Consider the following 1,098,114-nt stretch of genomic DNA (forward strand, 5'->3'; position numbering starts at 1 on the left):
GCCCTCCCCGGGGTCCCCAGGGGCCCGGCCAGAACTCCTGAACCCAGACGAGCGAGGGGAGGCTCCCCGGACACAACGGAACCCCGTCCCGGGCCTTTGGCAGTGCCGCAGGCCGGGGGAGGGTGCCCGGGGCCGGAGACCCCAACCCGGGGGCCCGGCCGGGCCCCTGGACCCAGCCGGGGACCCCAGGTCCGCAGGGGAAGCCTCCCCGGGCCCTCCGGACCCCGTCCCAGGAACCCTGCCACGCGGCAGGACCCAGGACGGAGCCCGGGGCGGTGAGGCCGCCCACCCCGGGGCCCTCAGGGGCCCGGCTGGAGCTCCTGAACCCAGCCGAGCGAGGGGAGGCTCCCCGGCCACAACGGAACACTGTCCCGGACCTTTGGGAGTGCCGCAGGCCGGGGGACGGGGCCCGGGCCGGAGCCCCTGACCCGGGGCCCGGCCGGGCCCCTGGACCCAGCCAGAGGAGAGAAGCCGGAGGAGGGAAGCCCCGGACGCCTGGGAGGATGTTGCCCGGGCTTAGCCCATCTGGTCCCCGGCAAAGAACCGCCAGCCCCGGAGGGGTCTTCCTGCATACCCTGCCACTACTAATCCGGAGGAAGGCTACCCACCTTTCTTGTAACCCTCGCGCGCCGAGTGACGGAGGGGATCCTAAGCACGGATGCGCCCGACCTCCTGGAGCCCTGAGTGGGATTCGGGAGTCAAATGAGCCCTCATCGGGACTTCCAGGCTGGCCCGGCCATCTGGTCGCCCCATTTTAAAGCATTGCGTGCGACCAGATGGCCGAGGGGAGAGGTGCAACCAGATGGCCGGGACTGAAAGGACTCCCATCTGTCCAACCCCAAGCCTTCGCGCTAGGCTTCCTGCATGCCCACGCAGGGCTCTGTGGCTGCAGGGCTCCAGGGCTGCAGGGCTCTGTGGCTGCAGGGCTCCAGGGCTGCAGGGCTCCGGGGCTGCAGGGCTCCGGGCCTGCAGGGCTCCGGGCTGAAGGGCTCCAGGGCTTCAGGGCTTTGGGGCTGCAGGACTCGTGGGGGGGGGGGTGGGGGGGGGGCTCGTAGACCCTACGCTGGGCCTCAGGCATGGGAGGCCTAGTGGAGCTCCCGGGGCCCGGACGCCCGGGGGACCCATGGAGCCCGTCCCGGGCACTTTGCCTCGCCGCGGGCTGGAGGAGGGAGCACCGGACGCCCCGGGGAAGTGTCGTCCGGGCTTGGCCCATCCGGTCCCCGCCTGAGAACCGCCATCCCCAGGAGGGGTGTCCCGGCATACCCTGCCCCTACTAATCCGGTGGAAGGCTACCCACCTTTTTTGTAACCCTCGCGCTCCGAGTGACGGAGGGGATCCTAGGCGCGGATGCGCCCGACCTCCTGGAGCCCTGACTGGGATCCGGGAGTCAAATGAGCCCTCATCGGGACTTCCAGGCTGGCCCGGCCATCTGGTCGCCCCATTGGAAAGCATTGCGTGCGACCAGATGGCCGAGGGAAAGGTGCGACCAGATGGCCGGGACCGAAAGGACTCCCAGCTGCCCACACCGAGCCATAGCAGTAGGGCTCCCGCCTGCCCTTGCAGGGCTCCGGGGCTCTGCACCAGGGTCTCTTGTCCCGGGCAGATGGACACTTGGCAGGCCGCAGGACGTGGGATCCCAGGCCCTGACCAAAAATCAGGAGGCCCGGGCCGGTCCCTGCTTCTCAACACAGCCAGGCCGGGGAGATCGGGGAGCCTGCCCAAGCACGAGGGACCCCAGTCCCGGGCACACGGTCCCTCAGGTTGTGCGCTCGTTTTCCACAATTTTTTTCAAAATTCCGCGAAGAGGCATTCCGCAAATTCCGCCCAGCCCTATAAGGTATCGATGTCACATTTGCGTCCTTTTCTTCCAACATCATGGGAATTTTAAAGGTACCCAGGGTTTGTTAATTCCCTGGAGGGGACCCAGAAATTAGCCAAAGTACAGCTACATTTTTTAAATTTGGGAAAAAAGGGCTACAGATGAAAGCGTCTGTTTTTTCCCCTGCAAATGGTATCAACAAAGGGGTTGTGGTGCTGAAATCACCATCTTCCCAGCTTTCAGGGACAAGCAGACTTTTGTCAGAAAACCAACAATCACCATACTTAAGTCCCTTAGAAAAAACGAAACTAGAGATGACACAACCGCCTCTATTGAGAGCTGTAATAAGGTAGCAGAATTCTTCGTGAATAAAGTGACTAAGATATACGACTCCTTCCTGATAGAAGCGCAACAAGGAATAGGCCTGACCTGCGGAAGCCCGACAAACTTTGTAGAGGTGACGCTGGATGAATTAAAGATCCTGGAAATTGAAGAACTCACAGCCATAACTAAAGGGATCAAATCCGGCTCCCCGCTGGATCCAGCTCGACCGAAAATAATAATGGATGGAGCTATCACGATTATGCCATATATCTCGAAGCTAATTTTACGCTCCTTCCACAATGGCGCTGTCCCGTCAAAATGGGAACAGGCCATTGTCAAGCCACTTAAAAAGAAACCATCGTTAGATCAAACCATATTAGAAAATCTATGCCCTATCTCACTGCTACCGTTTGTTAGTTACTTTCCCTGCAATTTTAGCCACAAACAGCTGGTAGACCATATAAACAGGAATGACTTACTGCATCCCTCCCAATCAGGCTTTAGAAGGGCTCACTCCACAGATTCAGCGCTACTCATGGCCTCAGAAACTCCGAGAAAATTTGCAGACGAAGGACAAAAAACTGCACTGATCCTGCTGGATCTCAGCGCGGCGTTTGATACCGTCTCCCACAAACTGCTCCTCAATAGGTTAGAGACGTGTGGCGTCATGCATAGCGCTCTGAGCTGGATGACATCATTCCTTTCAGCACGGTGTTTCCAAGTCGCACAACAAACTTATTTATCTGAAAGTATTCCCTTGCCCCTGGGGGTCCCACAGGGCAGAGAGAGTGGAGAAACATAAGGTGTCGATTGTCTCCTATGCAGACGACACACAGCTTATTGTGTTGCTGTCACAGAGCAAGGAGCAGGCAGCTATACGGTTTTCCAAATTTTTAAAAGAGGTAGCACACTGGATGTCGAATCACTGCCTCAAGTTAAACGGGAATAAAATGGAGGTACTGATTGTAGGCAGGATACCATCTATATGGTCAATCGCGTGATGGCCTGATTTACTAGATCAACTACCCACCCCAAAAGCAGAAGTAAAAAACCTCGGAATCTGGTTTGACTCGGAGTTGACATTTGAGAGCCAAATCTGGAAGGTAGCGGGGAAATGCTATGGGGCCATGAAAATTCTGCGGAAAGTCCTGGATCTCCTACCTTCTAATGCAAGGAAAACCATTGTACATTCAGTAATAACATCCCAATTGGACTATGGGAATGTACTATATCTTGGACCTACAAAAAAGGGTCGGTCCAAATTGCAGAGGGTACAGAATGCGGCTGCTCGTCTGGTACTTGGCCTTACGAGAAGATCCAACACGATGAAAGCCTTGCCAGCTCTCCATTGGCTGCCAGTAGAAAAAAAGAGTAGTGTATAAGGCAATGTGCCACTGCCACCGCATCCTTAAAAAAAAAAAGGCCCAATATATCTGCAACCTCTAATTACCAAATACACACCAGGGCGTAGCTTAAGATCGGTTGAAAAGGCTCTAGTGACTGTTCCAAGAGTATTCAGAGCAAGAATGGGGGAACGCTCATTCAGGTACCGTGCAGCAAAAATGTGGAACAGCCTACCGATGGACCTCAGATTAGAGCCATGCAAAAGTAGATTTCGTAGGCAGCTAAAGACCTGACTGTACAACCGGAACAAGGATAAGATTCCGTCAACGGCCATACGACGCGGCGGGTCCTGCATTTATAAGCCGCATCTCTCAGAGGCTTCTCTCAGCGCGGACACACACCGGTGGTGTAACCATGCGCTCTACAAATGAATAAATAAACATTTTTTACACAGTATTGGCATTTTTCTGGGACATAGCCTATTTTTGCTATTTTTTGTGCTTTCAACCTCCTTCCAGTTAATGGTAAAAATGGGTATGAAAGCAATGATGGATCCTGGAAAGCTATACATTTCTGAAAAGTAGACATTTTGAAATCAGCAAGGGGTCATTTGTGTAGATCCTTCAAGGTTTACATATAGAAACTAACAGTAGAAAATAGAAAAAATTGAAAATGAGTTAAAAAAACAGACATGTGTGCCAACGTTTTCACCTGTAACTTCTACTAAGTATGACAGATGTTTGAAAGCAATATACTGTTACATCTGCTGGACCCTTCTGGTTCTGGGGTTATATAGGACTTGTAGGTTCACCAAGAATCCAAGGAACCCAGAGCCAATAACTGAGCAGCGTCTTGCAATGGTTTTTTATTGTGTACCGGGTATATAGCAAATCAATTAGAAAAATATAAACAGGGAAAAATCGGTATGAAAGTCACCTATGTATTTCTGAAATGGGAACAAAATATAGAGTTTAGAAACAGTAGCTATTTGCACATCTCAGAAATTGTGGATACCCATACCAGCATGTGAATTATAGGTCACTTTTAGGCCTCGGGCCTAGCGCTGCAGCACATGCGTTGCACGCTTTGCGAGGCATATGGTATATACTTTAGTGGGGAAGCTTCGCGTAAGCTCCGCCCACTCTCCGCCCATCTTTTTGTTTGGCTTCTATCCTAAATGGTGCCTTTTGATTGGTTATTTCCTTGTTAGTCCCGCCTCCTAACGTCAATAGCGTAATTTGTACACATCTGAGGCTATTGGCCCCTTTACTGAACATTATTTTTTTAGCTGTGTCCCCCCTCCCTCCCCCTCACGCAGTCCGTGATTTTTCACCAACCCTTCCCCCCCTCACTCCCGTTTCTGCCTTCTTTCATGCCCGCACTCGCATTTACGCAAGAGGTATTGCATTAAAATTGCAAGTGGTATTGCGTTGCAAATGCTTGTTTTAAAAGAGTGCACAGGCTTCCCAGAAGTGACGTCCCTGGGGTGCACCGGAAAAAAAACCTTGGTTGCTCCTGAAGTCTTGTTATGGCCAAGCCGTTCTGCTGTGTACTTTTATTTGAATAGTTTCACTTTCTCTCTCTGTTCTATTTTTAAGTCCGACACACACGTGGATCCTCATTCAAGCAATACATAAGTTTGCAGGGTTAAGAGGCTGAGCTTGCATCACCGCACGGTAAACAAACTTTTACAATCAGTGTTGAGTCCCGTGACTGCCGGACGGACGTGGACCCAATCCAAAGGACCACGGCTGCTGTGGAGCTCAGAACACCACTGTGTAGGTAGCCATAGGACGTTTGTCGCGGGAGCCCGTAACTGAAATGCCACTCTGCTCACCTCAAAAAGTAAGTGTGCCGGTGCCCTGAATTGTGTATATTTTCCGTCTAGCGTGAGTTAGCCTTACAATGTATTACCGGCTAATATTGTAGGAACACTTGTTGTCAGCATTTGTCACTTAAGCAATTCCCCATTAACGTATTGTTAATCTGATAGTCGGTATCCAGATACTGGGGAGTAGTTCTCCCCGTATGCACATGCGCACTCCATCTGTGTACTTGCGCATGCGCCCCCCTGAGTTTGGTAGCCCTGAGCACACCCCGGAAGGAGTATCCACCCATACACCTGATCCCGCTACTTTATTAGTATCGCGTTTGGCCATGATCAGTTCATTGGCGGCATACGCATGGACGGGGCAGGTTCAGAGAAGAAACACCCGTATGAAATTGTAAGTGGAGAATTTTCTTAAAAAGCGCTTTTTATGTGTTGTAATATTCTGAGCAAGTTGCTCAGTGCACTAAGTACCTTGGGTTTCATGACAAAATGTTATTGTCTGTCTTTACAGCCCGGTTATATGCGGGCACCCATTGCTCTTGCCAAGAGGAGTTATATATTTACATTGCTAGGTAAGCATCTCCCTTTACAATAGAGAGCTTTGTATGTTATTAGTTCAGTAACATTACTTTGGCGGTACCGCCACCCGAGCATGGTACATTTTGGCTAAATTAGCTTATGCACGGAGTAAGGTCTCGTCATATCGCTTATGATACCATATATGATTGGGGCTCAATGCAGCACCTATTTTTAACTTGCTTCGTGTGCCTGTTCTGTTTCTTTTGTCTACGATGTATACACAGTGTTTATACATTATGAAACATCTAGTTTCATTGAAGCCCACAACTGTGGTTGATATCGTTTTCTTTCTCCTAGGCACGGTCATGAGCAGTCTCGACAACACAACTGTAGCCACAATGAGGGTATACAGAACTTTGCACTGCCCTGAACGAAGAAAAAAGAGGGTATTTTAACGTAATGTATATTGGTTCACGTGCACTACACTTTATTGATGATTTTGGTCCTGAAGAAGCGCCACTGACCTTTATGGCGATTTAGGCGCGAAACATGTTGACCTATGACCTCTGACATCCAGGCATAGTGTGCCTTTGGGGCGATGTTTTTATTGTAAAGGGTAAAATATTTACAACTACGCTGCAAGTTTACCCTGGAATTGGAATGTATATTTTTGTACCACTTTGTACGCACCTCTTTACCCTCAGTTCACCCTTCACACACCCTCATGCACCATCCGGCAGTCCTAAAAGATCTCCGACAAAGTGACCCTTCGGGGGACCCGTAGGGAATTGTAGCGCCGGCCCTACGAGGAGCAATTGCCCGATGATGAAGCATGACATCCCTTGGGGTGTGTGAGGGCACTAAAGGACAAAGATTGATCCTTCTTTCTCTCTCCCTCTCTATGGGTCCTCCATTCCTAGGACTCTCTTTCTTCCCCCCCCTTTTTTCCTCTAATTTTATATGGGTGACTTTTGCACCCCGAAGCATGGGTGACTTTTTGCACCCTGCTATAGGAACAGTGTCCTCTTGTTGTTTATCTATTTTTAAGTCCGACACACACGTGGATCCTCATTCAAGCAATACATAAGTTTGCAGGGTTAAGAGGCTGAGCTTGCATCACCGCACGGTAAACAAACTTTTACAATCAGTGTTGAGTCCCGTGACTGCCGGACGGACGTGGACCCAATCCAAAGGACCACGGCTGCTGTGGAGCTCAGAACACCACTGTGTAGCCATAGGACGTTTGTCGCGGGAGCCCGTAACTGAAATGCCACTCTGCTCACCTCAAAAAGTAAGTGTGCCGGTGCCCTGAATTGTGTATATTTTATCAATCTACTCTCTGCTAATAAAAATGTTTGGCTTATAATAATTTATGAAAGATAGGTTGAAGCATGGTCATCAGCTTCTCTGTTGTATTCGATAAATTGAATAACTAAGCAGAACAACAGACCTCTCTAGGGAAGCCCCATGCCACTGTACAAGCACTTATTTGTTCTGTTGTACAGTTTGTTCCGCAAGTCCAGGCCTCATCTGTTTCTTTCAGTTAAGCAGAGCTATAACGGCTGTGCCAAAATAGAAACTAAAAATAATTCTGACCATAAAACACAAGCATACACGCCTTACTGCAAATGTTTTACATTCGAACTAAGCATGTTTTTTTAATGAATCGAAGGGACTGCCTCGTCGCTGTTTTATAGTGTTGTTTGTATGTGTTTCTTCGCATATTTCAGGAAGTTCATGTAGTGAGTGGTGTCTGTTTCTATTGTATTTCTGTTTTTGTTTGTGTGTGAAGAGCCTCTATGTGTTTCCTTGTGGAATTCTCTTTATTTTGTGTGTCTGTGACTTAAAAAAACATGGACTGCAACGCGGACATACTGAAATTTACTATTATGTGTTTGTGTGAAATTCTGGACTTTTTGAGTTGTGTGCGTTAATCTGATGTTTGTGTGTTTTCTTGAATGTGTATCATTCTACGTTTGCATGTTTGTGCTTTTCTGTTTTGTGTGTGAATGTGTGTGCCCCTTTACGCACAGCTGTCACTTTATAAAATAATACATGCTGGTGCCCAAAACTTTGTTCAAAGCATGCAGACTGCACCCACGAATGTCATCATTGCCGGATATCAAGAATGTGTCTGGATTCCACCTCAATCGTCATTCTTCCACCGCCAGGCATTCTGCCCCTTTATTTTACACCTGTGGGTTTTTTTTTTTTTAGGTCGAGACTAGCAGCACGCATGCGCTCCTCTGCAAGGAATGGTGCTTCTCTGGTCCCAGTGGTAATTAGTCATTCTTAGTCCTCTAGCCAGTGCTGTTACCACTGTGACCAGAGAAGCAACTAATTCCTCATTCTTAGTCCGCACTGCTCTGGCGAAGATCTGTTGTAGTTCGGCACAAAGATGTCCCTGCATACCCCCCAGGTCCGGACTGGGAGCCAAAATCAGCCCTGGCAAAGTGCTCGGCCGCCCCCCCACCCCTCGGGGCTTGGGGTTGCCGCCGAACTCTTTGCCAGGGCCGGTTTTCGGCCGATTTTGTTACAGGGCTGATTTTGCAGCAATGCTGCAAAAACGGCCCTGTAACAAAAACAGACCCCAGGGGCCCAAAACCGCCCCCACCCGTGCGGAGCACCGGGGGATTGCCCGGTGCCCACTACGGCCAGTCCGGCCCTGATACCCCCCACAGTCAGCTATTCTGCCTATGCTAACTGTAGAAGAGCAAGAAACAGGACGGGTTCCTATAAAAAGTGCTGCACCATCTTGAGGTGAAACATGCCTAGCATCGGCCATAAAGAACTGCGTTACGGAACAAATTGTTTTTTATGGATTCTGGGTAACTTCATCAATGAAATTACACCATCTAAAATATTGTATTAATAAGGATAGCAAAGGTGCTATATTTGATCAATGTATTTCCTGAAACTGCTTTTAACATACCAGATATTACATGATTTGTTCACTATGTGGTTTCCTCACATATCCCCTTATAGTTTGGTTAAAACATCTTGCATCTGTGAATGCCTGTTTAGCAGAGAGATGCCAGCTTCTTCAGCGATATTATAGTTAATTTGTAGCCAGTCACTTCCGCTCTTCTAGATCTCAATACCCAAATTGTTTTGCTAACATTTGTGTGCACGTTTTGTTCATTGGACAATACCACAATTTCCAAACACTGATCGTTGCAGATTGCCCAGCTCTCTGTGTTGCTGCATTGCTCCTTCCTGCTTTTGCCTCGTTTTTAGTTGCACTATCAATTTCACCTTTCTCGTGCCCTCTCTCTCTCACACACTCTTTCACACACACATTCTCTTTCTCAGACACCACACTTTCCCAAACAGACCTATATATGAACTACTTCTTAAGTTGTTTATCAAAACACATTCTCATGCACACGTTTTCTCTCAAACGCACACACCCAATTTATACTCACACACACACATTTCTCTTGCACATGATTTCAGACACCCCTCTCTTCTCTCACACAGTTTCACCCTCTCACACACACTCTCTCGCTAAAGCGCTCTTACGCACACTCTCAGCTTGCTCTATCTGATACATTCCATCACCGTGACCCTCGAATGAAAAAGGTATTATTTTATTTTACCTGTTCAAAATGTCTTCATTCTCCCCTTAAATATGTTGCTTTAAGCAACCCCCAACTTTGGGAAGAATTCCATGTTAAAGAACAGTAGATGTTGCAGTTCCCACTATAATGTACTGCATGGCTAAATACTTATAAGGTCCCAAAGGCAAGACTGTTTGCTTTGCAAATGCTTGTTTTCAAAGTGACTTCTTTTTACACATTGTCTTACATTTGGAAGGCAGAAATGCATTGAAAATCAATAGGTAATAACAGTTGCTCTACAATTTTGTATTCCCCTCAGTCTCCCCATAAAAATTATACCTCACTTGTGTGGGTAGGTGTAGTTGCCGCGACAGGAAACGGCTCAATACGCAACGTGGACACACCACATTTTCACTGTGAAAACTGACCCATTTTTTGCAAAGTGCCTAGCTATTGATTTTGAACGCTAGCTCTGCCGGCACCTAGGGAAACCTACCAAACCTATACATTTTTTTAAACTAGACACCCAGGGGAATCCAGGATTGGGTGACTTGTCTGGCTTTCACCAGATTCTGTTACCCAGAATACCTTGCACACCTCTAAATTTGTCCGAAAAAACAAATTTTCCTCACATTGCTGTGGTGGAAATTTCTGGAATCTGCATGGATCCACAAAATTCCACCCACCCCGCATTCCCCAATGTCTCCTGAGAAAAGTGGTACCTCACTTGTGTGGTTAGGCCTAGTGCCTGCGACAGGAAATGGCCCAAAACACAACAAGGACACACCACATTTTCACAGTGAAAACTGACCCTTTTTTTACAAAGCGACTAGCTGTAGATTTTGAACCCTAGCTCTGCCGGCACCTAGGGAAACCTAGCAAACCTATATATTTTTTTAACTAGACACCCAGGAGAATCCAGGATGGGGTGACTAGTCTGACTCTCACCAGGTTCTGTCACCCAGAATCCCTTGCAAACCTCAAACTTTGTCAAAAGAATTTTTTTTTTAACGTTTTCCTCACATTTCTGTGTTGGAAGTTCAAGAATCTGCGTGGATCCACAAACTTCCACCTACCCCGCATTTCCCAAAAGACTTCCGAGACAAATGGTACCTCACTTCTGTGGGTAGGCCTAGTGCCCGCTACAGGAAACGGCCCAAAACGCAACATGGACACACCACATTTTCACAGTGAAAACTGACCCTTTTTTTTGCAAAGTGCCTATCTGTAGATTTTGAACCCTAGCTCTGCCGGCACATAGGGAAACCTAGCAAACCTATACATTTTTTTAAACTAGGCACCCAGGGAAATCCAGGATGGGGTGACTTGTCTGGCTCTCACCAGGTCCTGTTACCCAGAATCCCTTGCAAATCTCAAAATTCGTCAAACAAAAAACATATTTTCCTCACATTTCTTTGGTGGAAAGTTCCGGAATCTGCATGGATCCACAAAATTCCACCCACCCCACATTCCCTAAAATCTTCAGAGAAAAATGGTACCTCACTTGTGTAGATGGGTCAAGTACCCGCAACAGGCAAGAGCCCAAAACTGATTGAGGAGACATCAAAATTACAACCTGGTTTTGCAAGGGCGGTCACCTGGGTTTTTGGCCCTGTGCTCGGCGGCCATCTTGGGAAACTACCAAACCCACACATTTCTGAAAACCAGACACCCGGGGAAGTCCAGCGAGATATGGCTTGCGTGGACCTCCCAACTTTTTCCTACCTAGAATCCCCTGCAAACCTAAAATTGTGCTGGAAAAATCAAATTTTTCTCAAATTTCTGTGTGGGAAAGTTCTGGAATCTCCATGGATCCACAAATTTCCGACCACTCAGCGTTCTCCCATGTTTCCCGATAAAAATGGTACCTCACTCTTGTGGATGGGCCAAGTACCCGCGACAGGCAATGGCCCAAAACGTATTGTGGAGACCTCAAATTTACCTATCACAAATGATCTGCTTTTGCAAGGGGGGTCACATGAGTTTTTGGTCCCGGGCTTGGCAGCCATCTAGGGAAACCTACCAAACCCACAATTTTCTGAAAACTAGAGACCCGGGGGAGTCCAGGGAGGTATGGCTTGCGTGGATTCCCCCAACGTTTACCTACCCAGCATCCCCTACAAACCTCAAATTTAGCTGGAAAAAATCACATTTTTCTCAAATTTCTGTGTGGGACAGTGCTGTCATCTGCATGGATCCACAAATTTCCTAACACCCAGTATTCCCCCAGGTCTCCCGATAAAAATGGTACATCACTCGCGTGTGTGGGTCAAGTACCCGCGACAGGCAAGGGCCCGAAACGTATTGAGGAGACATCAAAATTCCCTATCACAAAACGACCTGGTTTTGCAAGGGGGGTTACCTGGGTTTTTGGCTCCAGGCTCGGCGGCCATCTTGGGAAACTACCAAACCAACACATTTCTGAAAACTAGACACCCGGGGGAGTCCAGCGAGGTATGGCTTGCGTGGATCCCCAAACATTTTCCTACCTATAATCCCCTGCAAACCTCAAATGTAGCTGAAAAAAACACATTTTCCACATATTTATGTGTGGAATCACCGTGCTGGCACAAATGTCCTACCCCACAGTGTTCCCCTCAGTCTCCTGAGTAAAATGATACCTCACCTGAATTCATCGGGTAAAAAACCCCTGGTGTCTACTGGGCTTTCTGCCCCCCCTGGGGGGGCAGATTGGGGGCTACTGCCGGGGGGCCAGAAAGACTCTAATTTTGCAGGGGTGGGGGCATTGACATGCCCATATTGGGCAGCCCCCACCCCTAACTTGCTTTTTTTTAAAAATTCCCTGGTTTCTAGTGGGCTTTCTGCCCCCCCCCGGGGTGCATTAAGACTGTACTTTGGGGGGGGGGGGGGGTATTGGCATGCCCATATTGGGCAGCCCCCACCATTAATTATAATTTTTTTAAAAATCCCTGGTATCTAGTGGGCTTTCTGCTACTGCCCCCAGGGGGGCAAAAAAACTGAATTTGGCTAAAAAAATATGGGGGGAGCAAAGGCCCTTGCCCAAGGGGCCGCTCTCCCCTGCCTGGGGCCTAGTGGGTGGATGCCTGCTTGGGAATGGCCCTCCTGGGCAGATCCCCAAGCAGGGATCCACTTGGGGTACAATTGGAGAGGGGAGATTCTCCCCTCTCCAACGATAGCCCTCTGAGCACGTAGAAAGTCAGGAGAGGTGAGATAGCCCCCGGAGCAGGTAGAAAGCGAAACTAAAATGAGCTTCTTGGCTCGTTTAGGTTTCACTGAAATGACGTCAGCGCAACGTGCGCGCTAATCGTCATTTCAGGGAAACAAAGCAGGCAGCCTCGGGAGCTTGGGAAGCTCATCCCCAGCTCCCGAGGCTGTTGGGGGGGTAAAGGGAATCCCTCTGGTGCCCGCACCAGAGAGATTCCCTGCCCCATGTGCGAGTACGGCCGGGGGCCTTCCGACGCACATGGCCCCCGGCCGTCCGATGCACCCTTGGGATGTCTAAACTGGGGTGGCGTAGTGGGCAAAAGAACGATGGATTTAACCCAGATCTCTTAACTGGGGGAGAATGTCTGCATTGTCAGCATTCCGTCCATCATTTGTTTGTTGTAACGCTTTTCGCCCTAAGTGGGATGGGTATTCCCAGACGTGGGACCCGTGCTCACTACGCCACTGGAGTCAAGCTATCCTGGCTGATGACGGCTGATAGCCAGAAACCGGTCCTAGGATGCTTGATTCTGGTCCAGGGAAGACATGGCTTGGCAGTTCGGGCTGGACTGTTCCCATGAGGCACAGGGTCAAGACTGATTTGCATATGGCCATGTCTAAACTGGGGTGGCGTAGTGGGCAAAAGAACGATGGATTTAACCCAGATCTCTTGACTGGGGGAGAATGTCTGCATTGTCAGCATTCCGTCCATCATTTGTTTGTTGTAACGCTTTTCGCCCTAAGTGGGATGGGTATTCCCAGACGTGGGACCCGTGCTCACTACGCCACTGGAGTCAAGCTATCCTGGCTGATGACGGCTGATAGCCAGAAACCGGTCCTAGGATGCTTGATTCTGTTCCAGGGAAGACATGGCTTGGCAGTTCGGGCTGGACTGTTCCCATGAGGCACAGGGTCAAGACTGATTTGCATAGGGCCATGTCTAAACTGGGGTGGCGTAGTGGGCAAAAGAACGATGGATTTAACCCAGATCTCTTGACTGGGGGAGAATGTCTGCATTGTCAGCATTCCGTCCATCATTTGTTTGTTGTAACGCTTTTCGCCCTAAGTGGGATGGGTATTCCCAGACGTGGGACCCGTGCTCACTACGCCACTGGAGTCAAGCTATCCTGGCTGATGACGGCTGATAGCCAGAAACCAGTCCTAGGATGCTTGATTCTGGTCCAGGGAAGACATGGCTTGGCAGTTCGGGCTGGACTGTTCCCATAAGGCACAGGGTCAAGACTGATTTGCATATGGCCATGTCTAAACTGGGGTGGCGTAGTGGGCAAAAGAACGATGGATTTAACCCAGATCTCTTGACTGGGGGAGAATGTCTGCATTGTCAGCATTCCGTCCATCATTTGTTTGTTGTAACGCCCATGGGATTAATGGCACTCATCTATTCGTAGATAAGGCATGCTCGGCCCTACAGCTCTTCAAGGAAAGCAGTGCCACAGTGCACTCCCTTGGCCTTTCTGAGCCAGTACAGCAATATCCCCTGCAGTTTTGATCTTTTCAAGGCTTCGGAACAGGCTTAGCGCTAAGACAATTCAAAGGTCCACCTCCACTACAGGTCCATCCCACAATCTGTATGAGGGCGGGGTCGGGAATCCAGCAAAAATAAAAGGCCAGGCCCTCTGGGGCAGCGCACTGCTCAGTTACCCCCTAGTAGTTACCCCCTAGTACCAACAAAATACTTGAGCTTGCCCTGTGCAGTACATAGCCACCTTGTTGGAGGCAGAATAAGGTATTACTTCCACGGGTGGCAGAGCATTACATCTGACAGATAGGTGCTTCAGATAGCCCAGCAGGAAGATGGCCTACCATTACTTTCAGTCCCAACACAAATTCCGCCTTCTTCCGAGCAGCTGTCAGAGGACCATTTGTCCATCTTGCACCAGGAGATTGAGACAGTTTAGGACACAGGTTCTCGGCATCAGGAACAGGGAATATATTTTACTCCTGTTGTTTCCTGGTGTTGACGAAAGAGAGAGGCCTTCATCCTATTTTAGACCTTTGATCTCTCAATTTTTTTCTGAAAAAGGACAAATTCAGGAAGAGCACATTGACCCAGATTCTTTCTGCCCTGGATCCAGAAGACTGGATGGTAGCACTGGGCCTGCAAAATGCCTATTTTCACATGTCTGTCAAGCAGCCCCATAGGCATTTCCTGCAGTTAAAGGTGGGCCAAGAGCATTTCCAGTTCTCTGTGTTCCCAGTCAGCATTGGTTGCAGCGCCCCTTGGAATGGTGGGGTGGCCAGTCTTTCCCCACCTCAATGTGGACTGAATGACTTTTTTTAAAACCTAGCTGACAAGTGGCTCTGTGTCATGTGTTGCACCTTCAGCTATTTCAACCATTTTAGCCAACAGCCCATGGCATGCAGAAGTTTGGATCTGATAAAGAGTCTAAAAACACACACACAGTCCAAAATGCAATTGGTTGCAAAGCCAAGAGTGCCTAAATGGTATCATTTCATAGTGGCATCTGGCAAACTTGTGAACGCAAAATGAAATTTAGTTCCTGACTTGGGAGCACATGCATCAACATAAAAAATGTCGATTCCTTTGTAGCGATGGCCTAGACCCATAGGAATGAATGGGAAACCAATTAGCAATTTACGATTACCAAAAAGGTAATCGCAAATTGCGCATGCATATACAAGGGTGCTTGGGGGCCAAAAGGCCACGCCCCCAAAATTGACATGTGTGCACATGTGGCGCACACACATGCCCCAAGGGCACGTGTATGCGCCACATGGAACTTAGACAAATACACAAAATTGCATTTTTTTAAGGAACTGATGATAATTTGCGATTCCTTAATGCAAAGTCTCATTCTGAGAATGCTTCTTGCATTGCATTTAGGGAATCGCAAATTGCGATTCCCTAACTGCATTCACAAAATAGGTAATCGCTAATTTTGCGATTACCTATGTTGCGAATGGCTTTGGACTTGATGCATCCCAAAAGGCTAAATACTGATCGCAAAGGGGCTAATTCTGCGAATCGGCCCATTTGCAACATGTAATTAGCTTGATGCAAGTGCCCCTTGGTCTTTTTTTCTCGTTGAAATTAAGGGTTGAATAGCCTAGTATGTGTAGTGGCAGAGATGGTTTTTCAGATACAAGCATTTCGCTGCTAAAGGGCTAACATTAACTTTTGAAAAACAAACTGGTGTCTAAAAAGACAATATGTGCCAGAACATTTAGAGCAAGTTTGGTGTGATTTAGGTGAAGCGCCTGCAACACGACTGTGATGCTCATGCACTGAACCGATGCAGTGTGTGCTGCAGGTACTGCCTCATGAGGGGCGCCAACACTTGGAGGAGAAAGTGTTTATTTTATTTTTTTCCTCCAAATTCTTGTGGGGCTTTTTCCATCGGGTCCTGGTGTTGTTTAACATTGATGTACCAGGTTCACCAATAAGAATGTTTTTTTTCGATTGGATAATCAAGTTATTCCTGATGGATATTTCTAACCATTGTTTCCTCTCTTTTTAATATTCGCAGGCGACAGACTGGATCCTGAGATTGTTTTCAGAAATGACTCCCTTCCAATGGCAGGTGCTGGTGTGTGGCTCCGCGGAGACCTTGCACTGCCACAGAAGTGATTGAACAGAGCTGCATATTTATTTATTTTTTATTTATTTGCAAAGTTTTATATAGCGCTGGCTAGACCCGGAGGTATCAGAGCGCTTTACATGAGGATCAGAGCGGTGCAGGTTACATAATTACATCAATTACAGGCTTCAAGTAAAGACATAGGAGAAAACAAAAACATGAGATGCGCGGGAGGGAAAGAAACACAACAGGGCGACGAGGAAAACAATGTCAGATATCTGGCTGGGTAGGTGTCAGCCGAGAGGGTGAACTAAATCCAAGACTCCTCTATAGCTGCATAGGACAGCTCCACCGGGTATCGTCCAAGGTTGCTCGGGCTCCGAGGTAAGTACAAACAGTTATGGTATCTGCAATGGGGGCATCTCCCCTCTATGCTGACGTCTGTTCCTTTCTTTTCGCCCGCTTCAACACAGACCTGGAGCTCCACTTCCAAGTTTGTTGGCTGTCTGACAAATACAAAATAATTACTCTGAACAGTGTGCTAAGGAAGAAGTATTCCCCCCCTCCTCCAGCCCCAAAAGCAAAATAATTCATGCCGTGCTGCAGCTGCAGGAAATTGTTGGTCTGGACCCCCTTGATGTGTTTCTTTGGTGCCAGGGCTCTAGTCAGGACTCCGAGTTGTGTGAGACATGCTGTTCTGCACCCAATTGTGATCAGTGAGTGGGAAACAAAGCTTCATGTCGCCAAACATAAGAAGAGATCATTTTTTAGAACCCCGGTCTGAGGGTCATGTGGCAAGAAGGAGCTACTGGGCCCGTCCCTGGGGATAATGGCCTTTAGCTCCTGATTTCATGGGACCCGACCTACTATGAGCTCTAAGTAACTGGGCTAAGTACCATTCCTTCAGCTCTTGACTCTCAGTGGTAGCACGGGCCAAGCAGTCCAAGGCTTTTCAGAAGGGGGTAGTTGCAAGGTATGTGATGGCTCATAGCACAACATATCTACAGTGTTCTCAACAATGACATTGTCCAGTCAAATTCTGATTTTGGTATAAAAACAGTATTATGCATGCAAGAAAAGACAGCATAGATAAACACACAGTTGTCTTTTAATGCTAGCATCACCCCACAACCACCAGGTGCCTTCTCCCCTCCCCTACACTCTGACTCTGCATCCCCAGGTGCAGTTCAACTCGAGAAAAGACCCAATTGTTGCCCAAAGTAGCGTGGGCATCCAAGTGTAACTCTGGCCTTAAAAATCGTCTCTCTGGAGGTGCACCACCAAGCTAGCACAAGCAGTGCTTGGAATTGAATAATAGAAGTGCAAGTACCCTGTACCAGAGTTCCTGTTTGTTTCAGAGAAATGCCGGTACTCTCCTAATCAAGCGAGTACGTCTCTTGTAAGAAGTGCAGGTACTCTCCCTCTCAAAATGAAAAAGTTCCAGTACTCAGTACGGGGCAGTCCCGGCCCATTTAAAGCACAGAGCGCAAGCCTCTACAAGGGAACTGGTGTCCTGCTTTAGTCTTACCTGACCACAATGCACCCCACGCTCCCACAACAAGCAGTTTTCACTGGTGGTAGAGCCTACGAGGGAATCACAGACGCCCGCGGACTCAAGGCGCAGCAGTTGCTTCGTTTTGATTGGATGAAGCAGCTGGCTTCCTCAGGGCAGCCCCTGGTCTTGTTCCTGAGCCCCTCCGCTGATTGCGGGGGCTCCTCCGACACGGCAGACGCCAATAGTCGCAGTGCCTTAGTTTCCTCTTCCCATCCTTAACCACAGAGACAAACAGCCCTCGCAGCAGCAGGAGAGTTAGTTACCCATATTAATACCCAGTTTTCTTTCCAGCACAGTGGCACTTATCAACAAAGAAATAACTATTACAGAAGAGCGACTCGAGGCCACAACACTGAAATTCCAGAAGATTCTCCTCAGGAGGGTGAGTGCCCAGAGATGTTTTAAGGCATGGGCAAAGTGGGCCATGATAGGGCCACCTCTGTTCTGCAGGGGAGGCATGTCCTAATGACCTTGAATAATTCTTAAACAGATTGTCTTAAATACAGTTTTCGTTTAATATATTTTTAAGGTGGGTGTTGTGTGTGGCAGTGAATTACAGACATTTTGCAGAGAAATGTGTTTGTTTCATGCAAAATCCCTAAAAAACGTTTCTTTTATATCAGAACCAGACCTGACATATAAGAAATGGAAGGGTGTCTCAGGGTGCAGCAATACCAGTGAGCTGCTGCTGTGTTATAATATTGAAAACACACATCACTATCCCTGAATATTAGATGTAAGCACATGTAGAATTTGGATTAGTGGGACTCTGCACTGTTAGTGACCTAGCCGATGAGGGCATGAAAGAGCAGAAATCTCCGTACAGCGGCCTCCAAATACATTTGGCCCCGGGCCCCCAAAATCCTTACGGTGTCCCTGTGAGTGCCTGGCCTAATTTCAGCAGAGGGACGAAGGTATTAAAAGAACGGGCTAGAGAAACCTATGCATTTTCTGAGAGCCCTTATCTATCACTGTCCTACCTCTCACTGAGTGGCAATACTCCCCACCTAAGTGTAAACTGAATGCTGTATCTAAGGATCGCTCCATTGACACTCACACAGGGCAACATGGACACAGAGAAGGACCAGCTAAAGTTCAAAGCCGAGCCCTCCTTTTTTCACTCAGTGGCACTCATATGACTGTGGTATGATGTCAGAAACCTTGTCTGGATGTGCCCCCATCTGCCACTCCCTATGATATGATATGGACGCAATTTATAAAAGCACAACAAATGCCCTTAGCCGTCAAAGAGCTATAGTCCTGCTATGCTGCTCGGCAAGATGCTGATTCCAGATGTTCCCAATATCCCTATTGAGTAAAAAGGCAGGTCTTTAAGGCCTTCCTCAAAGGTTGATATTGACCAATGCCGCCCCCCCCCCCAAATACAATTGGAAGGAGAGTTGACTTGAAGTTAAGAACAACACTGGTCCAGTAGCGGCTCCTCCGCAATGGCCGAGGAGCATCGCCCCACGGCTTTCAAGCAGTGCAAGACGAGAAAACATAACATGATAATAACTTTCAGTTATTATCATGTTATGTTTCCTTTGTGGGCGGGGCTGGTCTGCTCACAGAGTAGGGCAGGGCGGAGTGGTATGCCCACTCAAGTGCGCAATGACTGTTTGGTCAGCCCTCTCGGGCCGCCCAAAGCAGTCATGCGCACTTTCCTGTTCTCCATGCAGGTTGCATTACACCCTGCATGGAGAACATGTCCACCCCTACAGCTCCTGGCTGAGCGCCGTGTCACAGAGCTCAGACCAATCACAACGCTGCACTACAGCGTTGTGATTAGCTTAGGGGAGGGAGCCTGGCTGCCTGCCTCCTGTTCCTGGAAGCGGACTCAGGAGAGCAGGAGCACAGAAGATGCAGGACCCAGCCTCAAGGTAAGTTTTTAGTTTTTTTTAAATTTCTAAACTCCTCTCCCTCCTGTGACACCCCCACGCGGCCCCACCCATGAGCCATGCCGGCCACCCCTACACTGTTCAGTTGTTGGGAGATAAAGTAAGACTCACCAATGAACGTTTTTGTGAAGTTCTAATGGTCATAGAGTAAATTGGGTGTTATGTTATATAGATTTGTATAGCACCCTAATCAGCCAAGAGGTTATCCAGGCGCTTGTGTAGGCATGTCATCCCCAAGGGGCTTATAGGAAGAGCCAAGTCTTCAGCTTCTTGCGGGACTCAGTGAGTGAGGAGAAGGCTCTGATGTGTTGAGGGAGGTTGTTCCATGTCTTGGGTGCGATGTAGGAAAATAAGCAACCTCCAGTTTTGCTTTTGCAGATGCGGGGAATGTGTGCGAGTGAGAGTAAGGCAAAGCACAGGTGTCTAGTGGGTTGGTGAAAGCGTATGCAGCTGTTCTTTTCCTGTGTTGTGTAGGGCTTTGTATGTGTGCATGAGAAGTCTGAATTGGCTGGAATTGTGCATGGGAAGCCAGTGAAGCCTCTTGAGGTGCGGCATGGGAGGTTGAATAAGAGTCTTGCAGCAGTGTTCTGGATGGTCTGGAGTCTGTGTAGGAGTTGTTTGGAGATTCTGGCGTAGAGAGTGTTGACGTAGTCCAGCCTGCTGGTGACGAGTGCTTGTGTGATGATCCGTCACACAAGGGGAAAAAAACAAAAACATGTATGGGATATTGTGTTTTGGATTTTAGATCTCCCAAATTGGTTGAAACTATGTTAGTGAAGCCTAGAAATCTTCTCCCTTCTCTGTCGCAGGTGACTACCGTACCACTTTTAAAAAATAAAAAAATCTCCAGCCAATCAGTCTACATTTTCAATTCTTTTAATCAGCCTGCTTATTGGCAGGACACTTCCACTATCCCGATGTCAAAAAAATTTTCTCCACTGGTTTTGATCGCCCAGAATGACTTTCTCTCACTCACTCTGGGGACACTGCCTCTGAGTGATTGAGAGTGGCACCTGTGGTAGGGGCGTGGGCAAGAACATGGCCGAGTGAGACTCTGTTTCCCAGAGCTCCTGACCGGAGCCCCAATCCTCCATCGTCCTGCCAGTTATCAACCCCAAATTTCGATCCTGCTTATCCTGTGGCACCCCGGTGTCACTGTCGGGAAAATTTGAGCCCCAGCGACCGGCCAGATTGAGGTGCTCTGGAGGAGCCGCAGGCCCTTCGGCCGGATGTCCTGGGGCGGATGGGAGACACCAGCGAAAGACCCTGCTCACCTCCCAGTGAGCTGCTGCGTTGGGGCCGGGGGCCCTTGGACCTGTGGCTCGTCATCAGGCCGATCCTCGGTGCTGGGGCCTTATCGGAGTGACAGACCTCGTGGGGTCCTAGAGGACGGAGAAAGACCTCCGAAGAGGCGAGATCCTGCCGCGCTGTGCTGGCGCTGGGGCACGGGCCTGTGTGTCACCTCTGCCCGCCGACCCTGCTGGGTGTGTAATTAACCAGGCGAAGACCCCGCAGGAAGCAGGACCATTGGGGCACCGTTCGATGCTGGGGCCGAGACGTGAATGCTGATCCTGCCCCTCCCGCCTCGGCTGGGCACTCGAATCCCAGAGTAGCTGGCTCGGAGTGAGGAGACTAAGTGTGGCCCTGTGTGCCTCGGCGCCCCTGCCTCTTAAACTCCTTCACTGGCCTGGAGTGTGCGGGCAGACCTGGGGCGGGGCTCTTCGGACGCTGCGGTGGGTTCCAGCGGGGTGCAGAGCAGTAAGGGGTGAGCTGCCTCTTCTCGGTCCTCGAGGGGCCTGGCTGAGGCACCCACCGCCAGGGAGGTGGAGGCAACACTGGTCTGTTGCCTGCCCTCTCTCCCCCTGGGCTTCTGGACCACTGCCCTGGATGGCACCGAATAGGTCAATGAGGAGCCCTGGCCTTGAATGGCCTGCTTTGGATACACTGGTGGATTTTTGCGATGGCACCCAAGGTGAGGCTGGTGAGGGGTGTGCTAGGTCTGCACTATGACCTGAGGTGTTGCCCCCCCAACAGTGAGGACCCGAGTTTAAATGTGGCCCAGTGGGTCATGGTGTGACTGCTGCTTCTCCTCCCCTTTCTCCCTCCTCTTGCGTGGATGCGTGGCTTGATAGACGGGGACAGATTACACTTTTGAAATTGGCGAGATCCCAATACATCAGCAAAAAGCACTCAGGGTGGGGAATGGTGTGGCTGTGCCTTCCTCCCCCATGAAGACCAAAGACCCGAAGCACCCCCAGACAGGGGAAAATGGACAAATATACTAAAGTTGTCACCCAGCACGAGGCTATGCAGCCCATATCGGAGGCAGCCACCATACTCCAAGCCAGCCAGTCTTCCAGGGAGGCCTTAGAAAATAAAATCGAGGAGGTGCGCTCTGAAGTTACGCTGCTGAGGCAGGATCTCCGGAACGTATCGGAGAGAGTCACGGAGACAAAATTCCAGGTCTCAGAGGTCGAAGATGCGGTTAAGGATCTACAAAAAGCTGTGGCGGAGCTCCGAAGCGCCAGTGGTGACCTGCAGTGGCGCGTGGATGACGCAGAAAATAGGGGTCATAGAAATCATCTCTGCTTCGTGGGATTCCCGGAAGGCGTGAAGGGAACGGATCTACCTGCGTTCTTGACCAAATGGCTGAAAAACATCATCCTGCATGAACACTTCTCTACATGTTTTCTTCTTGAGCAGGTACACAGGGCCCTGAACGCCAGGCCTCCACCTGGCGCTCCCCCAAGGCCCATCATTGCAAAAATCCTTAGTATCATGGATCGAAACATGATCCTACGAGAGGCACGCAGGATGGGGGAGATTAGACACGAAAATTCCAAGATTATGATTTTCCCCGACTATAGCCGAGATGTGCAGAAGCAGAGAAAGACTTTTGATTCTGCTAAAGCCAAACTAAGATCACTACAAATTCAATACATGCTGCTATTCCCTGCAAAGCTGAAGGTCATATACAACGACAGGGCACAGTTTTTTCAGACTCCTGAGGAAGTATGGGCTTGGATTGAGGAGAGGCCGATCCTTCGCACCCCGGAGCGCCAGACCAGGGGTGAGGGCAGAACATGGAATGCTAGATCAACGAACCGACAACAGAGAACGAGGAGAAGCTAGACCGGAGCAAAGAAGAGGGGCCTGGCAACGCCCTAGGCACTCAGGAATCCCAGCAAAAATCCTGGGGCACCGGTTGACAAGCCGACATGTATTGAGGTCGTGACAACATGTACAAATCTAGCCAACGAGACACGCAGGTGGAGCTGGAGGACTCAAGAGAATCCTCTGGAGACGAGCGCACCCACCCCTTGGTGGCGGAGATCACGGCTATAGACGGAGGAGCGGAGGGTGGTCGACTCCCGCCATCGTGAGATAAATTACCCCTCCAGACTTTATTCACATAAAATGTGCAAACCTGTCATTGTTTCCCGGTCGGTGGCCAGCAAGCCCCAAGAATTCAGTTTAGTCTAGTTTTGAGACCTTGCTATACATCCTGCCCGGTGGTACAGTTCAGAATAGTGCTGTGGCAGTACCCGCCAAAGACCATTTCCCTTTACCCTTAATGAAGGGTTCGTATAGTGGAAGGGTGTAGAGTAGTTCTCCTTTTTTCATTTGGGGAGGGAGGCGGGCGACAGACCTCTCTATCTTTTCCGACATGAGTTTGCTGTTTTATTATGGGCTTGGGTGTTGTGGAAAGGGGAAGGGGGGTGGGGCTGGGGGACAGAAAGAGACTGTTTTTCTATTTGTTTATGTTGTTTGCACTGGACCTAACATCAACACCTATATACATGGGGGTATCCACATTAGGAGAAACAGGTACATGGTAGGGGCCGCATCTCCGTTGTCACGACACTCACGTTCCCACACATAGAAGACCAAGCTGTCTCGGTCCTAACCTGGAATGTTAATGGACTGAGAGATAGAATCAAACGAGATCTGGTCACCTAGTATGTAAATCGCCTGTGACCAGATGTAGTATTGCTACAAGAAACACATTTACTGGGCACAGAATGCAAGTTCGTTGGGAGGGCACCATACACGGTCCTGGCACATGCGGGCTTTACATCTGGTTCGAGGGGAGTCGCCATTTTGATAAATAAAATCTCCCCCATTTGAAATGACACGTAAAAGGATCGACCCTGACTGTAGATTTGTTGGGGTGATGGGAACCTGGGGCAGGCGCAACATAACTATCATCTGTGCATATTCACCACCTCGATTGCAAGCCCCTGTACTCCTTAAAATCGCTGACATCCTTCTTGAGACCCCCAAGTCCTTCCACGTCATAGGGGGGGATTTCAATGATGCCACCAACACGGGGATGGATCGTTCCACTGGGTCAGAGGGAAATACAGATACAACCCCCCTCTACTGTTTTACAGACTCTATGGGGCTTACTGACATATGGAGACTCCAGCACTCAAATGCTCGACAATACTCCTACTTCTCCGGGGCACACGGAGTATATTCCAGGCTGGACTACGTGTTTGTCCCCAGAGGAGGTGATGGGGGTGGTTGGCAAGGCTGAATACCAGGCTAGGGGTCTGTCAGACCATTGGCCTCTGCTGTTATCAGTGGGGCAGCAGATCCGAACTTCTGGGCTTACATGGAGGCTTAATACATGGGACCCCAAAAAAGGAAGTGATTCTAAAGGGGCTTCGGACTGATACCGAAATTTTCTTCCAAGAAAACCTGGGCACAGTGGACTCAGGGGTCACACTTTGGAAGGCATGCAAAACAGTGCTGCAGGATAGAGCACAAAACGGATAGCTTGGGACATAAAGGAAGACTGGGAGCACATAGAACGAATAGAGGGGCAACTATTTTCCCTAGAAAAGAAAGTCTTAGATAGGCCCGACCCTCTGATTGTCCTACAGTTAGAAGCCCTAAGGATCGAGTATCATAAACTGGCCCAGGGAGAGGCTATGAAACTAAGGCTAGCGACATTGCATCGTCTGTATGAGTTTGGAGACAAGGCCGGGAAGCTACTAGCCTGGCTTAGCAAAAAAGAAAATGAGGCCAGATGGGTCGACTCTATTGTAGATGATAGGGGCAAGATATACAACATGGACGAACAGATACTGTCCGCTATTGCCCAATACTACACAGATTTCTACTACCAGAAAACATTCAGTACTACCGAGGAGATCAATAAGTACCTCACAGCTACCACCACCCCAGAGCTAGAGGATGAGAATATCCAGCTACTAGAGGAAGATATAACACTGACTGAGGTCAGGGACGCTGTAAATAGGCTACGATCTGGTAAAGCCCCGGACCGAATGGGCTCCCCGCTGAATTAAAAAAAAAATTAAAGACCTTATTGGCCCCCATCTTTTGGCTCTATATCAGGATGCATACGCAGAGGGGATTCTCCCAATTGATCTTCGCACTGCCACTATTGTGGTCATCCATAAACAGGGAAAACCCAGGGACAAATGTGACTCATACCGCCCAATCTCCCTCCTGAAAATAGAGGCCAATATAATTGCAACAATATTAGCCATGCGACTACTGAAAGTCATTAGGTCCTTTATCCAGTGCGACCAATCCAGCTTTTTGCCGGTTAGGGCGACCAGGCTGAACTTACGCAGAGCCCATAATTGGATGATGGCGGTCAGGAATTGGAATACCCCCATGCCTTTCTGGCGCTAGACTGCGAGAAGGCCATCAATGCTGTACACTGGCCTTTCCTTGATGCCGTCTTCGCCAAATTAGGCCTCCGCCCGAAGTTTAGGAAATGGGTGGCACTACTATACACGAACCAATGGCAAAGGTAAGGGTTAACGGTAGGCTTTCATCTGATTTCCCCATCTACCGCGGAACCAGATAGGGATGTCCTTTGTCCCCACTATTATTCGCACCGGTAAAAGAACCCCTAGCTTGCTTGATAAGACAACACCCGCAGGCCACAGGTTTCCGGATCACACCAGATGACCAGGAGGAAGAAAGAATATCACTGTATGCAGACGAGGTTCTTTTGTTCATCTCGAACATAACTATCACAATCCTCACCGTGTTCTCAATCCTTGAGGAATATAGCCGGTTTCCGGGTTATAAAATCAACTATCACAAGTCTGTAATATATAGTCCAATGCAAGATATGAATTGGCCTCCAATACGCGAGACCTATGTATAGCTACAGAAGGCTTTAAGTATCTTGGGATTTTCCTCACCCCCAACCCCTTAATATGTTGTATGCGCAATCTATACTGGGTATTTTCTAGCTTCAAGCAGGATGCGGAAAGATGGAGAGAACTGCCACTCACAATAATGGGCCGTGCAGCAATGTACAGAATGATCTCACTACCCCAATTCTTATATGTGCTGCATAACACATTGCACCCCCTCCCTCGATCAACTTTCAGGAAAGTCGACTCCGAACTCTGCACACGCCTTTGGTTAAAGTGCCATCCCAGAATTACTTTAAAGACTCTGCAGTGCAACCTGTACAATGGGGGAGTTGCGATCCCAGACATAGAGGCTTATTACTGGGCAGCCCACCTTATTCCTATAAACGATTGGATACACACCCCCGGGGATCATCCCACCTATAGGTTGGAAAGGGAAACATTTACACAGAAAACATTCACATACTATTTATATGGCAGAAAAGGGATCCACAGGCTACTACCCGCAACTAGAGTCACTATAGAGGTGTGGAACAGAACTAATACTATGATAGGCTGGGCACACAAAATATCCAGGTCCACCACCCTGTGGAAAGGAAACTGCTTCAAAGAACTGAATAAGCTCCGGGGATTCGAGGCCTGGGATCTAATCGGGATCTCAACAGTGGGAGATAGCATGGCCAAGGTCAACCTTAAACCCTTGCCAGACCTCCAGGCAGAATTTCAACTTCATGCCTCCCAAATTTTTAAATGCGCCATGCTTAGAATCCAGAGGAAATAGAGACTTCTGAGCTCCCCAGATTCTCACCTCTGGAGGGTAGACTACTCCAGGAAGAATTAAAAATGAAGCAGTCTCTGTCATCTACAAAACTATAAACAACAATATGCCCGACACCCTGATTAAACTAAGGGGGTTGTGGGAGGGAAACCTAGGGGAAATGGAGGACATCGATTGGGAGGCGGCCCTGATGCACCCTAGGGAGGTCGCAATCAAAGCCAGTTTTCACCACGTTCAATTCAAAATCCTTCAACGGGCCTACTACGACACAGACAAACTACAAAAAAATGTAACACGTGGAATCCCCTCTGTGTCTGCGCAGTCGGACTGACACCGGCTATTTCCTCAATACGCATGGGGAGTGTCCAGAAATAGGGATTTATTAGCAGATGATAATCACCGAATTAAATGCAATACAGGGAATCTCCCTACCAATGGACCCTAGATTTATCCTGTTATGGATCTCAGGTGAGGTAGATATCCCCAGACTCGAACTTCTTATCAGCACATTGGGCTTGGTGGTGGCCAAGCGGGATATTGCTCATCCTTGGGGCGCGCAAGAGACCACTACATTACAAGAATGGAAAGGGGCCATGGATTTATACATGGCTGCTGAAAGGGTCATATTCAAGGTTGCCCCAAAAAGTTAAAGAAAATTTGGGGGTGCTGGATGAGATACTATGGTTTGAGCCCGAGCAAATAGGATACCCAATCTACTGCAACTGTGGTGTCGGACTCATGATACCTTGCTGGACCCGGGAGGGAGTGTGGGGACAGGTTGTGGGAGACGGCCTTGCCGTGAAGTGTACCAAGGTCCTATATGCAACTTTGTCTAAATTATGATTTGTATCCCTCAGATGCCCACCGGATGTGGGAAGCACCGGGTGGTTGAATGTGGTCTAAGTGCAATGTTGTTGTTACAGTTATGTCAATGTTTACAGTTGCCGCAAAATAAAATGAAAATATATGTAAAAATAAAAAGAGAGTGGCACCTGTGGGGGCTCTTTGTGAGACTTTCAGTCAAGTGGACAATTACATAATCGAAAGTTTTTGTTCATAATAAGGAATCATAATAAGGGATGCCGTGTGGACAGGTATGTAGTTATCATCGACGTTTCGACCCTAGTATCCTAGTATCCAGTGGAGTCTCATCTCGTCGGTAATGAGTCTTATGAAAGAGCCATAGCCCAATTATTCTCGGTAACTCGCTCAGTAATTCACAATGAGTCAGAGTTCAATATGCGGCCAGTCTTTGCTACAGAATGACTTCGCGACGTGGCATTTGCTACGGCTCTTTCATAAGACTCATAACTGACAAGATGAGACTCCAACCGGATGGTGGAAGTCCTGACCTTTCTTGATTTATTGACTCCAGCTTCTACTTAATTATGGATTTTTGGGCTGTCCTTTCCGCGCCCCCAGTCCTGAGGAAGACCCGCTCCTGACGCATCACAGTTGCGCTGTATATTAGGGTCGAAACGTCGACGATAACTACATACCTGCCCACACGGCATCCTTGACCTCATTACAGACTCGCCAGTGTGTCTAGGATCCATGTGTAAATCAATGACAGTATATGTATAGAAGAAATTGTGTATCTAATCACCTATGTCACTCATGTACGTCGTGTTTATAGTGCACCACTATTTCACCAAGCACCACATTTTCACTATTTTTCACTATTGTCACAATCATTTTACCTACAATTTAATTGTATCTTTGACAGCCCTGCTTCGGAAAAACAAAAAGTATATAAATACTTTATTCTTTAAAAAAGTGGTTTCCCTGGTGTGTTCTAATTATAAAACTTTTATTTCTCTTTGTTTCAAATTGAAAATGTACATTTGTTGAAGTAAACATTTAAATATTGCTTTTTTCTCAAAATTAACATACTCATAACAAAGCAATTGTAATACCCGACAGGACCAATTGTTGTTGTATTGATCAATATAACATGGCTAAGAATGGGCACAATTTATCTAGGGTTCATGGACCTGTCTAGTGCCTTTGACTGTGTCTCTCATGACAAACTCTGGCACCTGATGGTGGACAGGGGGGGTAGACCTGCCAATTGTCATCCTCCTAAGAGATATATAGTCAGGGACCATAGCTAAAGTCAGAAATGACTGAAAAGGAGAGTGTTATGAAGACGTTAGCATAGCTATTGAGGTCAGACAAGGGTGTGTCCATGTGCCTTCTCCTCTTCAACCTCTAAATTAATGATTTAGAGAGGGTGTTGGTGGAAACAGATAAGGACATGCCCCTAATAGGTCATCGTCTTGTCCCCGCTTTTTCATACATGGATGGCGCAGTTTTAATGGTTCACACACCGAACACACTCCAACTTTTCTTAAGTACTTTTGTCGAATTCATAGAAGACTTGGATCCCAGAGTGAACTGAATAAGACACTTGTAATGATCTGTGGGCCCCAAGCATCAACTCCTTATCACTTTGTCTAGACAGCTGCCCAGCTTAAACAGATTGACGTTTTTTCGTATTTAGGGGTGCAGTTCGACTTAGGTGATAATTGGAAGCATTAAATAAACATCAGGAATAATCAGTTTGTGAAAGCAATCTATTCTTCGTTTTCATTTTCCTACTGGTTGGAGATTAAGCCTTCGAGGGATATGGGCATGATTTATCGGGCCAAGTGCATTTCTGTGGCCACTTATGCAGCAGATATCTGGGGATATGCTAATGTGAAAAAACGTCAGGTTTCTGAAAATGTCTGTTTACAGAGATTGTTGTCAGCCCCCTCCAGGTCTTCGTCCCTAGTGTGCCACAGTGAATTGGGTGTGACTTTTATTGAAGATCTGAAAAGGCTCTGCCTTCTCCTTTTCTGGCACTGGATTTGGGCGAGGGAAAAGGTCAGGTGTAACAGATAATCCAGGATTGTCTTGCTCTCAATCTAGATTTTCTTGGGATGTGCAGGCGTCCCTGATGGACAAGCGCTTAAATTGTTCTACACTTTTTGGTGAAAAGACTGATTCAGCGATGTAATGATTTTAGGATATTCACACCACAGCATGCTCCCTGGTGTTAGTTGCCAACCTGCCAATTCCATTAATGGTATAAGAAGCTCAGGGGTTACTCTAGAGGGTTTAGTATACTGGCGATGCCAGCCTTCTGTCGGCGCAGCAACTGACCCCGACTTTTCATGATAGAGGATCCAGTGACGGCCGAAGCCTTCGTATCAGCACAGACAACAGTCTACCACCTTCTCTTCCACCCCTGTTGCAGTGGTCCGCAGTCCAACCAGCAGGGGCTGGATCAGATTTTTCCTCCACACTTGGAAATACATCATACGTGTGTTAAAAATTGTTTAGCGGGGCTATGCTCTACCATTACGTTTTTTCACTACTCCTATCCCTCCCGTACTAGGGCGAATTTCAGCTGACCACGGCTCAATTCTCATGCAGGAAGTCAAACTCCATTGGCCAAGGATGCCACTGAGCATGTACTTGACTCAGAGGGAGGCGAGCGATGTTACTCTTCTTACTTCCACATGCCAAAGTAGTAGAGGAGCCTCAGGCCTATACTGGACCTCTGGCCATTAAACATCTTGAGGAAGCACAGATCTAAAATGCTCAGTCTAGAACAGATTCTCTCTGTTCTAGAGAGTGGATGCATATTTTCATATTCCTGTCCTGCAGCCCCAAAGACACTACATGTCGTTCGCAGTAGGGTCAGAAACACTTCTGATTTACTGTGTCTCTTTTTGGCCTCTCCTCTGCTGCTCATATGTTCACAACAGTGATGGTCGTCTTCGAAGGTTAAGAGTGCATGTATTCCCATACCTCGACAGGCTGCTGAAGGTGGTCACAAGCCTTTTGTATGACGCTGCTCTTTTGACTTCCCTGAGGTTTTCTATTAGCGAGCAGAAGACACACCTGAGCCCCATGAAGAACATTTTCTTTATAGAGGTTACCCTGGACGTGGTGATGTTTAAGGCCTTTCCACTGCTGCAGTGAGTCCTGGACATTCAGAATATGATCCTAATGTGTTGAGCTCGGTGCTGTGTCTTAGTGATGGCTCTGAGGCTTCTCGGGCTCCTAACCTCGCGCACCATCGTCGTCCTCCGTGCCAGATGGTTCATACCAGCCCTTGAACGAGACCTTAGATTTAACGAGGCTGTCTGACACAATTCTCACCTCACAGGAGATGCCCTAAGATCCACATGTAGCAGAGAGATGCTAACTTGACATATGGCAAACCATTCTCCCTTCACCACCAAGACCTCATGGTAGCGACTGATGTGCCATCTTGTGATTATCTGGGAGAGGTGGAGATCAGAGGCCTCTGGTCCTCAGCAGGGCATTAGCTCCATATCAATCTGTTGCACCATCCTGTTGACCCTGAAAGTCTTCCTACCAAGCATCAGAAGGAGTCTGATGCAAGTCTTCATGGACAAACTGATCGCACATGGTACTGCAACAAGCAAGTTCTGGATTTTGTGCCAGGAGGCCTTGCCCATTTAGAGTGGAGGGATCAGCAATTGATTTTTCCGGTGACCAACCACCTGATTGGGTCTCTAAATGACAGAACAGACAATCTGACACCTGTTCAGCCTGTGGACTACGAATGGCATCTTCACTCCAGTGTTGCACAAAGCATTTTTGAACAGTAGTGCATGCCCTGGTTAGATCTGTTCTTCACTACCAAAAGCACGCATTGCCAAACTTACTGCTCTCTGGATTTGCATCCAGGAAGTTGCCTTCCTTCAGTAATGTGCCATGTTACTGCTGTACGTGGTTCTGCCATTTCTCTCCAGCTTCCAGTTCTGAGAAAAATCAGGTCATTCTGGGCCCAAATAATTTTGAAAGCCCCTGACTAGATGAGGAGAGTTTGGTACTGAGAGAGCATGAGTCAGTGTATTTACCCTCTAATCCAGCTACCTCTTCAGGAGGACCTGCACTCAAACCTCCACAATGTACACCTACATGCTTGCAGTTTGCGCAGTGACAACTGAATTCCTTTTATTTGTCATCCAAGGTTGTGGATGCATCCTTGCAGCTAGGTGTCTTTCAACAAAATATATTTCTCTCAGATGATCAGAGAAGTTTTCGGCCTGTGGGGGGGGACCGTTATCCTGATACTCTGCAGGCCAAACTTTCTATTGGGTTGTTTGTCATTTAGCTCATCAAGGCCTTGCACTAGTTAAGGGTCACAAGTCGGCTATTTTGTTCTTTTAATGTTTGCCTGATCAGACTTCTCTTTTCAAATCACCTATTTTCATGCTTATCCTGAAAGCCTCACTCACGTTTCCGCCAAAGCCCTTTGTAATGCCGCAATGGGACCTCAATATGATCTTGACATTTCTTTAATGCATGCTATTTGTACCCAGGCATAGTTGCTCTTCATGCCTTCTACAGTCAAAACAGTTTTCCTCACATGGCAATTACTTGAGTGTGCTGTGTGGGTGAACTGCAGGTGCTGTCTGTTCCCGCCCAGACAAAGTGGTGCTAAGAACCCGTGATACCTTTCTATCAAAGGTGGTATCCCCCTCTCATCTAGGACAATTATTCACTTTACCCACCTTTTTCTCTCCACAACATCCTTCCAAAAAGAAGGAGATGTTTCATCATCTTGACCCCTTTAGCTTTTATGTTGAGAACACGAGCGAACAATGTGTGGATGACCAGCTTTTAATGGGTGTCACTGGTACCAAGAAAGGTAAAGTTGTGCAAAAGAGAACACTATTGTAGTGGATCGCCCTCTGCATAAAAATATGCTATGCACTGGCCAAGAAGGAACCCCCTGAAAGCCAGCAGGCCTGTTCCTCCACGGCCTTGGCAGGCATGATGGTGCTGGCAAAGGGTGGTGAGGGAGGATCTCTTCTTGACATCGGCCAGGCTGCAAATGACGTTGGAGCATATGTTCACAGTACCTTGCCAGCTGGGTATGCAGAGAGTGCTATTTCATCTGCTCAGTCCTGCAGGACATTTTGGTTTGAGTCCACTCATCAGACCTTTCACCTTTTGGGAGGTACTGCTTGTGTACCTATTCTAAAGGTGAGGAATCTGCGGTTAGAAGTGTCCAACAAACAAATTTGTTACGTACCTTTGATAACACTCTTTGTGGCGGGTACTTTGTCTAACTACTGATTCTGCAGTGCCCTCTCACTTCACCATTCTGAGAAGTGGATATCTACATGTCATAACAAGGTCCCAAATTAGATATTGGCACACTGTTATCAACAATTTCTTATGGCTGGTCTGTGTCTGAAGGCGCGGAAAGAGTAGCTAAAAATCAGACATCCACTCACAGGGCTGGTGCTTAAGGGCACTTCTGTTCTGCCACTTCCGGAGCGGTGCAACAGCGCCACCTTCTAATGTATGGCAGTCATTGCTGAAAGACATCTCCAAATCCAGTCTGGTACCAGGGAATATTCTAAAAGTGAGGAATCTGCGGTTAAGGTATCCACCTGAAATAGCATTAACGAAGGTAAGTAACTTCTTGTCTTGGACCGTCAGGGTTACGATGAACATGCATCAAGGCTTACTTCAGGTAGTTTGGGGCGGGGGCTAGAATTATAGCATGGCACAGTAAAAGAAACCCCATTGTCCTCAAAGTTTAGTTATTTTTCACGAAGTTGAGTACAAAGTCTTTATTAACAATGTTGAAATAGACAACCTAAAATAAAGATATACACAAAAAACATAGAAGACAACAACACCTCCTGGGATCCAGATACAATGCTACGCACTTAGCTCTAGATCTCTGCATCTTGTGGGACTGGTTTGGGTCATCATGGCAATGGATGGAAGTGCGTGGATCTCCAGTGTTTTGCAATGCTAAACTTCTACTAAAGGAGATTTAATGTGGGCAAGAGATCTAGTTGCAACTCTTTTAACCCAACTCTGGTCCATGAGAGACACTCGTGTACCCAAGAATGAAATAAAAGACATTGCTCCTAAAATGTGTCCTTGCCAGAGTAAAAGGTGTTGCCCTAAAACAAATGTAGAGCAAAGAAACAGGCTGCAAAATATAGGTACTTAGCCAACACGGTAATAGGCGTAAATGGGAATTAGGGTGGTTATCAATTCTGGGTCAGCACTCAATCACCAGTGCCCGCTTGCTAAAACTGTCCAGTCAGCCGGTCTCTGCTTTTATTGGGGCTGAAAGAAATAGTTGGTCTGTTCCTGCTGTTCAGTTCTACAGTTGACTTTTCCTTTTAGTTCTTGAACCCCCCCCCTCTATATCACATTTTTCCAGTCTTTGGGGTATCAGTCAAAGTGGGAATTGGACATGATTGGGGTTAGGTTTGACTGTAGCATCTACTGGCAACATCTTTGAAAGATGGTTCAAACGTTCTTAAATCGGAACCAATGCCTAATGTGTGTAGACCAGCTCACTCCAAGTCCATCTATGGCAGAAAACAGGAGTGTAGGCACCACGAAGGTACAGTACGTGTCTTGAGCTTAAAGAGGATGGAGCAGTTGCTGAGCCTACAAGCTCTTCTTGCTTCCCCTTTGGCAGCTCGGCTATGACAATCCCTAGCAGGCTCAGTCTGTCAATCTATTGTCATGAGTGACCTTCATCCACTGGGCCTTGAGAAGGTCTTCCTGGTGGTCAAGTCACTCCTTCTGGAAGGCTCAGTAAAGCTCTTTAGTAGACTGGTAGGCCTTCCTTTTCTACACGGGGAAAAATCATGACTCAGGCTGGAATCAAGATAGCAGTCTAGCAGAGAATGAATCTATCCATGGCCTGGTGTCTTTTCTCCAACTCTGGCCTGCAAGCCAAGATGACCGTTGACGCAGTTATTAGCCGAGGAGGCCCAGTAGTAACAGCCTTTGGTGGGCCACCAAAAGTGTCTGCAATTGGTAAATTTGTGTGCTCTTCTGATTATGTTGCCAATGCTTTTCTTGTTGCTGGGAAGACTTTGCAGGCTTCTCAGCCAGAGTCCACAGTCAGACCAGTTGTGACTGGTCTTGTGTACTGGTCTCAGAATGAGGCCTTCACATGCTCCTGTTGCTTTAAGAGATGGCCCCAACAAACAAAATGGGCAATGGATGTTCACTAGGGCTGGAAGGGGTGTGGGGCACTAGCACCAGAAAAGGGTATGAGATGGAAACCTCCCCTTTCACCAGGTGCATAGTTTCCGGTGGTGAGAGGGGAATAGTGTGTAGGTGCAAGCTGAGGTAGACATTACCAGTGTGACACAAATCCCTACCCTCTATTGATGTAGGGGACAAATACTAGGTTCTTATGGACCCCATGATTCACCAGTCCAGTACTGAGCCACTTCACCCCCCGACCACAGAAATACATCTTTTATACATGTCCCATTCATAACGAATGTTTAAACAAGAGCAACCCGTATGTCCATGTGTACATGGGTTTCAAGTATTCCTTGGAGTAAGTGTTCACATGGAACTCATTTCAAAGAACAATTCATAGAAGCACAGAAAATTCTGTGTAGACTTAATCTTTATGGGCCATATGTATGAACACATTCTCCCATAGGCACAGAATGGGTAAAACCCTTTGATACATCTGGCCCTATGTCAACATTCTTAGTTAGACCAACACTGATATTTAGTTGAAAAATATATAAGCGCAAGCCAGTATTTTTAAGTTACTTTGATTCAGCCGAACTAAATTTTATTTGAAAACAGATATATAGTCTCAAGGTATTTATCAAAGAACACTTTGTGAGTGATAAGAAGTTTCTTTTCAAAAGGAGAAGAGAGAAATAAAAAGACCCAAGTGTAAGGGAATCCAAAACTGAACCAGGGAAAACACAGTGAAGAGATAATGTGAGCATAAAGGGTACATTGGTTATTTTCTTTAAGAGACAACCAATTATATCAATACAGTAACGTACACAGGAGATAATTCATTGTGCCACAGTTATAGAGAAACAGTCTGTCTTTGTATATATGTTGAAGGCGTTTTGACCCTTTAAGAAATACAAGGGTCTCCTAAGGACTATAATAGCCCAGGGTTGATAGTACACGGGGTCCTATCCACTTTGTTGGGATCCACTCTGGTGTTGCAACAAGGTATTGGGCCAGGATGGTTAAGATGGCTCCTGTTGCCAACTTGCGTGGGGCAGCTGTCCCCTACTTCTTCCATAATTATCGAAGAGCAGCTTGGGTGAGTTTTGATCAACAATATGATGACCGGCATTATGGGGCCAGGATGTGTTCCTCTTCAAACCGCTCTCCCAGTCAGAGGACGCTGTGCTGGAAGATGCGTTTGTCTTATCTTTCACAGCTTGGATGAGCCGGCCACATAGAATTCACTGCATCTCTGACTGGGAGAACAGTTTGAAGAGGAACACATCCTGGCCCCATTATGCAGGGCATCGTATTGTCAAAGTGGACATACTCAAGATAATATCACAAACTCTCCAACCATTTCTATGATCCTCTGCCCTCCACACTCATCAAGGAGCTTAAATCTTCCATTCTCCCACTCTGGACTATGATTGTTAATGTCCCTCTCACATGGCCTGATTGCAGATTGTCTAAAGATAGGACAGGTACACCTACCCTAAAAAAGCCTAAAGCTGACCAGTCCAATCTCAATTTCTGTCCCATTACCAACATGCCGACACTAGCAAAGGTCCTAGAAAAATGTGTACACCTGCAACTGTGACCACATTGAAAAATTTAATCTCTTGGACCACTGCCAATCTGGCTTGAGAATGAGACATAGCATTGAAACAGCTCTAGCCCCCATTGTAGATGATGCCCTGAGTTTGCTTGATCAGAATTAATCTTGCCTGCTTATACTTCTTGATCTCTCCTCTGCGTTCGACACGGTAAAGCATGACAGCATGAGTGACCTTCTAGAGTCAAGGATGAGGCTATCTGGGTCCGTCTCAAACTGCTTTGTGTCATTCCTACATAACAGAACTCATAGAATAAAAGTCAATCGAATCCTCTCCGACACTACTCAGGTCTCGAATGTAGTGTCTCAAGGATCCACGCTCTCACCTATGCTATTCAATCTGTTCATGGAACCCCCCACCGAAATTCTAAAGCACTCAAATATTCATTACCACATGTATGCTGGTGATACACAATTATACTTGAAAATGTCATCACCCGAGGACGTTAATACTCTCAACCACACCCTGCGGAAAACACAACAACGATTAAACCACCACCATATACTGCATGCACTCAAAACCGAATTCCTCTTGATCACCCCTACAATCACTCTACCACATAGATGAATGGCTCAAACAATTTACAGCTCTCAATTGTGCCCCCAACGTCATTGACTCTACTAGATCACTTGGGGTAACGTTGAACAAATACTTGAATATGCAAGATCATAGCATAATTACCAGGGGAGCCAACTACCAACTGACAACTCTAAGGGAGATAAAACCTTTCTTGCCCCCTCGATGACTCTCATTTGGCAGTCTAATCCCTAGTCATCTCCTGATTAGATTATGGGAGAGCTATTCTTGCAAGTCTTCCTAAAGCAAAGCTAGTGCCACTAAGGGCCGTGCTGAACTCAGCAGCTAGGCTCGCCACAGGATCCAGAATATTTGATCTCATAACACCAAAACTAAAACTTCGAAATTGGCTCCCGTTTAAAGCAAGGATCCAGCTGAAAATAGCCTATATGACACATAAGGCCTTTCACCACAACACTCCTGTATACTTGGCCAATAAACAAGAACTGTCGGGGGTAGTCCTTCCTTGAGAAGCGCCAACTCCTTATAGCATAACTGCAGAAGCTCAACAAAAAAAACAACTTACAACCGCTCCTTCTCCGGCTTAGCCCCAATAATATGGAACGCACTGCCTACTATAATCAGGTATAACCCGTCGGCAACCTCCTTCAAAAAAGACATGAAAAGGCCTCTGATAACAAATTATTCCAATAACAACCCTTAGGAACTCAGCGGGACTATTCTCATGTAGACACCTCCAGATCATGTATCTACCTACCTGATGTTACTTTGCAGCTATTCTGTTGCTTACTTGTAACCGTTTGCTTTCTTATTCTATATGTAATGACTTGTCTGCTATTTGTACAGCAGTCTGATACCCTGACGGGTCATGTTCTCACTTTATAAAACTCTTAAAATAAATATATAAATAAAACATAGCGGGAAAGGGTTGATAATGATTTTGGTTGGGAGAGAAGTTCTGCTTTTGAGGTTGGCTATCTCCTGGGGGGTATCCAAGTTAATTTTTGAGGATGGTTAGCTGGGATTGTTTGTCTAGAAGTCTCAATTAAATATAACTTTTTTTTATAGACTCAGATTCCTTACTTTAGAATTAGCGCCAGGCATCAGCCTGTATCCGGAAATGGTTTGTGAGCAGTACCCCTCTGAGCCGGTAGTTGACGTGACATGCGCTGTGCTTATGTAGGTGCTGTAAGAGAATATCTTTTTTTTTGTATGGTCACCTCCTAGTTTTTCGACTGATGCTGCTGGTTTTTCAACTCAGAGTGCACGAGGCCTGCTAACAAGAACTCAGTGCTAGTGCCCTGACCCTAAACCGTTCGTCGAATTGGCTATACCCAATTAGGAATAGCTCACTTACCTGTAAGTCCCTAGTAAATGGTACCCTGGTACCCAGGGCATGTAAGTTAGAAGGGTACCCGAGGTCTTGCAGCACTGATTGTGCCACTCTGGAGATCTCCCAAGTAAAACAAGTCCTCCAGTCCGCCACTGCAGACTGGTAGAGCAGGTTTGCACAGTCAGCCTGACTTTGCCATTGAAAGCAATAGCAAATCCACCACTTCCCCATGACTTGTGTAAGTCACCTCTCTGGCAGATCAACTGAGCCCTAAGGGCAGGGTGCCACACATAACGTAGGCATGACATGAACGTTGCATGTCCTGGCAGTAAAGCTACAAAATGCTGTTTTTAGTGTGGAAAGACTTGGTCGCCCAATTGGTGATTACAGGGTTACATGCGGACACTCAGCTGTGCTTAACTCTCGAACAGTGCAACCAAAGTAGGTCCTCCAAGGTATCAAACAACTTGTTACATTAAGTCCAACTTGTATCTCAAATCGAAATTAATGTAACTTGTTGCAGTGTGCAGCTTTAACAAAGATGTCACTTTGTTGCCCTTAAAATTCCTGTGCCTTCCCAGGCACACATGGAGCCTGCTCCACAAGGCAGCTTTCTGCTCCCCTGGAGAGACGGGCTAACGACTCTATGGATGGAGAACAATGAAGTGTTGCAGGCCAGGGAGGTTTCACCTCCCTACTGCAATAAACCACTTGGGTATCAGCTCCAAAAGGTCTTCAAAGGTGAAGGCGCCTGCGAAGGGCTGAAGTGTAACACCAAAGAGTGAAAGGCTGCCCCATTGTTGAGAAGGACAGGCTGGCATGGCAGGCAGGCAGAGAGGGGAAACCAGTTGCCAAACTGTTTTCCCCAGGGCCATGTAGTCCTGAGGTAGCCACATCCCGGGTTGGGCTAGAGATATCTGAACACCAAGAGTGGGGTCTCGCCATCTTGGGAATGGGCAGAATGGTGCAACCTGGGACAGCCAGTGCCACACTGCACAAGAACTGCTAACCAGGTGTGACAGAACCTGGTAGCCCATTGGCTTGCAACTGCAGCCTGCTTTGAAGGCACTTTCTGAGCATAAAGAGGGCACCTCTGGCACCCAGACTTCAGATCTCGACCAACTTGGGAGAAGGACTGCTCTGCTGCAACTTGGGACCTACAAATAGGCTTCACCGACAAGGACTGCACCTGCTGCTTAGCGAAGATAGGGACTGTGCTTGCTGTGTCTTGCTCAAGGAGAAGCTGTCTCCAGAGCCCAGCCATGCCAATACTACTCCAAGGGCCAGCTGACTGGGCTGTTCTTAGCACAGAGACACAACAGCAGAAGTAGGCTTCTAGGGCAAGTTAGTAGCCCACAGTCTTCAAGCCACTACCACTACGATCATCTAGCACTGAGGACCAAGACCCGACGAACAGAGCTGCACTCGAGTTCTCTGAAACCAGAAGTGCTGTCGGAGAGTTGCTGTTACCCTTAAATGACGAGTTATCAACTCAGGAAGGATTGGCCTGTGACCGCAACAGGGGATTGGATTTTGGCCTAACAGGAGAAGACTTCGTGGGATGTCGACTCTGCAACCTGGACCCCCTCACGATCTTCGTAGACCGGGGAATCTCTGCAGGAAGACCCCCATCTACCACATCGCATCCACAGCATTCTTAGAGTATCCTTCATCCCTTGCATCAGGACCACTCCACAGGAATCCATTGCAACACAGATAAAGTGCCTGGAACACCAATGGTACTGCTTCTTCTGTGAAGGTTTCTGTTCTGGAGGACCTTGCTGGTCCCCTTTACTAGCTCCCTGCTGGAGTTGGCTGCTCCAAGTACTTCTAACCAACCGCATTGACATTTACTTGAGTTTTCCTTGAAAAGGTTTGAATGTCGAATTCGTTGACTTTGCCAAGGTTTGTTTGGGGTTGATTGAAATTGCTTTATTACTGCTTGTAAACTCTATATCTCCGGAACCCTCCAGTGAATCTGTCTCATTTTAGTGTCTAAATTCTTATAAAAAATTGTCTATTGGTGTCTGATTTCTGAAGCGTCATGTCGATTTCTTCTTCACTTGTTTTTGTGCTGCTTAAATGCTTTACAATTTTTCCTCTGTGTAAGCCTTGCTACTCAGTACCCCGGATTGAGCTGACGGTTTAACAAACCAAGCCCGAGGGTCCTAAAGGGGTTGGTAAGTGTATTACATTGTAAGGTTGCACAACCACACTGGACAATACATTCCATTTACTCACAGGCGCCACCCCAGCACACATACGTCAGTTCTTTTCTTTCTAAGCCAGCTAGCGCAGCTCCAGAGAAGAGCTATCCCCAGTCACTTCTTGAGTGACCTTTTTTCGACTTTTTTGTCAAAGATTTTTGAGGCATTGAGTCTTCCTCGTGGACAACCCTGTCACACCAGGAGACAGTTTCAAGCCCTGTGATGCATGTCACCAGCAAATGTCCGTGACGGATTCACACCTCGTCTGCCTTTGGTGTCTCGAGCACGACCATAACGCTAAGACCTGCATCGATTATTGCTCCATGCACTCCAAGGCCTTGAGGTAGTGCTCCCGCAAGCTCCTTGCTGCTTGACGTGCGACACTGCAACGGTCTCGATCCCAGTTGTGCGGAAGGTCCCCGGATCAGTTGCAAAGGCATTACATGCTCTCGTCGTTGCAGTTGAAATCATCCGGGCATTTGGGTAAGTCCCACAAGCATAAGAAGAACAAGAAGTTTAAAAGGTCTTCAAATTCACCCCATCTGTTGAAGTCATCTGACAAGACGAGGGAGCGTCTGCATTTGAGGCCAGGATCCACGGCTGAGCCCCCACCTGAGCAATCTTTGCACCTCCCCGAGTTTCTGGTAGCCAGAGCGACCCCCACTCAATTCTGTTAATTTTATGAGACCATGCACCTCAAATTTGGATGGCGCTTTCCCACTGGAGTGTCTTTGGGCCCCGCGGCTTCTGGAGGGGCCCGTACTGGTCTTCCAACAGCAGGTTCACACCTGGCACCAGTTGGGCTTTTGAATCCATGGATGGATCCGGACCAGCGCTGGTCATGCCACATTGACCTTCCCTAGCAGCAGCTTCACTGCCAACATCCCGGGGAGCACCAGCCCCCACCAGCAGCGCAACCCCCATTCTCATCCTGACTTCTTCGCAGAGCTCTGTGGGCATTGTCCACCCAGGTCAAAGCCTGTGCCCTATTCCTTTTGGCTAGGACTTGAGGATGATTGGGAGAGGACACTGGACCCTGATGAATACCAGCTCCTAGATGTCACCGAGGACACCTGGTGTTAGGATTTAGTGGATGCCAGTGGACTGGACCATTCTGCAGATACTGGCTTGGGCTCTCCTCCTACCGTGGCTATGGAGGAGGGCGGATGAGGTCCCGGACCTTCAGCTGCCCACTTTGGCTGTCAAGACTAATGTCTTGATTGGGTTTGCTTCAGCCGGGAGTCACCTCATACAAACCTCTTTTCCCATTTAACAAAGCCCTCATGGACATCCTATTCTGGGCCTGGTTCGAGCCCTGGCCAGAGGTTCCTGTATATATTACAATTGTATGCCATCATCAGCCTACCCCAGGGGACCCCAATTTCCTCACGCAGCACCCCACCCCAGAGAGCTTAGTGGTCCAAGCCTCCAATTCCAAAGTAAATCCTAGCTCATTCCTACCACTCCACCGGACTGGGAATACAAGAGGTTTAATGCCTTGGGAAAGAAGATGTTTTCTTATGCCAGCCTGGCACTGCCGTCAGTGAACACTGTGTGCCTTTTGGGCCAATAATCCTACTCACTCTGGAACTTCGCTGTGAGGTGTTGCCTATGGTCTCGGAGGAGGTCCGAGCCAGACTATCCCAAGCTGTAGCTGTTGGGAGAGACACAGCTAAGTTCACCATACGGTGTGGGCTGGATACGACCAACTTACTAGGCAGGACAGTTTAACCATCAGTGGCCCTTAGGCGCAACGCCTGGTTGAGAACCACTGGCTTTTCGGGAGATGTCCAGGCTTTGCTTATGGACATGCCCTTTGACAGTGCCCGCCTCTTCGGAGACGAGACAGACTCAGTGCTGGAATGCTTTAATGATAGCAGGGCAACTGCCAGGTCCTTGGGCCTTTCCATGGCCCCTCCCCAACCCCAGTCTGCCTTTCGCGGCCACAGAAGAGGCTTTCAGCTGTGTCTGTACCCATCCAGCTATCATGGCCCGCAGGCTTCCCAGCTCTTGCATGGTCAAGGACATGGTACCCACAGACCCCCGTGGGTCAGGCAGCCAGAGGTCGTGCAAGTCCACCTCCCTCCTCCAACAGCCTCAGCTGCCAAGCCTCTTTAGTTTGTTGTCCGACCACCATTGGTTCCCAGTAGGAGGCAGGATACACCACCACCTGCACCACTGGAGGTCGATAACATCCAAACGCTGGATTCTACAGATGGTCCAAAGGGGCTACTCTCTCCCTTTTATGACTACCCCTCCAGCTATGCTATCCTCTTGCTGATGCAGGACCACGTCTCATTACTACACCAGGAAGTGGCAGCTCTTTCGACCAAGGGAGAGGGTGCCCGCATCAGCAGTTGGTCATAGTTGCTATTACCACTACTTTCTGGTGCCCAAGAAGGACAGAGACCTTTGTCCTATCCTGGACCTGCACCCTCTCATTTCTTCCTGAAAAAGGAGAAATTAAAAATCCTCACGCTCACTCAAGTCCTGTCTGCACTGGACCCGGGAGACTGGATGGTAGTGCTGGACTTGCTGGATGCAATCTTCCACATTCCCATCCTGCCTGCCCACAGATGTTACCTGGGGTTTATGGTAGGGCACAAGCACTTTTAGTTTCCTGTGCTCCCCTTTGGCCTTACCAGCTTCACTCACGTGTTCATCAAGGTGATGGTAGTAGTGTCAGCTCATCTGCGGAGATCAGGGGTACCAGTTTTCCATATGTTGACGACTGGCTATTGGAGGCAAGCTCGCCCCAGGCGATCGTCTCCCACCTCCAGACTATGGTGGACCTCCTGCACTCGCTGGGATTCACTAGCAATGTGACGGAAGTCACACCCGATCCTTTCGTAGATGCTCCCTTTCATTGGAGCCGTTCCGGACACTGTGCAGTTTCAGGCTTATCCTCTCAAACAACAAGTCCAGGATATTCAGAATATCATACTGATATCTCAGCCCTTTCTCCAGGGTTTTGGTGAGACTGACTCTGAGGCTGCTGGGCATTGTTGCCTCCTGCATCCTGCTAGTGACACATGCCAGATGGCATATGCAGGCTGTGCAGTGGGACCTAAAGTTCCAGTGGGCACAGCATCAGGGGAATCTCTCCGACATTGTCCAGATCTTCGAGGGGACTGCAAAATATCTGCATTGGTGACAGAGACCACAGGTGAGTCAATGGCAGACTCCTCGCCATTCCCAAACCAGACCACACGGTAGTGACAGACATGCAACTTCTGGCATAGGACAGCAATCTCAGAGAGTTGGAGATTAGAGGACATTGGTGTCTAGCAGAATCCGGATTCTACGTCAACTTTCGGAGCTCTGTGCATTCCTATTGGCATTGAAAACCTTTCTACCCTTCATTAAGAGAAGGCTAGTGCAGGTGTTCACAGACAACAGTATGCCATGTAGTACTGCAACTAACAGGGCTGGGTGGGGTTGTGGAACTTCTATCAGGAGGCCATGTGCCTCTGGGCATAGCTGAAACATAACGGCATTTCCCTGGTGATTCAACACCTGGCGAGCTCCCTGAATGCCATAGCAGACAAGCACAGCCGAATATACCTAGCGGATCACGAATGGTGTCTCAAACCAGAGGTTGGTGCAAGGTCTCTTTCAGCATTGATGAGAGCCTTGCTTAGATCCATTTTCCACTGCCAAGAGCAAGCAATGTCAGCAGTTCTCCATGTTGACGTTTCCAAGGCGGCTTTCGCTCGGAGGTGATTTTCGTCTCATTTTAAACCAGTTGAGGGGGATTAAGCTTTAGTGCCAAAAGAAGAGACCCATCAAAGGGCAGGTGTAAGGAAGTGGGTTTCTGTTGCAGTAACCCCCCACTTTTTTGCCTGATACCTGATGCACTTTTCCTTGGTGTGCCCTGGGTCCCTGCCAATCAGGTACCCAGGGCCTGTGTTCCTTCACTAAAAACTGTACTACAGCCTAAACCCAATTGGCATCTCTGGCCACATGTCAGCCCCTGGTAAATGGTATCCTAGGTACCCAGGGCATTGTGGCCTGAGAAGGGCTGCAGCACTTATTGTGCCACCCTTAGGGGCCCTGTACCCTGACACACACACACACACACACTGCCCTTGCAGGCTGAGTGTCCTGGTACAGAACTAAACACAGAGTCGACATGGCACACATCCCTGGGTGCCATGCCCACAAACCCACTGCCCTGGCATACATCAGCCACCCCTCTAGCTGGGTGTCCTATGCCAGTGGTGTGGGCACAGGAGCATGAGCCCTGTGCCCCTACAGTACCCAGGTCCAATCCTGGGCACTGTAAGTGCAGTGCTGCCATTTAAGAGTACATGGTGCTGAGAGCTCGCCAAACACAAACTCCACAGCACCATAATGGCAACACTGAAGACTGAGAAGTTTGGTATCAAACTTCTGAGCACATTAAACCCGCACTGATGCAAGTGTGGGATTTAATGTACAAAGCACTACAGAGGGCATCTTAGAGATGCCCCCTGAAACCTAACCTACAATCCACGTCTTGTCTGAGAGGCTGCCTAGGCTGCCACACAGCAGACATGTTGCTGGACCCCTGGGTGGAGAGCCCCCGCTCTACTGGGTCGGCAACAATGCACATCCTGGGTGAGGTGCTAGGTCTCCTCCCCCAGGATGGGCAGGGGGAAGCTTCAAAGGCATGCCGCCTTTGTGAGCTTCTCCAGGCCACTTGCTGTACCCAGCAACTGGCCCCCACTGGTTCTGACCCCCACTCTGGCGGGAAGACTGGCTGGAACCCCAAGTAAGGACAGGGGATGTGCCAGCCTCTACCAACCCCACCCCTCAGGTGGGGGAGGCGGGGTGAAGCACATCTCCGGGCTCTCGCCATCTTGAAGATGGGAAGCCCTGCCCAATCAGGACTAGGCTGCTGCCCCCCTCCCACAGGAGAGTGGCAGGATAGGAAGTGTACCCACTCCAAGGTTAGGGACCCATTGGTCCCTGCCCTTTACCTACCTGTAACGCCCCTAAATCTAGTATTTAGGGCATAGGTCTTCAAACTGTGGGGCGCGCCCCGCTGGGGGGGCGCGCACTTCACCTTCTATTGTTGCTTTCAGGCGCCAGTCCTGTATCTCAGCCCGGCCGCTGCAGGTCTTTAACGATTTCGGAGGTGGTGGGGAGTGGAAGGGGGGCTAATTCTTCCAGCAATAGGAAGAGTGGAGATGCAGGGGCTCTAAGAAGGGGTGAAAAACACAAAGCCTCATTAACGCGTAAATGGTCTTTCAAAGACCTGTGAAGTACTCGGGTGCGGCTGGCAGCTCCAAAACTGTCTGTGTGTGTGTGTGCCCCGGAAGCTGTCTCAGCCGGGGCTGACACACACTACGGGTGGGTTTGGGGGCCAGGGGGGTGAGGGCGCTGAAGCCCTTTGAGTCCTATGGGCGTTGTTGTGAAGTGATGTGAAGGCAATTGTATCCCCAGGTCTTAGTCAGAAGCCCAGTGGTCGAAGTGGGCGGGATCGGAAGGGCACAGCGTGCCCCTACTTCTTCAATTCCTAGGATTCTGTTCCCCTACTTTTTTATTCTAAAAATGCGTCCCAGGACAAGAAATCACCATCGCCTTTAAATAAAGCTCAGCCTTTCCTGGCGTTCGAGGACGGGTGGCAGAGAAGTAACAGGACTCTGTCTTTTCCTTCTTGCTCAGAGAAGAAAAATATAGTGTCCACTTCTGCTCTGCCGCTTCAGCTGCCCCCCCACTCTTTCATTCTTCCCTCTCTTTCTGTCTAGCAGTTCTTCTCTTACTGAAAACGTGACTTCAAGATTGGGTTCTCACTCTCTTTCCTCTCCTTTCTTTTATTTGCTCCCCTGTGAAATGGATCCAAAAAAGAAAATCATTTTTGCTGGAAATGTTGTATTTTAATTCCAAAGTGCAGCATCTGGAATAAAAGGTTAAAAATATGAAAAATAACTACATAAAGTAGGACAGAGTGTAAAAGTGGCGCTAATGTGCTTGGGTGTGAATAAAATAAATCTGGCCAGTTTGCTACCAGAGTTTGCCAGTGAAGCGCTATTTTTGTGTTCTTGTCTTTGTTTTCCCTGGGCTTGCAACTAGTGCACCAATCCTGGAGGTACTACAAAGTGTGGATTGGAAAACAAAATGTGTACTGCGGCTCTGCGTCCAGGCATGTGGTCTTTTTACCATACTGCTTACGTTTTGTAAGGATATAAGCAATGGACATTGAAATGGGTCCATTCAGGGCCCTGTAGTCTTGTCTTTAACTTTTGAGGCAAAAGAACTCACTGATTTCTGAATAGTGAGTGTAAAAGCGTTAAGGTAACCATGTTGTTCCTGCTTAAATTTCACATGGCTTGCTAAATTTTGCATTCCCTATGAGTGTTTGCTTTTTCCAGGATGTTGTTACTTTTTTTGTAGGTCACATATTGCTCTTGTCTATTGCGTCATTTAAATTGAGCCTCATCCAGGTGTTTCTAGTTGGCAGCAATTGGGTTGTAGTTGAAGGCAGTGTGAGTTTTTCTCAGTGGGGCAGTGTGGTGTTCAGTGGGGGAGAGGATGTGGCACTATGGCCAGAGCTGCTGAATTTGGAACTGGGGAACCAGGTTCAGCCTTAATAACCAGCCCACCAGACGACTCTCCAGAGGGAGCACAATCCCATGCTAGACCTTAGAAGGCTTCGCAAGACCTTAGAAGCCCTGGTGTCTTAGCACCAGCAGGTGAACCCTAGCACTGGCAAGTCTGGGTTAACCGTCAAGGTTTGTCCACCACAATCCATACTGAAGTTCACCTCCAGTCTTGCTAGGCCTATGAAGCAGCACAGCCAAGAACAATAGTGACTCTGTCACTGAGGTCACAGGACCCTTGAGAAGGACCAGCTCTAGGGCAGTGCCACCGATGTGACCGGGCGCTGACTTTGGGTGGAGGCATTATGTTTGCAAGTATATTAAGGTTTTAAAAGTGCTTGCTGCCTCCTTCCTGGCCTCCAGCAATTTTCGGCAACAATAAAAATGTCATGATGACTCTGGTGTTTAATGTTCTTCCTAGAGAGAGATCAGAGTTTTGTCTAGTGGAAGTTTTGACTCATGGAAAGATAGCACAGAGGGTTAATGTGCCTGCTGCAAAGAACATGTACCATGCAGATCACAAAGTGCACATAATGTAAATAGATGTCAGTGGACTACTGCTTTTGTCAGAGAAATCCTTTTGTTACTTGCAGTTTATAAGTTAAAATCCTAACATAGAACAGTGCGCTATAAACTGTCATCTAAGAGCTGCATACAAACTGCAAGGTATAAATTAGAGCGTTATGTTTTTTCCCCCAGTCTTTGATTATCCTAATGTTACAAAAAGTGTTCTTTTGGACAGAAATCAATTCTGATTATTAAAGAGAACCCCCAACCACGGTATTACGTTTTAAATTCTGAGTTAGTGTTTCTCCAGACCAATCACTATTAACCTATATGGCCTACTAGTATGGTTGTCATGTGACTCCTACAACTTGTAGTCCTTAGTCTTATGTAACATTTTCTATACAGTGATTTACACACATATTGATTGTCTCTGAGTAATGTGTATGATGTAAAGTGCTCTGACACCTTACACTGGTATGAGCAGCGCTGTAAATCAAATTAGAACATTGGAATGTTGGGAGCTCCATTGAAAACAATGGAGTGCTCCGGGCTTATAACATTCCAATGTGTCTTTGTTCACAGCTCTGGCTGTGAACAAAGACTTCAGGGAGCCTGAGGGGATTTCAATCCCCTCGCGCTCCCTGAAGGCTTTGTTTTGTTAGAACATTCTGCCCTCTAGTGGCAGAATGTTCTAATAGCCTTATAGCCCTTCGTAGCAGGGCTATACCGGCATTTAAAGTCCCTCTGCTTTGTTAAAGGCCCTCGCCTTCGGCTCGGGCCTTTAACGCTGCAGTGGGCCTTTAACAGCCGGTATAGCCCGCTACGGCGGGCTATAAGGCTATATTAAATGCATCTGAGAGAGAGTGTGGTTGTGGAGACTTGAGGGGCACTGTTAAAGGGTGGTATTGAGGGAATCCATGGCAGAGGTGGTCATCGGGGGCAATAAACATTAATGCACAAGGCACCACCAGTGCTAAGGCTGGCCCTGCCCTTGAGGCCAGTCTGCCTCACCCATAGGTACCTCCATTGGCCTTGTTTCAGAAGTAGAAGCTGCAACTCACCAGGGATCGGCAATGCAGGATTTGCACGCACACCAAACTAAGTTCACAAACTTCAGTCTCTCTGCTTCATTCACAAGCACTTTTAACATGTACTGCTTGCTGTGGGGCCACTGGAATTAATTATGCAGCAAAGGAGGACAAAATGATGCCGCAGTGTTGACTAAATTATGCATTTAAAAAAAGGCTGCCGCGTAATGCAGTATATTTTCTGACACTTTATTATTTTGACATGTGTACACATGCTAACAGTCTTTGGAAAGATGTTGCCTTATTAGTACCAGTGTAACATACAAATGCAACAGTGAGAAATGTGATCAGTCAACCTTTGCAACAAGCCATCTACTCCGCAGCAAAACAAGTCACATTTTTTATTAACTTTTGCTCCTTTTGAGCTATAAACAATTTATTAGTTTAAATGGTCAGATCATGCAGCAGATCTTGCATTATGAGGCAAATATGGTAGAGCCATAATTATATAGAAAACATTTGCAAACAAGGCTATTATGCCATTTATGTTTGAACTGCTGTTGTGGAAAAAGGGAGACGTACTGATGACAAACTCCATGGCTCGGCGACAAATAGCTTGTGCTTCCACATTTTCTCGTATTTGGAACATTCTGTGATTAGAAGCATATCCCACTTTGTGAATGTGTTTTAATGTCAATAACTCATTAATCAACCAATGGATACACATGATTATTTAAGGTTATAAACTGGGCAGTGAAATGCCAAACAAATATTAAACATTGGGATGTTTGCGCATTCTGGCCACACCTCCGGCTCCGCCCACTGATCCAATCCTTGGGTTATTCTCGCCCTCTGATTCTCCGCCCACAGTTCCCCTACTTTTTTCCCCCCACTTCGACCACTGCAGAAACCCCTTTATGGGCGGCACCCCTTCTCTGGTCAAAATACACCACTGGGCCCAGCAGCCACCTCATCCCTCTGGTCTTCACAACTGCAACTTGTCAACAGAGTATGCCTGTGTTCCGTATTTCTCTTAACTCTGATCTACACTTTGGGGACCCGTCTGCACCCACAGGGTGTGTCCGAACTGCGACCCTTTGCAAGTCAAAACTGGTCAGACAGGAGGTCCTGTATGTTTTTTTAAGGCCTTTGACATGGCTGCCGCCAGCGATTCAGGTACTGTTATTTCACACATGATAAAATCCGTGTCCATAACATATCTTACTGGTGTGTCCTGCCTCACGTACCCATGCTCTTCAGCTATGTCTGTGTGGAGGTGAGTGTTGAAACATTGCAGGGAGGGCAGAGATTGAAATGGGACAGCTCACAGGGGAGACTGCCCACTGGAGCTCTCCTCGATCCATGTGACATCTAAATCCGGAAGCGTGTCTTTCTGCTGCAACATGTGCTGAAGCGATCAGTGTTAGGGTCAGCCCTGGCTGGGAGTCTTTGCCCCCCCACCCCCGACCCGAAGTTCAGGTCTAGTTGCGCCCCATGTTGCTTCCCATGTCGGAAGTACATTTCACTGCAAGGAGTTTACAACGGCTGTAACCTTCCTGAAGATTCCATTCTCTGGCAGGTAAGAGTGAAGAGCTTTTTGTATTATTTTTTTAAAGCCTCGCTGCTTTCCCCTTCGTCCCAATACTAGTGGGAACGTTGGATGTTTCAAGGAGGAGCGGATTTGGCATTAATGCCATAGGTGCTGCCTTTGGTTCTGGGGACCTGGGTTCGAGTCCTGGTATCGGCTCAACATCATGTGATCCTAGGTAAAATCACTTAATTTACCAGTGACTTACAAAAAATGAATTTGACCTTGATTAAAGTCACTGGTGCTTATTTAACATGTTCCAATCCCTAGAGCGGAGTCCACAAGCCTAATATAACAAATATTGTCAAGTATGCCTACCATCTGTCCTCGCTTCTTTCATAGACCAAATTTAAATGTTTTCTTGTGCAGTTATTTCTGAAGCTTTGGAAGGCAATCTTCTTTATAAGCTAACTATGCTAACAAATTGACTCTTGATGCTGCTAGAGAATAAAGATGTATATATCCTTTTGAATCACTTATATCACATGTGTATGATGTAAATGTCCCCTAGGCCTTCTTGGAAAACTGTGGCTGGCCTCCTACTGACATGGCAACACCTGGCCATACTCCACATAATCATGGATTTTGTAATTGTGTCAGAAAGCATGTTTTGTGGAACTTCCTTTTCTGATATCTTGTATAGGGGCAAGGATGTGGCGCAACAGCTAGAGCTGAAGACTGTGGAGCTGGGGAGCCAGGTTTAATTCTTGATGTCTGCTCAACATCCTGTGATTCTGGGCAAATCACTAAATCTCCCTGTGCTTACAAAAAATGAATGTGTGCTTGTGTAATGTAAAAGATCTCCTGCAAAGCGCTCCAATACATTTAGGTCATGTTCATGCAATATAAAACTGATAAAAATATATTACAACATTTTGTGAGCACTCCCGTTTCCAGGCACTGCTCAAGACTGGAAGTGGAGCACAACCTAAGGATGGCAGAAGCAAGAATCCATCCACACATTGTCTCTGTGGAGAAAAACATGCACTCCCACACCTGAGTTTTGGGAGTGTTTTTGCTAATCTATCCTAAATTTTGTGTTTTATGTGAAAAATAAAGCACCAATGAAATTTGTTGTGCTAATTGTTTTCTTTTTATTTGAACTATAGAATAAGCACATGTACTACAAAAACTTCAGTTCACTAAACACTCTTACTTTATTTAATATTATTTCCCCTATACAACCTGGGCTCTGCAGGAGGGAATGGCCATCAATGATGCAGAGTACCAGCTTCCAGAACTTTTTTATCAGGTGGTGGTGGGGCGGCTCGACGTGTAAAAAGGTTTAGATGGGGGGGCTCGGCCACTAAAAGTTTGAAGACCTCTGATTTAGGGGCACCCTGAACCTTCCTTCCTTAGATCCCGAATCAAAAACAAGCAAGAAGATCAAGAAACCAGAAGACCCGCCGTGCAGCTGCTAACAAGAGGACGACACCAACTGACTTGGCCCAAGCCCTACTGGCCTGTTGATCCTTGAACTTGCTCCTGTGGAACTCCGGCGCCTTCAGTGGTCAGCAACCTCAAAAACCCCGGAGGACCTGACCACCTGTAGAGACTCTACCAAGACTGGGACTCCCACGAGCAGTGGTTCTGCTCAAACAGCAATACCCCTGGTGCCAGCCAGGAACTGCGAAACCAGCACACTCTGCACCCGCCGAGCCTGGCCCGTGCCGTAGTGGACAAAGAGCCTGAGGATGTCCCCCCGGCGATTCTGACCTGGAATCCAGTGCCCAAGGACCCTCCTCGACGACCCAGATGACGCCTGCAGCCTCAGAACTAGGGACTCCTCCAACCGCGACCAGCAGGGGGTAAGATTTTCCGATGTCAAAAGACACACCTGCACCCGGTGCCCCACAGCCCCCTGTGCCCAACTTCTGGGTGCCTACGTATCCTCCAAGATCCCAACTTACCCCTCGAAGTGTTGGTCGCTCCTGAAGATCCTCCGTCCCGGAGCCTGCAGCCTTTGTTCACTTCCCCAAGATCTCCATTGAATAACATTGAGCGCCCGACGGCTTAAAAGCACCCTGCACCCAGCCGCCCGAGTGCCCCTGGTAGTGCAACCTATGTCCTAATCTACTTCCCCATTTGCCCTGAGCAAGTGACCAGGAGCCCAGCTCCCACAGCCGCGTGGCCTGCTCACCAGCAGCCACCAACCGAAGGCCCCCTGCCTCTCATTGGATAACACTGGGCCTAACTACCTCTGCACCCGGCTGCCCCTGTGCCGCTGAGGGTGTACCAACTGTATCTACCTGACCCTGGGAGACACCTGAGTCTATGCCCAGAACCTTAACTCTGCCAGTCGAGTACTTACCTAAAAGCTGATAACTCACTTTCCTTCCATAGGCTAACATTGACTGGTTCACTTGGAAAATCTTCTAAGTGTGGCGTTTTGGAACATTAAAATATTCATCTAAAATCAGCCGAACAACGAATTCCGATTTACTCACCTGTTATCAGGAGAGACCTCAGTGCTCACGCGGTTGATCTCCACACATTGGAGGATCTATACCATGAGGGGGGCCTTCGGTCATTCGCGACTCTTGCGGAAGAGACGGGACTGGCGCAGGGCCAGTTTCTCCGGCACCGGGCCCTGATAGAGACGCTGGCGGGTCACTGGGGAGACTTGCGGGTAGAGCCGGAGCAGCACTTAGTGCTGCAATACCTCCATGTTTTGGGCCGAGGGGGGCATCTAATCAAATGGTTTACTGCGGCCTTGCGGATGCACGCGGCAGCGGACTTAGGGACACTACGCGAGAGATGGGAGGGGGATCTTGGCCGACCTATGGTAGATAAAGAGTGGGAGAGGGTGCTGCAGGGGCCGAGGAGGATACCTCGAAACATGAGATTTCGTCAAATACAGTTTTTTGTCCTGCATAGGGCCTACCTTACGCCGGCTGCCATTAACAAGTATTTTCATCGCGTAGATGCCTGCTGCCCCCGCTGCGCAGTGGTTGACGCCGACCTGCTCCACATGCTGTGGGGATGCCCTGCGTTACGGTTGTACTGGCAGGCGGTCCATGAGGAGCTCCGTCGGTGTACAAGCCGGGAAATTCCACCCGAGTGGCCCACTTATTTATTACATCTCTTTCACCGGCCAGCCCCGGCTAAGGTGGCCTCTCGTTTTCTTGATTTGGGGATTATAGTGGCAATGCGACTTATCACCAAACGCTGCAAGGCAGACGCTGCGCCACATGTGCGAGCATGGCGTAGCTCTTTGCTGGTGTGGGCGAAAGCGGAGGAGGTGGCGCTTCGGCGGGAAGAGACGCTGGGGCTTAGAATAACGCCCATCGCACCCCAATGGGGGGAGATGCTGCGGGCGCTACTGCACTCTGAGGAGGTGGCCCCGGGAGGTAGCGGGTCTGCGCTGTAGAGGCTGCGTTGGATAGCGAGGCGCTGTTCGTCTGGTTGAGATGCCGCGCTGGTGTGACTGACAGGCATTAACGTGTAGACAGTGCATGCCTAGGATTGACTTTTAGTGCTAGAGCCGATCCTGGTGGGGGGAACTGGAGAAGTCGGAACATGGCGGGGCGGGGGATCGACAGGGAGGGGCCGTCTAGACTAGAACTTGCGAGCTGCTGTTGGTAGTTATCTTAGTTGCTAGGCTGTCGAGAAAACGGCCACCCAGTTACTAAACGGGGAGTTTAGCAATGTTTGTATATCTGTTTGGGGATGCACCGGGATTAGCACATACCTGATCCAGGAGAGGGCGGGCGGATGCACTCCACTAGAACTGCGGCCCTGGCATTATGCGTGGTGATATCGTGCTTCAAAGACTAGCTGGTTGTACAAGAGGGCTCTGTCACTCCCTTTCCTGATAATGTCATGAGGCTAGAATGTATATGCTATGCACAGAAACCCAGCTCATGGTTATATATTACGAAGCTCACTGATTGATTATGATGTAATGTGTGCTTTTACCTGCAAACTTAATAAACAGATTTATAAATAAAATCAGGAGAGACCTCAGTGCTGCATCTCGTAGCTCAGTACTGACCCTGAAAAGTAATTTTAACTGTACTTACCAGTAACTTGAATTTTCTTCCATAGGAAACCATTGACTGTTTTTCAGTGAAATTTCTTCTAAGTGTCGATTTTTGCAAACTACAAATATTCTTTAAAAATCGTACCAACTATGAAAACGTAATTACTTACCTGTTTTAGATAGATGTCCCAGTACTGAGCCTAGGAGCCCAGCACTGGATTACAAAAGTAACGAGAACATACTTTACCCGTAACTTGAATTTTCTTCCATAGGAAACCATTGACTGTTTTTCTGTGAAATTTCTTCTGTCGATTTTGCAAACTTATAAATATTCCTTAAAAATCGCCTGGATAACTTAAACGCAGTTTCTCAACTGCTTACAGGTGGTACACTAGTGCTGGATCCAGGATCCAACACTGACCTAGAAAAAGTAACCGTAACCCCACTTACCTGCTAAGTGAATTTCCTTCCATAGGATAACATTGGTAATTTGATCAGAAAAAGTTTCTGTCAACTTTTAAAATTGCAAAATATTGCTTAAAAATCACAACAGTAACTAAAACGTATTTACTCACCTGTTTCCAAGAACTGTCCCAGGAGTGAATCTAGGATCCAGTCCTGGAGTTAGAAAAGTAATCCTGAACGTAATCTATTGCAAATAACTTAAAACTCACATTGAGCTCAATGTATTATTGTGTTTGAAATTGTGTTGCCTATTGCAACAACCTGTAACTATTACCTACAAAAGTCAATTGCATATTACAAAAGTATTTAACTAAAGCATCTCATTCTGAGAAAGTATATTTTAATACCTATTGTTGGTTCTAAAAATAAAACAATCATATATTTTTTATATAAACCATTGGCCTAGAGTTCAGTTCTTGAGTGTGTGAGACCATTTGCTGACAGAGGACAGTGTAAAGCATTTGTTGTACACACTCAAATACTGCCTTACTGGCTCGACCAAGCTACCACTTTAGAGAGTAAGGTTATATCTAACTTTAACCTCTGCCAAACCTCTGGGGACTGTGGACTCTGTACACACTGTACCTATTTGGGAACAGTATATACAGAGCCACTTTCTCACAGCTGGTTCAATAAACTTGTCTGGACATCCCCTGAAAAGCCAAGAATGTTCCTGGTTATTACAGAAGATCTTATGGAACTGGCCACATAATCCCTGATATCCAGACCTGCTCTGAGGCTCTCTTCAACAGCTTCTTGTACATCTCTGATCACCTCTGCAAAGTAGTACTTTAAGTGTTCCGAAAGACTGAGCACCATGTCCCACAGTTCATCTTTGTATCTGACTAGCAAACAGGTGACATTCAAAGACCTAAGACCCATACTTCCTGCAGAGAAAGCTTTCTTTCCCAATAGCTTCCATTTTCCTATATTCCGGGTTGGGAGATGCTGAGGGAAAATAGCCTGCTCCTGCTATGCCTCCAAGCTTTCTGACAAAGTAAGGGCAGATACGAAATCTGGATCCCTGGATGCTGGACAATAACTGTGGGCAATCTGTCCGTTCACTACAGGAGCTTGGATAGGCTTGGCCCAGACCACCACAATGGGCTACATTAGCACCTTGTTAAATGGGAGCAGGGAAAGGCTGGCTGGAGGATCTGTCGGAAGATTAGATTTGATTTTCTCTATTGAAGAGGCAATTTCAGCACCTCTGCAGCCTTCTTAATGACGGCAGTAAAATATACCACCCCAGCAGAAGGTGGTCATGAGAGGCATTACAGCTAAACATTCAGAGAGGCATTGAAGCTAAGTAAACATCTGTGTCTGTACTGGTAGGAGGGACATATCGGCTACCTCGCTGCTGTGATCTTTGCCGTATTCTATCATTTGAGGTATCTGAATGTGGTCAGTCCAACCGGGTAAAGTCATCCATCATTTGCCATTATTCATCTCTGGGCAAAGGTCTGGACAGAGTCACCTTTGTACTGGTTCTCCTCCATTAACATCTGTGCTTATCATTTCAAGTGCATTAAAATGAGCTTGGTTTGAGGCATACGGCCTAGAACTGGATCTGGTACCGCTGCCAATGGAGGAGCTACTGGTTAGGCCTTGGGCACTGGTGTGACCCCAGCTGGGGCCACTGGCATGCCCTGAGCAAGGCATCCAGAGTCCGCTGCTGCCAGGAATGAACCCGCATGTGGTAACCCAGTTGGAGGCCCATGGGCCTATGGGGCTCAAAGATGCACCCAGACGGACTGCTTCACACTCGAACACCACTAGCATGGCCTGCAGCGGCTTAGTGCTGAGAACTCCAGTTATGCTGAAAGAGGGTTTGGCATTGAGTCAGAGACTGGCTTCGGTGCTGAAATCAGTTCCTCAGCCAGAGTGATGGTGACTAACTCCAGGTCCTGAAGGTGGAACTGTTCTGTTGCCTGGTCCATCGGGAAGTTGGTTTCTTGAAGTTGTATCTTCCTGATGTGTTGCACTTTTCTCTTTCTTTTGCCCAACAAGGTTGGGTAGTGGAGTCAGATCTAATCTACTGTCAAGGACAACTGACAACTTATGCCGAAATGCTCCCATTGTCCTCCAGGCCTAAGGATACTTGGGGTCCTCTCCAGAGATACCTCTTAACACAAAACGCAGAGAGACCGGATCCCTCCTCTCCAGGGCAGACAAATTGAACCTATAATAACCGAAATGTTGACTTATGTGACTGTTTAATTATTTTACTGCCCTTAGCGTGTCATTCTGCACTCGAGCCTCCAGGACAGGTGCAATATCTGTTATTCGAAACAAACCGTTATGCAATGTCTGTCAGATGCGCACTTTTGCTGCCCTATGTATGACTGTGTCACATTATTCCTACTTATTTTTCTTCGGCAGTGACGGCACATAATCAGGACCTTTTTATCCCATGGTACTCGCTGTGATATGTTCCTTTGTTACCCATATTGGAATCAGTCAGCTCGCTGTTATAACCTTATGGATACCTGTACTTTGACCTTTCTTTCTTTGTACGAAGCTGCAGTGAAAGGCATATATGATGGAAAATGTTAAATAAACGTTTAAAAAAAAAAAAAGGTTGGGTAGTGTAGACAGTTAAGGGCTATGTTGCAACTTTATCAGCATTCATTTGTTTGCCTGACCAACTTTCTCTGATCAAATCCCCCATCATTATGATGGTTTTGAAGAGGTTGACATATTTGTTCCCTCCATCTCCTTTTATTAAGCCTCAGTGAGGGACCTAACTTGCCTCTCACCTTTTTGATGGGGGGGGGGGGGGGGGGGGTCTGTTTAAGCCCTTGAATAGAAGCCAATTGCAGCTTTTGATGATTAAAATGGTGTGTTTAGTAACCATCATGTCAGCTCGGTGCTGCACAGGCGGGACTCTCTTAGAGTGGACAGCTACTATATCGACAGGATGGAGGAACTGAGATGTGATCATTCGCTGTTTGTTCGATGTGTAGACAAGTGCAAGGCGTTCCATGAGAGGACTTTGTCCCAGTGGATTGCGCTTTCTATCAAGGTCTGTTATATCCTTGCCATTAAGCAACGCCCAAAAAGTATTAGGGCTCAATCTACCGGAGTGAAGGGGACAACTTCTGCAATGTCCAGATGCATCCCCAGTCCAGATATATTCTATGTGATGAAGTAGGCATCGATTCACACGTTCGCAAAGCATTATTGCTTGGATTAAGTGAGAAAAGATGCCAATTTTGTTTGATTCATATACCTATCTTCAGTAACAATATTTCTGGTGGATACTCTACCTGCAGACTCTTCAACGATCACACACCCTTTCCTGTCCTGAGGAATGGTCATAATAATAACAATAATATACTCCTGCATTTCTGGCCTCATCTCTGCCTGCAACGGATTGATAAAATGGGCAAGGAACTATGTCAGGGAGCCCGAACGGTGCTATATAGGTCTGGTGACATGTCTAACTTGGTATCAGGCACCAAGATGGAGATGAACACCACCTACCAGTGGAGGAAAGCCACTGCATAGTTTGCCAATCCAGTATGGCTCCTAGGGATAGTCAACAGATGAAGAATCTGCAGGTAGATAGAATATACACTGAAAAGATTGTTAACAAGGTATGATACTTTTACCTCACATTTCCTGGGAAGTATATACATTTTTTTTTTCTGATGGAGACTTCTAACAGCAGGGTTCCACACTTTTTAAATATTCCCCAGTCGTCAGACTCAATTCAGAAATTTTTCAGTGGTACCTCTGCATGCCGCCAGGTGGCAACGTGGGGCATTGCATCAATGCTATTCTGCTCTGTAAATGATGTGCGGGGTCCATATAAGCGCCACCACTTCATGCTGAAATCAGTTCCTTTCTTTCTGTGTGTCCAGACACAAATCCTGGAGCTCCCTCCGTGTCTCTGAGGCATTTCCTCAAAGAGTTTTTGCAGTGTACAAGGGATTCTCACCTAATGAAACAATAAGTTTCAAGCCCTGTAGGGACTGTCGCAAACAAATGTCTCTGATGGATCCCAATAATAATTCAGGAGGTGGCATGCACATCGCTGTCATTCTCAATGTAATCCTTATCTTCAATGTACTCATTTGCGTGCGAAACTGGGCCGTGCCTTGCCCAAAATGCATCAAGAATTATAAAGTAATGTGGAGAGCGTGTTTCTACGCTCCACTCCCAGTCGCACAGCTTGTTTGGATACTGTGATCCTTTTAGCCTTTTAAACATTTAACCTCATTGTAAGTGTAATCCATTTAGGCCAAAATCTTATCCAAGATTTCTTCATGTAATTTAAACCATTTTACTGATCCACATTGTTCCATAATGCATTTTTTTTTCAAGCTTCTCATAATCACGAGTGCCCATCCAGGCCTGGATGGGCACTCGTGATTGAAAAACAATGCATTATGGAACAATGTGGATCAGTAAAATGGTTTAAATTACATGAAGAAATATTGGATAAGATTGTGGCTTAAATGGATTACACTTACAATGAGGTTAAATGTTTAAAAGGCTAAAAGGATCACAGTATCCAAACAAGCTGTGCGACTGGGAGTGGAGCGTAGAAACACGCTCCCCACATTACTTTGTGATGGATCCCAACCAGGTATACCTTTGGTGTCTGGGATCCGCAGCCTGCAGTTACTGCACGTCGATGAACCCGAAGGCCATTCGGGGCCACGAGGCAAGGATCTACGCCACCAAGCACAAAGAAACTCCTTGGCAGGACTGCTTGAAGTCGCAGTCCGCATCCAGAGTTCAGATCCTGTCCCTTTCTCGCTCCCAGAGCTGTTGAAGCCACTTGAGAGGTCGATCTTTGTTGCTGTCAAAATTATCAGTTAAGTCTAAAAAGAAACACAAGAAATTAAAGCGTGATTCCGCTCCCTCACATTCACCTGAGCAGGTGGGTGGCAGCACCATACTTCACGATCTCACTCCCGAAGTGGGACAACTTCAGAGCCAATCCTGCAATTGGTCTCGACACAACCTGAGTTTCTGGGGCAGTTAGCCACACCTAAGAAGACTGAAGAGTTCTGAGTGACCATGCTCTGGTTTTTCAGATCCTAACCAACATCCTCTGGTGTAGCGTCGGGTCTCAAGGTGTTGAAAGGCCTCTCATCTGTGTCCTCGGCGACAGTTGGACGCTCCAAGCCCATTTGCTTCCGACTCCACTTCTGGCTCAGCTTCCAGTACCATGAGGTACGCTAGCCCCGGGCCTGCCAATAGCGACTCCACCAACACTGCAATGGTCTAAATACCGCTCCTGAAACGGGGATTCTCTCACCCCTAGACATGCCACAGAGGAAAATGCTTCCTACATCATGGTGATACGTAGAGCAGCTGAAGCCTTTGACCTCCAACTACCCACTATGAAGGTTGAGACTAATGTTCTAATGGAAGTCCTACACCTGGGGCAAACATATCCTGAGCCCCTCCACCACTTTAACTAGGCCCTAATTAAGGGCATGGACCAAAACTTGCTCTGGCCTCCCTAGTCAATATACAAATTGCAAGGCACCAACGCCCTGCTCCAGGCGACCCTGCTATCTTTCACAGCACTCTTCGCCCGACAGCCTGGTGGTGTAATCTTCAGCGGGTGGCTCAAATCCTAAGACCTTTCCTTCCACTGTCTCTGACAGGGAATCCAAGCGGGTAGAAACGTTTGGTAAACCTGTGTTTTTGTCTGCCAGTCTTCCCCTGAGATCCGTTAACGCCAGCTGCTTGTTGGGCCTTTACTCCTATGCCCTTTGTATATGGTGGTGCAAGTCCTACCTGGTCTCCCCGAAGACCTTCGGTCTGTTCTCATTCAGACCATTTAAGATGACCGAGATGTGGCCACGTTCATGATTTGTTGTGGCTTGGACAGCACTGACTCCATCGGGCGAGCCATTGGCACCACTGTTGCCATGTGTTGCCATGCTGGTCTGCGATCGTCTGGGTTCTTAGACAATCTTCAGTCCTCCCTGACATGACCTTTAGTGTAACTCGTCTATTCAGAGACAAGGCTCATTCCGTTATGGAGCATTTTAAGATCAGGGCACTGCACTCTCTTGTTGCCATTCCGCCCCATCTTGCCAACTGCAACAGTTGCACCACTCCTTTCATGGCTTTGGCCACCGGGCCGCCACCGTCATCCTGTCCAGCTTTGAAAGGGAACCCAGTAGTTTCCCCCATGGCCAAGGTCAATGGGCTGCTCAGTCTGCTGTCCCCCTCACCTGGCAGAATTGTTAGTGTCCTATTACAAGAGCACAGCCACCCAGTGCAAGGCAGAATCCACAGATTCTACACAGGCTGGCAGGCAGTAAACTCGGACAGGTGGGTTCTCCAAATTCTTTGTAGGGGATATACCTAACCCTTCCTTTCTTCCCGGCTGCACCTTTCACTGCCGCCCCAGCGAATGATGGAGCACCATCCCTCCATTTTGCGGCTGGAAGAGCAAGCTCCTTTGGCAAAAGGAGCATTGTGAGAGAGTATCTGTGCCAGACGTAGGTTGTGGTTGTTTTGCCTACAACTTTCTGGTGCACAAAAAAGATGAAGGCCTGCCGCCTATTTTCGATCTGCACCATCTAAATGTCTTCCTCCAGAAGAAGAAATTCAAAATGCTCATGTTGGACCAGGTGGATGTCCTTGACGCTCGATAAGAGACTGTAGCCTTGGACCTGCAGGGCACCTATTTCCATATATTCATTCTGTTGGCCCACTGTTGTTACCTGTGGTTTGTGGTGGGACAGGAGCATTTTCAGGTTGCTGTGCTCTCTTTTAGTCTCACAAGTGCCTTTAAGGTGTTCACGAAAGTGATGGTGGTGGTGATGGCAGCCTATCTTTGAAAAGTCGAGGTGCCAGTCTTACGATGACAACTGCCTGTTGAAGACTGGCTCACCCCTGCCAGTCGTCACCCACCTCCAGAATACGGCGAACCTGCTGTCTTCTTTGGGGTTCATTATCACCATGTTGATGTCACATTCGACTCCTTCGTAGACGCGCCCCTTCATCAGATCCATTCTGGGCACAGTTCAATTGTGTCCCTTTCCCATATGAAAGAGAGAACAGGATATTCAGGCTATGATCCCGATCTTTCAGCCTCAGTCCTGGATTTAAGCGTGGTCGACTCAGGCTCCTTGGACAGATGGTCTCCTGCATCCTGCTGGTTGAGCACGCCAGGTATCACATATGGGCTCTGCAGTGGGATCTGAAGTCTTAGTAGACCCAACGTCAAGGAGACCTCTTCGACCACATCTAGAGCTCGAAGGAGACTGTGAAAGACCTGCAGTGGTGGTTACTGTAGCGTGATTTGGTTCAGCAGCAGAAGCCTCTCCCTACCTCATCCAGAGCAGACTGTGGTGACCGATGCATCACTTCTGGGTTGGGGTGGGCACCTGGGAGAGGTGGAGATCAGCGGCATCTGCTGTCAGTCGGACTCCCACTCCATATCAACTATCTGGAGCTACAGAGCATCCAATTGGCACTGAAAACCTACCTTCCGTCTATCAAGGGGAGACTGGTTCAGGTGCTCACATATAACACCACCACCATGTGGTACTGCAACAGGCAGGGTGGGTTCACGGACTGTGTGCCTGGAGGTCTTGTGCCTCTAAGTGGCTGGACCGCCAAGGAATTTTCCTGGTGGTGAACCAGCTAAAAGAAACTTTGACTGCCAGGGCGGATGAGCATATGCCTGTTGTGACAAATTTATGGTTGGGTGTGGCACAACCAGATTGACCCCTTTCAGGTCAAAGTATCTGATATTTCTTGTTTGTTTTGTCTTTTGCACAACACTGTTTTACTCCAGACATGGTTAAAGGTTATCTTTCGGCTGCCTTATAGTTGTCAGATCAGCCCTCATTAAGTCACCAGCTATGATGCAGTTTTTGAAACGGCTTCAACACGTTTCCCCCTTCTCCGTTTGGGATGCTCAAATGGGACCTTAACCTGGTCCTTGATGAGCGCTCCATTAGAGCAGCTTCACAGCTGTCCCTTACGGCACCTTTCAAGACTTTTCTTCATCACCATCACTTTGTCTCGGTGAGCTTCCACCACTTTTTGTTAATCCACCAAATACCACCTTCTTCAAAGATAAACTGGTTCCGAGGACTCGGGCACCCTGCCTATCTAAAGTAGTGGCTTCAATCTACACCGGTTAAACCATGACCTTTCTGGCATTCTATGCTCCGCCACACCCCTCTAAGGAAGAGGCGATGCTACAACACTTGGACCCCAAGAGAGCGCTCAGATTTTACATAGATCTTACCAAGGAACACCAGGTGGACGATCAGCTCCTTGGGAGGTTTGCTCAAATGAAGAAAGGCAAAGTTGTGCGGAAGGCGACCATATCTCACTGGATTGTGCTCTGCATTATGACCACCTACACATTTGCCAAAAAGCCCCTCGGGAAGGACTTTGTGCCCGTTCTACCAGGGCAAAAGGTGCCATCAGTGCGCTAGCCCATGGAGTCCCTGACCCCAACATTTGCCAGGCAGCTGCAAGGGCAACCTTTTGTATGTTTAGGAACCACTATTGCTTGAACAATTAGGTTCGCCAAGAGGGGCATTTTGCAAGCTTGGTTCCGCAGAACTTTCTGGTTTGAGTCCATTCACAGATGCACATCAAAATAGATACTGCTTTGGTATTGATTCAGAAGGTGAGGAAGAGGTTTCTTTCACAAGAACAAGTTAGTTACTTTCGGTAATGCTCTTTCTGGTAGAAGATTTTTCTAGGCACAGATCCCTCACCGCTCCGCCCATCCTCCTTGTTTTGTGATTGTACTCTACCCATTAGTAAGATCCCAAGTCTAGGATTCTACACACTGATCATGACCAAATCGCTATTGGGTCTCTTTGTCTGGGGCACGGACAGTCTCAAAAGCAACTGACGTTAGCACACATGGATGGTGCCTATATGGGCCCTGCACATTATTTCCAGAGTGGAATGGCATTGGTGCGGATCCACACAGTGCCATTTGAAAGCAAGCTAAGGTGCTACTAAAACGTTTCCAGATCTAGTCTGATGCCTGGGGAAATTTAAAAAAGTGAGAAATCTGCAGCAAGATAGAGGGCCATATTCACAAGGAGCTATCGCCGAATTAACGGCACTTTATCGCAGCCAAAGTCGTGATAAATGTATCTCCCCATTCACAAGCTGGTGCTAACAGCCCACAACACCAGTTGTCCCACAATAGCAGCCACAAAAAACATCGCCACAGAGGATCCCCGCAACTATCGCTAATGAGATACAGAGTGGGCGTTCCCGTGCCAAAAGCCGCGACCACACCACTCCTCACCATTCTCAACAACCAGACAGATCGGCGATAAGGCGCGTTAGCACCAGGAAATCCACACCTGCTCTGACCTGGTGTTAACTTGGACGGCAGCCAGCACCACAAAAGGGAGACCAGCCCAGGGCCACATCGGTAGGGCAATAGATGCCATGGAGCCACACATCATGCGGCCCGGACACCCAAGAGGGTCACAACACCCACCGACACCACCCCCCGGACCATCACTCCCTGGCACCCCCCCACCCCCAGATATGCCACATCAGCTACACAAAAACATGTTCAAAATATTCTGCATGATGTCGCACAATCACAACAGTTGAAATGCATGTGTCGTCACAGAAATGAGCATCACACATTCACTTTCGAAGCAACAAATAAAACTTTATTAAAATGAACACCGAAATCAAATGAAGACACATGGCACCTCCCCGCGGACACAGCCTGCAAGACAAAATACATGATGAGAAGGTGTGTCCTGCGCACGTCAAAGGACAGAGAGAGCGAGCGAAGGAGAGAGAGGAAGAAAGGGAGAGAGAGGAAGAAAGGGAGAGAGAGAGAGAAGAAGAGAGGGGAGAGAGAGAGAGAGAAGAAGAGAGGGGGAGGGAGAGAGAGAGAGAGAAAAAGATAAGGGAGAAAGAAGAAGAGAGAGACGCCCCTGCGCACCCAGGCCACACTGCTCACCTGCTGCCACCGGTGTGTTTCCAACCACTTGCCGGCATGTAGTGCAGTCCATTAGGTCACACATCTGAGTCAGAGCCGTCATCTGAAACAGAGTCCAGATACATGACTGGCACAGTACACACACTAGCACAAGACAACAGCGCCTGCCCGCTCATGCACACCCAGGCAGAGGCATCACATAGGCACCTGCGGACCACGGAGCATGCCAGCCCATGCACACCCAGGCCTCACTGCTCACCTTCGGCCACCGGCGTGTAGACTGGATGTCCCACCACGTGCCGCTGCAAGCCACAAGCCTGGGGCCTGCGGACATGGCACCCCCCACACCATGCAGCCACGCTCCGCCAGCCACCAGGTCTCACGTGTGTTGCTGGGTCTTGAATACTCCATGGCTGAGGACATACCAGTGCACCCGTCAACACCGCAGGCTGCACACCCGCTCAGTTTTGATTTGTTCAGCATTACGTACATCAATTGTGTGTCTTTTGCACACCCGATCAGCTCAATGGGTGCCACTAAGCCTGTGACCCGGAAGCGAGGCCACATGGTGGTAGGCCCGTGCTGCCATCTGGCTCTGGCCTACACTGCGGTCAAGCAGGGCAGAAGAAACCAGAGTTGCCCGGACCGCCGGGACGGGGCATCATCGCAGGGTGCCCACCCGCTCAGCAGCTTAAGGTGCCACTGACTCAGTGCACCTAAAGTCACCGTCCCGTGGTGGGGTGTCTGCGCCTGCCGCAATGCGCCGGGTGCGATTCACCCTGTACAACCCCAGTCAGCGCCACGTGGTGGTCGGTCCGTACCGTATGCAGGCCATGGGTTGCCACTTGCCCTGTGCAACCCCAGTCTGTGCCACGTGGTGGTCGGCCCATGCCGTACGCAGGCCTGGGTTGCCACTAACCCTGTGCACAACAAAACTCTTGTGCCCTTCATGATTGGGAACCGTGGCGTCCATCATCCAGTCACCACGGGCAGAGGAGAATGTGACATCGTCGGCCCCTTATGTTGGCGGAGTCACATGGCCTGTGACGCCTGTGTCGGATGGGTGTGGTGTGCGTGAAAAGTTGCCCTTAGGGAGTGCCTGTGACATGCTGACAACTAGACCAGTGACCTGCACACCACAAGTGAGTTCGCCTGCGATGGGTAGCAATGAGGGCCCCCCCTCGGAGCATAAGCGGAGTGGTCTGGCCTGCCGTACGCCGGACCAGCGCAGGGCTTGCCAAAATGATACATGGGCTCTGGGCGTGGTTCAGTCCATGTCTAGACAGTCAATCAATCAGTGACTTATAAAGCGCGCTACTCACCCATGAGGGTCACAAGGCGCTGGGGAGGGGAGACAGCTCCGGGTCAGTCAAAGAGCCAGGTCTTGAGGTCCTTCCTGAACATGTGGAGAGTTGGGGAGCATCTGATTTTGACCGGGAGCTCGTTCCAGGCTTTTGCTGCGATGTAGGAGAAAGCTCTCTGGCTCTGCTTCTGCGGGGGACCTCTGCCAGGGTGAGGTCGGCGGAGCGGAGGTCTCTCTTGGGTACGTGGAGACATACTCGGTCATTGAGGTATTTAGGTATGATGTTGTTGAGGGATTTGTAGGCGTGGGAGAGGAGTTTGAAGGTGACCCTCTTCTCGACGGGGAGCCATTGGAGGCTTCGTAGGTGTTGGGTCATATGTTTGTGGCGCGGTGTCCCAAGGACGAGCCTGGCTGCGGCATTCTGGATGGTTTGGAGCTTGCGTAGGAGAGTCTTGTTGATTCCGGCATAGAGGGCGTTGCCGTAGTCCAGTCTGCTGGTAATGAGTGCATGGGTGATGATCTTTCTGCAGTCGGGGGGGATCCATTTGAAGGTCTACGGAGGATGCGGAGGCAGTTGAAAATGGTGGAGGCGACTTCGTTGATCTGGTGGGACATGGAGAGGGAGGAGTCGAGGATGATGCCGAGCTCCACACATGGTCAATCGGGGTGGGCGGGCTCCAGAGGGTGGAGGGCCACCAGGTGTTGTCCCAGGCGGAGGCGCAGGGCCCGAGGATGAGGACCTCTGTCTTTTCTGAGTTGAGCTTCAGACAGCTGTCCTTCATACAGGCTGCTACGTTTCTCATTCCTTCTTGGAAGCTGAGTCTTGTTCTTTCTGGGCTCTTGGTGAGGGAGAGGATGAGTTGGGTGCCGTTGGCGTAGGATACGATGCTAAGCCCGCGCTGTCTGACGATGGCGGCGATGGGGGCCATGTAGATGTTGAAGAGCGTCGGGCTTAGTGAAGATCCTTGGGGTATTCCGCAGATGATGTCAGTTGGGTCGGAGAGAAACGGGGGGAGTTTGACCGTCTGGGTTCTGCCGGAGAGGAAGGATTGGATCCATTCGAGGGCAGATCCCTGTATTCCTGCGTTGTGGAGTCTGGCGGCTAGCGTGCGATGTGAGACGTGTCGAAGGCCGCAGAGAGGTCTAGGAAGATGAGGGCCGCGGTGTGTCCCTGGTCTAGCAGTATGCGGATGTCTTCGGTGGCTGCGAGGAGGTTGGTCTTGGTGCTGTGGTTGCTGCGGAAGCCAGACTTGGAGGTGTCTAGGATGCAGTTTTCTACGATGAAGGCGGTCAGCTGGGAGTTCACGAGTCTTTCGGTGACTTTGGCTATGAACGGGAGGAGAGAGATGTGCCAGTAATTCTTCAAGTCGGTTGGGTCGGCCATTGGTTTCTTGAGGAGGGGTTTCACCTCTGCGCGCTTCCAGTCGTCTGGGCAGATGCCGGATATGAAGGAGGAGTTGATTATTCGTCCTAGTTTGGGTGCGATGACAGTGCCGGCCCTGTGGAAGATGTGAGGGGGGGCAGGGGTTGGTTGGGGCTCCTAAGTGCGTCTTCTTCATGGTTGAGGAGATGAGCTCGGCGGAGGCGGGGGCCCAGGAGGTGATGGTCGGCTTTTCGGCGGGGGTGGGAGGCGTGGTACTGATTTCTGCTGGCTCGCTGAAGTTGTCGTAGAGGGCCTTGATCTTCAGGTGGAAGTAGGAGCTGAGTTTGTCGCAGAGTTCTTGGGAGGGTGTGATGTTGGATGATTCGCAGGCGGGCTTTGCGAACTGCTGAATGACGTTGAACAGTTCCTTGACGTTGGATGCGTTGGTCTTGACTGTGTCTCTGATGAAAGTCCTTTTAGTGTCCCTTATACGCTGGTGGTAGCACTTGAGGGCGCTCTTGTGGTTGTGCCACGCTTCTGTGGTCTTCTGGTTTCTCCACGTTTTCTCCAAGCGTCTGCAGGAGCGTCTGGCTTCTTGGAGTTCGGTGGTGAACCAGGCGGCCCTCAGAGGGTGTTGATTGGCGGTGCGGCGGAGAGGTGCCAGCTTGTCGGCACAGCAGGAGACCCAGCGGTTGAATTCTCTGGCTGTGGCGTTGGTGTCGGTCGTGGCCTTGGGGGGGGTCTTGGAGGAGGGCGGAGCTCTGGTGCTCCTCGGTGACCTTACTTCAGTTCCGACGCGGCGGGCGTGAGGCGGTCTTGGGTGCGGTGGTGGTGGTGTTGAAAGTGAAATGGACGCAGTGGTGGTCCGTCCAGGGGGGTTGGGTGGTGTGGCTGAAGTGGATGTTGGATCCTCCCGCGAAGAGTGGGTTGAGGGTGTGGCCTGCTCTGTGGGTGGGGGTACTGACGAGCTGTTTCAGTCCTAGGATGGCGAGGTTCTCGAGGAGGGTGGTGGAGTCGGGGTCCTGGCTGTTTTCAAGGTGGAAGTTCAGGTCCCCGAGCAGGATGTAGTCCGTGGAGGCGATGGCGTGGGGGGCGGCAAGCTCGGCGATGGTGGTTGCGGGCTGGGCGCGGGGACCAGGCGGTCTGTAGATGAGGGTGCCACGTAGTGTGGTCCTGGGGTTGGTCTGGATCTGGAAGTGGAGGTGTGCCGTGTTGGAGTGGGGGTCGTCGTGCTGGATGTGGAGAGTCAGAAGGGAGCCTTGTGTGCGATGGCGAGTCCTCCTCCCGGGCGGTCCTTTCACTTTATTTTGTAGCTGTCGGGGATTGGTGTGGCGATGTCGGGGCGGAGGTGGCATTGATCCATGTTTCCGTGAAGAATGCGACGTCTGGCAAGATGGTGTCAATCAGGTCCCAGATCTCCACGGCGTGTCGGTGTAGGGAACACACGTTGAAGAGGATGCAAGTCAGGGTTTCAGTGGCTTGTTCAGTTGGCAGCCATCCGGGGGCATTGAGAGTCTTATCGGTGGTGAAAGTTCTTCGGCAGTATCCGCAAAACAAAGAAGTGAGTGATGCGTGTCCCAGTTGTAGTGTCCACGGGACCCGGTACACAAAATGCAATGTAGCACCCTCTGACTGGCATCCCACAGGATGACCATCATTGACGCAAGAGAAATCACTGTCCCTACATTCATCCACACATGCATACATGACTGATGATGGACATGACACAGCAGTGTGTCAATGGATGTTTATTGCACATCCAGTGTAGTTATGCAGCAGGAGTGGTTCAGGGCAATGCCCAGCACACTACACAATATGGGCCAGTGTAGGGCCAGCCAGAGTCCATCCGGGGAGGACAAGTCCTGCTGAAGGGAAGGGTACAGTCCGTAGCCTGGTTGCCGTGTCATTGGTCACCAATCCGGAAGTGGCAGTCCATGTCGCTGTCCAAGGTGAGTGCAGCGGAGTGTATCGTGGGTCAATGGAAGGTCATGAGGCCATGTGTGGGACCAAGCAGACACAGGCCAGGTGGTAGTAATGAATGCTAGTGCCTGGTCCTTCTTACCACAGTCCCATCCATGTCCTCATCCCCGGGTGTGTGCCCTGCCCCACCTGTGGGTGTTGCAGAACCGGCTGCCGCACTGTGTGCCACTGACACATCAGGGGCCTGAGTGGATACGCCTGCCGCACTCTATGCCACTGACACATCAGCAGCCTGAGTGGATCCGGCTGCCCCACTGGGAGGCACTGACACACCAGGGGGCGGGGATGTGGATGGTGTGGGGGCAGCAGCATTCATCTGCGCCACGCCTTGTGGCGGCAATGCCATGGTGGAGGTCAGTAGGGCATGATAGATCCCAGCTACATTTCGATGATGTGCAGCGGTGGCTGCCATCCTTTTCGCCTCTATCCGCACCATGTCCTCCATGAGCCTCTGTATGTGTGCCAGCTGGTATCGCTGGAGCCACTCTGAGCGGACAGCTGTTCTACTCTCCACGTAATGACTCCAGCGATGTCAGTCAGGGCTCGTAGGAGACCATGGGGCGGACATAGACACCCAAGGATGGCGCCCAGTTTGGCAGCCATGATGCCGAAGCCCACCTGCACCTACTCAGTCGTCTCCATCTGGCACTCCAGTAGACGGCGTTGGAAGGCCATGTGTTGTTCCTGGAGGTCTTGAGAGGGTGCTGGGTGGGGTATCCTCGATGTAGCTGGGCTGCCCTGAGCCTGGAGGTGAGTGGCGGATGAGGTCAATGATGTCAATGCTGGCGTTGTCCTCCTCATCATCCATGAAGAGTGGCTGGGACTGCTCTGCAGGAGGTGTTGACGGTGCCCCTGCGATGTGAAGGGGAGATGGTGTATTACTATGTGTCCACATGTGTGTAGACGCATGGTACAGGTTGACATTCAGACAGCATGGCATTGTATATTGTGACAGTCTGTAGATCTGGGCTATGACCCAGAGTCATTGTGGGTGTGCACTGTGCTGTGCTTGATTGTGCATGTGTGCCATTGTGCCCATCTCCACCTGTCCCCCCAGTACCTGGTGGTCACTCACCCTATTGTGGTTGTGTTGTGTCCTGTCGAGCAGTGTCCTGTCCCCCGACTCCGGCAACAGTCTCCATGCTGATGACTGTCGACATCAGCTCCTCCATGTCATCCAGCTCCAGCTGTGGCACTAGGGCCCCACCTCCAGTCTGCATTGCTGTCTTCTGGTTGGCGGAGAGTTTCTCCTTGGTCCTCCGCTTGATGTCATTCCATCGCCTTTTAACCTCGTCCACTGTCCACCTGTGCTCTCTGACAGCATTCACCTTGTCGACGATGTCCCGCCATATTGCAGTTTTGGTGCCCAGTGACACGTTAGAGGGGACGAAGAGTTGTTGATGGTGTTCCATCACCTCTGTGACTATGATCCTGTTCGCCTGCGGACTGAACTTCGTCTTCCTCGTCTTCTTGTCCTTGCCCTTCCCTGTCCTCTTGGTCCCAGGCTGGTCGTCCGGGGTGCTTGTGGGGTTGCGCTCGTCCTCTGCGCCTGCTCCGGCTGCCTCCATGGTGCTTGGGTGTAGGTCAGTTTTTATGTGGTTGTTTTTTCTGCTTTTATGGGGATTTTTCCCACCTGCCAGGTGTGTGTTGCAGGCCTGGCGCTGCTTATCGCTGATTTCCTCATCGTGCTTTGGCCCATCGCAGGTTTTTTGGTATTGTGGTTTGTGTTTTTATCTCCATCGAGGTGGTATTATCGCAGACATTGTCCGCGGTTTCGGCAGACTATCGCATGCTACCCCCTTGTTGTGAATCACACGTTGTCACAGGGAAATTTTCCCGCGATGGGCTGCGATATTGAAAGTTGCGTTACGCTACTCTTGCGGTAGTTATCACAGGTTCTTGTGAATATACTCCAAAGTCTCTACCAGAAAAAGTGTTACCGAATGGTAGGTAACCTGTTCCTCTTTGCCACACATCCTTTACCCCGCAGTACGTTACTACACAAGTAAAAACATACATTTTTCGATAACATTTTTGAGTTATTTAAAGAAAATGGAGGTGTTTGTGTTGTTAGAGGTAAAGGGGGTTCAGTTTGATTTTAAGATATTAAGGGGTGGGTAGAAGTAAAGGGAGGTATGGGTGAAAATAGGGATTTGGGGGATGGATAGCGGTAAAGGGAGGTAAGAGTGATTTTAGGGTTAAGGGAGGGTTAGAGGTAAAAGGGAAAGGTCATTTGAGCTTTTAGGGGTAGGTAGGTGCAAACAGAGGTATGGGAGTATAAAAAAGGCAGATAAGGTGGCTACTTCAGAAAACAGAAAAAGAAAAAAAGAGAAATTCAGGGGATCACGCCCACAAAAAGATATATACACATACATCTAAAGGAATATCAGACTTTACAACATGCAATGTGAAGTAAAGGCATGCACTGTAACGCCCTGTGTGGTATTACAGTGAATTGTAAAGGTCATCATATTGTAATGCCCACGGGTCAAAAGCATTCAGAGGAAGGACCCGCACTGTAACATCTGATATTTGTCACCGAAGGTAAGTGACTCATTCATTAGGTATATTTCAAAATGACACATACAGTTCTCATAAAGCACGCCACGAAAAGCAATATCAGCAAAAGACTCTCCATTAGGCAATAAAAGGGTAAAACAGTAGCCACAGCAGCCAAAAACAGAGTCACCTGTAAATAAATGAATTAACACCAATAGAATGATGGGGCATGGACTATGCTACAACAAACCCTTGCAAATCATCTTGGGCAAAAATAAGTAGAGTGCGTTGTAGATCAAAGACAGCTACAAAATTGGTGCTAAACAGCTGGTAAATCTTGGAAAAGGCTCTGCAACAAACGCTAAAACTCCTTAGAAAGAACCCACGTCTGGGCACATTGCTTGAATCCTTGCTCCATCGATCTGCCTTCCTTTTCTTTCTGCCTCAAAGTTTTCAGAAGTGTTCTCTAGAACTTCTTCAGGAGATTTACAAAGCTTATTCTGGGACTATTGTTACTGGTTCTAGTATTTGAAAAATGAGAGGACTGGGATTTTTATTCCAGGAGCCTGGAAATCAGAGATTTTTCACAATTTCTACCTTCTAATAGTAAATGGTATTCATATGGTGCTTACTACCCCAATGAGGCAATGAAGCCCTCTGCGGTGAGCAACATGCTACTCCGGAATCCAACATTAGAGGTTATTAAGAGTATATTTGTAATATTGTTTTGCATTAGTAGTGTTAGATTTGTGCGCTTGTTTTCTTGCTTTAATAGCGTTTATAGTAGGGATAGGATGATGGGAATGGATTTGAAAGGGGAATTATTAAGATGTATTTGTGAGTAGTGGTTGTATGTGCCTGTTAGCTGTGTGACATGGCTAAAAGGGAGGGGAAAGTTTTAGAAGTAAGTTTGGGGTTTATAGTTGTCAGAAAAGTTTGGGATGAGCCAGAGAGGAGAGAGATGGGACAAAGGTTGAAAGTTTTTTTTTCTTAATAGCAAAAAAACGAAAATGATCGTATACATGTATGCACATAACAATTGGTAGATTTTATTAGCTGGAGAAACCCCTCTATATAAATACCCATATGTGCATAGAAGCAGCACTGTTTACATGGTCGGATGTGCACATTTATCTTGCAGTGAACTATGCAAATTCTTTCATGACATTTCTTAAAGTGTAGCTAGCAGGCATAAACTCCTCTATATATGCACCTAAATGACCATAGAAGTAGCAAGTGCGACATTTCCTTATATACACACATTTCTTGTGGTGTAATATACATTTATCCCTTTATATGATGGCATTGGGTCAAATCTTGGAGGTGATTCAGGCGAGGAGTGTTTGGCATCTGCAGATCTCCAAGAGGACTATCTTGTACCAATTGAGCAAACATCATTGCTTGTACTTGTGGGTTGAGACCGAAGATCATCACCATCAAGGCTATTCACTGCAGTCACCTCTGCTGGTGAATTTCTTGCAGAACATGTACAGCATATCAGTTCCACCCACGAGGACAATTGCAGGTAGCAGTGTTGGAATGTGGAAAATGGGTAGGAGGAGAACTAGTCACTGTAGTGTAACAAGACATGCACTCCAGGCAATCAATATGCCTGCTAGTACAACATGGTTGTCCTGTGATTAGGGTACAAGGAGAGTCTGATCATGGGTGGAGTCCGGGACGCAAAGGTGGAAACCAAGGCAGGCTGTTAGCCAGAAAATAAGACAAAGAGGTGTATCCAGAGCCCCTTCACAAACAAACCGTAAGAGTTGTCAATATACATCACAGGGCCAGTAGCATGAGGTGAGACAGAAGTATTTCTCTAGGGGGAGCCAAGGCCCATCCATGTATATTTTTAAGATTTAGTAACAATAGGTCAAACAAAACGCTGCACTGGCAAGCCAGACCTAAAAGGCTGTATGGCGATGGGAGTAGTGAGAATGAAATTGCTCTTCAGGTCTGTACGATCTATAAGGTCATCGGGATGTAGTAGCAGTCACTCCTACACTTCCCCCACCACCTGTATATGTATACATGTCAAAAAAAGAATAAGACAACAGGTTGAGAATTCAGCGAGGGGAATTCATTGGCAGTGAAAGTGACATAGTAATCGCCATAAACTGAACAAATTCACCTAGAACCCTTAGGAAGCTTCTCGCAATTGTGATAGATTATCTCTCTTTTGAGGAAGTACCTTTTCCTGTACCTGGCTAATTCTCTGATGAGCACAGAAAGATCCCAGCTGTGCTGTAGGAGACCTGAGCCCGGCATGGATCTCATGTTCCTGTTCTTATCTCAGTCATGAGAAAGTAGGCTATTCTCTTACAGAGTCCAGCTGGATCGGTGGAGTTCACCTTAGCTCCTATTTTTAGGTCTCGCTTAGGCAGCGCTTGGGTTGTTTCTTCGAGACATGTTGTGTTCAGAATATGAGCTTCAAGCTCTGCCCAGCACCTCTGGTTGGTTGCTTGGCATGCCTTTTTGGAAAGTCCTTTACTGTGGTTGGTCAATAGTGTCCATCTGTCCCCCCTTTGGATGCTTGGTTCCCTCCCATGGCATATCACAGATTGTATCTTTAGGTTGGCCATCTCTGGCCATCTGTTGCCTCCCCGCTGGCAGACTCACCACCTCCCTCCCGTTATTGCTGCTGTCCTTCCTGGTTTTCTTTGTCACTGCATTCCGGTGTTCCCACTTCACTGCACGCAGGCGCGGGTCACATGACAATAGTTGTGGTTTCATACTTCGGGTGGGTGGGCGTCAGCATGTATTTTACAGACTTCTGTAAATGCTGCCATAAAGGATTGCTACCTCTTTACCGACCTATATTTCTTTTATTCTATGGTGAACACTCTCAAAAAATCATAATGAACAAGCTAACATCAGTGATAACCCAACATTAAAGATTACATGATACATGCAGTACAATTACAGGAACGTCTCCTTCTTCGCGGCTACCCTAAAAGACTTGTAAAACAATCACTAAAGAGGGCAAAATATTATAACAGAGACACCCTCTTTAGCAATGAACCCAGACCCAACAAAGATCAGTTAGTCTGCGTCATAGACCATTCCAATTTAAATTATAAAATCAAACAAATTTTAGATAAAAATTGGAAGATTCTCAATGTGAATGACGAAGAAACAGCCATTCAGAAACCACTGGTAGCTTTTAGAAGAAACCGCAATCTTAGAGACAAGCTAGTACACAGCAGAGACAAACCTCAGGTACCTTTGATACAAACTACTATAGATGGACTGCCCCCTCCTATAGGCAATTATAGCTGTGGCAATTGCCATGCATGTGCATCAGCTATGATTACAAAGATCTGGACATACAGAGGACGAACAGGAAAACTAAAAACGATGACAAACTGCAGAAGTGCCAATGTTGTGTACATGATACTATGTCCATGCGATCTTGGCTATATAGGTGAAACATCCAGAGAATTCCGTACCCGGCTCTCTGAACACAAATCTGCCATCAGAACAGGCAAAACACAAGCACCTCTAGTAAAACACTATGAAGAAAGTCAACATACAGAAACAGATCTCCGGACCAGCTTCTCCGCAACTGGACAACAAACTGTATCTGGACTTACTTAGACCAAATAATAAGAAGAAACTAAGTCTGTTGCTTTAACCCCTACAGTGAAACTCTGAGAGAAGTTTAGAACAATCCATATTAACTGACTCTTCCAGTTGTGTACTTTTATTGTTTTTTTTCTCTATATTGATTTGTTTGTGGTATGACTGTTAGTATGCAAGATTAGTATGCAAGATGTGAATGTAGAGATTTAATTTGCCTACCGAGGGGCAAAACTATGTGTCTTAGTATTGTGATTTGTATTAATGTGTATTAATGTTGATTGATATGTTTTATATTTTTGTCTAATTGCACATATTTGTCTTTATCATACTGTTGAATCATAACAAAAAATAACAGACAAATGAAATATTTATAATCACTTTTGATACAAAAAAATCTTTGTCTATTAAATAAATAAAAACGAAGATGAAAAAAAGAAATAACTGTGTGTAGACATTGTATTTATGGGTTATCACTGATGTTAGCTTGTTCATTATGATTTTTTGAGAGTGTTCACCATAGAATAAAAGAAATATAGGTCGGTAAAGAGGTAGCAATCCTTTATATTTGTTTGTCTTCCCCCCTCTTGGGCCTAAAAATACATTGGGGAATACCTTCTTCTTATTTGTAAATGCTGCCATATACACGGGACCTACCCGAGTTTTTTTCCCCTTCTTCAGCTAATACGCTTCGGTTTCCTGTTTGGGAAGGCCCTGTACCTCGGCTTTCTGAAGGCCTGGGCTGTGCTTGAGCAACAGTCTGGCTGCTTTCCAAGCTGTCAGCAAGAGATAATGAATAAGCTGTGTGAGGAGGGATTCGGTGAAGTCTCTCGCCTCAGCCTCCTTAGTTGAAAGTCGTGTCATAGACTGGGAAATTAGCTGACTCACGGTGTTAGTTTGATTTATAAAAAAAAAAATGATTACAGCTCAAGTTTCCTTTAATGCAGTTGTACTGTTTATGAATTGGCAATCCTTCATTGGTTACAGTAAAATAGTGTCATATCCCTGAATTCCCTACAGCAACCAGTCGTGTTTCAAAATTGCCCACCTCGTCCATATTGGGTGAGCGCGTTCATTATCAAGTGCATTTTGTGTTGGACTCATAACTAATTTAGGAAACACCATTCTCTTTTTAGTGTTCATCAACCTAACAATATTTTCCCATTCTTAGCCTTTATCTAAACATGGGGACCTAGTATATGTAGCTGGTTATTGTCTATCTTTTATTTTGATGACATTCAACTGAAAGGTTATGGCACTCTGCGATAACCTGGCTAAACACAGTACGGCTCGATTCGAGTCAACGGGGTAAAACAGGTCTGACTATACTTGTAATGATATATTCTTGTGAGGTTGGGCGCCCATAATATGTGGGGTCACCTGTACGCACCTAGGTGAAAATCCCACTGTTAAACTTTTAAATGTCCAGGTTCTCAACCTTTATTGACCTAAATTAGTCTAGCTGTTTGCTCTTCATGTGAAGGGAGCAGTCTGGCAATTGACTTTCAATTCCTGACATTCCATCTCCAGGATGGAGGAAAATGAGGGCGACCGCTCCTGCCACCACCTCATTTGCTCCAACATTTTGTCTTCTCACAAAGTTTCAGTCCTCAAAAAGAGACAAATACACATCATGCGAGCTATGTATATTTCATTATATTAGTATTTCCAAAAATATTTTGCGTTTTGAATTCAAAGTCCTTTACACAGTGCTGCAGCCGCGTCTCTGGTCCCGTAGTTAATTTCCACATTGTAACACCTCTAGGCAATGCTTCAGCTGCTTCTTTGGTCCCGTCAGTAATTCCTCATTTTAAGTCCTCTACACTGTGCTGCTAGCTGCTTCTCTGGTATATTCCGTAATTCATCATTCTAAAACCTCAATACAGAGCTGAAGCTGCTTCTTTGGTCCTGTCGCTAATTCCTCATTCTAAGTCCACTGCTGCTGTGTCTCTCTTCCCAGCGGCTTTAACTCATTCTTAGTCCTCTAAACTCATAGTAAAAAATATTATCATTTACACCACCAATAGCTCTAACTTTCACAAATGCGAGACCGATTGCATTGCAAATGCTTGGTTTTTTCCTGTTGTAAAGTGGGAAGCACCTCAAAAGTAATGACTGGGACAAGAATGAGTAAGGACTAAGGACAAAGAAGATTACCAGTAAGTAATCCAGCCACACTCGAGATGTACTATATGGCGTCTCAACTTCAGCACTGGTTGAACCCGGACAATACTTGGGAGGATGTTTTCTTAGCAGGCACAAATACTGGATATATGTTACCGGAATTGTTAATGCTCGGAGGGGGGACCCCTGCCCAGGTTCCATACATAATACGGCACGTGGCCGACATATGGGAACAGGCGGTTCATAGAGGGGTTCAGCATGTCCCCTATGCTGCGGATCTGCCCCTCTGGTCGATGCGGCCATTTGTCCATATAACGGAGTCGATGTCAATACACTAATGGAAGTAAGGAGGGTGCCAAACAATAGGAGACTTGTACACGAAAGGAAGATTTATCACACGAGAAGAAGCTACAGAGCTTTTCGACCTGGGTGCGGGACAATTCTTGCAATATGGAAACATTTCTTAAGTGACCTGAGAAATCTGTCCAGACTTCCCGAAAGAACCCCACAGCACTACATACTAAAAGTAATGCTGTATATGGCAGGGGGGAGATAATTAATCTCTCACTTGTATCGAGCCCTGAGGGAGGACCTACTACATGAAATCTTACCAGTAAAACAGAAATAGGATGAAATGTTAGGGACCGCTCTCAGATAGAGAATGGGAGAAGGTGCACGAGGGAGTGAGAATGGTCAATTCCAACACAAGATTCAAGCTCCTACAATATAATATTATTATTATTATTAATTAAATTTGTAAGGCGCAACAGCTACCCAAAAAGTGTTTCCTGGCGCCGGCCAGACCAAGGAATAGGTAGCAGCTTAATGATTATTGATTAAAAAGCCAGGTTTTTAAGGATTTGCGGAATTGGACAAACACTGTTTCATTTCGAATTGAGGTGGGATGGGAGTTCCATAGGGAAGGACCGAGGCAAGCAAACAATCGTCCACCCATCCGAGATAGTTTGACTCTAGGCACAGTAAATTTCCCTTGAGTAGACGAGCGAAGACAGCGAGAAGGCATATAGGGGCAGACCAGAGACTTCAGATACTGAGGGGCCACACCTGTTTTGATTTTAAACATGTAGCTTAGGGCTTTGAACTCGATACGGTTCTCCACCCTGAGCCAATGCAGGTCACGCAGGTGACCGTAAACAGAGATAGCTCTAGGAACCCGGCAAAGTAGTCTTGCAGCCAAGTTCTGAGCCATCTGAAGCCTACGAGTCACCGCCTTATTGGCCCCCAGGTAAAGAATGTTACCGTAGTCCAGTCTAGAGGTGACAAGCGTCTGGACTACAGTTCTCTGGGAAGGCTCCGGCAACATCCAAATTATCTTTTTTAGCCATTTCAAGATGGTGAAGCATGTTGCAGCTACCTTAACAGCTTGATGTTGCATAGATACATCAATGATGACAACCAGGTTACGGACTTGGCGAGAGGGCTGAGGAAGTGTGCCCATCTCACTAGGCCAATGTTGGGGCCCCCAGAGATCCTTGTTTCTTCCTACGATCAGAACCTCGGTCTTCTCTCCGTTGAGCTTAAGGTAATTGGCCTGCATCCATGAGGCAATTTTACCCAAGCCCAACTGGAGGAGGGAAGTCTCAGCTGCGCTCTCCATTGACAGAGAGAAGATAATCTGGCAGTTGTCTGCGTAAGAGAACAGGGACAAACCAACATCTTCAGCAACATCAGCCAAAGGTCTGACATACAGATTGAATAGGAGAGGGCTAAGGATGGAGCCCTGTGGTACCCCATAGGGTGAGAGAAGGGTACCAGAGCTAACAATGGGAGAAAAAACTTGGAAGGTCCGATTGGCAAGAAAAGAGATGAGCCAATCGAGGGCTGAGCCACAGATGCCCAAAGATCTTAGGCTTTCCACTAACATGATGTGAGACACCGTGTCAAATGCTGTGCTTAAATCAAGCAGTATGAGGGCCACTGTGTCTCCCACATCCAGATGATGACGCAGTCTTTCCGTGACCCCAAGAAGCGTAGTTTCTGTTGAAAAACCAGCTCTGAAGCCCGATTGGGATGAATGAAGGATTTTATGTGATTCCGCAAACTTAGACAACTGTGCATAGATGTGCTCTTCTAAAATCTTGGAAAAAGCCGGTAGCAGAGAAATAGGCCGGTAATTAGATGGCAAGTCAGTATCCGCATTGGCCTTCTTCAAATATAATTCACCAAGTGTACCTTACCCCGAGTAGATTACATCGGATTTACCCGACACGGGGGGATGAGTGCCCCAGGTGGCGGGTTTCCTCCATATGATACGGACATGCCCCACGCTGGATCTCTATTGGGATGCGGTGCTGACACACCTCCAGAGAGCTACGGGATGGGTAATCCCTAAGGAGATACGGCAGTGTCTCCTGGGCTTGATGCCTACCATTAAGCAGGCGTTTCCTTTCCCTGGGATTGGTGTTAGCCAAGAGACGAATTGTAATAGTATGGCTACGTCCTAGGCCCCCAAGAGTAGAGAAATGGATGAGGGATATGTGTGAATGGACGACTGCGGAACGAGTACGAATGCTGATGGTTCAGGAAGATGAAAAACTTGAGGATGACCTCCAGACAAGGTACAGAATGATACAGGATCTTAAAGGGGAACAGGACGCGGGGACGCAGGAACTCACAAATAGACCAGAAGACACACCACGCTGGGGACGTCAGGAGGAGGTTACAGTATGAAATACACCTGAAATAAAGGAATAGCGAGTGTCACCATGTCAAAAATCAGTACAACCGGGAACACAGTTAGGAACAGGGAGGTGGGGGGGGGGGGACAACCTAACTTTATATGCTTATAATGTGTATTGAGGAACTAGCGCAATGTGGACTTGTTTGGATTGTTTTGACATCATGAGATGTTCTGGGGTACAATGGACGGCGCTGATATTGCTACATATGATTGTGACACTGTTGCTATGCAGCTTAAAGGCGAATAAAAACGAAATTAAAAAAAAGTAACCCAGCCACACTCCAGAAACCCATCAGGAAGAACCTGCATCAAGGTTTGAAGTTTCACGATATAGTGTGGTGTTTTCGATTAATCAAAGGCCATCCCACCCAGCATATTACAAAGGCTGCAGTTTAAAGGAATAGCAATAGACCTTTCTCTGGAACTGCATTAGTGTTTCCTATTTAATTCTATTGGTCTCTGTATAGTGCTTTCTTATTCCTTGTGGGTCATGAAGCGCTGGCCGCGGGGACAACTCTTTTACACTTTTCCATTCGCCCTGCTACATCATTGTGGGCATTTCAGTGACTGATGGCCTTGTGCGTCATTACACATTTGTGAATGAAGACTCTCAAATAATACTTGGAGGCTCACTGATATAGTCCACCAGAGCTGCAGTCAGAGTAATGTGCGCCCTATGCACGTACAGGAGTCCCTTCGTTGGCGTGTCAGCAGGTGAACCTTGCTTTCAAAACGCTATTTTAGCCTGCAGTGCCTCAAATCAAAATGGCAACTTTTTACTGGAGCACGATTGATGGTGCCAAGACCCTCGGTCATGAAAGATAACGACAGGAATCTTCATTTCATCTTCCTGGAGCTCAAACCATTACTTCCTTCTACTGCTCCGAAATTGTTCATGTCCAAATCGAAAATTGTTTCGCCATGTTTAACTCACTCTCTCTTTTTACCTTCTGGTGACTGAACTATGGAACTGATCCTTACTTGGGATTTAAAAAATAGAACTCGGAGGCACGCACGCACAATGGCTATACATTGGGGAGATCAGTTGTGAAAGATTACTTCCTAAACTGAGGGTTCGCCTCCATCGCCTGAGGCTGCCGTGAGCCATACTGAGTTACTATCTTGCTTGTAAGGAGGCCTCTATTTGTCCCCTCTCTCCCATGTTTGTGGTAGCATCTGCAACCTGTGTGCATGGCTGTGGCACTGGACTCTTCACTGTCCGTCTCAGAGATGTTTTAAGGCTTGGGCAAAGTGGGCTCTGGCCCTGAGCCCCAGCCTTTCAAGGAGCCCCAGCCTTTCAGGGGGCCCCGGATACATCCAGCTCTGTTCTCTACACAGTCCTGCTCTGATGGCCTTGAATGATTCTTAAACATAGATTGTTTTAGGTAACGTTTGCCCTTGATTTATTTCTAATATGATTGATGTGTGGGAGTCTACTGAACATGTTGATGAGAAATGTGGTCAGTTTTTCAGTAAAAAAAATAACTTTTTTGATCAAAGCAGGACCTTTCATATGAACAAGGTCGCATAATTGATATGCAGTAATATTAGTGAGCTGCTGCTGGAAAACACACATCACAATCCCTGACTAATAAAAAAAAAAAACACATAGGATTTGTGGGCGGGCGCTGCTGCTCTGCTCACGGAGCAGGGGAGGAGTGGTTTGCTCACCCCTAAGTGCGAAATGACTGTTTGGTCTACCCTCTTGTGATATCTCAGGCCCCGGACAGGGGTGTGCAGGGTCCGGCCTAACAGCAGAGCACACACAAGGAACATCCACACAGATACTCGGTCCGTGCCGTCAGCCACGTGCGCTGACATCACCTTTTATTAAATACTCCCTGGTCCGCGCCCGGCCCAGGGAGGTGCATGCAAACATTGTATGTGGAGCGGCCGGGTGGCTCACCACATCTCTCGGGCTGCCCAAACCAGTCATGCACACCTCCCTGTTCTTCCTGCAGGCTGCATTAAAGCCTGCATGGAGAACATGGCCACCCCTCCAGCCCTTGGCTGAGCGCCACGTCACAGCGCTCAGACCAATCAAAACGCTGCATCACAGTGTGTGATTGGCTTAGGGGAGGGAGCCTGGCTGCATGTTTCCTTTTCTTGTAGTCGGAGACAGGAGAGCAGGAGCAGCGTTGCGGAACCGGCCTCAAGGTAAATTTATGTTTTTTTTATTTTGACCCCGCGCCACACCCTCTCCTCGCAGCCCCACCTCGTAACCGCCCCGGTGCCTGCCCCCCCACCCGCGAGCATGCCAGCTATTGACACCGCACACCATCATTCATAGCTCAATACTAAATATCAGACTTTGACAGCACCCCACTAGACAGAATCCGTTCTCCATCATGCGCACAACACAGCTCGAAAGCCAAATAAGACATAAAACCCAATCAAATCAACTGCGTTGTCACACATCACACCACCAAACACACTAGAAAAAATACACAGATAATATTAGCAGAAACATTTACTACTTCATGCCCCAAAAATTTCATCATAAGACGATGACCTTTGTTTTGCAGCGTATACAAAAAACACAACCTACATTTAGAAGAGAAAAGGAAAAGCCATTCGGCACACCTGATCTATGATCGTACACATAAAAAAAACCTGAGATCTTTTTAGGTTGAAATTGTTTTACTTTCGTTCTAACACACAAATCCTTTTCATACCTAACAAAGTCTACTGCCCACACACAATAAGACACTAACAAAACAATGTATACCAACAAACAATGGTTCCTTACAGTCGACTCAATTTTTCGCTGTTATGGTTTAGTGATATTAAGGTATGTAATGGGAGATTGTGAGATTGTATTGGACCCTTCTTGAGCCAGATTGCTTAAATGTTATCTAGATCAGTGCTGTCATCACAATTCCTGGTGCACCTATTACGTAGCTGAAGTTCAAATATAGTCAGGTGCACCTCGTTGCTGGATGGGCTGGTGGACGATACTTTTGTCCTGCATTAAAAAAGCTTAAGAAGCCATTTCAGACTCGGGTGTCCTCCTTAATCAAGATCTTAACACTGGCGACGAGGATGGCGATGAGCGCCTGCTGGGGACAGGCATCTGAATGACAGTTTTCCCAGGAACCCATAGGATATATCCAAGCTACTGCAGGTAGTCTAACCAGAAGCCCTGAAGATCTTTATTCTGCATCGTTGCTGTAAGGTTACTTACCTGTGATTGAGCAGGGTTTTTACAAAATAAAACCTGCTTGGATGGAACCTCTCCTTCTTAGGAAAGATGACAATTTTCGCTGTTGCCCATGATACAGGTGGTGAAGCGCCCTGAAAAATAGACTCTATTAGAGTCATAAAAAAGTCTTTTAATTGTGGAAAGAAAATCTTATAAAATTCCACGGGAATATAGTCGGACCCGGCCGCTTTACCATCAGGCAAATTAAATAAAGCCATAGTGACTTCTTCCGGAAAGGGGGGATGTTCTAGCGTGTCGTAATCCTCAGGAATAAGTTGTGTTAGGAGATTCGTATCTAGGCAATTATCCATCTCTACATAGCGCAGCACCTGGGGGCCGGTATCCTCTTCGGAATATAATTTTTGATAGAAATCATGGAAGGTTAATCGAATTTTGTTAGGATCGCCCGTGATTTCCACAGAGGAAGTCTGTATTGACTGTATTTCATTAAGGGTTGCTTGTTGCCTTGTTCTAACGGCTAACTGAGGACCAATAGATTCACTAAATTCGTAGGTTATATCCCTTGAGGCGGCCCATTTAGCTGCAGTTTTCTCGGCCAATATTATCCCAATTTTAGCACTTATGACTGAAGTTGCTAGTTGTGCGGGTCCTATTTCAGAACCTTTTTGAACTTCTCCAGTTAATTTCTCTTCTGCTTTTGCTAGTTCATTCTGGAGCTCCAAAATATGTGTTCTTCCTGTTTATTTTTCCTTATAGAAAATTGTAAGGTTTCCCCTCTGACACCTGCTTTTAATGTGTCCCAGACAACCATTACGGAGGCAGACCCAATATCATCTGCCAGAAATTCCTGGATCCATTTCCTCATGTGGATCTGATATCCATTTTCATAGAGGAGCGCTCTGTCAAAGCTCCAGAAAGAGACTTCTTTGAGAGGCGCTAAGCCAGTTATGTTTAAAACGAGTGGATTATGATCTGATAAAAAGCGGGGAGCAATATCAATTTCACAATTGCAGATCAAAGAGGATGAAATAAAGAAATAATCCAACCTTGCTAAAGAACACCATCAATGAGCCCGTGTGTATCCTTTAAATTTCTTATTGCTTGAAATACCTTAGGTTTTCGGCCTGTGTATCGCCACTGGTTAGCCCCACCCAATCGCTAGGTAAATTGATGTTAAGATCGCCACTTAGGATTACGGGAAGGGGCAAATGTGCTAATTCCCCATTAACCCACTTGATTACCCCAGGATCATCAACTGTGCACCCATATATAGAGCATAGGGTAAATGAAGAGCTTGATGTTAACTGACATTGTACCAAAACCCACCTTCCAAGGGGGCCAGCCTTGGAGCGGATGAGTTGAAGCGGAAGTCTTTTCAGCACTAAAATCCCCACTCCTTTCACCCGTGCTCCTTGTGATGTCCCCACAATTGATTAATATCCCAGTGTATCTAAAAGGTAAAGCTATGAACCCTCGATGTGCGTCTCCTGGAGGCAGACTACGCAACAGAGAAAATTGTCATCTTCCCTAAGAAAGATGAAACGCTTTTACAAATGGGCTCATATCGCCCTATTACTCTTATTAATGGGCACTCAAAAATGTTTGCCAAAATATTCTCGACCAGATTATCTTCCATCATCGAACACTTGGTCTCCAAATGGCAACACGGGTTTATCCCCGGGAAGGGTACTATTGATCACATACGCCGAACGATTACCTTGTTCGATGCGGCTCAAACTACAGGGGACCCGATCGTGTTGATACTTCTGGATGCAAAAAAAGCATTTGATCGGGTTTCCTGGCAGTTTTTGTGGAGGGTCATGGTGAAGATGCTTTTTGGGCCTAAGGCGATTCAAGCCATTAAAGCCCTATACTGTAGTCCTACAGCTAGGATGTCGATAAACGGGCAAATCACTGAGCAGATTGTAATCTCACGTGGGACGCGATAGGGTTGCCCCTGCTCCTTGCTGCTCCTTGCCCTATATATAGATCCCCTTATCAAAAGGCTCCAAAACGACTTAGAAATCAGGGCTATCAATATATTTGGTTTTGTAACAAAAGTTATGGCTTACGCCAATGATCTAGCCCTAGCGACGTCTGACCTGGAAAAAGCTATAACTGCCATCGAATTAGAAGCTCAAGAATTCGGAAAGATTTCTGGGTAAGCTCTAAATAAAGATAAAATTCAGATTATAGTTAACGAGAAAATCAAGTGGACAGATACTAGAGTCGTCGCTAGGGCAAAATGTCTGGGGGTAAGCATTGTTGCTGACACCGATTGAATTGTCTCCAAAAATTTGATCCCCCTAGCTGTTGAGACGAAAAGATCACTGGGTAGAATTAACAACTTACATTTGGCGATAGTGGGACGATGCAACGTACTGAAAATTATATTTTTTCCTAAGTTACTCTACTTTTTTATAGCTATTCCCCTGGAGTTTCCAAATGTATTACTGCAGAAATTCAAATGTCTTAACTCTCAGTTTGTTTGGGCATATTCCCAACCAAGAAGAGTGTTCAAATCTCTTTCTCTTCCTCGGGATAGAGGGGGCTGGGCGCTCCCCAATATAAGATTATATTACTAGGCTATGGTCCAGCAAAACTGCTTCATACTGCTACAAGAACAATCCTCAACAATAACAATAACAAATGCACCCCGTCCCCTTTTGAACTATTACTGGGACCGGAGACCTGGGGCAGTCTGTGGCGCCAGGTGGAATACGGGTACTATAAAAAGGTTAGATTTAAGTCCCTGATGGGTACTTTTAAGGTCTTTACTTCGGTCCAGAAACTTTTGGGTCTGGGCAGACTGAATCATTATAATCCCATTAACCGTAATACCAATCTGCCAGCTATCTTTCAATCAATCAATCAATCAATCAATCAAGGTACTTGTAAAGCGCGCTACTTACCCGTGAGGGTCCCAAGGCGCTGAGGGGTGGGGGGTGGCTGCCGCTACTGCTCGAAGAGCCAGGTCTTGAGGAGTCTTCTGAAGGCGAGTAGGTCTTTGGTCTGTCGTAGGTGGGTCGGGAGGGTGTTCCAGGCTTTGGCGGCGAGGTAAGAGAAGGATCTGCCACCGGCGGTCGTACGTTGGATGCGGGGGACATCTGCGAGGTTGGCGGAGCGGAGCTGGCGGGTGGGGGTGTAGAAGCTGAGTCTGCTGTTCAGGTAGGCTGGTCCGGCATTGTGGAGTGCTTTGTGTGCGTGGGTGAGGAGCTTGAAGGTGATCCTCTTGTCGATGGGGAGCCAGTGCAGGTCTCTCAGGACGGGGGTGACGTGGCTGCGGCGGGGGCGTTGACGATCAGTCGGACGGAGGCGTTTTGGATGCGTTGTAGCCGCCGTTGGTGTTTGGCTGGGATTTCTGCGTAGAGTGCGTTGCCGTAGTCCAGTCTGCTGCTGACGAGGGCCTGTGTCACTGTTCTTCTTGTTTCGGTCGGGATCCATTTGTAGATCCGGCGGAGCATGCGTAGAGTGTTGTAGCAGGAGGAGGAGACTGTATTGACTTGCTTGGACATGGAGAGGGAGGAGTCGAGGATGAATCCTAGGTTGCGTGCGTGGTCGGTTGGTATCGGTGCTGTCCCCAGGGCAGTCGGCCACCAGGAGTCGTCCCAGGCTGAGGGGGTGGGTCCGAGGATGAGGACCTCCATCTTGTCCGAGTTCAGTTTCAGACGGCTGCTCCTCATCCAATCGGCGATGGCCTTCATGCCCTCGTGAATGTTGGTTTTGGCAGTTTGAGGGTCCTTGGTGAGGGAGAGGATGAGCTGGGTGTCTTCGGCGTAGGAGATGATGTTGAGGTTGTGGTGGCGGGCCACTTGTGCGAGGGGGCCATGTAGATGTTGAACAGCGTCGGGCCGCAGATGATGTTGGTGGCTTCTGACCGGAAAGGTGGGAGGCGGACGCTCTGTGTTCTGCCGGAGAGGAAGGACATGGTCCAGTCAAGGGCCTTCTCTTGGATTCCGGCTTCTTGGAGGCGTGTCTGTAGGGTGCGGTGGAAGACCGTGTCGAATGCAGCTGACAGGTCCAGGAGGATGAGGGCTGATGTTTCGCCGCTGTCCAGTTGGCGTCTGATGTCGTCTGTGGCGGCGATGAGGGCTATCTCGGTGCTGTGGTTACGTCTGAATCAGGATTGGGACGGGTCCAGGATGTTGTTGTATTCGAGGTGGCAGGTCAGTTGAATGTTGACGATTTTCTCGATGACCTTTGCCGGGAACGGGAGCAGGGAGATGGGTCGGAAGTTCTTGAGGTCCGTGGGGCCGCCTTGGGCTTTTTGAAGAGGGCGTTGATTTCAGCGTGCTCCCAGCTTTCTGGAAATGTCGCTTTTTCAAAGGAGATGTTGATGACCTTCAGTAGTTGGGGTGCGATGGCCGCGTCTGCTTTGTTGAATACGTGGTGTGGGCATGGGTCTGACGGAGATCCTGAGTGGATGGAGTTCATGATCTTGCGTGTCTCGTCGTCGTTGGTGTTGGCCCAGGAGGTCAGGCGGTTGGCGCTGTTGGTGATCGCGGGGTGGGAGGAGTCGTGCATCGTTGGTGCGGTCGTGGAGTTGAAGCTGTCGTGGATGTCAGCGATCTTGCGGTGGAAGAAGATGGCCAGTGCGTCGCACAGTTCTTGTGAGGGCGGGATGTCGTGGCGTCAGGATTGGAAAGTTCTATCACGATGCGGAAGTGCTCTTTGCTGTCGTGTGCGTTGTTATCCAGGCGGTCTTTGAAGGAGGATCTCTTGGCAAGTCTGATGAGGTGGTGATTTCTGTGGGTGGCGTCCTTGTGGGCTGCGTGGTTTTCTGGCGTTCGTTTGTGGAGCCATTTCTTCTCCAGCTTACGGCAGGCGCGTTTGGAGGTCAGGAGCTCGTCGGTGAACCAGGTGGCTCTCCTGCTGGAGTGGCTGTTGGATGGTCTCTTGAGTGGGGCGTGGGTGTTGGCGCAGTCGTCAATCCACTGTCTGAGGTTGCGGGCTGCGGCGTCGGGGCAGGTGGGGTTGATAGGTGGGTTCTGGGCGAGGGTGGTGGTCAGTTGGTCTTCGGTGACTGTGTTCCAGCAGCGGCGTGGCAGCTGTTGGGTGCGATGGTGCGTGGTTGGTTTTTTGAAGGTGAAGTGGATGCAGCGGTGGTCGGTCCAGTGGGGTTCGGAGGTGTGGTCGAAGGCGACGTGGGTGCTTGTGGAGAAGACGGCCTCCAGCGTCTGGCCTGCGGCGTGGGTGGGTGCGGTGACGAGTTGTCTGATGCCGAGGTTGGCGAGGTTTTCGTTCAGAGTGGCGGAGTTGGCGTCGTCGTTGTTCTCGAGGTAGAAATTCAGGTCCCCGAGGAGGATGTAGTCCGTGGAGGCGAGTGCGTGGGTGCTGGCGAGGTCGGCGATGGAGTCGCTGAACTGTGCTCGTGGTCCGGGGGGGTCTGTAGATGAGGGTTCCTCTGAGGGTGGTGTTGGGGTCGGTGTGGATCCGGAAGTGCAGGTGTTCGGCGGTGTTGAGGGTGTCGTTTGCGTGGGTGGTGACCTTGAGGGTGGACTTGTAGACAATGGCTATTCCTCCTCCGATTCCATTGGCGCGGTGACTGCGGGTGATCTTGTAGCCGTCCGGTATGGCTATGGCGATGTCGGGTGCCGAGGAGTCGTTCCACCAGGTCTTTGGGAGATATTACCTACATAATTGGCTCAACTCTGGTATTCTTAGGCTAGGGGCCTTTTTCTCAACTGAAGGTATTTTGACTTTTGATGCTCTTAAGTCCCAGTATAACCTGAGTCATAAGGACGCTTTTAAATACCTAGCGATTAGCGATTTTCTGGCTCGAAAGGCTGGTGGGCCCTCGGGGTTTTCCCCAAATGATCTAATCAATAAACTATGTGGGTCTGCCACGCCTCGTATCGGGTACATATATACAACCCTGAACGATCTTATGCCAGATGATTTAGCTAGAGTTTCTTGTAAATGGCAGCAAAAATTAGACACTACTGATAATGTCTTTGTCTGTGCATTACGTGCTGCTCAGAGTGACCTGCTGTCAGCTAAGCTTCAAGCACAGTTTTATAACACTGGCTTCTTTCTCTACTTTACTCCTAGTAGAATCGCTAAGTGGGGGACAGGTAGGGGAACGCGATGCCCTAGATGTGCGGAATTTGGTGCTGATTCCATCCACATGTTCGCTTCTTGCGTACAACTGGGGCCATTGCTTAATCAAATTCAGGATTTCTTTTTAGAAAAATCTTGAAACTAGATATTTCGCTATCACCCGCCACCATCTTGCTGGGTATCGAGGATACTGTAGATAGGAAGAACGGCGTGGCTCTGATTTTTGTGTCCTTGACAATCTACAGGTTATGTATAGCATCAGCATGGATTGACCCAAACCCCACTTTATTCTCTCAATGGCTAGCTAGACTTGTTGCCACTTGTAATCTCGAAAAGGCAATCTACGCCAAAAAAGGCATTCAGTCCAAAAGAAAAGGTGTAATCATACGGGAGCCCCTGTCCAGATGGCTTAGTCGGACGAATGACTAATAGACTGCTGGGTTGAAAATGAATTATCATTGTATGTCAAGCCGAGATCAGTTTTACCTTTCTTTTTTCCTAATGAATTTTGGTCCTATTGTATTGAAGATTGACAAATGTTACTTTATGAATTGTAATTTTTGGTATTTTGCATTTGGCTGGAACTTGACAATATCTCTTTCTTCTCATGCTGATATCTGACTGGAAATTTTAACATCAGCTGTCTGGCTATGACCGGTTAACCTTTTATTAATTCCAATGCTAACTTTAGCAGGTTGTACTATTTTGCTTATTTTGCACTCTGTCCCACATTGAGCACAGGTCATTTTATTGATGTATTCTTTGCCTTCAGAGATAGATGTGTGATATATCTATGGCTTTACATTTTATGCACCTGCACTTTATGTATCTTTTTGCTCTAGGATTGAGTCTCATTCAATCATTTATAAATGTGGATTAGACGGTGTCCTAAAAATCATGAACGCGCTTATGGTGCACATAGAATATCTTCTATAAGTGGCAAATTTATGTATCGTCCGATTGAAAAATTGGGGGGTGGGGTGGCTGTGAACTGTCTTGAATTGTTATGGTCTTTGTTGTTTTACTGCAGAATTTTTTTTTTAATAAAAAAAAAGAGAAAAAAAAGGATTGAACCTCATATTTAGTGAATAATTATCTAAAATCGTTAACTGTATGATAATAATAGTGTTTGAATAAAATACGCATGCGTATGTGAGATGGGGAGGACATGTTAGGAGTAGGCCGCAAGCCTGTGCATATATAATGCTGAAAATAATGACTAAAAGGCTGAGTATTAATATTTACATAATGCTTTGGTTTTATGCATAACCATAATAATGCTTTGCAAAAAAACATTTAGAAACGAAGACTTGTGTGGAAACGATATTCACATTACATTTTGTCTTTCTTAGAAAGATGGAAAAGGGTTTTAATTCTGAAAATATTAAAGGCCTCGGAAAGCGGTTCGAGCATTTAGAACTATGGTGTGGGGAGAGGAATCTGACAGAGAAACAATCTCTGGTGATGGCCAAGGTTGTGCAGAGGAAGACCAAGAAATACTTTTACAGCCAAGTTCCTCTAGAAGAGGAGATGAACACAATTTGTTACATGGAAAAATGAGCATGCTGCAGAAGGAGATACTGATGCCTGTGAATGACCTAGCTTTATGAATAATGGTGTGCTTCAAAAGTTTTGTTTTTGCTTGAGTGGTGTGACCGAGGCACCCCTTGTTTTAGCCAATTAAAATCGTAAGCTAGGTGGGACGGATAGAGTAGTGGGTTGGACTTGTGAAAAAATAGAGTATAACTGAACCTAGAAAGTAGGAGGAGTTGTCAGCATTTTCCTAACTTTGCGAGAGGAGAGAGTTGTGACGCTGTTTCCAACTCTTGAGGGCTGGCTGATGAACCGCTGATCCTGACCTTTATATCTTTGCCCTTTGAATCTTCTTAATGTATTTTTTAATCTCATGGCCAGAGGGTAGCATTTCCATTTCCTAGAATCTTGGGTGATAGGTAATATTCATGATTTCCGATTTACATAATAAATTGCAAATGTTTTCTCTTCTTTTGTCTCTCTGCTTATCCACTCCGTCAATGTGCTGAACTTGAGATCTATTTGTATTATGTATGTTAACTTCTGTGAATGACATGCATTTGGTCTGTATTGTATTTCTGTGAGGATTTTCGTTATTAGATAAAATTCAATAATTTTACCAAAGGTGTTGGTTGTTATTATGGTATTGTATTAATTCATGGAATAAATTAATAACCAATCCCTGCCCTCTATACAAAGATCCACAGACAGTAGAGATGATCAAAACTATTGGGAAGTAGAATTAACTCATGAAGTGTGGAGGGAACTTATTATGAATTGGGTCCAGTTTATAAAAGGATAAATTTAGGTTCCGAAACACTGTATCACCTGTGACTCTGGAGTGGAGGAAAAAATTTGCAGCAATGAACAAGAAAAAACGGCAGTGGCCCCAGCAACGTTGACGGTGGCTGTAACGTTCATGGCAGGAGTCTGCGCGCGAATTGTGATGTCACGCAAAGGATGCACGGTTTGTTTCAGTGTGGAATGCTGTGAGGTATGCATTGTGAGGTGCAGTGACGTACTTTCAAGTGACTTATATTCCGTAACTAACTTGTACTTATGTTTATTCGTTATTACGCTGCGTGTGGTGGCCATTTCGGAAGTGGTACTTTTGTCGTGAAAGGGTCTTTTGAGCACCATCTTTAGCGGCCATTTTGGTTTGGGCCAGGTCTCCCACATTTGAGGAGGATGATGAAGGTGATATGGCTTTGGATCGATTCGAAGTAGCCATAACTAATGCCCTAGACTCCATTGCTCCTTTTAAGAGGGTAAAGATCCAGGCAATGGCTGCTCCCGCCCCCTGGTACTCAGACAGCCTCAGAAGAGAGAAAGCCACCTGTAGGACCAAGGAGAGAAGATGGAGACGGTCTAAGTTGGAGCAGGATGAACTGCTCTATCGAACCGCACATAGAGCATACCTGAATAGTTGTAATTCCGCTAGGAGATTGTATCTGGGTGCCCGTATTATGAAAGCTAAAAACTCATCTCAGGAACTCTTTGTCATCGTAAAGGAGTTTACTAATCCCAGAGCAAACAACCCACTCCCACCTCCTACACAGGAATTATGTGACAACTTAGGCAGCCACTTCATCAACAAAATTGACATGATCTATAGTACCTTTGATTCTGATGAGGACGCTTATGGTAAATCCTCTATCTCGGAGAAGCAGAGTCAGTCAACTTTAGAACTTATCCCTAATGTTACGAGGGAAGAAGTGAGCTCTCTATTAGCTCGAGCAAAATCCGGCATCCCATCAGATCTAATGCCTCCCGCTGTTATGTCAGCGTTATCTCCAGTCCTTGCCGAGGCCTTTACAATTGTCTGCAACATCTCGCTTGCAACCTCCACTGTTCCTCGCAAGTGGAAGGATGTGCGCATAAAACCCCTTCTGAAGAAGGTGCTAGCGGATCCTAGCGACCTTCGGAATTTCAGACCAATCTCTCTCTTGCCGTGCTGTGCAAAAATCATGGAGGCCTTAGTTAACCAACATCTCTACCATTCGGAGCAGAATAACATACTGGATGCCTCCCAGTCGGGCTTCCGTGCCTCACACTGCACCGAGGCGGCACTGTTGGAGGTAACAGACACCATAAGGATGTCCTTGGACAGGGATGACCCTGTGATATTGGTGCTGTTGGATCTGTCGGCTGCCTTCGACACCATCTCCCATCGGATCCTTTTAGACCGGTTGCGAGAGATTGGTGTCGGAGGCAGGGCCCTTAAATGGCTCCAGAATTTCTTGGTGGACAGAACCCAATGTGTTCAACTTGGGTCATTTAGCTCCCAAACTACTAGCATTGATAAAGGGGTCCCCCAGGGCTCAGTCTTGAGCCCTACTCTGTTTAACAAATACGTGGCCCCCCTGGCCTCAATCATCCGAGAGTGTGGGTTCAAAGCCATATCTTATGCTGATGATACCCAGGTGACAGTCCCTATCGAGGAAAGTCCTGTTGTTACCAGACTTAAATTCCGCCATTGTATGATCAGCATAGCGAAGTGGATGAGGAAGAACTTTCTTCAGCTTAACTCTTCAAAGACCGAGATCGTCCTATATGGCAAGGCGAAGGAGATGTGGACCCCTGAGTGGTGGCCATATGAACTAGGAGATGCACCTTCCCCCAGAGGCTGGGCGAAGAATCTGGGCATAAAAATTGACAATAATTTAGCAATGGATGAGCAGGTAAAATCAGTGGCTGGTGCCTGCTTTGGAACCATGCGAATGCTCAGTAGGATTTTTCCATGGATCCCGCTTCCGGCCAGACAGACCCTTATCCAGTCACTTCTGATTAGTCGACTGGACTATAGTAACTCACTGTTGGTTGGGATGAGGGAGGATCTGGCCGCCAAGCTACAGGTGGTCCAAAATACAGCGGCCCGTCTTGTTCTTATCAAGCCGGCTCGGATCCCCTCGCTACCCCTCCTGCGCCAACTACACTGGCTTCTTATTAAAAAGAGGTCCATCTTCAAACTGCTATGTCTAGTTTAGAAGTCCCTCCATGGGATGGGCCCAGCCTATCTGACAAAGAAGCTCGAACGGTACCATCCTACACGACTGCTGAGATCCAGCAGTCGAAATTTGCTCGGTGTCCGCAGAGTCAGGAAGGCTAGGATGGGCGGCCAGGCTTTCTCGTAGCTGGCTCCCAACCAGTGGAACTCCTTGCCAGACAAGATCTGTGCCTGTACTGATTTCTGTTGTTTGAAAAAGCGGCTCAAGACCTGGCTATTCTAGGCATTTCCTCCATCTCTTGGTGCTCCTCTCTCATGTGCCGAGAGATCCCCCTAGGGATGATTCGTTGTGCAATACAAATGAGTAAATAGTAATAGTACATTTGTCGTGAAAGGGTCTTTTGAGCACCATCTTTAGCGCCCATTTTGGTCTGGTGTGCAGCAGTATTGACGTTGTGAGAGCGCTGAAGCTGTCTCAGCCACCGCATGGTGCGTTCTGTCCTGTGACTGGCATAGCAGCAAAGTAATCACCACAACGACACAACGTGACAAATATTACGGAAGCACAGGGGATCCGGTCAACCGAATGAAGAAATGAATCGGTTTGGAATTAACTTGTAATTTAAAAAGAATAAAAAGTAGGAGGAAATTAATCAACACAGACATTTGTGTAAGTTTTACCTCACGACGAGTATTTTTATGTGTTTTTCCTAACATGCCTTCATTTACAGGTTGAAGAGGCACATACTGTGAAGTGTGTGCAACAATTTATACATTCATCTGGACTTTAAGTACTTCTGTGCAACTTAACCTACTTTTCACTCGTTTCTTTACTTTTAATTCATTTCTTTCTCCCTCTTTTACTAAGCATATCTCTGGTATTAATTAAGGTATTTAGAGAATGTTCGTGTACTGGTGTTGTTGATAGCATTCACATGTGATCTGATTTGATGTGACATTGCATTTATTTATTTTTTCCTTTATATACATATAGGAATTACTTTTTTATTCCTTGCCTAAGCAACTGGTTTATAGTACTCATGGTGGTGGTAAGTATGACTCAACTGACACAATTTCTGTCAGATAAGGGGGGATCCAATTCTACTTTGGTAAAGGTGGAAGCAGATTTTCAATTCATATTTAGTTGCGGTTGGGTGTGGAAAGTTTTCCGCACTTAGGAAACAGGCAATTTTACTGAATAGTTTAGCCATTGAGGGCAGTAATGTGTACTAAAGTTTGGATGAGATCACCGTGGGAGATGGTGAAGGATAACCGGGTAATGTTTATGACATGTCGGTGTTTACTTGAGAACCAAACTGATTCTCCAAAATTAACATAGTATTGGAAAGACACAAGTTCTTAACACGTGCACAAGGGAAGCAGGAGAACATTGAAAGCTATGTGGCATCTTTAAAAACATTAGCACGTACTTGCAAATTTGGTGAACTTATGTATTTCTTAGTCAGAAATCAAATTGTCAGATCCACCAATGACATCAAGGTGCAGGAAAGACTTTTGAAAAATAATCCAGATTTGAAGGTAGTCATAGCCATGGTGGAACGTATGGAGAATACCAGCGTGTGGGTACTTGAAATAAGAGTGGATAAGGATAAAGACAATAGTAGGGAGGAGAGTGCGGTTCACGAGGTGAAGGAAGGGGTGGATGAAGGTGAAGAGCCTAATTAATGTGTCAATTGTGATTATCAAAAGAAATATCATGCCTTGGAAAATACCAATACCTACAAGAATAGTGGCATTATGAAGTGTTTTAAGTGTGGTAGTGAAGGACATCTTTCTAACAGTCCACAATGTTTCACAAGATTTACAACATGCAAAACGTGTGGCAGAGGAGACAAGGCACAACGTGTACACTGTGTAGAATAAGAAAAGAAGTTTGTGATGAGTGCGAGAGATGACTGTGTGACGGATCGAGATCCGTTAGACGTGCTGGAATGTGAGCTCATGGTAGGGGGTAGAAAATCATCTGTGTTGGCTGACTCAAGGTCGCCATATACCATGGTTGGAGACAAAAATAGGGGGTCAGTGAGGGGTGGGGAGGAAATTAAGTTGTCTCCACTTTACATCAACCTTGTAGGATATGGCGAAGTGAGGATGGATGTCCTTGGGTATGCTGTTATGAAAATTCAGTTTTCAGACAGAGAATTAGTTAGGAAAGTGTATGTTGCCAGGAGAGGCGAGAATCTTTAACAGGCATCAGAGGGATATGGGAATAATATTAAATCCTAATACACAAGAAAAGGCGTTGTAACTTGATGGTGGGATTGCCAGATGATGGGTGTACCAAGCTTCCCAGGGTTTTTGGTAACAATTTGGGACAGCAAAAAAGTGTTAAACACAAAATAATCTTGAAAAATTGAGCTGTACCATTCGCAAGCAAGGTCAGGAAAGTGCCATATTTAATGGTGGATTCTCTTGAACGCGAGTCGAAGAAATTGCTGGATCTGGGGGTGATTGCAGAGATATAATGCTCTGAATGGTTGGCCCCAGTGGTTTTGGCTCCAAAAGATGGGGGGAAGAGATTAGAATATGTGTGGACTAACGTGGGTTGAACAAGCCCATAGGGGTGGACAGCCAGCCTCTACCTAACATTTGGGAGATGCTGGCTCTTATAAAAGATGCTAAGTTTTTCAGTATTATGGGTTTGTCCTCTGCCTAAATAAATACTGTAGCACTGTTAGAGTAGCAACAGTGTCCCCAAGTAGCACTCCACTGGGATTCATTCTCCGTTATGTATTCACTTCTAAATCAAAACGTTCATAGGCAATAACTTTAATTTTTCCCAAAATTTAATTTTTAAACCATGTTCCGTCACAATGGTTTCTCTCATAACTTTATCATCAATGCAGGCATGAAATAATACGTTCCCATTTCATCTTCAATGTATGAGTACAATCAATTCACAATCCACAGATATTTGTACTGAATGTTCCCAATACATTTCGGGACCAAGCCCTTCATCAGGGGAAGTATTACATTGGGTGTTTCAACAAGTCATTCCTGCACTTGTCAATCGCTTCTGTCGGCGTACTTTAGACACGTCGAAATGTCCTCTGCCTACCACCAGGTCCTGCTTCATTCTGATTCCAGGCATTTAACATCTTTTGTAACTCCTGTGGGTGCCTACAGATTAATTCACAGACCTTTCAGGCTAGCATTTGCAGCTGCTTGTTTTCAGAGGGTAATGAAGAAGGTGTTAGAGGGACGTCATAAGGTGGTGTTTTTCCGGGATGATATTTCGGTGTATGGCAAGGATCAACAAGAGCATGATGAGCGGCTGGGGCAGGTGTTGGCAGGGTTGCAAGAAGCTGGTTTGGTCATAAGGAAGGAAAAATGCAAGTTCAGGGTGACCTCTGTAACTTATCGAGTCCCAAGCTTGATTTTGCTAATAGCATTTTAAAAGAACCATCACCGGAGGATCAAGTGTGCTTGTTCATGGGACTGGTTGAGTTCTGCTCAAAGTTCGTTCTGAACTTTGCCAGTTTATCACAGCCTTTAAGATTGTAATTAGAAAATAAACTCCAAATTTAAGTGGACATAGGAGTGTGGAGCAGCAGTTGATAAAATTTAAAGTAGTATTGGGAAACTTCCAAAACTAGGACATTTTGATGTCTGTAAAATAACCATTGAATCCACAGATGCTAGCATCAAAGGGTTGGGGCAGTGTTGTCCCAAATGGTGGATGGCGAATTGAAAGTGGTGGCTTTTGCTTCACACTCTTTAAAAGGTGCTGAGGAAAGATACTCAGTAGTAGAGCAAGAGGCGTTGGCTGTATTTTGGGCAGTTACTCATTTTCGATTTTATCTGTGGAGAAGACCATTTGTGATTAAGTATGACCATCGACCACTTTCTCAGATTTTGACGTGCAGGGGTGTGGAGAATTTGTCTCCCAGATTAAGAAGATGGATGGATGGATTGTCAGAGTTTAATTTTTCAGGTCCCAAGAACAGTGTAGCTGACTGTTTGTCAAGATTGCCAATCAATGATGAGAATTTATGCTGTGACAACTCATGGGTTGGTTGGGTGTGTGAATTGGCTATTGACTACAAAGAATGGGCCATTGCTGAATCCAAAGATGATGATAAATAATAATAATAATCTAGATTTGTAAAGTGTGAATATATCACTCCTAAAGGTTTCAAATCGTTGGAATACGTCGTCGATTTGCCAAGATACAAATCTCTTGGCTTTAAGGGAGTGCATTGTTAATGAATGGCCAGATAATAAAGACATACCAGATGCCTTAAGAGGTTTTGCGAATGTGAGAGATGAACAGTACATAATTGAAGAAATAGGTTTTGAGGGGTAGCAGAGTAGTTCCACCTTGTGAATTAAAGAACAAATTAATACGTTTGGCACATGAAGGACACTTGGGGAGAAATTTGACCAAGGCGAGATTTAGAGGGTGGTATCAGTCAGTGGCCGGGGATAGATCGCTAGGTGGAGGAGTTGGTAAAAGACTGTTGGCTGTATGGCAACAGTGACAAGAATTGGAAAACCAGAACCGTTCAATTAGCTCCAGTTGAAATTCCAATAGAGCCTTGGACTAAACGTAGACTAGATATTGCTGAGCCTTTTGAACTTTTGGCATTAAATTGAATATATGTCTTGCTGTTGGTGGATTATACTTCTAAGTGGGTGGGCACAAAATGTGTTGCTTCAGTAAACACAGGAACAGTGACTGAGTTTCTTACTGAGGAATTCTCTTGTAAAGGAATACCAAAGTGTTTGATAACAGACAATAGTGTTCAATTTGTTTCACAGGAGGTGTCTATTCCTTAGAGCATTGTCTCTTGTACATTTCAGGGCAGTTTTGTACTCACCGCAGGTCAATGGTTCGGCAGAGAGTATCAACAAGGTGGTGAAGAGTAGTGCACGAAGAGCCTTACTAACCAAAAGATCATTGAAAGAGGTGTTAAGAGAAACGTGGTGGGATCATCGCAACACACTAAATGATGTGACTTTCATGTCACCTTTTGTTGCATTGAAGGGCAGGAAGCCACAGAACAAACGTAACCCTGCTTGGATGAACTTAGGTGCTAGAAAGGGTGATGTGCCTCACTCAGAAAAATAACTGAGTTTTCATAGAATAAAACACCAGGAAAAGTATAAGGCTCAATTTGACAAGAAACATTCTGTGTATCAGCAAGTATAGAGGGCTGGTGACAAAGTGTTGGTCAGGAGGCCAAGGTTAGCGAAGAAGGGCAGCTCAAAGTTCATGGGGCCTTTCTTCATCTCTTAAGTGAAGAAGAGCACGGTTGTGTTGTATCCAGGTGATGTGTGGAGCATGTCACAGTTGGCTAAGACAATGATGCTCTTAGGACTAGGGTTAGACCAGCCTGGCTCAAAGACAATGTGACTGATTAGGTATTGACCATACCTGTTTTATATATACATGTATACTGTATTCCAACTGTATGATTTGTATTGTTCATATCCACCATAATGTGCATTTATGCTCTACTTTAATAGCATGTAGAAACTATTTTTAGTTTATAATTCATTCTTAGTTCCGTGTTTTATTTTTTGCCTTCTGTATATATGGTATGGGTGGGAGATGTGTTCTGGTTTAGTGATGTTAAGGCATGTAATGGGGGATTATATTGGAACCTTCTTGAGCCACATTACTAGAATGTTATCTAGTTCAGTGCTGTCATCACAATGCCTGGTCCACCAGCTTCGTAGCTGAGGTTCAAACATTGTCAGTGGAGCCTCGCTGTTGGATGGGCTGGTGGTTGTTACTTTTATCCTGCATTAAAGAAGCTTAAGAAGATATTTCATACTCAGGTGTCATCCTCAATCAAGATCTTAACAATCGTTTTACTAATTCTGCACAAAATGACAGAAGCTGCACTGCAATCCTGCAGCAATAGCGTTTTCGCTTTATAAATGCAAATAACGTCACCAACAGCAATAGAACAAGAGCTGGTCAACAGTGCCAAGTTATTACAGCTGGAGAAGATGGGAAAGCCTACAAATAACATCACAACTTGGGTCGACAGGAGACTCAGAGCTGGATACCACAGGACTCCCTCTACTCAGGGTAATCCCAAGTATTGTGGAAAAACATGGCAATATAACCTGCCGTTACACACAGGCAGATGCCATATCCTCTCCTCCAGCTAAGAAAATCGGGGTTGGAGGAGCTACTCACTCCTGCACAAGGAAAATCACATTTGTTCCTGATATGCCATAGTTGGTATTCCCGGTGCGTGCATCGTTTTCTAGGAGTGCTGCACTGCTGACCAAAGTAAAGAGCAGGCAGGGACCCAACATCTCTCTGAGTCTGCTTCCTTTTTAGCATGTGCTGCTCGCTCCTGGTGAGATCGATTGTCGCCGCTTTAGTTTGCGAAGCGAGGGAGGAAGCTCCACTCACGCTTCTTACTGGCGCGCCTGCCCAATCTGTGCTTTCTATTGGGAGGGAAGCATGTTTGGTTTCCTCCCTGTCTTCCTTCGGCGTGCCTGCCCGGACAGGGCATGTGCATGCGCCTGGACAAGACATATGTACACGCTGCTTTTTTTTTTTTTTATTTTTTTTTATTTTTGAAAGACCTTTATTGAGAGAAAAAACAAATACAAATCAACAAAGAGCCCTGGGGGCTCACACATACGGTACATTACAACTTACTGAAAGCACAGAGGATACATTACAGAAGGACTGAGGTCTAGTTTTAAAAGTTTCCCTTGTAGGATAGACATAAGCAGGATATCGTAGCACAACAAGTCAATACTGGTGTTGGACAATCAGGATAGATAATCTTATAGCAGAAGAAAACACCAGAGTCGCTGCGTGGCACCCAGAAAGGAACGTCTAAACCCCAGGGAAGGAAAAAGGACAAAGAATAGAAGGCCCATAGAACAAAAAAGAAAAACAAAAAAGAAAGCAACCCCACCCCCCAAGTACCCCCCACCCTGCACCCCTGCAGCTGGCTACGGCCTGTCCCCCCCTAGCAGTGTGCCTGTCGCCCAAGAAAAGGAGTCCCGAAATATAGAAAGTAAGAAAAGGATAGAAGCGTAAGACTCTCATAAAATTGAGAAAGGTGGGGAGGAGCCCACTATTCGTCCCCCAGCTCCGCCATCTCGCACCAATAATAGCAACAGTAGTCTGACACCCAATAATAATAACATGCCCAATATGACGAGAAAACTGGGGTCACAGCAGCAGCGCGCAGGGTAAGTAAGGCAGCAACACCCAACCGAAACATCCAAAATATCAACAAGGAATCTTCAAGCCATGATTGATAAGCGTAAGCCCCCGCAATAGTCTTCTAGCACCACCGATACATGTCCCGGTCACTCAGAGAAAACTAGGTCCCCGGCTGCCCCACTCGCCAGAACGGTGCAAAACATTTATCAACGGAGGAGGGCCAACCCATGATAACAAAAATAATCGACAGGAGTGTATCCGGCCATCGCTTCCCGGACCCCTATGCAAACCATACCCAAAGTCCAGCTTCCTCGTCAGTCCAGCACAGTCCCAGGAATGTAGTGACCGGTATCAAGGCAAGAAAAAGACAAACTCAACCCTGACCCCTACGTTCCAGTGCGCCAGCAAAGTGCAGTTGCGGCGTAGCCCCGTAGAGTAGGAAGAGCATCCGATGTGACCACCTAGAGAGATGGCAACAGCCAGTAATCGCCATCCAAGCAGGACAGTGTTATCCTCAAGAGTGCAGTACGGGCAGGCGTACAGTGATAGCCCACCGAAATTAGGCAACTCACTCCCGGGCAACATGTTCAAAGTAAGCAGAGCAATCTTGTCAGCAGCACCCGCTGGCGGTGGTAGTCCTGGCATCCGACGGCGAACTTCTAGTTTCCGTCCAAATATAGAATGCACTGTGTCCTCCATAGTTGCGACAGTCCGAGCGGCGGTGATGTTAAGTGCACTCACAGTCAGTTCCTCTACGTCTCCCCGGAGAGGCTGCACACGACTGCCGAGTCCTGGGCTCGGCGATCCGCTCCGCGCACAGCCGCCCGTCCGGTCAGCCAAGGAGAGAACGGGCACAGCGTCGTCCAACCGGCGCTCCAGGTCACGGGCGTTGGAACAAAAAGCAGCTCGCATAGCAGCCAAAGCTTCCAGGACGTCGCCGATGCTCACGGGCATAACGTGAGAGGAAGAGATGCCAGCTCCCTGTCCCCGGAATCCGCAAGCGTATGGCGACCCTCGAGCCCAGTCTTTAGCATACATGTCCAGGCGTTGTTTAGTAGGTCAGCTCCCAGAAAGACAGGGCCAAACCACGGGGACAGGGCAGCAACCTCTAGTCCAGCGCCACGCACAGGGACAGCACAGTGACGGTCCAACCAGGCGCCGTGTATAAGCGCCGATCACTCAATACAAATGGCCCCTTCCATTACACTACGTAGCGAGAAATCAAAGAGAAACTTCCAAAAAGGGGGATACATTTGTTGCATCGGTGGTAGTAAAGCAGCGTAGCGGCGAGACTCCAAAAGAAACTGTTGCGCCACTTCTGAGGATCTCGGTGGTTTGTCGCGTCTCGCCGGCGGTTTCAGATTCTCATGTAATGGCCGCTGTTGTTGCCTTCCAGCCGGACGCTGCCGAGAACAAAGGACCGGACCCACTCAGCAGCCGTCTGCAGGAGTTCAGGGCATTTCTTCATTCCCGGTGCAGGAGGAACGACGGGGAGCCTACCATCGGATGCAGCGTCGCCTCCCAGACCCGTTACCGCACAACAGGCACGATTCCGCAATCAGGAGAAGAAGCGGTACGGGAGGGAAGCGGACGAGTCGGCGGAGCCGAGGGCTCAGGCGGCCATCTCTGTTGCAGGCTAGGCTCCTCCCTTATGTACACGCTGCTTTGTTTTCATTCTGCGAAGTTCCCTGGGCGTTTCCTGTAATTACAGCGTGTTAGCAGAACGCGCGCATGGCACGCTTTCACTTTCTATACTCCTTGCGTTCACTTTCTTTACTTTCTGCTTTCCTTCGTTGGTGTTCAATGCCGCTATTGCTTTTTTTCAAAATGTTATCTCTCTACCTGTTTTAACGCACTATCTTCGTGCTAAACTTGTTTTAAATAGGTGTCACTGAACGGAAGAAGCCTGGACTATCAACAACCCGGGTGAAATGATAAAGGTCGCAAGCGAAAACCTGCGATTGTTTGTAAAGAGGTTATCGGGAGGCGACAATCTCCATTGTATTCGCATTGGGCGGGTTAACAACTAACGTAGGCTGTGCATGTGTCACGTGACTACCTTGTAACACTGGAGGCCGGGTAGAAGGAGGGATGGTTGGATCCATAGGGATAACTTTCCCATAGCAGTGGGGTGTTAGGGCAGCTATCGGTATGCCTCATTCATTGACAACGTAGAGGAGTGGGAAGGTGTGGGAGTGCTGCCGCCCCCTCCCTGTCCAATATGTTTCAATCAGCCACAGCAGTATGTCCGAAGAGCAAGCGGATTTCAACAGAGGCAACCCCAAACTCAATGATTTGCCCAGCCACACCACAGTAGTGAAGAAGGCAATCCTTTTCCTACGGCAGAAAGCTGAGAACGAGGGCTCGCTCAGGCCCCTGGGTTTGTCAGATGAGTTCTTGCTTCGATTTCTTCGAGCCAGAGATTCCCACATTGCTCTGGCATTCAAGGTAAACAAACACACGTTTTCGTGCTACTGAATCATATTGCAGTTGATGGAGCAGGTAGAACAAAATTTTGTATACCTCCTCTATTTGCATGTAAAGATCAACTATATAACTTACTGATTATAATTTTACTAACGGTTTGCTGTGTGAAAATAACTCAACCCTTGCATACACAAATTACACGTGGGAAATTGCTATTTGCATGGCAAAATAACAGAAATAACTCAAATACGTACGCATATTAATAGCAGTATATGTGGTAATTAGATATTGCATGATTTATGTTGCTTACGTGATGTTTGCATTCTAGGTTGGATCCAAAAAGGTAAATATTATCGCTTTAAATGTCGCTATAAGCTAGGGAAATACTAATACATAAAGGGATTAGTGAGGGTATAACATTAGAATCAACATTTCTTTATATTAATTATTCTTTTATGTTTGTTTTGCTTAAGTTAGCATTTGGGCCTACCACAAAATGGCGGCGGACATGGAGTTCAGAAGTGGCCACCGTTTTGTGAGCGCGATCTCTACTGTGCAGACTCGGATGGCTCCGTGAACCCCCACATAACCTATTCCACACTGTCCCCGGTCAAGGATAGGATCTTGGTGGACTGCCCGGACAGTAAAAACTGGTTTAAATGAACAATTGGTTCATACAAGTAAAAACCAACATTTTGTAACATAAGGACTATGTCATCTCCGGGAGTGAAACAGCAAAATCCATGTGAACTATTCTAATGTAAAATCAGACGTCTCCAATTAGCCAATAGCGTACTTTCTTGGTCTAAAATTGTTTCATGTCATCCTGAAATTTATTATAAAAGAGTAGTAGAATAGGGAGGGGTCTGCTCGCTGCCACTGGACCTCTGAACTGCTGCACGGATCTGATTTGAGATGCTGATGCTGCTTTTTGCTCTATGACCGCAAACCTATTAATGACAGATGCTTGCACGATATTCTAGTCCTTTTGAGATCTTTGGGACTGAATCGTGCTGAGCAAAGAACTTTTGAACCTATAGCTTTGGCCTGCTTTATTGGGACAATTGGCGGTTAAAGTTCGGTTATGCAGAGCCAAATGAACTAGAGAAAATCCAGATAGCCAGAATAGGTAAATATAAATGTCCAGCAAATTGTATTAATTGACTAAAATGTCTAAACTTTGATTAATTATAAATGTTGGGACTAAATGCAATTTTAGATAAACAAATAATTGATTAACAGAAATTATGAGTTTGTGGTTTTTCGATTAAGAGAAAATAGGATTCTGAGTCTTAAAATGCATTTTAAATGGTTCTAAATCACCATCAACCAATCCAACTAATTGGTCCGTGGACCAAGTGGGTGGAGTGCCTTGATGTTTGGGATTAGGAATCTATAGGTGGCAGATGCTAATGTATATTTTGTAACATATCTTTTACTCCCTATAGGTAATAAGGTACCCCCCCACATGTCCAGCGCTTGAATCATTCATTCCTCCTGTGTGCAGACTCGTGAATGGTGATGTGTGAGTGTTGGTGTTATGGGCCCCACCAATGATTGCATGTATGAGCGAGTTAGTGTGACATCAGGTCTGCGACGCAGGAGAACATTTGTATATTTTATTCCTTTTCCCCCGATCTCACGCTGGATCAGTTTTTCTGGTAGCAGAATGATGGTTTTATTGCATTGGTTTGGTGATTATTGCTTATAGATTTAAGTATTGGTTTATGTATTAACACTCGTTAAGTCGCGTTGCGTTCCATGTTGTATTGACGACTTCTGGGATGTAGGGAGTCGGAAGTTTGTAATGATTCCGTAGTAGGACAGACTGTTCGCTGCTCTAGGGAAAGACGGAATTATTGTGCCCTGTAGGTACACGGGGAAAACGTGTAACAACTGGAGTTGCACGACGCATTGTCTGGGTTCGATTTGGTACCATCGTCGTGTGTTGCCGTTAGGGATATTTTCTGTGTAAAAGAAGTGTATGGATAGCGAATGCCACCTGTGAAATTTTGGTCTTAAGTAACAGGAGTCCAAAAGGCACTCTGATTACGCTTATCACTGGAAAGGTAATAGGTGTTCCCTAAGCTTGTTAGAAGGGTAAAGTAGAGGGAAGTGCTACTTTATTAGCAAATGTGATAATTCTGTAGTAGGGCAGATTGTTCGCGGCTCATGGGAAAGACAGGATTCTGTGTGAATGAACTACATTTCCGTATGAATGTGTTTAAATGAAATAGCATTTACGTTAATTGTGAAACTCTGGTTTTAATTCTCAGGAGCATTGGGTCTCCAACAGGTGTTTTATTTCTAGAGTAACGGTTAGCTAATGCTCTCTAGAAGGGTAAAGTAGAGGCAAGTGCTACTTTATCGACGGATTTAATGATTCCGTAGTAGGGCAGACTGTTCGCTGCTCTCGGGAAAGACGGAATTCTTGTGAAAAAGGTCAAGACTATCCTTTGTTAGCGAAACAGATAATGGTGACGTTTTTATGTCGTTACTAACAGAATTATAGTAAAAAGTGAATGTAAAAAAGTTTGCCGATAAATTTTGTAAAGGAGGGGTCAGCAGAAGCAGGAGTAGCGAGAAAAGTTCATGTCAGAAAGGCCGCGCTAGGAGTGGAGAATTAGTAAGAAACGTAGACGCTCCTGATTGGTGCGTTAGTGTGTGCCGTGCTAGGAGTGGAAAATTACAGGGTGACGTAGACGCTCCTGATTGGTCCGTTAGTGTGCGCCGCGCTAGGAGTGGAAAATTACAGGGTGATGTAGGCGCTCCTGACTGGTGCGTTAGTGTGCGCCGCGCTAGGAGTGGAGAATTACAGGGTGACGTAGACGCTCCGGATTGGTGCATTAGTGAGAGTCGTGCTACAATTGGATAAGAAAACAGAATAGTCAGAGGAAAGCTAGCGACACAAAATAAAGAAAATTATGTATTACGATAAGCCAGAAAAGGAGAAAAAGTCCTGGTTCAGTAAAATCAATAACTTATTTAAAAAGGACAAACTGATTGTGACTAGAGAGGGACAGTTGCTTCCTCCAGCAAAATCACCTGCATCCTTTATGGTTGCGAAATATGGTTATCATACATGTATTTGGTTAGACAATTGGGCAAAGTATACAAAAGATGATGGAGTTTTAGCATTTCCAGAACATGGTTCATTTAATTTAGCAGATTTGAGAAATTTGAGAGAAAGAATGATGAAACTAAGACCTAGACCTACACAGTTTGAAGCATTGACAGAGAACGGGTACGGAGTGGCGGAAGGTACAAATATATGTTTGGTAGATCGGATGGACAGGAAAATCATGACGATAGAATGAAGAGATGGCGAAGTGCAAATATGACTGATGGGTTGTTCCCTATGAGAAATGCCGAAGAGATTAGTAGTAGAAAATGTACGGAAAAAAGAAATAATATAGAATCAGGAAGGTACAGTGTGCATGAGTCAGAGGATGATGTTCTTGATGACTTGTTTTATAAAAATCCACCCCCGTATAAATGAGACTCCACAATGTTGACACCAAGTGCCCCAGTAAAATAAACACCACGAAATATAAAGTTTGAATCAATACCACATGAGGTAGGAAGAAATAATCCCTTTAGAGAAACAGAAAAAACACAATCTGCTAAAATGGCTAATGAAAATTCAGCTGAATTAGCAAGGACAACTTTAGAATTGACAGAGAAGATTGGAGAATTAACTAAAAACTTGGAAGCTGTAACTGTTCCTGTAACCATAGGACCTGTAATGCCTATCTTTTATAAACAAAAGGATAGTGAGCATTGTCTGACGATTCCTTATAATAGTAATAAACAAACCGAAATGCAAAGAAAGGGTTCAAACGAGAATTCATGGAGACAAACGGTAGGTATTTTGGATCAAAGTACGCCTAAAAATTTGTGAGTTCCCCGTCTCTTCGGAGGTTGGTCACTAGGCTGTACAGACAGATGCAGAACACGGCGCCAGTGGTCCGACCACAATCCCTTCAACATTGGAATGAGGAGCTCCACCCTCCGCTATCAGAGGAACAGTGGTCCTTTTGTTGTGGGCAGTTAGCGGAGCTCTCTCCAAATTATAGACTACGGCTAATACATTTTAAATATCTGCATAGACTGTATAGGACGCCGATTAATCTACATAGGATGGGGCTCAGGGAGGATGCTGGATGTTGGAGACGCGGAGGTGCGCCTGCCTCTTTCTTACATATGGCATGGTCCTGCCCCAACCTTGAAGGATTTTGGTCTCAGGTTTTTACGTTGGTTAATCAGATCTCCTGAGCTGGGGATACTGGGCTACGTAAAGAACACTTCACCTAAATCACGCAAATTGCATGCTTTGCTTCTTCTCTTCGCTAAAAGGCAGGTGGCGCTTTATTGGGATAGAAGCCGGGTGCCCTCGGTGAAGGGATGGTTGGCGGATGTGGCCTATGGGCATTCGCAACTGAACACATTTTGAGAATTGATGCCGCCGACCTCCCGCCCGCGGGACATTTGGGAACCATTTGTGCAGTGGGCTCAAGCGCGGAGGGGAGTAGATGAGGAGGGGAATGTTTCAAACGTGTGAGACCAAAGATGAGGGGCTCCATTATGTGTCGGTATGTGGGAGGGGCTGGTTATTGTGTCCGACTCCTGGCATGGAGGAGAGGGGCGTGTGTAGACACTTTTGATAGCATCACTCCCTGCTGCAACTAAATGAACCTGCTATACATCAACATGCCAATGTGTAGGCATGCTAGTCAAAGATGGCCCGAGCATAAAGTGGATGATGTAATGTGTGTATATATCTAGGTGTACCAGAGGGTCCCACTGCTAATGATGTATGTATACGAAAGACATTTCAAGCACCAAAACTGTCGATTGGCTGTAACATTAACTGGCCTGTTTTGTTGGTTATGTTATGTAACTTTATGAAAACTTAAATACATTTTTTTTTAAAGTACGCCTAAAAATTTGACAGTAAATCAGAGTCTAGTGGATAGAATAATAATGACGACAGAATCAGTACCAGGGTCACCAAAAGGTTTAGAACAAACAAGAAATGAACCAAATCCCTTAGGTCCTACTTCAGTAGAACTAAGTGAATGGTTGAGGAGCTTACAGCGGAAGGATGCAGAACCCCAACCTTTAGATGTGGCCAAGTTGAAAATTGTCTTGGAAGAATTAATAGTAGGGACTATCCCCACGGAAAAATTAAAAGCATATCAGGATAAAAAATTATTGTTTCTATGCAAAAGTATAACATGGAGAGCAAAAAGTTTACATGAAAGACTAGAAGAAGTAGCAAATGAAATGGGTATCGACTTTGAAAAGGTAAAGTCTTTACAAAAACCATACCGAGTAGACTTTTCCGAAAAGGATATTGAGAATCTGAATACTACAGGATGAACAACTCAGATTAAAGATTTAATCAATTCGCTGAGGAAATGGGGAGATGTAGATAAATGGAAAAGTAGGTGGTTTCAGAAACGAGATGATGCAACAGACGAGACGTTTGCAGTCTTCCCAGTAAGAGAAAAAGACAAGGTGGTAACTGAGTGTCCCATGAGGGAGATTCCAGGCGGAGGCTATGTGCATGTCCCCTGGACCAGTCAAGATATTTTATCATTTACCAATGATTTCCCTTGACCACGCGAGATTGATTTGAATAGTCTATTCGATATAATTGTACCAGCAGAATTATGGGCAGAATGTAAAATAACAATAAGTTGGCCTACGCAAGAATACCCTAGAGATCCAAAAACAGGTGCCCCTGATCCAGAAGTAATGAGAAAATATGAACAAGTAATTACCTTTCTGAAAAATAAAGTACCTCCTAAAGAAACTGATGGGGTAAAAATTGATATAACTCATCAAGAAGCGAAGGAATCTGTATATGCATATTAGGATAGGTTGATTCTTGCCTTTAAGCAGTTTAGTGGTGATGAAAATTTGAGTGATATTGTATATCGATTTGTGTATGGGTTGCGACCTGAAGTAAGTGAAATGATTAAACAGCATACAGTGGACTGGCAGAATAAAAAGATAGACGAAGTACTGAGACATGCAAACTATTTTAGTGATGAAATTGAAGCAGAGCAGCGTAAATTAAAAGAAAAAGCCATGTGGGCTCAAGTAAAAGTGGCATAGAGACAGGAAGCTCAATTAATGGAACAAGCAAATGGAACGAGCATGAGACAAAAACCCAATTTTGGGAAAGGAAAAGGACAGATTAATATAGATGAAGCTAAAAAGAAATGGCCATGTCATAATTGCGGAAGAATAGGGCATTGGAAAACTGAGTGTAAATTTCCCCCAAGTGCTAATGGTGATAATGCATCATTGAATCCACAGGTGTAGAATGAGGTGAGTTGTCAACCGCAACAACAGCAGCAGGTTGTTGCCCAACAGAGTCAGGTGCCAAAACCACCTTTTCCACAGAGCGTAAATCATCAGAAATACAGTAATGAGACCGGATTCTACAACGAAGAACAGGTAACTAAGCTGCCGCGCGCTAGTGCTGTTTCGCAGTATTGGCTACAACGCGATGAGAGTGAGCAGGAAGAAAACTATTGACGGTGCCGAGGGGAGGAAGAGGAGTGCGTACTTGGCGCAACTGTAGAAGTATACCAGAGAGGCACTTTTGTGGATGGAAAGGTAAATGACGAAAACATTACTTTCCTAGTAGATACTGGTACTACTCGTTCAACTGTTAGGTCAGCTGATGTTAAAAATCTTCCTCTCTCAGATGAAACGATCCAAGTAGTTGGAGTATCCAACAGACAGATAAAAACATATCTTACTGAACCAGTTAAAGTTAACATAGGAACATTTTCTGAAATGCACCACTTTGTCGTGTGCAATTCAAGTCCTGTAAATTTGATAGGGAGAGATTTGCTGTGCAAAATGAATTGCACAATATTCTGTACTCCAGATGGAATAGCTTTTGAGACTCCTGATGAGGATGTTCTGTACAAAATGATAATAGCTAATATGGAATCTGAAGTTACTGAGGCATTTGCTGTATTTGACCCTGAGGAATTGCCTCAAGAATTGAAAAAGACAGTAAAAACGGAGGTATGGGATTTCACAGGAGAAGATGTGGGATTGATGAAAAATGTAGATCCCGTAAAAATTGCTGTAAAAGAAGGAGTAAGTTACCCGAATATTCCACAGTATAAATTGACACCTGAGATAATTGCAGGAGTCACACCTATAATAGAGAAAATGAATAAGCAAGGTATTTTGAGAGAATTAATGAGTAGTCCATGTAATTCACCAATAATGGGTCTGAAAAAAGCCTAACGGAACTTTTAGGATCGTACAAGACTTGAGAAAGATAAATAAAATCGTTGTATCATGTTGTCCCATTGTACCAAATCCCTCTGTAATTTTGTATCAGACTCCTCATGATGCAGAATCGTACACAGTGATTGATTTGTGTCATGCTTTCTTTTCCATTCCATTGCACCCTGACAGCCAACAGATTTTTGCTCTCCGGTTTGGCGAACGTATCTTGGCATGGTGCCGAATCCCACAGGGGTATACATAGAGCCCCTCGATATTTAACCAGATATTGAAAAAGACCTTAGAAGATTTAAAAATGCCTGAAAGTTCAGTACTGGTTCAATATATTGACGACCTACTTGTGGCATCAAGAACTCGAGAAGCTTGTGTAGTGGATACCATAGCATTGCTGAATCATTTGGCAGATGGAGGACTTAAAGTATCCCCATTAAAATTGCAATTCTGTCAGAAGGAAGTACAATATTTAGGCCACAAAATTGAAAAAGGACTGAGAAAAGTAACTGCAGATAGAATCAAGATAATAAAAGGAATGAGAGCCCCAATGACGCAAAGAGAAGTGAGAATGTTTCTTGGAATGGATGGATATTGTCGTCAGTGGATAAGTAACTTTCCCTGATTGCAAAACCTTTCGTACGCTTGACAAGAAGTGATGTAAAAGATCCCATTGAATTAAATAAAGAAGAGTTGATGGCTTTTAAACAATTGAGAGACAGTTTGTGTGAAGCACCAGCACTTGGCATGCCTGACTATGAGAAAGAATTTTAACTCTATTGCAGCAAAAGAAATGGATGTGCACTTTCTGTGTTAATGCAAAAACATGGAAAACTGACCAATAGCATATTTTTCAGCTATATTAGACCCTGTAGCATTGCCTGGTTGTTTGAAAGCTGTAGCAGCCACTTGTAAGAGTCTAGAACAAAGTGAGGGGATTGTGATGGGATATCCTGTGCGAGTGTTTGTACCTCATGATGTGGCAATCCTTTTAACAAGGAGCCGCACCCAGTTCATGACGCATAGTCGTCTGACTAAATATGAGAAAGTCATCCTAGGTGCAACGAATGTGAGCCTTGTGAGATGTCTGAATGTAAATCCTTCAACGTTATTGCCGGATGCTAAGAATGTGGAAGTCAGAGACGATGTGGATCATGACTGTTTGGAAGTGCTTGATATTTGTACCAAATCACGTACTGATGTTAAAGATGTACCCTTGACAGAAAGTGACTACGTGATGTTCGTGGATGGATCATGCTTGAGAACAGAAGAGGGAATTCTGAGTGCAGCGTATGCAGTATGCACGGTAGCAGCTGTATTGGAAGCATCTTGCCTAAAAGGAGTGAAATCAGCCCAGGTTGCTGAACTCTTTGCATTAACAAGAGCATGTAAATTGGGAAAGAATGTGAGAGTGACTGTGATAACCGATAGTCAATATGGCTTCGGTGTAGTGCATGACTTTGGGCAAATTTGGTCCCAAAGAGGGTTTTTGAAATCGAGTGGAACTCCTATAAGGAATGCTGAAGCAGTTGGGAAATTGCTTGAGGCGATACAGCTGCCAAAGCAGTTAGCTGTTGTAAAATGTGCAGCTCACTCGAAGTTAAATGATTACATTTCGGCTGGCAACCAGTTTGCCAATGATATGGCTCAATAGTGCACACGTAATCAGAACTCTGTGAATCTGGGAAGAGAAAGATAAATGAATTCATGTCCCTTGTTGTTTCCTAACACTGTGAATACATGGGAGGAAGTGAGGCAGTTGCAGGAAGAGGCAGGAGATGAGGAAATGAGACAGTGGGTAAAAGCAGGATGTGCACCACGGGAAACAGATCATGTGTGGGTTTATCGGGATGGAAGACCAGTCATGCCTGATAGCATGGTCTCTGCCATGGTGCGGATGTATCATGGACAAGCACATTTAGGGAGAGATGCCATGATCAGACTTTTTAAACAAACATGGTATAATGCAACATTCAGACTTGTAGCTGAAAGCCTTTGTCAGAGATGCCTTATATGTCAGCAATTCAATCCTGGAAGGAAAACAGTGGTAAGTCTGGGACCGATAGTACGAGAAGGAGGGCCTTTCACCAGAATGCAGATTGACTTCATTGAAATGCCCCCCTGTAACAGGTTGAGGTATGTTCTAGTGATGGTTTGTTTGTTTTCTTGATGGGTAGAAGCATACCCAACTAGAAGAAGCGATGGAATCACAGTAGCCAAGCTACTGTTGAGAGAGTTCATTCCTAGATTCGGTTTTCCAGTCACAATTGAGTCAGATAGAGGAAAACATTTTCACAATGAAATTAATTTGTGAAGCATTGAATGTACAACAAAAACTACATTGTGCCTATCGTCCAGAAGCTTCTGGTGTGGTGGAGCAAGTGAATGGCACCATTAAAAACAGACTGGGAAAAATGTGTTTAGCCACAGGTTTGAAATGGCTTGATGTCTTTCCTCTGGTACTCATGACTATTAGATCTATTCCAGATAGGAATACAGGTCTGAGTCCCCATGAAATTGTCACGAGGAGAGCAATGCGACATATTTTCATACCAGTCAACAAGCTATTGCCTATATCTGATCACTTGGTGTTGGATTGTTGCAAGGGGTTGGCTGATTCCATTCATTCTGTGTTCCATCAGGTTGGATCGGATGCCACTACTCTTGTAAAGAAGCCAGCTCATGATTTAAGCCCAGGAGACTGGGTGAGAATAAAAGTGCACAGAAGAAGAAACTGTTTGGTCCCACGTTGGGGAAAACCACGTCAGGTGATTCTGACCATGACGACAGCTGTAAAATGCTCAGGAGTTAAGAACTGGATTCATGCTAGTCACACCTTGCGAATTCCAAATCCCGTGGATAACACGGAAGGAGAATACTTTGAAGAATCAGATACAAGTTCTGAATCAGACAATTAAGAAATAAGAACAGGACAAACTCCTGAAAGGGGGGAGCCAGAACCAAGTCCAGTTATTGCACCAGAGAATCTTCCTTTAAGAAGAAAGTTGCAGATTTCTGACACCAGCTCAGAATCAGGCACCGAACCACTACAAACACATAAGAGCAAAAATAAAAACTGTGAAGAGACTGTCAAAGAAATTCTTGGAAAAGAAGTTCCAAAAGAAAGGTCAAGAGAAATTCCACCTGAAATCACTGAGATAGATGGTAAGGTACCAGATACAGAGAGTGAGGGAAAGATTGTCGCGGAAGACCCCCGAGGAGTTATAGGGAAACCACACATCCAGGTAGAAGAAGGGACAGTTAGTCAGCAGGAAGATTGTGTGGAAGAACCACGAGGAGGGACAGAAGTAGATAAGAAAAAGAAGGTGGTGGAAAGAAAGACTACAGAAAGTAAAAGTCAAGTTGGAACTGAATCGGAGGGCAGTGATGAAGAAGTACCAGAAGGTTGAGTCCTGAGAGAGAGAGAGCATGGAGAACTGAGAGAAATGAAAAGGGAAGTAATTTAAAAAGGCCAGCAAGAGATGAAATTTGGCCAAACAAGATAAAAAGATTAAGATACAGATTGACACGAGTGAATTCATCCAGAGCTGAACAAGTGAATGAGGTGTCTAGCCAAGAGAAACCAAAAGACGTTGAGCAGACACCCTCAGAGGAAAGCAAACGGACTAGAAAGCCCAACCAGAAGTATAAGTCGCCGGAATGGTCATATGTGGCACTACCTGAAATACAAGAAGAGGCAGATAGCCAAGGAGATCTAAAGGTGACTGTACCAGAAGTGGTAGAGGAAGACGAAGAATCGGAAATCCTGCGAATTATCTTGTCCGACATCGGGGAAGAGACGGATGTTCAGGAAATTCTGAATCAAGATTGTGAAAGACGATCAAATGCCAAATTGAAGAGACAAAAGTGCACCAGACGGAGAAATTTGAAAACTACAGAAAAAAAAGAAAGAAAAAGACATAGATAGAAAATAACGAAGTAGGTGCTTAGAGCCTTGGGATAGTCAAAACTAGTTGTGAAGTAGAAGAGGCTAAGTCAAAAAGACACTGATCATTTTTCCAAATGGCAAACACAAAGTAGAAAATCTAAACGTGTGTTCCTTAGAAAATGGTTCAAAATGTGTTGTTGGTGTACAGGATTACTAATGCTTCTGTGGAGTGCGTTAGCTTTAATGGTTTCATTTAAGGTTACATTAGAAACAATAGAAGGTCATAGCGAAAATAAGACTAATGTAGAAAAGATTCAAAATATTTACCTGACTAAAATAGATAGAAATTATTTACATAAAGATAGGTCCATAACATATTTTTCTAACAACGTTTTTTCAAAATTATTATATTAGTAACATATGGAATAACATGTAGTGTATTAGCAAGTCTGTTTTACAAAATAGGGAAACTATAATATTATTTTTCAGATGTAAATAACATATTTTCACAAGTACCTGTAGTCAATAAACTGAATAAAGTTAAACCTGCTAAAGTGTTAGGTGAATTTTTCTTAGAAACGAATTAATTAACATTAGAATCAATATTTAGAAACAATCTACCTTGTAGTTTAAAGAAGGAGGAGACAATTTTCTTAGATATGGTAGAAGAAAGGAGATTAAAAATGCAAAGGAAGGTACCCGAGGGAAAAGAAGAAAAAACAGTCTGGGATGTTGAAAGAGAAAAGCATTTGAAAGGAGAAGCAAGTCCAACAATGGCTTTAGATTGGCCTCAGAAAGGGAAGTTGTGTATTAGAAGGAATCAAACTGCTTATGATAATTACTTTGTAGGCACAAGTGATTGCCATGATACTTATAGAATTATCGATGGATGAGGATTTAAAGGAGGAAATGATCCAGTTTTTCTGGGATTATATTTTATCTGCGGGAACAAAGTATATTATCGATTGCCAGATCTGGTTTTCCCAAAGATATTTCATGTGGGAAGAGGAAAGGATGGTGCACATGAGATAGGTAGACAACTAACACGTAGGAGAAGAGAATCTTGGTCAGAAATTGTAGGAGACATTTTCGGAGCATTAATACCAGCAGTGGGAATATCTCTGAATGCACACAAAATTAGAAAATTATCAACAGTAGTGGATCGCTTGTCAACAAGCACTGCTGGAGGATTTTTATTGGTAAATACTTAAATGGTTGCTATGCGAGCCATGGTAATGCAAAATCGACGTGCCCTTGATATAATATTGGCAAAAGAGGGTGGAGTCTGTGGAATGCTGAAAGTTCAACATTGTTATACTTATATTCCTGACGAAAATCAAGATCTAAAAACGTATATAAAGAATATAACTGATTAGCATGAAGAGATTGCTCCACTGGAGGTTGAAGGTATTTGGGAAAAGATTGGGGAAAAGTTTGCTACTATTAGAGACTTTTTATTAAATTTAGGTAGTACATTTATAGGTAAGATATTATTTCCTGTAACGTGTGTGATTATCTTAATATTAATTTTGAGATTAGGATGTCTATGTAGCAAAAGAAGAAAATTACAAAGTAACATAAAAAGAGAAATTGTAAAGAAAAGAGAGAAAGAAAGAAAAGAAAGGGAATTTGAAGAAGTAGAATTAGAAGAGTGAGAGAAGAAGAGACAGGTGAAACAGTAATGTGATCTAACAAAATGTTAAGAGAACTGAATTCATTTCCATTCACTAAATGTTTCCAAATTTAAAGGTAGTGTGGTGATGTTAAAAATCACCAAAGGGGGGATTGATGGAGCAGATAGAACAAAATTTTGTATACCTCCTCTATTTGCATGTAAAGATTAACTATATAACCTACTGATTATAATTTTACTAACGGTTTGCTGTGTGAAAATAACTCAACCCTTGCATACACAAATTACACGTGGGAAATTGCTATTTGCATGGCAAAATAACTAAAATAACTAAAATACGTACGCATATTAATAGTAGTATATGTGGTAATTAGATATTGCATGATTTATGTTGCTTACGTGATGTTTGCATTCTAGGTTGGATCAAAAAAGGTCAATATTATCGCTTTAAATGTCGCTATAAGCTAGGGAAATAGTAATGCATAAAGGGATTAGTGAGGGTATAACATTAGAATCAACATTTCTTTGTATTAATTATTCTTTTATGTTTGTTTTGCTTAAGTTAGCATTTGGGCCTACCACAAAATGGCGGCGGACATGGAGTTCAGAAGTGGTCACCGTCTTGTGAGCGCGATCTCTACTGCGCAGACTCGGATGGCTCCGTGAACCTCCACATAACCTATTCCACACTGTCCCCAGTCAAGGATAGGATCTTGGTGGACTGCCAAAGCCCGGACAGTAAAAACTGGTTTAAATGAACAAGTGAATCATACTAGAAAAAACCAAAATTTTGTAACATAAGGACTATGTCATCTCCGGGAGTGAAACAGCAAAATCCATGTGAACTATTCTGATGTAAAATCAGACGTCTCCAATCAGCCAATAGCATACTTTCTTGGTCTAAAATTGTTTCATGTCATCCTGAAATTTATTATAAAAGAGTAGTAGAATAGGGAGGGGTCTGCTCGCTGCCACTGGACCTCTGAACTGCTGCTCGGATCTGATTTGAGATGCTGATGCTGCTTTTTGCTCTATGACCGCAAACCTATTGATGACAGATGCTTTCACAATATTCTGGTCCTTTTGAGATCTTTGGGACTGAAGCGTGCTGAGCAAAGAAATTTTGGACCTATAGCTTTGGCCTGCTTCATTGGGACAATTGGCGGTTAAAGTTCGGTTATGCAGAGCCAAATGAATTAGAGAAAATTCAGATAGCCAGAATAGGTAAATATAAATGTCCAGCAAATTTTATTAATTGACTAAAATTTCTAAACTTTGATTAATTATAAATGTTGTGACTAAATGAAATTTTAGATAAACAAATAATTGATTAACAGTAATTATGAGTTTGTGGTTTTTCGATTAAGAGAAAATAGGATTCTGAGTCTTAAAATGTGTTTTAGCTGGTTCTAAATTACCATCAACCAATCCAACTAATTGGTCTGTCGACCAAGTGGGTGGAGTGCCTTGATGTTTGGGATTAGGAATCTATAGGTGGCAGATGCTAATGTATATTTTGTAAAGAACAAAGGGAGAGCTAGGGAAAACTAGGGGGGTTGTGTCCGAATCCCCTGGATTTAGATAAGCTTTGTCAAAGGTGGACACACCCAATGTAGTGTGGTACGGTCAAATGAAGCAATGTTTGGGAACCCACCAAGTGGGTTAAAAGACCCCTCACACACCAACCTGGTTGGTGTCATGCTTCATCATTGGGGCCCCAACCGGGTGGCCGAATGCCTCCCGGTTGTGCTGCGACGCCTGACTACAGCGGAGCTGGTGTAGTGCAAAAATGTGATGTGGTGATAATTAAAAAATACCGCTGAGAATCCTTGCCATTGGAAGATTTATTATTGGCGGCTCAGGGTATTGATTAAAAAGATATGTGATGCAACTAAATGGAGAAATAATTATCTGTTAGTTGGCTATGTGGTGGGTCTACATGTTTCAGCTCACGAATAAAAGTAGTAAGGAGCTTTCGTCAGGACCAGTGTGAAGTGAGTGGCAAAAGGTGAAGTGCCACGTGGTGAAAAAAATTAAAAAATATAAGTTACCTACACACTCGCTAAGGTGTGTGGAACGCGGTGTCAACACAATAGCGGACACTGCGGCGCAAACCTGTGGGAGAAAACAAGACAGCACACAATACACATAAGAAATCAACATTGGTGCACTGGATGGCAGGCAACATACAAATAGATTTAAGGTGCTGTGAATAATCAAACCTGTCTTCAATGAACGTACCGTGGGTGACACACATACATATGAGGTGTATCATGCTGCTATGCAAAAGAGCGGAGGCAAGACCATTAGGAATGCTAGGTAGTACGCAAAGCGCTCTGTGAACTAGGGGTGCCAAGTGGTTGGTACCGCGGCACTACAAAGGACTACAGGTGAAAGTCACACGAATAGCGCCAAGTGATTATACTGGCAATGGTTGCGGAACCTCAGCATGAGGTGTGTATAACGTGAGAGGCCCAATATGCGCTGAAGGAGAGGGGCTGAATATAGCCTCCAAGCGCTAAAGGTAAGTGATGGGCACAGGCTCAATAAAAGAAACACAATGCGCGAAATAGCAGGGGGAGGGAAAGGGAAAAGGATAATTACACTATGGCTGAGTGAAGGCGCTATGCAGGAAGCGGGAGGGGGGCGCTTCTTACAACAGATCTGTTGGCAAAAGAAATAACAAGATTAGAGAGCGAGGTAGGCAGGAAGGTGACGGTATCCTGCTAGAGCGAGTGTGAGACACCTTACTTGGTTGTGAAGCTACCATCGCCTTGCACCTACTGTGGCCTCCCGAAGTCCCGGATGCTGACGGACCCCGGGGGGGGAGGAGAATAAATAGGGAGGAGCGCCATTGTATACGTGCGTTCATGCTGGCAAGCTAGGGCGTTACCGAGTGGACCGCGCATGCGTGTGGGAGTAGCGTGAGGCTAGCGCGCATGCGCGTAAGGTCGCCAGCGGTTAGGGGCGCCTGCTCGGAAGAGTAGACGGCGTCTAGCGAGCATGCGTGAAGGAATAAGTCGTGGATGGTGTGAATGGAGCCCAGGATTACTGGGAACTGCAGGAAGGGCGACCATGTAACACAAAAACCATGTGCCCACACAGGAGTGCGAGCCTGGTTGGGAATGAGACAAGACAATACTATAAAGTGCCCGGGAATGATGGCACGGGAGGTGGCATAGGCATCAGCGGACAGCTGTGTAGTAGGAGCCAGGGCCTATGCGAAAGTAGAAGTGTCAGATGGCCAGATAAGCCAGAATGGGAACGAACCGTGGGGAAGCCTATGATGAGAGTGCGAGCTACAGATTAAGGCATAATGGAGTGGTATCAGGTTGTCAGGACTTTCTTAGGCAGTTCCAAGGGATATTATCGTTCAAACCAGTGATGTGGCTCGAAAGACGATATATCCATCGTTGTTCCTGTTCTAGGAGGCGAGTCTGGATGTTGGGAATGTTGTTGTCCAAGGCTTCAAGTATCACCTATCTCATGTCGTTGGTCGTGTGGCCTTTTTCCAAGAAGTGGTTTGTCATTTTTGTGGTGTTTTTCTTGCAGCGTATGGTGCTGCGGTGCTCACAGATACGGGTTTTAACTTTGCGGGTGGTCATCCCAATGTAGGTCAGATTGCACGGACATATAATCCGGTATACAACATTCTCTGTGTTGCAGTTGGTGTGTTTTCGTAACTCCCATATCTTCCCAGGTTCCAAATTCAGGTATTTGGTTGTCTCTGTGATGTGGCATACGCTGCAGTTACCGCAGGGGTAGTGCCCCTTGATGTTGGGGAGGCCCCAGGCGTTAAGTACCGTGTTGGGAGGTCTGACTGGGACCCCTGGTCTAGTAGACACTATAGTGTCCTTGATGGATCTTGCTCTTTTAGTTGAAAGGAGGGGAGGTTCCCATTTCAGGTGGCCTGTGTTGAGGATCTTCCAGTTCTTTTTAATGATCTGCGCAACCTTGTTGGACACTGTGTTGTAAGTGGTGACACATGTGAGTGGAGGGGGGGTGGGTTCTTTAGGGTACGTTGTCAGTAGACCGTCTCGGTTTTGATTTCTGGCCCTTTTACTTGCGGTCTTGGTTATGTGCCTCGGGTAGCCGCGTTGGTGCAGTTTCTGGCAGAGGTCTTGGGCTTGTATTTTGTAGTCTTTGGGGTCGCTGCAGTTTCTGCGAAGTCGCAAAAATTGGCCATACGGGAGGTTTTCCCGGAGGGTCCGTGGGTGGAAGCTGGAAAAGTGGAGGAGGGAGTTACGTGCAGTGGGTTTGAAATGTGTTTTGCTCATGAGTCCTCCTGCCACTGCATGGATGTCGAGATCCAGAAAGGTGGTATGGTATCTGTCAAAACTGTGTGTGAAACGTAAGTTAGGGTCACATGTGTTTAGCCAGTCACAGAAGGCGATGAGTGATTCGCTCGATCCTTCCCAGATGAGGAGGATGTCATCAATGTAGCGCTTGTAGAACTTAATATGTGGGATACGTGGCTGATTGTTGCTGAGCAGATGTTTGGTCTCGAAGCTGAAAACATACAGGCCCGCTATGCTGGGAGCGAAAACGCTCCCCATTGATGTACCATACTTCTGTAGGTAGAGCTTACCCTCATATTCAAAGTAATTCTCTTTGAGTGCGAGGGTGGCGCACTTCAGTACAAATGAGGGAGGCGTGTGGTATTGCCAATCAGTCTCATTGAGGGCCTCTTCAAGAACACGTAGGGTGTCATCTTGGGGGAGGCTGGTGTACAGACTTTCCACATCCAGCGACACCAAAAAAGAGCTGTCGGGGTCGTAGTGAATGTTAGCTAAGAGTCCTAGCAGATCTTTGGTATCTTTGAGATACGTGCTTGTGGACTGGACCAGGGGTTGTAAGAAGTGGTCACAGAAGCGTGAGAGGGGTTCCAAAAGGGACCCAATGCCTGAAACGATCGGGCGACCAGGGGGGGGAAACCTGTTCTTATGGATTTTGGGAACAGTATAAAAGTATGGTATTTTCCCTTGGGTGGTGGTGAGGAATTTGGCCTCACTTTTTGAAATGTGCCCACTTTGTTCAGCTTCTCCTACTCGGGTTTGGATGTTCGCTTTGAGTGAGATGCTGGGATCATGAGTGAGCAGTTCGTAGTTCTTAGTGTCATTGAGTAGGCGCTGGCACTCGTGGTGGTAGTCCTCTCTGTTGAGGATTACTGTGCCACCCCCTTTGTCGGCGGGTTTGATGACTATATCAGGGTTGTTCTTCAGTGATTGTAGGGCCAGCCGTTCTTGTTTACTAGTGTTTTGAAATATGTGGGGTTCTTCGAGGGCTTCGATTTCCTTAAACACTGCTTGTTCATACACCAAGATTTCCAGTGGGATAGAGCTCGGGGGGGGCATGAATGTAGATTTTACCCGGAGGGTGGTGTCCCCCTGGTCACTAGGGTCAGGGAGAATCTGAGTGTTCTCGAAGAATGCCTTAAGTTTTAGTTTGCGAAAGAATTCAGCTAGTTCGCAATGTAGTTTGAATTTATCCAACTTGGACGTGGGTGCATAGCCTAAACCTTTTTCAAGGATGGCTTCTTCTGTAGGTGTTAAAATATGTTGGGAGAGGTTGGTGATAAGGCTTAGCGTGTGCTCGGGCCTGGTTGTTGGTCTCTGGTTTGGCTCCTCGTCTGTGCTCCCTGTGGAGGGTCGTCTTGCCAGTGTACTGTGTTCCCTCTGCGTCTCCTTCCGCGACCTCTTCGGCCTCTTCCTAAAAAAGGCTGTGGTTGGTTTTGGTTCATGTAAGGAGGTGGTGGACCAAATGGTGGGTTCCAGCCATATCCGAATTGTGGGTGTATTGGGGGATACATGGGTGGATATAGTACGTTGGGTCCCCGGGGCCCCGGGGTCCACGGTTGTTGCCATCCTATGGAGCCCCCTCTGCCTTGCTGGCGTCGGCGGTAGCTGCTATTGCTGGAGCTGCTGCTTCCGGATGAGTCTTCATCTGATGTTGTCCCTGACAGGTCCGCCCGATTGGGTGGTTGGAAATCTGCAGCGGCGTAGGGATAGGTCTTAGTATAGGAGAATCTTTTGAGATCCTTTTGAAATTTGGTAATCTTGTTTTGGGTGAGGCCTTCTTTGTATTCGTTTATTTCTTTATTGGTTTCCTCTAGTTTTTTCTTGAAAGAGGAGAGAGTGGCTTTGAAGTGTGATTCCGTGGTTTGTATTTCTATGAGGAATGCATCGGAGAGGCGTTTAGATGTTTGGATGATGAGAATCATCCAGTCACGGGTGCATCTCCACGCTATTTGGGCCCAGTCCTTCCGAAAGATGGGATCCTCTAGAAAGATACGAGGGGCATTCGTGACTATCAGGCCTCTTGGCGCGGTGTTGTTCCTCAGATATTCAGTGAGAATTACCCCGTGGAGTATGGTTCTTATCCGGTTGCGCTTTTTCTCATTTAGGTTATCCCAATCAGCTGTTTGTGCGATCGAGGTTGCTAAGTTGAAGTCAGCCAGTAATGGGGGGTTGTCAAGAATATTGTTGACGTCATCCAGGGTGAACCCTAAGCCAGGGTTCTCAGCCATAGTGAAAAAAGGGGGTAGGTATTTGCGCAAGGTAAGGAAAAAACTGCTCTCACAGCTGTGCGCTGCGAATAACTGTAAAGAACAAAGGGAGAGCTAGGGAAAACTAGGGGGGTTGTGTCCGAATCCCCTGGATTTAGATAAGCTTTGTCAAAGGTGGACACACCCAATGTAGTGTGGTACGGTCAAATGAAGCAATGTTTGGGAACCCACCAAGTGGGTTAAAAGACCCCTCACACACCAACCTGGTTGGTGTCATGCTTCATCATTGGGGCCCCAACCGGGTGGCCAAATGCCTCCCGGTTGTGCTGCGACGCCTGACTACAGCAGAGCTGGTGTAGTGCAAAAATGTGATGTGGTGATAATTAAAAAATACCACTGAGAATCCTTGCCATTGGAAGATTTATTATTGGCGGCTCAGGGTATTGATTAAAAAGATATGTGATGCAACTAAATGGAGAAATAATTATCTGTTAGTTGGCTATGTGGTGGGTCTACATGTTTCAGCTCACGAATAAAAGTAGTAAGGAGCTTTCGTCAGGACCAGTGTGAAGTGAGTGGCAAAAGGTGAAGTGCCACGTGGTGAAAAAAATTAAAAAATATAAGTTACCTGGGGGGGCGTGGCCAACCGGGCAGCGAAATGGCCGCTCTGTGAGCGAGCTCCGCCGGCTGCATTATTAATCCTTCAAGTAATCCTGCACCGCCCGCACTGGGAGTCCCGATCCACACTCCGGGAGGCGCCGCGAAGCCCAGTGAAGCATCTACTGCAATTTGATGCCTGGCCGAGACCGGGGGACTGAGATATGCCCCTTGGCGTCCCGCGCGTGAAGATCCTGTGACGCGCGGCCGCCGCTGCGGCTGCCGGGGACGGCTGGGAGCGGCTACTGGAGACCGAGGCTGCGTGGGCCTGAGGCGAGCGGGTAAGCTGTGGCCCCCACACTGCAGGTCGCGGTCGGAGCGAAAAACGCGCCGAGTGGAGCGGATCCGCCCGGAGACCTGGCCGCTGTTCTACGGGTGCTGCTCTGGGCGCACCGTTGCTGATCCCGGCTGCCGCTGGCGTGGAGAGAGAGGACGCGAGAGGTGGAGCCGCCATTTTGTGGCCACTGCAAGAGGCGGACACACGGCACTCCCTGGCTGCGGGCTGCTGGATCCGATCCTTGGCGACCCCGAGCCGCCACACACACGCTGCTGTGGAGCCCAGCGACTGCATGAGGTGAGCTTGAGGGGGCGGCTGGCGCCGGGATCCCGAAGCGAAGCTGTGAGGGCACATACGGGGTGCGCACCTGGCCTCATTGTGACGGAACGGCCACACTAGCGGACTTGGGGCTCTGATCTACTCATCGACGGATGCATGTAGAACTGTGCGTGCGGCGCCCCGCGGTGGGTGGTCTAGAGCGGCCCGACTGGCGGCCGTGACGGATGAGCTGCGGCAAGGCCTAGGAATCCTGTCCTCTTGTCCCGCTTCGACAGCGCTTGTGGCTTTGCCCGTGCCCCTGTGGACCCGAGATCGGTGGAGCGACAGCCTTGGGAGAGGGTGACTGGTCTGCCTGGATAGCGGCCGGGGCCGTTAGAGCCGTCCTCTGGCCGCGAGGCCGCCTTGCTGTACTCGACTGGCACTGCCCCATAGTCATGGGAGGAAAGAACGAGGCGAAGCAGTCCAGGCTCACGTTTGAGCACAAGCGACAGGCCAAGCAGCAGGCGGCGGACCTGGAGGCGGCGGAGTCCTCCGCGCACGGGGCAGAGCCGGAGGTAGACTACCTAGCGCTGATGCTGGAGGTCCGCTCGAGTCTCAAGAGCATCGATACCAAGCTAGATGCCATGGCTACCCAGTTGGACTCCGTCAAACAACGGGTTGACTCGCACGAAACTAGATTGGACAGCCTGGAAAGTGGGCACGCTGACTGCTGCGAGTTCAGACATGACACCAAGAAACAACTCACGGCCGTGGAAAAAGAACTGGAATTCCTCCGGGCCAAAACGGATGATTTAGAGGCGAGGTCCCGAAGATCCAACATCCGAATCACGGGCATACCAGAGACGACGAACATTGGAAAGATGGAACTGTATGTCTCAGAACTACTCCATGAGCTCTTTGATCCGGCGCTCTCCCCGGTGTTCACAGTGGAAAGGGCGCACAGATCGCTCGGTAAGAAGCCACCGGTGGGGGCGGCGCCGCGTCCTATCCTGGCAAAGATCCTGAATTTCCAGGACAGGGACCTCATCTTACGCCTTGCTCGCGAAAAGGGGAAAATTATACACAAAGGGAATAACATCTCCTTCTATCCGGACTTCACTCCCTTGGTACAGGCGGCCCGGAAGGAATTTTTACCTGCTAAGAAGCTGCTGCTGCAGGCTGCCATCCCTTATGCACTGTTGTACCCAGCGAAACTGAGGGTGACGCACGAGGGTACCACACACTACTTCACAGAGGCGAAGGCAGCGCTGAAGTACGCCAAGCAACTTGGGGGGGCTGCGTCAAGGCGCAGGCCGCCACAGGCGGAGGTGGACGAAGGGCGCTTAAGTGACAATGATTGACCCTGGAGGGAGGGGGAGTTGTGTAAGATCCGTGTGAGGTGTTCTACCTGGCAGGTGGGATGCCAGCCCCGTTCCGCCTATGGTTGCTCCTGGTTTACAGTTTTTGGTTGCTAAGGGGATGTGAGAGGCCTGCAAATGTTAAATGTGCTGCACTTGCTGAATTGCTCCTTATTGGCAAGGTCTCCCGATTAGGTATAAGCTTGGATCCGAGTGGGGCGGGCTCAGCTGGTGTGAAGCGGTGGGTTACATAGTGCAGCCACCCTGTGCAGACGGGGGAGTACGCTTGGTGCACCACGCCCCATGGGGTGCATCCCAATGTTGGAGAGTTTGAGTTGTAATCACGCGTTGCGTGATCCACGGGGGGATTTGTCACAACCTGATTGGGGGGTTGGTGAGGGTGGGGGGTGGGGGGGGAAGGCGGGTTGGTTTGAGTTATGTTGGTTCTGGTACGATGGAAGTGTATGTTCGCAGATCACCATGATACTCCCTTATGCATGGCCCTGTTTAAACACTAGGAGAGAGATGCAGTTTGTAGATGGGGGTGGAGGAAACTTCAAAGCAAAATGGCTGGAGTTATAGCAGGAATTAGGATATTAACGTGGAACATTAGGGGTCTCGGGGACTATAAAAAAGCTCGGCTCATGCAAGGGTACCTCTCCCGACACAAAATAGATATCTGCTTCCTGCAGGAGACGCATGTGCGGTCCACCCCCTCCCCTAGACTGAAGCGCTCACGCTGGGCGTGGGTACATTCCACCGTTTATTCTAATTATGCTAGAGGGGTGGCAATCCTCATAAGAGCAGGGCTGGATTGGAAGGAACACCGCACTCATTTGGACGCAGAGGGGCGCTACGTTATCACTCACGGAGTGTTGCAGGGGAAGGGGATGGTGCTGGCGGCGGTGTACGGACCCAATGTAGATGACCCTGACTTCTTCCGGGATCTATGGGCACGGATACTGTTAATGGACTGCTCCACGATTATCCTCGGAGGGGATTTTAATGTACCACTGGTGGATGCGGTGGACCGTAGGGGGGCGGGAGGTCCCACACACACCGGAGCGAGACAGGCAGTCCTTGACATCATGGAAGAGGGGTTGCTGTCGGACATATGGAGAGTCAGGCATCCGGATGATATTGTAGGGACGTGTATTACGAGCCAACACGCGGCCTGGTCCCGGCTGGACTACTGGCTGGTCTCGCCGGATGTGGCAACCTGGGCGGAGGGGGTGGATATTCAGGCCCGGTCACTTTCTGATCACGCTCCATGCCTGTTGGTGGTGAGGATGCCTGATGCCCCTGCTCGCGCGTTCTCCTGGCGGCTGCCCCCGTACGTGTTTACCGACTCTGTATTTACGGAGGAAATTAGAGAGGATATTGTGCGCTATTTCGATATCAACGCGGGAATGGTGGAAACAGAGGCGGCCCTTTGGGACGCATTTAAGGCAGTGATCCGGGGCCAGTGCATCTCTAGGAAAGCGGGGGTCCTCGGGGCAATCCGCGGCACACTGCGCAGGTTGGAGGGAGAGTTGCGGGACTTGGATGCAAGTTTCTGTACTGACCCGTCGCCCGCGCTGGCGGTTCAGATGAAAGCTAAGCTGTTGGAGTTCGGCGAGGAGGCGCAGCGCGAAGTGAAGTTCCTGGGACGGCAGGCGGAGGCCCGTCGATATGGGGAAGGTGATAGGCCTAGCAGAACCCTGGCGAGGCTCATCTCCCCGCGCGCGCGATCGGATTTCATAGCGTCCATAAGAGATGGGTCAGGTGAACTCCGGTTAGGACATGATGCAGTTCTGACTGCTTTCGCTCAGTTTTACTCGGCCCTCTATACGTCCAGGCAAACTACAGCCCCGGAATCACTGGACGCCTTCCTAGACTCCATTGCCATTGTCTGGTTCAATGACCATCACCGTCGCTATATGGATGTCCCGTTCACTGTTCAGGATGTCGCGCAGGTGATTAAGAGCATGCCGGCGCACAAAGCCCCCGGCCCCGATGGGTTGACCACTAGTTTTTATAAGACCTATGTTGATGAACTGGCCCCTAGGCTCCTCTCGGTCTTCGCTGAGGCCCAGGAGACGGGCTCCCTGCCAGACTCGATGCGGGAGGCGCTGATAATCACATTGCTGAAGCCGGACAAAGATAGCCAGCTGCTCGACTCGTACCGGCCACTGTCCCTCATCAACGTAGACGTTAAAATCTACGCTAAACTGATTGCGGACAGGCTTCAGCCCCTGTTGCCCATGGTGGCATTGCCTGATCAATCGGGGTTTGTCCCCGGCCGCGCCATGTCGCACAATCTAAGAACGATATTCTCAGTACTGCACTACCTACACCCCTCCATCCGGGCGGCGGTTATTTTTCTCGACGCCACGAAGGCGTTTGACTCGCTTGAATGGCCCTACCTGTTTCGGATCCTAGGCAGAATGGGTTTTAGCCCTCTCTTCATAAACTTAATACGGCCCTTATACGCAGCTCCACGGGCGAGAGTGCGAGTGAACGGGCTAATATCCAAGCCATTTGGCATATCTCGCGGGACTAGGCAGGGGTGCCCCCTGTCCCCGCTGCTATTTGCCATTGCCATGGAGCCTCTGGCGGCTCGGGTCCGTCAGCACCACACTGCCCGGGGTATTGGCTTCAGCTCTCGCAGCCTGTTGATATCCTTGTATGCGGATGATGTAACGTTATATGTTGCTGACCCCGCTGAAAACCTAGATCCACTGCTGAGGGAGTTTGTCAGATTCGAGGGCCTGGCAGGAATAGCTATCAATTGGTCCAAGTCTGTTGCGTTCCCTCTGACGGATGCCACCCCGGAGGTGACTTCGGATTATCCCTTGCGCTGGGAAACGGACTCGGTCAAATACCTGGGGGTCTGGATTAGTCGCAACCTGAGTGATTTGTGGACAATGAACTATTGGAGAGCGGTGGACTGGCTGGAGGGGAAAATCGAGATCTGGAATAAGCTCCCCCTATCTTTAGTTGCGAGGATAGCCCTGGCAAAGATGGTAGTCCTCCCAAAATTCCTATATCTCTTTGTAAATCTGCCGTTGCCCTTGACTGCGCATTTCCATGCTCGGGTGCGATCACTGCTGTTGATGCTGGTCTGGGCCGGAGGCCAGGCGAGATCGTCCTGGGCGCTGCTCACCCTCCCGTTGAGGCAGGGTGGACTGGGGGCTCCAGACATGGCGCTGTACGCGCTATGTGCGCAGGCACAATTCCTACACTTCTGGGTTTTCCCCACCCCCTACCAGCCGCATGTGGCGGTGGAGAGGGCGGTGGCAGCTCCATTGCCCCTTAGCGTGGCATTATACGTGAAGGCGCCCCGCCCGTCTGGAGACGTTGACACGGTGGCCTTGCTCCGCTGGTCGTGGCGGGAATTGCAGAGGAGGGCACGTCTCCCTCTCCTGTATGCGCCTGCTGTGCCCCTGAGGGGCAACCCATTGATTCCCTGCCTGCAGGACAGGGGGGGGGAGGTCGTGATTAGAGGAAAAGTTCTGCGCACTTTCGCGGACATCTACCCCGACGGCACCTTTGGGGTTCCTGTAGAGGAGGACTCTGAGATACCGGAGACTTTTGCGGATACGTTCGCGCTCCATATGCTTAAAGAATCCTGCAAGGCGCTCTGGCCTCAGTTCCCAGAGGAGCCCCCGCATTTTCAGGCGCTGCAAAATTTACTGTCAAGGGCTTCCCCCAAAAAACTTGTATCCCGGTTATACAACTGTATGCAGGAGCAAGCTCCCATTATGGTGCCGTCCTCGCTGCACGCGTGGAACGCGGAATTGGAGTCCCCTCTTTCGGACGAACAGTGGACCTTCTGTTGTGGGCAACTGAAGGAATTGTCGCCTAACTATAGGTTGCGCCTAATACATTTTAAGTTCCTACACAGATACTACCGTACACCTCGGCTGCTGCACCGTATGGGCCTCAGGGAAGACAACACTTGTTGGAAGTGTGGGGCTGAAAATGCCACTTTTCTACATGTGGCGTGGAGCTGTCCCCGCCTGGAGGAATACTGGTCGAGCATTTTTGTAGCTATTAACCAAATCCTCCATAGAGCCGACACGCCGTCTCCACATCTGGGGCTACTAGGTTATGTCAAAAATACTCTACCAAAAGCTAGGAAACTGCATGCGCTGTTGCTCCTTTATGCTAAGCGACAGGTGGCGGTACGTTGGGGACGCAGGTGCTTGCCTAAATTTGAGGACTGGGTGGCAGACGTTACATATGGCAACACACAACTTGAATGCTACTAGGAATCTATGCCGGTCACTTCCCGACCTAGGGACATCTGGGAGCCCTTTTTGCACTGGTCCCGTGAGAGGGCGGAATCCCCACGAGCCACGGGTTCACTGTCTGGTGAAATATCTGATGATATGGGTTAAGGTTGATCGGAGGTGTGTGAGGGGTCGCATGTGCCGCTGAGCTCTGGATGACACTATAAGCGGTGGGGGATGGTCAGATGTCGGGGTGGTGCAGCTGGGCCTCGCGGTCTGCGGGGTGGAGCGACAGGGTGGATAGCTCCCCGGGTCGGCGGGAGGCGGGACGGAAGCCCACTTAGGTCCCGTTTCGCTGGGGTGTGTGTCCAAATGTGATTACTCTAATTGTGTGCTTCTCCAAACGTGCTGTCCCATCTGCAGGAGTCGTGCATCAATCGATAGTGCGAACTGTTAGGGTGTTGATACCTTCCATCTGTACCATTGTTTGTTTTTGTTATGGTTTATTTGTTGGCGACTTTAGGTGTAAAAAAAACACTGATTGGTATCTATATGCTACGTTACAGTGATAAATTGTATCAATAATTGCCTGCTTTTGCCTTGGCTCTGCATATATTTAACTGTAATGTTTGGTATTTGGTGACCTGAATAAACAAAATAAAAAAATTAAAAAAAAATATATAAGTTACCTACACACTCGCTAAGGTGTGTGGAACGCGGTGTCAACACAATAGCGGACACTGCGGCGCAAACCTGTGGGAGAAAACAAGACAGCACACAATACACATAAGAAATCAACATTGGTGCACTGGATGGCAGGCAACATACAAATAGATTTAAGGTGCTGTGAATAATCAAACCTGTCTTCAATGAACGTACCGTGGGTGACACACATACATATGAGGTGTATCATGCTGCTATGCAAAAGAGCGGAGGCAAGACCATTAGGAATGCTAGGTAGTACGCAAAGCGCTCTGTGAACTAGGGGTGCCAAGTGGTTGGTACCGCTGCACTACAAAGGACTACAGGTGAAAGTCACACGAATAGCGCCAAGTGATTATACTGGCAATGGTTGCGGAACCTCAGCATGAGGTGTGTATAAAGTGAGAGGCCCAATATGCGCTGACTCTTAGCTAACATTCACTACGACCCCGACAGCTCTTTTTTGGTGTCGCTGGATGTGGAAAGTCTGTACACCAGCCTCCCCCAAGATGACACCCTACGTGTTCTTGAAGAGGCCCTCAATGAGACTGATTGGCAATACCACACGCCTCCCTCATTTGTACTGAAGTGCGCCACCCTCGCACTCAAAGAGAATTACTTCGAATATGAGGGTAAGCTCTACCTACAGAAGCATGGTACATCAATGGGGAGCGTTTTCGCTCCCAGCATAGCGGGCCTGTATGTTTTCAGCTTCGAGACCAAACATCTGCTCAGCAACAATCAGCCACGTATCCCACATATTAAGTTCTACAAGCGCTACATTGATGACATCCTCCTCATCTGGGAAGGATCGAGCGAATCACTCATCGCCTTCTGTGACTGGCTAAACACATGTGACCCTAACTTACGTTTCACACACAGTTTTGACAGATACCATACCACCTTTCTGGATCTCGACATCCATGCAGTGGCAGGAGGACTCATGAGCAAAACACATTTCAAACCCACTGCACGTAACTCCCTCCTCCACTTTTCCAGCTTCCACCCACGGACCCTCCGGGAAAACCTCCCGTATGGCCAATTTTTGCGACTTCGCAGAAACTGCAGCGACCCCAAAGACTACAAAATACAAGCCCAAGACCTCTGCCAGAAACTGCACCAACGCGGCTACCCGAGGCACATAACCAAGACCGCAAGTAAAAGGGCCAGAAATCAAAACCGAGACGGTCTACTGACAACGTACCCTAAAGAACCCACCCCCCCTCCACTCACATGTGTCACCACTTACAACACAGTGTCCAACAAGGTTGCGCAGATCATTAAAAAGAACTGGAAGATCCTCAACACAGGCCACCTGAAATGGGAACCTCCCCTCCTTTCAACTAAAAGAGCAAGATCCATCAAGGACACTATAGTGTCTACTAGACCAGGGGTCCCAGTCAGACCTCCCAACACAGTACTTAACGCCTGGGGCCTCCCCAACATCAAGGGGCACTACCCCTGCGGTAACTGCAGCGTATGCCACATCACAGAGACAACCAAATACCTGAATTTGGAACCTGGGAAGATATGGGAGTTACGAAAACACACCAACTGCAACACAGAGAATGTTGTATACCGGATTATATGTCCGTGCAATCTGACCTACATTGGGATGACCACCCGCAAAGTTAAAACCCGTATCTGTGAGCACCGCAGCACCATACGCTGCAAGAAAAACACCACAAAAATGACAAACCACTTCTTGGAAAAAGGCCACACGACCAACGACATGAGATGGGTGATACTTGAAGCCTTGGACAACAACATTCCCAACATCCAGACTCGCCTCCTAGAACAGGAACAAAGATGGATATATCGTCTTTCGAGCCACATCACTGGTTTGAACGATAATATCCCTTGGAACTGCCTAAGAAAGTCCTGACAACCTGATACCACTCCATTATGCCTTAATCTGTAGCTCGCACTCTCATCATAGGCTTCCCCACGGTTCGTTCCCATTCTGGCTTATCTGGCCATCTGACACTTCTACTTTCGCATAGGCCCTACTACACAGCTGTCCGCTGATGCCTATGCCACCTCCCGTGCCATCATTCCCGGGCACTTTATAGTATTGTCTTGTCTCATTCCCAACCAGGCTCGCACTCCTGTGTGGGCACATGGTTTTTGTGTTACATGGTCGCCCTTCCTGCAGTTCCCAGTAATCCTGGGCTCCATTCACACCATCCGCGACTTATTCCTTCACGCATGCTCGCTAGACGCCGTCTACTCTTCCGAGCAGGCGCCCCTAACCGCTGGCGACCTTACGCGCATGCGCGCTAGCCTCACGCTACTCCCACACGCATGCGCGGTCCACTCGGTAACGCCCTAGCTTGCCAGCATGAACGCACGTATACAATGGCGCTCCTCCCTATTTATTCTCCTCCCCCCCGGGGTCCGTCAGCATCCGGGACTTCGGGAGGCCACAGTAGGTGCAAGGCGATGGTAGCTTCACAACCAAGTAAGGTGTCTCACACTCGCTCTAGCAGGATACCGTCACCTTCCTGCCTACCTCGCTCTCTAATCTTGTTATTTCTTTTGCCAACAGATCTGTTGTAAGAAGCGCCCCCCTCCCGCTTCCTGCATAGCGCCTTCACTCAGCCATAGTGTAATTATCCTTTTCCCTTTCCCTCCCCCTGCTATTTCGCGCATTGTGTTTCTTTTATTGAGCCTGTGCCCATCACTTACCTTTAGCGCTTGGAGGCTATATTCAGCCCCTCTCCTTCAGCGCATATTGGGCCTCTCACTTTATACACACCTCATGCTGAGGTTCCGCAACCATTGCCAGTATAATCACTTGGCGCTATTCGTGTGACTTTCACCTGTAGTCCTTTGTAGTGCCGCGGTACCAACCACTTGGCACCCCTAGTTCACAGAGCGCTTTGCGTACTACCCAGCATTCCTAATGGTCTTGCCTCCGCTCTTTTGCATAGCAGCATGATACACCTCATATGTATGTGTGTCACCCACGGTACGTTCATTGAAGACAGGTTTGATTATTCACAGCACCTTAAATCTATTTGTATGTTGCCTGCCATCCAGTGCACCAATGTTGATTTCTTATGTGTATTGTGTGCTGTCTTGTTTTCTCCCACAGGTTTGCGCCGCAGTGTCCGCTATTGTGTTGACACCGCGTTCCACACACCTTAGCGAGTGTGTAGGTAACTTATATTTTTTAATTTTTTTCACCACGTGGCACTTCACCTTTTGCCACTCACTTCACACTGGTCCTGACGAAAGCTCCTTACTACTTTTATTCGTGAGCTGAAACATGTAGACCCACCACATAGCCAACTAACAGATAATTATTTCTCCATTTAGTTGCATCACATATCTTTTTAATCAATACCCTGAGCCGCCAATAATAAATCTTCCAATGGCAAGGATTCTCAGCGGTATTTTTTAATTATCACCACATCACATTTTTGCACTACACCAGCTCCGCTGTAGTCAGGCGTCGCAGCACAACCGGGAGGCATTCGGCCACCCGGTTGGGGCCCCAATGATGAAGCATGACACCAACCAGGTTGGTGTGTGAGGGGTCTTTTAACCCACTTGGTGGGTTCCCAAACATTGCTTCATTTGACCGTACCACACTACATTGGGTGTGTCCACCTTTGACAAAGCTAATGTATATTTTGTAACATAATTTTCCTCCCTATAGGTAATAAGGTACCCCCCCCCCACATGTCCAGCGCTTGAATCATTCATCCCTCCTGTGTGCAGACTCGTGAATGGTGACGTGTGAGTGTTGGAGTTATGGGCCCCAACAATGATTGCATGTATGAGTGAGTTAGTGTGACGTCGGGTCTGCGACGCAGGAGAACATTTGTATATTTTATTCCTTTTCCCCCGGTCTCGCGCTGGATCACAGTCTACAATGAGATTTCGTTGCAAACCTCTGCGCGGTTCTTTTGCATACACAAAGTTACTCATTATTTGCACAGCACAGCGTTGGCCAGTTACCAAGCCTCGGCTTATCTGTGGGTGTGACTCCTCAAGGAGAGATTTTGTTCCTCTACCACATTGGTGTCGGTGGGTAGTTTGTATGATGTGGGTTATCTTTACAGAGGTGTTTTGTAGGGTGGGGTTATTGTGACCTTCCTAGCCTAACTCTACCAATTCTGTGTGTTTAGTGGAGTGTCCCTACATAGCGGCCTGCATTGGGGTTTTGGTCTGGAGGCTTTTTGTCTAATCTATGTCAGCACGTGCAGTGTGTGTCTTGTTCCCTTCATAGTGATCTAGGTGGTTTCATGTCAGAGAATTTCTAGTGCAAAGATTGTGACTTAGTTTGGGGTGTATTGTTCCAGATCTAGGTTTTAAAAGAAACAAAACACTCTTGGTTGTTGTTTACTGCTCTCTTATATACAAGTGTGCCCCTACCACCCACTCTCTTTTGCTCTTGGGTGCAGTGAACCTGTTTTGTTGTCTGTTTCCTGACCCAATGTGTCTCAATTGCGAGATCCAGGTGCGCCTGTACCCATGTTTCCTTGCCTCACAAGAGCTGTTCCTGAGGTCATCTTACCCCAAGGCCACCTGTTTACCTCTAATAAAAATAACATTGACTCTCCAAGAGTGGTTTTACTTGAAAATTATTTTCCTCTCAGAAAAAATGCCAACAGGTTACATGTCATGTGTGCAACTTTGTGCCAGTCCTGGCTTTTTAGTCAACAACATTTTCTTTGTATGTTGGTAGTTTTAAACCAATACTTCTAATGGAGAAGAGTGAAGGTAGATGCTAAAGCGTTAAACATAATTTAAGTAAGAAAGTCAGGCTAACAAATGGTGTCATTCAGAATATGCAGCCAGTAGTAAGTGATATAACATATGCATTCTGACCATCTTTATATGCTGGATAGTGTATGCAGTAGAAATTGCCGCTCAGTGTTTAATTCTCCCAGGGTACACTGTGACATATCTCTTGGTTGCAGTGTGTCGTATGGCCTTTCTTTGAAGCCTGTGGTTACTTTAAATCGTTTTGGTGGTTGGACTACCCTGTTGCTGCAATTTTTTAATCAATTTTGCAATGCAAAAGGTCTTGCATTTATGTGAGTTTCAGCTATTGGCATTGTAAATGACAATGCCTTTTATTTATCTTTTGGTTTTTGAAACAAATAAAAGGCATTGTCATTTACAATGCCAATAGCTTAAACTCACGTAAATGCGAGACCTATTGCATTGCAAATTCTTGTTCTGCTACTCATTGTTTAGCCATTGATTGTGTTTAATGTATTTAATATCAGCACGTGACTTAATAGCTCATTTTTCATGATCTGTAACTTTTCATATTGTGTTATGTCAACACATGTATGTTTTTCTGTGTGATACACATGGTTGTTCAACTTTACATTAAAGGTACAGTGATGCATTTTCTGGGTTTTTATCCTTTTGATGTGTGTTCTGAGCCCTGAGGTTTCTTAAGGGATCGGTAAGGAATTATAAGTCATATTCTGCTTTGCTTACTGCACTTGGGGCATATCTATAGACCTCAAGGAATCAATGCTGTTGTACTGTATTGTAATAATATGGTTTTTCATATCCCTTTTGAGATGATGAAGATTATCAGCAGACGGTAAACATGCTCCACTGTAGGGGAATGATTATTTCAATAGTGTTTACTTGAAATGTGGCCTGTGTGACAAGATTTTTGGCGTCTTGTGTGGGTTACCAGGATGGTGCTCTAATCTTATCTGAGGTCGCTGCACTTAGGCTGTAATGTTGGGAAATGGACCAGTAGAGAAGCAGTTATCTGCTTTGCCTGGATGTGAACAGTCATTGCAGATGTTCTATATAACCCCTTGGAGCTAAGGCGATCTGCGCAAGATGGCGGCAGCACCTTGAGAAAGCTCATCACCGGCCTGGGGAAAATCACCCTGCTAGACTCTGGGGGCCTGGTCAGCCCATAACACCCTGGGGGGGAAGTCTGCTTCAGGCCACCCTAGCGCCTGCTGCCCCAGCTCTCTCAGAGCGATGCTGCACATGTAGCCCGACCTAGGCCTGAGAGGAGTCCCCTGACTGGAGGATGGCGACTGCCAGGACTGCCACCTGCATGGGCCCCTCGGAGCTCCGGCCACCACTAGCGAGGTGGCACTGGCAAGGGATCTCTTCTTCCCCGCACTGCGAGGGGGTAACTTCTGCGGGGAACACCGGACACCGGCCAGCCTGAGAGACTTTACTGGGGAGTTAGCCACGTGGAGGCGATTGGCCTTGCACCGGGCCAAGGCACTACAGATGTGACAGTGGCCCCATCTCCCCCTCTGACTAGCACCTTGGGGCAGGATACACTGGAGGGCCCCAAGAACTTTTGCTGTAGCCCCCAAAATAAATGCAAGAAGAACAATTGATGGACGTAATGCTGAACAATGTCAAAAACTCACCCCCCATTCAGAGGTCCGGGCTTAAATCCATTGTTTGTTTGCTCACCCCCATTCCAGTTTGGACCAGCCATATACAGATCAGTCTTGACACTGCTCCCCATGGGAACAGTTCATTCTAAATTGCCTGGCCAGGTCCTCCCTGGACCGGAAGCAAGCATCCTAGGACCGGTTTCAGGGTATCAACCCTTATCAGCCAAGATAGCCTGAATCCAGTCGCATGGCAAGTACGGGACCCACTTCTGAATATACCCGCGGTGTCAAATGCAAAAAGAACAATTAATAGACAGAATGCTGAGCAATGTCAAACACTCACCCCCAGTCAGAGATCTGGTCCTATAAATACATCGGTTTTTTTTACTCACCACGCCATTCCAGTGTGGACCCAGCCATATGCAAGTCAGTCTTGACTCTGCTCCATATGGAAACAGTCCAGCCTGAACTACCTGGCCGAACTGCCCTGGACTGGAAACAAGCCTCCTGGAACAAGTTTCACTGTATCACCCCTCCTCCACTAGGGCTAAACCGGTCCTAGGTTGCTTGTGTGCCAGTTTAGGGAAGACCTGGCTTGGCAATTCAGGTTGGAATGTTGCTAAAGGTGCAGGGTCAAGATGCATTTGCATGGCTGGGTCCAAACTGAGATGGCATGGTGTGCAAAATAACAATGGTTTGGGATGCAGCCCAAGTGATTACCAATGGCTAAGATTAATTCAAGCATTCCATCCATCACTGTTTTGTATACGTATGTAGTAGCCCCCGAGACAGCGAGGAGAGCCATGGCTGCACTGCATCCCAGGGGTGGGTGGGGCTTACTCCAGAAACCTGAGGATGGTGATCTGTGCTTCCCTGGGCCCACAATGACTGGATCAGGTGTTCACTTCTGTGCTGCAGGATATTGCCCCAAGGGTGGATGACAATGCGACCTGCCTCGCCCACTTGACTGAACGTGTACAGCATCTGGAGCACTGGGCTGAGAACAATGAGGATCAGACCTGCTGCAACAACATCTGGCTGGTGGGACTCCCAGAGGGCGTAGAGGGGCCAGATGACATGCCTTTGTCAAATCCTGGCTCCGGGGTCTGGTGGACCCAGCTTGCTTATGGCCTATGTACACAATGGAACGAGCACACAGAGTACTGGCCAGGTTCCCCCTCCCCCAGAAGCAACACCCAGCCCGATGGTGGCCTGGATTCTCAGCTACTGGGACCAAGACTACATACTCGGCCAGGCCAGAAACGCAAAGCCCATTTTGGTGGACCCCTCTAGTGCATGTGCGCTCACAAATATTTTCTCAGGGGCTAAAATGTGGGGTGTGCCTGAGGGCTGCATCTATGCCATAGAATTTCCAAGGAGATGGGGTAGGTTGGGAGATTATCGGGACAAGAAAAAACAAGTATTTGCAATGCAACAGGTCTCGCAAGCTATTGGCATTCTAAATGAAAATTGCCTTTAATTTATGTTTTAAAAATGAAAAACAAAAATGAAAGGCATTGCCATTTACAATGTCAATAGCTCAAACTCGTGTCAATGCGAGACCTATTGCATTGCATTTATATAAAAACATCCATATGCATTTTTAACATGAACATGGCTTTTCTGTCTTTTTTTTGTCTAACTATAAGTCACGGTTGTGTAAAGCAGCTTTAGAACATATTTTAAAGTGCTTTCAACTTATGTTGACTGTTTTCATACTGATCAGAGGGAAAAAATTGAGACTGTTGCATTTTTCTGCATTATTGCACTGCCCAGGATATTAAAATACAGGTCATGTCGGTAAAAAAACAGGTAGCAACTCTAGCCAGATCTGGTATTGTGCCACTCAGGCCATTTTATTTTACCTCGCCCACCTGGCCAAATGCAGTGCTTCTAGTTATCACCAGTCTTACTGATTCCATAGGTTTTTAAATGCTTAGGTTATTAAACATTTCTCTAAAACTGAATGCAATGAGACTAAGAAAATGATGTTTTCTGAAATGGGATGACCCGCGAATGTGGCCCACTTTTTGCGACTGCCCGGGCCTAATTGCAATCCCAATCCGACAATGTTAAAACCCTGGGGTGTCAAACAAGCTGGTTGGCACCGGGGCACTGCCAAGCAGCCAATCTGGCATCAAACTGCAAGCACACACCACACACTGAACAGACGCTTGAATGAAATGTTAGTACAGAAAAAGTATGTGGCACTCCTTTTATCCATTAGGAAGGCTTAAATGCTGAGCTCAATCTCCCGGGACGGAAGGTGTGACCTGCTGCCTCTGGACAGACCCGCATCGCGTTTCCTTTTCTGGCTTTAACCATGACCACATTTAAATATCCCCGGTGCACTGCGAGGAGCGGTTTAACTTAAGAGTCATGACAGAGAGAAGGGGAAACGCTGGTGTGACAGCACGTGGTAAAGTTTCCATCCTCAGGACGGAGGGGAGACGCACTACTACGATCTGGTGTCCTAAAAGGAGCGCCATCCCTTGGAGATGATTGGTTTGTGAAACGCGAGCTGTGTTCACACTTCATTTCATGAGCGGTGCCAGTGCTTGTTTATGTGTTTCAGTAAAGCCCGCAGCAGTGATGTGTAAACCCCGCTAGTAAAGCGGTTATATATACTCCATTTCATGAGCGGTGCCAGTGCTTGTTTACGTGTTTCTGTAAAGCCCGCAGCAGTGATGTGTAAACCTCGCTAGTAAAGGGGTTATATACACCCCATTTCATGAGCGGTGCCAGTGCTTGTTTACGTGTTTCAGTAAAGCCCGCAGCAGTGATGTGCAAACCCCACTTGTAAAGGGCTTATATACACCTCATTTCATGAGCGGTGCCAGTGCTTGTTTACATGTTTCAGTAAGTCCCGCAGCAGTGATGTGTAAACCCCGCTAGTAAAGGGGTTATATACACCCCAGTTCATGAGCGGTGCTAGTGCTTGTTTACGTATTTCATTAAGTCCCACAGCAGTGATGTGTAACCCTCCCTAGTAAAGGCGGGATGGCCACGCTTCAGGTTTCTAGTTCTTTCATAAAGCGGAGCTTCGCCGACCGCTTCTCGCCCCGTTTTTCGTTTCTTAGTTGTATTTGTGTGTAGGGTTTTCTGCTCTTGTTCTGTACCTGGCTGTGTGTGTTCAGTGCACACTGCGAGCTCCGTCTCTTCCCGTTCTGTGTCCAGCCCGCGGCACTTCTTGTGTCAAACAGCTCTCCACCCTGGGTCTCTGCGGCTGCCGTCCCCAAACCTGGTCTGTGTGCCCTTTCATATCTGTCCGAGTGCATCCCCACTCTCTGAGCTCGTGTCTGTTGCTTCTGTGTCTACAGCGCTAAGAAGCTGCTGCTCTCTGTAATTACATGTTAACATACAATAACGTGTGTTTGCGTTTTTCTGCACTGTATCATCCTCTGAGTTTTGCATATCACTCAGCCGAAGGGCACGGGTACAAATCTCGCCAAAACACATGCACACCCTTTTATGTGTGTGTGTGTGTGTGTGTTGTGTGCGCGCGCTGTATAGCTTTATAGAAGTAGTTGTGCAGCATGCCCATGTGTTCTGTACTACAGGGATAGCAGAAGAGTAACACAACACGCACTCAGCTGTATAACAATAAAAAATGAACAAACGACGCTCACTCGCCGCGTCTGTGTGCTGCTATGTAGATTTCTCACAGCTGCCAAAAATATAGATCAAAGAAAGCAGGAAAGGGCGGTGTTGTAGCGCTAGAGGGACAGAGGGGTGCATAACCGAAGCGCTGCACTCATACACTGCGAAGACTGTAGCTCCTAGAATCCTTCAGAGGTCAGGGGTGCGGACGCTCCTCTGTCACTTATGTCTTTTCGTTTTAACTGTCCGTTTGCGTTCACAACTGGTGAGGATCCAAGTGTCCGACCCTCCCCTCCCGATCCGAACGGACCCGGATTCTGCCGCATAATTCCCGTTTGCTTTTTATGTTTATACAGTGGTTTTATATTCCGTTTCACTTTCCCCACAAAGCGCTTTAAAGTTAGATGTGTTGTTTTGTAGCTGTTCTGTTTACTCAAAGCTTATCACTTGAAACGCACAAGGATCTTGGGAGCCGCAGCCAAGGATGTTGAAGGGAGGCATGGCGGATGGGCTTACTTCCATGGAGGAAGCACGGATGAGGCATGTGCATTACAGGGTTATTCCTGTATAGGAAGCTGGGCAGGATGCGAGCAGGGGGCGCACACAGCTTTACTCTTTCACTGCAGGCAGAGGCGGTCTGTGAAAGATAGCTGGGTGGGGGTGCACGATACAGTTTCACTGTTGCTGAGTACGCAGGGAAGGGTGTGTTCAGCACGGTTTACTTGTGTGCGGTAAGCAGGGGTGTGACACGTACATTACAGTTTTACTTTCAGAGAGGAGGCAAGGCCATGAGGAGTGCATTGCAGGTTTGAAGCAAGGGGTGCGTATATTGCATTTTACTTGGGTAAATTATGCATTTCAGTCTGGAGTTGTACTTTTTAAAGTAAGCAGGGCTCCGATGCGCGCAATACAGCTTTACTTCATGAAGGAAGCAGGGCTCCGATGCGCGCAGTACAGCTTTACTTCATAAAGTAAGCAGGGCGGTGTGTACTTTACACCTTTACGTGTTTGAGGTTGGTAGAGATGTGATGTTCCCTGTACAGTTTCATTTTTGTAAAGTAAGCAGGCCTCCAATGCGCGCAGTACAGCTTTACTTTATAAAGCGCATAGATAAGGAAGGAGCCCACAGCTAAAAGTGTAACAGCAGCTGGTTTCAGGAGAGAGAGCCGTGCACGAGGGAATGACTAATGCAGCTGTTTTCACGCACACTTGCGGAAGCTAGCAACAGCCGATTAGTATGCGCGTCGCTGCTCACTCCCGCAAGGTGGATGCCGCGAGTGTGTGCTTGAAAATGAGCAGAGCAAAGGCTGAAGGCCCTCCTTTGCAGCGCATGCGCGCTGTGTAGGCGAGACCTAAAAATGTACCTTTTCAAAATATAACTGGGAAACATTTTATTCCCAAAAGATTTTAACATTTTGCAGCAGCTTATTTTATACCTTCTGTAGCCTACACATTTTTTAAATTGTGTAGGCTAGGTTATACTGTATGTAATGAATTTTCAATGAATTACCTGCATAGTGCTGTCACAGGAAGGGACTTTGTAGCATTATATAAGCATATTACTTTACCTCAGTTTACCTCAGTGTCCCACCCTCTATTTGTACACATAGACTTGAATTCTGTCGTGATCACATTAGCTAACTGTGCTTTCCTAGCAAAACCATGTATTTCAATAGATCAGTTTTACTTGCACTCATGTTTAGGTCTCGCCTACGCAGGGCACATGCACTACTTAGGAAAAAGACTTTTAGCCATTGGCACAGCTTTGCGGGCAAAAACGTGCACGCATTGCATTGCTTCCAATGGCAACGCGGGCACGTCTGGCGATTCCCTTGCGGGAGCGAGCGGCGCCATATGGTAGCAATCATCATATCATCATGCCTTGCTGGTCGCTCCCGCAAGGGAATCGCGCAGGCCCCCTCCTCTCTTCCCCTGCTGCCGCGCGCGCTTGTGCTGCTTCTACATTCTATTCAATTATCTCCACATCGCTGAATAATTGTTTAGCTGCAGTTTACCTTTCTTTAAGCCACTCCATATTTCCGTATTGTGGCTCTTCACCAAATCCTTGTTAATTAAGCGTCCCGCTACGCAAACAAATGTTGCTTTCCTCTCTTCCCGGTGTCAGTTTCACTATCCCGGCCACCGTGTTACCGCTTGTTCTGGACCAGTGAAAGAAACATTGGCGAGGTGGCGGGCTAGGTGAGCATCTGCCGCTCTGCTTCCATGTGGAACGGCCGAGGCGATCACAATGCAGGATTGGGCCAAAAATGTCATTTAATGAAGTGAGGCTGTGTTGCCGGCTCCTCAATGCTTTGCATGGCTGAGGCAGGCCGGAGTGGCGGTATTTGTGGTTTAGGGGACTGAAGCAAAGGACGCTTTGGACTGTTGCTTCTTTACACACATTTTTCACCTGCTGAAAAATGTTTGCAGTGGCAGCTCTTTGCGTCCCTGAAAAGTCACACGTTAAATTACCCCACGGCACGCCCCTACTGTAAGCCCCAGGCCGGCTTGTGTGCTGTTTGGCATGGAACCATAAATGCCAGTCAGATTCGCTGTGGAAATAGTGAATGAATGAAGACAGCTGCGTTTTGACACTGTATGAAACGTCGTGATGCACTTAATTCCCCCAGCCCAGAAAATTCGGCCGACAGATGTTTCTTGAATTCTCTATTTGAGGTGAACGTGCTTGAAAGGAAGTGAACGTGCCTCACCTAACTTTAATACAGCCTTGCTTTTACAATGGTTTAAAGAATCTTGTATCCACCAGAGCAGTGATGGCTTGTCCGTTGATTATGGAATGGGCGTGAAACTGGCAGATGTGACGCACTATACATTTTCTCCACTTGCGTTTTTATTATGTGCTACTTGTTCTTGTTAACATCTCCAGTTTTTGGATATAATTTAATTTCTAGAACTTTTCACTAGTTCGTATTTGTCTTCGGATACGGAGCTCTAAATGTTTGCATAGTGTATACATTTACATAATTTTCACTTGGTTTGCATTTCATTCTAAAGTCTCAATGCTGGCCAATAGCAGGTTCACCAAGTTAAAGGCACTCAGTCTATTATTGATCAGAGAAATGAGCTGCTTTATGTCAAAAGAACAATCGTTACAACAAAAAGAATAGGCCGCTCCACCATTCACCCCAGTTGAGTGACAAACATGAGAGACCTTCGTCTCGGCAACAGGCACATTAACCACCAGTGCAGTCTCAATTTGCTATGCATACGTCATGAGTAGTTGAATCCACTATATCACTCACGATACCTTTGTTTGCAGAAAACGGTACGGAAGAAAAATAGAGTAGGTACTGTCTAATGCATTGCTCAAACTGCTCCATTCTCCAGTCCAGATTAAACAGCCACTCGCTCAGCTGTTTGGATACATATTTCTCACGTATTTCTCCCCCCCCCATGGTAGGTTAACCGCTGACCAAAAAAAAACATGGCCTCCAGATTACAATATATTAAAGATGCTGCAATGTCCCTTTCAAGTTTTTTCTTCCAATCAGTGTTGTCTATCAAAGCTCGTGCAGGGCAAAGGGTGCAGACACTGTAGGCCCACTTCAGTGGAATAAAGCTTATTGAGCTAGGGCCCAAGGTCACCATGTGCTTTAGTTAAGGGCAGCTTCTGAAGGTTTTAATTTGTTTTCTGGTTGGAACTGATACCACAGTACAGTCCCTAACATTCTTCCAGAGTGCTGCTTACCACGCTAAACCAATGCTTTACTCATGCTCTTTTCCATAGATTTGTAGGTTTGTGAAGCTCTGGTACATGAGTTGGGCTGAAGTTACGAAACTTTTCTTTAAAGAGTTTGATAATGGGTCATTTGCACGGCTGCATAATGAGGGCAAGGTGAATGGGGGATATAAATATATATTTTTTTCACTTTCATCTCGCATGGTTTTAGCTACACACAGCAATTGTAGGGTAATCTAAGCTCCTGGATACCCGTAGGGTGACAGAGCGCTATATAAGTCCAGTATACAATACAATTATGTGCTCCACTGCATGCTCTGTCCAGGAATCCGTGGCTCTTTAACCTCCAGCATTTTTTTCTGTCCATGTGCATTTTTAGGTCTCGCCTGGCGTGGGCTGCAGACATGCGCAGTCTCGCTGGCGAGATTTAATGATTTTGGGTATTCTCTGTAAAGGGCATTAAGCCCCGCCCCTCTTTTCCATTGGCCGGCGTCACCGTTTATGCTAAACGGTGGCCAGCCATTAGAAAAGAGCTGGTAGTGACGTTTTCGTTTGCCTTTTTGAGCCGTCCCACTTAGACGGGCTCGTCCGCTTTCCGGCTGAAGTAATAGGTTTCTTATCTTTATGGGACCAAACACATGGCCCCATAAAGATAGCAAACCTTTTACTTCTGAAGGAAAGCAGACCTAAAAGAGAATAGTCTACGTCATGGCGAGCGCTTGTGTTATGTAGCGTTGCAGTTCCTTCCTTCCTGGAGGTCGCATCTCTCCAACTACTGCCACTGTTATTGCCTCCAAAGTTTCCTGGGGGCTTCTCTGGCGCTCCTCCACCCCAACTCCAGTCTCAGCACCCTCGCTCATCCTCTCTGTATGGCTTATGTAGGGTGCCCCTAGTCACACGCCCGCGGCCGCCACCTCAGTACTGGAGCCGATCCAGCACGGTGCTGCTGCGTTCCCAAAAATAAGGCAGCGAACTCCCTTTGCACTGCTGCTGTTGGGGGTGCATTGAGCCAGCAGGAAGAGAGCGGTATTGTGGCTCCTTCTGTCAGTAGGCGTGAGGCAGACTGGAATAGCAGCGCCGAAAGCTCCCACGCCGAACTGCAGGGTAGCGCGAGGCCGGTCTTGCCACTTCACCTCCATCCTGGGGGTCGCCACTACAATTTTGCAGGAAGTGCTGATTGAAACCTCCACTCGGCTCTTCTTCCTAGCACTGCAGGCGGCCCGCAGCCTCTTCGCCGGTTCTTGCCGGGCTGTTCTGCGCGGCTGCAGCACTGTGCATACTGCACAGCGCAGTAATAGAGTCCCACGTCCGCCTTTTCGGCTCGGAGAATCTCCAGGGTGCAACGGTTGCTGACTGCGTCTGTCTTGCCCCGGAACCTGCCCTACGATTTAGACGGCTAAATACCAGAAACTACGAGTCGATTTTTGGGTAGACTACTGGCAGACCGATTAATAGACAAATCATTAAATAAAAGAGCCTAAAAATGAAAAATCATTGTACTTTTCCAAAGCAGCGTACGGCTATGGAGTCGGTTAGTGCGACCTAGGCTGCATATGGCATGAACTGCCTCGAACTTCCTTGACCACATTGTTTGCCTGACATGGAAATGACAGCTGTTCAGGACCCAGAACCTTCTAAGACACTTTAAGAAATTCATGTTTGCCTGACCTTTCAATGGCCGCAACACAGGACATACATGAGCTGTGGGAGCAGAAGACACCATGCCCAAGTACTACGAGGATAAGGAAGAAGATTCTCAACCCTGTTCCAATGTCCAGGAAGACCTCAAGACATGTCTTTTGGAAACAGATTGTGTGTTGAAGGTAGATGGACTCTGCGGATTCACATGAAGGAGAATGTGCCTCAAGGGGGCGGAGGGGTTGCGTGAAGTTAGACCCGCACTTATCCCAAGCCGGAGCAAGCAAGTTAGTGTGTCATATATGGATTACCTTTATTGTATACACCGTTGCAATGTAAGTTAATGGCCTAATACCATTTTTGAGTTTCAAAAGAGTGACAGGTATGCGTTGTGTGTGCATTTAAATATGGGTAGATAAATTGTTTCTTGTACAGAAGAACAAGTTACTTACCTTCGGTAACGATGTATCTGTAAGAAACATTAGTTAGTTAGATTCCTCACCTTAGAATATCCCCAGGCGTCAGACTGGATCCGGAAGATTTTTCGTCAGCAATACCCCTTGCGCGACGCTAGGCGTCGTCTGCGGCTCCGCGTCCGTCGTCGGCGCGTGCGCCGGAATGACGTCGTCAGAGTACTTAGACGCCGCCCTCGCGCGCTGACGTCAGTTCTTGTACATAGCTTTCCGCGCCAGGAACGCAGAGCCATGCAAAGACCGACACTGGTGCCAAAAATAAAATCTAGGGGCCTGAAAAGGATAACCTTAACCCTAGATGTCAGTTCGCAGAACGGGGAGGATGGGTGGGTCGGTGAGGAATCTAACTAACTAATGTTTCTTACAGATACATCGTTACCGAAGGTAAGTAACTTGTTCATCTGAAAGAAACACGTTAGTTAGATTCCTCACCTTAGAATAGATACCCAAGCAATACCATCCCCGGTGGTGGGTCTGCGAACCAAGATCACACCAGAAAGTCCTGGAGGACAGAACGGCCAAAGAAGCCATCCCTCCGGACTTGGCTGTCAAGGCAATAATGCCTGGCAAACGTGTGTAGCGAAGCCCACGTCGCCGCCTGACAGATGTCCTGCAAAGGGACACCCCGTCCCAAAGCAGTAGTAGCCGCTGTGGCCCGAGTAGAATGGGCACGCAGCCCAACAGGAGGGTCCTTTTTTGCCAAGGAGTAACAAATTTTGATGCACAAAACGACCCACCGAGAGATGGTCCGTTTGTGCACAGCTTTCCCCTTCTTAGCACCCACGTATCCAACGAAAAGTTGGTCGTCCACCCGGAACTGCTTTGTGCGGTCCAAATAAAAGGAGAGCGCACGTTTTGGGTCCAGACGGTGGAGCCTCTCTTCCTCTTTGGAAGGATGCGGAGGCGGAAAGAAGGTGGGCAAGGTGACAGACTGCCCAAGATGAAATGGAGTCACCACTTTCGGAAGAAAGGAGGGACGAGGCCGAAGGACAACCTTGTCCGGATGAACAGAGAGAAAAGGAGGCTTTGAAGATAAAGCCTGGAGATCACTCACCCGTCTAGCCGAGGTGATAGCTACCAGAAAAGCAGTCTTAAGCGTCAGCAGACGAAGAGGACAATTATGAAGAGGCTCAAAGGGAGCACACATTAGAAATGTGAGAACAAGATTCAAGTCCCACTGAGGCATTACAAAAGGGACAGGAGGGAACGTGTGAGTAATGCCTTTTAGAAATCGTGTAACGACAGGGGACTTGAAAAGAGAAGGCTGATCAGGAAGCCGCAAGAAGGCAGAGATGGCAGCAAGATAACCTTTCAGGGTGCCCAGGGCAGAGCCCTGCCGGGCCAAAGAAAGAAGAAACAGTAGAACCTCAGAAAGAGGGGCGGAAAGGGGATCCACAGCCTTTGCTGTGCACCATGCCACAAATTTGTTCCACCGGCAGGCGTATACCGTCTTTGTGGAGGGACGCCTGGCTGCCAGAATGATATCACAGACTTCAGGAGGCAAGTCAAATGGCATCAACTGCCGCCGCTCAATCTCCACGCATGGAGGTGGAGGCTGGACAGGTTCGGGTGGAGGACCGTCCCCTGCTGCTGCGACAGAAGATCCTCCCGAAGGGGCAGACGTATCGGAGGATCGGTCAACATACTGAGTAGCTCGGGATACCAGTACCTTCGTGCCCAATCCGGAGCCACCAAGATGACTTGGGCCCGGTCGTGCCTGATCTTCTTCAGCACTCTGGGCAGAAGTGGTATAGGCGGAAAGGCGTACAACAGACCGCAACTCCACTCGTGACGAAAAGCGTCGCCGAGCGAGTGCCGCCTTGGAAATTCCAATGCGCAGAACTGCTGACATTGCGCGTTCTCTTCGGTGGCGAATAGATCTAACCAAGGCTCTCCCCACTGCTGAAAGAGACCATGCGCCACTTCGGAGTTCAGACGCCATTCGTGATCCATTATGCACCGGCGGCTGAGTTCGTCTGCTCTGGCGTTCAGAGAGCCCGCCAGATGTTGAACCACTAGGGTGACGCCCTGGTGTTCCAGCCACGTCCAGAGGCGCAGAGCCTCCTGACAAAAGGTCCACGACCCCACCCCGCCCTGTTTGTTGCAATACCACATGGCGGTGGTGTTGTCCGTGAACACCTGCACGACACTTCCCCTGACAGAGGGAAGGAAGGCTTTCAGTGCAAGTCGGATCGCTCTCAACTCCAACAGGTTGATGTAGAGACGAGACTCCGCCGGAGACCAGAGGCCTCTGATCTCCGCCTCTCCCATATGGACACCTCATCCCAGGAGGGACGCATCCGTCACTACGACATGCTACGGTTGGGGAAGGGAGAGGCTCTTGCCCTTGACCCAATCGCGGTCCGTGAGCCACCACTGCAACTGCTGTGCAGTGCCCTCCGAGATCAAGACATGGTCGGACAGGTTGCCGTGATGCTGGGCCCACTGAAACTTCAGGTCCCACTGCAGAGCCCGCATGCGCCGCCTGGCGTGATGCACTAGTAGGATGCAGGAGGCCATCAGCCCCAGAAGCCGCAACACTAGCCTGACCGAAACCCAGGATAGAGGCCGAAAGATGGGAATCAGGGCCTGTATATCCCGGACCCGCTGTTCCGGCGGATAGACCCGGAACTGCGCCGAATCGAGAACCGCTCCGATGAAGAGGAGCTTCTGAGAGGGACTCAAGTGTGACTTCGGCACGTTGATGGAAAATCCCAGCAAATGCAGGAGATCCGCCGTAGTCTGGAGGTGGGAGACGACTGTCTGGGGCGAGCCCGCCTTCAACAACCAGTCATCGAGATAGGGGAAGACTGGAACCCCTGATCTGCGCAGATGAGCTGCGACCACCGCCATCACTTTCGTGAACACCCGAGGGGCACTGGTGAGGCCGAAGGGGAGCACGGTAAACTGAAAGTGCTCTTGGCCCACCGTGAACCGCAGGTAACGCCGGTAACGCCGGTGGGCCGGCAGGACGGGGATGTGGAAATATGCGTCCTGCAAGTCCAACGCTACCATCCAGTCTCCAGGGTCTAGGGCAGCTAGAACCTGAGCCAAAGTTAACATCTTGAACCTTTCCTTCCGGAGGAAGGCATTGACGTTCCGGAGGTCCAAGATAGGGCGTAGGCCTCCTTTGCCCTTCTTGGGAACCAGAAAGTAGTGGGAATAACAACCACGACCTACTTCTGGGCTCGGAACGCGCTCGACGGCCCCTTTGGCCAAGAGGGCCGAAAATTCCTCGTGGAGAAGATTCAAATGATCCCCCGAGATACGGTGGTGCTGCGGTGGCATGGCTGGAGGGGTCGTCTCGAAGGGGAGGGAGTAGCCCCTTCGGACGATTTGCAGCACCCACCTGTCCGATGTGATGGACCGCCAGTGGAGCAGGTGATGGCGAACTCTGCCGCCCACTGGCGTGGAATGGGCCTGAAAGCTCGGACTAGGAAGGCTTTGAGGCGGATGCTGCCGGGGTGGATGTGGGCTGACCTCGTCGTCCTGCAGAACCGCCTCGGCGGAAACCACGTCCACGACCGTGCGCAGGTTGGTTCTGCGGCTGGTGGCTAGGCGTACGTGAGGAGGCACCCCTTCCTTGGCCACGAAAGAGGCGAAAAGCGGAAGTTTGCGACCGCGGGGCCGAGAGGCCCAAGGACTTGGCCGTAGCCCGGGAGTCCTTAAAGCGATTCAGCGCACTGTCCGCTTTCTCACCAAAAAGGCGAGTGCCATCAAAGGGCATGTCCATGAGAGTGTTCTGGACATCACCCGAAAAGGACGTGGACCGCAGCCAGGCGTGACGTCTAAGCGCCACCGTGGTAGAAATCGACCTACCCAGCGAGTCCGTAGTGTCAAGCCCACAGCGGATATCATGCCGTGCTGCATCCCTCCCATCGGCCAGAGCCTGGGTAAGTCGTGTCTGGACCTCCTCCGGACACAGGGGCAGCACGTCCTCCACCGTATCCCACAGAGAGTGGGAATAATGGTCCAAGAGACAGGCGGTGTTCAAAGACCGCAGGCCCAAACTAAGGGAGGAGAACAGCTTTTTGCCAAACTGTTCCAGTCTCTTGGAATCCCGGTCCGGCGGAGCGGTCGGGAAGGAGGATTGGGAGGTAGAGGCCTGGATAACCAGGCTCACGGGGGTAGGGTGTTGGGACAGAAAACTGGGGTCGCCCAGAGCAGGGCGGTGGCGCCTGGCGACGTTCCTGTCCACAGGAGGGACTGTGGAGGGCTTGGACCAGGTGCCCTGCAGTACGTCAATGAGGGCCTCATTGAATTGCAGCAGAGGCTCAGTGGAGCTTGCTGCAGACTGAAGCACCTCAGTGAGGACGTTATTCCTTACAGCCACGGCAGGTAGCTCGAGCCCAAGGGATGCGGCCGCCTTGCGCAGCACCACAGAGAAAGCAGCACCCTCCTCCGAAGCCACAGTCGGAGGAGAGATGAATCCAGTGTCTGGAGAGGTATCCAGGCCACTGGCCTCCCCCAGTTCATCTGCCCAGTCCTGTGACAGTTGAGCCTAAGCGGCCATAGGATCCTCGGATCCCTCCCAGTTGTCCCCATCATCCGATTCCCGGTATGCAGGAGGAAGGATCGGATTCGGGCGATAGACAAAATGTGTCTCCAGCGGCGCCGAACGCAGCGTCCATCGACGCCGTATCGGCGCCGGGCCCGGAGTGGGGCTGAACCAGGGCTCGACGCCGAGCGGAGTCGGCGTCGGAGGTGGTACCGGTGTCGACGACGGCGGAGGAGGCGTGACGAGGTCGACCGGCGTTGGCGGGGACTCGGGAACGGGTCCCTCGGGCGCTTGCGGCGTCGAGGCCGGAGCCGTCAACGGCGCCGGGGCCGGAGCCGCAAGGTTGCCCAGTCGGGTCCGCCAGCGGGCGTTGACGGCGGAGCCAGGTCCCTCATGGCCGAGAGGAAGTCGCGTCAGTCCCAGGGACCGGTGGGTATGGGGACTTGCGCGGCGCCTGCGGCTCCGCTGGAGCCGCGGGGGTGGAACCACCCTGACCCTCGGCAGAGTCGCGCGACCGACGAGGGGAGTCCGAAGAGCGGTGTCGCCTCTTGGACTTCTTGGAGTGCTTCGACTTACCCGAAGACTTGGATCCCGACGACCGATGATGACGTCGGCTGCGGCTCCGCGACCGATCCTTGGACCTCCTCCTGGACCAGGATCGAGAGGGGCGCGGAGCCGAGTGGCGAATCTCGAGAAGCTTACGGGACCGCTCCCGTCTAGCCTTCGAGGTCAGGGCCTTGCAGTCCGAACACGACTCCGCGTCGTGGTCGAGGCCCAAGCAGTAAAGACACCGGCGGTGATGGTCCGTAACCAACATCAAGCGGCTACAGTCAGCACAGGCTTTAAAACCACGCATCCTACCGGCACCGGAGTCGAGACAAGATCAAAAAGGACCGAAAAAGTTAGTCAAAAAGTGACAAAAGGGGTAGCTCTCCCGGATCTGCGCTTACTGGCGCGGAAAAAAGAAGAACCGACGTCAACGCGCGAGGGCGGCGTCTAAGTACTCCGACGACGTCATTCCAGCGCACGACGCCGACGACGGACGCGGAGCCGCAGACGACGCCTAGCGACGCGCAAGGGGTATTGCTGACGAAAAATCTTCCGGATCCAGTCTGACTCCTGGGGATATTCTAAGGTGAGGAATCTAACTAACGTGTTTCTTTCAGATCTGTATTTCTTTGAATTTGTTGGCTTTTGAATAAGAGGGGAAGGCCATTAAAGTGAATGAAGATAAAACAATTTTTGGGGAGGGTGATGGATCCCTGTTTACAAAGAGGGCAGACGACCTTATAGAAATCGATAGAAGAAGTCTGCTTTTTTGGAGGAGAATGAATATGATTGAAGAGGGTGACATCTAGGGTGACCAAATAAGAATATACTTTATTATATTTTTTCTAACTATATACGATGTGAGCAGTGTGTAAGGTAGAGGTATGGGGGTGAGTATTTCCCTGTCATTATTTAACTCCCATTGTCAATCCTGGACACTACTAGATTAAATGACAAGGTTCAGATTAATCACGGGAAAGATTTCAAGGTTTTCTGTAACTTGAGTTGATAATGCTGCTCTTGGTACAAAAAAGAATGTAGTGAACCTCTAGTCACTGATTTTAAAATCGTGGTTTAAATTTTCTAGTTCTTATTGGAAATTGTTTGTGTGAACTGTATTGGTTTTGGTTAATGTACTAGTTCATGTATCATTTAATACTGAAGGTTAATTTATTTATATTAATTCACAACTTTTACCCAAGAAGTACGACTTCCACAGGTGAGGACGCTTATCTGTTGCCTAATGGTTCCAAAGGCAGCAGCAAAATCACTAGACTCCAACTGCAAGTTTAAAGACCGCCCTAGAGGTGCATTTAAGCTAGCAGTTTTTGATGGGATCCTCTCTGGTCTTGTCCGCGAAGAACAGAATAGCTACATCTCCCACTGTAATTACTCGATGAATGTCTGGCGCCTCTATGCCATAATGGAAAGCAGCCCATCAAGATGGCACAAGCAGCGTGTCTGTCCCTAGACCTGAAACATGCCTGACAGGCTGCGGTGGAAGTACATGTTCTGGACTATCTACCATCCTATCCACCTCCGGGGAGCTATCAGGCTTTAAGATGAACTATACCAAGCCCCTTGTGTTCCCGCTCACAGAACATCTCCCGGTTTAGATTGGTATGGTGCACCTTGCATGAACCCCGTGAACCTTGCATTATTTGGGAATCCAAATTTATCACACAGCGGACAACCTCCTGAAGGGAAACCTCGGCAGGGCACTGAGATCCCTGTGCTCCCAGATATCCTTTTGGATTTCCCTCCCTCTTTCGGTGGTGGGACAATAAGCCTTTCCAGAATGTTGTTGCTCCCCAGATTGTTATATTACTTTGCCAACCTCTCTTCGGAGATCTCGAAATCCACCCTATGGCATCTTGATTTAATGCTCCTGGTCCTGGTCTGGGGCTCCGGGCAAAGGAGAGTAGCACTGCACATGCTACTGTTGCCCCCCTCTGGTGGAGGTATGGGTGCCTCAAACTTTACACACTACTACTTGGCTGCTCAGCTTCAATGGGCAGCCCACTGGCTGGTGGGCCACCACACAGATGAGATGGGTATCCCATTAGCAGGTACCCGGAGTGGGCCTCCTCTCACCGCTCCTCCTCCCGTCGTGCAGGGGGGCCTCTTTCCCTTGCTCCTTCATACGGCCCATTAGTGTTGGCAGCCCGGCTTCCTGGGGTTTGACCTGACACAACCATACACCCCATTACTTCCACCCTGGGGATTGCCCCTGCGAGAGATGGATTGACCGGGTGGCACCAGGGGGTCTGGGAGGAGTCGTGCATCGTAACTAGTGGAATGTGGAACTCACGGAGTCAGCAAAATCAGCACATCACGCTGGTTTTAGCACCAGGAGCTTGATCCGCGCTGCAAAATCAGCGCAAACAGTACCACACAGCACGCAGAAGGCCCTTCTTCTTTGCTTGGTGCTTGAGAAGATTTTCTGCTCGAGCAGCAGTTTTTTCACTGCGAACTGCAGCTTTCTCACCTCAAACTGTTGCGAATGCTCACAAATGCGCGCATTGAGAAAAACTCGCCGGGTACCATCCTAGCGCCTGAAAATCACACTAAGGATCACTAGTTATCACTTCCGCTCACCAACTTAACGCTGGCGAGCTGAACGTGAGAAAAAACTCTCCCACACAGAGGTTTGTGGAGTTTTGCTGGAGCGCCACACTTGAAGCGTAATGCAGAGTGGGCAAAACACCACAAACTCCGCCAGTGGAGCCGAATTTATCACCCACCCTAATAGTAACTCTGGGTGACCTGTTTGCAAAGGGGGGACTACTGTCTTTCTGAGATAACCCATGATTGTACGACTTATTGGAGGGAGACTTCTTGATGTACGGGGCACTCTGGGCAACCTTGCAATGACACTGGGGGTTTTGTGCCCCGGCACCCCCTCAACATCCATTACTCCACAAATTATATCTGATGGGCCATGGGAGGCGTTTATTAACGTGGATTTATAGAGCCTTTAAGTGGGACTCGTTGCCAGCACTTGCAAGTTTATGATCAGGGTGTGAAGACTCCCTGTGCCAGCTATTTCACAACTCAGACTGACTTAATGCGCTACAATACCATAGTAAACTTCCCTGCAACCCTTGCTTCAAATATATACAATTCTGCCTCCTGCACCAGGCCTACATAAGCCCTCACCGACTCCACCGCATTTATACCATGGCCGCGGATGAGTGTCCCAAATGCAAAACAGAACCAGTGGATGTGGTGCACATGTTTTGGTCCTGTGAGCCCTTAAGAAACTTCTGGAAATGTGTACTTGAGCATATAGCGAGAACCACGGATCAGGAAACACAGACCACCACCCAACACTGCTTTCCTGTCGCCCAGAAAACAGGGAGGGCCACGACTCACTTCTTAGACCTGGTGCTCTTCTTGGCTTAAAGTGCAATATCGATGGGGTTGAAATATGCCTTTCCTCCCTCGACCCTATATTGGCTTGGGCACAGACGACGAGCACTACCTTCCCCAGAGAGGAGTACCGAGACTTAGAACAATTCCCTATAGCAGACCACTCAGACTCGATCCTATGCGACTTCATACTCCAAACTGGAGAAGATTCGCAGTCCCCTTAGTATACAGGAGACACGTTTCCACCCACGCCTGCAACCCTCCCCTTCTGCATGGGCTGCTGGAGCCTGGCACCTCCAAACCCCTTCCTCCGCCCTCCCCCGCATAGGCTCAGACTCATTCCTCCTTCTTGGCTGCAATACCTGGAATAATACTTGTGGTGAGTTTCCAGTGGAGTTGGGGGGAGGGTTTTCTACATTTGTGTTGCTGAAAACAACTCTACAATGCAGACACCGGGTCATCTAGCCAGGCAAAGAGCGTGTGTGTGACTTATCCCTGCTCCAATGGCTTAATGACTTGGCCCTCTATGCACTGTCTGCGGGTATATTCCTGATTAACACAATATTGTGCCGGCAGTTTTCTGAGTCAATAAAAAATGGTTGAAAAAAAACAAGCATTAGCAATGCAATAGGTCTAGCATTATTGATAGTTTGAGGAATTGGCGTTGTAAATAATAATGCAACGCCAATAGCTCATACTTTCAGTAATGCAAGACCTAGTGCATTTCACATGCTTGCATACTGAGCCAGGAACCAGCATTGTATGTCTCAGTGCAGTCCCGCAAGCTGCTCCTAGAGGTCCCTAGTGACCAAGGCATCAGCATTGTATATCCTGGTACAGTATCGCAAGTTTCTCCAAGAGGTCCTTAGTGAGTGAGGGACCAGCACTGCATGTGTCAGTGCAGTGCCACAAGCTGCTCCTAGAGGTCCCTAGTGAGCAAGGCACCAGCACTGTATGTCTCAGTACAGTACCGCATACTGCTCCTAGAGGTCGCTAGTGAGCAACATACCAGCACTGCATGTCTAGGTGCAGTACCACAAGCTGCTCCTAGAGGTCCTTAGTGAGCAAGGCATCAGTACTGCATGTCTAGGTGTAGTACCGCAAGCTGCTCCTAGAGGTCCCTAGTGAGCAAGGCACCAGCACTGCATGTCTCAGTGCAATACCGCAAGATGCTCCTAGAGGTCCCTAGTGAGCAAGGCACCAGCACTGCATGTCTAGGTGCAGTACCACAAGCTGCTCCTAGAGGTCCTTAGTGAGCAAGGCACCAGTACTGCATGTCTAGGTGTAGTACCGCAAGCTACTCCTAGCGGTCCCTGGTGAGCAAGGCACAAGCACTGCGGCCTCTTTTGGTCACATATGGTACTGCACCCTGCAGAAGATATGGTAAATTCACCCTACCCATAATGCATTACATGCAAGACAGTACTACCAGTGTGTTCAAATTGCTATGTCTATATATACAATTAGTAGCTTTGAAATGAGACAAAAGGTTGTATTTTTATCTTTAAATAGACACCTCCATGACTAAAAAATCCACCAGAGGGATCCACAGTGAATTTTTAGGTTTTACTTTGTTTTTATTGACAATCTGCAGCAGATAAACAACATACACTTAAGATAGCTGTTTCAGATCCCACTTCTACCCAACGCCCCCCAAAAAACATGCGTTAAGCCAACATTGTCTGTTGTGCGGGTACAGTCCAGCATGCCCCCTCTGAGACCCTTGAGGCACCTTTTAGGGTAGGCAAATGCTATAGTGTAGTTAGATAACTGAAATACACATTGACGTCAAAAAGATATGTAAACCCTTCCCACACCCCTCCCTTCCCTTCCCTTACCCGAACTGGTGTGCTTAGGGCCCATCTCAGCCTTGAACCGGTGTGAAGGGCGACGTCCAGAGTTCAAATCAGGATTCAGTGGTCGCCTCATCTCGAGCTGTGAGGCGAAGGTACTTTGGGCATGTGATTTTGTTGAACTCAGTAACCAAAAGAGACACTATCGGTCGCCAAACGTCTCTGAAGCTCTCTGCGGAGTTAGTGAGAGAGGCCTGTATTCGCTCAATCCCCAATATGCGCCATAGCCTATGCAGCCACCCCGTGTACGTCGGTGTTGTCCGCGTCCCCCAATGCGAAAAGATATTTTGGAGTGCTGCCCCCAGGGCTACTCTCATCTATTTCCCCTTTTGGGACTTTAGGTGATAAGTGAGTGAATTGGACAATCCCAGCACGACATAGGCAGGGAATCTCGGGATTTGTGTCTCAAATTGCCGGTCCACATCATCTAGTATCTTAGACCAGTATACTGTCAGTTCCCTACATTTCCATAGCAAATGCACTAACGTGCCGTCTTCCCCACAGCCCCCCCAACAAATCGGACTATGATCCTGGTTCCCCTTTTTAAGTCGCACCGGCGTCAAGTACCAGTACGTGGCGATATTAACAGCGGTTTCCCTACTGGCGGTGTTACGCGCTGTATGATGCGCTCGGTAATATATATCCCCCCCACTCCTTCTCTGTGAGACCCCGTCCCAGCTCCCTCACCCTGCGTTTCTGGCTGGCAGTGGGTTGCGTAGGAATTGGCGGACGCAGCATATCATATAATTCAGAGATCATTTTTTTATCGGTGTTGTCCGGCACAAACCATTTCTCGAATTTTGTCAATTTCCTATGGACTTTCGTCCGTATCTCGGAGTGAAGGAGCCAGCGGCGAATCTGAAAGTAGTGAAACCTTTCCGTTTCAGGAAGGGCGTATTCTTGTCGGAGCTGGGAGAACGAAAGGATCCCCTCTACGTCAAATAAGTGCCCCGCCGCTTTGCATTCTGACCCCCGCCACTCTAAGAACGCCCTCTTGTCAAACCCTGGTGTAAACTCCCGATTGTCAAATAAAGGCGTCATGGGGGAAGGAAAGGTTGTCAAGCCCTTTCTTGTGGCCACTCCATCCCAGACCCGTAGTGTTGTGCCTGTTATGGGGGAGCCCGGAAGATTTGATGGTCTATCCGTTCTCTTCAGGAAAGGGACCTTCCACAAGGAGAGTTTCGCTAGCACCCTGTCTTAGAATAACCATCTCTTTTCAGATTCTGGCCTATTCCACTCCACCAAGTACCTCAGCTGCACCGCCCTAAAGTAATCCATCACGCTCAGAATTCCCAGACCTCCCTCATCTGGCCGCCGGTAGCTCAATTCCCTCCGCATGCAGGGGCGTGCTCCTGCCCAAACGAACTACTGTATTGCCTGCTGCAGCTTGTGAATTGTCCCCGGTGGGGGCCATATCGGAATCGTCTGGAAGAGATATAGCGCTTTGGGGAGAATAGACATTTTAATCACTGCTATCTGCCTCAGCAGTGACAGCTGATTGTGCTTCCAATTCTGTAGCTCCCTGTTGACTTGGTTGACCAATTTAGAGTAGTTCAGTGTGAGCGTCCATGATATGGACGGGGCCAGTTCAATCCCCAGATATGAGTTGGACTTCCTGATCTGTATACCTGCATAGTAGTCTTTGCCCGTTCCCGTGCCCTCCAATCGCTGGCCCAGTCGGAGAATAATGGACTTCCCGACATTTACACAGAACCCAGACACCTGGCCAAAAGATTCTAGCTCTTGCAGGAACGCCGGAACCGAGTGGTCCAGAGCCTCCAGGGCCGCAAAGATGTCGTCCACGAAGAGGGTTATTGTATGACTCTGCCCTCCAAAGGGTATACCCGTGATGTTGTGGTTGTCCCGTATCCTCTGTGCCAGTGGTTCAACGTATAGGGCAAAGAGAAGAGGCGACAATGGGCACTCGTCCCTCGTTGACTCTTGAAAGGGTTAGAGGATAACCCATTTACCCTAATGGTCGCTGTGGGCATGCTGTAGCAACTTGTCACCCAAGCCCTGAATCGGTCCCCCAAACAAAAATTAACCAATGTCTTATCTAAAAAGTCTTAGTCCACCCAGTGAAAAGCCTTCTGGGCATCCACCGCCAGTAAAAGGCTGTCCATATTCGTGCGGTCTATCAGGTGGAGAATTTGTTTGGTGTTATCACTACCCTGCCGGTTTTGAATAAATCCTGATTGGTCTGGCTCAATATTGCCTGGCATCATGGGGCCCGGTCTTGTCGCTAACACACTGGTAAACAGCTTCAAATCAACATTGAGGAGGGACATCGGGCGATAGGAACCATACAGGGTTTTGTCTTTTCCTGGCTTGGGGAGTACCACTATAGAGGCCCCAAGCATGTCGGGAGAGATCGTCCCTGGTCCTGTTAAAAAGCCTCGTCAGTACCGTGTTGCATGTGAATAGAAAGAAAATTGAGAGGTGTGTGGATGAGCCACCCGCCAGATATCTACCAGTCCCCGAGACTGAAGCTATCCCTTGCCTGGACAATGCACCAGCTTGACTATAGCGATGATCCGATCTGTCCAGGGTGTCATTCATGACTAAGTTGAGGTCCCCTCCCACCAGCAACCAACGCTCCTGCGTGCACAGGACCTCGCATAAGGCCGCCTTCAAAAATGGCTCCTGTCCCGAGTTGGGTGCATACAGTGACCCAACCACCAGGGAGAATCCCCCCCATCCATAGCCTGTATGCTTAGAGGCAGCCTTTAATTTCCGCTATTTTGTCCCCCACACTCCCCCTGAATCGCCTGGCGATCAATATGGCTACTCCAGCTTTTTTATTGGAGGTGGAAGAGAAAAATTGTGGAGGAAATGCCCTAGACCGTATCCGGTGCCAATCTTTGGAGAGGAGATGGGTCTCCTGGAGGAGATCCAAGAGCGCAAGAAGGGAGATCCCACCAAGCTGACTGGCGCACGTAATCAGAAACTCCAAGGTTTCTCAATTCACATGAAAATAATACTTCATACTATGGTTATCTCCGATGTTGGAAATTTATTCATTCCAGTAACATATGTATCACTTCATATTCATAATTCATATGGAGTAACGTATGTTCATTGCTGGTTAGCATCCAATCTGTATACAACCCAGTGCATTTCGGGTCGTGACTGACCCTTCATCAGGGGTTATTCTTGTAGATCTACAAAATTAAGGATAAAGTAGGCTCAACTCAACTATCCACACATGATTAAACTAAAAACAAAAAATGGATTGTTGCAAACGTTCCAAATGGTGCATGTTAATACCAAACATACACACAGGCGATCAGTGATCAATAAACAGGACGTGTGTGAAGACAAGCATAGTTCTGTGAAAAATAAATCATGGGTTTATTCAGTGAGAATTACTTAGCAGCGTGATCTTGATGTAATCAGTTTCAAAGTCGTCTCGACCGACGGAAAAAAGTATCTGTTGTTATGAAAAAAGTATGGTATGGGGTAAGAACTTCATACGAACTGTCAAAAAGTGCCACACTTAATCAAATGTGTTCTTGTAAGTGATCAAGTATCTGTGCCCATTAGTAAACCAAGTCTGAAATCAAACAGTGACAATTATGTCTGAGTGAAAACAGAGATCTTTCAAAGTGCGCACATTGCGGCTGCCCTCGGCCCCCGCAGGGGGCCACCTCAGAGGGCGGCCACCCTTAGTTGCATTTGGGCTCTTCCCCCACCCCCCCTACTCTCCTGCGGGACTCCAGGAGGAGTCCCCTTACAGGGCGCGCCAGACACGTCATGTCCGGCGCACCGGGGGTTGGGGAGGGGTATTTAGGCCTCCCCCCTCCATTTTGGACCCTCTTTGCTGCCCTTCACGTCGTTCTCCACCCTACCGCGTACCCGGCATGGGACAGGCAGGGGAATTGTGGAGGATGTTGTAATATTTTCTTTGTCGTTGCAGGAGGAGTTACAGGGCGATCTGGAAGCAGGCTGGGTACAGAAAAATACCTCTGCAAGAGCACAATAGGGGTGCCAGAGCCAAACCACAGGAGCCTCAGGAGAGGGTCCTGTAACAATGACGTCGGCGCCCCGTTAGTCCGTAGGGCGGTTGTGGGCCTGAACAACCGGGGGCTTGCCTTGCTACGCTCCGCCCTGAAAGGGGCGTGAGTAATAAGGGACCAATGTGTCACGTGATCCAGTAAGGGGATCACCCCGATAAGGGTAGTGCTGGTTGGGGTTTTTTCCACAGTGCTTGGCTCATCAGGCGGGCAGGGCAGCATAGGTTAGTACGGCTGCCTGCCCTTGGATCGCCCGTAAAATAACCCACCGTATGTTGCTTACTTTTGTATGGAATAAACCTGCAGCAATAACTTTTTCCCAAACAAAATATTGTGTGGTGTATTTATTCATGCATGCTTATTCTGCCATGGTGTGGGTGGGGGTCTTGTGCCCATAATGGAACTATGCGCCTAAACAAAACCCGATTGGTTCAGCATACTGGGATTAGCATTAAAGTTGCTGTAACCAGGTCAATGCCCATGCGGTGATAGTTGAGGTTAAACAAAGACGAGGATCTTACCGGAGTGTTCGCGTTGCACCTCAACAAAGGTACAGCTAACGACTCGCTGCGTGTGACGTGATACGGGAGTTCGTCATAACGTTCCCATTTAAAGGGAAATCCCTGTTGAAGTGAAATAAGTATGCGTGTATCAATAAAGGCCTGTAAGACCTGTAAGCAGTGTTTCCAGTCCTGCAAGCCTGTGTGGAGTTGGTGCCCTGTCTCCTTACATTATGGGTGTGCGGTCAGGTTCTAAGGAGGAGGGTTTACCATTGTCAAATAGATTTCTCCCATTAAGCCAGCTGGAGTCAAATGATTGACTTCCAGTGATAGCGGTTAGTTCTTCTGTTCCCAGTCTTAATGTCTCGGAGGGTATTGATACCGGGAGTGAAAAATATCTATCTGTTATGCCTCGTATCATTTATGGCCATGAAGTTACTGGCGACGCAAATTCAACCAAATGCAGTATTATTAGCAGGAACATTGCAGGCTTAAGAAGTAAAAGAGAAAACCCTCAGTGGCTAGAATTTATAAAAGCTTTTGACATAATTGCCCTTCAGGAAACTTGGGATAGGGGGGGATCATTTTTGGCTGGATGGTTTTAGCTCTTATTTCTTACCAGCCCGAGCAGCTCCAGCAGGAAGAGCTAAGGGTGGTCTTATGTTACTTCTGTCTCCGAATTTACGGGGATCTATGAAAAGGGTTGACATGAACTCCTTTAACTGTCTGGCAGTAGAAATCTGTTCCCCAAACTACCCCAAGATACTTCTTGTGAATTTTTATAACTCTGGGGAAACTACTGGAACCAACACTTGAATACTTTGAAACTTTTTTTAGGAAATTACAGGGTAATGCAAACCACTCTATATAATGTTGTGCTTATGGGCAATTTTAACATTCATCCTTGCCGCTCTCATTGTTGTATTGAAGATGATCTTGGTTATAATTTTGCAATGACCCTCCCATTTTGAACATTCAGAGCGGGGGGAGGGCTTAGAGTCCCTCTTGTCTGAAGTTGACCTCTTTGAACCTGGTTTTGTTAACATTCTTGACCGGTGTCCTACATTTAAATCTATAGCCAGAGATACTATTATTGATTACATTTTCTCGTCTCCTGTGCTCTTAGACAAAGTAATTTTTTTTTTTTAACTCTTTATTTTTGATTTTTCATGAAACAAGAAAGGGACCATCAAGCATTACACTTATTCGCAGTAGGAGATACATCAATATCACATTATCACAGATTGCATCACATTGGAGACAGTCATTGAATAGTGGCAGTATCGTCCTCCAAAGAGATATATAAGAACCCTGAAGACCCCACAGGCCGGAATCCCACACGAGGAGGGCATCCATCCATCCTACACGCCTCAAGCCAACATCCGACACCATCCCTCAGCTACACTAGGATGAGTCCCCTGGTCCCCATGGGCATCGAGGTAGCTCGTCAGAGGGGCCCAAATGTCAGGGGGCCATGACGCAGGTGGCAGCAAATCAGCATACAGCAGATCATTCTCCTGACAGGTAAGCATATCCCGCAGCCACTCCTTAAACTTAGGGCTTCTCCCCCGGCCCCACCGACATGCCACACGCCTCTTGGCTAGCAAAAGCGCACAGGTAACAAAGCGACGATCCACCTTGGGTATATCCTGAGTGTATCCCAGCAAGGCCTGAAGTGGGGAGGGATGCAGCGGGCCCCCGAGCATCTCACCTATGGCAGCGTAGACTCGGTTCCAATAGTCGTCTATGCTCGGGCAGGTCCAGGCCAGGTGTAAAAAATCAGACCCCGGGGAGTGACACCTATCGCACCGATCGTTGTCACGAAGCTGAAACCTATGCATCTGGACTGGGGTACAATAGAGACGGTGTAGGAATTTGTAGTGAATAATGCGGAACCTACTGCTCGAAGAGATCATTTCGGTTTGCAGACAACAGTACTCCCACTGTGCATCCGTGAGCACTGTGCCGATCTCAGTCTCCCAGCCGGCCCGAGACCTCAGAATATCCCCCCGTTCATGGATGTAAAGGCGCCGATAAAGCGAGGAGACCATGTGCGACGGGGAGGTGGAGTCGAGGAGGTAATGAAACGGTTCCAAAACTGCAGGTTCTGCAGGATATACCGGTAGTATTTTTTGTAGGCCACTGCGAAGACGAATAAACGCAAAAACCTCCAGGGGGGTTGGGACCGCCTCTCCGAATAGGAGCGGGAGGTCGCGAAACCTACCCTCGTGGAACAAGTCCCCCCAGCGTGCTACCCCAGTTTTAAGTTTGATTCGCTGGAACAGACCCTCCTCCAGAAGGGGAAGAGCCGGGTGGTAGACCAAGGGCATCAGCGGGGAATAAAGGAGCGGCGCGCCCATGAGTCTCGCCAAAATACTCCAAGCATGCGCTGTAGCCTGAACAGGATTGCGATCGGCCCGAGACGAGGGGACCTCCGCGAGGGCCATGCCTTCCAGCGGGATCGGATCCGCTAGCCAGTGCTCCACAGCTATCTGTGGCATGTAAGGGGCGGGCGATACCAATAATACGCGTAGTGTGCTTGGGCGCAGTTGTAGTAGAGCTCAAAATCCGGAATATCGAGGCCCCCCTGTACGTACGGGCGCGTAAGCACAGACCATTTGAGCCGCGGTCTCTTTCCCCCCCATACCAACCGGGTGAGTTCAGTCCTCAGAGCCCTCAAGAAATAGCCCCCCGGATGGAACGGTATATTGAGGAATAAATAGAGTAGTTTGGGGAGTAAAACCATTTTGATAAGTGAGACACGGCCAGCCATGGTCAGCGGCAAGGTCAGCCATCTAACTATACTTGTGCGTATATACTCCAGAGTCTTGCCATAGTTCATACGCATCACTTCCTGTCGATCCCTAGAGATCCACACCCCCAGATACTTCACATCAGTGTCGCGCCACTCCAACGGGAAGTCGAGTGGGAATCTGTCGACACCCTCCGTTAGGGGAAAGACCGCAGATTTGCCCCAATTGATGTGTATTCCCGAGTACAACGAGAACCGAACAAGCTCTCTGAGTATGGGGTTCAAGTGTTCTCGGGGGTGTTTGATGTACAACGTGAGGTCATCCGCGTAAAGCGACACCAAGATTTGCCTCTGTTGACAGCGCAAGGAAGCCGCCAGGTAGTTTTGCCGAAGCCGGGACGCCAGGGGTTCTATTGCCAAGGCGAAGAGGAGCGGTGATAGCGGGCATCCCTGCCGAGTGCCCCTAGTGACCAGGAACGGTTCAGAGACACGCCCGTTAATAAGAACCCTCGCCATGGGGCGGCGATAAAGGATTTGGATCCATCTGGAGAAAGCTATGGGCATACCCATGTTACGCAGGATCAAATGGAGATAGTCCCATTCGACCGAGTCGAACGCTTTGGTGGCGTCCAAAAACACCGCCACCAGCGCTAGAGAGGGATCAGCATTATTGAGGATCGAGAACAGGGTCCGAAGATTGTGAGAGGTGGACCTGCCGGGGAGGAACCCCGACTGATCCGGCAGAATTAAGTCTCCAATCAGGAGGTTAACCCGGTTCGCTAGAACCTTGGCCAGAATCTTCACGTCACTGTTGAGGAGAGAAAGGGGCCGGTAGGAGTCGCAGGAATCCGGAGGTTTCCCCGGTTTAAGGAGAGAGACTATAAGGGTCTCCGACATACTGGGTGGCAAAGAGCCAGTCTCATTTGCCTCCTCGAACACCTCACGTAGGACCGCAGCCAGCGGGTCGATAAAGGTTTTATAGTAGTCGATAGGGAAGCCGTCTAGGCCCGGCGCCTTCCCCGATGACGTCTGCATTATGGCTTCCTTGATTTCAGCCAGGCCGATATGGGCCGCTAAGAGTTCCCGCTGGGCATTGGATAACCACCCGAGAGTGAGCTCCGAGAGGTAGCCGGACATCTCCAACGGCATTTCCCGTCTGGAGGTGTACAGGTCCGAATAATGTGAGACAAAGGAAGAGAGTATAGAGGGCGTATCACGGCACATGGAACCATCCGGGGCCCTGACCTCCAGTATGTGATTAGAGCCCTGTGGGGGACGAATTACCCCCGCGAGGAACCTGCCGGGTCGCTCCCCTTCCCCATATGCCCGCGCCAAGAAGTGCTTCCCCCGAAAGTGGACTTCTCTCTCCGCAGTGCACTTGTACTCCGAGAGCTTCATGCGGTATTCTAGCTGCGCTCCGGGGTCCTCCAGGAAATCTGTGGCAGTCTCCAGCGCCCTCAGATCCCGCTCCAAAGAAGTCAGAGTAGCGCGAAGAGAGCGCCGTACCCTCGATCCCTTCGAGATGCACACCCCTCGCATAGTGACCTTGAAGGCCTCCCAAACCGTCGCAACGCTATCCACCGACCCTCTGTTGCGGTCTATGAAGTCCAGAATCTCCTGGGACATTTCATGCTGGAAAAGTTCATCCCGGAGGATGTTAGGCTGCATGCGCCACGGGAGCGGTGCGCCCACCAGCCCGGTCCTGGCCAGAGTGATCAGTACCGGTGCGTGGTCCGAAAAGGTACGAGGCAAGTGTCGCGCTGTAAGCAGTGAGGACCCCAAGCCCCTAGAAAGCAGTATGTAGTCCAGCCGAGCCCATGTGCAGTGTGGTGTCGACCAGTGCGTGCCCTCACGCGCAACCGGGTACATCCAGCGCCAAGCGTCTATCAGTAAGTGGTGGGTCAGCAGGTCAGAGAGATATGCCTGAGAGCGGGGATGGTGTGGGGTATCCGCACTGTAGCGGTCAAGAGAAGGATTCAAAGGAACATTGAAATCTCCACCCCAGAGCAAGTGAGTAGATCCTACCCCCAATATAACTTCCCATAGGGAGATAAAGTGTGCGGGCTCATCCAGGTTAGGACCATAGGAGGACACGATAGTAATCGTGGCGTTGCCCATGCGACCCCACGCAACACAAAAGCGGCCCTCAGCATCATTTTTTTCCCCCAGGGGCACAAAGGGTTTGTGCTTTTTGACCAGGATGGCAGTTCCCCTGGAATAGGTGGAGTACGAGGAGAATAGGCTATAAGACGCCCAACGGGACGCAAATGAGGGTGTGCTACGGGGGTCCGTATGCATTTCCTGTAGTAGCGCTATATGTATTTGATGGCGATCGAGATACCCCAGGACTTGGCGGCGCTTACGTGGGTCACCCAGCCCACGTATATTCCAGGCCAGGACATTCACTCTGCTATGCGGGTCGCGCAGCGCAATATCCTCATCCTGTACCATCACTCAGACTGGCGCCTATTGCCCACTTGCGGATCAACTCTCAGCCATGTCCAGCCTCTCAGGTGTCCTCCCGCCTCTAGCCCGACTAGGCGGCATACTGCCGACTCCAGGCATCACCACACGCAGCGCCAAACCATCAACTCCAATGTGTATATGTGATTGGACCAATAGATCAGTGTAATGTTGTATTCACGGTCCCTCCCCACACCCGTTCCATCCGACTCAACCAACTCGTCAGAGGAAAACTTACCAACCAACATTCCCCACCACAACCCACCCCCCCCCACACCCCTCTCCCTCCCACCACGACAGCCCAATCCTGCCGGGAACCATACCCCCCACGACCCTCCCATCAAACAAAACCATCCTCATGGGGTACTCCCTCTTTGGGTAACGCCAGTGAGCTGGACCTACCCTCCCCTATCCCGATATTTCACCCACCATATCGCCGCCGCTAAGAGCAGGGAGCGAGAGTGGGGTGGGAGGGGGAGTGCCAAGGCAAATAGCAGCCACAGCGACCACGCCAGCACCACCAGAAGAACAGTTGGCGACATGAGTGAGACCCTCATTCTCCATGCTCTACCCCAACCTCCCCAGATTTAAGACGGAAGTCAATGGGCTGGTAAAGCGCTCTCGTATAGTCCGGCAGTCCAGCACGTGAAGTCCACCAGACCACTCCCACAACCAGAAAGAAGCGTTAGCAAAGTGAAAAAAAGGGGGAGAGGCAAGGGGGAGCAGCAGAGAGTGAGTAAGGGAGGAGTAAGAGGGACGCAGAGGAGAAAAGACAAGAGTGAACATTATGGCATCACGACGTAATACTCATCAGTCCGGAACCGACGTCGGGGACCGGGATCCAGACCTCGCCCTGGGACTTCGTCGTGGAGACGCGGAAGGCCCTCAGTCCTTGAGGAAGTCCTCCACTTGTTGCGGGTTGCCGAAGAAGTGGACTTTGCCGCGGTGGTTGACCTTGAGCTTAGCGGGGTAAAGCATTGAATATGGGATGTCCCGTTGTTGCAGCTTTTTCTTTACTCCCACAAACTTGCGACGGGCCTCCTGCACCAGCTGGGTGAAGTCCGGGTAAAACGAGAGCGTAGTGTTTTCATGCTGGATAGGTTGCTGCTCACGAGCCAGGCGCAGCAGTGTCCCGGTCTCTATAGTTAAGGAACTTGATGATCACCGGGCGCGGGGGAGATCCCGGGACCGGCCGGGGACCCAAGGATCTGTGGGCCCGCTCCACCACCAGCTGAGGCGAAAAAGCGTCGCGGCCAAATTTGTCCGTCAGTAGGCGCTCTATGAATTCTTCCATACGTCCACCGCCACTGGATTCCGCCAGGCCTACCAGGCGGACGTTATTCCTCCGAGATCCGACCCTCCGCCTCCTTGAGTCGTTCGCCATGCTGGTCCAAACGCTGCACCACCGCGTCCAGCCTGGTATTCATGGTGTCGATCTTCGCGTCAATGGAGGACAAACTCCGCTGCATACCCACCAGCAAGGATTTCCAGTCCAGATCCTCCTCGTCGCCGGGGCCCGTCTCCACCCCCTCAGCATTTTGGGCACGTGTTTTTTTTCCCCCCTTCGCGGGGTTGAAGTGAAGCGTAGTTTGTTTCGTGTCCGTTTTGCCCATAGCGGCAGCAGTCAATGGGGCCAGTACCCACAGGGAGTGAGGTGGGCGATACACGTTATTAGCGCCGAAGCCCAGGCAAGTCTTCAAATCGCACACTCTCCACTCCGCGTCACACTCCCACAAAAGCCCTCCGGGACCAGTCGCTGTAGCCCATCAGGGGGTCGCCGTCGAGTGATCTGTTCTGGCCCACTGTTGATAGGGGGTCGCAGCTGCTCCCGCGCCCTCCCAGTCACTCACAGTCAGCCACACACCTGCCAGTTCAGCCGCAGGGGCAGGAAAGCGTCTTCTCCGGGCAGGGTCGAGGCGCCTCACCCCAACGGGAAGTCGAGTGGGAATCTGTCGACACCCTCCGTTAGGGGAAAGACCGCAGATTTGCCCCAATTGATGTGTATTCCCGAGTACAACGAGAACCGAACAAGCTCTCTGAGTATGGGGTTCAAGTGTTCTCGGGGGTGTTTCATGTACAACGTGAGGTCATCCGCGTAAAGCGACACCAAGATTTGCCTCTGTTGACAGCGCAAGGAAGCCGCCAGGTAGTTTTGCCGAAGCCGGGACGCCAGGGGTTCTATTGCCAAGGCGAAGAGGAGCGGTGATAGCGGGCATCCCTGCCGAGTGCCCCTAGTGACCAGGAACGGTTCAGAGACACGCCCGTTAATAAGAACCCTCGCCATGGGGCGGCGATAAAGGATTTGGATCCATCTGGAGAAAGCTATGGGCATACCCATGTTACACAGGATCAAATGGAGATAGTCCCATTCGACCGAGTCGAACGCTTTGGTGGCGTCCAAAAACACCGCCACCAGCGCTAGAGAGGGATCAGCATTATTGAGGATCGAGAACAGGGTCCGAAGATTGTGAGAGGTGGACCTGCCGGGGACGAACCCCGACTGATCCGGCAGAATTAAGTCTCCAATCAGGAGGTTAACCCGGTTCGCTAGAACCTTGGCCAGAATCTTCACGTCACTGTTGAGGAGAGAAAGGGGCCGGTAGGAGTCGCAGGAATCCGGAGGTTTCCCCGGTTTAAGGAGAGAGACTATAAGGGTCTCCGACATACTGGGTGGCAAAGAGCCAGTCTCATTTGCCTCCTCGAACACCTCACGTAGGACCGCAGCCAGCGGGTCGATAAAGGTTTTATAGTAGTCGATAGGGAAGCCGTCTAGGCCCGGCGCCTTCCCCGATGACGTCTGCATTATGGCTTCCTTGATTTCAGCCAGGCCGATAGGGGCCGCTAAGAGTTCCCGCTGGGCATTGGATAACCACCCGAGAGTGAGCTCCGAGAGGTAGCCGGACTTCTCCAACGGCATTTCCCGTCTGGAGGTGTACAGGTCCGAATAATGTGAGACAAAGGAAGAGAGTATAGAGGGCGTATCACGGCACATGGAACCATCCGGGGCCCTGACCTCCAGTATGTGATTAGAGCCCTGTGGGGGACGAATTACCCCCGCGAGGAACCTGCCGGGTCGCTCCCCTTCCCCATATGCCCGCGCCAAGAAGTGCTTCCCCCGAAAGTGGACTTCTCTCTCCGCAGTGCACTTGTACTCCGAGAGCTTCATGCGGTATTCTAGCTGCGCTCCGGGGTCCTCCAGGAAATCTGTGGCAGTCTCCAGCGCCCTCAGATCCCGCTCCAAAGAAGTCAGAGTAGCGCGAAGAGAGCGCCGTACCCTCGATCCCTTCGAGATGCACACCCCTCGCATAGTGACCTTGAAGGCCTCCCAAACCGTCGCAACGCTATCCACCGACCCTCTGTTGCGGTCTATGAAGTCCAGAATCTCCTGGGACATTTCATGCTGGAAAAGTTCATCCCGGAGGATGTTAGGCTGCATGCGCCACGGGAGCGGTGCGCCCACCAGCCCGGTCCTGGCCAGAGTGATCAGTACCGGTGCGTGGTCCGAAAAGGTACGAGGCAAGTGTCGCGCTGTAAGCAGTGAGGACCCCAAGCCCCTAGAAAGCAGTATGTAGTCCAGCCGAGCCCATGTGGAGTGTGGTGTCGACCAGTGCGTGCCCTCACGCGCAACCGGGTGCATCCAGCGCCAAGCGTCTATCAGTAAGTGGTGGGTCAGCAGGTCAGAGAGATATGCCTGAGAGCGGGGATGGTGTGGGGTATCCGCACTGTAGCGGTCAAGAGAAGGATTCAAAGGAACATTGAAATCTCCACCCCAGAGCAAGTGAGTAGATCCTACCCCCAATATAACTTCCCATAGGGAGATAAAGTGTGCGGGCTCATCCAGGTTAGGACCATAGGAGGACACAATAGTAATCGTGGCGTTGCCCATGCGACCCCACGCAACACAAAAGCGGCCCTCAGCATCATTTTTTTCCCCCAGGGGCACAAAGGGGGTGTGCTTTTTGACCAGGATGGCAGTTCCCCTGGAATAGGTGGAGTACGAGGAGAATAGGCTATAAGACGCCCAACGGGACGCAAATGAGGGTGTGCTACGGGGGTCCGTATGCGTTTCCTGTAGTAGCGCTATATGTATTTGATGGCGATCGAGATACCCCAGGACTTGGCGGCGCTTACGTGGGTCACCCAGCCCACGTATATTCCAGGCCAGGACATTCACTCTGCTATGCGGGTCGCGCAGCGCAATATCCTCATCCTGTACCATCACTCAGACTGGCGCCTATTGCCCACTTGCGGATCAACTCTCAGCCATGTCCAGCCTCTCAGGTGTCCTCCCGCCTCTAGCCCGACTAGGCGGCATACTGCCGACTCCAGGCACCACCACACGCAGCGCCAAACCATCAACTCCAATGTGTATATGTGATTGGTCCAATAGATCAGTGTAATGTTGTATTCACGGTCCCTCCCCACACCCGTTCCATCCGACTCAACCAACTCGTCAGAGGAAAACTTACCAACCAACATTCCCCACCACAACCCACCCCCCCCCCACACCCCTCTCCCTCCCACCACGACAGCCCAATCCTGCCGGGAACCATACCCCCCACGACCCTCCCATCAAACAAAACCATCCTCATGGGGTACTCCCTCTTTGGGTAACGCCAGTGAGCTGGACCTACCCTCCCCTATCCCGATATTTCACCCACCATATCGCCGCCGCTAAGAGCAGGGAGCGAGAGTGGGGTGGGAGGGGGAGTGCCAAGGCAAATAGCAGCCACAGCGACCACGCCAGCACCACCAGAAGAACAGTTGGCGACATGAGTGAGACCCTCATTCTCCATGCTCTACCCCAACCTCCCCAGATTTAAGACGGAAGTCAATGGGCTGGTAAAGCGCTCTCGTATAGTCCGGCAGTCCAGCACGTGAAGTCCACCAGACCACTCCCACAACCAGAAAGAAGCGTAAGCAAAGTGAAAAAAAGGGGGAGAGGCAAGGGGGAGCAGCAGAGAGTGAGTAAGGGAGGAGTAAGAGGGACGCAGAGGAGAAAAGACAAGAGTGAACATTATGGCATCACGACGTAATACTCATCAGTCCGGAGCCGACGTTGGGGACCGGGATCCAGACCTCGCCCTGGGACTACGTCGTGGAGACGCGGAAGGCCCTCGGTCCTTGAGGAAGTCCTCCACTTGTTGCGGGTTGCCGAAGAAGTGGACTTTGCCGCGGTGGTTGACCTTGAGCTTAGCGGGGTAAAGCATTGAATATGGGATGTCCCGTTGTTGCAGCTTTTTCTTTACTCCCACAAACTTGCGACGGGCCTCCTGCACCAGCTGGGTGAAGTCCGGGTAAAACGAGAGCGTAGTGTTTTCATGCTGGATAGGTTGCTGCTCACGAGCCAGGCGCAGCAGTGTCCCGGTCTCTATAGTTAAGGAACTTGATGATCACCGGGCGCGGGGGAGAACCCGGGACCGGCCGGGGACCCAAGGATCTGTGGGCCCGCTCCACCACCAGCTGAGGCGAAAAAGCGTCGCGGCCAAATTTGTCCGTCAGTAGGCGCTCTATGAATTCTTCCATACGTCCACCGCCACTGGATTCCGCCAGGCCTACCAGGCGGACGTTATTCCTCCGGGAACGCGCCTCCAAATCCTCGTTTTTCTCCGCTATGACTTTGAGTAGGCGATCCATCTGCGAGAGTTTAGTTGCGTTAGACCCGGCCCCATCTTCCAGCTCCGAGATCCGACCCTCCGCCTCCTTGAGTCGTTCGCCATGCTGGTCCAAACGCTGCACCACCGCGTCCAGCCTGGTATTCATGGTGTCGATCTTCGCGTCAATGGAGGACAAACTCCGCTGCATACCCACCAGCAAGGATTTCCAGTCCAGATCCTCCTCGTCGCCGGGGCCCGTCTCCACCCCCTCAGCATTTTGGGCACGTGTTTTTTTTCCCCCCTTCGCGGGGTTAAAGTGAAGCGTAGTTTGTTTCGTGTCCGTTTTGCCCATAGCGGCAGCAGTCAATGGGGCCAGTACCCACAGGAAGTGAGGTGGGCGATACACGTTATTAGCGCCGAAGCCCAGGCAAGTCTTCAAATCGCACACTCTCCACTCCGCGTCACACTCCCACAAAAGCCCTCCGGGACCAGTCGCTGTAGCCCATCAGGGGGTCGCCGTCGAGTGATCTGTTCTGGCCCACTGTTGATAGGGGGTCGCAGCTGCTCCCGCGCCCTCCCAGTCACTCACAGTCAGCCACACACCTGCCAGTTCAGCCGCAGGGGCAGGAAAGCGTCTTCTCCGGGCAGGGTCGAGGCGCCTCACCCCGGCAAGGAGGCCGACCACGAGAGCGTCCAGCTCGGGGCCCCCCTCCAGGTTCCGGCGCAGACACGGCTCCGCACCAGCAGAGGCAGGGGGGGTGGGAGGTCGCCGTCCGCCGCCGCAGACCAATCCGGATAGATAGGGGGCCACCCGAGGGGCCACACAGCGCAGGCCACAGTCCTTCAGCCGCAACCGAGCCACGCGGTTCCAGCGCGGCCGCGACACTCAATGGCCGCACAGACTCGGACTACGGACACGCTCCCAGCAGCCCATGAAAAGTGATCTCGCTGTCCACGAGGCACCGCTCCGTCCAGCACAGCTCCGGACTATCCGGCAATGTCTTCCCGCTCACCAGTGCGACTTAGCCTACTGTACCCGGTCAACGGCCCAGCAGGCCTCGCGGATCCCCGGCCCGCAGTGACGCCAGCATCCGCCACGACACTCCGCCTCTATCACGGGTCAATCGCCGCGGGTCTGCAGGAGCCGATTTCTCTGCCTCCCGGCCGCCGCCTCTCCCGAAATTAGCACAGGGTGGTCTCAGGAGGTTCCCACACACGCCGAAGTGGTCAGCACTGCATTTGCTGGCCTGCAGGATGGACTTGCTGGATCGTCATTTGCCTGGCCGGCTGGAGCCTCACAGAAGTGTGGCCATGTCGGTCCAGCGCCACCTAGTGCCCCGACAAAGTAATTTTTTATAATGCCAGGGAATCGCCCTTTAGTGAACATAACCCCGTCATCTTGGAACTAGATGAAAGCTGCGGCCTATTAGCACCTGGTAGTAGGCACTTCGCACCCTGTCCCATAATTACTTGTGACCAGGGGAGAAGGCTCTGATGGTCCAAAGTTGTGCCGGACATCATCTTTACAGATTTGTGCGAGAAATGCAAAGGGAATATTTCAATATGTGTCGATCTTTTAAGCACAAAAGATGCTATTTTTAGAGCCTTTGAGGGTATTTGCAGTCAAATAGCTAGCGAATTAACAGTCAATTCTAAGCAGAGAGCGACACATGGCTTAAAATGGTTTGATAATAAATGCTCACGTGCTCATCGACTTTTAAATCTAACATTGAAAAGCTCACCACGTGATAAGGTCCTAATTGCTGATTTACGGAAACAGTACAAGACGGTAATTAATAGCCGGAAAGCAGAGATTAAGGCTGAGGCATGGCACGCGTTGCTATCAGTAGATGTACTCAGGGATAGCTCAAAATTTTGGGGAATTATCAATACCCCTTTTTTCTCAGGCATGGATAATGAGATCCAGGAATGTAACATCACAGAGGCTCAATGGCTGTCCCATTTTAAGGCAATATATGCCTCCATAGAGACTCAAGACTTGTTTCTTAGTTCATCACCTTCTCAAGTCCGAGTCCCATTTGTGTTCCTTGAAGAGGAAGTGGAGAAAGCAATAAGGGAGACTATCAGTGATAAGGCCCCTGGCCCTGACTCTGTTCCTGCAGATCTCTACAAAAGTGAACCTAAATTTTGGGCAAAGATCTTGGTTAATGTTTGTAATGCTTCTGGCACCTCAGGGTTCCCTGCATCATGGTCCCGATCGATTATCATTCCGATCTTTAAGAAGGGCCAGAGAGGGGACCCGCAGTGTTATAGACCAATATCCCTGATTGATTCTTCTGTGAAGATTCTAGGAAAAATAATTTTAACTAAAATTTCGGATTGGGCCACCGAGAAGAACATTATTTCTGTTTTACAATATGGGTTCAGAAAAGGTAGAAGCACCATCGACCAGTGTCTTAATTTGTCTTTCCTAATTAGCAAATACACTGTGGCAAAAGAAGGCTGTTTAAGGATGGCATTTATGGACCTATCCTCAGCGTTTGACCTGGTTAACAGGTCAAAGCTGTGGAATATTCTGTTGGACAAAGGTCTTGATCCATCTTTAGTGTATTTCCTGGCTGATCTCCACCAAGACCTTACTGCCTCGGTCAGGATCTCACAGGATGGTAAATGCTCAAGCTCATTCAGATCAGCCCGTGGAGTTCGTCAAGGGTGTATCTTGGCGCCGGTTCTTTTTACTCTGTATATTAATGACCTAGACAGATCCCTTTTGAAGGCGTCTTTGGATATCCCGCGTGTAGGAGACCGATCTATCCCGGTTCTCCTATACGCGGATGACGCTGTTCTTTTAGCACGTACGGCGGTGGGTCTCCAGCAGCTCTTGGATGCCTTTGGGGCACACATGCAGTCGCTGGACCTGGTAGTAAATAATAGCAAGTCCCACATTTTGTCTTCTGGTCGTAAAGCAAGAAAACCCTATTCTTTCTATTGTAATGGGTTGGAAGTGACTTCGGTAACTATAAAAGGCGTGGAAGAGCTAGTCCCTTCATTAAGTGAAACATACATCAGGCAAGAATCTGTAGACGTATCTATTCGTGTACATAACGATAATTAAATCCAGGGAACTGATAATACACATAGCATTGTAGTACTCTTTTGGAATATTGCAGGACTTCGGTCTAAACTATCGAACCAGGTTTGGATAAATTTTGTGAAGAAATTTGATATTTTATGTCTACAAGAAACATGGTCTATGGAGGAACTACACATTGAAGGGTATAAAACTTTTCATACACCAGCCCTTCCGTCAACCAGAGGGAGATCAAAGGGCGGACTATGTATCTGTGTCTCAATTCTGTTAAGGCTCAATAAAATATCGTAGATTATTTCTAAACCCAACTATCAAGTATTGAACTTGAAAATAGAAAAGTGTGATATTATAAGCTTGGTCAACCTTTATAATAACATAAAGAGGGAAAATGTGATGGTGATAATGAAACAGTTAAGAGATGATATGCTGAAAATACTGAATGATTATAGGGAAGAGCTCTTATTAGTTTGGGGGGGTGATTTTAACACAGCTTTATGTCCACATAGCAATGAGGCACTGTGTCGATTATTACGTAAGAGAAACTCACAGGGGGATGCTCTGAACGAAATTTTATTTCTCCTAGATATGTGGTTTGCAAACGATATGACTTCTCCACCTAACCCGTTTTTGCAAACATTTCATGGGAGAGGGGCAAATTCAATTATAGATTTTATAATTACTCCGAATAGGTCAGCTTCAAGGATACTAAGTTTTAAAACTCACAAAAACATTGTTAGCGATCACTTTCCTCAAAGTGTAGTGATATTGATGCCAGAAAAAGCAAGAAATGTAAAATCCAAAGAGATATTAAAACTACAAGGTTTAGAAATAAATAAAATAAACGGTTACTCATTAAAATGGGACCAGGTAGACCCTTCTGAAATAACGAAAGTGGTACTTAAAAATAGCATGGATGACATTATTATGTGTTTAGAAGAGGATACAATGCCTGAAGACATAATAACGGCATATAGCCACATAGCAGACACTATTAGGGATTCACTGAGGAGGGAATCGAAAATAGGGAAGGGCAAGAAAGAAGGCTGGTTCGATAATAATTGTACGAGAGCCTATGCAAATCTTAAGAAGGCCCTACACAGAAAGGAACGAGACAGAATGGAAATAATTCAATTAAGGAAGAAATATAATCAGGTATTAAAAACAAGAAGGAGAGAATTAAAAAGTAAAGCATGGGCTGAGTTACATAGGGCGAGTATAGAAGGGGACAGCATAGCTTTTTGGCGGGTGGTAAATTCACCCTTCATGAGACCTCATACAATGCCAAGACTGGAGATGGCTATAACCGAAAGGAAATGGGTAGAACATTTTACCACAATGTACACACAGAAAAATGAACAAATCCACCAGTCAGACTCCCCTGCAGCTCTTAGTCCTCCAAACATGCCCTTTCCGATAAAAATGGACTTTGCATTGGATGAAATCGAACTTGCTCTGAAAGCTAGCAAGGGCGGGAAAGCACCAGGACCAGACAGGGTGCCCATAGACATATTTAAACAAAACTTGGAGCTCTGGGCACCCCTAATAAAACAGGTACTTGCAGCAGCGTGTAAAATTGGACTAATGGATTCATGGTCTGAATCACTGATGGTCCCTATCTTTAAGAAAGGTGACAGAGGGGGGGCGTGGCTTGCAGCCGAAGACGATGGCCGCAGCCTAGTGCGGCTCCGGTGTCTAACGCCCGATCCCGCAATTATCCTGGCACAGATCCTGGTTGAAACCGGCGAAATATCCTCGGCGGCATCCCCTGGGTGACGACGGCACCGGCCGGGATAGACACGCGCCTGGCAGCGGACGTGGTGGCAAAGAACCGCATGACAACGTGTGTGCGGCCAGCAGAAGGAAGCGGAGCTGGGGCCTCGGGTGGCGGCCAGCCGGCCCTGGAGAGCCTGGGTGGGCGTGGCCTCGGCCTGGTAGCCTTGGACTACGGACGCTGGAGGCGAAAATATTGTGGCCGCCGTGGATGCGAGGTAGAGCGAACTGAAGCTGGGCACACTGCGACGCTCTGGGGGACCCGCACGGCGCTTAGGGGGAGGGCCGCATTGTCCGGTGCCACATCCAGCGTGGAGGCGGGGCTCTGGCCGGGCGGCTGCGGGCTTGGCAGTGGCGTCCCGTACGGGAGTAGTAGGCGCTGTGCCTCGGCGCTCCGGGGTGTCCTTGGTCCCCCCCCCCCCCCGCTCTTGGAACCGGAGACCTGCTTGGGGCGGACTGGAGGAACAGAGTGCGCCGCGGGAGCGGAGAACCAGCGCACTTGTATGGCGGCACCCTCACCATTTGCGGGAACCCCGGAGGGGTGCTGCGATTTCCCCGGAGCTTTGGCGAGCCTCTGACGCGCTGACCTACGCATGCAATACAGCAGGCTGGTGTGCGAGGCGCACGAAGGAGCCTGCGCTGGCCTCAACGGTGGTGACTGGGCAGCGAGGGTCCCGGCTGCAGAGCGGAACGCAGCTGGTGACCTGAGGTGAGCCTCGGATACTCTGAGACAGCGGCGGGACACCGGTGAAACCGACAGGCCGCACATGGATGATCCCGTGGCAGGCGGCGGCGACCGCTGGATCCCTGCTGCGCCTCCCCCTCTCCTGAAGGCCCGGACCGGTAGGGGGACATACCACGCGCATTGGCCACTATGGGGGGTAAAGGGCACCGTGGGGGGCCTCACGCCAAACTCGAGAAATTTGCATACCAGAAGGACCAAGTGGGCTCGCCCCCCCTCCCCCCGACAAGCCTAAGGAAATCACCCTCCAGGACGTCATGGCCACGCTGACCCAGATGCAGGTCTCGATAGGGACGATCTCGACAGACATAACGTTGTTGAGAGCAGATGTCGCCAAAATGAGTACGAGACTGTCGGAGGTGGAAACGGCTGCGGCGACCCTTACCAGCGATGCAGCGGAGTGTAAAAAGAAGATACAGACGCTGGAACTGGTCCAAAAGCAGCTGCTGGAAAAGCTTGATGATCAGGAAGGAAGGTCCAGACGGAACAATGTACGCGTCGTGGGTGTGCCGGAGAGCGAACAGGGGCCGGCGTTGGACCTCTTCATAGAAAAACTTATCACGGACCAGCTGCAGCCACGTAGCTTATCAAAATTCTTCTCCGTGGAAAGAGCGCATCGGGTGCCCAGAGGCAGGCCTAAACCGGGGGCTCCCCCGCGACCGATCCTGGCACGTATATTTAACTTCCCAGACAGGGACACAATCCTGCAGGCGGCGCGTACCGCCCCCCCGCTGACGGTGGACAATTGTACGGTAACCTTGTATCCGGGATTATACCACAGCAGTGATGAAGCAGCGTCGCGACTTCCTAGCGGTCAAAAGGGAGTTGCGCACTCGTGAACTCAAGTACGCAATGCTCTATCCAGCAAAGCTGCGGGTGGAAGCGGAGGGACGAGCATGGTTCTTCAACACACCAACGGAGGCCACGGAGTGGTTGGAAGGGTGGCGCCCGGCGAGGGATGCTGGCCGCGCAGGGCGTGATCGTAGACACCATTCTGGGTCCCCCAGGGCTCTGGAAAACGCTTGCTCAGAAGACATGGAGCGCACACCACCGAAATGAAGCAGACTGGGGAACGACTGGACTGTTGATGGTAATGTGGAGTGGAGTGCTGAAGGGGCCCCCGCGATCACAGGTTGCATGGCCGCTATAGGGGCGCTGCAAGACTGAACTTTGCTGTCCTCAATAACTGGTTTCTCGCATTGACCCACCAGTGGTGAAGGGAAAGGGCGACGGGCAGGGAGCAGCTCCTCCCCCATACGCAAGTACCAAGTTATGGGACCTAAGCACTCTGCTAAGTTGGGGTGGCGGGTAGTTCAAAATCCGCTGGGCAGGGAGGCAGGGAGGGGGGTGGAGGGACGGGGGCAACACGGGGAAGTTGTTTCATGTTTTGTTTTGAGTGTTGAGACTACACATTGGCGATTGATGCAAGCTAGGTCTGTTATAGACCGGAGGATAAGTGTACATTTCAAGCCACTTTCTACTACCCTACATGACGGAAAGAACGCAAATGCCCACCTTAGAGGCAAATACTAGCTCAAACGTGGGGAGTACGCAACCGCCCAGCCCCTTGTTCAGAATACTGTCCTGGAATGTGAATGGCTTGGGAGATAAAATCAAACGGGAGCTGGTTCTACAATACCTCAAGCGCAGGGGGCCTGCAGTGGCACTCCTGCAGGAAACGCATTTAGTGGGCACGACTACAAAGGCACTGGATAGGTGGGGGTTTAAAATGGTGGTACATTCCGCATTTACGTCAGGTTCCCGTGGGGTGGGCATACTAGTTAATAAGCGATTCCCCCTGATCATTGCTGACTCCCGTAGAGAGGATCATGGTCGTTTTGCGGCGCTGACCTGTCAATGGGAAGGGAAAATGTATAACTTAGTGACGGTGTACGTCCCCCCGACACTCCATCAGGACACTTTCCGGGCATTGGGAGAGTTTCTGCTGTCGCTACCGCATGGGGAACTAATCATAGGTGGGGACTTTAATGCGACGATGGATCCGTTAATGGATAGGTCGTCCACCAGATATCGCGGTAGTGCTACTCCCAAACTGCGTGAATTTACGGAGGCACTTGGCCTCATAGACACCTGGAGAACCCGCAGTCCGGAGGAAAGGCAATACACATTTCACTCAGGGGTCCATAACAGTCTCTCTCGCATAGACTACATCTTTGCACCGGCAACGGGGTTGAGGGGAATGACGGAAGTCACACATTTGCCTAGGGGCATCTCGGACCACTCTCCGGTTCTCATTACATTTGCAACCTTCGCCCCACAGAGACGTAGGGTATTCCCAATTCACCCTGGATACCTCAAAGTACCCAAAATTAATAAAGCCCTTCTAGTAACAACCAAACAGTATTTCGCAGAAAATAAGGATTCGGTGACAAGCCCAACGACATTGTGGGAGGCGTACAAAACGGTCCTTCGCGGGCAGGCCATCTCGATGGTGGCTGACCACAAGAAAACCCAACAAATAGCGGTACTCGACCTTGAACAAGGGGTGACTAGGGCAGAGGCTGACCATGCAACACATACAGATGAAGACACTACACATAGAGTGCTCATGGCACAACAAGAATATAAGTCCTATCTTTGGGAGGCGGCACGGGCTAGGCACGTTACATACGATCTACGAGCTAGGGGATAAGGCGGGTAGATTGCTAGCCTGGCTGGAGAAAAAGGAACGTGCAGCAAGATGGGTGGCATGGATCCAGTTGGAAACGGGTGGCTTCACGTCGGAGCCTCGGCAAATCGCGGAGGCCCTGTCGGCGCACTACAAAGAGATCTACACTCCGGAGGCCTCGTCCACCGTCGTGGACAATCTGGCATTCCTTAGAGACATTGCTATGCCCGCGCTGGCCCCGTCCGGGGTGGCGGCCCTAGAGGCAGATCTGACCGCGGAGGAAATTGCACTTGCAATAGCCGCCCTCCGCACTGGGAAGGCACTGGGGCCCAATGGAATTCCGGTGGAATTCTATAAGAAAGCCACTACTCACATCGTTCCACATCTATTGGATATGTACACGGATAGTTTGAAGAAAGGGATTCTACCCCGAGATCAGAGACTGGCTACCATAGTGGCCATCCCCAAGCCTAACAAACCGCCGCACACTTTTATATAAACTTAAACGGACTGACTCACCGCTCTGTCTCAGGCAGTGTGGTGTGGACGGCAGTCTTTTCCATACCCTCTGGGATTGCCCCATAATTGCCCAGTACTGGAAGGCGATCATGCGCACACTCTCCCAGGTGACAAAAGTTCAGACGCTTCCAGAACCAAGGAGGTGTCTCCTCAATGTGTGGGAGCCTACAGATCTTAGCCGCGTGGCGCAACTCTGGGTGACACTGGGACTCCTGTTGGCAAAGCGCAACATAGCCCAAAGATGGGGGTCTAGGCAGGCCCCTACCCTCGCCCAATGGTGTAGAGACATGGACACCACAATGGTTGTTGAAAAAACAGTGTACATCCATAGAGGCTGCCCCAAAAAGTGGACCCAGGTATGGGGAGGGTGGAATGCATACAGAGGGAATATATGTGACCCCCCGCGTGAGACCTCAGAATCGGAACTGAGTGACTGAGCTCATATGGTCTACCCATTAATAGCTTATGACCTGCTATGCCACTACCTGATATAGCGGAAGTCCAATGTGATACCTTGCACCACTAATATGCCAATTTCTTGTAAAGGTGTTCTTTGAATCTATGTACACAATCAAATGGTCGTAATGCTGATATATTCAATGCTAATGTACGATGTTTTGTGTTTGAATTTATCAATAAAAATATTTTTTTTGAAAAAGAAAGGTGACAGACAAAATCCTCAGCATGCCGGCCGATATCTTTATTAGATTCGGTGGGAAAGGTCTTGGGCCGTATTATCTTAAATCGCCTCCAGGAATGGGCTGAAGATACAAACGCACTGACTGACTTGCAATTTGGATTTAGGGAAGGTTTGGGGACTATAGAACAGGCCCTAAACCTAACAATTCTGACAGAAAAATATACAAAGATAAAAAAAGGGAATTTGTATCTGGCCTTCGTCGATCTCTCCACCGCTTTCGATTGAGTATCCCACAAGAGTTTGTGGCAGATCCTCGAAGCGATGGGAGTCGACCTAGTGCTAATCCAACTTATAAGGGAGTTATATTCAAATGGTAGAGCAAGGGTTAGGTATGGACCAAATGGAGAACACAGAGTTCCTTTTGCTGTAGAGAGGGGGGTGAGACAGGGCTGTGTCCTGGCACCCTTACTATTCACCTTGTATACAAATGGTTTAGAACAGGAGATGTTAGTGGGATGCCAGGACCTGCCCAGGGTACAAAAATCGCCCTATACCTATCCTACTCTACGCTGATGATGCAGTGATAATGGCACAAACACCTTTAGAACTGCAACGGGCACTGCACAGGTATAATGAGTTTATGGAAAGATTAGACCTAAAGATAAATGCCACAAAAACCTATATAATGACATGTGGGAAGGTCACAAAAAAGGAGAAAACTATTTTCATCGGTAAAAACAAACTAGAAAATACTAAAACATATCCATATTTGGGCATCCTTATGGACAATAAAGGTTCATGGAAGCAGGCCATTGGGGCTAAAAAACTTTAATTTACGAGGTCCACAACCGCCCTTGTAAATTTTGCACAGAAATTAGGCAAAAGGCCGCCATTAGAACTACTTAAGATCTACCAGGCCAAGTGCGTTAGTGCGGTCATCTATGGGGCAGGGATTTGGGGATACTGTAACGTATCAGAGTTACAGAAAGTTGAAAATGCCTTTATCCGCTATGTACTGGCGGTCCCACGATCTACATCAATTTACGTTTGCCATACAGAGTTGGAGCTGCAATACTTAACGGATAAAATAAGGGCTGAGCCACTTTTATTATGGCACCGTATTTGGACTTCTTTAAAAACAACTTTTAATCAGAGTGTCATAAGAGATTCCTTAAAATTGGAGCAAGCTTTAGCTATCAGATGGTTGAAGTACATTAAGGATTTTATGACAGACTTAGGACACCCTGAATTTTTTAACGAACCTCTAAATATGAAAAAATTTCTAGGAAGGATTTTAAAAAACAATGTATGGCGCACTTGGAAGAACTTAGATTTCAAAGTGAAGCTCTTAAACCCTCGGTTCGCCAAAATCAGCTGATTTTGGTGTCCGCTAAAATTCAACCCTATCTGACTTACCGTGGATCTGGTTACGATAGATTTGTATTGGTTCGTTTCAGATTAGATTCTTTTCACCGCCTAGTCTCATTCCTCACAATAAATGATTGGTCGAAAAACTTAAAACCTTGCCCCTGTGATGGAGTAGCTTCTCAATCAACTATTCACATTATGTTATTTTGCAAATACTATAGGGAAAACGGAAAAAGGTGGATTCTTCCAATCTTAAAAATTTGGGGTTTGAGGCAATGTCGTCCGGCCTATCTGACACTCCAATTTTTGGAGAATTAATGTTATACAAGAAATATTTCACTATTTTTAAAAGCTGTAATTAAATCTGGGAAATATATATGAATTTACGAATGTATATAAATTGTTTTTAGAGTATAATTTTATATGGAGTAATATTTTTATGGAAATACGTGAAGTATGTGAAAATGAAGTGAGAATACAATACAACGGGTATAGTTTTATAATGAATTGATCTAAAAACTATATTAAGTATTTCTGTATTCTGCTTTTATGCTTTTATTTGTAACAGAAAACCGAATAAAGTGAAATTTTGATTTGACTTCGGTCTCTTCCTTCACCTACTTAGGGGTTGTATTTGATGAGAAGTTTTCTTGGCTACCTCAACAGAAAATTAAAAAGAATTCTATTATTCGATCTGCCCTAGGATTAATGGGGTTCGCAAAGCGTCTGGGGGCTAGACCGATTGAGAGTATATTGAAAATATATAGTGCAAAGTGTGTAGCAATTGCGGCCTATGGTTCCTCTATATGGGGTTTTAAAGAACAGCCTGGTATTCAAATAGCCGAAAACAAATTTCTACGCAGTCTCTTATCAGTTCCACAATCAACGCCAGTTTTTTCGATACATCAGGAACTGGGGATCGGTTATATTTCGGACACTTTGAGCATAGCTCCGTTGCTTTGCTGGCTCAAAACGTGGATTAATCCTGAATTGACTTTGAATCATGAGATCCTACGAGACTGTGTTTATTTAGACAAGTCTAACAAGATGAAGTGGTTGTCTTATGTTAAAAGTATGCTAACCAAACTGGGGCGGCCAGAGCTATTTGAAGCGCCTGAAAAGATTCGGAGGGAGGATGTGCAGTGGGTGAAAACAAGCTTTAAGAATTTATTGTCTGCAGAAAGGGAAGAATCAGAGTTGCATAAACCCTCAGTCAGGGCCAATTTTTTAATAAAAACGAACATCTGTATTGAACCATATTTGGTAATAGTAAATAAGCCCTTCCATCGTTGGCTTTTAACTAGGTTTCGTTTTAATTTGGTTCCTTTCTTATTAGGTGATTTCCAGGAGTGGTGTAACCCCGAATATGCGGTTCCTTGTCATTGTGATAATTTTTCTTCCCAGAATACCCTGCATTTTATGATGTTTTGTCCTTTTTATACTGATATCCGTAAGAAGTACATAATTCCCATTCTGAGAGGAAGGGGTTTCCTGCAGGTTAGACCAGCATTACTCTATCTCCAGACATTGAACACTCCATGGGAAATTTTTAATATTGCGTGTTTTTTGGTTGCTGCTATGAAGATTAAGAAAAACAGATATTTGCCACTTGATTATTGCTTAGATTCCTAAATGATGTCATGTAATTTTATAGGTTTGTGATTTTAGTAACAATGATTTTCATATGAAGGACTGTTTTTTAGGAGGCCCATAATGTGTCAACATTCTAGAGATCATCATAAATCTTTGAGTTTTTCTTATATGCACGTAGCACCTTAAATAACGTCTTTATATGGTTGTCTGGAATGAAATTTCTGTAGTTTGCCCCGTATGGATTATATCTTTTTAGCATTTTGCACTTTATAAAACACGTTGCACTTTAAGATATATTATAGGGAGTGAAAATTGAAGTTTCGTATTTTAATGTTTGCCTTTTTGCACTTAGAAATTTTATTTTGAGGACTAACGCGCTATTTTAATCTATGTACTTTTTAACTACATTTTGCACTTTATACAAAATTTGTACTGTATGCTTAGCAAATCTCTAGCTCTATAAGACGGATCATAGGAAAAGACTCTTGTAGTTTTGCACTTCCTGTTTTTTTTAATTCTGCCCATTAAGTTTCTTTTTAGGTCTCGCCTAGCTATTGCGTAGCAATCGCTATGCGAGACTCTAGTGAGGGGCTCCCAAAAGTGGATTGCATGGCGAGCACGCGCACAATCACGTGCATCATGCCGCCATGCAATCCACTTTTGGGAAGCGCTTCAGCCCACTGGCGCGTGCACCTACTTCAAAGGGTCCGCTCCCCCGCCTGGAATGCGCTCCCCCGCCCCTTGCCGCTTCAAAGCCCGCGTTTAGCGAGATTAAAGTGACACTTCAATAATACAATGGGATCAACCACCATAGAGAGAGCGCGGCCGCACTAGAACATCTATGCACTAACACCTATATTACCTGTAATTTTGCCACGCCGCTTTCGCCTTTATTTAGAAATCACCACTTTCTGGATAAAACTTGATGTATCACCTTCGTATTCTATAGTGTTACCTTAGTATCGATTCAATACGTCACACAGGCATTTCCTCGTTGTAAATAAATTTCGCTTCCTTCCCGCCCCCCCCCCCTCCTTTTTGATGCGATACCCTGTTTCCTGTCGGACCCGACAACTGGAAAACTACCACTGTAAATATACCACTACCCATTTGATATTGTTTTCTTACTTTACTGTTCCTTGTTATTTCAATGCGTTATCCCATTTACACCGTACAAATAATGTACTCATTACCAAACATGTGGCACAAACCTAACGTTATCATATGATGTGTGTCATACTCATGTTTTGACTCCAATATGCCTCTCAAATACTACTGTGACACTCGATGCATATAATCTGCTTTTTTGCCTTCTCTCAATGCGCTGTCTACGCTCGTTGATATTATCTGTTTCTTGCGCCCTCACAATGCGCATTCCATGCTCAATATGCTCTCGTCTATTCCTTATACCTCCATTCGGTCTCGTTCCAATCCAATGATATTTCTCTACCCTACTGTACTGGTTTAAATCTGTCTTCCAAATATTCGTAAACGGAAAACGTGCCCTTTTTCTTACTTTTCTATTTCTATTGTTTCTGCTTATATGTTATCTTCCTTTCAACTAACAAATATGCTTCCTTGGTTTAAATAACACATTACATGTGATGACCGCTGGCTTTTCATACATTGCTATTGGACCTTGTTTAAACATTTTTTAATCCTATACTGACCGGTATATTTAATTTAAAATGGCCCGCTACGAATATGCTACCATGTCTATGATCATATTACATGTGATGACCGTTGGTCCGTCACACATTACTATTGTACCTTGATGAAAAAATGCAATCCTGACTGACATGTATATTTCAATAACGCTTGTGTACATTTATGATACATATATAACTTGTATACCATTCTGCTCACTGCACCTCCTGTCTTCCTTCTCTCCGACCCTATTCGGCGGCCTTTTACTATTACCTCCCCAATCTCCCATATTTCCGTTTCTTCTTGTGTGATTACCAAAAATGTGTTTTCTTGCCTCTTCCTTATGTGTTGTCTTTTATTCCTGACGATCAATTACTCGATCCTACTGATCTAAACAACCGTACGTCTCTGTCGTTGTGTGCCTTTCCTCTCTTTCCCTCTTCGTTCCCCACCTATCTATTTCTTGGCTACTGCACAAACTAACAGAATTCACTTTCCTCTTCTTTCCCTTTCTTTCACCAACCCTATTAACACTCCTCCTTTCCTTCTAGGGGATACACACCACTCTCCTCTTTTGCTAATTATAAATGTATGTACAGCCCTGAGGAAGCCCCAGGCCGGATGACCATGTATAGGGGTGAAACACGTGGTGGCTGTTTCTTCACTTACTCTTATGGATAGTGTGCCAGTACTACCATAAACACCTTACAAACAAGCATTGGCATAGCCAATAGGTCTCGCCTTTGGGACCTTATAAGTGTTTAGCCATGCAACAGTTGCATAACTAAATACTTATAAGGTCCCAAAAGCGAGACCTATTGGCTATGCCAATGCTTGTTTATAGGGATTGTTATGAGCTGCCTACCGAGCTGATATTAGGATGGCTTCTTTTTAAAATGAATTGTAGTATTGAATGAAATGTTTACTTTTATGACATTAAGTTGTCGAATAAAGCATTCATGACTGACTGACCTCTGCAAGAGCACAATAGGGGTGCCAGAGCCAAACCACAGGAGCCTCAGGAGAGGGTCCTGTAACAATGACGTCGGCGCCCCGTTAGTCCGTAGGGCGGTTGTGGGCCTGAACAACTGGGGGCTTGCATTGCTATGCTCCGCCCTGAAAGGGGCGTGAGTAATAAGGGACCAATGTGTCACGTGATCCAGTAAGGGGATCAGCCCGATAAGGGTAGTGCTGGTTGGGGTTTTTTCCACAGTGCTTGGCTCATCAGGTGGGCAGGGCATCATAGGTTAGTACGGCTGCCTGCCCTTGGATCGCCCCTAAGATAACCCACCGTATGTTGCTTACTTTTGTATGGATTAACCTGCAGCTATAACTTTCTCCCAAACAAAAAATTGTGTGGTGTATTTATTCATGCATGCTTATTCTGCCGTGGTGTGGGTGGGGGTCTTGTGCCCATAATGGAACTATGCGCCTAAACAAAACCCGATTGGTTCAGCATACTGGGATTAGCATTAAAAATTGCTGTAACCATTTAATCAAACAGGTCAATGCCCATGCGGTGATAGTTAAGGTTAAACAAAGACGAGAATCTTACCGGAGAGTCCGCGTTGCACCTCAACAAAGGTACAGCTAACGGCTCGCTGCGTGTGACGTGATACGGGAGTTCGTCATAACGTTCCAATTTAAAGAGAAATCCCTGTTGAAATGAAATAAGTATGCGTGTATCAATAAAGTTCATTTAGAGTCCTCCTGGAGGAGACACACATCAACCCTCAGGTTCTCCAAATAGGATAGATGGATTTACTCTTGATAGGGTTGTTGAGGCCCCTCACATTGAGGGTTACTACGTTCAGTGTGGCGTGTGACATGAAGTAGGATCGGAACGTGACCGCTGTGTCCCTGGGTTTGCCCTCCCGCTGCTCTGCCATGGACCCTCAGCCCCCCTGCCTCTAAGATTCCCTGCCTCGACCCCTTCCAAAGTAGCCCCGTTTTGCAGCACACCAGTTCTTGCCCTCCCCTTCCCTAACCCCAACCTAGAATACCCGATCCCCCAAAATTGTCCAGTGTCCGCAGGGCGTATGCGTGTGCCCCTGGAAAAGAAAAGTATAAGGAGCATGTTGTGACCCATAGGTCCCCGTCTCCCCACTCCCAGCCGCCCCCCCACCCCCCCAGGCCTTGCTCCGCTCTGTTGCTTGTAATGATCCCATCAGAAATCATAAGCTATCTTGGGAGGCTGTGACTTTCAAAACCGTCTCCAAAGTCGCCTGTTGCTCCTGCGCCATGGTTGTGGGATCTGGCCCCAACATGTGCTCAGAGAGGCGCCGTCTATCAACTTGCTGCCACGCTCCCAAGGGGGCCGACGTCCTTGGCTGGGCGATCCCTCTTGGCTGTGCTGTTCTAGGCCCAGAAGCTTGCATGTGTCCTGTAGGGATTTGAATTGGTGAAGTTTACCATTCAGTTTGAAGATTAACCTGAATGGGTGGCCCCAGGAATAGGCCACCCCCTGCTTCTGCAAGGGTGTAGTCACTACTCTAAACTCTCGCCTCGCCTCTTCTGCAGAGTGATAGCAGCCAAATCTTGATATAAGGCTATTGGCTGGCCCTGGTGCGTGATCGGGTGTTTCGCCCTGGCTTCCCGCAAGATGCGTTCTTTGAGCGGATAATCCTGTAGGAATGCCAAGATGTCTGGTGGGGGTGCAGGAGCCCTTCTACTCAGCCCCACTCTATGCGCCCTGTCTATGCGAATCTCAAACTCCAAAGGGACTCCCAATATGTCCCTGAACAGCCCTTGCAAATATTGGACCATGTCCGGGCCCTCTGCGTTCGATGGGGCTTCTTTTATGCGGATGTTATTCCTCCTAGAGCGGTTTTCTAAGTCCTCTGTATGTGCGTGTAGGTCTATCTGCTGGGCCCGCAGACGGATCACCTCCTGCTGTAGCTGTTCCACCTCTTCCCCTTTAGCTTGCTCTTGGTCCTCCAAGCTCGCCACTCTGTCTCCAATCGCATCCATGTCGCGGTGAATCTCCTTTACCTCCCCTGCAACTTCACTTTTTAGCGCCTGGAAATACACTCTCAATGTGTCTAGAAAGGTCCGTGTGACCAGAGCTTCTGCTCCCTCTGGCTCGAGGGTCGACTGCACGGGCGGGGACGATCTGCCCTCTTTGCCGCCGGTCTGTGGACCTTTAGTCAACATATCTTTTATGGTCCGGTCCTCCTTCCCTCGCAGAGACGCCATGCCTGCGTCTCTGGTTGCCACTCTGTCGTTGCTGTGCTCGGGTCCCCGAACTATCAGTGGGCGGAAGTGGGAAGCTCCGGAATGGGCCTTTCACCTTGGCTATGCTGTTCCCACTCTGTCTCAGCCATCCAGCACTCTCTAGCGCTTCCCACAGGGCCCCCGTGGTCTCTCTTGCACTCTCAGCTGGGGTATGCTGCAGTGGGCCCAAAGGCCTGAACGATCGCTGCCAATCTGTTGAAGATGCGTGGCTCAGCTCCCCCTCCACAGGCCTAGCTTCACTCCAATGGACCCTTACCAGGGGTGGGGGTGGCCAGACCTCTGCCGCCGCACCGGACACCAACTGCCTGTGCTCTCCCGTGGCCCCCGTCCCCCGTCTGGGTTGTGCAGCCTCTCTACCCGGACAACGGGGCCCAGGCACAGGGGGTGGTCGTCATGCTCCCGACGAGGGGACTTGCTGTGCACTGGGGCCCCTCACTCCCTTCACAGGGCTGCTGCCTCTCACCTTCCCTTCCGTCGACTGCATGGCTGCTCCTCGTGGCCTGCCTGCTCCTCCCATGTCGCTGATGCGCCTCTCCTTCAGCTCCGGGCGACACTTGAGGGCTCCAATCCTTGCGCTGCCTCCTATGAATGCGTGCGCTGCCGTACCTTGATACCCTCCAGCGCCCCCGTCTCCTAGCCACTTGAAAGCGGCTCTTCTGCTTCGTGGGCTCAGGCTCCGCCACGTGTTTGGCCGATAGGCTGCGAGGGAAGGCAGCAGCTGCTCACTTACCGGCCCCTCCGGACCGCTTGCCGGCATGTTGCCTGTCTCCTATCCAGGCACTGGGGGGACAGCCTCTCTGGGGCCCCCTCCTCTGGGGCCCCGGGCAACTGGATACAGGGGCCTGCTCTGATCCCGCAGGCTTGGCCCTCCTCACCTCCTTCACTTGCTGCCATGCAGCTTTTCACTGATCCCCACTACCGTGATGCGAAGATTGTAGCCCTCCGGAGGCTTCCGGCGTCCACTCCCGGCTCCGCTTCACATCTGCCGCAGTCGAAGGCGTCTTCCCTCGGGTCCCGCCCGCAGGCCTTACTCCGTGAGGCTCACCGGTCGCCCCCACCTGTTCTGGGCCCGGGCGCTTCACCAGCCACTACACTGCCTTTCGTAGGCCACCCAGCCTCTCTGGCCGAAACTCTCCAAGGTGGGGTGGCGGCTCCGTATATGATCACCGGTCCGCCGCCCCTGCTCCCGCTCCAGTGGTGATCTCGGCCTCACTAGGCCTAAATGGATCCCGCTTCACTTGGCGTCCACCTCTGCCGCTTCCTCTCTGGGCTCGTATCTGGGCACCGTGTCGAGACCCTCTCTCCACTCTGCCGACGGCGCAGGGGCTCCGGCCAACTCCCCGGGGCTATCGCCAGCCAACGGGGCCAGTGCGCACTCCTACCAGCCTCTGTGCTCCCGGCCGGAGCTGACCGCCATTTTCCCCCTCTTGCTTCGCAGCTGCTCGTGACTCGGATTCCCCGCAATCCGCCCTCCAACTCTGAATTGCTGGATGTCAGCGTCGCTGGTGGGCAAGATGCGTGCTCCCCCCCAATGCCGACCCGATAGAGGGAACTACGTGCTATTTTGGCCAGATTGGGTGCCTGGAAGCGGGGAGATGATGTGGAACACGTCTTACCCGCTCGCCATCCTGGCCACGCTGCCACAGCGAATTTTAAATGAACAATACATCACTGCTTTTTCGTTCACTGCAATAAATCATTGTTATGGACCATGATCGCAGTCAAACTTTGGAAACTTTTTTAAAGTTGTAAACTACTACTAGAGCCCACTTTGGGTGACCAAGTCTGGCAGTGAGCGAGTCAGGGGGCCAAAGAAGCTCAGTTGAACAGTTACCTCGCAGTCAAAGCAGTCTCCAGTCAGGTTCCATGTGTTATGGATGAACCGCCATAGACTATAAAGGAGTGGTCCTGATGCCAGGTATACAGGATGCTGAAGATTCAGATCCAGCGATGGGGGTCTCTCTAGGGCTACTCCTTGATCCACGTTCATGGTGGGGCAACTTTGGCCACAAGAATCAATGTCTCTCAAAGTCCGGCCAAAAAGCAGTTGCCACTGGTCAACCGGTTTCTGGTTACACCAAAATCAGCTGTTCCCTTTTAACTGGGGATGACTATCATCTTGGATGTCCAAACTGCACTTTAATTACTTACTTGTGTCCAGTGGACTGTGCATTTTTTTGAGGGTTGAAACTTTTTTTTATCAGGCTGCACTCGGGGTCAGGAGCGGTCTGGTGTTCTTAACTACTAACTCGCCAAAGCAGGCTTCTTCAACTTTTGTAGCCCTGTAGATGTAACAGGAACTCAGCCAACTGACTGTTGGAATCAGTCTCTCTATCTGAGGCTTAGGCACAGTCCCCTCTTTCCTAGTCCAAGGAGCAGCAGGTGAAGTCCAGTCTTGGTGCAGCCTCTCTTTTCTGTGTCCAGGGAACAGCTGGGCTGCCTTTCGGTTCGCTCTTCAGTACAGAAGTGATCTTAAGTCTGGGTGCCAGGAGTGACACTTTTAAGCCCCGTTTGTGCTCTCGGGAATATGGCAATTACTATCAATGGACTATGAGTTCCACTCCCACATAGGGATGACTTCTTGTGAAGTGTGGCATCCAGCTAGTCCAGATTGCACCATTCGGCCCACTTTCAAGATGGCAGAACCATTTGCTTGGTGTGTGGAGCTTCCTAGCCCATATTAGATGTGTGGCTACCAGGGGGCTACACGCCCATGGAAAAAAAGGGTTGGCAACTGCTTTTCCCTCTCTCTCCCTGATACTAGCCTGTCTGCAAGAAACAAATGAGCAGCCACTCTCATTTGTTCACCATGTTCTTGTCAAAGGCGACTTCCCCTTTGATGCTCACCTTTTGGGCTGACATCGTTGTTGGCTCTCCTGCCAGGGAGAGGGCACATTTCTTCCAACCACAGGCCCTTTGTGTTCCTTCCTGGGAGTCATTCAAACCTACCGGCAGGACTGCAGAAGGCTATATCTTGTAGGCAACAACCGCAAACAGTCCCTGGAACTTTGGGCAGCAAGTTGGCAACCTGCTGGGCCATGGCTTCGAAGGCTTTGAGGCAGCAGTCCTTGAAGCTACTAGTGACCCTGTATGTGACTCCGCAGCGGTCGAGGGGTAGGTCCTGGGAGCGTTCGCTGAGCCCGAAGTATTCTTCGTCCCGTTAGAAGTCATCAGACATTCAGACAGGAGGCATAAGAAGAAGAGTAAAAAGTCAAAGCGTTCTTTGACCTATCCTCGTCGGCGGACGAGACGAGGAAGCCTCAGCATTCTAGGCCACATCATCTGGAACCTGCACCTGGGCTGACACTGCGCCTTACCGAATTTCCAAAGGCCGGACCGATTCCCGTCCAGTTAAGAGAGTTGTATGAGGCCATGCGTCTCATATTTGGACGCTCCGAACCCAATGACGCACCCACGGGCCCTGGTTCTCCACTGGTGACTCTGGCCCTAGCTCCACTGGGGCCCCACGGATCCATTCCTGGATTTGGATCGGTGGTGGTCGAGCCATCTCAACCTTTCCATGCACCAATACCCCCAGCGGAGACAGGGATGGCAATGGGGAGGGGAGCGCCGCTGGACTAAATATCGGCAGATTACTGTAGACCACAAGAACTTTCTGTTCACTGTGCTCCCCTTTGGCCTTACCAGTGCTCCTCGGGTGTTCACCAAGGTGGTTGCAGCTCATCTGCAAAGATCTGGGGTGCCAGTCTTTCCCTATCTCAACGACTGGCTGTTGAAGGTGGCCTTGTCCCAGGCTGTCACCTCCCACCTCCAGACTACGGCAAACCTCCTGCACTTACTGGGGTTCACTATCGACGCCTCATGGCCTCCTACATCCTGCTATTGACACATGCCGGAAGGCATAAGCGGACTCTGCAGTGGGATCTAAAGTTCCAGTGGGCACAGTATCAGGAGAATCTGTCCGACCTAGTCTATATCTCGGAGGGAGCTGCAACTGATCTGCAGTGGTAGCTACCAGGCCACGATTGGGTCATAGGCAGACCCCTTTTCCTTTCCCAACCAGACCTCACAGTAGTGACAGATGCATCACTCCTGGGGTGGGGTGGCTATCTGGGAGAGGTGGAGATCAGAAGACTGGTCCCTGGCGGAGTCTGAACTCCACATCAACCTGTTGGAGCTCCGATCAATCCGACTGGCATTGAAAGCATTTCCACCTTCATCAAGTGCTGGGTAGTGCACGTGTACATGGACAACACTACCGCCATGTGCTACTGCAACTAACAGGGTGGGGTGGGGTCATGGACCCTTTGTCGAGAGGCCCTGCACCTCTGGGCATGGTTGGAACGGCTAGGCATTTCTTTGGTGATTTAATATCTGGCCGGTTCTCTTAACACCAGAACGAACGAACTCAGCCAAAGATGCCTAGCGGATCACAAATGGTGTCTCCATCCGGAGGTGGTGCAAGGTCTATTTCAGCAGTGAGGAGAGCCTTGGTTATATCTGTTCACCACCACTGAGAACATGCAATATCCACAATATTGCACACTGTGGTTTCCAAGGCAGCAATCGCTCAAAGAATCTTTTCGTCTCAAGTGGAGCTCAGGCCTCCTGTACACCATACCGCCTATACCACTCCTTCCCAGAGTTCTCAAGAAGATCAAGAATGACGGGGCCCAAGTCATCCTTGTGGCTCCGGACTGGGCACGAAGAGTCTGGTATCCCAAGCTACTGAGCATGACCTTCAATCCTCTGATCAGGCCTCTCCTTCTGGAAGATCTTCAGTTGCAGCAGCAAGGGATGGTTCTCCACCCGAACCTGTCCACTTTCCACATTCTTGCATGGAGACTGAGTGGCGACAGTTGACAGCTTTTGACCTTCCTCCCAAAAGTCTGTAATGTTATCTTGGCAGCCAGACATCCCTCTACCAAGATGGTGTATGCCTGTCGGAAGAAATTATGGCATGGTGTGCAGGAAAATCTGTTGATCCCCTTTGTGCCCTCTTTGTGAGGTTCTTCTTTTTGTCTTGTCTCTTGCCCAGCAAGGCTCTGCTCTGGGCACTGTCAATGGTTATCTATCTGCCATTTCTGCCTTCTTGAGGATGCCTGATCAACCTCTTTGTTCAACTCTCCTATTGTACATAGGTTCCTTAAAGGTCTTACTCATCTTTTCCTTTGCCATTCATTATGCCTAAGTGGGACCTTAATTTGGTTTAGATTTTTTTTTATGTTCACTTCTGTTGAGCCTCTACACAATTGTCCCCCTAGGCTTCTCACCTTGAAAACAGCCTTCCTTGTGGCGATTACATCTGCCCGCAGAGTGAGTGAGCTGCAGGTCTCATCATCTAAACCACCTTACCTCTCAGTCTATCCTGACAAAGTAGTGGTTCGCACTCAGGCCTCCTTTCTGCCAAAAGTGGTCACTCCTTTTCATGTAGGAGTGACCTCTGACCCTGTTTACCAGGCAGGTCGCTCCCCTCACCGCCACGCAGCCCCCTGTGTGACCACTGACCGCTGCTGCATTGTGTCTGCCTGCGTTAGAGTGACTGTGCCCTCCTTCTCTTCTGTACCCACGAGTGAGTGATTCTCCCCCACAGTACCTGTGTATTTTGCTGCCTTGATTGTCCCCCTCTCCTTTGGTGCCCAGATTGTGTCCCTTTTTTTTCTGTCATTCCCCGCGTCTCCCCCTCGCCGCCCGTTTCCCGCTGCCGCGTCCCGTAGCTCCGCCCCCCTCGCACCCTATTGGCCGCCGTGTCCCGTAGCTCCGCCCCCCTCGCACCCCATTGGCCGCCCCGCTCCCACCTCCCAGCTGCTCCTCCCTCCCTCTCCCACTCATATGGAGGCCGCGCAGCGGTAGAGAGAGCGACCTCTGACCCTGTTTACCAGGCAGGTCGCTCCCCTCACCGCCACGCAGCCCCCTGTGTGACCACTGACCGCTGCTGCATTGTGTCTGCCTGCGTTAGAGTGACTGTGCCCTCCTTCTCTTCTGTACCCACGTGTGAGTGATTCTCCCCCACTGTACCTGTGTATTTTGCTGCCTTGATTGTCCCCCTCTCATTTGGTGCCCAGATTGTGTCCCTTTTTCTTCTGTCATTCCCCGCGTCTCCCCCTCGCCTCCCGTTTCCTGCCGCCGCGTCCCGTAGCTCCGCCCCCCTCGCACCCAATTGGCCGCCGCGTCCCATAGCTCCGCCCCCCTCGCACCCTATTGGTCGCCCCGCTCCCACCTCCCAGCTGCTCCTCCCTTCCTCTCCCTCTCATATGGAGGCCGCGCAGCGGCCGCGCCGCTGGCGCGCCTAAGGCAAGCCCGTCTATGTCCGTCCGCGCCTGGCCCGTGCCCAGCGCCAGACCCCCTGGCCCCCGCAGATGCCAGCTCACCCGCAAGACCTACAACGCCGCCACTCTCATCACACTCAACACCGGCCGGAGCCCCGGCTGCTGCAGAGCCACCCCAAGACGCACCCACGGACCCTTCACCTGCCAATCCTGCAAGTTCTCCTGCATCCGGACCCGTACCGCACCCGCCAAGCCACGCACCAACAGCAACCACCTGAAGCACCTGAAGTGCATCCTGCTCAACACCCGCTCCGTCCACAAGCACGCAGTGGAACTCTGGAACCTGCTCGACGCCACATGCCCAGACGTCGCCTTCCTCACAGAAACCTGGATGAACGCCTCCTCAGCACCCGACATCGCGATCGCCATCCCGGACGGATACAAGATCACCCGGAGGGACCGCGCCAACCAGAATGAAGGAGGCATCGCCATCGTCCACAAGAACACCATCCGCATCACGACCAACTCCGAAGACACCCTCACAGCCGCCGAACACCTGCACTTCCAGATCCACACCGACCCCAAGACCACCCTCAGAGGCACCCTCATCTACAGACCCCCGGGACCTCGCACACAATTCAGCGAAGACATCGCCGACTTCATCAGCCCGCACGCCCTCTCCTCCGCTGACTACATCCTCCTCGGGGATCTCAACTTCCACCTGGAGAACAACAACGACCGCAACACCACCACCCTGCTGGACAACCTCGCCAACCTCGGACTCAAGCAACTGGTGACCACCCCCACCCACTACGCCGGCCACACGCTCAACCCCGTCTTCTCCTCCAGCAAGGACATCACCTTCAGCCACTCCACCGGACTCCACTGGACAGACCACAGCTGCGTCCAGTTCAGCTTCAGAAGGACCACGACTCACCACCACCCGCAACTGGTCCCCCGCAGAAGCTGGAACAAGATCACTGCCGACCAGCTCACCACATCCCTGAGCCAGAACCCCCCCACCAGATCGGCGAACCCCAACCAAGCCGCCAACAACCTCACGAAATGGATCAGCAACTGCGCAGACGACCTCGCTCCACTGAAGACCCCCCCTGCCAGACCCGGCACCAAGAAAGCATCTTGGTTTACCGACGAACTCAAGAGCTCCAAGAAGAACTGCCGGGCCCTCGAGAAAGCCTGGTGCAGAGACCTAACTACAGACAACATGACCACCCTCAAGCTCGCCACTCGAAGACATCACCAGCTGATCCATGCCACCAAGAAATCCGCATTCAAGAAACGACTGGACAACAACGCCCGCAACAGCAAGGAACTCTACAACATCGTCAAAGAGCTCTCGAACCCCAGCGCCGGAAACAACGACATCACGCCCTCGCAAGACCTCTGCAACTCGCTCGCCTCGTTCTTCCACAGCAAGATCGCAGACATACACAACAGTTTCAGCATACAGCCAACGCACCCTATGACCGGAACAACGCCCCCCACCACCACCCTCCGTGCCTGGACCCCAGTCAACACCGAAGACACCATTCGCACGATGAACTCCATCCACTCAGTATCTCCAACCGACCCCTGCCCTCACCACATCTTCAACAAGGCCGACTCCGTCATCGCACCCCACCTGCGGGACATCATCAACGCCTCCTTCGACACCGCCACCTTCCCAGAGAGCTGGAAGCACGCCGAACTCAGCGCCCTACTGAAGAAACCATCAGCGGACCCCACCGACCTCAAAAACTACCGCCCCATCTCGCTCCTTCCTTTTCCGGCCAAAGTCCTCGAGAAAACTGTCAACAGACAACTGGCCGCCTTCCTCGAGACGAACGGATCCCTCGACCACTCGCAGTCCGGCTTCCGGGCCAACCACAGCACCGAGACCGCCCTCATCGCAGCCACCGACGACATCCGAGCTTTGCTCGACAACGGGGAAACAACGGCCCTCATCCTCCTGGACCTCTCTGCGGCGTTCGACACGGTCTGCCACCGCACCCTAGTGCAGCGCCTCAACAACATCGGTATCCAGGAGAAGGCACTGGAATGGATCAACTCCTTCCTCGCCGGAAGAACACAGAGAGTCCGCGTACCCCCGTTCAGATCCGAGGCCACCGAAGTCATCTGCGGTGTACCACAAGGATCATCACTCAGCCCCACCCTCTTCAACGTCTACATGAGCCCCCTCGCAGCCATCGCACGCCAACACAACCTCAACATCATCTCCTACGCCGACGACACCCAGCTGATCCTCTCCCTCACCAACGACCCCGCCACCGCTAGAACCACCCTACACGAAGGGATGAAAGACGTAGCCGAGTGGATGACGAACAGCCGCCTAAAACTGAACTCAGATAAGACGGAAGTCCTCATCCTGGGATCATCACCCTCCGCCTGGGACGACTCCTGGTGGCCCCCTGCCCTTGGGAGCGCACCCAAACCAACAGACCACGCACGCAACCTGGGCTTCGTCCTGGACTCCTCCCTCTCCATGACCAGACAAGTCAACGCCGTCTCTGCATCATGCTTCAACATCCTACGCATGCTAGGTAAGATCTTCCGGTGGATCCCCACCGAAACCAGGAAGACGGTCACCCAGGCCCTCGTCACCAGCCGACTGGACTACGGCAACTCCCTCTACGCCGGAACCACAGCCAAACTCCAGAAACTACTCCAGCGCATCCAGAACGCCTCAGCATGCCTCATCCTGGACATTCCCCGACACAGCCACATCTCCGTACACCTGAGAAACCTGCACTGGCTCCCCGTCAGCAAGAGAATCACGTTCCGACTCCTCACCCACGCACACAAAGCTCTCCACAACCAAGGCCCAAGATACCTCAACGACCGCTTGACCTTCTACACTCCCACCCGCCAGATTCGATCAACCAGCCACGCCCTCGCCGCCGTCCCCCGCATCCGAAGACCCACAACAGGAGGAAGATCCTTCTCCTACCTGGCTGCCAAGACGTGGAACTCCCTCCCCATCCACCTCCGCCTGACCCAAGACAACCTCTCCTTCAGGAAGCAACTCAAGACCTGGCTGTACGAGCAGTAGCGGACCCCCCTCCCCCAAGCGCCTTGAGACCCTCCGGGTGAGTAGCGCGCTATACAAATGCTTGATTGATTGATTGATTGTAGGTCAGTCCATCACTTTGCCTACTATTTTGGCTCTTCCACATCCCTCGAAGGAAGAGGAGTGACTTCACCATCTGGACCCAAAAAGAACATGGTCGTTCTACCTTGACCGCACTAAGGAGTTCCAGGTGGATGACCAACTCTTCGTGGAGTATGTTGGTACAAAGAAAGGTCAGGAAGCGCATAGGTGGACCATCGCCAAATGCATTATGCTCTGCATCAAAATCTGATATGCAATGTCCGAGAAACAACCTACTGAGGATTTGCATGCTTATTCCAACAGAGCTAAAGCATCCACCAGTGCATTAGCACGCAGAGTTGCGGTCCTGGATAGCTGCCAGGCGGCAACGTGGGCTTCCCTGCACACGTTCACCAAACACTACTGTCTGGACAGTAAAGGATGGGCACTTTGCCTCTTCGGCCCTGCAGGACTTTCTCGTTTCAAATTGGTTTGCAGACACTCCTCCAGGGATGGTATTGCTTGGGTATCTATTTTAAGGTAAGGAATCTGCAGCTAGAAGTCTCTATCAGATGAACAAGTTACATACCTTTGGTAACACCTTATCTGGTAGAGACTATATTTAGTCCCAGATTTATTACTGACCTATCCATCTGTCCTGCTCTGCGAGCGGATTTCTAGAGACTGTGATGACCCCCTTCAGAGCCCTGTTATTGACACACCAGTGGTCAGTGTTCTCATGGCTCAGCGCTTCTGACGTGGAAAGTCATGAAAAGAAACTGAAGTGAGCATGCTGAAGAGGACGTGTCATGGAGTGCACACTGAAGGACTAAGGTTTCGCAGTTGTGAGCACGGTGAGCGCTGGAGGCAGGGGAGTAACGAGTGCAGCAAGAGCAACGCGAGACACGAGAGCCGCGAGCGGTGTGCCCGGTCCGCCGCCGCGAGATGAGAATTAACTCCAGTGAGAACATGAGCAACGAGAACGGCAAGAGCCGCGAGTGGCGTGGTCACCGAAGGACTCTGCCAAGCAACTGGCGGACGGGTGGTTAGCGCTTCACCCTCGGCTCTCGCTGCAGCTGCTCAGCGGCGTCACTATGGGGGTGCGGGGGGTGCGGACCGCACCGGGTGACACCGTCAAGTGGGGTGACACCAACAGGGCCCGTCAGGGGCCGGCTTTATGGCGGTGCGACCGGGTGCTGGCTTCCTGGGGGCGCCGTGTTTGAAAGTTTATTACGCTTTTGAAGCACCTGCTGCAGCGTTTCTTTCCGCCAGCAATTACCAGGCCTCACATAAATGTCAATATAACTGGTGTGATTAATTATCTTCCTGGAGAGAGATCAGTGTTTTGTAAAGTTGAGGTTTTGACTTAGGTGAAGTTAGTGCAGAGGGTTAATATGCCTGCTGCAAAGAACGTGTGCCAAGTAGATTACAGAGTGCAGATCAGCAGGTTACTGCTTTCAAAAGAGACATCCTTTTGTTGCAATTTATAACTTAAAGTCCTAATATTCAACAGTGAGCTATTAACTTTCATCCTAGAACTGTATACACACCTCAAAATATACATTATTAGAACATGGATTAATGTTGCAAAAAGGGTTAATTTGGCTAGAAATAGATTCTTATTATTAAAGAAAACTCCCAACTATGCTGTTTCTTTTTCGACTCTGCGTTTGTGCTTCTCCACACCAAGCACTATATTGCCTACCAGTATGGATGACATGTGACTCCTACACTTTCAGTCCTTTGGTTTATGTATCATTTCCTATACACGGATTTACACACCTATGATTGATTGTCTCTGTGAAATGTGTGTGTGATGCAAAGTGCTCGGACACCCTACACTGGTATGAGTGGCGCTATATAACTAATTCAATGCATCTGAGAGAGTGTGGTTATGGTGACTTGGTCACTGTTAAAGGGTGCTAGTGAGAGAATCCGTGGTGGAGGTGGTCATTGGGGGGGCGCCAACAAACATTGTTGCACAGGGCGCCACCAGCGCTAATGCCGGCCCTGGGGCCCGTGTGCGCAGAGCAACCTAACCTTTTAGGAAGAGGACGTGCCTGTGCGCAGTGCACACTGTCTCCTCTCCTTTCTTTTATTTGCTTCCCTGTGAAATGAATCCAAAAAAGAAAATCACTTTTGCTGGAAATCAATGTCGTATTTTTCTGACATTTAATTCCAAAATGCAGCATCAGGAATAAAAGTTTAAAATTATGAAAAATAAATAACTAAATAAAGTAAGACAGAGTGGTAGCAAACTGTCCAGATTGATTTTTATTCACACCCAAACACATTAGCGCCACTTTTACAGAGTTTGCCAGTGAAGCGCTATTTTTGTTGTCTTGGCTTGGTTTTCCCTGGGCTTGGAGCTACTGCCCCAATCCTGGAGGTACTGCAATGTGAGGATTCTGTATCTAGGGATGTTGTCTTTTTTTACCATACTGCTTACGTTTTGTAAGGATATAAGCAATGGCCATTGAAATGGGTCCATTCAGGGCCCTGTTGTCATGTCCTTAACTTTTCAGGCAAAAGCACTCACTGATTTCTGAACAGTGAGTGTAAAAGCGTTAAGGTAACCATGTTGTTCCTGCTTACATTTCACATGGTTTGCAAAATGTTGCATTCCCTATGATTGTTTGCTTTTTCCAGGATGTTGTCACTTTTTTTTGTAGGCCACATATTGCTCTTGCCCAGTGCGTAATTTAAAATTGAGCCGCATCCAGGTGTTTATAGCTGGCAACAATTGGGTTGTAGTTGAAGGCAGTCTGAGTTTTTCTCAGTGGGGCAGTATGGTGTTCAGTGGGGGAGAGGATGTGGCACTATGGCCAGAGCTGCTGAATTTGGAACTGGGGAACCAGGTTCAGCCTTAATAACCAGTCCGCCAGACCACTCTCCTGAGAGAGCACTGTCTCATGCTAGACCTTAGAAGGCTTCGCAAGACATTAGAAGCCCCGGTGTCGTAGCACCAGCAGGTGGACCCTAGCATGACAAGTGTAGGTTAACCTTCAAGGCTTGTCCACCACTATTCATACTGAAGTTCACCTCCAGTTTTGCGGCAGGCCTATGAAGCAGTACACCCTAGAACAGTGACCCTGTCACTGAGATCACAGCACCCTTCAGAAGGGCCAGCTCTAAGGCGGTGCAACCGGTGTGACCGCACCAGGTGCTCACTTTCGGTGGAGGCATCATTTTTGCAAGTATATTATGGTTTTAAAAGCGCTTGCTGCCTCCTTCCTGGCCTCCAGTAATTTTCGGTAATAATAAAAATGTCATGATGACTCTGGTGATTAATGTTCTTCCTAGAGAGAGATCGGAATTTTGTCTAATGGAAGATTTGACTCATGGAAATGTAGCTCAGAGGGTTAATGTACCTGCTGCAAAGAACATGTACCATGCAGATCACAAAGTGCACATAATGTAAATAGGCCAGTGGGCTACTGCTTTTGTCAGATCCTTTTGTTACTTGCAGTTTATAAGTTAAAATCCTAACATAGAACAGTGAGCTATTAACTTTCATCTACTCCGCAGCAACACAAGTCAAATTTGTTATTAACTTTTGATACGTTTGAGCAACAAACAATTTATTAGTTTAAATGGTGAGATCATGCTGCAGATCTTGCATTATGAGGCAAATATGGCAGAGCCATTATTATTTAGAAAACATTTGCAAACTAGGATTTTTAGCAATTCATGTTTGAACTGCTGTTTTGGTAAAGGGAGAAGTGCTGATGACAGAAACTCCATGGCTCAGAGACAAATGGCTTGTGCTTCCACATTTTATCGTATTTGGGGACATTCTGTGATTAGAAGCATATCCCACTTTGTGAACACATTTTACTGTCAATAACTCATTATAACCTTAAATAATCATGTGTATCCATTGGTTGATAAAACTGGGCAGTGAAACCAAACAAATACAAAAAATTGGGATATTTGCGCATTCTGGCCACGCCTCTGGCTCTGCCCACTGATCCAATCCTTGGGTTATTCTCGCCCTTTGATTCTCCGCCCACAGTTCCCCTACTTTTTTCCCCCCACTTCGACCACTGATATATCGTGTTGATGGATAGTGGGAACACCACACCAGTAAAAAGTACCATACCTATGATATTATGAATTCCAATAAACTGTTGACTAGCAGGTAGCCCACTGTACAACCTGATTAATGAATCATTATCACACTGTTGTTAACAGGCACATTTTGTAAATATAGGACCTACATTTACAAACGTTACTAAGGATTCTGTATGGTCCCGTTATTTGCCAACTGTGTCCACTGGCCGACTCGGGCACAGGAGGTCCATGCGGTAAGTCGTGAGGGGGTGACACCATGAGTTACCCGCACCGGGTGACACCAACCCTAGTGACGCCACTGCAGCTGCTACTGAGGCTACCGAGGCTGGAGGAGACACCGTTAAGCGCTAAGCTAAGCGCAGAGTGAGGTAAGGAAGGCGGGGGAGCTGGGCTTCTGCAGTGTTCCCTTCTGTCTCCCCCTTGCTCCGTCTGGCTTGCTTGCTGCCTGTGTGCTGCCTGTGTGAAGAGCGGCGTGTGGCGGGCCCAGCCACCGACAGCAACACTGCCGCCTCCTTGGATTGGACAGCTAACCAGAGCTTTGATCGGCCCATCCTCACTCACACTATGCTCTCCTGCCCCCACACCTGATTTTGCTGACATTTGCTCACGTTCTAGCACAGAGGACTGAACCCGCCGATCTCATCAACTGGTCACGAGGTAGGAGCAAAAGGAGGGGACCAGCCAGGACTCTGAGTGCAACAGCGTACTCAATGCTGCAGAGTGTCAGCCGGGGGCTACCGTAGAAGTGGCCCGGCTAGGTCGGGTGCGGCTTGCGGCACCCCCAAGTGTTCCCGCTCAGCCCTGCATTTCCACAGCCCCTATTATTGCATCAGTAGACAACGCGGCTACCTCGCCGCCACTGTACCGCTGGAGCAACAGGAGGTGATTAATCCAGCAAAACCACCCACTGTAGCCTGCAAGTTTACCTCGGGCAGCAAAAAGGGGCAGGGACTCTAAGCCCCATTAGACAAACAGGCTTGCTCGCCCTCTCAGTTAATCTCTTTAATTATCAACTACGGGCCACCAAGTAAAAACCTTAATCACCTTCAAACAAAAACAACTAACATACTAACCTTAAGAAGAAGGAGTAACACCACGTTGGAGAGAGGCAATCGCCGCTTATTAGTTCACCTGGTTCGGAAGCTACAAGCTACGAAAACGGCCGGTTTTAGGCATAAAATCGGTAAATCAATGTAACCACAATACCAATAATTAAAAGATATCAAGACGCTAACAGTACACCACAAAAAAACTTACCTCACTATCGCTTACAAAAACTTAAGATCACGCACGATCTTTATGAAAAGACTTGGAACACAACAAGCAATATGAAAAAGCACCGGTAAGAAGGCCCGTATAGGAAATTCTGTAGGGAACGCTGAAATTACGAAATACTTCACAAAATCAATTGACACAGATCAAAGGAAGACACCAACCTAACAGGAAAAAGTGGAGAATACAGGAGAAGACAAAGTCATGGATTCCAGTAATTTAACCCAAAGACATCAAGGCTACGAGGGAGAATTAATCAGCGACACCTTCATTTCAACAACTGCAAAAATAGAGGTACACCAAGGACACTCTAATCCATCCCTCTGTCAAGTCGACCATAAGATACATCAAATCTCCGAAACAGACTTCACCTTACCTGATATAAATATCAATGATATTCTCTTTTGCCAGGTCTCCAAAGTAATAAAGGAGTCGCCAACAATCTTTAATAGTACCCCACAAAAAACACCCGTCCTAGTAGGGAATCTTTCTCAATCACTGGACTTTTTGTCTATAAAAAATATGCAATCTCCTAATGGCCAAACCCGGGTATCTAATTCTTTATTTACTCTTCAAAGAATTTTGGAATCAGTTCTATCCCTTTTAGGGAATATAATGGAAAACTCCGACCAGATGTTGGATACCCAAATAGGCAGGTTGCAATATCTAGTAGAGAAGAAAAGGAAACAACAACTTAAATATCAATTACTACTAACAAAGGGCAAAGAAACATCAACTGAAAAGCCTCTCACACTCAAAGTCACCTCAATAACTGATAACATACTTTCATTGAAGAAACAAACGGGTCGAACCATCCAAAAAGAAAAGAAAAAGCCTGAGAATAACCACATTTTTTCCCTTAGAAACCTATTTAAGGAACCAAACAACGATAAAGCCCACCATAAGGTCATCCCCTATTATCCAATCTTTAACCAGCACCGACCTAATGACTCACTTGAACCGTACAACCATCCCTTGAAATGTAAACATGAAACAAAATCCATTGATACCCCTGCTTCAGCCGTTCCCGATCCAGCATCAACAAAAAAGGAAAAGAGAGGCAATAAGAACAAGCGGAAAAGGCTGATGAAAAGAGCAACAAGAAGATTCATGAAACAGAAGACTCGGAAGTTAAAGTTTCCGAATCTCCTATCTCCTGAACACAAACCCCCAGAAAAATAGCAAATCTTGAAAACTGTAACAAACGCAAATGAAAAGGGGCTGCACCACTTAATATCTAAATCAAGAGCGAACTTCATTCACCTAAACCCTCTGGCTCCAAGTTTTTCCATTGCAGCAAACGGCAATGAGCCGCCTGAAATATCGGCCGTTCAACCTATAGAGCAGACCTCGGAGGAATTAACTCTTCGGGAACTGAAGGTTCAATCATGTTCCTTAGAAATTACTGACTTATTCCCCTCGGGCAATGATCCACTTAACCAAGAGAGAATAACAAAGCTTATTCAAAAGATCCATCCGTTACAGACATTAACAAGCTCGGAAATAAAACTAGTAGCTTTCCCGCTAAGGTCTAAAACTACGGTGGCCATCGTCGAATTCTGGTCTCATGTGATTCCGGCAATAATTCTAAAAGAAAGTGAGATTCTCCATAAAAACGGATTCGATGTTGCAGTCGTAAACAAGAATGTAAACCAAATACAGGATAAACCTAAGGAAACCAACAAAATAAACAAGCATTTGCAATGCAATAGGTCTCGCATTTACGAGTATTTAAGCTATTGGCATTTTAGATGACAATGCCCTTTATTTATGTTTTAAAAACAAAAATGAAAGACATTGTCATTTGCACTGTTAATAGCTCAAACTCGCGTAAATGCGAGACCTATTGCATTACAAATGCTTGTTTTGTATGTGCTAGTGCTCCGAAGTTATAAGATAATCTGCCCTTTACAGATCAGTTTATCCCAGAGGTTGTAAGGGGACTGCAGCCTAGGCAAGCTCCTGCTGAGTCATGATTTGGTTTAATTTTCACTGTGCGGTTTTACTGCTATAATTGCCCGTTTCTTCATCGGGTTATGCGCAGCTTTCACACATTGACCCTAAATTGAGAAATATATGGTTTATTCGCTTGGCAGGCTGACTATACAGCAAGCATTCATGGTGGACAAGATGTGCTTGTCTTTTGAGGTGTTGTTTTAAAGGGAAAAACACAACAAATTTGACAGTACACGAGAAAAAAAAAGGCAAAGGGGACCAAGCAAAACGAGGGAGGAGGATAGTAAACAGTGGAGTGTGGGGAGAAAATAGGGCTGGTTAGAAGCAGAAAGGCAGCAGTTTAGAAACAAGGAAAGTGTGTGACGTTGGGAGAGAAACAGCTGGAGGATGGTTAAAAACAGGGGGTGTGGGTTGAAAACAATGGCGAGGAGAAAGAGGGACTGTAGTCACATGTACTCTATAAAAGTGCTTATTGAACATTTAAAAAAGTACCAGTGGAAAGACACTGGCCACAGGAAGCAGTACATGGTCCATGCTCCACAGCAGGGACGAAGATTCCAAAGCAAAAGAGGAAGCAGCGGCCAAGAGGAACCGCTGACCAATAGGAGCCAAGGAAACGAGAGTGATGTGGGAGCCAACCATTGGTAAGTAATCAGCGGGCTCTACACCCATTTTAAGACATTATTTCACGTCCACTGCTTAGGCCCTTATTGGACTTGTGTTTAAAATATATTTATCGGTGAACTACTCGAGACCAGTCACACTTATTAGGACCATATATAATTATAACCTAAATTTGCACAATCGCTGGTACACTAGCAGAACATAGAACGATCTTTGTTAACCCTTCACTGGAAACTTCAAAGACTGGACAAAAAACGAACAAAATAATTTGCACTCGGGTTCCATTTAAAAACACCACATTTAAGAAGCATTTAACTAATTGGAATCCCCTCTGTTTGGGTCAGCCATCTGCTCAGCAGCTTTCCCTACCTTTGACAAATAAGCAATGGATTGCTTGAATGCTGCAAAGCAACTCAGTCCCACACAACAGACATAGCCAAAATAGTTTTGTAATCATTAGTTAACGCTCACACTTAACCATCCAATAAAGCATTTTATAAGCCATTCTTTAGTGATACAGCCTTAACTTGTGCTTGCTGTGGCTAATCAGTTACTACGCCACCATAACAAACAGAGCACATGATTAGCATTCCAAGAAGCTAAACATCTTGAAGGACAACTACTTATTTGTTTCCAGACTCATCAATGCATGAAGGCTCGTGGTACACAGAAACCACTTGCATCAAGAAGCCAAGGTCTGGCACCCAAGACTCATTTTGCCCATGTGTTTAGCTTGTCTTATTTCTAATGCGGGCGATGTTTAGTGTGCCGTTCATACAATCAATACAGGATATTCTGGTTCAGGTATTAAAGGACTGCACTATTAAGACCAATAAAGTGGCGCTTCCAATTAAGGTTCCTCTCCCCTCTAGGGGCCAGAAGAGCCAGTCAGCTCCTAAACGGAGGTTATTTACTGGTTAAACTTGGTGATCAAGTTTATCAAAATGATTAAGCCATTAATGGGCTTCTTTACTTCTGGCTTACAATATCTTTTATCCCGCGCTTATTGTCACCTACAAATAACATAGAGAACATTATGAAGCTGGGAAACAGGGGAGCTTCAAATCCTTGCATTTTACAATTATATTTCATTAAAGCACTTTCTGGAATCTTGCCAGTACTGCAGTAAGATAGTTCAACTTCTCGCTGCCCGCGTGCCAAATAATGAAAATAGAACATTCCTAATCTGCCAGATACAGAAGAGAACGTATTATTGTTTTGTTTTATTTTATCGTGCGCAAGCCCGATCTTCTTGGCCAGAAACTTTAACACATGCGTGTACATTTTTGTCCAACATGCCTCAGGCAAGCAGTCACGAGGCTGCTCAATTACTCCAACCGATTTCGCAATTGCAAGCATTTGTTTTGACAAAGACTTTGGAGAGGCAGTCTGCTTGACTAGGGATAAGCGAATAGTGAGGAGACAATGTGTGGATGCTATTAAAAATAAGGACAGGCGCGAGCATGCACTGCTACCAAACTGGAGGGTTAAATGAGTCCAAGCATGCAGTCACACTACCTTGAACAAGCCCGCGAGTGCTGTGCGCGCGCGCGCTCCACTGCGAGCCATGGCCTATTGGTGTCTATTACGCTCACCAAGCGCGTAATGGTCACCAACAGGCCGTGAGCAGAGCAATGCGCCCGCCTTTGGCCAATTGTGTGCAGTCTTTTATAAAAAGAAGCACGTGAAGGCCAATCGTGTACCACAAAAGGAATCGCACACGCACGAGCGTGTGCGATTCCTAGGTCAGCTCCAAATCCCCGTTTTTTCATCTACTAAATGTCTTGCGCTGCGCGAGCACTGCTGCGCAGTGCAACGCTAGGCGCAAGACCTAAAAATATGCAAAATGTACAAGCGCATAGTGGCTTTTAAAATCCTGCCAACATCTCCAACGAAAATCTAATAATCTTGATTAAGAATGGAGAGAGAAGGATCTGGAAAAAAAATATAGACAAGAAGGAAAATGCACCAAAAGAAAACCATTGGTCCTGGATTGCAGAGAATCTTAATGGAAATAAACAGGGAAGGGAAAATAAACTCCCTTTTTAACAGAGGCTTGAGTATTGCATTCTGAAACTTGCATTAATCCTGGAAGATAGCCCGGGGATCGTGGCTTTACAAGAAACGTGGATAATAACAACTTTCTACCAAAATGAGTATTTCATATATGACATTCCAGCAGAATCTGTTAGTCGGGGTCACGCTAAAGGAGGAATCGCAGTACTCCTAAACGAAGAATACTTCAAGAAATCATCCCGATGAGTACAAGGAATATCCAATGCATTAGGGTTCAAGTGCTGGAACGATACCATGGACACTCCATTTGACCTAATCATTTTCAATGTCTACATCCCACCTGGACCCAAAATGGATGCACTCACAATCAACATTTTTGAGGAAATTGAAAAGGTGGTGGAGAGTCAAGAATTCCCCTCAGTTTTCCTCACAGGAGATTTTAACGGGAAAATCTCTAATAAACTCTTAGAAAAATGGGAATATGGCGAACAAGAGGAAGCCTTGTCAATCCCAACACCAATATTTCCCCCAGGAATCAAAGAAGACAAACAAGGGAAAATATTACTCTCCTCGCTTTCAGTCTTAAATGGAGTAATTCTAAATGGAAGCACAGAAGGAGATATACCTGCAACCTGTACAAGTAAAAGTAACCTTAAGCCATCAATACTAGACTACATAATATGCAGCCAAGACCTGTTTGGGAGAGTATTAAATGTAAGCACTAAATTCACACAGGAATTGACCATGCAACAGGTCTAATAGTGCAAACTACTTCTCCAGGGTACATCATGCATTTGCACAGCACTCTACTCGTGAACCAGGCCCAAGGGCGACTGACTTGGAACCAGAGAACACTCAATGAAATAAACTTTGCAATCATTACTGCATAAGCATTACAGATCGTTCATTCTTCAGACCCAACAACAAACTTCGAACTACTTCTAAATAAAATAGTGCAAACCCTGCAGGATAGCCTAAAACATCGGAGTTCCCAATCGGGAAAACATAAAAGAAAGATGTACGACAAAAGAGCAACTGCACTAAATAAACTAATTCGGAGACAATTTCTCAATTTCTAAGAAAATAGACAACAGGGAGTCAAAATTTTAAAAAATCGTCGCAGGAGAAAAATAGAAAAAAATCTGAAAATTCAACAGGATCAAAAATGGGTCGATATTCAGGTGCAGCCAAACAAAAAAAATTACGAATACTGGAGCTTCATTGCTAAAGAAACAGGTACAAAAAATCCCTGCAAGCCTCACCAGTTCACACAACTGAATGGGAATCATAGCTACATAACCTATACATATTAAACTCGTGGCAAGAAGGTTCGATCCAAGCCTTTAGCAAACCAGGTGAAAATATTCTAGACAACGCTGCTCCTGCACCTCGGCAAATCGAATATTACATAGAAAATGGTAGATCTTCTGCTGCAATAGGTCTGGATCAGATCCCAATAAAAGTACTTCAAAGTAACCCAGAAGAATGGAGTAAGTTTTTAGCACCCCTTTACTCCCACTGCTATGCTACTGGTGAAATCCCAAAATCATGGAAGGGGAGCATCGTGATCCCAACTTATAAAAAGGGTTCTCGGTTGCTTCCCTGCAATTACTGACAGATCACCCTGCTGGACGCTACAGGAAAGAACTTTGCGGCTAGTGTCCTGCATCATCTTAAAGAGTGGGTTTATTCAGCCGGATTGATCCCCCTAAATCAAGCTGGGTTCCGTCAAAAACACTCTGTAACGGACAACATAGCAGTGTTACAAACAATAATAGACAAATACGTGGTTTTAAAATCACAGGTCGTCTACTCTGTCTTTGTCGACTTCACAACGGCATTTGACAGAGTAGATAGACCTACACTGTGGAGTAAGCTCAGAAAATGGGGAATCCCGGACAACCTGCTTCATATAATCACATAACTATACTCAGAAACATGGTGTCAAGTACAAGTGAGGAAGGAGAAGGGACTCATTCGCCCAATAGCTATTCCAAATGGTCTTAGGCAAGGTTGCCTCTTAGCTCCCCTCCTGTTCTCTTTATATCTCAGCGATCTACCGGAATGTTTTACACAAGTCATCAATTTTCCCCCAAAAATATCACTATGCAAAATCCATATCATGATGTACGCCGATGATGTGGTTATATTAGATCTTACCCTATTCGGCCTACAGAGGAATTTACAAGTACTTACCAAATATACAGAAGAAAACTTTCTAGTGCCTAATATAACAAAAAGGAAAATAGTTCAGTTTAGAGGAAGAAAACGATATACAAAATACAACAGGACCCTAGGGGGGAAAACCGCTAGAAGTGGTGAAGGAATACACCTACTTAGGGCGTATATTTACACAAACTTTACAAAACACCCATCACCTGCAGCACCTGGCCCGTAAAGCTGATGTACACATCGGGTCTCTCCAACGATTATATTTCTCCACTAGGCAAAGGCATTTCTCTTCTCTTTTACAGGTTTTTAGTTCCAAGATACCACCTATCCTATCTTACGCTCTCGAATATATCCCAATAAGACAATGGCAACAAATACAAATTAAAGAAGGGAAAATACTTCGGAAACTGATTAAAGTGCACCAAGCAGTTCCTGCACAAGCTCTATGCCTCGAGCTAGCTATAGTCAGCTTATATGCCAGAGGGATTACTAACATCATAAAATGGGCCTACAATCTTGTACACGTAGAACAAGGCACCTTAAGATCTTTACTAAAAACAGAGACTTACGACTTAGGATCATCAAGGCACGTCTTTAGTCAAACTCTAATTATTGCACTTAAATTAACGAACTGTACCACTGAAGTGCTGAAATCTTGGTCCCCTGCGCACTTGAGGCTTTTCCTAAAACCCTTAACGCTGAGGATAAGCTATGATTTTGATATCCAACATTGCTCTGAATTGCACCATTATGAACTTTATGCAGAGACAATAGAATATAAACAGGGGCAACAGTATGCTCGTTTTACTTTAAGGCATGGAGTCAGGCGATGCATTATACTACTTCGGCATGGGATTCTCCCTTTTAAATTATTTACCTTTAAATGGATTTTTAACGAAAATGCCAGTTGCATATGTGACCTTTGTACGGGAGGTGTGCAAGACTTGTGATGGTGGAGGTGTGCAAGAAAGTTTTGTTTGTTTGCCCTAATTCGACAGTGGTAGATGTCAGAAAACGGTATTCAAAATTCATTCAAACAAGATGTAATGGTGCAACCGTTGAGAGCTTGATTTCGCTTCTTAAGTCACCTCCTAATGAATTTGTGTGTCATAATCTGTTTACATTTTTTTTTTTTTTTTAAATTGTACTAGAATTATCAATTACCAATTTTTAAATAACAAATGTATTTGTATTATCTTTTTAAAAATGTGTTGTTCTCAGCAGAGACTGAATCAAATAAATAAACTTGAACTGAAGTGAGCGTGCCTGGGTGGTGCCTATATAGGTACTGCAACATCACTTACGGGCAGACGCCACCGGATGTCGAACCAATTGATGCCATCTACCAGCGTGCAGGGAGTACTACTCACAAAAAATCTTCTTTATCCAGTCTGATGCCCTGAGGAAATTCTAAGGTAAGGAATATGCAACTAGATATAGTCTCTACCTGATAAGGCATTAACCAATGGTAAGTAACTTGTTTGTCAGGACATGTAAAAGCACATATCCTACATATGAATATATAGCACTCTCCCTTAGGGCTAAGTATGCCGACCTCAGGGGTGACTTACATCTATTAAAAAAAGAAGGTTTGGGCTTTGCCATCACATTTTTTTTAACTATATTTTTCATTTTTGATGGTTGAAACAACCAACATAGGAGCATACAATAGTTCGTAGGAATCATGTGCACAACCTCTAGGTTGCTGAGGCCAACCTCATGAATCTAAGAAGCAGTAGTATAGTTAACAATGAGCGATACAACATAGTGGACCATAAGCATTGGGGTATGCATCCATCCCATCAGTCCACCCGTGCCCTCCCCCTCCTGATTTTCAACTTGATCTATTCCACTCCCGCTGGATGCTGTATCGAGCTCGCTCTCCACTTCCCCTGTGTGTGAGCTCGCAGATGGCCTTCTAAGCCCTATCTTCTATTTGTTTGTTTAGGTCCCTCTCCCATGCAGCCCTTGACCGCATCAACTGGGAGGTCGAGTCCTGCCTCATGGCCTTATACAGGAGCGATATCATCCTGCTCCCAGATCCGCATGTGAGCTGTAGGTCCAAAGTATGTGTCGGTTGTGGCGTGCCTGGGTACTTGGGCCAGGTAACTTTGGCTACCTTTTGGATTCCCCTATCCTGTAAATAGTGGCCCTGTCCGAGAGCGAAACTTTCACATGCTTGTTCATAAGTTATGAATGTCTCGTTCCGATAGAGGTCCACTAGGACCTCACATCCGCCGTCCTTCCAAGCTTGAAAAGACATGTGTGTGCCCATGTCTCTAATAGGGGCCAGTATCCATATGGGGAGCTCTCTGTAAATTGCGCATGCCGCAGCACTGTTTCTACATACTGTTGCCATATGCTCGCTGTTTGGCGTACTAGATATCGAAGATCCCCTTCAGCCCTCTTCCCCTTCATCAATGCTAATAGAAAGGCTTCTGGATCTGCCCGTCCAGCTAGGATCCACTTTTCCCAATTGTCCCTTCTGTCATCCAGTGAGATGCATGCTGCAGCTGCGCTGCAAAGTAGTACAGGTCTAAGCGTAGGGCCTCGAGTCCCCAATCTTCATATCTGCGAATCAGTGCATTGAGAACCACTCTACAATGCCACCCCACCAATAGTAGTGAGGTGTGTATCGTGCTCAGCTGCTTTAATATTCGTGGCGGAATCGGCCAGAGTGAATTCTGCAGTGTGTATAGGCACCTGGGAAGCATTACCATCTTGGATACTGCGAACCTACCCATTAAGGACAGTGGTCAAGTATTCCAGAAGGTCACAGGGCCTTCAGAACCCTAACTAAGTTTAAGGCTATTAACCGGGCTTTGTCTAACTCAATCTGGACACCAAGGTACTGGAAATGCACTAGTTCCCATCTAAGTTTCAAATCTGGAAGGCCCTCCAAGAATATAGTGGTCTTGCGTACTAGAGGGAAGATTAGCAATTTGTTATGGTTGAGTCGCAGGCCAGAGACCTCACCAAGTACAAGTGATGCAGGAGTCTAGGTACGGCCACTCGAGGATATGCTAGGTAGAAGAGAGCATTGTCTGCATATAGAGAAATGATAAAGGTCGTGTCTCCTACCCGGATTCCCCACTGATCCAACTCAGCTCTCATGCGCACCGCCAAAGGCTTAATGACCAGGGCAAAAAGGAGGGGGAGAGTGGGCATCCCTGTTTACCATTACTTTAAGTGGCAAAGTCGGGTTATCAGTGTAAAACTGCTCTACCAGTCTGCAGTGGCAGGCTGGGAAACATACTTTTGCTTTGTCACACTTATGGAGGCACACTAAGTGCTGCAGTACACGAAGGATACTTCAACTTACAGGGTCCAGGTAAAGAACTGTAAGTTCTTATGATCTGTAAATATTGTAATGGTGTGTTTCGCTCCTAATAAACGATGCCACCATTCAGTAAACACAGCCTTAATAGCAAGGATCTCACGCTCAGCCACAGTGTAGTTTTTCTAGCTGAGAGCAATTTACGTGCGTAATAGGCTAAAGGGTGTACGTGACCTGTTTTGGGATCTTTTGTGATAAGACTCCGCCAAGTGCAAATTGCGAAGCATCCGCTTCAACAAAAGAAGGCTGATCTGGGTCTGAGTGAAGGAGAATGGGGGTTATGGTAAATGCAGTTTTTTGAGACTGAAATGCATTTTCTGCAGCTTCAGTACAATGAAACTCTTGTCCTTTTCTTAATAACTGCATGATGGGTATAACAATGCGAGAGACATTTTCAATAAATCATCTTTAAAAATGAACGTATCCTAATACTCGCTGAACTTCTTTTACAGAAGTTGGTGAGGGCCAACTGAGGATGGCTTCTACCTTTTTAGGATCCATTGTGATTCCTTCTGGGGACAAACAATATCCAAGAAATTCAAGTCCTAACATGGAAGGCACATTTTTCCAACTTTGCATATAAGGAGTTTTCTCTAAGCCGTTGTAAAATGGACCGCACATGATGTACATGCTTTTGTTCAGTTTTATAAAAGATCAAGATATCGTCTATGTAGACGATCACACAGATATCCAGAAAGTCATGTAAGACCTAATTTATTAAATACTGGTATGATGCTGGAGCATTGCACAGTCCGAACGGCATAACAGCATATTCAAATAGGCCAAATTTAGTACGAAAGGCTGTTTTCCACTTATCATCTTTTGTTATACATATGAGATGGTTAGCACCAACGAGATCCTGTTTGCTGTAAATGGTGGAACCTCATACTTGAGCTAAAAGAACAGGGATCAGTGGCAATGGGTAACGATTTTTTATGGTAGCCTTATTCATTGAGCAATAGTCAATGCAAGCCCTAAGATCGCCATTTTATTGCTACAATAAAAAGAGGAGAGGAGAAAGGCGAGGTTGAATGTCAAATAATCCTATCTCTAGCAATTCGTCCAAATATTTTCTTAAGTACTGTATCTCTGGTTCAGTGAGAGCATAGATTCTACTGCATGGTAGAACAGCACCTGGATTCATATCAATTCTACAATCATACACCTTGTGAGGTGGTAACTGGGTGGCTTCAACTGGATCAACGACATCAGAGAAGTCATGGTATTCTTTTGGCAACTGAGCAGAAGGTGCTATCAGTGTGCTCGCACAATGCAATGGGATTTTGAACCTCTTGGAAACAATGTGTCCAACAAAATGATGAATCCAAGGTGACAGTTCATTGCACCCAGTCGATTTTGGGATTGTGTAATCCTAACCATGGAACACCAAGTATAACCCTAAATGTTGGTGTATGTATGAGGTCAAAGATGGTCTGTTTCGTATGACCATTTTCACTAACGAAAGATAATGGTCTAGTATGAAAACGAATAAGCCCAGACGAAAGAGCAAAAGCATCGACAGCTCATACTGGGGTTCACCGATAAAATATTGATGGCAATAATATCGATGTTCAAAATATCGAAAAAAATATATAGACTACAAAAACATTGACTCCCATACCTACACAGGTGAGTAAAAAAATATCGAATCAAAAATATAGATGTAAAAAATATCGGTTCAAATATGAATATAATATAAAATAATGTATATTAAATATATTATTTTAACAAAATAAATTACATTTAATATACATTTTGACAAAATATAACCAACTTAATTAAAAAAGATAAACACACAAACAAAATTTTTATACATATATACACATTTAATCTAAAATAATTAAACTATTATCTTTAATTTATTTTAAAATTTTACAATTATAGAAAAACAATATATATATATATATCAGTAATTTAAAATATAAAAAAATCAATAAATTAAAACATTAAACTATTAAAAATTATTGAAACCTAAATTTCCCAATACAATCAGAGCAATAGTAGGGAAAGTGTTGGATAGCAAAATAATTAAATTTACTATTCCAACTCCAGTAAGTGTAACAGTAGGTAAAGTATTGGATTGCGGAGGGGCAAAAATTACTATTACCACTCCATTGAGAGCAACAGTAGGGAAAGTGTTGGATAGCGGAGTGGAAAAATTACCAATTGTCACTCCAAAGAATGCAACAGTACGGAAAGTGTTGGATAGCAAAATAATAAATTCACTATTCCAATTCCAGTGAGTGCAACAGTACGGAAAGTGTTGGATAGCAGAGGGGCAAAAATTATTATTCCCACTCCAGTGACAGCAACAGTAGGAAAAATGTTGGATAGCGGAGAAGAAAAAATGACTAATCCCACTCCACATGATGCAACAGTAGGGAAAGTGTTGGATAGCAGACGATTAAAAACTTACTATTCCCAATCCAAAGAGTGCAACAGTAGGAAAAGTGCTGGATAGCGGAGGGGTAAAAATTAATATTCCCACTCAAACAGTTGAAAAAAAAATAAAAAAGATTAAAAATTATAAAAAATCATTCAAATAAACAATATTTAGAAACGAAACATCTAATATATTACATATATAAAAAGAAATAATATGATAATACATGTAAAAGCTTACAAATAATATATAATATAAAATAGTAAATAACTTTATTTAAAATGTTATTTTAAACAGGAATATATTTACAAACAAATAAATTAACCCCTTCCCCGCTCATGACGGAACCACTCCGTCATGAGCCACGGGTGTGCTGTGCTCATGACGCAGTGGTTCCGTCATGCTGCGGTCGTTGGCGGCCGCTCCTCCCACGCGGCGCTAATTCCCCGCCTGTGCGGGCGATTAGCGCAGTGGGTGGAGTCATGACGGAAACACGCCGTCATGAGCACAGCTCACCCGTGACTCATGACGGCGTGGTTCCGTCATGAGCACAGCGGCGCCGTCAACCCCCCCAAATCCCCCCAGCACTGTGGCGGAATTCGCGCCACAGCGAAGGGGTTAATACATAAATATATTTATTCTATTTCCTACCTATAACATGACACCAATAACAAAACACAAACATTTTTAATTACATTTTTCCCCAAAATTAAAATAATTCTTCATCAAATTAAAAATTTTAATAATAAAAAAAACTAAAATGCATTAATTTACTACACACACTTTAACACTATAATATGCACAACACACACCGAAATTAAACTCTAAAATAATAAAACACAATTAAAACATTTATTCAATAAAAACTATTACTATTAACAAATAATATTAAAGTAATTTAAATGTATTTAATACCTACCCTTTAAAAGTAAAAACAGAGGGGGAGTGGCCAAGCAGCATGGCCGACAGGACGTGAGCTCCTTCGGCTCCTGAACGCCCAGCCACTTAATCCTGCATAATCCTGTTCACAGATGTCCATGGCAACTCCCCCTGTGCAGCGGAGCTCCTGTACGCTGCGGGGGTCTCCCCGGGAGAAACACAGGACCGGGAGGAGCAAGTAATCTGCTGCGGTGACTGTCTGCCTGGCGGCCTCCCTGCCTGGAATCACGCGAGGCCGGGGACAAGGCCTGCGACCGCCGGAGATCTCTGCGGGCCTTGAGTGTAGCGATTCCGTCCCGGCTTGCCTGGCTGCAGTGGAGGCGCCCTCGGTCATCGAGGGCCTCCTGGACTCTGCGGGCCCCGGCCTTCGCAGTTGGACGGTGAGAGGTCGGGCGGGCCTGGGGGCCGGGCATACTATCGATTACCCCGGAGACACGGGTGCCTGATGCGGGGCTGCTTGCTGACATTGGGGGTCCAGTGCGGCCCCTATTCCAGCCCCTCCCCCCGCCCGTTGGCCCTGGAGTGTCCTGTGAGGTGTGCACTGAGCCGTAATACAACCCCGAGTGCGGGCCTTGGGGGCTCGGTGATCGGCGGCGGCCCCCTGGAGGTGGCAGATAACTGATCTCTCTCCCTGACCAGCGAGGAAGCTGCTGGGGCTGCGCGATCGGCCCGGCCAGACTGGTGGACCTGCACTCCTGGGGCGTGGAGCCTTGGCCTGCTTCGTCCTCCTTGGTGGGGCATTCCTGGATACTCCTGCTGGTGCCTGAGGGGACCCCTGAGACATTTCCTTTCATTGTTTGCAGCCCTGCAAGGGGGTGGTTGCCTGGACGTGGGGTTCTTCTTCCGGCTGCGAGTGGGGTCCCCAGTCCCCCCCTGACATCCTCCAAGAGACTGTCGGGTTGGGGGCCACTACAGGGGAGATTTGGGTGTTCTGGAGCCCTGTGGGGGCCCTTGATGGCGCATGACTGTATGGGCCCCATCACACTGGAGGAGGCCCTGCGGTGATGATTTATACGGCTGCTGCTGGGCTGCTTGCTCGGGGGCCCTCCTTGGGACCTGGCCCTGGGTCCCGCTCGCACTTGCCTGGCCTCCGCTCTATTGGTGTCACCTGCAGGAGGGACATAAGTACGTCACCATTAGCCCTGTACAGGGGACCTGAGTTTGGGGATTGAGATACTTGCGGAACCCGGTGCTCATTACTGAGGTTTCCGCCATGGGTATGGACAGGCTGCCTCGCGCCTCCAACCCCAACACCATCACGCAGTATACCACGCAGCGCCTAGCCACACAACGAATTACTCGTCAAACTGGCCAGGATGGCGGGGAAGATGCCGCTAACGAGCCATTCCGGGCTTAGCTCCTAGAGGCGTTCCAGGGGTCTCGCACTGCTTTGGAGAAACAAATGGAGACAGTCTCCATTGATGTGAATTTACTGCGGGCGGACCTGAGGAAGGTGGCGGATAAGGTCTCCACGGCCGAGGGTGACATCGTCCAACTCCACGGAGAAGTGGCCTCTCTGAAGCAACAGGTCTCCCAGCTCACCAACACCACCGGAGCTAGGCGGAGGGGCGGGCCCGTCGAAGTAACATCAGGGTCCTGGGAATTCCGGAGCGCTCGGAACAGGGTAATGGAGTGCTTTCTGGAAAATTGGATACGTACTAAACTATGTCCCATAGGCCTGTCAGAGGTCTTTGTGGTAGAGAGGGCCCACAGGGCACTGGTTCCTCCGCCGCAGCCGGGGGCGCCTCCCAGGGCCATCATAGCCAACATTTTGAACTATCGGGACAGAGACTGTATTTTGAAAGCAGCAAGAGAAGCGGCGGACCTCACTTTCGATAATGCCAAGGTATCCATTTATCCGGATTACACCCGCCAGGAGCAGGAACAAAGGAAATCCTTTCTCGGTGTCAAGCAGAAACTACGTGATCTCCACCTACAGTACATGTTACTGTACCCCGCAAAACTCAAGGTGATAACGAATGGAAAGGCCCATTTTTTCGACTCTCCGGAGGAGGTATGGGAATGGCACGAGATCAGGGGTGAGGCCCACCCCCAGCGTGAGCGGCAGGGATCCCGGAATACCTGGGGGACCAGACCATCCGGGGACCGCAGGGGCAGACGCAGGAGTCAGCTGGTGGATGCCGCCCAGGTGGAGAGGTCGCGAATCACGGTGGGGGACGACGGCGCCTTACGCGTGGAGTCATCGAATTTAGATGACCCCCCACTGCCTGTGACAGAGCCTCCTGAAGAGAACCTGGTGCCAGAGACTCTCCTGTCGTCCACTCACGTGGTTCCTGAAACGATCATGGACCCATTTACTCCTCATGCAGCCCCGCCCTGAAGATTACATCCTTTTTTCTCTCTTTCTGTTGCTGGGGTGGTGGGGGCTGGCTCTCAGAGGCCTAGTGACTGCTGTCTGGCAGGATCTTGGGAGAGTTAATGTCGAATTAGAGCAGAAGTTCTATAAATTTGGTGGAATAGATATGCAATACCCTATGTGTGTCTTGTGGGTTCACAATGGGGCAGTTTGGGACATTGTATTGCGCCAAGAGATAGCTGGGTGTTTCGGGAGCTGGACTAGGGGGAGGGGGGTTTTCTTTTTCGTTTGTGGATTCGTTTTAGCCCTGTTTGGGCTAATGGGACCACTGTGCACGTCCTGGCACCAGCATGGGAAGGGCATTTCTGCATGTGTTGTTGTCAGTAAATTTCTCGTGGGAGGGTGTTTCCCGGTGGGGGGTGTTGTTTTTTCTTAGGCATTGAATTAATCGCTTTTAGGGCACAGGGCTTAGGTAACTATATGGGACATGGATCATTTGGGGATTGGATACTCTATAGTACATGGGTTTAAATTTCTAAGCTGGAATGTGAGGGGGCTGGGCACATGCACCAAGAGATACAGGGTCTTGTCCTCTCTCCGCAGACATCGGGTCTCGGTAGCGTGCCTCCAAGAAACTCACCTCACGGAAGAAGGGGCTCAGAAATTGGTGAAGAAGTGGCGGGGACAGGTCTTCCACTCTTCGTTCTCTACCTATGCTAGGGGAAACCTTGTAGGGGTGACCCCTGGGGTCCCGTTCGCCATCCAATATGTGGAAGCTGACATTAATGGGAGATACTTGCTTCTTAGAGCTAAGCTAGATGGTAGGGATGTTGCTATAGTGAACACTTATGCCCGAAATACAGATGACCCGGACTTCTTTCAAGCCCTGCAAGAGGTGCTGGTATCGGAGCTAGAGGTCCCGCTACTTTGGATGGGGGATTTTAATTGTGTCCTAGATCCCATCCTTGACAGGTTCTCGCCCGCACTGGCACGAAACCAAGGATGATAATGAAACTCCGGGAGGTTATGGGGAATATAGGAGCCCAAGATGTATGGCGCAAGAGACACCCGACCCACAAAGTGTACACTTGTAATTCATCCACTCATTGTACGTATAGTCGCTTGGATAGGGTTTTACTCGCTAACCCTGATATAGCTATATCCGTTGAGGTGACCCACCATGCGCGATTCCTCTCTGATCATTTCCCGGTGGCGTGTGTGGTCAATTGGGGGGGTCCGATACGTCGCCCACGGAACTGGAGATTGCCGGCGGAGATCCTTGAGGATCAGATAGGGAGGCATCACCTAGAAACTGTCATGACCGACTACGTCGACCTAAACTGGGCCGGGTCGGACCTATCGCGGGCCACGAAATGGGGCGCCCTGAAGGCGGTAATGAGAGGGGCATGTATAAGCCTTACATGTGGGGTCCAGAAGCAACTTCAACGAGAGTTGCAGGAGGAGGAACGTCACCTCTTGGAAGTTCAGATCTCTGAGACCCCTGATTCATCAGGGAGGGATGGGGAGCGTGGCCTTCGGGAACGCATCCATGATATTTGGGACAGGCTAGACAAATATACCATTACACAGTACAGACAGCACCTTCATAGGGAAGGGGATAAATCGGGCCATCTTCTGGCCTGGATTCTCCGCCGGGAACACGCCCCTGCTGCGATTGTGGCTGTGCGGAAGCCCACGGGGAACCTAGTGCACTCTGAGGTGGGATTGTTGCGGGTACTCAAATCACATCTCGAATTAGTATATACTGCAGACCCAACGATTAGTGAGGCCTCCTACTTCCCTTATCTCCACGATCTGCCGCTACGGTATCTCCCTAAACAAGCACAGAAAGAACTAGACGAACCCCTAACACTGGGCGAGATACAATCCGCCCTGCAGCTTCTGACACAAGCCAAATCCCCGGGTAGTGGCGGGTTCCCTCCCGAGTTCTATCAAGCATTCATGCGTACGCTTCCCCGACTCCTGTTGCAGGTTTATACCGAGGCATTTGAACGCAGAGTTCTCCCGCCAAGCATGACACAAGGGGAAATATGCATGATTCTGAAGCCGGGAGGAGATGCCCATCAGCCTTCATCATACCGTCCGATCACGATGATCAACACAGATGTTAAAATCCTATGTAAACTCCTGGCCTCCCGCTTAGCGCCATACATGATTCACCTGGTCCATGAGGACCAGTGTGGGTTCATACCGGGACGAAACACAGCTATGAATCTGTGGCGGCTTAATCACTTTCTACATGAGGTGTGTGATCGGGAGGAACAAATGGTGTTGGTGCCCATTGACCTCGCCAAGGCGTTCGACACAGTGGACTGAGGAACCTTCTGGAGGTCTTGTGCGCTGTGGGGCTCGGTCCCAAATTCTGTCGCTGGATTCGCATGCTGTATACCACTCCTCGCGCTAGGGTTAATTTTGGAGCCGTAAGGTCCGAAGAGTGGCAACTGGGTAGGGGAACACGCCAGGGATGCCCCCTTCGCCCTTATTGTTCGCCCTGGCCATAGAGCCCTTCGCGCTCCGGATCAGGACTGAAAGGGAACGATGGGGAATTAGAGTGGGGGACACGACCCATCTAGTTTCCCTATATGTTGACGAAGCCCTGTTTCATTTGGCCTCTCTCCGTGACGCCCTACCAGAATTGCTATGCCAGCTGGGCTGGTTTGGTGAGGCCTCAGGACTACGACTTAATCGTGGTAAATCCCTGATCTTTCCGTTAGCGGGGCTGGCTTCAGTCCCCCTGGAGGACTTACCAGAACTTCGGCTGCGCTGGGAACAGACAGGGTTCCATTACCTTGGGATACAGGTGATTCCGACGGATACCTAGGCGTTAGCCCGGAATGTGGACCACATAATTGCTTCGCTACAGCAGTCTGTGTCCTTCTGGAACACTCTGCCTCTTTTGTTGATGGACAGGCTGGCCATCTCTAAGATGGTGATGCTCCCTAGGACATTATACGTGCTTCAGAACTCATTATGCCCGCTACCTCCACAGATTTTTAAATCTCTCAAACCGTTGCTCACGTCTCTGCTCTGAGCAAGCCGATGCAGCACGGTAGCTCTTAATACTGTCATTCGCAGTTACGAGGAGGGTGGTCTGGAAGCTCCACGCTTTGACTTATATTATTATGCGGCCCATTTACAACATGCGGCACGCTGGCTCACAGATGCAGACAATTGGGAAAAACGCCTTCTCTCTGACAGGGTGGATACCCAGACGCTGCAGGAAGCACTGATGCAGAGTAGGTGGTCCGACATATCTCTTCCCTATATTGTGCGACAAAAAGCTGGTATATGGCAGCACGTTGTTAAGAGGGTCTTGCGGAGGGCACCCTTTCACAGGGAACTCCCGTTTTTGATACTGGCCCCCTTCATAGACATGGGACGATATATGTCCTTTCAACCTTGGAGGGAGGGTGGGTGTGAAGTCCTGACTTACCTCTTTCCTAACAATACCTTCATCACCTACGAGCAGGCTGAAGAGAACTTTGGCAATGGACGTGGCCAATTCCTACACTACCGGGGAATCCAGGATGTGGTAAAAATCACCTAGCCCCAGTACCCGAATATCCCACCACTGACGCACACTTTGGATATCCTTCTCTCGTGCGGCACAGGTCACAAACTGATTTCTCTCCTGTACAAGGTATATGAAACAGGATTCCTCCCATCCGGCACCGCCGTCCCGGGCTGCCTGGCAGAAGGATCTCAGTATCCAACTGCAGGAGAAACAATGGGCACGCATAGGCTCCCTCACACGCACAGTCTCATGCAACGCCAGGTTTAAGCTGATGCACTTCAACTTCCTTCATCTCTAGTGACAGAAGAGATAGATGCCCAAGATGTACAGAGGAGAAAGCGGGCTTTCTGCATTTGGCATGGGATTGTCCAGTGGTCCGACAGTTCTGGGTGGAGGTGGTAGAAAGGATTGTTACAGCTGCAGGTCTCCGGATAACGCCTGAACCTTTACATTGTTTGCTTGCACTAGTCCGGAAGCCCAAGAAAAGGAAACTCCCCTACAAGCTTCTACAATTAATGCTTGTGCTTGCTAGGCGCAGGGTAGCCATAACCTGGATGGGGCAAAGGGCCCCAGAAGTCCCCATCTGGCTCAAAGATGTCCGTGAATGGTCTCTGGCCTAAGAGGCCCACATGAAGCTCACCCGCAGGGACGAGAAGTTGCAAGGTGACCTACTAGCTTGGCACAACATATGTACCTCTGGGCTGGCATAGAGGGAGCCCTCTTCGAAGGATACCTCCGGCAGCAGGGAGAGTGGATTAGATATAGCCGATGGGTCCAGATCCGAGGAGGAGATAGAGGAGCGAGAGGGTCGACCCCCGTAATGTCTGTATTGGAAATCAGCGCCATGTCCGGTCCTTCCCTGACTGTGAGATCACTGCCAATGATTCCTTTCTCTTTTGTTTCGCCCCATTGTACCTTCCCCCCCAGCTGCTGCCCTCTGTCCTGAATGTCAGTCAACGATATGTCTACATATGCCGATTTGTTGGTTTGATATTTGTTTTGTAATGTGTAAGCTGAAAAATAAAGTCTATAAGAAAAGTTAAAACGGACAAATAAACAATTACCCTAAATACATATAATTAACATTGCAACTATATATTAATTAATTAAATACAAATCACTTCCCACCCTTCAGTCCTATAAACACACCTAAAATTAATTACACAATTACCATAATTAATTACCAATTAATTAAATTAACAGTCAATTATTAATCAATTAAAAATAAATTACTTCCTCCATCGATAAACACCACAAAACACACCTAAAATAATTACATAATTAACATCATTAATGACCAATTAATTTAAATTAGTTAACCAATTATTAATTAATTACTAATTAATTACTTTGCACATTTAACACTATAACACCTCAATTAAACAAATATTAATAAATAAAAAAATAATCGATACATTTAGTATAATTAAATTACTTCCCACCATATTCCCCTATAAACCCACCACCCGCTACGGAAATAGAAACGCAAAATTCAAATAAAAAAAAATTAATAACTACTAAAAATTTAACACATACATTAAAAATACAAACAATTCTTATACAAAACATACAACACATACATATAAAATATATACTAAAATACATAACATTAATAAACAAACAATATTTTTAACGAACAAGTTACTTACCTTCAGTAACGATGTATCTGTAAGAAACATTAGTTAGTTAGATTCCTCACCTTAGAATATCCCCAGGCGTCAGGCTGGATCCGGAAAGATTTTTGTATGAATACCCCTTGCGCATCGCTAGGCGTCGTCTGCGGCTCCGCGTCCGTCGTCGGCGTCGTGCGCCGGAATGACGTCGGAGTACTTAGACGCCGCCCTCGCGCGCTGACGTCAGTTCTTGTACATAGCTTTCCGCGCCAGGAATGCAGAGCCATGCAAGAGACAGACACTGGTGCCCAAAAAGTCTAGGGGCCTGAAAAGGATAACCTTAACCCAAGATGTCAGTTCGCAGAACGGGGAGGATGGGTGGGCCGGTGAGGAATCTAACTAACTAATGTTTCTTACAGATACATCGTTTCCGAAGGTAAGTAACTTGTTCATCTGAAAGAAACACGTTAGTTAGATTCCTCACCTTAGAATAGATACCCCAGCAATACCAACCCCGGTGGTGGGTCTGCGAACCAAGATCACACCAGAAAGTCCTGGAGAACAGAACGGCCAAAGAAGCCGTCTCTCCGGACTTGGCTGTCCAGGCAATAGTGCTTGGCGCACGTGTGCAACGAGGCCCACGTCGCCGCCTGACAGATGTCCTGCAAGGGAACTCCCCGCCCCAGGGCAGTAGTCGCCGCTGTGGCCCGGGTGGAATGGGCTCTCAGCCCAACAGGAGGGTCCTTTTTTGCCAAAGACTAACAGACCTTGATACACAAAATGACCCACCGTGAGATGGTCCGCTTGTGTACAGCTTTCCCCTTCTTAGCGTATACGTATCCAACTAAAAGTTGGTCGTCCACCCGGAACTGTTTGGTGCGATCCAAATAGAAGGAGAGCGCTCGTTTTGGGTCCAGACGGTGGAGCCTCTCTTCCTCTCTGGAAGGAAGCGGAGGCGGAAAGAAGGTGGGCAAGGTGACAGACTGCCCGATGAGAAAGGGGGTCACCACCTTCGGAAGAAAAGAAGGACGAGTCCGGAGGACAACCTTGTCCGGATGAACAGACAGAAAAGTAGGCTTAGATGACAGAGCCTGGAGCTCACTCACCCGTCTAGTCGAGGTGATAGCTACCAGGAAAGCAGTCTTAAGAGTCAGAAGATGAAGGGGACAATTGTGAAGAGGCTCAAAGGGAGCACACATCAGAAATGTCAGGACAAGATTCAAATCCCACTGAGGCATTACGAAAGGGACAGGAGGGAACATGTGGGTAATGCCTTTAAGAAAACGCGAAACTGCAGGGGACTTGAAAAGAGAGGGCTGATCAGGAAGCCTCAAGAATGCAGAGATTGCAGAAAGATAACCTTTCAAGGGGCCCAGAGCAGAGCCCTGCTGGGCAAAAGAAAGAAAAAAGAGAAGAACCTCAGAAAGAGGGGCAGAAAGGGGATCCACAGCCTTTGCTGTGCACCATGCCACAAATTTGTTCCACCTGCAGGCGTATACCGTTTTTGTGGAGGGACGCCTGGCTGCCAGAATGACATCACAGACTTCAGGAGGCAAGTCAAATGGCATCAACTGCTGCCGCTCAATCTCCACGCATGGAGGTGGAGGCTGGACAGGTTCGGGTGAAGGACCGCCCCCTGTTGCTGCGACAGAAGGTCCTCCTGAAGAGGCAGACGTATCGGAGGATCGGTTAACATACTGAGTAGCTCGGGATACCAGTACCTTCGTGCCCAATCCAGAGCCACTAAGATGACTTGGGCCCGGTCGCGCTTGATCTTCAGCACTCTGGGCAGAAGTGGTATAGGCGGGAAGGCGTACAACAGACCGCAACTCCACTCACGACGAAAAGCGTCTCCGAGCGAGTGCCGCCTTGGAAATTCCAACGCGCAGAACTGCTGACATTGCGTGTTCTCTTCGGTGGCGAATAGATCTAACCAAGGCTCTCCCCACTGCAGAAAGAGACCTTGCGCCACGTCCGAGTTCAGACGCCATTCGTGATCCATCATGCACCGGCGGCTGAGTTTGTCTGCTCTGGCGTTCAGAGAGCCCGCCAGATGTTGAACCACCAGGGTGATGCCCTGGTGTTCCAGCCATGTCCAGAGGCGCAGAGCCTCCTGACAAAGGGTCCACGACCCCACCCCGCCCTGTTTGTTGCAATATCACATGGCGGTGGTGTTGTCCGTGAACACCTGCACGACACTTCCCCGGACAGAGGGAAGGAAGGCTTTCAGTGCAAGCCGGATCGCTCTCAGCTCCAAAAGGTTGATGTGGAGTTGAGTCTCCGCCGGAGACCAGAGTCCTCTGATCTCTGCCTCTCCCATATGGCCCCCCCATCCCAGGAGGGACTCGTCCGTCACTACTACGTGCTCCGGTTGGGGTAGGGAGAGGCATCTGCCGCTGACCCAATCGCGGTCCGTGAGCCACCACTGCAACTGTTTCGCAGTGCCCTCCGAGATCAAGACATGGTCAGACAGGTTGCCTCGATGCTGGGCCCACTGAAACTTCAGGTCCCACTGCAAAGCCTGCATGCGCCCCCTGGCGCAATGCACTAACAGGATGCAGGAGGCCATCAGCCCCAGAAGCCGCAGCACCAACCTGACCGAAACCCAGGATAGAGGCCGAAAGATGGGAATCAGAGCCTGAATATCCCGGACCCGCTGTTCCGGAGGATAGACCCGGAACTGGGCCGAATCGAGAACCGCTCCGATGAAAAGGAGCTTCTGGGAGGGACTCAGGTGCGACTTCGGCACATTGATGGAGAACCCCAGCAAATGCAGGAGGTCGGACGTAGTCTGGAGGTGGGAGACGACTTGCTGAGGCGAGCCCGCCTTCAACAACCAGTCGTCGAGATAGGGGAAGACTGGAACCCCTGATCTGCGCAGATGAGCTGCGACCACCGCCATCACTTTCGTGAACACCTGAGGGGCACTGGTGAGGCCGAAGGGGAGCACGGTAAACTGAAAATGCTCTTGGCCCACCGTGAACCGCAGGTAACGCCGATGGGCCGGCAGGACGGGGATGTGGAAATAAGCATCCTGCAAGTCCAACGCTACCATCCAGTCTCCAGGGTCTAGGTCAGCCAGAACCTGAGCTAGCGTGAGCATCTTGAACCGCTCCTTCCGAAGGAAGGCGTTGACGTTCCTGAGGTCCAAGATGGGGCGTAGGGCCCCTTTGCCCTTCTTGGGAACCAGAAAGTAGTGGGAAAGCAACCACGACCTACTTCTGGCCCAGGAACGCGCTCGACGGCCTCTTTGGCCAAGAGGGCCGTGACTTCCTCCCGCAGCAGATTCAAGTGATCCTCCGACATACAGTGGCACTGCGGTGGCATGGCTGGAGGGGTCGTCTCGACGGGGAGGGAGTAGCCCCTTCGGACGATTTGCAGCACCTACCTGTCCGAAGTAATGGACCGCCAGTGGAGCAGGTGATGGCGAACTCTGCCGCCCACTGGGGTGGGATGGGCCTGAAAACACGGACTAGGAGGGCTTTGAGGCGGATGCTGCCGGGGTGGATGTGGACTGACCGGCACGTTGTCCTCCCATACCGCCTCGGCGGAAACCACGTCCGCGCGCAGGTTGATTTTGCGGCCGGTGGCTCGGCGGACGTGAGGAGGCGCCCCTTCCCTGGCCACGAAAGGGGCGAAAGGCGGAAGTTTGCGGTGGGGCGGAGAGACCCAAGGACTTGGCCGTAGCCCGGGAGTCCTTGAAACGAGCCAGCGCACTATCCGCCTTCTCACCAAAAAGGCGAGTGCCATTGAAGGGCATGTCCATGAGAGAACTCTGGACATCCCCCGAGAAAGACGTGGATCTCAGCCAGGCGTGACACCGGAGCGCCACCGTGGTGGAAAACGCCCTACCCAGCGAGCCCGCGGTGTCTAGCCCACACCGTATAGCATGTCGTGCCGCATCTCGCCCGTCAGCAAGTGTCTGGGCGAGCCATGTCCGGACCTCCACCGGAAACTTGGGCAGCACGTCCTCCACCGCATCCCACAGAGAGTGGGAATAACGGTCCAAGAGGCAAGCGGTGTTCAAAGACCGCAGCCCCAAACTCAGGGACGAGAACAGTTTCTTCCCGAACTGTTCCAACCTCTTGGATTCCCTGTCCGGGGGAGCGGACTGGAAGGAGGACTGGGAAGAAGACGCCTGGATAACCAGACTCTCAGGGGTAGGGTGTTGGGACAGGAAACTGGGGTCGCCCGGAGCAGGGCGGTGGCACCGGGCTACGTTCCGATCCACAGGAGGGACTGTGGAGGGCTTGGACCAAGTGCCCTTTAGAACGTCGACGAGGGCCTCATTGAACTGCAGCAGAGGCTCTGTGGAGCTTGCTGTCGGTTGAAGCACCTCTGTGAGGACGTTAGTCCTCACGGCCACAGCAGGCAGTTCGAGCCCAAGGGATTCGGCCGCCTTGCGCAGCACCACTGAAAAAGCTGCACCTTCCTCCGAGGCCACAGTCGGAGGAGAGATGAAGCCAGTGTCCGGGGAGGTATCCAGACCACTGGCATCCCCCAGTTCGTCTGACCAGTCCTGTGAAAGTTGGCCCTGTGCGGCCAGAGGGTCCTCAAACCCCTCCCAGTCGCCCCTGTCATCCGATTCCTGATAAACAGGAGGAATGATCGGAGCCGGGCGGTGGATAAAGCGGTCATCCATCGGCGCCGGAAGCGGTGTCGAGCGGCGCCGCACCGGCGCTGGGCCCGGAACGGGGACAAACTAGGGAACGGCGTCGTCCGGAGACAGCACCGGAGGTGGTAGCGGTGTCGCGCCCGCGGAGGAGGCGTCACGAGGTCGACTGGCGCCGACAGAGATCCAGGGCAGGATCCCTCGGGGACCTGCGGCGTCGAGACCGGAGCCGTCAACGCGCCGGGACCGGAGTCGCCGGCCCGCGAGGTCACCCAGTCGAGCCTGCGGGGTCCGAAGGTGCGCCGGCAGGCGTTGACGGTGGAGCCAGGCCTCTCATAGCCGAGAGGAAGGCATTGATCTCCGCCGGCGTCGCGTCAGTCCCAGGGACCGGAGGGTATGGGGACGGACGCGGCGCCTGCGGCTCCAACGGAGCCGCGGGTTTGGAACCACCTGGACCCTCGACCGACTCGTGCGACCGGTGAGGGGAGTCCGAAGAGCGATGTCGCCTCTTGACCTTCTTGGAGCGCTTCGACTTACCCGAAGAGCCCGACGAGCAATTTTTTTTTTTTAAAACATGTTTTTATTGCAGCATTTTAAGCAAAACAACCATCGGGGCAACCGGCATCCACGTACAATCTCCGATCACACCCTACGATTTAACAATGCACACAGCCATTTAGCCCACATCCCGGGGGCCGGGCGGCATATTTAGACAGTTAGTCAAATTAACACAACTATCGCCTCATAGCGATGCCCGGTCCATGCCCCATGAGAGCCTCTGCTTTCTGTCCAATCAGATTCTCTCCCCAAATCCAACTCGTTATAACACTACACTCCTACCCCATGAACTCCTCCCCCGCCCACCCCACCCCCCAACTGCTGCTGATGTAGGCCCCACCAGTGGTCCCTAACTCTAATTCGTGCCAATCGTCGGGGATTACATCCATTCTCCCCAGCCTCAGGGAACTCCACTCTCCTCGCGCTCTCGTTCCGCCCGCTCCAGCCGGCTATCCTGCAAAGCCTGCCCGATCATCTCCCAAGCCCTCACCCAAAGAGCCCGACGAGCAATGACGTTGACAGCGGCTCCGTGAATGGTCCTTGGACCTCCTCCTGGACCGGGACCTCGAGCGGCGCGGAACCGAGTGGCGGAGCTCGAGAAGCTTGCTGGACCGCTCCCGCCTAGCATTCGAGGTCAAGGCCTGACAGTCGAGGCACGACGCCGCGTAGTGGTCGGCCCCCAGGCAGTAGAGGCACCGGCGATGGTGATCCGTCACCGACATCAGGCGATGACAGGTGTCACAGGCCTTAAACCCTGGCATCCTACCGGCACCAACAGTCGAGTCGACCAAAAAGAGTCACAAAAAAGTTAGTTAAAAATTGACTAGGGGTAAGCTCTTCCCGGATCGGCGCTTACTGGCGCGGAAAAAAGAAGAACTGATGTCATCGCGCGAGGGCGGCGTCTAAGAACTCCGACGACGTCATTCCGGCGCACGATGACGACGACAGACGCGGAGCCGCAGACGATGCCTAGCGACACGCAAGGGGTATTGCTACAAAAATCTTTCCGGATCCAGCCTGACGCCTGGGGATATTCTAAGGTGAGGACTCTAACTAACGTGTTTCATTCAGATAACTATATTTTTGCAAACGATATTAAACATTATTTTTCGACTTCGGGGTGGGGTGTACAAAGATTTGGTAGTGCCCATAACACCAGGTACCCTGAGGTGATGGTTTTAGGGAACACTACTGCCAAAGTGGTAGCTAGTGATCTTTTCCAGGGTTGGATCCCAGCAGACGGTGGCTCTGTCAGATCCCCTCAAGAGGAAGTGGGATCTCCTCTTGCCATGCTTGTTGTTTGCTTACAGGGGGATACCACAGAAAGGAGTAGGGTTCAGTTCCTTTGAACTTATTTTTGGGCATCCTCTCTGAGATCCCCTGAATTTGGTCAAGGAGGATGGGAGGGCAACCCTAAGTCTCCTACCCATGGTTTGGTGGACTATGTCCTGGGCCTCCGTACAGTAATTGCCCAGCTCATGAGTAAAGCAAAGAATAATTGTTAGCCCGTCAGGAGCTGATGAAGGAGTGATATGGCCAGAAGGGTATGCTGGACCTGGACGTGTGGGTACTAAAGCAGATTTGTCACCTGGCTCTGGAGGACAAGTGTTATGGCCCCTACAAAGTTGCTAGGAAGATTCATGATGTCATCTATTTAGTTGACACAGGTGCAGCAAGGGATCCCCAAAGGATGTTCCATGTTAATCAGCTAAAGCTGTGTCTTCAAAATGATAACACATTTTCTTTGTATGCAATGGCAGAAGAAGTGGAAGAAAATAGTGAGTCGCTCCCTGACTTATTGCAAGGTGATGAGAAGGATCGTTCAGTTGAGGGTGTTAAGCTTGCCTATGAACTGACACCTGAATAGCCGGTGGAGTGTGAAAAGCTGCTGGGAGACATTTCTATCTCTTTTCACTTAGCCCTGGGGTGAAGCCTGTCTGGGTTCATGGCATAGACAAATGGAACTCCCTACCTATTAAAAACAAGGCATACAGGATGTCAGACCAGGTCCAAGAGTGCATTAAGACTGAAATGGTCAAGATGCTGGACATGAGTATATATTCGAGCCCTCCCGTAGTCTCTGGGACAGCCTATTTGTGTTCGTACCAAAGCAAGGGTCAACTCACCTGCGCTTCGGTGTGGATTATTGCGGTCTAAACACTGACAAAAACTGATGCGCATCCTATTCCCTGACCTGATGAGCTGGAGGATAGGTTGGGTATCGCAAAGTTCCTTAGTACTTTTGATCTGCGAGCTGTTACTGGCAGATTGCCTTAACCCCTGATGCCAAGGAGAAAAAAGCATTTTCAACCCCAGGGGGGACTGCAAATTTAAAGTTATGCCTTTTGGATTGAAGAATGCTCCTGCCACTTTCCAGCGCCTAGTCAACCATGTATTGTCAGGTCAGGAAGAGTTCTGTGTGGTGTACCTGGATGACATTGCTGTGCTCAGTACCTCCTGGGAGGACCACATGGAACACCTGAGGTATGTGTTGGTGAGGATGCAAGGGGCCAAACTGACCATCAAGGCAACCAAGTGTCAAGTTGGGCAGTCCTCTATCTTGGGCATCAGGTGGATACGGGAAAGGTTCGCTAAAGCCCAGGCAGTTGTGAACTGGGAGATTCCCACTACCCAGAAAAGGGCCTTACTGGTTGCTATTGGAACTTTGTAGCAAGATATGGGACCATAGTTGCTCCATTAACAGTCCTGACCTCTAAGAAGCAGTCCAGGAAGGTGATCTGGACTAAAGAGTGTCAGAGAGCATTTGATGAATTGAAGGCACTATGCAATGCATTTGTGTTGAAGGCACCTGATTACAGTAAGACCTGCATTGTGCAGTAGGAATGGGAGTTGTGGCAGTTCTTGCTCAGCTCAATTGGAAGAGAAGAGAGCATACGGTGGCCTTCATTAGCCCCTGACTACTCCCCAGGGAGCAGAACTGGTCTGCTGTGGAAAGGAATATGCTACTTACCAGTATGCATCTGTTCTTGGCATGTAAAGCTGCAGATCTATACACTGCATAGATCGCCATCTGGTGTTGGGCCCGGATGTTTGCAGTTTGTTTTTGGAAGTCACAAGGTCGGTGACTCCTCCTTTGGTTCGTATTGCGCATGGGCTTCGGCTCCATCCTCAGATTATTTTTCGCCAGCAGGGAAAGATGGAGCGTAGTAGTAACAGTAAAGAAACCCATGTGTGTTGTATCTAAATAAGATAAACTGGAACGGATACAGGTAGCCGGGGAGACGGGTGGGCGTGTATAGATCTGCAGCTCTACATGCCAAGAACAGATGCATACTGGTAAGTAGCATATTCCGTTCGAGGCATATGAGCTGCAGATTATACACTGTGCATAGATTATATAGCAGTACCCAACCCTAGCGGCGACCACCGGCATCCGTTGCAGTTGTTTGCAACAGTGTTTTTAGTACAGCCTGGCCCACACTAGCTTGTTGCTTGGTTTGCACATCTACACAGTAATGTTTTGTGAAAGTGTGCGGTGTTGACCATGTCGCGGCTTTGCAGATGTCATCTAGTGGTATGTTCCCTAGGAACGCCATAGAAGCCCCTATCTTCCTTGTAGAGTGGGCTTTAGGGGGAACAGATAGCGTTCGTTTTGCTTTGTGGTAGCAAATCTGTATGCATTTTACAATCCACCTAGCTATCCCTGATTTAGAAATAGGGTTGCCTTTATGTGGTGGAGAGAAAGAGACAAATAGCTGTTTGGTTTTTCTGAAAGGTTGTGTTCTTTGGATGTAGTAAAGTAAAGCCCTTTTAACATCCAGTGTGTGTAAAGCCCTTACCGCAACGGTTTGAGGTTGTGAGAAAAAGACTGGTAATTCTACCAACTGGTTTAGATGGAATGGAGAAATGACTTTGGGTAGAAATTTTGGGTTGGTGCAGAGTACAACCTTGTTCTGATGCATTTGGAGAAAAGGTTCCTGTATAGTGAGTGCTTGTATTTCACTAACCCTTCTGAGGGAAGTGATGGCCACTAGAAAAGCTGTTTTCCATGTGAGAAATTGCAGCTCACATTTATGTAATGGTTCGAAAGGGGGTCCCATTAACCTTGTGAGAACTATATTCAAGTTCCAGACAGGTGAGGGTGGTACTATGGGTGGAATTACTCTTTTGAGGCCTTCCATAAAGGCCTTGATGGCAGGCACCCTGAAAAGTGATAGGTGCTGCCTGTTCTGTAAATAGGCAGCAATTGCTGCGAGGTGTAACCGAATGGAAGTATATGCTAGGTTACACCTTTGTAGATGGAGCAGGTAACATATGATGTGCTGTATGGACACATTTAAAGGATTGATTGTGTTGTTGTGGCAGTAAACAACAAATCTTTTCCACTTTGCAGCATAGCATGCCCTAGTAGTAGGGCGTCTAGCTTCCCTGATAATATTCATGCAATCAGGGGGAAGGTTAAGGTATCCGAATTCAAGGACCTCAGGAGCCAGATCGCAAGGTTGAGCTGAGCGGGGTCCGGGTGTCTGATCTGTCCATGGTTCTGGGTTAGGAGGCATGGTGAGAGGTGCAGCTTTTGGTGTGGTACTACCAAGAGTTCCAGCAGTGTGGTGTACCACGGTTGTCTGGCCCATGTTGGAGCTACTAGGATCAGTGTTAGGGAATGCTGTTGTAGCTTTCGCACCACTAATGGAATTAGTGGGAGAAGTGGAAAAGCGTATGCAAATTTGTTTGACCAGTTCATCCATATCGCATTGCCTTTGGACAATGGGTGTGGGTATGTGGTGGCGAAGCTTGGGCATTTTTTGTTTTCGTGGGTGGCGAATAGGTCTATGTGTGGATGCCCCCACATCTGAAAGAACGGGTGAAGAACCTGTGGGTGAAGTTCCCACTCGTGGATCTGCTGCGTTTGTCTGCTGAGCAGATCTGCCACGGTGTTTTGGACTCCTGGGACGTGTTGGGACAGGAGAAATATTTTTTGTGGAATTGCCCATCTCCATATGCTCTGTGCTAATTGAGAGAGCTGTGGAGAGTGTGTGCCCCCCTGTTTTTGAATGTAGTACATGGCAGTCATGTTGTCTGTGCGAATGAGGACTGCCTTGCCTGAAATCTGCGTCTGGAAGGATTTTAGGGCGAGGAAGATTAATAGAGAAAAGGCAACCCCCTACACAGTTAACTTAAAGGTCAGGGAACAGGGGGAAAGAACAAAAAACTACAATGCACAGTATCCCTCTAGACCTATATTTCTTTGTATCGAAATTGTTGTAGGCTCACATGTGCCAAGCAAAAAAACACCCTTATATACACATATTCATTGTGTCTATTTATAAATTTATTTATTATTTTTTTCCTTCATTTATATGCTAAAATGAAGGAAAAAAATAATAAATAAATTTATAAATAGACACAATGAATATGTGTATATAAGGGTGTTTTTTTGCTTGGTACATGTGAGCCTACAACAATTTCGATACAAAGAAATATAGGTCTAGAGGGATACTGTGCATTGTAGGGCGAGGAAGATTGCCAGTAACTCCAGATGGTTGATGTGGAGTAACTTCTGTTGTGGCGTCCATGTGCCCTGTACTGTGAGGTTTCTATGGTGGGATATGCTATGGCTTTTGAGGTGTCTATGGTGGCACCGAGGTATTGTTTTGTGTGTGATGGTACCAGGTGGGATTTTTGGTGGGTCACCGTGAAACCTAGCTGGTGAAGTAGTTGGATTGTAGCGGCGGTGTGTTGCACACATTGTTCGTAGGCTTTTATTAGCCAGTCGTCCAGATACAGGAAGACGTGAATGTGCTGTCTTCTGAGGGGGGCAGCCACTACTGCTAGGCACTTGGTGAATACCCTTGGTGCTGTTGTTACCCCGAACGGGAGCACCTTGAACTGGTAGTGTTGCCCGTCCACCACAAATCTGAGGTACTTTCTGTGAGACTGGTGTGCTGGGATGTGAAAGTATGCGTCTTTCAAGTCCAGAGTGGTGAGAAAATCGTTCTGGGAGAGGAGTGGAAGAACCTGTTGAAGGGTTACCATGTGAAAATGGTCTGAATGTATGTAATATTTAGAGGTCTGAGATCTAGGATAGGTCGTAGAGTCTCGTCTTTCTTTGGAATCAGAAAGTACAGGGAGTAGACCCCTAAATTTTGTTGATTTATGGGGACCTGCTCTATGGCTTGTTTTTGAAGGAGGGAGATCACCTCCTGTTTTAGTAACGTAGCATGTTCTTGAGACATAGGGCGTTGCCTGGGTGGAATGTTTGGGGGGGTAGATGTTAATTCTAGGCAATACCCTGAATGAATAATTTGGGTCACCCATCTGTCTGAGGTGATTGTCTCCCAGATGTGAAGGAAATGTTGTATTCTGCCCCCGACCGGAGTGGAATGGTCTGGAGGGAGCGGGGGAAAGTCATTGGGTAGGAGGTGTGGCAGAGCGGGCGGTATTTGTCTTACCTCTGCCCTTATTATTATTGCCTCTGTATCCGCCTCTTTGATAACCCTTTGTGAAGGTAGATTGAGGAGGGGATTTGTAGGACGTGGATGCACTATCCGAGGAGTAGCCTCTGCCCGTGCCCCGAAAGGAAGAGCGGCGAAAAGAGCGCCTAGGAGTGTGTGACTGTAGGGCTCCCATGGATTTCGCCGTGTCAGTATCTTTTTTCATCTTTTCGAGGGCTTCATCAACTTTGGGGCCAAATAGATGATCTTGGTCGAATGGGTGGTTCAATATAGAGGCTTGTACCTCAGGTCTAAAACCTGAAACCCTGAGCCAGGCATGGCGTCGGAGAAGGACACTGGTGTTTATGGCCCTGGAGGCTGTATCTGCTGCATCTAGGGCACAGCGTATAGAGGTATTAGTTATTATTTTTCCCTCTTGGATCAATTCATTAGCCCAATTCTTGTATTTTTCAGGGAGATGGTGCATGATGGTCTCTAACTCATCGTAATGCGCCCTGCCGTATCTGGCCAATAGCGCTTGCATATTGGCGATATGCCATATATTGGCGGCTTGTGACGCAGTGCGCTTCCCTGACGCGTCTAGGAGCTTGGACTCTGTCAGGTGGTGGTGCTTCGCCTGACGCCTGAGAATTTGAGCGCTTCCTAGCTGTAGATACCACTAGGGAATCCAATTGTGCAGGGCCTTTAATGTATGAAGGGTCTGTGGGGGCGGCTTTATATTTTTTCTCTATACGGGGGTTTAGGACCCTGGCCCTGACTGGGTCTTTAAAAACCTCCGGTGCATGTTTAATTACTCCCTTTAACATAGGTAGTATGGCAGTAGACCTATGGACATTGTCGAAGGTGTCTAGGAGAAAATCTTCCTCCACTGGGTCAGTATGCAACTCCACCCCGTGGTAGTGTGCCGCCCTTTGTAACAGGTGGTGAAAGCCTAAGGAATCTTCAGGTGGGGATGGCCTAGATGGGTAAAGGTCATCCTGTGGGACATCTGGGATGTCCGGATTGTTATAGTCGTCCTATGGGTCTGGAGATCCAGTAGGGGTGGGGTCTTGTGGCACATCTGCTGGATCATAATAAGGGTCTCCTAAATCGTCTGGGACAGGAGACAAGGTTGGGGAACGATGAGGCAGGGGTGGAGGAGGTGGAGGAGGTGGGGAAGGCACTCTGAAAGGGGAGGTAGCAGTGTCTTTCCTCTTTGGAGGTGGAGGTGGAGCTGGTTTGTCCAAGTGTCTCTTTTTTGAAGACAATGTCAAATGTCCAGTTTTTGGATCCTTGGTGAGTGTCTTTTGCAGAGGATCCGGTGTGAAAAGTTCTTGCGACACTGGTTGTTCGGTCGGCGCCGAAGTTTTCGGGGCCGACGGCTTTTTAGGCTCGTCTAAGCCGTGCTTCTTTGGGACCTCCGATTTTTTGGTCGGCTTCGGCACGGGAGTGTCGGTGCCGAGGGCCTTGTGATATTTGGTCGGCACCGGAAGGGCAGGTTTCGACACCGAAGGCTTTGGTACTGGGTTCGGTGTGGAGATGAGGTCGATCTTTTCTTCGGTGCCGAAGGGTGTTTTTCGGTACCGCTGGTAGGCTGGCTCGAGCCCGAGCTGCCGGAAGGCTTAATAGGCTTCTTTACCAGGCCCGAAGGTGGGGTGTGAGAAGCAGTATCCTTGGTCTTGCCTAGGCCCGAAGGCGAAGGTGTGACCGAAGCCTTTTTGGGTATCGGCGTGGGTGTGGGAGGGGGTATTGCACTCACGACCCTCTGCGCCGGGGTGATGTCCTCCACATTGGAGTCGTCGGCCTCGGAAGCACTGACGAGGTCGTCGTCCTCTTCTTCGATGTGCTGCTGTCCCGGAGCTTCGACGTCGTCCCCGAAGATGTCGACTGGAGCGGAGGTCGAGGAGTGCGCCATGTTGCGTCTAGCCCGTCGATCTCGAATAGTCTTTTTAGAGCGAAAAGACTTGCAGGCGGGACAGTCTCGGGCCTCGTGTTCAGGGGAGAGGCAGAGGTTGCACACCTCATGAAGATCGGTGTGGGGAAACTTGGACCCACATCGAGGGCACTTCTTGAAGGGAGTTCTTTCCATCAGCCGAGACCGGAGACGGAATAGGCCCGAAGGCCGCCGTCGACGACCGGAATCGAAGAAGTGCCGAAGAGAAGGTGATTAAGATGATTTATTATCTGAAGGAGCTCGATGAGCGAGGATTTTTGCGTCGATCGTTGAACTGGAAAAGTTCAGAACCGGAGCGCGAAGTATTACATCCGTGCCCGATGGCGGAACAAAACAATCTGAGGATGGAGCCGAAGCCCATGCGCAATACGTACCAAAGGAGGAGTCACCGACCTCGTGACTTCCAAAGACTTTCCAAGAGGAAAAACAAACTGCAAACATCCGGGCCGAACACCAGATGGCGATCTAGGCACAGTGTATAATCTGCAGCTCATATGCCTCGAACATACAATTTTGCCGTTGTGTGGGCCCTTTGAAGATTCAGGAATTAATTGTTTGACGCAAGGTTTGAGGTACAGACATCTCACAAGCCCCTCACGTGGCTCATGGCAATGAAGGGAGAGGTAGTCAGGTGGTCCATATCTCTACAGGGTCTAGATTTCACTGTGGAACATAAGGCAGACTTACAGCACAGTAATGAAGATGGCCTTTCATGCCAGTTTACCCAACCAGATGATTTGTCTTCTCCCACTGGGGAGTAATTACCGGCCATTCTGATCTGGGGGTGGGCGTATGTTGGGATGGGAGGTTGTCTGCATGTCTCTGGAAAGCGTGCTTTCTCTGCCTTAAGCAGATATCCAGTCAAGTAACCTTAAAAGTTACTGTATGTTTTCTAGATGCCTACCTCAATGAGAATGACAATCAGGTATTTACATGGATTGAGATCCTAGAGCTTGGCTTTGAGGTTGAGGAGGGCATTTATTGTGCACCCCTATTTCACAGAGAATAGCTACTGCCCTCTCTACCTAGGCTGTGGTAGACTGACAGTGGTGGAAGCAATAAATCTATAGTCGGGTATCCCTGTGTTCTAAAAAAAAGGTGGGTTACTAGCCACCCTCCTAATCAAGTCTGCGCAGTCTCCCTTGTCTACCAGGAACGCAGGGAGAGGATGTGGCTCAACAGCTAGAGTGGGCTACCATGGAGCTGTGGATTCGATTAGAGTCTCAGCAAGGACGCTCAACATCCTGTGATTATAGGCAAATTACTTAATCTCCCCATGCCTAACAAAATAAATGTGTCCAACTGTAACGCAACTGGAGCTCATATCAAGTGCTCTGATACCTACGGGTTGAGTTCACTCTATATAAAAAGAGAATAAAAATAGAAAAAAAGCTCCCGTGCCCTTTCCCTATTCCTTGAAGAAGCCCAGCTGGGGGTAAGACACTTGATCTTATCTCTGTTTAGCTACATTAACTCTGCTAGAAGGGACCCTCCCTCCTTTCTGTTGAGTGATGGCCAGGGCCTCCTAGACTGGAGTATATTGAAATTCCTCTCTTGGGAGTAGCCTGGACTGGTGCAATGGAATAGTAGGTCATCCTTTGCATACCTTGATGACCAGTGAACATGCCACAAATGTGCCTCACGATTGGAAGGGCACCCAGGATTCAAAAGTAGCAGATGCTCTGATTGGATCAGCCTACCAATCGGAGGTGATTAAAATCTGGCCTTAGCAGTCAGTTGTTTGTTCACAACTGATCTACTTATGAATGTGATCCACAAACTGTCCATCCAAGGAAGTCAGCCAGGACCCATGGTGTGAAGGCAAGATTAGAAGCTTGCTCACCGTGTCTGACAATCTGAAAGCCCCTTGATAAGGGTTGAACTTGATGAAGTTTTCTCTGTCACTGATGGAATATGCTGCAAAGGAATTTGCCAGTTTTTTTTTTTTAATAAACACTTTATTAAGTTTTTCCATGAGAAGGAGCAATGAGTTATAAATTGCATGAATCACATTAAGTACATATAGGGCAGAGGAGACAATGCAGGCATCATGTGCAAACCTGTAAATAATGTAGAACATTCGTCAATACATTCCTAAAATGCCTCAGGACGGCCTAAAGTCCTCCAACCATGTACATTGCTATGTATTGCATACCCATCCTTCAAGATACTTTACCCACGGGGAGCGGTGCCCGCCCAATATTCACCCAACATCCAATCCCACCCTGAACCCACCCACCATACCAAACCATGCCACAAAAATTCAGTCTGAGGGCTGTAGAGCATTCCCTGGGGGAGGGGGGGAGAGAAGAGGGGAAGGAAACTACACCCTACGCATGTGGTAGGGGAAGGAAGACGGTTGAACAGTGCAGCAAGAGGGGAGAACTAGATAAATGAAACCAAGTGGGGGGGAGGCGCAGATCACCACCCATCGGGAAGTGGCCTCAATCATTTGGGACACGTCAACACCCAGTGCCAGGGGACAGGTTCTAGCAATCACCCATCCCAACCGCCGACATGCATCCCGGCTCATACAGGGGGATTCTGGGGAGCGGCCCCTGCAGCCCCCTCCACCTCCCCCATTTCACTCCTAAACAGCTCAGTCAGGTGTGCCCATTCTAGGGATATAGGACGCTTGCGCAGCCCCCGACTCTCCTCGCGGTGCAGGGCCTCTCGCTCCGCCACCGACCATCTCAACATTTCCTCTCCCCAGGCCTCTACCCGCAGCGGGGCACGAGACTTCCAACGCTGTGTTATCAGGCGCTTTGCCAGCATTAATGTCAGATTAGCAAAACGACGCAACAGTTTCGCTTTAAGGGGGAGCGGTAAAAGGCCCAATAAAAAAGCCTCTGCTGCGTCCCAGGAGGGGCGCTCGGTGATTGTACTTAAGATTTGCGTTATCCTACCCCAGTATCCCCGCAGCACCGGGCAGAGCCACAGCATATGCATCAGGTCGGCATCCGGCAACGAGAACATGCCGCAACTGCTGTATTGTACATCTTACTTAGTGCGTGGGGTGTAAGGTAAGCCCTGTGGAGCACAAACAATTGAATAGTTTTCAACCTGCAATTGCGGGACACTTTCTTAGGGTATTCCAGTATATAGGTCCACTCTCTATCACTAAATGCCCGGGACAAATCTGTTTCCCACCGCAGCTTGAGAGGAGCCAAGGAGATCTGTGTGTGTTCCCGGAGGCCCCGGTACAGCCAACGAACCAGGAAACGCCCATGGCCCATTATGTGAAGGGAGCGCAGGAGGTTGAATGTTGAGGGTTCTACAGGTGTCGCCTGCCACTGCGCCCGGATATACCGGGAGATCGCCGCATGGAGCAGAAACTGGGTATCAGGTACCCCATTTACCCTCACAAAGTCCACGTGTGGCATCAAACTGCCTTCCTGAAAAAAGGCTCCTATTGTCTCCACCCCCTGTTGTGTCCAATTCCGTAATCGCCCGGCACTCAGAATTCCCTGCCTCGTGGGGAGGCCACACAGCGGCATATTGGGAGAATATGGATTTTGGATTTTAGCATACTTACATGCCCTCGTCCAATAGTGAATCGCTACCTTCAGTAGGGCCGGGGGATCCGATGGCCTAGGGGCACCGGGGCACAAGAGTGACTGCAAGGTACCACGCGCTAGTTGGGTCGGAGTGTAGCCGATTTCAAACAGGTTTTTCCCGGCCAGCCAGTAGGCCAACCACTGCAGCTGACCAGCAATGCAATATGCCCTAAAGTCGGGTGCTCCCACACCACCAGCGCCGCTCGGGAGCCGCAGCTTAGCTAATGCCACCCTGCGCCTCCCTGGACCCCAGACCAGCGAGGTCAGCAGTACATCCAACTCTCAAAAGATCCAAGCGGGGTATACCACCAGGATGTTGACGAAATGGTAAAGCGGCGAGGCAGCATCACCATCTTAGATATCGCTACTCGTCCCGCGATGGTAAGGGGCAATGTATTCCAAAATGCAATTTGGGAATGTATGGAAGAGATTGTGCGTACCAGATTACCTGCTATGACATCCGGCACTGACCGAAAGATATTAATCCCCAAGTACTTAAAAGTGACTGGTGCCACCCTGAAGGACAAAGGCCCAAAACAGAGCTTCGGAGCCATGAGCGTGCCACTGAAGGAATAGGCTACGGACTTAGAAGCATTGAGGTGCAATCCGGAAACCTCCCCGAAGAGAAGAAAAAGATCCGCCACTTCCCTAATGTCGGCCTGAAGATCATGAAAATGCAGCAGCATGTCGTCTGCGTTAAGCGAGACTGAATGCAGGACACCCTCCATCAGAATGCCATGGGGGATCACGGCCCGCCTAAGGTTCTGGGCCAAAGGCTCAAGCGCCAAAACAAACAAGATAGGCGATAATGGGCAGCCCTGGCGCGTACCCCAAATAATTGGGTAGGCTAAGGAGATTATCGAACCTGTCTTCGCCCTGGCCGTGGGGGCGGTGTAGAGCAGCCAAATCCAGGCACATAGTTCTGGGGGAACGCCCATTTTAGCCAACACTGCCAGCATATAGGACCAACTTAGAGTGTCAAATGCCTGCGATATGTCCAAGGATAGACACCCTGCCCCCGCCGGACGGAGCCCGGAGGCATGTAGGATGGCGTGAAAGCGCCGAAGATTCAGCGACGTACTCCGCCATGGGACAAAGCCGCATTGGTCTGTATGGATCAGCCGCGAAAGAAGCGGGAGAAGGCGGTTAGCAAGGAGTTTACTAAGAATCTTATATTCTGTATTGAGGATTGATAGAGGCCGGTAGGATGAGATATCTAAGGGATCTTTATCTGGCTTTAAGAGGGATGTGACGATCGCCTCCCGAGTGGTAGGGGGCAGTCTCCCCTCTGCGAGTGATGTCATATAGAGTTGAAGTAGTTTGGGGATTAATAGAGGAGATAAAGTGGAGTAAAATTCGATGGGTAGCCCGTCAGAGCCAGGGGTCTTCCCACAGGCTAAGGACTTAATAGCTACTCTGATCTCGGCCGGAGTAATCGGCACTTTTAAGTTGTGGATTTCTGCTGCGGATAGCACTGGTAAGTTCGCCTGCGCCAAAAACTCAGTCACAGTGCCTGCGCCTGGCGCTGGATGCGCCCCATAGAGTGTCTCGTAATGGGTCCGAAATGCCAAGTTTATCCCCAATTGGGTCTGGACCTGTCCGTGTTGTGCGGTGTTAATAACCAGGATGGGAGTAGGGCAGGCATGGGGGGCAATCAGCCGCGCTAATAACGTGCCCGCCCTGTCAGCCTCCGAGTGCGTACACTGAGTGTACGCCCTGTAATCTACTAAGCGAAGATGCTCTAGAGCCTCCGCATACTTAACTCTGGCCGTCTGTAAGGATTCCTCAGCCTGCTCGTCCAGTTGGACCGCTTCTTCATGTTCCTGCAGCGTTGCCTCCAGTTCCGTCAGGTCCCGGATCACCTCCCTACGGGCCCCCACCAAGGAGCTCAGGGACACCCCCCGTATAGAGACCTTAAAGGCTTCCCATTCTATGGAACGTGTCGAAGCTGTGCCCTCGTTAACAGTAAAGTATGTGGTGATCACCTTTTGTAAGGTATCACGGAAGACCTGGTCTGCTAATTGAAGGGGTTGCATCCTCCAAGTCGGTTTCGGAGCCGGGGACCGGCACCACTGAAGGCACAATTCGATAGGGTTGTGATCGGATAGGGTTTTGCCCAAGTAAGTGCAGTGGGAGACCGCAAAGGACAAAGTCGGTGAGCGCAAGAAGTAATCCAGGCGTGTATGCAAGTGATGAGGGTAAGAGTAAAAGGAGTACTCCCTAGCAGTCGGGTGTTGTGCTCTTCAAAGATCTAGCAAGTTCCAACCCCGTGCCCATTGACCCAGGGCCACGGCACAGGTTCTCGCAGCAGTATCAGCCAGTGGAGGGTGAGATCGATCTAGCTCAACATCAAAAACAGCATTCAAATCTCCACCAAGCAACCATGGACAATCACTCCAGTCAGACAAGGCTACGGAAACCCGGGAGAGGAATTGGACATGATCTACATTAGGGGCATACAAGGAGCCCAGCACTACGGGCGAGCCATCCAATAGGCCCCGCAACAACACATACATACCCAGATCATCAATCCGGCTCTCTAACAAGGAAAAGGGGACTCCTGCCCGGAGCCATATTGCAGCCCCTCTAGAAAAGGCGGAGTATGAAGTGGCATAGAATTGACCCCTCCAACGTTTTTGCAATTTCAGGGACTCGGCAGTGATCAGGTGAGTTTCTTGAAAACATACTATCTGAGCCTTACGGCGGTGCAACTGGGCTACTACCCGGTGGCGTTTCTGAATGGAGCCCATTCCCCTTACATTCCAGGAGATGAGGACATACGACCTTGGGACTGTCATCGTATCTGGAGAAAATCACCCAACCCCTCGCCCCCTCCGCCCCCCCCCATCCCCCTGCCCCATACCCACCCCACCCCCTCCCAGACTGTGCGGAAAACCTATAAACAAAAACTTTTGTTACCCAATACTAGGTCCAATGCCCCAACCGCGTCCGACCAAACTGTAAACAAATCATAACTACAAAACCTGAACCAGTGCTATCGCCTAGTGGGGGAGAAGGTAAACTTCACACTAAGTTATCAGAAGCGTGTACAAATCGTGGAAGTGCCCAAACAGGGCAGGCCGGGGAACTACCCATACATGCCCGGATTATACAACATAGTCCAATGGCCCACTGAGGTGAGCAAAATGCATACGAGTTGCCTCAAACAAACAGGGAGGGGGGTGTTCACTCCCAAGCGCACCTCCGGAGAGCAAATCCCGCAATACAGAGAAGAAGTTTGAATGTCAGTCCGGGAGGCTCAGGTGAGTGGAATCCGACGGGAATAGTGCCACGCTTCCATCCGTGTCCGAGTCTAAGGAACGTCCCAGGGATGGACTAGTGCTGATCGGTGGCCGGGTGGAGCGAAATGATGAGGCAGAGCACAGTGCCTCACGTTGGCACTCTCGGATTTGTTGCTGCCGCGGAACGCTGGAGGTCGTGCTCTGCGTTAGCATAGTCTTTTTCCGCCTACGTGGGAGTCGCTGCGATTGCGGCTGTGAAGAATCCAGCCGCCTAGCCGGGAGAACCTCCGGGAAGTGTCTGTCCAGCCAGTCCCATGCACCGTCTGGCGTGTCGAAAAAAATAGCCCGGTTTTGATGGACCACCCTCAATTTGGCCGGGAAAAGCAGCGCAAAGGGGAGGCCCGCAGCTCGGACCCATGCCTTCACCTCCATGAAGGAGAAGCGCTTTCGCTGGACTGCCTGCGTATAGTCCGGGAAGATGAGGACGGTGGCGTTGTCCACAAGTAGTGGACCACTGTCACGGGCAGCTTGAAGTAGGTGATCACGATCCCTATAATTGAGGATTCGTGCCAAAATAGGGCGGGGGTTGGCTCCCGGCGGAGGTCGTCTCGCAGGGACGCGGTGCGCCCTTTCCACAGTAAAGTGGGGGGATAGACCCGTAGGGGCCACCACCATTCGCAGCCAGTTTTCAATGTGAGTCGTGGGGTTCGGGCCCTCCACGCCCTCCGGGTATCCCACTATCCAGAGATTGTTGCGGCGTGCGCGCCCTTCCGCATCATCAGCCCACGCCTGTAGGGATCAATCTGCTGCTGCATGAGGGTAAGCTGCTCGGTATGAGTCGCCACCTGGGATACCAAAGGCTCCACCGTCTGGCCCGTGTGCCGCACCTTCTCTGCCAGCTTCCTGTGATCATCCTTCAGGAGGTTCAGGTCTACCGAGATCACTCCCAGCTGGCCCTCCAACACCGATCGAGTGTCTCTGATCTCTTTGAGGATCACATCCAGTTTGTCCGGGGACGGAGTCGGTGACCCCACTCCTGCTGATGGGCCCGGGCATCCGTCCGCACGGTCTGGGGGTTGTGACATAGTGTCCTCACCAGACGGCTGCACAGGTACCCTGGGCCTGCCCTTACCCATTGCGGCACCAAGGGGAAAGGGGGGCAACAATCCAGGAAGGCCGGACGTATTCATGAGGACTCCCTCCCCAGGCACTATGACCCGCGATAGGCAGAGGGAAGAGCAACACTCCGGGCCCCGATGCGCACCTCCGTATCTGCCCCCGGATCAGGCACAAGTCCCCGTAAGGCGAGCAGGCTACCAAGCAGACACGGTATTCTGGCACGTAAGGTAATGTAAGGAAGGAGCCTCTCAGCATAAAGCTAGTCCATCCAGGGTCCCCAAAGTCTTATTGGTATTAGGGCTCCACTATGGCACCATCGACACTGCTCTCCCGTTGGCAGGGTTCCAGGCGGTAACCACAGATAACCGCCCCAGCCAACAACCCACCAGCACCGGTCCGCCGGTCCGCAACCGGTACGTGGCACGAAGAAAGCCGTTGGTTTGAGGCCTGCTGCCGCCGGTGCCGTCCCCACGCGTTCCCTCCACAGCAGCCCCGCTCAGACACTCAGTCCAGCATAGTTCTCCAAGCGGGTGTCCACTCACGGGTTCCAGGGCCGCTACGGGCGTCCCCACCGCAGCCAGTCGTCACCCGGCAGGTGTCTCGCCCCGGAGATCTCCATTACCACCAGGGGGCACCCAGCAGGCGCACCCCCCTGCGGGCGAGCAGCAGAGCCCGGGGGGGGCCCCCTTGCGGGTCACCCAGACACAGCAGGCCTCCGGAGGTAGCCCCCAGCCACCACGAGCCTACCCAGGGCCTCTGGCCCTCCGCCACCGACCTGTGGCGCGATGGGGTCCCAAGATCAGTACGCCACCAGGGTCATCTCAGCCCAGCAGGCTATCAGGGTACTCAGCGCGCTCGTGGGCACCTCCGTCCAGGCGGGCAGGACAGGCTGGACGTTGCGTCGCCGCAGGCTGAGTCCCCAAGGCGGGCGCGGGCACCCCAGCCGTCACCCAGGGAAGCACCCCAGAGGCGCAGCAGCGGATCAATAGGTGGGCGCAGCGGAGGCACTCCGCAGGGGGGCCAGGGTCGCCCGGGTCCAATCGCCAGCCGCCCTCCACCAGGCCGCAGTCCGGAAAGGTAGAGTACGATCTGCTGCCGCACGCCGCCTCACGTCAGGGGGCCTCCGCCGCACTCCAGCTCTGCGGCCACAGCTCGCCACCACTGTGCCAAGCCTGGATTGGCGCGAAGTCAGTTACAGCACCAAAGCCGGCGGCGGCGACCCATGCAGCATCCACAGGAGCACCGGAGCAGCCCACCGGCCTACAGAAGCAGCGCCCGGGAGTCAGACACTGCCCCCAGCCCATGGAAAGTTAGCGAATTGCAGGATAATGGAGCCCCCGGCCCGGAGCTCATTTAACTGACGTCCGCCATCTCCGGTTGCTAGCCACGCCCCCAGGAATTTGCCAGTTTTATGAGAATTAGTCGGCAGCATCGGTCAGAGAACCAGCTGTTTCTATGAGGCTTGTGGAGCTGGCACTTTGAACAAGGAAATTGCAGACAGCTGCTGAAGAAAAGGAAGCTTGCAGCATGTCAACGGAGACAAAGGGAGACGGGGAATCTTAATCCCATTCCTTGAAAGTGAGATCACTTTGCCGAGACCCCTCCCCTATGCTGTTGGAGCCTGTGTGGTACTCACCTTTCTTTTTGTGACATCTGGGGGGCATTAGGGTGTACTGGTACTCTGGCCAGTCACTACTCTCCTATAGCTAGCCAATGACCACTGCACTAGTGGGACTCCAGTAAACTGCGCCAAGACATCAGGCACGTGTGATCGGATCCCTGACACCACTATAGCAGTGTCTTCACTCAGGACGGGTGGTCGCTTCTGTTTCTCTGTGTAGGGTCTGCTTTCTATGTTCACCCCCACTTTTTGCTTTTGCTTCACTGGTTTTCGACTTAGATGTGGCTGTGGGCCTGCTCATCAGACCCACAGCCCAGCTGTTCTCTCTCTAAATTCATACTATGTACTTTAGGTGCATAACCCAATTGGTAGGGATCACCTTATTGGCCCCTGTATAGTGTACCTTAGGTACCCAGGGCATAGGTGTACCCTAGGCCTCCCAGGGGCTGCAGCATGTATTGTGCCACCCCTGGCCTGGCCTTCCATTATGACACAACTGGCTGATCACTCAGCTGGGGCAAGGTCGTGTAATCACTCCTTGCTTAGGTGTAGTATTCCTATACCTACCTTATATATAGACACATGTTTACCTATCAGCCACTCCTATGGCAGGCTTTAACAATCCTGGAGGCAGAGGGCTTGGTAACATGTGAGATGGTGCTCTGGCATGAGCTGAGCTTGTCTGCAGCTTTCGGACCCATGTCCTTATAGCTGTTCTATGATATAGCCTACCATATACTCTTAAAGTACCTTATAATCTTAAACAGTTATGGTAACTATGGTTTGGCTTTATCGAAACATGTCGTGTAAGGTGTCTAACACTTTGGAATAATACCCCCATACCATTTCTGGCTATGAGGGTATTATCCCTCCCTTCTAGAGGGAGAAGACATGTTGAAACCTACTTGCCCAGTTAAAGTTAACCAGAGCCCCAGCATCACAAAATGGATGCTGCTGCCACAGACACAAGTCTGACCTCCTGATGCTGGGAGTCCTTCCAGCGAGGGAGGCTTGGACAATAGGTTTCCTGCCTTGGGAGGTGCGAGCACCACCCCAGACAGGAGTTAGTGTATTGGGGCAGGGAGGGATGAAAGAAACTAGACACTGCCTGGGGCACACAATGTGTCCCATGCATAGTCCAGTTCAAACCGGCGCTGGGGCACTCCAGCCCCAGCTCTGGCGCGAAACTGGACAAAGGAAAGGGGGTGTAGCCACTCCCCTTCCTGGTCCCACCCATAGGAGGGACCTTGCAGGTAGCCCAGCCCACTAGCCCAGTATATCAGTAGCTAGCTGAGCCCTGCTAAATTAGATTAACCTGAATCTGCAACTTGAACAGAAACTCTGGACCTTCGACATTCGACCTCAGGAAGAAGACTGAAGAAATCTCCCTTGTGGCCAAGGAGTGACCACCCTGGGCAACCAGGCACCATCCAGCGACCGCTGCTTGCTTTGCGACTGAATCCTACGAGGGACGACGGCAGAGACTGACCAGCGCTGAGACTTCCAGACACCTCTGAACCAGATCCACATCTCCAGCGAAGCTGAGACCCGTGGAGGCGACGAGGGACGTGGGACCGGCGACTTGGGAAAAGTGGCTAGTAACTGACTAGCGCGACTTCCGAGGCTCCCTCGAGGCTGTGCTTGGGGAATTGAGAAGCCCCACTCCCGAGCACCATCTGCAAAGAAGACCAGCTCCCCACACTTCACGTGTTCTGCGTGGGGCCCTTCTGCACCTGTGTTGCTCGACGTGTTGTCCGGTTGCTGGCCCGTTGGCTGGTAGCCTCTGCGACGACGAACCTTTACTTTCAACTTGCTGGTCCGGCTCCTCCAGACTGGCACCCGCTCCTCTGTGAAAGAGAAGCACCCCAGACCTTCCTGGTATGCACCAGAAGCAAGCCCTCCATCCTGCGTGGGTTCCGCTTGCCAAGGCTTGTTGGGTCCTAACTCGACATCGACGCCGCCGACAGCAAGAGCCTTCGTGGGACAGCTCACCTCCTGGTCCTGGTCGTCCTCGACATCTCCTGGTACCCGTGGCTGCTGCGACAAGCTTCACCTCTTCACCTGCATCTTCACGACATCACCTGGTTCCTTCCTGGTTCCTTCCCGGCTCCTGGCTGGTGACCTAGACTCTGTCCCTTCTGCTTGCAGGTTCCTTCCTTCTTGATCCCCACCTTGGGATCCACCGGACACTCTTCACTGACTGCCTGTCAGCAACTTTCCTTCAGGCATCCATAGAAGTCCACGACGAAACCCGACGCAAGTTCACACCTATGCACCCGCAGCCCGTGGGCTAGGTAACTTGGGTACTTCGGTGCTCACAAGGGTATTGACTATCCTAGGGTTTAGTTTCCGAGTCTCGACTTTCTAGCTATCCAGAAGTGTCGTAAAACTGTTAAATTCTAACTGCTAGTAATTCTATCGACTTTTACGCATTACGCGTGAGTGTTTCCACTCTGCACTTGAATCCCGTGGGCCTCCCACTTCCTAACCTTTGGTAGTATAGTGTAGCCCCAGCGATTCCCTAGGCCTAGGCCTAGCCTGTGTTCGTGACAGTGGTCCTTATACCACTTACTTAGTATATGGTTTGCGTGGCCCCTAGGGCCTAACTGTATTACTTACCTGTGTGACTTAATGTATGTTTAAATAAGACTGTGTTGTACTTACCTCGAATCTCATAAAGAGTGCTGAGGGTTTGACTAGAATAAATACATTCTATTTTTATATATATCTGTTGTGGTGTCCTTTCATTTGGTATTCAAGGGATTACATATGGTATAACAGCTGGCTTCACATGCCATTCAGAGTTTAGCCTAAGACTGCTCTTGTCCAGGCTACCACTAGGATAGCTGGTCTATAAGGTTGACTTTACAACCAATCACCATAAGGGTTGTTTGGACTGATACAAGGTGTACACTAGACATCATATATCAGGCCAACTTCTCACACTCTGGGTTGCGGGTTAAGGGCTGAACAAGAAAATTTGAAATACTGAAACAATATCATTTCAATACATCCTGTCTTTAGTGAATGAGAGCAATCCTGTGCAACATGATCTGTAATATGCAATGCTAATTGTGTGTCTTCATGTTAACTGTATTTTTATAGTTCTTAGCGTCTAGGCGCTGTAATACTGTTTGGGATCAGAACTCTGGGCCCAGTGGGTTGCAGGAACATCTGGTTTTCACGGTTTGTCCTAGTTTTATGTGCAATATATTTCTCTTGTGTGTATTAAATAACTTTTCTTTTTAAAATGTAAAGCACTGACTGGACATTGACTTTGTCAGCTGATAGTACTGTGTGAACTGTATTCTGAATGTTTAAACCCACTTCACCTCCTTGAGTAAGCCTTGGACTGCTCTGTCTCACTACCCTGAGAGAGTCAAGTGCTGGAGAGGAGTACTTGGTTATCCAGTTTTGGGTCCACTAGTACCAAGGCCCCAGGACACCAGCTGGGAACACTCCAGTTGATGAGATTGGAGCCTAGTAACCCCTAAGTTCCCTAGTGCCCAGGAATCCGTGTCTAACAGTCCTTTTCAGATTTAAAGAAACCTCTTTATTGAGAATATGTTCTCAGAGATTGATCTAGCCATGTAAGAGCTTTTTTTGCAGTTTTACAAAGAGCGAATTCGACTCCCACCACCCCAAATAAAGTTATGTAATGGGGAGCCACGGCCAAGAGGTCAGGGGAGTTGCTTGTTGAAAATGTTTGTGAACCACTGGCATAATTCCTCCCATTAATGAGTTTTAATTATCTCTGACCCTGATTGAATTAGGCCTCTGTAGCAACATATGGTACAGGACACATTCAATCAGCCAGTGGACATAGGCAATAACACCAGGTTCCATTCTTAACCCTTACTTGATTTTTAACAATATTTCCACATGTTATGGGGGTACCTAACCACCCCCCGATTTTTCTTTTACAAGAACTACTAGTGACAATCCTATATTATTTTAGCTGGGAATATATATAATATATTTTCTTAGCTGACAAAATATCCATCGCAGTTTTTTCACCCATAGCTCAATAAATTACTGAAAAATACACCCAACACCCACATACCAACTACAAAATAAGGGCCCAAGGCAGATGAGGACACATAGCTAGAGGGCGCCCCTGTCTGCAGTCCGTTGCACCGCAAGAGGAACTAGGAAGTGGTTCCACTCATGCCTGCCATTTTGGAATGGAGCGAGCGGTCTAATTGCTCTCTATTCTAGACAGTGCAGGGAGAACGCACAGCCCCCGTGCCCGCTAATCAGCATTTAGTATATGAACAGCTCTATGGGGTAAGGATGGTAATATTCAGGCCCCAGTGCAGTTCCTTAGGTGATTCGGCACAGAGTACGCCTTAAACAACTGTGCAGTGCTCACTGCTTTTAAGTGCCCATAAGGCATAGTTAGTTCTCCAAGTGAGCTCATTCTTACAAGCACGACATGATGGCTTTGATTTATGTGTTTTTTTACCCCATAGAGTGTGACTACAGCCTCGTCTTGCCACCGGAGGACCTATGATGCAAAAGTCTTGCCTCATTTTTGTAGTGTTTGTGCTATGTCTATGTGTGTTATTTTGGTTTGTGTTTTACGTCACAGGGATTACTGTTTTATTAGATGTGCTCGCCTCAGCAAGCATTGTATTTTAGTTCACATGACCTGCCATGCAGAGTTGATTTCTTAAGAATAAATGAAAAGTATATCTAGCGCGCTTTAATATATTAGTATAAGCTCACCGTTATCCTGCTTTCTGCACAAAACTTTGGCAGGCCTACTCTCTTATCAGATATTGACAACTGGGCCATCTACATCTGGGAACTTGCAAATGGAATTGCCGCTGGGGCTCCAATACCCCTGTTGTGGAAGGGAGCAGAAGTAATCCCAGTCTTCAAAAAGGGTGATTGCTCACTGCCTTCCAACTACAGGCCAATTAAGGTAATTGATGGTGTTCAGAAAGTCTTCTCCTGTGCTCTTCTAAATAAGATCACAGAATGGATGGAGGAAAACAACATCCTATCCCCATTCCAAGCCGGCTTTAGGAGAAAAGTTATCACCATCGATCAAGTCTTTAGATTCACCTTGTTGGCCTGGAAAACAGTGACTATCGAACAAGTCAGTCTCTAAATTACATTTATTGATCTAAGGTCGGCCTTCGAGCTCATTCCCAGGACTAAACTATGGCAGGTATTGCAGGAGTTGGGGTTTCCACTAGAGCTTCTTTAGCTGGTCCTCCGGTTGCACAAGGACACCTATTCTAGGGTCCGCTGGGGGGGATCAAGGGCAGTTGACCGATTCCAGCAAAGCAGATAGGGGGTGTCCGCCAAGGATGTGTCCGGGCCCCCACCCTATTTACACTTTTCATTAATGGGGTGGTGAAATATCTGGAGGAAGTCCCTGCAGATGCCTCTTCATTGGGGGTGGTAAAGTAACAACCCTACTTACTATTTGCATTTGACACATTGGTAGTCTCCAAAACCCCTTTTGGTCTTCAACTTCTTTTTGATCGCTTTGTGGTCTTCTGTAATCAGAGAGGCTTGGAGGTTAATACCTCCAAAACCAAGCTTTTGATGATGAACCCCTACAAATCCTTTAAAGGCAAACTGATGTTGGGGCGATTCCTCTGGTAAGAGTGTCCACATTTGAATATCTGGGTTTGACCCTCTCGGAGTCACTGACATGGAAGTACCACATTACTAAGAGGAACCTACAGCAGAAGAAAACCGCTGGGGCACAGATTAAGGAGCGCAGGGCCTCCCAAACAAGACCGATAGCAGCCCGCTTCAAATTTATGATCAGAAGGTGGTAGGCCCTGCCCTGTATTGGACGGAAATCTGGGGCTTTGACAATTTAGAGGGCCTTTTACATACAGAAAACAAGTTCCTAAGAACTCCTTGCTCCATTCCCCAGAGTACCCCGCTCAATCCTCTAAGATTAGACATGGGTAGAACAACTATATTGGACAAAGCAAGGATTCGGCCCCTTCTTTTCTGGTTGCGACTAACACCTGAGCTCAATCACAATGCTGTAGCACTTGCAGATGTCTACAATCGTGATTGCTTTAAAAAAAATAGGGTGGTTCACCAAAGCCCAAACACTGCTGTCCGCCATAGGCCTAGGATCCTTGTGGGATGTCTCCGATCCTAGCCTACTGCCTAGCAGAGAAGTTATCAAGACTCACTACTGGAATTGGGTGGTACAGACTACAGTTTCCCACTCACCGGCTGGACGCTTAACATTAGAATTTATGAAGTTTAAGTGGCTAGGAGCATAAGAACAGTATTTGGAGGTAATTTTGATGCAGCATGACAGGAAGCTCTACATGCAATTTAGATTCGGCTGCCTCCCTGTGAATTCTTTCACAGCAGCATGGCAGGGATCATCTGCGGTAGCACAGTATTGCCCAGGCTGCCATGGTACAGTGTGGACGATCAAACACATCCTCTTCGCATGTCCTCTGTACATATTCCGGAGATCCAGCTGGCTAGCCCCTGCATGTAGGCTGATGGGAACTCGGTGCCATCAAGAAGCATTCCGTAAACAGATTCCAGGCCCCTGATGGTTTGTGCAGTGGCAACATTCCTAGGGAAAATGTGGAGCATCAGAAGCCACGCACTAAAGAAGCCATAAAGGATCCTTCCTGGAATTGCATTGGTCCTTTTAACTTGTTTTAAAACACATTTTATATTTTTTTTATTTCTTGTTATAAACATTTTTGAGCTTCTCCAGAAAGAGGGTAGATTTTGCTGACCAATATGCTGCTAAGTTCTGAATGAATTATTGACATGCTTGTTCTATTGGACTCTTGCACTACTGGCTTTTGCACTTTCATGTATTCATACATGTGTTTTTATTCCAACAGTATCTAGATCCTTTTACCGCTGTGCCTCTCCTTTTACAAGTGAGGTACTGTTTTAATAGCCAAAACAAGATCATGTTTTTATAATGATTGTCAATCTTGTTCATTGTTCATACATTGTATTCCCGATTCATTGGTACTAATGAATTCTGTATCGTTGCACTCGCACTTTTATGGTTGTAATGACCGAATAAAGTAATTTTGATGAGGAGTATTACAGGTTGTCAAGCAGTAATCCAACAAAATGAGAGAGTTACCCTGGTAGGGCCAAAAGGGACCAGGTAGTATTATACTAAACAATTTTTTTCTCCCTTATATGTCAAAATACACTTCTATTTAAAATATCAGTTTACACTGGACCAAAACTAGTTTTTCTAATTAAACACCAAGTGTCAATACACATCGTGATTTGATACAAAATTCTTTATTATTACTGAGTGAAAATTATTCCGCCCTGTTTATAGAGGTGCATCTTTGCCACATTAAAAGGAGCTGATCCACAGAAATAGACACATTTTTTGATTTTATCAATGCCATAGCGATTCACCTGCAAAGACATTATTGGATTTATGGTCTGTTCTCATGGATAAAGTTGGGTTTTTAATTGAGTCCTGAGGAAGGTATTAAGAATTTCAAGATACAACGAAACGCGTCGACACATGGACAAATATATAATATACTGTTTTTAAGAGTTGTGTATTGTATGCATTGGTAGACTATATAAACAAAGAAAAAAGTACATGGAAAATAGAGTGATATTTGAATTATAGCACGGTTTGGAGGAGAAAAAATATATTTCATGAAAACGACTTCTTGTGCTGCATTTGTGAATGTCAAGTGTTTAATGAATATGTGTTTATTTTAAAATTAGGAAGTATTTATGAAAATCTGTGACTACAGACTGTGTATAGATTGTACTAAAAAGGTTTTTGAATAAAATGGATTTTAAATTAGTTGTTATCTAAAGGTGATCCCTAGGCCTACAAAGTGTGGAATAAAGAATTTTGTATCAAATCACGATGTGTATTGACACTTGGTGTTTAATTATAAAAACTTGTTTTGGTTCAGTGTAAACTGATATTTTAAATAGAAGTGTATTTTGACACATAAGGGAATTATGCAGCAACACCAAGTAGGTGCTAAAAACGTTTTCTATTAGCATACAGTGTGCGTGAGGTCACTTCACCAGTACTATTTTAGGAGTGGAATCAGGGAGTTAGATCCTTGGTCCTGAACAAAAGCCATGGGTATTGGCTTGAAACATGTAGACCTATAGAAAGGAAGGTACATTGTAACCTACACTTTCTATTCTGTGTTCCTACTTTTTAACAATACCAACTGGAGGACAGATTAAAGTATTACTTACCTACCAGGCAGTTATTGTTAAACTTCCAACAGTACCCCTCACACTTCTTATATTTTCATCATATAGAGCATACTACTTAGTGCTCCTGCATGACTCGCAGGTCGTAGCACGCCCGTTCCGCAGTAAAATGGGAGGAGCCCTATGATGAAGCATTGCACCAAGGGGCAAGACTAGTGGGTAAGGGGTATATAAAAAAACTGGAGATTTCTCTCTATCCTGTGAAGGGTTAGCACACAGAGTACATACAAGCTCTCTTGTTTTGAAGAGGACAAACCCCTCATGATATTCCTCTCATCTCCCCTTTTCTCTTGAGACAACAATATCCTACCCATGACCGATAAGAGAAGAAAGCCCCAGAGCTGGATACTACCCTTCAGGGCTATCACTGCACTAACTATGAAGCTCTCAAGTAATCCTGCTTCGTTGTAGTATAACTGAGCCCCCAGATAGAGGCACAAGTCACATTCTCATTGAAGACCTTGATAGTTAATCTGCTTGTCAGGTCCAATGGGATAGGGTTAATCAGCACAAATGCAAGACTTCATCCTATTGGTCCTTAATCCTGACACCTCAGCAAAGGTTGTTACTACTGCCAACATTGATAGCAAATCTGGTGTAATGCTCCTCATATAAAGTAGTATATCGTCTGAGCATAGTGTTATATTATGTGTAGTTTCCTGTATGCAATATGTGAATTCCTCTATCTTTATTATCACATCTTCTTTCATTAGCCATGCCCAACATCTCCATAGCAAAAATAAAGACTGAGAAGGCATACGTGGTGAGTTCTCCTCTTTATCTGGTATGACTTCAACACCGTTCACCCTGTCTTAAAGCATGCAAGTGGTGGAGCAAAAATGAGAACGACTCATTGCATGATATTAGGCCTGTGTTCTAGTATTCCCCTGACTGCGAAGATAGATTGGAATCCTATTGTGCCAAACTCTTATTCCAGATCGGTTAGTATCACTACTGGCTTTAATATGGCGCAAGAGGTCTTGTCTAGGTTTTGGCAACAACAGAATCATCCCTTTTTTTGTGAGTCCGGTAGCTGCAGTGTATACCTCTACTAGACTCAGGGCTAGCTCCTTCACTTAGGTCATTTAAATATCTGCTGATAGTCTATCTGCTACAGGGGTTTTGCCCCATGGCCAACTCAATTTTCAGTTTCCGCACCCCTTGCACATTGAATACAACCTCCAGAGCTCCTTTTAAGTTGGGAGTTAAGGCCCCCCCCCACCCACTCCGGATGAGATACAAGGTTTTCTAGAGCCAAGCCGGAAACTTCAGTACTTTCCTCACTCCAACTTGAGAAATAACCAAAATAACACTTTATTAGTACCCTTTTGGGCTTGTATCCTCTCCACCTCTGTATTCTGTATTCTTCTGCTTTGTCTCCCTCTGGCTTTCGGTTCGGTCAATCAGGTCAGTAGCCTCCTGGATTTATCCCCCTTACTATGTTGTTTTGTCGTGTATTCTTTGCCTCTGTAATTCTTCCATTATGGTGGCTTTGGCGTGTTTTTCCCTGTGTAGAAGTAGCTCTTTTTGTACATCTGAGTCTCATCAGGGAGCCTGTTCCCATTCCCTGGGGCAGTGGTGGATCTAGCACCGTCATTTGCCTCTAATTATTTTCTGTCTCTCTATCTTGTCCATATGATTTTCCACTGATGGCCATCTTGAAAGCCTACAATTCTATCAATCCATCGGAGGATGTCCAGATGTTCTCGGCAAACTAGTGGCAAATCATTTCACTCAGAGTCCCCAAACATAGAGTCCTCCTTTGCAGCAGATTGAAGACTCCCAATAGAGACTGATGATCTGGGCCTGCTTCACCATTATAGTCAGAGGATGACACAATGGACTTATGGCCCTGAAGAAGTGATCTTGGCCAAATGTTCTTCTATTTCTGAAAACAGAAAATAATGGAGATATAAGATAGTCTTTGTATTCATGGCCTTTGCTTTTGAAGTTGTGAACGCATTAGAAACTTATACTCTTATAAGGAGGGACCATCACTATATTCAGAACAGGTGACAGGATGGAAACAGCTCCCTACCATTAACGCACCCATGGATGACCTTTAATTACCAACAACCATGTGTTGCAGCATAAGATGGAGTGAAAATATTAAATTTGAAAATTTCTGAATGTTAGCTTGGACAGCCTTAGGGTGGTCGTCCCTAAAACCTTTTGCCTTTTCCCCTCCTGTTTTGCTCTAATTCGCTTTTGTTGGCTTTCGGACTCTGTACACTTTACCACTGAAAGCCAGTGCCAAAGTGCTTGTGCTCACTCCTTAAAACATAGTGCAATTGGACTACACACAACTGGCACATTTAATTAATTAAGTCCCTAGTAAAGTGGCATAACATGTATCCAGGCCAGTAAATTAAATGCTACTAGTGGGACCTGCAGCACTTATTGTGTCACCCACTTAAGTAGCCCCTTCAAACATGTCTCAGGCCTGCCATTGCAGCCTATGTGGAGTTTCAAACTGCCAATCTGACTTAGCAAAATAACCCTTTGCAAGGCCGAAAACTCCCTTTTTTCATATAAATAAAGCACCCTTAATGTAGGTCCTAATAAGTCCTTAGCGCAGGGTACTGTGCATTTAAAAAGTTGGACATGTGAATTTAAGTTTTGTCCTCGTGGTGAAAAAATTCCAAATTTGTTTTTCACTACCGTTAAGCCTACCTCTCCCATAGAATAACATTGGGTTGGCTTATTAGATTTAATATGTTGTTGGGACGGAAAAGTACTCTGCATGGTAAGTGATGTGTACCTCTGCCCTGAGTGCCCTACTGTACTGTTGTCTGAATCCCTTATGCTGATTTTTTGTCTTAGACAAACACAAATCATGCGTGTGTGCTATGACATAGGCCTGTCTCACGGATTGCGGCCTTGTTGGAACAGGAGGGGCGCCCAAAGCACTACCCTAATAGTGGTGGAAGGCTACTGCCTTCACGAGGAGTTGAGCAGCACAAGCGCAGTGGGGCAGCATACCGTGTAGTGATCATTAGTAGTGAACAGCTCCTTTATACCCTGTGCCACTGGAGTGAAGCCTACACGCTACTCACCAATGTAAATGTTCCGCTGCTGTGTGCCTAACTCACCCTTGGCCTACATCAGTTAGATGTGGAAGTGCTACACAGAGCAGTAGTAGTGCCTCTCTATGTGTGCCTGTGAAGGGTACAGTACAGAGATAGAGCAGTTTTACGCAGTAGATGTATGGTTTGTGCATGCACTGAATGTATGTAGGCCTGTTGGGGTACAGTACATAAAAGATGTAATGCTGGGCAGCTCATGCACAAGAAAAGCACGTGCTGAGTCTGTGTGCTTGCATCAAGTACAATACATGAAGGGTGAAGTGTTGTGCAGCACACATGGTGAGTGTGTGTTATAAAAAACAAAAGTACACCCTGGTAATACGCATAAAGGCTTCAGTGCTGAACAGTGCACAGAGATTGAATGTGTGTGCTGAATGTATGTGTGCCTGTAATGGTATGCTGAATGGAAGTAGAAGAGCTGTACAGTAAGTGTGCCGTGAAAGCATACTGAGTGCCAATGCGCCTGCAATGGTACATTACATGGAGGACCCTGGGTTCCTTTTTGAGAGGTCCAGGTTTTCCTGGTGAACACTAGGGGTGGGTGGAATGTTGCATTCTGTCCACGGAATGGGCAGAATTTGGCAAATCTACATTACTCTTGTACCGCTGAGTTCCGGCCACATTCCACCAAAGGCCGCGTGGCAGTTATTTTCCTGTGGGGCTCCAGAAATGCGGACGAGATTTTGCCTCCCCTAGCGCCATTTTCTAATGAGGGCAGCTGCGGTCATAGGTCTGCTTCTTGAGTAGATTTCCTACTGCTCAAGTAGATTTACTGCTGCTTGAGTGGATTTTCTACTCGAGCGGCAGCAAAATCAACTTGAATGGCTACGCGTTTGTGCACAAAGCATGCTGCCATTTGTGCTGATTTTTCAGTGCTTCTTGAGCTACTGGCTCTTAAGTGCACTGCAAGCAGAGCAAAATGTATTATTTTCTGTTGGATGGCGGAACGCCGCAGAATTTAGCACAGTTTTTATGTAACTCTGCAGAATTCTGCAGAGGGAAACTCCAAAAGTTCCACCCATTCCTATTGATGACATGAGGAGGAGAGGAATCCCCCCAGACAGGTTTGTGTATTTATGCATTCCTGTGAGCTGGAGGAGGGAGAGCAAACTCACTACTGTGCTACATTAAGGGGTGATAACTCAGAGTACATTGCTGTGATTCACTCAGGTGTGGTAACAGAATACACTGCTGTGCTGTGTTGAGACAAGATAACTAGAGTACGCTGCTGTGCTTCACTGAGGATTGGTGATTGGAAATATCAGGTGTGGTAACAGAGTACTCTGTTGTGCTTCATTGAGGGGTGGTAATGGACTGCCCTGCTTTGCTTCATTGAGGAGTGGTGACTGGGATTACACTGCTGTGCTTCATTGAGGTGTGGTAACGGGGAGTAAGAGGGTGGCTAACAGTGCTCTACACTGCTGTTGTTCATTGTGGGTGGTAACGGAGTACGCTATTACAGTCCTCGAAAATTCCAATCACCCACTTGCAATAGCGAGTGAAATTTTAGCAGGTCGAGCTACTTTTAGCAGTTACTCGACCCAGCTGGAGAGTAAACTTAAGCTGAAAGAAACAGGTGTTCTGTTCAGTTCAGAAAGTGAATGAGCAATTAAAACACCTTTAAATCTTGTTTTATCTTGACACATTTGCCAACTGCCCAAGGACAGAGGTCAAATGTCAGTTTGTCTACTTACTAATTGTTGCTCATGTGTTCCTGGAAAATGGTGTTTACGTTTCTTTCTCTTTTTACAGTTAATGCTTTTTGTCAAGTGAGGTATTTGACAATAATAGTGAATCAAATGCAGTAACATGACTGTTTTTTTCTCTAAAACATTTGAACAGCTTGTAAATGAATAGTACAAGTTGATCAGAAATTATGAAAGAAACTTTTTTTGTAATTCAGAAGTGTGATGCACACAAAGATTAAAATTGGAGGAAAACAAAACAGAACACTTTACTTGGTGATGTGCAAATGATATATATTTGCAGAAACCTTATTTCCAAACAATGTACACTATATAGTTTCAAAGCCACATGTCAGTGACACATTTTGTGGCCATTTCAATGTAAAATTTGCTGCTTGCAAATAACAGTGGGCTTCTACTTTATGCTTTAGTTATGAATTTATTAAAAGTAATAGTTTCTAAACATGATGTGAGAGACATTCCTGGCCAGGTCCTGATTACAATACATTCAATGAACTAAGAGGCAAGTCTACAGTCAAGTGTATCTTATATGTGGCTACATTTGCATTCTATATGGAGGTAAAATTTAGTCTATTAAATCAAACAAAAGGGTTTTCTGTACAGCAGACGTGCTGAACTTACGTATTTGAAGGTGCTCTCATATGTGTTAAAGAAGAAAATGGCATCTCAGTGAATTAAAATACTTGCCCAGGATCACATCATTTGAAACTAGACTTGCTCTGTGTGATTGAAGTCTCAGTGTTTTGAAGCACGGGCCTCTTAATGGGGTGAGTTAGCGTAACTCTGGCCTGCTCTGCGTGATTGACATCTTGGTGCTTTGATGGACCGGCTTCTTCATGGGGTGAGCTAGCATGCCTCTGACCTGCTCTGTGTGATTGATGTCTCTGTGCTTTGACGCACAGACCTCTATATGGAGCGAGCTTGCGTACCTCTGATTTGCTCTGTGTGATTGACTATTCTGTGTTTTAATGCACGCTCATCTACATGGGGCGATCTTGCATACCTCTAACTTGCCCGGTGTAATTGACTTCTCAGTGCTTTGATACACTGGCCTATTCATAGGGTGAGCTTTCGTACCTCTGACCTGTTCTGAGTGATTGGCGTCTTGGTGCTTTGATGCACAGGCCTCTTCATGGGGCCACCTTGCATTCCTCGGACTTGCTCTGTGTGATTGACCTCTTGGTGCTTTGATGCACAGGCCTCTTCATGGGTTGGCCTTGCATACCTCGGGCTTGCTCTGCGTGATTGGTGTTCCGGTGATTTGAAGCACGGGCCTCTTCATGGGGTGAGCTAGCGTGCTTCTGACTTGCTCTGAGTGATCGATGTCTGGGTGCTTTGAAACACGGGCCTCTTCATGGGATGAGCTCTGACCTGCTCTGCGTGATTGACTCCTTGGTACTTGGCGCACTGGCCTTTTTATTGGGTGACCTTGCATACCTCTGACTTGCTCTGCTTGTTTGTCTCTGTGCTTTAACTCACGGGCCCTGTTCTCCGTGATTGACGCCTCTCTGCTTTAACTCACGGGCGTCTTCATAGGATCATCGTGCACACCTGTGAACTTTCTCTTATTGACCGACTCATCTGTGCTGTGATGCACAGGCCTCTTCATGGGGCGACTTTGCATACTTATGACTTGCTCTTGTATTGGACTTGTCAGTGCTTTGCTGCACTGGCCTTTTAATGAGCCAATCTTGCATACCTCTCTCTGCTGTCTATAATTGTCTTCTCAGTGCTTTGACGCACTTTCCTCTTCATTAGGCGACCTTTCACACCTTTGACTAGCTCTGCGTGATTGACGTCTCGGTGCTTTGATGCACAGGCCTCTGTAAGGGACAACCCTGCAGACCTCTGACTTATTCTACGTGATTTATATCTTGGTGCTTTGACACACGGGCCTCTTCATGGGATAAAGTTCCATAAATCTCTGCGTGATTGACTTATTAGTACTTTGATGCACACTCCTTTTCATGGGGCGATCTTGCATACCTATGACTTGCTCTGTATAATTAACTTCTCAGTGCTTTGATACACAGGCCTCCTCATGGGGCGAACTTGCATACCTCTGACTAGCTCTGTGTGATTGATGTCTATTCCCAGTAACTAACGCTGCTGTGCTTCATTTTAAGTTTTGAATTTGCTACTCTGCGATATTGAGGGGTGGTAACTGGGAGTACACTGATGTGCTTAACTGAGGGGTGGTAACAGAAAACAATGCTGTGCATTGAGCATTGGTAACAGGGAATACGCTGCTGTGCTTAATTTATGATTGGTAACTGCGAATTCGCCACTGTGCTACATTGAGGAGTAGTAACGTAACTGGGAGTACACTGCTTTGATTCAGTGAGGTGTGGTAACAGAATACACTGCTGTCCTGTATTGAGCTTTGGTTACTGAGAATACGCTGCTGTGCTTCGTTGATGATTGGTAACTTCAAATTTGCTACTGTGCTACATTGAGGGGTGGAAAGTAGGAGTACTCTGCTATGCTACACTGAGGTGTGGTAACTGAATACACTGCTGTGCTGTATTGTGCCTTGGTTACTTAGAATAAGCTGCTGTGCTTCATTAATGATTAGTAACTACAAGAATGCTACTGTGCTACATTGATGGGTGATAACTGAGTACTCTGCTGTGTTTCACTGAGGTGTGGTAACACAATATGCTTCTGTGCTTTATTGAGTGATGATAACAGGGAATATGCTGCTTTACTTCATTGACGATTGGTAACTGCAAATTCGCCACTGTGCTACAGTGAGGAGTAGTAACTGGGAGTACACTGTTTTGCTTCACTGAGGTGTGGTAACAGAATACGCTGCTGTGCTGTATAGAGCGTTGGTTACTGAGAATATGCTGCGGTGCTTCATTGATGATTAGTAACTACAAAAATGCTACATTCCTATATTGAGGGGTGATAAAAGGGAGTACTCTGCTATGTCATTGAGGTGTGGTAACAGAATAACCTGCTGTGCTTTATTGAGCGTTGGTAACAGGGAATACGCTGCTGTGCTTCATTGACACTTTGTAACTGTGAATTTGCTAGTGTCCTATATTGAGGAGTAGTAACTGGGAGCACACTGCTTTGCTTAATTGAGGTATAGTAACAGAATACGCTGCTGTGCTGACTGCTGGTTACCAGAAATACGCTGCTGTGATTCATTGATGATTGGTAACTACAAATTCTCTACTGTGCCTCATTGAGGGGTGGTAGCTGGGAGTACTCCGCTGTGTTTCACTGAGGTGTGGTAACAGAATATACTGCTGTGCTGTATAGAGCGCTGGTTACTGGGAATACGCTGCGGTGCTTCATTGATGATTAGTAACTACAAAAATGCTACTTTGCTATATTGAGGGGTGATAAAAGGGAGTACTCTGCTATGTCATTGAGGTGTGGTAACAGAATACCCTGCTGTGCTTTATTGAGTGTTGGTAACAGGAAATACCCTGCTGTGCTTCATGGACAATTTGTAACTGTGAATTTGCTACTGTCCTATATTGAGGAGTAGTAACTGGGAGTGCACTGCTTTGCTTCACTGAAATGTGGTAACAGGGTACGCTGCTGTGCTGTATTGTACGCTGGTTACTGGGAATACACTGCTGTGCTTCATTGATGATTGGTAACTGCAAATTCGCTATAGTGCTATATTTAGGGGTGGTAACTATGAGTACTCTGCTGTGTTTCACTGAGGTGTGGTAACAGAATATGCAGCAGTGCTTTATTGAGCTTTGGCAACAGGGAATAGGCTGCTGTGCTTCATTGACAATTTGCAAATTTGCTACTGTACTATATTGAGGAGTAGTAACTGGGAGTGCACTGCTTTGCTTCACTGAAATGTGGTAACAGGGTACGCTGCTGTGCTGTATTGTACGCTGGTTACTGGGAATACACTGCTGTGCTTCATTGATGATTGGTAACTGCAAATTCGCTATAGTGCTATATTTAGGGGTGGTAACTATGAGTACTCTGCTGTGTTTCACTGAGGTGTGGTAACAGAATATGCAGCAGTGCTTTATTGAGCTTTGGCAACAGGGAATAGGCTGCTGTGCTTCATTGACAATTTGCAAATTTGCTACTGTACTATATTGAGAGGTGGTAACTGGGGGTACTTTGTTGCCCTTAACTGAGGTGTGGCAACAGAATACGCTGCGGTGCTTTGTTGAGCGTTGGTAATAGGGAATACGTTGCTGTGCTTCATTGATGATTTTTAACTGCAAATTCGCCACGGTGCTACATGGAGGAGTAGTAACTGAGAGTACACTGCTTTGCTGCGGTGTGGTAACAGAATACACTGCTGTGCTGTATTGAGCATTGGGTACTGGGAATAAGATGCTGTGCTTCATTGATGATTAGTAACTACATTGAGGGGTGATAACTGGGAGTACCCTGCTGTGTTTCACTGAGGTGTGGTAACAAAATACGCTGCTGTGCTATACTGAGCTTGATAACAGGGAATACGCTGCTGTACTTCATTAGTGATTGGTATCTGCGAATGTCCTACATTGAGGAATGGTAAGTGGGAGTACACTGCTTTGCCTCACTAAGGTGTGGTAACAGAATACACTGCAGTGCTGTATTGAGCATTGGTTACTGGTAATATGCTGCTGTGCTTCATTGGTGATTGATAACTTCAAATTCGCTACTGTGCTACATTCAGGGGTGGTAACTGGGACTACTCTGCTGTGGTTAACTGAGTTGTGGTAACAGAATACGCGGCCAGGTTTATTGAGCGTTGGTAACAGGGAATACGCTGCTGTGCTTCATTGGTGATTGGTAACTGCGTATTCACCACTGTGCTACATTGAGGTGTAGTAACTGGGAGTACACTGCTTTGCTTCACTGAGGTGTGTTAAAAGAATACGGTGCTGTGCTGAATTGAGCGCCGGTTACTGGAAATACTCTGCTGTGCTTCATTGATTATTGCTAACTGCAAATCCACTACTGTGCTATATTAAGAGGTGGTAACTGAGAGTACTCAACTGTGTTTCACTGAGGTATGGCATCAGAATACGCTGATGTGCTTTATTGCGCGTTGGTAACAGGGAATAAGCTGCTGTGCTTCATTAACAATTTGCAACTGCAAATTCTGTACTGTGCTATATTGAGGTGTGGTAACTGGGAGTACGCTGCTGTGCTTAACTGAGGTGTAGTAACTGAAGACGCTGCTGTGCTGTATTTTGCGTTGGTTACTGGAAATAAGCTGCTGTGCTTCATTGATGATTAGTACCTACAAGAATGCTACTGTGCTACATTGAGGCGTGATAACTCAAAGCACTCTGCTGTGTTTCACTGAGGTGTAGTAACAGAATACGCTTCTGTGCTTTATTTAGTGTTAGTAACATCGAATACTCTGCTGTGCTGCACTGACAATTTGCATATGCGAATTCTCTAACCTGCTATATTAAGGGGTGGTAATTGAGACCACGCTGCTGTGCTTCATTGAAGAATCATACGGACTATGGGGGGGGTAACTGGGAGTATGCTGCTGTCCTTCACTGACGTGTGGTAACAGAATAAGCTTCTGTGGTTTATTAAGCATTAATAAGAGGTAATTCTCTGCTGTGCTTCATTGACAATTTGTAACTGCGAATTCCCTACTGTGCTATATTGAGGGTTGGGAAATGGACGTACGTTGTACTTCACTGAGGTTTGGTGACAGAATACGTTGCAGTGCTGTGTTGAGCGTTTGTTACTGTGAATATGCTGCTGTGGTTTATTGATAATTGGTAACTGCAAATTTGCCACTGTGCTACAGTGATGGGTGGTAACTGGAGTAGGCTGCTATGCGTCTTCGAGGGGTGATAACTGGTGTACTCAGCTGTGCTTCATTAGGGGGTAGTAACAGAGTACGCATTTTTATGATTCAGGTGTGGTAACTGGGTTTACGCTGCTCTCATCCGAGGGATGGTAACTGGGAATATGCTACTGTGCTTCATTGATGATTGGTAACTGTGAATTCGCCACTGTGCTACATTGAGGCGTAGTAACTGGGAGTACACTGTTTTGCTTCATTGAGATGTGGTAACTGAATACGCTGCTGTGCTGTATTGACCGCTGGTTACCGGGCACACACTGCTGTGCTTCATTGACAATTTGCAACTGCGAATTCGCTACTGTGCTATATTGAGGGGTGGTAACTGGGACTAGGCGGCTGTGCTTAACTGAGGTGTGGTAACAGCATACGATGCTGTGCTGTATTGTGCGTTGGTTACTGGGAATAAGCTGCTGGGCTTCATTTACGATTAGTAACTACAAGAATGCTACTTTGCTATATTGAGGGATGATAACTGGGAGTACTCTACTGTGTTTCACTGAGGTGTGGTATCAGAATACACTGCAGTGCTTTATTGAGTGTTGGTAACAGGGAATACGCTGCTGTGCTTCATTGACAATTTGTAACTGCAAATTTGCTACTGTGCTATATTGAGGGCTGGTAAGTGGGACTACTCTGCTGTACCACATTGAATAGTGGTATGGACTATGAGGGGGTAACTGGGAGTATGCTGTTGTGCTTCACTGAGGTGTGGTAACAGAATGCGCTGCTGTGCTGTATTGAGCGTTCATTACTGGTAATAAGCTGCTGTGATTTTTGGGTGATTGGTAACTGCTAATTTGCCACTGTGCTACAATGATGGGTGCTAACTGGAGTAAGCTGCTGTACTTCTTAGAGGGGTGATAACTGGTGTACTCTGCTGTGCTTCATTGGGGGGTTTTAACAGAGTACACATTTTTAAGATTTAGGTGGTGTAACTGGTATAACGCTGCTCTGCTTCGTGGGATGGTAACTCAGAATATGCTGTTGTGCTTCATTGATGATCGGTAACTGCAAATTCACCACTGTACATTGAGGAGTAGTAACTGGTAGTACGCTGCTTTGCTTCACTGAGGTGCGGTAACACGCTGCTGTGCTGTACTGGGTATTGGGACTATGCTACTGTGCTTCATTGATCAGTAAGTGCGAATTTGCTACTGTGCTACATTGAGGGGTGGTAACTGGGACTACGCAGCTGTGCTCCAGTGACGATTTGTAAGTGCAAATCTGCTACTTTGCTATATTGAGTGGTGGTAGCTGGGAATACACTGCTGTGCTTCATTGAGGTGTGGTAACAGAATACGCTGCTGTGCTTTATTGAGCGTTGGTAGCAGAGAATACGCTGCTCTGCTTCATCGATGATTGGTAACTGTGAATTGCCCGCTGTGCTACATTGAGAAGTAGTAACTGTCAGTACACTGCTTTTCTTCAGCGAATTGTGGTAACAGAATATGCTGCTGTGCTGTATTGAGTGTTAGTTTCTGGGAATACTCTGCTCTGCTTCATTGATGATTGGTAACTGCAAAATGGCTACTGTGCTACATTGAGGGGTGGTAACTGGGAGTACACTGCTGTGTTTCACTGAGGTGCCTTAACAAAATAAGCTGCTGTGCTTTATTGAGCTTTGGTAACCGGGTATAAGCTGCTGTGCTTCATTGACAATTTGCAACTGCGAATTTGCTACTGTGCTATATTGAATGGGTGGTAACTAAGACTAGGCTGCTGTGCTTTATTGAAGAGTGGTACGGACTATAAAGGGGGTAACTTGGAGTACACTGCTGTCTTTCACTCAGGTGTGGTAACAGAATAGGCTGCTGTGCTTTATTGAGCGTTGGTAATAGGGAATATGCTGCTGTACTTCATTGATTATTGGTAACTGCAAATTTGCCACTGTGCTACATTGAGGAGTAGTAACTGGGAGTACACTGCTTTGCTCTACTGAGGTGTGGTAACAGAATAAGCTGCTGTGCTTCATTGATGATTAGTAAATATAAAAATGCTACTCTGCTACATTGAGTGGTGATAACTGTGAGTACTCTGCTGTGTTTCACTGGGGTGTGGTAACAGAATATGATGCTGTGCTTTATTGAGCGTTGGTAACAGGGAATATGCTGCTGTGCTTCATTGACAATCTGCAACTGCGAATTTGCTACTGTGCTATATTAAGAGGTGGTAACTGGGAGGAAGCTGCTGTGCTTCATTGATGATTTGTAACTGCGAATTGGCCACTGTGCAACATTGAGTAATAGTAACTGGGAGTACACTGCTTTGCTTCCGTGACGTGTGGTAACAGAATACGCTGCTGAGCTGTATTGATTACTGTGAATACCCTGCTGTGCTTCATTGATTTTTTTTTATATACATCTTTATTGGCATTTACATATACATTCTACTTTCTGCACTGCACATTTAAAATGTTATCATGATAACTTTTGCAGGTAAGGCATTATAAATATCGTTGAAAACGTATCATACTGTAAATTTCCGTGTAACTTTTTGAAGGCGGCTATCATTACTATGTCATTCCTTAATCTTTTTCAACTCACTCTATTCCTTGTGGTGACTAGTCTTCAAAAATATTTCTACTACCTGCCTTTCTAGCAGTGCAGTCTACTGCCTAGTATGTCAGAGTATTTATTTGTGTGTGCCATTCAAAAGTCATATGTAACAAACAATTAACTTAGGGAAAATGATAATAAACCAACTAAACCTCTTGGCTTACATAGTGCGGGTTAGGTTGGAATTATGCATCTAGGTAGTTTTATAGGGGGCGGGAGGGAGGAGGTCTTCCGTCTAGGGTTTCAAGTCATGGAGGGCTAATCCCTACACAGAACACTTCAACCCTCTTCCAGGATCTAACGATGGGGAAACAGGGTGACCACTTCTGTTGAAGGTATCTGATAGGGTCAGCAAGATTCCATCATGTGCGGTCCCATCGTCCTCCCATTCTAATCTATAGCTACCTCATCATCAGTCGTACTACCAGGCGAGCTTGGATATTCCCAGGCATGTAAGGTATCCCTCCACTGCTCCGCTATTGGTGTATTCGTAGTCCCAGGCCCCATATTTGCCTAAATACTGGCAGTAGCATTTCATAGGTAAAGAACTGGCCCGGCGGCAGCCCACAGCCTTCCATCCGTTCTGCGAAGGGGATTAAAGTCTACTCTTGGTAACAGTCCCCCACTGTCTTGAGTCCCACCTCTAACCATGGTAACATTTGCTCTGAGGTAATAATCATCTGCGGCTCTCTGTGTGGTAATCCCACTAATGGCAATTCTGGGGAATATTTCAGGACATCAGGAAGATTTTTAATTTTTTTGTAAAATATGTTTATTGCTTAACATTATATATCGCTCAATAGTAATACAATCAGGAGCCTTCTCAGGAAGATTTTTAATGCAGTGTTTCCATCACTGTAGCGCTGTGGTCTGCAGTATTGAGTCGTAGGGAACCTTGGTGGTGTGATCCAAGATTTTGGCCAGCACGAAACTAGGGTTTTGGTTTGGTTACGTCAAGAAAGTTCCCTTTGTGTTCACTCCCACCAGCCATTGTGCCAACCATTGCAGTTGGGCAGCCAGCTGATAAAGCGCAAAATCCGGCACTCCCAAGCCTCCTTCCGCAATAGGGCGATGCATAATTTGGAGCAACTCTCTCCGCCTCCCATCGCCCCAAATTAAGTCTCTCGTCAGGGAATCCAAGTTACAAAACCATCCTGAGGGGATTAATATCGGCTAGTTAGCAAAATAATAGAACAGACTAGGTAGGACGTCCATTTTAGTTAAGGACACTCTAACCATAAAAGGAAGTCTTGGTGTATGCCAAAACATCACATAAGATTGAAGCAATCTAAGCCCTTTATCTAAATTACCTTCTCTCAGGTCCGCCAGTAAGTGGAAAATCTGGATGCCCCGGTATTTAAATGTGTCCAATGCCCATTTAAGATCTGCGGGTAGGTAGGGGGGCCTGACCCGTTCTCCAGCCCTTGGGAACAGGTCTGTTGTGTGTTTATTGTCCCGTAAACCTGACAGTCTCCCAAATGTCTCCAGGAGTCGGAGAGCAGTCACTGTGCCTTTTACAGCATCACTCAAGTAGATTAATAAATCATCCACGTAAAGAGAGATAGTGTATGTTCTCCCATCAATAGTTAGTCCTATACTCTCCCTTCCCTGACGGAATAATTCAGCTAGGGGCTCTATCGCCAGGAAAAATAGAAGAGGCGACAGTGGACATCCCTGTCTAGTGCCCCGTGCCACCCAGTATTGTGGTGAGAAGTTCTTACCCATCTTAACCCTTACCGTGGAGCACGTATCCAATAATTACACCCATTCTTCTCCTAACTCCAGGCGCCTCATGACCTCCAAAAGATAGTCCCAGCTCACAGTGTCAAAGGCCTTCTCTGAGTCACCGACAGAATGGCGGCCTGCTGCAGGTTTCCTGCCTCTGGATGGTAAAGCACAGAGTACGGTCTACGTAGATTATACGAGGTGCTACGGGAGGGGATGAAACCATTTCAGTACTTTCAGCACCAGTACTTTACTAAGTATTTTAAAATCAGTATTGAGCATTGAGAGAGGCCTATATTCCTTCACCCCGGCGCCTGGGGCCACAGTCTTGGGGAGTGGGCTCATCAATGTATCCCGCGTAGTTTCCGGCAGATGGCCCAGCTGCATTGCCTCCGCATACATGGACACCAGTCTCTGGGCTAGTTCGAACTCATATTTCCTGTAATATTCTGCAGGAAGGCCATCCAGGCCGGGGGTTTCCCATTAGCCATAGAGGAGATAGCTCCCCGAGCCTCCTGCAGTCACAGGTCCCCCCAACTCCTCCTCAATGTCATCATCCTGGGTGCGGAGAGTCAACGGGCCTAAGAAAGCGCGTAGACTGTCACAGGAGGCCCCAGGTGGGGCAGCATGAAGGGTCTCATAATAGCTGCGAAATAACTCATTGATCCCTTCTGGGTTATATAAAATCTGGCCATCTGTAGTCTGTACGTGCAGAATTGGAGTTCCTCGGATTTCCGGTTTAATCAACCAGACCAACAACCGACCAGTCTCCCCCCCCCTCCTCTTGTACCCTGTCCATGTATGTTCCAGAATCATATGACCTTAATCGTTCCAAAGTATCATTACACTGAGCACGTGCATCTAGGAGGCATGTATGGACCCATGTGTCTTCCCCTTGAATGTTATCTAATGCCTGCAGTTCCCTTTCCTTATCTAAAAGTTCTCTGTGGAGTTCTCTATGCACTGCTACAGATTGCCCCATGCAGGTGCCTCGCATCACCACCTTAAATGCCTCCCACTCTATCAACACTGAGGAGGTTGAGTGTTCGTTTTTGACAAAGAACCTATCAACAAGGGAGTGCAGGTCAGCACCAAAATGTACATCCTCCAGGGTCAGGGGATTAAGCCGCCATGTAGGGATTAGGGGTCTGCCCCCATGTGGTCTGTATTTCAGCAACAAGAGGCTGTGATCAGAAAAGGTCCGTCCTAGGTACTCCGTGTTAGTAATAAAACCAGTGAGGGCAGGTGAACAAAAGGCATCTAGTCGTGTATGAAGCTGATGCATTGGGGAATAAAAGGAGTATTCCGGAACACCTCCATGTTGAATCCTCCGAATGTCCTTTAATCCCCAATAAGTCATTCATTCCCGTAGTCCGGCTGCCACTCAATAAGCCGAAGCCCCAGGTATGGGAGGATGAAATCTATCAAATATCACATCATCACTCCGTTAAAGTCTCCATCTATTATCACCTGGCCCACCATCATGTCCGCTATGTGAGTGGAAAGTTCGGTCATAAAGATCGTCTGGTCTTGATTGGGTGCGTATATGCAACCCAACGTGATATCTCGTCCTAGTAGTCTCCACGTAATAAAGACATATCTGCCCTCTTTATCTATTTCTGACCGTGTTAAGTCGAAAGGCACCCCCGGTCTGATCCAAATCAATGCCCCACGGGCATACAACGAGAAAGAGGTGGCAAAGACCTGTCCTCTCCAGCGTCTGAGTAGGTTTCCTACTTCCGTTATGAATACATGCTTTTCCTGTAGGAGAGCTATTTGCACCCCCGTCTCTTCAGATAGTTATGTATATTATGATGCTTGGACATGGACCCCCATCCCCCTAATGTTCCACGGAAGGAACTTCAGTCTCTGACAGTGTGAATCCATGTTAAAATGTGTGGTCTATCCCCTCTCCCACCTCCTCCCATCCCACCCCCAGCACCACACGAAAAGGGTAAGCAGCAATCCCCCCTTTGCACCATAAACAAGCCAAGTCTTTGCCCCCCAAAAAAGGGGGAAAGAAGAAAGAAATAAACCAAAGGTCCCAACACGGACCAACTCCTCAGTCCCAGAGCAGTGTGGCAATGGCCGCCCGCCCAAACCCTTCATGTATCTTGTGGTAAATATTTCTCCTTTACCGGGACTGAATTTGATACAGAAACATTATAAAATAGCTCAGTAAAATGAGAGGCAGAATCCGTGATATTAGAGTTTCGGAATGGACTTTATTCCGGTGGTCGATTATAATCGGATGCTTCAAGTTCCATCACCACGGGGGTTCAGGAAGTGAAGTACATACTTTATTGACAAGAAGTAACTTTTATAGTACATTCATTATAATGAAGTGAATACAGTAGGCGTAACAATTGATAAGGACATTGACGTTTGGTTTGCGTAACCGAAAATGGGTGTAATAATGAGTAAAAAGGAACATGATTGGTTGTGATGTCATGTATAGGTGGATCTATAAGATAATACTTGGCATGGATGCGCGCGCAGCAGTATGACGTGTAATTGACGTGTAACTAGGGGGTGACGGGGACTTGACATTTAGCTCTATATGTGGAGACAAAAAGTCTGGGGGGTCAAGTCAACCTAATCCCAAATCATATCTAACATCCTATGTTTAAAGAACTATGTTATCCATAAAAGAAGGACTCTCGGACAGAATCTATTCTATACTGACTGTGCGTGTACAAGCGTCTAAGTGCCTACACTGAATGCGAGGGGGTAGGAATATTCCATGGTAACAGGGCTATGAATTACTTGCATGAGGACAGAGAAGATGGGCCTTTTTGCTTGGTAACTGGAAGAATGTTTACTAAAACTACTAGGCAGGAATGCATCGGCTGAGGGGGAAGCAGATAATTCGAAGGTGAAATACAGTTCTTGGCAGAGAGTAAGCTGATGTCAGGCTTCGTGAGCCGCGCAGAGAATGAGACAAAGTTCATGGTCACAGATGCAGGCTCGGGCTGGAGCTTTCAGAGGCAGAAGGCAAGAAGAGTTTGATGACAGAATCAGGGCCTACTTGCCTGGACTGAAAAATGGCATAAGTGAACCATATAAAGCCGGTGGCCTTTCATATTTAAGAATGGAATATCCGGCCTATTCATGGCGGATCTGGCAGAGGACATGTTGACGGTGGGCATACATGTATTTGCGTCTTCATAACTGGAACTGGGGGGACATATATGTACTTGTGATATATACATGGAACCGTTGGGGTCCAAGATAGGGGACATAACTGACCAGGAAAATCCATATTTCCACATTCCCTCCTTGTCCCCTACTTGCCCTTCAAGAGATATCAATCTTCATCAATCCATTGATCTGTTCATATAGCATCATTTGTTCTTCTTTCTTCTTCCGGGATCTTGAATGAAAATCTTGATGTGGGATACACGATGTGGCACACAGACCACAAATCGCTGGTCCACATTGTAAACATAGACAGCAACTGAATAGTATGAGAAGGCCAATACCTAGGAAGGATAGAACTCTCCATCCCCAGGCTGATACCGCATTCCAAAACCAACTGGACCAAGTCCAAGTGCCTGGGTTCTGGTGTATCTGGCTTACAATCTTATGAAGGCGAGTGATGGCTTTATATACAGATGGCGAATTTTCTGGTATGAATACGCAACAGCTTGATCCGATGACCCTACAAGCTCCGCCCCTATCAGCCAGGATGACGTCAAGGACAAGACGATTTTGAAGCACAACAATCCGCATAGCAGACTGCTCTTCCGTTAAATTGCCTAAGGCGGAAATAGTCTCATTCACTACTGCTTCAAGGGTTCTAGTTAATCTACGTATCAGCTTACTGTTAGTAACAGTACCTATATAGGGAAAGATGCCTTTATTAAAATCTACATACTTGTCCCATGCCGTTTCAGTGTAATCGACAATGGGGAGATCTCTCCGTTCTCTGTTGTGTACTAAATGAATATTTCTGTAATAATCAGGAGGAGCTAGGAAAACAGGTGGCAAAAGGAATGCTATGTAGCAGGTACCATCCCAATCTAGAGGTAGACGCATATATGCAGTCTGACCACATATAAAGTAGGAGTTGTGATATGCTCTGAATGAAGATTTGCCTTGGTCACTGAATTCTACTGTAGTAGTGCATTGACTGTGGCCCATATGTATGGAACCAACCTTTCTTACACACAATTCACCTTTTGCTGGGAATACTGACATGGTGGGTAAGACTAGCTCAACTTCGGATACGACATTTAGAATCATGAGATTAGGTGTAAAATTACCTAATCCATATACTTCATTTTCTAGATCAATTCCTGTTCTTTTGGGGCGACCCTCCTTGTCAGGGTAGCAGACTTTGAATAAAACTAGGTTCAGGTTTCCCCATATCCAATGGTCTTGGTAAACTGCTGAGTCTGAGTCTATGGAATTAATTAAACTAAACCATGCTCCACAGGAGCCATTATGTGTAAATGGATGTGGAAAGAAAGGCAGGACTCCTTCATAATTCTGATAGGGAGGGAGTCGGCCACACACCCAACAATTGGTGGCATTACTAGTCTGATGGGAATGATGTAACATACTAATGAAAGTGTTATTGCGCAGCGCAAGTCTATAAGACAATTCATGCGGAGGTAAGTCACTAAAAGAATGTTCAGCAGCAACATTATAAACATGTCTAGAAATAGGGTAATATATGTGCAACAACATACTTGTAATAATTATTAAAAGACTCAATAAAAACAAAATTAATAATGTCACTATGCAGTGGCTACGCAGTGATTTACAATACGCCTGTCGTTTCAACATTTTTCGGGTATTTTCTCTACTCAGGTCCAAGGGATACATGTCAGAGACAATTCAACCGCTTCACCTTGGAGAGGACTTAAACAATCAAATTGCTCGACTTGGTGGGCCTAAGCTTTAGTTTGTAATTTTCAGATTTGGTCTGTTCAACAAAAGGGAGTTTTGTATCAGTCTGTGAGGGAGTACAGGGCACAGTGTCTATATCCGAAGATAGTCCATGAAATTTCTTGATGTGGCTTGAATGAATCCAGCCCTTGCGGCCCTCGATCTTCACGGCTGTTCTTGTGGTCAACAGGACCAATTTGGGTGCTTTCCACCTGGGCTCCAGCTGAGTCTTTCGGTCGAAATTCCTCACAAAGACAAGATTACCCGGAACAACGTTATGGGGTTTCACCTCAGTGTTGTCGGGAAAGGCTGCAGCTACCTGTGAACGAGAAGATTGTAGTGCAGACATCAAGGAAGCCAAGTAATCTGTCAGCATATTACAGTCAATATCAGTTATTTTGCGTGGTATAGGCGTCCCCCACATATTCGGTGGTCTACCGAAGATCACCTCATACGGGGATAGCCCTGTTCTAGAGTGTGCTACCATTCTCATGTAAAAAAGTGCAACTGGTAATGCTACTATCCAGTCGACCCCTTTCTCTCTGCATATTTTGGACAGTCTGATTTTCAGTGTCTGATTATGTCTTTCTACGAGACCTGCTGCCTCGGGATGTCGGACACAGTGGAATTTCCACTGATATCCTAACAGAAGTGAAACGTGTTTCATTAATTCGGATGAGAACGGCTGGCCGTTATCTGAGTAGACAACACGTGGTAAACCGTATCGTGGGAAGAATTCTCGAACCAACTGTTTGGCAGTAGTCGGGGCAGTGTAATCTGAAACCGGGTACGCCTCTGTCCAACGGGACAGAGCGCAGACAACTACGAGAACATATTTGAATCCTCGACATCGTTCCATCTGGATATAATCCATCTGTAGGACTTCAAAAGGGTGATCCACCCTGTTCTACGGGAACACTTTTTCCTGGGTTGAACTGGCAACAGATCATACAGGTACGGACCTTTTGTTTTGCTGCTGCTCGTAAATGTTTATTGAACCAAATGTGTTGAATGCTGTCTAGCATAGCTTTTTCTCCTAGATGTGCCGGACTATGTATAGTGTTAATTACGACTTGGACCATTGAATCAGGAAGGAACCATACAGACCTTTCCTTCATCATCCATCCTTGGTCCGTTTGGATCCCTCCTAACTCGGTCCATTTCTTTATTTCGTCTGGTGTAGCATGTGTCTGTATGTCAATTACGTCAAGAGTAGGATCTTTAACGGTCATACAATGTGTCGGTGTCGGGACTATTGTCTTTGTCATGTCGGGGGTCTGAGTTTGAGCAGTCAGTTTAGCTGTTCTGTCGGCTAGATCATTGCCTTGGGAAATGATATCAGTAACCTTCGTATGGGCCTTACATTTCATAATTGATATTTCAGTGGGTAGATGTATTGCATCTAATAATGCGTGAATGAGGGGTCCGTGCTGAATGTGGGCACCGTGGGAAGTTAAATAACCTCTCTCTCGCCACAGCACGCCGAAGTCATGTACAACTCCGAATGCATAACGTGAATCAGTGTATATGTTGACTTTTTTATTCGTGGCTTGAATACAGGCTTGTGTCAGAGCGATGAGCTCTGCGGCTTGAGCTGACAAAGTATTTATACGATTAGTTTCAATGACTTCAGTATCTGTTGTGACTGCATAAGCGGCTACTAACTCTCCTGTACTTGTTCTCATGCATGAACCATCGACATAAAATGTCAAGTCTGGATCTGACAATGGAACATCGGTCAAGTCTTGTCTGGGTTTTGTCGTTACAGTAATAACTTCAATACAGTCATGGGCTAGTGGGTCTGTTCCGGTTACTGGCAAAAGTGTGGCAGGATTCAATGTGTTACAGCGTCTTATTTCTATATGTGGCTGAAACAATGTAAGTTCATACCCTGTAAGTCGTGCTACGGTCAAGTGTTGTGTTTGTGTTCTATTTACAAGAACCTCTACTGCGTGGGGTACTTGAACTGTCAATGGATGTCCTAACACTATGGCATCGCTTTGTCTGATTGCTAAAGCTGTTGCTGCTACTGATTTTAGGCATGCAGGCAAAGCCTGAGCTACGGGATCTAATGTACTAGAAAAATACGCACATGGTTTGTGTGCTCCTGCTTGTTCCTGTGTGAGTACTGACAAGGCAGTACCTTCGCGCTCTGTAACAAAAAGTGTAAACTGTTTTCTGTAACATGGCGTTGCTAAAACGGGTGCTTGACATAAAGCTTTCTTTAGGTTTTCAAAAGCTTGTGTGTGTTCCTGAGTCCAAGGGAGAACAGTCGATGTGGCTGCCTCCTGTGTTGTCAACTGAATGAGTGGTTTTGCTAGAAATGCATACTGCGGGATCCACTGTCTACAGTATGAAGTGAGGCCTATGAAAGCCCGCACCTCCTTTTGTGTCTTGGGTATTGGCATGTTAGCTATCAACTGAATGCGGTCGGGTGTAAGCTGCCTTCCCTCCTTGTCCAGCGAGTGTCCAAGATAAACAACTCGCTGGACACAGAATTGCAGCTTAGAAGGGGACACCTTGTGCCCTTTTTTGGCTAGAAATTGTAAAACTGTCAGTGATGCTTTCTCACATTCAGGTTCGCTTCTAGCGGTGATCAGTAGATCATCGACATATTGAAGCAAGGCAGTGTTAACTGGCATGTGGATACTGTCAAGTTCTCGTTTCAGTGCTTGGCTATAGATGCTGGGGCTTTCTGTAAATCCTTGAGGTGCGCGTGAGAATTTAAAGCTACGTCCATTTAAACTAAATCCGAACAAATATTGGCTTTCCGGATCTATTGGGACGCTGAAAAAGGCGTTTTTGAGATCAATTACAGTAAAGAATGTTGCTTCGGAATCAATAGCTGTCAATAATGACGAGATATCTGGGACCACAGGAAATTGTGGCACAATGCATTTGTTTAACTCGCGCAGATCAATAACCAATCGATATACTGGCGGCGCTGTAGGATCTGTTCGTTTAAGAATCGGTATTATCGGTGAATTACATATATTGGAGTCTGTTTCCACAACTACTCCTTGGGCAATGAGTTCGTCAATGATTTGTAGTAAAGCCACTACAGCATCTGGTGGTAACTTGTATTGTCGCATTCGTGGTAGCACCACTCCTGCCTTTAGTGTGACTCGATATGGTGTAATATTCATGCAACCAACATCAGTAGGGCCTTGTGCCCATAGACGTGTAGGTAAGGTCTGCAGTCGGGGATCCATGTCTCTAGATACATAGTGACCTTTAAAATCACGTAAAAACAATCTTACTCCTTCCGGAGAACAACATATTATAGCTCCTAGAGCTTTTAACGTTTTTATTCCTAATAGATTTTCTGGACATGATTTAGTAAGCAATAAATCTGTAGTTCGGGTCAAAGGTCCTATCGTAAGTGGCAGAGGTTGTGACACTTCATTAACAATAGGTTTTCCTGAAAAACCAAGGGAAATATTCTGTGAGCCTGAGAGGGGTGCCCCTGGAACTTCACTACGTTTTATAGTTGTTCGACTTGCCCCTGTATCGAGTAAAAATTTTCTATCTTGACCTAATAATTTACTATGTACATAAGGTCCTTCTTGATCTACAGGAATCTCGATAAGGGGTAAGTCAACTTCCCTCTCTAGGCTCGTTCATGCGTAACGCTGATACTCGGGATATTCATACTGTGCGGTCTGATACATTTGTCGTGTTGTTGTTTGTGTGGCAGCAACAGGCAATGGGGGTGCAGCTGGCACAAACTGTATCGGCTGTTGTGCGGCTGGCATGGCCTGGGCATGCTGCATAGCTCCTTGTTCATTCTGATCTTGTCTTAGTGGCCGTGATCTTTCTTGTGTTTTACCTATGGCGATATTATGTTTTAAAACTGGACAATCGTGTACGTAATGGCCTGGCTTTTTACAATAATTGCATGTCCCCTTTACAGGTCCTGCTGAATCGGAATGTGTCATACCCTTTTTATGTCCTTCAGCTGGAACTGTCTGGGAAACTAGCATTTTCATCTTCGTGTCTTTCATGCGTCTGTGTTCATGTTCTTGTTCCTCTCTAATTCTATTGTGATGGTACTGTAACATTTGTAACATTTGTGATGGAGTGTTACCTTGCCAGGTACTCTCGAATTTTAATACTCTATTCTTTACTGGGGGCAGAGCATTTTCTACTAATTTTGTTACAAACAGATGCGGGTATGATTCGCTACTTGCTTTTATGCCACTATTTATACCAAAACATTTCTCGAATCGGGCATAGTAATCGCTAGTGTCTTCAGCTTGCTTCTGTTTACAGGCTGAAATTGTACCCCAATCTTCCTTTTTCGTAGTTAATAAACGTGGCAGTACCTGTACTAGTAGACCTGGTAGTGCCTTAGTTTTGTCCCCAAGCCCTGCACCTGGACCTCGGGCCCTTTCTTCTGCTTCTAATGCTGACCATTCTATCTTTTGATCACCTACCTCCCACTCTTTTTCCTTGAGTTTCTCATAAATGCCAGCAGGCATCAACACCTTTAATATTGTCATAATGTCGGGGTAGGTATACTCTCCCATGAGTAACATGTCTTTGATTTCTCGGTGAAAACCCGCTGGGTCTTTGTCATGACTGGGTACCACTTTCTTCATTTGTAACAATTCTATTTTCGATATAGGCGTATATACAAATACGCGTTTAAACTCATTGTCCTCACCCTTTATTGGGTGCACTTCTCGTAAGGGATTCTGTCTATCTATGTGATACGTAGTTCTTTCCTTGACGGACAATGGAACATGTTCTGAACATATAAAAAGAATATACTGCTTTCTTGATTCTAGAATTTCTTTAATTAATTCAGTACCTGGACCTCTCCATTTATTCATAAGCAATTCAGTCAATATGTCAGGTAGGGGACCAGGGTCCGAATGCTGACTCCGATATAGTATAATGAGTTGTTGAATCATATAAATCCCAGCTAACCTTTGTTCATCTGGGGTAAGATTCAAAAATGTGCGTACTACTGTATCATCACTATATTTTCCGGGACTGTCCACCCAATGAACAGCTGCCCTTGCTAAATCTTGTTCATCCATAGAATCGAGAAAATGATAACCCCTTCGTTCTCGGAGTAGTTTGTCGGCGGTTTGGAACGAATGCTCGTTAGACCTTATGTTAATTATAGGTATTTGAAAATTCCTGTTATTATCTGGACATATCGGATGTATTGAGTCAGTGTGATATCTAGTCTTACTCCTATTACAAGATCTTCCTCTACCTACATAGGCTATGGTGTCCGACTGCCCTGTGGGCAGTCCTGACCCTTCTTCCTCGTTTTGTTCGAACTCGTCTACCTCTAATCGCTCTTCGTGTAGGCGTTCTATTTCTTTACGGATCTTTCGGCACATGGCTATTATACAATTTTGTTTATCATGTCTCCCTTCTGATATATTCTGGCTCCATCTTGTAAGAATTTTCATGGCTTCCGGGTCTACCCCCGGTCGGTCTTGATTTCTGATCACACAGTTTATGAGGAAACGTAACAGTTCCCCCTGTATCTCTACTTTCTGGTATTCCATAGCTCTGTAAATACATTCTGGATCTCGCCCTGTTTGGACAAAATGATATATATTATCTAGATGCGCAGTCATTCCTGGTAACTTCGCTAAATACACTGCGGCTCGTCTGATACGCAATGATGCTAGGGTCATTTCGTCCTCCTTTCCAGGCACCGGGTCATATCTACAATCTATAAGAAGTTCCTTAAGCGCACGGGCACTAAGGAGTTTGGGTGTACGTGAATGCGCTGACTCTTGAAAAGTACGTTTATTTATTCTGGGTGGCGTAGAAAAGACATTGGTAGCTCCTCCCGCGGCCCCATCTGGGGCGTCGGGTGTAAAAGGATTCGTCGAACGTGACACAGCAACTGCAGGTGTGGACACAGCCATAGAAGTAGCTGTAGGAGCGGATACAGAAACAGATGTGCTTGCCGGAACTTGTGACCCGATTTGTTGCTGCAGGGATACGGGTACTGGATCTTGGAGTTGAACCTCCCTGGTATGCGGTCTATGTGGGGCGGAATTAGCATACTCGGGAGCTGCGTCATCTAAATATGAGGAAAGAAAAACATCTTCTGCGGTTCTAGGATGCCCCTTAGGATGTACCTTTATTGGGAACAATGGGGTTGGCAAGTCTTTTGGTATTTCTGGAGTAGCCTTAGGTAATCCTTCGGCCAGAAGGGGATACATACCATTCATAAGGGCATTTCTTTGTCTGTCTACTTGTTCTGATTTTACTCGGATACCTTCCTCAATTAATAGATTCTCTCGAACTTTATTGGAATTCTCTTTACTCTTCTCCTCCTGTCTACGTGCTTTTTCTGTTCGTCTATGTGATTCTTTACGCCATAATTCAACGGCGTCTTTCTGTGACTGTCTGACTTTTCTTTTCCATAACTCTTCCTCGACTTTCATGATGCACTCTGCATCCCAGGTTCCCGCTGTGGGCCACCTCTGACTTTCTGGTAATCCCTTGGTATAGTCTACCCATAAATCAAGAAATAATATAGCGTCTAAGCCATGTTTGTGATACATAAAGTGCCCTGGAGTGTCCCTAGGAGGAATAGGGACGGCTTCTTCGAGAACCCCTTTTCTGGTAGTGATCTGTCTTAATTTCGAAAAGAGCGGCATATTGAGAACTGACCTTATACTTGATTTTGACCTGATACTTGAATTTGAACAGACTTAATACAATAAACACGATAATGAACAGTCATTCATACCACGATATACTTAAACACTTTAAACATTAAACATTAAACCTTTAACTGAAACAACAATGATGATCGTCTGCATAACTAATCACCAAGCTTAATTCTCGACAATAACTAGACAATAACTAGACACTTCGGAATACTTCGGAATACTTGATACACTGCTAAACAGTACAGATACACTGCTAAAACAGTGCAGACCGGATTTGTGTACCCAAACCCGTCTTGACCGGCACAACCTATGTGCACGTCAGAAATGCCTCCCCAGCAATGGTACTCACCGGGTAGCTTCGGAAACGGAAGGCCTCAGTAACTTGAACTTGAACCGGACCGGACTCGACTCGACTCGACTCGTCGGACACTGGGCTTGACTTCGGACTGGTGGGTCTCTGTATACCTCGGATCTTGCTCTCTCAGCTAGGCTCTGGTCGGGATACTTCGCACTTCTCACCGCCTCGTCTGGGTGTTGATCGCAGTCTCAGTCGCCCCCGCTTGACCGGAGGGAGATACAGGAAATCCTGCTGGTACGCGTTATTGTCCGTCCAGCTGTGGCAGGAGACCGGGCCTGCAACGCACCGCCGGCGCGTGAGATGAGAAAGTGTCCCTATTCGGGCGCCATCATGTGGTAAATATTTCTCCTTTACCGGGACTGAATTTGATACAGAAACATTATAAAATAGCTCAGTAAAATGAGAGGCAGAATCCGTGATATTAGAGTTTCGGAATGGACTTTATTCCGGTGGTCGATTATAATCGGATGCTTCAAGTTCCATCACCACGGGGGTTCAGGAAGTGAAGTACATACTTTATTGACAAGAAGTAACTTTTATAGTACATTCATTATAATGAAGTGAATACAGTAGGCGTAACAATTGATAAGGACATTGACGTTTGGTTTGCGTAACCGAAAATGGGTGTAATAATGAGTAAAAAGGAACATGATTGGTTGTGATGTCATGTATAGGTGGATCTATAAGATAATACTTGGCATGGATGCGCGCGCAGCAGTATGACGTGTAATTGACGTGTAACTAGGGGGTGACGGGGACTTGACATTTAGCTCTATATGTGGAGACAAAAAGTCTGGGGGGTCAAGTCAACCTAATCCCAAATCATATCTAACATCCTATGTTTAAAGAACTATGTTATCCATAAAAGAAGGACTCTCGGACAGAATCTATTGTATACTGACTGTGCGTGTACAAGCGTCTAAGTGTCTACACTGAATGCGAGGGGGTAGGAATATTCCATGGTAACAGGGCTATGAATTACTTGCATGAGGACAGAGAAGATGGGCCTTTTTGCTTGGTAACTGGAAGAATGTTTACTAAAACTACTAGGCAGGAATGCATCGGCTGAGGGGGAAGCAGATAATTCGAAGGTGAAATACAGTTCTTGGCAGAGAGTAAGCTGATGTCAGGCTTCGTGAGCCGCGCAGAGAATGAGACAAAGTTCATGGTCACAGATGCAGGCTCGGGCTGGAGCTTTCAGAGGCAGAAGGCAAGAAGAGTTTGATGACAGAATCAGGGCCTACTTGCCTGGACTGAAAAATGGCATAAGTGAACCATATAAAGCCGGTGGCCTTTCATATTTAAGAATGGAATATCCGGCCTATTCATGGCGGATCTGGCAGAGGACATGTTGACGGTGGGCATACATGTATTTGCGTCTTCATAACTGGAACTGGGGGGACATATATGTACTTGTGATATACACATGGAACCGTTGGGGTCCAAGATAGGGGACATAACTGACCAGGAAAATCCATATTTCCACAATCTCCAAAACCTAAGCAAGGCCCAAACCAGCTACGGTAAGGTCCTTCAGGGGGCCATGGCTTCACTTAGTGTCTTACAGAGGTGTATAAGGTGCAGGGTGTTGAGCAATGCACCAACCTCTATAGCAGTCTAACCTGGTCAGCCCAATGTTCCAGTCCAGCGTAACTCTGCCGCCTCCAGGGGGGAGTCAGAGCATGTGCTACTCCTCCATAGCCACATCTATATAATCTCATGTCCAGTGTTCAGGGTTACCTGTGGCATATTAAGGCTATCACCCTTGGAAGAATCTGAGTCCGAGACCCTCACCGAGCGCTACCCCACTTCCGATGGAGACCCCCCTTCGCGCACTATCTCAGCCACTGACTGCAGCGCCGCTGCTCTCACTTGTTCCGTTTGGGAAGGACTCGACTTCTTTGATATATTCCGGCAGGTCATCTCCTAGATCGCTTACCGGACCTCTGGCGCACCGGGGCCTGTTTCAGTTTTGTATATTTCCAACAGTTTCCACGCTTCTTGCAGAAATGAATTTTACCATCCAAGGCTATAGGAAGCTGGAAAGATGAGAGAATATTGGAGGCCTTCAGCTCTCAAAGCTTTCTTATACTCCAAGAAAGAAGCATGTTTTCGCTGAACATCAAGGGTGTAATCAGGGAATGTAGAAGCTTTGCCATTATTCATCTCAAAAGGGCCATCTGCATGTGCCCTGTGCAACAATATATCCCTGTCTCTATAATGTAGAGCCTGGCCACTACCGGCATTGGAGGTCGGCTCGAGGCCAGCGGACGCACTGGAACACGATGCACTCTCTCAAGGGTATAGAACTGTGCCGGGCCCTCTGGCACAACAACCGTGCGGAGCCAGGGTTCCAAGTAAGCCATCATGTCACCATTTTCGACCCCTTCAGGCAGGCCAAAGATATGAATATTGTTTCTCTGGCTGCGATCTTCTCCATCCTCTGCCCTGGGTTCCAGTGTCTTGACCCTGTCCGTAAGTTCCACCACTTGACTGGTCAGTGCTTGGTGAGCCGGAGATAACTCCTTGAGAGTCGTCTCCACTATTTTTACCCTTTTATTAAGAGTCTGATGTTCTGCGCGTAGAAGGCCCAGCCCCGCCGATACCGTACTTATATCTTGGTGCTGCATCTCCTTGGTGTCGGATATCGCCTCTAGGATTTTAGCTAGTTGCTGTAATATGGGATCCTCGAGCTGCTGTGCCCTCAAAGAGCTCTGAGCTTGTTCTCGGGAATCCTCATCTATTTCAGGGGTAGCCTCCGCTGTTTTCGTTCTTGCCTTGCCCATCTTTTCTACTGGGAGACAATATCATGCATATGGCTTTAGGAAACCACCACAGTTTCTACCTTTAGCATGGTTGAAGAGTCACCTTTTGGCTATATATTTTTCTGTACCAATGTGTCAACGGTGTTCTACTCTAACTGGCATCATTTCCCTTACAGGTAATACCAGACACTGACAGGTACTTCAATAGTAGTCATCATCTGGTGTGACACGACCCAGTTCAGAATACTGTTATTATTAGTTTTACTGTTTTGTAGATAGTGTTTTTTTCTTAGGTCCTGAAGAATCGCGAGTACACACACTCATAGCGAGAAACATGTTGACCATCTTTTAGTTCACTCACACATGAGACATTATACTCCGTTGAGTGCCACCTTTTCACGTTTTTAATCAGGGAAGAAGGCCCCAAGAATAAAATTGATTCCCAGCTGGCACTTTAACCCTGTTTTATACCACATAGTCACATCTACACCACTTAGGCCCCCTCACCCGCACTTCACCATACGGCTGTCGGATTGAAGATCTCCGACAAAGTGCCCCTTATAAAGGGAGCCCGTCGGGCATTGCACCGCCGGCCCGACGAGGAGCTAGCCCATATGATGAAGCATGACACCTGCAAGGGTGTGTGAGGGCATTATTATCCGACAAATGGATTACCAATTTCCAATACAAAGTGGATACAATTGGTTCTAGCCTTTCACCTGACTCTTCTCCCCTCTTTCCACTTTGAGGAACAGCGGAAACTACCTTTTTGAGTCTTGTAGCAGTCTCTTACAGTTGCTCTTGCCACTGTGCCCCAGGTGTATATTGCCCGTCACGTTCAGGGGGATGTCAGCAGTGGGCAGTCACAGGTCTCTTACCGCACAACAGTTTCACTGCTTTCTTTCCCGCCCCTGTGTCTCAGATGTCAAGTCTCTCCCAGGTGGCAGCCAGACACGACACGTCACCACTACTCCCCTCCAGAAAAGCACTTTGCCCAGGCCTATGGGCTGCAACAAACACTCCCAGCGTGGAGGGTCAATCACCTCTCACTCCCACCGTGGTCACCTTGTCTCTGCCCAGGGCCACCTTTGTCACACCGATCTGTCATCCGACTGTTCCAGTCACTCAGGCCCAGGGACTCTCCAGGTCGCTGCTCTCTAAGCCCCACGAGTACAAGTCCGTCCCATAAGCACCAGGCAAAACAAGTCTTAACATCAAAGGGGCCCTCTTAGGGGGTCTTCCTTGGCGGGGCTACTCCACCATTATGTTGTAGGGCCCAATAGCACCCAGTCCGTCTCTCTACAGAAGTGTGGCCCTAACCAAAGGGCCTCTCCGGTTTCCTGTTCCCAAGCTTCAGCCCAGGCCTGGCCTCACATACACCTGTTTCTCCCAGGGCCTAGCACTATGTCGGTCAACTGCTGCGGACTCGCTATGTATGTAGCCCCCAGCGGTGGTGACAGGGAGCTCTCAACTGCGAGTTGGGTAGGGCAGCCTTCTAGGGCCGCACTCTGCTCCGCCAGTCTCTCAGAGTTCAGGTCTCCGGAGGAGTCAGCTGTCCCCTCCACCTATTAATTGGGTAGAGCAGCCTTCCCGGTCCACTCTCGGCTCGGGTAGGCTCTCCGGGTCCGGGCCAAGCATACGCAAGGCTCTGAACAGCTCCCAGCTGCCTGCGCACACTGCCTGAGTCGCAGTGCCACCCGCTATCGCGTAGCACTCATCGCGGCCCCCTCGGGTCTGTAGAAAGTGGGCATGTACCTCTGCAGGGCCAGACCCTGTTCAGGGCTGAACTGGGACCTGAAACCAGCAGTGGCAAACTGCTCTGCCGGCCCCCCTGGAGGGCTGAGGGGGTGCGGGCAAGTTGTTTGCAAGGGCCGGTTTCAGCCGATTTCGTTACCACGGCCCAAAATTGCAGGGCCCGGGTAACAAAACGGCCCCCAGGGGCCCAAAACCTGCCCTCACCCTGGCGGCCCACTGGGTAAACGCCCGGTGCCCTCTACTGCCAGTCCGGCCCTGCCCCGGTGCTCAGGTTTCCGCAACAGAGGGAAGTCGCCAATGCAGTCGTGGCCCTGCCCCCAGCCTCGCACTCTTTACCGCAGTCGGCCGCGGCCCAGCCCTTGGACCACTCTCAGGTGCTCCTGTCTTGCCGCCATGGGTCCCCACAGAAGTCAGCAATCTCCTCCTCCTCCTCCAGAGTCAGCACACATGTCTCCAAGTGCATCGGGCATCCGGTTGCCTCATATTTGGCCAGATAATTATCGGGTAGGTGCAAAGGTCCCAGCTCATGCGTCAGCCAATCCTGGCAGTCAAGCCATGCCCCCTGTGCTTCATTGATGATTGGTAACTGCAAATTCGCTACTGTCCTATATTGAGAGGTGGTAAATGGAAGTACGCTGTTGCGCTTCACTGAGGTGTGGTAACCGAATACGCTGCTGTGCTGTATTGACCGTTCATTACTGGGAATACGCTGCATTGCTTCATTGATGATTGGTAACTGCAAATTCGCTTCTGTGCTACATTGCAGGATGGTAACTGGGACTACTCTGCTATGTTTCACTGGTGTGTGGTAACAGAATACGCTGCTGTGCTTTATTGACAGTTTGCAACAGCGAATTCGCTACTGTGCTATATTGAGGGGTGGTAACGGAGTACACTGCTGTGCTTCACGGAGGTGTGGTAACAGAATACGCTCCTGTGCTGTATTGAGCGTTCGTAACTGGGAATACGCTGCTGTGCTGTATTGAGTGTTCTTTACTGGGAATAAGCTGCTGTGCTTTATTGACTATTGGTAACTGCAAATTGCCCACTGACCTACACTGTGGAGTAGTAACTGGGAGTACACTGCTTTGCTTCACTGAGGTGTGGTAACAGAATACGCTGCTGTGCTGTATTGAGCGTTCGTAACTGGGAATACACTGCTGTGCTGTATTGAGTGTTCATTACTGGGTATAAGCTGCGGTGCTTTATTGACAATTTGCAACTGCAAATTTGCCAATGTGCTACATTGAGGAGTAGTAACTGGGAGTACACTGCTTTGCTTCATTGAGGTGTGGTAACAGAATATGCTGATGTGCTGTATTGAGTGTTGGTAACAGGGAATACATTCCTGTGCTTCATTGATGATTGGTAACTGCAAATTCGCTGCTGTGCTAAATTGCGGGGTGGTAACTGGGAGTACTCTCCTGTGTTTCACTGGGGAGTGGTAACAGAATACGCTAGTGTGCTTTATTGAGCATTAATAACAGAAAATACGCTGCTGGGCTCCTTAGACGATTGGTAACTGTGCATTCACTACTGAGCTACATTGAGAAGTGATAAATGGAAGTACGCGGTTGTGCTTCACTGAGGTGTGGTAACAGAGCATGCTGCTGTGTTGTATTGAACATTTGTTACTGGGAATACGCTGCCGTGGTTTATTGGCGATTGGTAACGGCAAATTTGCCACTGTACTACAATGATGGGTGGTAACTGGAGTATGCTTCTGTGCTTCATTGGGGGGGTGGTTACAGAGTACGTAATTTTGATTCAGGTGTGGGAACTGGGATTACGCTGCTCTGCTTCAAGGGATGGTAACTGAGAATATGCTGCTGTGCTTTATTGACGATTGGTAACTGCAAATTCATCACTGCTACATTTACGAGTAATAACTGGGAATACACTGCTGTGCTTCACTGAGGTGTGGTAACAGAATACGCTGCTGTGCTTCATTGATGATTGGTAACTGCAAAGTCGCCACTGTGCTACATTGAAGAGTAGTAATGGGGAGTTCCCTGCTTTGCTTCACTGAGGCGTGGTAATAGAATTTGCTGCTGTGCCATTACTGGGGGTACGCTGCTGTGCTTCATTGATGATTGGTAACTGCAGATTCGCTACTGTGCTACATTGCGGGGTGGTAACTGGGAGTACTCTGCTGTGTTTCACTGGGGTGTCGTAACTGAATACCCTGCTGTACTTTATCGAGCGTTGGTAACAGGGAATACGCTGCTATGCTGCATTGACAATTTGCAGCTGGGAATTCGCGACTGTGCTATATTGAGAGGTGGGAACTGGGAGTACGCTGCTGTGCTTTATTGAGGTGTGTTAACAGAATACACTGCTGTGCTTTATTGAGTGTTGGTAACAGGGAATACTCTGCTGGGCTTCATTGATGATTGGTAGCTGCAAATTCACCACTGTGCTACATTGAGGAGTAGTAAATGGAAGTACGCTGTTGTGCTTCACTGAGGTGTGGTAACAGAATACGCTGCTGTGTTATATTGAGCGTACATTACTGGGAATACGCTGCTGTGGTTTATTGGTGATTGGTAACTGCGAATTTGCCACTGTACTACAATGATGGGTGATAACTGGAGTATGCTGCTGTGTGTCTTCGAGGGGTGATAACTGGTGTACTCCACTGTGCTTCATTGGGGGGTGGTTACAGAGTACGTATTTTTGATTTATGCGTGGTAATTAGGATTACGCTGCTCTGCTTCGAGGGATGGTAACTAGGACTAGGCTGCCCTGCTTTATTGACGATTGGTAACTGCAAATTCATCCCTGCTACATTGAGGAGTAGTAACTGGGAATACACTGCTTTGCCTCACTGAGATGTGGTAAGAGAATACGCTGCTGTGCTGTATTGAGCGTTTGTTACTGGGAATATGCTGCTGTGCTTCATTGACAATTTGTACCGGCGAATTCGCTACTGTTGTCGTGTAATTCCTATAAACCTATATGTGATCTACGCTTTTAGACAACATATACTGTAGGATTGGAGTCAGACTGATTTTGGACACCCGTACCAGATATGTCAGCCTGTATACCCGCTAGCACACAGTGCCACTACAAAATCCTCTTACCAAGGAGAGAATAGTTCTTGGCAACTATCGAACATGTCAACCCTGCTCTCTCAGAATCATGGAAACAGTGTACTACTTTTCGCTCAGTCACTCGTGCTCACTTCGTCTCAGAGACACACACAGAATAAACGGTGGGGACATTTTTAAATAAATATTTATTGAACCAGCGTCATTCAAGTGTAAAAAAGGTGCGCTGAAACAACCATTAGACAGTAACAGATATAAATGATTACAACACTAACAGAGTAAAAGGATGGTAGATTCCTACCATCATGCTAAAACAATGAATACAGGGAAGTATATAAAATACATGACAGTAGAATGCTTACTCCTACAATGTGTCCCTAACTAGATGTACCTAAGTGTAACTAGCATGTATGTGGGTGTAAAGCCAAGAATCACTTTAGGATAAAGTCAACCCCACGAGCTGAATTGAGAGACTGTGGGACCCAGTCTTGGTTTTAAGTTGAACACCTCACAAAGGATGTTAGACCACTGCGAGCTGGAGTATCTGCATGCAATGGCCTCATCGTCTCACGTCAGTGTGTCCGCATGGAAGTCCTTTTCTCCTCTGACTTTTTCAGCAAGAGATGGTGTATATATACACAAAGTTGTACCCTCTGGGGATATACCTTGCTGTGTCATGTCGGACTGGGATGACGGAAGGAATGACCCTCATACATAGTTTTTATGCAGGAGATGGTAGGCCAGCTGTCCTGCTGCGATTCCAAGAATCATCATGCATAATGAACGAGGCTTAAGCTTTTCGGAGATAACCCCATGTGATCTTTGGACATTACCGTAACCAGGTAAAAGGTCAGTACTACGAACCGTTATGTAGTGAAACGGTAGGGAGAATGTAGGTGAAAGGTGAGGTGACCAGCTGGTTCTATATTAGGATACCAGTATGGAACATAGAACCCACACCTCATCCGACTGGACGACATACTAAAAATTCTACATACTGCTCACTGTTACGAGACAACCACAGTCGGCAGCAGTTTCTCATTTAGTGTTAAACTAGGATTACTGTTCATATTACTCAACCCATGTGTTACCCTATCATGCTTGTCTCATCCAAAACTTGAAAAAAGGATTACGTGATTAAATATTTGCTATTGTCTTTGCCAAGTTTTGTTGGTATTTAATTGCATTTGCCAATGATTATTTACTATCCCCAACAACAAGGTTGTCACACGTGTTAAAATCGTTGCAATCGTCACGTGTGCATCATTGGGAAAACGCCTGTCAGCTCACGTTCCCTCAGCTAACCTCAAGGGGATAATTCACGTGCATTGCAAATCAAGGCCGCATATGCAAAGACACGTGAGGATACTAAACGTGAACCACACGTCTTTCCCTCCTTACTATAAAACCCCCCACCCACCTCTGGCTGATGCTTCGCTTACTGCATGGCGGATCACTCACCTGTTCTCGGTCCTCTTTGGCCTGCATCTTCTTGCCGATCCAGTTTTCAGTGCGTCCTTCCCCGGCGTGAGGATTCAGTTCCGGGTTCTCCTGTTTCCCCGAGGCACCTCTGGCTCCTACGCTCGTTCCGGTCCCGATCAAGACGTCAGCCCTTCCTTCCTAGGATTTCCAGATTCCTGCAAGAGAAAGTGAAAACAAGAGATTATTGGAAAGATGGTACAGTTCATTTTTAAAAAAAAGTTTCGTACAAGAGAAAAAGCGGTAAGGTTTTGGAACATTTTCCTGAAAGCGGACACTTTACTTGAACACGTTGTTTTTAGCAAAGATAAAAGACACTGGAAAGAACAATGTTTGAACTTTTGAGCTAAAACGAAGACTGCCATATATATAAGAATACTTGCATTGTATTTAAAAAAGAAGTTGTCATATTTATGAGAATACCTGTTAATATTGAAAAGACTGCCATTTTCATGGGAATGCTTGTTTTATATATATATATATATATATATATATATATATATATTCACTGAAAAAAACATAGGTTTCAGGCACATTATAGTTAGGAATTAGCATTTAAAAAACCTTAGAAATTCACTGAAAAAAACATAGGTTTCAGGGGCGTTATAGTTAGCTGGACTTTTCACTCGTACAAAACCATTGAAATTCCCCCGTTATAGTTAGTTCAGCTAACTATAACTCGCGCACCCGCAATGCACTGCTGATGACGTCACATATTACATCACTCATGACATGGTCAGTGACATTACTCATGACATCACTGATGACATCTCCAATGACATCACTGATGACATCCAGTGAATGTGTGTTTTTCTGAAAATTACATATGTTTTATATATGTATATCTCAAGGTTGATGGAAGAATAAATGGGTATATAAGTGTCTAAATGGATGATTTGTTTTTGAAAAATTGATTGTATAACTGACTGATTAAGTGTATCTTAGTGAATACATGGCTTAGTGAGTAATGTTTAAATGTGTAAATATCTGTATCAATCTCTCACTTTGTGTATAAGTGGCTGCATGGGTTGGTGAGTGGCTACATGAGTGTCTATATAGGTTATTAGTTGGTTTTTTGAGTATCAGTATGAGTGTCTGAGTGTCTGTATGGTTCGGTGGGGGGTATTACGTAGTGCATAGGTGCATGAATGAGTGACTCACTGTTTGTATGTGTTGAAGACAGCATGTGTGCAGGACTGTATGGGTGGATGAGTGTGTGCATGGGTGTGTTAGTGCGTGAATGACTGTCTCAATAGTGTCTTTATGAGTAACTACATATGTTTTAAACTAGTATATGTGACTATTGGTGTATATAAGTGAGTATATGTGAGAGTGAGAGATTGAAAGAGTTCCTTATGAATAAGTATGTGTTTCTATAAGTGATTGTTTAAAAAACTAAGTATGTGTAAGTTTCTGTAGAAGTAAGTTTGGTGGTGTGTGTATAACTGTATATGCAAGTAAATGGATGTTTGATTCTTTATTAGCATGAGTGACTATGTGTGTGAGTAACTCTATGGATGAGTGGCGTTGTGTAACAGGATGTATAGGTGTGTGAGTACATATGATGAGTGAGTACATGTATGAGTGACTGTATAGGACTGTTGGTGAATGAGTGGATCTGTATGTGGATCTAAGAATTACTGAATAGGTTGTTGTAACTGGTATTGGTATGTCCATTGTTTTGAACATTGTAGTTTCTATTTTTGAATGTGTGTATCAAAGGTTATAGTAGGGGAAGAGGAGGTCTGCCACTCTATCACAAGGATGATGTCATCAGTGATGTCATTAGTGATGTCATTTGAGATGTCATCAGTGATGTCATGAGTGATGTCACTGACCATGTCATGAGTGATGTAATATGTGACGTCATCAGCAGTGCATTGCGGGCGCGCGAGTTATAGTTAGCTGAACTAACTATAACGGGGGAATTTCAATGGTTTTGTACGAGTGAAAAGTCCAGCTCACTATAACGCCCCTGAAACCTATGTTTTTTGCAGTGAATTTCTAAGGTTTTTTAAATGCTAATTCCTAACTATAACGTGCCTGAAACCTATGGTTTTTTCAGTGAATTTCAAAGGTTTTTTAAATGCTAATTTCTAACTATGCCTACAGAGATAGGACATGTGAAGAAAAAAGAAAAAACGCACAGAAAGAAAAAAAAGAAATGCAGAAAGAAGCAACAGAAGTCCTCAAAGACGAAGAAAAGTGCAGGAAGAAGGATAACGTGCAGAAAGAACAAACAGAAGAGCAGAAAGAAGCCTTGTTGCAAAATCATCCTGTACCCTCAACTTTTTCAGACGGATACTTGTGGTAACTGAGTCTGACTAACCAGTCCTAGAGCAAGTGCTATGTTAAAAGACACTCAGAATACAGTGAAAACACCTACATACACTAGGGAACACTATGCGTTGGGGTCCCCCTGTGATCAGCATGACCTCCTCTGTAAGCCCCTAGTATATAATAGGGCAGGGGATTAAAACTACCTCTTAAAACGCGCCACAGGGCGTGTTTGCACACGTCACCTCAGGCCCCGTCCCCTCACTTCCCCACTGTGTAAACACGCCCTGTGGCCGTTTTAAGTTGGGAGATTAAGTCCCCTTGAATCCTGAGGGTCCCTAGGGTCCAACTAGACCACTAGGTACCTCCAGTAAGCGCCACAGAGCTGCGTTGCAGAGAGATGTAAAAAGGGGCACAGCCTAGACCACCTCTCTGCAACGCAGCGGAGTGGTGCTTACTGGAAGCACCTTGTGGGCTAGTTGGCCCCCAGGGTCCCTCAGGATTGAAGGGGAATTATTTCCCCAACTTAAAACGCGCCACAGGGCTTGTTTGCCAACGTTAACTCAGGCCCCGTCCCCTCCCTTCACCACTGTGTAAACACGCCCTGTAGCCGTTTTTAGTTGGGAGATTAAGTTCATTTGAATCCTGAGGGTCCCTAGGGTCCAACTAGGTATCTCCAGCATGCGCCACAGAGCTGCGTTGCAGAGAGGTGTAAATAGTGGCACGGCCTGGACCACCTCTCTGCAACGCAGCTCAGTGGCGCTTACTGGAAGCACCTGGTGGGCTAGTTAGCCCCCAGGGGCCCTCAGGATTGAAGGGGAATTATTTCCCCAACTTAAAACGCGCCACAGGGCGTGTTTGCACACGTCACCTCAGGCCGCGTCTCCTCCCTTCACCACTGTGTAAACGCGCCCTGTGGCCGTTTTAAGTTGAGAGATTAAGTCCCCTTGAATCCTAAGGGTCCCTAGGGTCAAACTAGCCCACTAGGTACCTCCCGCATGCGCCACAGAGCTGCGTTGCAGAGAGGTGTAAAAAGTGGCACGGCCTGGACCACCTCTCTGCAACGCAGCTCAGTGGCGCTTACTGGAAGCACCTGGTGGGCTAGTTAGCCCCCAGGGGCCCTCAGGATTGAAGGGGAATTATTTCCCCAACTTAAAACGCGCCACAGGGCGTGTTTGCACACGTCACCTCAGGCCGCGTCCCCTCCCTTCACCACTGTGTAAACGCGCCCTGTGGCCGTTCTAAGTTGAGAGATTCAGTCCCCTTGAATCCTAAGGGTCCCTAGGGTCAAACTAGCCCACTAGCTACCTCCAGTAAGCGCCACAGAGCTGCGTTGCATAGAGGTGTAAAAAGGGGCGTGGCCTCAGAACACCTGTCTGCAACACAGCTCCCTGGCGCACACTGGAGATACCTGTTGGGCTAGTTGGCCCTCAGGGACCCTCAGTATTGAAGGGGAATTAATTCCCCAACTTACAACTGGCCAAGGGGCGCGTTTGCAGAGTGCTGCAAGGAGGGGGCGTGGCCTCCAGCGCGATGCCGGTCTTTTATTTATTTTATTTTTTTCTAATTTACTGGCCCTGGGGACCCCATCCCCCAGGGCCTGCACCCTAATTTCTTTTGTTGAAAAAAATTAATTTGGCCCTCCCAAGGCCTTAATCGGCCCCAGGGACCCCAACCCCCGGGTCATGGCCTTTTTTAAATTTAAATTCTTTAGGAGGGGGCTGCGTTGCCCCACTCCTCAGGCCACTTATGGCTCCGGGGACCCCATACCCCGGGGCCGGCCTTTGTTTTTTATTATTTTTAAAATATATATATTTATAGAAACACCTAGGACATGCTGGACAAACCGTATGTACCCATCACCATGACGATTCGCGTGATATTCATTAAAAGCACACTATGCATAGAATGAATCCACATGGAATGTATTTACACCGCTAGTGAAGCTCTGACGTGTCTGACGCCCTACTGTACCTAATCCCGGCGCCCCCGCCGGTGAGTACTCTCCAAGTAGACACCCTTGTCGTTTATTTATACAAACATGGGTAGCTATTGACGAGCACATTTAATATACACGCACACCAAGCCATTCAAAGGGGATTCGACAAAAATTCGACCAAACTATGCAAGAAACCCCCCTCACGGTTAATAAAACACACATCCACCGCCGGATGTGTAATACTTTTTATTTTACTCTCTGGAAAGGAGTCGAACCTCACTTGAGAGTCACAGTGTGCTCCTGGCTGAGCCCAATGCTGTGTTACACCCACCAGTGCCCGCCGATTGCCTCACACCTCTGTGTTGTATTCCACTAGCTAGTGCGTATGCTATGACACTCTCTAGCCCATGTGCACTGTAACACCACCCCGTGAATTTGTCATGCCACACTTGCCTTCGCACGGGTTATATTGCCCCATCTAACGTGCCTTCCTCGATGTGTATGTTATAACGCACAGCGCTATGCCATACATGGCACAATCTGGGATCCATATCTTTGTCACAGTGCATATGCAACGTTACACTCCCCAGCACATATTTTATATTACAACTTTAGAGACTAAAAAAGATTAGGTCCTGCGCACACATTAAGGATACCACTTTAGATAGTGTCTGGTAGAGGAATGAAAAAGGCTCAGAATCCGTAGGATTTTGGAACAATGAAGGTTGACATCAGAAGAATTAGTGAAAAGTATGTGGGTTCCCACATCCTGGAATCGGTGGATCTAATACCCATGATCCTCCACTCACTCGAGCTTACAGCCGTTTACTTAAGTGGCAGGTGTACTTCGACGCCCCACTTCACCACGTCGGGTGGTCGGTCCTACCGCACCGCACCCTTCACCTTTCATACCCAACTACGATCTCCACGATCACGCATTCTGCGTCACCAGCCCTGAAGAGTCATATCTTTACACGGTGTGACGAAACACGTGTCGGCTGATGTACTGTATATCCTGTATTGGTCAGATATTGACATATATAAAGAATACTTTTCACTAATTCTTCTGATGTCAACCTTCATTGTTCCAAAATCCTACGGATTATGAGCCTTTTTCATTCCTCTACCAGACACTATCTAAAGTGGTATCCTTAATGTGTGCGCAGGACCTAATCTTTTGTTTCCTCTAGTGGGTCTGACCCACTTGTTTGCAGGGGTTTTTTCCTTGGGTTGGTACCCCTGACCTGGCAGCACCTCTTTTATTTGATTACGAAGCATATGCACAGTGCACACGCCTGAGCGCCATCTTCCTTTATCCCCATCTAACCCTCTCACATTGTAACTTTAGAGACTAGTTATGTTACACAACACTGCCCTGTGAATATTACACTCTAAGGCGCATATTGCATAGCACGCGCTAGTGCCTGTGCTATCTCGCGCTCTCCAATGAATCTGTCATTGCGCACAATGTATTGCATATTATATTTCACGCCCCAGTTCATCTTATATCACACTTTTTGGTGCATAGTTTATACCATATACTACATCTAGTTTTCATTTTCAATCGTGCTCTCAGGACTATGTTCTATATAACACTGCGTCCACCTACCCTTTTCACGGGCATTACATTTTGCGATGGGGGTGGAGGGTCAGGGGGTGTTTCTGCCAAGTGAGCCCGGAGTAACAGTCAGAAATGTCCTCTTCTTCCTGAATAAAAGTGAGATTATGCTGCATACTTGTTTATATTTTAAGTAGTTCGCACAGACACACCATTTAAAAACAATAAAGTTCCTAAAACCCACCTTCTCTGAACAGTTAGCTTGCTGCCCCATCCACCTCCTCCCTATCCTCTGTTGTCTGAATCCATGGACTAGCCTCCTCCCTCCTGCCATGCATGGTCTGATGTGCTGCCACTGCCCTCCATTTAGCATGATGTACCAGTCCACTCCTCCTGCCCTCCATTGCCCAATTCTATGGCCCATCATTGACCTCCTGCTTAGCCTCTGTGCTTAGCTTGCTGCCCCTATTCTCCTTCCCCCTGCCCTCCGATGTCTTTGTGCATGCCCCTGCTCCATCCTTTTTGCCCACTATGTTCCATGGACCTGCTACTCCTATCTACTCTGAGTGTTCTGTTGAGCTGCCACTCCCCTCCCAGCTGCCTAGCATTGTCAGATGACTGTAACCTGTCCCTGCCACCTCCACCCTGCCTGTCCACATGCCATGCCCCTATCCCCTTCCTCCTGTCCTCCATGGTCCATTTTACTGCCACACCCTTCTGCCCTCCCTGATCTGTTGTGCTGCAACTGCTCCTCCTGCCTGCCCCGCGCGGTCTGTTGTGAGGCCACTTCCCCTGAACTTTCTTGTCTGTGCCCAGGTCCTGACCCTCCCTTCTATCCTCCATGGTCCTTTGTGCATGCCCCTGCACCCGCCTTCTTGCCCATCATAGCCATTGTGCTGCCACTAACCCTCCCGCTTGCCATGCATGGTCTTCTGTGCTGCCATAGCCCCTCCCACCTTCCCTGTGTGGTCAGCTAGCTGCCCCTGACCCCCTCCCACCTTCCCTCCATGGTCTGTGTGTATGCCACCATAGTCTCATTGTTGCTCTCCATGGTGTGTCTTGTTTCTAGTGTCCATCCTGCCTGACCTCCATGGTCATCTTGCTGCTCCTGCCCTGCCACCTTGCCCCCAGCCCACTGTTTCCATGTGCATACCCCCTATTCCCTCCCTCCTGGCTTGTCTGTTCCATTGTAATGCCCCTGATCCGTCCCTCCTGCCCTTTATGGTCTGTTATGCTGCAGCTTTCTCTCCTGTCTGTCCATTATGGTCAGCTAGCTCCCATTGCCTCTTTCCCATCTGTTCTCTGTTGTCCATGTGCATGGTCCTGTCCCCTCCCTATTTCTTTCTATGGATTGTTGTGCTGCACTCCCGTCCCGCATTCGCTGTGTGGTGTATTGTGCTGCTGCAAACCCTGATGCCTGCCCTGTAGGGTCAGTTTGGTGCACCTCTCCATGTCCCTCCTGCCCTCCGAGTCCATTTCCCTACCCCAATTCCTTCTGCCTACCACGATTCAATGTACCATACTTGCGAACATTTTGAACTTGGTAAGAGGGAGATTTTGAAAAAAAACTGGGGTATTGATTTTCCCCTTTAAGTTACATTGAAAAAGAGGAGATTGTAGACAGGAGACAGATCAAATAAAGCCCATTTGAGCGTAAAAACATTGGACGTTTCCTGGCTGAAACGGGTCTGTTGGCATGTATGGTTGTACTACCACTGCCTCTTCCTTCTGCCCACAATGGTCTATTATATTGCCACAGCCTCTCTTGCCAGTCCTGTATTGTTGGTTTGTTGCCCCTGCCCCCCTTTCCACTGCCCTCCATAGTCTGTTGTGCTGCTACTGCCCTTTCTGCCTGCCCAGTGTGGTCAAATTGTTGCCTCTGCACTCTCCTACCTGCCTTCAATTTTCAGAGTCCGTGCCCCTGGCCTCTGCCGCTCAACAGTATCCCAACGAACAACTAGATTGATAACATTTTATATTTATTACAAAAGTGTGGAACGCCTGACGTCATCTTGATGCAATCAAAACTGTAATACCTAGAGTATTTCCTTTAGAAATTACATATATGAGAGGGTCTTATTTGTATCAAAATTATGGTTAGTGCTCTAAAAAACTAAAATGAGGACATATTTTCTGAGTTTTCAAATGGCGACAAAGAACTTTTAAATTATTTGTGATCTTTATGTTTTTTTATCCAGTTGACCACTTGATTAAATGTTGCACCTTGGCGAGAGGATGTGGTGTTACTTCCAGAGCTGCAGACTTTGCAACTGGGGAACCAGGTTGGAGTTTCTGCTTCAGCTCAACATTCTGTGATTGTGGTCAAATCACTTGATCTCCCCATGTCTACAACCAAAATGAATTTGATCTTGTGTGATGTAACCAATGCTCATGTAAAGCATTCCAATACCTGACAAGTCTGCACTATATAAAACTGCAAATACACAAAAAATAAGTTTTTTGCACACTTCTGTCATTGGGCTACATGTGGGCTATATCTGGGTGATATTTGTGCTGCATTTAGGCTCTTTTGTGTCTGGTGGCCATCTTGGGAGATTTATTTGTTTTGAAGTTTCCTAATTTCCTCATTTACTGCAGTCTCCTCAGTAGGAAATGCTTTCAGTTGTTTACTTTGATTCCATCAAGAAGGTATTCAGATATGTCACACATTTGCCATAATTCCGAATGTTAGCATTCTAGTTGCTCATTAGATCACTGTAGTAAAGCTACTGCTCACCACGGAAGTCTGCTGCTGGTATTCAAAGTGCATGTTTCAGTCTGCACGTCAGAATTTGTTTATGAAATAGAAGAGGATTTGAGAAGTCAAAATGTGCCCTAATTTTTCTTTCTGCAGAACTAATCATAATTTCTATGGCAAAATGAACCCCCTCATTTTGTTCCTTTGTAAATTTAATGTTTTAAGTGTTACCACTTTATTCCAATCAAGATGGCTTCAGGTGTGCCATACTTTTGTCATAAGTAAGACTGTTAGCGCTCTAGTTGTTCGTTAGAACACTCTGGGACATTCTGTCATTGGGCTATACTTGGGCTACATCTGGGTGATATTTGGGCTACATTTGGGCTCTTTTGTCTCTGGTGGCCATTTTGGGAGACTTATTTGTTATGATGTTTCCTAATTTCCTCATTTACTACAGTCTCCTCAGTAGGAAATACTTTCAGTTTTTTTACTTTGATTCCATCAAGAAGGTATTCAGATATGTCACAAATTTGCCATAAATTCTGAATGTTAGCACTCTAGTTGCTCATTAGATCACTGTAGTAAAGCTACTGCTCACCAGGGAAGTCTGCTGCTGGTATTGAAAGTGCATGTTTCAGTCTGCATGTCAGAATTTTTTTATGAAATAGAAGAGGATTTGAGAAGTCACTCAAAATGTGCCCTAATTTTTCTTTCTGCAGCACTAATCATACTTTCTATGGCAAAATGAACCCCCTCATTTTGTTCCTTTTTAAATTAAATGTTTTAAGAGTCACCACTTTATTCCAACCAAGATGGCTTCAGGTGTGCCATACGTTTGTCATAAGTAGGACTGTTAGCGCTCTAGTTGTTCTTTAGAACACTCTGGGAAGCTGCAGTAGAACACAAAGGAATTGACTGACAGTCTCTGCCCTTGTTGGATGTACATGTTTTACCGAGAATGTCAGACTTCATTCTCACATGACTGAGAAAGATAATGTGAATTTACAGAAAATATGCTCTCAGTTAGCTTATAGATCACCTTCCAAACCTCTGTGGGAAAAGTATGAGAAAATAGTTTTCTCTCAAACATGATTCATGATATCACAGCAGAAGGCTTTTTCACATGGTAAAATCACCTTAGAACACACCACAATTCCTAAAATGAGTATGGTACCATCAACAAATGATTTATAATGTAACTAAAGTCTTAAAACCTTCTATTAACTGCAATGCTTTTTAATGAGGTGCTATCATGTATATTGGTCCCAAGATGGCTGCCAACACTTCTTGGATGAAGTGCTGACAGCCAATCAGATCTCACGATGAGATGTGTGGTTAGGCTCCGTCCAGATATACATGTGATTTTACTTTTGATTTTCTCAGGAACTACTGAACGGATTTACACCATTTAAGCAAAAGGCACATGCCTGACCTGAGGACTACCGCTTTGCCAAAATTCAAGTAATTCTGTTCAGCCGTTCGGGCTGTACCTTCGACTAAAGGTCCTATGGGAAAATGCATGGGGAAAACGGGTTTTGGGACCCCCCTATTTTCTCAGCCCCCGCTTGACGAATCACCCCGAGGCTTTCAGGGTAGGAGCTGAGCGGAGCGCCCCATTAGTTTTGAGAATTTCACGAAGATAAGTCAACCGGCGCCAAAGTTATTCAAAATAGAATTTTCAGATTTCCTATGGGAACTCGGTCCTAACTATAACTATCTACTGGCGACCGCCAGTAGATTATATATATATATATATATATATATATATATATATATATTCACTTAAAAAACCATAGGTTTCACACATGTTATAGTTAGGTGGACATTTCACTCGTAAAAAACCAATGAAATTCCACCGTTATAGTTCGTTCAGATAACTATAACTCGCACGCCCGCAATCCAGTGCACATGACGTCACATATTTCATCACTCATGACATGGTCAGTGGCATCACTCATGGCATCACTGATGACATCATCCTTGTGATAGAGTGGCGGTCGCGCGAGTTATAGTTATCTGAACTAACTAGAACGGTGGAATTTCATTGTTTTTTTACGAGTGAAATGTCCACCTAACTATAACGTGTGAAACCTATGGTTTTTTAAGTGAATTTGTACGTTTTTTTAACCGTGCGTGCACCCCGTGATTTAAAAAAAATATATATATATGTTTTTTCACCCTTCGGGGTCCTTTAGGTACCCCCTGACAAAGGCTAGGGGGTCAGGAACTGCCCCCTTTTCACGTTCGCCACCTCTTTTTTTCACTCTCGCACCCACAACAAACAAAATGGCGGCCGACACTTCCTGATTTCGACCGATTTGAACGTTGACTGACATGTAACCACCAATCAGAATTACGCTCGCGCACGTTAGGGTGCGCGCACGGTGTGCGGCTATAGATATGTATGTGCTTTTAAATGCAATTTTCTCAGGAACTACTGAACAGATTGACTCCATATATGCAAAAGGCACTTCCCTGACCTGAGGACTACCTCCCTGCCAAATTTCAAGTAATTCTGTTCAGCCGTTACTAAAGGTCCTATGGGAAAATGCATGGGGAAAACGCGTTTTGGGACCCCCTTTTTTCTCGGCCCCCGCTTGACGAATCACCCCGAGACTTTCAGGGTAGGAGCTGAGCGGAGCGCCCCATTAGTTTTGAAAATTTCGCGAGGATTCAGATTTCCTATGGAAACACGTTCCTAACTATAACTATCTACTGGCGACCGCCAGTAGAATGAATGAATAAATATATATATATATATGTATATATATATATATATATATCATTAAAACAAATTATTCCTAAAATGTTTTAAGGTTTGGTGAGATGTAACCAGGAAAACCTTTAGACATAGAAAGTACTCTAAACTAGGCGCAGTAGTATTTTCTGTGTTGCTTTCTTCTGTTTATTATTTATTACTTTTTAGTTCACGAACCCTTGGGAACAAGCCTGCAAAGATTCAAGGTATGATGCCATAGTTTGGGGAAATTAAGTACTGTTTCCATTAACAAAACTAACAAACTAATAATGTGATAATTGATTCAGAGTGACATCTGGTGTTTATTTGACATTTCTTTAAAGGCAGAAATCTAGAACTCAGACAGCAGTAATATCTTCTTATGAAGCGAGACAATGAGCTGATTCCTTTAGGGTAGGTTAGATCCAGAGTTCAATAGTTTCACTAAATAGAAGGATAAGTTCTGATGAGAAAATATTTATGTTTTTGTAGATATACAAAACTTGAGCTCGCTGACGCTTCACAATTTGAGAAAACCTGCACCACTTCGGAGCAGACAAGAAGCGGAAGACCCAACTCAGTGTTTCTTTGTTTTTTCTCATTTCCACTCCCCTTTCCCGTTGGGGTTTTCTCAGAGTAGTTAGTATATTTCCTTGCCACTCTGGTAAGCCGCGGAGGGATTTGGGATAAATCGGCATCGAGGAAGAAACAATCCGGAGAACAGGTGGGTGACTTTGTAACACTCAACGTGTTACGCAACTATTAAGTGCATTAAATAGTACTTAAAAAATGTAAAATTTCCAAAAACTTCTAAATTTGGTAGTTTTTGAAAAAGACAAAATTTTCCCAGGACAATATGAGCCAAATGTTTGTGTCCTGGCTGGGAGACGGAACCTCACTCTTGCTTGCAATCTCAGACGACGTTCCCTGCAACACCTTGCAGATCAGGTCAATTGAGCACCGATGTTCCTTCGTATTCTCCACAGCCGTTGCTGGGGATGTACTGGTGTCATTTGAGGCCCGAGTATTTGTTGAGGAGCCGGTATCCTTCCCGACAGGAGCTGAAGCATCCCGTGGAGGCTTTAAGAATGCAGATATCAACACTGGAATACGCTGAGGACACTGCAGAACATGGGCCGTTATTGGGGCCATTAGAGCATCAACGTCCGGTAGCCCAATTGTTGGAAGTGTGAGACAGAGGTCCAACATGCATTCTTGTCCGCAGAACAGGCATCGGAGGGCAGGCAGAATACAGTCGATCCAGACTGGTCTAAATGGCAAGAACCAAAACTTGCTTAGTTCTCGAAGATGAGGTGTGCCCAGATGGATTACCATGCGATCACGGTATCAACGCTCCAAGAGCGTGCGTTCCATTTCCTTGGTAACTGGGACGTCCATTGCGTAGCAGAAAAAGGACAATCAGGATACCTTCTATTAGAAACAGGATCAGCGGAAACCCTCCAAAAATGCTTCTGAATACAGAGTGTATAAAGTTGGGAACAACTCAGAAGATTGTCTGAAACCGTTTGCCCGTACTAGGAGCACGGATTGCTTCAGAATTGACGAGAGGACCTATCAGGGTCACTCGTCTACGGAGTAGAAGAAAGCCCTTCAAAGTCGATGACAGATGTTGATAAATGGGAATATATTAATTATTGACATGGTCGCTACCCGGGATTATATTCTACCCAGTTGATTGACAGGAACAACCATAAAGTATTGCATTTCGACTTGGATTTTATTTTGACCACTTAAGAAGTCATTTACTTCATATACTTGAGAAATTTTGCAACTTGGATTTGAGCCTTGAGAAAGCCCAGGAGGGCGAAACGTGCATCGGCTGTTGCTGCTCTCTATTTTGCAATGAAATGGAATAAAATTAATCCAAGTGACCTGATTCAACAATTGTTGTGAAATTCTTCCAAAGAAAACTCATTTGGACTGATTGAACCACAAATCATTGACTGTGGATGAGAGTTACGACCAATTGGTGTGCTTCAGTGTTTTTGTTGGACATTGTCTGAAAGGCGCTTAACAGTCCTGAACCTATGATCTTAAATAGGTGAACAATACCCATCTTGTCAGACATGTTAAAGATACGTTGTACCATTTCTGTGAAAAGGAAAGGACAGTTTGTTCGTATCAGTGCCTGTATCTCAGCCAAGGACCTTGCAACCTGACAATCATAAGTTTCTCAGGCGGAGGTTAAGGGCACGGTTTGCTGTAAAAGCATGGCTTTCATTCTATTCAGAGTATCAAACCGTATAAAGGAAACATTCAATGAAGGCCATAACTGCGCCTCCCTGATTGTGTGAGTCAGTGGAAACAATACTTGCATACAGCAAGTAACCCTGGAGCTTACAGTGACAAGATATGCGATGTTCTGGAGCATCCCACACCAACCTTGATCATTCAGCATCAAGTAAGTCTCATTTGAAAGTAACACGAACACCGGATTAATCACAGCAACTGGGGAACCTTGCAAGTGGCAGGATAAATTGCAACTGAACCATTACAGGCCCCGTGAAGCATGATATCCTAGCATATGAGAGATCCACTTAAGGAATTCTTGCAGTTAGTACCACTAAGATACACTTCCATGTCCCCATTCCTACATTGAAATCTGTAAAGCAATTCCCAAGATTCCTTGATGAATTCCCTACCCATTGCTTTATATCTGCCTGCCTGGTGTCGTTCTAGGCAATATTGAAATGGGAAAGTCGTGACCGGTAGTGTTATATAGCCATGGATTAACCATTCTGTGGATGGTGACTCTGCCACAGTAAAAGGTAATTTGTCCAATTTTTCAATACGCAGCATTGTATATTTTGCTTCCCTTTGTGCCATTGTAATCTGTTTTTCAGTTAGATTGTACGCTGAAAATAGAGACGTACTATTGATAAATCACCAAGGCACACAACCAGCGCGCAATGATTACAGCATCCAGCTCAATAACATAATAGAACGTAGTTGGGATTGTCTGTGTTGTAGTATGGACAAGGCTTGTTCTAGGATATCAATAGCAGAAGATACAATGTTGCCCAGTGAATAAATCCTGGAAGTTAATGTAATCAGACTGTTGTCAACTACAGCGAATGCCTTTTCTAGGTTAATTCTATCCATTTCACTAATTCTTTCCACAGCTTCTTGTTGAGAGATTTTCCAGAGTTCATCATAGATAGCATAACGGAAAGGTTTCTGACGTTGCTTTCGGAGACCTAGTAAAAAATCCCTTCGATCCACCTCATCTGAGAGTAAGGATAAGTGCTGTTTCACCTGGGATAGTGTAGAACAACTTCCTAACACTGTATGATGGCACTACCCCTGGATGTTCTCGTTGTAGATATCATGGGTCTGGCCTATGGATACTAAACTCTTCAGTTGTACCTCTGGATTGACATCTGTTTGTGTCTGTGGGCCAAACTAACCATCCCTTCCAATTGGGGTCTGTGGTATTGTACTGCATGATGTCATCTATTGTATCCCCTCCACGTGATGTAAAATTGATGTGTGAAGGTGTGGGAAATCGTAGTATGTTCAATTCCTTGTTCTTCTCTAGTTCAAGAAAGGAAGTCTGGTGCTCAGTTTCATTCACAAATATCATTTATTGCGGAATAAGGCACTCTCTAAATAGTGCTTCTGTTCCCTAAACCTGCCAATCCTTAGAACCACAGACTGATTTTGTGTCAATTGTCTCTTTCCGTAAGTCAAAACCTTGTTCAGACAGTTGGGCAATAAAGGATGCAGAATAATGTTTGGTGTTAGTCAGCATATTTGTCTGTGCCGGTGCAACCTTATAGTAAAATTAAGTCGGGTCAGAAGGGTTAAACCCTGAAAAATTTGAAAAATTTTGTGCAAGAGTTTCTGAACTAACTTTCGGCGGTGTTGGGCAATGTTCCCATTGGTTGTATGTGAAAACATTACGAGGGATACTCGATTTCTGTAAAGAGTGATGACTATAATGATGGTAATAGTACATAGTATCAAAATCGATTGTGTCGTCCAACATTTCATTGTTTGAAAATGCAGCAGATTTTTTTTAAGTCAGACAACATATTATTGACAGTTTCAACATCCAAATTGTCAGAAAATGTACTGGAGGTAATAATATCATTAACCAAAATTCTAAATAAATGTGAAATCTTCAAAAGTTCGGTGGGACCAAATACATCATAATCAAACTTGTCCTAAATTATACCATCAGGAATTGGAACAGCTGTAATGTTCACAGAAAAAAAGTCTCTCTGTTCAAGATGAGATTATGTGTGAGGTTTCAATACCAAGTTCATATTGGATACTGCAGAGCGTTCTGAGCGATAATTTCCATTCACAAGTAAGCAAAAAACAGTCACTAGGCCAATCCAGAACAGAAAAAACAATATTCCAGATATTATCCTGAGCTAGAGCCAATGTGATACTAAGTAAGTTTCTTTTAAAAAAGTTTAAAATTCACAAATTTATTGATTATGGGAAACTGGAGCTGGCGGTGTCTCAGGTTCGCTGGGATCAAGAGAGAAAGTATCGAAATCGATGAAGTAGCCACATTCAGTTGGATCAATCTTTGGTAATTCGGCAAGTTGTGTTGAACCGGCAGGTGTCTCATAGAGGCATATTGATATAGACATCCGTGTTAGGCCAAATTGATATTTGTTTTTCATCTGTGTTTTGAAGTTCTGTTTCCAGAGGAACTAGTTCCATTTCATTGTTGGAAATCCCATTAGTTCGAATTGGTGATTCTTTGAATGTTATGAGTCTTTCTGTCTGTACCTTCTTAATGGTAGGGAGAGGAGAGCGTTGGCTACCCAGGAGCCCACGAGGCCTACTATTCAGTATCTGCACATAGTGTGGTATGATCATATCAATGGAGACTAATCTCTTTTCTGTTTTGCCGGTGAGAGGCAGAAGAAGTACTGTTCTTGTTCCTTCAACAGCCAGGACAGGTATAGGCTTTCTGTAGGATGGCCCAAATTATTTTTTGTCGTCGGTCTTTTCTCTGACCGGATCCCTGACTTTTGGGATCTAGACAGGTCTTGCCTTGACTGATTTGACTTCCCCAGTGGCTGTGCATTTGACCTGCATGTTGCTTAGTAGTGCTCTAGATTCATTCAGTTCCTGTAAAACAGGCAAACGTTTATTGATGTCAAGTGGTTTTTTATCCGCCACTGTGCCTTCACAATCAAGATCAGGTACCCACATTTAAATCTTTTTTATTGAAAGAAACAATGAAAAACAATACATAAAAGAAACCCAAACGCAAAAAAGAGCAGTTGTCAAGATGATCAAATCACGTAAAATTAACACAGAATAAATATAATCAATATAATAAAAAGAAATGCCACTGATAATATTTCAGTCACATACTGGCATTAAACCTTAAAGTGCCGAGGGGGCGTGGCTTAACAGGCCAGTATGGCGAACGTGTGTTAAGCGGGCTCCGTCCAGTCCGCTATTAATCCTGCATGTATCCTGTTCCCCCTGACACCTAATCGATTCTGGAGGAGTCTCTGCGGCATTGGTCCACCATAGCTACCGCCTGATGTGAGCTGGCGGCGTATCCGCAGGTTCTTGCCGGAGCGATCGCGCAAAGAGGGCGGCGCGGCTTACCTGCTGAGGAGCCGGGGTGTTGCGTGATTCTGCCTGGTGGTGTTGGGTGTCCCGTTAGATCTCACCCGCGAGCGGAGTTGGCTGCCTGCAGGGGCGGGGGACGGCAGTGCCAGTAAGAGGACCGGTGGTGAACCGGCTGCCCTGCGGAGACGCTGGTGAAGGGACGACAGGAGAGTAGACGGCGGCCGGATCAGGCCGCGTGGGTGAGAAGGGGCGCAGCGTGGCTGGAGTGGCGGTAATGCCCTAGACCTCAGTCGGGCTGAGAGCGCTCCGGCAGGGGGGCCCGTGCAATGGAACCAGCGGTAACAGGTACCAGATCCATATTCTCCCCCCCCCCCCCCGCTTGGGACAGCAGCACGGGATCGGCGGCAAGATCGAGCCGTGGGGGGGCTGCCGGACAGTGCGGATTGGTCCTGAGCCCTCTTCCTCCTCACCTATACTGAGCGCTGGAAGTGGTGGCCGGCACGACATTGGGCCTCTGCATGTGTGGCTGGTGGAGTGGTTAGGAGGCCCTAGAAGCGCGGTTGATCGGCAGTGGCAGCCTCCGAGGCTGGCTGCCCCATTGCAGTGCTGCACAGTGACCTGAGTAGGATTGGGAAGTGGGGCACGGCAGCCAGGTCGGGTCGCGCCAGCGAGGAGGCACACCGAGTGTAACGGCCCGTGGTGGTCGATAGACGTGACCTGCTGGGACTGTCTCCCCTATACACAAGGCTGTAGCAGAAGATCAGTGGGGTAATGTGGCAGCGGGGGATCGGCGGCGCAGTCGGGCCACGGGGGGGGAGTGACTGGGAGCTCTGCTGTCCCGCCTGGGGATCACCAGCGTTGGTGGCTACCTGGACCCTGTAAGACCTGGAGGTGTGGCATTTCGTGGGAGGCGAGTGGACCGAGACGTACCTGGGGCCCTGTATTCCACCCCCCTCTCATCTAGCACGCGTCCTACTATCGGCGGTTACATCGGACCGCGAGGAGATCCGGGTGGCATCGGGGCCGATTCACTGGCTCTGGTGCAGCGGCTGCTAATCACGACAACTAACCGGGACTCCGGTTGCCCTGGGTGGACTTGCCTGAACGACGATCCTTGTGTGTGTGTCTGGCTTGGCTTTCCCATGGCCTGATTGGGACCCTAGAGGCTGACATGATGAGGGACAAGAGTTGTAGTGGTTTGACGAAACATGGGCCCATTGACAAATTCACCGGTCCGGGCGCAGCAGCGGGTGCGTCTTGGGGGCCAGTCGGAGCCTGTTCCAGACAACGCGGCCCTTATGGCGGCCATCACCCAATCTAGGGACATGCTGGATGCTAAAATCGGAGTTGTGGGGTCAGACGTCACGCTACTGCGGCAGGACTTGCGCAATGCAGTGTCCCGGATCACTGAAACCGAGACCCGTGTCTCGGAGTGGAAGACGAGGTCGCAAATCTAAAGCAGAAGATGGCGAATATGGAGACGGCGCAGAAGGGTCTGGCGCTCCACGTTGAGGATGCAGAAGGGCACGCCCGACGCAATAACCCCAGATTTGTGGGCTTTCCGGAGAGTTGCGAAGAGGGCAACATGGAACGCTTCCTCATGCGGTGGCTAGAAAGCTGGCTTCCCCCAGAGGCTATGTCACGGTGCTTTGTCGTGGAGCGGGCCCACAGAGCCCTTGTGCAGAAACCACCGCCGGGGGCTCGCCCACGACCAGTCGTAGCAAAACTCTTGAACTATCATGACCGAGACGCCATACTGAAACAGGCTCGGGCTAACGAACCACTGCTCTATGACAATGTGCGCATGCTAATTTTCCCTGACTATACGCGGCTCGTACAACAACAGCGCCAATCGTTTATGGCCGCGAAGGCTCGCCTACGAGAACTCAAGCTACAGTACGCCCTCCTGTTTCCCGCTCGTCTGCGGATGGTATACCGATCCCGCACCCATTTCTTCAACACCCCGGAGGAGGTCTTCCGATGGACAGATGAAACAGTACGAGTGCGAGCGCACACGCCGCCTGAGAGGGAATCTGACTCTTCTTCCAGTGAGGTGGCCCAGAGGGGTTCCCCGAGACAGCAGCGGAAGGACAATAGACGGTCGCGATCCCGGAGGTGCTCCTTGTCTTGCGGGGCCTCCTCGGGGGGGGGGGCCCACTCCTGGGCGCCAGGTGTCGAAACCCTGATGTCTGAAGTTGATATAGTGCTGCGGTGTTCCATCTGGCTCAACATGTACTCTGGCATATAATGGTCGGGGGAATCAGAATGGGGGCTGGAACTCTGCCAGTCTGGGACTGGTCAGTGCCATGCCCAAGGACTATGGGCTGTAAGTTGGGGATCCATTGGTTGTGGCGGTTCCTTCTCCTCCGTTGGGGATCGGGAGCTAGCCCCGCCATGACAGATGCTTCAATGTTTTTGAGGTATGGGGTGGGGGTTTGTTGGGGGGGGAGTTGGTTGAGGTTCCGAGTCACACTTCCGCATGGGGTCCGCCATTTTGTACGTGCGCGTCGCCACGTCTGCCTACGGTACTGCATGACACTTGCCTTCCCTATGGCTAGCGGTCTAATTAGAGATCAGGTGACCCCCGGTGTCCTTCGCATTATCAGCTGGAATGTGCGCGGGGCCCTAGACAAAATTAAACGTGGGGCCATACTGCATCAGGCGAAGAGGTCCACGGCCGACATCCTCATGCTGCAGGAGACTCATCTTATGGGGACGAAGGCGCTCTGCTTGCAGAGATATGGATTTCAGCAAGTTTTTCATGCAGGGTTTACGAGGGGCTCCAGGGGGGTGGCGATCCTAGTTTATCGTAGGGTCCCCTATGTACACGCGCAGCAGAGGACCGACACACAGGGACGGTTCCTGTTCATCCGGGGCAAGATTGGAGAGGAACCCTAGGTGCTAGGATGTGTCTATGCTCCCCCCCCCTACAGTGGAGTCTTGTGGAGCAGCTACATGCCATATGGGCAGATATGCCGGATGTGCTCTCCGTGGTGGGGGGGACTGGAACCATGTTATGGAACTAGCCAGGGACAGGAGTGGGGCTGGAGGTGGCTCAGGGAGTGGTCATCCCACTAAATTTTACTCGCTAGTGACAGGTCTAGACTGGGTGGATATGTGGAGGCGTGTCCATGGGGATATACGAGAGTTCACGTACCTTTCGGCGGTTCATAAATCCTTCTCCAGGCTCGATTACCTCTTGATTCCCCGAGTGATGATAAGTAGGGTGGCGGCGGCTGAAATCCTTCCCCGCTGCCTCTCAGATCACTCCCCAGTGTCTCTTGAGCTTTATTTAGGTAGGGGGCGACAACCTTTCAGATGGCACCTCTCGGTGTGGCACCTACAAAATGAAGAATATGATACACATATGAGAGAGGCCATCGACCAATACCGAACCTTAAATGAGGGGTCAGTGCCTTGAACCCTACCCTGCGAGGCGTGGATATATCCTGGTGTGGGGCCGCTCGTAGGAAGCGTAAAGAGGAATTGATTCGGGCGGAGGCCGAAATAGGGCGCTTGAACACCGGGCGCGGTAGGGGGGAGATGACCGACATGTGAGACAACTTCTTCCGGCACTACAGTCCTGCGCCGCCCTCATGATGGAGGAGGCCTGCCAAGTCTGGTTGGCGACAGGTAGCAGGGTCTATCAATGGAGGGACAAGTCTGGCAAGATGCTCCATCGGATATGTCAGGGCACCCTTCATTCTCAGGCCCTTCCAGGTCTTCGGGACGTGGCGGGGATGCCGAATGTTGACCCCGCTGCTATAGCATAGAGCTTCGCTGCATATTACGCTGATCTATATGCCCCCTAGGAGTGTTTGCCAGCCTATACTGTAGATAAATTCCTAGCTGACCTAAAGCAGTGTCGGACGAGGTGCGTGACCAATTGGAGATGCCCCTGACTGAAGAGGAGCCGAGCACGGCCTTGGGTGAACTCAATTCCGGGAAGGCTCCTGGACCCAACGGGTTCCCGAGTGAGTCCTTCAAGCGTTACAATATGCAGTTGGCCCCTCACTATCGGGCGGTGGTTGAGGAGGCCCAGGAACAGGGCTTGCTTCCCCCAGACTGGCGGCATGCAGAGGTGGTGGTGTTCTTGAAGCCCAGCCGGCCCCCGGAACAACAAGCCTCATATCGCCCCATCTCCCTCCTGAACTTGGAGGCCAAAATCCTGGCCAAGGCATTGGCCAATCGCCTTTTGCCTCATATCTCGACCCTCATACATCCCGACCAGGCAGGATTCATGCCCCAGAGGGCGACTAGGAACAATAAAAGACGGGCAAATATTGCAGTGGCAGCGGCTCGACAGACGGGGGAACTAGCGGCACTCCTCTTAGCTGACATGGACAGGGCATTTGATTCCCTTATCTCTATGCACTACTGTGCAGGCTTAACCTTGGCCCGCGCTTCCCCTCCTTTCTCATGCTCCTCTATACAGATCTTACGGCTGCGGTACGGGTGGCTGGTGCGGTCTCTTCCACATTCTTGATCCAGAGGGGCACCCGGCAAGCATGCCCTCTATCTCCATACTTTTTCGCCCTGGCCATGGAGCCGTTGGCAGCATGGGTGCGTATCGACGCGTAGATTCGGGGAATCGAGTGGGCTCCGGGTCTGTCCGATAAGATTGCGCTTTATGCTGACGATGTTATTTTTTTTCTCACAGACCTGGACAGTACGGGGTCACGCCTCTTGCGGATTATGCAGATCTTTGGCAAAACTTTGGGACTCTATATGAACCCCTGCAAATCTACACTGTGGATTCTGGGTGACCGACGGAGAGTGGGCGATTGGGCAAATAAGATCCAGCCAGCAGTTGGGGGTCTGAAATATTTGGGGGTATTCTTTACAGATGTGCCAGCTATTTCCTGGGAGTGGAAACTGGCCCCGGAATGGGAGCGAGTTCGTACAGACCTCAAGTCTTGGGCGCGTATGCCCTTGACACTGTACGGCAGATCAGCAATTTTTAAGATGGTAGCGCTTCCTCGGCTGCTCTACCAGCTGCAGAATCACCCGTACCCGATCCCAGCTAGATGGTTCCGACTGGTGAACTCTGTGCTTGGACAGTTTCTGTGGGAGGGGGCAGCGTCCGTGTGGCTGTGTGAACATGCTTTTTATCCACCTATTGTGGAGGACTTGCGTCCTCCGATATCCTCTCATACTACCAGGCTTCACACCTACTTGTCCTCAATGACGGGTGGTATGGGGACAGGGGAGACCCAGCCTATGCACTAGTGTGGCGACTTATGGGGTCCAACACGCTCCATACCATCTTGTACTCGGCGCAGCTACGGAGCGGAATGCCGTCGGCCACACGAGTGGTATTCGCAATATGGAAGCAGGCGTTGTGCCGCATGGGTTGGTGGAATACCCTGACTAGGCAGACCCCCCTCTGGAATAATGGGCCCCTGCCTGAGCTAGCGGCCTTACAGGGGTTCTGGGGATGGGACGATATAGGTATCTCGACTCTGGGTGATGTGGTTAAAGGTACGAAACTCAAATCTTTCAGGGACCTGCAGAGGGAATTCTGTATGCCTCAATCACAATTCTATAGGTACCTCCAGTAGCGTCATGCACTGTCCCCTAGTTTGGAGGGGTTGGAATCTCTCCCCGAGTTCAGTCCGTTGGAGGCGAAGGTCTTTATGGGGGACCTAGAGACCAAAAAGATTTCCAGGATCTACCAATCCCTAGTCACGCACTGCTCTACCCCACTCCAGAAGCTGCGCGGGGACTGGGAGTGGGCACGTTGGAGGAGGAAGACTGGAGGGAGGCCCTGGCTGCTCCACGAGGGGCGGCTATAGAGATGCGCCTTCGCCTCATCTAATTTAAATACCTACACAGGGTCTATTTTACCCAGGCTCGACTCTATAGGGCGGGATTGGTTGCCTCCCCGGAGTGTCTTAGATGCGGTCGGGAGGAAGGTACATTCATACACACAGTCTGGCAGTGCCTCTCCCTGGACCGATTTTGGAGAGGGGTGTTCTCCTGTCTCTCAGAGGTTTTGGGATGGGAGCTCCCGCGGACGCCGCGGCTAGCTCTGCTCCATGTTATGGAAGGAATAGGGGGTAACATCTATAAAAGGCACCTCATGCAACTAGGCTTCACGCTGGCAAAGCGTGATATCGCCAGGGCGTGGGAAGCGCCGCAGGCCCCATCGGTGGCCGCTTGGAAGAATGGTTTAGACATTTGCATGGGGCTGGAACAGCCTGTATTTGTAGCTAGAGGATGTCCGTGTAAACATTATAGAATATGGAAAAAGTGGGCGGATTACCAGGGTTTGTGGCTGGAGCCACCAGTGACCGTAGCAGCGCATTAATCGGGATGACCTCTGATGTACATAGAGATGTGGTGATGCAGTGTGGGGGGGAAGGGTCGGGGCGTGTGTTATCATGCTACGACTCAATTGTGTATAAAGGCAGTGGCTAGGGCTATGCAGACTTGGTGTGACTTGAGGGGGGAGGGTGAGGGAGGGGGGAGTTGGGGGGGTTTGGTCGTATGGGTTTGTGTATTTTCATTATTTATCTGGTTGCCACCTATAAACGTCAGTTGCTCCTGTGTCACTGTATGGTTTGATGTGGAAGTTGTCTTTGATATACAGAGCCCTGCGATGTTTATGCAATTGACCAATAAAATATGTTTTAAAAAAAAAAACCTTTAAGTGTCTCAGTGTCAACATTAAATGGGGAACCATCACCAAAGGGGGATGCACAAAAAACCTCTGCTTTCGTTCCAGGGGCCCCATATTTTAGTCCAGAGGTACCCACATTCTTGTCCCAAATAGGACTTTATAAGGAGTGACACCCCCTAGAGAACTTCTCGGCATGTTGTTGAGGGCACGCTGTCCCCAGTATAGGTGATTGACACAACTGCCACACGAACCTAATGCTCTTGCTGTTAAAGACTGCTTTAAGTCCCGGTTTTTCCTCTCCATGACTGAATTTCCCTCGGGATAGTACGGAGAGGAGTACCCCAATGCTACACCCAAACCTTCAATAGCTTACTTGTAAGCCCGAGCGCAAAACGGGGGCCACGGTCTGAATGTAATGCGCTAACTGCGTATGTCCCTATGAAGACCCCCAAATCTTTTATAACAGTTCAAGCATCAACCGAGTGCTGAGGCTATACCCATAGGAATCTCGAGCATGAATCCAATGCGAGCAAGATATACTTGTAAGGCCCATCCGAATGTAGTGGCCCAGATAGACACACGCTAATTGTTACGAAAACCTGAATGCAGTAGAACGCAATCCCTGGTCTAGTTGGTATTGCACTTAGAAATATTGTGCTGTGTAAAATACCTCTTCAATTATTCAACTGCAATTGGCATTATGCTTTACTTTCAGGGATCAATGTTTGTTTATTGGTCATGATGGCAAACTTGTATTTATTACACCTATTCAACTACAGTTGGCATCATATTACAATTGCAGGTATCAATGTTTGTTTCTTAATCATGATGGCAAGGTTGCACTCGTTTCACGATTCATGGCACATGTTGTGCACGTGCAAACCGTTTTGTTGTGCTGGCGTTTCAAGATACATGCTATGCACGTGTAAACTGTAGATCGCTCCGTGCGTTATGCTAATCAAGGAGGCACACCCAGGACACGTTGTTAGGAGCCTTCGCATTAGCATAACCAAAGGTATTTAAGCCCCCACCCACTTAGTCCCGATGCTTCGCTTCCTGCTGGCCGAACTCACCTGACTCCGCTTCTTCGGATGCAGCACCGGTCCCGCTTCGGTCCTTGATCCTCCCCACGTCTCGCGATCTATTTTTGAGGCTGCAGCAGTTCCCGATTCCTCGAGGGCGCTTCAGAATAGAAGGTCCGGCTGGGTCTTCTTCCGTTTCTACGGCGCTCTGCTTCCGGTGACCTAAGAGAAGGAAAACAACAGGAAAAAGATCAGTAAACAAACAGGCGCCTAGCAACCCTCACAAACCCGGGTAACTTCTATCTCAAGGTAAACTAATGTAATTAAGGTAAGAATTTTCATTCTGTTTCAAGACTCAAAGAACCAAGGCACGTAACTGAGACTAAAGCAGCTTTCCAAGGCTTGAGGAGCCGCTTCAGGAGAACGTGAATTATTTGGCAGTTCAAAACTTAATCATTTATTATTTATGACTTGAAGTACAACAGCAGCTCTTACGAACATTTCACGCATTGAACTCGAAAGAAAAAGACTAACTCTTGAACAGTGTGTGCAATTATTTACGAATAGAAGAACTCAATTTTAGTATAATTCTTTTATTTTAGAATCATTTGAAACTTCAGTTCGAATGGAGCAATGTTAAATGGCATGATTAATATGTTGTAATTTTAATATTGTTTTTTGTGTGTGAAAAGGCGCAGTATTGTTAAAGGCACCCAGAAAAAGGCACTTTTCCTGAAATTGAAAGTAACCTCTGGAAAACGCTTAAATGGTATGTGAAGAGAGAAAGCAAACACATGAAACCTAGTGCTTGAATTGTTTAATCAAGTTTATGTTAACATTGATGATAGCTTACATGTATCTTTGGTCCTCTTCAATAGATTCATCTCACAAGTTGCGTAGCTAACTAGAACCAGTTGAAGTTCCAAGTGGCGCAATTAGAGAGAACAAGCATTCCGATCATCTCCCTTTCCCTGAAGAATACCCAGGATAGGATCCAGTCACGAATCCAGTGTTTGTCTTCTTCTCTCTCTCTCTTCCAATTCCCCCCCTTCCCCCTCGGGGGTCCATCTGGGTGACAAGCGGCAATACCTTGCTACCCGATGGGCTTTAGAGGGAGTCGGGATCAAGCAGCATCGGAGAAGGAACAAACTGGAGTACAGGTAGGTGACTTCGTAACAGAAAGCGAAGCCGCAAACACCTGTTCCTTCTTCGATCTTTCATTATGGAGTGTGAGAATGATGCAATGGACCCGTCCCAATTAACCGCATTGGTTCGCAGATTAGCAGGAGAAATGCATGAGTTAAGACAGGAGAATCAGGCCCTTAGGCTAGAGCTAGATAAGACCAAAACAGGTTTTACTAGTTGGAGGGATCCACATTCAGAAGTTAGTAAACCTATTATCGCCCCTTCTAAATTTAATCCCCATGTTCACAATCCTGCCCAAACTTTGTGAGCCAATTCCGATCAAAATCTCCAAGTTACCGTGGTTTCACCCAGTCCTGTTCCATTGGCCAATCCTGAACGTTTCACAGGGGATAGTAGTCGCTTCTCTACCTTCATGAGTCAATGCCAGTTCAATTTTTTATGTAAGCCACAGATTTTTACCTCAGACACTTCTAAGGTAGCGTTCATTATTTCATATTTGGGGGGAGTGGCAGCTAGCTGGGCTATGCCCTTGGTTGACGTTAATGACCCCTTGCTGCATGATTTAAACGCTTTCAAAACTGCTATGTCAGGATTATTTGCCAAACATTTATTTATACATGCTTCTGATAATGAGTTATTGAATCTCCGCCAGGGTTCTAAAGACCTCATTACTTATGTCACCACCTTTAATAGATTACTGTCTGAGACGCATTGGCCAGAAGATAAAAGGATATCTCTTTTCTATCGAGGTCTCAGAGATGACCTAAAAGACTCCTTGGCACACATTGTAGATCTTCCCCAAGATTACACTGAATTTTTAGATTTAGTGGTTAAATTAGATCACCGATTGGGAGAGCGAAAAAGTGAAAAACCCAGAGGAGATTTTAGAGCCTTACATTTTAAGGTAGAAAAGAAAGAATCAGAAGACAAAAATGCTCACATAGAACCAATGCAGATTGGAGGTCTAAAAGGACCTCTTTCCTTAGAGGAAAAGGAACGCAGACGAAAGGGGAATCTTTGCCTTTATTGTGGCAAAGCTGGACACTATGCCAAAGACTGTCCAGTAAAACCAACTAAAAAGAAAGGGATTGCAGTGTTAGAGTCAGTACATCAAGAGTCGGAAAACTAGGGTTCTCGAAGAAAGACGAGATCGATTCTTCGAGAACAATTCTACCACAGATCTCTCAATACGCTACAAACGTGTTTACTCACACACCCAAACATTTGACAATTAGACTGACTTTCATACTTACTACCCAACATAGACACTGTATAGCTGTCATGATTGACTCAGGAGCAACAGGAAACTTTTTTGATCTGTAATTAGCTAATAAATTAGGAGTAACTCAAATTCCTAAGGCTGAACCAGAAATTGTTAGGGCAGTTGACGGGTCTGCCTTGTCTTCTGGTTTAATGAAGTTTCACACAAAACCACTGACTTTAATCGCTGAAAATGGACACACAGAAGAAACTGTTTTTGACCTCATTGATCCTCTGACTTTTGGAGTCATATTAGGTATTCCATGGCTAGAACAGCACAATCCTCTCATAGATTGGGTTAAACGGACCGTGACTCTAGATTCAGTTCACTGTAGAAATCACTGTTACCAAGAATTGCAAGACCCGATATCTCTGTTATTTTGCTCTGTAGTTGAATCAGTTGTTCCTCAGATACCCAGTGAGTACCAAGACTTCTCTGACGTCTTTGACCCAGTCCAAGCAACACAATTACCACCACACAGGATTTATGACTGCAGAAGAGATTTAATTCACGGAGCAGTCTTACCATGCAGAAGAATTTATGCTCTAACTGAACCAGAAAATCAATATCTTAAGACTTACCTGGAAGAACTCTTAGAAAAAGGGTTCATTCGACATTCTACGTCGCCATTCTCTTCGCCGCTCTTTTTCGTGTCTAAAAAATCTGGCGATTTAAGAGCGTGTATTGACTATCACGCAGTTAACAAGGCTACAATTAAGAATCGTTACCCTCTCCCTTTGATCCCAGTTTTGTTGAACCAAGGCAAGGGGTCAAGCATTTATACCAAATTGGATTTACGCGGTGCCTACCACCTGGTCCGTGTAAAGGAAGGCGATGAGTGGAAGACCGCATTTCGCATGAAATACGGTCTTTTTGAATATACGGTGATGCCTTTTGGGCTTTGCAACGCCCCGGCTGCGTTTCAGTACTTTATTAATGAAGTACTACATGATTTATTGGATGTATGTGTCATTGTATATATAGATGACATATTATTTTTTTCCAAAACAGATGAGGAACATGTCCATCATGTTCGTTCAGTACTACAAAGGTTAAAGGAGAACTCTTTGTACGTAAAACTTGAAAAATGCGTTTTTCATACCAAAAAGGTTGAATTTCTGGGATACTGGCTTTCCCCTGAAGGCATATAGATGGATCAAAAAAAAGTTGAAGCAATCTTAAATTGGCCCACACCGTCCTCGGTAAAAGAGATTCAACGAGTTTTAGGCTTCGCTAATTTGTATCTGCGTTTTATTTCAAACTTTTCTGACATAGTGACTCCGATTACACAACTACTTCGAAAGGGAACAAAATTCCAATGGAATTCAGATGCTGACAAGGCCTTTTCAACATTAAAGCAAGCCTTTACTTCCGCCCCTCTTCTGATTCATCCTAATCCCGATAGACCATTTTTTGTGGAGGCAGATGCTTCCTAAACAGCCTTGGGAGGGGTCTTAATGCAAAAAGATTTAACAACTGGACGTTTGCATCTTATTGCCTTTTATTCTCGTAAACTCTTACCAGCAGAACAAAACTACACGATTGCTGAAAGAGAATTATTGGCAATCAAGGCGGTATTTCTTGAATGGAGACATCACTTACTGGGAGCCAAACATACCATCACAATATTTTCGGACCATAAAAATGTACAATTTTTTACCACTGGTAAGGCTTTAACTCCCAGACAAATGCGCTGGTTGTTATTTTTTAGTGAATTTGATTTTATTATCACATACCGCCCAGGACAGAAACAACTGTTGTCTGATACGCTTTCAAGATTAGTTTGTGATAGACAACCAGAAGAAAAGATAAAAGTTCAAAATATCATACCATCAGAAAAGGTAATAGCATTCTCACATGTAGACACCTTTCTAACTCAATTAAAACAGAGCTTTCAGACGCTAAATCAGCAAGAATGGCTTTCACACACACTAAACTCTATACATGAAGGCTATTTTCTACATAACAAACGATTGTTCGTTCCCCCGGGTTAACTAAGACAACAGATAATAAACTGGAATCATGATTCCTGTTTTGCAGGGCATCCTGGGATACATAAAACCTTAGAGTTATGTCAGAGACATTTTTGGTGGAACAACATTAGTAAGGATATTCAGCAATACGTAAAGTCAAGTCCAGTATGTGCTAGGCAAAAATCAAACCACCAGTCGCCCGCTGGACCCTTGCAACCATTGCCAATAACCCCATTTCCCTGGCACACCATTAGTCTTGATTTCATCACCGATTTACCTAACTCGCATACTTACACCACTATTTTGGTAGTTGATCAACTACCTAAAATGGGACATTTCATTCCATTGACTAAACTACCTAACGCAAGTGAATTCAGTGACATCTTTATTAATCACATAGTAAAACTACATGGCCTGCCCAGTAAAATTGTGTCCGACAGAGGCCCCCAATTCGTCTCCAAATTCTGGGGACAATTATGTAAAAATTTGGGAATAGACATTGCATTGTCCTCAGCTTTTCATCCACAGACGGATGGTCAGACAGAGAAATTACATCAGTACCTGGAACAAACTCTACGTTGTCTGACATCCACAGTATCTGCAAGTTGGGATGAGGTCTTACCATTAGCTGAATTCTCGTACAACAATAACCATCATGCAGCTTTAGGCTGTTCACCTTTTTTTTTTATTACTGGCATGCATCCACGATCTCTTCAGACTATTCCTCCAGATTTAAGGGATACTGTACCAGCAGTCACAGAGCGTTTACACAAACTAAAAAGGTTACAAGATCTGGCTAAACAAAGTTTAACAAGGCACAAACTCAAAATGAAACTGACTGTAGATAAACATAGGAACCCAACTCCGCCTTATCAGGTAGGAGATCTTGTCTGGCTTTCAACCAAGAATATTCAAATGGATAGTCCAAAGAAATTAAAACCAAGGTACATTGGACCTTATCCGATTGAGAAAATTTTGACCCCAGTTTCTGTAAGATTGATTTTACCAAAAGAACTTGTTATCCCATCCTGTATTTCATGTTTCTTTACTTAAACCACTTGATCCCTCTACTCGGCAAGATAATCCACCTCCACCAGTAATTTTGGGTGATCACGTGGAATACGAGGTTAATCGCATTTTAGATTCTAAACGCATATGTGGCCGTTTACACTATCTGATTGATTGGAAGGGTTATGATGCCTCTGAAAGATCATGGGAACGTGAAAAGAATGTTAACGCCCCACGCCTCATTCGGTCCTTTCATGCTTTACATCCAGACAAACCTCGCCCGATTAGAAGACCTTTGGGGGGGGGGGGGGTGGAACTGTTACGAAAACCTGAATGCAGTAGAACGCAATCCCTGGTCTAGTTGGTATTGCACTTAGAAATATTGTGCTGTGTAAAATACCTCTTCAATTATTCAACTTCAATTGGCATTATGCTTTACTTTCAGGGATCAATGTTTGTTTATTGGTCATGATGGCAAACTTGTATTTATTACACTTATTCAACTACAGTTGGCATCATGTTACAATTGCAGGTATCAATGTTTGTTTCTTAATCATGATGGCAAGGTTGCACTCGTTTCACGATTCATGGCACATGTTGTGCACGTGCAAACAGTTTTGTTGTGCTGGCGTTTCAAGACACATGCTATGCACGTGTAAACTGTAGATCGCTCCGTGCGTTATGCTAATCAAGGAGGCACACCTAGGACACGTTGTTAGGAGCCTTCGCATTAGCATAACCAAAGGTATTTAAGCCCCCACCCACTTAGTCCCGATGCTTCGCTTCCTGCTGGCCGAACTCACCTGACTCCGCTTCTTCGGATGCAGCACCGGTCCCACTTCGGTCCTTGATCCTCCCCACGTCTCCCAATCTGTTTCCGAAGCTGCAGCAGTTCCTGATTCCTCGAGGGCGCTTCAGAATAGAAGGTCCGGCTGGGTCTTCTTCCGTTTCTACGGCGCTCTGCTTCCGGTGACCTAAGAGAAGGAAAACAAGAGGAAAAATATCAGTAAACAAACAGGCGCCTAGCAACCCTCACAAACCCGGGTAACTTCTATCGCAAGGTAAACTAATGTAATTAAGGTAAGAATTTTCATTCTGTTTCAAGACTCAAAGAACCAAGGCAAGTAACTGAGACTAAAGCAGCTTTCCAAGGCTTGAGGAGCCGCTTCAGGCGAACGTGAATTATTTGGCAGTTCAAACCTTAATCATTTATTATTTATGACTTGAAGTACAACAGCAGCTCTTACGAACATTTCACGCATTGAACTCGAAAGAAAAAGACTAACTCTGGAACAGTGTGTGCAATTATTTACGAATAGAAGAACTCAATTTTAGTTAGTATAATTCTTTTATTTTAGAATCATTTGAAACTTCAGTTCGAATGGAGCAATGTTAAATGGCATGATTAATATGTTGTAATTTGAATATTGTTTTTTATGTGTGAAAAGGCGCAGTATTGTTAAAGGCACCCAGAAAAAGGCACTTTTCCTGGAATTGAAAGTAACCTCTGGAAAACGCTTAAATGGTATGTGAAGAGAGAAAGGAAACACTTGAAACCTAGTGATTGAATTGTTTAATCAAGTTTATGTTAACATTGATGATAGCTTACATGTATCTTTGGTCCTCTTCAATAGATTCATCTCACAAGTTGCGTAGCTAACTAGAACCTGTTGAAGTTCCAAGTGGCGCAATTAGAGAGAACAAGCATTCCGATCATCTCCCTTTCCCTGAAGAATACCCAGGATAGGATCCAGTCGCGAATCCATTGTTGGTCTTCTTCTCTCTCTCTCTCTTCCAATTCCCCCCTTCCCCCTCGGGGGTCCATCTGGGTGACAAGCGCCAAGCGCTTGCTGCCCCGGTGGGCTTCAGAGGGAGTCGGGATCAAGCAGCATCGGAGAAGGAACAAACTGGAGCACAGGTGGGTGACTTCGTAACACTAATTGTCTGTCTGATATTAGTAGAGGTGTCTGCGCTGGACGTGTCACAGTGGAACCCTCCATCTTCTGACAGATTTCACATTTTAAGACAAAATTCTTTGTCTGTTTTGTTAAACCAGGCCACCACTAGCGTTGTTTCAATAAATAAACTGTCGCAGTAATCCCTGTGTGTGCAGAACATAGACCCTCATGTGCAGCTAGTATTAAACCTAATCTGCGATCCATGTTTGGTATTACTCTATCCCCCACTCCAGGAATCTGAGCATACGGATTGTTGTTTGCATCTAACTTGTAGGAGTATTTGAGTTGAAAACCTTTCTGTAGGGCTGTGCTGTTTATACGTGAAGCAATGACACCTACCATTATTTGGCGGTCTAAGCTCATTTTTGAACGATTGATTGCAGCTACGGCAGCAGTTCATACTGCCATCTTTGCAGCTTCATCAGCCAATTAATTCCCTTCAACGTGAACACCATCATGTTGATGACTCAGCGTATCATGTGAGCTCTTGGTAGTTCGTTTTTCTACTCGGCTACTTGTCCCCATAGCAACTTATGCTTAATTGTGCAACCTTTAGAGTCTCTAAACCCGTTCTGACCCCAGTAGTGAAGATATTCCTTGTATGACTGGACACAGTAAAATTAATCACACACTATGAGTGTGGGGAATTCTCAATCCGTATTTATTAGTGCCAGTATTAGGGTTTTAATTCTGCCAGCTGAGCCGTGCAGTCTCCTAGATACTGTGTCTTTGTATCACTGGGATGGAGCTTGCCTTCCCGCATAAGACCTTTTACAATCGCACTAGTGGCACTGTAATGCTGAGCAGATCCATCAGTGTAAATAATATATTCATACTGATCTAGAGGCATTATTTAATTTGGGAGAGGATATTCTGGTTCACAGTGCAGAAATGCTTGTGTTTTTAGCCTTGGATCATATCTGTATTCTACATCCGTTGCAGTGAGAGAATTAGCCCAGTGTATCCATCTTGGATGTTAAGGATTTAGCATTAGGAAAGCTAGCCTTTGTAGCAGCCTCTAAGGCTGGCACTGGAGTTACGACAATTATTTGTTTCGACTGAGCCAGTGCTCTTTCTCTCACTACAGCAGTCTGTACTGCTATCAGGATTTTCTCTGTAGAAGCAAAGCGCATTTCACCATTTGTGTACAAATGTGAATTGTATGCTATGGGTACTGGTTCGTCTTCATTGAAGGTTACGTAAGTATACCCAGATTGACCCGCTACAACGTGGATCACTAGATTGCATACGTTTACACGTGTCTGCAAGTGTTTTGAAGCTATGATGTCAGCTTGTAGGGAACAAAGGATACCTGTATGTTCCTGTGTCCAATGCCTAACTGAGAAATCAGGTCTTATTAAGTCTTAGAAAGGTTTTACTTATTCTGCGTAATCCAAAATGTATGTTCTGCCAAAATGTAAAAATCCAAATATGGATTGTAAGATTTTCAAAGATTTAGGGGGTTGGAGCAGCGCACACTTTTCAAAAATGTTAGCTGCCATCTTTTCCCTTCACTTGATAGCTCGTATCCTAAAAATAGGACATTGAGGTGGGCTATTTTAGATTTTTTAATGTTCAACTTCAACTTGTAACCCGCAGAGGCAAACCCCAAAATTATGGTGTTCACCCTGGTCTAGGGATCCTGTAAATCATCATCCGTCAGATAAATATCATCTACATAGGATAATACCTCTTCATCCAGATTGTGAAGTAATTCTGTTACCCTAGCGCTGAACAACCCAGGGCTATTCTTATACCCTTGGGGAGTCAACGAAATTGATCCTGGGAACCTAGCACTGAAAATGCTGTTAATTACCTGCTTTCAGGCGCTATATTTTGGCAGGAGAATCTATTTGAGATATCTAGTGTTGTTTTGAATTTTTTCCACACAATGTTATTCATTGATGCGCCACTGTGTGCATTCTGTACTGCAAATGTTTTAGTGTATGTGTTCAAATGTCAGTAGTCTAAAACTAGACGATATGAATTATCGGGTTTCATTACTGGAAACAAAGGATTGTTCATTGCAGAAGTGCAAGGTTCTATTACACCCTGGTATTCAAGTTGATCTAAGATCTCCCTGACCTGTTTTTTCACATCTTGTTTTATTGAGTATTGGTTCTGGAGTAGGAGTAGTTTTTACTGGTATTACATGGTGCGGTGACTCAGCATCCCACCCAACATAGTTGCCATAAAGTGCTGGAGCAAGGGCTACCACCCACTCCCATGCGTATGTGTGTTTTAAGTAAATTGGAACGTGGCAGGAAAAAGATGGTAAAATTACAGTTTCTCCTTTGGGGCAATCCATAACAATTTCAGGAAGCCAATCTTGTTCAGCTTAAAGTATGACATAGCCATAAGTCACGTTCTCCCAAAAGAGACCTTTAACGTTTCTGGGTTTGTCCACCTCCATTTGGATTGTTATCTCATGTAACCTATGTGGGACACTTATCCTTCTATCAGGTGTTTCCACCGTGATGTGCTTATTCAACTCCGCGGTCTCCAGAAATTCCATCAGGTTCTGGCGAGCTATTGTTACTTCTGCTGCGCTGTCTAGCATCGTCAGAGCCCATTCCCCATTCAGAAGTTGAGTCCTCAGAATTCTGGGCATGTCTAACTTTGAGACCTGCTACCTTCTTTTTATATTGAGGTTTAGATTGTGGCTTGTCTTCCTTTTTAGAAGTGTAGCTTGAAGTGCGTTGTGTGTCTCTGGACTTCGTACGCTCTTCTGGTCTGTGTTCCGACCGTCCTTCTCTCTCTTGGAGTTTTGTTGGTCAACCCTGAAAGGAACGAGAGGAATGTGTATCAGTATCCTGATACCTGTCAGGTTTTTTATTGGTATCCCTATTCCTAAGGTTATATTTCCTGTCGGAGTTCTCCTGCTGAGGAGACCCACTCCTAGATAGCGATCTATTTTCTGTAATCTTTTTGTTTTTAGTGTTATTATCCCATCTCCTCTTAATATAATCAGGTGCTTGCTTGGTGTTATCCTTTTCAGGACCACCCATCAGTTGAGGTTTTGTTGCTCTAGCTCCCAAACTACCTCTGCCTAATTCAGCATAGGTGTCAGTGATCACTTTGGATAATTCACGTTCCTGTTGTAAAGGAGTGAAATCCCTCAAGCGTTGGCGTATTGCCAGTGCTGCTGCATCCCCTTAGATATTAGCTAATATAATAGCTGATACCCGGGCAAAAATACGTAGTAATTTTATCCCTGAGTTCAGAGCAGGTTCTTCTCCATACTCATTTTGTATTTGTCTTAATACGTCTGGTAGTACTGCTAATGACAGGATACCATGTGTTCTGGTATATATGGCAGTGAAAATTGTGCCCCAAGTGGTACAATCCTCTATCTGGGGAGCTATCCCCTTTGGCAAGCAGATTGCTAGCATTCTTTGTTTTTCTTGAGGGCTTGTGTGTTATTTTCTGGCCTATCCAGAATTACATTTGTTTACGTTTAATGGGCATTCTACCCATAACTGCGTATAGCGTTTGTGGTGTAATTTTAGTTGTAGAACTCTGAATTTGACTACTTTGTGTAGCACTTGTTGGCTGTAGTGTCAATGTTCTCATCACAAACTGTGTCATGTTCCTGTAGAGTTTTATTATCTCTTTGTGAAGTGTACGTAAGTCTGCTACTGGCATTGTGTCAATGTCTAGATGCGGTGTCTAAGCTGCAAAGACAGGACAAGTGGCCCTGTCTCTTCCGAGCGGACCTAGTCTAGCTTTATTTCTTGTATGGGAAAGGGCGCCTTTAAGCTAGTTTATAAAATTCCGCTCAATTACCAGGAGCACAATGTCCTCATACGGACTGTATTCCTCTGGTAGTTCATCTTCAGTGTAAAAATTAAATGTATTTGATTGTCCATCTGCTTGTGGGAATTTAACCTATGAATGGAATACCTCTGTTCTATATGATTCTTGAGCCTCAGTCATGAAGGTTACTGTCCCACCCCTAGCTGTGACTCCATAGTTGGTTAGCTTTTGAGTAAGGGCATTTCTAACATTTTCTGAAATGTTAATTCCTGTGCTAAAACGTGCCGTGCTCGCACAGCGTCGTCTTCTGTCATTGTCGAAAAAGAATCTCAAGGAAGAGTATCAAGGAAGCTGAGAAGGTTTTATGCACAATAGGAACTGTTTGACCTTCAAGCTTGATAAACCTACAGCCAATAAATAATAATTTAGCCGGCTCAGCTGTGGCCGGATAGTTCCCTTCCCACTCCAGACGTCTCTGGGGAAATAGGAGTAGGGGTCTCTGAGAAAAGCACGACTGAACTACTCAGATTTGACTATCAAATAATTACTAAACCAACATTGAGCGCAATGTCGTGTAGCTCATATAAATCTCTATAGGATCTGCGCGTTTAGACAACATATACTGTAGGATTGGAGTCAGACTGATTCTGGACACCTCTACTGGATGTCAGTCTGTATACCAGCTAGATCACAGTGCCACTAGAAACTCCTCTTACCAAGGAAAGAATAGTTCTTGGCAACTATCGAACATGAGAACCCTCATCCCTCAGAATCGTGGAAACAGAGAACTACTTTTTGCTCAGTCACTCGTGCTCACTTCGTCTCGGAGGGATACACAGAATAAACGATGGGGACGTTTTCCAATAAGTATTTATTGAACCAGCGTCATTCTAGTGTAAAATAGGTGTGCTGAAACAACCATTAGACAGTAACAGATATAAATGATAATAAGCACTAACAGAGTAAAAGCATGGTAGATTTCTACCATTGTGCTAAAACAATGAATACAAGCAAGCATATAAAATACATGACAGAAGAATGCGTACTCCTACGATGCATCCCTAACTAGATGTACCTAACTGTACCTAGCATGTATGTGGGTGTAAAGTCAAGAATCCCTTTAGGATAAAGTCAACGCCATTACCTCAAGTGAGAGACTGTGGGACCATGTCTTGGTCTCGAGTTGAACACCCAGCAAGGGATGTTAGACACTGCAAGATGGAGTGTCTGATTGTTGGAGCCTCAGCGTCTCGCGTCAGTGTGTCGGCATGGAAGTCTTTTTCTACTCTGACTATCTCAGCAAGAGATGCTGTATAAATACCCAAAGTTGTACCGCCTGGGGATATGCCTTGCTGTGTCATGCCGGACTGAGGTGACGGAAAGAATGACCCTGGTACATAGTTTTTATGATGCAGGAGATGGTAGACCTGCTGTCCAGCTGTGATTCCAAGAATCCTCAAGCATAATGAATGAGGCTTAAGCTTTTCAGAGAAAACCTCATGTCATATTTAGACATTACCGTAACTAGTCAGTACTAAGAACCGTTATGTAATGAAATGGAAGGGAGAATATAGGTGAAAAGTTAGGTGACTACCAGGTCCTATTAGGGAACCTATATGGAACATAACAGTGCTATTTTGAGGGGTGGTAACTGGGACTATGCTGCTGTACTTCATTGAAGAGTGGTACGGACTATGAGGAGGGCAACTGGGAGTACGCTGCTGTGCTTCATTGACTATTTGTAACTGCAAATTCACTACTGTCCTATATTGAGGGGTGGTAAATGGAAGTACGCTGTTGTGCCTCACTGAGATGTGGGAGCAGAAAATTCTGTATTGAGCGTTCATTACTGGGAATAAGCTGCTGTGCTTTATTGACAATTGATAACTGCTAATTGGCCACTGTGTTAACCTCATGATACGGTCGTACATCTGCGCCTAGTACATATACCAGTATACGAGTTAACATGGGTACTACCTATCCGCCCAGTGAGCCCCAAGTCCATATCATGTTACAGGAAACACCATACAGATGCGGCATTGACTACCGTACCCCACATAATCTTCACAGATAAGTAATAAGAACTCATCAGCCGCTGTGTAACCGCAGTCGCTGATTACACTTTAACTCTGTGCCCAAGAAATAGTGGATACTGACAGTCACGACAGGGGCGGTCTACCATCACCGCCTCATGAGATCCCCGATTTATTAGTATAAACAGGCGATAATACGAAGACCTCCTCAGTCTAGTTGATAACTTACCATGGCCGTGGTTAGTAGCCAACTACAATACCCGTAATGGCGCCCGGGTTTCGTGGTCCTTTCTGGAATTTACGGAACGAACGTCATCAACAAGCACAGGGGGCTGAGTTCCGTCCGGTGGCCACCTGGAAACGGTCTGAGAATGACTTGTAAAAGTAGGTTCCCGGCATTACTCTTGGCACATGCCAGGAGACGCAGACCAAATAGGTGAGGCAGCAGGACCTTTGAGGAAGTAAGTAAGAGGCGGAGTGAAGCTTGGAGGTGATCTGAACTACGACCAAGGTACGTGTGTAAAAAAAAAAACAACTAATGAAGCTAATGTTTTTCTCAATTTTGTCTCCCCTTTTACTTTTGATCGTAATTTAGAGTCTGACTATAAGGCTACCCTCATCTAAACTGCAGTCTCTACGACACTTTAATACCTCCACACTAGGGTAAGATGATCTTTACATTACAAGTGGTTTTGAGATGAAAAAAAAAGAATCACTGGCAGTACGCAAGCAGCAACTTTTGTATGAGTGGTGAGATGCATGATGAATGTTACGTGAAGATGTGTACCATTATACTTATTTCATGGGTTAGGTGGTTGGATGCAAATGCCATTACCACCTCACACTAGTAAATTCCTTAGGTGAGTTTGACACCCTTAAGGCTTGGTTACGATTGTGATAACCACAGATTATAATCAAACTATAGCACCTGTCCCAATGGCATGTATGTGTGACACAGGTGCAGCGTGGATTGGACAAGTATGCGCTTAACAATTCCAATATATGTTTCTTTTACAGATGGATATGAAACATTACGGAACAGGATGGGAGATAAGTGCTCTACTTACCTTTTCGTATGAGTGCAGTTCTCTGCCCTCTACTAGAATATAGGAAAATCCTAGATAAATAACACCAGGGAGGGAAACATTTTTGCCCTGAAGAAAGACCAGGACCCACGCTGGTCGTTTTTGAAGGACTGAAACATGTCAGCACTAGGGTCATACGACCATTACTTCCTTGCGACCCCCCCCTTTTTCCATTTTTAATATCCTCTACGATTCAGTGAATTAAGGGATATCTGGAGCCGTAGGAAGATTTTTAATCTTTAAACCCCCTGGCCATTTTCTCTTAAGTGCTCCCTGAAATATGGTTGGGCCTACCCTGACCTGCTGTGTTTCACTGAGGTGTGGTAACCGAATACGCTGCTGTGGTTTATTGGCGATTGGTGAATGTAAATTTGCCACTATGCTACAATGATGGGTGGTAACTGGAGTATGCTGCTGTGCATCTTCGAGGGGTGATAACTGGTGTGCTCTGCTGTGCTTAACTGGGAGGTGGTGGTAACAGAGTACGTATTTTTGTGATTTCGCGCGCTTGAATGGTTGGTACCCCAGGAGGTTTTGATTAATGCCCAACTGCCTCTAATTTAGGTGAGATAACTGTGAGTACTCTGCTGTGTTTCACTGGGGTGTGATAACAGAAAACGCTGCTGTGCTTTATTGAGCGTTGGTAACAGAGAATACGCTGCTGTGCATCAGTGACAATTTGCAACTGCGAATTCGCTGCTGTGCTATATTGAGGGGTGGTAATGGAGTACACTACTGGGACTACGCTGTTGTGCTTCACTGAAGAGTGGTGCGGACTACGAGGAGTACTCTGCTGTCCTTCACTGAGGTGCAGTAACAGAATATGCTGCTGTGTTGTATTGAGCGTTTGTAACTGGGAATACGCTGCTGTGGTTTATTGGCGATTGGTAACTGCGAATTTGCTACTGTGCTATATTGAGGGGTGGTAACTGGGAATACGCTGCTGCGCTGGATTGAGGTGTGGTAGCAGAATACGCTGCTGTGCTGAATTGAGTGTTTGTTACTGGGAATAAGCTGCTGTGCTTTATTGACGATTGGTAACTGCAAATTCATCACTGCTACATTGAGGATTAGTAGCTGGGAATACACTGCTTTGCTTCACTGAGGTGTGGTAACATAAAACCCTGCTGTGCTGTATTGAGCATTCATTACTGGGACTACACTGCTGTGCTTCATTGATGATTGGTAACTGCAAATTCGCTACTGTGCTTAATTGTGGGGCGATAACTGTGAGTACTCTGCCGTGTTTCACTGAGGTGTGGTAACCGAATACGCTGCTGTGCTGAATTGAGTGTTTGTTACTGGGAATAAGCTGCTGTGCTTTATTGACGATTAGTAACCGAAAATTTGTCACTGCTACATTGAGGAGTAGTAACTGGGAAAACACTGCTTTGGGAATACGCGGCTGTGCTTCCAAGATGATTGGTAACTGCAAATTTGTCACTCTGCTACATTGGTGAGTAATAGCTGGGAGTAAATTGAATGCTTCACTGAGGTGTGGTAACAGAATACGCTGCTGTGGTTTATTGGCGATTGGTAAATGCAAATTTGCCACTGTGCTACAATCATGGGGGTAACTGGAGTATGCTGCTGTGCATCGTAGAGGGGGAATAACTGGTGTACTCGGGTACTCCACTGTGCTTCATTGGGAGGTGGTAACAGAGTAGGTAGTTTTATGATTCAGGTGTAACTGGTATTACGCTGCTCTGCTTCGAGGGATGGTAACTCGGAATATGCTGCTGTGCTTCATGGATGATTGGTAACTGCAAATTCGCAACTGTGCTACAATGAGGAGTAGTAACTGGAATTAAATTGCTTTGCTTCACTGAGGTGTGGTAACAGAATACACGGCTGTGCTGTATTGAACGTTCATTACTCTGAATATGCTTCATTTATAATTGGTAACTGCAAATCCGCTACTGTGCTACATTGTGGGGCGGCAACTGAGAGTACTCTGCTGTGTGTTACTGGGGTATGGTAACAGAATACGCTGCTGTGCTTTATAGAGCATTGGTAACAGGGAACACACTGCTGTGCTTCATTGGCGATTGGTAACTGCAAATTTGCCACTGTGCTAGAATGATGGGTGGTAACTGGAGTATGCTGCTGTGCGTCTTCAAGAGTTGAAAACTGGTGTACTCCACTATGCTTCATTGGGGGTGGCAACAGAGTACGTATTTTTAAGATTCAGGTGTGGTAACTGGGATTACGCTGCTCTCCTTCGAGGGATGGTAACTGGGAATATGCTGCTGTGCTTCATTGATGAAGAGTACGAATAAAGCATGTTACAACGCATGCTATTTCATCACGTTCTACACTGGTTAGAACACAAGACCTTTAAATCGCAAGTCATTAGATCGACTTGCTGTAGGGCGCTGGACTTAAGAATAGTATAATTTACTATTCCAACTCCAGCGTGCACAACATCAGAGAAGGTGTTGGAATGGTAAATTATACTATTCCTTAGGTTAGAGCGCCCCCTACAGCAAGTCAATCTAATGACTTGCGACGTAAAGGTATCGCTTTCTAACAACGCGGTTGTTGTAACGACCGCGTTGTAAAAGTAATGCGATGTAATTGCAGCACTGTAAACACTGTTTCCCGGAGTACACTGCTTTGCTTCACTGAGGTGTGGTAACAGAATATGCTGCTATGCTGTATTGAACGTTGGTTACTGGGAATACGCTGCAGTGCTTCATTGATGATTGGTAAATGCAAATTGGCCACTGTGCTACGTTGAGTAGTAGTAACTGGGAGTACACTGCTTTGCTTCACTGTGGTGTGGTAACAGAATACGCTGCTGTGCTTTATTGAGCTTTGGTAACAGGGAATACGCAGCTGTGCTTCATTGACAGTTTGTAATTGCAAATTCGCTACTGTGCTATTTTGAGGGGTGGTAACTGGGCGTAGGCTGCTGCGCTAAACTTAAGTGTCGTAACAGAATAAGCTACTATGCTTTATTGAGCGTTTGTGATGGAATACTCTGCTGTTCTTCATTGATGATTGGTAACTGCGAATTTGTGAATGTGCTACATTGAGGAGTAGTAACTGGGAGTACACTGTTTTGCTTCACTGAGGTGTGGTAGCAGAATATGCTGCTGTGCTGTATTGAGCGTTGGTAACAGGGAATAAGCTGCTGTGCTTCATTGAGAGTTTGTAACTGAAAATTCGCTACTGTGCTACATTGAGGTGTGGTAACTGGGAGTACACTGCTTTGCTTCAGTGAGTTGTTGTAAAAGAATAAGCTGCTGTGCTTTATTGAGCGTTTGTGACAGGCAATACTTTGCTGTTCTTCATTGATGATTGGTAACTGCGAATTTGTGAATGTGCTACATTGAGGAGTAGTAACTGGGAGTACACTGTTTTGCTTCACTGAGGTGTGGTAGCAGAATACGCTGCTGTGCTGTATTGAGCATTGGTAACAGGGAATAGGCTGCTGTGCTTCATTGAGAGTTTGTAACTGAAAATTTGCTACTGTGCTACATTGAGGAGTGGTAACTGGGAGTACACTGCTTTGCTTCAGTGAGTTGTTGTAAAAGCATAAGCTGCTGTGCTGTATAGAGCGTTGGTTCTGGGAATACGCTGCTGTGCTTCATTGATGATTGGTAACTGCAAATTCGCCACTATAGTGTGAATATAATCTGTGGTTATCACAATCGTAACCAAGCCTTAAGGGTGTCAAATTCACCTAAGGCGTCTACTAGTGTGAGGTGGTGATGCCATTTGCATCCAACCACCTAACCCATGAAATAAGTGTAATTGTACACATCTTCACGTAACATTCATCCTGCATCTCACCACTCAAACAAAAGTTGCTGCTTGCGTACTGCCCGTGATTCTTTTATTTTCATCTCAAAACCACTCGTAATGTAAAGATCATCTTACCCCAGTGTGTAGGTATTAGTGTCTTGAGAGTCTAAATTACGCGTCAAAAGTAAAAGAAGAGAAAAAATCAAAGAAACATTTGCTTCAATAAAAGTTGTTTCTCGTTTTTTAACACACCTACTGTGCTCAGAGTTCTGATCACCTCCAAGCTTAACTGTGCCTCTTACTTCCCAAAGGTCCTGCCCCGGTGCCTCACCTGTTCGGTCCGCGTCTCCTCACCTTCTTCAGTCCGCGTCTCCCGGCATCTGCCAAGAGATGTGCTGGGAACCTACTGCGTTTCCGGGTGGCCTCCCTGTGCTTGTTGAGGACGTTCGCTCTGTGAGTTCCAGGATGGACTATGAATCCCGGGCAGTATCATGGGGATTGTGGTTGGCTACTACCTCTGCCCATAATTAAGGGTGGGCGTAGTTCGCGAAGTAGCACTTCGCGAAGCTACGCAAAGTGAAGTTCGCACTACGCGAGCTACGCGTAGCACTTCGCGAACTGCGAAGTAACATGTTCGCACTGTGCAAGATGTTGTTTTCAATGATTGCACAGTGCGGACAAGCAACCGGCACTGTGCAATCATTGAAAATGGCATCTTGCACAGTGCTAGCTGTAGTTTTCTGCTGCTCGAGTAGATTTTTACTCGAGCTGCAGCTTTCTCAACGCGAACTGGTAGTTTCTCATCGCGAGCGGTCGCGAGCATACGCGACCCCTCGCAATGAGAAACCTGACCTTCTCGCGTTGGGAATCTCGCTGGGAGGTTTATTTTCCATGCTCGCGATCGCGAACAAGGAAAAAGTCTCGCCAGGATGTCATTTTGCTTGCTCGCGGTCGCCAACTTGACGTTGAGGACCGCGAGCAAGCAAAAAATGACCGCAGCACTACGCAACACTACGCTACGCGTGTTCGCACTGTGCTACGTGCAGTTCGCGTAGTGCGAAGTAGCGCGAACTTCGCAAACTACGCGAGCGTAGCGTAGTGCTTCGCCCAGGCCTACCCATAATAAGTTATCACCTAGACCAAGGAAGTCTACATATTATCGCCTGTTTATACTAATAAATCGGGAAGCTCATGAGGTGGTGATGGTAGACAGACCCTGTCTCGACTCAGTATTCACTATTTCTTGGGCTGAGAGTTAAAGTGTAAACACCGACTGCGGTTACACATCGGCTAATCCGTTATCATTATTACTTATGTGTGAAGATTATGCGGGGGTACGGTAGTCAATGCCGCATCTGTATGGTGTTTCCTGCAACATGATATGGACTTCGGGCTCACTGGGCGGATAAGGAGTACCCATGTTAACTCATATACCAGTAGATGTACTAGGTGGAGATGTACCACCGTATCATGAGGGTACCGTATAATGCCCGTATACATTTTTTGATGTCCCAAGTGTAGGTCACTCTTACTCATTTATGGTTGAGTTGATTCCATGGAATGGAATCATTCACTTCCGGTACATGGATCTGTAATCTATAGACCCATCGCTGTTCTCTTTCCAGTAGCCTTTTCCCAATATTCATGCCACCCTTAACCCGTTCGATTATGGTCCACTTCAGATCTTTGTCTGCTTGTCCCTTCTCAAGACAGTGGGCCGTGAGTTTGGTGGCTGAGATTGCTCTTCTGATTGTGATCCTATGTTCACTTATTCGCACTTTCGCCTTTCTGGTAGTCATGCCAATGTATTTGGCTTTACAGGGGCATGTGATCATGTACACTGTATTCTCGGTATTACAGTTTGTGGGGTCTTGCTGTTCCCAGGGGTAGGCGAGGCCCAGATCAATGTGTGAAGTGGTGGTATTGAACTGGCAAACAACACATGAGCTGCATGGATAGTGGCCTTTTACATGTGGTTGGTTCCACAGAACCCAAGAAGGATTAGTGTTGAAGTAGTATAGTTAAATATGAAAGTAATTCAAGTGGTGGATAGGTTAGTCAGTTATTTGGATTCAGAGGGATAGCGGAGGGATATAAGAGTGAAAAAGGTTTGCATTTATATGGCGCTTATTAGCCCTAATGGGGTGTTGATACACTTTCTTGGTGAGTAGCACGCTACTCCGGAACCCATAAGGATTGGTGGTGAATTAGTATAGTGAAATATTAAAGTAATTTGAGTGGTGGCTATTAATCAGTTATTTAGATTGAGAAGGATAGCGGAGAGATAGAAGAGGGAAAAAGGTTTGCATTTATATAGCGCTTGTTACCCCTGGTGGAGTGTTGAAGCTCTTTATATTTTTTGACGAGTAGCACGCTACTATGGAACCCATAAAGGATTAGTGGTGAATTAGTAGGGTGAAATATGAAAGTAATTTGAGTGGTGGATATTAGTCAGTAATTTGGATTGAGAAGGATTGCGGAGGGATAGAAGAGGGAAAAAGGGTTGAATTTATTTAGTGCCCCTAATGAGGTTTGAAGCGCTTTTTTCGGCGAGTAGCACGCTACTCGGAACCCATAAAGGATTAGTGGTGAATTAGTATAGTGAAATATTAAATTTGATAAGTGGACACTCAAATTACTTTCATATTTCACTATACTAATTCAACACTAATCCTTCTTGGGTTCCAGAGTAGCGTGCTACTTGCCCAAAAAGCGCTTCAACGCCTCATCAGGGGTAGTAAGCGCTATATAAATGCAATTACAATACAATACAAGTTAACTTGTTAGTTCTGTTTTGATTTGTAACTGTCTGTATGGACCAGAGTGTTTCTAAGGCTCTTGTTACGTCTGAAGGAAAACATGGGCTTCTCAAATGTAAGTTGTTTAGAGGTTAGTATTTGACATTTGTTATTAATAATTTTCTTGATGGCATTAGATGAGTTGTACGTGGTGAGACATATAAGTGCCTCAGTTTCTGTTTTAATGTTAGTCTCCAGTAGGGCGGAGCGCGGTGTATAACGAGATCTCTTGCGTGCCTGGTCTATCACCTTTTTAAGGGAGGCCTTTTCCTGCAGTTTCTTTGTTAGTTTGTCTGCTTCTTTGCTGTAACTGTCAAGATCAGAACCATTTCTCCGGATCCTCAAATATTGTCTGATAGGCAGATTCTCCTTTAGCGATCATGGGTGAGCACTTTCAAAGTGTAGCAGGCTGTTGCGGTTGGTCAGTTTTGTGTAGAGGGTGCCACCTTTTGCTACAATATTGACGTCCAGGATTGATATCTCTGTACTGTATGTGGACATGGTAAAGCTTAAAAAGGGATTCAGATGGTTAATCCAGTTCGCAAAATCTTTTGTGCTACCCTCCTCTCCATGCCAGATGATAAGAATATCGTCAAAGTACCTGAGCAAGCTGCGGATTCTGCCAGAGTATGTTTTATTGGACTAGATGTGTTCATCTTCCAGTTGGCTCATGTACAGACATGCAATACTAGGGGGGAAAAGTACTGCCCATGGAAGTCCCATGGACCTGTAGGTAGAGTTGGTCCTCGTACCTGAAGAAGTTCTCTGTGAAGGCCATGTGCATCAAAGTCAAGATACATTCAATACGCGCTTCCCATGGCCATTCTTGAGTGCTCAGTGTGTTCTCAATCACGCGTAGACTCTCCTCTTGCCGTATACTGGTATACAGAGCCTCCACATCCAGGCAGGCCATAGTTTCTTGTGTATGGTAGTACTCTAGGTCCACTAGGATATTGAGCAGATGCTAAGTATCCCTTACATAAGATCTTATCTGGGTGACGAGAGGTCTTAGGAACCAGTCAGTGTATTTGGACAGGGGTTCCAATGCCGGCCCAATGCCAGACGCAATAGGTCGGCCCAGAGGAGGGATCCTGCCATTATGGATTTTTGGTATTGTGTGGAGTAGGGGAGTCGTGGGTTCCTCTGTGATGAGAAAGTCCCTTTCCTTCTTCGCGATCCAACTGTTCTCCAATGCTTCTGCTGTCAATGTCGAGATGGTCTAATGAAGACATGCTGTGGGGTCGCTCTGTATTTTTTTATAATGTCTCTCATCTGAAAAGAGAGTAAGACATCCATCTCTATAGGTCTCTACATCCTGTATCACAAAGGTTCCCCCCCTTGTTGGCTGGCTTTATTACAATGTTGTTCCTGTTGCTTAACGATTGGCGCACTTCTCGTTCTTTTTTGCTCAGATTGTTAGAGGCGTCTCTCCTCGGTTGTAGTAATTCCACTTCTTTGGTAACTACTGCTTCAAACGCCATAACCGCTGGGGGCATCATAGATGTAGGCGGACAAAATGTAGACTTAAGCTGCAGGGGTGTATGGCCAGTGTCTTTCTCTTGTTCGGGTTTCCCTTCAAAGAATGTCTTTATCCGGATCTTCCTAACAAACTCACTCGGTTCACACCTGGTCTTAAACTTGTCAATCTGGGTGTTGGTGACAAAGCCAAGCCCCTTGTTGATAACTCCCTGTCCCTCTGGTGCAAGGATCTCATCTGTGTGGTTGACTACCAGATCTACATTGAACTTAGGCCTGCTTGTTGGTCCCTCATCTGGGTTCTTATGTCATTCCTCTAATGTCGTCATCCCATTGGACTCTTCTGTTGCCTCTTTTGCCACGTCTTCCTCTTCTCCCACCCCAACCTAAAAAATACTGTTGATTTTGGTTAGGCTGAAAGTATGACACATTTTGGTACTGCTGTGGTCTGTATGGGTTGGGCCACTCATACATCTGTGGTAGGGGGGTATGATGGGTTGAAATCCCCTCTTCTCTGTCATCTTGACCTTTGAGGAAGTAAGTAAGAGGCGGGGTTAAGCTTGGATGTGATCTGAACTACTAGCACGGTACGTGTGTAATAAAAAAAAAACATCAACTTCTAATGAAGCAAATGTTTCTTTGATTTTGTCTCCTCTTTTACTTTTGACTTGTATTTTAGAGTCTGACTACAAGGCTATTCCCTCTAAAACGCAGTCTCTCGAGACATTTTAAGACCTCCACACTAGGGTAAGATGATCTTTACATTACGGTTATGAGATGAAAAGAAAAGAATCACAGGCAGTACGCAAGCAGCAACATTTGTATGAGTGGTGAGATGCATGATGAATGTTACATGAAGATGTGTACAATTACACTTATTTCATGGGTTAGGTGGTTGGATGCAAATGGCATCACCACCTCACACTAGTAAACGCCTTAGGTGAGTTTGACACCCTTAAGGCTTGGTTACGATTGTGATAACTACAGATTATAATCTCACTATAGCACCCGTCCCAAACGGCATGTATGGGTGACATAGGTGCAGCGTGGATTGGACAAGTATGCGCTTAACAATTCCAATATAGGGAGGAGCCAAGATGGCGACCGGGACGGCAGCGTAGATTCCCGGCTCCGTGAACCTCCGCATCCCGCACGGCTATCCTGCATGAGATCCTTACTCTGCGCTACGAAATCGTGTTCGTGAACGAAAGTGGCAACCGATCGTGTGACTCCGAGGTTTCTGACTGCCGTACAACCGGAGAAATCAGCGGTTGAACTTTGCGGCCCGTGCGGTCCCGAAGCCGGGACCTCGAGTGGACGCCTTCGCCGGGTGGCAGTTGAACAACAGCGGCCTGTGGTGACTGGGTGGAGTCGGTCCACCGAAGCGAAGCTCCCCTTGGCCTGCGTGCTGTTGCGGACTGATGACATGCCAGGGTGTACAATTCTCGGATTCTGTGGCGATTGCCCCTGCCTTTGACGGTGAGCTGCCCGGACGCCGTCCCTGGCTCGCCCTGATCCTTGGGGGCTGCTCCCGGCTTTCTGCGGGAGCTGGTCCGTGGCGGAGACGACTGTTGCCCGTGCCCGCGCAACGGCTGAATCTGTGCCTGCCCCAGGATCCCTGTCTTCAGCGACGTGGACCTTGAGGCGTTGTTCCCGGGGTCCTGGCCCCAATACGAGTCGGGCCTTCCCAGCGGCCATTTTGTCACGATGCAGCCTACCCTCCTCTCCGCTGGGACGCAGCGAGACAGGGGATGTGTGACTTTCGGGAGTGTGGCGGAGCGATCGGAGGGAGCTGCTCTGGGGTACGGCGACCTCCTGGAGGCCCTTCATTACTCCTTGGCTCATGGCGCCGGGATCCTGGGGGGGAAGCTGGATGATGTGGTGACAGCGTTGGGACAGTGGCGGCATGCTGGTCCACAGGTACACAGTGGCTTTTTACACTGCACACAAGAGGAAGATGTTGCGGCCCCCCCCGCGATTAGTGTACAGCCGGACACTCCGGACGATATGCTACCGTGTGGTCGGCTAACTGTGGACTTGATCTGTTCCGGAGGTATTGGACCTGAGCGGAAGATGGTGGCCTTGTCCCGTGTGCGGTCTCCGGTGGCCCGGGGACAATTCCGGCAACGTGTGTCTCATTTGGCTGATTCAGCCTGTCTGGACCTTGTGTGCAGCGCAGATCCTGGGGCGGCACTGGAACAGACACCCCTCCATGAAGCGGTCAGTGCGGATGCTCAGAGACTTCCACCCCACCCGTGTGCGGCGCTTCCCGACTGCTTTTGGACACTCCTGTACCTTGGGACATCGGACATGGTGCTGGGTCGAGGGGCAGGCATGGGCAGAATCGCAAAAAGCGGTCAAGGCTGAGGCCGATCCTTCGGGGGTGGTCACCTAGTAGACAGGCGGACTCACGGTTGCGCGCTCTCGTGGTTATTCGCATAATTGGTGTATGATGCTCCCCATCCCCCCCCCCCCCCTTTTTTTGATATGTCGACTTGGTGCTGCTAATTGCTTGCTGGGGGGAGATTTCACCGTGCGGGAGGGAGAAGCCGGGGGTATGTTTTTAAGGCCCTCCTCCAGTTTATTATATTCTTTCCGCCCCCCCGTCTGGGGGGCTCTTTCTCACTCTCTTTTTTCCCTGTCTCCTCTATATTTCGGGTCTAGTTCCAGGGCGACAGGCACACTGCTGGGGGGTGGGGCCATACTCATTCGCAGAGGTGCAGGGTGGGGGGATGGGGGAGGGGACTCTTTAGTCTTTATCTCTTTTTCCATGGCCTCCTCTTTTTTCTCTGTTCCTTTTTGCTTATTTTTCTGGGATCAGTGCGATACACTACCCTGATTGTGAATCGTTTGCTTTTCATGTGTGCCACAGTTTCCGGGGGGTTCGCTGGGCTTTAGGTACGGGGACTTGCAGGCGCAATTATTTTTTTGATATTTCTCCACATCCGTACTTTTTCGCGCCTGCGCCATTGTTTCAATGTATTGCTGCTTATTGTTTACGTCTCTTATCCTTGCCCCTTCTCGCTGTTGGGAAATTGTTTGGCACCTGATCCTACTGTTTTGTCTTATCATAAAATGAAAAACCCTTTCTCTCCTGGTGTCCTACCTGCGCGGCTCATTGGCCAGACTATATTGGATTGAAGAATTTGCTCTCCGAGGTGCCGCCTGTGTTGACATTTGCTTTTATTATCCTGCTTACTTAGCGGCCGGCCCCGGGGGGTTGTAGGCCCATACGTGTAAATGATTGAAACATCAATAAAGGTTTTTCAAAAAAAAAAAAAAAAAAAAAAAAAACAATTCCAATATAGGGTTTTTTTTTCACATGGATATGAAACATTACGGAGCAGGATGAGAGATAAGTGATCTACTTACCTTTTTGTATGAGTGCAGATTTCTGCCCTCTACTAAAATATAGGAAATTCCTATAACACCAGGGAGGGAAACATTTTTGCCCTGAAGATGTCCAGGACCCGCACTGGCCATTTTTTGAGGACTGAAACATGTCGAAACTAGGGTCATAGGACCATTACTTCCTTGCGACCCCCCTTTTTCCATTTTGTATATCCCGTACGATTCCGCGAATAAAGGGATACCTGGAGAAGTCGGAGGATTTTTAATCTTTAAACACCCTGGCCATTTTCTCTTAAGTACTCCCTGAAATATGGTCGAGCCCACCCTGACCTTTAGGAGTCAGGGTGAACCTGATGATAAAGCATGACACTACTAGAGTGTGTGAGGGTTATTTAACAAAAAGGAATGGCTTCCTTTCAAGCGCTTGAGCGATTGGTACCCCAGGAAGATTTGACTAATGCCCAACAGCCTGTAATCTAGGTGAGATAACTGTGAGTACTCTTCTGCGTTTCACTGAGATGTAAAAACAGAATACAAAGCTGTGCTTTTCGAGCGTTGATAACAGGGAATACGCTGCTGTGCTTCATTGACAATTTGTATCTGCAAATTCATTACTGTTCTATATTGAGGGGAGGTAAATGGAAGTACGCTGTTGTGCTTCATTGAGGTGTGGTAACAGAATACACTGCTGTGCTGTATTGAGCATTGGTTACAGGGAATGAGCTTTTGTGCTTCATTGATGATTAGTAACTACAGAAATGCTACTGTGCTACATCGAGGGTGATAACTGGTAGTACTCTGCTGCGTTTCACTGAGTTGTGGTAACAGAATACGCTGCTGTGCTTTATTGAGCATTGGTAACAGGGAATACGCTGCTGTGCTTCATTGACAATTTGCAAATGCGAATTCGCTACTGTGCTATATGATGGGTGGTAAATGGAAGTACGCTGTTGACCTTTACTGACGTGTGGTAGCAGAATACACTGCTGTGCTTCATTGACAATTTGTATCTGCGAATTCGCTACTGTGGTATATTGAGGGGTGGTAACTGGGACTACACTGCTGTACTTCATTGAAGAGTGGTACGGACTATGAGGGGGTACATGGGAGTACGCTATTGTCCATCACCGAGGTGTGGTAACAGAATACACTGCTGTGCTTTATTGAGTGTTGATAACAGGGAATATGCAGCTCTGCTTCATTGACGATTTGTAACTGTGTCCAGCCCACGTGGCAACCAGGCCCAAACAGCAGACTGAGCCTGGGATGTTTGCTGGCCGCGGACTCAGCGGCAACCAGACAAAACCAATGCTAAAGCGCCCAAATTGGCTAAAGAACTGGAGAGCGCTGAAGGGCCTGCAGCTGGAAAAACGACAAGCAAAGGTAGGCTGCCCCTTGAGGCACTACAAAAAGAAATTACCGATGTTGAAATGCATAAATTGACTGGCATGAATAATGTGATTTTTGGGCCAGATACTGGGGTTGAGATGGGAGAGGAGAACAGGGTACTCTGGGCTCCCAAGAGCCAAATACATCAGATATTGCCCATGCATCCGGCAAGAATACAGGGACTCCAGAGGGAGATAAATTGTATTCTCTTACGGATGAGTCTGAACACACCAATACTAGTGATATCGAGGGCACAGACGTGGAAGTCACAGGAGAGGATGGTGGCAGCCCTCCTATAAGACTTGATACAGAGAGGCCCGTACCCAACTGCACAAAAAGTTGAAGCACTAGAGGTAAAAGCAAGGGCTCAGACTCTGATCACAGCCAGACAAGTCAGCTAAAGTGGATTATTCCACCACTTTTTTTGGGATGGAGACCGATGAGACAGAGGAGAATGGAGTACAACTCGATGCCTCAAAACTGTTTCCGGAACCCAAAACTAATACAGAATCCCTCCCCTCCATCCATGGGACTAATTTACTCGACACTCAAACAGATGCAAATCACAGCTCGTCAAGATCATAAGAGGGCTCATATGGTGACGAAGAAACTCTAGGGCGCCAGCCGCAAAGTTAACAAAACTTGCTCAGAAATTGCTAAACATACTACAGCGCTAGAGGAACGAATTGTGATGCTTGAGGCTAGGGCTGCGGATACAGGGCAGAAAAATGTGGCAAATGAAGCCAGAATGACGGACGTATTATGGAAAATTGAAGATTTTGAAAATCGTCAATGGCAGAACAATTTGAGGCTACTGGGCATTGAAGAGAACACAGGAGATGATGATATACGCATATTTGTTCTTAAACTATTTAAGGGGGCATTTTCAGAACTTGCACACTGGAACTGGGAAAATGAGGTGAAGAGGGCACACCGATTCCCTATGATGATGAAAATGAGAGCGGGGCAGAATGAAATACCTAACGCTATCCCCATATTTTTGGGAAATTTTCTTTTGCGCCAGGCAAATTTTGAAAAAGCCAGACCCGATGCTAGGCGGTCAGCTGAAGGGTGCTCCTTTTCTGTAAGAGCGGATTTTTGTCACACTACGGTGGAAAGGAGATGGAGGCTCCGTCAGTTAATCACCCCTTTTCAGAAATTGGGCTCTGAGGTTTTTTTTAATGAACCCCGCCTGACTCAAGGTTATTTTTAAAGGCACAACCAGGGTGTTTACCTCAGAGATACAAGCCCAGGAGTATATGCAGGAAATCTCACGTAGATAGGATAACAATACAATGGCGATGCTCTGTTACTTTTTGTAGGGTGTTTGGGGATGATACAAGGAAGATCTTTTTTTGATATTGGTAGGGACTTTCTCAGGCATTTCTTCTTTTTCTTTGGTGGGTTATTTTATTCTCTATGTCCTAAATTCAGAGGGAGAGCGGCTAGGGGCACAGCAGGATAATGGAGGCATCACAAAGGTCCATGGACCTTTCTTGTCTTTTTGAGAGGGCATGGAGGGTGGGGGGGGGGGGGGGGGGTGATCCAAAGGAAGAGTTTTGTGGTTATTGTGTACATTTTGGGAAGTTTGTGTAATGTGATTTGGCTGCGCGATTTGGATGTGCCCTATGTCGGAGATCGAACCTTCTTGATTAATGGGCAAACTTAGAATAGCATCTATTAACATCTGTGGCTTAACTAATCCCCAGAAAAAACAGAGGGTTGGTGTGGATGTCCAATTCTTGAAGGCTGATATTATCTGCCTTCAGGAGACCCAGATCGCAGGAAGCAGACGGGAGGTTTCAGAGTTGGCAGGCTATCAATTGATTTCCTGCACTACACAGGGAACAAAGAGGGGTGGCAGTTATGGCTCGGAAATGAATAGCTAGGTTTCCACGGACTAGTTAGGGTAAACTGGGAAGATGGGTAATCATCCATGCTGCCTAGAAAATAACATGTTTACATTGTGTTTGGTTTATGGTCCGGTTCTCGATGATCCGGCATTGTTCGAATGGCTTAATGAGGAGTTAGTGGTCTGGCCGCTTCCTCAAATAATCTGTGGGGACTTTAATATTAATATGAATTGTCAAACAAACAGGAGTGCATGGGGTATCAAGGTCGTAAACCCAAAGTATTTAGGTCTCTGTCACAACTAAGCCTTCTCCATGGGTTGTCTGCTTGGGCAATGCAAGAACCTAATGACCCAGGAGTTACGTATTTTTCGGCACCACATCAAATACATGCAAGACTGGATTACTTTTTTGTATCGCAGGAGTTGGTGCACTGCTGCAAAATATATAAATATCCTAGAGTCATGTCAGATCACAATCCCTTGGTGTTGGAAATAAGCAATCACATTAAACCCTCCCCGGCCACACGCTGGACTTTTAATAGTGCCTTACTTATCAAGGAAGGTTTTGTACAGCACATGAAGGTGTGGATTCCTAGGTTTATCAAAGAGAATCTGAGGAGCGCTAACATTCATGTAGTCTGGGACGCCCTTAAAGCTGGTATTAGGGGGGAAGCGTCTAAGTACGGCTGGACGAGTCAAAAAAAGGTGAAGAAACTTCTACAAGCATTATATGCGGCATTGGTAACGGCTGGAACACATTTAATAGAAACTATCGCCGATGGTGGAGACTTAGGTCTCTCGGCCGCATGAACCTGGGGGCAAGAAGGCCAAGTATTGATCACCTCCTCTGACAGCGATCTGTTTGGGGGGTGCACACTGCGGCGCCTGAGGCCGACATACTGCATAGAGGTGAGGCAGGTCCGAGCCTCCAAAGCGGACTGCCATTTATTGGATCCACCCGGCGGCTTGGCCAGCCATGAACGCAGCTAAGTGGTGGGCTGGAGGCACAATTTGTTCTGACCCTGCAGCTGCGCTGGATCTATAAGCCGGCGGCCTCGGCACCCTGAGCACTGTTGGAGTGTCTGCATAAAGACAACAGGGCCGAGATGTCCACTGCCCGGGGGGGCCCAAGCAGACCCACCAAACGAAGCTCAACAAATTCGCGCAGTCCAGGACGAAGGCTCGGAGGAAAGAGCCGTATCACATGGCGCAAAGCTGCAGTTGCAGGAGGAGGCACCAACCCTGGTGGATGTGATGGAAGCTATCCAAGGGGTCTGAGCTGCGACAGAAAATCGATACGGTAACGTCTGTAGTGACCCTCATGCAGGCAGATCTACGTAATTTGGGAGAGAGGGTCAAATCGACCGAAGAAACAGTGACGGCGCTTCAAAACTTCACGAAGACACTGAAAATCACTGTCAAGAGGCTTCAGGCGCAAACCTCGGACTTGGAGGCATAACTTGAGGACTGTGAAAGGCGTGACCGCCGCAATAATGTGCACATTCTTGGGGTCCCTGAGAGAGCCGAGGGTCAAGCCGTGGACCTCTCCGTCGAGGATTTAATTAAAAAACACCTGCAGCCCCGGTCCTTGTCACAGTATTTTTTAGTGGAACGCGCTCACAAAGTGTCTGGCGGACCACCTAAACTGGGTGCTGGTCCGCGCCCCATCTTGGCGAGAATTTTTAATTATCAAGACAGAGAAATTATTCTCCAGACAGCACGCATGTCCATTCTAGGAGTGAAACGCGCACTCCGGGACAAAAACTTGAAATACGCTATATTTTTTTCGGCTAAGCTGCGTGTGCTGGCAGAAGGAAAATCCTGGTTTTTCAAGACCCCAGAGGAGATCTAGGATTGGTTAGGGGGCTGGAGAGCTGCCGCTGCTCACAAAAACGACTCTTTGAGGTGCCTCCACGGCTTCGGACATCTCCAAGAAAGCCCTAAACGGGAGGAGGGTGTTTGATCTACTACAATTGTTCTGATACCTTACTAGCTGGTTAGCCCTCCCGGAACTTTTAGTCATTATGATGGTCGCTGGGGCAAAGGCTGCTGGTTTGCCCAGGTGAGAGCGGGGAAACTTTTCCTTGTCGGATGAAAGGACCAATCACTGAACCGTCAAGTATGTACAGTCAGTAGATGTTAACCGGACGTGGCCAAGGCATTATGGTCAGTTTTTTGGGTGTCATCAGTGAAGGTGGGGAGGCCTCAATGTCTCGGTCTGTCCACCCTTGTTCACTTGTGTCACAGAAGGCCCCATTCCCAACATATCGATGAGCGTTGAATGTGACTCGGCTCCCCTGTTCGGCCGCTTTAAATTACTCTCATGGAATGTAAACCGCCTGGGGGATCGAATCAAATGTGGAATAGTTTTGCAATATTTGAAGCGTCAGGCCCCTGAGGTTGTGCTCCCGCAAGAGACTCATATATAGGGATCCTCTTATTGTGCACTTAATAGATGAGGTTATAAACTGGTGGACCATTTGGGCTATGCTAGGAGGTCTAAAGGGGTGGGAATCCTCATGCGATCCTCCTTCCCTTTTCAGGTATTAACGGTCACTCATGATCCCTTGGGTAGGTTCGTCACTGTGTCGGGTCTGTGGGAGGGTAAACCCTCAATATAACCTTAATGTATGTGCCCCCCAAACTGCACTCTACGACGCTGGCGGCGCTCGGCTCCCACATATTGAGTCTGCCGGAGGGTGACTTGCTGCTATGTGGGGATTGTAACGCAGCCCTTGATGGGGAACTAGATAGGCAGCCACCTAGGCGAGGCGAGGCGTCCGGGAAGATGCTAATGGACTTCATTGGGCAATGGGTTTGGTAGATGACCAGAGGGTGAGTAACCCTACAACTAGACAGTACACTTTCCTTTCTGGCGTCCATGTCAGTTTGTCCCGAATTGACTATATTTTCTGCAATGCCACCCAGCTCCCCAGGTTCGGGGAGATCTCCTTTCTTCCTAGGTGCATCTCGGATCATTCCCCGCTGGTGGTATTTTACGCAGTGCCCCTTCCCCCACACATCATGAAATGACTCTCAACCCTTTGTACCTCAAAGTGCTGGAAATCAGAGATAAACTCACCGAAACAACCGCCCAATACTTAGGGTCAGTGGATTCGGATATCGTGTTGTGGGAAGCATACAAGACCGTAGTGAGAGGTAGCGGGGTGGCAGCGATAGTAGGCCACAAGAAAGAGAAGAGGATGCAACTACATACGATAGAAAGTGAGATGGTCCTTCTCAAGCGGGCTCTTTTGGCGTCGGACACCCCTGACACCAAACACAAGCTGCTTATGAAACAACAGGAGTACAGAAAGATAGCTGAGGAAGCTGCAAGGGCCCAACATCGAGCCACCCAGCATCTCATATATGATATTGGTGACAAGGCAAGCAAATTATTAGCCTGGCTCGATAAAAGGGACATAGCCAATAGAAGGTTGGCTGGGATCACAAGCCAGAATGGTATGATGATACATGATAGGGCTGGGATTGCAAAGGCTTTCACTGATTATTTTAGACAGGTCTATACCTCCACTCAGACTTCCACACATGAGGCAGCCGCAGAAGTACTAGAACCCTAAGACTGCCTGTGCTTAACCCTCACGATGTAGAAGATTTGGACTTTATTTTAACCACCAAGGAGGTCTCCAGAGCAATCGGCGCCTTACAGTCCGGCAAAGCCATGGGCCCTAGTGGCCTCCCTACCGAACTATACAAAATAAATGCTACTACGATTGCCTCATATGAATGTACGAGGAAAGTGTGCACTAAAGGATTCTGCCCGCAACACAGAGACTGGCCAACATAGTCGGTATTCATAAGAAGGGTAAATCCCCCGAGCGCTGTGGCTCGTACAGACCTATCTCCCTCCTGGACCCAGTAGTCAAAATCCTAGCTAAAATCTTGACACGCCGCCTCTCACTGCATCTGCATAAGCTGATCCACCCGGATCAATCCGGTTTTATGCCAGACAGAAACACCGCCCTGAACCTTCGCCGCCTCCACGGAGCCTTGGGCAGGGCAGCTACAATTCAGAAAGAAGCAGTAATTATGTCTGTGGACGCCAAGATGGCGTTCAATATGATTGAATGGCCCTTTTTATTTGCAGCACTTGAACGTTACAGGTTCGGGAAGAGATTTTTATCCTGGGTTCGCCTAGTCTATTCGGAGCCATTAGCCCGCGTTATGGTTAACGGGGGTCGTTCGGCCACATTTATAATGCAGAAGGGGACGGGGCAGGGTTGCCCCCTTTCCCCCTTGCTCTTTGCCCTGTCCCTTGAGCCCCTGGCGATATGGATCAGGAAGGACCCCCCTTATTAGGGGTCTAAACTGGTCAGCGGATTGGATGGATAAAATCTCCATCTACGCTAATGATATTCTGCTCTACTTGGCCAGGCCCTTCGCTTCCATTCATCGTGTCCTGCACATATTTGCTCTTTTTCTGCAGTATTCCGGCTATAGAGTTCTACTTGGCCAGGCCCTACGCTTCCATTCACCATGTCCTGCACATATTTGCTTTTTTCTGCAGTATTACGGCTATACCATTAACTGGGATAAGTCTGTCGTCTATGTCCTGAGCGGAGCCCGCCCAACCCTGCCCAGAGACTGTGGGGCTAAAATAGTTGCGGATGGATTTTTATACCTTGGAATTTATGCCACAACCAACCCCATAGTTTTTTATGCCCACAATTTAGCTCCTCCATTGCGCCGTTTCCAGGCCGACGTTCAACATTGGAAGACACTGCCCCTCACCCTATTGGGCAGAGCCATCCTTTATAAAATGATGGCGTTTCCCTGCTTTCTCTATGCCCTGCAAAACACACCGTATTTGGTTCCGGCGCACTATTTTACTACCATCGAAGCGGAGGTACGCTCCTTGCTCTGGAATAATGGGGTCCCCAGAATAGCGTTAACTAAACTTATGAAAGGATGGTATGATGGTGGTATCGCCCTGCCCGCAATCAAAAGCTATTATTGGACTTCCCAACTGGTGGTCATTAATCACTGGGTGCATCCGCCGGGGACTGACCCCGCTTATCAGATGGATTGACATAATATGCTCCCCGGTAATTACTCCAGGGCTCTCTATGGAGGAAAGAACCACTCACCTAAATATACCCCGACCTCCACACAATTGCCATATGGCATGCAGCAACAACCAGGTTGGGGCGGACGGCTAGAATTACACAAGTTACTTCCTTGCTGGACACACACCAACTGGGACTTATCGAAACATCCAGGCTTCGACATATGGGACATGATAGGTCTCACCAAGGTGGGCGACCTGTGGGGTGGACCCTTTTAGCGATCTCCAAGCCCGCAACGCATTGCAAAGGGCTATACCCAGGGGCACGGAGTTGTCTACTTCCCTGCGGATAGACTCTTGGATGGCTACCTCCAGAACAAAGCAATATCATTGACATATCGTAAAATGCTTAACAATACACCAAATACAATGGGGAAAATTTGCGCACACTGGGTGGAGGACGTTAGGGACATTGACGATGAAGAATGGCAGGAGGCGTTGGCTTCCCCCCCGGGAGGTGGCGATCCTCTCCTGATTTAAGCTCATCCAAATCAAGCTCCTGCACAGGGCTTATTACACCAGTTCAGTGCTTGTAAAAATGGGTGCCCTAAGCTCTGCTGCCTGCCCCAGGGGTTGTGGCCACACTGGTACATTCCTCCACCAATGGTGGGACTGCCCCACTCTTCAGACATATTGTGGGAGGTTCATGTCTGCTCTGTCTTCAACATGCCACAAAACTATCGAAGTCTCACCCCGCTTGTGCCTTCTAAATATCTGGGAAGCTACAGATTTGACAAGAGCCGAGAGAATATGGGTCTCCCTCGGCTGCATGGTAGCGAAATGCAACATAGCGAGAACCTGGAAGGCGTACTTACACCCAAGATTTGTGACTGGGAGTCCGATATGGATTGGTGCAAGCAGGCAGTGAGGGTGGTGTACGAGAGCAGAGGTTGCCCCCCCAAAGTGGACAAGGATTTGGGAGGCATGGAATGTGCGTAGGGGGATGATGTGCACACCTTTTGACGACCCCTCCCCACAGTTGGCAGACCACGGGAAGGAATGTCTATATCATTCAGTACTGTATTAGACGCTTGTTTGTGGTATTGAACAATTGCAACTTCCTGTAGTATATCGTATCAATGCACGGAAACCGCTGGACATTCTTGATAATGTACTGCAATCTGTTCTCTTTTGCTTTGATCTTCTTTATTTTTTGGTTTGTTCATTCAATAAAAAAGATTTGTAAAAAAAGCTTATCGAGTCGACTAGCTATAGTCATCAAGAAGCTGGTTTCTCCTTTCCAACATAGATTTGTCCCGGGACGGGGCACAACTGATGCAGAAAAAGCTTTCGATCGGGTCTCCTGGCCTTTTCTGTGGGCAATTATGGAGAGAAGAGGCTTGGGTAAAGGGTTTATTAGTGCTATTCAGATTATGTACCGGGATTTGTGGAACTTTTTGGAAGTGGTTTCTGTGTCTCCCGGGACTGCAGTGGGCCGTCTCCCCTTCTGGACTTTTCTCCCCTGCCCCCAGAGCACCCCTGAACCCTGGATCCTGCACACCAGACTATGGCCCGATGTTTTATCATCGCCGCCATCCTCCTGCTCTGCATCATGGTCTGTGGAGCCATCCAGTGGCTATGTTGCATAACGTCGCCCAACACCATCCTCCCAATTCACAGCTTCACCTGTCCTCCACCCTCTTCGCTGCTTGCATTGTGCACCAAGCGCTCCCCCATGAGATCAGTATGTAGGATGGCTGTCACTCCTTTGGAAAGTACTATTATGATGCATATCCATTATGCGTTACAAAGTTGCGCCGGCCATCTGTTTTTCTACTGCTGCAAGACTTGTAAGGAGGAGACCATTCTCTTCCTCAAGAAAACTGTGCATTTCTTCAAAAGCACACAAAATTACTTTGCGTTGGGACTCAAATGTTACCTGGAAAAGAGCATGTATTCAAAGAAAGAAAGTCCCTGCACAATGGTTCGAAGAATCACCTTTTGCCAACTGTGCCTCTACTTGATAGCAGCTTTACTGATCCTTCTTTGTTGCATGGCGTGGCAACATTTCTGCTTATACGGTCGCCCTGATTCACCAAGCAGGTCTAGGTCAAGGCACCTACTCATCCTCTCCACATGGAGATCCTGTTCCACCTCTGTGAGTCAGATCTTAAACTAGAACCGCTCTGTCTTCTACCTGTCGGAGCCCACCAGGATGGTTTGGTCCACCAGGTACAACAAGAGTTCCACCTTCCTTCACAAGCCCATTACGAACCTTCTCAGGGAGCTCTTCCTCTGCAATTTGTCAGCGCCGAACCCCTTCTTGCCTCGTAGTGAGTTTGTATCTGGTGTCTTCAAATGGTCTACCAGCCGAGCTTGGTGTTCGCCACCAGCTGGTGACACATTACAGGGCTTGACTCCACAGGAAGAACAAGAGTGTTACCATGTATGCCATCTAACCCCATTCGAGAGGGCAGAGGAGGCCTGCATGTATCACAGTCACATTGTGGTCAAGGCGGTACGCTTCTTGGACCTGAAAGTCTTGTTTCCACTGTTTGAAGACCCAAACCTCCACCTTCAAGTCATCCATTCATTCTTTGTCTACTTCCTCTGCTCCTATCCCCTCTCCCCTGATTCTTTCCTCTTGCCTGCTACGCCACTTAGCCCCTGTCCCTTGTGCCCTTTGACTAAGCACTCCTTCTCCCCCTGTTGGGGAAAGATCCAATATTTATACTCTGGAATCTCAGTGATCCCTCAGAGAGTCCACAGCACCAAGGGAGCTACTCACAGTTGAGGTATGGTATGGCGCCCCTTGCCAAAGCACTCCCTCTCCCCTTTTTGGGGAAGGATCAAGTAGATAGGCCTTGGAGTCTCAGAGACCCCTCTGAGAGAGTCTACTGGGTAAAGGGAGCCTCTCTCAACGCAGATGGGGGAATGATACCACTTCCACTGGGATCCTAGCTTACTGGACTTTGCACGCAGCTATTACTCGTCTACCGGTTTGTGCCCCTGTCACCCTCCCCCTCCTCTTTCATGCTATGTCTCTCACTCGCCCCCTCCTCTTTCCCTCCTTCATTCTTTGTCTACTTCCCCTGCTCCTACCCCCTCTCCCCTGAATCTCTCCCCTTGCCCTCTTTTTCCCTTACGTATATATCCTTATTGTTTGTCTCAACTTAACTTGTAACTATGTCGCTATGCTCTAAAACTGTGTAACCTTTGTAACGATGTAACCTGCACTCATGTAAAGCGCTCTGATACCCCAGGGTCTAGCCAGCGCTTTATAAAACCTTTCAAATCAAATAAAAACCTACTGCTAGAATAGCCATGATGGGTTGCATGTCTGATATACTGAAGAGCTCATGTGGCACGCGGCAGGGCTGTCCCTGCTCCCCCCTTTTTTCGCCCTATACATCCATCCATTAATTAGGAAGATAGAAGGGAATGAAGGGATTCAGGCTATACACCCCAAAGGAGGGGACACTAAGATCTTAGCCTATGCAGATGACCTGGCCATAATTACACCTAGTCCTCAGGATGCTCTTTTGGAAATAGAAAGGGAGGCAAGCTATTGTGACAATATCTTGGGGTACCAGCTCAACGATAGTAAAACACAAATTGTGATGAATGATAAGGTAGATCTAGAGGGTGAACGGGTTACCCCGAATGCTAGATATCTGGGGGTTGAGATTACAGCCAATGTAGAGAAAATTGTCGAACTCAATTTGGGACCACTACTGCAGAAATTCAAAACAGATTTTACCAGAATAAATAATATACAACTCACACTATTAGGCAGGAGCAACGTTATTACAATGATGTTCTTCCCAAAACTCATATTTATTTGGAGCCATCCCTGTCGAAATTGATAAATCTTGGTTTCTAGCTCTAAACCAGCTGATTTCTAGGTTCCTATGGGCCGGACAACGCCCTCGAAGAGCCTTAAAATATATGACTCTTGGGGGGGGCGCTAGGTGGCGCTACGCTAGGTGGCGCCGCGCAATTTGACAGCACGGATGTGAGGCTCCTGCCGCCCGGCGCCGAAAATCCGAAAAATATCCTGCCCACAAGCGCTATTGAAGACTGCCCGCGCTTGTACCTACGGCCCGACACTGCGGGGGCCGCTGACAGAAAATCCGAGAGGCTGAAGGGCTCCCGCGGCACGGAAACGGCTGCGGATGCCGCGATGCTGCTCCCAAGAAATCTCGAGCAGCGCGGAGTCCGGCGGGCGGACTGACGCGAGCCCGCGGCTGCACGCGTGGCGGGTAGGCCTCAGGGCCTGGAGGCGGCGGAGGACAGCAGATCTGGTCTGGCTTGACCCGGCGACTTCCTCAGGTGAGGGGGCTGTGCTCCGGCCGAGACTGCCTGGGGGAGAGAGATCCGCGAGTGAGGAAGGAGGCAACCGGCACAGCGAATTCCCTCCGGGGCCTGCCCTGGAGCTTCCCGGCCAGCTTGCCGGGGGGTGGGCGGCGGGGGACGACGGGACGAGGCTCCACACCTGGCTGCTGCAGACGGAGGGCAGTGGACATCTGGTTTTGCTGCGGCGCTCCCTGAGCCTCTGCTCCCCCTCTTTCTACTTGGAGGTCTGTTGTCACCCTGGGGGGGCTGCGCAGGTCGCGGTGACCCACAACAGCGCAAGAGACTGCGGATGCTGACCGTGACCCGCCTGCCGGCACAGCGCACACCTGGGGCTCCTGCTAGCCCGGCAAGAGCGTGGAACAATCGGATGTTGTCCCGGGGTGCGTACCCCCTGAGAGCCCTGGCCGCAAAACTGCAGAGCTAGACATTGTTGGTTGCCCCCAAGCGAGAGGTGTGCCAGAGTGTGGACTGTCGGAGGAGCCAGACTGAGACTCTGATGCGCTGATTGTGCGGAGGTGAGTGGCTGCATATAACGGCGTACAACTACGCTGCACCCCGGAGGAGTGGGGTGGCTTGCGCGGCTTCCCAGCTAGCGCTCAAGATGGGAAAATCAGACGCCAGACAATCTCGCCTCACGTTTGAGGCGAAAAAGACAAATCGCGCCCCGCAAGAAGAGCAGACCGCATCGGAAGAACTGAGTCCTGCTGGAGGCCCAGCAGTGACGACGGGAGAGCTGACTTCGATCCTCCAGGAGGTTAGGCAGGGCTTTGCGTCCATGGCTGACAAAATGGATGGCATGTCCACGCGCATGGATGCCATTGTGCATAAATTGGATAACCACGAAGATCGCCCACGGGAGGCAGAGCGTCGCATTTCGGATGCCGAGGATACCTCCACTCGGGTCTCCACTCAGGTAGCACAAATGGACAAACTACTGAAAATTATAGCAGCCAAGAATGAGGACTTAGAAGCGAGGAGTCGGCGAAATAATATCCGCCTTCTTGGCCTACCGGAGACCACCAACACGGGCAGAATGGAAGAGTATGTGGAGAAGCTGCTGACCTCGGCCATTGGTGTGGAGCACCTATCCCCTCACTTCATCATGGAGCGTGCTCACCGATCTCTGGGGCCTCGTCCGCCGCCAGGCGGTACGCCTCGCCCCATCATCGCTAGGCTTCTCAACTACAAAGACCGGGATGCGGTGCTCCGCGTGGCCAGAAGCAAACAGCAACTCAGTTATGAGGGAGTTACCTGTTCCACATATCCTGATTTCACAGCTGCGGTGCAAGAGGATAGACGTAAATTCATGGCAGTAAAAAGTAAGCTAAGACAGGCGCAGATAGACTACGCTCTGCTGTACCCGGCACGCTTCAGGATCTCCCACCAGGGCAAACAACGCTTTTTTACTAACCCGCAGCAGGTGGAGGAGTTTCTCAAGCATCTCAAACGCGCTGGTGGCGGCTCTGGCTCGCCGGCTGCCCCGCGGCGCTCCGCCTCACCAGACTGATGTGTATCGCCGCCGGGCATGCCCCGAGCGGGGGGCAGGAAGAGACGCGATGGACAAGAATAAAGGACCGCTGGTATATTTTGAATTGGTAGATATGGGCGGCTTGGCGCTGCACCTTGCTTGAATAGGGCACACCTGTGGGTCTAATATTCAGGTTGGCGCCGGGCCCCCCCCCCCGGTCCCCTACAGGGCTCGTCTAAATCACCACCTATGGACTCTGGGGGCGGGGGGCTTCCGGACTGCCACCTAGGGTTTCCCCCCAGCGGGCAACCCCCTTTGGTTCTAGTTTGCATGTCAAGTAATGCATTTACGAAGTTGTGGTTTGGAGGGAAGGGGGGGAGGGAAATGTGATTCTGGCAAGTTGGGGCTGCTTCAGTGGGAGGACATCACAGGGGTTCATCACAAGTTGGGGAACACGCGACACAGCACTGCGATTTGATAGGAACGTATCAGACGTTGAGAGCATGGTCACAGCACGAGACGATACTCAAGAAAGGCCTCTTCCAGCCCTCTGCTCAACTGCGAGGGAGGGAGCACTAAACCCTTTCTTAGCCCGCCTCACATAGGGGACACGAGCGCTGAGATCTCCACGTCCCGACTAGGGGTCATATCATGGAATATCCGGGGCCTGGGAGACCCTAGGAAGAAGCGGCAGGTCCTGGCTTACTTGGATCGGCATCAGATTAATATTGCTATGTTTCAGGAAACACATATCAATCCTACACTCTCTAATACGTTTGCTGCTAAATGGGCGGCGCATAGGCGGTTCTCCTCATACTCCTCCTATGCACGTGGCGATCTTAATAAAGAAACAGACGCCGTTTGTTCTGGCTGGATCTGTAGTGGACTCACAGGGGCGCTTTGTTATTGCCTGGGGAAGATTGGGAGCAGACACGGTTACACTGGTCTGCTGTTATGGCCCTAACTCAGACGCACCTGACTTCTTCACCACACTCTGGGATAAGATAGTAGACATAGGATCAACTCATGTCATATGGGGCGGAGACTTCAATGCGGTGATTAACCCTGCGTTGGACAGATCAAACCCTGCTCCCCACCACTATAATCGCACCCAAGGGGTGCTACAAGATATGTTCAGAGAGGGAGGTTTGGTGGACGCCTGGCGCCATTTTCATCCTCGGAAGGCACACATTTCACGACTCATGCGGCTACCTGGGCGAGAATAGACTACATTCTCCTTACAAGGGGGTTGGCGCCGACGCTGAGCGCAGTGACACAGCCTGCTAGAACGCTATCCGACCATTGCCCAGTGAGAACAACACTTCATCCACCAGGATATGACAATCCCAGACCTAGGTGGCGACTGCAACCCACAGCGCTGCTAGATTCAGTGTTTCAGCATGAGTTGGGGGAAGAGATACGGGACTTCTATCAACGGAACAGGGGTTGGTGGATAGCGTGGAAACAATCTGGGAGGCCTTCAAGGTAACAATAAGGGGGTTCTGTATTTCCAAAAGCTTCGGAGTGCTCAGGGATATACAAGGGACGTTAAAGACCCTGGAGACGAAACTTAAGGACTTAGAGCATCGCATGGAATTGGACGAAACAGGTAAGGTATAGGCTGATTTTCGGGCACTTCTGTCAGACTATGAGGAAACCGCTCAGCGCGAGGCAAAATTCCGGGGGCGATACTGGGAGGCCCGCAGATATGGTGAGGGTGAGAGACCGGGAAGGGCATTGGCGGAGGTGATCGGGCGACCACGCTTCTCTACTTACATCTTGGAGATTCAGGACCCAGCGCCGCGGAGACACAGGGACACTGCACACATACTATATACATTTACAATGCACTATACCAGCCTATACACTACGCAGTGGCTCGCTGGATCTTGAAGAATTCCTGGGAGATGTTGCGCTGGGCTGGCTCTCTGATACGCATCGTGTGTTTCTCTGCTTACCGTTTGAACTAGACGAAATACGAGAGGCCATTATGAAAACGCAAACGGGTAAAGCGCCGGGCCTAGATGGCATCCCGATTGAATTCTATAAAACATACATTGACATAATGGCTCCGGTACTCAAGGAAGTCTACGAAGAGTCGCTGGAGGTTGGGGAGCTTCCTCGATCGATGCGTGAAGCACTTATAATTTCATCGTTGAAGCCGGGCAAACCTAGTGACTGGTGCGACTCATATAGGCCGTTATCCCTTATCAACTGCGACATGAAAATCCTGGCAAAAGTCATTGCCAACAGGTTGTCGCTGCTATTGGAAAGGCTCATACTCCCCGACCAATCGGGATTTGTGCCGGGACGTGATACATCTCATAACCTGCGTACCTTCTTCTCCCTTTTACAAAATGTTGCTCTGGAGCTGCCATTGGCCGCGGTGTTCCTAGATGCTACGAAAGCGTTCGACTCCGTGGAATGGGACTACCTGTTTGGGATACTGGGACGGATGGGGTTCCCCCCTCTCTTTATATCTTGGATTCGGCTGCTGTATTATAAGCCCACTGCAAAGGTGTTAATCAACGGGCGCCTATCTGGGGCCTTCCCCATAACCCGGGGTACGCGCCAGGGGTGCCTGCTTTCCCCACTGCTGTTTGCCATAGCATTGGAGCCATTAGCCTCCAGGTTGAGGCAGCGCCATGGTGACAAAGCGTTCCGATGTATCCAGCGTCAGATACAGGTATCCCAGTACGCAGATGACATTACATTGTACGTGAGGGACCCTCAGCAGAATATTAACCCATTGCTCCGTGAATGTATCACCTTTGGTAGGCTATCCGGGGTACATATTAATTGGGGGAAATCGCAGGTATTCCCGCTGACGGCGGCAGCTACCAGGTTTGATCTAGACTACCCGCTGACTTGGTGCGACTCAGATCTTCGGGACCTTGGGATACAGCTCTCCAGGGATCGTGACGAGCTGATCCGCCTTAATTATGGTACCGGGGTGCAACGCCTCTCTGATAATGTCGCGCGATGGATTTCCCTGCCTCTGTCGCTTGCTGGACGGGAGTCCTTGATAAAGATGGTGGTGCTTCCGCAATTTCTGTATTTGTTTTTGAACATACCTTATCACCCTGGGAGATATTTTTTTAAGACCCTCAGATCGGAACTTATTAGGCTGGTCTGGGGTGGCAAACAGCCTAGGCTCAAATGGTCCATACTAACCCAACCTTATGCTCGCGGAGGGTTCGAAATTCCAGATTTCGAAATATATTATCTTAGTGCGCAAGCACACTATGCGTATTATTGGATTCGTCCCCCCCCCCCGTACATGCCACAGGTGGCCGCAGAACATTGGCTGGCAGACCCCCTCCCATTGGATGGACTGATACTGGCCCCAAAGCGCACCCGAGATATTCCTCCCACCACTGTATCGTGCACAGTGGACGCGTGGCATGATATAGTCGGACTCTGTGGCTCCTCATTCCTGTACTCCCCAACGCTTCCGCTCTCCTATCATCCCTGTATGCCGCTGCTGCAGGAACGGGTCTTTCATCAACTGTGCGCACGGGTGCAGATTGCCACCTGGGGAGACCTCTTTCAGAGCGGTAAGTTTGTTTCGCTTGCACAAATATTTGGCGAGGCCTCTCCTTTGGCCTTAAATACATTTCTATATATCCGGCTGCGGCAGGGCCTTCGTTCTATCCTTCCAGGGTTCCCGCAGGAGCCCAAGATCTTCATGCCATTGCACCAGATGCTGGGATAGGCAGATAGCAAACATCTAGTTTCCCGACTATCATAATATACGCACACATTCTTCGGGACCTCAATGTACGGCGCAGACCCACTGGAGTGAGGAGTTGGGAAGGGAAGTGACTGAAGAGCAATGGGAATACTGCTGCCTTCAAACTGCAAGGGTATCTGCTAGTAGCAGACTGCGGGTCATTCACTACAAGTTCTTACAGCGCCTTTACTACACGCCTGCTAAAAATTTTCGTTTAACACTGGCGGATAATGATAGGTGTGAGAGGTGCCACCGTCCAGGAGCAGGTTTTATACACTTAGCATGGGAATGTCCGCGGATACAGGATTTCTGGACAAAGGTTTTCCAGGCTCTCTGGAAGATGGTGGGTGCATCAGTGGAGAGGGACCCAGTATTGGCACTTTTAGGTTACACTGCACACCTTCCTCAGGAGCATCGCAGATTCACTGGTATGGCTTTGCTCTTGGCTAGGCGCAGGGTGGCTTGTAGGTGGGGTAGGGGAAGGGCTCCTAAATACAAAGAGTGGATTGATGACCTGCCCTATTGCCAGGGGCAGCTGGCTACGTACGCCGAGACCCTTCCGTCAATGTCCAGACCGAAGGACATTTGGGGACCCCTTCAGAACTATCTTTCATTGACCACCACGGAGGCGGCGGTCTCATCCTCTTTGGAGCAGGAGGCGGAAGTCTAGGGGGGGGGGTTCGCTTCCTCTGGGGCTCTTGTTGATACGCAAACTGTACAACTCGGACGGTGCTTAACTCCGCTCCCATGCAGTGCAGACTCCTCTTGGGGGGGTCCTTGCCGCAGCTGAAGGTAGCTTGTGACATGGGTACATAACGAGAAGAGGACCGGATCTGTATCTCAGGGCTGCAGGGATAGTGTGTGAAGTCTAGAGGATATATGTCTTTGCTATGCTGTACAATATTACTAAGCTATCCCAATGAGGGGGGCCCATGGGACATGGTGGGATATGTATCATGTATAGACTTGGACAAGTGCGAAGCTCCCTGACGGAAATATGTGGTCAGATGGTGTTGGGATCTGTGTTTACTTGCTAGATGTATACGTTACTCGATATACTCATGCTGTGTCCTGAAATGGCTGTAATGTGTAAAACGTTAAATCAAAGTTAAAAAAAATATATATATATATATATATATATATGACTCTTCCAAGAGGCCGGGAGGGCTGGGCGGTCCCAAATTTCCAACTGTACTATTGGGCCGCAACCATCCAGCAGATGGCCGGGCTGTTGGGAAGGGATAAGAGTGAACTGATGGCAGAGCCAACAGTCTCTATATATGAATTAATATATGGGGCAGAAGCTCGAGGCTGCCTTATGCGCCATATTGATTTAGCTTATTTCAAGAGGGTTAAATTTAAGATCCTGTTGGATGCTTTTAGGGTTTGGGCTGCACTTTGAAAGAAACTGAGTCTCAAAAGGGTCCACAGATATACCCCCTTGGCTAACAACAGTTTACTCCCAGCTATATTTCAAGATGGCTATATGAAATACTGGGAGGAGAGGGGAGTGAGGAAAATAGGGGATTTAATGGAAGAAAGGACGATGTATTTGTTTGATACAATGAAGGAAAAATACGGGATGGGGAATTTTTTTTTTTTTTAAATATCTACAAATAAGGGATTTACTGGTTAAGAAATCAGGGCGAACAGTTGGTTTTCTTAAGGTCCCTCTGCTGGGCATTTTGTTGGGCACCCAGCCAACTTTGGCTACAATATATAATTTATTGACTAAAGAAATGGGGGATGATTTAATAAAACACACAAATTGCTGGCAGGACCTCCTGCAAGCGGGGATCGGGGAGCACGAGGACCCACTCCTCTTGGGCCAGACAGCATTTATCTCGGCTAACCTTCAGGTACAATATTTCTATACCTGGCTCAATTTATATAGTACACCTGCACGTACATCCAAGGGGGGGGTCCTCTGGCCTGCACTGTACACGGTGCGGATATCTAGCTGGTGAGAGTGTACACATGTTAAATGGTAGCGGCAGTTTCAGTCGATAACCTTTCAAGTATTTGCCCGGCGGTAATCGCCTCTCATACCACTCGATAATTTACCAATAAAAGAGGCAGGCGCCGGAGACTGGAAGGCAGGAAACAAAGTTTTATTCCGTCGGAGCAGAACACATCAGATCAGACAGCAAGGTATCGTCACGAGGTGCTCTAACTGCATCTCTGAGACCTGGTCTCTTATACACTGGTTTATTGCTTTATTACACATAGTACATTCTTGAGATTCCCTTGATGTACGGGGGGAATATCCCCTGATGCCCCGGTTCAGATCCGATCCCACACATAGATACAGTAGAAGTTCCCACCCCACCCACAGTAGGAGATGGCTATTGCGCAGCAGGGTATTCCGCCAATTCCTGGGGGGTGTGTGACCGGTCGGGTCTCAGGGAGTAGGGGCTTTGATCTACTGTAATCCCTTTGATGTGGGGTGTTCCCCTTACAGTAGGGGCAATAAACTGCATCCGCAGGGCTAGGTGATGGCCTGGGACCAGTTCAGACAATGGGGCGCAGAGGAAGGAGGTTATCAAAGGAGAGGCATGACCATGTATGGGTTGTCGGTCGGAAGTGGTTCCGTAGCAGGGTCGCGCAGAAAGAGAGGGTTTATGGCCTGTATGAGAGAGCAGGGGTGGCCAGCGCGCGGGGGATGCTCGCAGCGCCAAGGGGACCGCGCTGGCGATTGACAATGAGCGGGGAGAGAGTGGGGTGCCTAAAATGGTGGCCGTGCATTCGCTGTGCGTGGCGCTGGGGAGAGGCAAGATGGCGCAGATAATGTTCAGTTTGCAAGCTAAATTTCCACAGTCCTCCCTTTTAACGTATCTCGCCAGCTTGTCCGGCCAATATTCACCTTTGTTAGCCTTTCAGTTACAGTATCGTCAATGTTCGTCATACATTTAAAGATACAGAGTCTTTAGGGTAGGCAGGAGTAATCTGACACACTTGTACATTGTCTCATACAGTTTGATAAAGTAGGCGAGGAGGAAGTACATTCGAAGTTGCAGTATAGTCGTGTACATGGCTGGTGTTGTATGAATGTTACTATACAAAGTTACATTTTCTTAACTTCTCAGTGTACAGTCGGAAGTGATTGATGCAACATCATGAAAACTTGATAAGAAGATAGTTAATATAATAAGGTGGTTGGGAGAGGATTTTCAACTTTGACATGGGTTCTTCTTTCCAGTGTCCTTATTTTATAAAGAGCTATCACTGGTAAGCTCTCATTGTTGTTCTTCTTTCGTTGGCACTGTTGAGCACCGGCGGTGGAGCTAAGGTCCAGCTCAAATCCGATTTCTCACGTGGCAGGGTGTGACCACTCACTGTTCTTTGATCACAGTCCTGTTCCTTAACACAGTTCACCACAGGTACTTTGAGACAGGGTGCCGGCCTTTTGTTCTTCGGTAGTAGGTCAAAGTCATAGTCCAAATGAAAGAGGAAGAGAGAATGGGGTGGCGTGGGATCGGATCAAAAATGCGGACCAAGGAGAGCAGAATCTTTCAGCACTGGGCCCATCAATCGGGCCCGACGGGTTGAGACTTCAGGCACGCTGGTCAGTGAGCAGGGGCCTCGATGTAGCCCTTCGCGCTTATCGTTCTGATAATGGTGTCTCGTCTCACACCCTTTTTGCTTCGTCGCTTCCCCTTTGGTCGATGTCATAGATGCTTTATGATCCGCAGCCAGACTGTGCGTCACGTCCGACCCCTCTCTTCCGATGGCTGCAGGTTATCTTTGAATGGGTTATAAGAAACGAAAGTCTTAGAGATTTTGGCAGGGAAGACATTTACATACTTCATTCTCTCTCCCAACCACTGAGTAGTTGCGGAAATGCTCTTATCTGTTACTATATGATTGGTGTCTATTAACTCTGATGTTAACGTGCGTGTTACTAATCTATAAATTACAGCTGTGGTGCAGGGTTCTGTGGGTGTCCCAGTCCATCATCTGGCCTTCTAGGTGTCAGTTTCTGTGTCCTATAATACAAGGTTTGGTAATACCCGTAAGTGCGAGGTGCTACGGTCATGCGTTCACGAGTATCCTTTTCATACAGTAGGTGACCCTTTATCAGTTTAAAACAGGGCCATCAGCTGTTTCGTTCGGAATACTCTGAGACGGCTAGTATAGGGCTGGAGTTATCTTTGGGAGAACAGGGTGCTTTAGATATTCTATTTCGGGCTAATTGGTCAGGGGTAATTCTGGGCGGTGGAGATGGTGTCCTTTAAGAACAAAAACCACTGACATATAGTCCCCGTGTTGAGGGTCAGATTGGGAGACATCAGTCGTCTTACCTGTCCTTTCTTTCTCAGCCGATTAGGCTTAACGTTCGCAGAAAGGAGAGGTAGTAACGTGGTAAAGTATGGTCGTTTTTGTTTCTGTCAATTTGTTCGAACACCACCGTGTTCAGGCCAATTATACACTTACCAAAGAGGTGTATGTCGTTAATTTATTCAAGAAGAAAGAGGGCAAGAAAGAGCCTTTTGCGAGGGAGGGGGAGAGAGTGTGAGAGAGAGAGATGGGTAAGATAATAGGCCACTTGGTGCACACACAACATGGAGTAGCATGGGTCTGTTCCATGTAAGAAAACACAAGCGGGGAAAAGACATAAATTCGGTGGTCACGTACACACAAATGCCGGATAGGGTGTGACAGTACATGCATCAAGACGGAGACTCAGGGCTGCGTTGAGCACGGGGACCTCTCCTTTCCTGTCCTCTATTCCTATGCATGCTGCGTACCTTTATTATTTTGTAGTTTATCTCATGGGTTGTCTGACCCTTTATTCTCCTCCCTTTGATCGGTGGACGAGCACTTCAATCATACAATGACGCTCTCTTCAAGTGACCCAAACATGAAATGCATACACATTCATATCGTATAATCGTAGTACACACGCACAATCATATCATACAGTTTTTCATGTTCCCAATGATGGTCTGTAATTTTACGCACTATCTCACAACGTTTGTCTATGTTTTCCCTGATGTTGAACTTGGTGCGGTCCATGTCCACTCCACTCTTCAGTCGGAACTTCGTCGTGACCTATAGAGGGGAAAATAAGAGGGGAGGGGAGGTGCAGTATTCAAAATACCCCAGCGCGCGCAGACACGAAAGGTTCTACCTACCATGTACCAGGCTAGCCGCAGGGGTGGGTAATACCACGGACCTATTATTCTTTAGTTCGAGGCAAAGATGCTCTAGTTCATTCATCTCCTAAATTCGGGTTCCCTGGTCGTGCATGTATTTCTCAATTGGTCGTGTATTATGGTGCAAGATACCATACCTTGCGTGCGACGTATACCTTAAGTTATAGTTCATTATTGATTTGACGATTCTTGGAAAAAGGGCAGGCGTGATGGGTACAAATTCCGTTAAACAAAAAATATTTTAGGCAAATCGAGTCTGTATTATCTGTATGCTTTCGCTTAGGAGTGACAATCTTTTATTTAAAAGAGAAACCTTCAACAACCCAGATGATTAGTCATGACACTGATTCCGTAATTCCTTTTTAAGAAGTCCTTTATTTAAAACAATGTCAGTGTAGAAATACGGGCCTACAGCCGCTATAGGCCGGCCACGGTGTGAGAGGCGTCGGGCAACATGAGCAACACTAGATTAACATAAAAATCGGTTCCCCCCTCTCCCCCACCATCATGTGTGAAAGCATCGCATACATATATATATATATATCTCTTTTTAACACGAATGTCACGTGACTGGAACGCCACAAGGGGTTGTAGGCCACTCCTACATCAGCGCCATCTTAGGGCGGGGTCGGGCCAGTGCACAGTCTAAGTCTTTCCATGAATTAGCAGTTGAACCAGAATTCCTTTCGGTAGTTCGAGAACTTTCGTTAGCGTCAACTTTGCGTCAGCATGGCGTCACTGCAACCTTGTAGCGATGCCATGGTTCGTTCTTAGGGCGGGGCGGCAGGCGGGTTCTTCCGCCGACGTTTTACTTTTTCACTGCACCAAGCGGAGGCAAGGTGGCCGTCGCTCGGGGGGGGGCAAAAGAGCAATGGCGGTGGTTTTGTCCTTACCGGAAGTCCGCAGGAGTCGAATGTCAAATGACTCCAACCAATTCTGCAAGGCTGAGGGGAGCGTTCTGTCAAGGGTGGGGCCCATGCCCTAGCAAACAAGCTTTCGAGTCCAGAATTGTCTCACGGTGGGCCAGGCCTGGAACCGGAGGGGTCAACCGCCGGAGTTCAAGGGCAGCAGTAGCAGCAGCTCTTCGGTACGGCTATCGGAGAGGGGCCAACAGCAGCTACAGCGGCAGTTCAGATGGTATTGCCACCGGAGTGGTTCCAGTAGCAGCGACAACAGCAGTTCGGATGGTATCACCACCGGAGTGGGCCCCTGCTTACTTGGCTGCGGGGGCCCACTCCCCGCGTCGGGTGCTAGCGGCAGTCCTGGTGAACCCTGTGCTTGGGTGGTTGCCTGGCGGCCGCGTGCAGGGGTGCCGGCTCAGCCGAACGGCGAATGAAGTGGCAGGGCGCAACTCAGCTGGCTGACGTGTGAAAGATGTGGTTGGGGTGCCCTCATCTACTGGCGAGCCTCCACCTGGGGAGGTGGGGGAGGCCCGTCCGCGTCGCCTCCCCCCGCCAGCGCACCCTCCGTTATTGAAGGAAGAAGTGAATGGGAAGATCCGCACAGCGTGTCAGGGTGAAATCCAGCAGGCCGATGAAAAAGATGGCTGGGTGCAGCTTAGCTGGCCGGCGAGTCAAAGACGGTTGGGTGCAGCTTAGCTGGCCGGTGAGTCAAAGACGGTTGGGGTGCCCGGCGAGCCTCCACCTGGGGAGGTGGGGGAGGTCCGTCCGCGTCGCCTCCCCCCGCCAGGGCATCAGCCCTTATTGAAGAAAGAAGAAAGAAGACGGGTAGGCCCGCACAGCATGGCGGGCTCCGCCTTGGTGTTGCCAGAACTTCGGCGCTTCGTATAGCCTCCGGCCTATTCGCACAATCGCCCGCCACTGATGTCAAGGGATTTTTGCATGGCTTTTATAGCCCAAAGTCAACTAAGAGGGACCGCCCAAAACAGGCCAATGTTGCAACTTCGAGGTAGGAGAGGCGAGGACGGTGTCACGTGGACGTAAATGCTTTGGGGTGCAGGTCGCAGCAGACTGTCATGTAAATAGTTGTTTAAAACATGTTCTAACCTGTTCATTTTGCCGGAATGTTGTTATACTTATAAGTTATTAAAAATGTTTGACCATACTATTTTGCTGGAGTGTTGTACGTATCAGCGATCCAGTTAGCGTATTCGGAAAATGGCGTGGTTCGATTGCACGTGATCCTAATCAAGTGTGGTGACGTTGATGGTGGGTATCAACAAACTTCCTGTTGTGCCTATTGGGGTCCCTATTTTTGTTCATTTCCAGAAGGACCGGGCACTGGGACTTCCAGTGTCCGAACCCTCTACAGAACGCACATTGATTCCCATCTAAGTCTCTCCGTCCGTTGTAGGGTGTAGGTGTATGGTCTCTAGGGGGTAGCTTTCTAGGGGCGGTTGGTTGGTAATTCTCTTTTGGGGGTTCCCTTCCTATGGTCACCCCTTGCAACTGTGCTATCATCACCCTCTCCTTTAATTCCTTTTTCTTCTTCTCTGACGCCCTATCGTTCTCGTTCTTCTGGTTTTCGTAGTACTGGGCCATCTGGAGAATTGCTGCGGGTTTGGAGGCTGCCCAACTACTCTCGCTGGCCTGTAGTTTCTGGGAAACTTCTGGCGACAGACCCTTTACATAATTCTGGACAAAGAGGTGATGTCCGGTTGCGGTGGTCATGTCTTGGCCACTGTAATCGGAGAACACAGTCTCGAATTGGGAGAAGTATTCAGACACATCCTCCTGGGGTTTCTGGCGGCAAGCCGTCACTATCGACCAGTCTACCTTTCTTTCTGGGATTAGAGTCTTCAGCTTTTGTACAATCTTGTCTGGGAGCTCTAAGATGGCCTTCGGGGGTTTCTGTCCTGGTTCTCGCTGTTTATCTATGGTATCGAGTTGTACCCAGGTATATCCGAACGGCTCAGCGTGGTCAACTTTCCGGATTTGTTTCCACACATCAGCCGGCAGGCATAGCCCAAAGAACAAGTCGATATCTGCTAACGTCATTATCGTTGAGCCTAAGGCTGTACCCAATTCAGTGTAGAAGGCAGTCGGGTTCTTTCTCAAGTCGGGTAGAGTCTTTCTAAAGGTCAAAATATCTTGCCGGTCCCACGGCTGGTAGACCCAGTTATATACAACCCTTCCCTTCGCATCTTGGTGGTTGATGTCGTCGTGTGTTCCCTGACCCCATGGGGGGACCCAGTAGGGGGCAGCTTCTTTAATGGGCATCATGGCATCGGACCTTCCTCCCTGGGGCTTAGTTGCTATGGGGGTTTCTGTTTTGGTGGTCTGTCCATGTTCTTTAAGGTGTCGGTAGACCTCGAGTGTACGAGTGAAGAGGTTCGCTACATCGCCCTCTCTTTCTTCCTTAATGTCTACCTTCCTATATAGGGCCGCTAAGCCTTCGGGACCTTTATCGTGGTACCTATCCTCATATGCATTCAGGGCGTGATAACAGAGCCGTACGACGAAGTGTCGTCTGCGGCTGTCGGCGTACGAGTTATACACGTCTGTTATATACTCCTCACTTTCTTTTCGTTCCACCAGCGTCCCTACTATCTTGTCAATTCCTGCTCGTTCATCCTTAGTTAATCGATTCATTCTGGTGGACTCTTTCTTTCCTATCTCATGGTCGTCTAGCGTTGTAGTCGACGTTGGGTTCGGCACAAGAGGCTCAGCCGGCGCGGAGGCCGTGAGGGCCGAGGCCCCTGTACTGCTTTCGCTCGTGTTCGGGGGTTGTGGGTGTTGCACTATTGATTGGGAGGGTGCATACGGAGGGGGCATGTAAATGATCGGGGGACCTAACAGTAACTCGTCATTCGTTCGCTGCTTGGAGGACAACTCAGGGTAGAGCAAAGAAGGGGTCCTAACAGCGTACTGGCCTGAGGTTTCGGGCTCCTGTCTTAGTTTAGTTTCCCTTCTCTCCTTTATGTCTTCTTCTAACTTTCTAGCGGCAAGGTGAGCTGCCTTTCGTAATTCCTTTTCTGCTTTTACTTCTTCCCTCTTTTTCCGTTGCGTCGCTTCTTTGCGCCACATGCCGATACTGTCAAGCATAGTAGGCGTCGTCTTGTTGCTACGCAGAGCTATTTCTAGCGCTTCTATCTTATGGTCGTCGAAGGATCCCATCAGTGGCCACTGACTTTCGGGGTCCTTCTTGGTATATTTATGCCACAGCTTGCTATAAGCTACGGCGACTAGTCCATATTTAGTGAACATGTCCTTATTAGGGGTGCCTTCCAGTGGAGCCGGGTGGTTCACCTCTAATAAGCGGTCCGGGCAGAACCAACTACCAATCAGTGGGGAGAAGATAGGCATGACGGGTTTCAACGGGGACAAAAGTCAGCACTACCTATCTTTTCACTGCTTGCAAAGACTAGACAGAATATCTCTATTCTTCGTTATTTGTAAGCAGAGAATACCTCCAAAGAACCAATATCGAACAACTAGTGTTCGGACAATCAATCAATCAATCAATGGGGAGATAAAGATAGGCACGACGGGTTTCAACGGGGACAAAAGTCTGCGTTACCTACCCTTCACTATTTGCAAAGACTAGACAGAATATTCCTATTCTACGTTATTTGCAAACAGAGAATATCTCAAAAAGCACTATTCTTCAAAACAATCAATGTTCGGACAATTAATCAATGGGGAGATAAAGATAGGCACGACGGGTTTCAACGGGGACAAAAGTCTGCGTTACCTACCCTTCACTATCTGCAAAGGGAGAGAGAGAGAGTATTTCTACTCCTCCCCGTTTGTAGACAGCGAATATCTCAAAAAGAACAATCAATGAGCAATACTAGTATTTCCAAAGCATCAAACAATCAATCAATTATTTCTCAATTTGTCGTGCATCACGACCTTACCCGGACCGCGTGGACAGTTTCTCGTCTTCCGCCTCCAGCGCCCGATCGTCCTCTACTCTCCGTATTTGCCGCGGCACTCCTGATGGTTCCCAGTCAGGACCGTAGATCACTCGAGAGAGGTCTGCTCGGAACCAGTGAAGTTCGGATGATCGGCTGCCAGACGAGGGTCTATTGGGCAGGAGCTCTCCCGATCGTTGCAGTCGTTCACTCTGTCGTCGGGACCTCTCCCACTGGATCCACGTGTCGCTGATGGGCCCCACGTTTGGGACGCCAATTGTTAAATGGTAGCGGCAGTTTCAGTCGATAACCTTTCAAGTATTTGCCCGGCGGTAATCGCCTCTCATACCACTCGATAATTTACCAATAAAAGAGGCAGGCGCCGGAGACTGGAAGGCAGGAAACAAAGTTTTATTCCGTCGGAGCAGAACACATCAGATCAGACAGCAAGGTATCGTCACGAGGTGCTCTAACTGCATCTCTGAGACCTGGTCTCTTATACACTGGTTTATTGCTTTATTACACATAGTACATTCTTGAGATTCCCTTGATGTACGGGGGGAATATCCCCTGATGCCCCGGTTCAGATCCGATCCCACACATAGATACAGTAGAAGTTCCCACCCCACCCACAGTAGGAGATGGCTATTGCGCAGCAGGGTATTCCGCCAATTCCTGGGGGGTGTGTGACCGGTCGGGTCTCAGGGAGTAGGGGCTTTGATCTACTGTAATCCCTTTGATGTGGGGTGTTCCCCTTACAGTAGGGGCAATAAACTGCATCCGCAGGGCTAGGTGATGGCCTGGGACCAGTTCAGACAATGGGGCGCAGAGGAAGGAGGTTATCAAAGGAGAGGCATGACCATGTATGGGTTGTCGGTCGGAAGTGGTTCCGTAGCAGGGTCGCGCAGAAAGAGAGGGTTTATGGCCTGTATGAGAGAGCGGGGGTGGCCAGCGCGCGGGGGATGCTCGCAGCGCCAAGGGGACCGCGCTGGCGATTGACAATGGGCGGGGAGAGAGTGGGGTGCCTAAAATGGTGGCCGTGCATTCGCTGTGCGTGGCGCTGGGGAGAGGCAAGATGGCGCAGATAATGTTCAGTTTGCAAGCTAAATTTCCACACACATGTTCGCCACATGTCCCAAACTCGATTCTCTCAAAACCGAGATCGCTTGACGGCTAAGAAACATGCAGGGATTTGGGCTGGAACTAACCCCCCAGGTGATTATCCTCGGGGTGAGTAATCAGGATAGGGCTGGGCCGATCCAGACTTTTGTATTTACAGCTATGACTGGACTTAAGCTTTGTTTCGCTACTATTTGGTTAGGTCACAAACCTCCTACCATACATTATTGGCTTGGTAAACTCCTCGCAGTATATAGCTAGGAGATGGCAGTGTACAAATGGAGGGGGCATAGGGCTTTAAAAAAAGCAGCCGAAATTTGGGCCCCATTAAGCAGATAGATTAATGGGAATGAGGGATCTAGGATATACAGTTTGGGGTAATGGAGCAATGCAATGTATATATAAACATATTGCCCTATTAGTTTGCTGACCGCACCTCAGTGAAGGACAGCAGCGTACTCCCAGTTACCCTCCTCATAGTCCGTACCACTCTTCAATTAAGTACAGTAGCGTAGTCCCAGTTACCACCTCTCAAAATAGCACAGTAGCGAATTCGCAGTTACAAACTGTCAATGAAGCACAGCAGCGTATTCCCTGTTACCGACGCTCAATAGGGAATCGCAAATTTTGCAATTCCCTATTGTGCGAGGCCATTTTGGGATGATACATCCCAAAAAGATTTTTCCCGTTCGATATGTTTAAATTAACTAAGAATAAATAAAGGAAGAACAACCTTGGATACAGATCTTATAACTTTTGTGGTGCACCGTTTGCTTCTGTTTTGCTAACTTAAAACTTGCTTTGAATATTCTGCAGCTTTGAGAATGGGTGTTGAGCATACTGCTTCTTTCAGTGTGTCAAAAGCCCTTTGACAGCTCACTGTCCAGTTTACCTTCTATAGTTGCTTTTTGTAGGTAATTTCTGTGAGGGGAGCCACAATAGTACTATATCCCCTCAGAAACCTCCCGTAGTATACAGTCAAGCCGAGGATTGCCCTTACTTGAGTCTGGGTGGTTGGACTTTCATACTCCAGAATAGCCTGGATCTTGGGATGTAAGGGTTGAACATGCCTCCATCTACAAGGTGGTCCAAGTATACAACTGAGCCTTGTCCTATCTGGCATTTGGTTGCCTTGATAGTGAGTCCTGCCTTCTGCAGAGCCTCAAGTATCTTTCCTATGTGGATCAGGTGATCCTGCCAAGTGGAGCTATAGATAGCAATATCATCTAGATAAGCAGCATTAGAAGACTCCAGCCCAGCCAGGACTTTGCTCATCAGCCATTGGAAGGTTGCAGAGGAATTCTTTAAACCAAAGGCCATCACAGTGGGATGTCTCAAATTTGCTAGTACCCTGATGCCAAATCAAAAGTACTGAGAAATTTGGCTGCACCCAACCTGTCAGTTAGTTCATCATCTCTTGGGATAAGGCAAGCGTGAGTTTTAGTGAACGCACAGACCTCTGTAGTCCACATAAAAGCTCAGCTCTGGTTTATCTCCCTTGGAATGAGGTTTGGGGTCTAGGACCACTGGGCTGGCTCAGTGACTCTCAGAGGGTTCAATCACCCTAGCTCCATCATCTTACTGACCTCAGCGTTGATGTTTTCCTTAATTTTGTCAGACTTTCTGTAGATTCTATTTTTTACCGGTTTACTGTCCCGAGTGTCCATATTATATGTGCACCAGGTTGTCTGATTAGGGTTCAGGAAAAGAGCACAGCATACTGACCCAGGACTTGCCTGCAGTTATTTTGCTATTGGGCAGTGAGGGTATCTGAAATTACAACTCCTTCAACACACCCATCCTTAGGGTTTGTTAGAGAGTAGGTCAGGGAGAGGTGCATTCTCTTCTTCCTGATCCTCATCAGTGACCATGAGCATGGTCACATCATCCCTGTCATAAAAGGGTTTCAGGCGATTCATATGGCTAACCCTGTGGGGACTGCTGGGAGTGCTTAGGTTCATCAAGTAGGCAACCTCCCCTTTTCTTTAAAGGATAGGGTAGGGCCCATTCCATTTGTCCTGGAGGGCCCTAGGTACCTCTGACTCCAAAACCCATACCTTTTGCCCTGGTTGAAATTCAACTAGTGCAGCCTTTTGGTCGAACCAATGTCTCTGGAGCTTCTGGCTTGCCTCACGGTTGTGGTTTGCTTTCCCCATGGACCCAGCTGTCCGGGAACGAAGGCCAAGTACCTAATCCACTATGTCCAGTTCAGGCACTTTGAGAGGCTTCTCCCAGTCTTCCCTCACTAGACTCAGAGGACCTCTAACAGGATAGCCAAACAGAAGTTCAAATGGACTAAAGCCTACTCCTTTCTATGGCACCTTTCTGTAGGCGTAAAGCAGGCATTCTAGTGATTTCTCTTCTGGACCTACATTGGTTCTCCCTTAGTTTTGCAAAATAGATGTTTTAACCTGCCTCTGCTTTGCACAACCACATATAATATATCTGTTTTTGTAACTTGGCATTATTCTAGAAATATGTTGTACATGTTATTTGTCATTTAGTTACTGTTCTCGGGATTCAGTCTTGGGATTCAGTCTGCACATTTCGTACATGGTCAAACAACATGATGCAACATGGTGTACTGTTTTCTTGTGCCCGGTCAGCAACTTCTCTTAATGTTTTAGGCATAACATTGTAGCACAGTTGCAGCTTTCCAACACAGTAGTTCTTATTATAACAAATGTGTCTCACCCCTGTGGGGAGGGGGGTAGAGAGGAGAATTTGGGCAGAGAGACAGGTACAAGAACGAACGCAGCCAGCCGTGTGTAAACTGAGATTGCATCTATGATGCGGACTACCTAACTAAAATACCAGGTATAGGGTCCATTGCTAATCCCAGAGATCACTAACATATCCCTATGCTAACATAGTGAGGGTAGGCTTGGACAAATATCTTTTGCCATGGTGTTTTTTTTATTGTATGCAGCCTTCTAGTAATGCTGATTACGTTGCTCAGTTGTATTTGCCTAGTTATCGCAGCACATTTGCTTCATAATAGACTATGACAGTTTCAATAAATATTGTAAGTTTTCTTCATGTCTTTCTTTTGTTTACTAGGGACATGCAGGAGTGAGAAATTAAAGGTGATGATCTGTTTTCACAGTTTCCCTGGGGACTAAAGGGTCATGTTCTAGGCTGCCAAAATCACTTGTTATTCTGGGAAGGTTATGAGTTCAGGTGAGGCACTGTGAGCAAGCCAGGATTTGGGCCAACAAAACCTAGTGTGGTAGAGAGACTCAGTCCCTACATTCTGATGTTCTGTTATTGTAAGGCAGAGTTCTGCCTTACTAGCAGACTCCCTGTGACATGGTGCTACCAACAATTGGTCAGTGTTGGAACTTGCACTTTCTGGTTGGCTGAGGCGATGGCCTAGCTAGGCAGAATCCACCACTTCCATCAGGGGCGAGTGATTACACACACTGTATAACCTGCGCTCACCCTTGGGTAGCTTGGCAGTGAGCAGTCAGGCTTATGACAGGGAAAATATGTAAAGGACTGGCACAGTATTCACTCACAATAACTACACTGAGCGTCACAAAAAAGAGACTTTACAAGTGATGTATGTAAATAGCATTTGTATTAAGCACACACAATAATCAACACAACACGAACATCAGGTATTTCGGGGAACAAATTACACTTGCCAATTTTACTAGCAGTACTAGGCCCAACTGTGTTGAAATCACATCAGCAATATGCATACTTGGGACAGATTCTATTCTAACCCCCCTCCAGCACCCTTATGCAGTGTCACTGTCAACCCTGGGCCCACCCTAGCAATTCACAAAGGTATCAGAAATCTGTACATACAAAAAAGGATGACACTTTTCAGAAGCACCATGGGTTGAGGCCACACAGGTAATCAATGTCAAACGTAGTGTTCTTTCGGCAAGAAATCAATGTGCAAAGTAACACCACCGGCCAGTGTCACGAATCATAGGTGGTTCGCAGACTGTCACTCCCCCACACACACATTCACTCTGTACCGATACCCTGTGCAAGGGATATCAGGCAGGTCCGTACGCGATGCACTTGCACAAACATGCATTCAGAACTCTAATGCGGGGCACTGGTACCCAGCAGGTCAATTGATAACACACTGCAGACCCCTTGGCCCAAGTCTCCCTCCACCCCACCCGACTAGCCTACACCCACAGATTGGAGATAACCCGTCCTCCCCCCCCCCCCACCCAGACACTAGGCCACGCACGGCTGAAGTCACTAACTCAAGTTCCCAGGGAAGCAGATGGGGTAGGTAGCAGGACTAATTAGGAGGCAGTCATCAAAGGGTGTTTGGCTGCCACTCGAGAAGTTCACCCACAGGATGCAGAGCAGAAACGGGCTGAGCACAATAGTTAGTCACATCAAAGTGTTCGACAAGGGCCTTCTAGCACCAACCAAGTTGTACGAAGCCCAGGGGGGTCACGCAGTCTCTTGGCCGGCTTCTGATCGTTCTCTGAAGCGTGCCTCCATCCCAGTCATCACTCTCACCACACAGGTTCGAGCTGGGCAATACTACCTGACAAAACAATGTCATTGGGCGGGCCGGGTGAGGAGAGGGCAGTTGGTTTGCTGCACTGAGGGCCAAAAAGGGAACAATCGGTGGATGGAGAATGAAGCAGGGTAGCCTCTAGAGAGGAGAAGGCATTTTATCAGGTACACATCGATCAGAGTCGCACCCAGGAAATCCGGGCATAACACCTGGTGCGTGATGATACGGTTGGCCCCAGACCGTTCCGGTAACACACAAAGAAGAGTTGCAAGTTCTGTACCTGCCTGGAAATGAGGCACAACATCTGGTGTGCGTGGATATGAGTTGCACCAGACAACTTCAATCACAAACAACAAAGAGTTACAAATTCCATACATCCCTGGAAAGGAGGCACAATGTCTGGTGTGCGTTGATATGGGTCGCGCCAGACAATTCCGGTCATACCGACAGGCGCATGTTCAGCAATGCCTCACGAGGTAGAATCAGACACTGCTACCGTTACCCCCCCGCCCCCCCCCAACTCCGAGTGTCACACATTGTGAATCCGGATTGAACGCAAAGAGCATGCAGTCGGCATGTCACACGCTGGATCCCACAACCAGTGAATCAGCTCACCACCAACAAAATGCTTATATGTGCCGAGGCCCTCAAGATGTGGAGACTACACACCTTAGATGAAAACAAGATTTTTGGGGGTCTGAACAAGGCAATTGGGTCTCCAGGAACAATTCTTAGTTCCACGCTCACGCCACACACCCATTGGGATTCAGCAGACGATGTGGGCATTTAAGAGGGCACCCCGCTCCAGATGTCATAAGTGGACGGTGTGGGTCCCTCGGAGATCTTTGGTGTCCCTGAGACCTCCAAAAGAACAAAGGGCAAGCCAACAAGCCCTTGGAGAGCACACTTCAGGGTGCCACAAAGTTGCAGGTAGTCAGGCCAGGCGAACTACTGTTCAGGAAGGGCAAGCGGTCCCTTTTAATGGCAGTAATCTCCTTGTGCACAACAGATTCCTTTGGCAGAGTGTATCACGCAGTTCCAGCTTCTCTGGTCCCACGTCCCCAGAAGCATATCTCTGCCGAGCTGCAGTATGGCACCAGTAGTTATACTATAGTGTACCTTTGAAGTTGGGGGTGGTCTAAGGGTCTCCTTTTGAACCACAGATGTCTCCCTTAAATTTCAGTCCTGTCTGCTATGAGGCCGTGGAATGCAGATCTTATTCTTTAAAGGGGCCATGATCTGGCTCCCGAAGCCCACTGTCAAAACGTCTTCCTCTGATCTATAGAGCCTGGTCTGCAAATGGCAGAGATCTGTCATTCCCATTGCAAGCCCAGTGATTTAGAGCTGTCGCTAGGGAATGCCCATTTGTGCTCCCCCAACCTCCAGTGTAGACTGGAGCCAAGCATAAAGGCACACAGAGTTTTGGAGCAGAGAAATGCCCACTGTCTAGTAGTGGCATTTCTACGCTAATCATGACAAAACCTCCTTTATCATTGGAAAGGGTTTGCCACTGCAAATCCAATGATGTGAAACATTATGAGACTGATCCACTGCAATCCACTATTGCAACCTGAAGTAATTTCATCCCTTTCCCCATGTTAGCCTACGGGAATAACTAACCTCATAGGTAGCGAAAACACACATGGGTATTCTTTACTACCTGGGAAGGGAACACCTGTGTGTCCCTGCCCTGGCCCTACCACTCTCTCACCCCTGAAGACATACCCTAGGAGGCACTCTACTGGTAGTGAAAGTCCCCTCAGGCTGGCTCATGATTCATAAAGGCCAGCCTGAGCAGAAGCGCAAATTATGTACACACAGACCCACAATGGCAGGCTGGACAAATGTTTAGAAACGCCATACGTGCAAATGCGTATACCAGCCTGAAATGGCAGGCAGGACACGTGTAGAAAACATCAGGTAAGCATAACTTCCTAATATGTATAACAAAGTTGTGCGCTTTCACACTGCACTTACTGTTGGAAAGTGCCCAGAGAGTGAAGGCAACTACCAGAGAATCAGCAAAACCCAGGAGACAAAAAGCAAAACGTTTAGGTAAATGCTACCTGAAGAGTAGCAGTCTAATATGCGACACCCCCCACCCAGACGAAAGTGGGGGGGTTCTACCCAGCTTCTAAGTAGTCATCCTCACTAGGACAGAAGAACCTAGAAAGACCATCGGTGTTGGAATGGTCAACCCCTGGTTGGTGCTCCATCCTAAACTCCATCACCTGTAAGGAAATGGACCATCTCAACAGCTTTGGATTCTCGCCTCTCATCTGCATTAGCCACCTGAGGGGTCTGTAGTCTTGTTTGAACCAAGAAGTGAGTGCCAAACAAATACGGCCTCAACCTCTCCAGGGCCCAGACCACCGTGAAGGCTTCCTATCTATTAGGCTCCACCTTTGTTATCGGGGGAGCAAAATCTGGGTGATAAAGGCTACCGGCTGGTCTAGGAGCTCATGGTTCAGCTGAGACAGCCCACCCAATACCGTGTTTAGATGAATCTGTCTGAATAATAAATTACAGAGAGAAGTCAGGGGCCCAGAGCACAGGAGCTGTTCACATGGCCTGTTTGAGGGTGTCAAAGGCAGTTTGGCAAGCCTCGGTCCATATTACATCCTGGGGCTGCTTCTTTGAGGTCAGTTCCGTCACGGGGGTCATAATAGTGCAATATCCCTTGATGAACCTCCAAAAGTATACGGTGAGGCCCAAGAAAGCTCTGATGCCCTTTGGGTGGGCAGGGGTAAGGTGCAACCTCTCCAGGCCAAGTTGGAAGCCATCCTGGCCTGGAAGCCCCCCAAGTGTCCCAAGTACACCAGAGATCCTTGCCCTATCCGGAACTTACTGGCCTTGATAGTCAAGTCTGCTTGCTGCAGGGCCTGAAGTACTTCCTGGAGGTGAAATAGATGATCTATCCAACTGTTACTAAAGAAGGAAATGTCATCTATACATGCAGTAGAGAAGGCCTCCATACCAGCAAGGACCTAGTTCACCGGCCTCTGGAAGGTGGCAGCGGCATTCTTGAGCCAGAACGGCATGATCCTCAATTGGTAATGCCCTTCCTGGATGGAGTTGCAGTTTTCTCCTTGGGTCCATCGGTGAGGCCGGTCTGCCAGTATCCAGAGTTGAGGTCGAAGATTCTTAAATACTTGGCCAGGCCTAAACTATTGACCAGCTCATCTGTCTGAGGAATGGGATGGGCAGCCACCCGGGTCACCAATTTTAGCTCCCTATAGTCCACACAGAACCTTAGTTCAGGTGTGGTGCCTGCTGTAGTGGCTTTTGGCACCAGAACCATTAGACTGGACTAGGGGTTGCTAGAGGGCTCCATCACCCCCAATTCCAGTATCTTAGACACCTCCGCCATGAAGCTGGATCTCACCTTATCTAACAACTGGTAAGATTTGCGTTTGACAGGGAGGTTGTCACCTGTGTCCATGTCAATGGTGCACAGGTGGATAGTCCCCTGGAAAAGGGAGAATAGAGAGGGAAATTGCCCTAACACTTGGTGATAGTCCATCTGCTGGTTAGGAGTTAGGGTGGGGGACTAGATCACGCCTTCTATATCTCCTTAGAGTCCAGGACGTTGGGGAGAGGTTTAGCCTACTCTTCCTCCTTCACATCCAACACCATTAGCATGGCGACTTCAGATCTCTCAAAGTGTGGCTTGAGGCGATTGATGTGCAGTACCTGGAGAGGCGATCGGTGGGGTCTTGAGATCCACCAGGTAGGTGGTCTCCAGTGCTTAATTTGTAAAATATTAAGTGCAGGTGCTCTAATTTTTATAGGAGGTCACACCCACTCCCCCCGGCTCCACCCACTTCCTCCAGTGGCTCCACCCACTTCATTTATTAGCTCTATCCACACCCATAAGCCTCAACACATCAGAGCCGCTTCCTCACTTCTTGAGTTCGGCAAGAAGCTGAAGCCCTGGCTCTTCACATAAGCACTTAGGGGCCTCACACCTGTCCAAGCGCCTCAATACCTTCTTGAGTGATTAGTGCACTATACAAATCAATATAATGTCAATGCCAAACGTTTTTATAGAGCGCACAAATCACCAAAAGGTCTCAGGGCGCTAGCAGCCAAGACAGAGAGACAGGCAGCAACGAAGTACTCAAATACCAAACTTTATTGAGAAAAAAGCCACGTCTTCAGCTTTCTTCGAAAGTGTAAATGGGCCGTTATGGATAGAAGCTCCAATGGAAGTTTGTTCCAAGGCAAAGGAGCTAAATATGAGAAGGATCGGCCACCATTGCGGACCGTTCGAATGCGTGGTTGAACAAGAAGGAATTTTGTGCTTGACCGTAGGAAACGTCCGGGTACATACCATTGGAGTTTTTAGCCAGATATTGAGGACCAGTGCCATGCATGATCTTATGTGTAATGCTTAAGATTTTAAAACGTCCTCTTTGGCGAACCGAAAGCCAGTGCAGGGTTTTAAGAGTCAAAGCAGATGGAGTAAGGGAGGGGAGATTAAGAACAAGTCTGGCAGCCGTATTCTGAAGGATTTGAAGTTTGGAAAGTAGATCTTGATTAAGTGCGGTAAACAGGGCGTTACCATAGTCAAGACGGCTAATTATAAGTCCCTGGACCAGCGGTTTCCTTGCTTCAATGGGTAACCATTTAAAGATCTTTCGCAGCTTACGCATAATCCCAAAACAGACTATATAACATAATATTATATATGGGAACGAGGCTCCAGTGCGCCTGGTTCTCTGTATAATTGAAGGTCGAGTTGTGTGGGAAGATTGCTTGATGGATAAGTGACCACCAACCTACCGCCGAGGAGTCTTCAGCGGTGATATAAGCTGGCGCGGCTGCCAGGATGTAAAGTTCAAAACCTGGTGTGTTTCTTTCTTGAAACACTCTAACCCTTAGCAAATATTAACGCCAAAATATGGTGACAACGCTTTCATTGATGACATTTTAACTTCTATGTTCATTTTTTAAAAAAATATATTGTTTAAAGTGCTGAGTTTCGGTCTCAGTAAATACAAAAATCTTGTGATTATGATTTTGTGTATCAAGCCCGGTGTGAAGTCACACCTGAGTGTTTATTTATTGACATGGCTAGAATGTCAACTTAGTTTTTGCCTAATACGCGCAAACTGTACTCTGTCCTTTTCACATTCTTTTGCCAATGCATTGTGTATTTTTTAAAGGAACATAGCTGGTAAGGTTTCAAAACAATCAACGTCTGTAAGTTTAACTTTCTTTCTCTTGCCATGATTGGTCATTCTTCTGTTCTTGTTTGTTTTGTAAAAGAAAGTTGGTTATATAGCGCTAAAATCAGAATGTACGCTGTTTTGAAGACCTACAGGGTCCAAATTATGCAGTTTGGTAATGATGCAATAGAGTTTTCCGCTCACATTTCTATACATTGCCCACCGTGTAATCAATACCTTTGAACCTGTTAACCGTTGCAAACTTCAATTTTCACATATCATTCAGTAATTAGCTGTTTTTGCATATCAGGCAGAAGTGCAAATGTCGGTGCAAAATGGTACAGCAGGAGAGCAAAGTGTATGAATCCTGACAATGGCAAACAGAAGTGGGACACGGAGGTTGAGTAGCTTGATCAGGGTAATATCTTTTTGGAATGGGAAGCCAAGATTTGATATTAGATCATTTTGTTCTAATAGCGTAGCCAGTGTGTCATGGGCCCTAGTGCAAAGCAGAAAATGCCCCTACCCACAACCTACTCCTAGCTGCCATTTGGATTGTAAACAATAGCAGTAGTCCAACTGAATGAGCCTCGGTGCCACTGCACCTGCTCCATCAGTGGAAACTACGCTCCTGCTTATTTCAAAACCAAGAAAAGTAGTCATAATATCAGCCCCTGCAAGTAAAACCCTACCTGTCACCACAACAGAACCATAACAACTCCGTGCCATCTCCTTGCTGAGGAGTCACGGGACCTGGGAGTTAAGAGTGTGATTGAGAGGGGGGCGGGAGAGGGCTGTGCCTGTGTGGAGCTTGTTCCAGAGTGTAACGTTGCTCTTTGTCGGATGCACGTTCCTGAGGTGGTCACGGTGGCATGTTAATAATGCTCATCACTGCAGCATAAATGACTATCCCTGCATTTATGGCATAGTTCTGTGAAGTGCGGGTCCTGCACTGCTCCCTTGTGCACATAGTATAAGTGATAGTGAAAGGTGGCATGGAGTACTTGGCATGCAACATTTGCCTCCTCCAGCACCAAGCACCATCTCTGACAGAGCGTGCACCACATGGGGCCTGAAGGCAAACTGCCCCTTCTGAGAATGACCGAAATGACCAGCTGGGGGGTGGCAGGTAGAAACGCAGGGCTTGGACTGGCCTCTGTGCGCCTTTTTCCTTTTAAAATATTCAGAAACAGATCTTTAGGGGGAACACCAGGCTCTTGGAAGAGACTAATTCTGTATTTGTAAAGATCTGGCAGGAGGACTTTTTTTTTTCATTTTGCTCAAGTAAAAACGCTCCACTAGCTCATTGCACTCTTCTCCATCACTGCCTCTTCTTTGCACCATTTTTTCCCAATGCGTTAACTAAATATGGCATGTGTGTCTAATCAGGGTCTTTTATCTTCCTATCGTAAATAAGCCCCAGCACACAGTAATTTGCACGTTTGTTAGCAAAGAAGTTTCAATGTGCTGTTCCTAGACGGACACCGAAACAGTTAGCAGCCCCTTTTAGCCTCTTCTTGTTCTTACTGTGTTTACAATAGGTCATCCGAAATTAATGCGGTCAACACAGACTGCAGAGCCTATCACCTCACAATGCACAGACACTCGAAGGAGAGAAAGAATAAGAGACCAAGCTGCACAGGAGGAAAGCAGGCATACATTCCGTGTTCCCAAAAAAGCAACACCAGAACTCACCATACGTCTATTGCCCTGGATTTTTATTAAAAGTATTTGTTTCGGGCCCCGTTATTTCAGCAAAATAAAATATTTTTCACGAGTCCTTTTTCCTAATGTGTAAACAAAATATGGCATTTGTGTCTGTGCTAATCATGGTCGTTTATCTTCCTATCGTAAATAAGCCCCAGCACACAGTAATCTGCACGTTTGTTAGCAAAGAAGTTTCAATGTGTCACTTCGGGGACGGAAAACTGAAAATGTATATAATTTTAACATGGACCCATCCCACCAACTGCACTGACCTTTTACCCAGCGCTCTCTTGCCAGGAGGTTTTAGGGGATTCACAATGGTTTCTTTTTTTGCGCTGCGCCCTCACTCACACTATTAGCTCTACATTTGTGGATTTAGTATATCCAACACCACGTTCAAAACATCCCTGAGCTCCTCCCTCTCAGAGAGGGGGTTGTAGCCCCCAGAGGAACTAGGTTTTTCCTCTGGGAGGAGAATCCCAAATGATGAAGCATGTCACCTTTGGTGAGAGAGGGATTTCGTCCTGTAAAGGGATATGCCCAAAGATAGGTCTATTGGGCATAGATATCGGTTCTGTTTCACTTTTTTGTTTTGATTTACCTTTGTTGTAGTGGTTTTCCACACCTTCCTAGCATTTTTATAGACCTCAGGGTTTCGTACTGTTAGACTTGAAACTTCACCACGAAAAAGTCGGCACCTGCAACACTCCTCAGGCTCTGGAGCACACCCATGGCTCTCAATGCTATAACCCGGCCCTGAGAAATAGGTGCCAGTGCTTAGCACTGGCACAAATTAAGCACTGCCGTCCAGACAAAAAAATATATTGTCGATATAGCGGGTCCAAATTGCTATCTTCTGTGCCAGCATCTCATTACCACCCGCCCGGGCCACGTGCTTCTCCCACCAACCCACGAATAAATTTGCGTAGCTAGGGGGCGAAGCACGTGCCCATTGTGGTTCCCTGTTTTTGTATGTACAGTTGATCACCAAACGCAAAAATGTTGTTGTATAGGCAGAAGGTCATGAAATCTACAATCATCTATGTTCCATGAATTTCAGCGGTCTAGTTTTCAGAAATGTTCTCACTGCTTCTATACTCTGATTATGATTAATACTGGTATATAGACTGGATATAACCAGTGTGACCAGGAAAAACGAATCGTCTCAATTGATGTCGGCTATCGTCTTAATAAAATCAGTGCTATCCTTGACAAAAGAGATTAAATCATAGACAAAGGGACAGAGGATACAATTCACCAAGATTAAGGTATTTTCTAAAAGACTACCTTTTGACGACACTATAGGTCTACCCGGCGGTCTTCTCGTATTCTTATGATTCTTGGGAATGTGATAAAAAGTCGGAGTAACAGGATAATCAGTTCTGACAAATTTATACTCCTGACTCAAGATGCCCTTATCCCTCCAAAAATCAAACATAGTAAAAAATTCCAATATGATTTGATTATATTCTTTTTTTAGAAATGTTTACATAACAATTAGTGTCACTTAATTGTTTTAGGGCTTCTTCATAGATCAAGGCATCTTGTATAACAATGTTCCTGCTCTTATCCGACGGTTTTATCACTCTTGTCTGATCTCCTTGTAAGTTCTTTATTGCTTGATTGATATATATATATACACAGTCCTGCCAAGTATCACGCATCAGGCGTGAGACTAACGCATTTCAGTATGGTGCTCCGCATCACCGCACTGAAATGCATAGTCACGCATAATAGCGCCTCCTGAACTGTCATGCAGGAACGGTGCGCTACTAATCATAAGTAAAGCTGGAGAAGTGGCAGTGCACTGTGCGCGCTACTCCCGGCAGCTGGGTCAGAGTCTGCAGCTCTAGTTACAATGTAACAACAATATTAGGATTCACGCGGCTCATGACACAGCCTGCCACGCCGTAGGATATTCGATACATTTCTGACCGATGGTTACTATCGAGACAGAACAGACATGTTTGAGGTTGGTACCAGTTTTGTGGCACACTCTTTAATAGGCGCCACGGGACATGATTTCCGGTGGTTGGAATTGAATAAAGTTTTGGCAAGCTTATGGCAGCGGTTCTCGCACTGCATTGTGCTGCGATAATTTATATTAAGATGAGCCTATGGCTGAGTGATCCCACACACCCCAACACCGACGGCCACGATGTGGGACTGGCTCAGCCGAGAGCACGCCAGTGTTTCTGACTCTTCACAAAGCTGCTGAGCTCAATCGATGCAGGCTGGTGTTTGCTGTCGGAGTCGTTGCGGCCACGATGTAGGAATTGTGCATGCAGCTCACATCAAAGTAGAGTAAGTGCCTGAATTGTCACTCTGTTGGAGCTAAAAAATCCCCTTTAAATGAATAGCGCTAGTGTGCGCTGACCATACTGATGCTGGTCCAACAAATTATTTTCAGAGCTGTGGCATCACTTAAGCAGTCTGTTCGTGTGATCTGGTGCCCTGTTGCTGGCTGCAGGCCTGGGCAGGTAGCGGCACGCCGACCGGGGAGGACACCGCTCAGCTGCTCTTTAATCAATTTTATTAGGGTTGAGCACTACTACTACTAAAGTCTGTTGACTAAGAAGATCCATGTTGGGGCCCTCACATCCTGTAGGCTCAAGCCGGGTCCCACGTGGAACATCGAGCGACCTGAAATCCAGAAATGTGGTGATTCTTCCTTTTACAAATGATTGTTTAATGGCAGTTTCTTGACCCTTAAGTTTCTGAGTTTTTCATTTTTCCGAGTCTGGTACTGCAGTGGGCTGCTCGCTGCCTGGGTCGGACTTGCCACCTGTTGTATCTCCCTTTTCAATCTGCTGGAGGTGCGCCTTGCAGGGGGTTCCGGCAGCGGCTGAAAAGGTTGTGGAAACATTTTCCATCTGTAAATCTGGAGGCCCTGCTAGTTGCCGTCTGTTGGGGACTCCGTACAGGTGTGGCTGACGTGAGCAGAGAGGTGAGGGAGCAATGGGTTCAGAATCTGCAGTACTGCCCGCGGAAGAGAGCTAGGAGGGGAGCGGCGGTTTTGTTGTGGGCAGAACGTGTCTCTTATTTATCCAGTGCTTAGTTTAGGCTTCATTGCTGGTTTTTAGGAAAAGTTGACGCAATGGCAGTTGTTTGTTGAGGGAGCAAGTGGTGCTGTGGTGTACTATTTAGGGATGTTTATATGGCACCACCAGATTACAGTTCTGTATCATCTGCTATGTCGTGAACTGTTCAACTCCTCTATCGCGCATTATTTGAAAAACACATGCACCTATATTAAAACCATATTGCTGGTAATTACAATGTTCGGCATGTTAAACATTTTATTCCAATTGCATATGCCCAGATACTTTGTGCTGCCCGATTGTTAAGACTTTTTGGAAGATATTCTCAGTATAACCACATTCCATTGGATCCTGCAGACCTTTCAGGGGTCTCATGGGGCATGTATTCAGTGGCACAAAATCAGTGGCAGCAATTAAGCTTTTTCACACCCCTCTGCTTCCCTCAAAACACCCGAACCTGGGGCCTGGCTACAGCAACACATAGCCTCCAGGCAGCCGCCCCTATATAGGGGCGTTAGTTTAGTGCCCTTCCATTTCTGGTGCTGTGTAGGAGTTTGAAAATTTGTTTTGAGTTTATTGTTGCACAAATTAGTGTAATTTCTAATATTTATATGCTTCCCCCGTCGTCTTTGCTCGATTTTGCTTGCAAGAAAGTGTCATTCATAGTGGTTGAATGTCACTCATAACTACACTGAAATTACGAAAATGACACACATAAGCAATTTGAAACCTTGGCAGATATATATATATATATATATATATGTTCATAACTTTCTCTTATAACATTTATTATTTGTGCTGAAGAGAGAAAATAAGAAAACAGGAAATAAACCAGACAAAGAGAAGGGGTACTTATGATTTCTCGGTTTTAAAGTGAATGCTATACCAGTCACACTGTAACCCTTGGAGTGTTTTCACAGGGATACTCCTTCTGTGTCCACATAACCACCAAAGGTGTTGGTAACGGAAACGCCACGTAATACCTTTAAATCCCTTATCACTGTTTCTTTTCCACCGAGAGCGTTCCAGGAATCCAGCCACACCCAAAGACCTAGAAGAAGAGGAGAAAAATGGGGAACATAATTTGAAGAGATTCAGTTTTTTGTTGACGTCTATACATATAAAAATCGCAGTTATATCTGAATAAAAGACACCATTGCAAAACAAGATAAACTTCCTTGCCTTACATCCGACCCAGTCTCCTAAAGTAGCATGTATTTTATTCAATTGCAGTTATTTTAAGTTTAGCATATAATTATGTTAAGGTAGTATGCAACATGTAATTGTTCTAGGATTTATTAGGATTATATTAACATTTAGGTAATGTATTTAATAACAGTAAGTAACATCTAACAATTTGGTTTAATTTAAAGTTTGAATATTTTTATTTTCAAAATTAAGGAAAGGTTACTAATAAGAATTCACCTAATATTTCAATTTATATAATAAGGTTTCCATTATTTGTAATTAACTTAGATTTAGTATTGACTTAACTTATTGAGTGAGTAATTTTACTTTAATGTTTTTTTTTAATAAAGATAATCTAATGTGATTCAAATAAGGGTTGGGCTTAACACTGGGGTTAGGTTTAAGTTCTATATTGTTTTGCAGTTCTATTGCTCTCAAACTTTGTCAGAAGGTATTAGTGCATTTTACAAGAAATCCCAATTACATTATACATGTTTTTGTAGGCACTGTGAGAATATGGTATCATATTTAATTAAAATGTAATAACATTAAAGGACATGGCTTAGCAATAATGACTAAAGTGGGGTCAAAACCGATTTGCTTATGGTTAGTCCCTTTCTGTAGTGGCACACTGAACAAACGGAATGTAATGTAGTCCAGAATAAATATCTAGGGCTGAGATTATTTCAAGAATTCCATTAATCATTGTTGGTTCTTACAGTTAACATTATTAAGACAAGTGTCTACCATCAGAGAAAAACTAGTAGAGAAACATGACTTTCTACAGTATAACTACTTTTATACACCCACGTGCAAGTCCAACAAGTAGCCCTAGCCTAGCCTCACTGCCATGGGCTGGTGTTCAGCTTCAGTCATTCCCTCTCTGGTGCCTTAAGCCCAATATCCATTAGATTACTTAGTATCGCACATTTCAAAAACTATTACATGTAGGCCAGCTGTGTGATCATTTGCCTCCAGTGTTTAGAGAGCATGTGACATGTTGGAATATTGCAGGTGTTAGATGGGGCACTAACAGCAACTGAGTCAGAAGAAGAGTCAAGGTGAGAAGGGAATAAAGATGAAGATAATCAGGAGACATCATTTTGACATGGGGTGGGGTTTAGTAATAACAATAGCATTTTGATTTGTTCAGTTAGTTAAAGCAACTACAAAAAAATCACACAACCAGATAGTTCAAAGAGAGGATAGCGTAATTAAAAAAACACCACGTTAAATGAGAACCATGCGCTAAGTAGCCTGCAAAAATACAGACATATACCTCAATGTAACTCATGATCTCGCTGTAATCTGTTATTAGACCAACATGTTTACAATATTAGATACTCCTATGTGGATCTAATGACAAGTTAAAAGGTTCCTTATCCACGCATCTAAGCACAAATATTGTTGACGCCTGCTTCCTTACACAGTGAAATTCCATGATTATTACTTCTTATATTATTTTCGTTAGGCAATGGCTTAAAGAACTGTTCTAAGTTACTATTAATGATGAATAAAAGGCCTTAAAATGAAAAAAAAAAAAAAATGTAATAACATTTATTGACATTTAGCATTAGGTTTACTGTTGGAGTTGAGAAGGTATTGAAGATACTAGAGTATGAGAAACGAGATACAGGCAGAAGATGTACGATGAAGTGGAGCAAAGACCAAAACAGATGAGGCATAAGATGGATGAGAGGTGCAACTGAGGCACAAGGCAGATAAGAATTATTTGAAAAAATATGCTTCTAAAACAAAGGACACAAAAGCAATGAGAGGGGCACCTTAAACACCAAAGGAGTAGGGCACCGAGTAGACCGAAGTCAAGAAAAGATCCCCTTTGGGCAGGCTTAATACAGCAAGGCAAAGACACTCATCACACCAAATCTATCACCAGAACATAACACCAACACTATCAAAGGCCAAGTGCTCACAAAAATAAACATATTTTTTTGAAAAATAACCAAACATATAGTCAAGTACAATAAATCATCATACAATGTTAACAAAAGTTAAAAACATTCCAACAATTATTACACAAAATTGATTATAGGGAGAATCTGAAAGAAAGATAGTTTCTAATCATCAAAAAAGGCACATACATTAGATCAAGATCATTTGTTCAACATATATTTGTTGTACATAAAGCTTGAGCAATAAAAGTAACAAATGTCACCACAATCTACAGTATGCCTTTACACAATTGTGTTGACGTGTTTCGGTGGGTATCGCTGCTTATAACACCACCTACCTCAGGACAAGAAATAATATCTCCCACATGGATTTTTGGATCTGTCAGGATATAAGGAAACAAATCCAATTTAAACTGCAGGAAATGTTACTTGCTGACCCGTATCGGAGGATTAACTATTCTTTCACTTGGGCATCTCTCTTAGATATAACCTTTCTCTGTTTTATTTCATGAGATATCTCTTCTTCAAGCCTTTCGTTTTAAGTCTTCACAACAACGATACAGCCTCATACCGGGGATAAATGCCTCCAGAACTGATAAAACCCTATTTTATTGGTTCCGGAAGTGTTTATCCCCGGTATGAGGCTGAATCATTGTTGTGAAGACTTAACACGAATGGCTTGAAGAAGAGATATCTCATGAAATAATAAAGAGAGAGGTTTTAAATTCGAATAAATTGAATATCCATCACTGAAGAAGAAACACGCCCAGTTCGCACTTCTAGTGACAGAGAGCAGCCTTTCTTCATTTCACTGTATTCCTTGAAGTACCAAGAGTAGAAAAGTGGAAGATTTATCCTCATATCTAAGAGAGATGCCCAAGTGAGAGAATAGTTAATCCTCAGATACGGGTCTGCAAGTAGCATTTCCTGCAGTTTAAATTGGATGTGTTTCCTGATATCCTGACAGATCCAAAAATCCATGTGGGAGATATTATTTCTTTTCCTGAGGAGGTGGGTGTTTTAAGCAGCGATACCCACCGAAACACGTTGACGCAATTGTGTAAAGGCATACTGTAGACTGGGGTGACATTTGTTACTGTTATTCCTCAAGCTTTATGTACAACATTTATATGTTGAAGAAACGCTCTTGATGTAATGTATGTGCCTTTTTTGATGATTAGAAACTATCTTTCTTGCAGATTCTCCCTATAATAAATTTGGTGTAATAACTGTTAGAATGTTTTTAACATTGTATGATGATTTATTGTACTTGACTATATGTTTGGTTATTTTTAAATAAAATATTTTTATATTTGAGAAAACTTGGCCTTTGATAGTGATGGTGTTATGTTCTGGTGATAGATTTGGTGTGATGAGTGTCTTTGCCTTACTGTATTAAGCCTGCCCAAAGGGGATCTTTTCTTGACTTCGGTCTAAAACAAAGGAGCCTGTGGGTAATTATAAGATGGCAGAGGTAACACAATTATATCAACTAACTGAATGTACAGGTGCTAGGCTGTGAATGTTACAAATTAACCTCTTCTCTTCACCTTAATACTTTAGTATTTCTATGTGGTTAATGTTTTTTATAACCTTCAATGACTAAAGGGGTATATTAAGTATTAAGGAAATGGGCCAGATGTATGATGATTCTGTATGCACAAAATCGTTCTCAAAATGATTTGCGCATGCAAAAATGGCCCTTTCCAATGTACAAAAAGCATTCGCAATTGCCCAAAATAATTTCCGAGTAAATACCGACTCGCGATAATAGTGCATGCTTTTTTGCGTTATCACAATTGCGAGTCGCAAATTGTGAAACTCAAAATTGCATGTACAGAGTAGGCACAAACTGCGACAATGCGCAAAAAGGTATATTTGCGCATGCAATTCACCACTAAACTGAAACAGGTGGTAATCACGATCAACCTATAAAAACAGACCCAGAATGCATCACAAACCTTTCCACAGTGGCTGTCCTGTACGTGTTAGCAAAGAGGAGGCGGATAATGGCGGCATTGCAGAGGAGGAGAAGTCAGGCTGACATTGTTGGATAAGACAGACAAGGAGGTTTATGAGCAGGACAGGCCAAGTAGCAGGGTCATACTAGAGCTCATTGACACCTTGAAGGCACAACTTGAGAGCAGAACCATGCACAGCAATGCAATTCCAACACATGTCCCAGTCTTTTGCTCCCTCCACCTCATGGCCACTGGTAGTTACCAGGATGTCATTGCAGTGACTGGTGGTGTGTCTCAGAGTGTGCTTTCGCGTTTTTTCCCTAATTTCCTAGACGCCATGCGATACCACATACATCAGCACATATACATGCCCAGAGATAATGAGGAATTAGACCAAACAAAACTGGATTTCTACAGAATAGCAAGGTTCCCACAGGTCATAGGGTGGATAGATGGGACATGTGCCCATATGAGTTCAAAAGAGATGAGATGCACACCTGTTTCGCAATACATTTTAAAGTCATATTAAACCAATTTGTTCTTTTCACACATTTACGGCGTGCAAAACTTGCTCCGCGCTTCGTCCCATTGCGCTGCAACATAACTAAACAACGAAGGAGCCAACATTGTCTCCAACAAGCTGCACAGCCACATCTTAGCCTGAATCCAATGAATTAAGTTCGTATAATTACTTCAACTGTTTTTCTTCTTTTTTTCACCATTAATTTTAATCCTTCTCTTTTGCATTCAATTCAATCCATGTTTTACGTCAATGTTCAAAAAAGCTCAGGAGCATAAGGTGGATTCCATGTCATGATTTATTTTCACAGTCCCAATGCATTTCAGAAATAAACTTCCCTTCATCAGGGGAATCTAAAAGTACAAACTAATACTTTCTATAAGCCATATTATATCAATTAAGCATTTCATGTGAATATGTTTTTTAAAAACGACACACAACAATAACATGAACAATAAACCTGTAGATAAGGCAAGACATATACACTTTAAAAAGTCACTTGTTGGCTCCAAGCGGTCTTTTATGTACCCACAGTGTTCTCATATATTTTATGTCCCAAAGTAACTCCATTATTGAGAAATAAATACACCCCTTTTTTTGAAATGTAAAAAATAATACCACTAGTTGAAGGAAACAAACGCGTATAAAATTCTGTGCGTTTACCATGACATGCTGTTACATCCTAAACATGAAGAAACCATTCCAAAATAAACTAATCCGATTTAAAAAGACCATGGTTTCGTCTCTCTCTTGCATTAACGTGCCGAAGCACGCATGTCTCGTTTTGAAGCAAACTGTGTCCTTGGTTCAGGAAACCATTTGTATTTGTTTCCGCCCTATATAAATCCACACAGGTGATTAATTACGTCTGTATGTCACAAGACTCTAAACAGCAAACCAAGTGAGCTGCATATTTAAACCCGTACTCCTCCAAGACCCAGAGTGCATTAAATCACGATCTTTTCTCCCTGGAGCCTCTCTAGTACCCAAGTAAATATACTATAAAATGGTGTTAACAAAAACAATTATAAACCCACTCCTTTCCAGCCCGCCTTATTTCCATTATTAATGTGAATCTTGTAAGTCTTTAAAGAAATGCTTCATTGCGCCCATTTTTCTCAAATGCTTTCAAACTCCATTTAATCTGTAATTTTCCAACTTGACACGGTCCCCAACCTCTGCGCCATACGTCATCTCTGACATCGGTTTTGGATCAATAATCTTTGCTGATCTTGTTACTCGCGATTTTGTTCAACATTTTAATCATGGGTGCAATCTCATTTAGAGACGAAAAATTCATGCAATGAGTTATTTCCATTATTAATGTGAATCTTATAAGTCTTTAAAGAAATGCTTCATTGCGCCCATTTTTCTCAAATGCTTTCAAACTCCATTTAATCTGTAATTTTCCAACTTGACACGGTCCCCAACTTCTGCGCCATACGTCATCTCTGACATCGGTTTTGGATCAATAATCTTTGCTGATCTTGTTACTCGCGATTTTGTTCAACATTTTAATCATGGGTGCAATCTCATTTAGAGACGAAAAATTCATGCAATGAGTTCAAAAGAGATGAGATGCACACCTGTTTCGCAATACATTTTAAAGTCATATTAAACCAATTTGTTCTTTTCAAACATTTACGGCGTGCAAAACTTGCTCCGCGCTTCGTCCCATTGCGCTGCAACATAACTAAACAACGAAGGAGCCAACAAGCCCATATGTCCACGATCCCGCATTGAATACATTTTTCGTAACAGAAAAAGCACACATTCCTTCAATATCCAAGTAGTGTGTGACGCTAAAAACATCACAGATATTGCAGCCAAATACCCTGGAAGCACCCATGATGCATTTATTTTCAGGCACAGTGGTCTATATCAAAGGTTAGAAAGCGGTGACTTTGATGATGGATACCTGCTAGGTAATGTTATTACCTGTCCCCAGACAAATGTTTATTCACTTTTATGTCTGTAAGCATTTAACATCAACATCATATATCTCACAACAGGTGACATTGCATATGCCCTGCGTCCGTGGATCCTCACACCATATCTGTCTCTCAACAACATACATGAAAGGCGGTTCAACGCTGCACCCAGGTGCACAAGGACAGTGATTGAGCGTACTTTTGGAATATTGAAATCACGCTTCAGATGCAAACATAAGAGTGGTGGAGCTCTGCAGTACGCACCAGACAGTCTGTAAAATTGTGGCAACATGTGCCATGCTGCACAACATGGCCAGCAGAGGTGGAATGCCCATGGATTTGTCTGACACAGATTCCGAGGATGAGGACCCGGGACCATCTGCCATACATCAAAGGGATGGTAGCGCTGGAGCAGAGGGGAGAAGGAGCAAGGGACCAGATTGCCAACAACTATTTCTGAAAGGTACGTACATATCAGACACTCAGCTGTACAAAAGACAGAACAAATTGTGAAAAGCAATGGGTGCTTTTATTTTCATGCATCCATTATCAAACTAGGACAACATGTCCATCAATAACTGTAGGAATAAGCCTTGAAAAAATTATTTGGGGTTTCCTCACCACAAATAATGAAATTGAAGTCATAGGAAATCTTCTTTGTGATAACAAATAGTTAATTACCTGCCACTGTGTGTAGCCAGGACAGAGCTGCCACTACCCAACCCAAGGTGCCGGCTGCTGCTTCTGTGCATCATTGGTGTCTCCGTGGGTGAAATACTGCTACGACTTGACACTTCACTGTCAGTGCCACTAATGCCAACATCCCCAATGAACTGATTGGTCTGCAGTGTTTCCACTGCTGCTGTAATTTTTGTAGGCCACGTGCTATGTCCCCAAAGTAGTGGCCCATCTCCACTCGCAGACCATGTGTGCAATAGGTATGTTTGTTTGTAGCATGCGCCAGCCTATTGATTGCCCTGCTCAAATGATCAAGTTTCTGTCCCCTGCTGCGCTCAATGCATCTCTGATTTGCTCTTTTTGGAGACCACTCTTCTGCTAAGTCTGCCACAGTGTTGGTGAGGGCATCCACTTTAGCTTCTATCCTGGCCTGATTCTCTGCCAGTTTGTTAGTGATCATGGGGAACCCCTGGGACATCCTGACATTTCGTTGTCTTTGTAATTTGTTTTGTAGGTGCTGTATTTGCAGCATTTCGCGGTCTATTGAAGCAGACATGGCCTGAATGATTGACCCAGTGGAGAACAAACCTTGGGACCAATGCAGGGACTGTTGTGTTGTCCGTGAGAAATGCACACGGGTGGACAGAGGGCCTTGTGGTGTTGTGCCCTGCTGCGCAGCAGAGTGACAGTGGGTGTTGATTCTGTAGTGGTAGCAGCCACAGTAGATGGGACGTCAGAAGACCTGTGCCCACTTGTTTCCCCAACGTCCTGCCCTTCCTCCATCTGCTCTGGTTCGTGGCTACCCGGTGTGTCCTCATCAGTGTCGTCTGCTTCCAATGGTGTGTCTATGTGGCAAAAAAGACGATAGAAAAAAATAAGAGATGTGTTTCACTGTTTCAGTGGTTTTACAATGTTTATCGGCTCAAGACATTCCCTCACTACACTGAATTTGTAACAGACTACATCTCCCATGAGGCAACACTAGTGTTGTTTGTTCTTTATACATGGAGGTTTGCTTGTGGTTGATTAGTATGCATGGACAGTACAGGCGTTAGTGGGTATTCACACATCACATGCACAGTTTTCACTTACCAGGAATTCTGGATGGCTGGGATTTATCCAGGCTCCCAAAGCCTGCTACAGCTGCCCTCTCCAGGATAGCTTCAGCTGGTGGTGGCTCTACTGAAGTGGATGGTCCCCCTCTGGTTCTTTTCGCCTCTTCCATCTGTGCTAGCAAGAACTACGTTTAGATACCCCTTTGAGCGCACAACCTCTTTATACGGGACTTTGTGATCAATAGCAGCGGACTATTTCGACTAAGTTAGCAGGCTACATTAAGCTTGTGGGCAAAGCAAACAGTGACCTTAAAGAAGATCTGAGGAGGAGCCACCCCTCCTCCCCCATTTAGTACTTTGGAAGCTTTTTCAGAATTCCAGTGATAATTCGTTATACATTTGCCCAGGCATCTCCATTTCTTGCCCCTCCCGTCCTGATGAGGCCCGAATGAATGGGCCAAAACGCGTCAACCCTACAAACACGGTGGAGTCTGTCAGATTTTGATTAATGTTTAAAAAATCGTGTACACGTTCCTTTAAGCTGGTGGAGGGTTGATGTATCCCCTCGAATGTGTATGTGACTACCTCTTTTTGTTACGAACGGATTGCCTTTTTCTGAATCACATTGCTGTTGCATCCGTATGTAAATATAACAGGCAGGAAAGATTTGTTTTGGATATACATATATATATATTCACTGAAAATACCATAGGTTTCAGGCACGTTATAGTTAGGAATTAGCATTTAAAAAACCTTAGAAATTCACTGAAAAAACCATAGGTTTCAGGGGCGTTATAGTTAGCTGGACTTTTCACTCGTACAAAACCATTGAAATTCCCCCGTTATAGTTAGTTCAGCTAACTATAAATTGCGCGCCCGCAATGCACTGCTGATGACGTCACATATTACATCACTCATGACATGGTCAGTGACATCACTCATGACATCACTGATGACATCTCAAATGACATCACTGATGACATCATCTTTGTGGTAGAGTGGCAGACCTCCTCTCCCCCTAATATAACCTTTGATACACACATTCAAAAATAGAAACTAAAATTTTCAAAACAATGGACATACCAATATCAGTTACAACAACCTATTCAGTAATTCTAAGATTCACATACACATCCACTCATTCAAGAACAGTCCTATACAGTCACTCATACATGTACTCACTCATCATATGTACTCATACACCTATACATCCTGTTACACAACGCCACTCATCCATAGAGTTACTCACACACATAGTCACTCATGCTAATAAAGAATCAAACATCCATTTACTTGCATATACAGTTATACACACACCACCAAACTTACTTCTACAGAAACTTACACATACTTAGTCTTTTAAACAATCACTTATAGAAACACATACTTATTCATAAGGAACTCTTTCAATCTCTCACTCTCACATATACTCACTTATATACACCAATAGTCACATATACTAGTTTAAAACATATGTAGTTACTCATAAAGACACTATTGAGACAGTCATTCACTCACTAACACACCCATGCACACACTCATCCACCCATACAGTCCGGCACACATGCAGTCTTCAACACATACAAACAGTGAGTCACTCATTCATGCACTTATGCACTACGTAATACCCCCCACCGAACCATACAGACACTCAGACACTCATACTGATACTCAAAAAACCAACTAATAACCTATATAGACTACTCACCAACCCATGCAGCCACTTATACACAAAGTGAGCGACTGATACAGATATTTACATATTTAAACATTACTCACTAAGCCATGTATCGACTAAGATACTCTTAATCAGTCAGTTATACAATCTATTTTTCAAAAACAAATCATCCATTTAGACACTTATATACCCATTTATTCTTCCATCGACCTTGAGATATACATATATAAAACATATGTAATTTTCAGAAAAAAACACATTCACTGGATGAAGTCATCAGTGATGTCATCAGTGATGTCATTTGAGATGTCATCAGTGATGTCACTGACCATGTCATGAGTGATGTAATATGTGATGTCATCAGCAGTGCATTGCGGGCGCGCGAGTTATAGTTAGCTGAACTAACTATAACAGGGGAATTTCAATGGTTTTGTACGAGAGAAAAGTCCAGCTAACTATAACGCCCCTGAAACCTATGGTTTTTTCAGTGAATTTCTAAGATTTTTTAAATGCTAATTCCTAACTATAACGTGCCTGAAACCTATGGTATTTTCAGTGAATTTCAAAGGTTTTTTAAATGCTAATTTCTAACTATGGCTACAGAGATAGGACATGTGAAGAAAGAAGAAAAAACGCACAGAAAGAAAAAAAAGAAATGCAGAAAGAAGCAACAGAAGTCCTCAAAGACGCAGAAAAGTGCAGGAAGAAGGCTAACTTGCAGAAAGAACAAACAGAAGAACAGAAAGAAGCCTTGTCGCAAAATCATCCTGTACCCTCAACTTTTTCAGACGGATACTGGTGTTAACTGAGGCTGACTAACCAGTCCTAGAGCCAGTGCTATGTTAAAAGACACTCAGAATACAGTGAAAACACCTACATACCCTAGGGAACACTATGCGTTGGGGTCCCCCTGTGATCAGCATGACCTCCTCTGTAAGCCCCTAGTATATAATAGGGCAGGTGATTAAACTACCTCTTAAAACGCGCCACAGGGCGTGTTTGCACACGTCACCTCAGGCCCTGTCCCCTCACTTGCCCACTGTGTAAACACGCCCTGTGGCCGTTTTAAGTTGGAAGATTAAGTCCCCTTGAATCCTGAGGGTCCCAAGGGTCCAACTAGACCACTAGGTACCTCCAGTAAGCGCCACAGAGCTGCGTTGCAGAGATGTAAAAAGGGGCACGGCCTAGACCACCTCTCTGTAACGCAGCACAGTGGCGCTTACTGGAAGCACCTGGTGGGCTAGTTGGCCCCCAGGGTCCCTCAGGATTGAAAGGGAATTATTTCCCCAACTTAAAACGCGCCACAGGGCTTGTTTGCACACGTTAACTCAGGCCCCGTCCCTTCCCTTCACTACTGTGTAAACACGCCCTGTGGCCGTTTTTAGTTTGGAGATTAAGTTCATTTGAATCTTGAGTGTCACTGGGGTCCAACTAGCCCACTAGGTACCTCCAGTAAGCGCCACAGAGCTGCATTGCAGAGAGGCGTAAAAAGAGGCACGGCCTGGACCACCTCTCTGCAACGCAGAGCAGTGGCGCTTACTGGAAGCACCTGGTGGGCTAGTTGGCCCCCAGGGTCCCTCAGGATTGAAAGGAAATTATTTCTCCAACTTAAAACGTGCCACAGGGCGTGTTTGCACATGTCACCTCAGGCCCCGTCCCCTCCCTTCATCAAACACGCCCTGTGGCCGTTCTAAATTGAGAGATTAAGTCCCCTTGAATCCTAAGGGTCCCTAGGGTTAAACTAGCCCACTAGGTACCTCCAGTAAGCGCCACAGGGCGTGTTTGCACATGTCACCTCAGGCCCCGTCCCCTCCCTTCATCAAACACGCCCTGTGGCCGTTCTAAATTGAGAGATTAAGTCCCCTTGAATCCTAAGGGTCCCTAGGGTTAAACTAGCCCACTAGGTACCTCCAGTAAGCGCCACAGAGCTGCGTTGCATAGAGGTGTAAAAAGGGGCGTGGCCTCAGAACACCTGTCTGCAACGCAGCTCCCTGGCGCATACTGGAGATACCTGTTGGGCTAGTTGGCCCTCAGAGACCTTCAGTATTGAAGGGGAATTAATTCCCCAACTTACAACTGGCCAGGGGGTGCGTTTGCAGAGTGCTGCTAGGAGGGGGCGTGGCCTCCGGCGCGATGCCGGTCTTTTATTTATTTTATTTTTTTTAAGAAGGAGGGCTGTGTGGCCCCCCTTCTTTTTCTAATTTACTGGCCCTGGGGACCCCTTACCCCAGGGCCTGCACCCTAATTTTTTTGTTTAAAAAAAAAAAATGTGGCCCTCCCAAGGCCTTAATCGGCCCCGGGGACCCCAACCCCCGGGTCATGGCCTTTTTTTTTTTATTATTCTTTAGGAGGGGGCTGCGTTGCCCCCCTCCTCAGGCCACTTATGGCCCGGGGACCCCATCCCCGCGGGCCGGCCTTTGTTTTTTATTATTTAAAAAAAATATATATTTATAGAAACACTTAGGACATGCTGGACAAACCGTATGTACCTATCACCATGACGATTTGCGTGATAATCATTAAAAGGCAACTATGCATAGAATTAATCCACATGGAATGTATTTACACCGCTAGTGAAGCTCTGACGTGTCTGACGCCCTACCGTGCCTTATCCCGGCGCCTCCGCCGGTGGGTACTCTCCAAGTAGACACCCTTGTCGTTTATTTATACAAACATGGGTAGCTATTGACGGGCACATTTAATATACATGCACACCAAGCCATTCAAAGGGGATTCAACAAAAATTCGACCAAACTATGCAAGAAACCCCCCTCACGGTTAATAAAACACACATCCACCGCCGGATGTGTAATACTTTTTATTTTACTCTCTGGAAAGGAGTCGAACCTCACTTGAGAGTCACAGCGTGCTCCTGGCTGAGCCCAATGCTGTGTTACACCCACCAGTGCCCGCCGAGTGCCTCACACCTGTGTTGTATTCCACCCGCTAGTGCGTATGCTATGACACTCTCTAGCCCATGTGCACTGTAACACCACCCCGTAAATATGTCGTGCCACACTTGCCTTTGCACGGGTTATATTGCCCCATCTAACGTGCCTTCCTCGATGCCTATGTTATAACGCACATCGCTATGCCATACATATTACAATCTGGGATCCATATCTTTGTCACAGTGCATATGCAACGTTACACTCCCCAGCACATATTTTACATTACAACTTTAGAGACTAGTTAGGTTACACAACACTGCCCTGTGCATATTACACTCCAAGGCGCATATCGCATAGCACAAGCTAGTGCCTCTGCTATCTCGCGCTCTCCAATGAATCGGTCATTGTGCACAATGTATTGCATATTATATTTCACGCCCCGGTTCATCTTACATCACTCTTTTTGGTGCATAGTTTATACCATATACTATATCTAGTTTTCATTTTCAATCGTGCTCTCAGGACTATGTTCTCTATAACACTGCGTTCACCTACCCTTTTCACGGACATTACATTTTGCGATGGGGGGTGGAGGGTCAGGGGGTGTTTCTGCCAAGTGAGACCGGAGTCACAGTCACAAACGTCCTCTTCTTCCTGAATAAAAGTGAGATTATGCTGCATACTTGTTCATATTTTAAGTAGTTCGCACAGACACACATTTTAAAAACAAAGTTCCTAATACCCACCTTCTCTGAACAGTTAGCTTGCTGAGCCATCCACCTCCTCCCTATCCTCTGTTGTCTGAATCCATGGACTAGCCTCCTCCGTCCTGCCATGCATGGTCTGATATGCTGCCACTGACCTCCATTTAGCATGATGTACCAGTCCACTCCTCCTGCCCTCCATTGCCCAATTCTATGGCCCATCATTGGCCTCCTGCTTAGCCTTTGTGCTTAGCTTGCTGCCCCTATTCTCCTTCCCCCTGCCCTCCGATGTCTTTGTGCATGCCCCTGCTCCATCCTTTTTGCCCACCATGTTCCATGGGCCTGCCACTCCTATCTACTCTGAGTGTTCTGTTGAGCTGCCACTCCCCTCCCACCTGCCTAGCATTGTCAGATGACTGTAACCTGTCCCTGCCACCTCCACCCTGCCTGTCCACATGCCATGCCCCTATCCTTTTCCTCCTGTCCTCCATGGTCCATTTTACTGCCACACCCTTCTGCCCTCCCTGGTCTGTTGTGCTGCAACTGCTCCTCCTGCCTGCCCCGTGCGGTCTGTTGTGAGGCCCCTTCCCCTGAACTCTCTTGTCTGTGCCCAGGTCCTGACCCTCCCTTCTATCCTCCATGGTCCTTTGTGCATGCACCTGCACCCTCCTTCTTGCCCATCATAGCCATTGTGCTGCCACTAACCCTCCTGCTTGCCATGCATGGTCTTCTGTGCTGCCATGGCCCCTCCCACCTTCCCTGTGTGGTCAGCTAGCTGCCCCTGACCCCCTCCCACCTTCCCTCCATGGTCTGTGTGTATGACATCATAGTCTCATTGTTGCTCTTCATGGTGTGTCTTGTTTCTAGTGCCCATCCTGCCTGACCTCCATTGACATCTTGCTGCTCCTGCCCTGCCCCCTTGCCCCCAGCCCTCTGTTTCCATGTGCAGACCCCTTTCCCCTCCCTCCTGGCTTGCCTGTTCCATTGTAATGCCCCTGATCCGTCCCTCCTGCCCTTTATGGTCTGTTATGCTGCAGCTTTCTCTCCTGTCTGTCCATTATGGTCAGCTAGCTACCATTGCCTCTTTCCCCTCTGTTGTCCATTTGCATGCTCCTGTCCCCTCCCTATTGCTTTCCATGGATTGTTGTGCTGCACTCCCTGATGCCTGCCCTGTAGGGTCAGTTTGGTGCACCTCTCCATGTCCCTCCTGTCCTCGGTTATCCGAGTCCATGTCCCTACCCCAATTCCTCCTGCCTACCATGATCCAATGGACCATACTTGCAAACATTTTGAACTTGGTAAGAGGTAAATTTTGAAAAAAAACTGGGGTATTGATTTTCCCCTTTGAGTTACATTAAAAAAGAGGAGATTGTAGACAGGAGACAGATCAAGTAAAGCCCATTTGAGCTTAAAAACATTGGGACGTTTCCTGGCTGAAACGGGTCTGTTGGCATGTATGGTTGTACTACCACTGCCTCTTCCTTCTGCCCACAATGGTCTATTAGATTGCCACAGCCTCTCTTGCCAGTCCTGTATTGTTGGTTTGTTGCCCCTGCCCCCTTTCCACTGCCCTCCATAGTCTGTTGTACTGCCACTGCCCTTCCTGCCTGCCCAGTGTGTTCAAATTGTTGCCTCTGCACTCTCCTACCTGCCTTCAATTTTCAGAGTCCGTGCCCCTGGCCTCTCCCTCTCAACAGTATCCCAATGAACAACTAGATTGCTAACATTCTATATTTATTACAAAAGTGTGGAACGCCTGACGTCATCTTGATGTAATCAAAACTGTAATACCTAGAGTATTTCCTTTAAAAATTAGATATATGAGAGGGTCTTATTTGCATCAAAATTATGGTTAGTGCTCTAAAAAACTAAAATGAGGACATATTTTCGGAGTTTTCAAATAGCGACAAAGAACTTTTAAATTATTTGTAATCTTTATGTTTTTTTATCCAGTTGACCACTTGATTAAATGTTGCACCTAGGGGAGAGGATGTGGTGTTACTTCCAGAGCTGCAGACTTTGCAACTGGGGAACCAGGTTGGAGTTTCTGCTTCAGCTCAACATTCTGTGATTCTGGTCAAATCACTTAATCTCCCCATGTCTACAACCAAAATGAATTTGATCTTGTGTGATGTAACCAATGCTCATGTAAAGCACTCCAATACCTGACAAGTCTGCACTATATAAAACTGCAAATACACAAAAAATAAGTGTTTTGCACACTTTTGTCATTGGGCTACATGTGGGCTACATCTGGGTGATATTTGTGCTGCATTTGGGCTCTTTTGTCTCTGGTGGCCATCTTGGGAGATTTATTTGTTGTGAAGTTTCCTAATTTCCTCATGTACTGCAGTCTCCTCAGTAGGAAATGCTTTCAGTTTTTTACTTTGATTCCATCATGAAGGTATTCAGATATGTCACACATTTGCCATAAATTCTGAATGTTAGCACTCCAGTTGCTCATTAGATCACTGTAGTAAAGCTACTGCTCACCACGGAAGTCTGCTGCTGGTATTAAAAGTGTATGTTTCAGTCTGCATGTCAGAATATTTTTATGAAATAGAAGAGAATTTGAGAAGTCAAAATGTGCCCCAATTTTTCTTTCTGCAGAACTATTCATAATTTCTATGGCAAAATGAACCCCCTCAGTTTGTTCCTTTGTAAATTAAATGTTTTAAGTGTTACCACTTTATTCCAATCAAGATGGCTTCAGGTGTGCCATACTTTTGTCATAAGTAAGACTGTTAGCGCTCTAGTTGTTCGTTAGAACACTCCGGGACATTCTGTCATTGGGCTATACTTGGGCTACATCTCGGTGATATTTGGGCTACATTTGGGCTCTTTTGTCTCTGGTGGCCATTTTGGGAGACTTATTTGTTATGATGTTTCCTAATTTCCTCATTTACTACAGTCTCCTCAGTAGGAAAAACTTTCAGCTTTTTACTTTGATTCCATCAAGAAGGTATTCAGATATGTCACACATTTGTCATAAATTCAGTATGTTAGCACTCTAGTTGCTTATTAGATCACTGTAGTAAACCTACTGCTCACCAGGGAGATCTGCTGCTGGTATTGAAAGTGCATATTTCAGTCTGCATGTCAGAATTTTTTTATGAAATAGAAGAGAATTTGAGGAGTCAAAATGTGCCCTAATTTTTCTTTCTGCAGCACTAATCATAATTGCTATGGCAAAATGAACCCCCTCATTTTGTTCCTTTTTAAATTAAATGTTTTAAGAGTTACCACTTTATTCCAACCAAGATGGCTTCAGGTGTGCCATACTTTTGTCATAAGTAGGACTGTTAGCGCTCTAGTTGTTCTTTAGAACACTCTGGGAAGCTGCAGTAGAACACAAAGGTATCAACTGACAGTCTCTGCCCTTGTTGGATGTACATGTTGTACTGAGAATGTCAGACTTCATTCTCCCATGACAGAAAGATAATGTGAATTTACAGAAAATATGCTCTCAGTTTAGCTTATAGATCACCTTCCAAACCTCTGTGGGAAAAGCATGAGAAAATAGTTTTCTCTCAAACATGATTCATGATATCACAGCAGAAGGCTTTTTCACATGGTAAAATCACCTTAGAACACACCACAATTCCTAAAATGAGTATGGTACCATCAACAAATGATTTATAATGTAACTAAAGTCTTAAAACCTTCTATTAACTGCAAGGCTTTTTAATGAGGTGCTATCATGTATATTGGTCCCAAGATGGCTGCCATTGCTGGAGCAGGGTTTTCTGTTGAAAATTTATTGGGTTTTTAAGCTCCAGATTTGTCTACGTGTCATGGTTAAAATTATTAACTTGTAATCACTAATTATCGTTTTCTGTGATAGGTTTTGACTAATCAATATACTAATAAGAGAAACTACACGTGGGAATGCATATATGTTGCTCAATAATAATGTGCGTTTAAATAAATAATGAGAGTGCCATTTGTTTTATATTCATGCTTTTTAATAACGTGTACTAATGCTTAAATATGTCGCAGATGGCTAGATAATTACATACACATAAGGGTATTAGTAGGAATTAACACTGTTTAATCATTGCGATGATGTAGTAACGTTGTTTGTGTTTCTTTCAATTAAGATGGTCCGTTTTGGCCTAAATGAAAATGGCTGCCATTTACAGCCTGCGTTCGAGTGAATGAGATGTGACGAAAAGCCTTGCTGAACATGGTTGAAAGTCACCTGCACAGTTCGAAAAGCTTCTATGATGACAGCGATTCCAGGCGTGCTGCCAATCCGCTGAGTTGTCCTTGGTTGAGAATGAAGCCACAATGAACAATTCATAATTGTAATAGCTTTGCTATGGTTCCGAGGAAGAGCTTCTATTAATGCAACATTTACAAGATTGAGTTTCCTTCTTCCGTCTTTTTATTTTTGTGATTTTTCCTGAGCGGAGGTTTCTCAAATGTAGCGATGCTACATCCTTTCCTGCTCGCTCTGCTCAGCGGCTCAACGGATATTCAGAATTTAATAGTTGCTATCATTTTGTAAGTTTTGTTATAAATATTATTAGACTAGGGAGGGACTTAGGCCACTTCTTTCTGAACCCATGCTGGTGAGGATCGATGCTGTGAGGACGGCGACTCGAGAGACTTTACTGAGAGACCTGTCCTGACCCATTTATGACATTTAGCTAGAATAGGTAAATATGAGAATAATGATTTTGCTATTGGTTGACTTTCACTTGAACTAATTTTTTAGATAAAATTACCTTATGTTTGAATTACAGTGTCGAGTGGTTATTTCTTTGTCAGTTATTGAATTCCTTATTGTGATTATTATTGTTTAAATCATAACTCAAAACAATATCAATTTGGTCGCATCGGCCTTTGTGTAGATGCAGAGTTTTCTCTCAGGCTTAGTGCGGATAGAGTGTATGTCGGTATGATGGGCCCTAGTGAATGATGAGTGCATGTGCGTGTAACTGTGAAATTACTCTATCTGTGGAAGTAGGGAGAATTTATAGGCTCTGATCTGCAGCACCAACACTTCTTGGATGAAGTGCTGACAGCCAATCAGATCTCACGATGACATGTGTGGTTAGGCTCCGCCCAGATATGTATATGATTTTACTTTTGATTTTCTCAGGAACTACTGAACGGATTTACACCATATATGCAAAAGGCACTTCCTTGACCTGAGGACTACCTCTCTGCCAAATTTCAAGTAATTCTGTTCAGCCGTTCGGGCTGTACCTTCGACTAAAGGTCCCTATGGAAAAATGCATGGGGAAAACGCGTTTTGGGACCCCCCTTTTTTCTCGGCCCCCGCTTGACGAAACACCCCGAGTCTTTCAGGGTAGGAGCTGAGCGGAGCACCCCATTAGTTTTGAAAATTTCGCGAGGATTCGTCAACCGGCGCCAAAGTTATTCAAAATAGAATTTTGAGATTTCCTATGGAAACACGATCCTAACTATAACTATCTACTGGCGACCGCCAGTAGATAATATATATTGATATATATATATTGTTCATTCGTTTCCCCGTAGGGCTGGGTTCTCGCGCACTCCCGGAAGAAACAGATCGTCACCAATTCATATCGCCAAGTTTCTTTCTTTATTTACAGCATGCCAGTTAGAGAAGCTCTACGCGTTTCAGTCCCACCAGAGACCTTGTTCACGAGATATATATATATGTATTTTTGTATATTTGTTCTTATGTGTTTTGTGGAAAAAACAAGATAAAATATAAGTTTTTTACAACCATTTTTGGAGTCAGTATTGGTTTGACAATAAAAGAAATAATATATTGTAGAGATTTATGACTCACAGATCGGGACTAACATAATTTTGCCCATATATATAATTATTGGTTAATCTGTTCCTCTGCAGCACTGTTCATTCCCCAGAGTGTATTTCTTGCCCAGATGCAGTAGGATTATTAGGACAAACCCCATTTTTTGGAATATATACCCTCTCCTTTGCCCTGGAGCAAAGATAATACCAGCGCTTTTTTATATCGTCTATGGAGCGGTGTGCAACTCCTAGTGCATTTATCCTTTGCTACATGCGGTGCCAGATCTTCGTCTTCTCAGTCGCAGCCGGACGATGACAGGCACTGCCGAATAGTTCATCGTGGTGGTTGCAGGATTCCTCTGTGATGATATCCAGCTCTTTCTCTGAGAACTTTAGCTTTCTCAGCCTCTCCTTGCTTCCCTTCTTGCTCTCCTTGCTGCTCATGTTTTCTTTGGTTCTAAATCAGCAGTGTCTAACAGGGCTGCTGCACCTGTGTTTGATTTTTGCTCTGGAGTTTCCCTGGCCACCACTTCCTGTTTTGGGGTCCTTCACCTCAAACAGGAAGTGTATCTGTTTTTTTTTTTTTAAAACCGCTATTTGCGAGTGTTTTATTGGCCTGTTTCATGCACACTCGCAAATAGTGTATGCAAAATCGCTCTTTTCACGGGACTTGCTATTTGCGAGACCATAGCGACTCGCAAATAGCGAGTGGGCCATATAGCGTTGCGAGTGTATACCGACTCGCAATCATGTTGTCTGCGGTATTAGTAGGTAGCGAATAGTGACTCGCAATTTGTCGCAAATAGCGAGTCGCTATATTCACAGGTCGTACATCTGGCCCAATATGTGTTGTTAAATAGTTATCTTTGTATTTACCCATTTTTAAATGTACATTTTTAAAAATGCAAACAAAACAGTGGAAGACAAATGGGACCATAAACAACCACGATGTGAGTGCAGCTAAGATTAAAGTGAAAGAGAGAGAACCTAGGGGACAACTGTATGAGAAGAGACAAAGGAACGAAGATGGTGAGAAAAATGCAGTATGCAAACCAAATGGGAGGATGGAGTGACACACAAGCTAAATTAGAGAGGTTACTGAAACATCCACCAGATGAGAAAAAAAGGATAGCACAGTAAGGGTGTGACCAGCCAGCAAGATTCCATAAGAAAAGAGGGTGTCTTCACTAAATGAGATGGGGCAAAGGCACAATATAGCTAGGAGGGGGCAAGACACAAGCCAGATGAGAGAGAAGCAAGGCACAGATCACTTGAAAATAAACAAATAAAGAAGGCTGATGAGAGAAGGACCTAAGGAAATAAATGGATGCAAGAGTGGCACAAGATATTCGCAAAGTGAAATGGAAGCCTGATGAAGCATTTAAGAGGGTACTTGAAGGATGAGAGGGAACAGTCACATAAAAGAATAGGGAGAGGACCACAGGACAAGGTTAAATGAGGGGAGCAATGGCATTATGGAAGAGAGAGAAAGGAAGCACAAGCCAGATAGAGATGAGACTAAATGAGCATGAAAATCAAGGTGCTTTCCAAAAATAAAAAAGGCAGGAGGCACAAGCCGGATGAGACACTGGAACGAGTCTCGAACAAAATGAGAGGGGAGACCAATGGGCATGTCAGATAAGAGAAGGGTAAAAGAAAAAAGTAATGAGAGATGGGCACAAGAAACAAGTCAGCTAAGGGGATTGGTAAAGATGAAGACTAACAGAAGGGGCCATGGCTTAACATGAAGAGCAGAAACATGGTTCAAGCAAGAATGTGAGAAAAAAAGTGAGGGGCAGAATAAAGAGGGAGACTGGCACCAGCCATCAGAGATCAGGGACCAAAGTGAATACCAGATGAAAGAGCAGAGCAAAACAGAGAATAGATGAGAGCAAGGACCAAGGCACAAAGTGGAAGAAGCACGAAACAGGAACGCAATCTGAATTTGAGAGTGGAGTTAGGAACAAGTCAGATGAGAAAATGGAGTAAACCATGAGACTGATGAGAGAGGGCACCAATTAACTGCCAGACAAATGTCAAAGAAAACTAATGCAGGGAATGGTCCGAAGCACTATAGGTATAAAACAGTGGCATGAATCACAAGACGAATGAGAGGATTGCAAAGCACATGCCAGATAAGACACTTTACCTAACACCAGGAAGCTTCACTCGTCCCCTGCCTTCCGGCATGTTCAGAGAGTGGATCTCTGATTGATCCTGCTCCCTGCACCCTGGTACGGTCCTGACCACGCGGATTCAAAGTGGGCCCTGTCCTGCATGCCCTGAGATTGGATCTCTGCCTCCTCGGATGACCCTGCTCCCCACACACAGGTCGTGACTGCCCTGGATTCTGTGGAACCACTAACTGATAATTACCTACCTGCTCCGATTTGTCGACCACCCCTGTTTCCCCACGCCGGACAATCCACTGATCTTGTACAGTGGATTCCCCGTGATTGACTGCCTTGTTGGACCCTTTAAGGCCGCCCAGATTTTCCTGCTGGACCGCTAAGGCCTCTCCGCATGACCACTTTTTCTGCAGTACTCAGCACTACTTTGAAATTAGTGCTATGCAGGTCTGGTATTCCTGTATGCAGAACATAAAGATAAAATATGGGTTTAACTATCCACTAGAATGTTCCTGTACGAGGGCAGCATGGAGGAACAAGCATCTTTTATCAATCCAGCCCTTTCTGTGAGGTCTCCAGCTTGGCCAACCGGAGTGACAGAGGACAGCTCCTCACCTATGCCTTCCTTGGGTTATTCAGAGTTTGAAAATATATGCTATTGTACATTTCCATGCCATAGCCTGAACCACTGAAAACCTATACAATAATGAATATAGCAACGCCAAGAGAGACCTGCATGGGCTTTAAATGCGGCCAAAACATGTTGCTTTTGAATTCTAAGGGTAGTAGAACCATTGTAGTTCTGCCAATATACAGTTCATTTTATTTTCAACGATATCCCAGGTTTCAAATGAATAAAGGAAACTCCTGTGGATATACCCTGGGATATTTCTCACTAGCCTTTACCCCTGCTTCAATAAAATATATTTAAGAACTCCTTTCACAAGTTGACTTCACCGGAGTGGTATCTATCTACCCTGATGTGGACAGATCACCTTTGATGAAGCATGCGTTGATAAGTTGTGGGTTGGTGATCTTTCCAAAATCTTTGAACATCTGCTGTTTAAATCATTCTTTTAACAAGAAAAACCTCTTATTGGCCTAGGTATCGGGTGTGTGTATATGTTTAATTAAGGAGGCTATGCGTTGGTCTCTTACTCTTTCCCTCCACTTTTGAATTGATGACCGAGTAGACACTCAGAAGAAATGGTTGGAGTGAAGTATCCAGGCGCGGTGCGTCCATTGGGGCGTTACCACCCCGCCCCCGCGCACCCGCCCGCAGCTCCCTCGGTGTCTCTGAACTTAGTTTACTTAAGTTCAGAGACGCCGAGGGGTGGGGAGAACTGACAATGCATGTCAGTCAGCATGACGTCGGACCGTGGGCGGTCCGGCGTCATGTTGACTGACAAGCATTGTCAGACCAGGCAGCACTGCAGCACAAATGCGCATGAGTGGGCATGGTAAGCTAGTTTTTAGCCCGTGCCCAGTCATGCGCACTTGTGTTTTCACAGATTTGCGCATGCCCATTAGGAGCCCCTCGGTCTCCTAATGGGCAGGTGGCGGGCGAGGAGTAGGCTGTGCCCTCAGCCAATCCTGGCGCTGCAGCAGCACCAGGATTGGCTGAGGGGTTGCCACTGCAGTGCTGACGTGACGTGCTGTTCCATCCAGTTTGAAGAGGGCAGAGGCGCCAACGCGGACCAGGAGCAGAGGCGGTCAGGTAAGTTTTCCTTTTAATTTTCATAGTATTCTCCCGTGCGACCCCCCCCCCCGCGTGTTACCCCCCCCCTCGCGACTGCTCACATGTTCGTTTGCTTCCTTTGCAATCTTTAATGCCCCACCACTTTCAAATGTCACCAGCCGCCCCTGGAAGTATCACGGTGTCAGAGGGGCAGATGGCCCAGTACGCAGAATAGCAAATGGGTAAAGAAGGGACTAAAGAAGACTTCAGACAGGCTAGAATGGTAATGACAAAGGAACCCCAAACCACAGAGGCACGCTTTTGTCAATCACGCACACAGAGTACCTGGATGCCATGCTTTACTAAGTTCCTTTATGATGTGTGTTTGAGCCTCAATATTGCCCAGTCCCTGTTCAAAATACAACATAGCTCCCTTGGAGACTGAGCGAAGATGGCTCACCTAAACATGAAGCAATTCATTCTTTCAACAAATTTAATGCAGTACGTCATTGCTGGTGGGACTCAACTCTATAAAAAGGAACAAACATTACATAAGTCACAAGACGAGGATCAAGGCTCAGCTAGAAGGTTTTGGTCTCAGTAAAATAAAACAGGGACCAGACCACAACTACAGTATGGGACTGTGCAGTCATTCAGCTTCCAGAAGGATTAGGGAACTACAAAATGCTCTGTGCAAGAGGGACTGACCTGAGCTTTATTACCTAAATCAGGAATCACACGACATAAAAAGAGTGGTGGCGTTCCTCTGTACAAGGATTCTGTCAGAGTGTTGCAGAGACAGATGAACAGCATAGAATGAATACCAAGCCTGCGGAACACAAGAAGGATGTGTGGCTGTGTCCTCTATTTGGGTAAGGGCTTCTACTAGCATTAGTTGCATTGTATAATGTTTTAATGCACTGATGAGAGGTCCTTTATCTCTCTCCATCCTTCTGTTGCAGGCTGATACTCATCTACTGCTTAATCCACTAGATAGGTATCATGTCATTTCTCTTGCCTACCTCTTCCAAAATCCTCTGATCAAAGCAAGATATGCAACACAGTCTTTCACACAGTGGTTCCTTATCCATTAATTGAGTGGGTATTCACAATGCGCTTCTTCAGGGTGCTTTGGTAACTCCTAAGCGCAGTTATCCTTTCTTACTTCCTTATAGTGCAGCCCAAATTGACATCTCCAAAATTTTCCTTCAGATTTTGCATAAATTCGAAGACAGATGTATTCAAACACTGCCATTGGCTGCCTTTGTTCAGTGCATAACACAATTCCACAAGAGTTGTGGGCAGCTAAAAGTAGAACATGAACAAGTTGATGAAGACGTGTGGACTCTGATGTTAAGCATGGCTGTGACAAACAACCACATGCATTTCTGTAATACAGCTCAGGCAGTCAGGTTGGTCCAGCAGATGTGGCACATTGCTCTCAAAACAGGCATCCTGATAATAATTAAGGCCAGGCACAATGAACCCAAAATTCATAAAAGGTGCACAGGTAAAACAACTTTGACCATCCTTGTTATAACTTCAACATTGCTCTATTGCCACAAGTTTAGTGCAGTTAGAGCAAACCCTGACCACAAGTGGTGGTACTCAAAACTACTCCACAGCACTGAATCCAAACCTTCGTAACGGCCACTGATAAAACTTTACTAAACCCAACAGACAAGCTGTGGAATGTTCAAGTCTTAGAAGAATGCAATCAGGACCACGTATTGCTCTGTAGGGAAAGGATTGTACAGGAGGCACGAGATGTACTTGAGAAAAATGCGCAACATTCAAAAGAACAAGGCAACCACACCCTGTTCAAATGTAGGGACCGTGATGGACTTTCAGTCCAGTTTGAGGAGCCTCTGCTGCAATCACAGAAGTCAGGATAGGCAGAACATCATCCCTCTTTCTAGAGGAGGTGACTGTACCAATTCGTCCTGTTTGAGTTAAAGGCCCTTGAGGTGGTTAATCAGAGCGGTCGGGAGACCATGTTTTGGCACCACAGAAAGTGACCATGCAAGTACTTTGTCGCATAGTAGGGGGTACAATGTTTTGCTGTATATGTGAGTGTTCACTGGGAGCTTCTGAAATTTCCGGAGCCAGAACAACAGTCCATGGCCTTCTCAACAGACAAAAGAAAGTGTGGTGCATCCTCGGTTATGACATTGAGGTCACCAATAGAGGCGCCACTCAGACAGGCAGACCTCAGTTACTTTCATTTTTCCACGCCAGAAGCACAGAGCCATGAAGTGAACTGATGTGCGTGTGTGTGTCACAATTAGGGTCCTGAATAAGGGAGCAATCCTAGCCGTACCAAATGAGTTCGCAGAGCATAGAGGCATGGGTGGGTCTGTACGGAATCTGCAGCTAAATATTGTCTCTACCAGATAAAGCGTTACCGAAGGTAAGTAATTTGTTCATCTGATAGACACTTCTAGCTGCAGATTCCTTACCTTCGAATAGATACCCAAGCCATACCATCCTGGCAGTGGGCTGCGGACAAATTCTTGCACTAAAAAGTCCAGCAGGACCAAACAGGCAAAATGCTCATCCCTGTGAACCTGACTGTCCAAGAAGTAATGTTTGGGAAACGTGTGCAGAGACGCCCATGTTGCTGTCTGGCAGATGTCCAGGACTGAGACACCCTGAGCCAACGCCGTAGTCGCAGCCTTCCCCCTGGTGGAATGAGCTGGTAAGCCCTCAGGGGGCTGCTTTCTAGCCAGGGCATAGGAGATTTTAATTCTGAGAATGACCCAGAGAGAAATGGTTTGTTTCTGCACTGCCTGGCCTTTTTTAGCTCCCAAGTAACCCACAAAGAGTTGGTCGTCCACCCAAAACTCTTTTGTGGGCTAAAGGTAGAACGGCAACGCTCTTTTTGGATCCAGACAGCGGAAACGCTCCTCTTCTTTAGAGGGAAGCAAAAATGGTGGGCAGTGTGATCGTTTGACCCAGATGGAATGGAGTCACTACTTTTGGCAGAATGAAGCCGGGGTGCGAAGAACTCACTTTATCTGCATAAGTCATCAAGTAGAGAGGCTTGCATGACAATGCTTGCAATTCACTCACCCTCCGGGCAGCTGTTTTCGCCATCAGAAAAGCTGTCTTGATAGTAAGCAGCCAGAGGGCACAATTATGCAAAGGCTAAAAAGGAGCCCACATAAGAAATGTGAAGACAAAATTTAAGTCCCACTGCGGCATAACAAAGGGCGCAGGTGGAAACATATGTACAAACCCTTTCAAGAACCTATTTACAATAGGGGATTTGAACAAAGAGGGTTGATCCGGAAGCCACAAGAAAGGGGACAGAGCAGAATGGTAATCCTTGAGAGTACCCAAAGCAGAGCCCCGCTGGATATGGGTAAGAATGAAAAGAATAGTACCTAGAGAAACAAAAAGAGGGTCAACTTACTTTTCTGTACATTATTTTACAAATATTTGCCCTTGACAGGTGTATACCATTTTGTTGGCGGGACACCTGGCCACCAAATTAACATTACATACTTCGGAAGGAAGGTCAAAAGCTATCAACTGTCGACACTCAATCTCCACGTATGGAGACAGAGAGTTGAGAGGTTCGGGTGGAGAACCCTCCCCTGCTGCTGCGACAGAAGATCCTCCCGAAGGGGCAGCCTTATCGGAGGATTGCTACTCATTCACAGAAGATCGGGATACCAAACCCTCCATGCCAAGTCTGGGGCCACAAGAATGACTTGGGGCCGGTCGCTCTTGATCTTTTTTCAGAACTCTGGGCAGAAGTAGTATGGGTGGAAAGGCGTACAGGAGGCCTGAGCTCCACTCACGACAAAAAGAGTTGCAGAGCTTTAGCAGCCTTGGAAACTCTAGGGCGCAAAACTGCTGACATTGCGCGTTATCTTCAGAGGCAAACAGACCTAACGAAGGCTCTCCCCGAGACCTTGCACCACCTCTGACTGTAGACGCTATCCGTGATCCACTAGGCAACAACGGCTGAGTTAGTCTGCCCTGGCGTCAGAGAACCTGCCAGGTGTAGAACCACCAGGGTAATGCCCTGCTGTTAAGCCATGTCCAGAGACGCAGGCAGTAGAATTGTCCGTGAACAGCTGCACTAACTTCCCCTTGACAGAGGGAAGAAATGCTTTTAATGTCAAACGGATCGTCAATCTCCAACAAACTGATGTGGAGCACTGATTCCACCGGATACCAGTGCGCCCTTAGCTCCACTTCTCCCAGATGGCCATTCCATTCCAGGAGTGCCACATCTGTCACTACTGGGAGATCTGGTTGGGGAAGGGAGAGGAGCTACCTCTGACCCAATCGCAGTCAGTCAACCACCACTGCAGGTCCTTTGCAGTTCTCTCCGAGATCTGGACCATGTCGGAGAGATTCTTCTGATGCTACGCCCACTGGAACTTCAGGTCCCACTGCACAGCCCGCATGTGCCATCTGGCGTGAATTATCAACAGGATGCAGGAGGCCATGGGGCCCAGCAGCCTCAGAGTCAGACTCACCAAAATCCAGGCTAGAGGCTTAAATGTCGGTATCATAGCCTGAATATCCTTGACTAGCTTTTTAGGAGGAAAAGCCCGAAACTGCACTGTGTCCAAAACAGCTCCGATGAAAAGGAGTGTCTGAGAAGGAGTCAGGTGTGACTTCAGCACATTTATGGCGTACCCCAGTAGTCGGGAGGTGGGAGACGACAGTCTGGGGTGAAGAAACCTTCAATAGACAGTCATCGAGGTAGGGGAAGACTAAAACCCCTAACCTGCACAGATGAGCTACGACTACCGCCTTCACCTTGGTGAACACCCGAGGGGCTCTGGTAAGGCCAAAAGGTAGCACAATAAGCTGGAAAATGTGTGGTTTAGCTTGAACTGCAGGTAACGTCTATGGCCCGGCAGGATGGGGATATGAAAATACGCATCCTGCAAGTCCAAAGCTACCAGCCAGTCTCCTTGGTCTAGGGTAGACAAGATCTGAGCAAACGTGAGCATCCTGAACTTCACCTATTTGAGGAAGAAATTTACGGTCCAACAATCTAAAATGGGCCGCAATCTCTTTCAGAATCAGAAAATAGCAGGAACACCAGGCACTGTCAACTTCTGAAATCTAAACCTTCTCTATAGCTCCCTTGTTACGTGACCCTCCGCCAGCCGTTCTTGAATTGGCAGAAATAGGAGGAGGAAAAGAAAAGAAAAGCAGAGAATAACCACCCTGAATGATCTGCAAAACCCATTTGTCCAATCTTACGGACCTCCAGCGGAGATGAATTTTCTCTCCAACTAGAGTGGAATGGCCTTGCAGATTCAAACTAGGAGTGCTTAGAGGCTGCAGCTGCCGAGGACTGGGTGGCAGACGACTTCTGGCTACCATTCCAAGTTCGGAATGAGCTGTGTCCACGTCCTCGAAGAACTTGGGGAGTCTGTGCAGGACGGTGGATAGGATACTGTTGCCGCAGGTGTCCTCGTGGAGTCTAGGAGGGGTCAGTCACCGGTGGAGTTGAAGTCAGGATCCTGGAGGAGACTTCAGCAGACTGGTGAGCTACTCAGACTCGGGCCATGGGCATCGGCTACAGAGTGGACAGGGGTCGCGGACCTGTCTGGATCTGTAGTCCTTGTAGTTAAATTTTTCTGGAGAAGGCCACTGTCCTCGGAAGATCTGGTCTTTGTTGAAGACTCAGCAGTCTTCTTCGAGTTTATGGAAGTCTCTCGCCACAGGACAGAAGCTGTCTTCTTCGCAGGCGCTTAAGCTGGAGACAGGCCGGTAGGGGTGGGACCAAGTCAATAAGTCGTTGTCTTCAGGCTTTGCTGCACGGCGTCTTCTTTCATCCTGCTTTGTAGATCACAGAAATCTGGAGCTCAAGGTTCTGGGGTGACCCTAAATACTGAATTTAGGTGTGTCACTAGCTAGCACGGCAGGTAGTAGCCAATGGGCTACTTACCTTTAGGGTGACTACACCCTTTGTATGTCCACTCGCTTTGGAGAGGGGGCATCCCCTAACCTGATTGACTGAAATCCTTCCATTCAAGATGGTGGATTTTTTAAGGAGGGAGGAAACCTAGGTCCAAGACAACTCAGGGTTGGTCCTGGCAGAGAGGAGACACATCTCTCCTATTTACTAATAATCCCACAGACATTGCTGCCAAAACTGGGGGTTGGTCTGGGGGCGGGCATCTCCACTAGCTAGAAAGGTCCTGACTAGCATAAAGGGCAGAACGCCTTTGAGGCTCACCACCCTGAATGCTGTTTCTGCTTGAAAGTATGTGTGATGCACCTCCACCCAAGCAGGCTTTGTTCCTGACCCAAGCGAGTACAAGGGCTCCCACCTCAGGGGGTCATAAATGTGTGTGAGTGTGGCAGGCTGGTGCAGGCCAGTCAGCTGCACACTAGTGAGACGGCTGTTTTGCAAGGGGCATCTCTAAGATGCCTTTTGAGTAATGTCAAAATAAATCCAACACTGGCATCAGTGTGGGTTTATTATGCTGAGAAGTTTGATACCAAACATATTAGTATTCAGTAAAGCTATTATGGAGCTGTGGAGTTCGTAATGGCAAATTCCCAGACCATGTACTCGATATAATTTCACTGCATTTACAATGCCTAAGAATAGACTTAGACTCCGTAGGGGCATATTGCTCATGCAGCTATGCATCAGTGGTATAGGGCGGTTTCCAGAAACACCAAACTGCTTTGAGGGGTACAAATGGTGCCCTCCATGCATACTGTGGTTTAAGCCAGTTTAGGAACCCTTAGTTCCCGCTCTGGCACGAAACTGGATAAAGAACAGGGGAGTATCCTCCTCTCTGTCCAGTCCCTCCACTAGGAGCGACCCCAAGTTGTTCCAAACCCATTTGTGGGTATTCAAGGACTTTCACGAGAGTGGGTCCTCAGATTCGTTGTGGGACAAGACTCAATCCTGAAACCACATCACTCTTCAACAATCTGGACACTTGGACTTCGACTATAACCGAGACTGCATCAAGGAAGTGTTGTGTAGTTCCTATATACCCTATACAGGATCTGCGCGTTTGGATAACAAACTGTGGGATTGGTGTTAGACTGATTCTGTGCACCCCCACCGGATACGTTAGCCTGTCTTGTATCAGCTAGCTCACAGTGCCACTAGAATCTCCTCTTATCTGGGAGAGAATAGTTCTTGGTAACCTCCAAACATGACAACCCTGATCCCCCCGGATCGTGGAAACAATATACTACTTTTCGCTCAGTCACTCATGCTTACTTAGTTTGTCTCGGAGAGATACACTGAATAGACAGGCTGGGCGTTTTCTATAAGAATTTATTGAACAGTTGTTATTCTAGTGTAGAATAGATGAGCTGCAACAACCATTAGACAGTAGCAGAAATATATGATTAGAAGCACTACGAAAGTAATTGGATGGTATAGCTCTACCATCTTGCAATAATTATGATTACATGCAAGTATATAAACCACATGATAAAAAGTATGTACTCCTACGATGTCTCCCTAACTAGATGTACCAAAATGTAGCTAGCATCTATGTAGGTGTTATCCCAAGAATCCCTCTAGGATCTAGTCAACCCCATTACCTGAGAATGAGAGAATATGGGACCCATCCTGGTCTCGAGTTGGACACCCCATGAGGGATGTTAGACCACTGCCAGGTAGAGCGTCTGCTTGGAGGAACCTCAGCGTCTCCGGTCAGTGTGTCATCTGGGAAGTCTCGGTATCCTCTATCTTCCCAAGCAAGATGTGATGTATTTATACCCATAGGTCTCCCCAGGGGTCCTACCTTGCTGTGTTACTGTGTCGGCCTAAAGGATGACGTTGGGCCTGAACTTTATACAGAGATATTATACAGGAGATGGTAATCCTGCTGTTAGTCCTGCTGTGCTTCCAAGGGTGGCGGAGTGAGCTGAGAATAATGATGGATTAAACCCAGATCAGTTGACTGGGGGTGAGTGCTTGCAATGTTCAACACTCCGTCCATCATCCCCTTTGGTTTTGCTTTGTTTGCCCTAAGTTGGCAGGGTATGCCCAGACGTGGGTCCCTTGCTCACTTTGCCACTGGATTCAAGATAGCCTGGCTGATGAGGGTTATGAACCCGAAACCGGTCCCAGGATGCTTGTTTCCGGTCCAGGGAAGACATGGCTTTATAGTTCGGGCTGGACTGTTCCCATGATGCCACAGGGTCAGACTGATTTGCATATGGCCATGTCTGAACTGGGGTGGCAGAGTGAGCTAAAGAATGATGATGGATTAAACCCAACTCAAAGAAAGTCTTGAAAACATTGATTTTGCTAAAATGTTAAAAAACTTCAAAAAAAAATCTAAAAACGTAAAAAAATGTTAAAAATAAAGCAAGCCCTAGCTTTGAAATGTTCGTATTTTTAGTCTAAAGCACTATAAGCATTAAAAAAGCATTTGCAATGCAATATGCAAATGCTTGTTTTTAAATCAATGACTAAGTCGAACATCAGACTCTGCTTTTCAAACTCCACCCCTCGTGACTCCACCACCTTTCCTCCGCCACATCTTCACCCCCTATTTATGGGTTCCCCGGAAGAAATGTTTTCCAATTCCAGCACTGTAGCCACGTATACATTTATACAACACCCTTTGGCATATCTCAGATGTAAAATGATGCAGACGACAAACCTCTTTGTCTGAGAGTTACTGCACTATGAAAAAAAGTAAACAGGAGCTTTTCATCATCAAAAAGGCACCGCTTTGTATCTGTACGCATGACTTGTGAGATAAAGATTCAAGTGGAGCTTGCTGAGATGATGTTGACGTGCTTCGAACACAGATTATGCGCGGCGCTCTGGCCCTAGGGCTGCGCCACGTGTTCTCTTTTTCACAGCTTTAAAAATCCCTCTCGACCTTGACATCGCTGCTAATCCGTGCCTGGTGACGCGCTTCCTCAACACTACACGACAAACTCCTTTCATCACTTCATATTTTATGAAAACAATGACAACAATGAAGTCCCAAATTAAAACCATGTCGCAAATTCGCCCAAATCCTTACAGACAGTGATGCATCTTTAAACCCGATTTATTCATTGAGGCTTTTCTGTCGCGGGCTAGCACCTGAGAAACCAGGGCAGGGAGGCATTACGGTTGCATAACACGGCAGAAAATAGGCATTTTGCTTGGAAATGTGGAGGGACGATGCGCGTTGCTGGCCCCTGCTCGGAGAGAGGGTTTGGACCACTTTCATGAGTCTCTGTGAGGGTTCATGCGAATGCACAGGGTCACAGCAATGGCCTATAGAAACAAGCAAAAGCGAAAGCACGGCGTGTTGTGTGTAACCTGACACATGAGGAATGCAGCTGCCACCCTGCGCGCCGCTGCTCGCTTCAGAGAGCAAAAAGCCTTGGCAGTGAGCATTAAAAAAGAAGGTGGGACATGCTACCGCCTTTAGCCATTTGCGTGCTTTCATTAGTGAAAGACACATGCAAAAGCCAATCCTATGTGTGGGATGAGTCAGACGCATACGGAGTAGTTGAGAGTACTTACAAGAAGCCTTGTAGAGCAGCGCATGCACGCTGGCTCAGGCTTGACCTAAAAAGCCATGTATGCCCAAAAAATGAAATGAATGTCAATTTTGTTCCTAAGTTCCAAATTTTGCGTTTGTTTAAAAAAGGGCGAATTTCTTCCCAGCACACGACGACCCAAATGAGTCAAATGTTTATGTGCCCTGGCTGGTAGACGCAACATTTCCGTTGCATGCTTCTGCAGTAGACAGCCCCTGTAACACCTCACATAGTACGTCAATTGAGTACAGATGATGTTCCACGCTGTCCGCAGCTGGGGCAGCCTGTGCGCAGTCCAAAACCTGGGTGTCAGAGGAGGAGCCGGTGTCCATACCAACAGGTGCGGTCGCTCAAGGAATGCCGCCATCAACAATGGAATACGCTGGGGACACTGCAGAACATTGGCCGTTATGGCTTCCAGTAACGCATTCACGTCGGGTTGCGCACCTGATGGGAGTGTCAAACAAAGGTCTAACATGCATTCTTCTCCGCAAAACAGGCATCGGAGGACAGGTAAGATGCAGTCCATCCAGACTGGTCAAAATGACAAGAACCAAGATGCACTTAGTTCTCTCAGGCGAGGCATGCCTAGATGATGTACCATGCGGTCACAGTATTTACACTCCAGGAGTGCTTTTTCCATCTCCTGGGTGACTGGGACTTCCATTGCATAGCAGAAAAATAACAATCAGGATTCCTGCTAATAGAAACAGGATCAGCAGAAGTCCTCCAAAGATGCTTCAGAATACGGAGTGAATGAAGTTTGGTATAACTCCAAGTACCGTCGGAAAGGTGTTTATAAGTCCAGAACCTATGGTCTTAAATAAATGAACAATGGCACTTGTATCAGACATATTTTTTTGATAAACAATTTTTATTGGTTTTTTAAATAGGAATAAACATAAGACCAGCAGCAAGCAGAGACATTAATATTCAGCAATTGAATGGCATCATCGTAACATCAAACAGCCACTCCTTGGAAAGGCATGAAGTGAAAAGGGGGACAGAGTAAATTCTTACATTGAGTCTACAGATGTACAAATGGAATGTTATTTGTCTATTACCCCCACCCATTTCCCCATACTTTGCGATACTTTGCTGGGCATATCCTGACTTTATACATGGTTTCTCGCCACCTTGCCATGGTGGGCACAGCCGAGCTCAACCAGTTAGCCACAATGTTGCATCAGACATATTAAAAATAAGATTTACCATTTCTGTGAAATGGTACGGGCAGTTTGTATGAATAATCGCCTGATTCTCTGTCGAAGACCTTGCGATTTGGAGATCAAAAGTCTCTTGAGTGGAGATTAACAGCAAAGACTTCTGTAGAAGCATGGCTTTCATTCTGCTTAGAGTATCCAACCATATTAAAGAAACATTCAGTCAAGGCCATAATGGTGCCTCCCTGATTGTATGTGTTGGTGGAAACAATACTCGCACACAACAAGTAACCCTGGAACTCCCGGTTGCCAGATATGCAATGCCCGGGAGCATTCCACAGCAGCCTTGGCTGTTCAGCATCAAGTAACTCCCATTTGAAAGTAGCCCGAATGCTGGAGTAATCACTGCAGCTGGGGCACCCCTCAGATGACAGGACAGGTTCACAACTGAATTACAAGCCCCGTGCAGCATTATAGCCTGACATATGAGTGATCCACTAAAAGCGTTCTCACAGTCTGTACCGCTTAGAAACACTTCTCAATCCCCACTCCGGCATCAAAATCTGTATAGTACTTCCCATGATTCCTTTATGTATTCCTTACCTATTTTTTCATATCTGCCTGCCTGCTTTTGTTCAAGGCAATACTGAAACTGAAAAGTAGTGACCAATAGAGTTATTTGGCCATGGATTAGCCATTCCGTGGTCAGTAATTCTGCCACTGTGAACGGTAATCTATTCATTTTTTCAATATGCAGCATTGTATATTTTGCTCCCCTTTGTGCCATTTATATCTGTTAGATTGTATTCAGAAAACAGAGACGTGCTGTTGATAAAACGCCAAGGCACATAGCCAGCACGCAAAAATTGCAGCGTACAGCTTAACACCATAGAACGTAATTGAGATTGCCCGTGTTGTAATATGGCCAAATCTTGTTCTAGTATGTCTATCACAGAAGATACAATGTATCCTAGGGAATATATCCTGGAGGTCAATGTAGTTAACCCATTGCCTACCACTGCTAGAGAATTTTCTAGATTTATACGGTCTATTTCCCGTAATCTCTCTGCGGCCTCTTGTTGTGATATTTTCCATATTTCATTATAGGCAGCCTAAATGCCAGCATAAATTAAATGTTTTTGACGTGGTTTCCTGGGGCCTAGTTAAAAAATCCTTAAGATCCACATCTTGTGACAGTAAGGATAAGTGTTATTTCACCTTCGTGAGTGTTGAGGTTTTTAGCCAATCAAGGCACAACTTCCCAACACTGTAGGATGCCACTACCCCTTTTGTTCTCGCTGTACATAACGTGGATCTGGCCTATGGATACTAAACCCTTCAGTTTTACCCATGAATCTTGCCTGACAACTATTGGTGTCTGTGGGCCAAATCAACCATTTTTGTTCCAAGCGGGGTTTGATCTGTTGTATTGTATGATGTCATCTATTGTAATCCCTGTCTGTGATGTTTCGTTACCCTCGTGGGTGATGGAGTTGGCAACCGAGGTGTGTTCAAGTCTTTGTTCTTGGCTAGTCCAAGGCAAGACGTCTGTTGCACTGTCTCGTTCAAAAACATGACTTGTTGAGGGATGAGGCATGCTCTAAATAAAGCTTCTGTTCCCTGAACTTGCCATTCTCTAGTACCCCAGACTGATTTTAAGTCTATGGTGTCTTTCCATAAGTTGAAACCTTGTTCAGACAACTGGACAATAAAGGATGCAGTATAAATCTGTTTGGTGTTTGTTAACATATTGGTGGAACCTTAAAATATTATGAGGCCGGGTCAGACATATTAAACCCTGAAAAAATATGTTAACTTTTCTATAAATGTTTTTAAACTGCCTTTAGGCGGTGTTGGACAATGTTCCCACTGATGGTATGTGAACACATTTCTAGGATTAGAAGATTTATGCAGAACATGATGAACAAAATGTTGATAACAATACATCAAATTGAAATCTGATGTACTTTCCAATGTTTCACTATTAGAAAATTCGGCAGAATTTTCCAAATCAGACAACATATTATTTACAGTTTCAAAATCCCAATCATCGGGAAATGGACTTGAGGTAATTATATCACTTAATGATATTTTAAATAAATGTGGAATCTTTAAAAGTTTGGTTGGACCAAATATATCGAAATCAACCTTGTCCCAAACTATACCATCAGGTATAGGAACTGCTTTAATGTTCAGTGATAACAAGTCTCTTTGTTCTCAATGAGATGATTGGTGTGGTTTTAAAATTAAATTCACCTTTTGGGCTGCATAGCTTTGCCAAATGTATTGTCCATTAATAAGCATGCTAAAAACTATCACTAAGCCTAACCAGAAAAGAAAGAGAAGTACCTCGGTAACTCCCCATAGTTCTAACCCAAAGTGATACCAGGTAAGTCTTTTTAAGAAAGTTCAGAAAGTCTTTAACTTGCTGCTTGTGTGATTGTTGGGCTGGCATCGTTTCAGGTTCACTTGGATCCAAAGAAAACGTATAAAAGTTTATGAAGTAGCCAGAAGCAGTTTGATCAATTGTTGGTATTGCATCAGGATTTGTTGAAATCGTAGTTTGCGCTTGTCGAGGCATGTTGACGTACACATCTGTATTTGGTCGAATAGCAATTTGTCTGTCATTTTGAGTTTGATTTTGAGGTTGATTTTGAGGTTGAACTTCAGGTTCAAGAGGAATGAGTTCCCTAGCATTGTTGCATAGTCCATCATTCCGTGCAGGGGACTCTTCGAACATGATGGTTCTTTCCGTTTGAACTTATTGAATTGTAGCGAGAGGAGGGCGTCTGCTAGTTTGGAGTCCACATGGCCTACTACTCAGTATCGTCCACATAGTGTGGTTTCATTAGGTCGATTGAGACAAATCTTTTCTCCTTTTTTCCGGCAAGAGGTGGTAGAAGTAAAGTTCTTGTTCCTTCAAGTGCTAGGACCGGTACAGGCTTTCTGTATGATGGCACAAATTATTTCTTGTCCGCTATTTTCTCTCTGACCAGATCCCCGACTTTTGGGATCCAGACAGGTCTTGCCGTGACTGATTTGACTTCCACAGTGGCAGTCTGCTTCAGGTGGACATTGCTTTGTCAAAAGACTTTTTATTCACCACTGTGCCTTCACAAACAAGATCAGGTACCCACATTCCTGTCCCAAATAGAACCTCATATGGAGTGACCCCCCCCCCCCAGAGAACTTCTTGGCATGTTGTTGAAAGCTCGCTGCACTCCATACAGATGTTTTATCCAACTCTCACCCGTGCCTGAGGGGGCGTGGCCGAGCCGAGCTGCAAGATGGCCGCCGTGTAACGGGGCTCTGCCAGCCGAACTACTAATCCGTCAGCCCATCCGATTGCTGCCTTAATTAGTGTGCACGGAAGATACGGCGGGAGGTGCCTGGACACAGAGGATCCGAATGCTGCGGTTGCGGCCCAAATCTGTGGCGGAGATCCGGCGCTACGGACCATTGCCGAGCCTGCTGTCAGTTGGAGCCGCGCTGGACGGCGTCTGCCGCTACGCGAGTCCACGGTCGCGGGCCAAGCATCGGCCTGCACGGTAGGGGCGCTGCTAGCCCCGGTGGAGCAGGAGCTGCCCTGCATTCGATACCAGCGCGGCTGTGGTGAGGCCCCGGGAGAGCGGTGGACTTGGTCAGTAGCGGGGATCGCGGACGGAGTGCGCCGGACTGCCTGGCGGGTTGCTGCGGCCTCGCCGGAGGGGACACGATCTGCGCTGCTGCCTACGCTGCCGCTCCTGGGGGCGAGGGACGAAGGCTGCGACGCCCGGAGTGGACGGCCCGCTCTCTTCCTGCCTGTAAGTGACACCTGGCTGTCCGATCTCGGGGCCTTGCACCATCGGTAGCGAGGGGGTCTGCCAGCCGTGGAGCCGACGGGGTGACGACGGACGCTGCCCGTGGGGCCGCCTGGGGTGCCTGCCGAGTGGCTGCCCGGCCGCAGTGAGCCTACCAGCGGCGCAATAATCGAAGCCGGCCCATGGTCGGGGGGCGCTGACGGCCTGCTGGGCCGTGCCAGATGTGTGGGGCTCAACTCGGAGCAGGAGCAGCACTGGGGGAGTGGATCGAGGGCCTGCACGGCCTGAGTGCTTGGACAGGGCCTGGGCCTGCGGTGCTCCCTTTGGGCATTCCGCCCCCTCGATTGGTGCCCGTGTGCGGTGGCCCCTCGGAGGCGCCATGGGTAAATCAGAGGCCAAACAGCGGAAGCTCCATTTCGAGAGGCAGGGCGCCCGAAACACCGAGACGGAACCGGCGTCGCAGACGGTGGTCCCTGAAACTCAGATGGACCCGGCGCCGGACGAAGATGTCAAAAGCATGTTTCGCGACCTTAAGAGCTGCCTGAAGGAGATTGACGGCAAACTCGACTCCATGGCCCAGCGGCTTGACGGAATATCACAAAGTCGACCAGCATGAGGAGAGAATTGCGGCGGCGGAAGCGCGGATTGCCGAATGTGAAGAGAGCCACGGGGATACCCAGGAGAAATTACTTCGCATGGACAGGGTCCTGGAAGTGATACGGGGGCGCAACGAGGATTTAGAAGCCGACTCCCACAGAAATAACGTAAGAATTATTGGTATCGCGGAATCTACGAACATTGGCAATATGGAACAATTTGTTGAGGGCATGTTCCGCGACCTGTTCGGAGATGCACTGTCGGCCATGTTCTTGGTTGAGCGGGCACACCGCACGTTGGGACCGCGCCCTGTGCCGGGAGCTCCGCCGCAACCGATCCTTGCCCGAGTCCTAAACTATCGAGATAGAGACACGATATTGCGGCTGGCACGTGAAAAAGGTGGGCTCACTTTCCAAAATATGGCCGTCTCCTTGTTCCCGGATTTCACACAGGCGGTGAGGCGGGAATTCCTACCGGCTAAGAAGATCTTCCAGAAGGTGGGGACTAAGTATGCCATGCTGTACCCGGCCAAGTTGCGGATCCACCATAAAGGGAAACCAATGATCTTCACAGAGGCAACGTAAGCGCTCAAATATGCGAGGCAGGCGGAACGGTCGAAACTAGACCGGCGAGATGAGCACGAGACTTCCCCGGAGGCCCAACTAAGTGACGTTGAGTAGCATAGCACAATATTATGGGTACTTCTCAGCTCTGTGACATAATGGAACGCCGGACACCGTGCCTGATAAGTATACGACATGTGGCCGCCTTTGGGTGACCTCTGGCCTGCAGAGGACAATGGTTGCAGCAGTGAGCTGCGATGCAAAGTTGGACTCGGCACGGAGAACATTGCTGGTACTTGGCGAGGAACTGTACGGGGAGTGGTGCAGGGCATCCCCAGCTGTGAGTAGATGGACTGCGTTAGTAGAAGGCAGAACTGTTCGGCCACCCTGTCGCTTTCAGACGGGGGAGTTAGCGGGTGACCCCACGCCCTTCCAGGGATGATTCCCGAGATACTATTGCAGGAAAGTTATTGTGGGGTGGGATTGCGGGGGGGAATTGTGTCTCAACCTGATTGGGGGGTTAGAGTGGGAGGGGGGGGTTATGGTTGTCGTTGGTTGGTTTTATTACACTGCACTATTTTGCTACACAACTGAATGGCGATGCGGCCCTGCCACGGGCGGACTGTCTGTTGTTATTGATTGGGGGGCGTGCTGCGCGGGTGGTCTCCCCGTGGTTCTTGGGTGGGAGGCCGCCGGTGGCCACGCCGCTGCATAGGACACACACATATATACATCCCTGACCGCGCTGCGCTGTCTTACATGGAATATTCGTGGTCTTAATGACCACCGTAAGATACGCCTGACCCATGCACATTTGACACGGAACCAGATTGACATATGTTTCCTACAGGAAACGCATCTGACGCAGAGCGCCGGGGAAAGGCTTAGACATGCCCGCTGGGGAGAAATACATTCCTCCGGCTGCTCCAGTTACTCCCGTGGAGTGGCTATTTTAATCCGCAAGGGCCTGCCCTGGACAACATTTAAAGTACAGGCCGACCCTGAGGGGCGCTACAGAATACTGTCGGGGAAATTATTCCACATGCCGATCACACTAGTCAACACGTATGGCCCCAACTCGGATGACCCTGTTTTTTTCCGACATGTCTGGCACCTGGCACAGTCCCTGGGCGGGGGGGCATGCATGTGGGGAGGAGATTTTAATGCGGTGCTTTCGCTGGAGCTTGACAGGGAGGGGGCTGCTCGCACACACCACCCGCAAGCGGCTGGTCTTATCCGTGGCCTCATGGCGGACTATAATTTGCTGGACTCGTGGCGTATATTGCATCCCGCGGTAAGAGAAGGCACCTGTTTTACCCCACACAGAGGAGCCTGGTCCCGATTGGACTTCTGGCTCTTAACCTCACAGGTGCATGCTTGGGTGTCTGAAGTCACCCACAGGGCGCGCACCCTCTCTGACCACTCCCCGGTGGAGCTGGCTCTTAACGTCCCAAAACCATACATTACGCCCTTCACCTGGCGACTGCCGGCGCAGGCCCTGTCGGACCAGGTGTTCCGGGAAGACATACGCCAACACATAATCGACTATTTTGAGCTCAATACAGGTTCAGTTGCATCGCTGAGCACCCTGTGGGACGCGTTCAAGGTGGTGATCAGAGGTCACTGCATTGCGGGACAGGCCAAAGTACTGAAGGCCATCAGGGGTACGCTCAGTACGTTAGAGGACCGCTTACATGCCCTGGAGGTGCGATACTGCTCGGACCTCTCGACAAACGCTTTGGCGGAGACACGCACCACACTCACTGAATATCAGACGGAGGCGGATAGGGAGCTAACATTTTTGACTAAACATGCGGTTGCCCGCAGATACGGAGAGGGGAACTGCCTGGGTAAGACTCTCGCCCTCCTGCTGCGATCACAAAGACCATCCCCCTTCATCTCCTCGGTGGTAACACCGGGAGGTGATAGCGTATACTCTCCTCCGGAAATCCTGGATACATTTCGTACTTTTTACAGGGAACTATATAGTACCCAGGTAGCGCCCCCGCGGGCGGAGTTGTCTGATTATTCGGACACGATACAACTCATATGGTTCAATGCGCACCAAAAGGGATACTTTGACTGCCCCTTCGAGGCAGAGGATGTTAGGGAGGCAATAGGGTCCCTGGCGGCCGGTAAAGCACCGGGGCCGGATGGCATCCCGGTACAGTTTTACAAGGAGTACGCGGATCTCCTGGCCCCACGACTGTTGGCAGTGTATGCGGAAGCAGTTGAGGCTGGTATACTTCCAGAATCGATGAGAGAGGCAGTCATTATTACCCTTTTAAAACCTGACAAAGATGCCCAGCACTGCGACTCCTATAGGCCATTATCTTTAATCAATACTGACGCGAAGATCTTCACAAAGATGCTCGCAACACGATTGCAGCCGGTGTTGCCACTTATGATACGCCCGGATCAGTCGGGCTTTGTACCGGGCCGCTCAACGTCCCACAACCTTCGCACCCTCTTTGGGGTACTGCACTATTTGGCCCCACACGTTAAGGCCGCGGCGGTGCTGCTGGACGCCACCAAGGCGTTCGACTCCCTGGAGTGGGGGTTCTTGTTTTCCTTGCTGCAGCGAATGGGAGTGAGTGAGGCCTTTATCAGATACATCAGGCTGCTTTATACTAACATCACTGCCAGGGTGAGAGTGAACGGGCTTATCTCTGCGCCTTTTGCCATTGGAAGAGGTACGAGGCAGGGCTGCCCCCTATCACCCCTACTATTCGCAATCGCTACGGAACCTCTGGCCGCCCGCATCCGCCAGCATCATGCAGCCGGAGGCATCGGTTTCTCGTCGAGGGCGCTGACCGTATCTCTGTATGCGGATGATATTACATTATATGTGTTGGATCCACAGGTAAATCTTTCCCCTCTGACAAGTGAGCTGATGGAATATGGTCGGCTATCAGGAGTGACCATAAACTGGGAAAAGTCGGTCATTCTGCCTCTGACATCCGGGACGCCCCGCTTTACTCCGGACTGCCCGCTGAAGTGGGCAACAGGACCGGTGCGCTACCTGGGGATCTGGATCAGCACGGACATGCAGCAGATATGGGCCGAAAATTATGGTAAGGTGCTGGGTTGGGTAGAGGAGAGGGTCAGCCGCTGGAAGCATTTGCCCCTTTCGCTGGCGGGCAGAATTGCTGTGGCCAAAATGGTGATCCTGCCAAAACTCCTATATCTTTTTGTCAATATCCCGCTGCCCCTGCCTGCTCGCTTTTTGCGGCAAGTACGCTCGCAGATGGTAGAACTAGCCTGGGGGGGAAAACAGCCGAGGGTGGCGTGGGAGACCCTCACTCTCCCACAGCGACAGGGAGGCCTGGCGGCGCCGGATTTCTCCCTATATGCCTACTGCGCGCAGGCACAGTTCCTGCACTATTGGGCACACCCTACACCATTTCAGCCGCATGTGGCGATAGAGACGGACAGAGTGGCCCCGCTGCCGCTCTCTGTGGCACTGTACGCACCACACAAGCGGAGATGCACTGAAATCGACCCGGTACATGCGCTCAGGTGGGCCTGGGATGGACTGAGACGGAGGACCGGGCTGGGCCTTCTCTACACCAGGTCGGTGCCTCTACGCGGGAACCCGATGTGGCCACCGCTGCAACATATGCAGACTGGGGAGCGGGCGGCGGCGCTGGGTCTTCACGTCGGGGGAGATTTGTTCCCTGGAGACACCTTCCTCACGCCAGAGCAGATGTGTGGCGTGGAGGCTCCGACGATGCTTGACACGCTTCTTTACTGCCAGCTCCGCCACACTTGCCAAAAGCTGTTTCCTACATTTCCGGCGCCACCACCAGATCTACTTGCCCTAGAGAATGTGCTAACGGTGGAGTCAGGGCGCAAACTCGTATCCCGATTGTATGGGCGTATGCAGGATAGCCACCCCGTGGTGCTTCCGGCGGCGCGTGACAGCTGGGCTGCGGAATTGGGTGCAGACATTTCCGATGCGCACTGGGATCTGTGTTGTAAGCTTCTTGAAAACTTATCCCCCAATTACAGGCTCCGCCTGATCCATTTCAAATACATACATATGACGTATCGCACCCCTAGCCGGCTACACCGCATGGGCCTGAGAGAAACAGATAATTGTTGGCGCTGCCATGCGCGCGGAGCTACTTTCTTGCATATGGCGTGGGACTGTCCCGAATTGGCGACCTTCTGGGCCAAGGCGCTGGAGATAATAGGTGCAATCACTGGCCTACTGATTCCATGTACGCCACAGGCTGCACTATTGGGAATTTTACACATGGTTGAGCCCAAACACCGTAAGTTGCCAGCGATGCTACTATTGCTGGCCAAACGACAAGTTGCAATGCATTGGGGTGTAGCTCAGCTGCCAAGCCTTAGGGAATGGGTTAAAAGCGCTGTTTATTGCCAGACACAGCTCGCCTTATACTGGGAGCTCTTGCCGTTGAGATCACGACCGAAAGACATATGGGAGCCCTTCACGCACTGGTTGGCGCAAACTACTTCAAGCGCTGTAATTCATCATTAGGGCTGGCTGGGGACGGATATACTTGAGGCTGACTGTGGGGCACGCTTGCAGGGAACGGCGAGGTGGATCATGTGCGGGAGGGGGAGGAGTGTGGGCGGATAAGACATATGCGGTGGCTCCGCAATACTGAGATGGTCTCTATCACTCCTATCATAGGCGAGGTGCGGGTGGAGGGTTGTGTCGTCGTAATTTGTCATGTGTACACAGCAGTGTGTAGTTTTTGTGTTAATTTTGTTGCCGAAAATGCCAATAAAAAGAAGTATAAAAAAAAACTCTCACCCGTGCCTAATACTCTAGCTGTCAAAGACTGCTTTAAGTCTCAGTTTTTCCTCTCCACAACCGAATTTCCCCTGGGATGGTACGGAGAGGACTACCGCAATGCTACACCCAATCCTTGCATGGCCTCCTTGTAAGCCCGAGAGCTAAACGCAGGGCCCTGGTCAGAATGTAATGTGCCAATTGCATATGCCCCTATAAAGACTCGCAAATCTATGACTACAGTTCGGGCGTCAGCCGAGCGTTGGGGCCACACCCATAGGAATCTGGAGCAGGAATCCACTGCAACCATGATATACCTGTAGGCGCCATCTCTTTGTAAGGGGCCGCAGTGGTCCAAGTAAACACACGCTAGTGGTTTGTCAGATATTAATAATGGTGTCTGCATCAGACGTGTTACGGTGAAACCCTTCATCTGCTGGCAGATGTCGCATTTCAATACATAGCCTTTAGTCTGCTTTGTTAACCCAGGCCACCAATAGTGTTGTCTCAGTAAAGAAACAGTCGTCGTAATTTCTGCATGTGCAGAACCTATCCTTTCACGTGCCGCTAGGATTAAACCTAACCTACGATTCATGTTTGGAATTACTCTATCCCCCATTCCAGGAATCTGAGCAAATGGAATGTTATTTGCACCCAACTTGTAGGAGTACTTGAGTGGAAACCTTTTTGGTAATGCTTTTCTGTTTTTGCGTGAAGCCACTATAATCTCACCGTCTATTCTGGTTTTGGAACAAGTGATTGCAGCTAAATTATATATTCATACTGCTCTAGAGGCATTACTTTGTTTGGTAGAGGATATTCTTGTTCGTACTGCAGAAATTCTTGCCTCAGAGACCCTAGTATTTAGAATGCGGTTAGATACCTGCTTTCAGGCGCTATATTTTGGCGGAAAAGTCCATTTGAGATATTAAGTGTTGTTCTATATCTTTTCCACACAATGTTATTCATTAATGCAGCACTGTGTGCATTTTGGACTGCAAATGTCTTAGTGCAAGTGTTTAAATGTCTGTAATCTAAAACTAAACTATATGTGTTGTCTGGTTTCGATAGGGGAAACAAAGGATTATTCAATGATGAGGTGCAATTTTCGATCACGCCTTGGTATTCAAGTTGATCTAAGATCTCCCTGACCTGTTTTTTGTTTTTTTACTTTCTTGCTTTTTTGGATACTGCTTCTGTGCAGTTTTCAGGAGCTATATTTTTGCAGAAAAATCCATTTGAGATATCAAGTGTCGTTTTGTATTTTTTCCGCATAATGTTATTCATTAATGTGTGCATTTTGGACGGCAATAGTCTTAGTGCAGGTATTTAAATGTCTGTAGTCTAAAACTAGACGATGTGAATTGTCAGGTTTCATGACTGGAAACAAAGGATTGTTCATTGATGAGGTGCAATTTTCAATCACCCCTTGGTATTCAAGTTGATCTAAGATCTCCCTGACCTGTTTTTTAGCTTCTTGCTTTATTGGATACTGCCTCTGTGCAGTCGGAGTATTTTTTAAAGGAAATATGTGGTGGGTTGAATCCTCATCCCATCCAACATGGTTCTTGTATAATGCTGGAGCCTGGGCTACCGCCCACTCCTGCGTATGTGTGTGTTTTAGATGCGTGGGAATATGATCTGTATGCTGGTAAAATTACTGTTTCTCCTCTAGGGGAATCCATGACGAAGGCTGACAGACAATCTTGTTCATCTAACACAACGTCATAGCCAAACCTCAGGTTCTCCCAAAAGAGGCCTCTCACTGTCCTACATTAGTTCCTCTTCATCTGGAGCGTTATTTCATATAACTTATGTGGGATACTTACCCTAGTATCGGGTGTTTCTACCGTGATGTAATCATTCAAGTCACCAGAAATTCCATCAGGTTCTGGCGAGCTACTGTTACTTCTTTCCGCACTGTCTAGCATCGTCAGAACCCATTCCCCGTTCAGTAGTCGAGTCCTCAGAATTCTGGTCATGTCTGATTTTTAGACCTGCAACCTTCTTTTTGAACTGTGGCTTTTGCGTTGGTTTTTCTTCTTTTTTTTAGAAGTGTAATCTTGAACATGCTGCTTGTCTCTGGACTTTGTATGTGCTTCTTGTCTGTCTGACCGCCCTTCCCTCTCTGAGTTTTCCGATGAACCCTAAAAGGAATGAGAGGAACGTGTATCAGTATCCCGATACCTGTCATGTTTCCTAATATTATCCCTATTCCTAAGGTTATACCTCTTTTCGGAGGGCTCCTGTGGAGGAGATCTACCTCAGGATTGAGATCTGATTCCTTTAAAGTTTTGTTGTGTTTTTTATTATCCCACTTCTTTTTATTTGAAGCAGGTATCTGCTTGGAAGTGTCCTTTTCAGGACTGCCCATCAGTTGTGGTTTCCAAACTCTCCCACCCACACTGTCTCTGCCCAATTATCCATATGCAGTTTCAATTATTTTGGGTAGTTCACGTTCCTGTTATAAAGGACTGAAGTCCCTTAGGCGTTGGCGGATGGCCACTGAAGCTGCTTTCCCTTTAATATTATGGCTGATATATGGGCATAGTTACCTAGTAACTTCATCCCTAAGTTCAGGGCAGGCTCTGCTCCTTACTCGTTTTGTATCTGTCTCAATACGTCTGGTACCACTGCTAATGACGGGATACCATGAGTTCTGGTATGAATGGCAGCAAGGACTGTACCCCAAGTTGTACAATCCTCTATGTGTGGTGATATCCCCATGGGCAAGCAGACTGTTAGCATTCTGTGTTTTTCATACAGGGTAGTTAGTATTCGGGAATACTGCCTCTAGCTGTGTTATTTTCTGAGCTACCCAGAAAAGCATTTGTTCACATTCAGAGGGCATTTTACCCATCACCACGTGTAATGTCTGCAGTGTGATTTTAGTTGCTGTACCCTGAGCTTTAGTTTCATTTGTTGCAACTATTGCTGGTTGGACTGTAAGTGTCCTCATTACAAATTGCGTCAAGTTTCTATAGATTTTAATTAAATCTTTGTGTTGTGTGATTAAGTCTCCTGGTGGCTTTGTTTCAATGTCAGGATGTGGTGTGTAGGCCGCTAATAATGGCCATGATGCCCTTCTCTTCAGAGCGGGCCGAGTCTTACTCTTCTTCTTATGTGGGGTAGGGTGCCTTTAAACCAGTATAAGTGTTCCTGGTATGTGAGCGGAACCTCAATGTCCTCAAACGGACAATATTCCGCTGGTGCATCTCTTTCAGTGTAGGAGTGAAATGTTTTTCTTCTTGCATTTGCTACTGGGAATGTAACCCACGAATAAAATACCTCTGTTCTGTTTGACTCGTGTGCCTCAATCACGAAAACTACTAAGCCAACCCTAGGTGTTAAACCATGCTCAAGCAGTTTCAGGGTGACTGTATTTCTAAAATTTGGTGCAATAGGTATTACGTCTGCATCTTCCTCCTCAGAGAGGCAGTGCTTGCTGCAGTGGGTCTAACACCTGGTTAGTCATTGTTTTAGAACACTAAATCATTTTTCAAGGAAACTAAGATAAGTTGTTTTGCACAATTTTAGGAACCAAACGTCCTTCAAGCTTGATTAACCAACAGCCAATAAATAGGATTTTTTGCCTACTTAACTGTGGCGGAGTTTGTGCCCACCCACTCCAGACATCTCTGCAGTTTTGTGAGTAGGGGGTCTCTGAGAATAGCACGACTGAACTACTCAGATTCTACTGTTAAATAAGTACCCAACCAACGTTGGCGGTGCCATGTGGTGTAGTTCCTATATACCCTATACAGGATCTGCGCGTTTGGATAACCAACTGTGGGATTGGTGTTAGACTGATTCTGTGCACCCCCACCGGATACGTTAGCCTGTCTTGTATCATCTAGCTCACAGTGCTACTAGAATCTCCTCTTATCTGGGAGAGAATAGTTCTTGGCAACATCAGAAAATGACAATCCTGATCCCCCAGGATCGTGGAAACAATATACTACTTTTCGTTTAGTCACTCGTGCTTACTTAGTTTGTCTCAGAGAGATACACTGAATAAACAGGCTGGGCGTTTTCAATAAGAATTTATTGAATGGTTGTTATTCTAGTGTAGAATAGATGAGCTGCAACAACCATTAGACAGTAGCAGAGATATATGATTAGAAGCACTAAGAAAGTAAATGGATGGTATAGCTCTACCATCTTGCAATAATCATGAATACATACACGTATATAAACCACATGATAAAAAGTGCGTACTCCTACGATGTCTCCCTAACTAGATGTACCTAAATGTAGCTAGCATTTATGTAAGTGTTATGCCATGAATCCCTCTAGGATCTAGTCAACCCCATTACCTGAGAATGAGAGAATATGGGACCCATCCTGGTCTTGAGTTGGACACCCCGCGAGGTATCTTAGACCACTGCTAGGTGGAGCGTCTGCATGCAGGAACCTCAGCGTCTCCAGTCAGTGTGTCACCTGGGAAGTCTCGGTCTCCTCTATCTTCCCAAGCAAGATGTGATGTATTTATAGTCATAGGTCTCCCCAGGGGTCCTACCTTGCTGTGTTACTGTGTCGGCCTAAAGGATGACGTTGGTAACCCTGCTGTTAGTCCTGCTGTGTTTCCAAGAAGCCTCATGCATAATGTATGAGAATCGAACTAGGGAAAACCTGCGGTCTGAATGCAGTGTCATATCTGGGTAAAAGGTCAGTCCCCAAGAACCGTTATGTATGTAATGTAGGGAAGGATATAGGTGAAAGGTTATAAAGTTACTTGCGCCTATATAGAGTACCTATATGGAATATAACAGAAGACTACTGCTGCTCTTGGTCTCGCTGTTCTTCAAGTCTTCTGCCTCGTCTGTGCTTCATCCAGGTTTTCCAGAAGACCTGTGCGCTCAAAGACCTCCGAAGAAATCTCCCTTGGAGTGAATGAGTCACTTCCCTGCATCTGCAGGCACCGCGACCAAGCTGAACGGCCTGCTGCTCCTGTCATTCTATGGACTTCCTGAGGCCCAGCAACACAGATGGTGGTTCTGCAGCATCCCAGAGGCCTGACCTGTCTTCTATGCACTTTTGAGGACAGCATCCCTCATCGAAGCCGTTGGGACCAAACACCTGTGCACTGGGTCGACTTAACGTTGCCAAGGCTTGGTGGCTCTGCACTCCAGAGATCTTTGGGTTACAAGAAGGTCCTGCCTCCAGCAACTTATTCCATTAAAATCAGCATCCTCACTGCATCTGGAGGAAGGTAGGATCCTTCTGCATGGTTAACCCCACTTTTAGCCTGGTCTTGCTAAGTTTTACTGACTAGTTGACTGGGATCCTGCTAATGAGGACCTCAGTGTCTGTGCTTCTTCCCTAAATTGGACATGGTGAGTACTTAGGTACACTCCAGATTGGCTACTGGTGTACCCTTGTAAGTCCCTTGTATATGGTACTAAGGCACCCGGGGCATAGGTACACAGGGGTCACCAATGGGCTGAAGCATGTATTATGCCACCCATGGGAGACCACTCAAATTGTGACTACAGGCCTACCATTGCAGCCCGTGTAAGCTGGTGCAAGCACCACTTACGACATATACAAGTTTCCTTGTATCTGAGGTCACTGCCCTTAAAACCTATAAGTCACCCCTAAGGCAGGCCTTTCAAGCCGGGTTGTAAATGCATAAGCCATTACGATACATAGAGCGACCATGAATCATCATGCAATGGCTATCTCTAAACTGGCTGTAAGGATCCCTGTCGTGTTTGGTATCAAACATCTTGGAATCATACCTCTACATCGTAAATGGTGTGAGAGGTATGATTTTATGCACTGTAAAGCTCAAGGAGGTAGACCCACACAGTAAACTATGGCTGCAGCCAACCAGAGACACGATTTTGCCCTCCTGCTGCTGAGCCAAGCTTGAGCTGGAGAAGGCAGGACAATAGGTTTTCTGTCACAAGGAGGTTTGACCACCTCCCAGACAGGACTTAGTGTATTGGGGCAGGGTAGGGGCACTTTCCAGCGCCACTAGACTGCTTTGAAGGGCACATTTGGTTCCCTCCTTGCATACTCCAGTTGAAACATGTTCAGGGAGCTGTTGGCTTCGGCTCTGGTGCAAAACTGCACACAGGACATGGGAGTATGCTCTCCATTGTCCAGACCCTCCTATGGGAGGGACCCCTGAATCGTCCCAACCCTTTCCCTAGGGTACTTAAGAACTTACCTGTGGATGGGCCCCTAGATTTGTTGTGGGACAAGATTCAGATCCAATACCACTTCAACTTCAACCATCTGGCCACTCTGGACATCGCTAGACTTCGCTCTGGGAACCAAGACTGCAACTGGGAAGACTCCTGATGCTCCTGTTCTCATAGTCCTGCAAGTCTGCTGCAACATCTCTGCCTGTGTTCCATATAGGTTCTTCACAAGGCTTGTGGGCATCCAAGACACCCGAAGGAATCTCCCGTGGAGTGAAGGAGTCACTCCCCAGCATCTGCAGGCAACAAAGTTGACCAGTCTGCTGTTCCTGAGCTCCTACGGACTCCGAAAGGTTCAGCAAAACAGGTGGTGGTTCTGCAACTCCCTCGAGGCCTGCCCTGCCTTTCTAGCAACCTAGAAGCCAGTATCCCTTGTCGGAACCGCTGGAGCAGTACCACCAGGCACCGTGTCGACTTGCCGTTGCCAAGACTTTTTGACTCTCTCCTCCAGAGATCTTCGGGCTCCAAGAAGCTACACCCACATGCATTTCCTGCAGCCAAGATCTTTGCCTACACCACATCCTTTGCTCCATGGGCCTTCATCATTTGGTGAGCTACTCGGTTGTTCTCTTGCGACTCCTGCGGCTCCATCCTGTAGGTCCTCTTGAGGGTCTTTGGCTCCAGTGGACTCCCCTGCTTGCTCGAGCCTGCTCTGACTTACCTGCTTGTGGTGAGTCACTTGGACTTTGCTGATACCGACACTGCACCGTTTTTGTCAACTACGGTGTTTGTCGCTGCCAAGGCTTGTTGGTGCCCCTGCCAGACACTGACCCCCTTGGCTCTCGACATATGATGTGGGAAGGCTTGTGAACGGCTCCTGGTCTTCTACAGCAAAGCCTGGTCCGCACAACTGCAACTTCAAGGGCACTGTCAACTCTCCTGCATCTCCAACATCGGTGGGAATTCAAATTGTGTCTCTCCTGGTCACTCCTGAGTGGCATAGACTCTATCCCCTCTGCTTGCAGGTACCTCTCATCTCGATTCTATCTTTGGGTTCCACTGGACTCTTTCACCTTCTTTGCCAGCAGCATCCTTTCTGAAGTCCTCTATTGTGGTCTACTGCTGTTTCCAATGTCACGTCGCAACTATGTACCCGGTTTCCCTGGTGTAGGTATCCTGGTTCCTGGGGTATCCACGGGTGGGGTGACTCTCCAACCTTCCATCTTCCACTGGGTTTCTTCAGAGTTCGCTGAGAAGGGTCCTTCTTTAAAATTGCAACCGCGACTAACCGCCTGACTTCAATTGAGCGCCTTCCCACTCTCCACACCACATATGTGTGGTTCCTAGATACTCACCTTGGGTGGTTCCTTGGGTCCCTGACTCTTCAACGTCTTCTGGGTCCATCTTGACTAAAGTCATGGTTCGTATTCCACTATTTTAGTATATGGTTTGGTCTTCCCCTAGAGACCACTTTGTATTTGTGCTGCTTAGATGCTCTATAACTATTGTGTGTATTGTGTCTGTATCTCCGGGTAGGATATTTTGCATTATGTTAGTAATTGTTAATAATAAAATACATATTTTTTATAATTACATTTTGTGGTTCTTTTTTACTTAACCTATACCATAAGATCAAGTACCGGTAAAACAAGCTGCTTTACACTCCTTCTGGACTAAGCCTAAAGGCTGCTTTCTACATCTTCCACTTCCAACTTTCTATGGTTGTCTAAGACCACTAAAATTACCATAAGGGTTGTCTGGATTAGTGCAGGGTGCTACACTTACATAAGTGAGCACCATATACTAAGCCAGCCTCCTACATTGGTGGCAGCGGTGGGATTCAAGCCTACATTGTTTTACCAGCTAATCAAGGTGTGGATTCATTGAAAAAACATAACTAGCATTAGGCACACATCATACTTGATAGGCTAAGTAGATTCTACTGAACCTTTTGATTGGTTGTTAAGGGTCTAGCACAAACCTTTCTCCAATCTTAGAAAGTTTAGTTTACACTAGGGTAGGTAGGTGAAACACCACACTACACCTAGTGACCATGTCTTTAGTTGGGGATACCAATGTACCCCAATCTACTAAGTACAGTGGCCTGAGGTTCCAAGAACTAAGGACCCTGTGTAGCCTTAGAAGAATATAGGCAGGTAACAACCTCACTACTAAGCTGCTCTTAGAGCGACTTCATCGGGATGACAAGAATACTGGAGGGGCAGAAGAACAGGACAATGTGGGTGGGGATGCTCCAGAAGAGGGGGCACCCTACTGACCTCAATTCGGAGTATCGCCAAGAGGAGTCTAATGACTCCACATTGGAAAACTCAGATCCCCCAGGGAATGGTGCAGATGGCACAGAGGATGTCCCCTTCATTCCTCCTGGGAGGGTTCAGAGTAGGTAGAGGAGGTCTAGATCTCCTGTTGATTCAAATGCTTCAGACACTTCCATAGGGACCTCCATATCTAGCAAGAGGGAAGATTCCTTTGAAAGAGTTAAACTCAAGCTCAGGCGCGATCAGTTGGCCCTTGACAAGGAGGCCCTATTAGTACAGAAAGCCAAGAAGAAACTATGACTAGAGTCCCATGGTAGCAGCAATAGTGTCCCTAGAATCAGGGAACCATCCTTTGGCACTAGCAACCTGAGCAGGATAGTCCCTCCTTACAAGGAGGGGAATGACATTCATAAATAGATCACTGCTTTGGAGAGGGCCTGTAAAGTTCAGATGTTTCCCTCCAGGGCAGGGGGCAGCTATCCTGTGGCTCTCCTTTCCTAACGAAGGTAAACATAAGCTCCTCACTGTTAAAGAAGAGGATGCTGACAATTATTCAGTCCTGAAGAGTGCACTCATAGATGAGTTTAGCTTAACCACTGAGAAATACAGGATTAAGTTCAGAGACACCCAGAAGGCACACACCCAGGACTGGGTAGACTTCATTTATAGTGTTATTAAGGCTATGGAAGACTGGCTTTATGGAAGCAAGGTACAGGACTATAAAGCATTGTACAATTTGTTAATGAGGGAGCACATCCTTAATAACAGTCAGAACTAACTACTATACCGGTACCTGGTGGACTCTGATCTGACCTCTCCCCAAGAATTGGGAAAGAAGGCAGACAAATGGGTGCACGCCAGTATTAAGCAGAAAAATCATGGATGTGGTGGTGACAAGAAGAAGGATTCTACCAAGGCCCAAGAGAAAGGTGGGGTATAAGTCTAAAGAGAAGTCCTCTGAAGGACCCCAAACGTCTTCCTCTGGGGGTGGGTCCCAAACTCCTTCTTCCCCTGGAAAGTAACCTTATTGCTAAATCTGCAAAGAGAAAGGCCACACAAAATGGGACTCCAATTGCCCCAAGGCAAGCAATAAGAATACCACTACTACTACACCACCTGGTGCCCCAATAAGTAGTAGCACTCCAGGTGGCAGTAGTGCACTCAAATGTTTGGTTGGGTTCTCACGGGGTAGTGAGCTTACTACTGGCCTAGCCAGATCCCCCACACAGGCCAACTTAGTCTGTGATGGTGGCAGGGGTTTTGCCATTTTTACTGTAAGTCCCAATACCTTGGTCAAGTACAGACAGTAGCCTCTGATTAATGGTCAGGAAGCAGTACCCTGTATGGACACAGGGGCTAGTGTCATCAAGGTGACAGGAAAACTGGTGTCCCGACTTCGTATTTTACCTGGGTACATGAACCAGGTGACCAGCACTTATGGTGTTAGGACAGATAATCCCATGGCCTTAGTCAAATGAGATAGAATCAAACTGAAGGCCCATCTAGAAATGTTAGGCCTCCCTGAGCCGGTTGGTGTGATCCCCATTGTTTCCCAGTCCAACCACAGGGAAATCCAGGAGCAGTGGAGCCTGAAAGAATGGCCCACCTTGCCTCAACAGTGAGAACCAGGGAGGAAGAAAAGTCTTTCTCCCCCAAGACTTTAAGAGAGGGTCAACCTCCTCAGGAAACTGTTCCTACCCCTTGTGAAGAAGCTGCTCCAGAGGAGATTAGGCCTGTCCTACTAGAGCCACTAAGGGCAGGAGAACATTCCACGGAGGTACCTGGTCTGGAGCAGGTATTCTACACCTCGTTGTCGAGGGCAGGGATGTCAGTGAACCCCACAGGTACCACTGCCAAGAGGACTCCCCTCATCCACAGATTAGGGACCCCTGCCTAGTACTACTAGCCAGGTGGATAACCCTCAGCAATCTAAGGGATCCCTCTAACACTTAGCAAGTGACATCCCCCAAATGGACTCTGTTGGGCAAAGTAAAACCTGGGACAAGGCTGTCCCAAACCATCACAGGCCCTACATTGTTCCAGCGAGACAGGACTAATCAAAAGCTGTAAGCAACAAAAGGTTGACTGCTAGGGATAAATACAGGTCAGTCATAGAAAGGAAGGCCTCTGTTGAGTCCAGTGCTCTGAGGAAGTTGAGACCAACCCTGTTAGGGCCTTACTTCCCTATACAGAGACACCACAAGCCCCTCTCTTAGCTTACACAGCTAGCAAGTAGATCCCCCAAACGTTTGAGAGGATTCAAGCCCCTAGAGGGGAGGAACTTCAGTGGACCATAACATAGGGAATATCCATGCCAGTGCAGGACCTTCCTTATACGGCCACTTAGGAAATAAAGACTGAACTGAGCAAGGTTAACCTTATCTCCTTTCTTTGGGGGGCATTATGTAGGAAGGTAGGATCATTCTTCAGGGTCATCACCACTTTTTGCCTGGTATTGCTCTGTATTATTGACTAATCTGACTGGGATCCTGCTAATCAGGATCCCAGTCTCTGTGCTTCTTCGCTAAATTGGACATGGTGAGGACTTAGGTACACTCCAGATTGGCTACTGGTGTACCCTTGTAAGTCCCTAGTATATGGTACTAAGGTACCCAAGGCATAGGTACACCTGGGGTCAACCCATGGGCTGAAGCATGTATTATGCCACCCATGGGAGATCACTCAAATTGTGACTCACGGCCTGCCATTGCAGCCTGTGTAGACTGGTGCTAGCACCGCTTACAACAGATGTGTTTCCTTATACCTGAGGTCACTGCACTTAAAACCTATAAGTCACCCATATGGCAGCCCTTTTCAATCCTGAAGACAGGGTGCTCTGTTTAATGTGTGAGGGTGCCCCTGCATGAGCAGGACACCCCTACAACCCTGGGAGTCCATTCTACCGGGTTGTAAGTGAATCAGACATTACAATACATAGAGTGGCCATGCGTCATTACGCTATGGCTATCTCTAAACTGGATGTAACAAACCCTGTCGTGTTTGGTATCAAACATGTTGGAATCATACCCCCACACCATAAACGTTGTGGGAGGTATGATTCCACGCACTGTAAAGCTACTCCGGGAGGCCCTCTTTGCTCCCGGTACCAGTCTTCTAGACCCGGACAGCACACTATGGCTGCTGCTGACCAGAGGCAAGATTCTGCCCTCCTGCTGTTGAGGCAAGATTGAGCAGGGCAATAGGTTTCTTGTCACAGGGAGGGGTGACCACCTCCCAGACAGGACTTAGTGCATTGGGGCAGGGTGGGAGCAATTGCCAGCGCCCCTAGACTGCTTTGAAGGGCACATTTGGTGCCCTCCTTGCATACACCAGTTGAAACCAGTTCAGGGAGCCGTTGGCTCCCGCTATGGTGCGAAACTGGACAAAGGCCATGTGAGTGCCCTCCCCACTTTCCAGCCCCTCCTGTGGGAGGGACCCCTGAATCGTCCCCACCGGTTCCTTAGGGTACTTAAGGGTTATCTGTGGGTGGGTCCCTAAAATCGTTGTGGGACAAGATTCAGATCCAATAGCACTTCAACTTCAACCGTCTGGGCACTCTGGACATCGCTGGACTCCTGCTGCTCCTGGTCTCGTTATCCTGCAAGTCTGCTGCAACGTCTGTCCCTGTGCTCCACAAAGGTTCTTCACAAGGCCTGGCGACATCCAAAACACCTGAAGGAATCTCCATTGGAGTGGAGGAGTCAGTCCATTGTATCTGCAGGCACCCCAACGAACATGACCGGTCTATTGTTTGAGCGCCTAAGGACTCCGAAAGGTTCAGAAACACAGGTGGTGGTTCTGCAATTGTCTAGAACCCTGCCCTGTCTTCCTAGAAATTTGGAAGCCAGTATCCCTCGTCGGAACCGTTGGAGCAGTACCTCTGTACACAGCGTCAACTTGCCGTTGGCAAGGCTGGACGACTCTCTCCTCCAGAGAACTTCTGGCTCAATAAGCTTCAGCCTCAAGCATCTCCTGCAGCCAAGATCTTCGCCTACACTGCATCCTTTGCATTGTGGGTCTTCACCCTTTGGTGAGATGCTCGAGGTCCTCTTGCGACTCCTGTGCCTCCGCCCTGTGGGTCCTCTTGAGGGTGTTCGTTGGCTCCAGTGGGTTCCCCTGCTTGCTTGGGCCTGCTCTGACTTACCTGCTCGTGGGGAGTCACTTGGCCCTTGCTGGTCCCGACACTGTACCCTTTTCTTCGGCTACATTGTTTGCTGCTGCCAAAGCTTGTTGGTGCCCGTGCTGGACACTGACTCCTTGGCTCTCGACATCCGACGTGGGACAGCACGTGAACGATTCCTGGTCTCCTACAGCGTCGCCTGGTCCGCACAGCTGACACTTCAAGGGCACCGTCAACTCTCCTGCATCTCTGACATCGGTGGGGATTTGTCTTCTGTGCCTCCTGGTCACTCCTGAGTGGCATAGACTCTGTCCCACCTGCTTGGCCGCTGATAAAGGTGGTATACTCTCAGAGTATACTTCTCTAACTAATGTTCAAATAAAAAAAGCAAAGCAGATGCAGAATTTTCACTTGTTTCGATCCCTTGTTGGTATTGCTACTCAGTACTTTCCTACCTTTGTACAGTCCATCCCTAATCTTTTTTCTCCTTAGGCTTGATGGTCCTCGTCCGAGGACGTAAATTGTACCTGGCAGCTCCAGGCAGTGTGTGATCACTTAACAGAGGCCCCTTGACAGCTCATATTTCTGGTGGGACAGCCTCATTCAAAACCTTGTCGTTCTCCTTGTCTGTTTTTTGTTCAGATTAGTTGTGCGTTGCTAAAAGGCACAAATCTGGGCACTTGCTCACATTCAACGTCTCCTATTCCCTCCTTGACACACTGGTTAAAAGGCAACGGCAAAGGTATTCTTTTGTAGTAGGTTGCATGAACCCAGTTCTTCCGATCAGCAACCTTTACAGGCGTCTGTGTAACCAACAAAACCTGCTCAGGACCTTTCCATCTGGGCTCCAAACTTTTCTTGATCTGGAAGTTTTTCACCAGCACATAATCACCAAGCTGGATGTTGTGGCCAGGTCCCTCTGGTTTAGGAGGTAAGAAGTCTCGCGCCTGTTGGTGAACAGAACGCAAACGTTCCGTTAACTGTCCAAGGTAATCAAACAACACAGGATATTCAATGTCTGAAAATTTCTTAGGCCTCAGGACGCCCCAGACATTTGCTGGGCATCCAAACACAACCTCAAATGGGGATAACCTAGTTCTAGTTGACAAAAGAGCTAACAGAAGAACATCTGGCCATTTTAACCCTGTTGTTTCCTCAATCTTTGACAATTTCAGTTTGAGCGTACCACTGTACTTCTCAGCAAGGCCCGCTGACTGGTGGTTTTCGAATTGTTTCTCCTGACTCCAACGATGGCTATCCGGTTTATATAAATCACTGTTACCAGTTATTGTTGTGTTTCTATTGGTATGTGGGGTTATACAATTGGGGATCACATGTTGTAAAAGCGCAGTCCTCAAATTGGGTAGAATGCATGTAAATCAGGATGTAGTGGATGTCAATAAAAAACTAAAGGAACAGTCCCCAAGTACAGTAATTGTAGAAATACAAGAGTCCGGTAGGGTAGCTGAAAAATCAACTAGACGAAATATGAAAAACTAGGCATACATCGATGGATTTGAAATATCGTCTTTATTAACAGATTTGCTCGTTGTGAACTCTACATCAACTTCGATGCATTAGGCAGGCCCTGAGATCTAGGCCCAAGAATTTCTGATTGATAGGGCACAGGTAGGAGGGTAGATAGCTGGCAGGCAAACACTCGGGCAAGACACTCTTGATCAGTTTGGCAGATAAGCACAGCAACATTATAATGGTCAAGGGAGATTGCCCCAATAAAGCACACATGGCCAGAGGGAGTACGCGTACTCCTAAAAACACCATAAACTCAGATGCCACATAAGTTAGCAACACATAGACAATCAGGTCCCAGCACACGTAATGATCATGTGCTCCCCTTTCTGGACATATGGACACCTTCACCACTGGCCACACTGTGTCCACTTGAGTTAGAGACCTCACATGTAGTCATCATTGACCATTAATTTAAGATTTTAAAGGCAGCAACCAACATTCCTCACGGGGGGCGTGGCTAACCACTGAGCATGGCGGCTGCACCTTAGTAGAGCTCCCGAACGGGACCCATTAAATCCTGCTTTTTCCACGACGGAACCTGGGGGAACCACCTCCTTAATCCTCCCTCAGAGTGTAGTAGAGCTGTTGAGAACAGACGGCCACACCAGCGACTTGCCTAGACCCTGTGATCAATGCGAATCGACGTGGGGATCTGACTCCGGACACCGCAGTCTGCTGCGGCTGCCCTGGTGAGGTCTACGGTGGGGCGGTGCTCGGAGGCCTATCGCGACTGGACACTGTCTACGGCTGTATCACAGCCGCATCGCGACGGGCATACGGACTGCCACCAGAAGCGGAATCCTGTGGGAGCTGAGGTTCCGAGAGCAGAAGCACATTGTGGAACACCCTGTGACGCACCTTCCCGGAGCCTGTATGCGCGGCACTTCCTGAGACTGTCTCCCCCTATGCTGATATCGCCAGAAGCATCACACACTGTTTGCCCCGTCCTCCCTGCAGCTGGCGGCCCTCCCAGGCATTCTGTTAAACCTACAGCGCCTTACTGACTTGGTACGGCCTGCGGGCACCATTGAACCCTGTGACGGAGGCGTGCTTCCAGCGCCGCGGCGGGTGGCGGTGTATCATTAAGATTTTGGCCAAGCGCCTCCTTCCCTACCTCCCCAAACTTATCCACATCTACCAATGTGGGTTTATACCAGGCCGCAATACCTCCCTAAATATCAGACGTCTCCATTATATAATGGAAACTGCAGCGGCCCTCTCTCACAAGACTGGATACATTTCTCTGGATATATGCGTTTGATGCACTCGAATGGACATACATGCTAACGTCTATGGAGAAGTTTGGTATTCCTAGAGGTTACTTGAAGTGGGTTGAGCTATTATACTCTGTCCCCACAGCTCGAGCCAGGACTGGCTTTCACATCTCAGCTTCTTACTCTATAGCCAGGGGTACGGGACAAGGATGCTCCTTGTCACCATTGCTGTTTGTGTTAGCGCTAGAGCCCTTACTCATTAAACTCCGCAAGGAGGCTGTAGATTTGGGGATTGTAATTAACAACACCACACATTTAGTGTCCACATATGCATCTGACATAATATTATACTTCAATGACCTCACTACAACCCTGAAATCTGTCCCGTCTATATTTACACACTTTGAGCAGATATCAGGCTTGGCCATTAATGCAAATAAATCATATGCTTTTTATATGCGACACAGTCGCCCCAGACCCCGTGCCTTTCGATACCTTAGTATTAACAACCGCTTCAGACACCTTTATGTATCTAAGGATACAAATTTATAGAACCTCCCAAGACCTTATAGATGGTAATCTGCTGAAGGCCACTAGATCACTCCGGATGCAGGTTTCTTTTTGGACATCACTACCTCTATCGGTGATGGGCAGAGTAGCCATTTCCAAAATGGTGATGCTCCCTTGTTTCCTATATTTTTTTTACCAATCTGACGATTATCATCCCTGCCCATATTTTCCGTACACTTGATACGCTTCTATCAGAACTTATTTGGGGTAAGGGACGTAGGAGAGTCAGTCTTGCCAAGTTACAGCTGCGACCTGCAGAGCGAGGACTTGGAGCCCCGGATTTTCGAGCCTATTGCATGGTCAGTCAGCTACAGTGGCTATCTTACTGGCTAGCGGGGCGACATCTACAAGAAATTGGTTATACACCTCAACTTATTGACCGGGGTGCTCTCCACACTTTACTCTTGCCCCATATCAAGATCCCGTCCACAACCCCCCCTTTGCTCAAGACTGCCTTAATGTACTGTAAGAAGACACTTTGCTACACCAAAAGAGCCCCCCATACTCTTTTAACATCCCCTTGCTTGGGATACCAACTACTATTGGACTAACCTCGAAAAGAGCTTTATCCCCATGGACGCAGGAAGGGGTGTCAACAATTGGAGCACTGTTCATTGAGGGAACACTAGCAGATTATGAGAATTTTATTTATTCGTACCCAGGGGGTCCGCCCGATCCTTTTTCTCCTACACACAGCCATTTTTCATTACATCAAACTCCGTTGGTCCCCTGACGGGATTGAACCCTCAAAGGATGAACTAGTGAATGCAATATATCTAATGGGAGAGGGACGCCATCTCACTCGCTGGCTATACAGAGGTATTCGGTTACATTCAGGGATACTATTGAGTCCACTCCGTGTGAAGTGGTCTCTTGAACTGGGACGGGAAATGACATACAAAGATTGGGCCTCTGTTTTAGAATTTTCGAAGAAAGTGTTCCGTAACGCTAAATTCAAATACATACAGTACATGATATTACATAGGGCATACCTCACACCACATCGTATTAATCGTATATTTCCTGACGCAGAGCTTGCTTTTCCTAGGTGTCAAGAGGCGGACGCGGACCTACTTCACATGTTATGGGAGTGCCCGCGTTTGCACGTATACTGGCAAACAATAAGTTACAGAGAGCAGGAAGTCACCGGCACGGCCGTTTGGTCAACAGCAAATATTTCTTTATATCAGAGATCCGATTATTCCCGTGCTGTTGCTCCTTAGACCAAATGTCACTGTATTGACCTGAGCTCTTGTATAACTATATGAATACAATTGTTTGCACTTTTGTGATAATAAGTGTAATCATGACCATTACCTTGCAATAATTCTTTGTCAAAAGGAGCAATTATGCCTCATATATGTTACTATGATTCGAAAACTTAATATTATGTTTTAAAAAACAACAACATTCCTCACTATATATGGTATGCTAGAAATGTTTTACTACCTATTGTATTTTCTATATGTATTTTTTTTGGGGGGGGGGGGGTTGTTTTATATTGCACAAACTTGATGCGAAGGTCTCAGAGCGCTTTAGATGACCACCAACTGCATTACAGATGAACACATTCTTTTTTTTTTTTTGGTTAGGCATGGGGAGATGAAGTGATTTTCCCATAATCACAGGATGTTGAGCGTCCCTGCCAAGTCTCGAACCCGGTTCGTCAACCGAGGATGACCGCTCTAGCTGTTAGGCCACATCCTCCAGAAATACACCAAGGACCAAGGAAATGTAAATTGAGCAATTCTCAGTCCTAGTGCCTTTAACTGTTCTCCCGGCCAAACTGTTAAATTAAATAAACTGTTCTTGTTTTGCCAAACGCCTCTTGAATTCAGATTTTTTTTTTCAAGGAATTGTATTTCGAGCAACATTAACTCAAAGGGACTAAAGCCCACTCCTTTCTATGACATCTCTCTGTAGGTGAAAAGCAGGCATTGAAGTGATTTCCCTTCTGGGCCACTTTGGTACTCCCTTAGTTATGCGAAATAGAAGTTTTAGCCTGCCTCTGCTTTGCACAGCAACTCAAAATATATTTGTTTTTGTAAAATGACATTATTTCAGAAATACGCTGCACATGTTATTTAGTGACTGTTCTCTGTATTCAGTCTGCACGTTTGGTAAAAGGTCGAACAACACGGTGTACTGTTTTCTTGTGCCCGGTCAGCAAGATCTCCTAACGCTTTAGATATAACACTGTAGTACGGCTGCATCTTTCCAAAACAGTAGTTCTTATCATATAAACTGTGTTTGGCCCCCTTGGGGCCTGAGAGAAGAATTCAGTCAGAGAGACCGGTCCTGGAATGAACGTAGCCAGACTTGCGCAAACTGAGTTTACACCTATGATACACAGCACTAAACTACAGTACCAGGTATGGGTCTGGTGCTAATCTCAGAGATCACTCACATAGCCCTATGTTCACATAGTGAGGGTAGGCCTATATAAATATATCATTTACCATGGTGGGTTTGTTTACTGTATACAGCCTGCTAGTAATGTTGATTATATTGCTTAGTTGTATTTACCTACTTATCGTAGCACATTTGCTTCATAATAGACTACGATAGTTTCAATAAATATTATATATTTTCTTTGTGTCTTTCTTGATTTTTACTACGGACATGCAGGAGTGAGAAATAAATAGTAATGATCTGTTTCCACGGTTCCTAGGGGAACTAGATTGTCATGTTCTAAGTTGCCAAAATCACCTGTTACTCTGGGAAGGTAATGATTTCAGGTGAGGCACATGAGCTACCAAGGAACTGGTCAACAGATACTGATGTGGTAGAGAGACTCACTCCCTACATTCTGTTATCCCAAGGCACAGTTCTGCTTACCAATGATTGGTCAGGTACTTATAGAACGGCTCTCCTAAGTAGTACTTGTGCATGCCCATAGTACCCTTGAACCTACTCCGGTGACGTGTGTGGTGTTTGGGCTTTTTCATCCACAGTATTTTAGTAAGCACCTGATTTTTTTCTGTTGGTTGCTCAAGCTTGAGCCTTTAAAAAGATTACACATATTTTTGTTTGCTATCTCTTTAATTTACTGTTTTAATAATGACAGCACCACAGCCAGTACCAATTGCTGACAATTGCAGAACTGCAGTCCATGCATTGGTAATGATAATCCTCGTGGTTTAAACCCACAATGCCTATTGTTTAGATGTTTTTATTATTGGGTCAATTTTCCAGCTGTGGCTGCTAATACAGGAATATTTCATGAATACACTAATGTTTTTTGTGTGTTTTTTAAAAGAAACTTTATGAACTGTTGGCATTATACAGAAATGAGGCTAAAAGAGGACATAATAGGCAGAGCACGTACAACGGGAACACAGCTGTAGACATGACAATTGTGGCAGCAACATCTGGGTCTTAAAAGGATCTCTCCTCTTACCCCCCTCCCCCTCGAGCGCCCACACCCCTTGCACTCAAGACAGTACATTACAATGTTGAAGAACCTCCTGTAGAGGCAACATTTCAATCGCCTTGCCACGCTGGGTTCGTGTTGGGAGGCATGGTTTGAGGTAGAGTCTCCTCATCATGACTTTTGAGGACCAAGGATGGGGGTTCAGCTTGGCGAAGGTAGGTGGTAAAGGGTTCCCAAATATCCAGGGGATGAGTCCTCGGGGGCATCAGGTCCCAATAGTTGGATAATTGTTCATGACAATATGTAATGTCTCCGATCCAGTCTTGGGTTTGCAGCGTCTGTGTGCCTCCCCAGTTTGTGATTCTGCGCTTTGCGAGGAGGAGCATTAGAGCAATAAGTCTGCGGGAGCTGCGGGGCACATCCTTCACATAGCCCAGCAGCCCCAGCAGTGGAGATGAGGATACCAATACATTTACAACTCTCTCTATAATGCAGAAGATCTCTACCCAGTAGGCAGCAATTACAGGGCATTGCCAAGCAAGATGAATGAAGTCGGCCAGGAGCTAGTGGCAGCGTGGACAGTGGAATCTGGGGACATCCACTTAAGGTGTATTTGCACAGGGGTACGGTATATGGGATGCAAAAACTTGAAATGAATGAGTTGTAATCTGTAGTTGGGGGATAGCAGCTCAAGTTGACCACAACAAAAAGCCCACTGTGCCTCAGTTAGGGGGAGGGCGAGGTCTCTTCCCCCAAGCCTCCAGGGCCAGCGTGGGTGCTGCGGGTGCGGTGCAATGCATGTGATTGTACAAAAAGGTCTCTAGGGGTGTGTATGTAGTGGTGGCCGGGGCTGGAAGGATAAGGAATTAGTCATCCGGGTAAAGGTCTGTAAAGGTGTGAATGTTGAGCTTGCTGGCATGGTTGCCGGTGCCCCCGTCGTGAGGGGGGGGTGGGGGGGGGGGGGACACAGCAAGGGATGTTTCACTACCGGAACCAATGGGCCATAAAGTTCTGTGATTCCTGCTCGTCGTGCCATCCGAATCCATGCCCACTGCATACATTGCGGAGTGTCAATCTCTGAGGTAGGCTGTTTGTATGGCAGGAACAGAGTTGTAGATAATGGCAATGGGGAAACCTTGTCCGTCTCTACAGCTACGTGTGGTTGGAAAGACGTGGGGTGGGTCCACTAGTGCAGGGAGTGTGCCTGAGGACTTATAGCTGTAGGTCTGGTGCACCCTTCCATCCCTGTGATTGTGTCAGTGTTAATAATTTATTATGTTACGCAGGGTTGTTGCCCCGCCCAGACTAGCGTGATTATGTTAGAGTGGAGACGCTTAAAAAAGGCCTGTGTGATTCGAATGGGGATGTTCACGAATAGATAGAATGTAGGTAATACAACCATTTTTGCAATTGCAATCCGTCCCGCCATGGAGAGCGGGAGCTTTGACCACAGTGGAACTCAGTCTTCAAACCAGGTCATGGCTCTGCCAAAGTTGGCTTGCCAAAGTTCTTCGACATTTCTGCGGACGAGGATACCTAAATATTTAACGGGGTATGTGGCCCACTGGAGCGGGTAGTCCTTAAAGAATGGAGCCGCGGCGTCCGTTAAAGGGAATAGAACAGATTTAGCCCAGTTAATTTAAACTCTAGATAGGCCCCTGAATCGTATGATTTTGCAAATTAGTGGAGAAATGTTGTGCTCGGGATGGCTCACATAAAGAGTAATGTCGTCCGTATATAAAGTTATAACGAGGACACGGGTTGTGAATCCTAGCCCTCGATTCGCGTGGTGCTGACGGATCTCTGCTGCTAGGGGGTCCATCGCAATAGCAAAAGTAGAGGGGAAAGTAGGCATCCTTGCCGCGTGCCACTACTGACAGGAAAGGGTGTGATATTTACCCGTTGAGGTGCACTTGGGCGGTGGGCAGGGTATAGAGAAGATGTTTCTGTGCAATGAAGTTAGAGCAGAGGCCCAATCTGCGCAGCAATGGGAACAGAAATTCCCACTCCAAAGTGTCAAAGGCTTTTGTAGCCTCGAGTAGGGCGGCCACTGCAGGGGTATGGGGATGCAGATCGTGCATGACTGCGAACATGGTCCATAGGTTATGGGCTGTAGATCGGCCCGGTATAAAACCAGATTGATCAGGTCTGATCATTACTGGGAGCAGGAGTTGCAACCTGTTTGCCAGTACCTTTGCAAATATTTTGTTGTCTATATTAATAAGCGACAGGGGGTGATAGGAATCGTAGTGGCTAGCTGGCTTGTCAGGTTTGAGAAGTGTGAAGATTACAGCCTCCCGCATTGATAAGGGAAGCAAGCCTGTCTCTTGGGCATCTTGGTAGACGTCCAGGAGCTTGGGAATTAAAATGTCAGAGTATTCTTTATAAAAGGCAGCCGTGAGCCCATCCAGACCGGGAGCCCTATCTGGGGGAAGACCAGCAATTGCCTGTTGTACCTTCTCTGCAGTGACGGGGAGTTCAGGAACTGCCCGTGTGCATCTGATAGCCATACCAGCTTGATGGCCTCGAAATAGGCCTGAAGATCTGGGGGTGTTGACGCCAGCGGAGGTGAAGTAGAGATGTGCGAAGAAATCGACCGTAATTTGTAGCAGTTCTGGGGTGGAGGAGCAGTGTTGGTGGTCGAAGTTGAAGAGGTCGGAGATGTATGATGCGGCGTGGGGCTTCCTGAGAAGACTGGCTAGTGTTTTGCCAGGGCATTCTCCCTCGCCATATCTGAAAGCTTGGGTCTCTTTTCCCAGGAAGAAGGGTTTCACTCAGTGCCTCCTCCTGATATGCCGACATCTTTTTGCGTATACTGGCCAGAATGCCGGGGTCATTAGAGCAGGAAAAATGGGTTTCAAATGCAGAGATGTCGGTTTCAAGATTGTCCTGCGAATACATTTAAGAATACCATGCTGTTTGGTTATACATGTGCCACGAATGACCGCTTTGAAAGCATCCCAAAGCACGGCAGGGGAGCCAACCGACCAGTTATGTTCAAAATAGTCATAGACAGCTGCACTTCCCTCCTCCCTGAAGACCGAGTCATTAAGAGCGCCTTGGGGTAACAGCCATGAAAGCGTGGGGAGGCTGGAGGACCAATGGCACCGGGGCGTGGTCCGAGAAAGTATGCAGCAAGTGGGTGACTGTTCGCTGCCAGGGCAACACGTTCCTGTTCGCCAACCAGTGGTCTATTCTAGACCAAGCTCCGTATTGCAGTGAAAAGCATGTGCCCTCGCGCACATTGTAGTGTGTGTCTCGCTAAATGTCCATGCAGTGGTTGTCTGTGATGATCATGACAAGGGGCGAGGCAGCCTGAGGTGTGGTCGTCTGGAGCTGCCAGCTCTGCCCAGCACGTCCACCAACTGGACATTAAAGTCGCCGCATCAGAGTACAGTCCACGGGCCAGAACCTGCAATTAGGTGCCAGGCCCTAGTAAAAGAGTCCAGATCGTCTACATTGGGACCGTAGACAGTGGTCAAGGTTATGAGGTGGTTGTAAAGTGTGCCAGTCGAAATAATATATCGCCCTTTATTGTCGCAAATGCTGTGAGCGGTGGTCCAAGCCAGGCCCCTCCGAATAAGGACACAGATGCCGCTTGCATAGTTGGAGTATGTGGATGAATAGGATAGTGCCCAGCCCCTAGTGAGCAAGGAAAGGAGAGTGTTGTTGACGAGGTGAGTCTCTTGGAGTAGGCAGATGTCGACGTTGTGTCAATTCAGGTAAGCGTGCACTCGGTGGCTCTTCCTGCGGTCATTTAGCCCCCTTATGTTCCATGTGATGAGTTTAACTGAAGCTGCCTTACCCATTTCTACATTAAGGGGCAGCGTTGGCTCTCCAGGGAGGGATGCAGTGTTGTGTATGTGGTGGTGTTTACTGTGTCCCTGCTTGTGCACGCAGTGATGAAAGAGTTGTATGTGCGCCATTAAGCCAACAACTTTGTTACGCATTAAACAAAACTCATTGAACTTTCTCTCAACAATGCCACCGCCCACCCACTACAGCCCACCAATTAGGTTGAGATACCCATACCCATAAAAGTTACATCTGGGAATTATCCCTAGGTACAGTTGAATCTCCGATCGAACCCACCGCCATGAAGGCTGGGTAGCTGAGTGTCAGCGATAGAGAGTGGACCTCCGGCAGCCGGGAGTACCGCAGCGTGCCCCGAAGGCCCAAGCAGGCATTCCCAAATAATGCAGTAGTATAGAACAATTGGCATCATGCCATGATGTTAGAGAGAGACATCATATTAGAAAAGAACAAAGTGATCAGTGACCTCAGGAGCAACGGTCCCTCAGTAGCAACGCAACTCAACTCTTGTGTCCTTGAGTCTTGGAGGGGGGAATAGCAGCCTGCGGCTAATCGTTGTCACTCAGGGGTGCCTCCGTTTAGGGTCGTGCCGAGGCCTCCTGGGAGCAGCAAGACCTGACCTATTCAGTGAACTTAAGGGCTTGTTTCAGATCAGTGAAGGGGTGTGTTTTGCCATTGTGTAGTACTCTAAGCTTGGCAGAATACAACACACCATACTTTATGTTGACTTGCTGCAGGACACTCCCACGACTCGGAGGTTGTTGCGCCTCGACCAGGGTTCAAGGTCCTAATTTTTTTGCTTGATAAGTTCTAGAACCTTGTCCATACACAGGAGGCGTTCAGAGGCGGCCGCTTGGTTGCCCTCTGCTTCAGACAAGGGGGATTTCATATGATCAAGCCGAGAGTCATGGACATCTACTGGGTTTTTTACATTGTCAAGGCGAGAGTAAAGTATATCTAATTCGGCATCGACGTTTTTTAAACACATCACCACCTCCAACAGGATTTCTTTCAAGTCCAGTTTCTGCTCTTCAGAAAGGGGTCCCCCTGCCTGGCAGTGCACTTCTTTTCGAAGGAAAGTTTGGTTTAACTATCCTCCTGCTTACCCATGGCGGTGGATGGGTGGGGGCTGGTAGCGCTGTGTACTGGGTGAGACAGGCGCTGCCCAGAAGGTGGGTAGCCATGTGGAGATGGTAGGTCCTGGAGGGTAAATTTGTCTCTGTTAATTTGGTGCCGTGCTGGAGGGATGGTGTGTTGCGAGGCTACTTCAACGGTGCAAACCACTACGCCCGGCAGCATCAGAGCTCAGCTGAAGGCAGACTATGGATTAGTGCAGTCCGGAGCAGCAAGGCTCGCTGCTAACCCCAGGGATTTCAGGGGGAACAGCTCCGCCCCTAGTCTGATAGGCCATGCGGCAGCCCAGGCCTCCCTCAGGTGCTAGGCCCCTCTTCACAGGCGCCGCAGGCCTCCATCCCCTCCGCAAAGCGTGCGGTTAGGGGCGCCGAGGATTCTTGAATATGGAGTGGGACAGTACAGCCCACTCCCGTCCGGCACAGAAGAGATGCGTTTGCTGCAATGTGGATGGTGATTGTGAGCCGGGGGGGGCTGCGGACTTTTCCTTCGCGCTGCACCCCTCGCGGCGCGGTCTCAGCCTCTTAACGCGGGTTCCAGCAGGGAGATTCGGCGAGTATGGGAATGGCTCGACGTGAGTGGGTCCGACTGCAGCTAGGTCTACCCGCCTCCAACGCCAGCACAGTTGTCTGGCCCGCAGGGCCGATGTTACACCAGCTGCAAGGCCCTTCGGATTCACGTCCAGCACACTCCAATGCGAGGCTGTTACCGCACTCACTGCATCACTAGTGCCCGCAGGGTGCCGGGCCCAAGCTGTCGCTGCCGTATGAGTCCTACAGCTAATGGGTCATTCAGGATTATGAGCTCGGCTGGCAGAGCTCACCTACAATGCGGCCATCTTGCCACACGGCGAGACCACGCCCCCATAAATACACTAATGTTAATCCACCACAAGCATACAGAGCTTCTCAGCTCTTAGAAATTCTACTTTCACATTTGGAACATCACAATTGGTTCTGAGGTGCTCTAATGCACATATTTGCTTCTGTACGCGTAGGTTTTCTTAGTAACGAAGGGCCCACCTGGCCAGAGTTAGCTGGTTATACACCACTGCCTCACTTACAGGGTCTCAAAGCGAAAATGCTACAGCAATTATACACTGGTCTAGTTAGACTACATAGACGCTTAACACAGTTTGTTTTGTACACATTGATGGCTGTCTCAACAAAGGCAGACCTAGCAGGGCAACCACAGTTGCCTGCAGAACCAACAATACGTACTACAAATATTCATTTAATTATGGGTAAGATCCCCACAAATTGTGAGGAAATTCCATTTTGAATACCCCAAAAAATCGGTCAGATTGAAGCACTGTTTCCTCTTATGGGACTACAACACACAAACAGAATATTGACCATGTGCTTACCACTTGGGTTGGTTTTCCAAATAGGTGACTGCGCCACTTGGGTCTTTGCTGCAGTCTATACCATAACACATGATAGCGCATCTATCTCAGTCTTGCCTGAGGTGTTAAAACAAATACAGAATGCTGCTGCCCTGGATTTGGGGATGAAATTAATGGGAACCTTTCCTGTGGTCTCCTCAATGATTCTGTCTCACATTAAAGGCAACGCGGCATCTTTGGCTATATATCAGTGGCTTGTGCAGGTTGCACCAGTAAATGAGGAACATGAGCTACCTATAATTACTGCTCAAGTATATACCTCTATAGGTCACAATCATTTGGAGACTAGACCCATTAAACCACAACTTGGCAAACCTAGTTCTGACAAAGACCCTGGGGTTTCCTAAAAAAAACGATAGAACAAACTCAAACCTAAAGAAAAAGCAAGATCACTAGGAGGCTCTCCACCACTGCAGTACTCTGACAGAAGCTATAATTTGCGGGATGGCACACAGTTGAAAGAGTATAAGCTTTCTGATACTAATCCTTCTCGTTCCTTTCAGGACTCATCGGGAAAACAATATGAGAGAGGAGGGCGTTGTGAGCACAGTAAATAACATGAAACTGTATGGCAACCAAAGTTTTCAATTATAAACAGCAAGCACTTTTGCTGGAGTATAGAGAGAGGACAGATGAGTTGGTTTTGAGTGTCTTGCTTTCTTTTATTCTTTTCTTCTTCAAACAGAAAAAAGTGTACAGCTGCAGCCAATGTGTTTCACCTAAACATAGGCTTCTTCAGGGCAGTGTATATATATTGGATTCTGTCTCAAGTTGAATCCGTCACTGTGTCGGACTGTACTGTGACCATCGAAGAACACATTTTATTGTTTGATAGAACACTGAGGCACAAACATCAACGTCTGATTAGACTCCAGGGGTGTAACCAAATATTTCAGAGATCCTTAGTACAGAGTAACTGGAGCGCTGTGTTCGGTACTTAACGTTTTCATAACAGCCGCTGCATGCTAGTTCGCCTGCGGTATGTTCTGAGCACAGACAGGAAGAGTATGTGAAACCAAAAAAGGACACACAACTCATCTGATGTGAAGATAAAGGAGGAGGAAAAAGGATCACAATTTAAGCTCCAATTTCAGAATAAATTTGCGGCTATTACGGCAAAATATGCCACAGAGACTGATAACACTCCTCCTGAACAGGAGGGAAGTAGTGACCCTCCTCAACAGCGCAGAAGTCACTATAGTGCGCTGGAATCTCCAGGAGGTTTTTGCAGCAAAAGCACTTTATCAAAACTTTACAGTTGAAACCCCAGACAGGTACGTAGCCCCTCCAGACAGATTATATGATTTGGATACACAAAATGAAGGAGATATACAGTGCAATATTCGAGTAATAGTATGGGAAAATTTAACTTTGTCCTATGACAGTCGGTTAGCGGAGGTCGACAGGCCCCCAGAGTTTATGCAAAAATCCCCACAGGGTGAGGATGTAATAATACCTTCATTTTCTGTGTGTGTCCCTGATGAGGTCAAACAAGCTATGCCTCAGAATGGGCTCTTGCACAAGCCTCTGCATTATATATTACAATCATGTTGATTGGGAAAAGACTCTCCTTATCATATTATACCCATACTGTCCAGCCCACAATTGCAACCACAATACCCAATAATATGGGATGCTAAAGCACCTGTTCGAGGAAATACTCTCCCAATTGGTATACCAGGGAGTAAGTGAACCCTGTATTTCTAAAATTAGTAATCCTCTTTTTCCTGTCTTGAAACTGGATCATTCAAATCGTATAGTCTTAGACTGCATACATTTAAACCGTCTTATATGCACTTTGCAATACAAAACATACACAGTACGGCACTTATAAATAATATAGTACGTAAAAAATAAAGAACAACATGGGATATAGCATCTGAAATCAGGGAATGGGCTGCCTTCTTGGCGCTGGGCTTTCAGCGTTGATTTTCTTGACTCCCAATGAGCTATAAGTACAGTCCAAGACGGTTTGCTGGCCGCATAGTGTCAATTCTACATGTAATGTAATGTAATGTAAATAAGATTTGTAATGCGCAGCTTATGCCCGAAGCCGTCTTGGCGCTGTTTGAGTGGAGGCAAGTATGATAGAGGAGACCCTAAAAGATGCACAGTAAGCAGAGGAATAGTTTATCGTTTTTTTTTAGGGGATCGATTTTGGCACCACATAGGGGGATGGCAACGGAAGAGTTTCCGCTGCCACCCCCGAGCCCCCCTACGCTTCCCCATAACGTCAGCGCACGTCGACGTCATCAGGAAGAGCTGGACGCGCTGGAAATAATTACTCTCCAGCGTGTCCAGCTAAGGGGTACGTGTTTTGCCTCCGGTGGGGCGAGGGGGCCAAATCAGGATGCCTTGAGGCATCGGGGGAGAGGAAAGAGTATTTCCTCTCCCCTGATGTCTCAATGCAGGGCATTCCTGCTTCACGATCGCAACTAGACACCAGGGATAGTGTTTTTTTTTAAAAAAGGAAGCGACCCCTTGGGCAAGGGTCACTTCCTATGGGGGCAAAATGTAAGTAAGACTTTTCTGCCCCCATGGGGACAGATCGGTCATTTTTTCGGCCGTTTCTGGACCGGGGGGGGGGGGGGGGGGGGGGCAGAAAAGCCCACTAGACCCAGGGATTAGTTGTGCAATTGTAATGGAAGCGACCCCTTGGGCAAGGGTCGCTTCCAGGGGGGCAGTTGTGTTTGATTGGATATTCTGCCTCCCCTGGGGGCAGATCGCCTCGTTTTGGGCAGAAACCCCCACTAGACACTGGGGCATTTTGTAAAATATGATGGAAGTGACCCCTTGGGCAAGGGTCACTTCCAGGGGGCCATTTTATTTTGTAATGGAAATTCTGCCCCCCCCCGGGCCCTTGGGCAAGATCACCCCCTATTTTTCTCAGCCCTATTTGAAGGCCCATCTGGCCGATTGACCATTTGGGTGTAACATATCGTGTTATAATATTAATTGTTTTATTTTTGTGAATTGCAATTGTAATGCTTTATTTCTCCCTTTTTGTTATAGTTCAAGGCTTTTGCTCTTTAGACTGTTCCAGGTTGCGGTTTCGTTACTGGTGGTTCTGCTGTTTGTGTAGTTGCATGTGTTTGGTAAGAGACTTTTTTTTGTACAATGTAAATGAGTTTCATTTCTCAGCATGAGTTTGTTTTTTTGCCAAAGGTGTAATAATAGCAGTATTTTTGGCTTCTGGTTTTTGAGTGTCAAAATTAATTTGTGCTCGATGTGTATTTTGTTGTCTTGTGAGCAATTTGTTTTGTTTTTTTCTTTCTAGTGGGATATCGTTGGTTTTTGCTGTGTCTGCAGAGTGGGTGCTGGTGAGTGTAGCTGTCTCTTGTAAGTGAATTGTATACTTTTTGAGAATATAGATCTTTGTGATAAAGGCACACATTTTTTTACTTACTTGTTTTGCACAGTGTTGGCTGTTGTTGACTTGTTTGTGCAGTCTCCTTTCTTAGTAAGGATAATGGCTAGCCGCAGGATTACTGCTCAGCAGGTTGTTGGTATGCTTTTTGAGTCTTCCTCTGACCATGGTTCAGAGAGTGACTCTGCATCTGAGGCAGGGGACGATTCTGGCAGTGAGTTTTCTCTCCATATGGAATCATCAGATGATGAAGAAACTCTTAGTGCGGATGAAGTGCCTGTGTTAGAGGAGGAGATTAATGTGCCGATAATGCGGCAAGAGGCATTTGGGCTGCAGCCTGGGGCTGCAAGGCTTTCCGTTGGTGTAGTGCGGCAAGAGGCATCTGGGCTGCAGCCTGCGGCTGCAAGGCGTCTCGTTGGTGTAGTGCGGCAAGAGGCATCTGGGGCTGCAAGGCTTCCCGTTGGAATAGTGCAGCAAGAGGCATCTGGGCTGTAGCCTGGGGCCGCAAGGCTTCCCGTTGAAAGCGCTGACCTCTGGGTTGCCCCAGGCATGGTGCAGCCGGCATTGCCAGACTTTACTGGTGTTCCAGGGTGTAGAGTGAATACTGAAAACTTTTTGCTGCAAAATTATTTTCAGTTGTTAATGGACGATGTGTTTTTGGCAGAGATTGTTGAGCAGACTAATTTGTATGCCGAACAGTTTTTGAGGGACAACAGTGCCAGTCTTAAGCCCCACTCTAGAGCTACCCGGTGGACTCCCACAAATCTTGAAGAGATGAAGAAGTTCTTGGGTTTCACTTTTTTGATGGGCTTGCTAAGGAAGCCGTCCATGGCTTCATATTGGTCTACCAGTTCCTTGATGGCAACTGCTATTTTTCTGGCAGTCATGAGTCGTGTTAGGTATTTGCTTCTGCTTCGGATGATGAATTTTGTCGGTAATGGTTTAGCGTTGCCACGAGATCACCCTGATTGTGACCGTCTTTTTAAGATTCGACCTGTCATTGATCACTTTGTTGATCGATTTTCTGAGATCTATGCTCCTGGGAAAGAAATTGCAGTGGATGAGTCTTTGGTGTTGTTCAAGGGCCGTTTGATTTTTAGGCAATACATTCCTAGTAAGAAGGCACGCTATGGAATTAAGCTGCATATGCTGTGTGACAGTAGGACTGGATATGTCTCTAATTTCAGGGTGTACACCGGTAAGGAATCCAGGATTAAGCCCCCTGGTTGTCCGTCTACTTTTGGAGTGACTGAGAAAATTGTGTGGGAACTTGGTAGAGGATTTTTTAACAAAGACCACCATTTATATGTAGATAACTTGCGGTTGTTCAGATAATTGGCCAAAGTGGACACTGTTGCTTGTGGCACAATCCGCTCTAACCGTAAAGGTTTCCCAAAATAACTTGTTTGTCAAAAGCTTGTGCGGGGACAGTGCAGTGCGTTGAGAGGAGCTTCCAGCTGTGAAGTTTTCAGACAGGAGAGATGTCTACATGCTAACTACCATCCATGATGAAAGCACTGCACCTGTGACTGTTTGGGGTCAGGTTGCTGAAGCGCGCAAACCTGTGTGTATTTTAGACCAGCGTTTCCCAAACTGTGGTCCGCGGACCCCCAGGGGTCCGTGACACATTCCCAGGGGGTCCGCGAACTGGAGTGCCTTCGAGTCAGCTATTTTTAAATATTACGAAGCATTTAAGCATACAAGCACTGTGAATGACAGCGCAGGGGCGGCGGGACCAAAAAAAATCGGGCCAATCACCATTTCAGCTTAGGCCGGGGAAGCTGAAGGGTGATTGGCTTATTTTTTCATAGACGCGCACGCTCCCACGGCAGTGCGTCTTCCCTCGCGTCTGCAGCCAGCCCAGGAGCATTTTGCCGCCCAATGCCCTGTCTCCGCTTCGCCTCGCTAAATACCTGCATTCCGGCACCTCGGACCACTACTAGAGCACGTGAGTGTTTATTTCTTTATCATTAATTTTAAAAATGTTACATTTACACCTGTTGGGCAAGGCCAGGGGAATTAGGTCGTCGTGTGTAGGCCGGGTGTACCAGTCGCGCAACACCCATTGTACTCCCGTTGTGTGTGTCGGCCCTCAGCCCGGAATGAGACTTCACCCGAGCACTTCAGAGTTATTTAAAAGCCCATTTGCACGTTATTGTGGCCTTACTGTTTCACCCCTTCTAAGAGCGCCGCAGCTGCGCAGGGCTCTTAGAAGGGGTGAAACAGTAAGGCATCAATAACGTGCAAATGGGCTTTTAAATACCTCTGAAGTGCTCGGGTGAAGTCTCATTCCGGGCTGAGGGCCGACACACACAACGGGAGTACAATGGGTGTTGCGCGACATTTATGTGAGGCCTAGTAATTGCCGGCGGAAAGAAACGCTGCAGCAGGTGCTTCTAATCTAAAAAGCATAAAAAACTTTCAAACACGGACCCAGGAAGCCAGCGGCCGGTGGGCTTTAGGGCGGTGCGACCGGTGCCACCGCACCGGCCGCTGGCTTCCTTGGTCCGTGTTTGAAAGTTTATTATGCTTTTTAGATTAGAAGCACCTGCTGCAGCGTTTCTTTCCGCCGGCAATTACCAGGCCTCACATAAATGTCAAGATAACTCCTGTGATTAATTATCTTCCTGGAGAGAGATCAGCATTTTGTGTAGTTGAGGTTTTGACTTCTGTGAAGTTAGTGCAGAGGGTTAATATGCCTGCTGCAAAGAACGTGTGCCAAGTGATTACAGAGTGCGTATGTACAGATCAGCAGGTTACTGCTTTCAAAAGAAACCTCCTTTTATTACTTGCAATTTATAACTTTAAGAAGCATGGAGCGCCAGGGCCGGCTTTAGGGCGGTGCCACCGGTGCCACCTTTCTGGGGGCGCCGTGCTTGAACGTTTATTACGCTTTTGAAGCACCTGCTGCAGCGTTTCTTTCCCCCGGCAATTACCAGGCTCACATAAATGTCACAATAACTCCTGTGATTAATTATCGTCCGAGACAGATCAGCATTTTGCATAGTTGAGGTTTTGACTTATGTGAAGTTAGTGCAGAGGGTTAATATGCCTTCTGCAAAGAACGTGTACCAAGTGATTACAGAGTGCGTATGTACAGATCAGCAGGTTACTGCTTTCAAAAGAAACCTCCTTTTGTTACTTGCAATTTATAACTTAAATTCCTAATATAGAATAGTGAGCTATTGACTTTCATCCCAGAACTGCATACACACTGCAAAGAATACATTATTAGAAAATTGATTAATGTTGCAAAAAGGATTAATTTGGCAGAAATCGATTCTTATTATTAAAGAGAACTCCCAACTATGCAGTTTCTTTTTCGACTCTGAGTTTGGGCTTCTCCACACCAAGTACTCTTAAACTATACTGCCTACCAGTATGGATGACATGTGACTCCTACACTTTTAGTCTTTTGGCTTATGTAACATTTCCTATACACTGATTTACACACGTATGATTGATTGTCTCTGTGTAATGTGTGTGTGATGCAAAGTGCTCGCACAATCTGCACTGGTATGAGTGGCGCTATATAACTAATTCAATGCATCTGAGAGAGTGTGGTTATGGAGACTTCGTCACTGTTAAAGGGTGCTAGTGAGAGACTCCCTGGTGGAGGTGGTCATTGGGGGGGTGCCAACAAACATTGTCGCACAGGGCGCCACCAGCACTAAAGCCGGCCTGTTTTAATTTTTTGACATTTAAATTGTAAAAATTGCTTGGGGGTCCCCGGACTCCAGTAGTGATTCAGTGGGGGTCCTCAGGAGTCAAGAGTTTGGGAACCACTGGTATATACTGAACCATCACTCACCCTCATGCCAAATCCAACCAGTATGTATGTGTGCTTGAGGAATAGGTGGTTGTGCTTAAAAATGTGTTTTTTATGTTTTTGTCAAGCAGGGTGTATCTTGTCCTTTTTTGTGAATGTTGTAATGTGTTGGTTTTGTGCCTGTTGGTGTAAATAGTCTTGTGTGTATCATGTATGAAAGGTGTGTGAATGGCCAGTAAAGCGGTTGGTGCCTTGAAGTGGCTTTATAGCTCACGAGCTGCGAGTCACTGGTTCAGTTTTTTGTGCATTCAATTATTGACAGTGCATTTCATTTTTGTGAAATCTCTTGTTAACACAATTTTATATACTGAACCATCACTCGCCCTTGTGCCAAATCCAACCAGTATGTGTGTGTGCTTGAGGAATAGATGGCTGTGCAGTAATCTTTGTCTGTTTTGTCTCTCTGCCAAGCTGTACATTTCATTTAAGAATAACCTAACAACTGTAGTTTTTGTCACACACTAAACACCCATGGGAGTGCATGGTGATGTCTCTCTTGTGGATCCCAACAAGTTATCTTACCCACAATGTCCTGCAAACCTCAAAAAGTGACTGACATTTCCCTTGCATTATTGTGCCCAAATTTTCACACGGTGGAAAGTAACAACAAATTTCCAACCCCCCAGCATTTCTACAAGTATCCCAATAGAAATGGTACCTCACTTGTATGGGTGGGCCAAGTACCCGCGGCAGGGAAGGGCCCAAAATCTATTGATGCGAAATCAAAATTACCTATCACAAACCAACCTGGTATTGCATGGGGGTCCCATGAGTTTTTGGCCCGGGGCTCGGCAGCCATCTAGGGAAACCTACCTAACTCACACATTTCTGAAAACTAGACACCAGGGGGTTTCCAGGGAGGTATGGCTTGTGTGAATCCCCCGTTTCCTTACCCAGAAACCCCTGCAAACCTAAATTTTAGCTGAAAAAATCACTTTTTTCACACATTTTTGTGTGGGAAAGTTGTGGAATCACCGGGCTCACACAAATTTCCCACCACCCAGCGTTCCCCCAGGTCTCCCGGTAAAAATGGTGCCTCACTTGTGTGGGAGGCCCAAGTACCCGCGACAGGCAAGGGCCCAAAACATTTTTTGATAGGCAATGTTGATATTGCCTCACTACGTTTTGGGCCCTTGCCTGTCGCGGGTACTTGGGCCTCCCACACAAGTGAGGCACCATTTGTATCGGGAGATCTGGGGGAACACTGGGTGGTGGGAAATTTGTGTGAGCCCAGTGATGCCACAACTTTCCCACACGAAAATGTGTGAATAAAGTGATTTTTTCAGCTAAAATTGAGGTTTGCAGGGGATTCTGGGTAAGAAAACGTTGGGGGATCCACGCAAGCCATACCTCCCTGGAAGCCCCCAGGTGTCTAGTTTTCAGAAATGTGTGGGTTTGGTAGGTTTCCCAAGATGGCCGCCGAGCACGGGGCCAAAAACCCAGGTGACCCCCCTTGCAAAACCAGGTGGTTTTGAGATAGGCAATTTTGATGTCGCCTCACTACGTTTTGGGCCCTTGCCTGTCGCGGGTACTTGGGCCTCCCACACAAGTGAGGCACCATTTTTATCGGGAGACCTGGGGGAACGCTGGGTGGTGGGAAATTTGTGTGAGCCCAGTGATGCCACAACTTTCCCACACAAAAATGTGTGGAAAAAAGATTTTTCCAGCTAAAATTGAGGTTTGCAGCGCATTCTGGGTAAGGAAACGTGGGGGGGTCCACGCAAGCCATACCTCCCTAGAAGCCTCCAGGTGTCTAGTTTTCAGAAATGTGTGGGTTTGGTAGGTTTCCCTAGGTGCCGGCAGAGCTAGGGTTCACAAACTACAGCTAGGCACTTTGCCAAAAAAGGGTCATTTTTCACTGCGAAATTGAGGTGACACCACATTGCGTTTTGTGCCATTTCCTGTCGCGGGCACTAGGTCAACCCACACAAGTGAGGTACCATTTTTCTCATAAGACTTTGATTAACAAGGGGTGGGTTAAAAATTGTGGATCCACGCAGATTCCAGTACTTTCCAACACAGAAATGTGGGGAAAATGTGTTTTTTTCACATTGTTTTAGGTTTGCAAGGGATTCTGGGTAACAGAACCTGGTGGGAGGCAGCTAAGTCACCACATCTTAGATTCCCCTGGGTGTCTAGTTTTCAAAAATGTATAGGTTTGCTGTGTTTCCCTAGGTCCCGGCAGACCTATGGTTCAAAAACAACAGCTAGGCACTTTGCCAAAAAAGGGTCATTTTTCACTGCGAAATTGAGGTGTGACCACGTTGCGTTTTGCGCTGTTTCCTGTCGCGAACACTAGTCCGACCCACAGAAATGAGGTACCATTTTTCTCGTAAGACTTTGGGGAACGCCGGGTGGGTGGAAATTTGTGGATCCACGCAGATTCCAGAACTTTCCACCACAGAAATGTGGGGAAAATGTGTTTTTTTGGACAATTTTTAGGTTTGTAAGGGATTCTGGGTAACAGAACCTGGTGGGAGGCAGTCAAGTCACGCCATCCTGGAATTCCCTGGGTGTCTAGTTTTCAAAAACGTATAGGTTTGCTAGGTTTCCCTAGGTGCCGGCAGAGCTAGTGTTCATAAACTACAGCTAGACACTTCGCAAAAAAAAGGGTAAACTTTCATTGTGAAAATGTGGTGTGTTCACGTTGGGTTTTGAGCCATTTCCTGTCATGGACACTATGCCTACCCACACAAGTGAGGTATTTTTATTGGGAGACTTAGGGTAATTCAGATTTGTAAAGCAACTGTTATTACCTATTGATTTTTGATGCATTTCTGCCTTCCAAATTAAAGACATTGTGTAAAAAATAAGTCATTTTGAAAAATGAGCGATAATTCTCATGCTAGTATGAGTATTCCCAATTTCGAAAATGTGCAAATATGTACTGTTTCTAAACTCTATAATTTGTTCCTATTTCAGAAATACATAGGTGTCTTTCATACCGATTTTTCCATGTATACATTTTCCCACAATAATTGCTATATACTCGGAACATAATAAAAAAAATTGCTGCTGAGTTTTTGACTCTGGGTTCGTTGGGTTCTTGGTGAACCTACAAGTCCTATATATCCCCACAACCAGGAAGGTCCAGCGGATGTAACGGTATATTGCTTTCAAAGAGCTGTTATAATTAGATTAAGTTACAGGTGAAAACGTTGACACAAAAGGCTGTTTTTTTCAACTAATTTTCAATTTTTCCTATATTTAACTGTTAGTTTCTATAAAGAAACCTTGATGGATCTACACAAATGACCCCTTGCTGAATTCAGAATTCTGTCTACTTCTCTAAAATGTATAGCTTTCCAGGATCCATTATTGCTTTCACACTCATTTCTACCATTAACTGGAAGGAGGTTGAAAGCACAAAAAATAGCAAAAATAGGCTATGTCCCAGAAAAATGCCAAAACTGTGTAAGAAATGTTGGTTATCTGACAAAAGTCTGTCATTCCCTAAAAGCTGGGAAAATTGTGATTTTAGCCCCACAAACCCTTTTGTTGATACCATTTGCAGAGAAAAACCCAGCCCATTTTTCCCCCCAAAAACACATTTTTGCTGCATTTTGGCTAATTTCTTGGACCCCTCCAGGGGAATCCACAAACCCTTGGTACATTTAGAATCCCCATGATGTTGGAAGAAAAGGACGCAAATTTGGCATGGATACCTTATGTGGTCAAAAAGTTACAGGGGCCAAAGTCGCACTACCCCAAATAGCTCAGAAAAGGCTTAGAACAGGGGGGGAAAAGGCCTAGCAGCGAAGGGGTTAAGGAAATAGGTAATTCATTCCAAAGTCGTGCTGTTGCTCTAAAGAAACTCTTCCCTCCCCAAGAAGCCTTCTTAAAGGGGGTGACCACTAGGTTTTTGGCCAAGCCTGACCTTAGTGTTCTTGTTGGAACGTACCACTTCAGTTTATTCCTGAATTGTACTGGCCCGATTTAACCCCTTGCGTGCGGCGCAAATTCCGCCGCAGTGCTGAACATTCCAATCGCGGGCGTGGTCATGACGTCTCCCGGCCGTCGTGCGCACACGCCCACCGTAATGCACGACGGCCGGGAGACGTCGTGCGCACGCAAGGGGTTGAAGGCTAAACAGAGGGCTTTAAACTTACATCTGTCTTACCGGCAGCCAATGCAGATTATTTATAGCTTCTCTTGCTGAAGTGTTTTTCGGAATTTTAAAAATTAGGCTGGCAGCCGCATTCTGCAGGGTCTGGAGCCTGTTAACCAGCCCTGAGTTGGGGGTGAGGTAAAGACTATTACAATAGTCAATTTGCATTAGGACCAACGCCATGGTTACTGTTTTCAAAAGATCAACAGGTATATATTTTTTAATTTTGTTGATTAGTTTTATAGAGCCAAAAGAAGCCGAGGTAATTTTGTTAATTTGTTCTTTGAATTTAAGTTCCCTGTCTAGGGTGGTACCAAGATCCTTTACTTTGGCGGAAGGTGTAGGTAATATATCCAGTTCTCGCAGCCACCAATTGGGCGTCCAGAGGGAGTTTTTTTTTTCCAACAATAATAACCTCGGTTTTAGATGCATTCAATTTCAAGCAGCTTTCGTCCATCCAGTCACTCACCTTCTTCATACAGGCACTAATGATATTGACCCAGATGCATTCTCCTACGTGGATGATATCTTCTTGACGGATGATGAGTTAAACACACTTTAGCCATGGTGGATCGCATAATATTGAGATTCATTCAATTTTACTACGAGTTCAACTTTAAGAAATCTAATATAGCATACCTAAGTATCCTATTTCTGGGATACTAACTTACCCATGAGGGAAAAAGCCTGGCACCACACTTCCTTGCTACAACCACCAAACATTCTACAGAAACTACAATCCTTATTAGATGGCGTGGCCAAGCCGGCTACCATGGCGGCTGCATCTGGCTAGGGCTCCGCGATCGGGTCGAATAAGCAACCACTTCCAGACGTTGCACCCCCCGGAAAACGCATCTCTGGGTGTCGGAGTGGCCCGGGTGTCTGCTGCTCCGAGGAGGTGAAGCGATAAAGGGGAGGAACGGAGTGGCGGCGACATACGGCTCCAGACCGGGACCGGGGATCACAAGATGGCGGCGGGCTGTCCCTGAGGTCCGCGGTCGAGTGCCCGGAGGACAGCTGGAACGGGAGTGCGGCCGACGACACTGCCGAGTGAACCCCCACTGGGCCTAGACCGGTACCTGAACGCTGCTGAGGTCTGGTGGAGCTCCGGAGGCGGGTCGAGAGAGTGGGCAGAGAGAGGGCGGCCATGATGCCTGCAGTACACGTTCCACGCAGCAATCAGCCCCGCGACTGAGAGGACGAGGCACTTCAGTCAAGAGCCGACGCATTCCCTGGGGGCGCCTGGAGGCTACAACTGCCGCGGTGAGTGTGGAGCTACGTTGGGCGCCCCGGTGGGTCTGGAGGCAGGGCCAGGACGCCTGACCCTAAGATGGCGCCCGACGGGACATCGCCACATTAAGGCCTGGAGCCCGTAACTGAGAGCAGGGGACACCGATATTGGGGGAGAGCGCCCCCCGTTCCTCCCAGATCAATCCCGAGACGCCCCATTCTGCAGGGAGGCATGCCCCTGGAAGACACCCAGAATAATGAGAAAGGCCATCCTGGGGATCTATCGAAGAGTACCGAGCGGTGGAGTAGCCTGTGGGGGCCCACTTCGAAAGAAGGCACAAGGCGCGACGACGCCTCCCGCATACTTTGAATAACAGTCCCCGGGATCGACAGACGGCGACCTCCTAGTGGCGCACAGACGGGGGCAGGATAACGGAGGATATCGTGGAGCGGAGGAGACCTGTGGCGGAACACGAGGGACCCCGGCGGGGACGCAAATCATTGGTGGGAGCGAGATCGACGACGGGGTGAACCCCCCTGCCTCCTCGGGAAGAGAGGGGGCCCACGTCCCCCAACAGACGGGCGCGGAGGATCACGTGGAGCTGAGGAGGCCCGTGGCGGAGTACGAGGAACCCAGGTGGGGACACACGGCATTGCTGAGATCGAGACCGGCAACGAGACGGACCCCCCTGCCTCCTCGGGAAGAGAGGGAGCCCGTGCCCCCCAGCAGACGTACCCCGACCGCAACCATGGGGAAGCCCCGGGGGACCCAACAGACGTCGGTTCCCGAGATGGCCCCAGAGAAGATGCCCAGGGCCCAGTCGTGGGTGGGCGCGGTGGAGCCGCCGCCTGACTCCTCGGTGTCAGTCAAGCTGGACCAGGTTCTGGCCGCCATAGAACACTCCAGAGTCTCAATGGAGGAGCGGCTCGGAACGCTAGCGACGGACATCAGCCTTATCCGTGACGACCATCGGAAGCTGGTGGATAGAGTGAAGGATGGAGAGAAGAAGATGGACGACATACAGCCAACGCTCGATAAGCACCAGCAGACGCTCCAGGAGGTGCTACATCGCCTAACCATCATGGAGGAGCGGGCGGACGATTTAGAAGGGCGCTCAAGACGCTGCAACATTCGCGTAATAGGGCTACCTGAAGGAATCGAAGGCGCGGACCCCCTGCAATACTTAGAGACTTGGGTAAAATCCTTCACTCCGGATAAGGATCGCTCCGCATTCTTTTCTATGGAACGAGCCCACAGGGTCCCGGCCCGCAGACCACCCCCAGGGGCGCCCCCGAGGCCGCTGCTCGCAAAGTTCCTCCACTCTTGAGACAGAGATGCGGTGCTACGCGCGGCACGAGTGGCGGGCACCCTGCGGGTCGACAACCAGCGTGTTATGGTGTTCCCCGACTATGCACGGGCAGTTCAACAACAACGGGCCTCCTTCCTGAATGTAAAAAGACGGCTGCGCGAGAACAATATTCAATACTCCTTGCTTTTCCCGGCCCGCCTAAGGGTGGTCTACGCCGACTCTACTGTGTTTTTCACGAATGCCACGGAGGCTCAGGATTGGGCGGATCAGCACTGCACACGACCATCTAGGGCGGAGATCACAAGAGACCCGCATCCTAAGCCTCCACGATCCGGAAAACGATCGCAACGGCGCCCACGTGGGGGCGTGAGTGGCAGAGCTCGTACACGGACCCAAGACTCTCCTGACCTCGAGCAAATTGTGAAAGAACGGAGGGAGGCATTGCAAGCGGTGATCGACCTGCAGGCATCCCCTCTACTGGATGACATTGACCGGCCACCGCATATCTTTACCTCGGAGGAGGAGAATGACAGTGATGGGGCAAGGACGGGGGAGGACTCCATGACGCCCCCCGTGGTCACTCCGCAGACGGCGGACCTCATTCTAGATGAACAATCAGGCTCCCGAGCGAAATAAGAAGGGTCTCTTGGAACTACCATTGAGCCAAAATGTACTTTCTTCCACACCTATTGAACGCCGGCCCCAACCTCGTAGCCTACTATAGCAGGTACAACGTCCATTTTTCCTACTAAAGGCCCGATTCGTTCCTGGCCCGATGCGCATGCACCGCAGCCCCCTTCTTATATTGTTGCATCCCCCTTAATTGGGTAAACAGGTTTGGACGCATCGTCCTTGATGATGGGTCCCAGGCATTGGGGAAGTTCCCCGACCCCATTTGTTCCGTTGTATACCCCAGTTGAACACTTTTCCCACCCCCCACTTGGAGTGACACAGATCCAGCCATCTCCCACTTATGCTTATGCGGCGTCGGGGGACACAGACACCCATAGCCAACTGAAGCGACCGAGATATGCGCACCTCCATAGGCGTAATCCCTGCGCTTTACGAGCAGACACAGAACATGACACATCATACGCCACACACGGATGTTACCATCCTCACCCTGAATGTTAGGGGGCTTCACACTCCACGCAAACGATATGCGGTGTATTCCTACGCGAAGCGTCACAGCACCCCGATAGTCTTTTTACAAGAGACACATCTCATTGCAAAGGAGGTCGGGAAACTACAATCGAAATGGAGGGTCTCATGTGTGCCACAACCTATTCTGCGTATGCACGCGGGGCGCTGGTCTGGGTGCGACCGGGAACTCCCTTCCAGGAGCTGCGGAGAGTAGTCAACAAAGAGGGTAGATATGCGCTACTGGAGGGTCTGCTAGACGGGCAGGTAGTACTTCTCGGTAGCATTTACGCCCCTAATGTTGACCAAGACAAATTTTGGGACAACCTTACTGGGGTCCTTGCCCCGTTTGCCTCTATACCCGGGTCCTGGGAGGAGACTATAATTGTTCACTTGACTTGAACCTTGAACGGTCGCACCCGCCTCCACTGCATTCCCCGGCGCATAAGCAAACGGATAGATTCCGGGCTTGGATTTCGCACTGGTCGCTCACCGATGCCTGGCGGATGCGCCACCCCCTGGACCGCTTGTATTCCTTTCATTCCATCCCACATAACTTGCGCGTCCGACTTGACCGCTTCTTATGTACGGCGACTATATTACCCAAGATCACTCACACAGACTACTTGGGCAGGATCATATCTGATCATGATGCTCACATTCTCCAGTTACACTGGCGGCCCCCACACCCACCGGTCACCACGTGGCGTTTACCGCGGGACTGTCTATCAGACCAGATCTTTTGTCACGATCAGGGAGGTAGCATCCAAGACTATTTCACGCGCAATTCGGGGACAGCATCATCTAGGTTAGTGGAATGGGATGCGTTTAAGGTGGTGGCCCGGGGAGAGTGCTTGAAACAAATAACGGGTGTTAAGCGCGTACTAGAACAGGCCCTCACTACAGCGGAACACCGCCTGGCGACCCTCACCAAACGGGACGCTGCGTCCGAAGAGGAGACGCGGCGTATAGCCGAAGCGAAAACGGCCTACCAAACGGTCTCCGCGGATCTGCGCAGGTACAACTTCCGCTCATATGCTACACGGATGCATAGAGAGAGGGACAAGACAGGCACTCTACTGGCGTGGTTGGCCAGGCAAGACACGGAAGTCAAACCCATCACCGAGATACTGGACCCTGGGGGGGTGTTAGTGCGCTCCCAAGCGGAGATTCTGGGGGCCTTCCGCGACTACTATGCTGAGACATATAGCGACCCCACCTCTACTCCGCAAGAGGTGGTGGATCGCTTTCTCGCTCCTTTATCTCTCCCAACAATCACGAGGACAGAGAAGGAGACCTTAGACTCCGTAATAACCTCAGCGGAGGTGACACGGGCCCTGCGTGCCCTGGCCCGAAATAAAGCACCGGGGCTGGATGGGTTCCCCCTAGAATATTACACGACTTTTTCGGTGCACCTAATCCCTCGGTTAGTGGAGGTGTTTGCGGCGGCGCTGAAGAACGGAGAACTGCTGAAATCTATGCGAGAATCCGTGATCGTGACATTCCTGAAACCACATAGGGACCCACAGCGAATGGCCTCCTACCGTCCAATATCGCTATTATCAGCAGATTGCAAACTCTTCTGGAAGACATTGGCGGATAGATATGTCCAAATTATACGCTCTCTGGTTCACCCGGATCAGTGCGGATTTATACCCGGCAGATGTACGTCCCAGAATATACGCCGAGTCTTCCACATTCAGGATCAGGTACGGGGGGTATACCCTCGAGCGGCCTGTCTCATCTTAGATCTCGAGAAGGCCTTCGATTCCCTCACATGGCAGTTTCTGTTCTCGGTGCTGCAGCTAGTAGGCATTGGGACCACCCTCCTAGCCTATACGCGCTTACTGTACACTGGATTGACCTCGAGGGTGCGCCTAGGCCGATACATATCGACGGAGTTTGCGGTTCGGAGGGGCACGCGACAGGGCTGCCCGTTGTCCCCTCTGCTTTTTGCCCTGGCAGTGGAGCCTCTGGCCATACGACTCCGGCGGGAAGGGGAGAGCTGGGGCATCCCGATCGCAGGCACGGTGCATAGCGTTTCCTTATACGCGGATGACCTGCTGATCTATGTGCGGGACATTACGGACGATCTGACGCCCCTCTGGGAAACTTTGAGGGAATTTATTGCGGCCTCGGGATTACGGGTGAATTGGGATAAATCCACAATTTATCCACTGCATCCGGAACTCCCTCCACAGGGGGTTCACATAGGTGCTCAGCGAGTGCCCTGGAGCGCGGAGGCCCCCCGATACTTTGGTATTCGTCTCTACCACTCCTCCGCAGATATGTTCGGGGGTAACCATTGCAGGGCACTGGCGAGTATTAGAGCTACGATCGGATTTTGGAAGAGCCTTCCATTGGCCCCAATTGGGAGAGTGGCGTTGGCCAAAATGATCATGGTCCCGAGATTGCTGTATTTCTTCACCAATCTACCCGTGGTCCCGCCCAGAACTTTCTTCCGGGACCTAGACTCCCTTCTTAGCACGCTCATTTGGGGGTCCGCCAGGCACAGAATAGCCCTGACAAAACTACAACTGCCCACCACGCAGGGTGGCTTGGGAGCCCCATCATTCGAGGCCTACTTCTTGGCAGCACAACTGCAATGGCTGTCTCATTGGACAGCAGACAGGTATAATGTGGAAACGCATGGCGTCGCAGGACAGGTATCGGTTCCGGAGATCCGTCGCTTGCTCCTCCCTGGCACACGCCCAAAGCCCACATACCCTTTGCAGGTGTTGGTCGCACGTAAGTGCATGTTGTGGATACACCGCATGTCCCCGGGGACCCCGTTGTACTCCCCTCTACTCACCCTGGTAGGATGGCCCAACCGGGAGCACTACTACACAAATAGTGCGCTTTGCACATGGACGAGGTGTGGCTTAACGGAGGCGGCGTCCCTTTTCGAGGACGGGCAACTAAGACCGTTCCTTAGCTTAGTGGAGGAGTACGAGCTTCCCCCAGGACAATTCCTGCTTCACCGTCAGCTCCTGTGCAGCTTCAGACCGCATCAGGACCTCAGTAAAGGGGAACCACACACACACCCAGTGCTCCACACGATCCTACACATGGGAGCAGGTCGCCATCTAACTACATGGCTTTATAAAGCCATACGGGAATTGACTAATAAACCATTGGAGACCCTCCGGGCCACCTGGGAGGCGGAGATCGGGCGGGTGCTCCATGAGGGGGAGTGGGAGAGAGCCTTGAGATACCCTAAGAAGGTCTCCAGAAACGCACGTTTTAAAAACATCCAATATTACATCCTACACAGGGCCTATCTAACACCTGCACGCCTCCAACGATTCTACCCCGACACCCAGTTCCTGTGCCCCAGATGTCATGAGCAAGATGCAGACTTTCGACATATGTTTTGGAGCTGCTCCGTCATTCAAATCTTCTGGCACCACATTCACACTGCTTTGGGTACCCTCACTGGGCTAACTTGCATGAACACTTGGGAGGCCAGCGCCATAGGCATCTTTCGCGTAAGTAAGCAACACAAGGTGCGGACGCGCTTCCTCTCCTTAGCGGTGCTCTTGGCCAAACGCAGCATAGCCATGCATTGGCGTTCCCCCACCGGCCCCCCGTTGGCGGTGTGGGTGGGAGCTACGCGCAAATGGGCGGCGGCGGGGGAGGAGGAGGTGAAAGGGACTCGCAAACATCCTATCTCAATGGAATGGGCCATGTTATTGTACCAGTTTGGGCAGCTCTCCCCAGGGGCGGACCCACCAGACGACGCATCTACACAACTAATCCAGGGCACACAGTTACAGGCCCTACCCCCCTGATTCCGTAGCCACCCAACCACGCGAGCTCTTGACAAGCCTTAGCTTCAGGCACACTATTGCACTTCTCGGTCGCACCGACTAGGATAGGCAAACATAAGTATCAGCGATGCCTCACCATCACGACGCTACATTCCCTCGCCAGTGTAATTGGACATATTCCTCCATATCCATTCCCTAGTTTATGCCTATGTTAAACCCCAGTTCCTTTGCCATATATGGAACCCGAGATCGCAGGATCTAAACGTCAGGATAACTGTATGCATTATTTATGCTTCCTGGTGACGAATCATCAATCAGTACAGTTGTTAAACACCATTACAGGATGTATGATCGGATACGCTCACCTGAAGAATATGAATGATGTACAATGTATGAAATATGAAAATGGCAATAAAAATAAGTTTATAAAAAAAAAAAACTACAATCCTTATTAGTATTCCTTCATTTTAGCAAAATGTTCATACCCGATTATGGACAACACATTAAATCTTTATATGAATTAATTCATCCTGATTATTCCAGGTCACATTGGAATTCAGAACATACAGACATGCTCAGATCACCACAATCTAATTTACTTGCAACATGTCACTTACATGCACGTCTCAATACAACAAATCTGATGGCTATTCTTAAAGAGCGGTAACTAGCACAAGGGAAACACATTTATTGTTGTTACTCCTATTCCAGCCTAAAAGGCTGTCGCAAAAGCTAGCATTCCAAATGCTAAAGTCCTCCATCCTAGATAGATATAAAGCACAACATCCTTAACAGATACAGATGTAGTCTTAGTCTTTGACCTGTTTTTACAGACACAAGAATTTCTTAAATATGAGCATGTCTACCCCATGCCTAGCAATGTTTTGACTGTTGAGCAGTATAAATATTTTGCACTGATGGTTCTGCAGCCTGCTATAGGGACCAAACACCAATATTCAGTGGCATGCGCCACTGTTCTGGGTGTTATGTTAGATGGAAAATTCCAAACACAAAAAACCCACACACAGATCTTGCTTCTTGCAGTAGAACATTTTGATTCTGAATTTCTCACACTCTATAGTGAGTGATTTGCACTATTATGTCCAGTCTTTTAATGGCATTTTGCATTATTGGCTCCAAAATAGATTAAAGATTCGAATTGCAACATAATAAAGCATACATCGCTTTGGGAGAAGGTGGCAGACCTTAAAAACAGGTTGCGATGGACTCATGTCATATATACATTGACTCATCAATGTGTGAGAACACATACTGTAGGGAATTTGTTGGCAGATGAAGCGACCAAATTTGCCTCTGCAACGATTGCTGTGATTACTCGTTCTCATACAACAGTAGATGACGATATACTGGCTGCCATTAATGTTACGCACAACAACACCCCTTTACCTAGGGGCATTCCAGAAAAATATGCATACCATTTAAGCGAACAAAAGGTTCTCTTTGTTACAATTCCCGGGGTTGGTGATCGTTTGATTCCCAACCAAGACTACAGACTAGCCTCAGTGATAGCTATACATGAAAGTGTTGCTTCTGCTCATCCAGGAGTAGCGGTCACAAATTTGTTACTACACCAAAGTTATTGGTGGCATGGCTTATATAGACAGGCCAAAAAAGTTGTCCTTTGTTGTGACATTTGTCCGCAAATTAAAAGTTTCACCGTGGCACGCTCACCACAGACACCTGTTGATTTCCAACACACCTGTCAGCTGCATTTATTTAGACCATTGTGGTCCTCTGAATTCTGATGGAGAGTTTAAGTATATCCTACTTGCAGTTGATTCTTGCTCAAGGTTCCTCTGGGTGTGGTTAAAACTTTCGGCTGATGCTCGCACTGTTGTTAAAGATTTGCAAGTCTTTATCTGGACACATGCATGCACTACATTCCACTAGAACCAGGGCCCTGCTTTCGCCTCTAAGGTTTACAGGGATACTATGGCTTGCCTGGGTATAGAGGTACATTACTCTTTTACATATAGGCCGGAAGGCAATTCAAGAGGATGAACCGTGACTTAAAGCAATCCTTAACAGCTAAAGTATTAGGCACATAGTGTAGCTGGATCTATCACTTATATGGTGTACAATGGTACATCCCTAAAAGATCTCTGGTGGACGGACTGCATACGAGGTCCTCTGACATCAAAATGTATGTTCCAGACATTGACCATCCAGACATCGTGGCACAAGCCACACCCTTTGAGTTAAATGATCGATTTGCTGTCTTACAGAATTTGCAATCCTTTCATTACAGAGGCAAACAACTTCAACTGTTTGTTGGATTGGCTATCGGAATCCACTAGTTCTCCTAATGCACCTTTGGCTCCTATCTTTCAACAAACTGCTTCTGGTTATTATGTGGGAACAATTGATTTTTCATCCGACTCTTTTGCAAGTTCCACCTATACTTTGCCTACAAGGATCTGTGTTTTCTTTTCATGGCTGAAATACACTTATCTGGTCCCTCCGTGTATATGTGTTTGGATAACACTTTCTTTGGTTTTTCTTTTCCTTTCAATTGGATTTTTGACTTTTTTTCATGTTTTCAAATACCCATTACCTTCCAGAACGCTCTGCCACAGAACTGGTTGATCAGGTGTTAACGCTTCACTCATCTTCACATTAACTGAAAAGAGACATGTTCCTTTTGAACATTTCAGCTGTCCATGTAACTGATGGAATTGTTTGAGATAAGGTCTCATATGATAACTTTGGCCCTACAGAAATACTGCTGATCCCGAACGTTTTAAAGGTGTCTATGGGTGATGTTATTGTACCTGGGCTATATTCAAATGTTTGGGATGTTGATACTGTTAACTCCATGCTCTCAGAGCTGGAATATTGTACTGTTTTCAAAAGTGAAGACCTGTATCTAAAGTCAGCTAATTATGGTGAAATTTTCTTTTACCATCATTATGGACATCATTATTTACATTGAACTAGCGTTCAACACACTTTTTATTTACACACAATTGGAACATTATCCAACTACCCCACAAGGGATCCCACAAACTCCCATATTTTTCTGGACATGATTCATTGGACCCAAAATCTTTTTACTTTGAACTCTTCCCTATTCCAGCTAAGAAATATATGCTGACACAAATCAAACTAATATACACAGATTTGTTATACAATTAGCCGTGAAAGGCTATGAGTATTGGAAGGATACCATTGACATAAAATCAATTTGGGGTGCCAAACCATGGCAAGTTCAGGGTACAGAGATCTTATTTTGAGCCTGCTTAATTCGAACACAAATATTTTTTCTAAATGGGACAGTTCAAAAGACTACTTGTCTAGGACTTGCAAAAATTAAAGACATTTATTCACCAAACATTCCTTCCTTTGCATGATTTGATAATTGGCAACTTTTATCAAATTACAGCAAAGAACAGCTCAGTCCTATGGTGCAGAATGATACATTTAACTCCACACTTTCAGGGCCAAATGGGTGGTTATGCTGACTTTTTGAACTCCACAGCGGGGTTTAAGGCAAGCAGACCTGGCTCTTCTTATTCCCAATCTCAACACTCGGGGATAGTCACCAAGCATTCGGTAGGGAAATTGTGTTAGCAATGGTTGGAACATTCCACACTGTCTGGAGTATAATAACATTTTTCACTCCTGTGGGAAGACATGGACCTATCTGTTTTTTGTGTTGGTTCTAAGTTTCCATGTTCAAAAAGATTTATTTATGCCACATATGATGACATTTGGAAATTAAAGCGGCTGCACGTTTCAGACAAATTGCTCAAGATAATTTGGATAAAGTTCTTGTTATTATTGATAATAGCATTAATATGTTGTCTTCTTGCATTTACAACTTGAATAACAATGTGCCGTCTGTTATCGATATTATGTTAAGTGACAAGTCTTCATTGTACCATGGGCAAAGTCATCTTGGATCTGTTATGCAGCTTTGTTGGACACGCCATGTCCTCAAAAGTGGCCATTTGCCATGGCATTACCTAACTTCTATGCACCTATTCTTGCCTTTCAACCTGACACCTAAGCAACAGCTTATGGCCAAGAAGGATGCCACTTACACAATGTTATATATAGAGAAGTTGGAACAGCTCCCATTCAGAATGGCAGAGACAACCTCAGCAGAGTGGTTAATACGTGGTGTAATATCTTTGCCAATTTTAACATTTCAGTTCGCATCCTGCATGAAACATTTCCCGGGGGGTAGATATGAAGCCCTAGAGGGAAGCTTTATTCACAAGTTATGGTCACTCCCATTTTCCTATCGGTGTGAACGATAGGATAGGGAGGCATTCCTTACTGGAAATGAATGTGACTCTTCTGTCAATCATTCACTTTTTGTAAACATGTTACCTTTCACAAAGCATGTTGTGCTTCGGTAGCGAATTTAGCCTGTTTTCTAAAAGGAATACCAATCTCTTTAATTCTCCCCCTCATTACTGTCCTTTCAAATGGAAGCCATTTAATGTTCAGCGACCAAGACTGTTGTGGGATGAAGGTTGAGATTCCATATATTTTGGCTGTTTCCCAGACAGTGACCTGCTGCAATAACATGCTTTTCCCGTCAAACGCCTGACGTTTCTGGTATCTCGCTGTGGTCTTCCATTCCAAGTTTGAAGGCGGATTTTAACAAGCTAAGCTGACTCAAAGCCTTATTGTTTCAAAAAGATGTGCTATTATAATCTGCCCATGAAACTTTAGAACTGCAGGTTGCAAGGATGGCCAATGAGATACCGTCACTTTTAAGCACAATTTTCCTACTACATTTCGGCAGGCCTGTGCATTGCATCTTTAACTCTTCTAATACTGCCGGTATAGCACACTTTTTAAAAACTATTGGAACTGGCATATTCAGTACCTTCCAGAAAATCTTTGGAGTAATATCAGCCTTTATACATTCCCTTTTTTCAAGTGTTTTCGAAGGCATACCCTTGGTATTATTAATCATTTGCAGCATTTTGGTTCTATTTTTTGCTACTCAGCAATGGATGTTCCATTTTGAAGACCACTGGTAGCATAGCATAACATAATATGTGTATTTGTAAAGCGCACATTCACCCAAGGGAACCTTGGAAATGAATAACAGATGTTTTTTGTTACTCAACTCAATGGTGCTCCTTTTATCGACCTCAGAAGAATGAAAGGCTAAGTGAACCCACCGGGAGTTGAACCTGTGAGCATTAGGTCGAACACAGGTCCCTACAGTGGACGTATTATCCCACTAAGCCACCGGATTCGACCCTGGAAATGGAACTACCACCAATACAGCTGTGCCGTGAGAGCACATTAACTCATACACTTAAAGGTGAGAATGTGCGTTTCACTTTGGTTTTAATCAGGGTAGTGACCATCCTTCATTAAAATAGTTCTGAGTGGATCACCTACTCCTGTTTTATCTCACTCATCTCACACCTCACTTGCACCTACACTAGCTATTAGTAGGAACCCCTTACACACCACACCCATCGGCATTCGAAAAAAGATCTCCGTTAAGAAGGCCCCATTTGGGTGCCTGATCGGGCATTGCACCGCCGGCCCGATAAGGAGCAAGACCCGATGATGAAGCAAGACACCTGCTTGTTGGGTGTGTGAGGGTCTCTTTTCCATAAGGAGTGGTTATTTCTCCTGCGTACTTCAATACTTACACCTTGGCACCTTTTTGTTTTGTTGTTTTTTTACCATACCCTGCAACACCACTAGGAACTGCATACCATATCTGTTTCACTGTGAGAGCATGATACAATTCCCGTTGCTCTAGGAACTGAACACTGATGGTCGGTTTTTGTTCCAACCAGCCTGGTTTACCTGACTACAACCCGTGTTTCCATGGGCAATTAATGTGTCTTGCTCTGCAAATGCTTGTTCCTGTGTTCGTGAACAAGTTCAGAAGTCCGATAATGACCTATTTTTTAAAATGTCCTATGAACTTACAGCTGCTTCACAACTCATGGTATGATCCACTCCCTCTGGGGGAAAAGGGGGTTTCAGCACCAGGATTTCCGAACTCCGGCTCTAATGACATGGATGCAGGATAGCAGGCTAGTTCTTCAGCATCAGCTGATAACAAGGATCATGTCTGTTTTTTAGAGCTTTTGAAACTAATCCGGCCCGGTTTCCAAATTTTTCATATTTTTTTTTTTATTATGCCTATATACGTTAATAAAATGGTTATTAGCATCTCATTGAGTTTGTTATTTTTATTATTTTGTTAGCTGCTAAGTTACTTTCCAGACCAATGAGGGGGTGTAGGGATTTCCCTTTGGACCCACTTTGGTTCTCCCTTAGATTTGTAAAATAGATGTTTTAGCCTGCCTCTCCTTTGCACAGTCACACAATATATGTGTTTTTGTAACATTACATTATTTTAGATATAGCTGTACATTTTGCTTGTTATTTAGTGACTGTTCTCAGGATTCAGTCTGCACATTTCATACAGGGCCGAACAATAGCAACATCTAATGTTTTAGACACAACTTGGTAGTACTGCTGCAGCTTTCCAACACCGTAGTTCTAATTGTTAGTTCAAAACTATATTCGGCTCCTAAAATTTGCCATAAATGTGCAATAAAAATGATCATACATGATAAAATACAATTCAAGTAAAATACAATCGATAAAACCCTTCATAATATCAGCTCAGTAATGCATCACATAAAATAGATAAACAATCATATGCCCTATACAGTATCTTGCCCAATAAATTTTCTTAAGTAAAGGAAAGAAACATCACTGCATCTTTATGATTTCTTATATTTTGTGCAACAAAAAGGGGTTTCAGATATTGGCATCGTAATTCCTTCTATAACTTGCAAAACAGGATAAAGTGATGTGACCTTTGTTTACTTTCTCCACCGCAAGAGCAAAGAATCTTATCAGAGGGGCATGATTTCATCTTAGAAAATGCAGCGAAATGGTGAGCCATGCCACATCTTAATCTATTTGGAACATACCAATGTTGAGTGTTATTAACATACATCAAATAATCCAGGCAGCCTTCCCTTTCCATCAATGACAAGTAAAAGGCAACCATTGTTTTCCACATCTCATCATTTAATCTAAATTCAGACCTATGTTGTAGAAAAGTTGCCTTCATGAGATTCTCAGTTAGTGATAGGACATGGGATAGCTCCACCCCTACTGGCAAATCAAATATGTAATTAAAAACAGAGACTATATAAACCAGCCATGAAATACGAGAAGCATAATCTGATTTTAGACAGTCAAGTATAATCAATTTTGTAAAGCTGTTTTTTTCTTTCAGCCATATAGATAGCCAGAGCAACAATGGTTTCAATAAAAGGAGGACCTCTAAATTAGGTAATCCAACCTCTTTATGCACAATCAAAGACGAGGCTGACACTGGCAAACAGAGCAGCCAGAACTGGCTAGGTTCCAAGCAAGCATTCCCATGGCAAGAAGGAGTTCTCACGTCCCCTTCTCCAAATCTTGCATGTTTCAACCTTTATCTTGACGAAGCTCCAAAAGCGTTTCAGAGTACATAAACAATCGCTCACAAAAACAAAAAGACCTTGATTGTGAATAACCCAAGCAACTTGCAAGCGCTGCTGTGTACGCAGAAAAGCTGAAGCAAGGCAAAGTCAGGAAACAAGCTGACATGAGGCCATGTCAAAGCCAATAGTAAGAACTTCATAATTCTCATCAATGTACCATACAATGCACAATTGTGCACAACTTCTTATAGATTCATATACTTCATCCCTCAATGTGCAACACCGAGCACATGTGTGCATCACTGCACTTCGAGACCAAAAAGTAAATTCCACAACTCTCTCTCCCATTCACGCTTTCAAATGCACATCCCACACGTTCTGTTCTTGGCAAGGCAGTCCTTCTCTGTGACAGCTCCCACTGAAAGGCAGCAAGATTACAAGAAAGAAACTTTTAAGAGAAGCAAGGCATATGCAGGACCGTCGTACATTCATGCTAGGATAAAATAACACACTAAAGTCAGTTAAAATAATGGTAGTCAAAGCTCATCACTGGGTGCCAAACCACAAGAGTGCCTCTAGCAGTACACAGCACGAAACTATAGCTACATAGCATTACATCGTAAGCTGCATCATAACCAATAACCTCAAATTACCGCAAACACGCATAAACTAATCTCAGAACTACTCTTGGCGTCTACCTACATGTTTATTTACCAATCAAGCATAGAAAATATAGTAATACGCTTCAGATGGCCTTACACCTGTCCCAGGCCCCACTTTGGGGAACCGATTGACACAAAGGATAATCAAAGTTTATAAAAAAATCTTAGTAAGCACACAAGTCCTTTTCTTATGGGGTGGAAACTGTTGCAGAGAATATTCTGTCAGCGGTGCGCCAACACATTGGCAAAAAGGAGAAGTTCCTAGGTCAACTCACGGTGAGCTATAAAAGCTAGAACTACTCAGATGATGGTACAAGGAGAAGCGCCAATACTCCAAATCGTAAGCGAAGTGTGTATTGAGAGTCCTGAGCGTGTCTTCACCCCTGAGGATGTGACTGACGCCACAGCATATCCACCCATACCCACACCAGCAGGAATGTGCAGCAACAAAGAAAGGAGCATTTACAAGGGCGACACTTCAGCACCCAGGAAAAAAATCTTGATATATGACTTTTTTTTAAAAAAAGCCTCAGGTATACACCACTGACTTAAGCCAATAACAAAACCGTCTAGATCTTACAGAGGATCTTGCAGCCATGGCAAGCCCACCAAAACACAACACAGCTCATAACATTGCAACTTTAACAAAATCTTGACAGCAACTCACCCCTCCCGTGCCGAAGAGATACACTACAATTATTGGAATCTCCTCAGCAGACAGCTTGTCTGGCAGTATGTTGGCAGAAATGGACCTCACAACTAAAGCAGTGGGAAGGCCCAGACAGGTGAGAGCACTACTAACACTGCTAGCAATACTGCTGGCACTCATTCTAGCATCCCATGTCAGTTAAACTCTTGCCCTCTAAATACTGATTCGACCCCAAGCAACAATTACTCCTCTGCTAACGCCAAATACCATCACGTCAGTTGTGAAGATTCCTATTTCTGGAGTGCAAAGAAATCACTCTCGACTGCAGTGAAGGAAATCTAAAATAAGCATTGACGACTGGCACTGAGGGAACTTGGCCTCATATCATGCTCCGCACTGAGTTGTCCCTCATATGGAGGGCCATAATTGTAGGACAAAGAGATACCAAAGGGGATGATGGACGGAGCGTTCGAGCAAATCAAACACTCACCCCCAGTCAACTGATCTGGGTTTAATCCATCATTCTTTAGCTCACTCCACCACCCCAGTTCAGACATGGCCATAGGCAAATCAGTCTGACCCTGTGCCTCATGGGAACAGTCCAGCACGAACTGCCAAGCCATGTCTTCCCTGGACCTGAAACGATGGATTTAGGCCCAGATCTCTGTACTGAGGTGAATGTACGACATTGTTCTGCATTCTGTTCAACTGTTGTTCTTGAATTTGTCACCCCGAGTGGGAAGAGTATGCCCAGACGTGGGTCCCATGCTCTCCATGCCACTGGAATCAAGCTATCCTGGCTGAAGAGGGGTGAAACCCCGAAACCGGTCCTAGGATGCTTGTTTCGAGTCCAGGGAGGACCTGGCTTGGCAGTTCAGGCTGTACTGTTCCCATGAGGCACAGGGTCAATACTGATTTGCATATGGCTGGGTTCAAACTAACGGCATGGTGAGCAAAAAAACAATGGATTTAGGCCCAGATCTCTGTACTGGGGTGAATGTATGACATTGTTCTACATTCTGTCCATCAACTGTTGTTTTTGCATTTGTCACCCCGAGTGGGAAGGGTATGCCCAGACGTGGGTCCCGTGCTCTCCATGCCACTGGAATCAAGCTACCCTGGCTGAAGAAGAGTGAAACCCCGAAACCGGTCCTAGAGATGCTTGTGTCCAGTCCAGGGAGGACCTGGCTTGGCAGTTCGGGCTGGACTGTTCCCATGATGCACAGGGTCAAGGCTGATTTGCATATGGCTGAGTCCAAACTGGAACAGCATGGTGAGCAAAAAAACGATGGATTTAGGCCCAGATCTCTGTACTCCGGTGAATGTATGACATTGTTCTGCATTCTGTCCATCAACTGTTGTTTTTACTTTTATAATTGTATAACAGCCATAGTAGATGAAGATACTCAGCAACAAAATCTCCAACCGCTAACATTACAGGGCTAAATTCACATAGGGAGCCTAAGCGAACAGGAAAAGGCAATCCTGCCAACTACCCAAACTCATAGGGAGTAAAGCAATCTACTTGCCCCAATAAATCCCACTTTAGTTGCCACAATAAATGCGCTAACTTGTTAGTCAGATCAATTGGGACTGCAGCTTGAACTGATACAAGCCCTAGCTGCATCAATGGCCAAAATAGAGGCCAAACTCAACTCTTTAGAAAAGGAAGCACAAGGCACTGGTTCTATTGAAAAGGACAACATGCAGTGTACTTCGTACTCTTGCCATCTGATAGCCAAAAAACTATGCACCCTCCCTGAGGTTCTAAATTCAATTCTACTGGACCTGAAACTTGCCTTCCAATCTGCAACAAAAAGCAGCTCCTAATCATTTCAGCATGCTCTAATGGATATCGGGAACGTGTCCTCAGAGACAAAAGTCAATTACAAAATGGACCAAATAGACAAAGTAGAGGCAATGACAGCCTTGCAACTAGGCACAGCTTCTGAACCGGAACGTGATGGAACCTGTAACAGTAAAACAGAACTGATAGTGTAACAATGGACCACACCGCTCATTGAGAACAAAAAAGAGGCTATAAAAGCACAGAAATAAAGCAGTAAAAGACCAACTCCTAACACCAGTGAAATGATCAAACGACATCTGATGAAAATTCACTTACTCTATTCCCCATATTCAAACATAGAGTGTTAGAGAAAAGGGAAGCCGAACCCCTGATTGTAACTCAATCCCTAGGAACTCTGCCACTAGGACCTACATCACAAGAAAATTTAGTAAGTTCCACTATTGCCCAAGGTGCTCCACCAACGCCTCTTTGGCCTAGTCCTCACCTAGAGATTGCACAATCATTACTCCAAAAACCTGGCAGTGTTGTCGGACTCCAGCACAACTGTGCAAAAAAAGGAAGAGCCACACGAAAAGGAGATCGTGTTGGATAGCTTCAGCAGAATCTCCTCCGAACAAGCTAAGGCTGCCCAAATTGGCAACAATTGCTTGTCCAATAAATCCCCAGGAGACTCTAGGCCAACAAAACTTGTGCTTACCCCACAATATTCATCAGTGGGGGAACCATGATATGCTGACCATTCAAATATACTACGATTCCAAATCTGTCAAACATTACCTCTGAAGACATCTTGAGTGTCAAGTTGAAAGTAATGGCGGAGTGCAACTAAGGCAGAGAATCAACAATATTAACACTAAAATCGTCTCTATTGGCAGACGCAATACTGATGTGCAAGTTGACCTTTGAGTAATGGGGCATTGGGACATCAAAAATGTCAGGTCTCGGGGGGGCGTGGTTACGCATGTCTGCGTGATAGCCGCGTTGTAGGAGAGCACCGAACCGCCCGACCACAAAAACCCCTCCATCCTCCTCATACATCCGTGTCCTGAAGTGGGGATCGATTGCCTAGGGTGCTGTGACAACCCCCCCCAATCCATCTGCTTTCCGTCTCCGGCTGTGGGGAGAGGATGGAATACGGCCTGCAGCAAGTACCGGCCCGTAAACAGCGGGAGGCCGCGGTCTGGGGTAATTGCTGGTGCCGCCGTGCTTGCATCGTGAGGTGGGCACGCGCCGACTCGAGATCGCGGCATGCAGCCTAGTCCGCGAGTCGCACCAACCCGAAAACTTCTGCAGCACCTTTAGAGGTGACCCACCTTGGGCTGAGAAGTGGAGGGTGTGAGAAGTTTTAGGGTACTTCGAGGAAGTCTACAAGCAAGCCACTTACAAGGTAAGTAATTTGAAGGCCAACACACACTAGGGCACCGGAGTGCACGAGTTACCTCACCCAGGGAAGCCGGGTACATAGGTGTCTTTTGGTGTCGGGTCGGGTCGCGTCGCTGTTTTCTATGGAAGCCAAACAAGATTTGCTGCTTGCGAAGACTGAAGAAGTGTCTGGTGGAATCCAAGGCTGGATTCAGGATGAAGATGACCTGAAAGCAGAAGGGACAGTGTTCACAGTCACTTGCCAGTGACCCGGGGCAAGGAAGATGGATGCCCACGGAAGTCGGGTGATTTCAGGTGATCAAGGGTGTTTTGACTCTTCGCTCACGAGGACCAGGAGGCATCGACGATAACCAGCAGCTGGATTCGGAGTGTCCCACGACGTCTGCAGCTTACTAAGGTGTCAGCAACCGGATTGGAGCCAACAAGCCTTGGCAACAGCAAGTCTTGTGGAAAGTGAATTAAGTCAATGGTGCAGACCAGCAGGGTCTGAGGGACTCACCCAGCAAGGGTAAGTGAGGGCAGGCCTGGAGCAACCAGGGGAGCCCTTTGGTTTGATCAGAAAGTCTTCAGGGGACCCACAAGCCAACGGGCAAAGGATCGCGACAACGCCTCGTGAGGAAATGCTTTACAGGAGCTCACGGTCACTCGGGACGGGGTAGGCCTCTGATTTTCGGTGCACAACCTGCTAGAGGCTTGGGCCACAAATGGTCCAATGCACAAGTCCGTAGAACGTCGTGAATAGTGCACGGTACCCGGGTATTGCTGTTCCTCATCACTCGTGGGGTCCACTCGCCTCAGCTCTGCTGGGGACTCACAATGGCCGTCGAGAAGTCAGGAAATCCACTTCCGGGGCTGCAGGGACTTCGGACTCCGGCGGGAGCGAGGAAGTTTGTGATTGTTGATTCAAAGTTTTGGTGCCTGCCAAGCAGGGGAGTCACTCCTTGACTCCAAGGGAGATTCTTCAGTCTTCCAAAGGTAGTGGAACGTCGAAGGACCAGGATTCTTCTTGTAAAGTGTCGTCCAGGGATATCTAGTTTGCAATGGCAAGGGTTCCCTATCTTATACTAAAAGAAAGGGAGGGACTAGCTTTATGACCACTCCTCTGGGAGGGTCAGGGTAGGGGGTGGTTACACCCACTTCCCTTTGTCCAGTTTCGCGCCAGAGCAGGGATAGGTAGCCCCTGAACCGGTTTGAGTTGGCATATGCACAGAGGAGCCTACTGCTCCCCAGTGCAGGACTTCAAAGCACTCTAGGAGTGCACCCTCCCAGCCCCAATACACTAAATCCTGTCTGGGAGGTGGTGACACCTCCCTGTGACAGGATGCCTATTGTTGGGCCTCCTCCACTGCGAGTTTCAGTCAGCAGCAGGAGGGCAGCCCAGTGTCTGTGCTGGTGGCATCCATTTTGTGATGCCAGGGCTCTTTCAGATTTCTACCGTGTTTCCACAGTGGGTACACGTCGTCCCCTCTAGAAGGGTGGGATCATACTCCCACACCAGTTACTGGTGTGGGGGTATGATTCCAAGTTGTTTGACACCAAACACGACATTTTTGATGCAGTCATTCCAAAGTTAGCATTTACCGGTAGGTTATAATGCACTTAAGAGTATATGGTTTAACCGCATCCACAAACAGCTACAGAGAATAGACTCTGCCAGCTGCAGAGGGGCCCTGCTCATGCAGAGGCACCCCCTCACATTGTAAACCAAGCACCCTGCCCTCAGGATTGATAGGGCCTGCCTTAGGGGTGACTGATAGGTTTATGTGCGTGTGTATGGTGAGATATAGGAACCTATACCTCAGTGACGAGTGCTAACACTACCTCACCAAGGCTGCAGTAGCAGGCCTGTGGTGTCAGATTTAGTCTGCTTCCCAGGGGTGGCATAATACATGCTTCATCCTGGTAGGTCTGTGAAGTACCTATGCCATTGGTACCTAAGGTACCATATACTAGGGGCTCATAAGGTACCACAGTATCCAATCACTAGTGCATCTAGTATGCACTCAAAGTTGTTTAGAGAGAACAGATAGCCTGGGGCCCTGATTAGCAGGGTCCCAGCCAGACTATAGCCAGAAACCAGTGTTAACATCAGAAAAAAAGTGGGGGCAACATAAGTGTAGATCCTACTCTCCTACAGAGGGCCACACCAGTGAAGTAGCGGATTAGTCACCCCCGAGAGCCTGCTCATCGCGGTTCAGCCCAGCTTGTGTGTGACCGAGGTAGGCCCAGAATACTGCCAGTGGGGACCAGAGAACGAGTGACCACATCGCTATCTGCCTAGTGTAACTACCGGAGGGGTGTCTGGTGACCGGCAGGGAGGATCTCTTCCTTTGGCCTGCAAATCCTAAGGAGCACCCACGAGGTACTGCCATTGTGCAATCGGTGAGGAACCCAACCTCCCCGTAATTGTCGACAACTTTCCGGGGACTGCCTCGTTCGGGGGCCCTGTGGCTAAGTGCACATATACACTGCTTAGCCCCTTGGTCAAATCCGCAATGGCAACTGGCAGGGGCACAAAGGCGACACAGCAGAGCAAGTTGGACAAGTATGCATGCCCCAAGAGCCTCGCCCCCGAACAGCCGGCCTGGCAGGTATCTACCGGAGGGTCGGAGAGCGCGCTCCCTGATTTATCCCTTAAAGACGTAATGGATGCCATAGCAGGGGTACGTGCCTCCATGGAACAGCGCACTGACGCCATCACGGTGGAGATGACTTTTATGAGGGCTGATCTCGCCAAAACCCATGAAAAAGTCAAACAGTTGGAGATAACTGCTCAGAGTCCGGTGGATGACGTCTCGCAGCTCCAGTCCGAGGTCCAGGCTTTACACACCTTCAAAAAGTTTGCGCAAGGTAAGCTGGATGAATACGAGGGGCGCTCGCGAAGAAACAACGTCCGCATAGTAGGTGCTCCGGAAATATCGGAGCGGCAGACGCCGGTCCTGTTCGTTGAAGAACTGGTACTCAACCATCTCCAGCCAAGGGGCCTCTCGAAGTTCTTTGTGGTGGAAAGAGCGCATCAGGTCCGGGGAGGTCGCCCAAAACCGGGGGCTCCTCCCCGGCCTATATTAGCGAGACTTCTGAACTTCAGAGACCGGGATGCGATATTGCAGCATGCCAGGAACTCACCGCCTCTTGAGTATGAGAATTGAACTGTTATGTTTTTTCCAGATTTCACCCAGGCTGTCCAGAGACAATGAAGATAATTTTTGGCTGTTAAAAAAACTTTGAGACACAAAGGGCTGAAATACTTTATGCTTTTTCCTGCCAAGCTCAGAATAGAGGCAAAAGGGAAGACCTGGTATTTTGATCATCCAGAGGTGGCGGCGGACTGGCTGGAGAGACGCATGGGAACATTACCCACGCTGAGCCTGGTGACTATCGACATTGGTGCTATGTTGGCCTGAAAGCAGCCTTCCTTTATGATGGGGATCATATGGGCTCCAGAAGTCCTGGCCTCGGGTCCTGCGGGAGGTACTTCACCGCAGACTTGGGCATACTGACACTACTAACTGTATATCCTTTCCTTTTGCCTGGGGGTAGTCTCCTCTATCAGGATTGATGTATTGTGCTCTCTTTTCCTTTGGGGATGGGGGGTGGTCGGGCGGGTGGGGTCCTTAATCCCCGCATTTAATTTGTGTTGGTATTTTTGGGGCGACAGGCACTCTGCGTAGTTTGTTGATGGTCTGGTTCTTGCCCGAGATGAAGGGAGGCAGGGAGGGGGCGTTGGAACAGGGATTGGGGGGATGGGGTTGTTCTTTATTGTTCTATCGGCTTTAATGATGTGCATGGCTTTGAATATGGTCTCATCTTTATTTGTGGTTGTGGGATATGACTCCACTTTAGCCCTTCACCATGGGATCACAGGGGGACAAAAGTTTCACTTTACTTAGTTGGAACGTTAATGGGCTGGGGGACAAGGTAAAACGCACTGTGGTTCTGCAGTTTATTAAACGGCACTCCCCGGAGGTGGTTCTCCGTCAAGAAACGCATCTGGTTGGGAATATGTGTAAGGCCCTAAGCAGATGGGGATACAAGCTCATAGCCCTCGCGGATTTACTAGTGGGTCTCGAGGAGTAGGCATCATGGTAAAAACCTCCTTTCCCTTCTCACCCCAATCTACGCAAGTTGATGAATGTGGGAGGTATATTGCACTCACTGGACAGTGGGAGGGGAGAACAGTGACCCTGGTATTGGTCTATGTACTTCCGGGACTGCAGGCACAAATGTTTACGGATATGGGCACTTTACTCCTTTCTTTGCCGCAAGGCCTTCTCCTGGTAGGAGGTGACTTCAATGCGGTGTCATCCGGGGAGTTAGATCGTCGGCCCCCGCGTGCTATGGGACCCTCTAATAGTTGGCTTCCTGATTTAGTCAAGGCATTCGGCCTATCTGATGCCTGGAGAGCATTCCACCCTGGGGACTTGCAATACACCTTATTTTCTGGAGCCCATCACAGTTCCTCCCGCATTGACTATTTACTTTTACCGGCCTCTCAGCTGCTCCATTTACGGGAGGTCCGCCATCTGGCAAGAGGCATATCTGACCATTCGCCGGTGTGGACCAGACTAGTATTAGGAGACCACCGAATTGATATGGTGGCACCTGTCAATCCCTGGTTCCTCCGTGACCCGTCGGTTCGTAGGGACCTGCAAAAGGCTATTGATTACTATTTTCGTGAGAACCTGGGTTCGGTGGACTCCCCTCAGACGCTTTGGGAGGCGTTCAAATCAGTCGTTCGAGGGGCTGCCCTTTCTCTGGTGACTGGGGTCCGGAAGGAGAATTCCAAGGAGCTCGAGGCGGTTGAAAGGGATGTAATGCGCTTGGAGGCGGAAGTGGGAAGGAAGGGTACCCCAGATGCTGAGCATCTTTTGAGATTAAAAACAGATGAATATAAGGCTCTTGCCACAGAACGTGCTAAGTCCTGGGGAAGAGAGAGAGGTGGTAGTGTACACGAATGGGGGGACAAAGCTGGGAAACTTATTGCCTGGATGGATAAGAAGGAGCGAGCTAACCGCCTTGTACCTGAACTCACGACCGACTCGGGTGCGAGGGTTACAGACCCGGTTATCATAGCCGGTGAATTTGCTGCACACTATACCGCGGTGTATAAATCACAGTCATCTTTCGAGGAGGCGGATTCGGCAGGCCTCCTCAAAGACATCGGCCTCCCGTCCCTCTCGGAAGATGATCGGAGCTACTTGGACAGTGATATGACAAATGACAAAATTGCGCAAGCGATCAGGGCTCTCAAACCGGGTAAGGCGATGGGGCCTAATGGGCTACCAATTGAGCTTTACAAAATGTGTCCAAACAAGTTGGCTCCGCATTTGCGCGCCATATTCGAGGATAGCAGGGAGGCGGGAGAGCTGCCACAAGACCAACAGCTGGTGTCCATAGTAGTCATCCAGAAGGAGGGAAAACCGAAGGACAGGTGCACGTCCTATCGACCCATCTCCTGGATCAATGCCAAACCTAAAATATTTGCTAAACTTCTAGCCACCCGCCTATAACGAGTGCTTGGTTCACTTGTGCATACGGATCAGTCGGGCTTTATGCCCCATCGCAACACTGCTCTAAATCTGAGACGGGTTCATTGGGTGACAGAGCAGGCCGGAACGATACAGGAGGATGCTGTCATTTTATCGTTTGACCCCTCTATGGCCTTTGACACCACTGAATGACCCTACCTGTTTGCAGTATTTTCCAAATTCGGATTTGGCCTGCAGTTCATCTCATGGGTCAGGCTCCTTTACTCCGCTCCTCTCGCGCAGGTGGTGGTCAACAACAAGCGATCTGGGTCCTTCATTCTTGGTTGGGGCACTAGACAGGGGTGCCCATTGTCACTCCTGCTCTTTGCCTTATCACAGAAGCCTCTGGCCGCCTGGATCCGGCGCGACTTGTCTATTAGAGGTTTGCGCTGGTCGGCGGACTGGGAAGATCGTATCTCCTTTTATGCAGATGATATTCTGCTTTATCTGGCTTCCCCCGCCAAATCACTCAGATGTGTCTTAGATATCTTTACATCCTTCGGAAGATTATCGGGCTACTCTATCAACTGGGGGAAATCTCTGCTCTATATCCTGTCCGGCGGGACTCCGTCTCTTCCCAGAGATTGTCCAATACAAGTAATGTCCGATGGCTTCAAATATTTGGGGATTTTTGTCACAGCTGACACCCGGCTCCGATATGAAAGAAATCTGCTCCTGCCCCTGCAGCACCTGCGACGTGATGTTGCGGCCTGGAAGGCGCTTCCACTCTCGCTGCTCGGGTGCGCCGCTCTCTTTAAAATGATGTCCCTCCCCCGCTTCCTTTATGCCCTTCAAAACTACCCCATTCCGGTTCCAGCGCGCTATTTTAAAGAGATTGAGGGCCTACAGTGGCAGCTACTATGGAAAGGGAGACATAGAATCGCGCTCCATAAGTTGATCCTCAATTGGTATGATGGTGGTATCAGCCTTCCCGACATTAAAAACTATTACTGGGCGGCCCACCTCGCTGCCATCAATCAGGGTACGTATCGGACTCCGGGAGATCCAGGATATGCAATGGACAGATGGCTACTACCGGGCGGATCATACAACCGAGCCCTCTATGTTAATCCTAAGACCCTGCCCCTGACTGGGCCCACATCCCACTCGGTCCAGGTGTGGCTTGCAGTTAACAAAAGCTTGGGATGGGAGCATAGGTTGACGCTTGCAAACCCCCTGCGGGACACGGCTCAACTGGGTGGGCTTCATTCCTCTAAGGGTTTCGACAAGTGGGACCTCATTGGCATCTCCAGGGTGGGTGACCTGTGAGTGCAGGGTCAGGTGCTCAGTTTTGACCAGCTGAAACAACAATACAAACTCGCGTATACAGAGTTCTTCTGCTATCTCCCGATCCGTCATGCCTTGACCACAGCCATTAGTGGGGAGTTCCCCCTCCCTGACTCCTCCCCACTGGGGGATAGATTACTGGACGGGCTCCTCCCTCAGAAAGCCATCTCCTTGACCTACAAGAAACTTGTCAATAACACACCAGACCCCTAATCAAAGTGCGTGAGTCGTGGGAGGCAGACGGCCTCCTAGTAGATATGAAGAAAAGCGGTGGCCTCCCCCAGAGAGGTAGCGATCTCTGCGCGTCTCCGACTGGTGCAACTGAAACTTCTCCACAGAATCTACATTACGGGGTCGCAGATGGCCCGCATGGGGACAATGTAACCGTTTATGCATATTCTCTGGGAATGTGAACACATTCAGGGATATTGGAGAGGAATCCATAGTGTCATGAGTGATGTCCTCCACAAACCCGTCAGCCCTGAGGTCAAGAGATGCTTGCTGAATGTGTGGGACCCCACTGATTTGGTAGGAGCGGAGAAACTGTGGGTTACGCTTGGTACCGCAGTGGCCAAAAGGGACATTTCTCAATTATGGGGAGGGTCGGCAACCCCTACCACCACAGTGTGGAAGCGCCACATGGACTGGTGCATGTTCCGGGAGAAGACTGTATATGTGGCAAGGGGATACCCTCAGAAATGGTCCCGATTGTGGGCCAAGTGGAATTCGTATAGGAGAGATATTTGTGCTCCTCCTGAAGATGATCTAGTGTCCCCCATGAGTATTTGACATGCTCCGTAGTGCTGATTCCGATGATTGTTCTGTAAACTTAATGCTCTGCCAATAAAAGGATTTTTTTAGTTTTTTTAAATTACAGGTCTCAAGTATCCAGCCCTACTGACACCATCAAACTCCAAAGCTCATCCATACAGTGTCATAAGGGGGATTGGGCCCTCAACAATTCTTACCCCAAGGAAATATGAATATAGCCCAGTCTCATTCAATTACGAGGGACCTAAACAAGAGAGTTGCCCTAGAATCAACTGAGGGAAAGTATGCAACAGACGGGAGCCAGATACCGTCTGCTTTGTCCAAGGATATTCAGAATTGCTCCTAGCATCAGCAACTATGCCCCAGAAAGGCATCAATATCTAAAGTTACTGTCATGGAATGTTGCTAGGTTGCCAAGACTACTTAAATCGTCATCTGCAAACTCGCTCCTAATGAATGCTGATCTACTGTGCCTCCAAGAAACATGGTGAACAAGTTCAATAACTATCCGTGGTTTCGCGAAATGCATAAAGCTGCAAAGAAAATAAATATTTTTGGAAGGCTATCTGAAGGACTCTCCATTTACCTCAACATCAGCTTGGAACTAAAAGCCAAAGAATAACCAGACTCAGGTGAAATGTTACAACTGACTATACTTGACGGCTTTAAGACAAATGACTTCGAAACAAGGATCTTGCTGGTTAACATCTATTTTAATTCTTTTGGCCCTGAGCGAACGGAAAGATTGACCCTGCTCTGTGATAAGATGGACCTGTCGCTATGTGACCATGTTAACTATGATATAATCATTTGCAGGGACTTTTGCCGGCGTCATCTGGGTGCTACCTCAGCTGGTTGTGTGCTAACAAACTGCCCAATTGACTTGTTCCAAAGCTTCCTAAATATACATGGGTTCAAGCACATAGTTGAAAATTCATCCCCGGCAACCAAAGTTTGCAAAGACATTCAAGGGAATAAGCACCATTGACTACGTCTTCACCTCAGCTAAAAGTTTTGAGTATTTAGAGAGCTTTTAACTCCTCTCACTACAAGAAAGCGATCACCTCCCACTTTGCACAGTATTGAACCTCAGCTCAGCCAAACATGAATGCCAGATAACGTTGGGAATCTCATAAGGCGATGAAACTCTACGCTTACTCCAGACAATTAAATGGGACACAGTCTCCTCACAAAGACTTAATGTCTGAAAATCTGCCCATAGTCTGACACGACTCATAGTGGCAAACATCTGCTGGCCAACTGGGAGTCCATTATTACAGATATCCATCTAACTTTCGACTCTGCTCTAGCTTCTCGGAGGCTCTCCATAAAAATCTCTCAAAGGAAATGCTCCACATTGGACAGCAAACGGAACATTTACAGTCCGAGGAAATTAAGGCAAAAAACACAACCTGTAAACCAAACCTGATCAGCAATAGCCACTGTGGACCTCAACAAAGCAACATAAGTGACTTGTCTGGTCTATAAAAATTAAAAAAAAAGACAAAGAGCGTTTACATATAAATTCACTTACGGGTAAACGCAGTTAGGCTGACCTATGGAGATGCATCAAAAACAAAATGTGCCAGGAAACCACTGGAAACAAGGCAATTGACGAAACCTTGTGGACTCAGCACGTAAAAAAGCTGTGGCCGAAAAATTGTGCGACTCCTTGCCAAACATTACGTATCCCACACAACTCCTCAGACAAGGAACCAATGTTCACAAAGAACATTATCTAAAGAATACTGTCTAAAACAGGAGCAACAGGTGCTCCTGACCCAAATGGGATCCCACCCCAAGTTTTTAAAGATGATTTTGACCTGCGGTCAACAATATTCTTCCCCTTGTACAACCTATGCTCAGTAACCAGTCAAGTACAGGGAGCTGGGGGAGTTCAATCCCGCCTCCAATATTCAAGAAGGGATATAGGCAGAATCCAGCCAACTATCGCCCGATTGCCCTTCTTGATATTAAAGCCAAAGCACATGTTTCTGCACTCTTAAAAGAACAGGAGTGCTGGGTGGCAGCTAATTAGATAGTTCCATTCTATCAAATTGGCTTCAGGTTGAATTACCTTGGACAACATGGTCGCACTCTCTTCCTGAATTCACCAAGCGACCAGTCAGAAGTCCTCCCCCCCTCTAAGCATGCTTTGTCGATTACTCTGCAGCATTTAACTCAGTGGATAGGGGCAACCTATGGAGAAAAACTCAGGACTGGGGTATCCGGAATAAATCTGCTTACTGGGATTAGATCCTTGTCCTGCTACACCTCAACATGGGTGAGCGTTAAGCTGTTCCAAACAGTAATAACAAGGAAAATCTCCACGAATAACGGATTAAAGCAGAGCTGTGTCCTTCCTCCTATGTTATTTAATCTGCATACCACGGACATGTCAGCGGCCCTAAAACATGCTAATTTAATCCCGCTAAAAAATGGAGAGGTTAAGTTCACTATACTGCAATATGCTGATGACATTGTCTTGCTGGACCATTCCAAAATTGGGAATCAGAAAGCCATAAACGCCCTCCACAAGTACAGAGAGCCAGAAAAAAGACAGCAAGAGAGTAAAAAACTAAAGTTATATCCTTTGGGAGGATGACCAAGAAATCAAATTACTGCTGGACCATGGACCCTCAAAAAATCACTGGGACAAAATCTTACAACTACTCGGGCATGTGGCTCTCCACAATCGGCAATATAAAAACCCACTTGAGCCACCTTAAAGCAAAGGCCCTACTAATTACTACTAGACTTTGTCAACTTAACACTGTATTAGAAAGCCCCCCTTCTGCCTCAATTCAAAGGGTGCCCAGGGCCATCTTACTACCTACGACCACCTACAGCCATAAAGTCTTCCCGGGGCAACTTAGCAAAATCACAGAATGCCCCATCTAAAAGTATACAATAGAGTCTTGAGGCTGCCCCAATATACAAGGGGTTGTTTGATTAGACTTGAATTTGGATTGGTGGGCCAAGTATGGGCCAATATGGACGCCTTTATAAAATACTACTACAGATGTATTTTGGCCATGCCTAACACACTGAAGTCTGTGCTTCAGAATATATTTAAAACTAAGAATAGCCCTTGGTCCACTTATCTAAACAGGACAGCTGACACTCTCCAAATAGACCTGTCCGCACAAAACAAATTACTGCTCTCGCACACAGCTCTTAAATCTATTTTGAAAAAGCAGACAGATGCGTAGTCAAACTTAAGTGACATGGACAAATTAATGAACACACTGCTATTAGAAGCAATTGCAATTTCGTATGGCAATAATGATCCACCCTACTTGAAGCGCCAACCATACTTTCTGTGCTCTATTGGGAAAGCCTGTCTCAAGCAAATATTGGCTGCAAGGTTGATGGGCCTTCAAATTGAAGGAACCCATCCTAAATAGCCCTCCCTTTCCAACATTGTAAAGTGCAGGCTGTGGATACAAAACAGAATCTTTTAACCACTTATGCTGCTGCCCGACTCTGACCCTGCCAGGCATATTCTGTTAAAACCGCTCTTCTTGAGCAACAGCATAAGAAGAACCTGTAATGAAGCGAAGTACTTTGTCCTCACCACGATGGAGTCTATGGAATTGGCTAGACTTGGTAAATACATCACAGTGGTATATGACTTCTTAACCTCAACAAGACTGCCCAAACTCAAATCTGGAACAAATACAATCCATCCGCAGAAAGCTTGGAGCAGCATGCAGATTCTGGTGTTTATCATGTGTAAGATTATGCAGCTTATCTGAACTTTATCTAGCATTTTGCAATACAATGCATCACACCTAAATTTTGTCAAACCACTGTTTTCCTTACGTTGCTATACCCACTATGTATGCCTTATTGGGGGCCATGCCCAACTTTGCTTCAATGGACCTCTTCTAAGAATTTTTGCACATTATGACTATTTTTCTTTATTATAAAGCACTTTTTTAATGTTTTTAGACATTTTTATATATGGTGCTATCTACAGTATGTTGACTGTTGCTGCATTGGTCTTATCACCTCACTTTTAATAACTTCAGCATTCACAGTTATTATTAGTAATCTGCACCTGAAGTGTTACGACCAATCTCATTGTCCTTCTAAGTGTATAAAATGTTATTTGTTAATACGGCTTTAAAACACTTTTCTAAGGAACTGTAACTTCTTTTATGAGCTTTTGTTACATAGATATTTATTTTCTATTAACACCTAATGAATTGCTCTTTCTTAAAGAATCCAAACTGATATTGTAAAGATTTTTATTAATCATAGAATAAAAAATTTACGATGATGACTAAACAAGGTTGACCACAAGATGGGATGATTAACCAGGTCAAACACACTACTAATATCTGTAAAGCAGAGCTAAAGCAATACCAGCTTAGCTCTAGTATATTTTCCTGCTAACAAGTTTAGGTTAACGCATTGCTCCATTGTCCCTAAACCCCTCCTGAATCCATATTGAGCCAGTGATAAAATAGAATTCTGCTGGACCCATTCCTCCAACCTCATTGACAAAACCCTGCTCATTAGTTTTACAGGGGAATCCAGGAGGTGAAATAGGGTGATAACATTTGCGGTCTGATTTGTCACCCTTTTTTAAAAATGGGAATGTTTATGGACACAGCCCGATACTGAGGGAATATACTTTCGGCAGCTGCATTAAAACCCTTGTTAAGATAGTCCCCATAGTTCCTGGGGTGCTTTTTTAAAACACCTACTAGGACACCATCAGGAGTTCAATGGAGATGGATGCCAACTACATGTTGCTTTTAGCCCCTATTCACTGCCTACATTCGGATTACCATTAAATATATTTTTAAAATGAGCAACCTATGCACCACAAGAAACATAAGAATTAAATTATGGGATCTTGTCATTTTTCAGAAAAGCGTCTTTAATCGTAGCCCAAAACAACTTATTATCCTTTGTTTCAGCAGCCTTTGTCAAATTAGACCATCCCTCCACTGTAAAACCTTTTTCATGTCAGCGGGTACGTGTTTATAGTTATTACGAAGGGTCTTAATTTGCATTGCTTACCAAAGCAAACTATGCAATGCCACTCTCAGATGCTGTAACCTGTGTACATGATTGATCAAATCAACCCCTACATTTGACTGGTATGCAGCCGGGATTTCTTGTCAGAAGGGTATCGACACACCAGGTAATACTTTTAAAACTATTTAGCATTCGCTCCTGCGTTACTGCCTCACCCAAGCAATAACTAATCTCTATTGTATTCCTCCTAACATTTTTTTGCAGAAAGCTATTGGGTTAGATTCTTGCCTATTTAATTCAGACCTCGTTTGGCCTAACTAGGATATTGGTGGCTAGTGGTGGATCCACCCCTTTATGACCCCCAAAAAGAAAAAGGTAGTACAAACTGATCACTCAGTATAGTTGGGATAGTACCGGGGGTATCAATCGTATTACTAATGACCGCATACACCAATCTATCAATCGGGGAATTATAGAGAGCATGACTCGCCCGCGAGTGTCTCAAGGCGATGGGGGGGGAGGGGGGGGGGGTGTACGGGCAGCACCAACACATGATCAAGTACAGTACAGGCAACCCTGCCAATAAAAGAGGGGATTCATTTCCCATTCGTCCCACTTTTACTCTCAAGCATAAGGAGATCATATTTAAACATGAGTAGGTTCAACGCATTACCGTAGACGTCATGACAAAAGTGCAAGATGTCATTGTAGGAAAGTAGGATCTTTCTGGCATATATACCCACGCTTTTTGTCTGGTGTCAGTGTGTTTTGATTGATTGTTAACTGGAATCTTGCTAATCAGGACCCCAGTGGCTGTGCTCTCTCTCTACTAAATCTGCAGGTAAGTACTTTGTACACCCTACAATTGGCATACTGGGGTACCCTTATAAGCACCTAGTATATGGCCCTGAGGTGCTCAGAGCACTGGGACACCGGGGGTCTTCCGAGAGCTGAAGTATGTATTATGCCACTCATTTTAGAAATTGCAAACTGTGTCTGCAGAGCTGCCATTGCACTCTGCATGACAGGGTTCAAGCATCCTTCACTTTAGATATAAGGTTTTATATGCCGGTCACTGCACTTAAACACTACAATTCACCCCTAAGGTAGGTCCTTCAGTCCAAGGGCAGGGTGCATTGTTCTAAGCGTGTGGGTACCCATGCATGAGCAGAGGTACCCCTACAAACACCGGACTCCATTTTCTGGGCTTTGTTAGTGAGGGACAGCCATTATGAGGTATGTAGTGGACACTCCCATAGTCGAGAGGTCTACCTACATAATGGCTGCCCCCAACATGGTCATGTTTGGTTTGGAATCAAACATTTTGGAATCATACCACTACACCGATTCTAGTGTTAGTGGCATGGTACCATGTACAGAGGGGCTCCTTTGAGGACCCCCCCCCCCCCCCAAATACCTACCTGTGTAGCCTTTCAGGTCCTGCCTGCCTGCGCAGCCGACTGCTTCAGACACTGTTCTGCTCCCTGCTGATGAGCCTAACTCGGGCATGGTAAGCTGAAAAAAGGATTTTCTGCTATGGAAAGTGTGACCACCTCTCCTTTAGAATTAGGTATGGTGGGGGTGCTCCGGATTGCATTGAAAAGCACATTTGATGCCCTCCTTCCATGAACCAGTGTCACCCAGTTCAAGAGCCCTTGGCTCCTTCTCTTGCACGAAACCATAAAGGACAGGGGAATGACCACCTCCTGTCTAGTTCCTCCCCTGTGAGATGCCCCAGCGCTCCTCCAGGTGGGCACTTGATTCTGCCATGTTGAATCTGGGCCCCGGGTGTATTTGACTGGCTAGGACATCTGAGTAGGTCCCCTGACCCCCTCTGATAGGTGGGTTGCAACAGAAGAGGTTCTTCCCCTTTCTGGGGTTACTTAAGAGCTCCCCAGAGAGTTGGCCATTAGATTCATCCCAACAAGAACGTCTGGAACCGACTGCTGTCTTCTAAAGCTTCTTCAAAGACTCTATTGCTGGTGGACACTGTAACTCTGCTGTTCTTCAAGCCAGGACACACAACAAGATATATCTTGGTAGGAAGATTACTGCTGCATCTTTGTTCCTGCGCTTCTTCGAGATCTGTAACTCCATGGCCGTGCATCCTCTGACTCACCAAGGACTCCGCCTGCATCCAAGCTAGAAGGAATCTCCATTCAAGTGAAGGAATCACTTCCCTGCATCTGCAGGCACCTCAACAGCGATGACCGGGATGCTGATCCTCATGTCCCACAGACACAGTCTGGCTCTGCAACACAGGTGGTGATGAGTATTTCCTCCAAAGGCCTGACCAGTCTTTCCTGCAAGTTGGGAGACTGTAATCCCTCTCCAGCCAATGGTAGCTGCCTCCTGTGCACCACATCTGTCTGTCGTCACCAAGGATTGTTGGCTTTCTTCAAGTAAGATCTTCAAGTCCCAAGCAGCTCCTGCCTCCTGCCTCCTGCACTGCACAGCTCCAAGCACGCCATTCTACCTGCATCTCTTGCATTATGGGGCCTCCTCTTCTGTGTGCTGCTGGGGCTTCCTTTGACCTCCTGTGCTGGCTGCCAGAGGGTCCTTGAGGGGGCTTCATAGATTCCTTCTGGCTCTCCATCATGCTAAGGGCCAGTCCTGGCTTACTCTTGCTGGGTTAGTCCCTCAGACCTTGCTGGTCTGCATCTTTCCATCTTCCCCCATGAATTGCTGTTTGCGTTTGCCAAGGCTTGTTGGTGGTCCTGCTGGCCACTGACCTTCCTGCACTCATCGAATGGAGTGGGACAGCTCATGAAGGGCTTCTGATCTAATACAACATCACCTGGTCTTCGCAGCTGCTGTTTTCTTCACACAGCACTTCAAAAAGATCCTTCAACCAGTGCTGGTATTGTGCTCCTGTGTCTCCTGGTCACCTCCGCATGGTTTGAACTCTATCCCTCTCCTTTCAGGTTCTTCTCGTCTGGAGTCTTTGTGCTGGTTCTACCTGCCAAGAAGCTGTAGCTGCAGAAATTCCACGATCCTCCATGGACGCCTACTGAGGTTTGCGACATTTATGCACCCGGGCTCCCTCGTGCAGGTATCCGTATCTTCTGGATATCCACTGGTTGGGTGACTCTCCAACTTTCCTTCCTCCAAGTGGTTCCTTTGGGGTCCTTTGGGAAGGGTCCTCAAACCCAGACTTACCTATGTTGTTCTATGGACTCTGACCCAGTCTAACGAGACTGCACCGGGTACCTTGCGGTCCCTTGCTACTTACCTTGGGTGGCCCCTTGTTTCCCCTGAGGTCCTCCAACCTCGAGTACTAGTCCAGTTTTGGTAACCATTTCACATCCCTCTTTTTTAGTATATGGTTTTTCCCCCAGGTGGTGCCCTATGTGTTTTCTATGCTATTTTGCCTATTTACTAACTATTGCTTGTGTGTATCGGATACCTCCGGGTATGAGGAATACCAAGTTAGTGTCTCGCATGTAATAATACATCTAAAGTATTCTTCTACTTACCTGGTGTGGTTCTTTCTTGTGTGCAAAGGTTACTGACTGACTAAAGTGGTACATGCAAATGCATTACACCCTCCTGGATAAGCCTTAGTTACTCTCTACAGCTACCCCCTGAGAGCCTTGATTTTCAGGGATCTTAACACCATCACTAAGGGTTGCCTGGACTTAGTGTACAGTGCCTCACCATAGGTGTACACTACACACTCAACCAGCCTCCTACATTGGTCGTGCAGTAGTGGGATGAAGACTTGCGTTGATTTACCACTTTGTCATAAAGTTTCCACAAGAAACCACTACTACATTTGGCAATTACACAATACTAGATAGGTAAAACTTTCTCTAAACATTTACGTAGATATTAAAGGTCTAGCATAGCCCTTTCTCCAAACCTTTGGAAGTTTAGATTGCTAGAGTAGGTATACTACACTAACACCATGTCTACTACTGGGATATCTAGCCAGTCTAAAGAGTCTAGGTACAATGCCCTTCAGTTCCAGGAACTTAGGACTCAATGCAAGGCTAGGGGACTCAATACAGGTAGCAACCCAAAGAGGGCTTTTCTTTTAGAATCACTCCTTCAAGATGACATCCGAAATCCTAGAAGGACACTAGAGGAGGAAGGCTTTGATAGGGGAATGACCTTGAAGAGCAAGTGGTTTGTAGTACCACTTGCTCTGGAAATGGACATGGCCAGGAGGAACCTGAAGAGGTTCCCCTGGAGTAACCTATATCTGGAGAGGAAGGTACTGATGGGTTGGTTCTCAGGGTTTCTAGGAGAGGAGGTCTTCCTCATCCTCAAACTCACTTTCCTCAGAATCAGTTGCTGGGTCCACTCATACCAATTTAGACTAGGTCATCCTGGATAGGGGATATCACAAGCTCAAACTAGAGAAGGCCAAACTCCAGTTGAAGAAAGAGCAGGTGGCCCTAGAAAGGGAAGCCCTAGAAGTTGAGAAAGAGAGGAGGAACTTTGGGTTAGACCTCAATGGTGGCAGCACTAAAGAGACAAGAGTCAGGGAAGAGAACTTTGATTGTAGGAATCTTAGTAGGATAGTCTCCATTCTCACGACTGGAACTTATATCCTTAAGTGGATTACTGCTATGAAGAGGGCCTGTAAAGTCCAAAGGGTGCTCCAGAAGCAGTGGGCAGCTATCCTATGGCTCTCCTTTACAGATAACGGCCGAGACAAACCTTTGGCAGTAAATGAAGAGGATGCAGACAACTATAAGTTTTTGAAGGAAGCGCTTATTGATGGGTTAGGACATACTAGTGAAGAATACATGATTACGATCGGGGACACTCAAAAAGATTTTTCACAAGACTGGGTTGATTTAATAGACTGTGCAATTAAGGCTCTGGAAGTCTGGTTACATGGTAGTACTGTACATGACTATATAGGACTGTATAATTTGATCATGAAAGACAATGTCCTTAATAACTGTGTCTGAAAATGCACCAATACCTGGTAGACTCTGAGCTGGCCTCTCCCCAAGAATTGGTCAGGCAGACAAATGGGTTCGCACCAGTGGGAGCAATAAGTCTAATGGTGGGGGTGACGGGGAAAAAAAAAAGGTAAATCTAAGGCCCAAGAGAAAGAGGGTGGGAAACCTAAAGATAACAAATAGGAAGTCTTCTTCAGGTCCACAAAATCTCAGGGAGAGAATAACACCAACGCCTGGATAACCAATTGCGCAGACTGCATTGTTCCCTTAAAGAGCAAAATCCAGAGAAGGGGGCGTGGCTAGCCTGCCAACATGGCGGACCTGAGTCTCTAGCGCTCCAGCCGATTTCCCTAATTATCCGTCCAAATGATCCTGAAGTGGGGCCATCAGCGCTAACAAGCCACGGAACTGGTGAGGCACCGAGGAGAGGCACCTGAGAAGCCTACTGAAGTGCGAATTCCGTGAGCGGGGTCGCAGCTGCAGCCCAAGAGAGACATGAGGCCCAGGAAGAGCGGGCCTGTGAGGAGACAACGTGCCGTGGGAGACTGCGGCCGGTGATCGCGACTCCGCCCTCAACGATGGCCACCGGGCGTGATTAGTGAGGTCAGTGTGCGCGCTCCGACCAATGTCGGCCCTGACGAGGCGGGGACCTCCTGAGTCCGTGGACGGAGGACAGATCCCGGAGGCCGACTGGCAGGTAGCGGAGATCCCCGGGGCGGCCACGTGTGACCAGCATCGCCTGGGGACGAGCGCTGCCTTGCGGGGCTGAGGTGAGGATCGCGACCTGCGGGAGCCACGGACTGACAGCGGAGAGCTGGTGCGAGGGGCGGAGGTCTGGGCTAGAACTGACCCCAGTGGTGGGCATGGTGTCTTGCCGCCAGAAACGTGAAGCGGATCCCTGACGGGGCCTCACCGCCTGAAGCGCGAAGCGTGATTGTGTGGGGCACATGCTGCAGGAGCAATTCTGGGTGACAGCCTGCCGCAGAGGAAGCTGCTGAGACGGCGCGATGCACTGGGAGCCCTCGGGTTGACACTAACCAGTGGTTGCTGGAGGCGTTCGGTAGTTGCTGAGCGACGCGGGAGTCCTGGGTCCACACGGCCGCAACAGACAAACTGGGCGAGCGCCATTTTACAAGACGCGCCATTTTGTGAGACGAGGAGTGTGCACTGCGTGAGGCACGGAACTGGGATGGAATTGTACCCTGTGAGTGGCGCGGTATTGGAATAAGTTTCTGGCGAGACCATCCTGCAAGGAGTGAGACTGTGGAGTGTGAGCCAGAAAAGCGCGGAGGGAGCGATTCCTCATGATCATCCCCGCAGAGGAAGATACTGAGGTGACGCTGCGACTTCAGAGACCGCGAGGCAGCGCGGTACCAGCGGCTGAGAGTGCACTGGAGTGAACATCGCGCAACATGGGTGGATCCTGGTGAAAACGGGACAAGAACCGGACCTAGGTGGGGGCTGCTGAGACCTCCTGTCGCAGCGGGGGTCGCCCGTCTAGCCTGCCCAACTGAGAGACTAAATCACTGGCCCAGATCTGCAATCCACGAAGGGGGTGGATAACTGCTGGACACCTGACTGCTATTTGGTTGCGGCCCAGATCAGTGGAGCCTCCTACTACACTGACCCTGAGCTGACACGGGAGCCCCGAACCTGATAGGGCAGCAACAGGTGGGCCGGACGAGCGCCACTTTGTGGAAGTGACTACGTTGTGGTGAGTGGCCAGACCACGAGGAAGGATCGCAGGGATGCCTGCGGCACTCCCCTGAGGTGGAGGAAGAACGGGAGTGGCTCTCTGCCCTGACGTAGCAGAGAGGACACAGCACAGTAACCTGCTGACGTCGCTACCACAGCTCGATGCACGCGAGGTTTAGGCACTCTTCTGTTGCGGTGCTGCCAAGGGCGTGAAGCCTGCCTGCCACGAGGTCTACTCCTGAGCCCGGTCATTACCCACGGAGAGGAGCACCCATATAATGCAAATCCGGTCCGGCTCAAGTTGCCCACGCCTGAGAGGCAATTAGACATCTACCCTGAGCTCCAGACGTAGGCATATGACGCAAGTACCAGCCTCTCTAGATAATAACTGCGAAAGCCAGCGGCGCAACAACTTGTGATGGGCCGTATGCGTGCCAAGATCCAGCAAGGGCCGATGCGTGCAGGCAGTCTAGATCCACCGCGCGTGATAGACGAAAGGGAGATGAAACCGACCTCTACAGCACTGAAGGCCAAAAAGGACTCGTTGCTTGCAGCAGTGGAGAACATTGGCGCCATACTAGACCATACCAGGGCATCCCTGGAAACCCGGATGGACAAGATTACCTCAGACTTCATGCTCCTAAACGCAGAGCACCATAAATTGTTCAACAAAGTTGCTGCTCAAGGTCAAGCGCTAAAGGAACTCCAGCCGGTCACGCTGCTGTTCTCCGGGACATGATAGATCAGATACATGGCCTGGAGGACAGAGTCGATGATGCGGAAGGACGCTCCCGGCGCAATAATATTCGGGCGGTGGGCTTGCCAGTGGGAGAAGAAGGCAGAAGTCTGGAACAGTATATAGAGCGCTGGCTGCGTGACCTCCTGCCTCAGAGAACTCTGTCAAACCAGTTTCTAGTAGAAAGAGCCCATCGTATGCCAGCGCAGAAGCCTCAGCCGGGAGCTAGACTGCGCCCATTTCTCTTTAAACCCCTCAACTATAGGGATAGAGATGCAGTGCTACGTGAAACACGGAAGCTGGAAAACCTCACAGTGGGCGGAAGTCGAGTTATGCTTTTCCCGGACTACACCGCTCTTGTACAGCACCGCAGGAATAACTACATGGCAGTGAAGCGCCAACTCCGGGAACTAAACCTACAATACTAGCTTTTATTTCCAACCCGGTTGAGGGTGGTTGAGAAGGGAAAGGCACGCTTCTTCGACTCTCCTGCGGAGGCATGGGACTGGTTGGAAGAGTCGGGGCTGTGGACGGCAGGCAGGAGGAATAGACATTGTGGACAACAGAGGACACCATGAGATGCGAAGCCTGGAACCACAGCCCAGAGGAAAAGCGAATGAAGCGACAGAATGTTCTGGAGGCGGTCACAACCCCACGCACTAACGAACGGCTGGAATCCTGCGTGCAGACCACGGTGGCGACCAGTGGCTCATCATCACCATCAACTGAGATATCTGATGACATTTGCCTGCCAGTGGTCACCCCGCAAACTGCTGCGGATATCCTAGGATAAGAAGCCATCATGTTGACCTCTGTAGTGGACAGCCCACGCAAGTAGTATCTAGTTTATTATATGCATACTAATGCTGTGTTGACAGAGAGGGCGGGTTAGCAATGTTAGCAACCGCACATGCTCATTAAGCGTAAGCCAGCAGACCACTAGGCCCATAGCTAGCTGTTTTACATGCTTCATCACAGAGAGTACGTATCCACGAGGCGACACTACCCTGTATCTTGCAGACCTCACAGTCTAACCTGGAGAAACATCTTGATGGCACGCCACATACGCAGGGGGGGAAAAAGGGGAGGCGGCCGCAGCAGCGTTACCTGTGCGCACACCCCATCAGGCAACACACTGAACTAGTTTATATCTATACACTGTTACAGTAGTTTGGACGGACAATCCCGCAAAGTTCGCCATAGACGTTATGTTGTTTGCAGTTCACACATCGTTTTTGTTACAACAGACCGGTACATTTCCACCCGTCCCAGTCCTGTACGTTCAAGACATACCCCACCACTGACCCCCCCGACAGCTACACACCCTAGTAATGACGCAGCTTAACATCATCACATGGAACATACAGGGTATGCACACACCCGCGTGGCGCTATTCCATCTTTGCTTACCTTCAGGGGCACTTGCAAGAAACGCTCATGACACAGCCGGAACTGGACAGACTGCGTAGGCATTGGAGAGGGCGGGTATATGGCACTGTATATTCAGCGCATGCGAGGGGCACGCTAGTCTGGGTGAGAGCAGGCATTCCGTTTGTTTGTGCAGAGGTGGCAACAGACCCAGAGGGTAGGTACACCTTGGTACATGGGACACTCAATGGACAATCCATACTGCTGGCCTCGATCTATGCCCCAAATGTGGACCAAGCATCGTTTCTAACAAAGATGTCGCAGGTGCTGACCCCTTACGCTGGATTCCCCTGGATGCTGGGTGGGGATTTCAACTCGGTGCTTGATGTACATGTGGATAGGTCCTTCCCTCCACTCCGTAAGACATCAGCTGTGTCAAATGCGGAGGCGCTTGCGGACTGGCTTTCCCACAGGGCGCTGCTAGACATGTGGCGTGTCCTCCACCACACTGAACGCGTCTACTCTTATTATTCGGCACCGCATGACCTACATGTACGACTGGACAGAGTGGCAGGCTCCCAATCCCTGCTCCCACTGGTAGAGAAATTGGAGTTCCTAGGGCGGACACACTCGGATCATAATCCCCTGTGGCTTCACCTCAGCTGGGATGCTGATCGACCCCCTATACCCACATGGCGGCTCCAACCATCTGCGCTGGAAGACCCCGAATTTCGCTCGTCACTAGGGACGGCTATCCTCACATATTTTGATCTAAATGATGGTACAGCTAGCAACGCGCTGGTGGAATGGGACGCCCTCAATTCAGCGGTTAGGGGTTACTGTTTAGGGGCCACATGGAACATACGGAAGCAGCTAGCAACTTAAATCACCTGTCTCGAATCCCAACTGCTGAAATATTAGCGTGAGGGGGAGGGAGGAGGCAGACACTCGGGCCACTTAGAAACTCTTCGGACACAGCATGCGGAGCTCCTGGAGCGCTTGCGGTGCCATAATTATACAGCTCACGCGGCTCGCACACATGCTGCAGCGGATAGGGCGGACCGCCTACTTGCCTGGCTACTAAAGCAAGAGAATAATCACGCCCGATAGGAGCTATTCGCACACCAGAGGGAGCTCTTGTATACACACAACGTGAGATTCACAAGGTAATGGTAGACCACTATACACAACTGTACCAATCAAAGGTCCGCTGCTCAAGTCAAGACTTGGAGAGACTTCTAGACCCTCTCCAGCTGCCCACGGCCTCAGACCTGCATCAGGAGACACTTAATGGTCCCCTCACCCTAGAAGAGATCGTAGCAGCAATCGGGTCCATGGTGTCTGGGAAAACGCCGGGGCCAGGCGGTCTACCTGCCGAGTACTATAAGGCTTACCGGGAGTCTTTGGTGCAGCCTTTAAACACACTATACACTACCGCGCTGGAGGAATGCACATCGCACCCCTCAATGCGTGAGGCATATTTGGTGTCCCTACTTAAACCAGAACGCGACCCTACAGCCCTAGTATCTTATAGACCTCTGGCGCTCCTTAACGTGGACTATAAGATACTAGCTAAAGTACTGGCGGAATGCTTGGCGCCGGTGGTCCCCGAACTGGTCCACGGCGACCAAAATGGATTTGTGCCCAAGCGGAGCATGTCACTAAACTTGCGCAGATTTTTTAGAGTGGCGTCCGACAGTGAGCAGGAGTGGCCCAGAGCGGGATGCTTAATACTAGACCTGGAAAAAGCATTTGATTGTGTTGACCGGGGCTATCTGTCGACAGTGTTTCAGCGGTATGAGCTAGGTCTGGGATTTCTGCAAAAGGTAAACCTCTTATAAAAGATTCCCACAGTCCAGGTGCGGTTGGGACCATACATATCCGACGCCATACCAATACGTTGGGGTACCAGACAGGGGTGCACGTTATCACCGCTCCTGTTTGCGTTAGCAATTGAGCCCCTAGCGGTGGCATTGCGGACAGCACTAGGAGAGGGAATACCACTAGGAGATGCAGTACACCAAGTGTTGTTATATGACGATGACCTACTGGTTTACGTGAGAGACATAGACAACATACCAGCTCAGTTGGCTCGCACTCTGCACAACTTTGCAACCGTATCAGGACTTCGAGTGAATGCCAGCAAGTCCTGTATTTATGCATTTAGGGAGGAGAATCCGGACCAGGGGTATACTCTTAACGGTACAAGGGCACAGTGGAGGGCGGACACCTTCCGATACCTGGGAATTCAGATTTACCGTCAACCGACAGACCTTTTTGATGGAAATCTGGGGCGGGCCCTAACTGCCATTAAGTCGCAAATATGCTTTTGGAGCACACTACCACTGACAGTAACTGGCAGGATAGCTCTGTCCAAGATGGTAATTCTCCCCAGGCTCCTGTACTACTTTGCCAACCTGCCTATGTATGTTCCTGCGGCCTTCTTTGTCGTGCTCACTAAGCTACTAAGGGATTTTCTCTGGGGGAACAATCGGCACAGAATGGCGCTAACAAAACTCTACCTGCCCACCGACCAGAGGGGGTTGGCTGCGTCGTGTTTTGAACACTACTACTTGGCTGCACAACTGCAGTGGATAGCCCGTTGGCTGGTTGATAAGGGTCGTGAAGACACAGCGTCTACACTGCCCCCACGCTCCCTGGAACAAATCACTAGGCTCTTCCACCCGGCCACCACAGCTGCAATGCCGCAGCCGCTTCTTTTGGCGGTGGCATACAAACGTTATCGCAGAAGCCTATATCTCACCAGAGCTCTGGTCCCCTATGCACCGGCCATACCATTAGAGGGCTCCCCTAACGGAACCGGGGCGCTCACATCCCTTGACCTAAGGGACTGGCGAGATGCGGACATACGGACCCTGGGAGATTTATACCGGGATGGCACGCTTATAACGTATGAGTCTCTGGTTGAAGACGAGGGTTTGCCACCGGGACAATTCCTAATGCATCGCTCATTGATCGTGACACTAACCGATAAATGGGGGGACCTGACTACGGAGCCGCGACATCACCACCATACAGTACCTACACGTTATGGGGCAGGGTAGACATCTGGTCCGCTGGTTGCCGACGTCACTCCGAACACATGTAGCAGTCAGTCTGGATCCCCTACGCTGCAAATGGGAACTAGATCTGGGGAGGCAGCTGGAAGACAAAGAATGGGAAAGGGTATTGAAGAGTCCCGTACGCATACCCAGAAACATGAGATTTCGACAAATACAATTTTTCATTGTACACAGGGCATACCTCACACCCGAGACGATTAATAGACATTTCCACCGTACAGACGCGGTATGCCCTAGATGTGCTGAAGCAGGGGCCGGGCTCGTACACATGCTGTGGAGCTGCCACAGACTGCACACATACTGGCGCACAATTAGTGAGTTATTGCGCGAATGCACAGGCCGCAACATTGTCGTACTTTAGAATTTGGGACCGCGTAGGAGGCAGGGCCCTACCCCTGTCTATCCCGGTAATAGTGAGCCGCGAATGGTTAATGCGGTATGTACAAGTGCTTTTTGTAACGTTTTAGCTATGAATGCACTGTGTATACGTTATTATACATCACTACGTGGGTTCCATTTTGTATCGGTGGCCATCTTATGGTTGCCCTCACATAGGCTTTATAGCATGAAGCGAATACGGGCCTTTTAGAGCACATGTGCCTTTCTTTGACTTTTCTGTGACCTGGGCAGCTTGGCTCCGCTGCCCCAGGTCAAACTGGTCTCACGAGTTCCCCGTCCTCTGGCCATCTGTGATTAGCATCAGGGCTCTACACACCATAAAGTCTTTTCATCCTACACGAGCCTCCAGCTAATCTCTTTCGCACCGGACTGTTCCTGCTTTATGGCTTGTTTCCCAAACAGGAGATGCTCATGTTTATTGGGGCCTATCGATATCTGATGTGGGATCTGAGCCTTGCTGTGTAAATAATTGCGGGCTGGCTTAACTGGAATGTGGGATGGTCATCATGACTCTGCCTTTTCGTTTGAAATGTATACATGTAATAGCCATATCGTAAACTAAGGAATGTATGCCTGAGGCAGGATATTCTGTATTTAAGAAGAAGCCCATTTCTGTGATTTTCAGCAGTCTCCTGAGAACATACACGCTGTTGTACTTCTAGGACGCCTGTAATTGGTCTGCAGCCAATAAACTGATCTTTGACTTCACCCAGAAGACTCTGTTTCTGTAGGTCTGAAACAGGAAGAACCCCGAAGTCATAGGGTGTGTTCCCCTGCACCACTGGGCTTAAAATACCCAGTACTTCAGTTGGCGCCCAACTCGGGACGATTTCAGCGGTACCGGTCCAAGCCAGAGGTTCGTGAGGAGCTTCGTGTGGAAATTCTGAAGGAAGGCCGCCACTTCATCGACCCCTGCATGTCGACGTGGTCCGAAGGTCTTTTCTGCGAGGTTCTCCGCGTCCCGACGGCTACGAAGGACTGCTGCCCTGATTAATCGTCCTGTTTTGGACCCTTGACGATTTTGGTAGAGCGAAACAATCGAGAGAGTCTTCTGGTGACGCCATCGATCATCAATATTCAGTTAAGTGCTGCCCGAAGATTCAGAGGTATTGGAAAAGAGTGGTGAGATGCATGGAGGAGGTGTGGGAAGTGGAGATTCGCCCGGAGGCTAAAAAATGCATCCTTAATATATGGGAACCAACCGACCTGCCGCCAAAAGGGAGGCTTTGGGTCACACTTGGTCATCTGGTTGCTAAGCGGAACATTGCTAGGCTCTGGGGAAGCGCTGTTCCACCAAAACTATCAGATTGGACCAACGATATGGACTGGTGCATGCTGCAAGAAAGAACTGTGTATGTGGCGAGAGGGTGCCCTCGCAAATGGGTTGAGGTATGGACCAAGTGGAACGATTTCAGGGGCGGCATTTGCGAACCCCCTGCCACCGCGCAGGAAGACCCTGGAGATGTCTAGTATACTGATGATGCGGTTAGGGTGCAGGGAAGGGGGCGGCGGCTGCAGCCCCCGGCCTTGGACACGTGAGATGAGCGTAGTGTTGACCGTAGTTAAGGGGTGGGAGGGAGGGGGGAGTTTGATTGTTTGGCACATTAATGCAAATTGGGGCGCTATGCCCATATCTCTGTGGATGTTCTGAAGGACACTAGACCTGCCACATTCTGGTTTCATCTTGGTACACCTGCATCCTTCAACGCCGCCGTACCTCCAGGTTGACGGCAAAGGGCTGTGTGATTCGAGCCAAATGTGAGATATTTACCGCGGCCGGCCCATAAGGGTTGTAGGCTCTCTGCTGTGTACCTTGACTCTTTGAATAAAGGTTTTTAAAAAAAAAAATAAAAAAATATTCAGTTAAGTATAAGTGGAGCGTCTCCCATTTGTTTGGTATCCCTCGGGATAAATTTGGTTTATTTGGAGTTTGCAAACCCCAAAGCCAGAGGACTCGTGTATTCACGAGACTATCGTATTCGATAATCCTTTGACGTTTGAAACTAGACTAGTGAGCGAAGATGCCTGGTGCTAGTGTATTTGGTAATTGGTTTTGTTTGAGTTGTAGAAGGGATTTCCAGTTAGAGGATTCATGTCCGGTTCCTCCAATTGGAACTCCAACTTATGAGCTTTATGTAAAACATGGCGTGGGCCCCATTGCATATAATGAAATATGGATCCGATACACCAGAAAGGACGGTGTTTTAAAATGGCCCAAAATGGTAGTTTCGATGCAGATATCTTAGATAACTTGGAAGTAAAATTGTTTAAAAAGAAAGCCCGGCCGGCGATGTTTGATTCTTTCCGCCTATGGCGAAAGGAAGCCAAACAGAAGGAAATTAAGCTAGCGAAAAGGAATAAGAGAGAGAGGTATGTCAGTGATGCAAGCAGCTGTGCAATTTAAAGATAATGAGGAGGAACAAATGAATGAGGAATTGCACAGACAGCGCAAACTAGGAATTGATAAAGGTTACCCTGTTTTGTCACTTCTTGTGCAAGATGAGACAAAAGAGAAAGAGAAAGATTCCCTAATGTCCCATTTGTTAAGTTCACCACCCCCATATGCGCAAAATGCCACAGCACCTCCACAGCTTGTAAATGCGCAGCCTCCAGTAAATATGCCGCAAGCCTTCCCGCAGCTGCCAGCTCCTCTTCAACTGGCTCCTATCCCTGCAGTGCAGCCCTCTCAAGGGCCGCCAGTTTTGCTACCTGTTACCCCCGCGCTTCCTGCGACTTTGCCTAGCACGCCAGCGGCTTCCTCTGGCGCTCCTCCTTGCACTACCCCGGTACCTGTATCTGAATCCGTTTTTCTTCCCTCTGTCTATCCCCCCGTTTTCGCCTCAACTTCTCCTTCAGCGCGACAACGACTAGCTAATGTAGTTACTAGTTTAATGACGCCTCTCTTTGGGTCGTCTGGTGCGACCCCTGAGTTGCAGCGTAAGCAATTGCGCAGTCAATTGCCTGGCCCTGAAGAAAAAGAGGTATTGAATAATATGGCGCGTAGGTGGATTGTTTTTCCCGCACACTATGACGTGGAGTCAGTTGTTAATGTTTTTCATCAATGGGATGCCCCAAAACAGAGGTATGTCTTTGATAAGATGTGTGAATTCCTCTGTGAGGAATTGGAGGATAATGGTGCAAACCCAAACCCACAGGAATTGTGTCGAGTGCGATTTGATTTTGAGAAAGGTACAATTGTGGGCCCCAATGTAGATAAAGCAGTTGCGATTTTACTGTCCCTCAGAAATGGTGATTGCCAGCAATCATTGTTCGAACGGGAACTCGATGTGGGGAAAAAGGTAAAAGCGCGCCAATATCCGATGCGTGAGGTTCCCCCGGTTTGGAGACCTCCAAATGCTAATCCACCAGTCTTAGCACATTTTCAACGTGTTTGGGTGCATGTCCCATGGAAGCGTTCTGAGGTCTTAGCGCTTAAGCAGACATTGCCTGACCCCCGTAAAAACCCTACCGGTTATTATAAGGAGTTATCACAAACTGCAGAATCATGTGTAATGAATTTGGCTGACATAGATATGTTGTTTGGGAATGTGGTTCCACAGCCTTTATGGGGATCCATTCGTAATGTAGATCACGCTGCAGAATTGGGTAACACATGGGCTAATATCATTGCTGCAGATGCTGGCCAAGTTGGTGGCGCGAAACCTGATCCTTTAGTAGCAGAACTCCCTGGTCGAATTATTACATACATGAAAACTATAATGCCTGCGATGCGCGTAAATTGGGATAAACTATCCGCATGTAAGCAGAAGAAAGATGAGACAGTGTCCGATTTCTTCACCAGGTTTGAAGAAACGTTTATCGACCACAGTGGTCAAGACATGAGCACTGAAGGTGGCCAACGGTTATTTGTTGATAAATTTGTGCAGAATCTACTCCCCGAGTTGTGTAAGAAATTAAAAGACTCAGAAAGTTCTTGGGCTGTTTCCTCTTCAGCGCAAATACTGGCTACTGCACAGTATTATGAGAATAGAGACAAAGATGAGAAGGATAGAACAGATGAGAAAACAAAAGAACTGAAGACAAAGGTCCTTTTGCAGCAGGCCTATCCGCCACGTGGAGGACAGAGTAATTATAGGCAAACACAAGGTATCTATCAGCAGCCCCAACAGTTTCAGAGTAATCAGCAAATGAACGGGTATTATCAACCACGTATCCCTGTAGGTCCCAACCAATGTTCATATTGCAAAGAGGAAGGTCATTTTAAATATAGTTGCCCTAAATTAATGCAGCGTAACAGTAATGCGTATGGCGCAAGAGGTAGAGGTGGTCAGCAAGCCACTAGGGGTAGAGGGCGTGGAAATATTCCCCAGAACGCGTGTCCTCTTCCGCCTCAAAATACCATAAATAGCTTTGATCAGCAAGCCAACGCGACTGGTAATACGGCTCAGTACTACAATAACGATTATTATGCAGAAGATGACAATGTAGAAGATAATGATTACTAGGACAGCCATAGACAAAGAGAGGGAGTTGTTTCAGTGCTAGTGGATCAGAGGGGACCTTATGTTAAAGTAACTACAGCAAATGTAACGGAGCCCTTTCTGCTGGATACTGGTGCGGCAAAGAGTTCAATCATGCATTCAAAACTCCCTGGCGCGCCTTTGTCTGGCGAAATGAATGTCTCAGTAGGTTTTTCTGGCGCCCCAGTTAGGAACACGATTTCTAGTCCTATGTCACTTTCTGTTGGACCTTGTGAGCTAAAAGCACCCCTCATCCTAACGACAGGTTGTGGTGAAAATTTGCTAGGATTAGATTTGCTAAAAAGATTGCATGCAACGCTATATTGTTCTCCCTCAGGAGTACAACTTACATTAGGTAAGAAAGTGATTTCCCCGATGTATTTGTCTAAAAATGCAATGCCACCTGAATTGTCATCCCTTCCGGATGTCCTTTGGGCTACTGGTCCCAATGATGTGGGTCTTTTGGAAATACCGCCATATGTGGTCACTTTAAAAGCTAATGTCAGATTGCCACGCATTCCCCAGTACAAGATCTCCAATGAAGGTCAGAAAGCATTGTTAGCAATTGTCAGTGATTTGATTAAAAAGGGTGTAATTGAAGAGACAAGGGGCAACGTTTGCAATAGTCCTGTTTTACCTGTTTTAAAACGAACGGACCCTTCACAGCAACCTGTTTACAGATTTGTGATTGATCTTAGAGAGGTTAATAAGATTGTTGTACCACAGTTTCCAGTTGTCCCTGATATAACTGCCTTGTTAACCATGATTCCAGCCTCGGCTGCATGGTTCTCAGTGATCGATCTGAAGAATGCTTTCTTTAGCATCCCAATTGCAGAGGAGAGCAGAGACATTTTTGGTTTTAGTTTAGGAGGTCGCAGCTTCCGCTTTAAACGCGCTCCACAGGGCTACTGTGAGAGTCCATCAATATACAGTCAGGCTTTAAAAGCGCAGCTTGATGCACTGGTTTTACCCAGTGGCACTATCCTCATTCAGTACGTTGACGATTTACTAATCGCCGCGGATACTGAAAAGATTTGCAAAAACGCTACCTTGTCATTGTTGCGTCATTTGTCTGCCTTCCATCACAAAGTGTCTCTCTCAAAGCTGCAATATTGTCGACAAAAAGTGACCTACTTAGGTCATCTCTTATCGAAGGAGGGAAGGAAACTGACCCCAGAACGAATTCAAGCCATTGCACAGTTGAGTGTGCCAAGAACACAGAGAGAAGTGCGTGCTTTCTTGGGCATTACTTCATACTGTAGGCATTGGATTCCTAATTTTTCCTTGTTGGCAAAACCTTTGTTAGCATTAACATGCAAAGACACACCGAATCCTATTCCATGGTCTGAAGAGTGTCAGAAAAGTTTTGGGGAATTGCGCAATGCATTGTGTTCAGCTCCTGTGTTGGGTAACCCTGACTACAGCAAGCCTTTTACATTGTATGTTCACGAAAAAGATGGTTGCGCATTATCAGTGTTAACACAGCCTTTTGGCGACAGACCGCGTCCATGCGCATATTTTTCATCAACCTTGGACCCTGTAGCCAGGGCATTGCCAAGTTGTCAGAGCCACAGCCGCCGCAGCTATGTCTATTCGACAATCTGCTGGACTAGTAATGGATAATACATTGATTGTTATGGTTCCACATGCTGTGGACACACTGGTAAACAGGACCAAGACACAGCACTTAACTAGTGCGCGATTATCAGGATATGAGCTAACACTGTTAGCAAATCACATACACATAAAGAGATGCAACACGTTGAATCCAGCTACATTATTGCCGATTCCAGCAGACCTAGATGAGATTGAGCAACATGATTGTCTGTTCAGAACAGAAGAAGAGACGAAAGGGAGAGTAGATCTCAAAGATACTCCCCTGACTGAGTGTGATGGTACTTTATGGGTGGATGGTTCGTGTTTTAAGCTTCCGAATGGTGATACGACTGCTGCATATGCTATCACGACTTTGCACACGATTGTGGAAACTGCACGTGTGCCACAAGATTCGGCTCAAGCAGCAGAATTGATTGCCCTTACGAGAGCATGCGTGTTGTCTGAAGGAATGAAAGTGAACATATATACGGATAGCCAGTACGCCTTTGGCGTGGCTCATAGTTGTGGGCGATTGTGGAAGGAACGTGGGTTCCTGACTTCGCATGGAGCTAAGATTCAGAATGGCAAGTTGGTGAATGATCTCCTTGAGTCGCTGACCCTACCGTTGCAAGTTGCGATTATGAAATGCAGTGCGCACAGGAAAATCACTGATGATGTTGGTCGTGGTAATGCGTTTGCTGACGAAGTCGCGAAAGAAACAGCAAAAGATGTTAAGACTCGAATGTATGTTGCAGGCCCTGCCAGATGGGTTGGTGATGTTGGAATGTGTGAAAACACAATAGAGAGTGTAAAGTCCCTTCAAGCTGAAGCCACAGAGAAAGAGTTGAGCAAGTGGAGAGAAAGTATGGGTAAGTTGGATGAGAATGGTTGTTGGATTGATTTGTCAGAACATAGGCGATGGTTGTTACCTGATGCATATGTGCTTCCAGTGGTTACTATGGCACATGGATTGGCACATATCAGCACGAAAGGAATTTGTAAGTTGTTGGCTCCAGTATGGCAAAATGCTGGAATTCCTAAGTGTGCAGAGAATGTGGTCAAGAATTGTATGGTATGCTTGAAGTACAACCCTGGTAGGGGAACCCCAACTCCAGCTGGTCATTTTGCGCCTCCATCATATCCATTTGAAGTTTTGCAGTTGGATTTTATCCACATGGAAAGGTGCAACAACCTGAAATACGTATTAGTGGTTGTTTGCGCTTTCTCAAAATGGATATAGGCCTAATCTCTAAAAGATAACACTGCTCTGTCCACAGCCAAAGCCCTTGTGAAGGAATTTTTCCCTAGGTTTGGAATGCTAAGAATGGTGTGGAGTGATAATGGGAGTGAGTTTGTGGGCCAAGTGATGAAGAATGTGTGTGAGGGACTAGGTATTAGGCAAAAGTTTCACGCTGCAAATCACCCCCAATCAGCTGGATTAGTAGAGCGCTATAATGGCGCTCTAAAACTCAAACTGGCCAAAATCCAAGCGAGCTCAGGTCTTAAATGGCCTGACGCTCTGCCTCTAGCACTCCTGTCCACCAGAATGACCGTACACTCACGAGTGGGACTTAGTCCTTATGAGGTAGTTTTTGGCCGCCCGGCCAATATATGGGGTGTGCCAAGACCGACGAAATTCAGTGAAATCGAGCATCCAGTACTGTTTGATTACTTGCACGAATTGACAGCTAAACTGCGTGTTTTACACCAACAGGTGCACGATACTCTTCCCCCGGCCTCTGATGCTCCAGGACACCCTATCGACCCTGGCACGTGGGTTTTGGTGAAAAATTTTCAGCGCAAAAGCAACGATGAGCCTCGTTGGATCGGCCCTCACCTCGTACTTCTGTCTACAAGATCAGCTGTTCGAGTAAAGGGGAAAAGGAGCTGGATCCACGGCACCCACGTGAAGAGGATCCCTTTGCCTCTGCCGTATGACCAGTGGGTCCAGGAGGGTATCGCTGACTCTGAAACAGACACTGTACCTCGTTTTGTGCCGTTCAGTGATGCACGCATAAAAGGCACAACTTCAGCACAGGAGAGTGACGATATTTTGCAAGAAGCTGTGCCACCGTCAATTCGATTGGACACCACAGAGCCTGAACTTTTGTTCCAAGATCAAACAGTACCTGGCCGTCTCCATTACAATCTAAGACCAAGGCCTATGGACAAATAAATATTCTTTTCCTTTTACCTTTCTATTTTTTTTTGATAAGCAGAGCTCTCCCATCTGAAGGACTTTCTTGATTTTTGTTTTTCGAACCACCATCCGGGTTCAGCCGCAGGGTCGCGGTGCCAAGACTTTGGGGTACAGGCCGAAGACGTTAGGTCAACGGTTCTGGTTGGTCTAGGGCGTTCCCTGGACTGACAGGCGTACTCCTTAGCAGAAGATACTCACCCGCCGCGAGCGGCACGATTAGAGGATGGAGTTTTTTTAAATGGAGAGACCCGCTGAGGAAATGAACTTTAAAGCAAGAATATGTAAAATAATGAAAAGCAAACGTTTTGTGTTTTTATGCCTGTTTGTATTATGTAGTATGATAGCGTTTACTGTAGGATTTGTATTCTTCTCCTCTCAAGAGCCCATTGCACCCACTGTACAGCCTATACCTCCTTCTACTGTCTCCTCACACTCTTTTCACCCTCTGCCTGAACATGAACAAGCCAGATGATCAGAATTTGTAAACAACTCGTTTATTCAGCTCCTGCACCAGCACCAACTAGTCATGAATACGACCAATTGTTGGGTGTGTGGTTTAATGCCACATACCATTAACAAGGGTATTCCCTATCTAGTGCTGCCGTATAGTTACAATGGATCGTCATGGGCATTCCAGACCATGTTTCTCTATGCACTAGATGCGTACTCCCCGCGACAACCGCGTTCCATCAGACCTAGCACCAATAACAAAGCTCTAATGAAAGGAGTTGCCGATATGAGCAGAGATATCGATGCATACTCATCCATTCCCAAAGAAGAGTTGAGAGCTTATGTAGGGTGGAACGCGACGGGGTATAGTATTAGTCTAGGTGAAAGACAGCGGAAAATCTCATCCCCAATCTGGGTCGTACCCCACATAGGTCGGTTCTGTTTGCAAGGTAATGGTCAGAATCCTAGAGCTCAACTGGGGAGAAGTGACTGTACTGAAACGTACACTTTTCCGTCACAGTTTTCCCCTGCGTTTTTGGCTGCCAAGGGTACATATTTTATCTGCAATGACCGAGCATATACATGGTTGCCCCCTGACTTCTCGGGCACATGTTATATTGCAAATCTGCTACCGCCAACATTTACTGCCGCCTCTGACTATCACAAGACCAGAGTTGTGAGAGGCGTGATTAGTAAGGAGGATACTGCCGGTCAGGAAGCGGGAGACTTCTTTTTGGGTTTCCTGCCGTTTTGGGGACCTATGGTTAATAGTAGGAACCTGAGACAGCTGACTCGTGTGGTTGAATCCACTGTTAATGTTACGGCTGGTGCCCTTGGTAATTTGACAGCTGAGCTCCAAGCGGATCGCCTCATGACTTTGCAGAACCGCATGGTTCTAGACGTCATACTTGCAGACCGCGGTGGGGTATGTAAGGTTATCCAATCCAGTTGTTGCATTTTCATACCAGACAACGCTCCAACAGTTTATCAAGCCATCTCCAAACTGCATAAAATATCTGAGTCCATACACGTGGATAAAGGAGATTGGTCACTGGTGGGGTGGTTCTGGGAACTGATATCTGCCTGGGGTTGGAAATTTCTGATGGTCATTGGAATGATCTTAGCCATCCTTTTCCTGTTCTGTCTGTGCATCCAGTGTGCTCCTGCGATACGTGGCCTCTGTGCTACATTATGTGTAAGGAAACCTGTATCGAGGGACGAGCTAAGTAATAGGATGATGCTACAGCAACATCTCCATGACTTCATGAATATTGACCTAGACTCGGATTGAAATGAGTATAGTTATTGCCTATGTAAGGGCAAAAGGCGGGTCTGTCGTACTTTAGAATTTGGGACCGCGTAGGAGGCAGGGCCCTACCCCTGTCTAGCCCGGTAATAGTGAGCCGCGAATGGTTAATGCGGTATGTACAAGTGCTTTTTGTAACGTTTTAGCTATGAATGCACTGTGTATACGTTATTATACATCACTACGTGGGTTCCATTTTGTATCGGTGGCCATCTTATGGTTGCCCTCACATAGGCTATATAGCATGAAGCGAATACGGGCTTTTTAGAGCACATGTGCCTTTCTTTGACTTTTCTGTGACCTGGGCAGCTTGGCTCCGCTGCCCCAGGTCAAACTGGTCTCACGAGTTCCCCGTCCTCTGGCCACCTGTGATTAGCATCAGGGCTCTACACACCATAAAGTCTTTTCATCCTACACGAGCCTCCAGCTAATCTCTTTCGCACCTGACTGTTCCTGCTTTATGGCTTGTTTCCCAAACAGGAGATGCTCATGTTTATTGGGGCCTATCGATATCTGATGTGGGATCTGAGCCTTGCTGTGTAATAATTTGCTTAACTGGAATGTGGGATGGTCATCATGACTCTGCCTTTTCGTTTGAAATGTATACATGTAATAGCCATATCGTAAACTAAGGAATGTATGCCTGAGGCAGGATATTCTGTATTTAAGAAGAAGCCCGTTTCTGTGATTTTCAGCAGTCTCCTGAGAACATACACGCTGTTGCACTTCTAGGACGCCTGTAATTGGTCTGCAGCCAATAAACTGATCTTTGACTTCACCCAGAAGACTCTGTGTTTCTGTAGGTCTGAAACAGGAAGAACCCCGAAGTCAGAGGGTGTGTTCCCCTGCACCGCTGGGCTTAAAATACCCAGTACTTCAACATACCCTTAGAATGGACAGTTTACTTACTGCACCACTTTCGTAGAACCCCGGCCACGAAAATGACGTCCCGATTCCTTGACCTAGGACTAATAATCGCCAAGCGGCTGCTAACCAAGCAGTGGAAGGCACAGGAACCGCCGCACATGCGAGCGTGGAGACACTCGCTCACCGCGTGGGCGGAGGGAATTTGCTATCCGGAGGGAAGAAACGCTGGGATTGTGGAGGGAACAAATAGCAGCCCAGTGGGAGGCACAGTTTCAGGCACTACAGCAGAGTGAGGCGGAAGACCCCAGGGGACAGCCTGAGGGAGGGGGAGGCGAACTCGTGGCAGGCGCAGTGGGGCCCGACTGTGGACAACCGTAATGTTCCATGTGCGTACATGTACTAATAGATACTGCGGGTGGACGCAACTAACACCAAGGAATGGGGACAACTGTCAGGTGGAAGAAAGGTGATGAGTCGATGGGGAAATGGAGGGGTGATGGGAGATGGGGGTCTTTATGTTTGCGCTGGTCAAAGTTGTGGTTGTTGGTTATGATTGTTTATAAAACTCGACATCTGTTCCGAAGCCCAAACTGATTGATCTGAAAGGTCTTTATTTAGTGGACTAGTGGAACCATGCTACTATTGAACTGTAACCTCTATCGTTTGTGAACTGAATAGAGCCTTAAAGACACACTCGTTTTTTAACTACAGCCACCGTATGGATACTTGAACTGCTTTAAATTCATGTAACAGTAGTATGTCTCAAATGTTGGCTTTGGAAAAAACAAAACAAGTTGCCTTTCATGAATATGTAAACTTGAAAATAAATAAAAACAGATTTAAACAAAAAAAAGAGCAACATCCAGAGAAAATCTTCTTAAAAGGGCAGCTGATACACCCAAGAACTAACAGTGAAACGAGACAGCAAAAAGTTGGAGAGGAGATGGCGCACCATCAAGGATACCTCCGAATGGGCAGCCTTCAAGACCTCCCTCAACCTCTACCACTGCCTGCTGAGGGCAACAAAGAAGACAGCCATTGGTCCGCAGAACTAAACCAGCACCAACAATACCGAGGAATTTTTAAACATTGTTAAGGAATTCTCAAACCTGGAAGCCAGTGAAAACAGCATCACACCCTCACAGGAGCTGTGCCACAACCTCGCCCACTTCCTCCATGACAAGATCTCAACCATATAAAGAAACTTCGAACCCCAACCTACAGACTTACTCGACAGATTTGCCACCATTGTAACTGACACGAACCACACACGGACCACCTGGAAAATCCTCTCCACCCAGGATACGACCACCATAAAATCAATCCACTCATGAACTCCGACACACCCATGCCCGCACCACATCTTCAACCTTGGAAACCAAAGGATCAGCCAGGAACTCACCACCCTACTCAACACCACCTCAACATTTTCCGATGCTTGGATACATGCCAAAGTAAGACCACTACTCAAAAAACCCTCCACTGACCCCAGCAAACTCAACTACCAGCCAATCTCCCTGCTCCCATTCCCAGCAAAGGTACTGGAAAACATCAACAATCAACTCATGACACACCTGGAGCAGATCCAGCTACTCAACGCCTCTCAATCCGGCTTCTGCAGCATTCACAGCACCGAAACCGCCCAGATCACAGTCACCGATGACATCTGAACCTTCCTTGACCGAGGAGAAACAGCAGCTTTGATCCTACTTGACTTCTCGGCAGCCTTCAACACTGTATCCCATCACATACTGATGGAAAGAAGACTTCACCACATCGGCATCCAAAGGGATACGCTTAGATGGATCACCTCCTTCACCGGAAGAACCCAGAGGATCATCCTCCCACCTTTCACCTCTGAACCCAAGGAGATTACCTGTGGTATCCTCCAGAGCTCATCCCTCAGCCCCATGCTCTTCGAAGCAGATATCACCCAGCTGGCCAAAATCGTCAGATTCCACGGTCTCAACATACTGTCCTACGCAGATGACACCAAACTCATTCTCCCACTTACCAACGACCCCACTACCACGACCAGAACCATTATCCACAGATGCATGACAAACTGCCTGAAGCTGAACACAGACAAGACAAAAGTAATGCTCTTTGGCAACAGCAGACGTAGCACCTGCAACCACTCCCACCAACCTCGCCGGAAGCCTAAGAATCATCATTGACAACAAGCTCACTGTAGGAGACATGCTTAGTATATCGTAAACACTCTAAGGAGTGATGCACCTTGTCCTAATCAAGGCAACCCTTATGGTGATTTTAGTGGTCTTCGATAACCATAGAAAGCTCTCAAAATGGTAGCTGTGGAGAGCAGCCTTCAGGCTTATCTTGAAGGAGTGTAAAACAGCTTGTTTTACCAACTTAAATCAATAGTTTAAGTTAAATGAAAAGGAATCATACAAAGTTTATATAAAAATAGTCTATTTGTTATTCAACACAATCGCTAACACATTGGTATAACTGCTACCAGGAGATATCAATAGTGCAGACAAGAATACTTGGAAAACAATCAGGTAAGTAGCACAGAATACAGTGTTCTCCGGTAGGAGACCAAACCATATACTAATAACATGGAGTGCGAACTGCAAAGGATAACAGAACTTGGACCAGAAGACTCAGAGGAGATGAGGACACAAGGAAATACCAAAGGTAAGTACCCAGAAACCCCACAGAGGATGCGTGATGAGTGGAAACACAAACTCATGCTGCAGCGTTGATGCAGGACTCATACCTGCCTTTGCTTTGTAGCTTTGAACCCTCCATCCCTTTTCCGAGAAATTACTTCAGATTCATCACGCAGGCGATATTTTGATTTGATTCCACACGCCGGGGCCTAGATCAATCATGATTGAACCACTAGGCGTTAAAGATGACTGACTAACCAAGATTAACTCTGGTTCTTTGTGGGCTGTCATCCCCTAAACCCCCCATATTTGTCCTGATGAAGACTTGCCTTGACTACTTAATAGAGCATAGATTGGGTTGAAACATGGACGATCTTACACAGTCCAGATTGACCAAGGCTCTGCATGCAAAAGATTGATTAATTTGTATAACGCAACAAAGTCATTGTGTTCTTCATAATATTCTGGCCTTCAATTTCCCTTGTACATATTTTAATCACCTTGTATATAATACACACCAAATTCTATCACAGGGCACAAATGTCACTAGATCACACATCACCTTAAGCTTCACCTCGTGTTGACAGCCTTGTTTACATAAGTGTGAGTATATATAAATGAATCAATTTATATAAAACAACATAATACTCATCAATTTGCGTTGCTTTTACCTTTTGCTATGTGTTCCATATGTCAAACAGCTCAGATATGAATGTTTGAAGATTGTAGAGAATAACATTTAAATAATTGTTTGTATAAGAAATAGTTTGCACGCCCGACAGAACCAAGGGTTACTGAACAGGCTCAAACTGGAGTATACAAGGAGGGCACGATCTGCTCCCTTCAAAGCAGTCTGGCGGTGCTGGCAAGCGCCCACCCACCCACCCACCCAAGCCCAATACACCAAGTCCTGTCTGGGAGGGGGTCCCTCCTCCTTGTCACAGAAAACCTATTGTTAGACCTTCCCCTGCTCGAGCTCAGCTCAGCAGAAGAAGGGCAGAATCGAGTCAGTGGTTGGCAGCAGTACAAGTTTGCTGGCCGACTCTGAAAGGCTGTTACCGGCAGTACAGGGTCGTCCCCTAAGGAGCCCCCAGTACATGGGATCATACTTCCAACAATGAAATCGGTGTAGAGGTATGATTCCGACTTGTTTTATACCAAACATGACTGTTATTGGTGTAGCCATTATATAGTTAGAGATCTCGTAATGGCTGATGTCCACTACATGTCTTAAAAAAGCTGACCGCAGTTACAAAGCCTGGAGAATCGACTCCTGGGTTTGTAGGGGTGTCCTGCTCATGCAGGGGCACCCTCACACTTATAACCAAGCACCCTGCCTGCAGGGCTGAAAGGTCTACCAGAAGAGTGACATAGATTTAAGTGCAGTGATTTCAGATATAAGGAAACTTAAAAATCTGTCGTGAGGGGTGCAAACACCACCTCCTACAGGCTGCAGTCGCAGGCTTGTGGTCTCAGTTTAAGTTGACTCCCATGGGTGGCACAATACATGCTGCAGCCCATGAGAGGCCCCAGGTGTACTTGTGCCCTGGGTGCCTCAGTACCATATACTAGGGAATTATAAGTGTACACAAGTAGCCAACTAGGGATGTACCAAATGACTCACCAGAGCCGTTTTAGGGGAGATAACAGTTGCTAAGGTCCTGATTAGCAGGATACTAGCAGGCTAACATAAAACACACTGATACCAGGCAAGAAGTGGGGGTAACCATGCTAGAAGGTTCCTACCTTCCTACACTCACCATGAAATCACAGATCAATGATGTCTCCTCCGCCTGCTTCCTCACTCGGTGCATGCAACGTAGGATCTTCAAGCGGCTACCCCTCTGCATGTGACAAAAGCCTTCATCACCATCTGACTGAGCTAATGTAATGCCCTCTATGTAGGAATCACCGCATGTAGGAGGTTGGCTCAGTATATAGTGTCCACCTATGGTGAGACACTTTTAGCTGAGTCCAGGCAACCCTTAGTGATAGTTTTAGGTCTCCGATAACCAAAGCGCCCAAGGGGTAGCTGTAAAGAGCAGCTAAGGCTTATTCAGGAGGGTGTAGAGCAGGTAAATTTACCACACAGTCAGTCAATAAGCTTTCAGACAAGAAAGAAAAGTGTTTATAAAAATACAGGAATATTTAACAACACAGCACTAAAAACGAGCTTGGAATATCTCCTACCCAGAAATATCAATACACATTAGAAATATTTCAAAAACATGTAAGAAGCATAAAAAAACACATGGGGCAACATGAGGGGGGGGCAAACCATATACTAAGAAAGTGGTATAAAAGATAAGTACCACAACAAGACTAATACCCAAGAATAGAGAAGCCCAGGGGAAGCACAGAACTACCCATGTTGAGTAGCTAGGGACCCCAAGGTACCCGGGTGCAGAGTGGTTACACCTGGACAAACCTCCTTAGGAAAACACAGGGTAACTCGCAGTTAGTATTTTCTTGTTTCAGGACCCTTCCCAAAGGACCCAGAAGACACCAATCGGATCAAGGGAGGTTGAAGAGTCACCCCACCCGTGGATACCCAGGGGGCCAGGATGCTTATACCAGGGAGTGCGGGTGCATAGATGTGAATTTGTGTCAGAACCACCTGTAGGAACCAATGGAGGATCTTGGAAGTCCAGCTGCTGCAGCGACTCGTGGACCAGGACGGAGGAACCCAAATGTGGATTCTGAATGAAAACTACCTGAAGGAAGAGATACAGAGTCCAAACGACCCAGAGGTCTCCAAGAGGCACAGGAGCACAATGCCTCACCTTGTTAGAGGTACTTGCTGTAGCACAACTGTTTTCATGAAGCAGCTGTGGAACCCCGGCAATGATGAATGGGAGCTTTCCACGAGCTGTCCCACGATGGATGAGGAATGCTGGAAGGTCAGAGGCTTGCAAGAACACCAAGAAGCCTTGACAACCGCAACAGTTGGGTTCAAGGAAAAGATGCTTGGTTGCAGACCAGCAAGGTCTGTGGGTTTAACCCAGCAAAGTTAAGTCAGGGCCGGCCTTTAGCACACAGGAGAGCCAGCAAAAATCCTAGGAGCCCCCTTGAAGACCCTCTGGCATCAGGCACAGGGATTCACAGGGAAGCCTCAGCAGCACACAGACGTTGGAGGCACATGGTGCAGAGAATCCAGGCATGATGTCGTTCTTGGAGCTGTGCAGTGCTGGGAGCGGGGCTTTTTGGAGCTCGAATATCTTTGGTGAGTAGAATCAACAAGCCTTGGCAACGGCAAACACTCTGCGCACAGGGATGCGGTTTCAGATGTCTGGGGAGGGAGAGTAGTGTTCCAAGTTGCTGGGAAGACTGGTCAGGCCTCTGGAGAGCCAACAAACCACCACTTGTGTTGCAGAGCTGGGCGTTGTCTGTGTAAAAGCAGGATCAGCAAACTGGTCATCGACTCGGAGGTGCCTGCGGATGCCGGAAAGTGACTTCTTCACTCCCAGGGAGATTCCTTCTTGCTTGGATTAATGCGGAGTCCTTGTTGACTCAGAGGATAGACAGCCACGGCGTTGCAGAAACTTGGAAGAGCACTTAGACGAAGTTGCAGCAGGAGTCCCACTGAATGCAGTCTTGTCACTGGTCCTAGCTCAATCCAGCAGCAGAGTTCCAGTGTCCGACAGAAGAAGAGTCTTTAGACGATCTTCAGAAGATGCAGTCTGGACAAATCTAAGGACCTACCCTCAGGGGAACCCTTAAGTTACCCTAAAAGGGGTAAGACAACAATGTCTCAACTGGAAATCATTCAAAGGCAAATTTCAAAACAATAATGAAATAACAAGGGAAAGGACGGGAGACCACCAAGAAAGTAGAAAAAAGGGTGTGTATTGCAGGTAGTTATAACAGCACTACGGTACAATAAAGGTACAAATGACCAAAAACACACAAGTGAGCACTGGGCGTGCTAGTGATAGTGAACGGCGCAGTGAGCACAATGGGTGAAGACAGCGTGAACGGCGATAAAATGATAATGACAATATGGTCAAGATATGAATATGTACAATCAAATTTGAACGAATTTATAAATGACCACAGAAAAAAGCCAAAGTTCTTTGCTGGGGGTTGTCGACGGCGTTTCAGCCTGATTGATTCCAGGCCATCATCAGGACAATGGTCATAAATAAACGTGTGCTGGGCGTAAATTTCGTACAAGAATTCCAAGGGTAGAGATTGACCAAGTTGTGAAACAACGTAAAATCAATGTGTCAATGAATGTTCAACATCAAGGAGGTATGAGGCCAGGGAAGCCGGAATTCGGGAGCCTGGCGTGGGCATCAAATCAAAAAAGCCTCGGGTGGAGTAACAGAGGACTAAATCGCTGGGGATCGCATGGCTCGAAGGACAGGAACAAATCCTATGGACGGACGAGTCAAACGGCTCCCGAATTCCGGCTTCCCTGGCCTCATGCCTCCTTGATGTTGAACATTCATTGACACATTGATTTTACGTTGTTTCACAACTTGGTCAATCTCTACCCTTGGAATTCTTGTACGAAATTTACGCCCAGCACAGGTTTATTTATGACCATTGTCCTGATGATGGCCTGGAATCAATCAGGCTGAAACGCCGTCGACAACCCCCAGCAAAGAACTTTGGCTTTTTTCTGTGGTCATTTATAAATTCGTTCAAATTTGATTGTACATATTCATATCTTGACCATATTGTCATTATCATTTTATCGCCGTTCACGCTGTCTTCACCCATTGTGCTCACTGCGCCGTTCACTATCACTAGCACGCCCAGTGCTCACTTGTGTGTTTTTGGTCATTTGTACCTTTATTGTACCGTAGTGCTGTTATAACTACCTGCAATACAAACCCTTTTTTCTACTTTCTTGGTGGTCTCCCGTCCTTTCCCTTGTTATTTCATTATTGTTTTGAAATTTGCCTTTGAATGATTTCCAGTTGAGACATTGTTGTTTTGTTAAACATTATCGCCCGGTCTCTGCTGGGATAACGGGTACACTCCTGTTGTTTGTTTCTTTCTAAAAGGGGTAAGGACATCTTTAGCAGTGACCCACCTATAAGGGGAGGTCAGGGACACTACTTAGCTGGCCTTGCCAGTTAGATGCTCCAAGGGACCAAGATTCAAGATGGCAGAATCAAGTGGAGGAGCTCTGGGCACTACCCTGGGGAAAAGCTGGACAGGGGTAGACACTCCCCTGTTCTTTGTGTAGTTGCATGCCAGAGCGGCAGCTACGGGCTCCTGAACTGGGCACAACTGGCTTATACAAGGAGAGCACCAAATGTGCCCTTCAATAAAGTCTGGTGGCACTCGTATGCGCCCCCTCCTTACCCAATTCTAAAGGAGAGGTGGTCATACCTCTCCTTAACAGGAAATCCTTTGTTCAGCGTCCCTGCCCAAGTTAGGCTCATCAGCTGGGGGCAGAACAGTGTCTGAGGCAGGCAGCAGCTGTAAGGCTACACAGGTAGATATTGGGGGGTCCTCTAAGGACCCACCACTACATACTATCATACAACATGCACTGGAATTGGTGTAGTTGCATGATTCCAACATGTTTGATAGCAAACATGACCAGGTTCAGGATAGCCATTATGTAGCTGGACATCTCGACTTCCCAGTGTCCACTACATACCTTAGAATGGCTGCACCTCACTTGCAGAGCCCAGAGAATGGAGTCCGAGGTTTGTGGGGTTACCTCTGCTCGTGCAGGGGTACCTCACACTTAAAACCATGCACCCTGCCCTTGGACTGAAGGACCTATCTTAGGGATGACTTAGAGGTTTTAAGTGCAGTGACATGGATGTAAGAGAGACCTTATATCTAAAGTGTAAGCTGCATGCACCATTTCATGCAGACTGCAATGATAGCGCCTCAAACACAGTTTGCATGGACTCCCATGGGTTGCACAATACATATTACCGCTCATGGGAGATCCCTGGTGTACCAATGCCCTGGGTACCTTAGTACCTTACACTAAGGACTTACAGTGGTATCCCAGTATGCCAATTGTGGGCTGTGCAAAGTACTTATAAGCAAATTTAGGAGAAAGTGCACTACCACTGGGGTCCTGGTTTGCAGGATACCAGTCAACTACAGTCAAAACACACTGACACCAGACAAAAAGTAGGGGTATCTATGCTAGAAAGATCCTTTCCTACACCACACACCTTCCACAGAGACTTCAGACTATACAGAATGCCGCAGCCAGAGCCATGCTCGGCCTTCCCGGATGAACCCACATCACACCCCACCTCAGGAAACTCCTCTGGCTCCCCATACAGAAGAGACGCTAATTCAAGCTCCTGACTCACGCACACAAGGCTCTACACAACCAAGGACCCACCGACATAAACCACTGCCTGAACTTCCACCAACTATCGAGAAGACTACGCTCTGCCTCGATTTCACTTGCCCATACTACCCACACCTATCGAAGCAAAAGTGGAGGACACTCCTTCTCCCAACACAGCAAAGACCTGGAACAGCTTCCCCATGCACCTCCAGACGATCACCTTACTTTTGGAATTCCAAATGGCCCTTAAGACCTGGCTGTTTGAATAAGCCTTAGGAGCCTGCAAGCAACTAGATACCTTATTGGGTGATTAGCCATGCTTTATAAAAATTAAATGATTGATAAGGAGGCATCCAAAATGCAAGCACAGGTCACCCTAACATACCCAGGAAATGCAGAGAGGAGATAGCCCAGAACATGAGGCTTATTACTTTGACTCACAAGAAGATACAGCACATTGCTCCGACCCATGAGGCGACTATGATGTGGTACTCCTAGACCCTGACATCAAACCACCTGTACCAAACTAAGGCATCTCCAACCTGATGATACCTCTTTATATCAGTGTGATCCCAAGGGCAGCTGATTATTACAAGCTGCCAATGACCACCACTGAGGAAGAGACAGTATCATGGTCCCAGCCACTGCGCAACCCTCCAGGAGCCTATGAGTTTGAGCCACATTTGTTCCATTCTCACCCTACCTCCATTTAGTGTGTCCATATCCTGATTTGGTTTGCCGTGTGCTCGATTTGGGTGGTATAAGGGGAATTATTGACCTCCACAGTCAACGGAATGTAATTCCCACAAAAAACACAGCCACTGTGAAACTTCCAGCATTTAGGCTGGTGCACCAATCAATCTCATTAATGAATGCTGAGTGTCAAAACTAAGTGCTCTGCTTATTGCAAACATTCTAGAACAAACAGCAGTAACTGCTGTTTTTGTCAATTAAACTCACAAGGTATCACCTTCAAGATTAATAGCCCTGATTGAACATTCCATGACCCCGGCTGATGCATTTGCTAATCAGCCCCTTGGCTTACAGGCTACTTTCCATGGCCCTGACAGGTGCACTAAAAGCACACGGTCAGCCTCTATTTAAAGCCCACGCACAAACCGGTTCCCTGCTTGGTCTCTTTGCTTTACACTTACCTGAATTCACTTGATCAAGCCTACGGATCCGGTCAGTGTCACAGCATTGTTCGCATTTTCAGAAGCAGCAACTCTAGATTCCCTAAAGAAAAGGAAAAGTCAACACTTCAGAAGAATTCAACAGCAGGTATTGTACCACAACTATTGCATGCTCTGAGCCCAGTAGCACAATAATTTAGGAATTACCTACTCTTGTTCAAGAAAGCGCACTGAAGACTCAATCACTGGCAGGGCTCTGTCAGGACTGACGTATGCGCTCAGAAGAATAACTGGGCTAGGCTACAAGTTGTGGCTTTGATGACATCTTAGTTAAGCAAACAAAAGGAATAACTTGGGAAGAAATTAAAGATATGCTCTGCAATAGTGACTTTGTTTGATCTTCCTAACTCCAAAACCGTACGCATGAAAAGACATGCACCATTTGACTGGAAAGGCAGAGCACAGTAGATGTCAGTTTGGGGTATGAAAAGCAATATATAAATGAGATTTGTAATGCTATCTACCAAATACATTGTGTGTATTAAACCACTGTTTTGCAATCCGCAGATACTCCTCAAACCTTGGGCGTTCACACAAGACTGGTGACTAGTCTCTTGAGATCTTCCTGAAGCTACCCCGAAGGAGCCTTAGGGCAATTCATTTTTCTTATTAAATTCCAACCCCTTTTCCCCTCGGGCCTGTCACCAGTACAGTGCCACCCTCTGTCCTCGAGGACAGACCCAATGGGGAATTCAGGGACTTAGTGTCGCCCCATCGGAACCGCCTTAGATTCAGGTGAGTCATACATAACAGAGAAGACCAAGCCACAACAGTTAGTGTTACCTTCGGGCACTGCCATGACAGACCAAGATCAGATCATCACGGATGATCTAGCTCAGGCCTTGGCAGGGGATATAACTAATCCTGACAATCGGATATGGGTGCTTCAACATCAGCAATTACAAATGGATTCATTAAAAGCAGAAAATACAACTCTTTAAAAGGAGTTACAAAGGTACAAAGTTCAGTTTCCATAATGGAGGGATGTTATACCTAAAGAAAATTGCCTTGTACTGACTCCTCATACATTTGGGGAACCCCTCCACAAGAGCGCCCTCTTGCCCGCAGACCAGAATCTACGCGCATCAGTTACTACACCTAGCCCAGTGCCTTTGGATCCCAAGAACGCTTTCATGGCAACAGTACAAAATGTGTAGCTTTTATGAGTCAGTGTCAATTGCACTTCTTATGTAAGTTTTCACCAATGATGCAGCTAAGGTTGCCTTTGTAATTTCATAGCTAGGAGGAGTAGCAGCATATTCGCCTTTAAGGCAGCAATGACTAGGTTGTTTGCCAAGGACATTTTGTTTAATTTAGCGACAACGAACTGTTGAATTTACGACAGGGTTCTAAAGATCCATTAACTTCTGTGACTACTTTCAGCTGTTTAGTAGCAGAAACGAAATGGACAGAATAAAAGAGAATATTCTTATTTAATCAGGGTTTAAGGGATAATCTAAAAGAGTCCCACTCGCACATTGTGGACCTCCCTGATGACTGCTCATTATTAATTCACTTTGTGGTTAAACTAGACCATGGATTAAACGGAAAGGATATAGATCCTGTAACGATGCAAGGATAGTCATTCTTAAAATAGAAAAGAACATGATTATACAATTTAAGAAGCTGAGCCCATGCAAATAAGAGGCACAAAAGGCAACCTGACAACTAGGAGTGGGCATAGTTTGCGTAGTTGTAGTCCACGGAATTCCGCGGAGTCACCTAATAACTCTGTAAAAATCTGCGGAGTTCCGTGCACGGCAAAATTCCGGTCTGTCTTGCTGATAAATGTGCACACTAGCTGGTTCTATCTATCCCCAGAGGCACACACAGGGGCAGTGCAGCGGATGTCAAGGAGCAGGGCTGCTTCGGTAGTCAGGGACAGAAAATGGTGTATTAAGCACATTACCACAGTAGTGAGTGGCAGGTGTGCAGTAGACGGACAAGGGCAGCACAGTATCAAATTAAGAGTAGGACAGTCAGTAAGTTTTCTGAAGAGAAAAGTCAATGGTGGTACAGCGCTCAGCTGCAGACAGTTCTTGTGCTGTGGATAGGGCAGGGCACAGCCAGTGGTTTATTTTAAGTAGTACAGTAGTCAGTGGAAGGCTGAACTTGTGCTGTAGTAAGTCGCATAGAGCTCCACCTACCTTCTGCTACTGCCAGGCCATGTTGGTGGTATTGAAGGTATGCACGATGCAGCAGATGAAGAGTAGAGCTGAAGATCGTGGGGCGGTCCCTCTCCTAGGGCTGCAAACGCTCTTTCTCCTCATGGCCCTCACTGTCCACGGGCCTGGGGCTGCAGCACGGAGTCCAACGGTCGGAGCCCACCACTCCTTGCACTGCAACTGCTCCTGCTCCTGCTCCTCATAGTCCTCACTGCGCACGGGGATGGGGCTGCAGCACCAAGTCTGTGGGTGGGAGCCCACCATCCAGTCATACTTGCTGGAGGAAGGGTCCAACATGGTGCCAAGTCAACACTGCTGCCCGTGGGGCACAAAGTGTGGACACTTGCAGCTCCACAGGGGAGCTTTGCAGCTGGTGTGTCCTGGCCCAGCCTGGCCGAGACTTCCAACTCCTGGGTAGGTGTGACTATAACTGAATCCTCCAGATACAGCTCACACCCTCTCCTAGACCCTGGCCAGCAAGTATGTGCCGCTAATTCCCCCAGGAGAACAGCTAAAGCTCTGCAGCCGCCTTTTTCCAGCCCAGGTCAGCGACAAAGGCAAGGCCGCCCTCACTGGGTCATTTGCATCTCCTCTACAATGGGGCCAATCGGCGCACTGAACTCCCTGTCTCGAGTGACGTCACAGTCTTAAAACATGTGGAGGACCTGTAGTGTCCAGTTTAAACAACACGTGGTGCAATTCTACTTTCCAGAATTATGGGACATGTAAACACTTCTCCGTTTCAGAATCAAAACCACGCAGCACTTTAATATGACAATTTGAAGCTAACCGCTGGGGTGGCCAGGAAACTCCTATCCACGGTGGGTGGCAGAGTTTTTGCCAAACTTCGCACTCCAAGCGGAAAATGAAGTGGACAAAACTATGTGGACTCCGCCAGCTGAGCGGAGTTTGCCACTCGCCCTTATTGACTGCGAAGAAAAGGAATTACGCCGTAGCTGAACTTATGCCTATATTGTGGCAAGGCCGAGCACAAGGATAGGGATTGCCCAAGCAAACTCAGGAAGAGTAAAACTGTGGCTTGTGTAGAGATCTGAGTAGGAAAAGGGAAACTAGGATTCTCTTTGAGAAAAACGATCGTCTCATCGAGAGAAGTAACTCAGATCTCACAATATCTGACTAACGTAGGACTGAGTTCCTCATCACCTGACCATCCGAGTGACTATAATACTATCAATGCAACAAAGACATTCTGCCCATGCTCATTGACTCTGATGCTACAGGGAAATTCTTTGACTTATCCTTAGCTACTAAAGTAGTTCATCCGAAAATTCCAAAGCTGCAACCCGAACCAGTTCGATCAGTAGATGGCTCTGAATTATCATCTGGCTTAATTTGCTTTCAACCCGAAACTCTGACCCTGGTTTGCTACAATGGGCATACCGAAAAACTCATTTTTGATTTAATTGATACCCTCACGTTTGGTGTAATTCTGGGAGTCCTGTGGCTGATACATCAACATCCAAACATCGATTGGGTAAACCGTACAGGGACTTCATATGCACCTTTTTGTACAATAACTTGTTCTCAGGAAACTCAGGATCTTAGGGTACCTTTATATTGCGCATTAACCCATGAAACAGAAGACCTAGAGTTGCCCAAGGAATAGTGTGAATTCTAGGATGTCTTTGACCCTGTATGAGCTACCCAGTTACTCTCACACATGGCATATGACTGTAGAATAGATCTCCTTCTCAATGTCACTCTTCCCTGTAGTAGGTTCTGTGTCCTGACGGAACCCAAAACCCAATATTTGAGAAAGTATTTGGACAAACTACTTGAGATAGGGTTTATACGCCATTCACCCTCCCCAGGTTCCTCCCCACTGTTCTTCGTCCCCAAGAAAAATAGTAAGTTATGGGCTTCCGTGGACTGTAGAGCCATAAACAAAGCAACATTAAACATCAACATCCTTTACCTTTAATTCATGTCCTTCTTGACCTAGTAAGGAAGTCCACCAACTACACTAAACTAAACCTGCATAGGGCTTATCACTTAATCTGAGAAAAAGAAGGGGACGAATGGAGAACCACCTTTAGGACCAAATGAACAAGTAACTTACCTTCGGTAACGATATATCTGTAAGAAACATTAGTTATTTATAGATTCCTTACCTTAATATTACCCCCAGGCATCACACTGGATCCAGAAAGTTTTTTCGTCCTCTATACCTCTGCTCGTCACAAGGTGGTGTCAGTAGGCTCTGCGTTCGTCGTTTGCATCGTGGTCGCTGGGATGACGTTGCGACAGCTACTTAGACGGCAACCTCGCGCGCTGACCTGAGTTCTGTACACGACTTTGCGCGCTAGATATGCAGAGCCATGCGAAGACACTGACCACTGGTGCACAAAACTACGGCCCTGAGAGGATAGCCTTAACCCTAGAAAGCAGTTCGCAGAATGGGGAGGATGGGTGGGGCGGTGAGGAATCTACAACTAATGTTTTACAGATATATCATTACCCAAGGTAAGTAACTTGTTCATCTGAAACAAACATGTTAGTTATAGATTCCTTACCTTAGAATAGATACCCCAGCAATACCAACCCCGGAGGAGAGTCTGCGAACCAAGATCACACCAGAAAATCTTTGAGAACAGAACAGCCAAAGAAGCAGTTTCTCTAGACTTGACTGTCAAGGCCGTAGTATTTCGTAAATGTGTGCAACAAGGCCTTCGTAGCTGCCTGACAGATGTCATTCAGAGGAACTCCTCGTCCCAAAGCAGTAGTGGCTCACCTCGCCCTGGTGGAATGGGCGCACAGCCCCACTGGAGGCTCCTTTTTAGCCAGAGAAAAGCATGCTTTAACACACAAAATGACCCATCGCTTTTGTACAGCCCAACCTTTCTTGGCGTCCACGTAGCCAAGAGTTGGTCATCCACCCGGAACTGTTTTGTGCAATCCAGATAGAAAGATAGAGCACATTTTGGGTCCAGACGGTGGAGCCTCTCCTCCTCTTTCGAAGGATGTGGAGGCAGAAAGAAGGTGGGCAAAGTGAGGGTCTGCCCAATGTGAAAGGCAGTGACAACCTTGGGAAGGAAGGATGGACAAGTCCTGAGAACCACCTAGTCAGGATGAACAGAAAGGAAAGGAGGATTGGAGGAAAGGGCCTGGAGCTCACTCACTCTTCTGGCAGATGTGATGGCTACCAGGAATGCAGTTTAAGCGTCAGAAGCCTCAACCAACAGTTGTGAAGCGGCTCAAAGGGAGCGCACATTAAATAGGTTAAGACTAGATTCAAGTCCCACTGAAGCATAACGAAGGGAATAGGAGGGAAGAGATGACTTATACCTTTTAAGAAACGATTAACTACCGGGGACTTGAAAAGAGAAGGCTGATCTGGAAGCCAAAGGAAGGCTGAGATGACCGAAAGATAGCCTTTGATAGTGCCCAGAACAGAGCCCTTCTAGGCGAAAGAAAGAAGAAACAGGAGAACCTAAGAAAAAACGTCAGAAAGGGGATCCACAGCCTTTGCTGTGCACCATGCCACAAACTAGTTCCACCGGCAGGCATATACCGTCTTAGTGGAGGGACACCTGGCTGCCAAGATCATCACAAACTTCGGGAGGCAGGTCAAAAGACATCAACTGGCACCGCTCAATTTCAAAAGGTGGAGGCTGGACAGGTTCGGGTGGAGGACAGTCCCCTGTTGCTGCGACAGAAGATCCTCCCGAAGAGGCAGACAGGTCGGAGGATCGATGGCCTAGTTGAGCAGCTTGGGATACCAGACTCTTCGTGCCCAAAAAAAAAAGCCATAAGGATGACTTGGGCCCGGTCGTGCCTGATCTTCAGCACTCTGGGCAGAAGTGGTATAGGCGGAAAGGCGTACAACAGACCACAACTCCACTCGCGCCGAAAAGCTAAGCCTAGCGAGTGCCGCCTTGGAAATTCCAACGCGCAGAATTGCTGACATTGCATATTCTCTTCGGTGGCGAATAGATCTAACCAAGTCTTTCCCCACTGTTAAAAGAGACCTTGCACCACCTCTGAGTGAAGACGCCATTCGTGATCCATTATGCACCTGTGGCTGAGTTCATCTGCCCTGGTGTTCAGGGAACCTGCCAGGTGTTGAACCACCAGAGATATGCCTTGATGTTCCAGCCATGTCCAGATGTGGAGGGCCTCTTGACATAGGGTCCGCGACCCCAACCCGCCCTGTTTGTTGCAGTACCACATGGCAGTGGTGTTGTCTGTGAACACCTGCACTACTCTGCCCCGGACAGAGGGAAGGAATGCTTTGAGTGCAAGACGAATCGCCCGGAACTCAAGTAGGTTGCTATGGAACCCGGACTCCGCCGGAGACCAGAGGCTTCTGATCTCCACCTCCCCCATGTGGCCACCCCATCCCAGAAGGGATGCTTCTGTCACCACTGTGTGCTCTGGTTGGGGAAGGGAGAGGGATCTGCAGCTGACCCAATCCTGGTTCACGAGCCACTACTGCAACTGTCGAGCAGTGCCCTCCGAGGTCTGGATGCAATCGGACAGATTCCCCTGATGCTGCGCCCACTGGAACTTCAGGTCTCACTGCAGAGCCCGCATATGCCACCTGGCATGATCGACCAACAGGATGCAGGAGGCCATGTGGCCCAGCAGCCTCAGGGTCATCCTGACCGAAACCCGGGATAGAGGCTGGAAGATCGGAACCATAGCCCGAATATCCCGGACTCGCTGTTCGGGAGGATAAACCTGAAACTGCGTCGTGTCAAGAACCGCTCCGATGAAGAGGAGCTTCTGAGAGGGAATCAGATGCGACTTTGGCACATTGATGGAAAACCCCAGCGAATGCAGGAGGTCGGCCGTAGTCTGGAGGTGGAAGACGACTGCCTGGGGCCAGCCAGCCTTCAACAGCCAGTTGTCGAGATAGGGGAAGACTGGAACCCCCCGATCTGCACAGGTGAGCTGCGACCACCCGCCATCACTTTCGTGAACACCCGAGGGGCGCTGGTAAGGCCAAATGGGAGCACGGTAAACTGAAAGTGCTTGTGGCCTACCGTGAACTGCAGGACAGGAATGTGAAATTAAGCATCCTGCAAGTCCAACGCTACCATCCAGTCTCCAGGGTCGAGGGCAGACGAGACTTGAGCGAGCGTCAACATCTTGAACTTCTCCTTCCGGAGAAAGCGGTTGACGTTCCTGAGATCCAAGATAGGACGCAGGCCCTTGTCCTTCTTGGGCACCAGAAAGTAGTGGGAATAACAACCAAGACCTACTTCTGGGGCAGGAACGTGCTCAATGACTCCCTTGGCCAAGAGAGCCAAAACTTCCTGCTGGAGAAGGCCCAGGTGATCCTCCGACATGCAGTGGTATTGAGGTAGCATGGCTGGAGGGGTAGCCTCGAAGGGGAGAGAGGAGCCCCTTTGGACTATTTGCAAAACCCACCTGTGCAACGTGATGGTGCACCAGTGGGGAAGGTGATGGAGAATCGTGCCGCCCACTGGCGTTTGATGGGCCTGAAAGTTCAGACTAGGAGGCTTTGGAGGCTGCTGCAGAGAAGGGGGGTTAGTGGACTGGCCCACCCGCTGGCCCCCTGAACCACGGCAGTGGTTCCCACGTCTCCGGCCACACGAAGGTTGGGAAAATTGCTACAGCCTATGGCTCTGGGCAGGACGTAGTGTAGCACCCCTTCCATAGCCACAAAAGGGACGAAAAGCAGACTGCGCTGGGTGGCTGGAGAGGCCCAAGGACTTGGCCGTAGCCCGCGAGTCCTTGAAACGCTCAAGAGCGTTGTCCACTTTGTCGCCAAAAAGGTGACAGCCATCAAAGGGCATGTCCATGAAGGTGTTCTGGACATCCCTTGAAAAGCCAGTCGATGTTATCCAGGCATAGCGACGAAGGGCTACAGACGTGAAAATTGTCCTGCCTTAGAGAGTCGGTGGTATCCAGCCCACAACGGATGGTAAACTTCTCCGCATCCCTACTAGCGGCAATAGCCTGGGAGAGCACTGTCCGAGCCTACTCCGGACACTGAGGCAGCACCTGCGCAACCGAGTCCCACACAGAGTGGGAATAACGGCCCAATAGACATGCGGTGTTTACCGACCACAGTACCAAGCTGGCGGAAGAGAAAATAATCTTCCTAAGATGGTCCAGCTTCTTAGATTCCCTTTCCGGTGGAACGGTAGGGAATGCGCTCTTTGAAGTGGAGGCCTGAGCCACCAAGCTCTCCAAGGTGGGATGTTGGGAGAGGAAAGTGGGGTCACCCGGTGCAGGGCGGTGGAATCGGGCGATCATCCTATCCACGGGAGCCCCCGTGTTGGGCCTGGACCATGTGCCCAAAAGGACATCGTTAAGGGCCTCATTGAACGGCAGCAGGGGCTCTGAACAGCTCACAGCCGGCTGAAGCACCTATGTCAGGAGGTTAGTCCTGACCGCCACCGTAGGAAGCTCGAGCTTAAGAGCCTTGGCCACCCTACACAACACTACTGTGTATGACGCTCCCTCCTCTGTAGCCAGGGCAGGAGGAGACAACATGCCAAGGTCAGGGGAGGTGTCGAGACCACGGGCATCCCCCAGTTCCTCTCTCCAGTCCTGTTCAGATCCTAGCTGATCAGTTAAAGGGTCACCTGACCCCTCCCAGTCCTCCTACTCATCCTCAGGTTGCCAATCTTGCTGAAAAAGGACCCCAGGAGTGAACAGGGACACAAAACCCATCTTGGCGTCGGTCGACGCCGGTCCGGCTTTGGGTCCACATCGGGATGGAGGCCGGGGTCAACGCCGCCAGGGACACAACCGGTGTCGTGTACGGTGCCAGAGGAAACGGCACCAGTGGAGGTGTAATGAGGTCAACCGGCATCGATCCGGATCCAGCCCTGGATTCACGGGGGGCCTGCGGCACCCAGGGCTGAAGCTGACAGCGGAGAAGGCCTAGGCCCCCCAACAGATTCCGCGGGGCCCAAAGACAAGCCAGTGGGATCGGGCTGCCCAAAGATGGCGTGCATGGCTTCGTAAATTTTACGAAGCTGGGCAGGAGTCGCTCCGGGTCCCGGGAAGGGAGGGAAGCCCGGAGTCGGCTCTTCGGGCTCCGTGCGCAGAGCTGCGGGAGGGGCACCGCCCGCATCCCTCGTCGCTCCAGCAGACCGAGGCGGAGAAGTCTAAGAGAGACTATGCTTCTTCGACTACTTCTTGTGCTTCGACTTACCTGAACCAGAGTGCGAAGACTTCGATGACTTGAACGAGTGGTGATGGCTCCGCGACCAGTCCCTCGACCTCCCTCGCGACCAGGAGCTCCAAAGGCGCAGAGCCGACTGCCAGCGCTTGAGAAGCTTTCGGGATCGCTCCTGCAAAACCTTCGGAGCCATGGACCAGCAGTCGGAGCACGATTTGAGGTTGTGGTTGTGCTCCAGGCAAAAGAGGCACATGTGGTGCAGATCCGCAACCAACATCAGTCTGGTACAGGAACTGCATGCCTTGAATCCGGGCATCCCTCGTGCACCATGAGTCGTAGACTCAAAAAAGTCGTCGACAAAAGTTGCTCAAAAAGTTCAGTCAAAAAGTGACTGGAGGTCCCGCTCTCTCCGGATCTGCGCTGGCTGGCACGGAAAAAGAAAACGGACATCAGCGTGCGAAGGCGGCGTCTAAGTAGCTGTTGCAACGTCATCCCGGCGACCACGATGCCAACAATAGACGCGGATCCGACCGACGCCACCTTCCGATGTGCAGAGGTATGGCTGACGAAAAAACTTTCCGGATACAGTCTGACGCCTGAGGGTAATTCTAAGGTAAGGAATCTAAAACTAACGTGTTTCTTTCAGATTTGGAGCATTAAAATATACATTAATGCCTTTGGGGTTGTTCAATGCCCTGGCGGCATTCCAGTTTTCATGAACGAGGTCCTATGAGAATTCTTGGATGTGTGCACTATCATCTATATAGACAATATCTGGATTTATTCTAACTCTAAAAAATAGGGCATTTACTCTGAGGCACTTGCTCTTGTTCAAACTAGAAAAATCCTCTTTTCAGGTCTCATCCGTGGAATTCCTGGGTTATCACTTGTCACCTTCTAAAATCACAATGGACCATAAGAAAGTGAAGGAAATCACGACTTGGCAAGCTCCAACCACCATCAAAGGAGTTCAACAGATATTCAGCTTTGCCAACTTTTAGTGATGATTTATTAAACACGACTCAGAGATAGGGACTCCTATCACACATATGTAAAAAAGGTCAATCCTTTGGTTGGTCCCAAGCTGCGGATCGTGCTCTGGCAACCTTGAAAACAAAATTCACCACAGCACCTATTCTCCAACATCCAGATCAGGGCTAGCATTTTTGTGTAGAGGCTGACACCTCACAGATAGCGATAAGGGGAGTGTCATCACAAAAGAACCCCAAAACTGGTCATTTGCATCCTATAGCCTTCAATTCCCCAAAAACTCCTTCCCGCTGAACACAATTACCCTATAGCAGAAAGAGAGCTTTTATCCATTAAATTAGTCTTTACAGAATGGTGACATTATTTACAAGGGCCAAATACACATTCACAAGCTTCTCTGATCATAAAAAACTGCAATTCTACAGCTCCGTTAAAGTTCTCCCTCCTCGCCAAATTCGATAGCTCCACTTCTTCAGCAGTTTTGATTTTGTCATCACCCACCACCCTGGGGACGAACAATTACAGTCACATATCCTATTCAGACTAGGTCACTCAAATGCCCTCCATCATCCATTAGAGTAATCTACTATCACAACAGAGAAATTGATCGCTATTGCCGAGGTGAATACATTCATGGCTAACATACAAAAAGAACATAAAAAACAAAATCCTCAAGAGTGGGTAAAGACACCAAAACCTACAACCAAAGATAATCTTTTTTTGATGATCATAAACTGTTTGTTCCCACCACAGAACTCCGACACAGAGTGATACAATAGAACCATGACTCAGCATTAGCTGGGCATCCTGGCATTAGCAAAACCCTAGAACATTGTAAAAAAAAGACATTTCTGGTGGAAAAAAATGCATCGACATACAAGCTTACAAGAATATGAAGTCCAAAGCATTCTAGATTTCAAAAACTCTCAAGGCAAATTATACTAACTCACTGACTGAAAAGGCTACGACCCTTCGAAGAGTTCATGGGAATCCGCCTCCTATGTTCACGCTTACTATGTTGTATGGTGTTTTCATACCCTCAGCCCCACTAAACTACAGAGTATTGGGTGGCCTTTGGGGTGAACGACTGTCATGGTCCCAGCCATTGCGCAATGCTCCAGGAGCCTATGAGTTGGAGCTACATTTGCTCCCTTCTCAATCCCTCCATTTAATGTGTCCATATTCTGCTTTGGTTTGCCATGTACTTAATTTGGGGTGGTATCAGGGGAATTATTGACCTCCACAGACAACTGACTGAACTGCCTACACAAACGCACAGCTCTTTACAACCACTGTGAAAGTTCCAGAATCTTGGCATGTGCACCCATCAATCACATTAATGCGGAGTAACTTTTAGAACTAATTGCTCTGTTTATTGCAAACAATCCAGAACAACCAGCAGTGACAGGTGTCCTTGTCAATGAAACTCACGAGGTATCATCTTCAAAATTAATAGCCCTGCTTTAACATTCCACGACCCCTGCATAATCATTTGCTAATCAGCCCCCAGGCTCCCAGTGTACTTTCCATTACCCTGTGCTTTTGTTAATCTGTCTCCTGACTCACAGTGAATTTTCTATGACCCGGACAGGTGCACTAAAAGCACACGGTCAGCCTCTATTTAAAGTCCTTGCCCACCCAGGCTCCCCGCTTTGTCTCTTTGCTTTCCACTTACCCGAGTTCTCTTGATCAAGCCTTTCAGATCCACTCAGCAGCACAGCATTGTTCCCGTCCTCAGTAACAGGAAAGATGGATTCCCTAAAGAAAATGAAAAGACAACGCTTCAGAGGTAGGTATTTGTACCACAACTCTTGCATGCTCTGAGCCCAGTTGCACAATAATTTAGAAATTACCTACTCTTTTTTTAAGAAAGCACACTAAAGACTCAATCACTGGCAGGGCTCTGTCAGGAATGATATCTCCCGGGCTTTTGTTCCCCGTGCGCGCAGAAGAATAACTTGGCTAGGCTACAAGGTGTGATTTTGATGACATCTAATTTCAGCTCACAAAAGAAATAACCTAGGAAGAAATTAAAGAATTGCGCTGTAATAGTGACTTTGCTTAATCTTTAACAACTATCATCAAAAAATCCATCGGAAGCAAACACTGCACGCTTGAAAAGACATGCACCATTTGACCGGAAAGGCAAAGCACAGTAGAATTCAGTTTGGGGTTTGAACAGCTGAGATTTGTTGATGCTGTGTAGGAAATACATTGTCTGTATTAAACAACTGTTTTGCAATCCGCAGATATTCCTCAAACCATAGGCATTCACACAAGATTGGTGACGAGTCTCTTGAGGTCTCCCTGAGACTGCCCCGGAGGAGCATCACAGCATCTCATTTGTATTTCCAATCCCAAACCCCTTTTCCCTTGGGGCCCATCACCGGTACAGTGCCACCCTCTGTCCTCAAGGATAGACGCTAGGGGGAATTCAGGGACTTAGCGTCGCCCCATCAGAACCACCTGGGATTCAGGTGAGTGGCTCGTAACAGACAGACTTCCTAGTGGAAAACCTTTTCTGGACAAAGAGAACAGTCCCATGCGTACTAATGATAGAATCCATGCTTAAAGTCTCAAAAGACGTTTTTAAAGACCCAGTTAAAAAAGGGGTTCTTACGCCCAGGATAGAGAAAAACTACAGGCCCTTACTTTCTGACCCTCTGTACACCAGAGGACACCCTGCTGCTCACTCCTGGTCAGCAACTAAGCACGTAAAAGAGCTGTGTCACATAGTTCAAGGGAAGCACTGCCTCCCAACAAGGAGAGCAAGCACATTGACACTGCAGTGAAGAGTGACCACAGGGCATGCCAATCACTGGAGGATAGAAAACCCTGTGGGCCCCCTATCCCGCTATAATAGAGCAACATGGGATGTGAAGGAGGAACTATTGCAACATCTCCTAGACCAGTATAAAAATAAATGGGGAGAGCTGGTTGCGGTAGGGAGACAAACCTCAAATGCACCAATCAAGTGTGCACTGCATAGTGCGGCAACAGCTGCAGGAGGCATCAGTTCTTCAGTGATGTTAAGATGCCAAGCAAGGCTCCGCATAGGCGAATTTCAACAACACATTTTGAACATTCCATTTGATGGCGAGCATTTCTTTGGTCCTGAGTTTGAAACGCAACTGACTGAAAAAGATCAACAAGGGCACAGAACCTGACAAATCAATGGGTGCCTTGCAAACTACCACTCCTCAACATCAGTCCTTTTGGAGATACGAAGGCAGAGGGGACTCAAATAATTACACAGCGGAGAGCACAAGTTACCAATGCCACCAACAGTAATATTTTTTTTTTTTACATGTTTTTATTAGGGTTTTGCATATATTACATCATATGAAACATTCACAGTTATGAACCTGAATCGCTGTATTGTAACATTCTGGGCCATTGGGAAAGACATAGTGTGTGGAAGCTGTAGTCCATTAGTCATCGGGTCTTCCCCGATGGTCCAAGAGACCTGTCTTCCCCTGTGCCGGTTCCATCTGGTCCCCCTGTCAAACGCCCTGGTCGTGTCTATATCTTCCGTCTCGATCAGGGGTAACTTTATCTTCCCATCACGGTCTATATAGCGTCCCCTCTTGTCTCAAATTCCCTAGCATGTCGTGTAACTAGAACAACAGTATGTAAACCGCCAACTGGGATTATCTACGCCTGTGAGGCGGCTTGGAACGGGCCCTGGGGTAGGGGGGGGCCCCGAAACTGGGTATGTTATGGGAGGAAGGGAGGAAGTGAATGAAGTGTGGAAGGGGGGGAGGGGGGACGTGAGGCCGGCGGACGAGGTGCTCCTATGACACAGTATGTACGGGTTGGTGGTAGGTGTATGCGGTGTGCTTTAAGGCTCCCCAGGGGGGAGGGGCCACCAACAGTAATATCACCAGCAATTTGCCTGTGCATATTACAGAGGTGGTTTAAGTCCATAGGCATGGGTAGAGGAACAACCACAAAGGGAGCCTCTGCCTCAAAACAGTGACTTCCTGACATTTCCCCCTGAGCACACATCACCTGTTGGGGGAAGGTTACAATAGTTCCGTCATTTGTAGCCACAAGTCACATCAGATCAATGGGTGTTCAATATTGTCAAACAGGGGTATTGTCAACAGGTCAAACCTCAACCACCAAATATTCCACCAAGAAAGCACACCCTCAATCTTCAGCAACTACACCTGCTGATGGAAGTAGTAAGTGCCTCATTACAAAAAGGGGCTATAGAACCTGTCTCCTTCAACCATCAAGGGCACTATCCTAATCCCGAAAAAGGATGGAACACTACGTTCCATACTGGATTTATGCCATCAAAATTACTACCTGCTAACAACAGAGGGTTTTGGCCCTTAATCAGTAAGGCTGAGCCAAATAATCAAACAACAAAAAGCCAATACTGATATTCGTCCAGTCAATTTTTTTTTTAAAATAGGACACACGTAAAGGGACTCTACGTGACCCAAAAAGTGTTCTTTATAATTCAAAATGTAATTTTCTTTTGAAAGAAATGTTTTCTTTTTCAATTCATTTATCAAAAATTCAAATTTATACAAACATTACACTATTCACAATCCACACCCACGATTTATAAACATTATATTCTCTGACAACATTTACAAAGACAAAGAATGACCCAAACAACACATACGACATTCAACAATTAATGACACATTTTAGACAATGACAAAACATATAAACACATAAATGAGACAACAGGACAATAAAACCAAACTAGGTTTCTTTCTTTGAGTTAACTTTTTGAGCCTTCCATTTGGGCAAACAACCAAACCATGCACTATTCACAACATCCCCACCGTATTCCAAGCATGAAAACAAAGTTCCTTAATATTTTAAATTTTTAAACTTGAACAAAACAAGGGGTGAATTCCTTTTCATTTGTTTGGGTAATAAGTGGTCGACGCGTTTCAAACCCAATTGTAAATTCATAGGGTTCTCTTCAGGACCAAAAGCTAAAAGGACAAGAATAAAACTTATGTTATCAACTGCGTCATACTATCAAAAACCATTATTACACAGCCGCACCCTCCGTGCATGAGTGAATAAAAAAGGTTACCTCTTTATGAGATCAGCCGATCTTATCTGTTCAACATGAATCATGCTCTTTGTTATTCAAAATAATGCAAAGCTAACAAAATTAAACAGGACAACAAAAAAGAAAAAACGTGAGAGAGTTCAGTTCTATTTCCAATTATCTGTATATAGCTCTCTTTTTAGGTAGTGAAATCCACTTACTTTTATCTCAGGCGGTGTTCTCTCTTACGCTCATTACCATCACTTGTTTTATAGACAAATCTTTAAAAGAGGAAAAAGGCGGAATGAAGATCATTTTGTCTTTTTAAAAGAAATCACCAACTGTGATCTGGCTGTCATTGAAACTCATACCTTGTGTTTCTTTTTTTCCAAGGTGAACGCCGTATTAATTCTTCATGGAAATCTATATGAAAGTAAAAATGAATGGTCTGAATAGATTTTACACCGATTTTTAGCAAAGATATGCACGTCTGTAGAACAGATGCTATACAAAATGAAACTTAACTGTAAAGGACTCAAGCACTGTTTTGCACGTATATGAATACGTAGCTGCTCAGGTTCCAGGACCAAAACCAATCCATGTTAGAAAACTTGAATATTTAAGAGAGTGATGGACACCTGGAGGATCGCTTTTAACGGGGGTGACACGCTGGCCTACAAGGTATTTGCTACGCGTTTATATCAGCGAATTTCTAATCTGAATGAAGCTTAATTTCAAAAAGGCTCAGGCACTGTTTTGCACGTATATAAATACGTAGCTGGTCAGGTTCCAATCCATGTTACAAAACTTGCCGTATCTAAGTGTGATGGAAAACCTGGTGGGTCGATTTTAGGCGGGGGTGACACACTGGCCTATACCTTGTTACTACGCATTTATATTGGCAAATTCTAGTCCTAAACCCACTAATGAGGGACGCTTATGTATACTCTTGAATCAAACTTCTTAGAGGGCTTGTCCGGGCTTGGCGAGGTCTTCCTTCGGCAGGCGTGTTTGTCACGCTGACCTATACAGTGTTGCTACACGTGTAATTCGGCGAATTTCCGATGCTAAACCCATCTAATAAGAAACGCTAACACATACTCTTGACGGCGTCTTCCTTCGGCAGGCGTGTGCTTATCCTGTCAACTCGTTCATTCCCCGCAGGCTATTTTAACTTCGGGGTTGCAGCCGTAACTCTTCCCACAGAATCAAGAATTCTGGGTAATGTAGTTTCACGCCGCTGAAGTCTAAAAAAGACCTTATATTCTGCCAGATGTCACTGGAGTGAGTCTACCTGGATGTGTCCCTTACTTTGAACACTTATACAAAAAGCAAATTGTCCAAAAGCGTACTTGTTTGGGAACGATCTGGTATGGAATAACAAATTACCCATGAGACAAGGAGATAGATCTGACGAGACTACTGGAATTTTTGAAAATGGAGTTGGACTATCATCTGTTGTTCATGCAGCCAACTGTATGGCATCATTGACCATTGCTAAAATTGTGCATTTCTGAAAATTGGTTACAAAACTATAATTTATATATCTCAGATAACTCGTTGAGGCCATCTACTGCTGTATTACATTTTACAATTAACAAGGCATCTCTTTGAATCAATTTTCTTTCCAGATTCCCTCCTCGTGGATCTTGTTCAATCTTTAATATCATAGTCCATCATAAGTCCTTCTCTATGTGATTGTTATTGATCAAATGGTTCACCAGCGGCGCCGTCTGCACCTTCTTACGGATTCTCGATTTATGTTGTGTTATCCTTTGTCGTACCTCCTGATTCGTTTTACCAATATAAAGTTTAGGGCAAGGGGACACAAAACTCCATAGACCACATTTTTTATTTTACACTTAGTAAATGTGTTGTGTTTCCAGTTCACATTTTTATGTCAAAATAGAGAGCCTTCAATTGTTTGGTCGCAGCATACACAAGTGCCACACTTGTGGTGGCCTGTGATTGGTGGTAGACATAATTGCTCACGCAGTGTTTTACTCGGTGCTGTTCTTGGTAATAATGCACGGATCACTTGATTACAGATGCATCATCAGACTCAAAATCAGACAGTCTTGATTAAAGCAGTTGAAGAGGTCTGAACAGTTTATAAAAATGGGCAAAACTCTTTATAGTATTGACTATTCTGTCTTCCCCCTTTTTTTTTAATGAAAGGTGTGCAAAAATCTGGGCAAGGAGCATTATTTCAGGGAGAAAAAACAGTCTCTAGCGATCTCCGGCAGCAGCTGACAAGAGCAATGTAACTGACAATCGCTTGAGCTCAGCCGCTGCCGGAGAAGTCAATTAGAGGAAGGGCCGTAGGCAACAGCTGCACGCAGCGCCGCCTTTGCTAAGGGGCACGGCACTCCCTCTGGGGAGACGTGCTCGGTAGCGAACGCATTCAAGAAATTTAGGGAAAGTGATGCGCATAACGAAATCAAACAAAATGAGCCGTTCGGAAGAGTATGGCAAGCTAATTAGGGGCGGAAAGAGAAAGGGTGTCCAGAGAACACGCGGCGCCCTGGAAAAACGAGTGCGGGCCCGCCCGAGGCAGGGGAACACTTCGGTGAGGGAAGGGGAGGTAGAAACTCGATAACCATAGATTTGAAATCAAGGGGGAGGAAGGGTGGGAAGAAACCCAGGGAATTGCAAAGTTCTTTAAAAGGGTTAAAGTTTCATGCGCAGTACAATACAAGGTGTCGGATAGGCTGAAAGATCAGGCAATACAGTCTAAGGCTATAAGGTAAGACTACAATTGTTAGAATCAAGGTAGAAAGTACAAAACGAATAATAAAATGTAAGGAACTTATCTGCTTGAGAGCCGCATTTAAAAGAGAGTTTGTTTGCCCCTTGTTGGACCTAAGATCCGGGGGTAGCTTGGCTTAAGGGGGAAGGCCTATACTTGATCGCGTGTCGTGCTTGCACCACACTCATCTCGCACTCCAGCGCACCACCACCAAAAAATACGCTACACCAGGAAACTGTGAAAGATGGAAAACCTTTATTTTCCCTTATTTCTTGTCTCTTCTTTTCTTTTCTCTTCAGGACAAATCAATTATTACACCACCCACAGTAGTGGATTAGTACTTTGAATAGAGACAGTCGCATATGATACCGACATTACCTGGTAAAGGTCAATAAATAATAGGCCGCACTTAGCATTGCACTACTTTAAATAGGGTCAATAAATAATATGCAACACATAGCATGAACATTGCATTGTCAAGATAAGCATTACTTACAAGGCCGCACTTAGCATTGCACTACTTTAAATAGGGTCAATAAATAATATGCAACACCTAGCATGAACATTGCACTGTCAAGATAAGCATTAATTGCAAGGCCGCACTTAGCATTGCACTACTTTAAATAGGGTCAATAAATAATATGCAACACATAGCATGAACATTGCACTGTCAAGATAAGCATTAATTGCAAGGCCGCACTTAGCATTGCACTACTTTAAATAGGGTCAATAAATAACATGCAACACATAGCATGAACATTGCTTGCGCTGAAAACCAGGCCCTATCAACCTAGCACTGCCCATAACACTTAATACTGCTTCAAAGTATGACAGGTGGATACAGCGCCATCCTTAGCAGATCACTAGCGCCTCTGGATCCTAATTCCTACCCTCACGCTACACCTGGTAACTCAATAGCGCTTCCTACTCTGGTCGCTTGACATAGCGCTTTACATGAGGCCCCTCAACCAGGGCGGAGGAATATAACGCTTAGAAACTGGCGCTTTGAAGGGGTTGGGGCCAAAGGTCCTGGACCAGCAGTCCGAGACTTATTCTGACGCTTTATGAGTCCTGCAGGGGCAGAGGGCATGAACCAGTCTACTCCTTCGTCGGGAGTCGTGTGGGCACACCCGGCTTACGAAGCACTTCCCCGGGGGAGGGGCGAGTCCTGGGCCTCTCTCCGGCCGTCCGCCCGCCTCCCCCAGGGATTACCTGATTCTTGGACCCTCGCGGGTTTGAAAGCGCACACTTTGGTTCCCTCCCAGCGATATCCGGGTCGAAGGGGAAAGGCGCGGGGCTCCCGGACGGGCCAGACGTGGCCGGGGAGCTCCGCTGGGTTCCAGGCTTTCCTCACAGGTGCCGAGGCCCGCGCCCGCAGCCGCTCACAACACTCCGGTGGGGGCGCGGCCCAACCAACCAACGGGACTACGGCGGGGGCGGCGTTTGGCAGCCCGCCCCCATCAGGTGATGCGAGTATTCGGCTTCGTCCTAGACACTGGGACAGCGATTCTCTTCAGGTAAGCCTCCATCTACAGCGCAGGGGCAAACCATCTACGCAGCCAGCACTCCTGGGGCTGCGGCGCTGATCACTTTCCCACCTCAGAACAGCAGTCAGTCTCAGGGTTTCGGCATTCAAAGGCTCCGGGGAATCACAGTGGCAGGGGGCAATGGATTGGTGAAGGGAGCTCCTTATCTTGGTGTCTCTCAGGGGTCCTGGCTAGGCGATTTGCCCTACTTGACGACTTGTTCCCTGAGGACAGAGGCTACCGGCCGGGTCAGGTCACCAGATAGAGGGCGGTGTCAACCAGGGGGAAAATAGCCGGCCCAAGGGACAGTCAATCTCTCCTTTTAGTGCACCCACCTCCCCACGCAAGTGCCTGCCTCCTGGCTCCTCACCTCATGCCATCTCTCTAAAATGGCGGCCGCCCCTCACCCCTATATATAGCCTGGGCCCCAACTAGCCAGAGGGACCCAGAAGGTTCTGGAATCCCCCATGACAGCCTATGGCCCAGGCTCGGAGGTGACAGTTTGGGCCACCATTTTGTAGGGGAGATGTCATTCACCCTCCATTTTAGAGGAGCAGCTTGCGCCTCATCCCCAATTAGTGAAGATGGGCACCCAGGGCCTCTACGTTACCACCAGAAAAAAAGTATAGTGGACAGGAAAAAGAAATGAGGAGAGGAAGGGACAAAAAGAAAAGAATTGAGGAGGGAACCACCGAAGGGCTGACAGGTCTAACAACCCTCATGCCTTTTATACCATCTGTTCACTGCATTCTAGAACTGTTTTCTTTATGATGTAGTGCGGCTGCTTGTGACTGCATTAAAAGATTAATGCATAATGTTAGCCTCCGTGTCTTTAATGAAATCCAGATTCTCTGGTCATGCTAATAGGAGAATCGCAATTACCGATGCTGCTTTCCTTTTTGAAAGCAAACAAAGGAGGTTGATAAAACGTAGTGTCCAGATTCTGGATCAGGTGCCAATTTTCATGAATAACTTTTTTCAACAAATTAGTGTTAGGACAAAAAGTAGTCACACACACTAGACGATCTGTGGGTGCTTTTTCTTTCTTCTGTAAGAGAGCCTCCCTAGGTGTCCACTAGGCTCTTTTCATGGCATTTTTTTGTAGTTTTTTTGGGTATCCACAATCTTTTAGCCTATCAATCAGGTTATTTGCATGGAAGATATACTAGTCTTTAAAAGAGCAGCCACGCTTGATCCTCAAAAACTGCCCGAAAGGTAGTTTGTCTTTAAAGTTTCGCGGATAGTGACTTGTATAGTGAAGTGCTTTATTTCTGTCGGTTTTTTATGGAGTGTTGTAACCAGACTTCCTTCAGAAACAAACTTCAACATCCAACAAGCATTTACAATGCAATGGTCTCGGCATTGGTAAAGTTAGAGCTATTGGCATTGCTCATTACATTATTTTTGTTTATGTTTTTGTCTTTAAAACATTAAAAGAAACGGCATTGTTATTTACAATGTCAATAGCTTAATCACTCAAATGCGAGACCGATTGCATTTGTACCCACAGAGAGCCACCCACCCACACACACACACAGAGCCACGCACCCACCCACAGAGCCACCCACACAGCCAGCCAGTGTACTGTAGGGCCGTGCTTAAATTGTATATAAAAAAAAAAAAATGCCAGGGCTCTTGACAGAAGGCCATTGCAACTTGCACCACACATTGTCCCTGACATGCTGCTAAAGATTATAACACCAAAACTACTAACCATAATTTCCGGATATTGTAATTGGATAAACAGTGGTGGTAAATAAAATACCCAGGATGGGTGGCCTACTCACGTGCGGGCCTGAAGGGCGGAGTCTCTTACCATCCTCATCAAGGCGCCTCGTTAATCCACGACAGCTGCTCAAAGCGCTACACTTGTAGCGTGGAGTATAGTTTAGTTTAGAATAACACTGCTAGCTAATGAGCAGTCATTAGTAAGGTTTACCAATTAGCTACCTATCTAGGAAAGCCATGATTGTGCTTCGGGGATTATGTCAACCAAGAAGAACTTCCTTTCTTTCAACTAGTGGTAGAAATAAGAACATGTTGGCCAAAATTCTAGCAGTTTATAGGGAAAATACGGTGTCTTTCTTTTAATCACAATGTATTCGGGCATCAGCGCGCTTGTCACCTACAACAACTCCCATAATGATGGGGCTTGCAGTGCAGGCACTGTTGTTTTGGACTTAAACCATTTTACACCGAACTCCACTTCCCAGAAGACCACCGGGAAGTGGCAGCGCCAATGTACATTAGGACCAGGAACTGGCCTCATGGGATAGGTAGTTCCATTACCAGACCCTGAAGCCGTAAAATGTAAGCGACTGAACTACATGCCCCACAGTGCTCCACTGCCCTGAATTCCACCGGGCATGCCGCCTCGAGAACCGCTACAGCCACCGCACGTGGCTGCGAATCTGTATTTTCCCCACCTTCCTAAGCGCCGAGTCAGACAAGTACCTCCACTGCTTAATTCAGCCTCCTGCTCGTTCCGCCATTGCCGCGGTGGCTCCGGTTGCCATGTTCCCCCCCTGAGCCCTCTGGTCTGCCGCCCAATGGCATCCATGCGTGTGATACCCCGCCCCTTAGTTGAACCTTTCATCCAATGACAGAGAGAGGCTTGAAACGCAGACTAGTGCTTGGCACCGGTGAGACCCGGCCCATTTAAAGCCCCGCGCTTATCTGCACCCTGCACTCCAGTTGAGCAGCAGCCCTAAAATACAAGTTGAGGTGTTTTAACACCTGAGGAAGGGATCCTTGGCTTCAATAAAGGATGGTTGCTTGCTGTAGGACATAACGTATTTGGATTAAAGTGCTACCTCATTTGTGGATAACATAGTACGAGTCCTCTGACCATAAACCCTGCATCTTTCTCCCAGGACAATGCTTGACAAGGATACACTACAAGGATACAGTACAGTGCGCCTGCATGGCCGTGAGCCTGCAACACACGCTCTAGTGTATGCTCCAAGGAGCCTTGCAATTCACTCATTCACACAGTGGGGAAGGGTGAATACAAAATGAAACAAGCGCCCTCCCGTACTAAGGTGCTGCCTACCCACGCTCCCCGCTTTTTTTATCCTTAGTGAAAGCACTTGATCCCAGTGCTAATAAGTAACTGAATGTTCTGGGAGGGGTGCATAGAACCACCACTGTCCGGGAACAGAAGTACGGAGCCGCATGAGGACTCCGGCTGAAGAGGGTGGGTGGTATAAACGCCGCAATGGGGCAAAGGTCCGCTATCAGGGGAGGAGGGCTCTAGAGATGCGAGCCTCTCACTGAGCGGAGGCGTTGCAGTTAAGTTGGGAAGGTGGGGTGAGGGGAGCATCCCGGGCTGCCACACACGACGGGGGGGGGGGGGCTGAAGCCCTTTGAGTTCAATGGGTGATGCGCGCCTGATCACAGGTAAATGCGGGAGAGAACGGGGTTGTTGAGCAGGGCTGGGCTGGCTTGCCCGGGCATCGGGCGTTTCCTGTAGCAAAAGTGCTTCACAGTTAACCTCCCCCATGACCCTCCAGCTGGTCCGACATAATTGCCAGGCCTACTTTGGGGTTCCAGTTCGGCCCTGTTGTTGAGTATCCTACCCAGGGCTTTAAGTGGGATAAAAAAAAATGGGTGGGGGTGGGGGGCGGTGTTGCGCGGGGTCTATACGACTTGTATTTTGCTGTCTCTTTTGTCATTGCATCCAGGCATAATGATACAACAAGTAACATGATACCTACAACAAGTTAGGACTATTGGCTTTGTCATTGTAAACAGATGCCTTGGACAGCATGCCAAACGGATGTTGTACAGCACTCGTCGACTACAAGTCCTGGCACGCCGCACGCGCTAATAATGAACAGTGTGTTAAAAGTACCGGCACCTCTAATGTTTTTCATGGTGAGTACCGGAACTTCACCAGGACTGAGGAGAGTACCAGTACTCACTAGGGCGTGTCAGGTTTTCGGTGAAATGGTCATTCCAGAATGCACAGCATCCCTACTATAGCGCACACTTTCATGATCGTTTTCCGCGAAGAGCTACTACATTAAACGTGGCTCACGTGCGTGTTCCTAGGTGTTGCAGGAAGGAAGGGAATCTCTTCAAGGCAGCGGTTTCCAACGGCGTCCCCTTCCTTCTTTGCCACTGCGGCTGTGAGCACCCAAGCCTCCACATACGAAGAGGACCACATATCTACCTAAGCCTAGCGAGGGGCACAGAAGAGGGTCGTCTTTGTACACTGCAGTACCGCAGCCACAGAAAGGACCCAGCTAAGAGGGCCATCGTAAGGCAGCCAGCAGCGAGGTCTGGTTTGTGCTTCTATTGCTGACACCATAGTGCGTTTCAAATCGTTTTTTTTCTCGATTCTCTCATTGTAATTCTGCCAAAACAGACTAGAACTGCGATACCTGCTCTCAAATGAAAATGGGAGACTGCAAGGGTCGGTGGTGCTGATGAAAACTTGGCTACCAACTTTAGTTTAAGCTAGTTTTGCATAACCTAGCAGCTGCACATTCTACAATGAAGACGTTGTCCTAGGGCTGAGTTCAGAGTGATGGCAACAAGTAGAAAAGCCTGTCTGTCCACAAGTATCGCTGAAGGGCTCACACGGTGCAATAGCCATCAACCATTTGACTTCACAGCTCTGTTCTGCTGCAATTTACTCTGCGCATGAAACAGGGGCACAAACTTACCACCACGCTATCCACTCCCGAAGGTAAATAAGAAAGGAAAACAACATTCACCATCACTGACAAACATTAACAAGCCAAGGGCACCGGAAGACACCACCGCCTTTCTCCGAGGCAGAGCAGAGATGCCTCGGAGAAACGCAGCGTCCTTTTCGGATTCGGGGGCGTGTTTTGCTGTTATCTCCTCCTTGAGACTTCTTGCAAAAAACACGCCCCCCGATCCGAAAAGGACGGGGCCTAATCGGAATGACTGACCTCTTCTCCAATGGCTGGCCAGCATTCAAGAGGCCAGCCAATGGAGAACAGGGGAGAAGAGGGGCGGGTTCAAGCCCTTCTTCTCCAAGTCATTAAATCTCGGAGCTAGACTGCGCAAGCGCAGCCTTCGCAGCCGAGACCTAAAAATGTCATCCTTTGAGGGGCATGATTAAGGCTAAACTTAATATCAGCCGTCCTCTTGTTTAACCATCCATGAAATTGAAGCAAGATGTCTTCATTTCCAGTCCATACAATGAATATATCGTCTATATAGCAGACCCAATTCGAATTGTGTTGAGGAATGGATTGTTATAAACATATTTCTCCTTGAATTTAGCCATATATAGTACTGCCAGCCCTGAGGCAAAGGGACAACCCATAGCACAATCTTTTGTCTGAAAGTAAAAATCTGCACCAAACAAAGTAGTTCTTTGTTGTTGTTTATGATCTAAATTACTACAGCCTACCCGAACACTTCCACATGGTGACATTACAGAATGTAATGCCACTACTACAGGAAGGCAACTTCACGACGGCACTAGATCTGAAGGACCCATACTACCTTATACTAATCTGTCAGGTGCCATTGCCATAACCTGCAGTTTGTGAATGTCACTATTAATTTGAAGTATTACTAAGAGAAGTTAATAGCGCAAAGAAAGTCGGAGGTATATAAGCTCGCCCCATGAAGAGGTCCCTTGCGCCAAAGCATCGAGAAATCAATCACACTGAGACGGTTATAGGAATGCAAGGTCGAACCATTAGGAAGCCCGTGCGTCAGAGCACTGAGAAATCAATCGCACAGGCCAAGTCAGTGCTATGCAAGATTGCCCCATGAAGAGACCCGCACGTCAAAGCAAGAAGATGTCAATAACACAGAGCAGGTCAGAGGGTATGGAAGGTCACCCCATGAAGAGACCATTGTATCAAATACTGAGAAGTCAATTACAAGAGCAAGTCAGAGGTATGCAAGGTTACCTCATTAAGAGACTAGTGTATCAAATAATGAGATGTTAATCACACAGAGCAGGTCAGAGTTATACAAGGTCCCCCCCGTGAAGGGGCCCATGCGTCAAAGCACAGCGATGTCAATCCAGCAGAGCACGTCAGAGGCATGCTAGTTCAGCCCATTTAGAGGCTAGTGCATCAAAGCACTGAGACGTCAATCATGCATATCAGTGTGGAGGTATGCAAGGTCGCCCCGTGAAGAGGCCCGTGCATCTAAGCACAGAGAAGTAATTAACTTAAAGCAAATCAGAGGTATTCAAGGTTACTCCATCAAGAGGCCCATGCATCTAAGCACCGTGAGAACAATCATGCAGAGCAAGTCATATGTATGCAAGTTCACCCCATGAAGAGGCCTGTGCATCAAAGCACGTAAAGTCAATCCAGCAGAGCAAATCAGAGGTATTCAAGGTCGCCCCATGAAGAGGTCAGTGCATCAAAGAATCCAGCCGTCAATCATGCAGAGCAAGTCTGAGGTATGGAAGGTCGACCCATGAAGATGCCCTTGCATCAAAGCATCGAGAGATAAAGTAAGAGGTATGGAGGTGTCATGCAGTTCCTATAAATCCATATAGGATCTGAGCGTTTAGACAAAATAAACTACGGGATTGGTGTCCAGACTGATTACAGACACCCCCAAAGGATATGTTTGCCTGAAGACCAGCTAGCTCACAGTGCCACTATAAGCCCCCCAACCTTACCAAGGAGTGAATAGTTTCTGGCAACTATAGAACATGACAACCCTGACCCCTCAGCGATCGTGGAAACAGTACAGTATTTTTTGCTTAGTCACTCGTGCTCACTTTGTATCAGAGAGATACACAGACTAAACAGGGGGGACGTTTTCAATAAGTATTTATTGAACCAGCTTCATTTTATTATGAAATACGTGTGCTGCAACAACCATTAGACAAACAGATATATACCATTACAAGCACCAACAGAGTAAATAAAAGGTAGAATCCTACCATGGTGTTAAGAGTGAATATATGCAGGCAAATAGATACATGGCAGTAATCCTGCATACTCCTAAAATGCTAACCCTAGCTATGTGTACCTCAGTGTACCTAACATGTATGTATGTGGAAAGCGAAGAATCCCCCTATGATAGAGCTAACACCAATACTTGATGTGAGAGAATGAAGGACCCCGTCTTGGTCTTGAGTTGGACACCCTGCGAGGGATGTCAGACCACTGCTTGCTGTAGTGTCTGTGTGCAGGGACTACAGCATCTCGTGTCAGCATGGAACCTCCTCCTCTGGTTTGCCCAGTGAATACGTGGTGTTGATATACTCGAAAGGTACCCTACCCAGATGTGTCATGGTACTGTGGGCCTGTCGAACAAGGATGACGATAGCGGTGACTTTTGTACAGAGTTATTATACAGAAGATGGACATTCTGCTGTGTTACTAAGAATCCTCATGCATAATAAATGAGGATGATTTCCGAAGAAAACCACACAATATTTATGCGGCACCTAACTAGGTAAAAGGTCAGCGTCAGAGCTGTTATGTAGAGCAAGGTAGGACAAATGTAGGTAAAAGGTCATGCAACTACCTAGGCCTATATTGGGGTGCATCAGGGCTCATAACACCCACTCCTCATCCGAAGGACGTTAGATAAACTAATAAGATATGCCAGTCTAAAAAGCATAGAAACATTGTTAAAAAATGAATGTAAAAAATACAATGTAAAAAGCTCTACAAGTCCTCTAGAAAGTCAATATACTGTTTAGACCAACTGAGCACATCGAAAGCCATGATGCCCAGTGAGAGCAATAGAGAAAAATAAAATAAAAAGAGGTTTTCGAATTCCAATTTGATTTGTTTTGCAAAAAGGCTGAATGTTCCCATCAAAAATAGAGCCACATGTTTATGTGCCCTGTGTGGGAGATGCAACATCACTGCTGCTTGCCTTCGCAGACAACGGTCCCTGTAACACCTCTTGGATCAGGTCAATAGAGCAAAGTTGATGATCTCCGGGTCCCACAGCCGCTGCTGAGGAAGCACTAGACACCTCTGAGCCTGCTGCAGAGCCGGTGTCGATTTCGACAGGAGATGAAGCATCCCATAGTGTCTCTAAGAATGACGACATCAATATTGGAATACTCAGAAGACACTTGTAATACGTGGGCCTTCAATAGGTCCAGTAGTACGCTTGCGTCCGGAGGCGCAACCGAGGGAAGTGTTAGACAGATGTCCAACAAGCATACATATACGCAGAATAGGCAGCGGAGCACAGGAAAGACGCAGTCAACCCAGACTGATCTGAATGATAGGAACCAATCAATCAATCAATCAAGTAACTTGTAAAGCACACCACATACCCGGGCGTGTTTCAAGGCGCTGGGGGGGGTCGGGGAGAGAGGCTGTTAGTGGTCGAAGAGCCAGGTCTTGAGTTGTCTCCTGAAGGTCAGCAGGTCTTCGGTTTGGCGTAGGTGGAGGGGGAGGGTGTTCCAGGTCTTGGCGGCTCGGTGGGAGAAGGATCTGCCTCCGGAAGTAGTTTCCGGATGCGTGGGACCATGGCCAGGGCGTGGTCAGTGGAGCAGAGTTTTCTGTTGGGTACGTAGAAGGAGAGTCGGCTGGGCCGGTTTTGTGGAGTGCCTTGTGTGCGTGGATCAGGAGCTTGAAGGAGATTCTTTTGTCGACGGGGAGCCAGTGCAGGTTCTTCAGGTGGGGGGTGATGTGGTCGCGGCACGCGACGTCGAGGATCAGGGGTGCAGGGAGAGTCAGGGGTGCAGGGAGAGTGCACCATCATCCGGGTTGGTGGGGTGCGTTGGAGGGTTGAGTGCGAGGCTTGTCTGTAGTTGTTCTTCGGTGATTTTTCCCCAGCGGCGGCGGGGGGTCTGTAGGGGGCGGTGGTGTGTGAGTGGTTTTCGGAAGGAGAAATGGATGCAGTGGTGGTCAGTCCAGGTGAGTTTGGAGGCGTGGCTGAAGGTGACGTGGGGGCTTGATGAGAAGATTGCGTCAAGTGTGTGGCTGGCGATGTGGGTCGGCGTTGTGACGAGCTGTTTAAGTCCGAGGTTGGCGAGATTGTCGATCAGGGTGGAGGAGTTTCTGTCGTTGTTCTTCTCCAGGTGATAGTTCAGGTCTCCGAGGAGGATGTAGTCGGTGGAGGTTAGCCCGCGCGTGCTGATGAGGTCGGCGATAGAGTCGCAGAATTGAGGTCAGGGTCCTGGTGGTCTGTAGACTAGGGTGCCTCTGAGGGTGGTCTTGGGGTCTGTGTGGATCTGGAAGTGCATGTGTTCGGCGGTGCTGAGGGTGTCGTTGGTGTTTGTAGAGATCTTGGTGTTTTTGTGGACGATGGCGATACCTCCTCCGGCTCTGTTTGCGCTGTCTCTGCGGGTGATCTTGTACCCGTCTGGGATGGCTATGGCGATGTCTGGCGCGGAGGCTTCCTTCATCCAGGTTTCGGTCAGGAAGGCGACGTCCGGTGATGTGGTGTCGAGTAGGTCCCAGAGTTCGACGGCGTGTTTGTGTGCGGAGCGGGTGTTGATCAGGAGGCATCTGAGCTGGTTGGCTTCCGTTGTGGTGGGTGTCTTGGCGCTTTTGTGGCAGGAGAAGTTGCCGTTCCGGCAGGAGAAGGGGCCGTGGGTGCGCCTCGGGGCGACCTTGCAGCAGGTGTGGGTCCTTCCTGGGTTGAGAGCGATGAGGGTCTTGGCGTCGTAGCAGAGGTGGTCGGCCTGGTGCGAGGGCCAGGGGTTCTGGCGCTGGGCGCGGTCCAGGCGCGGACGGGCGCAGACGGGCTTGCCTTAGGCCGCCATATATGGGGAGGTGGGAAGGGAGGAGCAGCTGGGAGGCGGGAGGCGAGGGACGGGTGTGGCGAATGGGCGCGGAGGGGGCGGGGCCGCAGGGTAGGCAGCGGCGGGGACGGGGGACCGGGGCGGGGCACCGAGGAGCGACAGGAGAACAAAAGCAAGGGGCACAGAGCAATCGGCGATCCGATTACACAATACAGAAATACAGGGGCACAAGCAGAGCGGTGATCAGGTTACACAATACAGAATACAGGGGCAGAAGCAGAGCGGCGAGCGGGATACAGAAAGCAAAGTACAAGGGGCACTAAGCGGAGCGGCGAGCGGGATACAGAAAGCAAACTACAGGGGGCACAAGCGGAGCGGGGAGCGGGGGGCACAGAGCAAAGCGGCGATCAGGGTATAAAATACAGGGGGCGCACAGCAGAGCAGCGAGCTGGGGCAGGGGGCACGGACAGATTCAGGAACAGAGCAACGGCAGCAAAAAGAAACACAGCATAACGAACAGTGAACAACGAACCTAAGGTCCACCACTGGCCACCAGGGATGAGGCGCAGGTGGAAGCCTGCGGGTGGAGGAGGGCCTCGATTTCACCAGCGGTGGCAGCAGCAGCGGTCAGTGAGCAGCGGCAGCGGGGGTGCAGGCGGAGCTGCAGCGGTGGGGGGAGCGACCTACCAGGAGGTCAATGCTCGCTTAGCTCCTGAAGACGAGGTGTGCCCGAGTGGAGTATCATGCGACCACCAAAACATCACACCAAGAGTGCTTTTTCCATCTCTTTGGAAGCTGGGTCTTCCATTACGTAGCAGAAAAATTTAAACACGGATACCCCCTACAAGTAGCAGGACCAGCGGAAGCCCTCAAAAAACGCTTCCTAATACGGAGTGTATGAATGATGGAATAACTCAAAATATTGTCTAAAAGGTGATCAATAGTCCGAAACCCATGCTCTTAAATAGGTTTACAATTACATCAGACATATTAAAGATACAACGTATTTCCCTGAAATGGAGCGGGAGGTTTGTTCAGACTAGTGCCTGTATCTCAGCTGAAGACCTTGCAACCTGGAGATAAAAAGTCTCTCAGGCTGAGTTTAAGGCCACATCCTTCTGTAAAATCATAGATTTCAGAGAAGAAAACCGTATAAGGGAAACATTCAATGAAGGCCATAGCGACACCTCCCTGACTATATGGGTCGGTGGAAATAATACTTGCATACAACAAGTAACCCTGGAAATTACTGTGAACAGATACTGTATGGCAGGCAGCTTCCCACAACAACCTTGATCATTAAACATCAAATAGCACCCATTCGAGAGCAGTTTGAAGACTGGATGAATCACAGCAGCTGGGGATCCTTTCAAGTGACATGATAGGTTTGCAACTGAAGAATTACATGCTCCGTGAAGCATAATATCCTGACAAATTAGAGACCCACTTAAAGAACTCTGACGGTCTAAACCGTTATGAAAAACTTCAGTGTCCCTATTCTTGCATCTAAATCTGTATGGTAATTCCCAAGATTCATTAATGTAGCCCTCTCCCATCGGTTTGTATCTGCCTACCTGGTGATACTGTTGACAGTGTTGAATCTGGAATGTCATGAATGGTAGTGTAGTATGGCCATGGATTAACCATTATGTGGAAGGTGACTCAGCCACGGTGAAAGGTAATTGGTCCACTTTTTCAATGTGCAGCATCATATATTTTGCATCTCTCGTGCCATAGTGGTCTGCTTTCCTGTCAGATTGTATGCAGAAAACAGACGTACTTTTTTTTTACCTCCAGGGCACGTGGCCAGATCGTAATGAGTTTAGTGTCCAGCTTAATAACAGACTGGATGGCAACTGCGATGGCCCATGTTGAAAGTAGACAAATCCTGTTCTAATATATCTAATGCAGAAGATACGATGTTGCCCAGTGGATAAATCCTGGATGTTAGTGTGGTCATGCCGATGTCGACCACTGCTAAAGCCTTTTCTAGGTTTTTTTTTTTTTTTTAAAACAATCTTTATTGTGATTTTCATATGCAGGTATTACAAATTACACCTCACAGTGCACAGGTAATTTGTTTTCCGGAAACACCGGATACAATTCAGGTTTTGTATATTATCCTTTCAAGTTGCGCTGTTGTCCACAATAGAACACGACAACGTCCCAATCCCGCTAGGAGGGTCGCCTGTACGTCTCAGTATTATGCTCTCCATACCCAGCTTTTGAACGAATGTGGTCAGGAGGAGCGGGAACCGCTCAACTATTCACAAACCCCAAACCCACCCAAAACCCGCCCTCCATACCCACCCACACCACAAAGTAAACAGTCACAGTCTGGGGGCCTTGAAGCATTCACTTGGGGGGGGGGGGGGGGGGGAGAACAGGAAGGGACCACCAGCCGGGGCAGAGGGCAACCCCATCCCAAGCACCTGTATGAGGGCGAACAGAGGCCAATCCATGTATCCCGACAGAGGGGCCCCGATCACACCATACACCCCACCGCACAACACCCGGAGTCAGGCACCCCCTCTCACTCCCACCGATCCACCTCTATCAACGAGCACCACCACTGATGCGGGGGGAATCCGGGGGGGTGGGTACCGTAGCTCCTCCCTCCGCCTCCTCCATCTCACTCTTGAATGATTCAGTCAGTTGCGCCCACTCCAGTGAGATAGGCCGCTTACGCAGCCCCCGACTCTCCTCACGATACAGCGCCTCGCGTTCCGCCACCGCCCTACGTAACACTTCTCCCCAAGTCTCAACACGTGGCGGCGTGCGGGATTTCCACCGGAAAGCCTTTTCTAGGTTAACCCTGTCAATCTCACGCAATCTCTCTGAGGCCTCCTGTTGAGAGATTGTCCATACTTCACTATACTTAGCATATAAGAAGTGCTTCTGATATGGTTTCTGGGGAACCAACAAAAATCCCTTAGATCTACATCATCAGAGAGTAAGCACAAACGTTTTTTCACCTGGGACGGTGTTGAGGTTTTTAGCCACTCTAGGCATAACTTCCCAACACTGTAAGATGTCACCACCCCAAGCGTTCTGTTTGTACATAACGTAGGTCTGGACAATGGATACTAAACCCTTCAGTGGTTCCCTTGAATCTTGACTGACACTTATTTGTGTCGATAGGCCAAACCAACGGTGTCCCTCCAAAAGTCGAAACCCTGTATAGGCAGCTGGGAAGTAAAGGAAGCAAAGTAAATCTGTTTCGTGTTAGTAAGGATATATTTTTTTGCAGGTGTAGGTGCAACCTTATAATAATAAGATCTCGAGTCTGAAGTGCTAAACCGAGAATAATAAGCAAACATCTGTGCAAATGTTGTTGAACTACCTTTTGGTGGTGTTGGGCAATGTTCCCATTGATGGTAAGGAAAAATAATATGTGGGATACTCACTTTCTGTAAGAAATGATGACCATAGTGTTGGTAACAGTACATGGGGTCGACTTATCGTCATACAATTCATTACCGGAAAATGCAGCAGATTGTTTGAAATCAGACAGCATAGCATTTACAGTTTCAAAGTCCCAATCATCAGAGAAAGTACTGGAGGTGAGGATATCATTCAAAGAGATTTTAAATAAGTGTGGTATTTTCAAAAGTTCAGTTGGACCATATACATTATATGAAACCCTATCCTAAACTATTCCTTCAGGAATCTGCTCTTCTGAAATGTTCACTGAGGACAGGTCTCTTTGTTCACAATGAGAAGATGTATGTGGTTTCAGGACGAGGATCACATTTTGTACTGCAGAGCATTCTGGGAGATACTGTCCATTTAGGAGCAGGGAAAAGACAGTTACTATACCTATCCAAAGGACTAGGAAAAGTAGAACAATTGCAATCCAGAGCTGTAGCTAGGGAGGGACAAAGTCAATCTTTTTCATCCAAAGGTAGAAATCGCAAAGTTGTTGTATGTGGAAAACAGGAGATGACGGTGACTCGGATTCACGTGAGTCCAGAGAGAAATTATCAAAATCTATGAATTAGCCAGAAGCAGTTTGATCTCTCTTTGGGAGCTCAGCAGGTTTTGTAGAACTGGCAGATGATTCATTTCGAGGCATTCACATAGATGTCAGTATTAGGTCGAATTGAGATCTGGGTTTAATTTTTGTTTTGTTGTTGTTCAATTTCAACAGGCATGAGTTCCATTCCATTGTTGGTAAGTCCATTACTTTGTAGAGTAGAATCTTAAAATGTTATTAGTCTTTCTGGCTGAACCTCCTGTATGGTAGTGAGAGGAGATTGGTGGCTACTCAGGAGCCCACGCGGCCTGCTATTCAGTATCGGGCACATAGTGTGGTTTGATCAGATCAATGGAGACAAATCTCTTTTCTTTCTTTCCGGCAAGATATGGAAGAAGCACTGTTCTTGTTCCTTCGACAGCAAGGACAGGTACAGTAAGATGGCCAAAATTCTTTTTTGTCCACAATCATTTCTCTGACCAGGTTCCCGATCTTCAGGACACAGGCAAGTCTTGCCGGAACACCTTTCACGTCCCCAGTGGCAGTTTTTTTTACATGGACGTTGCTTTGTAATGCCCAGAATTCATTGAGTTCCTGTAAAACAGCAAAACGATCACTGATGTCAAATGCTTTTCCATCCGCCACTGTGCTGACACAATCGAGGTCGGGTACCCACATTCCTGTCCCAATTACGACCTTGTATGGAGGTGGGCCTCCTAGGGAATTTCTTAGAATGTTAAGTGCCCTCTGAACCCCATATAGGTGATTTACCCAACTGCCACCCAAACCTAATACCCTTGCTGTTGAGGCTAGCTTTAAGTGTTAGTTTTTCCTCTCCACAATCGAATTTCCCTCAGGATTATAAGGAGAGGGGTACCGCAAGACCATACCCAAACTTCCCATGTCTTCTTTGTAAGCAGTGAGCTGAACGCAGGGCCACGGTCTGAATATAATGTGCCAGTTGCGTATGTGCCTATGAAGACTCGCAAATCCTTTATAACAGTTATAGTGTCAGCCAAGCGCTGGGGGCAAACATACAGGAATCTAGAGCATGAACCCACTGCCACAAAAATGTACTTGTAAGCCCCGTCAGATTGTAAGGGGCCACAGTGGTCCAAATAGACACATGCAAGAGGTCTGTCTGAAATCAGTAGTGGTGACTGTGGTGGATGTGCTACGGTGGAACCCTTCATCTGTTCACAGATGTCGCAATTAAAGACAAAGCCCTTGGTCTGCTTGGTAAGACCTGGTGTAGGAAGCTGTCTCTGTATATACTATGCCAAAATGAGGTATAGTGTGCACGGAGTCCAGTGGAACCCCAAGGGAAGGCAGAGGTAAAAGTAGATATCATCTTACTCTCTAATTGTGGCAGTGTGGGCGAGCAGTAAGGCTTTATCAGAGGGTAGTGTTAAGTATTTGTTGTTCACACTCAAGCAGCAAATGATGCCACACACTTAAAGACTGAACTCAGACCATTTTTTTTGTATCAAAAATATTAAGTTATTTTATTTCTAGAACCAAGCCTGGTGCAGGCAAGTGAAAGAAATGCTTTGCAAAATCTTATGCAATGTTTTAAAGTTGAAGGCAGGTTCAAATGCAGTTGCTTTAATTTAAGTTACTTTTTCTACTCAGTGTGATATGCTTAGATATCATACTGGGACATTTCCTAGAGAGAAATGTTAAGTAAAGTACTTTGAAAATTTGCAGTTTTTCAGTGTTTCATATAAACCAACTCCAAACTTGGAACAATTTTCAAGAAAAGCAGTCAATGCAGTCTGGTGGAAGGAAATAGAGTTGTCGGTTTGCATGTAAGTACAAGTTTGTGGGAGTTGGGATTCTGGGGTTAGAACCAGGGTTCCCCCAGCGTCGAGGATGCACTCTTGAAACACCCTCAGCGGCACTAAGGCGGCCTGGTGCAGAGGTCTGAGGCACAATGTCATCCAATGGGGGATAGGGGGCATCCGGTTGGTGGCTGCTTAAGAGCAGGCCATAAGGTTGTGGGAGCAAAGCTCCTGGTGTTAGGCTCAGGGCAAAGGGGGGTCCGAGTGAGCACCCAAAATAAACGCACAGGGGCATGGTGGTGTTTTGGCATCGGGAGCCCTTTTGTTTTCAATGGGGATTCTCCAGTTGCAACAAAGACGGCAGGCTTGGGTACAACAATCTTCTGGAAGTAACCACCAGTTGGAGAGGTAAGTTGGGATGCTGGGACACCGTTGGTTGGGCCACCCAAGGCCGTTGGACATTAGGTGCAGCGGTGTCTTTAGGCTCAGGTTTTCGTACCAGCTCTGGTCACAGTCGGGTGGATCCTCCAGAAAGGGGATGCAGGCTTTGCTTCGAGATTCAAGGCAGGTCAGAGATCACCAGATCTCCGGTCAGGATCACAGGGCAGACCTCCTCATGGTGTTGGGCCACTTGAACTCGGGCCGTGTGCGTCTGATGCAGAGTGGTGCAAACTCATGGTTTTGGCTGGGGCCTAAGTCTGTGGGAGAGCAAATCCAGTGCTCACGGGAGACAAATTCGTTGGCTTGGAAGGCAGGGCAGGTCCTTCGGGTTCTTGAGGCACCTGGCTGCAGGACACACCGGGGTTTCGCTGGAGCAAGTTCGAGGTGAGGCAGGCAGGAAGGGCTGCGGCCATGTCAGTGGGCCTCTTCTTAGTTTCAGCAGGGCTTCTTCGGTCCTCCTCCTCCTTGTCGATTCTTGTATGAGGAGGCAAGGTTCAGGGTTACCCCTAAATACTAGATTTGGGGGCATTAAAGGTAAATAAAGGTTGGGACCAATGGGTTCCTTCCTTGGAGTGGGTACACCCCCTATTATGCCACCCTCCACTGGGAGGGGAGCATATGGCTCATTCTAGTTGGCTGTGCCCCGGCCCCCCACCTGCTTGATGGCGGGGACAGAGTTGTGTGTCACGTCACCTTCCCCACCTGAGGGGAGGGGGGTTGGCAAAGGAGGTCCCACCTCTCTTCCTCGCTTGGTTTTTCCCCTGATTCTCCTGCCCAAAGTTGGGGTCAGAACCGGTGGGGGCCAGCTGCTGGAAGTAGCACAGGCCTGGGGTGGCTCACAAAGGCAGCAAGCTTTTGAAGCTTCCCCTTCGTGGACCCTGCCCATCCTGGGGGAGGAGGCTTAGCACCTTGATCCAAGATGTGATTTGTTTCAGGACCCCGTGAGCAGCAGGCTCTCGACCCAGGGGTCCAGAAACATGTCTGGTGGTGGCAGCTGGCAACCAGCCACTCAGCCAGGACACTTGAGTTAGGTCATTTTTCAGGGGTTATCTCTAAGATGCCCTATGAGTGCATTTTTCATTAAATCCCACACTGGCATCAGTGTGGGTTTAATGTGCTGACAAGTTTGACACCAAACGTCCCAGTTTTCAGTAAAGCCATTATGGTACTGTGGAGTTCGTAATGACAAACTCTCAGCACCATATACTCTTAATGGCATTACTACACTTACAATATCAAAGATTATTATTTTTTAATTGTTTTTATTTGCATTTTAAACAACCAAAAAACGAAGAGCATGTCACATTTGGTTACATTCGTGCAAGGACAAATATATACAATCCACATCATATAAAATCCCCCCCCCCCCTCTTGCGGGCTGTATGAATCTGTGATTCCCAGTCTATTATTGATCCCTGCAGCGGCATCCCGCACGCTGTGCATCTCCCAAAGGGTTTGAAAATCAGGCTGGTTGGCTACCTTGGCAGAGGTACAACATGGCGGTCCCACTCACTGGCCGACTAGTCAGCGCCCAGTCCTCCATCCATACCATAATATTTTCTACATTTACCCCATACCCGACGGAACTTTCGCGGGCACCCTCTCGCTCTGTATGTGACCCTATCTGCTGCCATGTGCATATCCATCCCCATCTTCCATTCTCGAAGTTGGGGAGGTAACGCCACCCCCCATGTGCGAGCTACGTCTCATTTTGCTACTACTAACGCCAACATTGCAAAAATAAGCTGTGAACTGCCCAGATCTACGTCTCCGGTATGCCCAGTAATATGAATTTGGGGTCTAGGGATAGTGTCTTGCCTAAAACCTTGTTCAGTTCCCCCAATATCAATTCCCAATATGAAGGTATGATGGGGCAGTCTCAGATTGTATGGTAGAAGTCCCCTGCGGCTGGCCGCATCTCAAAAAAGTCAGGACGCTGGCTCGGCCCATACGATGGAGTCGGGCCCTGTCATAATACACTTTTTAATATCTTGTATTGAATAAGTCGGAGGCGGGATTTAATGGCCACCTCCCTGTGATGCATCAGGGCAGCTTCCCAGTCAATGTTTTCTAACGTACCCAGGTTCAATTCCCACGATTCCCTCAATTTCCCCAGTCTCTCTGGTGTATTATTATTCAGGGTCCGGTATGTTAGTGAAACTGCCTTAGTGAGTACGTGTTCTAGTAGTAAGCATCCCTCTAGCGGTGCATATTCTGGCAGTGAGGAAGAAAGCAAACTTTCTGCTAACCAGGCATGTCGCAGCTGCGCATATTTAAAAAACTGGGAGGTGTGTAGTCCAAAGTCTGCTGCTAACTCTCGGAAACTTTGTAGTTCTCCCTTGGCCACGATATTCCCTAAGGTGGAGATGCCTATGGTGTCCCATCCCTCAACGCCCCTAAGTTTGTGGAGCTCCTTCAACCAGGAGCAGTGCCAGAGGGGGGATCTGTGTCGTTGGTTTGCGTGCCCAGCCCCTTTGTCGGTCTGTCCTAGACTTCTAATGTGACTTGCGTACCTGGGAGTAGGCGTCCCCTGCCCCGCTCCCCATAGAGAAAATATAGACACGTACGAGGTGTCATGGTATCTCTTTCAAATCTTTAGGTGGGGTGGTCTGCTGTGACATGCATCCATTCGTTCACCTCGGTCAAATGCTCCGCCCAGTAATCTTCAATATCCGGTAAGGAGATCCCCCCATTATATTGGTGCCGCTGTAGTGTGGCCAGCGCAATCCTCGGCTGCTTCCTGAGCCATAACAGGGAGCTTAGTTTCGCATCTATCATCCGAAATGTCTACCTGGAGAGAGGAAAGTACTCATTCTGGGAGGCATAGAGGAAGCGGGGCAAAGTAATCATTTTAAACATTGCGGCCCAAACAAGGATCATGAGAGGGAGGGCTTTCCACCTCAGAGCGTCGGCAGCAAAGTTAGTGATGACCCTCTGAATGTTATTCTAGTACGAGAGCCTCCTATCCGTGGTGAGATAAATCCCTAAAAACGTGAACCCAGTCTGCACTATCTGTAGGGCCCCAGAGAGAGAGGGTCAGGCCTCTAAGGCTCTTGGGCTATATATGACCGATTTGTGCCAGTTTATGGCATATCCCGAGAAGGACCCGTATCGGCCCAGGAGATCAAAAAAGGCGGGGATTGTGGCAGCCGGGTGGTTAACATATAATAAGATGTCATCTGCATAGAGTGAGATCTTTTCTTCCCCCTCGTCAGATGGCGTGATTTGGAACCCCCATATCTCCGCCGTTGCCGAATCTCGCAAGCCACTATCTCTATAGTGAGGGCAAAGAGTAAGGGGGACAGCGGGCAGCCCTGCCGGGTCCCCCGTCTAATAGGAAAATCTTCGGAGAGCTGGCCATTAACCTTAACTCGAGTACGAGGGTCAGCGTATAGGAGGCTTATCCAGTGTCTAAACTTGGGGCCAACACCAAACTTAACCAGGGTGGCCTCTAGAAAAGGCCAGTGCACAGTGTCAAACGCTTTTTCTGCGCCTAAGGATAGGAACAGATCAGTTCTTCACAATCCTGCACCTCCATGAGCCAATTGTGGGTCCTGCGCAGGTTCAGTCTAGTCACCCGGCAGGAAGCCAGTTTGGGCCCGGTGCACCAGGGTAGTGATGACTTGGCGGAGACTGAGAGCCAGAATAGTCGCCAAAATCTCTACCTCTGTGATAAGGAGGGAAATTGGGCGGTAGGAAGCGCAGTCATCGGGAGGTTTCCCCGGTTTGTAGATAGGGATAATCGTGGCCATTCTGAGATCCAGTGGCAGAACACCTGCCTGAGATACAGCCCGAAACAGTGCCAAGAGATCCGCCCCCTTCTAATAGAATTCTGCAAGGAGGCCGTTTGGGGCCAGGGACTTCCCAGGACGCAATCTAGTTATGACATCCTTAAGTTCGTCGACTGTTATATCCGATTCTAGTCCTTCCCTCCCATCGTCACCCAAAGGCGGGGTGCGGACAGCCCCTAGATAAGCTAATATCTCCGACGGGGCTCCCAAGTCCCGGGCTTCATAGAAGTTCTGATAGTAGGAATACAATGTCTAAGAATTGATTTATAAACAAAAAGGAGGGAGATGGTGGTAGATGTTAGGTTCATCCTCCAGACTGTGTATAGTTATTAACAAATCTGTAAATGACAGATCAGAGAACCTAACCAAAGGGAAGGGCTTCTGCTAAATGTGCGAAACAAGGCCCCGAATCTAAGAAGAGAAAATTCTCTTCGAGTCCCCTCACTCACCAAGGGTTGCCCCTAGGTGACATGCTTCATCATTGGGGTCCTCCCAGACAGCTACTGTCTGGGGCGTGCTGCAACTTGCGGAACTACGTAGGAGCACTTTTTGTGAAAAAATGTGTAGTGCAGTGTATGGGGGAGTAGGGATGGTGATGCTAAAAATACGTAGCTAGTGAGCGATTCATTTATTCCTGCTCCTAGTTGGTATGGATAAAAAGGGGTTAATAGTAGGGAGGAAGTGTAACTGTTATGTGTATACTGTCCCTAGTATTTGGTCGACATGTCTCGAGGTGTCCCCTAAACCTCTTCTTCAGGACCACATGGGGACCAGCCCCATGCGTACCACTCCGTGAGAAAATCAATCCGTAGTAGCTGTCTGGGATGACCCCAATGATGAAGCATGTCACCTGTTCCCAAGACAACTTGTCTTTTATTGTGCAACCTCTGGAATCTTTAAATCTATTCTGGCCCCAATAGTGAAGATATTCGTTGTATGACTGGACACAGTAAAAGAGAAAGAAACCACTCCTCACCCTCCCAGTTACCATCCCCCAATGAAGCAGAGCACTCTTTAATGAAGCCTCTTCAATGAAACACAGCAGCGGAGTCCCTACGCTCAAAAAGCACAGCAGTGTATTCTGTTAACACACCTCAGTGAAACACAGCAGAGTACTCCCAGTCATCACCCCTCAATGTAGCACAGTAGCATTTTTGTAGTTACTAATCATCAATGAGCCAAAGCAGCATATTCCCTGTTACCAACGCTCAATAAAGCACAGTAGAGTATTCAGTTAACAAACCTCAGTGATACACAGAGTACTCCCAGTTACCACCCCTCAATGTAGCAGAATAGTGAATTTGCAGTTACCAATCATCAATGAAGCACAGCAGCATATTCCCAGTAACCGATGCTCAAAACAGCACCGCAGCTAATTCTGTTACCACACCTCAGTGGAGCAAAGCAGTGCACTCCTAGTTACTACTCCTCAATATAGCACAGTAGCGAATTCGCAGTTACAAATTGCACAGCAGCGTATTCTGTAGCCACACCTCAGTGAAAGACAGCAGCATACTCCCAGATACCACTACTCATAGTCTGTATCACTCTTCAATGAAGCACAGCAGCATAGTCCCAGTTACCACACCTGAATCAGAAAAATGTGTTCTCTACCACCACCCAATGAAGGACAGCACAGTACACCAGTTATCCCCCCTCGAAGTAACACAGCAGCGTCCTCCAGATACCATCCATCATTGTACCACAGTGTCAAATTTGCAGTAACCAATAGTCAATAAAGCACAATAGCTTATTCCCAGTAACAAACGCTCAATACAGCAAAGCAGCGTATTCTGTTACCACACCTCAGTGTAGTACAACAGCGTACTTCCATTTTAATAAAGCATAGTAGTGAATTTACATTTACAAATTGTCAAAGAAGCACAGCAGCTTATTCCCTGTTAGCAACGCTCAATAAATCACAGCAGCGTTACCACATCTCAGTGAAGCACAGCAGTGTACTCCCAGTTACCACCCCTCAATATAGCACAGCAGCGAATTCGCAGATGCAAACTGTCAATGAAGCACATCAGTGAATTCCTAGTGCCCACGACTCCAGGAAGCACTGCAGGATATTCCCAGTTACCAACGCTCAATAAAACACAGCAGTGTATTCTGTTACCACACCTCAATGAAGAACAGCAGCGTACTCAGTTACGACCCCTCAATATAGCACAGTAGCGAATTCCCTGTTACGAACGCTCAATAAACCACAGAAGCATATTCCCAGTAACGAACGCTCAATACAGCACCGCACCTTATTCTGTTACCACACCCCAGTGAAACACAGCAGAGTACAGACTGTTACTGCGCCTCAATGTAGCACAGTGACGAATTTGCAGTTACCAATCATCAATGAAGCACAGCCGTGTATTCCCAGTAACAAGCGCTCAATCCTGGCTGATGACGGCTGATAACCAGAAACCGGTCCTAGGATGCTTGATTCCGGTCCAGGGAAGACATGGCTTGGCAGTTCGGGCTGGACTGTTCCCATGAGGCACAGGGTCAAGACTGATTTGCATATGGCCATGTCTAAACTGGGGTGGTGTAGTGGGCAAAAGAACAATGGATTTAACCCAGATCTCTTGACTGGGGGAGAATGTCTGCATTGTCAGCATTCCGTCCATCATTTGTTTGTTGTAACGCTTTTCGCCCTAAGTGAGATGGGTATTCCCAGACGTGGGACCCGTGCTCACTACGCCACTGGAGTCAAGCTATCCTGGCTGATGACGGCTGATAACCAGAAACCGGTCCTAGGATGCTTGATTCCGGTCCAGGGAAGACATGGCTTGGCAGTTCGGGCTGGACTGTTCCCATGAGGCACGGGGTCAAGACTGATTTGCATATGGCCATGTCTAAACTGGGGTGGTGTAGTGGGCAAAAGAACGATGGATTTAACCCAGATCTCTTGACTGGGGGAGAATGTCTGCATTGTCAGCATTCCGTCCATCATTTGTTTGTTTTAACACAATACAGCACAGCAGCATATTCTGTTACCACACATCAGTGAAGCAAAGCATTGTACTCACCGTTACTGCTCCTCAATGTAGTACAGTGACGAATTTGCAGTTACCAATCATCAATGAAGCTCAGCAGGGTATTCCCAGTAACAAACGCTCAATACAGCACAGCAGAGTATTCTGTTACCACATCTGCCAGGGACGAGTCTTCTTCAGGGCTTGCATGATGCTAGAAGGGTCCACCTCCAGGCAGCTCCAAGTCTGATTGCCGTTATGACACAGACTATTAGAGTGGCCAGGTGGGGGAAAGGGTGTTGGGAAAGGGTCTGCTGGGAAGGAGACCTGTAACGAAATTAAAACAATAAGTTAGACTACCTATTCTCAAAGTGTACCTTGAAATCACTAAACAATGGATGACATATTCACCTGCAAGTTGTCATAAAATCCTCAGCGAGATATGAGAGAGAAGCTACAAAACAAAACATGTGATGCTTTTATCAACAATGGGTTAGGTTTAGTATAGGTATTTACAGTTTCTATCGTGCAGGGAGTGAGTTATTCTATTAAACCTACCATAGTTGTATTCTCTTTCCTCCTATATGGCACACAGCTCCCAGTTTTAGCTGTAACGCAAAAACACTGGTCATAACAACCTTCACCATAATGTTACAATATTCCTAAGATGGAGCGTGACCTGCCACGCAACTTTATACAGGAATAGTTTCCTTTACGAAAGGTTCTCTTTCCTCTTAAAATACAAAGTCAGTTTTTGGTTCACAACCTATTTCCAAAATGTTCAAAAATTATTGTCCGGACGTTGTTTACAAAAAAGAAGAGAATTGGAGTTCATGCTCTTACCCGATAACTGTGGAGCGTTCTCTTTTTTTCCCCACCTGGATTTAGTGTGCATCAGTTATTCTTTACTGCCAGTGGCCACGGTGTTGGACGATCTCCAGGGCGTGACCGCCAAGGCAGGAAACTCTGCCAGACTCCAGCCGCATGCAAGCCTGAGAAGCAGTAAGTGAATAACGAGTGTTCAGCCTAGGGTGTGGCCCCTTTTTATAGAAGAGCCCCACCCAAGATGGCCGCTACATTCGGTGACATTCTGAAGGTGGGGTCAGATGACAATATCTACGGGCAAGCAATGATAGAAGACAAGGCTGTTCAAAGAGGCACAAATATGTATACCTATAAGATGCATAACGGATACTCCCATCAGTACCAGATGATTGGCAAAGTTAGTGATGGCAATGTTAGTGACGACACCGCCACCAGTACCGTGCAGTGAAAGAAGGGTAATGCATCTTGCCACAGTTAGGATGTGTCTCAGCACATATGCGCATGTCGGCGCATCGCCACTGATAAGAACCACTACCAGCTGCGGCAGAGCCAATGGTGACAGTGGTACCCTTAGAGCCGCAGCGCATGACCAGGACAACACCTCAGTGAAGCAAACCAGTGTACTCCCCGTTACTACTCCTCAATGTAGCACAGCGACAAATTTGCAGTTACAAATCATCCATGAAGCACAGCAGTGTTTTCCCAGTAACAAACGCTTAATTCAGCACAGTAGCGTATTCTGCTACCACACCTCTGTGAAGCACAACAGCGTACTTCCATTTACCACCCCTCAATATAGCACAGTAGTGAATTTGCAGATACAAATCGTCAATGAAGCACAGCTGCGTATTCCCGGTTATCAAGGCTCAAAGCACAGCAGCGTATTCTGTTACCCCACCTCAGTGAAAAACAGCAGAGTACTCACAGTTATCTCACCTAGATTACAGGCAGTTGGGCATTAATCAAAACCTTTCAGGGTACCAACCACTCAAGAGCGGGAAAGGAAGCAACTTGTTTTTGTTAAATAACCCTCATACACTCTAGTAGTGTCATGCTTCATCATTGGGTTCACCCTGACTCCTAAAGGTCAGGGTGGGCTCGACCATATTTCAGGGAGCACTTAAGAAAAAATGGCTAGGGTGTTTAAAGATTAAAAATCCTCCTACGGCTCCAGGTATCCCTTTATTTGCGGAATCGTAGGGGATATTCAAAATAGAAAAAGGGGGGTCGCAAGGAAGTAATGGTCCTATGACCCTAGGGCTGACATGTTTCAGTCCTCAAAAAATGGCCCGTGCGGGTCCAGGACTTTCTTCAGGGCTAAAATATTTCCCTGCCTGGTGTTATTTATCTAGGAATTTCCAATATTTTAGTAGAAGGCAGAAAGCTGCACTCATACGAAAAGGTAAGTAGATCGCTTATCTCTCATCCTGTTCCATAATGTTTCCTTGCCATCTGTAAAAGAAACATATATTGGAATTGTTAAGCTCATACTTGTCCAATTTACGTTGCACATATGTCACCCATACATGCCATTCAGGACGGGTGCTATAGGTTGATTATAATCTGTTATCACAATCGTAACCAAGCCTTAAGGGTGTCAATCTCACCTAAGGCGTTTACTATTGTGAGGTGGTGATGCCATTCGCATCCAACCACCTAACCTATGAAATAAGTGTAATTGTATACATCTTCACGTAACATTCATCATGCATCTCACCACTCATACAAACGTTGCTGCTTGCGTACTGCCCGTGATTATTTTCTCAAAACCACTAGTAATGTAAAGATCATCTTACCAGAGTGTGGAGGCATTAAAGTGTCCCGAGAGTCTGCGGTTTAGAGGGGGGTAGCCCTGTAGTCAGACTCTAAATTACGAGTCAAAAGTAAAGGAGGAGAAAAAAAAATCCAAGAAACAGTCCTTTCATTACAAGTTGTTTTTTGTTTTATTACACACGTACCGTGCTCGTAGTTCAGATCACCTCCAAGCTTTACCCCGCCTCTTTCTTACTTCCTCAAAGGTCAAGACGACAGAGAAGAGGGGGTTTCAACCTATTATACCCCCACCACAGATGTACAAGTGGCCCAACTCATATGAACCACAGCATTTCTAAGTTCCCCCAGTACCAAAATATGTCATACTTTCAACCTAACCAAAATCAACAGTATTTTTTAGGTCGGGTGGGAGAAGAGGAAGACGTGGCAGAAGAGTCCAATGGGACGACGACATAAGAGGAATGAACACAAGAAGCCAGACGAGAGACCAACAAGCAGGCCCAAGTTCAATGTAGATCTAGTAGTCAACCTCACAGATGAGACCCTTATCCCAGAAGAACAGTGAGTGCTTAACAAGGGGCTTGGCTTTGTCCCCAACAACAAGATTGACAAGTTTAAGACCAGGTGTGAACCGAATGAGTTCTTTAGGAAGATCCGGGTGAAAACATTCTTTGAAGCGAAACCCGAACAAGCAAAAGTCAGTGGCCATACACCCCTATGGCTTAAGTCTACATTTTGCCCACCTACATCAATGATGCGCCAGAAGTTGGGGTTTGAAGTAGTTACCAAAGAAGTGGAATTACTACAACCGAGGAGAGACGCCTATAACAATCTGAGGAAAAAAATAACAAGTGCTCTAATCGTTGAGTAACAGGAGCAACATTGTAATAAAGCCAGCCGACAAGGGGGGAGCCATTGTGATACAGGAAGTAGACACCTATAGAGATGCATGTCCTACTCTCCAGTCAGATGAGGGACATTATAAAATAATACAGAGGGACCCAACAGCCCATCTTCAGAAGACCATCTCAACATTGACAGCAGAAGCACTAGAGAACAATTGGATCATGAAGGAGGAAAGGGATTTTCTCATCACAGAGGAACCCAGGACTCCCCTACTCTACACAATACCAAAAATCCACAATGGCAGAATCCCTCCCCCATGCAGACCCATTGTGTCTGGCTTTGGGTTGGCATTGGAACCCCTGTCAAAATACACTGACTGGTTCCTAAGACAACTCGTCACCCAGATCAGATCTTATGATGTAAGGGATACTAAACATCGGCTCAATATCCTAGCGGACCTAGAGTACAACCATACACAAGAAACTATGATCTGCCTGGATGTGGAGGCTGCATACCAGTATTCCGCAAACGGCAAGTCTACACGTGATTGAGAAACACTGCGCACTCAAGAATGGCCATGGGGAGCCCCTACTGAGTGGCTCATGACTGATGCATATGGCTCTCACAGAGAACTTCTTCAGTTACGAGCACCAACTCTACCTACAGGTCCATGGGACTTCCTTCGGCAGTACTTTTTCCCCTAGTATTGCATGTCTGTGCATGAGCCAACTGGAAGATGAACACATCTAGTCCAATAAAACATACTGCAAAATTTGTAGCTGGCTCAGGTACATTGACGATATCCTTATTATCTGGCATGGAGAGGAGGGAAGGACAAAAGATTTTGCGAACTGGATTAACCATCTGAATCCCTTTCTACACTTCACCATGTCCACACACAGTACAGAGATATCATTCCTGGACGTCAATATTGTAGCAAAAGGTGGCAAAGTAGAAAGCATCCTCTACACAAAACCGGAGAAATTGTTCTGATCTTGACAGTTACAAAGAAGCAGACAAACTAACAAAGAAACTGCTGGATAAGGCCTTCCCGAAAAAGGTGATAGAACAAGCATGCAAGAGATCTCGTACTGCACCTCGCTCCACCCTACTGGAGACTAACTTTAAAACAGAAACAGAGGCACTTATGTGTGTCACCACGTACATCTCATCTAATGCCATAAAGAACATTTTTAATAACAAATGGCAAATACTAACCTCTAACCAACTTACATTTGAGAAGCCCATATTTTCCTTCAGGCGTAATAACAGCCTTAGGAGCACTCTGGTCCATACAAACAGTTACAAATCAAAACAGAACTAACAAGTTAACTTGTATTGTATTGTAATTACATTTATATAGCGCTTACTACCCCTGATAAGGCCTCAAAGCACTTTTTTGCCGAGTAGCTCACTAATCCGAAACCACGAAGGATTAGTGTTGAATTAGTATAGTGAATTATAAAAGTAATTAGAGTGTCCACGTATCAAATTTCATATTTCTCTATACTAATTCACCACTAATCCTTATGGGTTGAGGAGTAGCGTGCTACTCGCAAAGAAAGTGCTTCAACACCCCATTAGGTGTAACAAGCGCCATATAAATGCAAACCTTTTTTCACTCATCTATCCCTCCACTATCCTTCTCAATCCAAATAACTGACTAATATCCACCACTCAAATTTCTTTCATATTTCACTATACTAAACCTTCTTGGGTTCTGTGGAAACAACCACATGTAAAGGGCCACTATCCATGCAGGACATGTGTTTGCCAGTTCACTACCCACACTTCACACATTGATCTGGGCCTCGCCTACCCCTGGGAACAACAAGACCACACAATCTAACAGAGAATACACTGTACATGATCACATGCCCCTATAAAGCCAACTACATTGGCATGACTACCAGAAAGGTGAAAGTGCGAATAAGTGAACATAGGAGCATAATCAGAAGAGCAATCTCAGCCACCAAACTCACGGCCCACTATCTTGAGAAGGGACATACAGACCAACATCTGGAGTGGACCATAATTGAACGGGTTAAGGGTGGCATGAACGTTGCGAAAAGGCTACTGGAAAGAGAACAACGATGGGTCTATAGATTACATACCCATGTACGGGGTCTGAATAATTACACTCCATGGAATCAACTGAACCGTAAAGGAGTAAGGGTTACCTACACTTGGGACATCTAAAAATGTATATGGGCATTATATGGTACCCTCATGATACGGTGGTACATCTCCACCTAGTGCATCTACTGGTATACAAGTTAACATGGGTACTCCTTATCCGCCCAGTGAGCCCCATGTCCATATCATGTTGCAGGAAACACCATACAGATGCAGCATGGACTACCGTACCTCCGCATAATTTCACACACAAGTAATAATGATAACTGATTAGCCGCTGTGTAACCGCAGTTGCTGATTACGCTAACTCTGAGCCCAAGAAATAGTGGATACTGACAGTCACGACAGGGGCGTTCTACCATCACCGCCTCACGAGAACCCCGATTTATTAGTATAAACAGGTAATAATACGTAGACTTCCCCGGTCTAGTTGATAACTTACTATGGCCTGGGTTAGTAGCCAACCACAATCCCCATGATGCCGCCCAGGTTTTGTAGTCTGTCCTGGAATTCACACAACGAACGTCATCAAAAAGGACAGGGGGCAGAGCTCCGTCCAGAGGCCACCCAGAAACGCTCCGAGACTGACTTGTAAAAGTAGGTTCCCGGCATTACTCTTGGCAAATGCCGGGAGATGCGACTGAATAGGTGAGGCAGCGGGACAGGTACTTTGAGCAAGTAAGTAAGACGCAGGGTTAAGCTTGGAGGTGATCAGAACTATAAGCATGGTACGTGTGTAAAAAAACAAGAAACAACAACTTCTAGTGAAGCGAATGTTTTTCTTTGATTTTGTCTCCTCTTTTACTTTTGACTCGTAATTACGAGTCTGACTACAAGGCTACCCCCCTCTAAAACGCAGTCTCTCAAGACACTTTAATACCTCCACACTAGGGTAAAATGATCTTTACATTACGAGTGGTTTTGAGATGAAAAGACAAGAATCAAGGGTAGTACGCAAGCAGCAACTTTTATATGAGTGGTGAGATGCACGATGAATGTTACGTGAAGATGGGTACAATTACACTTATTTCATGGGTTAGGTGGTAGGATGCAAATGGCATCACTACCTCACACTAGTAGACGCCTTAGGTGAGTTTGACACCCTTAAGGCTTGGTTACGATTGTGATAACCACAGATTATATTCACACTATGGTGGCGAATTTGCAGTTACCAATCATCAATGAAGCACAGCAGCGTATGAGTTACCACCTCTAAATATAGTACAGTAGCAAATTTGCCATTGCAAACTGTCAAAGTACAGCAGCGTATTACCCGCTACCAACGCTCAATACACCACAGTAGCGTATTCTGTTACCACACCCCAGTGAAACACGGCAGGGTACTCCCAGTTACCACACGCAATGTAGCATAGTAACAAATTTGCAAGTACCAATCATCAATGAAGCACAGCAGCGTATTCACAGTAACCAACGCTGAATACAGCACACCAGCGTATTCTGTTACCACAACACAGTGAAGCAAAGCAGTGTACTCCCAGTTACTACTACGCAATGTAGCACAGAGGCCAATTTGCAGTTACCAATCATCAATTAAGCACAGCAGCGTATTTCAGTAACCAATGCTCAATACAGCATAGCAGCGTATTTTGTTACCACACCTCAGTGAAGCAAAGCAGTGTACTCCCAGGAAACAGCGTTTACAAAGATGCCATTACATCGTGTTACTTTTACAACACGGTTGTTACAACGACTGCGATATCTTTACATCGCAAGTCTTAAATCAACTTACTGTAGGGGGCGCTCAAACCTAAGGAATAGTATAATTTACTATTCAAACACCTTCTCTACTGTTGCGCATGCTGGAGTTGGAATAGTAAATTATACTATTCCTAAGTCCAGCGTGCACCCTACAGCAAGTCGATCGAATGACTTGTGATGTAAACTTATCACATTCTAACGCGGTCGTTGTAACAATGGTGTTCTAATAGAACGCGATGAAATAGCATGCATTGTAACATGCTATATTTGTACTCCCAGTTATCAATCACCAATGAAGCACAGCAACATATTCCCAGTTTCCATCCCTCGAAGCAGAGCAGCGTAATCCCAGTTCCCACACCTTAATCATAAAAATACGTACTCTGTTACCACCCCCAATGAAGCACAGCAGATTACACCAGTTATCACACCTCTAAGACACACAGCAGCATACTCCACTTACCACCCATCATTGTAACAGTGGAAAATTTGCAGTTAGCAATTGCTGATAAGCCACAGCAGTGTATCCTGTTATCAACGCTCAAACCACAGCAGCGTATTTCGTTACCACACCTCAGTGAAGGACAGCAGCGCACTCCCAGTTACCCCCTCATAGTCCGTACCACTTTTGAATGAAGGAGAGCAGCGTACTCCAAGTTACCAATCCTCAATATAGCACAGTATCAAATTTGCAGTTGCAAATTGTCAATGAAGCATAGCAGCGTATTCCCGGTTATCAACGCTCAATACAGCATAGAAGCGTATTCTGTTACCACACCCCAGTGAAACAGCAGATTACTCCCAGTTATCACCCCTCAATGTTGCCCAGTAGCATTTTTTTAGTTACTAATCATCAATTAAGCACAGCAGCTTATCCCTTTAACCGCGGCGTAAAATCCGCCGCGGTGCAGGCGTTTCCGTGCGCGGGCGGGGCCTCGTCGGCCAACGGACGTGTACAGCACTACAGAGATAGTGCTTATGACGGCCGTTGGCCGACGAACGCATCGAACGGGTTATTCTCAGTAATCAACGCTCAATACAGCACAGCAGCGTTTTCTGTTACCCCACATCAGTAAAGCAAAGCAGTGTACTCCCAGTTTCTACTACTTAATGTAGCAAAGTGGAAAATTCACATTTACCAATCATCAATGAAGCACAATAGCGTATTCAGTTACCACACCTCAGTGAAGGACAGCAGAGTACTCCCAGTTAACCCCTCATAGTCCGTACCACTCTTCAATGAAGCACAGCAACATAGTCCCAGTTACCACCCCTCAATATAGCTCAGTAACAAATTTGCAGTCACAAATTGTCAATGAAGCACAGCAGTGTAATCCCTGTTACAAACGCTCATTAAAGCACAGCAGCGTATTCTGTTACCACACATGAGTAAAGCAAAGCAGTGTACACCTAGTTACTACTACTCAATGTAGCACAGTGGTAAATTTGCAGTTACCAATCATCAATGAAGTACAGCAGCTTATTCCCTGTTACCAACGCTCAATAGAGCACAGCAGCGTATTCTGTTAACACACCAGTGTCTAGCGCAGTAGCATTCTCCCAGTTACCACCCCTCAATGTAGCACAGTAGAAAATTCGCAGGTGCAAATTGTTAATGCAACACAGAAGCGTACTACCGGTTACCAAAGCTCAATAAAGCACAGCAGTGTATTCTGTTACCACACCTCAGTGAAACACAGCAGAGCACTCCCAATTAACACCCCTAATGTAGCACAGTAGCGAGTTCGCAGTTGCAAATTGTCAATGAAGCATAGCAACGTATTCCCTGTTACCAACGCTCAATACAGCACAGCAGCGTAAATTCTTAGCACGCCTCAGTCTAGTGCAACAGCATACTCCTAGTTACCACCCCTCAATATAGCACAGTATTGAATTTGCAGTTACAAATAGTCAATGAAGCATACCAGTCTATTCCTTGTTACCAACGACAATAAAGCAGAGCAGTGTATTCTGTTACCACACTTGAGTAAAGCAAAGCAGTGTACACCTTGTTACTACTACTCAATGTAGCACAGTGGTAAATTTGCAGTTACCAATCATCAATGAAGTACAGCAGCTTATTCCCCGTAACCAACGCTCAATAGAGCACAGCAGCGTATTCTGTTAACACACCAGTGTCTAGTGCAGCAGCATTCTCCCAGTTACCACCCCTCAATGTAGCACAGTAGAGAATTTGCAGGTGCAAATTGTTAATGAAACACAGAAGCGTACTACTGGTTACCAAAGCTCAATAAAGCACAGCAGTGTATTCTGTTACCACACCTCAGTGAAACACAGCAGAGCACTCCCAGTTAACACCCCTAATGTAGCACAGTAGCGAGTTCGCAGTTGCAAATAGTCAATGAAGCATAGCAACGTATTCCCTGTTACCAACGCTCAATACAGCACAGCAGCGTAAATTCTTACCACACCTCAGTCTAGTGCAGCAGCATACTCCTAGTTACCACCCCTCAATATAGCACAGTATTGAATTTGCAGTTACAAATAGTCAATGAAGCATAGCAGTGTATTCCTTGTTACCAATGACAATAAAGCAGAGCAGCGTATTCTGTTACCACACCTCAGTGAAGCAAAACAGTGTACTCCCAGTTACTACGCCTCAATGTAGCAGAGTGGTGAATGTGCAGTTACCAATCGTCAATGAATCACAGCAGCATATTCCGAGTTACCATCCCTCGAAGCCGAGCAGCGTAATCTGTTACCACACCCGAATAAAAAATACGTACTCTGTAACCACCCCCAATGAAGCACAGCGGAGTACACCAGTTATCACCCTTGAAGACACAAAGCAGCATACTCCAGTTACCACCCCTCAATGTAGCACAGTGGCAAATTTGCAGTTACTAATAGTCAATAAAGCAAAGCAGCTTCTTCCCAGTAACAAACCCTCAATACAGCACAGCATTATATTCTGCTACCACACCTCAGTGAAGCACAACAGCTTACTTCCATGTACTAACCCTCAATATAGCACAGTAGTGAATTTGCAGTTGCAAATCGTCAATAAGGCACAGCCACGTATTCCCTGCTATCAACGCTCAATAAAGGACAGCAGCGTATTGTTACCACACCTCAGTGAAGGACAACAGCATACTCCCAGTTACCCTCCTCATAGTCCGTACCACTGTTCAATGAAGTACATCAGCGTTAGTTCCAGCTACCACCCCTCAAAATAGCACAGTGTTATGGTCCATATAGGTTCCCTAATATAGGCCCAGGTAGTCACCTAACCTTTCACCTATATTGTCCCTACCATTTCACTACGTAACGGTTCTTAGTACTCATCTTTTACCTAGTTACGGTAATGTCAAACGATGACATGGGGTTTTTCCGAAAGGCTTAAGCCTCATACTTGGAATCACAGCAGGACGGCAGGCCTACCATCTCCTGCATAAAAACTATGTATAAGGATCATTCTTTCCGTCATATCAGTCAGACATGACACAGCACGGTGTATCCCCAGGCGGTACAACTTTGGGTATATATACACCATCTCTTGATGAGATAGAGGAGAAAAGGACTTTAATGCCGCCACACTGACGTGAGATGCTGAGACTCCTACATGCAGACACTCCAGCTCGCAGTGGTCTAACATCCCTTGCGGGTTGTTCAACTGTAGACTAAGATGGGGTCCCACAGTCTCTCACTTCAGATAATGGGGTTGACTTTATCCTAGTGGGATTCTTGGCTTTACACCCACTTAGGTACATCTAGTTAGGGATGCATTGTAGGAGTACGCATTCAACTGTCATGTATTTTATATACTTGCCTGTATTCATTGTTTTAGCAAGATGGTAGAAATCTGCCATCCTTTTACTCTGTTAGTGCTTATTATCATTTATATCTGTTACTGTCTAATGGTTGTTTCAGCACACCTATTTTGCACTAGAATGACACTGGTTCAATAAATACTTATTGGAAAACGTCTCCACCGTTTATTCTGTGTGTATCTCTGAGACAAAGTGAGCACGAGTGACTGAGCGAAAAGTAGTAGACTGTTTCCACGATTCTGAGAGATCAGGGCTGTCATGTTCAATAGTTGCCAAGAACTATTCTCTCCTTGGTAAGAGGTGTTTCTAGTGGCACTGTGAGCTAGCTGGTATACAGGCCGACATATCCGGTAGGGGTGTCCAGAATCCGCCTGACTCCAATCCTACAGTATATGTTGTGTAAAGAGCAGATCCCATACAGGTTTATAGGAATTATACGACAAGAGTAGGAGATTCGCCGTTGTGAACATTTTCAATGAAGCATAGCAGCGTATTTCCAGTAACGAACACTCAATACAGCACAGCACCGTATTCTTTTACCACAACTCAGTGAAGCACAGCAGCATATTCCCTGTTATCAACACTGAAAGCATGGCAATGTATTCTGTTACCACACCTCACTGAAGGACAGCAGCATACACCTAGTTATCTCCCCCCCATATTCTGTACCACTCTTCAATGTAGCACAGCACCATAGTCCCAGTTTAAACTCCTCGATATAGCACAGTAGCGAATTTGCAGTTGCAAATTGTCAAAGTAGCACAGCAGCCTATTCTGCTACCACACTTCTGTAAAGCTAAGCAGTGTACTCCCAGTTACTACTCCTCAATGTCGCACAGTGGCAAATTCGCATTTGCCAATAATCAATGATGTACAGCAGCTTATTCCCCGTTATCAATTTTCAATAAAGCACAGCATCTCATTCTGTTACCACAGCTCAGTGAAACACAGGAGTGTACTCCTAGATATCACGGTTGAATGTAGCACAGTAGCATTTTTATAGTTCGTAATCATCAATGAAGCACAGCAGCTTACTCTCAGTAACCAACGCCCAATACAGCACAGCAACACACTCTGTTACCACACCTCACTCTAGCATAGAGGCGTACTACCAGTTACCACCCCTCAATGTAGCACAGTAGCGAATTCACAGTTGTAAATTGTTAATGAAACACAGAAGTTTACTACCAGTTAGCAAAGCTCAATAAAGCACAATAGCGTATTCTGTTACCACACCTCAATGAAGCAGAGCAGTGTACTCCTAGTTACCACCCCTCAAAATAGCACAGTATTGAATTTGCAGTTGCAAATAGTCAATGAAGCATAGCAGCGTATTCCTTGTTACCAACGCTCAAAGCACTGCAGAGTATTCTGTTACCACACTCCAGTGAAACACAGATTACTCCCAGTTACCACCACCAATGTAGCACAGTTGCGAATTTACAGTTACCAATCATCAATGCAGCACAGCAGCATATTCCAAGTTACCATCCCTTGAAGCAGAGCAGTGTAATACCAGTTACGACACCTGAATCAAAAATAAGTACTCTGTGACCACCCCCCAATGAAGCACAGCGTACACCAGTTATCAACCCTCGAAGACGCACAGCAGCATACTCCAGTTACCACCCATCATTGAAGTACAGTGGCAAATTTGCAATTACCAATCGCCAATAAACCACAGCAGCGTATTCCCAGTAACGAATGCTCAATAAAGCACAGAGAGTATTCTGTTACCATACCTCAGTGAAGGACATCAGTGTACTCCCAGTTACCTTCCCTCAAATTCCATACCACTCTTCAATGAAGCACGGCAGTGTAATCTCAGTTACCACCCCTCAATATAGCACAGTAGCGAATTTGCAGTTGCAAATTGTCAATGAAGCACAGCAGCTTATTCCCTGTTATCAACGCTCAAAAAAGAACAGCAGCGTATTCTGTTAAAACACTTCAGTGAAACACAGTAGTGTACTCCCAGTTACCACCCCATAATGTAGCACAGTGGCCAATTCGCAGTTACCAATCAATGAAGCACAGCAGCGTAATCCCAGTTACCACCCCTCAATATAGCACAGCAGCGAATATGCAGTTCCCAATAATCAATTAAGCACAGCAGGGTATTCCCAGTTACTACTCCTCAATGTAGCAAAGTGGCAAATTTGCAGTTACTAATAGTCAAAGCACAGCAGCTTATTCCCTGTAATGAATGGTTAATACAGCACAGCAACATATTCGGTTACCACACCTCGATGAAGCAGAGCAGCGTACTTCCAGTTACCACCCCTCAATATAGCACAGTAGCAAATTCGTAGTTGCAAATTGTTAATAAAACACAGAAACGTACTACCGGTTACCAAAGCTCAATAAAGCACAGTAGCCTATTCAGTTACCACACCTCAGTGAAAAACAGCAGTGTACTGCCAGTTACCACCACATAATGTAGCAGTGGCCAATTCGCAGTTACCAATCATCAATGAAGCACAGCAGCGTAGTCCCTGTTACCAACGCTCAATACAGCACAGCAGCCTATTCTGAAACCACACCTCAATGAAGCAGAGCAGCATACTCCCAGTTACACCCCTCAATATAGCACAGTAGCGAATTCGCAGTTGCAATTTGTCAATGAAACATAGAAGCGTATTCCCTGTTCCCAACGCTCAATAAAGCACGGCAGCATATTCTGTTACCACACCGCATTACTCCCAGTTGCCACCCCTCAATTTAGCAGTTACCAATCATCAATGAACCACAGCAGCGTATTCGCAATAACGAACGCTTAATACAGCACAGCACCGTATTCTGTTACCACACCTCAGTAAAGCACAGCAGTGTACTCCCAGTTACCACTCCTCAATGTGGCACAGTGGCGGATTTGCAGTTACCAATCACCAATGAAGCACAGCAGCTTATTTCCAGTTACCATCCCTCGAAGCAGAGCAGCATAATCCCAGTTACCACACCTGAATAAAAAATACGTACTCTAACCACCCCCCAATGAAGCAGAGCGGAGTACACCAGTTACCACCCCTCAATGTAGCACAGTGGCACATTGCAGTTACTAATCATCAACAAAGCATAGCAGCTTATTTTATTCCCAGTAACGAACGCTCAATACAGCACAACAGCGTATTCTGTCACCACACCTCAGTGAAGCACAAAAGCGTACGTCAATTACCACCCCTAAATGTAGCACAGTAGTGAGCTCGCAGTTACAGATCGTTTAAGGAGCCCAACAGCGTATTCCCTCTTATCAACGCTCAATAAAGCACAGCAGCGTATTCTCTTACCACACCTCATTGAAAGACAGAGTACTCCCAGTTACCTCCCCTCATAGTCTGTACCACTCTTCAATGAAGCACAGCTACGTAGTTCCAGTTACCACCCTTCAATACAGCCAGTAGCTAATTCTCGGTTGCAAATTGTCAATGAAGCACAACAGCTTATTCCCTGTTACCAACGCTCAATAAAGCACAGCAGCCCAGTGAAACACAGCAGATTACTCCCAGTTATCACCCTTCAATGTAGCACAGTATCATTTTTATAGTTACTAATCATCAATAAAGCACAGCAGCTTATTCTCAGTAGCGAACGCACAATACAGCACAGCAGCGTATTCTGTTAACACACCTCACTGGAGCAAAGCAGTGGAATCCCAGGTACTACCCCATAATGTAGCACAGTGGCAAATTTGCAGTTACTAATCGTCAATAAAGCACAGCAGCTTATTCCCAGTAACAAACGCTCTATACAGCACAGCAGCATATTCTACCACCACACCTCAGTGAAGCACAACAGCGTGCTTCCATTTACCACCCCTCAATATAGCACAGTAGTGAGTTCGCAGTTACAAATTCTCAAAGAAACTGAGCAGCATATTCCCTGTTATCAACACTCAAAGCACAGGAGAGTATTCTGTTAACACACCTCAGTGAAACACAGCAGAGTACTCACAGTTATCGCCACTCAATATAGCATAGTAGCATTTTGTTTTGGTTTTTTTGTAATTTTTTATTAGAAACCGTTGGTACACAATAAAATACAGACAAGGGCCTACAGCCACCAGGGCCGGCCGCTATAGAGCCCGAGGGCCCGTAGTGCAACGCCACACATTCAAATGAACCAGAGGCAAAGCTCCCGGCAGTTCGTGAGCACATGTAATAGGCCGTGGCCATAGGCCAGGAGCAATCGGAAAAGACAGTTTCATTTTTTATTAAATATAAAACACACTCAAGGCAATGAGAGTCCGAAATAGCAGCGTGCTCTTCCCAGGACGGGGAACAACGTACAGTATTCAAAGCAGTTCTTGTCCGGAAGCGGTAGAGAGGGGCAACGTGAGAACAAAGCATGGAACACACCTCACACCATCCCGCAGAGTGCGCGGCTAGGGGGACAAAGCAATATCGACCTCCAATGGCAGAGGCGGGGTGCAGATACGTCCACGATATAAATTCCATGGACCCCATACCTTAGTCCATTTCCCTGGCTTGCCTCTCGCCACATACACCGTCTTTTCCCTAAACATACACCAGTCCATATTCTCCTTCCATACCTCGATCGTGGGCGGCCTCGGGGAGCCCCATAGCTGTGCAATGTTACGCTTAGCCACCATGTACCCCAAGGTCACCCACTGCGTCTGTGCCGCGTTACAATAATTCGGTTCCCAGACATTTAACAAACACCTCCTAGCCTCTGGCAACAGAGCAACGTGCGTGACCTCCTCAATTACGGTGTGGATACCGTTCCACAATCGCACAACCTCTGAACATTCCCATAAGATATGAAGAAAGGTACCCGGCAGGCCACATCCACGCTTACACAGTCCATCCATCGAGTAACCCATACGCAGCAAACCGGGCCCCGTGACATACACTCTATGAAGGATCTTCAGCTGTACGAATCGTAAGCGGGCCGGGATCGCCACCTCTTTCGGGGAAGCCACCGCCGATGCCCAGTCCTCATCGTCCAGTTCCAAGCCATCGCCCGTCCATGCCTTCCGCAGACGGAGCAGCAAGTCCGCGCGATCATTGATGAGTTTCTTATAAATCAGAGAAATAGTGCTGTCGGGCACGTAGCCATCCAACACTCTATCCTCTAGTGGGGAATACTCGGGGATAGCAGCAGCGTCCGGAAAAACCGAACACAGCGCATGGTAGACTTGAGCATACCGGAAGTACTCTCTATCGTTTAATTTATATTCAGTTTTAAGCATTTCAAACGTTTTGAAAGACCCCTTCGCCCAAAGATCACCCACCTTACATATACCAATCATATCCCATTTCTCAAAGCCTTTCGATCTCCACAAACAGCCCAACCGCCTAGAGGCATACAACGGCGTCGCCCGAGTCAAGCGATCCCTCGACCCCATCGCAGCATTCGCCGCGTGCCACACACGTACCGCAACCTGCGTGGGTCCTGTCAACCGCGTGTCCAGGGTCACCGAGTACAGCGCCCTATTATAGTCCCCACCCGGGAGCAGAAATGTATCCATCTCGAAGGCCGGATTCAAGGCAGGACCGTATATCCCGTGGTTCACCGCCGCCAACTGAGACGCCCAATAGTATCGTTTAATATCGGGGAGGGCGACCCCCCCATCGTACCAAGGGAGCGTCAACTTGGCGAGAGCAATCCGCAGCCGCCCGTGCCAAAACAGTTGGCGCTGAAGACCCTCCACCTCTCGGAAATAACGGGCTGGCACGACATCTAGAGTATTTTGCAAAGCGTACAAGAAGCGAGGTAGCGACATCATTTTAAACAATGCCGCCCGTCCGAGTGGCGAAAGCGGAAGTCGTCGCCACCTCGTGACGTCGGCCTTCAATCGCTGAAGGGGAGGGAGAAGGTTTCGCTCATAGCGGACCGCGGAATCCAGTGAGATAAAGATTCCCAAGTATTTGAACCCCCGGGTAGCAATCTGGATAGGGCAATCCCGTGGCAGGAGGGGGGCCTCGCCCGAGAGGACGTAAACACACGACTTGGCCCAGTTGATGACCAGGCCGGAGTTGCGACCAAAGGAATTCAGTACGTCCACCAATACAATTAGCGACTGTCGGGGAGAGGTGAGATACAAAAGGATGTCATCCGCGTAGAGGGAGACACGGTCTTCAAACTCCGGCGTCCATCTAATGCCTCGCAATGACGGCTCCCAACGCAACCAGGCGGCGAGAGGCTCCAGAGAAAGTGCAAAGAGAAGGGGTGATAACGGACATCCCTGCCGCGTACCTCTCCCCAGTGCGAACGGAGCCGACACCCTACCATTCACCACCACCTGAGCCAGTGGGTCAGCATAAAGTAATTTTACCCAACCAATAAACTCAGGGCCGAACCCAAGTTTCGCCAACACGGCCCAAATATATGGCCACTCCAAAGTATCGAACGCCATAGTAGCATCTAAAGATGCCAAGATGGCCGGCTCACGTATAAATTCCGCTCTAGCCAGCACGCCGTGCAACCGCCTCAAATTTAGAGCGGTATTCCGATGGGGTATAAAACCGGACTGGTCCTGATGAATCAAGTCGCCCACGACCCGAACCAGTCGATTAGCCAATACCTTAGCCAGAATTTTGGGTTCTGCGTTCAACAGCGAAATGGGCCTATAGGAGGCACAGCGGTCTCGCGGCTTCCCCTCTTTGTGTATCACAACTATGTTGGCGAGGCGTTGGTCAGGGGGGAGGAAGCCCGCCGCACGTGCCGCGAAAAACATGTCCCGAAGATACGGCGCTATCTTATCGGGACGCAACTTATATAGTTCGATGGGAAGACCATTAGGACCCACAGCTTTACCCAATGCGATCGAGCGAGTGGCCAGAGCGATCTCATCTGACGACAACTTCGCCTCCATCAATACTGCATCAGCCTCCGATAGGGTTGGCAATGCAATGTCTCTAAGCAACAAATGAGAATCCTCCTCCAAACGCTCAGAAACCGCAGAAATGAGCCGCGAAGCAGTCAACGATGTCCACCGGGTCAGTCACACGCACTCCATCCATTCTCTCCACAACGGGCACCACCCTGCTCGCTCTCTCCTTCTTATCCAACCAAGCAATCAACTTTCCGGCCTTATCCCCCACATCATACAGTCGTCCCTGCTGCTCTCTACTCATCCCTTTAGTGGCTTCCGTGACTAGCGCTCTATAATCTGATTGTTTGAGGCTGAGAACATGCAATTTCTCATCAGTAACTCCCCGCTCCAAGTCCTCCTCCGTTTCAGCTATTTCAGTTTCCAAGCGAACCACCTCTGCTCTCTCGCATCTCTTAGCATGGGAGATAAGGGACAAGGCCTGCCCCCTGATCACCACTTTATAAGCCTCCCATAGGGAGACGGCCGACGACACCGACCCCATGTTATCATTGAAGTAGTGATCAGTGGACTTGACCAGTTCCGTGCGGATCTTAGGGTTACGTAGATACCAGGGGCTAATGGGTGCCACTCTCCCCTCTGCCCCAGGGACAACCCTCAGTTGCAACCATACAGGGGAATGGTCAGAAATACCTCGGGCTAAATGACGCACCTCCCCAATCATCCCAGCTTGGATCGCCGGCATAAGAATGTAATCAAGTCTCGCGAGACTCCCATGGGCCCCCAAGTGGAAGGTATATTGCGCCTGTCCCGGGTGCATCAATCTCCAGCAATCTACAAGTCCCAAAGTATCCAAAAAGCCACCCAACCAGGCCTGAGCCCTAGGGAGATCCCTGGGGGGGTGACGGTCCTCCAACCCGGAGACAACGGCATTAAAGTCACCTCCCAACACCAGAACCCCCCCAGGGAGTCCCAGGACCAAACGCCCCAAATCAGCAAATGTTGCCGTCTGTAACCCCGGAGGCACATACACAGCCACGAGCGAAATAGTCCTACCCTCCCATCTCCCCACCAGTGCCACATAGCGCCCCTTATCATCGTGAAGCACCTCGTCCACTTCCAATGGGAGAGAGGCCCTAACCAAAATGCCCACTCCCCTAGAGCCAGAAGTGAAACCAGAGTGAGCGGCAAGGCGATAGCCCCTCCTATTTAGGGCATGGAAGGAGTTCCCAATCAAATGTGTCTCCTGCAGGAAAACAATGTCGGGCGAAATCCGCTTCAAAAACTGCAACACCACCCCGCGCTTGATCCTGTCCCCCAGTCCATTCACACTCCACAAAAGGATTCTCAATCCCCCATCCCACTCCCGTGCAGGATACCCACATCCCGGGAAGCACAACCCGGATAAGTCAGCAGAGAACTTCACATTGCCTTGCGAAACAAACAATCCCCAACAACCCCCCTCCCCCACAATCCCAAAACCACAACTCCCCCCTCCCTGCACCCCTGCTTGAGCCCAAACAGCCCCCCAAACTCGCAGTGTGCCTGTCGCCCTAACATATGCCACAAAAAGAACCCCAGAAGGAGGAAAGGACCCCAAATAAGCTCCCCACAACCCCCAAGCATTTGGAGGGCATATTGTGTCAAACAAGGGTCCAGTTGAGCCAAGGTACAAAACGTCACCAGTCCAGTCCATCACCAGGAACCAAGTTCTAGTCCTGCTCCACCAAGTCCCGTCCGCTCTCCGCCATCCGACTGTCTCGATCCTGTCCCCGAGGCAGGGCATCCAACCAGTCTCCAACCGCCTCCGGCCGGTCGAAAAAGTGGGAACGACCCTGGAACTCAACCCGCAGCCTCGCCAGGAATAACATCGCATATTTCAGCTCCATGCCCCTCAAGCGCCGTTTGACACCCAAAAATCCCAGCCGTTGTTTCTGGACCGCTTGCGTGAAGTCCGGGTAAAAGCTGACATTGGAGTTCTCAAACTTCAGCGGCCCGGCCACCCTCGACGCCTGAAGGATAGCATCCCTATCCCGAAAGTTAAAGAGTCGGGCGATTATAGGCCGCGGGGGAGCACCCACCTTGGGCGCACCACCCGGAATCCTGTGGGCCCGCTCCACCGCAAAGAACTTGCTCAGTCCCTTGGGCGCGAGACGATTGGTCACCAGATCCTCCACAAAAAGATCCGCCGCAGATTCCTCTGATCTTTCCGGCACTCCAATGATACGAACATTGTTCCATCTAGCCCTGCTTTCGGAGTCCTCAAGTCGACGGTCCGTCAGGTCACTGGCTAGCCGCAACCTACGGACCTCCGTCTGCAGGGCGGCCACGTCCACAGTTAGGCTCGACGCCGCTTGACTCAAGGAGTCGACCCGCTCGTTAGTTTTGGACAGGTCTGCCCTGACCAAATTCACATCGATTAGGACCGCGTCCAGTTTATGAGCCAGGGTATCAAACTGCTGACCCACAGCGGTCTTCATCTCCTCAATGGCGCCCATGACGTCCAGCAGGGTCAACTCCGACGACGGGCCGAGACCTCCTTAGACCTTTCAGGCGATTTATGCGAGCCACCAGGGGATCCCTTTGCCTGCGCATATCGATCCATGTTATTGATCTGGGTATAGGCACCCCTCCGGGTTGACTTGGGTTTCGACTTGTCTCCGTCTAGTCTCGCCGCCATCGTCCGGAGGCCACCAAGACTGGCACCCGCCCGCACCAGGAAAAAGGGACCAGGTAGCTAATTCAGTTGAACACAGCCGTCGCCGACAGTCAGTCATATATAGTCCGAGAGTCAGGCCAGACCCTTCGCCGTCCGCGCCCCTCTGGAACACCAAAGTCTCTCAGCCGATATCAGAGAACAAGCTTGAAAACGAAAGTGAAAGTGCGGGGTCCGTGGCAGATCAAGCCCAGCCAACCGCTGTTGTTCACTTCGTACCCGGGCACTTCACCAGCTCGAGACCGGGGCCAAGGCAAGAGCAGGCCGCAAACTTCGGAGTGCAACCAGTCCGGGTCCCGGCGTCCGATCCGAATTTGGAAAACGGGTGGCACCTCAGCGCAAGTTCATCTGCAAAAGCCCGTCAAATAAACCAGGATTAAGTCAGGATAGACGTGGGAGGTTGCGGAGGCCCTCGAGAGCCGTAAGCCTACGCGGCCATCTTGGTTGCGCGCTAGGCTCCTCCCCAGCATTTTGTTTTTTAATTAATCTTTGGTTGGATGTTTTAGACAAATTCAACATAACAAGATACATTAGTTACATTCATCCCAACTTTCCATGCAGGATCCCTCCCACCACCCCCCTGATCCAAAAGGCAATTAAACTAGGCCATTTTTCATAGACCACTTGGATTTAGGTAAAACCACAAAAAATCAAAGCGGTCAGCAAACTAATAGGGCAATATGTTTATATATACACATTGCATTGCTCCATTACCACAAACTGTATTCCACAGATCCCTCATCCCCATTAATCCATCTGCTTAATGGGGTCTAAATTTTGGATCCTTTTTTTAAAGCCCTATGCCCCCTCCGTTTGTACACTGCCATCTCCCAACGATATACTGCGAAGAGTTTACCAAGCCTATAATGTACGGAAGGAGGTTTGTGGTCTAACCAAATAGTAGCGAGACAAAGCCCAAGTACAGTCATAGCTGTAAACAAAGGTCTGGATGGGCCCGGCCATATCCTGATTACTCACCCCGAGGATTATCACCTGGGGGGCTAGATCCAGCCCAAATCCCAGCATGTTTCTTAGCTGCCTAGCGATCTGTTTTGAGAGAAATGAGTTTGGGACATGTGATGAACAAGTGTAAACTGTCAGCAGCTAGATATCCGCACCGTGGACAGTGCAGGCCCGAGGACCCCCTTCATTTGGATATACGTGCAGGTGTAATATATAGATTAAGCCAGGTTTTGAAAAATTGTACCTGAAGGTTAGCCGAGATAAATGCTGACTGGCCTAAGAGGAGCGAGTCCTCGCATTCCCCGGTCCCCGCTTGCAAGAGGTCCTGCAAGCGATTTCTTTGTTTTATTAAATTATCTCCCATTTCTTTATTCAATAATTGATATATTATAGCCAAAGTTGGTTTAGGTCCCAGCCAAATGTCCAGCAGAGGGACCTTAGAAAAACCAACTGTTCCCCCTGATTTCTTAACCAGGAAATCCCTTATTTGTAGATACTTAAAAAAATGATTGTTCCCCATCCTGTATTTTTCCTCGATTGTATCAAACGAATACATCGTCCTTTCTTCCATTAAATCCCCTATTTTCCTCACTCCCCTCTCCTCCCAGTATTTCATATAGCCATCTTGAAATATAGCTGGGAGGAAATTGTTGTTAGCCAAGGGGGTATATCAGGAGACTATTTTTGAGACTCAGTTTCTTTCAACGTGCAGTCCAAACCCTAAAAGCACCAAACAGGATCTTAAATTTAACCCTCTTGAAATGAGCAAAATCAATATGGCACATAAGGCAGTCTCGAGCTTCTGCAACATATATTAATTCATAGAGACAGTTGGCTCCTCCATCAGTTCACTCTTATCCCTTCCCAACACCCCGGCCATATGCTGGATGGTTGCGGCCCAAAAGTACAGTTAGAAATTTGTCCGGCCCATAGGAACCTGGAAATCAGCTTGTTTAAAGCTAGATACCAAGATTTATCAATTTCGACAGGGATGGTATTTTAATAATGTGGCTCCTGCCTAATAGTGCGAGTTTTAAATTATTTATTCTAGCAAAATCTGTTTTGAATTTCTGCAGGAGTGGTCCCAAATTGAATACGCCAATTTTCTGTACATTGGATGTAATCTCAACCCCCAGATATCTAGCATTCGGGGTTACCTGTTCATCCTCTTGATCTACCCTATCATTCACCCTGAGATATCGCCAAAATAGCTTGCCTCTCTATTTCCAAAAGAGCATCCCGAGGGCTAGGTGTAATTATAGCCAGGTCATCTGCATAGGCTAATATCTTAGTGTTCTCTCCTTTGGTGTGTATAGCCTGAATCCCTTCATTCCCTTCTAACTTCCTAATTAATGGATCGATGTATAGGACGAATAAAAGGGGGGAGCAGGAACAGCTCTGCTGCGTGCCGCGCGAGATCTTGATTATATCAGACCTGCAACCCATCATGGCTATTCTAGCAGTAGGTTCCCGGTACATAATCTGAATAGAACTAATAAACTCTTTACCCAAGCCTCTTCTCTCTATAATTGCCCACAGAAAAGGCCAAAACTTCCCTATCGAAAGCTTTTTCTGCATCTAATAATATTAAAGCCATAGGGCGATAGTCCTACGTATATGATCAGTTGTGTCCCGTCCCGGGACAAATCCATGTTGGAACGGAGAAACCAACTTCTTGATGACTATAGCTAGTCGACTAGCTAAGATTTAAGCATAACTCTTAGTATCACTATTGAGCAGCGTAATGGTCTAATTGACTGACTGGTTTACCCTTTTTTGGAAACACGACTGTGTTATCCGACTTCCAGGATTCCGGAGCCTCCTCACCTGATTGCGCCCTTAAACATATCTCTTGAAAAAATTTCAATAGATATGGAGTGAATTTCCTTTAGAATTCCCCCGATATTAGGTCCGTGCCAGCCGCTTTACCTGATGGTGTGGATTCGATCGCCTTTCTTACTTCCTTTTCCTTTATAGGTGCTTCTAGGCTTTCTCTCTCCTCCAGGGATAGCTGCTCCACTAATGGGCCATTCATATATTCTTTTACTACTAGATCCTCTGCTTGGGTATCCTCTATATATAGCTTCTGATAACAAATTTTAAACGTGGAGCAAACTGCTGCCCGGTTCGGTGACTATATCACTGCCTGGGTCTCTAATTTCGGCAATTTGAGCCTGGACTACCTTTTCCCTAGTGGGGACTGCCAACATATGGGCTACTCTTTCATTGCTCACATATAGTAGAATGCTGTGTCCTGGAAATGCCCCCATGTGTACTATCAATGCAAATGTAATAGCTGAGCTTGTGTTCCCTTTGAACAAACCCAATACTAGGTTCCCCTTTGTAACTCTAGGGGACCAAACCTTACAAACTAGTTCAACCGGAACTGCATATGTTACGCTTCTTAGTGCAGTTGCCAAGGGGGGGGGGGGGGGGTTGGCAACCACCAAACCTTTTATACACATTAGCAATTAGCTGAATTCTCCATTCCGAGCAGCCCGACACAAGCCCTGTATCAACATAATAGAGGCAGCAACCAGGACCAAACAGCCTTTGTCATTATTGCATCTAATCTGCGGTCACACCAAGCATCTCATCATCCCATCCAGCGCTACAATTGTCAGCCTAGGTAGTCATTCCAAATCCGTTGTGTAATGAGCGGGAACAGTGCCAAATTTGTGTCGGAATCTGACAGTTCTTGGATCTCTTCAGACGGGTGGGTGCGTTCCTTAAGAGATTTGGCATCAAGTTCTGCCAGTGCATCTGATATTAGAATACCATTCCGCTGGCTGTCAGTGACTTGTTCTGGAGTTGGGCTCCTGCCAGCTCTCGTTCCTGTGCGGGGATTCGTATGCCTTGCTTGTCCTCCTTGGCGCTGCTGTAGAGGGGCCTTGCTTCCACTCAAATGTAGGGAGGATTGCGTGGATTGATTTGCAAACTTGATTTCTACCCTGTCCACTACTTCGTCTGGATTGTCAAAAAACAATGTTTTCTGCTGGGTATAAAGAGACCTTTTTATTTTTAAAATGTATGGGAGCCTTTTCTCTTGCTGCACTGAGCAAAGTATCCCGATCCTTGTAGTTGATTATTCGAGCTATGAGCGGTCTGGGAGATGCTCCTGGTGGAGGCGGTCGAGGTGGGACCCTGTGTGCTCGTTCTACACTGAAGTGTTCCGTTATGCCCTCTGGTGCAACATTCTCACTTAGCCAGTTCTCAAAGCGTGTGGGATTAGATCCCTCGCTCTTCTCCGGTATTCCCAGAATACGTATGTTGTTTCTTCGACTCTATCTTTTAGGCCTTTGAGCTGACGCTGTAACTGTTCGATTTGGGAAGACTGCATCGTTTGTTGTGGTATCAAGTCATCCAATGCTAATCTGTTTGATGTTACCTTCTCCACCAAGTTCTTGTGATCTGCTTGTAGTAAGTTGAGACCTACCGATAAGGTACCTATTTGTGCCTCAAGCGCTGTGCGCGAGTCTCTTATTTGCTTTAGGATTAGATCTAATTTATCCAGTTGCTCTCCCTGTGCTGTAGGCGGTACAATGTCCGTATCAGTGCTGCTCATTTCATCCATGCGCGTCCCAGTGCTTGTCTCTCCCGAACTCTCTTCATCTTGTCGTTTAGTTTTGGGGCGCCCCATTTTTGCTGCATGCAGTTGCGTCTGTATCTCCAATCTGCTACTTCTCTTGTGTAATCACCGCTAGGGTGCGCCGAGCTATCTACCCTTAGCACCGGGAGCAGCCCATCTGTGTGTGTTTTCACCTCTCCCCACTGGCGATCTCATCTGCAATCGTCTACTAACATCCCATATCGTTGTACGCCTCAACACTCAGCAGCTCTCCAAACAGCTAATTTTCAGTTCGTAGTAATCACTCTCGTGCGCCGAATCCCCGCACTTCTAGTGGCGGGTCAGCGTCTCACCTTCGTGACCACTTCAGGCAATTAGCTTCGCATTTAAATCGCAGTAGCACTCACCCTCCTCTGTTATTCCTGAGTCATCGGCAGTGTTCTGCAATGTACTCCTTTTTTATCCCATGACTCCTCAGTTCCCCCAACAATCACAATCTCCCAGAGCAGTGCAGTGTCTGACCCGCTGGCACGATAAACTATCCTGCTGCCTTCTGCTGCGCTTCAGTCCGCTCTTTTGTGCCAGCGCCCTCCTATGACGCAGTTAGCAGGTCTGCTCTCACGCTCAGTATCCCCTTGCACAGTATCTAAAGCAAAGTATGTCGCCACTTCAGTACTCACTTCATTGTTTAGCAACACCACAGCCTGTCCTGGCCTTTGCCCATATCCTCTGCACTGGGGATTTCTTCTCTGCGTTGTTCGGGGTCAAACTCTGCTGCCATTTTGGGACCACATAAGTGCACAGTTGGTCTCAGTCAGGCTTTCACTTGCACTTACTGGATCTGCGCTTCTTTGGGCCTCCCGTTTGTATCTCCGCCCGAGTCGGACGCGAACGATACCACATAGCCAAACATTAACACGAACCGCCCGAGTCGGATGCGAACGACGCCATATAGACAAGCACAAACATGGGCAAGCATCAACATGACCCGACCAACTCGGACGCGACCAAAGCCACATGGACAAGCACAAACATAGGCAAGCATCAACACGACCCGACCGACGCCACATACACAAGCACAAACATAGGTAAGCATCAACACGACCCGACCGACTCGTACGCGAACAACGCCACATACACAAGCACAAACATAGCAAGCATCAACATGAGCCCACCGACTCGGACGCAAACGACGCCACATAACCTAGCATGAATTAAACCGAGTGGTCCAAAACAACTTACACAAGAACAAGCATCATCTGCTGACAAAACAATTTACATAATTTAAAAAAATAAACATTGAAACAGAAAAAGGACTACATCAAAAAGCATTGTCATCCCAATCAAATAATACATTTAAATATTAAGTCCCACCCACAAATCTACCTATATAAAGCGAGCAGAAATTTACATACAGCATTTGCTAATCCAACACACATGCAAGCAGACCACACTACTACACTGACAACTCATCCACCCACTACAAACACTCACAACTCATCCACTACACAACCTCCACACAACTAGCACCACTGAAACACACCTACACACACACACACCTTCACACACACATACATCACCACCACCACCCACCACCCATCACCATGCCCCTAAGGAAGAATTCTAAGTTCTTAGCTGATGAGCTGGAAGTGTTGGTAGATGAAACCATCAAAGTTGAGCCACAGTTATTTGGCACCTTGGCCCAACAGACCTCCTAGGCCCAGAAAACCAAACTGAGGGATCGGATTGTCAACAAGGTGAATGCCCATTCACCTATCTTGCGCACAATGGAGGATATCCGGAACTGGTATTATGATGTTCGCAGGAGGGTAAAGAAGCTCCTTGCCAGAGAACATGCCCTGAGTAAGTGGTGGACGTCATAAACCGGTGCGTTTCACAACCTGGGAGGTGAAGGTGCGGGACCTCCTCCCACAGGAGTCCATAACTGGATTAACTGGAATTCCCAAACCTGGTGAGTACATGTACAAATAGTCTAAAATTAGCTCAAATACACATCCACAGACATCTCAGCAAGATATCTTGGATGTAACTATGTACCCACAATCATGTAGCCCTGGAATATGCAGGCCCATTTGTCAGGGGTGGGAGGAGGAGTGGAATCAATGACTACTGCCACCAGCACACACTAGTCACACACCCCCGCCCGAACCAGTCCCACAAGAACACACCTGTCACTATGCTGTCCCTGAGAGTAAATGCAAATGCCCTGTCAAGATGGCTACACAGGCACATATGTACTAAATTCTAAAATTACTCTGCCAGTACGAGGGCTACTCACACAACTACAGACCATACCTCAACTGTACATGACACACACTGACAGGTCAAGATCAATCACATGTGCCTACAATGTGTATGCTATGAATGCTAGAAATGTGTGTGGAGGACAGGACACACTTAAATCAGCTATCACACCACATAACACAAAAACCACACAGAGGAACACACATCCGGGACAATTCCCGCAGACAGTAGATGAGAGGTGTAATGCAAGATGGCTGACACTTACGTGTTTTTCCATGTGCACAAGTTATACTTCTGTTCAGCATTGTAATTCAACATCAGTCAGCATACTTAAAAACTACCACCCTCCCTCTCATTTATCCTATAACAATGATGAGTGAGCTAGTCTGTTCACAACTGGAAAGTGGGATAGAAGTCAACACAGCATAACTCAAGCACCAAACACACTGCACCTCACAGCCCTGACCATGAAAAGGTAAAAGACCATCCCTGTATGACTTGTCTGTCCATGTAGAACAAGTAGAATGTACATGAAGTGATCATGTGCCAAAGTATGTCGCAACAAAATGTACCACATTAAGATATAACCAAGTGTGCAAACTGATGAGAAATTACTACAGAGATATGTCTCATCACATTGCACATGTTCACAAACAATGCAAAAACAACACAGGCATGACAATAACTATTTTGTGACATAGCAGAACAGCACAATGCCCAACATCATGCAAGTTTGCTGTATGCTCTGCGTAGGAGTACAAACTCCTACTATTCACCATCACAAGTCCATTGTGGCCAAAATCATGGTATGTGAGATCATCCCACTATCACATAATACAACAACTCACGTTTGTGACTCCCCCACTGCATATCAATATAATGTCTGGTGTTCCAAGGACTGACATGTAACAATGTTTTTTAAGAAGAAACACGTTGCTATAGCATCTGATGTTACACATGTGATGTCATCGATTGTTCTCCACAACACATACATCCAAGCAAAATCTTCAAATGCTGATACATATTCAGGAGAGTGAGATTGCATGTAATCTCAGCAATGTAAGAGTGACAAACATCCACAAAGCCAAGCACAGATGCACAATTCCTGCTAAACATCAGAATTGTCACAGTATGTTTATCATTGTGAAAACACAGATGTGTGCAACAACAATTCACCTGGCTCATGCACAACGTGACAATTGACAAAGTATAAATACCAACAAACAAGGATTACAATACATGCACATTGATGCACAGAGCTGGACGTGCTCAGGAAAGCACGTCTCCAAAATCACAATGTCCGATTAGCTAATATCTCAGTGTCTGTGACGATTGAGGAGTAGAATTAAGAAGTGAACGCTATTGTATCCACAACATCTACACATATGTCTGGGTATGACACCAGAACTTTTGAAAATACACAAATAACACTGTGTCTCTCTACTACCCGCAGGCACTCCGGAACAGAGGGCAGATTCTGGAGAAGATGCAGAGTCCAGCAGCAGCTCCAGGACAACATCGGACACAGAGCTCCAGTTGGGATGACTCTCACACCTCCTCTGGTGATGGGAACGTACCTGGCACCTTCGGTGTGTGGGTCAGCATGCGGCATCAGTAGGACCAGCAGCCCTCGCAACCACTCCTGCAACATCCTCAAACACCCAGACGCCCAGGAAACCCACGGACACACCAAGCCAACAAACCCCTGGTAGCACACCCAGACAGACAACTCTGGATGTGGCAGGAGATACCAGCCCTGACAATGATGAAGGAGGACAGGAGCTGCCAGTGCGGGCAACGCCAGGCAATGTCCGTGCGGGTAGGGTAAGGAGTGGGGTGAGTGGTGGTAGGCCACGTCACACAGCTGGTGTCGGAGATCAAGCTGACCCACAGTTACAACGCATTTATTATGTGTATCAGGAATGCACCGGAGACTTTGGCCAGGTTGTCGTGATCCTCAGGGACATGAAACATCATCAGGCTGCACATTTCAACCGGATGGACGTCCATGTGGACCGTGGGGAGCAACACATGGACCGTGTGGAGCAACACATGGACCGTGTGGAGCAACACATGGACCGTGTGGAGTGACATGGACCGCATGCAAAAAAATTGGTCGAAACGCGACGATCGGACTGCGGTGCATAGGGACATACTCACATGCCTACGCCAGTTAACAGCCAACATCACCCCACCTCCCCGTGTGCACTCCACACCTGTTGCCTCAACATCCACAACTGCCACAGGGAGGGATGAGGAGTCTGGTGATACTGAGGGTCCCCCCACCAAAGAAGAGGAGGGGCCATCCAAGGAAGGATGGCAAGTAAGTGACCTATGGACCTGCAAACCCCCCCCCCCCCCCCGAACTAAAGAAATGCTCGGGATGTCCTCCATTGTGTGCAAATCATTCACTTTGTTGACAGTCCCTGGACTCTCCCACATGGGATGGAGCACTTGAGTTGGGGTATATGCCAAATTTACTGTGGACTTTGCTCGGAAGATTTTTCATCGGACAACACTTCCAACTCCCCTATGAACTGTGGTACTCAAATTAGGGAATGCTATTGAGTGAGTCGAAGATTCTTAACATCAGCTGACCCAACAGTTAATCGATCACCTTTCACTGTAAGATTTCTTCACATGCACCTTAATAAAATAATATTCACAAAATCCATGTGTCATCCGTGACAGCCTTATACACTGTACCCACTCATGAAATCAAGTTCAGTATCACCTTGCACTGTCTCCCAATGAGATGCCTGAGGTCTATGGTAGGGATTCTTTTCATACTTAAGTATGCATGGCAAACTAGGTTGCTGGTGAAGGATGGTTGGCCATTAGATGCACATCAGAACATGCAATCCAACGAAACACAACCTCTAGTGTCTCATTAGCTCAGAATATCAAACAGGAGATACACAATAATCCTACCACCCACTAGCCAGTACCAAAAACATCTCTGAGTCAAGGTAGCAATAAACACATTCACGCTCACTCAACCATGCTTGTACATCCCATCCGGAATCAGAGTGTGTGTGTAAATTTCTTACATTTGCGTTTGAGGAAGAACAATTTCTAACTGTTGTCCTACAATGCAGTATACGAGCTAACTCCAGCAGCAGAATACATGAATCTCAAACTGTATACATTTACCCCAAAAACAGATAATACTATAGGTGACATGTGTTTACATTCTCAGCATGGAAAGCACCACTCACCCTATGATGGTGACATATCCATCTATCAAGGGTCACAAGAGGTAGAGCCATCACTGGTCATACACGTCTGCCGCAAAGAGCAGAAACAGCCTTCCTAACACCCGATGTAGCCCGAAACCAGGGATACAAGGTTCTAATCGAACGAAGACAGGTGGAATAATCATCCCACCTTTTCACTGGAAACCCCCCCAAGATACGGGTCCCCCTCACTTTGCTAGGTCCTGAAGAAAGCCCACTTGACCCTTAGGGGCATTATAGAGGGCTGAAACATGTCTACCTTTTCATGGACACTCTACAGTGCACTAGACCGTAACTAGTCTATCTTGTGCACGCTAATCATTTTTTAATCATCTCGAACCCAGTTTAATTAAAGGTGCGTACTGGTTTTACGAGTTTTTTTTTTTAGAATATTTCACTTCACGTCACTTCACCAACACCTCTTTTTAAGATCACTACTGAAATAACCAGTGGGATAACCTCCGGGTGGAGGAAGCATATTATTAACCCAATGATGATGCTGTCACGTTGTTAACAACAGAGCGGAGAATCGAAATATACCGCTTTAATCCACATGTTAAACGTGAATGAGGGTTTCTTAACGGTACATGGTCCTGTCACTGCAAACCCTGGTTTTTTCAGGTTTAGTGAACCACTCTCCACCTGATTTTTTGACATTTGAGTAAAAGAAGCTGAGTGGGTCATATGCTCTTCTTTCTCCCTCCAATTTGATTATAACTGACATATCCATCTAACCATTGAATAACTGTGGCAAGATAGGTTAACCGCTCACCTCAGAAAGTAGGAGTACTGGTTACAGCATATGCACAGCAAAGCACTGGTGCGTAGATGTAAATCTTCCATCTGTGTAGATTATTGCCCTGTGCATCAATGTAATGCAAGTATTCCACTTATGTGTTAAAAAGTGTAGCATTTCATGGCTAAACTATACGTGCTGACTAGATCTTCCATTACAAAGAGTCTTGGTTTTCAACCTTGTGGCACAGCGCTTCAACAGTACCAAAATGATCTAATGTGGACTCAGATATCTTGCACAACAATCATAGAAAGAATGTGTCCCAACATGTCACACACGACGATATGATGCAACCTTGGCTCCAGTCAGTTCAGCATGGTACAGCATGATCCTAGGGATAAGATTAATTTTCGTCTACCGTCTCATGCAGAAATGACACATGACATACCAGAGATAGACACGCAAGGTCACAACAACACACATGGCACATGCAACATTTAAACATTGCACACACGGTTGTCAAATTCAACCAGTGAACTGCACAAACAAAGAGCATTGGCCAATGAAATGTACACCATGGAATAAAAACATGATATAAACGACTGTAGCATTTCCCAAAAGGGAAAAGGCAAACATCAATGTGTGGAACATGTGTATTACATAGGCAGACTTTCTGCTCCAAACAAAAGCAAACTGATCACTGTTCAAAGTATACAAACAAATAAAAAAATGAAAGATCTGACCAAAAAGATTGTCTGTCAGAGAAAGTACTGCTCCAAATTGAAAATCCGTCATGGAACAGCATTGTGTGTAACCACACAACAGCCAAAGGAGCCTGTGAAGGAGAGATATAGGACAGTCTTAAATACAACTTGCCATGAAGACATATCCAACAATTGAATCACTATCGTCCATTGTAAATTATGAGCACAAGCTAGGAGTAGTTTCAACAATGTAGTGGTGACCATCCAACTTCACATACCCTGGACAAATGAAAATGAGCATTAAATTAGCAAAGCCACACACGGATCACAAATGATTGTCCTACATACCCACACCACACTTAGGAAAGGCGTCATCAAACATCTTTGCATACTTGCACTCAAGTAAAAAAGTTGTTAAAGAGTTGTCTCCTGACATCCACCTCCTCTTTCTCATCCTCCTCCTCACTGGCAACGTGCCCCAGGCCAGGATCCTCCCATGATGGAGGCCGTTGGTCCCGGTCATCCTGGATGAGTGGTAGCCTATTCCTCACAGCCTTGTTGTGAAGCATGCAGCACACTATAATGATTTTGCACACCTTCTGGTGGGAATATTGCAGGGCACCTCCTGTCCGATCCAGGCAGCGGAATCTGGTCTTCAGCAGGCCAAATGTGCGTTCAATCACACGCCTGCTCCGCCCATGTGCCATGCTGTAACGGTGATCAGCAGGTGTGACTGGGTTTCTGAGTGGTGTCAGCAACCAGGGCAGGTTGGAGTATCCAGAGTCCCCTACATTTAACAAATATAAAAGAGCATTAGAGCAAAAACAGGGTCCAACATGACAGAAACTGAACACACAACTGACACTGACAACATGACTCGCCAACAAGCCAGGCACGCTCATTCCTGAGCTGGGACATCAGCTGGGGTATCCGACTCATCCTCATGCTGTATGCATCGTGGGCGGATCCAGGGAAACCCACACATACATGTGAGATGGTCTGGTCCGCCAGACATACCACAAGGGCATTGATAGAATGAGCGTTTACAGTTACGGTAAACCTGTTCGTGGGCTCGTGGTGCTACCAAACCCACATGTGTCCCATCAATCGAACCTATCACATGTGGCATGTGTCCCAGGGCATAAAAGTAATCCTTAATGCCACGGAACTGTGGTGGCGTAGGAAAATATATATTCAGGTCGAGGAACCTCAACATGGCCTCACACACATCCCGGAGCACTCGACTGAACATCGTCTGGGACATCCCACCAGCATCAGCCACAGTGAACTGGAACGAACCAGTGGCAAAAAAATGCAGTGCCGCCATCACCTTCACCCTGGGGGTCAGGGTAGAGGGATATGTGCACCCAGGTAGCAATTGTGGTGTCAACTGGTCTGCCAATTCCACAATTAATGCCCTTGTGAACCGGTACTTCCTCATGCTCTCACGCTCCACCATGGTTGCAAGATCCGGGAATGGTCTGTGGACATTTGGTGCCCTGAGGAACACGTCAGAGTATGTACACATATCAGTCTCTGATTAAACATCAACTAATAACGACTCTACAGAATGCTTTACACTTACAATGATGACACCGTGAAGTCAGATGTCTGAAGTTGAACTAATCCCTAAATTACGGGAATGTGAGCATGAACATACACACAATTATGTCATGTATCAACAAATTATACAGTGTTGTACTGTGACTACTCGCTGTTGTCTGTCACGCTCCATATGATCTATTGTAACATACACAACACACAATTAAGTCTCATCCATAGATTTAGAGGTCAACTAGCACATGAATGTAATGTGCACAGACATGGAAAAGGTACAACAACCCAGCAACAACACTACATACAGACAGCTTGTCAACATGCATAACACTGTCATGGTGTGGAAATTGTCAGGATATGATGTATGACCTACATGTCCTACCACAGAAACAGGACATTGATGATGTGTAGCACATGTATTTGACATGCATACATGCAATTCAATGACACATTGACACTACAGCAACTCACATGCCAAATACAAGATGAGATAATTCAACCTTACTGTGATAAGTATCAGCAGTAAGACCTTGCGTCATACAAGTCTCACATACTGTGGGCACAGTAGAAAGGAGTTTACACTTTGTACCTTAATCATGATCAGATGATGCTGTGAATACGTGTGGATGTTTACTGTGTAAACACAATGATCCCCTGGGACAAAGTCCAAGCATAGGAGGATGATTTGTGAGGTGTACACTCACACTACTCATGTACATCACAAGCACTGCTATAGTTGCACTGTAAGGTAGGATCCTAATGTGAGTACTTTTATCTTTTGTCTATGTACCATATGACATGTGCTGAAGTCCATCCACACAGGGCATGCTGCATGCCATCATTCATACACACATTGTCTGACTTGATGAGTGGGCAGTGCATTTACGCGTTTGCCAAATCCCGACGGAGCCGGACTGACAGACTGCATGCTGGATTCAATCCAGTTCGACGCGTGTGATTTTTCAAAATACGCGTCTGCCACATACGAACCGATCCGGACGGACTGATTTCCAGTTGGTCGTCATGGTGACAGACGCGCATTTTGCATCGTGCACGATTCACGTAGGATTCGATTTGGTTTCTTTTTTACACAAATGTATCAAAACCTAAACTGTTATGAAGCAGAGATTTTGAACGTGGCGGTAGGCGTGACCGATGCGTACTATCGCATGGATTGGACTAATTCATAGGATGCGAACGAGTCGGACCAATCCTTTTGGACGCATGGGACCGAATCTGCCTCTGCAAGACAGATATAAGGCTGTCTTGCCCTGAGAGCTCACTTGCCTGCACTAAATGATCATTATTGACATCTCTGCTACCACTGATGCTGTCTCTGTATCCTCTGGCTCCAAGATTGGCACGTGCTGTGGAGAGGGCCCCAGCCTTCACAGAGGAGGAGAACCAGGCCCTGCTGGACAGCCTCCTACCACAGTACAGCAAGCTGTATGGGTAAACCAGGGGGGCAGATGAGTGTGCAGTCCACATCCTCTCTCATTGTGCATCTTGTCTGACTAGCACTAATGATATTGTGTTAAGCTCTTGCTAGCATGTTCACTCAGTAGTTGTCACAGTCAAAGTGTTTAGGTGACTGCAGTGAACAGGTACTGCGCTGTGAGTGCCTTTTGAGACAGTCATACTACCCAGGGAATGTTTCCATGAAGGTGATGCAGGACAAGTGTCCCTCACCATTGTTGCACTACCTCTATTCAGCAGATGCCCTTGTGAAAATAACATGTTCATCCAACTGTGTGATGCACAAACATGTAGCATATGTGTTAAGGGCCCTTTTACTTTGTCATCCTCACAGGTTGATGCCCATCAGAAACAGGAGATCTGGCTGACCATTGCCCGGGCAGTTCGATCTGTGGGGGTCCACAGGCGTCGCATCCGCAACTGCCAGAAGAGGTGGCAGGACCTACGTGGCTGGACCAGACGCATTGCTAGAGTCCAGCTGAAGCGGTCGCTTCCTCGCAGTAGGGGCGGACACCGGACTCTGACCCCCAAAATGCGCCGGATTCTGCCAGTGTTCTTCCCTGAACTGGATGGGCTGTTGAAGGCCAGACAGCAGAAAGGAGGGGCTAAGTCCATGCCTTGTCTGTGAACTGTGTCCAACATGATATTCTGCATTCCTTCAGCCTGGTTGTGCAGCCCCAGTTTATATGTCAGCTTGTACTAGAATAATGTTAATTCAGTAATGGCCCTTCCTCATCTGAGACACAGGTGTGTCCCTTTCCGTCAGTGATGTTGTCCAAGGTTGATGCTGGGGGACCGCTTCTGCTACCGTCTGAGTATTTGCCTTCATGAGTGAGGAAATTTAGTAACATGTATCTGCACATGGACAGGTTTATGACATCCACTCTGTGTGGGACATTGATACGTGTCCTAGTTGATGCTCTGAATTGCCATGTGTCTCTGGGATGTTTCCCAGACACACATGCAGCCGGTGGGACAATATTGTGGGCACAAAAGTTTGTCCATCATGTGTGTTACACATGCATGGACACATGCCTACTGTTCAGGCTACTCCCATGCTGCACATGGACCAGGTCAGGTATGCCTACTACAGGCATGGTGTACACTCACTTCTCCTAATCATGTGTCAAACTAATTTTGATGTAATGTGCACTCATTGTGGAGTGTGGTAGCTTTTTAGACACCTGGGGTCTCCAATATGTCGTAGTGGGCAGCCATCTGACATGTGGCTGGTGGATCTTCACAATGGGGTCTGACCTAGGAGTGTTATCACTTGACTGTGTCTAATGATGTATCCAGATTTTAAGTGCAGGCGATTACACTTCATTGTCATCAGGCTGTACTGTGATCATGTTGACAGACTTGTGCTTGCTGTCACTCTATTGTGGCATTTGTATAACGTTGGTTCATCAGTAGTCCTGACATGTAGGTAGCAGTGGGGCGATATGTGCACTTGACAGATGCAGGGCTTATATTCACCCCAAATACATGATTGAGAAAATGTGCTGACTGTTGGTTTTGTGATGCACTGCCCCAGTGACAGCAGGCAGCAAGAACTGATTACCAAGACTTCCCTGTAGCATGTTGTTTCATTTCCTATAGTGTATTCTGCAGTGATGTCAGTTGTCCTGCATGCACTCAATAGTGGCATCGTCCAGCAATACATAAGCACATCATGGTGTGTGTTTTAGGAGGCATATCCATATTACTGACAATGACTTTGGGCAAATCTCATCCTGACACATGTACAAAGTCAGTGGCAGGAGATGGTATATGTGTGTACTGACACATTTCTATCACAATTCCTGCAGTCCAGACAACTGCCAATGTGGTGCATGTGTGCGCATATGCGTAGTGTCTGGCTACATGCACCAGAATGATGTATCCATGGACATGTGGGATATGAGGGACATGGTTTACTGGCAGACTGTCATGTGTGTTTTACAAATATGTGTAAGCACTTCAGAGACTTTAATGCAAATGATGCACAAAAGTGAGCTGTAATGTGCTGTACTGACTGTGATGTGGGATGTCAAACATGTGACTGATGTTTATCTGTTTACCCTGTTGATTTGCAGTTACATCTATGGACACTGGAGGAGACAGCTCCACAGACCATGAGGATCAGCAGAGCCAGACAAGGTCCGCTTCCGGGGATTTGGAGGGACCCAGTGGCACGGAGGGTGAGGGGAGCCACACTGAGGAGACCGCAGCTACCACCACCTCGGATGAGGAACACAGCGGCACCGGTGTTGACTCCCTTGTGGTTGCGGGTGTCAGCAGACCCACGGCAGGAACTGTCAAGTCTGGCCCCAGCCCCACCATCATCTCCACCCTCCCATTTGCTCTCATCCCAGATGTCCGTGGAGGCTCCCGTGTAAGGGAGCATGCCTCCTTTGTGCCAGGCACCGCACCCCCTGCCCCGGTCTCCACTGCTGCCCTGAGTGTGGAATCTGTGGACTTACTCACACAGATCCATGTAGGGCAGACATCAATGCTGAGTGTCCTCCATTCTCACACCAGTCTGTTGACCCAACTGGTGTCCTACATGGAGGGCATCTCAGCTAACATTTCTGCCCCACATCGGACCATTCAGTCCATGGCCTCCACACAGACTGCAGCAGTGTCCCTCATCCAACAGGCCCTCAGTCCTGCTACCTCTGCCACATCCACAGTCCCCACTTCCCTGCCTGTCCAACAGAGACACACACCCACACATGCACGCACCACATCAACAAATAGCAGCACACAAACACGCAAGCCAAAGTCGAGAACCACAAGCACGCACACTCCGGGTACTGATGAGACACACACAGGGGGATGGGTCACAGACACACATACAGGCATGCACAAGCAATCCGCATTCCTCAGATGCCTCTCCTTCCAAAACACCTTCCCTTGCCTCACCTACTACCCCCATTCCCAAGCAGCTCTTCCTCTGTGACCTTGGCCTCTTCCCCACAGACCCATCTGCTACAACTTACAAGGGGAAGAGGAAGTCACCACAGACTGAGGGGACTTTCCCTGCTAAGCGGACACCCTCCCCCAGGCGCACGGACACTGAGGGCCCCCACCAGCAGGAAGGGGAAGACACCACCAAAAGGTCATACTTCCACCTCACTCTCCATCCGGTAGCTCCCCAGACACACAAACGCATTTCCACAGCCATTCCCTGCACCCGGTTCACCCACACACCCATACCACATCCCCAAGATGCTTAGACCCTCCCCGAATCCCATTTCACTCCCCTTGATATTGGCACTTCAGTAGGAGGCACATCCCCCCGTCTGACTTGGGCACTGCAGTTGAGAGCCCGTCCACCACATCTGTCCTGCACACTGAAGTGGTGCAGGAAAACACATCGGACTTGTGCCCAGCAGTGGTGACGGCACCCACTGTATCAGACCCCTCCACTACAGTTGTCCGCATCACTCTTGCACCCACCTCACCTCCCCCATTCTCCTGTCCCCTGATCCTGGTCATGCGGTCCCTGGCCTGCCAGTATGTATGCCCCTCCAATTGCTGAGATGTCCCTGGTCAATAACAGTGCAGGCAATCAACGGGTGACAGGTTGTCACACCTCACCCTGCAATGACTTTTTGGAGGACTGGCCATTGGCCTTCTTGCCTCGTGGCATGTAAATATCTAACAAATTAAGTGCTGAATAAAGCCAATTTTTGTTATCCAGTGGTGTTGCATCTAATGTACATGATGTTGATGAAGTGTTTCATGAACTTGCTGTTGTGATGGTGTCTGTATTTGTGCGTCTGCACCACTGCAATGTTATGTATTTTCCAGGGCCATTGGCAGTATGTTTAGTTTAGCTTTTAGCCTAGGGTCCCTGCGTCTCCTGGATCATCAGCCTGCACATTCATCATGTTTTGGGTCTCCCATTACTGACATGGTATGGAACTTGGTCATCGGACATCTACAGTCTACACAGGATTCCTTAGTATGTGTGTCTGTTGGTGTAGATATGTGCGTATATATCATGGTCCTCACTTTGCGCATTGTCTAACTGTACACTGGAGTCATTGTCGGGGATCATGGCCATTGCTTGTCTGCACATGGCAGAGGGTGTTCTTGTGATACACAGCAATATTTGCATCTAATTTTTATATGTGTGTGACACATCAACTACGTTGCCACCACATTGCTTGTGCAATTTGGACACAATATCATGCATGCTGCTTTGAAGATGCTGCTATTTTCATGAACACAATCACCTTTTGCTCACTGTGGTGATGGGGGGTATAGACCCCATTACCACAATGGCCCTACAATACATGATTTGTGAACCCCACAATCACATTTTGGTCACTGTGGTGATGGGGGGGGGGGGGGGTTAGACCCCATTACCACAATGGCCCTACAATGCATGATTTGTGAAACCCACAATCACATTTTGGTCACTGTGGTCATGGGGGGTTTATAGCCCATTACCACAATGGCCCTAAAATGCATGGTTTGTGAACCCCACAATCAGCTTTTGGTCACTGTGGTGAGGGGGGGTTTAGAGACCATTAAAACAATGGTCATCAGATGCAGGATATTAGTGACACATTGGCATTTTGGGCACACGTGTTGTGAGTCAGATTGTATGTTCACTGCCACAATCTGTGTTGTGAGCATTTTTTACATGCAATGTTGCTAAGGTGGTAGGGGGGGTGGTTTGCTGAGTCACCCGATGTGTGTGTATCCTGCCACCTATGACTGGTGATGGCCATTTTGATGGGCATCCACCCCCCTATGGGTGGGATATGCTGTGGGTGATGGGCATCCACCCCCCTATGGGGTGGACAATACTGGGAGTGATGGGCATCCACCCCCCCTATGGGGGTATGGGGTGGACAATACTGGGAGTGATGGGCATCCACCCCCCCTATGGGGTGGACAATACTGGGGATGATAGGCATCCACCCCCCTATGGGTGGGATATGCTGTGGGTGATAGGCATCCACCCCCCTATGGGGTGGACAATACTGGGAGTGATGGGCATCCACCCCCCTGTGGGGTGGACAATACTGGGTGTGATGGGCATCCACCCCCTATGGGTGGGATATGCTGTGGGTGATAGGCATCCACCCCCCTATGGGGTGGACAATACTGGGAGTGATGGGCATCCTCCCCCCATGGGGTGGACAATACTGGGGGTGATGGCATCCACCGACCTATGGGTAGGATATGCTGTGGGTGATAGGCATCCATCCCCTATGGGGTGGACAATACTGGGAGTGATGGACATCCACCCCCTATGGGGTGGACAATACTGGGTGTAATGGGCATCCACCCCCTATGGGTGGGATATGCTGTGGGTGATGGGCATCCTCCCCCCTATGGGGTGGACAATACTGGGGGTGATGGACATCCACCCCCTATGGGGTGGACAATACTGGGGGTACTGGGGGTGATGGACATCCACCCCCTATGGGGTGGACAATACTGGGGGTGATGGACATCCACCCCCTATGGGGTGGACAATACTGGGGTGATGGGCATCCAACCCCCTATGGGTGGGATATGCTGTGGGTGATGGGCATCCACCCCCCTATGGGGTGGACAATACTGGGAGTGATGGGCATCCACCCCCCTATGGGGTGGACAATACTGGGTGTGATGGGCATCCACCCCCTATGGGTGGGGTATGCTGTGGGTGATGGGCATCCTCCCCCCTATGGGGTGGACAATACCGGGGGTGATTATTTGTGGTAGGTGTGTGACTTACCTTCTGCGTTGTGCGTGTCTGTGACTATGTGCGTACAATATAAGGAAGACGTGCACAATTGGATACATGGCTGCTCCGTCTCGTCCCCGTTGATCGTGTTCTGGCGTGATTCAGAGCTTTCATATGCCTCGTCCGAATGCTGTAACGTGCTGGAAGCGGCGCCCTGTATGACGCGTATTGTGTACGCATCGTACTTGCGTATCCGGAAATTGGTCAGGATGAGCCTCCGTACGACTCGATTTCCGTGTTTCCTGAGCCTGTTCGCTACTGACATAAGTATACGAATCGGAGCAGACGATTCGGTTGGAGATTTGCCTGTTATACGCATCGTACTTGCTGGTTTGTAGGGAAAAGCTCCGGATACGAGTCGGTCGTCAGGTAAGCCTACGAATGGCATCGGGAAGGCATTTTCAGCGACATCGGAATCGACCCCTAAGTTTAAATATGAATTACATCTCATTTTAAATTAATTATTTTTATTAGAAGAAACAAAAAAATGACAGGTAAATTCAAAATGTAATTGTTTATTAAACAGAAAAATAATCAGACAAAAAAATATATATATATGTATATAGTAGAGTATATTACAGAAAAAAGCTGTTTACAAATATGTATATTTTAAAAACAATTTCAGCAATACTCAAATTGTACTTCACATTTGTTTATATGTTAGAAATGAAAAATGATGCATATGAATATTTTTTCAGCACATTTGATACATTATATATTTTTAATAAGTGCTAAATATTGTTTGATATTTCTAACATTTTTATAACTGTTACAAATTTTGGTAACTTTTTATTAACATACAAATATTTGCACAATATATAGGAGATAAAAATCAAAGTTTAATTGTGTTATACAAACATAATATATTTTAAATATTAATATTGAATTATTAATTATTACATTTAACAGTTGTATAATTTATATACAAATTAAATATTTTTAGAAGAAAACAAAAATAATGTTTCAGTATTTGTTGTGTTGACATATATACATTTTAATTATATTATTAATTCAGAATATTCATTATTATAATTTTACAATATATACAAAAAATGTTTTTAAAAATCAGGTACATTTTTTAATATTTTATTACAATGTCACATTAATTTATAAACAATTGTACAATATTTTTTCAAAATACGCTATTTAATACATTTAAAGTTGCCATGTTTGGGGCTTTAATTTAGTAACCGCTCACAGTTGTTTTGTTGTCATTTGCGAAGAAAAAAGCTTGAGGTTGGGAGCTGGTTCACGTCTGAGAAGGCAAGAGTAATTTTCTTACATGTCCTACTATTATCTTTAATTTGAAGGTAGTTATGTTATAATTAGTGTACGTTAAGTTTAAGTAGATATGTTGTGTTTAGTGTTTTATTTAATTTTTAATGGTCAACGTTTTTTTTCCGTATTTGTGGCCTAGTTAGATTTTTACATTAAAGTCGTTATAACGTTATTAGTGTGTGAATACTGTTTATAATCATGTTAGTAAGAGGACGATTCCGATTCCGGCAGCAAATCGTAACGACTGACATTAACCTGGACCCGGACCGGATACCGACCGACATGGACCAGCGCCGTACGACCCGTGCAGTACGATGCAACGCGTGTGAATTACAACCAACACGTACGGAATACAAGCCGTATGACCGAGCCGTAGGGAAAATGGTGATCCGGCCGGAAAACCGACGCGAGTTTCACCGACCGACATGAACCCGACCAACCCGTACCCGCGATGTCCGATCCGCGCAGTACGATGCAATGCGTGTAAACCCAGACCGACTCGCACAGAGACCAAGCCGCACGACCGACACGCACAGAAACCCGGGCCCACAAGTAATAAAGATCTCCACGACCGACGCGTATGAAACACAGAAGATAGGCAGCGAGAACGAGGCGGAGAAGCCCGCACGAGCCAACATCAGCATCCATTTCCGTCAGAAGAACGTCTCCTTCATGCCTACAAAACCCAAAGAAAAAACGACAAAAAAAGGACCAAACAAGCAATGACAAAGCCAAAAGACACCCCCCCAATCCAACTATATAAAGGACTACAATCACCACCATGATTCCTTGCAAACAGGAGAGACAGCCAGCAGCAAACACCATTACATAGCAACCACAGACATACTCACAACTCACCGATCACACAACTCATACACCATCAGCACCTCATGCAAAAGCGCACACACATACAGCCAGCAAAACCAACACCAACCCACCCTCACTTGCACCCTCCAACACACACATCACTCACCACCACCACCCATCACCATGCCCCCCCCAAGAAGGAATCCAAAGTTCACAGATATTGAGTTAGAAGTGCTGGTAGACGAGATCAAAGGACCCCCATGTCACAGAAAACCAAGATGTGGGCGGGGATTGTGGACAAGGTGAATGCTCAAGCAACAGCAAGGCGCACAAAGGACGATATCCAGAACAGGTGGTATGACATGCGCAGGAGGGTCAAGAAACTCATCGAAAAAGATAGCACCCTGAGTCTGTGCACCGGTGGTGGCCCTCCTGCCAAACCAGTCTACTTCAGGACCTGGAAGGAGAAGGTGCGGGACATCCTACCACCAGAGAGCGTCAATGATCTAACAGACATACCAGAGCCTGGTGAGTACACACACAACATACCCAAGATTGTGTGGCAAGGGGGCAGTGAAACCATGCACCACAAACAAAGCTACAGTAACCAATAGATAATCAGCCCAAGATGTGCATGCCAGTCAGACAAACAGAATACCTGCCATCTCATAGTGACTTGGAACTGTGTCATGACATGCATCAACCTACAAACAAATAGAGCAAGGCAGTGGCACAAAGCTAAATCGACACTGACAGTTTGCCACCACAAACACACTACCTCACAGTGCAGCTGACTGACAGGAAGGAATAGTGGAGATGCAGGTGAAGTGAGTGTATCCAAAAGCATGATGGGGTTTGTAGTCACAGATAATGCTCCCCCTCCTGATTGGCCCATCACGACCTCTCTGAAACATGCCCACATCACAGGGAGTGGAAAATGACTGACAATATGGCTGACACTGGGTCCTGCTGTGGGGAGCACAAGGCCCTGGTAGGGCTTGTTCACAAATCAGAAGCAGGACACCACTGACTGACATCCTGAAAGACAACTTGCACGCCCTACAATGGAAGCACGTTTCATGGTGGGATGTCTGGCCGGGTGAGAAGGAGGACGGACAGCTCTGACCATACTTACCAGCATGTGGAGACACACCCCCCCCCCCCCCTCAACACAAACTCCACACATCTCACCGGGTAGAATGCATTGACCCACACCTCTGTGAAATATCAGCAAAAGATACCTCATACTGGGTGCTGCTGTGTGAAGCACAGGGGCTCTCTTTGGACTTGTAGCCAAACAACCACCAGGATTTCACAGTCTGCCATCTTGCCATTGCTGTCACACCCTCTCACAGGGAAGCAGAGTCAAGAGGGAGGCAGTATGGGAATGCTGGGAAGGGGGGTGTAGCCAAGAGCATGATGGGAGTTGCAGTCACATACAATCCACACCCACCCACATGGTCCAGCAAGCATACACTGAACCATGCTCGCCTCACAGGGAGTGGGAAGGGACTGACAAGATGTGTGACACTGGGCTTTGTTGTGGGGAGCGCAAGGCCCTGCTCGGAAATGGGCAACAATATCAAACTCTGTCCATGACAAGCTAGAAAAAAGCAGCGTACAGGCAGGCTTGTGTTCGTACAGTAGAAAATGTCATGTTTGTGAACCATTGATGCCTGTAGAAACATAACTGACATTGTGTGTCTCTTCCAAACACAGGTGGTGCTGGGGACCCAGCACCAAATCAAGAGGATTCCCAGACTCTGGTGGACACTGAGCTCTATGGTTGGACTCTGTCTCTGTCCTCTTCGGATGACGACGACCAACCAGGCCCCTCCGGTGTGAGTCATCATGCAGCACCATCAACATCTGTACCCACGCCTCCAGCATCTGTAAACCGACAGGGCACCCCCACCAACACGGACAGACCAAGGCCATGGACACCCACAGCACAGGGACACAGGACCCCACGGAAGTTACAGCAAACACCACCAGCAAAACCAACCAAGGGGTCCCAGTGTCACCTGTGCGGCCCGCCACTGGTCCTGCCCGTGTGGCTAGGGGTGCTGGGAGGGGTGGGAGGCAGAGGGCGCGCCTTGCAGAGGGGTCTGGACTGCATAATGACCCCCAACTGGCACGCATCATAGATGCGTACCAGGATAGCACCGGAGGATTTGGCCAGGTAGTGGGGATCCTCAAGGACATGCAACAGGAGCAGGCTGCCCACCATGCCTGCATAGAGGCAAAGTGGGATGGCCTTACTGCGGTGCATCGGGACATACGCCAATGCCTCTGCCAGATCAACACAAACCTGTCCACACCTCCCTGTGTAGCCACACCATCTGCGAGCGCCACAGGGAGGGATGAGGACTCTGGCGGAGAGTCCCCTGCACCGCAGAGGCCTGCACCTGAGGATTCCCCCCCCCCGCCCCCCCCAAAAGAAGAGCAGTCGTCCGAATGAGGATATGTGAGAGGCAGATGTCCCAGCACATCCCCCAGGGCCTCAAAACCTGTTCTGGGCAATGTTCTTTGTGCGCAACCCGTTCACCTTGTTCAATCACACACAACTCGCCCACATGACATGGAGATTTCATGTTGGTCCAATATAGCAGATGACTGTGGACTTTACTCTGGACATTTCATCTACCAGCACTTCCAACTCTACTGTGAACTTTGGATTCAAAAACCAAAGTACAGCACCCACCATCCTGTGCACTTTCCTCACACATGTTTGAAAATAAACTCACCAGTACACCATACTTGCCTCTGTTGTGATTCCAACTTGTCATGTGTCATGGAGATGTCGATCTGCTACACAACACAGTGCATGCCAAATACTGCAACAATGTGACCAACAAAGGTGAGTCATGGTGATGTGACACATGTGAGGGAGACACACCACTATGGCAACACAACACATACTCACCATGGCCATGTTACTCATCCCACACAATGATGTTGACCTGAAACACATAGGTATGCCCAAACACAACACCTATCCACAGTCATTTGTAACAAGTCCACAGGTGAGGTAAGCAAATGTCACTCAGATGTGGGAAGACAGACAACGCACCTAACAAAGCATAGCACAGGTTCATTACACATCAGCAACATGTTTATTCAAAAATAGTTGCAAGGCAATTGTACGTTACGGTGGACACACGGTCACAGAGTGTCTGAGAATTGAGTCCAGGGGTGTGTGGCACATCACTTGATGTCAATTGACTACTCTGACACTGGTGTCGGATTCTGGGTGTTGGGGGTCAGTGTTGACCAAACAACAGGCAAATTACCCTGTGAAGGACAGACACAAGACACAGTCAAAAGCACAGCAGAACAGGAGAGAAATGCAATACACATGCAAAAAACAGGTCACAAGAAACCTACACAAAAACAAGTTAGCAGTACTACCCTATTGTGGAGTACACACCACCTGAATGGACACATCACTGCACCCATCCAGTCAAGTGGCATACAGACACACTCAGACAGCAACAGAGCAGCCACAACACATTCCAGGCTAACTCCATACATTGACATAACAACCCTGGAAACTCACATTCAGGAGGAGTTGTTGATGAGCTGTGAGCGGACGTCACCCTCATCCGCATCGTGGCCCAGGCCGGGATCCTCCACAGGTGCCGGAGGTTGGTCATCGTTATCCTGGATGAGAGGCACCTTCTTACGCACTGCCATGTTGTGTAGAATGCAGCATACAAGGATTATTTTGCACACCTTTGCAGGCTTATATGGGAGGGCCCCTCCGGTCTTGTCCAGGCAGCGAAAGCAGCTTTTCAGGAGGCCGAATGTACGCTCAATCACCCTCCTGCTCCGACCAGGTGCCTCATTGTTGCGCATCTCGGCTGGTGTCACAGGGTTCCTGAGGGTTGTCAGCAACCACGGCATGTTGGGGTATCCGGAGTCACCTACACACAAAAAAATGAACAAGTAGCTGAGTTTTATAGGAGTGCGGAATACAACATTGACAAACACACACAATGATAAACAGTCAGTACACACCAACAAGCCAGGCACGCTGAGCTGGCATCTGAGACATCAGCGTTGCAATGCGACTGCTCCTCATTATTTAGGCATCGTGCGCAGAACCAGGGAACCGTGCACACACGTGTGATACACATGTCTGCAAGACATACCACCAGGGCATTGATCGAGTGGAAATTTTTCCTGTTACGGTATGCCTGCTCATGTGCCTGTGGTGGTATCAGGGCCATATGTGTACCATCAATAGATACGATGATGTTCGGGCATCCTCCCCAGTGTATAAAAGGCATCCTTTATTTCAGGTAGTTCAGCTGGGCTAGGGAACTTGATGTACAGGTCAAGGAAATGCAACATCCCCTCCAAGACATCACGTAGCACACGACTAAACAGTTTGCGACATACCACCTGCTGTAGCCACAGTGTGCTGGAAGGTACCAGTAGCAAAGAAGTGCAGGGCTGCCATCACCTTCACCTCTGGGGTCAGTGCTGTAGGGTATGTTCGGCCAGGTAGCAGATGTGGCCAACTGCTCCGCCAACTCCACAATCAGTGGCCTGGTGAAGCGGTACCGTCGGATGCAGTCGCGTTCCTGCATGGTTTGAAGGTCTGGGAATGGTCAATGGACAGCTGGTGCCCTGCAGAACAGAGATGAACTAAGGAAGATTGTCGGTTCATCCACCCATGTGGCCATGACGCGGCTCAATATCACATGATACATTATGACATTACACAATGTACGGAGGTGTTTGCTGTTGGGCATGGACACATGTCACCTACATGACCATCACCTCACATCTCAATTCCACATGTCCACATAAGCCCCATGTAGTGCAATGGCCCATCATCTGGCTGTGTCACCCGACCTATATACTGCTGTGATGTTACAAACACACACCACAGTGACAAGTGAGGCCTGATGTCTCCCAGGCATCACAGATCTTTGCCATGCAGATACCCATGGTCCCTGTATTGCCACATCGACACTGGCATGGACATGGCGTATCACGTACACACCACAAGGCAAGCAGGACTCCCACAGGTAGTGGCCACTGTTGTCCCTACAGGCCCTACATGTACATCTCTTAGACACACACACACCATCAAGGTTGACGCTTATACCACAAGGATGTGGAGACTGTCTCCCATTGGGCACATTTGATCAGACACATCTCAGACACAACATGCACACAGACTGAGGGTGCACATCTGAATTGTGGCTACAGGTCTCACTGTGACGTACATGCCATCACCTCCAGGACTCAGGGTGTATGTGACATGCCCTAAACATATCCAACCTGCAACTGTGTCCGTGGCCCATGCACATTACTGTACATTTGCAAATCACAGTGGTAATGTGCACAACACACAAAGGATTCTGCCCCCCATGTACACATGCACAGCCTGGGAGTGGCAGAATAAAAGTGCCACCAAACAACCCAAATGTTGCCCCCCCCCCCCCCCCCCCCCAACACACAGGGAATGCAGTCTTACATGCCATGGGACACTGTGTGGCCAATGCTGTAGTGCGGTAGGTGTGCACAGGTGTCCCTGGCAAGTAATTGTGTGTTGAATCCGTCAAATAGTCACACCAATGAGATCCGATGCGGGTGACAATGCGTGCGCATTGCACGGTTCATGACCGAGCAGTACGTACGCTTTGCCATTGACTGCAATGAGGTCCAACGCAGGTAACAATGCGTACGCATTGCATGGTTCATGACCGAGCCGTGCGTACGCTTTGCCATTGACTGCAATGAGGTCCGACGCGAGTGACAATGCGTACGCATTGCACGGTTCATGACCGAGCCGTGCATACGCTTTGCCATTGACTGCAATGAGGTCCGACGCAGGTGACTATCATGCATGCACGTCGGGCATGCAAGGTCCGAGACAGGCGTACGCCTTGGCCATTGAATCGTATGGAGACGGGTGCATGTGTATATTCAAAATACGCGTTGTACAGTCAGTTGACCGAGCCGGGCGCACTCATTGGCTCTGGACTCTCATGGAGACGGATGCGGATTCAAAACTTGTATGAGTTGTGCGCTGGAAATTCAGTTGGATGCCTAAAACAATGTTGCAATTCATAGTGTTTCATGTAGGTGAAGATATGAACGATGCGGAAGGCGTGTACGAGTCTTACATTTCCATGGATTGGCCAGATTCATAGAATGCAGCCGTGTTGGACCTATCACTTGGGACCATGGCACAGATTCTGCCTCTGCAACACAGATATAAGGCTGGCTGGCCCCCAGGGAGCTCACTTGCCTGCACTACATGCTACTGGACCACATCCCTGCTACCACTGCTGCTGTCTCTGCATCCTCTGGCTACTACTATGGCACGTACTCTCTAGAGGGTGCTCCAGCCTTCACTGAGGAGGAGAACCAGGCCCTGCTGGACGGGCTCCTTCCACAGTACAGCAAGCTGTAAGGGAAACCATGGGAGCAGGTGAGTGTGCAGTCCACTGCCTAGCTAATTGTGCATGTTGTCTGACTAGCAGTACTAGCAGTGTGTACACCAGTGGCAAGCATTCTCACTGACTACTGTCATCCCCCAAAGTGTGTAGGTACATGTAATAAACAGGCGTTCTGCTGCTAAAGTGCATTAGTGCAAGCTTAAACTTCCCAGGCATTGTTAACATGTCAAACACGCAGGTTATTTGCCCTTTCCCATGGTTGCACTACCTGTGTAACTCATTTTCCTTTGTGATGATGACATGTATATCCAAATGTGTGCATCACAAATATGGGGCATGTGTGTTAATGGAATTTTAACTTTGTCATCCTCACAGGTTGATGCCCACCAGAAGCAGGAGATATGGCTGACCATCGCCCGGGCAGTTCGTTAGGTGGGGGTCGACAAGCGCTGGATCTGCAACTGCCAGAAGAGTTGGCAGGACCTTCGGGGCTGGACCCGGAGGATCGCTAGAGTCCAGCTGAAGCTGTCACCTCCACGCAGGAGGGGTAGACACCGAACCCTGACCCCCCACATGCTCCGGATCCTGGCGGTGGTCTTCCCGGACCTGGATAGGCAGCTGAATACCAGGCAGCAGTAAGGGGGTAAGTCCATACCTAATCTGTGTATTATGTCTGACATGCTAATTGCAGTCTTTTGGCCTGGTCACACTTCCACATTACGTAGGTCTTGTAGTCCAATACTCAGGTCCCTCAATTGTGTGATGCACCCTCCTCATCTGTTCCACAGGTGTGGCCCCTACAGTCTGTTGCTTGTGTCACTAGGGCACTGTGTTCCTGCAGTCAGCTATGCTTCAGCTACCGGACAGCATCTGTTCCCGTAACTCTGTTGTGGGTCTCATGGGTGGTTCAATTCTTTACCCAATGCCTGGGATCTGACATGTGATCTGTGTGTGCCCTTGATATGTGTTACAATTGCTGGTCTGATTCGCCACATGTGGCTGGGGTTTTTCAACCAAAACCATGCAGCAGGGGACTCCAATTTGTGGGCCTCAGGAATATGTATATCAAGTGTGTCACACTTGCTTAGCCACCTGACTACTGTCCAGGGCCAAACACTTTTATGTAGACCTGGGCAGTCATGCCTACTCAAGGGCATTTAGAAACACTCTGTAATCCCACTCCTGTGTATCAACTTACAGGTTGTGCTTAGTGACATGTGCCTTCAGGTGTCTGCCTCTGTGTCATTATGGTGTGGGTTCATGTTACGTACAAGTGGGATGTCCATGATTTTGAAAGTCAGCAGGACATCTGAGATGTGACTGTGAGAGACAAGACCTGTGTGACATAGGTGTGAATGGTGTAGGCAACTGTGTACTTCAGGCAGCTGGGTTACATGCACGGCAGACTGTGATGTGCTAATGTACAGGGAGTTGTGTTTGCAGAGACTCATATGTCTGATTTGCATGATGTGGGGTCTTCTAGGTCAGGGATATGTTGTTTGCAGGGGATGGGCAAGTGCACTTGTCTTCTGCAGAGTTAGCTTTACCCCTGAGCTATGATTGTGACACAGTGCATACTGTTGTTGTCTGGATGCCCTGCCCCTGTGACAGGAGACAGTGTTGACTGACTTTCCAGGCATGCCAGTGCCATGGCATTTAACTTGCTATGAATGATCCTGCATTGTGTTCAAGTGTGCACCATGCACCCCATTGAGGCATTGACTAACAGGACATGTGAACATCATAGTGTGTGTTGCTGGCATGCATCACAAGCATGTGAAATGAGTCTCTGCCCATCCCTTCATCCGGACACCTGTACTGAGTCAGTGGCAAGAGATGTGCTGTGTGTATAGTGACATACTCCTACATGTTCACTTGCATGTCCAACAAATGTGTGGGTGGTGCATGTCGGCACATTGGGGTATTAGCATCCAACATGCAACAGACATATGGGTGCAAGTCCAGGAGGGATATGAGTGCCATGGTTGATGGTGAGAATGACAATTGGCTTATTCTAAACAGTGTTGCCACTTTGAGCAGCGTTCAGCTGATGATGCCATGGCTTGCCCTGTGATGTGATCTACTCACTGTGGTGTGTGCAGTCAGTGCAGGTGACTGATGTTCTCTTTCTTCCTATTCCTATCCATATACATACACGGCCACAGGAGGGGACAGCTCCAACGACCAGGAGGAGCCACAGAGCCTGACAGGGACAGAAGGAGAGGAGTCGGGGGACCCAGTGGCACGGAGGGCGAGTGGAGTCACACCGAGGAGTCATCAGCACCATCCCCCCCAGCTGAGGGCCACAGCAGCTCTGAGGATGATTCCCTTGTGGAGGCGGGTGTCAGCAGCCACCAAACCCCAGCTAGTGAGGCTGTCCCCGCCACCACCATCACCACCCTCCCATCGGCTTCCATCTCAGAGGTACGTGGAGGCTCCCGTGTAAGGGAGCATTTCTCCTTTGTGCCAGGCACCGCACCCCCTGTCCCTGTGTCCCCTGCTGCCCTGAGTGAGGAGTCTGTGGACTTACTTAGACAGATCCATGTAGGGCAGACATCGATGCGGAGTGTCCTCCATGCACACACCACTCTGTTGACGCAACTGGTGTCGTTCACCGAAGGCATTTCATCGGGCATGTCTGCTCTACAGAGGACCAATCAGTCCGTGGCCTCCTCCCTTTCGGCAGCAGTGTCCCACCTCCAACAGTCCCGCACCCCTCCTACCCCTGCACCACCCACGATTCCTAGCAGCCTACCTGTCCCAAGCGCACACACATCTGCACATTCTCACAAAGCCACAGACACGGGCAGCACGCAAACACCCAAACCAAGTGCTAGACGTGCACACAAGCAAGTGCAGGGGACTGATACCACACTCACAGGGGCTGGTTTGCAGACACACAGTCATCCACAACCACTCCGCAGTCGTCCGAAACCTCTCCCTCCCAGCCCCCTTCCCTTGCCTCACCCGCAACCCCATCTCCACAGAAGCTCTTCCTCTGTGACCTTGGCCTCTTCCCCACCGACCCAGCAGATCCAAATTACAAGGGGAATAGGAAGTCCCCACACAGAGGGGAGTGCCCCTCACACCTGGACACCCTCCCCTAGGCGCAGTCAGAATGAGGCCCCCACCCGCAAGTCCCCCCGGAGCCGGAAGAGCAAGACCCCACCCCACCACGCAGCTCCAAGACGAAGTCTCCGCCCTCCATCCCCCAGGCCACCACTCCAGAGGTTCCCCCGCCACACCCTGCCCCGGGTTCCCCCACCTACAGATATACCATCCCCAAAATGCTGAGGCCCTCCCCCCCACCACTTGCTCCTCCACACCCGGTCTGACGGTTAGTGCCACTGATGTGGGGACCGTGTTCCTCCCCCCCCCCCCGTCCTGCCAACCTCACCTGCACCCCATTCCGCTCACATGGATTTAGGGACCCAATCCACTCCATCTGACCTGCCCACTGAACTTGTGCCGGCACCCACCCCATCTGACTTGTGCCCCACAGTTGTGACTGCACCCACCATTTCAGTCAGATCCTCTGCAGTTGCAAGTGACTCCTGCACCCACCACCCCTTCACTGCCTCCTCCTGCTGCACCCTGATCCTGTCCCTGCGGTGCCTGGCCTGCCCCCATGTATGCCCCTCCGAGGGGATGTCCCCTGTCCTTACCAGTGCAAGCAAGCAACGTGTGACAGTTGTCACTCAAGTTCACTCCTTGTCATTTAATAATGGACTGGCCATTGGCTTTTTGTTTGAACGGACGTTTAAATTTTCATATGCTGAATTAAGCTTTTTTTCTTTATCCTTGTGAACTTGATTTAGCTGTACATTAAGTTGATGATGTTTAGCATGCCCTTGCACCTGTAATGCTTGGTTTCCAATGTTGAATACTGAGGTGTTGATGTGATGTACTCCATGTGGTCCATGAGATATGTATCCTATTCTGGTCGGTATCCATGTCATCCTTTGCAGCTAACTGGGTGTGTCATGAGCAACAATTTGTGGACATCTCTGTGAACATATTTGCATGGTCACATCTGTGGCTTGCACCCATGCACATATGATGCGCTTCCCATTGTCCAATTTGTCTATTTCCCTGACTTTGGGCTCATCTCCACTGGACCTACAGGTATGTGCATCATTGGTATAGGAGCAACTGGGTCCTCTGTGCAACTTGCTGTACATATGTGTTGAGTATGTGCAGATGACTTAGGGGAGACTCACGTACCCAGGCTGTTGTGACCAGAGCCTTCATTGTGTGGTAAATGATGGCTGACTGACCAAGTGTTCTGCTGAAATGAGTGCTTTGACGGTTTGGCACAGCTGGGCTTCCACAGGAGTTTGGTCCCCTCAGGCTAAGGATGTGTTGTTCCGTGACATAGCCTGGGCCCATGGTGTGTGTTGTGTGAGCATGTGTGTGTGTGTCCACATCCCTTTTCATACACAGGCAGTGTTCCCTTGAAATGTTCCCGTTGTTTATGCTTGCTGAGTGGTACTGTGTTCATCCCAAAACTTTGCCATGGGCTACCAGATGTGAGGGTGCATGACACACTACTGTTAATTGGTGTTCATCATTGGGATTTTTCAGTTCTGAGTTGTGGTGATGTTGTGAGGCGCAGATGGGACACAGTCAGGGGTCCCCAAGGCACTTGTTAGTTCGCAATATCATGTCGTTGTCCCTAGGTGCTACCTTCCAGTGATTGAAACATGTGTATGTGTGTGTGACTGCTCCCACTTGTCGGGTTCAGGGCTGCAATGTTTGCAGGTGTCAGCATGTGTGCCTTGTGGTTCTCCTTGGCTTCTGCATTGTCCTGGGACTGTGGGAGGTATTCTGAAGGTTACGTGAGCTTTGACATGATGGCCAGGTACCGCATACTGTGCAGTATGTCTGTCATTCACCAGGGTTGTGAACTGTCCTTGTGTGATGAGTCTGTGCATCTTAGTTCCTCCCAACATTCCTGTGTTTGTCATGGGTGCATGTGTTATGTCACCTGTCCATGTGGGCTTCACAGATGCACAATGTTGCAGTTCAGGGTGTGTGGTGTTGAGGGTGGACTGATGTAAATGTTTGCATGGATGGTCCCCTAGCTCCCGTTTGTCTATGGATGACTGGCCATGCTGAGTGATTTGTGTTTGTGTAGATGTGATGTACGTTTGTGGGACAGGACGCGTGTCTGGGTTTCCCAGTTTGTACGACATCTACCTTTGTCATCACAGTGGACGTGTCATGCATGCTTGTGTCACCCCAATGTCTGGTCCCTGGGGGTAGTGCTGTTGTGTGTCAGTCTCTTGCTGTGTTAGTTTGTGTTCATTCCAGCTTGTGTTACATGTGTCTGTTGTGCTCCCTCTCATCTCACAATGCCTGATTGCCCACTAAGGGGGTCCCAATGATGGTTTACTTTTGTATGGCACTGTGTCCACATCTGTGTCACTGTGGTTCAGCCCCCCTCATGTGTTGTGTAGTTGCCTGGGGATACTGAGACATACACACACATGTTGTGTCACATGTGCAGTGTGAGGTTGCCTGTTTGTGCATCTGCATCAGTGCATTGGTATTGCTGCTGTTGGCCTTTGTCTGGATGCTGTTTCTGTGATTTTCCCTGCTCTCCCTGTGAGTCATATCACATCAATCTGCAAATTCATCCTGGTTGTTAGGTGCCATTGCTGGCATGGAATGGGAGTATGATGGATGTGTGGAGCATCACCCATCCTATGGGTGGGGGGGTGGCTGGGGTGATGGGCAACAGGTCCCCTATGAGTGGGGGTGGCAGGGGTGATGGGCAACATAAGCCCTATGAGTGGGGGTGGCAGGGGTGATGGCCAACAGATCCCCTATGAGTGGGGGTGGCAGGGGTGATGGGCAACAGATCCCCTATGAGTGGGGGTGGCAGGGGTGATGGGCAACAGGTCCCCTATGAGTGGGGGTGGCAGGGGTGATGGGCAACATAAGCCCTATGAGTGGGGGTGGCAGGGTTGATGGGCAACAGGTCCCCTATGAGTGGGGATGGTAGGGGTGAAGGGCAACATAAGCCCTATGGGTGGGGGTGGCAGTAGTGATGGGCAACAGGTCCCCTATGAGTGGGGGTGGCAGGGGTGATGGGCAACAGGTCCCCTATGAGTGGGGGAGGCAGCGGTGATGGGCAACATAAGCCCTTTGAGTGGGGGTGGCAGGGGTGATGGGCAACAGGTCCACTATGAGTGGGGGTGGCAGGGGTGCTGGCCATACAACCCCTATGGTGGCCTGTTAGTGACCAGGATGTGGATCCCCTGTGTGTGTGTGTGCGCCATTTTGTGGGTACGTGTCGTTTGTTTGTGTGGTAGGTGTCTGACTTACCGTCTGCGCCGTCCGCGTCTGTTCCTGATCCGGTCATAGATGTAGGGTACTGGTATGACCTGCGCGATGGGATTCATGATGTGTTCGTCTTGTACACGCTGCTTGTTGCTCCGTCTCGTAGCCATGGATTGAGTTGTGGCGTGAATCGTAGCTGATATGCTTCTTCTCCGGATGCTGTGACGTACCGTACGAGGTGAACCGTCCGGCACGTAGGAAGTACGCATCGTACTTGTCAGGGCGGAAACTGCTATGGATACTGCTTCTGGGCGACTCAGTTCGGCGTTCGGAGTTGCGGCTCGGACGGAGAATGAAGCTTGAATCACAGCCTACGTGTCGGCTAGGCTTTTGGCAGCTATGCGCATTGTACTTCATCAAAAGGACGGAGCGGCTACGGGTACGTGTCGGTCGGAGAGCTGTCCGACCCGGATCGGAATCGACCCTTAAGTGTATTCTTTGTAAATTTGTGTGGGTGGGAATGTTTATTATTTCCAGGTTTTACGGAGAAGTTTCGAATTACGGAAGATTGCGATTTTTTTTTTAAGGAAGTGTGTATTAGTTATATTAACTAATAAATAACTTTATACTTGCTTCATTGTTCGGTTTTCACAGAGCGGTTCTTACTTTTAAGGAATATGCTACTTACCAGTATGCCTCTGTTCTTGGCATGTAGAGCTGCAGAGTTGTACACTTAGCATAGATCGCCATCTGGTGTTGGGCCCGGATGTTTGCAGTTTGTTTTTCTTCTTGGACAGTCTTTGGAAGTCACGAGTTTGGGGACTCCTCCTTCGGTCCGTACTGCGCATGGGCTTCGGCTCCATCCTCAGATTGTTTTTCGCCAACAGGGAAATGATGGAGCTTGGTAATCACAGTGAGAAACCCATGTGTGTAGTATCTAAATAAGATGTACTGGAACGGATACAGGTAGCCGGGGAGGCGGGTGGGCGTGTACAACTCTGCAGCTCTACATGCCAAGAACAGATGCATACTGGTAAGTAGCATATTCCGTTCGAGGCATATGAGCTGCAGATTGTACACTTAGCATAGATTATATAGCAGTACCCAACCCTAGCGGCGACCACCGGTATCCGTTGCAGTGGTTTGAAATAGTGTCTTTAGTACAGCCTGGCCCACTCTAGCTTGCTGCTTGGAATGCACATCTACACAGTAATGTTTTGTGAAGGTGTGCGGTGTAGACCATGTGGCTGCTTTGCAGATGTCATCTAAGGGTATATTCCCTAGAAAGGCCATAGAAGCCCCTAACTTTCTTGTAGAATGGGCTTTAGGCGGAACAGATAATGTTCTTTTTGCCTTTTGGTAGCAAATCTGTATGCATTTTACAATCCACCTAGCTATCCCTGATTTAGAAATGGGGTTGCCTTTATGTGGTGGAGAGAAGGAGACGAACAATTGTTTAGTCTTCCTGAAGGGTTGCGTTCTTTGTATGTAGTATAGCAAGGCCCTTTTTACATCGAGTGTGTGTAAGGCTCTTTCTGCAACAGATTGAGGTTGCGAGAAGAAGACAGGTAATTCCACCGATTGATTGAGATGAAAGGGGGAAATGACCTTGGGCAGGAACTTCGGATTTGTGCGAAGTATGACCTTGCTGTGATGTATTTGTATGAAGGGTTCTTGTATAGTGAACGCTTGTATTTCACCAACCCTTCTAAGGGAAGTGATAGCTACGAGAAAAGCTGTTTTCCAGGTGAGAAACTGTAGATCGCATTTATGCATTGGTTCGAAGGGCGGACCCATTAGTCGTGTAAGAACTAAATTTAGGTTCCATACAGGGGAAGGTGGTGCCCTGGGAGGAATTACTCGTTTAAGGCCTTCCATGAAGGCTTTAATAGCGGGCACTCTGAAGAGAGATAAATGCTGTCTGTTTTGTAGATAAGCAGCGATCGCTGCTAGGTGTAGGCGTATGGATGAATATGCCAGGTTACACCTGTGAAGATGGAGCAGATAGCATATGATGTGCTGTATGGATGCATCTAAAGGGTTGATTGTATTGTTACGGCAGTAAATAACTAATCTTTTCCACTTTGCGGCATAACATGCTCTAGTGGTAGGACGTCTGGCTTCCATGATGATGTTCATACAATCAGGGGGAAGGTTAAGGTATCCGAATTCTAGGATTTCAGGAGCCAGATCGCCAGGTTGAGCTGAGCTGGGTCCGGGTGCCTGATTTCTCCATGGTTCTGGGTTAGGAGGCATGGGGATAGGTGCAGTTTTTGATGTGGCACCACTGATAGTTGTAGTAGCGTGGTGTACCACGGCTGCCTGGCCCACGTCGGAGCTACCAGAATGAGTGTGAGGGAGCGCTGTTGTAGCTTCCTGACCACTAATGGAATTAGTGGGAGAGGTGGAAAGGCGTATGCAAATCTGCCTGACCAGTTCATCCATATCGCATTGCCCTTGGACAATGGGTGTGGGTATCTGGCGGCGAAGCTTGGGCATTTTTTGTTTTCGTGGGTGGCGAAGAGGTCTATCTGAGGATGCCCCCACTGTTGGAAGAATGGTTGAAGAACTTGCGGATGCAGTTCCCATTCGTGTAGTTGTTGCGTTTGTCTGCTGAGCAGATCTGCCATGGTGTTTTGTACGCCTGGAACGTGTTGTGCCAGGAGAAAGATGTTTTGGGGAATTGCCCATCTCCATATGCTCTGGACTAAGCGGGAGAGCTGGGGAGAGTGTGTCCCCCCCTGTTTTTGGATATAATACATTGCAGTCATGTTGTCTGTGCGAATGAGGACTGCTTTGCCCGAAATCTGTTTTTGGAAAGATTTTAGGGCTAGAAAGATCGCCAAGAGCTCCAGATGGTTGATGTGGAGCAATTTTTGCTGTGGCGTCCATAGACCTTGCATTGTGAGGTGTAGGAGGTGCGCTCCCCAGCCGGAGAGCGATGCGTCCGCTGTTAGAATCACCTGAGGAACCGGGTCCAGGAACGGCCGCCCTTTTGAAAGGTTTGTGGTGTTCCACCACTGCAGAGAGTGATGTGTGCGGCCGTCCACCAACACCAGATCCGTCAGCTGACCCTGGGCCTGGTTCCACTGTTGTGCTAGGCACTCTTGAAGTGGACGCATGTGTAGTCTTGCATGGGGCACTATAAAGATGCAAGACGCCATCATTCCTATGAGCTTCATGAACACTCTTGCTGGGAGAGTGTGTTGGGGAAGGAATGTTTTGCGTAAGGCTTGAATGCTTGTGATTCTGGCTGTGTTTGGATAGGCAATACCTTTGGAGGTGTCTATAGTGGCCCCGAGGTATTGCTTTGTGTGAGATGGTATGAGGTGGGACTTTTGGTAGTTCACCGTGAAGCCTAGCTGGTGGAGCAGTTGGATGGTGCTGTTTGTATGCTGCACGCATTGATGGTAAGACGCGGCTTTTATCAGCCAGTCGTCTAAGTAAGGGAAGACGTGAATGTGTTGACGTCTGAGGTGTGCTGCTACTACCGCTAGGCATTTGGTAAACACCCGTGGTGCGGTGGTGACCCCGAAGGGGAGAACCGTGAATTGGTGATGTTGCCCGTCCACCACGAACCTGAGGTATTTCCTGTGAGAGGGGTGTATTGGAATGTGAAAGTATGCGTCTTTCAGATCCAATGTTGTGAGAAAATCTCCCTGACAGAGGAGCGGGAGGACTTGTTGTAGGGTGACCATATGGAAATGGTCTGAATGTATGTAGGCATTTAGAGGCCGGAGGTCCAGAATGGGCCTGAGGGTCCCGTCTTTCTTTGGTATTAGGAAATATAGGGAGTAAACCCCTAGATTTTGCTGATTGATGGGGACCTGCTCTATAGCGTGTTTTTGGAGGAGGGAGAGTACCTCCTGTTTGAGCAGTGTGGAATGTTCTTGAGACATTGGGCGGTGCCTTGGTGGGATATTGGGTGGGGTAGATGTTAGCTCGAGACAGTACCCTGACCGAATGATTTGGGTCACCCATTTGTCCGATGTTATGGACTCCCATGCGTGGATAAAGTTTTGCAGTCTGCCCCCGACCGGAGTGGAATGGTCTGGGGGAGTGTGGGCGGGGTGGCAGAACGGTTTTGTTAGTTTTGCCCCTGCCCTTATTGTTGTTGCCTCTGTAACCACCCCTTTGGTTGCCCTGTGAAAAGGTATTTTGAGGAGGGGATTTGTAAGAGGTAGAGGTGCTATCGGTGGAGAAGCCTCTGCCTGTGCCACGAAAGGAGGAGCGTCGAAAGGAACGTTTAGAGGCTTGTGTTTGGAGTGCCCCCATAGACTTTGCTGTGTCTGTGTCCTTTTTCATCTTTTCCAACGCTTCGTCTACCTTGGGCCCAAAGAGCGTTTGTTGGTCAAAGGGGTGATTGAGTATGGACGCCTGGACTTCAGGCTTAAACCCTGAGATCCTGAGCCAGGCATGGCGACGAAGCAGGACACTGGTATTTATGGCGCTAGAAGCAGTGTCGGCTGCATCGAGGGCACACTTAATGGAGGTCTTTGTAATGAGTTTACCCTCCTGTATTAGCTCATGAGCCCTACGCTTGTGTTTCTCGGGGAGGTGCTGCATAAGAGCCTCAAGTTCATCGTAGTGTGCTCTGTCATAGCGCGCAAGTAGCGCTTGTGTGTTTGCAATGCGCCACATGTTTGCAGCTTGAGAGGCGGTGCGCTTGCCAGACGCGTCTAGGAGTTTGGATTCCTTGTCTGGTGGTGGGGCTTCTCCTGAGGACTGGGAGTTAGCCCGCTTTCTAGCTGTAGAGACAACTAGGGAATCTAAGGGAGCAGGGCCCTTAATGTATGCAGGGTCTGTGGGTGCCGCCTTATACTTTTTCTCTATTCTAGGGTTTAGTACCCTGGCCCTGACAGGGTCTTTGAACACCTCTGCGGCATGCTTGGTGACACCCTTAAGCATGGGTAAGATAGAGGTGGATTTGTCCTGTATGTCGAATGTATCCAGTAAGAAGTCGTCTTCCACTGGTTCAGTGTGCATGTCCACCCCATGGTAGTGTGCTGCTCTCTGCACTAAATGATGGAACCCTAAGGAGTCCTCTGGAGGAGACGGCCTGGATGGGTATAGGTCGTCCTGAGGAATATCGGGTAAATCAGGGTTATTGTAATCCTCCCACGGGTCTGGGGTCCCTGGTGGAGTGGGATCCATTGGGGCGTCTGCCGGGTAATTGTCCGGGTCCCCGTCGTCCGGATCTGGGGACGGGGCCGGAGAGTAGTGAGGTAAAGGTGGCGGAGACCTGGGAGGGGGAGGGGGTGGAGGGGGTGGAGGAGGTGGAGGAGGTAGGGGAGGTGGTAGTGGGGAGGGCACTCTGAGGGGAGAAGTAGCAGAGTCCTTCCGTTTGGGTGGTGGAGGAGGAGCCGGAGTATCAAGGCGTCTTTTCTTGATAATTAAAGTCAATAGTCCAGTCTTTGGATCTTTGGACAGAGTCTTTTGTAGAGGGTCTGGTGTAAACAGAGCCAGTGGCGTCGAATCGTCCGTCGGCACCGGTGATTTCGGAACCGAGGACTTCGATGGTTTGTGTGCGCCATGCTTTTTTGGGGCCTCCGGTTTTTTCGGTGTCGAAGCAGTTTTCGGCGCCGGAGCGTCGGTGCCGACAGATTTATGTTTGTGTTTGGTCGGCACCGAGAGTCCAGGCTTCGGCACCGGTGGCTTCGGAGTCGAGCTGGATATTGCTTTTTTCGGTGCCGGATGCTGTTTTTCGGCACCGGGCGTCGGCTGGCTCGATCCCGAGCTGCCGTGAGACTTTGGATGCTTCGACACCGAGCCCGAAGGTGGGGTGATCGAAGCTTTGGTCTTGGTTTTGCCCAGGCCGGCAGGCGAGGGAGTAACCTGAGTCTCTTTGGTTTTGGGCGCGGGGGTGGGAGGGGGCACAGTACTCACGGCCCGCTGCGCCGGTGTGATGTCCTCCACGTCGGAGTCGTCGGTCTCGGAAGCGCTGACGACGTCTTCTTCCTGCTCGGTGTGTGTTTGCCCCGAAGCTTCGGCGCCGTCTCCGAAGATGTCCGGTGGAGCTGCAGACGATGAGTGCGCCATGGTGCGTCGAGCTTTTCGATCCCGGATGGTTTTCTTCGATCGAAAAGACTTACAGGCGGGGCAGTCTCTGGCCTCGTGTTCTGGAGAGAGGCAAAGATTACACACCTGATGGAGGTCGGTGTGGGGAAATTTAGACCCACATTTTGGGCACTTTTTGAACGGAGTCCTTTCCATCGGCCGGGACCGGAGTCGAGGAGGGCCCGAAGGCCGGTGCCGATGTACGGGATGGAGAAAAGTGCCGCTTCGAGAGATGAAGAAACTCGAAGAAACGAGGATTTTCCGTCGAGGCTGGAACCGTAGAAGTTCGAAGCCGGAGCACGAAGTATCACATCCGAGCCCGATGGCGGAAAAAAACAATCTGAGGATGGAGCCGAAGCCCATGCGCAGTACGGACCGAAGGAGGAGTCACCAAACTCGTGACTTTTAAAGACTGTCCAAGAAGAAAAACAAACTGCAAACATCCGGGCCCAACACCAGATGGCGATCTATGCTAAGTGTACAATCTGCAGCTCATATGCCTCGAACACTATTTTTCGGGTTTTTATAGTTACTGGCTTGTCGATTTTTACCTGGAGGATAACGTTTTTAAAACAGTTGTATTTTTACATTTTATTGGGGTTACTTTTTAATATCTAGGGATTGTGATCTACCTGGATTAGTTTGGAATATGTGGAATTTACGTATTACACCAACGGGAATGGTAAGTGTTTTTAAATTATTTATTTGTGGGCGGGAAATGACTTTAATTTAATTGCACTTGCTGTTTATTTGCTTTACTGTTTAATTAATTTGTCTATATTTATGTTTATATTAATTTATGAAAAATATTAGACAAATTAATTTTATTACTTACAAAAAATGCACTGTATTTATTCGAAAAAATGTTCTTTTCGAAATTGTATAATTTCATTGTTCAAGTGTTTTTTAGTAGAGTTTTGGCTATCATATTTAAGTACTCTAGGCCTCTTGTAGAAGGGTATAGCTGAACTTGCTGTTGGAGATACTGATAATCAATCAATCAGGTGTTTAAGCGTGACTACTCACCCGTAAGGGTCTCAAGTCGCTGGGGGGTGGTTCGCAGGTTCCAGTCCATCAAGGAGGGGGTCTGTTTAAGAGCCAGGTTTTGAGGTTTCTTGCGAAGATGGGGAGCGATATTATCTGTCTGAGGTGATACATTTGATTAGTTTGTCTAGATGATTTTCGTTTAAATTGGATGACAGATTGTTGCATTCTGAGTTCTTGTAAGCTTTGTTCTTTTTGTATGGCTAGTAATAGCTTATGTAGGGTAGGAGTGCTTCGTCCTGTAGAAGATAGGAAGGCATTATGCCAACCCTCAACTGCGTTGTTTGTTTTAGCTTCTTGGTTAAGTGTAGTTAGGTACACATTCCGCCAAGGAATTTGAAATTTCGGTTGTCGTCTATGGCCTGATCCGTGTAATCTCCCCACCCAGGTATCCTCAAAATAGTCTCGGAGGGGAGATCATTTTTGTTCATTTTGTTTGAAAAATGGACTTTCAATTGGAAGGCTATAATGCTCAAACATTGATTATAATGCAAGTAACATCCTTGTATAGATGTGTGGGGGTACAATTTAAGGATAGTATTTATCATTGCTTGCTCAAAGTCGATTATTATTCTTTGAGGAAAAAAGTTAGTTGTTTCTTGCTTTATTGAACTTAACATTTCAGTATTTCTTGCATTCTGTTTATTTGGTAACAATGCATAAATAAAGGGAATGCAACTGTTATGATATTGTCCATGGATACTATAAAATTGGTAAAATGGTTTGGGGCATATTGCAAATGTCCCGTCCATCATCCATGTTTGGCATTGTTGAAGTTTAGTTATATTGTTTGCTGTAGCAAACCTAATAATTATTTTATCTTTGCTTTTATTGTCGTAGAAAATAAAAGGTTCATCACTGTGTGTTATACCTAGCTCTGGGGGAATTATGACCTCTTCAAAGTTTTGAGAGGTAAGTATTGTGGTTGTTGTTTCTTTTTTAGTTCTAGCTATAGTTATTTTCATTGAAGCAATGGATGGTAATTGACCTCTTGCTTCTTTGGGTACTTTAGGCAAAATTCCTTTAAGTATAACACTTGTAGGGGTTTATGAGATAGTACTTAATTATTTTATATTGTCAAGGGTTGCTCTCACTTCAATTTCAGAAACATTAGGTGGATGGTTATGTTCGAGTGTATAATACAGTTGTTTCCCTGGGAGTAGCACGACCATAACTTTTTTTGGAATAATATTTTGAACATTTCCAATTCACTTTAAGGCCAGTTTGCTTCTCTTGCGTGTAGACATACCCCATGTAACACAATAAGAATTTCCCTTTCTGAGATATAATAAATTGGGCACCTTCAGTCATTGTGATGTGGAAAATTCTATAAAAAATATATATTAACATATATTAAAGAATATGGTATACAGGTCTATATGGTTAAAAAGAAAATATTTTTTCCATATACTTACCAAGTGCTATTAAGTTCTCTTTCAAAGGAGATGTTATTTCGTTTAATAAATGCTGTTTGGTTGTAGTTTTCTGTGGAAGGAAAATAAAGCATATTTTATTTGATGTTTTACATTTGTACATGGAGTGGTATTGGTGTTTAGGATAGATTATAGCTTTATTATCATTTTTGTTAGATTTTACTAAGGCTTTTAAAAGTTTTAAAATTCGAAATGGGGTTTGTTTGGTGTTTAGGATCCATAAGGGGTTAAGTTTTATTTTACTGAGATTTTACAAAGGCTTTTTAAAATATACTTTGTTAGTTAGATGTTTTTGCAAGATAAATTCCTTTTTCTCGTTCTTTGGAGTAATATCTGTAGGGGAAATATAAACAGATAAAATATTAAGTTAGTAATTTTAGTTAGCAATTGAAAAATATGTTACTGTTTAATTTGACTGCTTATTTAGAAATGCTCATTTACTTACTTTTTTCCTAGTGTAGTACGCTTGAATTTGATGCAGTTTTTGCTTGTGGTCAAATCCGGCAGAGTTTCACCTTTCACAATTCCTTTGGTTTAAGGTGTAAAATAATAATGATTTTTCTTCCGTTTATATAGTGTCTTTTTAATTCTTTGTTTAATTTCATTGGTTAATTTTTGATCTTCTGTATTTCTATTGGTTAAGTTTTAGTTTGTTTCTTGGTTTGGTAATTGTTTTCCTTATATGGAAAACACTAAGAGTAATTATTTTTTGGGTGAGGTAGGAGACGTTAAACTAATTATATTTTAATAAATTATAAGATGCATTAAAATGTTTTAATATGTTGCAAGTATATATTTTAAATTATTATAAGTGTGTTTATTATGTTGTTTATGTTATATTTTTGATAGTTTTGTTTTTGGTTTAATTTAATTTAACATGTATGTTTACGCATTTTATAGTATTTATGGTGTTTAAATTAATTATTGTATGTATTGAGTTGTCGATATATTTAATCAGCTTTATTCGATTATAAAAATAATAATCATAAAAGCACATTAAAAATATGAACCACAATACACCAGTTTGTAAAATTCATATAAAGACAATACACAGCGAAGAGAGTTGTCGATATAGTCAGAAAAACGATAATCTTGATGTCTATATTTTTGTAGTCAATATTTTAGACGTTCTATATTTATTTAGAAGCGTCGATATTGTGAATAGCGATATTTATGTGTGCGTTATTTGTGTTGTCGATATAGTTACTTTACGATATTGTGGTATCGATATTTGTGTATTTTTGTTAATTAAGTATACAACATCATGGCAAGAAAGGTCCATGGACCCTTGTGATGCCTCCTGTATCCTGCTGTGCCCCTAGCCGCTCTCTCTCTGAATTTAGGAGAGAAGAGAAGAAAAGTACCCACCAAAGAAAAAGAAGAAGGACCAGAGAAAGTCCCTACCAATTGCAAAAAAAGAGCATCCTTAAACCATCCGTAAACACCCTACAAAAAGTAACAGAGCATCGCCATTGTATCGTTATCCTATCTAAGTAAGATTTCCTGCGTATACTCCTGGCTTGTATCTCTGAGGTAAACACCCTGGTTGTGCCTATAAAAATGACCTTTAGTCGGGCAGGGTTCATTAAAAAAAACTCTCAGCTCAATTTCTGAAAAGGGGTGATTAACTGACGGAGCCTCCATCTCCTTTCCACCATAGTGTGACAAAAATCCGGTCTTACAAAAAAGGAATGCCCTTCAGCTAACCGCCTAGCATCGGGTCTGGCTTTTTCAAAAACTGCCTGACAAAAGAAAATTTCTAAAAAATATGAGGATAGCTCTAGGTTTTTCATTTTGCCCCGCTCTCTTTTTCATCATCATAGGGAATCAGTGCACCCTCTGCACCTCATTTTCTCAGTTCCAGTGTGCAAGTTCTGGAAATGCCCCCTTAAATAGTCTGAGAACAAATCAGCGTATATCATCCCCTTCTGCGTTCTCTTCAATGCCCAGTAGCCTCAAATTGTTCCGCCGTTGCCTATTTTCGAAATCTTCAATTTTCGATAATACATTCGTCATTCTGGCTTCATTTGCCGCATTTTTCTGTCCTGTACCCTAGGCCCCAGCCTCAAGCGCAATTCGTTCCTCTAGCGCTGTAGAACGTTTGGCAATTTCAGAGCAAGTTTTGTTAAGTTTGCGGATGGCCCCCTGGAGTTTCTTCGTCACCATCTGAGCCCTCCTATGATCTTGACGAGCTTCTATTTGCATCTGTTTGAGTGTCGAGTAAATTAATCCCAAGGATGGAGGGGATTCTGTATTAGTTTTGGGTTCTGTAAACAGTTTTGAGGCTTCGAGTTATACTCCATTCTCCTCTGTCTCATCGATCTCCATCCCAAAGTGACTGATGGAATAATCCCACTTTAGTTGACTTGACTGGCTGTGATCAGAGTCTGAGCCCTTGCTTTTCCCCGAGTGATTCTCCTTTTTGTGCGTTTGGATACGCATCTCTGTGTATCAAGTCTTACAGGAGGGCTACCAATATCCTCTCCTGTGACTTTCCACGTCTGTGCCCTCGATTTCACTAGTATTGGTGAGTTCAGACTCATCCGTAAGAGAATAAAATGTATCTCTCTATGGACTCCCTGTAATCTTGCCAGATGCATGGGCAATATCTGAAGTATTTGCGTCTCCCAATTAGTTTCCTCTCCCATCTCAACCCCTAGTATCTGGCCCAAAAATCACATTATTCATGCCAGTCAATTTAAGCATTTTAACATCAGTAATTTCCTTTTGTAGTGCCTTAACGGACAGCCTACCTTTGCTTGTCGTTTTTCCAGCTTCATGCCCTTCAGCGCTCTCCAGTTCTTTAGCCATTTTGGGAGCTTCATCATTGGTTTTGCCACTGCTTGTTGGTTTTGTCTGGTTGCCGCTGGGTCCACGACCGGCAAACATCCCAGGCACAGTCTTGCTGTTTGGGCCTGGTTGCCCCGTTGACGGGACGCTGCTCACCGCTGAGCTTCCTGCCGTTGATCCCCCTCCTGTTCCCGGCCGGCTGGGAGCGTGGATTATCATCCACGCTCTTCCCCTCCGTAGTCTTCCGTGTTGGAGTCATCCCCTTCGCTCTTCCAGCCGCTCCAGCTTTCTAAATCGATGATTTCGGTTTGGGGGGCATTCCAGTGAGCCTTAAGCCCGTCGCGTTCTTGCACATTGGCACCAGAAGCTGTAAAGTACCACAGGTAAACTTTCCTCCTCGTTCGAAGAAGAATTTCTTTTACTGCGCGGGCTAACAATGCTCCGGTCCCTTGATTTAGCCTCCTCCGGTATTCTCTCTCTCGGGTGTTTTACTCTTTCAGGTTCATTTTATGTTATCTTCTACATGGCAAGGTGAACGCCTCTCACAGCAGTCACACATCCGCCATCTATGCTCAGCACATTAGCATTTTTATAGTTAATAATCCTCTATGAAGCACAGCTGCTTACTCTGTAACCAACACTCAAAACAGCACAGCAGAGTATTTTGAAACCACACCTCAATGAAGCAGAGCAGCTTACTCCCAGTTACAAACCCTCAATATAGCACACTATTGAATTCCCAGTAACGAACGCTCAATACAGCACAGCAGGGTATTCTGTTACCACACCTCAGTGAAGCACAACAGCGTACTTACATTTACCACCCCGCAATATAGCACAGTAGCGAATTTGAAGTTACCAATCATCAATGAAGCACAGGGGGCGTGGCTTGACTGCCAGTAATGGCGGACACGTGAGCTGGGAGCTCCGCACCCGCCCCATAATTATCTGGCCAAATATGAGGCAACCGGATGCCCAATTCACTTGGAGAAGTGTGTGCTGACTCTGGAGGGGATTGCAGACTACTGTGGGACCCATGGCGTTAAGACAGCTGAGCCGCTAAGGAGCACCTGAGCACGGGCCAAAGGCTGGGTGGGCCGCAGCCAGGTGCAGTGAAGACTGAGGCTGGGGGTAGGGCCGCGACTGCAGTGGCGACTTCCCTCTGTTGCGGAAACCTGAGAACCGGGGGCTGACCCTGCGGAGGCGCATGCCCATTTGCTACAGACATAAGGTGGCCGCAGTGAGTGCTACGCGAGCCCGGGAGAGTGAGTGGCTCTGCGACTAAGGGAGTGTGCGCAGGCAGCTGGGAGCTGTTCAGAGCCGGGCGTATGCTGGGCCCGCACCCGGAGAGCCTAGCGGAGGCAAGAGTGGACCTGGAGGGCTGCTCTACCCAACTCACAGGTGGTGGGGACCACTGAATCCTGCGGAGACCCGGACTCTGAGAGCCTGGCGGAGCCGAGTGCGGCCCTAGAAGGCTGCTCTACCCGACTCGCAGTTGGGAGCTCCCTCTGTCACCACCGCTGGGGGCTACATACATAGTGAATTCGCGGCAGTTGTCTGACACAGTGGGCGGCCCAGGGGTAAACAGGTTTATGTGAGGCCAGTCCTGGGCTGAAGCTTGGAAACAGGAAACCGGAGAGGCCCTTTGGCTACGGCCACACCTCTGTAGAGACGGACTGTGCGCAACTGGGCCCTACAACAAAATGGTGGAGCAGCCCGCCAAGGAAGACCCCCTTTGATGGCCCCTTTGATGTTAGACTTGATTTGCCCAGTGCTTATGGGAAGGGCCTGTACTCATGTGGCTTAGAAAGCAGCGACCTAGAGAGTGCCTACGCCTGAGTGACTGGAACAGTCGGAGGACATATCTGTGTGACAGAGGAGGCCCTGGGCAAAGACAAGGTGACCGCTGTGGGAGTGTGCAGTGATTGACCCTCCACGCCTTGAGTGTTTGTTGCGGCTCATAGGCCTGGGCAAAGTGCTTTGCTGGAGGGGAGTAGTGGTGACGTGTCTGGCTGCCACCTGGGAGAGACTTGACATCTGAGACACAGGGGCAGGGAAGAAAGCAGTGAAACTGTTGTGCAGTAAGTGATCCGTGACTACCCACTGCCGACGTCCCCCCTGAACGTGACGGGCAGTATACACCTGGGGCACAGCCGCAAAAGCAACTGTAAGAGACTGCTACAAGACTCCCCAGTGACGTTTTAAATTGATATTGTCTCCCAGTAGAGAAGATGGGCAAGGCAAGAACGAAAACAGCGGAGCCTACCTCCTGAAATAGATGAGGATTCCCAATTACAAGCTCAGAGCACTTTGAGGGCACAGCAGCGCGAGTATCCCATATAACAGCAACTAGCTAAAATCCTAGAGGCGATATGTGACACCAAGGAGACGCTGCACCAAGATACAAGTACGGTATCAGCAGGGCTGGGCCTTCTACGCGCAGAACACCAGAAACTTAATAAAAGGGTAAAAATAGTGTAGACTACTCTCGAGGAGCTATCCCCGGCGCACCAAGCAATGACCAGTCAAGTGGTGGAACTTACGGACAGAGTCAAGACACTGGAACGCAGGGCAGAGGATGGAGAAGATCGCAGCCAGAGAAACAATATTCTTATTTTGGGCCTGCCTGAAGGGGTTGAAAGTGGTGACCTGATGACTTACTTTGAACCCTGGCTCCGCACGGTTGTTGCGCCAGGGCACCTGGCACAGTTCTATACCCTTGAGAGAGCGCACCGTGTTCCGGCGCATCTGCCGGCCCCGGGCCGACCTCCAAGGCCAGTAGGGCCAGGCTCCTACATTATAGAGAGAGGGATATATTGTTGCACAGGGCATGCTCACATGTCCCTTTTGAGGTGAATAATGGCAAAGTTTCTATATTCCCCGATTACACCCTTGATGTTCAGCAAAAATATGCTTCTTTCTTGGAGGTTAAGAAAGCTTTGAGAGCTGACTGCCTCCAAAGTTCACTCATCTTTCCAGCTCGGCTTCGCATAGCCTTGGATGGTAAAACTAATTTCTTTGAGGACCTTCAAGCGGCGTAGGAATGGTTGGAAACATACAAAACAAACTCTCCAGGTGGCACTAGGCAGGCCCCGGTGCGCCAGAGGTCCGGTAAGCGATCTAGAAGACGACCTGAGTAGAATATATCAAAGAGGTTGAGTCCTTCCTAAACAGAACAAGAAAGAGCGTCGGTGCTGCAGGCAGTCGCGGAGATAGACACTAAGTGAAGCCACGACCCCCTGAAGAACCTTACCATAGCTGGTTTGGACATTGCTTAGTTTTTGGAGATATATGAAGGGTTTGGGCGGGCGGCCATTGCCATGGTGCTCTGGGACTGGGGAGTTCGTCCATGTTAGGACCTTTGTTTTTTTTCGTTCTTATTTCCCCCTTTTTTTCCTGCAAAGACTTGGCTTATTCATGGTGCAAAGGGGGGATTGGCGCTTACCCTTTCCTGCGTGAAGCTGGTGACGGGATGGGAGGAGGTGGGAGAGGCGATAGACTACATATCTTAAGATGGATTCACACTGTAAGACACTGAGGTACCTAGGACGGACCTTTTCTGATCACAGCCCCTTGTTGCTGACATACCAACCTCATGGGGGCAGACCCCCAATCCATACATGGCTGCTTAATCCCCTGACCCTGAAGGATGTACCTTTTGCTGCTGCCCTGCACTCCCTTGTTGATAGGTTCTTTGTCAAAAACAAACACTCTACCTCCTTAGTGTTGATAGAGTGGGAGGCGTTTAAGGTGGTGGTGCGAAGCATCTGCATGGGGCAATATGTAGGGGTGCATAGAGAACTCCACCAAGAACTTTTAGATATGGAAATAGAACTGCGGTCATTAGATATCATTGAAGGGGAAGACACACCTGCCCATACATGCCTCCTAGATGCATATGCGCAGTATAATGATACTTTGGAAGGATTAAGGTCATATGATTATAGAACATACATGGACAGGGTAGAAGAGGAGGAGGTTGATAACACTGGAAATCCGAGGAACTCCAATTCTGCACGTACAGACTACATATGTCCGGACTGTATATGACCCAGAAGGGATCAATTTGTTATTTCGCAGCTATTATGAGACCCTTTATGCTGCCCCACCTGGGGCCTCCTGTAACAGTCTACGCGCTTTGTTAGGCCCGTTGACACTTGGCACCCTGGATGGTGACATTGGGGGGGACCTGTGACTCTGCAGGAGGTTCGGGGAGCTATATATTCTCTATGGCTAATAGGAAGACCCCCGGTCCGGTAATCTACCATTACTTTGCGTGCATTTCCTCACATTACTATTACTGCGCATTTTTTAGTTCGCAGGAACTTTTAATACGCATGCTTTTACTTAGCATGCTGTTACTACACAATTACCGTTACTTCGCAAAGTGAAATACTTTGCAGACTATCCACATAGTTGTTTGGAAAATGAGGCGCTTCCGTTTCCAAACAACGACGTGCTTCTCTTAAGACGCTTGAAGGAGAAGAGTAGATCCAAGAGTGAAGGTGAAGAAAGGGACCAGAGGTAAGTGGGGCAGTGTATTTTTTAGGGTCATGCAGGGGGTTGTGTTTAACGGTTGTGTTTGTGTAGTGTAATTTGGGTTTAGGGTAGTGATGGGGGTCGAGAAGGGTAGTGTTTGGAAGTAGGGACAGGACTGTGGGTCAGGGAGGGATGTGCAGGGGGTAGTGAATTAGGGTTTAGGGTAGCGGTGTGATGTTTTTGTTGTGTAGGGTAGTGTTTTAGGGTTTAGGGTAGTGTCGGGGGTGGTGAAGTGCAGTGTTAGAGTGTAGGGTCAGGGGTTGGAATTTAATAAAATATCTACTTGTCCATGGGGTAGGTTACTTCATAAATCTACTTGTCCTGTAACAAAATCCACTTGTCCTTTTTGTGCCATGTAATGCGGTGACAAATTATGGCAGTAATACCCTTATAAGAGCTCCGAAATAGCCTCTCTGAATATGCCAAGGCTCCTTTCATAGTAGGGTATGAATACTAGCAATTCCCTTATGTTGCCACGTTTCCGCAGATCTACATACTGGCGCTGAAGTTAAGCAACAGTTTCAGGGTTGGAATGCCCTTTTGAGTCTGTGCAAACCTACTAACTTGCATATTTTAAGGGTTTTCAACAACTCTTCACTAATCTTTTCCCATACTGAGAAAGGTTGGATATTTACTCCAGACAATGGCAGACATAAAACTTCTTCCTGGGTTGGGCAAAAAAGTGGTTGGAGGGGAAGCTCATGCTAAAATGCAGTTCACAAATAGGGGGGGCGCTAGAGGGCGCCGGACCGACATGGCCGCACATCAGTGAGGCTCTCGCCAGCCGGGCGCTTCAATTCTTCATTAGTCCATCCTGCATCTGGGGACCGAAGATCTGACCAGCTCGACTGGTGGGGCTAGGACCGAAGATTACCCAAACGAAATTGCAAGTCATTCTGATCAGCGGTTTGGCAGCAGCGACCGCCGAAACTTCCTGCGGCCGCAGCTACTGATCGATTGGAACGTGAGGGCCGGCCGCAGTGCACACGCTGCGGCGGGGATCCGGCGTGCGCGCTAGGCCGTGGAACGTGGCCGCCTAACGGAGGAGGAGACTGGTGTCCGGCGCTGGTGCGGGACCCCTGCTGATCTTTACGGACCATCCGACGTGCCGGTAGGGCGGGGGCGAGCTTTGGCCGTGCGGGAGGCATTAGATTGCAAGGCTGCCCTTTAGAGACTGTTCTCGGCTGGTGGAGCCGGCGGGGTGGTGATTTGTGAGGCTCGGCGCGATCTACAAACAACGGATGTAGTGGAGTCTTGATTGCTGCTGTCCCCCCCTCCGTGCTTGCTGCAGGGACTTACCTGCTATAGATCCTGGATCTTGTCGGCCCGGACGGGAGTTGCGGGTGAAGGGGACCAGGCGGAGGTCGTGAGCGGCTTCTGGCGCCTCGCTGGGAGGCAGTGCTGTCAACCCCTCGCGTGAGGCCCTCCCTACCCCTGTGGCCCTGGTGAATTGTGAGTCGCGTTGATGACCGGGGGGAGGGGGGGGGGGGGGAGATATCGCCTTGAGCACCGTGGGATCTGCTGGAGCTGGTGGCCGGCTGACTTTGCGGGTGGTGCCCGGCTGGTAATATCGCCGAGGCCGTGGCCCCTCTTCTGGCAGGGGCCCCTACATCTGGCACCCTGTGCTGAAGGACTCCCACCTGTCTACATATCTGTGGGCCTCCTGCTTGGCTGCCATTGAGAGTGAGTCCTGATGAGGAGTGTTTGACGTGCTGCCTAATTCCCATATTGCCACACGCGCCCAGACATTGACTTTCATATCGAGACTGCTCCGTGTTGGCTATCAAACTTGGGGACTTGGTCGTTAACTAACATAATGGGGAAGGCAGACGCTAAACAATCCCGGCTCCCATTCGAGACTCAAAAGAAGAAACCCCGGGCCCCACCGCCGGGAGATGGTGATTCCGATGTGGGCGACGCCGAAGAGGTGGATTGGAAGGCACTCCTTTTGAACATGCAGACCAGCCTCACGTCCATTGATTCTAAGATTGACGACATGTCTCGTCGTCTGGACTCCGTGGTGCACAGACTAGACCAGCAGGAAGAGTGGGCTAAGGAGGCGGAACAGCGGATTTCAGAGCTAGAGGATGGGGCATTGGCCACCACGTCCAAGGTTTCGCAAATGGATTGATTGTTGAAAATTATCGCCGACAAGAACGAGGACTTGGAAGTGAGATCGTGCCGCAACAACGTGCGCCTTATTGGTCTGGCGGAGACTACCCCCGTAGGGAAAATGGAACTTTGGCGCAGAAGCCTTCTCTTCACAGCTGGTAGTGGAGAGGGCTCATCGCACGTTGGGCCCCCGCCCCGTGCCCGGGGCGCCCCCGAGGCCTGTGGTCATCCGCTTCTTAAATTACAGAGATCGGGACACTTTACTCCGGCTAGCCAGGGAAAAGCAACCTGTCCTTTTTGAAAATACCACGTTATCCTTCTTTCCGGATTTTACACAGTCAGTGCAAGAGGCACGTCGTAAATTTGGACAGGTCAAGAAACGACTGCTTCAGAATGGACTTCAATATTCCATGCTATACCCGGCCCGGCTACGGGTGGTCCATCACGGTAAGCCTCATGTATTTCAGGATCCGTCCCAGGTTGAACTTTTTCTGAAGGACTGCAAAAAGTCTGCCGAACCAGCCCGATCCCCTCTGGAGAGGGCGAGGTCACGATCCCCCACGTCTGCCCTTGACTGATTGGGGGTTTCCAGCTGTTACCATGTTCCATTATTGATACTCTCATGGATTGGCCTTGCCCCTCCTATGCCTTTCTGTTACGTTTTGGTGATGGTTACACAACTATCTCTGTGCCTTGGCCCTTTACTGTTGAGCTACTACTTGTTAGGCCCTGCGGGCTTCGTTGGTTCCTAGATGCTGTTTACACTTGATTGTGCACTGGCACCAACCTCCCCCTCCCGCGGTTTCCGCTGGCTCTTAGCTCCAGGGGATAGCGGGTGCAATATCGGGGGAGTGGGATGGCGGGTCTGGACCCCTGGTGTCCCCCTCTTGGGTGTTCCGCAAGAAGTAAATGACAGGACATTGTAGGATGGTAAGGGGTGGGGGAGATGCTCGACATGATTAGGATGTCGGAGTGGGTGGGGGGATAGGTTCTCGAGGGGATGTTCTAGGTTTGTTTTTGTTCAGCATGACCTTTGCGTATATACTTGTTGAAGTAGCACAGTATGCCACCCTCGGTAGTCAAATGCACAGGTGGAATTGCTGTCTGATGAGCCTCTCAACATACAATCCCACTATCAGCAAACTTGACCCACGCCATGCACGCTGAGCGGGGAGGGGGGGGGCTGCTCACTGCTATTACCTGGAATGTCAGGGGATTGGGGGACCCGAGAAAACGAAGACGAATCCTGGGTGCATTAGACAGGTTAAATGTCCAGGTTGTATTCCTGCAGGAGACTCATATGGACCCCCTCCGCAGGGGCGCCCTTGCTGCCAGGTGGGCTGCACACTCGATTCATGAGCCTTACTCATCCTATGCAAGAGGCACTACTATTCTATTAAAAAGAGGCGTTCCCTATGTTCCCCTGGGTACTGCCACAGATCGAGAGGGTCGATATTATATGGCGTGGGGCAGGATGGGTATCGAGACTATTACCTTGGCATGCTCTTATGGTCCTAACTGCGATAACCCGAGCGCTTCATTGCTCTCTGGAACAAGATCCGAGAAGTGGGCTCCACACATCTCATCTGGGGGGGTTGAGACTTCAACGCGGTTTTGGACCCCGCTTTGGATAGGTCCAACCCCTCTATGCACCATTATACTAACACACACAGATACCTGAGGGACATATGCGACACTCAGGACGTCGTGGATACCTGGCGTCACTTACACCCGACCTCCCTGGAAGGTACGCACTGGAATAATGCATATGCAACATGGGCCAGACTAGATTACATTATGGTGAATAGAGCCTTAGCCCCATCCCTGGTAGCTGTGCAACATATAGGCCGCACGTTCTCTGACCACTCTCCGGTACTAGCCAAGTTCCGCTTACCGGACATAATGGGTAGACCGTGTAATCAGGAAGGGGGAACACGAGAGCTGGATATTTAAAGAGGTCCTGTTCTAATGCTCCCAGGAGTCTACGTAGGAAAAGACAGATAAGAGCAGTTCCTCTAATTGGCCAATTTGGAAAAAATAGTAGTGATTACTATGATCTGAGAAGGGAAAGTTCAAATTCAGATCTTGTTGCCCTCACACACCTGTTAGGGTGTCATGCTTCATCATTGGGCGTGCTCCTCGTCGGACCGGCGCTGCAATGTCCGACGGGCCTGGTGGCATCTTTATCGGAGATCTTTTGATCTGAGTACGCCGTTTTGTATGAAGACCATGTGAGTGATTGTGGAGGGTAATAGCTCCTAAGAATGTGGGGATTCAAGAAAGATTAAAATAGGCCCTGGCCCCTCGATAGTTTTAATAAGGATAGGTAGGGCTGGGACTAAGTAAAACCAGGGAGGCTACTTATGTGATTCAAGGTATCAGGGTAGCCTATAGTTGACAGGGGTCAACATGTTTCGTGTCACAGTGCTCAAGGTCGAGCGACACTTCTTCAGGACCGTGGGACCAGTAATAAGTGCGTATACCTCAGTTTCTTATAACGGGGTATTGGAGGTCAACCACATAAAAACTGGACCTATGTATGGTACAGAATAAAAGGCTCCGCCTAAACAGAAGGAGACAAAAAATGTATACAGAGGACAAGCATAAGCCACCCATTCGTAGCTAAATCAAAAGTAAAGGGTCCAGAAGTCATAATGAGGTGTCAATTATCTCCTTCAAGGGACCATCATTTCTACTCAACAATAACGAACTCGTTAGAGAGAGGACAATAAAAGAAGTTATAACTAGTACATATAAAACACAACCAAGTGATCTCAAGCAGTGATACAAAACTCTATTCTCCTTAGAATTACCAATAGAATGGAACAACCAATATTCGGAATATAAATCTTACCTCAGAATGAGGGGTTCAAAGCTTCATAGGTAAAGGAGTAGCAACCGGACCACTGGAACGGTCCCACTAAGGCAAAGATATAAGCATCGCAAAATATCATGCTATACAACATGTAAGTGAAATACTCTATCTCTATCAAGAGCGTGAGATGTGTTTGCTCAAGGTGGTCGATAAGCTACTTTGTGTCAATCGGCTCTCTCCTCATACAGGGCTGTCATGTGAAGTGCTGTGGGCTGGTTCGTCTAGTATACTGTGATAGCGGTTGGTGACCAGAATTGGTGGTGATAAGCATGGAAATCCATGGCTGTGAAATAACACGATGTGACAAGGACTGCCGCGGTGGAATGGTACATACTTGAGCAGGTTTTTTAATATATACTCCAGATCGCAACTAAATTTGATATCTCTCGTATAATCCTAACACGATGTACGAGGTTAATAGGAGGTGTGTTTAATGTTGTGGTACGTCTCCGTCTATTAGTGCATAATAATATACTACATCGTGAATAGTTGCTCCTTAAGGGTAGCGTGTTGCAGACAAATCGACCCCTAAGGCGAGTTCGTAGTGCTCGTATCACCCGCGGCTAGAGTTCCGGTAAGGACTCAGTGGTCAAACTGACCTATACGTCGAGTGCATGGTGCTCGTTTTACCCACAGCTAGAGTTCCGGTAGGGACTCAGTGGCGAACAAGTTGCAAGCAGATAGCGTAATCAATCACTTACCCAAACGTTGGCGGGTGGCAGGCCAAAACAGGACGTGTCTGCTCCTCACCTGGATATTACCGGTGTTGGATTCACTTCCTGTATTTAACCTCAAGTCGATGGCGTGATCTCGCGAGATTGCGGAGGGCGCCATTTTGTCACAAGAGGGTTGCCTGACCTTGGATATCGAACGCTATAACGAGCTGATCGATGTGGGACACGGGAGATACATATGTTGAAAGACAACATTATGTCTTGGTAGACTATTAAATCGGGAAGCAAACAATCGATGCACACGGATCTAGATATTCAGACTGGTATATTAAACCTAATAGGAAAATAGGTTACTTGATGTTATTAGTAACTGTATAGTCAACAGTGAGCCCAGATGGAGCTAGAGACTGGTATATTAAACCTAATAGGGAAATGGGTTTTATTGGTAACTGTATAATCAACAGTAAACCCGCATAGGGCCCGGATGGATCTATCCCTTACAGAAGTTGCAGGGTGTATAATCAGGAAATGTTACATAACTATCCAGAGCGGGAAATGTAAATCAGTTTAAAACATAATTTATGTGTAAATAACACAAGGTGTGATATTGTGATGACAATCAGGGCGTATGAACATGTTGGTGTATATGTTAGTTCACTAAACATATAGAGACATGGGTGGTGTGGTACCAATGGAGTCCATGCATCATAGTCTTGGTAGTGGAGGTGTGGTGCTTGCAGAACCCTGTAGGTGGAAATATTATCACATAAGTTCTGTCCATGGAATTTCGTCGTTAAGACCCCTTTCCTGTGTCGATAAGCGAAAAATCCATCTCTGTTCAGTTTCAAAGAGTTTTTCCTGAGACCATGAGGGGTTACTTTCAATCACGGTCCAGTGTAGATCGTTGTGTCCGTGCGGATGAGTGAGATAGTGTGTACTCAATTTTGTCGTGGATCTCCCACACCGTATATTGCTACGGTGTTCCATAATTCTTGTCTTTACTGGGCGTGTTGTCATGCCGACGTATCTTAGTTTACAAGGGCAAGTAATTAAATAGACGCAATTATGGGAGTTGCAGTTAGTATGATTTTTCTGAGTCCAGACTTTGCCTGTTTCAAGAGTGAGTTCTTTAGTTGTCTTTGTAAGATCACACACTCCACACTGTCCGCAGGGGAAATGTCCACGTACGGGATCCATATCCCACAGGGTCCTTTGTTTAGTTTGTCTTCCTATCTTAGGACGAGTGTGCACTATGATGTCACGTAGGTTGCTAGTGCGTTTGTTCGCAAATCTTGGAGGGGTTATAGCCACTTTTCCCGTAGTCAGGATCTTCCAGTTCTTTTTTATAATCTTCTGGATCGTGTTAGATTCTGGTGTGAACGTAGTCACGCATATCAGTGACTCGTCGGTGGATATATGGGTCCAGAGAATTCACCCATGTAAGAATCTGTCACACGTCTCACTATCGCCTTTCCATAGGATCAGGATGTCGTCTATGTAGCGTCTCCACAATACAATGTTGTCACAGAAGATGTTATCTGTCATGTGAACGATTACCCTACATCTATTGTAAAAAGATCTAACAAGCGAGCACTAAACAACAACCGAGAATCTCTGTTGGAACCTAGAATCAAATCCACCGACGAGTCACTGATATGCGTGACTACGTTCACACCAGAATCTAACACGATCCAGAAGATTATAAAAAAGAACTGGAAGATCCTGACTACGGGAAAAGTGGCTATAACCCCTCCAAGATTTGCGAACAAACGCACTAGCAACCTACGTGACATCATAGTGCACACTCGTCCTAAGATAGGAAGACAAACTAAACAAAGGACCCTGTGGGATATGGATCCCGTACGTGGACATTTCCCCTGCGGACAGTGTGGAGTGTGTGATCTTACAAAGACAACTAAAGAACTCACTCTTGAAACAGGCAAAGTCTGGACTCAGAAAAATCATACTAACTGCAACTCCCATAATTGCGTCTATTTAATTACTTGCCCTTGTAAACTAAGATACGTCGGCATGACAACACGCCCAGTAAAGACAAGAATTATGGAACACCGTAGCAATATACGGTGTGGGAGATCCACGACAAAATTGAGTACACACTATCTCACTCATCCGCACGGACACAACGATCTACACTGGACCGTGATTGAAAGTAACCCCTCATGGTCTCAGGAAAAACTCTTTGAAACTGAACAGAGATGGATTTTTCGCTTATCGACACAGGAAAGGGGTCTTAACGACGAAATTCCATGGACAGAACTTATGTGATAATATTTCCACCTACAGGGTTCTGCAAGCACCACACCTCCACTACCAAGACTATGATGCATGGACTCCATTGGTACCACACCACCCATGTCTCTATATGTTTAGTGAACTAACATATACACCAACATGTTCATACGCCCTGATTGTCATCACAATATCACACCTTGTGTTATTTACACATAAATTATGTTTTAAACTGATTTACATTTCCCGCTCTGGATAGTTATGTAACATTTCCTGATTATACACCCTGCAACTTCTGTAAGGGATAGATCCATCCGGGCCCTATGCGGGTTTACTGTTGATTATACAGTTACCAATAAAACCCATTTCCCTATTAGGTTTAATATACCAGTCTCTAGCTCCATCTGGGCTCACTGTTGACTATACAGTTACTAATAACATCAAGTAACCTATTTTCCTATTAGGTTTAATATACCAGTCTGAATATCTAGATCCGTGTGCATCGATTGTTTGCTTCCCGATTTAATAGTCTACCAAGACATAATGTTGTCTTTCAACATATGTATCTCCCGTGTCCCACATCGATCAGCTCGTTATAGCGTTCGATATCCAAGGTCAGGCAACCCTCTTGTGACAAAATGGCGCCCTCCGCAATCTCGCGAGATCACGCCATCGACTTGAGGTTAAATACAGGAAGTGAATCCAACACCGGTAATATCCAGGTGAGGAGCAGACACGTCCTGTTTTGGCCTGCCACCCGCCAACGTTTGGGTAAGTGATTGATTACGCTATCTGCTTGCAACTTGTTCGCCACTGAGTCCCTACCGGAACTCTAGCTGTGGGTAAAACGAGCACCATGCACTCGACGTATAGGTCAGTTTGACCACTGAGTCCTTACCGGAACTCTAGCCGCGGGTGATACGAGCACTACGAACTCGCCTTAGGGGTCGATTTGTCTGCAACACGCTACCCTTAAGGAGCAACTATTCACGATGTAGTATATTATTATGCACTAATAGACGGAGACGTACCACAACATTAAACACACCTCCTATTAACCTCGTACATCGTGTTAGGATTATACGAGAGATATCAAATTTAGTTGCGATCTGGAGTATATATTAAAAAACCTGCTCAAGTATGTACCATTCCACCGCGGCAGTCCTTGTCACATCGTGTTATTTCACAGCCATGGATTTCCATGCTTATCACCACCAATTCTGGTCACCAACCGCTATCACAGTATACTAGACGAACCAGCCCACAGCACTTCACATGACAGCCCTGTATGAGGAGAGAGCCGATTGACACAAAGTAGCTTATCGACCACCTTGAGCAAACACATCTCACGCTCTTGATAGAGATAGAGTATTTCACTTACATGTTGTATAGCATGATATTTTGCGATGCTTATATCTTTGCCTTAGTGGGACCGTTCCAGTGGTCCGGTTGCTACTCCTTTACCTATGAAGCTTTGAACCCCTCATTCTGAGGTAAGATTTATATTCCGAATATTGGTTGTTCCATTCTATTGGTAATTCTAAGGAGAATAGAGTTTTGTATCACTGCTTGAGATCACTTGGTTGTGTTTTATATGTACTAGTTATAACTTCTTTTATTGTCCTCTCTCTAACGAGTTCGTTATTGTTGAGTAGAAATGATGGTCCCTTGAAGGAGATAATTGACACCTCATTATGACTTCTGGACCCTTTACTTTTGATTTAGCTACGAATGGGTGGCTTATGCTTGTCCTCTGTATACATTTTTTGTCTCCTTCTGTTTAGGCGGAGCCTTTTATTCTGTACCATACATAGGTCCAGTTTTTATGTGGTTGACCTCCAATACCCCGTTATAAGAAACTGAGGTATACACACTTATTACTGGTCCCACGGTCCTGAAGAAGTGTCGCTCGACCTTGAGCACTGTGACACGAAACATGTTGACCCCTGTCAACTATAGGCTACCCTGATACCTTGAATCACATAAGTAGCCTCCCTGGTTTTACTTAGTCCCAGCCCTACCTATCCTTATTAAAACTATCGAGGGGCCAGGGCCTATTTTAATCTTTCTTGAATCCCCACATTCTTAGGAGCTATTACCCTCCACAATCACTCACATGGTCTTCATACAAAACGGCGTACTCAGATCAAAAGATCTCCGATAAAGATGCCACCAGGCCCGTCGGACATTGCAGCGCCGGTCCGACGAGGAGCACGCCCAATGATGAAGCATGACACCCTAACAGGTGTGTGAGGGCAACAAGATCTGAATTTGAACTTTCCCTTCTCAGATCATAGTAATCACTACTATTTTTTCCAAATTGGCCAATTAGAGGAACTGCTCTTATCTGTCTTTTCCATAATGGGTAGACCCCCAACGTGGCGACTCCAACCCAACATCTTACTCGATGAATTGTTCCGAGCCGAACTGGGTCAAGAATTAGAAGACTTCCTGGCCCGTAACAAGGGGTCAGTAGACCGGGTGGCCACCTTATGGGAAGCGCTTAAGGTCACATTACGGGGGTTTTGCATCTCTAAGAGCTCCGGGGTACTGAGAGTCTTACGCGATACACTACATAAATTAGAGTCCACACTCCACACCCTGGAAACTAGCCCAGACTACGCCGACAATACGGAGGCACAGGCAAAGTACCGAGAGGCGCTGTCGGACTATGTGTCCACCGCTGAGAGGTAAACTTCCGGGGCAAATACTTCAAGGCTCGAGCGTACGGGGAAGGGGAGAGACCAGGTAGGTCTTTGGCGGGAACGGTCCGCCCACTGCGGGGTTCCAATTTCGTGGTGGAACTAGAGGGGGAGGATGGGACTCCTATACGTGACACACACTCGATTTTGGCGGCCTTCACCACACTCTATTCCACACTATACTCTACTACTAGAGTCGGCGCACTGGACATGGAGGACTACCTGAAGGAGCTTACACTAGGCTGGCTCTCAGACAGTCAGCGGGAGTTTCTGGCGGAACTGATAGGCCTGGATGAGGTTAGAGATGCGATTAATCAGATGGCGCCGGGGAAGGCCCCGGGTATGGACGGATTGCCCATGGATTTTTACAAAGCATATATAGACATCCTGGCTCCGGTACTCCAAAAGATTTTTCTGGAGGCGCATGAGTCGGGCACACTCCCCCCATTTATGCAAGAGGCACTGATTACCTCCTTATTAAAGCCTGGGAAACCACCTCAATCTTGTGACTCTTACCGCCCGCTCTCTTTAATTAACTGCGACGCCAAAATCCTGACTAAAATACTAGCCAATCGTTTACAGTTGTTATTGGGAGGCCTGGTGTTGTCAGATCAAGCGGGCTTCGTCCCAGGTAGGGCTACTTCCAATAATCTCCGGACGTTATTCTCCGTTATGCACAATGTGGACCCGGATTTGCCACTGGTGGCGGTCTTTTTAGACGCCACCAAGGCCTTTGACTCCCTGGAATGGGACTATCTTCACTGTATTCTGCGTAACATGGGAATGCCTCGAGGTTTCACGCGCTGGATTGATATCCTCTATGACCGGCCGATCGCTAGGGTGAGGGTGAATGGGCAGATATCGGAGGCCTTTGTGGTGTCGCGGGGTACCCGTCAGGGATGCCCCCTATCTCCGTTGCTATTTGCGGTGGCAATGGAACCACTGGCTGCCCGGCTCCGGCAACACCACCGAGATAAGGCCCTGCGTTGTCTTCAGCGAGAGGTGCTCATCTCCCTATATGCGGATGACATCACGCTATACATTCGTGATCCTGCTGCTAACCTCAACCCCATCCTCCGGGAGTTTATTCGCTTTGCGGGTATGTCTGGTATCCACATCAACTGGGGGAAATCCACTATATTTCCGCTGACTGCTGCTGCTCAGCCGTTCCATATGGACTACCCCCTACGATGGGAGATGGATGAGGTTCGATATCTGGGCATACTTCTCTCTCGCGACCGAGAAGAGCTAATGCGAATGAACTATGGCCGCACGTTTGACCATGTCCAGGCCTGCGTGTCCAGATGGATCACGCTGCCCCTCTCTTTTGCAGGCCGCTCCTCCCTCATCAAGATGGTGGTGCTTCCAAAGATCCTTTATCTGTTCCTGAATATCCCATATTACCCAGGCAAGTCCTTCTTTCAACTTCTGAGGTCTGAGCTTATTCGTCTGGTCTGGGGAGGGAAGAAGCCACGTCTTCGTTGGGAGGTGTTGACTCGTCCGTTCGCGCAGGGAGGGCTCGACTTGCCAGATTTTGAGATGTACTATTATAGTGCGCAGGCCCACTACATTCATCATTGGATTCGCCCTACTCCCTTCCTACCACAGACAGCTGTGGAACATTGGCTGGCTGATCCTATCCCACTGGAGGGAGCAATATTTAGTACACCAGAGACACGAACGGCATGCCGCACCACAATTTCATGTTCTATTCTGGCGTGGCGATACATCGCGAAGATAGCCCGCACGCCTCTGCTTTATTCTCCACTACTTCCCCTGGCATACCATCCCATGCTACCCCTTTTACAGGAACAATTGTTTAAGAACTTTATGGCCAAATTCCGTATCAAAACGTGGGGGGACCTCTATCACGACGGACACTTCCGCTCCCAATCGCACATGTTCGCTAGCCTTGCTCCTACTCCCATGGACACATTCCTCTATGTCAGGCTTCGTAGTGGTGTTCGAGCATTGACGGGAGAGTTTCCTGATGAGCCACCCACGCTGGAGCCCCTGCATCAGTTACTCAAGGCTACCACTCCGGCACACGCGGTTTCTACCCTATACCACTCTATACGCACCACATCAGATTCCTTACCTTGCAGGGCACGTACCAAATGGGAGGAAGAACTGGGTCTGCCCATAGATGACGAACTCTGGAGCTATTGTTGCTTACAAACCGAACAAATCTCCTCCAGCAGCAGGTTCAGGGTAATTCATTATAGGTTCTTACATCGGCTCTATTGTACTCCAGCGCACATGCATAGGGTGGGCCTCCGGGAGGGGGATCTTTGCTGGCGCTGCCGCGCTCCGGCGCCGGACTTCCTTCACATGGCTTGGGGGTGCCGGGAAATAGCCAACTACTGGCGACAAGTATATTCCGGCGTTTCGGAAATGACAGATGCTCCATTGTCACCCTCTCCGACGCAGGCACTCCTGGGCTACACAAAAACTATAAAAAAAACGGTCCGCAGATTTGTCACAATCGCCCTTCTCATGGCAAAGAGGCTGATAGCCTGCAGATGGGGGAGGGGTAGAGCTCCCAAATTTAAGGACTGGATCAGAGACATGGTACACTGTCAAGATACTTTACTTCGATATGCAGAACTCCTGCCCTCCGCATCTAGACCGACTGACATCTGGGGTCCCCTTCAAACGTACCTGTTATCGCACCCACAGACGTAACGAATTGGTCTGCTCGCTTAACCCTTAGTCTCCCAAGACACTACTTCTACGGCAGCGATCCAACTGACAGGGCGGGAATGGAGGTGGGGTCGTCAGGGGTTGAGATTGGTGTCCTCCCTTACTTTTGTAGGTGCTTCACAAGGGGTGGATCTCCTCTTACTCCTCTGCCAAGCTATACACTGGGATGCACGGTGGGACTGCCCCTACACGCGACTGAAGTTTGCCTCGCCACAACGGGTGTATGTTACTGTGGGAAGATCATTAAATGCAAAGTATTCAGTGTCTGATGGGATATGGTCATTCGTGATGGCATGCTAACTATCATTCTTTTCTGTGCCGCAGTCGGCCCCTGGAGGGTTGTAGGCAGGCAGCTGTTTTCAACGTTCACTTTCATTCGTATACCAAGCCGCCGGCCACAGGTTGGTTGTAGGCATGGGGCTGTGTATTTCCTGGTCATGCTGAATAAAGGTTTTGGAAAAACAAAAAAATAAAAAAAATAAAAAATAAAATGCAGTTCACAAATATTTTCTAGAAATACTATTTCTTGGCCTACTTCTGTAAAGACTTGTGAATTCAGGAAAGTCGTATATCTGCACTTAATGCAAGGACAGAAGTGCACTTTTGAGTCTTTACTTAATAATTGGCCCCCTAATTGGGTCTGGCGTTAACCATGACATGTGTTTATTTAAATGTCTCTCTGTCAGTTGGCTAGCTTCACTGTGAATGACAGCATTCTGTTCTTTCACAAGGAGCAAAATTGACAGTCGTTTTGTTCAGTGCCAGGAACGACTGTGGAAGTGTGTGCTTTTGAGACCGAAACAATTTTTGCTTTTGCCAATATTTGTTATAATGATGAGGGCCCAGCAGCACCCACACCAATAAGGTTTTACAAAAAACATACCAAAACAAGTCACGCATTGATAAAACCAAAAGACTGACCAACAATTTCAGACCAATTGGCTTTACAAATGCTTGTTACATTTTTTTTCCCATAATCTTATTAAAACTGGTTACAGTGATTTTCCATTATGAATATTTTTGGGAAATACTAGCATGCATCAACACATTTTACTAAATGATGCTGCAGAAAAACGCTACCTAAAATGTTACAGTAGTTTAGCTAAATGTTTTTGCTTTTTTTGTGAACATTTTATTTTGAAAGCTAAGAATAATCAATCTTGCTTTCAAGCGTCTCCATATATTTGCATCTAATCAGAGAGCATTCTGGGAACAGTATGCATAGCCTCATAGTGCTAGACAATGAAAGCGTGTGCACCTATTTTTATACTTTAACCACCGTCAGTAGTAATCTGAGCTTACAACATGTACTTAGATCGCTCACCCTAATAATAAGATTTTGCATTTATGAACCATAAATACAAGTTTGAACAGCGTTAAAACATGGAAACAAATATTACCTTAACTGCAGGCAATGCTTTCCCTGATCCATCATGTGGGACTATAAACCGGCAGTCAAAGGGTTTGTGATGTAGGGGATTGGGCCTACTTGTCCCAAGGACAAAATACACATGGAAACTTGTTGCCCTTGACCCCAAACAATATGTCCGGGCATCGGGCTATAGGAATTCCACATCCCTGAGGGTCCAGGAAGGGGGAAGGTGGTGTAGGGGGTAGTGTATTAAGATTTAGTGTAGTGGTGTTTGAGTAGGGTAGGGTAGTGTGTGAGGGCTTGGGTAGTGTTGAGATTTTATGGTGAATTACGGTTCAGGGTAGTGGTGTGGTGTTGTAGTGTAGGGTAGTGTCAGGGGGTCGTGTAGTGTTAGAGAGTAGGGTCCAGGAAGGGGGAAGGTCGTGTAGGGGGTAGTGTATTAGGATTTAGGGTAGAGTAGTGGTGTTTTAGTAGTGTAGTGTGTGAGGGTGAGATTTTAGTGCGATTTGTTTGATTAGCATAAACAATTACAAGAAATAAATGTAGCAGCGTATTCTATTACCACAACTCACGGAAGCAAAGCAGTGTACTCCCAGTTACTATTACTTAATGTAGCACAGTGGCCGATTCACAGTTACCAATCAATTAAGCACAGCAGCGTACTCCCAGTTACCACCGCTTAATATAGCAAAGTAGCAAATTTGCAGTTTCAAATTGTCAATGAAGCACAGCAGCATATTCCCTGTTACCAAGGCTCAATAAAGCACAGCAGCGTATTCTGTTACCACACCCCAGTGAAACACAGCAGAGTACTCTTATCACCACTCAATGTAGCACAGTAGCCTTTTTATAGTTACTAATCATCAATGAAGCACAGCAGCTTATTCTCAGTAACCAACGCTCAATCGACCTCAGCAGCCTATTCTGTTACCACACCTCAGTAAAGCAAAGCAGTGTACTCCCAGTTACTACTCCTCAATGTCACACAATGGCAAATTCACAGTTACCAATAATCAATTAAGTACAGCAGCCTATTCCCTGTTACCAACGCTCAATAAAGCACAGCAGGATATTCTGTTATCACACCTCAGTGAAAGACAGCAGCGTACTCCAAGTTACTCCCCTCATGGTCCGTACCACTCTTCAATAAAGCACAGCAGCGTAGTCTCAGTTACCACCCCTGAATATAGCACACTAGCAAATTCGCACTAGCTAATTGTCAATAAAGCACAGCAGCATACTCTGCTACCAGACCTCAGTGAAGCACAGCAGTGTAGTCCCAGATACCACCCCTCAATATAGCACAGTAGCGAATTCAAAGTTGCAAATTGTTAATGAAACACAGAAGCCTACTAGCTGTTACCAAAGCTCAATGAAGCACAGCAGCGTATTCTGTAACCGCACCCCAGTGAAACACAGCAGATTACTCCTAGTTACCACCCCACAATGTAGCACAGTGGCCAATTCGCAGTTACCAATCATCAATGAAGCACAGCAGCGTATTCTGTTACCACACCTCAATGAAGCACAGCAGCGTACTCCGTTACCACCCCTCAATATAGCACAGTAGTGAATTTGCAGTTGCAAATTTTCAAATAGGCACAGCAGCGTATTCCCTATTATCAACGCTCAATAGAGCACCACAGCGTATTCTGTTACGACACCTCAGTGAAGCAAAGCAGTGTACTCCCCGTTACTACTCCTCAATGTAGCACAGTTACCAATCGGCAATAAACCTCAGAAGTGTATTCCCAGTAACGAACGCTCAATTCAGCACAGCAGCGTATTCTGCTATCACACCGAAGTGAAGCACAACAGCATGTTTCCATTTACCACCCCTCAATATAGCAAAGTAGTGAATTTGCAAATACAAATCGTCAATGAAGCACAGCAGCATTTTACCAGTAACCAACTATCAATACAGAACCGCAGTGTATTCTATTACCACACCCCAGGTACCACCCTCATAGTCTGTACCATTCATAAATGAAGCACAGCAGCGTAGTTCCAGTTACAACCCCTCAATATAGCACAGAAGCGAATTCGCAGTTGCAAATTGTCAATGAAGCACAGCAGTTTATTCCCGGTTACCAACGCTCGATACAGCACAGCCGAGTATTCTATTACCATAACTCACTGCAGCAAAGCAGTGTACTTACAGTTACTACTCCTCAATGTAACACAGTGGTCAATTTGCAGTAACCTATCAATGAAGCACAGCAGCGTGCGTATTCCTAGTAACCAACACTCAATACAGCATGGCAGCACATTCTGTTACCACCCCTCAATATAGGACAGTAGCGCATTCACCATTGCTAATTGTCAATGAAGCACAGCCCTGTTACCAATGCTCAATAAAGCACAGCAGTGCATTCTGTTACCACATCTCAGTGAAGGACAGCAGTGTACTCCCAGTTAACCTCAACAGAGCACGAACCACTCTTCAATGAAGAACAGCAGTGTAGTCCCAGTTACCACCCCTCAATATAGCACAGTAGCGAATTTGCAGTTGCAAATTGTCAATTAAGCACAACAGCTTATTTTCTGTTACTAAAGCTCAAAAAAGCACAGCAGCGTATTCAGTTAACACACCTCAGTGAAACAATAATGTATTCCCAGTTACCACCCCTCAATGTAGCATGGGGATACATTTGCAGTTACTACTCCTCAATGGAGCACAGCAGCGTATTCACAGTAACCAACGCGCAGCATATTCTTTTACCACAACTAAATAAAGCAGAGCAGTGTACTCCCAGTTACTACTACTCAATGTAGCACAGTGCCAATTTGCAGTTACCAATCATCAAAGAAGCACAGCAGCGTATTCCCAGTATTGAACGCTCAATACAGCACAGCAGAATATTCTGTTGCCACATCTCAGTGAAGCAAAGCATTTTACTCCAAGTTACTACTCAGCAATATATCACAGTGATGAATTTGCAGTTACCAATTGTCTTGGAAGCACAGCTCCATATTCCCAGTAACCATCGCTCAAAACACAGCAGTGTTGTCTATTACCACACCTAACTGGAGCAAAGGAATGTACTCCCAGTTACTGTGGAAGTGTGCCTTTTTAAGGGGCACACCGGTGAAGAGGTCACCCTTCTCTGTCCACGGGTCCTTAGACTAACAAAGTAGAGATTGGCACGGAAGCTGGAATTCAAAATAAGTTTATTCACTCATGAGTGAGACCACGTCCATACAACACCCTCAAGTGTTCCAGGAGGTAGTGGCTTGAATACACAGACCATGGTGCTTATATACTGTGGTTTCTACACTGGTAAGCATGTAGTTACAAATAGATGGTATAAGCATACACAGGAATAGTTACAGCCAGACAGGGGCGGATGAGTAATCACTTAGTCAGCAAAGTGGGAGGGGAAACAGAACTGCTTACATCAGTAAGACATGATGGACAGTTACATTTTCAAACAGGTGCATTCTAGTAGCTACAGGCCTTTCTGAGCTCATACACTGCTTAAGCTTAGAATAGAAGGAGTTAACTAAAGCTGATGACTCAAGCAGAATAGAAAGGCAGGCAACAGTGAAGACAGTAGAATCACAAGGCTAACAAAATGGATGCTGCAAACAAGATGGCTTCAGCTCATCCTAACAGCAATTATTTTCGATTTTCACATTAATACTGCTCAAAGTAGGGCAGTGACAAATTTGCAGTTACTAATTGTCAATTAAGCACATCAGCTTATTCCCAGTAACGAATGCTCAATACAGTCAGCAGCGTATTTTGCTACCACACCTCAGTAAAGCACAACAGCATACTTCCATTTACCACTCCCCAATATAGCACAGTAGTGAATTTTCAGTTACATATCGTCAATAAAGCACAGCAGCGTATTCCCGGTTATCAACGCTCAATACAGCACAGCAGCGTGTTCTGTTACCACAACTCACTGAAGCACAGCAGTGTACTTCACGTTACTACTCCTCAATGTAGCACAGTGGCCAATTTGCAGTTACCAATCATCAGTGAAGCACAGCAGCGTATTCCCTGTTATCAATTTTTTTTTTTTTTTGGTAAACAAGTTTTTATTGATTTTCAAATTGGCATCACGATCAAACAGGACATACAGCAAAGCGAGAAATTTGTCAGCAGTCAGACCCGTTACATAGTAAGTAGAAAACATCAGCACAGGCTCTCCCCCCCACCCCTCTCCCTCCTTTCCCACCCCACGCATACCCCCCCTTAACCCAGGCCCCCGAGCCATTTCCCCCATATTTTCCGGAACTTCTTGGGGCAACCCCTAGCAGCATACAGTGTCTTTTCCTGTGCAGCGCACCAAACCACCCCTCTCCGCCATTTGTTTCCCGTGGGAGGGTCAGCCCGTTTCCAGGCGGCCGCTATATCCCTCTTGGCCACCACCAGGGCCGTGGTTAAGAAATAATGTTCATTACGGGAGCCATCCAGCCCATCTGTTATGCCCAGTAGCGCCATTCGAGGATCATGGGGGACCTCCCATCCCAGGGCGTCAGTTAAATCAGCTTCAATCTCCCCCCAGAAGCCGTCTAATCGAGGGCAGGACCAAACCATATGAAAGAAATCAGCCGGGTCCACCCCGCACCGCCCGCTCGAGGCCCCCTGGCAGAGGCCGGCGCGAAACATACGCTCCGGGGTCAAGTATGCAGTGTGAAGGTAATAGACCTGGACAAGCCGCAAGCGAGCTGATGTGGTGATCGTCCTGGGTGCCATAAGGGCATCCCTCCAATCAATGTCATCCAGAGGGCCCACCCAAGCCTCCCACCGCTGCTTCAACCCACTCCAGTCCATCGGGGTATTATTAACCAAGGATCGATAAATACGGGAGATGCCCCCCTTCCCAAGATAACCCAACATCACCTGGGCCTCAGGCGGGCTAGGGTCAGGGAGCCTGGTGTCCAGGGGGACGTGAGATTGGAGCGCATGGCGCAACTGGAGATAACGATAAAACTGCGAGGGATGCAGAGAAAACCGGCTCTGGAGCTCTTGAAAGGAGCACATGTGGCTTCCCCGCCAGACGTCGCCCAGGTTGGAGATCCCCAGGAGGTCCCAGCCACGAAAGCCACCGAGTCCCGCCACCTCCCGCATCCAAGTGCCATGCCATAGCGGTGTCACCCGGGTGAACACCTTCGACCACCGGGTGTGCCGTAAAGCCGCTCGCCACGCCAGAAAGGGGGCCCGCACGACCTCTGGAAGCGATCTAGGGACCGCCGCGCCGTAGAGCATATTTTGAATAGAGGAGAATCCGACGAGCTGCACCTCCAGTCTGTAAGCCGGATCGTCCCACCCACCCGAGAACCAGTCATGGACCACTAGCAGCCGCGTAGCGAGGTAATACAGGTAAAGATTCGTCATGCTCAGGCCGCCGTCATAGGAAGGAACACGGCAGCGGTCTAAGGCCAACCGGGGCCTACCTCCGCCCCAAAGAAAGTGAGTCGCGGTCTTGTCCAGGTCCCGAAACCAGGAGCGGGGGAAGGAGCAGGGCGTGTTCTGGAGCATATAGAGAAACCAGGGGAGGATCATCCTGTTATCAATTTTCAATAAAGCACAGCATCCCATTCTGTTACCACAGCTCAGTGAAACACAGCAGAATACTCCCAGATATCACGCCTCAATGTAGCACAGTAGCATTTTTATAGTTACTAAACAATGAAGCACAGCAGCTTATTCTCAGTTACGAACGCTCAATACAGCACAGCAAAGCATTCTTTTCCAACACCTCATTCTAGCACAGAGGGGTACTCCCTGTTACCACCCCTCAATGTAGCACAGTAGCAAATCTCAGTTACCACACCTGAATCATAAAAACACATACTCTGTTTTCACCTCCCAATGAAGCACAGCAGAGCACACCAGTTATCACCTCTCGAAAACGCACAGCAGCATACTCCAGTTACCACCCATCATTGTAGCACAGTGGCAAATTTGCATTTACCAATCGCCAATAAACCACAGCAGCGTATTCAATTACCACACCTCAGTGAAGCCTTAATTTTACTCCCAGTTACTACTCATCAATGTAGCACAGTGACGAATTGCAGTTACAACCATCTTAGAAGCACAGCTGCGTATTCCCAGTAACGAGCACTCAATACAGCACAGCAGCGTATTCTGTTACCACACCTCAGTGATGGACCACAGCGTACTCCCAGTTACCCCCTCATAGTCCGTACCACTCTTCAATGAAGTACAGCAGTGTAGTCCCAGTTACCACCCCTCAATATACCACAGTAGCGAATTTGCAGTTACAAATTGTCAATGAAGCACAGCAGCATATTCCCTGTTACCAACGCTTAATAAATCCCAGGAGCGTATTCTGCTACCACACCTCAATTAAACACAGTAGAGTACTCACAGTTATCGCCACTCAATGTAGCATTTTTTTAAAGTAATCTTTAGTCAGATGTTTTAGACAAATTCAACAAGAGAAGATAAATTAGTTACATGCATCCAAACTTTCCATGCAGGATCCCTCCCACCACCCCACTAATCCAAAAGGCAATTAAACTAGGCAATTTTTCATAGACCACTTGGATTTAGGTAAAAGCACAAAATTTCATAGTGGTCAGCAAACTAATACGGTAAGATGTTTATATATACATTGCATTGCTCCATTACCCCAAACTGTATTCAAAAGATCCCTCAACCTCATTAATCCATTTGCTTAATGGGGCTCAAAATTTGGATCCTTTTTGTAAAGCCCTATGCCCCCTCCATTTGTACACTGCCATCTCCCAGCGATATACTGCGAGTAGTTTACCAAGCCAATAATGTACGGAAGGAGGTTTGTGGTCTAACCAAATAGTAGCGAGAAAAAGCCCAAGTACAGTCATAGCTGTAAACAAAGGTCTGGATGGGCCCGGCCATATCCTGATTACTCACCCCGAGGATTATCACCTGGGGGGCTAGATCCAGCCCAAATCCCAGCCTGTTTGCTAGCCGTCTAGCGATCTGGGTTTTGAGAGAATCGAGTTTGGGACATGTGGTGAACAAGTGTAAACTGTCAGCAGCTATTTATCCGCACCATGGGCAGTGCAGTCCCGAGGACCCCCCCCCCCTACTTGGATATACGTGCAGGTGTAATATATAAATTGAGCCCAGGTATTGAAACATTGTACCTGAAGGTTGCCGAGAAATGCTGACTGGCCGAGGAGCGAGACCTCGCATTCCCCGACCCACGCTTGCAAGAGGTCCTGACAGCTATTTCTGTGTTTTATTATATCATCTCCAATTTCTTTATTCAATAATTTATATATTATAGCCAAAGTTGGCTGGGCTCCCATCAAAATATCCAGCAGAGGGACCTTAGAAAAACCAACTGATCCTCTGATTTCTTAACCAGGAAATCCCTTATTTGTAGATATTTTAAAAAATGATGGTTCCCAATCTATTGTATCAAACAAATACATCGTCCTTTCTTCCATTAAATCCCCTATTTTCCAAACTCCCCTCTCCTCCCAGTATTTCTAACAGCCATCTTGAAATATAGCTGGGAGTAAATTGATGTTAGCCAAGGGAGTACATCTGTGGACTCCTTTGAGACTCTGTTTCTTTCGAAGTGCAGTCCAAACCCTAAAAGCGTCAACAGATTATTAAATGTAACCCTCTTGAAATAGGTGAAATCAATATGGCACATAAGGCAGCCTCGAGCTTCTGCCCCATATATTAATTCATATATAGAGACAGTTGGCTTCTCCATCAGTTCATTCTTATCCCTTCCCAACAGCCCAGTCATTTGCTTGATGGTTGCGTCCCAATAGTACAGTTGGAAATTTGGGACCGCCCAGCCCCCCCGGTCTCTTGGAAGAGTCATATTTTAAGGCTCTTCAAAATGGAACCTGGAAATCAGCTGGTTTGAAGCTAGAAACCAAGATTTATTAATTTCTACATGGATGGCTCTAAATAAATATAAGATTTTTGGGAAGAACATCCTTTTACTAACGTTGCTCCTGCCTAATAGTCGGAGTTGAAGATTATTTATTTTAGCAAAATGTTTTCTAAATTTCTGCAGTAGTGGTCCCAAATTGAGTTCGACAATTTTCTCTCTATTGGCTGTAATCTCAACCCCCAGATATCTAGCATTCGGCGCTACCCGTTCATCTTCATCCTCTAGATATACCGTATCATTCATCACAATTTGTGTTTTACTATCGTTGAGCTGGTACCACGAGATATCGCCAAAATAGCTTGCCTCCCTTTCTATTTCCAAAAGAGCATTCCAAGGGCTAGGTTTATTTATGGCCAGGTCATCTGCATAGGCTAAGATCTTAGTGTTCCCTCCTTTTGTATGTATAGCCTGAATCCCTTAATTCCTTTCTTTCTTCCTAATAATGGATCATTGTCTAGGGCGAATAAAAGGGGGGAGCAGGGACAGCCCTGCCGTGTGCCATGCGAGATCTTTATTATATCAGATATGCAACCCATCATGGCTATTCCAACAGTGGGTTCCCGGTACATAATCTGAATAGCACTAAAACCCTTTATCCAAGCCTCTTCTCTCCATAATTGCCTACAGAAAAGGCCAGGAGACCCTATCGAAAGCATTTTCTGCATCATTCTTATAGCCAAAGGGTCTCCGGTAACCTTGGAAGAATCGAATAGGGCACTAGTCCAACATATATGATCATTTGTGCCCCGTCCTGGGACAAATCCATGTTGGAAAGGAGAAATCAGCTTCTTAATGACTATAGCTAGTCGACTAGCTAAGATTTAAGCATAAATCTTAGTATTGCTATTGAGCAGCGTAATTGGTCTAATTGACTGACGGGTTTACCCCTTTTTGGAAACACGACTATGTTAGCCGACTTCCAGGATTCAGGAGCCTCCTCCCCTGAATGCACCCTTAAAAATATCTCTTGCATAAATTTCAATAGGTATGGAGTGAATTTTGTACAGAATTACCCCGGGATAAGGTCAATGCCAGCCGCTTTACCTGATGGTGTGGATTCAATCGCCTTTCTTACTTCCTCTTCCTTTATAGGTGCTTCTAGGCTTTTTCTCTCCTCAGGGGAGAGCTGCTCCACAAACAGGCCTTTCATATATTCTTTTACTACTATATCCTCTGCTTGGGTATCCTCTGTATATAGCTTCTGATACACTTTTTGGAACGCGAAGCAAACTGCTGCTGGTTTGGTGACTATACCACTACTTGGGTCCCTAATTTTGGCATTTTGAGCCTGGACTACCTTCTCCCCAGTGCGGACTGCCAACATATGGGCTACTCTTTCATTGCTCTCATATACCTTACTACGCCAGGCCATACATCTTCCTGCGGATTTCTTGGTTGAAATCTCTGTAATTGCAGACTTCGCAACCAATACCATTGATTATGCTGTCTCGAAGTCTCCATCGGCAATAGTTTCTATCAAATTTGCTTCAGCCGTTACCAATTCCGCATATAGCGCTTATAGAAGTTTTTTTTCTTTTTTTGACTCGCCCAGCCGTACTTAGACGTTTACCCCCAATACCAGCTTTAAGGGCATCCCAGACTAAAGGAATGTTAGCACTCCGCAGATTCTCTTCAATAAACCTAGGAATCCACACCGTCATGTGCTGTACAAAACCCTCCTCGCTAAGTAAGGCCCTATTAAACGTCCTGCGTGTGGCCGGGGAGGGTTTAGTGTGGATGCTTATTTCACCAAGGGATTGTGATCAGACATGACTAGGATATTTATATATTTTGCAGCACTGCACCAACTCCTGCGATACAAAAAAGTAATCCAGTCTCGCATGTATTTGATGTGGTGCCAAAAATTACGTAAATCCTGGGTTTTTAGGTTCTTGCATTGCCCAAGCAGACAACCCATGGACAAGGCTTAGTTGTGACAGAGACATAAACACTTTGGGTTTAAGACCTTGATACCCCATGCCCACCTGTGTAATTGTTTGACAATACAAATTAATATTAAAGTCCCCACAGATTATTAGAGGAAGCGGCCAGCCCACTAACTCTACATTAAGCCAATCGAACAATGCCAGATCGTCGAGAACCGAACCATAAACCAAACACAATGTAAATATGTTATTTTCTAGGCAGCACTGGATGATAACCCATCTTCCTAGTTTATCCTTACTAGTCCGGGGAAACCTAGCTATTCCTTTCCAAGCCATAACTGCAACCCTCTCTTGTCTTTGTTCCTTGTGTAGTGCTGGAAATCAATTGACAGTCTGCCAACTCTGAAACATCCCGTCTGCTTGCTCCAATGTGTGTCTCCTGAAGGCAGATGAGGTCAGCCTTCAAGAATTGGACATCCACTCTAACCCACAGTTTTTGGGGTTTTTTTTGGGGGGGGGCGGGGGGGGGGGGGGGGGGAGTATTTAAGCCACAGATGTTAATAGATGCTGTTCTAAGTTTCCCCATTAGTCAAGAAGGTTCGATTCCAGATATACGGCATATCCAAACATACGGCATATCCAGATTGAGCACCCAAATCACTTTACACAAACTTGCCAAAATTGAATTTTTTTTTAATGAAGCATTAACACTTCATGAATAAACAGAGTTAATAACTGAACATTGGATCAGCCTTCATTCTTCTAAAGCTTTTGTCAAGTATTTAGTATCCTGCTTTCCGCAGGCTTTCGGCTGTGCCAGGGGGATGTCGCTGATTTAAGCACTACTACTAATGTGCATTCAACACTTACTCCCTGGTCAGAGGGTGATACCCCTGGAGCATGCTACAACTTCGCACCTCGAGAACTTTTCAGTAGTGCGTGCTCTAACCATCTACAGTTCTTGTGAATTTTCTGATTCTAGAACACAACACACTCTTCTACATGTGTTCTAATATGGCATATGAGGCTATCACCACCCTCACCGATTTAAGAGCAGAGACTTTTGCTTTTTCAGAGGAAGATGTCAATAAAATCTACGTGTTGATACCAGAGGTCACCTCTCAAGCATCTATCGCAAAGAACAAAGAAAGTAACATCAGACAATTGATATATTTAACCAAAAGAGAAATTAACCAACGCTTGCAAACTAGCACACTGATACGATATCACCGTGCACAAAGGATTCCCAGAGGATTACATATGCCTCTTAAACCTCTATTATGCAAAAACAGTCCCAAATTTGTCGAAAAATGGTATTCCATCCTTAACAAATATTCACTTGACCTCATATTACTCATCATTGAAGAACTGTCGAAAATATTCGAGGAACTTAATAAGGAGATTGCTCAGACCAAACAAAAATTGGTGAATGCCAAGTCTACAGACGACTGGTCCAGAACACTTGAAGACATTAATCTGCAGTTGGAAAAATACACTCAAGAAATCAATGACAGAAAAATTTGTAAATACAGACAAGACACTATAGATTATAAATAAGGACAAGTGTACTCTTGGGCAGAGGTGTGTGCTAGACGCCGACAAAACAAGCCATAAAATCAGAACTCTGAGATCTAAACATCATCAGGAGGTGACAACAGATGTAAACCTCATACAGCTTTAGTAGAACAACTACCTTCCACCAGCCCTGAATCTCAGCAAACAAATGGTGTTCCTTTTTTAGAGGAGGGAACAAGAGACAAAGACGACACAGGCGGGGCAAAAGTAAAAGAAGGGGAGAGAGACACGAGGATTACAGTAGCCCTGAAAAACTGACTCAAAGGGAAGAAGACCACAACAACTTAGTTATCAATATTTCTCCCTACCAACTCAACACCATAGAAATCAACACCCTCCAAAAAGGAACATCCTTTGTACCAACTAGCCATACTAATCGTCTCGAATTAGAGATCAGTTTGTTTAAATTCATGCGCAACTTACGTTTAAGGCCTTTCTTTGACAACATTGTCACCGAACACAGCAAAGAAGACCAAGATCAACTACGTGGTTGACGATGCAAGAGTACATATATGGCTCCAGTTAGCCACAAAAGTCTTGATACTTTTGAGAACCTCTTCAAACAAGACATCCGCAGATTTAATTACAAATGAGAATCGCAATCTTTCCAACAAAGAATTCGCCATCTTGAATGGAATAGCTGACAATCCTGACATTCCATGCAGAATGCTGACAAAGGAGGAGCATTTGTTATAATGAATACCAGTTTATACCGTGAACAAGTACGAATACACCATTCAGACCGGGATACTTACTGCACCATTGAGTACAATCCAATTGAACAATTTGCTTTAATTCTTAACAACTTAATCCCGCCCCACAGAGACCGCTTGCCAGGGAGGTTCAACGCCAAGATCCAGTACCTGTATCCCTACAGCAACAGGTTCTGACACAAGTTCCGGCAAGCACATCTGTTTCTGCATCTGTTCCTACAGCTACTCCTATAGCTGTATCCACACCTATAGTTGCTGTATCACGTTCAACGAATCCTTTCACACCCGATACTCCAGACGGGGCTACCGGAGGTGCTACCAATATCTTTTCTACGCCACCTAGAATAAATAAACTTACTTTTCAAGAGTCAGCACATTCACGTACCCCCAAACTCATAAATGCCCGTACGCTTAAGGAACTTCTTATAGATTGTAGATATGACCCTGTGCCCGGAAAAGAGGACGAAATGACCCTGGCATCATTACGTATCAGACGAGCCGCGGTGTATTTAGGGAAGTTACCAGGAATGACTATGCATCTAGATAATATATATCATTTTGTCCAAACAGGGCAAGATTCTGAATGTATTAACAGAGCTATGGAATACCAGAAAGTGGAGATACAGGGGGAACTGTTACGTTTCCTCATAAATTGTGTGATCAGAAATCAAGACCGACCGGGGGTAGACCCGGAAGCAATGCAGATTCTTACCAGATGGAGCCAGAATATATCAGAAGGGAGACATGATAAGCAAAACTGTATAATAGCCATGTGCCGAAAGATCCGTAAAGAAATAGAACGCCTACACGAAGAAAGATTAGCGGTAGACCAGTTCGAACGAAGCGAGGAAGAAGCATCAGGACTGCCCACAGGACAGTCAGAAACTATAGCCTATGTAGGTAGAGGAAGATCTCGTAATAGTACTAGATGTCTTACTGATCCGATACATCCGATAGGTCTAGAAAATAACAGGAATTTTCAAACACCAATAATAAATATAAGGTCTAACGAGCATTCATTCCAAGCAGCTGATAAATTACTCCGAGAACAAAGGGGTTATCATTTTCTCGATTCTATGGATGAACAAGAATTAGCCAGGTCAGCTGTCCATTGGGTTGACAGTCCCGGGAAGTATAGTGATGATACAGTAGCACACACATTTTTGAATCTCACCCCAGATGAACAGCGTTTAGCTGGGATTTATATGATTCAACAACTTCTTATACTATATAAAAGCCAACATTCAGATCCGGGTCCCTTACCTGATATATTGACCGAATTACTCAAGAATAGATGGAGAGGTTCAGGTACTAAGTTAATTAAAGAGATACTAGAATCAAGAAAGCAGTACATTCTTTTTATATACCCAGAACATGTCTCACTGCCCATCAAGGAAAGAACCACGTATTACATGGACAGACAGAATCCCTTACGAGAAGTGCACCCAATAAAGGGCGAGGACAATGAGTTTAAACGCGTATATGTATATACGCCCATATCGAAAATAGAATTGTTAGAAATGAAGAAAGTGGTACCCAGTCATGACAAAGACCCAGCGGGTTTCCACCGAGAAATTAAAGACATGTTACTCATGGGAGAGTATACCTATCCCGACATTATGACAATATTAAAGGTATTAATGCCTGCTGGCATTTATGAAAAACTCAAGGAAAAAGAGTGGTAGGTAGGAGACCAAAAGATAGATTGGACAGCATTAGAAAATGAAGAAAAGGCCCGAGGTCCAGGTTCGGGGCTTGGGGACAAAACTAAAGCACTGCCAGGTTTATTAGTCCAGGTACTGCCACGTTTATTAACTACGAAAAAGGAAGACTGGGGTGCAATTTCAGCCTGTAAACAAAAGCAAGATGAAGACACTAGTGATTTCTATGCCCGATTCGAAAAATGTTTTGGTATAAATAGTGGTATAAAAGCAAGTAGCGAGTCCTACCCACATCTGTTTGTGACAAAATTAGTTGAAAATTCCTTGCCCCAAGTGAAGAATAGAGTATTAAAATTCGAGAGTACCTGGCAAGGTAACACTCCATCACAAATGTTACAAATGTTACAGTATCATCACAATAGAATTAGAGAGGAACAAGATCATGAACAAAGACGCATGAAAGACACGAAAATGAAAATGCTAGTCTCCCAAACAGTTCCCGCTGAAGGACATAAAAAGGGTACGACACATTCTGGCGATTTAGCAGGACCTGTAAAAGGGACATGCAACTATTGTAAACAACTAGGTCATCATGTACACGATTGTCCAGTCCTGAAGCGTAATATCGCCACAGGTATCACAAAAGAAAGACCACGGCCACTTAGACAGGATCAGAATGAACAAGGAGCCTTGCAGCATGCACAGTCCATGCCAGCTCCACAACAGACTATACAGTTTGTGCCAGCTGCACCAGCGCTGCCTGTTGCTGCCACGCAAACCACGACACGACAACTGTACCAGACCGCACAGTATGACTATCCTGATTATCAACGATATGCATGAACCAGCCTAGAGAGGGAAGTTGACTTACCCCTTATCGAGATCCCTGTAGATCAAGAAGGACCTTATGTACATAGTGAATTATTAGGCCAAGACAGAAAATTTTTACTCGATACAGGGGCAAGTCGAACAACTATAAAACGTAGTGAAGTTCCAGGGGCACCCCTCTCAGGCTCACAGAATATTTCCCTTGGTTTTTCAGGAAAACCTATTGTTAATGAAGTGTCACAACCTCTTCCACTTACGATAGGACCTTTGACCCGAACTACAGATTTATTGCTTACTAAATCATGTCCAGAAAACCTGTTAGGAATAAAGACATTGAAAGCTCTAGGAGCTATAATATGTTGTTCTCCGGAAGGAGTAAGATTGTTTTTACGTGATTTTAAAGGTCATTATGTGTCTAGAGACATGGATCCCCGATTGCAGACTTTACCTACCCATCTATGGGCACAAGGCCCTACTGATGTTGGTTGCATGAATATTACACCATATCGAGTTACACTAAAGGCAGGAGTGGTACTACCACGAATGCGACAATACAAGTTACCACCAGATGCTGTAGTGGCTTTACTACAAATCATTGACGAGCTCATTGCCCAAGGAGTGGTTGTAGAAACAGACTCCAATGTATGTAATTCACCGATAATTCCGATTCTCAAACGAACAGATCCGAAGGCCCCGCCAGTATATCGATTGGTTATAGATCTGCGCGAATTAAACAAGTGTATTGTGCCACAATTCCCTGTGGTCCCCGATATCTCATCATTACTGACAGCTATTGATTCCGAAGCAACATTCTTTACTGTAATTGATCTCAAAAATGCCTTTTTCAGCGTCCCAATAGATCCGGAAAGCCAATATTTGTTCGGATTTAGTTTAAATGGACGTAGCTTCAAATTCTCACGCGCACCTCAAGGATTTACAGAAAGCCCCAGCATCTATAGCCAAGCACTGAAACGAGAACTCGACAGTATTCACATGCCAGTTAACACTGCCTTGCTTCAATATGTCGATGATCTGCTGATCACCGCTAGAAGCGAACCCGAATGTGAGAAAGCATCACTGACAGTTTTACAATTTCTAGCCGAAAAGGGGCACAAGGTGTCCCCTTCTAAGCTGCAATTCTGTGTCCAGCGAGTTGTTTATCTTGGACACTCGCTGTCCAAGGAGGGAAGGCAGCTTACACCAGATCGCATTCAGTTAATAGCTAACATGCCAATACCCAAGACACAAAAGGAGGTACGGGCTTTCATAGGCCTCACTTCATATTGTAGGCAGTGGATCCCTCAGAATGCATTTCTAGCAAAACCACTCATTCAGTTGACAACACAGGAGGCAGCCACATCGACTGTTCTCCCTTGGACTCAGGAACATACACAAGCTTTTGAAAGCTTAAAGAAAGCTTTATGTCAAGCACCTGTTTTAGCAACACCATGTTACAGGAAACAGTTTACACTCTTTATTACAGAACGCGAAGGTACTGCCTTGTCAGTACTCACACAAGAACAAGCAGGAGCACACAAACCATGTGCTTATTTTTCTAGTACATTAGATCCCGTAGCTCAGGCTCTGCCTGCGTGCCTGAAATCAGTGGCAGCGACCGCTTTAGCAATAAGACAAAGCGATGCCATAGTGTTAGGACATCCATTGACAGTACAAGTACCACATGCAGTGGAGGTTCTTGTGAATCGAACGCAAACACAACATTTGACTATAGCAAGACTTACAGGGTATGAACTAACATTGTTTCAGCCACATATAGAAATCAGACGTTGTAACACATTGAATCCTGCCACACTTTTACCTATAAATGGAACAGATCCACTAGCACATGATTGTATTGAAGTTATTACAATAACGACGAAACCCAGACAAGATTTAACCGATGTCCCGTTGTCAGACCCAGACCTGACGTTGTATGTAGATGGTTCATGTATGAGAAAAGGTACAGGAGAACTAGTGGCCGCTTACGCAGTCACAACAGACACTGAAATTATTGAAACAAATTGCATAAATACCTTGTCCGCTCAAGCAGCAGAGCTCGTCGCTCTGACACAAGCCTGTATTCAAGCCACAAATAAAAAAGTCAACATATACACTGATTCACGTTATGCATTCGGAGTCGTACATGACTTTGGCGTGCTGTGGCGAGAGAGAGGTTATTTAACTTCTCACGGTGCCCACATTCAGCACGGACCCCTCATTCACGCCTTATTAGATGCAATACATTTACCCATTGCAATATCGATTATGAAATGCAAAGCACATACGAAAGTTACTGATATCATTTCTCAAGGCAATGATTTAGCTGACAGAACAGCTAAACAGACTGCCCAAACTCAAACATCCGACATGACAAAGACAATAGTCCAGACGCCAACACATTGTATGACGGTTAAAGATCCTACTCTTGATGTAATTGATATACAGACACATGCTACATCAGAAGAAATAAAGAAATGGACTGAATTAGGAGGGATCCAAACGGATCAAGGATGGTTGATGAAGGAAAAGTCTGTGTGGTTCCTTCCTGATTCAATGGTCCAAGTCATTATTAACACAATCCATAGTCCAGCACATCTAGGAGAGAAAGCTATGCTAGACAGCATTCAACATATTTGGTTCAACAAGCATTTACGAGCAGCAGTGAAACAAAAAGTTCGTACCTGTATGATCTGTTGTCAGTTCAACCCAGGAAAAAGCGTTCCCGTAGAACAAGGTGGATTTCATCCTCCTGATCATCCTTTTGAGGTCCTCCAGATGGATTATATCCAGATGGAACGATGTAGAGGATTTAAATATGTTCTCGTAGTTGTGTGTGCTCTTTCCCGTTGGACGGAGGCATACCCGGTTTCAGATTACACTGCCCCGACTACTGCCAAACAGTTGGTTCAAGAATTCTTCCCACGATACGGTTTACCACGTGTTGTTCACTCAGATAACGGCCAGCCGTTCTCATCCGAATTAATGAAACACGTTTCACTTTTGTTAGGCTATCAGTGGAAATTCCACTGTGTCCGACACCCCGAAGCAGCAGGTCTCGTAGAAAGACATAATCAGACTCTGAAAATAAGATTATCCAAAATATGCAGAGAAAAAGGTGTCGACTGGGTAGTAGCATTACCAGTTGCACTCTTTTACACAAGAATGGTAGCACACTCTCGAACAGGGCTATCCCCGTATGAAGTGATCTTCGGCAGACCACCAAATATGTGGGGGACGCCTATACCACGCAAAATAACTGATATTGACTGTAACATGCTGACAGATTATTTGGCTTCCTTGATGGCTGCACTACAATCTTGTCGTTCACAGGTAGCCGCAGCTTTTCCTGACAACACTGAGGTGAAACCCCATGACGTGGTTCCGGGAGACCTGGTCCTCGTGAGGAACTTTGATCGAAAGACTCAGCTGGAACCTAGGTGGCGGTCACCTCAGCTGGTGTTGCTCACCACAAGAACAGCCGTGAAGATCGAAGGCAGAAAAGGATGGATTCATTCAAGTCATATCAAGAAATTTCATGGACTAAAATCAGATGTGAATACCACACCTTGTGTGTCTTCACCCATTGACTCAAAACTTCCTTTTGTGGAAAAAAGTGATTCCGAACTTTATAAATTAAAGCTCAGGCCCAATGAGTCGAGCAATTTGATTGTTTAAGTCCTCTCCAAGGTGAAGCGGTTGAATTGTCTCGGACATGTATCCCTTGGACCTGAACAGAGAAAGCACCCGAAAAATGTTGAAACGACAGGCGTACTGTAAATCTCTGCGTAGTCATTGTATAGTGACGTTATTAATTTTGTTTTTCTCAAGTCTTTTAATAATTACTGCAAGTATATTGTTGCACATATATTATCCTATTTCTAGACATGTTTACAATGTTACTGCTGAACATTCTTTTAGTGAATTACCTCCGCTTGAATTGTCATACAGATTTGCGCTGCGCAATAACACTTTTATTAGTATGTTACATCATTCCCATCAGGTTAGCAATGCTACAAATTGTTGGATATGTGGCCGACTCCCTCCCTATCAGAACTATAAAGGAATTCTACCTCTTTTTCCATACCCGTTCACACACAACGGCTCCTGTGGAGCATGGTTTAGCTTAATTAATTCTCTGGATTCGAATTCTGCAGTTTATCAAGATAACTGGGTATGGGGAAATTTGAATTTAGTTTTACTTAAGGTCTGCTATCCTAACAAGGAGGGATTTCCCAAAAGAACAGGAACTGATCTAGAAAATGAAGTATATGGATTAGGTAATTTTACGCTTAATCTTATGATCCTAAATGTCGAATCCGAAGCTACTGCAATTTTGCCCGCTATGTCAATATTTCCAGTAAAAGGTGAATTATGTGTAAGAAAGAATGGTTCCATACATATGGGCCATAGTAGATGCACCACTGTAGTAGAATTTAGTGATCAAGTTAAGTCTACATTTAGAGCTTCCCGCCATTCCTATTTTATATGTGGTCAGACGGCATATGTACGTTTGCCTCTAGATTGGGATGGTACCTGCTACATTGGATTCCTTTTGCCACCTGTTTTTCTAGCTCCTCCTGATTATCACAGAAATACTCATTTAGTACACAATAGAGAAAGGAGAGATCTCCCAATAGTCGATTACACTGAAACAGCATGGGAAAAATACACAGATTTCAATAAAGGTCTCTTTCCCTATATAGGTACCGTTACTAATAGTAAGCTGATACGTAGATTAACTAGAACCCTTGAAGCAGTAGTGAACGAAACTATTTCCGCCTTAGGCAATTTAACAGAAGAGCAGTCTGCTATGCGGATTGTTGTGCTTCAAAATCGTCTTGTCCTTGACGTCATCCTGGCCGATAGGGGCGGAGCTTGTAGGGTCATCGGATCAAGCTGTTGCATTTTCATACCAGAAAATTCACCATCTGTATATAAAGCCATAACTCGCCTTCATAAGATTGTAAACCAGATACACCAGAATCCAGGCACCTGGACTTGGTCCGGTTGGTTTTGGAGCATGTTATCAGCCTGGGGATGGAGAGTCCTATCTTTCCTAGGTATTGGCCTTCTCATACTATTCAGTTGCTGTCTATGTCTACAATGTGGACCAGCGATTTGTGGTCTGTGTGCCACATCGTGCATTCCACATCAAGATTTTCATTCAAGATCCCGGAAGAAGAAAGAAGAACAAATGATGCTATATGAACAGATCAATGGATTAATGAAGATTGATATCTCTTGACGGGCAAGTAGGGGACAAGGAGGGAATGTGGAAATATGGATTTTTCTGGTCAGTTATGTCCCCTATCTTGGACCCCAACGGTTCTATGTGCATGTGACAAGTACATGTATGTTCCCTCCAGTTCCAGTTATGAAGACGCAAATACATGTGCGTCCACCGTTAACATGTCCTCTTTCAGATCCGCCATGAATAGGCTGGACATTCCATTCATAAGTACAAAAGGCCACCGCCTTTATATGGTTCACTTATGCCATTTTACAGTCCAGGCAAGAAGGCCCTGATTCTGTCATCAAACTCTTCTTGTCTTCTGCCTCTGAAAGCTCCAGTCTGAGCCTGCATCTGTGACCATGAACTTTGTCTCATTCTCTGCGCGGCTCACGAAGCCTGACATCAGCTTGCTGCCTGCCAAGAACTGTATTTCACCTTCGAAAATTATCTGCTCCGCTCCCTGCCCAATGCATTCCTGTCTAGTAGCTTAAGTAAACATTCTTCCAGCTACCAAGCAAAGGCCCGACTTCTCTGTCTTCATGCAAGTAATTCATAGCCCTGTTACTATGGAAGATTCCGTTCTCGCATCTAATGTAGACACTTAGACGCTTGTACACGCACTAACAGTCAGTATAGTCAGTATAGAATAAGATTCTACTCTAAGAGACCTCTCTTTTGGATAACTTAGTTCTTTAAACATAGGATGTTAGATATGATTTGGGATTAGGTTGACTTGACCCTCCAGACTTCTGTCGCCACATGTAGAGCTAAATGCCAAGTCCCCTTCACCCCCTAGTTGCACGTCAATTACACGTCATGCTGCTGCGCGCGCATATCTGCCAAGTATTTCTGCTGACATTGCGAAATTCTTTCATGTAACCACCCTCTTATGACATCACATCTGATGACGTTTTTTTTTTAATCACTCCCAGTTACGCCTATTTTTGCTACGTATGAATATATTATCACCACTATCAATTGTTACGCCTCTTGTATTGGCCTCACTGTAATGCCTATTGTATAAAAGTAATTGATTGTCAATAACGTATGTACTTCACTTCCTGAACCTTCGTGGTGATGGAACCTGGAGCAACCGATTATAATCGACCATTGGAATAAAGCCCATTCCGAACCTCTAATACCACGGATTCTGCCTCTTATTTACTGAGCTATTTTATTATGTTTCTGTATCAAATTAAGTCCCGGTAATTAAATTATTTACCACAAGACCAAACAAAAATTGGTGAATGCCAAGTCTACAGACGACTGGTCCAGAACACTTGAAGACATTAATCTGCAGTTGGAAAAATACACTCAAGAAATCAATGACAGAAAAATTTGTAAATACAGACAAGACACTATAGATTATAAATAAGGACAAGTGTACTCTTGGGCAGAGGTGTGTGCTAGACGCCGACAAAACAAGCCATAAAATCAGAACTCTGAGATCTAAACATCATCAGGAGGTGACAACAGATGTAAACCTCATAAAGCTTTAGTAGAACAACTACCTTCCACCAGCCCTGAATCTCAGCAAACAAATGGTGTTCCTTTTTTAGAGGAGGGAACAAGAGACAAAGACGACACAGGCGGGGCAAAAGTAAAAGAAGGGGAGAGAGACACGAGGATTACAGTAGCCCTGAAAAACTGACTCAAAGGGAAGAAGACCACAACAACTTAGTTATCAATATTTCTCCCTACCAACTCAACACCATAGAAATCAACACCCTCCAAAAAGGAACATCCTTTGTACCAACTAGCCATACTAATCGTCTCGAATTAGAGATCAGTTTGTTTAAATTCATGCGCAACTTACGTTTAAGGCCTTTCTTTGACAACATTGTCACCGAACACAGCAAAGAAGACCAAGATCAACTACGTGGTTGACGATGCAAGAGTACATATATGGCTCCAGTTAGCCACAAAAGTCTTGATACTTTTGAGAACCTCTTCAAACAAGACATCCGCAGATTTAATTACAAATGAGAATCGCAATCTTTCCAACAAAGAATTCGCCATCTTGAATGGAATAGCTGACAATCCTGACATTCCATGCAGAATGCTGACAAAGGAGGAGCATTTGTTATAATGAATACCAGTTTATACCGTGAACAAGTACGAATACACCATTCAGACCGGGATACTTACTGCACCATTGAGTACAATCCAATTGAACAATTTGCTTTAATTCTTAACAACTTAGTGAAAAAGTCTGTGGATGATGGGGTCATCAATGAAAAAACGGGAAAAAACCTTATTCAATCAAACCCGAAAACACCTACCCTATATATGTTATGGAAATCTGGTTGTGTACAGTTCACGTTTAGTCTCTGTACACTTAAATTCCCTATAATTTGGGAATGGAAGCTATTGAAGAAACACTCCTAAACTCAGATTTAGACTCAGAACTTCAACTTTTCCTGGTGGAATTACTACACTTTACTCTATACCAGAGTTACTTTAAGTGGGAAGACCAATGTTACCTCTAGCTTTCTGGAACTTCAAAAAGTAACAGAGCATCGCCATTGTATTGTTATCCTATCTACATGAGATTTCCTGCATATACTCCTGGGCTTATATCTCTGAGGTAAACACCCTGGTTGTGCCTTTAAAAATAACCTTGAGTCAGGCGGGGTTCATAAAAAAAAAACTCTCAGCCCAATTTCTGAAAAGTGGTGATTAACTGACGGAGCCTCTACCTCCTTTCCACTGAAGTGTGACAAAAATCTGATCTTACAAAAAAGTAGTGCCCTTCAGCTGACCGCCTAGCATCGGGTCTGTCTTTTTCAAAAACTGCCTGGTGCAAATGAAAATTTCCCAAAAATATGAAGATAGCTCTAGGTTTTTCATTCTGCCCTGCTCTCTTTTTCATCAATATAGGGAATCAGTGTACCCTCCGCACCTCATTTTCCCAGTTCAGGTGTGCAAGTTCAGGAAATGCCTCCTTAAATAGTCTAAGACCAAATCTGCGTATATCATCCCCTTCTGTGTTCTCTTCCATGCCCAGTAGCCTCAAATTGTTCCACTGTTGACGATTTTCGAAATCTTCCATTTTCCATAATACGTCCATCATTCTAGCTTCATTTTCAACATTTTTCTGTCCTGTATCCTCAGCTCCAGCCTCAAGTGCCACAATTTGTTCCTCTAGCGCTATAGTACGTTCAGCAAGTCCTGAGCAAGTTTTGTTAATTTTGCGGATGGACCCCTGGAGTTTCTTGGGCGCTATATGAGCCATCTTATGATTCTGACAAGCTTCTATTTGCATCATTTTGAGCGTCGAGTAAATTAGTCCCATGAATGGAGGGGATTCTGTATTAGTTTCGGGTTCCATAAACAGTTTTGAGGCTTCGAGTTGTACTCCTTTCTCCTCTGTCTCATCGGTCTCCATTCCAAAGTGAGTGGTGGAATAATCCCACTTTAGCTGACTTGACTGGCTCTGATCAGAGTCTGAGCCCTTGCTTTTACCCCTAGTGCTTCTCCTTTTTGAGCGGTTGGGTACGCAGCTCTGTGTATCAAGTCTTACAGGAGGGCTGCCACTAGCCTCTCCTGTGACTTCCGCGTCTGTGCCCTCGATTTGACTTGTATTGTTGAGTTCAGACCCGCCTGTAAGAGAATAAAATGTATCTCCCTGTGTAGTCCCTGTAATCTTGCCAGATGCATGGGCAATATCTGAAGTATTTGGCTCTTGGGAGCTCAGAGTACCCTGTTCTTCTCGCAGAGAAGTATTTACTTGCGTCCCCTGATTAGCTTCCTCTCCCATCTCAACCCCAGTATCTGGCCCAAAAATCCCATTATTCATGCCAGTCAATTTATGCATTTTAACATTGGTAATTTCTTTATGTAATGCCTCATAGGGCAGCCTACCTATGCTTGTCGGTTTTCCAGCTGCATGCCCTTTAGCGCTCTCCAGTTATTAAGGGAGCTTAAGCATTGGTTTTACCTCTACTTGTTGGTATTGTGTGTTTGCCGCTGAGTCTGCGGCCGGCAAACATCCCAGGCACAGTCCGCTGTTTCGGCCTGGTTGCCACGTCAACGGGACACTCATCGCTGAGCGTCCTGCCGTTGATCCCCTCCTCTTCCCGGCCGGCAAAATCATTAGCGTCCACACTCTACCCCTCCGTAGTCCTCTTCCGGGCTGGCGCATCCCCTTCACTCCTCCTGCCGCTACAGCTTCCTTCATCGATGATTTCGGTTTGGGGGGCATTCCGCTAAGCCTCAAGATCGTCGCGTTCTTCCACGTTGGCGCCAGAAACTGTAAAGTACCCCAGGTCCACAGGTATACTTTCCTCCTTGTTCTAAGAAGAATTGTTTTATTGTGCAGGCTAACAATGCTCCGGTCCCTTCATCCGGTCTCATTGGGTATTCTATCTCTCGAGTGTTTTACTCTTTTAGGTTCATTTCATGTTCTCTTCTCAGTGGCGAGGTGAACGGCTCTTGCAGCAGTCACACATCCGCCATCTTGCCTCAGCAGAGTAGCATTTTTATAGTTACTAATACAGCACAGCAACCTATTCCCAGTAGCGAACGCTCAATACAGCACAGCAGCTTATTCTGTAACCTCACGTAAGCAAAGCACTGTACTCCCAGGAAACAGCGTTTACAACGCTGCCATTACATTGTGTTACTTTTACAACACGGTTGTTACAAGGACCCCATTGTTAGAATACAATACCTTTACATTGCAAGTCATTAGATCGAATTGCTGTAGGGGGCGCTCAAACCTAAGGAATAGTATAATTTACTACTCCAAAACCTTCACTGCTGTTACGCACGCTGGAGTTGTTTTAGTAAATTATACTATTCCTAAATCCAGCTCGCCCCCTACAGCAAGTCGATCTAATGACTTGCGATGTAAAGGTATCACGCGGTATAGAATGCGGTGAAATAGCATGCGTTGTAACATGCTATGCTCGTACTCTGTTACCAAACATCAGAGAAGCATATTCCCAGTTACCATCCCTCAAAGCAGAGCAGCATAATCCCAGTTACCACACCTGAATAATAAAAATACTTACTCGGTTACCACCTCCTAATGTAATACAACGGAGTACACCAGCTATCACCCCTTTAAGACGCATAGCAGCATACTCCAGTGACCACCCATCATTCTGGCACAGTGGCAAATTTGCAGTTGCCAATAAACTACAGCAGCGTATTCCCAGTAACTAACGCTCAAAACACAGCAGCGTATTCTGTTACCACACCTCAGTGAAGCAAAACAGCATACTTCGATTTACCACCCCTCAATATAGAACAGTATTGAATTTTCAGTAACAAATTGTCAAAAGAGCACAGCAGCGTATTCCCGGTTATCAACGCTCAATAAGGCACAGCAGCGTATACCGTTACCACACCTCAGGGTAGGACAGAAGAGTACTACCAGTTACCCCCCCACATAGTCCATACCACTCTTCAATGAAGCACAGCAGTGTAGTACCAGTTACCACCCCTCTATATAGCACAGCAGTGTATTCTGTTACCACACCTCACTGAAGCAAAGCAGTGTCCTCCCAGTTACTACTCCTCAATGTAGCACAGTGGTCAAGTCACAGTTACCAATCGTCAATAAAGCACAGAAGCGTATTCTGTTACCACACCCCAGTGAAACACAGCGAGTGAGTACTCCCAGTTACCACTCCACAATTTAGCACAGTAGCAAATTTGCAGTTACCAATTATTAATGAAGTACAGCAGCATATTCTGAGTTACCATCCCTCGAAGCAGAGGACGGTAATATCAGTTACTACACCTGAATCATAAAAATATGTACTCTGTTACCACCTCCCAATGAAGCACAGCATAGTACACCAGTTATTACCCCTCGAAGATGCACAGCAAAATACTCCAGTTATCCCCCATCATTGTAGCACAGTGGCAAATCTACATTTAACAATCCCCAATAAACCACAGCAGCGTATTCTGTTACCACACCTCAGTGAAGCATTCAGTTTACTTCCAGGTATTACTCATCAATGTAGCACAGTGACGAATTTGCAGTTACCAATCATCTTGGAAGCACAGCCACGTATTCCCAGTAGCGAACGCTCAATACAGTACAGCAGCATAATCTGCTATCACACCACAGTGAAGCCCAACAGTGTATTTCCATTTGCCACCCCTCAATATAGTACAGTAGTGAATTCGCAGTTACAAATTGTCAATGAAGCATAGCAGCGTATTCCATTTTACCAACGCTCAATATAACACAGCAGCGTATTCAGTTACGACACCCCAGTGAAACAAATCAGAGTACTCCCAGTTACTACCCCGCAATGTAGCACAGTGATGAATTTGCAGTTACCAATCATCAATACAGCACAGCAGCGTATTCTGTTACCACACCTCAGTGAAGCAAAGCAGTGTATTCCCAGTTACTAATTCTCAATGGAGCAGTGATGAATTTGCAGTTACCAATCGTCAATGATGCACAGCAGCGTATTCCCTGTTATCAACACTCAAAAAGCACAGCAGAGTATGCTGTTAACACACCTCAGTGAAGGACAGCAGCGTAGTCCCAGTTACCACCCCTCAAAATACCACAGTCGCGAATTCGTTGTTATAAATCATCAATGAAGCACTGCAGCGTATTCCATTACCAACGCTCAATACAGCACGGCAACATATTATGCAAACACACCTCAGTGCAACACAGCAGTGTACTCCCAGTTACCACCCCTCAATGTAGCACATTGACAAATTTGCAGTTACTAGTCGTCCATAAAGCACAGCAGCTTATTCCCGGTAACAAACGCTCAATACAGCACAGTATTCTGTTACAACACCTCACTCAAGCAAAGCAGTGTACTCCCAGTTGCTACTCCTCAATGTAGCACAGTAGCAAATTAGCAGTTACCAATCAATAAAGCACAGCAGCTTATTCCTAGTAATGAACTCTCAATACAGCACAACAGCATATTCTGCTACCACACCTAAGTGAAGCACAACAGCATACTTCCATTTGCCACCCCTCAATGAAGGACAGTAGCAAATTTGCAGTTACAAATCGTCAATGAAGCACAGCAGCATATTCCCTGTTATCAACGCTCACTAAAGCACAGCAGAGTATTCTGTTACCACACTTCAGTGAAGGACAGCAGCGTACTCCCAGTTACCCTCCTCATAGTCCATACCACTCGTTAAATTAAGTACAGCAACTTAGTCCCAGTTACCTCCCCTCAAAACAGCACAGTGTACTGTTTCATATAGGTTCCCTAATATAGACCCAGGTAGTCACCTAACCTTTCACCTATATTCTCCCTACCATTTCATTACACAACAGTTCTTAGTAATTACCATTTATCTAGTTACGGTAATGTCTAAAGATGACATGGGGGTTTCTCTGAAAAGCTTAAGCCTCATTCATTATGCATGAGAATTCTTGGAATCACAGCAGGCTCACCATCTCCTGCATAAAAACTATATATAAGCTTCTTTCTTTCTGTCATCTCAGTCTGGCATGACACAGCAAGGTATATCCCCAGGCGGTACAACTTTGGGTATATACACACCATCTCTTGCTGAGATAGTCAGAGTAGAAAAGGACTTACATGCCGACACACTGATGCGAGACGCTGAGGCTCCTACACGCAGATACTCTAGCTTGCAGTGGTCTAACATCCCTTGCTGGGTGTTCAACTCAAGACCAAGACAGGGTCCCACAGTCTCTCACATGAGGTAATGGGGTTGACTTTATCCTAGAGGGATTCTTGGCTTTACACCCACACAGTAGCGTCACTAGGGTTGGTGTCACCCGGTGCAGGTAACTCATGATGTCACCCCCTCACGACTTACCGCATGGACCTCCTCCGCCCCGAGTCCGCCAGTGGACACAGTTGGCAAATAACGGGACCATACAGAATCCTTAGTAACATTTGTAAATGTAGGTCCTATATTTACAAAATGTGCCGGTTAACAACAGTGTGATAATGATTCATTAATCAGGTTGTACAGTGGGCTACCTGCTAGTCAACAGTTTATTGGAATTTATAATATCATAGGTGTGGTACTTTTTACTGGTGTGGTGTTCCCACTATTCAGCAACACGATATATCAGTGGTCAAAGTGGGGGAAAAAAGTAGGGGAACTGTGGGCGGAGAATCAGAGGGCGGGAATAACCCAAGGATTGGATCAGTGGGCAGAGCCAGAGGCGTGGCCAGAATGCGCAAACATCCCAATTTTTTGTATTTGTTTGGTTTCACTGCCCAGTTTTATCAACCAATGGATACACATGATTATTTAAGGTTATAATGAGTTATTGACAGTAAAATGTGTTCACAAAGTGGGATATGCTTCTGATTGCAGAATGTCCCCAAATACGATAAAATGTGGAAGCACAAGCCATTTGTCTCCGAAACCATGGAGTTTCTGTCATCAGCACTTCTCCCTTTTCCAAAACAGCAGTTCAAACATGAATGGCTAAAAATCCTAGTTTGCAAATGTTTTCTAAATAATAATGGCTCTGCCATATTTGCCTTATAATGCAAGATCTGCAGCATGATCTGACCATTTAAACTAATAAATTGTGTGTAGCTCAAACGTATCAAAAGTTAATAAAAAATGTGACTTGTGTTCCTGCGGAGTAGATGACAGTTAATAGCTCACTGTTCTATGTTAGGATTTTAACTTATAAACTGCAAGTAACAAAAGGATCTCTCTGACAAAAGCAGTAGCCCACTGGCCTATTTACATTATGTGCACTTTGTGATCTGCATGGTACATGTTCTTTGCAGCAGGTACATTAACCCTCTGAGCTACCTTTCCATGAGTCGATTCTTCCATTAGACAAAATTCCTATCTCTCTCTAGAAAGAACATTAATCACCAGAGTCATCATGACATTTTTATTTTTACCGAAAATTACTGGAGGCCAGGAAGGAGGCAGCAAGCGCTTTTAAAACCATAATATACTGGCAAAAATGATGCCTCCACCTAAAGTGAGCACCTGGTGCGGTCACACCGGTTGCACTGCCCTAGAGCTGGCCCTTCTCAAGGGTCCTGTGATCTCAGTGACAGGGTCACTGTTCTAGGGTGTACTGCTTCATAGGCCTGCCCGCAAGACTGGCGGTGAACTTCAGTATGGATTGTGGTGGACAAGCCTTGAAGGTTAACCTACACTTGTCATGCTAGGGTCCACCTGCTGGTGGTAAGACATCACGGCTTCTAAGGTCTTGCGCAGCCTTCTAAGGTCTAGCATGGGATAGTGCTCTCTCAGGAGAGTGGTCTGGCGGACTAGTTATTAAGGCTGAACCTGGTTCCCCAGTTCCAAATTCAGCAGCTCTGGCCATAGTGCCACATCCTCTCCCCCACTGAACACCATACTGCCCCACTGAGAAAAACTCACACTGCCTTCAACTACAACCCAATTGTTGCCAGCTATAAACACCTGGATGTGGCTCAATTTAAATTACGCACTGGGCAAGAGCAATATGTGGTCTACAAAAAAAAGTGACAGCATCCTGGAGCAAACAATCATAGGGAATGCAAAATTTTGCAAACCATGTGAAATGTAAGCAGGAACAACATGGTTACCTTAATGCGTTTACACTCACTGTTCAGAAATCAGTGAGTGCTTTTGCCTGAAAAGTTAAGGACATGACAACAGGGCCCTGAATGGACCCATTTCAATGGCCATTGCGGTTATCCTTACAAAACGTAAGCAGTGTGGTAAAAAAAGACAACATCCCTAGATACAGAGCAGCAGTACAAATTTTGTTTTTCAATCCTCACATTGCAGTACCTCCAGGATTGGTGCACTAGTTCCAAGCCAAGTTGGCACTATTACTAATATGCCTCTGCTAAGTCATTAAATGACATTTCAACAGAGAGTGGTGAGCTGCACAACCGCCCTATGGCATGGCATATGTATTAGCCGCAATTTTTCATCTTTTAATAGCTTTTGCTCATGAGCATACCAGCAGGTACCTGCTGAAATTAAGCCCCTGTATAGCTGTAGTGGCGCTGCCAGGAGTGCAGGGGCTTCTTGTTTCCTTTCGCAGGGTTAAGCAAGGTCGAGTGGAGGTATTTTGCAGCGCCCCATGCCACGACTGGACAAGCGTTTAAAAAAAAAAGCAGGGCGGCGCGTTAAAATCAATTAGTAACCTGGGGCAGAGGCTGAAATCCATAAAATAAAACAGCAATTTGCGACTGTGTCTGCAAGGGCGGGGGTCCACTGTCCCTCACCGGCCTCCGTACAGCCCCAGTCCTTTCAGTAGAGTTCAAACTAAATCTGCTGGTATTGCTGCTTTAGGATTCCAGTTGCAAACCTGTTGGCAGATGTGCAAAGCCTTGTCGCGTGTTTTTATAGGCGGGGATTTTAAACCTCTGCGCCGAGTGAGACACATGAAATGTGATATGCTGTTTTACACTGTTTTTAAACTGCCAGAGATGCCACATGATTGCAGCATAATTTGATTTTTTTTTTGCTGCATAAACAACTCAACCCTACCATTTAATGTTGTCCTTTGCCGCATAATTCCTGTGGATTTATCTAAAAAACAAATCAATAAAGCAGCATTGAACAGAATTGAGAAAGCGATAGAAAGATTAAAAGAGACATAAAGACATGAAGGGGTGGGGGCAAGAAAGAGGGGGAGGACGATAAACAGATGTAGAGAGAAAGGGGAGAGTGAGAGTGAGAGAGGGAAGAGGGATAACGAGAGAGAGGGAGGTAGGGAAAGATAGAGAAAGAGAGGGGGAGAGAGAGGGTTAGAAAGAGAGGAGAGATAAAGAGAGAGGGAGGGAAAGAGACAGGGAGGGGGAGAGACAGAAAGAGAAAGAGAGGAGAGAGTGAAAGTGAGAAAGAGAGAGAGAGAGACAGGAGAGACAGAAAGAAAGAGCGAGAGGGAGGAGAGAGTGGGAGGGAGAAAGAGAAAGGAGGGAGAGAGAAAGAGAGGAGAGCTTAAGGGAAAGAGTGAGAAAGAGAGAGAGGGTGAGAGAAAGCGTGAGAGAGAGAGATAGAGAGAGAACGCTACCTGGTGAGAGCTCCGGCCCCACAATTTTTCTAAAGAATAATAAAGAGTCGACCCCATAACTGAGTGCCTCGGTTATACTCAGTGCGCCTTACGGCCCCATGGTTGAAGGTGAGAGGTGTGTCCGTGTCAACCTTTCTGGCTTTCTCATCTCGCCCCACATCCAGCCTTTCATCAGAGAGTCCGTGTAGGGCATCTGCTGTACTGAGCTCCATCTACGGAGTCCCAATACGGGCCTACACACGAAGCACTCGGGCCCGGGGACTTTCCCAGCCCGGCAACGCCAACTGCTCTCATGTCTTTTTGTTTAGTTTGTCTAAGTATATACAGAATACGACTCTTCAGCTACACTGCTCAGAAGAGCACACTCCTGCCCCGAAAGGAGTTGACCCCCTCAGAGTACCCTTTAATTCCTACTTGGTGAAACTGAATTCAAGAAGTAATCTGGTCCCAATGACGACGCAAGAAACCATGACGGCGTCAACTCCGGTTTCGCTCAGAGGCGCATTCCGGGGCGGGCATCTATTCTTTGCTTTTCTTCCCTGCACCAGTATCAAAAACAAAAAATCTCACAAATTGTCATTTAGTCTCTGAACAAACAGGAGCATAAATATGCGGCTTGCATCTTGTGAGTGGAGCGTCGCTTGTAGCTTAAGTTCCAGTCTCGCGTTATTAGGGAAATATCTACTTTATTGCCTGATAAAGAGCTTCGAGCCCCTGAGAGGGTCGATGTGGTTGTGGTACAGGCCTCCGAGGTCATCATTTGCCTGAAGGCGTGCAATCACGTGAGTGGAGAGAGCAGTGCTTGAAATGAAAAACAGAAGTGCAGGTACAGGTACTCTAACAAAATACCTGCTTTTTTTTTTTTTTAGAAGAGCCGGTACTCCCTCTCAAAATAAAAAAGTGCCGGTACTCCATACCGGGCAGTACCAGGATGATAATGGAATCGCGAATAAATAGGCAATAGTAGGCTAGGCCTGGCCACTCACCTGCTGGGTTGCAGACAGGGGGGGGGGGGGGGGGGGAACTACCTCGGCCGGCCTTGCTTGAAAATTAAATTATAGTGGCAGTGTGGGCTGGCGACGCGACCTGAGACCTCCAGTTCTCACCTCCTCGTCCCTCGTCCGCGTGATGCCAAGTCACGCGCTGCGCACTTGGGGGGGGGGGGGGCAATGCGCATGCAGGAACCCCTCTAGTGACGACGTGACGTCACTGCCAAGGCGCGCAGACGCGGCGGAGGAGGCGACAGTGCGCGCTGCGCACAGGCACCTCCTGTGAATAGACAACAAGGTTAGGTTGCGCGCGTGACGCGCGTCGTCGTTGCGTTTCGGTTTCTTTCTAATCTGGACTGCTGGTTGCCTGGTTTCAATAACATTGTGCACGGAGGGATGGTTGCAGTGCACCACAGACAGACAGTGACACACCGACCGGACCGGCCCTTTGGTGTCACCCCCCTGAGGGTGTCACCCGGTGCCGTCCGCACCCCCCGCACCCCCCTAGTGACGCCACTGCACCCACATATATGATAGGTACACTTAGGTACGCAACGTAGGAGTACACATTGTTCTGTCATGTATTTTATATACTTGCCTGTGTTGATTGTTTTAGCACGATGGTAGAAATCTACCATCCTTTTACTCTGTTAGTGCTTATTATCATTTATATCTGTTACTGTCTAATGGTTGTTTCAGCTCACCTATTTTACACTAAAATGACGCTGGTTCAATAAATACTTATTGGAAAACATCCCCACCGTTTATTCTGTGTATCCCTCGGAGACAAAGTGAGCACGAGTGACTGAGCAAAAAGTAGTAGATTGTTTCCACGATTCTGAGAGATCAGGGCTGTCATGTTCAATAGTTGCCAAGAACTAGTCTTTACTTGGTAAGAGGAGTTTCTTGTGGCTCTCTGAGCTAGCTGGTATACAGGCTGACATCCAGTAGAGGTGTCCAGAATCAGTCAGACTCCAATCCTACAGTATATGTTGTCTAAAAGTGCAGATCCTATATAGTTTTATATGACCTACACGACTTGGCGCCCAACATTGGTTTGGTAATTATTTAATAGTCAAATCTGAGTAGCTCAGTCGTGCTTTTCTCAGCGACCCCTACTCACATTTCCCCAGGACCACAGTTGAACAGGCTAAATTCCTATTTATTGGCTGTAGGTTTATCAAGCTTGAAGGACAAACAGTTCCTATTGTGCATAAAACCTTATCTCAGTTTCCTTGAAACTCTTCCTTCAGATTCTTTTTTCAACAATGACAAACACTCCATGCTGGCATAGCGTTGTCTTCTAAGTACAGGTGTTACAGCGTGGAACATCAAATTCCCCCTTCGTCACAGACCAAATACCTCAAATTCACTCATGTACATTCATTGGTGGGGCCCATAACACCAATACTTACACTCCGTTGATCTGCTATCCTAGGGAAATAAGCTTCCAAACGCTGACATGAAAGGAATACTTTTACCTTACCCTAAATACATTGGCTTCAACTCTTAAGATATCCCTCTCATAAGGAGATGGATCATTTAGTTGTTATCTATGATTTTAGTGACTAAACTCATCAATCTACTCTTTAAATCCTAAACTAAATTCTCTTCTTCAAATAATCGACAACACATTTGTCAATTAATCAAGTATTCTTTATCTAAGAAATATTGCAAGAAACGTTAGAAATCATCATCAGCATTTCAGAGCATCATATTTAACTATTCTGGCTAAAAGTCGTCCTCTAAGTCAGTCAGGTCAGGGAAGAATTTTATTCAGTAAAGTTAGGCCGCAATTCAGTCTCTCAAAGATTCAGGATAACAGCTGTCCAGCAGTGTCACCGTCCAATCCGTCAGCATAACGTCAGGAAATCGAGTTCATCAAGAAGAGCAAGCCCTTTTTAGTTCAATTCCCTACCTACTTTTATAATGAAAATAATGTCAAAAAGTATCAAGATCGGGGTTTAGAAAGTCCTGATTGGTCGACTTGGGGTTGTGAGGTGAAGTTCTCAGGGTGTCCAAGCACTGAACTCATCGTACTTGCTGGTTCAGGTTTTTAAATCAAGCATTGTCTTTGGTATTGGCTACGTTCCTGGAGCGTCCTTTAAGGGTACATGTTCTCCCGGTGTCAGGTCCAGGCCACTGCTGCTGGCGGTGACGCATGCGCACTTCACCCAGAACCTCGTGTTGTCAGGGCAGTCACGTTCAACGTCACGTTCAGCCATCTTGTTTAGGCCGAAATGGTCAACTTAACCAAAAGAAACACAAAAACGTAATTAAAACATAGAAATGGCTAATAAAATGTTATCCCCTTGCTAATACGCATATGTGGGTGTATTTATCTAGCAGAAGCAACACTCAGCAGTTTATACTCACGGAATAAAGCACAAATCACAAATACATCACCAAAGCAACATATAACATGCAATTTTCTAATTTTCTACTATTCGTATGCGTACTCAAGTTAGTTTACAATTAGTATGCCATGAAAAGTGCAATTCCCACATGTAATTCTTTTGTTAGTATGATTGATAAATGTTTTACTGCAAACCAATTAATATGATTACTATTAGTTAATTATTCAGATTAATATAAACATGCAGAATGGGGGGTATACAAAATTTTGAACTACCCACTCCATCACAGGAAGAAGGGGAAATTAACATTTCAGAAAATGTTAGAAATGCCCTTTCTCAAAAGCTAACCGTCTAGGGAGTCACAGCTTGGGGTGGGATAGTAACCTTCGTGACTGAGGCTTAAGAACCATATAGAACAGAGTTATTCTATTCATGGGTTAAATTCCCACAAGCAGATGGACAATCAAATACATTTCGTTCTTACACTGAAGATGAAATACCACACAAATACAGTACGTATGAGGACATTGAAATTCCTCTCATCCACGAGGAGCACATAAACAGGTTCAAAGGTGCCCTTCCCCCTAAAAGAAATAAAGCAAGACTAGGTCTGCTCGGAAGAGACGGGGCCACTTGGCCTGTCCTTGCAGCTTAGACACCGCATACAGACATTGACACAATGCCAGTAGCAGAATTACGTACACTTCACAAAGAAATAATCAAACTGTACAGGAACATGACAGTTTGTGATGAGAACACAAACTACAGACAACAAGTGCTACACAAAGTAGTCAAATTCAGGGTTCTACAACAAAAAATTACACCACAAAAGCTATACGCAGTTATGGGTAGAATGCCCATTAAACGTAAAAAAAATGCCATTCTGGACGGCTCAGAAAATAACACAAAAGCCCTCAAGAAAAACAAAGAATGCTAACAATCTGCTTGCCAATGGAGATAGCTCCCCAGATAGAGGATTGTACCACATGGGGTACAATTTTCACTGCCATATATACCAGAACACATGGTATCCAGTCATTAGCAGTACTACCAGACTAATTAAGACAAATGGAGCAGAACCTGCTCGGAACGTAGGGATTAAATCACTAGGTAATTTTGCCTGGGTATCAGCTATTATATTAGCTAATATCAAAGGGGATGAAGCAGCACAGGCAATAAGCAAACACCTGAGGGATTACACTCCTTTACAACAGGAACGTGAATTATCCAAAATTATCACTGACCGCTATGCTGAATTAGGCAGAGATAGTTTGGGAGCTAGAGCAACAAAACCTCAACTGATGGGTGGTCCTGAAAAGGATAACACCAAGCAAGCACCTGATTGTTTTAAGAAATGGGATAATAACAATAAAAACAAAAAGATTACAGAAAATAGATCTCTATCTAGCAGTGGGTCTCCTCAGCAGGAGAACTCTAACAGGAAATACAACCTTAGGAATAGGGATAACATTAAAAAACCTGACAGGTATCAGGATACTGATACACGTTCATCTTGTTCCTTTCAGGGTTGACCAAGAAACTCCAAGAGAGAAGGATGGTCCGAACACAGACAAGAAGAGCGTACGAAGTCTAGAGATACGCAACGCACTTAATGCTACACTTCTAAAAAAGAAGACAAGCCACAATCTAAACCTCAATTTAAAAAGAAGGTAGCAGGTCTCAAAGTTAGACATGCCCAGAATTCTGATGACTGAACGGGGAATGGGCTATGACGATGCTCGACATCGCAGCAGAAGTAACAATAGCTCGCCAGAACCTGATGGAATTTCTGGTGACAGCGGAGTTGAATGAGCACATCACGGTGGAAACACCTGATACAATGATAAGTGTCCCACAAAGGTTACATGAGAACACTCCAAATGGAGGGGGAGAAACCCAGAAAAGTTAAAGGTCTCTTTTGGGAGAAATTGACTTACGGATATGACATACTTTTAGCTGAACAAGATTGGCCGCCTGAAATTGTTATGCATTGCATAAAGATAGAAACGGTAATTTTAACATCTTTTTACGACCACTTTCCAATTTACTTAAAAGACTCATACGCGCAGGAGTGGGCGGTAGCCCTTGCTCCAGCACTTTATTGTAACCATGTTGGGTGGGATGCTGAGTCACTACACCATGTAATACCAGTAAAAACTACTCCTACTCCACAGAGACACTACTCAATAAAACAAGATTTGAAACAACAGGTCAGAGAGATCTTAGATCAACTTGAATACCAGGGTGTAATAGAACCTTGCACTTCTGCAATGAACAATCCGTTGTTTCCCGTAATGAAACACGATAATTCATATCGTCTAGTTTTAGACTACAGACATTTGAACACATGCACTAAAACATTTGTAGCACAGAATGCACACAGTGCCGCATTAATTAATAAAATTGTGTGATAAAAATTCAAAACACTTGATATCTCAAATGGATAACAGAATCATTTCAGAATTTGGATAAAGAGGCATTGTCCTATGTAGATGATATTTATCTGATGAATGATGATTTACAGGATCATTTAACCAGGGTGAACACCATAATGTTGGGGTTTGTCTCTGAGGGTTGCAAGTTCAACTTTAAAAAATCTAAAATAGCCCACCTCACTGTCCTATTTTTAGCATACGAGCTATCAAGTGAAGGAAAAAACCTGGCAGCTAACTTTTTTGAAAAGTGTGCGCTGCTCCAACCTCCTAAATATTTGAAAAACGTAAATCCATATTTGTATTTTCTAATTTTGGCAGAACATACATTTTGGATTACACAGAAAGAGTAAAACCTTTCTACAACTTAATAAGACCCGATTTCTCGGTTAGGAATTGGACACAGGAACATACAGATATCCTTTGTTCCCTACAAGCTGACATGATAGCTTCAAAACACTTGCAGACACGCGTAAACGTAGGCAATCTAGTGATTGCCTTGTAGCGGGACAATCTGCTTATACTTATCTAACCTTCAATGAAGGTTAAACAGTACCCATAGCATACAAGCCACATTTGTACACAAACGCTGAAATGAGCTTTGCTTCTACAGAGAAAATCCTGATAGCAGTACAGACTGCCGTAGTGACAGAAAGAGCACTGGCTCAGGGGAAATAAATAATTGTTGTAACTCCAGTGCCAGCCTTAGAGGCTGCTACAAAGGCTAGCGTTCCTAATGCTAAAGCCTTACATCCAAGATGGATACAATGGGCTAATTCTCTCACTGCAATTGATGTAGAATACAGATATGATTCAAGGCTAAAAACACAAGCATTTCTGCAATATGAACAAGAATATCCTCTCCCAAATGAAATAATGCTTCTAGATCAGTATGAATATATTATTTACAGTCTTAAAATGTGACCTTTGTCAGCAGATGAAGGGTTCCACCGTGGCACGCCCAGCGCAGACACCTCTACTAATATCAGACAGACAGACTACTAGCGTGTGTCTATCTGGAACACTACATTCGGATGGGGATTACAAGTATATCTTGGTCGCAGTGGATTCATGCTCAAGATTCCTATGGGTATGGCCTCAGCGCTCAGCTGACGCTAAAAAAAAAGATTTGGGAGTCTTCATAGAGACATACGCAATTGGCACATTACATTCTGACCGTTGCCCCGCGTTTAGCTCTCGGGCTTACAAGGGAGCCTTTTAAGGTTTGGGTGTAGCATTGCGGTACACCTCTCCGTACCATCCCGATGGAAATTCGGTCACGGAAAGGAAAAAACGGGATTTAAAGCAGTCTAACAGCAAGAGTATTAGGTTCGGGTGGTAGTTGGGTAAATCACATATATGGGGGACAGCGTGCCCTCAACAACATGCTGAGAAGTTCTCTAGGGGGTGTCACTCCTTATGAAGTCTTATTTGGGACAAGAATGTGGGTACCTGATCTTGATTGTGAAGGCACAGTAGCGGATAAAAAACCACTTGACATCAATAAACGTTTGCCTGTTTTACAGGAACTGAATGAATCCAGAGCACTACTAAGCAACGTGCAGGTCAAACGCACAGTCACTGGGGAAGTCAAATCAATCAAGGCAAGACCTGTCTAGATCCCAAAAGTCGGGGATCTGGTCAGAGAAAAGATCGAGGACAAAAAAAATTGGGGCCATCTTACAGAAAGCCTGTAACTGTCCCGGCTGTCGAAGGAACAAGAACAGTACTTCTTCCGCCTCTCACTGGCAAAAAATAAGAGATATGTCTCTATTGATATGATCAAACCACACTATGTGGCGGATACTGAATAGTAGGCCTCGTGGGCTCCTGGGTAGCCAATGCTCTCCTCTCGCTACCATTAAGGAGGAACAGACAGAAAGACTCATAACATTCGAAGAATCACCAATTCGAACTAATGGAATATGCAACAATGAAATGGAACTAGTTCCTCTGGAAACTAAACTTAAAAAGACAGATGAAAAACAAATATCAATTTGACCTAACACTGATGTCTATATCAATATGCCTCGACGAGACACCTGTCGGTTCAACACAACCTGCCGAGTTACCAAAGATTGATCCAACTGAATGTGGCTCCTTCATCGATTTCGATACCTTCTCTCTTGATCCCAGCGAACCTCAGACACCGCCAGCTCCAGTTTCCCGTAAGCAATAAAATCGTGAATTTATAACTTTTTTAAAAGAGACTTACTTTCTATCACATTGGCTCCAGCTCCGGATAATATCTGGAATATTGTTTTTTCTGTTCTGGATTGGCCTAGTGACTGTTTTTTGCTTACTTGGGAATGGAAATGATCTCTCAGAACGCTCTGCAGTATCCAATGTGAACTTGGTATTGAAACCTCACACATAATCTCATCTTGAACAGAGACTTGTTTTCCGTGAACATTACAGCTGTTCCAATTCCTGATGGTATAGTTTAGGACAAGGTTGCATCTGCACTAGCAAAGACAAATATCCTAACACCAAACAGATTTATTCTGCATCCTTTAATGCCCAGCTGTCTGAACAAGGTTTCGTCTTATGGAAAGACACAATCAACACAAAATCAGTCTGCTGTTCTAAGGATTGGCAGGTTCAGGGAACAGAAGCACTATTTAGAGCGTGCCTCATTCTGCAACAAATGATATTTCTGCATGAAACTGAGCAACAGACTTCCTGTCTTAGACTAGCCAAGAATAAGGAATTGAACATACCACAGTTTTCCACACCTCAATTTTACATCACGTGGAGGGGATACAATAGATGACATCACGCAGTACAATTCCACAGACCCCAATTGGAAGTAATGGTTAGTTTGGCCCACAGACAAACAGATGTCAATCCAGATTCAGGGGTACAACTGAAGGGTTTAATATCCCTAGGCTAGACCCACGATATGTACAACGAGAACATCCGGGGGTAGTGCCATCATACAGTGTTAAGAAGTTGTGCCTCGACAAGCTAAAGACCTCAACACTGTCCCAGGTGAAACAGCACTTATTCTTGCTCTCAGACGAGCTGGATGGAAGGGATTTCTTACTAGGTCTCCGAAAGCCACGTCGGAAACGTTTCCATTATGCTGTTTATAATGAACTCTGGAAAATCTCTCAATAAGAAGTTGCGGAGAGACTTCGTGAAATAGACATTAACCTAGAAAAGGCGTTAGCTGTAGTTGACAACAGTCTGACTACATTAACTTCAAGGATTTATTCACTGGGCAGCATTGTATCTTCCGCTATTGATATCCTAGAACAAGACTTGTCCATACTACAACACAGACAATCTCAACTACGTTCTATTATGTTATTGAGCTTGATGCTGCAATCCTTGAACACTGGTTATGTGCCTTGGCGTTTTATCAACAGTATGTCTCAGCGTACAATCTAACTGAAAAACAGATTACAATGGCACAAAGGGTGGCAAAATATACAATGCTGCATGTTGAAAAATTGGACAAATTACCTTTACTGTGGCAGAGTCACCATCCACAGAATGGCTAATCCATGGCCATATAACACTACTGGTCACTACTTTCCAGTTTCAATATTGCCTAGAACGACACCAGGCAGGCAGATATGAAGCAATGGGTAGATAATTCATCAAGGAATCTTAGGAATTGCTGTACAGATTTTGATGTAGGAATGGGGACACAGAAGTGTTTCTTAGCGGTACTAACTGCAAGAATTCCTTAAGTGGATCTCTCATATGCCAGGATATCATGTTTCACGGGACCTGCAATGGTTCAGTTGCAAACTGATACTGCCACTTGAAAGGTTCCCCAGCTGCCGTGATTAAGCCGATGATTGAGTTACTACAAATGAGAGTTAACTGATGCTGAATGATCAAGATTGGTGTGGGATGTTCCAGGGTTAAGCATATCTGGTCACTGTAAGCTCCAGGGTTACTTGCTGTATGCAAGTATTGTTTCCACCTACCCACACACTCAGGGAGGCACGGTTATGGCCTTCATTGAATGTTTCCTTTATACGCTTTGATACTCTGAATTGAATGAAAGCCATGCTTTTTACAGCAAACCGTGCCCTTAACCTCTGCCAGAGAAACTTATGATCGTCAGGTTGCAAGGTCCTCGCTGAGATACAGGCACTGATAATAGATACACTGATAATAGATACAGGCATTGATATGAACAAACTGCCATTTCTATTTCACAGAAATGGTACAACATATCTAACATGTCTGATACGACGGGTTTTGTCCACCTATTTAAGATCATAGGTTCAGGACTGTTAAGCATTTTTCAGACAATCCTCTGAGTATTCTGAAGCATTTTTGGAGGGTTTCCACTGGACCTGTTTCTAATTAACAAGTTACTGCGAACCAAGATCACACCAAAAAGTCCCGGAGAACAGAATGGCCAAAGAAGCCGTCTCTCCGGACTTGGCTGTCCAGGCAATAATGCTTGGTAAACATGTGCAGCAAGGCCCACGTGGCTGCCTGACAGATGTCTTGCAGGGGGACACCACGTCCCAATGCAGTAGTGGCTGCAGTTGCTCTAGTGGAATGAGCATGCAGCCCCACCGGAGGCTCTTTTTTAGCCAGAGAGTAACAGGTTTTGATACACAAGATGACCCACCGGGAGATAGTCCTCTTGTGTACCGCCCGAACTTTCTTGGTGCCAACGTAGCCAGCAAAGAGTTGATCATCCACCCTGAATTGTTGTGTGCGGTTGAGATAAAATGAGAGCGCACATTTTGGGTCTAGACGGTGGAGCCTCTCTTCCTCTCTGGAAGGATGCGGAAAGAAGGTGGACAAGGTAATAGTCTGCCCAATGTGAAAGGCCGTAACAACTTTTGGCAAAAAGGAAGGACGGGCCTGAGCACAACTTTGTACGGATGGAACGACAGAAAATGAGGCTTACAAGAAAGAGCCTGGAGATCACTCACTCGCCTAGCAGAGGTGATTGCAACCAGGAAGGCAGTCTTCATGGTCAAGAGACGAAGAGGAGAGTTGTGAAGGGGTTCAAAGGGAGCACACCTCAAGTATGTAAGAACCAGATTCAAGTCCCACTGTGGCATCACGAAAGGAATAAGAGGGAAAAGGTGTGTAATGCCTTTGAGAAATCTATTTACAACAGTGGACTTGAAAAGAGAGGGCTGATCAGGGAGCCTGAGAAAGGCCGAAATGGCAGAAAGATAACCTTTGATAGTGCCTAGAGCAGAGCCCTGCCAGGCTAAAGAAAGAAGGAACAAAAGGACCTCGGAAAGAGGGGCAGAAAGGGGATCCACAGCCTTTGCTGTGCACCATGCCACAAACTTGTTCTACCTGCAGGCGTATACCACTTTAGTGGAGGGACGCCTGGCTGCCAGGATGACATCACAAACTTCAGGAGGCAAGTCAAAAGGAATCAGCTGCCACCGCTCAATCTCCACGCAAAGAGGAGGAGGCTGGACAGGTTCGGGTGGAGGACCGTGCCCTGCTGCTGTGACAGAAGATCCTCCCGAAGAGGCAGTTTGATCAGAGGATCGATGATCATACTGAATAGCTCGGGATACCATACTCTTCGAGCCTAGTCGGGGGCCACAAGGATGACTTGTGCCCGGTCGCGCCTGATCTTCTTCAGCACTCTGGGAAGAAGTGGTATAGGCGGAAAGGCGTACAACAGACCACAATTCCACTTGTGACGAAAAGCGTCGCCGAGCGAGTGCTGGCTTGGAAATTCCAACGTGCAGAACTGTTGACACTGTGCGTTCTCTTTGTGGCGAATAGATCTGACCAAGGCTCTAACCACTCCTGAAAGAGGTCTTGCACCACACCTCGGAGTAAAGACGCCATTCGTGCTCCACCATGCACCTGCGGCTGAGTTTGTCCGCCCTGGCATTCAGAGAACGTGCCAGGTGTTGAACCACCAGGAAAATGCCCTGATGTTCCAGCCATGTCCAGAGGAGCAGAGCCTCCTGACAAGAGTGTCCACGACCCCACACCACCTTGCTTGTTGCAGTACCACATGGCGGTGGTGTTGTCTGTGAACACCTGGACTACTCTCCCCTTGACAGAGGGAAGGAATTCCTTCAGTGCAAATCAGATCCCCCGAAGCTCCAGAAGATTGATATGGAGCTTGGACTCCGCCGGAGACCAGAGGCCTCTGATCTCCACCTCTCCCATGTGGCCGCCCCATCCCAGGAGGGACACATCCGTCACCACTGTAAACTCCGGTTGGGGAAGGAAGAGGGATCTGCCGTCAACCCAAAGCCGGTCCGTGAGTTACCACTGCAACTGTCGTGCAGTGCCCTCCGAGATCTGGACATGATCGGACTGATTCCCCTGATGCTGCTCCCACTGGACCTTCAGAGGTTCCACTGCAGAGCCCACATATGCCATCAGGCATGATCGATCAGCAGGATGAAGGAGGCCATTAAGCCCAGCAGCCTCAGGGTCACTCTGACCAAAATCCGGGACAAGGGCTGAAAGATCAGAATCAGAGCCCATATATCTCGGACTCGCTATTCGGGAGGATAGACCCGAAACTGCGCCGTGTCCAGAACCGATCTGATGAAGAGAAGCTTCTGAGAGGGAATCAGGTGCGACTTCGGCACGTTGATGGAGAACCCAGGCAAATGTAGGAGTTCGGCCGTAGTCTGGAGGTGGGAGACTACTGTCTGGGGCGAGCCCGCCTTCAACAACCAGTCGTTGAGATAGGGGAAGACTGAAACCCATGATCTGCGCTGATGAGCTGCAACCTCCACCATCACTTTCGTGAACACCCGAGGGGTGCTGGTAAGGCCGAAAGGGAGCACGGTGAACTTAAAGTGCTTGTGGCCTAACGTGAACCGCAGGTAATGCCGGTGGGCCTGCAGGACTGGGATGTGAAAATAGGCATCCTGCAAGTCTAGCGCTACCATCCAGTCTTGTGAATCGAGAGCAGACGACACCTGAGCCAGAGTGAGCATCTTGAACTTCTCTTTGCGGAGGAAGCGATTGATGTTCCGGAGGTCTAAGATAGGACACAGGCCCTTGTCCTTCTTGGGTACCAGAAAGTAGTGGGACTAGCAACCACAACCTACTTCTGGCATCGGAACGCGCTCGATGGCACCCTTGGCCAAGAGGGCCGCAACTTCCTGCTAAAGAAGCACCAAGTGATCCCCCGACATGCGGTGGTACCGAGGTGGCATGGCTGGAGGGGTAGTCTCGAAGGGGAGGGAGTAGCCCCTTCGGACAACCTCTAAAACCCACCTGTCCTATGTGATGGTGCTCCAGTGGGGGAGGTGATGGCGAAGCCTGCCCCCCACTGGCGTTTGATGGGCCTGAATGTTCAGGCTAGGAAGGTTTGGAGGCAGTGGTGGCCGGGGTGGAGGTGGACAGACCCGCCCGCTGGCCCCTTGGTCCGCCACGGCGGAACCCGCGGCCGCGCTGGGATTGTTGCTGCGCAAGGCTTGTGGCTCTGTTGCAAACGAAGCGGGCATCCCTTCCGGTGCCACGAAAGGAGCAAAAGGTGGAGGAGGGTGGACTGCAGAGAGTCCCAAGGACTTGGCCGTAGCCCTCGAGTCCTTAAACCGCTCCAACGCGCTGTCTGCTTTGTCGCCTAAGAGGTGACAGCCATCAAAAGGCATGGCCATAAGTATGCTTTGGACATCCCCCGAAAATCCAGTTGTCCTCATCCAGGCGTGGCATGGAGCGCCACCGTCATTGTAATCGATCTGCCCAGTGAGTCGTCGGAGTCTAGGCCACACTGAATCATGAACTTAGGTGCGTCTCTCCCCTCTGCAACAGCCAGGGAGAGAGCTGTCCAGGCCTCCTCCGGACACTGAGGCACCACTTGCAACACCGTATCCCACAGAGAGTGGGAATAATGGCCCAAGAGGCATGCGGTGTTAACGGACCGCAGCGCAGAACTGGCAGAAGAAAAAACGCTTCTTCCCGAACGGATCCAGTTTCTTGGATTCCCTATCCGGTGGTGTGGAAGGGAAGGCGGTCGGGGAAGCAGAGGCTTGGACAACCAAGCTCTCAGGGGTGGGGTGTTGGGAGAAGAAAATGGGGTCACCCAGAGCCGGGCGATGGCGTCGCGCCACGTTCCTATCCACAGGAACCCCTGTGGTGGGCCTGGACCATGTGCCCAAAAGAACGTCAGAAAGTGCTTCATTGAAGGGAAGCAGCAGCTCCGCAGAAGTAGCTGCTGGCTGAAACTCTTATGTCAGGAGGTTAGTCCTGACGGCCACAGTAGGGAGCACGAGGTGTAGGGCCTCCTTACGCAACACCACAGCATAACTAGCACCCTCCTCCATAGACATGGTAGGAGGAGACAGCATGCCAATGTCTGGTGAGTTATCCAGACCACTGGCATCCCCCAACTCCTCTGCCAAGTCCTGTTCATACTCACAATCAGCTGCAAGAGGTTCCTCAGACCCCTCCCAGTTCTCCCCTTCCTCCTCAGGTTGGTTTACAGGTCTAAAATAAGGAGCAGGGATATGGGGATAGAAATTCCCGAGCAGCGTCGAGAATGGCATTGATCGACGCCGCGTCCACTTCGGGGCTGAAACCGGGGTCGACGTCACGAAGAGCGGGCGACGTCGGAAGTAGTGCAGGTGGGGTCAACGTCGGTTGAGGTGTTATAACGACAACCGTGATCCAGGCCTAGATTTAGAGGGGTCCTGTGGCGCTGAGGCCAGAGCCGACAGGGACGCCGGGGTCGGAGCCACCGGCGTTGAAAGGCAAGGACCCCCAGTCGGGACCGCGAGGCCCAAAGGAACACCAGCGGGACTCAACTGCCCGAAAAGGTGAGCCATGGCTGACAGGAAGTCCTGTATTTGGGCCGGAGTCGCTGACGGGCCCAGGAAGGCCCGCGGCGACTACACAGGCTCCACAGGAGCCGTGGAGGAGGACCCACCCGCACCCTCAGCCGCACGACCGGCGAGGGGAAGTCGGAGAACGATGACTTTTTTTGGCTTCTTGTGCTTCGCCTTACCCAAACCCGAGTGCAAAGACTTGGATCCCGAAGATCGATGGTGATGACTCCGTGCACAGTCCCTCGACCTCCCATGGGACCTCAAACGGCGCAAAGCCGACTGCCGGGCGTCCAGTAGCTTTCGGGACCGTTCCCACAAAGACTTCAGCGCCATGGCCTGGCAGGGCACGATTTGGGTAATAGTCGCGCCCCAGGCAGAAAAGAAACTCATGGTGCGAGTCCATCACCATCATATGGTGACAGTCCTCGCAGGACTTAAAACCCGGGCATCCTAACTGCACCAGGAGACTCGATGAAAAAGACAAAAAACCCTCAAAAAGTCAGTCAAAAATTGACTGGGGGTTCCTGCTCTTCCCGGATCTGCGCTTGCTGGTGCAGAAAAAAAATAAAGAACTGACGTCAGCGTGCGTGGGCGTCATCTAAGTAGCGCCCGCAACGTCATCTCGGCAACCACGACGCCAACGATGGACGCGGAGCCGCACGACGCCACCTACCATCGTGCAGGGGTACTGCTGATGAAAATTTTCCGGATCCAGTCTGACGCCTGGGGGTAATTCTAAAGTAAGGAATCTATCACTGTGTGTTTCTTTCAGATAGAAGGTATCTGATTGTCCTTTTTCTGCTACGCAATGGACGTCCCAGTCACCAAGGACATGGAACGCACGCTCTTGGAGCACCGAAACCGTGATCCCATGGTAATCCATCTGGGCAAACGTTGTCTTCGACAACTAAGCGAGTGTTGGTTCTTGCCATTTAGACCAGTCTGGATCGACTGTATTCTGCCTGCCCTCCGATGCCTGTCCTACGGACAAGCATGCATGTTGGACCTCTGTCTCACACTTCCAACAATTGGTTTACCGGACGTTGATGCTCTACTGGCCCCAATAACGGCCCATGTTCTGCAGTGTCCTCAGCGTATTCCAGTGTTGATGTCTGCATTCTTAGAGCCTCCACGGGATGCTTCAGCTCCTGTCGGGAAGGATACCGGCTCCTCAACAAATACTCAGGCCTCGGATGACACTAGTACATCCCCAGCAACGGCTGTGGTGAATACAAAGGAACATCTGTGTTCAATTGACCTGATCTGCGAGGTGTTGCAGGGAATGACGTCAGATTGCAGGCAACAGTGAGGTTGCATCTCACAGCCAGGACACAAACATTTGGCTCATCACGCGCTGGGAACATTTGGCCTTATTAAAAAAAATATAAAAAATGTTACGCTTTTTAAGTACTATTAAATGGACTTAATCGTTGCATAGCACGTTGAGCAGTACGTAGCATTTTTAGTATGTCGTCCAGTCAGATGAGGCGTGGGTGTTATGTTCCATACTGGTACCCTCATATAGGCCCACCACCCCTCACCTACATTCTCCCTACCATTTCACTACATAATGGTTCTTAGTACTGACCTTTTACCTAGTTACGTAACATTCAAAGATGACATGGGGTTATCTCTGAAAATCTTAAGCCTCACTCAATATGAATGAGGATTCTTGGAATCACAGCAGGCCTACCATTTACTGAATAAAACTATGTATAAGGGTCATTCCTTCCGTCATCCCAGTCCGACATGGTACAGCAAGGTATATCGACAGGAGGTACAACTTTGGGTATATATACACCATCTCTTGCTGAAAAAGTCAGAGGAGAAAAGGACTTCCATGCCGACACACTGACGCGAGACGATGAGGCTGTTGCATGCAGACACTCCAGCTCGCAGTGGTCTAACATCCCTTGCGGGGTGTTCAACTCGAGACCAAGATGGGGTCCCACAGTCTCTCACTCGTGCTAGTGGGGTTGACTTTATCCTAGAGGGATTCTTGGCTTTACGCCCACATACATGCTAGATACACTTAGATACATCAAGTTAGGGACATAGTGTAGGAGTACGCATTCTATTGTCATGTATTTTATATACTTGCCTGTATTCATTGTTTTAGCATGATGGTAGGAATCTACCATCCTTTTACTCTTAGTGTTTATTATCATTTCTATCGGTTACTGTCTGATGGTTGTTTCAGAACACATTTTACACTAGAAAAACAATGGTTCAATAAATACTTATTGGAAAACGCCCCCACCGTTTATTCTATGTATCTCTCTGAGACGGAGGGAGCACGAGTGACTGAACGAAAAGTAGTACACTGTTCCTACGATTCGGAGAGATCAGGGTTGTCATGTTCGATAGTTGCCAAGAACAATTCTCTCCTTGGTAAGAGGAGTTTCTAGTGGCACTGTGAGCTAGCTGGTATACAGGCTGGCATATCCGGTAGGGGTGTCCAGAATCAGTCTGACTCCAATCCTACAGTATGTGTGTCTAAAAACGCAGATCCCATATAGGTTTATAGGAACTACACAACAGTAGAGAATTCGCCATTGCAAATTGTCAATGAAGCACAGCAGCGTATTCGTTTACCACAACTCAGTGAAGTAAAGCACTTTATTCCCAGTTACTACTCCTCAAAGTAGCAGTGATGAATTTGCAGTTACCCATCGTCAATAAAGCAGGGCAGCCTATTCCCAGTTACCATCCCTCAAAGCAGCGTAATACCGGTTACCAAACATGAATCAAAAATACGTACTCGGTAACCACCCCCCAATGAAGCACAGCAGAGTACACCAGTTATCACATCTCGAAGACGCACAGCAGCATACTCCAGTTACCCCACATCATTTTACCACAGAGGAAAATTTGCAGTTACCAATCGGCAATAAACAGCAGCGTATTTCCAGTAATGAACGCGCAATACAGCACAGCAGCGAATTCTGTTACAACACCTCAGTGAAGAAAAGCAGTTTACTCCCAGTTACCACACGTCGATGTAGCACAGTGACGACTTTGCAGTTACCAATCATCAATGAGGCACAGCAGCGTATTCCCAGTAACGAACTCTCAACAAAGAACAGCAGCGTATTCTGTTACCACACCTCAGTGAAGAAAAGCAGTTTACTCCCAGTTACCACACGTCGATGTAGCACAGTGACGACTTTGCAGTTACCAATCATCAATGAGGCACAGCAGCGTATTCCCAGTAACGAACCCTCAACAAAGAACAGCAGCGTATTCTGTTACCACACCTCAGTGAAGCACAACAGCGTACTTCCATTTACCACTTCTCAATGTAGCACAGTAGTGAATTCGCAGTTACAAATCGTCAAAGGAGCAGAGCATCGTATTCCCTGTTACCACACCTCAATAAAGCACATCAGCGTACTCCCCGTTACCACCCCTCAATATAGCACAGTAGCGAATATGCATTTGCAAATTGTCAATTAAGCACAGCAGCTTATTCCCTGTTACCAACGCTCAATACAGCACAGTAGCATATGTTACCATACCTCAGTAAAGCAAAGCAGTGTACTCCCAGTTACTATTCCTCAATGTAGCACAATGGTTAATTTGCAGTTACCAATCAAAAATGAAGCACAGCAGTGTATTCCCAGTATCCAACCCTCAATACAGCACAGAAGTTTATTCTGTTACCACACCTCAATATAGCACAGTGGCAAATTCGCCGTTGCAAATTGTCAATGAAGCAAAGAAGCGTATTCCCTGTTACCAACGCTCAAAGCACAGCAGCGTATTCTGTTACCACACCCCAGTGAAACACAGCAGAGAACTCCCAGTTACCACCCCTCAATATAGCACAGTAGCGAATGTGCATTTGCAAATTGTCAATTAAGCACAGCAGCTTATTCCCTGTTACCAACGCTCAATACAGCACAGTAGCATATGTTACCATACCTCAGTAAAGCAAAGCAGTGTACTCCCAGTTACTATTCCTCAATGTAGCACAATGGCTAATTTGCAGTTACCAATCAGAAATGAAGCACAGCAGTGTATTCCCAGTATCCAACCCTCAATACAGCACAGAAGTTTATTCTGTTACCACACCTCAATATAGCACAGTGGCAAATTCGCCGTTGCAAATTGTCAAAGAAGCGTATTCCCTGTTACCAACGCTCAAAGCACAGCAGCGTATTCTGTTACCACACCCCAGTGAAACACAGCAGAGAACTCCCAGTTACCACCCCGCAATGTAGCACAGTAGCGAATTTGCAATCATCAATGAAGCACAGCAGTGTATTCACGGTAATGAACATTCAATACAGGACAGCAGCGTATTCTGTTACCACACCTCAGTGAAGCAAAGCAGTTTACTACCAGTTGCTACTTATCAATGTAGCACAGTGACGAATTTGAAGTTCTCAATCATCTTGGAAGCACAGCTGCATATTCCCAGTAACGAACGCTCATTACAGCACAGCAGCTTATTCCCGGCAGCAAACACTCAATACAGCACAGCAGTGTATTCTGTTACCACACCTCAGTGAAGCACAACAGTGTACTCCCATTTCCCTCAATTAAGAACAGTAGTGAACTCGCAGTTGCACACTCCAATGAAACACAGAAGAGTACTCCCAGTTACCACATGGCAATGTAGCACAGTAGCAAATTTGCAGTTACCAATTATCAATGAAGCGCAGCAGCGTATTCTGTTACCACACCTCAATTAAGTAGAGCAGCGTACTCCCAGTAACCACCCCTCAATATAGCGCAGGAGTGAATTCACAGTTGCAAATTGTCAATGAAGCATAGCAGCATATTCCCTTGTACAAACCCCCAGTAAATGAAAGCAGTGTACTCCCAGTTACTATTCCTCAATGTAGCACAGTGGCGAATTAACAGTTACCAATCATCAATGAAGCACAGCAGCGTATTACCTGTTACCAATGCTCAATACAGCACAGCAGCGTATTCTGTTACCACACCTCAATGAAGCACAGCAGCGTACTCCCAGTTACCTCCCCTTAATAGAGCACAGTAGCGATTTCGCAGTTGCAAATTGTCAAGGAAGCACAGCAGTGTATTCCCTCTCACCAACGCTCAATACAGCACAGCAGCGTATTCTGATACCACACCCCAGTGAAACACAGGAGAGTACTCCCAGTTACCACTCTGCAATGTAGCGAGTTTGCAGTTACCAATCATCAATGGAGAACAGCACCATATTCCCTGTTACAAACACTCAAAGCACAGCAGTGTGTTCTGCTACCACACCTCAGTGAAGCGGAACAGCGTACTTACATTTAACACCCTTATATATGGCACAGTAGTGAATTCAGCTGCAAATCGTCAATGAAGCACAGTAGCGATACACAGTAATGAACTCTCAATTCAGCACAGCAGCGTATTCTCGAACCACAACTCAGTGAAGTAAAGCAGTGTATTCCCAGTTACTAATCCTCAATGTAGCAATGATGAATTTGCAGTTACAAATCGTCAATGAAGCACAGCAGCGTATTCCCTGTTATCAACGCTCAATAAAGCAGAGCAGTGTATTCTGTTACCACACCTCGGTAAAGCAAAGCAGGGTTCTCCCAGTTACTACTACTCAGTGTAACAGTGGCAAATTCAGAGTAACCAATCATCAATGAAGTACAGCAGCGCATTCCCAGTAACCAGCGCTCAATCCAGCATCCCAGCAGATTGTTACCACACCTCAGTCTAGCACAGCAGCATACTCCCAGTTTCCCCCCCTCAATATAGAATAGTAGCAAATTTGCAGTTGCAAATTGTTAAACACAGCAGTGTACTACCTGTTACCAAAGCTCATTAAAGTTCAGCAGCGTGTTCTGCTACCACACCTCAATGAAGCAGAGCAGCGTACTCCCAGTTACCCCCCTCAATACAGCACAGTAGCAAATTCACCATTGCAAATTGTCAATGAAGCATAGCAGCATATTCCCCAGTACAAACGCTCAATAAAGCACTGTAGCGTATTCTGTTACCACACCCCAGTGAAACACAGCAGAGTACTCACAGTTATCTCACCTAGATTAGAGACAGTTGGGCATTAATCAAAACCTCCCGGAGTACCATCCGCTGAAGCGCGGGAAAGGAAGCAATTAATTTTTGTTAAATAACCCTCACACACTCTAGTAGTGTCATGCTTCATCATCGGGTTCACCCTGACTCCTAAAGGTCAGGGTGGACTCGACCATATTTCAGGGAGCACTTAAGAGAAAATGGCCAGGGGGTTTAAAGATTAAAAATCTTCCTACAACTCCAGGTAACCCTAATTCACAGAATCGTTGGGGATATTAAAAATGGAAAGTGGGGGGGGGGTCGGAAGAAAGTAATGGTCGTATGACCCTACTGCCGACATGTTTCCGTCCCTAAAAAATGGTCCGTGCGGGTCCTGGACTTTCTTCAGGGCACATTTTTTTCCCTCCCTGGTGTTATTTATCTAGGAATTTCCTGTATTTTAATATAGGGCAGAAAGCTGCACTCATAGGAAAAGGTAAGTAGATCATTTATCTCTCATCCTGTTCCTTAATGTTTCATTTTCATCTGTAAAAGAAACATATTGGAATTGTTAAGCGCATACTTGTCGAATCCACGCTGCAGCTGTGTCACCCATACATGCCATTGGGACGGGGGCTATAGTCTGATAATAATCTGTAGTTATCACAATCGTAACCATGCCTTAAGGGTGTCAAACTCACCTAAGGCGTTTACTAGTGTGAAGTGGTGATGCCATTTGCATCCAACCACCTAACCCACGAAATAAGTTTAATTGTACACATCTTCAAGTAACATTCATCATGAATCTCACCACTCATACAAAAGTTGCTGCTTGTGTACTGCCCGTGAGTCTTTTCTTTTCATCTCAAAACCACTCGTAATGTAAAGATCATCTTACCCTAGTGTGGAGGTATTAAAGTGTCTCGAGAGATTGCGGTTTAGAGGGGGTAGCCTTGTAGTCAGACTCTAAAATACGAGACAAGAGTAAAAGATAAGACAAAATCATAGAAATATTCATTCTCTTCATTAGAAGTAGTTTTCATTTTATTACACACGTACCATGCTCGTAGTTCAGATCACATCCAAGCTTAACCCCGCCTCTTTCTTACTTTCTCAAAAGGTCAAGATGACATAGAAGAGGGGGTTTCAACCCATCATACCACCACTACATCTTCTTGCGTGGCCCAGCCCATACAGAACACAGCAATTCCAAGTTCCCCCGGGAACAAAATAGGTAATACTTTCAGCCTAACCAAAATCAACAGTATTTTTAAGGTTGGGGTGGGAGAAGAGGAAGACGTGGCAGAAGAGGCAGCAGAAGAGTCCAATGGGGCGACGACATAGAGGAATGAACACTAGAACCCACACGAGGGACCAACAAGCAAGCCCAATTCAATGTAGATCTGGTAGTCAACCTCACAGATGAGATCCTTACCCCAGAGGAACTGGGAGTTCTCAACAAGGGGCTTAGCTTTGTCCCCACCACCCAGATTGACACATTCAAGACCAGGTGTGAACTGATTGAGTTCTTTAGGAAGATACGGGTGAAGACATTCTGTGAAGGGAAACCCGAACAAGCAAAAGACACTGGCCATACACCCCTACTGCTTAAGTCAACATTGTGCCCACCTAAATCAATGATGCCCCCAGAGGTTATGGCATTTCAAGAAGCAGTTACCATACCAAAGAAGTGGAATTACAACAACCGAGGAGAGAAGCCTATAACAATCTGAGCAAAACAGAACGAGAAGTGCTCCAATCGTTGAGTAACAGGAACAACATTGTAATAAAGCCAGCCGACAGGGGGGGGGGGAGGGGAGGGGGGGGGCATCGTGGCACAGGATGTAGACACCTATAGAGATGCATGTCTTACTCTCCTTTCGGAAGAGACACATAAAAATAAAAAAAAATACAGAGGGACCCCTCACCACGTCTTCATTAGACCATCTTGACATTAACTGCAGAAGCACTGGAGAACAGCTGGATCACGAAGAAGGAAAGGGACTTTCTCATCACAGAGGAACCCAGGACTCCCCTACTCTACACAATACCAAAAATCTATAATGGCAGGATTCCTCCTCTGGGCCGACCCATTGTGTTTGGCATTGGGTCGGCATTGGAACCCCTGTCCAAGTACACTGACTGGTTCCTAAGACCCCTCATCACCCAGATCAGATCTTATGTGAGGGATACTAAGCATCTGCTCAATATCCTAGCGGACCTAAAGTACGACCATACACAAGAAACTATTACCTGCTTGGATGTGGAGGCTGTGTATACCAGTATTCCTCAAGAGGAGAGTCTACGCGTTATTGAGAACCCACTGTGCACTCAATGGCCATTGGAAGCAATGGAATGAATCATGACTTTGATGCACATGGCTTTCACAGAGAACGTCTTCAGGTACGAGGACTAACTACCTACAGGTCCATGTGACTTCCATGGGCTGTACTTTTGCCCCTAGTATTGCATGCCTGTACATGAGCCAACTGGAAGATGAACACATCTGGTCCAATAAAACATACTTTAAACAGACTAGAGTCAAAGTTCCTATAAGTAAGAAAGAGTTAAGAGAGGGAGAAATAACTAAAGTAGTTCTGGTACTCTATGAGTGGGGGACAGGGTGTCCTGATGCCCTCACACACCCCAAAGGATGCCATGCTTCATCATTGGACTGGTGCTCCTCGTCGGGCAGGTGCTGCAATGCCCTATGGGTCAACCGAAGGGTCACTTTTTCCGGATCTTTTGATAAAGCTGTGTGGGTGCGTGGGGTTAAGTGGCAGTGAAGTCCTAAATGTGTGGTTAAGAAATGACTGGAGAGAATATAGGAATTTTATTTAAGAGGTGATCCCTCTGTCATTGTTAAAAAAGTGCAAAGAAATTAGTGCTGCTGTGAGGGGTGTTATGTCCCTCTGTAGGTAGTTATATAGTATAGCACTAATGGATATACTTTAGGCCAACATGTTTTGCGCTATCTCACGGTCTCTGGAGGAGATCCAAAGTGCTTCTTCAGGACCAATCAGTAAAGTTATTAGAAAAGAAAGAAGAGTCCAGTGGCCTGAATTAATCTAGTGCCACTGGAGAAGTCAAGGAGTAGTACTCCCTTTAGAACTGGGATGTTGCCCCATGAGAATAGGTCTGTGAGTCACTCGAGACTGTTACTCGAGAGTCAAGGAGCCATTACACCTGTAGACCTCACGCCGTCTCTGCCAGCTTATTCACTGTAACCAACGCTAAATACAGCACAGCAGTGTATTTTGTTACCACACCTCAATGAAGCACAGCAGCGTACGAGTTACCACCCCTCAATATAACACAGTAGCGAATTTCCCGTTGCCAATTGTCAATGAAGCACAGCAGGGTATTCCCTGTTACCACCGCACAATGTAGGACAGTAGCAAATTTGCAGTTATAAATCATCTTGGAAACACAGCAGCATATTCCCAGGAATGAACGCTCAATACAGCACAGCAGTGTAGTTTGTTACCACACCTCACTGAAGCAAAGCAGCATACTCCCTTTTACTACTCCTCAATGTAGCACAGTGGCAAATTCGCAGTTACTAATCGTCAATAAAGCACAGCTTCTCATTCCCAGTAATTAACATTCAATACAGCACAGCAGCGTATTCTGCTTCCACACCTCTGTGAAGCACAACAGAGTACTTCCATTTACCACCCCTCAATATAGCACAGTAGTGAATTTGCAGATACAAATCGTCAATGAAGCACAGCAGCATATTCCCTGTTATCAACGCTCAATACAGCACCGCAGCGTATTCTATTACCACACCCCAGGAACACACAGCCGAGTATTCCCAGTTACAAACGTACAATGTAGCACAGTAGCAAATTAGCAGTTACCAATCAATGAAGCACAGCAGCGTATTCCCAGTAATGAACGCTCAATACAGCACAGCATTCTGTTACCACACCTCAGTGAAGGACAGCAGAATACTTCCAGTTACCCCCTCATAGTCTGTACCATTGGTCAGTGAAGCACAGCAGCGCAGTTCCAGTTACCACCCCTCAATATATAGCACAGTAGCGAATTCACAGTTGCAAATTGTCAATAAAGCACAGCAGCTTATTCCCTGTTACCAACGCTCAATAAAGCAGAACAGCGTATTCTGTTACCACACCTCAGCAAAGCAGGGTACTCCCAGTTACTACTCAGCAATCAGGGATGTGGAATTCCTATAGCCCGACGCCCAAGACATAGTGTTTGGGGTCAAGGGCAACAAGTTTTAATGTGCATTTTGTCCTTGGGACAAGCAGGACCAACCCCCTGCAGCACAAACCCTTTGGCTGCCAGTTTGCAGTACCACATTAAGGATCAGAGAAAGGAACTGCCTGCAGTTAAGTTAATATTTGTGTGCATATGTTAATGCTGCTCAAACTTGTATTTATGGTTCATTAATTGAAAGCCTTTATTATTAGGGTGAGCGCTCTCAGTAAATGTAAGTTCTGACTGCACTACTGACAGTGGTTCCAGTATAAAAATGTGTACACACGGTTTCAAAGTTTAGCAATATGAGGCTATGCGAAATGCTCCCAGAATGCTCTGATTAGATGCAAATATTTGCAGAAGCTTTAGAGCAAGATTAATGATTTTTTGCTTTCAATATAAAATGTTCCTAAAAAATGAAAGTAGGAAAAACATTTTTTTGCTAAACTACTGTAAAATTTCAGGTACCATTTCTTTGTAGCATCATTTAGTAAAATGTGTTGATGCATGCTAGTATTTTCCCAAAATATTTATATTAGAAAATCAGTGTAACCAGTTTCAATAAGATATTGGAAAACATAAAAATAAACAAGCATTGGAAAAGCCAGTAGGTTTGAAATGGTGGTCAGCTTTTTAGTTTTGGCAATACGTGACTTGTTTTGGCATGGTTTTTGTAAAACCTTATTGATGTGAGAGCGGCCGGACCTTCAACATTATAACAAACATTGGCAAAAGCAAAAATTGTTTTTGGGCTAAAAAAAGCACACGCTTCCACATTAGTTACTGGCACTGAATAAAACTACTTTGTGTGCCGATATGCTCCTTGTGAAAGACCAGAATGCTGTCACTCACCGTGAAGCCAGCCGATAAAGAGAGAGGGAGCGAATTTTAATAAACACAAAAGGTCATGGTTAACGCCAGACCAAATTAGGGGCGCAATTATTAAAGAAAGTCTTACAAGTGCACCCTTGGTATATGTCCTTGCATTAAGGGCAGCTATATGCCTTTTGTGAATTCACAAGAATTTACAGCAGTAGGGCAACAAATAGTACTCCTAGAAAATATGTGTGAACTGCATTTTAGCATGAGCAAATATGCATGTGTAGATTTGCTCATGCGAAAACCTGGGTGTTTTCAAGTTTATGGTCCCTCCAACCACTTTCTTCCCAACTCTGGAAGAAGGTTTACGTCTGCCATTGTCAGGAGTAAATTTCCAACATTTCTCAGTATTGGAAAAGATTAGAGAAGAGTTGTTGAAAACCCTTAAAACATGCAAGTTAGTAGGTTTGCACAGACTTAAAAGGACATTCCAACCCTGAAACTATTGTTTACCACTACCTTCAGTCCCAGTATGTAGATCTGCGGAAACGTAGCAACATAAAGGGATTGCTTGTATTCAAACACTACGATGGTATGAGGCCTGGCATAATCAGAGAGGCTATATAAGAGCTCTTATATAATGAGATTGCTACCATAATTTGTCGCCACACAACATGGCACCAAAGGGACAAGTGGATTTTGTTACAGGACAAGTAGATTTATCAAGCAACCTGCCCCATGGACAAGTAGATATTTTAATAAATTCAACACCCCTGGCAATATATCACAGTGATGAATTTGCAGTTACCAATTATCTTGGAAGCACAGCTGCGTATTTCTAGTAACGAACGCTCAATACAACTCAGCAGTGTCGTCTATTACCACACCTAACTGGAGCAAAGCAGTGTACTTCCAGTTACTACTCCTCAAAGTAGGGCAGTGGCAGATTTCCAGTTACTAATCGTCATTAAGCAAAGCAGATTATTCCCAGTAACAAATGCTCAATACAGCAAAGCAGCGTATTTTGATACCACACCTCAGTAAAGCACAACAGCGTACTTCCATTTACCACTCCCCAATATATCACAGTAGTGAATTTGTAGGTACATATCGTCAATGAAGCACAGCAGCGTATTCCCAGTTATCAATGCTCACTACAGCACAGCAGTGTAAACCCACGTTACAACTCCTCAATTTAGTACAGTGGACAATTTGCAGTTACCAATCATCAATGAAGCACAGCAGTGTATTCCCTGCTACCTATTTTCAATAAAGCACAGCATCTTATTCCGTTACCGCAGCTCAGTGAAACACAGCAGAACACTCCCAGATATCACGCCTCAATGTAGCACAGTAGCATTTTTATAGTTACTAATCAACAATGAAGCACAGCAGCTTATTCTCAGTAACCAATGCTCAATATGGCACAGCAACGTATTCAGTTACCACACCTCACTCTAGCACAGAGGGGTACTCCCTGTTACCACCCCGCAATGTAGCACAGTAACGGATTCGCATTCGCAAATAGTTAATTAAACACAGAAGCGTACTACCAGTTACCAACGCTCAATAAAGCACAACAGCGTATTCGGTTAAAACACCTCAGTAAAACAGAGCAGAGTACTCACAATTACCACCACTCAATCTAGTACTGTACCATTTTGATAGTTACTAATCACCAATGAAGCACAGCAGCGTATTCCCACTAACCAACGCTCAATACAGCACAGCAGCGTATTTGTTACCACACCTCAATGAAACAGAGCAGTGTACTCCCAGTTACCACCCCTCAATCTAGCACAGTAGCGAATTTGCCGTTGCAAATTGTCGATTAACCAAAGCAGCGTATATCCTGTTAGCAATGCTCAATAAAGCACAGCAGCGTATTCTGTTACCACACCCTAGTGAAACACAGCAGAGTACTCCCAGTTACCACCCCGCAATGTAGTACAGTAGCGAATTTGCAGTTGCCAAACATCAATGAACCGCAGCAGTGTATTCCCAGTAACAAACGCTCATTACAGCATAGCAGCGTATTCGGTTACCACACCTCAGTTAAGCAAAGCAGTGTACTACCAGTTACTACTCCTCATTGAAACACAGTGGCCAATTTGCAGTTATCAATTATCAATGAAGCACAGCAGCATATTCCCAGTTACCATCCCTCGAATCAGAGCAGTGTAATACCAGTTACCACACCTGAAAAAAAAATTGTACTCTTGAACCACCCCCCAATGAAGTACAGCGGAGTACACTGTTGCAGGCATTCTGCACATATACAGAACTACACGCAGGAAACTAAGACCTCGGTGTATAGTGGTGTACCACCAACCCATCTTAGTGCCCGGAACCCCAATCCGACTAGCTATAGTGTCATTTGTTCTCCGTACTACAGCAAAGCTACCAATGACTAGACATCCTAGAACATGTAACTCAGACTCTCTCAGTATTCGCGGGAGCAAGAACACTTACGTTTACTCACTCATACTTGTCCACGACGTGAGTAATCACAGACACAGTATAGTTTAAAATGTTTATTTTAACTAACGTGTTCTATAATGCAGTACACAAGCCAATACTAGCAGCAATATGCATAAACACAATATAGTGAGCATTGCTCCAATTCCATAAAAAATGAACAGGGATATCATTTTATAAAGCTAGTGGAAAAAAGGCCTACTTTGCCTTGCCACCCTTCCCGTGCTAGGAACCAGTATATAATAATTATAGAAGACCTCTGGACTTTGGCATGGGGAACCTCATACCTCCAGGTTTAGATGCAAAGGTTTACATCTCCGGAAAAAATTCAGCTCTTCTGTCTGGAAAGGTTTTCTCCAAGTGTCTACCATGCATGCACTGCCATATTAAAAGCATTGATTTTCATGAGTGCAGCTGTGTTGGTATTATATCTAACATGTGTGGGATTGACCAAAGCAGATCAACAGGGCACATTGTTTTTCTACCTTGAACACGATGTGCAGACGAAACCCACAGAGTAAAGCAAAACACGTGATAGGTAGACTGTTCTCATGTGAACGAGCACAAGCAGAGGATTTTGCGAAAAAGTCATGTAGAAAAGTGTGCAAAAGCGGCAACATGACAGCCAAGCATGTACTGACATATGCTAAATTAACTATGTTCGCAGGGAATCCCATATCCTCACTATAACACCAGTTATCACCCCTCGAAGACGCACAGCAGCACACTCCAGTTACCACCCCTCAATGCAACACAGTGGCAAATTTGCAATACTAACCAATAAAGCACAGCAGATTATTGCCAGTAATAAACACTCAATACAGCACAGCTGGGTATTCTGCTACCACACCTCAGTGAAGCACAACAGCGTACTTCCATTTACCACCCCTCAATGTAGCACAGTAGAGAATTCGCAGTTACAAATCATCAATAAAGCACAACAGCGTATTCTCTGTTATCAACACTCAGTAAAGCAGAGATGTGTATTCTGTTACCACACCTCAGTGAAGGACAGCAGCGTACTCCCAGTTACCCTCCTCATAATCCGTACCACTCTTCAATGACGTACAGTAGCGTAGTCCCAGTTACCACCTCTCAAAATAGCACAGTAGCGAATTACCAGTTACAAACTGTCAATGAAGCACAGCAGCATATTCCGTTACCAACGCTTAATAAAGCACTGCACCGTATTCTGTTAACACACCTCAGTGAACCACAGATGTGTACTGAGTTATCCCCCTCAATGTAGCACAGTAGTATTTATGTATTTAATAATCATCAATGTAGCACAGTGGCAAATTTGCAGTTAACAATTATCAATGACGTACAGCAGCTTATTACCCGTTACCAACGCTCAATTCAGCACAGCAGCGTATTCTGTTACCACACCTCAGTGCAGCAAAGCAGTGTATTCCCAGTTACTAATCCTCAATGTAGCAGTGATGAATTTGCAGTTACAAATCTTCAATAAAGCACAGCAGCGTATTCCCTGTTATCAACACTCAGTAAAGCAGAGCTGCCTATTCTGTTACCACACCTCAGTGAAGGACAGCAGCGTACTCCGTTACCTCCTCCTCATAGTCCGCACCACTCGTCAATGAAGTACAACAGCGTAGTCCCTTTACCACCCCTCAATATAGCACAGTAGGGAATTTGCAGTTGCAAATTGTCAATGAAGCACAGCAGCTTATTCCATCCTACTAACGCTCAATAAAGCACAGCACCGTATTCTGTTAACACACCTCAGTGAAACACAGGAGTGTACTCCGAGCTATCACCCCTCAATGTAGCACAGTACCAAATTTTCAGTTACAAATCAATGAAGCACAGCAGTATTACCAGTAACCAACACTCAATACATCACAGCAGCGTATTCTGTTACCACAACTCACTGAAGCAAAGCAGTGTCCTCCCAGTTACTATTCCTCAATGTAGCACAGTGGCCAATTTGCAGTTACCAATGAAGCACAGCAGCGTATTCCCAGTAACAAGCACTCAATTCAGCACAGCAGCATATTCTATCACACCTCAGAGAAGCAGAACAGCGTACTTCCATTTAACACCCCTACGCACCCTTACGCAGTAGTGAATTCGCAGTTGCAAATAGTCAAGGAAGCACAGCAGCGTACTCCCTGTCATCAACACTCAATAAAGCACAGCAGCACATTCTGTTACCACACTTCAGTGAATGACAGTAGCGTACTCCCAGTTACCCTCCTCATAGTCCGTACCACTCTTCAATGAAGCACAGCAGCGCAGTCCTAGTTACCACCTCTCAAAATAGCACAATACCGAATTTGTAGTTACAAATCAATCACAGCATCGTATTCCCTGTTACCAACGCTCAATAAAGCAGAATAGCATATTCTGTTACCACACCTCAGCAAAGCAGGGTACTCCCAGTTACTACTATTCAATGTAACAGTGGCAAATTCAGAGTAACCAATCATCAATGAAGTACAGTAGCATATTCCCAGTAACCAGCGCTCAATCCAGCAAAGCAGCATATTTTGTTACCACACCTCAGACTAGCACAGAAGCATACTCCCAGTTACTACCCCTCAATATAGCACAGTAGAAAATTTGCAGTTGCAAATTGTTAATGAAACACAGAAGTGTACTACCTGTTACCAAGCTCAAAGCACAACAGCGTATTCTGTTAACACACCCCAGTGAAGGACAGCAGTGTACTCCTAGTTACCACCCCTCAATGTAGCACAGTAGCAAATTTGCACTTACCAATCATCAATGAAGCACAGCAGCATATCACCAGTTACCATCCCTCGAAGCAGAGCAGGTTAATCTCAGTTACCACAACTGAATCATAAAAATAAGTACTCTGTTACAACTTCCCAATGAAGCACAGCAGAGTACACCAATTATCGCCCCTCAAAGATACACAGCAGCATCTTGTAAGCAGAGTCGCGTATTCCCAGTAATGAACGCTCAATACAGCCCAGCAGCGTATTCTGTTACCACACCTCACTGGAGCAAAGCAGTGTATTCCCAGTTACTACTACTCAATGTAGCACAGTGGCAAATTTGCAGTTACCAATCCTCAATAAAGCACAGCAACTTATTCCCAGTAATGAACGCTCAATACAGCACAGCAGCATATCCTGCTACCACACCTCAGTGAAGTACAGCAGCGTAGTCCCAGTTACCACCCTTCAAAATAGCACAGTGTTATGTTCCATATAGGTTCCCTAATATAGGCCCAGGTAGTCACCTAACCTTTCACCTATATTCTCCCTACCATTTTATTACACAACAGTTCTTAGCACTGACGTTTTACCTAGTTACGGTAATGTCTAAAGAGGACATGGGGTTTTCTCCACAAAGCTTCAGCCTCATTCATTATGCTAGGAATCACAGCAGGCCTACCATCTGCTGCATAAAAACTATGTATAAGGGTCATTCTTGCCATCATTTCAGTCCAGCATGACACAGCAAGGTATATCCCCAGACGATACAACTTTGAGTATATATACACCATCTCTTGCAGAGCTAGAGTAGAAAAGGACTTCCATGCCGACACACTGACGAGAGATGCTGAGACTCCTACAGGCAGGCACTCCCACTCGCAGTGGTCTAACATCCCTTGCGGGTTGTTCAACTCTAGACTAAGATGGGGTCCCACAGTCTCTCACTTCAGCTAGTGGGGTTGACTTTATCCTAGACGGATTCTTAGCTTTACACCCACATACATGCTAAGTATACTTAGGAACATATAGTTAGGGACACATTGTAGGAGCACGCATTCTACTGTCATGTATTTTATATACTTGCCTGTATTCATTGTTTTAGCATGATTTAAGAAATATACCATCCTTTTACTTTGTTAGTGCTTATTATCATTTATATCCGTTACTGTCTAATGATTGTTTCAGCACACCTATTTTACACTAGAATGATGCTGGTTCAATAAATACTTATTGGAAAACGTCCCCCACTGTTCATTCTGTGTGTCTCTCTGAGACGGAGTGAGCACGAGTGACTGAGCGAAAAGTAGTACACAGTTTCCACGATTCTGAGAGATCAGGGTTGTAATTTTCAATAGTTGCCAAGATTCTCTCCTTGGTAAGAGGAGATTCTAGTGGCACTGTGAGCTAGCTGGTATACAGGCTGACATATCCGGTAGGGGTGTCTAGAATCAGTCAGAATCCAATCTCACAGTATATGCTGTCTAAAAGCGCAGATCCCATATAGATTTATAGGAACTACACTTCAACAGTAGCGAATTCGCCATTGCAAATTGTCAATGAAGCACTGCAGCATATTCCCAGTAACGAATGCTCAATACAGCACAGCAGCGTATTCTCGAACCACAACTCAGTGAAGCAAAGCAGTGTATTCCCAGTTACTACTCCTCAATGTAGCAGTGATGAATTTGCAGTTACCAATCGTCAATAAAGCAGGGCAGCCTAGTCCCAGTTACCATCTCTCGACACATGAATCAAAAATACGTACTCTGTAACCACCCCCAATGAAGAACAGCAGAGTACACCAGTTAAGACCCCTCGAAGACGCACAGCAGCATACAACTTTTACAACCCATCATTGTAGTACAGTGGCAAATTTGCAGTTACCAATAACCAATAAACCACAGCAGCGTATTCCCTGTAACGAACGCTTAATACAACACAGCAGAGAATTATGTTACCACACCTCAGTGAAGCACAACAGCGTACTTCCAGTTACCACTCCTCAATGTAGCACAGTAGTGAATTCGGAGTTACAAATCGTCAAAGGGGCACAGCAGCATATTCCCGGTTATCAACGCTCACTACAGCACAGCAGCGTATTCTGTTACCACCTCAGTGAAGCAAAGCAGTGTACTCCTTACAGTTACTACTCCTCAACGTAGCACAGTGGCGAATTCACAGCTACCAATCATCAATGAAGCACAGCAGCGTATTGTGTTACTGCAACTCACTGAAGCAAAGCAGTGTACTCCCAGTTACTACTCCTCACTGTAGCACAGTGGCCCACTTGCAGTTACCAATCAATAAAGCACAGCAGTGTAATCCCAGTTACCACATCTGAATCATAAAAATACCTACTCTGTCATCACCCCCCAACTAAGCACAGCAGATTACCCCAGTTATCACCCCTCGAAGAATCATAGCAGCATACTCCAGTTACCGCCCATCATTGTAGTACAGTTGCAAATTTGCAGTTACCAATCACCGATAAACCACAGCAGCGTTTTCCCAGTAACGGACATTCAATCCAACACAGCAGCATATTCTTATACCACACCTCAGTGAAGCACAGCAGCGTACTTCAATTACCACAGCTCAATGTAGCACAGTATTGAATTTGCACTTACCAATCATCAATGAAGCACAGCAGCGTATTCTCAGTAACCAAAGCTCAATACAGCACAGCAGCGTATTCTGTTATCAATGCTCAATGAAGCACAGCAGCGTATTTGGTTACCACACCTCAGTTAAGGACAGCAGCGTAGTCCCAGTTACCCCCCCCATAGTCTGTACCTCTCTTCAATGTAGCACAGCAGTGTATTCCAGTTACCACCCCTCAATATACCGCAGTAACAAATTCGGAGTTACAATTTGGCAATGAAGCACAGTAGCGTTCACATCACCACTCAATGTAGCACAGTAGTATTTTATAGTTACCAATCATCAATAAAGTACAGCAGCTTATTCCCGGTTACCAACGCTCAATAAAGCACAGCAGTGTTTTCTGTTACCAAACCTCAGTCTAGCACAGAGGTGTACTACCAGTTACCACCCCTCAATATAGCACAGTAGCAAATACGCAGTTGCAAATTCTTAATGAAACACATAAGCGTACTACCGGTTACCAAAGCTCAATAAAGCACAAGAGGGTATTCTGTTAACACACCTCAGAGAAGGACAGCAGCATACTCCCAGATACTCCCCTCATAGTCCGTAATACTATTCAATGAACCACAGCAGCGTATTCCCAGTTACCATCCCTCTAAGCAGAGCAGGGTAATCTTAGTTACCACAAATCATAAAAATACGTACTCTGTTACCACCTCCCAATTAAGCACAGCAGAGCACACCAGTCATCACCCCTCGAAGACGCACTAAAGCATACTCCGGCTACCACCCATCATTGTAGTACAGTGGCAAATTTGCATTTACCAACCACCAATAAACCACAGCAGCGTATTATGTTACCACACCTCAGTGAAGCACAAACAGCCTACTTCCATTTACCTCAATGTAGAAAGTAGTGCATAAGCAGTTACAAATCATCAAAGGAGCACAGCAGAGTATTCTCTGTTATCAACACTCAATAAAGCATGGCAATGTATTCTGTTACCACACCTCAGTGAAGGACAGCAGCGTACTCCCAGTTACCCCCCCTCATAGGCCGTACCACTCTTCAATGAAGCACAGCAGCCTAGTCCCAGTTACCACCCCTCAGTATAGCACAGTAGCGAATACGCACTTGCAAATTGTCAATGAAGCACAGCAGCTTATTCCCCGTTACCAACGCTCAATACAGCACAACAGCGTATTATGTTACCATACCTCAGTAAAGCAAAGCAGTGTATTCCCACTTACTACTCAATGTAGCACAGTGGCGAATTTGCATTTACCAATCATTAATTTAGAACAGCAGTGTATTCCCTCTCACAAATGCTCAATAAAGCACAGCAGCGTATTCTTTTACCACACCTCAGTGAAGCAAAGCAGTGTACTCCCAGTTACCACCTCTCAATGTAGCATTGTAGCGAATTTGCAGTTACCAATCATAAATGAAGCACAGCAGTATACTCCCAGTTACCATCTCTCGAAGCAGAGTAGCGTAATCCTAGTTACCACACCTGAATCATAAAAAATGGATACTTTGTTACCACCCCCCAATGAAGCGCAGTGGAATACACCAGTTATCACCCCACAAAGACGCACAGCAGCATACTCCACCCATCATTGTAGCAGTTTCAAATTTGTAAACCACAGCACCGTACTCTCACTTATCCCCCCACATAATCTGTACCACTCTTCAATGAAGCACAGCAGCGTAGTCCCAGTTACCACCCCTCAATATAGCACAGTAGAGAATTCGCAGTTGCAAATTGTCATTGAAGCACAGTAGCTTATTCCCTGTTACCAACGCACAATAAAGCACAGCAATGTATTCTGTTAACAGACCTCAGTGAAACACCACAGAGTACTCCCAGTTACCACCCCTTAATGTAGCACAGTAGCGAATTTGCAGTTACCAATCATCAAAGAAGCACAGCAGCGTATTCCCAGTAATGAACGCTCAATACAGCACAGTAGAGTATTCTGTTACCACACCCCACTGGAGCAAAGCAATGTACTCCCAGTTACTACTCCTCATAGTGGCAAATTTGCAGTTACCAATCGCCAATAAAGCACAGCAGCGTATTCCCAGTAAGGAAAGTTCAATACAACACAGCAGCATATTCTGTTACCACCCCCTCAGTGAAGCACAACAGCGTATTTCCATTTACCACTCCTCTATATAGCACAGTAGCAAATTTGCAGTTACCAATCATCAATAAAGCACAGGTGGCGTGGCTTGACTGCCAGTAATTGCGGACGCATGAGCTGGGAGCTACGCACCCACCCGATAATTAACTGGCCAAATATGAGGAAACCTGATGCTCGATGCACTTGGATAAGTGTGTGCTGACTTTGGAGGGGATTGCAGACTACTGCGGGGACCCATGGCGGCAAGACAGCTGAGCCACTAAGGAGCACCTGAGCACGGGCCAAAGGCTGGGCCGTGGCAGACTGCAGGGTAGGCTGGGGGCAGGGCCTTGACTGCAGTGGCGAATTCTCTCTGTTGCCGAAATCTGAGAACCGGAGAAACGAGGGCAGACCGTGCGGAAGCGCATGCCCAACTGCTACACACCCAAGGTGGCCGCGGTGAGTGCTACGCGAGCCTGGGAGAGCGGGTGGCACTGCGACTCAGGCAGTGTGCGCAGGTAGCTGGGAGCTGTTCAGAGCCGGGCATATGCTGGGCCAGGACCCGGAGAGCCTGGCGGAGCCGAGAGTGGACCTGGAAGGCTGCTCAACCCGACTCACGGGTGGAGGGGACCGTTGACTCCTACGGAGACCTAGACTCAGAGACCGGCAGAGCAGAGTGCAGCCCTAGAAGGATGACCTACCCGACTCGCAGTTGGGAGCTCGACAGACCGTGCGCGGCCCAGGGGGAAAGAGGTGTATGTGAGGCCAGGCCTGGGCTGAAGCTTGGAAATAGGAAACCGGAGAGGCCCTTTGGCTAGGGCCACACCTCTGTAGAGACGGACTGGGCGCAACTGGGCCCTACAACATAACAGTGGAGCAGCCCCGCCAAGGAAGACCCCCTTTGGGGGCCCCTCTGATGCAAGACTTGATTTACCCAGTGCTTATGGGAAGGGCAGTACTCGTGGGGCTTAGAGAGCGGCGACCTAGAGAGTCCCTAGGCCTGAGTGACTGGAACAGTCGGAGGACAGATCAGTGTGACAAAGGCAGCCCTGGGCAGAGACAAGGTGACCGCTGTGGGAGTGTGAGGTGATTGACCCTCCATGCCGTGAGTGTTTGTTGCGGCCCATAGGCCTGGGCAAAGGGCTTTGCTAGAGGGAAGTAATGGTGATGTACCTGGCTGTCACCGGGGAGAGACTTGACATCTGAGACACAGGGGCCACACTGGGGCAGGGAAAAAAGCAGTGCAACTGTTGTGCGGTAAGAGATCCGTGACAACCCACTGCTGACGTTCCCCCTGAACGTGACAGGCGGTATACACTTAGGGCACAACGGCAAAAGCAACTGTAAGAGACTGCTACAAGACTCCCCAGTGACGTTTTAAATTTATACTGTCTCCCAATAGAGAAGATGGGCAAGGCAAGAACGAAAACAGCAGAGGCTACCCCCTGAAATAGATGAGGATTCCCGAGAACAAGCGAAAGAGCCCTTTGAGGGCACAGCAGTTCGAGGATCCCATATAACAGCAACTAGCTAAAATTCTAGAGGCGATATCTGACACCAAGGAGACGCTGCACCAAGCTATAAGTATGGTATCGGCGGGGCTATCTCGAGTAGCTATCCTCGGCACACTAAGCACTGACCAGTCAAGTGGTGGAACCTACGGACAGAGTCAAGACACTGGACCGCAGGGCAGAGGATGGAGAAGGGGGCAGCCAGAGAAACAATATTTGTATTTTGGGCCTGCCTGAAGGGGTTGAATATGGTGACATGATGACTTACTTGGAACCCTGGCTCCGCACGGTTGTTGCGCCAGAGGGCGTGGCACAGTTCTATACGCTTGAGAGAGCGCACCGTGTTCCGGCATGTCTGCCGACCCCGGGCCGACCTACAAGGCCGGTAGTGGCCAGGCTCCTACATTATAGAGACCGGGATATATTGTTGCAGAGGGCATGCTCAGATAGCTCTTTTGAGGTGAAAAATAGTAAAGTTTCTATATTCCCTGATTATACCCTTGATGTTCAGCAAAAACATGCTTCTTTCTTGGAGGTTAAGAAAGCTTTGAGAGGGGAGGAGCCTAGCACGCATCCAAGATGGTCGCGTGAGCACAGGGCTCCCCTGACCCTCGCTGCTCCTCGGAATTTATCCTGACTTTATCCTGACTTGGTTGACGGATTCTGGAAGATGAACGTTGGCTGAACCCTAAACTCTTTTCAGAAACCGAATCGGACCTGGGAGACCTGATCTACGGAGGTTTGAACTTTTGAGGCTCAACTGATGGCTGTGCCCGGTGCGAAGGTGAACTGTGGAGCCGGGGCATAGTTGAACAACAACGGCATCGGGGCTGTGCCAGCGGCCGCCCCATCACTTTCGGTTTCACTTTTGGATCCCTGAGTGGCTGGACTGTGGAGTTGCTTTGTGCGGCTGGGGTTTTCACTCGGCCTTCGCTTGGTGCCTTTGCCTCCGCCTGATACCAGTGTGCCCATTGACTTTGATCCTCTCGCACCGCCACATTGCGGTCTCTGGTACGGCTCTTGTCTGCTTCGCCTGTGCCCCCTCGCCGCTTGCTCGGTGGTCCCCTTCGGCGAGCGTGGTTCAACATGGGTGGCAGGGGGGATCCCGAGAGGCGTAAGACCAAGACATCCCTACGTGGGGGACCGGTCCAGACTAACAACATGGACCGCTACACTCAAGGTAAAGGGTCCCCTGGGACGGCCAGTGTTCTCCCGGATGACGCTGGTGGTGTTCCGTCCGTGCCTCCGGATTTGTCATTGCAGGACATCATGGGCGCCATTAATGGCATCAAGGAGACCATCGCTAAGCAGTACGAGGCCTTGGCCCGTAAAATCGACACGGTGGCCATTGATGTTACGCTAATCCGGGCGGATCTCTCTAAGACCAATGAGAGGGTTCAATCGCTGGATTTGCGGACGTCCACCCTTGGTACGGATGTATCGGACCTGCAGACTGCTCTTGGCGACTCAAGTCGGCCAACGACCTGATGGCCCGGCGGCTGGAGGACTTCGAGGGACGGGCTCGACGCAATAACATCCGCGTCATAGGTGTTCCGGAGACCTCCGACAATCGCCCGGTTGATCTTATGGTTGAGGATCTCATCCTCAACCAGCTTTCCCCCACTGGCCTGAGTAAGTTCTTTGCCGTGGAGCGGGCCCATCGAGTCCCGGGCGGTCGGCCGCGGCCGGGGGCTCCCCCGAGGCCTATTGTTGCAAAACTTTTTCACTACAGAGACCGAGATGCGATCCTGCAGGCCTCACGGGTACATGGCCCGGTCCGGTATGAGAACTCATCCGTTAACTTTTTCCCGGACTTCACCCAACTTGTCCAGAAGCAGCGGATGGGCTTCCAGGGGTGAAGCGCCGTCTCCGGGACCTGGGTCTTAAGTACTCTATGCTTTTTCCTGCTAGGCTCCGAGTGGAATACGAAGACCGGACTACCTTTTTTGACTGTCCTGCGACTGTGAGTGACTGGCTGGAGTCTCTGCCGGACCGGGGTGACCGGCCTGGGCCTTCTGGTGGTGCCGAGGGTGGCGGGCCTCTTTCGGAGTGACTTTTGGTCCTTGACTTTGACATTTTGCTTGGTTCAGCTGGGTTCTACTTCTTTTGTACATTTTGTTTAATTATGATTTGTGTTGGGGCGGGCAGGGACGGGTCCCTTTCCTCCTCCGGGGTCTTTTCGTAGAATGGGGTTGTTAGGGCGACAGGCACACTGCAAGTTGGGGTGGTTTTATGAACCGCAGGGGTGCAGGGTGGGGGGAGTTGAATTCGGGGGGGGGTTGGTGGGCGGGAGGGGTTGTTTGGATTTGTGTTTTTTGTTTTCAAGGCGAGGTATTGGCTCTGTTTCAGTCTCAGGTGTCGCGCTATTTGTTGGGGGACCCTTGATCTACTGGAGGGGATGGGGGGGGACGGGTTGAGATTGATGTCTTGGAACGTCAATGGATTGGGGGATCGTATCAAACGGGGTGTTGTGCTGCAATATTTGCGTCGTTTGACTTCTGATGTGGTATTCTTACAGGAGACGCATTTGGTTGGTAATGTTTGTCATGCCATGAACAGGGGGGGCTACCGACTCGTGGCCCATTCCGGTTTCACCACCGGCTCTAGAGGCGTGGGCATTCTCCTACGATCTTCACTTCCGCTAGAGATCACCAAGGTTGTCCTAGACGATAGAGGGCGCTATGCGGCCCTGACTGGGAGGGACAGTCCCTTTCCTTGGTTTCGGTTTATGTTCCCCCGGGCCTCCAGAACTCCACTTTCTCAGACTTGGGTCGTATGCTGCTTGAGCTTCCTGACAGTCTTTTGCTTTTGGGTGGGGATTTTAATTCAGTCGTTTCGGGAGATTTGGATCGCCACCCGCCCAGGGCCCTCCCTGCTGCCCAGCCGTGGCTCGGCGGGCTCTTTGATACCCTCGGTCTGGTGGATTGTTGGAGGTTAATGCATCCGACACAGTGTCAGTACACATTTCACTCTGGGGCCCATGGGAGTCTTTCCAGATTGGATTATTTTCTTATGCCCGCGGCCCAGACTGCCCGGATTCGAGAGGTTAAGCACCTGGCCCGGGGTATCTCTGATCATTCCCCGCTGTGGTTGCTTTTTGACACCGGGACGCGGTCCGCTGGGCGGATCGCCCCTATTAACCCTTGGTACTTGCGAGACCCCAAAATTCGTGATAGTCTCGTTAAGTCGATTGATCTGTATTTTCTCGAGAATGAGGGGTCGGTGTCGTCCTCAGTGTCCCTGTGGGAAGCCTTCAAAGCAGTGCTCCGCGGACATGCCCTATCCCAGATAGTGGAGGCTAAGAGGGTTAAGAATGAGGCGGTGGTGAAGCTGGAGACTGAAGTATCGGGGCTGGAGGCAGCTTTGGAGACGGGTGTCACTCAGGACGGGCTTCATGCCCTCAGCTTGAAGCAGTTTGAATATAAGTCTCTTGTTACGGACGCTGCCAAGACCATGTATAGGGAGCAGCAGGGTAGGTTGTATGATGCCGGGGACAAGGCGGGTAAACTGATTGCTTGGTTGGACAAGAAGGAGAGAGTGAATCGTGTGGTCCCGGAGCTTCGGGTTTCGGATGGAGTGTGTGACTGACCCTGGTGAGATTGTGGAGTGTTTTGCTGACCATCTCCGGGCGGTGTACTCCCCGGTATCTGATAGGGATGAGGATGACTCTCGTCTCTTGCTGCGGGATATTGCCTTGCCCGGCTTATCCGTCGAGGATCGTGAGCAGATGGAGGCCTCCCTGTCTGTCGACGAGATCGCTACCGCGATCCGTTCCCTTCGCTCGGGCAAGGCTATGGGCCCCAAAGGATTGCCGATTGAACTGTATAAACTACGCCCGGATAAAATCGCGCCCTTCCTCCGTCGTATGTTTCTGGAGTCGCTCGAGCGGGGTTCCCTTCCCGACGAACAGCGTCTGGCTACCATAGTTGTGATTCCCAAGGACGGTAAGCCACGAGACCGCTGTGCCTCATATAGGCCTATTTCCCTACTAAATGCCGAACCGAAAATCCTTGCCAAGGTCCTCGCTAATCGCTTGCTGAGAGTTATATGTGATCTGATACATCCGGACCAATGCGGCTTTATCCCGCATCATAATACCGCTCTCAACTTGCGGCGTCTCCATGGCGTCCTCGCTAGGGCAGAGACCTTCTCTGAACCGGCCATATTGGTTTCCTTAGACGCCACGATGGCCTTTGATACCATCGAGTGGCCATTCCTTTGGGCCGTATTGGCGAAGTTTGGCTTTGGGGAGGGATTTATTAGTTGGGTTGAGCTCCTCTATGCCGGACCAATGGCTCAGGTAGTTGTCAATGGGCGGGTTTCTCGGCCCTTCGCTCTCGGGAGGGGTACTAGGCAGGGGTGCCCGTTGTCCCCTCTGCTCTTTGCTCTCGCCTTGGAGCCGCTCGCTGCCTGGCTCCGCTGGGAGCCCTCGATCAGAGGGATCCGGTGGGCCCCGGGCTTCGAGGATCGGGTCTCGTTGTACGCGGATGACATTCTTTTGTACCTCACCTCGCCGCGGAAGTCGCTCAATGTGCTTTTTGATGTTCTTACTTCCTTCGGGAGAAACTCGGGTTTGATAATTAACTGGTCCAAATCTTGTGTGTATCCTATCTCCGGTGGCCTTCCTCTCTTGCCGCCTCGGCTTCCGATCCAAACATCTCAATCCGGCTTTAAATACTTGGGGGTGTACGTTTCGTTGGACCCGGCGGCCCACTACGAGCAGAATCTCCTGTCTCCCCTCCGGCGTTTGAGGGTGGATACGGCTCGGTGGTGTAAGTTGCCCTTGACTCCACTTGGTCGCGCAGCACTGTTTAAAATGATGTCCATTCCCAGATTTCTTTACGCACTCCAGAACTCCTTCGATATCATTCCGGCGGCCTACTTTAGGGAAGTGGAGAGTTTGCAGAGGAGACTAGTTTGGGACGGTCGTGCGCGCATCGCTTTGGCAAAGCTGACTCTTCCCTGGTATGACAGGGGCATCGCGCTTCCTGACATTAGAAGGTACTATTGGGCCTCCCAGCTGGCTGCCATTAACCACGCTACGTACGCTCCTGGTTCGAACCCGGCATATGAGATGGATAAATTCCTGCTTCCCGGCGGTAACTATAACAGAGCGCTTTACTCTCGATCTGTCGGAAGGACCCTCACGGGCCCTATTAGGATTGCGGTACGGGTGTGGAAGGCGGCGAATGTAGCTGTGGGCTGGAGTGAGCGTTTAACGTGTGCTACTCCTTTATTCGCCTCAGAGCGCTTGGGAAGCCTCTGGACAACGAAAGGCTTTGAGCACTGGGATACGATCGGCATTAGTAGAGTGGGGGACCTATGGGTTAAAGGCGCGGTTAAATCCTTCGCGGCGCTTCAGAGCGAGTACGAGCTTAGTGAAAGGGAGTTCTTCCGCTATGCCCAGGTTCGGCACGCCCTGCTCTCGGTCTTTGGGGAGGGGACCGCGGTCCCTGTTTCTTCGCCTCTCGAGGACCGTATACTCGACGGACACGTCCCCGACAGTACTATCTCCCTGATTTATAAAAATTAATAAATAATCGGGCTGGTCTCTTGGTGCGACTTCGGGAGGCGTGGACGGGTGATGGGGTTGAGTTGGAAGACGAGGACTGGCAGTCTGCGCTGTCATCCCCTAAGGAGGTTGCCATCCCGGCTCGTCTCCGTCTGGTCCAGCTTAAGATTCTCAATCGTGTCTATGTGACGGGTCCCCGTTTGGTCTCGATGGGGTTTTCTGACGACGGGCTCTGTAAGCGTGGCTGCGGGCTCAGTGCCACCTTTCTCCACATCCTCTGGGAGTGCCGTGAGGTGGCGGAATATTGGCGCCAGGTGCATGATGTTCTGAAACGAGTCACTGGGGTCGCTCTGTTGCCGGAGGTGCGCCGATGTGTTCTGAATGTGTGGGAGCCCAATGACTATAATGCGGCCCAGGCTCGGTGGGCGGCCCTTGGGAACATGATCGCGAAGAGAGATATTGCGCAGCTTTGGGGTTCACAACGGCCTCCCACCGTGTCCGTATGGAAGGAGAACATGGACTGGTGCATGTTCAGGGAGAAGACGTGTATGTGGCTCGTGGTAAACCGGGGGCGTGGGGTAGAATCTGGGGTCAGTGGAATGTGTATCGAGGGACTATCTGTTCTCCCCCCCTGGTGGATACGTCTGAGGTTGCCTTGTCCCCCTGATCCTTGAGGGTTCCTTGCTTAATTTGTTCATCTGTGTATAGATTTGGTTTTCCCGTGGCCCCCCCCCTCCCTCTCAGACTCCCCTCCTTTTTATTGACCACCCCAGGGTGGTCGGGTGTGGAGTTCCTCTACTGTGGTTAGACGCCCTTTCAATGTTTTTCGACTTACTTTTTGTTTTTCTTTACTTTTGTTGATATTTATGTTAAAAGGGTTTATCCTGAAGTCCCTTTTTGTGCAGTCTGATCTTCTGTAATTTAGCGGAGCCCCTGTGGGCCAGTCAATGTTTTTGACCTGCTCGATTTTTTTGAATACTAGCGGCCGGCCCAGGAGGTTGTAGGCCCGTGCTTGTACCCTTTTTCTCTGCACAATAAAAACTTTATAAAAAAAAAAAGAAAGCTTTGAGAGCTGAAGGCCTCCACTATTCACTCATCTTTCCAGTTCGACTTCACATAGCCTTGAATGGTAAAACTCTTTACTGCGAGGACCCTCAAGCGGCATGGGAATGGTTGGAAACATACAAAACAAACTCCCCAGGTGGCACTGGGGCAGACCCCGGTGCGCCAGAGGTCCGGTAAGCGATCTAGGAGACGACCTACGCGAAATATATCTAAGAAGTTGAGTCCTTCCTAAACGGAACGAGAGAGAGCGGCGGCGCTACAGGCAGTGGCTGAGATAGTGCGCGAAGGGGGGTCTCCATTGGAAGTGGGGTAGCGCTCTGTGAGGGGCTCCAAGGGCTCAGACTCAGATTCTTGCAAGGGTGATAGCCTTAATATGCCACAGGTAACCCCGAGCACTGCAGATGAGATTATATAGATGTGGCTATGGAGGAATAGCATATGCCCGGACTCCCACCCTGGAGGCGGCGGAGTTACGCTGGATTGAAACATTGGGCAGACCAGGTTGGACTGCTATAGAGGTCGGTATATTGCACACCACCCTGCACCTTATACACCTCTGTGACACACTAAGTTAAGTCACAACCCCCTGAAGGACCTTACTGTAGCTGGTTTGGGCCTTGCTTAGTTTTTGGAAATACATGAAGAGTTTGGGCGAGCGGCCATTGCCACACTGCTCTGGGACTGGGGAGTTGGTCCATGCTGGGACCTTTGGTTTATTTCGTTCTTATTTCCCCCTTTTTTGTGCAAAGACTTGGCTTGTTCATGGTGCAAAGGGGGGATTGCCGCTTAACCTTTTCAGTGTGAAGCTGGCGGCGGGATGGGAGGAGGTGGTAGATGGGATAGACCACATATATTAAGATGGATTCACACTGTCAGACACTGAAGTACCTAGGACGGACCATTTCTGATCACAGCCCCTTGTTGCTGACATACCAACCTCATGGGGGCAGACCCCCAATCCCTACAAGGCGGCTTAATCCCCTAACCCCGGAGTATGTACCTTTTGGTGCTGCCCTGCACTCCCTGGTTGATAGGTTCTTTGTTAAAAATGAACACTCTACCTCCTTAGTGTTGATAGTGTGGGAGGCGTTTAAGGTGGTGGTGCGAGGCACCTGCATGGTGCAATCTGCAGCGGTGCATAGAGAACTCCACAGAGAACTTTTAGATAAGGAAATGGAACTGCAGGCAGTAGATAATATTCAAGGGGAAGACACACCTGCCCATACATGCCTCATAGATGCGCATGCCCAGTATAATGATACTTTGGAACAATTAAGGTCATATGATTATATAACATACATGGACAGGGTACAAGAGGAGTAGGGGAAAACTGGTCGGTTGTTGGCCTGGTTGATAAAACTGGAAATCCGAGAAACTCCAATTCCGCACATACAGACTACAGATGGTTGGACTGCATATGACCCAGAAGGGATCAATTAGTTATTTCGCAGCTATTATGAGACCCTTTATGCTGCCCCACCTGGGGCCTCCTGTAACAGTCTACGCACTTTCTTATGCCCGTTGACATTCCGCACCCTGGATGACGACGTTGGGGGAACCTGTGACTCTGCAGGAGGTTCAGGGAGCTATTTCCTCTATGGCTAATAGGAAGACCCCAGTCCGGATTGCCTTCCTGTAGAATTTTACAGGAAATATGATTCCGAACTAGCCCAGAGACTGGTGTCCATGTATGCAGAGGCAATGCAGCTGGTCCACCTGCTGGAAACTACGCGGGATGCATTGGTGACCCACTCCCTAAGACTGTGGCCCCAGACGCCGGGGTGAAGGAATATAGGCCTCTTTCAATGCTCAATACTGATTTTAAAATACTTAGTAAACTACTGGCGCTCAGGTTACTCCCACATATGAAGAGCCTAATCCATGCAGATCAAAATGGGTTCATCCCCCGTAGCACCTCGTATAATCTACGTAGACCGTACTCCGTGCTTTACCATCCAGAGGCAGGGAACCTGCAGCAGGCCGCCATTCTGTAGGTTGACTCAGACAAGGCCCTTTGACACTGTGAGCTGGGACTATCTAATGGGGGTCATCAGGAGCCTGGAGTTAGGAGAAGAATGGGTGAAATTATTGGATACGTGCTCCACGACGAAGGTTAAGACGGGTAGGAACTTCTCACCACAATACCGGGTGGCACGAGGCACTAGACAGTGATGGCCACTGACGCCTTTCCTATTTGCCCTGGCGATAGAGCCCCTAGCTGAATTATTCCATCAGGGAGGGGAGGGTATAGCACTAACTATTGATGGGAGAACATACACGATCTCTCTTTACATGGATGATTTAGTAATCTACTTGAGTGATGCTGAAAAAGGCACAGAGACTGCTCTCCGACATTTGGGAGAATGTCAGGTTTACGGGTCAATACACGCAAAACATACTTGTTCCCAGGGTCAGGTCTCCTGACCTAACCGCAGATCATAAATGGGCATCAGACACAGTCAAATACCTGGGCATCCAGATTTTCCACTCACTGGCGGACCTGAAAGAAGGTAATTTAGATAAAGCGCTTAGATCGCTTTGATCTAATGTGATGTTTTGGCGTACACCAAGACTCCCTATTATGGCTAGAGTCTCTAACTAAAATGGTCTTTCTACCCAGTCTGTTATATTATTTTGCTAACTAGCCGATATTAATCCCCTCGGGATGGTTTCATAACCTGGATTCCCTAACAAGAGACTTAATTTTGGGCTATGGGAGGCGGAAAGTGTCACTCCAAATTATGCATTGCCCTATTGCGGAAGGAGGCTTGAGAGTGCCGGATTTTGAGCTTTATCAGATGGCTGCCCAACTGCAATGGTTGGCACAATGGCTGGAGGGAGTGAACACAGAGGGGACTTTCTTGACGGAACCAAACCAAAACCCTAGATTCTTGCTGGCCAAAATCTTGGATCACCTCACCAAGTTTCCCTACAACTCAATACTGCAGACCACAGCGCTAAAGTGCTGGAAACGCTGCATTAAAAAACTTCCTGATGTCCCGAAATATTCCCCAGCATTGCCATTAGTGGGATTACCACACGGAGAGCCGCAGACGATTATTACCTCGGAGCAAATGTTACCCTGGACAGAGGTGGGGCTCAAGACAGTGGGGGACTGTTACCAAGAGAAGACTTTACAGCCCTTTGCAGAACTGATGGAAGGCTGTGGGCTGCCGCCGGGCCAATTCCTTACGTATGAGATGCTACTCGGAGTATTAAGGCAATTATGGGACCTGGGGCTACGAATACGCCCAATAGTGGAGCAATGGAGGGATACCTTACATGCCTAGGAATATCCAAGCTCGCCCGGTAGTACAACTGATGAGGAGGTAGCTATAGATTAGAACGGGAGGATGACGGGACTGCACACAATGGAATCTTGCTGACCCTATCAGATACATTAAACAGAAGTGGTCAACCGGTTTCCACATCGTTAGATACTGGAAGAGGGCTGTCAAGTGGACAGAAGAGTTCTGTGTAGGGATTAACTCCCCCTGACTTGAAAACCTAGACGGAAGACCCCTCCCTCCCGCCACCCATTAAACTACCCAGAAGCATAATTGCAACCTAACCCACACTATGTAAGCCGAGGGGTTTAGTTGGTTTATTATCATTTCCCTTAAGTTAATTGTTTGTTACATATGACTGTTGAATGGTAAAGTGTCTCCAGCACGAAAATAAATACTCTGACATACTAAGGAGTACACTCCACTGGTGGAAAGGTAGGTAGGAGACAAGATGTTGAAGACTAGTCACCACAAGGGAAGGAGTGAGTTGAAGATTAAAGAACGAGATAGTAATGATAGCCTTCTTCAAAACGTTACAAGGAAATTTACAGTATGATACTGTTTCAACTATATTTGTAATGCCTTACCTGCAAAAGTTATCATGATAAAAGTTGAAATGAGCAGTCCAGAATGTAGAATGTATATGTAAATGCCAATAAAGATTTATATATTCAAAACAAATCAATGAAGCACAGCAGGGTATTCACAGTAACCAAAGCTCAGCACAGCAGCGTATTCTGTTATCACACTGCAGTGAAGGACAGCAGTGTACTCCCAGTTACCCCCCTCATAGTCCGTACCACTCTTCAATAAAGCACAGCAACATAGTCAGTTACCACCCCTCAATATAGCACAGTAGCAAATTCGCAGTTACAAATTGTCAATGAAGCACAGCAGCGTATTCCCGGCTACCAAAGCTCAAAGCACAGCAGCTTATTTTGTTAAGACACCTCAGTGAAACAGCAGTGTACTCCCAGTTACCACCCCTCAATGTAGCACAGTAGCCATTTTGCAGTTACCAATCATCAATGAAGCACAGCAGCATATTCCCAGTAACCAACGTTCAATACAGCACAGCAGCATATTCTGTTACCACAATTCACTGAAGAAAAGCAGTGTACTCCCAGTTACTACTTCTCAATGTAGCACAGTGGCCCATTCGCAGTTGCCAATCAATGAAGCACAGCAGTGAATTCTCTAACCATTGCACAATAAAGCACAGCAGCGTATCTGTTACCACACCTCAATGAAGCACAGCAGCATACTTCCAGTTACCACCCCTCAATATAGCACAGTAGCGAATTCAGAGTTGTAAATTGTTAATTAAACACAGAAGCCTACTACCGGTTAGCAAAGCTCAATTTAGCACAGCAGCGTATTCTGTTACTAGACCTCAGTGAAGCACAGCAGCGTAGTCCCAGTTACCACCCCTCAATATAGCACAGTAGCAAATTTGCAGTTGGAAATTGAAAATGAAGCACAGCAGCTTATTCCGTTACCAACGCTCAATAAAGCTCAGCAGCGTATTCTGTAACCACAACCCAGTGAAACATAGCAGATTACTTCTAGTTACCACCCCACAATGTACCACAGTGGCAAATTCGCAGTTACCAATCATCAATGAACGATGGAATCTTGCTGACCCTATCAGATACGTTAAACAGAATTGGTCACCCTGTTTCCCCATCGTTAGATACTGGAAGTGGGTTGATGTCAAGCGGACGGAAGAGTTCTGTGTATGGACTAGCCCGCCATGACTTGAAAACCTAGACGTTAGACCCCCTGGCTCCCACCCCCCCATAAAACTACCCAGATGCATAACTGCAACCTAACCAGCACTATGTAAGCCAAGTGGTTTAGTTGTTTTTTTATAATTTCCCCTAAGCTAATTGTTTGTTACATATGACTGTTGAATGGCGACGTGTCTCCCACACTAAAATAAATACACTGACATACTAGTGAGTACACTGCACTGATGGAAAGGCAGGTAGGAGAAAAGACTAGTCACCACAAGGGATGGAGTGAGTTGAAAAAGATTAAAGAACGACACATTGATAGCCTTCAAAAATTTACATGGAAATTTACAGTATGATACGACTTCAAAGATATTTTTAACCCCTTCCCTGCAAAAGTTATGATAAATGTTGAAATGAGCAGTGCGGAATGCAGAATGTATATGTAAATGGCAATAAAGATATATATATATATATATATATAAAAATCAATGCAGCACAGCAGGGTATTCACAGTAACCAACTTTCAATACAGCACAGCAGCGTATTCTGTTGCCACAACTCACGGAAGCAAAGCAGTGTACTCCCAGTTACTATTACTTAATGTAGCACAGTGGCCGATTCACAGTTACCAATCAATTAAGCACAGCAGCGTACTCCCAGTTACCACCGCTTAATATAGCAAAGTAGCAAATTTGCAGTTGCAAATTGTCAATGAAGCACAGCAGCATATTCCCTGTTACCAAGGCTCAATAAAGCACAGCAGCGTATTCTGTTACCACACCCCAGAGAAACACAGCAGAGTACTCACAGTTATCACCACTCAATGTAGCACAGTAGCCTTTTTATAGTTACAAATCATCCATTAAGCACAGCAGCTTATTCTCAGTAACCAAGCCTCAATCTACTTCAGCAGCCTATTCTGTTACCTCACCTCAGTAAAGCAAAGCAGATTACTCCCAGTTACTACTCCTCAATTTAGCACAGACACAAATTTGCAGTTACCAATCGTCAATAAAGCACAGAAGTGTAGTCCCAGTAACAAATGCTCAATTCAGCACAGCAACATATTCTGCTACTACACCGCAGAGAAGCACAACAGTGTACTTCCATTTACCACCCCTCAATATAGCACAGTAGTGAATTTGCAGATACAAATAGTCAATGAAGCACAGCAGCGTGTTCCCAGTAATGAACCCTCAATACAGCACTGCAGCCTATTCTTTTACCACACCTCAGTGAAGGATAGCAGAATATTCCCAGTTACCCCCCTCATAGTCTGTACCATTCATCAATGAAGCACAGCAGCGTAGTTCCAGTTACCACCCCTCAATATATAGCACAGTAGCGAATTCACAGTTGCAAATTTTCAATTAAGCACAACAGCTTATTCCCTGTTACCAACGCTCAAAAAAGCACAGCAGCGTATTCGGTTAACACACCTCAGTGAAACAGTAGTGTACACCCAGTTACCACCCCTCAATGTAGCATAGGGATGAATTTGCAGTTACCAATCATCAATGAAGCACAGCAGCGTATTTCCAGTAATGAATGCTCAATGCAGAACAGCAGAATATTCTGTTACTACACCTCAGTGAAGCAAAGCAGTTTACTCCCAGTTACTACTCAGCAATATATCACAGTGATGAATTTGCAGTGACTAATTATCTTGGAAGCACAGCTGCGTATTTCTAGTAACGAACGCTCAATACAACTCAGCAGTGTCGTCTATTACCACACCTAACTGGAGCAAAGCAGTGTACTTCGTTACTACTCCTCAAAGTAGGGCAGTGGCAGATTTCCAGTTATTGATCGTCAATAAATACCAGCAGATTATTCCCAGTAACAAATGCTCAATACAGCAAAGCAGCGTATTTTGCTACCACACCTCAGTAAAGCACAACAGCATACTTCCATTTACCACTCCCGAATATATCACAGTAGTGAATTTGTAGTTACATATCGTCAATGAAGCACAGCAGCATATTCCCGGTTATCAATGCTCAATACAGCACCGCAGCGTATTCTATTACCACACCCCAGGAACACACAGCCGAGTATTCCCAGTTACCACCCTACAATGTAGCACAGTAGCGAATTAGCAGTTACCAATCAATGAAGCATAGCAGCGTATTCCCAGTAATGAACGCTCAATACAGCACAGCAGCGTACTCCCACGTTACTACTCCTCAATTTAGTACAGTGGACAATTTGCAGTTACCAATCATCAATGAAGCACAGCAGTGTATTCCCTGCTATCAATTTTCCATAAAGCACGGCATCTTATTCTGTTACCACAGCTCAGTGAAACCCAGCAGAATACTCCCAGATATCACGCCTCAATGTAGCACAGTAGCATTTTTATAGTTACTAATCAACAATGAAGCACAGCAGCGTGTTCCCAGTAATGAACGCTCAATACAGCACAGCAGCGTATTCTTTTACCACACCTCAGTGAAGGACAGCAGAATACTCCCAGTTACCCCCCTCATAGTCTGTACCATTCATCAATGAAACACAGCAGCGTAGTTCCAGTTACCACCCCTCAATATATAGCACAGTAGCGAATTCACAGTTGCAAATTTTCAATTAAGCACAACAGCTTATTCCCTGTTACCAACGCTCAAAAAAGCACAGCAGCGTATTCGGTTAACACACCTCAGTGAAACAGTAGTGTACACCCAGTTACCACCCCTCAATGTAGCATAGGGATGAATTTGCAGTTACCAATCATCAATGAAGCACAGCAGCTTATTTCCAGTAATGAATTCTCAATACAGAACAGCAGAATATTCTGTTACCACACCTCAGTGGAGCAAAGCAGTTTACTCCCAGTTACTACTCAGCAATATATCATAGTGATGAATTTGCAGTGACTAATTATCTTGGAAGCACAGCTGCGTATTTCTAGTAACGAACGCTCAATACAACTCAGCAGTGTCGTCTATTACCACACCTAACTGGAGCAAAGCAGTGTACTTCGTTACTACTCCTCAAAGTAGGGCAGTGGCAGATTTCCAGTTATTGATCGTCAATAAAGACCAGCAGATTATTCCCAGTAACAAATGCTCAATACAGCACAGCAGCGTATTTTGCTACCACACCTCAGTAAAGCACAACAGCGTACTTCCATTTACCACTCCCCAATATATCACATAGTGAATTTGTAGTTACATATAGTCAATGAAGCACAGCAGCATATTCCCGGTTATCAATGCTCAATACAGCACAGCAGTGTACTCCCACGTTACTACTCCTCAATTTAGTACAGTGGACAATTTGCAGTTACCAATCATCAATGAAGCACAGCAGTGTATTCCCTGCTACCAATTTTCAATAAAGCACAGCATCTTATTCTGTTACTACAGCTCAGTGAAACACAGCAGAATACTCCCAGATATCACGCCTCAATGTAGCACAGTAGCATTTTTATAGTTACTAATCAACAATGAAGCACAGCAGCTTATTCTCAGTAACCAATGCTCAATACGGCACAGCAACGTATTCTGTTACCACACCTCACTCAAGCACAGAGGGGCACTCCCTGTTACCACCCCTCAATGTAGCCCAGTAGCGAATTCGCATTCGCAAATAGTTAATGAAACACAGAAGCGTACTACTGGTTACTAACGCTCAATAAAGCACAACAGCGTATTCTGTTAACACACCTCAGTGAAGGACAGCAGAGTACTCACAGTTACCCCTCCTCAGTTTGTACCACTATTCACTTAAGTACAGCAGCGTAGTCCCAGTTACCAATGCTCAATTAAGCAGAGCAGCGTATTCGGTTACCACACCTCAGTAAAACAGAGCAGAGTACTCACAATTACCACCCCTCAATGTAGTACTGAAACCATTTTGATAGTTACTAATCATCAATGAAGCACAGCAGCGTATTCCCACTAACCAACGCTCAATACAGCACAGCAGTGTATTTGTTACCACACCTCAATGAGGCACAGCAGTGTACTCCCAGTTACCACCCCTCAATCTAGCACAGTAGCGAATTTGCCGTTGCAAATTGTCGATTAACCAAAGCAGCGTATACCCTGTTAGCAATGCACAACAAAGCACAGCAGCGTATTCTGTTACCACACCCCAGTGAAACAGCAGAGAACTCCCAGTTACCACCCCGCAATGTAGTACAGTAGCGAATTTGCAGTTGCCAAACATCAATGAACCGCAGCAGTGTATTCCCAGTAACAAACGCTCATTACAGCATAGCAGCGTATTCGGTTACCACACCTCAGTTAAGCAAAGCAGTGTACTACCAGTTACTACTCCTCATTGAAACACAGTGGCCAATTTGCAGTTATCAATTATCAATGAAGCACAGCAAAATATTCCCAGTTACTATCCCTCGAAGCAGAGCAGTGTAATCCCAGTTACCACACCTGAAAAAAAATACGTACTCTTGAACCACCCCCCAATGAAGTACAGCGGAGTACACTGTTGCAGGGATTCTGCACATATACAGAACTACACGCAGGAAACTAAGACCTCGGTGTATAGTGGTGTACCACCAACCAATCTTAGTGCCCGGAACCCCAATGCGACTAGTTATAGTGTCATTTGTTTTCCGTACTACAGCAAAGCTACCAATGATTAGACATCCTAGAACATGTAACTCAGACTCTCTCAGTAATCGCGGGAGCAAGAACACTTTTGTTTACTCACTCATACTTGTCCACGACGTGAGTAATCAGAGACACAGTATAGTTTAAAATGTTTATTTTAACTAACGTGCACTATAATGCAGTACACAAGCCAATACAAGCAGCAATATGCATAAACAAAATATAGTGAGCATTGCTCCAATTCCATAATTCCATAAAAAAGTAACGGGGATATCATTGTATAAAGCTAGTGGAAAGAAGGCCTACTGTGCCTTGCCACCATCACCGTGCTAGGAACTAGTCTATAATAATTATAGAAGACCTCTGGGCTTTGTCATGGGGAACTCCATACCTCCAGGTTTAGATGCATAGGTTTACATCTCCGGACAAAAACTCAGCTCTTCTCTCTGGAAAGGTTTTCTCCAAGTGTCTAACATGCATGCAATGCCATATTAAAAGCATTGATTTTCATAAGTGCAGCTGTGTTGGTATTATGTCTAACATGCGTGGGATTGACCAAAGCAGATCAACAGGGCACAATGTTTTTCTACCTTGAACACGATGTGCAGACAAAACCCACAGAGTACAGCAAAAAGGTGATAGGTAGACGGTTCTCATGTGAACGAGCACAAGCATAGGATTTTGCGAAAACAGTCATGTAGAAACGTGTGCAAAAGCGGCAACATGACAGCCAAGCGTGTACTGACATATGCTAAATTAACTATGTTCGCAGTGAATCCCATATCCTCACTACAACACCAGTTATCACCCCTCGAAGACGCACAGCAGCATACTCCAATTACCATCCCTCAATGTAGCACAGTGGCAAATTTGCAGTTACTAATCAATAAAGCACAGCAGACTATTCCCAGTAATCAACGCTCAATACAGCACAGCTGGGTATTCTGCTACCACACCTCAGTGAAGCACAACAGCGTACTTCCATTTACCACCCCTCAATATAGCACAGTAGTGGATTTGCAGTTACAAATTATCAAAGCACAACAGAATATTCTCAGTTATCAACACTCAGTAAAGCAGACATGCGTATTCTGTTACCACACCTCAGTGAAGGACAGCAGCGTACTCCCAGTTACCCTCCTCATAATCCGTACCACTCTTCAATGAAGTACAGTAGCGTAGTCCCAGTTACCACCTCTCAAAATAGCACAGTAGCGAATTACCAGTTACAAACTGTCAATGAAGCACAGCAGCATATTCCCTGTTACCAATGCTTAATAAAGCACTGCACCGTAATCTGTTAACACACCTCAGTTAACCACAGATGTGTACTCTGAGCTATCTCCCTCAATGTAGCACAGTAGCATTTATGTATTTACTAATCATCATTGTAGCACAGTGGCAAATTCGCAGTTACCAATCATCAATGAAGTACAGCAGCTTATTCCCTGTTACCAACGCTCAATTCAGCACAGCACCGTATTCTGTTACCACACCTCAGTGAAGCAAAGCAGTGTATTCCCAGTTACTAATCCTCAATGTAGCAGTGATGAATTTGCAGTTACAAATCTTCAATAAAGCACAGCAGCGTATTCCCTGTTATCAACACTCAGTAAAGCAGAGCTGCGTATTCTGTTACCACACCTCAGTGAAGGACAGCAGCGTACTCCCAGTTACCTTCCCCTCATAGTCCGCACCACTCTTCAATGAAGTATAACAGCGTAGTCCAGTTACCACCCATCAATATAGCACAGTAGGGAATTTGCAGTTGTAAGTTGTCAATGAAGCACAGCAGCTTATTCCCTCCTACTAACGCTCAATAAAGCACAGCACCATATTCTGTTAACACACCTCAGTGAAACACAGGAGTGTACTAAGAGGAATCCCCCCTCAATGTAGCACAGTACCACATTTTCAGTTACCAATCAATGAAGCACAGCAGTGTATTACCAGTAACCAACACTCAATACATCGCAGCAGCGTATTCTGTTACCACAACTCACTGAAGCAAAGCAGTATCCTTCCAGTTATTATTCCTCAACGTAGCACAGTGGCCAATTTGCAGTTACCAATGAAGCACAGCAGCGTATTCTGCTATCACACCTCAGAGAAGCAGAAAAGCGTACTTCCATTTAACACCCCTACGCACCCTTACGCAGTAGTGAATTCGCAGTTGCAAACCGTCAACGAAGCACAGCAGCATACTCCCTGTTATCAACACTCAATAAAGCACAGCAGCATATTCTGTTACAACACTTCAGTGAAGAACAGTAGCGTACTCCCAGTTACCCTCCTCATAGTCCGTACCACTCTTCAATGAAGCACAGCAGCGCAGTCCTAGTTACCACCCCTCAAAATAGCACAATACCGAATTCGTAGTTACAAATCAATGAAGCACAGCACCGTATTCCCTGTTACCAACTCACAATAAACCAGAGCAGCGTATTCTGTTACCACACCTCAGTAAAGCAAAGCAGGGTACTCCCAGTTACTACTACTCAGTGTAACAGTGGCATATTCAGAGTAACCAATCATCAATGAAGTACAGTAGCATATTCCCAGTAACCAGCGCTCAATCCAGCAAAGCAGCATATTTTGTTACCACACCTCAGACTAGCACAGCAGCATACTCCCAGTTACTATCCCTTAATATAGCACAGTAGAAAATTTGCATTTGCAAATTGTGTTTTTTTTTTTTTTTTTTTTTAAACCGTTTATTACAAAACTCAAAATATATACAAAGATGGGCCTACAACCTTCCGGCCGGCCGCTAGTAGACAAAAGGAGAATATGATACACATTGTAGAGCGTGCGTTGCGGCTGGGGAAGATGCACAGGAGTTAGCAGCGTTGATAGCCACCCCATCCGGACCCCACTGTACGGTTTCATTTTAAACTGAAAAAACAACCAGAAAATACAAACCCACAAGGCAATCCACAAAGCGAAATAGCAGCATGTGCTCCCCTGAGAGGGGGACCCAACCAGTCCATAGGAGTATCAAGAAGGGGAAGAGATCAGGACTATGGCTGGGTAAACTCAATGTCCGGAACTAGGAAAAGGGGTCAGCTAAGGGGATGGGGCAGGCGACGGATCGGGCAATAACAGCGGAGCACAAATTCCCCCTCGGTAGGCGTTCCAGGGGCCCCATACTTTCACCCATGTCCCAGGCTTACCTCTCGCCACATACACCACCTTTTCCATTTGCAAATTGTTAATGAAACACAGAAGTGTACTACCGGTTACCAAGCTCAATAAAGCACAACAGCGTATTCTGTTAACACACCCCAGTGAAGGACAGCAGTGTACTCCCAGTTACCCCCCTCATAGTCTATCACTATTCAATGAAGCACAGCAGCGTATTCCCAGTAACCAACGCTCAATAAAGCACAGCAGCGTATTCTGTTACGACACCTCAATGAAGCAGAGCAGCATACTACCAGTTACCACACCTCTAAACCACAGTAGAAAATTCGCAGTTGCAAATTGTCAATTAAACGGCAGCTTACTACCAGTTACCAACTGTCAATAAAGCACAGCAGTGTATTCTGTTAACACATCTCAGTGAAACACAGCAGTGTACTCCCAGTTACCACCCCACAATGTGGCACAGTAGCGATTTTGCTGTTAGCAATTATCAAGTTAGCACAGCAGCGTATTCAGAGTAATAATCGCTCAATACAGCACAGCAGCGTATTCTCTTACCACACCTCAGTGAAGCAAAGCAATGAAATCCCAGTTACTACTCCTTATTGCAGCACAGTGGCAAATTTCCAGTTATCAATCATCAATGAAGCACAGCAGCATATCACCAGTTACCATCTCTCGAAGCAGAGCAGGTCAATCTCAGTTACCACAACTAAATCATAAAAATAAGTACTCTGTTACAACTTCCCAATAAAGCACAGCGGAGTACACCAATTATCACCTCTCAAAGATGCACAGCAGCATCTTGTAAGCAGAGTCGCGTATTCCCAGTAATGAACGCTCAATACAGCACAGCAGCGTATTCTGTTACCACACCTCACTGGAGCAAAGCAGTGTATTCTCAGTTACTACTACTCAATGTAGCACAGTGGAAAAATTTGCAGTTACCAATCCTCAATAAAGCACAGCAGCTTATTCCCAGTAATGCATGCTCAATACAGCACAGCAGCATATCCTGCTACCACACCTCAGTTAAGTACAGCAGCGTAGTCCCAGTTACCACCCTTCAAAATAGCACAGTGTTATGTTCCATATAGGTTCCCTAATATAGGCCCAGGTAGTCAGCTAACCTTTCACCTATATTCTCCCTACCATTTTATTACACAACAGTTCTTAGTACTGACCTTTTACCTAGTTACGGTAATGTCTAAAGAGGACATGGGGTTTTCTCCACAAAGCTTCAGCCTCATTCATTATGCTTGGAATCGCAGCAGGCCTACCATCTGCTGCATAAAAACTATGTATAAGGGTCATTCTTTCCATCATTTCAGTCCGGCATGACACAGCAAGGTATATCCCCAGGCGATACAACTTTGGGTATATATACACCATCACTTGCAGAGATAGAGTACAAATGGACTTCCATGCCGACACACTGAAGCGAGATGCTGAGACTTCTACAGGCAGGCACTCCCGCTCGCAGTGGTCTAATATCCCTTGCGGGGTGTTCAACTCTAGACTAAGATGGGGTCCCACAGTCTCACTTCAGCTAGTGGAGTTTACTTTATCCTAGACGGATTCTTGGCTTTACACCCACATACATGCTAAGTACACTTAGGTACATATAGTTAGGGACACATTGTAGGAGCACGCATTCTACTGTCATGTATTTTATATACTTGCCTGTATTCATTGTTTTAGCATGATTTAAGAAATATACCATCCTTTTACTTTGTTAGTGCTTATTATCATTTACATCCGTTACTGTCTCATGATTGTTTCAGCACAGCTATTTTACACTAGAATGATGCTGGTTCAATAAATACTTATTGGAAATGTCCCCCACGGTTTATTCTGTGTGTCTCTCTGAGACCAAGTGAGCATGAGTGAGTGAGCGAAAAGTAGTACACTGTTTCCACAATTCTGAGAAATCAGGGTTCTCATTTTCGATAGTTGCCAAGATTCTCAACTTGGTAAGAGGAGATTTTAGTGGCACTGTGAGCTAACTGGTAATATCCGGTAGGGGTGTCCAGAATCAGTCAGAATCCAATCTCAGAGTATATGTTGTCTAAAAGCGCAGATCCCATATAGATTTATAGGAACTACACTACAACAGTAGCGAATTCGTCGTTGCAAATTGTCAATAAAGCACAGCAGCGTATTCCCAGTAACGTACGCTCAATACAGCACAGCAGCGTATTCCCAGTAACGAACGCTCAATACAGCACAGCAGCGTTTCTCTAACCACAACTCAGTGAAGCAAAGTAGTGTATTCCCAGTTACTACTCCTCAATGTAGCAGTGATGAATTTGCAGTTACCAATCATCAATAAAGCAGGGCAGCCTAGGCCCAGTTACCATCCCTCGAAGCAGAGCATCGTAATCCCAGTTACCACACATGAATCAAAAATACGTACTCTGTAACCACCCCCCAATGAACAACAGCAGAGTACACCAGTTATGACCCCTCGAAGACGCACAGCAGCATACAACATTTACAACCCATCATTGTAGTAGAGTGGCAAATTTGCAGTTACCAATAACCAATAAACCACAGCAGCGTATTACCTGTAACGAACACTCCATACAACACAGCAGAGAATTGTGTTACCACACCTCAGTGAAGCACAACAGCGTACTTCCAGTTACCACTCCTCAATGTAGCACAGTAGTGAATTCGCAGTTACAAATCGTCAAAGGGGCAGCAGCGTATTCCCGGTTATCAACGCTCAATAAAGCACGGCATGGAATGGTCGTATCTTTGGGCAGCACTGGCCAAGTTTGGTTTTGGACCCGGATTCATTAAATGGGTGAAACTGTTGTATGTGGAGCCGCTTGCGCAGGTGGTGGTGAATGGTAGGGTGTCTGCCCCCTTTGTGCTCGGGAGGGGCACCCGCCAGGGTTGCCCCTTGTCCCCGCTTCTTTTTGCTCTTGCGCTGGAACCCCTGGCGGCATGGCTGAGGTGGGAACCCTCTATGGCGGGTATCCGGTGGACTCCGACGTTTGAGGACCGTGTGTCACTATACGCTGATGACATTTTGCTCTACCTCACCTCGCCGCGGAAATCATAGATGGTGATGTTCGATGTTTTGACCTCCTTCGGCCGCAATTCTGGGCTTGTTATTAATTGGGCTAAGTCCTGTGTATATGTGTTGGTTGGCGACCCCCCTCTTCTCCCTCGCGGCTGTCCGATTCAAATCTCTCCGGCTGGATTGAAATATTTAGGCATTCACGTCTCCCTGAGTTCAGCGGATCGTTACTCCCTGAACCTGCTGCCGCCGCTTCAGCGGCTTCGGGCGGACGTAGTCCGGTGGCGGAGGCTTCCGTTATCGCCGCTGGGCAGGGCGGCCTTATTTAAAATGATGTCTCTGCCACGTTTTTTGTACGCCTTACAGAATACGCTGGACGTGGTGCCTGCACAATATTTTCGGGAGGTGGAAAACCTGCAGCGACAGCTGGTGTGGGATGGGAGACCACGCATCGCTCTTGCTAAGCTGACTCTTCCATGGTACGATGGTGGCATAGCTCTTCCTGATATCAGACGGTATTACTGGGCGTCCCAGCTGGTGGCAGTGAACCATGGGACGTATGGCCCGGCTTTGAACCCCGCGTATGAGATGGATAAGCTACTGTTGCCGGGTGGGGATTTCAATCGAATGCTTTATTCCAAGAAGGGGCGCGCTAAACTCACGGGCCCCACGAACAATGCTGTACGCGCATGGCACGGCGCCACTGCTGCTACGGGCTGGAAGGGTCGCCTGACTCGGGCGATGCCGCTGTATGCCTCTGAAGAGTTGGGCGGGCTGTGGCGCACTAAGGGATTTGAGAAGTGGGACACGATTGGTATTAGCCGCGTCGGGGATCTGTGGGCGAAGGGCGCTTTTAAAACGTTCGATTTCCTTCGGGCCGAATATAGCCTGAGCGATAAGGAATTCTTTCGTTACGCGCAGATCCGCCACGCCCTGCTTTCAGCCTTTCCGAACCCGGCTGATATCCCTGAGGCCTCCCCTTTGGAAGACCGTATACTCGATAGTTACGTGCCAGACAGCACCATTTCCCTGATCTATAAAAAAATGATTAATACTCGCGCTGACCTCCTCACCCGCCTGCGAGAAGCATGGGTCGCTGATGGCCTAGAGCTGGATGACGAGGACTGGGTTGCGGCTGTAGCCTCGCCGAGAGAGGTGGCCATACCCGCTCGCCTCAGATTTGTGCAGTTAAAGATACTACACAGGGTCTATGTTACCGGTCCCCGCTTGCTTCGCTTGGGATATTCGAGTGATGGTTTATGTAGGCGTGGCTGTGGCCTGCTTGGTACTTTTCTGCATATTTTGTGGGAATGTCCAGTGGTTGTCCGGTTCTGGACTGGGGTGCATGCAGTGATGGAGGAGGTCACTGGTGTGGCCCTACTCCCGGAGGCGCGGAGCTGTGTGTTGAATGTGTGGGAACCGACTGATTGTGACGCGGCCCAGGAGCGCTGGGTGACTCTGGGTAATATGATAGCCAAAAGAGACATCGCGCAGCTGTGGGGCTCGGGTAGGTCTCCTACGGTGTCGAAGTGGAGAGAAAACATGGACTGGTGCATGTTCCGGGAGAAAACCGTGTATGTTGCTAGAGGCAAATCCAAAAAATGGAATAAGATGTGGGGTCCGTGGAATTCTTACCGTGGTGATATATGCACGCCCCCCCTGGTGATCGCCTCCGATGTAGCCCTGTCCCGTTAGCTCGGATATTCCTGTTCCTTCCTGGAATCGGTACATGTGTACTTCCCTGCCCCCCCCCTCCCGCCTCGCCGAAGACTAGCTTTTGCCTATAGTGCCGCTGAGAGGCGGCTGCCCCCCCCCCCCCCCATGGGAGAGCAAGTCCCTGTTTATATAGTTTTCATGCCTGGTTTTAGTTTTGTATTGTTGTTTTTTTTCTCATAAAATGTTAATTCAAAACCTTCTTGTTGTATGGAGTCTAGTTGTGGGCCGATTAGCCGCCCCCTCGTGCAGGTTGCTCATTTGCTCGCTGTATTGATTTTCCTTTTTGCACACTAGCGGCCGGCCTCGGAGGTTGTAGGCCCGTGACTGTACATAACTGCTGTGTCAAATAAAGGTTTTTTCAACAAAAAAAAATAAAAAAATAAAAATAAAGCACGGCAATGTATTCTGTTACCATACCTCAGTGAAAGACAGAAGCGTATTCCGTTACCCCCCTCATAGTCAGTACCACTCTTCAATGAAGCACAGAAGTGTAGTCCCAGTTACCACCCCTCAATATTGCACAGTAGCAAATTTGCAGCCGCAAATTGTCAATAAAGCACATCAACGTATTCCCTGTTACCAACACTCACTACAGCACAGCAGCGTATTCTGCTACCACCTCAGTGAAGCAAAGCAGTGTACTCCTTACAGTTACTACTCCTCAATGTAGCAGTGGCCAATTTGCAGTTACCAATCAATAAAGCACAGCAGTGTAATCCCAGTTACCACATCTGAATCATAAAAATACCTACTCTGTCATCACCCCCCAACTAAGCACAGCAGATTACACCAGTTATCAGCCCTCGAAGAATCATAGCAGCATACTCCAGTTACCATCCATCATTGTAGTACAGTTGCAAATTTGCAGTTACCAATTGCCGATAAACCACAGCAGCGTTTTCCCAGTAACGGACAGTCAATCCAACACAGCAGCATATTCTTATACCACACCTCAGTGAAGCACAGCAGAGTACTTCAATTACCACAGCTCAATGTAGCACAGTATTGAATTTGCACTTACCAATCATCAATGAAGCACAGCAGCGTATTCTCTGTAACCAAAGGTCAATACAGCACAGCAGCGTATTCTGTGATCAACACTCAATGAAGCACAGCAGCGTATTAGGTTACCACACCTCAGTTAAGGACAGCAGCATAGTCCCAGTTACCCCCCTATAGTCTGTACCTCTCTTCAATGTAGCACAGCAGTGTATTCCCAGTTACCACCCCTCAACATACCGCAGTAACTAATTCGCAGTTACAATTTGGCAATGAAGCACAGTAGCGTTCACATCACCACTCAATGTAGCACAGTAGCATTTTATAGTTACCAATCATCAATAAAGTACAGCAGCTTATTCCCTGTTACCAACGCTCAATAAAGCACAGCAGCGTTTTCTGTTACCACACCTCACTAGCACAGAGGTGTACTACCAGTTACCACCCCTCAATATAGCACAGTAGCGAATACGCAGTTGCAAATTGTTAATGAAACACAGAAGCGTACTACCGGTTACCAAAGCTCAATAAAGCACAGTAAATAGCGCAGTTGCAAATTGTTAATGAAGCATAGCCACGTATTCCCTGTTACAGACGCTCAATAAAGCACAGCAGCGTATTCTGTTACCACACCTCAGTGAAACAATGTAGTCCCAGTTAATACTCCTCATTGCAGCACCGTGGCGAATTTGCAGTTACCAGTTTTAAATGAAGCACAGCAGCGTATTCCCAGTTACCATCCCTCGAAGCAGAGCAGGGCAATCTTAGTTACCACACAATCATAAAAATACGTACTCTGTTACCACCTCCCAATGAAGCACAGCAGAGCACACCAGTCATCACCCCTGGAAGACGCACTGAAGCATACTCCGGCTACCACCCATCATTGTAGTACAGTGGCAAATTTGCATTTACCAATCGCTAATAAACCACAGCAGCGTATTCTGTTAGCACACCTCAGTGAAGCATTCATTTTACTCCCAGTTACTGCTCAATGTAGCACAGTGACGAATTTGTAGTTACCGATAATCTTAGAAGCACAGCCTCGTATTCCTAGCAACAATCGCTCAATACGGAACAGCAGCGCAAATGAACATTTCAAATATGAGGATAGCTCTAGGTTTTACATTCTGCCCTGTTCTCTTTTTCATTATCATGGGGAATCAGTGTACCCTCTGCACCTCATTTTCCCAGTTCCAGTGTGCAAGTTCTGGAAATGCCCCCTTAAATAGTCTAAGAACAAATCTGCGTATATCATCCCCTTCTGTGTTCTCTTCAATGCCCAGTAGTCTCAAATTGTTCCGTCGTTGATGATTTTAGAAATCTTCCATTTTTCATATTACTTCCATCATTCTGGCTTAATTTGCCACATTTTTCTGTTGTGTATTCTCAGCTCCAGCCTCAAGTGCCACAATTCGTTCCTCTAGCGCTGTAGTAAGTTCAGCAATTTCTGAGCAAGTTTTGTTAACTTTGCGGATGGTCCCCTGGAGTTTCTTCATTGCCATATGAGCCCTCTTATGATCCTGACAGGCTTCTATTTCCATCTGTTTGAGTGTCGAGTAAATCAGTCCCATGGTTGGAGGGGATTCTGTATTCGTTTTGAGTTCTGTAAATAGTTTTGAGGCTTCGAGTTGAACTCCATTCTCCTCTGTCTCATCTGTCTCCATCACAACGCGACTGGTGCAATAATCCCACTTTAGCTGACTTGACTGGCTGTGATCAGAGTCTGAGCCCTTGCTTTTACTCCTAGTGCTTCTTTTTGTGTGGTTGGGTACGTGCCGCTGTGTATCAAGTCTTACAGGAGGGCTGCCACTATCCTCTGCTGTTACTTCCGTGTCTGTGCCCTCAATTTCACTAGTATTGGTGAGTTCAGACCCGTCCGTAACAGATTAAAATGTATCTCCCTCTGTAGTCCCTGTAATCTTGCCAGATGCATTAGTAATATCTGCAGAATTTGGCTCTTGGGAGCTCAGAGTACCCTGTTCTCCTTGCAGAGGGATATTTACTTGCGTCCCCCGATTATCTTCCTCTCCCATCTCAACCCCAGTATCTGGCCCAAAAATCCCATTATTCATGCTAGTCAATTTATTTTTAACATCGGTAATTTCTTTTTGTAGTGCCTCAATGGGCAGCCTACCTTCGCTTGTCGTTTTTCCAGCTGCATGCCCTTTAGCGCTCTCCAGTTATTTAGTCATTTTGGGAGCTTTACCATTGGTTGTGCCTCTGCTTGTTGGTTTTGTCTGGTTGCCGCCGAGATCGCGGCCGGAAAACATCCCAGGCACAGTCAGCGGTTTGGGCCTGGTTGCCAGGTCGATGGGACGCTGCTCAACGCTGAGCGTCCTGCCGTTGATCCCCTCCTCTTCCCGGCCGGCAGAGTGCTTAGCGTCCACGCTCTTCCCCTCCGGAGTCCTCTTCCAGGCTGGCGGCATCCCCTTCGCTCCTCCAGCCACTCAGGCTTCCTTCATCGATTTCGGTTTGGGGGGTATTCCGGTGAGCCTCAAGACCATCGAGTTCTTTCACGTTGGCGCCAGAAGCTGTAATGTTTCCCAGGGCCACAGGTAAACTTTCCCCCTCATTCTAACAAGAATTTATTTTACTGCGCAGGCTAACAATGCTCCGGTCCCTTGATCCAGCCTCATCCAGTATACTGTCTCTCTCGGGTGTTTTACTCTTTCGGGTTCATTTCATGTTCTCTTCTCAATGGCGAGGTGAACACATCCACCATCTTGCCTCAGCACAGTAGCATTTTTATAGTTACTAATACAGCACAGCAGCCTATTCTTAGTAGCGCACGCTCAATACAGCACAGCAGAGTTTTCTGTTACCACACCTCACGTAAGCAAAGCAGTGTACTCCGAGTTACTACTCCTCAATGTAGCACAGTGGCAAATTTGCAGTTATTAATTGTCAATAAAGCACAGCATCTTATTCCCAGTAACCACCGCTCAATACAGCACAGCAGTATACTCTGCTACCACACCTCAGGGAAGCACAACAGCGTACTTCCATTTACCACCCCTCAATATAGCACAGTAGTGAATTCGCAGCTGCAAATCGTACATGAAGCATAGCAGCGTATTCCATGTTACCAATGCTCAATAAAGCACGGCAGCATAATCGGTTATCACACCCCAGTGAAACACAGCAGATTACTCCTAATTACCACCCCGCAATGCAGCACAGTAGCAAATTTGCAGTTATCAATCATCGATGAACCACAGCAGCGTATTCCCAGTAACGAACGCTCAATACACCACAGCAGCGTATTCGGTTACTACACCTCAGTGAAGCAAACCAGTGTACTTTCCTTTTTCATCCCTCAATATAGCACAGTGGTGAATATGCAGTAAAAAATCGTCAATAAAATACAGAAGCTTATTCCCTGTTAACACCCAGTAAAGCACAGCTGCGTATTCTGTTACCACACCTCAGTGAAAAAAAGCAGCGTACTCCCAGTTACCCTTCTCATAGTCCGTACCACTCTTCAATGAAGTCCCAGTTACCACCTCTTAAAATAGCACAGTAGAGAATTCACAGTTACAAACTGTCAATGAAGCACAGCACCGTATTTCCTGTTACCAACGCTCAATAAAGCACTGTAGCCTATTCTGTTACCACAACTCCGTGAACCACAGCAGAGTACTCCCAGTTACTATTCGTCAATGGAGCACAGTGGCGAATTCGTAGTTACCAATCATCAATGAAGCACAGCAGAGTATTCCCTGTTACTAACGCTCAATAAAGCACAGCAGTGTATTCTGTTACCACACCTCAATGTAGCACATCAGCGTATATCCATTTTCCACCCCTCAATACAGAACAGTAACGAATTCGCAGATACAAATCGTCAATGAAGCACAGCAGAGTATTCCCTGTTATCAACGCTCGAAAAGCACAGCAGTGCATTCTGTTACTACACCTCAGTGAAACACAGCAGAGTACTCAGAGTTATCTCCCCTAGATTACAGGCAGTTGGGCATTAGTCAAAACCTCCCGGGGTACCAACCGCTCAAGTGCGGGAAAGCAAGCAATTCCTTTTTGTTAAATAACCCACACACACTCTAGTAGTGTCATGCTTCATCATCGGGTTCACCCTGACTCCTAAAGGTCAGGGTGGTCTCGACCATATTTCAAGGAGCACTTAAGAGAAAATGGCCAGGGGGTTTAAAAATTAAAAATTCACCTACGGCTCCATGTATCCCTTAATTCGCTGAATCAAAGGGGATATTCAAAATGGAAAAAAGGGGGGGGGGGGGGGTCGCACGGAAGTAATGGTCCTATGATCCTAGTGTCGACATGTTTCAGTACTCACAAAATGGCCTGTGCGGGTCCTGGACTTTCTTCAGAGCAAAAATGTTTCCCTCCCTGGTGTTATTTATCTAGGAATTTCCTATATTTTAGTAGAGGGCATAACTCTGCACTCACATGAAAAGGTAAGTAGATCACTAATCTCTCATCCTGCTCCGTAATGTTTCATATCCCTCAGTAAAAAAAACCTATATTGGAATTTGTAAGTGCATACTTGTCCAATCCACGCTGCACCTATGTCACCCATACATGCCATTGGCGTCGGCTGCTATAGTAAGATTATAATATGTGGTTATCACAATCGTAACCAAGCCTTAAGGGTGTCAAACTCACCTAAGGCGTTTACTAGTGTGAGGTGGTGATGCCATTTGCATCCAACCACCTAACCCATGAAATAAGTAATTGTACACATCTTCACATAACATTCATCATGCATCTCACCACTCAAACAACTGTTGCTGCTTGCGTACTGCCTGTGATTAATTTCTTTTAATCTCAAAACCACTTGTAATGTAAAGATCATCTTACCCTAGTGTGGAGGTGTTAAAGTGTCTCGAGATACAGCGGTTTAGAGGCGGTAGCCTTGTAGTCAGATTCTAAAATACGAGTCAAGAGTAAAAGAGGAGACAAAATCAAAGAAACATTTGCTTCAGTAGAAGTTGTTGTTTTTCGTTTTATTACACACGTACCGTGCTCGTAGTTCAGATCACATCCAAGCTTAACCCCGCCTCTTACTTACTTCCTCAAAGGTCAAGACGACAGAGAAGAGGGGGTTTCAAGACAACAGAGAAGAGGAGGTTTCAACCCATCATACCCCCCACCACAGATGTATGCGTGGCCCAACCCATAAGGACCACAGCAATTTCAAGTTCCCCCCGGGATTAAAATATGTCATACTTTCAGTCAAACCGAAATCAACAGTATTCTTTAGGTTGGGGTGGGAGAAGAGGAAGACGTGGCAAAAGAGGCAAAAGAAGAGTCCAATGGGACGACGACATAAGAGGAATGAGCACAAGAACCCAGACGAGGGACAAACAAGCAAGCCCAGTTCAATGTAGATCTAGTAGTGAAACTCACAGATGAGAACATTATACCAGAAGAACAGTGAGTGCTTAACAAGGGGCTTGGCTTTGTCCCCAACACCCAGATTGACAAGTTTAAGACCAGGTGTGAACCGAGTGAGTTCTTTAGGAAGATGCGGGTGAAGACATTCTTTGAAGGGAAACCCGAACAAGATTAAGACACTGGCCATACACCCCTACGGCTTAAGTCTACATTGTGCCCACCTACATTAACGATGCCCCCAGAGGTTATGGCGTTTGAAGAAGTAGTTGCCAAAGAAGTGGAATTACTACAACTGAGGAGAGACGCCTATAACAATCTGAGCAAAAAAAGAACGAGCAGTGCTCCAATCATTGAGCAACAGGAACAACATTGTGATAAAGCCAGCAGACAAGGGGGGAGCCATCGTGATACAGGATGTTGACACCTATAGAGATGCATGGCTTACTCTCCTTTCGGAAGAGACATTATAAAAAAAATACAGAGGGACCCCACAGCACGTCTTCATTGGACCATCTCGGCATTGACAGCAGAAGCACTGGATAACAGTTGGATCACGAAGAAGGAAAGGGACTTTCTCAACACAGAGGAACCGAGGACTCCCCTACTCTACACAATACCAAGAATCCACAATGGCAGGATCCCTCCTCTAGGCTGAGCCATTGTGTCTGGCATTGGGTCGGCATTGGAACCCAGTCCAAATACACTGACTGGTTCCTAAGACCCCTCATCACCGAGATCAGATCCTATGTGAGGGATCCTAAGCATCTGCTAAATATCCTAGCGGACCTAAAGAACGACCATACACAAGAAACTATGACCTGCATGGATGTGGAGGCTCTATATACCAGTATTCCGCAAGAGGAGAGTCTACGCATGATTGAGAACACACTGCACTCAAGAATGGCCAAGAGAAGCACCTATGGAATGTATCATGACTGATGCACATGGCTCTCACAGAGAACGTCTTCAGGTACGAGGACTACCTACAGGTCCATGTGACTTCCATGGGCAGTACTTTTGCCCCTAGTATTGCATGTCTGTGCATGAGCCAACTGGAAGATGAACACATCTGGTCCAATAAAACATACTTTAAACAGACAGTAGTTAAAGTTCCTATAAGTAAGAAAGAGGTAAGAGAGGGAGACATAACTAAAGTCGTTCTGCTACTCTGAGTGGGGGACAGGGTGTCCTTCTGATGCCCTCACAAACCCCGAAGGATGTCATGCTTCATCATTGGGCTGGTGCTCCTCGTCGGGCCGGCGCTGCGATGCAGGGTCAACTGAAGGGTCACTTTTTCGGAGATCTTTTGATAAAGCCGTGTGGGTGCGTGGGGGTAAGTGGCAGTGAAGTACTAAATGTGTGGTTAAGAAATGACAGGAGGGAATATAGGAATTTTATTTAAGAGGTGATCCCTCTGTCATTGTTAAAAAAAAGTGCAAAGAGATTAGTGCTGCTGTGAGGGGTGTTATGTCCCTCTGTAGGTAGTTATATAGTATACCCCCAATGGATATACTTTCAGCCAACATGTTTCGCACTATCTCACGGTCTCTGGAGGAGATCCAAAGCGCTTCTTCAGGACCAATGAATAAAGTTATTAGAAAAGAAAGATGAGTTCAGTGGCCTGAATTAATCTAGTGCCACTAGAGAAGTCAAGGAGTAGTACTCCCTTGAGAACGGGGATGTTGCCCCATGAGAATCGGTCTGTGAGTCACTAGAGACTTACTTGAGAGTCAAGGAGCCGTTACATCTGTAGACCTCACGCCGTCTCTGCCGGCTTATTCACAGTAACCACCGCTAAATACAGCACAGCAGTGTATTCTGTTACCACCACTCAATGAAGCACAGCAGCATACAAGCTGCCACCCCTCAATATAGCACAGTAGTGAATTTGCCATTGCAAATTGTCAAGGAAGCGCAGCAGCGTATTCTGTAACCACACCCCAGAGAACCACAGCAGGGTACTCCCAGTTACCACTCTGCAATGTAGCACAGTAGCTAATTTGCAGTTCTCAATCATCTTGGAAGCACAGCAGCACATTCTCAGTAATGAACGCTCAATACAGCACAGCAGGTTATTCCGTTACCACACTTCACTGAAGCAAAGCAGTGTACTCCCTGTTACTACTCCGCAATGTAGCACAGTGGCAAATTTGCTGTTACTAACCATCAATAAAGCACAGCAGCTTATTCCCAGTAATGAACATTCAATACAGCACAGCAGCGTATTCTGCTACCACACCTCTGTGAAACACAACAGAGTACTTCCATTTACCACCTCTCAATATAGCACAGTAGTGAATTCAAAGTTATAAACTGTCAATGAATCACAGCAGAGTATTCCCTGTTACCAACGCTCAATACAGCACAGCAGCATATTCTGTCACCACACCTCAATTAAGCAAAGCAGTGTACTCCCAGTTACTACTCCTCAATATAGCACAGTAGGGAATTCAGAGTTACAAATTGTCAATGAAGCACAGCAGTATATTACCTGCTACGAACGCTCAAGAAAGAACAGCAGCGTCTTCTGTTACCACACCTCAGTGAAGGACAGCAGCGTACTCCAAGTTACCCCCTTCATTATCTGTACCACTCTTCAATGAACTACAGCAGCGTAGTCCCAGTTACCACCCCTCAAAACACCACAGTAGTGAATTCGCAGTTACGAATTGCCAATGAAGCAAAGCTGCATATTTCCTGTTACCAATGCTCAATAAAGCACTGCAGCATATTTGGTTACAACATCCCAGTAAAACACAGCAGATTACCACCCCGCAATGTAGCACACCGACGAATTTACAGTTACCAATCATCAATGAAGCACAACAGAGTTATCCCAGTAATGAACGGTCAATACAGCACAGCAGCGTATTGTTACCACACCTCAGTGAAGCAAAGCAGTTTAAACCCACTTACTACTCCTCAATATGCAGTGATGAATTTGCAGTTACCAATCGTCAAATCAGGGCAGTGTATTCCCAGTTACCATCCCTCAAAGCATAGCAGCGCAATCCCAGTTACCACACATGAATCAAAAATACGTACTCTGTAACCATCCCCCAATGAAGCACAGTGGAGTACACCAGTTATCACCCCTCAAAGACGCACAGCAGCATACTCCAGTTACCACACATCATTGTAGCACAGTGGCAAATTTGCAGCTACCAATCACCAATAAACCACAGCAGCGTATTGCCTTTAACGAACGCTCAATACAACACAGCAGAGAATTGTGTTACCACACCTCAGGTAAGCACAACAGCGTACTTCCAGTTATCACTCCTCAATGTAGCACAGTAGTGAATTCGCAGTTACAAATCGTCAAAGGGGCAGCAGCGTATTCCCGGTTATCAACGCTCAATAAAGCACGGCAATGTATTCTGTTGCCACACCTCAGTGAAAGACAGATGCGTATTCCGTTACCCCCCCCTCATAGTCCGTACCACTCTTCAATGAAGCACAGAAGTGTAGTCCCAGTTACCACCCCTCAATATTGCACAGTAGCAAATTTGCAGTCGCAAATTGTCAATAAAGCACAGCAACGTATTCCCTGTTACCAACGCTCACAACAGCACAGCAGCGTATTCTGTTACCATCTCAGTGAAGCAAAGCAGTGTACTCCTTACAGTTACTACTCCTCAATGTAGCAGTGGCCAATTTGCAGTTACCAATCAATAAAGCACAGCAGTGTAATCCCAGTTACCACATCTGAATCATAAAAATACCTACTCTGTCATCACCCCCCAACTAAGCACAGCAGATTACACCAGTTATCAGCCCTCGAAGAATCATAGCAGCATACTCCAGTTACCGCCCATCATTGTAGTACATTTGCAAATTTGCAGTTACCAATGGCCGATAAACCACAGCAGCGTTTTCCCAGTAACGGACAGTCAATCCAACACAGCAGCATATTCTTATACCACACCTCAGTGAAGCACAGCAGAGTACTTCAATTACCACAGCTCAATGTAGCACAGTATTGAATTTGCACTTACCAATCATCAATGAAGCACAGCAGCGTATTCTCTGTAACCAAAGGTCAATACAGCACAGCAGCGTATTCTGTTATCAACGCTCAATGAAGCACAGCAGCGTATTCTGTTACCACACCTCAGTTAAGGACAGCAGCGTAGTCCCAGTTACCCCCCCCCATAGTCTGTACCTCTCTTCAATGTAGCACAGCAGTGTATTCCCAGTTACCACCCCTCAATATACCGCAGTAACAAATTCGCAGTTACAATTTGGCAATGAAGCACAGTAGCGTTCACATCACCATTCAATGTAGCACAGTAGCATTTTATAGTTACCAATCATCAATAAAGTACAGCAGCTTATTCCCTGTTACCAACGCTCAATAAAGCACAGCAGCGTTTTCTGTTACCACACCTCACTAGCACAGAGGTGTACTACCAGTTACCACCCCTCAATATAGCACAGTAGCGAATACGCAGTTGCAAATTGTTAATGAAACAAAGAAGCGTACCACCGGTTACCAAAGTTCAATAAAGCACAACAGGGTATTCTGTTAACACACCTCAGAGAAGAATAGCAGCATACTCCCAGTTACCCCCCTCATAGTCCGTATTACTATTCAATGAAGCACAGCAGCGTAGTTCCAGTTAACACCCCTCAATAGAGCACAGTAGAGAATTTGCAGTTGCAAATGGTCAATGAAGCACAGCAGCATATTTTGTTAACACCTCAATGAAGCAGAGCAGCGTACTCCTAGTTACCACACCTCAATAAAGCACAGTAAGTAGCGAATTCGCAGTTGCAAATTGTTAATGAAGCATAGCAACGTATTCCCTGTTACAGATGTTCAATAAAGCACAGCAGCGTATTGTGTTACCACACCTCAGTGAAGCAATGTAATCCCACTTACTACTCCTCAATGTGCAGTGATGAATTTGCAGTTACTAATCGTCCAATCAGGGCAGCGTATTCCCAGTTACCATCCCTCGAAGCAGAGCAGCGCAATCCCAGTTACCACACATGAATCAAAAATACGTACTCTGCTCAATCAAATATTCATTGTATTTTATTTTGCAAATCTTATCAGCTCCCTAGGGGAGTTTTTTTAAAACCGATCTTAAAGGCTTGGGGAATCCGCACCTGCAGACTAGCCATGATAAGGCTATTACAACTAGAAACTGAATGTATTATTTCTGCAGTATCCAGCTTTTTAAAATTGGCCATCAAATTTCGGAACTCTATGCAACCATCCTAAAATGCACTTTATGTCTCTGATTATTTTATCCCTTTTATCTGTTTTTATCTGTATCAAATATGTACTGCATTCTTCCTAAATGTATGCTTTTATGATTTTAATTTGAAAATCGAATAAAGCTTTCATCACTGACTGACGTACTCTGTAACCATCCCCCAATGAAGCACAGTGGAGTACACCAGTTATCACCCCTCAAAGACGCACAGCAGCATACTCCAATTACCACCCATCATTGTAGCACAGTGGCAAATTTGCAGCTACCAATCGCCAATAACCCCCGGCAGCGTATTGCCAGTAACGAACGCTAAATACAACACAGCAGCGTATTCTGTTACCACACTTCAGTGAAGGACAGCAGCGTACTCCCTGTTACCCCACTCATATTCCGTACCACTCTTCAATGAAGTACAGCACAGTAATCCCAGTTACCACCACTCAATATAGCACAGTAGCAAATTCGCAGTTACAAATTATCAATGAAGCACAGCAGCGTAATCCCTGTTAGCAACGCTCAAAAAAGCACAGCAGCGTATTCTGTTACCACACCTTAGTGAAACACAGCAGAGTACTCCCAGTTATCACCCCTCAATGTAGCACAGTAGCATTTTAGTAGTTACTAATCAACAACAAGCAAATAAGCTTATTTCCAGTGACCATCGCGCAATGCAGCACAGCAGCATATTCAGTTACCACACCTCAGTGAGGCAAGGCAGTGTACTCTGTTACTACTTCTCATTGTAGCCCAATGGCGAGTTTGCATTTACCAATCATCAATGAAGCACAGCAGCATATTCCCTGTTACCAACGCTCAATAAAGCACACAACATTTTCTGTTACCACACCTCAGTGAAGCACAGCAGGTACTCCCAGTTACCACCCCTCAATACAGCACAGTAGCAAATTTGCAGTTGCAAATTGTCAATGAAGCACAGCAGCGTATTCCCTGTTACCAACGCTCAATAAAGCACAGCAGCGTATTCGGGCACCACCCCTCATGACGCGACAAGTCCATCAAAGTACTGAGAACTCAAACAAAGCAAGTATACGGTATGAAAGATTGCCTCATTAAGAGACCAGTTCACCAAAGCACCTAGAAGTCATATATGCAGCTCAATTCAGATGTATGCAAGATTGCCCATGAAGAGGAGCATGCATCAAAGCACTGAGAAGTGAATCATGCAGAGCAAGTCAGTTTTACGGAATGTTACCCCATGAAGGGGCCCGTGTGCAAAGGCACTAAGATATAAATCATGTAGAGCAAGTCAGCGGTATGTAGGGTTCTCCCCTACAGAGGCCTGTGGGTCAAAGCACCAAGAAGCCAATCATAGAGAGCAAAATCAGAGGTATGCAAAATTGCCCCATGAAGAAGCCAGTGTATCAAAGGAGTGAAGTCAATTACACAGAGCAATTGAGAGGTATGCAAGATCGACCCATGTAGAGGATCATGCATCAAAGTACAGAATAGTCAATCATGCAGAGCAAATCAGAGGTACGCAAGGTAGACTCATGAAAAGGAAAGTGCATCAAAGCACTGAGAAGTCAATTACAGACAGCAAATCTAAGATATGCAAGTTCGCCCCATGAAGAGGCCAGTGCATTAAAGCACTGAGACGTTAATCATGCAGAACAGGTCAGAAGTATGCAAGCTCATCCCATGAAGAGGCCAGTGTATCAAAGCACTGAGACGTCAATTACACAGAGCAAGTTAGACGTATACATCATCGCCCCATTTAGAGGAGCGTGCGTCAAAGCACAGAAAAGTCGATCAAGCAGAGCAAATCCGAGGTACGCAAGCTCACCACATGAGGAGGCCCATGCGTCAAAGCACAGAGAAGTCAATTAAGCAGAGCAGGTCAGAGGCACGCTAACCCTATGAAGAGGCCCGTGCATCAAAGCACCGAACATTCAATCATGCTGAGCGAGTATGAGGTATGCAAGGTCACCATATGAAGAGGCCCGTGCGTCAAAACACCCAGATGTCAATCACACAGAGCAGGTCAGAGGCACGCTAGCTCACCCCATGAAGAAGCCCGTGCATCAAAGCACCAAGACATCAATCACACAGAGCAAGTCAGAGGTATGCAAGGTCGCCCCATGAAGCAGCCTGTGCATCAAAGCACCAAGACATCAATCACACAGAGCAAGTCAGAGGTAGGCAAGCTCGCCCCATGAAGATGCCCGTGCGTCAAACCACAAAGATGTGAACCACGTAGAGCAAGTCAGAGGTATGCAGGGTTGTCTCCTACAGAGGCCCGTGCGTCAAAGCACCAAGAAGTCAATAATGCAGAGTAAATCAGAGGTATGCATGGTCGCACTCAGAAGAGGCCAGTGCTTCAAAGAACCGAGACATCAATCACACAGAGCAAGTCAGAGGTGTACAAGGTAGCCCCATGAAGAGGCCGGTGCATCGAAACATCAAGACGGCAATCATGCAGAGAAGGTCAAAGGCATGGAAGGTCATCCATTAAGAGGACAGTGCTTCAAAACACCAAGAAGTCAATTAAGCACAACAAGTCAGAGGTATGCAAGATCGATTAATGAAGAGACGTCAATGACAGAGCAGGGAGTGTGAGGGTAATTTGACTCTCATCCCAACACCTACACAACACAAATAAAGAAAGGTTATGGATGGCCACAGTTTTTTCATTAGAAACACAGCAATCGGGGGCATAGTAGATCCTACTCTTGGCTAGGGACATTCAGGACCCCATAAAGACCTCTGCTGTAAGGAATGCATCAAACAATGCTGAGCACCAGCAAATAGACGTGGTTTGCGCATACTCACTCGCCAAAGGTCCCTGTCTTTGGCCTACTTCATCCACTTCCAGAGAGGGTGGGCTCTGTCGCCTTTGACATACAGTTTGCTAAATATGTGTAGAACTGCACCCTGCAAAGGCTTGAATCTGTGCCTGATCCCCAGGTTCCTGAGGGAGAAAAGCATCAGTCAATGTGCATAGAAGCTGCTATGTGGAAGGTGCAGCACTACTTGCCTTTGGCGCCCTCATCGCTGTGTAATGCCCTACTTAAGCTCATCAAAGTCTTAAGTATGAGCTGAATTCCAATACGCTCCTCAAAGATCACCCCTCACCCCTGCTCATTACAGGCCTGTTAAACTGGTTGGAAGGGAAACCTGGGATCCGTAAACCCTTCTCAGCATAAGTTGCGTAAAGTTGAACAAGCTCAGTGTAGTTTACAGGGTCTTTCCTCATTTGGAGTTTAAATTGACAATGATGCAAACAAGCCCACTAGAATGAAGCGGAAATGAAAATGGTCAGAGAAAACCTTTCCTTACCCATTTCATCAGTGCATGTCTCCAACTTCAAGTCTCTTCTAAGCACTCTATGAAACATACGGTGGCTGCTGAGACAAGCAAGCTCAGAACCATCAGCATTAGTCTGGTAACTTCAGGCAGAGGTAAGATGCAAATCCCAAGAGTGGAAGAGGTACAAGTCTAACTCACCTGTGTTTTCCAGGGACACCTTGTTTTTATCAATGTGTCTGGATGAGAACTCATAAATGGACTTGGCTGCCCTCCAGTCATTCACTTGGGCACACTGTAGAAGAGAGGAAAGTGAGAAGCAAGTCAGCTGTATGGAAGATCGCCTCGTGAAGAGACCAGAGTATCAAAAGCACTGAGGTCATTTTAGCAGAGCAAGTCACGGGTATGCAAAATCACCTCATGAAGAGACCAGTATACCATACACACATATACCATCACTCAATTAAGCACAGCAGAGTACTCCAGTTACCAACCCTCAGTGATACACAGCAGTGTATTCCCAGTTACCACCCTACAATGAAACTCAGCAGCGTACTCGGTTACCACCCCTCATACTCTGTTACAATCCCTCAATAAAGCAAAGCAGCGCATTCTGTTTCCAAAATACAGTGAAGCAAAGCAGAGTACTCCCAGTTACCACCCCTCAATGTAGCAGAGTAGAACATTTTCAATCACAAATCGTCAATGAAGCACAGCAGCGTATTCCCATTTACCATTCTCTCAGTGAAGGGGAAGCACCATTCTCTCAGCTACCACCACTCGGTGATGATGATTCTCTTGGGCAGATGTAGATACAGATCAATGAACACGGCTCATAACTCAAAGTGCAAACAGTACTTACAATAAACCAATGCCCAGTCCAATACTTGCTTTTATATAAAATAAAAGGAGTATTTTATTTTTAACTCTTCACATGCAAAGGTATATGACATTCAGAAGCAATAACACAATCTTCCTTATGATCGAAGTTCTAGTAGTTGTCAGGCAAATCCGTCACACCCTTCTTTGTGATCTTGGTGCCCTGGGTGATGCCCCCAAGACAGCAGGGAAACTGGCAGGACTTTGCTCCAAGTCCTGGTCACAGGCTGAAGTCTTGCAGAGATGTAACCCCTCCTCATACAGCCCATCTGACTGCGTAGCCGATGACAACATTTCTGGTTAAATCTCTCCTTTTTTTGGTCCTTTTCCAGACAGCAATTGTGATTTTGGGTCGGAGCCTTTGAAGTTTTATATTGGGGCTTTGCTTCTTTTGAAGAGGACATCTTTACTTTTCTCCTTTCCTCTGAAGGGATGGTTGTCACACCGACATGACTAGGGACTATTGACCCACAATACAATTCAAGGGAATGATCTGAGTTCACACCTGGATGTCAGCCACAGTGCTATGTGCATAAAAAGGTTAATCCCGGGCTCCAAGCCAGGGTCGTTATGATTCCTTTATCAGCCCCAACTCCCTTCCTTGTGATCTATCATGAATCAAAGAGTGCTCTTTGAATTGCACAGGGGGAGCCTCACTCTCCCTCCTCCAGTGTGTACCAGCTCACAGGTATGCATCAATACACAAAACTGTCCTAATGTACTGCTCCTAATGTCATCAATAGGAATGGGTGAAACTTTTGGAGTTTCACTCTGCAGAATTCTGCGGAGTTACATAAAAACTGTGCTAAATTCTGCGAAGTTCCACCATCCAACAGAAAAAAATAAATTTTGCGCTGCTTGCACTGCACTTTAGAGCCAGTAGCTCGAGAAGCACTGAAAATCCACTCAAGCAGCAGAAAATCCACTTGAGCAGCAGGAAATCTACTCAAGAAGAGGCCCTCTGCCCGCAACTGCCCTCATTAGAAAATGGTGCTATGGGAGGCCAAATTCCGTTCGCATTTCTGGAGCCTCACTGCCAAGCGGCCATTGGTGGAATCTGATCGGAAGTCAGCGTTACAAAAGTAATGTAGATTTGCCAATTCTGCCCATTCCGTGGGCAGAATGCAACATTCCACACACCCCTAATGGTCACCAGGCAAACCTGGACCTCTCAAAAAGGAACCCCAGGGCCCTCCATGTAATGTACCATTGCAGGCGCATTGGCAGTCTGTATGCTTTCACAGCATACTTACTGTACAGCTCTTTTACTTCCATTCAGTGTACCATTACAGGCACACATACATTTCGCACACACATTCAATCTTTGTGCACTGTTCAGCACTGAAGCCTTGTAGCGTTATACCAGGGTATACTTTTACTTTTGTTTTTTATAACACACACACTCACCATGTGTGCTGCACAACACTTCACCCTCCAAGTATTGTATTTGATGTGGGCACACAGACTCAGCACGTGCCTTTTTTGTGCATGCACTGCCCAGCATTACATCTCTTATGTACTGTAACTCAGAAAGAATACATACATTCAGTGCATGCACTAACCATGCATATACTGTGTAGAACTTCTCTATCCCTTTACTGTACCCTTCATAGGCACACATATAGAGGCACTACTCTTTGCTGTGCAGCACTTCCACATCTAAGTGATGTAGGCCAAGGGGGAGTTAAGCACACAGCAGCAGAACTTTTACACTGGTGAGTAGCCTGTAGGCCTCACTCCAGCGGCACAGGGTAAAAAGGAGCTGTTCACTACTAATGATCACTACACGGTATGCTGCCACTGCCGCGCTTGTGCTGCTCAACTCCTCTTGAAGGCAGTAGCCTTCCACCACTATGAGGGTAGTGCGTTGGGCCCCCCCGTTTCAACAAGGCCACAATCCGTGAGACAGGCCTATGTCATGGCACACACGCATGATTCGTGTTTGTCTAAGACAAAAATCAGCATTAGGGATTCAGTACAGTAGGGCACTCAGGGCAGAGGTACACATCACTTACCATGCAGAAAACTTTTCTGTCCCAACAACGTATTAAATGTAATAAGCCAACCCAATGTTATCCCATGAGAGAGGTAGGCCTAATGGTAGTGAAAAACAAATTTGGAATTTTTTCACCACGGGGACAAAACTTAAAACCACATGTCCAACTTTTCAAATACACGGTACCCTGCGCCAAGGACTGATTAGGGCCTACATTAGGGGTGCTTTATTTGTGTTTAAAAAAGGAGTTTTCAGCCTGGAAAATGGTTAATTTGCTAAGTCAAATAAGCAGGTTGAAACTCCGCATAGGCTGCAATGACAGGTCTGAGACATGTTTGAAAGGGCTACTTAAGTGGGTGGCATAATAAGTGCTGCAGGCCCAGTAGTAGCATTTAATTAACAGGCCTGTATACATGTTTTGCCACTTTACTAGTGACTTATAAGTAAATTAATTGTGCCAGTAGCGTGTAGTCCAATGGCACTATGTTTTAAGAGGTGAGCACAAGCACTATGACACTGGCTTTCAGTGGTAAAGTGTACAGAGTCCAAAAGCCAACACAAGCGAATTAGAGCAAAACAGGAGGGGAGAAGGCAAAATGTTTTAGGGATGACCACCCTAAGGCTGTCCAATCTAACATTCAGAAATTGGCAAATTTTATATTTTCACTCCATCTTATGCTACAACACATGGTTGTTGGTAATTAAAGGTCATCCATGAGTGTGTTAATGGTAGGGAGCTGTTTCCATCCTGTCTTCTGTTCTGAATATAGTGATGGTCCCTCCTTATAATAGTATACGTTTCTAATGTGTTTACAACTTTAAAAGCAAAAACTATGAATACAAAGAGTATCTTATATATCCATTATTTTCTGTTTTTAGAAATAGAAGAACATTTGGCCAAGATCACTTCTTCACGGCCATAAGTCTATTGTGTCATCCTCTGACTATAATGCCCTCCTGTTGGAAATTTGGTGAAGCAGGCCCAGATCAGCAGCCTCTACTGGGAGCCTTCAATCTGCTGCACAGGAGGACTATGTTTGGGGACACTGAGTGAAAAGATTTGCCACTAGTTTGCAGAGAACATCTAGACATCCTCAGATGGATTGATAGAATGCTAGGCTTTCAAGATGGCCATCAGGGTAACATCATATGGACAACATAGACAGGAAAGAATTACAGAGACAAATGACTGTGCTAGATCGACCACTGCCCCAGGGAATGGGAACAGGCTACCTGATGAGACTCAGACGTACAAAAAGAGCTACTTCTACACAGGGAAAAACACACCAAAGCCACCATAATGGAAGGATTACAGAGGCAAAGAATACACGCCAAAACAGCATAATGAGGGGGATAAATCCAGGAGGCTACTGGCCTGATTGACCAAACAGAAAGCCAGATGGAGACAAAGAACTAGAATACAGAGGTGCAGGGGATATACGTCCAAAAGGGTATTAATCAATTTTTGGGGGGATATTTCTCAAATTGATGTGAGGAAAGTACTGAAGTTTCTGGCTTGGCTCTAGAAAACCATGTAGCTCATCCGGAATGGGGGGGGGCCTGAACTCCCAACTTAAAAGGAGCTCTGGCGGCTGTATTAAATGTCCAAGGGGTACGAAAACTGATGATTGAGTGGGCCAGGGGCAAAACCCCTGTAGCCGACAGCATATCAGCAGATATTTAAATGATGTAAGTGAAGGACCTAGCCCTGAGTCTTGAAGAGGTATACACTGCAGCTACCGGACTCACAAAAAAAGGGAGGATTCTGTTGTTGCCAAAACTTAGACAAGACCTCTTGCACCATATTAAAGCCGGTAGTGGTCATAACTGATCTGGAATAAGACTTTGGCACAAAAGGGTTCCGATCGATCTTCTCAGTCAGGAGAATACTAGAACACAGGCCTAATATCATGCAATGGGTCATTTGCATATTTGCTCCACCACTCGCATGCTTTAAGACAAGGTGAACGGTGTGAGTTTCATACCAGATAAATGAATGAATGAATGAATATATATTTGTAGAGGGCATGGCTACCAGAGGCCTCCCAGCGCTAGCGACAAAGTAATGAGTCGATAAAGGAGCATTTAAGGGAACAGCAGGGTCTTCAGAGCCTTACGAAAGGAAGAGTGACTAGTCTCGAGCCGAATCCTATCTGGGAGTTGATTCCAGCTTTTCGCCGAGATGGTGGAAAACATCCGACCCCTGCTCCGAGCTCTATGCACTTTAGGAGTTATATAGCGAGCCGTTTTGTTTCTGAGCGTAATGTTCTCTTGGGAAGGTAGGGGGTAATGATGGTTCTTAGGATAGGAGGCGCCCTCAAGGACATTACTTTGTGAGCAATACAAAGAGCCTTAAACTGAATTATTTCCGCCACTGGCAACCAATGCAGAGAGGCAATCAGGGGTTTCACCGAAGCCCTATAAGGAGCCTGCAATAAAAAAACAGGCTGCACAGTTCTGCACCCTTTGAAGTTTTTTTATGGCGGAACTGGGAGCTCCAAGGTAGAGCACATTTGCATAATCAATTCTGGATAGTATCAAGGCCTGGACCATCAGTTTCCCCGCACCAAAAGGCAGCACTGGAAGAATTTTCCTCATCATTTTAAGGATTCCAAAACAAGTAGCTGCCACTTTTCGTGCTTGTTCGTTGAAGTCGAGTTTATGGTCAAACAATAATCCAAGACTTTTTATGCGATCTTTTGGCGTAGGCATAACCCCAAGGCATTTCGGCCAGAGAACATCGGGGCTAATATTGGTGGGTTTCCCTAGGAACATCAACTCTGATTTTGCACCGTTTAATTTTAAGAAGGAGTTGTCCATCCAGGTGGCTATTCTCTCCAGGCAGTTGGCCAAGCAGAACTGATTCTCGTCCAGCTGATTTAGGGACACAATCAACTGTGCGTCGTCTGCATATGAGACGATCTTAACCCCGAAGGGCTTGACCAATTCGCCCAGAGGTCGCATATATACATTAAAAAGCGTGGGGCTAAGGGAAGATCCCTGAGGAACCCCACAGCGCAACGGCATTTTCTCTGAGACTGAGTCATTCACGAAAACTTGGAAAGACCTATCTCTAAGGAAGGATTCCAACCATTTAAGTAGGACTTCTGAACCTCCGCTCTCTCTGAGTCTTTTCATCAATATATGATGGTTGACAGTATCGAAGGCCGCGCTGAGGTCAAGTAGCACAATGGCTACGGACCCGCCAACATCTAGGATTTTCCTTGATTCTTCCACCACTGTTAGCAAGGCCGTTTCAGTGCCCTGCTGTGGTCGGAAACCAGTTTGAGAGAAGTGAAGGCGGTCATTCTCTTCCAGAAATGTGGAGAGGATAGTGTTGACATATTTTTCACATATTTTGGCTAACCCTGGTAGCAGCGAAATGGGCCGATAGTTTGCGAGGATTTCCGGGTCCAGGGAGGGTTTCTTAAGGAGGGCTCTCACCATAGCCTGTTTCCATAAGGAGGGAACGACCCCCGTGGATAGTGAGAGGTTGATGAGGTCAAGAATAGCTGGACTGATAAAGTCAAACGCCTGGTTGAAGAGAGCAGGGGCAATCATGTCATTGGGGGATCCGGATTTCAGTTTATGAGCATAAACTTTTAAGATTTCCAAGTCAATAGGGGGGATGGTTTCGATTCCAAGATCTGACAGTTGGGTTAGGCTTTGTGAAGGGGGATCTCCTTCTTGTCCCGAAGAGTGCGGGAAGGTAGAATAAATATTATCAATCTTTTTAAAGAAAAACTGAGCCAAATTGTTGCACCGCCCTAGGGGGTCGGCAGACGAGGGAATAGGCTCGGGTGTCTTGATAAGGGATTTGGCAAATTTCAAGATTTCCTGGGGGGCATTAGCGGCAGAAAGAATCTTCTTCTCATAATATTCTGCTTGGGTTTGCCTAATTTCTGCTTTGTAGATCTTGATGGTTTCTCTATACTTCAGTTTCTTAATCACAGAGAAGTCCTTTCTCCAACTTCTTTCCATGCGTCTACAAGTTTAAGCTCCCTAAGTTTGGGGTTATACCATTCGGGACCATGATTGTCTCTCTTATTAATGGTACATTTTTTAGGAATTAGTGAGTCTAGAGAGGATTCCAGCCAACTAATCACTTTCATATTGGCTACATCGGGATCCTGGCCTAAGTGAGGTGTGGATTTTTGAAGGATCGATGTCCAAAGATCAATGTCAAATTTGGACCAGTTTCGCTTCCAGATTTTTGTCTTACCTCGTGACTGAGCCCCATCCTGGTGAGTCTAGGTAAAGGGAATAAAAAAATGGTCAGACCATGGTAGAGGAGTGTGTTTTCCTATTATAATGTACCTGCTATTGGAGAAAAGTGGGTCCAGTAAGTGACCTTTTTGGTGAGTGGGGCTGGATACTTTAAGTTTCAGAGCTAAGGCACCAAGGCAATCAGTTACGGCAACAGCCTCCATGGATGATTCTTTATCAAAGTGGAGATTAAAGTCTCCTAATACGGTAAAGTTCGAAAATGAACTGACCAGTTTAGAGAGATTGTCTGGGAGGTCCCTAATTAAATTGCCACTGTATCCAGGGGGTCGATATATAAGGACACCAGATAAAGAGGAGAACTCACCATGTATGCTTTCCAAGCCAATATTTTTTCTATGGCGATGGTGGGCATGGCTAATGAAAGTAGATGTGATAATAAAGATAGAGGAATCCACATATTGCATACAGGACACCACACATATTATATCACTATGCTCACACAATATACTGATTTATGTTAGGAGCATTACGTCAGATTTGCCATCAATGTTGGCAGTAGTACAGACCTTTGGTGAGGTGTCAGGATTAAGGGCCAATAGGATGAAGTCTTGCATTTTTACTGATAATCCCAATCCATTGGATCGGACAGGCAGATTACCTATCAGAGTCTTCCTTGGGAATCTGACTTGTGCCGCTATCTGGGGGCTCAGTTATACCGCAACGAAGCAGGCATACTAAAGAGCAATATAGTTGGCGCAGTGATAGCCCTGAATAGAAGTATCCAACTCATGGGGAAGATATTGTTGTCTCGAGAAAAGGGGAGATGAGAGGAATATCATGGGGGTTTGTCCTCTTCAAAACAAGAGAGCTTGTCTGTACTCTGTGAGCTAACCCTTTACAAGATAAGAGAGAAAACTCTGGGTTTTCTTATACAACCACACCCACTAGGGGTACACCTTGTTGGCATGCTTCATCATAGGGCTCCTCCCATTTTGCTACGGAACGGGCGCGATACGACCTGCGAGTTATGCAGGAGCACTAAGTAGTATGTTCTAAATGATGAAAATATAAGAAGTGGGAGGGGTATTGTTGGAGGTTTAAAAATACCTGCCTGTTAAGTAATACTTTAATCAGTCCTCTAGGCGGTATAGTTAAAAAGTAGGGAGAGAGAATAGAAAGTGTAGGTTGCAATGTACCTTCCTTCCTATAGGTCTATATGTTTCAAGCCAATCCCCATGGCTTTTCTTCAAGACCAAGGATCTAACTCCCCGATTCCACTCCTAAAATTGTAATGGTGAAGTGACCTCACACACACTGCATGTTAATAGAAAAGGTTAATTAGCACCTACTTGGTGTTACTGCTTGGCAACCTGTAATATATGAGTGAGCTAGCCTGGCAACGTTTTGGGCAGAAAACAGGAGAACAGTGCGCTTAGACTAGTAAATTAAACAAAGCACGCTGTATATCCTTATTATATATTTTTAAGAAATCACCGCTATGTGGCAGGTCATGTGAACCAAAATACAATGCTTGCTGAGGTGAGCACACTTAATAAAACAGTGATTCCTGTAGTGTAAAACACGAAGCAAAATAACACACGTAGACATAGCACAAACACTACAAAAATAAGGCAAGACATTTGCAGAATAGCTCCTCCAGTGGCAAGACGAGCCTGTAGTCATACTCACTGGGGTAAAAAAACACAAATCATAGCCATCATGTTGTGCTCGTAAGAATGAGCTCACTCAGAGAACTATGCCGTATGGGAACTTTAAAAGCTGTGCCATACTGACTGCTTTTAAGGCGTCCTCTGTGCCGAATCACCTAAGGAACTGCACCAGGGCCTGAATATTACCATCTTTACCCCATAGAGCTGTTCATATATTAAGTATATATATAAGTGTCCTCATGTAATGCAACCGGTGCTATTTAAAGCGCTCTGATACCCGATTCGGATCAAGTTTGAGCTATATAAAACTCTGTAACAAAAAGAAAAGTGCTGGTGAGTGGGCGCATGGGCTGTGAGTCCTTGCTGCACTGTCTAAAGCAGTAGCAACTAGATTGCTTGGTCGTTTCCAAAATGGCAGACGCAAGTGGAACCACTTCCTAGTTCCTCTTACGGTGAAACGGGCTGCAGACATGGGCGCGATCTAGCTGCATGTTCTCATCTGCGTTGGGTCCTTATTTTGTAGTTATTATGTGGCTGTTGGGTGTATTTTTCAGTCATTTATTGAGATATGGGTGAAACAACTGTGATGGATATTTCTCAGCTAAGAAAATATATTATATATATTCCCAGCTAAGAGAATATAGGATTATCACTGGTAGCTCTTGTATAAAAAAAGGGGGACCGTAATTATGTGCCCCCATTACATGTGGAAATATTGTTAAATATCAAGTGATGGTAAAGAATGGAACCTGGTGATATAGCCTGTATGCACTGGCTGATTGAATGTGTCCTGTACCATATGTTGTTACAGAGGTCAAATTCAATCAGGGTCAGAGATAATTAAAGACTCATATTAATGGGAGGTATTATGCCAGTGATTTACAAACTTTTTCAACCAGCGGCTCCCCTGACCTATTGGCCGTGGCTCCCCATTACATAAACATTTTTGGCAGGTGGGGGTCAGGGGGTTCAAATTCTCTCTATATAAAAAAAAACATTTTAAGTTCTTACATGGCTATATCAGTCTCTGCTCTGAGATCATATTCCCAATAAAGAGGTGTCTTTAAATCTGAATAAGACTGTTAGACCTGGATTCCTGGGCACTAGGGCACTCGGGGGTTACTAGGCTCCAATCGCATCAACTGGAGTGTTCCCAGCAGGTGTCCTGGGGCCTTGGTACTAGTGGACCCAAAACTGGATAACCAAGTACTCCTCTCCAGCACTTGACTCTCTCAGGGTAGTGAGACAGAGCAGTCCAAGGTTTACTCAAGGAGGTGAGGTGGGTTTTAACATTCAGAAAACAGTGCACACAGTACTATCAGCTGATAAAGTCAATGCCCAGTCAGTGCTTTACGTTTTAAAAAGAAAAGTTCTTTAATGCACACAAGAGAACTATACTACACATAAAACTAGGAAAAACAGTGAAAAACAAATGTCGCTACAACCCTCTGGGCCAGAGTTCTGACCCCAAACAGTATTATAGGGCCTAGACACTAAGCACTATAAAAACACAGTTAACATGGAGAGACACAATTAGCTTTGCATATTAGACCATGTTGCACAGGGTTTCTCTCTGTAGGAAAATAATCTGCTTTCATGGTCACCCCCACTTTTTGCTGGTGTCATTATGTTTTACTGACTAGTCTGACAGGGATCCTGCTAATGAGGACCCCAGTCTCTGTGCTTCTTTCCTAAATTGGACATGGTGAGTACATTCGGGTATGGCTGAGTATATGAAAAAGGCAAGCAAAAACCTTGAGGCAAGCTAAGAACTTCAGAAAGCTTGGCATGACCAAAAGGCTGTCCCGACTGTGTACCAGCCAGGCCAGAAAGTGTGGCTGATTAAGTCTGTGGCCCCAGCAACTGTCCAAGAAAAATAGAGAGGGCCCCACACAATCCTTGAAAGGAAAGGAGAAGTCAACTACCTGGTGGACCTAAGCACTCCCAGAAGTCCCCACAGGGTGCATTATGTGAACCACCTAAAGTATTTTGTAAACAGGGCCGACATGAGCTTACTCATGGCCACTGATGAGGGACAGAATGAAGAGGGTGACCATCTCCCTAAAATCATCTCTCAGGACCATGCTGATTGGTCAGTTGATTGAGTAGCCTTGGCAGGCAGCCTCGCTGACCAGCAGAAAGCTGATTGCAGGAAGGTCCTCAATCAGTACCAACACATGTTCTCTCTAACACCCAGTCAAACCACCTGGAGTGCCCATGAAGTGGACACAGCGGACAGTCTGCCAGTAAAGAACAACATTTACAGACAGCCTGACCATGTCAGAGACTGCATCAGGACAGAGGTCCAAAAGATGCTGGAATTGGGGGCCACTTGAACCTTCAGATAGAATCTGGGCTAGTCCAGTAGTCCTTGTGGCAAAACCTCACACCAAGGGTGAATAAGAGAGATGAGGTTTTTGTGGACTACAGAGGCCTCAGTGTAGTCACTAAGACTGATGCCTATCCTATTCCTAGGGCAGATGAGCTCATAGATACTGTGGCCTCAGCCTAATATCTGAGTACATTTGACCTGACTGCTGGCTACTGGCAAATTAGACTAGCTGAGGATGCTAAGCCAAAAATAGCATTTTCAATCCCCAGTGGGCATTCTCAATTTATTGTGATGCCCTTTGGTCTGAAAAATGCACATGCCACATTTCAAAGGTTGGTGAATTAAGTTCCCCCAGGTCTGGAAGCCTATAGTGTAGCAAATCTATATGATATTGCTGTCTTTAGCTCCACTTGGAAGGACCACCTTGTCCACCTCAGGAATGTTCTGGAGGCCCTGCAAAAGGAAGGTCTCACTCTCAAGGCCACTAAGTGCCAGATAGGGCAGAGCAAGGTTGTATATTTGGGTCACCTGGTAGGTAGAGGCCAAGTTCAGCCATTGGAGAGCAAGATCCAGACCATCGTGGACTGGGTTGCTCCCACTACCTAGACTCAGGTCAGAGCTTTCTTGGGCCTGACTGGGTAATACAGGAGGTTTGTTAAGGGTATGGGTCCATTGTGACTCCCCTTAATCTCACCTCCAAGAGAATGCCTAAAAAGGTTCAGTGGACAGTTAGCTGTCGAAAGGCATTTGATGAACTGAAGCAGGTCATGTGCACTGCTCCCATTCTGCAAAGTTCTGACTATTCCAAAACCTTCATTGTCCAGACAGATGCATCTGAGATAGGATAGGAGCTGTTTTGTCAACTAAATGCAGATGGCCAGGACCAACCAGTAGCTTTTATAAGCAGGAAGTTGACCCCCAGGGAGAAACGTTGGTCAGGAATAGAGAGGGAGGCATTTGCTATGGTCTAGGCCTTGAAGAAGTTGAGGCCATACTTGTTTGTCACTAACTTCTTTGTTCAGAAAGACCATAAGCCCCTCAAATGGCTTACACAAATGAAGAGTGAAAATCCTACACTTTTGAGGTAGTCCACCATTTCCCTACAGGGTATGGACTTTTCAGTGGAACATGGCATGGGCGTTACCAGGCCAATGCAGATGGGCTCTCCAGATATTTCCACTTAGAAAATGAAGATTCAACTGGGCAAGGTTAGTCTCATCTCCTTACGTTGGGGGGGGGGGGGGGGGGGGTAGGAAAGTAGGATTTGCTTTAATGGTCAGCCCCACTTTTTGATGGTGTCAATATGTTTTACTGACAAGTCTGACTGGGATACTGCTAATCAGGGACTCAGTCTCTGTGTTTCTTACCTAAATTGTCAAAACAACAAAAGAGTGCGCCTTCTCAGGAGAACAGCAAGCATGAAGAATCAAACTTGATTCTTTAGAAAGCCCTCACTCACCAACCTAGTTGGTGACATGCTTCATCATCGGGCCCCACCAGGAAGGCAGAGTGCCTCCCCGGTGTGCTTCATCGCCAGAATTACTGCAGAGCAGCTTAGTGTTGTCGGAGTGACAAGTGAAAGTGATTGTGAGGTGAGTTAGAAGTGTCTAGATTGTGTCCAAAAATAATTTTATTCGTAGGCCAACCCGACATGCGTAAAAACAAAGTGAGCGATATATGAGCTGGATAGATTGATCAGCTATGTCTCACTGTGTGTGGTCAACATGTTTCTGCCTATATAATGCTAATGGCTAGGCATTCTTCAGGATCAAAGTGTGGACCTCGTTGGTATGAGCGCGCTAAGGCTCACCCTAACCAAGAGGTCCAAAGTGTGAAAAGGAAACAAAAGTTTATAGTAACCTGCTGTTACTGAGGGATCCTTCTTATTTGTAGGAACCCAACATATATATATGTGGTATAACCATTAATCACACCATGGGTCTCGGGAGGGGGGTGGTGGCTAGTAGGCACACCGCCGGCAAATCCAAGCACCCACTCGGTACCGGTTGCTGCCCTCAAATGACCGGACCTGTAGGAAACTACTACAAGAACGACAGGACCTTTTGAGACCGCTTTTCAACAGAAAACGGATACGGTCTTGCAGGCAAGCGGTGTTGGCATGTTTCTGCGGCGATGACATCCAACTGAGTTGCTGGATGATAAAATTCTTAGCAGCCGCCGAGCGCGCCTCAAAAAATAAAAAGTATTTCAAGGAAGTAGGAGTATGGATGCAAAGGAGAACATACCTTCTTGACCCACATGGAGAAAAGTTCCTGAACGCCCCACTGGTGAAATAGGAAATATAGCGTCGATAATAGGACCTTCATTTTTTACTCTGTTTTAATGGGTGCTTTTTAGAATTACACGTTTTAAACATTTGATGGACCGAAACAAGGAGAGCTTAAGAACATGCAGTGGGTTATCTCATGCCTCCCCCTCGCATTGTAGGCTCTACTAACTAGCTGGTCCGATAAGGAGACCTAGCAAGCTTAAATCACTCTGGGGGGTTAACCCCTGCTGCCACGCAACAACTGCCAATGCTCTCTCCCGTAATAAGTACCCCTTGTTTCTTAGACCTTGCCAGGCTTACTCTGGCAAGAAGCTCTGTGTCCAGATATATCCGTAATTTAAAGCACACTGCATTTTGCGCTAAGCCTCAAGTGCTAACCATTAATGCATTGTACCCCCCCTTGATGATCTTGGAATTAGATACTCTCCATTTCTTAGCCCATGCTAGGCAGAGTTTGCAAAGATGTCTATTCCTAGAAATGTATGTAAACTAGCATCCAAGCACGAACTTTAACTATGCCCTGATTTTTCTGTTTAAATACATCTGCAAGGCAATTTTGCATACATATTTCTGGCTAAGTGCTCTTAACTCCAGTACAACCCCACTTGGGCATTGAGGAATGAAAACGTTCCCACTGCCCTCTGGTCGCCTGCCTAAGGCTCTTAGCGACTAGTGTGTATGGCACTTTATTCTCCACCGAACATCTCCTGTGGTATAGAGGCTCCGATAGAGGAGGTTTTGGGCTAGCCTTCAGGGCTAATTGAAGCTTATAAATTACTAATCGAATGTTTTTATAGTTTTCACTTTGTACCCTGAACTAGTAGTCTTTTAGTGATGAACTTCTACTGTAATTAGTTGTTCTCTCTTTTTTTAGCTTGAAACTGTGTAAAATGTAGATCGTTTGTAATGGTTTTAATTAACTGCAAAATAATTTTTTTTGACTTACTTACTACTGAATATGAGGTATATAGCCTATCGACGTACACCTCTATCGAGAAAATGGCACTTCTTGTTAGAACGCCGTAACTATCCTGAGATTTTAAACAGGCAACAAAACGAGAAAGATTGCAACTGTTACTTTCTATATTTAAAGCAGGAGATAATACAAGACCAATGCGCACGTCATACACTTACCTGAGTAAAGAATAGATGACTTTAAAGATTACTCATTGACCAAATGTTACAGAAGAATACCTAAGAGAAAATAACACGTACTTTAAGTGTAACGCTGACTACATGTCCGTCTTAAATAAATAGCCTATCTCTGTAGAGGCTTACCAGAGAGTGCTCAGTTGCGTGCCGATTTCAGCATTCAGACACTTGAACTGACAGCAAGTGTAGCGCTGTAGCAACATACAGTAATCATTTGGAATTTAAATATTGTAAACAAGTAAAAAAAGGAGTGCTCCTCCAACCCCTTATCTTCAGCATGACTTTTGCCACGATCCTGGTGATACCCACCACCGACTTGAGAGCCAGATGTGTCCTGTGAAGAATGAGGAGAACACTGATCAGGAACTTGAAATCTATCAGGAGTCTTAGTTTTCACGCGGTCGCGCAAGTCATAAGTAAGCTCAGAAGTGGCAGGTGTCGGTGAACCAGCACGTGAACCCTGCTTCTGTTGTTGCTGCCCCTGTTTTTTATTTTTCCAGTTGTTTTTAGGAAAGACTGGACATCCGTCTTTATCAGACTGAGCTTTCTGTTGTGTTTGAGATTGTGTTTCCTTTTGAGTAAAAGGCTTAACTCCCAAACTATTGCGGCCTATTGTTTTATGAGCCTTTGCAATAATATTTGGTCATTCGCGTGGTTTGTCTGCACCAGGTACAGCCTCCAAGCCTTTAGCGACTTGAAAGCTTACTGCATCGCCCTTGACATTGGCAAGGATCAGATCAGCAACCACGTCGAACACCCACACCAGTTTCATTCCCAGCTCTACAGCCGCTTCTGCACCGTGTTCATCTTGAACCCGTTTAATCACGGAGGGGAGCACAGTCATAGAGGGAGTGCCGAAACACTTTGAATATACGGCTGCAAAAACCCTGCCCTGGGTGTTACAATCAGCCACCTCAGGAAGTAAGTCTTTAGGCAAACTGATCGTCAATATCTTGTGTTTCTCCACAGGATTTGTATTGGGAAAAACAGCTTCAAGCTGTCCAAATTTCCCAGTAAGCCAATAAGGTAAATCGTCTGTCTTTTGTGGGCGCTTGACCATCACGGAATTAACCATGACAGGACTGATAGTAACACCAGCATGCCAAGCTGGCTATGCTGCAATGCCAGGTGGTCCCACCTGGAAGTTGCGCAACATGAACTGAATAACAGCTCTATGCACGAGTATTAAAGAAGTATGTAACATGCGAAGGTGTCGCTCAAGCAGGGTGAGGAGTATACCCAGCCAAAACGGGCCATGTGGCCCCATCTATAGATAAAGGACCTAAATGGACCAGCGTGAGTGGGTGAGGAAGGGCGCCATTAAAGCAAATTTGGTGTTGCCAAGCTGTGAGCGGAACCTCTAAAGTCCGATAGGGCCAATATGCATTAGGAACAGCCGTGGCAGTGTATTCATGAAACAGATTATCTGCTCCGTCCACTGCTGGAAAAGGTGACCCAAGAGTAAAACACTTTGCTTCGGTATGCTGGGTCTGCTTCTACCACAAAAATCAGCGCAGCACCAGCATCAGGGACCCCACGTAGAGCCAAATAAGTCCTGAGTGCTGTGCTACTGTGTTGCAGAATATTAAGCGCCATCACGGAAAGCAAAGAAGAACAACCTAATAAGTGGCAGCGCAACAATGGGTTAATAAGAAAGAAAAACTTTTTTTTATTTAAAACTTCAAGCTTGAAAGAGCCTATAAAAACATCAATATAGGAGGTTACACCAGTACAGCTTTCTCCGGAGGCAGAAGTGAGGGTATTGTGGACAAGCACTACTCAAGCATCTCGCAGATAAGAACCAGACCAAACGGTGGCGCCATGTTGCAGGGATTCTGCACATATACAGAACTATGCGCAGAAAAACAGGACCTCAGTGAATAGGTGTGTACCAACCTACCACATTAGTACCCAAAATCCCAAACCGACTAGCTATAGTGTCTATTCGTTCTCCGACTAACAGTGAAGCTACCAATGATTAGACAACCCAGAACACGAGACGCCTGACTCTCTCAGGAATCGCAGGAGGCAGACAGCTCTTTCTCTCACTCACTCATACTTGTCCACAATGCGAGTAATCAGAGTCGCGGTATAGTTTAAAATGTTTATTTTAACTATCATGCTCTATGGTACAGTACACATGCCATTACTAGCAGCAAAATGCATAAACACAATAGAGTCAGCATTGTCACAATTCCATGGAATACAAACGGGGATATCATTTAATCAAGACTGTGGAAAAGGGCTACAAGACCTGACCACCCTCCCCGTGGTAAGAAATAGTTCATTATAAAAAAAGAGGACCTCTGGGCTTTGTCAGCAGACCCCATATCTCAAAGCCTAGATGAAAGGTTTACATCTCAGGACAAGCACAGCTCTTCTCTCTGGAAAGTTGTCTCTCCAAATGTGTCAACCACATGATTTGCTTGCAATATTAAAGCATACGATTTCCAGTAGTGCAGTGGTGTATCATGTCTTGTCTAGGTGCTAGGGACTGACCAGAACAGAATACCAAGGGGCATTGTTTTTTTTTTTTTTTTTTTTTTTTTAAAAAACCTTTATTTTCTAAAGTCAGGACACAGCTATTCAGCCGACAACCCGGAGGTTCGGCAGCATCGATATATAGAAACAGAGATGCGTCCCCAGTACCATGAAAGGAGAAGTGCAAAGGTTCAATTTTAATTAAATACAAAAACGCACAACAAACCCCAGCAAGGCAAGAACACTGAAAGCCCATGATGAACCCCACAGGGGAGGCCGGACCCCACTCATCTAACAGTTACAGTACAAAGTAAAGAGGAAGAAGAGGGACTGTAGAGGCCAAAAAGTCCATAAACCATACTGAGCTGGAAAGAAGGTTAGGAGGAAAGCTGTTCCTCGGGAGGATCCAGATCCGGGGCAAGACATATTCCCCCCCTGTATTGATTCCACCGCCCCCATATGGCGTGCCACTTCCGGGGGCGACCTCTAGCGCAATAGACCGTCTTTTCCCTTAACATACTCGAGTCCATATTTTCTTTCCACGCGGTCAATGTGGGGGGCCCCGCGGAGCCCCACAATCGCGCTATATCTCTCTTAGCGACCATGTTGCCCAGAGTCACCCATTGGGTCTGCGCCGCATTATGATCAGTGGGCCCCCAGACATTCAGTAGACAACACCGCGCTTCCGGCTGCATAGCAATGCCCGTCACCTCCCCCATCACTGCATGGACTTTCCTCCAAAATTCCGTGATGACACCACATTCCCAAATGATATGCAGGAAAGTACCCACCATACCACAACCCCTCCTGCATAGGCCGTCCTCCGAGAATCCCATGTGAACCAGCCTTGGCCCCGTCACGTACACTCGATGCAGTATTTTAAGCTGCACCAGCCTCAGACGCGACGGGATCGCCACCTCCTTAGGAGAGGAAACGGCAGACTGCCAATCCTCGTCATCCAACTCGAGGCCATCCCTAGCCCACTGGTCCCTCAACCCCAGAAGCATATCCGCCCGGACGTTGATCAGTTTCTTATAGATGAGCGAGATCGTGCTCTCGGGCATATGGCCATCAAGGACCCGGTCCTCCAAAGGAGAGGACTCAGGCACCGTCTCACCCTCTATGAGGACTGACCGGAGGGCGTGACGCACCTGAATATAGCGGAAAAACTCAGACGGCCCCAGCTCGTACTCCTTCTGCAACTCTTCAAAGGACTTCACCCTCCCCTTAATCAGGACATCTCCGACCCTGGAGATGCCGATCAAGTCCCATTTGTCAAAGCCTTTTGTGTGCCAAAGCCTACCCAGTCTCTCAGATTCAAATAGCGGGGTAGCGAGGGTGAGCCTATCCTTCCAGCCCAGCGAGTCAGTTGCCATCTTCCACACTCGCACCGCCACAGCAGTAGGCCCCGTGAGGGACGAGTCCAAGGACCGCGAATACAACGCCCTGTAATAGTTACCACCACGCAGCAACCACCTGTCCATGGCATACCCAGGGCTGAGGGCAGGGCCATAATCCCATGATTAATCGCACTCAGCTGGGTGGCCCAATAGTACCGTCGGATGTCTGGGAGCGCAATGCCCCCGTCGTACCATGGAAGCGTCAACTTTGCAATAGCTATTCGCGGCCGCCCATCCCAAAGCAACGTTCGTTGGAGGCCTTCGACCTCCCGAAAGTATTTGGCCGGAACCCAGTCCAAAGTATTCTGCAGTGCGTAGAGAAAGCGGGGAAGCGACATCATTTTGAACAGGGCCGCACGCCCAACGAGGGAGAGCGGCAGCCTCTGCCAGCCTTCAACATCCCGCCTCAGGCGTGCCAGGGGGGGGAGCAGGTTCTTCTCATATCGCACAGCAGGGTCCATGGAGATAAAGATCCCCAAATACACGAAGCCCTGCTGAGCGACCTGTATCGAACATGTTCTAGGGATCGGGGGAACCTCGCCACTAAGAACATACAAATATGATTTACTCCAGTTGATAACAAGACCCGAGTTCCTACCAAAAGATGTGAGTACGTCACAGACCACTATAAGTGATTTCTTGGGTGAGGCAAGATACAGCAGGATATCATCGGCATAGAGCGAAATACGGTCCTCGTGTTCAGGCGACCATCTAAGGCCCCGTATATCCGGGTGCCAACGTATCCACGCAGCCAGCGGCTCAAGGGCGAGGGCGAACAACAAAGGCGACAGGGGACAACCCTGCCGGGTACCCCTCCCAAGCTGAAACGGAGTCGACGCCCGACCATTCACCACCACACTCGCAAGTGGCCCCTCATACAGCAACCTCACCATGGCGCGCAGGTGAGGGGCGACCCTATCCGGAAATAGCTTGTACAAATCGACCGGCAAACCGTTCGGGCCCGAGGCCTTACCCGAGTTTAACGCGCGGATAGCCCCCGCCACCTCGTCAACCGTTATGTCACCATCTAGATCTTCCCTATCTATGTCGGAGAGACAAGGCAACTCGAGATCACGGAGGAGGTCAGACGAGTCCTCGGGCGGCCTATCCGACACTGAAGCATAAACCCTGAAAAAATAGTCCGAGAAACACTGTACAATCCTCTCAGGTTCCACAATCGCCTCTCCCCTCTCTCCCGTCAACTCTGGCACAACTCTATTGACCCGTTCTTTTTTGTCCAGCCAAGCCAGGAGTTTCCCTGCCTTGTCACCAACATCATACAATCAGCCCTGCTGCTCCCTACTGAGGGTCTTAGCGGCGTTCGTCACCAGGTCCTTATACTCAGCTTGCTTCAAGCAAAGCTCATGCAGTGAGGACTCTGTAACCTCCTCCTCCAGCGCTCCCTCCAGAGCCGCGATCTCCTCCTCAACCTGCAGAACCTCGCCATCTCTCCGCCGCTTGGCAGCTACTACTAGGGAGAGAGCTTCCCCTCGGAGCACGGTCTTAAATGCTTCCCACAGCGACACTGCCGAGTCCACGGATCCCTGATTATCCTTGAAAAAATTATCTACTTTCTTTACCAGCGCGCTGCGCATCTTGGGGTCTCGGAAATACCACGGGTTGATAGGGGCCACCCTTCCTCCTCCCTCCCGACCTAGATCCAGCCGGATCCACACTGGCGAATGGTCAGATATACCACGCGCCATGTGCCTCGCCTCGGAGACCAATGAGGCATGCGCAGCCAGAGTGAGTAGGTAATCAATCCTGGAGAGACTACCATGTGCCCCGGAGTGGAACGTGTACTGGCTCTGTGTGGGGTGCCGGAGCCTCCAGCAGTCTATCAGGCCAAGCGTGTTTAGGAAGTCTGGGAGCCACCTCTGAGCCCCCCCTGTGTCTCTGGGCGGGTATCTATCCAGCAGGCCGGAGCCAACAGCGTTGAAATCACCTCCCACCACAAGCATACCCCCCGGGAGATCCAGCAGGGCCCTACCCAGATCTGTGAACGTGGAGGCCTGCAGGGCCGGCGGGACATAAACCGAAACTAAAACCAAAGTTCTTCCTTCCCACCGCCCCGCCACCGCCACAAACCTCCCCCTATCATCAACAATGGTGGAGTCCACCTCAAATGGTAGCGAGGCTCTGACTAGGATGCCCACACCCCTGGACCCAGAGGAGAATCCCGAATGTGCTATGAATTTATAGCCCTTCCTATTCAGAGCATAGCACGTATTACCAATAAGGTGCGTCTCCTGCAGCAAGGCGACATCCGGCATTGACCGTTTCAAGAATTGCAAAACAATCCCACGCTTAATGCGATCCCCCAAACCATTAACATTCCAGCTTATAACACTTAAACCCCTACCCCCCATCCTCAAACGTAAAAAGGCCCACCCCACTCCCGAAGAGCCACCATGGAACAGTCCTGGAAAGAATCACTATGCCTTGCAGAAATAAACCCCCCAACAACAAACCCAAAATCCCAGAAACCCCCCCCCACCCTGCACCCCTGCGGCAGCTTACAAAGCCCCCCCAACTTGCAGTGTGCCTGTCGCCCTACAAAAACCCCAAAAATCTACAAAAAGTACCCTAAGGGAGGAAAAGAGCACCCCTCGTCCTCCCGCCGCCCTCCGCATTGACTACACTATATTCAGGTCTTCAAATATAGCCAAATCGAGTCAGACCGGCTCAGAAAAATCAGCCCTGCCCATCCCGGCCACTGTCCCCATCCTCGGCAATGTCCTCCCCCGTCCGTCGTCGGGGCAAAGCGTCCAGCCATTCATCGGCCATAACAGGAGAGTCAAAGAAAAATGTCCGATCTTCGTGCACCACACGTAGTCTGGCAGGGAAGAGCATAGCGTACTTCAGATCCCTCTCCCGAAGCCGCCTCTTCACCCCCAGAAAGCCCTGTCTCTGCACCTGCTGGGTGAAGTCCGGGTAGAAATTCACCGACGCGTTCTGGAAGGGGACCGGGCCCGTCACCCTTGATGCTTGCAGGATAGCGTCCCGATCTCGAAAATGAAAGAGCCGAGCGACGATCGGCCTCGGTGGGGCACCCACCTTGGGCCTCCCACCCGGCACTCTATGGGCCCTTTCAACCGCAAAGAACTTTCCAAGACCTTTAGGCTTCAGATGATTAAGCACCAAGTCCTCGACAAGCAGGTCAACCGAAGCCTCATCAGAGGACTCCGGGACCCCGATGACGCGCACGTTGTTGCGCCTGGCCCGGCTCTCAAAATCCTCCAGTCGGCGGGCGGTGAGATCACTCTCGGTCCTCAGCTTACGAACCTCGATCTGCAGTTCCGTGACATCATCGGTGAGGCCCGTGGTCTTGAGGTCCAGGGTCCTAACCCGTTCATTCGTTTTGCCCAAGTCCGCACGGATCAGGTTAACATCCACCAAGATGGCATCCACCTTATGCGCCAGGGCATCAAACTGTCTCCCAATCGAGGTCTGCATCCCTTCGAGCGCGCCCATGACATCCTGTAGTGAGAGCCCCGGGGCCAAAGGCGAGGCCTCCTTCTGGGTATCCGGCGACTGGCTCAACCCACTCGGTGATCCCTTCTGCAGAGCATAGCGGTCCATACTATTGACTTGGGTATAAGCTCCCCACCGGGTAGACTTAGCCTTCAGCCGATCCACCTCTGCTTTGCCCGACATGGTTGATACCAAGCAGGTCGGTTCAGATAAGACGGGTCCCTCTCAATGAAAGGAATCAGGGGTGATCAGTTCTGCAGTGGGCCACCAGAGTAGCCTGCAGAGCGTCCATAGGGTAAGAAAGCCACCAAGAGCTCTCCAGGGGCAGGGCTGACAAAGGGAGAGAAAGTGAAAGGATGGGGACCTCTGTCCGACTGTTCACACCTCGCCTGGCCGTTGTTGTTCAACTAGAAGTCGGGCATCCTGCCAACTCTAGCTCCTGGCATCCCTCGGAGATAGGCCGCAATCTTCCGCCAGGCATAAGTCCGGTTCCCGGTGGGCGATCCGACCGCGGGTAGCATCAATCGCCTCCCTGACAGGTCATACACACGATGCCATGCATACCGACAGGATTAGAGACAGGATAGTCGACGGAGGGCGCGAGGGTCTCGGGAGCTCGGAGCTCACGCGGCCATCTTGGTCAAGCGCTAGGCTCCTCCCCCCCCAAGGGGCATTGTTGATCGACCTTGTACATCGTGTGCGAAATAAACCTCAGAGCACAGCAGAGAATGCGAAAAGCGTAAGTTCTCATGTGAAAAGGGCACAAACGGAGTCTTTCCAAATATGTGCATGCAGTGTTGTGCGCAAAAGCAGCCTCATGGCAGCGAAGCTCATGCTAACTTAGCAGGTGTCGACAATGGACCCACAATCTATACTACACTAAACTCCAGAAAGAGGGTACTCCATTTCATCACCGGTACCTACAAGTCCATAACCGTTGGTACCAGGGATGAGCTGCTTGAGATCTTTCTGTTCAACCATAGTCTTGTGGGTACCAGTATCCCTCATGGCCGGAACCTCCCTTCCATTGATACTTGTCACATTCCTATACCCCCTTGAGTTAGGGTGAATAGGCTTAAGGGGTTCTAGGTCTAGTTCCCAGATGTCCCTGGTGACTAAGAAACTCAGTTAAGTCTTCCTTTATGTCTGCCCCCACTGAAAGCATACTTGCTATCACAGGTGCCACTTGCATCATGCCCTTTACTGGGCAATCCGGCTTTTTAGTGTCCCTCTCTGTGACACTTACAGCATTTAATCACCTTGTGAGTGAAAGAACCCTTCCCTCCTTTCCCTTTCTGATGCTGAGTAGAGGTCCTCTTCCCCTTAGACTCCTGCCCTGGCTGGTAGTCTGGGGAACTGTTCTGGCCCTTCCACTCTGGTTTAGGGCCAGGCAACTGGGAGTTCTTCTCCCCTTGGGCTTGGTACTGTGTTTCCCATGGCCCTTCTTCACTCTGTTGGCAAGCCACTTATCTACCAACACTGCAAGTTTCTCGGGATGTCTCTCAGCAAGGTCAGAACAGGAACTGAGTTGGTTAGAGCACTCCTCTCAGAGATGCTCTGCTATCACCTGATTTAGAAACTGGTAATCATTTGCTTCCACCCCACTCACCCACTCATTCCAGTTTCTTACAATGCCAAGGACCCAATTATCAAAAGGAACTCCATCCACCTTCATGTTCTCATAGAACCTCTGCAAGTATTGGGCTGGTTTCAATCCAAACCGCCCAATCAAAGCATTCTTCATGCACTCATATGTCAGACTGTCTTTCTTGGATATCCTGTCAATGACTTGAGTCCATTCCCGAGGGAGGCGACTTAGTAGAGTCACTGCTCTTGATTGACCATTCAGAATTTGAGCCTTATATGTGAGATCAAAGGCATGCATCCAGCTGAGAATATCAGTGCCTGGAACATACATGTTGTAGGAAAGTGGGATCTGCTTTCGTGGTAACCCCCACTTTTTGGCTGGTGTCAGTATGTTTCGACTGTAGTTTGCTGGGATAATGCTAACTCGGAGCCCAGCAACTGAGCTCTCTTTCCCAAAATAGCTCTGGTAAGTACTTTTCTACCGAAACAATTGGCTACTGGTATACCCTTATAAGTCCCTAATAAATGGCACAAAGCTACCCAGGGGCATAGGTACACCAGGGGGCTCCCATGGGTGCAGCATGTATTGTGCCACCCATAGGAGTCCACTTAAACTCAGACTACAGGCATGCCGTCGCAGCCTATGTGAGGTGGTACTTGCACCTCTCAACAGTTATAGGTTTTCTTATATCTGAGGTCACTACACTTAAAACGTTAAGTCACTCCTATGGTAGGCCCTTCAGTCCTGAGGGCAGGGTGCTTTGTTATAAGTGTGAGGGTGCATCTGCATGAGCAGGACACCCCTACTAACCCCAGAGTTGAATCTACAGGCTTTGCAAGTGTGGTCAGCCATTTTAAGACACATAGAGGACATCAGTCATTATGAAAAGTCTAACTATATATTGGCTGCATCAAACCAGGTCATGCTTGGTATCAAACATGTTGGAATCATACCACAACACCGATTCTGCTGTTGGATGTATGATCCCAAGTACTGGGGCCCCCTTAGGGTGCCCTCTGTACTCCCCGTTACAGCCTTTTAGGGCCAACCAGCAAGCTAGTGCAGCTGCCGACCACAGACGCTGTTCTGCCCTCCTGCTGCTGAACTGAGCTCGAGCAGGGGAAGGTAGAACAATAGGTTTACAGTCACAAGGAGGTGTAACCACATCCCAGAGAGGACTTGGTGTATTGGGCTAGGGTGGTGGTGCTTTCCAGCGCCACCAGACTGCATTGAAGGGCACATTTGGTGCCCTCCTGCATACACCAGTTTGAGCCAGCTCAGAAATCCTTTGTTCCCGCTCTGACGCAAAACTGGACAAAGGACAGGGGAGTATCCTCCACTCTGTCCAGCTACTCCACTGGGAGGGATCCCTGACTCATTCCAAACCTTGCTTGGGTATTTAAGGGCACCACATGGGTGGGTCCTCAGATTCGTCATGGAACAAGACTCACCTATGAAACCAAGAAACTCTTCGACTGTGGAGACACTTGGACTTTATTGGGCTTCGCTGTGAACCGAGACTGCATGAAGGAAGACTCGCTGCTCCTGGTCTCGCTGTTCTGCAAGTCTTCTGCCTCATTGCTGCTTTGCTCAGGTTACCCCGAAGACCAGTGGGCATCAAGGACATCCAAAGAAATCTCCCTTGGAATGAGGGAGTAACCGTAACAAAGCTGAACGGTCTGCTGCTCCTGTCGTCCTACTGACTTCCCGAGGTCCAGCAACACAGGTGGTGGTTCTGTGACTCTCCAAAAGCCTGACCTGTCTTCCTTGCCATTTGGAGTACAGTATTTCTTGTCGGAGCCACAGGGACCAAACCCCTGTGTACCGAGTAGACTTGCTGTTGCCAAGGCTTTCTGGCTCTGCAATCCAGAGATCTTTGGGCTACAAGAAGCTCCGGCATCCAGTACTTTATCCCTTGGAGATTAGCATCCTCACTACACCCCTTGCACCGTGGGCCTCCATCTTTGGTGAGCTGCCTGAGGTCCTGTCCTTCTGCGACTCCGGTGCCTTCAGCCTGGGTGTCCTCTCGAAGGTCTTCTCCTGCTTTGGTGGACTCCCCTGCTTTCTCAGGGCCTGCCCCCACTCTCCTGCACTTGATGAGTCCCTTGGGCCTTGCTGGTTCCAACGATTGCATCTTGTCATCCACACCAGTTGCAGCTACCATGGCTTATTGGCGCTTCCGTCAGACACTGAGCACCTAGACATCGACATGGGACAGCTCATGAACAGCTCCTGGTCTTCCTTAGCGGCGCCCGGTCCCCACAGATGCACCAACAAGGTCCTCGTCAACTCTCCTGAGCTCCCTGCCAACGGTGGGCATTGTGCTTCTGTGCCTCCTGGTCGCCTCAGAGTGAAAAAGACTCTGTCCCCTCTGCTTGGATTCCACCAGACATCTTCAGAGACTTCTCCAGAGGCCTCCCCCCCCCCCCCCCTCTCCAGAGGCCTCCCCCCCCCCCCCCCCCCAAGTCTTCAATTGTCGTCTACCGGAGGTTCCGACGCCACTCCCCCTCTGCACCCGGCTACCCTGGAGCAGATATCCTGTTTCCTGGAGGCATCAACGGGTGGGGTGGCTCTCCAACTTTCTGTCCTCCAAAGGGTTTCTTTGGGGTTCTGTAGGAAGGGTCCTTTTTCTTTAAAATCAGGACTTCTCCGTTGACTCCAATTAGCCACATTGCTGTGTTTCCACTCTGCACACAGCCTCCGTGGGGTTCCTTGTTACTTACCTTGGGTGGTTCCAGGTTCTCCCAGCTCCTCTGAGTCCTTTGGTACCAGTCCTGATCTTCCTTGCAGTTCGCATTCCACTTCTTTAGAATATGGTTTGACCTCCCCCTGGAGACCAGTATATATTAGTGCCACTTACCTGATTCTTTGAAGTATTTTAATGTGTATTGTTGAAATCTCCAGCTAGGGGACATGCCAATGTAATAGTGATTATGTTGAGTAATAAATAGCCTTATTTTTCATAAACGCTGTGTGGTTCTTTTTCATCAAATCTACACTATTGATTACATGTGGTAAACCAAGCTGCTTTACACTCCTTCAAGATAAGCCTGAAGGCTGCTCCCCACAGCTACCACTTTGAGAGCCTGAGGTTATCAAAGACCCCTAAAATCACCATAAGTGTTGCCTGGATTAGTACAAGGTCCATCACTCAAGTGTGCACCACATACTAGGCCAGCCTCCTACATTTGTGTGCAGCAGTTGGGATTAAATCCTGCACTGTTTTACCACTTAATCAAGTGAAGGTTACGTGAGAAACCATGACTAGCTAGGCACATTTAAATACCGTATCAAGTAGGTTCTACTGAACTTTTTGGATTGTTTTTCAAGGGTCTTAGCACAACCCATTCTCCAATCTTTGGAAGTTTGGGATCACTAGGGTAGGTAACTGCACTACACCTAGTACCATGTCTCAGGTGGGTGAGTCCAGTGGGGCTCAGGCCTCTAGATACATTGGTCTTAGGTTCCAGGAACTTAGGACCCTGTGTGCGTCCAGGAAATTTAAGACTGGTAGCAACCCTACCAAATAGCCTAAGAGATGCTCCTGCAGGATGACCTCCAAACTCCTGAGGGGCAGGATAACTTAGGTATAGGTGGTGATGCTCCAGAGGAGGAGGCAGGGGTGTTCAACCCCCTTGACCCCACTTTTGAGCACGACCATTTTGAGCATCTCATCTGGTTTGTGCCTATATCACCCCCATCTTATCTTGGTCTTCCCTCTTTTTTGGCAACTCACTTTCACCTGCCTTGTGCCTGATCGCCTCACATCAACCTTGTACGGCTCTCATCCACATTGACCCTTGATCCCTTCGCCCATCCTTTTCTGATCTCATTTCACTCGCTCATCTGAATTGCGCGTCGCAACTCGCTCATCCCCTTTATGCTTCATGGCACTCTCATAGTTCTAGTGCACAACAGACCGCTCCATCCTTGGTCTTTTTTTATGTTCCTCTGTCGTTCAACTAGTGGATTGCTGCCCTCATCTGCTTCATGATTTACTCCATTTTTCCATCTGACTTTTGCCTGACTCCCTTTGCAAATCCAGACAATGTCTCTGTTCAATATTTCTTCCACTTTCTGCCTTGATTCTCTCTCTCACCCATTCTACGCTTTTCTCTGCTTTCTCATTTGGCTTTGGCATTAGTCCTCAATTTCTTATGGCTGGTCTCTTTATCTCTTCTTTTACAGTGTCACTTCCCTCTCTCATTCTGCTTGCATCTTGATTCATTCTGTTGTAAATGTTTAGCTGTGCCCCCTTCTCTTAGTCTTCATCTCTAATAATCCTCTTTATTTGTGCCTCATGCCCCTCTCTCATCTGGCTCTCAGCTCTGGTTAGCACCAAGCTTTTTGCGCTGATTCAGTCTTCATTCTGTTCTGGCTTATGATTTACAGCTTCTCTCTTATCCATCTTGCCCATGCTCCCCTCAACCACCCTATTGTCTTGCCAGTCTTCTTTCTTTTGCCTGTTTGCTCTCTTATCCTTCGAGGAGCCTTTTTTTCAGTATTTTACAAGGCTTCCCTCTCATTCTGCAAACATCTTGTGGTCTGTGTCACTTTCACATCAGGTTTCTCTATTGATACATCTCTCATCATCCTTCTTTACTGATTCATTTTCAACTGATCTCTGCCTTGCTTCCCTGTTTCTTGGTTGTGTCTTGGTCACCGCCCATCTACATTGTGCCTGTATCCCTTCTCACTTAGTGTGCAGCATTTACTCCCTCTTCCTCTTGGGTCCTTGCCGCCTGACCACAACCATCCTGCACCTCCCACCTATTTCTCACCCAGAGGGTGTTTCACTTCCCTTTCTTGTCCAACTTCGTCCTCACTCAGTACTCTAATTCGGCTTGCATGCTGCTTCCTTCTCTTACCAGCCTTGTTACTTTCTCTCCTGTCATACAGTTCTTTCCTTGGTCCCCTCTCTCATCTTTATCATAGTTTCACTCGCTTTGTGGTCACACATTACTACCATTTGTCTTCCACTATTTTGCCTTCGCCTTTTTATAGTTAAATATACACATTTAAATGACAGAAATACAAAGATAACTATTTAGCAACATATATTGCCCTTTAATAATTAATATTGCTCTGTAGTTATTGAAGGTAGCATAACTAAACACTTAGAATTACAAACTCATTAAGGTGAATAAAAGAGGTTATTTAGAACATTTACAGCCTCGTTTCAGTACATTAAATAAATTATATTGTTATACAGCTACCATCCTATAACTATCCATAAACCCCTTTTCTTATCAGTATATTCCTTCAAAGAATTCTTATCTGCCTTGTGGCTCTGACCCATCTTTCATCCATTTTATGCCTCATTTGTTTTGGGCTTTGCACCAGTTAATCATCCATTTCCTGCCTATGTTCCAATTCTTATATTCTACTTTGACCCCTCCTTACATTCATTCTAGCTACAAAAGTAACACTAGCCATTTCTCACTAAATGAAATGAAATATGTAACCCAAAACCATGCCTAGTAGTAAACCCTACCATGATTTGAACATTATATCTAAAGTAAATCCACTTCAGTAATTGTTAACTTGATAGCAAATACTACATTAATTACAAATATATGAAATCTGAGTATATGCATTTAAATATATGAAATTAAATTAGCTACCTTTAACCAACTCTGATAACCATATCCAAACTTTAAACAAAATAAAATTAATTAGATGTCATTTAATGTTATTAAATAAAAAAACAGATCTAAAGATGAATCTTATCCTAATGCTAAATAAAGTTATAACTAGATTTTTTATATTACCATAAAATATTTAATACACTAACCTTTTAATAATTACAATTGAGTAAAATACATTGGTATTAAATAAAATCTACTAAATTAGTGTGATCTTTACCCAACATTAAAATTCGCTTTCTATACTCTAAATTAAGTTAAATTAAATGTAATTTAGTAACGTCAGTATTTGTTTAATGTTCCTAATGGTTTCTCTTTGTAATATTAAATATAATTGACTAAATTACTGTAAGCTACCTCGAATGGTAAACCTAAAATTATTTATATTTAATATGGTTTAAAAAAAAAAGATACCTCACCCGAATACTAATTCTATCCCAATCTTTCAATGAAAGTAGAATTAAAAGGGGGTTTGGCCCCTAATCAATAACAAGAAAATCCCCTGGTTAACTCACATTAGGCATACTTGTGATAAGATTGGCCTCCCAGAATTATGGGCTTCCCCGGAGGTCTCATGCTTGGGCATCCCAAGGACAAATCTGGTAGATCGGTTCAGGCACCATCATCTTATGAGCCTCCATATGAATTCTGGTGTTGGCAGACTGACTGCACAGTTTCTCCAAATTAAAGTTGACTATAGGAGGGAGGAATTTCTTGACCTGATTTTTCCTGCTGTTGCTAGGAAGTTGTACTTCCAGCTGAGAATAGGCAGTTTACCGCTTAGGTCTTTTACTTCTAATTGGGAACCAAACAAAAACACTGATTGTCCTGCCTGTGGTTTTCGAATGGAAGATGTTAAACATGTTTTCTTCTTCTGTCCAGTGTACCACCAGTTACAAAATAGATGGGTAAAACCCATTTGTAAGAATTTGGGATTTAGAGAGTGTGAAAATGCCTTAAGAGTATTGAAATATGACACCCACCCTCCGATTGTCTTTGCAGTCTCTCGTTTTCTAAATGCCATGTGGATTAAACGCAGAAATTATTGTACTTAAGTAACAGGCATTAATGCATTTCATGTACTTTTATTGTATACTAAGTACAATTTTGATTCTATTGTCCTCCATCTTTTCTTTTTTTACGGTGTAATGATGAATTGTATGTTGCTATATTTTATGTGTACTTTTATGGCCTTTGCGGCCGAAATAAAGTTTATAAATGGAATAGAATTAAAAATACGAATTCTGAAACATTTAGGAAACAATAAACCTAAATAATATTTAAGTAAATGTAGTAACTTTCAGCAAACTAGTGCATACCTTTGAACTAACCTTGTTTCATCTAGTCATGCTCTGAAATCACATGCTCAGTTAAGTGGCAATGTTAATGTAGTGATTAAAGGTAGTGAAAGTAGTGGGGTGTACTCCATAGGCTACTTTTCTGTAAATTAAGTCCTTTGTAAATGTCCCTGGCTTCATGAACAGTTTAAGTGACTCTTTGTAAACTAATTGAGGTTTATCTTCATCCAGCTTGTGTTCTGATCCACTTTCTCATCTATATTGTGCAGCTTTCCCGTTCTTCCATACTGTACGTGCCTTGGTCCTTTCTCATTCCTCCTGGCTCTTGTTCTGCCCTTATCCAGTTCATGACTCTCTCTCATCTGGCAGGTCTCCCTCACTTCTCTTATCAAAAGTGTGCTCATACCCCTCATTCATCCATCTTATGCGTCATTTTACTTCCATCTATTGTGTGGCTTAGCTCCTGCTCATACCAGGTTTTCCTTTACAAATGTTGTTAGTTTGTTTTTGATTACAGAAGATCAAATTCATTTTTAGGTCTCGCTGAGCCAGCGCGCATGCGCTGCTCGGAGAGCATTTAGTATACAGGTTTTCAAAGTGCTACCCAGGCCTAAAGCTTGAGTGCACGATGGTGTGCACGTGCACAGCTGCTGCTCGCACTCCCTCCTCCCTTCTCCCCCTCCCTTTTCGTCAGCTTTAATCAGGCTCCTCTGCGGTTGGCATTCCCCCCTCCCTTCTCGCCCAGCCCTTCTTGTCACCTCGGCTTGCACTCACCCCTCCTTTCTCCCCTTTCGGACGCTTTAATGTTCTCTGTGAGCCGCGTGGCCAATGCTTGTTTGCATGTGGATTTACTCTCAAACCCTTGACCTCTCCGTAAAAGCTTCCTTTATGGCATCTTACAATTTGTTGCAATTAAGAAAAAAAACAACGGTCATCTAGATTCAAAGTCGCAAGCATATGGTTTTTAAATCCAATCGTGAGAAATATGGTGCATCTATTTTGTCCATTCAAGGAAACGAGGAATACTCTGACAATTCCATTGGTTCCCAAAATATACCAGATTGCTTCCCAATTCTCTCTGGCCTTTAACTTTTGCCTTATAACATGCACATATTTGTACTCACCTTTTATTTAACTGGGAAAGAAATGACAGTACCTTACTGTCAGAAGTATATCTTATTTACCAGCCTCGGAACTGTTCCTTTTGTATTTATTACAAGGGATATGTGTAGCTGCAAAGTTACAATTACTCGCTAGTGGTTTGAATGCAGACATCTCTGCTTAATTCTCATCAAATCGAATGTAACCACAATCACACAACCCCACAACTACACACACCACAACCACAACACACAACCACACACACAATAACACAAACGCACATCCACACACACAACCACAACACACACACACCACCACACACAACCACACACACAATAACACAACCACACACACTACAACCAACCACACCTACACCCCCACACACAACCACACCCACACCCCCACACACAACCACACTCCCACCCACACAACCACACCCACAACTACACAGAACCCACACACAACTCACAACACACACACGACACAACCCACACACAATTTTTTGAGCTGTCAGCATAAATACGCTGTCACCAAACACTATGAACACCTCGGGAAAGTTTGGGAAGTCATCCCCAACTTTGAAACCACTTGCTGTTGCAGAGTGTGTGCTGTACACATGGCAATACCTTGACACAGCGGACTCTTGCAAGGAATGCTTTGAGCCTCGGAGGCTGACAGACCTCAGTCTGTGCATTAGTTCACCCCGTCTTGGCGCTGCATGAAAAAACGGTGCCCACTGTCCAGCATGAAGTGAGACATTGTGATCGGGGCTGTAGATGCTATTTAGCAATATGCTTAGAACATTGTGTTTCATTTATGGCATTAAACATAAAGGAGCACTGCAACGCTGATAAAATGGATTTCATTTTGAGTAGTGACTAAAACTTTAAAAAAGCCTGCAGTACTGAAACAAGCATTTGCAATGCAATAGGTCTCGCATTTGCAATAGTTTAAGCTATTGGCATTGTTCATGACAATGCCTTTTTTATCTATTTTATAAAAACAAACACATAAATAAATGTCATTATCATTTACAATGCCAATAGCTAGAGTTGCATTATTATTAGCAATGCCAACTGCTCACACTTTTATAATGCAAGACCTACTGCATTGCAAACGCTTGTTATTTTAGTCCTTGGGCAATTATGTAATTTGCCCAGAATTACAGGATGTTGAGCTGAGATAGGTTTCAAACCTATTTGCATAGTTCCCAATTGGGCAGCTCTGACCCGAACATTACATCCTCTCACGGAAAGGTGATTCACAGCGAGGCCTATGCAAATATATCCCCTCCAACACACACAAACCCATCAAGGCCTGAAAGATAATGCAGTGGAGAGGTGTCAACGTAGCCCTTTCTACTCACACCCTCCCCAGCCAACTATAGCCTCAAAGCAACGGCTTGATAGAGGTCGGCATGAGCGGAAGCAATCGGTTACAAAGGTGGCCGTGCAGTCTCCCTGGCTGGAAGTGAGCCTCGGCTCCGCTGTGGTAGCCTCCCGGGAAGTCGGGCGGACGGCGAGGGGCCCCCCTAGAGGCCTGTGAGAAGCTTGGAGGCGGCTTTCATTTTATCAGCCACGATCTTGCAGGGCCGCCTGCTGCGCGGCAGACTTCAGGCTCATTGTAATATTCACCATATTTACCCTCTTTCTTGTGTCTTTTTGTGAATATGGTACTTGTTTATTTACTCGACATTTTTTTTTTTTTAAAAGACTCCCTGGGGAAGGCTCGTTTTCAACACGTCAAAATCAAACCAGTTCATCTTCCACCGCCCCCCTGACCCGCCAGGAGACTTAGTTCTCCATTCATTTCCGAGTGCGGTGCTTCCTCAAATGAAGTATTTGAAGCGCCTGTGATTCGCAGACCAGCCGAGCCTCGCGGGCCTTGTTGCATGCACTCTATCACCCTTCCCTCACTTGCCTCTTGTCTGTTCTCAGGTAACTCTCTAAGACCCGTGCAGGCCTTGAGTCCTCATGTTCGGGGCTCCGCGCTGGCTATGAGCTCCTCACCACGTTTGAGGCTCCGCGGATAGAAACGGCGCATGCGCAGTGTTGCAGCAAACCATTGCTCATTCTGCGGACCTCAGAAGAATACCTGGCGTCTGGAGAGCCCTGCCCCCCTCGGCAGGTAGGGACCAATGACAGCTAGGAAGCGGGGTGACAGACAGTTTTTCCAACGCTTTAAAAAAAATAAAAAAAAGCATGTGCAATGCAACCAGTCTCGCATTTATGAGCGTTTGTGCCATTGTAAATGACAATGCCTTTCATTTATGTTTTGGTTTTTGAAACATAAATAAAACGCATTGTCATTACAATGCCAATAGGTCAAACTCGCGTAAATGCGAGACCTATTGCATTGCAAATGCTTGTTTATATAACGTATAGCATCAAAGGGAAGAGAGGTATAGTCATAGTGTTTCTCACCAGTTATTTATTTTACTGGCGACAAACATCTTGTTAGCAGGCCACGAACAGTAATAGAGTATGTTAGGCCCTCATATCAAAGGCTGTTTCTGCTTGTTGCATCCACTGCATTGCTAAGAGTAATCGCCATAAATATAAGGTGCCCCAGCAATGTTAAATCCAAATAAATGTTATGGTCCACATTCGTTGCAAGAGCTAAAGCACCTGTTTAGTTCACACGGGGGAAAACAGTAGGAATCAGTGCCATCTTGGAATGGTTTTCTTAATCTGGCAATGGCGACATATTCAAATTTTCCCACAGACCGCTACTTCACAACTTGACTTTAAGTAAACATAACTGCACTCTTTAATGGATTTTGCCGGTAGTCTATGAACACAAGTGGCACGACACAGCACTTTTCCACTGACCGGCACGGAAAGAAACGCAGAAACATCCCACAATAAATATTCCTAGTGGCAGCTTCAGAAAACATATTTTTGCGAAAGGAAATACGAGATAGCCTGTAGCCATTTAGATCAAAACCAGTTTTGGTCTAGAAATGCACTCACGCAATCAAAAGCCAACTAAACATCTCCCTGATCAACTAAAACTGGAAAATCTGTTTGCAACAATTTAAATTATATTACATAAGTGTAGTGCCCAGTTTAAAAAACGTATCCTAGGGTTGAACAACTGATTTACTTCACTAATGTTTTAACGTACGTTTCTGTTGGAGGTTACCACCCAAGTTACTCACGTTAAAAAATGAATTAAGATTTACATTTTATTTCCATTGGGAAAAAAAGTACTCACGGCTGGAACAGTTTGACCAGATCCCGGTCAGCGGTGTTTAGAGGAAGTCCTCGGATGTACAGTTTTGTTTTGCTTAACTGGTCCCACCCTGAGCTGCTGCTACTACTGTTGTTGTTACTACCGGTGGTACTGGGGCTCGGTAGCGTCATCAGGTGGGCTGAGATAATTAATACACTGCTGCTCCCTCTGTAATGTAAGTATTTGTTGTGTGGCCGTGTTTTTGCAGTTTATTAACGTAATCAATCAATCAATCATAGGCATTTGTATAGCGTACTGCCGTTGTCCGGAGGTGGATGGGGAGGGAGTTCCATGTCTTGGCTGCCAGGTAGGAGAAGGATCTTCCTCCAGCGGTGGCTCTGCGGATGCGGGGGACGGTGGCGAGAGCGAGGCTGGCGGAGCTGGCGGGTGGGCTTGTGGAAGGTCAGGCGGCTGTTGAGGAACCTGGGGCCCAGGTCGTGGAGGGCCTTGTGTGCGTGGGAGAGGAGTCGGAACGTGATTCTTTTGTTGACGGGGAGCCAGTGCAGGTCTCTCAGGTGTCCGGAGATGTGGCTGTGTCGGGGGATGTCCAGGATGAGTCGTGCTGAGGCGTTCTGGATCCGTTGGAGTTTCTTCTGGAGTTTGGCGGCGGTGCCGGCGTAGAGGGCGTTCCCGTAGTCCAGCCGACTGGTGACGAGGGCCTAGGTGACCGTCTTCCTGGTCTCAGTGGGGATCCACCGGAAGATCTTTCGAAGCATGCGCAGTGTGTTGAAGCATGAAGACGAGACAGCGTTGACTTGTCTGGTCATCGAGAGGGAGGAGTCCAGGATGAAGCCTAGGTTGCGTGCGTGGTCTGTTGGCTTGGGGGTGGCTCCCAGGGCGGGGGGCCACCAGGAGTCGTCCCAGGCGGAGGGTGATGATCCCAGGATGAGGACCTCCGTCTTGTCTGAGTTCAGTTTCAGGCGGCTGTTCTTCATCCATTCGGCGACGTCTTTCATCCCTTCGTGTAGGCTGGCTCTGGCGGCGTCCGGGTCGCTGGTGAGGGAGAGGATCAGCTGGGTGTCGTCGGCGTAGGTGATGATCTTGAGGTTGTGTTGACGTGCGATGGTTGCGAGGGGGCTTATGTAGACGTTGAAAAGGGTGGGGCTGAGCGATGACCCTTGTGGAACGCCGCAGATGACTTCGGTGGCCGCTGACCGGAACGGGGGGAGGCGGACTCTCTGGCTTCTTCCGGCGAGGAATGAGGTGATCCACTCCAGGGCCTTCTCCTGGATGCCGGTGTTGTTCAGGCGCTGTACCAGGGTGCGGTGGCAGACAGTGTCGAACGCTGCGGAGAGGTCCAGGAGGATGAGGGCCGCAGTTTCCCCGTTGTCCATTAGGGATCTGATGTCGTCTGTGGCTGCGATGAGGGCGGTCTCCATGCTGTGGTTGGCTCGGAAGCCGGATTGCGAGTGGTCGAGGGATCCGTTGGTCTCGAGGAAGGCGGCTAGCTGTCTGTTGACGGTCTTCTCGATGACTTTGGCAGGAAACGGGAGGAGCGAGATGGGGCGGTAGTTCTTGAGGTCGGAGGGGTCTGCAGTTGGTTTCTTCAGCAGGGCACTGATCTCGGCGTGTTTCCAGCACTCCGGGAAGGTGGCGGTGTTGAAGGAGGCGTTGATGATGTCGCGGAGGTGGGGTGCGATGATGTGGTCGGCCGTGTTGAAGATGTGGTGTGGGCAGGGGTCCGTAGGGGATCCGGAGTGGATGGTGTTCATTGTGCGTGTTGTGTCTTCAGTGCTGACTGGGGTCCAGGTGCGGAGGGTGGCGGTGGGGGGCATCGGTTCGGTGGTGGGGTTCGTGGTTGGTGGGCCGAAGCTGTTGTGAATGTTGGCGATCTTGTCGTGGAAGAAGGCTGCGAGGGAGTCGCAGAGGTCTTGCGAGGGAGTGATGTCATTGTTTCCGGCGTCGGGGTTGGAGAGCTCTTTGACGATGCTGAAGAGTTCCTTGCTGTTGTGGGTGTTGTTGTCCAGTCGTTCCTTGAAGGCTGTCGTCTTTGTGGCGCGGATCAGTTGGTGGTGTTTGCGGGTGGCGTGTTTGAGGGCCATCATGTTGTCTGTGGTCTGGTTGGTGCGCCAGGTGTTCTCCAGGGAGCGGCAGTTCTTCTTGGAGGTGATGAGCTCGTCGGTGAACCAGGAGGCTTTCTTGCTGCCGCGTCTGCTGGGGGGGTTCTTCTTCAGTGGTGCGAGGGCGTCTGCGCAGTTGGTGATCCACTGTGTGAGGTTGTTGGCGGCTTCGTTGGGGTCCGTTGAGCTGGTAGGGGGGTTCTGGCTGAGGAAGGTGGTGAGCTGGTCGCCGGTGATCTTGTTCCAGCTCCTGCGGGTGGCTTGTTGAGGGTGGTGGTGGGTCGTCGTTTTACTGAAGCTGAAGTGGACGCAGCTGTGGTCAGTCCACTGGAGATTGGTGGAGTGGCTGAAGGTGACGTATTTGCTGGATGAGAAGACTGGGTCAAGCGTGTGGCCGGCGTAGTGGGTGGGGGTGGTTACCAGTTGCTTGAGTCCGAGGTTGGCCAGGTTGTCCAGCAGAGCAGTGGTGTTGCGGTCCTTGTTGTCCTCCAGGTGGAAGTTGAGGTCCCCCAGGAGGATGTAGTCGGTGGAATTGATGGCGTGCGGGCTGACGAAGTCTGTGATGTCTTCGCTGAACTGTGTGCGTGGTCCCGGTGGTCTGTAGATGAGGTTGCCTCTGAGCGTGGTCTTGGGGTCGGTGTGTATCTGGAAGTGGAGGTGTTCGGCGGAGGTGAAGGTGTCATCGGAGTTGGTCGTGATGCGGATGGTGTTCTTGTGGATGATGGCGATGCCTCCTCCTGTCTGGTTGACGCGGTCCTTCCTGGTGATTTTGTAGCCTTCCGGGACGGCGATGGCGACGTCGGGTGCTGAGGAGGCGTTCATCCAGGTTTCCGTCAGGAAGGCGATGTCTGGTGCTGTCGAGTCGAGGAGGTTCCAGAGTTCGACGGCATGCCTGTGAACGGAGCGGGTGTTGAGCAGGATGCACATCAGGTGTTTGTTGCTGGGGCTCGGTTTAGCAGGTGCGGTGTTGGGTCGGAGGCCGGTGAAGCGGCAGGTCAGGCAGGTGAAGGGTCCGTGGGTGCGTCTCGGGGTGGCTCGGTAGCAGGCGGTGTTTCGGCCGGCGTTGAGTGCGTGGAGGGTTTTGGCGTCGTAAATGTGCAGGGTGTGCTGGTGAGGGTGAGGACCAGGGGGTCTGGCGCTGGGTGCGGTCCAGGCGCGGACGGGCGCAGACGGGCTTACCTTTGGCGCACCTTCGGCGCTCAATCGGCGCTCCTGCTGCGCGGTCGCTCTGGGGGCGTCATAAGTAAGGAGCCGGGAGGGAGGAGCAGCTGGGTGGCGGGAGCGGGGCGGCAAATGGAATCACAGGGGGGCGGGGGCGCAGGGAGGCAGCGGCGGGAAATTCCAAGAAGCAGCGGGCAGCGGGAAATTCCCAGGAGCAGCGGGAAATTCCCAGGAGCAGCGGGCAGCGAGCGAAGGAATCTGCAGGCAGGAGGCGGCAAAGGCAGGCAGGAGCGGCAGCAGTGAGTGGGGCGACCAAGCCCTGTGGAGGGCTGAGCGGTCACACTCTGTGGTCCCCTACGGTCCCCTTAAGTAAGGAGCCGGGAGGGAGGAGCAGCTGGGTGGCGGGAGCGGGGCGGCGAATGGAATCACAGGGGGGCGGGGCCGCAGGGAGGCAGCGGCGGGAAATTCCAAGAAGCAGCGGGCAGCGGGAAATTCCCAGGAGCAGCGGGAAATTCCCAGGAGCAGCAGGCAGCGAGCGAAGGAATCTGCAGGCAGGAGGCGGCAAAGGCAGGCAGGAGCGGCAGCAGTGAGTGGGGCGACCAAGCCCTGTGGAGGGCTGAACGGTCAAAGTGAAATGCATGTGTGTTTGTTGCTGGAAACCCTCAATCAAGAGGTTTGAACTCTTTGTTTTCAGTTCCACGGAAGTATATTTGACCATAAAACATGTAAATAGTTTGGGCCTGAAAGTAGGAGAGTGTATATTAAAGAGCATACTGAAACGTTTAATCTAAAAGATTTAATGATAACAAATAAAACATTAAAACGTCAACGGGGAATAATGTGATTGAACGACAGAGCAGAAGCAGTGTAATAAACAAGCACTGATCGTATGCCTAAGGGAAGCCCGTCTATACTGCCATGGTGTGTCCTGCAGTTCGTCGGCCGAGAGGGACTACCTGTCCCAGCTTCCAATGCAGCTGGTGCCACACACGTGCATTTCCAGCGCCCGGAGGCGCTTTAAAAAGCAGCGCGGGACATGCGCGGGCGTGCCCGGGCGGCACCCGGGCAAAGCCTGGGCCAAGGGCGGGCTCATCTGCGCCCGTCAGAGCCCAGAAGAGGCTGGTCTGGGCCCCCCCTCTGATATTTGGCTACAGGTACTTGACTGCACTTCTCAGTTTCCAGGTACTGTTGCGCACACTTCCATCCCTGACTTTAGTACTTGTGCTGCATCGTATTACTGCACGTGAGTCACTGACTGCTTAAGACGTGCGGTCTCAACATGAGCAAGCGTAAGGGAGTAGCTGGCACCTTAGATGCTTTTATTGTCAGTGCGGAATCCTTGTTGAACCATGAGATCGAAAGGCCAGAGCGGCGACTCTCTTTAGATTCTTCAACATTACAGAGACGCTCGTCATTAGGTATCTCCAACTTGGGGGACTTCCCACAAATGTGCCTGTCCATCACACCCCAAAATGTGCCCTCAACCCCCCCTTGCTCACCTTGGATGTACCTTCTATAGTTGTCCCTAATGGGTCAAGTAAAGCTACTAGAACACGGGTCTCCAAACCAAGAGCACAAAGGGATCTCAATCCGCTAATCATGTAACTGACCACGTAGTACCATCAACCAACTCTGTTAGCACACAGACTGACACCGTCTTTCCTCTCCTTCATCGAGGCACAATATCATTGGGGACGCTGCTCTTGCCACTGTTGTGGAGACCGTTCCAGGAACTGTATTAGACCAGATTAAAGAATTTATAGTTAGGAATTTTACCCTGCTCTGGGAAAAGCTAGAACGTATGGATACTGCTACGGATAATCCAAGTGGAAGTAATGCAATTTCACATTCTGATGTTATTGTGAGGGAGGGTATACCATCCGGGGTAACTTCTACTCAGAATACAAGGGGCGGTGATGTGGGTAGGCAACTTGATTGTATCCCAACTGTGAATTAACATCCCAAGGACCTAGGTGAGTCTCATGGGACCAGAGGGGACTGTAAAAGATATAATAGTTGTAGACTCCATCTTCCACCTGAGGCTAACCCCCTAGTCGCAGTCCTTACAGGAGTACCCCCACTTAAAATGAATGGAGTGGAATCCGCTGAGGATCTCCTACGCAAAAGTTTTGGTGTAAACAACATTCAACAAATGGGGAGCGGGCCTCTGCCCAGATTATAATGGTCAGACGAGTTGGCTGGGTAGGACAGAGGGCCAAAGAGGGAGAAGGTGACTGTATTGTCATTAACTTTGATCAAATAGGGATAGCGGGAATGCTCTTCCAGGGAGGCTTTAACGTGGGTGCAGGGGGCATAAGGGCCCTACCATTGGGTTTCTTTTACCCGCCTCCAGAGGGTAGACAGTTTCTGCATAGGAGCCCATGGAGGATTTCCTCACTAATAAAAAGGAAGGCAGATCAATCACTGGAGTTAGGCCCTAGGAAGGCCCAGTTTGGTAATCAGACTCAAAATACATGCCCATTACCCCCAAAACATTGCTGAAACCCCCTGGGGAGGAGGCAATGGAGAGTGGTTTAGTGTGTTCTAACAATTTTTTCCCATTGAGCTAATTGGATGAAAATGATTGACTGAAACCCCCTGTACTATCGGGAGGGGAGGAGGGAGAAGGGGTCTCCAAGCAAATGGATGAGGAGAACCTGAACTGTAAGATCTTAAATTGGAATGTAGCAGGACTTAGAACAAAAAATGAGGAACCCAGATGGATTAATCTTCTTAAAACTCATGATTTAGTGGGACTACAAGAGATGTGGGATACAGAAGATAATTTCTGGCTGGATGGTTATAAATCATATTTTGAATCAGCTCAGCCCTCGGGGAGAGCAAAGGGGGGGCCTCTTAATTTTAATATCAATAAAGTTGACGGGAAAACATTGTATTGTGAATACTGGCTCCACTAATTGTTTAGCCGTAGAAATTAACACTGTCAATTCTATGAAACAGTTAATTGTAAATTTCTATAATTCACCTGAGATTAGATCTCTAAATGAGCATTTATGTATTTTAAAAGGTTTCTTAAATGACTACAGACTCAAACAAACCACCTCTTATTCTTTTATTATTTTGGGAGATTTTAACGTTCATTTGTGTATGAAGGATTGCCATGTTATAGATTATCTTGGCCCAGAGGATTCCCTAAACTGTCACTTTGAGCACAGCCCGCAAGGAGAATGCCTGGAGGATCTCCTGACTGTAGTTGATTTATGCCAGCTTAACACAAACAGTGTGGGGAGGAGGATCCCTACTTTCAAGGCAAGAGGGCAGGATTCTTTAATTGATTATATTTCTATTTCCCCGGTATTACTTCCTCAAGTGATCTACTATAGCGTCCTATGGTTTAATCATAGGGACCATAATCCTGTTATACTCAATTTAAGTAGGGCTACTGGCCTTAAAGAGAGCCAGGGACAACCTCCCACTTGTATATTTGTAAAGACCACAGACCAGGGACGTAGGCTAAAGTGGACTAGTGTAATTCCTGAGCTTTTTCTTCAAGATTTAACGCGCAAAGCTGAAACGAGTTTTAATATATGTCTTAGCTCTGCAAATGAGGGAGCAGAGGTCTTATTTGCATTTGAAGAGATTTGTGCGCAGGTGGCATCTGGTTTAACATTGCGTAGTAGAAGTCATACTAATCTGGGTGAGAAATGGTTTGACAAGGATTGCTCGAAAGCTCACCAAAAGCTTATTTCTGTCTTGAAGCAGGTCCCAAGAGATCGTGCTCTTATAGCCCAACTGAGGCAGTCCTATAAACGTACGATTAATCACCGAAAACAAGAAATTAAAGATGAGGCCTGGAATGACCTGCTTTCGGTTGAGGTTCATAGGGATAGTGCTAGATTTTGGGCTATAGTGAATAAACCCTTTTTTACGGACTAAATAATACGCCTTTAGAATGTAATATTACGCAGGATCAGTGGTACTCCCATTTTAATACTATTTATGGAGTATCCCAGTTCGGGAGGGGCTCTCCAGTTCTTCCTGATCGAGATAGGGGCAACACATCATTGAATTTTTACAGTAAATGAAGTGGAGATGGCTATCACTCACATGACTAGTAATAAGGCCCCCTTGTCCTGATTGTGTTCCGTCCGATCTATATAAACAAACACCGCATCTTTGGGCAAAAATTATAACTAAACTTTTAAATACGGCTAGTATATATGGATTTCCGCCATCCTGGTCTCTCTCCACCATTATTCCAGTTTTTAAAAAGGGGCAGAGAGGTGATCCAGGTTGTTATGGACTGATCTCCCTGATCAATTCCGTGGTTAAGGTTTAGGTAGAGTTATTTTAAATAAACTTTCTGAATGGTTGGACAACACTGGAATTTTAACAGATTGTCGATACAGTTTTAGAAAAGGTAGAAGCACTATAGATCAGTGTCTTAATTTGCACATTTTGGCTGAAAAATATACAGTGGCGAAACAAGGTACGTTACAGCTGGCCTTCATGGATTTATCCTCGGCCTTTGATCTAGTAAATAGATCAAAGTTATGGACAATATTGATAGGTATGGGGATGGACCTGTCAAAGCCCACACGACGGGAGCCCAAGGAACCCTGCCAAACCGCGCTCGAGTGCGCGGGGCCGGGAAGAACTACTAATCCCATGAGCCTTGGCGAAACCCTGACGGCGGTGACGTCAGGACGTACGCGCACGGCGAGCACAAAGAGGTTCCGGGGCACCGAGCGAGTGCCGCTTACTCTTTGCTGAGAGCTGCGCTGGACGTCGCGGAGGCTGGTAAGGATGCATTGTGCACCACGCTAATTACTCTGCAGTCTTGCTCAGCTTGGTTACTGGTGGCGAGTCAAGGGGGCAGCTGTTTGTCGCCCCGTCCGGAATGAGACTCGGATTGAGGGTCTCCGTGTGACGTTCCTGTAGGAGTCTGTGGTTGATAGACTTGAATCTTAACTTGTTCTAACTGCAGAGAAAACCCGAAGGACCAATCAAGGCTGGTACCGGGAGTGTTATTGAGAACGATATTCTTGAGTGCATTCTTCCCTCGTTGGTGAACTCTGTGGATGATGTTCATGCGGGGAAGAAGGGCACTATGTGTAACCTTGTTTGCAGCGCTCCGTTTACAACCACGCTGGGTGCTGCCTGACTAAAACACTGCGCTGTTACGATTGCTTGTGTGTCTTACCCTATCCCTTGTGGTGGTTGTGACTTATAAGGCTCCCCGAGTAAATACACAAACTTACTGAAGTTCGTGGTTTTTTGAAGCTGCTGTTTCTGAAAAGGCATAAGGCACTGTGATGGAACCTAGCCACTGTCTCATGAATTAATGCAGATGTGTGTCCGAATAACAAGTGCCTGATACCTAATTATGGAATGACCCAGACCTACAGAATTATACTGTGTTTTTCTTTTCTCTCATTATGCAGCAGGGGTTCCGAGAGTGAGCAGGAGGTCGGCTCTTCCGCTCCCCTGTTTTCTTCATATTCTTTATCTCCAGGGTAAGGGTCTTACGAGCGAAAGGACACTGTGAGGGTAGCGACACATACAGGGGTGCGAGCTAATACTACATCCTCTTTTACTATAGATCATGGAGAGTACGTCTTTAAGGGTCGTGGGTCCCCTATTCAACGCTGAGTGTTTTCTTCCTTTACAGGTACCTTTCTTATCCTTAGCGGTGGGGTGGAGCAGGGTGGAGTAGGAAGGAAGATAGGCAGGGAGTTACTGATTGCTGTCTCCTTCTGTCTTCACAGGTCTCCCTCCCTGCTGTCCCCATCCTTTCCTTCCCCCGCTGGACCACTCCATGGAGTCTGTTATTATATCTCAGACCGTGGGGGTGTCGAGAGGTGAACCCCTATAGAGCAACGTACGATCCTGAGGATTCCGGCCACAACAGGACCTCTGCTTAGTCTATTTCCTAGCAGATCCTCATAAGGATCTTTATGGCAGGGTTAGAGTCAGCCAAGATGGAAAATGCACTAATCACTTTAAAATTGACAAAGGGGTACGACAGGGCTGTATCCTAGCCCCTTCGCTTTTTACACTTTACATAAATATTTAAACACCTCCCTTAGCACTGCCACTTTAGATATTCCACGTATAGGAGACAGGGTTATTCCTGCTCTCCTATACACTGATGATGCGGTTCTTTTGGCCCGCACTGCTGTTGGTCTGCAGAGACGTTTGGATTTATTTGGGTCCTTCATGCAATCCTTGGACCTTATTGTTAATAAAACCAAATCGCACACGATGACAATGGGGCAGGAGCCCAAAAAATGTAAATCTTTTTATTGTGAAGTGGCTGAGTTGTCAAGGGTTTCCTCTTTTTCCTATTTGGGAGTTTTATTCGATGAGAGAGTCTCCTGGACTTCCCAGTTAAGGGCAAAAAAACATGCAATGTCTAGGTCCATAGCTGCTATACAAGGTTTTGTATCCCGATTAGGAGCGAAGCTCCTTGAAGCTTTGCTCATAATTTATAGATCTAAAAGTATTGTTATAGCAAGGTTTGGATCTGCAATTTGGGGATACAAACCTGTAGTAGAGATTCAGCAAGTTGAAAATAAATGTATAAGATATCTCCTGGCGGTTCCCGAATCTACCCCTACCTATGCCATTCACCAAGAGTTGGGTAGTGGTTTTGTTCAGGACCAAATTGGGCTGGGTCCTGTGGTATGTTGGATAAAGATATGGATTAATACAGAATTGGTGCTGAATAGACAAATTGTGAAGGACTGTGTAGCGTTGGACAATTGTTCTGCTTGGGTTTTCGGATCAGATAGAACCCGCTCATCAGAGCCTCACTAACCCAGCCAGAACGTTACCCCCTCCCTAGAACCTATTTACAATCCTGCAACCACATATATCTATCACCTAAGGACAGGGGATTCCTACTATGCATACCAAGACCTCACAATCGGCGGCCTCGCGATCCCATACGGATCCAGACCTTTCTGCCCATACGACAGTATCACAAGTGGCGGCCTCGCGGTCCCATACGAACCCAGACCTCTCTACCCAGACGGCAGTCTCAGCACAATCGGCGGCCTCGCGATCCCATACGGATCCAGACCTCTCTGCCCATACGACAGTATCACAAGTGGCGGCCTCGCGGTCCCATACGAACCCAGACCTCTCTACCCAGACGGCAGTCTCAGCACAATCGGCGGCCTCGCGATCCCCTACGAATCCAGACCTCTCTGCCCATACGACAGTATCACAAGTGGCGGCCTCGCGGTCCCATACGAACCCAGACCTCTCTGCCCATACGACAGTATCAGCACAATCGGCGGCCTCGCGATCCCCTACGAATCCAGACCTCTCTACCTAGACGGCAGTCTCATACGACAGTTCATCCTATGATCACCATAACATACAAAAAGGGAATCAGTCTCACTATTCATCAGATCACACAAGGATTGCCAGTTCAAGCATAGCCTGTTCTCAGGTTCGAGGGGCTCCTCTTTCCCTTATTCAGTTACCACTTACCTGATCAGGGTTAACATCTGTTCATGTAGCCGCAGCTGACTAGAAGAATAGGCTACCCTCTTATACAAGAACACGCAGCACATGTTGGTTCACTACAAACTGGATACTTTATTACTCATTACATACACAATCACATAACATTACGATATAACACATAACCTGCAAAGAAAAGTGAAAGATTAAGTTGTACACTCTAATAAGAAAGGGTCGACATCACCTTAGTAGTATGTAGCCTGCACTCAGTGGTCATCTAGGCTCCCTTCTCGTCTGTGCCTCGGCTCGCCTGGAATCACCCTTCTCCGAGTCACTGGGACCTCTTCCTTATCGGCTACTCTCTCCTCTCTGGCTATTCTGTTAGGAAAGCATCTGTCTCCCGGTTCTTCTCCGCCTTCAAGATGGCGTCTGTCTTCCCTGGAATAAGTAGTAGCTTTACTGCTAACGGCTAGATGCCGCCTACGGACTGAACATGTAACTGCCTCAGACTTTCACTAATATAGAGGTGCATTTCCTCATGGAAAATTCCGGCCCGTAACCTGCCGCCCACCAAATTCTTGTACCTCCCCGTACCAAGGACACGTTCCCAGCCGGCCGGCCTGATGTAGTGTCTTCGGCATGAAGAAAAATACAATCCTTCGATAAGGGCCGGCCTGAACCGGTTCTCTCCAAGCGAATAACACCTCATAACTAAAACATTACTTTTGACCTAGAAGCATCCCAAGCTGCCGGAGCAGAAAGAAAGATGGAGTCTCTCCCGTTTGAGGCCTACCAGGCCTGAATTCAGCACAGCTCCATGAAATACCCTCACTACAGGACAGGTTATCCCTAATACTAACGAATCTATCCCCTAGGCTATGTGTGCAAGCCCTGATCTATGGGGAAGAGCACAGAATCATGTCGAAGTGCCTAGTAAATAGGCTCCATTCACTACTCTAACCCTTAGGCTTGAATGGTAAGAGACTGAAGTCACATTCAATCATTGTGCCTCACAAGAAGGCCGGGAAAATCGAGCAGAACAACAATGTAAGTAAAATTCAATGGATACAATATGTCAAATCAACGCTAGGTAAATTGGGACGACCTGAACTTTTTGCCACTCCAGAAAAGATTGTGAAAGAGGACCTGGCCTGGTTTAAAGTACAATTTTCAAACGTGCTGTCTACAGAGAGAGAGGCGTTGGAGATTGTGAAACCTACAGTGAAAGCCCATTTCCTGTTAAAGACAGTCCCACGGATAGAACCGTACTTGACAATTGTCACAAAACCTTTTCACCGATTTCTTATAACTAGGCTTTGTTTCAATCTCATTCATTGTCTTTTAACAGATGTACAGGGGTGGAGTAGGGTAAATGATTTAGGCCCCTGTACTTGTGACAATTTCTCAACACAGGATACCATACATTTTATAATGTTTTGTGAGCATTTTAGCCCCATGAGGAGAACGTTTTTAAGTCCTATTTTAAAGGGGAGGGGTTTTGTGCAAGTTAGACCTGCCTTATTATATTTGCAGCTGTTAAGTAACCCTTCGGGAGATTCTTAATGTTGCAAATTTTTTGGTGGCAGCAGTTAGACATGGGAATAAAGGGTGCTAGAAATTTTAAATTGTTGATGGATTTTATATACTGATATAACTGTTTCTATTGCCTTATCAATGAAATATAAGTCACCTCTTTTTACCGGTATTCTTTTACTGTTTTTATGTGGAATATTTTATTGAACCCATATGATTCTATGTATTCTTTGTATTAAAATTGTTGTTTGTGGTGTACATTTATGGCTTTTGCTAGCCGAATAAAGTGGATTGATTTGATCTAATTTGTATGCCTAAGGCTTCCAGAAATGGACTATTTACAGATCTGTGCAGAAAACAGAACACAAATTATCTAGCCCTGATCGCGTGTAAATGCATCATCAATTTATACTTTTAAATCTTTCAAATGTAGTTTTGGATAACGAAAGGGAAAGGCTAAACATATCAGAATGCAAGAAAAAACAGTACTGGAATTAACTCCACTGAGCACAGACCAACGTAAAAGATATATAGGCAGTTAATTCATTTAAAATTGCATTCTGGTACTTGTAGTTCTGATATTTTCATTATGTTCACTATAACCACAAAACTATATCCCTTCAAGGCAAAGACAAAGCAGTCCTGGAGATGTTAGCATGGCCCTCCTTTTATGATCGGCATTAAGAGTGAAGCAAAAGGTCAGATATGGCGGGAAAAAGTCACACTGCAAACACAAGTCTGACGTACAGAAAACGGGGAGCTCTAAGGGGTGTTAGTAGTGTGTGTGAGGATGTCTGGTGAACCATGTGACATGGGTGTCTGTCATGTTTTGGTTTTTGGACACCTGTCTGACAGCATGTGCGCATGCATCACACAAAGGCCACACCTAATAGCTTGGGGACACTAAAATACAAGCATTTGCTATGCAATAGGTCTCACATTTACGCAAGTTTAAGCTATTTGCATTGTAAATGACAATACCAATAGTTTAAACTCGTGTAAATGCGAGATCTATTGCATTGCAAATGTTTGTTTAACTTTAAAACTGAGCGTGAAGCCGCTTCAAGGAGACCACGAACTTTAACACTGAGAGTGGGGTCCTGGAAACGGACGCCGCGCTGAGTGTTAAATGGTGACAGGTGAGGGCCCACCCACTGCATTGCCCTCAGTAGACATGTTAATTTATTATCCATGTGCACTGCTCTTTGATGGGTGAAGCACCTGTGCCCACCACTTTCTGGTGGCATGCCACCAAATACATACACCCACTCCCACCCTCCTGGCTACACAAATAATACACATCCTTAACCAAGTTTACTGCTAAGCTTTCTCTCTACTCGCACACCTAACACAAATACACCAACACAACAACTCTCATTCAAACGCCTCTCAGCCATTGCACATTTCAGAGCCTTACAACATGACCCCCATGCTCCACCATCACCCCTAACTCATACACCTTCCATCCTAAACAGGCTCAATCAAAATTAACAACCTGGCACTCTTCACAACTTCACATCTCCATGTCTATTAGACAACAAGGCTACTGTACAAAAACAACACAGCTCACTAACTCACTCTCGACCAGTATCTCCACCACCTACACATGCAAACCCATCAAAATGCCTTCTAAGCTTGCTGTGATCTCCATAATACATTTCTAGAGACTCTTCCCTCCTCCATCTCTCCTTTAGTCATCCCAAATCTCCTACTACTACTATGATCTCTCAATAAACACTTTCTAGACTCTTGCGTCTTTTAGCCCTCCATTCTCCTTTTCAATCTAACTAACATACTCACATTCCCTCCGCTCAAATTAATTCATATTTCCCTATATTAATTAACCATTAATCCTTTTGGGTTCCGGAGTAGCGTGCTACTTGCCGAAAAGTGCTTTAACACCTCATCAGGGGTAGTAAGTGATGGCGCAGGTAAAGCAAAATGTTGTATACCTCCTTTATTTTGCATGAAATTTACTTACGTAATCATTCTAAATATTAACTTGTACTTATTAGTGTAAAGTGGCATGACTAATCAACATCTGTACCTTAATAAACACGAGATACACGTGGGACTAAAATGCTAATTGCATGGCAAATAATTAATTGATTAACTGTGGTACGCAAACTAACTTTAGAATGTGGTGAAATAAGAATTGCATGATTCATGCTGCTTTTGTGATGGTTTGTGCTTCCAGTGCTGCAGAATGGTGAGTATTATTGCTTTAAATGTTGCTACAAGCTAGGAAAATACTAATATATATTGGGATTAGTGTGGGTTTAAACATTAGAATCTTCATTTCTGTATATTAATTACTTTTCTGTTTGTTTTTGCTTAAGTTGGCATTCGGGCCTACGAGACCGCAGTACTTAAGATGGAATTCTGAAGTTGCCACCGTCATGTGAGCGTGATGTCTATTGTGCAGACTCGGATGGCTCTGGAGATCTCCAAGCGACCTCCGGAGAGAACCAAAGTGTTCCTTGTCAAGGATGGGGACATGGAGGACTGCCAAGATGAACTAAGAAGGCAATGCGGCACACCACAAAAGTTTAGTACACCCTGAGTAAACCGTTTCCTCGGGTAATGTCCATCAGTTGTAGACTTCATGCAAAGATACACATCATTGTCCGTGCTCGATAAAACTGTTATGTTGCGTTTATTGATTGGTAACCAAACAAGTATCCAATGTTCAGAACGCAGCCGACGCGTGTTTCGCCCAAAGGGCTTTTTCAAGGCTGCATGTATGCAAAAAAAGAAAAAACATAACGTCTAATTGACTGTATGTACAGGTACGCAACAAGTGTTATAATCTGCAACAAGCAGAACATAAGGAAGGAAAAACGGATCAGTTATACTTAGAAACCGTAGTGATGTGCAAGGCTGAGGATAAGGCTCCAAGGGAGACCGCCACCAAACGAGGTCCCGTAGAAAGTGGAATCGAAAATAAAAGTAAGTGCCAAAAAGAGTAACCGAGTATGGTACCAGATTGAAAAAATAAGAGAACCGTTTGTGAACAGTATTTAAGGAAAAACATTGCCAAATAAGTGAGACCCCATAGTATACAAGGATATAATGATGACGGGAGAACCAATGTCTCACCTTGAAAGGTTCGACGTGTAGATTGTATTTATTTGTGTAGCTTATCTTGTAAAGCCTGTAAGAGAACAATATGTATAGATGTATATACATATACGCATTATCGGAATAACCGTACATTAACAGCATCTGCGCTATTAAACAAGTGCGTGAGTGACAAAAATCTGTCAGTAACATCCTCATGTATTTTTAATGTCTTACCTAATGTGAAAATTTCGGTCAGGTGAAATGGTATCAAAGCGCCAAAAATAGCCAGTATTAAAGTTCCTGTATCAGTAATATCCAAAACGATGAGTAGGACCAGAATCCGTCCTCTCTAATGAAATACAAAAGGAAAAAAAAAAACATGTAATTGGGAGTAACTCGTGAGTATAGCCAACATATTTGTAACTGCATGAAAAGAGAACTCGGTCTGAAAGACGTGTCTCTAATCTTGATAAGCGAAGTTCCCATAATGTGAAACAGATGTTCACGGGAGTCATGTCTTGACCCGCGTATTAGTATGCCAAAACCAAAAGCCAAATGTAAATAGGCTATATGTAAATGGTGTGGGAGTATAGTTTCATTTAAATAAATGCACAACACGTACTCGTTAGTATTCAGGGCTAAGCAAACCGCTACATCATACTAAATGTTTAAAGTTAGGCGTCAAATAAGAACCACACAACACCCTGTACACGGTGTACCCGGAATTCGAAGCTCACCTTGTAGCCATAAGTGTAATCCCCACAGTCTTGGGCGTTGTTCATAGAGTGGTTGAAATAGACATCCATCTTGTAATGGTATATGTATGACCTACTAGGTCATACATATACCATTACAAGATGGATGCTATTATGTGGATAACAGCTCCGACCATGGAGTTCTAAGTCCACTTTCTATTTCAACCACTCTATGAACAACGTACTTCTTAAACACTGGCGGGAACCTTCCAGTGTGAAGACGCCCAAGACTGTGGGGATTACACTTATGGCTACAAGGTGAGCTTCGAATTCCGGGTACACCGTGTACAGGGTGTTGTGTGTTTCTTATTTGACGCCTAACTTTAAACATTTAGTATGATGTAGCGGTTTGCTTAGCCCTGAATACTAACGAGTACGTGTTGTGCGTTCATTTTAATGAAACTATACTCCTACACCATTTACATATAGCCTATTTACATTTGGCTTTTGGTTTTGGCATACTAATACGCGGGTCAAGACATGATTCCCGTGAACATCTGTTTCACATTATGGGAACTTCGCTTATCAAGATTAGAGACACGTCTTTCAGACCGAGTTCTCTTTTCATGCAGTTCCAAATATGTTGGCTATACTCACGAGTTACTCCCAATTACATGGTTTTTTTTTTCCTTTTGTATTTCATTAGAGAGGACGGATTCTGGTCCTACTCATCGTTTTGGATATTACTGATACAGGAACTTTAATACTGGCTATTTTTGGCGCTTTGATACCATTTCACCTGACCGAAATTTTCACATTAGGTAAGACATTAAAAATACATGAGGATGTTACTGACAGATTTTTGTCACTCACGCACTTGTTCAATAGCGCAGATGCTGTTAATGTACGGTTATTCCGATAATGCGTATATGTATATACATCTATACATATTGTTCTCTTACAGGCTTTACAAGATAAGCTACACAAATAAATACAATCTACACGTCGAACCTTTCAAGGTGAGACATTGGTTCTCCCGTCAGCATTATATCCTTGTATACTATGGGGTCTCACTTATTTGGCAATGTTTTTCCTTAAATACTGTTCACAAACGGTTCTCTTATTTTTTCAATCTGGTACCATACTCGGTTACTCTTTTTGGCACTTACTTTTATTTTCGATTCCACTTTCTACGGGACCTCGTTTGGTGGCGGTCTCCCTTGGAGCCTTATCCTCAGCCTTGCACCTCACTACGGTTTCTAAGTATAACTGATCCGTTTTTCCTTCCTTATGTTCTGCTTGTTGCAGATTATAACACTTGTTGCGTACCTGTACATACAGTCAATTAGACGTAATGTTTTTTCTTTTTTCGCATACATGCAGCCTTGAAAAAGCCCTTTGGGCGAAACGCGCGTCGGCTGCGTTCTGAACATTGGATACTTGTTTGGTTACCAATCAATAAACGCAACATAACAGTTTTATCGAGCACGGACAATGATGTGTATCTTTGCATGAAGTCTACAACTGATGGACATTACCCGAGGAAACGGTTTACTCAGGGTGTACTAAACTTTTGTGGTGTGCCGCATTGCCTTCTTAGTTGATTTAATTCTTTGGAATTTTTTTATTCGCAGAGATTATCAATACTCTTAGTGGATGAGTATTTGGCTATATGTCAGCACCCAATACGATTGTTTGGAATAATCAATTTTGTTACTGTTTGGTGTTATTACTATGATGTACTTTACGATGTGCAGGTCCTTATAGCATACCGACTGCCAAGATGAAGACTGGTGTGAATGACCGAGAGGACAATGAAGGACCTGTACAAGAAGGATTGCATGTTGTTACTTCAGAACTTTTGCCTGTGAAATTACCAAAAAGAATACAATTGAGAAATGTCATGCCCGGTCTCATGGGAAACAGGCAAACCTGGGAACATTCAGGAGACTTACAAGTTGCAGAGAGTTTAGCCAATAAGAACACTTTCTACCCCTAAATTATTGCACATTGACCTAAAAGTAAGGAGAAAAAGGGTACAAAAGTCGGGGATTTGGAAGAGAGGGTTGTTGATTTGTTGTTGATTTGCTGGGTTGTTGGTTCGTTGGTTCGATCGTTCGGTCATTTGACAGATTCGTGGGGGGCTGCGTTGAGCTGAAGAAGATTTCTTGGTTTACCTGGGTTTTATTTGAATACTGGAGGACGAGTCCATCAGAAGGGTTTTGATTATTGCTGTGGGTTGATGGGTTCTTCTGGAGATGGTCGCAGAGACTGGAATAATATTCGGGGTGGTCGGAAGGTCGCCAATGTTAAAAAATTAGGTAAATATAAACGTTATGTCAATTTTATGTTAAAGATCAAAGATTGGAAGTCTCTCAAATAGAGAAATTATTTGAACTGTAATCCTGAATATGCCAATACAGAGTGAACTAAATTAGATAAACTAACATTGATTAATAAGAAATTGGTTTGTGATTCTTTAATAAGGTATTGAGAGTTAACTGAATGGTTCCGAAGCTTTAAATGTGTTTTAGCTGGTTCTAAATCTCCATCAACCAGTCCAACTAATTGGTCCATCGACCAAGTGATGGAGTGCCTTGATGTTAAAGTTAGGATTCTATTGGTACAAATGTATATAATGTAAAGGAATTACTCCCGATAGGTAACAAGGTACCCCCACATGTCTAGCGCTTCTTTTCTCCTGTGCGCAGATTTGAGTGAGATGTATGAGTGTTGGTGTTATGGGCCCCACCAATGAATGAATGTATGAATGAGTTAGTGTGGTGTCGAGTTTGTGACATAGGGAGAATATGTAAATTTGCCCTTTTCCGCTGGAGCAGTTTTCTGGTAGCAGAGTTATGGTTATTTTTGGCTAGTTTGGTGATTAGTAATGGGTTTATTGCATTGGTTTGGTGATTATTGATTTATGTTTTAACACACTATGTTGAGTCGTGGTGCGTTTTATGTTGTTAATTGCTTTGAAGACTTCCGGGACGTAGGAAGTTGGTTGCCCTGTATGTAGACGGGGAAAAGTGTGGCAAGTGAAGTCGCACAGTGCATTGTCTGGTTACCCTGTATATAGACGGGGAAATGTGTGGCAAGTGAAGTCGCACAACGCATTGTCTGGTTTCGAGTTGATATCATCGTCATGTGTTATCGGTAGGGACATTTTCCGTATGAATGTGCGTGAGTGAAATAGCAACAGGTTCTTGCGTGAAACTCTGGCCTTAATTCTCAGGAGCATTGGAGTCTCCACATGTGTTTTATCCCCAGAGAAACGGTTAGCCTTTTTGCTTGTTAGAAGGGTAAGGTAGAGGGAAGTGCTACTTTAGCGGCGAAACAGAATAATTCTGTGGTAGGGTAACGCTGCCTACTGGAAATACAGAATTCTTGTGTAAATGAACAAAACTATCTCTGTGGTTTAGCGAAACAGGCAATGGTGGTGTTTTTATGTTGTTACTAACAGATTTCAATTAAAGAAAACGTAAGAAAAGTTTGCCAATAACATTTTGTAAAGGAGGGGTCAGCAGAAGCAGGAGTAGCGAGAAAAGCTGACGTCAGAAAGACCGCGCTGGGATTGCCCAGCCGTAGAGAGACGAAGCTTTCACGGATTGGTGCGTTGGTGTGAGCCGCGCTAGGAGTGGAGAATTTGCCAGTGTGACATAGACGCCCCAGATTGGTGCGTTAGTGTGAGTCACGCTGGGATTGGAGAGCATACGGAATAGTCGCAAGGGAAGTGATTTGAAAAGTCTAGTGATTCAGAACTAGGAAAAATAAAAATGATGTACTACGATCCATCTCAGAAAGAGAAAAAATCATGGTTTGGTTAAATTAAAAACCTATTTAAAAGGGATAAGCTAGGGAAGGACAGATACTTCCTCCACCGAAATCGCCTGCATCTTTTATGGTAGCGAAATATGGGTACCATACATGTATTTGGCAGGAGAATTGGGCAAAGTATACAAAAGAGGATGGAGTTCTAGCGTTTCCAGAAAGTGGTTTGTTTAGTTTGGCTGTATTAAGAAACTTAAGGGAAAGAATGATGAGGTTAGAACCGAGACCTAGACCTACTCAGTTCAAGGCTTTGACGGAGTGGGAAGAAGAGATGTATGAAAGGGAACGGCATCGGAGTGGAAGAAGGTATAATTACATGTTTGGCAGACAGTGTGGGCAGGAAAGTCATGAGGACCGAATGAGAAGATGGCGGAATGCAAACATGACTGAAGGTATGTTTCCGTTGAGAAATACTGAAGAGACAAGTGGCAGAAAGTGTACAGAAAAGAGAAACAATACAGGGTCAGAAGGTTATAAATTTGTATTTCTTCCATTTGCTCAGATTTTAGTTTTTAAATCAAGTCTTTTTAATAATCCAACCAAGAATTTTTTTAATTGTGTGTATTTAAATGTTGTTTGTTTTGTGCTTTTAGGAGTATATCTCGAATAAAGCTATTTTGTATTGGTTATAAATATGGTGTGAGTGAATCGTAGGATGAAGTGCTAGAGGATATGTTTTATAAAAATCCTCCCCCGTATCAACCAAATTCTACGTTGCTGATGCCGAGTGCGCCGGTGAAAGAAACCATGCGAAATAAAAATCTTGAGCAAACGCCACCTGATTCAGGGAAAAGTAATCCATTTAGAAACTCTGAAATGTCACAACCTGTTAGGACTGGAAATGAAAATTCGGTTGAACTAGCTAGAGCTACTCTGGAATTGACTGAGAAAATTAGAGAATTAACCAAAAATATGGAAGCAGTGACTGTACCTGTAACTATAAGGCCGGTGATGCCTGTCTTTGATAAACAGAAAGATAGTGAGCATTGTTTAACAGTTTCCTACAATTGTAGTAAACGAATCAAGACAGAAAGAAGTGGATCTGGAGGAAATGCATGGGAAAATATGGCAGGAACATCAGGTTTAAGTACTCCTAAAAATCTGACTGTAAATCAAAGTCCAGCAAGTAAGACGCTGATGACAACAGAATCGGCAACAGAAACCCCAGAGAGAAATACGGACAGAATAAGAAGTGAAACAATCCCAGTAGGTCCTACTTCTGAAGAATTAAGTGATTGGTTAAGAAGTTTACAGCGAAAAGATACAGAACCTCAACCTTTAGATGTGGCAAAACTAAATGTAACTTTGGAAGAATTAATAGTAGGGACTATTCCAAAAATTAAAAGCATATCAGGACGTGGAGCTAATGTTTCTCTGCAAAAGTATAACTTGGAGAGCGAGGAGTTTGCATGAGAAACTGGAAGAGACAGCGAGTGAAATGGGTATTGACTTTGAGAAAATAAGATCATTACAGAAACCATATAGAGTAGATTTTTCTGAAAAGGATATTGAAAATCTGAATTCTGCAGGAAGATTGACTCAAATTAAAGAACTGATTGCCTTGTTAAGGAAATGGGGTGATGTAGATAGGTGGAAAAGTAGATGGTTCCGAAAGAGAGAGGATACGACAGATGAGGCTTTTTCGGCATATCCGGTAAGAGAAAAGGAGCCCGTAGTAACTGAATGTCCCATGAGGGAGATCCCAGGAGGGGGTTATGTACATGTTCCCTGGACTAGGCAGGATATTTTGTCATTTACCAATGATTTCCCAAGGTTAAGAGAAAAACCAGTTGAATGGTACCGACAGGTAGAAAGGTTTGTTAAATTGTCGAAAGTGTTGTGGATAGATCTGAAAGGTCTTTTTGATATAATTGTACCTGCAGATTTATGGGCAGAATGTAAAATTACATTAGGTTGGCCAACTCAAGAGTACCCTAGGGATCCTAAGACGGGAGCCCCTGATCTGGAGGTAATGAGGAAATATGAACAGGTAATTACCTTTTTGAAAAACAAAGTGCCAACAAAAGAAACTGATTGGGTAAAAATTGATAGAACTGACCAAGAGGTTAAAGAATCTGTTCATGCTTACTATGAAAGGTTACTGTTAGCTTTTAAGCAATACAGTGGTGATGAGAAATTGAGTAAGAAGGATTTAAGTCATTTTGGATATCGATTTGTTTATGGTTTAAGACCTGAGGCAAGCAAAATGATCAAACAGCATACAGTGGATTGGCAGAATAAAAAGATAGATGAAGTGTTACGACATGCAAAATATTTTAGTGATGAAATCGAAGCCAAACAACGCAAACTGAAAGAGAAGGCGATGTGGGCACAAGTTAAGGTAGCGGAGAGACAAGAAGCCCAGCTGATTGAGCAAGCTAATGACATGGGCCAAGTTAGACAAAAACCTAATATTGGAAAAGGAAAGGGACAAATCAGCTTAGAGGAAGCAAAAAAGAAATGGCCATGTCATAATTGCTGAAAATTAGGGCATTGGAAATCCGAGTGTAAATTGCCCCCGAGTGCTAATGGTGATAATGCATCATTGGATCCACAGGTGCAGAATGAGGTGAGTTGTCAACCGCCACGACAGCAGCAGGTTGTTACCCAACAGTGTCAGGTGCCAAAGCCACCCTTTCCACAGAGCGTAAATCCTCAGAGATACAGTAATGAGACAGGATTCTACACCGAGGAACAGGTAACGAAGCTACCGCGCACTAGTGCTGTTTCGCAGTATTGGCTGCAGCGCGATGAGAGTGAGTCAGAAGAGAGTTATTGACGGTGCCTAGGAGAGGAAGAGGAGTGCGTACTTGGCGCAACTCTAGAGGTAGACCAGACAGGACCCTTTGTGGATGGAAAGGTAAATGATGAAAATATTACTTTCCTAGTGGATACTGGTGCTACTCGTTCAACTGTTAGATCAGCTGATGTTAAAAATCTTCCTCTCTCTGGTGACACAATCCAAGTAGTTGGAGTCTCAAATAGACAGATAAAAACTTATCTTACTGATCCTGTTAAAGTTAAAATGGGGAAATTCCCCGACATGCATCGATTTGTCATGTGAGACACTAGCCCCGTGAATTTGTTAGGGAAAGATTTGTTGTGCAAAATGAATTGCACTATCTTTTGTAGCCCTGATGGCATAGCTTTTGAAACTCCTGATGAGTATGTACTATATAGAATGACAATGGCAAATTTGGAACCTGAAACTACTAAGGCATTTGTTGTATTTGATCGTGATGAATTGCCTCGGGAATTGAAGAAAACAGTGAAACCCGAGGTATGGGATTTCACAGGAGAAGATATGGGATTGATGAAAATAGTAGATCCTGTGAAAATAACTGCAAAAGAAGAAGTAAGCTACCCGAATATTCCCCAGTATAAATTGACACCAGAAATAATCGCAGGAGTGACGCCTGTAATAGACAAGATGATTGAACAAGGAATTTTGAGAGAAATAATGAGTTGTCCATGTAATTCTCCAATCCTGGGTTTAAAGTAGCCTAACGGAACTTTCAGGATAGTACAAGATTTGAGAAAAGTGAATATAATTGTTGTGCCCTGCTGCCCCATTGTACCGAACCCTTCGGTAATCCTATATCAGCTTCCCCATGATGCGGAATGGTACACAGTCATCGACCTGTGTCATGCTTTCTTTTCTATCCCATTGCACCCCAATAGCCAACAAATGTTTGCGTTCCCCTTCGGCGAACGAACTTTGGCATGGTGCCTTATCCCACAGGGTTATACAGAAAGTCCATCAATATTTAATCAGATTCAAAAGAAGTCCCTAGAAGATTTGAAAATGCCCGAAAGTTCAGTGCTCGTGCAAGACATCGATGACCTATTGGTGGCATCGAAGACGCGAGAGGCATGTGTGGTGGACAAAGTTACATTGTTGAATCATTTGGCGGATGGAGGACTCAAGGTATCCCCATCAAAATTGCAATTTGTAAGAAGGAAGTACAATACTTAGGTCATAAGATTGAGAAAGGCCTGAGGAAAGTGACTGCAGGCAGGATCAGAATAATAAAAGGAATGAGAGCACCAATGACTCAGAGAGAAGTGAGAATGTTTCTTGGGATGGTGGGATATTGTCGCCAGTGGATCAGCAACTTTTCGCTGATTGCAAAACCTTTGGTACGCTTGACAAAAAGTGATGTGAAAGATCCCCTTGAACTAAATAAAGAGGAGATGAAGGCTTTTATACAACTGAGAGACAGCTTGTGTGAAGCACCAGCTCTTGGAATGCCTGATTACGAAAAGGATTTCGAGCTCTATTGCAGTGAGAGAGATGGATGTGCACTCTCTGTGTTAGTACAAAGGCATGGAAAATTAGGACGACCGGTTGCATACTTTTGGCTGTACTAGATATTGTAGCCGTAGCTTTGCCTGGTTGCTTGAAAGCAGGGGCTGCTACCTGTAAGAGTCTGGAGCAGAGTGAAGGAATTGTGATGGGATATCCTGTGAGAGTGTATGTCCCCCATGATGTTGCAATCCTTTTGACAAGAAGCCGAACCCAATTTATGATGCATAGTCGTCTAACTAAATATGAAAAGGTCATTCTGGGTGCTACAAATGTGAGCCTTGTAAGGTGCCTTAATGTAAATCCATCAATATTGCTACCTGATGCTGTGAATGTGGAAGTGAAGGATGATGTGGATCATGACTGTTTGGAAGTGCTTGATATTTGCACTAAGCCGCGTCCGGACATAAAAAACGTGCCTCTGAAAGAAAGTGTCTATGTGATGTTTGTGGATGGGTCATGTCTGAGAACTGGAGAGGGAATTCTGAGTGCTGCATATGCAGTATGTACTGTAGCGGCTGTGTTGGAAGCCGCTTGCCTGAAAGGAGTAAAATCCGCTCAGGTTGCTGAACTGTTTGCACTGACCCGAGCATGCAAGTTGGGAAAGAATCTGCGAGTCACTGCGGTTACCGATAGTCAGTATGGGTTTGGAGTGGTGCATGATTTTGGACAGATTTAGTCTCAAAGAGGGTTCTTGACGTCAAGTGGAACTCCAATCAGAAACGCTGAAGTGGTTGGAAAATTGCTTGAGGTGATACAGCTGCCTAAGCAAATTGCAGTTGTAAAATGTGCGGCCCATTCAAAAGGTACAGATTACATGTCAGCGGGCAACGAATTTGCGAATGACATAGCACAGTATTGTGCGCGGAACCAAAATTCCTTGAATCGGAATCGGGAAAAGGAAATGAACTCATGTCCCTTGCTTTTTACTAACACTGTGAGTACCTGGGATGAGGTGAGGCAGTTACAGGAAGAGGCAGGAGAGGAGGAAAAGAAACAGTGGATAAAATCAGGATGTGCACCACGCGAGGTAGACAAGGTTTGGGTTTATCGTGATGGAAGACCAGTAATGCCTGACAGCATGATCTCTACCATGGCACGGATGTACCATGGACAGGCACATATAGGTAGGGATGCCATGATTAGACTTTTCAAACAGACCTGGTATAACGCCACGTTCCGGCTTGTAGCTGAGAGCCTTTGCCAAAGATGCCTTATATGTCAGCAATATAATCCAGGAAGAAAAACGGTGGGGAGTTTGGGAACTATAGGACGGGAGGGAGGTCCTTTCACCAGAATGCAGATTGTTTTCATTGAAATGCCCCCATGTAATCGGCTAAGATATGTCCTAGTAATTGTCTGCCTGTTTTCACGTTGGGTGGAAGCTTACCCGACTAGAAGGAGCGATGGAGTTACTGTAGCAAAACTCCTATTGAGAGAGTTCATTCCTAGATTTGGTTTCCCAGTAACGATTGAATCAGATAGAGGAAAGCATTTTCAGAATGAAATTATAAAATTGATTTGTGAAGCATTGAATATACAACATAAACTACATTGTGCCTATCGCCCAGAGGCTTCTGGAGTAGTGGAACAAATGAATGGCACCATTAAAAACAGATTGGGAAAAATGTGTTTGGCCACAGGTCTAAAATGGCCAGATGTCTTGTCTCTTGCGCTCATGACTATTAGCTCGATTCCTGATAGGAACACTGGCCTGAGCCCCCATGAAATTATTATGGGTAGAGCAATGAGACATGTCTTCATTCCTGTCAACAAACTACTGCCTGTATCTGATGACTTCGTTTTGGATTATTGCAAGGGGTTGGCTGATACCGTTCATTCTGTGTTTCATCAGGTTGGACCAGATGCAACCACCCTTGAAAAGAAGCAAGCTCATGATTTGAGTCCTGGAGACTGGGTACGAATCAAAGTACATAGAAGGAGAAATTTTCTGGTCCCACGCTGGGGGAAACCACGTCAAGTGATTCTGACCACGACGACTTCTGTGAAGTGTGCCAAGGTAAAGAATTGGATTCATGCTAGTCATACTCTTCAAGTCCCTGGTCCTATAAATAGACCTGAGGAAGAGTATTTGGAAGAGTCTGATACCAGTTCTGAGTCAGAATCAGAAGAAACAAGAACAGGACAAACCCCAAGAATGGGAGAAGCGGATTTGAGCCAAATTGCGGAGCCGGAGAATATACCACTAAGGAGATGACTGGAAATTTCCAACACTAGCTCCTAATCAAAGACTGAACAGGTGAGAATACAAGAAAGGATAAAAGAAAATATTGAAGAAACTGAACAAGAAATTCTTAATAAAGAAGCACCAAGTGCAAGCACGAGAGAAATTCCGCCTGAAATCATAGAAATAGAAGGTGAGGAATTAGATACAGAGAGTGAGGGTAAGATTATTGCGGAAGACCCCCGAGGAGGTGTAGGGACGACACAAATCCAGGTAGAAAAAGGGACCGTTAGTCAGCAGGAAGATTGCGTGGAAGAAACACGAGGAGGGATAAACGTCGATAGTGAACTTGATGTCCTAAGAATAAAATCCAAAGAAAGTAAAAGTCAAACCGATACGGAATCTGAAGAAAGTGAAGGAGAAGGCCAAGGAGGACGAACTTTGAGGAAAAGAGCTTGGAAAACAGAGCGAGGTGAGAAGGGGAACAGGTTGAAGAGACCGTCGAATGAGGAAATTTGGCCTAATAAACTTAAAAGATTGAGATACCGACTAACAAGAATAAAATCTTCTAACGCTGAACAAGTGAATGAAGTGCCTAGTCAAGAGAAATCAGAAGACACTGATCAGGCACACTTGAAAGGAGCAAAGAGGATAAAGAAACCAAACCAGAAGTACAAGTCACCAGAGTGGACGTATGTGGCACTTCCTGATATACAAGAGGAAGCAGACAGCCAAGGAAGTCTAGGAGTGACTGTACAGGAAGTGGTTGAAGAAGAAGAAGATTTGGAAATCCTGAGAGTTATCTTATCTGATATCAGAGAGGAGACGGATGATCAGGAAGTACTGAACCAAGATTGTGAAAACAGAGACAATGACTATCCATGCACGGATTGAAGTGACAAAGAAAGACGCAAAGAATTAAAAAGCTGGACAAGACACGTAACTGAAAGAACCAAGTAGGCACTCAAAGCCTTAGGTTTAGACAAAATTAAATTGTGAATGAAAAGAGGCTAAGTCAAAAGACACTGATCCTTTCTGAAATGGCAAACACAGAAGGTAGAAAACCTACATGTGGGTTTCTCCGGAGATGGTGTAAAATGTGTTTTTGTTGTACAGGATTACTAATGCTTGTGTGGATCATATTAGCAATAACGGTTTCATTTAAGGTAACATTTGAAAGGGTAGAAAACTACACCGAGAACAGGACTAATAGAGAAGAGGTTTATGATACTCATGTTCCTAAACTGGTAGATAGAACAGATTTCCATTAGGATAAGTCTAGAAATGATTTTTCTAATAAGGTTTTTTCAAAGTTGCTGTATGAATATGTAAAGACTATGGAAGTTAGAGATTGTTATGTTTGTATGCAGTTACCTGCATCGGTGTCAGAAGGTGTCACCTATCATCACCTTCCTTTGACATATAGGATAACTTGTAGTGTATTAGCAAGCTTGTTCTATAGAACAGGAAAATTAGAATATTATTATACTGATGTAGATAATGTTTTCTCACAGGTACCCGTAGTCCCCGAACTAAACAAGGTGATTCCTGGTAGAATTTTAGGTGAATTTTTGTTAGAAACTAGAGAATTAACTTTAGAAGAAGTATTTAAGAATAATCTTACTTGTAGTCTGAGGAAAGAAGAAAAAACCTTCTTGAACATGGTAGAGGAGAGGAGAATTAAGATGCAAAGAAAAGTGTCTGGGGAAAAGATGGAAACAACATTTTGGGATGCTGAAAAGGAAAACCATTTAAAGGGAGAAACAAATCCCGCAATGGCTTTGGATTGGCCTCAGAAAGGGAAATTGTGCATCAGTAGCGATAACACTGCTTATGATAATTACTTTGTAGGTGCAAGTGAATGCCATGATTTATATAAAATCATGGGAGGTTGGGGATTTAAAGGAGGAAATGATCCGGTATTCCCTGGAATATATTACATCTGTGGGAACAGGGTTTAATATAGGTTACCGGACTACTGGTATGGTACATGCTACCTCGGCCTGGTCTTCCCAAAAATATTTCATGTGGGAAGGGGAGAGGACGGTTTGCACGAAATAGGTAGACAACTAACCCGTAGAAGGAGGGAGAGTTGGTCAGAAATTATAGGGGATATTTTTGGAGCACTGATACCAGCCGTTGGAATATCTCTGAATGCACATAAAATTAGAAAATTGTCTACAGTTGTGGATCGCTTATCGACAAGCACAGCTGGAGGGTTCTTAATGGTAAATACCGAAATGGTTGCCATGAGAGCCATGATTATGCAAAATCGACTTGCCCTTGATATTATATTAGCCAAAGCGGGAGGAGTCTGTGGAATGCTGAAGTTACAACATTGCTGTACTTATATTCCTGACAAGAGCCAAAATTTAAAGAAATACATTAAGAATATAACTCATTTGCATGAGGAAATTGTTCCATTGGAGGTTGAAAGTGTTTGGGAGAAACTTGGTAAAAGTGTTTCTACTATAAAGGGTTTATTAACAAAATTAGGTAGTTCATTTGTAGGTAAAATACTAATACCAGTGACTTGTGTGGTAATGTTGATACTGATCTTAAGATTAGGGTGTGTATGTATAAAACGAAGAAAATTACAAAATAGAATAAAAGAGAAATTGCGAAAAGAAAGGAGAAGGAAATAAGAGAAAGAGAAGTAGGAGATATAGAACTAGAAGAATGGAAAGAAAACATGTACAAGAAAACAAGAGAAGATGAAATGGGAAATACTATGATGTAACGTAACAAAATGTAAGGGAACTGAGTAATCATTTCCGCAAAAAATGTTGACATTTATTGGGATTTGTGGTGATGTTAAAAATCACCAAAGGGGGGGATTGATGGAGCAGGTAAAGCAAAATGTTGTATACCTCCTCTATTTTGCATGAAATTCACTTACGTAATCATTCTAAATATTAACTTGTACTGGTTAGTGTAAAGTGGCATGACTAAACAACATCTGCACCTTAATAAACACGAGATACAGGTGGGACTAAAATGCTAATTGCATGGCAAGTAATTAAATGGTTAACTGTGGTACGCAAACTAACTTTAGAATGTGGTGAAATAGAGAACTGCATGATTCATGTTGCTTTTGTGATGGTTTGTGCTTCCAGGGCTGCAGAATGGTGAGTATTATTGCTTTAAATGTTGCTACAAGCTAGGAAAATACTAATATATATTGGGATTAGTGTGGGTTTAAACATTAGAATCTTCATTTCTATATATTAATTACTGTTATGTTTGTTTTTGCTTAAGTTGGAATTCAGGCCTACTAGGCCGCAGTACATAAGATGGAGTTTTGAAGTTGCCACCGTCATGTGAGCGCGATGTCTACTGCGCAGACTCGGATGGCTCTGGAGATCTCCAAGCGACGAGAACTGAAGTGTTCCTTGTCAAGAATAGGAACATGGAGGACTGCCAAGATGAAGACTGGTGTGAGTGACCGAGGGGACAATGAAGGACCTGTACAAGAAGGCTTGCATGTTGTTACTTCGGAACTTTTGCCTGTGAAATTACCAAAAATAATCACAATTGAGAAATGTCATGCCCGGTCTCATGGGAAAAAGGCAAACCTGGGAACATTCAGGAGACTTACAAGTTGCAGAGAGTTTAGACAATCAGAACACTTTCTACCCCTAAATTGTTGCACATTGATCTAAAAGTAAGGAGAAAAAGGGTATAAAAGTCGGGGATTTGGAAGAGGGGGTTGTTGATTTGTTGTTGATTTGCTGGTTTGCTGGGTTGTTGGTTCGTTGGTTCGATCGTCCGGTCATTAAATGATTCGTGGGGGACTGCGTCGAGCTGAAGAAGATTTCCTGGTTTACCTGGGTTTTATTCGAATACTAGAGGACGATTACATCAGAAGGGTTTTGATTATTGCTGTGGGTTGACGGGTTCTTCTGGAGATGGTCGCAGGGACTGGAATAATATTCGGGGTGGTCGGAAGGTCGCCAATGTTCAAAAATTAGGTATATATAAACGTTATGTCAATTTTATGTTAAAGATCAAAGATTGGAAGTCTCTCAGAGAAATTATTTGAACTGTAGTCCTGAATATTCTAATACAGAGTGAACTAAATTAGATAAACTAACATTGATTAATAAGAAATTAGTTTGTGATTCTTTAATAAGGTATTGAGAGTTAACTGATGGTTCCGAAGCTTTAAATGTGTTTTAGCTGGTTCTAAATCACCATCAACCAGTCCAACTAATTGCTCCATCGACCAAATGGTGGAGTGCCTTGATGTTAAACTTAGGATTCTATAGGTAGAGATGTATATACTGTAAAGGAATTAGGTAACAAGGTACCCCCACATGTCCAGCGCTTCTTTTCTCCTGTGCGCAGATTCGAGTGAGACGTATGAGTGTTGGTGTTATGGGCCCCACCAATGAATGAATGTATGAATGAGTTAGTGTGGTGATGAGTCTGTGACATAGAGGGAATATGTAAATTTGCCCTTTTCCGCTGGAGCATAAGCACTATATAAATACAATTACAAGTAGTGTCAGGCCTATGAATAGGGAAGCATCCTTCTGAGTAATCCAGAGACACTCCTATCAACTGTAAGGGTTTGCCGGGGGGACTCAACCTGTGGTGAGTGCGCTGTTCCTGATAAGCTCCCAGCCAATCATTCTAATAGAGACTTCTATTCACAGATTATTCATGTTTTGAATACTCCCTAAGGTGCAAGATTGGATCTGGATAATATACAGCAGTGCAACTGCCAAGGATGTAGCTTCATCACTAAGATTGGAGGGGAAGGGGGGGCCTTCACATTTCCCAACTATTTCACGGAGAACATCGGTACATCCTCTGACATGTTGATAGAATGGTAGATGGCAAGCGGGGGTACATCATAAGGGCGGGCTAGAGAGACAGGAAAGAATCAGAGAGGCAAATGACTACGCTAGACCACTGCCCCAGGGAATGGGAACAGGTCTCTGATGAGACTTGGACATAAAAAAAGAGCTACTTTTACTACTTTTACACAGGGAGAAACACGTACCTTAATGGAAATATTAAAAGAGGCAAAGAATACACAATGAAATGGCATAGCAAGCAGGATAAATCCAGTAGGCTACTGACCTGATTGACCTAACCAAAACCCAGAGGGAGACAAAGCACTAGAATACAGTATACAGAGGGGCAGGTGATACAAACCCAAAATGGTATTAGTCAAGTTTTCTTCGGTTATTTCTTGAGTTGGTGTAAGGAAAATACTGAGGTTTCTGGCTGGGCTCTAGAAAACGTTGTAGCATGTCCAGAATGGGGTCCTTAACTCCCAACTTAAAAGAAGCTCTCGAGGCTGTATTCAATGTCCATGGGGTTATAATAGTGATAATTGAGTTGCCCGGGGCAAAACCCCTGTAGCCAATAGACTATTAGCAGATATTTACATGACATACATGAAGGAGCTAGCCATGGGGCTAGCAGAGGTATACACTACTGCTTCCTGACTCATCAAGAAAAGTTATGAAGACCCCGTGAAATATGGGAACCGTTTGTTGCCTGGGCTTGGGAGAAGATAGGTGGGGATGGGGATGTTGTGCTGGCTGCCCGTACTGAAGATGTGACATGAATATGATATGGTTATTTGATATATTTCTATGACAGATGCTGGCGGACTGGGACTGATGTCTGCTTTTCTATTATTGTACTACTACCTCAAAATGGTTACGGTTTCATGGCTAATGGTCCTGGTGATCTTGGGGCACATCGCTGTTAAAGGCGCATGACGATTAACGACTATTGTGTGTATATTGAGATACTGTAAGACTAGACAATGTATACCTGGCATGTTGGTTTGTGGCATTAAAATGTACATTGTATTTCTTTGAAAATACCAATAAAAAAAGTTATAAATCTGTCATTGCCAAAACCTGGACATGACTCCTTGCACCATATTAAGGCGGGTAGTGGTCATAACTGATCTAGAAAAAGATTTTGGCACAATAGGATTTCGAACTAACTTCGCAGAGAATACTAGTCCATAGGCCTAATATCATGCAGTGGGTCGCTCTTTCATATTTGCTCAACCACTCGCATGCTTTAAAACAGGGTGAACGGTGTGAGAGTCATACAAGATAGAGAGGTGGACTCACCATGAATGGTTTCTCAGCCTTTACTTTTGCTGTGGCGATGGTGGGCATGGCTAATGAAATGAGATGTGATAAGAAAGATAGAAGAATCCACATATCTCATACAGCACACCACACATATTATATCTCTATGCCCGGACGATATACTGCTTTATATTAGGAGTGTTACATCAGATTTGCTATCAATGTTGGCAGTAGTACACACCTTTTGTAAGTTGCCACGATTAAGGTCCAATTGGATGAAGGCTTGCATTTTCCCTGATAAACCCAATCCCATTGGACCTGACAGGCACATCCGCTAATGGGGTCTTCAATGGGAATCTGTCTTGTGCCACTATTTGGGGGCTCAGTTATACCGTGATGAGGCAGACATTCTTGAGATCAATACATTTAGGGCAGTGACATCCCTGAAGGGTAGTATCCAGCTCTGGAGCTTTCTTCCCTTATCAGACATGGGCAGGATGTTGTTTTCTCAAAAGAAAAGGGTAGATGAGAGAAATATCACAGATGGGCTCATTTTCTTATTTGCGTATCTTCAAAACAAGAAAGCCCATCTGTACTCTATGCGCTAACCCGCCACAAGATAAAGAGAAAACTCTAGGTTTTCTTACATAACCCTCACCCACCAGAGTTGACCCTTGGTGACATGCTTCATGATAGGCTTCCTCCCATTCTGCTGCAGAACGGGGCATGCTATGACCTGCGAGTTATGCAGGAACTCTAATTAGTGTGCTCTAAATGATGAAAAGAATGGGAGTGGGAGTAGGAGAGGTATTGTGGGAGATTTAAAAATACGTGCCTGGTAGGTAAGTAAAACTTTAATCCGTCCTCCTGGCGGTATAGTTAAAAAGTTGGGAGAGAGCATTGAAAGAGTAGATTGCAATTTACCTTGCTTTCTATATGTCTACATGTTTCAAGCCAATCCCCATGGATTTTCCACAGAACCCACAGGCCCAAAGATCTAACTCCCTTATTTCACTCCTAAAGTAGCACTGGCAAAGTGACTTCACACACTAAGCATGCTAATAGAAAACTTTTTTTAGCACCTACTTGGTGTTACTGTTTGGCAGCCTGTAATATATAATGAGAGAGTTAGCCTCCCAAAGATTTTGCAGAAAACAGGATAACAGGGCGCTTAGACTAGTAAATTGAGCAAAGGGCTCTGTATATTCTTAATATATATTCTTAGGAAATCACTTCTATGTGGCAGGTCATGCAATTTAAAATGCAATGCTTGCTGAGGTGAGCACATCCAATAAAACAGTTATCCCTGTGACGTAAAACACAAAGCACAATAACACACATACAAAAATTAGGCAAGACTTTTGCATCATAGGTTCTCCGGTGACAAGGCAAGCCTGTAGTCACACTCTATGGGGTAAAAAAAACAAATAAATCATAGCCATCATGTCATGCTCATATGAATGAGCTAACTCGTAGAAATAACTCTGCCATATGGGCACTTAAATGGCTGTGCTGTACTCACTGCTTCAAGGCATTCTCACGTCCCAATCACCTAAGGAACTGCACAGAGGCCTGAATATTACCATTCTCACCTCATTGAGCTGTTCATATAATATGTGCTGGTGATAGGGCACATGGGCTGTGAGTCCTTGCTGCACTGTATAGAGCAACTAGGCCGCTCACTCGTTTCCAAAATGGAGGTCACAAGATGGGGCCACTTCCTTGTTCCTCTTGTGGTGCCAAGGGCTGCAGACATTGGCATGCTCTATCTGCGTGGCCTCATCTGCCTTGGGCCAGTGTTTTGTAGTTATCATGTGGCTATTGAGCGTGTTTTTGAGAGATTTCATGAGTAATGGGTGAAAAATCTGTGATGGCTAATTCTTAAGTAAGAAAATATGATATGATATATATTTCCAGCTAAAAGAATAAAGTATTGTCACTAATGGCTCTTGTAAAAAAAACAAGAGGGGAGGGTGGATATGTTCCCCCATTACAAGGCAGGTCTACATGTTTCACCCTCCGTGTGCAAAATTGCGAGGCTTTCTTCAGGACCAGTGGTGACACAAGGGTGTGCACTCGCTAAGGTGCACCGATCCCTGTGTCAAATCAACCACACACTTACGGTTAAGCTCTCAGCATTATCTGAAAGGAAACAAATTTATATTATGGGGCTTATTTAATTCCTACCCCATGTATCCTATCGGGGGATGTTGGTCTGTAGTCACACTTACGCCAAGACCCGCTTCTGGCACCTGATATGTTTGCGGCCCAGGATCCCGAAGATTTACAAACCAACAGGGAACGGTGCACCTTAGCGAGTGTACACTCTTGTGTCATCACTGGTCCTGAAGAAAGCCTCTCAATTTTGCATGTGGAGACTTAACATGCAGACCTGCCTTTGTCACTTAAAACACTTATGGATGTCAATGGCCAATTAAACCAGAAAGGACATCCTCCTTCGTTTAATCTTGCCTTATTATTCCAGCATAAAGGCAATTTTAAATCACTTTGCCAGTGATCACTCACCCTGCACTACAAAACCAGCAATGCTGTAATCCGGCGTCTTGGAACACCTGAGAAGCATTCGGCTGCTCGGGTGAGGACCCTATGATAAAGCATGTCACCAACTAGGTTGGTGAGTGAGGGTTCTTTTAAAAACTAAGTGTCACTCCTTTGTTTCGTTCAATGGAGTAACTTGGAATTACTCCTTCTTTTGTTGTTTAGATTTATACTTAAAGGGGACTGGGAGTGGTTCAATTATACCCTTTCTCTCTTTGTGTTTAAACATATTGTAAAATAGACATATCCTGCTGCATTACTTCAATTGCAGTATATACTATGTTGCCCACTGAATATATCCTGGAGTGTAATGTGGTCATTTACACACAGAAGGGGGGCCCAAGGAGATTTCCAAAACCAGCGAGGGCGAACTCCCGGATTCAAATAGCAAAACACACAAGAGACCTTGGGTCTATAAAGACAAAAGGGGGACGAAGAAGGCTGACTAAGAAGAAGGCGTCCCTTTAAAGGACGGTTTTTCTCACCCAGCAGAGGTGGCATGTTCCATCATTTGGAATCCCCCTCGCACCATGAAGCCTAGTCAAGGTGCGGGCTACAACCCCCTTGCAGCGAGGGAGGAGCTCAGGGAGGTTTTTTGTGTAAGAGGGGTTGTTACTCAAACCCAATCAGAGCTGACAGAGTGTTGAGCGGAATGCAGTGCTGGTAGTGAAGTGGATTAAAACTAGCTACAGGGTTTACCACATAATTTTTATTCTGGCTACCTTGTGCTAGGATTAAAAACAGAAGGTATGACAGAAACCATTAGATCCAGTTGGGCTGAACTCAGATCGACATGTTTCAGCCAATGACCTAGAGAGTGTTGTGGCTTTCTTCAGGATCTTAAGTAAGCTACTGCTGTGAAAATTATCTCTACAAAAAAAGGTGTGAAAAAATTATACAACAGGGCATTGAGTCGATATATTGGATTTGATACAAAACCAGTGACCCAATGAAAGCAAGATGATAGATTCACTGGTGGTACCTGTAAGGGGACATAAACAACATGCCAAGCAATTTATGGATTGGTAATAGTTTAAAACCAAGCACCAAGTTTGTCAATTAGGAGTCACAAAGTTTGTCAAGACAGAATTTTACATAAACATGTTATGAACAAAGTAAAAGAATCCCCAACTAACACCCACAAGAATCCCTCTCACAAAGTGTGTTTATGCAGTTCCTAGGGATTAATATGACAGTGTGAAGGGATGTCTAGGATAAGAAGCACTCACCTGAAAAGTCAGGCATAGTGCCCCAGCTGTCCTCAGCATAGATGCTTAAGGTGCAATCCCGTCTCCAACCTGTCTGATAAAGGTTTTGGTATTAATGTCATATCTAGGTTTCAAAATTTTTGCAACAAGCATAATAAAAAGCAGGGACCAAGTCAACTCAATGTATGATAAAAACATATCAAATGAGGGAAGGCAATACTCACTCTGTGCTCCTGTTGCTGCAGATAGAGAGAGTATGCCTACGTTTGTCTAATGTCAGAGTAGAATAAAGTTTTGTTGAAAAAACTGTAAAACACTCAATGGAAGTTATGAAATATTCTTAGCATTCTGAATATTCTGTGTTCATCTTACAAAAGTCGGAGGAGCAACCAAGGTACTTACAATGCACCCTTATGAAAGCGTTAATGTGTGGTTTAATCAAGTGGCTGCATGAGCCATGGTTCTAGCATTAAGTCAAGAGTGTTCAAAGTTTCAGGAGATTCACCCAAATAGTAACATGGTATCCCTGTTGTGGTGTTCTACCAAAAGGTGCTGCCAAAAATGGTGTGTGTCATGCGCCATAACCTATGACTGCAAAACAAGGGACTCATTCTTAAAAGCAAGGAGTACTGATGTTAGCAATATCGTTAAGTGTGACCACGAATTATAACTAAAAAGCTGTCCAATGCGAGATCAAGGCATGTTTACAAAACCCATAAGATCATGAGCCGGCACATATCTAACGCCGTAAGCTAAAGACTGGTGGGCCAAATCTTGTTAATTTACAATCATACTTGCGAAGGTCAAACGACATCAGGAGGATGCGTTGCCGAAACATATTTCAGTAATAAAAGTAGACCGCACGCTAGGAGTACAAGAAGGAATACAACCTACTCCATAGTACATAGTCTCATGGACCAAGCAGTGTTCAAAATTGTAAGCGGTACACGGGGAAACATATTGCAGGAATAAAAGTAGACGGCATGCTCAAATTACAAAAGGCATACCACATACTCTGTACAGCGCAGCCTTATAGACCAAGCAGTAATTTCAAATTGCAAGGGGTACACGGGGAACTACCGTAATACTCAGCTTTTTTGAAATTGCAGAAGGCAATGCACGCACTCCGTACCATGTAGTCTTATGGACCAGGCAGGATTTCAAATTGTAAGCGGTACACAGGGAACTAACGTAACACTCCGCTTTGTTGAAATATAACCAGCGGGAGTGAAAGCCATAATATAATGAACTCACCTCTACGTTTCAGGATGGTCCTCTATGCGTGTTGCTGGGGGACAGGAATGTACGTCGGAAACAGGAGCCTGCTAGCCGTTTGTAATGCTCGTTGCCGATTTCCGACTGCATCCTGGGGAGTGCCCGAAGACTGCAAGGAACAGTAGTCTTCAGGTCTCCACCGATCAACGGTACAAGGAATGTCTCCTGCGTGGTGTATCGGGAGTTATGGGTGCAAAATAAAATCACTTTTGGGTATTATTTGTATATTCCTAGTAAGTGAAGGCTGGGGAAAAACAAAGCATATTGTGACAATTTAGCAGTCATACATGTAAAGTCAAGATGGTAAGGAAAAATGATAGTTAGAGAAAACGAACTAGGAAACAGAAAGGATGAAAATAAGAGAGGAACCTAACATGCCATCTAGTGATACAAAATTGTATCTAGGAAGATTTATGAGATAACAACAGGATCCAACACTGGGTGGATGACAGCATTGGGCTATTGATCAAGCCCTGATGAAGTCCCACTGGAACGAAACTCGTTGGCTAGGCCGAAATGGATTGCTTCTGTCGAATTGGCATTTTTAAAATAAAGTTAGATTCACAGCAACTCGCAAGTCTCCTGAATAACTTTTTTAGTCACATCATGACTACTTGATCTATTGCTGGAGAACAGTTTAACCGTCTGTTAATTTTGGAACAGATAATACTGTATAGAATTAAACGCTCCTTTTCATTGGTTATTTCTTAACCTTGTGTTGGAGTGGTCACTTGGCAATGGGGTGACAAATGGAGAGCGTTGGAGGAAGCAGAATTTGTATTAATTACATACCAGTGGGCCGTTTGGAGCCCACATTGCCTGTGTGCTGTTTACTAGCAGTTGACTGTACAGTTGTAGTTGTTTCAACAGGAAGAAGAAATACTTCATTGTTGTTTACTGCTTCTCTTTGAAGTTCTATCCAAACTTCCTGTATGGTAGTGAGAGAAGTGCGGTGGCTACCCCGGAATCTACATGGCCTACTATTGGGAATTGGCCACATCATGTGGTTTGACCAGAATAATTGAAACAAACCTTTTGTCTTGTCGACTGGCAAGGGGCGGAAGAAGTACAGTTGTGGTACCTTTGACAGCTAGGACAGGAACGGGTGTTCTGTGAGATGGCCAAAATTCTTTTTTGTCCACAATTTTCTCCCTTGCCAGATATTTAATCTTCGGCACCCCGCCGGATCTTGCTGGAACAACCTTCACTTTTTCTCAGTGTGGGTGCGTTTTTCTTGGATATTGCTTTGTGCGTTGTGGAATTCATTTAGTTTATGAAAAACAGCCAAACGTTCATTAATGTCAAACGGTGTGTATGCCGCCACTGTGCTGACATTATCGAGGTCTGGGACCCACATTCTCACTCCAAAAAGGACTTCATATGGAGTACGACCACCTAGGGATGTTCTTGGCATGTTGATAAGAGCCCTTTGGACCCCATATAGGTGATGGACCCAACTGTGACCTGAGCCTAGTAGCCTCACTGTTAATGACTACTTTAAGTCACGTTCTTCCTCTCAACTACCAAATTTTCCTCTGGATGATAGAGGGAGAGTACCGCAAGGTCGCACCCAAACTTTCTATAGGCTTCTTTGTAAGCCAGAGAGCTAAATGGCGGACCCTGCTCGAAATTTAGTGTGACAATTGCTTATGTCCCAATGAAGACTCACAAGTCCTTGATATCAGTTTGGGTATCAGCCGACCAGTGTGGCCATACCCACAGGAATCTGGAGCATAAATCCACTGCCACAAAGATGTACTTGTATGGCCCGTCAGATTGTACGGTGCCGCAGTGATCCATATATACACAAGCCAGAGGCTTGTTTGAAATCAGCAGGTGTGCAACCTTTCATCTCCTGGCAGATTTCACATTTAAGGACAAAGTCCTTAGTCTTTTTAGTAAGACCTGGCCACCAACAGTGTTGCTCCAATAGTGAAATTGTAGCAGTAACTCCTGCGTGTGCCAGACCCTCATGTGGAGTTAGTATTAATCCTAATCTGTGGTAAGTGTTAGGTATGACTCTATCCCCCACTCCTGGAATGTAAGCATATGGTATGTTCTGTGCATCTAACTTGAAGGAGTACTTGAGTGGAAAGCCTTTTGGCAGGTGTTTGTCACAGCATTGACAGCCACCCTGATGTCTCTGTTTATTCTCGTGCTAGAACGAGTGATTGCAGCAGTACGAACTGTTGCCTTAGCCTAATCAGCCATGCAATACCCTGCAATGTGAATGTCAAAATGTTCATGACTCATTGTGTGATTTACATGAGCCCGTTGCAAGCATTCTTTCAGCTTTGCCACCTGTTCCCAAAGCATCTTGTGCTTGATTGTACAACCCTTAGAATCACAAAATCCATTCTGGTCCCAATAGTGAAGGTAAATACGAATACGAATCACACACTATGAGTGTGTAGAATCCATGATCCGTATTCTGCAGTGCCTGTATCAGGGATTTGAGTTCTGCTAGCTGCGCTGTGCAGTCCCCAAGGGACTGCGTGTAAGTTTTTTTAGGATGGAATTCTCCTTCATGCATACACCCTTTACAATTGCGCACGCTGCAGAATATTTTATTTATTTATTTTTTTTTTTTTTTGAAAAACCTTTATTGACATTTCAAGCAATAACAAGTATGGGCCTACAACCCCCCGGGGCCGGCCGCTGAGCAATCAGAGCAATAAGGATCAAATGTGAACGCAGGCGGCACCTCGGAGAGCAGAATGTTCATGCTAATATAGTCCGGCCATTGAGCAGCGCAGGTAGGACACCAGGAGAAAAAAGGTTTTTCATTTTATAATGGAACAAGACAGTAGGATCAGGTGCCAAACAATTTCCCGACAGCGATAAGAGGCAGGCAGAATAATGGACGTAAGCAATAAACAGCAATCTATTGGATCAATGGCGCAAACACAGGAAATTCAGGATGGGGAAGAATATCATAAACAGTTGCGCCTGCAGGCCCCCGCCATAACGCCCAAGAACACCCCGGAAACTGTGGCACACATGAAAAGGCGACGATTCACAACAAAGGAGGTGTACCACGCTGATCCCAGAAAAGAAAAAACAAGAAGAAGCGGAGAAGAAAAAGGAGGACATGGAAAAAGAGATGAGAGACTAAAGAATCCCCTCCCCCAACCCCCCACCCTGCACCTCTGCAAATGAGTACGCCCCCCCCCCCCCAGCAGTGTGCCTGTCGCCCTGGAACTAGACCCGAAATATAGAAGAAACAGGGAAAAAGAAGTAAGAAAAGAACCCCACCAGACGGGGGGTAGAGAAAGTATAATAAACTGGAGGAGGGCCTTCAAAACATACCCCCGGCTTCTCCCTCCCGCACGGTGAGGTCTCCCCACAACAAACAGTAAGCAGCACAAAATCGACCATATCAAAAAGGGAAGGGGAGCATTATGCACCTAATATGCTAATAGCTATGTCATGAGAGTACGCAACCCCTGAGTCAGCCCGTCTACTAGATGACCACCCCCGAAGGATCAGCCTTATCCTTGACCACTCTTTGCAATTCTGCCCATGCCTACCCCTCGACCCAGCGCCATGTCCGATGTTCCAGGGTAAAGGAGTGTCCAAAAACGACCGGGAAGCGACGCACACAGGTGGGGTGGAAGTCTCTGAATACCAACACAGTCCGCATCATGGAGGGACGTCTTTCCCGGTGCTGCCCCAGGATCTGCTCTGCACACAAGGTCCAGGAAGGCGGAATCAGCCGAAGCAGACAACTGTCGCTGAAATTGTCCCTGGGTCGCCGGAGGCCGTGCACGGGACGAGGCCACCGCCTTCCACTCAGGTCCAATACCTCCGGAACAGATCAAACCCTCAGCTAGCCGATCACACGGTAGCATACTGTCCGGAGTGTCCAGCTGTGCACTAATCGCAGGGGTGGCCGCGACATTGTCCTCCTGTGTGCAGTGTGGGAAATCCCTGTGTACCTGTGGACAGGCAGGCCGCCACTGTCCCAACGCTGATGCCACACCATCGAGCTTACTCCCCAAGACCCCGACGCCCCGAGCCAAGGAGAAATGAAGGGCACCAAGGGCCTCTAGGAGGTCGCCGTACCCCAGCACAGCTCTCTGCGATCGCTCCGCCACACTCCCAAAAGTCACACACTCCCAATCCTGCTGCGACCCAGTGGACAGGATGGTAGGCTGCATCGCAACAAGATGGCCGCCGGGGAGGCCCGATCCGTATTGGGGCCGGGACCCAGGGACAAGCGCCTCGAGGTCCACGTCGCTGGAGACAGGGTTCCGGGGGCAGGCAAAGATTTATCCGTTGCGTGGTCACGGGCAACAGTCGTCCCCACCACGGACCAGCTCCCGCGAAAATCCGGGAGCAGCCCGCAAGGATCAGGGCGAGCCACGGGCGGCGTCCGGGCAGCTCACAGTCAAAGGCAGGGGCAAACACCGGAGAATCTGAGAATTGCACCCCCGGGCATGCCCTCAGTCCGTTACGCTTAGCAGTGGGAGCGACCACGGCGAAATGCAGGCCGAGGTTAGCACCGCCCCGGTGGACCGACTCCACCCAGTCACCACAGGCCGCTGTTGTTGAACTGCCACCCGGCCAAGGCGTCCACTCGAGGTCCCGGCTCCAGGGCTGCACGGGCCGCAAAGTTCAAATGCACCTTTCTCCGGCGGTACCGCAGCCAGAAACCTCGGAGTCACACGTTCGGTTGCCACTCTCATTCACAAACACGATCGCATAGCGCAGGCTAAGGATCTCGTGCAGGATATCCGTGCGGGATGCGGAGGTTCACGGAGCCGGGAGTCTACGCTGCCGTCCCGGTCGCCATCTTGGCTCCTCCACGCTGCAGAATATTAGTGTCTTGTACATACTGCAGGCGGGGCAGACCCATCAGTGTAGATGATGTAATCATATTTGTTTAAAGGCATTATTTCATTTGGCAGAGTATATTCTTGTTTGTACTGCAGATAAATATGTAATACACAACTGTGGCATTGAGAGAGTTAGCACATTGTGTCCATCGTGGAGTAATGCTTTGGCATTCGGAATGCTTGCTATGGTGATGGCCTCTAAGGTCAGGACCGGAGTTATAACAATTATGCGCTTACCCTGTGCTAGTTCTCTCTCTCTCTCGTTACAGCAGTCTGTACTGCTGTGAGGATTTACTCAGTAGAAGCAAAACGCTTCTCAGCGTTTGTGTATAAAAGTGGTTTATTTGTTATTGATACTTTATCTCCTTTGTTGAATGCGATGTAGGTATACTCAGATGGTCCAGCGACCACGCGAATCACGAAATTAGTAGCGTTTACACATGTGTGTAAATGTTTGGAAGCTAACATGTCAGCTTGTAAGGAACACAAAATGTTTGTGTGTTCCTGTGTCCTTTGTGTGCTTGAAATATCTGGCCTTATCAAGTCCTAGAATGGTCTTACCCGTTCTTTAATCCAAAATGTATGTCTTGCTAAAATAAAAAAATCTAAAAATGGATTGCTAACTTTTCAGAGTTGTTGAAAGTTGGAGCAACACACATTTTATTAAAAAATGGGTTTCTAGGCTTTTTCTTTCACGTGGCAATTCATATCCTAAAAATAGGACATTCAGATGGGCAATTTTTGATTTTTAAAGATTTAATTTGTAGCCCTTGGAAGCAAACCCCAGAACTATGCAGTCTACTCTGTCCAAGTGTGCCATTAATTAATCGTCAGTTAATTATATATCATCCACCTAGGATAATGCCTCCTCATCAAAATTTTAAAGTAACTCTGTTACTCTGGCTGAGAACCTCCCAGGGCTATTCTTATACCCCTGGGGCAATCGACGAAATTGCTCTGTAAGCCTAGCGCTGAAAATGCTGTCAAATATCTACTTCCTAGCACTATATGTTGGCAGAAAAATCCATGTGACATTTCTAATGTTTTGTAATTTTTCTGTACAATGTTATTTATTAGTACAGCATTGTGTGCATTTTGTACTGCAAATGTGCAAGTAGATGTGTTCAAATGTCTGTAATCCCCAGACAGTATGAATTGTCCGGCTTCATTATGGGAAACAAGGGATAGTTCATTGATGTGGTGCAAATGTTTATAACACCTTGGCATTCAAGTTGTTCAATGACTTCCTTACCTTGTTTTTTAGCTTCATGTTTTTTGCGGTATTGTCTTTGGGGCTGAGGAGTTGATTTCAATCGAATCTCGGGATGAGGTGACTCATCATCTTACTCCACATGATTGCGGTTTAGTGCTGGAGCTAGCTCTAACACCCGCTCCTTGACATAAGAATGTTTCACTGATTCTGTAACGATGTCAGGAAAGGCCGGTAAAAATACCGTTTCCTCATTTGGGTACTCCATTACAAACTCAGTTGGCCAATCCTTTTCAGCCAAGAGAATATTGCAACCGTACATCAAGTTCCTTTGTTATTTTGTATAAACGATGGGGTACACTTACCTTAGTATCAGGCATTTCCACCGTGATGTGGTCACTCAGCGATACTGCCGCTAGATAATCCATCAGGTTCTGGTGAGCTATCGTGATTTCTGCTGCGCTGTCCAGCATCGTCACTGACCACCCCCGTTCAGTAGCAGAGTATTTTGGGCATGCCTAATTTTAATTCCAGGTACCTATTTCTTTTGAAATTGAGGTTTAGGTGACTTTGATTTCTCTTCATTTTTAATAATGTAGTCTGATGAGCGTTGTGATGCCTTCTTCGGTTTTACGTGCTCTTCTGATCTGCGCTCTGACCGTCCACCTCTCTCCGAACGTGTATCAGATGACTCCTGAAAGGAACGAGAGAAACTTGGATCAGTATCCTGATACCTATCAGGCTTTCTAATGTTATCACGGTTTCTAAAATTATATTTCTTTTCAGTGGAGTCTTGCTGAGGACACCCACCATGTGACTGTGTCTTGTCTTAATTTTTTGGTCTATCATCCCACTTTTTCTTTGTTGAAGAATTGGGTGCTTGATAAGGGTTATCCTTTACAGAATTACAATTAATTTGTGGTTTCCCAGATCTGGCTCCCAAATTATCTTTCCATAGTGTTGCATTCTTGAATAATTTTAGCCAATTCCCGCTCTTGGTGTGCAGGAGGGAAATCCCTCAGGCGTTAGTTTATGTCCAATGCTGCTGCCTCCCCTTTTATTTTACTTACCATAACGGCTGACACTGCGGTAACATTGCCCATCAGTTTAATTCCTAAGTCCAGAGCAGGTGCTGCCCCATACTCATTCTGTACTTGTTTCATTACGTCAGGCAAAACAGCAAGAGAAGGGGTACCATGTGTTCTTGTGTGAATGGCAGCGAAGACTGTACCCCAAGTTGCGCAGCCTTACATCGGGGGAGCCACCCCCATTGGCAAGTAAATGATCAATATTCTGTGTTTTTCCTGCTGGCTCATATGGGGAAACACTGCTTCAAGCTGGTTTGCTTTTGTACTATTCAGAACGGAATTTGCTCCAGATTGGTGGGAATCTTTCCTATCATGTCATTCAGTGTTTGCGGGCTGATACCTGTAGTAGCCAACTGTGGTTGTGCAGCTTGAACAGTCCGCACAAGGTTTACTGAAAGTATTTGCATTTTGAACTGTGTGAGATTTCTGTAAATGTTCTCTAAATCTTTGTATAGTGTACGCATTTTTGCCGCAGTTAAATTTAGCAGTATTAGGATGCTGTGAGTGTGCTGCTAAGAGTGGTCATGCTGCTCCTTCTTTACTGAGCGGATCAAGTCTCACGTTTTCTGTAGTGTGTGGGAGAGTGCCTGTAAACCAATTAATATGTTCTTGGTACGAGAGAGGAATCTCTATGTCCTCATATGGAGTGTAATCATCTGATGCTTCTTCCTCAATGTAGATATGAAACAGTTGTTTACAAGCATCTGCAGCTGAGATTCTAACCCAGGAGTAGATTACCTTTGTCCTTAATGGTTTGTTTGCCTCAACCACAAAAGTAACATCTCCGCCTTTGACGGGGAGACCAACATGTATTAATTTTAGAGTAACTGCATGTCTGCAGTTCTCTGTGATATTTAGTGCCCCTTCTATCTCCTCATCAGCCATTGTTTGGGAGAAAAAAAGGAAATTAAATGAATGAACTATGGATATAGGGTTTAAACACTGTGGGAAGTTCTATTCTTCTAGTTTAAACAACCTACAGCCAATACATAGGGTCTACCTATTCAGTTGAGGCAGATTTTCCTCCTGGAGTAGAGCACGAGTCTCTGAGGTAGCACGATTGAACTACTCAGGTGATCCATAAAATAAGAACCCAACCAACGTTGGTGGTGCCATGTCGTGCAGTTCTGACAAATTCATAGGATCTGCGCATTTGTTAGACAACATAAACTTTGGGTGAGGTGCTTAGAGTGATTCTATGCACCCTGCATTATATGTTGGCCTAGAGACCAACTACCAAACAGTGCCACCATCATCCCCACTAACCCAAACAGGGAGCAAATAATTTCTGGCACCCACTGAACATGACAACCCTGTCCCCTCAGTGATCGTGTTAACAGATCTAGAACCCTTTCGCTCAGTCACTTGTGCTCTCTTGTTCTCAGAGAAATATACAGAGAATACAGGGGGGGCATTGCTTGCCAGGGCACAAGATGGCCATGGCTTGAACACGCTCCACAAGCCATCACACAAATCCGACAGGAATCCCGACAATTTAGTGGACAAAACATCGCACGAGACATGGACCTTACTACCCAGACTTGGGGCCATTGATCGATTCCTTGAAGGTCCTGCGGCGTGCACCTGGAGCGCGGCGAGCCATAGCGGCCTGGCACTGATCTTGAGTCCTTGAGGGTGCGACCGAAGACAAGGTGCGTGGTGCAGCAGAGCCGGCGTCCTCCGACATCCCCACTAAACGGCGCTGCCTGAGCAGAGGTGGGCTGCGACCGCAGACGAGCAGTGCTTGCCGGCATGGCTCCAGTAGGACCCCTGCAGGGCGGCTAATCTGTGGCAGGGTCGGAGATTGTGTGACACTGCCACCGAGGCCCGGATGGGCATAGCCTACCCTCGGGGCATGAGACAGCACCGGATACAGCTGTGAGTCCCCAGCCTGAACCGAATGCATTGGTGAGTGCATGCACAGCTATTGCACATATTTACGAGGGCCGAATGCTGCAGCGACCTGGCGGTACGGAGCATGCTGACCCGGGAGTGCGCGACGGGAAGCAATAGCCTGGAGGCATAAACTAAGGTGAGACTGGGCGCCTAGAGTGACAGGCCTGTCGCCCTTTCCCCTTCTGAAGCCTGACCTGGATTGAGGCGTGATTGCAGCTTAGACTGAGGGCTGAACCACACGCACTGGAGGGCAGCAAGGACTGTACTGAGGGGTGATCTGCCCCTTACTCATGCACAGAGGAAGAAGGCAATCGGCAATCAATTTGCTCCATAAACCTACACCCAAGAAGTCATCTTAGCATTGTAGGAGACCTAGAGTATTGCCCGTGCTTACTCACACAAAGCACAAGTAAACTCATCACATAGTCTGCCTAAGGAGTACAAGCATCTGCCTACAGAGTGGGACAGGAGGTGGCTCCAGAAAGATGATTAACGAGGCCCCTACCACCCTTGCGAGCAAAAGTTGACCATTCACTCTATAGAGTATACGCCAACACATAGCGCCCTGCGGACTGCCGATCTAGTGGCCGACCATGTGTAGCGCCGAGTATAAGAACCAGACTAACACCCTTGACCTTCGGCGCACCACGCTTTGATAGAAACGCACTCGGTGAGGTGACATATAGTTATCGGGCTCATATCCACATCAAAATGGGCGAGGTTGATAGAACACAGCCCAAGCTGCAGTTCGAGCAGCGAAAATCAAGAGGCAAAGATACCTGCGACACCCAAGTACCTGATGACCTTGGGGTGATGGAAGAAGAGCCGTCTGGAGCACTGCACCAAATACTCGCAGCCATGCAAAAGAGCATGTCCATCATAGACGTGAAGATTGATCCACTGTCCTACCACATGGACCGCATGTCCGAGAGACTTGATAAACATACCAAACATCTTGATATGGCAGAGAGGCGAGTAACTCAAATAGAGGAAACTCAAACGGAGGGAGACTCGGTACAAAAGCAATTTGGGAAGCTCCTCTCTGTCATACAGGACAAAACTGAAGACTTAGAAGCCAGGTCAAGAAAAAGCAATATTAAAATCACTGGCCTTCCAGAATCAACGCCCACTGGCAATATGGAGGTATTTATCGAGATGCTGCTGGTTACTCTGTTGGGACAAGATACCTTCTCCACTATGTTTGTCGTCGAGCAAGCACACCGCTCCCTTGGACCTAGGCCTTCCCCAGGTGCACTGCTTCGCCCCATCATTGCTAAACTCCTAAATTATAGAGACCGAGACTCTGCGTTATGACAGGCAAGAGAAATAAGGGATTTACAATTTGAAGACGCAGCGTTTTTGCTATATCCGGACTTCACTATGAAAGTGCAGGAGGTTAGATGACAATTTACCCCTCTGAAGAAAAGTCTGAGAGACCACAACTTGGAATACGCAATGCTTTACCCTGCCAGGCTTAGAGTCATCATGCACGGAAAGCCTAAGATATTCCTAGACCCCAAATCCCTGCAGAAACCCCTCAAGGACTACGTTAAACCAATTGCATGAAATGAAGAAGCGTAAAAAGTATCTGAGGCAACAGGGGGTGCACTTGATGAACAAGACTAGCACAAATTAACTGGCGTCAGCCTGCTAAGTCATGTTACAGGCAGATGGAAATGGTGATCGCACCTAGATGTCTACTGCCAAAGAGAGCTAGTCCTAGCTCCCACAAAAGGGCAAGGAGACATTGCAGTTCGTACTTTACTGCCAACATTGGTTTAATATGGTTATACCTAACATGATCTTGGCCCAACTGTGCAAAGTTATTGCCAGAAGCCATACCAATTGGCAGTCTATATGTAGGAGGGGATGGCACTCGATGGACACATTGATGTGATACTACACTTTGTCATACACTAAATGTCCACTATTGGCTTAGATGGCTAGCCCAGATCCACACTGAAGTGAAGTACTATGCGGCGAAGAGCCAACATCCGCCTCCGCGTGTTACCCACTAAAATGGCGGGATGCCAGAAATTTCTTGAGTTGGGGGGAGGGAACTTAGTACATGTCAAGTTGGGGGAGACATGGCATGGGAGGGAAGTTTTGTTGATTCAAGGGAATGCTCACATTTTACTTAAAGGTTGTACATGCTACTCCGGGCGGGAGGCACTGCAAGTTAAGACATTATAGCAAGACAGTCAACATTTGTTCGGATATAGCAAGTTAAAACTATCATAGTGCCAGGCCAGAGTAGAACAATGAGATTCCTCACATGGAATGTGAGGGATCTTAACTACTTAAGAAAACTGCGGAAAGTACTAGCTTATCTCACTAGACACGGTATTGACATTGCACTCCTGCAGGAGACTCACTTACCCAAAGATAGCAAATTGCTTACACGTAGGCGATTACACAGACATTTTATTGTGGTCGACTTTTCCACGCACGCAAGGGGGGTACTCACATGGGTCATTCCTAAGTCTGATATCCCCATAGAGGCGAATTAGTCTGACAATGAGGGCAGATATGTAATTTCTAGATGCAGGGGGTGGGGTATGGACTTACTAGTCGCTAAGACATATGGCCCAAACTACGACAGCCCACATTTTTCCCGAGATATGCTGGATAGATTACTAGACACCTCCCTTTCGCTAATTTGGGGTGGGGATTTCAATTGCACTCTAGACCCAACTCTGGCTCGCTCGGGGGATCTGCCAGGCGTGCGTCAGCTGCAGCCAAAACTATTATAGATATTATCACCCAATTAGGCATGGTAGATGAATGGCGCGTGCGCTCGCTAGGGGTGGGAGGCTTTACCCACTATTCCGCACCTTACAATCTGCACTCAAGAATATATTATTGGTTTATCTCCAGAACACTACTCAACTATGTTTGGGACTGCACGATACACCCTTGTTCATACTCTGACCACTCACATATAAAAATAGATAATAAATGGACGCAGAAGAAACTAACCCCATTCAAATTGCGTTTCCCCCCCATACTCATTGCTAGACAATGTTTTTAAAACGGAACTATCGGAAGCCATTGAGACTTTCTTTGCAACCTCAGTCAGTTTGCCATTGTATGGGAAACCTTTAAGGTTTATATACGGGGGATAGCTATAGCAAAGCACTCAGGGGTCATTTGAGCACTACGAGGGAGACTAGAAATACTTGAAAAATGACTAGCTGAGATTGAGCGTGAGGCGTTAGCAGATGGAGATGATCTGAACAGCGAAGAATACAAAACGAAATTAGAGGAGTACCAGGAAGTAGCAGATAGTGAGGTCAAAAACATGGGAAAATATGCGACAGCTAATACATACAGGGAGGGTGAGAGACCTGGGGCGACTCTGGCAGCACTGCAGCGAGGCAGAAGGGAGACTGCAGGAGTCTCTGAACTACACTCAGCGACAGGTGAAGCAATTAGAAAACCGGCAAGCATAGCCGATAAATTTAGCCAATACTACTCTGAGCAGTATTGCTCAAAAAGGGTCTACTGATAACGCAGCAATATTAAAGTACCTACAACATACAAAACTACAGTGGCTGGCAGATGTTCACAGGGAATACCTTATGAGACCGCTGGAATCATGGGAAATTCTAACTGCTTTGAAGACTATGCGGTCTGGTAGCGCGCCGGGTTTTGACGGCCTCACTAAGCCTTTTAGAAGGAGTTTAAGGACATCCTGCTGCCGCACTTGACCACCCTATTTGAGGAGATGGTCGAGCACGGGGAGATGCCCCCCTCTTTGCCGCATGGCATTGGTAGTAACCCTCCTGAAACCGAATAAACCTACTAACGAATGCTCCTCATGCAGACCCCTCTCGCTTCTCAATGTCGATACTAAACTATTCTCTGAAGTGTTGGTTAATCGCTTAGCCCCACTGGTTTCACAACTGGTTGGGCCTGAGCAAGCTGGATTTGTACCAGAGCGCACTCTGACATACAACTTACATACGGTGTTTGGGGCAATACAACACACGAAACAAGAGATTAAAGCGGCAGCGGTCTTCCTGGACGCAGAGAAGGCCTTTGATTCCCTAGAATATTCCTTCATGTCAGAAGTATTGCGGAAGATGGGCTTAGGAGACGTGTCTTAACAATTAGTGGCGGTATTATATGGATGTATGACGATGCAACACAAACAAACACAACATATACCATTATATCGCATTTCTCACATTGCACGCACCGTTACATCGCATGCATTCACCACGCAAACCATACCATCGCACTGCGCCCTCACATGCATACAAAAGACCTTTACAACGCATACAAGGACCACGCATTCTATCACACCGCAAAATTCTCCCTAACAGCCACCCAAACACAGTACAACGCCCTGACACTTCCCTCAACCCTAAGACGTAAACAGACAAGGCAAAAACAGTATCATACATTAACATTAACCCTAATACCTAAAACACTACCATATACGACTCCTAACCCTAAGCCCTAACTCCAAAGCCTAAAACACTCCCATATTCGACTCTTAACCCTAAGTCCTAACCCTAAAGCCTAAAACACTACCATATACGACTCCTAACCCTAAGCCCTAACCCTAAAGCCTAAACACTACCATATACGACTCCTAACCCTAAGCCCTAACCTTAAAGCCTAAACACTACCATATACGACTCCTAGCCATAACCCTAAAGCCTAAACACTACCAAATTCGACTCCTAACCCTGAGCCCTAACCCTAAAGCCTAAAACACTACCATATCCTACTATTAACCCTAAGCCCTAAAGCCTAAAACCCTCCCCTCCACTACACTCCCCATAACTACCCTAAACCCTATCCTTACCTGTCTCTCGTCGTGGTTCCATCGTTGTCTCCCCGCCGTCCGTGTCCCGGCGCCTGCGTTCTAAAAGCTCCCGCGATCTAATGGCGCCCGCAATGTAACATCGTGCGTAGTAAACGCACGCGTCGTAACGTCGCGTGCGTTGTGACGGCACGCGACATAAACGCATGCGATGTGACACATGCGTTGGGATGGTCGTTTGCCTATTATATCATGCCCCTACAGCCAGGATCAGGTGACAGTCGGAGATCTGGTGACAGCCCCGATTAAAATCTCCAGAGGCACTCGTCAGGGTTGCCCGTTATCCCCACTTCTTTATGCCTTAGTAACTGAACCACTGACCTGTGCCCTCAGAGAATATCAGGGGCATAGGGGGATTAGGTTCCCAGGATATAACCTGATTGTCTCCGCATATGGCGACGACACACTCCTGTACATCAGAGATCCTGAAACAAATCTGTCCTCAGTTCTGAGGGAGGTAGTGCTCTACGGGGAATTTTCTGGTCTTAAAATAAATTGAACAAAGTCCACCATTTTCCCACTAACGCCGGTCATGGAGCCCATTGAATTGGAATTTCCTCTCACTTGGACTACTGACTCGGTACGTTACCTGGGAATACAGGTGCATACGTCTTCATAAACGTTTTTCACAGAAAACTATGGAAAGGCAATTGCAAAATTGGAAGATGAGTTGGAGCACTGGATTTGCTTGCCTTTGCTTGCCTTTGTCGCCCCTGGGACGTATCTCCCTGATGACAATGGTGGTGCTACTCAGGTTTTTATTCTTGTTCGTCAATGTACCTATGGTCCTCCCCTCACATTTCTTTAAGACCGTTAAATCACTATTGGTGAAATTGGTATGGGCGGGTAAACAGCCTCGCGCCCAATGGAATGTTTTCACTCTCCCTTATTCCATGGGTGATTAGGGGCTCCAGATTTAGAGCTTTATTACAGAGTGGCGCAATGCTCGCATGCCTACCACTGGGTGCATCAGGATGATACCCTGCCTCACCTGAAAATCGAAAGGTTGGCAGCTAGGCCTACCCCCCTTCCGAACCTATTGTTCAACGTCCCATCTGGGAAAGCGGGTATATTGGACTCTATTAATGCCACAATACATGCTTGGCACAATCTACTGAATAGACAAGCGAGGTGCTATTGGTTACCAATCTGCGGGGAAAACGAGGTTGTAGCAGCGCTAGGAACACTCCAGATAACTAAAATAGGCAACTTGTTTCAGGATAGCATGGCTCGTAAATGGGCTGAGATTGAAGCACAAGCTCACAATGCGACTCCGCTAGCGCGATTTCACTTCTACAGGGTAACACATGCCCTCCGTGAATTACTCGCGGCTGACATGCTGGAACCACCAGAGTTCGACCCCTTATCTTTTATTCTGTAAGCTAAGTTCCCCAATAAGATAGTGACCATAAGCTATGGAATAATGCAGGATGAACGTAAAAGTGTATATACTAAGATGAGGCTGGAATAGCAAAATGACCTAGACATGGCCCTTGACGATGTCACATGGCATTATGTTGCAAATCCACACAGTGCGTTTCCATGAATGGTAGACATAGACTTATTCAGTTCAAATTTCTAAGCAAAATATATTACACTGTGGAATGGCTCCATAGATATGGCCTCCGGGAATCCGCGGAGTGTGAGAGATGTAGAACCAATCCAGCAGGGTTCATGCATCTAGCCTGGACATGCCCGGACTTAGCTAATTTCTGGAGCTTAATATTTTTTTATTTCTTTTTTCTTTTTTTTATGGTGGAAAGATAGTTCCTTTATTAGGAAGTGTCCAACAAACACAAGAGATAAAACAGCTCTGTAAGCCAGATGTGTGGGATGTCAACCTGCCAACATGTTCCAAAAGTTTGACCTCGTAGGCGTTGCTTCTAGACTTCACTGTTCTGTTTACATCACTGTATCTGTCTCTCTGGTGAAAGGACCTTTAACAGATAATCAGATTGATATATTACTATATTTAGGGGCAATCTGGAATTTTATGAATCTCAAATAAATTACAGGTGTTAGGATCCCCCAGAACTAGTAAGATCAAACCAAAGGTTGTCTGACCTGTAGAATTAACTCACCTTTTATGTTAGTACCATATATAATAACGACTGAAGATAACGGTGATATTCATGAATGAGCATTATAGGGACTGGAATGTTCCCTGCTTGGTATACAGGTGTATTTCCTTGCCCCGAGAGCCGGAATACATGTGTACCTAGTATGCTGACTTTTATTTTAGCCGTGGAGTCACACTAATCCAGGAGGTGTCAGAGACCTAGGGCTGTCCTTGTCTATTCGAGTTCCAAGCATAACCTACAACCTGGAGGGAAGCACCAAGTGTGCCTTCATAGTAGATAGACTACTACTGTCCTAGAAGTGGGAGCAACACATAAAGCGGTAGTTGAACCAATACTGTGCTTTGAGGTTGGTAGTGTGACCAGATATCGCTGTCTGACTCAGTTAGAGAGTGGCCTACAGGCCCTCTGGTGTGAAGTTCTACTGTTATCTGAATATCCAGAACCTTGAACTGACACCCTGTGTGCATGTTGAGTCTGTGGGTGGCACATGTGCAGTGGTAGAACTCTCTGTTTTTTTTGTGGAAAATGTTTATTGTTATTTGCTGTCAACATTGCTGATTACAAACGACACTTGTAATTTCAGATCGTACATTGTAGAAGGTAGTACATTAGGGGTTACCAAGTGTAAATGTTCAACTCTCCTCAGCTTTCTCGACGTGCACTTCTCAATCGCTGATAATGGTATGTCCCTGTGGCTTCACGACATTGTGTGTGTATTAGTCACTCAAGTATGGGTCGGATTCCTCAGGCGGAGGGGCGCATATGTTTCCTCGAAATGAGTTCCATTTCCCCCAAACCCGCACCCATTTACGGGGACACCCTCTATGAATAAATACTGCTTTTTCAGCTACCATTGCCCTATCTAAATCACAACACCACTGCTGGTGTAGGGGGACAGTTTGCACTCCCCAATGTTGAGCGAGGTTCCGTTTAGCCATTGTGATCCCCAGAGTCGCCCAGTCCTGTGCTGCGTGATTAAGGTCGGTTGGCTCCCATACATTGAGAAGGCACCTCCGTGGTTCTGGAGGGACCTCGAAACCGCATACCTGAGTGATTGTGGCCATGACAACCTCCCAGTATTGTGTGATTTTGGAACAGTCCCATAGTGTGTGATAAAAAGTGCCTGCCAGCCCACAGCCCCATAGACATAGAGCTGTTTCAGTCCATCCTATTCTGTGAAGTGTTGTTCTGGTGTAGTATATTCTGTGCAGTATTTTCAGTTGCACCTGTTGGAGTCTGGAGGAGATTGCCAATTTGCACGGGGATGCTAGTGCCTCCTGCCAGTCTTGTTCGTCCATTTCCCCGAGCTCCGCCTGCCACTTTTCCCTGAGGTTGTGTGTGGGATCTTTCTGATTATTTATCAGTGTGCGGTATGTAAGGGAGATTGCTTTTTTGGTTAGGAAGTTTGTCAGTAAACTGTCTTAGAGCGGCGAGGACTCGGGGAGATTAGTTCCCTGAGGTATGGCTCCCGTAAGTGCGTGTTTGATTTGTAGGTATCGGTATTGCTCCATCTCGGCCATCTGGTATGTCGCTTGTAACTGAGCAAATGTAACCATTTCCCCCCTCTTCCACAGGTCCCCCACCCTAGATATACCAATAAGATCCCATCGGGTGAATCCTTTACTGTTGCGAAGTGTACCCAATTTTGTGGTGTATGTTTTGTAAGCACTCCCTCCCAGCCAATCGCTCGAAGTGCTGTGAACCAAGTGTGCACTGTGTGCGCTGTGGGTCTGATCAGTGTGTTTTTCGGAGCTTTATTATATAGTACGGCTAGGATTCCGTCCGTGCCGAGGGTATGCCTATCAAGGCGCAGTGCTGGTTCCCCCTGTGGGGCGTGAAGCCAGTGGTTAACCACTATGAGCTGGGAGGCCCAGTAGTATAGTTGAATGTTGGGAAGGGCAATTCCGCCATCGTACCAGTTCCTTATAAGCTTGCACATTGCTATGCGGGGGGGCTTTCCCTCCCAGAGGAGGTGGCTCACCTCTGCCTCAATTGACTTGAAATAGGAGTGGGAAACTGGGATCGGCGTGTTTTGTAGAGCATATAAAGACTTGGGAAGAGCCATCTTTTTGAACAGGGCTGCTCGGCCCAAGTGGTTAATATTTTCAAACTTAGTGATATTATTAGATTGCCCCTCACCCCGGACCTGCTGCTGGCTCTTCTGGGGCATTCTAGGCGGCTGCTAACGGATGCGCATTGCCTGGTAGACATGGACCTCCTGGTAGCGAAATGCAGAATAGCAATGAGATGGGCCAGGGGCCCGGTGCCTACTATAGCAGAATGGACTAGGGACATGATCTTTTGTAACACGCAATCCGATCTGTATAGCGAGCTGCTCCCCCTCAGAGCCGCCCCAAGTGCTTCTGGAATTTATATCAGAGTTATTTAGCTGGAGGGAAAGAATGTAGAACCCCGACCTGGTCATGAACTGGACACCCTTCATGGGGATGTCAGGCAACTGCTTGGTAAAGCCTCAGCATGCAGGAACCTTCTATGTCAGCTGAAGCGTCTTCTCTGCTAACCCCCGGAAATGCTTATTAATTTATAATACAAAGCATCCTTGCAATGTACGTGTAGATTAGCAATGTTATGGATATACAGAGAGTCCTGTCGCCCCATTGATGAAGATAGCATGACATTTGTACAGCGTGTGTAAAAGCTTTGTACTCTGTGTTCAGGGCATCATTGTAATGCTGTGCAAAGCCAGATCCGTAAGCCAAGCAGTTTTTGAAAAACAAATCCAACAGGGGTACGCAAGCAAATGTCTGTAAATGGTTATAGTAAAATGTTGTTGGGCAGAAAGTGTACAATGTTAGAAAAGTGCAGCTTTTCTACATGGGCCTAACTCAGGCACATAACAAACTATATTAATCCCCACCCTCTCAAATGGTACCCCCACGACAGGTAGGGGCACCAAGGGTGCCTTCGTCTGGCCACCAGACTTGCCGCTGGCCTGGCAGACCAGACAGGTACGGCAAAACTTCTCCACATCCTGACCAACTCCTTGCCAGTAAAACAGAGATGCTAACCTGTCCTTTGTATTTCGATGCCCCGGTGACCAGCTAAGGGTACTTCATGGGCTAGCGGCAACAGTAAATTCATTTGCACCTGAGGAACCACCACACGTTAGCTGGATCGTAGCTCTGGGTCTGTGGGCTCACAGTATAAGAGCTCATCTTCCCAACCCCCCTTGCTCTTTCTGACTATTCCAGTAGACACCTGTTCCTGAGCAGGATCCCACTGGCCAACAAGTGTAGTACACTCACCCTATGCCTTACAAAACTCCTCACGGGACAGTCTTCCTGCCAGCAGCAGCTCCTGTAGCTCTGGCAGGGAACCAGACTTCAACACCTTTTCCTCCTCTGGATGCTCACCCTCCTCTCCAACTGGGGCAGGAGGTGCAGACACCAGGACATGTACCTTCTCAGAATCTTGTTATGGCCTATTTCCCTTATTCTGTCTTCCGCTAGAGTGGTCCCCATCTCACTAGGAAGTAGTTTTACCATTTGTGCCCAGTGACCGCAGCTGATGAAATCCAGGGCATATAGGCTTAAGGGCTTGGTACTAACTCTGGTTCAACCGTATAATTCCCCAGGAAGCCCCCAGATCCCTGCTTCTATCATAACCCATGTTGACCATGGCCTTCTTGCCATTCACCTCTACCTCAACTCTGGCAAGATGGTACGCCACGTCATCAGCGCTAGCTGTGAGTCCATAACCCTTGGAACCAGGGTTGATCTCCTCGGGTTTGAGGTATTTCCATTCAGCCATAGTCCTGTGGGCACCAATATCCCTCATGGTAGGAACCTTCCTTCCATTGATACTTGCCATGCTTAAGGGCTTCTGGGTTGAGTTGCCAGATGTCCCTGGTGAATAAGTTAAACTCAGTTAAGCTTCCCTTCATGTGTGCCTGCACTGAAAGCACCCTTGCTATCAAGGGTGCCACTGGCACTGTGTCCTTCACTGTGTTGTCCATCTTCAAGTGTCTCTTTTGGTGACACTTAAAGCATTTGATCACCTTGGGAGTGAAAGGACCCTTAGGTTGCCGGACAAAAGAAATAATGACACAACTTCTGTTGGCAGTATAGAATAGAGTTTATAAAATGGTCAGTTAGCTCGGTGGAACGGGAATCTGAACTTCAACTAACAATGAGCCAGACAGTTTCTTTTATCGCTTTGTAACCGCAAATATGTCATACATTTTCATATTAAATCAAACATTTGCTTAATCACATTATCATTTAATATCAAAAGTTAATACTTTCTGCAAAAACATCTAACAACGCGTTTACGGATTACGACTCATGCACATGTTATTGTTACATTTTCAAGCCACTGCTGCATTACTGGTGTCCTTGGCTTGTCTTGTGCTTTGAAGCCTAACAATGCTCTACTCCCTACACGTCTACTGCTCTGCACGTCCTAACTTACCTGTACCTCTGTGCTGCTATTTTCTCAGTGATTTGTTGTTGCAATGCTGCTGTGTGACTGCTAAGTCTAATTATATTTCTTTATTCTACTAAAGTTTGTGTCTACTTCCCTACCCCCAGGTCCAGACTCCATTTATGTTTTTTATTCTGCTATTGTAGACATCTTTGGCCTGTATTTTTCCTTTAACACTTTACATCTGTACACTTCTTTTATTGACATGAGTAAGCCTTCTTCATGTTCTACATTCATTGTAACATTCCCCCCTTTGTTTGAAATTTTAACTATTTGCTCACCTTCCCTTTTGCTGGGAGTTATTAATGTGTATACATTCTCCTCAACGTCCTGCATTTTGTTGACCAATCTAGTAGTGAACATCCCACTGAACTTCTGACTAACCCTTTTGCAACATCCTATCACTATCTGGAAGGCACAGAACATCAATAGCAAGATTACAAGAACAGGTAATGTGGCCTTAAATAGTCATGACATCCAGGATGGTACAACAGTGAACTACCCTGAAAACCTTTCTTCGGGGGCACCCACCTTGCCCACCATCTTCTTTTGCAAGGTATTCAGAGTTTGTATGGCGTCTGCTAGTGTTCCAGTATCTGCGTCATTGGCTGGAATATACGTGCAGCTAGCAGATGGAATCTTGGCACATACTCCACCCTCCATAGCCATCATTAAGTCCAACACATATCTATGCTGCATAAGCATTACTCTCATAGATGGCAACTCATTTTTGACTGCTTTAAAGCCATCCTCAGTGGCGTTGATGGGTTTAATCAACTCCCATCGAGTAATCTGAAGCCAATGGCAGACGCTTTTGCTTGAACAAAGGTTGCTGCCGAGGTAGAGCTGTGCGTTATTGAACAGCCAGCCTGTAGTATTGAAATACTCTGCAGCTCTCTTCCTCCAGTGAGGGTGCAGGAAGGTCCTGGAAAGACAAGGGAGGAGTGTGCACAGTGACCAAAGAACAGAGACCTCTCCAGCTGAAGGAGGTTTTGTATACACCCATTCACCACAGTTGCAGAGTAATCCATTAGGCCTGAGGTGCCCCATTGCATATCAGCATTATATCTTGTAACATTGCAATTGATGCTGTTTCCCATTGGGACTGTTCCATTTCTCCAAAAATACAAAGAGAAAAGAATGGGGTTTCTACCTGCTCCATGAGTGAGTCTAGATATGTTCACATCCCGCCCTACTTAACACTTTTGTCATGTGCTATTTTCAGTCTGATTCACCATCCATAGAGAAAGTGCCCTGCACCAAAATGTAGAGCCATGGTGACAATGACCATGAACATATACAGATCCACTTGCTCAGAAATATGGCCTTTCTTGACAATCGTGGAGTCGGGGTGTGGAGAAGTAATTCTTGTAAATACGTATAGGTCAGGATCCCCCTAAAAATCCCTGAAGCAATATTTTAGCTCTTCAAGTTTCATCCTTATACCTCAAAATCTGTGTCTTGGGCATTGCATCTAACTTCACTCCTAGCTCCTTGCTGTCTGATAGAACGTTTATTACATCTGCTAACTCGTTCTCATATTGTGTCGTGTGTACTAGGAATGTTCCCTGTTTGACCCGCAGTGGTTGCATCTGCGCTCGTATTCTGCAAATGAAAATATGTAACACATACATGGTAATATTTGGTATATCTGTGAACGACTATAGCCTATCAGAGTTGGTGCCGTGGGGAATTAAAGAACAAACAAAGCAAGAAGTGTTAGAAGTCTGCGTACCTATCTCTGCTATGTGCTGATACCACATATTATCTAAAAAGTGAACATGAATACTATGGTATATATTTTTCTATTCGGGTTCTGCTCACTGCAAGCATGTGATGTTTTTACATAGTCCCAAGTTTGAGGTAAAATACCATTGCACTGTAGCCACCTGCATAAGAAGACATAAAAAGAAAAACAAAACAGCAATACATAGCTGTCCGCTAGTAGAGTCAACGAAATACTCCACTCTTTGAAGGGAGAAATTGTTACTCCTGTGCCTCCCTTTCTCCCTCTTTTTCCCCTTCTCTCTGCTTATGGAAGTGTCTGAGGCAAGGCGAGATCCACTCGCACATCTGTCACATGGATCCATGGTTTCAGTCCATCCACTTTCACTGCAGTGTGGGTACTTATTGTCACTGAGATGGGGCAGTCGAATCTGGGATCCTTCCATTTGTGGACAAAATTATGCACATAAACTCAGTCAGTCAGTCAAAAAGCTTTATTATCGGCTAAAAACCATAAAAGCACATATTTACAAAGATTTGAATAAAACATACCAATATCCCACAATGCAATATATTCATGATGAAGAGGAATACTCCTAATATAGTTTTTAAATGCAAGTATAAAACCAGAAAATAATCCTATGCAATTTAAAACATAACAGATAAAAGAGTAAAATCAATCTCTTCACAAATTAATATCAGGGAATCCCTTTGATATGCTGGGTCTGTGGTAACGCGGGTGAAACAGATAATTGTTTTTTAATTTTTGCGCCTTTGGCGCACCACATGGCCCAGAGGTATCTAGAGGTCGCAAAGACAATCAGGGGGGTGGTGTCGTATTTAAATATTCAAAATGCTTCCCTGTAATCCCTGAGACCCAGTGACTTACAAAGCTGGACAATCCATTTATCTCTAGCCCTGGTGTAGAGAGGGCAGAAGAGCAGAACGTGCAGATCCGTCTCTTCACAACCATCACATCCCGGGCATGAGCTAGAAACGTGTGAAGCGATTGACCACTTGTTTGTCACTGCCCTCAGTGGAAGTGTCCCATGTCTAAATTGGACAGAAAGTTTCTTCGCCAGTGAGGGCTGAATGTCATCCAAGAATTTCTAAAAGTAGTAAGTATCCTTCACCTCCAGAAATCTGTTGGTCACCTTGCCCAGGGATGGACTAGAACATACAAGATCCATTCGATATTGATTGAGTAAGTTGACCAACACCATTTTAGGCATCTAAGGACATGTCTGCTCCGGAGAGAGCCAAATTTCTCCCCTACCCAGTGCATAGCAGAGCTGCTTAACATATTTTAGCCACAGGATTTTCCCTACCCCCCTTATGGTCATTAAATCCCTTAGGTCATCCCGGTAGCTTAGCAGCTCTGGGGTAGCCCAGAGTCGCCTCCAGTACATCAAAGGTCGGTTCGAAATGATCCCCTGTATGGGGGCCAGACCCAGATCTAACCGTAAAGGTATCAGAGGTGTGCTCTGCGGGAGACTCAATAAACGCCTAATAAAGCTATTCTCAGTGATGGACAAGGGGGTGGCGCTAAGATGGCCCCAAAGCTCCACCCCATAGAGCGCCCCACCTCTCGCCTGGGCCTTGTATATTTCTAAAGGGGGTCCCAGGGTTTTAAGTGAACACTCTTTATGGACCTTTAAGATACCACAAGAAAATTGGGCCAACTTCATGTTTGCCTTGGTCATCTGCGACCCCCAACCCATCTCATTGTTGAGTGTTACTCCTAAATAGTCAAAGGTGGAGACTCTTTCCAACACCGTGCCATCCAAATGGGGGTGGGGACAATTAGGTGATTTTGCATTAAAGACCATGAATTTGGTTTTGGAGAGGTTGATCTCTAAATCTCTTGTCTTGCTAAAAAAGCAGAATGCCTCCAGTGTTCGCTGAATACCCATAGAAGATTTTGATAACAAAAGGGTGTCATCAGCGAACATCAGGGCTGGTATCTTGCGGGCTGCTAAGCTAGGAGAATCTAAATCCCTCGCCCCCAAAAGATGGTCAATCAATCCATTGAGAAACAAAGAGAAGAGAGTAGGGGCCAACACGCACCCCTGCCTCACTCCCCTTTCCACCGGAAAGGGGGCCAAAAGCTCCCCATTTCTCCCATACCTCACCCTCGCAAAGGTGCCTTGATGTAGACGTTTGAACAATTGGCACAGGTATGCTGGGGCATCCATCTCTATCAGTATGGCCCAGAGCTTATCCCTCTGTACCAAATCAAATGCAGATCGAAGATCTACAAAGATCAAGTACAGGCTACCAACCCCCAGAGTCACCGTCTTCCAATAGACCAATTGAAGTCTAAACAGTTGGTCGATGGTAGAGACCTTAGCACGAAAGCACGCTTGGAGGGAGGTCAGGATGTGTTGATCGTCCATCCAGCACTGCAACCTCGTTAGTAAAAGGCGGGCAAACAGTTTCTGCAAGACATCAATATGGCTAATGGGACGGTAATTCGCCGGATCAAGTGGGGATGCCTTTTTATAGATGGGAATGATCTCGGCACCCAACCAAGTTCGGGGAATTTCCATGCCATGTAAGATGGCATTAAAATATAACCAGATGTAGGGAACCCAAACCTTCTGCTCACTCAGAAATAGATCTCCTGGGATTCTATCCAATCCCGGAGCCTTCCCAGAAGACAAACTTTTAAGGGCCGCCTTAATTTCCTGCATAGAACAAGATTGACAATCGGAGTCCTTCACCTCCGATAATATTAGAGGGGATGTGCACTTTGCGGGGAGACCTAGTTCTACAGAGGAAACAATGTCAGTGTGGGAGTACAAGGGCTTAAAGTGGGCTATCCAAACCTCTTCGCTCAGATTGGGTGTTATAACGGGCGCCCTTTCTAACGAGCCTGATCTCACAAGGTTCCAAAACGCGGCATAGTCGCGCCTGTCCAAGGCTTCTTTTATAGTTGCCCATCTTAAGGCCTCCCATTCCGACTTGGCCTCCGCGATTATACTTTTATAAGCAGTTCTGACCACTCTAATACTCTGTACAGAACCGATTTTAATCTCGCTAACAAGTGCACATTTCGCCTCCTTACAAGCTTTATTAAACCACTGGACCTATTTTTTTGTTCGTGTCCTATTATTCACTGTAGTATAAAAAATAATAGGCCATATTGGCGATTAGATTAGTATGAATACAGTCCAGTGCTTGAAAGTAAGAAAGATCATAATTCACAGCTGGAAGATCAAAGGCCTCTTCTAGGGAGCGAGCTACATGTGAATATAGCTCAGCAATGTTTTCGGGTGCTAGCACAAACTTGGCCCACCTAATGCGTCTGCCACCCGCTACTGAGATTAAGTTCCTGTCAACACGGATCTCCAACTCCCCTGATCCATGTGGGTGACCCAGTGTGTGTTTTAGTTCTAAAGACAAAAGATTGTGGTCACTATCTACCCTTTGAATTACACAAAAAGCCCTTATTTGAGACCAGAATTCTACATTGACCATAATGTAGTCAATAGTAGTGCTTTTCCCCACTCTATTGAATGTAAAATTAAAGTCACCCCCGATAATTCTATGTGTTGATGGTGAAGAAAATGAAAGAAGTTTGTCAAGAGCCTCTAACATGGATAGCCCCAGCTCGTGGGGGGTAGGACACAAATATATGTTAGCAACCATCACCTTCGAGCCATCCATAAATTTAAGGACGATAGAGAGAATGTCCGGAGAATGAGAATCTATTACTTTCACTGTACACCCCAAGTGCGTAGATACCCAGATGCACAGTCCCCCCGAAGCTCTTCCTCTAGGTCCCTGTACAGCGGGTAGATGAAATGTTGCAAATCCCACCCTTGTGGGGGCAGTCACCATCCAGGTTTCTTGAAACAAGCACAGATCATACTGATCCACCAACTCACCCCATTCTGGATTGGATAGCTTAGATCTCAGCCCTGCTATATTCCAGGATCCTAATAATGATCTTGGGGGTTCCACCCTATGAGGACTGGGTGAGGTGGAAGAGGGCATGTTGATAGAGGGAATCCCTGCAGAATTGTCCAGTTCAAATCCATCTCTTAACAAGCTTGTATCTAAACCTGGGCTTAAGGGGATTATTCCCAGACCTACTGCCTTAACCCCAGAAACCTCCACGGGACACCCAGCTACGTTGGAATTCGTTTTTTCAGACCCCAATGAGTGAATTAGTCAATCTACATTATTCAAGGCACTAAATCCATTGGCTGTGGGTATATTATATTCCCCCTACAGACCACCTTGATCAAAATGAGTTGGTTCAAGTCCCCCTGATACTATTACCCGAGAGTAGAAGTACCCCAAAGGAAGTGGAATAATTGCACCCATTTGACAGGGACCTCCCCAATCAAGGATGTGCTTGACTACTCCAGGATCCCTAAAATTAACAATCACGCACTCCCCTCCAATATCTTTTGGTTTGGTCCCCAGCCAGGTAACTCTTCTAACAAATAGTAGTTCCCCCTGACCCGATCTCATTAGTGGTCTATGTCTGTTTAACCATGAAGTGATTTTGTTCTTCAGCGCGGTGTATGTTTCGCCTCGTTCGCCCGACAGCGGAGGGACACTGGTTAATACCACCACGTACAGAGAAGCCTCGGGTGGTAACTAGGGGTAAAATAATGATTGTCGATTTCCATTTTTGGAAAAATTCATGTTGGACTTTTTAGGCACCGGACCCCCCTCCGGTTGCTGCTTACTGAAGGATTTTTGGAGTATGGGTGGGTCTAGAGTGGGAAGAGTAACTTTATCCGGGTGCACCCTGGGAAGGGTGTCAGGGCCGGGACCAATGTTATTAGGGGTGCGTGTACACATATCCATTGATACCGATCCATGTGCCAGGACTTCAGATCGAGACCCTTCATTAGGACTAGGGCCCTGGACCACCTGGTCAATGTTACCTGCAGCCAATGTCGCAGAGTTATTCCCAGTGCGTATGGGCAACTGTTCACTCCCATGACTCTTATTGTTAATCAATGAGACTACTTTATCAATTCTACTCATTAAGATTTTAAACTGAGATTTGATAAGCTGTTCCATTTGGGCCTGAAGATCGATTAATAAGTGAGTGGCCCAGACCGGGGGTGCTAAAGTGGAAAAAGGGGTGCCTAAATCATCCTGAGAGGTGTCTAGGGCAGATGTATTATTCTTCGGTGTTTTTTTTTTCGTTTTTGATTTCTTATTTCTGGGGCAGTGCTTAGGTGCCTTTGTAATCACCTTAGGAGCTGTCTCAGTGACCAATTTAGTAGGATAGCTAACATCTTGCACTACCTGTGCGCAAGGGAGCTCAGCAAAGGAGGAAGCTAACAGTGAGTCAGGTGAATTACAAGTGGCTAGACGGCAAAAGGGGGGGTATAGCTGGAGTAAGGGAAAGACGTCTTTCGGTATTCTCAATAGCCGATGCTACCACCCCTATTGTTTTTTGTAACATTTTATCTATAGCAGTTAAACTCGGGACGGGGGTTTTAGGGCTGCTTTTTGTCGTGTCAGAGAGCGAGAGGTTCGAGGATTTGTTTTGCCCATGATGCAACACGTTCGATGCTTAATCGTTTAGGATAGTAGTATCCCAGTACTTCACAATTTGCAAAGGGTAGTGGTCTTTAAGAAGGTAACAATAACACCATTAAAAACGCTGTCACAGTGAATCATATAAAATAATCACTTTAATGCCTAACTTTGACTGAACAACGTATTAAAGATTGCCAGAAAACGGTCCAAGTCCGAATGCGGTATATCCCGCTTAGAGGGATGGCCCGGCTCGGCCTCCTTTGGCCCCTGACGGCCACAGACTGCCCGCCCTTTGCCCAAGCTTAGCCCGGCGCACGCCCGCGCGCGTCCCGCGTTGCTGGGCACCGGTTCTGCTTTAATGCAGCCCCGGCGCTGCCTGGTGACGCTGGTGTCAGGCGCCTGGGCTGGGGCTGCTAGGGAATGAAGTCTTTGTTGGCCGTTTCCCTCACGGCGGGCGAAAAACAGTCTATGGCGCGCATATACAGTAACCAAGCTTCTGCCCAGATATCCAGTTTATACAGCAATTTCAATGTTACAGGGACCCGGGCTAATGTCAACATGTGATCTCACAGTAACAGCCAGAAGATTAAACAACTGACATAACAACTCTGACAAGTGATAACCTGGGTGTAGTTGGAACGCCTGGACAATGCAGTGGTCCACAGGAGAGTCAAAAAGGCTTACCCCTTTTGGAAGTCGTTGCAAAAATGGCCGAAAGAGATATGGCCCTGCCCTGCCTTCACCTGTCGCTGGTGGGTGCAGGACGGGCCCGCCCTTGGGTACGCCCGTCCCGCGCCGCGGGAGGTAACACCTCCCACTCAGCTGCGATCGATTTGGGGCCAGCCGTTGCACTCATGGACTTGGAGTCCCACCAGAGTGGATGAGGGCGTTGTTATCAGGGTAAAATGCAGGAGAAATGCGCCCCAAGGACACCAGGCATCTGCGAGGGCAGAGGAGCAGTCACGCCACCCTCCGATCAGAGCGCTCTGCCCAACAGCAGCAAATCAGGAACCCCCAACTCACTTGCAGCGCGGAACCAGGGCAGCAAATCTCCACGGGCGCCCAACGCCCGCGGTCTCTCCAGCCTTCCTCCTCGCAGTGGGCGTCCCAAGCCGTCAATCCCCACTGGTTTCAACTCCGCGGCTTCGTTGCTACCGCGCTGGTTTCACCGCGTTGGCGCCAAACGACGGGAAGCGCTGACTTCCCCGAAAGCTGGTCCTGCTCTCCGCTAGTCCGCGGTAAATAGGTGCGGTTTCGTGACCTCTTGTTACAGGCAACACACCAGCACATTTTGGGAAATTGAGAAATGTTCTGCCCACTCAGAGCCCGAGTAGCAAACACATAAACTTGTTGGCCAACAGGTATCGGACTGGTCTACTGGGCTGAGGGGGTCTTCTCCTTTTGCAATACCTGTTTAGAGAAGAACTTGACAGACTTCATTAACTCAGACAAATAAATAATTTCACACCCTAAAACCTTAGCTGTCTATGGGTAGCTGTCTTCTGCCATGCTATCGTTAAAGGGGTGGGCATGGGATGTCCTGTCATTGTTTGATGTGGTGTTAAACGGTGATCGATTAATGACTGATTTCTAAGGATGTACCCAGCCAGCTGTAGGCAGTGAAACCATTTCTTCTGCAGAGTAGAACATAGTTTGCTTGTTTTATTCTTGGGGAGCCATTCAGGCGCTCCACAATACCATTACTTTGGGGATGATAAACAGATGGCAGTTTATATTTTATTCCTAGGGAGGTGCAAATGTGTTGAAATACTGCAGTGACAAAATGGGGCCCGTTATCGAAGCGGAGCGCTTCTGCCACGCTTCACCTCAGTGTCACCACTCTTATCAGAAAATTGGCTGATGCATTAGCATCATTATGTACACAGTGTCCTTAAACCATAGTGAGAATGGACAAATAATTACTATAAGATATCTATAATTGTTATATTTTTCTACCATATCAACAAAATCTAAGTGTAGATTTTTAAATGGACCTTTTGGGCTTGGTATTTTTGAGTTGAGGTGATCACCGTTAAGATCGGCTTGGGGCTATACTGTTGACATACTGTGGACTCTACAATGTACATAGTGATAATTTCAGATAGTTGTGAAAGAAACCAATCTGCCTGTGATGCAGCAAGAAGATACTCTTCTGCGCTGTGTGCTGGGAGTTGCAGTTGCTATAGGGCTATGTACAAAAGGGGTTGAGGCATTACTGGCTTGCCTGTCTGCTCTTGCCTGTAAATAAAATCTGTTGATGACTGAATGTAGCCTCACTGCTCTCTTTTGTGAGGTTCGTGCAATTCACGCGAATGTAATTTGGCTGTCTGGGCAGATGGGGGCGGTAATTTTGTAGTATCCTATTGCCTACTTGTCATCATACCTAATGTTTGTTCATCACATTGATTATTATTTGCGGATGCTTTAGCTGCATCTTTTGCTGCCCAATCTGCCTGAGCATTGCCCCTGGAGATAAAGTCTTGCTGATTGGTGTGCACTTCACACTTTATCACTGCTACTTTAGATGGGAGGCTTAAAGCTTTTCTGGGCGGTAAGTCTGTAGCATTCTATTGCCTACTTGTCACCATACCTAATGTGTGTTAATCACATTGCTTATAATTTGGAGATGCTTTACCTTCTTCTTTTGCTGTCCAATCTGCCAGATCATTACCCCTGGAAATAAGGTCTGGCTGATTGGTGTGCGCTGCACACTTTATTTTTAAACACATTTTTATTGAGTTTTCTGGCAATTATCGTCACATTTATCAATACAACTTTAGGTTCATTTGTTTAAGTCTTATTACAGTTCCCCAAAGTTACGCCCCACAGTGGTAAATCACTCATCAATGACATCCAATAGTGTGACTTCAATGATTCGCTTCTAGGACATCCGCGACTACTTGCACGTCACAGTGTTTACTCATTTCTTAGTTGTAACTCCACTTTACTTATGTATATATTCAGACTATCCCCAACTGTTCCCTCCACCCAACCCTCCCACCTAGGCATGCCACATCAGCCCCATCAGCGTGCAGCTAATGCAATGCCAGAACACCACTTTTGACTATAATCTCGGGTATTGTCTCAATGAGTATCTGTATCAGCAGTGGGGACACATCATATATGCATTCCCAGCTTACATCAACTTAAAACCAGGAGGATCAGGCATTCATGTCTTGGACCTCTACCTCTTGATCTAACTCTTCCATATGTTCAGGGTTCTTTAGTACATCTAGCAGCGCCGCCCATGCTCTAAATGTCTCCAGCAACTTCTCATTTCCTGTTTCGTCTAGCTATTTGCAGTCGAACAGAGGTATCACACTCAGCCCATTTTATAAACTCTCTTTTCCATCTAGTTGCACTAGGGCCATCTCTCGCCTTCCAATGGCAGGTGATGTCCCTTTTGGCTAAGGTCAACCCGAGGTCCTGGAATTTACTTGTTACCTTATTCTTAGTAGTGTGAGGGAACCAGTGCAGAAGGCAATGATCAGGGGTATTTGCTATCTTTTTTCTATCACTCTCGCTACGGTGTTGTCACCTCTTCCCAGAAGGTCCTTACACATGGGCAGCCCCAAAACATGTGCAAAACATGTGCAAAAAGTCTGCCCCGTTTGCATATTAAAGTACTTATTGATCCTATCAGGGGTAAGGTATGCCCTGTGCAGTATGTAAAAATTCACTAACTGGAACCGTGCATGCCTGGTGCTTTTCCATGCCCTTTCCATCAGTACTCCCCAATCCTTATCCCCTATGGGTTTGCCCAAGTCTGCCTCCCATTCAATATGTACCTTAACCAGAGGGGTGAGTGCTGCATAAGTGAGACGCCGATATAAACATGTGACTGCTTTAAATATACCAGCCACTGAGACCATATATTAGCGTCCCATCGAGGTTTCTGGTTCTGTACATCCCTCCCTCCAATGTTTTCGTATGGCTGCTGTGAGAGCTGTGTGAAATAGGAAATCCCCACCTGGTATGTCATAGCGATCTCGGAAGTCATTGAATGGAATCATACCACCCTCTTCATACTGGTCTCCCATTGTAGATATTCCCAGATCTCCCCAGGCCCCTAGCCTATGCCATTCTCCGCCTTGGGGGAGTGCCTCACATACAATCAACGAGATTTCTGGTGCGTATGGGTGCTTGATTTTGGAGCATCTCAGGCTCCTGTTCCAGCATTTGCATGCTGTCCTCAGGTCTGTAGGAATGTCCCGGTCCCGACAAGGAAGTCTCAATATTATTCATGATAGAAGTCGCAAGCTTGGGGTCTTCTCCCTTCGCTCTGCTGGTCCTCTAAGTTTATCGGCCACCCACTTTGTGAGCCATTGCAATTGTGCTGCTATATAGTAGTTCTCGAAGTCAGGGACCGCTAGTCCTCAATCTGCTCTCGGTCTCATTAGAGTAGTAAGTGCTATCCTCCGTCTCCAGTTCTCCCAAATGAATGCCGTCATCAGTGACTTGAGTTGGGTAAACATTTGCGGTGGAATCCAAACCGGTAACACTCCATAGTAATACAATAGTCTGGGGAGTGTCACCATCTTTAAGAGGGCCACTCTGCCCGCCACAGATAAAGGTAGGGTTCCCCAGAAGTCGAAACTACTCTTAACCCCTCTCAGGGCTCTCCCTATGTTCCCTTCCAAGAAGTCTTCGTGGGAATGATATATTAGGGTGCCTAGCTACGTCAAGCAGTAGGATTCCCACCGTACTCCTTTAGTTTCTTGCTGGCCACCTCCCCCCGCCCGAACAGGAAAAATAGAGGATTTGGCTCAGTTTACTTTTAGGCCCGCTACTCGTCCCAGCTCATGCAGGAGTTATTTTGCCCCCCTGAGTGGCCCCCCGCGTTTGCTGGGGACAACAGCAAATCGTCTGCATCTAGTGCAATGTGGTGGACCTGATCAGACTCCTCTAGACCCTGAAAGTAACGGCCTGTACGCGCCTTGGCCGCCAGCGGCTCCATTGCCAGGGCAAACAGCAGGGGCGATAATGGGCACCCCTGCCACGTACCTTGCTCCACTTTGCAGCTGTTTGGAAATCTGTCTACCCATCCTGACCCGAGCAGTAGAGTCTACATACAACAGTGCCGTCCACTTAATGAATGCAGGCCCAAAGCCAAATTTCTTCATAACCTCGAATGAGTAGGCCCACTCAAGGCTATCAAAGGCCTTCTCAATATCCACCGCAAAGATGGTCTCATCATCTTCACAACTGGATCTTGCCTCCAAGACCTGTAAAAGCCGCCTGACGTTCAAAGCTGTATTCCTGGTGGGAATGAAGCCCACTGGGTCACTATGTATTAATGTTGACATGTGGGAGAGAAGAAGAGTTGCTAGTATCCGACTTAGAATTTTATACTCTATGTTAAGCATAGACAACGGCTGGTAAGCCACTGTATCCCATGCTGACTTCCCTGGTTTCAACAGTGATTACCGCCTCTCTTGTCGTGCAGGGAAGATGTCCCTCCTGCCTCGCCTGACTGTAGAGTTCTACCAGTTGGGGAGCGAGTTGGTCAGCATAGGTCGACTAGAACTCCATGGGGAGTCCATCCATACCCGGTGTTTTATTTCTGGCCATGTTCTTTATGGCCCCCTTAACTCGTTAAACTCTATGTCTCCCCCCAAAGACTTTGCTACGTCCTCTGTCACCACCGGAAGCTCTACATCATTCAGAAAGCCAGCCAAGGCTTCAGGCGTTGGGGCCTGTTTGCTCATATAAAATTTGAGGAATCTGTGATTAATATCCTGCTGACGATACACCCTTTCATCCCCATGGCGTTTTAGCCCCATCTAGCTGGGTTGGCCAACCAAGCCAGTACAGCTCCAGATTTGTCCCTCTCAGCATGAGCTCTGGATATATATAATTGTTATAGTCAAATCAGCGTAGCCTTTCAACATGCTCAGCCACCGCTTCCCTAGCTGTCAGCAGCTCCTCCTGTTTATCCCTCCTTTTTGGTCTTTCTTTCGCTAGGTCCTGGAGTTTCTGCTCTGCAGTCATCGTGTCTCGTAACAGCACCTTGCGCACCCCCACTGACTCCGAAATACATCTACCTCTAATAACCGGCTTAAATGCATCCCATTCTATCAATTTAAATTACGCCGTATTTGTGTTTTCTGCAAAATATTGCTTGATTGCCGTTCCCACTGTCGTCCGGAAGACCTGGCTTCTGGCTACAGTCGCCAAGTCGGGATAACGGGCCTCTCATGGGACCAAGTTATTCCCAGTAATATCGGGTTATGATCTAATATTATTCTAGCCAGGTATTCGCTAGTTTGTACTGATCCATGAATATCCGGGGAGCATAATATAGCATCTAATCTAATATGGAGTTCGTGCAGCGCAGAAAAGAAGGAATAATCCCTGTCCTTAGGGTGCTGCACACTCCAGGAGTCCACCAAGCCCCACCTTTGTTGCCAGTTTTGACGTGCCTCCGCTACCTTATGCTTAGGGGCATCCGGAAGAGGCGGATGCGATCTGTCCAACTCAGTATCAGTGACACAATTAAAATCCCCTCCTAATAATATCGGGCCCGTCAGTACAGGGGCCAATGTTCTGGAGAGCTGGGTTAAGACAGCAGCCTACTCCATGTTAGGACTGTAAAGGCTACCCAGAGTAGTCTCTACCATCCAATTTACCTGTGAGTATAAGATATCGTCCCTCCGGGTCAATCATTTGTGGTACACTGGAAAGGCACCCCTGCCCTCACCCAAATCAGGACCCCCCCGTGCAAAAGCCGAATAGTTAGTCTAAAACACCTGCCTGCTCCATCTACACTGAAGTGCAGCTCCCTCTTGTGCTATAATGTGCGTTTCTTGAAGGAATGCAATCTGTACTCCCCTCCTGACAAGATGAGCATGTATTCTATACCTCCTAGATGGTGCATGCATGCCCCGTACATTCCACGAGATACATTTAAGGTCTATGAGGGGAACCATTGAAGTAGTCACAATACCTCATGAATGTGAGCCTGGCCTGTGACACGCCCATTCCCTAAACACAATTCCCTAAACAAAATAATAAGAAAAGCCCAACACCCCCTCCCAAGGACAGGCGCAAACAAACAAGATCCCATCCAAACTTGGAGTATACTCCAACAGTTATATGTTCTTATAGATGTGGGGTTGTGCAGTGAACATTGCGGACACCAGCACTCCGCCAACCCATACCCCCAGCTATTGGATTAGGAGATTGTCATCCCCGGGTTGTAATATAACAGTTGAAGGAGCAGTTTCGTTTACATGTCGACTCCCCCCCAACACCACCAGCCCACCAGGATTACCAGCAGCACCTGGTCCACTTCATTTGACCACTTCAGTTGTCATGCTCAGGCAATGTGATCTGCTGTTTGGGGTGAGACCTTAGGCAAGTCCCCATCCGGTACCTCCACAGAGCTGGTGGCCACCGATCCATCTGATTTGTCTGCATCTTGATCAATATTTCCTGAGCCGGGACTGGAGTCTCCTCTGGTAAGTTCCGCTGCTGCTTGCAGTGCCTTACGCATCTCAGATCTGGCCTCCCTGGAGGAAGGGGCACGGGTCGCGGACTTACTTTTCTCTGTGAGTCGTTGGGAATGAACTGGTGAGGTAGCCCCCCCATTCTAATCTCGTAGAGCCTCCAACCATTCCCAGGCTTCCTGTGGTGTAAGGAAGAACTGTATTCCCGCCCGGTCTGCCACTCTCAATTGGGCTGGGAACAATATTGCGTAAGGAATTTGAAGTTGCCTCAATTTCTTTTTAACAGCTAGAAAGGAGGTCCTCTGTCACTGTACCTCTCTTGTAAAGTCTGGAAAGATCATAATTTTACTGTTGTCTATTTGTAGGTCCTGCTTTTGACGAGCCTTCTTCAACACATGATCTCGATCTTTGAAATGAATAAGCCTTGCCACTATGGGTTGGGGAGGGGCTCCAGGACGGGGTGGTCTGGCAGGGACTCTGTGGGCGCGCTCCAGTGCATAGAAGGGAGAGAGGCCCTCGGGGGCTACCTCTGCCTTGATCTAGTCTTCAAAAAATTGCTCCATGTCTGCTCCCTCTGGAATTCCTATTATCCAAATATTATTTCTGTGCGATCTCCCTTCACTGTCCTCTGCATGGGCTTCAAGTACTTTAACTCGGGCCTCGACCGTGCCAAGTGTTTTTCAGAGCGCCACTACCTCTTCGGGGAGATCAGCGAGAGCTTTTTCTGAGGCCATTACTCTCTCTTTAAGCTTGCGGTGATCATCTTTTAAGAGACTCAAATCCATCCCAATTGCGTCTATTTTCGCCTCTAGCGCTTCTTTGGACGCATTAATGGCCTGCATGATGTCAATTAGAGTGGGGGCCATGGTACCCGTCTCTTTCCCCGACTCCACACATTCTTCCTCCTCATCCGACTGGTTTTCCCCACCCCCTGTGCTGAGAATGCAGTACCCCTTCTTCCTCGATGGTGTCCCCATCTGTCCAACTTTTATGGTATCCCCTACAATCGTTATGAGGGTTATTCCTCGCAAGTAATCGGCAGTATCAGGTCGTGTTTATTTGCCACTGTGGGGTTAACATCCAGGTCAGGGCCCAAGCACAAGATTTGTCAGCTGCACAGGCCTATCCTAGTTTCTGTAAAGTTTCGCTTAGATCAAAGGCCTAGGGTGCAACGCATGCCATGCCAGGTGGCAGGTCATTCGGGGTATTCCGCTCTTTGCCGGGTTCTTCTCTCTTCTTGAGGAAGCACCCGGTTATCAGGGGTCTGATCTTCTGCGGTATACGCGGTGGGCTGGCCCCCCTCCACATGTTTCAGGGCTTAAACATGAAAGGGCTACAACCAGTCCCACAAGCCGACTCCCCCCACCGAGCCCACATAAATTCTTTCCTGGTAGGGGGTCAGGAGGTGTTGGGCAATCAGGGAGGTGAGGGCTTTCGTTCCGTGTCCCAGCCCCCTAAAATCGGCACTTGCCTTCCCTGCGCGGTCCTCGTCTAACAGCACCGGAACGTAGGCCCAACTAAGCCGGGTCAGTCTCTGGCCCAAGGCGCTCCTCAGCGCTACTCATGGGCCATACAATCCCTTCCCTGCCGAACAGCCATCCACTGCTGCAGTGTTCAGCAATCTGGATGGGGGGGGGGGGGGGGGGTAAAGCGTACCTCCCACTCTCAGTCACGTTGCGGCTGGGCCGTCTCGCATGTCCGCTCCCCCACTAGGCCTCACAATGGCGAATCTCTGTTGCTGCCCATAGCTTGCTCCTTACCGGGTCACTGGCAAACGGATCAACGGCTGCTGCCCAAGGCATATGCACCGTGGCACACACTCAGGAGTCTGCGATCTCACCTGGGTGCCGTCTCCAACATAGCCCGCTACGCGCCCTCAGGTGCAGTCTCTGTCTTCGTTTCGTTGCGGGGACCCATCAGATTTAAGAGATACCCTCTTTTTCCATCTGTGAATGCCAGAATGTACAGTGGTGGTGACTTATGCTGAATCTGGATAAATAGTGACCTCTAGTCCCTCAGCATCGCTGCAATGGTTGAATCATGGCCATTAATTCAGCCGCTTGTGTTTAAAAATGAGATGGTAGTGGTATCTGGCTACTGATTTCTAATGTATCAGAGGATCCCTGCCATCAGTCCAGTTTGTTGTGTTCCCATTAGTGTGGTACTCTTTTAAAGTGGTCAGAAGTGGTGCAGTCAGGGTGGCATAATAAAATACCCACTGTCTCACATAATTGCAGAGTCCTAGGAACAGCTGCATTTGTTTTGTTGTGGTGGGCCTGGGCATGTTTCTGATGCTTTCTGCTCTGTTAGGTGTCACCCATTTCCCATCTTTGTATATTATCTGTCCCAAATAATGAACTTCTGTCTGCACATATTGTAATTTGTATTTGTTCACTTTGTATCCTTGCATATGTTTTCAGTGGGGCTACACACCAAAATGTTGTACACGTACTGTAAAAGGTGTTTTTGCATTTTATGTTTGCTAAATCCTTTTTCACTGTCCTGCTAAAGATACTCAGTGACTCACAAGAGCCCTGAGGTAGCCTTCTTTAGCAGTATTGAGTTTTTCCTGTATGTAAACCCTGTTAAATACAAAAATATCTGGGTGCAGTGTAATGCTGAAAATTGCATTTTTCAAATCACTTACTGAAACATAGGTTGCTTCTGTAGGAATGATTGTCAGTATGACTGATGAATCTGGCACCACTGGAAATTCTAGAATTACTATATTGTTCAGGGGACGGAATCTTGAATCATCCTCAAAGATCCCCCCTTAGCCTTTTTTATTGGCTAAATTGCGGTAGTACACAATGGTGTACTCTTGTATATTACTCCCTGCTCAAGTAACACCTCTATTGTGGGAAAGATGCCTTCTACTTCTTAGGATAAGGGATATTGACGTACCGGGTTTCGGAGTTATATCCACAGGCTCAGCTCCTTTAAGCAGTCCCCAATCGTGTGGTCCCTTTGTCCACAGACTCACTGGTATCTTTGCCAAATCCTTTTCTCACAATGTACGGTCTTGTGTGTCTTTCGGCACCGTCCTGTATTGCAACTGCACTCTGATGGGAATGTCCATTTGAAATACCACTGTCTCAATTGATGGGCTAGCATCAAATATTTCTTCATCTGATATGTCTCTCAATCTGACCTCTTCATCCATAAATACTAATGATGCCCACTTTGCTTGCCTCCTGTCACATGCTATTAATAATATGCAACGTGGCTTTATTTCAAGGGCCATTATCTCTAACCCCGGGCCTAGTACTCCGCTCCGCCAGCGGAGTTTTACCAACTTCGGGCTCCACTGGGAACGCAAAGTTGCAGCAAAACTCCGACTCCATAGCGGAGTAGAGTACGAGGCCAGCCCCTTAATTTTTTATTTTTAAAAAAAACCATTTACCTTCTTTTCTGCCTGCCCTCCTCCTTGCCGAGGTGTCTCCCTTCTTCCGTAGTCCTCCTCCTCGCGTTCCTGTACGTATTATGTCTTGCGTGAGTGCGATCATCCTAATAATACACAACCAGCCATAGAGAGATGTAGTTTAATCCAATGTTCTACCTGGGTAGCTAGATCAGCCAGGTTCGGACTATAGTTATGTTACATGATTTCGTCCTTGTCTCTGTGAATCCTTTTGCCAAGATATTTGGTACAGTCCAGAGCCCATTTGAGAGGGTATTCTGCAGGAGGTGGCTGTGCAGAGTCTGGTAACGGAAGTAGTTCTGATTTGGGCCAGTTGATCTGAAGACCAGAAAGATTACCCTAGTGGATGATTTCCTGCATGGGGGGGGGGGGTATCTGGAGGGTAACAATTAAATAACATAATATCATCTGCACATGAAGAAAGCAATAAAGGACCATGAGTAAGCTGTAGACCATGATGTATGTGCATGGTGGTCTTGCAACTATTGAACCAGGGGGTCCATGGCTATTATGAAAAGAAAGGGGGGGCAGAGGGCAGCCCTGTCTGGTCCTTCGCATAATAAGAAATGATACAGTAAGTGAACGATTGACACGTATGTGAGCCAGAGGGTTGGAGTATAAGAGCTTAATTAGAGACATGAAAAGGGGAGGGATACCAAGCTTACCCAGAACGGCATGCAAAAAGGGCCACTCCAGAGATTCAAATGTTTATTTGGCATCCAATAAGGCCACTACTGCAGAGGTAGCTGGTGAGACTTTATTGAGTACAGAAAAAAATATGCATAGATTGAAGGAAATGGATCGGTCAGGAACAAAACCAGTACAGGCGAAATGATCTGTTCCATCAGCAGTGACAGTCTTGTAGCGAAGACTTTAGCCAAGATTTTATTATCTAAATTATTATCTAAACTCAAGAGCGAGAGGGGGCAATATGAAGCACACATAGTCTTTACCTGGTTTTAACATTAGTGTGAGAACTGCCTCGCGTAGTGAAGGGAGTAATGTGCCGGTTGTGAGGGACTCATTATATAATGGCTAGATGAGGAGTCACTTGAAAGCCTTATTAAAGGCCCCTGTAAGACCATCAAGGCCTTAGAGCAGTAAAGAGTGCCAATGGTCTGTGTCACTTTCTCCAAGGCGATCGGCTCACTAAGAAACTGATGCTGGCCATCCGTAAGCCAGACAATTGTGATTCTCTCAAGGTAAAAGAGATCTCAAAAGGTACGTCTGAGACTCAGGAGGCGTACCGACATTAGTAATATAAACATAATTTCTCCTCAGCTCACAATTCGCATTCCAGGACCCGTCTGTAGTTCAGTAATATAATTATGCAGTTGGTTTGAATGCAGCAGGCTAGGTAGAGTATGACCAGGACAATCCCGTAGTGACGGGCTCTGGCATGTTTTCCCAGGTAAGCAACCTACCTGTCGGCGAGATCGTGGAACTTTGTCAACAAAATGGAACGTTGATGTAGATGAAAGTCCCCACCAGTTGTGACAGCACAATCTATGTTTTGCATTCTGTCTCGATGCGTTGTAGTTGGGTACAGATGTCGCGAAGGATGTCAGTATGTTTGAAAATACACATTCCGCGAATATAGGCTTTGAAGGCCTCCCAAAGGGTGGCCTGGGTCGAAACAGTTCCCACATTCCACGAAAAATACTCAGTAACAGATTCAAGAAGTTTGCTACGGAACACTGGGTCATAAAGGGCTTCACAATGGAACCGCCATGTGTGCTCCATACCCCAACCAAAGGTCATCTGGAGCTGGAGCAGAGCGGGACAGTGGTCAGAAAGTGTCCAAGGGAGGACAGATATCCCCTAAACCCAGAAGTAAACATTAGCTGAGAGAAACCAGTAATCTAGTCTTGTCCAGACTGAGTGGGGAGCGGAGTAAAAAGGAAATCCAGAAGTGGACGGATAGTGCGTGCGCCATGCGTCATGCAGCGCATATGTGTCTAAATATATCTCCGGCCCGAGGTTTATTACTAGGGTGTATGGTAGTGGTATCGGAATGTAGGCATTGCGGCACACTGAGGCCACCGCCCAATATCACCTGATTAGCGTCTACTCAACCCAATAGAGTAAATAGTTCTTGAAAAAAATCTGGGTCATCTATATTTGTGGCGTAGATGTTCATCACTACAACACATTTACCTGCGATGATACCCTAAAGCAGAACAGAACGACCATTGGGATCAGAATGGCATGTGCGAAAGGAACACTTTTAGAGATGAGAATGCATGTGCCACGAGAATACAAACTGTAACAGGAGAAATAACGGTAGATTCCCCAGGTTTTGGCATACGTGTGGTCGGCTCTAGGAGGGAGATGGGTCTCCTGGAGGAAGGCGAACTTTATGCCAGATAAGTCAAAACCAGTTTCCCCTTTCATGGATTGTGATTCGAGGTGAGTAAGTAAGTGAGTAAGGAGAGTTCAAATGACCTACTTATATCGGAGGAGTGGCATTTCAGACAATAAAGTAGGGTGAGTAGACAATGATATGCGAGATATGAGATGTATCACAGCAAATAAACATACAATGACAATTTAACTGCGCCAAAACCAGAACATTAGAACCCCCAATCAGACCAGATAAGACATCCAGCGAATCCCCAATAAAAAAAGCAGAAAATAAAATAACCCTGTTGTGAGACAGTCCATTCATAAAAGGATTCTGCAAGGGGGAGAGTAAGCAACCACAATTATGTAACATTAGCATGCACAGAAAATGCAATAAAATGATTGAATAGTGCCCAAGAGCAATAATGTTTTTGTAATAGCTAAAGAGGCAGTACAGACATTGGAAGAGAACAGTCACTTCGGTATAGGATGTTCGGGCGAGTGCAGCTGGTGAGAGACATCCGGACAGGCAGGATCCGGCGATGTGTGCTTGAGATAAGGACACTTTGGAAGACAGTGTCTTGCAAAAGGTCATCACAGCCACCAGAGTATCAAAGAGTCGGGTTTTCCCATTAGGTTATATGCAGAGTCTGGCCGGGTAAAGCATTGCGTACCAAGTCCATATTTATGAAATATATTCTTGACATCACCAAACTTTTGGCAAGCCGCTTGCACCGTGGGGGCAAAGTCCGGGTAGAGTGGGATACTGGCACCCTGGTGGTGGAGTGGACCTTGATCCCAGGAGAGGCGGAAGGCACTGTCTCTGTCCTTATAATTTAGATGAAGGGTTATGAGATAGCGAGGTGGCGTGCTTTTAGGGGGCCGAGTACCAAGGTAGCAATGGACACGCTCCACAACAAAGGTGACAGAATAACTGGAGCGGTTGAAGAGATCGATAAAAGTTGCTCCATGAATGCGTCAGGTCGTCCCGTGTTGGTGGTTTCTGCGATGTCAGAAATGCAAATGTTTTTCCTTCGAGACCGAGCTTCAATATCCTTGTTCCTAATTGCAACTTGCTTCAGGATGCAATCCATCTTGTCCAATATTTTCTGCATGGTGGCAGCACCATCATCTACTAAATTATGTTTTAACTTCTAAAAATACTAGAGGGACTTAACCAAAGCCCTAACAAGACTCTTAAAAATGTGGAAAATTTTTCTTTCATTTAAGCAATACAGTGAAGACAATTTTTGGATTGCAGCACTGTGTTCACTTATTGTCAGAGTGGCCCAGCACATGGAAATCCGTAGATCTCACCGCTGATCCACCAATGTAGGAAGCTGGCTCTGTATATACTATTCCAAAGTAATGTATAGTGTGCACAGAGTCTAGTGAACCCCCAACAAGTCTTGGTACCTGCAACTGGCATGGAGTACTAAAAGGAGCAACCATTGGGACCAGCAAGGTCCAAGGGACTCACCAAGAGCAGGAGAGTCAGTGCAGGCCGCGAGCAAGAAGGGGAGCCCACTGAAGCAAAGGAAGACCTTCAAGAGGACCCATAGGCTGACGGCACATGAGTCGCAAGAGGACCCCAGCCAGCTCACTAAAGATGGAGGCCACTGTGCAAGGGATGCTGTAGGAGGCTGGCTTAGTATATGGTGCTCACTTATGTAAGTGTAGCACCCGGCACTAATCCAGACAACCCTCATGGTGATTTTAGTGGTCTTAGACAACCTTAGAAAGCTCTCTAAGTGGGAGCTACGGAGAGCTGCCTTCAGGCTTAGTCCAGGAGTGTAAAGCAACTTTTTTTACCAGTACTAATCTTATGGTATAGGTTAAGTTAAAAAGAACCACACAGTGTAGTTATAAAAAATATTTATTTATTATTAACACTCACTAACACAATGAAATATCTCTGACCCAGAGGTATAGACACAATACACACAATAGTTTGTCAATAGAATACGTAAGGAGCAGAAATACACAGTGGTCTCCAGGGCAGACCAAACCATATACTAAAAATTGTGTAATGTGAACCATGAGTTAAGTCAAGACTGGACCCAGAAAACGGAGAAGAGTCAGGGACCCAAGGAAATTCTAAATGTGTGTGAATAATATGTGGTTTCACAAACTAGCCTCAATTCAGTATATTGAAGTTATCTGAAGCACGTGCCAAATGTACTATAAAAACAACTAATTTCCATGTTGTCATTTAAACCGAATGGCATCATGGTATTAAATTTTTTTATACAAAATGTCTCTCGTTGAAGAAGAATTTCATTGGGATCAGATGAAACTCTAGGCGTGACTATTTCAAGAACCAAAAACCGTAATTGAGTAATGTTATGACGCTGATCTGTCCAATATACTGCTAGATTGGAATTCATATTTTTGTTCAGAATGGTACTTTTATGCTCAGATATGCGTGCCTTCACTTTTCATTCGGTCTTCCCGATATAAAGAAGGCCACAGGGGCATTTGATGCAATATATACCGTTCTTTGAGTTAAAATCTGCAGTATGTCGCAAACGCACATTATGTCCTGTTCTAGGGTGAGTGATGTTATTTCCACAGATTACATTATTGCAATGTACACCATTTTGACATTTTTTGCATGCCTTTCGGATTTGACTATTGAGCTTTATCTGGTGTTGATACTATTTCCTTAATGTTTTTAGACCAAGTATAAGCAAACAAGGGCCGTTGGTTGAAAATATGTCTAAAATCCGCCTCGTTTTGCAAAAGTTCCCACCTTTTCACAATGATTCTTTTAATATGTCTTGATCGCACAGAGAATTTAGAGACAAACACCATGCGTTTTCTCTCAGATTTAAATTGGTTTTTGAGTAGTTCATTTAGTTCTTTAAGACCTATACGTTGTTCAGCGTTCTCCAAACTTGTCACTGGATAGCCCCTATTTAGATATCTGAGCTTAATCTTAGCTATTGCTTCTTTGCTGATTATTTGTTTTGACGTGATCCTTTTGACCCTCATAATTTGTTAGTAAGGTAGTGTTCTGCTTGGGTTTTCGGATCAGATAGAACCCGCTCAGCAGAGCCTCTCTAACCCAGCCAGAACGTTACCCCCTCCCTAGGGCCTATTCACACTAGTAACCACATATATATACCACCTAAGGACAGGGAATTCCTACTATATATATATATATATATATATATATATATACACAAGTGGCGGCCTCGCGATCCCAAACGGACCCAGGACTTCCTACCCAGACGGAGCCTCAGCCTCGCGATCCCAGACGGACCCAGGACTTCCTACCCAGACGGCAGCCTCAGCCTCGCGATCCTAAACGGACCCAGGACTTCCTACCCAGACGGCAGCCTCAGCCTCGCGATCCCAGACGGACCCAGGACTTCCTACCCAGACGGCAGCCTCAGCCTCGCGATCCCAGACGGACCCAGGACTTCCTACCCAGACGGCAGCCTCAGCCTCGCGATCCCAGACGGACCCAGGACTTCCTACCCAGACGGCAGCCTCAGCCTCGCGATCCCAGACGGACCCAGGACTTCCTACCCAGACGGCAGCCTCAGCCTCGCGATCCCAGACGGACCCAGGACTTCCTACCCAGACGGCAGCCTCAGCCTCGCGATCCCAGACGGACCCAGGACTTCCTACCCAGACGGCAGCCTCAGCCTCGCGATCCCAGACGGACCCAGGACTTCCTACCCAGACGGCAGCCTCAGCACAAGTTCATCCTATGATTACCATAACATACAACTATTTATCAGATCACACAAGAACTGCCAGTTTGAGCACAACCTGTTCTCTGGTTCGAGGGGCTCCTCTCTCCCTTATTCAGTTACCACTTACCTGATCAGGGTTAACATCTGTTCATGTCAAGTCACAGCTGACTAGAAGAATAGGCTACCCTCTTATACAAGAACACGCAGCACATGTTGATTCACTACAAACTCGGTACTTTATTACTCATTACATACGCAATCACATAACATTACTATGTAACACATAACCTGCAAAGAAAAGTGAAAGATTAGGTTGTACACTCTAATAAGAAAGGGGTCGACATCACCTTAGTCGTGTGTAGCCTGCACTCAATGGTCATCTAGGTTCCCTTCTCGTCTGTGCCTCGGCTCGCCTGGAAGTCACACCTCCGCAGTCACGGATCTGTTCCCTTCTCCCTTCTCCGAGTCACTGGGACCTCTTCCTCATCGGCTACTCTCTCCTCTCTGGCTATGCTGCTAGAAGAGTATCTGTCTCTCGGTTTTTCTCCGCCTTCAAGTTTGTCATCTGTCTTCCCTGGAATAAGTAGTAGCTTTACTGCTAACGGCTAGATGCCGCCTACGGACTGAAATAAGTGCGCCGTATCTGCCTCAGACTTTCACTAATATAGAGGTGCATTTCCTCATGGAAAATTCCGGCCGTAACCTGCCGCCCACCAAATTCTTGTACCTCCCCGTACCAAGGACACGTTCCCAGCCGGCCGGCCTGATGTAGTGTCTTCGGCATGAAGAAAAATACAATCCTTCGATAAGGGCTGGCCTGAACCGGTTCTCTCCAAGCGAATAACACCTCATAACTAAAACATCACCCTTAACCTAGAAGCATCTCAAGCTGCCGGAGCAGAAAGAAAGATGGAGTCTCTCCCGTTTGAGGCCTACCAGGCCTGAATTCAGCACGGCTCCATGAAATACCCTCACTACAGGACAGGTTATTCCTAATACTAACGAATCTATCCCCTAGGATATGTGTGCAAGCCCTGATCTATGGGGAAGAACACAGGATCATGTCGAAGTGCCTATTAAATAGGCTCCATTCACTACTCTAACCCTTAGACTTGGATGGTAAGAGACTGAAGTCACACTAATCACCCGTCAACACAATAGGGCCGGGAAAATCGAGCAGTACATTTCACCCTTGACTTCAGTCTATTATACATTCATTAAACAGACCTAACATCTGTGGAAGAATAATATGAAACAAAGCTAACTGATCTATGTCTAGTACCAGGTGTGCAGAATTGAAGTAGTGAAGGAATACACTGAATAAAGCAGCAGATAGAAATCAAAACAGCAATGGTAATCAGAATACCTCCTAATATTTGACGTAACAGATACAAATCAGGTAACCAATTAAAGAGCCAGTCAAACCAGCCCTGGTCAATGTGTTTTCTAACTTCTTCTGTCAAGTCATGTAGCTTATCAATGTGAGCGCGAATGGATTGTGTATGATCAGACAAGTTAAAACAACAAAGACCCTCAAAATCAGAACAATCGTGTCCATGTTTAAGCAAAAGATAATCAATGGCCGCTCGATTTTGCAAGATGGCTCTGCGTTCACCCTGGGCGTCTAACAGCATGTCAGACAGGACTGTAGAAGTATGATTAATGGATTTTACCATCCAACAGGCCATTTTCCCAATAGATTTGGCATTATAAACCGCCAAAGCAGGAACACCAATAATCGAAATAGCCAGGCTAAGGTATTCAGACTTGGAATATAAATGCAAAGACGAGTCACAATCCTCCTGTAACATCACTGTATCTCGAATCACACGAGAATTGGCATTCGGATGTGACGAGAACATCAGTAAACTGAGTCTCGTAATGGCACAAGGGCCTCCAGAAATATTTGCGGGGACATATGGCCAGGAAGTATTACCACATGAGAAAAGCCATCCGGCAGGTAGTAACATCGTGCGATAATGACTGGGGGTAACTACCATACTCTTGCAAGTCATATTGTTCTGGACAGAAGCACATGTTTTCGGTGTCCTTTGAAAGCACAAAGTTCGCTCATGAAGGGTAAAGGAAGTAGCACCTTTCAATTTTAGACGCAGACATTCAGAAATTGCACCAGGATTACACGTAAGGAAAAAACACAAATCTCCTTGTGTGATATTATAGGTAACTATTTGGGACTGGATGGGGGGTATCTGGTCTGGTAGTTCAGTACATAAGGGGCAATACGCATGGGTGGCAAAATCGCCCAGAAGAACATTGGGGCGAGCCTTTGAAATATTAAAAATATGAGTCAAAGTTTCTAGCGAAGCAGGGACAGCAACCAGACAGGTCGCCAAGATGTCGTGTACAGATCTCATCGGCGTCAAACAGAAGTGAGGGGCATCAGTCACCCTTTTCGCCAGTGAGGTCCAAAAGTTCGATGACGAATCCCACGCAGCGAGGGAACGCGACACTCGGGTGCGTAACTCATCCCGGGTTGACGGGATCCCTACTCTCTCGTCGAACCAACCCGAAAATAGTCCGACGACGACACATCCTGCAGCAACAGTCCAAAAAATGATCTGAAAGAGAATCAAATACAGGCATTATTCATTCTCGTAAGTAACATTTGTCAGCCGGGACCGCTTCCCAGCTATCTTTCCCTGGTCTCATAACTAAAATGGTATTGTCATGACCGGTGGCGATGACTTCTGCTTGTTCAGGGGGATTCTTAGGCGACTGCACCCAAACCCTGGCCCAGGGTTATCTGTGGAGCCAAAACCTTTCTGGCCTCGTACAGTTAGCAACGTTGGGGCAGTGCCTTTTGTCATCGCACCACTGAAAACAGGCATTATTAGCAATTGAGCCACTCGGTCAGTTTGATGTATCAGTAAGTCAACCTCACTGCTATTCAGCAGGAGCACCTTAATCTCTCCCTGATAATCACTGTCAATGATTCCTCCAAGCACCTGAATGCCTTTTACAGCCATCCCCGATCTAGGGGCGATTAATCCGAAATTCCCGGCTGGTATATGAACACCAACACCGGTTGCAATGATGACCCGATCTTTACTTTTTATAACGGTGTCATCCATGGCATGCAAGTCTAAACCTGCCGACCCTGGGGTTGCTCTACATGGAGCCAAAGCTCCGGGAGTAATTTCCCAGTACATCACAGTCTCTCTGATTTCATTAGGTTGAGCATTAACGTTCGGAGGAAACAAACGCATAAGTGGAGATTCAGCATTGAGAAAAGGACGGTTATTTAAAATCAATAGCGCTTGGGGCAAAAAGTCTCGCCAATTCTTATACTTGTCATCTGTTAATTTGCGCAGTTGGTCCTTCAGCAAGCCATTCAACCTCTCCACAAGACCCGAGGCCTGTGGATAATACGGTATATGGAACACCCATTCAATATTGTTTTCCACACAGAATTCCTGTACCAATCTTCCACGAAAATGGGATGCATTATCAGATTGAATTTGGAATGGCACACCATAATACATCATAATCAATTCCAAGGTTTTAATGGTATTCAATTGGGTAGCTTGCTTACAGGGAAGGGCCACCAACAGGCCACTGTACGTGTCAACAATAGTGCAAACATATTGACAATTCCTACTCATAGGAAGTGGACCGATGTAATCAATCTGCCAAATTTGAGCGGGCAGTTTCCCGCGATGTAAATGACCTTTAACAATTTGGGGCACTTTGCGCTGTCGGATATGCTGACAAACGGGACAATGTAAAATAACATTTTTGATTAAATCTAGGGGAATATAAATTCCTCGATCAGCAGCCCACCTGCTAGTGGCTTTCTCTCCAAAATGTCCTGCCTTCTGGTGGGCCCATTTCGCCAATCCCGCAATATCAGAATCTTGCCTGTCCACCACTGCCTCAGCAATTTTAGATTTCTCATCTGCAATGTTATGAAAAAATTTGTCAAGAGAATCTATCGGGGTGTGAGCATCCACATGGAAGATTGTAACAGTACTCTGTGGGAGCATCTCACAAATCTCCTGCCATAATTCTTTTCCCCACAATTCTTTTGAATGCAATTTCCAATTATGGGAATGCCAAGTCCGTAACCAAACTGCCAGTCCATTGGCAGTAGACCAAGAATCGGTGAAAACATGACATGTGCCAGGTAACTCTTGTTTCAGAACTTGATAAACAGCATAAAGTTCAGCAAATTGACTGCTCTTACCTTCACCAGTTGTGCTCAGCAGTTTTTGTGTGATCGGATTATAGGACACCGCTTTCCAGTGCCGTTTCGTCCCTATGAACCTTGCTGAACCATCCGTAAACCAGACATGGTTTCTGTCCTCTGCGGACAAATCATCAAAAGGTCTACCCCACTTGACAGGAGACTCCTGTACTAAAGGTACGGAACATTCACTCTCAGTCTCAGTCGATGGCGCTCGCGCCACCTGCTCATGTAAAGATGCAACTCCTTTTTGTCCCACACGTGCCCTGTCTTGTATATACCATTTCCATTTAATCACACTCGCCTCTTGAGCATGTCCAATTCGGTGAGTTTTCGGCGAACTCATAACCCACTGCATGATAGGAATTTCAGGTCGCAAAACTATATCATGTCCCAAAGTCAGTTGCTCGGTATCCACCAGAGCCCAATAACATGCAAGTAACTGTTTCTCAAAAGGTGTATAACGCTCACCAGCATCAGGTAACTTTTTGGTCCAGAAACCCAACGGCACTCTACTCCTGCCTTGCTTCTGCCACAAACTCCAATTCGCATAAAGGCCCTGTACAGACACATTCAAATCCACCTCACCATCACGTACGGGCCATAAATCCAAAGCATGCTGAATTGCCTCTTTTGCTAGGTTGAACGCATCTTGCTGTGGTTTATCCCATTCAAATGCATTCTTTTTACGAGTGACACGGTACAAGGGGGCCAATATTTGACTCAAATGAGGAATATGCTGACGCCAAAAACCAAACAAACCAATGAAGCTTTGGGCTTCTTTCCTATTCCTTGGAACTGCAAAATCAAGAATTTTCTGTTTAACCTGAGGGATCACTTCACGGTGCCCTTCATGCCAATTAATACCCAAAAATTTTACAGCCTGGGACGGGCCTTGTAATTTATCCGGATTGATTTCCCAACCTTTCTCACGCAGGCACTCAATGACTCTGTCCAATTGGGTCTGAACTTCCTCTTGTGTTTCGCCTTGGATCAAAACATCATCAATATAATGACACATCTGAATTTGTGGATGAACCGGTACCTCAGCCAAATGCTCTGCCACCAGCCGGTGACATATCGTAGGACTATGCACATAGCCCTGAGGAAGACTTCTAAACGTCATCTGACGCCCATTCCACGTAAAACTGAACTGTTCCTGACACTCAGGGGCAATCGGAATCGAAAAGAAAGCATTAGCAATATCAATGGACGCATACCATGTACCTGGATGTTTTTGGATTCTTTCAATTAGAGTAATGACATCCGGTACTGCAACGGTCAAAGAGGGTGTGTGTTTGTTCAATTCTCGATAATCAACAGTCATACGCCAAGAATTATCACTCTTACGTACAGGCCAAACAGGATTATTCCAAGCAGAAGTAACTGGGGTTATAACACCTGCATCCACCAACTCCTGAATAGTGGTACTAATCTCCTCATGACCACCTGGAATACGATACTGCTTCTGACAAACCACTTTTGTCGCCTGAGGAACTTTTATGGGGGGCATTCTTAAACGACCAACCCGTATAGGCCTGGACGATATATAATGCGTAGTTCCAAATTGGTAACATCCATCATCTAAATGCAAAGTCATTCCTTTCAAAATATCAATTCCAATTATGAATTCTAAGAGTGGCACCACCAGTACAGAGTATTCTTTTCTAGGGATTCTACCTATTCTCATTTCAAGTAAAGTTTGAACTGCAGGAGTTTCCTTTCCACCTAATCCGGTAATTGTAAAAGGCTGACCTGTAAACTTCTTTGATTTTCCATGAATAAGAGTGGCCTCCGCTCCTGTATCTACCAATGCTCGGGCCCTTTGGATATTACGATGTCTCCAATAAATTTCAATATCTACATAGGGTCTATTATCTCTGTGAGCCCATCTGTGTACTGGAGCTTGACCTATTTCCTAGTCATGCTTACTGCATTCTGTGTACCAGGATAAATCAGGATAAAGACTGTCACGTTTCTTAGGTATCGGTACCTCCTGTTCATATCCATTCCCAGTACGAAATGGATTCGTGTCTTCTGCATTGTACTGCGGGTTTCGATCGGCCAAACTATGACGATCCTCTCTCCTCCTCAACTCAGGGGATTGATCCCTATCATCTCTACGTCTGCTGTAAACATAATCATTTCTCCCCCTTTCTCTTACCTCCTCTCTCTCTCTGTCTCTCTCACGACGGGGGGACATATCACGTACATAACGTCGATCATCACGACGAACAGAGCGCCCACGGCGGTCGTCATCACCGCTACCGTCAGAACCACCACGATCACACTCAGTCGTCCGAACACGCCGGGCACCCTCCTTCCGATCCAAGCCACGTTTGCGAAACAACTCCCACAAACGAGCAGTAGTCTCACCGTCAATGTCCTCCCTCCGCACACCATCGGCCAGAAGACCAGAAAAGATATCACGTCTAGTAAGTTTATTGTCACCAGGAGTACGAGTGTCAGGCCGGGACTGACGTTCAGGTTTAAACCACTCACCCAACTCACCGAGTTGGCGTACCGATTCCAGTACCGTAGATAACACGTTACCAGTCTGATTAATCAATAAAGTCATCATGACCTGCTTATAGGCAACAGGGAAAGAACGAATGATACGATTCCGCACAGAAGATGTCAACAAACCATCAAGTAACCTGTCAGCAGTACCCAGAAAAATTGCCGTTTTCATCACCTCCTCTTTGAGACGTTGTGCAGCGTCGCGCAAAGTATACCACGGTTTGTCATTCACAGGCCAATCAGACTCAGTAGGATACTTTTGATTACAACCCTCAGTTGCCAATTGAAGTAAAGAAATTTGACCACCACCATTATAATTACGAAAATGATCCTGTACAGTAGAATCCGAACTCAAGGAACAAAACTTCAAACAATCGCCATTATCTAACATAATGCCAGCAGCGCCCAGTTCATAAAGGCGCACCATCCATGTGAGCAAGGTCTCACCAGCTCGCTGCCGAAATCGCTGCAAAATATCACTAATTTCTTGTTGAGTAAAGTCCTCTAAAGAGTCTAAAGAAACACCCTGCGGAGCAGCGGGAGACTGCTGCAACTTCCGACGAAAAACTGGATGCACCGAGACCGCGGGACGAGCATCACAAGGAGCTCGACCAGTACACGTAGAGGAACAATCAGTGGAAGAAGCATCGACCCCGCTCGAAGGACGAGCGCAATCACGGGGTGCACCATCAGAGGCGCAAGAAGCAGACCTACAATCACGGCCGGAGCGAGAGGACTCGCGCTTGGCAGACTCCTCACCCGAGGAAGGAGAATCACTCGAGTTCCAGATATTACCATCCCATTCATCAGGATTCCAATCCAGTCCGGCTTTCGCCACGACCAGACACACCTTTCGCGTCGAAACCCGACCACGCCGATTCTTGTATTTATAACGAGCAATTCGCACAGCCGCCCTCTCGGCAATAGTTTGGTACGTCTCAAGTTTGTCAGCAAGCAACTTATTTTGACACCGCAACAAAGTATGAGAATTCTGAATCTCAACAAAGTGCGCTTCCACATCCTTAAGAGATATCTGTAACTTCAACAACCTCTCATGCAGAATCCTGTACGCAGACAGAACAATCCAACCTCTGCGCCCCAAAATGGGAATCTCCTCACCCTTCGAGACGGGTGCCTTCTGTAAACAAGTAATCACATTAGCCGGCTCCGCCAGCTCCAAAGAAGAATTCCAATTCTCACTCAAACCAGTAGAATCAGCCCACTCACGGGCTAAGGCTTCATAAGGCGTTGAATCCCATCCGGGAATATCAACGGGCAACTTAAAAGTAGATTTTGACTTTCTAGAAAACATCTTGAAAAAGAAAGAAGAAAAGAAAGAAAAAGAAAAGAAAGAAGAAGAAAAACTATACACACAATTATTCCACAAATAATATACAAACAAAACCACGCACACGCCGAAAGCAAACACGAGACAACACGACGCACACAGGTTTCAAAAACGGTTCGTGACGCCAAATGTTCTGCTTGGGTTTTCGGATCAGATAGAACCCGCTCAGCAGAGCCTCTCTAACCCAGCCAGAACGTTACCCCCTCCCTAGGGCCTATTCACACTAGTAACCACATATATATACCACCTAAGGACAGGGAATTCCTACTATATATATATATATATATATATATATATATATATATATACACAAGTGGCGGCCTCGCGATCCCAAACGGACCCAGGACTTCCTACCCAGACGGCAGCCTCAGCCTCGCGATCCCAGACGGACCCAGGACTTCCTACCCAGACGGCAGCCTCAGCCTCGCGATCCCAGACGGACCCAGGACTTCCTACCCAGACGGCAGCCTCAGCCTCGCGATCCCAGACGGACCCAGGACTTCCTACCCAGACGGCAGCCTCAGCCTCGCGATCCCAGACGGACCCAGGACTTCCTACCCAGACGGCAGCCTCAGCCTCGCGATCCCAGACGGACCCAGGACTTCCTACCCAGACGGCAGCCTCAGCCTCGCGATCCCAGACGGACCCAGGACTTCCTACCCAGACGGCAGCCTCAGCCTCGCGATCCCAGACGGACCCAGGACTTCCTACCCAGACGGCAGCCTCAGCACAAGTTCATCCTATGATTACCATAACATACAACTATTTATCAGATCACACAAGAACTGCCAGTTTGAGCACAACCTGTTCTCTGGTTCGAGGGGCTCCTCTCTCCCTTATTCAGTTACCACTTACCTGATCAGGGTTAACATCTGTTCATGTCAAGTCACAGCTGACTAGAAGAATAGGCTACCCTCTTATACAAGAACACGCAGCACATGTTGATTCACTACAAACTTGGTACTTTATTACTCATTACATACGCAATCACAGAACATTACTATGTAACACATAACCTGCAAAGAAAAGTGAAAGATTAGGTTGTACACTCTAATAAGAAAGGGGTCGACATCACCTTAGTCGTGTGTAGCCTGCACTCAATGGTCATCTAGGTTCCCTTCTCGTCTGTGCCTCGGCTCGCCTGGAAGTCACACCTCCGCAGTCACGGATCTGTTCCCTTCTCCCTTCTCCGAGTCACTGGGACCTCTTCCTCATCGGCTACTCTCTCCTCTCTGGCTATGCTGCTAGAAGAGTATCTGTCTCTCGGTTTTTCTCCGCCTTCAAGTTTGTCATCTGTCTTCCCTGGAATAAGTAGTAGCTTTACTGCTAACGGCTAGATGCCGCCTACGGACTGAAATAAGTGCGCCGTATCTGCCTCAGACTTTCACTAATATAGAGGTGCATTTCCTCATGGAAAATTCCGGCCGTAACCTGCCGCCCACCAAATTCTTGTACCTCCCCGTACCAAGGACACGTTCCCAGCCGGCCGGCCTGATGTAGTGTCTTCGGCATGAAGAAAAATACAATCCTTCGATAAGGGCTGGCCTGAACCGGTTCTCTCCAAGCGAATAACACCTCATAACTAAAACATCACCCTTAACCTAGAAGCATCTCAAGCTGCCGGAGCAGAAAGAAAGATAGAGTCTCTCCCGTTTGAGGCCTACCAGGCATGAATTCAGCACGGCTCCATGAAATACCCTCACTACAGGACAGGTTATCCCTAATACTAACGAATCTATCCCCTAGGATATGTGTGCAAGCCATGATCTATGGGGAAGAACACAGGATCATGTCGAAGTGCCTATTAAATAGGCTCCATTCACTACTCTAACCCTTAGACTTGGATGGTAAGAGACTGAAGTCACACTAATCACCCGTCAACACAATAGGGCCGGGAAAATCGAGCAGTACAGGTAGATTATCCAGTAACTGTGGAGGATGAAAGCTTTGAAAATGTAAAGCATTGTTCCTGTCAGTGGGTTTCCTGAATACACTCGTGGAACTTTCACTCTCATTTTTTTCAATCCAAACGTCCAGAAATGCGATATGCAACTTACTGATGGTATGGGTAAATTTGATCCTCTCATGTATTTTATTTAAAGCTACTATGTTAGCCTGTAATGCTGACTCAGTATGTTGCCAAATTAGAAAAATGTAATCTGTGTACCCGTTGTTACAAACTAAATGTTCGCTCCACTCTTTCACAGCAAAAATATGGTCAGACTCGGGCGTGGCTTAGCCGAGCAGCAAGATGGCCGCTTGCTAAGAGGGCTCTGCCAGCCGAAAACAAAACCCGTCATTAATCCTGGCGATTGGGGCTAACTACTAGGCTGAGTCGAGCTGTACCTCTGGCGGCCTTGACCAGTCACCATTCCTGTAAATCTTAACTCCTAAAGCAGAGTGGGTCAGGCCTACCCGGGCCCTATCTGTGTGGGGAGAGCGAGGCGAGATCTGCGCGCACTGGCCAGATGACGTGTCGAGGATCGCCTTACCCATGCAGAGGAAAGCGACTGGCGCAGAGGTGGGAAACACCGCAGATGTACACAGCCGTAAACAGATCCTTCTAAAAATAAAAAAAAACTTACGTACCGCTTAGTGAACTGTGCTATCTGAAGCTGATGACTGAGGAATCATGGGACTCTACTGCTGGAAACTTGTTGGGAGGATCGGTGATAAAGCAGTCCAAAACTGAACGTGCAACTACAGTGACGCATGAGAGGGAAGACTCTCGCCGATGCTGAACCGAGGCGGCCTCGACTGAAGAACATTACTGGTGGCCGGATCTGAGTCGCCCCGCGTTGCCGAGACCTACAATTCCACATGTGGGTCACGGTGAGTGCGGCGCGATTCCACACTGGCACCATAGCATAGGTGCGGCTGCCTGGACGGATCCGTGATAAAGCAGTCCAAAACTAATCGTGCAACTTCGGAGACGCGAGAGAGGGAAGACTCTCCATCATGCTGTACTGAGGCGGTCTAGACTAAAGACCATTCCGGGTAGCCAGATCCGCATTGCCCCACGTCTCCGAGACCTACAACTGCACACACAAATCAAGGTGGATGCAGCGCGATCCCATAACTGGCGCCTTAGCGGTTGTGTGGCTGCCTGGATGCACGTCACGCTTAAACCCACACAGTATACGCGGGGGGACCCGGACTGCGATCAGTTAAGCGCCAACACCGTAGTGATGCGACCTCGCTAGTCACCTACACGCGAGTCGATATTCAAGTGACTGGGCAGGATACAGTTCCATATACTGATCTTTGACAATAGAATGGCGGCGGGGCCTGAGCCGCGCACTCGGTGTAACTAACTGAACCCGAAGTTGCGTACCGGGTGCGGACCACTGCCAACTAAGGCACAATCACATCCTAGCAACTGGTTGTTAGCAAGGGTACCTTAAGGTATGCAACCTAACGGGAAACAACCTTTACAACGCAACTATTACATCGCACTACACTTACAACGGAGGCATTACAACGGAACATCCTTTACAACGCATGACACTACAACGCATACCATTACAACGCAGACACTACATCGCATGTCACTACAACGCAGGCATTACAACGCATACCATTACAATGCATACCATTGGAGTTAGAATAGTAATTTTTAACCCCTACACTATCTAACACTTACCCTACTGTTGTACCCCCTGGAGTTAGAATAGTATTTTTTACCCCTACACTATCCAACACTTACCCTACTGTTGCACCCCCTGGAGTTAGAATAGTAATTTTTACCCCTATACTATCCAACACTTACCCTACTGTTGCACCCCCTGGAGTTAGAATAGTAATTTTTACCCCTATACTATCCAACACTTACCCTACTGTTGCACCCCCTGGAGTTAGAATAGTAATTTTTACCCCTATACTATCCAACACTTACCCTACAGTTGCACCCCCTGGAGTTAGAATAGTCATTTTTACCCCTATACTATCCAATACTTACCGTAAATGCAATGTAACAGTATGCGTTGTAATGGTATGCGTTGTAAAGGTAGTATGCAATGTAATGGAATGCGTTGTAAAGGTAGTTTTTTAAAATGCGTTGTAGTGTCATGCGATGTAATGGAATGCGTTGTAGTGGATGTTGCGATGTAAAAATTGCGTTGTAAGTGCATGCGTTGTAAATGTATGCGTTGTAACGTCATACATCCATACCTAACATCCCCACCTGGGAACAGCACACTTGCAAAGTGACACTGGGCACAGGCCCTTCAAATGTGCTCACCATGATCCCAGGCAACTACCGTGTAATACACAGTAATACCAACGGCGGCCAAAACATACTAGAGTGTAAGCCAGTGGGTCAGACCGACCTGGGCCAGGGGAGAGCCGCAGACACGTATTGACTGGAGGGGCTGCATTCCTGGACTGGTCAAGCAATCACTTCTAAGTGCTGACGTATGCCAACCAGCTACGAGTGGAAACTTCGCTGCTGCAAGCTACTGAAAACCGGGCACAAGGCACACGGAGACCACAAGTGCACAGCAGGGAGGGAAAATGGGGAAAAATGATGCTAAACAAACCAAACTGTTGTTCGATAACAAAAGACTCACACGTAACACTGAAATCGGGACAGAACATGATGCAGAACCAGCCCTCAGCGAAGTGCCAGAAAGGCAGGAAGACGACCTCCGGAACATATTTCTGGAAGTAAAAACCAGCCTCAAAGTAATCAACACAAAAGTGGACAAGCTCATCGCCCAACTAGACCAAGTGCATAAACGTGTTGAAACTCACAAAACATGAATAGACCAACTAGAAAATAAAATGTTGGACGCACATGATTATCAAGTAGAATCAAAGGAATATTTACTACAAATGGAGAAGGTCTTAAGCATAATCAAAGCGAAAAATGAGGACTTAGAGGCTAGTTCCAGAAGGAACAATATACATATTACTGGCATACCAGAGACCACTGCAATACCCAAAATGGAGACATATGTCGAGGGCCTGCTAACAGAGATTTTTTGACAAGACCTATCTACATTGTTTATTGTGGAAAGCGCGTATCAGTCTCTGGCCCCAAGCCCCCCGGTCGGTGCCACTCCCAGACCAATTGTGGCCAGACTGCTAAATTATAGGGATAGAGATGCTATCCTACAGAAAGCCAGGGAAAAAGGAAATATTAATCATCAAGGAAATAATATATCCTTTTACCTGGACTTCATCCCCACAGTCCAAGTGGCCAGACGCAAATTCGGACCAGCTAAAAGTCTACTACAACAATCTGGCACCTCATATGAGCTCTTCTATCCAGCAAAGTTAAAAGTTACACACGACAGTGCAGCACATTACTTTACCGATGCCAAATCTGCCCTTAAATTTGCTGGACACATAAGCAAACCAAAAAGCCCTTCATCCCAAGCTGGATGAATAACATCCGATGCGACCCTCAGCCACAATGACTAAATCCCAGCAAACAACCTACACTAGGTAAGTCGTTGCTCCCAAAAACTGTCCTGGAGCCAAGGAAAAGCAGCAGGAGAAGAGGTGAAGAATCGAAGGACTAAAGTCCCATTGGTGCACTGGGCATGGTAATATATACCAGAGCAATGTATGCCTCATAGCTACTGACTCATAGTTCGGCCACCCTGCCACACGGTAGGGTAGTAAGTCGGTGACCCCATGCCCCCGGGAGATTTCCCTTGGGATTGCACAAACGTTAGTATTGTTGTTAGTAATATTAGGAGGGGGGTGGGATCAACTGCACGACCTGATTGGGGGGTTGGTGTGGGCTGCGGGTTGGGAAGGGGAGCTCTTATCAGTTTTTAAGGCACCAGACAAACAACACTCAGCAATAGATATTACATGGTCACTCATCACAATAGACACAAAACATGCCATACACGCTGCAGTTCCTTTCCACGGACTCCTAGGTATGATGTAAGAGCACGACGAACAAGTTTAACTGAATCCCCGAAATATTCAAATCAGATATATGCATGGGTGTTCTCCGGGTAGAGATGATGGCCTACACATTCCTGACCTGGAACATCTGAGGCCTCAACCAAGCTTACCTGTGGCAGTGGAATCTGACATAGAAGCCCCAACACCATTAAATGTGGCCCTATATCGACCCTATAGGTGGCAAACTACTGCACTAAACACAACCAAAACACTGCGCTGGGCCTGGGACAGACTGCGCAACAGGGCAGGTTACCCGATCCTATATGCACCATCTATTACACTTGCTCAAAATCCACAGATGCCACCACTGGAAGATAAAGGGAATATCGCGCGGGCACAGAGGATGGGCCTCCTTACGTTTGCTGACCTCTACCCCAACGATACATTTCTAATCCCCCCCCCTCCAGTTGACCAGGAAGCGCCCTCCCGATTCTCTGATGTACTGTTATATGACAGTATCACGGGTACATGTCGCAAAATACATGACACATTTCCAAATCCTCCAGACACTCTCCCGACCCTTGAACAAAGGCTCACTAACTCATCCCCCAGTAAACTCATTACTCGATTATATAATACTATGCAACGATCTTCCCCTATAGTGCAGCTGAAAGCCTTGGTGGGATGGAACTCTGAGCTAGAGGAACCCATACCAGAAGAACAATGGCGGTTCTGCTGCGGCCAATTAGAAATGTTATCACCAAATTATAAATTGTGACTTATACATTTTAAGTTCTTACACTGAATATACAGGACGCCCAACCAGCTTAAATGCATGGGGCTTTGCCCTGATGTGCACTGCTGGAGATGCAGTGCCCCACTGGCTTTGTTCCGCCACATAGCCTGGGAGTGTCCTCTAGTGGCCAAATTCTGGGTTGAGGTATTCCAAAAGATCAGTGAGATTTTGGTGTTCAATATAAACCCATCACCCAAAATCGGACTCCTGGGATATGTCCTGGAGGCCCAGGCCTGAGGCAGCAGAATATTGGCCATGCTCTTACTCCTGGCGGAACAAAGAGTAGCCATACACTGGGGCAAGCGGAAAGCTCCCACCCTTAAGGCGTGGATCTAAGACATTACATTCTTTCAGGAACAACTGAACACATTCTGGGAACTGCTACCGTTTGCATTTAGCCCCAGAGATATTTGGGGGCCCTTTCAAACTTGGCTAACCACTTATAACTTAACTCAAGACCAAGCTTCAGCATTAGTTCACACATCAGATCAGGCACACGGCAAGTAAGTGATTAGCTGCCCGTAAGACGTAAATAACATGACCGCACCGACACTCTAACTGGTGAGGTATATTGCATAATACAGAGTTGGAAGGAGGCGCTCTTGGAAAGGATCACAATATGGTTGAGTCGCGTGTACCCTGATGTGCGATTTAGGAATATAAATAGGCTGTTTTGCTTCCTTTAGTGTTGTTATGGTTGTTGTTGTCCAATTGAAACTGCTATAATATGATACATGATATCACATGTACACTTGCTGAAGTATATATACTTTGTTCAAATGCCAATAAACAAATATAAAATATAAAAAAAATATATATATATATATATATTCACTGAAAAAACCATAGGTTTCACACATGTTATAGTTAGCTGTACATTTCACTCGTAAAAAACCAATGAAATTCCCCCGTTATAGTTAGTGCAGGCAACTATAACTCACGCGACCGCAATCTTCTGCTGATGACATATGTGTCTTTATGAAAAAAAAATATTTGTAATATATGTATAGCTAAAATTTAATGGAAGAAGACATGGGCAAATAAGTGTCTAAATACAGTATTAGCATCAGCAGAGGATTGCGGTCGCGTGAGTTATAGTTGCCTGCACTAACTATAACGGGGGAATTTCATTGGTTTTTTACGAGTGAAATGTACAGCTAACTATAACATGTGTGAAACCTATGGTTTTTTCAGTGAATTTGCAAGGTTTTTTAAATGCTAATTCCTAACTATAACGTGTGTGAAACCTATGGTTTTTTCAGTGAATTTGTACGGTTTTTTAAATGCTAAGTTACTTTACGCCATTTGTGGCGTGCGCGCCCACTTAACGCAGTTCGTTCCGTGCGCGCACAGTGAGCCCACGTTACGCTAGATGGGCCATGGACGCACGATGCGCTTCGCGCACCGTGCGCACATGGAGGTCATATGATGAGCATCGTTGTGACAGGTAAAATATATGTTTTGTTTAGCTCTGATGAGCCATGCACAAAAGGTGCCCATCGGGCACCTTTTGCACAAGGGGAGGGGAGAATGTGGATATTTTTTTTTATTTTTTTATTATTTCTTACCGTACGCGTACGGTAAGCGTAATCGGCGAAATTTTCGAAAAAATTAAAATTGCCTTTTTTCACTTGGGGGATCGTTGGGGACTCCCTCGACATGGCTAGGTGCTTGGGAGCTGTGTAAACAGCCCCTTTACATGATTTGCACTTTGTTTTTCAACCCCCTGTCAGAGTGCGAGAGAGAAAATGGCGGCCGCCGCTTCCTGGTTTCGACCGATTCGAATGTTTACTAAGATCTAAGGGCCAATCAGAATCGCGCTCGCGCACGCCACCGTACGCGTACGGTAAGCGCACCGTAAGCGCACCGTACGCTGGCTCAGATATATATATTGATTTAAAGGCTATTTTCTCAGAATCTACTGAACAGATTTACACCAAACCTACAAAAGGCACTTCCTTGACCTGAGGACTACCTCTCTGCCAAATTTCAAGTAATTCAGTTCAGCCGTTCGGGCTGTAGCTCGGACTAAAGGTCCTATGGAAAAATGCATGGGAAAAACGTGTTTTGGGACCCCCCTTTTATCTCAGCCCCCGCTTGACAAATCCCCCCGAGACTTTCAGGGTAGGAGCGGAGCGTAGCGTCCCATTAGTTTTGAAATTTTCGCGAGGATTCGTCGACCGGCGCCAAAGTTATTCCAAATAGAATGTTACGGTTTTCCTATGGAAAGAGGGTCCTAACTATAACTACCTACTGGCGACCGCCAGTAGGTAATATATATATATATATATATATACACATATTCACTGAAAAAACCATAGGTTTCACACACGTTATAGTTAGGAATTAGCATTTAAAAAACCTTGCAAATTCACTGAAAAAACCATAGGTTTCACACATGTTATAGTTAGCTGTACATTTCACTCGTAAAAAACCAATGAAATTCCCCCGTTATAGTTAGTGCAGGCAACTATAACTCACGCGACCGCAATCCTCTGCTGATGACACATGTGTCTTTATGAAAAAAAAATATTTGTAATATATGTATAGCTAAAATTTAATGGAAGAAGACATGGGCAAATAAGTGTCTAAATACAGTATTAGCATCAGCAGAGGATTGCGGTCGCGTGAGTTATAGTTGCCTGCACTAACTATAACGTGGAATTTCATTGGTTTTTTACGAGTGAAATGTACAGCTAACTGTGTGAAACCTATGGTTTTTTCAGTGAATTTGCAAGGTTTTTTAAATGCTAATTCCTAACTATAACGTGTGTGAAACCTATGGTTTTTTCAGTGAATTTGTACGGTTTTTTAAATGCTAAGTTACTTTATGCCGTTCGTGCCGTGCGCGCCCACTTCACGCAGTTCGTTCCGTGCGCGCACGGTGCGCTTCGCGCACCGCGCGCCCACTTTACGCAGTTAGTGCCGTGCACACCGCGTGCCCACGTTACGCTCGATGGGCCATGTACGCACGATGCGCTTCGCGCACCGTCCGCACACGGAGGACATATTATGCGCTTCGTTGTGAAAGGGTATATATTAATTGTTCAATTGATATTTATGCCAAGCACAAATTATTTACCGTACGCGTACGGTAAGCGCATTCGGGGTTTTTAAAAAAAAAAAAAAATTTACTTTTTGGCCTTGGGGGTCCTTCTGGGACACCCTAACCTAGGCTAGGTGGTTAGGAGCTGTCTAGCCTGCCCCTTTTCATGTTATCCAACTTTGTTTTTCCTCCCCCCCTCAGAGTGCGAGAGAGAAAATGGCGGCCGACACTTCCTGGTTTTGACCGATTCGAATGTTTACTTTGATCTAACAACCAATCAGAAACGCGCTCGCGCACGGCACCGTACGCGTACGGTAAGCTTACCGTAAGCGCACGGTAAGCGCACGGAGCGCTGCCACAGATATATATATTGATTTAAATGCTATTTTCTCAGGAACTACTGAACAGATTTACACCAGACCTACAAAAGGCACTTCCTTGACCTTATGGCTACCTCTCTGCCAAATTACAAGTAATTCTGTTCAGCCATTCGGGCTGTAGCTGTGTCTAAAGGTCCTCTGGAAAAATGCATGGGGAAAACGCGTTTTGGGACCCCCTTTTTTCTCAGCCCCCGCTTGACGAATCACCCTGAGACTTTCAGGGTAGGAGCGTAGCGTAGCGCCCCATTAGTTTTGAAAATTTCGCGAGGATTCGTCAACCGGCGCCAAAGTTATTCAAAATAGAATGTTGCGGATTTCCTATGGAAACAGGGTCCTAACTATAACTACCTACTGGCGACCGCCAGTAGGTAATATATATATATATATATATATATATATATATTCCAACACCAACTTCTCCGTGAAAGGGGGCCCCCAACCCTGGCAGGGCGGCCTCGGAATGCAGGAACGGAGTGTCCTGCTACTTGCATCCAGCAACATAAAAAATTCAACCGAGGCTCGACTTCAGAGACAAAGTGCTTTAATAGTGCAGGGCGGCAGCCAATCAATTACTTCCAGACGCATTTCAACTGTTCATTCAGTCTTCATCATTGGAGAGCCTTTTCTGGTAACCAATAGGGATGCACTACCTGGTGTCTCAATCCTCCATTTCCCAGGATGCACTGTGGCGAAATGCAAAATTCTTTTCAAGCTGCCAAGCAATTATCTTATGTAAATATTTCTGTGCATCGCAGTCTTGTATTACAAATTGATTTGTGCACTCACAGGGCATCTTTGCTCGTTGTGCTGCCACAGATGAAATGTCATTTAGAAAGCACCCGTCTCCAAAGCCAGCTTAGGAAGTAGAATACTCCCCAAGCATCCCTTGCTCGCCTCCATGCGGTAAACTGTATCAGGGAAATCCTTTCTTTTCCGACTTGAAGGCGGGCGGGTCATGCCCCCTAAATTCAATTCCAACACCAACTTCTCCGTGAAAGGGGGCCCCCAACCCTGTCGCCAGTAGATAGTTATAGTTAGGACCGTGTTTCCATAGGAAATCTGAAAATTCTATTTTGAATAACTTTGGTACCGGTTGACGAATCCTCGCGAAATTTTCAAAACTAATGGGGCGCTCCGCTCAGCTCCTACCCTGAAAGTCTCGGGGTGATTCGTCAAGCGGGGGCCAAGAAAAAAGGGGGGTCCCAAAACGCGTTTTCCCCATGCATTTTCCCATAGGACCTTTAGTCGAAGGTACAGCCCGAACGGCTGAACAGAATTACTTGAAATTTGGCAGAGAGGTAGTCCTCAGATAAGGGAAGTGCCTTTTGCATATATGGAGTCAATCTGTTCAGTAGTTCCTGAGAAAATTGCATTTAAAAGCACATACATATCTATAGCCGCGCACGGTACGCGCACCCTAACGTGCGCGAGCGTAATTCTGATTGGTGGTTACATGTCAGTCAACGTTCGAATCGGTCAAAATCAGGAAGTGTCGCCGCCGTTTTGTTTGTTGTGGGTGCGAGAGTGAAAAAGAGAGGTGGCGAACGTGTAAAGGGGGCAGGGTAGAGAGTTCTTGACCCCCTAGCCTTTGTCAGGGGGTCCATAAAGGACCCCGAAGGGGGAAAAAACATATATATTTTTTTTTTTAAATCGTGGAGTGCGCGCACGTTGAAAAACCATAATTTTTTTTTTTTTTTAAATTAGCATTTAAAAAACCGTACAAATTCACTTAAAAAACCATAGGTTTCAGGCACGTTATAGTTAGGAATTAGCATTTAAAAAACCTTGCAAATTCACTTAAAAAACCATAGGTTTCACACATGTTATAGTTAGGTGGACATTTCACTCGTAAAAAACCAATTAAATTCCACCGTTATAGTTAGTTCAGATAACTATAACTTGCGCGACCGCCACTCTATCACAAGGATGATGTCATCAGTGATGTCATGAGTGATGCCACTGACCATGTCATGAGTGATGTAATATGTGACGTCATCAGCAGTGGATTGCAGGCGCGCGAGTGATAGCTATCTGAACTAACTATAACGGTGGAATTTCATTGGTTTTTTACGAGTGAAATGTCCACCTAACTATAACATGTGTGAAACCTATGGTTTTTTAAGTGAATATATATATATATATATATATTATCTACTGGCGGTCGCCAGTAGATAGTTATAGTTAGGACCATGTTTCCATAGGAAATCCGCAACATTCTATTTGGAATAACTTTGGCGCCGGTCGACGAATCCTCGCGAAATATTCAAAACTAATGGGGCGCTACACTCCGCTCCTACCCTGAAAGTCTCGGGGGGATTCGTCAAGCGGGGGCTGAGAAAAAAGGGGGGTCCCAATACGCGTTTTCCCCATGCATTTTTCCATAGGACCTTTAGACACAGCTACAGCCCGAACGGCTGAACAGAATTACTTGAAATTTGGCAGAGAGGTAGCCATAAGGTCAAGGAAGTGCCTTTTGTGGGTCTGGTGTAAATCTGTTCAGTAGGTCCTGAGAAAATAGCATTTAAATCAATATATATATCTGTAAGCGCGCTCCGTGCGCTTACCGTAAGCTTACCGTACGCGTACGGTGACGTGCGCGAGCTCGATTCTGATTGGTGGTTACATGACTGTAAACATTCGAATCGGTCGAAATCAGGAAGTGTCGGCCGCCATTTTCTGTCTCTCGCACTGAAAAACAAAGGTGGAGAACGTGAAACGGGGGCAACGAAGAGAGTTGCAGACCCCCTAGTGTTTGTCAGGGGGTCCAAGAAGGACCCAAAAGTCCGAAAAATAAATTTAATATTTTTTTTTAAAAATCGCGGGGTACGCGTACGGTAAGCTTACCGTACGCGCACGGCAAAAAAAAAAAAAAAGAAGTAACAATCACATTTAATAAATATATTAAAGGACCAACAAGGGAGAAAAAAACAAATGTTACTGCGTAAAAAAAGGCGAGGCGCGCACGGCATGGACTGCGTAACGTGGGCGCTCTGTGCGCGAAGCGCACCGAGCGCCCACAGCGCGCCCAAGGTGCGCGAAGCGCACCGTGCGCGCAGGTTGTGCGCATAGTGAAAAACCAGAAAAAAATAAATAAATAAATACATAACTTAGCATTTAAAAAACCGTACAAATTCACTGAAAAAACCATAGGTTTCACACACATTATAGTTAGGAATTATCATTTACAAAACCTTGCAAATTCACTTAAAAAACCATAGGTTTCACACATGTTATAGTTAGCTGTACATTTCACTCGTAAAAAACCAATGAAATTCCACGTTATAGTTAGATCAGGTAACTATAACTTGCGCGACCGCAATCCACAATGTGTAATTTCAGATGTCATCATTGATGTCATGAGTGATGTCACTGACCATGTCATGAGTGATGTACTATGTGACGTCATCAGCAGTTTATTGTGGGCGTGCAAGTTATAGTTACCTGATCTAACTATAACGTGGAATTTCATTGGTTTTTTACGAATGTACAGCTAACTATAACATGTGTGAAACCTATGGTTTTTTAAGTGAATATATATATATATATATATATATATATATATATATATATATGATCACACTTGATTTTTTTCCATGAAAATATTGGCGTAAACTGGGGCTCCCTAAATAACTATGTTTTAAACCAAATTGCAAGATTTCGAGTAAAAAACACTTTGTTGACTCACAGTGCTGTCTGATTAAACAATGCCCATTCTGTCATTTCCATTCCCTCCAGAAGTGGGATAGATGTATATAACGCAGTCACATCTATGGTGCCTCGAATCCAATTTGTCATGTCTTCCTTAGGTAAAGTCATCAACCGATTCAGAAAATCTGTGGTATACTGTATATATGATCGCCAAGATTGCACAATGGGCTGTAGAAAGTGATCAATATATTTACCCAAAGTCTCAAATAAAGATCTGCAGCCTGATACAATTGGCCTAAATGGAGGGTTCCTTAGATGTGACTGTGTTATATACATCAACATCAGATAAAGCTCAAGAGTCAAATCCGAAAGGCATGAGAGAATGTCAAACTTGTGTACATTACAATAATGTAATCTGTGGGAATAACATCACTCACCCTAGAATAGGAGAAATTGTGCATTTGCGACATACTGCAGATTGTAACTCAAAGAACGTTATATATTGCATCAAATGCCCCTGTGGCCTTCGTTATATCGGGAAGACTGAACGAAAAGTGTAGACACACGTATCAGAGCATAAAAGTACCATTCAGAACAAAAATATGATTTCCAATTTAACAGTATATTGTACGGATCAGCAGCATAACATTACTCAATTACGGTTTTTGGTTCTTGAAATAGTCACACCTAGGGTTTCATCTGATCCCAATAAAATTCTTCTTCAATGAGAGATATTTTGGATCAAAACATTTAATACCATGATGCCATTTGGTTTAAATGACAAAATGGAAATGAGTTGTTTTTTATAGTACATTTGGCACGCCCTTCAGATAACTTCAATTAACTGAATTGAGGCTAGTTTGTGAAACCACATATTATTCACACACATTTAGAATTTCACTGCAGAACATAGGAGGAGGTGTCTATTGTTATTTACACATATATTTTTGGGAATGTTAATAATATCAAAATTGGAGTGTCATCGGTGTATGTTAGAAAATCAGTATATATTTTCTTGCTTATTGTAAGTGAACTGAAACACAGATAAAACTTTAATGTTTGACACCGCAGGTATCAGGGTTCGCGTCGTCACATGCCACTACTAACCTAATATGGCCGCCGTTGTCTGTCAGCGATATACGGAGATCGGATTATTAGTTATGGTGCTATTGTCCCTATTCTGGTTTTAGCACGAGCTCACAGGACTATGTATCAAAGAGTAAATATGGAGCACTGTGGTTGATATACATTGCGATCGTTCGGGTAAGCAGGTGCTTTAAGATGGCCGCCCTGTAACAGCAGGTCCTGGTCCATCTGTTGTTGAGTGGTCTGATTTCAGTGTTCACAATTGACTTTAAAGGCTTAATCATACGGAGGTTTGAGAAACTCTCGTCTTCATGGAAGGAGCCCATGCATATAGCTGTTGAAGTGTTACAGAACAACAGAGAACAAGTTACCATTTTTGGTTAATAGACAGTGAGAGACTCAGTCAGGTTGGTTAATCATAGCGCTAACCGGTGGGTTCATTTTGACGTTTGTGTCGGCGGAAAGGCATAGAGGACGGTATTCCCTTGGAAAACTAGTTGAATCTGTTTTGTTCATAAGGAACGTGGTACGTGAGTGCGTGATAATGGCTCTACATTGAAGATCAATATCAGCATACTGATTACTGATGAAGCATTCTATTTTACAGAAAAGGTTGTTTGCATGGTGAGTAAGCATGGCAGATTTGGTTCTGTGTATTACACACATAATAATTATGGTGTCGGTTTCAGTTTGGAGGCACCACATGCGATGATGTTACGTAGCGCATTTATTCAACACACTAACTTCACTAGCTCTACGTGGTGTTATTGACAGTTGTGCAGATTCCTCAAGTTTATAAAGAACTGTTTTTTTCTTTTTATCTGGTAAATATGTTTTTTATGTTCATTTAAACACAGTGGCCCCTGAAGAAGGGACTTTTATGTCCCGAAATGCATCGGGCAAAGTCAACTTTATAAAGTGGATGATACAGATGAAGATGTTGTTAACAACACAAATTAATGTTTGTTTGACATTGTAAAACATTATATTACTGATAGCATTAATGTATTGAAAGATTTAAGTTAATACATGAATCAGTGAAAAAACGAATTGGTTTTCAAAACTTTGTTATTGAGATCTTGAATATCATATGGTTTAACATTTGTGAACGTGATTAAACTGTTGATATTGTATGTTAAATACACATAGCAGTGTAAATAGGTTCTTCAGGTACAATCCTGATTACATGCTCAATTAGTTCTAGGGACACAGGCAGATCCCTATCCCTTTTTGCACGCAACATAGAATTACATCAATAAAACTTTTTCAGAAGTACAACTGGAGTGTCCCTCTCACCCTTTTTGGATCCTAGATACTTACCTTGGGTGGTTCCTTGGGTCCCCGTCTTCTGGGTCCATTCTTGACTTAAGTCATGGTTCACATTCCACTATTTTAGAATATGGTTTGGTCTCCCCCTGGAGACCACTGTGTATTTCTACTCCTTACGCATTCTATTGACAAACTATTGTGTGTATTGTGCCTATATCTCCGGGTAGGAGATATTTCATTTTGTTAGTGAGTTTTAATAATAAATACATATTTTTATAACCACACTGTGTGGTTCTTTTTCACTTAACCTATACCATAAGATTATGTTCTGGTAAAACAAGCTGCTTTACACTCCTTCTGGACTAAGCCTGAAGGCTGCTCGCCATAGCTACCACTTAGAGAGCTTTCTAAGGTTGTCTAAGACCACTAAAATCACCATAAGGGTTGTTTCGATTAGTGCCGGGTGTTACACTTACATAAGTGAGCACCATTTACTAAGCCAGCCTCCTACAGCATCCCTTCCACCGTCGCCTCCATCTTTGGTGAGCTGCCTGAGGTCCTCTTGCAACTCCTGTGCCTTCAGCCTGTGGGTCCTCTTGAGGGTCTTCCTTTGCTTCAGTAGGCACCTCTTCATGACCGTGACCTGCGCTGACTCTCCTGCACTTGGGGAGTCCCTTGGACCTTGCTGGCCCCAATGTTTGCTCCTTTTAGTACTCCACACCAGTTGCGGGTACCAAGGCTTTTTGGGGATCCACTGGATTTTGTGCACACTATACATTACTTTGGAATAGTACAAACAGACACAGCTTCCTACATTGGTGGATCAGCGGTGGGGGTCTACGGATTTGCATTTGCTGGCCCACTCTGACAATAAGTGAACACATGGCTACAATCCAAAAATTGTCTTTAGATTCACTGTATTGTTTAAATGAAACATTTTCCACATTTTTAAAAGTCTTGTTAGGGCTTTAGTTGAGTCTCTCTAATATTTTTAGAAGTTAAAACATGCTTTAGTCGATGATGGCGCTGCCACCATGCAGAAAATATTGGACAAGATGGAATGCATCCTGAAGCAAATTGCAATTAAGAACGAGGATATTGAAGCTCGGTCTTGAAGGAAATACATTTGCATTTCTGGCACTGCAGAAACCACCAACACGGGACGACCTGACGCATTCATTGAGCAACTTCTTATCGATCTCTTCGACCACTCCAGTTGTTCTATCACCTTTGCTGTGGAAGGTGTCCATCGCTTCCTTGGTACTCGGTCCCCTGAAAGCACGCCACCTCGCTATCTCATAACCCTTCTTCTCAACTAAAAGGACAGGGACAGTGCCCTCTCCCTCTCCTGGGATCAAGGTCCACTCCGCCACCAGGGTGCCAGTATCCCACTCTACCCGGACTTTGCCCCCAAGGTGCTAGCAGCTTGCCGAGAGTTTGGTGATGTCAAGAATAAACTTCATAAATAGGGACTTCGGTACACAATGCTTTACCCGGCCAGACTCTGCGTGGAACAAAATGGGAAAACCCGAATCTTTGATAGCCTGGTGATTGTGACAACCTTTTGTAAGACACTGTCTTCCAAAGTGTCCTTATCTCAGGCAGACATTGCCGGATCCTGCCTGTCCGGATGTCTCTCACCAGCCGCACTCGCCCGAACATCCTATACCGAAGTGACTGTTCTATTCCAATATCTGTACTGCCTCTTTAGCTATTACTAACACATTATTCCTCTTGGGCACTATTCAATATTATTATTGCATTCTCTGTGCATGCTAATGTTATTTTATTTTCTGCTTTTTTTTATTGGGGATTCGCTGGATGTCTTAACTGGTCTGAGTGGGGGGGGGGTCTAATGTTCTGGTTTTGGTGCAGTTGAATTGTCATTGTATGTTTGCTTGCTGTGATACATCTCATAACTCACATATCATCGTCTACCACATGTCCTAGCTCACCCTACTTTATTGTCTGAAATGCCACTCCTCCGATATAAGTAGGCCATTTGAACTCTCCTTACTCACTCATGTGGAATCAACAATCCATGAAAGGGGAAACTGGTTTTGTCTTATCTGGCATAAAGATCGCCTTCCTCCAGGAGACCCATCTCCCTCCTAGAGTAGACCACACGTATGCCAAAACCCGTGGAATCCACCGTTATTTCTCCTGTTACAGTTTGTATTCTCGTGGCACATGCATTCACATCCATAAAAGTGTTCCTTTCGCACATGCCATTCTGACCCCAATGGTCGTTATGTTCTCCTTTAGGGTATCATAGCAGGTAAATGTGTTGTATTGTTGAACATCAATTCCCCAAATGTAGATGACCCTGATTTTTTTCAAGAACTATTTGCTCTATAGGGTCGAGTAGACGCCGATCAGGTGATATTGGGCAGTGACCTCAATATGCCTCATGTCTACATTCCGATACCATTAGCATACACCCTACTGATAAACCTCGGCCGGAGATGTATTTAGACACATATGCGCTGCGTGACGCATGGCGCAAGCGCTATCCGTCCACTTCTGGATTCACTTTTTACTCCGCTCCCCACTCAGTCTGGACAAGACTAGACTACTGGTTTCTCTCAGCTAATTTTTACTTCTGGGTTTAGGGGATATCTGTCCTCCCTTGGATGCTTTCTGACCACTGTCCTGTTCTGCTCCAGCTCCAGATGCCCTTTGGTTGTGGTGTGGAGCACACCTGGCGGTTCCATTGTGAAGCCCTTTATGACCCAGCGTTTCGTAGCAAACTTCTTGAATCTGTTACTGAGTATTTTTCGTGGAATGTGGGAACTGTTTTGACCCAGGCCACCCTTTGGAAGGCCTTGAAAGCCTATATTCGCAAAGTATGAATTTTCAAATTTACTGGTATCCTTCGTGACATCCGTATCCAGCTACAATGCATCGAGGCAGAATTGCGTAACATAGATTGCGCTGTAACGACTGGTTGGGACTCTCATGTACATCAACGTTCCATTTTGTTGACAGAGTTCCACGATCTCACCGACAGGGAGGTTGCTTACCTGTGAAAATATGCAAGAGCCCATCACTACGCGCAGGGGGATCGTCCTGGTCATACTCTAACTCGCCTGCTGCGTTCAAACTGACTGCATAATTATATTACTGCACTACAGTCGGAATCTTGAATGTGAATTGTGAGCTGAGGGAAATTATGTAAGAGTTTCAACAGTATTACCAATGTCGCTATGCTTCCCGAGTCTCAGACGTACCCTCTGAGATTTCTTTTACCTTGGGATAATCGCAATTGTCTGGCTTACGGATGGCCAGCATCAGTTTCTTAGTGAGCCGATCACCTTGGAGAAGTTGACACAGGCCGTTGGCACTCTTTACTGCTCTAAGGCTTCTAGTCTTGATGGTCTTACAGGGGCCTTTTATAAGGCTTTCATGCAGCACTTTGCTCCCCATCTAGGCATTATATAATGAGTCCCTGACTACCGGCACATTGCTCCCTTCACTCTGCGAGGCAGTTCTCACACTAATGTTAAAACCAGGTAAAGATCCTGTGTGCTGCATATTGCCCCCTCTCTCTCCTGAATTTAGATAATAAAATCTTGGCTAAAGTCCTTGCTACCAGACTGTCACAGCTAATGGATCAGATCATTTCGCCTGTACTGGATTCGTTCCCCACCGATCCATTTCCTTCGGATGTATGACGTTACAACGCATACATTTACAACGCATGCACTTACAACGCAATTTTTACATCGCAACATCCACTACACCGCATTCCATTACATCGCATGACACTACAACGCATTTTAAAAAACTACCTTTACAACGCATTCCATTACATCGCATACTACCTTTACAACGCATTCCATTACAAAGCATACTGTTACATTGCATGTACGGTAAGTATTGGATAGTATAGGGGTAAAAATTACTATTCTAACTCCAAGGGGTGCAACAGTAGGGTAAGTGTTGGATAGTATAGGGGTAAAAATTGCTATTCTAACTCCAGGGGGTGCAACAGTAGGGTAAGTGTTGGATAGTATAGGGGTAAAAATTACTATTCTAACTCCAGGGGGTGCAACAGTAGGGTAAGTGTTGGATAGTATAGGGGTAAAAATTACTATTCTAACTCCAGGGGGTGCAACAGTAGGGTAAGTGTTGGATAGTATAGGGGTAAAAATTACTATTCTAACTCCAGGGGGTGCAACAGTAGGGTAAGTGTTGGATAGTATAGGGGTAAAAAATACTATTCTAACTCCAGGGGGTACAACAGTAGGGTAAGTGTTGGATAGTGTAGGGGTTAAAAATTACTAGTCTAACTCCAATGGTATGCATTGTAATGGTATGCGTTGTAATGCCTGCGTTGTAGTGACATGCGATGTAGTGTCTGCGTTGTAATGGTATGCGTTGTAATGGTATGCGTTGTAGTGTCATGTGTTGTAAAGGATGTTCCGTTGTAATGCCTGCGTTGTAAGTGTAGTGCGATGTAATAGTTGCGTTGTAAAGGTTGTTTCCCATTTCCTTCAATCTATGCATATTTTTTTCTGTACTCAAAAAAGTCTCACCAGCTACCTCTGTAGTAGTGGCCTTATTGGATGCCAAAAAAACGTTTGAATCTCTGGAGTGGCCCTTTTTGCATGCCGTTCTTGGTAAGCTTGATATCCCTCCCCTTTTTATGTCTCTAATTAAGCTCTTATACTCCAACCCTCTGTCCCGCATACGTGTCAATGGTTCACTTACTGAATCATTTCCTATTATGCGAAGGACCAGACAGGGCTGCCCTCTGCCCCCCTTCCTTTTTATAATAGTCATGGAACCCCTGGTTCAATAGTTGCAAGACCACCATGCACATACATCATGGTCTACAGCTTACTCATGGTCCTTTATTGCTTTCTTCATGTGCAGATGATATTATGTTATTTAATTGTCGCTCTCCGTATAGCCTCCCCCATCTCATGCAGGAAATCATCCGCTTCCGGTAATCTTTCTGGTCTTCAGATCAACTGGCCCAAATCAGAACTACTTCCATTAACAGACTCTGCACAGCCGCCTCCTGCAGAATACCCTTTCAAATGGGCTGTGGACTGTACCAAATATCTTGGCAAAAGGATTCACAGAGACAAGGACCAAATCATGTAACATAACTATAGTCCGAACCTGGCTGATCTAGCTACCCGGGTACAACATTGGATTAAACTACATCTCTTTAAGGCTGGTTACGTGGCTATTATTAAGATGGTCGCACTCTCCCATTTTCTGTACCTGCTCTTAATCATCGCTATCCCATTATCATAGGCTTTCTTCAGATCATTAGACAGCCTCCTTTTACGCTTGATAAGGGCAGGGGGCTCTCCCATATCTGCTGGGATACTCCTACCCTCCCTTATGACCGTAGAGGTCTCCGTATCCCAGACCTTCACCTTAACTATCTTGCTGCCCAGTGTCAATACACACACCGTTGGTACCACCCTGACCCCGCATTAACCTATTTGAGGCCTGAGCGGGATCAACGTGACGGACTCTTTCCCACCAATATTTTGCCGAAGGGCATCCCACTGGATGCTACTGATGTTCAAGCTGCCTATACAATCTGTTGGGCATTGCGCAGATACCAACAGACTTTGGTCTGTGGCCTTCTTTATATCTCAGCCCTCCCTCTTCATGATAATCTGTGGCTCCCACTTATGCGGGAAAAGGAAGTAGGATATAACTGGGAAATCCCTGGAGGGAATGCAATACTACTTTGTAGTGTATTAAAATAGGGCCTGCCCACAGATATACAAGCAAGCCTAGATGGAGTAGTGGGACTAGAGGCTAAACCATGGCCAGAAATACAAGCCCATGTAATCATTATTTCAAGCAAAAACAAGACAAGGACAAGGAAAGTTAAACAGAGCAGGCAGAGAGGGCCACAACTGAGTTGGTACTACAGAAACTTAAAAAACCAAGTACAGAAGGGGCACTTGTAGCAGCACCACAAATGGCTGTCACAACGCAAGTGCATGTGCAGACACCAGGAGGGCAGCCAGTAAGTAACACAGGAAAGAGAAGAGGAGGTTTAGCATGGGGCCGAGGGCCAGTGCAGGGAAGAAGACAAGAAGGATATACGGCAGGACGACAGTGTTATTATTGTGACAATAATGATCATTTTGCAAGGGAATGTAGAAAGGAAAAAAACAATAAGCAAGCGCAGAGATGGATTGCGACGCAGAGGCAGATGAGGCTACAAAATATGCAGTGGGCTCCCCAACAACAAGTAGCACAGGGACCCCCTCAAATTCAGTGGGCCGCATAACCGAGGCAAATGTCAAATAATATGCCCCAGGTTGTCAGAAATTCATGAGGCACCACACAGGTCCAGATAGGAGGTGTAATGGTACAAGGAGGTAATCTCTTTTCTGCACAACCCCAAATGTTCAGAGGGACACCAACCATAAGCTTTACACAATGAGAGAGCCCAAAGATAACCAATATGTGTTCTATGCTATTGCTGACCCACAGATCAGATGAGGAACCCACTGTGATGGTAGCCATAGAAGGTCACCCCTATAGGTTTTTTATCGATACTGGGGGTGCTAAATCTTGTATAAAGGCAGGAACACTACCATTTTCTCACAAGTGAATTGACACACAAGGGTTTTTTGGGGCAGTCAGAAAGGTTTCCTTTACTGAATCAGTGAGCATGACAGTAGGAGATATGCAAATTGAAGAACCAATTGTTATATTCTCCAGAGGCCCCTGTCAATCTTCTCAGAAGAGACCTGATGAGTAAGCTGAATATGACCATCTCTTTTTTTGGAAGATGGGCTGATCGTAAATTACACACCTGATATCACACCAGGTAGGATGTTGTCACTTATAGCTCATGAGGACTTGGGACAACAGGGCAGAGCAATTCCTGTGGAGACAGCGGCCTTTTTGTGTGGCATATATGTTTTGCATACACCAGCACTACTGGGGAAGAGCGCGTAGATACCAAAATAACTATTGTTCAGACTTGGGAGATCTGTGGATCCCATAGAAGAACCTGACATGGTGTGGAGATAATGGCCCTTGAAATAAAGCCGTTTTACATATTATTAAGAGCTTGTGACAGGAGGCAAGCAAAGTGGGCATCAGTAGTTTTTATGGATGAAGAGGTCAAATTGAGAGACATATCGGATGAAGAAATGTTTGATGGTAGCCCATCAATTGAGACAGTAGTATTTAAAATGGACATTCCCAACAGAGAGCACTTGCAATACAGGACGGTGCCAAAAGACACACAAGACCGTACATTGTGAAAAATGGATTTTGGCAAAGGTACCAGTGAGTCTGTGGACAAAGGGACCACACATAGTGGACTGATTAAAGGAGCTGAGCCTGTGAATATAACACAGAAACCGGGGGCGATACTGCCCAGGGTATGTCAATATCACTTATCCAAAGAAGCAGAAGGCATCTTTCCCACAATAGAGGTGTTACTTGAGCAGGGAGTAATGTACAAGAGAACATAATTGTGTAAAACCGCGATTTATCCAATAAAAAAGGCTAAGGGGGGAACTTGGACGATGATTCTAGATTCCGTCCCCTGAACAATATAGTAATTCCAGAATTTTCCAGTGGTGCCAGATTCATCAGTCATACTAACAATTATTCCTACAGATGCCACCTACTTTTCAGTAATTGATTTGAAAAATGCAATTTTCAGCATTACACTGCACCCAGATATTTATCGACTGACTTATAGCCTCCAATTGTATTGTCTCTTCTTAGCATAGTATTTTTGGGGTTCTAGAGGTTTGTGGCAATGCCTCCCCCCCTTGAATTATATCTGATCTCTCTAATAAGACCAGAATGACCCATACAGAGGGGAATATTTCATGCAACAAACCTGAGCACCTCGGGAGAACCTATCCCATCCTAGCGAGACAGAGAAGGGAGACGCAGAAAGACATGGCCAACGTATTGGACCCCATAATACAGCACTACCCTCAGGGTCCTGACACGCTGATGGAGGAGATAGCCCCCCTCCCTCCTTCTCCAGGAAGTATTCCTCAAGGACATCTCAAGTCAGTTATGACAGTAGGTTCTTGGAATATTGCAGGTCTTTTACCTAAAACTGCATCAGGTGACTGGGCAGTGTTTATTGAAAAGTTTGATCTCATGGCACTCCAGGAGACCTGGTCTACTGAACAGATCTACTACTCTGGGTTTTTAAGCTTTTTCAAACCCGCACAAGGAGGGTGGAAGGGTAGACCGTCTGGTGGCCTCACTTGTTGGGTGAGACAGCAAACTGGTTTTAGGGTTGTGGAGGTCTCTATTGACAGCCCAGATATTATGGCACTATGGCTTCGGATGAACCATGGCCTTGATATCTTGTGAATTATTGTTTATGCCAGAGGGCAACCGGGTGGGAGACGATCTGAGACTGTCGACCACCTTGACAGTTTTCTAGACAATCAGAGGGATGGGTGCAACTTGTTAATTTTGGGGGACTTTAACAGCACCCTCGAACCGTTGGATTTAGAGGATGGTAATTTAAGTGCAGATGAGGACCTGCAGTGGAACAATCCGACCCTAGACTTGTGCCCAATCAAAAAATGGACAGAAGCTGCTCTGCAACTCAAGGGGTTATGCCTGGGAAGGGGTGTGCGAGCAGTGAATGGGAGGTCCCAATCCGATAGGAAGGGTTGCATACTTTTAATAATGGCATTAGGAGCAGCCCTATTGACTTTATCTTTCTTAATGTTGAATCATGGCATTCCCTAATTGACATGAAGGTCCAGGAACGTACGGAAAGCGATCATGACCCGTTGATTTTGACAATTGCGGCCCGCCTCCACAGAACCCCTCCAAAAAGGCGGTTGGTGAATTCCCTCCCGCAGTATCACTTTCAAATGACACGAGGAGAGTAAAATGGACCAGGCTTGTTGAGAACGAAGGGGATTTAGGTGCAATGAAGGCCCTGGTTGCTCATTCAATATCCAGCCTTAAAAGCTGTGCCTCCCAGGCAGATATTAATTTACTAGCTCCTCTGGTTCATCGAGACCTGTATTCTAACATTAAAACCTTTTTCATTAAGACCTGTAAAAAGAAGCCAGAGGCAGGGGCATCAAAGGCCCCCTGGTATAACAAAACCTGCAGAAAGGCATATCGCTCACTGTCAAGGGCTATTACATCCAAAGACATGGGAGAAGTTAAACATGCTAGGGAAAATTACAAAGCAACCCAATTCAAAGCTAAAAAGGAGTGGGATGATAACCGCTGGCACAATCTTCCCCTAGCTAGTAACGAGAAGAGTATGACAAAATTCTGGCAGCTACTGAAATGGGGGAGGGACACCACACAAACCAATTAATTATGTTCCGCCGGAAGTGTGGGCCCTGTTCTTCACGGCCCAGTTCTCTACTACTGATAATAATCTGGATGTATTTAAAATACCCCCCCCCGATTCCTACCCTATCATTTAGCAACACCGAGGTTGAGACAGTACTCTCCCTTATTCCGAGAGGTAGGGCCCCGGGCCCCGATTGTGTGCCAGCAGATTTATTTACCCACGATAAGGACAACTGGGTGGTTTATATAACCGTACTTGCCAATTCCATTGCTAGCGGTGCGAGTATCCCTGACACGTGGGCCGATGCACTCATTATCCCGATATATAAAAAGGGAGATCGAGCACTACCTGGCAACTATAGGCCTATTAGCCTCATAGATTCTGTTAAGAAAATAGTTGCCAGGTTAGTTCTAAGCCGAATCCAATCGTGGATAGAGGATTCTAAGATACTATCACTTCTGCAGGCAGGTTTCCGCCCCCATACCAGCACAATTGACCAGGTGCTCAGGTTTGTGATGATTTATTGGAGGGTTGTTATCATAGGTGGGGGCACATTATATGTGGCCTTCATTGATCTAAAGTCAGCCTTCGACTTGGTTCCCCGAAATAAAATGTGGAGAGCCTTCTTAGAAGTGGGGATGCCACTGGAACTGCTAGCCATGCTAGTTAAGCTGCATGATTCCAATCACGTTCAGGTTCGATGGGGTACACGTGGAGAGGTAACAGATACATTTCCGGTGTTAAAGGGCATGCGTCAAGGTTGCGTTCTTGCTCCTACCCTGTTTTCTTTATTTATTGACCGGGTAGTGCAATACTATTCTACATGTCCCACTGATGCGCCAACTCTAGGTGGCTTGAAATTCCCCCTACTCATGAGGAATTCTGCCGCGATCATGAGTTGGCGGTCAATATGGACAAGACAAAATTCATGGTTCTCCACAAATTTAAATCTACTAAGGGCAAAGTTCATATGAACGGTGTTGCTTTAGAGCAGACTGAAGTGTTCACCTACCTGGGGATAACGTTGAACAGGAAGTTGAACTGGAAGCCACAGATTGATATGCTTGCCTTGAAGCATGCGCAGTTGGCTGGGGCCCTTCTAAAAGAACACATGCTTTCAGATACCAAACCTATAGCCACTGCCATCAAAATGTATAACACCAAAGTTGTAAGCTCCATTTTATATGGCGCAGAGCTGTGGGGCCACGAGGACATTAGACCCATGGTTACTGCTCAAAATACATTTATGAGGGCGTTAACAGGTCTGCCACAATCTACTCCATTGGTGCCCTTATTTTTGGATCTTGGATGTCATCATATTGAGGATCTAGTTCGATTTAGGCCTATAGCCCTCTGGAGAAGGCTATGGGCCACCCCAAGCTCTTATTATATGCTAAAGCCCTTCTGGATTTCAGGGGGGCGGGGACCCTAAGTAAGATCAGATGGATCCAGTATATAAAAGAAACAATAGAAATGGGGATGCGTAATTTGTGGGAGAATCCCGAATCGACCCCCTTCCCCTCAAAAAAAGAGCTTAAGGTCGTCTATATGGATCTGGTGAAGATGAAGCGCTTTTCTTCCATCACAGGACCTACCCTGTCCAGGGACTTTTTATTGATAAAGCACGAGCTTGGGTTTGAACCCTATTGGGATCTTATTTTAAAACCAATGGACAGGAAGCTCTATCACCAGTTCAGGGCAGGTTCCCTGCCATTTAGAGCGTTTACCAGTAGATGGCACAAGCCCACAACAGAATTGTGCCCCTCGTGTTTGGTCCAGTCAGAATCCATCCCCCATATACTATTTGTTTGCTCGGCCTATCGATCACCAAGGAGGAAATGGCTCAAACCTATCTGCACTAGTCTTGGCACAAGAGCCGCCATTGAGGCCTTGAGAATTCTACAGACAAGTACCCAGGAATCCATTGTTATTGCAAAATTTTTGAGTTGGGTATGGGTGATTCGGGCTAACAAACTTAAGGCACACTGACCTGACTTGCTTAAAATTGTCTGTGGGATGTGGGGTAGTTTGATTCTGATATCTTTTTTTGTATAAAGGGGTAGATGTCGTATGGTTTACCCTATTTTATATCCTGCACCTTTTTACAACAATTGTTTGGGACAGATAATATCCAAAGATGGGAAATGGGTGACACCTAACAGAGCAGAAAGCATCAGAAACATGTCCAAGCCCACCACAACGAAACAAATGCAGCCGTTCCTAAGACTCTGCAATTATGTGAGTCAGTGGGTATTTTATTATGCCGCCCTGACTGTACCACTTTTGGCTGCTTTAAAAGAGTACCACACTAATGGGAATAAAATAAACTGGACTGCTGGCAGGGATCCTCTGATACATTAGATACATTAGAAATCCGTAGCCAGATGCCACTACCATCTCATTTTTAAGCACAGGTGGCTGAATTAGTGGCCATAATTCAAGAATTGCAGCGAGCTGAGGGACTAGAGGTCACCATTTATTCAGATTCAGCATACGTCACCAACACTGTACATTCTGGCATTCACAGATGGGAAAGGAGGGGATTTCCTAAATCTGATGGGTCTCCCGTGATACACAAAAATGTATTGGCACAGCTAAGAACAGATTTCAGCCTCCCATCTAAAGTAGCAGTGATAAAGTGTGAAGTGCACACCAATCAGCAAGACCTTATCTCCAGGGGCAATGCTCAGGCAGATTGGGTAGCAAAAGAAGCAGGTAAAGCATCCCCAAATTATAATCAATGTGATGAACAAACATTAGGTATGATGACAAGTAGGCAATAGGATGTTACAAAATTACCGCCCCATATGCCGTGACAGCCAAATTGCATTTGCGTGAATTGCAAGAACCTCACGAAAGAGAGCAGTGAGAGGAGTGAGGCTACACTCAGTCAGCAACAGATTTCCATCACAGACAAGAGAGGACAGGCAAGCCTCAACCCCTATTGTACCCAGCTCTAGAGCATCTACACCTCCCAGCACACACCGCACAAGAGTATCTTCTCGCTGCATTACAGGCATTTTTTTCTTCCACAACTATCTGAAATTATCACTATGTAAATTGTAGAATGCACAGTATGTCAACAGTATAGCCCCAAGCCAATCTTAACGGCGATCACCTCAACAATATCAAGCCTAACGGGTCCATATAAAAATCTACACTTAGATTTTGTTGACATTGTAGAAAGATGTAACAATTATAGATATCTTATAGTACTTATGTGCCCATTCTCACTATAGATTAAGGCTGGACACTGTGTACATAATGATGCTAAATCATCAGCCAATTTTCTGATAAGTGAGGTGTCACTGAGGTGGGATGTGCCAGAATCGCTCTGCTCCGATAACGGGCCCCATTTTGTTATTGCAGTATTTTAACACATTTGCACCTCCCTAGGAATAAAATATAACCTGCCATCTGTTTATCATCCCCAAAGTATAATGGTATTGTGGAGCGCCTGAATGGCCTCCCCAGGAATAAAATAAGCAAACTCTGTTCTACTCTGCAAAAGAAATGGTTTCACTGCCTACAGCTGGCTGGGTACGTCCTCATAAATAAGTCATAAGCTAAAGCCGTTTAACACCACATCAGACAGTGACAGGGCATCCCATGCCTACCCCTGTAATGATAGCACGGCAAAAGACAGATGCCCATAAGACAGCTGAGGTTTTAGGGTGTGGAATGATTTATTTTCTGAGTTAATGAAGTCTGTAAAGTTTGTCTCTAAACGGGTATTGCAAAAGGAGAAGACCGCCTCAGCCCAGTAGACCAGTCCGATGCCTATTGACCAACAAGTTTATGTGCGGAATTTCGTCCACAAATGGAAGGATGCCAGATTCGACGACCCCCCTTCTCAGTGACAATAAGTACCCCCACTGCAGTGAAAGTGGATGGACTCATGGATCTATGTTACAGATGTACGAGTGGATCTCGCCTTGCCTCAGACACTTCCATACACAGAGAGAAGGGGAACAAGAGGGGGAAAGGGAGGCACAGGAGTAACAATGTCTCCCTTCAAAGAGTGATTGGAGTATTTCGTCGACTCTACTATCAGACAGCTATGTATTGCTGTTTTGTTTTTCTTTTTATGTCTTCTTATGCAGGTGGCTACAGTGCAATGGTATTTTACCTCAAATATGGGACTATGTAAAAACATCACATGCTTGCAGAGAGCAGAACCCGAATAGAAAAATATATACCATAGTATTCATGTTCACTTTTTAGATAATATGTGGTATCAGCACATAGCAGAGATAGGTACGCAGACTTCTAACACTTCTTGCTTTGTTTGTTCTTTGATTCCACACGCCACCGACTCAGATAGGCTACAGTCGTCCATAGATATACCAAATATTACCATGTATCTATTATATCTTTTCCTTGGCAGAATACAAGCGCAGATGCAACTACTGCGGGTCAAACAGGGAGCATCCCTAGTTCACACCACACAATATGAGAAAGAGTTAGCAGATGTAATGAATGTTCTGTCAGACCGCAAAGAGCTAGGAGTGAAGTTAGATGCAATGGCCAAGACCCGATTTTGAGGTAAAAGGATGAAACTTGAAGAGCTAAAATATTGCAGCAGAAATGTTTAGGGGTATCCTGACCTATACCTATCTACAAGAATTACTCCTCCGTACCCCGGCTCCACGATTGTCAAGAAAGGCCATATTTCTGAGCAAATGGATCATTATACATTCATGGTCATTGTCACCACGTTGCTCCATTTTGGTGCAGTGCACTTTCTCTATGGAAGGTGAATCGGACTGAAAATAGCACATGACAAAAGTGTCAGGCAGTGTGGGATGAGAACATATCTAGACTCACTCATGAGCAGGTAGAAACCCCATTCTTTTCTCTTTGTGTTTTTGGAGAAATGGAACAGTCCCGGTGGGAAACATCAATTGCAATGTTACAAGCTATAATGCCGACATGCAATGGGGCACCTCAGGCCTAATGAATTACTCTTCAACTGTGGTTGTTGGACTTGGCCCTGCTTGCAGGGTCACCCCGGAACTTCCGCCTAACCTTTTTGCTGTTAGGGTATTGGGGGTTTACGGACTGTGAGCACTTTGGCACTGGAGTTTGGTGGAAAGTGCATGTGCTCTCTGCCCTCCATAGGCTAGCATTCGGAATTTCCCCCCCCATGGATAACTCCTAAATGAAACAAAATAAATATGCTATGTTTGGTGTGGATGAACTGAAAATAATAAATGATGCGCAATGGGGTACGCCGGTTTATTTTCCCTATCTTAGAAAGGTCACTTTCAACAGTCGCCATTTCTGTCTTTGCGCCTGCCTGCCTGAGGTGGGTTGCATGTCTAGTTCTCGAAGTGACCGGGGCTGGTAATGCTAGCTCCGCCCCATGTGGGTGTGTCTGTCTCCCAGACCCCAGCTCATGAAGGGAGGAGGGAAGTCTGGCAGACCGGGTGCTCTACACCTCCCCCAAAACCAGTTGGGACCGGTTTCCCCAGAGACCCTTCCAAAAGCTTCTGGCCCTTTCTGGTAGGTGGGGAGAGGGGTGTATATATAGAGGAGCTGAGACTCCATGTGGGTGTGCTTGGACTCTGACGTAGAGGGGACACTCTGTCAGGAGGTACCGCCCCAAGGGCCTGTGTGCTGGCCCCTGTGCCCAACTCTGACCCTCTACATTTCTACTGGACCCATGAGAGGCTTGTGCTGGAGTGAAGACTGCTGCGCAAGGAGGATCGCCACCCTGATAAAGTCTGACTGTTCCCAGGAACTGCTACTTCATTTTGGGTGAGCTGCCCTGCTGCCTGCTGATCTTGCCCAACATTGACTGTGCTCTGCCTGCTTTCTAGCGCCTCGTGAGCGCTACAGCTTTATTCTGTGGGACCCTGGAGCTGTGAGGACCCTAGCGCTTGGTGAGCAATCCCCCCCAGAGGAGAAGAGAGCGGGGATCCGGCAGCGCTGTGCTGTCAGCGTGCTACGAGGGAATCCCGGCGTGTGGGATTCCCCCCTGGGCTGCCTGCAGAAGAGCGGGTGCCCACCCAGCATTCTTGCTTTCTTGAACGGCGGGAGCCTACCCCGCACTTTTCATATAACGGCGGGAGCCCACACCGCGCTGTTACTGCAATTGTCTGCTTATTCAGGAAGCGGGAGCCCACCCGCACTGTTGCCACATCTGAATTTGCTTTTAAAGCAGGAGCCCATCCCGCGTATTGCCTCCGAGAACCGAAATCACTGCCGCAACCCGTGCCAAGAACCAGGAGAGAGCTGCTGCGCTGCCTGCAGCGACCCAGAAGCCCAAGCATGGTTGTGGGCGGGGCCTAGATGCAGCGGATCGGAGCTTCGCGAGCTCCCTATTGAAACCTCAGGTCCCAGGAGGGGGCCCGGGTGAAGTCAGGAGAGGTGCTGCTGTTGGCGGGCTCTCGTGAGCAGATGAGAGCCCCGCGTGTTGCCAAGCCTGCAGCGGGAAGAAGAAGAGTCCCGGTGTGTGGGTGGGGGCTCTCCATGAGCAGAGGAGAGCCCCGCGTACCGAGCCTGCAGCCCCAGCAGAGAGCGAGACCGGCTGCAACTTCATCTGCCCAGCCCCCAAGGAGTGGTGAGTGGGGCTGGGCTCTGGCTGTAGTGGGACGGGACTAAGAAGCAGTAGGCGCCGTGTTTGTTTTCTACACAGCGGCGCCGCAGTTGCGGGCCACTGCAACGTTTTGGGCAATTTCTGTGATTGCAGAGTCCCAGAAGAGGGACTCCAACTTTACTAGTACTTGCTTCCTTTCCCCAGCTGTACCACACGTTAGCAGCAGCTGCACCACGTGGGCACTTTTACTTTCAGAGTCCCTGAGCAGGGGCTCCCCAGGCGCAGGGGCGCCAAGGACTAATCGACAACGAGGGGCATCTTTGTGTGCATGACAAGGTGGGCACTCCAATGGTCATAATCTGCTGGGTGCACTACTTATAATGTCTTTATGCCCATAATGATGCCTAATGCATATGATTAGGCCGAATGCAGAATGTGATTTATGCTCATGGTTTATGCCCCATCCGAATATGAGAATACATAAAGTTTTTATCTCTAATGAGATGCCCAATGTACTTATGTTGATGCTGTTATGATGCATAATGTGTTTATATGCCTAAGGTGTTGCTCATACTTTGATCTATGCCAATAAGGTGCTGATGTTATGCATAATATGTTTTACACTTCAGGCTCATGTGCCTATTGAAATGCCTCGTGTTATGGCTCATGCTGATGGTGTTGCCTTTATGCCTAAGGTGAGGCTTAATGTCATACCATGATGTTTTCAGTCCACGCCTAAAGCTTTTATGCTGATGATGCCTTGGTGCTCACATGTTTATGTATAATGTGATTCCTGCTAATGAGGTTATGCCCCCAGGTTGATGCCTACCACAGATGGGATTTATGCCAATGAGGTTCTTATGCCTAATGTTATGCATACGGTGCTGTTTAGACCCGTGAGATGCTAGTATAGTTATGCATAATACAATTCTGCACCGGACCTAATGTTTTCCTGTGGTGTTCCAGGTTCAGGCCTGATTACGTTTTAGGACTTATGACTAACGTGATGATGCCTTATGTTTATGCCTAATGCTTATTGCAATGTTGCTAAGTGCATGGTCTTGCCCGTAGGTACTGGCTGTTACGCAGCTATTGCAGATGTCCTTACATTTATCCCCTATGCCTTGTGATGGTTTTGGCAATGACCCGATTGGTGCTGCCCTGTACATAATCCCCTGTAAACTGCTACTTGGTGCCGGCTGGCACAGTGTGTATGTACCTGTGATAGTTCTACCATGTATTTTACCTAATACACAAGTTATTTTTATACAACCTGGTGTGGTGTCTCTTCTGTAGTGTGCCTAGAGTGTCGCCTGTGAGCCTTGGCTTCGCAGATGCTTTACACATTGCTCCGGCGTATAGCCTACCCGCTCCGCATCAAGCTAGCCTGTTTCTAACAGTGGTGAATGGCTGTATACAAAACCTCCTTCAGCTGGGGAGGTCTCTGTTCTTTGGTCACTGTGCATCCCCCTCCCTGGTGTTTCCAGGACCTTCCTGCACCCTAACTGGAGGAAGAGAGCTGCAGAGTATTTCAATAATACAGCCTGGCTGTTCAATAACGCACAGCTCTACCTCGGCAGCAACCTTGCATTTGTTCAAGCAAAAGTGTCTGACATTGGCTTCCGATTAATCGATGGGAGTTGATGAAACCCATCAACACCACTGAGGATGGCTTTAAAGCAGTCAAAAAAGAGTTGCCAGCTATGAGAGTAATGCTTATGCAGCATAGATATGTGTTGGACTTAATGATGTCTATGGAGGGTGGAGTATGTGCCAAGATTCAAACTGCTTGCTGCACGTATATTGAAGCCAATGACGCAGATACTGGAACACTAGCAGACACCATACACACTCTGAATACCTTGCAAAAGAAGATGGTGGGCAAGGAGGGTGCCCCCGAAGAATGGTTTTCAGGGTGGTTCACTGGGGTATCATCCTGGATGTCAGGACTATTTAAGGCCTCATTACCTGTTCTTGTAATCTTGCTATTGATGTTCTGTGCCTTCCAGATAGTGATAGGATGTTGCAAAAGGGTTAGTCAGAAGTTGGGTGTGATGTTCACTACTAGATTGGTCAATAAAATGCAGGACATCGAGGAGAATGTATACATATTAATGACTCCCAGCAAAGGGGAGGGTGAGCAAATAGTTAAAATTTCAAACCAAGGAGGGAAAGTTACAATGAATGTAGAAAATGAAGACGGCTTACTCATGTTAATGAAAGAAGTGTACAGATGTACGTGTTAAAGGAAAAATACAGGCCAAAGATGTCTACAATAACAGAATAAAAAACATAAATGGAGTCAGGACCTGGGGGTAGGGAAGTAGACATGAGCTTTAGTAGAATAGAGAAATATAATTCAACTCAGCAGAAATGGAAAATCACACAGCGGCATTGCAACAACAAATCACTGAGAAAATAGCAGCACAGAGGTACAGGATAAGTGGGAAGTTAGGCCTTGCAGAGCAGTAGACATGTATGGAGTAGAGCATTGTTAGGCTTCAAAGCACGAGACAAGCCAAGGACACCAGTAGTGCAGCAGTGGCTTGAAAATGTAACAATAACATGTGCACGAGTCGCAATACGTAAACGTGTTGTTAGATGTTTTTGCAGAAAGGATTAACTTTTGATATTAAATGATAATGTTGTTACAAAGCTATAAAAGATACTGTCTGGCTCATTGTAGGTTGAAGTTCAGATTCCAGTTCCACGGAGCTAATAACCTTCCGTGCACATTTTATGAACTCTATGCTATACTGCCAACAAAAGTCGTGTCATCTTTTCTTGTATTTAAAAAAAAGTTTTGTATAGTGCGAACAAGACCCAGTCGGGTTTCAGAGCGCTTTATATAGGCAGGTTGACCGACAAAATGGGGCGACAATAGGGGCAAAGCAAGAATAAAATACAATAACAGTAATGTAGAACAGTGATAACAGGAATGTAGAGAAGGATGTCGGAGCCATGCCATTCCAGAATTTCATGTTGTCCGGGTCTGCCACTTAGCCCAGAGAGGAAGTCATAAGTAGAGTTTTCACTTCCCTTTTGATGGACTCTTTTGATGGAATCAGTCTAATTTCCATAGGTAGGGAGTTCCAGATTCTCGGGGCGACACCTGAGAAGGCACGATTGTAGTTTTATTGTTATTTTATTTGTTAGGTTTCAACAGCAAGGTGCTGGAGCTCCTAGAGGAGCGGGTTCCTCACAAAATGACTAGCTTATTTGCAAGGTATAGAGGAGTGTTGAAATGAAGTGCTTTGTGGGTCATGCATTCCAGTTTTAGCTGTATCCTTGCCTCGAATGGTAGCCAATTTAGAGCTTTCAAAATCGGGGAAGTGTGGTTGGATTTCTTGGAGCCCGTGATGAGCCTTGCCACAGCGTTTCAGTGAGGCCCTGAGAGTGGCCAGGCTGTATCTTGGTAGACCACAAAGGATTGCACTGCCATAATCTAGTCGGGAGAGCACTAGTGCTTGCACAGCAGATTTGAAATCCTCAGGGGGCAGGAAGGATATGAGTTTCCTAAGAATGCTCAGATGAAAGTTCGCTCATTTGGTAGCAGCGCTGATGTGCGCTTGCATGTTCAGGTTTTTATCCAGCATTATTCCCATGGATCTCGTAGAGTCTATGACATGTGGTGTGCAGTTGAGAGCGGAGAGATTATTTATACATTTCTTTACGATTAGGTCTTGCTTGGGCAGGGAGATAAGGAGGAATTCCGTTTTGAGGGAGTTCGGTTTGAGATGCTTCAGGGTTAACCAGTTATTGTTTTGTGCAGGGTTCCGTTGAGAGTCGTGATATCGTCCGGTGAAGAGATTTTCAGGTCTTTTTTCGAAATATCGGCGGGTGTTACCAAGATGTGAGACCGATAAGCATAATAATGTCGCGACGGCAGGTACCGCTGTGATGTTCCTGTTGTAGTTATGGACTAAGGATTCTATAGTGACTATCATATCACTTTTGCATGGAAGATACTAGTAGCGATATTTCGAACGATCCTAACATTTTCACAACCTATAAGTGAATATAGAAGCACTGGACGCGCAGGTCTTATTGGATCAGGATTATATAATTATAAACATTACATCTGCCATTTTGTGGAAATTACAATTGCCCTGAAGAAGTTCTCCTGTGAGAACGAAACGCCTTGGCTGTGTTTTCTAAAATAAGATTACAAATAAATAATAAAGAAGGACATTTAATCACTCGACGGATCCAATGTGGACTATTTGATTGTACTCAGTTGTAGTGGTGCAACCACGATATAAGTTCATCTGCTCTATTGACCCTGCGTGACGGGGTGGTTCTTTTGGACAGAAGGTGCCATTGTGGTTCTGCACACAGGAGCATTTCTGTTTTTTGTAAAAAAAAATGTTTTGGCATAAATTGCTGAGTTTGGTGCCCATTGCTAAGTTGGTCCTCTGTCCGGTTGGTGTAAGTACGATTTTCTTTTTTTTGAAAATTATTTTTATTCGTCAACAAACACATATATTGCCGGCCCCTGTGGCCCAGAGGTATCGGCCCAAGCAGCACGCTAATCATGACATTGACAGTTTTATCATAATAGGATACTTGGAATGCATTTCAGATGAAAACCAACTAATGTATATGTTGCCACCAATATCTTCCATAATATGCAGGAGCGTCAGCTTGGGGTCCGCAGGAAGATCCCAACCCAATACTTCGGATAGACAAGCCAACACCCCTCTCCAAAACCTAGACAATGACCCACAAAGCCACACCGTGTGGAAGAAAGAACCCTCCTCCTGTCCACAGCGGAGACACTCCGGAGAGACAATCAAGCCCGCCCGCCACAGCCTCCGCCGGGTAAAGTAAGCCCTATGCAGATATTTAAATTGTATAAGTCGGAGTCGGATAGCTATGGCCGCCCCCCGAGGCAAGGCCAGTGCATCCGTCCAGTCCGTCTCATCGAGGGGCCCAACATCGTCCTCCCATTTCCATTTAAGCTGCTGGAGCGAAGGGGCGCTGTGAATAACAAGCGATCGATATATCTTGGAGATTTTCTTTTCTTGGAGTTCTCCTATTAAAAGCTTCGCTTCCACTGGGCTAAAGTCAGCTATGGAGTCTAATCCCACCAGACTGGGGGAGAGTGCGTGGCGAAACTGTAGATATCTATAGAACTGCGTCCGTGGCATGTTGAATTCCTGTTGGAGATCCAGGAAGGACTTCAGAACACACCCACGCACCACATCGCCTATGGTGGAGATGCCAATCCGATCCCACCCCTCAAACCCTGACAGGGCCGCCAACTGCGGTAGTCGCCCATTGTGCCACAATGGGGTCTCCCGCGTGAGCACGCCCCACCACACAATGCGCATCAGCGCCTGGCGCCAAATTCGAAAAACTACCTGCGTCACCGGTGGTAAATGCGCCCGATGTACGGCAGAGTAAAGCAAGGTGTGAAGTGTGTGTGGGGCCATGAGCCGCTGCTCCACAGCGTAGGCCGGGTCTCCCCCCTCCCATACCACCACTCGTTCAGAACCAGCAGGTGGGAGGCATGATAATATGAGAGCAGATCTGACGTTGCCAGACCCCCAGTATATGTTGAGAGTAAACACGTCCGTAAGGCCACTCGCACCACCCCACCCTCCCACAAGAACTGACCCAGGGTGGAGTTCACCCGACGGAACCATTCCGCTGGGATCACATAAGGGTGGTTCTGCAGCTGATACAGAAGGCGGGGGAGAGCCACCATTTTAAAAATCGCAGACCGGCCAAAGATAGTGAGCGGCATGCGAGTCCACAATTTAATGTCCCGGCAAACCCGCTCCCACACAGGCACCACGTTTCGCCCCCAAGAGATCGCCGGAGTAGGTGATAAGAATACCCCTAGATACTGAAGCCCCCCCTCCGCCACCCGCACCGAGGACACCCACTCCTGCACCGGAGTCGGACCCCCAAGTACCCACAGTGTGGACTTCCGGGGATTCATAAAGAGACCCGACGTCTCACCGAATATCTGCATGATACGGAGCAGCCGGGGCCCCGTACGGTCGAGATCCGTCAGGAAAAAGAGGACATCATCCGCGTAAAGGGCTATCCGATCGGCCAGACCAGTTTCCCACTCAAATCCGGAGATCTGCGCGTCCATTCGCACCCACACCGCCAAAGGCTCCATGGCCAAGGCAAACAGATACGGGGACAGGGGACACCCCTGGCGCGTTCCACGCCGAACGGGGAACGGCAGCGAGGACGCCCCCGCCACCCTGACCGAGGCCGTAATCTCCGTATAGAGAAGCCGCACATAGGACAGGAACCGCGGCCCGAAATTCAAACGCTGCAGCAGCAGGAGCAAATAACGCCAACTAAGGGAATCAAACCCCCTGTCCATATCCGCTAACAATAGGGCTGCCGGGACCCCCAGCCGCTGCACTTCAGCGATCACCACGTTGTCCCGCCGGATGTTATGTCGCGTGGCACGGGAGGGCATGAACCCCGCCTGTTCCGGATGGACCAGCGAGGCAATATGTGGCAGGAGGCGATTAGCCAAAGCTTTCGCCAAAATTTTAGCCTCCACATTGAGGAGGGAGATCGGACGATACGAGGCGTGCTCCTCCGGGGGCCTACCCGGCTTGTGGAACACTACAATCTCAGCGTGCCTCCAGTCTCCGGGCAACAACCCACACTCTCGGGCCTCCTCCACCACTGCCGTATAATGTGGGCCTAATTGTAGAAAATACTTCTTAAAAAACTCACTCGGGAACCCATTCGGGCCCGGAGCCTTGCCCGGGTTCAGGCCACCCAGCGCCTCCCCCAATTCTTCCACCGTTAGCGGAAGATCCAATGCCGTCCGTGCTGTTACGGATAACGCCGTGACCGGGTGATCACTTAAGAATCGCTCCACGGCCGTTGCTGTGAGGTTTTCACAGGGACCATAGAGACCCGCATAGTAGGTAGCAAAGCTATTGGCTAGCGCCCCCGGGTCCACTATGGGTGCTCCCCCAGGATCCACTATCCCTGGGAGGTCCTGAGCGTGATACATCCCCTGGCACAGCCTGTGCAGCATTGCACCCGACTTGTCTCCCCACTGGTACACTCGACTCCTAGTGGCTAGCCACACCTGACGTGCCTCATCAAGCAGCAGGGAACCATACGTCCGCTGCGCATAAAGTAACTGCCGGCAACGCACCACACCCCCATCCTCCCGGCCCCTACTCTCCAGATCCAGAACCTAAGCCTCCGCTCAAACTAACCCCGCTCGGCGCTCACGGCGGGCCGCCGCACAGAAGGAGATATCCGTGTCACGGAGTGTCGGCTTCAGCGCCTCCCACAACATATCTGCCCCAGACACGGAACCCACATTCCACGACAGATACTGATCTACCGCCTCAGTCATATGTACTCTATAGTCGTTTTGTTGCAGGTGCCACACCGAGAGTCGCCAGCGAAACGACCCCCCAACGCCCTGCGACCTTTGGTGATTTGTGCGCTATACAAAAATCTTTGACATTGACATTGACATTGACAACGCCCCCCATCCGCAAGACCGCAGACACGGGGAGTGATCTGAGAGCCCGCGCGGTAGGATCTCCGCCGCATCCAACCGGGACACCGCAGCCCCCGATAGGAAGATATAGTCTAGCCGGGAGAAGGAGCCGTGCACCGCCGTCAAATATGTGTAAGCACTAGCCGTTCCATGACACCGCCTCCAGGCATCCACCCACGCCAGGCCCCCTACCAGCACGTGAAGTTTAGTCTGTCCACCCCCCCCTCTCTCCCGGCCCCTTGATAGTCGGTCCCTATAGAGATCCATCAGATCATTCCAGTCCCCTCCTATGATCCCCAGGACTTCTGGGATGTCCGTCCAGCGCGCCATGAGCTGCTACGCGAATGACCAGGACAGGGGGGGGGGGCGTACACACTACCGAACACCACCCTCTCCGATCCAATCCGGCCCAAGACAAAAACATACCTCCCATATGTGTCTGCCCATGTCTGAGAATGCACAAAAGAGACCCGCTTGTGAACCAAGATAACCACACCCCTGGAACCCTGAACAAACCCCGCATGAAACACTTGTGTGTATCCGAAGCGTTGTAGGCATAGCACCCTCGTCCCCAATAGGTGTGTCTCCTGTAGGAGTAACACGTCCGCCGATGCCCTCTTCGCGTACTGCAGGATCGCCCCTCTCTTGATCTTATCGAGGGCACCCCGAACATTCCAGCTCAACACTTTAATTGTAGCTAATCGCCCACTAATCCCCGGGGAATCTGTCGCCATAGGAAACATATCCAAAACATAGTAGCCACTCAGGGACTCCGGCATCCGCCCCTGCCCACGCCCAGCTCTGTACTAAGGTGCGGTCAACCCCTAAACTAAAACCCCAACTTCCCAACAGTCCCCCCAACCCCGCTCCCCCCACCCCATACCTCACAAACATGGAAGTACCTGTCGCGGTGAGAAACTTCCCCAGGTCCAATCCGTGAACCTCAGTAGTTCTCAACCAATGGATCCCCAACGTGCCCTCCACCACCAAGTCCCAAAGACCCCGCCGCCAACTGGCTACGGCGGTGATCGCCCCCCACATCTGTCCCCCGGACCAAGGCAGCCCCCTGCATCCAGGAGAATGAAGCAGCCGGCGGCATGTCCATAACGCGGATACCAAGAAGACCCGCACCCAAGGAACTCCCGGGCCCTCAGGACCCAACCGGCGGATGGCCTTCCTCCGGGCCAGCCCCACGCCGGGCCCCCCCTGACTTATGCCGACGGCGGGATCTGGAACGCCGCTGCTTCTTAGCGATAGTCCCTGCCGCCTCAGTCTGGGATGAGTCCGATTCTCTACCAGAGGGTGTATGAGGACGCAGTTTTACTGTCTCATCTGTCCATTTGAATACGTCCTCTGGCGATTCGAAGAACAATTTTCGGGACTCATATACGACCCTCAAGCACGCTGGATAGAAAAGAGCGTAGGATAAATGAAGCTCTCGCAACCTGGCCTTGGCCGCTAGGAAAGACTGCTGCTGCTGTTGGACCATACGTGTATAGTCCGGGAATATAAGTATGTGGGAGTTTTCGAATTGCAGAGGCTCCCTCTCCCTGGCCTGGCGGAGGATGACATCTCTGTCGTGGTAGTTCAGGAGTTTAGCGATAATCGGCCGAGGACGGGCCCCCACCGGCGGCCTATGGACCAGGGCCCGGTGCGCCCTCTCCACTACGAAGCATCGGGACAGCGATTCAGCCGGGAGCCAGCCCTCCAGCCACTGGGAGAGGAAGCGCTCCATGTTGTTCCCCTCGCAGCCCTCCGGAAACCCCACAAAGCGCAAGTTGTTCCTGCGGGCCCACCCTTCTGCATCCTCGACCCTGCCCGCCAGGCCCCGCTGGGTCGATTCTAGGGCCGCAACCTGCTTCCTCAGCGTCGCAACCTCATCCTCCACGCTCGACATCCTGGTTTCAGTCTCTGTGATGCGGGTCACCGCATTTCGCAGGTCTTGACGCAGCAGCATTACGTCCGAACCAACTGCCCCAATCTTGGCATCCAGCATGTCCCGGGACTGAGTTATGGCTGCTAGCAGGGCTGCATTATCCGGCACTACCCCAGAAGGGCCCCCGGCCACCGTCCCCGCCAGGCCCGGGCCCGTGAATTTATCGATAGGCCCCTGCTTCGCCGCTCCTCCACCAGGTTTGTCTCTGGTCATCGTCGCAGATCAGTGTTCCAAGGCCACCGCCGTATAAAGTCCCCCGGGCCCGACTGTAGATCTTCCCTCCCCCCTACGTGACTACCTCCAGGATAGTGCCCCCGTCACCCGTCCTCCGCCTCAGTCATCCAGGGGATATCACGGGGGCCGGGGCCCAGCCGGTCCTCCGACACCCAGCCCGCGCCGGACCAGGCCCAGTCTCTGCCAAATAAGGGGGGTGGGGGGCCCCCCCCGGCGCCGCCTCTCCAACAATGTCTCGGGGCAAACACGACGTCCACTGCAGCCCAGCCGGCCAGATCAAACGTGCCCCGCCGCCACCGGAATCCAACAGGCCGCAGCCCCTCACCAGCAGCCTTCGCCGCTCCCCACCAAACACCTCACCCCCCCCCGCGACCCGAACTGTCCGCCGAACCCCCAGGGACCTCCGGCTCACCCAGGGGAGGGGGTTGGGAGAGGAAGACCAGTCTCGGCACAACGGGGACCAGGGCGCCACCTCACCTCAGGGCCGGAACACGCAGCACGCCTCGCTATCTCGTGGGCCCCTCCAGGCTGGGATGCCACAGGCTACCTCCACCGGATCTCCTCAGTCGGGGCCAAGTCGTCACTCCACCTTCAGCCCCACAACATCACCGTCTGGCCGCCACCTCCGCAGGGCGCCGCTCTGCCGCAGCCTCTTTCCGGCAGGTCAGGCCCGGCCTCCCCGCTCACGCAAGGCCGTGGCTCTGGGCGCCACTCTAGGCCGCAATCGTCACCCGGCCACCCCGTGGCTCACAGAGGACCCAGGCCGTCGGGAGCGCTCCAAGCGCCGCCGCTGCTCGTCAGCTATGACTGCCCGCTGGCCGGGCGCCTCAGCTCCGGGGGCAAGGATAAATTGTCAGATAATTGTTACGGGCTGGCGGGAGCCGGCTTAAGATGCGTCCGCCATCTTGGCTCACCAAGCCACGCCCCGTAAGTACGATTTTCAGGTATAACTGCGTATCATCGGCAAACATGTCATAATGTATGTTAGATGCTCTGAGGATTTCAGTAAGAGGTTCAATGAAAACGTTGAACAGGGTGGGGGCGAGAAATTACCCTTGGGGTACCACCAGAGTGCAAGGACTGGGATTGGAGAGGGTTTGATTTGATTTTGACTCTTTGAGATCTGTTATTGAAAAACGAGGCAAACCATTTTAGAACTGTGCCAGAGAACCCCATCCTATGTTCCAAAAGGTTCAGGAGGTTATCATGTTTGACGGTGTCAAAAGCTGATGAGAGGTCAAGTCATATTAAAAGGCAGGATTTGTTCCGGCCAAGCGTTGAGCGTAAGAGCGTCGTCAACTATATGTGTGATGGCCGCTTCGGTGCTGTGACCCTGACGGAAGCCAGATTGAAATTGATCCAGTAGTTGGAATTCTTCAATGTGGTTACATAGTTGTACCTGAACACATTTCTTGAGGAGTTTTGCCAGAGTGGGGATGTTTGTGATAGGTCGGAAGTTGTTCAGATCCTCCGGGTCAGCCAATGGTTTTTTAAGAATAGGGAGCACCAGACTGGACTTTAAGCAGTCCGGGATTTCACCTTGAAGAGGGGAAGCATTCATAATCTTGGACCAGAGAGGGACTAGTGACCTTATCAGACCTTTGAAGAGAGAAGAGGGGAGGGGATCATTGAAATGATTAGAGGGTTTAAGGATAGAGGGAATGTTGTAAATAGATGTGTTGTTGAGGGGGGCGAAAGGACTCCAACAGGCATTGTTGTTAGGGGAGTGACTTGCAGCTATTTGGGGCTGCGAGGGGAGGGGGTGGTTTGGTACGTGTGAAAGGTCGACCATGGTCGAATCAATCTTGTTAGCTTTTTCGATGAAGAAGGCAGCAAAGTCCTCGCAATTTGGTTGTGTACTGGAGCTAAGTGTAGACTGGGTGGTAGTGTTGTTGGATTGACGTTTAATCAGATCAAACAACATTTTGGGGTGGTTTTTGGCACTGTCCCGTTGGCATCTGAAGAAGGACGCTTTCGCCATTCTGATGTGTTTGCTGTACATACTCCTTTTCAGCCTCAGGAGCTTAAGGAGTTCCAGCGATGGAGAGGATCTCCATGCACGTTCTGCAGATCTCAAGTTGCAACTGTCTGAGTTTAAACTGTCATTGTACCATGGATTGGAATCTTTGTTGGACTTTCTTTTCAGTTTTAGGGAAGCAATTACATCGAGGACTTTCGGTATAGAGTTGTTGTAGTGTTTAGTGAGTTCATGAACGTCTGACATAGATGTAGGAGGAGGCAGGGCCATATTCAATTGAGAGATGAGTTTGTTCACTTTTGTGTTTTGCAACGTTCTTTTCCAGTGTCTCTATTTCTTGGGCTGACCTTTCTTAATGTTCCAACGTTCTAAAATTAGGAAGGAGATGTAGAAGTGGTCCGACCAGTCACAGGGATAATTGATTCCAGCTGAATGGAGTTAGGGTTTGAAATGATTAGGTCTAGGGTTGCACATAGGTTGTGCGTTGTGCTGTCACAGAATTTAGTGAAATTGAGGTCCATAAGGACGTTTTTAAGACTGTTCACCGCCTGATCATTCGGGTCATTCCAATGAAGATTGAAGCCCCCCAGGAATATCTGGGGACAATGTTGCCCCACGTTGGATGATATGGTTTCCCTAATTTGTTAGACTAAAGGGAGGTTGTCTCCCGGGGGATGGTAAAAGATGTGAAGGTTGCATATGGTTGTGTTTTTGCTGCTAATGTCTATAGAGAGATATTCACATGAAGAGAGAGCTGCAGCGGGAGATTGCTTAGCTGAGAGACTGTTATGGAATCTACAAGCAATGCCTCCTCCTGTTCTTTTAGCTCTATCAAGTCTTATTATGTTGTGGCTGGGGGGCTCTAGAATGTCAAGGACAGGTCCAGATGAGTCATTTAGCCAGGTTTCAGTGAGGATTAGGAGGTCTAGTTCCCTATTAAGGATGAGGTCAGCAATGTCGGTATCATGTTTCACCGCAGACCTACAGTTGAGTAGTGTGCATTTTAGATGTAATTTGTGGTCAGTTTGACAAGGCTGGGTAATGTGAATTGACCTAAGGTTTTAAGTGTTAAGGACATTAGAGTCATGTTTAGGAACTCTATGGGGGTTTAGTGGAATCGTTTGGATAGACACCAGGGGGCTTGAATGAGTCCAGCCGCTCTAGTAGGCTTTAGTGTCGTAGGTAGCACGGGTTCATGTATGTTTGAGTTGTCCGTTAAGGTGGAGTTGTAAGCTAGTAGTAAGGAGCGAATGTCCTGGTCAGACAGGAGTTTCTTGCATCTAATGGGTCTGGAGGAGTCGTTAGGGGAGGGAGTGGTGTTCCAATACCGTCCCGATGAAGGCAGCCTATATCCATTCTTCCGCTCAAAGGGCCGAGTTGGGATTGTAGGGGATTGGGCGGTCACAGGCAGGATCATTTGCGACACAATGTCGGACGCTAATTCAAGGGCCAGCTCAGATGTGGGGTTTATGAGCTTTTGTATGTCAGATTTAAGTTTCTGCAACTCCCAATTGATTTCCTTAAGTCTAGAGGCATGACAGGGTTGAGGACCATGGGACTTGGAGAAAGAAGGTGAAGAGTCGTTCACGAGGGTGGGGGAAGGCATGGTGCACAATTGAAGGGGAGTTGGGAGGGACCATACCTGGCGGCGGCGTTCACACAGTGATGTCCCGATGGGCGCCAAGGGTGGGAGGGTGTATTGGAATGGGGGTGTAACTCGGGCATCAGGGGAGTATGGTTCAAAGAGTTTTCTTTTGTCCTGCACCATAAGGGTCCTTTCACTCCCAAGGTGATTAAATGCTATAAGTGTCACCAAAAGAGACACTCACAGATGGACAACATAGTGAAGGACACAGTGCCAGTGGCACCCCTGATAGCAAGGGTGCTTTCAGTGCAGGCAGACATGAAGGGAGGCTTAACTGAGTTTAACTTAGTCACCAAGGACATCTGGAAACTCAACCCAGAAGCCCTTAAGCATCAATGGAAGGAAGGTTCCTGCCATGAGGGATACTGGTGCCCACAGGACTATGGGTGAACGGAAATATCTCCAACCCGAGGAGATCAACCCTGGTTCCAAGGGTTATGGACTCACAGCTAGCGCTGATGACGTGGAGTACCATCTTGCCAGAGTGGAGGTAGAGGTGAATGGCATGAAGGCCATCGTCAACATGGGGTATGATAGAAGCAGGGATCTGGGGGCTTTCTGGGGAATTATCCGGTTGAACCAGGGTTAGTACCAGGCCCTGAAGCCTATATCAGCTGTGCTCACTAGGGCACAAATGGTAAAACCACTTCCTAGTGAGATGGGGACCACTCTAGCGGAAGACAGAATAAGGGGAATAGGCCATAACAAGAACAAAGGACAGATTCTGAGAAGGTATATTTCCTGGTGTCTGCACATCCTGCCCCAGTTGGAGAGGAGGGTGAGCATCCATAGACGGATAAGGTGTTGAAGTCTGGTTCCCTGCCAGAGCTGCAGGAGCTGCTGGTGGCAGGAAGACTATCCCATGAGGAGTTTTGTAAGGCATAGGCTGAGTGTCTTACACTTGTTGGCCTGTGGAATCCTGCTCAGTAACAGGTCTCTACTGGAGTAGTCAGAAAGCACAAGGGGGCTTGGGAAGATGAGCTCCTTGCGAATAAGCCCACAGACCCAGAGCCAGGATCCAGTGAACTGGTGGTGGTTCCTGAGGTGCACATGAATTTACTGTTGCAGCTAGCCCATGAAGTACCCTTAGCTGGTCACTTGGGCATCATCAAAAGACAAAGGACAGGTTAGCATCTCTGGTTTACAGGCCAGGAGTTGGTCAGGATGTGGAGAAGTTTTGCTGTACCTGTCTGGTCTGTCAGGTCAGCGGCAAGTCTGGTGGCCAGACGAAGGCACCCTTCGTGCCCCTACCTGTCGTGGGGGTACCCTTTAAGAGGGTGGGATTAATATAGTTTGTTATGTGCCTGAGTTAGGCCCATGTAGCAAAGCGGCACTTTTCTAACATTGTCCACTTTCTGCACAACAACATTTTACTATATTCTTTTACAGACATTTGCGTGTGTACCCCTGTTGGATTAGTTTCTCGAAAACTGCTTGGCTTATGCATCAGGCTTTGCACAGCATTATAATGATGACCTGAACGCGGAGTACAAGGTTTTTACGCACGCTGTACAAATGTAATACTGTCTTCATCAATGGGGCGACAGGGCTATCTGCATATCCATAACATTGCTAATCCACACGTACATCGCAAGGATGCTTTTTATTATAAATTAATTAGCATTTCTGGGGGTTAGCAGAGAAGACACTTCAGCTGACATAGAAGGTTCCTGCATGCTGAGGCTTTACCAAGCAGTTGCCTGACATCTCCATGAATGGTGTCCAGTTCGTGACCAGGACAGGGTTTTACATTATTTCCCTCCAGGTAATGGGGTTGAATCGTCCCGTGGGGGGATTCTTGGCTATACACCTACAAATACTTTAGACACACTTAGAGTAGGGATTGCATAGTAGGAGTACCTTTGATTACTACCCTGTACCATATGCCTGCATATATACACTGTTTTAGCACCATGGTGCTATTTACCATTTTGGTGTTTGTAATCACTTTCATCTGATTCTGTCTACTGATTTTTGTAGCATATGTGTTCTATATGTATTCTATATAAGAATAACGGTTCAATAAATATATTGAAATTGTCCCATTGTCTATTCTCTATATATTTCTCTGAGAACAAGAGAGCACAAGTGACTGAGTGAAAGGGTTCTAGATCAGTTAACACAATCCCTGAGGGGACAAATTTGTCATGTTCAGTGGGTGCCAGAAATTATTCGCTCCCTGTTTGGGTTAGGGGGCTGATCGTGGCACTGTTAGGTAATTGGTCTCTAGGCCAACATATAATGCAGGGTGAATAGAATCAGTCTAAGCACCTCACCCAAGGTTTACATTGTCTAACAAACACGTAGATCCTACGGATTAGTCGGACCTACACACCATGGCGCTGCAAATGTTGGTTGGCTTCTTATTTTATGGATCGCCTGAGTAGTTCAATTGTGCTACCTCAGATACTCCTGCTCACCTCCAGGAGAACAATCTGCCTCAACTGAGTAGGTAGACCTTATGTATTGGCTGTAGGTTGTTCAGACTTGAAGGATAAAACTTCCCATAGTGTCTAAACCCTATGATCATAGTCCATTTATTTAATTACCTTTTTTCTCCCAAACATTTTAAAACCATGGCTGATGGGGAAGAAGAAGGGGCACTAAATATCACATCATCTACACAAATGGGTCTGCCCAGCCTGCAGTATGTACAAGACACCAATATTCTGCAGCATGCGTGATTGTAAAGGGGTGTACGCATGAAGGAGAATTCCATCCTGCTAAACTTACATGCAGTCCCTTGGGGACTGCACAGCGCAGCTGGCAGAACTCAAAGCCCTGATACTGGCACTGCAGAATACGGATTATGGATTTCCCACACTCATAGTGTGTTGATTCATATTTGTATTTACCTTCACTATTGGGGCCAGAATGGATTTAGTGATTCTAAGGGTTGCACAATCAAGCAAAAGATTATTTGGGAACAGGTGGCAAAGCTGAAAGAATGCTTGCAACAGGCTCATGTAATTCACACAATGAGTCATGAACATTTTAGCATTTACGTTGCAGGGTATTGCATGGCTGATGACGCTAAGCAAACAGTTCCTATTGCTGTCATCAATCGTTCTAGCACGAGAATAGTCAGAGACATCATGGTGGCTGTCAATGCTGCGCACAATGACACACACCTGCCAAAATACTTTCCACTCAGGTACTCCTTCAAGTTTGATGCACAGAACATACCATATGCTTACATTCCAGGAGTGGGGGACAGAGTCATACCTTACACTGACCACAGATGAGGTGCCGGTGCACTTTTTTAAGTCTCTGAACACACTGTTAATAGAACTCCTATGGGGGTCCAAAAGAAAGTGAGTCAGTCTCGAGACCCTGCAGAGAACGTGGCAGAAAGGTGGATTGGAGGTCCCTCACTTAGAGTTATACTACATGGCACCCCAACTCCAGCATGCAATTAATTGGCTAGAAGAGAATGACAACTGGGAGAAAAGATTACTGGCAGGCACATATGGAGGCCACTCACTGGCTGCATTATTAATAATGGGAGCTGGCTCTCCACAGACCGTCCCGTACATAATCCAGCATGTGGTGCGGGTATGGGAGCGAGTTGTTATAAAAGTGGTGGGACACGCCCCTTACGCCCTAGACATGCCTCTTTGGGTGGTACAACCATTCGCCAAAATAGAGGCTTCAATGTCGATCAGACAATGGAAGGAGGGCGGGTGTTTGACGATGGGGTATCTGTTCCATAATAAACAATTCATTGCTAGGGAGGACGCAGAATCAATGTTTGAGCTGGGGACAGTTCAATTTCTTCAATATGGGAAGATTAATCAAGTATCAAAAGAGATTTGGCCTTCCACCCTCGATGAGCCTTCGGAAACCAGGGTGTTACACGTTATGCTATATATGGCGCAGGGGAGGCGCTTCATCACGCAACTGTATAGAGCGTTACTAGAGGATCTGACCAGTGCACCCCTTCCGGTTCAGGGTAGGTGGGAGGAGATACTGGGGGAGCCCCTGTCCAAAAAAGACTGGATAAAAGAACACAAAGGGGTCAAAGCTGTCAATTTGAATGTCAGATTTAAACTAGTCCATTATAATTTTGTACACCAGGCATACCTCACCCCAAAACACTTAGCTGAATCTGCCCAACCAGAGCTGATAGTTGCCCCAGATGTGGGTCTGCTGCGGAAAGAAGCTTTAAAAACTAAAGAAGATTTCTCTCTACAAAGAGAAGCAGTAAACAACAATGAAGTATTTCTTCTTCCTGTTGAAACAACTACAACTGTACAGTCAACTACTAGTAAACAGCACACTGGCAATGTAGGCTCCAGACGGCGCACTGGTATGTAATTAATACAAATTCTGTTTCCTCCAACGCTCTACATATGTGACTCCATTGCCAAGTGACCACGCCAACACAAGGTCAAGAAATAACCAATGAAAAGGAGCGTTCAATTCTATACAGGATTATCTGTTCCAAAATCAACAGATAGTTAAACTGTTCTCCAGCAATAGATCAAGTAGTCATGATGTGACGAATAAAAGTTATTCAGGAGTCTTGCGATTTGCTGTGAATCCAACTTTATTTAAAAAATGCCAATTCGACAGAAGCAATCCATTTGGCCTAGCCAACGCTTTTTGTCCCAGTGGGACTTCATCATGGTTTGATCAATATCCCAATGTTGTCGTTCACCCAGTGTTGGATCCTGTTGTTATCCCATAAATTTTCATAGATACAATTTTGTACCACTAGATGGCATGTTGCGCTCCCCTCTTACCTTCATCCTTTCTGTTTTCTGGTTTGTTTTCTCTAACTATAATTTTTTCTTACCATCTGTGCTTTACATGTATGACTGCTAAATTGTCACAACATGCTTTGTTTTTCCCCAGCCTTTACTTACTAGGAATATACGATTAATACCCAAAACTGATTTTATTTTGCACCCATAACTCCCGATACACCACTCGGGAGGCACTCTTTGTCCCGTTGATCGGTGGAGACCGGAAGACTACCGTTCCCAGCAGTCTGTGGGCTCTCACCAGGAAGCAGTCGGAAATCGGCAACCGGCATTACAAATGGCTAGCAGGCTCTTGTTTCCCACGTGTATTCCTGTCCCCTGGCAATGCACATAAAGGACCATCATGGATCGCAAGGTAAGTTCATCATATTATGGCTTTCACTCCCGCTGGTTATATTTCAACAAAGCGGAGTATTACTTCAGTTCCCTGTGTACCGCCTACAATTTGAAATACTGCTTGGTCCATAAGACTGCGTGGTACAGAATGCACGGATTGCCTTCTGTAATTTCAGCAAAGCGGAGTATTATGGTAGTTCCCCCGTGTACCGCTTGCAATTTGTAAATACTGCTTGGTCCATAAGACTGTGCCGTGCAGAGTACGTGGTATGCCTTTGGTAATTTGAGTGCGCCGTCTACTTTTATTCCTGTAATATGTTTCCCCGTGTACCGCTTACAATTTTGAACACTGCTTGGTCCATAAGACTATGTACTACGGAGTAGGTTGTATTCCTTCTTGTACTCCTAGCGTTCCTTCTACTTTTATTCCTGAAATATGTTTCGGCAATGCATCCTCCGGGTGTCGTTTGAACTCCGCAAGCATGATTGTAAATTAACAAGATTTGGCCCGCCAGTCTTTAGCTTACGGTGTGAGATATGTACCAGCTCTTGATTTTATGGGTTTTGGAAGCTTCGAAGCAATACGAGACTGCTCCGATGATGTAAACACGCCTTGATCTCACAGTGGACAGCTTTTTAGTTATAATTCATGGCCACACTCAACAATATTGCCAACATCAATACTCCCTACGGCGCATGGCACACGCTGTTTTTGGCAGCACTTTTTGGTGGAACACCACAACATGGATACCATTTTACTATTTGGGTGAATCTCGTGAAACTTTGAACACTCTTGACCTAATGCTAGAACCATGCTTCATGCAGCCACTTGATTAAACCACACATTAACGCTTTCATAAGGGTGCATTGTAAGTACCCTGGTTGCTCCTCCAACTTTTGTAAGATGAACACGGAATATTCCGAATGCTAAGAATATTTCATAACTTCCATTGAGTGTTTTACAGTTTTTTCAACAAAACTTTATTCTACTCTGTATCACTGACATTAGACACACTTAGGCATACTCTCTCTGACTGCATCAACATGAGCACAGAGTGAGTATTACCTTCCATCATTTGAAATGTTTTTATCATACATACATTGAGTTGGCTTGGTCTCCGCTTTTTACTATGCTTGCTGCTACAATTTAATATAGATATTAATGGCATGAAGAGATGCAAAGTATATCATGTTGCACATTGAAAAATTAGATCAATTACCTTTCACTGTCGCTGCGACGTCATACACAGATTAGATAATACATGGTTATATTATCCTGCCAATCACAACATTCCTATTCCAATATTGTCTACAACACCACCAGGTAGGCAGATATATAGTGTTAGGGGAAGGATTTATGCATGAATACCGGAAATTGCCCTTTAAGGTTAGATATAGGAATGGGGACACAGGGTTTAATTCAGTGGGTCAGACTGTGAGAATGGAACCCGGCAACACTTATCTGGTGACGGTTAATTCCATGGTTACTTGTTTCCATCTGCCCGCACAGTTAGGGAGGCAACACTATGGCCTTCGATAAATGTTTCCAACATACGCCTTGATTCTCTGAACAAGCTGAAAGCTAAGTTTTTTCAAACGGATGTGGCCATAATATTTGATCTCCAGGTTGCCAGGTCTTCGTCAAAAATACAGACGCTACTTAGTAGTAACTTCCCACTGCATTTTGAGGAGCTGGTACACCGTATCTTTAAAATGTCTGATATGAAGGGAATAGCTCAATTTTCAAAATATATTGGCTCTAGAGTGGTTAGCACCTTTCAGATAGTTTTCTATCATTCATACCCTCCGAGCTGGGAAGTGTTTTTGGAAGTTTTCTGCTCCACAATGGACGTCCCAGTTCGAACTGGAATGGAGACAGCACTTCCTGTGCTACAATGCTATGAGCACATGATACACTGCCTCTGCACACCTCGGCTTCAAGAACTGAACGAGTATTGGTTCTTAACGTTCAGGCCTGTATTTTGCTGCCTCTAGTCCAGTCATGAATGCGTGCTGGATTTCTGTCTCGGATCGCAACTGAATGCGCCATTGGACATTGAGGTGCTGGTGGACCCCTTAGAGTCCATGGGTATAGTTGACGCCAGCATATTCCATTGCTACTGAATACATTTTTCAAGCCACCCTGGGATACTTTGGCTCCTAGAGAACTGCATACCGGCTCAGCAGAACACTTACAGGATGTAGTCCCTCCCTCAGCGGCTGCTGTGGGAACTGGATGTAATCACCTTTGCTCTATAGACTTGTTTCAAGGTGCACCTCCTGGGAAGGTTGTCGGCAGTTGCTGGCAGCAGCAATGTTGTGACTACCTTTTGGAACACATAAACAATTGGCCTTTCCATTTGGTGGGAACTATCTGGCCTGTTTTTTAACAAAGTGTTTTTTCTTCTCTTCTATTACTCTACTTTTAGGCAACTTGGCTTTCTGCGTGCTTATTATTTCAAATAGTATGTTTTAAGATTTTTTTTAGAATACGTGATTTTAGATGTTTTACAGTTTTACAATTTTATATGGCTGGCTGGTCTGTAGATAGCCTTTTAGTTCGACCCTTAGTATGAGGTGTGGGTGTTATGTGCCTGAGTTAGGCCCATGTTGAAACGCTGCACATTTCTTACATAGTCTGCTGTCTGCACAACAACATTTTACTATACCTTTTGCACACATTTGCGGCCATACCCTTCTTGGATTTGTTTACCTGAAACTGCTTGGCTTACACATCTGGCTTCACGCAACATTATCATGGTTCCCCAAACACCGAGTGCAAGGCTTTTATGCATGCTGAAGAAATGTTGTTTTATCTTAATCCATGGGGTGACAGGACTATCTGCGTATCGATAACAATGCTAATTTACACGTACATTGCAAGGATGCTTTTTATTATATATAAATAAGCATTTATGAGAGTTAGCATAGGAGCTGACATCGAAGGTCCCTGCATACTGAGGCATCTCCAAAAAGCTGCCTGACATGTTCGTGAGGGGTGTCCAGTTTGTGTGTAGGTCCTACATTCTTTCCCACCAGATAATGGGGTTGGATCATTCCTTGGGGAGATTCTTGGCTATACACCTACATACACTCTACACAGACATAGAGTAGGGATTGCATAGTAGGAGTTTGTCTGATTATTACCTTGTATCATATATAAACTGTTTTAGTACCATGGTGGAAATATACCTGCTGTTTATTTACCATATTGGTGCTTGTAATAACTTTCATTTGCTTCTGTCTACTGATTATCACAGCACATGTATTCATACAAGAATCACGTTGGTTCAATAAATATATTGAAACTGTTCTATTGTGTATTCTCTGTATGTTTCTCTGAGAACAACAGCGCATGAGTGACTGAGCAAAAGGGTTCTAGATCTGTTACCACGATCCCTGGGAGGACAGGGCTGTCATGTTCAGTGGTTGCCAGAAATCATTTGCTCCCTATGTGGGGCTGATGGTGGCACTGTGAGCTAGCTGGTCTCTAGGCCAACATATACTGCGGGGGTTGCATGGAATTGGTCTAAGCACCTCACCCAATGTCTATGTTGGCCAACAAACGCGCAGATCCTATGGATTAGTGGGAACTACACAAAACGTTGGTCAGTTCATCATCCTCAGTCATCAAATACATTCTTATTGTGGTGGATCATCCCAACAGGTACCCTGAGGCTGTGGCTTTAAGGAGCACTACTGCCAAGGAGGTAGCTAGGGTTCTTCTAGGGATCTTTTCCAGGATTGGATTTCCACACACAGTGGTTATTGATAGGGGAACAAACTTCATCTCGTCTTACATGAAGACCATGTGGGAAGAGGTAGGTGTGACTTACCACTTTTCCACCGCTTACCACTCCCAGACCAATGGTTTGCTGGAGCGCTCCAAAATGACCTTAAAGAGCATAATGGGGACTCTATCTGATCCCCTCAAGAGGAAGTGGGATCTGCTTTTGCCATGCCTGTAGTTAGCTTACAGGTAGATACCGCAGAAAGGAGTAGGGTTCAGTCCCTTTGAACTACTTTTTGGCCATCCTGACCGAGGCCCCCTGACTCTGGTCAAGAAGGTCTGGGAGGGCACCCTGATGACCCAGCACATGAGTAAAGCAAAGAACAACCTTCTATTCAGCCAGGAGCTGATTAAGGAGTGGTATGACCAGAAGGCTACGTTGACTGGGTACAGAAGTGTGGATCCTGAAGTTGTTTTGTCCCCAGGGTCTGGAGGACAAATGGTGTGGCCTCTACAAAGTTATTAGGAAGATTTCTGATGTCAACTGTTTAGTTGACACAGGTGCCGCACAGGAGACCCAAAGGGTGTTTCATGTTAATCGGCTGAAGCTGTCTTGGCAGGGATTACACAGTTTCTTTACTTGCAATGGCTGAGGAAGTGGAAGAGGAGAGTGAGCCTCTCTCAGACTGATTGCAAGGTGAGGAGAAGGATGGTTAGGGTAAATAAGTTAAGCTTGCCCCTGAATTGACACCTGAACAGCAGCTGGAGTGTAAAGAGCTGCTAGGGAGATTTTTCCATCTCTTTTCATTTACCCCTGGGCTGACGCCTGTCTGTGTTCATGACACAGACACAGGTCTATCATGGTCTAAACACTGTGACAAAAACTGATGTCCATCCTATTCCCCAAGCTGATGAGCTGGTCGATAGGTTGGGTGCTGCAAAGTAACTTAGTACTTTTGATCTAACCAGCGGTTACTGTCAGATTGCCTTAAATCCTGGTGCCAAGGAGAAAACAGCATTTACATCCCCAAGGAATCCTCTACCAATTTAAAGGTATGCCTTTTGGATTGAAGAATGCTTTCACCACTTTCGAGCACCTAGTCAACCATGTACTGTCAGGCCTGGAAAAGTTCTATGTGGCATATCTGGATAACATTGCTGTGTTCAGTACTTCCTGGAAGGACAACATGGAACACCTGGAACAGAGGTCCAAACTGACCATCAAGGGAACCAAGTGTCAAGTTGGGCAGCCCTCTGTTGGTTATCTTGGGCATCAGATGGGTAATGGGAAGGTACGCTCCCTGGAGGCTAAAGTACAGGCAGTGTTGGACTGTGAGATTCCCACTACCCAGACCCAGGTAAGGGCACTATGGGCCTTACTGATGACTACTGGAACCTTGTTGCAAACTATGGGACCAAAGTTGATCCATTAACAGCCCTGACCTTTAAGAAGCTACACAGGAAGGTGATCTGGACTGAAGAGTGTCAAAAGGCATTTGATTAATTGAAAGCAGCACCATGCAATGCACCTGTTTTGAAGAGAATTATCGACAATACTGGACAGGAAAAGGAAATATCCGTCATAGCGTGGACACCTTGCTAAAACCAGCCTGCCTCTTTAAAAAGGCGGGTCTGAGGAAAACAGCGACCTATTTAGAAGACACAGGGTAGAGGAAAAGGGAAGTCAAAGAGCAGGAAGAGGGCGTAAAGGAGGCAGACAGAAGGAAGATGAATGTCATCGCAGACGCTGAGAGTGAGGAGACAGGGCCAATTCAGGAAGGACCAGGAAGGGTAGCACGCCGGGAGAACAGGTGTGGGACCGCCTGAGACCAACGAAGACTCCCACGAGCCAGAAAATGACTGTCAGCCCAGAGGAGAAGAAGAGGACGCCAAGACTGGACCAGAGGAGTAACAGTTTGCCCCGGCGGATGCCCAATGACTGCCGCAATTCAGGAGAGTTGCAGCCGAGCTGGGTTAGTGGCGAAAGCAGGAATTGAGTGGGAGTGGGGGATATTACAGGCGTAGCTCACATGGTGCTTGGTGGTGAGAAAACATTACCGTCAACCCAATGTGCTAAAACCTGCATGTTTACCCACCTTAATGGATAGAAGGTCATGAGCCCTAATAAAATAAGGAAGAAAACCGAAAGAAAGAGGCTCACCTGAAGCTTTATTTTTATGTTATTTGTTTCCGCTTTACACGTTATTATTTCTTTTTCTTTCCTTTGGGGCACCAAATATATATATCTTTTTTGTGTGTTAAAGCTACCAAAGGAAGTACATGGGTACATCTGTCCCAGAGAGGACACGGATGGCTATAACAATTCCCAAAGGGGAAAGAAACACGCCTGGTGATTACTACTGGTGTTGGGAAGAAAGAAGATAAGCAGTTCAAACCCCACTTTTTCTTTTCTTTTCTTTTTGTTTCTTTTTCATGTAACTCCGAGGACCTCCACTGGTGCAGAGTAACCTGGAGGAAAAGAAGATCCTGATTAGCCCAAGTAGGAGTTTCCCTTATGAATGTATAAACCTTTCAATATCAATAAACAGACATCACTGAGCCACCAAAACAACCTCCTCACATTTACCTCCGACCCAGCCTTGTAAAACCTCCACAGGTGGTGTCACAAGTGGGATCTGGAAGTATGGAGGCTGTGATAAATAAAATGTCTGAAAGTCAGGATTAATTAGAGGAAGCAATGGAGAAATTCCTCAATGCCACTGCAGAAGATTAAGAGGGCATTCATAAAGTGTTGGCATCCCAATCCACCACACAGGAAGCTGTCTTAGGGAGGCTGGTGGATACCTTAGGCCAACAACGGGTATATATATAATTTCACTCTAAGAATTTGTTTCCTGGCTCTAGCGAATGAGAGCAACCCTGTGCAACATGGTCTGTAATATGCAATGTTAATTGTGTGTCTACATGTTAACTGTTTTTTTTACAGTGCTTAGTGTCTAGGTGCTATAATACTGTTTGGGGTCAGAACCCTGGCCCAGAGGGTTGTAGAGACATCTGGTTTTCACTTTTTATCCTAGTTTTATGGGTAGTATATTTCTCTTGTGTGTATTAAAGTACTTTTCATTTTAAAAAGTAAAGCACTACCTGGACAATTGATTTTATCAGCTGGTAGTACGGTGTTCAGTGAATTCTGAATGTCTAAACGCACCTCACCTCCTTGAGTAAGTCTTGAACTGCTCTGTCTCGCTACCCTGAGAGAGTCAAGTGCTGGAGAGGAGTACTTGGTTATCCAGTTTTGTGTCCACTAGTACCAAGGCCAGAAGACACCAGCTGGGAATTATTATTTATTTTATTTTATTTTTGGCATTTATAAAGCGCACAGCTACCCCCAACGGGGGTGTCCCGGTGCTAGAGCAGACGACAGAAGGCGGGTAACAGTAAGGAACTAGCGGTTGGTAAACATCCAGGTCTTTAAAGCACGTCGAAAGATGGCTTCTGACTCGACAGAACGCTGAGAGAGTGGCAGGGCGTTCCAAGTCTTGGCGGTGATTACTGCTAACGCTCTACCACCCCTTCGAGACCTGCGAAAGCCGGGGATAGCCAGAAGATGTAGGTGGTTGGATCTGAGGGTCCGGCTATGTTGATAGTGCTTGAGTCAAGCTCTCAAATAAGCGGGGCCACGGCCTTGTTACGCTCTAAATGCCAGAACAAAAGCCTTGAATTCGAACCTCTTGATCACTGGGAGCCAATGGAGCTTCCTCAGATGGGGGTGATCGAGTGTCGGAATTTTGCATATCACTCTGGCCGCCGCATTTTTGTTAATCTGTAGGTGTCTGATCTGATATGCTGGTGCCCCGAGACAGAGGCTATTAGCTTAATCTAGGTGTGAGGGGATTAAGGCATGGATTATGGTCCGGTGGGATTCCAAGGGGAGAAAGTTGAGGAATTTGCGAAGCATATAGAGTTATCCCAAGCAAGAGGAGGACACCTGTCTAATTTGGGTAATGCAGGACAAAGCATTGTCAAACCGGAAGCCCAGGTTCCTGGCCGAGTCCACAGGCTTGGGAGGAGGATTCAACTCGGATGGCCACCAGAGTGTCGAGGGGGAGGGGAAGGGGGGGTGGGGGGGGATTTTTTGGTTAAAAAACAAGACCTCGGTTTTGTCCGAGTTAAGCTTGAGAGTATTCATAGACATCCACGGGAGATGTTGGACAGGCAATGTCTGAAACTAGCGAAAGCCGCTTCACAGTGATCTTCAAAAGTGAACACCAATTGGGTGTCATCGGCGTAAGATATCACCCTCACTCCACAGGATTCAACCAAGGACTCTAGGGGGAAAGGTAGACATTGAAAAAAGGGGGCTCAGCGCCGAGCCCTGGGGAACCACACAGCACAGGGGTTTCTCATCAGAGCTAAAAGGATAGAGCGAAACTTGTTGAGTCCGACTGTTCAGATATGATCGAATCCAGGACAAAGGAGTTCCCTGAATCCCCAGGTGGTGTAATCTATCAAGAAGGATAGAGTGGGAGACTGTATCGAATGCCGCGGAGAAATCAAGGAGCACAAGCATAGCTGCTTTGCCTGAGTCCACGCATACACGGATGGTCTCAGAAACTTCTAGAAGGGCGGTCTCCGTACAATAGCCAGATCTAAACCCGGACTGAGAATCATGGAAAAGGTGGTGGGATTCAAGATAGCTGGAAAGTTGTTCCTGCACTATCTTTTCTAATATTTTAGCTGGCGCAGGTAGAAGGGAAATAGGACGGTAGTTTTTAAGGATGGTGGGGTCGGCATTCAGTTTTTTAAGAATAGGCACTAGCAGGGCGTGTTTCCAGGCTGAAGGGAAAATGCCAGTGCTAAGGGAAGAATTCCAGATCAGGTTCAGTGAAGGATTTATGAGGGGGGCTACGATATTGAAAAACTGAGCAGGACAGGGATCCTTAGGCGAACCTGATTTGCAGGCTAGGAGTTTCAAATGTGAGGCATCAGAAGAAATAGCATGGAATGAGGTCAGAGTATCATTGTTGGCCGCTCCAGCAACCGAAGTAGGAGGGTGAAAAGGCGGAGCAAACGTGGAGTAGATATCTAGAATTTTGTCTTGAAAAAAGTCCGATAGCCCCTTACGTAGGTCAAGGGTAGGAGGGACTACGCTCAAGGTGACTGTCGGTATGGTAAAGTCCTTAACAATTTTTAAAAGAGTTTTAGCCGAGTTGCCTGCAGTGTGGATTTTGGTAATGAAGTACTATCTCATCGTGGAGCGTTTGAGTTTGTTAACATTTTTTAGTGAGGCTTTGCAAACTAATTTTGCTGTGGGGTCATAAGTAAGCCTGGGCGAAGCGCTACGCTACGCTCGCGTTGTTTGCGAAGTTCGCGCTACTTCGCACTACGCGAACTGCACGTAGCACAGTGCGAACACGCGTAGCGTAGTGTTGCGTAGTGCTGCGGTCATTTTTTCCTTGCTCGCGGTCCTCAACGTCAAGTTGGTGACCGCGAGCAAGCAAAATGACATCCCGGTGAGACTTTTTCCTTGTTCGCGATCAGCAACATCAAGTTGGCGATCGCGAGCATGGAAAATAAACCTCCCGGCGAGATTCCCAACGCGAGGAGGTCAGGTTTCTCATTGCGAGGGGTTGCGTATGCTCGCGACCGCTCACGATGAGAAACTACCAGTTCGCGTTGAGAAAGCTGCCGCTCGAGTAAAAATCTACTCGAGTAGCAGCAAACTACAGCTCGCACTGTGCAAGATGTCATTTTCAATGATTGCACAGTGCCGGTTGCTTGTCCGCACTGTGGAATCATTGAAAACAACATCTTGCACAGTACGAACATGTTACTATGCAGTTTGCGAAGTGCTATGCGTAGCTCGCGTAGTGCGAACTTCACTTTGCGTAGCTTCGCGAAGTGCTACTTCGCGAACTACGCCCACCCTTAGTCATAAGATGACCTCCAGGCGCGCTCCAGTTTCTTACAGCGGCTTTTCTTTGCACGGAGCTCAGAGGAAAACCTGGGGGCTGACGGATTTAGTTTGGAGGAATTCAAGGATTTCAGGGGGGCAACAGTATCTAGAGCCGAGGTGAGCCAACTGTTAAAGTTTAAAGAGTCACGGTCAGGGTTACCTGACAGCTGCCGTTGGGAAGAAAAAAGTGTAGGAGTCATGTTCTCGATGGTGATTTTGAACCATTTCCTTCTGTAGGCCAAGTTAGGCAGAGGACTGAGGGTCTGAAGGGGAGGTGTCATCATGAAAGGAATTAGAAAATGGTCAGACCAAGTAAGAGGTAGAGGGGGAGCTGTGGATAAATAGGAGTTTTTGGTGAAAAGTAGGTCTAGCGTATGACCTGCTCGATGCGTGGGGCCAGTGACCAGCTGGAGCAAATTAAGGCCCTCCATGGTCTCTATAAGCTGATGGGCTTTGGTGCGTAGTTTATCATCCGCATGCACGTTGAAATCTCCCATGAAGTGGGTGTGTTTGAGCGAGAGGTCTGCTGCAGCATTACAAAGTTCGAGCAGGTGGTGGGTGAGAATTAGGGGGTCTGTAGGTCAACATACCGGCCATAGCTAAGTTAGGGGCCACGGTTATACTAAAATACATGGCTTCTATGGACCCCAAATTCAGGACTTTCCTAAGCGAAATTTCCCAGCCAGAGCGAAGGACAACTGTTACTCCACGCCCACCTTGTTGTCTTCCCTGTTAATCCCAGCAAACCGATACTAACTTGGGATAGGTAGGGTAAGGTCGGGATTAGAATGATCTTTGGTCCATGTTTCGGTCAGGAACATTAAGTCCTAGGAATGAGTTTCCAGGGAGAGCCAAATGTCATCTGAGTGGTGAGGGAGAGATCTGCAGTAGAGCAGACATGCTTTTATAGGGGGAGAAGAAGTGTATTTCGCCGGGAGCGGTTGCTCGAAATCAGCCAGAAAAGGAACAGGTACTACATTTAAGTGGAGAAGAGCGCCTTGAGTGATCTAGATAAATCGTGTCCTTACATTTCGCCGTCCTCAATTTAAGGAGTTGGGTCCTGGACCAAATATTAGGACCATGAAGGGGCCCACCGGCACGTGGCTGGCGCTGGCCACAGTACGGACGCGGATGGGCGCAGACGGGCTTGCCTTTGGCACGCTGGCGGCACACCCGCTGGGCGCGTCCGCTTCGCGTGGAGAATGGCATGCGTCTTAAATAGGTAGCGGGCACTAGACCGCTAACCGTCCAGCTCCACCCCCGTCTAAGGCCGGAAGCAGAAGAGGCACCAAAATGCCACCAGCACCCTCCACAACAAACAGGAGAACCCGCGGTGGACCGGGAAGCGGGGCGGAAGGTGCCCGACTGTTACGGGGAGGCTCCTAAGGGCAAAGTGCAAGGTAGGGCTGCGTGATCACCACAATCATAAAAGTGCAAAAATGCATACAAACACATAAGTGCAAATATAGCAGTTTTAAAACAATAATGTAGTCAGCAAGGGTAAAAGCATTTTTTTATTTAATGAATTGATCAGAGTGCTAGTGTCAAGCTTCTGCACGCGTCCGCTTGGGAACACTCCAGTTGATGCGATTGGAGCAAAGTACCCCTCAGTCAGGGGCGTAACACAGGCCCCCCGCAGCCCTCGCGGTGTGGGGGGGCCCCAAGCTCTAGGGGGCCCCATCAGCACAGTGCTCCGGCCCGGGAGCTCCTGATTGAGCCCAGAGGGGCCCCCTCCACATACCTTGCTGGGGGGCCCCCTCAAGTTTTGTTACGCCACTGCCCTGAGTGTCCAAGCGCCCAGGGAGCTGGGTCTAACAGTCATATTCTAATTTACGGACACCTCTTAATCAAGAATATGGCCGCAGATCAGAGACTCATCTAGCCATGTAACAGCTCTTTTTTTGCAGTTTTATGTAGGGCAAAATTGACTCCCCACCGCCAAAAAAACAGCAATGTAATGACAGGTCAAGGGAGCTGCTGGTTGAGAAAGTTTGGGAATTACTGGCATAATACCTCCCATCAATATGAGCCTTAAATATCTCTGAACCTGAATAAATTAGACCTCTGTAGCAACATATGGTACAGGACACATTCAATCAGCCAGCGCACATAGGCGATAACACCAGATTCCATCCTTTGCTATCAATATTTGCACATGTAATGGGGGAACATATCCACCCTCCCTTCATATTTATTTACTAACGCCATTAGTGACAATCCTTTATTTTTTTTGCTGGAAATATATATATCATATCATATTTTCTTACCTAAGAATTAGCCATCACAGATTTTTCACCCATGTCTCACAAAATCTCTCAAAAACACGCCCAATAGCCACACGATAACTACAAAACACTGGCCCAAGGCAGATGAGGCCACGCAGATAGAGCATGCCAATGTCTGCAGCCGTTGGCACCACAAGAGGAACAAGGAGATGGCTCCACTCGTGACCTCCATTTTGGAAACCAGTGAGGGCCTAGTTGCTCTATACGGTTCAGCAAGGACTCACAGCCCACGTGCCCGATCACCAGCAGATATTATATGAACAGCTCAATGAGGTGAGAACGGTAATATTCATGCCTCGGTGCAGTTCCTTAGATGATTGGGCCATGAGAATGCCTTGAAGTAGTGAGTACAGCACAGCCGTTTAAGTTTAAGTGTCCATATGGTATAGTTACTTCTACGAGGGAGCTCATTCTTACGAGCATGACATGATGGCTATGATTTATTAGTTTTTTTACCCCATAGAGTGTGACTACAGGCTTGCCTTGTCACCGGGGGAACTATGATACAAAAGTCTTGCCTCATTTTTGTATGCAGTGTTTGTGCTATGTTTATGTATGTTATTATGCTTTGTCTTTTACGTCAGAGGGATCACTGTATTATTGGATGTGCTCACCTCACCTCAGCAAGCATTGTATTTTAAATCGCATGACCTACCACGAAGAAGTGATTTCCTAAGAATATATAATAAGCATATACAGAGCGCTTTGGTTCATTTGCCAGTATGAGAGCCCTGTTATCCTGTTTTCTGCAAAAACTTTGGCAGGCTAACTCTCTCATTATATATTACAGGCTGCCAAGCAGTAACACCAAGTAGGTGCTAAATAAAGTTTTCTATTAGCATGCTTAGTGTGTGAAGTGCTTTTGCCAGTACTACTTTATGAGTGGAATCAGGGAGTTACATATTTGGTCCTGTGGGTCCTGAGGAAAAGCCATGGTGATTGGATTGAAACATGTAAACCTAGAGAAAGCAAGGTAAATTGCAATCTACACTTTCTATTGTCTCTCCCACCTTTTTAATTATACCGCCTGGAGGATGGATTAAAGTTTTACTTTCTTACCAGGCACGTTTTTTTAAACCTCCTACAATACCTCTCCCACTCCTATTCTTCTTATCATTTAGAGCATACTAATTAGTGTTCCTGCATAACTCGCAGGTCATAGAATGCCCCGTTCTGCAGCAGAATGGGAGGAAGCATATCATGAAGCCCACCAAGGGGCAACCCTGGTGGGTGAGGGTAGAAAACCTAGAGTTTTCTCTCTATCTTGTGGCCGGTTAGCGCACAGAGTATGGACGGGCTCTCTTGTTTTGAAGATACCTATAGCAACTAAATTCCCCACGAATAATGTTTCATGTTGCTAGCTTTCTGGTTGCTGCTATTCGTGTTAGAAAAAAAATAGATATTACACCGCCGGATCTATGTGGTTTTAATTAGCATATGTCTTGTATTTTAAAGATGTTCTTGACGTATAATTTTATGGTAGTGGTTTTTAGATCATACTTATTTATGTTTGTGTTAGATTGGGCCATATAGTTCATGACAAGCATAATATGAATTTTGTATATATCAAGTTTTTATCCATATTTATGAAATTAACTGTTATTGTTTATGATTGTATAAATGTCTTTTATGATATTGATTTATCGAATAAAGGAATTTGACTGACTGACTGACTGAAGATAATCAAATAGGAAAACGAGCCCCTCTGTGATATTTCTCTCATCTTCCCTTTCCTTTTGAGAAAACAACATCCTGCCCAAGACCAATAAGGGAAGAAAGCTCCAGAGCTGGATACTACCCTTCAGGGAAGTCACTGACCTAGCTATATTGCTCTGAAGAATGTCTGCCTCATCACGGTATAACTGAGCCCACAGATTCCCATTGAAGACCCCATTAGCTAATGTGCCTTTCAGGTCCTATGGGATTGGGTTTATCAGGGAAAATGCAAGCCTTCATTCAATTGGACCTTAATCCTGGCAACTTACCAAAGGTGTGTATTACTGCCAACATTGATAGCAAATCTGATGAAACACTCCTAATATAAAGAAGTATATCATCTGAGCATAGTGATATAATATGTGTGGTGTGCTGTATGAGATATGTGGATTCCACTATCTTTCTTATCACATCTTATTTCAATAGCCATGCCCACCATTGCCATAGCAAAAGTAAAGGCTGAGAAACCATACATGGTGAGTCCACCTCTCTATCTTGTATGACTCACACCATTCACCCTGTCTTAAAGCATGCGAGTGGTTGAGCAAATATGAGAGAGCGACCCACTGAATGATATTAGGCCTATGGACTAGTATTCTCCTCTGACTGCAAAATTAGTTCGGAATCCTATTGTACCAAAATCTTTTTCTAGATCAGTTATGACCACTACCCGCCTTAATATGGTGCAAGGCGTCATGTCCAGGTTTTTGCAATGGCAGAATCATACCTTTTCTTGGTGAGTCAGGAAGCAGTAGTGCATACCTTTGCTAGCCCCAGGGCTAGCTCCTTCATGTATGTCATGTAAATATCTGCTGATAGTCTATTGGCTACAGGGGTTTTTCCCCCGGGCAACTCAATTATCACTTTTCTAACCCCATGCACATTTAATACAGCCTCTAGAGCTTCTTTTAAGTTGGGAGTTAGGGACCCCTTTCTGGACATGCTAAAAAGTTTTCTAGAGCCAAGCCAGAAACCTCAGTATTTTCTATACACCCACTCAAGAAATAACCGAAGAAAACTTGACTAATACCCTTTTGGGTTTGTATCACCTGCCACTCTGTATACTGTATTCTAGTGCTTTGTCTCCCGCTGGGTTTTGGTTTGGTGAATCAGGCCAGTAGGCGGCGGTGTGTTTCTCCCTGTGTAAAAGTATCTCTTTTTGCATGTCTAAGTCTCATCGGAGACCTGTTCCCATTCCCTGGGGCAGTGGTCTAGCATAGTTGTGGTATAGCGTAGTGATTTGCCTCTCTGATTCTTTCCTGTTTCTCTAGGCCACCCTTATGATGTTCCCCTGATCGCCATCTACCATTCTATCAATCTGTCAGAGGATGTACCGATGTTCTCCGGGAAATAGTAGTAAATCTCTTCACACATAGAGTCCTCGGGCCGATTCGCAGAACTAATTTGAGACAAAATCCTAAACTTACTACTTTTGGTATTCACAAAAGGCATTTAGTAGTAGTAAAGTTAGGACTACTAACTTTACTACTACTAAATTGGGACCAAATCCTAAACTTACTACTTTTGGTATTCACCAAAGGCATTTAGTAGTAGTAAAGTTAGGACTACTAACTTTACTACCACTAAATGCCTTCTGTGAATACCAAAAGTAGTAAGTTTAGGATTTTGTCTCAAGTTAGTTGTAGTAAAGTTAGTAGTCCTAACTTTACTACTATTAAATGCCTTCTGTGAATACCAAAAATAGTAAGTTTAGGATTTTGTCTCAGATTAGTTCTGTGAATCAGAAGATTGAAGTCTCAGAGTAGAGCCTGCTGACCTGGGACAGAGGATGAAATAATAGATGTATGGCCCTCAGGAGCGATCTTGGCCGAGTATTCCTAAAAAAAGAAAATAACAGAGATAAGAGATACTCTTTGTATTCATGGCCTTTGCTTTTGAAGTTGTGAACACATCAGAAACTTATATTCTTCTAAGGCAGGGACCATCACTATAATCAGAACAGGTGACGGGATGGAAACAGCTCCCTACCACTAACGCATCCATGGATGACCTTTAATTACCAACAACCATGTGTTGCTGCATATATAAAGTGAAAATATTCAATTTGTCAAATTCTGAACGTCAGATCAGACAGCCTTAGGGTGGTCTTTTCCCAAACTTTTTGCCTTCTCCCCTCCTGTTTTGCTCTATTTCGTTTTTGCTGCCTTTCAGACTCTGTACACTCTGTTAACCAGTGCTAAAGTGCTTGTGCTCTCTCCTTAAAACATAGTACCATTGGCCAACACATGACTGGCACATTTATCATTTAATTATAAGTCCCTAGCAGAGTGGCATAACATGTATCCAGGCCTATAAATTAAATGCTATTGGTGGGCAAGCAGCACATATTGTGCTACCAACTTAAGAAGCCCTTTAAAACATGTCTCGGGTTTGCCATTGTAGCCTATGTGCAGTTTTAAACTGCCAATTCAACTTGGCAAAATAACACTTGGCCAGGTCAAAAAAGTCCTATTTTTAATAACAATTAGGTACCCCTTAGGCAGGTCCTAATCGGCCCTAGGGCAGGATGCCGTGTATTTGAAAAGTTGGACATGTAGTTTTAAGTTTTACATGTCCTGGTAGTGAAAAACTCCCAAATTCACTTTTTATTACTCTGAGGCCTACCTCTCCCATAGAATAACATTGGGTTACCGTATTCCATTTATTAAGTTGTTGGGAAGGAAAGGTCCTTTGCATGGTAAGTGGTGTGTACCCCTGCCACGAGTGCCCTACTGTACTGTTGTCTGAATCCCTAATGCTGATTTTTTTTGTCACAGGCAAACCAGAACATGACCATAACCATGACACCATGACATCGGCCTTTCTCACTGCTGTGGTCTTGTTGGACCACGAGGGATGGCCAAAGCACAACCTCATAGTGGTGGAAGGCTACCGCCTTCACCAGGAGTAGAGCAGCACAAGCATGGTGGTGGCAGCATACCGTGTAGTGATCAGTAGAAGGGAACAGGTCCTGTTTACCCTCTGCCACTGAAGTGAGGCCTACAGACTACTCACCAATTTAAAAGTTCTTCTGCTGTGTGCTTAACTCACACTTGGCCTACATCAGTAAGATGTGGAAGTGCTACGCAGCGCAGGAGTAGTGCCTCTGCATGTGTGCCTGTGAAGGGTACAATGCAGGGATAGAGAAGTTCTGCACAGTATATGTATGGTTAGTGCACATACAGATTGTATTTATGCTTGTTGGGCCACAGTACACAAGAGATGCAGTGCTGGGCAGTGCCGCGCACGGAAAGCTTGTGCTGACTCTATGTGTGCTTGCATAGTGTAAAATACATAAAGGGTAAAGTGTTGTGCAGCACACATGATGAGTGTGTGTGCTGGCAGCGTGTGTGTTATACCCTTGTATAATGCATAAAGGCTTCAGTGCTGAACGCAGAGATTGAATGTGTGTGCTGAATGAATTTGTGCATGTAATGGTACAATGAATGGAGGTAGCAGTGCTGTACGAATGTATGACAGAACAACGAAAGCCTTTGCAATGAAGGCCTCTACAGCGGCTGGGGAAGAACGACATTACCATTACAACGCCAGTTACATAACGAAAGCCATTATCACGCCGCATAGGGTATCATGCAAACTAACGTAATCATGAACGTAAATATCAACCATTGTTTTCCTACCCATACTGTTAAAAACGCCAATTTTAAGTAAACATAAGCAATCTTTGCAATCTGAAATATTAAAGATATAGAAATTATATTTCCCAGCGTTAAAGTGTGAAAAAATTTCAAATACACCATCCTAGTTTACCCGTTTATGCTGTAGTCCTATCTCTTTGTTTATCATTTATTTTCCATGCTTCCTGATTGTAAATGGCTTTCATTATTTGTCATTCGTTAATCTGGAGGCCAACAAGCTCCTCTTGCCGATATCCAGATAAGCCCTCTGCCTCAATTCACATCACGTGGGGTGGAATATTTCCGATGGCGGACATTCAAACAAGTGGAAGCCTGGCTTTTGACTCGCCTACCACACAACTTTGCAGTTCAGCCGAGTCTCCGATCCTGCCAGCACCACGTCGATAGAGGTAATTCGCTCACACTCTGCAGCACCTGCGGCTCTCTACAGCTACTTCACAGGCTCACATTTGCATCTTTCACCTTAGTGTGAGAGGAAATCCAATCGATTCCCCCGCACAAGCAGACACACAGTGGCAAGGGGAGGCCCGCCCCCGCACAAGCAGACACACAGTGAACCCCCCCCCCCCTCCCCCCACAAGCAGACACACAGTGAGTTGCACCTGGACCAGGCGAGTGGGCCTAACAGCGTCAGAGAGGCCTGCAGATGAGCTCTGGGTTGGCCAGAGCATCGGAGTAGGTGGCAGGCACAGAGCAGTGAAGGATAGCTGGAGAAGCGGTGGGGCAACTCAGCCCCCCCTAAGCGAGCCAACTCCCGAAGAGCTGTAGCCTGGGCATCGAGGCATGGGGGAGGGAGCGAGGACTACCTGCCCTGGGTGAGAAGCATAACACAGGCAAGTGGGCCCAGCGCCGCTGCTACAGCCAAGGAATAGGCACAGAGATGGCCTGAGCTCCTGCCCACCAAACAGATCAGGGGAGGGAACCCCCCACACACAGCAAATTCACCGGAGGAGGCCCAGCTGGTAGAACGTGGAGACATCAGACTGAGATCCGGGCACCCACAATCACCCTCACAGTGGGCACGCAGGGCCCTAACATGGTGTAGCCCCGAACCCCCTACCTGACCAGGCGAGGAGACCAAGGTACGTACTGTGGATACAAGACGCACCTGAAGGGGCGAGTGAACAACAGTGGAAACTGAGACAGAGGCAGAAGTGGCTGACCAAGGGGCGAGGGGGAGCGCGTACCAGACCGCAGAGAGCCCACCAGGAGAGCGGACCCCCCAAGAGCAGCGAGAAACATCAGGAGTGCCCTATGAGCTCACGTGGCACCAGAAGCACTACAGACCGAGAAGACACCATGGGAAAGATCCCCAAGAAGAAGGACGGAGAAGAGACCCCAACAGACAAACCGAGGGAGGCGAGGGGGAAGGACCAATCGCAGGCGGAAAACCCCAGAGACCCTACGTTGCAGGACATTCTACAGGCCATCACCTCATCCAATGAGCGCCTGGAAACCACAATTGACTTGCTGGGCCTAGACTTGGGCCTACTCAGGGAAGACCATAAAAAGTTGGCAGACCGCGTCAACAGAGGGCCAACTTTCTGAAACGTTGCTGGACATGGTAATCATGAAGCAGTGCATAGCGGCGCTCGAGACGAAAGTACGAACATTGGAATCCCGGGCCGAAGATGCTGAAAATAGGTTACACAGGAGCAACCTCAGAATCATCGGCCTGCTGGAGAAAATAGAAGGCTGCAACATGCTAGCCTCCCTGGAAAAGTGGATACCGGAGGAAGTGGCACCGTACGGCCTATCAAACGTCTTCGCCCTAGAGCGGGCGCACCAAGTCCCAGTGAAGCCACCTATACCTGGAGTGCAGCAGAGGGTGGTGATAGCCAAGCTGCTCCATTTTAGGGACAGGGACCATATCCTCACACAGGCGCCCCTCAAAGGCGACATAGAGTTGGACAACTCCGTGGTGAGAATCTTTCCAGACTATTCCAGGGAAGTCTAACGGCAAAGAGGGTCCTATCGAGCGGTGAAGCAGAGGCTGTGGCAACTAAACTACAAATGCGCTACGCAATACCCGGCCACGCTATGAGTCATCACAGAAAAGGGCACGGGGTTCTTCAAGACCTCGCAGGAGGCAGCTGACTGGCTAGAGAAATACGAAGGGATGGTGCTGCTAAGGAAACAGGAGAGGAGGAGAAGGAGAGAGAACTGGTCTAGGGGTCGGTGGACCATGAGGGAGAAACTAGCTCCGACACAGGAAGAGGCACAGCTTGAACGCCAGAATGCAATGCAGGTGGTGGCGCTAATCAGCAGTCAGGGGATAAGTCACGTAACCCCTGAGGGCAGCGAGACAGCAGCGGACTCCGGCTCGGAGCATGGATCCAGTGAGTCTGAGACATTGAGCGTGGTGCTCTCAGAGGTAACACCGCAGACGGCGGACGACATCCCCTAGATGGGAGGAGTAGAGATCTTCCACGAGCAAGTCTGGAGTGGAACTGGACGCACCTGACCCAGCAGTGAGGTACAGGGACTGTTGAAGGGGTGGGCACTGTGGGGGTCCTGATGGGACAATGGAACTGAGAGGCGGCTGCAAAGACTGGGTGAGCAGCGGACGAGCAGCCTTTTCCCCTTTCAATTGACTGACTGAACTTCAAGCAGTCACTTGCGGACCTTTGACCTTAGTTTGGATGGGGGGGGTTTCCTGCTTATCCTGGGGAGAGGGAGTTGGGGGCAATGTTTAATGTTGATAGGGGGGGACACATTGAGTTCCAGCACAGTGAAAATCATGAGGGTTCGAGTGGGGAAAGCAGTTGAGGGACGGTACATAAGGAGGGAGACAGGCCGGGCACAGTAACACCTCCCAATGACTGATAAGCAGAAGGACAAATGCATTACTTGCAATATCAGGGGTATGCACACAAAGATGAAAAGTCATAAAGTTCTCTCATACATACGAAGGAGGGGAGCCCAGATAGCCCTATTGCTGGAGCTGCACCTCACACAGAAGGAGGGACAAGCCTTGCACAGACGATTGAGGGGCCATCTTTTTTACACTACCTACTCAGCATATGCATGGGGGTGCTCATATGGGTCTAAGCAGGGGTCCCATTCCAACAGACGGACTCACTGGTGGACCAGGAGGGTCTGTATGTAGCCATAAAGGGGTGACTAGAAGGCTGAGAGAAATAGGAACAAAAAGAGAGCGAGGAAAAAGAAAAACTTGTCCTCTTCCCCAATGACTTTAGCAAAACAAAATGGACAAGTTTTTGACGATTCAGAGCAAACGTTTTTTGCTATCACCTTATGGAAAACTTGAAAGGAGAGAGCACAACTGCTGTGGAAAAAACCCCTCACCCACCTACCTAGTAGGTGGCATGCTTCATCATTGGGGCCCAACTGGATTGCCTAGTACAACCCAGCTGTGCTACGACGCCTGGATTACAGCGGAGCAGGATATTGAGCAGAGAGTGACGTGCTATGTGAGATGTGACTATGGGTTAAAAAAGTCTCTGAGAAATGCCCTTTGAAAAAACTTTTTATTAGAAGGGTCCCAGGACTAATGTTAAAAGGTTAAGTGGGATATATAGTTAGGAATATTATTTTCCTGATATCCCTTGTAAATAAGGTCAACTAGTTTCAGCCTTCTGGATGGTTCCAGAGGCTTTCGTCAGGACCAGAAAAAGGTGAATGGCCATAAAAACAAGGTATAGGCCACGTGTAAATATCAGCACACACCCTAAAGTGTGCTGTGAGTGTAGTGGTAATGTACTCACAGTATCTCCGTTTGAGAGTACCTGAAAATAAAAGGTTAATTAGTAAGGACATATAAAACAGTTGTGAATCATGCATATAAACTTAACCTTTTAACATTAGTCCTGGGACCCTTCTAATAAAAAGTTTTTTCAAAGGGCATTTCTCAGAGACTTTTTTAACCCATAGTCACATCTCACATAGCACGTCACTCTCTGCTCAATATCCTGCTCCGCTGTAATCCAGGCGTCGTAGCACAGCTGGGCAATCCAGTTGGGCCCCAATGATGAAGCATGCCACCTACTAGGTAGGTGGGTGAGGGTTTTTTTCCACAGCAGTTGTGCTCTCTCCTTTCAAGTTTTCCATAAGGTGATAGCAAAAAACGTTTGCTCTGAATCGTCAAAAACTTGTCCATTTTGTTTTGCTAGAAGGCTGAGAGGACAGTAACACAGAACAACCAGCATTCTTTGCAAGACAGAGCCACTGCCTGACGCAATACTTGACGGGCACTACCCTGGGGGCGACTTTAATAGTGTGGATGACACGCTCCTGGATAGATCTCACCCGCCACTGCTTAATTCCCAAGCAGCGCGCGCCTCACAGGCATTCACTGCCTGGAGACAGGGCTGGGGGCTGCTGGGTGCCTAGCGAACCCTGCATCCCCAAGATAGGGACTACTCCTACTTCTCAGCAGTTCACGAAGTCAATGCACGACTATACGCCTTCCTGTGCTCAACAGACATGCAGCGCCATGTCATTGCTGCAGAATACATAGCACACACGATGTCGGACTATAATCCGCAGGTCCTGTCCCTGGGATGAACGCACCCCGTATCCGCCCAGACACACTGGAAGACCAGGTCTTCCGAGAAGAGATCAGGGGGGAAATAGCACATTACTTTGCAGCCAAAGCAGGGACAGCCTCCTCGCCGAATGCCGAATGGGACGCCTTCAAGGTGGTCCTGCGGGGCCAATGCATAACGCGCTTTGGGGGGTCAGGCGAGTCATTTCGGGAGAAGTGGATAAAGCAGAGACCACCCTTAGCGGGCTCGAACGCAGACGGCCAGAACACCCAGAGCTCCAGAAGGCACTATTAGAGGCCAAGGATGAAGTGGCAAGACAGACAAAGAGGTTTAGATGCTTCGACTACAAGAAGTATCTAGAGTGCACCCACGCTGAAAGGGACAAGTCAGGAACGCTCGTGGCATGGCTAGCAAACCTGGTGAGTAGGGGCCCACCACTGGTTGTAATAGAGAGGGGTCAGGCATTTTATGCAGGAGAAGATCAACAAAGTCTTCGCCCGATACTACGCCGCACAACTGTACAGGAGGTCGAGGGAAGGTGACCACGCAGATGCAAGGGAGTACCTAGCAGGCCTGCAAATGACACAACTGAACCCTGAGGAGGCAGACGAGCTGGGAGTGGACATAATGCAGCAGGAGATACGAGCTGCTAATAAAGGCATAGCAAGGAACAAAAGCCCGGGCACAGACAAGCTACCGGCCGAGTTCTATGCAGCGTACATGGAAGAGCTGGCCCCCTGGCTGTTCAACATGTATCAGGAGGCCCGGGGAGTGGGAATAATGGTGGAAGACACTAGAGAGGCCCTTACTGTCCCGGTGCCTAAGCCTGGGAAAGAACCGCACGACTATACAGCCTACAGGCCCTTATCCATGCTGAATATGGAATATAAAATCCTGAGCAAAATCCTCGTGATGCACCTTCTCCCACATATGTCAGACCTGGTCCATGCGGACCAAGCAGGGTTTATTCCCTGGCGGAACATGCCCATAAATATCAGGCGACTCATGGCTGTCATACGCTCCACTGGGTATGACAAACACGAGGTGGCGGTGTTCGTGGTGGACATCGAGAAGGCCTTTGACAGCATTGAGTGGCCCTACCTTTATGAGGTCCTGTCCAGGGTGGGACTGGGAGGAGGATTCTTATGCGTCTCCCATTGCCCAGAGCGCACCGGACAAACCATCTCTCCCAGGCAGCAGGTGGAGAGTGGTACGAGACAGGGGTGTCCCCTCTCCCCACTCCTGTTTGCACTGGCAAAGGAGCCACTGGCATGCAGGGCATGAAGTGGGCAAGATTACAGTGGCCTGAGGGCAGGAAAGATGCAACACTTTATAGCACTTTATGCAGATGACCTCCTACTATTCCTCAGCGAACGGGTGAGTTGAGAGGGGCCCAAGGAATGCTGGCCCGGTTCAGTGCCATCTCTGGCCTCAAAGTCAACTAGAGGAAATCCAGCCTATATACATGATGTCCAACGCCCTCCCGCCAGCTGACCTAGAACATTTGAAATGGAAGTCAAGCTGCCTGCAATATCTGGGAGTAAAAATATATAATGAACCGGCAGAGCTGCTAGAGGGAAACGTGGGTAGAGCGATCAGATCTGTGAAGACTGTAATGGAGTTCTGAGGTACACTGCCACTGTCAGTGGCAGGGCGGGTGGCAGTCCTGAATATGGTGGCACTCCCGCACCTCCTGTACTATTTCAAGGCCCTACGGGTGTGGATCCCAAGAGCAATGTTCAAAGATCTTGACTCACTGATCACGTCATTTATTTGGGGAGCGGGGCGCAGAAGAGTAGACGCTGTCCTCCTTACAGCGCCCAACGTGGAAAGTGGCTTCGCTGTCCTCGACTTTGAGGGCTATTATATTGCTGCCCAGTTGTACTGGCTGATCCAATGGCTTGTGGCAGGGCGCGACCCAGAAAGGGAACAATATCCAGCTGCGCCAGACACTACAACCCTAGCGAAGATCTTCCTACGGGTCCTACGGAACGTGTCCGACGACATCATGGAAACTGGGGTGGTGATACGTTGCTGGGCTAGATACTTACGACAGGTGGGAGCCAAGATCCTCTACTCTCCACACATACAAATAACAGTGCTGAAATGTTTGCCACAGGGGGGCCACTAGGCGGGGTCAGAGGACTGGGAGGAGACAGGGGTGACAACGATGGGGGACCTCTACCAAGACTCCACACTGCTCCTGTTCGAAGAGCTGCAGGCAGCATACGATTTGCCGGGACGCCACTTCCTATGACATGGGGCCCTCACCAGAAGGATTAGGCAACACTGGGGCGGGAGAGGCATGGAACCGCTGGCACTGCCAAGATGTAGGTACGTAGCACTATCAAGGCAATGAGACATGATTTGCAGAGGCCCTAGAGCGCTTGCGATTACAGTGAGAGGAGGATTTGGGTAAACAGATCCCGGAGGCAGAGTGAGACAGGATCTTGGAGCGAACGCCGAAGGTATATAGGAACGTGCGATTCAAATTGATTAATTTCTACAAATTACACAGAGCGGACCTAACCCCGCATTAGAAGATACTTTGGAACAGATACAGCAGCGTGCCCGAGGTGCAGAGAGAGGGAGGCACATATAGTCCACATGTTCTGGAGTTGCCCCACGCTACAACCCTTCTGGGAAGAGATCAGGCAAGTGATAGGAGATCTCATAGACAAGGGTCTTCCGCATACACCAGAGCATTTCCTGCTAGGGTGGTTCCCTCACACGGTCAAAAACAAGATGACTAAGAAGTTTCAGAATCTGGCCTATGTTCTGGCCAAAAGAGAGATATCCAGGAACTGGAAGGCACCGGGAGGGACAAGGATTGTTTCCTGGAAAAAGGAGCTAGAGAAATGGGCAAGGGTGGAAGGCAGACTGCTGCTCAGGGAGGCTAGCCAAGGGATAGGTAAGATAGATAAGGGGGGAAAACTGGGAAAATCTGGTAAGTGAATTGACAGTGGATAGGCAAGTCAACAGTAAGGTGGGCTCCCCACCGCCAGCGGTGCCAGAACAAGAGAACAACAGAGAAGGGCACCAGGGACGGTAGGCACCATAGTATGCTAGAAGCAACACTCGACACACAAGAACCCAACAGCACCTGGAGATTAGATCATGTCCACCTAAGTGCAACTCAATGGGGGAGGGGGGATAGTTCTGTTCAGGGAGTATTTAAGATAAATGCACCAGAGAATGTCAACAGTGTGAATTATGTACTGGACTGGAGGTGCACAATGCCTATGTTTGTAGATGATGTCTTTGAAAACCAATAAAAACTGGTTGTAAAAAAAAGAAATTACTGTTTATGTGCTGCATATATACTGTACACATCGATCCTAAGTTAAGCCTGGATGCTTTTGTGCCTAGCTGCCATAGAGTCAATCACATTGTAGGAGGCTGGTTTAGTATATGGTGCTCACTTAGCACCCTACACTAATCCAGACAACACTTATGGTGATTTTAGTGGTCTAGACAACCTTAGAAGGCTCTCTAAGTGGTAGCTGTGGAGACCAGCCTTCGGGCTTAGTCCAGAAGGAGTGTAAATCAGCTTATTTTACCAGAAATTAATCTTACTGGTATAGGTCCAGTGAAAAAGAACCACACAGTGTATTTATAAAAATATGTATTTAGTATAAGACACTCACTAACACATAACAATATCTCCTAACCGTAGATATAAATACAATGCACAGGTAAACATAAATTATACTATTCCAACATCCAGCACCCCCTACTGCAATTCGTTGTTCCGAATTGCGTAGTAAAGGTATGCGAACTAACAACGCAGTCGTACTAACGACCGCGTAGTAATGGCATGCGAACTAAACGCATGCTAAGTAACATCATATATTCGCACAGGTAAACAGCGTTTACTACGCATGCGATACTTCGCATGCCATTAAAACGCGGACGTTAGTACGCATGTGTTGTTACTTAGCAAACCTTTACTACGCAAGTCGGAACAGCGACTTGCGTTAGGGGGAGAAGGTGTTGGATTTAAAATCCAACACCTTCCCTAGTGTCCGCATAGACTGGAGTTGTAATAGTAAATTATACTATTCCAACATCCAGCACCCCCTAATGCAATTCGTTGTTCCGAATTGCGTAGTAAAGGTATGCGAACTAACAACGCGGTCGTACTAACGACCGCGTAGTAATGGAATGCGAACTAAACGCATGCTAAGTAACATCATATATTCCAATGCACACATTACTTTGCAAATAGAACAGGTAAGTAACCCAAATACACAGTGGTCGCCGGGGGGAGACCAAACCATATACTGAAATAGTGAGATGCGAACCACAAATCAAGTCAAGACTGTACCCAGAAGACGTACAAGTACAGGGAACCCAAGAAACTACCCGAGGTAAGTACCCAGGAACCACACGGAGGCCGTGTGCAGAGTGGAAACACCACAGCATGCTCAATTCAACTCAATGGGTAAGTCACGTTTGCAAGTTTAATGAAGAAGAACCATACCCAGGGGACCCTGAGGAAACCCCGTGGAAGACAGAAGGTTGGAGAGCCACCCCACCTATGGATACCCTAGGAACCAGGATACCTACGCCAGTGAAGCCGGGTGCATAGGTGCGAAGTGGCGTCGGCAACCGCCGTCAAACTAAATAGAGGACTTCAGGAAGATGCAGCTGGCGAAGAAGGTGAAAGTGGTAGTTGGAACCCAAAGGTGAATTCAAGATGAGAAGTACCTGCAAGCAGAGAGGACAGAGTCTATGCTACTCAGGAGTGACTAGGATGCATGGAAGATGAATGCCCACCGATGTCGGGTGATGCAGAAGAGTTGACGATGACCTTGGAGCTGTAGCTGTGTGGACCAGGTGACACTGTCGAAGACCAGAAGCCGTTCACGAGCTGTCCCACGTCGGATGTCAAGAGCTGAGGGGTCGGTGTCTGTCGGGAGCAACAACAAGCCCTGGCAACTGCAAACAAAGTAACAAGCAAAAAAGGTGCAGTTTCAGAACCAGCAAGGTTGAAGTGACTCACCACAATCAGGGGAGTCAGAATAGGCCCGATCAATCAGGGGAGCCCACTCGAGTCAAAGAAGACCCTCGAGTGTCAGATCTGTCGGATCCCCTAACAAATTCTCCTCAGAACCGGAGCGCTGCACAAAGGGATCCACCTCCTGTTAGCCCTGACTCTGAGAATAATCAAACACAGAGTAATGGGAGAGCAGGCGAGGGAAAGGATATTGGGAAAAGGAACAGCAGGGATATAGACATCTGAAAATAAACAAGAAAACATACATTAACCTTCAGTATAACCAATACTCTCAGATAAGTCTCGCTTGTGAATACATAACATCTATATACCTTGTAGAAACCCAGGTAGACCCTGCTTCCTGGAATGCCACTTCAGAAGTATCGTAAGACACCACAACCCTGCTGTAACCTCCCAACACAAATGTATGATATTCACACCTTATCCTCCTATTTCAATATGACACTACTACCGTGATACAAAGAACTAATCATTAATCTTACATACCTCATATCATTCAACCGAATAGAGAAATGCAGACACCAAATAATATATGAAGCATCAATAATAGGGGAGCTTCATTTAATTTGAGGAAGAGTTAATTGATATATCGCTTTAACTCCTGGTCTTCACGTTCACAATGAACGCCAATCCGAATGAAAGGTCAAAGAGTACATAATCAAGTTCAGGTCTTCAAAACCACTGTTGCTGGATAAATGTTTTGACATGTTTGAAAAACAAATGCACAAATAAACGCAAAGAAAAAGGGGTAGCTTGAACGGAGGGATAACTTGTTTCCCTCTCACAAGGAAATGTATTCTTTCCTGGTCTGTGAAAGGAGTATCAGCAAAGAACAAATAACAAAAGAGAGGCTGACTTGCTCTCAGCCAAGTGTTTACAGAACCGCTATCCCATCACCCAGCCGAGTAACGAAGCGGAAAGTCACGAACGAAGTCCTCCTCCGGGACTCCTAAAGAATACTACTGTATTTAGTAGAATAAGCTAACCTCTCTGCTGAGACCACCTTCTGCCTTACCTCAGGAAGATGGACGAGAGATTTCGCTGGTGCCGGTAAAGCGTCTCTCTCCTCGAGACCAGATCGGCGTACAAGAGCTGTCGAATTCTCCAAGGAACCTCATTAAGTTGGAATCACGCACAGCGTTCCTTGTGCATCATGCGTTTAAATCCCAAGCACCTCGGCACGAGAGCCTCATGGGAACTGTAGATTTTAGAAGTGCCGTAATCGCTAGTTAGGCGCGGGAAGCTCGTAATTCCTCACATCAAGAGGACCCACTAGCGGGAGGCACAGGAGTCGCACGAGGACCTTGAGCAGCTCAGCAAAGATGCGTTGAGGAAGATGATCTTGGCTTCAGTAGATGCTTGAGGTTGGAATCTTCTTGGAGCCCGAAGATCTCAGAAGAAGAGTCAACAAGCCTTGGCAAAGGCAAGTTGACGCGGTGCACAGGGGTTCTGTTACAGCAGTTCCGACGAGGGATACTGGCCTCAAACTTGATGAGAAGACATTGCAGGCCTGGAGGGAGTTGCAGAACCACCACCTCTGTTGCTGAGACTTTTGGAGTCTCTGGGAGCCCAGGATATGCAGACCCGTCAACTGTGTTGTGGTGCCTGCAGATTCAGGGAAGTGACTCCTTCACTTCAAGGGAGATTCCAGCAGGTGTCTTGGATGTCAAGCGGCCTTGTGAGAATCCTGTATGGAGCACAGGCACAGAAATTGCAGCAGACTAGCAGGACGACGAGACCAGGAGCAGCAGGTGTCTTCCCAGTTGCAGTCCTGGTGCCCAGAGCAAGGTCCAGCGAAGTCCAGAGTGCCCAGACGGTTGAAGATGAATTGGTGTCTGAGCTGAATCTTATCCCGTGATGAATCTAGGGACCCACCCCCAGGTAAACCCTTAAGTACCCTAGGGAAAGGGTTGGGACGATTCAGGGGTCCCTTCCAGAGGAGGGACGGGATAGTGGGGGGTATACTCCCATGTCCTTTGTTTAGTTTTGCGCCAGAGCGGTAGCCAACATCTCCTTGAACTGGTTTGAACTTGAGTATGCAAGGCGGCCACCAAGTGTGTCCTTCAAGCAGTCTCAGTGGCACTGGCAAGTGGCCCCCACCCTGCCCCAATACACTAAACCCTGTCTCGGAGGTGGTCGCACCTCCCTGTGACAGGATATCTTTTGTTCTGTCTTTTCATGCTCGAGCTTGGCTCAGCAGCAGGACGGCAGAAACATGTCTTTGGTTGGCAGCAGCCCTAGCTTGCTGTCTGGTTCTGGAAGACTGGTACCGGGAGCACTGAGGGCCTCCCAGAGGAGCTTTACAGTGTGTAGAATCATACCTACCACACCGTTTATGGTGTGGGAGGTATGATTCCAACATGTTTGATACCAAACATGACAGGGTTCGTTCCAGCCACTTTAGAGATGGTCATCGCGTAATGACGCATGGCCACTCTATATTTTGTAATGGCTGATGCACTTACAACCCAGGAGAATAGACTCCGAAGGTTGTAGGGATGTCTCAATCATGCAGGGGCACCCTCACACTTAAAACTGAGCACCCTGGCTTCAGGACTGAAAGGCCTGCCGTAGGGTTGACTTATAGGTTTTATGTGCAGTGACCTCAGATATAAGGAAACTTATATCTGTCCTAAGTGGTGCTAGCACCAGCTTACACAGACTGCAATAGCAGGCCTGTAGTCACAATTTGAGTGGTCTCCCTTGGGTGGCATAATATATGCTTCAGCCCATGGGAGTCCCCTGGTGTACCTATGCCCTGGGTACCTTGGTACTATATACTAGGGACTTCTAAGGGTGCACCAGTGGCCAATCTGGGGTGTACCTAAGTACTCACCATATCCAATTTAGGGGAGAAAGCACAGAGACTGTGGTCCTGATTAACAAGATCCCAGTCTGACTAGTCATAAACAGCATAACACCAGGCAAAAAGTAGGTGTAATCATACATAAAATCAGATCCTACTTTCCTACACAAGTTAGTTTGGTGACTTTTGTGTTTCAACCTGACAAGGATTGTGGTTGTTGCTTGAGAAGGGTTTTCACTTCCCTCAATCAGAAATCCAATTTCTAACACCTAGTTTAGAACATTCCCAAATAACGATCCCCAGGTTGGTTAGATAATGGTCCAAATCAACAACAAATAACAAAATGATCTCTCAGCCTCCATCCATTGTTCTGAGAGCCCAATATAGTTAGGGATGTTGGCGTAGTACGAATGGGGAAGAGCCAGCTGCTCTGTGAGTCATTTCAAGTATACATTACATCAACTGTAGGCTGGTCTCATCACTTCAGAGCACAGGACTTTAGTTATCACTATTCCGAGTGGCATACTAAGATTATCAAAGTAAATCATCAGCATTTCTGGGTGTTACATCTGGCATGTCTGTATCTTTTACTGTTGATTATTATGAGATCAAGTGTCCATCAGTGCTGTCTGATTTTGTGCCAGTGGGAACTTTCAGCTGCCAGTGAAAGCAGATATTGCAGCGTGCTTTTCTTTATGTACTTTTGCTTGCAATGGTTGTCTAGCTGATTGGGTCTGTGTTTCTGGCGTCATCTGCTCTTAGGCTGTTGAAGCCCCATAATGAGAGGAGGCCCCTGATCACCATTGTGCATTTTTTCCCAGGCTTCTATTGGATCTATGAAGAAGCTTATTTAGCACATACCGCTCACCCATGTCATGTAGTCTGTATTTGACCGTCAGGAAAGAGGCTGTCTGTTATTGCTCTGCTGCAGAATAATCTGGGAAAATTATAAGCTATTTTCCACTGTGTAGTGTATTGCTTTCCTGATCTTTCTTGGGATCATGTCTGTGTCTCTAAAGTTCAATATTTGGGTAACCATTGGCCCCAGTAGGCCCCCCGGTAGCAGCAATTCAACAGGGACCCTGTGGGGTCTCTTGACTGTCTAGAAACTCAATTGGCCTTGGGGTACAATGCTTGATAGAGCCAGTCCTCCAGTCACATTACTGATGCTTTCTGGTAGGCCCCCTATGTTGCTTCCCCTGTCAAACCCTTCTGAATCGTATGCCCTATATTCTAAAAATCTAATAAGTTTGGTTGGATGCGATATTTGTGTTTCTAGCGTTTCATTGATAGGAGGAAGTCCACTCTGCACATTTTCATTATCCTTCATGCACTCTGGAAGTTTCCTCTTGTCATCCCTTAAAAGACCATCACCCATCGTCATAGAGTCAATTTCTGCTTGTGACCAACCTGGAGGTTGCTTTGGCCTCAAGTATTTTATTGAGCTTTCACTTGCACAGCCCTCATTGTGCTACATCATCAATGGGTAGCCCTACTATGGATGCCACAATCTGCATATATGTGGACCCAGGATGTGCAGCCCAGTTCCTGAGTCTGGTCTTTGTTTGATTTAGGTCTACCAGTCATACAAAAGCTTAACATTGATTCTTGGACTTGGGCTTATCTGTGATGGGTCCCTGGAAGCAGAGGCTGTTTATTGCGCCAGCTGTCTCATCAGCGCTTTAGCACCTGACCATCCAAGAAGCTCCTATGAAGAAGAGGTCTCATTCGGGTTGATGTTCCAGTGTGCTACCACTCAGTGTGCTTGCGCTGTGCTGGTTTACCCAATCTTGTGTTTTATTTTGACTCTAAGGTACTCCAGGGCTTTTATTCCTTTCAGGGTGGCTTGGATGGTATTTTACCAATCCAAAGCTGTAATACTGTGCCTGGAGTAATAAACAGCTTTTGTCATTGTACAGCTCTGCGTGGATGGTACTGTGCTAATCCTCTGCTTAATGACTTTGCTATAGAAATGGTAAAATACTTTGTCCCATTCTAGCTCGGCATGGATGGCACTGTGGAAAGGTTTTTGAGGACAGGACCTTAAATAAAGCCCCCCCACATTGCAGTAGACCAAAACATGGACCTGGAATAGAGTTTGCACCGATTTCTAAGTGTATAACTTCATCACCCCTCACTGCAGACCCAATGCATCCCAATACTCCTGATGTTACAAAGGCATGTAAAGGACAGCATCTCGCCCGGCCCAGGCTGGAGTCTGGCCACGCTGGAAGCATTGGGCATGCAAGAAAGGCACCGGAAAACCACTAAAAACCCATTAGGGCAAGGAAGGCTGTGGAAAGGCATCTAGAGGTTGGGGACCAAGTCCTGGTGAGAGACTGCCACCCTGGATGGAAGTTCTTGCACCGCGCTCTACAGGACCGTGGACAGTGACAAAAGTAAATGGTACTAAAATAACTGCCAAGCGAGGGCATGAGGCCACCACATGAAACATGTCATGGTATGGACCAACTGTTGCACGTGAGAGAGAGGAAGAAGAGGACAAGGACATACCAGGGATCTACAACCATACATCAGAAGGTGCAGCGGAAACGGAGGGCTCTGGAGGCCAGGGGGTCCCCCAACAAGGGGCTCAGAGAGGGAATGTGATCCACACAACATCAAGAGTGCCAACGACTTCACTGGATGAGAGAAGCTACCCATAAGGACTGAGACCCAATCTGACCCCCAATCTGACCCCCAATGAGAGTCTCTGTGATTGTGGTTCCTGACATCGGACGTTGGATGGGATGTACTGAGCTACCCAGGCAATACGAAATGCCTTGATGTCAGCACGCATCATCTTGACTGGTCGCGTCGGAAGTGTTAAACAAACAGGAGCTGACGGCTCGGGGTCAGTGCCGAAGTAGTAATTGCCGTGCATGTGTGACTCCTTTGCACACGCCGAGTGAGTGGTTTGATCTGTGCTGAATACTTGCCCAGCAGGGTTGGCACCCTGCACAGTGAACTCATCACCGTACTAAAATGCATCAGTCACGCATATTATAGCACTCTGAAACCACACCACGATGCACACTCTATGATGAGCTGCATGAAGCTGCACTGGAGGTGTGTGTGCTCTATCAGAATACACTGGTATAACTTGGTCTTTTTTACTTTTATTCAGTGAGTCTTCATGTCCAATAGCATTAATCATGCGCTCTGTGTACAGAGAATCATAATTACTCACAACCAACCTGTGGTCAAGGGGCGGGGAAGTGAGCGGTACAGTCTTAATGGCTGCCGGCTAGAGTGAAACGCTGAGTAGTGTTCTTTTAGGAAGAACAATGAGTCAGGAGGTGTGTGCTCGAAGGCGTAGGTGGAAGACGTCCCAAATGTTTCCCCTGCAGGATTCAACACGGCCATGTGGAAGATCTTTCTTGTGGTTTGGCCATTGCTTTTGTAGCCATTATAATAAAGTATACTAAAACAACCACACCGATTCTGAGTCATATCTGACATCCTGCTACAGCGGTGTCAGAAGTAGGATATTCGGTATATTTCTTATTGGACCATGGGTATGACTCAACCAGTAGTCATGGAAGATTTGATTAAGCAGCTGATTGAAGGAAAACGACATCTGCAGCTCATAGTAGAGCAACAAACACAAGCTGTGCAGCAAGAAAGAGAAAACCTCCAGACAGCACTGAAAACCCAGGACCCGGTAATCGCAGATAACCAGCAGGCCCAGGATACCGCTATCTTGAGATTGACTGATGTCATAGTCAGTGCTACAGTCCACCCAAATGTCCCTGGTTCGGTGCTACAGACGTATCAAGTAGGGGAAGAAACTCGGATAATATTGGAACTGCAGGATTAAACTGCCGAATTCTACAGGGTAAAGTTCAGGAAGGAGAAATGGAACACCCATACCAATCCCCAGGCCCTGTTCTAAAGGACAGAGGACTTGGGGAACCAATGGTTGAAGCCCACAACCACCTCATTGGAAGATGTTTTGGAAATGGTGTATATGGAGCAGTTTTCGAGGCCTTACACAGACCCACCAGAGCGTGGTTTAGCCGGTATCCTAACATCGCTGTCCCAGTCACAATTAACCTGACCTGTGCTTACCACATGCCCCCTGATTTCAGGGTCAGCAACCCCTGAGCACAGCCCTCCTTGCCCCAGAACTGGAGAAGCCTACCGAAGACCATGCCCAAAAGGTCCATTGAAAACAAGAACCTGCCCCGCAACCTCAGGAATGAACCAGGGCATGGACCTCAATTCTTAAAGTGTGAGGAATGTAGGTCACATCACAGGTAACTATCATCAAAGCTTCAGACCCCGAAACTGATGGATGTGGGGTATTCAAATGGACGTTTCTTGTAGGTGGATGGCAGCCTGAAGAGGTATTGGAAGCTACTGGAGCTAAATGGGAAACCTGTATTGGCATTGATAGACTCTATGTGCCATTGTTATTTGGTTAGCTACAAATGGGTGGACCCCAGCAGCTGCAGAGCGGAGAGAAAACCTCCATCACTTGTGTTCACGGAGATAGTAAGATGTATTGCGTGGCTGTAGTGATAATAAGTTGTAAAGGGTATGTTGAAGGATTGAGGGTAGGTGTAATCCTCCACCTGGTCAAGGAATTGATCAAAAGAACTGATTATCTGGAGTTCCCCCTACTTTTATCCTAAGCCAGGGGAGATGTAGCTGAGAAGTATTGGTTGGAGGTAGCACCTTGTCAGGGAGAAAGTCTTGTTGGGAGTAAGACCAGGGGAAAATGTCTAGGAATGAAAAATGTGCCAATAATGAGGAGACCCTAAACCTCCTTCTGTTTCTTCACCTACAGCTGAACTGTGGGGGGAACAGTGTAGCTTTGGGGCTCTCCAGAGGGAGGACACCAACCTAGTACGGGCATGGGGCGGACAGGTTGGACCATATTTCTGTGTAGTGAAGGGTCTGTTAAACAGAAGGATAAACATGGAGGACGGGTTGGTCTCCCAACTGGCCGTCCCCCTTCCCTTTAGGAACCAGTTTCTCCATTTGGCCCATTGTCAGGTTGGGGGTAGACATTACGAGAGGGAAAAAATGGAGGAATATTTGTTAAGAAGATTATATTGGCCACAGTGTTTTCCGATATCTGTTGGTTTTGTGCTTTCTGAGACAGGTGTCTGGTGGTTAACCCACTCACACATCCAAAGCACCCTTAAGACCACTACCCATTATCGACATCCCCTTTACGAGGTTTGGGATGGCCCTCTTGGAGTCCCTGGTAGCCTTTGTCTGCAGCTATCAGTACATATTAGTCCTTGTGGAATACGCCACAAGATATTCTGAGGCAATACCACTATCCAGTATGAACACTGCCTCAGTTGCACAGAGTTCTTCTCCAGAATGTGATTTGCAAAGCTGCTCTTCACCGACCAAGATACCTCATTCATGTTGAAGTTAATGCCTCATGTATGTAAGATACTAGGGTTTAAACAAATCTGGACTTCTGTTTACCACCTCCAAACAGATGGCCTGGTTGAGTGGTATAACCGCACGATCAAGACCATTCTAAAGAAATTGGTCTCAGACACAGAGGGATTGGGATAGAAAGTTGCCACACGTCCTGTTCGGCATCCGTAGGTTAGGCCTGGGAGGAGTTCGCAGAGTTTTGCGTACCAAAAATCTCTGCCGCGCTATGTGGAGTTCCGCAAGGGGCGAGGTGCATTTGTCTCGCCGTTCCCACTAGGTTTCAGCAGCGGGTGTTTGTCTCGCATAGTAAAAAAGTGTGAACAGCACCATGTGCAGCGCAAGAGGGTGCAGCTTCTTTTCTGCCGCCTGAGTAGATTTTCTATTGGAGCTGCAATTTTCTCAACGCGAACAAAAGGTTTCTCCAACTCAAGTATTCGCGAACATCTGCGACTGCCCACATTGAGAAATCTCACCGTGATGTGGATTATCTTCGCTCCTGCTCGCCAACTTGACATTGGCGAGCACAAGGGTGAAAAAAACTCCACTCAGCATAGGAGCGGAATTTTTGGGAACTCTGCGTGCACTGTGGAATGCGGAAAACTCCACAAACTTTGCTAGCGGAGTGGAGTTCGCCGCCTAAGCCTACCGTAGGCACGCCCAGTCCTCCAGTGGCTACAGTCCCTTCGAGGTAGTTTTTGGCTGTCAGCCAAAAATATTGTTGAACATGGCAGCTGAGTGTTGGGAAGTGGAGGAAGATAAAGGTCTATGGTTACTTGAATATGTGGCCAGCCTAAAGACAAAGGGTACCAACCTATGGGAGGAGATTAGACAAACTTTGGAAAAAGCACAGAAAAAAACAAAAGGTAACAAGTCCATTAGGTTCTGCATTGAATTCTTGCAATTCAACAGCAAGTCCAAATTCAATAATGTCCTATGTCCCGTGTGGGTGCTCTCGATGTGCCAGATCTTTCTGGGAATCAGTTGAAGTGTCACTTCAGGTCATATAACTATACCCACTGTGCAGCCCTTCATGAGAGAGAAATGTGGGTACCATCCATGGTAAAGGACGGAGGGGCTAGAGTAATGTAAACCACACCTCCAAACTGGCTCAGAGAACCCTGCTCTTCCATCTACCCCTCCTCAGCACCACAAATGGGCCAAGAAGGCCCATATTCACAAGTCAAGGGGGGCACCTAGAAGTCCCAGACTCTCCAAAACAAGGAGTGTCCCACCTCTTCGCTATAGATGGCACCTAGAGGACACAGACCCTCGGAGTCAAGAAGTGCTGCTCCTCCTCCCCAAAGAATGCACCTAGAAGACCCGAACTCTTGAAGACAAGGAGTGCAATGTTGCAACCTCTCCAGAAACCACTTATTTCTCTCAAGAATCGCGCAGGCGGCAGTTTCACAATAAGAACAAAGGTCACGTTTCATAACCACGAGCTGAGAAGCGTGAGATCTTTAACAATCTCTGCACTGAGGAGGCCCGGGCTCCTGGGCCAGGAAGGAAGGGATGGGCCTGAAGGGGGTCAGGCTAGGCTGAGGACAAGGAACTGCACAGGCAGTGCCAGGGTGTGATGTAATGGCACACTAAAAAGGCTTGGGGTGGGGGGCAGCTAGGGGGACAGAAGACCGGGCTCCATGCTGTCCCTTTTGCTGTCTCCTTTGGATACTGTGGCAGTGAAAAGGCTGGGGTGACTGTTGCACCTACAGAGGATGTTGGTGGTATTAGAAGCCCATACCACAGCCACAGGGCGGGAGAAACTGCTGGTTTGGACGGCGTAGAGGAGCAGAAAGTCCCAAGGAGCACGCTGTTTCCCTGCAATCTTTATTGCACTCCAGGGCCAAGTTTGCTTTATCCCCAAAAGCCATCAAATGGCATGTCCATAAAGCTGGCCTGAACATCACCCAAAAGGCCAGTAGACCCTGTTGAAAGGAGACCTCAGCTAGGCCTACCAGTGCAAGGGGTTCGCCCTTCTCTGCACAGAGTCCTCAGACAAGTAGGAAGAAGTTGGCACAGAAACTGGAATAGAAAATACAAAGTTTAATAAACCTTCATGAAGTGGAACCACATTCACACAGCACCCTGTGGTACTGAATGAATGTAGCACACAGAGTAGAAGAACCATGGGTCTTTTATACCCACACAGGGGCTCAAAAAGAGGGCGGTACAAGCACACATAGGAGAGTTACATACATAGATGGTCATACAGAAATGCACAGTCAACAGTAAAGGAGGAGCTAGCAGTTGCTGACTCTGGTAGAAACAACCTGACAGCTACAGACTAAAAACAGATGCATGGACAGTTAGATTCTTCTGCACATGTGCAGAGTAGCAGAGTCTAAGTATAACCAGTCCTTTAAACAGAGCACAAGGGTAAACAACAGTGAAGAAGGAAACAACTCTTGGTGAGCACATGGCAGACAAAATGGCTGGTTAAAAAAAGTTTTCCCTTTGGATGAATCAAATATTATACATCTGTCATTCACACATCACAACCAGTAAACCAAGAGTTTACACAGAAAATTGATGATTGAGGCACTTATAAATCAACCAGTCTCATAAAAAATATCAGTATTTTTTAATCAATATTTCAAATACATAAATATGAACTCTGAATATGAGTTCGATCACATTAAAATTCCTCAAAGTTCATATATCATCAACACAAAAAATCAACCAAATTAAAACATATACATATCAATCAAAATCAACCAAATTAAAACATATACACATCAATAATCATTTAAACATATTTAAAAAAAAGGAAGAATACAGAAAAACGCGTCGACGCCTACATACATGGTTAAATTTGGTGAAGTCAGCAAACAGTTCTAGACAGGGAATCTAGACCCATGCTCAATGCTGTCTATACAAATGTCCAAATTAACGCTCTAAATGACATAGTGTATTGTCGTTTTTCTGTATTCTTCCTTTTTTTAAACTCTCGGTTTACTGGTTGTGATGTGTGAATGACAGATGTATAATATTTGATTCATCCAAAGGGAAAACTTTTTTTAACCTATCAGTTATTGGGTGCTCCATCCCTTTGGTGTGAGAGCCCCCTCTCCTTGGTTTCAAAGACAAAATGGCTGCCAGAAATACAAAATGGATTCCACAAAATTGACAAGATAGCCTCTAAATACCAGATGGATTCCGCTAACGCTAATTTAATCACAGCCAATTTACGACAACCCCACCCCGGCATGCCTACGAATGGCCAAACAGATGCCAATAGCCCTCAGGTATCTAGTCTGCAGCGGATGGTGAACTTGGCTGCATCACAACCATTTTCCATACCCTGGGAAAGTTTGGCCTGGGCTTCTTGCGGGACTATGGGCAACCATTGGGACATGGAGTCCTACAAGGCGGGAGAGTAGCATCCCAACGAAAATAAATGAATCCAGGTCCTGTAAAGCACGACAAATCAGCTGTGAGGGTCTCAACGCACTGCACTGTAGGCAGAGTGAGATAAAGTTATTTGCCCAGAATCACAGGATGTTGACACTAACGCAGAGACTCAAACCTAGTTCCCACCAGCTCCGAAACAGGCAGCTCAGGCCGTTTCGCCAATTTCTCTTCACTGCCCAAGTGGCAACTGGCATTCACTAAGCAAAGGTTCAAATAAGTAGAGGAGAAAGCGTGCTTACCAAATGTCTCTATCCTCTTCGATTTCCTGTCGGGAGGAGTAGCAGTAAATGAGTTTGGGTTTACTGTACTGGCCGATGCCTGCATCACTAGGCACAAAAGGGTGGGGTGGGGTGCTGAGGGAGGAAAGCTGGGTCTGCTGGACCAGGGGCGTCAGAATATTTGTTTTAACTTCCTAAGTAGGACCCTTTGCATAATGATAGTAAAATAGGCTCTATCTTCTGTGGCAGGCCCAGGGGTACGGGATATTCCAGTGTCTGGGGAGGTATCCAGACCACTGACATCTTTCAGTTGTCCTCTTGGTAAGGCTGTGGAATCTTACCACCAGCATCATAGCCCCCATCATTAGAGTCTATGCTGAATAACTCATGAAGGAAATTAACCCTGCCATAGGTTAGACTCACTGGATCGGAGTCAGAAGGGTGGTAAAAAGGTTGCTGCTCACATAAAGGAGCACGCAGCCTCAGTTGAGGTTGGAGCAGTACAGTCTTAGTTTCAGGAAAGCACTATGGCTTGGATGTCATCATCCGGAATCGATGGTGCCGGCATCAGCATCGATGCAGTGACACCAGTAGAGTGTTGTACCGAAGTCATCCAAAGCCCTGAGAGGATCCAGAAGGTCCAACTATTGCAAAGGGCAGACCCGCCAGTAGAAGTCCAATTGGGAGGCCTCCGGTCTCCTTGGGGACTGCTGGTGCACCAGAGGGAGCAGGTAATGTGTCAAAAAGCAGCAGCATGGCTTTGCTGAAGTCCTCTATTTGCTCTGCCGTCCCGACAGCACCGGTGTAGGAAGCTGGCTCATTATGTGATATAGCAATAAGTTGATATACCGTGTAAAGATTCCAGGGGTTCTCTTATGAGTGGACAAGGCTTGCATGCAATCCCAAAGTGCTCTATTACAGGGTAGTGTGGTCAACAGTCTTAGACTTAACACAGAGGAGTGCAAGACATTTACAGACACACACAATGATTGATAAATTACTTCACAACTCAAGAAAGATATCCAGACCAATTTAGAAATACCAAGTATCTTTAAATATGTTTAGGCATCAGAGAAAACTCATTCATGTAAGAATGTTTTCAAAGATAAATTCTTTTCACTTTAAAAAGTGGACACAGTGCAATTTCTGAGTTCTGCAATGTTATCCTATGGAAGGAAGAACACGGTCTGCTAACAGGTACAGTACATCAACTTACAGGACCAATCTTACGGAGTGAAGATGAGTGGTGGACTAGGTCCAAGGCAGCACCAGCAGTACACCACCAGCGGCATGAAGGCGGCCAGATGCAGGGTGCAAATTAGCATTGGGATCCCAATAGGTTTCAATGGGGATCTGTCTCTGTAAAAAGAGGCTGCGAGGTCTGGCTAGGAAGACAGTCGCGTTGAACCAAAAAGGCGGGGGGTGGGTGTTCAAGGCTCGTGATGCTCAGGAACGTAAGGACACCTGGGATCTTCTTCTCCATGGCCCAGGGGTGTCGTCTGCAGAGGTGTCTTTAGGCATTGGGTTTCTCTTACCGGGAGCAGTCGTGGTCGAAGGGATCTGCATGCAGAGGCTGCAGGACACGTCGGGAGACCACAAGGGGTGAAACCACGATGGACTTGAGCTATGGGGGGCTGGGGAACCTTGTGGACACCGTTGGGCCACTTCAACTCAGCCAGAGAAGAAGGGTGCAGTGGTTGCCTTAGTGTCGGGTTTTGACAGTTCCGGAGAGTCTTCTCCTTTGGAGTTCTTCCGAACAGGTCAGCTGTTCACTAGAGTTCTTAATCTTTATTGAATACAGGCAGTCCACCCAGGTTTTGGAGCTGCAGGATGAATCATCTTTCAATCAATCAATCAGGTGTTTGTTAAGCGCGACTACTCACCCGTAAGGGTCTCAAGGCGCTGGGCGGTGGGGTCGCAGGTTCCAGTCCATCAAGCAGAGGGTCTGTCGAAGAGCCAGGTTTTGAGGTTTCTTGCGAAGATGGGGAGCGATGTTATCTTTCTGAGCTGGAGCGGAAGGTCGTTCCAGGCTCTGGCCGCACAAACGGAGAAGGAGCTGCCTGCCGATCTGGGCTTTCTGGTGCGGGGGACCACGGCATAGGAGAGCTTGGCTGATCGTAGGGTCCTTTGGGGTGCGAGGAATTTGAGTCGGCTGTTCAGGTATGCTGGTCCGGTGTCGTGGAGGGCTTTGTGAACGTGAGTTAGCATCTTGAAGGTGACTCTAGCTTCGATGGGGAGCCAGTGGGGAGCCAGTGGAGTGTGCGCAGGAGCTGGGAGATGTGGCAGTGTCTTGGTAGGTTGAGGACCAGTCTTGGGGCGGCGTTTTGGATGTTCTGTAGCTTACGGGTGAGGTTTTTGTTTATTCCGGCATAGAGTGCGTTGCCATAGTCGAGCTTGCTGGTGACCAGGGCGTGAGTGACAGTTTTTCTGTGTTTGAGGGGGATCCATTTGAAGGTCTTACGTAGGAGGCAGAGGGTGTGGAAGCAGGATGAGACAGAGTTGATCTGGCGGTCTCTTTGAGCTCTGAGTCCAGGATGATTCCCAGGTTACGTGCGTGGTCCACGGTGGGCGGGCTTCCGAGGGCGGGGGACCACCAGTGTGTCGTTCCAGGCATCGGGGTTTGGGCCCATGATGAGTACTTCCGTTTTGTTGGTGTTTAGTTGTAGGCAGCTGTTTTTCATCCATTTGGTGACGGCTTCCATGCCTTCTCGAAAGTTGTGTCTGGTGGTGTTGGGTTCGTTGGATAGGGAGAGGATAAGTTGGGTGTCATCTGCGTATGACACAATGTTGAGTCCGTAGGTTCTGACGATGGGGGCGAGCGGAGCCATGTAGATGTTGAAGAGTGTAGGGCTGAGGGAGGACCCCGGGGGAATCCGAAGGTGGTAGGTGTAGGGTCTGAGAGGAAAGGGGGGAGTCTGACCTGCTGCGTTCTGCCAGAGAGGAGGAAGGAGCCGATCCAGTTGAGTACCTTGTCTTGGATCCCTGCATCGTGGAGTCTGCGTATTAGGGTGCGGTGAGAGACTGTGTCGAAGCCACTGGGAGGTCGAGGAGGATGAGGGCTGCTGTTTCTCCTTTGTCCAGTAAGGTATGGATGTCGTCTGTTGCGGCGAGGAGGGCGGTTTCCGTACTGTGGTTTTTTTCTGAAGCCGGTGTAGGGTCAACAGAGAACGGCATACAGGTCATCTGGGATGGAGCCAAGTCAGGTGCTCTCTTCAGTCTTCTCCTTTTGCAGCTCTCCGTGTACTTCTTCTTCTTAGGTCCTCAGGATCTGCTTCTCTGGAGCCAGGCACTCCCCTAAATACAGAATTTTGGGGTGTTAGGGGAGTATAGGGTAGGAGCCAAAGGGCTAATGACGCTTGGGATCAGTACTCCCCCTTATGCCCACTTCCTGTGGGAAGTGGGCAGAACCCTGTCTCAGAATTCCAAAGTATGCCATCATAAACATGGCTACTTTGGAAAAGTTGACTCCACGTCACAGTAGCCCACCTTAAGGGTGGTACTAACCTGAGGGTGGCACTCCCACCAGACTAGCTAATTTTCCTGCCTATATGGGTGCCAAGGAGGCTCTGGACAGGGGTGTGGCTTCTTCTCCTTTGAGAGGAGTAAGATTCGCATTCCAAAGATGGCAGTTTCTTTGAAGCTCACCGGCCCAACAAGGATAATATGCAGGTCATCCTGGGGAAGAGTTGTTAATCCCCCTTCCCAGAGAGCCTTTTTTCTAGGTCTCCTGAGAGCAAAAGGCTATCACCCCAAGAGGTCAGAACAGAGTTTCAGGTGGCAGGCCAGCAGAAACCAGTCATCAAGGACACCAGAGGCTGGTACATTTTCAGGACGCACCTCTAAGGTGGCCTCTGAGTGCATGTATTAATAAATCCGACATTGGCGTCAGTGTGGGTTCACCAATATGAGATGTTTGATACCAAACATCCCTATTTTCAGTGAAGCCATCATGTAGCTGGGGAACTTATTTTCACCAGTGTCCAACACTGTCACATGCTGCTAGGAACACTGTCGACAAGTTTAAGTTTGCATGAGCTTGGTAGCCATGATGCTGCTTTTGCGCACGTTAGTACACGCCTTTGTTTTTGCACAACTCTGTTTATACCTTTTACATGAGAACTCTCTGTTGTGCACGTTCTCTGCCTGTTCCTGGAGTTTAGTCTGAACATTGTGAGCAAGATCGATAAACACTGCCCCTTGTTATTCTCTTCTGGTCAGGCCCTAGCACCTAGACAAAACATACAAATGCAGCTGTTTTTGCTGGAAACAAGTACTTTGATATTATGGGGATGAATGCTTAGGTAAAACATACTTGGAGAGGGACCTTTCCAGGAATCAGAGCAACATGCACCTGTGATGCAGAAATATGATCTATAGCCTAAGGTATGGTATCTGCTGACAAAGCCCAGAGATCTTCTATTATATAATAATCCTTTTTCTTACCAAGGGGAGGGAGCATAGGCTTTGTAGTCCTTTCTCCAAAGTCTTTGTATAATGACTTCTCCCTTCATGATATATGGCCTTACTGCAATGCTAATGATATTGGTGTTATGCATCTTTATGCTTGTTGTGGCACGTATACTACAATTTAGAGCACGTTAGTTAAAATGAATATTTTAAACTATCTTCGTGTCTCTGTCAGATTTTATTGTGGACAAGTACGAGAGTGTAAGCGAAAAGGTGTGTCTTGTTACCGCGATTCCTGAGAGATCCAAGAGTGTTGTGTTCTGGAGTGTCCAAACATTGGTTCCTCCATTTGTAAGTAGGAGAGCGAGTGAGACACTATAACTAGTTGGTCTTGTGCTCGTGGGCACTAAGGTAGTAAGAAGGCTTAGCCCCTATACACCAAGGTCCCATAATCCTGCGCATAGTTCTGTGTATGTGCAGAATCCCTGCAACAATACATGTTCAAAAATGGCTTCCCTGGTTACTTGTACTGGCAGTAATGGAACTGACCAGCACAGGGGCATATCTGCTCAAGCAGGTATGTCCTCACATGTAATGCTAACCACCCTGCCTTAGAGCTGTCAGGCCTGCTGTATGAGTGAATTGCAAGTATCACATGAAGGGATAGGAGACATGGCATGCAGGGATGTGTGACATCTCGTGTTTTTACTTTTGTCTGCACCAAGACATGCACCCTGGAACGGCACTCGTGCCTGTGCTTGGTGAGGGATCCCTTAGGGTGACACAATTCATGCTGCAGCCCATAGGGACCTTCTTTAGTACCTCAGGCCCTACGTACCAGGGTCCCATTTACAAGGAACTTACAGAGGGTGCTAAAGATGTTGCCAATTGGGGCAAGAACTGTAAAGTTTTGCGAAAGAGCTCTGATCCTGCGGAACTGATTAGCAGGAACCCAGTGCACTTCCAGTTGAAATCACATCATTTACCAGACAAAAGTGGGGGTAACCATGTCAAAAAGAGGCACTTCCCTACACCCAGATATTCTGTTTGTTGTGAAACAAGGGCTGGAATCAACTACAAAGTAGAACAGCTTTGGGAGCATGACCTGAAATCACAAGGACACCCTTACACCTTCACAGGAGACCAAGAGTGATGGAACGAGACCAAGTCTCACTTGGACTTCTTGCGTTTTTTCTTAGATTTGCCTATGGACTTACATTGTGCAAACAACCTGTTGCAGGAGCAACCTCAGGAGCAGGACATGGATCTACCTTTAGACCTCAATCGATACCGCGCAGGGTCTTGCGGTGCCTCGCAAAAAAGAACTTTGCTTACCGGTCTTGAATGGCCATGGGGACGTGTTCCGATCCCAGGAACATGGAAACCACATGTGGGTCAGTGACAGACATTTATTTGAGACATTTCCAACAGGATTAAAACCCTGCATATTTGGCAGATGACATAGTTACTTTGCATACTGAGAATTTTCAGAAGAAATTGTTAATGGAAAGAGTCTCAAAGAGACCAGTTTTCTCTCCAGAGCCACATATGTTGGTGTGAAAACAATGGAATTGATGTCAGCGCGCATGGATGGTGCCTATGTAGGCCCGCGCAAGCCACATCTGACGTGGAACGAGTTCAACATAGAGCTGCTGGTGCAGCTTCAGGGGCATAGCTTCAGGAGGTTGTGAGGGGTGTTACACCCCCCTAAAAATTTATTCTGTAGTAAATAGTTGGGTAAAAGTGCTTTCAGTCGGGTATGGTGAGGTGTCTGTTGTATTTCACCTGTAATTTATACATACAGATAGATATAAACACACACACTCTCGTCTCTGTTTCAAAGGTCTTAAAGAAATGTGGGTTAGTGTGAAAAATATTGTTTTAAACTACTAACAATAGACACTGCCTCTTAAGCGCCCATGTTGCTCTGCTTCTCATATAATGTATTTTAACATGCTATGCCAGCAATATGGAAAGTTTAGTCTATTAATTCAAACAAAATAGTTTTTTGTACAACAGACATGCTGAACTTGCACATTTGAAGGTGCTCTCATATGTGATAATGAAGAAAATGGCGTCTCAATAAATTAAATAATTTGCCCACGATCACATCATTTGAAACCAGTTTATGGATCAAGAGCATTGCCTAGGTATGGCCTTTTTGTGATGTATGTGCACACGCAGGCAGACAGGTGTTCACAAACCAACACATGACAGACACCCATGTCACATGGTTCACCAGACATCCTTGTGTTTGCAGTGTGACGTTTTCCAGCCATATCTGACCTTTTGGGTCACACTTAATGCAGTCATAAAATCTTCAGACCTGCTTCGTCGATGACTTGAAGGGATATAGTTTTGTGGTTATAGTGAACATAATGAAAATATCAGAACTACAAGTACCAGAATGCAATTTTAAATGAATTAACTGCCTATATATGTTTTACGTTGGTCTGTGCTTGGTGGGGCTAGTTCCAGTACTGTTTTGCTTGCATTCTGATATGTTTATCATTTCCCTTTCGTTATCCAAAACTACAGGTGAAAGAGTTTAAAGTATAAATTGATAATGTATTTACATGTGATCAGCAGTATATAACTTGTGTTCTGTTTTCTGCACAGATCTATAAATATTCCGTTTCTGAAAGCCTTAGGCATACAATCAGTGCTTGTTTATTACACTGCTATGTCGTTCAATCACATTTATTCCCCGTTGATCTTTTAATATTTTATTTTTTATCATTAAATCTTTTAGATCAAACGTTTCAGTATGCTCTTTAATATACACTCTCCTACTTTCAGGCCCAAAGTATTTACATGTTTCAACCCCTTCGCTGCCAGGCCTTTTCCCCTCCTGTGCCACACCCTTTTTTGGCTATTTGGGGTAGTGCGCGCTGAGGCCCCTGTAACTTTTTGACCATATAAGGTATCCACGCCAAATTTGCGTCCTTTTCTTCCAACATCATGGGGATTCTGAAGGTACTCAGGGTTTGTGGATTCCCCTGGAGGGGTCACAGAAATGAGCCAAAATACAGCAAAATTTTGTTTTTTGGGGGGAAAATGGGAAAACCGGGCTTCAAATGAAAGCTTCTGAGTTTTTCCCTGCAAGTGTTATCTAAAATGGGTTTGTGGGGCTGAAATCACCATTTTCCCAGCTTTTAGAGGATACCAGACTTTTGTCAGAAACCCAAAATTTTTAACACAGTTTTGGCATTTTTCTGGGAAATAGCCTATTTTTGCTATTTTTTGTGCTTTCGACCTCCTTCCAGTTAATGGTAGAAGTGGATACAAAAGCAATAATGGATCCTGGAAAGCTATACATTTTAGAGAAGTAGACAAAATTCTGAATTCAGCAAGGGGTCATTTGTGTAGATCCATCAAGGTTTTTTTATAGAAACTAACAGTTAAATATAGGATAAATTGAAAATTTGTTGAATAAAAAAGACTTTTGTGTCAACGTTTTCACCTGTAACTTCTTCTAATTATGACAGCTCTTTGAAAGCAATATACCGTTACATCCGCTGGACATTACTGGTTGTGGGGATATATAGGACTTGTAGGTTCACCAAGAATCCGACGAACCCAGGTCCAAAAACTGAGCAGCAACTTGCAATGTTTTTTTTATTATTTGTACCGGGTATATAGTAAGTATTCTGTAAAAATGTGTACATGGAAAAATCGGTATGAAAGACACCTATGTATTTCTGAAATGGGAACAAAATATAGAGCTTAGAAACAGTAGATATTTGCACATTTCCGAAATTGTGAATACTCATACTAGCATGAGAATTATCAGTCATTTTTTAGAATGACTTCTTCTTTACACAATGTCTTTCATTTGGAAGGCAGAAATGCATCGAAAGTCAATAGGTAATAACAGTTCCTTTACACATCTGAATTACCCTAAGTCTCCCGATAAAAATGGTACCTCACTTGTAGGGGTAGGAATAGTGCCCACGACAGGAAATGGCTCAAAACCCAACGTGAACACACCACATTTTCACAATGCAAAATTACCCTTTTTTAGCAAAGTGCCTAGCTGTAGTTTTTTAACCCTAGCTCTGCCGGCACCTAGGGAACCCTAGCAAACCTATACATTTTTGAAAACTAGACATCCAGGGGAATCTAAGATGGGGTGACTTGACTACCTCACACCAGGTTCTGTTACCCAGAATCCTTTGCAAACCTAAAAAATTGCCAAAAAAACACTTTTGCCCCACATTTCTCTGGTGGAAAGTTCTGGAATCTGCGTGGATCCACAAATTTCCACCCACCCCCGCGTTCCCCTGTCAAGAATTCCTGTCATACAAGGGAAACACGCCCTTATGTAAACAGGAGAGCTGTTACATAACTCAAGGAAAACACGCCCTTATGTAAACAGGAGAGCTTTTACATAACTCAAGGGAAACACGCCCTTATGTAAACAGGAGAGCTGTTACATAACTCAAGGGAAACACGCCCTTATGTAAACAGGAGAGCTGTTACATAACTCAAGGAAACACGCCCTTATGTAAACAGGAGAGCTGTTACATAACTCAAGGAAAACACGCCCTATAAAGGGAGGAACCGGGAGGTACAACGCTGTCGGATATTGTGTTCACACCGACGTACCTGCTTCGTGAAGAGCAGTGTTCCGGAGTGGTGCTCCAGTAAGGCAAGAACGGAGGTAGGTCGAGTCGTTACTCCCTGGGCCGTGTCTTGCCCCATCGTCACCTGTGAAGGACCCGGAAGCTCTACCGGTCAACCATTGAGCTTCGCTTTTTGACTCGGCTGAGTCCAAGCGCAGTGGCGCTTTTGCTGGTTGGAGTCGTAACTCCCAGCCCGACCAGAGACACAGGGACTGCCAGCTGTAACGCACACCAGGAGGGGTTTGCCGCGTTACAGACTCGGAAGTCCACAGGATCGATCGAGCGGCTGCTCTCGGTTCAGTCTTCTTGCTTGTGATTGGGGTATCGGTGACGCATCACCAGGAGGTGACTCCGCGTCCCGGTGCAGTCTGAGGAAGAGGTTGAGCGGCTGCTCCCTTCAGGTAGAGACCCCGGCTGGGTGTTTCCCTGACTCCTCGATTCTCCCCAACACTCTTCGTGCCCCTCACAGCCTACCGATTGGCATTGTCGGCCATTTCATTTCTGCCCTCTGTTGGCATACGCCGGGACCGGCGTATATGCAGAGGACGGTTAGGACCATCCGTGCTGTGGGCTGGTAACGTACTTAGCCTGGAGGATTCCAGTGACTATAACTTGTTTATTCTTTGTATTATATTTGCCTTCATTAAAACAACTAACCCTTCACTAGTGGTTGCGTCCTCATTGTCGTGTCTGTTAAACGATCCTGAGACGTTCAGGGCGTTACATCCCCAAAGTCTTCCGAGAAAAATGGTACCTCACTTGTGTGGGTCAGCCTAGTGCCCGCGACAGGAAATGGCGCAAAACATAACGTGAACACACCTCAAATTTGTTGCGAAAAATGACCCTTTTTAGGCAAAGTGCCTAGCTGTAGTTTTTTAACCATAGCTCTGCCGGCACCTAGGGAAACCTAGCAAACCTATACATTTTTGAAAACTAGACATCCAGGGGAATCCAGGATGGGGTGACTTGACTGCCTCCCACCAGGTTCTGTTACCCAGAATCCCTTGTAAACCTAAAAAATTGCCCAAACAAAACACATTTTCCTCACATTTCTCTGGTGGAAAGTTCTGGAATCTGCATGGATCCACAAATTTCCACCCACCCCGCATTCCCCAAAGTCTTCCGAGAAAAATGGTACCTCACTTGTGTGAGTCGGCCTAGTGCCTGCGACAGGAGACGGTGCAAAACGCAACGTGGACACACCTCAATTTTGCTGTGAAAAATTACCCTTTTTTGGCAAAGTGCCTAGCTGTAGTTTTTGAACCATAGCTCTGCCGGCACCTAGGAAAACCTAGCAAACCTATACATTCTTGAAAACTAGACAGCCAGGGGAATCCAGGATGGGGTGACTTGACTGCCCCCCACCAGGTTCTGTTACCCAGAATCCCTTGTAAACCTAAAAAATTGCCCAAAAAAACACATTTTCTCCACATTTCTGTGGTGGAAAGTTCTGGAATCTGCGTGGATCCACAAATTTCAACCCACCCCGTGTTCCCCAAAGTCTTCCGATAAAAATGGTACCTCACTTGTGTGGGTCGACCTAGTGCCGGCGACAGGAAACGGCGCAAAACGCATCGTGGACACACCTCAATTTCGCAGTGAAAAATGAACCTTTTTTGGCAAAGTGCCTAGCTGTAGTTTTTTAACCCTAGCTCTGCCGGCACCTAGGGAAACCTACCAAACCCACACATTTCTGAAAACTAGACACCCGGGGGATTCCAGGGAGGTATGGCTTGCGTGGATCCCCCAACGTTTCCTTACCCAGAATGCCTTGCAAACCTCAAATTTAGCTGAAAAAATCACCTTTTTCACACATTTTTGTGTGGGAAAGTTGTGGCATCACCGGGCTGACACAAATTTCCTACCACCCAGCATTCCCCCGGGTCTCCCGATAAAAACGGTGCCTCACTCGTGTGGGAGGCCCAAGTACCCGCGACAGGCAAGGGCCCAAAACGTAGTGAAGCGACATGAAAATTGCCTTCCTCAAAACGACCTGGTTTTGCAAGGGGGGTCACCTGGGTTTTTGGCCCGGTGCTCGGCGGCCACCTAGGGGAACCTACCAAACCCACACATTTCTGAAAACTAGACACCCGGGGGATTCCAGGGAGGTATGGCTTGCGCGAATCCCCCAACGTTTCCTTACCCAGAAGGCCCTGCAAAACTCAAATTTAGCTGAAAAAATCACCTTTTTCACACATTTTTGTGTGGGAAAGTTGTGGCATCACCGGGCTGACACAAATTTCCTACCACCCAGCGTTCCCCCGGGTCTCCCGATAAAAACGGTGCCTCACTCGTGTGGGAGGCCCAAGTACCCGCGACAGGCAAAGGCCCAAAACGTATTGAGGCGACATGAAAATTGCCTTCCTCAAAACGACCTGGTTTTGCAAGGGGGGTAACTTGGGTTTTTGGCCCGGTGCTCGGCGGCCACCTAGGGGAACCTACCAAACCCACACATTTCTGAAACCTAGACACCCGGGGAATTCCAGGGAGGTATGGCTTGTGTGGATCCCCCAACGTTTCCTTACCCAGAATGCCCTGCAAACCTCAAATTTAGCTGAAAAAATCACCTTTTTCACACATTTTTGTGTGGGAAAGTTGTGGCATCACCTGGCTGACACAAATTTCCTACCACCCAGCGTTCCCCCGGGTCTCCCGATAAAAACGGTGCCTCACTCGTGTGGGAGGCCCAAGTACCCGCGACAGGCAAGGGCCCAAAACGTATTGAGGCGACATGAAAACCAGGTCGTTTTGAGGTAGGCAATTTTCATGTCGCCTCAATACGTTTTGGGCCCTTGCCTGTCGCGGTTACTTGGGCCTCCCACACGAGTGAGGCATCGTTTTTATCGGGAGACCCGGGGGAACGCTGGGTGGTAGGAAATTTGTGTCAGCCCGGTGATGCCACAACTTTCCCACACAAACGTGTGTGAAAAATGTGATTTTTTCAGCTAAATTTGCGGTTTGCAGGGCATTCCTGGGAAGGAAAAGTTGGGGGATCCACGCAAGCCGTACCTCCCTGGAATCCCCCGGGTGTCTAGTTTTCAGAAATGTGTGGGTTTGGTAGGTTCCCCTAGGTGGCCGCCGAGCACCGGGCCAAAAACCCAGGTGACCCCCCTTGCAAAACCAGGTTGTTTTGTGACGTCTCCTCAATAGGTTTTGGGCCCTTGCCTGACGCGGGCACTAGGCCTACCCACGCAAGTGAGGTACCATTTTTCTCTGAAGACTTTGGGGAACGCAGGGTGGGTGAAATTTTGTGGACCCACGCAGATTCCAGAACTTTCCACCACAGAAATGTGAGGAAAATGTGTTATTTTGGACCCATTTTTAGGTTTGCAATGGATTCTGGGTAACAGAACCTGTTGAGAGCCAGTGAAGTCACCCCATCCAGGATTCCCCTCGGTGTCTAGTTTAAAAAAATGTACATGTTTGCTAGGTTTGCCTACGTGCCAACTGCGCTAGGGTCCAAAATCCACAGGTATGTACATTGCTAAAAGAAAATCGCCGCCCTGGGGAAGAATCGGGGAAGGGGGTTTCATCCTGATATACCCCTAAAGGGGCAGAAAGACTGTGGCTATTTTTTGTGGGGGTGTGGGCATTGGTATGACCATTTTGGGCAGCCCCCACGCATAAAAAAAGCCTGCGTACTCGCTGGCGCCTAGTGGGCTTTCTGCCCCCCCAGGGAGCAGATCAGGGGCCACTGCCACCATCTGCCCTCCCGGGGGGGGCAGAAAGACTGGAATTTCTCTGGGGGTGGGGTGGGGTATTGTCATGCCCATTTTGTGGAGCCCCTACCCCTACACTAATAAAACAAAAAAATCCATGGTTTCTAGTGGGCATTCTGCTCCCCCAGGGGGGGCCGGATTGGGGGCTACAGCTCCCATCTGCCTCCTGGGGGGCAGAAAGACTGTCATTTTTGTGGGGGGGAGGGTGGGGGCATTGGCGTGCCCGTTTCGGGCAGCCCACACCCTAAAAACAATTGTGCAAAAAAAATCCCTGGTGTTTAGTGGGCTTTCTGCCCCCCCCCCGAAGAGGCAGATTAGGGGCCAATGCCCCATCTGCCCCCGGGGGGGGGGGCAGAAAGACTGTAATAATTGGGGGGTGGGGTGGGGGTATGGGTCTGCCCGTTTTGTGCAGCCCCCACCCCTATTTTTATTTTTTGTAAAATTTCCTGGTGTCTAGTGGTCTTTTTGCCCCCCCGGGGGACAGATTGGGGGCAAATGCCCCATCTGCCCCCCAGGGGGGGCAGAAAGGCTGTAATGGTGGTGGGTGGGTGGGGGCATTGGTGTGCCCGTTTCGGGCAGCCCCCACCCTAAAACAAACTGAAAACAAATCCCTGGTGTATAGTGGGCTTTCTGCCCCCCGAAGGGGCAGATTAGGGGCCAATGCCTGGGGGGGGCAGAAAGACTGTGATAATTGGGGGGTGGGGTGGGGGCATGGGACTGCCCGTTTTGGGCAGCCCCCACCCCTATTTTTTTTTTTTTACAATTCCCTGGTGTCTAGTGGGCTTTTTGCCCCCCCCCTGGGGGGGGGCAGATTGGGGGCTGATGCCCCATCTGCCCCCCAGGGGGGCAGAAAGGCTGTAATGGTGGCGGGTGGGTGTGGGCATTGGCGTGCCCGTTGCTGGCAGCCCCCACCCTGAAAAAAAACTAAAGACGAATCCCTAGTGTTTAGTGGGCTTTCTGCCCCCCCGAAGGGGCTGATTAGGGGCCCATGCCCCATCTGCCCCCCGGGGGGGGGGCAGAAAGACTGTAGTAATTGGGGTGGGGTGGGGGCATGGGCCTGCCCGTTTTGGGCAGCCCCCACCCCTATTTTTATTTTTTGTAAAATTCCCTGGTGTCTAGTGGTCTTTTTGCCGCCCCGGGGGACAGATTGGGGGCAAATGCCCCATCTGCCCCCCAGGGGGGGCAGAAAGGCTGTAATAATTGGGGGGTGGGGTGGGGGCATGGGCCTGCCCGTTTTGGGCAGCCCCCACCCCTATTTTTTTTTTAATTCCCTGGTGTCTAGTGGGCTTTTTACCCCCCCCCAGGGGGGGCAGATTGGGGACTAATACCCCCATCTGCCCCCCAGGGGGGAAAAAAGACTAAATTGCATCATAATAACCAGGGGGGAGCAAAGGCCCTTGCCCAAGGGGCCGCTTCCCCCTCCCTGGTGTCTAGTGGGTGGATCCCTGCTTGGGGATCGCCCTCCTGTGGCCATCCTCAAGCAGGGATCCACTGGGGAGGGGTACCATTGGAAAGGGGAGATTCTCCCCTTTCCAACGATACCTCTCCCGTCTTTCTACGTGCTCAGGGGGCTGAGATAGCCCCCTGAGCACATAGAAAGTGAAACTGAAATGAGCCTCTTGGCTCATTTCAGTTTCACTTTCACTGTAATGACGTGCGCGCCGATCGTCATTACAGTGAAGTGGGGGGGGGGCCTTGAGAGCTGGGGAAGCTCTTCCCCAGATCCCAAGGCTATTTTCAGTAAAAGGGAATCCCTCTGGTGCCCGCACCAGAGGGATTCCCCAGGGAATGCCTCATGACGAGCTGGACTCGTCATGGGCCCAGCGCGACTGTGCTCCATGACGAGTCCAGCTCATCATGGGCATACAAGGGGTTAAGAAGAAATATACTCCCGTGGAACAGAAAACAAAGAGTTCAAACCTCTTGATCGAAGTTTTAAGCAACAAACACACATGCATCACTTTGCACTTCATTATGTTAATAAACCGTAAAAACACAGCCACACAACAAATACTTACATTACAGAGGGAGCAGCAGTGTATTATCCCAGCCCACCTGATGACGCCACCAGCCCCAATACCACCGGTAGTAACAACAACAGTAGTAGCAGCAGCAGCTCAGGGTGGGACCAGTTAAGCAAAACAAACCTTTACATCCGAGGGCTTCCTCCAAACACCACTGACCAGGATCTGGTCAAACTGTTCCAGCCGTAAGTACTTTTTTAGGTCACACGTGGCGTTGCAGCGCAAAGCGCTGTTCGCCTCGGCAAGATTTATTTTTAACGAGGACTTTCAGAAGAGGGCTTGACGCCCTGCCCCTCATTTCCATTGGCTGGGGTCACCGTTTATGCTAAACGGTGGCTTGCCATCGGAAATGAGGGTTTTTGGTTCACGCCCTTTCGCCTCCAATCCGGACTCAGTCGCCTGCTTTGCTGTTGTCGCAAAGCATTTCTTATCTTTATGGGGCCATGTGTTTCTAATTAGAAACACATGGCCCCATAAAGACAAGAGATTGCCATGCTCCGGCTGCAGCGCGGTCCTCTTTCACTTTCGGGACCGCGCTTGTTTTGAGTTATTGTGGTAAAACAAAAATCATGTTGAGTAGCAAAACAAAACGTACTAGATTCTGGGAGAGTCGACCAAAAATATTTTTAAAGTTCTGTTTTGGCGTATTTACAGAGACTGTGGACAGTAATTTCTACAATTACAACACAACATCATTGTGCACCTGCTGCTCCAACGAGGGCGAGTCCTTCCTCCGTGTCTATGCCGGCCGTGCGCGCTGGCAGCTTCGGGCGTTTGAGCTAGGTGAGGGCTGTCTGCTCTCTCTCCCCCACCTCCTCTCAGCATCCTTCCGCCTGCTCCTGAAGGTGATGCGAGCGGCGGAGCAGCGGCATCCGACCATGGCCTCTTCTCCGCCTTAGCACGAGCGGCTTCATCCACCGGCAACGAGAGCATGGAGGCTGTGATTTTGCGCTGGTTTTTAAGGTTTTGCGGATACTGAGGAAGCGATTCTGCCATCATGATGGAAGGTGGGTGCTGGTCTCTCCTCTGCTGGTGCCGCTCTCTCCTCTGGTGGTGCCTGTCTCCATGCGTGTCATCTATAGGGTTTCGCAGCCGGGGCCGGCTGGACCACAGGGCTCTGTATAGATGATCAGGCGCCTCTAGAAGACACGCAGGGCTGGGAACTAGTCCACCCCTGCTTGGCATGTTGCAGGCTCTGCCTCAGTCCTGCCTGTCGCAGACGCCGACCTGTCTGCCATTCTCCAACTAGTCCAGTCCTCGGAATGGGAAGGGTGCCTCGCCAAGGACTGTCTTCTCATGGTGTTTGCTGCCTGCAGGTCTGTGTGCAGCCTGCTTGGCTGAGACGGCATTTGTATCCACTGAAGCTTAGCTACCCCCTCCTGCCCACCTCTCTTTTTAACATGAAGGTTGTATGCGCGTCCTCGTCTTTCCAGGGAATTTGTGGTAACGCCTGCAGCCTGAGAGAGTTTATGCTGGACGCTGAGCAGCTTGTCATGGAGCTTTTGATATTAAGCTGATGCCTTTGCAGAGATGTTACTCGGTCCGACATGTTTCGTGTTGTCTCACCACCCTGCGAGTAACCGTTATTTCCACTTGGCCCAAAATGCATGCATATAACGAATTATAGGTTTCTTCAAGTATTTTCAATCTTAAGTATGCTCTTGTCTATTTCTCTCCACCTATATACGTTTTTCAGTGTTGTCTCGTAAAAAAGTTGCGCATTAGTAAAATAAATGTTATTTAATTCAATAAGGCTGTACTTATTCTGAGTTACATCCTAAGCTTGGCCCCCTGCTTCCTGAACAACCAAAATAAATTATGTGAGAACTATCGGTGTTTATCTCCAAAGACCATCATATACTCGAAGAATGTGCTTAACTTGCATTTAAGGAATATAAATTATTTGGATATAAGCCTGTCGAGCTTTCCTGAAGATCTCAAATTGAAGAGAAATGATGACCGTCTAAAAGTAGTCTACAGTCTTGTAACCGCGCTCCATAGCACTTTATAGCAAACAATTATCGATATACCGCCAAGCACTATCTCTTCATTTGTATACTGTTTTGATAATATCCTTTAAAATCTACGTAGTGGACAAATCCACTTAAGTAGTTGGTGATAAAAGAAACATGCACACATGACATTACTTACCTAAAATTTCTTTAAAATGCCTTCATAATTTCAAATGTACGTTTATAAAATATACGTTTGAAGCATCTGACTCTCTGTGCATTCCCTCAATTAAACATTCGGAACCTGTTCATTAGAGATGGACGTTGTGATGCTGGCAGTGTATCCCTCTGCAGGACACGTTAAGTAATTCCTGTAAACAGACATGCTAAGAATGAATATAAATTGGGATATTAAATAAGTTCTGTTTAGGGACCTGCTGGGAGCTATTTTTAAAGAGACCAAGTCTTTAAGGGATTACAGTCAAAGTGGCTAAAAAGAGTGCATTCGGTTCACAACATGCTCATTTTATGTTGACTTCTAATAGAACAACATTATTTTGCAAACGGTATCTGAGAAAGGCTTAGTAAAGTGTTGATAACGTTTTATACACTAGAGGAAGTCTGATTTCGGTTTGTATTTTATGCATTTCATCCAGTTAGCCCACATTTTATAGTCGATCCTTTATGGACCATTTATAATACAATTAACTTTTTTGCATCCCTGCACCTACGTTTGTGAAAATAATTAACTCATGTGAAGTGCATGCGAGCATATATCACTTGCACTGTACTTGATAAACATTTCAGTAAACACCTTTGCATCAGCCCACTTTCAAGAGATTAAACCGTATGTGACCAGACATAAGTCAAAGAAAAGCACCTGGGTCAAACAGCACTCTTGCAAACTACCCCATAATGAAACCACTTTTTAAGTTGCGCTGAACCCCCATGTATTTGTCAACAATGTTTTCTGGGTGTTAGTTAAACTTGAATTGAAGGAATGTGTCTTTACGATCCAAAACATAAAAGCATCCAAAATGTGTGAGTTATTTCAGGGTATGCAAACATAACCCCCCCCCCCGCCCCCCCCCCCTCCCACTAATCATAATGTAACAGATGACCTATCAGTGTCACAGGTGATATCACATCAGGAAAGACATGAATGAGCCAGAAATTATTGATCCGTTTCCCATGTTTGCTCACAGTGGAAATATGGGCTTGTTTCTTGGAGTATAATTGCAGTCCCTTCTGCCATTTGAACGTGGTTTTGCAGCATTACTCTAACATCTAATGTCTAGGACCATAAAGCACCATCAAGGGTGGCGGGTTTGCTTGCTTATCCTGCTATGGCAAATGAAGAGCTTTTGTTTTTTGTATTGTAACCAATAACTTTTTTGACTGAGCTTTGCAGGAGTCATTTTATTAATATCGATTAGTAACCATCTTTGTCCTCAACCACGATTGCTCTTAAAGTGCTTTCTGGTGCATAGTTGCAGCTGTGTAATGATCTGCTCCTTCCAGTAGTTTGTCTGTATCCCTTCCACTCAGGGCATTTTGGCACAGTGGGCTTTGAGCGCTAAGCATTTTCTTTAGCCACGTCTTGCACATGATCCCCTTAACATAAAGTGCATTACGCCAGTTTACTTCCGAGTCCCAGTTCAGGAAAGTTCTGAAAACCTGGATTTTCAGCGCATTTGATTCTCTCTGCAAAACTCTGATCTGAGGTCCCTATAAAAACCATCAGCAGTCAACCAGGTTTCAAAGTTCCTATCCCTGGTTTCCATATAGCGCCATGATGCTCCTCGGAGGGACAGTTTGCGCTCTATAAATGGATCATTACATTACATGTACTACTGCTTTACCCAGCAGGTTCTGGGTTCCTGGGCTTGGTGTTTGGTCAAGCCCTTCTCCTAGTCACCCACCTTCAAAAAGCACTAGTCTTTGCTTCAGTAGTGTCCTTAAGGTTTGGATATCAGAGTACCAGTCATGCCATGCATGGCTTTGGGATGTGCCATGTGGTCTCTGTGAGCAGAGTGTGAAAATGACCCCCTTTTAGATTGGTCTTTACCGGAATGGTTTACTGACAATCTGTAAGCACAGTGATGTCTATGAATCATATGTTAATACAGTTTGTAAAGTCAGCAGCAATGTTATCCGACATGCAAATGAAAATCCCTGTAATTCCTTCAACTAGCAGCACATCTACTCATAGCAATTAACTGTAATTGTAAGGCTGTAGTCCCTCTTGCCACTGGTCGATGTCCCTGTAACAAATACACATAGAGACAAGGCTGTATTTATACTGTCAACAAATACATGGAGGTTGCAGCTGCCAACTTTCCCGTTTTACAAGTGTCAGGGTGACCTTTCTGATTGTGAAGCCAGAAGCCTCCTAGAAGGTTGGGCCATTGTCATACTGCCTCACACAATCCCACTGAGGTTCAGTCTTGTGAGAGCCTTTTGATGATATCCCAAGGATGTGAGAGTTGTCAGCTGCCCACTTTTCATCCACCTACACAAACATATTGACTGTAGAAGGATGAGGCAGGTAAAAGATGATTCAGCTATTTGACTGTGTTTGCGGTTGAAACAAGAAGGACACTGTTCAAACAATGCTTCCTGGTCAGGAGCTGACAAATGCGTGGATTCCCACCAGAACAGGGTGGGTTCCTCTTCCCACAGTTGGGCATGTCGGGGGGAAAAAATCATTCTGTCTATTTATGGTTCTTCTTTGTCCTTAGCAGATCCCCTAATGCTTTTTGCACACAGAGGTAGCCTTTTCTTTTTAGGTCGAGCTTAGCGAGCAGCGCGTATGCACTACTCGCTCTGCGAGGCATGCAGTAGTAGAGTATGCTGTGTAAGCCTCGCCCACTCTCTGCCCATACTTTCATTGACTGATGTCATTGTCCTTGGTAAATGCTGGTTTCCGATTCATTATGAGGCTTGTTAATCCCTCCTTGTTACCGCCTTGTCTCCATTTGTCACCACCCATAACGACTGGACCTTTTACTTGGCTTGTTACACGGTCAGCTTTATATAGGGGGTCAGCACTATTTTGTTTATGGGCACTTATAGGGACAATGGCGGATGCTATTTTTTTGTATTTGTATCCTGAGCGCAGCGCCTGCTTTAGGGACACCGCTCTCAGTTCATTTATTTATTTATATTTAACTTTCATGTTGAGTGCGACGCCCAATTCTGGGACACCGCACTCTGTTTATTTATTTATTTTTTAACTGATAATGAGCGCGGTGCCCGCTTCAGGGACACCGCGCTCTGTTTGTTTTTGTTTTGTTTTTTTACTTTCAAACTGAGCGCGGCACCACTTAAAGGACACGGCACTCGGTTTCTTTCTTTTATTTTTTTAACTTTAACACTGAGCGTGGCGCCCGCTTCAAGGACACCGCGCTCAGTGTTAAAGTGAAAAAAAGAAAACGAGCGCGGTGTCCTTGAAACGGCGCCGCGCTTAATTTTAAACTTAAACGAGCATTTGCAATGCATTAGGTCTTGCATTTACGTGACTTTAAGCTATTGGCATTGTAAATGACAATGCCTTTTAATTATGTTTTAAAAAACAAACATAATAGGCATTGTCATTTACAATGCCAATAGCTTAAACTCGCGTAAATGCGAGACCTATTGCATCGCTAATGCTTGTTTCCAATGGAAACAAAATGTAAATCTTAATTCATTTTTTTATGTGTGTAATTTGGGTGGTAACCTCAAACAGAAACGTACGTTAAAACATTAGTGAAGTAAATCAGTTGTTCAACCCTAGGATACATGTTTTTAAACTGGTCACTACACTTATGTATTTTAATTTACATGTTTGCAAACAGATTTTCCGTTTTTAGGTCTCGCCTGAGACAGCGCATGCTGTCTCTTCGAGACATTTAGTAAGTGACTTTTAAAAGTGCCACCAGAGGCTTTTGGTGGCCTAAAGCTTGCGTGCACGTGAGCGTGCTCACGCGCAGCCTCCATCTGCCTTTCTGTCATGGCTCATTTAGCCTCCTCCACCCCCTTGCTGTCTGCTCTCACTACCCTCCCTTAACTGCAGAAAACATCCATGTAAAGTGACCTTCTACCACCTCCTTTCTGCCACTCTTCCTGATCTCGAATACTGATATTCTCTATGCTCGTAGGATCTCACTGGTCTTCATATTTGATTTCTGTAATTTCCATCAGCTCGAATGTTACTACTGTTCTACAGACGTGTTACTTAGCATGTGTGCATATTTCGACATTGGACTCCAGTTCCTCTACCTTTCCCTTCAGCATTATCTATATTTCTTCTGATCTCCATTAGACGTCCCAGGTTTTTGAGGTCCTTATTCACGTTTTCGCTGATTTTGAGTCTTAGATGGCAGAGGCACTCTTCTACTGCCTACTTTGTAAGGCCAGGCAACAGGTGTGAGATTTGTAGATTCCCAGGGGCATAGGTTCTGGAATTATCACTGCTAATCTCTCGGTTGGCTTTGTGTCATAAAGTAATTCATTATGTTCTAAGATACAGAGTGTATGTTCGTATGTTGCTAAATGTGTTATCCTGCCAAGCAGTCACACATCTGTCGTAGCCTCAGGGTTGCAATCAGACAGGGCAACACTTTCAGCATTCAACAGTGTGTTTTCATATTCACTCCCCCTGTCACCTCATTGCTCCTTTCCACCACAGCCAGATCGCCCTCACATCCAAACATGCTTTATTTATTTCAGCTTTATTTGCGCTTCAACGCCCCTCACATCACTCAGGAACACCACAACATCACTATGAGTTACCACAGCATCACTCAATGTCACCACAGCATCACTCAGCGTCACCACAGCATCACTCCGCACCACCACAGCATCACTCAGGAACACCACAGCATAACTATGCAATGCCACAGCATCACTCAGCGTCACCACAGCATCACTCAGCGCCACTACAGCATCACTCAGCACCACCACCACAGCATCACTCAGGAACACCATAGCACCACTATGCGCTACCACAGCATCACTCAGCACTACCACAGCATCACTCAGCGCTACCACAGCATCACTCAGCACCACCACAGCATCACTCAGCACCGCCACAGCATCACTATGCAGTACCACAGCATCACTCAACGCCACCACAGCATCACTCATCACCACCACAGCATCACTCAGGAACACCACAGCATCACTCATCGCGACCACAGCATCACTCATCGCGACCACAGCATCACTCATCGCCACCACAGCATCACTCAGCACCACCACAGCATCACTCATTTAGCACCACCACAGCATCACTCAGCACCACCACAGCATCGCTCTATGCCACCACAGCAACACTCAGCACCACCACAGCATCACTCAGCGACACCACATTATCACTTAGGGCAAACACTGCATCACTCAACAACACCACAGCATCAGTCAGCACCACCACATCATTATTCTGCAGCATCACTCAGGGACACAACAGCATCACTCACCTTCACCACAACATCACTCAGCACATCACAGCATCACTCCGCACCACCACAGCATCACTCAGGAACACCACAGCATAGCTATGCGCTGCCACAGCATCACTCAGCATCACCACAGCATCACTCAGCGCCACCACAGCATCAATCAGCACCACTACCACAGCATCACTCAGGAACACCACAGCACCACTATGCGCTACAACAGCATCACTCAGCACTACCACAGCATCACTCAGCGCCACCACAGCATCACTCAGCACCACCACAGCATCACTCAGCACCACCACAGCATCACTCAGGACCACCACAGCATCACTATGCAGTACCACAGCATCACTCAACGCCACCACAGCATCACTCATCACCACCACAGCATCACTCAGGAACACCACAGCATCACTCAGGAACACCACAGCATCACTCAGCGCCACCACAGCATCACTTAGCGCTACCACAGCATCACTCATTGCCACCAAAGCATCACTCATCGCGACCACAGCATCACTCATCGCCACCACAGCATCACTCAGCACCACCACAGCATCACTCACTCAGCACCACCACAGCATCACTCAGCACCACCACAGCATCGCTCTATGCCACCACAGCAACACTCAACACCGCCACAGCATCACTCAGCGACACCACATTATCACTTAGGGCCAATACTGCATCACTCAACAACACCACAGCATCGGTCAGCACCACCACATCATTATTCTGCAGCATCACTCAGGGACACCACAGCATCACTCACCTTCACCACAACATCACTCAGCACACAACAGCATCACTCAGGAACACCACCACAGCATCACTCAGGAACACCACAGCATCACTCAGGAACACCACAGCATCACACTAAAGCGCAACAGCATCAATCAGCATCAACACAGCATCAGTTAGCATCAACAAAGCATCAGTCAGCACCACCAAAGCTTCACTAAGCACTACCACAGCATCACTCACCTTCACCACAGCATCACTCAATGCCACCACAGCATAACTCAGGGACACACCAATATTACTCAGCACCACCACAGCATCAATCAGCACCACTACAGCATCACTCAGCACCATCACAGCATCACTCAGCGCCACCACAGCATCACACATCGCCACCACAGCATCACTCATCGCGACCACAGCATCGCTCATCACCACCACAGCATCACTCAGCACCACCACAGCATCACTCACTCAGCACCACCACAGCATCACTCAGCACCATCACAGCATCACTCAGCGCCCCCACAGCATCACTCATCGCCAACACAGCATCACTCATTGCGACCACAGCATCACTCATCGCCACCACAGCATCACTCAGCACCACCACAGCATCACTCACTCAGCATCACCACAGCAACACTCAGCACCACCACACCATCACTCAGCGACACCACATTATCACTTAGGGCCAACACTGCATCACTCAACAACACCACAGCATCAGTCAGCACCACCACAGCGTCACTCAGCACCACCACGGCATCACTCAGGGCCAGCACAGCATCACTCAGCACCACCACAGCATCGCTCAGCACCACCACAGCATCAGTCAGCACCACCACATCATTACTCTGCAGCATCACTCAGGGACACCACAGCATCACTCACCTTCACCACAACATCACTCAGCACCACCACAACATCACTCAGGAACACCACAGCATCACACTAAAGCGCCATATCATCAATCAGCATCAATACAGCATCAGTCAGCACCAGCACAGCATCACTCAGGGCCACCAAAGCATCACTCAGGGCCACCAAAGCATCACTGAACACAACCATAGCATCAGTCAGCACCACCAAAGCTTCACTCAGCACCACCACAGCATCACTCACCTTCACCACAGCATCAATCAACGCCACCACAGCATAACTCAGGGACACACCAATATTACTCAGCACCACCACAGCATCAATCAGCACCACTACAGCGTCACTCAGCACCATCACTGCATCACTCAGGTCCACCAAAGCATCACTATGCGCTACCACAGCATCACTCAATGCCACCACAGCATCACACAGCACCACCACAGCATCACTCAGTACCACCACAGCATCACTATGCGCTACCACAGCATCACTAAGCATCACCACAGCATCACTCAGCACGACCACAGCATCACTCTACACCACCACAACATCAATCAGCACCACTACAACATCAATCATCGCAACTACAGCAACACTCAGCACCACCACAGCATCACTCAAGCCCACAACAATATCACTCAAGGCCACAATAGCATCAATCAGCGCTACCACAGCATCGCTCTACACCACCACAGCAACACTCCGCACCACCAAAGCATCACTCAGCACCACCACAGCTTCACTCAGGACCACCACAGCATCGCTCTCCGCTACCACAGCAACACTCACCTTCACCACAACATCACTCAGCACCACCACAGCATCACTCTGGAACACCATCACAGCATCACTCAGGAACACCACAGCATCACTTAGTACAACCACAGCATAACACTAAAGCGCCACAGCATCAATCAGCATCAACACAGCATCAGTCAGCACCAACCCAGCATCACTCAGGACCACCAAAGCATCACTCAGGGCCACCAAAGCATCACTGAACGCCACCACAGCATCAGTCCGCACCTCCAAAGATTCACTCAGCACCACCACAGCATCAGTCAGCACCACCACAGCATCACTCAGGGCCACCACAGCATCACTCACCTTCACAGCAGCATCACTCAACGCCATCACAGCATAACTCAGTGACACACCAATATTATTCAGCACCACCACAGCATCAATCAGCACCACCACAGCGTCAATCAGCACCACCACAGCATCAATCAGCACCACCACATCATCACTCAACACCACCACAACATCACTCAGGGCCACCACAGCATCACTCACCTTAACCACAGCATCACTCAGCACCACCACAGCATCACTCAGAAACACCACAGCATCACTCAGTACCACCACAGCATCACTATGCACTACCACAGCATCATTCAGCACCACCGCAGCATCATTGAGCACCACCACAGCATCACTCAAGAACACCACAGCATCACTCAGTACCACCACAGCATCACTATGCGCCACCACAGCATCACTCAACGCCACCACAGCATCACTCAGGAACACCACAGCATCACTCAGTACGACCACAGCATCACTATGCGCTACCACAGCATCACTCAGCGCCACCACAGAATCACTCAGCAACACAGCATCACTCAGCACCACCACGGCATCACTCAGCACCACCACAGAATCACTCAGCACCACCACAACATCAATCAGCACCACCACAACATCAATCAGCGCAACTACAGCAAAACTCAGCACCACCACAGCGTCACTCAAGCCCACAACAATATCGCTCAAAGCCACAACAGCATCACTCAGCGCCACCACAGCATCGCTCTACATCGGGGAACAACCTTTACAATGCAACTTTTACAACGCACTACACTTACAACGCATTTTTTACAACGCAAAATCCATTACAACGCATTCCATTACATAGCATGACACTACAACGCATTTTTAAAAACTACCTTTACAACGCATTCCATTACAACGCATACTACCTTTACAACGCATACCATTACAACGCATAATATTACACTACACTATCCAACACTTACCCTACTGTTGCACCCCCTGGAGTTAGAATAGTAATTTTTACCCCTATACTATCCAACACTTACCCTACTGTTGCACCCCCTGGAGTTAGAATAGTAATTTTTACCCCTATACTATCCAACAATTACCCTACTGTTGCACCCCCTGGAGTTAGAATAGTAATTTTTACCCCTATACTATCCAACACTTACCCTACTGTTGCACCCCCTGGAGTTAGAATAGTAATTTTTACCCCTATACTATCCAACACTTTCCCTACTGTTGCACCCCCTGGAGTTAGAATAGTAATTTTTACCCCTATACTATCCAACACTTACCCTACTGTTGCACCCCCTGGAGTTAGAATAGCAATGTTTACCCCTATACTATCCAACACTTACCCTACTGTTGCACCCCCTGGAGTTAGAATAGTAATTTTTACCCCTATACTATCCAACACTTACCCTACTGTTGCACCCCCTGGAGTTAGAATAGTAATTTTTACCCCTATACTATCCAACACTTACCCTACTGTTGCACCCCCTGGAGTTAGAATAGTAATTTTTACCCCTATACTATCCAACACTTACCCTACTGTTGCACCCCCTGGAGTTAGAATAGTAATTTTTACCCCTATACTATCCAACACTTACCCTACTGTTGCACCCCCTGGAGTTAGAAAAGTAATTTTTACCCCTATAGTATCCAATACTTACCTTAAATGCAATGTAATATTATGCGTTGTAATGGTATGCGTTGTAAAGGTAGTATGCGTTGTAATGGAATGCGTTGTGAAGGTAGTTTTTAAAAATGCGTTGTAGTGTCATGCTATGTAATGGAATGCGTTGTAATGGATTTTGCGTTGTAAAAAATGCGTTGTAAGTGCATGCGTTGTAAAAGTGTGCGTTGTAACGACATACATCCCTCTACATCACCACAGCAATACTCAGCACCACCACAGCATCACTCAGCACCACCACAGCATCACACAGGACCACCACAGCATCGCTCTCCGCTACCACAACAACACTCACCTTCATCACAACATCACTCAGCACCACCACAGCATCACTCAGGAACACCATCACAGCATCACTCAGGAACACCACAGCATCGCTCAGGAGCACCACAGCATCACTATGCGCTACCACAGCATCACTCAGCACCACCAAAGCATCACACAGGACCACCACAGCATCGCTCTACGCTACCACAGCAACACTCAGCACCACCACAGCATCACTCAATCACACCACAGAATCACTCAGGGCCAGCACAGCATCACTCAACAACACCACAGCATCACTCAGTGCTTCTTACACTTTTTAATTACAACTTCTCAGCATGCTGCACAGCAGCCACACTTCACTACTGCACAGCTTAGAAACATTGGCAAAGTCAATAGCTCTACCTAAACACTTATAAGGCCCCCCAATGCATAGCTGATAGGTCTCGCCTTTAGGACATTATAAGTGTTTAGTTATCCAACACAATATCCTTGATTAAACAACATCAAGTGTTGCATCGCTAAACACTTATAAGGTCCCAAAAGCGAGACCTATTGGCTATGCCAATGCTTGTTAGTTGAGCAGGGAGATGTTAAGTTGGCTTTGAATCGCATGAGTGCATATCTAGACCTAAACGCTGGTTTTGATTTAAATAGCTACAAGCTATCTGGTATATTTCCTTTAGCAAAAATATGTTTTCCGAAGCTTCCACTAGGAATTTTAATTGTGGGATGTTTCTGAGTTTCTTTCCGTGCCGGTGAGTGGAAAAGTGCTGTGTCGTGCCACTTGTGTGCATAGACTACTGGCATAATCCATTAAAAAGTGCAGTTATGTTTACTTAAAGTCAAGTTGTGAAGTATCGGTCTGTGGAAAAATGGGAATATGTCGCCATTGCCAGAGTAAGAAAACCATTCCAAGATGGTACTGATTACTACTTTTTCCCCCCGTGTGAACAAAACAGGTGCTGTAGTGTGGGTGTTCAGGGGTAGGAAGCACAGCTCATACACAGTTGGGTTCAGGTAAGTATAGGTTTATTTTTACTTTAACATTACCAACGGAGGGAGAGCGCCGGGGAACGTCCGCCTCGTTCGCGGGCTCGGCGCCTAATCACCCGGCATCCAAAATGTCCGCCGCGCTCCACGTCATCACGTAGACGTGAAGACTAGAGCGCGACGCTACATATCTCCTTTCTTTACGGATAACATTTTATTATAAAAGATACTCTTACTTGCATGCATACTCCCTTCCATCACCCATCTCAAAGTCTCTAAACTTCGACGGTCTCACCACTGTCCTTCTGGTGCGGGTGCGTCTCACCGGGGTGCCTGGAGTGTGCTCGGTACCCTCTTGTGAGCTTCTCGTTTCTCCCCCTTCTATACTTGGGGGAACTCCCTTGTTGGGAGATCCACTGTAGATTTCCGAGAGTTCCATGGCCCCCAGTTCACTCCTCCCTTATGCTTCTGTATCTCTTCCCCCTTCTCCGGGGCTGCCTGTGGTTGCGTCCACCAGGTTGGTTTCAGTCCCTTGAGTCCGGAGAGGTATCACTTGTCCTCTTTCTCTTCCATTCCACTGAATGATCTTATTGCACTTGGACATCCTGTCCTGTGACCACACCTTCCCATCGCTCAGTAGGGCTGACCGGTTATAAACTTCCTCCACCTGCAAGGGTGCGCTGAATTTGCTGTCCCCTTTCCTCCTTAACTGGGCTAGTTTGACTCGAACCCATTCTCCTCTCTCGAGCGCCGTCTCCTTGACATTTCTTCTTTTGTTGTAGTGTTCTGTGTATATTCTCTGTGCTTTTTCTAGGTTGTGGGGCACTACGGCGGGGGACCACTTGCTCGTGATAGTGCACTCCTTACAGGCTACATTGTCTTTCGTGAAGGGGTCTCTACCCCTTAGGATCTGGAAGGGGCTGTATCCCGTGCTGGTTGGTGTAATCCTATACGCCCACAACATGCTCTTCAATTCCTTTTCCCAGTCTTTCCCAGTCCCAGTCGCTGACTGTACGGACCCCATAATGACTCGGTTAAACCTTTCGGCTAGTCCGTTTCCTGCCGGATGGTATATCGATGTGTGTTTAACCTTAATTCCATTTCTTCCCATGTAGGCGTTCCACTTCTCTGATACAAATTGGGGTCCATTGTCACTTAGGAGGGAGCGTGGAATACCTTCTCTAAGGAAAACGGCCGTGAGGAACTTCAATATTTTGTCCGTGTCCATGTCTTCTTGTACGTCCACTTCCGGCCACTTTGAGTACCGATCTACCAGTACTAACACGTATTTTTGGACTCCCTGGCCGTCCAATATCGGACCCAGGATATCAATGGATAGGTCCTCCCATGGGTTCTCTGGGTTGTCGAACTTCCCTAGAGGTGGTCGCATCAGGCTCTGACATTTGTCCACTCTTTGGCATTGGCCGCACTCTTGCACGTGCCTTTCTATCTGGTTATCCATCGCCGACCACCAGTACATCTGCTTTGCCCTCATCTTAGTCTTTACGATGCCCAGGTGGCCCTCATGGATGAGAGCCAGGAGATGTGGGATCAACTTGTTGGGGGGAGCTACTTTCTCTCCTCTCATCAGGAAGATCCCTTGGTCGCAAACTGATAACTCCTCTCTTACTTCGAAGAATTTCCTGAGCGCCGCCTCCATATGTCTCTTTTCCGGCCACCGCCTTATTATGCATTGCTTGACTGCCTCTATGTCTGTGTGGGTTTCGTACGCTTCCTTCCACTCTTGTTCACTGATCACGCATTCGTGATCATCCATGAATGCCACTTTAGTGTCCTCCTCCTCCAACATCCTTGGGGCTTCATCCATGGCCGACGCTCGACTGAGGTAGTCGGCCACTTTGTTCCTTTGCCCCGGGATGTGTTCCACATCATATCTATAGTCTAATAGTTTCAATGTCATCTTTGCGATGCGGGGTGTTGCCGTGGCATGTCCTGACGATGTGAGGACTTTGATCAGGGGCTTGTGGTCTGTTCTCAACTTGAATCTCGTGCCCCACAGGAACTGGAGGAACTTTTCCATGGCCCAGACTACTGCCAACATTTCCTTTTCAATTACGCTGTACTTCTGTTCCGTGGGTGACATCAATCGGGACGCGAAGCTGAGGGTGGATAGTTCACCTCCTTCCAACTCCTGCATTAGGACTGCTCCCAGGCCCCGCTCGCTGGCATCTGTCGTCAACACCGATCTGGCTTGCGGATCGTATCCACCCAGGGGTATGGCCGTGCTGATGTCCGTCTTTATCCTCTGGAACTCCTCTTGCGTTTCCTTAGTCCACTCAAATTTGGTCTTGTCTCTTAGAAGTTGTCGCAAGTGGTGTGTCTTCGTAGCGAAATGCTGTACGAATTTGCTATAGAACTCGGCCATGCCTAGGAACGACCTAACTTCCTCCTTGGACTTTGGCGGTGGAGCTTCACATATCGCCTTGACGTTGGACTGTTTGGGTGTGATGCCTTGGTCCAGTGGCGGTCCGTCCATTGGGGGCGTTGGGGCGTTGCCCCCACGCCCGCGCCTCCGCGCCTCGCGCCCGCAGCTTCCTCGGTGAGGGAGAAGAACTGTCAGTCAGTATGAATTGGACCGCCCACCCCCTTCAGAGTCTGAAGGGGGTGGGCGGTCTGGCGTCATGTTGACTGACAGGCAGCCAGCAGCACACAAGTGCGCATGAGTGGGGACGGAGGGCGATTTTTGCACCGTGCCCAGTCATGCGCACTAGTGTTTCCCGAATCTGGCGCATGCCCATTAGGAGAGCGAGGGTTGAGCCAAGGCTCAAACCTCGGTCTCGTAATGGGTAGGCGGGCGGAGCGTAAGCCTGCTCGAAGCCAATCCTGGTGCTGCTCCAGCACCAGGATTGGCTGAGAGGGGTCAGATGGGCTGCGCCTGTTCCAGTGAGTGAGTGTGTAGGCGGCGGCGCCGCCAGAAGTAACGGACCTGAGGCGAGGCAGCGTGGACCCGGACCTGCTCAGGACAGGTAGGATTTTATTTTTTTTAAAAACACTCCCGCGCGACCCCCCCCCCCCCCCCCCACACACGCCATGAGCCACGACTGCCTAGGAGAGGGGAGAGGAGCCAGGGCTCGCGGCTCAGTTGTTGTAACCTGTCTTTCCCCAGCGAGGAGGCGAAGAGCACCACCTGGCTGCACCCAGGCCAGTCATGCTGCGTTTGTTCCGGATATTGAGATAATTGCTGCACTTGATGGGGATGATGGAAATGCATGCTTTGATAGCTGGCGTATCTCTAAGCACATGCTGAAGTCGATGGAGATACTACAGTAGTTAGGGACGTTGGAGTTCAATATTGGAATGGAGATGCTGAGGGTGCAGTCTTAAGGAGCCAGAGGTTGCAGTAGTTTGGTGTGTTGGAACGTGCTATATTAGTACCGGATGCTGGCAAGAAGTTGCAGTATGGTTGTTGGAGGCAGATGCCCCAATAGTTATGTGGAATAGGCGGTCCAAAAGTTACTGATGTGGGAGTAGGTGGTGCAGTAGTTGGGGGAGCTGGAGCAGGCAATGCAGTCACATGGGAAGGCAAGCTGGAGGTAGCCACTTTATTAGTTGGTCAAGCTGGGGACAAGTGCTGCAGTGGCAAGAGATACCTGGTTGCACTTGCTGCTTTGTTTCGATTGCCAAGAGCGCAAACACCATTAGGGAGCTATTGGGGCAAAATATAAAATATTGAGGAATGCTGAAATGTGCACAATGAATAGTTGTGCATGATCTTTGAAAAGGTTGGGATGCTTAAGGTATAATCTGCTTCAGTTAGTGATTCTAGTGGCACATGGTGGACATGCTGCAACAGGTACGAATTCTTAGCACACACTGCCACAGGTAAGAATGAGCCGTAGGCATCTATGGTATATTCTGCAACAATGGAATATCGGGTGTACACCCTTGAAAGTTGGCGTTGCTAGGGAGGAGAATATGCTGCAATATTAAGGAATGTGTTGGGTGTGTGCTGCAATAGTTAGGGATGTTGTGTATACATGCTATAATGGTTTGCAATGTTGAAAGTACCAGCTACAAACGTTTTGAGTAATGCAGTGTCGTAAAATAATGCAGGTATGCGTTGCAGTTATTTGTCATTCTGCAAATTTTTGTTGCAGTAGTTGAGTCTGCAGCAGTTGCCATGATAAGCAGGGACACTTTGAGCACATGCTGTCATAGTTCAGGATCCAAGAGGACACAAGCTCCAATTGCAGATATTGGGCACATGCTATAATTGAGGTTCTAAAGCCACATGCTGCAGTTCATACAGAATGTGTGAGAACACGTGACAGTAGATGGATGCTGAAGAAACATGCTGCAATAGTTAGAGTTGAGGGCATATCATTCATTAGTTTATGCGAGGGGCAGGTGCTGCAATAGTTGGGAACGATGGGGACAGGTGCTGCAATAGTTGGGGATGTTGAGGGCACAAGTAGTAATTTGAGATGTTGTGATGCACATGTTCCATTAGTTAGGGGTGCTGCAAGGATCCTTCTGCAAAAGTAAACTCTGCTGGCGACTCAAGCTGCTATTCTTTCGGATGCTGAGATGAGGCAGAAAAGTGGAACTCTGGGAGGCTCAGCCTGCAAAATCTAGGAATGCAAACAGAAATAGGGAGGTTCATACTGCTTTAGCTAGTGGTCCTGGGGGACATATGCTGTTAGGGATGTTGCAGGGCACATGCTACAAAAGCGGGTCCTACTGGAAATGCTGGGAGAACGTGGGTGCCGCATGCATTAGGTTTGGAAGCCAAGACACACACTCCTGTATTAGGGGGTGCTGTGGTATATGTTGCAAGGGCTGAGGATTATGAGGCACTTTTTGTTATTATTGAAGATGCTAAGAAAAGAGATTTTGCAGTAAGCATGCTGTTGGCCCAAGCTTCAATAATTGGGGCCTAGAGGGCAGATGCTACATTAGTGATAAAAGCTGGGTAAGTGAGACATGCTACAATTATGGAGGCTGATGCTCAAATTATGGCATCTAGAGGTGCTGGGGGCATTTAGACTCTAGTTGTGGGTTATGAAATGTGGGACCCTCCAGTAATGCTGTGTCAAGGACGGGATCAGTGATGCTAATGCATACAGTCACTAACCTTCGTCGCGGGTGCTCAGCAGGAACGATGGCTGTTGCTTGATCTCCACCTCCCGTAAGCGCCCCCTCCCACAGAGAGAGAATCCCCTACTGTGCGAGGAGGCTCCCAGGGGAAATGGGGAAACAAAGGGGGAGAACAACAAAGGTCGTTGCGGCAGGAGGGGTGACTTCTCAGGACTGTTCAACTAAGACTGCGATGACTGATGAGTTCACTCTGAAGGGGGAACAAAATCAACAAGGATTAATGATTCCCTGACTGCCCGAGGTGATGTCCCCCTTGGTGCGTGGTCCCTAATAGTATCCGTACCACTCACCGGTGTCCCCTGATTACATGTGGAATCTCTCAATGCTTAGTACTGGTTCTGAGAAGGAAAAGTCTCCGTCTCCTGCACAAGTCACGATACACACACTGGCGTCCTACAGGGACGCAGTTCCAATGTCTCGAAAAACGGGGTAGCAGTGTGATGGTAGGATATACAATTAAGAGTCCTGCAAAAGGTTGACTTCGTTCCGATAATGTCAAGAGCGGAGAATCACTCCGCTTCTTCGTCCCTCGGTTAGCGACCACAAAAGCCGGTCGGCCGACGGACACTATCACTCGGCTGGGCAAGAACAGGACTGGCTCGGGGGAAGACCTGGCACACGCTACAGTCGTTGGTTGATTGCGGGTGCCCACTGGGTGATGTGTTTGCGTTCACACGTTAGTGCGTGTGACTCGGGAGGTTCGGGGTCGCGGAACAGTTAACACCCTGCACTCAGGGGCTAGAAGAGAATTGGGTTTTCCCGCTGGGGACTGGAAACAAAGCCCTTCCACTGATACCTGGTTCTCCGGTTCCGTTGCGCGCAGCTCCGTGCATTCGCTACTCACGGGACACTGCTGGGCCTTAACGACAGGAGAAACGCTGAAGAGTTGCTCCGTGCCTCCGCTGCTCACGGGACACGGCTGGGCTTGGACGACAGGAGAGACGCTGAAAATACTTCTCGCTGGGATCCGGCGGGGAGCACCTTCCGCCACTTCCTCTCGGTCGTTGATTGACAAGCACCTTCCTCTTGAGGAGGAGGTGCTTATATGCACAGGAGGTCCGAGCCTCCTTTTGAGTCGGCACACTGCATGCTGGGATATGTAGTATCCCAATCCTTTTTTCCACCAGCATAGCGATTTCGGGGCGTGTTTGTCTCTATCTGGTTCCTGCCTCGTGGTCGCTCCTTGTGTGATCGCTACAGAACCCCCTCTCAAGGACCGCCGACTCGGCGGTCGACCAGGTTTTCCCGGGTGAGTGGCATGAAATCTTTCCAGTAGGTCGGGACAGTGGAGGTTATTTTCAGGCTCCCAAGTTCTGTCCTCCACCCCAAACCCTTTCCAGTCTACCAAGTATTGAACCCGCCCTCTGACCAATCGGGAGTCAATGATCTCTCTCACTTCGTATTCTTCCTGCCCGTCTATCTCTACGGGGAGGGGTTTAGTAGGGAGTCTCATGGTTAAAGGGCAAGGCCGGAGCAGGGAGACATGGAAGACAGGGTGAATGTGCCATGAAGTGGGTAAGGATAGTCTCATCGCTACGGAATTTATGATGCCTTCAATGGTGTATGGGCCTACGTACTTGGGTTTTAACCTGGTTATGCCTTTCAGGTGCAAGTGTTTCGTGGATAACCACACCTTATCCCCCACTTGATACTTGGGTTCAGGCGTTCTCCGAGTATCCGCAACACGCTTTTGTGTGTCTTGCGCTGCCTTAAGATGTGACTTGGCCTCTATCAGCACCGCCCGGAGATGGGCATGATGTTCGTGGATGCTGGGCAGTTTAGAGGTGATGGGCCATTCAAAAGGGAGCATGTTAGGATGGTAGCCGTAATTACAAAAGAAAGGAGAACACCCCAATGTCGTGTGCGTAGCATTGTTGTAGGCAAATTCCGCCATCCATAACAAGGTGGACCAGTTCAGGGTGTTTTGCAAAGTGAAACAGCGCAGATACTGTTCCAGAGTCTGGTTTAACCGCTCTGTTTTTCCATCTGTTTGAGGATGGTAACTGGAGGAAAGCCGTGCCTCGATTGTCAATGTTTTGCAGAGGGCCTTCCAAAATCGAGAAGTGAATTGTGTCCCTCTGTCTGTGATTAATACATTGGGGATTCCGTGGACCTTGACCACATGTTGGAGAAACACTGTGGCCAATTCGACCGATGTGGGTAGATGTGCCAGTGCTATAAAGTGTCCCATCTTTGTGAGGTGGTCTATTATGACTAGAATCACGGTGTTCCCATCACAGGGGGGCATTTCCACGATAAAATCCATCGAGATGGTATGCCAGGGTCGTGGAGGGATAGGGAGGCTTTGTAGTAGACCTGAAGGTTTGGTGTGACTTGCCTTCCCCTGGGCACATATTGCACAGGTGTTTACGTAGGTTTTGACGTCTTTTCTCAATGATGGCCACCAGAATGAGCGTTCCACACCGGCTATGGTCTTATAGATTCCTGCATGTCCACCCAGTGTGGAGTCATGAGCCCAGGCCAGCACTCGTTGTTGCAGCTTGGGATCGGGTATGTACAAGGCCTGGTCGTGATACGCCAACTCCCTCAGTAGTGACCTATGTTCAGGGTCCTCGTTCACCCAGGCCTGGATGTCACCCTCGGCTACCGACACGCGTAAGTCTTCAAGGAAATCGCGGGAAGTTATCAGCGCGATGGTCGGTTCTGAGAAGGCTGCTTCTGACAAGATGAAGGGCGGTTCGTCCTCTTCTTCTGGTTTTTTGTTCTCTGATTCTTCCTTACGGGAAAGGGCATCGGCCTTCCCGTTTTGTGGTCCTGGTCTATATTTTATGACAAAGTCATAATCCGAGAAGAACAATGTCCACCGCAATTGTCGGGGCGTCAGGGCCTTGGCTGTTTTTAGAAACAACAAATTCCGGTGGTCGGTGTATATTTCCACGGTATGAAGCGCACCCAGCAGATAATGTCGCCACTCCTCACACGCTCTCTTGATGGCTAACAACTCCTTGTCGGTGATTGTATAGTTTATTTCACAGGGAGTAAGTTTCTTTGAGTAGTAGGCTATCGGGTGTACTTGTCCTGTCTCCGGATGTCGTTGAGACAACACTCCTCCCACTGCATAGGACGACGCATCGGCTTCCAAGATATAAGGGAGCTGAGGGTCTGGATGCCGTAGTATGGGGGCTTGTCAATCTGTCAAGGACGGGATCAGTGATGCTAATGCATACAGTCACTAACCTTCGTCGCGGGTGCTCAGCAGGAACGATGGCTGTTGCTTGATCTCCACCTCCCGTAAGCGCCCCCTCCCACAGAGAGAGAATCCCCTACTGTGCGAGGAGGCTCCCAGGGGAAATGGGGAAACAAAGGGGGAGAACAACAAAGGTCGTTGCGGCAGGAGGGGTGACTTCTCAGGACTGTTCAACTAAGACTGCGATGACTGATGAGTTCACTCTGAAGGGGGAACAAAATCAACAAGGATTAATGATTCCCTGACTGCCCGAGGTGATGTCCCCCTTGGTGCGTGGTCCCTAATAGTATCCGTACCACTCACCGGTGTCCCCTGATTACATGTGGAATCTCTCAATGCTTAGTACTGGTTCTGAGAAGGAAAAGTCTCCGTCTCCTGCACAAGTCACGATACACACACTGGCGTCCTACAGGGACGCAGTTCCAATGTCTCGAAAAACGGGGTAGCAGTGTGATGGTAGGATATACAATTAAGAGTCCTGCAAAAGGTTGACTTCGTTCCGATAATGTCAAGAGCGGAGAATCACTCCGCTTCTTCGTCCCTCGGTTAGCGACCACAAAAGCCGGTCGGCCGACGGACACTATCACTCGGCTGGGCAAGAACAGGACTGGCTCGGGGGAAGACCTGGCACACGCTACAGTCGTTGGTTGATTGCGGGTGCCCACTGGGTGATGTGTTTGCGTTCACACGTTAGTGCGTGTGACTCGGGAGGTTCGGGGTCGCGGAACAGTTAACACCCTGCACTCAGGGGCTAGAAGAGAATTGGGTTTTCCCGCTGGGGACTGGAAACAAAGCCCTTCCACTGATACCTGGTTCTCCGGTTCCGTTGCGCGCAGCTCCGTGCATTCGCTACTCACGGGACACTGCTGGGCCTTAACGACAGGAGAAACGCTGAAGAGTTGCTCCGTGCCTCCGCTGCTCACGGGACACGGCTGGGCTTGGACGACAGGAGAGACGCTGAAAATACTTCTCGCTGGGATCCGGCGGGGAGCACCTTCCGCCACTTCCTCTCGGTCGTTGATTGACAAGCACCTTCCTCTTGAGGAGGAGGTGCTTATATGCACAGGAGGTCCGAGCCTCCTTTTGAGTCGGCACACTGCATGCTGGGATATGTAGTATCCCAATCCTTTTTTCCACCAGCATAGCGATTTCGGGGCGTGTTTGTCTCTATCTGGTTCCTGCCTCGTGGTCGCTCCTTGTGTGATCGCTACATGCTGGCTGAAACAGAAGCTTGATCCCTTCACCCTACCCCCCACCACGGAGAGACCGTTCAAATCTCTGGGAGAAATACTCCAATGTTAAATCCGATAAAGACTGTTCTGTCGCTATACCCTCTATTTCTGGCTTTGCACCTCCCCCGTCCTTTGGCTGCAGACATAGCACCAGTACCAAACTTTAACCTAGGTGTATTTTCGTGCTCTGCTGTCTTAAGAGGTGGTGTCCCACGCCCTAGAGCCTGCATATTCCCCACTTGGAGAGAATGCCGTTTGTAAAACTGTGCAGCAGGGCGTACAGAATTCTCAGCAGGACTGCCCTCCTGCAGCCTCACAGCCTAGGTACCGTTTTAGGGTTAGACCGAGGGTTTCATTGATGTGGGAAGGTGGGTGGGGAGGAGGCAACCATAGATGCAGAGTAAGATTGAAAACAACAAATGTATGCTTTCTTCTGAAATCTACTAAAAGCATACAATTCTGTATATTTGGTATTTCCTCCCTTTGTGTGTTTTACAAAACTGAGAAAATAAGTTGAGAAAAGTTCACCTAGAAATGCAATCCTGAATTAAGCAAATGATTAACATTTTTAACACACTAATATGCTACGGTGCCTTAGATATGTGTTAATTGCCTCTTCCGTAGGTTTCTGCAGTGGCCCTTACGTGTATTGAATTGAATGTTTACAGGTCGATAACAGAACAGGGAAGCACTCGGACATGAGAGTGGCTGCTCTGATGGAATCATGATGTATTTATCCGTATTCAATGTTTGCCATCTTATCTGTATTTATTCATATTTATTTTGTGTTTGGAAAACACACGAAGTCATTTATTTAACATGCATTCATACTTTAATGCCTGTCTTGTTTGAGCAAAGAATGGGTGTGTTACTTGGAGGATTAGTGCTTGGGTGTGTGCTTGGGACATTAGTGCACACGTGTGTTCCAAGAGCATTAATGCATAGGGTGTGGCTGGACCATTAGTGCACAGGTGTGTGCGTGGAGCATTATTGCACAGGTGTGTTCTAGGAGCATTGGTGCACGGGTGCATTAGTGCATGGGTGTGTGCCTAGGGCATTAGTACACTCCGAAGGGTATGAATGTTCCTAATTTTGTCTGAAAATGTAATGAAGAAACAGGATGGGGAACTCATTTTCTGGGGATGACTCTCTATGTTAAGTGGGGAAACTGAGATTATAATGTTAATGCATTTTAGTTTCAGCAGGACTTCACCCAAGAACATACCCTCTGCAGTGGGCTCTATGTGTGTTTGCAGCTCTAGTCTCTGTGCTTCTCAAATTTGCTTGAAAATGCACCCTTTACCCACTTTTTTTTCAAAAATTTCTCGGGGGGAAAAACCCCCCCGAACCCCCTCTAAGGTGGTCGAGCTCGCTCGCTGCGCTCGCTCGCCACGGTGCACTCCCACAGAAAAGTTTACGCCCCACCACTTTCAAATGTCACCATCCGCCACTGCCTTGGTCGCTGATCACATGCCCTAAGTACGTGACCGACGTCATACCAAACCGACACTTGTCCCATTCTGCCGTGAGTCCATTGCGTTCCAGGACTTGTAGAACTTTGGACAACTTGGCATCATGGCCCACTTTGTCCATGCCCATCACCAGGATGTCGTCTTGAAAGTACTGTACACCTTCTACTTCATGAAATAATTTATGCATTAGCTTCTGAAATATGGCTGCGGCCGAGGCCAGTCCAAATGGCATCCTGCAAAACTGATAGCACCCAAAGGGAGTTATGAAGGTGCGGTGTAGTGCGATCTGGTGGTAAGCCGACGTGAGTTCGATGGTCGAGAACCACTTCACTCCTTTTGTTCTTGCTAGCATCTCATCTATTCTGGGCAGGGGAAACCGTTCTACTATGATGTTTTTGTTCAACTCCCTCAGGTCCACACATAGACGAATTTTGCCATTTGGTTTCATGGCGACCACTAATGGAGCCAACCACTCTGCACTTGTTATCGGTTCTATGATGCCGTTTTCTTCCAGTCTGTGAAGTTCTTGTTGCACCTGTTCTCTGATTGCCAGTGGGATGTTCCTCACTTTGTGGCACACAGGTTTGGCATCCATTTTGAGTTCTATCCTGTGTGCGAATTTTGTTAGTTTGGCAACTTTGCCTCCAAACACGTTGGGAAACTCTACCTTCAGTTTCCCTGCCTCTGGCCGCTGTGCATCGCTGGTCATTAAGACTTGGGTGATACCACCCGGGTTCAACAGTATACCAAGATCTCCTTGGTCTATCCAGCCTAGGACCGACGGGCGCTTTTCTGCCACATATAATTTGCACCTGGCCTGTCGTTCCTTGAATTCAAATTTCAGACGGCGGTATCCCACCATGGGGATAGGGTCTCCTGTGAAGGTGACTGGGCGAATGTCTGGAGGATCCAGGTGGTCACCTAGGAGGTTCTTGAAGTGTTCATCCCACACATTGCATTGTATTATGGTGTATGGGGATCCTGAATCCGCTACCATCTGTATTGGAATGCCTCCAATTACTAGGTCACATTGTGGTTTCTTTGAGCGGTTGCAATTGATGCCCGGCACGTGTTCATCTATGCACAGCACACTGTTGTCGTCTTCTTCATTTTCTCCTTCTTCCTCCTCTTCTTGTGCGACGTATTTGACGGCTATTCTCTTTTGCTTGCGGCGACATACCTTCTCATAATGCCCTGTTATCCCACAAAACATGCATTTGGCTTTGAAGGCCGGACATCGCTTGTTGTACGCTGGGTGTGACAGGCTGCCGCACCTGTAACACATGTTCTTGGCCTCGGAGTTCAGTTTCCTCGCCGGAGCTGTTCTGGGCGTCCATTTGGTCTGCGTTCTTGTGTCCCCCGTTGCCCCCTTGCCTCTCTCCGGTGGTTCTGCTTCCGTGACTTTATTTACCATGGGCCTCGGGGCTGCCTCTTTTTTCGCCGCTTCTGCACATCTCTTCGATAGCTCCGCCTGTTTCACCATGGCTATCACCTCTTTAAGTGTCGCCTCTCCGTTGACCCATAATTTGTCTTGTATCGTCGAGTTGGTGGTGTGCATAACTATTTGGTCCTTGATGAATTAACCATGTAACGTGCCGAACTTACACGTGACTGCTAATTTCCGTAACGCTGCTACGTATTCATCTATGGACTCCCCTTCTGCTTGCTTCCGTTGTTGGAAGTTATATCTGTCTATGGACGTGCATACCGAGGGCATGTAGTGCTTGTTTAAGTCGTCTATCGCGTACTGGAACACGTCATCATCTGCCGCCTGCCTCGGCGTGGGGACTATATTCTGAAATACTCTGATCCCTTCCGGTCCCAGATTGTGCAGCAAGATCCTCTTCCTCCTTTTGCTGGGGAACGCTTCACCAGATTCGTCCTCCAGAGCCTCCAAATAGTTCATAAAGTATTCTCTCCAGTCCTCCCATTTCATTGACGGTTCTCCCGGCTTCGGTAGGAAAGGAATCGGTGTCGTAAGTGAGGATGGTTGGGCGCACATTTCCGCGCTTCCCCTTGGTGACTCTTCTTCTCCCCTTGGACTGCCAGGCGCGCTTTGTCTCTGCCGGCGTGGGGGGCTCTGGTGCGCCGCCGCTCCACCACCACTGCCTCGCTCTGCCTGTTCCGCCAGGGCCTCTCACTTCCTTTTTCGTCTGGCGCCTTGGGGGCAGCTTCTTGCTTGTGCCCACGCACTTGTGTACCGGGTGGCACTGCACCCTGCTTCAATGGCCCCAGCGTGACCGCAGCGGCCGCACTACCTGCCTTGTAGTGTGCTGCCTTGGCTGGTTGTGGCAGTGGTGCCGTTCCTCCTGGCTGCGTGGTCTGGGCCGCCTGCTGGCGTCGCTTGGGGCTGCTCTCTGGTGGCGCAATATGTATACCTCCGGCTTGTGTTGCTAAGGTACTGGCGTCCCCTCTGCCGCGCTCTCCCTCTCGAGGTACCGGTGTGGGGTCGATCGCAATGCTTCCCGTGCACCTGGCCACCAGTGTCTTCTGTTTGTGCTCTCCTCGGTCTTCTCCTTAGGAATCCCAGTCCCTCGTCGCCATTTGTAGTGTGGATGTTCTGGGGTAGGAAGCACAGCTCACAGTTGGGTTCAGGTAAGTATAGGTTTATTTTTACTTTAACATTACCAACGGAGGGAGAGTGCCGGGGAACGTCCGCCTCGTTCGCGGGCTCGGCGCCTAATCACCCGGCATCCAAAATGTCCGCCGCGCTCCACGTCATCACGTAGACGTGAAGACTAGAGCGCGACGCTACAGGTGCTTTAGCTCTTGCAACTAATGTGGGCCATAATATTTATTTGGATTTCACATTGCTGGGGCCCCTTATATTTATAGCGATTACTCCTAGCAATGCAGTGGATGTAACAAGCAGAAACAGTCTCTCTGCTATGAGGACTTAACATACTCTACTACTGTTCATGGCCTGCTAACAAGTTTGTCGCCAGTAAAATAAATAACTGGTGAAACACACTATGAATATACCTCTCCTCCCTTTGATGCACTACTTTATATAACAAACATTTGCAATGCAGTAGGTCTGGCATTTACGCGAGTTTAAGCTATTGGCATTGCAAATGGCCATGCGTTTTATTTATGTTTCAAAAACCAAAGGCATTGTCATTTACAATGGCATAAACTCGCATAAATGTGACATCGGTTGCATTGCAAATGCTTTTTTTTTTTTTTATTAGAAGCGTTGGAAAAACTGTCTGCCAGTCTCCCAGCTTACTTGCTGTGTTTGGTCCCTACCTGCAGAGGGGGGCGGGGCTCTTCGGACACCAGGTATTCTTTTGAGGCTCGCACAGTGAGCAATGGTTTGCTGCTACTCTGCGCATGCGCCGCTTCAATCCGCGGAGCCCCGAACACGGGGAGGAGCGCAATGGCCATCGCGGAGCCCCGAACATGAGGGCTCAAGGCCTGCACGGGTCTTAGAGAGCTACGTGGGAACAGACAAGAGGCAAGTGCAGGGAAGGGTGATAGAGTGCATGCAAATCACAGACGCTTCAAATACTTCCTTTGAGGAAGCGTCGTACTCTGAAATGAATGGAAAACTAAGTCTCCTGGCGGGGGTGGAAGATGCGAGCTGGGTTGATTTTGTGGTGTTGAAAACGAGCCGTCCCCAGGGAGTCTTTAAAAAAAATATTGAGTAAATAAACAGATTCACAAAAAGACACAAGAAAGAGATGATGAATAATACAATGAGTCTTAAGTCTGCCGGGCAGCAGGCGGCCTTGCAGGATCGTGGCTGATATGAAAGCCTCTTCCAAACTTCTCACCGGCCACTAGTGGGGTCCCTCGCCGAGTCGCCGCCCGCCAGCCTTCCCGGGAGGGCAACACAGCTCACAGGCCACAGCGGAGCCGAGGCTCCCTTCCAGCCAGGGAGACTGACCGGCCACCTCTGTAACCAACTGTAACCACCCCCCGCGGCACCCTGGCTGTGGCAGGCGATGTGGCCGTTGGCTCATCACCACCTCAGTTCCATTAGAGGAGCAGTAGCTATGTGCTTTTTTCCGACCCCTACCAAGCCATGGCCCTGGGGCTATAGTTGGCTGGGAAGGGTGTGAGAAAGGGCACCGTTGGCACCTCTCCACTGCAGTATCTTTCAGGCCTTGATGGGTTTGTGTGTGTTGTGGGGGGGTGGGGGTGTTTGCATAGGCCTCGCTGTGAATCACCTTTCTGTACGATGAAAATGGAGAGGATGTTATTTAGGGTCAGAGCTGCCGAATTGGGAACTATGCAAATAGGTTTGAGACTTACCTCAGCTCAACAACCTGTAATTCTGGGCAAATTGCTTAATTGCCCAAGGACTAAAATAAAAATGAATTTGATCTTCCGCAACCAAACACAAACGAACCACATTTATAAAGCACAGCCCTGGCACCCCTAGGGGTATCTGGGCGCTGTTTCTCCGAAGATCCAGGTTTCTCTCTAGCACTGGTGGAGGCTATAGTTGGCTGGGGGGAGTAATGGAAGGGGCTTCGCTTGAGGGCCTTTTGTTGGCACCTCCACGCAAGTATTTTTCTGGTCTTGGTTTGTGGTTTGGTTAAATGTGACTTGTGCTCATATAATGGCTGCCCTTGGACCGATATCAAACTATATAAAACAGATGAAAAAGAACCTTCTGTTTGCTCGTTTTCTTCTGCGAAGGCAGGAACATAATGAAAGAGGTTTCTCCATACAATAATAAAAACGTTTGTATTCCTTCTTCGCATGGCTTTTCTGCCTTTGTTTAGTTTTAACTGTCAGTAACCGATCATTAAAGCAGCTTTAGACCACGTTTTATACTGCTTTCACCTTGCGTTCACTGTTAAAAGTACATTTTGATCAGAGTAGTAAATGCCAGCTGTGGGTGATTCTCTCCATTTTTGTACCAACCTGGACATTAAAATACTGATAATGCATTTAAAAAAACGCCCATGTGGCAGATAGCCAGATCAGGAGTTGTGGCCTTTTGTGCCACTTTATTGCACTTGGCTCGCCCAACCAAAATGTAGTGCTTCTGGTTTTTGCCAATGTTTTTGGTGCTATGAGTTTTAAAATGTATGTTATCAGACATTTCTCTAAAAATGAGCCCAATGAGACTAGCCAAATGCTGTTTCATGAATAGGTGTGATCTGGGAATGTGGGCCACTTTTTTGGGTGTTCCTGGGCCGAATTGTTAACCCAATCCGACCCTGGGTGTGGTGAGCATGGCCTGATAAGACGATCGGCTGCCTCTGGGTGTTTCGTACAATGTCAAGTCCTAGGTTGTCCGAGCTTTAGATGGAGGGGTAGTTAGTAATGTGCCAAGCGTAGTGGAGCGTGATGAGACACTTCAAAGGACATTGCAGCCTAATGGTCAGAAGTCAAAATCCACCTGCACCAGGGGTGGTTTATCAGTTGCACGTCTTGGCAGTGCTTTGAGCACTAACGCAGGTGCTGCTTGGTGCCAGGGTGAGACCACCCCGTGCAGTACAGGCCGTCTGCAGTGCCAGGTCTTCCAGGCACTGCGTGACGAGCTTTGTGAGGGTAATTGTAGCAGAGCCCCTGCATAGGGCTGCTGGACTCTGCTTCCAGCTGTGAATGATGTCACACTGTAGGGCGCTGGCACTGCCTGTAAGAGTGTGTCGCCCTGGTTAGAGATGGTGACTGAAGGTTCCTGTCAACCAGACACATCTGTTCAGGACTCAGCTCACATCTGGAGCTCTTATCTAATATTAGGACATTTGACACTGTTAGTGAGCCCTCTAGTTGGTTCAGCCTGACGCCTCCCAGTCCAAATCCGCAGCCTCTTTTCGTGCAGACTGAACCTCATTGACTAGAACCCATTCTGTATTAAACCACTACACCTAGTGCCGCTGGAGGTGACCTGCTGATCCTGCCTTGGTCCTTGCCTCATACTCACCTTAAGTCCAGGAGATTGGACTCGTGAGTCACGGTACTGTACCTGATTGCCATACTTTTTTTTCCTCCCTTGGGCTAGCATTGCAGCTTCTGAAAAATCCACTGTTGACTTTTTAAATGTAAAAGTATTTCTCTTGCAAGACTTACTTACCTGATCGTATTAATTCTGGTGCCTAAACATTATTTTATAAATTGGCGTGGATCTCCTTAATTTGTGTGCCTCATTTGTTGCCTGTGTATGTATTTTGCAGCTGTCTAACACGCCTGATAAGCCTATGGCTGACCAACCACAGTACCCCCTATAAGAGCACCTTGGAATTGCTAGAGCAAGCCACTGCCCATTCATAAGGGAATACCTGGACTCTCTGTACAATATACCTCTTTTTAGTAAGCATATAAAGAACCAGCTTCCTACAATTACTTTGCTCAGTTGTATATGTTTTCTAATCGCAGCACATTTGCTTCATAAAAGAGCACTATAGTTGCAATAAATATTGTAAACATAAATTGTGTCTTACTTTAGCTTATTATGGACATGCAGAAGGTGATCTGTTTCCACGGTTCCCTTTGGAACTAGTGTTGTGTTATAGGTTGCCAATTTACCTGTCCCTCTGGGAAGGGTAGGGGGCAGGTGGGGGCACTGCAAGCTAGTGGGATTTGGGCCCATATGTACTGATGTGGTATATCTATAGTGTTGGACCCAGGCTTGGGGCTGTGAAAGTGGGTGCTATTGCCAGTGTTGGGTCCAGTTCTGAAGGACTGAGTTCTTTCAAAGGTTGACTGGAGGTGTCAGAATAAAATGCTTAAATCTGGTACAGTGGGCTCAAGAATCTAGGCCTTGGCCTGAGAAGAGACATAGAAGGTGGGATATTATCGGTCACTTACCAGTGGAATAAGAACCGTCTATGGGGCGGTCTGGCTGGGCTGAAAAATATCCCAGTCTCTAGAGGCTGCGGTAAAAGATTAATGTGGTCTGTAAGCATGTGAACCCACTGTACTGTGGATGGATGTCTTTGAGTTATTGTGGAAGGAGGGGGAAAGGGGCAGAAATAGTGGTCATTGCCATTCCACCATGTACCCTTTACGAGGCCTGACGTGCTGGTGAGTGTTTTAGTAATGCTTGTTCCGGGGCAGTCACCTTGAAGGAAAGAGATTATCTGCTGAGATTTTAGGCTCTCTTTGTGTTTGGAGCTTGTTGCATGTGGCTTTGGTTGTGTGTCCTCTATAAAAGGAGTGAACACTTTGCACTCTTTTCCAGTGGTCCCAAGTGGATGACTGGAAGGCAGCCAACTGCATTTTCAAGTTTTCAGCCAGCGATATTGATGGAAATGGGATGCCCCTAGCTAAATATCATTTAGAGAGATCTGTACTCCTTCCCCTCTTAGGACTTGCTGCTTGCATCTGCCTGAAGTGGACATACTCATGCTGATGGTTCTGAGCTCGGTAGTCAGCCACCTTAAGTTTCATAGAGTTCTGGTAGAGCGTTTAAGCCCCCCACCAGGGCTTAATTATTTTTTATCTTGCCATGTCAATTGCCCCTGCCTCTTCGTCCATGGAGTCAGTAATCATTACTTGTCTCTAGTGGTTACACAGACCCCTTCATGTCCATCTTCTTTCTCCCCACAATCTCATTTTGGCATTTTTGATTCCATTAGACTCTTCATCATCTTTCATCTGCCGGAGTCAACCAGCTCCTGCATGGCTCTACTGGTGACACTACATTCTCTGCAGTCTTGTTTTCCCTTCTCTTATCTGCCTTTCCCAGTCACTAGCAGGAGACATAAAGAGCTAGAAGACCCCATGCTGTCTCTCTTTTACAGAGTAGGTGGAGTTTCTCCTTCTACCATTCGAACATCACACAGAACAGAACACCCCAACACATTCCTCTTCCATGGAGCGGGGTGTTGTCTCTCTGATCCTCTTGCTGATACTTTAGGACCATCTGCACCTACCTGAACCTTTTATAAAGAGTTCGGCATTGTCTCTCTGCTCTTCTGGTGGCGCAGCTACAGGCCGTATACCTTGGCAAGGAAACTGCAGCACAATTAACCCCCTGTAGACAAGGGCATGTTCCCGCTACTACTGGGGGCAGCTGAAGCTCTTCAAACAGGATTAAAGGTTCTGTACTCTCCTCCACTAGAGTCAGGGTATTGTGCTCATTCTCTCCTGGATGCTACTCTCGGTTCTTAAGTAGACCACAAGGTTCATAGACAGCCATTTCCCTTAGAGTGGCCACCTTGCATTGTGTTAAGATTGGAAAATCCCACATGAGCCAGAAATGTTATCTTCTTTTCTTATTGATTGAGGAAGATTCTTTGGTTAGAAAGGTTGGGATTCACATGTTGTTGGAGTCGTTTTGAGTAACACAGCTTGAGAAAATGCTCTGTTGAAAGTAAATAAACCTGTTGAAATAAATGAATGCTTCAGATTAATTTAAATGGCAACAAGATAAGGACAAAACATGTTTTACCTCAGGGTGTGAATCTGTGGGCCTCATACCTACCACTAATGGAGGTCAGGATCTCCTTTTTGTCTGTATGCTACTTCCAGTGGCCCACAACTCTTGTGCTGGTGCCTGTGTATATTGCTTGACCGAAGTATGAAAAAGTATGCAGAGGTTAGGGGCACCGATCAGCCTGGCTCCCCACCCTCCATGGAGAATTTGAGGAGGGCTGCAGTACATGAGGAATGTATGTGGAGGTGCACATTCTCTATTTGTCTTCATTTAGCCTAGATAGAATGCCTCCAAAAGAAAAGACGGAATTTTAGGAAGTGCTCAGATCTCAGAAACCCTTCAACTTTGCAAAAATGCAGGATTAGCTGCAAGGAACATCCACATGCACATTGTGTCAATCAGCCACTTGGTATAGTATTTAGATTCTAATATAATTGGCAGCATAGCCACCTTGGTATTTACAATGTGGCCTTATTAGGCACCTACTGTATGAACAATTACTTCTGCATTGCTTGTGGATGGGATTCGTCATACCTAGTAGATTGAAGAAGAAAGAAACTATCCCTAATATTTGGTGCCAGCAGTTCTCCCATTCTATTGCTTCATCTTGTTTCCATTATTCTTCTGTTGTAAAGGAAAGCTGGGTGCTGTATTGCATTGATACTGATGCACAAGGGTGGCATGAAGCAAGTATCTTGTGCACTGTTGGGTACTATTTTGGAAGGCTAAGATTCATTTGATGTGTGGCGGTATATTGTGAGCACCACCTGAAATGAGAAACTGCTGTCCTCCTCCTTTGTATTGTTCCCATTTCCTTTGTCATTGAGCACGAAGATGCAGAATGGGAGGATGTACGACATGTACACCCACAAACTACCACCCTGAAATCTCACACCACTGTGCCATGGTTACCCTCCTTGGTTGTAAATTGACACCTTTTGGCGCGGCCGGGCAATCCATATGTAGACACGCTCTCTGAGATTCCCCAGCTACTGCTGCCCATGCCTCACTTCCAGAACGAGGGCACACTGTACACAGTGCATACAAGAACGCATTTACTAAGCAATCTCCCAACACCTAGAGATTGCACAGCCCACTTTGACAAGCCAACTTATAATGGTCAAGCCTGTGCCTGGATGGCGCTTAACGATTGATCCCTGAAATGCTATTAAATTCTGGGGTGAATATGTTAACCTAATTTGATAGCTTAAGATATACATTCCCAGTGCCCACTTTGTCTCTACTTATACTCTTTATTATGGATTCTTTGAGACTTAAATGGATGTGGGTGACAAAGGAAGAAGACTGATAAGAGAAGTAACCAGAGGGACAACACAGATAAGAAAGTGGAACTAGGCACTAAACAAATGAGAGAGGTGAGTGGGGAAAAAGCTAAATGAAAGACATATCTGAGGCATGAGATGGAGAAGAATGGAGCAAGCCACAGGTCAGATGAGAGCTGGCCAAGACATGCAGTGGATGGAAAAGCAAAGACTAGCACAGTCTGGATACAGTAGGGTAGCAAGATTACAAAATAAAACTTTAACTTCTGCTCCCTTTTAAAATCTATCTCCTAGCAGTATATAGTACGATTACAAGGCATATTAATGTAACTAAAGTAACCTGTACTGGAACTAGGCTGTTTGTTATAATGTAATCTTTTGCATTACCTTGGCCACTAGGGGCTTATTTACAAGCCCCTTGTGCCGGCCGGTGCGTCACTGTTTCCCATGTTAAAAGTGATTCACCGGCTGCGCAAGGGGCTTGTTAATAAGCACCTAGGTTTCTATGACCTAAGCTTTTACGTCTCCTTTAATGATGAATTAGTAGTGTAATTTAATGTGTAATTATGGAATTACCTTGTTCAAAGAAATATAATCAAAAGAAAAAGATGAATGGAACACAGTAGATGAGAATGCAAATGCTGAATGAAAGAGCAGACTAAATACTTAGGCTGGTGAGAAAAGGTTGTGGCACACAAATGTGAAGAAATTATGTAGTAAAGCGCAAGTCGAATGATGTAGGAGGCCAAGGTACATACAGGTGATGGATCAAGGTACAGAGAAGATGAGAAAAGCAAGTGAGGCCCTATTCATATGATGGAAAAGAGCAAGACACAAAGCAGATAAGGGAAAGAGAAAAGGGATAATAAGAAAGGGCTGGGGCCTAATATGCACAACAGGTCTGAACACGCCACAACCCAGATGAGGAAGAGAAGCCGGATCAGAGAAGAGATTGAGACTTGATGTGGCTGATAGTCAAGTCAGGTACTATGCTGATGAGAGAGGGGAGCAAGCAAATGTAACTGAGCATAATGCAGATGAGATTGAACCAAGAAATGCAGTTGAAGACACAGGCGGCTGAACCATAAAATGGATGCTGGCGATGAAAAAGATTTTTATCAGGTGAGTGGGGTACAGTGTAGAAGATGGATGAGAGTGGGAAACAATGTCAAAGACAGACGAAGGGGGAACAAAGTACACAATGGATGAGAAAGGGGAGAGAACAACGCAGATGATGTAGGAGAGCAAGACAAAAGGTCGATGAGAAAAGGAAATGTGGTCCACACTAGTGAGACAGAGTGAGGCAGAAACAAAACCTGATATGAACAGCAGCTAAGCGACATAATAGATGAAAGTAAAATGACGCACAAGATGAATGAATGAGGGGTATGAGCACACGGTTGATGAGAGAAGTGAGGGAGGCGTGCTAGATATGAGAGAGTCATGAACTGGATAAGGGCAGAACAAGAGCCAGGAGGGATGAGAAAGGACCAAGGCACGTACAGTATGGAAACCGGGAAGCTGCACAATATAGATGAGAGAGGGGAGCAGAACACAAGCTAGATGAAGATTAACCTCAATTAGTTTACAAAGAGTCACTTAAACTGTTCAAGAAGCCAGGGACATTATTTACAAAGGACGTAATTTACAGGGAAGTAGCCTGTGACGTACACCCCACTACTTTCACTACCTTTAATCACTACATTAACATTGGCACTACTGAGAATATGATGCCAGAGCATGACTAGATGAAACAAGGTTAGTTCAAAGGTATGCACTAGTTTGCTGAAAGTTGCTACATTTAATTCAATATTAAGGGTGGTTTCTTAAATGTTACAGAATTAGATTTTTTAATTCTACTTTCATTGAAAGATTGGGATAGAATTAGTATTAGGGTGAGTTTGATTACTTTTTTAAACCAAATTAAATTAAAATTATTTTAGGTGTACTATTAGAGTTAGCTTACAGTAATTTAGTCAATTAAATTTAATATTACTAAGAGAAACCATTAAGAACACTAAACAAATACTTATGTAACTAAATTGTATTTAATTCCACTCAATTTAGAGTATAAAAAGCAAATTGTAATGTTGGCTAAAGATAAAACTAATTTAGTAGATTTTATTTAACACCAATATATTTTACGTAATTGTATGTAATAAAAGGTTAGTGTATTAAATAATTTAAGGTAATATACAAAATCTAGTTATAACTTTATTTAGCATTAGGATAAGTTTTACCTTTAGATCTGTTTTTAATTTAATAACATTAAATGACATCCAATTAAATTTATTTTGTTTAAAGTTTGGATGCGGTTATTTTCAGATTTGGGTAAAGGTAGCTAATTTAATTTCATATATTTAAATGTATATAATCAGATTTAATTTATTTGTAATTAATGTAGTTACCATTTACTGAAGTGAATTTACTTTAAATATGTTCAAATCATGGTAGAGGTTACTACTAGGCATGGTTTTGTGTTACGTATTTAATTACATTTAGTGTACGGGCTAGTGTTACTTTTGTAGCTAGAATGGATGTAAGGGGGGCATCAAAGTAGGGAAGAAATTAGAATATAAGAAAGGGAACATAGGCAGGATATGGATAATTAACTGGTGCCATACCCAAGCCAAATGAGGCATAAAATGGATGAAAGATGGGTCAGAGCCACAAGGCAGATAAGAATTCTTTAAAGGAATATACTTCTAAGAAAAGGGGTTTATGGATAGTTATAAGATTGTAGCTGTATTACAATATAATCAATTTAATGTACTCAAACGAGGCTGTAAATGTTATAAATAACCTCTTTTATTCACCTTAATGAGTTTGTAATTCTAAGTGTTTAGTTATTTATTTTGAAAGTTTTATATGGCGCAAACATGACCACAGAGGGTATCCGAGCGCTTTACAGATTATGCAAAAAGACGAGTACATGGAACACACAAATGATCATCAAATCGACAGGTACATATATTTAGAATGTCCAACATTCTCAAGAACATAGCATCTAGGGCAAAGAGCAGCGTCAAAAGGTCCGAGAGTCAAGTGGGGAAGGAGGACTGAGGCAGATATTTTTTCATCAAGAACTCTTTAACTTCTGATTTGAACAGGGCAGAGGAAGGGATCACCCTGACTTCGGGGGGAAGAGAGTCCCAGTTCCTTTGCACCATACCTGAAAATGATTGATTATAGGTCTTTGTTTTCTTAAATTTTTGTGGTTTTAGTAATAGGATGCTGGCACTTCTAGAGGCTCTTGAACCACATGAGAGCTCCAATTTCTGAGCAAGGTACATCGGGGTCTTGAGGTGGATGCCTTTGTGAATCATGCAAGCAATTTTCAGCTGTATCCGAGCTTCATAGGGGAGCCATTTCAGAGCTAGCAGGTCCAGAGAGATATGGTTGAATTGTTTTGTGCCCATAACGAGCCTGAGGGTCACCCTAAGGGGAGCCGTTATCACTCTGGGCAGGCCACACAGCGCATCACTGCCATAGTCCAGCTTTGCGATCACCAATGCTTGCACTGCAACCTTTAGGTCATGAGCAGGGAGATAAGGTTTAAGCTTCCTAAGGATGCTGAGTTGGAAGTTCGCTCCTTTGGTGAGGGAACTGATGTGTTTTTGCATGTTCAAACTCTTGTCTAGTATGATACCAAGCGAGGATGCCGAGTCAACGAGGTGAGGTCTGCAGTTAAGAGCCATAAGCTCATTCAACCATTGTTCGATGTCCGGTGATTGCTTATGGGGTGAGATAAGGAGGAATTCTGTTTTTAGAGCATTTAGTTTCAGGTGGTTACGTGTCAGCCAGCTTTGCGTTTCCAGTAGGACTGAGTTAACGGACTGAATGTCCTCAGGGGAGGCGATCTTCAGGTATAGTTGAGTAACATCCGCATACATGTGCTAGTGAATGCTGGATGATTTGAGCATTTCTGTTAGAGGCTCCATGAACAGATTAAAGAGCGTGGTAGAGAGTGTTGAACCTTGGGGAACCCCCAGCGAAACCGGTGCAGGATGGGACAGGGATTGGTTCACCTTGAAGCATTGGGATCTATTCAGGAGGAATGAGGAGAACCAATTAAGCACAGGCCCTGACAACCCCATCCTGTGTTCCAGGAGGTCAATTAGAGTATCATGTTTGACAGTGTCAAATGCTGACGAAAGGTCAAGAAGGATCAGTAGGCACGACTCATTTTGGTCCAACATTCTTAACGCGTCATCAATGCGCGTTAGGGCCGAGACTGTGCTATGGCCCGAGCGGAAACCAGATTGGCAATGGTCCAGGAGTTGGAAATGGTCGATGTGGTTGCAGAGTTGGGCAAGCACTCATTTCTCCAGGAGCTTTGCTAAGATGGGGATGTTGGAGATTGGGCGGAAGTTATGAAGGTCCGAGGGATCCGCAGTAGGTTTCTTTAAAATCGGAGTTACTTGACCCATTTTTAGGCAGTCTGGAATAACACCTTGCCGCAGTGATGCATTGACTATCGTAATCCACAATTTTAATAGGGAGGATCTAACATCCGGGAAAAGGATCGATGGCAACGGGTCATTGTAGTGGTTGGAAGGTTTCAGAGTCGCCTGCGTTTTGCGTATAGTGCATTCATCCAAGGTTTGGAAGACATTCCAGGAGGCATTATTTTTGGGGAGGTGTGGTAACGCCGGGACCATGCACTCGCTACTAGGTGGGCATAGGGGGGTAGGTGGGCTGATCGACAGGTGTTTTCAGGCCAATCGTAGTCCTGTTTCAATCTTACTGGTCTTATCTATGAAGAAATTTGTGAATTCTTCGCAATTGGGCAATGTCCCAAGACCCAGTAATGCAGAGTTCGGATGACTGTTGGCTTGGGACTTGATGAGTTCGAACAATTTTTTAGGACGGTTTTTTGCTTGGTCTGAGTTCTGAAAAAGGTGGCCTTCGAGCATCTGATGCGTTTATTATAGAAGCTTTTCAGGGATCTTAGGTGGTACAGATGCTCAAGGGGTGGATTGGACCTCCACAACCTTTCAGCAAGTCTTGGGTTTCTCCTTTCTGAATTAAGACTATCGGTAAACCATGGTTTGGAGCGTTTGGAGGGGATTCTTTTGAGCTGTAGTGGGGCTACCGAGTCTAGGACATTCAGCATTGCGTGGTTATAATGGGCCATAAGTTCGTGGACATCCGACATGTTCGGTGGAGAGGGCAGGATGTTATCACAGAGAGCAGTCAGATCATGCGGGTTGACATTCCGTAGGCATCTTTTCAACTGTTTAGGGTTCTTGGGCTGGGCTTTACTTGTTCTTACCAAATCCAGGCTACGGAAGGTGATGCAATAGTGATCGGTCCAATCACACGGGAGGATAGAATTGAGGAGGAGGGAGTTGGGCTTACCAATGACGAGATCTAAGGTAGCTCCTTTGATATGTGTGGGGCTGTCACAGATTTGAATTAGGTCAAGGTCAAGAAGGAAGGTTTTGAGGCTATTGACCACCCCATCATTTACATAATGCCAATGGAGGTTGAAGTCTCCCAGGAAGATTGGATCTGTCCAACCTAATGATGTCATAGTTGGGAGGTATTAAGAGTTCCAAGAAGGGGGTAGCTGAGTCATTAGGCCAGGTTTTCGTCAGCACTACAAGGTCAAGATCCTGTGCCAGGGTGAGATCTGCAATGTCCGTAGCATGTTTCGCTTCCGATCTACAATTTAGGAGCACACATTTGAGACTAGTGATGGCGTCTGTTGGAGCGGTAAGCGTGGTGGTGACTCGCGTGAGGTTGTTCTCATTTAGGGTTCTGGTGTTAGGCCTAGGTTCCCTGAAGGGATCAGTGGTGATGGATTCAATTTGTTGCAAGTTTGTTATGGAGGGTGGGGGAGCTGGAACATAAGAATGTAGGAGAGAGAGAATATCTGTATCAGACAGGGGGGCTTTGCATCTGGAGGGGCGCGTCGGGTCAATAAGGAGTGGAGCGGAGGCCCACCTATGAGATATATGGGAAACATGAGACGGTGACCTCTGTGCGTCAAGGGGGGAGGGGAGCCCAGAACGTCGGTGATCAGGGCGTGAGCGGCGATGGTGATTTATTGTGGTGGGGCCGCAAGGACTGAGGTTTGCAAACAAGGCCTTGGGGATATGTAATATACTGCGGACCTCTGTCTTGAGTTGTTGTAGGCAGAGTACTATCTTGTTAGGGCGGCCTTCCAGTGAGATGTGTGGAAAGGGGATTGGGAGGCATGGTCCCCGGTTTCCTGGGGCGGGAGAGAGCTTGTGACGTCGGGGGAAGGTAGTGCAGGTGGGGACGGCCTATGTCCAGCGGGAAGAGATTCAGGACACTGGAGCTGCCCACTCGGAATGGATAGGCTAGGGGAAGAGCTAGTGAGGTCAGGGGAAAGAAGGGCAATAGGAAACTGGATGCGCCCAGCGGGAACAGTTTCTGGGCAATGGAGCAGCACGCTCGGAATGGGTATGGAAGGGGAGGAGCTAGTTAGGTCGGGGGAAGGTAGGGCAGTAGGTGCCTGAGTGTGTCCCAAGGGGAGGGATTCAGGAAAGTGGCACTGCAAGCTCTGGAGGCTGGGTAGTATAGGAGAGGAGGGGAATGATGGATAAAGACCAGTGGAGGCTGATGGGAGCCTGGTGGGAGTGTGAATTGGGCTGGAGGAAGAATCGGGTTGTTGTGAGCACTGGGACTAGGCGGGTTAGGACTAGCAAACCATACGGGGGGAGCGGGAGGGTTCGCGAGATGACTGTACTGGCGCAGCTCGTACAGTGCGGGTATTGCAAGGGAGTTATTAGGAGTTAGGGTAGGAAGTGGGGGGTCCAACAAGGCAGATGTGGGATCAGCGGGAGGTGGTGTTGAGGTAGGGGATAGAGCCTGCGAGTTCTGGGGGACCACTGGGGTTCCCGCCCTTCCGCGGTGTGCGGGATTGCCGCTAGCCACTGTATTTAAGATGGAGGGGAAGAATGTGTCAAATCGCATTAGATTGTGGTCGGAGGCTTGTATAAGAATGATTCAATTTTTGTAGAGGGAGATGGTGGCTTCAGCTCTGTAATCCGCGGAGGGCGCCACAATCCATCTCAGACCATGTGGCTTTTTCAGGGAAGTGGAGATTTTGAGCCGAGAGTGGTAACCATCCGCCATTGAGCATGACGATTAGTGTAGAAGATGAGGTCATTTATGGTAGCACCCTTTCTGGTAGAGAAGTAGGGGTCTGAGATGAGGGTTTCCGGGTGTGATTTAAGTAGTTTGAAGTGTTTTGCTGCATTTTTTGATAAGTTTGGGGGGTATCTGATTTGGAAAGCTTTGTGACAAGTAGGTTCCAGGTTTGGCGAGCAAAGGGTCGTAAGTTTAGGTTCCATATTGGCAAATGCCTTCTCAGCGTAACAGAGTGGGTAAGAGGGGAACTGGGCAGAGCTCGGCTTCGACCATCAGAGGCGTAAGAATACCAAGCGACACAGGCATGGGAATCTCTCTAATTTATGGCAGGCCCCTCAGGATCCTTAGGGTCAATTAGTTTTAGAAGGGCCCGATAATCACGGGCTAAGAGACCAGGGGTTGGACCTTGATGAATAGAGGCAGAGTGGAATTACCAATTGGGAAGCAGGCAAGGCAGGCAGTTCAAGAACCAACATAAGGGATGGGAAAAACACTGCATAATGTGTGGTATTGAGGCACATATAGTAGGGCCCGGTGTGGTCATGTATGGCCATTGAGTTACCCACCCGAAGATGGCCACCATAAGTGAGTGTGGAAATATAGGTAGAGAGTGCCCAATCCAAGATGGCCGCCATATGTTGGGAGAGGGGCAGGCCCCTTTCTATATCCATGCCCTGCCGAGCATCGAGCCCGGGGAAGGGGGCGCCTTATTCAGATTATATTTACCTGGTATGGTGTGGAAACAAAACCCTTGGCCAAGGAATTGGGAAGAGCTCCCTGGGACAGATCAGGTGACCAAAGCTCAGGACAAGATTCAGGACAGTTGACCTCTTCTAGATACGGCGCCTGCGCCGCACCTCTCTCTGATGCTATTTTCCTCCTTGATTCTTCCGGGATGTTCTCAAATATGTGCCGCCTCGATTCTTCTGCGATGTTCTCTAATTAGGAGCCTCCTCGATTCTTCCACGATGTTCTCTAATTAATTGACTCAAAAGTTCTAAGTCTGGACTTGGATCTTCTTCAGTATTTTCTCAAATTTTGGACAGCATCTCATTCTCTCAGCATTCTCCGTCTCTGTGTTAACTAATCTAACTAAACTACCTCTATTATACCTCTCTAATGGCATGTACCACCCCTTGATGTTTCGAATTTACTTAACTCCTAACTCTGATTGGACAAGGAAAGGGGAGATGATCATCACACCATGCTAAGTTTAATACTTTTCTTTAAGCTCAATGTTCTATGTTCCCTTCCCTTAATTTAATTTCCCATTCTTTATTTCCCACCCGTATTCATAAGTAATCAATACAAAGTGTACAGTTTTATTAAAATTTCTTCCGTTCTCAGGACATCATGCTTGTTCTCAGGGCATGTTAGTTTTCTACTTTTGGATGACGTTCAAGGCTTTGCACCACGGCTCCTAGGTCATTTCACCTGCGCATGTGGAGTGTTCACATGATGCGCGAACTTCAGTCCTGCACGGAGCCCCAAATACGAACTAATAGAGACGTCAAAGAAAGAGAGAATTAAAATAAATGATTTCACTGTATACCACTTATCTCTACTATTCCCGTTTACTTATATAAATCTTAGGCATTAGGATTTTAGTAAACTTACATGGTTTAGTTTCAGCAAAGCATGAGCATTATCATGTAATTTTCATGCAGCCATTTTAAGAGCAACTGCGCAGCTGCAAAGATTTCCCTCCAAGCGATAGTACGTCATACTGAGTAGATGCAGTAGCGCATGCAGAATCCCGTGTTTAGCGGCCATTTTAGAGACACACGGGTTACTTGTTAATAATACACATAGGCAAGCTTCCCCTAGATTCTGTGTACAGATTTTCTGGTCCATTATTAGTAATTACGAACACAATTATAACGGTATTACAAGTTATTGAGAGGATTGCTTCTGAGCAAGTCTCTTGTACACGAGTCCTTGCTCCATCAGAAGTAGCTCTTTTGGTACATCTGAGCCTCATCGGGGAGCCTGTTCCCGTTCCCTGGGGCAGTGGTCAATCAGGCACAGTCATTTGCCTCTGTAATTATTTCCTGTCTCTCTATCTCGTCCATATGATGTTCCCCTGATGGCCATCTTGAAAGCCTACCATTCTATCAGTCCATCGGAGGATGTCCAGATGTTCTTTGCAAACTAGTGGCAAATCTTTTCACTCAGTGTTCCCAGACATAGATGCAGTAGATTGAAGACTCCCAGTAGAGACTGCTGATATGGGCCTGCTTCACCATTTCCTAACAGAAGGGTATTTTAGTCAGAGGAGGACACAATAGACTTATGGCTCTGAAGAAGTAATCTTGGCCAAATGTTCTTCTGTTTCTAAAACCAGAAAATAATGGAGATATAACATACTCTTTGTATTCATCGCCTTTGCTTTTGAAGTTGTGAATTCATTAGACACATATACTCTTGTGATCCAGGGACCATCACTATATTCAGAACAGGTTAGAAACAGCTCCCTACCACTGATGCACCAAGGATGACCTTTAATTACCAACAACCATGTGTTGCAGCATAAGATGGAGTGAAAATATTAAATTTGCCAATTTCTGAATGTTAGATTGGACAGCCTTAGGGTGGACATCCCTAAAACGTTTAGCCTTCCCCCGCCTGTTTTGCTCTAATTTGCTTTTGTTGGCTTTTGGACTCTGTAAACTTTACCACTGATAGCCAGTGCCAAAGTGCTTGTGCTCACTCCTTCAAACATAGTGCCATTGAACTACACGTGACTGGCACATTTAAATTACTTACAAGTCTCTAGTAAAGTGGCATAACATGTATGCAGGCCTGTAAATTAAATGCCTCTAGTGGGCCTGCAGCACTTATTGTGCCACCTCAGGGTTGGTTTGATGCTTGAATGGGTCCACTTCTCAATAGCTTCAAGCCTGACAGATATTACATCACAGACTATTGAAGTGATTAAGTGGAGGGAAGGTAAGGTAGGGATCAGCAGGTAGGGAGATCTGAAATAAACAACACACAATTACTGAGATGAAAACGTAAGAGGTACTTTCTTACACTCTTAGTAATTATAAAAGGTCAAAATACACCTGAGCACACCCAAGGAGAATCACTATAATCCAAAGGTTTGGTCAAAACCTAGGCAACGTGAACAGTAGTCAATTATTCCAATGTCCTTTTTCGCAATCGTATATAAAGAAGTTTCCTAATCAGGTCCTGTTGCAGATTTTTTTAATCATCAAACAACAACGCAGAGCAGCAACAACCGACGCGCGTTTCGCCCACTGGGCTTTTTCAAGGCTAGCAAATCATAGTTACGTCTCCTAAGTGGATTGTAGTTGAGGATTGTATATCCATCTTTTTCTGGATTAGTTCCCGTTTAATCAGTGTCCACGCTAATCTTCTTGTTAAGCGTTTAAATATCAGCCTGGGACACGTTGTGATCGAGCAGTATAACGTGTTGTAAGTAAGGTTCCCCTTCGAGTCTAGGAAACGGGTATCAGACCTTGATAAGCCCTGATTTAGGCAACGAAATCCTGTCGGAGACGCGTGGCAACTCGGAGTGTAATTATCCTTCCCCTCTACTCTATAGTACAAAGACAATACCTGTTAACAAAAATAACTGTAAGGATAGCCGTCTACTGATGGGTTGTTTCTTCACAGTGGAACTAGTAAAGTAGTATAGGTACAACTAAAGGGAAGAGAAAAAGATCATAAATATCCTGCTATATTACTTGTGTTCTGTTTAGCTCTAAGCTGTGTCTACATACCCCTTTATTTGTCAGGCAAGCTATCACAGGGGAGGTGTTAGGTAGTCCTCTTGCATTCTCAGTCTTTTCCCCTGTTGGTAGGCATAACAAAATAGCAGGAAAACAGAGAATCAACAAGCTATTTCTTCAATAGCATCCATATGAGACAGTTCCACTGAAAACGATTCTATAGTTCTTGGTAATTTAGGCAAAGTCATCAACAAAAGCTGGGGCCTCTCAGGAATCCTTGAGAAGCGAAATGCCCCTTTACACCACGGTCAGACTGTAAACAGCATTGGAGTTACCTTCACTCTGAAGGAGAGTTTGAAAAGCCTTTGTTAATGTATCCACAATAACTATTAGCCCCTTAATATTCCTCTCCGCATGAGTCTAGTCATCCAACTCTCCAACGGAGAGAAACAACGCAAAGATAAGTGGAGAAAGCACTATTCCCTTCTGCAACCACCTCTGCAAGGGCTCCGCCGAGACCAGCCAACAGATGAGAGCACAGGATGTCAAAAATCCCCAAGGAGCAAGGAAACACTCTCCCCCTCTGCAAGGGCCACTCCAAAGACCCCCCAACAGAATGGAGAGTAAGTCGTCAGCCAACGAGGTCCGAGTGAAGACCTTGCTAACCGCAGGAGTCACCGACGAGCCCACCGGTAATTGAAACAAAGAAGTGGTGCCACAGACACCCTTACCGGACTGGCTCGCCAGGATACAAATGCCGGGGTCAAGCAGAATAATTGGCAGCGCTGCAATGTCCCGGAAGTGCATATATAGAAGTTATGCGGTCCGCGTGATGACTCCTACGTGTCCGCGGCCGCATTGCCTCATGAGAAGTGTAGTCAGGAACACTCCCGATGTCAGTGTTCTAGCATGTGCGCGCCGTTCTCTGGTGAGATCTGACAGCCACCCACTTAAGCAACCCTTTCAAACATGTCTAAGGCCTGTCATTGCAGTCTGTGCGGAGTTTCAAACAGCCAATCTGACTTAGCAAAATAACCGTTTGCCAGGACGACAACTCCTTTTTTAAAATACAAATAAAACACCCCTAATGTAGGCCCTAATCAGTCCTTAGCGTAGGGTACCGTGTATTTAAAAAGTTGGACATGTGGTTTTAAGTTTTGTCCTCGTGGTGAAAATAATACAAATGTGTTTTTCACTACCGTTAGGCCTACGTCTCCCATGCGATAACATTGGTTTAGCTTATTACATTTAATAAGTTATTGGGACGGAAAAATTCTCTGCATGGTAAGTGATGTGTACCTCTGCCCTGAGTGCCCTACTGTACTGTTGTCTGAATCCCTTATTCTGATTTTTTGCCTTGGACAAACACGAAACGTGTGTGTGCGCGCCATGATATAGGCCTGTCTCTTGGATTGCGACCTTGTTGGAGCAGGAGGGGCACCCAAAGCACTACCCTCATTAGTGGAAGGCTATTGCCTTCACGAGGAGTTGAGCAGCACAAGTGTGGCAGTGGCAGCATACTGTGTAGGTATTATTCGTACTGAAAAGGTCCTTTTTACCCTGTGCCACAGGAGTGAGGCCTACAGGCTACTCGCCAATTTAAAAGTGCCGCTGCTGTGTGCTCAACTCACCCTTGGCCTAGATCAGTTAGATGTGGATGTGCTACGCAGTGCAGGAGTAGTGCCTCTGAAGGGTACAGTACAGGGATTGAGAAGTTCTACACAGTATATGCATGGTTACTGCACGCACTGAATATATGTATGCCGGTTGGGGTACAGTACATAAGAGATGTAATGCTGAGCAGTGCATGCACAAGAAAGGCACGTGCTGAGTCTGTGTGCCCGCATCAAGTACAATACATGAAGAGGGAAGTGTTGTGCAGCACACATGGTGAGTGTGTGTGTTATAAAAAACAAAAGTACACCCTGGTAATATGCATAAAGGCTTCATTGTTGAACAGTGCACAGAGATTGAATGTGTTTGCTGAATATATGTGTGCCTGTAATGGTACACTGAATGGAAGTAGAAGAGCTGTACAGTAAGTGTGCTGTGGAAGCATACTGAGTGCCAGTGTGCCTGCAATAGTACATTACATGGAGGACCCTGGGTTCCTTTTTGAGAGGTCCAGGTTTGCCTGGTGACCACTAGGGGTGGGTGGAATGTTGCATTCTGCCCACCGAATGGGGAGAATTTTGCAAATCTACATTACTCTATTTTTCACATCATTTTATTGTTGACATCCAATACAATACCAGGGCCTCAGAGACTGAGACTTGTAGACTTGTTGTAGACTTGTAAAGCGCACAGCTGCCCCAGCAACGGGGCGTCCCGGCGCTGTAGACCGCTGGGGAACCCGTCCTGGCTATCCCTGTGAGATGGTCCCTTTCTGGGTATCTCCAAGGTGAAACCAGGCATCCCCGGCGTCTGTGGGGGGCCGTTGTAGAGATGAGGCAAGCTTAATGCCCAGAGTTGCCGAGTGTGTTCCTGGTTAGAGTAGGTACCGAGGCGAGAATTATCGAGTCCGTTTTGACCCTGGTCCACGACCCTGCCGCGTCGGGAATTGAACCCTGGTCCCTGGCCGATTCTCTGCTTACGGGTCTGCCGCCTCTAACCAGTGAGCCACACCTCTCCACTGAGAGCACCCCGTACATATATAAATGGTGACAAACATATGAAGCAACATTTTCAACAATAATAAAGTATTGATTCTACAAGGAGTATATTGCAAGAAAGATTAATAAAAACAGGAAGAAAAAGAAAAAAAAAAGAGAGAGAAGGAAAAATAAAAGGACATCTGTGCCACAGTGCCTGCTTTTAGGAAACATTGTAGCCACAGGTAAAGAGAATTTTGCCATCTACATTCAAGGTGAATACAAAACACTAGCATATCTACATTACTCTTGTAATGCTGAGCTCTGGCCAGATTCCACCAAGGGCCGCATGGCAGTTTTTTCCTGTGAGGCTCCAGAAATGCAAACGAGATTTGGCCTCCCATAGCGCCATTTTCTAATGAGGGCACTTGCAGTCAGAGGGCTGCTTCTTGAGTAGATTTCTTCTGCTAAAGTAGGTTTTCTGCTGCTTGACTGGATTTTTGTACTCTAGTGGCAGCAAAATCAACTTGAATGGCTACGTGTTCCTGCACACCGCATGCTGCCATTCGCACTGATTTTTCAGTGCTTCTTGAGCTACTGGCTCTAAAGTGCAGCGCAAAATGCATTTTCTTCTGTATTATGGCGGAACTCAGCAAATTTTAGCACAGTTTTTATGTAACTCCGCAGAGTTCTGCAGAGTGAAACCCCAAAAGTTTCACCTATTCCTATTGATGACGACATGAGAAGGAGATAACCCCGCCCCCCCCACCCCCACCAGACAGGTTTCTGTATTGCTGCATTCCTGTGAGCTGGGTGCGACACACTACTGGAGGGAAAGCAAGGCTCCCCCTGTGCACTTCAAAGAGTGTTCTTTGATTCAGGGATAGATCGCAATGAAGGGGCTAGGACACATCCCAGGAAGGGAGTTGGGGCTGACAAAGGAATCCTAACGACCCTGGCTGGGAGCCCGGGATTAACCTTTTTATGCACATAGCACTGTGGCTGACATCCAGGTGTGAACTCAGATCATCCCCATGAATTGTGATGTTGGTCAATAATCCTCAAAGTCATGTCTGCTGTGACAACTATCCCTTCAGAGGAAAGGAGAAAAGAAAACTTGTCCACTTCAAAAGGAGCAAAACCCCAATATAAAACTTCAAAGTCTCCGACCCAAAATCACATTTGCTGTCTGGAAAAGGACCACAAAAAGGGGAGACTTAACCAGAAACGTCATCAGCTAAGCAGCCAGATGGGCTGTATGAGGAGGTGAAGCTCTGCAAGACTTCTGCCTGTGACCAGGACTTGGGGTAAAGTCCTGCTAGTCTCCCTGCTGGGTTAGGGGACATCACCCAGGACACCAAGATCACGAAGAAGGGTGTGACAGGGATTTGCCTGACAACTACAAGAAATTTGATCATAAGGAGGATTGTGTTATTGCTTCTGAATGTCATATACCTTTGCATGTGAAGAGTTAGAAATAAAATACTACTTTTTTATATAAAAGCAAGTATTGAACTGGGCATTGGTTTATTGTAAGTACTGTTTGCACTTTGAGTTGTGAGTCGTGTTCATTGATCTGTATCTACATCTGCCCAGAGAATCATCATCGAGGGGTGGTAGCTGGGAGAATGGTGCTTTCCTTCACTGAGACGATTTAAATGGGAATACGCTGCTGTCCTTCATTGTCTGTTTGTAACTAAGAATTTGCTACTCTGCTACATTGAGGGGTGGTAACTGGGAGTACTCTGCTTTGCTTTACTGTGTTTTGGAAACAGAATACGCTGCTGTGCTTTATTGAGGGATTGTAACAGAGTTTGAGGGGTGGTAACAGAGTATGCTGCTGTGTTTCATTGAGTGGTGGTAACTGGGGAATACACTGCTGTGTGTCACTGAGGGTTGGTGACTGGAGTACTCTGCTGTGCTTAATTGAGTGGTGGTAAACGTGTGTACGGTATACTGGTCTCTTCATGAGGCGATCTTGCATACCCATGACTTGCTCTGCTTAAATGACCTCAGTGCTTTTGATACTCTGGTCTCTTCGTGAGACGATCTTGCATGCCTCAAACCTGCTCTGTAATTCACTTCTCCATATTTGATACTCTGGTCTCTTCACGAGGCGACCATATGTCTGACTTGCTTCTCACTTTCCTCTTTTCTACAGTGTGCCCAAGAGGATGGCTGGAAGGCAGCCAAGTCCATTTACGAGTTCTCATCCAGACACATTGATAAAAACAAGGTGTCCCCGTAAAAATACAGGTGAGTTAGACTTGTACCTCTTTCACTCTTGGATTTTGCATCTTGTGTCTACCTGAAGTTGCCAGACTAATGCTGATGTTTCCGAGCTCGCTTGTCTCAGCAGCTACCGTATGTTTCGCAGAGTGCTTAGAAGAGACTTGAAGTTGGAGACCTGCACTTATTAAATGCGTATATAAAGATTATATCTGACCATTTTGTTTTCTGCTTCATTCTAGTGGGCTTGTTTGCATCATTGCCAACTTACCCTCCAAACTTCAATCCACTGCTGTTCTTCATTGAGCATGGTAACGCAGTAGACTTTTGTACTTTACTGTGGGGTTGGTATCTGCAAGTACGCTGCTTTGCGTCACAGGGTGGTAACCAGGAGTATGCTGCTATGCTTCACTGAGGGTTGGTGATTGGGGGCATGAGGAGTGCTAACATATTAAACTGTTGTGCCTTATTGAGTAGTAATAATGAACTTGTTTGTTTTGCTTCATTGAGGGGTGGTAACTGGGAATATGCTGCTGTGTTTTACTGAAGGGTGGCAACTGGAGTACGCTGCAGTGCTTCATTGAGTGCTGGTAACTTTGTGTATGATACACTGGTCTCTTCATTTTTTTTTTTTTTATAAAACCGTTTTTATTGCAGAACAGTATTATCAGCAGCGTACATTCTCACTTTTCCTGCATCGCTTTTACCAGCGCCATATGTCTCGTGGTCATTTAGACAGCCGTACACAGCTCATGAGCCCACATCCCGGAGGCCGGGCAGTGACGTTCAGGGTACCATTATACTGAACTATATTTTGAACTGTACTTGTGCCGCTAACATGGTAGGGTGTCTACGTTCCGCTTTAGAGTTTTCCTCCCCCCCCCGTCCCCCGCCCCAACACTGCACCTCCCCCATCCCTATCCCCTACCCCCCTCCCTCCCTCCCCGCCGCCCGTGCCCACGCCCGCGACTGCGACTGTTCCCGGTCTTAGTGTTTAGTCTGGGGTACATTTCAGAAGTACATAACCATTCACTGTGTTTGTGTGGGTGGAATGCTCCGGAGGACTCCCTCGGGCTTGGATGGCGTCTCGTCCTCCTCCATCACGCTATTGCGCAGGGCCTGCACCAACCCCTCCCATGCCGTGGCCGCCGCTAGCGCCCTGTCATCAGCCCTGCGAGTCGCTAGTTGGTATCTAAGCGTGCTTTCACTCGCCGCCCATTTCTGTAGCTCCTTGGCCCACCTCTCGTGTGTGGGGCCCGCTTTTGACTTCCAGAGTCTCGTCACCTCCCTTTTGGCTAAACACTGGTCTCTTCATGAGGCGATCTTGCATACCACATACTTGCTCTCAGTGTTTTGGTACACTAGTCTCCTCATGAGGTGATCTTGAGTGCCTCTGACTTGCTCTATGTAACTGACTTCTCATTGCTTTTTTACACTGGTCTCTTCATGAGATGATCTTGCATACATCTGACTTTTTCTGTGTAATTCACTTCTTACTTTCCTCTCTTCTACAGTATGCCCAAGTCGATGACTGGAGGGCAGCGAAGTCCATTTACGAGTTCTCATCCAGACACATTGATAAAAACAAGGTGTCCCTGGAAAAATGCAGGTGAATTGGACTTGTACCTCTTCCACTCTTGGGATTTGCATCTTGTGTCTACCTGAAGTTGCCAGACTAATGCTGATGGTTCTGAGCTCGCTTGTCTCAGCAGCCACCATATGTTTCGTAGAGTGCTTAGAAGACACTTGAAGTTGGAGCCATGCACTCAATAAATGGATAAAGAAAGGTTTTCTCTGACCATTTACTTTTCCGCTTCGTTCTAGTGGGCTTGTTTCCATTATTGTCAACTTACAATCCAAATGAGGAAAGACCCTGTAAACTACACTGAGCTTGTTTAACTTTACGCAACTTATGCTGGGAAGGGTTTACGGATCCCAGCTTTCCCTCCCAACCAGTTTGTTAAACAGGCCTGTAATGGGCAGGGTTGAGGGGTGGTCTTTGAGGAGCCTATGGGAGTTCAGCTCATACTTGAGGCTTTAATTAACGTAAGCAGGGCATTACACAGCGATGAGGGTGCCAGAGGAAAGTAGTGCTGCACCTAACACATAGCAGCTTTTTTTGCACATTGACTGATGCTTTTCTCCCTCAGGAACCTGGAGATCAGGTGCAGATTCAAGTCTTTGCCGGATGCAGTTCGACACATATTTAGCAAACTGTATGTCAAAGGCGACTGAGCCCACCCTCTTAAGAAGTGGATGAAGAAGTAGGCCAAAGAGCCGACTATGTCCATCTGCTGATACTCAGCATGACTTGTTTGATGCATTCCTTACAGCAGAGGTCTTCCAGGGGTCCTGAATGCCCCTAGTCAAGAGGAGGATCTACTATGCTCCCAGGTTGCTGTGTTTCTAATGAAAAAAACGGTGTCAGTGTGCCACTCTAACATGCCATCCGTAACCTCTTTCTTCATTTGTGTTGTGTAGGTGTTAGGGTGAGAGTCAAATTACCCTCGCGCTCTCTGCTCTGTCATTGACATCTCTTCATGAATCGACCTTGCATACCTCTGACTTGCTCTGCGTGATTGGTGTATCGGTTCATTGAAGCACTGGCCTCTTCAGGGTATGCCCATGCGCATACCTCTGATTTACTCTGAATCATTGACTTCTTGGTGCTTTGACGCACAGGCCTCTGTAAGGGCCAACCCTGCATACCTCTGACTTGCTCTACGTAATTTAGGTCTTCATGGGGAGGCCTTCCATAACTCTGACGTGCTCTGCGTTATTGACTTCTAAGTGCTTTGATGCACTGGTCTCTGCATGAGGCGTTCTTGCATATTTCTTACTTGCTTTGTGTAATTGACTTCTCCGTATATGATACACTTGTCTCTTCATACTTCTTACTTGCTCTGCTTAATTGACTTAACGGTGCTTGACGCACTGGACTCTTCATGGGGCAGTCTTGCACATCTCTGACTTGCTCAGCGTATTTGAAGCATACTCTGTATAATGTACTTCTTGGTGCTTTGATGCACTGGCCTGTTCATGGACTGCGGTAGCGTACCCCTGACCTGCTCTGCGTGATTGACCTTGCATACCTCGGACTTGCTGTGCGTGACCGACGTCTTGGTGCTTTGATGCACGGGTCTCTTCATGGGGTGTGCTAGCGTACCTCTGACCTACTGTTAGTGATTGACTCATCGGTGCTGTGATGCACGGGCCTCTTCATGGGGCAACCTTGCATACTTCTGACTTGCTCTTATATTGGACTTGTCAGTGCTTTGATGCACTGGCCTGTTCATGAGGCAGTCTTGCTTACCTCTGACGTACTGTCTGTAATTGCCTTCTCAGTGCTCTGACGCACTTTCCTCTTCATGAGGTGACCTTGCATACCTCTGACTTGCTCTGTGTGATTCACATCTCTGTGCTTTGACGCACAGGCCTCTTGATAGGGTGAGCTTGCCTACCTCTGACCTGTTCTGCGTGATTGACGTCTTTGTGCTTTAATGCACAGGCCGCTTCATGGGCGACCTTGCATACCTCGGACTTGCTCTGTGTGATTGACGCCTTGGTGCTTTGATGCACTGGCCTCTTCATGGGGTGACCTTGCATACCTCGACCTTGCTTGGCATGATTGAATGTTCGGTGCTTTGACACACGGGCCTCTTTATGTGGTGAGCTTGCATACCTCTGACTTGCTCTGCTTGTTTAGGTCTCGCCTAGCGAAAGCAGCGCATGCGCTGCCCTCGCTATTGCGACTACCTTTTGGAATTGATTCTCCGAAAGCCTTACATGCATGCGCAGGGATGGACAAAGATGGCTGCTCTTGCCATTTGTCCAAACCTAACAGCATGCGCATGCATGTAAGGACAGTGGACAGCCCACCGCCATCTTGTTGAATACGCGTGCTTTCACTTTAAACACGGCGTGCTTTCACTTTAAACACAGTTTAAAGTGAAAGCAAAGCACCATGTGCGCACGCGTGCACTGTGCGCCAGCCCGGGCGACCTCCCTTGTTCTGAACTGCCGCGTTAAACAATTACCTGGCCTATTGGTGCTTCATAATAGAACCCCTTGGGTCAGCACTGAAGACAGTGGAAACTGTGGAACTGGATGTGGCGTTCTGTGAAGGGTTGGTCTTGTGACTCACTAGCCAACCCCTGTGGACGCGGTATGCTGCTGCACGTGCAATGCGCCTCTCTTGTGAACGTCAGTCTTGTGCCAGGTCACAGCTCTAGTAGCAGGCATACAGAATGTGCGCACAGCGGATACCACATCCTCTGGCCTGCTCCTTAGAGGGTAGATGCATGTGTGCAGAACGATTTGCACAAAGCATCCCATTTTGCGTATGCGCAGAATATACTGTGAATTTGCGCAAACTAACATTGCACTTTTTTCCAGCCCTGAACTAGAGCGTCTGAATCATTCTTAAGTGGAAAACTCCGCTTTCCATATCCCTTGTGTTGCTGCTCTAATACTGCAAGGAACCGAGCCGCTGCCACACTGCTGGCCTTCACAGTAATCACCCGTCTGTCTCATTTTCCGGGTCTTAAGAGACTTGTTGGACGGCGTAAATACCCTTCGCTCTACGTGACCCATCTGTTGTGTGCGACATGTCACAGGCAGAGCTACAGCAAGGTGCCTTCGCTTGTGACCGTAGCACAAAATAACAAAAAATGAGAGCCAGTGTTTTGTGCGAATGGAATTTTATTGTGAAACAAGCTATGCAGATATTTATAAAAGAGCACAACACGTGTCCACATCCGCGTTCTCTTGTTTACTGATACGCACAAGCTACACAGGGGGAAACGGATTACTTGGCATTGCAGAGTGATAATCAAAGCGAGGAAATGTTAGATTACTATCCTGTTAACTCAAAAAACCGAGAGACCAGGGGAGCAGCGAGGTGGGTAAAAATAAGCCCCATGTCAGTAAGAGCAGGCTTTGCAAGATCTTAATTCCGAGAGTAAATGTATAACGCGTGTATTCTGAAGAGGGGCATGGTCTGTGCTGATGAAACACCCCCCTCCTAAAACCATTTTAGCACATAAAAGAAAAGCAGCCCAGACACCAGAATCCACTTCCTTTAAAAGAAAGCACTGACAAAGCAAACAAAGGTTTGGCTTTTTTTATAATGCATGCACACAAAGACGCATACACGTTCTTGCACCCATCACCCTAGATTACACACACACAAACTACAAATGCAGAAAGTAACTCATGTTTAAACATCTATGCGCACACACCCACAGGCAGTCACGCACACAGTTCGTCAAGGACGCAGTCACCGATGCACACAGCCAACAGATATACAGGTACCCAGACACACAGACAAACAGAAAGAGGCTGAAACCCAGATATCCCACTTACAGACCCACACCCATTTCCCCATATAACACTTAGACAGGCAGGGATCCGATGGACAGACAGGGATGGGCTGCCAGAGCAAGATGAATGTTCATTTGGTGCTGGGGAGCTTCAAGGCCACATCTTCATTTAATAGTTACATTCTCTTTTGAGTAAATTAGAACTGAAGCAGAGAAAGTATTGGAGTGCTGATGCCCATTCAGTCCGTGGTCTCGTTTTAGATCAACCACTTCTTTGGGTGTTGGAAACCTACTTGAAGTGTTTCCTGCAAGCTTAGAATTTTTTTAACAACTACCGCATACAATAGGAATGTCTTATTTGCCTTTCTGTATTACTGCCTTGGAAACTATATAGGTTGTTCACATTTCAAAGGGGACTTAAAATGCTCATGCATGCTTGAATGTTTTCTAAACAGCATGGATTGTATTTCAACCTTCCCTTTAAATGTCCTAAATAAAATATGGTCCAGCACCTAAATTCCATTCTTGAAGCATAAAGCTCGCAGTCCTCATTTTACGAGCCAGTAACTCAATCAAGTCCACAAGCTATACCCCGAATTCTTTTTCTTATATCTTCAAAAACATATGGCATATTAATTTTGCAAATAGCAATGTTAAATCGAAACCTAAAAATCACTCCGTTTACAATGAGGAAACCATTGATCGGTACTTAGTAAACCCCTTGCCCTCACCAACTCTACAGGTGTAATGACTAGGACTCACCCCTCTCTTGATTTTTTAGGGGATGTAATTGTTGCAAGCTGGGGAAGAGGCAAGAAGTTCAAGGGGACTTATTATGTTCAGCACACCCTACTGGTAAAGTTCCCTAAAATGCTTTCTAAAGTGCACAATACCAGCCACAATCACAGTCCTACCAATGACAAATGCATCTGAGGGTGTATGCAGCTCACTTGGCCAAAGCAGGCTTCCTGGTCAAATTTCAAGCAGCAAGGGTAATTATGATTGTAAAACACATAGGGAATATGAGTATTTTTTTTTCTGTTTTCAAGCACAAGCTGTTTGTTGCTGGCCTCCTGATATTTCACACTCAAATGGCTTAAAGTGCCAGTATGTAGAGATATACTCTGAGAAAATCATCTATGTCACTGAGTTAATCAACAAGAAATGCTTTCTGGGGTAGATGCAACAATCGTGATACATGATGCAAATAACAGGGCCTATAGCCACACACGTGATATAGGGCCCATGTCAGCTGACACGGACTAAAGCTCATAGCAGCAGACATAGTACAAGAGTAAAGTATCAAATATGGCATGAGGCTTAAAGCCGCAAACATAAGATAGGGTGTATTGCAGAACACAGATCATCGGGCTGGCTACATGCTAGTGTAACAGGTACAGTATTGGGCCTAAAGGTACCGACGTTGCATGGGGCCTATTGTAGCAGATATGGTTTTAGGCCTATATAAGCAGATATAGCATAGATGTTCCAACAGCAGACAGGGCATAGGCTTTTTAGCAGCAGCCTAGGATTAAGGCCTATATTAGCTAACATGCCACGTGCCATATAGCAGCAGGCATAAATCAGGGCCTATTGCAGCAGACATAAAGTGAGGGCAGGTAATGTGGTTACTGGTTGGCCCATGCTAAATTTTTCTTATACAGGAGTAATCTAGCATAAATTCTGCAAATTTGTTTTACGCTTCTTAGGTAAAATTGCTGAAATCATACTATTATGCTGCGTCGCATAATAACATGCCGTTTGTGGCAAAAAATTAGTACACCGGCACAGGAACAACAAGAACGACCGGAAACCAACCAGCTGCTGTTTGACATTTGTGTTTTTGCACTATTTTTTCAGTGTGAAGTGCATCCTCGCATCCGAAAAGGACACAAGGATGTATTTTGCGCTAACTATAGCACCAAATAATGGATTTGCTTTTTGCATAAACGAGTAATTTTGCTTAATTTTTCCAAAATGTCCCTTTGTTACACAATTAATAAGCAAATTTCTCACACCCTTTGTTACTGGTTCTTAACTGGGTTATTTTGTGATAACTCCCATTGGTGTTTTGGGCCTACTGTTTCAAGTGACCTCAAATTGGGTCACCAATTACTTCCCTTTGGCACCTGACCCTCAGGCTAGAGAAACAAAGCAGTCCAGAGCTTACCCTTGGAGTCAGTAAAGCTTCGACATTCGGAACACAGAAAAACATTGTAATGTCACACAATTAGGTTACTTCAGTCAGGGCTTTGCATTCAGTGCTGCTAAGCGCCATAGTTCCTTCCATTTTGGGAGGCTATTGCCAATGTTACTCAATGGATGTTGTTTGAGAAGGCTGGGTTCTTGGTCTCAGGACACAGTGGTCCTCAACAGACAAAAGCAATGCACACAATTGCAGTGTCTCACTCACTGTTGTAGTGAAGATTGCTATCTATATACGTACAATGCTAAGTTAGCACAACCGCGTTAGATGTTAGAAAGCCATCTTGCCGCTTTTGCACACAACACTAGTTACATGTTATTAATTGAGAAATGCTTGCTCGACCTTGCTTCACATGAGAACTGTCTGTTGTTCACAGTGAGTAGCGACCTTGGTCTGAACATTGTGTAAAGAAACAATCTGGGTCGCTAGACGGTGCATGTTGTTGGGTTCAGGTTGATCGGCCCACTATTTAGCCATAACACGCACGCAGCTGCAAATACCTGAAAGTCGGGTGCTTTTAATATTGCAGTGCTGCATGTTTTTTATTCATTCGGAAGAAGAGCATTCCCCGGAGCAGAGTCTAGCTGATCCTGTGATGTGATTCCACTAAGCTGATCCTTACGGTATGGGGTTCCCCATTCAAGCCTAGAGACCTTTTATTAGTAATAATAATAATATTAGTTTACTAGCGAAAGGAAGGTGGTTGTCATCCACTGTCATTTTATTATGAGTACTCCGTTCATTTTCTATGGTATTGTAACTATGCTGATGGTTTTGATCTTAATCATTTGTCTGCTTATGTTAGCCAAAGTACTGCATCTTAGGACACGAGGTTTATAAAATAAACTCTTTAAACTTTACCGTGTCTCTGTTTATTCTGTTGTGGACTGATATGAGAATAATTACGAACAGGTATTTCTGATTCCCCCCATTCCTGAGAATACCCTAAGTCGCTTGTTCTGGGTTGTCTATACATTGGGACCGCCGAGATAAAACTTGGATAACGAATGGGACACTGATGCTGGTCGGATAAGGGGTTCTGGGTTCTGAGGTGAGTTTTTGGTACACCACAATTCACTGAGGTCCTGGTTTCCTGTGCATAGTTCTGTGCATAAGCAGAATCCCTGCAACACTGTGACACAGCATTCGCCAGTCCAGGTTGAGGGCCTCAAATGATGAAAGTATCTGTTTCCTCTGCCAAGATCTGTGCTACTTTTCGAAAAATTAGACTGTGTACAAGGTTTGGAGGTACATGTCATGCAACCTCTTCAGACCTACATCACAAACACGCAATGAAGTGACCACCCAAAATCCTGACACGCAAACGGTCACTCAAAGTGGGTGCATGGGCAGCATTCAGAGACCGATCATTGGGCACAAGTCACACGAGTCCATTAGCTGTAATGGCAACGGTTCGAGGACTAAAGGCGTGCCGCGGGGCCCATTCACTAGAATTCCCATACCAGGCACAAGTAACTTGCTTTTGGATTTTCTCAGCGCCAGTGGTGCCTACAGATCTGGGGCCACGGACTCCCATGACCAAGCCAAAGCAAGAGACGGGAGACCAACGGTTCAAATGCTGATATCTTTGGTGCTGGCTAAAAGATGTTCACACTTAGTGGTTGGTTTCAGAATCAGCACAGCCTTTAATACCTGCATTTCTTATGTCACTAGGCCAGGAGACGAAAACAAGGCAAGTAGGGGCTCACACAGGTTTCTGTACAGCACGGGTGGGGTCAGGGACAAAGCTTCTTGCTTTATTAGTCTATACTGTGCCACACTACAATAGAGCTGAATGGAAAAAGGCGGGGTTAGCAAGTCATGAAACATCTGGTTATCCCTACAAAAATCCTTCCAAACTGACGCACGTATGCACACACCCACACACACACCCACACCTCCCCCCCTCCCACACACACACACTGCCACCCCTGCCACTTAAGCCCGGGTTATAGGGGACAATAGCCCTTTCACATTAAGTCAGAGCTTTGGGTGGCCGCTGGATCTGAGAGCACAGCACCAGGGTCTTGGTCCCTAACATGAAGACCCTCAGTGAGGTTGCATGACTTACGGGCTCAGTAGGAAAAAAGAGGGAAAAAACAGAAAGACTGAACAGGGAAAGGAACATTGGACAGCCTAGCATGGGATGTTCCAAACCAACACTTAACACTCGGTATAGAGCGCAGGCACGAATCTTAGCTTACAGCAGCAGACATGTCGCATGGCCTATAGCAGCATACACTACATAGACCCCAGAGCAGCAGAAACATAGAGCATATAGCAGGATACATGAAACCGAGTTTATAATAGTAGACCAGCCATATAGCCTAATGCAGCAGACATAATATAGTTCATATACTAACAGACATGACGTGAGGCCCATGGCATCAGACATGACATAGGGTCTATTGTTTATATCAGCAGAAAAGCCATATGGCCCAGTGCAGCAGGCACAATATAGTTCATAAAGGGGCCTAAAGACATAGAAAGATGGAAGAACCGCTATTCTCAAAACGAGCTGTTATCTCCCAACGCTGTTCTTCATGTATCCTAAGGGACCTGGGGGTTAGAATTGTTCCGTCTGTCCATACTTAGTGGAGAGGAGGGAAAGCATGCAGGTGACTTTGGCACTGACCTGCAGAAGGATTGCTCCTCTCTTATTTCATCTTCTTTTCTCCAATCTTTTTAAATGAAAATGCACTGAGCAAGACCAGAGACATGTTTCCAAGACACTGAAACAGCCAAAGATTGAGGAGCAACAGATATGACAGCAGGACTGTTTTTTACAGCAGAGCTAAAATATCCTTCTCAAAAGGAGTTATTCCTGTTCTGAGACAATCCAGCCTCTTTAATCCTTCCTTTAGCTACAAACACCTTTCTGCTCCTTTATAAGAACTATTCATAAGTAGAAAATAACTACAAGGGTGATGAGAGCTGAGCATGAGCTGAGCATGAGACATTTAAAGCGCCTGTCCCAGGTTTCCGACAGTGGTACATGGGAAGCCATTGAAGGAGAAATGTAGGTTAAAGGTCAGGTGGCCCACCTATGTACTCACACTTGCATGTGTTACACTCCTTTTAGCTCTAATGCCGTGCACAGAACCTCTGATTTCACCCCAGGCAAGAAAGTGGCCTCAGGTGGTTAACACGTATGTAGCACTCTCCAGTGAGCCTAGCACATACACCAGGTTTACGCACACATTGTACATAAAGACATTGGCTGAAATATACTCGCGCAGTAGAAATGTGAATAACAAAATCATTCTTCCAATTCACTACTTTTCTTCTAAGAAAGATCACTGTCACTCATTTTCCACCATAGTACAGGTTCTCTCTACTTGTGTCAACACAGAGTATAGAAAGTAAACAAGGAAACTAAAAAGTGATTCATATGGGTACCAGTTTGAGGCATGCATTTTTTCTGCACTATGGGTGGGTGGGAATTTTTTTTGCCTTGCTCCACTGCTAACACCTTGGCTGATCTGACAATGTCAGAGCTTTACCTACACCAAAGAGTGTAGAGTTTCAGACCTTTTTTGACAAGGCATGGAGTCAAGCTGTATTTATCCAAGCTTGAAAGCCAACACAATCGTTTTCTCTTGCACACATCTCCTGTGAAAAGTAAAAGCAGAATAATGTAATTCACAGGCAAATTACAGGGAACAGCTGACCATTGAAGGCCTGGGTGTTGCCTGTAAAAAAAAAAAAAAAAAATGATGTTACATGATATACCTGACAGTCAAGGTTCTGAGATAGGCTGAGTTTATTTATAAGTTAAGTAAGACAACATCATGTCATGGTTCATAGTGGGAGGCTGTCCTGTCAGCCCAAACATGAGATGTCAGCTGTGCTGGCATTGGACAATGATCAAACTGCAGAATTTAAGTGGTTTTAATCTAATCTCAGGTGTGAAGGCAGGACAGAAACTTGGCGCAAGAAAATGGGCGAGTTGGACATAGTGATGGCCCTGTGCCATGTAGAGAATGTTTTTCCAGTTGTATATAGCGCAAACTTGGCCTGAGGGCACTGGAGCACTTTACATAAGCACTGGATTACATAACACAAGGTCTGATTCTTTTTTTGGGCCCATGGAGATTAAGTGACTTGCCCAGGATGTGGAGCCGATACCGGGACTCAAGCCTGGTTCCCCAGTTTCCAATTCGGCAGCTCTGGTTGTTGGGCCACTTCTCTTCTTCTTTGGTGAATTTATATTGATGCAGAACCCTTACACCCCTAGCATGCATGAAAGAGCAGGCGATGGGTGCTGGAGCACACTGCGCTGCTCAATGCGAGCTTGCACCGGCCAATGGAAGCCAAGGAGATGTCCTCTCATGACCGGCTTCAAAAAGTCAAATTTACCACTAGACACAAGGAGGTGGAAGGGGGAAAAAAGCACTGGGAAGGAGAAAATAACTGCCCAAGACTAATTGCCATTTCCAGCAGCAATTCTGTTGATTTTATTTACATTAAGCAAATGTATTGTGCAATCTTATAACTGTCTATATAGGCTTAGGGCAGACGTGCACTACTGAGAGAACCACAGCAGAGACCATCTGCCCCATGCTCGCTTTCCAGCTGTTCTTGAAGCGTTGCCAAGGTGGTTGCTGAAGTGGTGTAACAATAGCCCCCGCGGTGCACGGGGTCCCCGAGCTCCAGAGAGCCTCCTCTGGCACTGTGCACGGGCGGCAGGACCCTGGCCTGAGAGGCCCTGTTTAGGTCCGGAGCAGGGGGGGGGGGGGGGGCTGCGTGATTGACCTCTCGGTGCTTTGACGCATGGGCCTCTTCATGGGGTGAGCTTGCGCACCTCTGATTTGCTCTGCACGATTGACTATTCAGTGCTTTAATGCATGCTTCTCTTCATGACGTGATCTTGCATACTTCTGACTTTCTCTGTGTAATTGACTTCTCATTGATTTAATACACTGGCTTCTTCATGGGGCGAACTTGCATGTCGCAGATTTGCTGTCTGTAATTGACTTCTCAGTGCTTTGAGACACATCCCAATTCATGAGTCTACCTTACGTACCTCTGATTTGCTCTGCATGATTGACTATTCTGTGCTTTGATGCATAATCCTCTACATGGGGTGATCTTGCATACCTATTACTTGCTGTGTGTAATTAACTTCTCAGTCCTTCGATACGCTGGCTTCTTCATGGTTCAACCTTGCATACCTCTGATTTGCTCTCTATGATTGGCCTCTAGGTGCTTTGACCCACAGGCCTCTGTAGGGCACAACCCTACATAACTCTGACTTGCTGTACTTGATTTATATTTTAATGTCTTACCTGACCTGCTCTGCATGATAGACTTCTCAGTGCTTTGATGCATGCTCCTCTTCATGGGGCGATCTTGCATACCTCTGAATTGCGCTGCATAATTGACTTCTCGGTGCTTTGGTGAACTGGTCTTTTCATGAGGCAATCTTTCATACCGTATACTTGCTTTGTGTAATGGACTTCTCAGTACTTTGACAGACTGGTCTCTTCATGAGGGGTGGTAACAGAATACTCTGCTGTGCTTCAATGAAAATTTGCAACTGCGAATTCGCTACTGTGCTATTTGAGGGTTGGTAACTGGGAGTACGCTGCTATGCTTCACTGAGGTGTGGTAACAGAACGCTGTGCGCTTTATTGAAAGGTGGTAACAGGGAATACGCTGCTGTGCTTTATTGATGATTGGTAACTGCGAATTAGTCACTGTGCTACACTGAGGAGTAGTAACTGGGAGTACACTGCTTTGCCTCACTTGGGTTTGGTAACAGAATATGCTGCTTTGCTGTATGCACGTTGGTCACTGGGAATAGACTGCTGTGCTTATTGATGATTAGTAACTACAAAAATACTACTGTACTACATTGAGGGGTGATAACTGGGAGTAATCTGTTGGGTTTCACTGAGGTGTGGTAAAAGAATATGCTTCTGTGCTTTATTGGGCGTTGGTAACAGGGAATACGCTGCTGTGCTTCATTGACAATCGGTAACAGCAAAATCGCTACTCTGCTAAATTGAGGAGTAGTAACTGATAGTACACTGGTTTTCTTCACTGAGCTGTGGTAACAGAATTTGCTGCTGTGTTGTATTGAGCGTTCGTTACTGGGAATACGCTGCTGTGGTTTATTCAGGTGTGGTAACTGGGATTACGCTGCTATGCTTCGAGGGATGGTAACTGCCAATATGCTGCTGTGCTTCATTGATGATTAGTAATTGCAAATTCGACACTGTGCTACATTGAGGAGTAGTAACTGGGAGTACACTGCTTTGCTTCACTGAGGTGTGATTACAGAATAAGCTGCTGTGCTTTATTGATGAAAAGTAACTATAAAAATGCTACTGTGCTACATTGAGGGGTGATAACTGGGAGTTCTCTGCTGTGTTTTATTGAGGAGTGGTAACAGAATACGCTGCTGTGCTTTATTGAGCGTTGGTAACAGGGAATACTCTGCTGTGCTTATTTGATAATTTCTAACTGTGGAAATATGGATTTTTATGGTCAGTTATGTCCCCTATATTGGACCCCAACGGTTTCATGTATAAATCACAAGTACATGTATGTTCCCTCCAGTTCCAGTTATGAAGACGCAAACACATGTGCGTCCACCGTCAACATGTCCTCTTTCAGATCCGCCATGAATGGGCCGGATATTCTATTCCTAAGTATGAAAGGCCACCGGCTTTATATGGTTCATTTATGCCATTTTACAGTCTAGGCGAGTAGGCCCTGATTCTGCCATCAAGCCTTTTCTTGCCTTCTGCCTCTGAAAGCTCCAGTTTGAGCTCGCATCTGTATCCATGAACTTTGTCCTACTCCCTGCGCGGCCAACGGTGCCTGACTCCAGCCTGTTGCCTGCCAAAAACTGTATTTCACCTTCGAGATTATCTGCTCCGCTCCCTATCCAATGCATTCCTGTCTAGTAGTTTAAGTAAACATTCTTCCAGCTACCGAGCAAAGGGCCCGGCTTCTCTGTCTTTATGCAAGTAATTCATAGCCCTGTTACTATGGAAGATTTCTGCCCTCGCATCTAGTGTAGACACTTAGACGCTTGTACACGCACTAACAGTCAGTATAGCCAGTATAGAATAAGATTCTATCCTAAGAGACCTCTCTTCTTGGATAACATAGTTCTTTAAACATAGGATGTTAGATATGATTTGGGATTAGGTTGACATAACCCCAGACTTCTGTCTCCACATGTAGAGCTAAATGTCAAGTCCCCTTCACCCCCTAGTCGCACGTCAATCACACGTCATGCTGCTGCGCGCGCATCTCTGCCAAGTATTCCTGCTGACATTGCGAAATTCTTTCATGAAACCACCCATTTATGACATCATACCTGATGACGTTCTTTAGTTACGCCCAGTTACACCCACTTTAGTTACGCATGGATGTTTTATCTTAGTTATCAATTGTTACGCCTCCTGCATCTGTTTCACTGTAATGCCTATTGTATAAAAATGATTACTTGTCAATAAAGTATGGTCCTTCACTTCCTGAACCTTCGTGGTGATGGAATATGGAGTCCTCAATTCGAATTGATTTTGGAATAAAGCCCGTTCCGAACCTCTAATACCACGGATTCTGCCTCTTATTTTACTGAGCTATTATTATAGATTTTCCGCATCAAATTAAGTTCCGGTAATTAAATTGCAAATTTACTACTGAGCTATATTGAGGGGTGGTAACTGGGACTACACTGCTGTACTTAATTGAAGAGTGGTACGTACTATGAGTGGGCTAACAGGTAGTACGCTGCTTTCATTAGTAGAATTAGTAGAAATACGCTGCTGTGCTTCATTGATTTGGTAACTGCAAATCTGCTACTGTGCTACACTGTGGGGTGGTAACTGTGAGTACTCTGCTGTGTTTCACTGAGGTGTGGTAATGGAATACACTGCTGTGCTTTATTGAGCTTGGGTGCCAGGGAATAAGCTGCTGTGCTGAAACTGCAAATTCTCTACTATGCTATATTGAGGGGTGGTAACTATGACTACGCTGCTGTGCTTCATTGAAGAGTGGTACGGACTATGAGCGGGGGTAACTGGGAGTACGCTGCTGTCCTTCACTGAGGTGTGATAACAGAATAAGCTGCTGTGCTTTATTGAGCATTGATAACTGGGAATACGATGCTGTGCTCCATTGATGATTTGTCACTGCGAATTCAGTACTGTGCTACATTGGGGAGTGGGAAATGGAAGTATGCTTCACTGAGGTGTGGTAGCAGATTACACTGCTGTGCTGAATTAAGTGTTCGTTACTAGGAGTACGCTGATGTGCTTTATTGACGATTGGTAACTGCAAATTTGCCACTGTGCTACATTGAGGAGTAGTAACTCTGAGTACACTGCTTTGCTTCAGTAAGGTATGGTAACAGAATTCCCTGCTGTGCTGTATTAAGCGTTTGTTACTGGGAATATGCTGCCGTGCTGTATTGAGCGTTGATAACAGGGAATACGCTGCTGTGCTTCATTGACAATTTGCAGCTGCAAATTCGCTACTGTGGTACACTGATTAGTAGTAACTGGGAGCACACTGCTTTGCTTCAGTGAGTTGTGTTAATGTGCTACTGTGCTGTATTGAGCGTTGGAAAATGGGAATACGCGTCTGTGCTACATTGACAATTTGCAACTGCGAATTCTCTACTGTGCTATATTGAGGGGTATTCACTGGGACTACGCTGCTGTCCTTCACTGAGGTACGATAACAGAATACCCTGCTATGCTTTATTGAGCGTTAGTAACCGGGAATACGCTGCTGTGCTCTATTTGTAACTGTGAATTCACTACTGTGCTATATTGTGAGGTTGTAAGTGGAAGTAATCTGTTGTTCCTCTCTGAGGTGTGGTAATCGAATGCGCTGCTGTGCTGTGTATTGAGCGTTGATTACTGGCAATACGCTGCTGTGCTTAATTGGTGATTGGTAACTGCAAATTCGCTACTGTGCTACATTGCGGGGTGGTAACTGGGAGTACTCTGCTGTGTTTCACTGAGGTGTGGTAACAGAATACGCTGCTGTGAGTGTTGGTAACAGGGAATACGCTGCTGTGCATCATTGACAATTTGCAACTGCGACATCACTACTGTGCTATATTGAGGGGTGGTAACTGGGAGTACGCCGCTGTGCTTCATTGAGGTAGTAACAGAATACCCTGCTGTGCTGTATTGAGCTTTGGTAACAGGGAATACGCTGCTGTGCTTCACTGATGATTGGTAACTGCGAATTGGCTACTGTGCTACACTGAGGAGTTGTAACTGGGAGTACACTGCTTTGCTTTAGTGAGTTGTGATAACAGAATACGGTACTGCTCTGTATTGAGCGCTGGTAACCGGGAATAAGATGCTGTGCTTCATTGATGATTGGTAAGTGTACATTCTCTAGTGTGATACATTGAGGGGTGGTAATTGAAGTACACTGTTGTGCTTCACTGAGGTGTGGTAACAGAATCCTCTGCTGTGTTGTATTGAGCGGTCGTTACTGGGAATACGGTGCTGTGGTTTATTGGAGATTGGTAACTGCAAATTTACCACTGTGCTACAATGATGGGTGGTAACTGGAGTATGCTGCTGTGCGTCTTCGAGGGGTAATAACGGGTGTACTCCGTTGTGCTTCATTGGGGGTGGTAACAGTATCTATTTATATGATTCAGGTGTGGTAACTGGGATTACGCTGCTGTGCTTCAAGGGATGGTAACTGGCAATATGCTGCTTTGATTCATTGATGATTCGTAACTGCGAATTCGCCACTGCGCTACATTGAGGAGTAGTAACTGGGAGTACACTGCTTTGCTTCAGGGAGTTGTGATAACAGAATAAGCTACTGCGCTGTATTGAGCGTTGGTAACTGGGAATACGCTGATGTGCTTCATTGATTGGTAACTGCAAATTCACTACTGTGCTACATTGAGGGGTGGTAACTGGTAGTACACTGCTGTGTTTCACTGAGGTGTGTTATTAGAATACACTGCTGTGCTTTATATAGGTTTGGTAACAAGGAATAAGATGCTGTGATTCATTGACAAGTTGCAGCTGCAAATAATCTACTATTGGGACTATGCTGATGTGCTTAATCGAAGAGTGGTGCCGACTATGAGCGGGGGTAACAGGGAGTATGCTGCTGCCCTTCACTGAGATGTGATAACGGGGAATATGCTGCTGTGCTCCATTGGCGAGTTGTAACTGCAAATTCACTACTGTGCTACATTGAGTGCTGGTAAATTGAAGTACGCTGTTGTGCTTAACTGAGGTGTGGTAGCAGAATATGCTAGTTTCTTGTATTGAGATCTCGTTACTGGTAATAAGCTGCTGTGGTTTATTAGCAATTGGTAACTGCAAATTTGCCCCTGTGCTACAGTGATGGGTGGTAACTGGAGCATGCTGCTGTGCAACTTCGAGAGGTGATAACTGGTGTACTCTGCTGTGCTTCATTGGGGGGGTGGTGGTAACAGAGTATTTTTGATTCACGTGTGGTAATTGGGATTACACTGCTCTGCTTCAAGGGATGGTAACTGTGAATATGCTTCTGTGCTTCATTGGTGATTGGTAACTGCAAATTCGCCACTGTGCTACATTGAGGAGTAGTAACTGCGAGTACACTGCTTTGCTTTACTGAGGTGTGGTAAAAGAGTACGCTGCTGTGCTGGATTGAGCGTTGGTCACTGAGAATAAGCTGTTGTGCTTCATTGATGATTAGTAGCTATAAAAATGCTACTGTGCTACATTGAGGGGTGATAACTGAGTACTCTGCTGTGTTTCACTGAGGCGTGGTAACAGAATACGTTGCTCTGCTTTATTAAGCACTGGTAACAGGGAATACACTGCTGTTTCATTAACAATTTGCATCCTCGAATTTGCTACTGTGCTATATTGAGGGGTGGTAAATGCAAGTACGCTGCTGTACTTCATTGAAGAGTGGTACGGACTATGAGGGGGGTAACTGGGAGTTCGCTGCTGTCCTTCACTGAGGTGTGGTAAGAGAATACGCTGCTGTGCTTTATTGAGCATTGATAACGGGGAATACGCTGCTGTGCTTTATTGAGCATTGATAAGGGGAATATGCTGCTGTGCTTTATTGACAATTGGTAACTGCATAATTCGTCACTGTGCTACATTGAGGAGTAGTAACAGGGAGTACACTGCTTTGCTTTACTGGGGTGTGGTAACTGAAAACGCTATTGTGCTTTGAGCGTTGTTAACAGGGAATACGCTGCTATGCTTCATTGACAATTTGCAACTCCGAATTCGCTACTGTGCTATATTGAGGGGTGGTAGCTGGTAGTACGCTGCTCTGCTTCATTGAGGTATGATAACAGAATTTGCTGCTGTGCTGTATTGAGGGGTGGTAAATGCAAGTACGCTGCTGTACTTCATTGAAGAGTGGTACGGACTATGAGGGGGGTAACTGGGAATACGCTGCTGTTCTCCATTGACGATTTGTAACTGCAAATTCACTACTGTGCTACACTGAGGAGTAGTAACTGGGAGTACACTGCTTTGCTTCAGTAAGGTATGGTAACAGAATACCCTGCTGTATTGAGCATTTGTTACTGGGAATACGCTGCTGTGCTGCATTGAGCGTTGGTAACGGAGAATACACTGCTATGCTTCGTTGACAATTTGCAACTGCGAATTCGCTACTGTTCTATATTGAGGGGTGGTAACTGGGAGTACCCTGCTTTCCTTTAATGAGGTGTGGTAACAGCATACGCTGCTGTGCTTTATTGAGGGTTGGTAACAGTGAATACGCTGCTGTGTTTCATTAACAATTTGTAACTGCGAATTTGCTACTGTGCTGTATTGAGGGGTGGTAACTATGACTACGCTGCTGTGCTATATTGAAGAGTGGTACGGACTATGAGGGGGTAACAGGGAGTACTCTGCTGTCCTTCACTGTGGTGTAGTAACAGAATACGCTGCTGTGCTTAACGTTCATTACTGGGAATTCGCTGCTGTGCTTCATTGATGATTGGTAACTGCGAATTGGCCACTGCTACACAGATTAATAGTAACTGGGAGTACACTGCTTAGCTTCAGTGAGTTTTGTTAACAGAATATGCTACTGTGCTGTATTGAGTGTTGGTAACTGGGAATACACTGCTGTGCTTCATTGATTGGTAATTGCAAATACACTACTAAGCTACATTGAAGGGTGATAACTGGGAGTATACTGCTTTGCTTCATTGAGGTGTGGTAACCGAATAAGCTGCTGTGCTGTATTGAGCGTTGGTAACAGGGAATAAGCTGCTGTGCTTCATTGACAATTTGCTACTGCGAATTCTCTGCTGTGCTATATTGACGGGTGGTAACGGACTACGCTGCTGTGCTTCATTGAAGAGTGGTACAGACTATGAGCTTGGGGTAACTGGGAGTACGCTGCTGTCCTTCACTGACGTACGGTAACAGAATACGCTGCTGTGCTCCATTGACGATTTGTAACTGCGAATTCACTACTGTTCTACATTGAGGGGTGGTAAATGGAAGTAGGCTGTTGTGCTTCACTGAGGTGTGGTAACCGAATACTCTGGTGTGTTGTATTGAGAGTTCGTTACTGGGAATAAGCTGCTGTGTTTTATTGGCGAATGGTAACTGCAAATTTGCTGTTGTGCTTCAATGATGGTTGGTAACTGGAGTAAGCTGCTGTGCGTCTTCGAGGGGCAATAACTGGTGTACTCTGCTGTGCTTCATTGGGGGGTGTTAACAGAGTACGTATTTTTATGATTCAGGTGTGGTAACTGGGATTACGTTGCTCTGCTTCGAGGGATGGTTACTAGGAATATGCTGCTGTGCTTAATTGATGATCGGGAGCTGCGAATTGGCCACTGTGCTACACTGAGAAGTAGTAACTGGGAGTACACTGCTTTGCTTCATTGAGTTGTGGTAACAGAATACTCTACTGTGCTCTATTGAGCATTGGTTACTGGGAATACGCTGCTGTGCTTTATTGGTAACAGGGATTACTCGCTGTGCTTCATTGATGATTGGTATCTGGGAATTTGCCACTGTGCTACATTGTGGAGTATTAACTGGGAGTATACTGCTTTGCGTCATTGAGGTGTGGTAACAGAATACATTGCTGTGCGTTATTGAGCGTTAGTAACAGGGAGTACACTATTGTTTTTTATTGATGATTGGTAACTGCGAATACACCACTGTGCTACATTGAGGAGTAGTAACTGGGAGTGCACTGCTTTGCTTTACTGAGGAGTACTCTCCTGTAATTCACTGAGGTGTGGTAACAGAATATGCTGCTGTGCTTTGAGCGTAGGTAACAGGGAATACGCTACTGTGCTTCAGTGACAATTTGCAACTGCGAAATTGCTACTGTGCTATATTGAGGGGTGGTAACTGGGAGTACTCCGCTGTGCTTCATGGAGGTATCGTAACAGAATACCGTGCTGTGCTGTATTGAGCGTTGGTCAAGCTGTGCTTGATTGATAACTGCAAATTGGCCACTGTGTAGTAACTGGGCGTACACTGCTTTGCTTCAGTGAGTTGTGGTAACAGAATACGCTACTGGGCTGTATTGAGGTTTGGTAACGGAAAATAAGCTGATGTGCTTAATTGACAATTTGCAATTGCAAATTCTCTACTGTTCTATATTGAGGGTTGGTAACTGGGACTACGCTGTTGTGCTTCATTGAAGAGTGGTACAGACTATGAGCGGGGGTAACTGGGAGTACGCTGCTGTCCTTCACTGAGGTGTGATAACGAAAGACGCTGCTGTGCTTTATTGAGCTACTGTTGACAAGTAGTTCCGATAAACCAATATGGGATCTGCGCGTTTAGGCAACATATTCTGTAGGATGGGAGTCAGACTGATTATGGACACCCCTACCGGCTATGTCAGCCTGCATACCAGCTAGCTCACAGTGCCACTAGAAACTCCTCTTACCAAGGAGAGAATAGTTCTTGGCAACTATCGAACATGACAACCCTGATCTCTGTCTCGTGGAAACCGTGTACTACTTGTTGCTCAGTCACTCGGGCTCACTTCGTCTCTGTAAGATGCACAGAATAAATGGTAAGGACATTTTCCAATTAGTATTTATTGAACCAGTGTCATTCTAGTGTATAAAAGGTGTGCTGAAACAACCATTAGACAGTAACCGATATAAATGATAAGCACTAACTGAGTTAAAGGATGGTAGATTCCCACCATCGTGCTAAACCAAAGACTACAGGCAAGTATACAAAATACATGACAGTAGAATGCGTACTCCTACGATGCGTCCCTAACTAGATATACCTAAGTGTACCTAGCATGTATGTGGGTGTAAAGCCAAGAATCCCTCTATGATAAAGTCAACCCCATTAGCTGAAGTGAGAGACTGTGGGACCCTGTCTTGGTCTCGAGTTGAACACCTGCAAGGGATGTTTGACCACTTCAAGCTGGAGTGTCTGCGTACAGCGGCCTCATCGTATCACGTCAGTGTGTCGACATGGAAGTCCATTTCTCCTTGGACTATCTCAGCAAGAGATGGTGTATGTATACCCAAAGGTGTACCCACTGGGGATATACCTTGCTGTGTCATGTTGGACTGGGATGACGAAAAGAATGACCCTTATACATAGTATTTATCTAGGAGATGGCAGGCCTGCTGTCCTGCTGTGATTCCAAGAATCCTCATGCATAATGAATATGGCTTAAGGTTTTCAGAGAAAACCCCATGTCGTCTTTGGAGATTACCGTAACTAGGTAAAAGGTCAGTACTAAGAACCGTTGAGGAGTGAAATGGTAGGGAGAATGTAGGCGAAAGGTTAGGTGACTACCTGGGCCTATATTAGGGTACCAATATGGAACACAACAACCACTGCTCATCCGACTGGACGAAATATTACAAATTCTACCTACTGCTAAACGTGGAACTAATAAGTCCATTAAAAAAAGTACTTACAATTTTTTACATTTCAACCACAAAAACAATTCTAAAAATAAATAAATACGGCATGCGATAAGTCTGTTCTTAATAAGTTTGTATATATAGTCCGAACAATGAGAGACTGAAAGCCATGCATTTTAGACAACTTGTCCTGTTTAAAATTCCACATTTGGGTGTTTTTGAAAAAGCTGAATTTTTCCAGCACATAATGAGCCAAATGTTTGTGTCCTGGCTGTGAGACACAACCTCACTGTTGCCTGGAATCGCAGACGACGTTCCTTGCAACATCTCGCAAATTAGGTCAATCAAGCACAGATGTTCCTCCGAATTCACCACAGCCGTTGCTGGGGATGTACTAGTGTCATCTGAGGCCTGAGTATTTGTTGAGGAGCCGGTCTCCTTCCCGACAGGAGCTGAAGCATCCCGTGAAGGCTCTAAAAATGCAGACATCAACACTGGAATACGCTGAGGACACTGCAGAACATGGGCTGTTATAGGGTCCAGTAAAGCCTCAACGTCCGGCGGTGCAATTGTTGAAAGTGTCAGACAGAGGCCCAACACGCATTCTTGGCTGCAGAACAGGCATTGGAGGACAGGCAGAATACTGTCAATCCAGACTGGTCTAAATGACAAGAACCAAGACTCGCTAGTTCTTGAAGACGAGGTGTGCCCCGATGGATTACCATGCGATCACCGTATCGGCGCTCCAAGAGCGTGCGTTCCATCTCCTTGGTGACTGGCACGTTCATTGCGTAGCAGAAATAGGACAATCAGGATACCTTCTATCAGAAACAGGATTAACGGAAACCCTCCAAAAATGCTTCTGAATACGGAGTGTATAAAGTTGGAAAGAACTCCAAGGGTTGTCTTAAAGATGTTTAACAGTCCTGAACCTATGATCTTAAATAAGTAGACAATACCCGTCGTATCCAAAATGTTAAAGATACGTTGTACCATTTCTGGGAAAAGGAAAGGGCAGTTTGTTCATATCAGTGCCTGTATTTCAGCCGAGGACCCTGCAACCTCACGATCATAAGTTTCTCGGGCGGAGTTTAATGGCACGGTTTGCTGTAAAAGCATGGCTTTTATTCTGTTCAAAGTATCAAACCGTAGAAAGGAAGCATTCGATGAAGGCCATAACGGTGCCTCCCTGATTGTGGGGGTTGGTGGAAACAATACTTGCATACAGCAAGTAACCCTAGAGCTTACAGTGACAAGATATGCGATGCCTTGGAGCATCCCACAAGAACCTTGATCATTCAGCATCAAGTAACTCTCATTCGAAAGTAACTCGAACACCGGATTAATCACGGCAGGTGGGGAACCTTTCAAGTGGCACGATAAGTTTGCAACTGAACCATTACAGGCCCCGTGAAGCATGATATCCTGGCAATGAGAGATCCACTCAAAGAATTCTCGCACTTAGTACTGCTAAGAAACACTTGCATATCCTTATTCCTATATCGGAATCTGTATGGCAATTCCCAAGATTGCTTCATATCTGCCTGCCTGGTGGTGTTCTAGGTAATAATGAAGCTGGAAAGAAGTGACCGGTAGTGTTATATGGCCATGAATTAACCATTCTGTGGATGGTGACACTGCCACAGTAAAAGGTAATTTGTCCACTTTTTCAATAAGCAGCATTGTATATTTTGCTCCCCTTTATGCCATTGTAATCTGTTTTTCAGTTAGATTGTATGCTGAAAATAGAGACGTGCTGTTGATAAATCGCCAAGGCACATAATCAGCGCGCAGTGATTGCAGCGTCCAGCTCAATAACAGAAATGCTTGTGACGTGGCTTTCGGGGACCTAGTAAAAAATCCCTTAGATCCACCTCATCTGAGAGTAAGTATAAGTGCTGCTTCACCTGGGACATTGTCGAGGTTTTTAGCCAGAGGTTTTTAGCCAATTGAGGCACAGCTTCCCGACACTGTATGATGTCACTACCCCTGGATGTTCTCGTTTTACATATCGTGGGTCTGGCCTATGGATACTAAACCCTTCAGTTTTACCCCTGAACCTGGATTGACATCTGTTTGTGTCCGTGGTCCAAACTAACCAGCCCTTCCAATTGGGGTCTGTGGTATTGTACTGCCTGATATCATCTATTGTATCTCCTCCACATGATGTAAAATTTATATGTGAAGGTATGGTAATCCATGGTATGTTCAAGTCCTTGTTCTTGGCTAGTCCAAGACACGAAGTCTGTTGCACAGTTTCATTCAGAAATATAATTTGTTGTGGAATAAGGCGCTCTGTCATAGTGCTTCTGTTCTCTGAACCTGCCAATCCTTAGAACCCCATACTGATTTTGTCTATTGTATCTTTCCATAAGTCAAAACCTTGTTCAGACAGTTGGGCAATAAAGAATGCAAAATAAATCTGTTTGGTGTTAGCATATTTTTCTGTGCCTGTGCAAGTGCAACCTTATAGTAAAATGAGGTCGGGTCAGAAGTGTTAAACCTTGAAAAATATAAAAATTTCTGTGCAAATGTTTTTGAACTAACTTTCAGCGGTGTTGGGCAATTTTCCCATTGGTGGTATGTGAAAACAGTACGAGGGATACTCGATTTGTGTAAAAAGTGATGACCATAATGATGGTAACAGTACATAGTATCAAAATCAGATGTGTCTTCCAACATTTCATTGTTTGAAAATGAAGCAGATTTTTCTAAGTCAGACAACATATTATTGACTGTTTAAAAATCCAAATCGTCAGAAAATGTACCGGAGGTAATATCATTAAGAGACATTTTATTTTATTTTTTTATTTTTTTTTTGGAAACCGTTTATTGCAGTTTGAAAAAGTTACAGGTATGGGCCTACAACCACCCGGCCGGCCGCTAGAGTGACAAAAGCATATCACATACATACAGTAAAAGTCTCTTGGCGGTGCAGATTGGGGAAGCAGGAGACATCAATAGCGCAGGCCGCCTAACTCCAAGCCCACAATACGGTTTCCTTTTATCAATACAAAACAACACAAAAAAGAAAACCACACCCGCAAGGCAACCCGCAGTCCAAAATGACGGCACGAGCTCTGTAAGTGGGGGATCCCAACCAGCAGCAAAACTCTGAAGAGGGGAATGGGAGTAGATCAAGGACTGGGGAACCGCGTGCCCACGGCTGAGGGGGGGGGGTCAGCTAGGGAGACGGGGCTGGCGAGGCAGCCGGTAGCAGTGGCGGCTCACAAATACCCCCGCGGTAGGCGTTCCAGGGGCCCCAGATTTTCACCCATGCCCCAGGCTTACCCCTCGCCACATACACCACCTTTTCACGAAACATACACCAATCCATATGTTCTTTCCAGGCCAACACCGCCGGGGGCCTCTGGGATCCCCACAATTGGGCAATGTCGCGCTTAGCTATCATGTATCCCAGAGTCACCCACCGCGTCTGCGGGACCGAGTAGTCATTTGGCTCCCACACATTCAGCAAGCATCTCCTCGCTTCCGGCAACAACGCGACACGCGTAACCACACGCAGGACCTCATGCACACCACGCCAGAATCGCTCCACCTTAGGGCACTCCCACAGTATATGCATAAAAGTTGCCAATGCACCACAGCCACGCTTACACAACCCGTCACCAGCAAAGCCCATACGTAGAAGCCTTGGCCCCGTCACGTAAACCCGGTGAAGGATCTTAAGCTGGACGAAGCGAAGGCGAGCCGGGATGGCCACCTCCTTCGGAGAGGCCACCGCGGAAATCCAATCCTCGTCGTCCAGCTCCAGCCCGTCGGCAACCCAGGCCTCGCGGAGACTAGTCAGCAGGCACGACCTGTCGTTAATCAGCTTTTTATATATAAGGGAGATCGTGCTGTCTGGGACATAGCCATCCAGCACTCTGTCCTCCAGGGGGGAAGACTCCGGGAAGACGGAGCCCAGCGCGTGGCGGACTTGGAGGTACCGAAAGTACTCACTGCCTTGCAGCTGAAACTCCGTCTGCAGCGTCTCAAAAGTTTTGAATCCCCCCCTCGTCCAGAGATCCCCCACCGTGCTGATTCCGATCGTGTCCCACTTCTCGAAGCCCTTCGACGTCCACAGGGAGCCCAACCGCTCGGACGCATATAGCGGTGACGCCCGGGTCAAACGGTCCTTCCACCCCATAGCTGCATTAGCCGCGTGCCAGACACGCACCATGACACGCGTCGGTCCCGTCAGACGGGAGTCGGGCGCGCCAGAGTAGAGCGCTCGATTGTAGTCACCACCGGGCAGGAGCATCTTGTCCATTTCAAATGCCGGGTTCAAGGCGGGCCCGTAAAGGCCATGGTTAATTGCAGCTAGTTGGGAGGCCCAGTAATACCGTTTAATATCCGGGAGGGCGACCCCCCCCATCGTACCACGGGAGCGTCAATTTAGCCAGAGCAATACGCGGCCTCCCGTCCCAGAACAGGCGCCGCTGGAGGCCCTCCACCTCACGGAAGTAGCGTGCCGGAACCAAGTCCATAGTGTTCTGGAGGGCGTACAGAAAGCGCGGCAAGGACATCATCTTAAACAAGGCCGCTCGGCCGAGCGGCGAAAGTGGCAGACGCCGCCAACGCACAACGTCCTCCTTCAAGCGCTGGAGGGGGGGCAGCAAATTCCGCTCGTAGCGGGCCTCCGGGTCCAGAGTAATATATATGCCCAGGTACCGAAACCCCTGGGAGGCAATCTGGATCGGACAGTCCCGTGGCAGGACCGGAGCCTCCCCGGAAAGCACATATACACAGGATTTCGCCCAGTTGATGACAAGGCCTGAGTTGCGACCGAATGAGCGCAAAACATCAACTAGGACGATCAGTGATTTACGCGGGGAGGCGAGATATAGAAGGATATCATCAGCGTAGAGGGACACGCGGTCCTCATGCTCGGGGGTCCAACGGAGACCACGGATGGAAGGGTGCCACCGCAGCCACTCCGCCAGGGGCTCCAGGGCCAGTGCAAACAAGAGAGGCGACAGGGGGCAACCCTGTCGCGTGCCCCGCCCCAGCGCGAATGGGGCCGAGACTCGCCCATTCACCACCACCTGCGCCAATGGGCCCGAATACAACAATTGGACCCAGCTAATGAAACCCGGCCCAAATCCAAATTTCGCCAGCATCGCCCAGATGTATGGCCACTCAAGCGTGTCAAACGCCATGGTGGCGTCCAAGGACGCCAAGATGGCCGGCTCCCGCACAAACGGGACACGCGCGAGCACCCCGTGCAAGCGTCGCAGATTAAGCGCCGTGTTGCGGTGTGGTATAAAGCCAGATTGGTCTTGGTGGACCAAATCGCCCACCACGCCGACCAACCGGTTGGCCAACACCTTGGCGAGGATCTTGCGCTCCGCGTTCAAGAGCGAGATCGGCCTATAGGATGTGACCCGCTCACGGGGTCTCCCCTCCTTGTGGATCACCACGATTGTGGCCAGACGCTGGTCCGGCGGGAGGGAACCCTGCGAGTGGGCCGCCAGGAACATCGCGCGCAGGTGGGGCGCTAGTACATCCGGGCGTAGCTTGTATAGCTCGATGGGGATACCATTGGGGCCCATGGCCTTGCCGGATGCAACCGAGCGAATAGCCAGGGCAATTTCGTCCGAGGTGGGAGGGGCGTCCAGCAGATCCCTGTCCTCCGCCGTGAGGGAGGGCAGCGCAATGTCCCGAAGCAGGGCACGGGAATCCTCCTCCGAACAGGGGGAAACCGGGGAGTAGACCTCGTGGAAATAATCCGCAAAGCAGGAGACAATGGCTTCCGGCTCGGTGACACACGCACCATCCATACTCTCTATCAAAGGAACCACACGACTCGCTCTCTCTCTCTTATCCAACCACGCAATCAATTTGCCAGCCTTATCACCCACATCATACAATCGCCCCTGCTGCTCTCTACCGAGGCCCCTGGCCGCCTCCGTGACGAGGGCTCTATAGGCCGCCTGCTTGAGGTGTAGAACGTGCAGCTTGGCATCCGTTACCCCACTCCCCAGGTCACCCTCCAGTTCCGCAATCTCGGCCTCCACCCGGGTCACCTCCTCCCGCTCACGCCGCCGGGCATGGGAGATACAGGAGAGGGCCTCCCCTCTGAGAACTACCTTAAAAGCCTCCCACAGGGAGAGGGCCGAAGGGACAGACCCCACATTCTCGTCGAAATATCTCTGTAAGGATTTGATCAAGTCTGCACGAATGATGGGGTCGCGCAAATACCATGCATTGATTGGAGCCACCCTGCCCTCCCCCCTCGGGAAGACACCAAAGTGTAACAGCAATGGGGAGTGATCTGAAATACCCCGCGCCAGATGGCACACCTCCCCCACCCTCCCAGCATGGGCCGCCGGGACAAGGATGTAATCAAGCCGCGAGAGGCTACCATGGGCACCCGAGTGGAAGGTGTATTGCAGCTGTGCGGGATGCTTTAGTCGCCAGCAATCCACCAGGCCCAGCGTGTCTAAAAGACCGGACAGCCACGCCTGTGCCCGGGGGAGGTCCCTAGGGGGATGACGATCCATGGACCCAGAAGCCACCGCATTAAAGTCCCCCCCAACCACCAGCAGGCCACCCGGAAGGTCCAGGAGGAGGCGTCCCAGGTCCGCAAATGTAGTAGCTTGTAACCCAGGCGGGACGTACACGGATATAAAAATAAACACTCTACCCTCCATTCTACCCACCAGGACAGTGTAGCGTCCCCTCTCATCATGGCGCACCTCATCGATCTCCAACGGGAGCGAGTTCTTGATCATGATACCCACCCCCCGCGAGCCCGAAGTGAAGCCCGAATGGGCCACCAAACGATAGCCCCGCCGATTCATAGCATGAAAGGAGTTACCTATAAGGTGTGTCTCCTGCAGGAAGACAACATCTGGTGAAATACGTTTCAAGTACTGCAGGACCACACCACGCTTAATCCTATCCCCCAGGCCGTTAACATTCCATGACAACACAGTCAAATCCCTACCCCCCATCGTACGTAGAAACAAGCAGTCGTCCCCCACAGAGCATCTCGAGAGCAACAATACAGTAGCAGGTTTGCCTTGCGGTGCAAACAAACAACACACCCCCCCCACCCCCCCATCCCAACAGAACTCCCCCCTCCCTGCACCCCTGCATGAGCCCAGACAGCCCCCCCAAAGTGCAGTGTGCCTGTCGCCCCATAGATGAAAACTAACTAGTCCCCCAGAGGAGGAGGGAAGCCCCCAACAGACCCCGAACGACCTCCATAGGAGGGGAACATATACGATCAATAAATGGTAAAGGATTGTTGTCCAGAGCCAGGCCTATTATTCACCCCTCAATTCTGATCCGGCGGGCCCTCCCCGCCAACCGCACCCCCCCCCCCCCCCCCCCGGCCTCCAGGCAGAGCGTCCAACCAGTCCCCAGCCGCCTCGGGCCGGTCAAAGAAGTGCGTGCGACCATCCACCTCCACCCTCAGCTTAGCTGGAAAAAGCATTGAGTACTTAAGATTCAGGTCCCGTAGGCGACGTTTAACACCAAGAAAACTCAATCGCTGCTTTTGGACCGCCGGAGTAAAGTCCGGGTAGAAGTGCACATCCATGTTATCAAGCTTGACCGGTCCCTGTTGCCTGGAGGTCTGCAGGATAGCGTCTCTGTCCCGAAAGTTAAAAATCCGGGCAATGAGAGGCCGCGGCGGGGCACCGGCCTTAGGTCTGCCCCCAGGGACCCGGTGAGCACGCTCCACCGCAAAAAGCTTACTCAGCCCCCGGGGCTGGAGATGGGTAAGGATCAATTCTTCCACAAAAAGATCTGCCGCCTCCGCCTCTCGTCCCTCCGGCACCCCCACAATACGGACATTGTTCCTCCGGGCCCGACCCTCGGATTCCTCCAGTCGCCGGTCCATCAGGGCGCTCGCCTGGCCAAGCCGGCGCACCTCCTTTTGGAGGGCCACCACATCCGTCGTGAGGCTCGTTGTGGTGTGGGCCAGGGAATCGACCCGGTCGTTCGTTTTGGACAAGTCAGCCCTCACAAGACTCACATCCACAAGGACCGAGTCTATTTTTTGCGCTAGGGTGTCGAAGCGCTGGTCCACCGAGGCCTTCATCTCTGCGATGGCGCCCATGACGTCCCGGAGGGTCAGATCCACCGGTTGAGCAGATGCCTCCGTCGGGCCCGCCGGGGATGTGCGCGATGTCTCCGGAGATCCCTTCTGGAGAGTGTAGCGGTCCATACTGTTGGATTGGTGTGCCGGGCCACGGCGGGTCGTCTTCACCTTCGCCCGGTCGCCATCTTGTTTGGTGGACATGTTTGCTCTCCCACCGTCGTGCCAATCTCCTCGAACGGGCCGATAAACCAGTTCACGGGTTCCGGGGGGGGGAGGGCGACCACCGATCCGCAGGACGACCCACAGCCGGCGGGTCAGCCGGGCATTTGGACAGGGCCACACCACCGCACTCCGCTCCGCAACCCCACCTCGCTTGAGGGCAAGGAGGGCGCAAAAGCGAAAGTGAAAGCGCGGGGTACGCAAGTCGCCCAGCCCTGCCCGCCGCTGTTGTTCACTTTGTCCCCGGATCGCCCCACTACTCAAGTCCGGGGGACCGGCGCGGAGAAGGCCGCAACCTTCGATCGGTGCTCCCACCTATGTCCGGGGTCCGATTTGAGCCCGAAAAACGGGTGGCGCCTCAGCTCGGGTTCACCGACACAGTCCCCTCAACAAGGATAGGATATCGCCAGGATTAATTCAGGAGGTCGTGGAGGTCCTCGGGAGCCTCGCACCTACGCGGCCATCTTGGTTGCGCGCTAGGCTCCCAAGAGACATTTTAAATATATGTGGAATCTTTAAAAGTTCAGTGGGACCAAATACATCATAATCAACCTTGTCCCAATCTATACCATCAGGAATTGGAACAGCTGTAATGTTCACGGAAAACAAGTCTCTCTGTTCAAGATGAGATGATTTATGAGGTTTCAAGACCAAGTTCACATTAGATACTGCAGAGCGTTCTGGGAGATGATTTCCATTCACAAGTAAGCAAAAAACTGTCACTAGGCCAATCCAGAAGAGAAAAAACAATATTCCAGATATCATCCAGAGCTGGAGCCAAGGTTATACTAAGTAAGTCTCTTTAATAAAAGTGTAAAATTCACAAATTGGTTGCTTAAGGGAAACTGGAGCTGGCGGTGTCTAAGGTTTGCTGGGATCAAGAGCGAAGGCATCGAACTTGATGAAGTAGCAAGATGCAGTTCGATCAATCCTTGGTAACTCGGTAGGTGTGTTGAACCGGCAGGTGTCTCTAGTCGAGGCCTATTGATATAGACATCGGTGTAAGGCTAAATGTATATTTGTCTTTCATCTGTGTTTTGAAGTTCTGTTTCCAGAGGAACTAGTTCCATTTATTTGTTGGAAATTCCATTACTTCGAATTGTTGACTCTTCGAATGTTATGAGTCTTTCTGTCTGTACTTCCTTAATGGTAGCGAGAGGAGAGAGTCGTCTACCCGGAGCCCATGAGGCCTACTATTCAGTATCGGCCACACAGTGTGGTTTGATCAGATCAATGAAGACAAATCTCTTTGGTTTTTTGCCAGCGAGAGGCGGAAGAAGTGGGAGTACGTGTGTAAAAAAACGAAAAACAACTTCTAGTGAACCAAATGCTTCTTTGATTTTGTCTACTCTTTTACTTTTGACTCGTAATTTAGAGTCTGACTACAAGGCTACCCCCTCTAAACCGCAGTCTCTCAAAGCACTTTAATACTTCCACACTAGGGTAAGATGATGTTTACATTACTTGTGGTTTTGAGATGAAAAGTAAAGAATCACAGGCAGTAAGTAAGCAGCAACTTTTGTATGAGCGGTGAGATGCATGATGAATGTAACATGAAGATGTGTACAATTGCACTTATTTCATGGGTTAGGTGGTTGGATACAAATGGCATCACCACCTCACTCTAGTAAACACCTTAGGTGAGTTTGATACCCTTAAGGCTTGGATATATGATTGTGATAACCACAGATTATAATCACACTATAGCACCGGTCCCAAATGGCATGTATGGGTGACATAGGTGCAGCGTGGATTGGACAAGTATGCACTTAAGAATTCCAGTATATGTTACCTTTACAGATGGATATGCAACATTACGGAACCGGAAGAGAGAGAAGTGATCTACTTACCTTTTCGTTTGAGTGCAGCTTTCTGCCCTCTACTAAAATATAGGAAACTCTTAGATAAATAACACCAGGGAGGGAAACATTTTTGCCCTGAAGAAAGTCCAGGACTTGCACAGGCCATTTTTTGAGGACTGACACATGTCAGCACTAGGGTCATAGGACCATTACTTCTGTGCGACCCCCCCCCCCTTTTTCCATTTTGAATGTCCCCTACGATGTCGCAATTAAAGGGATACCTGGAACCGTAGGAGGATTTTTAATCTTTAAACTCCCTGGCCATTTTCTCATAAGTGCTCCCTGAAATATGGTCGAGCCCACCCTGACCTTTAGGAGTCAGGGTGAACTCGATAATGAAGCATGACACTACTAGAGTGTGTGAGGGTTATTAAACAAAAAGGAATAGCTTCCTTTCGGGCGCTTGAGTGGTTGGTACTTCGGAAGGTTTTTATTAATGCCCAACTGCCTCTGATCTGGGTGAGGTAACTGTGAGTACTCTGCTGTGTTTCACTGAGGTGTGGTAACAGAATACGCTGCTGTGCTTTATTGAGCGTTGATAACCGGGAATTCGCTACTGTGCTTGATTGACGATTTGTATCTGTGAATTCACTACTTTGCTATATTGAGGGGTGGTAAATGGAAGTAGGCTGCTGGGCTTAATTGAAGAGTGGTACGGACTATGAGCTTGGGGTAACTGGGACTACGCTGCTGTCCTTCACTGAGGTACGGTAACAGAATACGCTGCTGTGCTTTATTGAGCATTAATTACCGGTAATACGCTGCTGTGCTCCATTGACGATTTGTAACTGCAAATTCACTACTGTGCTACATTGAGGGGTGGTAAATGGAAGTACGCTGTTGTGCTTCACTGAGGTGTGGTAACAGAATACGCTGGTGTGTTGTATTGAGTGTTTGTTACTGGGAATAAGCTGCTGTGGTTTATTGGCTATTGGTAACTGCAAATTTGCCAGTGTGCTTCAATGATGGTTGGTAACTGGAGTATGCTGCTGTGCGTCTTCAAGGGGTAATAACTGGTGAACTCCGCTGTGCTTTATTGGGAGGGTGGTAACAGAGTACGTATTTTTATGATTCAGGCGTGGTAACTGGGATTACGCTGCTCTTCTTCGAGGGATGGTAACTAAGAATATGCTGCTGTGCTTCATTGATGATCGGTAATTGCAAATTGGCCACTGTGCTACACTGAGAGTAGTAACTGTGAGTACGCTGCTTTGCTTCATTGAGTTGTGTTAACAGAATACTCTACTGTGCTTTATTATGCGTTGGTAACGGTGAATACACTGCTATGCTTCTTGACAATTTGTATCTGCAAACTCGCTACTGTGCTATATTGAGGGGTGGTAAGTGGAAGTACTCTGTTGTGCTTCACTGAGGTGTGGTAACAGAATACGCTGGTGTGTTGTATTGAGCGTTGATAACAGGGAATACGCTGGGGTGCTTTGAGGATTGATAACTACAAATTCTTCACTGTGCTACATTGAGGAGTAGTAACGGGGAGTACACTGCTTTGCTTCACTGAGGTGTGGCAACAGAATACGCTGGTGTGTTGTATTGAGCATTCGTTACTGGGAATACATTGCTATGCTTCATTGACAATTTGTAACTGCAAATTCTCTACTGTGCATTATTGAGCGTTGGTATCAGGGAATACGCTGCTGTGCTCCATTGACAATTTGTATCTGCGAATTCACTCCTGTGCTATATTGAGAGGTAAGTGGAAGTACGCTGTTGTGCCTCACTGAGGTGTGGTAACAGAGTACGCTGGTGTGTTGTACTGAGAGTTGGTTACTGGAAATATGCTGCTGTGGTTTTTTGGCGATTGGTAACTGCAAATTTGCCACTGTGCTTCAATGATGGGTGGTTACTGGAGTATGCTGCTGTGCATCTTCGAGGGGTGATAATTGGTGTACTTCACTGTGCTTCATTGAAGGGTGGTAACAGAGTAAGTATTGTTGATTCATGTGTGGTAACTGAGATTATGCTGCTCTGCTTCGAAGGATGGTAACTGGCAATATGCTGCTGTGTTTGATTGAGCGGTAGTTACCGGAAATAAGCTTCTGTGCTAAATTGTTGATTAGTAATTACAATAATGCTACTGTGCTACATAGAGGGGTGATAAATGGGAGCACTCTGCTGTGTTTAACTGAGTAGTGGTAACAGGATACGCTGCTGTGCTTCATTGAAAGTTTGTAGCTGCGAATTCGCTACTGTGCTATTTTGAGTGGTGGTAACTGGGACTACGCTGATGTACTAAATTGAAGAGTGGTACGGACTGTGAGTGGGGTAACAGAGTATGCTGCTGTCCTTCACTGAGGTGTGGTAACAGAATACGCTGCTGTGCTGTATTGAGCGTTGGTTACTGGGAATACGCTACTGTGCTTTATGCATTATGGGTAATTGCGAATTGGCCACTGTGCTACAATGGGGAGTAGTAACTGGGAGAACACTGCTTTGCGTCACTTGGGTGTGGTAACAGAATACGCTGCTGTTTGTTGGATAGGGGTTCCAATGCCGAGACAATGGGTCTGCCCCGGGGAGGGACCCTGCCCTTATGGATTTTTGGTATTGTGTAGAGTAGGGGAGTCCTGGGTTCCTCTGTGATGAGAGTCCCTTTCCTTCTTTGTGATCCAATTGTTCTCCAGTGCTTCTGCTGTCAATGTTGAGATGGTCTTCTGAAGACATCCTGTGGGGTCCCTCTGTATTTTTTTTATAATGGTTTTCTTCTGTCAGGAGAGTAGGACATGCATCTCTATAGGTGTCCACGTCCTGTGTCACGATGGCTCCCCTCTTGTCGGCTGGCTTTATTACAATGTTGTTTCTGTTGCTCAATGATTGGAGCGCTTCTTGTTCTTTTTGCTCAGATTGTTTTTGGCGTCTCTCCTCGGTTGTAGTTATTCCACTTCTTTGGTAACTGCTTCTTCAAACGCCATAACCTCTGGTGAGGATCATCATTGATGTAGCCGGGCAAAATGTAGACTTACTCCTTAGGGGTGTATGGGCAGTGTCTTTCTCTTGTTTGGGTTTCCCTTTAAAGAATGTCTTCACCCGGATCTTCCTAAAGAACACACTCAGTTCACACCTGGTCTTGAACTTGCCAATCTGGGTGGTGGGGACAAAGCCAAGCCCCTTGTTGAAAACTCCCTGTTCCTCTCGGTTAAAGATCTCATCTGTGAGGTTGACTTCCACATATACATTGAACTTGGGCCTGCTTGTTGGTCTCTTGTCTGGCTTCTTGTGTTCATGGGGGAACTTGGAATTGCTGTGGTCCATTTTTTTTTAAACATAATTTTATTGACATTTTATGAGTATTACAATTACACAAGCATTATTTGCTAAAAATTCTCTTATCACTTAGAAAGGATTACATAAATTTACTTCCTGCGGTAGTGCATACTGGCACATATCTCGCACGTAAGCTTACTGACCACCAACCATTACGTGCCCACCAACCCCCATCCTCATTTTATTTGCGATTTCCGTAACCCCCGTCTACCGTCTTTTCCCTGCCTTGTCTCGGTGGGCGGTTTCGGCCGTTGACCAGGGTTCAGGTAAAGTCCTCATCAATGTTACTCGTACTCCAGTAACCATAAACATTTGAACCAATAAGGGAGAAAAAAAGGGAAAATGATGACAATTCTGCATGCATAGGGGGACAGAGTACAATCTGATTCTAAGGATGCACTTATGAATCCTATCAATTACATGATATGTGCTGTACAGTGTGCGTATCCTGGTGGGGGAGGGGCGGCTATCCCCTCATCCACCGACTTCATTCTCTCACCTACCGCTTATCTTTCCCACTACTAGAGCTACTTGTTCGCCTTATTGCAGTGGATAGACCGTGCATGCTCCCACCATGCGGGGCCAAGGCCGTCTGTGTGGGAACATGCAAATCATTCACTTACTCCCAATCTCCACCCCAACTTCTTGTTCCCGCTCTGGGTTTTCCCAGGTCGCCAGCACTTCTTTGTATAAGTCCGCTATCTGTCGTCTCCCAATGCCCCTTGCTTCCTCCCAACTCAGGGCTCTGCCCTCCGCTCCTACCCAACTAATATCCTCTCTGTTCCAACTAGCCACTTGTTGGCCAGAAGGGAATTTCCACACCATTACTATCCGTCTCTTAGCTAGGCCTAAGGCCAGGTCTATAAATAGAGTCCCCACCTTTCATTTGGGAGGATGCGGGAAGAGCCCTAACAAACAGACTTCGATAATCAGCTCCAGTTCCCTACCCAGTACATTCTTTATCTTAGCCAGGATTTCTCACAATACACTTGCACAACGCCACTGTTCCAAGTCATGTATAAACCCAGCATTCACATAGGCACACTGCGTGCACTTTCTCATTTCGCCACCATAAGTAACATTGAGTCTATGAGGTGTTATATAAACCATATAGATATAGTTGAACTACGTATGTTTAAGTCTGGTGTTCCTTGATATTTTCTTGTGGGACATTACCTTCCCCCATTCTCCATCAGTGAGTTCCCTGTCTATAGCCCTTTCCCATTTACCCCGGAGAGCCCCCATAGGACAAATAGACGCGACACCCAAAGCTTCATAGTGCCACTTCACTTGGTGTCCCGCAGTGCCCAAAGTGATCAGTGCATGCAGCACCTGGTGGGTCGCTGGTTCACCCCTACTTCCACCCATAGCCATCCAAAGGTACGAACCAAATCTTCGTACTGCAGGAACTGGCCAGGGGAAAGGCCGTAGCTATCAATCAAATATGCAAACTTGACTATTAAGCCATCTTGGTAACAATCGTCCACCATATCATAGCCCCATCTGCTCAGCCGTGAACACTGTCACCGGATCTCCATGGGGGAGCCCAACCAACGGCAGTGTGGGTGAGTACCACGGGGTCCCACCCAGCTTATGTACACAGCGTTGCCAAGTGTGTATGGCTGTACGCTGCAACACTGACTTGTATGGGACAGTAATTGCCGGTCTCAATAATTTGGCCAACAAGGCGTCCGGCTTACCATTTGGTTCCATCAACCAGTTTCCCGCTTTCTCACTCCCTCCACCCACTGCGCCAGCCACTGTAGCTGGGCAGCAAGCATATACAGTTTAAAATCTGGCACCCCCAGGCCTCCTTCCGCCATCAGGCACTGCAACGTCCGCAGGGAGACCCTCCTTCTGTCATCCCCCATATCAAATCCCTCACGAAGGCATTCAAGGGTCTGAACCACCCTCGGGGCATGAGGGTCGGTAAATTAGCAAAAAAAGTACAGCCGTTTAGGCAGCATGACCATCTTAAGTAGGGAGATTCATGTCATGATCAGCAATTGCAGTGAGCGCCAGAAGTGTACATAAGTCCGGAGTGACCGTAGTGCCCTATCCAGGTTTCCTTCCCGTAAGTCCTCCAGAGAATGAAAAACGTGTATTCCCAGATATGTAATTAAGTGGGGAGCCCAGTTAATGTCGGTCTGCAATATCCCCGGCTGGGGTACCGATCTCAACAGAGGGAAAAAGTACGTCTTTTTCTTATTAACCCGTAAGCCCAACAGTGCCTCAAACCGCTCCAGTAGTGCAAGCGCCGTTGAGGTGCCAGGTACCGCCTCTCCCAGGTATACCAACAGATCATCAGCATACAATGCAATCATATGCATCCGCCTGTCTATTCTAAACCCTATCCCTGCTCCACCCTGCCAGATCAGCTCTGCAAGTGGTTCAATTGCCAAGGCAAATAATAGGGGCGAGAGGGGGTACCCCTGCCGAGTTCCAAGCTGTATCGGGTATTAGGAGGACACGGATTTCCCGGTTCTGACCCGCGCAGTCGGTGATGCATACAGCAGTGGAACCCTTTTCACCGAGCCCTCCCCAAGGCCTAACCATAGTATAGTCTCAAAAAGGTACTTCCATCCGACCGTGTCAAAGGCCTTCTTTAAGTCGACTGATAGGGCTGCCGCCGAGGGCATAAATCTCGTCTTCTCGTGAAACAGAACATAGTGCGACCTGCACAGATTATAGAAAGTGTTACTGAAGGGGATGAAACCATTTTGGTCTGCATGGATGATGGTGTGCATATGCGGGAGCAATGTAAGTGCCAATATTTTACTGATGATTTTAAAATCTAGGTTGAGCATAAAGAGTAGTCTGTACTCTGTTACTGGGGCATTTGCCTTTTTAGTCTTAGGAAGGGGTATCACCAACACGCTCCAGGTTGACTCAGTGAGGCTCCCACGGTGCAGGGTCTCTGTATATAGTCACTAATCTTGGTGCCAATAAGTCCTTATAATTTACATAAAAGTCTGCCGGGAGGCCATCAGGCCCTGGTGTCGTCCCCTTTTCCAAGTCTTCAATAGCAGCCCTGACCTCATGCAGGGTCACTGGTCCTCCCAAGTCATCCTGCACCTGTTCATCCAGCCCCTTTAAAGGTAGCCCTTCCAGGAAATTCCGGATATACAGAGCAAGAGATTGCCCTGGGCTAGTGTATAACTTCTCGTAAAAGGTACAAAACAGGGTATTGATGGCGTCGGGGACATAAACCAACTCCCGTAGTCCGTTTGGACCTGCATAATCGGTGCCCCTGTACTTTCAGGCTTAATCAACCAAGCCAATAGCTGGCCGGCCCTCCCCTCCTCCTTCTGCACTCTGTCTCGATATTCCCTATAACTGTGGCACCTCAACCTCTCTAACGCGCCACTATAGCTAGCGTGAGCCTCTTGTAAACGCTCAGCAGAGTTGGCCTCTTGCCCCTGAGCATTGTCCAGTTGCCGAATCTGAGACTCCATATTCAATAGTTAATGCCTAATTTCCCGCTGTGCACCAATTGATTGCCCTAAGCAGTGGCCCCTCACCGCCACCTTAAACGCCTCCCATTCCACTAACACAGAGGAAGCAGACTCTGCATTAATTGGGAAATAAGTCTTGATAAAAGCCCTCAGAGATTCCTGGAAAGGCCCATCTTCCAACGCAAGTGAGCTCAATCTCCACAGCAGAATCGTTGGTTGTCTCCCAAGTGGTTGTTGAGTCAACAGCAAAGGGCTGTGATCCAAAAGGGTCCTAGCCAGATACTATGTTTGTGTAACAGATGCGCTAATGTCCGGCGTGCACAGAAAGGCGTCTTATCTGGTGTGTACTTGGTGCATTGGGGAGAAATGCGAGTATTCCCTATCGGTTGCATGCTTCGCTCTCCAGATATCTTCTAGGCCACAGTGACTCATCCAGGTTCGGAACCCCAATGCCACCCTGTGTGTCTGTGGTGGCATTGGGGTTCCTAGGAGCAGAGGGTGTGATCTATCTGCCGTAGTGTCAGCCACACAATTAAAATCACAGCCAATGACAGCTTGTTCCCCCATATAATCAACCAGCTGAGCTGAGAGGGCAGTGAGGAATATAACCTGATCCACATTTGGTGCATGCACACTCCCAAAGATCATCTCTCTTCCAGCCAATCTCCCTGCCATCAAAACATACCTTCGCTCGCTGTCTACCTTAGTGCGGGTGTGCTCAAAGGGAACCCCTGGCCTCACCCATATCAATACCCCCCTTACGAAGGCAGAGTAGGTAGTTGCATATATCTGACCCCTCCACCTCCTACGTAGTTTCTCAACTTCGCTACTAGTCAGATGGGTCTCTTGCACGAGGGCTACATGCACATCTCTCCGCTTTAGATATGCGTAAATCTTATATATTTTGGCCATGGACCCCATTCCCTGTATGTTCCATGTAATGAAGTTGACTGTATTATGCATTGAATGGGATGCTATCCAAGCCGCCCCCCCACCCCAAAGACCCCCACTGCACTCTAACTAATACTCCAATCTTCACTCCTCTGCCCCGTCTGCATGCACCAAACAATCAATAACAAACATCCCCAATAGGACAACTTTCCGACCTCAGAGCGGTCTAGCAATGACCATCCGCCCAAACCGCAGACAAAACTGCATCAACAAGTTAAGGCCGAAAGCTTGTAGCGCAAGGACCTAAAGGGGTGCGCGTCAACCACAACAGTTGCCCAACAGAGGCACAAATGTTAACCCATGTCGCATCAGCCCTGGCTGGCCTCTCTGGCCAACACCCAGGTATGCACCCGACCACCCTCCTCACCTTCCTCACCTTCCTCGGGGACCCAAGATGAAGAAGAGAAGGCTAGGTGAGGGGGAAAGGGGAGGGGTAGCGCAGCACAGGAGAAGAAAAGGGGGGAGAGTAAAAGAAAACGGAATTAACAGCACACAGATCATATTATCTCATTGGCCGTGTGAGGAGTCACATCTGGCAGCCAAACACTGCCGCTACAGAATGTGGCGAGTCCGACCCATCAGTCCCTCTATTTGATCCTGAGCTCCTCTCTGATGACGATCTCTGGCCCTGCATCATGACTGCCACTGCCTGTAGCGCCTCGGCTCTCTCCTTTTCGGTCTGTGACAGGCTGGGTTTCTTTGCAGTCCCCCACCTCTTTCATCTTCGTAGTCTCTTTCCTGACTCTCGCTCTCTAGTCTGGGCCTCTCCTTTCTGAGTCACAGGAAGTCCGTCAGTTTTGTAGGCCTCAATCTATTCCCATGCGGACTTGGAATCATCGCCAAAGTGAGACTTCCCATCCAACATTATCCGAAGTCGAGCCGGGAACATCAATGAATATTGGATCCCTTCTTCCCGCAGGGCCATTTTGATCTCATGGAAGGATGTGTGGCGCCTCTGGACCTCCAGAGTGTAGTCTGGAAACAGCAACAGACACCTTACTGTTTTGAACCTCATACGCCCATCTGAGCCCGCTCTCTGTAATAACACGTCTCTGTCCTTAAAGTGGAGCAGTCTAACCACCTCAGGGTGCGGAAGCCTCCCTAGGCCGGAGGCCTGGAGGGCACGCGGAGTTTTCCCTACAATGTGTAGAACTGGGACCGGCCCTCTGGCGCCACCACCTCCAAATACTTGATCATATCGTTGTCTTCCACTCCTTCCGGGAGACCCAAGACTCTGACATTATTCCTCCGGTTCTGCCCCTCCGCATCCTTGACTCTCCTTTCCAATGTGCTAACTCTGCTGGATAATCCCCCCACCTGACTGGTCAGAGCCTGTTGCGCCGGGGCAATAACCGCTAGGGAGGATTCGGTCTGTTTCACCCTGTCTGCTCATTTAGCATGCTCCGTCCGCAGCAAGCCCAAGCCCTCTGCCACAGTACTGATATCTTGGTGCAGTGTCGCCTTGGTGTCAGCAATGGCTTCTAGTATCTTAGCCAACTGCTGTTGGAGAGGGGTTTCTGAAAGTTCACCCCCGGCTCCTTTTGCACCTGGTCAGGCATAATGTCCTCATGCTCCGGGAGTGGCCCCACCTGTTTCCCTCTGGGCTTTCCTATCTCCAGGGGATTGCGATTTCCAACTGAGGATTTGGTTCGCCCCTCTCTAGGCAGTCGGGGAGCTGTCGCCAGGATCTCGGCCCCACACCACTCCAGCGTTAGGTTGCAGTGTCTCACGCGGCGGCTTGCTTGTCCCCACAACCTTCGCCTTGTGAACAACCACTCACCGTAACAGCTCAGGAACCCACTAGGTCCTTCTACTTGTGCACTTCCCCAAAGTCTTGCATGTGCAGTATCTGAGCTCAGACCCTGTCACCTAGACAATGGCTCTTCTCCTTGGCGAACTCAGTGGGGGCCATGTAGATCCACAGTTCGTATCGGCTCTTCCGCGCCTATGCAGTACTTTATATTTCTATCCGGGGACCCCACTCAGTCCCAAATCCACCCTTCCGGCCTTTCTGGACCCCAGTCCGGTCCGCAACCTCTTCTGTCGTCTAGGGCCCCCTGCCTCTGCTCCTCGCTGCCACTCAGTCAGGCTCCTACCTTCCCTTTGGAGCCACGATAATCAGGATAATTGACTCGGCTGGCGTGGAGCTCTTAGCTCACACGTCTGCCATCGGCGGCTTTTAAGCCACGCCCCAGAATTGCTGTGGTCCATTTGGGTTGGGCCACGCGTATATCTGTGGTGGTGGGTATGATGGGTTGAAACCCCCTCTTCTCTGTTGTCTTGACCTTTGATGAAGTAAGAAAGAGGCGGGGGTTAAGCTTGGAGGTGATCTGAACTAAGAGCACGGTACGTGTGTAAAAAAACAAAAACTTCTAATGAAGCAAATGTTTATTAGATTTTGTCTCCTCTTTTAGTTTTGACTCATAATTTAGAGTCGGACTACAAGGCTACCCCCCTCTAAACCGCAGTCTCTCAAAGCACTTTAATACCTCCACACTAGGGTAAGATGATGTTTACATTACGAGTGGTTTTGAGATGAAAAGAATCACGGCCAGTACGCAAGCAGCAACATTTGTATGAGTGGTGAGATGCATGATGACTGTTACGTGAAGATGTGTACAATTATACTTATTTCATGGGTTACGTGGTTGGTTGCAAATGGCATCACCACCTCACACTAGTAAACGCTTTAGGTGAGTTTGACACCCTTAAGGCTTGGTTACGTTGGTGATAACCACGGTTTATAATCACACACTAGCACTCGTCCCGAATGGCATGTATGAGTGACATAGGTACAGCGTGGATTGGACAAGTATGCGCTTAACAATTCCAATATATGTTTCTTTATCAGATAGATGTGAAACATTAAGGACCAGGATGAGAGATAAGTGATCTACTTACCTTTTCATATGAGTGCAGCTTTCTGCCCTCTACTAAAATATAGGAAATTCCTAGATAAATAACACTAGGGAGGGAAACATTTTTGCCATGAAGAAAGTCTAGGACCCGCACGAGCCATTTTTGGAGGACTGAAACATGTCGGCACTAGGGTCTTTGGACCATTACTTTCTTGCGACCCCCCCCCCCCTTTTTCCATTTTGAATGTCCCCTACGATTCTGCGAATAAAGGGATACCTGGAGCTGTAGGAGGATTTTTAACATTTAAACCCTCTGGCCATGTTCTCTAAAGTGTTCCCTGAAATATGGTCGACCCCACCCTGACCTTTAGGAGTCAGGGTGAACCCGAAGATGAAGCATGACACTACTAGAGTGTGTGAGGTTTATTTAACAAAAAGGAATTGCTTCCTTTCCTGCGCTTGAGGACTTGGTACCCCGGGAGGTTTTGATTAATTCCCAACTGCCTCTAACCTAGGTGAGATAACTGGGAGTACTCTGCTGTGTTTCACTGAGGTGTGGTAACAGAATACGCTGCTGTGAGCGTTGGTAACGGAATACGCTGCTGTACGTCATTGACGATTTGCAACTGCGACATCGCTACTGTGCTATATTGAGGGCTGGGAACTGAGTACACTGCTGTGCTTCATTGAGGTGTAGTAATAGAATACCCTGTTGTGCTGTATTGAGCGTTGGTAACCGGGAATAAGCTGCTGTGCTTCATTGATGATTGGTAAGTGTACATTCGCTAGTGTGCTACATTGAGGGGTGGTAATCGAAGTATGTTGTTGTGCTTCACTGAGGTGTGGTAATAGAATACTCTGTTTTGTATTGAGTATTTGTTACTGGGAATACGCTGCTGTGGCTTATTGGCGATTGGTAACTGCAAATTTGCCACTGTGCTACAATGATGGGTGGTAACTGGAGTATGCTGCTGTGCGTCTTCGAGAGGTGATAACTGGTGTACTCGATTGTGCTTCATTGGGGGTGGTAACAGAGTATGTATTTTTGTGCTTCAGGTGTGGTAACTGGGATTACGCTGCTGTGCTTCGAGGGATGGTAACTGGCAATAAGCTTTTGTGCTTCATTGATGATTGGTAACTGCAAATTTGCCACTGTGCCACATTGAGGAGTAGTAACTGCGAGTACACTGTTTTGCTTTACTGAGGTGTGTGGTAACAGAATAGGCTGCTGTGCTTGATTGAGCGTATTTAACAGGGAATACGTTGCTATTCTTCATTGATGATTGGTAACTGCGAAGTCGCCATTGCGCTACATTGAGGAGCTGTATCTGGGGGTATACTGCTTAGCTCCAGTGAGGTGTGGTAAAAGAATACCCTGCTGTGCTGTATTGAGCATTGGTAACCCGAGAAAACGCTGCTGTGCTTCATTGATGATTAACTGCGAATTGGCCACTGTGCTACACTGAGGAGTAGCAACTGGAGTACACTGCTTTGCTTCAGTGAGTTGTGGTAATAGAATACGCTACTGCGCTGTATTGAGCGTTGGTAACTGGGAATACTCTGATGTGCTTCATTGATTGGTAGCTGCAAAGTCATTACTGTGCTACATTGAGGGTTGGTAACTGGTAGTACCCTGCTGTGTTTCACTGAGGTGTGTTATTAGAATACGCTGCTGTGCTTTATATAGGTTTGGTAACAGGGAATAAGCTGCTGTGCTTCATTGACAAGTTGCAACTGCAAATTCTCTACTATGCTATATTGAGGTGTGGTAACTGGGACTACGCTACTGTGCTTCATCGAAGAGTGGTGTGGACTATGAGCGGGGGTAACCGAGTATGCTGCTGTCCTTCACTGAGATGTGATAACTGGGAATAAGCTGCTGTGCTCCGTTGCCAATATATAACTGCGAATTCACTACTGTGCTACATTGAGGGGTGGTAAATTGAAGTAAGCTGTTGTGCTTCACTGAGGTGTGGTAACAGAATACGCTAGTTTGTTGTATTGAGAGTTTGTTACTGGGAATAAGCTGCTGTGGTTTATTAGCGATTGATAACTGCAAATTTGCCACTGTGCTACAATGATGGGTGGTAACTGGAATATTCTGCTGTGCATCTTCGAGAGGTGATAACTGGTGTACTCTGCTGTGCTTCATTGGAGGGTGGTTACAGAGTAAGTATTTTTATGATTCACCTGTGGTAACTGTGATTACGCTGCTCTGCTTTGAGGGATGTTTACTGGGAATATGCTGCTGTGCTTCATTGATGATTGGTAACTGTAAATTCGCCACAGTGCTACATTCAGAAGTAGTAACTGCGAGTATACTGCTTTGCTTTACTGAGGTGTGGTAACAGAATACACTGCTAGGCTTGATTGAGCGTTTGTAATAGGGAATACACCGCTGTTCTTTATTGATAATTGGTAACTGCGAATTCGGTGCTGGGCTACATTCAGGAGTAGTAACAAAGTACTCTGCTTTCCTTTACTGATGTGTGGTAACACTACACTGCTGTGCTCTATTGAGCGTTGGTTATTGAGAATAAGCTGCTGTGCTTCATTGATGATTAGTAACTATAAAAATGCTACTGTGCTGTATTGAGTGGTGATAACTGAGTACTCTGCTCTGTTTCACTGAGGTGTGGTTTCAGGATACGCTGCTGTACTTTATTAAGCGTTGGTAACGGAATACGCTGTTGTGCGTCATTAAAAAATTGCAACTGTGAATTCGCTACAGTGCTATATTGATGGGTGGTAACTGGGAGTACACTGCTCTGCTTCATTGAGGTGTGGTAACAGAATTCGCTGCTGTGCTTTATTGACCGTTGCTAATGGAATACTCTGCTGTGCTTCATTGTTGATTGGTAACTGGTAATTGGCCACTGTGCTACATTGAGGAGTAGTAACTGGGAGTACGCTGCTGTCCTTCACTGAGGTGTGATAATCGAATACGCTGCTGTGCTATATTGAGTGTCGATAACGGGAATACGATGCTGTGCTCCATTGCCAGTTTGCAACTGCGAATTTGCTACTGTGCTATATTGAGGGGTGGTAACTGGGAGTACCCTGCTTTCCTTTACTGAGGTGTGGTAACAGAATACGCTGCTGTGCTTTATTGAGCATTGGTAACAGAGAATAAGCTGCTGAGCTTTATTGACAATTTGCAACTGCAAATTCTCTACTATGCTATATTGAGGAGTATTAACTGACTACGCTGCTGTGCTTCATTGAAGAGTGGTACGGACTATGAGCGGGGGTAACAGTACGCTGCTGTCCTTCACTGAGGTGTGATAACCGAATACGCTGCTGTGCTTTATTGTCGATAACGGGAATACGATGCTGTGCTCCATTGACAGTTTGCAACTGCGAATTTGCTACTGTGCGATATTGAGGGGTGGTAACTGGGAGTACCCTGCTTTCCTTTACTGAGGTGTGGTAGAATACGCTGCTGTGCTTTATTGAGGATTGGTAACCGGGAATATGCTGCTGTGTTTCATTAACAATTAGTAACTGCGAATTCGCTACTGTGCTATATTGAGGTGTGGTAACTGGGACTTCGTTGCTGTGCTTCATTGAAGAGTGGTACAGACCGTGAGTGGGGTAACTGGGAGTACTCTGCTGTCCTGAACTGAGGTGTAGTAACAGAATACGCTGCTGTGCTGAACGTTCATTACTCGGAATAAACTGCTGTGCTTCATTGATGATTGGTAACTGCAAATTTGTTACTGTGCTACTTTGAGGGGTGGTAAATGGAAGTATGCTGTTGTGCTTCACTGAGGTGTGGTAACAGAATACGCTGGTGTGTTTTATTAAGAGTTTGTTACTCAGAATAAGCTGATGTGGTTTATTGGCAACTGCAAAATTTGCCTTTGTGCTTCAATTATGGTTAGGAACTGGTGCACTCTGCTGTGCTTCATTGGGGGTGGTAAAAAAACAGTATTTTTATGATTCAGGTGTGGTAACTGGTATTACGCTGCTCTTCTTAGAGGGATGGTAACTAGGAATATGCTACTGTTCTTCATTGATGATCGGTAGCTGCAAATTTGCTACTGTGGTACATTGAGGGGTGGTAACTGGGAGTACACTGCTTTGCATCACTGAGGTGTGGTAACAGAATATGGTGCTGCGCTTTATTGAGCATTAGTAACTGGGAATACACTACTGTTATTTATTGATGATTGGTAACTGCGAATACGCCACTGTGCTACATTGAGGAGTAGTAACTGGGAGTACGCTGCTGTCCTTCACTGAGGTGTGAGAACACAATAAGCTGCTGTGCTTTATTGAGCGTTGATAACAGGGAATATGCTGCTGTGTTTCATTAACAATTAGTAACTGCGAATTCGCTACTGTGCTATATTAAGGTGTGGTAACTGGGAGTACCCTGCTTTCCTTTACTGAGGTGTGGTAACAGAATACGCTGCTGTGCTTTATTGAGCATTGGTAACCGGGAATATGCTGCTGTGTTTCATTAACAATTAGTAACTGCGAATTCGCTACTGTGCTATATTGAGGTGTGGTAACTGGGACTTAGTTGCTGTGCTTCATTGAAGAGTGGTACAGACCGTGAGTGGGGTAAATGGGAGTACTCTGCTGTCCTGAACTGAGGTGTAGTAACAGAATACGCTGCTGTGCTGAGCGTTCATTACTCTGAATACGCTGCTGTGCTTCATTGATGATTGGTAACTGCAAATTCGTTACTGTGCTACTTTGAGGGGTGGTAAATGCTGTTGTGCTTCACCGAGGTGTGGTAACAGAATACGCTGGTGTGTTTTATTGAGAGTTCGTTACTCAGAATAAGCTGATGTGGTTTATTGGCAACTGCAAAATTTGCCTTGGTGCTTCAATTATGGTTAGGCACTGGTGCACTCTGCTGTGCTTCATTGGGGGTGGTAAAAAACAGTATTTTTATGATTCAGGTGTGGTAAGTGGGTTTACGCTGCTCTGCTTCGAGGGATGGTAACTAGGAATATGCTGCTGTGCTTCATTGATGATCGGTAACTGCAAATTGGCCACTGTGCTACACTGAGGAGTAGTAACTGGGAGTACACTGCTTTGCTTCAGTGAGTTGTGGTTCCAGAATACTCTACTGTTTTGTATTGAACATTGGTTACTGGGAATACGCTGATGTACTACATTGCAGATTGGTAACTGCAAATTTGCTACTGTGCTACATTGAGGGATGGTAACTGGGAGTACACTGCTGTTTCACTGGGGTGTGATAAGCGAATACGTTGCTGTGCTTTATTGAGCGTTGGTAACGGGAAATACTCTGCTATGCTTCTTGATATTTGACGCTTCAAGTTAGCTTCTGTGGTATATTGAGGGGTGGTAACTGAGTGTACCCTGCTCTGTTTAATTGAGTTGTGGTAACTGAATACACTGCTGAGCTTAATTGACAATTTGTATCTGTGAATTAGCTACTGTGCTATATTGAGGGGTGGTGACTTTGATTCGGCTGCTGTCCTTCATTGAAGAGTGGTGCGGAATATGAGGGGGGTAGCTGGGAGTACGCTGCTGTCCTTAATTGAGGTGTTGTAACAGAATACGCTGCAGTTCTTTATTGGGCGTTGATAACAGGGAATACGCTGCTGTACTTTGAGGATTGGGAACTGCGAATTCGCCACTGTGCTACTTTGAATAGTAGTAACTGGGAGTGCACTGCTTTGCTTCACTTGGGTGTGGTAACAGAATACGCTGCTGTGCTTTATTGGGCGTTGATAACAGGGAATACGCTGCTGTACTTTGAGGATTGGGAACTGCGAATTCGCCACTGTTCTACTTTGAATAGTAGTAACTGGGAGTGCACTGCTTTGCTTCACTTGGGTGTGGTAACAGAATACGCTGCTGTGCTTTATTGAGCGTTGGTAACAGGGAATACGCTGCTGTGCTCCATTGACGATTTGTAACTGAGAATTCACTACTGTGTTATATTGAGAGGTAAGTGGAAGTACGCTGTTGTGCCTCACTGAGGTGTGGTTGCAGAATACGCTGGTGTGTTGTACTGAGAGTTCGTTACTGACAATAAGCTGCTGTGGTTTATTGACGATTGGTAACTGCAAATTTGCCATTGTGCTTCAGTGATCGTTGGTAACTGGAGTATGCTGCTGTGCGTCTTCGAGGGGCAATAACTGGTGTACTCCGCTGTGCTTCATTGGGGAGTGGTAAGAGTACGTATTTTTATGATTCAGGTGTGGTAACTGGTATTACGCTGCTCTTCTTAGAGGGATGGTAACTAGGAATATGCTACTGTTCTTCATTGATGATCGGTAGCTGCAAATTTGCTACTGTGGTACATTGAGGGGTGGTAACTGGGAGTACACTGCTTTGTGTCACTGAGGTGTGGTAACAGAATATGGTGCTGCGCTTTATTGAGCGTTAGTAACTGGGAATACACTACTGTTATTTATTGATGATTGGTAACTGCGAATACGCAACTGTGCTACATTGAGGAGTAGTAACTGAGAGTACACTGCTGTCCTTCACTGAGGTGTGATAACACAATAAGCTGCTGTGCTTTATTGAGCGTTGATAACAGGGAATACGCTGCTGTGCTCCATTGATGATTTGTCACTGCTTCACTGAGGTGTGGCAGCAGATGACGCTGCTGTGCTGAATTGAGTGTTCGTTACTGGGAATAAGCTGATGTGCTTTATTGAAGATTTCTACCTGCAAATTTGCCACTGTGCTACATTGAGAAGTAGTAACTGGAGTACATTGCTTTGCTTCAGTAAGATATATTAACAGAATTACCCTGCTGTGCTTTATTGAGCGTTGGTAACAGGGACTACGCTGCTATGCTTCAGTGACAATTTGCAACTGCCAATTTGCTACTGTGCTATATTGATGGGTGGTAACTGGGAGCACCCTGCTTTCCTTTTCTGAGGTGTGGTAACAGAATACGCTTCTGTGCTTTATTGAGCGTTTGTAACAGGTAATGCACTGCTGTGTTTCATTAACAATTTGTAACTGCAAATTCCCAACTGTGCTATATTGAGGGGTGGTAACCAGGACTTCTCTGCTGTGCTTCATTGAAGAGTGGTACGGACTATGAGGGGGATAACTGGGAGTACTGTGCTGTCCTTCACTGAGGTGTAGTAACCGAATACGCTTCTTTGCTGTATTGAGCGTTCATTACTGGGAATATACTGCAGTGCTTCATTGATGACTGGTAACTGCAAATTCGCTACTGTGCTATATTGAGGGGTTGTAGCTGGGAGTACGCCGCTGTGCTTCACTGAGGTGTAGTATCAGAATACCCTGCTGTGCTGTATTGAGCGTTGGTAACAGGGAATATGCTGCTGTACTTCATTGATGATTGATAACCGTGAATTGGCCACTGTGCTACACTGATTAGTAGTAACTGGTAGTACACTGCTTTGCTTCAGTGAGTTGTGTTAACAGAATATGCTACTGTACTGTATTGAGCGTTGGTTACTGGAATACGCTGCTGTGCTTCATTGATTGGTAATTGCAAATTCACTATTGAGCTACATTGAAGGGTGATAACTGGGAGTACACTGCTGTCTTTCACTGAGGTGTGTTAACAGAAAACGCTGCAGTGCTTTGTTGAGCTTTGGTAACCGGGAATAAGCTGCTGTGCTTCATCGACAATTTGCAACTGCGAATTCTATGCTGTGCTATATCGAGGGGTGGTAACTGGGACTACACTGCTGTGCTTAATTGAAGAGGGGTACGGACTAGGAGCTTGGGGTAACTGGGAGTAGGCTGCTGTCCTTCACTGAGGGTACGGTAACAGAATACGCTGCTGTGCTTTATTGAGCATTGATGACCGAAAATACGCTGCTGTGCTCCATTTACGATTTGTAACTGCAAATTCACTACTCTGCTACTTTGAGGGGTGGTAAATGGAAGTGTACGCTGTTGTGCTTCACTGAGGTGTGGTAACAGAATACGCTGGTGTGTTGTATTGAGAGTTTGTTACTGGGAATACGCTGCTGTGCTTCATTGGTTGGTAACTGCAAATTCGCTGTTGTGCTACATTTAGGGGTGGTAACTGGTAGTACACTGTTGTGTTTCACTGAGGTTTGTAAACAGAATACGCTGCTGTGCTTTATTGAGGTTTGGTAACAGAATAAGCTGCTGTGCTTCATTGACAATTTGCAACTGCGAATTCGCTACTGTTGTCGTGTAGTTCCTATAAACATATATGGGATCTGAGCGTTTAGACAACATATACTGTAGGATTGGAGTCAGACTGTTTGTAGACACCAGTACCTGATATGTCAGCCTGTATTCCATCTAGCTCACAGTGCCACTAGAAACTCCTCTTACCAAGGATAGATTAGTTCTTGGCAACAATCGAATATGACAGCCCTGATCTCTCAGAATCGTGGAAACAGTGTACTATTTGTCGCTCAGTCTCTCGTGCTCACTTTGTCTCTGTAAGATGCACAGAATAAACGGTACAGACATTTTCCAATTAGTATTTATTGAACCAGCGTCATTCCAGTGTAAAAAAGGTGTGCTGAAACAACCATTAGACAGTAACAGATATAAATGATACGCACTGAGTAAAAGGATGGTAGATTTCCACAATCGTGCTAAAACAAAGAATACAGGCAAGTATACAAAATACATGACAGTAGAATGCGTACTCCTACAATGCCTCCCTAACTAGATTTACCTAAGTGTACGTAGCATGTATGTGGGTGTAAAGCCAAGAATCCCTCTAGGGTACTGTCAAGCCCATTAGCTGAAGTGATTGACTGTGGGACCCTGTCTAGGTCTCGAGTTGAACACCCGCAAGGGATGTTAGACCCACTGCAAGCTGGAGTGTCTGCGTACAGCAGCCTAATTTTTCTCCCGTCAGTGTGTCAGCATGGAAGTCCTTTTCTCCTTTGACTATCTCACCAAGAGATGTATGTATGTATACCCAAAGTTGTACCCACTGGGGATATACCTTGCTGTGTCATGTAGGACTTGGATGACGGAAGGAATGACCCTTAAGCATAGTATTTATGCAGTAGATTGTAGGCCTGCTGTCCTTCCAAAAATCCTCATGCATAATGAATGAGGTCATGTTTGGACATTACCGTAACTAGGTAAAAGGTCAGTACTAAGAACCGTTATGTAGTGAAATGGTAGGGAGAATGTAGGCGAAAGGTTACTCCAGTATTGGAACTTTCATAGATTCCCATAGCTTGTATCATTCCCCGTCGTCGGAATGGGAGTCTCGGTATCCAAAATAACATAGCAGTAGGTACAAAAGAGAAAGAAAAAAGGCCTAGGTCTCATTCCCTTTTGGAGCATATCTAGCTCTTTTTGTAAAAGAGACCCAAACAAAGCAACAACCAATCAGAATAGCCTCACCCCACAGAACTTTCCTGAGAGAAGCTCAGAGCCTCAGATTTTCTACCGCACGTTGTGCTTAGGGAGTCTCCTTTGAGCTCTGCTCACTTCAACTTTGTTGACTGCTTTTTTCAAAATATTTTTCTTCCAACTTGTTGCTGTTTTCCTTCCAGAATGTCTGACAAGGAGACGAAAGCCCTTTTCAAGCCTTGTTCCACCTGTGGCAAAAAATGGCTTTATGTGGAGGACATATACAGTGGTTGAGTGGGCCTGCACACCTATCATATGTCGAAATGTAAAAATTGTGAAGTTCACTTAAATCTTGTTCTGTTTTGAGCGTGCTTTCACGTTAAGGGATGTGAGTCTACATCCCTGGGTATAACATAAGTAAAGAGAGGTTCTGGATAAACCAAAACCTGCGTGAATCACAGCTGGGACCCGGAGGTCTCAATGTATATAGACAAAAGTATAAAATGTTTTGAACTTAAATTGAAAGAGAGAATTACACAGTGTAGTTCTTAATCAAAATGAAAAAAGAGTTCAAAAGGTTAATTGCTGTTCACTTTGTATTTAAAGTCATTCAGTATAGATGTACTGTTAACATCACTAGTCATCTAATACATTATATAAATTTCAAAACTCTGAAAACAATTAAACATCCAATGTTACATAAAAAGTCCCAATGCATTTCGGGTTAATGCCTAACCCTTCGTCAGGGGATAAATGAAATCACAATAGACAGTGAACAATAGTCAAAGATTCTTGCGGTCCAGTCTTTTCAACCTCCAACCGGAGCTACAACAGAAGTCACATGTATGCTGTTAGCAATGAGAGAATACATATAAAGATTATAGAATTTGCACTCGTGAAAGGAGGACAGGCATAAGGATTGTATTTATTGCCTGTACCCGGAACATAAGGCTGCGGAATACAAGATCTGCCGCACCTTTTCTACAAAGACCCTTCGGGACCGTGAGGGTCGCCTTCTCACGTGGCTCCAGAAGATTAAGTCACGGAAGGGTGCTACATCCAGTGACAGTGAGGATTCTTCATCTGGCACCTCCTCTCGCAGGTCAGTGAAAAGGGGTAGGGGTTCCCCTTCGCCATCCTCTGACCGCCCTGATAAGGCCTCAATAAAGACCCCCCGTGAGTGTGAGAGACGGAGTCCGAGTAAAACTCCTCACCACGGTGCAAAGGAGAGGGAAGGACTTTCTACTGCCCCAGCAGTGGTGGTATCCACTGTGGCGTTCAAGAAGCCCTCTTCTCTATCTTCAGAGAGGTCAGAAAAGGACTCTAGATAGTCGACGACGCAGTTGAAGACTCCGTCGATGAAGAGTTCTAAACCTCAACTTAAAAAAAGTCCAGCCGTCGATGGGCTCGTCGACGGTGCCTTCTGTTCCAGCATCGACGTCAGCGTTGACGGGAGTGTCGACGACGATACCAGCGTCTACGAGGGTGTCGACGATGGTGGTGGCGACGACGGTGTTGTCCATGAGACCTCTGCCGACGGCGGCGGGAGTGTCGACGGTCTCGTCGTCGACGGGGTCGACGACGCCCATATCTTCGTCGACGATCCAGTCGTCGACGGTGCAGCTTCCGACGATGACCTCGTCGCCGATGGTTTCATTATCGATGACGACGACCTAGTTTACGGAGAGGATTACAATTTCCTTGAGACGTTTAACACCGGATATGACATCACCAAGGAAGGTGACCCCCTTGCCTCCCGCATTGTTATTAGAAGAAGAAGACTCTGATGGGGATGATCAGGATTCTTGTGGTTATGCCCATAGTCCTTCGCAACTGCTGGTGAAATGTCAGGACACTGATTCAGA

General features: G+C 47.0%; 2 long non-coding RNA genes and 1 pseudogene across 5 annotated transcripts; 2 read left to right on the forward strand and 1 right to left on the reverse strand.

Annotated features, from left to right (window-relative positions):
- Positions 1–256,079: 256,079 nt before the first annotated feature.
- LOC146833245 (uncharacterized) lies at positions 256,080–799,678 on the reverse strand. 3 transcript variants are annotated; one of them, XR_014960212.1, is made up of 12 exons: positions 799,542–799,678; positions 766,290–766,383; positions 546,715–546,766; positions 546,565–546,624; positions 542,996–543,078; positions 531,007–531,088; positions 385,481–385,548; positions 321,765–321,935; positions 315,625–315,795; positions 311,087–311,269; positions 291,135–291,310; positions 256,080–257,206 (listed from the first exon to the last, which is right to left on the reverse strand). It is a non-coding gene; the product is annotated as an uncharacterized LOC146833245 (long non-coding RNA). The 3 variants fall into 3 exon arrangements; XR_014960210.1 differs by lacking the exon at positions 311,087–311,269; XR_014960211.1 differs by lacking the exons at positions 311,087–311,269; positions 546,565–546,624; positions 546,715–546,766.
- LOC146833246 (uncharacterized) lies at positions 351,417–353,301 on the forward strand (annotated as a pseudogene).
- A 121,988-nt stretch (positions 799,679–921,666) lies between the features above and the next one.
- LOC146833247 (uncharacterized) lies at positions 921,667–1,045,686 on the forward strand. 2 transcript variants are annotated; one of them, XR_014960550.1, is made up of 4 exons: positions 921,667–922,791; positions 1,043,866–1,043,960; positions 1,044,176–1,044,244; positions 1,045,448–1,045,686. It is a non-coding gene; the product is annotated as an uncharacterized LOC146833247 (long non-coding RNA). The 2 variants fall into 2 exon arrangements; XR_014960549.1 differs by lacking the exon at positions 921,667–922,791 and adding an exon at positions 1,021,996–1,022,132.
- The last annotated feature ends 52,428 nt before the right edge of the window (positions 1,045,687–1,098,114 follow it).

Source organism: Triturus cristatus, chromosome 4_2 (assembly GCF_964204655.1).
Source record: "Triturus cristatus chromosome 4_2, aTriCri1.1, whole genome shotgun sequence".
NCBI classification, from domain to species: domain Eukaryota; kingdom Metazoa; phylum Chordata; class Amphibia; order Caudata; family Salamandridae; genus Triturus; species Triturus cristatus.